Source organism: Mustela nivalis (assembly GCF_964662115.1).
Source record: "Mustela nivalis genome assembly, chromosome: 1".
In the NCBI taxonomy this organism is placed as follows: domain Eukaryota; kingdom Metazoa; phylum Chordata; class Mammalia; order Carnivora; family Mustelidae; genus Mustela; species Mustela nivalis.
Genome location: NC_139020.1, coordinates 90,189,709 through 91,343,141, shown reverse-complemented (window position 1 = coordinate 91,343,141; position 1,153,433 = coordinate 90,189,709). Strand labels below are relative to the sequence as shown.

The window sequence follows — 1,153,433 nt, the reverse complement described above, 5'->3', positions numbered from 1 at the left end:
AATTAAAATTAGAGATGAATGAACATTTCCCCATTTTGTACTTACTATCAGTTGTAGCTGGTAACATATAAAGAGTTGCCTTGTGTCAGTCACTGTGCTAAACACTTTATATGCACGAACTCATTAAACTCTCATAAGAATGCATTTGACAGAGGGGAACACTGAGGCACAAAGAAATTAAATAATATGACCAAGGTAACACAATTAGTGAGCTACAAAGTGTAGATTTGAATACACAGAGTCTGGCTCCAGACGTTGTACACTTAACCCAATACAAAGAGTGAAATCACTTGCTCTGTTTTTAGTGAACATTTTCCTTGTTGAATACTTTGAATCCATATGCCCTGGACTCCAGGAGTCTCTTCTTTGAAAAGTAGAATGTATTTTGAGGGAAAGAAAAGGAAAAAAAATGACCACAATAGAACCCAAAACCCTACACATAGCATTAAGTGATGTTCATAGGACTGATCTGGAAGCTAATTATAGTGAGTAACATAAGATTTGAGCTATACCTTAAAATATGTGGGAAAAAGAAAGTGAACCATAGAGAGCTGAAAAGCGATAGGAGGACAACCTGATTTTTTTCTCTAAGAGAAAGCAGCCAGGAGGAGTTAAAAACAAAACAAAACAAAACAAAACAAAATAAAAAAGTGTAGGATGTTTTTCTCTCTTGTGTTGGCTTCTGTCTTGGCTCCCTTGACCCCATAGTGCTGCCTGTTAAATATGACACAACCCATTAGGGCAGACCTTAAGAGTGAATGGGATTGGCCATAGTAGCCTAGTAGTTCAAATGGAAGAGTTCTTTCTGCCCATGGGTGAGTAGAAACTGCCTGAGATTCAGGATCCCAAGCCCCAGGCTGTACCTTGTCAGTGTTCTGTGTGTGGCCTCAGGCTTACCTGTAAAACTGGAATGCTTAAATAGCCACTTTATTGGGGTTATTTTAAGTATTAAATGAGATTAAATGTGAATACAATGTGAAGGCACTTTTCAGTGAATACCGATAGTAGTTGATATTATTAAACAAGTGAGTTTGGGAATTATTTAGGGTAGCGGAGGTGCTTAAATTCTTTGCAACAAAATTGTGATTTAGTGGCTTTGCCTGGCACAGACATGTTGATCACTCCCTATTTATAGGTCATTGGTATGGGTGTTCTCAGAGTGGCTAGGCATAATTCCTGAGGTAAGTATTATCTGAAAGGTGAGCAAGCAGAACCTAATCAAAACAACAACAAACATTTAAAGAAAGAAAGGAAGAAACAAACAAACAAAAATACTCAAAGCAACAACAAACTTAGAAGCACGAAGTTCAGAGAAGGGAGCCAAGAAGGATTTGGTGAAGGGGTTGGAGCAAGTGATGTTAATCCATGGTTTAATGTGGCAACTGACTCAGCAGAATTTAAGAGAACTGCAGTGGGGAGACCAATGGATTTATTTATTTATTTATTTTTAAATGAGCAATTAAAAATAACCTATGACTTGCCCCACTTCCTTGGGCTTCAATTTCAAAACTGAAAAAAAAAAGTGTGATTATAATAAACTCTAAAGTCCCTTCTAGCTCTACATCCTGGTTTTTAAGATCTTTCTATCACGGGTTTGTCATAAGTTTTCTGAAATCTACTTTTCCCTTTTAATACGTTACCACAGCTTACACATGATAGGAGCCTTCTTATGAAATAAGATAAGGTACGTGTGTATCAAAATAAAATAGATAGGGAGCGCCCCTCTAATTGCTAGATGAGATGCTGCCTAATTCATGAATTGTTTAACAAAGCCAATTAAGTCTTCAAAGAAAAATACAATATACAGGTCATATCTCTAAAGAAGTAGAAGCAATTATCTGCACAATTCAGGCAGCTTCTCCACAGCTCTCTGGTTTTACTTGATTGAGAAAAGACCAAAATATTATGTGATAGAAGGAAAAAAAGGGAAGAGAGAAGGGAATAAATGTAATTATCCAAGGTCTTTCTCTGGGGAAGTAATCATTACAGTCTCCTTGGCTGAGCTGCCATGTCCCTGAAATCGGAAGAATTAGAATAAAAAAAATTGTGCAAAAATTAGTTTATACAGAGTTTTGGGATTTTCTTCAATGAGGCTTTGAATAAAAACCTGAAGATTAAATAGCTTCCTAGCCCCGGTCTATTGCTACATAGAATCGACTATTACACCAACATAAATATAGAGTGGTAACAGGAGATTGATCAACTTTGGTAGAGAATTTCAACTTTGATGCCAGAAATTCAAAATTATCCTGGCAGAGGAGAAGGATATACTTAATGTTTTCTGGAAGAAACATGCAAATTACCTCATTCTTAAACATTCCCTAGAGGCCATTATTATTTTTTTATTCCATTCCCAAGTATTACTCACAAAGTGGAAAGGGATGACCAATTTCTTAAAATGCTCTTGACACTCTATGGTGTTTATAATGTATATTGTAGCCTTCGCTGAAGGCCAGGTACATTTACACCAGCTATTTATATTTCTCTGGCTTTGCTCCTCTCTCTCTTTCTTTCTTTCTCTTTCTTTTCTTTTCTTTCTTTCTCTCTTTTTCTCTTTCTCCTTTTCTCTCCCTCTCTTTCTCTCTCTTCCTCCCTCTCTCCCTTTCTTTCTCCCTTCCTTTCTTCTCTTTCTTTCCCTTCCTCCCTCCGTCCCTCCCTCCCTCCTTTCCTTCTTTTCCTTTGTCCTTCCTTCCTTCCTGATATCATTTTCATTGAATTAGTTTTAACCAACTCTAAGGTTTTTTTAAAAAATCAAATAAATTCTCATTTTTGGACCACTTATGAGTCATTCTTTTTACATCTGTTATCTTTACAGTTAACTCCACAGCCTCCCGTGAAGCTATCTCTGTTTGCTCAGCTCCAGCTCTTGCTACCTTAGGACTTCTTTTAAGACAGTCAGCATCTTGGCAACTGGGACATTAGGAGATGGCTCTATACTGGCTCTGCTAGGACTAGGACTCTGGCAAATCATGGTTCTTGGTCTCAGTTTCCACATCTGTAAACTCACTGAGATGAGGGTATGAGAAGGTAAGAGCAGGGAGTCTAGACCCTCTTTCCCATCTTTTCTGTCCTGGGGTTCAGAACTCTCCTTTCTGATCCCCTGCTGATCATCCCCTGCCGATGACTGAGCATATCTGCTGGATCCAGTTCAAAACACTTTGAAACCAGCATCAAACATCTTCTGTGGAAATGTGTCATCCCTTAGACTAGCTGCATCTTCTACCAACTTGCGATCTGTGCTATTGAATCTGCTTATTTTCCCCTTATATTCTCTCAGTAAAAGTCATGGCCTTCCTGACACTTAATCTTCTAAATGACTAATAGAAATAATTGATCAAAGAGTGAAATCACATCTTGGTGCTTCAATGTGTATGCTATAGGACTATTTTTATTTCAGGATAACTTATATATAACCTTGAATTTTAAGTTCTGTAGAACAGGCAATGTATTTGTTTAGAGGGCAGGACCATTAAAGTCAACTATTTTTTTTCTTGTTTGAATTGGATAAAATTGTAATATATCCTTTACGTCACAGTAGCACCCTAGTGGTTATCATATTGCATTAGTTACATGAGTTTTCAGGGAACATTATACAGTATATACTGCCTCCAGTAAATACACCAGTCATGCTTATGGTTACATAGTCAGGGCCAGGAAATTTAGGATGACATTCCCTGCAGGTTAGTAATTCTACCCATTATTTATATGGGTTTGATTTGAAACTAGATGAGGCTAAGTATTTTTGAAGAAATTTCTGACAGAATTCTAGAAAAATGAGGGAATGAATATTTAAAATGGGTTAAATATCTTTGGATTCTTTTTTTTTTTTTGAGATCACCTAAAATTTGTCATAAAGTCAAATTGTTGAGAAAGTCAGGAGAGAGCATATTCTGAACATAAGATACAAGCACATCTCATCTATAAGTTGAAACCACTCATATATAAAAGCTATCATGGGTATATACTTCTGGCCTGCTCCAGGAGAACAAAATTATTCCAGTTCTTAAAGAAATGGAGAAAAAAATTAGTAATGAGACTGTGACAGAGTTACTGAAGCAGATGTGGAAATTGTGGAACATCATCTTGGCAGATGAAATAGCCTCACCAGCTGGATGTCTTCTGAAAGTGGGAATTTATCATGTTGAAGCCACAATACAGAAGTTAGGACTTGAAAATGGTTGTCATAACAGCACAAGATTTTGATGCAAACACTAGATGATTGTAATGAACTTGACCACTAAAGTCTGTGCTGCCATAATGAATTAAGACCAGATTATTCTGAGCTTCTAAAATACCATATTAACTTCCAAGGAGACCAAGCTTATATAGCTTATATATCTCAGGAGCAAACATAAAAGTGAAGAGGCTGATCACTTCTGAGCTACAGCATTGTGTTTAGTTCAATAATCTAATAATCTAATCCCTTCCTTGAGAAGTTCTCCATACCTAGTGTCTGGGAGAGGCAATACAAACACAGAGAAAAGTTCGTTTTTGCCTGGTAAGTGACCGGAAAGGACTGCACTGCATTTTAATTTTAAAAAGTGTGATACTACTTCGTTCACAAGACTGGTGTGTTAGTTAAGTGAGATGCTGTGGTTTTGTGTCCATGGCGATTTCTTTTCTCTTCCAACGTTTGCCATTTGCTTCTCTGTCAATTAGGAAAACCATCATAAGTAATATGAAGAAATAGTAGCTGTGAGATTCTGAGCAAGTTAGCTAAAACTGGAAGAAGTGGATTCTCAGGGAAGTCAAATGGGTTTCAGCCCTTAGGTATCCTTTCTGTTGGTAGATCTCTGATCCTTTGGAATATTCCAAAAGTTGTGGTCTGGCTCCATGGCCTGCTAGCAGTAAGGCCAGCTATGCCTTGTGAGGGGAGGAGGACACTCAAGTGTTCTGGATTTGCCACTGTTGACCTAGATGAACTCCCAAGACTCCATCTAGATCTGTTATTCTGCCCTCCTGCACCACAATCAGTTCTTCTGTGTCAACTTCCGGTTGTTTTCCTTGCCCTAGAACGTTCTAAGTCTTCTGGAACTTTTCCAGTTTTTTTCTCATTTTCATTGTGATACCCAGTAGATATCTTCTTACTTTTTCATACTTCATGGGAGGTATTTTCTGAAAACAAAACTATGATAAGTGATAAGTGAAAGTGATAAGTCAAGAACAGAACTTGTCATGAACAACATCACGTATCTGACATGAAAGCTCAGTAAAGTGTTGTTCACTGTGTTTTCTTAATATAAAAAAATGAAATAGGCAAAAAACATTTTGTTCCTGAGAGAACAGGTTGTTAAGATCGTGAAGCCACTAGAATGTAAGCATCAAGTAGGCAAGAACTTTTATCATGAAGAGTGCCTGGAACCAACTAGGTGCTTACTAACATTTGTTAAATGAATAAATTAATATCTGTGGAATCAGGTAGAAGAGACTCTTAGAACATCTCTTGGCTTGAGAATCTCAGGCAGTGGGGCTAGATCAAAAACGAGAAGTCAGTTCCTAGGTTTAGAGTTCAAGTCCATGGATGACACATTCCTAGAAAGTTATTTGGGTTGTGATAGATGTCATCCTATACTATAGATCTCAGCCTTTATTTTGTTTCCCAACACCATCTTCCAGTTGGTTACAGATGTTCACTCCAAGAACATTTCCCCTCCCCAAAATAGTCTGCTTAAGTTCTACCTAAATGGCCATGGGAATTCTGAAGGAGAATTTTATTAATAGAAAAAGCCATCACTTGATTATTATGATGAATAACTTACACAAATTGTTTTGACAAGAAATTATTAATATTTTATAGAAATTATAATATAATTATTCTTTGGATCATCACAATATGACTTATCACTTTCACTTATCACTATTCAATTAAACTTAACCCAATAAGAATGTAATAAGTACCTACCATGAGGCTAGCTGTGTTAAATATGGTTGGGGACAAAGAAGTATAAAGTGTGATTAGGGTACGCGATTTGATTTCTTCTTTGTTAGGGTTCCTTTTCTATATGCATTTATGTTGACTTTATATATTTGCATTAAGGTTTTGGTTTTTTTTTAAGATTTTATTTATTTATTTGACAGAGAGAGATCACAAGTAGACGGAGAGGCAGGCAGAGAGAGAGAGATAGAGGGAAGCAGGCTCCCCACTGAGCAGAGAGCCCGATGTGGGACTTGATCCCAGGACCCTGAAATCATGACCTGAGCCGAACGCAGCGGCTTAACCCACTGAGCCACCCAGGCACCCCTGCATTAAGGTGTTTTAAGAATTATCTTAATTATCTTTTCCTTTTATCTGGGGAAAAAAGTTCTACAAATATGTAAATTCAGAAAACAGTATGAAATATGTATACCTATATGTTCCATAAGCAATAACATTTTCTTAAATATATATAATTACATGTTTTCCTACAGTGAAAATATGTAACTTTAAGTTCCTGATGATTACCATATATCATACTGGTGTGTGTTCGAAACAATTTTTAGAAAATGAAATCTAATAACTCAAGAAGAAAAGAAGCAACAGTGCTTGGACTTGTTGAGAATTCCTTTTGTGACATGCTGCAGAGATGTTTCTTCCCCCTCTAATCAGTCAGCTTTAGTAGTTCATTATGTCAAATTCAAATTCTGTCAGTCACTGTCTAGATAAAGAAAGAGTCACAAAGGTGCACGTACATGTGCACACACGGACACACACATATATTTTAAATTGTGGGCACCTTTGTGAAGTTGCAATTTCCAACCAAATTCAAACCTTTTGACATTTGATTAACATATTATGCTAATATTCATATTCATTTATGCTTGGCAGAATAGATTGCAATTTCCTATTTTGAGGGGGGAATGCTAAAAACCCCTAGTTTTAAAAAACCTCTAGTTTTAAGAAAGACAAAGCTTTTGAATGTCAGATGGCTCTTACAGAAAAATATTTGATGAGTTAAGTGTAAAAAATAAGAAACATATGGATTAAATTTCACTGAAAATGCACATGGGCTTAAAAATTAAGGGAGAAAGTACTTGGCAAAATATGGTTTTGGTTTTGCCAAATCCAAAGTTCGAGAATAGATGAAGACATTGAACAAACACAAACCATACCTGGTGTTAGCCATCTGCTAGCCTGCTGTCTACAAAAACCTTTTGATGCAGACTGGATTTCTAAAACTGTTAATGACACCTGAATTTGCCACGTGGTCTCTTCTATCTTCTAGGGCCTCTGCACGCCAGCTACCTTGATGGTGTAAATGTGTAGACCTAAACTTTGTTAACAACACATTTCTTGTGATTGTACATCTAATGGTGGTCTTTTTAAGGAATAAATTAGTTTGAGAGGTGACTGCATTACTAATTCAGTGGATGTTATCTTTAAATAAATAAAGTATTTATAAAGATATACATTATAATGATAAATGCTATATTTGTTTTATGTAAAATTTAAATATTTGAATGTTACTATATTGAAATATTTTGCTATATTATAGTACAGACTAATTTCTAGTAATATGTACTGGGCCATATCCCCCAAATCTCCACTTTCCAATGTACCCAAACACCTTTTCTGTTTTTCTCTTCTGATGCCTAGCATTTAGATCATTTATTATGGTTATCTACATGTGTAGCATCTCTCCCCTCTCAAACTAAATTTCACCTTGTGAACAATTTCTGTCTGATGTGTATTCTTATTGTCAATGTTATCTAGGCTACTATATTTAAATAGTAAATAAATAACTTTAGGTGAAAGTTCTTACATGCACAGATAAATATTTTACAAAATATTTCAATAGTCTTTTAAAATGAACTATTTTACCATCTTTCCAGGCCTATCTTTTCTACATTTCTTATATGTTTATAAGTAGTGTAATTTTATATTTGATTAACCCTACCATACACCCACATCTGACCAGGAACAGGTTCATGTGAATTTCCAGTAGCACGATCTCAACCAAAGAAATGTGTGTGAAGACCTGTACAAGAGGCATACAATAAATGATACACACAGTTTGGGTTGTCTTTTCCCTCCCCCAGTCTGTTTCTGTAAGGACAATTTAGCAGTAAGTTCCTATTCCGAGTAGTTATACCTCCCCTCAAACATATATTTATGCTCCCATAGCCAACAGGACTTTTAATAAGGGAGCACACTTTACTTTGCAAGCAGTAGTAGGATATGCCTATATTTTAATTATACACATATTCAAAAGTTCCAAGTCTCTCTGTAGTGCTGTCCACATTTCATGCTGGAGACACTTGGCCACGACTCAATTCATATGTCCTACAGGGTTACATATGATGTGGCTCCTCTCCCACTGGGTTACACAGGATATGAGCTGGATCCTGGCGGCTTCTGAAACAAGAATGAGAGAAGCTCTTGTGGAGTGAATTTAAAGAGAGAAAAAACCTCTCTCTGGCATCGAAGTCATTGGAAGTTTGGCATGTCTAACTGGGAGTAGACCTTGGCTTGCAGAACTGAAAGATAGCTAAACAAAGATTTGTTCAATTTGATAAACTCCCTGGCTAAGACTGCCTTGCCAACTTTCTTTCTAAAGCAACTTTTCACAGCTGAATTATAAAACCTTGAAAATCAAGGGTTTGTAATGGAAATGCTGACAGATGCAACTAACGTAAAGTTGTGCCAACCAAGCATTGCTATCATATTTTATAACTGTCTGAGAAGCTCGTAGAGCAGAATGGTACATTTGCTTCATGGGATCCATTTCCTTTGCTAAAAACTACCAAATGGCCTCATGGTAGACTCCTTCACACTTAGAGCTGCCTTGATAGAAATATATATAGATATATATTATGAAGAGAAGTGTTGAAACTACTGACTTCCTGTGAGGCTTGAAAGCAACCGTTGTCTCATTCTATATTCTAGTTTTAAATTTGATGAAGAGAACTCAGACGCTACCATTGGTGCCTAAGTACTTCTTACATATTCTTGGAACACTGGTTAAACTTTTTAACAGTTTTATGAAAACATATACTCATAAGAGATGAACCTTCTTTGTAACTTTTAAGAAAATAGAAAGATGTACTCTCAAATCAAAATATCCATGGTGGGCCAGTAGGTGAAAGAAAATTTCAATGCAGAGTGTTACCAGGAGCTTAAAAGTGGTCTACTCTAGATAGAGATATGGGCACTAAGTTTCACTGACACATCCTTTTGAATTCTTCTTGCTTTCTACTTAGTTGACTGTATTTCTTGCATACTCAAATTAGATTTCACCAAAAATCATTGGTTCAGGACGGCAGGAATAATTAGGAAATAATTACTCTCAGAAATAATAAGCTACAGTGTTATATACCCTTCTACAATAGCTGAGAGTTGACCCTTGGATTTCTTAGACAATCGAGAAGTTTTAAATAGAATTTAAGTTTTAGAAAAATCCAATGGATAGAATTTGCTTTAGGAGTTAGGAGTGAGAAATGATTACTCTGGAGGCAAAACAAGGGCTGGTCGGTCAAATATTTGCCTTTTGTATAAAGGCCTTCACTTGGTCTGTGGATTTCTTAGCAGAAAGGAGAAGTTACAGTTAACAAATTAATGAAAACCAAGTGATGCCTTTGAAGAATTCTTAAGTGAACCTTAACCAATGCCTTGGGCTACATGTTCAACGTGCACAAAAAAATTAAGGTGAACTGGCCACTGCTACTAAGAGTCAATTGACAGAATGCATGGGTCATTAATTTTGTGTCCTTTGTTTTGTCAGTGTGTTTTCGTGAGGCCTGGTAAAGAAAGTAAAACCATTGAAGCTGAAAATTGTCTGCTCTGTAGCTCATTTCCCCTCCCAGCATGCATTGACCCAAGGGAGTGGGCTTCAGGTCAGCCGCCCCCATTTCCCTTCGAAACACTCCTGGCTCCTGTGAGTTTGATAACAGAGCCATTGGATTGGTGGAGTGGTTAATTCTTGGCAAGTTTGTGCTTAATCATATACAGAACGTTAGTACCAATAAAAATAAGATGTCTGCTCACACCGTTTTATTGTATTTTAAAAAATAAACTCTGAAACAGGCTCTGTAACCTCGCTTCCATTCAATTACAGAAGGGGAGAGAGTGAAGCTTAAATTGGTTGGTTCACCTTAATTCCCTTGTTTCATTACCACTAATCCCTGAGGGCCACCTTTTGGCTTTTTGTGCCATGAATGAGTGATATAAAATGCCCATAGTATTGGGGTGGCATCGAAGGCTCTGGTTGGCTTTAAACTTATGTTCTAAGTCACTGTGCCCAAAATGTTATTGCTTATCAACTGTTCTGTAAATCTATATCAATGCAATCCAGACTCTTTTACATTTTATTACCACATAACTTTATTTAAAAACAGATTTTTTAGGATCAAAGTTTTTAGAAGCTGGTTGCCATATCAGGCCAGATTTTCAAATCTCAGTAACATTTTTACAGCCCTTAAAGTAGAAAAGACACACATTGGCCTGAATTAGAGTGAACATACCTCTCTGCCTTAGGCAGGGTGCCGTAGAAGTTTTGCAGATCTTAAGTAAAGAATATCTGTAGGTTTTGTTGATTGAATTGCTCATAGTAGTACAGACATAATTCCAGACAGAATTGTGTGTTATGTCCTTTTCTTTGAATGTTTACATCTATCTGCTTACTCATTGGTAGTGCAAGTCGGTGGCACCACATGTCAGGTGTAGGGTTGATTTTGATCCAATCAGAAATGGTTCTGTTTTGGTAGTTTCTTTTTCACTTTTTATAGGCACCTAGATTTCATTCATTTGACTTGGTAACCACTTAGGGGTTCAGTTGTTTATTCATTCACTCATTCATTCAACAATTGTGCCAAGTACATGGTAGGTATTGGGTACACAGGATAAGTTAGATGGCCCCTAGCCTAAGAAATCTTAGTTTTGTGCACTTTCAGACACTGTAGACTTTGTTGTGATATAGGGCATTTGGGCCATGGGAGGAACATGTACCCTCAGATGAGCCAGTGGATGGGGTGATAAACATACTTGTATTAGTTTGTTATGGTTACTATCACAGTACCACAGACTGGGTGGTTTAAACAACAGAAAGAAGAGATAACTGGAGAGATACCAAATAGACATGAAACTCAAGGGTATTCCCAGAACAATGCCTAGAAATTCATCCTGAAACATGTTACACCAGGTGTACAAGCTTTATTCCAAGACCAAGAATTTATACAGTGCAAATTGAGAGGTAGATTTAGCAACTCTATTTGATTAGATAATTGCATGTCTGCTATATGCAAATCACCAAGCTAGGCATTGCTATGTGTGGGAGGACGCAGGAAGTAGCCAAAGCAAATCATTTAGGGTCACCAATCTTCTGAATTACCACATCTTCATCTGACCTTCTTAATTTTGCCTACATGTGATGATTACCCCTATAAATTCAGATTAATTTGTTTTGAACAATTTTCACAGATGATTCCTAATGTGATTTTAATAATGTCATATGGCTTAACACTTGTTAAAAATTCTGAATACACAATAAAAAATAAGGCTAATATAATATTTTTATTCATACCAGGTACTATATTAAGCTCTTACACATATTATTTAATCTTTATAATGATTCTGTGTCTGAAATATCATTATAAAAATTCCCATTTTACAGAAGGAATTGAGCAGTTCCAGTTTAATTGAACTCCACCACTTTTTTCACAAAGTGTTTTAGAGAAAAGCATGTTTTGTTTTAGATTAGTGTCCAGAGATTCAGTTAAATGTATATCCGTAGGTTTTATTTACTTTTTTAAATGTCTCTTTGTCCAAAGTACTGTAGAATATCCATCACATTTCAGTTCACATTTTAGGGGTTTTGGGCAATTGTCTAAATTGCTATAATTTTTAGAAATCATTTTAAGGACTAAACTTAAAACATGTTACACTGTTACATTAAGGTATCTGTTAACTCCTGAATACAAGAACTGGGTAGAGAGTGCTTTTTTTTTTTTTTTTTTTTCCCTACATGAGAATCTTTTTAAATGGTAGGCTATCACCTGAGAATTGGGGATGTTTTGCCTAATAATATGCATAGGGCCTGCAGCTAGCACACTTATAAACAGAGAGTTGGCCCTCTGCCTTTCATAGAATGAGACTGCTCAATGCAAAGAGAAGAAATACGAAACAAACAGGTTGGAGGAGAAGTAAACACATGAAAAGTGTATATGCCTTGTTTCAGTTAATAGGATTATTTAACTTTCATAAGGATAGGATAGGATTTAACATATGTCAAAGAGTGATAGGCTAGTGTACTTCCTCTTAGGAAAGTGACCCCATGACAGCTGTGGCTTGGGACATACCTATCCATGGAGCCTCTTGTCTTCCAATCAGGCATCATCTGCAGGAGAGATATGCAAATTTAGCTTTCAGCCCGAGACTGCCAGCCTTCTGACTACCCAATTCTGTCTTTATGTAGCTTACAATGTGTTTTTCTAGAAGTTGGAATAACTTGTTCAATAGCCTTCATGATTTATCAAAGCAAAAGCTGTTTTGTTGATCTGATGATGCTTTTAGAGAAATCTTTCTTTTTTTTTGTTGTTGTTGTGTTATTGTTGTTGTTAGTTAGACTCAGAACTTTCCTTTATGAATTGGATTACCTTGGAAAATATCGTATTTTAATTGTATGCTTGCTCATTATATATAAATCACACTCAGGGTCAGTATCTAAGAATTCCCATTAATTCCAAAAAAGAATGCTCACTTTTATTTCAGGGGAAAAAAAAAGGTCTTGGCAGACAAGTGGGGAAGTACCAGATGGAGAAGGCTGCGCCACATGGATTATAAGTTTTTCCCTCTCTTCTTATTGATGTCTTAAGTTGAACATGTTCCATCTGTCCACTCTCAATAATGAATAGCGACTTTTTTATTGTAAAGGTAACAAATTCCATATAGGATAAATTAATTCAAGCATATAATGAAATGTACAAGACTCAATGCTCTGTGCTGTGTAGATTTTGAGGATTATGTGGGGAAGTGTGGAAATCCAATACAATTTCTAGAGCAAAGCATACTCCTACTTGGGGAAGGCATTTGAAAAATTCTCTTCCAAAACCTCAATTTTTTTTCTCTTCTGGGGATTAAAAATCTAAGTGATGGGTTGTAGGAATTGTTTGAATCTGATTTGTCTTACAAATTATTAATTCTATGAGAATGATCATTAAAATAATTAATTTCCTATTACCCACAGTAAATTATTTTCTTATCACACTAGTAAATAATTGAAGTTTATTAAACCACCTTTCTTATGGGTTGACTACTGTCTAAATCTAGCTTGTCAAATACAATATGTAGATAATGTTTTAAAATTTCTTTTTTCATAGCTTTGGTCATTTTAAGGCTAACTCGTCTGGTTTGAGTCTGTTCTTCTCCCTTGTGGCAAGGATGGTGGTTTTTCTACATTCAAACCCTAGTGTGGCTATTCTGTTGCTTTCTATGTGTTTCATTATAGATGCTGTTATTGATAATAATACCTACACTTTATAATAATAGCAACAGATACTATTTCAATTTTGCAAATTTTAATTAGTTTTGGCGGGACTAAATCTTTATTCTGTCTCTTGTTAAATGGGTGTCCCAAACGCTTCCAATGGAAAACCAATAAAGGAGTCGTAAGATTCTTTTATTGTTTAAGCAGGATTAAAATTTAAGCAGCTGTTTGGCCTGCTTACTACATATATTTTTAAAGCCTTGTTTTTGGGGTCTGTGTGTATGTGTGTATACATCAACTATCCGTGGCAATAGGCTTTGAAATGTTAACTTCTTAAATACCTCAAGACCCTTGCTTTTAATTTTTGACGTGACAGTCTTTTCTTTCTGTGTGTGTGTGTGTTTTCTGGTCCCTCTTAAATCTGGAATTGGAAGTTACTTTTTTTTTTTTTTTTTTTGCTTACAGATAATTGAAACCGACTAAACTTGTTAAAGTCAAAACCAACAACGCCATGCTTTATTACATGCTCCCATGTTTGGTCACAGACTTTAGTAGATCCTGCAAATGGCACAATTTATGCAGTGGCATGTCAGAAACTTAATGCTCTGATTTTCCTCTTCCTAATGGAGAATTAAGAATCTAAAGGGCCTGAGCTATTCACATGGACTGAATCCCCACGGCTTGGGTGCAGAGGTCTCACAAAAATTTAGTAAGTGAGAAGGAGAACAAAGATTCTTAGTTGGAGGGAAAAAACATTGGATCGCCTGTGGCTGAGAAGCTGAGGGGGACAGGTAGGCACAGTGGGGTGCAGGATAATGAGGCACATGGCAAATGTGATGTACAGATGTTAAGCCAACTGTAGCTCCGGCTCCCAAAGTTGTGCATGCCACAGCACCGTGCCTTGGGGCTATGTCTACACCAGAACATTTGGAGCAGTAAACGACGGCAACATTAGGTTCAAATTAATCTATTACTCCAGAGCTGTGAAATGTTGGTTGCTTGTTTCAGAATTACATTGCCTGTGGGTGAAATGTTTTAGGTAGATTTTAATGCAAGCTCATGGCTTGCTGAGGAGATTAAGAGGAGAAAGGGAAATTAGAACAGTTAGGAGAGTTGTGGAGGGGCACATTTCTGGTTAAAGTATATGAAAAAGTATTACATATTTCACGGGCAGGTCTGGTCTCCTGTTGGCCACCTGCTGGGACTGAAATATCCCACATCATAATGAAGGCAGGTTTGCAGAAGCCTTGTAAATACTTGAGCCCTGCAATTGAAGAAGGCAGACAAAGGCGGCTTTGGGGTCTCCTGGAGACTTTTGAGGGTTAGACCTGTCAGGCGGGTGCTCCAAATGAATTTGGTAATTTATTGTTCTGCACTTGTTAAGTGGCACATGTAAAATTTTGCATTTAGGTTTTTACCTCATGAGTTTGAAGTAAACGTCTCAGTAACAGGTAGCCTTGTGACTTTTCAGAGGATGTTGCAAAGTAATCTTGTCCCCCTCCCTCCACTCTTGTTCCTTCACTGATATTGGCAGGTCCAATCTCTCGGACCTGTTTGGGACTCAAACTCTATTTTTCCAAAGTGGAAAAACTAACCCTTGAATTAACCTGGATTTTTTTTTTTTTTTTTTTTTTTTTTTTTTTTTTTTTGGTCAATTAAATAGAGTTTATTCGATCAGAGGGGAAAAACTGTTTGGAAGTATCTATAAAGAATTTTTTTTTTTTTTTTACAATATTGTAGTTTTTCTTATAAAAACACTTAATTGAAATGCCTAAGAGCTGCCCAGCACAAAAGTCAATAAAAACCCTAGAATAGAGTTTATAGGGGTTGTCTATGTACATAATTAAATCCTTCAGGCACTTTAAAACTCTGCAAAATAAATGGTTATGCAAGAATAGCCTGCTGAGAGAAGAAATGCTTGTATCAGCTTTAACCAGCTGCCCTGTGTTCCATGTTTCTGGGTTGGAATGAGAAAGCTATTAGAACACTGGAAGACTGCAAGCCACATACAAATCATCTTTGTTACTGACACTTGGGGGAGTACTTTATAGTGGCTGTCAAGACCAATACAAAACATGGTTTGTGCCTGAAAAAAGTCAAGTGCCATTATTTAGGAAGATGTTAGGAATCCAAATAACTGAACAACATCCAGGATCTTCACTGAGTTTAGCTGCTATAGGAACAGATTTATTATTGGGTCGGACTTAAGTAAATTAACATGCAGGTTCACATTCTAGATTTGATGGAATAACAAAGGTTAATTACTTGCAATGATCTATGCTGGAATAGGAGTAAAAGGGGAGAACTGTATTTAGATTTAATTTCACTGATCTTTAGGGAATACTCTTGAGGGGATGGGATTATTATGGGGGGCAAAGGAAGGAGTGCGAAGGGAGGGGGAAAGGCAGTCTAATGAATGTAACCAATAGAAAAATTGTAGGTTTGTTTCTCTCCCTGGCCCTCAAAGTTATGATAAATGATAGCACAAGGAAAAGATAACCTACCATGAGAGTAGGATCACCAAGGCCAAATACTAAAACTCCCAGCTGACTGGCCCATACACTGCAGCCTCTGTTCGTGTTTATTTTTTCTGCTCACTCTTGGTTTCGTCAATCAGTATGATAGACGATAAGTCCTGACTAGAGCAGCCCGCGTCCTGCTCTCTCACGGTGGGTAGCATGTTGTGGTTGGCGCCGAGCAGTCGGAGGATCGCCCGCATCAGGAGCACCAAGGGGATGAGGTTCCGAGCAGACTTCCAGCAGCCGGCTCCTCAGAGAATAGCAGGCAGGAGCGTTATCAGCCGGGAGTGGAGTTGCCAAGAAACTGACCACACATTAGTAGCTTTGTTTGGGTAGAGTCTAAGGGGGCTGTAGCTCACCGACTTGAGACACTTTCTGTTAAATCATCCCTGGCTTTAAGTGTTAAAAGAAAGCTTGTTCAAAAAGAAACCGGGGCTGATTGCCGCAGGCAGTGCTGTGACAGGGATCGCGGGTTAGGGATCTGTAGGGTTCGTGTGAGGAGTGCAGATGGACATCAATTAAAAAAGAAGGAAAAAAAAAAAAGGAAGAAGACTCCCTTCTTGGGTGTGCTACTTACTTCTAAATAAACTATGTCTTCGTGTGCAAAAAGACATTAAAAATGCCTTTAAAAGAAATCTATATGCACAATGGGGAGCTTTACTTAGTTGGTGACATATGAAACACTGCTCAGTAAGCCAACAGCTCATCAGATAAATGGAATTTCCTGAATGCTATTCACAGATCACTAATGTTGTTTATCTACTCTCTCACTGCTAATGCTTTTTTACATTTCATTCTAGAAGAAGATTTTTACTTTATTCCACTCATTGGAAACTTTCAGAAAATCTTTTAGTATTGCTCATTTTTTTTTGGAAACTCATTTTATCGAAGCTCAGAGACAGAAAAAAAAATATCGAGTGTCCTGACTTGATTCACTGAAGTAGCCAAAGTGAAATTCTTTTGATATCTTGTGATGCAACATTGGTCAAACATTTCCTGTTCAACATTTTTTTCCTAGGTATTAGTGGTTCTTTTCCCAAGAACAAATGCTTTGGAAAGCTGGGGCTGTCTATTTTTGTGAGAAATTTCAAATAAGTGATCAGCATACCTTCACCCAAAGTAATGTTTCTTGATAGGAAGAGTAAGACAAACTTGACAGCTCTCTCGGTAGACAATTTTTCTCTGTTTTAGAAATTACACTAATACGAGGAATGTTTCCCCTTACCTTAAGGTACATTCCATAAACAAAATAAATACTTTCTGATTATAACCCTCTCTACCTGGTGTTATTACTTATAACTTCTGATGTATGTTAAGGTGAAACTTAACACTGGAATATTAGTTTTATTTCAGTTAATTATGTTACTAAGAGCTCATGAACCCAAAGATTTAGGGTTGGTCTGTTTCTAGTTATCCTGCCAAGTTTTTTACTTGATGGAGGGGGTCTGTTTCATTCTACTTGGCCTCTCCACCTTTGTAACCCCTGGTTTCCTCTTTCCCTGAATCACAAGGCTACGTTCTCCCCTTCTGTGAGAAGATTGAACGCTTATTCAACTCCAAAATGACTATGGTCACAAAATATCAACAGTGATTTTTAATAGATCTTTGCCTATCAAAATATTGTTGCTGAATAATAGGGTAAAGGCAGTTGTGGCTGCTGATAGGAAGGAATCTGACTATTAATAAAAAGCAGACAAGGGTCTTGAAACAGTACTTCCACTGTTACAATTTAGACACTTTATATTACTTTATTTAGTGCAACACCTGCAGCTACTCACATTGCTGGTGGCTGAAATAATCCAGGTCCTCACTGAGAGAGTATTACAATTTCATTGTGCTATTTGTGCTTACTGTTTAAGCCTTTCTCACAGGAGAAAGCATTAGCTAAGTGTACAGTAGATAATAAAAAGGGGGATTGGGGCTCATCTGTTCCCCTTAAATCTGTCCAATAAAATCTCCCTTTGTAATGAGTGTTTGACTCCTTCTCTACCCCTGGCTGGCACCTGGAGTTGGGTAGTGGCACAAAGGACTGGCATTTCTTTAAGTTTTTTTCAAATGTCCTCCCATTTCACGGTTTTATGGATTATGTCCTCTTCTGAGCCTTGGAAAGAAGATACACTTCCTAAGATCCACTACTGCTGATGCTATAACAGATTTCAGAAGATGTTTGCCATCTCAGCAGAAGAAGGTGCCTCATTTTAAGGCAATAATAAGCCATTCTTCATCTCTAATTGGCAACTTAATTTGGATTTCAGACGGGTCCCTTTTAGTGATGCGCTAGTCTGATTTTTGACCCCAAAGCGCTGATAATCATGAATCCAGAGGCATGGTCAATAAAATGTTAAAGTTAAGCAAATTTCGACTTTAAGGCATAAAGATGTGGGACAAGGGGTGGGGGCCTGTGGGCTGAAGCCAAGCCAGAGGTCATTTCTTCCTCATCTATGTTAGAAAAGCTCAGAGTTCAGGGGGATTCATACCCTTATGACTTTAATTGCTCTGGGCCCACTGAGGCAAAGCAATGGCCTCTATTTGTTTTAGGGTCAAGGAGGCAATCACAAAGGCTTTCAGAATATTTTCAAACATTTGGGGGAGATAAACAGTTTTCTGACATTTTATAATCGTAAAACTAGTTTCTAGATAGTTGTCTAATTTCCTAAACCATGCTTGGTGAAGTTTATTTGGTTATTGAAACATTAAGCTTAACCAGTCATGTTCTTTCTACTTTATGAAAATGTAGACAGGAAATTATCAGCAAATTGCTCGTTTAGAATTAAAGACAGGAAATGAACTTCAGCAGTTGAATTCTTGTAGTAAAAAGCTTCTGCCTAAAGCATAAGTAAAGCCAGCAAACCTTGCTTTTATTTTTAAGTCTGGGCTTTGTTATATCAACACAATAGATTTAGATACTCTGTCCTTTTTCTCCTCAATATTTCCATATTGCTTTTTACAGTATCCATGAATGTTTCTGTTACTAATTTCCTTGTAATTTTTAAAATGTAACTTGTGCTTCCATACTTTACTTCTTTGGAAAAATACCATTTCTTGAATTACATTAATGGATTAATGTAGGATGTGACTCAGAAATAGTAACTTTGCAAATTTATTTATTAGGGCATCCACAAAGGTGAACATCTCCTTGTTTTCATAGTCATTTTTATCTGAAATTCCAGAACTTGTTATTGAAATTGTGATTATAATATATGTGAGTACATATTCCTAAATAGTTAATAACTTTCCCTTGAGGTGAACTTTTGAAGTTATTCCTTGTGATAGTTATTACCTAGATTTTATTCTTTATATATTATATTGTTAGTGTGACCAATATATCAGTGGTATCTACAAAATAATTCTTGTACTTAATTTTCTTTTATATTTTTGTTTTGCCATTTTTATTTCTTCCTATATTTCAAAGACTCTAATATCCTTTAAAATTCTCCTTATTGGTGTTACATTATTTAAATAAACCACAGACATAATTCTCCTCCAACAAAATGATTTGTACCATGTCTGACTATTTTGATTACCTTTAAGGAAAAATGAACTGCTTTGGATTAAACAAGAAAGAACCTCAAACTGTAGCCAAACTTTGAACCATTTACTCAACTTAACTTGAGGAAGTTAGAAAATTCTGGTTTTGTGATTAGTTTAAATTTCACTTTTACAGCAATTCATGTTTCCTAACACTTCATTTAGAATTTTAGAACCTATAAGAGGTGAGAATTACTCTACATTCCAAACTATGTATATTATTAATCTATTATTGTAAATTCTTATTACAGATCAGTTATTGTGAAGATGTAATAGATTCAAATGAGATTTAAGTACTATAAGACATTCTTGGTATTTATTTGGTGTTAAAATTTTATAGGATCAATCATATTAAATTTTAGCACATGTCAGTTTATAATATTTTATGAAATAACTAAATAGTGGATACAGAGATTCTTGATGTTGTTCTACCGCCATTTTGAAAGTGAAAACTCATGTTTTTCTTTCTTAATATTCAAACCAAAATTTCCTTTAATTGATTTCCTTAGATGATCTTATTTAAGAGAAAGTTGATTTTCTAATTAGATTTGTTAGGTACGGTCAGCTTTATGCCTGATGAAGAGTTTTATAACAAAGTCCAGGAGATATTCTAACTAAACCTTTGGGAGAGATGGTTTCCGAAATGTTTCATTTAGTAATTACTTTTTCCAGTGGCACGTTTGTAGGGTTTCTGTTTGTTTGTTTTGTGATTTCTGTTTGGGTTTTCCTTACCTTAATACGAAGTACATTGTAAGTTTTGTCATGAATATGCCCAAGTATAATATCTTTGTGGTCATTTCAGGAGCAAATTGTTAAATTTTATGTTTTCCAACATTTCATAACTCTTTTTATATCACTGTGAATTTAAACTAGTTTGCTAATATATGAATCCAGACATCTAATGGGAGAAACATGACTATATTCTAATGAGCAAGAGGTTTGACTTACATCTAAAATTCATATTAGAGCTGGCATGTGAGGATAATTATCAACATTTATTAATTTAAGAGATTTTTTAGGAAGTCTTTGTTTCTGTAGGAGAAAAAAATCTTAATGGTAGAGAGTAATAAAAGTGAAATTAGATGCTAATATTGAAAACCCCAGGATAAATTTCAAAGGGTATTAGACTTTAAAGAAAATGAGTGAGCTGTATTTATAACATTCAGATTAGCTACTAAGATTTATTTTAGACTTTTGCTCTGCTATACAATTATGTCAAGTCATGTTTGGAGGGGACTTTTGTATTTATGGTAGATAGCCTTTTGTTCATTCAACAGATACGTTCATTCAACTACTAGATGATGATGGGGACTCGGCAGTTAGCAAGGCAGATGAATTTCTTGCTCTCACGAAGCTTATATTCTAGTTGAGGGAGCCCGTGTATCAATAAAGATTAGTTGAGGGGCGCCTGGGTGGCTCAGTGGGTTAAGCCGCTGCCTTCGGCTCAGGTCATGATCTCAGGGTCCTGGGATCGAGTCCCGCATCGGGTTCTCTGCTCAGCAGGGAGCCTGCTTCCTCCTCTCTCTCTCTCTGCCTGCCTCTCTGCCTACTTGTGATCTCTCTCTGTCAAATAAATAAATAAAATGTTTAAAAAAATAAAGATTAGTTGAGATCGTAATTTGGTGCTATGAAGATAGTTGAACTGTTACAAAGAGCGAGGGATTAAGAGTGATGAGCTATCACTTTATATATCCCCGATTTTTTATGGAATACTGTAGTGAGTTATGTAATCCTTTTCTGGATGAAATCCTTTTCATCCAGAAAAGGATTGCATAGTATATTTTCTTACTTACTTAGACAACAGCTCTGGCTCCCGTGCTTGGGTAATGAAATGATAAAATTCAGTGTTACTCATGTTAAAGCTGTTTCATTTTTAACTGAAGTTATTTAGTTTTTGTTTGTTTGTTTGTTTAATGACCAGATTAGATAAATGTTCTCATGGAAGCTGGTTCTGAGGCTTTTGCTCGAGTTTAACAGTTATGAACCATTTTTTGATAATTTGATGTATCGTAGTTGTTTCTGCAAAGGTTCTTTTCTACTAGTCACATGTCATCCTAGTGGATATTACATTACTTACGAAGTTTTGAAATGTTTGGTTCTGTTTCATCTAGTCAGACTTAATTTAGGAGGAGCTTCATCCAGATGTTTTGTTTATTTGTTCCCCAATTACATGTATGAGATTTCAAAATTTATGAGATCACAGGTCAAGTGAAAGGTCACAGTTGAGAGGTCAAGTGAGAAGCTAAAATTTGCAAAACCAAAGAAATGACAGGACAGTGCCAAATGAAAGGTCAAAAGTCAAGTGACAGACCCAGAGTAGATGAAAGCAAATGGTGTTTGGTGAACGTCTGAGCGCTCTGAAGTACCTCAATATTCGTGCACATGGAGTCAAGGGTTTGTAACCTTGGAATTCACAATTAATAATCATGTGCCACTAGTTATTATAGAAGTATATGTTATTTATTCTCAGAGAAAAGTACCATTACATTAAGTAGAAAAGGTTTCTCATGTATTGATTATCATCAGTCAGGGAGACTCTTTTCCTGTGATAATCGCTCTTCGAGATACACACAGAACACCCACATTTGGGAAATTCTAAATAATGTTGTCTTTTTGTCAGAGGTAGGAAATATACACATAGCAGATCCCGTGGTGTGTGAAAAATCTTATGCAAAATCAGTCTGAGAATGGGTTTCCTCTGGTGCTGACTTCAGATTAGTACTCCCATGTGGTTTTATTTCTCTGCTTATGTATTCATTTCTCCATTCAGTGATTTATTTAACAAACATTAATTGAAAGCCAGGTCATCTTTGGTTACTTCTGTTGCAACACTCTAAGAGAGAGTTTACTTGGGAGAAAAAGTTTTGGCTTGGAATATGGTAGGGGCAGCCTTTCCAAGGTTCATGTGCTTGTCCACACTTCCTTGATAGTAATTATTTTTTTAAAAAGCAAAATGGTTTGATACTAGAACTTAATGAGTGAGAGATGGCAAGTTTTTGTCATTTGGGGGAACTAAGAATGAAGATATAAATAAAATATCTCTGTTTTACGTGACTATGACCTATATTACTACTATTATATTAATTTGTTTATTCTTAGTATAAAGAAAATATTTTCCTCTGTCCTGGTAACAGAAACATGGCAGTCTATAGTTCCAATGTGGACATACTGTCATTTATTCATACGGTCAATCACTTTTTTTGAGGAATAGTAAACATTATTAATATACTTGGGAATTGTGTGTGTGTGTGTGTGTGTGTGTGTGTGTGTGCATTTGTCATTAGCAATAAATGGTTCTTTGTGGTTTAGGGGCATTTTGTCAGTGATTTGTTTTATAGGTCATACAAAGTGACCATTCTTCAAAAGCTAAGTATTTAAGGGAAGTCTCTTTCCATATTCTAGAAATAAACAGCAACATTTTATGACAAACCCAAAAAGTGAATTAATATGTCCAGGATCTCTAGCTCTAAAAGAAAAATTCTCCAAAAAAATAACTTGCTTTATATAGAGCCCTATGCTGATAGAGCATATTAGGCTGGAAGCTTTTTAACAGGGAAAAGTCTCACTGATGATAATAGAAGTCAATAGAAAGTGAGTAAGAGTTTAATCTCTACCAAACTATAAAATCAAGCTTTAAATCATAGAATAAGTACTATCATTGTCCAAAAGAAGTGTTTATTTTTCCTAAGTTTTGCCTTTCATATCAGTCTCATAAATTTTTTTTAATATATACTTTGAAAAGTTAAGGGCAAGCCCTGAAGGGTGAAATATTGCAAACCAATTAAAAACAACTGAAGTGAGATTCTAAAATACAGGAGTTTTCCAACTCATGAACAATATTTAGAGAGCTGGTTAATTTTAATTCCTCTGGGAACCCTAAGTCTGGGCATTAATAGGGTTAGAGTGATAAAAAAAGGCCATATACTGTGCACATATAGATGGTGTTGTCAAAAAAGAAGCAATTAGTGGCAAAGAAAGCATAAGCATGTACACATATGGTGAGCAGGTTGAAATGTGAAATACAGCCAGGGATAAGAGCCAATGACAAAAAAGAAGTGGAAGCTGGGCTACTGTTTTCACTTACTTACACAATGGCAAATCAGTGATTTGCACACAAACAAGATTAACTTAGTGATTGCAAATCATGATAGGACTTTTAGGACGTTTCTTAGATGTTTTTTAAGCAACGAAAAATCTATAGAGTAGCTGGTTTGCTTTCACATCCTACTCTTTCCTTTCTCTGTGTTGCCTTCCTTTTCTTCTTTTTTTCTTCCCTAAATTGCTTTGTAACGCTTCTCCCCAGTCGTTCACTCTTTCTCTTCCCATGATTTCCTTGGTGACACAATGGACTAAATCAATAATTTAATTCGATTTGCCTAATTTAAAAGTACTGAAGAATCTTGATGGAATCTAAAATGCTGGTGTTTTCCAACCCAAAGAAGGCAGCATAGATAGGGTCAAAAGTCAGAGATAGGATAGATAGTCAAAATGACTTTTGACATCTTTCTCAATGGTTACTGTTTGGATGGCTCCCCGTACCTCTTTGGGGGATGGTAAGTGCACACCTCCCCGGGCCCCTGTCCATTGTTATGACTTCTGTGTCCATTCCAAAATCTGCCTCATCATCATCTTTGAAGAAAATCGTACTTTAAACACATATCTATAAGAAGTTGACCTGATGGGACACACTTACATTTCAGTTTTTGAAAGGTATACAGCTGTCAGTATAAAGTGTAACAGGCAGGATGTAACCTTATCTACTATGTTATAGATTTTGTGTCACATTCAAGAGAAATAAGTGGATGTGAAAAGGAAATACATTTAAAAATCTGATAACCAGCAACACATATTTTACTCCTCCAAGTCAGGAAATTGGGGGACATGCACAGGTTCATTTCCAGCATGAAAATTGTAATTCTGTGACTAATTGAGATGCAGAACACACTTTACAATGGAAGGCACTATAGTATAGAATAAATAGGAATAATTTTGAGTATCATTCTCTGTCTTAACCCTGTTTATTTTGGCTGTGCTTCTTCCCTGGGATGTCATCTTTCCCCAAACCCAATTGCTAAAAGCTGGTTTCACTGGCAGAGAAATAAAAGAGACAGTCGAGAGAGGTTTAGAGAGCACTGCAATTAGTTCTGTGTGTATGGAACTGCTTATCTGCCCACAACTGGGTCTGAGGAAACTCTGCTTAGTATTTATTAGGAGTTAAATTTATATGAGAAAAAAAACAGATGCTCAATTTTGCTACCTTTCCTTTTAAAGTTTAATGTGCTGTAAAATACAAGGATCTGTACAATTAAGAAGAAGGTGCTTTACCCTTTAAGGTGTGCCAAATGCCTTTCGTCCCCACCTTTTGTGCAGATGCCCTTCTGTTTCTACAAAGCACCCAATAATAAGTCCATCTCCAGATGAGATTCCCAATACCATATGATCCAGGTTGCCAAAATGTAGGCTAAACGACCTACAGAGTTATCCAACGTGATGCCTGGAATCATTTTCTGTATTCTCTGGTGTTGGTCCAGGATTGAGCACCATGTTGGGGACCCAGGTTCTATAAAGAGAATCCTTCAAAAGCAGCTCCAGGGTGCCCCACAATAATTGAAATGGAGAAAAACCAGTATCAGACGTCAGTATCTTTCATTTGGATTTGAAAACAGGAAATGACTTGGCATTTCTAATCTTGACTGGGAGACAGGCCCTGACTCCACAATTACAGAGCATAATTACTCCAAGCTCAGTCTACGAAGAACCCCCAACTGCTTGTTGAGGACCTGCCAGGAAACTGACCTGGGTGAATGGTCTGGAAGAGAACATGAGGTGACAAGAGGCTGAGATGCCATTTTCAAGTAAATCTACATGAAAGGGCTGCTTAGAAAGGTAGAGGTTGTTAAAATCAGCTTGGCACTGGGACATACCAGAATTTAAGCTGAGAAAAACTGGCAACATGCAGTGTTTGGGGCCTGAATCAAAGATTCATTGAAGCTTTGACTAGTGTGGTTAAAAAAAAAATCTTTTCAAGAATTTTATTTTTAAAAATCCTCGTTCCCAAAGCACACCACAAACATAGTTGAGAACGATGTATACACACATATATGTTTTTCAAATGATTCCTGGATTTCCATGTAAAATGGGGCCATAGTCTCTTACACTCCCTCTGCGACTCATTTCCTCCTGTAAGCATCTCACTCACTATTGATGTGTCTGAAGTTACTTGCTATGGATTCACAGCTCACTGTGGTTCTTATGCCAGTCGCAATATAGTAGTTCTTTGAAGCTTTCCTTTTTTTTTTTTTAAAGATCAACCTTTCAGCTATTAAGTTGGCTCCTAACAAAAGCTTTTGTTGTGGTTTGCTTATATCATGCTTGGAAGGACAGCAAATAATAGGTTACAGTAGTGGAACTGGAAAATTTCAAAAGACATGATTCTTGTGTCCAAGTCGTTTTTCACTCTTATTGTAGAATGGCCTCAAAACGGCAGGTTTTGGTATGCTTTTCCAGAAAGCCCACCGGAGTCTGGAAGAACTCGAAAAGGTAAATTCAAGAGAAAAATGAGAAAGCCACAGAACCTTGCAACTGAATTCCTTCTCACATGATCAGAGAAGAGGAAAAGCTTTGAAGTTTCTTAAGGCCTTGAGCCACACCGACCAATCATTTTAACTCAGAGGCATTGGGTAGGAGCAATGTTGTCTATCCACACCAAGGCATCATACACGGTGGGCTTGGACTGCTCAGAACTTGTGCAAGAACAACTTTAAAGGGGCATCAGCCAGTGTCCGATGTTAAATGCTGAATAGACACAGGATTAACAACTTAGAAGGGAAGACTCCTGTTGCTGAACTTGGGCACACTGTTCAAACTGGACCAAGTCTATGGATAAATGCATACATTTGCATATTATTTCATTTAGCAAGCAGTAAAAAATATTGAGAACTTGCTCTAAAGCATAATGTCCAAATTCCTTCCCTGCCCATGGGGCCACAGAGGATTTGTCTTTTACCTCCGCTTACTTCCTATACTTCAGCCACATTGGCTTCCCTTCTGCTCCTTGAAGATTTCTCTTTCTGGGATGTTTTTCCCAAGTTTTGGTGTGGAAGGCTCACTCCCATCCTTCAGTTGTTGGCTCAAATATCACTTCCTCAGGAGAGACTTTTCTGACAGCAGCTGTCTGAAGTTTCTTACTTCTGTTTCTTCTAATCTCATCATCCTGTTTGCTTTATTTCCTTCATGGTACTCACCATAGGCCATAAGTATCTTGTTAGTTTATTTATGTATTTCCTTGTTATGGTGTGTTCCTCCCCTCCTGCCCACCCAGAATATAAGCTCCTGGAAGGCAGAAACTTGAATGTCTTGTTTTACTTTTTCATCTCAAATACTTAGCCTTATGTCTCTATAAGTAGGCGCTCAATAAGTATTTCATGAATGAATGAATGAATGAGTGAATGAATGAAAGAACAAAAAACGTACATAGATTAGTGCATGCTTTCCATTTCTTTTGAGAAGCTGTCAGGCTGATTTAATAGACACAACAAAAGGAAAAATAAGAGAAGAGAGTAATTGTGAGAAATTGGAGATATCAAGACTATAGATGCAGTAACATCCAGAACAGTAAGAAATAACATTTTGGCCAAGAGTATTTTCAGAATCCTTTGTAGAGTAAATACTTCTTATGATGGAATGAAGGATAAAGGAAGGTATTTAAAGAAAAAATGTCTATAAATGGTGAGTTAATAAAGGTGGAAGTTGCAAAGGCAAGGTGAAATAGGCCCTATTCTTCATTGTATTATTTTAACACTAAGAACAAATTCATACACCTGGTGGGAGAAGTCACTGACGATCCTATTTGAGTGGGTGTGTGTGTGAGGAGAATCAATTCTATATGTAGCTGAAACTGTCCTCACCCACTATAAAAATAAGCCAATGATTGGCCATCACAGTGACCAAGGAGGAAATAAAGTCAAGTAGGCCTAGCGTAAAAGTTAGACTAGACTATGAACCCTAAAAGGTAAAAACCCTACTTTCTCTTTTCAGCAAAAACTTTGAAGCCAACCCAGCCAGTCATTACTGCTACGGGGCCCTTTCTGAGCAGGATTTAACCATTCTAGAAAAGACTTAAATATGAGAGCTGGGGAGAAACCTTAATTTAGAGCCTGACACTTAATAGATGTTCATTAAACAACTTTTGAATGATTGACTAAAAATAATGAGAAATTAAGTAGTCTTGAATTGGTATCTTGGAAATCCATCCAAAATTCCTTTAGTAAGATGCGTCTATTTATAAAATCTCCATGAATACAACCTTTGACCTAGTTTCCCAATGAAAAGCTGAGGGTTCTACATGTGAAATGCAATCACTGTGTCATCATATCATCAAGGATGCTAGATGCTTCCTATCCCATGTATCTCAAGAAAGGAAGAACTGGTATACTTGATAAAGGGAGCCAGTACAAGACAGATTTTTTTTCCTTTCAACACAAAAAGAATACCTTCTGAGAAAGGCCAAGATGGTAGATTAAAGTAACAAAGGTCTGGCTTAGGGGCAATTGAGGTGACTGTGTGAGTCAGTGACTTCTGAGAAAAGGTAGCTGCCTCCAGACACCAAATACATTTTCTGTAAAACAAGAGGTGAATTCAAAGAGAACATTTGTATATCCTATAAAGAGGCCCCTGAAGTAATTCTTTCTTGACAGAAAACGCTTTGGAGTGGAGGAAGACAACTCAAAAATGTAATTAAGTTGAGCTCTTTAGCAGTTTTTAATCTTCTTTTATTTGGGATTTTCTTTATTTAGTTTTACTGTATTTAATCAACTCCATGTTTCACAAATGTTTTTTTTTTTTTTTAATTTTATTTATTTATTTGAAAGACAGAGATCACAAGTAGGCAGAGAGGCAGGCAGAGAGAGAGAGAGAGGGAAGCAGGCTTCCTGCGGAGCAGGGAGCCCGATGCGGGGCTCGATCCCAGGACCCTGAGATCATGACCCGAGCCAAAGGCAGCAGCCCAAACCACTGAGCCACCCAGGCGCCCCTCACAAATGTTTTTAATCCACATAAGATTATGACCTGAAAAAAATTCATAGCTGAAAGACTAGAGAATCCATACAACTGATTAGAAAACAGTCTCATGGTAATATGATTGAAAGCACAACAGTACATGGTTGGAGAGGCTTCTGGGATACAGAAGATCTCACACTCATGAGCACTGTTTCCAGGGCATAACCAGAGTAGCTTCCTTAGCCAAACCGCAGAGAGGCCCAGCTTTTAATAGTGACCTGCAGGAGGGGACCAGAAGCTATGGAATGTGGTAGAAATGGAATCCACATCCGGAGCCCGGCTCCTGTGGGCCCCTTTCACCTTTAAGGTTCAGTGGGCCCCTTTCACCTCTAAAGACCCTCCCAGAACTCCCTGTTTGGTGACCTCCCGTGATCTGAAGTCGTATCCCTGACTCACTGTGGATCCAGGATCAAGCCCCTCTAGTCACTGGAAAGTCTGATCCGGAGGACAGGCAGGGGGTGCCATAGCCAATGGAGAACACAATTTCTGAGCTGTTGCTTTCCAAGTTTTTTGTTAGGATTCTCTTGTAGCTTCTCTGGTGTCTGGCCGGACTGCCTCCCCACATGTGTGGTTGCATGGCTGCCAACCATTTCACAGACATGGATGGCACTTTCTAGCTAAGCATGTCAAATCCCCAAGTGGCCTGAGGAAGCCCTTCAGCTCCTTACGAGGGGCTGGTAAGGTTGGCAGTTTCTTTAACAAGAAAAGCATTTTTTTTTCCCGGAACCCCTTTGGAAGATTTCACTGTAAGTCAATGGACCGTTGACCAGAAAGCCAGAACCAGCATTTTCAAGCCAGTGCAGTTAACACTCACATATACATGAGCATGAAAAGCTGGGGCCATATAACCAGCATGTGTTTTATCAAGTGATGTTGTGTTGTACTTAAAAACATTGAATCGCTTCTTCACTATCACTTCACCCAGAGAGCCAAAGTCTTGGTGTGCAGTGCAGTGTGAGCTCCAAGAATGTCCCAGTTCGGGATGTAAAAGGTGCGTTTGAGTTAAGAGCATTAAAAAAACCTTAACCTTTTAAAACTGCAGACTATTGTATCCTTCTAACTCCAGAACAGCTCTGTCTAATGCTGTCCAACTTGGCAATAAAAACAAAATGAAGAAAGCCGAAACACTTTTAGACTCACACCAAGTATGCAGTATTTCAGTCTGACAGGATTATTCCTTGGCTGGAGTGACTTATGTTGGAAAGGGAAGTTTGCATGGAAATGCCTTTGAGGTTAATTGTAATGTCATTAGTGTGATGCTATAATCACATCTCTGAATTTCCTTCATAAATTTCTCTTCTATTTTTATCCTGTTTTTATTTTTAATATACTACTTTCTTGAAAAAGTCTACTATAGACTTACAAAAATACACCCCTCTTTTTTTTTTTTTTTTAAAGCCTCTTGAAAAACTCTCTGTGTAAATTATAGCTTAAAAGAGCATGATGATCCATCCTCTGCTACTTTTCAGTTCCTTTTTATTCTTTGCTCCCAACATCTCCTTGCACAATGACTGATTTTAAATGATGAGAGGTGAGGGGCAGCAGGTGTGGCACTGAGGTGAGGAGAAACAAGTCACATGCTCATATTTCCATGACTTTCCACTATAGTATCACCCGGGATATGGTTAAACCACCATAGATAATTCTTTTTAAGAAAATCATCTGTTTAGCCAAATCTGTGGTAGATTTGTGGCACAGACTACCGTGGAGGAGGAACTCAGTCAAAACCACAGAAATTGCTCAGGAACTCTGCAAGATTGTCCTAAACAGATTGCTTTAAGCTACTTTGGTTGTTGTCAGTTTTCTCTGTGGTGACGGAAGCACAAGGGCTTGTCACTGGGTTCTCTGGCGTTCCCAGCATTGTCTGTCTGTTCCCTTGACCTTTGAATCCATTTGTCTCAATTGTTCTTGAGGTCTGGGAGAAAGAATCTCAGATGAGAAAACAATTGTTCCCATTGGGGACACTGCTCCAAACCCACCCTTTGTTTTGGGCTCACTTTCAGAGTGACGAAGTCCCAAATTTGGCAGGACTGCTTCCTTTTGCCTCCTGCATGCTGAGACCCACTTCGGGAAATATATCTTGAATGTGCTTCATCATGAAATACTGTCATGTTTCTAATCTTGTTTCCTTTTCAAGACAAGCTATTTTATCCCACGGCTTGCACAGTTCTGCATCTATATCAATAACTCTTTTCACTGATGTCTCCTCCTCCCCACTCCCCCACTCCAGGCCCCAACCCATTTCCTGGGCAAAAGGCTACGTCTAGCCTGCTAGTTAGAAAGGGCAAAACTTTCACTCAGGTTGCTAAGGGAGTGGATCTTGAGTTTTCATCACTCAGGTGTGCTCCTTTATCATCCGCTTGGAGTCAGAGCCTGTTCATGACATCCCTGTCCCCATAGCCAGAAAACCATTTGCACTAATAACCTACCAGTTCTCTTGTCTGATACAGAGAAATGAAAATCTGTACAGAATTTCTCAGAAACATTTATTTGCCCAATAGACAAATTTACCCATTTGGTAAATGCGTTTTTAGTTTAGGAAAAATTGGATATTGTACCAAAACAGGATTTTGTGCCAAAATCAAAACAGGTATGGGACAGAATTTTTAAAAGAATTGTAAAGTTCAGAATCCATTTTATATGTGCTTTCCCAATCCCTTTCTCTCTGTGTCTAATGAATAATCAAGTTTTACAAAGAGAACTTGCATTTTGTTGTTGTTGTTTTTTAAGGTCATGAGAATTTTTAAAAACTTATATTGTTCTGTGAAAACGATCTAGTCTTTTTTCCTGTTAGTAAATGATTGCTAATATTAATAGTGTGTATAGTCTTAACCTACTGTCTCCTTCTCCCAGCAATCCATCACAGACTATTTTATAAGATAGAATAATGAGTTTTACTGAATAGTGCAAATAATCTTTTTCAAAGAGGGAAGCTGCAGTGTCCAGGCAGGGTCACACAGTCAAGAGACTAAAGACTGATAATGTTAGGTCCCTCTTACACATAGGGTAGGGGTTCCCTTTTATGGTCTGTGAACATCTTCTCTCAAATCGAACAACTTCATCAGTTCTCCTGCTCATTGCCACATATACTACAAAACAAAAAACTTTCTTTGGTCAACGGGAGGAAATGGAACTGCTTATAGTGCGCTTTGGAGTGTAGCACTGGTCAGTGAAACTCCTGCGGTCGATAAGAAGTTTGTGTAAGATCTTTGTGTGTGAGCCCTGGAGAATTACTTTGAGTCCCCTTTCCATTACTGATTATTGCATGTAATCTCTTGAATAAAAAGACTACATCTGTATTGTATGTAAACGCCTGAAGGGGAAAAAATGTAGTTCAATCCTATGTTACAGTGTTAGTTTTGTGACCTTGGGCGAGTTACCTAAATTCTCTGGGACTCCATTCCCTCATGTATAAAATGGAGAGAATAATAGCACCTCATTGGCACACAGTAAATGCTTGATATTAGCTCTTGGCATGGACCCTATATGGAGAAATGCCAGAAAGGTTTAGGAAATAAAATTATGTATTTCATGACATTTAAATAGATAAAAGACTTTACACATTCCACGCATTGCTTTATTCATCATGATAATGGACCTGGAAAAAGAATGCCCCTCAGGGATGATGGGCCCTACAGGAAGTCACACTATGCTTCCATCCCTTATTCTTTCTTATCCAAGTGAAATTAGCTATAAGGATTCCCTTAAAGGGTTCGTGGTCACCCATAATGTTCATTTCACTCTCCTTGCACTTGGATTATAAACCAAGTGTGGAGCAGAGGTGACAGAAGAGAACAAGGAGATAGTGGGCCATCTGGGCAATGCAAGATGGAATATGTGCTCAGAAATTGTTAGGTTAGTGAATGGGTAAAAAAGAGGCAATGGAAGTGGGGTGCCTGGAGGGCTCAGTTGAATAAGCATCTGCCTTTGGCTCAGGTGGGGGTCCCAGGGTCCTGGGATCGAGCCTGTCATCGGGGAGTTTGTTTCTCCCTCTCCCTCTCCCTCTGCCCCTCTGCCACCTGCTTGTGCTTGCTTGCGCTCTCTCTCAAATAAAATCTTTTAAAAAGAGAGGCAATGGAAGATGATCACATGTTGAAATCAGATGCCTTTTGGCAATTTCCCCTTTTTAATCTCACATATACTTTTTGGAGCCATGTCCATTGTATCTACTAATTTCTTTTACTGATCTATGGCCTTTTGTGAAGTGGTTTTAGGGTAAGCCACTTAATATTTCATCTATAGGGTACCCTTGGATACAAGTCCTTTTTTTTGAGTTTAGTATTTTAGGAAAAGATACAGCTAACACCACTAGCCCAGAGCTTTTTTTCTCTTTCCCATGTGCTTCAAAAACACAAGCAACCCTCCCTACACATCACGACCTGGTTCAACCTGCTCCGTCCTCAGTGGTTTGGAGACAGTGATGTCCAGGTGTGTACGTGTAAGCAGCTGGGCCAGTAGAACCCCTCCTTAGGTACCGTTAGCTCTTAACAGACAGACTATGGAATATTGAAAATGAAATCTCAGGGGAGCCTGGGTGGCTCAGTAGGTTAAAACCTCTGCCTTGGGCTCAGGTCATGATCCCAGGGTCCTGGGATCGAGCCCCACATTAGGCACTCTGCTCAGCAGGGAGCCTGCTTCCCCCCCCACCCACCCTGCCTGCCGCTCTGCCTACTTGTGATCTCTGTCTGTCAAATAAATAAATAAAATCTTTTTTTAAAAAAAAAAAGAAAGAAAGAAAATGAAATCCCAGTATTTCTCTACTGATAATTTAGAACACATTTTGAATTTTCCCCATAGTTTATATGTACTTACTGTTAGATAGTAGTGTAGATTTCATGCTAAAATTCATAATGATACTGAATAGTACCATTTCTCTATAAAACTAATTTTAGAGTCTTCCAAATCAGTAAATTTGTTAGATTTGTCATTATCATCTCTGTCTTGATTTACCTGAATACTCTATTCATTTAAGTTAAGCAGACATTTAAATATGTGAAAATGTGACGAATGTATTTAACAGACTTTGTGAACTTTTTTTTTCAAATAAAACTTGGTTTTGGGAAATACACGCATACATTTTGCCAAGAACTTGCCCCTTAATGTTTAATCTTGTGGCTTTCAGGGGAAATCTAATTTGTATCCTTCGTTTATGCTCAACTCAACAGACTGTTGCACAGCTAGCCAAGTGTTGGATGGCCTTACAGCCCATGGGACTTTTCAGGTTTCTTGATTCTCTGTAGGCCACACCGCCTTGCTTCTGGATCCCTGGTGGATCACAACTGTCGTACATTTTAAAGCCAGTCCAGCTTTTTAAAAATTAAGTCACACTGTAAACAATGGGCTATCTCAGTATATTCAAGGGTTGGGGAATTATTTCTCTCCCTCATCCTATCCTCAGTGACCTCACTCTGTTTTTACTGTGAGGTTTGTTGGGACAGATGGGAGTACGATGGCTGCGGCAGAGGGTTTCCACCGAAGTGAGTGACTCAGGGTAGAACTGGGCTTTTCTGCATGTGGATGACCCTGAGCTGTTACATGTACTGGGGTGAGGCTAGGTGTGGAGAGCTTCTCCCTCAAGCCCTTCAAACAATAAACTAACTCACTCGGGCTTTCATTGTTCAATGAACGCATGGCTCCTCGCCATTGGTTTGACTTTCCATCCATTCACCTCTTATTCACATGCTTCATCGTTGTGGGCTTTTGTGTTCCCACCGACACTCCTTTGCCAGTCTAAAACATAGATAGCCGTACTGTTGGTGGTGAGGGGTAGAGGGGAAGGAAGCCTGGCAAGGGGCCCTGTGGGAGCTGACATTCTCCATCTTCTCTTAAGATTATCCTCCCCTTTAAACTCTAAGCTATTTCCCATAATGCTGCTTAGTGTAGCTATCCCACCACATCCTAGATGCAAAGGCCCAGAGTTGGTGTGCATTGTTTGGTTTTTGTCTCTGAAATGTAGCCTTTCAGGTGTTTGGGGGCAAGGACTTGGTATTCCTGCTAACTAAGTGGCCTATTTCTCTACAAGTATCTGCATTTGGCGGGGTTGGGTGGGGGGGGGGGGTGTGGGACCTAACTTGGAAGAACCTAGGGTACAATAATCAAATACTGCAGTGCAGAGGCTCAGAAGAAAAATTAAGAGTCCCTGTTTTTTGTTTTTTTTTTTTCTTGAGAAGAACTTCTGGGTTTTATACCTGGCAGGACTTCCAGGTCTCCCTCAGTGTTTTCTTTCCTATGCCCAGACCTTCCTTTACCTCTTTCTCCTACCACACCCTCCATTTCCACTGTTTTGCTTCCCTTGGCTGGACCCTACCCTGCTGGAGGTCCTACCTGAGGTCCTAGGAGGAGTGAGTACTAGTAGGTTGGAGCTTCAAGGAAGAGAGAAGGGCTACAGAGTCTTAAGCAGAAGAAATGCAGCTTCTGACATCCGGAGTAAAGCATGAATATCTTTTCCAGTCTACTTATTGTTGAATCAAGTGGTTGACTACTATAATAGTATTGTTCCAGTATTGAAGCATGGATCCTTATATCCATTCTTATACCACAGAATCCATGATTACCATGTCGAGTCCCACCATTTTATAGATGGAGAAATTAAGGCCTGGAATGGTGAAGTCTTGTCTTCTCTGATTCCTTAATATTCCCTGGCTTTGCATTTTCTTTAAAAAAAAATGTAAAAAAATCTAATTGTTCCATGGAAGAAGGCTCCACTCATTCTTAATGGAATTTCTTTTTATTCAATTTTGTGGTGTCCACAACAAGATTATGAAAACAATAATTTGATTTAGAAATCTTTCCAGCTTCAGCAAGGTTACTTTGTGGAGTTGTAGATAAATGACCAGAAGAAAACCTCACAAAATTAGCGTTTACACTTAATCTGGCAACGAGCTATAATTTGATTGGTAAAAAATTCATTTGGTGTACCTCTGGCCCTTTGCTGCTGGATAATGAAAATTTATATCTGCGTTTCAGACATCTGGGGAGGACCTGACAGCTTTGGGGCCGGATGAAAGATGATGTCACACTGACCCCTGTCAGCATTTCCTCACAGACTGGTTACCCAAAACCCAACAGCAGTCACACTTTTTTCTTCCCCCTGCCAGAGCAGACTCTCATTTTATTTTGGAAGGTTAATGACACTGTAAATCTAATAGGCCATTTTAGTGCCATCATGTGGATATTAAAAAATCATGTGACCAGTCAGGGTACCATATGTGGGGTTCGCTTGTTGTCTAATGGCAGGAATAAGAGGCTGTAACAAGGCACGGAGGGCAGCCAGTGTTTGGAATTAAAACCGTAGGTACCTTTAAACTAATTTGGAATCTCTGCTAATGATTCTTGCTTGCCATTTCAGTTACATTTGGTTTAATAAGCTAGCTAATATTGGGTAATGATGGACCCCAGGAAATTCTTCCTTCCTTATAAATGCATCAGTTACTCATATTCTGTGGAGCAGCATTGACCAATAGAACTTTCTGTGGTGATGGAAATATTCTTTACCCGTGCTGTCCAGTTAAGTAGCCTTTAGCCACATGTGGCTATTGAGCCATATTGAAATATGGCTCTAGGAAACAATGGCCTGAGAAAATGCATGTTTAAGTTTAATTAATTAAATTAATAAATTTAAATAGTGACATGTGGTTAGTGGTTGCCATTCGGGGTAGCACATCTGTGGAGCAGCTAGAAGATAAGACTAGAATTATCAGAAAACAGCCACAACCAAAGCACTTCACTCAGGCCTCTAGTCTGTCTTCGACTGGTGCCAAGCTCCTTGGTGATACAGATGAAGTCTGATTTACCTTTGTGTCCCTTATAATACCTTTGTGAAGAGTCAAGATACCACAAAGGAGTGGGTAAATGAAGGAGTGCAATGAATACATGGGTAATAAATAAAGGAAAAGAAGAAATTTAAGTGATTATTCTCATTTTAGCATTTTATGCTGCCCAAACCATCCAAAGCCAGACCATGAGACTTTCAGAAGCTGCCCACTGACCCTCCCTGAAACATCTCTTTCAGCCCCTGGAGACCCCATGGGCCCAAATGGCCAAAGACGGTGAGTGGACAGTTTCTGGGCACATCATTCAGATCCTTGCATAGAAAGAAGTTGAGGAGGGAAGAAACAGTTCTCTTTGGATAGCTGGATCATTGATTGTGTAGCCAGACAAAAATATGTAAGTAAAGAGAGACTAGAATAAATTGTGAATTGACTCCAAAATGTCATTTAATGAAGTAGTTTTAAGTAACCAGTCATGACTGTTACCAAATGTTATCTTCGTAAAATTATGATGAGGGATGATAGTTATGATGATAATTGTAGTAATAATAATAATTGTTAACACATTCATTGCACACTGTCTCAGAATTGGCGAATTCTATGCAAACATCGGTTATCTTATTTAAACCTCACGATATTATGAGATAGACGTGGAATTTCCCCCATTTCACAGATGAGGAAAAAGAGGGAAGGTAAATAGCTTGTTTGAGTTTATGCAACTAGGAAAAGGCACAAGTGGCTTTTGAATCCAAACAGCTTAAAACTAGAATCTACACCAGTAAACTTCTTTTATTCTGTCTTTCCTTACTCTTCCCCTTTGTTTCCATTGATTTGGCTATTCATTCAGCAAATATTTTTTGAGCCCTGACTATGAGCCAGGCACTGTCTAGTTTCGGGAAATATACTGGTCAACGAAACACAAATATTTCTGCTTTCTTGGGCTTTTCCTTCTATTAGTAAGGACAGAAAATAAACAAGTTAAAAATATGTAGCTTATTGAGGTACCTGGGAAGCCTCTGCCTTCAGCTCAGGTCATGATCTCAGGGTCCTGGGATTGAGTCCCGCATCGGGCTCTCTGCTCAGCAGGGAGCCTGCTTCCCCCTCCCTCTCTCTCTGCTTTTCTCTCTGCCTACTTGTGATCTCTCTCTGTCAAATAAATAAATAAAATCTTTAAAAAAAATATGTAGCTTATTATATAGAAATAAATGCTAAGGCGAAAAAGCAGGGAAGAAAATGAAGTGCCCATAGGTGGGGGACAGGTAGAAACTGTAGGTACGTCTCACTCAACAGGTGATGTCTGAGAAAAGAAGCAAATGAGCTTTGTTTTCTAATTCTTCAGTAAGCCTCCTGATTTTTATTTTTTTCACCATAAAGAATGTGAGTTATAAATTTATGTTGTAATCTGGAGATGGCCTTAACATTTTTTTGAAAGACTTAATCTAGAATGAAGGCAGAACAATAGAAAACCCAGCACCTCTGCTTATAAAATTATTTTCAAGTGACTTCTTTGACTCTGGCCCTTGAGTGTTTGTTTTTATAGCAAGTGAAGATAACAGGCTCAATCTTTTTTTTTTTTTTTAAGATTTTATTTATTTATTTGACAGACAGAGATCACAAGTAGGCAGAGAGGCAGGCAGAGAGAGAGGGAAGAAGGCTCCCTGCTGAGCAGAGAGCCCGACTCGGGGCTCGATCCCAGGACCCTGAGATCATGACCTGAGCCGAAGGCAGCGGCTTAACCCACTGAGCCACCCAGGCGCCCCTAACAGGCTCAATCTTATAGGTGCTGCACAAAAGGCCATAGCAGTGACACTGGGAGGGATGGTGAACCACAGACCTGGCAGGTCCAACACAACACCAAGAGGCTGGCGGGCTCAGTCCTGGAATAAAGCACATTCATGTGCAGCTGCACATGTGGGTCGGGGTGGGCGGCTGCTAGGAAAGGAGTAAGAAGAAACACTTGGCGGAATTTGCATACTCACCCAAACCCATCGACATGATAAATTTAAATTCAATATTACACAACATGCTTGATCAAAATAAAATCCTCTAAGTAATTAAAGAGAGAATATTTAAATTACCTGGAATGGAGTTAGGCAAGAAGTGTCAGGCTCTTTGCCTACCGGGTGCAGAAGGGTGAAATAAAAGTTACAGGTGACACAGACCTCATTCTGTAGTATTTCGTCACAAAATAGGAACTTTTCCTAATCTGACCTGGTATTCTACAGGTTTCAAATTTAGTGTGGAAGACCACAGGTTATGGGCTTGATCTGAGAGACACTCTGCCTCCCCCTGCCTCCCCCTGGGTGCATAGCACTCCTTGGGCCATTAAGATAGTCATTCCAATCAAAAGGGAAGTGTCCTTTTGTGATCCCTGGCATCACTTCCTGTTTTTCCTTGTAAACTTCCCATCCAAGTTGTGGTATTGTTGGGATCCTTGCCTAAAGTAACTTTCCATTACATTGGCTGGTCACTAAGGCTTTTAGTTCAGGCATGCACCTGATTTTAGTGTTCTCCATTAAGATTTACAAGATTCATGGCAAGTTAAATAACAGCCTTGCTCTTATGATCACTTTGTTGAAAATTTTATCTTTTTATATTAAAATGATATATTTTTTTTCAGAATGTCACAACCTGTCACACAACTTTGATTAAATGGATCATTTTTCTGGCACTTTCTTGAATTTATGGATTTTTTTAAAATTTTATTTTTAAAGTACACCATAAGACTCCTCTTTTCTTCATCATTACAATATAATTTCTCTTGTAGCTCTTCAACTTACAATCTGTATTATGAAAGCTTTAGCCTGGCATGATTTACAGTGGTCAAATTATTACTGTCATAAGCATTAACTTCGCTATATAGTTATTAAAAGGAAAAAGTATTTAATCAGAAACACTGAGAATTTAGGTTGTATAATGAAATTGTTGTCAGTGCCTGAGCCAGGCTGTAAAATACGGATTAGGTTTGTGGGTGAGTGAGATAAACAACTCTATGTCTGTATCTTTATAACTTTTCAATTATGGGCACTGTATTTAGTTTGTTGTAAGCATTTCCTGTCAGTGGTGGTGAGTTTACATTAATTGTGGACAATTTATTAAAAAGCTAACGATTTTGCTACCTTATCTGGACTTGACCAGTATTGTTTTTAAGTCCAATGTTCTAGTTTATTACAAACCCCAAACATAACCCTGAATCTGAATCTTTCCTGTTTTTGTTTTATACCTTCATGCATCCACAGAAGTATTGTATCAAAAATCAAAGGGAGACCCTAGGAAAATAAATCCAGGTCTAGCTATAGTTCACTCGCATAGGCAATAGGTGAGAAACCTGTCTGTGGAAATCAAATAGAATTGAACAACAGTCAGGTGGTCAGTGTCTACTCTGGCCTCATCGTCCACATTGTTCTGCCATGAGTTTATCCTCTAAATCTGCCGTGCCCATTACGTGCCCTGTGGGTAGTCCACCCTCCTGTGTAGGGATGGGGTGTTCTGTGAATCATTCTACATGGAACCATTCCTGTTGATTTGTGTGGCTAGGTGGGGATTAAATTAACACATAATGCGTATTTATGACATTGAAATTATGGGGCAATATATTTATTCTGTTTTAAGTTGTTTTAAGTAGTCCATGTAAATAGTTGACATGGAGATGGCTTAATGTGCATCTGTTTGTTTGTATTATGAGAGAAGGTTTGCTTAAATAAGTAGTGCATTTATTTCTCTTCAGTTTAGTGCCTTCTTATCGCAGTAGGCAGCGCGTCAGTCTCATATTTCTCTTCAGTTTAGAAATAACGAAAACAAAAAAAAATGAATGCAGGAAGCTGATCAAAACCACATATTTGACCACTGATGACCTGGTGGCCAGTGGACAAATGTCATTTGAGAGATTTGGGAACATTTCAGCTCTTGCTTTTAAGATATATCTATGCCTTAGCTCTGCTACAAACAACACAACTGATTTCTATTTAGGGCTGGTAGGATACCAAGAGATGATTTTTACTTTCCAAAGAAATTCATCTAAGTTTTCCATACCCATAAACTCAGAATAAGTAAGAGTATTTCTGTGAATTTGATTAAAACAGTAAATTCTTGGAGGGGGTAGTTTGAATGGTGGTCATTTTGACATCAAACAATGGCAACCAAATGTTATTGTTGCCATCCCACCATTAGAAAAGAAAGACTTGGAACGTAGGCAGCAGTGATAGCAGCCAGCAAACTTTCTTATTGTGCAACAAACAAGAGGTGGAAACACTGTTGAGTTGACTTCAGTCAGAGGTCCGGAAAAATTAAGGTTGACACTAAAATAACTCTGGCTTACATACGACTCACAGCAAATGCTAAATAATGAAAAAATATGTCTTTTAGGTCTAAAATTTTCTGGGTTGTGAGAAAATACGAAGCATAAATCATATCAAACTATTCCTGGCATTAGGCCTTCAGGATGCATTTGTTTGAAATCAAGGGCCAAATTGCCTGGAAGAGCGAAAACTGCTAGATGCCAGCCGAGGCGGAATGCCAGCCTTGGAACTGACACATCATTTCTGGAGAGATCCATATGCACGACCCTAGTTTGCCTTCAAAGTGGTTCCCTTGAATTGATTTTGTAAATTAACAATATTAGGCCTTCTGTAGGATAGAAAGTGCATTAGTCACACTGCTCTTACTTTACCCAGCAAGGAAATCTATTGTTCTTTTGTAGTAAAATGGTCCTGGGGAGGGGTGAGGATGAATTTTGCCACATCAGGTAAAAGGAATCACATTCAGTTTTCAGGGAGGTTTAATGAGGAATTTTAATAATGAGAGTAAAATTCAATGAGCATAACTCCACTAAATGACTCTTAAAGGGAAAGTGAACCGGCTCCTGTTTTTACAAGTGTATGTAACCATCGTTGAATGGGTGCCAAGCATCAATTGTTCCAAGTGAGTAAGGACATAGGATATGGCAAAAACTCGCAGCAATTTATTACCAGAATGTTTTAAAAGAAATGCAGGATTTCAGAAAAGGAGAATTTCCACGGATTCATGTTTAAATTCACCATAAGTGATTAATCTTTGTGTTCCATTTTTTGTCCAAGGTCGGTTTTACACACCATGTAAAATTGCTTCTTCTAGAAGAAAGTCTGCTGTTTTCAAAAAAGGAAAAGGGAGGGGTGGACAGTGGGTCTCCCGGAAAGTACTTCATAAGTCTCCTTTCACATTAGTTATTTGTGCTTTATTTATGGAAGACGTTGATCCACAAAATATTGTCTAAGGAATAATTAAATAGTGTGGGGTATAAGGAGAATTTACCCAGACATGGCTGCTTTCAGTAAACAATACTGGCTTTCTAAAAACTGCCCTCCTATTTTCAGACGTCTGTAAGAGAAGTCTGGGCATTTGGTGTTCTGAATCTTCACATGCTCCCATTTTTGCAGCTGGGATTCCACCTAGATTTATAAAATATATAATATGTAGTTTAGGTCTTAATGAGTATTTTTCCTTTGTAAACTTTCAGACTGATTTATTCTAACGGTAGAAAATTGCAATATAAAATAAGAATTGTGTTGTCATTTCTAGTTAACAAGAATATATTTACCAATAAATCTACGTAGAGATAAAGGTTTCCAGAATCATCTGCCAAGCGCTTCTTAAGATTCATATCTCATAACATTTATTAGTATTAGGGTATTTGATCACTTACAATAAAGGCCAAAGAGAGAGAGAGCTAAAAAATGAACAAACAAAAAACCTTTTTTCCCCTCATTGAAATGTAACCAGGAGTTTCTGAAAGCTAGAACTGAAAAAATATTCAAGAGTTTGTTGTTAATCCAAAGGAGTTTACTTGCATTAGGTTTTTTTGTTTTTTTAATATAAGAATAGATGCAGTGTCCCAAGTCTTCATTATTCCTGTTTGCAAACAAAAAATTATGTTATGTCCCTTCAAATAGGTCTTTTCTATTATTTAATATTAAAGACCTGATTACATAATTTAATTTTGACCACTACATATTGGGCTTCCCCCCCGGGTGCAAGTTTGACTGTTAGAGCTGCAAGCTGAATGAGCCCTGCTTAGTCCCGCAGACACCTATACATGTTGCTTTTTTTTTTTTTTTTTAATGTTGGCTTGTACAAAGCCACAAAGGGGAACAAATATAGCTGTATTGCCTGCCTTCAACAAAATGCCTTAGCAATTGAACGATGGGGGCAGTGTAGACACTCAAAAATGCTTTGAGATCTTTAGATGAATGGTATCATACAGATGTGTATTATTGCTAATTCTTTGTTCTCAGTCACTTGTTTTCAAGGACACTAAAATCCATGTAGCCCCTAAAAAAGATAAATAAGGGCAAGTCACTTTTCTTCCTCCAGTCACAGACTAAAGAAATTATTTCCGATAATATATAGCCTTTCAGCCATGGGAGCAGGAAGTGTTTACTGCTGAAGTCGTGGTCCCAGTTGGTAAAATAAACAGAAACTTCTGGTTCAGTTTTAGGACCCTCTTTCGAATAAAAACTTCATTTTCTCTAGGCAAATAAATTGATTTAATATTGTATGATTGGCAAAAAAAAATTTGTTAAGTTGGAACAGTTTTTAAGGAATTCAAAAAAAATTTGGCTTTTTTTTTTTTAAGAGTCAGAGACATTTATTAACCAAACCAAACCAAACAAAAACAAAAACAAAACAAAAAACAAACAAACAAAAAAACCCCATCAAAACACCAAAAAAATCTTATGACATTTTCTTCTCTGATGATCTTTAAAACTGGTTCAGGTCCATTGGTTTGGAGTTATTCAGGTGTGTCCACAATGGAAAATGGACCCCCATGTTGCTGTCTCAGCAGGGTGAAAGTTGAGACAGTAGAGTTGAAATGGAGCAAAAAATGATTAGTTCATATGGGATAAACATTTTTTTAAGAGAATGTAAAGCATGGAGAAAGCCAAGACATGATTAAGTTAACCAAGCTCTCATATAGTCCTTTCTAATTTTTTTTTTTTTTTTTTTTTGCTTCTTGCTTGTTTTTTTGCTCTTCCAAAATACTACATGTCTGAAACTAAACTGTCTCTACTTTTCATAGGTATATCTCTCACTTTTCCATTGCTGTAGAGACCCATTACTTAAATATATTTCAAATATATGAAAAGACCCATTACTTAAAAATATTTCAAATATATGTTCAAATACACTTACGTATATTTGAACACTTACATGACTGAAGGCTAAGATCATGTATCAGACAGATAGACAAAATCTTTGTCCCCATTGAGTTTCCATTCCTGTGGTGAAAATTGAAATTCTGTTAGTTAATAAATAAGTAACTCTTATGTATTAGAGTAAAAAGTGTAAAGAAGGAGACAAAATAAGGTGATATGAAAATGCCTGCAAGTGAGTGCTGTGATGAGGGGTTACTTCATAAGGGATGTGGGGGAAGGTTCCCTGAAGATGCGCTATTTGGGTGAGGTCTGGATGACAGAAGGACTTGGTGATGTGACAACCAGGCAGGAGAGCATTCCAGGCAGAGGCAACAGCAGGGTCAAAAGCCCTGAGGCAAGAACAAGCTTGCCCTATATGGCGAACATCAGTAAGGCCAGGAGCATAGTAAGTGAGTGGGGAGTGGAACAGTTGAGGTCCATGGGCCAGGTGGAGACAAGTGTAGAGGTCATATGGCGGAGGGATCCAGTGTATTTTGGTTGCCTGTGTTGTTAGGTCTTCACACTGATTTATTTTTATTTTTTTTTTTAAGATTTTATTTATTTATTTATTTGACAGAGAGGGAGATCACAAGTAAGCAGAGAGGCTGGCAGAGCTAGAGGGGGAAGCAGGCTCTGCGCTGAGCAGAGAGCCCGATGCAGGACTCAATCCCAGGACCCTGAGATCATGACCTGAGCCAAAGGTAGAGGCTTAACCCACTGAGCCACCCAAGCCCCCTTCATACAGTTTTAAAAGGAAGTGTAAGTGGTCACTTGTTAAGTTTGGTCTCCTTATAAGCAGTTGAACACATGATTTTCACCTTGTCCCTTTTATTCACTGATGTAAGAGTTAACTACAACCTCTGTTCTGTAGGCATGTGAGTATGGTGGGGCTATACAGATCATGGCATAAAGGTTTTGGATTTTATTCTAGATACAGTAGAAAGCCATCCGTTTCTAGATTTTTTTTTTTTTTTAAAGAAAGCACACCTCAAAAGCTTTTCTGATATATTGGATGCAGAGAGAGAAAAAGAGATTTTGAATATAACTCCTATGTGTATGGCTTGAGAAAATGGAGGACAGGTAGAGCTATTTTGGCAGTAGGGCTGAATGACTAAGAGAAGAGAGCGTTAGTGAGGAGTGGGTGGGCAGGGAGGATCTTAAAGAGTTCTATGTGGGGGAAGCTAAATTTGAGATATCAAACATCCAGATGGAGATGCAAGGGACAACTGGATATAAAGATCTGAAAATCTAAAGTGAGGTTCAGACTGAAGGTGTTTATTTGAGAGTCATGAGTATGGATGGTTTTTAAAGTTCGGGAACTGGGTGGAGCCTCTCAAGAAGAGAGTGTGGAGCAGGGATGAGGGTTTAAACCTAAACTCATATCTATTATGACAGTCCAAGCAGGAAAGGAGATGGAATAGAAGCTCTCTAGGAACTAGAAATCAACAGTGTTGTGACATGTGAGTCCACGGGGAGCGTATTTTAAGATAGAGATAGTGGCCAGTGATTCTGCTGGAGAAGATGGAATCAGAGATGTGGTTAATTTGACAAGAGTGCAGAAACATGAGCTTTATCTTTCCTGCCAGGGGAGATAGCAGAAGACAAGCAGATACACTAACCAAATACTTGGGACAGTTGACAGATAGAAGGGGATTTTATTTGAGTATTTATTTTTTGTCTTTATTTTTTGCTAATCTCAGTGTGATCATTGAGTTCATGTCCCAAGCCCCAAGGAGTAACATTTAGGCCCATGAAAGAAAAATACATCCCCAAAGAGAGAGATCTCATATAGTCATGGTGGGTGTGTGAAAGAGGGCTTCTACTTTCGAATACTACTCAGCAGCAGAGAAACAAGCTATCGATATATCCCAGGAACTAGATGAATCTCTCAGACCCTGCGCTGAGCTAAAGAAACTAGACATGAAAGAGTATAGACACTCTGATTACATTAATATGAAATTCCAGAACAAGGAAATGAATCTATACTGATTTGTATAGAAAAGCTAATCTGTACAGATCAATAATTGCCTGGGGTGGGTTGTGAAGAAGGGAAAATTGATGGAGAAGGGACACACAGAAGCTCTCTGGGAAGACAGAACTGTTCTCTGTTGTTTGGAGCGGTGGTCGCATGGCTCTGTACATTTGTCAAAGGTTATTGACCTACTCTCTTAAAATGAATGAATTATATCTCAATAAAATTGATTGATTGATTGAAAGAAAGTGAAATCACTGTTTCTCATGATTAGGTTCTTTTGCCCTAAGTCATTTTCTTATCACATTTGTAAGATATTCTTCTTCTTGATTACTTGGAGAACTCTTTTTTTTACTGTTTTATGTCTGTCAGTATGTCACTCAATTACTGATAATCTGTTGTATATTGTGTAGATTACTATCCATAGAATTCTTCACAGTAATGCCTCCACATCCTTAGACATATGCATGGCTATTTTGATCCATACTTTAACATATAAGGTATCTTTTTTTTTTTTTTTTTTTTTAAAGATTTTATTTATTTATTTGACAGACAGATCACAAGTAGGCAGAGAGGCAGGCAGAGAGAGAGAGAGGAGGAAGCAGGCTCCCTGCTGAGCAGAGAGCCCGATGCGGGACTCGATCCCAAGACCCCGAGATCATGACCTGAGCCGAAGGCAGCGGCTTAACCCACTGAGCCACTCAGGTGCCCCACATATAAGGTATCTTAAATAAAATGTATCTAGATATGTTCTTTAAGTGCTACCATCATTCACATAAGACATCTGTAGGAATGCTATTGACTTGGCATCAGTTATGATGCAAATACCATTGTATCTTCTCTTTTCTGATAACTGACTTCTTGAATCAAAAATAGAGGCCATTATGAACTTCTGTTTTATAGACAGATAAATGTAGGGAAGCTTTTTCTATAGGCCACACTACAAATTTCAATAAATGATACTCAACTCTTGCTTAAAAAATTATATCATATATATAAATTGTATCTAGAAGGATGTTTTATAAGAGAAAGATTGAGGGCTTTGCCATAGAACTGGGCTTGAATGTCAGACTTGCTGTCAGCCAGCCATGTGAGCCTGGGCAAGTTCCTTACTCACTGGGTTTTAATTTCCTTATCTGTAAGAGGTAAAGTAATAATTACCTTTCTATCTTGTTATAAGGGTTAAAGATAACATGTATAAACTTTCTAGCACAGTGTGGGGCTTGTTAGAGGGGCTCAAATGCCAGAGTTGAAATTCTGTATGTTGTTGCTTCTGTTATCACATGTATTGTCAACAGAGGTGGGGGGTGAGGGAACCAGGAATCCTGCTTCTGAACGTCTAAAGGCCTGTAGGTATTGGATAAAAGAAGTATCTCTGAATTCTTAACTATATAGCCTTTTCAGCGACAAAGCAGCATTTGATGGATCCTGAAAGAAGACAGAAGCAATTAGGCAGTACCTAAACCTTCTGTTAAGTTTGTGATTTTTAATCTCTTGAAACAGAATATTAAAAAAAGTCAATAACATCTACACTAGAAAACATTCTCTTGTTCTTTGATATTGATAAAGATTTTTACCTGCCTGTGTAATGCATATCCATACACACCATGCACGTGCGCGTGCACACACACACACAAACATGTACAGGGGTTTTGTTTTTTGTGTGTTTTTTCAAGAAAAATAGATCTTTATATCATGCACAGTCAGGATTCTGAAGGCTAATAAAAGATCCTGTTACCCTCTTAAAAGGCTTTCTTTTTACATGATTGTCTCTGTTTCTAAGTTTCCTATGTGAGTAACTGCTACTTTTCTGATTTTACCTGTTATTAATTACAGTTTATTCTCTGCTTAAGCTCAGTTGTTACTGTAAAAGTGACTTCCGTCCTCTGTGTATCTAAATGGGATATTCTGAGATAGTTGCTTCTTCCTGAGGATGTGGGAGTCCTTTCCAGGAAACATTGAGAACTATTCTTAACCTGGAACTCCTATACATCTTGTGTCATCCTTCAGAGATACTGCACCTTTCCCCCCTGCCTGCCCCATATTAGTATGCTCACTGTTTATTTCCCAGCTATTTTAGGGAGACCTTTCTTCAATGATGAAAGCACATTCCCATGAATTGAGTAGCTATGGATAATCTTATAACTTCTTTGTTTAGGCAAAAGGTTACTATGTTTCAGGATCTTTTTGTGATCTTAAACCTCTCTACCATCATTTTGCATATCTGGAAAAGTACAAAATTGCTTTTAAAGGCATTTTCTATTACACATCATTTTCATACCCCAAAATATGTTTAATATAATAGAATCATCAATTACCTTTTAGGCCAGTGTTCGTTAACCTGACCTATTCACTAGAATCATCTCGGGAATTTTTCTTTTTTTCAAGTATTATGCCTGGGTATTACGTTTAGAAATTCTAATTTAATGACTCTCTAGTGGGGCCCAGGCTTAATCATTGGAAGCCCTTTGCGGGTGATTCTTAGGTGAAGCCAAAGTTTGAGAACCAGTGTTCTGGGTGCAAAAAGTTTTTTCAGGCTTTAAAACACCTTAGCCTCTGAAATAAAAGAGGTTCTCTTGTACCGCTGAAGAGTCACTAAAGCCTCAAATGAGGTGCTCTTTAAGTCAGACGGGAAGGAGGTAAATAAATCCATAGTTGCTGATGATCCTGATTTTTAGAGTTTTTCATTTCTTTTTCACTAGAGTTGCTTTTTTCTTGGCAGACAATTAACCAAGTGAGGAAACTATGTTGGAAGATAATGTGTTGATAGTGCCCAAAGGGAAGTGTGTAAGGTTTGACCCTCCCTTCATCTCAGTCCCATGAACAAGCTTAGAGTTCTGCTCGAGATCATTTCCAGACAGGATTCACAAACATAAACACAACAGGGGCTAGGAAGAAGGTAAGGTAAATCTGTAAAACCACAGGAGTAGACATTGTCACAGAGAAGGACTCACTCCTATCCTAATGGGGACTGCTTCTGCTCAGTTTCTATGGGAGAATGCAAGTCAAGTGTTGCCAAATATTTCCATATTTTTTTAAGAGAAATAGAATTTCTCTCCTTTGGGATGAAATTTTCCAATTACTTATTATTGACACCATAAGATGCCAACTTTTTTATGTGCCTTATTCATATTGTGGGGCTTAATTTGGCCCTCAGGCCACCAGATTGCAACATCTGGGTTAAATGATTTCTAAAATTCTTTTTATTCTGACATTCTAAGATTCTAAGAGACTCATTTGGACAAAACACAAAAATATTCCCTTAAGGTGGGAAACTGCTATTTGAGTATGTGCCTAATTGATTTTCTTTTCCTGAACCTTCCAATTTTTCTTCCTTATCCTGCTGGTCCTGACAGTTTACGTTTCTATTCTGACCCATCCTGGACTTGACATCCCAAGAATTTATGCCACTATCACTAATATGCTGTATTTACAATATATAGAGGATCCTGGTGTTATGTCAGAGGAAAACCTTGTCTTAACTTTTCAGAAGGGAATGGAATGTACAGTACGGTGTGGCTTATAAATCATTTTCAAATTAGTATTCTGTACATCTGGAGAAGAGTACATTTCTACTCATGCATAAATTGCCTATGAACACATTTCAAAAACCTATGCTTAATCTTAGCAATGAACATTTCAAAAAGTAAATTAATATCTTCAAGGGGAAGAAATACAGTGTATTAAACAGGAACCCACTAGAAACTCTATAGTTAAGAGTCTGTCAGCATTTCCATTATAAGCCCTGTTTTTGAGGGGTTTATAACTCATAAAAATTCATCGTAGCCTGGGACTTGGCATGTAAGGTCTCAGCCCAGCAGCTTGACGTGATGCTAGGTCTGAAGGACCTCAGATTCTGGTCAAAGGGATACTATTTCAAAGTTCTGAGATGAGGTCTAAATAAAGAGAGGAAGTGATTTAAACCCATAGAATCTAGGAACTGCGGAGTAAAACTGAAATAACTGCTCTAAGATCAGCAGGTTGTGGCTCGGTTTTACAGAATTCCTCACCATTGTCTGCTCCGATCTTCGCATCTCATATGGAGTAGGGTGGAGTCAGCTTCGCTTTCTTCTCTGGGTCACACTCAATGCAACTTTCATTCTCTTTTTACTAGCTTAATATACTGTCGGTTGAGGTTACAGGTTTAGATGAAAGTTTATAAATGAGGCTAATTAACATTGAACTTGTAACTCTTTTTTTTTTCCTGTCCATTTGAAAAAAGGTATTCTTAGAATTAGGAATAGAGTATAAAAATGTCTTAGGCCACTGTAAATTTCTTTTGCAGATAGCTCTGTGATGTGTTGCATGTTTAAATTAGCACAATATGTATTCATTTTAAATATTGATCTTTAAGGAAGCAATGTAATAAATCTGAATACTCTTTTGCATTACTGTTTACATTAGGTCTACTCCAGATTAAGAGAGACAGTTGCCTTGTAAATTTGCTTGCAGAGTAAGCAGTGGCATATAAATAATTCTGTTTTCAATTATATGAAACAATGATGATAAACTTTTGGGAGCTGGGACGATTGTGCAGAGCTTGGCTGAATCACAGACCCAGGCCAGGCCTGTGAGTAACTGATGTGCAGCTGGCAACTGGGACCATTGTTTAGATCAGGAAGCAAATGAAGAAGTGGCACAGAACAAAATTCTATAAATGTAGCTCCATTAAGATGTAGTTCCTCTCCAGCTGTAAAGTTTCTAAGGAGCTAACAAAACTATTTAAAAACATAAAAACACAATTGTTTGGCTTGGTAATGGTAACAATTTGTCTGTAACAATGTTAAGTATGTTGTGGTAACCTTCATGGGGGAAAAGCTGTATGGATGGACTTGGTTGTGGTTTGGGGTTTCCACCTTCTCCCAGCGGTGGTTCTTGAGTTGTGGCATGAACTGGCCTTTGAACCATTTGATAGCTCAACCAAATTTCAGCTCGGAATGTTGAAACATAATGGCTGAAGATTAAGAATAAATTTACACCTAGGCCATATAATTCCAAGGCCAAGATCAACCCATTCCCCTTAACATTCCCATCATCTATTCTGGAGTGCAAATATTCACATGGAAATGAGGTTGGTTGAAATGTTTAGCTTATATTGGAAAACATATCTGCTAAGCAGCTGAGAAATGTATTCATTTCAGTCTTTCCATTTGACAAGGCTCCCGCTCCCAAGTAAAATACTAAGAATGCAATGACAGCAGCTGAAGGCAGTCCATTTCCTCTCCTGCCTTTAATCTCTCCCTGGGAAAAATAGTTCTTGAAATGCTATAATGTGTGTATATTGACACTCTTACTTGGTTTTTTAAATAGGGTTGACTTTCTATTTATTCTCTATGCCCGGTGACTTTTTTTTTTTTTGTACACCAGTTATTTAAAAGTGTGTTTATTATTTTCGTGACTGATAATGATTATTACAGTAATACTGTACTTTTCAGTTGATAAAGTGTGTTCATATGCATTATTATGTCATTACATCATTGCCATCATTATAAGAACTTCGAGAAATGGGTTGGATCAATATTGTTTTTTTACCCCAATTTTTCAAATGATGAAAAGAAGTTCAGTGAGGTTAAGTGATTTGTTCATGTTTTTATAGCTAGTAAGTGTCAAACCTATACTCCAATCTAGCTATTTGAACTCTAAATGCCATGTTCTTTCCACTGTGGTTTTAAAATGGCCTGTTGTGTGTGTGCGTGTGTGTACGTGGGTTTTAAAGGGCTACATTTAGCACAGGGAGTCCTGTGGAAGATATGTGTAGATCGATTGGCATAATGCATATCAAGGCTTCTTGTTATTCATCTCTGCATTGCTTCCTGTTGAGGTAGAGTAGGTGGTCTAAAGCACAGATGGGTCTGAAATTTGATTTTAATTAATGGCTATGACAAAGTCTGCGGGTTCATTTTGATCATGCGTATCTTCAATGTAACACGAACATGCCTAGTAGAATAGTGAAAAGGTGAGAAATGACAGGAAGTTGGTGAGAAATGGCACGATGATGGCTGTGTTTATCCCAACACGTTTTAGGTTTGCTGTTTTAGAATTTCATTTGCTCGTTCTTTGTGGCCCCTTGTCCATCCCACTTTGGGATATGTGCCTAATAAATCCATCGGCTTGCTTGGCAAAACTAAGTTGGACTTAATTGTTCACTCTAAATTTTAGTAAAAAATATTTTACCAGATGATCTTGGTACTGAAGGAGCTTTGGAGGGGAAGGATTAGGGGGACTTCCGTGAGACATGTTCAAATAGAAGCAGCTCATTGTACACTGTCTCCCTGGATATTGATCTCTTCCTCCACCATGGCTGATTAGGGGGCACTATAGCACAGCAAAGATAACCCTGTAAGAAGTGTAAGAGCTGCTCTTTGAGGATCTCTGAGAGGTCAAGGGATTATATAACTGCATTGGAATAAAACTGGGGATGCTGGCACCTTGACCTAAAATAGCTTTAAACTTTAACAAATAATGTGGATTTTAGTCTATTTTGCTTCTAGCCTTCACTTAGTAAAGATTTCCTGGCCAGCTCTAGGAAGGAAAACATTCTATAGTAAAATAAAACACTAATGACTCCAGAATACTACGTGACACCTAATTTAATGATTGCCACCAAAATTATTTTCACCAGTTATAAATCAATTACTAGGCATAGTTATAATCACATTAATAACACTGGTTTGCCTTCTCAAATCCAAATAGTGTACAGTGAGGAAATGTTTTGACTCTAAATGGTTTTAATTAAAGAATAAGCCTTTTTTTTTTTTTTAAAGGTGGTAAGGAGGTATATTTTTTGTCCTTGCTCTTTGATTTTTGTGTTCATGGTTTCAAGAAAAAAGGAAAGTAATGATTATAGTAAATTACAGGAGTTCGGCAGTGGGGTAATTAACAGGTAATTATCAATAAACAATTTAACCACAAAAGCTTGGATCCCACCTACCACTTGTCAACAATAAAAGCTTAGTAACTCCACATGCCATTGGAAACAGAGTCTACAGGGAGCCCCAGAAAGGACTGCTAATATAAATAAACAATTCTTTCTTGGGAGAATACACAAGGGCCAGGCTGTAAGTGACCACATAGAAGAAGGAAAGAAAAATCCAGTAGACAGGAAAAATATTAGGAAACCAAACATTTGGTTTCAGATTTAGGAGAAAAATATGAATATCCTTGGTATGGGAGCCAGAAAAATTATCTATGAATGTCTTTCTCATCCCATACATAAATTTTGTGTTTCTTTCAGCATGGTTAGAAGTGTAAGATTATTTAGCCAAGCTGGCATTTTTACACAAGGAAAAAGTTGACCTTATCCAGGTTTAAATATAGTCAGCATACTTTATAGATTGAATAATTGGTGAATAATTCACCATAAAATATATTTATTATGGAAATCTACAACTAGGTTTTGAAGGCATCTCTAAACTTTATACAAACCTTGATTTGGAAACCCTTTCCTCTTTAAAATGGCTAGATCTCTATTACCACAGCTTGATGGGGTAAAGTTTTCTCAATAGCTCAGGAAAAAGCAACCCTTTAGTTCAGACAAGAAGACATGATGCCAAAGACAATGAATAATAATACAACTGACTATTTCTAGTTCATTTTGGCTCTGTTAATGTGTTGTTAGGATACAATTAGAAAATTCATAGATACAATTAGAAAATTCATTATTAAATCATGATTTGAATTTCATTTTGGAGGAGGTTTTCTCTTTTTAAATTCGATTTCATCTATGCACGCGAGCATGCACGCACACAAAGACACCACCTCCCCCAAGCCCTGTGTGTCTAAAATGACATTTGAATATATCAGAATCTAAATCACTTATTGACTAGTATCAACACCTGGTGACATGCTTAGTTAGCATCATGCAGAGTGCATTAAGTACATACGTTCTTTGTTGTCTAAGGTATAAGAGATGAAACTGTCTTAGAATACATTTGAAAGATGTACATGCAACTGAATAAACACTGAGTACATATTCAATAAAGATTTCATTATCTCCAGGCCAAGGGGTAAATGTATATTGTGGAGTGATGACAGTAAGGTGACCCACGGGGGTTGCAAGGTAAGATAAGGGAGTCGTGAGGAGAGATTGCCATCTGACTGCGCACCTGTCAGGACAATCTTTGGGTGGAGGAGAGATTCCATGTGCCATCTGAATGGCACTCTGCAGCCAGCCTGGCACATCAGGGTGGGCAGGCAATCCCTGAAGAGGGAAGGAAAAGCTAGCACAAAGTTCTGGTCTCAACAAGAGGTGTAGGTCTGGGCAGATGCTGCCCAGGGATCCAAGGATGATATCACACTACAGCAAAAATTTGAATGTTTAGTGCGATGTTTAAAGTCCTGTGAAACCTAATTGCCAAAATACCTGACTCTGCTGTGCTATTTTGCCTGAACTTCACCTAAGACCGTTTTCATTTTCTCTCTGGACTGGCATTATGTCTGCCTAAATTTTTTCCTTCAGATTGCCCACATCCAATTGCATTCATTAGAACTTTGCTAAATGCTGAGTTCCCCATGGTTTTCTTAATTCCCTTTTGAATTTTTTTTTTTCAAGACAATCCCAGATCTTGTTAAAAAACCCTCCCACTGTGTCTTCTGTTACTAAAAAGTAATTAAATAAAAAGTGAGGTTTGGATACATCTATCATTTAATTTGAAATTACATATGAGTATAGAGAGCAAAAGTGACTTTGAAAGATCAGTTCTCAAATTTTGACTTAAGAACTGTGTTATTAGCCAAAATAATATGAACCGAGTCCATTCTCTTGACCTTCACAAGGTCTAACCTAGTCCGTTACTGCAGCAAAGCCGGGAACCAAAGAACGGCTTTGAATAGGTCAGACCCAAACCGAGTTAAGTTTGCATGTGGTCAAATAGACATTAGTTAAAAAATAATTAATGCTATCTTTGACCTTTGAAATGAGGAAGGACATTCATAGTCCTCTCTGCCACTCCATACATGTGAATCTACTTAACTAATGTCATTACTTTTAAAATAGAGATCCTTTTAATGGAGCTTGATTTCAAATATCTTGAATAACTTCAGCAAAATTGTATTCTTCCTAAATGGTTGGTATCAACAAATTTCCCTGGGATATTTAGAGCACACATTTTTTTTAATTGTTTACCAGATGATTTTTGAAAACATATACAGATAGATAGATATATATTTGCTGTATGATAGAACCGCTGATCAAATTCCTTTGGCACAGCTGGGCAAGAGCTCCTTGGGGTTGTTATGAGAAGATCATCGATTGTTCCCCTTTCAGGTTTTAATAAGACCCAGAAACAGGTGTAGTTCTGTTGTTGTGAGTGCTAGTGTTTTAGGGAGGAATTTCTAAATTGTTTCACAGTCCTTTGCTACTGGAAAGAAGAATGACTTTTTTCTCTTCCCCTATCCTCCCATTATTTTTCCTTTTCTACCAATTACCATGATAATGTGAAGAAGGAAAACCCTCATTCACCGTGAATTCTCTTAGCTGTTGCTGGGATAGCCACAGAAGGGAAAGAACAGAAGTATCCCGAAAGCAGGCTCTAAATAAACAGTAACTTACAATGTAGTTTTCACTTTGTTCTTCATTGTTTCCCCAAATTATTTCTAGTTCAGATATATTTGGGGGAGTTTAACAGGTATGCTTCATGTTTTCCCAAATAACAGTTTTAAATTAACAAATGAATAAGCCCTACAGGTGACATAGAAGATACAAAACAGACAGGCACATAGGAGACAATTATAACTCGGTTTTGTGAACAAATGAATAAATAAGCCCATCTAGGCCTTTATACAATTTCCTCGTCCTTTTCTAGATAACTCTTGTTTGTCTTTTGGGTTCCCAGTTAATTGTCACTTCACAGGAATGACTTTCCTGACTGTTCTTTGCATTTGTTACTGCAGCACACTGAATTTCTACCCTGTCTTCATCACATTTGGTTGGGATTCAGTGTTCCGTGTCTATCCCCTCCACTGTCTAGATCTGTTATGTGTGGTGTATTGTTCCCAGGACCCGCTATAGCAATTGGCAAATTCAGCACGAACCTGAACAGTTCAAAAGGAAGAATAGGTAGAAAGTAGAGTTCAAATGAAAAGAGAGAAAAAGAAATGAATAGTAGGTAAGATCTGTAGAGGAAAGAGTCCCTGGCAAGGGAAGAAAGGAAGAGATGCTTAGAATGGTGCAAAGGACAGAGAAATCAAGACTTTGCAACGGCACATTGATGCCTAAGCCATGGAAGAAGTTATGGCATAAAAATAGAAGGAGGGAATAGATAAAAAAAAAAAAGAGAGAGAAACAATGAATAATTCACAAGAATGTTAATCAGAATTTAAAATAGAAAAAGTAACAAAGAGGATTTTGCCCAGTTATTTTCATTTCTGACCTTGCTTTCCCCCTAGGCAAAGGGAGAGCAAAGTGAAGTGAGGGTTTGATATAAAAGTTTGACTTAAGATACAGATTTTCCCCCAATGTAAAACCCTATTTCGTAATAAGTAAATACAAAACACTGAGCCATTGTAATAAAGAAGGCATCTATTGTTATGAATTGGTCTCAGCAACTTGACATCATCTTTTATTGTCGTAAGTCATAAGTAGTTCACATATTTTAAAATCAAAGTCTTGTTTTTCTAGCGTTCACATATATTTTTTTAAAATCTACTTTAATGTTGGTGAATAAAATCTATGTTTTAGGATTTCCATGATAACATGTTCTTTATGTCGTTTTGCAAAAAGGGGACATGATTTGGTGTTTGTTTTAACCAATCTGTCATCCACAGAGACGTGCTTTACCATGGAGCTTTTACTCAGTCTCTTATTAGAAAACTATAGTTCATCAGAAAGATCAATGATAAATCAAATGTGTGTCATGGTAGTACCTTGCTACCTCTCCTCGGGGTGGAGGGCAAAATATAATGTTGACTATTGCACAGTGTCACACCAGGGTTTTTATAAAGGTATAATCATTTTCAGAATTCTTAAGCTCTTAGTCCTTATTGAGCTCATCAGTTGACAAAGCATCACTTGACGAGCCAAAGCACATTCTTAGTTTGCACAGTTAGAATGACTATGCACACCCTCATCACTCTGAGAGTTCTTTTCTCTTTCTGTAGATAATTCTCAGAAGCACCTGGATGACTAGAGAATTTTGAGATTAAATTTCAGTTTCTTGGACTCTAATATGGATCAGCTGGCTTTAAAAGCACGTAGTGCAAAGAGGTCACTAACATTATCACTGGACTAGCCTTGTATTCACATGAGCAGGACTAAGATCTGAAGCTGCTAGAAAATCTGTCCCGGAGCCCAGGAAGCCTGTGGATGAACTACACACGGTCTGAGGTAAACTGGGATACACTGGAAACTCTATTCATTTATTACAGTTCACACATCGTACTTTAAAGTGTGATCACTTTTTTGTTGTTGTTGTTCTTTTGCCCTTCTTACCACTGCCTTGCAATCCTTGTTATCAAAATTTCCCAGCAAGTAATTCCAAAATAAGAAAAATGGTTGATGTGTGTGCTAAGCAAAAACAAAACAAGCCCACGTCTCATTTTAAAGTTTTATAAAAATTGTGAGGCATTCTAAATGTAAGGGGTGTGTATTTATGGATGTATCACAAACTATTTTGTGTTTTCAACAACTCTGTTTTTCAAACAGCCTTAGTTACTGGTGTCATTTTTCAATTTTTCTTTCCCTTTACTTAGAAAATGATATCTCAGGACATAAGATACCTGAGAATTGGGAAGGAAACCTTAGAACTTCTGAGCATCCAGTGAGATAGAGATATAAAATGCTATCTCATGCAGGTCAGTCATATTTAAAATTATGTTTCCTTTACCGAACAATGTACCCACCGATAAGCTATCTCACATAATCAATGGGCGCGACTTCCTGTGAACGCAGCTCATGCTGAATCCCTATAGTTAGTTAATAGCGATAGAGAGGAGGAACTTGAAGGACTCTCTTCTATTTCCGAACTACAGAATCCTGGCTAAGTAGGAAGCTTAGCCAGAGAGCATATTGGTTTCAGCAGACTATGGTAAAGTTAATTAAGGATGATTAATGGAGCATTTTCCTTCCAATGATATCTGTGACAGAACAAAGCTGTCTGAGGCTTGTCAAGCAGAATTTGAGTTGAATGAGTATTTATGTGATCAAATCTGAAGGCTGCCTCTTGACAGAGCGAGGATTCATCAATCAATTGCTCTGGCTTGCAGTGGTGGGAAATTGGTCTATCCAGTACGTTCTGCTCCCATCCCCCATTTTTTTTCATTCAATCATCCCTCAGGCTACAATGCATCTTTTGCTTTTACCTCCGACCACCTTAAGGGCTATCAGAGAAAAAGTAAAGGCAAGAGCAAAAAACATCTATTATGATGGTTATTTCTCAGCCTAACTCCTACAACTGATTTCTTTGAAGCAGAGGGTTATAAAGTGACAGGGGCCTGTGTGAGGAATTAATTGGCATTAACAAAAGTTATCTTACAGCCTGATGAAAAACAATGGTGGGCTTAGTAAAAAAACTGTCACGTAGCTGTACCCTTTTTGGACTTATACCTTTTGTTCTTATAAAATTGTAGGCTATTTCTTCAGCTTTTATAAAGTCTGCTAATTCTAAGAATAGAGTAGAAAAGAAATAGAGCTTATGCTTCAGATTTTTGCTTGTAAGCTGCATTCTACAATCTGCCGTGACCAGGTCTGGATTCCCCATGTGGTGGTCACTGGCCCTGCGAGGTCAGGCACTGCTGGCCAGATCTACCTGCACAGCAGGCTCATTTTCACGCGGAATATGTGGAGTCTCGTTTAATTGCTGTGGAACATTGTTGATGATCAGGGATTAGCTAAAATATTCATTTTGCAAGACTTATACAAGCCATTTCACATGCTTTATCCAATTCGATGCTCACAAAAAGTTCACGCAAACAGGGGAGCTATAAGGATTCCTATGAAATAGATGTGGAAATTGAGGTTGTAAGTGGTTTCATAACTTGCTAAAATGATGTGGCTGTACATGGCTGAGATGGGACATGGATCTAATTCTGGGCACTCCCACTACACCCTTCTACCTCTTTTGTCGACTGTGTTCTTTCTGGGTCATGGCTAACTGCTTTATTTGCTTCTCAAATGAGGGTACAATACTTGCACCCCTGGGGTGCCTGGGTGGCTCAGTGGGTTAAAGCCTCTGCCTTCCGCTCAGGTCATGATCCCAGGGTCCTGGGATCAAGCCCCCGCATTGGGCTCTCTGCTCAGCAGGGAGCCCGCTTCCTCCTCTCTCTCTACTTGCCTCTCTGCCTACTTGTGATCTCTGTCTGTCCAATAAATAATAAATAAAATCTTTAAAAAAAAAAATACTTGCACCCCGAATGTAAGTAATGAGTGAGTTTTTAATGGTCAAGGCAACTTGAGCAATTCAGTCTGATATTACATTGGCTGATGCTCTGTTTAATTCTGGCGCTGAATGACTGCAACTGGGAGGAGAATATTTCTGGTTCAGCAAGGCACTGAGGCTTTTGGTGATTTCAGGAGTGGCACCCAACTGCACAGACTCTTCATAGTGTCAGTGTGAGAAAGACAGAACTACGGCTTCCCCGAAGAGTAGCCCTAGGGATTCCTGAGTTGTGTTTGGAAGGAAAAAATATTATATGCATACATATTTATATTATTGTTATTTATTGAGATGTTTATAAAGAAGCATTTTTGAAGAGTTGTCTTCATATAACAGAGAAGAGATCGTCTTGGTCATTTATCAGAAAATTTCACTTTCCCAAATCATGCTTACTCATCTTGAAATGTTGTCATTGATTTTATAATCTACATTCTCACTATTTTTGGGAAGCACATATGAGTCATGATACAATAACATACATAGTCAGTTTTACATAAAAGTGTGGCAATCACTTGCCAATATAGTATTGGTATTTTTAGGAAGAAGCTTCATTTCTTTTGTTATATGTTTTCAGAGTGCAAAGTCAGATAAAAAGGAAAATGATTTAATAAAAAGATTGCCAATGGATTAGATCAATTTCAGTTGATATTGATTTCTCTTTATTTATATATAAACACAAATGCTGTTTAGGTCTTTTTGCATCTAAACTGTTACAATGGGCTTAGATTTTTTAAATCTTTCTTTTTTTCTAAAATCTTTTTGAAATGGGTGATTAACATTCCAAGAGTTCAAGATAGGCCTTAGGTTTTCCTGCCCTGTTATCTTTGGAAATTACATTAAATATTTTATTATTTAATATTTCCTTCTTCAGATGTTCTTCTGTGAAAATATTGAAGGGTCTTACCTTTATTTGTTTTCCTTTCTCAGTTATTTTTGTGTAATAACTGAAGGCTTATTTTCTGTTTGTAAATATTTTTAGATAAATAATTCTTTATTCTATAAAATGCTTTGGGATGCAATGTTTATTTATTTTAACTTAGGAAAAAAGTGCAAGGAGCATAAAGGGGTGATCCAAAGACAGCCACACAGAGAACTGAACTCAGTTCTTGATTTATTCACTTCGCCCATTTGAGAATTGCCATTGATGCCAGAGATCGTTCAGCAAATGCAGAGTGAAAAAAACTGTTTTTTCCCTTGTTATGCTTATGATATGTCTGAGAATACTCTTGGATTGTAGCAGCTGTACGTATGATCCTATCACAGCCTGAGATTCAGAACTTGCAGTCCACCCAAATATCTACATCCATGACCTGTGAACTATTAGTAGGTCAGCTTTTTTCTCCATTTAGTATTCAGGCAGTTTATTTCTTAGATATAAGTGCAGCATAGTCACATCTATAAAATTAAAAAAAAATAATTTAAACATATACCTCTGACTTAGTGAGGTGATCTAACATCTGGGTTCTCTTGCTTCGTGGTCTTTCTACTTTGACCCCAGGCCTAATCCTGCCCTCAGGCTTATGTCACTTTGTTATCACCCCCTCCGCCCTCCATCCAAATTACTGATAAAAAAATGTCTGAAAGGAATAGGGCAATTTCCACGTTGCTATTAAGCCATTAATTAGTTGTCCCTGTTTGCATGTCCTTGAGCTCAAATAACCTACTGACTCTAATCAGTAAAATGATAATAAACAAGATATCACTTTTATATATTAGATGGAGGCACAATGTCATCTTCTAAACTTGTTTAACAGTAACAAGTTTAAAAGTAAACTTCTTTAACAGTAGGTAATAATAAGTAATAATAATTCAGGGTGGGTTTCTAAGCAGGTGTGGTAAATTGGACAGTAATTGCACAGTTGATACTCACACTATCTGTAGAAGGATCAGAGCACACTCAAATGGAGTAGACAACTTGGTCGTTCAGTGGACATCATTAATTTTGGTGAACTGGACTAGTTTAAGTTTAACTAGTTTAAGGATTGATTAATCCTACATGATCCAAAGTGATGAGGGCAAGATACTGGTTTGGCAATTGAAAATTTCAAAATGAAAAGGAATGTCGGTATTTTTTCGCATATTCTTGTCCACATTCTTTTGGAACATCTTAACTGTGCTAATTAGAGGATATTAGAACGCAGTGTGTTTGTCATAATTTTTATCACACGGAAGGCACAGTAGTATAGATTTTTTAAAATGACTAAAATTTATTTGAAGTTTTGGAAAATGCTAAAAAATTTTCTGAGAGAAAAATTATGAATATATTATATAATGTGTATATATATATATATATATATATATATACACACACACACACTCACACACGTGTCTTACTACCTAGATTTATTCAACGTGTTTTATAAGATTATAACCAAAGATCTGGGCTTTGTTATTGTAATTCAATATTTGTAGGAAAAAACCTTCAACCAGAAATATATAAATAAACACTAAAGCATGCATTCTCAGTGAAAAAAATTGAGACTTCATTTTGGGCTTAAAATAAACATTTGGCCGTGATCTCAAAATTTATGCCTAAAGTTGTTCATTTTTAGGTTCCTGAACAGTCTGGTCAGTAAAAGTTTTCATTCTAACGCTAGACAGAATCAGTAAAGATGAACGCATGTTGATGTCATTGAAATGGCACTCACAGGGCACCTGGGTGGCTCAGTGGGTTAAGCCTCTGCCTTTGGCTCAGGTCATAATCTCAGGGTCTTGGGATCGAGCCCCACATTGGGTTCTCTTCTCAGCAGGGAGCCTGCTTCCCCCTTTCTCTCTGCCTATCTCTCTGCCTACTTGTGATCTCTGTCAAATAAATAAATAAAATCTTTAAAAAAAAATGGCTTTCACAGATTTACTTTATCCATCCTAGGCTTTAACCCTGACACATACGCATTTTTTTTTTTTCTGATTTTACTGAGCAACCCAACGTGTGTGGAGTGTACAAAATACCACCAAATCAGATTCTGATGCTTTTCCTCATGTCTCTTCTTTGCTCACCATGTGACAAGGATATTTCTCTCTCTTTCCTGTTCATTTCTCTCCTTTCCCTTTCACTGGCTGCCTCTCTCCTCCGAACCCCATCAAAACCAAGCCAAAACAAACAAAACTACCCCAAATGCGATTCTTCATCTCACTTTCAGCCTTTAACACGGGACACTGCCCTTCTCTATTTTATGGAAACCATTCCTACTGTCCTTTATGTTTCAGCTCAGACCTGCCTTCACTTGGGAAGTCTTAAAAGATGCACTCCCTTTGCCTTCTTGCCTCATCCATCATGCAAGCAGGTGCTCTCCTTTTGTACTCCCATACACCTGACTACATAGCAGCTTGGGAGCTCCAAGAAATCTAGGCCTGGGGTTGCCTTGTTTATGCTCTTATAGCTTACAGACAGTAGGAGCTCAATAAAAAATAGGAATAATAAGAGGGGCGCCTGGGTGGCTCAGTGGGTTAAAGCCTCTGCCTTCCGCTCAGGTCATGATCCCAGGGTCCTGGGATCGAGCCCCGCATCGGGCTCTCTGCTCAGCAGGGAGCCGTTTCCTCCTTCTCTCTCTCTGTCTGCCTCTCAGCCTACTTGTAATCTCTGCCTGTCAAATAAATAAATAAATAATCTTAAAAAAAAAAAAAAGAAAGAAAAAGGGGGGAGAGAGACAATGCTGTTTTATAGAAAATAAGTGCATCTTGGGATGCAGCCGAGCCACCTATCTGCAGTAGAGGTGGATCAGAAGTCAGCCTTCTTGATGGACACAGGCGCTGCTATTATCAGTGGCTGAAATAGTCTTCTACAGACTTCTTATTTATAAAATCAGTCACTTCCATACATGCTGAAAGTTCAAGAGTATATATGGGCTCTAGAAACATGGATTGCTATTGCTATACAACATGACTGGCCCCAAGGACCCATTTCCCAACTACCAAACTGGTTATTTGTACTGGCTTTGCAGTCTTACTTCTTTCTTACTAGCCATCTTCAGTCTGTGGGCTGGGGACCTAAATTCCTTTTATGTACCTTAAAATCTACTCTAAATTTTCCTGATGAAATCCCAGTTTTTTTTTTTTTTTTAATAAATTGGCTGATACCATGATTAAGAGAACTGACACCCATTTAGGAGACAAAACAGTCTGTTTAAATCTTGACTCCTTGCGGGGCACCTGGGTGGCTCAGTGGGTTAAGCCACTGCCTTTGGCTCAGGTCATGATCTCAGGGTCTTGGGATCGAATCCCACATCGTGCTCTCTGCTCAGCAGGGAGCCTGCTTCCCTCTCTTTCTCTCTCGGCCTGCCTCTCTGTCTACTTGTGATCTCTCTCTGTCACATAAATAAATAAATAAAATCTTTAAAAAAAAAAATTCTTGACTCCTTGCATAGTAACCTTGAACAAGGTCGTGATGTGAACTTGAACAAGTCACTGTGTTGAACTGAGCTGGCTTCATATGTGCAATCAGGAAACTGGTCCCCTGGTCCATGTTTAGTTTTTTGATATGATTAGACTCATGTGAAAATCTGTTGTAAATTCTAAGCACTGTGACGTCACAAAGTGATGTGAATTGACAACAGAGTCATGGACAGGAAGTTGTCCATCCAGAGCGATGTTGAGTTTTCATTAGCCTGGGAATAGGTCTTTATGTCCGGAATTATGAGATGGGTTTTGCCATGGAGGATGGCTGGATAAAGAGGTATTTGTAGTGCTCCCTCTTGTTATGAGAACCTCTGGAAGACTTTTATTGTTCACTACTCTTAAAAATTTATCCAGATTTCTAAAATACCTTGAGTTCTGAATGTTTAGATTTAAATTATATTTATATTATGGTTGAGTACCATTCTTTCCTTGCCTAGATAGTTGAATACTATTTTTGTGTGTGAGTAAGCTTAAAAATTGACTGTCTAAATATTTAACCAGAGATATTTTAAAAGAATTTCATTATTTATCTTCTTTATGATTTATATTATCACATTCTGTGTCTGTAGTTATGGTTTATCATAAGCAGCCCATCTGCTACAACAGCCAAATTGGAACATTCATATAAGATGAGTTCAGATATAATAAACATGACAAGAGATGGGTTACATTCAGTCTTTCTCCATGTTTAACCAATTTAATTTGTTTCCTATGCAGAAGAGGCTCTAAATTTACTTAATATATGTTAGCACTTAGGAACATAGTTAGAAACAAGGCGAAGGTCTTAACCTATTCGTAAATAAATGAGAAGATTCCTGTCGGAGTGAAAGAGAGAGAGAGAATTTATGTCAAACAATCAGGAATTTAATACATAGTGGTCTTTTAGGATGTCCAGTTTGTGTACATACTCTTAAGGCATGATTACGAATAACTTCACATCCTATAAACAATGTGACTGGAGAAATTACTCACAGATACAACAAAAAGGGGAAGAAAGGTAAGACGTTTTAACTAAAGCCAATAAGTGAATTACTTTCCCTGAAAAGGTTAAAAATGGCAGATTTATTTTTCGTTGCCATAATATTTGTCTGTGTTGGCCAGCTATCTGAGGTATTCTCCAGAAGATGCAGGGCTCCTTGAGACGTCACCACATGACCCAGGTTCAAAGTTACGGCAGAGTCCTGAAGGATTTCTCTCCTCTGTAATTTGGGGACTCAAGACGCCTTAACCAAAGACTTCAGTCTGTTGGCTAAAGGAAAGTATTGATACTGCTGTAGCGAGAACTTTCAGTGATTGGTCTGAATTTCCCTCTGCCCCTGGTAGAGGTCAAGTAGAGGACTTTTTAGTGCAAGCGAAAGAGTCATTCGTTTTTTACTCTTTAGGTAAAGGACTTATGTCATATTATTAGTGAAAACGTGATTAACTGTTAAAGCAACATAGGCCTTAATGATCTACAAAGCCATTTTTCTCAAAGTTATGGATTCATTGCTCTGCAGTACTAAATATATGTTATTCTAGGATCATGCAAGTCATGAATACTAAAAATAAAAATAAACATATTTCTTTGATGATGATTTATTACCAAACAATTTGGAGCTAATACATTCACATTATAGGATGCAAATACAAATGTGACATAAGCAAGTGGGCCTTTAAGATGAAGTGTCATTACTTTTGGAAATATGGGCAGTGCTTCAACTTCATCACAGCCTTTGTAACATAATGTTTTGAGAGCCTGTGACTGATGTTTCAACTTGCAGCAGTTTGGTTCTTAAATTCCATACTTAGCAAGAGAATGGTTTCATTCAGCCTCATTGATGACCTAAAAACCCATATGCGGGGATGTTATATGCCATTGTGAATTAGTATGCGAAGCTGGTAAAATGAGATTGACCGGGGTAGGGGAGTTCCTTTTTGGTAAGATGCTGAGTTCACAATGACCACAAGGCAGAGCCATGGCAGTGGCAGATCTAGTAAGGAAGGGTACCAGGAACCCACGTTGGTACGAGCAGGCATCATTGCTCCTCTCTGGCACTGCAGAAATACTCTCCAGGGGTACTGATGCTAACAAGCATGGTTATTTTTCTGTATCTGGGTAAAGCTCTTGTTACTTGTGATCACTCAGCAAGCTAAAAAGCCACACGGAAGCTGAGCATGTGCATGTCAGGTCGACCTTGCTGTCCTTTTTCCATCATCTCCGTCTCTCCTCCTTCCAGCCCCACAGTCACTTATCTGTCCCTTTATTTCTTTCATTCCTTCTTCGGTTTATTGTCTCCACTCCCCTTCCTTTCCTTCGTTTATTTTTCTTTGCTTTCTTCTTTTCCCACTTGATCGTGTTTCTTGCTTTCCGCAAGAAACTAGGAGAGAAGCTGACGTTAAGTATCGTGGCACTGTATTCTTGGCACTGTCAAGAACTTGCTTGGAGGAAAGGGGTTTTCTGGTATCGGGAGAGAGCTGCATTCCTTGTGACAGAATATGAAATTCTCTTGCAGTTCTTGTATCGGTGTTGCTAATTTTATTACTGCAGTCTAAGTGGATCCGCTATTTTCTTGGTGATTGCTTCTATGGGTACGATAGGAATGAGACGACAGTTAAAAAGGTATTTGTGCAAGGCATTTAAGAAATAACTCAATGAGTCAAAAGGAGGACAAAGGAAGCAAATGATGGAGCAAAGTACACATTATATGAGTCCCGCAGACGGCGCTACAAGTGAGACTGCCCCAGTGTGCGTCTAATTTATGTAGCTGATAACCCAAGTTAACAGAGACCCTGGCACTATTATGGAGGTAATATTTTCTCAAGGATGTTCAGTCTTAAACAACTTCTTCCTGTATTAGGTTCATACATGGTTTTCTTTAACATAAAGCAGGTATGTCTGTTCTCTTGTTCCATTTCATTTTCTTGGAAAAATAAATTTATTGCAGGGCCGCTGGATGGAAATTCTGCTGACTGTTTACGACTGACGTTGCTCTCCCCTCTTCTGTATTACCCAGGGAATTAGTTCAATATAGAGCTTATTCCACACCCATTTCTTTCTTTTTCCCCTCTCCATCCTTTGCAGGGTTTGGTTTCAAAACCTATATTGCCACAGAGCAGCTGGTAGCATTTAGCAAACCACCTGCACAAGTAGTTCTGTTTCCAGTGGAAGAAAATTTAGCTTACATAAGGCCGAAACCGGTAAGGTGTCGGCTTTTCCATCTTTATTTGTATTTGTGTACATTTTCTTACTCATTGATGAATGTTCTGCTAAGTGAAACTCAACTCCTTGGTAAAGAATGAGAAACAGTATGGTGTAGCAGTCCTTTGTTTCAGTAAGGCTCTGGTAAACTGGAACTCTGTCAGGAAGGCAAGAGGTTGATTGTAGCCAGGAAGAGACTCTTAAAATCTGTGACTTCTTTGAAGGGTGAGAAGGCACCCTCTTAAATTAGAAACTCTGCTGTGATTTTCCAGGTAATGGTTCCTACTGCCGACTAGGACAAGTGTCCCAGTGAGTGCTGGCTTCCCATGAAAGGCATCGTGTGGTCAGATTTTGAATACCCCATAGTAAATAAATTACCTTCCTACTGCTTGGGAATAAGTTTAAATCTCAAAGATTTTATTAAATTGTTCACATTACTACACACTGAATATTGATCTGAACTGCACTAGTAGTGACTAATGTGTCAAGAGGTGACTTTCTTTAAATCAAGGTAGTTATTCTATAAATGAAACTCCAACCTGAAAAGCTGGTCATCTACAAATAATATCTGATGACTAACTTATATAAGTAAACGCAGCTCGTAAGTCATTCTTGCTTACCTCTCTCATGTACTCCTCAGTTGGCACCCCCCCCCCCTTAGGTAGAGGAACTGAATCAGAGGAAAGCTATGTGACTTGGTCAAGGTCACTTCCCTGGTTAAGAGTAAATTCATTCAGACTTCTAGTATAGTCACCTTTCAAGGAGAAGAGTTTAACGGTTTGTATTGTTTCATATGAAACAATAACTGAAAGTTATTGAGAACCACATATATAGAGATGCAGTCATTGTCTCTAGGAAACTAGACCATGTATATACTATGCAGGATGCTGATTTCTTTTTGAATCCCGTCGTGAGATGGAAAGGATCCTAGAAGAAATTTAGAAGAATATCATGGCTTTATTAAAAAACCAAATATATGTGACCAAGGTCACCCACTGGCAGTGCTGATACTTGAACCCAAATCAATCCCTTTGCTTTCCTCTCCTTTTCCTCCTTTCCCTTCCTTTCCCTTCCCTTGTGTTTTCTCTTTCTTTTCCTTTTCATTTCTCTTTCCTTTCCTTTATCCATTTCTCTCTCTCTTCTTCCTCAAATACTGGAACGCATATTCTGAGCCAGTTTCTACTCATCCAAGCTAGGTGTTGAATTTTAAAAACCCACTAATAAATAAGACTCTTCCCCTGCCTTCAGGAGTTTTAATGAGGGATACAATTAACTGGTACAGTGCCATCTGTCATGGTGGAGATGCTTGGGAGGGATATACAACCAAGTCTAGAGGGAGTCAGAGGTTTCTTTAAGGGAATATATCTTAACCAACACCCAAAGGATGACTAACTATTCTAATGAAAGGGAGTTTTCTAGTAGCAGAGAAGAATGCTCAGGTATTAGCCCAGAGGCAAGAGAAAGAATGGTGGATTTTATCATTTGAAAGAAGTTTGATATGAGTATGGGTGGGCAGGGAGCATAGTGAGAGAAGTACTGGATGAATTCCCTTTAAAGATAAATTGAATTCAACATTAGATGTTTGTAAGATGCCATTAGGAGCTATGAAGATTATAAGATAATACTCTTGAATTATAATGGAGTAATATAAGATAGTGAATGATAAAATGGTAAGTCCCCCCTAAGAGGATACAGATTATGAACTTCTCTTGAGGTTCAAAGACAAAAGAGATCATTGTTGGCCATAGTAAGCCACCATAGTAAGACACCAAAGGAAGTGTCAAGGAAGATTTTCAAAGATGAGTAGCATATCTGTAGATCATACTTTCTTGTATTCCTTCTCTCAGTGAGCAAATAGTCTTTACTGTCTGTCTCTGTCACCTCAATTTCCATTCAGTCTTCATCATAGTACAAGTTCTATTTTGCCCAAAACATCTGAAGAATTAGTAGTGACCCCCAACTGCCAAATCCAGTTCATTTTTCAGTCTTTTGCCCACTATAATGTCCTCAGAACAATTTTCTCCTTCTCAAACCCTATTCCTCCTCTGGCTTCTGGACCAGCACTTACTTCTGTGTCCCCCCTCTAATTCTGTCTCCTTATCTTCCCCTTCACAGACCTCAACTCTTGGTATTTCCAGAGTACAGACCTCAGCCTTCTTTCTTCACCTGAAGAGTCTATCTAATTATCCATTAAGGACTCCCAAATAGTGACCTTAATCTCCAAACCTACAATTCTATCCTCTTGCTGAACATCTGTACCTGAGTATCTTACCCCACTTCAAGTGAAGTGAGATCCCTTCCTCCTCACCTTATTTCCCATTGTAGTTAATGGTTTCACCTTGCTTTTCAAGCTAGAACTTGAAAGCTTACCTTGACTTCTTGCATTCCTTTTCTCTTCACTCATGTCTAGTGATTTGCCAAATTTAATAATCTCTACTTCAGAGATATTCCTTGATTCTGCTGAGTTTCTCAAAGTGGCACTGCTTTCCCATTGATTCAGAGCTTCACCACCCATTGCCATGACTGCATGATGAGTGCTCTCCCTGCCATCACCATTTTTTTCCTAAACATCAGTGTTGAGATAATCTTTTATTTGCTTAAGGAATTACTTTGTCTCCTTCTTGTTCTGCTAAATTGCTGGGTCCCTTAAAGATGCCTTAAAGAGTAGCACTGGTACGGGGAGGCTCCTGAGCAGCTCAGTAAGTTAAACAAAGGACTTCTGATTTTTGCTCGGGTCATGATCTTGGGGTAATGGGATCAAGCCCTGTGTGTGTCTTTGCACTCAACATGGAGTCTCCTCTCTTTCCACCTTCACCTCTTTCTTTAGTATTTGTGAATTTGTGCAAGATTTTGCTTAGGAAAACAAAGTGTTCTACAGCTAAAAGTTTTTAAAAATTAGAAAGTCGAACTCTGTAGTCTGATATATGTAGCCTTTGGTGATTTGATTCCAAACCTTCTCTTTAGCCCCATCTCTTCCCTCTCCTTGCCCCTCACCCTAATCATCATTCACTCAGGGTTCTCCTGAAAGCACTGTTGTCTGTCACCACTCTCTGTCTTTGTTTATGCTGATTTTCCCACTTGGAAGTCCGCCATATTTGTTCTCCATTTTCTTCACCTTCTCTAACCGGCAAATTCCCGATGATTCAACTCAAATCTTGCTCTCATAGTTGTCCCCGAGAGAGTAGTCTGCATGATCATCATCTCTTCTATAATCCTTAAAACATTAGTCACCTCTACCTTCAGATTGTTTTCTCTTTGGCCTCCCAGAGAGGGCAGAGAATGAGTCTTCCTTATGTATTGGTAGCCCAGCATCCGTGATACCGGAAGTGCTGCTCACTTAATGCCAGCTCTGGTTGCTGGCTTCTCTGGTTGTAGCTGCTATTGCTACAATGGCAAAGCCAAAGGACATTTTTGAGCAAAAGGGTGAAATATCAAGAATGGAATTTAGATGTTTAGGATGATTGATCTCAAAGTCAAGTGCAGAACAGAGAAAGGGAGAAAATCTAGGGTCAGGGAGAGAGAGGGGTCTAACTGAGATTCTCAGAACAGCATGGTATAAGTTAGATTAAAATCTACCACAGATTCATTGCTGAATTGGTGGATATATCTCAGAGGAGAAAAATAGAAGACGAAAAAGTTTGTTCATTTTCTTTAGAAATTCTAATTATGGCAATGAGAGTTTTGGTCCATTTCTTTGCTTTGTGTATTTGCTCTGTGGAGAGCAGATAAGCTACTTGGTTCTACCAGTCCTCCCCATCTCCATCACATAGCTGGAGTGGTGGCAGCAGAAACAACATGTCCTTGTATGTGCCAGACATTGTGCTCTCTGCATTACAAGCATAATCTCCAAGAGATAGTGAGATAAGTACTATAATTACCTTCACATTAGAGACGAGGACAGTGAGGCTCAGAGAGGTGAACTAGCTTGCACAAAGTCTTGTAACTGGGAAGTTGTGGACCATGGGTAGGAACTCAAATCTGTCTGAATCAAAAGCCTGACCTTCATTCCTACTCACTACTCAATCTCAATAGGCTCTGTTTAGCCAAGGACTTTTGGATCTAATATCTGAATATTCAACAGGAACTCCGGTAACATATCCTTCATTAATGCAAACCAGGGAGCTCAGAGTTCCAGAGAAACAAATTCCCTAGATGTCTAAATCTCACTTCTTTGAGCCTGGTAGCTTCTATAATGTTGCCAAAAGGATGGAAAACTTTCCTAAAATCATGATTCCAGGAAACCAGATAACCGATCTTATTAGATTCTTGTCCTACATCAAAGTAAATTGGCACTGAGTGACTCTCTCTTCAGAAAAGTGTATAAGCTCTGGCACGTGGGCTTAACCTCTAGGCCATCCAAATTAAAGGCAATTTTCCCACACGTGTGAGTTCTCACCCAGGTCTCATGTAACTGAAGTTGTTTGATAGTTTCCAGCAGATGTTGACTCACAACTTGCTTCACGGCCTTAAACCAGTTGAATGGCAAACAGTTTTTAAAGTGTGGTGGACCACATGCATCAAATATTGGGATACTGCAGAGTTTAGGACTCAGCCTCAGGTCTCCTGGTTTCAAAGCTTTGGGGCAAAGACCAAAATCCTGCTTTGAAGCAAAGCACGGTGAAGAGGAATGTGGTGATGGCCCTTGGGATAAAGGGGAATTGAAAGTGCTGAGCATGGTTGTTAAAGCCTGCAGACATTTAATAATAATAATAATAATAATAATAATAATAACAGCAGCTCTATTTTGTATTGTACCCCTCAACTGCCTTTCAGTGAGCAACCGTCTGTGCTAATTAATCACGAGCATATCAGCTCTGTAAATATTTTGACTTTGTTCTAGCAATTCTCACAGCTGCCTAAGTGATCCCTCTTCCTATGGTTCATTCTGTTTAGCCTTTGATTTGCATCTCTTATCTCCAAATATGTATAATTAGGTTTCTGAGGGCCACCTCTGAGCAGGAGCTATACTTGTGTTTCCTACAAAGGCAAAATTATTAGTCCCACTGCATATGACCAAACCCAGACTTCAGGAGCTTAATTGATGTGGCCAAGGTCATGGAAGGAGGGAACTGGAACTGAAGTTTGAACCCAGGTCACCTGCCTCCATAATTGTGCCTTTCTTCAATGTGCCAGGTCACTTTATACCATGTGGCTTTTTTCTTGTTAGGTACAGATACAGCTACTGGTCAAAGATCCTATCCAGGTTGCATGGGTTACACGGTCACCAGAACTTTTTCTGTGGCACAGGTGTCTGTGCAGCATCCGGAATCTTCATCTTAAGTTATAGCCCTGGGAAACATAGGAAAATTGTTTCACTTCAACTTCGAGACATAGTTGAAGTCGGGAATTATTTTTAGTAGAAGTTTTATTTGTTGGTTGCTTATTTTTACCAATTTCTCTAACCTAATTACAAGTCTCTTCTTCCCTGGGCACCATAGCTGAATATTTAGTCAGAAGTGACCAGTAGGACTTTCTGCAAAGATAAAAATGTTCTAAGTCTTGATTGTTTGATATACTTGGCACTGGCCACATGTGCCTCTTACACTGTCTGGCCAGCAGGACTGAAGAACTGAGTTTTTCATTTTAATTAATTTATGTTTAAATGTACATAGCTACCTGTGGCTTGTGGCCACCCTATCGGACAGCAGAGGCTTAAATAGGTCTACAGGAAGACAACAAATTTGGGTGGTGAAGGATTCAGATCTGGAGCCCAACTGATTGGCTTATTAGCCTGTATGACTTTGTGTAAGTTACTTGGCATGTTTTTTTTTTTCATTACTTGAGGGCTCATCAATGTTAGTAGCTATTATTTTGACCACTACTAATTTTAGCTCAACTTCCTAAAGAATTTGAAGTTTTTGCCTTTTTTGTGACTTAAGTGTTGATAATGTGGTGGCTGCTTAATAAATTTGTATTGAATTAAGTTTCTGAAATCCCTGATTTAGGACTTTTGATATGTAGACTGAAGTGCATATGTAGAGAGAGTGCTAGGGAGACTGTCAGAGAAGGCCTCCCCTTCTTCAGATACACAATAGCAAAATATGTCTGTTTGTCAAGACAAATGAGAAGAAAAGGAAATGAACAGTCACTAATACTTAGAAAAAACCTTAAATTTTTTTTTTCTCATCTCTTGTCCCGTGTGACTCAATACCCATGACCTTAAAAAGTCCAAATTTGAAAAGTCTGAGGAGGTGATCAAGGGAAGGGCATTTTAATAGGACATGTGATAAGTAGTAGGAAATAGGTTCTGATCAACCATATTATAAATATGGATCTTGATGATTTTTATTAGCCAGTCCATTTCAAAATAAACACACACACCTAACCACACACACCTAAAGACGTTTGCGCACCACATTTTGTATGTACGTGCATGTCTATTTGTGTGTATGTGTATATAGATTAAGACTGACATTAAAATTAGATAGTAAAACCTTTTCATTTAGTGCCAACAAAGTCTGGTCACAATAAATTGAAAATGTGAACTGCTTTGGCATGCCTTAGCTTTATAAAGCCCTGGAAATGGCTATACAAATATTTTTCTAAATGGAAATCATATTAGACTTGAGGTTTGAAGTACTGTAGATAGGAAAGAGAGGTAAATAATTGCCTTTTTTTTACTTTGTGGCCATATTGTAAATGCCAGACAATGGAAAAACTAGTAAAATTAAAAAGGTATTCCTAAAGCGAAACAACATACTGGCTCACAAATTGTCTTTCTTCATCATCGGCATTGTGGATTTATATTGACTACATTGCTAACGACTTAGCTCCTCAGGGAACAACTCAGGCTGCTTGGCTTGGGCTGGGCTGCAGGTCTAGTTCAGAAATGGCGTAGGAGGTGGGATTCAAGAGCTACCCTGCTATCAGTGAAGGCTTATGGCTGCTTGGTTGACAGCTTAAAATGAGAGACCAACTGCGCGACCAAAGAAATATAATATGATCTTTTAATGAGTTGAATGCAGAGAAGTGTTTGAGGAAAAGGAACCGAGGTTCTTCTGAAGGGATTTGGTGGTCACAGTCTATATCTTCATTAGCTGGTAAAAGGTGCCAAGTGTAGATATTTCGCAGTTGATTCTGAAGTAATTCCCTTCCTTTAAAAACTATCAGTGGCAGGCTACCAAGATGGCTCTATTGTTACCTCCTTGTTTAATTGTTGACTTTGTGTTGATTTTATTATTCAGGTAAGCCCCACCTATTGTTTCAGAGGTCAAGGAGCTTTTTCATTGCATTCAGTCTCAACTGTAGCCTCTGGTCAAACGCACTCTTTCTTCTTAGGCAAACATTCTATAGCAGCTGGGTTGGAAACTATCATTCCACACATCACAGCAAATCTCAGACAAGTTGAGTTTAATTATTCCCTGTTGACTAGCTCTGCCATTACTAAAATCTCTTTTAACACGCTGACATCTAGAGTGGAAGTGTAGGGTTTCTGAGCTCTCAGCACAATGGCTTTTGCATTAATATCTCACAGTTTATTTCATGTAGCAAAGGCCTGCTTGTGGTGTCTAAAATTTGTTTAAACATAAATTGCAAAGAAAGTCATGGTGACAAAATAGAGCTGTATATAGGGAAAAGAAAGCCCATGAATAGGTTTAGGTATTTTTTTTAAAGTGCATTTCTCTTATAAAAAAACTTTTTTTTTTTTTTGCCTTTCTAGTGCATGTCAAAGATTTTAATCACCCTTTTGTTTTTGTTAATTTTTATGTTTTATTACTCTGCTGAATAAATAGTATGGGTATAATGTATCCCAAACTAAACTTCATGATGTTTAACAAACTGTAATTTCATGATTAATAGTGCCTAATCTGAATGTCCCACAAAACTTTATTTGGTGAGAGGTGTTCAGTGTTACTATGGCTTAGCAACCTCACAAAAGGGACAGTTCAGTGATTGTTTCCAAGGAGATTTAAAGACTTACGAGTTATGAGGAAACTATAAAGCTTTGGCATTGGATATCTATTATAACATGTACTACGATTGAGTACTACTTAGAAATTAAGTAATAGGGAAAGAACTGAATATTGTTTAAAAAATCATTTTGTAGTATCAGACATGGGAGAATCTAGCATGTAGGCACTGTGGCTTTAAAGTTACATGTGCTTAGTGAACTTCATCTTAGCTGGCCAACACCCATTGGTTCCACTAAATACATGGCCCAAACCTTCTGTTTCTTTGCTGGCCAAACACGATTTTCCCCACCTAAGCTCCAGGCTTTTAAATTATGTCTGTGGGAGACCCTAAAACATAGCAGGAATGACCCTGAGGGACCAAGGTCCTTCTTGATGGGATTACCTTGACTTTGCTTTTTTTGGGCGTTAAGGCACATCACCAATCACAAGTAATAAAAAAACAAAACAAACAAACAAAAAAACAAACACCCAAATCTGATTATGTCTCTCCTCTGTCAAAAACCCTCCAATGGTTTCCCACTGCATTCATGATAAAGTTCAAAATTTATATCATCCCTTATGAGGCCCTCCATCATCTGCTACTGCAAGATCCTCAACCTACCTCTTCTTTCCAATCTTCAGCCATCTTGCAATTCTTAAACTTGACTCCAGCCTGTCACACATTGTAAACATTCACTCATTTATTTATCCATTCATTATTTATTGCATCCTGACTGTGCCAGGCACCACGTTGATTGCTAAGAGATTTGTCAGAGGGTAAAATAGACATGGTGTGTACCCCCCTGATGTCTATCAACTAGTCAAGAAGCCAGAAATGGAACAAGTAACTATAAAAGCTGTTTTCTGAGACCATTTTTCTGTTGGACATGGCTATCTCATTCTTACATTTCATGTCTCATATTAAATATCCTGTTCTGAAGGAAACTTCTTTGATCCTTCCCATAGATTATAACCTCTTAATACATGCTAAAGAAATAAAACAGAACCAAATTAGTAAAAATTAGACTTAAAGACTTTATAAAGGCCCAACTTGGCCTATGGCTTCTGGATTCTTCATGAGTCTTCACCAGTCATCTTTACTCATTTGACGATTTAGCTCCTATGGCCTAAGGCCATGCCTACTAATTTGGGGGACAAACAAGATAGAGAAGAAGCTCTAAAAGAGTTAGAAGGGATCATTTATTGAGTATGTATCCATCACAGATATTATTTTACTCCTACTTAAATACTTGATCTTTATACAAACATTGCAAAATGAGTACAGAAAAGCAGGAGAACATAGAACTACAATCCAGACCACTCATATCTGCCACTGGGAGCCCCCTGTTTTCTCAATGGAAAACTGAAAATAATAATATCTATTTCTTGAGATCATTGGGAGAATGAGATAATATACAAAAAGCCCTCAAAAGATGTCTGCCACATTGTGAGTTCTGGCTTGTGTAGAAGAAGGGAAAGGCTTGAAAGGTTTACGTAACTTTTGAAGATCATAGAGCTAGCAATATAGAAATCAGCAGAGTCAGAATTGAGGCAGAGGTCTGTCCAGTTTCAGACCCTAGTTTCTGCTTTCTACACCAGAGCAGGTAAATATCTACCCAGTGAGTGAAGGTGATAGAAAGGCCAATCAATAGTTACTAGAAGAGAAAGAGTCTGCTTTTAAAAGCCTGAGTTTTAAAATGTGTCTTCCAGCCTGGTTTCTGAGAATAAAGTTATTCTTGATTCCATACGTAATGGACAGCGGTGGTCATTTGAGTAATGTGCCAGATGGTTGCATAAATCCCTGGGAAGCAGCATATTCTTCTGTTTAATTTTAAAATACAGTGTGTCAGGTTGAGAAGGGAAAATAAGAAAGAAATGACCCTGTCTTGTGCTGTTAAATTGCTTTCTCTAAATTTACCTTTATTTGGATGCCATTCCATAGAATCTCTTTTCTTAGAAGGCACAAGGAGCCATGTTTTAGGGAAAAAAAAAATCCCTGCATTAACATGAAACATTGTTGGTGTAACTGATACCTTTGGTATAAGGTTATCGAGTTTAGGTTTTTCTTTATGCAAAGATATCTTTACTTTATGGTTTCTTCTTGCATTGTGTTTTTTTATGATGTTACTTTTTCTACCCATCCTTTGTAGTAGTCCAGAATATTAAAAAGGAGATCTTTATAATTTTGATCTCATGCTTCCATTCCTGTCTGTTAGACTAGTAATATCTAATAATGTTGGAAAGAAACACTTACTGGAAGGACCAATTGCATTTTGTTCAAAATTTACTTCCACTTTAATGAAACATCTAATATGAGCCAGGGAAAAAAAGATATGCAAGACATTTTCTTCCAGTCTCAGAAATCTTTGAGTTTAGTGGTAAATATATATCAATAGATATTAAAAAAAAAAAATCTATGGAGACTTCTGCTTACTGGTCTATGGAAGCATAGCAAAATGCCCACCACTGGGAGTTTGGGGATTTGCTGTACATTCCGATAGATGAAGTCTTCAAAATAAGAATGTGTTAGTTAGTAAATAATGGGTAGAAATTATGTGCTGAGAAAGAGGGACCTGCCAAAGCAAAAGGCTCAGAACCTGAACCGTGAGGGTGCATGTGTAGACTTACAAATCTGGTTTATACTTCTAGATTGCAAAGAATGATGAGGGAGTAAGAAGATGTTGATTTGACAAGGTTGGTGGAGGCCACATGGTGCACTCTGTGTGTCATATTAGGTTCCTCGGCCTCTAGACTGTCAGTCATGGGCAGCGACTGAAAGATTTTATGTAGCAAATTAACATGATTTGTATGTAAGCTAATTCATTGGTTGCACATTAGAATGCATGTAATGTGGACAAGTCTGGATGCAAGAAGTTGATTGTGATAGTTAAAGATGGAACAGGCAAGCAGTAGTGAGAAGCAATGGATATTGGCAAATTTAGGGAACATAATTCATGAGGCTTGGGGATTAGTTTGGTTTGAGACACGAGGGAGGTATAGGGTCTAAGATAGTGCAAGTCAGAGATTGAGAGTGAACACCAAGTGTTTCTAGACCTGGCCACACTGAATTTAAGACACCTCTGGGACAACTGGATATACCACTCTGGAGTTCAGAGGGGATAGATGTCATTGTCAGGGAGTTACCAGCCCGGGAGGGTGGGACAATTAGAGCTTTGAGAATGGTTGGAAGAAAACCCAGTGGACATGTTTAAAAGAAAATGGGCTGAAGATGAAACCCTGGGAGAAACCCATCATTTTACTCAGCAAGGGGAGAAAATGACCCCAGTGGAGGATCCATAAAAAGAATTTAGAGATGCAGAAGGTGAGCCAGGGAAGAGTGAGTCATGAATGCCAAAGTAGACCATTTCAAGGAGGAAGTGGTTATTAAGTGTCAAATGTTGTAATTTTCACCTATATTTTATGTTTATTCCTATGCTTATTTTTTATCATGTTAGCTAATGATAGAAATAGGTATGCTATGAACAGAACCAAAATTTTATATATATATATATATATCCTCTCCTTTCAGTAAACGATGGGGAGACAATATTGGCATGGGAATAAAATAATTATAGTAACAATCCTTTAACTGACAGTTATATAGTACTTAGAGTTTATTAGGTGCCCTGATATACAATATCACTCTACTTTAACAGGAGTCCAATAAGATAAGTACTGAGCCCTTAGATTTCTCCCCCTCTTCCCAGTGAGGAAGCCAATGCACAGTGAGGCTGAGTGACTTGTCAAGGCTAGCTGCTGGTGAGCCATAGAGCTTGGACGATACCAAAGTATGTCCTCAGCCTCCTGACCTGTCAGACCTTCATAATGCCAAGTAAGGAATCTGAACATGATGAAACATAGTATAGCCTTTTAGCCTGGGAATAGAAGATCTTCATATCCATTCTTCAGGTTTATTACTTTGCTCTTAGTCATTAGCAACCAAAATCTTCAAATTCATAAAATTGCAATCATTAATATGTCAGTTACAATTTTTATATAATCTCTTTTCTGTTCCATTTTCCATCCACAGAAAGAAATTTTCTATTCCAGTTTGTTTCTTCTGAGATTAAATTTATTTGGGGGATAATTGCTAGAAACTTAGGTCTTTAATTATATCTACAGGCATTATTACAGAAGCAAGTAAAGTAAAAACATACAATCCAAAGGAAAGAAAGAAAGAAGCGAAATTGACATTTGTCCAGATTTTGTAGGATGTTGGGGAAACATTATCTTGAATGCAACAGACAATAATCTGTACAAAACAACTCAAAAAATTAAATCCATATCTTGGGAGTTGGCATGATTGTATTACTTGATGGAAGGTGTCTATAATCCAGCTCTTAAATGTAATAATAGCATGTCCATGCCAAGTCAAACTAAAGGCAGAAAGGCAGACTTTAGAAACATATATGTATATTTTTTTCATATATTCCTCTTAGCAAAAATTTGTCGCATCTAGAACAAAAAGAGAGTTCTTATTTCTCATTCCTCGGTCTCGTCTTTGTGGTGTCGCCTGTTAGATTTCATGCAGGATTTCACATGAGTTTCCTCTGTCTTTTACTCTACTTTGGATAGAGCCCACTGAATGTTGGTTTAGTTTCCTATTGCTCATTCTGAAGTGACCTGGTGTTCCTTTTGTATTAATGTTTACTCTCCTGGGAACTTTCTATTTTGCTGGAGTCAGTTCTCTGGCTTTCCTTTAGAAAACAAGGCCAGTAGTTCCCTGCCCCACTGCTTCATCTACATCTTAATAGTTTTCTGGGGTACTTCGCCCAGGCCAAGCTTCCCTATTTCTCTTAAGGGACTTTTCCATTTGACAACAGCTGAGGAGTAACTTCTTATCCCTTTTATTCTACATTTTCATCATTTCCTTCCTCTGCCTCAGAGTGACATGGAGTAAGGACTCGACAAATTGACTATCAAATTATTTATTCCAATAATCATTTGTTTTGTTTAAAATTATTTTCACTTTCTTCTGGATCAATTTCTAAATACATTTTAATACCATTTTTACACTTCTCCTTTTAATGGACTACAATGACCATGATATGAAATGTTAAGGGGCTTAATAACTATGTTACAAAACAATATTTCAAACTTCATTTTATCGAACATATACTGGTACCTACTATGTACAGATCACTGGAGTAGGCATTAGAAAAGATTAAAAAAATCACAAGGGCACTGTCTCCAAGAAGAACAAAGCCTAACAGGGAATTCAGGGTGAAGGAAAACTGAACAATGTACCTTAATTATTACTGGTTATTAATAGATTTCTTCATGAGAGCTAAAGCAACTTAATTAATTCTTATGACGTCAGCAAATGTCTCTAATGGAAAAACACAGTAGCATTTTACTTGTAACATCTTCTTTCTCCAAACCTTCTCTATTGCTGCTGCTTTGCTAAAAAAACAAAATTAATAATAATAGTAAAAATAATAATAATAAAGTATTTTCTGGTAGTATATTGGCATGTTTAAAATTAAATTATGCCTGTATACTCAGAGAAGAAAACAGTCTTAAAATAATGTAAAGGCATTTGTAAGTAACACAATGATGTAAAACAAATTCCAGCAGTACATTTTGAAATTTTCTTATTAATCTAACAACATGGAAAGAGGAATATCCACTCATTCTAGAGTTTCAGCCTATGTGTACAAAAGACTGTTCTGTAATTTACAATTAAAACACTGTCCATTGGCTTTAGAATTTATATTCTCCTCGTAAAGAATCAAAAAGTCTACAGGGCTCATTGGAAAGGACATTATAGTTAGAATCTCAAAAGCACCTGTGAGGTCATTTAAAGAATTAGTTAACACAGTTAGTTTGGTTTTTTTGTTAAGCTGCCAAGTTGAACAGTGTACTCTTTTTCAATAGTAATAGAGAAAAATCATCCCCAGCTGCTGCCTTTATATGAGGAGACACTGAGTCTTCCAATCCTTGATAAACTGCAGGGTGAATTCTCTGTGAAACTTTGTGGAATGTTTCTAGAATTAGGGAAGCTGGTTTATAATTCAGAGTAAAGAAATTATCATAGCTTTAGCCACCCTGAGCTGAATGGGGGTGAAGGACAGAACCAGTTTGCATTTCTGGCACCCACAGAAGTGTGTATACCTTTGAATTGTGCCTTCTTGTGACCTGGCCTAATTTAGAACCTTGGGAAACAGTGTAATTTGAAGTTACTTCTGAGAGAAGAGAGAAACTTGGTGCTGACTCATAAGGTCTGGGACAGACAATTTTAATGATTAAAATAGATTATCTCAATCAACAGGTAGAAATAGGATGACTCGGGCACCTGGGTGGCTCAGTGGGTTGGGCTGCTGCCTTCGGCTCTGGTCATGATCTCAGGGTCCTGGGATCGAGTCCCACATCAGGCTCTCTGCTCAGCGGGGGGCCTGCTTCCCTTCCTCTCTCTCTGCCTGCCTCTCTGCCTGCTTGTGATCTCTCTCTGTCAAATAAATAAATGGAATCTTTAAAAAAAAAAAAAATAGGATGACTCAATCACAAGAGGGCTTGCAGTATTAGGCATGTGTATAAGGTAGTTTGTGATAGTCTAGGGACTTCATTTCCAGTATGAAATATATAAATGGCTAAGTATAATTTTTCTAAAACATTACTTCATTGGGCCAGTGGTAAGATACCATCTTGGCCTTTGTATTTTGGCTGGCTGACATTTTCTTCTTTCCCATGAAAAAAAAAAGTAGAACTGGCCTCATATAGAATTGAACAGAACGGAGTGTCGTGCTGCCCCTCTCTGTTTATTGAGATAAACTTCTGATAAGATGGTTAAGCAGGAAGCCGGAATAATTCAGAGAAACTAAAGGCTACTTCTGGCTCTCACTATCTAAGACATATTATTTTACATTTAGAAATCTATTTTGAAGGTTCCTTTTTTTTTTTTTTAAGTACAAGATGTACTGAGTTTTAAATGATACTTTAGGTTTCTTTTTAGTGGATATTGAATAAGTGTGAAAAAATGTCAATATTTTTATTTGTATTAACACTCTGAGGTCAGAGCAAACATTTAGTAATAAGAGAGAAACTATGCCACTTGGGTTCTGGAATGTTTGCAAAGAACATAGCAGAACACACTTGGAAGTATAATTACCATCATTTCCATTTATGAAAAATTTTTATAGCATGTTGATTATTTCAGTCCAAATTAATGAGATTAAATTTAACCTGTTTTTGGTAACTCCATATGTTGATTTTCTTATCATACTAACAAGTCTTTTACCTAGTTAACAAGTCCAAGTCAGGGAGAGATTTCACCTGTGACCCAGGATAAGCTATTAAGAACTATGTTTCTGCTAAAAATCATGTTTGATTTTTTTTCCCTACGTTAAATAATAAAACAGAAAACAAATTCTTCTTAATAGCTATTTTTGTTAGCTAAAGCAAATTGTTAATTTAATTTAACCTAGGCTTAGGGAGTGGACTTATGCTAGATGAAGGGAAAATATTATCTATAACTTTTTAAAGTGTAGAAACCAAAATCTGAGCAAATATAATTTCTTTATTTTTATCCACATGGCTTTTCAGCTAATAATATATGTACAGTTAATGCAGATAAATTTTAACTCTACTATTCTAAATCACAGATATTTTGCTTTTACTATGTTCTTTGGATTTTTATATATGTTAAAGAAGTTACATCTTTGTATGGAAATCTGAATTTTTCCTCTTATTCCAGCTTTTCTGTGTGACTTGCCAATTGTCTGGTTTCAGTCAGAAGAGCTCTCTCAATGAAAATCAATGTATTATTTGGTTATTTATAGCCCAGTATGACTACAAGGTTTAAGCACCAAGAATTTAACAAAGTAGACTAATGAGGTTTCCAAGACAGTTTTGATATGGAAAAAAAGATTAGATATAGGTTCAACATAGTCCTTTAAGTTGACATAGGAAATGAATTTAGAATCTTTTTGGTTTGCCCATAACCAATTACAGTGCAATTGATGTTAACAAATCTGACCTAGCAGGATTTTAATCTACAACCTGGCAACATTTACCAATTTCACAGCTACAATTCTTTAACTTAATATCTCTCAGGCAAACCAAAATAAAATAATACCATAATTTAATAAAGATCCAACTAGTTCAATTTAAAGTGGCATGGGAAAAAAAGAGATAATACTGTAAGGTAGAAAGTTATCAGCGTTAGCTTTGGAATCTAAAGCATTTCCAACAAAAACTCATTAGAAAAAGTCTAAAAGTGGTTTCAAAAATTCCTCTAAAAATGATCAAATTATTTAACATAGAATTGTCATTTTTGCCCCATCCCTGTCTTCATGTGACAAGCTGCTATTCCCTTTCATTTCTCAGGGGTTTTATTTATTGCATTTATTTTATTTATTTCATTTCACAGAGTATTTTATTTTATTTTATTTTTTTTTACTTTTTTTTACAATTTTTTTTTTAAGATTTTATTTATTTATTTGACAGAGAGAGATCACAAGTAGGCAGAGAGGCAGGCAGAGAGAGAGGAGGAAGCAGGCTCCCCGCTGAGCAGAGAGCCCGATGCGGGACTCGATCCCAGGACCCTGAGATCATGACCTGAGCCGAAGGCAGCGGCTCAACCCATTGAGCCACCCAGGCGCCCCTCACAGAGTATTTTAAAGGCAAGTTCTCTTCCAGGATCAGAGTTAATAGGAAAGGGAATAATAACTCTGTTAATTGAAGTATGGAACTGGGAAGGGCAAGTACTTAAAAGCCATTTACACATTTTTGTTTCAATAAAAAGTATTGTTTTATTAAAAACAAATTTGAAGCTACATGTGCATACACGCATACAGAATCATTTTCCTGCCTTAGGCTTGCATGGTGATTCATGGAAGTATAGACTATTTACAGATATAGAGTAAATTTTTCAGTTATTCAAGAACAAAATAACTTTCCAGAGGAGGGATTGGAGGGTGATTACCCACGGTGAAAAGCAATCATAGAGGATTTGTGAAAGCGGTTTGAATTACTGTTAATCATCTGAAATACTTGTATATTAAGAGTTGTTTATTATGTAAAACTAACTGCACAGTAGATACTAAACACTGCAGCATTCTACTTTGTGGGACCTTGAATTCCCTGGCCAATCAGTTATGTCATATATTGGAGAAATGGCCTCTTCCTCCACTCACGGTCCATCCTCAGCACCTAGAAATGACTGGCCTCCCCAAAAGGCTGGAAAGCCCCAAGTTTTGCAGTAGGACCAGAGGAGTTGAATATGCAGCTGCAGAAGCATTTCCATCCAGTTCATCCCCTACATTAGAGACAAACTGACAAGTAGTAAAACATGCTAGAAAACAAACAATAAGTAATAGATTATAAAAGTAGACAATGACATTTTGCCTATTTCTTGACAAATAGTATACATAATTTAAGTATATTTATGACTCTTTTTTTTTTTTAAGGTTTTATTTATTTATTTGACAGAGAGAAATCACAAGTAGATGGAGAGGCAGGCAGAGAGAGAGAGAGAGGGAAGCAGGCTCCCTGCTGAGCAGAAAGCCCGATGCGGGACTCGATCCCAGGACCCTGAGATCATGACCTGAGCTGAAGGCAGCGGCTTAACCCACTGAACCACCCAGGCACCCTTAAGTATATTTATGAACATAGATTTGTATGGCTTGCATGTTTAGTGTATGAAAACTATTGTTTTGAGTCTTTCAGATATAAAACAGTAAGCTTGTTGTTTAAGATATACTTCACCTCAGTACATGTGCATCCCGTAATTATTTTACACCACTTTGGCTTTTTCTCTTATGCTTGTTACTTTTGTTCACGTTGAACTGGCATTGTGTGTTATTGCCATCCACACCCTCTTCACTACCGTACTTCTTATAGTCACATAAATAAATACTGATACTTAGACGCATTTATGTACAACCCTTACCTGGGAAGGAGTTTGAAAATAATTGTGAAATGTTTAGCTGTCCTTCAAAAACACCTTTTGCTTATATATTTGGAATGATGTTGAGAGAGTAATAAAAATTTACGCAGTTCAGATCATGTGTCCTGGAATGTTCAGTAGCACCTTTGAGAAAGTTGCAAGGGGACCTGATAATAAGAATGGCAATCTTCCTCTCCCTGTCATCCTGTTATTATTATTCTAATGTATATTAACCTGTTGCTTTCTATAGCTACCACATAATAAATAGAAAACCATACATAGTTTTTTAAGGCAAAGTGTATATTTTGTTCAAGGATAAGTTCCAGCCATCACTGTTGTAAGCATGACGTATGAGAAAGCTGTGATAATAATGGGAAGCTATTAGGGATAAACAACAAGAATGGGAAGAAAAAAGGGGACCTCTCTGCACAGTGCGGGAGAAGGGATCCTTCAATGAGAGTGGAATTCATGATATACATAGTATGGCCCAGCTGTTTGGGAACATTAAAAATCCCTTCGCTTAAGCTGTTGAAAGCTGCAAAAAAGACCAAATGTTTTCCATCTCAAAACACATTTTACTTAGCTGTGTTTTGAAAGCTGTTATCTAAACATTAGGGGGAAAAAAAAATCAGCGTATTCTAACATGATTTCTTCCTTGGGTGCAAATCAGCAGTTGTAATTTAATTTAGGAAAGAAAGTGAAAAAAGTAGAAGGAAAAGGCACATTTTATTCTCCTACCTTCTTGTTTATCTTTCCTTAAAGTATTTGAAGAACATAAAACAGGGAAATAAAAAAGTCACCAGCATACAGTTTTGTTAACTTATCTCGTGAACGTTAAACATTATGCCTCAAATTTCGTATGGTACATAAAGTGTTTCGCCCGGCAATATCATGTATATAGCACTTCAAAAAAGCCAGTAGGACAGCCCACTAAATGTAATGGATGTGTAACAGCAGATCTTTAGATCTCTTGTATTTAGCATGACAACTTTGGGTTCTTTAGGAGCTTTAAACATGATATCTCAAACCCCGTATTTTTTTCCTAGTGATGAAAAACATAGACTAATTACAAACTTCTCGTATATTATAGATGGCTTGACCATCCGGGGCAGTTGCAACATTTTGATTATACTGTATCTCCTTTGGTTACTGGGGTTAATCAGTTTTACAACTTCACCTTGTTTTCGTGATGCATTTTCATCTAATTTCTCACTGGAGTAAACGCTCACTGAGCACAGTCAGAGTCTGAAAATGCATTCTCTAATGGCACAGTAAACACTTCATTTCTATTACTGGAAGGTTTTAAGGTGAAATCTTAGCTGCTATCTGATTGCATGCATCCATATATGTCTTCACTAAATTCTTGAAGAGCTCTTGTTAAGCAGTTTTAGAAGATATCTTAAAACAAAGGACCTGATTCCTACTTTAAGACTTAATTCTGTAAACCAACTTATTTCCTGTCAAAACTCAAGCTGGCTATTATGTAGAACAGACTTTTGTCGGAAAACTTTACTAGGAATCTGGCTTAGACAAGAATACAACAGGGGGTCCGTGGCTTGCACCCAGGATGCAGACCGCAAGTGTTTTTCGATGATAATAACACAAGGAAGTTTGAAGCAGTGTAAAGAATCAGATAAGGAAGCTGATAGCAAGGGCCAGCATTCTGGATTTAGGAGGAAACTGCCACTAATAACCCCAACCACCTTCCGTGGGCAAAGAGACATAATTATGGTTTAGTGACATAATGTTAAACATCAAATTTCATTGTTTTTACTAGCATCCCTATTATGCCAGATGCATGGTTGTGGACAGAAAATTAAGAAATTGTTTTGTTTTCTTTTACTTTCACCTTTATATTTTTACACAAATCTAAGTGACAAACGTAAGATGAGGATAGGTAGGTAATACGCTTTCTGAGGTCACTTTTGAGAACCTTAGTGGATTAAAATTTTACTTCTAAGAAGTGCCTCTGTCTCAAGTACTGAATTTCTTTTTCATGTGTTTTTTCCTAATGGACTACAGTTAAAGTATGTTCATCAATGAGAGAGTAACTGAAAAAAATGGGATGATGCCATAAACCAAGTATTGGTACAAATTTGTCCTTACTCTGATTATGATTGAGCCTTAGGAACATTATGTCCCTTCTCTGGCCTCCGTGTTCACATTTGCAGAATGGCTGCATTAATTACTTATATGCTCTATAGATTCACTGATGTCTCCAGAGTTTATAGTGGTCTTGAAAATGCCCCTTGTGGGCTCTTTCTTCATTTATCTAATATGCTTTGTTAAACCAAGGTTAGCATCCCTTAGGCTCCCCGTCAGTCAGTGGTTGGCTCAGAGTGACCCTGAATTTCAACTCTTAATATCAGACAGATGACTTCTTTGGCAAATTAGGAGACCAATCTTTTTGATCTTTATGTCTGAGGTAGTGCAGTTTGGGGAAAAGGTTATAGCAGAAATATTCAGTCATTATTGATCAGGGTTTGATTCCCATCTTTAATACTTAACAGTTGTGTGACCTAGGGCAAGTAATTTACTCAATCTTACTGAGTTCAGTTTTGTCATCTATAAAACAAGGGTAATAATCACTTATAGCCTGTTAGTTATTAAATGAAATGATGCATAGTAAGCATTCGACATAGAAGAGAGACTTAATACATGATTGTATTATGATTATTATATGTCTTACCATCTTATCATTATCTCTTGCTTCTGAGACTTCAGTTGCTTGCTAATTGGTCACCTGGCATCCACTTGCTGCACCCCAGTTCATTTGTCACTTTGTTGCCATTGGAGGATTAAAGATGAGAATTTGGCAAAGATCATGTCTGATTTCTTCCCAGAATGAATGAATAAATGAGTAAAATTAACAGACTGACTGATGTCAGAAAAATAAAAATATTTAAAGACACCTGCTTTAAAAGAAATGATGGATATTGGGGGCCTGGGTGGCTCAGTCAGTTGAGCATCCCACTCTTGGTGTTGGAGCGGATCACGATCTTAGGGTCCTGAGATTGAGCCCTGTGTGGGGCTCCGCATTTAGCAGGGAATCTGCTTGAAAGATTCTCTCCGTCTGCCCTTTCCTCTTCTCTCTCTTTCTCTAATAAATCAGTAAGTCTTAAAAAAAAGGTTTATAATAAAAAACAAATAATTTACAAAAAAGTTAAATCCATGGGTTGATTTTAAAGGGCTTACAACACACACACACACACACACACACACACACACACACCAGCAATGAGCATATATATTTAGGCATTATGCTTAAAATTTGGAAGTGTTTTATGATTTTTGTTATTTTTATAATTACTATTGCAAATAGGTTGACTATGACATAGACTGCATCTTTCGTTGTTCAAGAATATGGAAAACCCCATTCTCTGAAATCAGATATGTCTAGCTTACCTACAAAGCATTATGCCTGGATATGTACTTTAAGGCTGTTATCAGTTATTCTTAGGTTAATAAAAAATTACCCTAGAAATTTCATGAATCATCTATTGCTTTTAGATTTTTACCAGAACAATTATTTTTCAATGTTCCTCTAATTCATGTTAACAGATTCACCCAGCACTGAGCATAAATCTGCCTGGTACATTTGAATCCATCAAGAAAATTAATCTTTGCTTAAATCACACACAAGAGTATACACATACCTAAGATACTATAATCATATTTTTTAAATATATAGGGATGATTTTATACACCTGAGGAACAATAGAGATTCTGGGTTTTATCAAAGCAATGAAGCAAACATTGAAAATACATTTAACTTATGTCTGGCACATAGTAAAATCCCCAGAAATACTCTTTTCCACTTTCGGCCAGACTTTGAATGAGTACAAGTCTCACTTGTCCCGTAAAGCTTCTCTCGCATGCCAGCCTTCACACATCTCTCTCCTGTCTGAATCTTTGTAGCACTTATCATTTGAGCCACATAATTTAGTACTTAATGACTTACAATCTTGTGCTATTTGCTGTTCTTTCAAGTAGCTTAGTCTCGTCTCTCTAGATAGATTGCATGGGCCTGAACAGCAGGGACAGTGGTTTATATTAATTTTTTATTTCCTTTGGTTTCTAAACCTTACCCTGCAGCATATTTAGCTTGGTTATTTTCAACTGTGAATCAAGAGCCAAGGCATTGGAGAGCATGGTTTGTGATAGAGGAGACATTCCAGAGTTATTCTGAAACCCAAGAGTTCATGCAAAATGTGTGTGTGTGTGTGTGTGTGTGTGTGTGTACATGTGGTCTTTTGTATGCATACAGTAATTAGAAAAAGAACTTCAAATTAGACATAGACTGGGGCACCTGGGTGCTCAGTGGGTTAAAGCCTCTGCCTTCGGCTCAGGTCATGATCCCAGGGTCCTGGGATCGAGCCCTGCATCAGGCTCTCTGCTCGGCAGGGAGCCTGCTTACTCCTCTCTCTCCACTTGCCTCTCTGTCTTCTTGTGATCTCTGCCTGTCAAATAAAATCTTAAAAAAAAATTTATAAAAAAAATTAGACATAGACTTCCTAACTTAGAGATTATGATCCATTCCCACTTTCAAAAAAGGAAGTTGTAGACTGCTATGTACAATATAACTCTATTTTGGTAAAAACAAATATTGAAACTTTTATAGAAATACATATATTTCTTTGTTTTGTGTGAGCAAAGAATACCACAAGAAAAACAAACTGGGCTGAATATTGATTGCCTCTGAAAAGTGAAACACAAACTTTGTGTTGTATTGTTTGATTGGCAAAGCATATATTACTTTTGTAATTCGAAAAGCTTCAAAGAAAATGTTTAAAAATGAAAACCACAAAGGAAATATCAAAGTGAAGTGGAGTGATAAATAAAATTATCAGATTTTCTGGAAGAGAAAAATATCTATATCTATATCTATATCTATATCTATATCTATATCTATATCTATATCTATATCTATATATATATATCTCCAGCCTCTTTGCTGAGATAGGTGGAGAACCACTAGCACTATGGGAAAAGCATTTGCTAAGAATCAAAAAGTTCTGTTTTCTAGCCACAGGCCCAGCACTTACTAGCATTGGGACCTCAGGCAAGTTCTCTAATGTCTGCTTCTCCTTTCTCAGTTTTATTATGGTGATAATTTTACTTGTCATGTCCTTTCATGGTTTTGTAACCTCAGTGGCTTAATTAATTTAAGTGGAAAGTATATCCCTTGGAAAGGATAATGGGTATCCCTCCTATGCTCTGTGTCCTGTCTGATATAGTTTGCTTGGTACTTAGGCAAACCTGGCAATCTCTCGGGGAGCCTCTGGGAATGGTAGCCAGCAGCCACTTTATCAGAAGTGGTTGTAGCTCCTAGGAGAGGTCCTGCTACCTCAGGCAAGGGGCAAGGTCCTAGTCCATGAGGAGGGGGAAGGGGAGAGAAAGAAATTGCTAGTGTTCTTTTTCATTGATGCATTTGATATTGATATGTTTGTATTATTGCCTTTCTCCTAGCTTTGGGCTGGAACTGGGGGCAACTCCTGGGAAACAGCTTAGCAAGACACTTCTTTGTTCAAAGATCAACATCTTAGTCCTTTTATAAAGACAATAAAAATCAGTTTGAATTTGCAAAGTAGCTAACCCTCGTTTGGTACATGTTCCCAAACCGTGATGTCCTATGTGATGGCTCTGGAGACAGAACACAAAACTTTCCGAAATCTTGCCATAATGTCACCACTCTGAAACTTGTCGTGACTGCCTTTTTCTGTTTTCAATCCAGTATAGCCTAAAGTCCAATAGTCTTTGGAAAGCATTCCATAATTAGGCCTTATCAAGTCTTAGTCACTAATGCTTCTTAATTTTATGGCTTCTAGGGAGTCCTAATAAGAATATTGAGCAACAGTTCATGAGCAGAAATGGAAGTGGATATTGTTAGATGAGAGCGTGAAAGCGTCCCTTTGGAGCTACAGCCCACGGGGCCAAGTGCGGGCTGGGGGTGCTCCTTCACAGGCCTTAATGCCCTGATGACTGAAGGTCAAGCCACTGAATTCTCCATATCCACCAAAGAGCTTTGGCTGCTGTATTTTGTATCTATTGCTGCATAATAAGTTACTCCCAAACTTCGTGGCTCAAAACAATACTAAACAGTCATGATTTTCAGTTGCTATGGTTCCTAAGTATCCTCAGTTCCTAAGGACATCAGAAGCCGCTTAGCTAGCTGGGTGGTTCTGGCCCAGGGTCTCATCAGGTTTCAGTGAAGATGGTAGCTGCGGTCATCTGAAGATCTGACCAGCTTTGGAGATACATTTCCGATGGCCACTCTCTCGCATTTGTGGCCCCAGCCAACAGAACAGATTTTTACACCGCAGACGGCACTCCTTCGACTCTGATGCTCTGCATTTCACACCAGCATCTCACTCTGCATATCTTCTTTCCTTTCCCTCCAATGCTTCATGTCTCATTTCCCCCACATTTTAAAGAATTGTTTTGTTCAGTAGCTTAGCTCAACTTACGACTGAACTGTAATTCAAACATTTCTGTTCAAGGTTTACTGTAAAAACGTGTGATTTCCAGTAGAATCATGAAGACTCCTGTTTCTCTTCATGTGCTTTCTTTCACCTATCTCCAAGACACTCTTCTCTTAGGAAATACTTCTCCTCACTAGCATTGGAAAGCTTAATTTAATGTGAGGGACCATAATGAGTGTTTATTCGTATTGCTTCTTTTGGTTATTCTCTGGTGCTCTCTGTTTCCATTTCTGTTTCTCTGAAATAACCTCTACCTGAGTGGCAAAAAATAAATTAGGAGAAAAAACGTTTGTCTTCGAATGTGAGGATGTCTGAGAAGAATAAACTATAGAAGGCATTTATATAGAGGATAGCTATTTTATAGTTAGGACTTTTAATGATAGCTAATGTTTATGAGGTGTTTACATGCTATGTGCTGACCTAAGTGCTATGTGTGGATTATTTTATTTCATCATCTCAATAGCCCTATGAGATACTATCATTATCTTCATTTACAGATGAGGAAGCTGAGGCACATGTCACTTGCCTAGCATATAGTGAAGCTGTGATTTAAATCCAGGCTGTCCTACTCTATAGTCTGCAGTTTTAATCACTACACTGTCTTTCCTCCTTATGAGTCTCTGCTATGCTCCAGGCATTACGCTAAGTAATTTTTTAAGATTTTATTTATTTATTTGAGAGAGAAAGCAAGAGCATGAGCCAGGGGAAGATGTGTGGGAGAGGAGAGGAAGAGGGAGAGGGAGAGAGAAACCTAAGCCAACTCTGCACTAAGCCTGGAGCCCAACGTGGGGCTCAGTCTCATGACCCTGAGATCAGACCTGAGCAAAAAGAAAGCAAGAGTCAGATGCCCAAGTGACTATGCCACCCAGGTGCCCCAATATACTAAGTTCTTTATATACATTATCTCCAGTTTAATCCTGATAACCTATGATATAGGGGCCATTATTATCATTTTAAAGACTGCATCAAGAAATTTAAGCAACTATCTCAGTATCATATACCTAGATGAAGAGTCCATCGCAACCTCCCACATCAGAGTGCTACAGCTTAGTTGGAAACTGTAGATGAGACTGAGGGCACAGGAGCCTGAGTGAGCTCATGTTCGCAGGGAGGGAGAGACCTGGGAAGAAGATCTTCTTGTTTCATTCTGGCAGCTTACCGCATTCAGTCCATCACCTTCCCTACTAAAGGATACAAGAGGCAGGTTATTTGCAAAAACAGACTGTTGACAACACATCCTGGGTATGAGTGATCTGAGAGTTGGGTCATGTGAATCCTGCAGGATCCACATCACCTGGACAACATTAAGCAAAATTTGGTGGGACAGGGAAGAATTTGGATAGAAATGTTGCATTCATTTATTTGTCTTGATTACTTATTTTGTCACTGCTATGAAATATTTTTTAAAACCTAAACCATATTCTGTCAGTTTACATTTTATTGAGGGCTTACATTCTGCAGTAAGCAAGTAATTGGAAATCAGGTGTAATCCAAATTTCCCTTGCTTGGCCCTTAAACCACCAGTGTTGATGTGAGTCACCTTGGTTTTGGTTGAATGTCAGAGAAAGTAATGTATAGTATTTGCACTCAGATGCTGCATGGTGTGAGAGGTGCATATCTCTAAATGTGAGAGTTACACACTCAACACAACAAGATATTCATCACAAAAGGCATTTGATGCCTGATTCCTATTGGGAGAACAGATGATTCATGTCTCTACCTCATTCTCTTTTCTGGATAAAAGATCATTCAGTCTTTCTCTCTCTCTCTGTCTCAAAACCCCTTCTTCTCTCTCTTCCTCTTCCCTTTCTTTCTCTTCACAGTAGTTGAACATCAGTAACTTGAATATGTATATGTTACAACATCACGATAATTTCCAAGATTAAAATTAAGCAAAATATATTTTTTAAAGACTTCAAATGACTTTCCTGAAATAGTTCAGAATTGATTACCAAGGAGATATGCATAAGAAATGATACACATTTATTATGATACTTTCTGCAGAAACAACAAAACCCACAAAATTAATACAAACACATTACATAGCCAGAGTATTTAGTAAATCATTTCAATTTGGTTCATCTACCCATTTTTTTGAGGACATACAAACTTTGTTAGCTTCTTGTAAGAGTGGAAGTGGGGAGGAAAAATATAAACGTGTATAAGATGCAATGTGGTATTACACAAAAGCATGAGTTTAAAATTTAAAATCTGTAGTCATTTCAGTCTTACCTTCCTAGGCTCATAATTTCAACTTTCTCCATCTTATTACTGGGTTCCATGTTTTATTTGTAAATTTGTAATCCATATCATATGGGGATAGAAATTATGTGTGAATCAGTGTGCATACTTTTCTTTCCTCTTTAAGTATTTCCATTCATATCCCTTCTGGCATTCTCCATTCTAGTTGTAGGGCACTGCATTAGCAAGCCTGGATTTGTTTTCCAGCCAAGAACTACATATCAAAACACAAATACCTTTTGAGAATCTGCATCTTGGAAGTTGACTAGTACTTAATTCTGGAGTTTATAGACAGGCTATATTAGGATTTTATTTGATGCTGAAGATTGACTCAACAAAATTTACAGAAGATATTTTTAAAACCATGGCTGAAATCAATGTCTGTATATTCATACTGATACTGGGATTTTATTGGTACTTTAACCAACTGTTGGAATATATTTTGACATTTTACCCTTGATATGTTTCAAAAGAGATGTGACACCCATTCAATGAATTGTAAGCCCAACACACTTTTCCCGGCTCTTTTAATTTTTTTTATTGTTAAAGTGTCTGGCTGTGGCCATTGATGTAATAAAATGGAATTTTAGAATTTCCAACATAGAGAAAAGACAAATCTTTCACTAAATTATTGATAAGAAATTAGCCTATTGTTTCTTAATAATTCTGTAACAAACACGTCATAAAATCAGCACATACTGTCAAAGCTTTGGAGTGGAGTGTTAATTCTGGGGCCAGAACTCCCTGTTCAGTGTATGCCTCTCTAGTTAGAAAGCAAGCATTTCCAATAGATGACAAACTAATCATAGTCATTAGCGTTCTTTACAAAGAAGATTGTGTGGTCGCTCCTGTGAAATGTTCTGTTCCTCAGGATGATGAGTTAATTCATCTGGAACAACGTTAGTTCATCAAGGTTTGTGGTTTATCTAAAGATCAAATTCCTGTAATTTTGTATGCCATCTGATTTAAAGTCCACTTAGTTTAGTGGCTAAGCAGCCATCTGCAGGCACAACACATGAATCCAATATCAAAAACTAGAAAAAAGGCAAATTCTTAAACATTTAATTCAGGGATTCTTAGACTGAGATTGACTTGCTGCTTTTTTTGTTTCCCCCTCCTGGGGAAGTACAGATCTAGATAATGCCAAATCTTATTAAGGAAAGCCTAAATAATGTAAAACATTGTGTGTAAATATGCCCATGGTAAAATCTATGCTTGAGGAGAGATTGTAATGGAAGAGGGTAGGAAAGAGTGGGTTGATTTCGAAATGAGATTACACACATTCCTTTGGAAGGCTCTCAGTACCATACTCTCAAATACAATTAGAGCAGTTCACAGGGCGAGGATCAATTGGCTAGAGTTTACTGATAACCTACTTCTCTTGTGAGCTTGATAGACTTTTCAGATGCTTTCAATTTGAATGAAAAGTTGAGCCTTAGTTTTTGTGTCTATTCCTCTATTAAAATTTTGAAGTAACATTTTTGATCAAGAGTTAAAAAAAATCAACAGATAGAAAAAATATTTAGAAGAATACATTTATACTTTTCTGAAACGGATGCAAAGTAACATAAAATTATTTCCCTTACATGTCCCAGTGGAAAGGGCAAGGGGCTTTCCATTCATGTTTAAATATTTTTGTTGATGCCCCATTAAACAAGTCAAAAGGTTTCTTTACTGAAGCTTTTAGAGTCTTAGAGCATTTACCATGTTGATGTTCATTGTGAAGCCCCAAAGGGAGTTATCACCTTATTTAACCATAGAACACATTTTCAGGGAATACCTGTTAACCAGTCACTGAATAGAAAATGCTGGTGTGTCGGGTGTTTCTTGCCATTAAAGAGCCTATAGGTAGGTTGGCAAATAACAAAAATATTCCCAATGATCCTAAATATGAGGACTGACCAGTGATTGATTTTAATAATGAGTACTGTAAGAATTTCAAGGAAGGGTGTCTAGAGCGCTGTGTATGAGCTTGGCAAATAGAATTATTATTGCTATTGTTTCATCTCCTGAATGCTGTGACTATCAAAGAAACATGAAGAGCCCACATGAACACAGTTAAAGGACCAAATGCTTCTGCTTACATCCTTAGCTTTAACCAGAGCTGAAGATTTGTTTAGAGGGAAGAATTAGGAAATGGACCTAGAAAGATAAATTTGACACCAAATTAGAGAGGAGATTGTATTTGGGATTAGGGGCTTTATTCTCTAGCAGAATGGGGTCCATCGGAATCTTTATTAGCATGTTTTGTCTTTGTTTTCTACCTATTTTGTTTTTAAAGGTAGGACATTTTTAGAACTTCATTATTGCAGGAAGGCGTATTTTTGGTATAAAGATGTCACAAAATTCAGGCCTACAATGACCAGGGCCTCCAGCAGGCCAGTGCCAGTGGGAAGGTGAAGGGCCCATGGAAACAACTGAACAGACTGACCAAGGCAATGACTGTTTACTGGGGTTAAGGGAAAGGAAAGAATCCAAGATGTTGCCCAGGTTGGCACTCAGGTAAAGGGCAGATAGTACAGAAAGAGACATTTGAGTGATGGGGAGCAATGAAGTAGGTGAAATAGCAGTGGTAGGAATTTCTATCTTAAAATTCCCTGAAAAAGACTTATCAGTTCATCAAATGATTCCCATGGGGAACAATGTTAAGTAGTCCAGTTGTCTTGGATAGTAAATGTAGCAATTCCTCATACATCTAGCTATGCTTAATTCACACTTGCAAGGAAAGTTCAGAGGTGGTTTCAGCCCATTATGAAAAGAAGCTGCTGAAGATGTCAGTATGAATAAAACTTGATTCCATCTTGATGAATCTTACAATGACCCTTCAGGAGGGTTTTGGATTATTTTAATAATGAACACTGAGGACCATTTTAGATACTACTGTAAGGTAAGATAGAACTGGATATAAACCAGGAGGGAAGCACAGATGATTTGGGGTGAATGATGAAAAGGTCAAACTTGGTTGGTGGGAATATTATCCAAGACAATCAAAGCAAAATGACTTGTAGGCTGAGGAAGGTAATGATTATAATAACAATTATTTCAGTAATAATAATAATAACTATTTTTACTGACCATATGCTGGGCACCATGCATGATTCTAAGTGATTTTCATTTATGGCTTTATATAATTTTCAAAAATGGGATGAGTTTATACTGCATTAGACAACTGAAACCCATGGAAGAATTTTAAACAGGGAAGTGATTAATAGCTGATACTTGGGAAGATGAACAGTGTTGAGCATAAACTGGTGGGAAGATAAGCTGTGGTCAGACAATCTTTTAGGAGGTCATTGCAGTAATTCAGACAAGAGCTAACAGGCATTCAAGCTGGGCTTCCAAGCTAGGTGGGAATGAAAATCAAGAAAGGTCCTGGTATATTTTTTCAGCAAACATCTACTGAATACCTACTGTATGCCTAGTGTTGAGTTAGGCTCTGGGCAATAGATGCAAATAAGATAGACCCAATTTTTGCTATTCTGGCACTCAGAACCCACTAGAGGACACAGGAGAGAATAAATTTCCTGGCCTTGGTAATAAACGTTGACCTAAAACTAATCTAGATGCGTGTGTGTTTAGGTGTGTGTACATGTGTACGTGGCTGCCTAACCCGGTCTTTAGGGATCTTGAATCTCAATGGCATTTTCCCTCTGCCTCAGAGCTCTCTCACTGATTGGCAGAGAATACAGTGGGGAAGCCGGGGTGGGCGGGGGGGTGGAGGGGGTAAGGGGGTGGGGGTGGAGAACAAACTCAGCTGCAAGCCAGACAGAGACAGACATCTTTGGGGGTACCACAGCTTGAGAGAGGAAAAACATTTTTCTTCAAATTCTTCTGTTCCGTAGGTCAGGGTAAGGATTAGGGCAACTGGCATTGAAATGGAAGAAAGAGGATAGAAAAATACTTATATTTTGCCATTCCTCAAAATACAGACTAGACTGTCTTCCTCACTGCATGTGTATGTAAGTCTAGTCCAACCCAGTATCCCAATACCAGTAGTACAAAATGTACAGTATTTTGACTTGTTCCCATGAACTCAGAGTAGTCCACACTCACATTACCCAGTTTATTTTCCCAACACTCCTGTTGGGCTGATATTATGAAACTTTCATGGAAACCAACTCAAAGGTTCAGTGACTTACCTACAGACACATAGCTATGAGTGGAGAAAGGAGTAGACAAATGTCTCCCGACTCACTTTCCCCACATAATTGTGAGTCTTAAAAGCACATTGGAATGGTGTTCTTATAGCCTCGGGGAAGAAGCTGACCCTAAAGTTATTGAATAATGTCTTGAAAGATTGAATTAATTAAAATTAATAAAATAATTAAAAGAAGTAAATTCTTAAAAGAGGTTAAGGCTAAGAGCATTTCATTCTTTGAGCTAAAGTTAGGAAGAATGAGAGACTAATTATAATCATGATCCAAGTTATTGTCTATAAAAAGAAAATATAATAGTAATTTTTTGCTCAGTGATCTACAATGCTTATTTTCCAAACAACCAGATTGATGTGTTATATGTTCCTTGGTGAATATCTGTTTTTCAGTTTTTGTGAATGTTTATTTGTTCATCATTTTTAAGGCACATTTCAGTGTATACACATCAGATCATTAACCATTTCTTTTTTGGGTGGATAAAGAAGAGAAAAATGGTGTTTTGTTTCTCTCTCTCTACCAATATTTTACTATATTTTATTCAAGTTTTTATAACAGTGTTTTCATTTAAACTTGGTATAAATTTTTTGTTGTTGTGTTTTACACACAACATAACCACTCAGCGTAATAGCTTAGGCCTGAAATACATCAAAATAGCCCAACAAAAAATATTTTAAATATGGCAGTCTTAATTGGAGTTTAGGAAATAAATCTCTGACTATAGTAATTTATTCACTAGAGCTGTTGTCTCAGCAAAGTATTTCATCTTAGTTTCCAAAGAGCTACTAGTCATTACTAAATATATTTAAAGTCAAAGCAAAAAAAAAAAAAAAAAAGAAAAAGAAATTCGCTTTCCTTCTGGCCAAATATACTATAAAACACTCAACTGGTAAGCAAGTCATCTGCAATTTTTTTTCTTTTAAAGATCAGATAGGTGATAATGCCCGTGTAGTTAATTAATAAAATAAGAAGTATTCACTGGGGAAACTTTTATATCACAGTATCTGTTATGACGGATCCCATGCTGTAGGGACAATAACGGGGTGCTAATTCTGAACGCACACAGTGCCGTCCTACAAAGACATCAAGATTTGTAGGAAATCAACCCTCCAGCAGTCCTGGCAAGCCAGACTGACCCCAGCAAATGAAAATAATCAAAAGTAATTAGAAGCGTGCTGGACTACTCCTCGGAGAGCCAAGCGGGAGAGTAAACATGCCTGAATCCTCGAGCCACTGCAAAGGCCCATGTCTGAGCTGTTAGGTGCCCTGACCTTGTCCACATAAAGATGTGATTTATGAAGTGCAGGGCACAGCAGCAGGGCTTCTGTCTTCTCCTGGAGAACCAAATTACTGAGGTGGAGATTAACATGCTTTCAGTAGGGCCCATTTCCAGACCAAGGGAAATTTTTTATTTACATTTTTTTTTTTTACCTTTAATTTCCTTTTTTCTTTTCTTTCTTTCTTTTTTTTTTTTTCCCCCAACAGTTTATTCCCCCACACCCATAGATTTAAAAAAAAAAGAAGTCCATCAAGTGAGACCAGAAATATCTTTCCTGAGCAAGGATGGTATTTGTTGGTGATTATAGACATTCAGAATTCTTTTTGTTTGTAAATTTATTGTGCTAGACTGTTTTGTTGGGGTCTACCTACCCAGGACTACAGAATTCACCTTCAAATTTAGGAGGCCCATCTTGTGAGATACTTCCCTGATTAAAACATATAAACTAAAATTAAAATATTACCTTTGATTCCATGGCTTTCTGATCTGGTTTCTCTTGCTAGATGTTATGCTTCATTACAAAGCTTACTCTTTAGGTAAAAGGATTTGGGAGAAGAACTTGTAGGTGGTCAAGAATTTGGAGGAAAAGATAGTAGAGACAAATTGGAGTTTCTGTATTGGGAAAAATATTTATATGAGAATCAGTGGGGAGTCTCTTGAATCCTAAAGACGTGTATTTTTCTTATCTTTGTCTCAGTTAAGTCAAATTTTACAAAATCCTATTCCCATGTGGAAAAGGAAGCATCGATTTTCTTTTTAAACACACATCAATATCTATACATGAAGCTAATTTAATTAGCAGGCAGTTATTGTTCGGCCAAATGTCAATTTCTCAGATTATTTCATGCTTCTTGATGTGAACTGTATGAAACAAGATTTAACAGGATCTCCATGAATGAAACTGCACTCTGGAAATGTAAAAATGCACTTGTACGTTCTTGAAAAGCTACAAAAAAACAAACAAACAAACAAAAAAAAACACACAAAAAAACCCCAGTGTTAAAACAAAAATGTCAAGCTTGAACTTCAGTGTATATTTAGCCACCTCAAGAAACCCAAAGCTGTGGAATTAAGGGAACTCTACTTAGGCTGAGGTTATAAAGTGCCTTCCTCTATAAACTAAAAACATAATGTCAGGGTGAATGGGAACATACTTTATTAACTTTATGGTATTGAAAACTGCCAGCAAGTTGTCTTGTTTTTAAATATTGTCCTCTGCAGAGTGTTACAGGGCTGTTTGTCCACAGGAAGCCTATTAAAAGTGGACAGTGCAGTTATTTCATCTGGCTTTGGCTGGACTGCTTTTCTTTCCTTTAATGATGTGCTGGAATGTACCATGCCCATAGGGTCTCCATTAGCAGAACTTTTACTTCTGGGACAACCATGAAGTTTAAGGCTTAAAAGAGGCATCAGCTTACAGTCTTGTGGGAATCACTTGAATACTGGAGCACTAACTTCTTACTGCTTTAACTAATATATTGACTTATTTTAAATAAACAGTTACACAATGAAGGCGAGTCAGTGGCCTTATTGGAAATCTTTGAGCGTTTTAAAGATTCTGCAATCCACGCAGATGGGGGAGGAAGGAAGGGGCCTGAGGAGGGTTTATGCCCTTTTCAAACCAGGAAGAAAACACATTAACCTCTCCCACCTCAGCCCTGCCATCAGCCAAAGGGGGATCTTTACAGCTCCCAGAAAAATCTATCAACTCACACATGAACCTCATATTTTCCAGTACCTTTTTCCTGGTAAACAACAATTAACAGAATGAGACAGAAAAAAACAATATTTTAATTCCTTCTGGGAAAAAAAATGTTTTAAAAGTATGATTCTCTTTTTAAACTTTGCTGATGAATCACTCTATTTTCTGCTTTCCCCAGAGCTATACATTTGTTCTATCTAGTACATTCTTCCACTCCATTCCCTTAATATTTAGATCATTTGTCTTGATACATGTTTGCAAATTAAAGTTGGTTTGAGATTATAGTAAAACCATTATTTTTAATAGCCCATTTCAAGGGCAGCGCTAAACACTGCAGAACACGCATGTTACTGATTACTGCTGAGCAGACAGCGGCTTTTGCAGATTAATTTGTAACCAGGAACTACTGTAAACAGATTTCACCAGAAATCCCAAGGAATAAAGGGAATTGGTGGTGGTATTTGGCTCCTTGTATTTATTTATTGTTTTAGAAACCTCCTGATGGAAAGCAAGTTAACCAGGGAGAAAAAACCAGCCCCTTGCAGCAGTCTTCTCCAGCCCTCTGTCTCCTCTTCTGTTTCACTTTTGGTGGGAGGAGGTGGGTCAGGGTCTTCTCCTAAGGGGTTCTTGTAACAGCAAGAGGCTCCTTCCATGAGAAATGAGGCCCATCTCACGACCCAGGGATTTCAGGACCCTACTTTTAAACTTCCAGCTGTGTCGTCCGGAAAAGTGAGGGGACTCTGTCTTTACACGAAGTTATTATACAATCAAACAAGAGAGGGGGCGCGGAGAGGAAGAGCTAGGGAGAGAGATTAATATTTAGTGCTTGCCCGGGTCCTTCTAATGATTTCCTTTAGCCTTTCTCACAAGTTATTCAGTAGAGAGCAAGACTGATGACGATATTAATAAAATAATAACGACGAGGCTAAATAATCCCCCATCTCTCTAGATAAATCTTTCAAGGTTTCAGAGAGAGGGCGTTTACTCTTTTGGCCCTGTTTGGAGAAGAGAATGTCTTACGTAGAGCGAGCCGTTGCTCAGTCTGCGTTGTCTGGACTGCGGGGTGCACTCGGCCGGGAGCCCGGGAAACGCCGGCGGGCCCACGCGCTAGGCGCAGGGCAAAGCCGGAGGCTCGCGCCGCGCGGGCGGTAGCCGGTTCACCTGGGCGGTTGGAGCCGAAGCCGCAGTCTCGGCGCCTTAATTCGGGGCGCAACGCCATCTACCGGCCTCCTGCCGCATCTGCAAGTACCCAGACCTTGAAAGTCGCCCCGCCTCCCCCACCCAAACCCAATATAAGGGAAAAAAATTCGGAGGCCCTTTCCACGAAATCCTAATTTAGCCAGGACCTTCCACTGATTCTATCCGACCTTTTGTTTATCCACCGACGTTTCCTCCTTTTCAGAGCCGCTTTGTAAAGGACAAGGAGGCGGGGGCCGCGGGGCCGGGGTGGGGGATTGGGGCGCTGAGCTCTCAGACCCCCTGATCAGGCCGCACTGTCTGAAGCAATCGGTTCCCCAGATTACTTGTATTTAATACACAATGCATCATAAAACAAATCCCTCATCCTGACAGGAAGAAAATAGAACAGCTCATAGCTTGAGCCGGTCCAATTTATGGCTAAATTAAAAAAAAAAAGGGGGGGGGGTGCTCCGACAATGGGCAAGTTGAGGAAGGGCAGGAAATCAATGGCAGCAAACCGGGGGCTCTTAAAGGTTCTCAAGCGCCGAACTCTATGGGAATATCTGACCGGGTTTTAGGTTATTTACAAAGGATTTTTCCTGTCCTACCTACCACTGCTGTGCGATTTTCCCTCAAACAATGGCCATTATCTGAAATAACAGTTCAATGTCACAGATAACAGGCCACCGAAACGAATTAGTCACCACCTCTTGTCATTTTCTCTCTCCCACATCCCTCCCTTTTGTTACTATTTTTGTTTTTAAATCAGCATTTTGGGGAGATATACATCTACTAGATTTACACGTCTGTTTGCACTTGGAGAAAACAAAAAGGGGACTTGGCGGTGTCCCCGTTTGCTGATAAAGTTTAACATAAGCGCGCTTTCCATAGCCTTTCCCTCCACCCCTCCCCCTCGAGGGTCCCTGGACTTGCTTACTTTGCTTCACTTTCCATTGTTGAGCTGAGAAGTTGGATTTGTTCATTTGTTTTTATGAATGGAGTTTTGTGATAAAAAGCATTTATTTCCATTTAACCGGTGGGTTTTACTAAGTTTTCCAAGGTTGGCTAAAGGTAAATTCGTAGGTTCTTATTTGTCACGCTTTCCCTATATTCTTTCTCCCAGTTCTGTTTCTGAAATGTTTTGATAAAAATTGACCATATATATTAAAAAGTTATTAATCACGGTACAGTACTAATCCCCCAAAGCAGCATTTATAATGTTAAAAGTTTAAAAATAACCTGAGTTGTCAAACTGCTTAATTCCACTTTTAGACGTTCATGGTGTTTTAATTAAGGTATCACAGAATATGGCAAAGCTCACCAGATAATTGTCAATCTCTCCAAGCCCTTGATATTCTATTTGGGCAGGTTATATGCAAAAAAAAAAAAAAAAAAAAAAAATTCAAATTTTTAAATTACTTCCTTTAAGAAAAATATGATTTGGAAAAGTAGCATGTTCTTCAGCTGACCTAACTGTAATAATAGAGGGAACAGAGTATGAATTTCAGTAGTAATCACTAGAAAAGATGCTTAGCAGAAAACTGGAAATGAGCATGTCAACTTTCACTGTTAGGCTGCTGTTTTCTGAGAATTTCTAACTAATTACTAGGTTTAGCATTAGCCAGTGTCTCTTTACCCTAAACTTCATTCTTGCTCCCTCCAGCGCCCCACCCTCAGCCTTGGTGCCTACACCCTCACACCCCCCAAAGCACTTCTCCACCCTCTCACTCTCATCCCCCATCCCCCATCTCCGACTTCTCCAACTGCACACACACACACACACACACACACGCACTTAACACTTGTGCTTTCAGGACATCGAAACAGAGGATATTTCCCAAGGGAAAGAAATTCTGCCTGGCGAGATCTCCCCATTGGTTGTTTACTCGGAGAAATCTACATGTTTAAGGGGGATGGTGTATCCATAATCAGTCTGTCCCTATAGGACTTGGGTCTTGGCGACCTTTTTGTGACCTCTCCTGCCAGAGGAGGCTGCTGTCACTTTAAAAATTTACTGAAAGAGGAGCCCGTCTGGCTTCCGATCACTCTGGGCGGCGGGAGATAGCTCCCTTTCTCCCTCGCCCCGGGTTCTTTCTGGATGGCCGAGCAGATCCTCTTTAAAGAGACAGTTCATGAAATAGAAACCCGGCGGCTGCGCTTGGAGTTGCGAAAGGGGACGATCCCGGGAGGGTCCGGGACTGGGGAAGGCGCTGCGGAGGATCTAAAAGGGGGCTAGAGCTCCCCTCGCTTCCCCAGGCCCCCCACCTTTTCAAACTCTCCTCCTCCTGCCTGTTTCCCCCCCCCCCCCCCTTGGAACTGGGAGAGAGAAGTGGAAGAAGTTTTAGTGGGTTTCAGATAACTTTCATTACACATCGGGCTGATAAGAGCAAGAGAAAGTGAGAAAAGAGGGAGGTGATGTGAACCAGAAGGAATAGCTCCGAGCTCATTTAGGAAGGGGGGAAAAAAAAGCCAAAACACACCAAACCCGGGTCACCCAGACGAGAGGAGACTTCATTTCTGGTCTTAAAAATACACTGTTGGCGGACAATAAATCTGAAACGCGTGGTCCTGGCGAGCAGATCCTAGAGACGGACAAAGTTATTCGGAAATCGAGACGCGAGGCTTTCTTTTTTCTTTTTCTTTCTTTTCTTTTTTTTTTTTTCCTTTTTTTCCTTTTTTTAACATCCCGAAATGTGGTTCGGGATCGTTTGAAAGGATTTTCGTGCAGGAAAGCTGGGGGCTGCTGATAATTTTATTTTGTTTGTTTTAATTCTTCTGTGATTGCCTTTTATTGCTGAGTTGAGGCCATAGAAATCTTAAGGTAAGAGAATTCACTTAAAAAAAAAAAAAGTCTTGGCGATGTGCATAGTTTGTAACTTCGGACAGTTTCCTGTCTTGGCACCCCTTCTCCGGGGCGCCCCCCGCCCCGACCCCCCCCCCCCCCCCCAGCCTTCTTTTCCTACTTGCCCGCAGTCTCGCGGAGCCCTGCTGCTTATCTACGTTGCTGGGACTGGCGATTTCCTTGTTCCTCCTGTGGAACGGTGCGGTCTGGACGCGTCTCCGGGGTGGGTCGTCCGGCCTTCGGTGGGTCTCTCTGCCGGCTGTCGGCCTTTTTTCCTCTCGCTCTTCTCCTACTTCCCCTCCCTCCGTGTGTCTGTCCGTCGGTATCAGGGACGCAGAAGGTGGGGTTGCCAAAATCTGAATTCCTGGCACCGGCCACGCGACTTTGGAGCCGCTTTCGGCCGAGTTCCACCTTGCCAAGTAACAGCTTTGCTGTCCAACATCGTGTGCTGCTTCGCGAGAAAGTCACATTCGGACCCTTTGGCTAGATTGTGGGTTTTTTTTTTTTTTTTTCCCCTTTCCCTTTGCTGTTGGTTTTTTGAAAGGGCCTTTCTCTACAGTCCACCTAAAGGGAATTTTTTTTTTTTTAAACTATCTTTGGAACTTGACAGCTTTTAAAAACACAGGAGTGTGTTAGATGAAATGACGGAAGATGTGTTCTTACTGTATTTTATTCGAGATTTCCGAGACGATTAAGACATTTGGGAGACAAATGCAGTTCTGCTAGCAAATCAAAAGTGAATAATTCACCCGGGGGGAAACGTTTCTGGAGAAAGTTCAGCTTTTGTCTGGGGCAAGAATATTGAGAGTAAGAAAGTTAATATGTTGGTGAAATATTTGAATAATCATGTAACATATATGTAAAAGACATTCTTTGGAAATGAACCTGTTTTTAAAAATTAATTTCACTGTTGACAGTGGCAGTGGCAATAATGTTAACACGGAATAAAATTACATCTAGAATTTTTATGTGCAGTATATGCAATACTTAACTCCCTGCCCCCGCAAAAGGGAATGCTCAAAAGCTAAGGGGATAGATGATGCTTGACTTTGAAATTAACAAGTTTTCCACCTCTGTCTGCAAATATGAAATGGAACTGGTGTTGCATTTCACTGACTTCACCTTATTTCCTTCATTAAATATTTCTCTAGTGTGTGAGTAGAATTGCCTTTTTTTCCTGCTAGCCAAGAAAACAAGTAACAAAAGATAAACCAGAAACTAAACAGACAAAAAACAAACGAAACAAAAATCCCAACTTTTTACTATTTTAAAACGTGTATTGCTGCTGTTATTTATGCTCCCTGTAGACATCTGCGGGGTGGGGGGGTCCGGTGGGGGTAGAAATCTCAAGTTGCTATTAGAGTCACTCAGCACTGAGAGTTGAAGAAAACAACTTAAAGTTTGTAATTTTAAAAATAAGAAATTGTTAATATCTGTCTGTCTCACTAGAAAGGGTATTTAATGTAGACTTTCTGTTAGTGTGAAGAGGTGTCTTGAAAAGATTTGATGTGTGTGTGTATGTGTGTGTGTGTGTGTGTGTGTGTGTGTGTGTGTGTAGCAATTATTATCCCTATCTTCTGCTTTGATTTTTCTTTTTTAAATTGTGGGACTACTTACTGCCTTCTAATTGCCTCATGGCCAAAGGTTTATTCATAATGCCTCTTGACTAAGAGCTCTCAGAGCACTGGGCTTCTTCTTGAAGTTTCTGGGTGAGTTAATGAGTTGAATCTGCAACTAGGTGATTACCTGAATTCTATGCAAGATTACTTTTGGTCTGTATATCCAAGAGTTTAGTTTTTACTTTCACATAGGTGTAGATACAACAGGGTTCTGTGGGAGTTATTTAATGCCTTGTTTTTTGTTCTGGACTGTCTTATTTAGTCTGTGATAGGAAACTTCCTCAAGTTTGCATTAACTGATTGACATTAACAATTAGCAGCCTTTCTAGTTACTTGCCATTAGGTCAACAACTCTGCAGTTTTTAATATTGATGTTTAAAACAATATTGCTGCTAGTGAATCAGAATAGTTTCCTGTAAGTATGCAAAACCTTAAGAATGGACATTTCTCTTTTCAATTTTTGTTTAAGGTATCCTAAGTAATGATTAATATTCAGGATAGGCCAAATATAAAATCTCATGAAATATAACAATACACAACCATAGATAATGATAGTAATTTATTACAATATTATTATATATTTTTTATTTGATCAGAAGCCAGTCTTGTTATTTTGCTTACTAAACATAAAATTAAAACATGCATTAACATGTGTTAACTAAAACATTAGATTGCCATATTTTACATGAGTGTTTACCAATCATTTGTTTTCATTTATTTTTCTTAAGTTTGGTCAGAAACAAATATGAGACAAATCTTATTATCTTCTTCCATTAACAATGTGATTTAATTGTTTCATGGTAGTGAAATACAAAGTGAAAAGGAATTTAGTAATATTTAAAGTTTTTTAACTGAATTAATTTAAAGGGCAAAAATGTGAAAGTATATGCTTAATGGGAAGGTAATCTGAACCTAAAACACTGACTAGTTTAGAAATATTAGGTTAATATGTGCTGTTCAATATTATTTTTTGTAAAAATCACGTGGAGTAAAATTAAGTCAATAGCACTTATTCATGCATAACAAGGAAACAAGCATTTTAAAAAATCAATTGATCAGTTTTTGCAATAATGTACAATTGCTTTGTTCTTTTAAAAAAATAGTACATTGCTGCTTCTAAGATAACTTATTGTTATTCCTCCTCTAATAATATGCATAGTGCCTGACTATTTTTTTGCAGGATTTGAAGGAGGACTATACACTTGAATAAAATATTTTCAAGCAATTAACCATTCTAAAGAATGAATTGATATGGAAATTGATTGTTCTCATCTTCTTCCTTCCAGATCTTAGATGAGTTTTGCAATGTGAAGTTCTGCATAGATGCTAGTCAACCAGATGTAGGAAGCTGGCTCAAGTACATCAGGTTTGCTGGCTGTTATGATCAGCACAACCTCGTTGCATGCCAGATAAATGATCAGGTATGTTGTAAAGATTTTCTTGTCTTTCTTTGAGAGTACTAAAGTATCAGTGAAGCCTGAAGAATAAAAATAACAGCGAGCTGCAGTAGACCCTTGTGGCCTGTTTGTTGATATGCTGAAAGGTAATGCACAAATATAAGTGAGATGCAGAATAAAGTTATTTGCAGTACTGTTTTCTTTCAGTGCTACTTTTTTGGGTAGTTTATTCACTTTGTAACTTCATAAATGCTCTAGTTTTCTGAGTGTGATAGAATGTTCTAAAAACAGAGTACTATTTATTGCTAGCTTTTCTTTACCTTTTTTTCTTTACCATCATAATAGGGAAACATTCATGGAAAGTATTGAGCTACTCAATAACACTTTATGAATTTGTGCAGAAATTGGAAGTGATACACTTGAAATATTATATAGGTTTTTACTTGAAATAGTAGGTAGATATGCGTACGTGTATGTGTGTGTATATATATGAGCTACATGCAGTCTTATCTGACTGCATTTTATGTTGATTTGCCTGTTTATAAAGGAGAAACACTTTTAAGATTAATCAAAATACTCCCTTTTTTTAGGTATATGTGAAAAGTTTAAAGATATCACTGCTGGAAATTGCTTTACGGAGTCCCATGCAGTGAGGTTAACTTTAATAATAATAACTATGAAATAAGATCATGAAAATATCATGAAACATATTTTACACTCAATAAAGTTAGGTTATGAATCTTGTAACTTAGTATGACAATACCTGAAACAACAAGAGGTTTAGCTTGTTAATTTTTGTTTTATAAACACTGTTGGGTTAGAATTTAATTATGTTATCCATCATTTATTTCTTTTAACCCAATGGTTACCTAAATCAAATACATTTCAAAGACCATATTAAAATAGTTGTTTGGCAAATTTGCTGTGAATATCCCCACCAAGAAAAAGAAAAGTTTAAATTAGATGTTTCCAAAATTGAAAGCTGTTAAGTAATGTTAGCGTCATATGGCCTAAGACTCTATTTCAATCATCATTATGAGATTATTCTTTGGCATTTTACCAGCTACCAGATAATTTTTACTGACTAAACTGTGTAAGAGGTAGTAAATTGTAAAATTAGATTTAAATAGGTATCATTTAAAAATCTTCAACATACATCAAAAATAATAAACCAATCAATTTATTTTTTTTCCTTTACTGTAAGAAAACAGAGACATTGTTGACAAAGGAAAACATTATTAAATTAGTTATTGATTAGGAGCAGAAAATATCCCAGGTCCACCATAAGAGTTACTGTCACATCAACAACAAACACTTTTTGAGCATGCACTATTTGTAGATGTGGGACATACATGGGTATTGTAAATGAAGGAATTTTTCAGGTTACGTTTCCTGAAGTAAAGGAGCTGACAGACCTCAAAAGGCAGCTGTAAGAAGAAATAATGTAATTATATCATCATAATTATTTGCTGTCCATATTTACTGACAATAGAGGCCATCTCCTTGGACAGATAAAACTGTTGTAGGGTCAGTGAAAGGATGGGGGAAGAATGGGACTTGTGGCCAATACATTTTTCATTTAATAATTATGTGTCTCATACTTTTTAATATACTCTTTCATTGGGAATCTTGATTGCATAAAAAAAGCAAAACAATTTTGTTTTATTAACTATGAATTAGATTGCTTTTTAGGGCAGGCATTTATAATTTTAACATAGTTACTTTTGAGACACACATTGTAAAATATATTGCTTTTCAAAAGAAATGATACTGGTTTCATACCATAATGAATAGCATGTTTACTTATTTTAATTAAAGAATGAAAGAAAATAGTTAATCAGGAAATCATAAAAGGCCAATATTAGACACAAACCTATTATTTCTGTAAGCACTCATTTTAAATTTATGTATTTTGCTGGCAGAAATCTAAGATGGTAACAGAGTACATATCAAATAACATAATAGTGAAATTGACATTACATGGTCAAGTAAGTTCACCCATAAACAATGAGAGAGGAAAGTCAAAGGTAAAAGTCAGATTTGTGTGATAGGCAATATATGCATACAATCCTACTTAGCCCAGTTGACAAGACAAAAGAGAACAGATACCCCAATAATGTATGCATATTTTATAAACACATTCATCCGTAAGCTTGTATGCGTGGTTCTAAAAGTTAATTAAGACTACAATTTCAGACAGCTTTGAAATGTGAATGTTGGACTAGGTACAATGATAAAATAGCTGACTAAAGAGATTCTCTAGGTCTATTTTTTTTGCTCTCTTTTCCATGAGGAACAAGAGCTGCCAAATGGTGAATAAGCACAACTCATCACACAATGAACACTCTCATGATGTGAGGTATTATTTAATGTTCATAAAGGGAGACCCTGGGCCAGGAGTAATTATTTAAACAGGAACATCAACTCACCTGCACAACACAATAGCAGATGAAACACTTTCACGAAATTATAAAACAGTGTTTCTCTTTGCTCCAACTCTTAGAGCTCAAGTTTATAAAATGAATTTTAATAACAAGACAGGTTTAAGTCCTGGGCTACAGAAAGAATGTCAGATGAATCTTTCAACAGTAGTCTAGCCATTACAATAATTATGACGTCTAATAAAGAAGGGAAAAGATGACCCAGAACAAAACGAAGGTGTATAAATTATAGATTATTTTTGCAAAGAGGAGATTTTTAGAAATTCTCATGTTAAAAATCAAGCTTAATCAATGTGGATCAGCTTTATAATGCTGTGGAAGGATTCTATAAAAGAGAATAAATGTTCTTGCTAAGATGGTAATACAGGTTGGTAATAGACAGTCAAATGTGTACTGGATAAAACCCATGTTTGATGTGTTTGGGGGTGAAGAAGTGCTTAGGAATAGCATGGATTTTGATTTTCAAGTGAAGTTGATAAAGGATGTAATCTGGATTGTTTCATAAAAACAAAGGCCCTGTGATTAACATTTTTCCTAATACCTCTCTACAAGCATTTTATTTGAGGGGATTTTCCCGAGTTTAAATTTTCCAGTAGATTTCTGTGAGTTATTTTATTTCAGGTTCTTCCCCCCTACCCCTCAGGCCAGAGTGAGCTTTGTGGCAGTTTTCTTTTCTAATGCTTCCTAGAAAGACCCAAGCTTATTGTTTTTAGATGTCTCTTCAAATTCTCAAAATTATTGCAGTGATGTTTTTGGAGATAGGAATTCTGAAAACACTGAAATGAACGCTTAAATCATAATTTCTAAGTAGCTGCATCTCCTGGCTGGTATCCTTTACCACTCCCCAGAAAATACTGTATTAACTATAGTAATTTATCTCTGTAGAAAAAGGCCACACCAAAGACACTAGTAAATTAAGTTCCAATCACATTCAAGTCATAAAATAGAAGCTCTATAATAATATCTAAGTTTCTTTATCCTGAAAGTCCTAATTATTTCCCTCATACTCCTTAAAGTTTCTCTACAATATTACATAGCCACACTGCTATGGCATAGCAGTTGGCTGGAAATTTTTATTGAAACAGACAATGCTTCAGTATTTTTACATTTCAATAGTCTGAAATTGTCCCTGTTTGCTTTCAGGAGCAAGAGCTGGCACTGAGAGGTAGAGCAGGGCAGGAGTAAAAGCAGAGAGTTGGATGATGAAAGTTCTTTCCAGAATAGGTCCTCAAATATGCAGGGGAAGCATGAAAACCGTTAATTATTTTGAGTTTCATTTACATCTGGAAACACCCATGTGTTGAATGTTAAGTAGGCACACATCTCGATGATTTGTTGAAGTTTTCTTTTTTCCTTCCTTTTTTATTCTGGATATTTTTGATGTCCTCTCCTTTCATGCCTTGTAGATACCTGTGCAAAAGTTCCACTGGGTAGATGTAGCACATTGCTTTAGCTTTGGCCTCACCCTGCTCTTAGCTTTCCCTCCATTCTTTGATAAGTCCCCCCATACCTCCATGTTTCTATACACTCCTCTTGAACAAAGGCAAGATGACCCATCGACCCCCTATCTACTTCATTCAAGGCCAGTTCTCATCTATGATATGTTTGCAGATTTGAGGTACTTATGCAATAGCTAGCTCTTTGAACACAATTTTTTTTCCCTAATGCTTCTTCATGGTGAATCCGTATTGGTTGTAATCATCATTAAGGCACAGTTCATTTAAGGTGATTTTATAGACTTAAGTAAGATCTTCCTTTCCGCTTATGATAATTAGAATGATTTCCACGTGTGCTTTGGGGAACATTTTGTATGTATGTATGTATGTACGTATGTATGTATGCATGTATGTATGTATGTATGTATGTATTCTGCATCCTGGAAAGGAACACGGTTTCATTCAAACTCCTGGCCTTGCCCTTGACATGGTCTATAACTGGAATAAAGTTCTCAGAAACCCAAGACATTATTAATCTTGTCATTTACACAAGGTGATAAGTCCGTTCATTTTTAAACAGGCCCTTGACAGCTGGTATTTAGTAAGTAGAATAAGAGAAGTCTACTGTTCACTTTGAATAAAAAGAAATGTGTCAATAAGAGATTATCCAACGCCTGATGTATGTTTTGGAGAAATAGGATATAGAAGAATGAGTGTCCCTCAGAGAAATCAAGGTCAGAATTCACTTAGGGGATTTTGCCAGCTCTCTTGTGGTTAATGAACGGCAGCAAGATTCTACAGTGTTTTCAGTTGGAACAGGCATTGTTCTCGTTTTTGCTCTACCTTATAAAGTTTTAACTGCTTCCAGGACGATCATGGCTGAATTGGCACACCCCCTTTCCCTCTCCTTAGGTCCACGTCAATGGCTCTATCAGGCGGCAGGGACACTAGGGCAGTATTATTACTTCAAGCTTATTATGGGCTCAATTATCAAGTTATTTTCTTTGGCTTTTTACGGAGAAAAAAAAATGTTTTCCTGAATTATTCAATTAATGCCATTTGTGCAAAAAAGCAGGGAAGACCAGCGGTGTAAAAAGCAAAATGTAATTTGTTCACCTCTTTCCACTTTTTAAAAATGTTTGCGTCAACTGTCAGGTAATTTGTTAATTTGCTCTTCCTTTACAAGGATTTCTGTCCACATTTTCTATGACCTCTTTTGATGTTAAAATTATTACTGGCTTTGGGCATTTTCTTTGCTTTCCTTTTAAGTCAAGTTCCACTTTTATACCAAAGTTATGCTCTGCTGTTTTAAGATGAATGCCAGCTGGCAATACCCAGAGACTGGCCTTGTGAACGGGGCCTAAGCTGACTTTGGGGGGATGTTGTCTTGCTGATAAGTTACTTCCTTCACTCGAAGATGAAACTGTCTCAGATACAGTTTGCCATTTGATATTCACATGATAAAATAAGCAGCCCAGCCCATCCCCTCCCCCAAAATGTTTCCCTCACGTAATGACGCTCAGGACACAAGACAGCCATAACACTATGCAGACTAGGAATTTTATAAAGATTCACAGGTCACAGAAGTTGAAAAAGTGGATGACCTGAGGTATTCTGGGCACATTTTAAGTAATTAGTGTTTACGTGTATGTCACACCTGTCATTCAGGAAGATCTCAAAGCATCACATCCATATTAGCTTCCAGCTCTTCCTGGAAGGGTGCCAAAAAGATAGTCATCAGAGTGCATTATGATCCATCAAGGTGGAAAACATGTTGGTCAAGGACGCAAGAAAAGCCTCCAGCCTAGTAAAAAACCCAGAGATGATCGTTGGCTTCCTCATCATGTGATGATGGAACTCTTCCCAGGCATCCTGAAACCATGCAGAATGATCGGTTTGCATAGAATCAGATGAAATGGCCACCTAAAAGACAGGTGACTAGTGGGTATTTCTTGTGAGGACTGGAGAGGGATCTTTAGAGGCAATTTAATGGAAACTTCCAAGGTTTCCAGGCTGGGTACACTGTAGGCTCCAGATATAAGAGTAGGTGAATCATTATCATTTGCTCTATTTATACAAACTAAAACCAACAGTCAGTTCTCTGTTTCATGTCATCCAATAAATTATATGTGTCTTTCTTTTCATGTTATTAATAAGGAGATAAAAATGGGGGGTAAATCTTCTCCTCCAATAATATGTTTGTCCTGTAAATAACAAGTGGTTACATATTTTTGGATATAGGTAGACAATACCTCATATTTCTCAAATATCTTCTAGTCTTTAGACTGTCATCCGAAAGACAAATATGGTATACTATCTCTTTGGAGAAATTAAGGAAGTTGAGGGTGGTTTTCTTTGGCAGAACTTGGCCATGATAAAGCTTCCATTGTGTTGGACAAATAACTTTCCATTCTGTCATCAATCTCTCTGTCTCCTGAAGACACTTCTCAGTATCTCTTACCAGTTAGGCTGAGAATGTAAAAGATTCACTCTTGTTGAGGCTAAAAACTTGGCATTACTCATGCCTTCCTGAACATTGGGGTTTCTCACATCGCTATGGGTAGATCGGGGTTCCAGACCGTGTTTCCTAAACCCAGCACATACGCACACATTGTCTTTGTGTATCTGATGTTACGTCTCTGCAGCACCAGAGCTGACAGATGTGTTCATATCTAATGTTGACTTTGTTCAGATATGCAAACTGTCACCTACCTCCTCTCCCACCGAGCTTCCAAACGTTAAAGTTCCACTCAGCTCTTCCTAGTCTTCTGACTGGCACATTGCGTGAAGCTATAGAAAAGAAAGTATTCAGGCTGAATGTTGGTTGCTGGGAGAGGCAGAAAGCAACTGTCAGCTTCAAAGGGAGAAGATAGCAATATCTGAAAAAATTGTCTCTCCATACAGATTCTGCAGGGAGTACATTTCTCTATTATTTCAATTATTACAACTTCCTGAATAGGTTGAAGGTCATTCATAATTCACACTTCTGTCATTTTTAGACATGCCAAATGCAGTCTATTAAGCATAAATAAAACTTCAGTGTTTGACTAGGAAAAATAAATGGGATTCATAACAATGAGGCCTTGTTCATCTTTTTAAAAAGTAAATGATGTGTTTTCTTTTTTTCTTGTTTTTCCCCCTGTACACTGAATTTCTCTTCTGTCTCAATAGTACAAGTACAATACTTTAAATTGATCCAAGCATAGCAAACTAGACTGTAAGTCTGGTCTGACAGATTCTAGATTTTTCTATTTTATAGGATAATAAACAAGAACCCACGTTATTACCATTTATAAATACAAATAGTAGCATTGTCTATTTGATGGAGGACTAGGTTGAACACAGGCCTTGACAATATAAAACAGAATTCATCTGAAGTCTTTTATAGACTATTAACTTTCCTATTGGAATGCTTGTAAGCGTCCATACTCTTTTTAGTGCTTGTGCTCTTGGACTTAAATAACAAAAGAACATGAATATTTAATAAAATATAATTAATTCCAATTCCAACTACATATAATATATAACTGTATATAACATATTCAATGTACTATGTATAATATATTATTACATATCCTGTACTTGATACATAATTAGAATTAAGCATATGCCATTAAACAGTCATTTATATTAATACATAAATATGAGATTGCTAATATTTTATGCAAATTTAAAATTTTCCCAAGGTATATACTTTGCCACATTTATAGATCATATATAAAGGTATATAACATATCCAAGCACATATATGCTTATATATAACATTGCATGAAAATATATCTTTGGAAGTTTAAAATTTGTTAAATCAAATCCAGTCACTACTGCCTTTTATCCCTAGCTTACCCTTGTGAATGTTAACTGAAGGGATATTCTTTTGGCATTTGGAGCTGGTTTCAGGGTTTGATTAAAATACATGAAGTCAAATAATTATGTTTCAAGTAATTCCTAACTATATTAGTATATAATAATAAATTTATGCCTTAAATTGTGAATTTTACCACTGGTAAACATGAACAATTTAGGGAATTTCTAGTTTTATTTCCAGAATTGAATGAGTTAGAATTTAAAAAGAAATTTCACTATTATGCTATTTTAGCAAATTTAGAAAATTAAAAATGATCCATTAATTAAAACATGTACTATAAATACTTGTTCTTATAAATTGAGGTATCCAGAGATCTAGTTATAATACCCATACTTACAAAGATAGAAAAATAGCTTTCTGGAAAAAATAAAAAGAGTTCATGAAGATATTGGGAAATTTAAAGTTTTTATATGTTGAGATGATAAAACCACCTTAACTTTCAGAAGTGTCAAATGTACACACAGTTAGGTCATGGTCATAATATGTTGTATTTCTGGAATTTGTTATTTGCTACCAAATAGAAAACTCTAGAGGAGTTAACACATTTTAAAAATTCTTATCATGACTTTTAAAAGAATGGAGTTTTCATAAATTCCTATTTTCTTATGCTCTAAGGTCCTGTTTCTCTTATCTTTCAACTTAAATTGTTATAATTGAAGCATTTTCCCTTCTTAAAAAGCATCTGAGAAAGACACAGTAAAATAATAAATCAACAACCTTTTTTTTTTGTATCAGTTTAAACTTTTTCTCAGTCTTCGAGACTTTGGAGTCCCTCTTTATATACTTGAGTTGAATTCATCACAAAAATCCCAGATCCAGGACATTTTTATTTTGGATCCAGATAACTTTTTCCATAAAACCCCCTGGTGGGAGAAGAGACCTTTTCTTTTATGGAATTCAACAGAATAATGATTCCCTTCTATTTGTCTCCAACTCAAAAACCAGAGAGGTTATATTGGTAAGATCTCTGCTTCTGGTACGTAACTCAGATGACACATAATTCATAGGACTGCAATAGAGCCGAGATTTTAAGAATACACTGGGTTTAAAGACATTATGGTTATATTTTTTATGAGCATGGCCAAGAATGCTTAATACACAAACCTGTGGGAAAAAGCTACATAAATCACTTCTGTTATTTATTGCATTTTTATTTGCTATAAGACCTATTTTATAATATAAAAGCAGGGATGTGATATCTGATTTTCTGAAAGGGTTGATTCCTCTAAGATTACATTCCATCATTCCTCCACATTGTTGTTTTGAGGCAATGCATTGTCATTATGTTTTTGTTTAAATTCCTCCTCTCACTTCTCTAAGGCCTGCTGCTGGTATGTGATTATTGCTAGAACATAAATTAGCTTTATATGTAGACATCTCTGGATTCAAGTATTCAGATTGTATTTTTGGGTCATTGTAATGATAGGTGGAAAAAGACAATGTTACCTAATCTCCCTAAGGTCCTATGAGATGAGGTACAAAGAGGATCACAAGTGGTAGCAGCACCTTGAAAAAACCCACTAAATGTGTATGGGTGTGGTAGATGGGACTTCGAGGCTCATTCTTATTGCTCTATGAGGAAGCGTGCCCAGAATCTGCCCTCATTACGTCTGGCGCTTGCCAGTTCTTTTCAAACCTCAGTTTCATGAGCACCATAAAAATTCGCTTAAAATCGAAAAGAACACCCTGAAGTTAAAACCCACTCTTCTTTGCCTTGCCTTTCATGGCCTGGAGTGTCACCTTTTACCTCCAGTAAATAAAGCCAACACCAACACTCTTCTGTGTCTTTTATTTTTTATGCACTCAATATTCCTCATTTGACAACTTGGACACTTAACGGGAATTGCAGGGGCGATCAATGTCCTTGCAAAGAGAGTTGTCTCTGTGCTCTACACTTGTACAATATACCTCTCATTTTCTTTTGTTTCTTGGACTGTGCACACTGCATTGAGTCAATCTGAAATGGAATTAAAATAGACGTGATTAATAGCGGACCACAAAGAAATCATGATATCATAATACTTTCTTAAAATGACCTGGTGTGTGTGTGTCTAAGCAGCATTCCCCAACAGAGACAATCACCCTGTGTGACGATCTTGCAGGGTATTGTCTCTTTAACCTCACTATTTCCGAGAAGCCACCGAAAAGTTCTAATATGTCACAATTCAAATGTCAACATGTTGTTGGAAAGGAAGCTAATAAGTTAAACCTTTGAGAGATGCCAAAAAAAGAGGTGATTCAAACTGTTGAGAGAAGTCCATTGTTTTCTAAGGGGAAATAGAACTCCAGAATGAAATAGAGTGCTTATAAGCATTTAACTGGAAGGTTTGGGGGGAAAAAAGTGAACACACAATCATTTTTCTCAACGTGTTCTTTTGAACAGAACTGTTCCTCTCAGTGTACTTCCAAAAACAGGAAAATTGCAGGTGTGGGTTAATAAGATATAAACTGCATACTCACTGGTTTTTGTAGAAATAGTACATCACAAGGAGTAATTTCCTTGAGATAGTCTGGAGTCCCTCTATGGTTGGATATAAAGAATCTTGGGTTATATGATAACGTATTCTAGCAACATTTTGCATTTGGCATTATTTTCTATAAACCCAATTTCACATGGTTAAATTACTGTTGAATGAAAAAAAAAGATTTTATTTTGACAGGAAAGAAAGTAGGCAGAAAACACTCCTCACTGAGTAAGTTTTTAGATTTAGCACTATTGGGTGCTGTGATGTTTTTATAGAAAAATAAACAAGCGGGCTTTAGAGCCACCTACTGGAATAAAGAGGCACATGCTTATATTTGATGTCTTCTGCAAAAGATAAATAAATAGATAAATACCATGAGAGTTATGCACATTTCTGTTGATCTTATAAGGTATTAATTTACTCAGTTTTTCTCAATTTGAAATGTCAAACATCCTGCAGGAAAACAGCAGTTACAGAAAGGCCCTTTAAAGATACATTCTCATAGTTCTTAGTAATTTGTGTTCTGTGAGTTTTCTCCCCATTGGATTGAGGCTGAGCAGGATTGAATCCCTAGGTTTTTTTGTTGTTGTTGTCTTTGTTGCTCTGGTGGTACTGTGTGTGTGTGTGTGTGTGTGTGTGTGTCACTGGTTTCATTTTCACCAGTTAATTGTATAATCTCATTCTTTCTTCCTTCCACAACCCCTGTCTGGTCATGGAATTGTTGTTTAATTAATAATCTAATAAACTAAGAAAATTTTTTTGTGGTAAAATGAAGAAGCACCTTAAATATTTTCATGATTAAATGCTTTGTTATTGAGATGTGATTGACATATTAGTTTCAGGTGTACAACATAATAATTCGATATTTGTACATATTGTGAATGAAAATGCTTTTATACATTAAAAGAACCCTGAAACCTGGACAGGTAAATGGACAATGACTTGCCTAAGGTCACAGAGCTGGTGAGGGGAAAGGTAGACAGCTCTCAGAAATTATGGGTCCACATTTGCCTGACAGCTTTTTAGTTAGTCATTAACAGACCTATTAAATTTTTTGTTTCCTCAGAATTTTGCTAGAAGGCAGGGGAATAAGTACTATACCCTGCCACCCTGATGAATGAATGAATTAAAGGCATACTGCCTACTTTCAGAGAATGGGAGTCAGGAGCTGGAGTGTGAGGGCAAGTCCTGGATCTGGGAGTACTAATGATTAGTGAGAGGGGGATTAAGCTTTTTAAAAACAAAAGATTTTCCTTTGACTATGTTCGCTACGGCTCAGCTCTTGATGTCATGTCCTTTCAATCTACTGCCTTAAAAACACCTTGTTGAGAAGTTGGCTGCTCTTGAGAACATGTTAAGGGAGGCCGTTGTGCCCTTGCCACCCTTTGCAAGGCTGCTGCTGGGTAATGCCAGACACATTCAGCTCTGTGAATACCTGGGGGGTTCACTAGAGTGAGGAATTCAGAGAAGGGAAAGTCCTTCACCAAATATTCCACAAGGTATATGTGATACAGAAAGTCTTGTATGAAGACAGTTTGATTGATAAAGCAGAATTTGGAAGAGATTTGTGAACTGGCATGAGAATCACAGCTTTCCAGTTGTCATCAGAAGCCTAATTTTCAGGACACAAAACAGGAAGTCGCACTTCTTCTGATAAAAATAAAAAGAAACATGTTTGTTAAGGTCTGAGACAATGTACAGGTATGAGTGAATATCTTGTCCTTTCTTAACATTCGCTTCTTTCTCTCTTCCCACCGCCTCCATTTCTGGTCTTCTGAAGATATTTTATAGAGTAGTTGCAGACATTGCACCAGGAGAGGAGCTCCTGCTGTTCATGAAGAGTGAGGACTATCCCCATGAGACTATGGCGCCGGACATCCACGGTTAGTACTGCTCATGCCACCGTCCTCATTGCCCTCATTTGGTTGCGTGGGATCAAGCATCCCCATGAGTCCACGGCATGTGGCATGCATCGGTTTTCCTGGCTCTTCAGTGTCAGCTTTAACAAACTCTTTCTCTTGCAACTGGCTCTTTTCTTGGCTTGACATCTGGCTAATGTTACTGAGAAGCTTAAGTCAGCAGAGGTCTTCCCTAAAGTGGAGGCCAAAGGAATTTTGACTATTTCGACTGAGAAACGCATGGTTAAATGTTTTGTCAATGTCTTAGACTATGGGAAGAATTCTTTCACTGAACAGAAGTCATTTCAGGGAACTCAGTTTGGATTTTCATAAATCTAGTGGCTGTGTCTTTTCATCTAATGTTCTGTTACTGGGAAAAGTGTGTCAATGAGAGTAAAATCCTAGCCAGCATGACCATATGGGAGAGGGTTGGGGGCTGGGGATTGGGAGAAAAGTACACATGAGGAAATTTCACACCCAGAGAAATTTGTATTTGCCAGAGAACTATTCTAAATCAAAAGAAGTGGGGATCAAAACAATTATACGTATAGGACCTATACGTATAGGACCAATAAAGAGAAAATTCTACCCATATTGATTTGTACCATTGGGATAAAAATGGAGTACTCTTTTCTTTCTCTTTCTTATTTCTGTCTCCTAATATAACACAGTTTGGTTTAAGATAATCTAGTGGTGACTTTAGAGTGTTTTGTAGTTGGAAGGACGACTGGGAAGGGTTACTCACCCCAACTTAGCTGACAGGTGGGGATTGAGCCACCTCCCATCCTTCTGGCATTCCCGACAGGAAAACCTCAGTCTATGCTTCTGGAACTCCTCCGAAGGAAGCTACCAGTCTTGGCTGGCTCTTTACTTGAACATTTTTTCCCTTGGCTGGGCTGCATTCTGCCTTGTGGTAGATTATAGCAGTTATATTTTTGGGAACCTTTTGGAAATTATTTTCTTCTTAGAAACCCAGTGTTCTCAATGGGCCTGGTAGAGTTTCAGCCTGAATAGGGAGTCTGGTCCAACCAGGAGTGTGAGAGCTGAGGGGGCATATAGGATAAAAACTGTAATCTGGGCTTTCTCTAGTGCAAGACAACTTTCATTGGTGAATGTTAGGTCTAAAAAGGTTTTCAAACAATTGTTTTAGAAATATAAATGTTCTAGATATATAAAAATATTCTAAATGTTCTAGATATGTAAATATTTGAAATATTCTAAATTCTAAAAATAAATGTTTAACAATATAAATATTCTAAAAAAACTAAATAGAAATGGCTGTTCTTCTTTCAGGGCTCCCATTCATGAGTGACCTGCCTTTACAACTCTCTTGAACCCACCAGTTGTTTTTTGTTTTTATTTTGTCATATCCGTATCCATATATATATACACCATATATGTTATATGTAATATTTATGATGCTTAAGTGGTGATTTGTGTTTTATATTACTACAATTTCACATTGCTTAGGAAAGAGAAAATAGAACATGCATCACACACCTAGTGTATACCAGATATATGCTCTCCATTTATTATCTCATTTGGTCTTATACATAGATCAAAACTATAGAAGAGGAGTCATTTCTATTATACACATAGAAGAACTGAGTTTACCTAAAGCTAGGTATATTGGTCAAGACCACATGACTCTGTTAGCTTTCAAACCGAGGTCTTGCTGCTTCGAAAACCTGGCCTTTTCCATCCATCCATTCTGTGGCTTGGAAGTTTCGTTTGTGTTCAGACTGCTGGCAAGATCCTAAATGTAGTTTTTTTATTTGTTTGTTTTTTTTTGTTTTTTGTTTTAAAGAGAGAGAGAGCAAGAGTGAGCAGGGCTTGGGGAGAGGGGGCGGGGGGGGGGGGGAGAATCCTAAACAGGCTTCATGCCCAGCACAGGACTCAATCTCATCATGACCCTGAGATTAGGACCTGAGCCAAAATCAAGACTTGGATGCTTAACCAACTGAGCCACCCAGGCACACCCTAAATGTAGATCTGAAATATGTGAATAGGGTGACAGATTATAAGGAAATGTTTCCATTGCCTGAAAAATATCATCGAGAAACCTGACTTTCGAGCTGAGGTGATTTACTTTAGAATACCCCCTTTCCTTAACCCTCCACAGTCCAAAGTTGTCACACATATTAAATCTACATACTGGTTTCTTTACCATCCTGGGCCCCCTGTTACTGGTTTAGTTTAAATGAACCAGTATTGTGTGTGGGTTACAGCAGTCGTGTCCCATTTGACTTGTACTTAACTTCCCATGCTACAGCTGGGCTATCTGACTTTCAGTGGCTTTCTGTTCCGTTCTTAGCACGAGCCCCCGAAGCCCCTAGCGACCTGCTACCCTCTCTTACGTCACTTCCCATTGCTCCCCTACATGCACCCTATCAACCTGCCCTTTTTTCCCCTATAGCTTTGCCTTTCCACAAGCTGCCATGCTCTTCCTTTCCTTTACCATTGGTCTACGCTGTTTCCACTGCCTGCAACGTCCTCCCTCATCACACTTCCACCTGGCTGATGCTTGCCTCTTACAAAGCCTTTTCGGAACCTCTCTCCCTCAGATTAGATGGATTAGACACGTTCCTCTGGGCTCCCTTAGGCTCTGTGCATGCATCTGTCATAAAATATATCACACTCTATTTGTTCACATGTGTATCCCCTTGAGTTTGTTATATAGTCATTCCCTAGCAGAATGCCTAGCATTTGTTGGTGACTAAAATATTCCCACAAAAACATTCAGTCAGTGAACCACTGGCTATAGGTCCTGGCTGTAGGTCTATAAAACAGGGATTATGGATCATGTTGCCCTGGGTATCTTTTCCTGATTGTGAGCTGTTTTCAATACCTCTGTGATTGTGTCTGTGTGATGTGTGCATAGGATGGCCTCACGAGTGGGCTAAAAGCAATTCAGAGGGAAAGAATAGGAACAATACCATCACTAGCCTGACACTTTATAACCTTGTTATCACTAGTTCCCGCTACGACCATTTATTTATCTTACTGATTCAGAGTGCAAATTCATGATATGTTTGCTCTTTAACAGGGTCCTGCCAATTAGCGCTGACCCTAGGGTAATGTAAATTAGCCTCGCAGGATACTGAAAACATCCTGTGTCCTATTACGTGGTAATGAGGAATGTAATGAAAAATCCCACATTTACTGCTATTAACCAGGTATAAGCGGGACTCAGAGCGGGACTCAGTGTCCCACTGTAACATGGCACAGTGAGAAGGGTATGAGACACAGATGGATTCTTATTCTGGCACAACCCTTTGAATCTGTAATCCCTGACTGCTTACTAAACTTCTCTGAGCTTTAGTAGACTCACGTGAGAACAGGATAAAAATCCGACATATAATTTCTCATGATCAGGTTTTGAGAAGTATCAGTAATCCATGAATGGGGTTGAGGAAATAGATGATGCACAGTCAGTGGTTATTATTACTTCTAATGTCCTGTGAATACTAACTCCTGGAAGGGTTTAAGCCGTATTCTCTGGTAAGGAAGCTCTGCTGTAGCCAAAGGAGCCACATTATCCTGCTAGGTTGTGTCCTGGCTTCTCTACAGGTATTATTTTTAATTCAGATTAAAGTGGAAGTGGTGGAAATGACAACTAAATCATTTCTCATACATCTTCCATAATTCAATAAGAACTAACTGCTGGTTTGTGGTTGACACTTCCTGATCGGCCCAGGCCTCGTAATATCTGAATTATTTTTACAGAAGAACGGCAATATCGCTGTGAGGACTGTGACCAGCTCTTTGAGTCCAAGGCTGAACTGGCAGATCACCAGAAGTTCCCCTGCAGTACCCCTCACTCAGCATTTTCAATGGTGGAAGAAGACTTTCAACAAAAACTCGAAAGTGAAAATGATCTCCGAGACATACATGCAATCCAGGAGTGTAAGGAATGTGACCAAGTCTTCCCCGATTTGCAAAGGTTAGAAGTGGCTTGTTGCACTAGGGAACATGTTTATTTACTCTGCCGTCAAGTGTTGTTGCTATACAGTCGGTAGGCTGAATTTTCAGAATGTATACAGATGGGAAATTGGGAACTGCAATGAGCCTGACGAAGTGTGCTAGCAACATGTTTCAGAAATCAGTTTTCACTGGAAATTCTTATCTGTAAAACACTTAAATGGAGTTGGAAATAGTTATTTTGATGTTAGACAGAAAATAATGTGTTTATGTTTGTTTACACAGTGTTATTGGTAATTGAAAGCTTAACGTTGCAGCATAAAATATGACTTGGAGAATCAAGAACGCTGGAACAACACTGATGTCAATTAAAGTCATCATATGCCAAACAGTAAAGCTGCCTCTAGAAACATCTAGATGATTTTTAAAAAAGAAAAAAAAGAAAAAAAAAAAAGATTGGTTCTGATATAGACTTAATGAAAGAAGGATGATCTTTTGATAGATGTGTGTCACCTGTGGATTTCATTTCAACTATTTATCTAAACTGCACATATATAAAAGAGTAAGAAAATCATTCCCAATGAAGAAAATGTCCTGTTTCCTAAAAGGGAAAAAAAGAAACTTGATCTAGATGAAATGATTCTCTAATCCTTATATTTAACAAAGTAAAAATCACAAATCAGCAATATATTAATCTTGGTAGGCTTTTGAACTTTTTTAAAGAACTTTTAAAAAAATACTATTAGAGAAAACAGCAACTCTGGAACATACCCTTGGAAAACTATATTGGTAATTTGCTACAGAACAGCCTTTCAGATCAGGGATGTATATAACCAGCTCATAGATTTTCTGTTTGTTTCTACCTAGTGGTTTTTTGCCTCAGCCCACAAATGGTTTTAATAACTACATTGATTTCTCTGCTTTTAAATCCAGAAACGATCCTTGGAACCTAGAATCAGAATTCAGATGAGCATAATGTTGAATTTAGGTGGGAATGGTAGTACTCAGGAGTGTGAATTACTCAGGGTTTACCTCGGACACCCCACCTATTGCCCTTGACCATTTTGCTCCCTTTCTTTCCTTAGTGCCTTCCCTTCCCTTCTCTTTTCTTTCCCTCTCTTGGTTGCCCTGCATCCTCTTCTCTGGCTAGGCTTCTTATAAGAAAGGATTTCATACAGTAGTCATTGATTTTAGTGCATAAGTAACTTAAAAAGCATCAAGTATAACCCATTCCTTGAGGAGATTGAGTCAAAAGAATGAATTTCTAGGTTTGAAAGTTCAGACCTAATTTAGCTTTTAGAGAGTAAAGGGGAACGAAAAGGCTTTTCCAGTACCCTTGAAAGTCATCTTTGTTACTTAATATAAATCCATGGAGAGAAAAAATGTACTATAGATGTTTGATAAAACATAGATTTATAATAAAAATAAAGTCATAGCATATCTTATAAATGTAACTGTGACCAAATTAAAAAATGAAATGAAAAGTAATAAATACCAGTGGATAAAGTATTTATATGTAAAGCAGTATCTCTGATGCCATAGATGAAGAAGATTTCCTTCAATTTTGTTATTAGAGCTAACGGACAGCATTATGGAACAAAAATTGTTAAACACTAAACACTAAACACTAAAATGTAATTCCTACTTCCCACTAGAAGCGTATGGCGACACTTAGGTGGGGAGAGGTTCTTACTCTGACTAGTTGTAGGATTGAGCCTGAGTCAATGCTACTTAATGCCAAAACCAACTGTCAGTTTGGTTCCTTCAGTCAAACATTCAGTGGAAAACAATAAGGAAACCTAATTATCCGGTTTTGGATGAACCCTCAAAACTTACTTTTCGATAGCTCAGCCAGATGGATCTATGCAACCTGATGTCGACCATCTAAGTGGTGTTTTTGGTTAAATAATTTAGCCATGTGCAGAACCTACATTCCCCGAATATTTTCCACTTTTTTGAATCCTATATTGTTGCTTTATATTTTTAACAAATGAGAAATCCTTTTTTGACATGGTAATTATTCTGTATTTTTCTGTAAAATGTTGAGGAAAAAAAATACTCATTTCCCTCCTGCCCCACAAAAAAAAAAAAAACAGCGAGGAGCAAAGGTTGATATGCAAAAGTTTAAAAGAACCCAGAAAAGTAGGCAAAGCTCTATAAATTAGGATGAAGTTCTATGGAAAGTAGAGAAAGAAGCCTCATTAAAAACTGACCGGATGGCTTCTATGTTTGTGAAAGAAAAGCACATTGTCTTCTATAAGAACCATTCACTTTTTTATTCTTTCTGTCACTGATGAACTGATAGCTGATAATTCCATCAGTACAGATTTTATGCTGGAGTAGAAGAAACAAAGAAAGGAGAGTTCCCTTTGCACTGCTATTTATTTCCCCCCCCCGTATGCCGCGTAGTATACTCTTGAAACTCTATCATTGGAGTTTAGGGCACAGGAATAAGAATCCATGTATGGGCCAGTCTCTACCACTGGGCACACACACTTTGAATATAATGTATGTCATAGAGTGGCATGCCTTCCTGGGTAGCTGAGGATGACAAGGAGAATATTAATCTATGCAGTGATTAGAAGATGTCCCTGACTCAGTTCAATGTTAACTGGAGTCGATGGTATCTCTCTCTTAACTCTCTTAATATTTCAACTTGTGTAACAAACAGAGGATTACATATTGTAGATAAAGATAGGGCTGTTCTTGTGACTCCACACACCTGTACTCTCCTGGTACCTTTTGTTCACAGAGATATCACCATTTGTGCTCAAATAGAACAGCATTACAAAGTCAACTGACTCATGGGGCAGGAAAAGTAAGTTCACGTGCCACTTTGAGTAGGGCTGTAGGGAGGAAGCTGAGGAAGAGAATAAATAAGGAAAGATATTTCTAATTTATCAAATATGAGAAAGGGCACTTTTTTTTAATGCACACTGCCACGCACACAGTCTGCACGACTACTGGATACATTCTAGGCACACAGGCATCTTACTTGATCCTTGAATTTTAGAGTATTCATCTCCCAGAAAAATAAAACTTGGGAAAGAAAGAGTGCTTACATGCTTAGTAGTTTTTTTAAAATATCTTTTTACTATGGAAAATTTCAAAATACACAAAACTAGAGAGGTCGGTGTAATAAACCCCCATAGACTTGGTTTCGATAATTATCATACAAGGCCAGTCTTGTCTCAGCTATACTCGTTCAGATTATTGAAACAAATCCTGGACATTATGTCATTTTATTCATAAATAGCTCAGTATGTATCTGTAGAAAAAAAAAAAAGGACTCTTTAAAATACAAGTTTCAACACCACACTTTAAAAATAATGATTCTTTGGTATTACAAAATAAAAAATCAGTGTTCAAACTTTCCCACTTATCTCATTACTTTTAGAGTTTTTTGTTTGAAATAAGATCATGCTAAGGTCCACCAATGCAATTAGTAGACATATCTCTTATGTCTCTTTTAATTTATAAGTTCCTCCAGTCAGTCTCTTTATTTCATTTCCCTCCCTCCCTCATTAAAATTTATTTATAGAAGAAACTGCTTTTTCCTGTAGCATTCGCTCCAGTCTGGATTCTACGGATCATGTGCCCTTGGTGTTAAAAATCTTTCTCCATCTTCTCTACTTCCTGTAAAATATCCCAAGCCTCGATCAGATTTAGGTTCATTGTTTTAGGAAGAATACCTCACTGATGTTATGGTCTATTTCCTTCAGGAGGCAGAGTATTTATTTATGGATTGCCCAAGTGTACTAATTGTTTATGTGCTATAAAATGAATGTTTTCTACTTCTATCATTCTTTCGTTATTATCTATATTAGTTCTATGCAGAGAGAATTTATTGTTTATTTGCTCACCCTGAAGTTCAGTTCATATAGGAAAGGCAGGACACATGGGTGAGTTTCCCCCTTTATTTACTAGTTTTCAGAATAAGGATTTGGCTTCCTAGCATCTTCCATCGGTGACCAGTGAGGCTTTGTTTGTGTGATTTTGAATATTTTTTGTTAAAGGATGAGATTACTATTTTTATTGATGCTTAAATTTCCTCACATCTGGTCAGTGGGTGTCTTTTCAGGTTGGTACCTTAATTCTTTTGACATGATCTATAACTTTCTTGCAGTTTGCTGTAACAAGATGTTCAGGGCCCATCTTGTGTATCTCGGGCTTCAGGTTTGAAACAGGCTATTTCTCCAAGGAACTCTGGTTACCTTATTTGGGGTAGTATCCCAGTGTGTTATCTGTTTGTACTTAATTAACAAACATGTTATAAACATCTGAGTATCACAGCAATCCATTATCTATAATATTTCCTTTTCATTGCATTCCTGCGGATTTCACATACAAGTTTTAGAAGAGAGGAGAATATTTGAGAAGCAAAAAATATCCTAAACTTTAAATCAGAGAAATTATGCTTATGAGAAACTTCTAACTGCTTTTCTTTTGTGGGCCTTTAATAGTACATCTACTTATAATATTATACACTTTTCCTTCCTCCCTAGTGCATAGGCACTATATATATACCCTTTTGTATCTTTGTATATCCATATGCATTCATCGGTTCATCTGCTTCACCATCATCCAATCACCCCAGGGTTATATTGGGAAGTTGCTTGTTGAATGGTTAGCGTACAGCTTACTTTCCTATACAGCGATATGGGAAAAAAGTACCTTTTTGAATGTAGAGGTTATAGGCTTTAGATAGAATACCTGCCTGCATGTTCTTTTTTTTTTTTTAATATTTTATTTATTTATTTGACAGACAGAGATCATAAGTAGGCAGAAAGGCAGGCAGAGAGAGAGAGGAGGAAACAAGCTGTTTGATGCACAGCTCGATTCCAGGATCCCGGGATCATGACCTGAGCCCAAGGCAGAGGCTTTAACCCACTGAGCCACCCAGGTGCCCCTGCCCTGCACATTCTTAAGCAATTTTGAGGATCTTCTGTTTGAGTGTTTGTGTTTGAATTGAGTGGGTATGAGCAAAATGTGTTGACCTGAGAATGGTGTAGTGAATCGAGAACTGGACAAACGACTAGTCGTTTACCATGCCCTTGAACTGGCAACTAATCCCTGATAGCTGTATCCAATTTATTTTCTAACAGGGGTACTTCTCTGTGTTAGTAAGAGACACAGTCTAGGAGAAATACATTTTCTTTTGTCTGTTGCAGGCCCGTTTCTTCTTCATCTTCCTCACCTCACCACTTTTCCTTCTTTTCTCTTTAATTGCCGGTTGGATTACTAATAAAATGACATTCTGTTTATGAATGTGTTCTTTGTCACCATGTCTTATTAAATCAATTGTTCTCTTAACAGCCTGGAGAAACACATGTTGTCACATACTGAAGAGAGGGAATACAAGTGTGATCAGTGTCCCAAGGCATTTAACTGGAAGTCCAATTTAATTCGCCACCAGATGTCACATGACAGTGGAAAGCACTATGAATGTGAAAACTGTGCCAAGGTACAGTGAATTTGTAGACTACTTGGCCTCTCTCTGTCATCCTGCTCTCTCTTAATCCATCACTTGCTATGATATATAAAAACAAGCCTTGAGAGGGGAAACTATAAATATCTTGAGAAAAGTAGACTGAGTGTTGTATGCTAAAAGGCATTAGTACAGTGTATAAAAACACTTAGTGGGTGTCCTTTTATTTTTGTAAGGGAGGAAGTGAGGCTTAATGGTGAGTTCCAGAACTAGGTGTCAGACATCCTTGGTAAATTCCTGGTTCCGCTACTGGCTTGCCAGTGTGGGGTTGTTTTATAGCCTTATGGAGAACGCAAATTTTATCCAATGCACATTTACTGATTTCTTTTAATAGCAATTTGTGAGGAAGTCACATAAAGTTTCTGAATGCCTGTTCAGAAAGAATAGGAGACTCCTGCATTTGCAAATTTTTCCACCCAAGTCCCTACCATAAATCATGACTTGGTTCTAATTGAAAGCATAGTCCCTTAGTGGCCACTGCTGAACAGCATAGGGGTGCAAGGAAAGCACTCCATCTTGACCTTGACTCTGAAATATGAGAACATTGGTTCACATCATTTAATCTTCACGGTTCTCAATTAACTAAAAGATGTCCTCATGTCATTAAAGTTGATTTCTATTTCCAAAAACTTTTTATATCATTTGAATATCTTTCTTCATATCAGGGGAAATTATCTTTAGAGATGTTTTGCTCCCAGAAGTATAGGTGACTTTTTCTTTTTCTTTCTTTCTTTTTTTTTTTTAGTACAGTGTTTTAAGGAATAGTGTTAGCTTCATGGTAACTTGCTGAAACACATTTGTTAGCTTTAACTCCTGGGGGAGCTCCTTGAATAGATTTGAGATACTTAAGTAAAACTCCCCCCCAATTTTGTACCCAGCGTGTCTTGGTTTAGAGGATGGAAATAGCACACCAGTTTTAATCATGTCTTGGCTGGCATTTTATTGTTCAACTCTAATCACTCTAAATGGGATCAAAAAGATCTTGAACACGGTCTAATCATGCCATTAATTATTTTGTTCAGCTGATACTGATGGACATTTCATGCTAAGGATAAAGAGCTGAATAATTTACAGTCCCTATCCTAGAGGAGCTCATGCTTTGGAATTATGACTTTCTTTTGGTCTTTGGGGAAAACAAATAAAAGCAAAACAAATAAAATTCCTTCTCGAGTCATTCCTGGTCTTCTTTATTGTGTCCTTGAATTAAGTTTCCTGATTAATCAGTACTCATTTCCTAGCAGGTTTTCACGGACCCTAGCAACCTTCAGCGGCACATCCGCTCTCAGCATGTTGGTGCCCGGGCCCACGCGTGCCCGGAGTGTGGCAAAACGTTTGCCACTTCATCGGGCCTCAAACAACACAAGCACATCCACAGCAGTGTGAAGCCCTTTATCTGTAAGTTTTTCACACTCCAGCCCTCCTTCCTGCATCCTTCTCTCGTCCGAAAGGCACTGTGATCAGGAGAGTGGCCACGTGGCCATGGAAGGGTCTCTGCATTAGCTCCTTATGGTCCAGTCCAGTAAGGCTGTTTTCTGTTACAAGAAACTCTTGTAACACCCAGATCCAGGGGTTTTGGTTTTGTTTGTTTGTTTGTTTGTTTTGTGTTTTTTTGCCTGTAATTCCTGGGGTGTTTTCTTTTAGATGAAATCAATAATGAGCAGAGAAGGGAGAAGTCATTAAATAATGGATGGGAAGCCTCTCCAGGTTGTAGGATTTAATAGAGACAACCAGATTTGTCTCACGCTGACAATGGCAGATGCCACTAAAGGAGGTGAAGTGATAAAAACCTGTTCTGGATCAGAAAGGGCTGGAAGTACCCCACTTGGCAAGGAGGCTTAGGACTGGGAGTGTGTGTGTGTGTGTGTGTGTGTGGTGTGTTTGAAAGGGAATAAAATACCCCTTAATCTACACTTGTTACCAATCACAGACTGCCGGCCAGTAGTTCTCAGTTAGTTGAAAAGCAGAACATTCTCACTTTGATGCTGGACATGCTGCTTCTATAACCCACCGCAGTAAAGCAAATTTACAGGTAGTGTGTTTTCAGGGGACATCCAGTCCGACCAACTACTTGGAACATCCCTGTACTTTTTAGTAACACATTCCGCATAAAGTAAAACTCAGTGCTCATTTGCTGCTGCTTCTGTCCACCCGCTCCTATTCCCTGTATTGTGCTGAAATGTTTCATAAGGAAAATCAGTTGTTTTCGGTTCCTCTGGGCAATGACTTTGGACTTCTTTTGATCCATTGCTCAGCGGGGCATACAAACACAGTGACTCACTGAGTTGTGCCACAAAGGTCAAGACTGATTTTGGATCCAGACGAGCATAGAACTCTTTGAAGCACACTCCATGGATGGCAAAACCTCTGACTTGGGAACCCTTATAAAACGTTTTATTTCTGATAAATATGTAAAATTCTGAGTAGATGTATGAGACACTACTACAGGACCTGATAGGCAAAAAATATTTTTTAGTACCAACATGGAGATACCAGAGACTAACCCTCCTCCTTTTTATCTTGGCACAGTCCTCTTTTGTGCTTCCATGCATCAAGGGAGTTTTTTATTTTTTGAGTCTTGTTCTGTTTTGTTTCCCTTTCTAGCTTATGCTACAGTCTTGTTTTGCTCCTATGTTCTTCTGTTCCCTGGGTGGAGTGAAGAGGACTAGTTGATAAACAAAAGGGTGCTCTAGTCTCCCTTGGGGAAGCTCTGTTGAAAGTCACGGGAAATAAAGTATACAATAGAAATTTTAGACTTCTTGTCTCATAAAGGCATTTCTGACTCTAGGTCGTAATGCCCTTAAAAGTATATTTGAAAGTGTTACGGGCGTAAATAACTCATTTCTTTCTGATTTCTCAGAAACAGACTTTAAACATTTACTGTGTTTTGGTGGGGAAAAAAATAGGCCAAATGAATTATGATCGCCCATTTAATGCTTTCTCTATTATTTAAACCAAAAGTCAGAAAATACAGATTCCTATCATCGAAGGTTCTGGGATCTGGAATTTTAATTGTGTTGAAGTCAAGTGTTTCATTTTAAAGCACTATAGGGCGTCCCTTTCCAATCAGCTTGTGCAACTATTTGCCATGAATGCCTTTTCAGTAATTATTGGTAAATTTAAATAGCAGATGGCATTCTTCAAATATAAAATCTGACAGAGAACCATGGGGTAATTATGAATAATAGCCATGTAATTTCAGAACAAAAGAGGAGAGTTGGTGTGGAGATTGGGAGTAGAGGAGGTTCACCTAGAGTTGATATCTGTTTCTCACCAGAAGGCCACACACCACGATTTACCCCCACTGGTGTGTTTATGGCAACTGTCTCTTATTACAGTGTACCGCCAAGCTTGAGCCCAAAGTCACCAGCGCTAAGGTAATTACTCACTGCCTTTACAGAAACCTCCGGCCTTCCCAAATAGAAACCACATGCTCTAATAGGCTGAACATATTCAAAATACCTCTTAATTTGTTTAATAAGTAGAAAAATGCAATGTTAACTGCTGGCTAATTCCTTATTACTAAGAAAATTACAGTAGAGTATCGACTTCAACATCAATTGAGCCGTTCACCTGGAGGCCTGGTGGTTTGTGGTGGGCCAGGGCAGACCTTCTAGTGAGAAAAACAAAGCCCCTGCCTAGGGAAACATCCCAGATTCTCCATTCTTAAGACCTGACACAGACATTGCTCATCTGTGTAACAGGGGGTACAACCAGGAAAGTCAAACGCACCTTCTGTGATTCTGAGATAGAGAAGGACTTGATTTCTTAAATCCAGCTGGCTCTAAGAGAGAAGTCTAGAGAGCGACATTTCTATGCCAAAAATTGCAAACCTTTCAAAAGTTTATACCGTGGTTGAAGACCCATCAAGACATTTTCTCAACGCCTTTTAATGCCCAGAGGAGAAGTGTTCCTTTCCCGATGAGTGCACTTTTATTATTCCAACGACATTTTATTTACTATTTCTTGTTATTGCTCATAGCTGAATTAATGTAACCAGTGAAAGCCTCATGTTCTGCCCTCTGCATCATATGGTTTTAATTAGTGTATCAAAGAATTTAAATAGCATGTATATTTATTGTATATGGTTAAAGAGTACATACTTTTAAAGCAGCCTCTGGTCAGTATATTCCAGTAGGATGATTTGAAAAGAAATCACTCACATCTTCTCTTCCCATTAAAATGCATGTTGTGGCCTCTATCATGTTATGAATCATCCCACAGCTGAAAGCTCCTTTATCATTACTAAGTACCCTGATATATGTCACAGCGTATTTTAGTCATTATCAGTAAAAGAAATATTATGGGACCACTTGGTACTTCCCGTTTGGTGGTGTGTGGGATAATCCAACTTTTGGGTGAGTTTTGCATGACTGAACATCTGTAAAATCTGCTTCGAGTTTTTTTTTTTTTTCTCTTTCAATTATTACTGCTTTAACTCAGGAGCTCCACCATTCTGTGCTTAAAGGCGATCATCCCATGAAAGCAATAAATGTTGCGTTTTGTCTTCAATTTAATTTCTTATATAAATTTGTTTCAGTAACTACCGACAAGGCGTATCATGTTTCTGCATGTATTAAATGTGCCCAGAATCGTTTACAGTAAGCTCACACATAAAGTGGATTCATCTCTACTAAAGTCAGATTTTAAAATGTGATACTTAGGAAACGAACACGATAATCCTGCCGAACTGCGAAGTGAGGGGGATTCGTACCGAACAACAGAGTTCTTAAAGGTTACGAAGCTTGGTCTCAAAATACACTTAAATCTGTTTTCACATACGTGGGGAGGAAGATGTTCTACTTTTTTGGCAAATGCCCCAGGAGGCGGGTTCTTTCCCAGCCGCACCCTGCTGTGTTCTTTCTGGAGTAGAGCACTCCGAGCACCCTCCCCTGCTTACCATAATTGGCTAAACCCCATAGAAGTCAAGCCCTGAGATAACCGACGAAGATATGACAACAAGTGGACATATTTCCCAAGGACGGGGGTTTCATAAATGCAGGAAGGTTAGCACAACCGCTGGTGTGAGGGGAAGTCAGAGGACGTGATCATAGTTCATGGGAACCAGCAATGCAGGATGGGCCACATTCAATTTAGTTTCCTTTGCAGGCTTAAAATAGAGCCATTGTAAATTATGTCAGTCTTTCTCAAATCATGAAAATGATTGTTAAAAATGTCTCAGAATACACAATGTGCATTGTTGTGTGGCTTTGATGTGTGAATGATGAGAGCGTATGATATAATGCAAATTAAATAATGGTAGAACAGTCACAGGCTTTTCCCCCAAGGGGAGAGGGAATAAAGGTAAAGTTGCCAATTGAGAGAAAGGCTGTTTTATTTTGTTTCAGTGCTAAGACTTAGAATTCTCGAGGTGGTCTAAAAATATAATGGGGTTCCTGGTGTGTTTTATGCTTAAGACTTTTAATTTTTAAGATTCTGTTAGGGTAGTCATTGGGTGGGAAATCAACGTATACTGGAATTGGACTTTTCTCTAAATATTTAAGTATACAAATATGATACAAAATATGATGTAGTGGGGATGACAGAAATATTTATATATATTTATATATGGAATATTTGTGCTGCCTCAAGACATTTGTCAGGTTGGATGCCTTGCTTTGGAATCTAGTGAAATGGGGATTTTTGTGTTTGGAGCACCCAGATTGGTACCTCCAACAACTTTTCCTGGCTTCTTCATTGAAATTCTGGGTAAACCAATTGTGATACTTGCTCAATTCAGCAGCAATTGCCATAAAGCCTGAGATTCTCTTTTGTTGTTTGCACACAGGTGAGGTCTGCCATAAATCCTATACTCAGTTTTCAAACCTTTGTCGTCATAAGCGCATGCATGCTGATTGCAGAACCCAAATCAAGTGCAAAGACTGTGGACAAATGTTCAGCACTACGTCTTCCTTAAATAAACACAGGAGGTTTTGTGAGGGCAAGAACCATTTTGCGGCAGGTGGATTTTTTGGCCAAGGCATTTCACTTCCTGGAACCCCCGCTATGGATAAAACGTCCATGGTTAATATGAGTCATGCCAACCCGGGCCTTGCTGACTATTTCGGTGCCAATAGGCATCCCGCTGGTCTTACCTTTCCAACAGCTCCTGGATTTTCTTTTAGCTTCCCTGGTCTGTTTCCTTCCGGCTTGTACCACAGGCCTCCTTTGATACCTGCTAGTTCTCCTGTTAAAGGACTATCAAGTACTGAACAGACAAACAAAAGTCAAAGTCCCCTCATGACACATCCTCAGATACTGCCAGCTACACAGGATATTTTGAAGGCACTATCTAAACACCCATCTGTAGGGGACAATAAGCCAGTGGAGCTCCAGCCCGAGAGGTCCTCTGAAGAGAGGCCCCTTGAGAAAATCAGTGACCAGTCAGAGAGTAGTGACCTTGATGATGTCAGTACGCCAAGTGGCAGTGACCTGGAAACAACCTCGGGCTCTGATCTGGAAAGTGACATTGAAAGTGATAAAGAGAAATTTAAAGAAAATGGTAAAATGTTCAAAGACAAAGTAAGCCCTCTTCAGAATCTGGCTTCAATACATAATAAGAAAGAATACAGCAATCATTCCATTTTCTCACCATCTTTAGAGGAGCAGACTGCGGTGTCAGGAGCTGTGAATGATTCTATAAAGGCTATTGCTTCTATTGCTGAGAAATACTTTGGTTCAACAGGACTGGTGGGGCTGCAAGACAAAAAAGTTGGAGCTTTACCTTACCCTTCCATGTTTCCCCTCCCGTTTTTTCCAGCATTCTCTCAATCAATGTACCCATTTCCTGATAGAGACTTGCGATCGTTACCTTTGAAAATGGAACCCCAATCACCAAGTGAAGTAAAGAAACTGCAGAAGGGAAGCTCTGAGTCTCCCTTTGATCTCACCACTAAGCGAAAGGATGAGAAGCCCTTGACTCCAGGACCCTCCAAGCCTCCAGCAACACCTGCCACAAGCCAAGACCAACCCCTGGATCTAAGTATGGGCAGTAGGAGTAGAGCCAGTGGAACAAAGCTGACTGAGCCCCGTAAAAACCACGTGTTTGGGGAAAAGAAAGGAAGCAACATTGAACCAAGACCCCCATCGGATGGTTCCTTGCAGCATGCTAGACCCACTCCTTTCTTTATGGACCCGATTTACAGGTAAGGGAGGATAGGAGACAGTTCGACGTGGACATGAGTACGGAGGGCAGTTTTTACATTCTAAAGCTATATCTGGTAACAAATTACTTTTGTTATTATAATAAGGCAGAGAGTAAAGTTGTTTGATCTCATGAATTCATTTTTTACTCAGACAGTCAACTCATTAGGTTTGGACTTATTTTTGGATGTCTCTGAATTTGGGGTTTGGGATGAGGCCCACAGAGTTCTTTCCCTTGACAATAAATTTATTTTTAAAAACATTTTTTAAGTGGAAAATATGGGAAAGCTGTATTTAAAGCAAGTTGTCAAGCGGCAGAAGAATGAGGCTCCTGAAGGATTAATGCAAATATGTGTGGGGACTTAAATGGGTCAGGATATTTGGAATGAAGTGGGACGTAGAACAGCATGGGTTTTCTCTTTGTGAACCTACCAATACATCCTTAGTAAGTATTGTTCACATTCTTTTGCTAAGTATATCTCCCAGGAGCCCAAAGTAAATGAAACATGAGTCACAAAGATGTCTTGTATATAATGTGAGTGGTTAGTTTGGAAGGAATGCGTCTCTATATACCTTCATGATCCAGTTTTCTTTGATGCATCCAAAAACTCTTTGGGGGAAACATATATGCTTAATAAAAAGCCTCTTAGGCAAGTGTTCTGTAACACTCGCTTGACATTCAGAACTATTTAGTTTTTAAATACCAGCTTTCTTTAAAAGTATGAGTGAGAGTAATTATGTTTATTATGTATTTTAAACATTACCAAGCATTTTCACATTTACTTTCTCACTCAAGTCTTGAACATTGTCAAGAAATAATGGAAGGTGTGGATCATTGTTCATCGGACTTGTTTTAAGAGGAGACTATTTTCACATTTTTACCTGATTCTCCTTTACAAACAGTCAAGTTTGTGCTACTCTTTGATTCAACAATACTTATTGATTCCTATTACTTAATAGGAACTTGAGCTGCAAACCCCTTTTCACTAAAATCTCCTTTTCTGCCTCCTATCATCTGTAATACAGTAACTAAGCAATGCTGCCAGTATGTTGAGGACTAACACTAACTCCCACTGGAAGGGGATTTAAACGAACAGTACAAAAATATCCCTGAGCCATCGGTATCACACCTGCGCACTTTTTTCAGTTATCATGTCTTGCTTCCTGTGGCAGTCCCAATAAGAGAAGGGAAAAGAAGGGAAAACAGCACTTCTCTATTTTGTGTGTGGGCTGTATTTGTATGGCACACATTGCCGGGAAAGTTGTGTTTCCAAACCAGTGATAGATCTCAGCCCTTTGTGAAGAGAACTCCTCAGACATTCTTTCTTAGACCCTCCCAGTGGCAGCGGGCATTCAATCCCTCCACACACCTGTTACACTCTTCTTCACCTCCTAACCTTCCTCATGCTTCGTTGAAACTCAGTCTCCTCACTGGCATTTCACTCTGAATTAAGAGCCTAGGCCTGTCATTTTACCAAAGTCATGAAAACCTGTCCTAAACACCGGTTTTAGTGTACGACCTGAGTTGCTTTCTCAGCTTTCCCATGTCTCAAACTTTTTAAAAAATCCATAAAATGGGTATAAGAGGATCTATTTCAATAAGTGAAGTAGTGTATGCAAAATATAGCATATACAAAATTTCAAGAAGTGGTAGCTGTTTGTATTAATTTTGATTCTATTTTAAAAGCATACTTTTTCAACAGTTCTTAAAATTACCAACCGTTGGTGAAAGAAATTAATTTAATCCATGATCTCATTTCCTGTATACTTGATGGTAAATAGAATGACAAACGTTTCTGAAGGCAGAAGGGGTATGTAGATAAGTTTTATATGCCTCTGTCTTCAAAAAGTTCCTTTTCCTTTACCCTCCACCATCTTTTGTCATCCGAAAGAAGACACCTGAACCTCAAAGAGTGGGTGGCAGGGTGCACAGTATACTTAGAAACTCTGCTGCTGTCATTGGCAAGGATGGGAGAAATATAATGAGTAACTTAGGGGAACAGTTTCTTGGTAGAAAATGACTTTAATTTTCAAAATGGACTCTGTCATGATTTCAAAATCATCCAGACTTCTTGTCTCCATTTGAAATAGAAAGGTACATATATGTGACCAATGCCTCTGGTTTCATGAGTCTTCATTTTTTTATATTTCCTCACTATTGTTATTAATCGCCATTCAATAAGATTTTGCCTTTATAAATAGGACCCTCTTTCTTTGAGTGCCTAGAAGTGTCCTAAGTATTCTTCAAGAACTGAACAGATGTCTTTATATTTTTATTAGTGTTCTTCTCGGAAACCTACCATTTGCTTTATTGTTAACTGTTTGAAATGTAGGTAATTATATGGTGATTGATATATGAGACTGATTCATCTCCAAAAACTAATTTTAACCTTTCAGAGTAGAGAAAAGAAAACTAACTGACCCACTTGAAGCTTTAAAAGAGAAATACTTGAGACCTTCTCCAGGATTCTTATTTCACCCACAAGTAAGTATTTTGAATTTGAGACTTCAAGCTTGTAAACCAACTTGTTGATCCTGAAAAGCAGGTGCAATGAAATGAAAGAAATCTTGAGAACATTAGGATTTCCTATGACGCTGCTGTGGAAGAACACAGGAAATTCTAGCAGAATTAAAACCCAAACTCTTTAAAGAAAAAGAAATTAATCTGTGTGTAAAAACAGCGTGTTTTGGGGGGGTGTTAAATTATTGTCTGCTGTTAACTACTTATTGAGCCAAAGTGTATTTTGGAGTGAGCAAAGTTCAGTTAAGAAAATAATACTGAAGTTGTCTTTTGTGTTTAAAAACTACTGCTAGTAAGAGACAGATCATACTGCGACTCGTCCCAAACTCATGAAGGTCCTTCAAGTTCCTTTGGTGCTCAGATAAAAAACAGGAAATGAGTCTACCTGACAAGTCGTTACCATAGAGGGTGAAGGAATTTATCTCTGGGCATTCCAGCAAAGTTCTGTAATTGCACAAGAATTTACCACAATACACAGAGCCGTTTGCTGAATGGAGCTGTGTCCATTTATCAAAATATATATAGTTTCTCATCGCAAGGAAAATGCAGAGCATTGCCGTCTAATTTGTTCATCCCTCTGTCCTTACATATTTGATAATTTTTAAAAACTGGTGTATGGAGCAATCAAAATGTGGAGAATTCTGTTGAAAGACCAAATATATAAGCATCTTAAGTGTGTGTTTTTTAACCTGATATTTTGCTTTTTATTTCTAAGTTTTTAAGGGTTATAAACTCTGATCTTTATAGATGGTAAGCAAAGTTTTTATGAAAATGCTTAAAATCAGTGAACTAATTCATTGTTTTAATATATTCAAATGAAAAACTATGCTCTTCTAATGAAATTGGTGGAATTTTATGCAAGCTGTCTTAAAGAATGTTATGAGGTAATTAAATTATCTGAGGATGTGACTCTCCCTGCCCCTCTGCCCGCTCCCCTTCTGCTACCCTTTCTTCAGCTTTTCAAGTACTTCCACAACGTCCTGAACAACAGAGTATGAGAACAGTAGTACGTGTTCTGATTAGCTAGAGAAATCTATCATTGCTCAAAAATTCTCTCTCTTTCAAAGTATAGAAAATATATGATTTAATATTAAAGGAGTTAGAAATGTTCCAGGTAGTATTCACTTTTTATAGGAAAACTAAGGAATGATATTATTTAGATAATCACTTTATGGAAAAGAAATACATTATAAAGTAGGTCAGTGTTTATCAGGTACTTACAGTTTACATTTAGGTTGATTTAAATTGTACTTTTAGGCCTCCTGGGCTAATAAAGCTGAAAATAACATGCATTTTGTGTCAGAGAGTACATCAAAGGTCTATCTTTCTTGAGAACTTACTTTCTAATTATAGCTAGCTGCTCATGGGGATAGTATAGGTTTATACATTTAGTTACAATAATCAAATTGTTCTCATATTCTAATTATCTTTAAAATCTAGCAACTAACCACTTCCAGATTAAGTGCTATGGGTACACGGTATAATGGAGGGGAAAAAAGACTGGGATTCAGGATCCTCAGGTGACTCGGGCTACCTGGCACTTAGCTCCTTATCTGTAAGATGGAGGAGCTGGGTGGCAAGTCCTTATTCTCTCTGATGTTCAAAGATTTCTAGCTAGCCAAAGTGAATTCACTAGTTCATAAGATGAGCAGTTTTGTCCCTAAATAACTCCACATGTGCATGCAAGTGTTAGACTATGTACATATTTTTAACCAAAGGATAGAAGAAAATCTACTCTCTTGATAGTTCCAAAGTGAGCAAAGGATCACAAAAGATGAGGCATCTGTCCAATGCTGGCAGCAGAACCCCACAAACATGCCTGCAGGAACACAGTGGCAGTGTATGCTTCCTTCCAACACCGAGGATCCCGTCTCAGTGGAAGGGACTGCCTACTGCTGCTGTTATAATAAGACTTGAGAGGGGCGCCTGGGTGGCTCAGTGGGTTAAAGCCTCTGCCTTCAGCTCAGGTTATGATCCCAGGGTCCTGGGATCAAGCCCCACATCGGGCTCTCTGCTCAGCGGGGAGCCTGCTTCCTTCTCTCTCTCTCTGCCTGCCTCTCTGCCTACTTATGATCTCTCTCTGTCAAATAAATAAATAAAATCTTAAAAAAAAAATAATAAGACTTGAGAGTGATCATCGACACACTGAACACCCCGCGTGTTGAATCCTGACCAAGCAGACGGGACTTCTGGCATCCTGGAGCAGGATCCTGGAAGTCCTCGCTGCACCATCTGCCAACGCTGTACTTGCTGGCTGGTGGGCTGCCTAAAGGGTCTTTGGAGATGCATCCAGGGCGGGAGGGGAACCATTCAAGGTTCCTGCCTCAGAGGCTATTTACCAACTGCTACAGAAAGATTTTATAATTTTTATAACCATTGTGGCTGTTTTCATGTGTAATGGCTATGGATCCCTGGGGTACAGGTGAAATAACCCAGAGAAGCTTGGGCTACCCCCTTTTCATCAAGCCTTCAGACCCAAGAGTCTGTTCTTTCAGAAAATCTGCCTCAGGTGTCCTAAAGTTTCAGCAGAATTCTTTCTAGTACTCCATCAATTCAGTCCTAGCCGCAAGATCCACTTTCCCTTAAACAAAGACCAACAAACGAAGACAACCTGCCAGGATGTGGGGCTAGAAAGGACTGCTTTATGACGGGCTTTCCTGCTTATTAGCAAAAATGCTTTGGTTTTGAGCAATGCAGTTCATCTCTCTGAGCCTTCTCCATCAGCGTGATGGGAACGTCCCTTCCAGCCTTACCTGGCTGGCTGTGCGGGTTAGTGTTCATGTACATAACATGGTAGAACACATTCTGCCTGGCAAGAGGAAGGACCTAAATGAGGAAAAGCTTTCATTATTCGTGAATGCAGAAGTATGCCATTTTGAATGTAAAAGAATGCCAGTAAAATACTCTCCTGCCATCCTCTGAGCCCACCTTCTTTGGTGGGACTATACACAGATCTGGAAGCACTGGGAAAGGCCCTTACTGTGTTCTCAGCACTGCCTGTTAGCCAGCAGTAAGGGCGCCACAGGAGGCCAAACAAAATGGAAGACCTAGCCTCTGCTTCTAGGGCTTGCCATGATTTTGTAGCTAAATAAATGCTTGGATAAGACCATTCGTGACTCCATTTTCCATTTAAAGTACACTGCAGTAAGTCACACTGTCCCTCTGGGGCTTCTGTATCTTTGGTTTCCAAATGGGAATAATACTTTCCCTATGTATTTCTCAGGGTTCTAATAATAATATCATCATCATAATGAAGGAGACCACATATTGTTAATGTTTTAGGGAAAACATAAATATAGGAATATAAATTCTTGGTAGTGGCATTCTATGGGCAAGCCTGATTTTATAATTTTTGTATGTCTTTGTATTCTACTCAGCATGACCCTCCTCAGGGCACATTTCCTAATCAATGAAAGGTGAACATGTCAATAAATAACTTAGATATTTATGGAATTTTGTTGAAAGATTATCACGCCATCTCACTGCCTCTTGGAATAATAAAATATATTTTTAAAAATCTTGTCAAAAATATCTAGAAGAGGGACACCTGGGTGGCTCAGTGGGTAGGTAAGCCTCTGCCTTCGGTTCAGGTCATGATCTCAGGGTCCTGGGATCAAGCCCCACATTGGGCTGTCTGCTCAGCAGGGAGCCTGCTTCCCTCCCCCACCTGCCTCTCTGCCTACTTGTCATCTCTCTCTCTGTCAAATAAATAAATAAAATCTTTAAAAAAATATCTAGAAAATATTGGAACACATATAAAATTAGAAGATAATGCCTTTTTTTTTTTTTTTCATTCTCAGGGTCTAAATTCTGCACTTTGTTCCATTTTTAAAGAAGTATGCTTTCTGTGTCAGGCAACTAGGGGACTATTTAGATTTCTATTTTTCTATTATAAATAAGTTAGTTTAATGTAGGTAGAAATAAGTACTGTAGAGTTTCTTCCTGGATACATGGTTGAAAATTGTGGGGTCTTAGTTCAGATAATAATTTTGAAAAGGAATGACAGCCACAAGTAGGTGAGATGGAGGGAATGGTATGAATGTGTGATCTCTGGAATGTCCATTTCATTGGGCAATTTGCATTTTAGGTACTTTGTATTTACACTGATGACTCGTTTGAACTGCCATAGAAATCATTTGGTAGTTACGCTGTTATAAAACCAGCTCTTATTCCTTGGACTGAGTTTCCTATACTCTAAATATGTTTTTGGTTGTTAATACATTTTATTTCCACATGTTTGGTTTTGTATGCATCTGCAACAAAGACTCTGTTTTACTTCTGTTTCTGGCCTTTATTCACTCATCTTTATTTCCTTGTGTTTAAAGTGTCTGACTGTCCTGTTACTGTATCTCGAAGAACTTGGAGAAAGTTAGTCTTTTTCCAAGTTACCATTCACATATTGATGTGAAAATCACTTAAGTCTTTTGTCCTTCATCTTCTAGTTTGCTTTCAGCAAGGTATTTTTTACTGTTACATTTCTTCTGCAATAAATTTTTTATCCTTAAAAACTATGTATCTTCCTTATTAAAGATAGCATAACTTATAAAAGCAAGAAATATCCCCATTAGCCAAGCAATGCTCCCTGGAAGTGTTCCCAACTCACTGAAGTTTTCCCGGGTGATTCTTAAGTTGACATAGGTAACTATTTGTAGTTCTTTTAATTAATATCCTTATGTGTTTTGGCCATAATGGTCTGAATCCCAAGCTAATAAAAGTCAAGCAGTGCATTTCCAAGTACATTACCTTTTTGTTACTCAGTGATTCACGTTTGAGTAAATATCTTATTTTCTTTGTTATTAACATTATATAAATGCAAGAGACTAGATTTGCTGCTGGAAATTGCTAAAGTTTTATTTATTGAACTTTAGGACTTTTCCAATGAGTTAAAAACACATAAGAAGGAAATATCTACTTTTGCTATTTAATATTTGGTAGTAGGTATTGTTTAGCTTTCTTGAAAAAGAACATTCTGGTTTATAACCTTGATGCTAAAATTTAATTTAGGTAAATAGAGGAAATCCAGCAGTGTTATGAAAACATTTAATTTTCATTTCCAGAGCCTTTACTCAAGGTACAGTTACATGATAAACAAAAATTACAAAGTCCGTATAAATGTTAATTTCTCAAAGGATAGATTGCAATAAAGATACTGATACAGAAGTAATTTTTTGTTTTTGTTTCAATTTTGCTCCCAGTTCCAACTGCCTGATCAGAGAACTTGGGTAAGTTTCCTACTTATATTTTTGACTAAAATAATGTACCATTAAAAGGAAAACAACTTATATTATAAAATGTTATGCAGACGTAAAGAATTCTGAGCCGCTTTCCATTAAATGATACGGCTTCAGCGGATTGCTTTCCAGCTTCGTCAAGCTGTAAAATACTTTTCCATTTTAATTGGGCATTTAGTGTGCTATAAATTGTTTACAGAAAGAAGTTTATTTTATAAATTTGACCCATTTCATGTAATTATACCTTGATGTAGAACTGTTTCTCGGCACTGGGGAGTATGTTGTTAAAAAAGCCTTCGAGATGGGTCACTAAGTGGAAACAACCATTATTTGGGGGAACCTGTATCAGCATGTTAAAGATGCTTTTGATAAAGCCTTCAAAAGGTTAAAACCTGAACTTACATGTAGACACAAGCTGACATTGGAATTCACATCCGTATATCCCAGGGCTGAACTTGGTTCTGGCTATTTGGAATAATAAGACTAAATGTTTAAAAATCCATATCTAACTAGTGAATGAATCTTTCAGCCTTGGGGCTCACTTCCTCAACTTTCAGTTCCTGTTTCCAGATTCAGTCAGTTGTCAGGTAAAGATACTAGGGGACAGCTTTATTTTTATTTATTTTAATTTTTTTGATCAAGATACAAAGAAGACTGCTTGCTTAGTTTTCACTCTCAAAACTTGAGTCGATGGAAATACATATAAATAACATATATTACAAAATTTCCTCTGATTATATGTACTTCTACTTCTTCATTCTCTTCTTTACTCAAAACTATTCTGATTCTGAGATATGTGTAAAATCTTGGACTATAGTTTAGTCTTTTTGGTCACCATATCATGATAGATAAATTATTTTAAGTTGGAGTACTTTAGCACTTATTTTAGCACCTATTTCCTCTATCTGACATTAGATTTTCTTTACCAGAAATTCATCCATTTTATTTCTTCCATGGAGTATGTGATGAATTGTGATTTTTCCCATTTTGATAGACTTTTAAGGATTAAGTTCATTTATTCCAAAAGAGATTAAGAGAAGAGAAAAGGGAGAAGAGAAGAGAGGAGAAGAGAGAGAGAGACCACGACTTTCTTAGACGAATTTGTACAGCTGATGGGGCTGTGCTTTGATTACACTGTCTATATTTGCAGTGTTCCGCTTCTGTCCTCCCTGGCAGAGGTCCATTCTGAGTATTGTGGCACAGGGTCCTCATCCTTTCTAAGGTGGAGTGTTACTTGACAGTACCTATGTGGTTGGCTGCTTCATCCATAAGATGCTGTCCCCTACATAAATGGCCAGTGGTTCTACCCATTTACAAAAGCCAATTCAGATTTTAAGTTAGTCTCCCTTTCTTGCTAATACAATGATATAGAAACTGACATTGTAATGCTTTGGAAACACTCACATTCCCTAAATCATAGAGTTTTCAGAGCCACGGTTTATATTTATATTATAAAACATAGATATTAGTAGGAACTACTAAAATATTAAAGTTTATAATTTTAATGGTAAAGAGATTCTAAGGGATTTCATAATCATGACTGCTGAATGTGATACATGGAATGAGATAGCCATAAACTATGAATACTTACCTCTCCCCCAAATGGCCATGATTTTGAGATTTCTCAAGATTATCAACTGAACAAATATAGAAAACCACCAAATCTACAAACTTTCCCATCATAAGTTATTTATGAAAAGTTAGTTGTTTTATGATAAAGGCATGTGTAATCTAATTTGTAAAACATTAGGTCACATAATTCATGGTGCCATTGCACATATCATTTCATATAATCAGATTGTCACTTTAATGGTTTTAATGAGAAACTTCTTTATGTCATCAATTATTGGCTGCCAGATAATAAATGTTAAGCTAAGTGCTTAGGACCCACTTGATGATATCTTGCCTGCTGAAATGTTTTTAAAAATACTAACTTGACTAGAGAGATAGCTACATTTTTTGGTAGGATCTAGGGAATTCTGTCTAAATATTAGTTTGCGTCAGTATAAAGTTAATAGCCTCTTGGGGATGGAAAGGGGGTGCAATGACTTCCTCTTCCAGACATCTGGGCTGCAGATACCATCAACAGCTATTATATATATAAATAAAAATTACTGTTCCATAGAAAAAAAACCTGTCATTTACTGATCAGAGATTAGCCAATGACATTAATAGGACACAGGGCAATGCATTTCTAAAATATATGATCTAATTTTTCCTCTTTTATTTTCCCCATTCTCAGCAAATTTCTTTCTCATAGTAGTACACATTGCCCTCTTCATTGGATTTTTCATAAATTGAAATATGCAATTAGCTAGATTCTGTTCCATTGATCCCAGTTCATGTTGATTTTTAACATACCAAGCCAGACTTCAAAATAAATGTCAAAACTTGCTACTTCTCTTATAAAAGGCATGTTTTTTCAGGAAGACCATCATATAAGTCAGCGCACAGAGTGAGAAAGTTAGGGCTTGGAACCATGCACCAGATGAAGCTCATCTTAATCCAACACCTTAATCCAAGACAGAGGCAGACTGATGTTGGTCATAGAATGGCTAGCCTACCCAACTGGCAGATGTCTAAGTCACTTCTGTCTGTCCTAATGGGGAAACATATTCTTTTCAACTGAGGTCAAGTGCTGTGAGAGCAAATCTTACAAAGATGAAAGGGAGGATTCGGTGGTGACTTTTATGTTTGGTGGTTGCTAATTGGACAGAGTGGTGTGTGGGTGTGGGTGTGCGTGTGTGTGTGCACGCTTGTGTGTGAACATGGTGTTAATAACTATCCTATCCTTGGCTCACTTCCCATCTTCCTTCTCACCCTTTTCCTCACTCCTATTTAATCCTCTTTCCCTTTAATATGAGAAACCAAGGTAGGTGGTGGCTTTTAAGAGAAGCATTCAGGTCACCCCCATTCTTTTTCCTGTTATCTTTAAGAATGTCAGTGTTTAGTCATCAAGCCCATAGTGTATTTTCTTGTTTCTTGAGAGTTTCCCCAAATTGAAATAATTTGAGGTAATGTAATCATAGCGATCTTTCTTCAAAAGGAGGTATTAGCCACTACTAAAGCAAGACACATTTCTCAACAGCCACTTGCTCTTAAATAACCTGAAGAACGTGTAGTTTATATGTGCTAGAGATGAAAGCCGAGAATAATAGTCATGAGTAAGCTATTTTCCATATAAAAGGCAAAGTGTTTCTATAAGATATATTACTGCAGGAATCTGAGTGTGTCAGCAGGGCGGACACTCCGATGATTTAAAACCTCTAGATAATGAAACTTTACTCAAATATTAAATGTACATAAATAAAACATTAATAATCATCACCCATGCACTTACTCTTCCCAATAAATATATGGGATTGTGACCCTGACCCTTGCTTGTTTCTGTTAATCAGCTTGAAGGCCAGAGGTCATTTTTCACTTAGACAATTTATTCCATGAGGGTAGAATATCAAAATGATTTTCTGCAAGAAACAATTAGGAGGAATAAATGCAAATAAAATAGTATCATAAAATATTTCTGGATTGATTTTTAATAAATAAAACCCAAAGTAAGATGAAAATGCTAATGTTCCGGCTGGAGGGGGATAATGGCCGTATTCTGCAGGGACAGAGTTTCCGCCAACCTCTCTGAGCAGCATCATCATTCCATATCTCTGCCCTGTGATCAGTAGGTGTCAAAATCCTTCATAGTGACAAATGTGCTGTCCACTTGCATCTGTGGAGAATGTTTTAGCAGCTGAGTGATTATGAATCAAACCCCTGAGCTTAGAGCCCTTACCGCCTCCCAATGCGTTCACATTTGTTGTCTGACAAGTAAATGTATCTTGACTTTCCTCTGAGATTTTTTTGCACGGTGTTTGATGAAAGACATTTGGCAAATTGGCAGTGGTACCCTGTACGTTGCAATTTGTAGCTAGCATTAGGAGTCCGGGCATGAAATGAGAGGGCAGGCTCCGGGATAAAGGGAAAAGAGAGAGCTAACTACAACATGAATAGTCATTTGAAGGATCGCACGTACACTGTTCCCTTTGTAAGAAAAGAATCATCGTCTGGCCGTTCTGTGAAGATTTTGCTTCACCATAAGGAGTCACTGGTATTCTGTCCAGCTGCACGGCCACGGAATAGAGATTTTGTTAATTTTCATTTTGAGTGCAAAGTGTTGCGTTTTCTTTCTATCCTGAGCTCATAAATTAGGCCTTCAGTTCGGTCCTGCCATCCCATCAGTGAAAGAATCCTCCCCTTGGGTTAAGCAGTTGTTTGAATGTGCAGTTGTTACTGTTCTTGTCCTTGTGTGGAGTCTCCTGGTCTAACACCCCAGCTCTTTGAGAAACTCAGAGTGCATCTAGAGTGCAAACACCTTTTTAACAGCTTTCTGAGTTCTCCAGTGGCATAGTGCCTGAGAACCAAATAAATAATGGGTGAGTTGATTTAACAGGATGGCCTGAGAGTTTGCTTTTCTACTTAAAAATTCAGTAGTAAGCAGCTTCCAAATAAAATATGAGCACTAAGGAAACTTAACATTTTGGGAGGGTTGAAGGAAAGGGGAGAGCCCTTCTAACTGAGAATGGTAAGGATCAAGCTGGCTTTCAAAGGAAATGCCACCCTCCGATTGTGACTGTCAGATGTATGTGCAGGTGGACAGAAGCGTGAAGATTATAAGCAAAATAAATTAGGTTGTTTGAGGGGAAGAATTAGGCAGGATAGTGTTTTAAGATTATTTCTCTAAGAGTGTGGTTAGGCTAACTACTCCCCTTATAATGCCTGTGCCAAGTTCTATAACATGAAGTCATGATAATGTATCATGAACTGTCATTTCAACTCAGTCTTTGCTCGGAACAAAGTAATATTTCTTCAAAATTCCTTGTATATGATCCCACTTAAAATCGTAGTATATCCAGATATTAAGTTAACCTAGTCTTGGACAAAACACCTCTTCCGCCTTAATTTTTTTCTTTCTACACTACACACATTTGGCTTAAGCTGTAACTTTGGAACACAGCTGAAACTTTGATGTGTTTGGTGCTATGAATTCTTTATGTGGAGTGCCATGCTTCCTATGGTTTTTATTACCAAGGCAAGGCATGCGGGATCTCTCCGTGAATGTCCAGTTCACTAATGTGTAGTGTATAGTATAATGTATAATGCAATGGTAATGTTGTCTCTTAATTTAATAAAAAAGCTTTATTATCGCTCATGTATTTCATTGCTCAGGTCTATATCAAATTACGACAAAATGGCCTAACCAAGGTCTTTTGAAGAAGTTCACACAGCATTCTATAAGCATGGTTCTCTACCTTTGTTATTTCCTAAGTCAACAAGTCCTCTCATTGTCTGTCTATTTTTGGGACACTGCAGCCTTTTTCTCTTGTCCACCGTGGTCAGCTGATGTGATGCTTCCCCTTTCTTAACGATTTCTTGGTTTGCTAGAGATGATTATGGAAGAACAGACATCGGACTTGTCCTTCACGGTCTTGTGCTCTTGCCTTTCAGATGTCAGCTATTGAGAACATGGCGGAGAAGCTGGAGAGCTTCAGTGCCCTGAAACCGGAGGCCAGTGAACTTCTGCAGTCAGTTCCCTCCATGTTCAACTTCAGAGCGCCTCCCAATGCCCTGCCGGAGAACCTCCTTCGGAAAGGGAAAGAACGCTACACCTGCAGGTGACCGCAGGGCCCGTGACAGCCCGCTTTCCCCAGGTCTCCCCTCTGATTGCAAAAGGCCCTGCTGTTTGTTTTGGAAATTATTCTTGATTGGATGATTAATCGTGACCATGATAGATCTCCAGCACTTCAAAGTACTCTTTATTTAGGGAGATATAAAAATAGTGGTTTTAAAAAATTATTATTAAATGAGAATTTTAACACAGGCCATTTGGTTGTGATAAATGAGGTTGGAAAGAGTCCAAATACTTGTTTCACTTTGATATTTATGAATTTTCTTTCACAGTTAATTATTTTCATCCAAAGGTATAATACTACTGTCTTCGAGCATACATTTATTAATTGTCATGGCATTGAAGAATAAGGCCATTAACAAAGGACGAATAGGGTCGATAAGTGAAGAAAGCTAGTTAATAAGTTTCTTGTTACCCATCAGTAATACAGTAAAGCTTGCTTTTTTTCTTTTTTTCTTCCGTTCAATAATTTGTGCTTATAATTTCTGAATTGTCTTCGGAAATTTGTGGCATCTGACTCAGGCATATCAATTTATCTGCTCTTTGGAAAATGTGTCACTTTCTTTTCAGAAAAGCTTTTATAGGAACATACCTTGATGGATGGGGTCTTCGAATCTTGTCTAATCTGATACCACTCAATGTACCAAGTTGTCACTGCGGCTAACATGTAAAATGAGTTGAAACATTTGAAATCTGTTTACATCAGCCCAGAATCACAGACTCTTGTCATTTTTTTATCCCCTTGTCTGGTTCAGTTTTGTGACTGTAAAGATACAGAGTTAATAAAAGAGGCGTATGGGGGTCATCAAAACTAAAGTCTATTTTCATAAAGTGCTTGCTTATGCATGAGCAAATTCAACCAGATCTCATAATGCAGCCTTTATTAGTGGAGTTATTTATATCTATAGAATGGCTTTGTTGCAAATTTTAAATACCAAAGACATGTGAGTTCCATGCAAGATTAATTAAATCAGGAATCAGCATCTGGCTTCTACGCAGCTTGAGTGAAATAAAGTCGATTGTGCTGACTTTCTCTTATAAACATCTTTCATAACAGATACTGTGGCAAGATTTTTCCAAGGTCTGCGAACTTAACACGGCACTTGAGAACCCACACAGGAGAGCAGCCTTACAGGTTTGACAATGATTTTTACTAAATACCTTGGTAAATGCTATAGTAATTAGAGTGGATGTATTGCCATCATTTTAAAGGAGGCTATTTAGTGCATGTCTGTATGTCCTTGCAATTTTGAGTCAAAGAAGAACTGACTAGTAGCTAGGATAAAAGGTATAAGAGTTCTAATTTTTTAAATCAAGGCTTTGGACATCTCAGTTTAAAAGGTCTAGCAGGATCTAGACCTAGGGTCTAGATCTAGATCTAGCATAGAATAAGCATTTAAGAAATGTTAGCTTTTTAAAAACCATTATTATTGTTTTAGTGAGAGAGAGTATGGGGTGGGGAGAAGCAGAGGGGGAAAGAGAAAGAAAATCTAATTAAGCAGGTTCCATGCCTAGCACAGAACCTGACACGGGGCTCGTTCCCACCACCCTGAGATCATGACCTGAGCTAAAATCAAGAGTCAGACGCTCAACTGAGCCACCAGGTACCCCCATTTAAAAAACTATTTAATGCTCTCTCTCCTCAATAATTGGTGCAGTATTAATTGACAGTAATCAGAACATTGCAGCCTCTCTTTCTCAAGTCTTTAATCTCTGTGAGGAGTTAACAAGCGGTGTGTAACTTTATTTCCCCGGTGTAGCTACATATGTGTCCCCAGGTCCCATTAGGAGGTTTAAGGATTAGACCTTAAACCTGGAGAAGTGGGAGACGGTAAGGAAGTAGGAGCAGAAAAGATGAAATAGACTAGTTATAGGAAGAGGGGAAATTCTGCCAACAATTTCTAAACTGTCTCTTGGCTTATTCTGTTAAATGTCAAAATCAGCCACGTGACACATGGGACATGTGTCTAACTTTAATATTATTGTTTACTAAAGAATGAAAATTATCCAGATCCTCTTCAGTTTTAAAATAAAATCTACATTGTTTTATGTGCAATGCTTTGCATATAGTGCTACGTGGTTGTAAATATTTTTTAAAGAATAAATGTGATTTACCTTAAGTCACATTGTGATTTCATTCTGCCTTGAAATTCTGATGCAGTGCATATACTTAAGATTATTTTTGTCTGCATTCTCTCTCTTTCCATTAAAATAAATTATTTTTCAGGTTTCAAAGACTTTCTTACATATAAGAAAAAAGAAAGTGGGCAGATCAATGAATGCTCATTTGAAAAGAATTGACATTTTAGGAGAAAACTGGAGGGACTTAAGCTCAGCAAATAATAAAAAGTTTTCTTAAATTCTTTCTTTCCTACATGTTTTATAAATTACTAGTCAGAAATGATACTTCTACTTTAATAGAATGGACTTTATAGAATAAATCTCAGAGAGATATAAAAATGGAATTTGTTAGGTGATTTCCCTTTTTGAGAAAAATTTCAGATCGCAGGAATTCTGCTTCAGTGAAGGAAAGATTTCAGCACTTACATTTTATTATGGCCAAAGATCTGGTCTCGACTATATTGTGCTCATTTTGCTCTGTACTCGAATTCAGTGGTTTTAGTCTACTCCATAAATGGTATGTTTATTTTTAAAAACACAGGCCAGAATTTTGGCATAGCTAGAGATCTTAAACAATTTTTTGTCTAGCTTCTCTGTTTTACAAGTGAAGAAATTCAGATGTACAGATGTTAATTGCCTTCTGTAAAGCCTGGTATTAAAAGATCCAGAATTAAAACCCAGATTTGGAGCTCCCATGTCAGAGTTTTTATCTCACACCATCATCTCAAAGGCTCCCATGACCCTTGTGTTTACATCCAAATTCTTAATGAGTGTATTGGTCATGATATATGTATTCATTTTAAGAATTTTTAGAAACTTAGACTCCTAACTACCCTAACTAATTTATTGGAGCAGAAAGCAATGATTTTTTTTTTTTTTATTCAGTAGCACTCAAAACTTTTGGCCAAGACATTAGCAGAGGAAAGATACAAAAATAGCAGATGATTTTTGTGTAGAGTGTTCTTATTGGCTGATTTTATCTGTATTAGTGTAGATGATGTCTATTAGATTTGGAAGAGCCCCTTTGCATACGAGCAGAAAGCTGGAAGTGTGTCAAAGGCAAAATCTCTCTAATTCATGATGTTCATAGAAAATGTGAAAAATGTTTGATGGGAATATAAGTTTTCTCTAGTAGCGTTTTTGAGGTTGTTCTGCTCAGTACAGCACAGTTGTGCTAATTGTATCATTATTCTCATTGTAGTGGGCCTTGGGAGTCCACAGAGTTATTGCAGAGGAGGCCATGACTCATATATATATATTTTTCAAAAGCAGAGGCTAAAATAACACAACTACTATGAATGTGGGGTCTCACGCATTTTTAAATTAATATTGTAAGTGAGGAAAGTTGAGGAGCCTCATCATGCCAGGACAGTTTTTTAAGGGGGAAAAATGAAATCAGTCCTTGAGTTGGTTTATTGATACTATGCCAAAGTAACTAGTTTAACAGATTTATTTTCCCCACTGAACTAACTAGACTTCTGGCATCACGTAAAGACAGCCGTAGAAACCCAAACACTTCGAGTGGAATGGGGTGATTTCTGATGTAGAGCACTCGAACCACTGAGTCTATGTTCAGAAGTGGGAGAAGGACCCTTCACATATGGAAGAAGAAGTTCAAGATTGGCTGCTAGGTTAAAAATTTTCACTTAAAAGTCATCTAGAGAAAGCTCTTTTTTTCCTTCTTCTTTTTTTTTTTTAAGAACACACATACAAAAAAGCCACACAAACCAATAATGCAATCTTTACTTTAAAAATGCCAAAGGAGACTACCCCATAAATTGTCACTTTTCTTCTTTATCTGTAAGAACTGGAAGGTGAAAAAGAAAAAAAAAAAAAGAACTGGGAGGTGTATGGAGTCAGGAAGATACGTTTTTATATATGTTTAAAGGAGAACTTCAAAATAACTCATGATTTTTTTTTTTTTTAATCACATGGAAGGCAGAAACAATTAGCCAACCAATAATAAGTGTTTTCCTGGAAAACCAACCTGGTTCAGAAATGCCACAAACTCTGTAAGAACAGAAATGGAAAGTTGGGGGGAATAAGAAGAGCAGAGATAATGAAGACTTTATTTTATTCCAAAAGTAGAATTTAGTTCTACTTTTACTTTCTTTTTTAACAGTTCAAAGGTGGGGGTACCCGGGTGACTCAGTGGGTTAAGTGTCTGATCCTTGGTTTCCATTCAGGTCATGATCCCAATGTCCTGGGATTGAGCCCTGCAGCCCACTCCCTGATCAGTGGGGAGTCTGCTTCTCTCCTTCTTTCTCAGCCCCTCCCCATTCATACACAGTCTCTCTCTCAAATAAATAAATAAGTCTTTTAAAAGATATAGTTTAAAGTTTATTAGAGTAAAGGCTCTGGGGGCTTGTAATCACTACAGATTATGAAAATTTTATTGTCTGGTGTGGACTCCGTTTTTAAAGGTTTGGATTCTTTACTGCTCTTTTTGAGAAGATAATGGAAGTTCCTTTAGGTTTATCAGTTGAGAAAGTGAATCTACCAAGAAACTGTTCAATCTGACTCTGCAATTTTGAATTTAAGAGTGATCTTTTACTTAATTTGAAGAATACGTGAATTTGTTTCTTGTTTGTTTACAAAGGATTTATTGGTATTGTCCTAAGTAGAAGGTAAAACCACGCTACTATTTCTTAATGTCCTTAATTCTGTGAGGTTTATTGAAAACATGAAAACTGATGACCTTAATAAATTTGGAACCAATAAAATTGTCGATACTTTATTATGGTTTTTTGTAAAGTCATGAAAATCTTTAATGGAATCAAAGTCTATTGGAATTGAAATCTTGGCTGTGGAAATGGTGTTCTTCTTTTTCATTTTCTCCAAAAAGTTTTATGGGTGATCATTTTGGATATCTGGCTTACGTGTCTTGAGAAATATCTTTTGATTTGCTTGCAAATATTTTTTTTGTGCTTATTTTTCAGATGCAAATACTGTGACAGATCCTTTAGCATCTCTTCCAACTTGCAGAGACACGTTCGTAACATCCACAATAAGGAGAAGCCCTTCAAGTGTCACTTATGTGATAGGTGTTTCGGTCAACAAACCAACTTGGACAGACACCTAAAGAAACATGAGAATGGGAACATGTCTGGTAGGTAATCCGTTGTGTTAGGAGGAGAAGATGGCTCAGTTTTCTTATTTTAAAAGATAATCGTGAATAATATTGTATGACAACTATACTTCTTAAAAAAGAGATAATTATGACCTTTCTTCTCTCCTTTCGCTTTGACACCAGAAACAGATCCTAAAATTTACAGCATGTTTCCCTTAAATTATAGAGTGCCGTGATAGGTGAATAATATACAACTCAGGACCTTATTTGGATTGTTTTCTTATTCTCCTGGATTAATCTCAATTATGGGTAATCTCAAACAAAGAGAACCATGACCCAATCTCCTAGGAGAGTTATAAATCAGGATTTCCTAAATTGCAGGGAGAAATCTTTCTGCATATTGGTGCAAAATGGGGACTCCGGGCATGGCAATGTTTCCAAAGTGGCAGCCCCAGAATATTGTGCTCTGAATATTAGCTTAGAAACCATGGCTGTGTTTGCAGAGGTCCCTACATTTCAGAGAATATCCCCAGGGTAACTTTTCAGAGATTCATGATGGAAGATTGTTGACATGATCAGAGCAACCCATAGCAAATGACAGTGGCGTGTGGTTTGGGTCATAAATTCTGATATAGAATTAAGTTAAAAGTGTCCAAAAATCCCTAGCCTTCCCTTAAGTCAGACTTGCCAGCACATAGTTAGCAGAAGAGATGGTAGTTTTTCTTGCCTTTGCCTTTGGCTTCTAAGAGTTAGATAATAAATCATTAATTGGTATTTGCCAACTGGTATATGTGTTTGGAGCCACACCGTGTGGCTATAATTTGTTTCAAGAGAATCAAGAAAATGCCTTGGGGGCAAGGGAAGAAGCAAGCAATGGGTTCAGGAAAAGAGATTTTAAAAGCAGGAAAATGTTGAAGTTGTACAAAATAGCTATTTTTACTTAAGGAAATTATTTTATTATTAATCCTTCTCCCCTTGTACACAGGCACATGGGTTACAATCTTGGAGGGCTACTACATAGAACTGTATTACTGTTTATTTTCCTCTGTTTATTTTCCAAAGTCAAATGACTGTGGTCTCAAGATACCAGATTTTAGAGACGGAAGTATAAAGCAGTCAAAGTCTAAACTGGCCACACAATCCAACCACTTGCACCCTTACGGCATTTTCCCATTTTTCTAATCAAAAGTATACTGTTTTTGTTTTGTTCTTTTAAAGATTTATTTATTCCAGAGAGGCAGAGGGAGGGGCAGAGGGAGAGAGAGAAGCTCAAGCAGACTCCCCACTGAGAAAAGAGCCCAATGTGGGGCTTGATCCCAGGACCCCAAGATCATGACCTGAGCTGAAGTAAAGAACTGGCTCCTTAACCAACTGAGCCACTCAGGTGCCCATAATCAAAAGCATTTGGAAAATAATTAAATGAGTTAAAAATGTAACATGTCTAAGTTCAATACTTGTTACCCGAGATAACTTTATTCAGCTGAGAGCTGTTCTCCCCTCTTATCTTGGTTATCTGGACTATTAGGATGAACCGTTAGATTGTAGTTATCTTGTGGGAAAGGTAAGCAGCATGAAGTAAGTGTTGATGTAAATTTGACTACATATAAGGTGTTTATAGTTGTGTAAATTTATAAAAACCTCACAAACATCCTGTGAGAAGGTATTCTGATTCTAGTTTTATAGTTAAGGAAGCTGAAAATCATCTTAGAATGAGCAGATCCCATATTGTCCTTTTAATGCTGTCCCACCTCAGTTTCTGGGCTGGTGTGCTAAGTCTACTCACTGCCTCACCCACCAAATCAGAATACAGAATTTTTGGCACGTTTTCAGTCTTTATGTGGTAATGTGCTTTAGCACAGGAGCAATAAATACATATTGACTGCAACCAGGACTGAGTATATAGTTTCTTCTGGAGGAATCTATTTGGGGCTTCTTTATAATTTGCTTCACCCCATTTCCTCATTTTATGAGTGAAAATCTCCTCTTGTCATAGTGGAAATGGAAGGAAGCTGTGGGAGAAACATCTCTGGGAGACTGTACCACATGACTTCAGTGGTTCAGAATATTCCCCAAGGTACTTTCATCAGCAGGCGTGTGGTAATTTGGGAAGACGTTGGCCTCCTGAAGTTACCATTATTAATATTCCAAAGAGCCTGTTTTAGGAAACACTGATCAAATGAAGAAGGAATGAGGTTCAAAATAAGTTGTTCATATCAATAGTAGTCTTTTCCTCAAAAGACTCTCTACCCCCAGGTACGGCAACATCGTCGCCTCATTCTGAGCTGGAAAGTACAGGTGCCATTCTCGATGACAAAGAAGATGCTTACTTCACAGAAATCCGCAATTTCATTGGGAATAGCAACCACAGCGGCCAGTCTCCCAGGAACACAGAAGAGAGGTAAAGCTGAGTTTTGCCTTTTTTTTTTTTTTTAAAGATTTTTTATTTATTCATTTGACAGACAGAAATCACAAGTAGGCAGAGAGGCAGGCAGAGAGAGAGAGAAGAGGAAGCAGGCTCCCCGCTGAGCAGAGAGCCCGATGCGGGTCTCGATCCCAGGACCCTGAGACCATGACCTGAGCCAAAAGCAGAGGCTTTAACCCACTGAGCCACCCAGGTGCCCTGAGTTTTTCCTTTTTAAACGCTCTGATTTCTGAAATAAGTATGTTCCAAATAGATTTGCTGTGCTCACTTTTGTGACACACTGTAACTTCTACCAGTGGTGGCTGGCATTTCTTTAGTACAGATTAAATACTAAATGCTCTTGAAAGCGCTTTGTGTGTATGAATTAATTTAATTATAATAGCCCTATGAGGCAGCTACTATTACTATGTAATTTTATCAGTGAAGGAATGGAGACATCACAGGCTAAATAACTTGCCAGAGGGCACATAAGTAATTAATAAATGGGATTCAACCTGGGCCATCTGGTTTCAGAGCCTATGCTTTTACCACCATTCTGTTCTGCTGTTCTTGATAACTAATTAGACTATTTTATCAAAACTTACCAAGCAAAAGGGAAAGCCACCACAGGGATTCAGTTGATTCAGCTGTGGCTACTATTATATATCATGTGTATATTACAGATAATATAACTAGATGTACATGTGTGTGTGTGTATGTGTATATATATGTGTATATACACACACATATATATATATAAAAGGTGTGTGTGTATATATATACATATCTGTATATAACATATCTATTGAATATCATTTAAATATCTTTTACCTAAAAAGCAGTTGAGACTTCTTGGTATGATTCTGTCACTACCTATGGGCTCTCTCAGGTGGATATGCATTTAATTCTGGCATGTTTGTTTCAGTGGGTGTGATCATCTCTGTTTTTAGTGACCTGGTGCCTTGCTTACCTCTTATCATTATCAACCTCAAGCATATATGGCTTAATTCCTAGAGAAAAACTTTTAATGCTGCTGATAATAATAAATACTTACCTAATATTTATATTTTATATGATGTTAATGAAACATTATTTTATCAAAACTACCAGATTTAATTCTTCTTATCTCTAAGTTATAATTAAATATCTGATATTGAGAACTAGATTTTTTTTAACATAACTATCCAAGAGCCTATTCAGTTAGGATGCTGCGTAGTCAATTTTAATGTCAAATGAAATAGTTCTTGAAAGCTCCGTTACTTTTCATCACACAAGTATTATTGTTAGTGTCCTCTATTTTTTGATATTATTAAAATTCAAATAATTATTTAAGGTAGTTTTTACATTAAGCCAAAGTTCACATAAACATTATTTCCCCAGATAAAATTATATATAGAATTCCCCAGATAAAATTATATAACAGAAGAACCTCTTTTCTTCAACTTATTTAGGGGAAAAAAGAGAGAAGATCTGCTTTTACATGACCCTTCCCAAATTCTAAGAAGTCTGATAAGAGCTATGACTTTGTGCAGTTGGATGTATCTTTTCCTCTGCTTGCCCAAGTGTGTGTGTGTGTGTATGTGTGTGTGTGTGTGTGTGTGTGTGTGTGTGAAAGGCAGAGGATGGAGGGAGTGAGATGAGCATATGTTCAGAAATACAAAGTAGTGTGTAAGTAGTGCCTTACATTTTGATAACAACATTTACATGACACAAAAGAAATGTTGAACAAAAACCATCATTTGGGTTCTGAGATGCCTTTTCAGATTTTCTAGCCCTTTCTTGGAGATTTGTGAGCCCACATATAGCTGCGACATCTGGCTTCAACATGTCCAAACAGCACAGAAGTAAGAAGATTGAGTCATTTAACTTCCCCCCCTCAACTCCTATCGGGGCTACTTTTGATGAATAATTTATCCCCCATAAATTGCCACATTTGAAAGCATAATTAACAAATAGGTTTTCTTAATCATGTTGGCTTTGTTACTTTTGGTTTTCATCCATGCATTCTTTTGTTCTTTTACTTTTTCTTTCATTTAAAAAAAAATAACAGTTTCAATCCATTCAAGCTAGCAAGTTGGCAGTGTATCTGGAAACTAATAATTTATGTCTGTGCAAAACATGTTTTAATCATTCTTTGATAAAAGTGGTTAAGAGATTGGCTGTATAAAAACATTAATAATGATAATACAACTGTTTTTAAGATTTTTACTGTGTGCATCTGTCACACCCAACGTTGTTTTATTTTGTTTATTTATTTACCCCAGAAAATCTAAGTATTTAATTATCTCTTTTTTTTTTAACATGGGAAAGTGATGGATTACATTGCTGATACCTGATCTCCTATAATCTGAAAAATAGTTCTGTTAAATGCGAATAGCCCACATTTCTGTAGCAAGATTTCAACAAGCTTTCTGAACTTGGAGGAAGTGCCTTAATTTCCCTGGTCACATATATTTAAAAAGAGGAGATTAGGAAGACATACTCTGTAGTTCAAAGCATTTGTAATTAATCTGGAACTAAGTTAATTTTGACTTTTAAATATTACAATGAAACTTAAATTCAGTTATACATCTTTATATTTTTTTAAGATTTTATTTATGTATTTTAGATAGAGCACAAGCAGGGGGAAGGAGAGAGACAAGCAGACTCTGAGCTGAGTGTGGAGCCTGACATGGTGCTCGATCTCAAACTCTGAGATCATGTCCTGAGCTGAAACCAAGGGCCAGGCGTGCTAAACTGACTGAGCCACCCAGGCGCCCTTCAATTTATATGTTCTTTCTGTTTATTTTAAAGCCTGAGAAATTTGTCCTGCTTTTATAGATGCTCTCAAATGTATCAAATTGAGACTTCTTTGTAATTAAACCCTTTTTTGTAATTTCACATTTAAATCACATACTATAATCCTTACAACCACAAACTAAAGAATTGCAAAGGACTTTTAGAATAAAATATTCTTTTGTATCACATGAGACATGCATGCTAAGTAAGATTCAAAAGATAATCGCACAATTGCATTTTTAGATAATTGCCCACCCTGATGTTCTTTTGAGAAACAGGGAACTTTGTTACATTCAGACCATTGAGGATAGTTTGAAAACAGTAAAAATAAGTGAGCTCTCCATCATTTCCAAGCTTGAGCAGGATGCCTAAGTGGCATACACCACAAATGTCACCTAGAAATATCAAATACCGCGTGTTCCCTGACAGCTCTCTTAACATTTTCTTTGAACTCCTTGATTCACTCTAGGTGTGTGTGTTGAAGTTTTTGTCAGTGTTGTTCAGGGATATGAATTTTCCAGAAAACTATTATTTTAAATGGTGGGCACTTATATGGTAATTAGGTAACATTATGTAGAGAAGACATAGATAGGCTTTTTATATCATATATAACAGTATCATTTATCAGGCAAAGGTCGGATAAGGAATAGGAGCCTGAGACAGTTTTTCTAGCTCTGCCAGAAGCCCCATTTATCCTCTGAATAATCACCCAATTATTGTTTTCTTCATTCTCTCATTTGTGAAGTAACATTACTTTCCATGGTTGCCATAAAGCATAAACAATAAAAATTGCCTGTAGAAGTGCTGAAAATCCTGAACTATTTTTGGGAAGACATGAGAAGAGAGCCAGCTGCACGTTTACAAATGAAACCAATAATGGGACCTGTTTCTTTTTGTATGCTTTTGAAAGAATGAACGGCAGTCATTTTAAGGATGAGAAAGCTTTGGTGACCAGCCAAAATTCAGATTTACTGGATGATGAAGAAGTAGAAGATGAGGTGTTGTTAGATGAGGAGGATGAGGACAACGATATTACTGGAAAAACGGGGAAAGAACCAGGGACAAGCAATTTACATGAAGGAAACCCTGAGGATGACTATGAAGATGCCAGCACCCTGGAGATGAGTTGCAAAACGTCCCCAGTGAGGTGAGTACCTGGGGTGACATTAGTAAATAAGTAGGCGTAGATACACATATGCTTGCAAGTCTCTCTGCTCTGTTTTTCCATTAGGGCAATATTTCAGGCCATGGCAGTTGATGAGCATTGAATCATAAAAAATACATTTGAATTAGAAAACTGTATTTGGTGGATTCATTTTGGATGGGTGAAAACAAGGTAGCCATCATAATCCACAAGATTAGAAATGCATTGGTGTCTGTGGAACCCTGATTAACCTGAGATGAGAAGAATAAATGAAAATTAGATGAGTACCCAATCATTTACGTAGACTGTCCTGTAAAACCCAAAGAAAAATAGAGATGGCAATATTATCTAATTCATTAAAAAATCTTGTATGTTATTAATCCAATATTAGGGAGATCAGTATCACTTAATTTGATATGTAAACTGTACAGGTAGGTTTTTAATGGGAAAAAAATGAACCAAGTAGTTAAATTTAATATTTATATTAAATATTAAATATTAATATTTAATATTCTATTTTCATATGGAGAGTGGGTGCTCACTAAGTCTTATCATGACTGGCTTTATTTTAAATGGACATTATAAACTATAAATTGTGTCTCCACTGCATTGCTGATTCCACACCATTGCCTTTACCTCTTATCTACATTTGCTTTGGTTATGAAGAATCTTAAAACAAACATGTTTTTAAGATACAGTATGTGTAGACACTTTAAAGAACCCAGTAATGGATGCATGCTTCTTGATACTGCAAATATAATACAAAGTTTGACAGCTGTATGGATTCACATGAAAAGTGATTTGGTTGGATAACAAACTGAGAAAGAAAGAAAAAACCCTCTGTGCTTTCCCATTGGTTCATTTTAGGTATAAAGAGGAAGAATATAAAACTGGACTTTCTGCTCTAGATCATATAAGGCACTTCACAGATAGCCTCAAAATGAGGAAACTGGAAGATAATCAATATACTGAAGCTGAGCTGTCTTCTTTTAGTGCTTCCCATGTGCCGGAGGAACTTAAACAGCCGTTACACAGAAAGTCCAAATCACAGGTACATGTTCTCCTGCAGCACAGCGTCATGGTGACATGGTGCCTTGGGCATCAAAAGGCAGATAGTCTCTCTGGGCAGTGCTCTAGAGTCTGAACAAGTTCAGTTGCTTGACTCAAAACTTTCCTACCTTGACCCTATGACCGAATCCAAGATGGTTCCCCAGCACAGCCATGAACATGGCTGCCCTCCGCACAGATGCTTCCATGACAAACCTTGTCCTCCAGTAGCTTTTGCCTGACTGCAATTCTCTCAGTTCTGTAGAGGTAGTCCATAATGTTTGCACCTATTTCTGTATGACTTCGGAGGGATTTTTTAATTAGTTTACATCTGTAATTCTTGTCAACCTAAGTGTATTTCCAGACTTTGGTCCCTTATTATATTAGTAAATTAACAAGTCATCTAATTTATAGCATCTAGGATATAAAACTATTAAACTGAGGATCAGAGATGAAATGAGTTGCCCGAAGTCTGTAGCATCTTACTGGCAGAGCTGGAAAGAAAACCAATTTATTTTTAATTGAATGAATGAATGAATGAATAGTACATTTATTGGGTTCTACGGCATTCTATCAGCACTGTGGAAACAAAAATAAATCCATTTAAAGATCCATAAATACCAATTAAAAGAGCCTCAGTTCTTTATCACAGAATAAAGGAAGTCAGTACTTTCTGCTGACATCCCTACTCAATCACATTGTTCAATTCATTTGGGTTAATCACAAAGAAGAAGAAGAAAAGAAGCTTCCTGTTATTACCATATTTGTTGGTCACTTTGGTCTAATTGAAGGTGAGCCCACTTTGGTGGTGGCCTGACATATCAAACCCTGTGACAGCATTGGCTCGTACATTTAGAAATGCTTTCCGATTTGGCTGAGATGTTTCGGCCTTAGCCATTTGCTCTTAGCAGCAAATGTGGTCGTATCTCAACTAAGGTGGGAAAAACATCGTGCTAGTGGGATAATGTAAATTCTTAACTCTCAGTCAATTCAGTAAAAATTGAAGATATGATGTAAGGTAATAATAGGCAAAAGGAATGTTCGTTTTGCATTGAAGTAGAGGCAGCTCCTTACCCTCAGAGCTTCTAGCTGCATGAACTTAAGAACATCACATCAAGACTGTGGGTGCCACTTCTTCATTGTAAAGTGGGGTGACTAGAGGCAATATCTAAGGTCTCTCCCTGGTATATGATTCAGTGGGGATAAATATTAATTTTCCAGTTCCCCACATTAACAATAAATTAGCCAGAGTAGACATCTCATTTTTACTTGGACATAACCATCAGAGGTAGTGATTATTTTTTTAAACGCTTGGTATCCCATTCTTCCTTCCTAATTGATCGGAGACATATCAGAGGATGCAGGCTTTCTTTCTTTTCCTTTCCTTTTTTCTCCTTTCCTTTCCTTTTCATTTCATTTCTTTTAATTATTCCACCAAAATGCTTATAAGACACAGTACCTAAAAATTCCTGAAGCTGTCCAGAGTGATTGAAAACAGAAAAGTCAAGAACCCAGAGATTATAGATGTGATCTATTTCAGTACCAGCATTGTGACATAAAGTCCCTGCCTAGCTGGACTAACAATTACCATCACAAAAAAATGCTAGTGTATTGTATTTTTCATGTTACTTGATCACGCCATATATATCAGTTTAAATATGGTCAGGCCTTTTTGCAAACTAACTTTATTTCATGAGACTTTTTATTCATTCATTCAATTGTTATTCACTGTCAGTGATGTTCAAGGAGCGGATCTTTGTACATGAAAATGTGTATTTTACTTGATTACCAAAAGGCAAGTATTCTATATTTTCCATTTTCTAGAATCTGAATAGAGATAGATGACTTACTCAAAACATTGATATATTTTCTCTGATTTTTATAGTGATTGAATCCAAGATAGCTGAACAATACAACAGTGGCTGCATTCTGCATAGTCACCTCTTTGAAAATTCCTATCCTAAAAATTAATTTCATGACAATAGGTAGTTTTTATATCCAGCAATCTATGTTAGTTAATGCTTATAATTCCTTCACAGCCCTTTGAGACAAGTTTTTGTTATTATGATCCCCATTTGGTAGGAGAAAAGTGACCTTGAAAGGTAAAGGAACTTCCCCAAGATCACACAGCTATTGAATAGAGGTCATTTAGAAGCCAGGAACCCCAAGTTTTCTCTAAGTTTCCTTTCATTTTTCCAAATATTGGAATAGGCTTTGTTAAAGCCATTACAGAATACTCTTTATCTTGATATCTAAAAGCGGGTACTTAATAAAAAGTTCAATGAGTTTAGTGCTCACCTTGCTCATATTTTAAACTCTTAAAATAAAACTCTTAAAAGAACAGGGACTGTATATTACTTGTCATTGATTCCCTAGGACCTAGCACAGTGCCTGGTGTAGAGTAGATGCTTAAGAGTTTTTGTTATATGTCTGATGAGATTTTGTAGAGGTCCAGAAGGTAAATTGCATACATAAAAGTCAAATGTATACATTGAGAGCAATGACCCAGCAAATCAGAATCAGCCTACAAGAGCAGATTTTCTAACTGAATGCCATGATTACGGAAAAAACCACAGATTGGCCACATGTCTCGGCATGACTCTCAGAGATGAAATTCTGCTTAACAACAGAGGCATTTGGTCTTTGTTTACAGACAGTGGAATGTCTTTGGCAGGACTTTAATGATCCCACTGCAGCAGCATTTTTGACAGGCAAGTTTAGCAGTGGATGAGACCAACAATAGCAAATCAACAGTGAAAAGTTCACTCACAAGTCAAGACCAAACATTTCATTTGACTATTTTACTTGGCAGCAAATGGGAGATTCTCTGGAACAGTTACTTAGAATTGACATGATAATAAGGAAGAAAGAGCACTTCTTCAGAGAGCACTGCCATGTACCTTCTGCTTGGCAGACACTGGCATTCAAGTTGGTCAGAACATTGTTGGGTCTTGTGTTGTATTTTATTTTTCGGTAAAGCTGACTTGATCTACCTGAGCTTGCAAGGTTTTGGGTAGTCAACTTTGAATATTTGAAACATGGAGGGAAACTAGAGAAAGGACACTGGATTAAAAGTTGGGCAGAAATCACTTGTGCTTCTGCCTCTCCACTGTCTATTTGAGTGACTCAGGGCAAGTTGTGTCACCGTCAGCGCTAACCCTCTCAGTTATAAAGTGCAGGAGTCGATGGGAAGGTGTCCTCTACTAGACCCCAGTGCCATCAAAGCAGGTCTATGTCCCCTTCATCGTTGCAGTTTCGATCGTAAGCACACAATAATATTTTTGGTGGCTTGAACAGGTGCACAAACAGTGGCTGGATGACATATTTATGCGGGGTAGGGGGAGGACTCGTGTTTCTCAGTGGAGACACTTGACATTTTCGGTTGGACAATTCTTTTTTTTTGGTCCTGTAGGACATGTACTTTTGTGGTCCCCAGGCACTGAAGACCAGCAGTAACACCACATCGTTACGATGACAAAAAGAAGCCCATGTTTTTCCAAACACATCCATGAGGGATGCTCCTAACTCTGAGTCCCATTCCCCCAAGAATATTCTTTGAATTAAAAGTGATGTTTTTCAGTGCCACTTACTGAGTCTCTCCTTTTTACCCCAGGCATATGCTATGATGTTGTCATTGTCCGACAAGGAGTCACTCCATTCTGCATCCCACAGTTCTTCCAATGTGTGGCACAGTATGGCAAGGGCTGCTGCGGAATCCAGTGCCATCCAGTCCATAAGCCACGTATGACATTACCAAGGTCGACCAGAGTGGGACCAAGTCCAACAGTAGCATGGCTCTTTCATCTAGGACTATTTAAAAGACTGCTGAGCAGAATGCCTTAGAAACCTGAAGGGTCACTCATTTAAAGTCTGGTGACCTTAAACTGAATGCTTAAAAAAAAAAAAAAAGAAAGAAAAAGAGAGGAAAAGAAAGAAAAAAGAAACTATTTATTCTCGATATTTTGTTTTGCACAGCAAAGGCAGCTGCTGACTTCTGGAAGGTCAATGCAACTTAACGTGATTCGGTGAGAATGAGCAACTTGCAGGCAGGAGGCGTCCTGGTCCACCCTGCCCTGGGCTGTGGGCGGGCGCGAGGGCTGTGGGGATGGCGGCATTGACACGAATGAACACTCCGTAGAAACTGAATTCTCTTTTGTACAAGATCATCTGCCACATGATTGGGAACAGTTGCTTTTAATTACAGATATGATTTTTTTTCTTTGTTAAAGTTTTATGTAATTTAACCCTTTGAAGATGGAAGTAGTTGGATGAAATGCACACTCGATTATTATAGAAACTGATAACAGGGAGTCCTCGTTCCCCCTTAACTTTTGCCTTCTTAAGTACATTGTGTAAAACTAGGGAAAAAGGGTATGTGTATATTGTAAACTATGGAAGTTCCAGCGCTCAAAGAGGTTAAGTCAGTGAAGTAACCTGTTCATCACCAGTCCCGCTGCACCACTACACTAATAGAATGTTTGCCAAATCCTTGTAATAACATCTTAATTTTAGACAATCATGTCACTGTTTTTTTAATGTTTAATTTTTGTGTGTGTTGTGTGTATCATGTATTTATTTGTTGGCAAACTATTTTTCGTTGATTACAATAGCACTGTTCCAGTCAGCCACTACTTTCTGACGTCTGAGGCACGCCCCTTTCTGAATTGCAAGGACCAAGGTGACTCGACCTGTGTATGGGAGTGCCAAATGGTGTTTGGCTTTTCTTAACATTCCTTTTTTGTTGTTGTTTTGTTTTCCTTCTTAATGAGCTAAATATGAATAGATGCAACTTAGTTTTTGTAATACTGAAATCGATTCAATTGTATAAACGATTATAATTTCTTTCATGAAAGCATGATTCTTCTGATTAAAAACTGTACCCCATATTTTATGCTGGTTGTCTGCAAGCTTGTGCGATGTTATGTTCATGTTAATCCTATTTGTAAAATGAAGTGTTCCAGACCTTATGTTAAAAGAGAGAAGTAAATAACAGACTGTATTCAGTTATTTTGCCCTTTATTGAAGAACCAGATTTGTTTTCCTTTTCTTTTGTTTGTTTGTTTGTTTGTAATCTCATTTTGAAATAATCGGCAAGTTGAGGTACTTTCTTCAAATGCTTTGTACAATATAAACTGTTATGCCTTTCAGTGCATTACTATGGGAGGAGCAACTAAAAAAATAAAGACTTACAAAACTGGTTATTTTTTCCACTGTGTGATATTTTTCCTTCTTGTGCAATTTTAGGGATCCAGTGATTTAAAGATATGATGTCTGGGAACTTGATGCCCTGATAGATACATGGAATGTCAAACATGTGTGTATTGTTTTGAGATGACATAGGGATAGACCTTGAACCACAGGAAATTGGGACTCTGGCCCATTCTTCTGAACTTTCTCTGTGCGGCACAAAGTCAGGGCTCATGTGCGATGCCACAGGGTCCTGGGTCTTCAGATAGATAATTTAGCAGTTGCCCCATGTTCCATCAGGTTTGATGTACTATAATTTCTTCAACTATTTCAATTTTATTGAAGATTTAAGCTTTCTGATATTCACTAATCAAGCAGTGGAATTTTAATTTTCATGCACAAAATTGATTTTTTATGTTCGTATATGTACATACAGATTTTTTATGTTCGTATATGTACATATGTGAAATGTGAGAAATGATATTTCCATATGATAAATTCTCTGGGGAGCAATTATGAATTCTTTCTACTCCTTAAATATAATGTTGATTGTTTTTAGAATATGGAAATTTCAGTGTTGGCTGAGTATAGAGGTTTTAACAATACCTGAAGAATAAATAATTATGACACATTGAAGAATAACTATGACCCATAGAAATAATAATAATTATAATAAATAAAACTAATCTCTTCATTTACTTATTCTTAGCCACACTGCCAGATACAAAGAGAATCTCCTCACATTCTCTCTAAATGTCAGTAGTATAGGAATTAAAAATATAGGGTATAAATATTGATTATTTTTAATAGAAAGTGTGTATTAAGAGAAAACATTCAGGAAATCTACATAAAATATAAATCTGACCTATCAAGGAGAAGACTAATATTGGGGACATAATGGGGATCTGAAACATGCAGTACATTTTTCTTTCTTTTAAAGAATGTACCTATAAATTCTGCAGCAGCTTGAATACTCTCAATGCTACTAAATTCTTGCTAGGTTTTGAGCATGACATTTCAGTTGTTTGCTAATACTCAGTCCCTCCGAATTCCAAAAAGGCTTTCAAGCCTTACGTTTCTGCAGTTTTTCCATTCTTTCTGCCAGCAGTCCTCCACCACGGACCTCTGTAGGGACTGGTGAGATATGGTGGAGACACTATTGAATTTGGAAACCCAAGGCCTGGGTTTGAGTTCTGGCTCTGCCGCTTCACTGGCTTCAAGGTCTCGGGCCAGTCACACACCTCTCAAAATCTCATCTAGGAAACCGGGGTCATGATACTTGCTTCTGCTGCTACTGCTTTGGGTTTCTGTGAGTGTCCAAAAACCAAAATGTATTTTTGGAAAGATTTGGTAAGAGTTCTGCCCAAGCAAAGCATTTTATAATTTTCATGGTTGTCATTCAGGAAACATAATATATGTCTTTATCTACCCATGTGTGTATGCATATATGTATCTACAGACACCCAAACATAGACACTCTGGTAAGAGAAAAAATCTTAGGATATGACAGAAATGTACTCCAGACTCCACAGAAGTAGATGTGTTTTCTAGGAAAAAAATGTTAAAAGATATTTCTTGAACAAATATGTATCTTTGAAAACTAAAGCTCAGCCCTTCGAAAACATAAGTTTTCAGTGTAATTGTTGAGAGCTCTCGAAAAACTTAAGGAGAGTTAAAGCATCTTCAAGGAGTAAGCACCTTCATATTTTTATTTTCAGATAATGTCCATCAACCCGCCTTATTTCTGTACAGAATAAATGATTTATTCACTTTTTTAATTGCCTGCTCTGTCAGTGTCCAGCTGGGGATGGACCCATCTATGACCTCCGTTAGTCATTACAGTACAGGCAGCGTTCCTCTTGTTTCACAGATGAGGAAACCGGAGCTCAGAGAGTTTAAGGACCTCGCTCAAAGTGACCCAGCTGGGAACTGGCTGGCTGACATTCCAGCGGTGTCTGGCTCCTTAGCCCACTCTTAGCCAAGAGTCTCAGGCCGCCTGATTTAGGCACAGCTAACGAAAGTCCAAAAAGGAATGTTCCAAATCAAAGAAATGTGCCCACAGAGAGTAAAGCTGACAGAGATGCAAATGTGCCCGGGAGACATTTAGGCGTCTGAGTCTTGGCTGTAAAGAGTTTGAAAGGTGAGTGCCAAGCACTAGGTTCCAAGCTTTTTCTATTCAGGTTATCTCAAGTCAGAACCAGCAATACCAGTGCTTTTTTGAAAGATCCTAAATGCTTCTTTAATGAGAGAAGAGCCTTTGTAATCTTGTTTGCAAATTCATAGCAGGTGGCTTGAGTTTCCTCCTTACTCTTTTGGGGAAAAAAAAATTTTTTACCCCAAACCTACATTTTGAAATTATTAACATGGAATGAATTAAGCCCCTTCTAAAATGGTTAGCAGACTCATCATGAGAGAAAGCAAATGCAGAAGCAAGTGAAGTTAAGAAGTTTGGAGAGCCAAAGAAAAAAAGAAAAAAGAAAGAAAAGAAAAATTTGGAGAGACAGCCAGCTCTTCCCCCAGACACTTAGGCTGGGATTTAATTGTCCATTATATTTCACAGAACCCATTTCTGAATATAAGAGGCTGTCCTTGGTGCAACATTTATTTAGAAAAAGGATGTAGGATGGCTACTATTAAAAAAAAATACTGAAAATCATGAAGACTGGTGAGAGGGTGGAGAAATTGGACCCTTTGTGCACTGTTGGTGAGAATGTGAATTGGTGTGGGCACTCTAGACAGCAGTGCGGAAGGCCTCAAACAGTTATAAATAGAACTACCCTATGATCCAGTAATCCCACTTCTGGGTAGATTCCCAAAAGGAGTTCAAAGCAGGGTCTCAACAAGATATTTGTACACTCATGTTCACGGTAGCATCGTTCACGGGAGCTGAAGAGTGCAAGCAGACCAGATGTCTATTTATGGATAAAGAAACAAAATGTGTTGTAGCCACAGAGTGGAATATTATTCAGTCTCAAACAAGAAGGAAATTCTGACATATGTTGTAACATGGATAAACCTTGAGGATATGATGCTAGGTAAAATAAGCTAGTCACAAAAAGACACTGTTTGATTCCACCCATCTGAAGCATCTAGAATCGTCAAATAAATAGAGTAGAATGGTGATTGCTGGTGGCTGGGGGCGGGAAGGCATAGAGAGCTGTTTCATTGATACAGAGTTTCAGTTCTGCAAGGTAAGAGTTGTGGAGATTGGTTACAAAATACTGTGAATGCACTTGCCACTGCTCAATTATAGCTTCAAGAGGGCTAAGAAAATAATTTTTATGTTAAGTATAGTTCACTTAATAAAAAAGAAAACAAAATAAAATCCTACTCTATCCACATGATTCTTTAAGCTGAAAGAACCTAATTCTATTTAACTCAAGCAGAGAAGCAAATTACCAGAGGGATATAGGAGAGCTCATAACAATTAGAGAGCAAGCTGGGGAATTAGGAGTAGGACATAATCCAGAACCAGTGAGCAGGCAATAGCAGGAGCCCATGGGACACCTCTTAGGCTGTCATCAGCAGGATGGATCAACTACCACTATGTTCAGTCTTACTTGTCACCCTGTGTCTAGTCTAGATTAAAACTCTAGCGATAGACCATGAAACTGGCCCTCCTGCAAACCCTTGACCTGCAAACCCTTCACCAAGAGCACCATTAAATGTCTCTAAAGGTAGGGCACTAAAGGCTAGTTTCTGTATAACTAAATTGAGAAGCTCCTCACAGAGAAGTGGGAATGAATGATGGATGTCAAAAACAAAGCATCTTCATGCCACTTGATGATAGGAAAACATAAGGAACGTAATATGAAAGGATCAAGACTTTCAGGGAAGGACACAGGATTTGGTAATTTTAAGGGTCATCAGAGGGGTGACCTGATAGCATGTACAAAGTTAGGACTGTTCCAGAAATCGAAAGACCTACAATTCTCACAGGAATTATTGTTCCAGAAAATTCTTGATGTAAAGATCTTTGTTAGAGTGTCTGTGTGTTCATACTTTTAATGCTTCCATCATGACTCCTACCGACAATTCTGCTAAGATTGGCAATAAAAGGGGTGCCTTGGGTGCTCAGTTATTAATCGTCTGCCTTGGGCTCAGGTCATGATTCAGGGTCCTGGGATCGAGCCCCACATTGGGCTCCCTACTCCACAGGAAGCCGCCTTCTCCCTCTCACACTCTCCCTGCTTGTGTTCCCTCTCTTGCTGTGTGTCTCTGTCAAATAAATAAATAAAATCTTCAAAAAAGGGGGGGCACCTGGGTGGCTCAGTTGGTTAAATGACTGCATTTGGCTCAGGTCATGATCCTGGAGTCCTGGGATAGTCCCCCATCAGACTCCCACCTCCACGGGGAGTCTGCTTCTCCCTCTGACCTCCCCTCTCATGCTGTCTCTCACTCTGTCTCTCTCTCTCTCAAATAAATAAATAAAATCTTGGGGGGGAAAAAAAAAGATTGGCAATAAAATTGTAGCCAAGTAGACATGGGTTAATCAGAATTTAAGCAGACTGATTCATAAGAGAATTTTCAAACTTCTATGGGGTGTATGAGTTGTTGTGGTCAGTAAGAAACTGAAGTGTTTGAATCAAAAGCAGCCAGTTAATCAATGTCTAGAAAGGAAATCAGAAATCAGTTTAAATATTTAAAGCAGAGAAGGATTCAAAGCAAATGGTTACATAGAAAGAATTGGAAGTTCTGAGGAGGAAAAGGAAGACTAGAAGATAAACCAGAGACCAGGAAGTGGCCCGCCCCTCCCCACACCCTCCAGAGTCATGGAGGCACGGCCATGGTAGCTCCTACTGCCCCTCCACTGCTGGCGCTGAAACCCTGGTGCTGCTACTCAGGGAGTCACTCTTCCTGCTGCCTTCTCAACTGCTCCCAGAGCCTTCCATCCACCTCACTAGAAGCCAGCTGGTGAAGGAGCTTTTCCAGCATCCAGCCCACAATACAGAGGAACAGTGGGACTGGGGCTGACTACTAATAGGCCATATCTGATATAGGACCAGCTAAACTGAGCAGATATACTAGATTAGTGGAGAAATCCTCTGCTAACTTCTCGTTGGTTTTAGAATGGATATCAGCATATCAACATGGCCTCCAGGGCCCTCCATGACCTAGTTTGTGCCTACCTCTCTAGTCTGGCCCCACTTGCCTGAAACCACTCTCGGTCAGCAAGTTCAACTTCATTTTCGAGGACTTCACACACGGCAGTCTGCGAACTTGGAATTCGACCTCTTGTTTCTCTCTCCATCCAGATCCACTACCACCTGCCCATTCTTAGTTGATTAAACTAATTTACTCTTCAGATTTTAACTTATCTCTGCTCCTTTTTGAGAGATACTTTCTCTGCTACCTTCTACTTCCCTCCACCTGTGAATGTAAAGGACCAGTCCTGTTGTAGTCGCTCATCAAAGCATTTACGACAGATTTCATGCACCTGTTACAGTTTGAACTGTATGTATATCCATGATAATTTAATATCACTGTTCCTAAAATCTTAAGATCCATGAATATTCTATGTCCACTTTGATCAATGCTATATCCCAAGTAGTTAGTACAGATTATGACACATTGTGACTATTCTACACATTTTATGTAATTAATGATCAAATAAATGAGTTGACCAAAAGGGTGTATATCAAACCAGTATCAGTGGTTACCTCTAAAATTGGAGTGGAAAAAAATTACTTTTTATGGTGTATAGTTTTATTTTAATGAAGAAAGAATTAACTTTTATGTTTAAAAAACACACATTTGGGGCGCCTGGATGGCTCAGTGGCTTAAGCCTCTGCCTTCAGCTCAGGTCATTATCTCAGTATTCTGGAATTGACTCCCGCGTCAGGTTCTCTGCTCAGCGGCGAGCCTGCTTCCTCCTCTCTCCGCCTCTGCCTGCCTCTCTGCCTACTTGTGATCTCTGTCTGTCAAATAAATAAATAAAATCTTTAAAAAATAAAAAATAAATAAAAATTAAAAACTCACTTTTTTAAATACACCTCCCGATTAAGAGACTCTCAATTCTAAAAATTCATCCTAAGAAGCTAGTTAGCATTACACACTCATATTTGTACACATGGATGTTCATGAAAACATTAATAATTAAAAATGATTATCAGCATAGAGGTCAAACAAAAGAGACTTGCTGAAGTAAATTCTGCTGTGTCTGCATGACTATGGTTAAGTAAAAGGACAAAATAGGACAGAAAGTGCTTACATATTAAATGAACAGTAAGTTACAATTGGCTAGAAGATATATTCTGTCACATTTTGCTAGCTGGTAGAATTATGGATGAATTTTATTTGTCTTCTTTTTTTTTTTTTTTGCTTATTTTCATTTTTACATTATCTAAAAGTAAGCATGTGTTACTTTTTAAATAAGAGAAACATTATTATAAATACAAGCAAAAAAATTTCTTCCAAATTAAGTAAATAGTATAAAAAGAAAAAATGGTCTTAACCTAGAGAGTGAGGAAGGTGTTTTTCAAATGGACAATTGCGAGCTGATTGAGGCCAACCTGTTGACTATGCAAATGACAACAGTAAGACCTATGAATAGTAATGATGGTTTTATCCAAGGTCCGAGGTCACACAGCTGATTTCAAGTCCAAACCCACCGCTTTCTGGAATACTATAGTGTGAACTGTTGTCTCAGTAAGGAGTAGAGTATGAGCACCATGGGGTAAAATCCTGATGTCCAACAAGGAAGCTTAAGTCAAGGGTTTTTTAATGAGCTCAAGTGTTAGATTACCTCCAAATATGCCCAAATTGACTCCATGCCCTAGGTTCTGGACCTTATTTGAACATGTTTTTATGTGTAATTAACAATATAAAAATATCTGCAAGGTAATAAAGTTATTATACATACTAAAATTAGAGTTATAGTAGCTATTTCCCATATATTGATTTATGTTTATTACATTTTAATTTGGGGTTCTAGCTACTCATCAGAAATTGGGCTCTTTTAACCAACTGAATGGTGTTGACCTCATATAGGCAAGAAAGAAGTGGTCAAAAGCATCTTGCGTCAAAACCTTGCTCCAATTTGACATCTCAGAAGGTGGAATTGACTTCTAATGCTTTTTCTACATTATTGCTTTGCAAGATAAATTTTGGCTTCTTCCAATCATCTTTTATAGGCAGCAGTATATTTAAGTCAAGATATATACATCAGAAGAACAAAGAATCAGAGATTTTACCAAAGAAGCAAAATTAACAAGACTAGCAGGAGGCCAGCTAGTGTCATGACCTTGTCAAGAAATATCTCCTCACCACCACCATTGAAGTCATCCTGCTCTGGAACAGTCACATTCTTTTCACCTAAGATAAACTGGATTTTTCTAGAAGCAGGGACATATTAAGTGATTTCAGTCAGTATTATTGTGAATTAGTGAATTGATCCTTTTCTCTGTGGTAGCAAGGGGAGGGGATATTTTCTGAAGAGATGACAGTAGGGTAAAAAAAGAATGTGAGGGGACAGATTGGAGGCCCTCTCTGAATGGAAAGGCTGGGGCAACTAAAACAGAGAGGGGGGCAGCGATCTAAGCATTCTATTTACCTGGGAGGGAAAAGATTCCAGAAGGTCAAGAGGACAGTGCCCACTTCTTCGTTTTGCTTTGCTTTGCTTTGCTTTTGTCAAGGGCCAATTCTCTCATCACTTCCTAAAAAGAGGAGTGCGGACTAAGGTCTTCCATTTGACAGATTCAAAGGAAGGTAATGGAAGCATAAATTGGGAACCTCAATGAAATTTTTTGAGAAATAAATTTATTGTGATAGCAGAAATATTCAATTAGATCTCTGGCTTTATAAACCTCTATTGAACAACAACAACAAAAAATATGGACTAAAGGGTAAAGACTTAACAGGGCCACCCAGGTGGCTCATTTGGTTAAGCGTCTGCCTTCAGCTCAGGTTATGATCTCAGGGTCCTGGGATTGAGCCCCACATTGGACTCCCAGGTCATCAGGGAGTCTGCTTCTCCCTTTCCCTCTCCCTCTGCTGCTGTTTATTCTTTCTTATACTCTTTCTTTCTGTCAAGTAAATAAATAAATAAAATCTTTTTTTTTTTTTTTTTAAACAAAGCATAAAGACTTGCATTATTTTACTCTAAATTTCTTCAATGGTCTTTTTGGAAAAGTATCCCCCTATTGGCATTACTAATTTAGTGTCCATTGTTATTTATCTATTTATTTATTTATTTATTTATTTTAAAGATTTTATTTATTTATTTGACAGGCAGAGATTACAAGTAGGCTGGGAGGTAGGCAGAGAAAGAGGAGGAAGCAGGCTCCCTGCTGAGCAGAGCACTTGAGATGGGGGGCTCAATCCCAGGACCCTGGGATCATAACCCCAGCAGAGTGAAGGCAGAGGCTTTAACCCACTGATCCACCCAGGTGCCCCTCCATTGTTATTTAAATGGGTGACATTATCCATGCTGTTCTTTCATGTACTTAAAATCAGTACTTTTCCTCCTCTTATTCTTCCAGTGAGAATTGTAGAATTAACTAAAACGTAATTTCTAGCTCCTTTCATTTTTTTTACTAAAATGCCATCCAAAGATATAAAAAATTAAAGAATATTAGATAAAATAGGATTTTCTTTTCATTAATATTATAATCATTCAGAAAAGATTCAGGACCATCTCCTAGGCTAATCGACTACCACAGTTCTTGCAAAAGCAACAGCAATATGGAGAACATACTAAGGTAGAGTCAAGGAGACCAGCAATCTTAGCATTTTTGCCACAAACTAGCTGTGTAATCTCATAGAACAGTGATCCCCAAATTTTAACCATTTATATAATACTGCTTTTTCACTCTATCTGTATACCATCAGTATTACTTACTTAACATTTTTTCATCTCGATTTATTTTTTACACCTTGATAATTTTCTTCTAGAAGAACTTGTCAATAGAAAGCCACTTTCCATAAATATAATTTAATCATAAAAATAAGCACAATGGGGACGCCTGGGTGGCTCAGTTGGTTAAGCAGCTGCCTTTGGCTCAGGTCATGGTCCCGGCATCCTGGGATCGAGTCCCACATCGGGCTCCTTGCTCTGCAGGGAGCCTGCTTCTCCCTCTGACTCTGCCTGCCACTCTGTCTGCCTGTGCTCGCTCTCACTCTCTCTCTCTCTGACAAATAAATAAATAAACTCTTTAAAAAAAAAAAAAGCACAATGAAGAACTATATTATTATTAGATTCTAGCAAGATAGTTGTGGCTGAGGTCCTCCTTCCTTGGGCACAGTGAGAACACTTTCCTGTTTGAGATGCTCACTGACTAGTTCTATCTGATGGATTGTGAGGAGGTAGACATAGCACTTCTGGGCCAAATAATTGAACAACAGTACTCTCTACTTTTCTTCCTCTGATGTGGCAAAGAAGAAAGCTGTGGGTTCTGCCCGCTGTAGCCCTAAGGTGGTGGACTTCACCCTGGTTCCTGAGAAATAATGGCTCAGACCCGCTTCCATTCTGAACACTATTATATCTATTAAGATATAAACTTTGATAAAGAAATATACTTTTGATTAGCTCAGACACTGAGACTTTGGGTGTCTTTTTTTGCCCAAAGCAAAACTTAACCTATTTTGATTATGACCACTCTGTGGTCTGCCTAAGACTGTGTTCTCTTCATCTACTTACTCTTTATTTAAAAAGGGGGGTATTTGGAACTATGAGAGATGTTAGAAAAATATTAGCTCTAATTTGAGACTTTCTTCTTGAGTATAATAAAAAAATTTAAGAATAATTAAAATGAGAATGATTTTCTCTCATGTACTTCAAACCTATCCCAATACCTTGAAATACACTAGGCAAAATATGCAAACTCATTGATCCTTGGCTCCCTTATCAGGGAAGTAATAAGAACTTATTGGCTGTATGTTGATCAGAGAAAAATATGTAAAGAGGGCAGTTAGCACATAATAAAAATTTTGGTTGCTTTTATTTTAAAGTTACATGACATTATAGCACATGGATATTTTGAACTGGGAATATTTATTTTGCACTGTTCTAGGCTCTGGGGGACATAGGAAACAGCATATGTCTTGGCTGGGTCAAGCCTCTCTGAGCTGGGGACCCTCAGAAAGACACCTGAATGTTGGGGAAAAGTCCTCCGTGAACGATCTGGATGAACTGTGTAGCAGTTTAGAAGGAGCAGGGTGTAAGAATCCTCAGACACCCTGATATGAGGATATGAACAGCGAAAATGAAATTGGGGAAACCAGATAAACCAGGGAACAAATTGTGGAAGAGGTAAAGAAGTGTCTCAGCTGGATCATGTTTTAGAGGGAGAGTCAGTAGCACTTACTGATGGTTTGACGAATAGAGTATTCTACTAGTACCTAAAATAGTATTTGTCAGTTATCGAATCCTTAGTATGTATTTAACGCTAAGGATAATGCTTTTACTTCTTTTAAGCATGACAACAATCCTACACATGAGATAGATAGCGTCATCATTCCCATTTTATCATCTGGGAACCTGAAGCTAAAGGGGTGAAGTTTTCCCCAGATTACACATTAGGTTCATAAAGGAGCTGGGAACTCACCCAGGTGTATCTGACCCCAAAGGCTGTGAACCCTCTCTCTCTTCCATTCTGATGACAAGGGATGCTATTTTATTTTTCCACCGAATAACCAGCAATTACATTTTTTCTGTATCAACTGTATCCTGTTCTTTGTGTTTTGAATATTTGGAATTGGATCATGAAGACAGCCTAAGATATCCATGTGCTTAGGATTTTGCCTGTGTAAACAGAATACTTTGCAGAGGAATGCAAGGGTTGAGGGTTGCATGAACAGCCCAGCTATGCAGAGTAGGATGGATGCCACTTAACTTTGAACAATTACTCACATATGTCTTGAGCATGAAAACTATTTGTTGGTTTCCTACAATTATCCATGGAACAGTGCAAGGTTCTGGGTCACTTCATGGTAGGTGGTTGCTTTCCAAACAAAGTCATTTCTGTGTGTACATGGGTTCGTGCAAGCATGATGATGTGGAGAGGGAATGAAGAGGGGCAAGTGAAAAAATAGAAGGTTTAAAAGCTCACTAGTGCCATGTGGCACCATCAAAGTCAGCTTTAAAGACAATGGCAGTAAAATGTGTCACAGCAATAGGAAACAATGCAAAATGCACGTGGTTTGACCCAGACCATATAGAGATAAGGATTACAGCTCTGTTATTGGTTAATGAGTTTCTATGGGGGGGGTTATAGTAATAACTACCACATAGTAGGGGAAAGGATAGCAAACATTTGATGTATGTGAAGAGTTTGGTGCATAATCTATGTTCAACAGTAATAACAATAAATGGTCTGTATTGAGTTTCACTGCAATCTCTCCTGTTTTAATTTTTCTTTTCAATTTTTATTATTTCATTAATATTTTTTGCAGAGACTGTATCAGCTCATGGTCAAAATTCAAAAGTTATAAAAGGGATTAAAATAAAAATAAATTGTCTTTCTTCTCTTGTACCCCAGCAACCCGGTTCCCCTTTACAAACAAATCCAGTTGTAAGATTCTTAGATATCTTTTCAGAAGACATACATATCACTCCTTTTATTTCTCCCAGAAATGTTAGCATCCTACACACTCCTGGATTTTTAAAATTTACTTTCTCTTGGATCATTGCATATAAATTCAAATAAAGTTCTCATCTTCTTTTTCTCCTTCTCCCCTTCCTCTTTGTCTTCTCCTTTTTCAAGTATATAATATTCCATAGTACCATTATTTGATCAGTTCTCTACTAATAAACACTTAGCAGTATTCTGAATATTTCACTCTTGGGAACTTAAATGAATATCCTGGTTGAAAGTCATAAAATTGCAAAGTCAAAAAGTATGGGCATTAGATTCATCTCTAAAGGGCTGTCATCAGTTTATATTCTCATCATTGTTTCCCCATACCAACACAATACATAATACAGTATTTTGATCTTTGCCAATCTAAGATGATAAAATACAGTGGATTTTACTATGAGTAAGGTTGTGTGAAGTTTTTGTATGTTTAAAAACTATTAATTTTTTTTTTAATATTTAGTTATCTGTTCCTCTCTTTTGTTGAGATTTTTATTGAGTCATTGGTTTTGTTTTCTAAGGAGCTGTCTACTTAAATAAATAACCTTTTATTTGTGATATAAATCATACTTTTAACAACCTTTGTGATCTTCTGTTTCATCTTGCAGAGATGATTCTTGCGGTGATGTTCGTTCTCACCTTTCTTTCTTTCTTTCTTTCTTTCTTTCTTTCTTTCTTTCTTTCTTTCCTTCTTTCTTCCTCTTTATTCTTTGCTCATACATAGAAATTCCCATTCTAATTATTTTTAAATTTTGTTTTGATCCATCTAAATTCATTCTGTTGTAAGGAATAACAGGGATTCTGTTTAGTTTCCCACCACCTTTTGACAAAAATTGACCTTTTTACAACTGGCTTCAAATGCTGTCTTTTCATGTAGATGTCCATATGAACATGGTTTATTCTGGGGGCTTTCACTCTTTCCACTAATTATTCAAGAGGCCATTAACATGGTATTTTAATCAATAAGGCTTTTTAATAAGTTTTATGGTAAGGTCAAATCTATTCTGTAAAATCATGTGAGTTTTACATGTCTCATTTTCAGAATCAGTTTTTTCATAAACTATAGGGTTAATGATGGTACCTTTTCTTTCACCACCAGAAATTGTTCAATGCATAGCCAACACAACCTATGGACCAATCCCATGCAATTGTTTAACTTTTTCAGAATTTCCCAGCCATTACTGATTGCTTATTTTTTTAGGGAATTTTAGAATCAGCTTATACAGCTCCAAAAGTCTTTTTGACCTTTTTTTTTTAAAAATGGGACTTATTAAATTCACAAATTAATTTACAGAGAATTGACACCTGCCTTACATCATATCTCAAATTAAAATCAAGTCTAGGTGAACTGCATATCCAGACGTAAAAGCTAAACAACAAAACTTGACATAACATATAGTTGGGTTACCTTCATGACTTTAACATAAAGAAATATATTAAATGGGATTCAGAGTTCTAACTGAAATGATAACTGGTTAGAATATTTTGTGTTCCTCAATCAATAAGGAAAAAGATGGACAACCTCAATAGAAAAATAGGCAAGAGACTTAATCAGACACTTCACAAAAGATGGTATCTGAATATTCAATATCCTCAAAAATCAAGGAAGACCAATTAAAGCTTTAATGAGATATCCCTTCACACACACCAGAGTAACTAAAATTGAAAAGACTAGCAATACCAAGGGTTGATAAAACCTGGAGCAATGGTAAGATTCACACATTGTGGGTGGGAGCACAAGCTGGTACTACCATTTTAGAAAACTGTTCAAACATTATATGTGTTTAAACAGGTATTCACTGTTTTTTGAAAGTTCATGTTAGACACTTTGCTTTTCCAAAACACCTCCACTGTACCTGTTTCTGCTAACTAAAAAGAATCCAGAGATTTCCCAGTTTTACTAAAAAAGTTGAGAATTGTATAACGTTAAGTGTTTGCTTTGCAGGGAGCACTTATAGAGACAGCACACACTTCCAGAAGTGAGAGTGGCACCACCAAGCTCCTTCCCTGGGAACTACACTCAGCATCTTGGCATGAAGCTGCCATAGCTTTGAACTGTGTCTGTGAAACTCTCTGCTTTATCTTGATTTATTTTGTGCATTTGTTAGCAATATGTGTCTGTCCTAAAGTATCAGAAAAGCCTAAAAGCTTTTTTTGAATCTGCTAATGCTTAAAAATTTTTTCAATATAATTAATGGTAATTGTTTCTTTGTTATACTCCATTTCAACTTACAAAAGTTTTTATAGGAATGCTCTACTTTCAGATGGTGGGGGAAACCTGTATATGCTATGTCACGTGAGCCAGCTACTCAACAGAAATATATACATATATGCACCATAATTAATGTACACAAAGGTGTTCACAGCAGCATTATTCATAATAACCCCAAACTGTAAACAATCGAAGTATCTATTAGCAGTAGAATAGATAAGTATAACAGTGGTTGTGGTATTTGAAGACAGGTAAATGCTATTTAGTATTTAAAATTAATGACTGCAGCTACACAGATAACATGGGTGAGTTTCACAAAATATAATTTTAAGAAAAAGAAGCTGAATGCTGAACTCCTGGGTGACTCTGTCTGTTAAACTCCTGATTTTGGCTCAGGTCATGATCTCAAGGTCCTGAGATGGAGTCCCACATAGTGCTCTCTGCTCAGCCAGGAATCTGTTAATCTGTTTGTCTTCCTCTCCCTCTGTCCCTCCCCCTGCTCACACACTCACCCTTTCTCTCTCTCTCTCTCTCTCTTTTTTTTTTTTTTTTTTGGAGTAAATATGTAACTCTTAAAAAAAAGCTGGATGTGAGAGAATACATACTGTATTATCTGATTTATATAAATTTTAAAAAGAACCAGACATTACTGTTCATTGATAGTTTTAATGAGGCTTGTGGTCACTTTTGCACAGGAGGGAAGCATTCGTAATGTCATAATGTCATAAAGTCAACCACACTTCTGGTGCTAGTATGTTCTACTTCTTAACCTAGGTGATGTTTACAAGGGTGTGTTAACTGTATGATGATTCACTGAGGGGACACTTACTGATATACATCCTCTTCTAACCATGCATTAAAATACATATATATGTATCCATATATATACCTATAGCTATAGACTTTTACTTTAATCTGCTTGTTATTTAATTATTTTAATTTTTAGTAGTCAAATTACTTTATATATCTTATAATAAATATTTAAAAAAATCTGTTGGCTTCCTGTCTTACTCCCTCTTCCTGATTCCACATGCACACAACTTCAAGCCTCTTAGGAGTTTAAATACTCATTTATAAATACTATTTTATATTGCTATTTATTAATTGACTTAAATTTCAGATACTATCCTCCGATTCCTGCTATGGAAAATAAGGATCAAGCTGCCCTGCATTATCTCTCCATACTTTTTCCTCCTATCTTCCCAGCATAGGTAGATAACAATTACTAGGTAGCTCAAAACTAAGGGCTTAAAATTATGACAATGAGTATATCTTTGTATGCTTATATAAATATTATTCATAGCTGACCTGTGCATTACATTTTATTTTTTATTAACTCTTATTTTCCTGGAACTGTTGCATATCCTAAAATCTCTCAATTCTCTCTAAACTTAAAATTCGTTCTGACGGTTCTTACTACTGACTGTTTTTCTAATTTAATATACACATTTTATAGTTTTCTCTAAACTTATTTTTTGTATTTATTAACTCTGAATCATTAAACTATTATCATTACATTGAAGACTCCTCAAATGGTTATATTAGTATACAAACTCAATTTATTATTATCCATAAAACTTTTTTCCATGATACTTCCTCTGAACTTTGGTTTACTGCATCAACTAATAGAGACTCCTGCCTCTATCTGAGCTGCCACATGGAACCCAGGGTCTGTAAGCTCCTCCTCATTAAGTTCTCTTGTATATGGTCCAGTGCCTTTTTGTTCCTTTTTTTTGTGCTGACTCTACATTATTCTAGTTCTCTTTGTCTCTGATCACTTACCTGGCTGACTTCTGTCTGATTACCCTGGTTCCACTCTGTCCACACTCCCATCAGCCCTTCATCAGCAAGTTTATACTTTCAAATCACATGTCTGATTTGATCATATGTTTTAAAGACATTTATAATGTTATGCTAAAAAAAAAAATGAGATAACATGGGGGGAATTCGTGTGATTTCATGTTAAAGTAAAATGTCAAAACCAGACAGGTATATATAAGTTGTCATGAAAATTTTATAAAATTTAGCATATACATTGGAAGAAAATACATCAAAGTGTTAATTGTGTATATGGGGCCTGGAAGGATTTGTAGGTTCCCTTATCCTGCATTGAGGAAAAAATGCTGACTACTATGAAACTATGAATGGGCAGAGACACAGAATTCTACCCCAGGTAGTCTCAAGGTGATTCCTGACACCAACATGAAGCCTACATGGTGTGTAATTCAGTGAGGCAGACAATGGAGAGAAACACATTCTGGACAAAAGAAACAGCCGTGTAAGAGCCCAGAGTCATAAGGAAGAATGCTGGGTTCAAATGACCTAAATCCCTAAAGCTTTGTGAAGACTTTGGATTTATCCTGTAGGTTATCATGAGGAGCCATTACAGAGTTTAGCAGTGCTAGAATGTGATCAGATTTAGAATCCAAAAAACTCACCCTAGGAGAAAAGACACTAGTGGTCAAGACTAGAAACACATAACTAGTTCAATTAGTTCAGTGGTTTTCAAGCTTTTGCCACTGCTATGCATAGTAACAAAAACAAAAACAAAACAGCAAAAAACACCAAAATAAACAAACAGAACTTAAAACATAACTCAAGTGAGTCATAGTAAGAAATTATATATATTTGGTCTCCATCTCCATTTCTGGCACAGGGCTCCTAAAACGCTTGGAATTTCCTAAGTGATGAGGAGAAAGTCTCTTTGTTATGTTAATGAGACGAGTTTAGGAAGCCCCTAAGGTTGGGGGCTGGTTGCCCGTGGATCCAATCCTGCTATTAGAGGGTTGAAATTTCCAGTTGCACCTCCTGACTTCTGGAGGAGGATGAAGGGCAGAAGTTTCAGCAGTTGCCAATGGCCAATGATTTAATCAATCATGGCTATGCAATGAAGTCTTAATAAAAATCCAAAAGGACTGGGTTCAGAAAACTTCTGGATTGGTGACCCTGTGGGTATTTATTACCCACAGAAGGGGGCATGGAAGCCCTGAGTCCTTTCCCTATACTTTGTCTTGTGCATTGTTTTCACCTGGCTGTTTTTGAGTTATATTCTCTGACAATAAACCAGTGATCTAAAAAGTAAACTGTTTCTCTGAGTTCTAAGTGCCAATCTAGTAAATTAATCAACCTCAAGGGGGGGGGGGGTCCCTGAAAACTACGATCTATAGCCACTTTGTCAGAAACACAGGGAACAACTTGGACTTATGATTGGCATCTGAAATGGGGGTCAGGGCAGTCTTGAAGGACTGAGCCCCTAACCTGTAGAACTTAATGTTATGTTAGGGTAGACAGTGTCAGAACAGATGGTGTTAGAAAACTGCTTGGGTGTGTGAGAAAATTCCCCCCACCCCAATGCACACACAGTGGAATTAATGTCAAAGTCTATACTAGACAATACATATAATTTATGTATCTGTACATATGCATGTGTATATAGATAAGTATAAATGAATCAAAAGTTTCAATAAACATGCTTATCTCATGTACTTCACCCTGATATTTTCCTTTCTGTTTTATTTTATTCATTTTTTTAAATGGCCATGATACACTTCAATGATTTGATAACCACAAATAGATTTCATTTTAGAACATGATAAACACTGAACTGGAGGGTATCATAATAGTCTATGTGGGAAAAGGTGAGTATGTATCAAAAACTAAGCATATCCTAAGAACTGTCTGGAAGAATGGAGAAAAGGGACTGGCAGTCTCTTGGGATTTAAAGAGTAGTGTCAATAGTAGTTGGTAAAGGATTAGATACAACACATAAAGGAAAGAATACTCAAGCATAATTTCAGATTTTTGTTTGAAAATCTAGGTAGATGTTTGTGCCATTTGTAGAATTAGGGAATGTGATAGGAGAAACGTGTATGTAGGTAGGTGAAGTGTGAATAACTAGTTCAATTTTGGCCATTTTGAGTCTGGGGTGCATGTGAGACATTCAGATGATATTGCAAATGGGAAGAACAGTCTGGATATAGGAAAATAGGTCTGGGTTGAGACCTATTTTTGAAGTAACTTATGGATTTGGAAATACAAATCTATAAATGATAGGGGAAATGTAGAATGAGAAGAGAGTAAGTCCTAGGCTAGAACTCTGGGAAACATTATCATTCAGTTGAGTTATAACAGACAAGACACCCAAGAAAGACAACTAATAAGGGGCAGAGACAAAGGGGGAACACATGGAGATAGTTGTGGGACACTGAGAAAAGAGAATCTGGAGGAGGGATTGGCCAATAGTGTCAAATGGAGAAAACTGGAAAGGGCTCATTGATGACTAATAATAAGTGTTGCAAGAGAACAGTAATTAAAGGAAGCCAGTTTACAGCAGCTTGCAGTAGCAGAGCTGGGCAAGAGTATCAACGGAGGCAAACACATCAGAAGTCTAATATCCAAAGCTGTGAATTAACAGAACAAACTGTTAAATATATTCTACCCTTTGAACTTGATAAAAATACCTGTAAGGCCAGGTATTAGAAGATCAGACTTGAACTTTGAACAATTGAATTCTTCAGAGCTCTGCCCTGAAATATAGTAGCTGGGAGAGGTCAACCCAGCCTACAGAAGCCCCTTCTTTTTTCCTTCCATCCTTATAACCTCCAAACTGTGAGGAAACCTACATATATACATATGTGTGGCCACATAGCCTATAATTGCAAATTCCATCCATATCTCTTTCCCTGCGAACATTCACTCTATGGCCACCCTTTGGCCCTTGGGGTGTGCCCACCAGTAGTGTGGGCTGCTCTCTAGAGAGCTGACTGCAGAAGCACTCCCCCCCCCCCACCACACACACAAACCAAACAGCTGAGCAAAAGCATTTACATGCCTGGGGGACTAAACTAACCTTGGGGGAGCAGTTGAGAGCTTGAAAAGAGTGTGAGTGACTGACAGATCAGGTCCCTGTAGGAGATAATAGAGGTCAGGATGTAGCTCTCAACAGGAACAGGAAGAGGCCTTGGCCTCCACAGGAAGGAAGGGAAATTATGGATACAGGTTTATTTATAGGAGAGAGGGGTTTGATCATGCTCACACTTTATGCTTTCTTTTTCTCTGTGAACTAGGAAAGAGTAGTTGGGGTTAAAGGGAGATGAAGAGAGGAACCCTGATGAATACAGTTGCTTTTCTAGAAAATTCTCCACTGCAGTAGCAGGGAAAGGTGCTCAGAGATGAGCAAAAGACCACCAAGGCTGGCAGGACCAAGATAAATTTGGAATAAAAGGATTCCAGGTTGCTACAAATTGCAAGACTGTGGGATTTTTCTTGGCTGTGAATGAATAGGACTCATAATGTTCACTACAAGGTAAATGCAGGATCTTGTGCAAAGGTGGTTTGGTGAAAATTTAGTGTTTTTTTTTTTTTTATATTTTTCCTTATTATTAAGTCACAGAAAATGGAAACGGAAAGGATCTCCTTCCTCTCCCCTAGCAAGATGACTTGTTATAAGGGACTCCAAGAATGCATGCCTCATTTCCAAAGTCCAGGGTGAGGGAGAGATCTCCACTTCCCTTAGGAATTATTTCATAGTCTAACAGTTATTGTAGCCAGGAAGCTTATTTTTTCTCTTCCTGATATTTAGGCCAAATTATATTCCTTTTAATTTCAACCTATTATTGTTAGTCATTTCCTCATGGTTAACTTAAGAATCTCTATCCCTTCCTGGTATTTGCACCTTCCAAATATTATGTCGACTTATCACCTGACCTGGTGATAACTGTTTAAAAATACACATTTTTGGCTTATATAGAGGATGATGGTTTTACATCCTATAAACACACTATACATGGATGTCTAGGGACTTGAGAAAATACACTTTTGTGTGAGTGAAAATATGTAGGCCATATATACCTGATATATGTAATTACAATCTTCATAATCATTTATTTTAGATTTGCCAACTTGCACATGTGGAAATGTTCAATTTGTAATGTGATTATAACACAAAAACAAAGCATGTTTGATACCTGTGGCTTGGTCGTTTCATGGTAAGTGCAGAAAATTTGAAAAACTATGTTACATTTCATATTCCTGGCCAAGTCAAACTCTGAAAGTAGCTCTATAATTCTTGGGGAATCTCTTTAAGCAGACTTGTGTCAAGGCCAATTAGAATCCAAATAGCCTTTTTCTAATTGGGGTGAGGTATGCAGCTGAATAATTCTGTCATTAAGCAAACCCCTTATAAAGGTTACAACTCCAAGGCAAACCTCAGCCCCAGGGCTGAATAAACAAAGGGGGGTAGGAGTGCAGCATTCCAGGACTGGCACCTTCACCCCATGAACCCCGGAGAGGAGGGTTTTGGATTTCTTTCTATGCTCTAGCCATATACTTCTCCCTCCACCCCCCTGCCTTTTCTCATACCTGGCAAAGATATAACAGAACGTAAATGGAAATTTTCCATGAGCTTTTGCCTAGTCAAGAAGTCATATTGTTTTTTCTTTGGGGGGATAAGAGTATCTTGGGAATTCTACAGAACTGGTTCAACTTGGGGTAGGTCCATGTCTGCTGTGACATTCTTGGCTTATCACAGTTTGAACTCCTCTTTTTCAGACTTATCTTCTCCTACCTCTCCTCTAGTTCCCAAACTCCAGCCACCATTTACTACTGCCCTTTCTGGAATATTATACATACAAGTCCTCTATCATGTATCTATCTCTCTATTGCCTATTTATCTATTAGCTTTGTTCATGCTCTTGCTTTTGACAGCAATATTCAGGCATTCACAGAACTCATAGGCTTGTTCTGGTTCAAACCTTGACTCCATCAGTTACATGACTGTGTGATATTGGGTAAGCTATTTAATTCAACTGTACTAAGATGACTTTAATATTAACCTTATAGTTTTTGTGTGTGTATGGGGAGATCAAATTATTTTATACTGAGTGGCTAATAATAATAAAAATAATAATACCTAATCTTATAGTGTAGGTTGGGATCTCTGAGAAAGAGACTTGAAATAAAGATTTATATGCAAGAAGTTTATGGGAAAGTGAAATGTATTAAGAAGTGTTCTAGGAATCAGTAAGTTTGGGAATGAAGGAGGTAGGACTAGGGGGAGGGAAATGTTGAACTGTGATGTAATTATGACAAGATTTCAGCCCGTTTTCTGGAGAACTTTGGAGTTGCAATGGCTGTGAGAGCTGTCCCAAATTGTGGCAAGGGGACTGGTTCTTTATATCCAACATCAGCCAGTCATTGAATGACGACTGGTTCTAGGAAGGGAACATGGTCTTGGGTAAGGGGCCGCATTAGGCTGACAGCAATTCCCAATACAAGAAGGACTGAATAATTAGTACCGAAGTGGGAAAATATGTGCAGCACATCACAGCATCTATAGAGACCACCCTTAGTATTGCTCAGATCTGGCATCTTGATTCTGCTCAAGATGAACTGTTGCCCCTTTCAGTGTAGAGATGATCCAGTATTGTCATTCCTTCCTGATGCTGATGGACATGTTTTACCAGAGAGACTGAGAAGAAGAATGTTCGTACAATGAACTACAGCTGCTCTTGCCACAGCTGGCATTGGGACTGCACTGACAGTAATCATCTCCCACCTCTATCACCTCTTCAAGCTTCTTCGGCTAGTACATCTGCTAGTCTGTGTGACTTATCTTGTGAGAATGACCCAGACCATCTCAGGCCTCGTCTCAGAGGTCAGATCTCATGGTCACTATGTCTTTCTCAGTCTCTGCTATTTAACTTCTTTCATCATCAAAGTTGGCAAGGGTTGTCAAGAAACACCCAGGTGGATCACATGAGTACCAAACTTATTCTTCTTTGCCCTTTTTGTGTGAACGCAACTCTCTCTCTCTTCCTGATAATGAGGGTTAGTTATCCCTGCTGACGAAGTCTTCTCTTACCTTCCCACAGGTCTCTTGACATGACAAGCCCAAAGTGACTAGGCACCAGCGGTTCCCTAGTGAAAGCACTTCCCTGTGGGAAGCAGGGCCTCTAAACTTATAGGTATGGAAAACACAAATTTTCTCAAGTCACTTGTAGTCATGGTCATGGGGCCACTCCTACAATGCATTTTGTTTCCTTCTTAGTGGTGAGAGGTAGTAGATCCAGTAATTTATCCTTTATTTTGGAAGGGAAGTTCTGACATGTCCAATATCACTGCATATCAAAATATTTTTTTTCTTTTTTTAGGATTTATTTATTTATTTGAGCGGGGGGGGAGAGATAGAATGGGGGGTGGGGCAGAAAGAGAGGGAGAAAGAATCTCAAGCAGACTCCCTACCCAGAGTGGAGCCCAACACAGGGCTCGATCTCACCACCCTCAGATCATGACCTGAGCCAAAATCAAGAATTGGATGCTTAACCATCTGAGACACCCAGGCACCCCTCAAAATCCTCACTAATATGTATAGCAGACCTCTGAATCTTCCTTAGGTTTATCTCTAACCTGGAATGCATGTGGCTCATCAAGATGTCCAACATATTTACCATTTCTTGCTCATTCTGTGTAAAGAACATGACATTATCACTATGTGGGACCAATATGATTTTCTGTAGATTATCTATATGGTTCAGACCCTTTGGGCAATCCTCTGATGAGAGTGGGAGAGTTAACACAGCCCTGAGTACAAGACTATACGTATATACCATTGTCTGCTCAAGTGAATGTGAACCATTCCTGATCTTCCTTTGTGATATGATTAGAAAAGAATGCATTTACCTTATCAGTGGCTCATACTCACTACACCTAAGGCTTTATTAATCTGCACTAACAAAAATACTATATATGACATAGCAACTACAAGTGGGGTTACTATTTAGTAGAGTTTCTTATAGTCTATTGTCATGCTTTAGGATTCATGTTTTAGGATCCATGCTTTGCCCAGTTTCTGAACCTGAGCCCACACCATTCACTCGGAAAAAGGTGAAAAACAAACTTTTTGATAAATGTTAAATATACTCTCAGTTGCCTCATCAACCTTGGTGCTCATTATAATAATCATTCTCTTTGCTTCTGTTATAATTTTGGTTCCTATCATCTCCATTATTATCAGGGAGTACAGTTCTATACAAGTATCCCTTCCCATCAACATGACTTATAGAGGACAGCCACTAGTGAGCTTCTCAGCAGTGATGATTCCCCTCTGACCTGTACATTCCTTATCATGTTGGGAAATAGTGTCCTCTGGTCTTCCCACAAAATAGCTTGCCCATTTCTCCTGGCCATTTTTATTTCTTCTTCCTTATCTGCCATAATAACCTGGTAAATATACTTCACTTAGCATGGACACTATCAAAAAATAAGTCATCTTAGCAGCATATTACTTCCATTCCCCAGGGTTGTGTGCCAGGGCGGTAAGTCCTGTTAATGGCAAAATATTCCCATGTTAATAAACTGTGGCTTATCCAACTTTGTATTCCACCTTCCTTAATCTAGCATCCTCAGCATCCCATCTTGTACCTATGGGTCCAAGTTGGTTAGGTCCTGCCATGCATTTAAAATAGACTGTTTCCTCCCCTAGCATACCCAGCTCTTCCTGGTTGGATAATATTGAGGCTCAGCTTTAGTTTTTGGCATACGAGGAGGTAGATCTTGAGAGGGGATGGCTTGTCCTACAAGGTAAAGGCATCTGCATCATTTTCAAGCAAGGTAGAAGTATTAAACCTGAACATGGCAGGTGGGGGTTGAGATGATGTTGGGATTTAAAGTGCTTAAATTCATCAACTCTGATATCCCTATCTCAAGTCTTAGCATCCCACTACTTCCCATCAAGGGTCCTGACCTTGGCATTGCAGATCATCCATGTTTGAAATTTGAATCTTTTTTGGAGCTTTGTTACTCTTATAATAAAGTCTGAGGCCTGATCCTCACCTTCCCTGTCTTCTGGCTGCAGGAGCTGACAATCTTTTTATATGTTGCTAGGAAGACCCATTTATTTCCATACTTATTTAAGTGGTGAACAATCCTGGTGAGTCTTTTCTTTCTTTTCTTCCTTGGTCATGTCAATCTCTTGCTTATATCAATAGCCATATCATTCGATAGTCTTGATAATTACTTTTTCCTCAGTACTTTTTAAATACATTTTATTATATTGTGTTCTATCAGTATCTGCATTATTATCTATTATAACAAATTATTTAAGCATAACAAATTACTCTCCATCTTTAGTGGCTTAGAACAACAATAAACATTTATTATCTCCCACAGTTTCTTTGGGTCTTGAGATCAGGAATGGTTTCGCTGGGTGATCTCTGGCTTAGGGTTGTCATGAAGTTCAATTGCATGTTAGCCAGGTCTGCACTCTGGTTAAAGTTTGACTGGAGCAGTGATATACACTTCCACATGGCTGGGAAATTATTGCTAGCTATTGGGGTTAGGCTGAAGGGTGCCTCTATAGAACTGCTTGGGTATCCTCAGACATGGTAGCTTGACTTCCCTCAGGAAGAGTGGGTTTGAGATACAAGGTGGAAGCTTCAGTACACTAGTAACCTAGCCTCAGAAGTCACACACCATCACAACAGCAGTGTTCTATTAGGCATAGGGTTGCCTTGATTCAGTGTAAGAGGGAATTGCATAAGGACATGGATAACAAGAGTTGAGGATCATTCGGGCCCATCTTACAGGCTGCCTATCACAACAACACCTTATTTAAGTTTAATAAGAGGGGATATTTTAACAATTGCATGACTACTGCAAGTCCAGGATCATTGATGTTCTGCTTATTATCCTTGAGGAGGTCTTCAAAGCCAATTAGACAGCAGTGATCTAGCACCAAAATTGTATTTTTGAATCTGGATAGATGATAAATAGATGTCTGCCTATCATCTCTCTCCCTCTCTCTTCCTTCAGAATTTGACTACTTTCACCACCTCTTTTTCTCTTGTCAAAGCTAGCACACTATCCTAATATAGTCCACAGTGACCTCCTGATCTGAACTCCAGCTACCTCTCCATGCTCCTCTCTGAACATGCTTCTCCTGACCCAATCCCTCTCTTGCATAAATGTCACCTTAACAGACAATCAGATCTTCTCATCTCCTCATAAATATTCTCTATCTCCTCATTGCAAGAGGAAATATATTTTCTCCTCTATATTTTCTTTTATAAAATCGTCCCCATCTGACATTCATTAGACATGCCTTTATTTGTGTGCTATCCGTTCTTCTTCCACATGAGTTTAAAGTTAAGGTTTGTTTTATTCTGTTCTTATCCTCAGTGCCCCAAACTGTGCCTGATGTACAGTGGGCACCCGGAACACATTTTGCAAACAAATGAATGGATTGACAGAAGATCTATTAACTGACAACATCTTAGTGTTATCAGACGCTGTTTCGATGACCTTTCTTAGACACATTTACGGGTTCTCATTGAACCGATGTGAGAAGTCATATAACTCTGTTCTGCTCAGAATTGTCTTCTCTGAGTTAAATTTGGCTTGAATTTAAGACAAAAGGCAACATTCTGTTCTCTAAGCGGCCTGATTTCCTTTTGCATTAACATCCACTTTGGAGCACCTATTGTGCGTGAACTTTGCTCTTGCTGAGTCTATTGTTCAACTTGCACCAACATTGAATCCCCTGGAAAAAAAAAACAAAAGAGATTAAAAGGGATATCATATCACCCCATTTTCCATGGTTTCTTTTCAACTTTTGGCATCTGGATTCTCACGTATTCCCCCGACCAATCTGAGGTGCGGACCGTCAGGCACCTTGTTCTCTCCATGATCTCCGTTCCACCCAGCCTTGCCCTTCTTCCTTGGCTTAAACCCTGGTCGTTAGGGGAAATGGAGAGAGGCAAGGTCACCAAAATTAACTTACTTCTAGTAAACTTCTTTGGTAGAATTGTTCAGTGTGTGATACATGAGAATCTTAGACTTCCCATTGATTTGAAATGTTTAAGTTGTCCCAGTTCAAATAATATTTACCTATTTAGACATAAATGTCTGTAATGGCAAATCCACAAAGTTCTGTCAACCTGTGCTTCAGCCTTTATCCAAAGTCTTTTTCTGGTGTCTTATGCAACATCTAGGATTTTCTGTCAGAGATTAGTGGCTAGGAGAGAAAGCGCTACTATTTTATAGGTTAACGTCAGAAAAAAAAATTTTTTCCCAAGCCAAACTCTATCCAGCTTTACTAAAGATACGTTTGATAAATAATATGATATTAGCATGACATTTCAGCAGGGCTTGGGCAGACAATCATTAACAGTATAAAACAATTTTCCAACTCCCTTCTTCAGTGGACTACCAAAATCAGAAAGCCACTCTAAATTCCAGTGAAGTCCCATGTGATGCTCTGAACAGAGAAAGTTCAGAGTGACGGTTGACAGTTCACATTTAACATGTTGTTTAACAGCTTTTCATAAACTGTCCCTGACTTTCAGGAAATGAAAAGAAACTGGCAGAATTACCAATCTGAAGACACAAACTAACAAAGACATCCCTTAAAAAGATATGCCATCTCCACAGTGACACTGTAAAGTCCAGGTTGCTTAACATACTGGAAACCATTTTGGGGGGTCAGGGTCCCACCAGGTTTCAAGTTGAACGGATTCAAGTCTATGCTGAAGGCAGAGAGGGAGAAGAAGACATAAAAGGTAAATTTTAGGAATGCCTGGGTCGCTCAATCGTTAAGTGTCTGCCTTGGGCTCAGCTCATGATCCCAGGCTCCTGGGATCAAGCCCTGCATCAGGCTCCGTGCTTGACGGGGAGCCTGCTCTCCCCTTTCCCACTTCTCCTGCTTATGTTCCCTCTCTGGCTGTCTGTCTCTCTCTCTCTGTCAAATAAATAAATAAATAAATGATTTTTTTTTTTTTTTTAATTTTCCCACACTGCAAAGCATTTGTGCGAGTGTGGTTGATGTGTCAAAGTCCATGAATCCCTCTTTCTGATAACGAAGAGGAAGTTTCTCTAAATTAGAAGCAAAAGGTGTTTTTCCCCAGCTAGCTTTCGGAATATTCTACTAGAGACCTCTGTCCTTCCCCCAAAGCAACAATGAACATAGCTTAAAAATAAAAGTAAAACACAATTCGGCATTCTTATAAACCTGAAAAAAAAATATAGTATTTCAAACTTTACGGTCACCAGAAATACACAGTTATCAAAAACGTGCACACTCCACTTGGCATCCCTTGCCCGTTCAGCTTCCGATGCCTGGTCTGTTTTGGCATCTCCGTTTTCTGCAGGGTTATTCCCATCCTTGCCAGCATCAGCTTTCCCCTTTTCCCTTTAGGTACCTTCAATCCCTTTTTTGCAGTGGTCTCTTAAGGCTGGGGCTCTGGCCTTGGGAGGAGCAGGTTTAGCAGATAACCCTGCAGATCTTCTCTGCAGCTCATCCTTCACGTTGGTTCTACCTGTCACGTCCTTCGCCTCAACCTTTCTCTGGGGTGTGGTGGCTGCAGCAGGCGGGATGGATTTTGGGATGCAGCAGTGGGGGTCTTGGTTGGTCTGGGGGGGGTCTTTCTTGTCTCTTCTTCACACCACTCCAACTTCAGAAGTTTCGAAATCTTACAAAATTTGGCCAGGTTCGGGTAAACACTTCAGTGTTTTCCTTCTTTGTCTATTTTTGTGTATTTATATTACTGGAATGTAAACTCCATGAACATAACCCACATAAAATTTTTATTGTTTTTTTTTTCAGTGAAGAAATAATCTAACACTTTTAAAAACATGCTCTTGATTTTAGAAGTTTTCACAAAGTGTCCCGCTTTCCCTCATCATAGTCATGGATTTTATGTAAGACAATGAGAATTTCACATCTTCAGAATGCCTGGTATGAGATTTAGGCTTATCATTAATTCATACCTTCCATAAGTGTTTATTGAGTTATAGTGAATGTCAAGCACTGCCTGGACAGTATTAGCAAGTGTCCTCATTGGTCTGATACAATAAGGGACAGCCAGACATTGCACTAGTGAATTCAGCTAAGTTGAAAGTTACAAAAGAGCAGTAACGGTGTGCAGTTCAGCATTTAGGGTGACCGCTCTGAAGACATAATATTTAATTTCAAATGTGAAGGCTGAGTTGAAGTTATCTAGACTCAGAGTGGTATAACCACGTGTTCCTGGTATGGGAAGTAGCAAATTCAAAAATCTTGAAGGGATAGAAAACTTGGTATATTTCCATTTTCTAAAAGTAAACTATATAACTGGAGCTCTGAGAGTGAGTAAAGTAGATATAATGAGGCTAGAGAGATTAACAAGATCCAGACTATGTAGATTCTTGAAGGCTAATTGATTTTGAACTTGGAGCCTGACAAGTCTTGCTTTGAACATGGGACTCCATGATCAGAATTGGTTGGGAAAATTGCTCCAGCTGCAGGGTGGAAAATGGGGTTAATATGACTTTGGGAGACAAGTAGGGAGACATTTGGCATATTTTAGGTAAGAGACCATGGTGACTTGGACTAAGGCGGCATGAATAGTCTCTGAACAATGGGTTATTTGGGAAAGAGAATTGCCAGAACCTGTTGATGGATTAGATTTGGGAGTTGAAAGAAAAGGTGTCGTCATGAGTGGCTGAATGACTAAATGGTGGACATATACAGTAAGATGAGAACACAAGGCTGGATAAAAGGGAGCGTGGTTAGTCATCTACTCTTTGTGATCCAAGAATGCACACAAATTTCCCTCCCAAATCTGGTGGGGTGCTTATGTTGAAGTTTATAAAAGGAAAACCTAAAATTTGGAAAGATTTTATAGGTAAACTTCCAAATGTACATATTCCTATAGATGTGTAAGGGGATGATTATTTAGTCTCTGTTCCACTTCTAACAGGAGGAAGCTCACTATCATGCTCTAGAAATACTGCTGATTATCCACACTCTCTTCTAAAAGAATTCGCTGCCTGTCCCAGCACTTTGCTAAAAGCTTTGACTATACTGGTAACTGGTAGAACTAACCCATTTAACACAACAAATTGGATTAGGTTTGAAAAACTGGGCTCAAGAGGCTCTAACAAAATCTTTTTCTTCTTTTTTCTTTCTTTTTTTTTTTTTTAAAGATTATCTTTTTGTTTATTTGAAAGAGAGAGACAGAGAGAGTGAGTGCATTGGTGGGGGGTAGCGGGGGCGGGGGTAGGAAGGGGCAGAGGGAGAATGAAAAGTCACATGGAGCTCAATCCCAGATTCCTGGGATCATGACCTGAGCTGAAGGGAGACACTTAACCGACTGAGCCACCCAGGTGCCCCAAGGCTCCAACAAAATCTTCTTGGGAGAATTTGAACTATAAGACCCTAAAATGGCAGGGATGCTGTTAGATCCGAGAATGCTGAGGGAACATTGAGATGTTGTGGCAAGCCAGGGCTGTAAACAAGTTGAAATGATGGAGTCACAAAACCCAGAAATTTCAAGGATCAATCCATTCTGTACAGAGAAGAATGTAGGGAATTTAAAGACAGAAAGTGGGAAGAGACTGTGTGGTTCTGGAAAGAAAGAGGTCGAGAGACAGAGGAAATATCTGACATTATTTTGGTTTCCAGGAAGACTAATAGCATTGTCTGGAGTTGAGTTCTATCCGGGTCTCCTTATTCATTTTTCTTTCGAGAAACTACTTTTTAACAAATATGCTACAGGGGAATTTTGTTCATTGCAACCATTTGATGCCTGTCTCAGATACTCTCATAAAGATGTTCTCATTTTTAACAGATCCAGTGGAAATAATTCTTTTTTCTACACATTGAGCCATATCTTTCTTCCTACAACTTCTGTGGTTTCTGGGAGCTATGCTGAGTGAGTCTAATCACTCCCTAAAACCCAGAGACCTTATTGGGACCCTGACCCCTCAAAATGTCTTCCAGTATATCAGGCAATCTGGACTTTACAGTGTCACCATGGAGATGGCATCCCTCAAGAGTTTCTTTTTTAACTTGTGGATCTTCAGATTGGTAATTCTGCCAGTTCCATCTCATTTCCTGAAAGTCAGGGTCAGTTTGTAAAAAGTTGTTAAACAGCACGTTAAATGTGAACTGTCAACCGTCACTCTAAACTTTCCCTGCTCAGAGCATCACATGAAGACTTCATTGGGTTTTAGATGGTGCCTCCTCCTCTCCACGTCTTCTTCTTACAAAATGTTCACAGTTACTCTAACTGTCCCTGGTACGATTTCATTTTCAGACCTCTCCCCTATTCTGCCATGCTCATCTGAATACCTTATGATTTGCCAATACTTTTAGAGTAAGGGACCCAGAATTAAACAGAACACGTCATGTATGACTGGACGAGCTCAGAGAAGAATAAGGCTATCACTAGCCATTGTAACTTTGCAGTTAACTAAATCCCCTTTTGGAAAATTTCTGGATTTGAGTTTTGTTTCTTGTTTTGTTTTGTTGTGTTGTGTTGGGTTTAAGCCAAAGTAAGTCTCTAGAAAAAATACCAGGAGAAAGTAATTCCTTGGGGTTAAGACATTGTTGATTGGTAAAATAAAAGTACCTTTGGATGTCCTCTGACAGGTAATGACATTTAGTTGTCACCAGCTACTCAGACCTTAGATTTTGTCGTTGAGGTGAGTCAGTTGATACCTCCCTAACAATGAAATGTTCTACATTTTGAGAGAAAAGAGGGTTCCTGAGCCAGAATCCATGCAGCCATTCGTGGAAGTTAGAGGGGGATGAAACCGCTCAGTCAGTTGAAATGCTGGGCAGACTGGATGAATTTGGAAGAGGGATAAAATGAGGAAGGACAGTAAAAGAGAGGTGGAAATATACAGAAAAACAGTTCAGTGAAGAGTAGCAGGTCATTGCTGACAAGGCACTCTCTAGGGTTACTTTGAGATAGCCAGCTGCCTTCTTAAGATTAGTCCAGGGAGTGGAGAGTAGAGGGAATGCCGCTTTTGTACTTCTGGTCACGAGTGGCTGCTGTTAATGAAAGATTCTTAAAAATCTTTAAAATTCTAGTCTTTGGTTATGGATCTGTTGGTCTCTGCAGCCAGGCCTCACAAACCGGTATGCCACCTTCAGTGCTATCAGACTATGATACTTTCCCACCTGATCCCCACAGCTCCTTATGAAGGAGTCAGTGATCGATTGTTAAATTTCATTTTCTTTGTGTGTGTGTGAAACTAAGAAGCAAATGTGAGAAGCTTTTTTTTTTTTTTTTTACAGTTATAGATGACTGCAGGGGCAGAGCCGAGAAATAGACACCCCTCTTGCATGCATAGTTCAATTTCCAGCCATGCCGAGCCCTGCCAATTGCAAACCGATCCGGTGTGTGCTGGCAATCTATAGTAAGCAGGCAGTAAGCGATCGTGTGCCACGCTTTCTACAGAGAGGCATTAACATCCGCATCTGGCAAACGTTGCCTTTTCCAGTAGGATGGCTGAAGCTAAAGGAAACGCAGGGTTTGCTCACTATCTTTCTGGGTCAGATTGGCTTCAGGGGAGAAGGGCTTTGTTAAAATAAGAAACGAAAGTATACCTCCTCAGGTCTGTCTTAAACCTTCTCATGTCTGTCTTAGAGACACTTTCTGGAGCTGTAGGTTTCATGTAGCTTTCATAAGGTTACAATGCTTAATCTCAGTAGGGTTATCAGTTCTGTCATGTATTATAAACCCTCCAATCAAGGCAGTGGGAAACAGTGCTTCTATTTAATACCCGGAGAAATGGTGGAAGTCAGCGATTGATACCAACACAATGATGGGAAAAAGTGTCCAGAGGTGCTACTCACATAATCTCATTTTACAACATCTTGAAAATTCAATAGAAAGGACGCCACTAACAATACCATTACACACTACTGATTATTGTTCTCAAATGTTCCTAAACCTCTAAAAGCATAACTTAACAATAAAAATGCTCTATAAATACATCCCAACAATGTACGTAACTGTATTTTTTCCTTTAAAAACAAAAGCACAAGTGTTAGTCACAAGTCATATAATTTCACTTAAGTAATTTTTTGGCTAAAAGTGCACTATCATTTTCTAAACATTATAAAATTATAAATGAACAAGCTAGTACTTGACATTGGAGAGTATTTCCAAATAATTTAGAAAAGGTGGAGAATATTGCACATTGGGTTAATTACCCATATAATATGCAATCTTTATTGGAAGACATACTTTGTTTATCATGAGCCCTACATTATTTACAAAGGCGTTTGGGGAAAAAAACAAAACTTACTTGCAAAAAGCATTTACAGTTTTCAAATTTCCTGCTTAAACGTGTCAATAATTCTTGGTTTTATCTTTTGCCATTAAGGCTTTTGGAATAAGTATATTTTTCAAATGAGTTAAAATTGTAGGAAGTTACTACTATATCCTGTCCAAGAAACAAAAAACAAAACAAACAAACAGTTGAGAGCCATACATGCAAAATATGCTCCAGCTCTTGAAAAAAGATTTCAAACCGGCTTAGAAAAATATATTTTATGCTTCCTGTTTGTGCTCACACCATGGAACGAGGAGGGGATACACACCAGTCTATGTTATTAAGAAAAAAACACTGATATTATTTCCCTAAAAATATCATATTATTTCATTCCACAATGGAAAGACCTAACAATATTGTTTTAGAAATGAATATTTTTGACTTAGCAAATTAAAATTAAGCTACTAAATTAAAGTTACTAAAATATCTAACAATGCTAGTGTTTAAATTTCAATTTAAATTATTTTAATACTATTAGTAACACTAAATTATTAAGTTAGGAGTATTCTTAAAATGATTTTTAAAACCAATGTGGAAGTCCATGTCCTTTCAAATAATTAATATTTATATCAATACTCATTTTCAAAGTATCATGGAACCCTTAAAATTTGCTAACTTAAAAAATATAATGCAGGGGCGCCTGGGTGGCTCAGTCATTAAGTGTCTGCCTTTGGCTCGGGTCGTGATCCCAGGGTCCTGGGATCAAACCCCACATCAGGCTCTCTGCTCAGTGGGGATCCTGCTTCCTCCCCTCTCTCTGCCTGCCTCTCTGCCTACTTGTGATCTCTGTCTGCCAAATAATAAATAAAATCTTTAAAAAATATATATATAATGCAAATTAAAATTTAATAGCAATTTTAAAATAAAATCTGCATATTTTTAATAATGTTTTAATATATTTTATGTTATTATTATTATTAATTTCTGTCATTGAGAAATCTGGTGTGTTATTAAACTATATGTAGAATATTTTTTCATAACTGGACTATCAGGACGGATTTCTAAAACATGTTTTCTACTAAGAATCAGTAATACTACCACCTTACATTTTATTTAAACACTTTTGAAAATGATTATTTTTGGTCATATTTCTAGATGGTAATTTTATGTATTCAGTCAGATTTGTTTACAGTTTTTATCAACAACATTTATTGGAGAATGCAAGAAGCATCAGAAGAGAAGTTTTAACTCCCTCAAACATAGTAAAATGATCAAACGTTTGGAATAGAAGCAAATTGTAAAAATGTGTCTTAACTGAGACGCTTTGCCCTAAGGAACCAAGCCTTTGTGTTTGATGATTCTTCCATAAACCTGAGTTTATTTTAAAAAATCGATCCTTTTAATGTAAGAAAGTCGATGGAGAAAGAATTCTACTTACAAGTTTTTCCACTAGACATTATAAAACTCCATCACAGCACCTCACATTTTTGGCATCTGCAGTTGAACCCCACAGCTGAATGTTGCCAGATCTTATTTTGAAAAACTGTGTTGTGTCTATAGGATGCAAATCATCTGAATGAAAATTCAAGTCAAATGGAAAGCCAGCGTGGTCCTAGATGCTCTGTTTGAGGTGAACAGTGAGAAGATCAGAACTTCACTGGCACAGGAAGAAATTTATAGAAAGAAAAGACCAAGAAAAGAGAGGAGAGAAGGAAAGGCAAGAGTAGAAAGAGAAAGCAAAGAGAGCTAGGTTTGATCCAGAAAGATTCCATGACATGCTTCTTTATATCGGTCCACGCAAATAGCATGCCGTCCCCTTCCTGGTAGCTCGTCTGCGACTTATATAGACTCTATGTGAGCACCCTTGTTGGAAATATTTGACAGGTGATCAATTTCTCAATTTCTTATGTTTTCTTTAGATAGAAAACAGTATTTTAATGCTTTGCTCTTTGCTGAAGAAATTACGACTGTTACATATCAATAAAGAATGCTTTTCTAAATTAGGTGTTTGTATAATTTAAAAAGATACTAGATTAAAACTTTTATTAACTTGAAAAATATGGTTAGGGAAACTTTTTAGAGAGCTCTATCATCCTTGATGACTCTTAATTACATAAAGGCTGGAGAATTTTTTTTGTTTCCACATACAATTCTTACAATGCAAAATTATTCTTTACTCTTTATTTATATTTATAAATGTTATCTGTATCTAAACTCACATTTTATTATTGGTTTACATTAAAAGTCGAATGAACTACGTATTCACCTTACTGAACAACTAAGTTCATCTGAAAAGTAAAAGCGATAGAGAACTCTATTTATATAAATAGGAGGTGTATGTGAAATTCGGTCTCGTATGTGCTTTATCTTTCTCAGGACAATGGTTCAAAATCAGCATTATGACCAGCAGGAGAAGAGGAGAATTACAAACTAAGGAATTCTAAATAATTCATGGATGTGCATGGAAATCATGTTTCAAAACTCAAGTCAGAAGCAGCTGCTGGGGAATTTTTTTTTTTTTAAGTCCCAGTCAACAACAGTCATATTATTTCAGGTTAGCTCACACCATTGTGTGCATTTACAATGCAACATTTGTATGTTTCCATTAGTTTGGGAAAGAAAATTTAGAAGACTCAAAACACACAAACAGCAAATATAAAGAATCCTTTCTAGTTCTCCCAGACAGTATGACGCAGTAGTAAGAAACACCATTCTGCTTGCAAAATCTATCTAAAACATGATTCTGTATTTTCAAAAGTAAATCCAAACCTTCCACATCTTTAAGGTGAGAAAATCCCCCTTTCACAAAACAAATGTAAAAATAAGACAAGTTATTGTTCCTGTTTTTGTCCCCATTGTTTATTTCACAAATGCCCCTTATCTTGACATAGGTTTAGGATAAGGGTCATTGGCGACCCTCGGCAATAATGGAAAAACCACTCATTATCCAGGTAGGTCATTCACAATTCTACGACTGAACAATGATGTAGAAGAAAATTACTTCTTTTTCATAATATCTAAATTAGAAGAGTGAATGTAACAATGGAAAAAGGAAAGTAATCAGAACCGTTAGAGGATTAAAAAAAAAGTGTTTGAGGATAAACACTGAAATAAAACAGGATATTCTTTTAGATCTCATTTGGAAAGAAGACAACTGATAACTGTGTAAGTAGAATCATTCATCCTCAATTTATTTAGATTGGTTTTCCTCCAGCCCCTTTTTCATGGCAAGAACTCATATTCTAGCTCCCTCGACTCACATAAAGATAATATTTATAAACATATTTACTGGATCTAGGTATAGATGAATATAAATTACCCTAATATCTCAAATAAAACCATGGATCATAGTGACATAAATGCTTTAGAGAAATAACTCTGTAGTATCATAAGTTAAACAATACGTTCATGAAAGTAAGTTTCATGTTAATATTTTAATATGCTAAATATTTTCATTAAATGAAGGTATTGTTGACCCTCTAGTTAGCTGGGGAAAAACAAACACTGTTCATCTTTAACTTTCAGTAAAGAACTAGCTTCTTTTCTCATATAACTCAATGAAAAATTTCCGATTTATATGTTAATCTCTCTCTTCCTACCAGAGTATATGTTTGACCCTATTGAAATCACGAGGTTATAAATAGTATATCTTGAGGCTTTGGAAAGATATTGAGCAGATTAGAATAATTTATATGGTTGAATGTTAAAGTGAATTATAGTATTTTAAGAAGTAACTATTTTTAATCAAGATTTTGCTTTATTTCTAATCAGGATTTAGCTCGATTTCTTAATTCACATTGCTAGCTAAAGCTTCGATTTTGGTCTCGTTTTATCCTGAACTATGTTCACTCACAAGATTGCAAATATGCAGTCAGAACTCTTTAAATACACACCTGAAGTTGCAATTTTCTTTTCTTTTTAATCACCACAGGTATTGTTTCCTGCTCTTCCTTGTTACTAGCTCTGATACCCCCAAAGAATCTCTGTGCAGTTGATCTAAATCAAAGCCAAACATTTCACCCGGTCTGTGACTTCCATTAATCAAATCTCCCATAAAATCACAATTTAAAACAATGCCAACTGCCCCCCTCCAAGTTGTAGGTCACAGACAAAAGCCAAGATGTAACACGTGACTTGGCAATAGAAGCATGGTGGGTTGGGGGATGTGGATTTGATGCCAGGGTCATTGAGCACTTCGCACGTCTACTTTGACCATCCTGTTACTGACTGGCTCAGCATTAACTAGCCTATTCAGACAATGTGTGCATGACACCGAGAAACAACCTGTACTTCTTTTTTTTTTTTTTCCCTTTTTACCATGTCAGGCTTTCTGACCTTCCGTATTTCTCAGTCCTGGGGGTTCTCTCTCAGCTGCATCTCAGGCAGTTTATGGAGAGAGGGTGCCGCGAATGAGATCTCCAGAAGCTGCCCTGTGGGTTTACTCTCACATGAAAAACTGGCTTCCATTTTGCACATGGGCCCGGAAGATCCAGGAGGTTTCATCTCCTCAACTAGCTTTCATCTCTCTGCAGCAGCGGCCAGATGAGCTCTGCGGTGAGCTCTCATGCAGGATCGGAGAGAAAGTGTGCTCTGATCAAACTGGAGATGTCCACTCAGGAGTGCAGAACTAGAAAAGTCTGCCTTCCAGACACCGACGCGGAGATGGGCAAATGACCAGCTAGGCTCTGCCACAAGTCAGAAAATGATTTTGCGTTGTTTAGATGCTAATTTCAATGTATCTCTGACTGGATATGAGAAAAGTAAATATGTAAAAAAAAAAAAAGACTATACATAAAAACACATACATAAATTTTAAAAAGAATGCTAACTTTTTTTGTCTGACAATGGCTGACAACTGTAGGTTGGACTCCACTCTCCATGGTGAGCAACATTCTGAGCTTACAGGGTTCCACAGACAGAACAGCAGGGACATTAAAAAAAAAAAAAAAAGGGTTACTTGGTCAAACATTTGATTTCAAAAAGAATCACTTTTTAGGTGACAGCCGGGTGGCTCAGTCAGTTGAGCATCTGCCTTTGGCTCAGGTCCAAGCGTCAAGTCCCAGGTCAGGCTCCTTGCTCAGCAGGGAGCCTGCTTCTTTCTCTCTCTCCCTCTGCTGCTCCCCCTGCTTGTGCTCTCTTTCTGACAAATAAATGAATAAAATATCTAAAAATAAATAAATAAATAAATAAAAACCTTAAAAAGTAATCTCCTATTGGTCTAAAACAAATGCAAAAGCATTTCAAGGAAACATTTACATATTCAGAAAACTAGTTATGATTGGGTCCTTTACTGAGTGACATTCAAGACTTTTTCAACTGTGGTTTTCTTTCTGGTTGGGGTTCAAGTAGGGGGAACTATAGCTACTCCCACATTCTCTGAAGCAGACTTACCTATTTTCTTTTCTGAAGACCTAAGAAATCATTCAATTATTCTGATTATATTTATGGTTAGAAAGATTTCTTTCTACTCCAGGCCTGAAACCGTTGTGTGTCTTTTTACTTGGAGATATGACTAATGAATAGCCATTATATTTTTTTTCCTAATTTCTGTTTTCTAATTGTGTTCATGAAGCAAAGAGAGGAAAGGCCCTTCTTTCCCCTAAAGAAAGTTGTAAATTTTGAAGTATGTTTTTGTAAGCTCTCTCACATGTCTACAGTCACTATTTCTCATCAATAGCATATGTACAGATACAACGGCCACAAATGTGTCTGATTATTGGGCCATCAATTTCACTCTTACCAAATAAAGTAGTTTGACTTTATTATTTACATGATTCTTAAAATATGTAGGCCAATGACCACACAAATAAACATGTGCTTTTGGATCAGTTGAAAGCCTGGTGTTTATGAACAGGGCTCTTTGTATTTTTAACAATATCTGGCACATTTAAGCAAAACTCTTTACTGAAACATGGAGCCTGGATATTTGTGTGCTTCGTGATCTGTGTTGGGCAGGGGCCCCAACCTCTGCTCTGTAGGCAGACAAGAGTACGAAAATCTGTTATTGCAGTTTGACGTTTTCTTTGCATGATTAGGTCAGTTGGTAAGTCTCCACTTTGCAGTTCTTAGAAGCCCCGATTTCCTGTTATGGTACAATGTGGTTCTGATTATAGCCTTACTGAAGCCCAGACGTTGTACCTGTGTTCTGTAAGCTGTTCTCTCATTTTCCATGTTAACAAGAGCAACTTATTGACCCTTTATTCTTCTCCTTTGCCTGCAATGATTGGGGAGATTGAGAATCCAAGGGGTTGTAGTCAGAAAACTGAAGACAGAGTGATACCCACATTCCAAGTTCTGGTACACTGTTCTTTTTTTTTTTTTTAAGTTATCACTTTCTTTTTTCTTTTCTTTTCTTTTTTTTTTTTAATTTTCTTTATTTATTTGACAGAGAGAGATCACAAGTACGCAGAGAGGCAGGCAGAAAGAAAGGGGGAAGCAGGCTCCCCACTGAGCAGAGAGCCTGATGTGGGGCTTGATCCCAGGGCCCTGAGATCATGACTTGAGCCCAAGGCAGTGGCTTACCCCGCTGAGCCACCCAAGTGCCCCACTGGTATGATGTTCTTACCTGGAGAAGAGAGCTGGAATGAACTCAAGGCAAAAGTGTTTTTTCTAGTGTAGAGCCGTGGTTCCTCTGTTTTGTGCTCTAATGCTGTCACCGCAATTTCATTTGGTGAGACAACATGATTATCTTTCAAACGAACACTTTCAAAGACCATAGAAGCCTCCAGTCCTTCCCAATATTGCATGATGAATCTGGTCCATGGCACTTTCTTTGCTCACCTGACTCACACAGCTCCTGACATAAGCTTGCATGAGCCCGTACGCTGACATAGACAGCTTCCCAACTCATCTTCTGCCTTTCATTCTCGCTCCCCTATCTTCCCTTCCTCACAGAATAGCCTGAATTTTCTTTCAGAAATGAATGTAAATAAGATTATTTCTCTCTCCTGCTAGAATCTTCCAGTGACTTCTCACTGTACTCGGATCGACTTCCACACTCCCTTCTGTGACATCAAAAACCTGACATGATCCCGGCTGCATAATTTTCCTGACCTTGACTCCTACCACTGTCCTTCTCTTTGTGTGCTGCATTCTATGTGCAATAGCTTCCTTCCTAATCCTACCTCGAAGCATGGATGGGCTGTTCTCCCTTCTCGAAAGACTGTTTTCCTCCCTTATTGCAAAACGGACTCCTTCTCATTCAACTTTCAGGTCTCAGTTGACCCACGATGTCACTTAACTCAGAACTCTTCCTGGGCCTCTTGATCTACATAATTCTCTGAGGGATTCTCTTTCAACCATCCATTTTATTTCCCCTATAGCACTCACTACTCTTCAACATTATCTAGTTATTTCACTGACTTACTAGTTTATTTTTTTGTCTTCCTCTACTGGGATGTGCACTTCAGAAGAATAGGAACTTCATCTTATTCTTGGTGGGCCCTTGCCTGGCATGGCAAGCCACTCGATATCCTTGTTGTTGGGCAGATAGATGAAAGACCAGTTATTTAGTATATCTAAGTCCACTAACCAGAAAGTGTTCAGGGCGGATATCAGAGTCTTAATTTACTACAACTCACTTAGAGTCCAGTAATTTTCATTCCTTTGTTTCTACAATTGTCTTAATTCTTGCCGGGGTCTTATATTCACTTAGTTTCCATTACCTTATATTCATAAATTTCTAAGAGCACCCAACCCATGCTGGGTACTTCATGAATGTTAAAACGAGAATCTGACATTTTATTTTAATTAATTTGAGCAGTCTCATACTGCCATATAATTTCTTAACTCTACTAAAAAGAGTCATTTTCTAAGCATAAAGAGGGTAAGTTTAGTAACAACATTCCCTTGGTTTAATGTCAACACTGTACATCATCACAATTCCTGAAATGTGAAGGCTAAGCAAGCTGAAAGATAAAAATAATACTTGGAGCTTTTATATGAACATCTTTCAAAGAGGTCTTGCCTATTACTGTATCTGCTTACATAGAATTTCTTCAAGGAAGTGTTCTTGCATCTCCTTTTTCAGACAGGATTAATGTTCGGTGACTCACGCAGAGCCCCGGTGAGCCAGTGGTAAAGGAAGTACCTGTGTTTCTAATCTCCCCCGCCCCCTGCCCTTCCCTTCTCTACCTTCCTGCCCATGTGCCCTTTGAATGTTTTTTGCTATTTGGTTCCCTTTGGATTTTTTTAAAGTTCAACTTTATTTTCTTCTTTTCAACATATGATTTCAAAACATCCACAAACAAAATCCCCGGGAATGGAAAGAGAGTAGTATTCGGGGAATAGGAACGAGGGGGGACGGGGAGACATTGTGGTGAGAATCAGGAAATCTCAGAACTTCTAGAAACCTCTTCAGCAAAGAGAGCAAAGGCCAGGACACGGTGAGGTCATTCCTTTTCAAAAGTAGCCAGAAGGAAGACTGGAAATGACTAGTGCATATACTCATCATTTATGGCAATGCTTTCCCTGGGTGGCAACCGGAAGACCAATGCCTTGTTTCTAAGCCATCCCATGAGCCACACCACTGGGGATCTTTAAAAGCTCTGGCTACCAAACGCAATTTGATTGGCTGCTGAAGATTTTCTTTCAGACGTGATGGATAAAACAGGGGCTCTTAACTTCCCTTTTCTGGTTTTATATCTCCATGACACAACTTTTTTTCTTTTTCTAGGAAGGATAAAATGCATTTTTAAGGGGAGGTGGAGTTGTAACTGACCAACAAGGGTGGCAACCACGCCTCTTTGGATTTCACCAACGAAAACCATAAAGTACAACAAGTGGGCAATTACCTTAGAGTGATTCAGACCATTGGTGGTAAGCCGGAGCAGGGGCTCTGACTGGCTTTCCCTTGTACCCACCACCACAGCCTAACTCTCAATTCCAAGTTCAGGCAGGGAGAAAAATGACAAAACATTTTGGAATGCTAATTTTCAAAGACATCTTATGGACTATTTTTTCCCCCTCCCCGCATCTGGAAAGCTTCGGTGGTGAGAGGAAGATAGGCTTCAAATGGCTGAGGAAATGCTATAGAGGAAAAAAAGCAAGGAATCGGGGAAAAAAATTCTTCCATGCTAAGGAAATAAAAAGGGAGAAAAAAAAGAAAAGGGGGGGGTACAAACAAACATGCAGGGTTGTGGGGCTTAGAGAGCGCAGGGGTTACTCCTAGATCCTCTGTGCCCTCTGGGCCAATGCACTGAGCCTCTGTGAGCCGGTTTGCCATCTTGTGAGGATAATATTTATTTTGCGGTTTGTTTAGAGGTCTTATCTAGTACTAGGTTCATGGGAGATATTCAATAGCTGATAATTTTGAAAGTCATGAAGGTCATTTGAACAGGGTCAAAAATCAAGAATGACTAGTAGCTTAAAGTAGGAAACAGTATTCTTTTCCAGGTGCACAGTAATGGGAAAGTTATTACTACATAGGAGACCTTCAGTGAAACAGAAGCTCTATTTAGAAAAAAGCCCTCTTGAAAAATATCTCATTATATTAATTGTAGGTTAAATATGGGTCTGAAAAATCAATAATGAGAACATGATCGTTTAAAATATCTAGAAGAAAATGATTTAGCTGTCAGCTTATTGGTGGTTCACGGGAAAAAGGAGTGAGAAAGATTCTTTTTCTCCTCCTAAAAGCAAGGTCATTTATGTTATGAAGCAATCATTTGAATGCTTTTTTTAAAAAAATTCCTTTATTTTAACCCAGTTATATTAGCAGTATAGAAACACACCCTGCATATTCTTTGGTATTTTATTGTTACATATTTTTCTTTCCTATTATTAAGATAATGGAGATAATCACAGATCATATTTTCTTAAGCTGTGCTTTCATTGCAACTTTCTATTTGAAGAGTAAACTTCAAACTTCTTACAAATTCACCAAACCAATGTCTAAATTTTTCCAAGGATTTTTTTCCCAATATAGTAGTAGCTTTTTGTGTTTTTTAACTGATTTTTATAAGTAATGTGTGTCCATTGATTAAAAGCAAACAAATACACCTGCAGACTCCACTGGAAGTTCTATTGAAGAAAGAAAAAATCATCTGTGAGCCCATTACTCAGAGATAATTGTTTTTTGGTGGTTATCATCCAGACATTGTGTAGTCATTTCCAGTTTGTTCTGAAGTGAAATAATGTTATGATGTATTGAATCTCATTTTAACTTAAAATAAACAATAGTATTTCAATACCAATAAATTATTTGCATTATTTTTAATGATTTACATAATAGTTCATTTGTATGGATATACTCTAATTTATTTAACAACTTCTCCTTTTGTAACAATTTAAGATTTTATTCCATCCCCCCCCTGTTTTTTTACTGTTAAAACCTATACTTGTATTTGTATTCCTAAAAGTGAAGTTGCTCCGTCAAAGAAATTCATGTTTAAAAATATTCTTACGTATATTTTCAAACTGCTTCATCAAAGTTGTTTCTAGTGTTCACAAGTGGCTTTTCTCTCGTGTGAACACTGGACATTATTATTCTTCTTAATCTGTGCTTATCTAGTAATAGGAAAGTGCCCCATTTAAATTTTCATTTCTTTGTTTACTGTTAAGCCTGAATAATTTTTTCATATGTTTATTGGCTGAGATTCTGCCTTTGTGAATTGCCTATTCATGCTCTTTGCCTGTTTTTCTACTGGCCATTAATCTTTTTTTCAGACTGATTTTTAATAGCATCTTACATATTGGGGTTATTGCTGGTCATTTTGTAAATTAATGATTTTTAAATTCATTCAAGAAATTCATGGCATCTGAAATTTCAAGTAAAAAATGGGTTTGTGTGGAGAATGAGGAGTAGAGGGCACACAAAGAAATAGAATGGGCCTTTAGGAAAGATCCAAGGTATCCAAAATAGTATTTGAAATAGTAGCTAAATTACAACATGAGAGAGTTGGGTTACACATAAACATGTATTTCCTAATAGTTAACAGTTTAAGGTATTGGCCATGTTCTAGAACAGGATGCCAAGATCTTCTTCTGTGGGACCTTGCAAATGGGTTTCATACCTTTCTGTCTGGCTTGCATAATGCAAAAGGATGGGCCAGATGACTGCTCAAGATGTCCAGAATATTTATTTTCTTTTATTTTCAGATATAAACTTGAGATTCATAAAAGACCTAATTCAAGGTTCTTTTTAGTTAATTTACTAATGCTGTGTATAGTGTCCTTCCTAAAAAAATGAGAGACTCTAGGTCGTATTTTGAAGCTTAAGAACACATAAAAGCAGCTCTGTGTTCCACGTCTTCTTAATACATAAGGAATGACGATGAGTCATCTTCCTAAGCTTTAATTTCTTACTGCTCTCTTGTGGCCATTCAAATGAACTGTCCAGATTTTTTTTTTTTTTCCTTAACAGATCCTATAAGGTTAATAAAAATTTTTTTATCAAGCAGAGTCATCAAAGTTTGTTTGTGTAACAAATTTAGTGTCTCTGACACTTGAACACTGAGGTCGCAAAATAATTCTTCATTTTATTACCAAATACTGAGATGGGGTTGCGGAATAAGAAAGGCCTGAAAATTTCTTTTTATTTTAGTGAAACCAACCACGTTGTGATTCATCTATGAAATCATCAAAAGGCCAGAAATGGAAATAGTTCTGGCCATTCTGAAGGTAAAATAATGCAATTCCCAGCTCTTTCCCTTCCTGTGGCTTGGGAATATCAGGAAGGTCTAGGTTCAGTCATTATAATACAAAACAGTCTTTTTTAGGAACAAAAATAACTCACAGCTGGCTACACGTTGGAGCACAAATAAGATATAGCTAAGCACTAACATTATTCTGTTACATTTTGGCCATGTCATACTGCCCAGGAGTAGACAGGGCCCAGGAATGCAGTATCAGCAATCTTGAGAAGACAAGATGAATTGAAATGCTTTATTCATCCAGGCATCCATCAGCAAGTTTTGATGTTGCCTGACAAACCTCTACGTCATTTGTCTTTGATTCCTGTGACCACATCTCTTCAAACATGGCAGGTTCCTAAGTGAGATTAGGTGCTACTCTGCCATAATTCGCATGTATATATATAGGCATACCTCATTTTATTGGTCTTCACAGATACTGTGGTTTTGGATTTTGTTTTTTACAGATTGAAGATTTGTGACAACTCCTCATCCAGTTGGCCTTTGGGTGGCATTTTCCCCACAGGAGTTGCTTACTTTGTGTCTCTGTCACATTTTGGTTATCTTCCAATGTTTCCAACTTTTCCATTATTATATTTGTTATGGTGATACATGATCAGTGATCTTTAATGTTATTATTGTAAATGTTTTGAGGTGCCATGAACTACGCCCATACAAAATAGCAAACTTAATTCATAAATAACTGTGTGTGTTCTGACTGCTCCACCAACTGGCCATTTCCCTGTCTCCCTTTGCTCAGAGTTCCCTAGTCCCTGAAACACAGCAATATTGAAATTAGATCAGTTAATAACCCTACAGTGGCCTCTAAGTGTTCAAGTGAAAGGAAAAGTCACATGTCTCTCACTTTAAGTCAAAAGTTATAAATGATTGAGCTAGTGAGAAAGGCATGTTGAAAGCCAAGACAGCCTAAAAGCTAGGCACTTGCATTAAACAGTCAAGTTGTGAATACAAAGGAAAAGTTCTTAAAGGAAATTGTGCAATGGACACAAAAAAGATTGGAAAAGAAAATAACATTATTGCTGGGGCAGAGAAAGTTTGAGTGGTCTGGACAGAAGATCCAACCAGCCACAATGTTCCTGATCCAGAGCAAGGCCTTAACTCTCTTCAGTTCTGTGAAGGCTGAGAGAGGAAAGGAAGTTGCAGAAGGAAAGGTGGTAGCTAGCAGAGGTTGATTCATGAGTTTGGAGGAAAGAAGTCACCTCTGTAACATAAAAGTGCAGGGGGAAGCAGCAGGTGTTAATATAGAAACTACAGCAAATTATCCAGAAGATCTAGCTCAGATAATTCATGAAGGTGGCCACACTAAACAACAGACTTCAGTGTAGATGAAACAGCCTTATACTGGAAGAAGATGCCATCTAGAACTTTCATAGCTACAGAGGAGAAGTCCACACCTGGCTTTAAAGCTTCAAAGCTAACTTTGAAAGTCAGCAAGCTGATATTGCTGGTGACTTTCAGCTGAAGCTAATGTTCATTTCTCATTTTGAAAATCCCAAGGCTCTTAAGAATCAAGCAAAATCTACTCTGCCTGTGTTCTATAAATGGAACCTCAAAACTTAGATGAGAGCACATCTCTTTACAACATGATTTACTAAATACTTTAAGCTCACTGTTGACACCTACCATACAGGGGGGAAAAAAAAGTTTCCTTTCAAAATATTACCACTCATTGATAATGTACCTGGTCATCTAAGATCTCTGATGGAGATGATCAATGAGATTAATCTTATTTTCATGCCTGGTAACACAATATCCATTCTATAGTCCATGTACCAAGGATTAATTTTGACGTCCAGCATTTATTATTTAGCAGTACATTTCACAAGGCTATAGCTGTCATAGCTAGTTGATACCTTTGTTGGGTCTGGGCAACGTAAATTGAAAACCTTCTAGAAAGGATTCACCATTCTAGATGCCATTAAGAATTTTTGTGCTTTATGGAAAGAGGTCAGATTATCGACACAAATAGGAGTTTGGGAGAAGTTGATTTTTTTTTAAGATTTTTTTATTTATTTATTGAGAGAGAGAGAGAGTGAGCGCCCACAAGCATGAGTCAGGGGAGGGGCAGAGGGAGAGAATCTTCAAGCAGACTCCCCATTGAGAACAGCCCAATGTGGATCTCAAGCTCTTGACCCTGAGATTATGACCTGAGCCAAAATCAAGATTCAGGTGTTTAACCAACTGAGCCACCCAGGAAACCCATGGAAGAAGTTCAATCTAACTCTCATGGATGACTTGGAGGGGTTCACAACTTCTGTGGAGGAAGTACCTGCAGATGTGCTGAAAATAGCCAGGTAGAGTTAGAAGTGGAGTCTGAACATGGGACTGAATTGCTGCAAGTTCATGATAAAATCTGAATGGATGAGGAGTTGCTTCTTATGGATGAGCAAAGAAAGGGATTTCTTGAGACAGAAGCTACTCCTGGTGACGATGCTGTGAAGATTATAGAAATGACAGCAAACTATTTAGAATATTGCATAACCTTATTTGAAAAACAGTGGCAGGGTTTGAGAGGATTGACTTTAATTTTGGAAGTTCTACTATGAGTAAACTATCAAACAGCATCACATTCTATAGAGAAATTGTTCATGAAAGGAAGAATCAATTGATGTAGCTAACTTCATTGTTGTTTTATCTTTTTTTAAAATTTAATTTTATTTTTTCAGTGTTCCAAGATTCTTTGTTTATGCACCACACCCAATGCTCTATGCAATACGTGCCCTCCTTAATACCCACCACCAGGCATTGTTGTTTTATCTCAAGAAATTGCCACAGCCACCACCAGCCTTCAGCAACCACCACCCTGACCAGTCTTGCTGCAAACAACAAAGCAAGGCCCTCCACAAGCAAAAAGATTATGACTCACTGAAAGTTTAGAGGGTAGTTAGAATTTTTTTTAGCAATAAAGGATTTTTAAATTAGGGTAATGTCCATTGTTTTTTAGACATAATTCTATTGTATACTTAATAGATAGTGCTGTATAATTTAAACATAACTTAATGTATAGTTTAAACATAACTTTTGTATGTACTGGGAAACCAAGAAATTCCCTTGACTCATTTTGTTGCAATATTTGCATTATTGTGTTGGTCTGAATTAAGCCTGCAGTACCTCTGAGGTATATCCGTATTTATGTGGCTAATTCTTTTGTAAAATGAGGTCTATGCTATTCCAGATGTGATGCTGTAGAAATAACCCTGAACTCAGAGTGTCCAGGGTCATGTGACTTCAACCAATATATATTGGAGCAGCATCTCTATGATAGGTCCTAGAAATACAAAGAGTAACCACTTTCCCCAAAGACATAGTCTCAGTGTTTACAGTCTGCTCTATGAAGCGGACATAATCCATGAAGGAATGTAAAGCTACAAGCATGATAAATTCTATAAAGCAAAGAAATATGAAGAGTTTATCTGGTCAGGAGTGTTAGTTGAGGTTTTCTTGAGGGTGTGGTGATACAACGAAGATGGCGAGATGAATAGGAACTAATGAGGCAAAGAAGAGAGAAAAAGAAGAAGGGCCAATGTATGCAGAGGCCCTACAGTGCGGGGAGGGGAGGAGGAAACTCTTAATGAAATAAAACAATTGTCAGTGACTTGGCAGTGAGAAAGCAGGAAGAAGGATGAGATGATTTAAAGCTGCTGAGGTATTGTTTTGTGGGCTCTGTGAAGGGGTAAGTTTGTCTTTATTACAAAAGTTTAAGAAAGACATCAAGATGCTCTCAGCAAATAATGTTAGGATGTCCTTGTGTTTGAATAGACTGTTCTACTTGATGTGCAGAGAGTGGAGAGACAGGCATCAGAGAGATGAGAAAAGAGCACTTTGGAAGCTATTGCAGTGGTCCGAGTGGGAGATAACAGTGGCATTGATGGACTATAAGGAATACCTGCGTCAAAGAATATGGGAGGTATAATCTTCAGGACTTAGTAATGGATTGGCTATTGGAAGTGAGGATGACAGAAGTCTTCTGGGTGATTTCTTGGCATCTAGCTTCAATAACGCACTGACTTTTGGTATATTTATTAATACGAGAATACCAGAAGGTGACCAGTTGGGGGAGAAATACTGAGTTGAAGTTGTATGTGAATTATACAAGTAGAGATGACAGGAAGGGATATGTCAATGGAAAATCCAGCGGAAGGTGAGGGGGTGAGATCTCTAGTGAAAGTATATATTTGAGTGAACTTGGTATTGTAATGTGAGAATTTGATGAGATTTCTGAGGCTAGAAAACGAATAAAAAAAATGGAAATGGTAAGTGAAACCTGAAGAACTTAAAGATCTATTTGTTAAGTAAAAAATAAAGGAGAGAGAGTCTACACAGGTGACTGAGAAAAATTATTGGAGAGAATAGAGTAAAATCATGAGAACATGGTGCCACATAGAAGATTATAGCTAATAAAGAAAAAATAGTTTACATATCCAGCAGCTTAGGTAACAATAAATAATAACAGCTAACATCTGTATCGTTTGTTATGCATCAGATATTTTCTCTGTGTTTTGCATATATTGACTCCTTGAATCCTTACACTTGTACTATGGTGTAGATACTATGATCATTCCCATTTTGTGGATAAAGAAAGTGAAGCACAGAGGGGTGAAGTCCCTTGTTTGGGATCACACAAGCAGGAGTCAGTAGTAACACCAAGGGAGTCTGGCCTCAGGTTTCCATGCTTTGTTTGCCGTTATGCTGTTCTGCCTCTTCACAAGTCAAAGATAGAGAAAAGGTGTCTTTGACTTGAGTGACATGGAAGTCAGTCATGACCTTCCCACAAACTGTTTGACTGGAATAGTGGGTCCAGGTCAACAGCAGTGGATTGTAGAGTCAGGTCAAGGGAGAGGTGAAGAGACAGCTGGATAAGCAGCTCTTGAGAAGCGCGGCTCTGAGAAATAGAGTTCAAATCAGTGCCCAGATAGAAACATGCAAGTGGGACTCTCGTGAGGCCAGGCAACATTGGGAGATTCCAAAGACTAGGGGTCATCTCTTTCTAGACATGAAGCAGGTGTTCTGAAATGCACAGCCTCTTAGTTGTATTTTAGAGTGAGACAAAATCACTGGGTTACCTCTGATATTATATTTCTGAAGTTAGAAACTATTTTTTTTTGAGGGGTGCCTGGATGATGCAGTCCGTTCAGCATTTGACTCTTCATTTCAGCTCAAGTTTTAATCTCAGGGCTCCGTGCTCTGTGGAGTCTGCTTTAGATTCTCTCTCCCTCTGCCCCTCATGCTCATGCTCTCTCTCTTAAATAAATAAATAAATAAATACATCTTTTAAAAAACTATTTTATTCATCTTACTATTACTCTTACTCCCCGACTCCCACATTTATTATAGCGCTTTCTGTGTAACAAAGAGAAAAGGGAGTCTGAGGAAAGTCACTCTGGAGTTAAGAAATGCTCCTTGTCCTCTACTGGCTGTGACTTCGGACAAATCCAAATCTCCTGATTCTTGAGCTGTAAAAGAAGAAAAAACAGGCTCCTCTCCGTGTGGTCAATAAGTTTAAGAATAAAAATACTTTGCTAACAATTCTATACAAATGTTAGGTGCTACTATAATAAACCGTTACTGAAATATGGGAGGAAGGAGAGAAGAAGGGAGTGACCCTGATTTGAGAATTTCATCACACTAGAAGAAATCTAAGCCTACTAAAGAACGCGGGCACACAGAAAACGCCAATAACTGTTTGTTGGTGAATTAATTGATTTTTCCATTTGGGAAGGGCTAGAAACAACAGCATGCATCCACTGGGGTCAGGGAGAGATCGCCCTGACCTTTGTCTGAACACCATTCACATGGGCACAATGGCATACAGGAGGGGAATGTCAGGCTAGCGGTGGTGATAGAAGAGGCATTTAACATAAATATTTGTTGATTGATTGATTGAACTGGGCATATCATCAACACTGCAGCACAAAATGTTTCGACAAGGGATCTTGTGAGATTTTATAGGACTAAGCTTGCCAGCATTACGGCAGGCAGACATTTCCTGAGCAGCCACACCGCAGTGCCCCCAGTGAATTGCCCACCAGTGTCAATTAAATGGAGTTGTAGTTAAACCTTCAGAGTGGTAGAATATGATCTTTAGGACAGCTTAGGATCCACTGGGGACTAGCCAGTTCTACAATGCTATCGTTTCACACATAATTTGAGCAAAAGATGAAGGAACATGAGAAAAAGTTGATGGATGTCTTCTCGGACTAGAGATGCTTCATCAAGAGCAAGTCTTCAGTTTAAGTTTCTAGAAACAGGGAGACTCGTAGCTCTTTCAGACATGACGCAAGGTCCTCTGAAGTTTTCTTCAAGTGCATACAGCTCGTTAACCTATTTTTTTTTTTTTTAAGTATTAACTTTTCAAATGAACAAAACAAACAAACAGGAGCAGCAAGAACAAGAACAAACATAACAAACGAACCAAGGGAAGACCAATGCAATGAACAAAGAATCAGTGTCTGTGTTTGGGTCTGCAGGACCTGACCATGTTCATGCATAACTATTGAGAATTTTCCTCATCAGATCTTTAGACGAGTCACCATTCGGCATGCTTTTGCACCCTAGAACATGACCAGATGTCCATGACCGGGTTCCAGATGTCTCCAAGTGCGAAACCACAGGGATGCCTGACAGGATCCAGTGCTAGACCAGGTCAAGGTAAACCGTGAGGTTACTGTGCAGTTGCTGGTAGAGGTTCCGTAAAGGACAGCTGTATGCTTTCCCCCTTTCTCTTAGATACTCACGTGCTGTGTTGGCAGGGGCCCTTGAGAGAGCTGCTTTTTGGAGCCCAATGTGTCACTCCGTGCAGATTCTACTTTGCAAGGGGACTTTTTCTCTTAGGACAGAAACTGTCCACTAAACTGAATTAAGTCTGGAAGCCTAAAGTGAAAAGCTGGGTACAGCACATATCACCAATTGAATGGAGTACTCAATGTTTGAAATATAACTGTGATGAGTTTTAGAAAGAAAATTTTAAAAGACTTGTATATTATTGATATATGGGGAGTCAAGTCCCTAAATGCCTTAGGGAAAAATCCTTAAATGTACCCAGTGAGTCCCATGACAACAACATCCGTGTCTTCTCTTGTAGGTAATAGACACTGACCTGGGATTCCATGTACTGGAAGTTACTGGTGGAATTGCTACTTCTTCCTAACTGGAGCTGTTAAACCCAGATCCTTAGGACCCACAGGCTTTCGGAAGGGCCACTCTGTCCTCTTCTTACAACACTGCCCTTTGCTTTGCTCCGTCCTGAGGCTTTCCCTTAGGTTACGGTCTCCTTTTGCCCCTATCTAGCTTGGCAGTCTTAAATTTAGCTTGCTCTTAATTAACTCCCACATGATGATTCCATGTTCTCTGTATATATGTGTACCTCTTTACAGGAAAGAGAAAACCACCCCTACTTCCATTTTTAAAACCAGGTAACTAGATGATCTATCACATGCATATCCAACTGTTAACGTCAGCTCTGGCATAGACTGTGTCATTTTTTTCTACACACGCACACACAAAAAAAGTGCCTGGGTGGCTAGATGGTTAAGTATCTGCTTTTTTTTTCTTTTTTAAATATTTTATTTATTTATCAGAGATCACAAGTAGACAGAGAGGCAGGCAGAGAGAGAGAGAAGGAAGCAGGCTCCCCGCTGAGCAGAGAGCCCGATGTCAGGCTCAATCCCAGGACCCTGGGATCATGACCTGAGCCGAAGGCAGAGGCCCTAACACATTGAGCCACTCAGGCGCCCCAAGTATCTGCTTTTGACTCATGGCATGATCTCCGGGTCCTGGGATGCAGCCCTGCATTGGGCTCCCAGCTCATGGGGAGTCTGCTTCTCCCTCTCCCTCTGCCTCTCCCCTATGTTCCTTCTTGCTCTCTCTCAAATGCATAAATAAAATCTTTTTAAAAATAAATTTAAAAAACCCTACAAAACCACCAGAATGAAAAATGATAAGAAAATGAAATAAACGATGTTTTAATTCAGATGATACTGAATCTGCTTTAATTAACAAGCAAACAAAAACATTAGTAAGCATTGTATTTTATTTTCAGTAATCACGGGTGATACACTTCACAATTGATTGCGACTGTGGCTGAGTACTGTTTCCTAATACAGGTGCTAAAAAGGAAGGTTTGAATCAGAATGAGAAGCTGATCAGAATGATCAGCTGATAGTTTGGTGTCTCTGTGCTCACCACCTCCCTGTGATTCTCACCTAGTAAGCCTCAAGGAGCCAGACTGAGGCAGAAAACAAGAGCTCTATAAATGTGGACTGTACAAGAAGACTCGGACAAGGGAAGGAAACGAGAATTCAGGCAGACTCTGACATTTCCATGCCTGGCTGGGAATCATTTATTTTAGCTTATTACTCTCAAGATGTTATTGAATTATTTTTCAAATAAAAATTATTCACTCTAGTGAATAACATTAATCTATTCATCCTGATTATGATTGTGCCAAGAACTCTGAATTACCACTAAATACTTTTGTAGTACTTTAAACTCTCATTCCCAACTATACATATATCCAAATATCAAATGAATATTTAAGAAATATTAATGAGCATCTGCTCCATTCTAAACTGTCCCCAAGTTCTACAGATGCAACAGTGAAGAGAATGGTCACTGTCATCACAGAGCTTACATTTTTTAATGGGGAAATAGATATATTTATTTATCTATTATTATCATCTAATATCTAATATTAGATAATAATGTAATTTTTATCTAATATCTAATAACTATCTATTATCTATTATTTACATATATATTTAATGGGGAAATAAAAAAGCAATTATAACAAAGCTTCATAAGTGTCATAGAGGGTAAATGCCAGGCTAAAGGGACAAATCGATGAAGTCACCAAATCCCTACAGCAAAAGAGGGTCCCTTGACCATCTGGAAGACATGAAACCAAGCTGCCATCTGAGAGATGACTAGGAATTAACCAAGTAAATGGTCAGAGGGTAAGGAAGAGAGTTCCAGTCAAACGGAATGCCAAATGCAAAGCCCTGAGACAAGGGAGAGATATCGCCTTCAAGGAACCAGAAGAGAGGATGTGTGCCCGGAGTCAAAAGTTCAGCATGGAGAAGGGCAAGATGAAGCAATAATCCAAGATGAAAGGCTTCTAAGCCATGCTAAGAATTTGGATTTTATTCGAATGTCAGTGGGAAGCAAGTGAAAACTTATACATGTGGTAAGGTAAGATTTATATTTTAGAAAGATCCATTGGATTTCACGTGGAGAATACAGGGATTCCTTACCATCCACATTTTTGTGAGTGGAGCTCTCAGGTGTGAGACTCAGATAAATTTTTAGATAAATCTCCACTTTCCAAACTTTTGTTAATCACAGTGCCAGACAGATTCAGATAAGCTAATGTCTTGCCCTATCTAAGCTCTTGCTGCCTAAACTGAAGAAACAAATCTCTTCAGAAAATAGAGAAGGTTTGTCAATATAAGTGGGATGATAATGGAGGCTGGAGACATAAGAAAGGTAGTAAAATGGTAGTGACCTGAGAATCTGAGAGGTATTTAAAAAGCCTCACTAAGCCATTGGGATAGATTTGATATAAGGGGGAGGCCCAGAGGGATAGAGGCAGAGTGAAAGATGACACAGAGTTAAGACTATGGTGATAAACACCAAGGAGTTTCTACAATGATGATAGGAAACAAAAGAGTATGAGTGGCTTTTCACTGAAATGGAGTTTGGATACTTTGAGATGTAGAAGATTATAAATTTTGTTTGGAACCTACTGAATTTAAGGTGTAAGAGGGAAATTGAATTGTCTAGTAAGCAGTTAGATGTTTGAGTCTGAAGCTAAGGAAAGGCATCTGAAGACCCAGAATTTCTGGTTATTGACTTACAGATGGTGTGGTAGAGACTTCTAGTTGTCTACTAAAGTTCATCCTCCTGCCTCCTATTTTCCCTGTTGTTATGCCCAATGAAAGACCAGATTTCCCAGCTGTCACCATGGAGCTGTGTGGTCATTTGACCACATTCTTACCAGTGGAATGTGAACAGATGTAATGTATGCAACTTCAGGCCACTTGTTTAATGAGTAGTCTCTACTTCTGACCTTCCCTGATTCTTTTTCCCTTGTTGAAGACCCTAAACTGAGCAGGAAACTAGCTTCAGACAATAGGCAATGACTATATAGATGGGGCAGGGATGCAGAAGAATGGAATAGGAGAAACTGATTCTGTGAGTGACCCCTTAGAGCAAAGCTGCCATCCGGAACCGTGCACACCTTGGCTCCTAGGTGAGAGAGAGCAACCTCATTCTTTAGCCCTTTGTTTCCCCCAGTAGCTTAGCCTTCATCCTAAAGAATAGAGATGGGAATCCTGTGAGAGTGTATTAGATATACAGGGAAAAGTATGCAGACTAAGAAAAGAAACACTCTATGATAGAACCTTACAGAACACCAACACTGGAAAAGTAGACTAGAATCCTGAAAAGGAGGGAGATCAAGCTTAACTTAAAATATAGGAGGACATCAAGAAGTGCATCTCTTCATAAAAGCTTGAGAAAGAGTGTTTCAGGAGGAAAAGAGCAGTCACCAGTGTCAAGTGATATCAAGAGATCAACAAAATAAAAACCAGGGAGTAGAACTCTGGGGATTTAGCATCAACGAGGCCACTGATGACCTCAGTGAGAATAGGTTCAGAGGAGTTGTAGTGTGAAGTAATGGCAGAGAGATGAGGAAATGGAGACTATAAACACGGGCAGGATTTTAAAGAAATTTGGTGTGGCAGGAAGGAGAGAGATGGAACCACGATTATAGGATCAGCAGCTAATCACTAATATTTTCTGAGTGCTTAGGAGGGACCAGGTAATAGCTTAACTCTTTCCACATAATTTCCCATTCGACTCTCTCAACTACCCTATTAAATTGGTCTACTATTTACAGAAAACAAGGGCAAAAAATGTCAAGTAACTGCCTGAGACGCCACTAAGTTTTGGAGCACCCTTCACCGTCCGGGGCTACAATGCTGGTCAAGCAGCCCAGGGGTCTTATGTGTTTCTTGTTTTCTGTGCCTAATACTTGGATGCTTCCTGTGTTAAGTGTTCTTGCTGATTGTAAGCTGAATTTTAAAGTTAGGCCCAACAAAAACAGTTAACATCAAGACAAAGCAAAATCAGTTGCTCCCCCCACCCCCAATGAAAGCCCAGAACATTCCTATTTGCCTCCATCTCTGAGCCCTGGTTGGTTAAAGACGGTGCTCTCAGATGTCCTACATTGATAATAATTGCTGTCGTTTGTTAGTCACAACATGAATTTAAAGTTGGTTTGGGGGTTCATTTGAACTAGCTTGCCCTGGATGGGAACATTAGTAAGCTTGTTTGTTTGAAATAAGTACCAAGGAATCTAAAAAAAGAGCTAGAAAAACAGAGAAAAAGGGATTTCTTGGAAGTGGTGAGGGCCCCTTTGCTGTTGGAGAGACCATGAATTTATTGTGGCATTTATCTGCACAGTTATGTGATTTCCTCCAACTTATGGTCAGCCACTGAGGTGAATATGCTGGGAAGGGTGGCGGCGGGAGTCTTCTAGGCTTGGACTTCTGCCAGTGGATGATGGAAAAAACAATGAGTAAAGAAGTTAGGATATTAAAAACAGAGTAGTTGAAATGATGGGTCATGGGACTTGAGCAAGAGAATGAAGCAGGGTAAGGGCTTTGAATGTAAACTTCATGACAGCAGGCATCTTTGACTTCTCACTTTACTCCAGCAAATCCGGTGTCTGGAACAATAGAAGGTAGGAAGAGAGCTCTCATCACTATTTGTTAAGTGGCTAACCAATGGGACTGAAGACTCGAGTATTAGAAATGATTAAGTGACAGTCAGAAAATAAGAGTTCTGGGTCAAATATTTATATAGTCCGAATTTACAATATAAGAGCTGCAGTAGCTTCAGGTAAAGATCAAGGTTCCAGCTTTTCAACTTGGTGGTGGGCGCCTGAGGGGAGTACACAGGAAGATAAGTCACTGGAGATGAGGCCAACATGCAGAGAGTTCAGGGTTTCTTTGGGTTGAGCACATTGTAAAATGGCACACGTCTTTCCAGGCACTCAGAATGATAACAGAACCCTTGGAAGGGAAGGGAACTGCAAGCCCAGGTGCCAAGGCAATCAGTAAGTGAGAGGGAAAGATTAGAAGGTCTGAAGGCAACACACTGTAAAAAACAGAATGGTATACAAGTCACAGATGGAAATTCCAGCTAGCTTCACTTAATAATAATAATGGTTAATGTGTTCCATTCACCTGGCTAAAGTGGCTGACAATGGATACCTTATAGTTCGATTTACCAGTTTTCATGGTCTACAATGAAATATTGATTGCCCGTCTGGAAAATTATTTCATTCTGTGCCATATGACATGAATCTCACTTTTTTTCCTCATATGCCAAAATTGGATGAATCTATAAAGGCAAATTTATTTGATGCTAATGACCTATCAATCAATTAAAAAAAACCCTCAAACCAGTTTATGAACATGGATATTGTCTAGTCTTTGAGTTTTTGATATTTGTCTAATGTGGTCACAAATTTTTATTATTCACGGTTCTTCCTAGATGAGAATTTTCTATTTATTCCTTATTTTCTTTGTGATGGCATGCATGATTTCTTTGCAATGGCATCCATGTCAAATATCATGTGTTGGTCATTTTATTTTTTACTGTTGTATATTTTTACTTGAGGTAGTTTGATTTGGTTTAAATTTGACAATGAAAATATTTCCTTTTTAAATGATCAATTCTATTTGGACGATACTATGTAAGATGCTAAATATTTTGTTGTATGTCTTGCAACTTAAATTTATCTCAGTTTTTTGTTTTTGTTTTTGTTTTCTTTACAACGTCCAGAAACAAATAAAGATCATTGGTTCCTTTGTTTGCTTATCTGGAAGAGAGAATAGAAAACTGAGGCAATCACACCAATAATTTAGGTATGTAGATCACTTAGCTATTTCATTCAAAAAAGTTTTTTTTTCCCATCTGAGTTATCTGCACATTTAATTCTCCCCATTCCTCTACTTTCACAGAGAGAGTGTATGAACCAGAAGTTAAAGAAAAAGTTTCTAATGCATTGGTTAAAGAATGAGTGGAAATGTTGTAACGTTTGTGCTGTGAGGTGTAGAATGTTTCAGAGCCAAGAAAGTATGAACAAAGAATTCTTTACCTTGATTCTCAGTAGCGAGAATTTAGGAACAGAATCCAACCAGAGAGTAGACCATTTCAGAGAGCATTTTGATGCTGAACTCTCGATTCCCCTGTCTTTGTGAAGCTGAAAGTCACCAGACACTATTTGATGGCTTGTTCCACTATTCCATATATTCCTTTCTTTTCATTATTTCAACTATGCTAGTCAAATAAGTTTCCATGGCCCTGTCCTCAAAAGCTGTACAGGGCATGATGGCTTGTTTTGCTTGGCAAAATTCTCTAGAACGTGATTCATTGTCTGCAGGTGATTCATGGTTAGGAAATTAATTCTGAACTCTGCCAGTGATTGCGGTTGATTAAAGTCCAGAAGTCCCTGCCGTTTATTCACTAGCACTCTTTGTCAACTGAAATATTTCTATAATAAAAAGGGCCGAAAGTAGATGTGCTTGATGCGTGGAATTTACATGCGTGTTTGCATCTTTTGAAAGAGCTACTCAAGCCTACACAATTTTAACACTTGGCATGAAAATCATTCTAAAAGTGTCTGACTGAATGAATCACATTTTACAAATAAATATCTGTCAAATGGTGCAATTACTTCAGATCCAGTCATTAAGCAATAAAATAAAGCAGTAAATAGGATACATCTGCTGCAAAGTGCTATAGAAATGCGAGTTTCCTTCTCAAGTTACTTGTCTTTTAATATTTTAGCCTAATTGGTGGAATGATTCGCTAGAAACATCAACCATTCAATGTAATCACGGCACCAAAAAAGGAGGGGATAAAAAGCCTTTCTAAACCAGTCAATAGGACAAGAAAAAAAACACCCACTTACATGAGCACAGAAAGCAAAAAAAAAAAAAAAAAAAAAAGGCGGATGGGACCTAAAGCATTCCTGCTGTGTGCTATCACGGGGAGGGCTGGGAGGCAAAGCACCACACATCCTTTGAGAAGCAATAACAGCATGCAAGGTGCCCTCTTGTTTGTTCTGTACCAAAACACTTGTGTACATGCAAATGGAGTAAATCTAAGGAGATTGTTATCTTTGTACGTCAACTGAAAAGCAAGTGCTTGGTTTTTCTTAAATGAAGAAAATAAACAAATAAACAGGGATGATATTAGATTCACAATTCTCTACCACTATTAAGTCTATCAGTGGTTCAGGGATTCCACTCAAAGTTAGAGGACACCTGGGTGGCTCAGTCGTTAAGCGTCTGCTTTCCGCTCAGGTCATGATCCCAGGGTCCTGGTGAGCCCCACATGGAGCCCCACGTTGGGCTCCCTGCTTGGCGGGAAGCCTGCTTCTCCCTCTGCCACTCCCCCTGCTTGTGTTCCCTTTCTCACTGTTTCTCTCTCTGTCAAATAAATAAATAAAATCTTAAAAAAAAAAAAAAACGTCAGGCCAGGTAATGGTTGGGTTATTATGATTATGATCTACTTACATATGGATGGACATCATGAAATATTAGGTCTTCTTTCTCCAGTCATTCTCCTTTCTCTATGATTATTATAAAAAGAAAAAAAATAGGAAACCTGTGACAACTCAGTTTGGCAAAATATTTAAACTAAAGTGTTTGTTAGGATTTGATTATGAAAGGTATGTTTTTCTTGTAACTTCAGAAAAATAACCAGAAGAAATTAAAATTCACATCTAATCTTACCATTCCAATAACTAATGTTAGTGCCTAAGCATCTTGGGATTTTCCTACTTTTTTTTTTTTTTTATTGTATATTCTTATGTCTGGACCTAGAGAGGTTGTCTTTGTTTCTATTTTCTCTCGTGTACCCCTGTCACTACCATAAAAGGAACATGCTCAGATTGGCCCGCTGTTTTAAAGAGGATGAGAAACATGTGAAGCAGAGCTGTTTCAGCCAATCTAGAAGCCTACAGCATGCACACATGCATGAGTGATAATTAAGGACTGTTGTTTTGGGTCATTTGGTATGCAGCAGTAACTAAAGGTGCAATAGGCATATATATAATGTGTGTTAGTATATATATACATATATAATTATATATAAATAACATATATTTAACAAAATCAAAAGCATAATGTCCTTTAATCTGTTTTTTTTTTTTTTTTTCCAGTTAAGGTATGTCCCCCTTATCTCAAGTATATGTGAGGTTTCCGAATACAGATACAGCTGTATGCTAGTGACTGGCTCGGACCTGGCCCAGAACTAAACAAGTAAGCAAAGACTAAATTAAAATTTTTAACACCATCATCTTAATGGCTGTATTTAAGTCCATCATGTATATGCATATATCATGATATTTCCAATGAGTCCTCTATTTAAATTTTTGTTAAAATTCTTTTATAGACCTAGAGTTCATAGCACAATTGTGTTTATTTTCTTAGGAAAATTTCTTAGAGGCAGAATTTTGGGGCCAAAAATATAGAAAGGACAGCTGTTTAAACAACACCTTTTTTTTTTTTTTTTTTTTTTTTTTTTTTAATCAGCATCTTAGCAATCATATTTTGGTAAAAGCTTTTTTTGTCCTCCCCTTTTTCATCTAACTTACTTGATTCATCATGTGGCCTTTCTAGATGAGGGTGAGGAAAACATCAGTCTTGACTGTGCTTGGTGCAAGGCAACTTTAAAAGTGGGCATGATTTCCCCTTAAAAAAGAAACAAAGCTGTAACAACTTTCAGTATTGTATCCTTCTCTCTTTTCTGCTTTTGAGGTTTCCTTTCATGTCTGGTGAGCAAAGGTCTGTGCAGGTTCTCCTTTGTGTGGGGGGCTTCACCCATCAAACTCTTCTTCAAAGATGCAGCTCCTTGGCTCATTTTGCCCTCAAGTGAATACATGGCATGGCAGAGTGCAGAGACTGTTAAACACAGAGGTTGAAAATTCCGAAGATAGAACTTGTCATAGCCAGAGAGTGGCCAGCTTCCCTGCTTTGTGGGCACAAGGCTGTTGTACAGTTGGAGGGGACCTCTCAGTTTGGACAGGTTTTAGAGCAAAGGTCAGGAGGCTGATGGGAGGGACAGAGAACTTATTAGCAACCCGAAGAGAGAGTCAGCACACTATCACAGAGAGATTTACACCCACACCATTATACTGAATGTAACCTTACAAACGGGCCCTAATTATGTCTGAACCTCTTCCTTCCTCATCTCTAGGGATCATTCTACAATGCAGACTTCACAGTGAACAAAGGCACTTGCTCCTCCACTTTCTGTGTTGTACCTATTCAAAGTACAATAGGCTTGTCAATCCAGGGTAATGCTATTCCCGTATCTTACTAAGCACTGTATTTATTATAGCACATAAGTGATGGTAGGCTGACAGATTTGTTTTTAGTACAGACACAAGATTTTTAACTATGCCCAATTTGTTTTAATTGGTGTGTATTTCTATAGTTTGAAAAACTTTTGTTGGTTGTTTTCTAAATGTCACTAATTTTTGTTTTAATGCTGATATTATGTTCCATTCAGGACTGTAGCTAAGGAAATATAATCAGAAGAATTTAATTTCATCTTGAAATAGGTAAGTGGTTTGTAAAGATCAGAAGAGAAAAAAAAAAGAGGAGGTAGGTTTCTTTTAGTTTCGAATAACTATAATTTTGGCTCCTTCGTGATATGAGAATTGTCTTGGGCTAATTGAATATAACCCCTTTTAATGGGGTTGAAACATTTTCTCCAGGATCAGAATTTGATTCTGCACTAACAATAAAAGTTGAAAGGATGTCAAACTATGCCCTACCCCCAACACAAACCTATGAAGAAGGTCATGGCTTGTCACTTTTTTAAGAAGTTGTGTTCCTTGTAAGCAGTCTAATTCAAACCAAAATTACAGTTGGAAGTACCATATTTCAGTAAAGATTTTCCCATTTATCCCCAGACTTCAATTTAATAATAAAAAAAGCCATTGGATTTTGAACAAATTAGAAGGGGAAAATGAAAAATAATACTCTCTATTTATGTTGGAAAGATTGGAGACATGATTCAGAACCTACCCTCATCCTATAAAAAAGATCAGATTTATACACATGTTCAAAATGATATGAATAATTGAGCAATTATTCAGATATTTGGTCCGATATATTCAGACATATTACATAAAAGCATTTTGGTACTTTGGGCTTGCATCATTGAGGTAATTGAACCAATTCACTATTTCACTTTGCCTCTGTAAGTGTAGTAGTACCTTAATTATAGTCTAATTTACAGGGTTTCTGTTCCTCCACAGACACTTAGGAAAACTGCATTTAAAATCAAGAGACTTGGGCTTGATTCTCTTTTACTCTTATTAGCCTCGTGACCTTGGACAAGCCACTTGCCCTCATTAGGTCTGTTTCTTGATCAAGAACAAGACTATACTGCATACCCTACATATTCCATGAAGTTGCAAAAGGGATAAACAATGTAATGGGAAGAACTACCATTTATTGGTTATACATGATTTCATTTCATTTTCACAATTATCACAATTGTGCAGAAGAACTGATGTTTCAAGAAATTAAGAACTTTGCCAAAGCCATACAGCCAGCACTGCACAGAGCCCAGACTTAAACCTTAGACTCGGGTTCTAATGTACCTGTTATATGGTCTCTCTAATGAGACAAACTCCTGCACATACACAAAGGGTTATTTTTCATATGATTCCAGTAAGTGCAATGAACCAGACAACCTGCAAGGAGTTGGACAAACTTCCATACTGGTGGGTATTTAAAATTTACAAATTTTTCACTTTTCTTCAGCAGTGATTCTAGGACACTTGAACAAATGGCTCTTAATGGTGTCGCTGCTGGGGCTGTAGCCATATGTTCACGAAGGACATGTGAAACCTGTTAGCTTTGGCACCATCATCAATAATAACTTTGCCATTTCCCTCAGCTTGGGAATCAATCCCTGGGGTTGGATTTGCTAACACCAGCATGAGGTCCCTTATCTAATCAGAGCTAGACCTAGCCATATTTCAGTGCATTTGACAAGGAATGATGTAATGGTCTTAGTTGAAAATGAGATATGCATTTGACATTTGAATGTCACACCGTAATACGATTGTCAACTGAATTGCCAATAATAGGTTTAGTCAAAGCATACTTTAAAATAGGGTAATGGTTTTACTCCAGAGCTTTTTTTCTCCTGGTCACCACGTTATGTACCCACACACATGTAGGTATGCGTTGACACACTTATATTCTCACTTATCTATGAAATAATAATGATATGCCTGTGAAAACAACCAGGTTGTGTCTGTTTTAAATATGGAGAAGTCGCTATTTTTCCACATCCAAGATTTTCCCACATACTGATGAAAAAATAAGAAATCTTCCTGTTTGGATTCCAGTGGTGAGAATTTCCCCATATGTTCACCATCTCTTTACCCTTCAGATATTGTGAAGGCAACAAAATAGTACATTCCATCCTCTGTAAATTTCCACCAAGCTTTCTCATCACAGATAAGGATTTTTAGGTTAATTGACCAGAATCCTTCACAAAATGTATGCAGAAGAGGCTAACTACCATTTGCATAGCTTGAAAAGAAGAAATATTTATAACTAACAGAGAGAATATTTGACCTTTCTAGAAATAATAGATAAGGTATAATATATAGCACAACTCCATGAAATATAGAAATGTTACATATAGGTTAATTTTATATTAAACTATTGCTAGGAAAACTGCAAACAGAGGTCAATCTTTGACAGATCTAAAAATACAACCATGTGGATCAAATTTTCCAGTCATAGCTTCATCTCTGTAGATTTTCTTTCATTTGTAAAAATCTTGCTGTTTCTGCAAAGGAACTGATTAGACTGTCCACTTTAGTGCTGAGCAATGTATTTCTGAAAATGAGCTTCAGCCTACAACAATGCAGTCTATTTGCTGTGTGTTTTTTTAATCTATCCAAGACCAGCTTTTAGGCCTTACATTTCAGATTTGACAATTTGCCTTCGGCATAAACTTTCAGTGGCAGCAACTTGAATTTTCACATAAATAAATAGTATTCAGTTAAGAACTGTATCTCTATAACCATGTCATTGGAACATATACTTCTAAGCCTCTTCTAATGATTAACATACATTTCCATGCATTGCTCTCACTGAGTTTTGGCTTGTGCTTCAGGAAAAGGGAATAGTATTACCCACTTTCACCTCAACTCATACAGTAATGCTTTACAACAACTGAACTAGAAGAAGATGAAACAGATCTTGGAATATTTTATAGAAATCACTTAGACAAACTCGTTTTATTAAGGACTCAGTTTTTCACTAGGACCTCACTCACATAAGAAAAGACATTGCTTTTTCTAAGTTTTTCCCCCTCAATTTAGCAATTTAATGCTCTAGTAATGCTAAGACACTGTTGGAAAAAGGCGTTGACTAAAATACATGTTTTGTCTCATATCATTAAACAATTAAATGTCTGAAATAAGTATATCTTCTAGATCATTGAAGTTTATTCCATTAAGGGCCCAATTTTTTATGTTAAAAATTTTTTCATGTTTTCGTAGAATTTTCCCCCCAAATTTCTAAAATTCAGTGGAGACCAAATGTAATAGATGCTTACTGTGGTGTCTCCCTGGCCTATAATTTCTAAGTCTAGGCATGGCCTTAATATACAGGTTGGTCCCTCAGAGACCATTTTGATTCTATGCAAACTCTTTCTCATGGATACAACTGATTGGCTCACTGTTTGATGCTTGAAGTAAACTAAGTAATTAGAGTCCTTATCCATGATTTTCAAATAGGACTAAGACAAGGTGTAGTCCCTGGAATTTAGCGTGCCAGTAGTAGCTTTAGGAAGTAATGCCATGGAGGCAGCCATGTTATCCACAGCAAGGAGGAAACCAGTCTTCAGTAGGAGAAGATGACACTGAGAGAAGCCACGGTAAATAGAAGATGGAAAGAAAGATTCCTGGGCAAGACCAGTCATTTTGTCTGCTTTTCTCTGAGGCTTAGCTATATCTCTATCCTTTGTGAGGTTGGAAAAGTAGGCTTTGAATGCGCCCTTTATTGTCTAAGCTGGTTCCATTTGAAATTCTGTCACTTGAAACCAAACAATCCTGATGCCATTATCACATTTCTATATTGTTCACAGCTGATTCAGGCAAACGTCTGAACTCCACCACAGAGCACATTAAAGGACTTTTATGTGAACCTCCATCAATGTAATTTTCTGAAGCAACGGGAATACAGGAATTTTTTTCCTGAACAATGGCAATGGCTTTGATCTCCCTAGACATAGTATCATGAACACAACTCCATATTTTCTTTTTTTTTTAATATTTACTCACTTATTTGAGAAAGAGGTAACATGAACACATGGAGAGGGGAGGGTCAGCGGGAGAAGGAGAGAGAGAATCTCAAGCAGACTCCTCACTGATCATGGATCCCTACACAGGCCCCATCCGATGATGCTGAGATCATGACCTGAACAGAAATCAAGAGTTATATGCTTAACCCACTGAGCCACCCAGGCACGCCTACACCTCCATTTTCTTGATGATGTAGAGCTTGAGTACTAAAATGAACTTTAGTTCAGATGAGATCGGGCGCGTTCAGGGTGGTATGGCCGTAGACTAAAATGAACTTTAGTTACTCTACTCTTATAATTTAGTTACATTCAAGAGCTATTTGAAATAGGAGAGGTAGCTTGGATGTACGCTAAATGGGCCCAGACAACTATGCTTTGTAAGGTATTAAATCTGATTTACAGAAAATCTCTGTCATTCTTTCACTGACTTATTTTTGGCTCTCATTTCTTGCTGTTAGAAAGAGATGGTTTGAGAAACAACACAGCCATTGGAAGAGGGATCTAGGTTGGACAGAATGTGTACTCTTGCTTAGTTGCTGTTGGACCTTGGGTGGTTTCTTTCAATGCCTGAACTTACCTCCCTTCTTACAGAAGGAGAGATTGACTTAATAGTAACCTTTTTCTAAAGAATAAATCATATAATATATGTAAAACACATATTAAGAGTTCTATAAATGTTAGGTCATTCCTGGCAACAATTTCCCCCACTTCTAAATCACTACTTCTAACCCGTCCTGGACTAGGAAAATAAATCAGAAGATACAGAACCTGAAGATTTGATCAGGATTAAAGGTGACTCAGTTTTTAAAATCACTTTCAAGGGGTGCCTGAGTGGTTCAGTGGGTTAAGCCTCAGCCTTTGGCTCAGGTCATGATCTCAGGTTCCTGGCATTGAGCCCCATATCAGGCTCTCTGCTTGGTGGGGAGTCTGCTTCCCCACTCCCCACCCCACCTCTCTGCCTACTTATGGTCTCTGCCTGTCGAATAAATAAATAAAATCTTTTAACAAAAAATAAAATCACTTTCAAGATTAATTAAAAGTTATCAGTTAAAACCACTTAATTATATTGAGTTCTCTCTACAAAGTTCCCATCATGTGCTTAGACAAATGCTTCCCCACCTGACCCCAAAGGGTACCTATTTGTTCATTCTACACTTAGACAGCTATGATTGTTTGAAAGTTCTACTTACATGGAGATCATTGCACACTAGAATTGGTTTCATCTATCATTGCCATAGAGGTGGAGGTGTGTGTATTTCTATATAATGATTATTCAAACATTGGAAGGATACTGTCTTATCCTCAAACCTTCTTTTATGTAGATTAGTAATGTCTACTCATTTTCTTTTGTCTTCTTTAATCATCTTCTATTATCCAGTTTGTCATTTCTGAGCTAATGTTCAGAATGTGTTACCTGAGTCATTTGGAATAGAATCATATTTCTCTCCGGGCAGCCCCAGATTTCACTTTTGATAACTAAGAGATAGCTCTCAAACAGAGAGATATTTGTATTCTGAATGAGATCATTATTAGTGAACCTAAGCTACAGCCTAGTGTGCTTGGACAGCTATGGATTTTCCATGCTTCAGTTAGGATTTTTTTTTTGCTATCAATCAGAACTTGATCTCTTTTAATTTTTCAACAGATATATATGTACATACCAATTATAAAATCCCTTATCTTACCCAATTTTGAAAGTAGATATTTGTTCTTTTTTGTCATTGTCCAAGATTTCCACATGCTTTTGTCATCTCAATTATAAGTGATGTTAGTACATTGAGCTGGATGTACTTCAGACATGTAGAATGTGATGTGTTCTTATAATCATTATTATCATTCTGATCGATGCTGATCTATTCGATTTGTGTTCTGTATATTGCAGTCTGGAAAAATTGTTACTTTCTATGTCATTTACAAAAATTTTCCCAGTAAAAAGCCAGTATTTTCTTGACTACCTTTATTTCAATATCACTGAAAACTAAAAAACTAGAGTTAGTACCTTTTCTGTGTGTGTGTGTGTGTATACGTGTGTGTGTGTGTGTGTTTGCATTAAGGGTCAGTCAGGTCATTTAGGACTTTAAATTCAAATGACAAGTGTGAGGTTTTAAGACAACTGTAAAAGTTTAGAGGGAATAGTCCTCAAAAGAGTCTGTCCTCAGATTTGATCATTTGCTAGTAGGGTCTCGGAATTCACTGAAAGTGATTATACTCATGGTGATGATTTATTACAGGGGGAGGATATAAGTTTAAAATCAACCAAGGGAAGGAAGGCATAGGGCAGAATCCAGGAAAGGTGCCAAATGTGGAGCTTCCATTATCTTCTTCTTGTGGACTCATAGATACATTACTTTCCTGGCATTAATGTTTGACAATATACACGGATTGATGACACATGGAATATTTCCAGCCAGGGAAGCTCACTAGACCAAAGATCTACCAGGGTCTTGATCTTGGACTTTCCAGACTCCGGAACTGTGAGGAATAAATGTTTGTTGTTTGGGCTATTCTGCATATGGCATTCTGTTACAGTAGCTCAAGCTGACTAATGTATTTGTCATTTTTCTCTATAGAGTATGATACATAATATGTACTCAATACACATTTTTGGAGGACATAAATTAATGTTTACAGAAAATTTCCTGTTTTCACTAGGATCTTACTACATGTTTTTAAGTTGAGCTTTCCTTATGTGTCTTTGCCATTACTTAAAAACTCTGAGCTCATTTCACATGAAACTGGATTTCCATCTTCTCCTGCAAAATCATAAGCCCAGACATAGTCCTCACCAGCCACAACTGCTGAGGCTGATGAGTGGCCATCCCTTTCAGGTAGACAACACCTCCAAGTTTCTGTTGGCACTCATTTCTTCTTGATAAGAATGGGTTAGTGATCCCTTCCTATGACAAGAGATACTGACCTATTTTCAGGTTTTAAAGATAGCCTCACTGTAGTAATAACCAATCATAATCCATTTAGAATAACACAATGAGAAAAGGAAATGCATTTTTAAAAAGTCATAAAATTATGCTTAAAAATAAACTCAATAATATACTAAGAGTATTAACATGAATGTAAAATTTTATTGAGAAACTGAGTTAGGTTGATTTTATATAGATATATGTCACGCTCCTGAATGCAAATATTATAAGGATGTGAGTCTCTCCAACCAAATGTACAAATTTAAAACAATTCCAATAAAATGGATCCTATGGAAGAATAAATAAACAAAAAGAAGCACCATAAATAACAATCAGAGCTGTCAAAATTAAATACCACATTATTAAAGCTTAATAATGACTCTGGCATGGTACTAGTGTAAGGACAGATAAATTAATGGAAGGGAGTAAGAAAACTGAGAAAGTGACCCAACACACATTCAACACTTTACTCAACCCGACTGTTTCAGGTCAGTGAGTATCATATGATGAAAAGTTGAAATTTGGCAACCCTGTTGGGATCCTTCTAACTCCTGAGAGCTTTCTCTGTATCCTTGCTTAATAAACTTATCGCCTTACTAAAAAAAAGAAAGAAAGAAAACTGAAATTCATGCCATATTTGAATGAACATAAACATACTCTGTTGCTTATAAGTCAAATAAGAAGGATGAGTAAGTAGCGCAAGATGGCAGAAGATATCCTTATTAACATGATAAAGAACCCATTTTAGTCAATGGGGAGGAGGAATGGCATTTTTATTAACAAGAAAATATAAAACTTCATGTCCACCTCACAGTATTTATTTAAAACTGGAGATAGATGCAAGTGTTAAAGAGAATATAGTTTTGAACTCATAAAATCAGTTAAAAAAAGTATAGATGAAAGTTTATCTGATTTCTTGGTGGAAACAAAAAGTAAACAATCAAAAATAGAAATGTTAATAAATACAAAAGTGTAAACATGAAAAGGTAGTCCCATAAAATAAAGTAGCAATGACAAACTAGTAAAAATAATTGAAAAATAAAGTAAAAATGAAGAGCAAATGCTCTTATTTATGAAGAACTGTATAAATTTATGTGGTACATTATTAGAGGAAAATTGTAGAAAGAAAATAACAAGCAATTCACTCTACAAGTTACGAAGAGTATGAGAAAATGTCCACGTCACAAAATAACAAAGAAACGCATACTAAAATATTAATTTAAAAAGATTTCACATGCAACACTGGCAAAGATGAAAAATGATAATATTCAGTATTGGCAAGGGTGGTGGGAAATGAGGACAGCCATAAATTGTTTTTAGAAATGTAAGATAACACAGCTTTTTAGAGGATAATACGGATATGATGTAACAAAAGCCTTACAAATATTCACATATTTGAGCCAGCAAGTTCACTTGTAGGAATGTATTCTAAGAAAACAATTTGAGATATTAAAAAAGATTTATGCTCATTTAGTTCTTTGCAACATTGTTTATGCTGCCATGAAAATATTCAGCAGTGGAAGTATGGTTAAATAAATTATGGTCAGTGAATAAATTCAATATAACCAGGAGAAAGTGAGTTGAACAAGTAGAGTATAACCAAAGTTTTATAAGTAAATACATCTAGTTGACCCTTTTTTTAAAAAAAGGATTTTGTTTACTTATTTGGGAGAGAGAATGAGAGAGAAAGAGAGAGAGAGGGAGCGTGGGTGCATGAGCAGGGGAAGGGTCAGAGGGAGAAGCAGGCTCCCCGCTAAGCAGGTGAGCAGGGAGCCTGATGTAAGACTGGATCCCGGGACTCCATCAGATCATGACCTGAGCTGAAAGCAGTCACTTAACCAACTGAGCCGCCTAAGAGCCCATCTGGTTGACCCTTGAACTGTGCTGGGGTTAGGGATGCAGGCCTCTGTACAGTCCAAAATCCACATGTAACTTTTCTCTCCCCCAAAACTTAACCTCTAACAGTCTACTGGTAACTGAAAACCTTACCAATAATATAAACAGTGGATTAATATGTGTTTTGATGCTATATGCATTATACAATGTATTCTTACAATAAAGTAAGCTAGAGAAAAGCAAGCGTTATTAAGAAAAATCATAAAGAAAAGAAAATACATTACAGTACTGTACTATGTTTATTGAAAAAATCTGCATATAAGTGGACCCACACAGTTCAAACCTGTGTTGCTCAAAGATCAATTGTGTTAGTAGCAGAAAATATACAAAATATTAACAGAAATATGTAGAATTTTTTTCTACTTTAGAATGTTTTTCAAATGTTTACATTTTTCTGTTATTTATTTTTAAGCATAACAAAAAATACATAAATACCTTCCAATGCAGAAAAAAAAAACCCCAAAAACAATGAAGTGATATTACCCTACACCCTCACTTAATCACATTTGATTCTCTAGAAACAATTATATATTTGTGTTGTATATATGTATTTCTATAGACTTTTTATAGGAAATATGTGTTATTATTGCAATCAGAGGTAAAGGCTGAGTGAGTTTGTGTTAGTGAGTGTTAATCTAGATAGGAGAAAATAATCTTTCTCCTTTATTCATAGGTCTAAATATTAAAGGTAACAACTATGACAAACTGTATAATGATATAGGGAAAGATATTTTGTATTATACTCGACTAAATCACTAGTTTGACTCTCTCCATCTCACCACTCCTTAAAATAGACTTCCTTGAATGTTACTAAACATTCTCGGAATCTACTGAAATGTTCTAGCAGAGGTAGAGAACGTAACATTTCCAACAATGACCAGACATGTTATCAGGGAGAAGATGTATCCTCAATCTGGGGGCTTTTGCCTTGAACACAAGAAACTTCCTGCATAAATTACCACTCATTTTTAAACAGAAGGAACATTGTATGCAAACTGAGACCTCACTCTCCCCATGTAAGAAGGCATGAGCAATGGACAGACAGGTGTGGATCAATGATGGAATTGTCTCATGCGCTCTCTGACAGAATGACACTCCATGCACTTATTAACACCACGTGTTCACAAGTTTTTTGCTTTGTTTTGTTTTTTCAAATTAAAGAATGAGTGAGAAATGAGGGGATTACTATAATATAATGAAAGGGCAACCAACGATGCTTTTAAATTGACCCTTAAAAATGGCCGCCTCGCCACCAGGAGTATTTGAACTTACGTGCTCAAAAGTGAAGCATATGACTCAGCATTTAATTTTAAGAAATAATGTGATTAACTTGAATGTTTTTGATAGCGAGAAGAGAAAGAAGAATCACTTACTTTTTTAACCTTTATTAGTTTAATGTTTTCTATGTAAAATGCATCATGTTAGGGTCTGGAGGTCTGGTGAGGAAGACAGAAAGTTCTTTGCCTTCGCGGAGCATGTAGTCTAGAAGAGAATATAGGTTTAAAGATTTCCAAAAAATTTCACTGCAGTAAATGCCTTGAAAGGGGTTCTGGGTGCTATGGAAACACAAGAAAAGTCAAATGGTGCCCAGAGGAAGCAATGTCTAAGGTAAAGAACTGCAGGATGGGAAAGAAGCAGGTAGACTGGGGAGGTTGGGACAGAGAGGCCTGCTGGCTGAGGAGAGGATGTTCCAGAGAGAGGAAATGTCCACCATCCCAGGAGGTGGGCAGAAGCATGCCACACTGTAAGAACTGAAGACCATTCTCTGTGGCCGCAGAGACCAGAGTTTTGATTGCAGAGGTAAGTAGGGAAGATGACCGGTGGCCTTATACATCCATGTAAAGCAGGTCGAACTTAATCCTGTAGGCAGTATGGTGCCAGAAGGGTAAGTGACAGATCACATTTGGAATTCGAGAGATCACTGTGCTGGCCGAGGGCAGCTAGGAGCCTGTTGCTGGCCTCCAAGAGGAAGACTAGTGACCTCCAGGCAGTGGAGGCAGAGCAGATGGAGAGAAGCAGAAAGATTTCAAAGCTAAAAAACGGAAAGAGAGTTTACCGTGGATTGTTGAAGAAAGAATGCTGGACTCAAAGGAAAAATTTAGGGTTCTAACTTTGGCGTTGTAGGAATGAGCCAGCAAAGAAACCCCAAAAAACAAAAAAGAAAACAAAACAAAAAAACCACAACATAATACATGGGGACAACTATGATGATTTGAAATTGGATGAATTGAATTTGAAGAGATTCTAAGATACCCAATTAGGGATGTAGAGAAGGCAAGTGTATCTAGAGAGATGGGAATCAAAGGTTTTCTAAAAGACAGTTGAAGAAATAGGCAGAGGTAAGAAAAAAAGAGAAAATTGTAGATCATATAATTTTTTTAAAAAGCAACCTTTTCTTCTCTTATCTGTAGTATGTGCATTACAAACAAGAGAGACTAAATAAGTATATTCTTAATTGGCTTTGTTGAGGCATGGTTTACATACAATAAAATTCACCAAATTTGAGTGTACAATTTGATGATTTTGACAAGTGTACACAGTTGAGTAACCATCACCACAAACCTGATATAGAACATTCTGGTCACTCCCAGAAGTTCCCACACAACCCTTTGTTCTCACATTGACCCCACCCCAGTCCCTGACTACCACTGATCTGCTCTGTGTCGCTCTGTTTTGTCTTTTATGGAATTCTTATAAGTAATATCACACAATATGTATTTGGTTTATTTCAGTTTAGTTTTGAGATTTATCCCTGTTGTCCTGTGTATCGGAAGTTTATTCCTTTTTATTCCTGGGTAGTATTCCACTATAAGGATATGCCAGAGACAGACATTTGGATTGTTTCCAGTTTTTTACTATTATACATAATGTTGCTATGAACTTTGAGAACAAGCCTCTCTTGAACATGTGTTTGTTGCTTTTGGCTAAGTAAATAGGAACAGGATTGTTGGATGGTATGGTAAATGTATTTTAACTTTACATGAAACTACCAAACTGTTTCCTTTTCAAATGTGCATTTTGTGTTCCTATCAGCAATGTATGAATGTTCTAGTTGGTCCACATACTTTGTGACATATACCTTTAAATTTCAGCCATTCTAGTGTGTGATATTTCACTTTGGTTTTCATTTGAATTTTCCTAATGACTAATAATCTTAAGCAACTTTCTGTGTACTTGTTAACCATTTGTAAACTTCTTTTGACAAAGTTTCTATTCAAACCTTTTGCCAATTTATTCATCTTTGTCGTCTTGTTTAATTGTAAGGATTTTTACATATTTTCAATGTAGAATCTTTCAAAATAATTTTAAAGGATTTTATTTATCTGAGAGAGATAGAAAGAGAGAGAGAGAGAGAGAGAGAGCGAGCCTAAGCAGGGGGAGCAGCAGAGGGAGAGGGAGAAGCAGACTTCCTGCTGAGCAGGGCTCTCATGGAATGATGTGAGGGTCTCTCCCAGGACCCTGAGATCATGACCCAAGCCAAAGGCAGGCATTTAAGTGACCTAGCCACCCAGGCACTCCTATATAGAACCTTTATTTTTTTTAAAAAGCTGCAAATATGTTCACCCTTTCTGTGACTTGCGTTTTCATTTTCTGAACAGTGTCTTTTGAAGTGTGGACATATTTCATTTTGATCAAATCAAAATAAATTCATTTTATTCCTTTTTCTTTAATGGCTTATACTTGTCTTCCATCCAAGAAATATTTGCCTAGCCCAAGGTCACAAATACTTTCTGTCTTGTTTTCTTGTTAATTTTTACAGTTTTGCTTCCAAACAGGTAAAGCTATTAGCCACTTAAAGCAAATGTTTCTGTATAGTGTGATATGAAGGTCTGGGTTTATTTTTTCCCATGTGGATATCTAATTTTTAAAGCACAAATTGTTTAAAACACTATCCTTTTTCCAACTGAGTTACCTTAGTGCCTTTGTCAAAAACCAGTGGATTGTATACATATATCCACTTCTGGACTCTATTCGTCTATCATTGCACCCATACTTGATTACTATAGTTTCTTCCTTTTTATTTTTCTTTAAATATTTTATTTATTTATTTAACAGATAGAGAGAGAGAGCACAAGGGGAGCAGCAGAAAGAGATGCTGAAGCCGGCAACCTGATGTGGGGCTGGATCCCAGGAGCCTGGGATCACAACCTGCGCTGAAGGCAGATGCTTAAACGGCTGAGCCACCCAGGAGTCCCATTACTGTAGTTTCTTAATAAACCTTGATATCAGGTAATATTAGTCCTCACACTTGACCATTCTTTTGGTTGCTCTACATCCGTTGATGTTCCGTACATATTTTGAAATCAGCGTATACATTTCTAATGAGGAAAAATGTGCTGCTGGGATTTTACTTGGGATTCTGTTGTACATATAGTTCCATTTGTGGTAATTGTTATCTTAACAGTGTTCAGTCTTCTGATCCAAAAGCATGGTACATAGCTTGATTATTTTTTTAGCTCCTTAATTTGTCTCAAGAATATTTTATAGATTTCAGTGTACATATTTTCATTGTTTTGATTAATATATTTCTACACTTTCTGACTACTTGGTAATATTGTAAATGACATGATATTTTAAATGTTCCATTTCTAAATTTTATTGTTTATATAATGTGATATCCTTACATATATTGACCTTGAATTTTCTGGAAGCTTGCTAAACTCACTTCTTAGGTTTTTTAGTTGTTGTTGTTGTTGTTGTTTTAAGGTTTCAGTTGTTTATTTGACACAGAGAAAGAGAGTGAGAGCAAAAGCACACAAGCAAGGGGAGCGGCAGAGGGAGAGGGAGAATCAGGCTCCCTGCTCAGAGGGAAAGACAGAGAAGCAGGCTCTCCGCTAAGTAGGGAGCCTGACCTGGAGCTTGATCCCTGGACTCCAGGATCATGACCTGAGCCAAAGGCAGGTGCTTAAGCTACTGAGCCACCCAGGTGCCCCTGACTTATTAGTTTTAATAGCATTTTTGGAGATTCTTTAAGGTTGTCTATGTAAACCATTTTGAAACTGTAAACTTTTTTTCCTCTATTGCTGTACTGTGTTGGCTGGAGTCTGCAATGCAAATTGAATAAAAGGAACAATAGAGATATTTGCCTTGTTTTCAATATTTGCATGATGAGAACAAGAGGTTGATTCCTTTTATCAGATTGAGGAAGTTGTCTTCTATTCTCAGTTTCCTGAAAGTTTTTATTATAAATAACTCTTAAACTTTATCAAACATAAAAACATCATATCAAACATTTTTCTCCATTAATTAAGTTGATCAGGTGGGTTGTCTTTTGTGTTCTGTAAATACAATGAATCACTTCGATTGATTTAAAGTAGTAAAACAACCTTGCATTGTTTAGTTAAAACACACCTGGTCACAATCTATTGTCTTTTGTATATATTCCCGGATTTTTTTTGCTAAAATTTTGTTAGGATATTCATGAGGCTTATTGATATCTAATTTTCTTTTATTGTCTTTGTCTGTTTCAATTCCAGGTTGATATTGGCCATATAAAATGAGGTGAGAAGTATTTCTTCCTCTTCAATTTTCTGGAAGAGTTTTTATAAAATCGATAGTCTTTCTTCTTTATATTTTTTGGTAAAATTGACAAGTAACATTATCTGACGTTGGCATTTTGTTTCCTTTTTTGAGGAGAGGTTTTTAATTATGTCTTCAATTTAACAAATGGTGAGATATTCAGATTTCTGCTTCTTTTTCACTGAACTTTTGTGATTTGCATTTTAAAGAAATTGCTTTTTTTTTTAAACTATTTATTTATTTGAGAGAGAGAGAGAGAGAGAGAGTGAGGGTGGTGAGGACGAGGGAGAGAGAATCTGAAGACGACTGCACACTGAGTGCAGAGCTAACAGGAGATCACGACCTGAGCTGAAATCAAGAGTCTGACTCTCAACCGACAGCCATCCAGGCACCCCTAAAGGAATTTCTTTATTTCACCAAAGTTCTAAAATTTATCGACACAACGTGGTTCATGTTTTTTCATTATTTTTTAGAATGCCAGTAGAATCTATCATGATGTCCTCCCTGTCGTTCCTTATACTGATAATCTGCGTGTTCTCTTTTCGCTGGTTAGTACAGCAAGAGGTTTGCCAATTTTATCTTCCTTTTCCAAGACATAAATTTTGGTCCTATTCATTTCTCTATTCTTTTCTGCTCTTTTAGTGATTTCTGCTCTGATTGCTCTCATCCTTTTCTTCAAGCTTACTTTGTGCTGAATTTACTCTTCTGTATTTAGTTTCATAAGGTGCAAGCTCAGATCATTTTTCATAGATCTTTATTTTCTTGGAAGCATTTAGAATGGTAAATTTCCTCTAAGCAATACTTCATGTAAAATGAGTCACTTGCTAGTGGTGTTCAAATTTATAATGTTACTAATTTTTTGTCCACTTCTTTCCGTCCACTTCTTCTTTGTCCACTCAGAAAGAGTCTTGAACTCCCCAGCTATAGCAATAGATTTACTATTTATCCTGTCATGCTTTTCCCTCGGTTATTTCTTCCTGTATTTAGGTGCATACACATTTAGAAGGTTGATTTTGATTTTGTCCTCTTGATGAATTGATCCCTTTAGCAGTGATCTTCCTTATTCTGATGTCTATTTTGTTTGATATTATTATGGTCACTTCAGTTTTTTTTTTTTTTTCCATTTTTGTTTTCGTGGTCTATCTTTACTCATCTTTTTACTTTTAACATTACTGTATTTATATTTTTGATGGTTAATTTTATGTGTCAACCTGACAGAACCACACAGTGCCCAGGTATTTGGTTGAATGTTAGTCTGAGAGTGTCTGTAAGGGTATGTCTGGATGAGACTAAGGATAGAATAAACCTTAATAATAAGGTTAGAATAAACCTGAGTAAAACAGATTGTCCTGCTTGATAGGGGTGGAGATGTAAATAGAGTAAAAAGGAAAAGTAAGGAAGAATTCACTCTTTCCTGCCTGTTTTTGAGCTGGGACATTGGTTTTTTCCTGCATTTGAACTGGATGTTGTACCATTGGTTCTGATTCTCAGGCCTTCAGAAACTCTGCTACCATTTCTCCTGGGTCTCCAGCTTGTGAATGGCCGACTGAGACTTCTTAGCCTTCATAATCATGTGAGCCAATTCAATACGTGTGTGTGCATATATATGCACACACACACATATAAATATATATATGTAAAGAGATTTTATATACATATGTATATATAATATGCGTTTGTATATGTCTGTATATGTTCCATTGGTCTGTTTCCTGTTGCATCCCGATTAACATAGTAACTGAATTTCTTGTAGAGAGCATATTGTTGGGTTTTGCTTTCTTCCTTTTTAAAATATTATTTATTTATTTATTTATTTGAGAGAAACAGAGAGTAAGAGCATGAACAGGGTGGGGGGAGGGTCAAAAGGAGAGGGAGAAGCAATCTCCCTGCTGATGTGGGGCTTGATCCCAGGACCCTGGGATCATGACCTCAACTGAAGGCAGTTGCTTAAGTGACTGAGCCATCCAGTCACCCCAGGTTTTGCTTTTTAATGCAATTTAAACCTTCTCTCTCTCTCTCTCTCTCTTTTTTTTGCAATGAATTTTCTGTTTCCTTGTCTGAAAATATATTTTAGCTAGTAAGAAAGTTGACAATTTCCTCCCTTCCTTCCAGCCTTTTTCTTCCAGCCCCTTCCTTCCTTCCTTCCTACCCTTAAAAAATTTGCTTCATTATTTTCTGGCTTGCATAACTTCTGACAAAAATTCTGAAAACATTTATATAGTTCTTCCTTAATATATGCCGTATTGCATCTTTTTAAACCACTTTTAAAACTTTATTACTGTTTTTCAATAATTTGATTATGAGGTGACTTGGCGTGCTTTTATTAATATTTATTTGTTTTATATTCTCTATACTTCTATTGGTAGGAAGATTATTTGGGTAAAATATTTACAAAATTAGCATTATTTCTTCAAATATTTTTTCTATTTCTCTCTCTTATCTGTCTCAGGATCCAGTTACATATTTATTAGACTGCTTGCTATTGTCTCATAGGTCACTGATTCTTTCTTCATATTTTTCAAACTTTTTTTCCTGTATTGCATTTTGGATAGTTTTAACTGATATGTATTAATAGTGTCTACTACTTCAATAATTTGTTTTCAACAGTCCAATGCTCTGTTTTTTCCTGCAGTGATTAATATGCTCCCACTTTAACCCAAATCATTTACATTTAATGTCCATTTTTCGTCTTCGGAAGTGGTCATTTCATACCTTTAATTTTTCTTTTCATCATACTCATGTGTTTTTCTACCTCCATGAATATATAGAGTGCATTTATAACTATTTCAAATTCTTTTCTGGTAATTCCTTTATTTCTGTCATTTCTAGGACTATTTCTATTGATAGATTTTCTCCTTGTTAGAAATGATATTTTCCTGTTTACTTGCATGTCTAATAATTATTTTACTGAATCCAGACTTTGTGAATTTTCTATTGTTGCTGGTTGGATTATATTGTATTCCTATAAATAGTGTTGGATTTTATTTTGGTGTACAGTTAAATTACTTGGAATCAGCTGGGTCATTCTGAGAGTTGCTTTTAGATTTTGCTGGAATGGAAGTGGAGGAGGCTTTGCCCTAGGGCTAAGTTAGCACCACTCTCAATACGTGGCCTTTCTGGGGATTCATCTCTATTATTATAATGTAATGACTTTCCATTCTGGCTGCTGGGAAGGCACATTACTCTCAGACTGGTGTGAGCATTAGGAATTGTTCTCTCTACTCTTTTTTGGTGGCTCTTTCTCTGAATTTAGATCATTTTCTCCCAACCTACACTGATTAGTACTCAGCCAAAAGTTGAAGGTTGCCTCTGCAGATACTTGGAGCTCTCTCTCTGTGGGGCTCCCTGAAGCTCCCTTCTTTCTGTCATTCCAGCCTTAAATTCTAGATGCCTTGGCCTTCTGGAACTGTTTACTCTGTTTCCTGAACTGAGAGAGACTATAAGGTATTTTTCGGATTTTCCCCCCATTTGTATCCTGGAAACTGCCTCTAGGCATAGGCTGGTATGACTGCAGGGTTCACTTTTTTTCCCTTTTCTCAGAGATTATAGCCCTGTGGTTTTTCAATATCTGAAAAATGTATATATTTTCTCCCTGATTTTTTCATTGTTTAAAATGGGAGGGTAAATCTGGGTTTGTTGTTCTGTTTTGGCTACAAGTATAACTCAATATACATTTTTTTATGATGGAAAATTAAATTTTCAAAAGTAGATACTCATCTACAAAATGAATTAACCCAGGCACGACGCTTAACTGATGGAAAACTTAGTTTCCTTGCACATCAAGAATTAATAACAAGGTTCCCCTACTTGGTGAGTGGATTATAATTAGGATCCAAATGTGACCGAGGAAGTTCTTTTGTAAACCGCAGAGCTCTATGCAAATGACAATGTTGAGGGCTGCGCTAGGGATGGGGTGATGGGAATGTTGATTGCTTCAATTCCATAACTATTCAAGTAATAAAACTGAGTTTTAAGAAGATTTAACTTCAAAAAAATCCTGTGGATAATAGTAACATATACTCTGGGTCTTATATGTAAGCAAACATCCTTACCCCAGCTGGTTTTAAGCAAGGAGAGAATATATTTGCTCATTTAGTGAAGGCAAAGTGGTGCGCCAAGCCCAGCCAACTACAGAGTTCCAGGGCTGTCAGTGTTCTCCTTCCCTCTTATGTCTCTGGCTCTCTTGCCTCTGCTGCTCTGCTTCCTTCGTAGACTTTCTCCAGGTGGCAAAAAGATGGTTGTTGACAATTCTACCTCCTATTCCAACAGTTTGGCAAAATGAGTAGACAGAATGAGTCTTTCAACAATTGCTCTGGCAGAAAATTTCTGAGTCTTTTTGGGTGATTTTCCTCTTTCTGAACTAATCATTGTGACCAGGAAAAAGTGCTATTCAAATTGGTCAGATCTCTGAAATCAGAGACATTTTATTAAACACTGGGGATTCAAAGCTCAATAGAATACGATCTGTGATCTTTTGTTAATAAAGTATTTACAGGGTATGATGAGTCACAAAGGAAGTTATGATTAGTTCTATTCAGTAACCAGAAAGAAGACCACAGTGTTTTCTGTTTTGGTACTTTCTTTAGTATCTTTGCTTATGCTGTGCTACTTTGCCATATGGATTAATAAGAAAAGAGGCAACAGGTAAACAAGCAAGATTTGACCCGCCCCCCCCAAAAAAAATCTTTACAGCAACAGAAAAAAACTCAAAATAACAACACTCCATAAATTACATGACTAGAAGGGAAAAGCAAAGGTAGCATTGGCCCATTTATCTTCTCTCTTCAAATGTAACAGACTTAACTGTTGCTTTTTGAACACTTGCTGACATTATTTTTTGTTTGTGCTATTTTCCCCATACTATTCAGTTAATTACTTGAAAGCAGGAAAATATTGTGTCTTTATTATATATATATATATATATACATTTATATTTATATTTGCATCCTCATAAGCCTTGACATAGTGCCTCATCCATATTAGGAGCTCAATGAATTATTTGTTGAATGAATGAATGAGTGGAAAGCTTATTGCATAAGGTATGTGAGGGATCATCCTAAGTGCTTTATATGTATTTACCCCTGGTATCCTCCCAGCAATCCTGTAAGATAGATTTTACTTATTCCTTATTTTACCGATGAGGAAATTAATATCCAGAGAGGTTGTTACTTGAGAACTAGTAGGTAAGAATGGATTTCAAACCCAGGCAACCTGGTTTCAGACTGGTCTAGCTGCTGTCTTATTTCTTAAAACTAATCTTATCAAAATATTTTATTAAAGAATAGGAAACAGAAAAGAAAAAAGAACTTGTACATTTGAACAGCCACAGCAACTGGTCACCTGTGAAGGAACAGGAAGATTACACTTTGCTTCAAAATTGTCAAAGCACAAGGGTGTTATCCATTAACTGGATGAGTCAAATGATGATGCAAGGAAAAACTTAATGGTGAGCTAAAGCAGTCATCCGAATGGTTGTTAGTGTTGCAAAAAGCCTGAGAAATGATTCCCTTTTGTTCTTAGGTAGGCATGTAGAAATAAACAAAATCAAATGACAGTTTGTTTCAACTCTTGGTGATGCAAAGAAACCACATTCTGGGTTCAGTAGACAGCAAATTATTTGACTCATACAATAAAGCTTAATAAACCTGGTTATCGTAGAGGAAACTCCAGGCTTTAACAATAATGGCAAAAAGAACACCACTAGCAGCATCAGGTAAGCAAGGGACCACCATTAGAGCAGCTGAGGACTCTGGCTTGCACCATATTTGGAATTATTTTTTATCTCTTTGATCTGTGATTATTGCTTTGATCTTAACTTCTGTGTCTCAATAACTTGGGTCAAATCTAGTAAGGAATCCCGGAGGACTCCAGGAAAAATTATAATTTGAATAGTTTATGCTACTTCTCTAATCTCTTTTTCTTTGAGGATTGTCTTAATATACTCTTGATTCTAAGTCACAAAACCCATACTTAAACTAGTTTAAACAATAATGAAATAATTTTACTCATGTTAGAGGAAGTTTAGAGGTAGGGCAGTCTTTTGAACTATCACCTCACAATGTTATCAGAGATCTAGTTTGTTTTTATCTCTTTGCTCAGAGAGCCACGATGTCAGTCAGCTTCTCAGACGGATTCTCTCGGTCACAGAATGGCTGCCCATAGCAATTGCCATCCTTGAGTCTGGCTGCCTGTGACAACATCTTGAGAAATAAAAAGAACATATTGTGTGGAAATAATGACTATAGCCACAAAGGCCTTGGTGTAGTAACGAAAACAATTATAGTTAAATTCATGATTGCAGATACCCAACTAAAAACTTTAGTGAAGAAGCTTCTGATGCAAGATTTTAGAAAATACAAAGCACTGGATCAGGCATTCGTCTTTGCCTGGGGATACAATATTAGGACAGGGGGAGAATGAGGAGTGATAATAGAAGGGGGAGTGGGAGTGGGGAGAGATGATATTAGGAAAAATTGACAAACCTATTGCCATAAAACTTAAATATATCTATAGTTAATCTGTGTTTAGTTATAAAAAAACATTTCCATCTGTTTTGAGTGAATGGGTAGAGTTTTCCTGTTATATTCAAGGTTCATTTTAAAGTAATCTTCTACATAGTGATCTGAGTCACTGAGACATTAATTAGAATGTTGTTCAGTTTGCTGCAGAGAATTGTGTTTGTTCCCTTAACGTCGTAAACACTTTGTTATTTGAGGTTAATTTTGCTCACCAGGCTTGTGACGCATAAACGATGACCACACTGCTCAGAACGACAAATCAGTAGGTCAGGGTTGAACATTTTCTTACTGAGTCGGGAACACATTTTGAAAGCATTTCTCCTCGTGTAATGGAATGCACAACAATTAAAATAAGTGACTCTAACATTTGTTTAAAAACACAATGCAAAATCTTTTTTCCATACCTAGAAATCTTCAGCACATCTCTTCTCATGCATCATTAGCTATAAGCACACAGGCGCACGCCTACCACACAATTTGAGTGGTATGAGATAAAAAATTGTTTTACCTATCTGATGTCCTCTTTGGTTTCCAAAATCTGGGACTGAATGAGCTTGCTTTTACCTCTTAGAGTTGTGTTAAATGATAGAGATCGTGTAAGAAACGATGGTTGCGACATTCAAGGGCCTCACCATCTATTTCAGAAATAGAAGACAAACTGATAAAATTGTTAAACTGTGAATAATTAATCCCACGTTCTGTGCTGGAGATTTTGAATGCCACAGGCCATGACATTCCAATAAAGGTGTGGAGCTCCGTGCAATCTAGTGTCTCATGGTCTTTGAAACTCTCCACTCCAGGAGTTTCAATAAAGGCCCGAAATGGAAATAACTAATCATGTGTATGTGACATTAGGACATGGATTCACAAATAAACAAAGGGACTTTTAAAATTGTGTGTTGTATGTTTAACCAGCGTTAGCAGAAAATAGCGACGACTAGACTAAAATCTAAACAGTGGAGGGAGACATTCTGTCAACTCGTTCTAAAGATAATTACTGTTTTTCAGTGAGAATTGTGGGTTTTATAAAATAAATATTATAAAATATATAAAATCTAAATGTGAAATACATAAAAATATTTGATATTCTGAATTTTTTAAAATTTTATTTAGTTATTTGAGAGAGAGGTAGAGAGAGAGCGAGAGAGCGAGCACAAGCAAGGGTAGAGGAAGAAGCAGGCTCCCTGCTTAGCAGGGTGCACCAAGGGGGGCTCAATCCCGGGACACTGGGATCATGACCTGAGCCAAAGGCAAAAACGCTTAACTGACTGAGCCACCCAGGCACCTTGATATTCCAAATTCTTTATAATTTGATTCTATATCAGTTAATGTATGTGATATCATTTTTTTTAGGAAAAAAAATTCATACTTCTAGAAGGGAAAAATCCGTTAGCTAGGAGTCATATACAAACTGTCAATCAATGATATCAGCTGCTCTTCTGGATCAATAAGAAATGGAACACATCCTCCTTGCTCTCAGAAGTTGATAATCTAATGAGGGACAAAACAATGAGTCATTTGATCTCACAGGAGAGCAGTAAAAAATAAGCAAATCACATGTTTATGTGAAAAGTTTTACGAATTCCAACTTTTTTTTTTAAATATAAAGTGATTCTGCCATGATTTGTTTTACTTGCCTAATTATGGACATAGGCTACAGCAGGATATTCTTGAGCCTGGGGAGTATTTGATTTAATAGTTATTTTCTAGTATTTATTTCCTCTCCTGAGTCTAAAAATTAATCCCACACCTAGGAGTTAGGGGAACTTTAGAAGGCTTTCTATTGAAACTTCAGAGAAAATTTTTTATTTCATATGAGCTTCTCTCAGGATCCTCTTTGCTCAATCCTTGCTCCTACCCTGAGCAAAGGTCAAATATAACTAATGTAAACTTTTCATTAAGGTTTATCCTGTCTTTGACATTTAATTTATTTTTTTTTTTTTAAAGATTTGTTTATTTGAGAGAGAGAGAAAGTGGTGGGAGGGGTAGGTAGGGGCAGAGAGAGTCCCAAACAGGCTTCATGCTGAGCACAGGGCCTCACCTGGAACTCCATCTGCACCAGCCTGCGATCAGGACCTGAACGGAAACCAAGAGTGAGGCTCTTAACCAACTGTACCACCCAGGGCCTCCTCTCTTTGACATTTTAGATGTTGCTGTGAAGAGGTCTTGCAAGGCCTACAAAGTGTATCTACCCCGGACCTGCTACGGTCCCCCTGAAATTTTGAGTTGGTTTATAAACCAAAGGAAAGGAGAAAAGGAGAAATTAGGGAAGTAAGCAAGCATGAATCGGGCAAGTGCTCTGAAAGGTGAAAGGGTCTGTTTTTGTTCTATTTTGTTTTTAAGATGAGGGAAGGAGAAGAAAGTCATTGCGTCTCCTGCCCAGATCCCGCAAAGGGCCAGAGCTCACGGTGACAGTAAGGACTTTGAGGGCTCCAGTCGGGGCTCTTGCCACTGTGAAATATGCTTTATCAATCCTACGTTTGTTTGATATATAAAACGAATTTAATAAACTTAAGACCCATATAAAAATAAAATATGATTTATCATTCAGAAGAATTTGCTGACCCAGGATGCACTGCATTACCTTAGGAACATACCCTAAACCACAGCATTTCTCTAATGGTGCCTTTTAAAAATTCCTGACCTCCCACCACTTCTGCTCTCACAGATTTTCCCCGTTTTAGCAGTCCTCTCATCCCATCAAACAGCTTTCAGTGACATTATTTATTTGGGTAAAAATAACAGGAATGGAGATGAGGGACTCATCAATTCCAGCTTAGACAGAAAAACTGACTGAAATTATCTGGCTGTGGAGTTACTTTCTTTTTCACTTCATAAAACATCCCAAACATTCATCATATATCAACTTTCTGAGTGCATTTCAATGTGACCACCGTGTTTGTCAGTTCGAAGAACTTGCAGGGCCCTGTCTCTGTCTGAAGCTACTGACGGTGCCTTTGTTTTCGCTCCTGGTCCTCGGGCTCACGATGGAGCTGCCCATTTCTCAGGTCAGAGCCCCAGGAAAGAACTGCTCAGAGGGAACAGAGTGGTGGGTTTGGGATACAGTGGAAGTGTACTTCCAGACAGATCTGAGCACCTTCCAAGGAGAAATCTGTACAAGGTAGGCAACTGGACAGAATGGGAAAAGCACTGGTCTGGGACTGACTTCACTGTCCTGAGCACGCACTTAGTGTTTCGGACTCTCCATCCCTTCCCCTTATTAAAAGCAACAGGGATAACACGCAAGCCATAATTCCCACCCTGTTTACCTTGCTGACATCGTAGGGTGATCGCATTTCATCGTGTATGGCAAAATCTTTTTAAACTCTTAAGGATGTCACAAATCACCAGCTCTCATTAACATAGATGCCCCGACACTGGTGAACGGTTTGCCCTGGGACCTGGGCTGTAGAGGTAGCTTCACTGAGTTCAGTTACATGGATCTCTTCCTCCCCCACTCTACCTTACCACCAGCCACCTGCAAAGGCAGCATATGAGGTCTGTGTGTATCTATGAGAAGAAGGCTGTTACCTTCTTCAAAACAAAAACCCATCTGTTAACATTCCTTTCATCTGTGGAGTTGATTGGGATAGTTCAGCTCCTGGTGGTGTGAAAAGAGTCAACACAAGGTGTTTCTCTTGGAGGAAAAGGATCAAGACATCTGTGTATGACGCACTAAGGTAGTCATTGGCAACCTCCCTTCCATTTCCGGGTTGGCTCATTGTTTACCTAATTGCCAGTAATAATATTTCATTGTGTAAAGAATGTTGGCACCCGGGGCCCAGGTTGCAGTTTATTGATGGCTGGGAGTTTATGAATTGATGCCCTCAGCAGGTTGCTGCCCTGATGAATGGCAATTACTGTGGCTCCCACAGAGGCAATTGTAGTCAGAGCATTTACTCCTTTCAAATAATTGCCCCTGAGAAGTTGAACAGGTAATTGTAACATCTGAAAACCATGCTTTTGGCTCCGAATCAAAGAGTATTAATCTCCATAACAGAGGTGTTTTGGAATGACCCAAAAGAGTTGTTAAAGAATGGTCTCCAGAGTGTTTAATTTTAAGATGAATTGGAGAAACCTTAGCAAGACCTCCCCCCCCCCTTCCTAGCGAAAATTAAAATGTTGTAAAGACACCCAGATTGTCGTTAGGGGTGCCCACCTTTTTGAAGTTGTGATGCTCCCTGGTGATTGGTTGATTTTAGACTTTATGCCTACCATTACCCCTCCTTAAAATTCTTTAAAGCACCTTGCTCCAGTCAGGCTAACCTGCCCATTAACCCCTGAAATGTTGTGTTCACTCTCACCCTAGTATATTTGTTCATAGTACTCTTTAATGTCATTTAATAAGTATGCACAATAAAAAAATGGCAAAAGGTAAAATTATTTGAAATACCATTTAATTGAATACTATGATTTAGGAGGATTTAGTTAATTAGTAAAGGCCGTTCAGTACAGAGTGCTAAAATCTTGAAATCACGCATAACTCTTCTATAGAATCCAAAGATTATCTTCTACTCCAGTTGTTTCATTAGAACTTCTACTCCATTTATTTTGGTGCCATGGGAGAAAAGGGAAATAGCCACATAAAATAGTTTATTTGTTTAAACTTCAATTTTGGGGAACTAGTGCACACATTGGGAAAGAAATATAAAGATACTAATCCATGGTGTTTTGGGAGGGGCATGGGGAGAAAAGAGTATCTAAGAAGAATGTAAGTATAGAGTCATACCGACAGCTTTGAAACCATTGTGTGGAATAAAGGTAGAAATCTTTGGGAGATGACACTGGAGGAAAGGAAAGAAATAAGAAAAAGGAAAAAAAATCCAAAATATACAAGGGTGTAGAAAAATCTTAAACTAGTTTTTAATTCTGGAATACTTGATGTTTAAACATTTATTCTTCTCAAAATTTTGGCAGTAATTCCAGCGTGGCGAAAGCAGCCATGTATCTCTCCTTTAAGGCAATCTGCCCATCATTATTCGAAGTGCCAGGGGTTTAAAAAGTGTCTTCGCACCATCATATTTCAGCCTGGAAAGTAATGCCAAAAGGAATGGTTAGAAGACTTCAGACAAAATTATGAGTTGGTTCAGAAACATGCAACAATTAGAATAAAAGCTATAAAAAAGTGATTAAGAGAGTAAATATGGGATAAAATTATGAACATGAGTAAACTCAAATACGAAGTAATTCTTCATAGGGGTGCCCACCTTTTTGAAGGTGCATGTGCAACTAGAAGGATCTAAAGGATACCAAAATAAAGATACACTTATCCATGCAACCTTAGACATAAATTTCCTTAATCTTGATTTACCTTAAGGCTTCAGTACTCAAGGGTTTCCATCTTATATAATCATGACCTTGTTCTGCTAATTAGATTATTGGAACTGAGAGTTTTATAGGCTCATAGAACTAGACATGAATTTTAGAGACCATGTATTCCAGACGCCTGCCTTGAGGCAGATAAATATCTGAACAAAGGATGACAAATTGGTTTTAACTTAGAAACTAATTCCAATCCATTTGTGGTTGACTGGCTAGAGCAATGCATTGATGTGAATTCTGAGGCTGAGTTTAGCTCCAACCAAAGGAGTACCGAGTCTGATTGATAATGTAGGGTCTACACTGCTTAGGTCCGAATAAGAATCTAGACACATATTGGGATGGAGGCTGGCTTTACTGCCATGCCTTTGTCCTTCACAGAGTAAACCAAGAAGGAACAAAGAAAGGTAGCAGACAGTATAGATAGTAGGTATTCTGGGGCATAATCACTTAGTACAGAAATATTTAACCTGCGTTTTTGTTTACCAAAATTGTCATTGACATATTAGGGGATTTTATAATTGGCTTCTATATCTGGACGGAATCTACAAGGTTTCATGCCATAAGCTCCTTGACTTTCATTCCTTAAGGTTTGGGAGTTCAAAACCAAGGGGCAGTGCAGAGAGTAAGAGACATGTTCTTCTCGTGAATGATGTGCGATGTCAATGGCTATTCTTGACCACATGCTCTTGTCATTCAGGCGACTACAGTCACCTTAGGTTCATAATTTTTTCCATAGCTAACTCAACTTAATGCTTGGTTAAACCATGCAACCACCAATGGTGATTACAGTCATTTATCCTAACTGCAAACTGTTTACACCTCATGATCACACAGCATAAGAATTATTCATATTACTGATGTGTCCAGTTCATTTTGTGGTATGCTTGATATGATCATGATGATGATCTCTATTCTTTCCAGCCCCTTTTTCATAGAGGCTCATCTCTTTGGCATGATCTTCTGCCACAACTTAAAGCAATCAAAGGACGTTGAGGTGTGCCATTGAGTCTACTGACCCAATTCTCATTCTCTTCTAGCCGCCGGTTCATTCTTCTCTGTGTCCTCTCTCTGCTCTCTTCCTTCACCTTCACTCTAATACTTCTGTTCATAAATTCAGCAAACATTAAGTGATAATTACCTTTAGCTAGTTTAAGTACTAGACACTGCAGCAGTCATGTTTTTACACTTTCTTTTGGTTCTTCACAGTATTCCAAAGAATTTGGCATTACTATTCCTAATGTATGATTGAGGAAATTGAGAATCAGAGATGTCAAGTTATTTATTCAGTATTTCACAGTGAGGGAATACCCAGATTGGGACTGGAGTTTAGCAATCCTTTTCCCTGTGATCCTCTTTCACTTACAAATCACTGCTAAATATTATGATATCTATAGTATCACATCAGACATTGTCCAAACTTGTATGGAACTCAAAAATTAGAAAATTATCTAGTTCATTATCTCCTTGTTGCATGTCCTATATCTACCCAATCATGGATCTCTATCTTGGTCCTCATTATCAGCTCCAAGAGCCTGGTCCTGCCTTTAACACCTCATCATGGCTGGGATAAAAGTCTCTTCCCAAATACCCTAAACTGTGTTTTAACAGTCTTTCTCATATGTGATCTGCATGCAGATTTTTTTTTCTGATCCAAAACCTAGAGTGCTATTTCACCTGGTTTGTCAGGAATCACTTAGGTGGGTATACTGGCAACTATGTAACTTATCACGTGTATTACTGATTTCTTTATATCACAGCCATTCATTTGGTAAGTAATTCTTTTTTTTAAATTTTTTTTAATAATTTTTTAAAGATTTTATTTATTATTTGACAGAGAGAGATCACAAGTAGGTAGAGAGGCAAGCAGAGAGAGAGAGAGAGGGAAGCAGGCTGCCTCCCAGGACCCTGAGATCATGACCTGAGCCGAAGGCAGCGACTTAACCCACTGAGCCACCCAGGTGCCCTTGGTAAGTAATTCTTGAGTATGTAGCTCTTATTAGGCTCTGTCAAAGATACGAAGTAAAAACATTTTTGGTAAATACGGTCTTGAAGAAAAGAGAGGACCTTAGTCCCAGACACCAAAAGCTGCAATGTAGAATAAATCATAGGCCTGCACTAAGTAAGAAAGTTGGAAAATCAAAGTTGAGGAAATAAAGCAACTGAATCAATCAGAAATCATGAAGGAAGAAGTCTGAAGGAGAACTGGAGGGAATATGTTTCTGGCTTGTGGAAATGATAGAGGAGGCTGAGAATACGTGGTAAAGACACAGCTACTGAGACACCTGGGTGGCTCAGCGGGTTAAGTAGCTGCCCTTGGTTCAGGTCATGATCCCAGTGTCCTGGGATCGAATCCCACATCAGACTCATTGCTCAGCAGGGAGCCTGCTTCTCCCTCTGCCTGCTGCTCTGTCTGCCTGTGCACTCTCTCTCTCTGTCTAACAAATAAATAAAATCTAAAAAAAAAAAAAAAAAAAGACAGCTATTGGAGCTGGGGGTTGTTGTTGGGGAAGCCATGCAAGCCATGTGCTTAGAGTTGCTGGGGCATAGAGCACCTTCTGCTTAGACCACTGAGCCATGCTGGGTGGAGGCCAGTGTTGTTCTTTGGCTTTTGAACACTCTTCATCTACCAAACGCAGCTTGTTTAGTTTCTGGAGTTTCCTCAAAAACTCTCTCTCTCTTTCTCTCTATTTTATTTTACTATCTTTTAAAGATTTTATTTATTTATTTGACAGAGAGAGACACAGCGAGAGAGGGAACATAAGCAGGGGGAGCGGAGGAGGGAGAGGCAGGCTTCCTGTCCAGCAGGGAGCGGATGTTGCCAGGTTCCATCCATCTCAGCACCTTGGGATCACGATCAGAGCTGAAGGCAGATGCTAAACCAACCGAGCCACCCAGGCACCCCTCTCTCTCTGTTAAACCATACCTAAAGTCTTTTCCTTACTCTGAAGAGTTTGATTCTATTTGGTCTCATTCATGTTGGTATCACTTCTGTGTGCCAACTGTCTTCCCAATGCCAATAGGCTCTTCAAGGTAGAAATGCATTCTTTCTAATCTCACATAAAACAGAGCCTAGGGCTGTGCACGCAGCAGGCAGTCAGTAAACACTGGATGATTTATTGGTTCTTTAGTTATGAATAAATGAAACTGTCCACAGACAATGTGGTTAAAAAACGTTAAATGAATGTTTCAGATTTATCTCAAATTGCTAGCTATGGAAAAAACTAAACATCAATTTAATAAAGGAGATGAACTTCCCTAAAAAAAATTCTTGGTACACCCTATTTCTGTTAGAGATATTTCTCCAATCAAAAACACTCATGTTGGACACTTATTGTGGTGTATGTATTTGGCTTTGAAGATCTATCTTAAGAAAATAGGAAGGGTGCCTGGGTGGGCTCAGTGGGTTAAGCCTCTGCCTTCGGCTCAGGTCATGATCTCAGGGTCCTGGGATCGAGTCCCACATCGGGCTCTCTGCTTGGCAGGGAGCCTGCTTCCTCCTCTGTCTCTCTGCCTGCCTCTCTGCCTACTTGTGATCTTTCTCTGTCAAAGAAATTAAAAAAAAAAAAAAAAAGAATAGGAAAAAAACTCAGTCATTTCAGTTTTAAAGCAACATTTTCGATTTTATGTTGAAATGATTCATACTTCATTACCTACTTAGACTGAGTAATATGCTTTCTAACCAGAATTATTTCCATAAATATAAAGAAGTCTATTTTGTCTTTCCCCATTGAAATTCAACTTCATTTATTAGTGCAGAATTATCACCAGATTAAAATTTAGAATCTAAAACTACTGGTAATTTACACACATTCTTCTGTTGAAATCTGCCTATGGGATCACCTTGGCAGAATTAAACTCACTCAGTTTAAATAATAATTTATGTGAGAAGTGTCAGAAAAGATGAGAACCCAAATTATATAGATGCAACATGAACACAGAGTGTCTGAGCTGACTGAGCAACTGAAAAGTTTCATGAGTCCTGTTACCTGAGAAAATTAAATGAAGAACACTACGTTCTTTCTCTGATTTATACTTGGCCTGATATCGATTGTTGCTGCCTCCTGACTAAGAATGTGTGTAACTCGCCCAGAGAATAATTACCTCTGCTCCCCAACCTAGCCATCTGCTAAATCTTCTCTCATGTGAGAGAAAGTTTTACAAACTACATATTTAGTTTTCAGTTTTTCCTACTGTTATTTATAGTTTCATGCATATTTTCTGTCCTCCCAATTCAGCTGTGACTTCTCTTATGGCAAAAGCCAGCATTTTTCTTTGTATGCCTATTTGCTCTGTCACAGTGTTTTGAACAAGGTTTATTAGTTTTTGTAGAAAACAGTAGAGGATAAAATATAACAACTTAACATATCTTCTAAAATGTATTTCTAATAAAAGTGATAAACTTTTTTTTTTTTTAAACTACTAACTAAGTCAAATATCTCAAACCATTACTTATCTAGAAATGGGGCCCAGGACAAGATCAAGCTATAGTACAATGGCACAGAGTCTAGATCATACGAAAACTGCCTGCTACAGAACACACACTGTTCAGTTGTTGAAAATACACATCCAGCTGTTGGATGTATGCCCAGATCAAAAATGCTCAATGAGTTGGGAATTACTTGTTGTGGTTGAAGAACACTGCCTTTGGTTAAATAAGTCAGGTTTTATCTTTTGAGAATTCTGCACTTATAGTCTAAATTTTTTGGTAGAGTGCTGTTCCCATGGTGTAACCACATGGATCAGATTAGAAGTGTGATACCCCCTCAGAGTTCCCCCTAAAATACAGTTAACCTTGAGCTAAAGCAATCTTGTTGAACCATTGATTGAGGTTCCTGGCACTGTTCTTTTATACCTTCCCTTTGACCTTGCAGTTTTATGGAAACTGCCTCTGCTCTCAAACTCTATTCTAGGACACTCATATTAATGGAATATTTATTTTTATTGCAGTTTGGTTGCCACATTTAGTTGAAAGTAATTAAATGCACAAAAAATTGCAGGTAGTCAAAGGTGCCTTAAAATATGCTTCAAGATGATACTAAACATATGTACATACAATTCAATTTTTCATCACAAACTTAGTGCCAAATAAAGCACATCTTTGTGAGAAATACTTCTTAGATGTTCTAATAAAACAATATGTTTTACATATAGAATTATGATCTTAACTCTATGTAGTGATGGGAGCAACTTATTATGGAAATGATACAAGAGCTGGATATTAAAGAATAAGCGGGATTTTTCCTGAAGAGAGGGACAGTTTAGACATAGGGATGTGTATGAGCAAAATGACCAAATGTTCAGAATAAAAACTTTAAAGTCGAAAAAACTCCATTAATTACATTGTATAAACTATGCCCTAAGGGTTGAGGAAAAACAGTGGTGAATAAAGAGTGGTCCCCACCATTATAATCTAGCAGAAAAAGTGATTTAAATATCTCAATTTAAAGAACCAAAAATGATATGAGTGAGCAGTCATGTAACAAGGGTGAAAATATTGTGGGACTGTAGAGAAAGGAGAGAATAGCGAGAGAATAGAGAGAAATTACAATAGAGAGAAATACAAGAAGGATTCTCAGATAAGATGGAATCTGAAATAGCCCTTGAAAGATGAGTAAGAATGTGAGAGGTCCAGCCAAGGGAAATTCCAAGACATTTCTGGGAGAGGAGAGTGGGAGAGTGAACTGAAGCATACAGAGAATGTTCATAGACCGGCACGGATGCCACTGCGACAAGAAAGTGGGGCTTTTCGGTTGCAATGTGGGGATGGAGAGGGCAAAGTCAGTGAAAACTGGAATGGTAGTTTGAAGTTGAGTGGCGAAATTGTTTGAGTCATGGATTGAGGACCTCTGTCACTGGGATGGGGACAAGAGTGTTAGGATTTCTTGTGTCTTGAGTTCAATAAAGCCAAACATCCAGAGATTGGGGGTCATCCATGATAAATGATTAATTGTCTCTGTCAGAAGGATATAGCAAAATGATTGTGTTTAATGTGAGGAGACATGGCTGAAGATGGAGGGTTGGCAGTCTTTCATACAAAGAGAGAGAGGTAGAGAAAAGGGAGAAGATTAAGAAGACTGCAAGGAGAGAAGAAGGAATATATTGCACACCAAATTTTCATTCTTTGAAAATATATTCAGACACATTGCCAGGGGATTTGGAGCACTTTGGCCTGCTGGACTTCAGCAAAGACCTGGCATATACGCTAAGCAATTTTTTGTAATGTAGGGATGATGTAGGACCCTGTACTCCCTTCTTTTTTAGCTTCTCCTTCACCATGTCATCACCCAACCCAAAGTTCATTTATTCTATCAATTTATGATGTCATCCTCTACAAACTCCCCGTACATAATTTCAGAGCAAACCGTAAGGGATAATGCTGTACAACAACAGTTCGAGGATGTCTGAATGGCCTCTCCTTGCCAACGTAATGGGGAAGAAATGACTAGGATTGTATTCTGAATAGTCCTAAAGGAAATTTCTTTTAGAGCCACAAAAAGTTTTGATTTCAAATCTGTACTTTAGGGTACATTAATGGCAAGCTAGTAATTTAGAACCCTATTGTGTGAAGTCTTTTCTAGACATTTGCCTATTTATTGATACATTCTTTCATTCTTCTTATTAATTATTGCATGATTTACCATTTTTGTTCCCAACATTGATAATTAATGACTCCTCTCTCTGACTGATTAGTGTTGCTTTATTATTACTAACTCTGATTACTATTTTTAAAAATAATTTTTTCTTCTGTTAAAATTCTCCATTGCATGTTTGTATGTATTTCATTAATTCCTGCTATTATATTATGATTTCTTCTACTTTCTTTGGCTTTCCTTTTTTTTAAATTAATATTTTTGAGATGACATTTAGAATTTTAATTTTTCATTCTTCTTCCTTTTTAATATATGTAATTGAAGGTATGTATTTCCTTCGAAGTGAGGATTTAGCTATTGCATTACACAAGTTTTTATAGTTAAATTCTTACTACACTTTGAGAATACCATTCCTTTGGCTTCTGATCTTCATCATTGGCCATCTGCGCTATTGTTGCTAATTTGTAGCGAGTATGACTATTTTCTTTGGATTACCTTAAGATATTCTCTTCATTTTGATTTGAAGTTTTACTGTGATGGTCCTACATGTTGTTTCTTCCATACTTACTGTGTTTGGAGTTCATAGTACTTTGGACTCTGCTTAGTGACATTTTTGTTAGGATTTGGAAAATTCTCTTTTCTTCCTTTCTAGGATTCCAATTACAACTATGGTAATTTCCTCCCTCTACCATGTCTTAAATGTCTCTTATGTCATTTTCTGTTTCTGGGTTTTTTGTTATTTTTGTTGTTGTTATTGTTGTTGTTTTAAAGATTTTATTTATTTATTTGAGAGAAAGAGAGTGGGGGAGAGGAACAAGTAGACTCTGTGCTGAGAGCAGAGCCCAACATAGGGTTCGATCCCACAACCCTGAAATCATTACCTAAACTGAAATCAAGAGTCAGATACTTAACCAATTAGGCCACCCAGGCCCCCTACTTTTTTAAATATTTTTTTATCTTCATGCTTTATTCTGAATATAATTTTCTTTTTCTGATCTTTTTTCCAGGTCAATAGTCCCTATTTCACCTGTGTCAAAGGAGATGTTAACCTCCTCTATTGTGTTTTTAATTACAATTTTTGTATTTTTCACTTCTAGAATCTATAATTTAGTATTTTCGGTTTTCAATTCTATGTTGAAATCCTCCTATTGTATACTTTTTTGATATATTAATTTTGGTATCTTAAAGTTTGTGCTTGATAACTACTATATCTGGAATTTTTTTGAAGTTTATTCCTCTTGTCTTTCCTCCCAACCCCATATTTTTGGGTCATATGATCTTGCAGGCAGTTCAGGTATGCCCAGGTCATTTTAATCTTATTAGATGAGTAGCCATGCCAAGATCAGTCTAATTCCAGTTTACTGCTACACCTAAAGTGTGGTCTTCTGGGGTATCCCAACTAACAGCCAGAGGTCTTTCCTAGGACTCCTTGTTGGTAAGCCTAAAACTCAAATTTTTGCTACCAAGTCTTTCTAGTCTATTCAGCCTCTCTCTGTCTCTTAGCTTTCTTGTGATCGGTATACAGTGAGAAAAAATCATCCAGGACATTGGATTCATCTTTTTACCTCTATGCACTTTTTTTTTTTTGCACTTCTTTTATCTTGGAAATAATTTTGAATTTTGTTATCCTTATTGCCTTAATAGCTATCCAATTCCTAAGCACAAAAGTTTATCTATCATATCTATCCATCTATCATCTAGCTATCTATCTATTTATCTATCTATCTAAGAGAGATAGAAAGATATATTTGTGTGTATATGCGTGTTTGTGTGTTTTCCAGTTTTTCTTGTTTGTTTGTTTTTTTTTTTTAATGGATGGTTCATCTATGGTAGCTCACCATTACCAGATTATGAAAATGCCTGATACAAACTCCTAAATATTCAGTTTGTTCAGTTAAAATTTTTTTGTAAAAATAATTTTCAAGAGGTTCTGACATTCATGCCAACCTTGAAACTCTGTCATAGAATTGGTATCTAAAAACAGAAAATCAAAAAAGAAGGAGACAAGGAATTTTGCGAGAGATAGCTCAGGCAGAGAAAGGAAGAAGAAAAAAAGGAGATACCATGGTAGAGTTCATCAACAGATCATTACAGGTTTCCAGATAGGTTTCATGGCAAGGTTGCATTTGTTTGTTTGTTTCGTTTTGTTTTGTTTTGTTTACATTACATATCTTTTTTGCCCCTGTCACTTCTTGTCACTTCAATCAACCTATCCAGGAAGCTGATGGCCACCCCAGTCACTGGATGCAACCCACTGTCCTTCATTTAGATTCTTTGTTTGACTGTAGATCTAGGGCATATATTACCAACACGTCTTGTACATACTCCAGCTGGAAATGGGAATGAATGCTCTCCTTTTTCCCTCCTCCACCTCTGACCCTCTTTCAGGCCTTTCTTGGTGTTCCTGGCCATCTGCCTGACATCCAGAGTTGCTTGCGTTCTGACAAGACAGAGTGGCTCACCTAGCTTCAGAACAACATCAGAGGTGCCAACACAAAGTAGACCAGATACACTATCCAAAATACCCCTCCGTGGTTATTCCAAACTAGGACTAAGCCAGGAGTTGTTCCAAAAATATATCACTATATTTTGGCCTGAGTGTCACTTCCCCACTTGGCAAGCAAGGGCTAGAGAAATTGGAACAGAGATTTCCTGTTAGCCTGTCTTATATTCTCTCCTCTCAGATATACATCTTTTACTTGTCCCATCTCTAAAAAGACACAGTTGCCCCAGCTTTTACAATTATTTATAGCATATCAGAAAGGAGCAGAAGCTCTACATTTTGTCTCTGACCTTCTCTAAAAGAATTTCAGCCAAACTGTTCCTTTCACACTAAACAAATGTTTTTGAGTGAATAAATGATCAGTTGAATGAATATTTGCTGTTTATTTGTACTTTCATAACAGGGTTCACAGAACTCCTTAACTACGTGTATTTTCTCTTTTTCTTGGCTCAGTGCAATTGTACCCATCCTTTGGGGTTGTCTCAAATCTCAAATCTCAAAACCTCTGCTTCCTATCCCAGTCTGCGGAAAATCAAGTATTAAAACAGTTAATTTTTTGTTAATCATTGTGGTTAATCAAAAAACTTCCTTTAATTAGGACCAAACCACTTTATGTAAAGATACCTTGTCTCTAGAAATAGATGGGAAGCTCCTTTGGAGTAGAAAAACATCCTCCCCTTATAATAACCTATGTTGGCTTCATGCCTATACTTTATAAAGGATTATCATCCTTTATAAAGGATTATCATCTATTTAATATTGTTTTTCATATCCTCAAAAACAGAGTAGGGCAGAATAGTGGCCTTATTTCAGTTTTCAAAATGATGAAATTAAAGTACAGGGAGAATAAGTGATTTCTTCAAGGTCATGTCCTTGATAAATGAAGAAGCCAGGATACAACTTCAAAGCCAATGACCCTTCTACTGTAGCATACTCTTTTCCGCTTTTTAAAACCCCCACCAGCATCCAACAAAGTCTTTCATGGGTTATAAGAACTCAACACAGAATGAGTGGATAAATGAATAGATGTATGCTTTTTCCAACTCACCATTCATACATCTATTTAGAAATATACCAGTTAATATTTGTTTCGGAGTAAAAGAAGAATTCCTCGGAGAGGATGGATTACATATATAAAGACATGAGCATTAATTGTTGAATGCCTATATGTAAACACAGGAGCATTAACCACTGTAAGAAATAACTAGCAATAACTAAAAGTCTTAGTGCAAAAGATGGATTCCATGATGTTGTCAATTTTTCTAAGTTTTGAATCAGACTGTTTGCAGACTTGGGTAAATGGTTTCATTTACAAACAGACCACCTTCCGATTTTGTGCCTTAATTTACTCTTATCTTATTTGGATACTCTAATAGGCCTGCCTTGTGCACGGGCACACATGTCGACATCCAGAACACATCCAGATAACACAAACCGATGGCATGATCGTCTTCCCTAACCCAGCTCTCTTAGAGATGCTTTCAGGCATTTTGAGTAAGCTCATATTACATTGAGAAAAAAAAAAAAAAAAAAAGGTGTTTTTGCAGCCTGAGATCAGATCTTCCAGGAACTGGCTTCTCTAGTTCCTGGAAGGTTTTAAAAATGTTAAACCATCTGTACATTGCCTTCCTGACATGTTGGTAGAGATTGCAAAGTATTATCACCACCACGAATTTACTTTTCTGACAAAGGAAAGGTGTTCTTAAAAACATGGAAAAAAGAGAAAGAAATCCTAATGATAGGTTCTTAAACATTATCAGCATTACTGTAAATTAGCTTTTGTGCTAGAACAGCCTGTTTGGTGCCAGGGACAATTGTAAAGCTTCACAATACAAAATGGTGAAGTTTTAACACAATGTCGTCTAGACAGAACTGGTGCGACACCACAATCAAATCATTATTGTAAAGTTAAAAAAAAAAATAAAAGATGCAAAATTACTTTTAATTATTTTTTGGTGCCAGATCCCACCCTTCTAAATGAACTGATTTTTCACTGTTATTTCTTCTGTCCCAGAAGATTTTTTTCAAGTAACTACCCTGGCCACAGGCAGTGATTTAAAATACTAGGGTTGAGGCTACAGTTTTTACTTGTGCCCAAATTCAGATTGGCCATCAACTCTTCAGCTCAGTTCTACCATTGCCAGTTGTTCAATATACCTGTGCTGGGGAATTTAGACCCACAACCCTGCCAAGACCAGGGCCAATTGTTTCATAAGTTGGCAGGCTGGAGCTCTGCGGCAAGTCAGGACAGTGTCCTAGCAACCAAATGACTCACCTCTTAAATTATCTCATTATTCTCTTCCCCTAAATTGGGAGAAAGCTCATAATTTCCTTTCAATATATTTTCCTGCCACAGTGTAGTTTCTCTTTTAATTATATGCAGGAAAAGAGGTTTTCATTGTGGTGGTGGCTTTCTTTTCCTTACCATTTAGGGCCTTTTAAAATAGAATACATTCCTCAATGAGTATATATGCATATATACATCTACATACACATACATACACATACACATATAAATTAAAACTTCATCTGTTGCTTCCTTTAATCTCTATTTTTTAAAAAATATACATTTTTTTTTTGTTAGTTTAGGACCGGTTCCAACTTCCAATCCCCAATTTAGATTACATGCTCTGAAACTAACTCCAAACATTTACTGAGTTTGAAGGTCACAGTGCTATTGATTGATTTCTACTTATAATGTATGTTGTCCTAACATGAGCTGTGCTTTTTTCTATAACTTTGGGCTAAGTCCAAAAATGCAAGGATCAAAGCATCTGGACTTGTTGCTTTCATGTTTGGCATATAAAGGGGCTGGCAGTCACCAATGTGGTCTTGGCTGGGCCCTACTTGTTTTCATTCTCTGATGTGAAACAGTTGGGAATCACAGACCCTCCAACAACTAGAGTGGACTCAATAAAAATTGGCTTAATAATCTGCCAAGCATTTGGAAGTGCCAGTCTCCACAGTTTTTCAGCAGTTATTGGCCATGGCATGTTTCTTTCTTTCCTTTTTTTTAAGGAAAGAATTTGCTGTGAAATTAGTTTTGAGATCAACATTTGAAATAGGTAAACTCTTCATCTCAGTAAATGACTTTATCATTTTTGATCTCATCTAGTTCATTATTATACATGTTCTGTTTTTCTGATGTGATGGTTCCTTTTATCCATTTGTTTGTCTGTTTCTCATGAAAATCAAACATGGAATAAAACAAATAATGGAGAGGCTTAAACATTTGAACATTCTATCTAAAGTCCACTAATTTAAGAAACTTATCCAGTCATCTTAAACTTTCCAGTTCCTTAGATGTAAAACATCTTCTATTAAATAATTGAAGTTTGATTCCAGTAAAAACAAAACAACAACAAAAAAATAAAAAACGAACACACTTATAAAGCACTATCAAAGTGCGAACATTTATTTTGATTAGGGTGAGGAATTTTCCAAATGGATTTCTTTTTCCACTAAACTCCAGGGCAATGCTATTCTTTGCATTGAATTTTATTGCTATGAATATATTTAAAAAGGTAGAATTGGTAGCTAAGGCTTATAAATATTTTCATTATTTACAAATTTCATTGGTTTTCAAGATAGTTTACAACTCATCACCATTTTTACCCTTCTTTACTGCCTTGTTTTCCACGAAAAAAAAAAAAAAAAGAGGTGTAGTTAACATACATTTGCTATGGATTCTTAAGATCTTACAAAAGAAGGCCCTGCCAGGGTAAATTTTCTAGCATTAGAGATGGGGGGAGGATGGGAAAGAAACAAAATTGGGGAAGTATATTAATGTTTTTGCAGTTAAATTAGAGTCCTAATTTGAATTTGAACTTCTACTCAAGCCATTGCTATTGGAATAAAAGAAACAATAATAAGCTTAAAGATTGGAAAGGAAAAATATTATCATTATTTGTTAATCATATGTTTATTTAAAATATTTAAGAAAATGGGGGCACCTGGGGGACTCATTCAGGTAAGGTCTGCCTTAGATTCCCGGTTGCTATTCTGGGGTCCTGGGGTAGAGCCCCGCCGAACAGGGAGCCCTTCCCACCCCTCTCCCTCTCCCTGCTGCTCCCCCTGCTTGTGCTCGCTCTCTGTCTCTCTGTCTCTCCCTGCCAAATAAATAAATAAATCTTTAAAAATTTTAGGAAAATGAATGAGACAGCTTCACAAACAATAAATGCATTTGTTAAGCTTGTCGAGGAAATGTTAATATTCTGAAATCATGCTAGACTGCTATAGTGGCATGTTAAAAGAGAAAATGGACACCCCTTTCACAATAAAATAATAGCAACCCAAAGTAACATATAGAAGAATAAATTAACAGGAAATGCATAAGATCTGTAAGAAAAAAATCACAAGATGCTACTAAAGAAGCAATATCAGATTGAAATAAATGGAAATGTGTGTAATGCTTCTGTTAGGGAGATACAGCATCTTGAAGATTGTGTCTTAATCTGTATCTTTCATGTTAAATGCATAAGAAAAGAATATGTTTTGGAAGCTGTCAAGCTGTTTCTAAAGTTCATGCGGAAAAATAAATAAGCAAGAGGAGGAGGAAACATTCTGAAAAATGAAAATAACGAGAGACCACGCCCAATGTTAAACCACATTATAATGCTGTAATAATTAAAACAGTGTGATGCTGGTGCATAACTAGACAGATTGATTAATGGAACAGACCTAAAAAGCCAAAAATAGACTCAGATATAGATATGCGTTTGGTATAGAAAGGTGGCATTACAAATTAGTAAGGAGAAAGGGTTTATTCAATAACTATGTTGGAACAATTGAGCAAACACCTAGGAGTAAGTGAATTTGAATCCCTACCTCACATGCTATAGCAGAATAAATTGCAAAACATGTCAAACACTGAAGTCCTTAGGAAAATGTTTTTATAATCTGAGTGGAGAAGGCCTTTTCAAGTCAGATGTGAATCTAGAAGCCATTAAAATAAAAATAACAATAAGATAAATTCAACTGTATAAATGGAAAAGAATTCTGCATAGATTAAATAAAAAATTGAAAGGTAAAATACAGATTAAAAGCTAAGAATCTATAAATTACATAAAAATAACGGAATTGTGGGGCACCTGGGTGGCTCAGCAATAAGCAGAGGACTCTTGAGTTCAGCTTAGATCATGGTCTCAGACAGTGAGATGCCACCTAGAGAGCTCTGTGTTGGGGGTGGCGGGCTTTTTGTGCTCAGCAGGAGTCTGCTTCTCTCCTTTTCCCTCTGCCCCTCTGTGCTCACGTGTGCTCTCTCTCCCTCTCTCTCTTTCAAATGAATAAATAAATAAATATTTAAAAATAAATAAATAAAGGAATCGGGTTTTCTCACATATGAGTACTCCTCTGAATAATTAGGTAAAAATGAATGCAATGAAAGTGGGGCAAAGAAAGTCAGAGACTGGAGATAATGGGAAATAAAGGGCTATTAACAAATAAAAAGATTCCAACCTTCTTTAACAAGGACAGCTATTTAAATTAAATCTATATAGGGATCTGCCTTTTATCTTTCCGTTTGGAAAACAAAATCTCAAAGCTTGATATATCCCATTAATAAGAATGTAGGGAAACCTGCTTTTTCATGAATTGATGTCAATAAACCAGAATGATTTCTATGGCAAGCGATTTCATAATACCTGAACTTATTAAAAGTGTGCGACCCTCGACCAAGCAATTCTGCTTTGAAGAATTATTGCACAGATCTGTGTGTTCATACACAGAATGACATTATCTCTCTAGCTCCTGCAGAACTCCCTTTCCTGGGAGCATTAAAACAACCTAACTGGACTTTAGTGGGAGGCAAGACATAAATGATACCATATCCACAAAGTAGAATATTATGCTGCTGTGAAAACGATGCAGTATAAATTAGGAATTTTATTTTTCTCACACAAAACCTTCTGGTGCGACCACACTGACCCATTTAGGCCGGCAAACATCCAGGCTTATGCTTTCTTTCATTAATTTTCCCCGCATGGCTTACCACTTACTTCCTGTGAAGGGTTGTCCCCTTCCTTATATCTTAGTGATATGTCAGGCAGAGAGAAGTGGGACTGTGCATTCTGCACCCTTCCAAAAAAACTCTCCCGAAGCCCTATCAGATCTACTTTCCTTTCATTGGCCAGAACTCTATTGAATAGCCAATCAAATCATGAGGCATCTTGGAAATAATGTGTTTTAACTGGGCCCATATTTACCCAGAGGAGCATGAGCTTCCATTATAAGGAAGGAGAAACTGTCCGGGATTGGCTAAAAAAAGCACATGTGTGCACGTGTCCAGACAGGCACGCGCATGCATTTGTGCACACGGATGTATGCAGTGGGTACGTAGGAGGAAGAATAAGAAACAGGGGGCTTTAGCTTCCTCTTGGGAAGAAAATTGAAAATTCTAGGTAAGAGAAGGATCTCCTTTTTACTGTATAATCTTTTATAACTTTTGAATTTGTAATTCAGATATATATTATTTATTACAAAAATATTTTAATGAAAAATGGTATCTTGTTTTAAAGTGCTCCTCAATAAAATTCTTCAAAATTTCAAATTCACATAGTTTCTTTTTTTTTTTAAGATTTTATTTATTTATTTGACAGACAGAGATCACAAGTAGGCAGAGAGGCAGGCAGAGAGAGAGGAAGGGAAGCAGGCTCCCTGCTGAGCAGAGAGCCTGATGCGGGGCTCGATCCCAGGTCCTGGGATCATGACCCAAGCCAAAGGCAGAGGCTTTAACCCACTGAGCCACCCAGGTACCCCTCAAATTCACATAATTTCTTAATTAAGTGCTCTCATATCGGAAGGGTAGTATGACCATGCAATTTGCGCCTTAAAAAAAAAAAAAAAAAGTCTGTTAACCCTTTCAGGGACAGAAGGGTTTGGGGTAAAACTTGAGTTTTGTGGGTAGTATGGCTCAGAGGATATTACTGTTCGTTTCTCTAAGCTTCTGTTTTCTCATGTACAACACAGGATAAGGTTATTGTTGGAACATTAAACTAGATAATGTATCTAAATGCATTTAGCATAGTACCAGGCAGGGTAGGTGTTTCATAAATGGTGTCGACTATTTCTATTATTATTATAATAATCACCGTTCCTGAGAACATTCATATGAGGTTGTGTATTTTCTCTCTAAATAACATTAAAAGGAATGATGTTATAAAGATTGGCCAGCTTAGAAAAGGTATGACAATGGGAGAGCTATCATAAGGAATAATAGCCTCCCTTATGTCTTAACCACAATCTGAGAGCCCTGTAGTTTCTATGAATTTTACTTCATGTGATATAAAAGCAGTTAAGTAAGTCACTAGGCTTCTGTAAAATGGATATATCCTCTATGTTGAGTACTATTAATGTTAGGCTCTAGACACTACAATTGAACAAACAGTCTTAAACACACTTCTGCAAGATTAAAAGGAAATTGAAGTTTCTGATTCAACTACAGATTTGTTAACACTCTAACTTTCACTGGCAATTTGTTGCAAAACTGACTTACCAAAAAGTCAGAATGCCTCGAAATACAGAATTTGGTAGGCCCAAATTCTTAATACCATCACTGGAATAAGTCCCACAACTCAAATGCAAAAGATAGTGATTAAAAAAGTCGTTCAGGGGGGCACCTGGGTGGCTCAGTGGGTTAAAGCCTCTGCCTTCGGCTCGGGTCATGATCCCAGGGTTCTGGGATCGAGCCCCGCATCGGGCTCTCTGCTCAGTGGGGAGCCTGCTTCCTCCTCTCTCTCTGCCTGCCTCTCTGCCTACTTGTGATCTCTGTCTATCAAATAAATAAATAAAATCTAAAAAAAAAAAAAAAAAGATCGTTCAGGGATGTCCGGGTGGCTCAGCCCTTAAGCGTCCTCCTTGGGCTCAGATCATGACCCTGGGGTGCTGGGATGGAGCTCCGTGGCAGGCTGCTTGCTCAGCAGGGAGCCTGCTTCTCCCTTTTCCTCTGCAGCTCCCCCTTTTGTGTTCTCTCTTTCTCTGTCAAATATATAAATAAAATGTTAAAAAATTATAAATAAAAGACTAAAGCCATTTATTAAGCAGCTGGCTTTCTTTTGCGATCTATTTCCTACACAAGAAATAAAGATTTATATCACCTGAAAAGACATTTTTGCCTATAAACGTGAAAGAAGAAAATCATCTGGACAGGTAGGGACCAGGTGAGCAGTGGAGCTCAAACCTTTTTGTCCTCTCAGCTGCACACTACACCCACCAAATCTGTGTGTTAGGGTGGGAGGGAAGACGAAACATTCCATGCTCTGTTTCTTAAAGGTTGTCTGCAAATAGTGGAAACTTTTAAAGTCAAACCTTTGAAAACCAGGGGCCTGATCTGCTGTTATAGTGTGCCTAGTTCAATATTTAACATGGTTGACTATTTCAGGATCCTACTGTTTTTCTTTTTTAATTAAATATATATTGAGCTTGAAGAGTGTCTAATATTGATTTCATTCTGCAAGTATATGATGTTTCAGAAATCTTGGTAAATCAACAATATATTCAAGATTCGCACTCTCTTCAGAAATTGGAAATAGCATTTCTAATACATAAGCAAGGCAACTGAAAGAAAGAAATTTGATTTACCCCAAGCCTCTTGAAATGCTAGAGTAACAACCTTAAAAAAGTAACCAAATTTTAGTCAGTTGTTTAGAAAGGCTGTCTTTAACCCTTGGCCAAAATATGCAAGTCTTGCAGTTTTCCAAACCATTAACTGTATCAGCAACACAGATACATAGGGCGGAATGTTGAAACTGCAAGGGGCTCAATATGTTTCTTTGTGCTCCCTTATCCCGTGTCCTTCACTAGTATGGCTGTGCCTTATACATTTCAGTCTTTAAGATGTTCAATTAGCTTCCCCCCTTTCTCGTTCCAGTGCCCCTGGGGAGGGTTCTGAAGAGGGAGGGGATTGTAGTGAGCCCATAAGAAGGAAGCAGCTAAATAATAATCATGATAAGGCTTATGTATTTGTATACTAATACTGCTGTTTCTATAGTAAACATTGTGGCATTCATTTCAGATTCTTTTAGTAGATAAAAATTTGAGGGTTGGAAGCATTTCTTTCATCATTCCTTCAAAGCACCAGCAAACTTTTAGGTTTTCACAATTTGCACATATAATCCTTAAAACGGAAAGAGTTACCTCAGTGAGGGAGCATATGTGAGAAATTGGGAGGGGGCTGTGGAGGGAGAAGGGAAGAAAACAATGTTAGCTTATACAACTCTTGTATCCGTAAAGACAGCTTGGAGACATGGAAACCATATGTGAATTTTTAGCTAATAAAATAAAATGCCAAAATGTGGTGGCTAAAGCTATTGCACCCAAAATGTAATTGGACATATGCTCATTTACTTGCTTATAATCAAAACATTAAAAAAGCTGTTTTGAACTCAGGCTAGGTGTAAGTATTGGACTAACTTAATTTATGTAATTATCTCACATGGAAAGAATGCATTTGTGCCATGGTGTTATTATTCCATTAAGAAAAGTAAACAATGTATAAGCTGGAATAGATAATACGTAAGCAAAACCAAAAAGTTCCTATTGCCCATGTTGAAAAGAGGAAAAGAATTTATTAATTTCACACAGAAACTATTTTCCAAAGAACATGCTACTTGGCTTGTGTGCTTGCTGTAGATTCATCATGTTCACGCAAATGAATGTCAGTCTGTTTAGGTAATCAATGCAAATTTCATTTCGTTAGTCAAAAATAACAGCTATTACAAGTCTGGTGAAATTGCCAGAATGTCAGGCTTTGGTTGCTAAACTCAGCTTATGTTCTGCATGGATCTAAATTTCTCATGTGAACTCATTCAAGAATGCCAAAATAGTATTGGGTTTCCCTTAGCCAAAGGCCCTTTTTAGTCAGTCAATTTATTTATCTTTATTTACTTATTTGTTTGTTGGTTGATTAATTGGTTGTTTTATTAAGCACTTAGCAAAAAAACCACAGTTATTTAAAAATATGAAATAGGTTATATGCACAGGCATTAATTAAGAATTAACTAGATTAGAAAAAGCAAAATAAAAATCAGATTTTAAAAAATTTACATAATTACGAGGGATGATCAGGAATTTGACTTAAGAATAAAGAACGGCTGACGTGTTTTTATTATCTCAGAAAACATTTAAGTAGGAACTTTAGAGGAGACCAGATGACAGGATTAAATGGAAAAAAAAAGTTAAAACTCAAATCTCCTTCCTCAAAATAAGGTAACATAAGAAAATAAACAAACACATATGAAATGTGTACACATGTTTGTAAAGTAACTTTCAACCCATGTAAAAACAGAATCCAAGCTGAATAGCAATGGTAGGATTTGACAGGACACTGCGCCCACATACTTCCGTGATGTCATGTCATCAGTATCTACATACATGCTTGCCCCCAAATTCACAAACCATCTCTCGCTATATAATCAACAACTCCTTGAAAACTTATTCAATATTTATGACACAAAGTGAAGTTTGTCAGCAGAAATATTTTTGGAGCCGGTCAGTTGTAAGATAGATGAGAGACCAGCGGTGAGGACATGTCCCTGATGTGTGACTGTAGAAGGACAATCGCAAGGCTGGGGAAACAACGTAGGATCTAGAAAGAGAAACAGTGGGAGGTTAGAGGAAGATGTGCACGCTAGAGGATAATGTTGAAAATCAAAGAACACTTTACGGTGTTCGGAAGAAAAAAACAATGAAATTGTCTTGAATTGAAATCTGAAAATAAAGCTGGTTGATTCAATCCTTTAAATTCTGTATTGAAGCTTTCAAATATATTTTTCTTTACACAACTGGATGGACATGAGGAAAAAGCAGCATGGGCTTTATAGAAAGAAGACATCTAGATAAGCGTATGGTTAATTTTCCAGTTTGATGTTCGAAATGGACTGTGTGGGAACTTTTCGTGAAATGATGAAGGCATGTATTGGTTTGTGTCAAGTGTAATGGAAGAAAGGACTCTGTCTCCTCCTGTGAAACCATTGAATTACAATTGTGTCTTCATGGCATCTAGAGCACAGAAACTCAACTGCTGAAAGGTCAACTGACGGATTGGAAAAATATGAATCAAAATACGTTAAGAAAAATGAATCATAAGATCATATCAATTTCTAGCAAAGCTAAAGATGACAGAATAAGAATGAAAATGAAAAATTAGTTTATTTAATTTTCCTTTTCTATAAAAGAAAATGAACAGAGGGAGGAAAAGACCCCCATTCATTGCTGGAACCAATCTAGAGCTTTGGTGTCATCTCTGAATTTATACTTAAGGGGGAGTAGATGTTTTTAAATCAGTGACCAGTGACCAATGTGCCAAGTCTAAAGCTCTCACAAGAAATTTTCAAAGCTGAGTCAATGTTTACTGATTGTTGCTCAAACTTCCCAAAGCTAACCTTGAATATAAATAACCTATGTTGAAATATAAATAACAGATACATATAGATTGCATTTTCCCATTTATTAAATGTTAATTATATGCCAGACAATATGCCAAGTGACCCAATCATATCCTAGTAGACAAGAATATGAACTTTCAGGTCAAACTGCCTACATGAAAATTCTAACTTTATCATCACTAATTTTGTTACCTTTAGCCAGATATCCTTTCTCTTATCTCCTCAGCTTTACAATCCAAATAATAATATTTGCTTTATACCTCAAAGGATTGTTGTGAAAATTAATTGGAATATTACAAGCAAAATGTCCAGAATAGTGGCCCACATACAATAAGCACTCAGTAAGCACTACATGCTAATCCTCACAATGCTACAAAGATGTGTCAACTGAAGTTCATCGATTTTAAGAACTTCGTGCAAGTTTATCCATCTAATAGTAGCTGGGCTGCAGTTTTAAGACAGGTACGTCTGGCCAGCCCGTCTTCCCCATGTTTCATATTCATATTCCCCTGCAATAGGCCTACCAAGTGTTGGTACACAGAAAAGGGTCAGCCTCCCAGAGCTCCATTTCCCTTCTGCACAAAGACTGTCAAACATTCCTTACTCTCCCCTGACCTCTGCAGAATTCAGTGAACCTAATCTACAGATCCAAAAACTTTAGCTCATTTAAAAAAAAAAAAAAAAAAAAGGGAGCGAGAAAGAGAGAGGAAAAGTTCATATTTCTTCAGAAAAAACAGAATAGTTCCTTAGTTTGTTTGTTTGCTTAGGATCATGTAACCTTCCAAGGAAAACAGTTCAGATTTTGGAGAGAAGTTGATTTTTGGTGTTAAAAAAAAAATGACATGATAACTGGACAGAGCTGGCTCCAGAGAGGGCAACAGCATATAAAATCATGAGACACTTCAACCGTCCTGTTAAAGTTAGAAAAATCCATTACCGAGTTGTAGAAGGAAAACAACTTGCGGAAATATCATCGAGGGCCGACCGTTTCCAATCACTGGTACTCCATTCATTATATGCTTGAGTGGTTCCAGGAACAACAGAAGACCGTGCACTGTTACAATGCCAAGGACAAGAAAGGCAACTCAGCCTGTCGGGCTGACTTCCCCTCACAGCAATCCGAACATTTCAGGCTTCGCTTCCCTTGCCCAGATGAGTTAGTCACTAGGGAAGTGAAGCCATGGCCAAGGACTCCTTTCTCAGAGAAGACTCACTGCTCTCTTGTGAACCACCGCCTGCTTTCACATTCTTCAGGTCTAGCACATACAAACTATTTTGAAGGGACAGGTATGGCATGTCAATCCATCTTCATTCTATTCCCTTGGTTCTTTATTCTAAGAGCCTCCATCAGGGAACCACTGTCTTTAAATGGTATCACTAATTCTTATACTATCCTTACAAAACTGTTGCACTGTTTAGACAAGGAAATTGATGCTCATGGTTTTAAGTTTAAAGAAGCATCTAACAGCAAGCGATAGAAATGGGGCTTGTACCCGGGTCTGCTGAGTTCTAAAACCCATGACCTTCCTTCCACACAGCAGTTTAGCATGTTTCAGTGTGATGAAGACGACAGAATCCACAGTAGAGTGTAGGAAAAAAAAGTTGAAATTTTGTTTGAGCACATCCAAAAAATTGATGCCATTGAAAAAGTGGAAAATTTCAGTGAGGACAGTGTCTGGATAAGACAGAAAAAAAGTGTGTTTAGTAAATATTTTATCATAAAAGAGTGGGTAAGGCAAGGGAAGATAGAATTTCAGCTTGCCTGGGGGTCCCAGACATAGTGTCAGTGGCCAAAATGAATCAAATATGCAGACATAATGAAGAATTATTTTTAAATTCCCATTTGATGTGCTGATTCACTTGTATTTAATTTAAACTTTTAGACTGAAATAGTTATTTTTGCTGAGCTTAAACACACACATCCCAAACTTACTTCATAAATTTAGTAATAGGTTTATGAGTTAAATCTTTCTAATGAGACCTTAAACTTGGTGGAGAGTCTTTAAATATTAAGTTGGGGTATTATTTTGAAGCAAAGACCCTGATGTTAAGACTGTGTTAAGTCTTTTATTAAAACCACACATCTGGGGCACCTGGGTGGCTCAGTCGTTAAGGGTCTGCCTTAGGCTCAGGGCATGATCCCGGGGTCCTGAGATCGAGCCCTACATAGGGCTCCCTGCTCAAAGGGAAGCCTGCTTCTCCTTCTCTCCCTCTCCCACTCCCCCAGCTTGTGTTCCCTCTCTCACTGTCTCTCTCTCTGTCAAACAAGTGAATAAATCTTTAAAACACACACACATCCAAAAATAAGATAGCTAGTTGCTTAGTCTTGAGATGGCATTATTTGATACACATATTTGGCAATGAGTCCTTAAATATTTTAGAGGCTTTTGTAAAAAGATAGCAATTGCAATTGGATGACTTAAAAGCTCTCCCTTGTAGTATACTCCAGAGCTTTTTTTAAATGTCTATGTTCTTTTTTTTTTTTTTTCCCAGAGAGAGAGAGGTGGGGGCAGGGCAGATGGAAAGGGAGGGAGAGAATCTTAAGCAGGCTTCATACCCAACATGAAGCTCGATGTGGGGCTCAATCTCACAACCCTGAGATCATGACTTGAACTGGAATCAAGAGTCATCCACTTAACTGACTGAACCCCCCAGGCACCCTTAGATGCCTATGTTCTTATCACTGGTTCTGGACTGAACCATGGTTAATTTGTCCCTTAGCCTTTTTGTTCTCTTAAAAAAAATTGTAACTTAGAATAATAAAATTGACTTTATTGATTCACTTTCTTTTTTTTTTTTTTTTGATTCACTTTCTATTTTCCACTCTTTTTAGGGTTTTGTCCTAGTATCTCCAGCTCAAGAAAGAATAAATTTATGCAGGGCTTGACTTAGGGAACAGCTGGTATTGAAAATGTTTCTCTTCTTTAAGCCCTCTCCCTTCCTTATCCAAACAGAGAAAAGACAGATCTGTTTTTTCCTACTCAAAAGGGGTGGAGTGAAATCCAAGTACTCCAAAAAAGAGACGGAATGCTGCTCTACCTCACTACTCACTCCTACTTCAAACTTTAACTTTTGGACTCACATCATTTTTAGAATGTGAAACCATTTTTCAAAGACTTTAGGTTCCCAAGAGGTAGGCGAGGATTAGTTCCAGTTTAAGCAAAATTTAAACACACAAATTAAAAAAAAAAAAAAAAGCAAAACAAGCAAGCTGGATACTCCTTCTCTCTTCCTTTTTAGACCATGAGTTACAACATTTAAAACAACCCAGAGTGTTTGCAGCATCGCAATCTGCACTCCTTCGACCCTCCAGTCTTCCAAAAGGAGGTTTGGGAAGACATGAGCTTTTGAGAAGTTGCCAGTTAAGAAGTCCGTTTGGAAGCCACTTTAAACCAAAGTTGCGTAATCAGAACTGTTGGCCTTAAGTATGTGTTTGAGTAATGTATTAAATGGCATTAACATGGACAGTAAAACTCTTGCATTATTTTCTTCCCTGGGGGCATATAATGCAAAACTTCATTGACTGGAGCCAGTTTGGTAAATGGGGCAGAAAATGCCTGTAGAACTGATGTAATGTTACGAAGAAAGTGGAGCATAAGATGGCATATAAACTCTTAATGGTATTGTTTCCTAGATTCTCCTTGCGCAGCAAAGTGAATATCATGGCTGCTTTTAAGGGAACAGCCTGATTACAATTAAGGCACCAATGTGTGTGTTTCCTGGCACACATATGACTATGGGGCACAGATTAGAATTCATTTCATCAAGCTTTAATTTCATATTCAGCCCCTTAAAAGTTCCATATCTTTTAAATACGCTGCCAGCAACCTGTTATCTGGTATAATGAAAAGCAGTGTAACCACTCACCAAATAAAATCCCATATAAAATCTCAACCTCAGTTTCACTTTTCAGGCGCTGGTTTCATTGCTTCTTCCACCCACCCTTTCTCTCTGCCAGAGCCTCTAATGAGCAGCAACTCTGGCCAAACCCTGCCAAGTGAGAGCAGGTGGGTTTGATGGGATGTGAAATGTAGTTTGCCTCTAACAAGACTACCATTCGCAGGCAAGACCACATGGATCTTAGGCAGAGAGCAAGAAAATCTAAGCAGATGTTTACAAATAAGAATGAAATAAATCACATGGTTTAATAATACTCCAGTATTCATTTGAATAGTAGAATGAAATAAATCACATGGTTTAATAATACTCCAGTATTCATTTGAATAGTACTCATTATATGTCATAGGACCTTTAAAGAAATATTTCTGGAAAGATTTCCTTTGTACTTGTGAAACGTAAAATAAGTGGACTTCTAGAAAGAAGAACACGTTTCTTTTCATCTTCATAAAGCCCAGGATAACAGAAGCTGCTTGGATGATATATCATTATATCCATTCATTCATTCATCCATTTGCTTAAAAAAAAAAAAAAAAAAAAAAACAAACTAAGATATTCCAAAATAATTACTTTTACTCGTTTGTTAGACAAATCAGTGAATATAATTGTGGGGTTTACAAAATGAAAACAAGATTATTTTCTTGTTACTCTGATTTGACTATCAAGTAATTTTCTAGCAGAAAGAACTTATATTTTCATAGCTAATACTATGTTTGGTTTAAATTATGCTCTCTATATATTATGAGAAGAAAGAAATATGCTAAAGGAACTCAAGGCTGAATGTGAGAATCAAAACAGATGACGTGATATGGAAAGCATTTTGAAAGTGGTGAAACATTTCACAGACTTACAAGCTTATTATTATCTTTAGAGGTAAGATGGCGTAGGGGAGAGAGTAGACGGAGTGGGAAGTCAAGTACAAACTTTGTGACCAGCCAGTGTGTGGAGCTGTGCAGGACATTTACTCTCTTAAAGACTTAGTTTCTGTTTATTTAAAAATTCCATGTAATAACTGCCCTATCCATCCACCACACAGGCTTACTGTGAGAGTCAAATGTATTTAAAATCACTCTTTTGAACTGCAAAGCACAATAAGTAATTTTGAAATTTGTGAAATATGTTCTTGATTATAGTCACCATTTAGGAGAACTACAACACAATTTCAGAAATAAGGAAATTTCAGGAGCCCATGTCATACAAATGCAGTAATTCAAGTGCTTCAGAAACTTTCATTTACAAATGTGGTTAGTATTAGTAAGAGACTCTATCCACTTAAAGTCTTTGGACCTAGAGTATAAACACAAATACAAATATAATTCACAGATTTCTTAATTGACTTGCTATATTGATAGTAGCTATAGTTTTTTAATTTCTAGTTTTCTTTTAGTTTCTTTGGTTTTCCTTTAGTTTTCTTAATTTTTAGTTTAATTTTTAGTTTTCTTTTTAATATGTATACAAGAATGTGTATAATATTGCATTGTAAAGTGATATAAAATATTATAAGAAATGTGTTACTAAGCACAAGAGTGTACCCAGCAGTGATGAGCCTAAGAACTAGGACAGAAGTAAAATTGTGTATATTAAATAGCGTTGTGGTAGAAATAGGGGAGATATTTATAAGGGTGTAACTATACCAGCAATGATTAAGACTTTCCATATCTTCTCTATCTGCAGTTGACCCTTGAGCCACATGGGTTTAAACTGTGTAGGTCCACTTTTATGTGGGTTTTTTAATAGTACTGTACTATAAATGTACTTTCTCTCCCTTATGATTTCTTAATAATGCTCTCTTTTCTCCAGACTACTTTATTGTTAGAATATAGTACATAATACATGTAACCTACAAAATATGTGGTAATCAACAGTTCATGCTATCCAGAAGGCTTCTGGTCAATGGTGGGCTATGAATAGTTAAGTTTTGAAGGAGTCAAAAGTTATATGCAGATTTTCAGGTTAGTCAGCACCCGTAACCCCCTGCATTGTTTAAAGGTCTACCATGTTGTCAAATTCTTAGTTTCTGCCAGTGGAGTGGGTAAAATAATGGCTATCGCATTTCATTTCAATTTTCATTTCCCTTATTACTACTGAAATAGAACTACTTTTCGAAACTTTGCTTACCAAAAATCTTTCTCTTTTGTGAAACTTCTGCTCATCTTTTGCTCAGTTTCCTATAGAGTAATAGTATTACTGACTTAGGAGGTTTCTTTTTAATATCTGAGAAAATAATGTTCTTTTGGTTATATGTATTGTGAATATTTTCTCAGAGCTTGTGACTTGTTTTTACATTTTCTTTTGAGGTGTAGAGATTAACAGAATGATGTTCATCAATCTTTTCAACAGAGCTAGTGCTTTTATGTGTTATTTAAGAAAGTCTTCTTTACCCTAATTTCAGAGAGATCTCATCTATATTTTTTTGGAAAAATATTTACAGTTTTGTATCTCATATAGAAATCTTTAAATCATTAGCTTTAATATGATGAAAGGAGAGTCCTAATTTAATTTTTTAATATAAAGGGACTTTTAAAAGCTACATTTATCAAATAGTCTTTCATTTCCTCAGTGATCTGCTAGGCTACCCTTGTATTTATAAAGGTTTTTTCTATGCCTGAACTTGCATTCTGTCTCGTGGGTCAGTCTGTGTATCCATGGTGCCTATACCACACTTTCTTATTTATTAAGGCTTTATCTTAATATTTAATATCCAGTAGGACAAATCATCCCTCTTTATTCTTCCTCCCCATGAATATCATAACTAATGTTTACTCTTTTTTCTTCTATGTAAATATTAGAATCTGATTTAAAAATTCTACATGAAACTCGGCTAGAATTTTAATCAGAATAGCATTAAAGGTACAGATCAGTTTGGGAACATTTGATATCTTTATAACAATGACTGCGTCTTCATAGAAAATATCTCTCCATTAATTTAGGTACTGGTTAAATTATTTGAATAAAATTTTAAAATATTATTACATTAGGTCTTGCACAACTTTGATTTCCTCTAAGAGATTATAGTTTTAATTGTTTTTACAAATGGCGTCTAAGAACTATTTTCTGATCTTTGTTGCTACTCCATAAAAATATTACTCATTACTGCATATTAATTTAATATTCTGTTAACTTGCTATATATGTATTCATTATATTAAACAATTCATGTTAGATTTTTTTGGTATTGTTTCTTCCTTTTTGGTGTCTTTAATTTCTTTTTTATTTTCTTAGAGGATCATCTGAGATAATTGAGGTTTGTCTATAGCTTAATATAAATGTTATCATTTTTTGTAAATACCATAATTGTGCTTAAGAAGAATGTATATAATTTAGGATGTAGATATATTTCTATATATCTCTACTATGTCAAGTTTACCAAAACTTTCCTATATATAATAATATTTTATCTGTTTGATCAATAAATAAATACATACATACCTAATAAATACATGAAGTCTCTTAAAAATAAATAAAATAAAATATTTTGTTATCAACCTTTTTTTAATCTTTATGCAATAGGGGTGTCTCTTATAAATTACATATAGATTTATTCCCTTAATTCATTTTGAAAGATTTGGCCTTTAACTGATAAATTATAATTATTAACATATTAGTTGATATAATCAACCAATATTTCTTTTAGTTTTTTTACAAGAGACTGTGGGGTTTTTTTGTTTGTTTTTAAGATTATTTATTTATTTGACAGAGAGAAATCACAAGCAGGCAGAGAGGCAGGCAGAGAGAGGGGGGTGGTAACAGGCTCCCTGCTGAGCAGAGAACCCCATGCGGGGCTCCATCCCAGGACTCTGGGATCATGACCTGAGCTGAAGGCAGAGGCTTTAACCCACTGAGCCACCCAGGCACCCCCAAATTTTTATTTTTGTGTTCAGCTCATCTATCCTTTTTTTTTAAAATCCTTTCTTGTCTTTTAAAAAACTGATTTGTTGAAGTAGAAATTTCTATTATCATTTTTCTTTTCTTTTTTTCCTGTACTGCTTTGGACTTTGTAATCTTTTTTTTTTTTTTTTTTAACATATTTTACTTAACAAAATCTAAACAATGTGTTCATTCCCACTCTCAACCAGAAATATCTTAGAGAATGTTGAAACTAACCATGGTCCAGTTTGTCTGTAGTCCATATTATTTCTTCAGCGACATTTTCCTAGTTCTCTAATACAAATCAGTAACACATGCTTTGTCGTTTATTTTGAAGAATAAATGAGGAATACTATGGACTCAATGTTTATGCTCCCCCCAAATTCATACTTTGAAATCCTAATCCCCAATGTGATGGTGTTAGGAAGTGAGGCCTTTGAGAAGTGATTAGGTCATGCAGGTTCAGCCCTCATGAAAGGGATTAATTCTCTTTAAAAAGGACTCTAGAGAGGTGTTCTGCCCTTGTCTGCACTCTGAGGACACCAAGGGAAGATGGTCATCTATGAACGATGAGGTGAGCTCTTTCCTGGTACTGGGCACCCTGATCTTGGATTTACCAGTCTCTAGAGTTGCAAGAAATAAATGTGTATTGTTTCAGCCACCCAGCTTATGGTAGTTTGTTACCGCAACCTGGACAGACTAAGCCAAGAAGGGGAAACATTGTGTTTGCTTGAACTAGAAAATTTTGGCATGTGACAGCATGGATTTGGAAATTTTAAAATATGGGTTCTGATTCTGGCTCTATGCTTGTTATTTGACTTTGAACAGGTTCTTTTCAGCCACTAAGCCCAAGCTATTTCTGTTAGGTATGATGGGATCCTTTATATCTACTATGCGGTGTTGGTGTCCATTTATTTGCTCACTTACTGATTGATAAATATTTGCTCAAACTAATATATGACTGATTTTGTACCAAATATTGAGTATGTTGTGATAAACAGAAGTATTTATTTCCCGTCATAAAATTTACAATCTTAGAAATACAGGATTAGAAGAAGAGCATACAGATAACTGAGACAAATTCTCAGAAGTAACTGATGTGCAACAAGAGGCTGTTTAAGGATATTGTGTATGAAATGAATGGAATTTAGTAAGCACTCAATAAATGATGATAATTTTTTAATGAGAAATAATTTTCCATATCTTTGAAGTGACTAATTAGAAGTGACTAATTTATAACTAATATGACAACATGTAATAAAATACTAAACTATGTTCATACAGGATAACCTCAGTCAAAACCAAAAATCCAACCGGCTGCACCATGTAGGTACCCTTATTATATTGTTTTTTAATTTAACTTCGCCATTTGTCCATTCAGCAAATACGTATTATAAGACATGTATTATGTACCATATAATGTTTTATACTAAGAATCATGTGATAATTTGTGGTGGAATTTGAGAACTGAGCAGTTAAGAGGTGAGGGTAACCTATAAAAAAAAGGAATACAAGGTATTTTATGCAATCAGATTATAAGTCATGCTACTTTGTGGTATTTTTGTAAAAATAGAATAGAAATAAATTAATTCATGTATTCACCACACATTTATCAAGTATCTGTTATGTGTTAATATTGTTCAAGATTCTGGAAATAAAAAATTAGTAAGATACGCTCTCTGCTCTGATGTTAACAGCTAATTGGGAATTATTGAGGGTATAATCCATTGTGATTTGGAAGATCAATATAACCCAGTATGATACTTAAGATACATTATTTCAAGGATTCTAAAATAATTTCCAGACCAGGAGAGGTATGTCTCATCATGTTTCACACTGCTTTCCTCTGACTGTTTTTGTCTTCTGTAAAATACCACTGACTCTAAAATGGTATGTTAAAACAATGTGAAAGAAGCCAGTCTTTGTAAGGGACTTGAGAAATAGCATTACGCTTATGATTGAAAAAAAGAAACAAAGAATATTTTAAAATATGATACTTCTTGGTATATTCAGAATTTTGTATCCAATTCAACTGGTGTAATCTCAAATTTATCTATGGTTTCAGTTCACCCATTTTTAAGAAGGAGATAAATCCACAATTTTTCAGGACAAGGAAAAGAAATTTCTATGCATATCAACTAAATATTAGAGCCTTAAAGTATTAGGAGCCAAACCCAGCTCAGCCATGGCTTCATTTTTCAGGAATTAAAATTTACTGAAATATTTGAAATGCAGCATGTGTCAATTTCATCCCTTAAAATGAAAATGATTGAATGTTCAACTAATAGTTCGATGAGCCTAACAGTACAAATAATGACTGGGAAGACTGAAGAGGCCAACCAAAAAGGATAGACATTCAACTTACAATTATTTCTTCAGTTTTAAGCTGTGCAAATATATTGTGGAAGTTTTCCTATATTGGGTTTGCTTTAGGATTAGCCATATATAGGTTGTGGTTCTTTATGGAATCAGTGACAATTAACATAATAACTACAAAAAGTCTTTAAACTGGGAAAAAATAGGATTGATAATGCAATGACTATAAGATATTTTGATTCTGGGCGCCTGGGTGGCTCAGTGGGTTGAAGCCTCTGCTTTTGGCTCAGGTCATGATCTCGGGGTCCTGGGATCAAGCCCCCGATAGGGCTCTCTGCTCAGTGGGGGCCTGCCTCCTCCTCTCTCTGCCTGCCTCTCTGCCTACTAGTGATCTGTCTCTGTCAAAGAAATACATTTAAAAAAAATCTTCAAAAAAGATATTTTGATCCTTTTCATTTCTATCTTTATTGAAATTGTACACTTTTGTTTATTCTCTGTTTTCAATAAAAATGGGAAGTTTTATGGAGTCATGAAGAGCTAAACGTTTTGTGGCAGTTTTATTTTTCCCTAAAGAAAGTATTCATCATGGCTAGAATTGATGACTATGTAAATATAATGCTTTTACTTTTTATTAAAGCACAACATATCAAGAAAAAACTCAACAGCTGTTCTGTTGTTTTTGTTTGTTTGTTTGTTTGTTTTTTCCCTCAAATGCTATTTGGAAACTCCAGGCTAGTCAGAGTCTAGAAAATGGGGGATAGTGAAATGTATTTCAAATTGAGCCCCAAATAATTTTTTGTAATTCGAGGCACCCTTCCCCATACCAAAGTTACATTAGTAACAATAAAATAACTTTTATTAAATTTGTTAATAACAAAAGACTGGAGGTTTCTGAAATGTCAGAATAGAGATCTGAACATATGAGGGTTTCTAAATGATACCTTAAAGATTTGGAATAATCTTAGAGTCAGGTTTGTGGCTTAGACTTGCCATTTATTCACCAAACTGTTTATCTTTCCTTCCTCAGCAGACAGACTACATTTCCCAGTCTCCCTTGAAATGTTCTGAAGATACAACTAATGTGAGCCATTTCTGGAATTGGCCTGTATAATCTTCTCACCAATAAACCTTCATTCTGTCTCTACCTTTCCTCCTCATCTGAGGGTTCCATCTTGAGAACTCTAAGCACCCAGAGAAGGGTAGAGCTACACAAGAGCAAAGTCACAAGAGAGAAATTTCTCTCTGAAAGAAAACTAGCCAGAAGAACCACTCAGCCCAGAACATTGCATTAGGCTATTGTATGCCTGAGAATAAACTTTTTTTATATTAAGCCCCTAACATTTGGAGTTGTTAGTTAGCTAATTATGACTAATTCAAAAAGATTCCAAGAATGAGAAGCGGAAAGGCTACCATCATCATCCTAGAATCTGTATCATTTATGAATGCTATGGAGGTCTATCCAAATAGGTATCTTCCCTAGCTAATGTCAGAATTCCAACACTACAGTGAGAATTTCTCTAAATTTTTTTAAAATGCAAATATTCAGGGAAAGGAAATGTGCTTTCCTGTGGCCATTTTCTATATAAGAGGGGAAATGGGACTTCAGAGAAAAAGATGATGTTTGGGAAAAGAAGAATACTGATAAAGCAGGGAAAAGGTAAGAAAAGTCAGGTAATGGCACACAAATTCACTTGTTCTTTTTAGGGTCATGGTGTCAAATGTAATGGAAAACATATGATCTTTCTAATGTTTGTGGCTCCATGAATAATGGAAGGTGGCTTTGGGTGATGCCATCATTTCTAGGAAAGTGGGTTATACCCCTTGATTACTGAAAATCTCTTGTATCTCCAAGGCTGGTTATAATCTTTAAGATATTAATTTGCATCTTTTATTTCTGTATTATTCTCCTTTTTCTCCTCTTCACTCCAGTAGACACAAAGGCTCTACATTACATCACTTGATAGACATTTATTTAGTAAATTTTAAATCTAAACAGAAAGGTACTGAGACTGAGTTCTGAAGAGTCATGCAGGTGGGGGCTGTAGACTTCCTAGCTATACCCTATGAATTACAGTATCTATGACCGCACTTCCCAACCAACATCTTAGCAACCTTAACATATCCCTAGGGATAGAAAATTTGCTCAAAATCATACAGGTAAAGTAGCATTCCACATGGTGTAATGAAAGACCAAATAGACTTTAGTGAATTTTTGTAAACTTGCATTTGTGGCCTGATGCTCATACTTCATGGCTGAGACTGTGATAATTAAATTTGTCTCATCTTAGGTGGGAGATGGTGCCAGATATATTCCATGACTCAAAGATAAGCCAAAACAGATTACCTTGAAATAAATGAATATGAAAAATATATAAAAATTTGTGGGGTGTAGCTAAAACTGTCATTAGAGGAAAAGCTATACTCACAAAAGTTCCTATAAAGAGAAGAAAAATTTTCAAAATCACTTATCTGAACATCTATCTTGAAAAATATGAGTAAAAGAAGAGCAAATGGAATTCAAATTAAGCAGGAGAAAGGAAATAATACAGATAATAGCAGATATCAATGAAATATAAAACAGATAAATATATAATAATAATTGGGGTAAAAGCTGGGTTTTTAAAATCTTGATAAATATTTTAAATAATTGATAAATCTTTAGCTAGAATGACCAAAGAAAAAAACAAAAGGATACCCAAATTACTAACATTCAACAGATTCAACAGATGATATCACACATACCAAAAGGATAGTAAATAAATATTTTGAATAACGTCATGATAATAAACTTGACAACTTCAAAAAAAATGGACAAATTCTTTTAAGAGTTATTACCAAAACTGACTGAAACATACAGAAACAGTTCTATATTTATTAAAGAAATTGAATTTGTTATTAAAAGTCTTTCCAAAAGTAAACTCTGTACCCAGATAGCTTGACTAGTAAATTAATGCTCAAAACAAGGTTTTTTCAAGAAAAGAAAAACTGCAGCCCAGTAATCCTCACAAACATCAACACAAAAATGTTTGACAAAATTTTAGCAAATCAAATTTAATAATTTTAAAATGGCTAATACATCATGTTAGGCTTTATCCTTGTAGTATAAATTTAGTTTACCATTTAAAAAGCAATCAATGTAATTCACTGTACCAACAGGAAAAAAAGAGAAAAATCACATGAACATCAAAACAGATGAAGAAGGAAGTGGGCTAAATATGTGGTGTGTATTAAGGAGGACACTTGTGATGAGAACTTGATGTAGCATCTAAATGATGAAAAACTAAATTCTACACCTGAAACTAATATTACACTACATGTTAACTAATTAGAATTTAAATAAAAACTTGGAAAAAAAATGAAACAGATGCAGAAAAGTTCACCTGGCTGGCTCAGTCTGAAGAGCATACAACTCTTGATCCCAGGGTCATGAGTTTGAACCCCATGTTGGGTGTAGAAATTACTAAAACAAACAAAACAAAAACAGATGTAGAGAACAAAACAAACAGTTAACAAAATGCCACACCCATTCATTATTAAAACCATCAAAATTGACAACTGATAGGAACTTCCTTAATTTGATAAAGGGCGTCTAAGAAAAATCTATACCTATCATCATACTTACTAATGAAAAATTGAAATGTTTCCACCAAATATTGAGAACTATCACTATTCAATGTTGTACTAAAAGTTCCAGGCAGTTAAAAAAGGAAAAATAAAGAAAAGATACAAAGATTGGGATGAAAATTATAAACCTTTATTTTTTGGCATATTCATAAACCTAGAAGTTAATAAGGAATCCACAAAATTGCTCTTTGAGTTACTAAGAGGTGTTAGCAATGACACAGAATGTTAGAATAAGAAAAAATTAATTATATTTTTATATGAATGCAAAAAAATGAAGATTGAAATTAAATAGTGTTTACAATACCATCAAAGGTATAAAGTACTTAGGGGTAAATTTAATAAAATATGGGTAAAATACTTTGTACTCTAGAAAATTAAAAAAATAATTTTTAAGAAAATAAAGACCTTTAAACTAAAGAAATTATACTGTGGTTTAGGCTGGAAGACTCAATGTTGTTCAAATTGATACAGATTCAACGCAATCTAAATCGATATTCTAGTGGGCTTTAAACAAAAAGAAATCAACAAACTAGTTCTAAAATCCATATGGAGAGTCAAAAGGCATTAAGATTGTCAAAAGAATAATGAATGTTGTAAAAGAAAAAAAAAGTTAGAGAACTTACATATCTGACTTCAAGGTTTACTTATTATAAAATTAAAACACCAAGACAAAGTACATTGATGTAAAAAATAGTAAGTTCAATGAGACAAACTAGAGATTCTAGAAATAGACCTATGCATATATGACCAATTGAGTTTGAACAAAGATGCTGAAGTAATTTAATGGAGAAAGGCTTGTGTTTCCAACACACAGTGCCAGAAGACTGCTAATCCGTATGGAAAACAAAAACAAATAAAAAAGTATTAACCTCACCTTTAACTAAGCAGCATGTAAAAATCATCCCCAAATAACAACATTTAAATATAAAAAGCTAATATAAACATTTTTAGAAGAAAATTTGGGGGACCTTGGAAGGAAAGTTTTCTTAAAAAGAATATAAGAAGTTTAAACAATAGAAAGTTGACAAATTTGATGTCATCAAAATTAAAAACTGCTCTTCAAAAGTCACTATTAAGAAAATAGGCAAACCATGAGCTTGCAGAAAATCTTCACCATACATATACCTGAGAAAGACCTCTATTTACAATGTAATAATATGAAAATAAGTCTAATTAAATTAGAAATGAACCCTAAATTAAATGGCAAAAATCTTGCACACTCTTTTTACCAAAGACATGTAAATGACAATAAGTTTATGGGAAAAAATGCTGAAGGCAATTTGTTCTCATGTAAATGAAAATTATAACCACAAGGAGATACTATTACACATCCACTCACATCTCTAAATGAAGACAATACAAGGTATTGGTGAGGGTGCAGATTTGCAGAACCTGGGACCTCACATGTTGCTGATGGGTGTGTAAAATTGTACAACCCATTGGAAAACATTTATACAGTTTCTAATAGTTAAAAATACACTTATTATATGACTCATCACAAGCATACTAAGTAATTTACCAAAGAGGAAAAAAATATACATCCATACAAAGACCTGCCATAACAGCATTATTCTATAACTGGAAATCATGGGTCCGACAGATGATGATAGAGCTAAACAATTAATACCATGTAAAAATAAGAAATACATTCCTGATATATGCAACAATGTGGTTAACTTTGAAAAAACATTTTTTCTAAACAAATGACTCCAGAAATAGAGTGTTCATATTGTATGATTCATTTTGTATGAAATTTTAATCATAATGGCAGAAATTGGGTTAGTGTTGCCTAAGTCTTGGAATAGTGTCATGATTCACTGAGAGGGCACAAGACCATATTTTGGGATAGCAGAAATGTTCCAAATCTTTATTATGGAGGTGATTACACACACATATATATACTTTCAGGGACAGTTATACAGATGTATACCCTTAAATGGGTGCTTTTGTTGTATGTACATTATACTTCAGTGAGGCTGATTTTTTAAATGGCTCTCAGTTAAATAACAAAGGTATGTGCATAAATAATATAGGAAATGATCATGTTATATCACTGCATGCTCATAAGATCATAAAGGGGTTACTCATGAATTTCAGCCTCTATGCCATTTGATTCTCTAGTTTAAAAGAATCCAGGCCCATTTCAGTGCCAGGTTGGCTCCCATGGGAACCTGGGTTCCAGGTCCATCCTTGTGAACCCAAGTTTCAGGCTGGTCCCTGGACAGAGTCTCAAGACCCACACTCGTGAACCTAAGCACCAGCCTGCCTCAGTGGACACTGATGACAAGCTAGTTTCCACAGACCCAGGCACCAGGCCTGCCTGCCCATAGTCCATAGTAGAGGCCTACTTGTTCATGGGCTCTGGAAGCAGGCCTGCCCACCTTTTCTTACTGAAGCCAATCTGTAACAACTAGAAAAGGTGACTATTTCTTCAAATACACAGATATCAATGCAAGGTAACAAAAATCACAAATAATCAGACAAACATAGCATTATCCAAGGAACCAAATAATAACTGACTCTAAAGAAAATTAGATCTATGAACCACCTGAAAAATAATTCGGTATAATTGTCTTAAGGAAGCTCAAGAGAACACTTATAGACAACTAAATGACATCAGGAAATACTATGTAAAAAAGTGAGAAGTTCATCAAAAATATACAAATCATAAAAGTATTGACACAAATTTTGGAGCTGAAAAATACAATGATTGCAATGAAAAAAAAATCAACAGAGGCTTTCAACAGAAGTCTCAATCAAGCAGAAGAAAGAATAAGTGAGCTCAAAGACAGATCACTTAAAATTACCACGTTGATAAGAAAAACAAATTGATAAACCCTTAGCTAACTACACACAAAAAAGAAGAGATATATATAAACAAAATTATCAGTGAAAGAGAAGACATTCAATTGATACCATGGAAACAAAGGATCATAAGAGAATACTATGTAAGATTTTGTGCCACCAGATTAACATTTCTCTAATGAAGACATACAAATGGTAAACAGATATATGAAAAGTGCTCACATCACTAATCATCAGACAAATGCAAATCAAATCCACAATGAAGTATCACCTGCTAGAATGGCAATTAAAAATAACAACAACAACAAAACTAAAGGTAATAAGTACTGATGAAATGTGGAGAAATGGGAACCCTGGTATACTATTGGTGAGAATGTACACCAAATTGGTACAGCCATCATGGAAAATACCTGTACTCCCATGTTCACTGCAGCATTATTCACAATAGTCAGGATATAGAAACAAAGTGTCCATTTGTGGATGAATGGATAAAGAAAATGTGGTACATAGAGAGAGTGGAATATTATTCCACCCTAAAAAAAGAAGCAAATCCTGCCATTTGTGACAACATGCATTTGTTGAAAGACATTTTATCAAGTGAAATAAGCCAAAGAAACACAAATACTGAGTAATTCTTTTATGTATATAATTTTAAATAGTCACACTCATAGAATCAAACGATATAAAAGTGTTTTCCAGGGACTGTGGGCAGGGGAAAATGAGGAGGGGGTGGTCAGAGTTTTAGTTAGATAAGACAAATTCTGAAGGTGCATTATGCAACACAGTGACTCCAGCCACTGTACTGTGTACTTGTCTTAGTCTACTCAGGCAGCTGTATCAAAATACCACAGACTGAGTAACTTATAAACAATAGAAATGTGTTTCTCTCTGTTCTGGAGGCTGGGAAATTCAAAATCAAGTTGTGAACATGGCTGCATTTTTGACAGGGCCCTCTTCCTAATTAAATGGGGGCCTTCTTGCTATGTCCTCACATGATAAAAGGGACTAGGGAGTAATGGGGAATCTCTTTCCTAAGAGCAGTAATCCTATTTATGAGGGCTCTACCCTCAGGCTCTGATCACCTCCCAAAGGCCCACGTTCTAATACCATCACACTAGGATTTCAACATATGGATTTGAGGGGGGACATGAACATTCAGATCATAACAATATTTAAAATTTTCTAAGAAAATAAATCTTATGTTAAGTGTTTTTTTACTACACCACCCAAAGTGATATTTATAATATAGAGGCTGGAGAAAACCAGGAGTGTTGGATATATCTATCTATGGCCTTGATGGTGGTGATGGTTTCGTTTGTGTTTATATTCCTAAACTTAACAAGTTGTATAGATTAAATATATGGAACGAGCCTAAGATTCTCTCTCTCCCCCTCCCTCTGCCCTCCCCGCATCCCCCCCCCCACCCCCAACACACACACACTACTTGGGCGCTCTCTTTTAAAAAAAAAAAAAAAGAAAGAAAAAAAATTACAACAATGGGACAGTTGATTGACAAGTTCATAGTAATAGAAAGTACTAGTCTTTACCCAGCTTAGAATCGCTTTTCCCTCTCACATAAGTCTTTTGACATGTGAGGGGAAGATGACAATGACATCAACATAGAGGTAGCATTGAGAACATATCACACAGTCTTTTATCCTTATATTATGTTGACAGGTACTTGCACAGGGTTCTTTTCAGTGGGTAACAGTATACAGAACAGAAACCTCCACTTACCCAGGAATCATATGCCAATTGATCTCATTCTCTGAACTGGTTCCTGTGGCCTTGTTTTTCTCTTCTCCAGATGTCAGTGACATCACCAGACCCTTGTTTGGGTGAGTAATATGCATTATCAGCTCTTATTTCCCCCACAGTCATATTTATAAGAAATCAGGGAAATAAAAAACATATTCATCAAGAGAAGATCAGCAATGTTACTTCTGATGACTAGTACAGTCCTTGCATTAGCTGCAGACCAGAAGTATGGGGGCACAGAGGCTGAGCTAACAGTTTGTGGATTAGGCAGATTTAGGTTTGTGCCCTGGCCTCTGAGCTTCCTAGCTGTGTGATCTTTTGAGGCCTGCTCCATATTTCTGGTGAGAGTTCTATCTACCTTATAGTATTTTCTGAAGATTCAAATAAATACAAAATGTGAAGAACTGACTGTAGTTTCCAGGACACTATTCAACATACAGTAGCTTTGATTACCATTATAATCTTATTAGGAATGAGGACTCCTGACCTCTAATGTCCACAGGCAGCTACAGCAATCAACAATTCTCTACCTTTGTGCCCAAGTTTTCTTCTTTCTAAAGTGGGAAATAATGCCTTTCCAATCTGACTGGGATCATTAAAAAGGTCAAATATAAAAGAACGGTAACTGTTGCCATGGGTGACCCACAATGTGCCCAATTATTTTGTGTTTGTGTTAGGAAGAAGCTTGAGAGTCAGAAAAAAGTAAAAATTTTAAATAACTTTGGTTTTTGTTTTTTTGTTTTTTTTTTTGTAACTGGATGAGAGAATATTTTGGAGAAGAGTTTGTAATTGCATAACTGGATGGAAAAGTTGGTTAGGACAAAGAAGGTGAGAAACAGGATTCTAATAAAATCGGAATTAAAAATCATGGGTTATCATTAAAGCGTAAACAGTATTGAACTCCAGGAAATTATTGCTTAAGACTGCTAGGAAGTGAAACCCAGTTTGGTTCTTTTTTTGGCCTACTTGAACACACACACACACACATACACACACACAGAGTCTCTCTCTCTCTCTCTCTCTCTCTCAATTCCATGTGATTAAGCAGCTTTGTTTCTGTCATTTTCAGCATGCCACTGTTTCCCAGAACTTGGGAAGGCTCTGAGGGATAGGGCTCCCTGGTTCTCAAGTGCTCCTCCTTGCATAACTCTGGTTTTTGAAGAGGTACGCCAGAGGTGAAGTGCAGTTGGTGTCATTTCCAGGATTTACGGGGAACCAAAATGCTTGAGTCAGAAGTTGCCAAGTACACATTTCACTTTGATTTAAAAGACACTTAGTGCCTAAAATTGAAAAGAACGCAAGTGATTACTAATGAAATAGGCCACAGGAACCCACAGTTGAGAAGGAGCCCACTTGTCCATGCAGCCGATGATGCTGATTTACAATTCGGTGGCTAAAGCAGGCTCCTAAGAAAATGAGAATCGACTTTCTGAATTGATGATATTCTGTGACTGAGTGTTGGATCTTCTTTGAGGGTGAAGAGGCAAGTGGGGCGTTTTGATATGCTGCTGGAAAGATCATTTTCTTTAGCCGTACTATAAAGTTCTGTTCATACCCCTGACTTCAATGCCACAATAACTTGGCAAGAAGCTACAATGGCTCACAAATGGATGCTTATAGAGGCATTTAAATTGTCCAGGCTTTCTTGCAGCTTGTAGAAAAAGAAGGGGCGCATGGTTACTGTAAATGTGGACCTTTCCATTGAACGGTGATATATAAGACTGATGACTAATAAACATACCCTACATGGGAAACATTTGAGTGATGACATCTTTTTTCTTTCACCCTTTTAACTAGCCACAATGGCTGGGATTTTACTTAAGAAATATATGGGAAACAGACTAAGCCTCAAGGCAGATCACCCTGGCAGCTGTAGAAAGAGAAGGCTCTATTTTCCCATGCATGTTATCTGCATTTTTCTATCATTTTAACACCCACAGGGAGGTCAGCTTGGTCCTGTGCATGATGTACATTGAATGCCTGAGTCTCGCAGACAACAGCAGCTTCCTGCCCTGAGGGAAAAAAGAGATGGACTCTTCGGCTGTGGCCCTGAGGACCCCGCCACCAGCCCTACCAAAAACCTGTCTGCTTTTTGGACAAACGTACTCGCCAAGGTTCCCAGGAATCCTGGCAACAATCCACTGTTAGGCCACCTTTCTTCCCGTGTCCCCAATAAGGAGGATGGTGGCATTTCCGTGATCCTCATAGGAGATTGATGACAATCAAATGACAAGATGATTGTGACTTTGCAAAACATAAAGCAAAACGCAAAACGTCATGTTATTGGCTAACACGACTTTAAAAGAAAATAAGAGTTCTCTACCCTCTCCACGTGATTTGTTATGTCCAGTCACCTCATTTTTGCCTGCAACTATCTATTTCTGTTGCAACATTAGCCTGATTTGCCATTAGACTCCATCATATCACTGAGCATGTGGCTACTCTTTTGTCTACTCTGCTTTCTCCTGTGTTCCAGGGATTTTCCAAGATTTTTCTAAAGCAGTACATATAGAATTGTCCCATTCTTTTTTACTGAGCTATAATTTACATATAATGTGTTAATTTTAGGTGCACAACATAACGATGTGGTATATGGTATACATTGCAGAGTGTTTACCCAAACAAGTGTAGTTAATATCCATCACCTTACATAGCTACAAATTTTTATTTTCTTGTGATCAGTACTTTTAAGATCTACTCTCTTAGCAACTTTCAAATACATAGTACAATATTGTTAACTATGGCCACCATGCTGTACAGTACATCCCCAGGAGCTACTAATCTTAACAGCTGCAAGTTTGCACCTTTGACCACCTTTCTCATTTTCCCCACCCACCAGCCCCTGCCTCTAGCAACCACCAATGTGTTCTCTGTTTCTATGAGATTTTTTTAAGGTTACACATATAAGTGAGGTCATATAGCCTTTGTCTTTCTCTGTGTGCCTTATTTCACTTAGTATAACACCATCAAAGTCCATCCATGTTGTAAAAAATGTAAGGATTTCCACTTTTTTGTTTTTAAGAGAGAGAGACCACATGCACTAGCAGGGGGTAGGGGCAGAAGGAAAGGGAGAGAGAGAATGTTAAGCAGTCTTTACCCTCATATGGGGCTTGATCTCATGACCCTGAGGTCATGACCTGATCTGAAATCAAGATGCTTAACTGATTGAGCCACCAGTTGCCCCAAGATTTCCTTTTTATGGTTCAGAAATATCACATTATATGTATCATGTGATATATGTGTGTAGGTATGTATATATATGTATATATATATATATATATATATATATATATATATGCCCATATATTATATATGGGCTTGATTTATAAATATATATATATTTATATATTTTATGTATTTATATTATAATATATATTATGTATTTATATTATTATAATAATGCCACAATGACATGAAAGTGAAGATATCTCTTTAAGATAGAAATTTCATTTTCATCAACTGTATACCCAGAAACAATTGCTAAATCATGTGGTAGTATTATTTTTAATAATTTGAGGAACCTCTATGCTGTTTTCCATAGTGGCTGCACCAATTTACATTCCCATCAACAATGCACAAGGGTTCCCTTTTCTTCACATTCTTGTCAGCCCTTGTTATCTCTTCTCATTTTGAGGACAGCCATTCTAACAGGTGTGAGGCAATATCTCATTGTGGTTTTGATATGAGTTTTCCTGATAATTAGTGATATTGAGTACCTTTCTATTTATCTTTTGGCCATTTGTATGTCTTCTTTGGAAAAATGTTAATTTAGTTCCTCTATTTTTTCATGGGACATTTTTTTGGTTTATTTTCTATAGGGTTGTAAGAGTTCCTTTTATAGTTTGGGTATTGACCCCTTATCTATATATGATTTGCAAATGTTTTCTCCCATTCTGTACGTTGCCTTTCATTTTGTTGATGAATTTCTTTACTGTGCAAGAGTTTCCTAGTTTGACATAGTTTGACTTCTTTATTTTTGTTTTTGCTGCCTTTGCATTTGGGGTCAAATCTAAAAAATCATTGCCAAGACCCATGTCAGAAAAGGATCCCCCTTATGTTTTTTTCTAGGAATTCTATGATTTCAGGTCCTACATTCAAATCTATAATCCATTTTGCATTGATGTTTGTCTGTGGGTTATGATAGGAAACCAGTTTCATTCTTTTGCATGTGGCTTCCCAGTTTTCTTAGCACCATTTATTAAAGAGATCATCCTTTATTGTTTATTTTTAGCTTTTTGTCATAAATGAGTTGCTCATGTATGTGTTGGCTTGTTTCTGGGCCCTCTATTCTATCCTGTTTTTTTATGTGTTCATGTTTTAAACCAATACCATACTGTTTTGATTACTATAGCTTTGAAAGATGTTTGAAATCAGTAAGTGTGGCACTTCCAGCTTTGCTCCTTTTTTCCTCAAGATTGCTTTGGGCATTCAAAGGTCTTTTATAGTTCTGCACAATTTTAGGATTGTTTGTTCTATTTTTGTGAAAAATGTCCTTGGATTTTGATGGGGATTGCATTGAATCTGTAGATTGCTTTGGGTAGTATGGACATTTTGTCAATATTAATTGTTCCAACCCATGAGCATGGAATATCTTTCCATTTATTTGTGTCTTTTTCAATTTCCTTCATCAACGTGTTATAGTTTTCAGTATATAGATCTTTTCATCTCCTTAGTGAAATTTATTCACGGGTATTTTATTCTTTTTGATGTAATTATTAATAGATTTGTTTTCTTAATTTTTGTTTCTGGTAGTTCATTGTTAATATATAGCATCACAACTAATTTTTGTGTGTTGATTTTGTATTCTGTAAGCTTAATTCATTTATTTATTAGTTCTAACAGTTTGGGGTGGGTAGAGGAGATTTTTCTTTAGAAAATTAAATAACTTGCTTAATCTTATTTCTTTTCATTCTCAAAACTAAGTTAGATGAATTTAAGCACACAAGTAATTTATTCCAATTTTCTGGATTCTTTCTTCATCTTGCTTTTCTGTTACTGGAATCTGTCTCTTTAGAATAAAGAAGAGCATCTACCTACATAAGGATTTGGTCTTTCTAGGACCGCATTATTATTAGAGAAGGGAAAGGAAGTATTTCTTTGCCCAGATATACAGTCCTCTTATATCAACATGAATATAAAATATGCACAGATGTCTAGAGTATCTCAAACTCTATAGACCTTCTTATTTTACTTTCACTGTACGTAATTCCAGGTAGCTCCAGGGTCCAGTCTTCCGAAAACTGAATGGAAGATGTTGAGGTTAGCAATATTTAACATGACCAACAGGTCATTTTAAGGACTAAGTGCTAATCCCATGATGAACTCAAAGAATGATGCTGTCCTCTCTGTCCTTCCTTTGATCTCATTTGTTGCTAAGACAAACATGCATTTAGAATCAAGATTTCCTATCTAGGATGATGTAGAAAAAGAAATTACAAAGTAACAAAATTAAAAGCTCTTGCTCCCTACTCTCCACTCCCCATCCTGCCCAACTACATAAACATTAAAATATTATCTAGACATACTTCATCGTGAGCCTTAAGAAGGTATGTTTCTATTGGCAAACAACTTCCTAAACATCACTGCACACCGATTAGGAAAAAATCAGGATTGATGAAAACACAAAGGTAAGATTTGTTCTAGATGATTTATTCTTCTGTAATTTCTTCCAAGAGCCCTCGACCCTCAACACTCACACACACACACACACACACACACCCCTTCTTCCCTTAAATAAATAATGAGCTTTGGAAGTCCTTTAACCTTTTTTTTTTTCCTTATAGACATCATTCTAAAGGAAAATAGAGACCCGTGTATTCTGTAAGTTTATATAAGTTCCGAGAAAGGAGTCACTCTGGTGCAGTTTCAGCCCTCCCTGCAGCAAGTTTCTTTATGGTGAGTATGACAAAGGGCAGGCTGTGCTGCAAAACTGCCAGCCGTCTCTGTGTTCAAGAACCTTCTCTCACTCTTCTTGATTTGACATGAAATATTAAACACCAGTTACCAGCAAAAAGTTATTGAACACAGATGTCCACTATCACTTTCAAATTGCTAAAGTCAATTTGGGTTTATATATTTTCTTTACTTTAGCATTCGCATGCAACGCAAATGTTCTGTGACAGTAATGATTTCACAATATACCCTTTCAATTAGGAAAGCACATCGTATATGTGTTTTCAGTTTTAAAATGCCTATTTTTTCATTCAAAAGCTCTGTGTCCCTCACTAAAAATGGGATCTGGGATCGAAACGTAAATAAAAAGAAAGAGCTCCACCTACTGATTCATTTTAAAAACCTTTTTCTGCTCTCAGGTTGAACTGAAAATGCTGTGGCACAACAGGGATTTTGTGAGCATGTAGCTGAAACTGGTTTTAAAAAAGAAGAAGAAGAAAGATACGGGAGTTGCCCCCATGGAAAGGACTAGACTAGAAAGGAGCTCTGTCTCTGTAACTGAAAGACCCTCCTACCCCCACATTTTCTGTGCCCCTCAGAAGCCCTAATTAATAAGTCTGCTTCAGGGTTAGTGCTCCCCAGGGATATGGGTTTAACTGTGGCATTCCCTTTTGCTGGATTTAACAGAATCCCGACGGGTCACACATTTTGCTCCACTACAATAATTGTATTCATGTCACTGACTGCCTTTTCCTTCTGAAGGACTTGGTGGGCCCTCTTTGAAAGGATTTACAGGGCCATGTCTCCCACGGGTGAGACTGGAATTGTTTAGCACCTACCATACTACTCCCCTGGCTCAACCACTAGACTCAAGTGATTTCAAAGAGGAAGTGAAGAAAAACATCCACTGGGAACCGGGGGGTAATTTAAGGAGGCCAAGAGTAATTACTTGAGGAGGAACTGCTGTGCCAGTCTCCTGGGGGCAAGGGTTGAGAGAGGCAGCTGGAACGGTGGCTCTCTGTGACGCCTGCCAGCTCTCACCCTGTTACCTCTGTTGCTGAGAAGCTTCCAGAGCCGTTTTTAATTCCTGCCTTGGAGCTTCTTTTGCAAAGAGTGTGTTCCCGCGAGTATCCCACTATGTGTCAACCCAAGCAGCTTCCTGGGGACACAGAGAGATGTGACTTATTGGGAGGAATATCCTGGCAGCTTTGAAGGATCATAATGTTCTGTATTTTAGGTACCCACTGCTTCCAGCTTGGACCCTGCTTCCTGGACTACAGAATTTCTCTTAAGATGAATAAACGCCAGGCTGTATTCATCTCGTACATTTGAGCAGTGGCTATAGAAAATATTACCAATGGGTAACAAGATGATATCTGGAAACACACAATGGAGTAATTTAGATTAAAGTCTCCTACCTTTGAATCTGTCTGCTCAGTCATGCATTCCTATAGACATGATTAACTAACCATAAGACCCAGGAATTCAAAGTCTGAATAGAAATGTCTATTCTTCCCCCAAATGAATCACACATCACCTATCACTGCAGAGTTGCCAAACTCTATGGTTTTCTTGTCAAACATAAATTCAATAGCTGACCAAAGCCAGGGACAGAAATTTATTATAAATCAAATAACTACATACATTAGAGGGAGATGCAGGGGACCCACTGCCACATTTCAGTCAATCAAAAATATATGTAATGAGTGTCTACTGTGTTCAAGGTACTGTGCTTGGTGTTGTGAGGGTATTTAATGAAATATGACCTGGCCCTAAACCTCAAGCAACGAAACACCTACCTCACTTTGAGGCTCTGAGGACTCTATACAATTACCTAGCACAGTGACTGGCACAGAATCGGCAATAGGTAAATGGTCACTAATATCATTACTAGTAATGTAACATAGTATTTAGGTAATATTTAATACATACATAAATGGAAGACTGTCACATGGCAGAACAGTGACCAAATGGTTGACTCAGTCATGAACTGTGCTGAGATCAAAAGAAAGGGGAATTCCTGGAGTCTAAAGTGGGTGATATAGTTTCATGCAGATGATTTGAGCCCTAATTACAGTTTACCATTTTTGGAAGTTCATTAATGCCTAGGCACTGGACTGATCAATTGACCATTTTATCTCTTTTTTACTTTCACAAAGAAGGGATGTAGATATAATCACCTTCATTTTACAGATAAGGAAATGGGGTTCTGGGAGGCTCAGTAACATATTTCATGTCACAAAGGCCTGACATTAATGCGGATGGTTTTTCTGCTTACCCAAATGGTTGCCATCATAGATTTACAGACTGTTAGAGCTGGAAATGCAGAAACCATGCTGTCCTGGTTGTTCACCTGGTAGATAAAGAAGCAGAGGTCCAGGGAAGAAAAGTGATTCGCACAAGTTCACACACCTGGGCAGGGATGTCACTGGAATTAGAAACTGAAGCCCTGATTCCAACTTGGTGCCATTTCCACTATTTTTTTCCAAGTATTTTTCAAAATTTATCCTAAGTCGGTAGCATTTTTTATGTACAAATATAAAAAGATTATGCTCAGAGAAATCTTTGGTCTCCAAGTCAACTTTACAACACCTCTCTTCTCCACTGAGTAGGCACTTAATGATTTCCTGTTACTGAGAAATCATACTCCACCTCACATTCCACTCAGCTCCATTCCTCACACATACACACACACACACACACACACTGATACTCACACTCAAAATACATACACTGTTTTTATTCAGAAAGTATAATGCACGCTAAGTTCACATGCACATCTGAAGCTTCTATTATTATTATTTATTTATATTTATTTATTTGTTTTTTAGAGAGAATATGAGAGGAGGAAGGGGAAAGGGGGAGGAAGTAGGAGAATCCCAATTAGACTCTATAATGAGTGTGACAAAGGGCTGGATCTCCTGACCCCGAGATCATGATCTGAGCTGAAACCAAGAGTTAGACCCTTAACCGACAGAGCCACCCAAGAGCTCCTTGAGGGTTCTATTTAAGCCCAGCCTTAACGGAACCGTCCTGTCTTCAAACTCATCTTTCAGCAGAATTTGGAGCTGATCTGTCTCTTGGAATTGTATCATGTAGGACAAATATGGCAAATATCTACTAATTATAGATGCTGTGGTTGGAATGTTCATTCTCCTACACACAAATTTATCTGTAAAAACCCTACTGTCCACACTGATGGTATTGGAAGTTGAGGCCTTCGAGAGCTCCTGAGGGTGGAGACATCCTGAATGAATTAGTGCCATGCAAAAGAGACCCCACAGAGCTCCATAACCCCTTCCAGCATATGAGGACACAGAGTGAAGGCACCAGCTATGAACCAGAAAGAGGTTCCTCACTGGAAGGTGACTATACTGATGTCTTGATCTTGGTCTTCCCAGCCGCCATCAAGAACTGTGAGTGAAAAGTTACTGTTGTTATAAGTTACTCAGTCTGTGGTATTTTGTTTTAGCAGGCTGGATTGAGTAAAACAATAGATATTAATAATTGATTACAGAGTACTTTCTTTTTTGGTTCATGAATGGTTCCAAGATTTATCACAGTGCCTATCAATCAGAATGTTAAGTGAAATGAAAAGTTTTGTTATCCCTGATCACACGTTCTTCTTCTTGGTCTGATATAATCATGCTGCTTTGTATCCATCTTTTATTGCTCTACCAATTTCTAGAGTTGACCCAATCATAAAATCAAAAGAAACATATGACATTGCCATACTGTTGAAGGACTTTTCCCCCACTTTTGACTATAGTAAATAATGCTGCTATGAACATTTTTGTACGTGTCTTCTGATATACATGTCCTGCATTATCTTGACTACTATATTAAAGAGTAAAATTACAGAGCCATAAAATGTGGTCAACTTGAGTAGCTGCATTTTCCCAAAGTAGTTGTAGTACCATCCATCCAATACCAATATGCAAGATTGCCATTGCCCCATATATCTATTATTATTATCAGCATTTTAAAATCTAACCATTCTTTAGGAGATTTTAATTTGTATTTTCCTGACTACTAATGAGATTGGATAGCTTTTCTTATATACCATATGTGTTGGATGTTTGCTGTCATTGTATGTGTATGTATAGTGTCTTTTCAGTTTTCTTGTACTTTTTTTCTATTAGGCTGTCTACCTCTTCCTTATTTCTGTGTGGAAGTTCTCTACATAATCTGGAAAAAGGGTCTTTGCTAGTCAAATGTGTTGAAAGCAGTTTTTTCCTCTTGATTTTTTAACTGTTTTAATGGTGTATTTTGATGAACGGAAAAATTTCAGTTTTAATAAATTACCCCATTTATCTATCTTTTCTTTTTTTAAAAAAGAGATTTTATTTATTTATTTGACACATAGAGGGGGAGATCGAGAGAGGGGACAAGCAGGGGAAAGAGCAGAGGGAGAGGGAGAAGCAGGCTTCCCTCTGAGCCGGGAGGCCAATGTGGGGCTTGATCCCAGGACCCTGGGAGATGCTTAACCAACTGAGCCACCCATGTGTCCCTATCTATCTTTTTCTTATGTTAGTACATTTTTTCTTATTCAAGAAATTTTCACCTATGGGGCACCTGGGTGGCTCAGTCGGTTTGACATCTAATTCTTGAGTTCAGTTCTAGTCATGGTCTCAGGGACATGGGGTTCAGCCCTGTGTCAGGAGGTGTGGAGCCCTTAAGATTCTCTCTTTCTCTCTCCTTCTGCCCCTCCTCTTCTGCATACTCTTTATTTTTCTCTCTTTGAAAAAAAAAGAAAATAAAATAAATTTTCACCTATAATGAGATTATAAATGTATTCTACATTCTACATGTTTTCGTATTTTAACTTTCACATTTAAATCTACGGTGCATATGAAAGGCCAAGTTCCTTTCATTTTTTTTTCTACACATAGCCAATTTTCCCAATATCATTTGCTGAAAAGACCATATGCCCCATTATTTTATTCCCCACATGATGTAAATCACATGACCATATATGCAGTGGTCTGTTAATGAGATCTCAATTCTATTCATTTGCTCTACTTACATCTTTATAAGCCAATACAATGGTCTCTTAATTACTGTAGCTTTATAAGTTTGACATACAGTAGAGCAATACCAACCATTAATGGTTATTTATAGAGCAGATGACTGCAGAAAATACACAGAAGTTATATCAGAAGAAGAATAAAGATTAGGAGATGCTGGGCTTCTCCTACATCCAGGGTTTAGTCCTTGGACCACTGCTCTTTTCTGCCTATGCTTACGGACTCAGTCATCTCATCTAGTCTCCTGGTTTCAAATACCTACAAGCTAATGGTTCAAAAGTCTTTGTCTCCAGCCTGGACCCTCCCCTCAAATCCTGGATCTAACTTTTCAACATCCTACTTGACATCTCTGCTTGAAAATATAATAGGCATCTCAACCTTCATATAACAAACACTGACCTCCTGATATCGACCTCTTGCCATTAAATTTGTGGCTCCTTCTGTAGTCATTACCATCTCAGTTAAACAGTAATTCAATTCCTTCATACATCTTGATAGTATTTTTTTTTTTTGCTTTGTTTTGTTTTCCCTTTCTTTCTCATTCTTCACGACTATTGCTTCAACAAATTCTCTTGGTTCTGCATGAAATTATACCCAAAATTAACAACTTCTTCCCACTCCACTCTTTACATCCTGGACACCATTTTTCATGTCCCTCACTAGCCTTCTTGCTTCTACCCCTAGTTCTCCAAAATTTATCTTCTATCTAAAAAGTATAGTTATTTTCTTATTATTCTTCTTTACAAAAACACTTCATTAGGTTTCCACATCACTCAATGTAAAAACAAAACTACTATGTTGACAAATGACTTAAGTGATCTGGTTCCCTGATAAATCTCTGATTTCATCTCTTAACATCTTCCCCTTCATTCTCTCTGTTTTAGTTACTTTGGTCTCAAACATGCCAGGCATGCCTTCTCCTTAGTGCTTTCACATTAGCTCTTTCCCCTGCCTGGAACATTATTGGATGTCTCCCTTTAGATATCCACATACCTGAATTTCTCATTTCTTTTAGTTCTTCACTATATAGTTACCTTCCCAGTGAGATCATCCCTGGACATCTTAATTAAAATTTCATAGTCTGACATCATTTCATGTTGCCTTTCCATCCTTTGTTTATTTTGTTTTTAGCACTTATTACTATTTAATATGCTTTCTAAAATAATGTATTTTACCTATTTATATTCTTTAATTAGTGCCTCTTTGAAGCAATGTGATTCAAAGCCCAACTGGAGGAATTAGCCTTAAAAGGGAATAATAGCAGGGGAGCCATTATAACAGGTCAGGGAGATAGGATAAATGCCTGCATTGGGGGGTTTATAAGTATGATTCATTGAGGAATCCATGACCTACTTCATAGATAGTGCTCCTGACATGGTATCTCCAAAAGGCTGGTCTGGGCAGATTTCTTAGAACTCTGCATTGAAGACTTTATGATTGAACAGTTTTGTGCTGTATAATAATGTATGAACACTGACTGTTGAACATGGTTGGAAATGGTGCAGATGGGGAAGTGAAGAGGGGACAAGAAGAAAGAAATATGCATATCCAAATTCAATGTGCTTCCATTCATTTGGGCTTAAAAATTCTTGTCAATCTAAGAAACAGCTGGATGTTGTATCTGTAGTTTTAGCTGTGATTTTGTCAACTCAAATCTAGAAAACCTGATATCTGGTTGGCCCTATGAAAGGACCAGTAGTTAGTTAACTCCAAGATCATTTTCAGTAGAAGCAGTTACAGACTTTAAGAAAATAGGAATTCTATCCAATTACCACCACTCTTACATGGTCTCCCAGTAAGTGAGATGATTTCCTAGATGAACAAGCATTTATATTTCAAAGACTGTGTTTGTTATCAATTAAACTGCATCCCTCCAGAAAGTCTTCAGAGTACCCAGTACCTATAAACATGACTTTGAGAATAGAGTCTTTGCATATGAGCAAGTTAAGTTGAGGTAATTGGGGCAGACCCAATTCAATATGACCAGTCTCCTCATAAAATGGAAATCTGGGCAGAAACACACACACACACACACACACACACACAATACCATGTGAAGATAATGGCAGAGATCTCAGTGATGCATCTATAAGCCAAAAAATGTCAAATATTGTCACCAAACCACCAGAGTCTAGGCAAGATGCATGCGACAGATTTTTCCTCACAGCCCTCAGAAAAAGTCAGCCTTGCTAACATGTTGATCTCAGACTTCTATCTACCAGAACTGTGAGAAAATTTTGTTGTTTAAGCTATGTAGTTTGTGATACTCTGTTATGGCAGCCCTAAGAAATTAGTATGGTCCCTATTCTTTTAAAAACAACTAGAGTATTAAGGAGGGCACACAGTGCACTGGGTGTTATATGCAAACAATGAATCATGGAACACTACATAAGTAACTAATGATGTACTATATGGTGATTAACATAACATAATAAAAAATTGTAAAAAAATAAAAACAACTAGAGTAAATAGGATTCAACTTATGACCACAAGAATTTTAATCTGGTAAGATTTCCAAGGCTGAAAGTGTCATTGTTTTGGTTTGTTTGTTTGTTTGTTTGTTTGTTTGACAGAGATCACAAGTAGGCAGAGAGGCAGGCAGAGAAAAAGGAGGAAGTAGGCTACCTGCTGAGCAGAGAGCCCAATGAGGGGCTTGATCCCTGGACCCAGACCCTGGGTTCATGACCCGAGCCGAAGGCAGAGGCCTTAGCCCACTGAGCCACTCAGGCACCCTGAAAGTGTCATTGTTTAAATAGGCTTTCCAATTTAGAACGATTTTAAACTTTAAGAAAAATTAGAAATATACTACAGAGAATTCCCACACACACTTTCCTTTAATATCTTACACACTTGTTATAAGTAGTGAACCGATAGTGATACATTATTATTATTAAAGTGTACACTTTACTCAGATTTCCTTAGTTTTTGCCTAGTCCTATCCCATCCAGGATACTATGTTACATTTAGTTGTCAGGTTTCCTTATGCTTCTTTTATTTGTGACAATTTCTGACTTTCTTTGTTTTTTGATGACTTTGATCATTTTGAGGAATATTGGCCAGTGTTTTGTAGAACATCCCTCTGTTGGGATTTGGCTGATGTTTTTCTCATGATTAGACTGAGATGATGAGTTTTGGGGAAGATCAAAGATGTAAGGTATCATTTCCATCACATCATACCAACAACATGACATCACTGCTGATGTTAACCTTGATCCCCTAGCTGAAGTAGTATTTGTAAGATTTCCCCACCTTCTCATATGATATCTTTGGAAAGAATTCACTATGCACAACACATACTTAAGTAATGGGAGTTATACTTCACCTCCTTTGGGATGAAGTATCTGCATAAATTATTTAGAATTTTTTTTGCAAAGGAGATGTCTCTTCTCCCCAGTCGGCATTGTAATTATCTGGAATAGCTATTTTAATACCCTACAAATAGAGAGATTTTACAAAGAGGATAACTTAAACATTTTACTACAAAATTTCCCTTTAAAACAAAGCAAAACAGTATTAGCAGGTTATCTGTAGCAAAGCAAAGATCCTAGTCCAGATAAATAGAAATAATAATATATACTTTTTAAAGGTTTCCTCTGATCATATGGTCTTAATTTCTCTCTACTAAAGCATGTATTCTCAATTACCAAGAGCATGAAAATTTGTTCCCAATTACAAAGGAAATTTATTATTGGGTCACAAGAAGTTTTAACCTCTTCCATTGTCACGTGGAGGGTTTTATATCCTTGTTTAGAATACTGACCCAATACTGCCCTTTCTTCATGTTTAGCCTCCTTTTGAGGTAGAATACAGGATAGAAAGGGAAAAGTCTTGGGTTTCCCCCCAATGGAAGAATTTTCACTAACCATAGGGTGTGCCTAAATCCAGATATTCCAGATATTGCCTTTAAAAATATGGAGTGCCACTCTTCATCTTCTTTCTCAGATAAATTAATAAAGCGATATTATGGAAAAGCTCATGCTTCAAGGACTCTGATAGAATATACTTAAAGCATCAATATTATTCATTCAGCAAACATTTATGGAAAACTAGCCATGAAGGCACTATCTTTGGTTCTGAGGAAACAACAATGAGAAAGTGTAGTTTAGGTCTTTGTTTTGACATAGCTTTAAACTTGGGGGAGAAGACTGACATTGAGTAAGAATTTAATGTTTGCTAGGTCACATGATGAAATTAGGCTAGTATGAGGGTATAAAATATGATGCACTAGTTAACTTATTGCAGAAAAACAAGGTTTCTTTGAGAAAATTATGTTTGAGCTAATTTCTGTAGTGTGCAAAGGAGTCAAGTAAACATTGGGAGTCAAGTTGGGAATGATTATCATACTAAGTGGTAAAGTCCTGTTTTGTTTGAGAATTAAGTTTCTCCTTGCTTTGCAAGGGACAAAGAAACTTTAGAAAAGATCTCAAATAAGGCTAACACTAGAGTTTAGAATATTTATGGAAAGCTGGTTGAAAACTTCTTGCACCAGAAATTTCTTATAAATAGTTAGGGACAACTCTTCCCGGTAACTTCTCTTCATAAAACTACATGGAAATAACAATACAATACATCTATAACTAATGTAGCGATTTACAATATCCAGGCTCTCATGCAAATGGCAAAACTGTGTGGTTGTCAGGATGTTTGCTACAAAGGCAGAGAAAGTCTGAGACAGCAGTTTTCCCAGTCATAAAAGAATATTTTACCTTATTGTTATGAATATATTAATTATTTCAGTGGTTTACTGTGAATATCTTTTACCATATATAAGAAAACATCTGTTATGATTAGATGAATGATCAGCTGCAAAGTATATAGCAATTTTGTTTTTAGGGATTGCCTTATAAAGTACTCCCATTTCACCCTTCACTTCATTCAGGTGCATGTAAAAAGATAGAGGAGGTCATTTCCAGAATTTTCTGGGTCAGTAGAAGCAAATTCTTCAATAAGCGAATAAGATAAAGTTTTTGCTTTTCTCAGAATTTGAGTATTTCTTTGAGATCACTCTATCCCATTTTTAAAAAGTTCTATCCTCCCTCTCTGGCCACTTTCTAGGACTATCTTCAAGGTTAATGTTTAAGTGTTAATTTAGCCTAGCCCTCTCTTAAGAGATAAGTGAGTAAACAGGCTAGCCCTGATAACAAGGTTTCTAAGACTGGACATAAAGGAATGTTAATGCATCTTTCATAATGGAAGCAATATATTTATAATCTTAGACTTAAAGTAACTATGGTTACAAAGCCTTGTGCTGCCTCACCTTTACTTGATTCCTTTCACTGGGGATCCACCTCTGTCATCAGGTGAGAGTCTCCTTGGCTAATGGCACTCAGTTTGTCACCATGAGAATATAAAGATTAAATACCTTGTGAATAGAGAGTGCAAAAATTTTTTTTATCTGCTTCAGAAGTGTCTTTTCAAGAAGGAAGACTTGGTCAACAAAGACAGAAGTGTTCTCTTTCTTTGGTTGGTTTAAACCAACTTTCTAAATAAAAAACATTGGTTTTCTATTGTACTTGAAGTGCTTTGTTATCAATGATTACCTAGCGAGTACGACAAGTCTTTAAACCTATAGTCCTAATGTTGACTAAGTGCTTCAAAAAGAATTTCTGCAGATACTTAGGGTGAAAGGGTCAAGAAGAAGATATTATCAGGATACAATTTAAAATACTGGATTTAGGATGAATTGCTGCAGACATCTCCTCAAAGAGCGTTGAGAACATGGGAAATTGCTCAAAGCGTAACATTAGAAACAAAGCAGTACTCAAAATGTATATATAATCTATTTTATAAAACAATATAAAATGTATAAAGATGAAAGGAAGAACAAGAAAACATAAGTGTTGGTTATTTCGGGGTGAGATTATGGGCGATTTGCCTCAATAAACATGTATTACTTAAAAAATCAGGAAAGAAACACTAAGCTTTACATAATAATCTATTTTGAACAACAGCTACATCTTTGGAAATTAAGAAAAGGACTCACTGTTAATCTGGGACACTTTAGAGGAGGTTGGCAAATGATATCAGGAACTGTGAAAGCACTGATGATTTGTCACCTGGAGAAAAACAGAGTAATGGAACATGAAGACTGGCTTCAACCATTTGAAAGACTGTCAGGTAGAGGAGTATCAAGACTTATTTTCCAAACACTGGAAGTTTTATGAAGTCAACACTTGTCTTAATTTAAGAAAGACGTTTCTAGGAATCAGGGAAGAATCTGATATTCAAAAAGTTGGATGGATGTCAGACGTACAGTTATAACATTGATGTTGAGTGAGAACTAAGACTATGGGATTCTTAAGGTTTTTTCAACCCTTGGATTCAATTACTTTAAACATTGCTAACATATTTGCCCAACACTCTAGGGGTCAGAAGTCTTAGTTTTTCTTTTCCTCTTTTATTCTCCCTACCCCACTCTCACTTTCCCCCCATACTGACAGAAAACACTGGCTTGTCCAAAGAGTCACTGTGGCAAATTGCCCTTGAAAACAATGTTAAAGGAATGGTCAATCCCTCGTGATAACACCTCTGATTTAAGTAGAATAGAAATTCCAGAATATAGTGACATGTCCAATTTGCCAGAATGTGTCAATTATGCACCATGAATAATAGGATGGGGTTTCTTTTGCTTGGGGTTTACAGGGGCTTAAGAAAAATCACAAAGAATAAGATGGGTTCAGATTTCTACAACTCATTTGATCACACATTTGGACATGACTCATATTATCCATCTTTTCTCTATGTCATCAATTTCCATACTATGTTACTCAAATATGGTTCAAGAGATTCTGTAACTGAGCTTCCCAGACATCTCAGTCTCCTAGTTCATGATGTCCCTTGTACAGTCCCTAATGAGTATGACATCCTCATCTCTTTGGCTTTAAGTAGGAAGCAAATATTTTTGTAATACCATTCTTCTAGGAACTAGAAAACAAACAGTATTAGAATCCAAATACCAATAGCCATTTTTCTGCTGGTAAAAATAGCAGAATATAGATATTTAGAATTTGGGACAATTTAGATACTTAGAAAACTTATTTTACTCAAAGGCATAAATGCTAGAGGAATGATTTAGCCCTTTGGATAAGTTTCCTTGATAAATATTAAAAATGTGATTTATTTAACTTTTCTTTGAAATATAAAGATATTCCATAGAAGGAAGAACTATAATTCTTTATCCTCTGTTTTCTGAGAAAGCCTCTAATTTCAAATATATGATGTTACACTTTCAATGGTCCCTTCCCATATTCTGATTTTTTTATTTGGTAAGTACTGTCCAGTATAAGACAGTACTTGTAAGAGACTACAGACTCGTTCTCTACAAATGAAAGATCAAAACAAGAGTAACTACCACAAGGGCTATTGCAGGCGTGTTAGGAGAACTAATACATGTACAGTCTTAGGAAAGCTTTCCGCATGAGGTTAGAATGCTGTTTTTAGGGGCGCCTGGGTGGCTCAGTGGGTTAAGCCACTGCCTTCAGCTCAGGTCATGATCTCAGAGTCCTGGGATCGAGCCCTGCATCGGGCTCTCCACTCAGCAGTGAGCCTGCTTCCTCCTCTCTCTCTGCCTGCCTCTCTGCCTGCTTGTGATCTCTCTCTCTGTCAAATAAATAAATAAATAAAATCTAAAAAAAAAAAAAAAGACTGTATATTAAAAAAAAAAAAAAGAATGCTGTTTTTATTATTGCCACTGGTATTGCTGTTAACAGACTTAGACTACATAGTCCATATTCCATTTACATTTACTGAGAATCTATATGGTGCAGGTATTGCACTCTATTTTTATTTAATCTTCTTGGTAACTTTGAGTCTTCATTTCACTTTGTCTTTCTCTGTTCAGACCAGAGATGGGCTAGATGGGTGATGGGAAATAAGGAGGCCACTTGTTATGATGAGTGTTTTATCTAAGTGACATGTCACTGATTTCTATGCCTGAACTAATATTATCCTGAACTAACTTGCTGGAATTTAAATAAAAACTCGAAACAAAAACAAATAAATAATTAAATACACAAACTCATTATGGGGATAAAATAAATAAATAAAATAAAAGATTAGGTATTTTTCTTGGATTACACAGCTGTTCTTTCCTGGGACAGACACGTTAAACCACTGTCCAAGATATTCAATCAGTACAGGTTTCTGCAGAGTTCTCCATCCTGCTGTGACGGGGCATGCTGTGACATATTAAGGAAAGCAATATATCTCAGTAGTGACAAGACCCCAAACCTCTGATGATTTATGATGTTTTGGCCTTTACATGATATACCTCATAATTAATTTTTATCAATAGAGTTTATGTCTTTTTTAACCATTACAATCCTATGAATGAATTCTATTTCTAGTAATCCTATTAGTAGAAAAGGGAAAGAAAAAAAGTATTGGTAAAATGGAAGTCCAAAAATGGAGACAGAAAATGTTGGCCAAGAAAGAAGAAAGAACAGGTGTTTGCCTTTATCCCACACTCCTTCAGACTGGAATATGGAAGAACAACACTCTTGTTTTTGTGGATATGTGCTAAAGAAAACAGAAAAATCCAGCCAAGTTGTGCAGTGTGTCTCACGAATATATAGAGAAGTGTTTACATGTCTTGAATTGAGAATGGAATTCTAGTCCCCTTAGACTGTGAGCCAGATTTTAGAAGGCCAGTGTAAGCCCACTTGCATTGTCTAATCATTCTCTCTTCTGGGAACATTCTCATTTAGCTAAAACCAGGATTTGGACTTTGCTAGCTATAAATTAAAAGAATGCTCCATGGCTATGCAGCTCTGCTCAAGAGTTTATTTGCTCTTACATTAAAAAATAACTCAAGTCACTCTCAATGGATTCATTAAAAACCTGATTTCTCCACTTTATAGCTATTTTGCCTGGCAGATGGGATCTGTTTTTTTCCTTATGCTGCATTTTTTTGAACTAAGTATATATGTTGGGATAGCAGTATACTCTCCCGCCAACAAAAAGCCACATGCATATTTCAATAAAATCACATTATTTGGCATCTACTGTCCACATATGTTCATTTGGCTATTGCTAGTCCAAGCCAATTATAGCCACAAGGGAAATGAGTGTTTGAAATTTAAACAAGGAGCTCTAAATTTTGTAAGAGAGAAGAGGCCTCCTGACAGGTAGATCAGTCTCTAATTCATTTTTAATGTTGTTGACAATTCCATAAATCATTGTTTCTCTCCCATTATGTGCCAGCTTCTGTGCTGTGGAAGTTTGAAAAGAAAACTCTATACTTTTGGGTGGGGGATTAGGGCTAGGTAAGACTCCTTGAATGATCTTTTAAAGATAAATAATTCACCATGTAGAGAATAAAGAGGATTTCAGACAGAGGGAATGGCATGGAAGTAAGGTGAGTTCAGGGGTAAAGCAATTCTTTGATGTAGCTGGAGGGCACATGGTGGAATGGATGTAGAAACCTAAGTGAGAAGGGGATGGTAGAGATGATGGATTCCTTGGTGCAAAGAGTCATCATCAAAAGTTTTTAAAGGAGGAATGCAAGCTCTGTCTCTGTGAGTTCTGAGAAGCAAAGAATTATGTTCCCACAAATGTCAGGAAAACCTGATGCCCACATCTCAGTAAAGAATTTCTGTAACAAACATCTGAAGTTAAGTGGACAGATAAGTAGGGGCAAAAGTTACATGTAATACTGTTGTAAGCAAAGAACCAAAGCATGCAATATCTTAGATTAATCAAGGATTTTTTTCTTTTTTAAGTTCTGATTTTTAAGGATCTGGTTGAGAACTGGGAGAGACTAAGGTACAGGTGAAATTAGAAAGAATGTTTTTGGATAAAGTCAAGGTCACTTATGGAGCATAAGGAATAACATGGAGGACATGGGGAGATGGAGAGAAGAAGTGAATTGGGGGAAATCAGAGGGAGAGACAAGCCATGAGAAACTGTGGACTTTGAGAAGAAACTGAGGGTTTTGTAGGGGAGGGAGTGGGGGTGTTGGGTGAGCCTGGTGGTGGGTATTAAGGAGGGCACGTATTGCATGGAGCACTGGATGTGGTGCATAAACAAAGAATGCTGGAACACTGAAAAGAAGTAAAATAACATAAAATGGAAAAAAAAAAGTCAAGGTCACCCAGAGATAGCAGTTGATTATAAGTTTCTTATATACATGTCAAAAAAAGTGCACACACACATTTCTTATATAGCAAAATAATGGTGGTTGAAAATGTGACCAATTCTATGTGTCCGAATCAGCATCTGGAATATGAATGCACTCTTACTTGGATTTACCAAATTTTTATTGCCTTCCAACATTTTCAGTGATAGATTTTCAGTCTATATGGTAGTGTCTTAGAATTGCACGCATAGTATAGTTGAGAGCTTGGCTCCCAGAATCAGGCCCTGAGCTCTGTCCCACTTAGGAGCCACAGGACTTCTGCAAGTTATTGGAGTCCTTTCGGTACCAACTTTCTCAACTGTTAAAAAGAAAAATCAGATGCAGACTCATATCTTCTAAGTAATTATTGTGACGATTAATTAAATTGTTTGAAAAATACTTATTATAGTGTCTGGTGTATATTAAGACTGTGATAAATGTCATTAACCAATTATATAATTATTTTCATCACCCAAAGATATACACATGCAATCAGTTTGAGAAAAAACATCTGTTAAACTACTTTATTTATACACTGAGCCTGTTGATTCACTGCATTTTGCTTGATTAAATAATGATGTGAAGGATAAGAGCATCCATATAATACTTTAGTGTCTAGGAAGTATTCCTTCATGAACAAATAATTTGGCATCAATACTGTGAGTTAGAAAAGATAAAATATTCTTGTTGCTTACAAAGAAGAAAAAAAAGAAATCGGGATAAAACATTCAAGAGAAATATACCCATAAATGCAAGAATAGACAAGGAAATAAAGAGAAAAGCAAAGCCCTTCAAAAAGATTAATTTGTTGCAACAAATGCTTTCAAACAATCAGAGTGGAAAAGATATCATATCAGCCAGTGAACTGACATTGTCAAATCAAATGATGGGGAGCTAACAAATATAAGACTTATTTAACCTTTTTTTTTTAATAGCCAACTACTGATTTCTTAAGTTTATATAATTCATTCCAAAAGTAATATTTCAGTTATGCTTATGACTTATCACAGAATATCATCACAAAAATATCATAAAAATTTTATTTAAAAGAAGCATGATTGTTGTGATAGCTAAGCTTGTAAAAAAAATGTACATGATTGAATAAACTTCTAGTTTCTCTATTTTTAAAAATTATACATTTAGAGATTGAAATACAGCCCCCATATTTACCTATTATTTAATTATTGATCCATAAACTATAATGTAGACTTTGAAATGACAGTTCCCAAACTCTACAACAGTGTGCTGAGAATGTGGAGAAAGGGTCCATCATTTAGTTAAATGTGGACAGTCATTTTCCAAGTTCACATTTAACTGGATTTTCTTTTTAACACTTTGATCACTGAAAGTTCTTTTTTTAAAAAACTGATGTCTGGGACAGCTGGGTGGCTCAGTTGGTTAAGCATTGCCTTCAGCTCAGGTCATGATCCCAGGGTCCTGGAATCAAGTCCCACATCAGGCTCCCTGTTCAGCGGGGAGCCTGCTTCTCCCTCTGCCCCTCACCCTGCTCATGCTCTCTCTGTCTGTGTGACAAGTAAATAAATAAAAATCTTTAAAAAAATTGGTGTCCAAGAAATGTTGAGTCTGACAAAGTGAACATCCAACTATTATAAAATATATACTGATGGAATTTCTCAGAAAGGTGATTGTGCCTAAATTGAACAGTTAACAGTTAATAAATTTTTGTGGTCCTATATATTCATGCTTAAGATTTTTGTTTTATATACCTGTAATAGACTTATGGTTTTCTAAGTAGTACTGATTCCAGCTCATGTAATATGATTAAATGTTCCAGTAATTCATATTCCACTTTGACTACTATGGTAGTCAGTTGTTCTGCGTGATCAAGGCTGGTAACTATTGCTTTAGAAGTCCATACATATTCAGACCATTTTTATTGAATTATTCTAAATTTCTCTGAATTGCTGAGTAAGTAAATAAAAGGCAGTACATTTGGTTAGTTAAAGTTGTACAGAATAGAGGCATTGGTATCTCTGGGATTTCTATCCCAAATGCTCTCACACGAATGAGAAAAAGAAAAAAAGTTAATGCAACTTTTCCTTATGGCTACACATGGGTGTATTAACCAATAATATTTCTTTGAGGTTGCTTTGGCATATATCAGATAAATAAATAATAATTCATGTAAATTAATTCATGTATATTACATGAATAATTCATGTATATGTGGCTTAAATCTAGGAATTATACTTACCATTCATTACAGAAATGGGTAGCAGTGGCAAAATAAGATATTGTTAAATTTGTAGGCTAAATTTGAATAATATATGCTGAAGAAGATATAAAAACCTTTAAAATTCAGATAGTTTTTCTTGGAACACAATGAAACCATTAGGACCATGAACCTCTCATTGGCTTCAATTCCATAAAACTGTATTTAACTACTGCTCTCACATAGAGTGTGAATATCCAAAAAAGGAGGACACTGCAAGTTTGGAAGTTCTGTGATACTACAGCTAGAATTCAAAGGGATTTCTGTAAAGCAAAGTTCACTGACCCTTCCAGCCAAAAGAATTTCTCACATGTCTCAGAAAAGGCAACAATCAAAAAGCAAAAGATGAAAGACATAAGACAAGAAAGTCTTCATTCTGTGATGTATTCACTGTGGGACCTACTTCTTGGAGCTTCTGTTTCCTTGCCCATAAAACAAAAAGACTAGAAAGGCTCTAAGGTATTTTCCAGTTCTGTGCTTCTCAGCTTCCAAGTAAAGCAAGATCCTCTACTCTGTTTAAATGCCTCTTCCTTGTTTTGATTAACCTAACATAGCTAGGTTAGATCTCATATTTTGGAGAAAGGGTTATTTTAGCCTGGTCCTATGTGAATTGATTCATACCACTATTTGCTAATTTTAAAATTTAAGTATATATATCAAAGTCATGTGTTACTGGAGGTTTTTGTTAGTAAGAAAGATGATTTTTCTGAATGCTACACTGTGTACATTCATTTGTAATAATTTGGAATTTTAAGTAGAGTTTTAACCAAAAATGTCTTAAATATACCATCCAAAAGGAAATTCTCCATAACCTTTTACCAACAACAAATAGGTCTTTGTATGTATCTATGTGTGTGCACAAAGACCTGGAGATAATTTATGTTAAGCACTTAATAAACGATACAAAGATCATTAGTAAATAAAACTTAGATCATAATAACTCAAGTATTAGTAGAATTTACACACTTCAATTATGGCATGACAACAACTTGTGTAACCATTTAGTAATTCTCAGAAAGGAATTATATTCATCCAGTGCGCTACTAAACATTCTCTTTGGAATTTTTAAATCATTTAAATAATCCCCAGGCGTTATTCAAAATATGGTATGTAAAACTACTATAAAATGCCCAGATGTTAGTAAAACTTTAGTCTTTTATTTTCTAATACATATTCCTATAAAACTTTTATAATATTTCATTTAAAAAGAATATAATTTATTTTACATCTTCCTAATTGTCCTTAATGTTTACAAAATTATTTACTCAATTTCTCATATGAATCAGAGAAACAAGAAAGGAAGACTTCTTTAAAAAAGCTTTATTAGCATTTTATTTTGCATTTCCAAAACTCCCTTTTAAGAAATACTTACGGGCTCACAGCAAATCCATGGGAAACTATAAAGTAATATAGGCCTTGCTCAGAATTCTCTCAGGCAATTACTAGAAACACCGTAAAAAATGTGTGATCGTGGTATCCAGACCAAGAATGTTTCTGAGGGATCACTCGATTATATATTTATTCCCATTTTTCACAAAAGATGTTCCCTGGGATGCTAGTTTTTCAAAACAGTCCTGAAGAAAGGAACTCCTAGTTAAACAATTTGGAATTCTTCGCATATTATGTCTGTTCTACTGAAAATTCACAAATCACAATGGGATATTAGAGTTCCTAATAAGTATTGCAGTAGAGTCTACTATTTATTTCCGTTTAAGAAATTAGGCAACTAGAATTTCTTAGTGGGTAGTGTTGTTTTTTACTCTAAGACCCAAACAATTTTCTCCCTTTCCCCTTTTCTCCTTACTAAATACTATGAATCTGCATTTCATGGAATACTGGTTGGGACCTGCTGCTGGTGGTCTCAAGGCTTTGGAAATCTCTATCCCATGGCCTTGAGGCAGTCTGGAGAGTGTTCTAGGAAGTGAGTATAGGAAAAGTGTATAAAATCTCAGAAATTCATGAAGGTTGTTCACAATGGAATTAAAATTTGATTAATATTTCATAAAGCCCAATGAATTTACTGATTGTATATTTTTTTCAGCATGTTTAGAAATATATTAAAGTGGATGAGCTACAACTGATATGCATAGTGAAAAATGATTGGTCTTCTAATCACTGCATCCCTAGAAAAAGTATTATTGTTTAAATGTGAAAAATGCCTTTGCTTCAGGCCTTGTGAATAAGAAGAAATTTATAGAAAACATATTTTCAAACAACCAAAGTGTTTACAGAATATGAAAACTGTCCTAAGTAAAGGCAGTACATGAGTTAAGCTATTTAAGTGGACCAAAAACTTGTACTGAGGACTCTAAATGCTCAGTTGACATCAGTGAATTCCATCTATATATAAAAAAGAATCCTGGATGATTACAGAAGAACAATGTGGAGGTACTGAATGCCACCGAACTGTACAATTAAAATTGGTAAGGATGGTGAATTTTACATTCTGTGTATTTTGCCACAATATAAAGAAATAAATAATTTAACCTTGTTTTAAGACATCACTAGAATAGCAAGATATTTTTTTAATGCCTGAGAGAATTACTTGCTTTGTAATAAAGTCAGATTCTTGGAAACACCTAAAAACCTTCCTCTATCACTGGGAAACACTCTCTTGACCAAAAGAGAAGGCAGTAGTGGATGCTGAACGGATATGACAATTTTCAGAATAAGAGAAATACTCTTTTCTTCCTTCTACTTCCACTACCTCAATCCCCATGCCATTACAGTTGCAATAACAGATTTGAAAGTAGACTTCCATTTTACATGGCAAAAAATAATACAGTGTTCTATAAATGTAAAATGGTATTTCACAAGTTTTTAAAAAAAAATATTTCATTTCCTGTAGTGGCATTAAGAGTAAAATCTGCTGTATGGAATTTTAAGGTTAGGTGGAATACATTTGACTTATCAAAGTATGTATTAATATAGGAGAATTAACAAATTTGTGAGAAATAGACTTAGCGAAGGATTAGTGAACTATAAAAGGATTGATGAACTATAAAACTCACTGCAAAGCTAAGAATGTTGAAAAACCATGGCTCCTGTTGGCTCGTGTCGACTACTAGACTGTAAGTTTATGAAGGCAGGGAATACATCCATCTTGTTCACCACTGGTTTTTTTCATGCCTCTAACAGTATCTAGTGTTATAGACACTTAATAAATATTTTTGAGTGAGTTAGGAAGTACAAGATAGAGCTAACATACAGAAAGTTGCTTTTTAGGCAATGATTAAAAGGTGACACAAATGAAGGTACTTCTCAGTTAATAAATGATTCAAAATGTCACCAATTGAACATTTAGATATCTAATACCTCACAAGTTCATTATTCACGTTAATTGTTTGCTACAATATCCACCCAAACCTTACATATGGAATTTTATTCACAAACCAATACTCTACATTTCAAGAGACCAATATTGTCAACACTTTAAGTACTTAATATTTAATTCTTTACATGAAACTTTTTGTCTGATGGACTATTGCTGAATTTTTCTTGTGAGGTCTGGGCAAATTATAAAATTATAAAATTGTACTTTATAGATATTCTTACGTCCTTTTTAAATGGAGACATTATTATTAAACTTTCCCTATAATTTTAAAGATATCTAATGGAAAAATACTAATTAAAATGTTAATATTATTTAAATTAATCTTCTTTGAAATTTAAGCAGTTTGTGCATAAATATTAAAATGACAAATCATTAAATGGTGTTTCAAGCAATCCTAATAAAAGATTTAGAGGTGAGAGAGTTTTATTTGGAAGAATATAAAAAAGAGGTATCTGTGGCTTTTAAATATATTTCCTGGACCTTAATTATTGGATTTTGTGTTTTTGTATTTAGAAAAACTAAATATAAGCAAGAAAAGTAGAACATAGTTTCCACATGATTCGCTAAAAATGGTCAAAACTTTGGAATCACTCTGAAATGTATTTTAAAAGCTCAGCTACTTTGATTTTTTTCTATTATAGAAACATGAAAAGTTATTTCAACTGAATTGCATACATAACTCCTAGAGTGTAGACAGTTGCTATTATTTGTTCACTTCATCAAAATGCTTTTTTAAATTCTTGCTACATCTGTATTACCAGGTACTGGAGAAACCAAGGTGAAAGAGGCCCAGGAGAAGCCAAACCTTCTTTGCTATTTCTAACAAAGGAAATGCCATTCTTGCCACTAACTCTTGGAATGATTTCCAAGTTCTCTAAAAATAATTTAACCTGTGTCAAATAGCTGTCTCATCTGGAAAACTCAATAAATGAGTGTAGAAGTTAGAAAGAGTAGGGGGGAAGTTAGGTGTTAAACTGAAATGGTATATCCCACGCATGTTAGATTGAAACTCCAAATTAGCCAGCACGCTTCCATACATCTGCTCCCTTTTCTTTAAACTTGAGCTATATTATTGCAGAAAAGCATAATAATCCCCACTCTGATCTTGCATTTCAAGGGAGAGAGCCTGAACCATCACAGCATAAGCACTTTTGTGAAGGGGTATTATGGGTGGATGAATTTCTTTTGAGGTCAGCATTTCTGCATTCAAAGGGCAGATTATATAGGGAGGAAAAATAAGAGAAATATAAATTATTCTTCCCAATGACAATGATTCTAATTTGGCATTGTACTTTAGTTTAAAGAAGGTATACCTAGTAAATCATGCTTCATTTTAAACAATAGTTGAATTCTTTAAAGTTTTGTGCAAATTATTTCTTAGAAGCCAAATCTCCCTTCACTGTACCTGAATAGCTCTTTTGTGTAGAAAGCTCAGATAAATCCTTATAAAAAGCAAAGAATATGCTCTATTTATTTGTTCAGAAATGTGGGTCATTATATATTATTTTATTAATCTGAAGCATTATAACATGGCAATTATTAAAAAATGAATTTTAAAATTCAGTTATATGATTTTCTAAATCTAAAACAGAATTTTCTTGCTATTAAATTATTGAAGATTCACATTTAGTATATGTTGGTCCACAGATGACATGGCATTCCCTGTAATGATTTCAGACATTGGCCACTAGTGTTCTCAAACAGAGGGACTAGACAATTTTGCAGAGGTATCACTTACCCTAAGACTACTAACTTTTGCAGGGCACCACCTGAATCAAGATTTTTCAAGCTGACCCACAGTAAAATGAAAGCATTCTGGACTTTAAACATTTCTCTATTTTCTTTTTTGATGTGAAAGACGGCCTAAAATTTTTTTGTAAAGAAATGGGACTATAGTCCCTTGCATTAGTTTCTGTTGACGAGGATAAGGAGGAAAGTGAAAATCAAATGGTCTAATGGGTCATGGGATAGTGCCAGTACAGGCACGTACTTTGACTTTGCTTGCCTACTGTCGCAATTTGTGTTAGAGCCTGGAGTGGAAAAGGGGGTGAAGGGAGATAATATATGGACCGCCTGACATCGGCCAGCAACTGTGCTTAACAGTTTACACATGGCTTCTCATTTATAAAAAGTTAAGCAATATATAAGGAAAAAATCTCAACCAAAAGAAATCTTACTCTTTCTTCCTCCCTGCTAAATCTACAGATTCTTGTCTGTCTTAATAAGAGATAACATTTCTAGTATGAAAGAGAAACCTGGTTTCTTCATTTTTTTTTTTTCTCAGTAGTCACTGTTTTAAGTCTCAAAATGAAGGGAGTCCAGTGGTAAATGGCAGCCCAGGAGAGAATGCCGCTTTTATATAGCTTATACTCTTTGCAGGTCAGATGGGAATAGCTAAGAGAAGCTTAAAAAAAAAAAAAAAAAAAAAAAAAGAGGTAAGGAAAATTAACAAGTACTCTGAATACTCATAGTTTTCAACTGATTTGATAAAAACCATTTAATGAATTGAAATATAAACACAAAACTTTAATTCTAAATACTGTAGATAGAGGAAAAAAAGGTAACATCATCATGACTCTTCTCAGACTAAACCAAACTTAGGAGTAATCTCCTAAAAAATTACTTATCAAGTCCTTTATATCATTTAAAAACATTAAATTTGGCATGGCTGCCTATTGGAGGTATGCTATATATCTGTTAAGTGATAAAGGAAATGTTAAGATCAGATACCATACTGAGTTGTTAACACCAAGTATTTTGTATAAATACTTCAGTCAATTCTGTCCCAAATTAGTTTTGATTTAAAAGCTGCTCTAGGGACCCCTCAGTGCTGTAGTTGGTTGGGCAGCTGCCTCTTGGTTTCTGCTTGGCGGTAATCTCAGGGTCCTGAGATCAGGGTTGTGAGATTGAGCCCCATGTGGCCCTCCAGCCTTAACCCGCTCTCAACATGGAGTCTGCTTAAGACTCCGTCTGCACACAGTCCCTCACCCCGTTCTTGTGCATGCTGCTCTCTAAAATAAACAAATAAATCTTTTAAAAAGCTACCCTAGACATTATACATAAGTCAAATATCCAGTCATATAATTTTAATATTTTCTATTTTTATCCAATAAAGCATGGATAACATGAGTAACATTTCCAATCAAAAAAATTATTCTTTCTAATGTGAATTAACCAGTAATTTCAAATTTTAGATGTTCACAAACTACTTGAGAGCAGAAAATACAATCATTTATCTTTGGATCTTTCTTGAGCTTATTATAGGGCTTATGCTTACAAATAGCTCTAGAGCCAACCTGAATGATGAGGAATTTAGATGAAGATTAGCCATGTGGATTAAAATACCCGATTGCCAGCAGGCCCGACTCTACGGGAAGTCTGTGTCTCCCAAAGCTGGCGAAGAACTTGCCTTGATCACTTCTGCTCACTTTTTTCCCTGTATGCTGACCAGTGATGGGGAGAACACCACTAAACATTCTGATGATTCATTATAAGTGTGCACGTCATCCTTGTACGCTGATTTTTATGTGGCAAAGTCTTAATAGTCTCCCACACCAAAAGTCATATTTGAAATTCAAGACATTAACAATCTGAAGCAGACTTAGCTGTGAAGCAGGATACTGAGAATAAATAGATGAAATTCTAGATATTTCTAAGGAGGATCCAGCTACTTAATAGCCACTGAGGTCTTCAGTGAATAGGTGTGAATATTTCAGTGCAGTCCAACCTGAACTGAAAAGCAGTTCTTACTTCCAAATTTAAGTACCGCCTGTGCGGTACTTATTTTTTATTTATTAGTCCAGAATGTTACTATGATTGGGATCTTGAAAAAACATTCTCTTTTTCTTGGGCATGTTCTTTAGCAAAAGGCACTTAGGAAGGGGAGCCTAGAGAAAGGAACTTATGCTTGGAAGCCATAAAGTTGAGATGTCCTGTTTTTCACCTCACAAGAGGCGCAGTTGGGCTGAAGATAGTTGAGTAAGTCCATTTCTCTGCCAAAGTTAAGATGATGAACCATGGGTAAACCCTGGCAAAATTCTATTCGCTCACTGAAAAGCTGTTAGTATTTGGTTATTGAGGATACTCCAAATCGTTTTCCTCACAACTTGGACCCATTCTCTTTGAGGGGCAAGTGCAGCTCCTGTGACGAGGGTTACAGTGAGCTCTGTGGCTGCACCAACACTTCTGAGGGCCTTGAGGGCCGTACTGGCCTGACCTGCATTCTGTGAGGGTAAAAAATAAAAATAAAAGCAATTCAAATGTCCTTTTTTATCACAAAGTCTTTTTACTACTAGTTCTTGGAACTGAATAGGATAATGATAGACTTGTAAAAAAATTCTGGTTAACCGTGTAGAATCTTTTTCCCGTGCTAGAACGTTGTATAATAACAGTAAGGACTTTAATGGAAAACAGGAGGAAGCTGGGAGTGTCAAGGAAGTTAGTGACAAAATTGAAAAAAGGAGAAGGCAGGACAGCAACGTGGATTTTTAAAGTGCCTTCTCAGAATTAGATTATTCAATAGAGCTTATAGCAGCAGCATTCTGAGGGACCCAGGGAAAATGGATTAGTTGTCCTGAGGTCAGAACAAGGCAACACTCACTCAGAATACACAATATATGAAATTTGTCTTTAGGTTGAAAACACAATTATTTGAGCTCATGTTGTTGAAAATGAAATGGCTTTAAATTCAACTCTTTCATCTCTTAAAATATGTCAAAAGGGCCATAGATCCCCTGTGTACCTAACTCCACAAAATCCTGCTATATGTACTAAAGGGATATAACTATCTTTAAATTGAATTGCATTGAGATTGCAACTCGTAGAGAAATAAAGCAAAGGGATAAAAAGTGTCAGCTTTATGAAAATAACTAAACATGGACTAAAGGGGTAATGCAAACATCACACCCCAGCTTGGGGGCTTGGTATTAGTCTGAAATCCAGCAAAGAATTAGCAGAGAATTAGCAGGTTCTGTCTCTGAAGGATTGTGAGTTGAGGGAAAAAGTCCCACCCAGTCCAGCCTGTGGAAACAGAAAATGCATTCATATTTCCCAGTCACTAAGGCAAGACTAGAAATTAACTCAATTTACCAATATTTAAGGACCAGAGGAATTTAACTTGCAATAATAACAGTTACCGAGCTCTACGCGATTCACAAATAGGTTCCTGATGATTTCAGTTGGTCCTAACAAACACTTGTGAGGTGGGCAAGGCCGTGAGAGAAGTTCTTTCATTCTAGAGACAGATAAACTGAAGTTTTCTATGCCTTAAGAAAACTTAAATGTTATATCCCAGGTACGGGCGCCTGGGTGGCTCAGTGGGTTGAAGCCTCTGCCTTCGGCTCAGGTCATGATCTCAGGGTCCTGAAATCAGAAGCCCCACTTCGGGTTCTCTGCTTGGCGGGGAGCCTGCTTCCTCTTCTCTCTCTGCCTACTTCTCAGCCTACTTGTGATCTCGGTCTATCAAATAAATAAATAAAATCTTAAAGGAAAAAAAAATGTTATATCCCAGGTAAATGGCTGAGCTGGATTTTTAAGTTCTCATCTACTGCTCATTCGTCATTCTGCATAACTATGTAGAAAGACAAGGTATCAAGTAAATATATAGAAGGAAGTCCAAATAAGCAATCAGAAAGCTGGGGTGCCTGGGTGGCTCAGTGGGTCAAGCAGTGGACTTTTGCTTTCGGCTCAGGTCATGACCTCAGGATCATGAGAGGGAGCCCCAAGTCAGGCTTCATGCTCAGCGGGGAGTCAGCTTGAGATTCTCTCCCTCCCTGCCCCTCCCCCTGCTCCATACATGTGTTCTCTCTCTCTCTCTCTCTCTAAAATAAATAAATAAAATCTTTTAAAAATAATTTAAAATTAAAAAAAAAAAGAAATTGGAGAGCCATAAAGTGGATAATGAAGAAAGAATTATATATGCATAGGGGTGTGTGTGTGTATATGTGTGTGTGTGTATGTATATACATATATATATAAATTATAAATAGGAAGATACAGGTACTAGAATAAATTTTGTTAAACATTTCCTTATTGCCTCAAAATTCTCTTTGCTGGGTTGGAGATTCAACCTAAATTTATCATGAGCAGTTGGGGTTTTTTTCCCTCTCTTGGACAATGAAGATTGGTTAAGAGGCAGATTAACTCTCTTGTCTCAATTAATTAACTAATTTATTCACTAGATTTTAAACTATTCACTAGTTTACTCACAAGATTTTAAATATAATGTAAATGGAGACTTAGAAATCAATTTTGCAATTAGTTGTTTTTAGTGATTACGAAGGAGTACATTCAATTCCTTCCTAAATGAGGGTAAAACAGGTAGGTAAAAGCAGCTTTGGAGGAGATGCAAATGTTGCTCTGAAATGAATCTCTTCTTTAAAACTTCAGACTTTATAAAAGTAAAAAGATATTCTGTGTTATTTCGAATTTAAACTAACACATCCACCTCTGCCCAGTGTGTGGGAGGATTACTTAGTTTGGTGGTAAGACCGAGTGTTCTTGTTTGAAAAGGAGTTATGAATCAGGATCTCTCCTGAGCAGTTCAGAATCTGATTTTAATTTATAAAAATACCACATTTTCATGTTAATAACGATGTGTATTTAAGACATCTGTTTGAATGTCTGCAAATGTTAATTTACCAAGAGGGTGGGGAAATAATCCAATAAAAAGTTGTTACATTCTTTTATGAATTAACATTATGGCTGTTTAATAGGTCCTTTACCAGAGTTCAAATTAAAATGAGGTCTTTTATCTTTATAGTGCCTGCATAGACACAGCTGCTCACAGTTAATATCACAGATGAACTGTGCCTAATTGAAAATAAAAATGCAAATAAAAGACCCTGTAGTGCATCTGTGGAGGTTGTGGGTACCCTCAAAGAGCCCATGACAAGAGGGGCCTTGCGGTGCCCACTGAGAATGGACACATTAATACACATGATCCACTGTCACGTGGTAATTTACTTGTCGATGAAAGAGCCTATGTGATACAGGAATTTAGGAATTCCATAGAGTGAGGTTTTAATTCCAGCCTATGAATCAGCTCTCTTGGTTTGGTGGCTAGTGTTAAGCTACTTCTAGTGCAGCCCACTAGAATTTTCTGCAAAAATGAAAATGTTCTCTACTGCACCATCAAATACTGTAGTCACTAGCTCAGTGTGGCCACTGAGCATGTAATGTGTGACTGAGGTGAATTTTAAATTAAACCAAATTTAAATTAAATAGCCACCTGTGGTTAATGGACAAGACATATTAGGCAGTGAAAACAGATAACCAAAAGCAATTCCTATTTCTTTCCCTTGAGAGGTAACTTAGTGGGGATGTTAAAACATGACTCTGGATCCAGATTCTCTGTTTCAAATCTCTACTCTATCATTACTAGCTGTGTAACCTTGGGCAAGCTCTTAATTCTTTTATTCTTTAGTTCCTTCACCTATAAAATGGAAATGGTGATGATTGGAAAGCATAAATTAAAATGCCTGGCACATAACATGCATTCAAAAAACACTGGTGGTTTTCTTCAATATTTAGTTGAAACCACAAATGCTATAAGGACTCTGTCTTTAGTGAGCATTTCATTGGTGATATGGGTACTGTGGCTTTACCAACGTGTCATGTAGATGTTTATTCTGACATAACTTTGTTTAGATATGCAAGTTTCAAGTACTTTTGTCTACCATGACTCCATGAAGAATGCTGAGAAGAGAAGCCAGAATTCCTTCAACAAATATTTGCTAAAGACTATCATGTGTTAGACCTTGTTCTAAAAGACAAATAAAAGGCTAATAAACACTGATTCAACTCACAAGCTTACAGTAGAGTGAAACGCAAGGATTAGATATTTAAATAAAGGAACTTTGCAAAAAAGCAATGTCCAGACCAATAAGCTCCTGAGTTGGAAGATCCCATAAGGTGACAAGTCAAGATTCCTAACCTTTTAACCTTATTCTAAAAGTCTATAAAAAGGGAAGAAAAAATGCTAGGTAATGATATAACACTCTTGATGAGCTACTAGAGGTTCCTTATTCTGGCCAAAATATAGATATTCACACATACAGTATTTGCCACTAATAGCATCACCCAAAATCTGCAACCAGATTGCCTGGGTTCAAATCTTGGTTCTGCCACTTACTACTTTTCTGTGCTTCAGTTTCTTCATCTGTCCAATAGGAATAAAATTAGCAACAACCTCAAAAAGTGGTCAAATGAATGCAAGCAAAGTGTTTAAGATGGGATGAGGCATTGAAAAAAATAGCTTTTATTGCTATTTCTTAGAATTAAGGTGAGGTGGGGGAGATGGTACTGGGCAAGAAGCACTCTCCTATATCCTGGAAGGTTACTGTGTTTTTCTCAGAATTATTGAGTTTCCAAGTTAAAGAATCATAGATTAGGCCTGGAAATGATCTTAGTAATACATAACCTCAACCTTTCTTTTTGGTAATGAAGAAAGTAAATTCTAATATTAAATGCTCTACTTTGGGTCAAAATCTGTGGCAAGGAGAGTCCTTTAGAGCTATTGTGAAATGTATAAAACGTTTTCATCTAGTAAGGTTCCATTAAGGTAAATAGCAAGAGATGAGTCAATTCAATCCACTTTCTCCTCTTTTTAAGACAGTCCCTGAAGATTTAGGACTTTATATTCTAGGTCATTCTTCTTGGGGGTGGAAAGGACAATAAAAGATAAGTCTCAATTTACAATGAATAGGTGGGAACTTGATTCTCAAGAATACTATCTAGATTGTGCCATAATTACCTTAATTTTAGTTATATCTCTGAATACCTTTTGTGATCAGGGTGTTTAACTGCATCACTCTGAGGTACTTACAATGTGTCCTCTCTTAGTCGTGGTGCTGGTTTGAGATGCCTGAAATGCAAAAGCTCATACCACAATTAATCATACTAAGGGAAGGTGAAAAACAGTGGTAAGGCTTTGTTCTCTAATTGAATAATGTTTTTACATGGAAATATCTAAATACCTCTGGATAACCCATGAATCAGAGGAATGTCATAAGGTGCTTTGGTTCCCACCAGCATCACATCTGGCTCTGGTATTCTCAGGTGGACAGATGCATTTTCCAGCTACTGGGTGGCAGAAGCTTTGTCAATCACAAACAGAAAGTTGATGGCAATTGTCTTCAAACATTCCAGGTGAACACTCTACCAAGGAAAGAGAAAAGCTGAAAATTTAATCCTTTGAGCTTTCACTGATGCACCTAAAGTGAGATTAAAGATAACAGTTTCCTCAAGATAAGTCCCAAGTAGAAAGTGGGGTGGTAACATGATATTTATTGGTCAGAAGGAGAGAGGGAGTTTTAGAATTCTCAGAAAGAAGCTGCACTGTATACATGACTTCACATCAGGTCTTAAAATGGATTTATTTCGACAATAGTTTGTATCTGTTACAATGTGTGTTCTTGAAGATAGGAATTTGAGGAAGGAGACTGATTCTACTAGCTAAGTGTATTTTAATATTTTTTCCTTAAAATGTTATTTATTGTCTATCTCCTCAGAAGACTGTAAGCTCCATGTTTTCTGCTACATTCCCAAGTTTTAATGCAGAAACAGACACATAACAAGTGCACATTATTGGATCACTAAATAATAAATGAATAAAAGATGGACAAGAAATATTATATGTGGGGCACCTGGGTGGCTCAGATGGTTAAGCGTCTGCCTTCGGCTCAGGTCATGATCCCAGGGTTCTAGGATCAAGCCCCGCATCAGGCTCCCTGCTCAGCAGGAAGCCTGCTTCTCCCTCTCCCTCTCCTGATGCTTGTGTTACCTCTCTCGCTGTCTCTCTCTCTCTGTCATATAAATAAATAAAATTTTTAAAAAAAGAAATATTATATGTAAGACTCTAGTGACATATGTGGATATGATGTGGGACTAATATATAAATCTTTTTTAAAGACAATAACCTTGGTTCACATAAAGTCAAATTATCACTATCATTATATCATCACCATAGTTGTTGTAATCATATGCACAAGAGTGTACATAATACAGAGGAAATTTGGACTTAGAGTTGTTTACTGAGAACTGTACAGTTTGGCGCTGTTTTAAATTAGGCTGATTCGTCTTCTAGGATTTTATAATATTTTATATTAAACTGAGTAGCCCAAATTCCCACCTCTATCTCTTTGTCGACATTTATGGCTGCCACTACTTTCTTGTGATAAATGGCTATTTCACATTTTTAAATATTTTTTTCATAAAGACCTTGTATTTATTTGAATACCATTGAACTCAATGCAGTCTTTTAAAAACATTTAGTAACATATTTTTCATTCAGAGGGAACTTCTTAGACCATTGAAGACTAACAGCTTAGAGATGTTTCAAGATATTAAACAACTTCATTTATGGGAGGCAAAACATTTTGACCAATCAGCAACAAAACCAGAAACAACCACGATATTGGCACAGAATGAGTTCCTGTATCCTTAATGTCCAAGTCCAAAGTTTAGGTGATTATTCCATGTTTTCAATTTGAGTTTACATTTTTGCCCTCTGAATAAAAGATCTCATAGTCATGCAGAATTCCTACATGCCTAACAATGCCCTACCTCTACCTTTATCACTCTGGCTGCCATGGAAACCTGCTGGGCAAATGCACTGTCCACTCGTTGAATCACAACTGGCTCCGTTTTTGCTGTCACAGATGTGGCCACAATTCAAGCCATAAAATCCAGGAAGGCACACTAGAAAATGGAAATGTCAAAAGGCTATTTTGGTTTTAAGAATGAGTTAAAGGGAAAATTAAAAGACCTGCTCTGGTCTTCCCTCCACACCCAGAACCAAAGAAAAAGATGAGAACAAAGAATTAGAAAACAAAACAAAAAAAATTATTTGGACACAAATACTGACAATAATTTAGTCATATAGGTAAATGAATATATGAAATGCCTTTCTCTACAAGTAGCCTAGGAAAAAAACATAAGAAAATTAAAACATCCTCAAGTAGATATAATTTGGTATGATGTGCTGCAGTCTTACAAAGACTTCACCAAAACCCTCTAATACCCTAAACACCTAAAATGATGTTTTCGAACTTCAGATTCAGGCTAAATTTAATGAGAATGGTTTTTCAATTAAATTCTTGAGGTAAATAAGATTATCTGTGGAAAGTGATTCATACAGCTCTTGATAGCTGAAGTCCTGCGAATGTATGACAAAGGAGGGTATGAGGAAAGCAGGGGAGGGAAAGAAGAAGGAGAAAGGGAATAGAAAACAGAATATAATGTATATATAATATATAGTAGATTAGCATATTATGAGGAATTAAATTTTAAATTCAGTATTTGGAAAATTTCCTTAGATGGCCCATAAAGTTCAACATAGAATTGTTTTTTAGGACTTCTACTACTATGCTGAACAGCAGTGGTGAGAGTAGACATCCCTGCCTTGTTCCTGACCTTACGGGAAAAGCTGTTAGTTTTTCCTCATTGAGAATGATATTTGCCGAGGGTTTTTCAGCAGACAATGAAAAGAAATAAAAGGCATTAAAACTGGCAAAGAAGTCAAACTCTTTGCAGATGATATGATACTTTATGTGGAAAACCCAAAAGACTCCACTCCAAAACTACTAGAACTCATACAGTAATTCAGTAAATTGTCAGGATATAAAATCAATGCTCAGAAATCAGTTGCATTTCTGTAAACTAACAATGAATTAGAAAGAAGAAAGAGAAATTAAGGTGTCAACCCCATTTGCAATTACACCCCAAACCATAAGATACCTAGGAATCAATCTAACCAAAGAGGCAAAGGATCTGTACTCAGAGAACTACAGAATACTCATGAAAGAAATGAGAAAGACCCAAAGAAATGGAAAAAAATTCCATGCGCATGGATTGGAAGAACAAATACTGTGAAAATATGTATGCTACCTAGAGTAATCTACACATTTAATGCAATCCCTATCAAATACCATCAACTTTTTTCACAGAAATGGAACAAATAATCCTAAAATTTGTATGGAACCAGAAAAACCCTGAATAGCCAGAAGAATGTTGAAAAGAAATGTGGTCACATCACAGTTTTGGACTTCAAGCTCTATTACAAAACTGTAATCATCAAGACAGCTGGTGCAGCCACTCTAAAAGAATTCTCTGGAAAAATACCTAGTAGTGCAATTGCTGGGTCATAATGTAGCTCTGTTTTCAACTTATTGAGGAACCTCCATACTATTTTCCAGAGAGGCTGCACAGTTTGCATTCCCACCAACAGTGTACGAGGGTTTCCCTTTCTCTGCATTCTCACCAACATCTATTGTTTCCAGAGTTGTTAATTTTAGCCATTCTTACCAGTATGAGTTTTTTGTGGTTTTGATTTCTATTTTCCTGATAATGACTGATATTGAGCATATTTTTATGTGTCTATTAGCCATTTGTATGTCTTCTTTGGAGAAACGTCTTTTACTTCTTCTGCCTATTTCTTGACTGGATTTTTTTGTTTGTTCGTTTGTTTGTTTCTTGGGTGTTGAGTTTGATTAGTTCTTGTTCTTTCTTTTATTTATGTAGTGTATCACACTGATTGATTTGTGGATGTTGAACCACCCTTGCAGCTCAGGAATAAATCCTATTTGGTCATGGTGAGTAATCTTTTTAATGTACTGTTGGATCCTATTAGGTAACATCTTGTTGAGAAGTTTTACATCCATGTTCATTAGGGATATTTGTCTCCTTGTTAGTGTGGTCTTAGTCTGGTTTGGGGATTAAGGTAATGCTGGCCTCATAGAATGAGTTTTGAAGTTTTCCTTCCAAAATCAACTATCCTTTATCTCCTTTATTTTAATTATATATAAAACTAAGCTCATGACCCAGCAATTGCACTACTGGGTATTTACCCTAAAGATGCAAATGTAGTGATCCAAAGGGGCACATGCACCCGAATGTTTATAGCAGCAATGTCCACAATAGCCAAACTATGGAAAGAACCTAGATGTCCATCAACAGATGAATGGATAAGGAAGATGTGGTATATATATACAATGGAATACTATGCAGCCATCAAAAGAAATGAAATCTTGCCATTTGCGACAACATGGATGGAACTAGAGCATATCATGCTTAGCGAAATAAGTCAAGCAGAGAAAGACAACTATCATATGATCTTCCTGATATGAGGAAGTGGTGATGCAACATGGGGGCTTAAGTGGGTAGGAGAAGAATCAATGAAACAAGATGGGATTGGGAGGGAGACAAACCATAAGTGACTCTTAATCTCACAAAACAAACTGAGGGTTGCTGGGGGGAGGGGGGTTGGGAGAAGGGGGGTGGGGTTATGGACATTGGGGAGGGTATGTGCTTTGGTGAGTGCTGTGAAGTGTGTAAACCTGGCGATTCACAGACCTGTACCCCTGGGGATAAAAATATATGTTTATAAAAAATAAAAAATTTAAAAAAAAACTAAGCTCATAAATGTTGCTTTGCTCAACTTCTCTATTTCTCTAAATAATACTATTATTCTTCTAGGCCCTCTGGCTTAGAACTTTAGAACCATCTTTAATTCCTTCATTTTCCTGATCTCCATCCAAATCAATTGCCTAATACAGACAGTTGTTTTTCCATAATCTTCTGCTCATTAATTCCCATTTTTATCCCAGTCTACATTTTTAAAATCCTAGACTATCATTATAACTTCCTACATAGACACTACTGATAACTGTTTTTTCCAATAATCCATAAATGTACACACTTTCACTTTGTTTCACTAGAGTGATGTCTCTTGTCTGCTGAAAATCTTCCTTGATAACCCACTGAATGTAAGATGAAACATATCTTGTACTGTTTTTTCCTCTCTTGTACTGTTACTCCAATTGTGAAAACAAAACAAACAAAAACCACAAGATGTTTGGCTCCATACTTTCTGACCCAAGAAACCTCAGAGTAGTTGGCAAGAATCTAAACCTCAAAAGGTTTAATAAGATTTATTCCTATGAAATATGTTTGCCAGGGCCTAAAAACAAGTTGAAAGACATGGGAACAATTTTAAACATTAATATTATTTCAGAAGCTTAAAAAATTCTTTTCTTCTAAATGATATTTTTCAAGCTTTTGCACATGCCTCACTGCTAAATGCTTACATGTATCTTCTTATTTAGTCCTGATGATAATCTATTAGTGGAGGTGTTATTCTTAGCCCTATTCTACATTTGTTGAAATTGAAACTTACAGAAGTTAATAATAGTTTATACACCTTTATAAGACAGATTTAGGCCTTATATAACTAACTCTAGAGCCTAAGCTCTCACATCTTCATTTGTTAACTTTTTTGTCCATCAGGGATACTTGATGCCTATAACAAATTATTGTATAATTCCTCCTTTTTCTAATTTCAGATGAAAATATTGAGTCCAAATAAAGAAGTGATATAAATATGTTTAAGGAGAACCTGAAAGCAGACATTTCAGAATTAAGCCTAAATTCACATGAAATAAGCAGCTTCCTTGTCTATATTTTACATAGAGGCAGCCAGAAAAAGGAGAATAACTTTGTTCAAAAAGCATGGCAGCTGACTTCTCTGCCTATGTATACTCCAGATGCTCATGGAATCACAGAATTGGTTTTTGGACAAGAGTTACAATGAACAAGTTCAATTACTGATTATGGCATTTGTCAGCATCTAGAACTTAAATTAGAGATATGAAATCCATTGTAAAAATATACATTAAATCATTAACAGTTTACCTAATTTTATATAATGTGAAAATATTATTTTTATGATTTAAAGCACTTTTTAAAGCTTAAAACTTGTCAACACCTTAATATGCCCACTCATTATTTCTGTTTTCCACATTCACAGTCCCTTCCATGGTAAACTCGGAGGCACAGCTTCCAGAAAACCTATTGCAAATTCCATCGTTCTGACATCAGCAGTTAAAATGGCAGACTGGGTCATAATAACCAGGAGAACATTCTGAAAAACAAACCACCAAAGCATTAGTTCTAGTTAAGACAAGTGAATTTGTTGTAATGAGTTTAAAGACAGATAGAAACAGTAGAATTGATCAAAGAATAAAAGCAGACAAATCATTAGCTGACCTAATCAAAACAAAAGCATAAATACACGCAAATTTTTTCTTTTTTTTAATGTGGAATAACGGGACACCTGGGTAGCTTAGTTGGCTAAACGTCTGCCTTTGGCTCAGGTCATGATCCTTGTGTCCTGGGATAGAGTCCCATAACAGGCTCCTTTCTCAGTGGGGAGACTGCTTCTCCCTCTGCCTGTCACTCCCCCTGCTTGTGCTCTCTCTCTTTCTCACTCACTCTCTCTGACAAATAAATAAATAAATCTTTTTAAAAATGTGGATTGACCATCAAAAATAATAAATACAAAGAGCATAATATAAATACGTATAAAAACCTAAATGAAATGGAAAAGTTATAAAAGATAGCTTATTTGAGACAGAAAACTTAGATAAGATAATTATAATACAAAAACAATAAAGAAAATAGTAAATAGTTTCTGAATTAAAACAACAGCAACAAAAATCCCACCAGTCCTAGGTTTCACATGGAATTCTATAAACCTCTGCAGATAAGATTGTCATCTTACTATATATCTTATTACAGAGCACTGAAAAGGAAGAGAAATTTCAAATACATTTTATTGAGTATAACATCAATTTCCAAACTTGGCAAAATACATAAAACTAGAGCCTAATTTTACCTATGACATTGATGCCAACTCATAGAAAATATAAATATACAGAAACCAACAACATATTATATCATGACTATCATGAAATAGTAGTATTTGTTCCAAGAATGTAAGGTCATTCAACATTAGAAAATTCATTAATAAATCCATCATATTTATCAGGCTAAAGAGAAAAATCAAATTATTAATTCTGTAGATGTAGAAAATACATTTGAAGAAAAATTCATGAGGTTCCTGGGTGGTGCAGTTATTTAAATGCCAACTCTTTGTGTTAGTGGAACATGATCGTGGGGTCCTGGGATTAAGCCCCACATGAAGCTCCATGCTCAGTGTGGAGTCTGATAAAGATTCTCTCTCTCTCTTTCCTTTCTCTCTGCACCTCCCTCTCATGGTCTCTCTCTCTCTCTCTCTGAAATAAATAAGTCTTTAAAAAGGAAAAGAAGAAGAAATTCATTTAAAAATTCAGTAAAATCCCTGAACAAACTAGAAAATTAATAGCTTATCTCAATATGAGTATTAAAACCCAGCATTTTACTTAATGGGAAACAAAAATATTGAACAAATAAACAGACCATGTTTGTCCTTGAATAAGTTTAGTTAATATCATAAATATGTTAATTCTCCCCAAGAGAGTAAATAGAAAGGACAATAAAACAATAAAAAATACTTAATTATTTTTTGCATCTAGAAATTTAATTATAAAATTCATTTAGTAGGACAAATGAACAAAAGTAAAGTCAGGAAATTTCTGAAAAAGAAGAGAAATGAAGGGTGGTTAGCTCTGTCAGTATCAAATACATATAATAAAGACATAATAAAAAAATATTTCTTTTGCATATAAATAAACAGACCAATAAAACAGAACATCCATAACTATACTTAATTGCAAATACATTTTTAGTATTTGATGAAGTCTGCCTCTCAAATCAGTGGGGAAGATAGACTTGTAAAAACTTTATTATGGTAACTGAAAAGCCATATAAGCCATATAAAGGGAAAATGGATCTATTCCTTACACCATATACCAAGAAAAACACTTAACATTGATCAGAAAGTTAAATGTCAAGAATGATATCATACAAGTATTAAAAGAAAACATTAAAAAATTCCTAAAAAACTTGAAAATGGGAAATATATTTCTAATTATGACTCAAAATTTTTAAAAATTAGAGGGAAAAAAGATTCATTTTATTACAAGCAACAACAAACTTCAAATCATGGAGAATCTATAATCCAAAGATCCTCCTAATAAACCATATCCTCTGGGATTCACACTCCTGTGCTGCCCATCCTGCATGGAATCTGGGTTGATCCTACGACTTGCTTTATCCAATAGGATGTGGTGGAAATGATTTTACATCATTTTCAAGCCTTAGGAAGACCTGATGACTTCTGCTTCACAAAATCAGCAATTACCTAAAAAAACCCAGTTATCCTGTTGGAGAAAAAGGCCATATAAGGGAAGGTGGAACTGTATCATTGGACTAACGTTCTTATAAGATAAGACATGAGAGAGCTTTCACACTCCTTCTGTCTGCCATGAGAGGATAAAAATGAGAGGAAGGTCATATGCAAATCAGAAAAGAGGGCTTTCCCCAAGAACCAAATTGGCCAGAACTTTAATGTTAGATTTCCCAGACTTCATAACTATAAAAATAATTTTTAAATCACCTCATTTGTAATATTCTGTTAGCAGTCCGAGTTGACTATTACAAGGAGAAAGAATCCACATGGAGGAACAACGAGGTGGCAGATGCATAAAAAGAGGTTATCTTCTCTATTCCCACCCAGCTGAGCGTCCAAAGAGCTCCAGCCCCAGCTATTATCTGAGAGGAGAGTCACTCAGCTGAATCCAGTTAATCCTCAGAATTATGAGAGAATAATAAATTGTTTTAAGAGTCTAAGCATTTGGATGGTTTCTCATACATAGACAATAACCAATCAGGTGGCAAACATGCTATAGACTTAAAAAGACAAATAACAAATTTTCCCAAATTAAGGTGAATGATTCACAACAAAAACTTAATATCATATATGTGTGTATATATATATATATATATATACACACATGAACACAGAACTTCTAATATTAAAGAAGAAAAAGCCAACAACCTTATAGAAAAATGAGCTAAGGTTATTTATAGGAAAAAATGTAAAAGATCCCGATCCATTAAGGAAGGTGATAAAAATTTTCATAATAATAAAAATGAAATGAAATCCCCATTGATATAACATTTCCCACCAAAATTTTGATAACATAATCTTTTGATAAAGCTGTGAAGAAACAGGCATTCTATATATTTCCTGTGAGTAAGCAAAATGGCACAAGCCCACATGGAGAATTTTATAATATGTTGCAAAATTATATTTGTATTTACCCAATGACTCAGCAACTCTTCCATATGTTTGAAATGTTCCATATTGACAGTTTAAGTGATAGAATCAAAAGCTAAAATATCTCATATTCCAAAATACCAGAGAATTACCCAACTCGGAATTTTTTAAAAAATATGAACATGATGGTTCTATATTTAAAGTACTGCTGTTATTCTGATCTAGTAATCTTAAATATCACAAAGTTGGTAAAAGCAGTTTTCCACATAGGGTGTCTGGTGGCTCTGTCAGTTAAGAGTATGACTCTTGATTTCAGCTCAGATCTAGGTCTTAAGGTCATGAGTTTAAGCCCCGCATTAAGCTCCACGCTAGGCATGAAGCCTACTTAAAAAAAAAAAAAAAAAAGCTGTTTTCCATAAATTAGGGAAAATACCCATGTTAAAAAATAATCCCTGAAAAACAATCTTCGATATTAGATTTAGAAGGGTTGTCATTTCAAAGTGTCTTTACCCTCACTTCCAGACGGGAAAACTGTATCATGGGAAGACTGATATTCCCAAAGGCATAGAGCATTGTTATCAGCAGTGCAGGAGTTAGCATATGGATCTAACCACTCTCAGGGCAAGGTACCATCTGATGACAGTCAAATTAATGGTAAAGGATGGTGGGTAATCACACCCATTGTGATGGTATGTTAGGGCCACAGAGATAAAGAGTGATAACCCCCATAGGTGAAGCCATTTAGGTGAAAGTTTTGTTGTTGTTGTTTTTTTTTTTTTAGAGCAAGACAAAAACTTTAATTAACAAATTAAATAATTTTACATAGGCTATTCTATGCCAAAAAATGCCCAGAGCTAATGTTAATTTATTTTAGCAGTAAAAGATTTTACTTTATTTTAATAAGATGTGTTTTTGATACTGGGTTTCAAAGTTTTGACCACTTTTTACTAAGATTTATATGTCTGTGACCATTATTAGTGTTCATGATTTATATCTGAGATAAAAAGCACCAGAACATAAAATAATAAACCACAAAAGGGTATAATTTCTGACAAAAATGCAAATAGATTACACCTAGATGCATACAATAGTAAAGATAGCATGAAACTATCATAGCTAGTGCCTTTCACATTAGAATTTCATGCACACACTCAACGTACACACACTCACATGTACACGCACTCACACATGCTTGTATTTAGAATATTTATCATGTAGGAAAAGAAGAGAAAGAAAATTCCAGGTCAAGAAAAAAGGAAAGGTATTACCAGAATCTAAACATTTTTGGCAGGCCGTCTAAACAGAAAGTGAACTATATATCCAGAATGAATGAAACTCCATAGAAACACATAATCCTTCCCATTAGAAAGTAAAGTTGTACTTCAATTACCATATACATATTTACAAAACTTTCATTAACATCAATCCCATTAAACAGCCCAGAAGCTGATCCTGAGTGGATTTTTTTCCACTCAGGGTACTCCAAGGTTAGGTGTCCACATAACAATCCTACCCACCCTCTGCCTCATCATCAGAACCCTTTCTCTCTATTCTGTCAAAATAAAATATAATAAAACATCATCTCCTACAATAGCATGCTCTAAATAGGTAGGATACTCTCCAGTGTTGCACAAAATAATCAATTGTGGTTCGGAAAGAAATGAGAATAACCACCAATATTTATCTTTATTCATTCTTTATCAATTTAAACCTTTATATATGTTTTATAATACACGTAATGTTATTTGAAAACACATGCATGTCACTTACAAATAAAAAAATATTCTTAGTGTTACATGAATAATTTTTTCTTTTTTTTTTTTAAGAGTTTTTTTATTGAGAGATCACTAGTAGGCAGAGAGGCAGGCAGGGGGTGGGGGAAGCAGACTTTGGGGCTCCATCCCAAAACTCTGGGATTATGACCTGAGCCGAAGGCGGAGGCTTAAGTCACTTAGCTACCCAGGCGCCCCTGAATAATTTTTCCTTAATGAAGTGAAGGTGGGAAACCTCTATTCCCAGAGTCCTCCTCTTTGCCCCTTGTAGCTGGGCCTACTCTTTTTTTTTTTTTTTTTTTTTAAGATTTTACTTATTTATTTGAGAGAGAGAGAAAGAGCCCACAGGCAGGGAGAGCAACAGAGGAAGTGGGAGAGGCAAACTCCCTGCTGAGCAGGAGGCCGGACGTGGGGCTCAGTCCCAGGACGCTGCTATTATGACTGGAGCCAAGGGTAGATGCTTAACCAACTGAGCCACCCAGGCACATCTAGCTGGGCCCACTCATAACATGAACTGACTCTAGCTGGGGCCCTGCATCTTCCATCCTGCCAGCCTCAATGTCTCTGTTGTGGTTGAGGGCCTTCTGTATCATGCCAAAAACTTCAAGGTCCAGCAAACCTGCCATCCACAAAGACTTCAGGCTTAAACAGAGCTGGAAGGAGAATGGGGTTTATGTCTCATAAAGACTCTTTCACATTAATTAATATTATTTCAATTACGTGGGGTTTTAAGGATTTTCATGTGTTATTTTGATAAGGTAACAAAAATTAATCAATATTAACATAACATTACTTGTATTGGAAATGGAGTCATAATTATAAACAGTTTTCATGAGTTTATTGGAAAATAACCTTTTCACAGGTCTTTGTTATATTTTATCAAACAATGGCAGTATGTCTTAGAATTTTATTGAATAAAAGAATGTGATAATCAACTTACCTTTTTCATAGTAATTTCCTGTCCATTCAAGACCACAGGTAAAACTTCTGTCCACAGGACTGCAAAGGCCACCATTTTTCAGGTAGATTTAGCTCAAAGTTTGGGCCATACATTGTTTGGGGGACATCCTACAGTAAAAATAAAATATACATATATATACACATATGTATGTATACAGACATGTATACATATTGGTATGTATACTTATATATACCAAACTGAGTAAAAATATCACCTGAACAAAAGTTTTTCTCTGTTTCAGGTGGAGTAATCATATCTAATAGCAAAAGCATAAGAAAATATTCAAATAAAAACAACTACTCAAAAGTTACCATAAGGTAACAAGGACGACCATTTGTTTGTTTTCAATCACACTATGTACTTTTATTGTGCGTATAACTATGTGCTTGGTATACTTTGGGAACTGGAGATGGCCTAGCGAACAGAGGTCAATCCCAGATTGGCATAGGAGCATTTTATATATTTAATCTCAAAGTTGATAAAGAAGACAGACAAGCAGCTTACTCCTTGATGACTTTGTGTTGAAATCTGAAAAGCACTTTAGCATATCATGGTGGGTGACACAGAAAAACCACTGTGAAGAAGGGGGTAAGATGCAAGGGAAAAAAGCCAATGAGACATAGCGAGGAGCCTTCATTGTCAGGAGAAAATGAATGAACAATGGGAAGTGCCCCAATAGGAGAATAAGCCCTACTCACCTTTAGTTGGTTTTTCCATGAGGAGTATGGGCCTAATAGAGCCAGCTAATATGATTTTTTTTTTTCAGGAAATTCAAAATCTACTTTATATGAAATCATTTAATCTTCGAAAATTGGCAACTAATTAAATTGCTTTATAGCACTGTGGAAGCCAAAACTGTATCAGCCAATTCAAACACATTTGTGGCTAGATTTGGCCAAAGGCCTGTCATTTATACTTTCTAGCTTATAGTATTTTTACATAATGATGTTTTCCACATGAATTATCTCATTTAATGCTCACAACTATCCCTCTGATGTGGGTAACAGTATTCTTATTTACACTTGAGAAAGCTGAAACTTAGAGATTTAATTCTTTCTCAGGCTTAAGTAGCCAGGAAAGATAAAAACCAAGATTCCAGTCTAGAACTTCTGACTTCTCATCAACCTTTCTTTCTATTCCAGCTAGAGGAAGAGACATTAGAGACTTTTTTTCTTATTTTCCCAAAGACATTTAATACGTAACAGAGCTCGTATTTGAATTCAATCTGTATGACACTTTCTTTTCTGCCTTTATTTGACTTAATGTAAGTACCAAATGAAAGTTTTAAATTCAGTTTATTTAAAAGACCATTACAGCTGTACAGATAATGGTGGAATTGCCACTAGATTTAAAATTTCAACCCACCAAAATAAAATAAAATAATAAAATACAATTTCAACCCATAAACCTCTCTGGGGTCCCACATCATGCTCTATTTTTTTCTCTTAACATTGGTTTATTCCCTTCTAACATACATATAACTCACTTATTAATTACGTTCATTGTTACTCTCTTCTCCACTAGAAAGCACGACTGGGATATTATGTATTTTATCCATATGTTCCGTATGTTTAAAACAGGCACTGGCATTAAAAAAGTATTTTTGAGTTGAGTGGATAAATGACTGAATATATCCAGAAATAGTCCGTATCTAGTAAAGCATATAAATGTTTCTCTCTCTCACCCTTTAACCCTTCTTTACCTAAAAGGTTAATATAGATACATAATACTGTGAAATTTACTTCTTCTATAAGTAAAATTTCCCAATATTTTTTAAATTAGTACATATAGTGCTGCATCATTGTTTTTTTATCAGCTGCATAGGACTTACTGCATCTAATAAGATTTATTTTACCACACCATTATTGATGAGCAAGTAAGTTGCTTAAAATATTTTGCCACTATGAACAACACTATAATGACCATCCTTATGGAAGTCTTTATCCATATATACCATTGTATCTGTGGGGTAAGTCATCAGAAAACTTTTTTAAAATAAAATAATATGGTTTCTAATTTGTGACGGATAGTATCAAATTTCCTTACAAAGAGATTTGCAAATTTAGTAAGAAGGATTACCAATGTGCCATTTTCTTTTGTCAAACTAGTATGTTATAAAAATCTAAAGATGGTTGTTGGGGAGTGGGGGTAAGGATAATGTGACTGGGTTATGGTCACTGGGAAGGGTATGTGCTATGGCGAGTGCAGTTAATTATGTAAACCCAAGGATTCACAGACCTGTACCTACCCCTGAAGCAAATAATGCATTATATGTTAATTAAAAAAAAAAAAAAACTAAAGACGTTATATACATGCAACTTTAATTTGGATTTCTTACATTATGCATGGTGCTAATCATCTTTTCACAAGATCTATGGGCATCATAGATTCTTTTCTTTCTAATACGTAGTAACTCCTAGTTTATTATAAATTTGGTATTTTTTTCTTCCATTTAAAACAAATTTTATACTTTTTATATGTGTTTAATGCCTTGAAGAATTTTTTTTTGTTTCTTTTAAGTCAAAACACAATTGATTATTTTTTTCTCTTTTATGAGTTCTGAATTGGTTCTGAATTTTTGTCAAGATTTATAATATGGCTTTCCAAAATAACTTTTAAAAATCTCAATGTATTTCTAGTACTCTTAGAGTTTTTTTTTTTTTAAGATTTTATTTATTTATTTGACAGAGAGAGATCACAAGTAGGCAGAGAGGCAGGCAGAGAGAGAGAGAGAGGAGGAAGCAGACTCCCTGCTGAGCAGAGAGCCCGATGCGGGACTCGATCCCAGGACCCTGAGATCATGACCTGAGCCGAAGGCAGCGGCTTAACCCACTGAGCCACCCAGGCACCCACTCTTAGAATTTTTGTCATTATCTCTAAGTACTTTATACACTTGGAAGTAATTTTGGTAAACCAAATTATTTTTACAAGAGTGACTTTTTATCTAGTTGCTGGTCATTTGACTTAACATAACTTATTAAATAATTCATATTTTCCTTCTGTTTTACTTTAGTCTTCCTCATTTTTACTTTATTTTTTTCACTTATTTTCATCATTTTTTATTTATTAACACAAATATTTTGGAATATAAATTTTCCTCTGTTTTCTGAATTAGCTCTACCTCATGGGATGTGAATGTCCTTACTACTGCTTTTAAATTTCTGAGATACTGGTTTTGTTTGCTCTTTTTGAGCCACTGATTATTTAAAAGGGAGATTTCAAAATGCTGATGCAGCACAATGTGGCTTTTTTTTCCCCCTGATAGGAAGTTAGTTTTGTTATTAGTTCTTATTTTACTACTTGTGATCATAGAATGCCATACATCATACTTTTTGGAATAGATGTACTTTTTTTTCAATTTTTGTGAATCTTTCATGGATATTTGAGAAATATAATTTTTATTTTAGGGAACAGAGTTTGGTTTACAACAATTAGATGTACCTTACTAATTATGTTCAAACTTCTATAAACTTATTTTTTCATGCATATGTGTATGCAGTTTTATGTGTATGTGTTAACATTAATGAATTAGTCTACTATTGATAAGCTCTTGCTGTCTATTTCTCTTTTTATTGCTTACAGCTTTTGCTTTATGAGTTTTAATACTGTTACTGCTTTTATACATATTCATTACACTTCAATCTTCACTGTCAATTTTATTCTCTATTATTATAAGTGTCCTTCCCAATAGTTCCTTGTTGCCATAAAACTTAACATTGTTTGATACTGATATCATGACCACTGTTTTATTTTTCTCACATGTGTTTTGTGTGGTTGTACCCATTTATTTACTATCATTTTATTTTGGAGTCTTTTTTTCTAAGCTAACATGGGTACTATTTCCCGTTGCTTTAAAGACTTTCTTCTTTGGTCTTTAGAAGTTTAATGCAGATTTCTTTAAGTTTATCCTGTTTGTCATTCACACAGCTTCTTGAATCTGTAGGTTTATATTTTTTGTCATGTTTAGGAAATTCCAACCATTTTTACTTTAAATATTTTTCAGCCCTATTCTTTTCCGCCTCCCCTCTGGGATTTGGATGACAAGAAAAAAGGTTACATCTTTTTTAATAGTTCCACAGGTCCAGGGTGTCTGGGTGGCTCAGTGGGTTAAAGCCTCTGCCTTTGGCTCAGATCCTGATCCCAGGGTCCTGGAATTGAGCCCCGCATTGGGCTCTCAGATCAGCAGGGAGCCTGCTTCCCTTCCTCTCTCTGCCTGCCTCTCTGCCTACCTGTGATCTCTGTCTGTCAAATAGATAAATAAAATCTTTTAAAAAATTAAAAAAAAAAAGTTCCACAGGTCCTTGAGGCCTGCTCTCTCCCTTTTTTGGTCATTTCTTTCCTTTTCCTGTCTATTGTTAAGATTGGGGAATTTTCTACTGTTTATCTTCAAATGCAGTGATCTGTCTGGCCTCTCCATTCTGCTATCAAGTCCATTCATTGAGTTAAGTTTGGCATGTATTTTTTTTCTTTTGATTATTGAATTTTCCAATTCTCAAGTTTCAATTTAGTTCTTCCTTATGCTTCTTAGTCTTTGTTTTATTCTTACTCTATTTTTCTATCTTTCTACTTAATCTCCCTCTCTTGTTTTGTCTTATTTCATTTTTCCCTTCCTTCACCTATGATCCTCTGTCTTGTTTCTCAAATTCTTCATATCAGTGAAATCATATGATCATATGATAATTGTCTTTCTCTGATTGACTTATTTCACTTAGCATAATACCTTCTAGTTCCATCCATATTGTTGCAAATGGCAAGATTTTATTTTTTCATGGCTGCATAATGTATGTATGTGCATGTATATACATACACACACACACACACACACACTCATACATACATTATTCTTTATCCATTCTTTATCCATTCATCTGTGGGTGGACATCTAGGCTCTTCCCATAGTTTGGTTATTGTAGACATTGCTGCTGTAAACATTGGGGTGCACATGCCCCTTCAGATCACTACATTTGTATTTTGGGGGTAAATACCAGTAGTGCAATTGCTGGGTCGTAGGGTAGCTCTATTTTCAACTTTTTGAGGAACTTCCATACTATTTTCCAGAGTGAGTACACCAGCTTGCATTCCTACCAACAGTGTAGGAGGTTTCCCCTTTCACTGCATCCTCACCAACATCTGTCATTTCCTGACTTGTTAATTGTAGCCATTCTGACTGGTGAATGGTGGTATCTCACTGTGGTTTTGATGCATATCTCTGATGCTGAGTGATGTTGAGCACTTTTTCATGTGTCTGTTGGTCATTTGGATGTCTTCTTTGCAGAAATGTCTGTTCATGTCTTCTGCCCATGTCTTGGTTTGTTCTTTGGGTGTTGCGTCTGATAACTTCTTTATAGATTTTGGATACTAGCCCTTTATCTGATATGTCATTTGTAAATATCCTCTCCCATTCTGTCAGTTTTCTTCTGGTTTTGTTAACTGTTTCCTTTGCTGTGCAAAGCTTTTGACCTTGATGAAATCTCAATAGTTCATTTTTCCCTTGCCTTTGGCAATGTTTCTAGGAAGAAGTTGCTGTGGCTGAAGTCAAAGAGGTTGTTGCCTGTGTTCTCCTCAAGGATTTTGATGAATTTCTGTCTCCCAATTAGTTCTTTCATCAATTTTGAGTCTATTTTTATGCATGGTGTAAGGAAATGGTCCAGTTTCATTCTTCTGCTTGGGGCTGTCCAATTTTTCCAACAGCATTTGTTGAAGAGACTTTTTTCCAAACTGGATATTCTTTCCTGTTTTTTCAAAATTAGTTGACCATAGAGTTGAGGGTCCACTTCTGGGTTCTCTATTCTGTTTCATTGATCTATGTGCCTGTTTTTGTGCCTGTACCATACTGTCTTGGTGATCACAACTTTGTAATAGAGCTTGAAGTCCAGAATTGTGATGCAATCACCTTTCTTTTCTTTTTCAACATTCTTCTGGCTATTCAGGGTATTTTCTGGTTCTGGTTCCATACAAATATTAGAATTACTTGTTCCATTTCTGTGGAAAAAAAGTTGATGATATTTTGATAGGGATTGCATTAAATGTGTAGATTACTCTAAGTAGCATAGATATTTTCATAATATTTGTTCAATCCATGAGCATGGAACGTTTTTTTTCATTTCTTGTGTCCTTCCCAATTTCTTTCATGAGTATTCTATAGTTTTCTGAGTGCAGATTCTTTGCCTCTTTGGTTAGATTTATTCCTAGGTATCTTATGGTTTTGGTGCAATCATAAATGGGATCAACTCCTTAATTTCTCTTTCATCTTCCTCATTGTTAGTGTATAGAAATGCAACTAATTTCTGTGCATTGATTTTATATCTTGCTACTTTACTGAATTATATGAGTTCTGGCAGTTTTGGGGTGGAGTCTTTTGGGATTTCCATATAAAGTATCATATCATCAGCAAAGAGTGAGAGTTTGACTTCTTCTTCACCAGTTTTTGTGCCTTTTATTTCTTTTTGCTGTCTGATTGCCAAGGCTAGGACTTCTAGTACTATGTTGAATAGCAGTGGTAATAGAGGAAATCTCTGCCATGTTCCTGATATTAGGGGAAAAGCTCTCAGTTTTTCCCCATTGCGAGTGATATTTGTTGTGGGTTTTTCATGCGTGACTTTTATGATATTGAAGTATGTACCCTCTATCTCTACACTGTGAAGAGTTTTAATCAAGAAAGGATGCTATACTTTGTCAAATGTTTTTTCTGCATCTATTGAGAGTATCATATGGTTCTTGTTCTTTCTTTCATTAATGTATCACATTGATTGATTTGCAGATGTTGAACCAAACTTGCTGCCAGGAATAAATTCCACTTGGTCATGGTGAATAATCCTTTTAATGTACTGTTGGATCCCATTGGCTAGTATTTTGGTAAGAATTTTTGCATCCATGTTCATCAGAGCTATTGGTCTGTAATTCTCCTTTTTGATGGGCTTTTTGTCTGGCTTTAGGATCAAGGTAATTCTGGACTCATAAAATGAGTTTGGAAGTTTTCCTTCCTTTTCTATTTTGGGGAAGAGTTTCAGAATAGGTATTAATTCTTCTTTAAATGTTAAAATTCCCCCTGGGAAGCCATCTAGCCCTGGGCTCTTTTTTGTTGGGAGATTTTTTATTACTGCTTCAATTTCCTTACTGGTTATGGGTCTGTTCAGGTTTTCTATTTCTTCCTGGTTCAGTTTTGGTAGTTTATATGTCTCTAGGAATGCATCCATTTCTTCCAGATTGTCTAATTCGCTGGCATATAGTTGCTTATAATATGTTCTTATAATTGTTTGTATATTTCTTCAGTATTGGTTATGATATCTCCTCTTTCATTCATGTTTTTATTAATGTGGGTCTATTCTCTTTCTTTTTTGATAAGTCTGGCCAGACGGTTATCAGTCTTTTTAATTCTTTCAAAGAACCAGTTCCTAGTTTTGTCAATCTGTTCTACTGTTCTTTTGATTTCTATTTCATTTATTTCTGCTCTGATCTTTATGATTTCTCTTCTCCTGCTGGGTTTAGGCTTTATTCATTGTTCTTTCTCCAGCTCCTTTAGGTGTATGGTTAGGTTGTGTATTTGAGACCTTTCTTGTTTCTTGAGAAAAGTTTGTATTGCTATATAGTTTCCTTTCAGGACTGCCTTTGCTGCATCCCAAAGATTTTGAACAGTTGTGTTTTCATTTTTATTTGTTTCCATGAATTTTTAAAATTCTTTAATTTCCTGGTTGACCCATTCATTCTTTAGTAGGATGCTCTTTAGCCTCCATGTATTTGAGTTCTTTCCAACTTTTCTCTTGTGATTGAGTTCTAGCTTCAGAGCATTGTGATCTGAAAATATGCAGGGAATGATCCCAAACTTTTGGTACCAGTTAAGACCTGATTTGTGACCCAGGATGTGATCTATTCTGGAGAATGTTCCATGTGCACTAGAGAAGAATGTGTATTCTGTTGCATTGGGAGGAATGTTCTGAATATATCTGTGATGTACATCTGGTCCAGCATGTCATTTAAACCTTTTATTTCCTTGTTGATCTTTCACTTAGATGATCTGTCCATTCCAGTGAGGGAGGTGGTAAAGTCCCCTACTATTACTATATTATTGTCAATGACTTTGTTATTAATTGGCTTATATAATTGGCTGCTCCTATGTTAGGGGCATAGATATTTAAATTTGTTAGAGCTTCTTGTTGGATAGATCCTTTAAGATCCTTTAAGTATGATATAGTGCTCTTCCTCATCTCTTATTATAGTCTTTGGTTTAAAATCTAATTTGTTTGATATATGGATTGTCATCCCAGCTTTCTTTTGATGTCCATTAGCATGGTAAATTGTTTTACACCCCCTCACTTTAAATCTGGAAGTGTCTTTGGGTCTAAAATAAGTCTCTTGCAGACAGCATATCAATGGGTCTTGTTTTTTTATTCAGTCTGATACCCTGTGTCTTTTTTTTTTCTTCAAGATTTTATGTATTTGACAGGCAGAGATCACAAGTAGGCAGAGAGGCAGGCAGAGAGAGAGAGAGAGAGGGAGGGAGGGAAGCAGGCTCCCTGCTGAGCAGAGAGCCCAATGCGGGACTCGATCCCAGGACCCTGAGATCATGACCTGAGCCGAAGGCAGCGGTTTAACCCACTGAGCCACCCAGGCGCCCACCCTGTGTCTTTTGATTGGGGCATTTAGCCCATTTACATTCAGGTTAACTATTGAAAGATATGAATGTAGTGCCATTGTGTTGCCTGTAAGGTGACTGTTACTATATATTGTCTCTGTTCCTTTCCGGTCTGTAACTTTAAGGCTCTCTCTTTGCTTAGAGGATGGCTTTCAATATTTGGTTTGGTGTTCACAAATTCTTTATTTTTTGTTTGTCCTGGACTTTTTTTTTTTTTTAATCTCTCCTTCTATTTTCAATGACAGTCTGCCCGAATATAGTATTCTTGGCTGCATATTTTTCTCATTTAGTGCTCTGAATATATCATGCCAGTCCTTTCTGGTCTGCCAGGTCTCTGTGGATAGGTCTGCTGACAATCTAATATTTCTATTTTCGTAGGTTACAGACCTCTTTTCCCGAGCTTCTTTCAGGATTTTCTCTTTGTCTCTGAGACTTGTAAATTTTACTATTAGATGACAGGGTGTTGACCTTTTTTTATTGATTTTGAGGGGGATTCTCCGTGCCTCCTGGATTTTGATGCTTGTCTCCTTTCCCAAATTCAGGAAGTTCTCCATTATAACTTGCTCCAGTATACCTTCTGCCCCCCTCTCTCTCCTTCTAGGATCCCAATTATTCTAATATTGTTTCATCTTATGGTATCACTTACCTCTGGAATTATCCCCCTCATGATTCAGTAGTTGTTTATCTCTCTTTTTCTCAGCTTCTTTATTCTCCATTATTGGATCTTCTATATCACTAATTCTCTCTTCTGCCTCATTTATCCTAGCAGTTAGAGCCTCTATTTTTTATTGCACCTCATAAATAGCCTTTTTGATTTCAACTTGGTTGTATTTGAGTTCTTTTATTTCTCCATAAAGGGATTCTATTTTAACTCCTATGCTTTTTTCAAGCCCAGCTACTATCTTTACAATTGTCATTCTGAACTCTAGTTCCGATATCTTACTAATGGCTATATTGATTAGGTCCCTGACAGGTGGTACTGTTCTTGGGTTTTCTTTCTTTCTTTTTTTGTGAGTTTTTCCATTTTGTCATTTTGTCCAGAGAAGACTAGATGAATGAGAGAACAAAATGCTAAAAGGTAATAATGATCCCAGAAAAAATATATGCTAAACAAATCAGAAGAGATCCAAAACCAGGGGGAAAAGGAAAAAAGAAAAAAGAATATGAGCAGGATGGTGACTAGAACAGAGCCACACACTAGACTCTGGGTGTGTTTTGGTCTTAGAAGAAACTGCCTCCCAAAATTTTAGAGAAAGAAGAATATATATATATATATATATATATATATATATACAAAAAATTAATAAGGGTAAATATGATGAAGGGATGGAATGTGATGGTAGAGACAAAAATTTTTAAAGATTTTTAAAAAAATGAATTGATAAAATGAGAAATTGATTGAAAAAGGAAAGAAAAAAATGAAATGTAAAAATGTAAAAAAAGAGAGAGAATGTAATCGGGCAGGAAACTAGAACAAAGCCATATACTACATTTAAGGTATATTTTAGTCTATTAGAAGAAACTGTATTCCAACATTTTAAAGGAAAGAAAAACTCCTACACCCAGTTCTAGCATTTTAAATTCCAACATTTACCTTTATACACTTAAACATGCTTATTGACTTGTCATATTTAAACAATACCTTTTGACACAGATATGTCCCTCCATTCACAACTTCTAATGAAGAAATAAGATCAGTATACTCAACATCCTCCATCTTCTTTCCTTTTAGTTTATGCCCATTTTGATAAACTGTCAAAATTGGTATAATATTAAATATTTATATATTTATCATATCATGTGGCCATAATTCCCACATTTGTTTTAAACTTAGCCCAAATAAAAATAGATTGAATATCTACTAATAGTCTTCTTACCAGAGATCTTCTATTTATTACTTGAGTGCTCAAATTTATCTTCTACAGTTTCTTCAGAAATATTTTATGGCTATTATATCCTCAGCTACTTTTTATTATTAAAAATATTTGTTTTCGGGGCACCTGGGTGGCTCAGTGGGTTAAAGCCTCTGCCTTTGGCTCAGGTCATGATCCCAGGGTCCTGGGATCAAGCCCCGCATCGGGCTCTCTGCTCAGCAGAGAACCTGCTTCCTCCTCTCTCTCTCTCTGCTTGCCTCTCTGCCTACTTGTGATCTCTGTCAAATAAATAAATAAAATATTTTAAAAAATCTTATTTTCAGGGGTGCCTGGGTGGCTCAGTGGGTTAAAGCCTCTGCCTTCGGCTCGAGTCATGATCTCAGGATCCTGGGATCGAGCCCCACATCAGGCTCTCTGCTCAGGGGGGAGCCTGTTTCCCTCTCACTCTCTGCCTGCCTCTCTGCCTACTTGTGATATCTGTCTGTCAAATAAATAAATAAACTCTTTAAAAAAAAAAGACTTAAAAAATATTTATTTTCAGTCATACTATACTTGAATAACAGTTTAACTGTGTATAAGACACTTGAGTCATATTTTTTCCCAAAAACTCCATAGGCATTGATTAACCACATGCTAGCAATGGTTTTGATTATTGCTGTGAGGCATGAGGCCAGACTGATTTTCCCCTCTCTTCATATAAGATCTTCCATTTTTTTTTTTCTTTTATCCCCAGTGGACTTCCCCTTGCTTATGATCAATCTTCACTAGAGTTTCTGGGAATAGAATGTATTCAGTCTGTAGCATCAAATCTTCTTTCATTTCAAAGAAACAAAATCTTGAATATTATACTCGAATATCTTCTTTTCCATTTATATATTTGTCTCTCTATTTTTTCTATTTCTTTGTTTCTACTTTCCTCAAGCTTATTCTCCATTTACCTGGCTGTCACATAAGCAGATTCAATCCTCTATTACCTGTGCTCAATATGGTCTTCATTTATATGATGTGAGGTTTTAATTTTCATTTCCACTTCTTTCTGAGCTCTGCCAGCTTACTTTTTCATTTCCCTTTGTTGTCTTTTCATTTATTCCATGAACCCTTGTATCTCAGCATCATACTCACAAGTTGTAGAGAACACTTTTTCATTACGTCCCTCGAATTCTTGGAAAAAATTCTGGTTAATATTTCTGTGTGCTCCCTAGCAAAACTTTTCTGCTTTATGTCCATCTGCATTTTGTTTTCTTATTCTTTTTCTCCTTCACCCTTCTTAAAGAATTTTCACTAAAAAGGTACCCAAAGCTTTGAATAATTTCATATATTGTTTCCAAAATGAGAGGAGGGTTTTTCGGGGGTCTTTTTATGCATCAAGTTTTTGTTTTTGCTTTCATTTTCTTGTATTGGGTTAGTTTTTTGTGCACATTATTTGGGGGGAGAGTAGTATGAATCTGGGCTAGAAAAATTATTTCAGCTAGTTGGAAGCCTCCTGGGGCTAGAGTAAAACTCCATATGACACACAGTTTGGGGGTATACTTTGTATATGTATGTGGGCTTCTTAGCTCCTTTTGGCTGCAAGGTTGCTTATTGCCCACAGATAACCCTCTATTCTAGCACAGAGTTGAAAATATGATGGTTCTGTGCACTTCCTGGTTTTATCCTGTTTTTTTTTTTCTGCAATTCTGCAATGTCCAGTGGGATTCAAGGTAGCTCTTGCTGCATACTCATGCAACCAACTCTTCTCTTTTAACAAAGGGTCACAGGTTTTGCCCTTCTGTGTGTGCAATGGAGAAGTGGTTCTCCATATGTCATTTCACTGAACTTGAGAGTTCTTCTATTATGATTATTGTTGAGAAAATAATGAATAATATGATTAAGGACAAGAAAGTTTTATAGTTTTAAACAAAGATCATGTTTTCCATTCTGTCTCTCATTTTTCTTACAGCTTTCACTAGGCTTCTGAAAGTTGAAGAAAATATAAAAGTTTTCAGTTTTTATAATTAGACATTCCTAACACAAAATTTTAGGCAGCTTTACAAAAGTTAACCAAAGTTATTTCAGAATTTGCTCCTACTCAAGAGTATACAAAAATTATTCTTTGTTTTTGTTTTCAATTCTTGTTTGCCCTCCAGTAGGCTATTTCCTATATGACTATACAAGAGTGTGTACTTTCATGTTATTAAAGCCACATTTAAAAAGAAAGTGTTATAAACAATGCCCATTTTATTATATTCCCTGGCACCAACCTGCTTTCATAGTGTAGCTTAGTTAGTGCCTTGACAAACAAGGTGACCCTGCATTCATTGTTACCTTGCTGATACCTGGCTCCCATTTGGCCAGGTGGACATTGGCACCCTCCAGTCACTGGGTCACACTGTCCTGAGCCACAGGAACACTGCTGGACATGGTCCTGCCCATAGTGATCCACAGGACAAACTGCAGGAAGGAGCAAAACAAAACCAGATTTTTCTTATTAAAATGTTTTGCCAGTCAAGACTTTAAAAACCTTGTAAATACACGACCCTTTCTTTTAATCAAATAGGTTTCCTTGTCTTGCCTTCACTTTAGTTTTCAACTTAAAAGGTTACTTTGAAAAAACAAAACAAAAAAAGGAACTGTTCAAATTGTTGCTTACTTAGTGCAATTTTGGTTGACATCAGGAATTCCAACCAAATATCTAGTGTCAAACACTTAACATATATGATATAAATGACTCTTAAAAACTCAGTCTTGCTGCCTTAGCAAATGTGTGTGTGTGTGCTTGTTTGCCTGTATGTGTGTGTCATAATCTTGAGTATGTTTCCTTTTAAAGTCCACTCTAGAATCTCAGCTTACACTTCAATGCACCAACACAGAATCCATTACACTCATTTCTCCAAATACCATTTATGTATTTAACTTATTTTTAAATTTATTCTTTATTAAAATCAACAAATTTGTTAAATTACCCTTTTAAATTAATTATATTAATTAATATAAGTCATATTTTTAATTAATTAATGTATTAACACATTTATTAATTTATCTGTTTGCAACTTTATTCTGCAAATTCATTGAGATAGTTATCAAGATACAGATAACACTCAAAGGTAAAATAAATGCCTGTGAGAATCAAGTGAAGAAAAATATAGTTACAATGTAGACATAAATGAATATCACAATTCTTTGAACTTGTAAGAGGTGGACTGCAAATTGGCTCTGATCTACCTTGCTGTCTAAACAAAGAAGTACTCAGGTATAAGATCACAGCTTTCTGAAGACAAAAATACTCCCAATATTCAGAGAAATCAAAACTCTTAAAGATGCTTTGGCCTGAGGAAATAAAGAAATTCTCTCAATGATTTTCTTTGAGGAACAAAGGGGTCAGTTAGAACCTTCCTAAGGAGATGTTTATGGGTTGGCCTTAACTCAAAGACAACTTGGCTGTGGGGCCTCAGAGGCAGTATTCACGTATTCACTAGGTTTCAATTTTCCATTACATGGAGCCAGGACTTTGTCCTACTTGTCTTTTGTCTTCAGAACATCAGGGTACTGAGGTAGGTTAATTAAAATTACCCTCAAACAAAGAAGACAGAGCAACTACCTGCCTGGGCAAAATAAACATTTGGATGTCTTTACCACCTAGAAACTTGGTGCCCTGCCTGACCACCAATTTTGTTATCATTCTTCCAAAGGAAAGAATCTTAAGTTTGCAATTACAGCATTTCTTTCATGAAAGTTCTATTGATAGGGCTTTTATTCTTTTAATTCTAAAGAATAAAATACAGAATAGTACACAAAAAACACAAATGTGCAGCTCAGTAAAACATCACAAGAGAACACCCTCAAGAACAACAAATAGGTTGAAGAACACAATATTGCCAGAACTACCTTCTCATCATGTACTCACCTATGCATTGCTCCTCTAGCATCCCTAAAAATTATGATCTTGCAAATTGTCCAGATACTTAGAAAATGGCAGATCTGATAAGATCAAAATGTATTTGCTAAGAATATCTCTATGGTGCCTAAGATACCTTGTCCCTTAAACTTTATGTAAATAGTTATCTTTGTGATAGGTAGTTAAGTCTTTAAATTTTAGGGAACTGGTTAATTTTTGGGGGGGGGAACTGGTTAATTTTTGGTAAGTAGGGGAACTACTTAATTTTGAGCTGGATATTGCTGAGGATAAATGAAATTGTGAGACTTGAACCAATGAGTTTGACATTGTGTCCACAGGCATTGTGTACCAGACCACTCTTATCTTATGGAACAGATTTTCTAATCCTGACTTGAGGTTAGCATTGCTGGGATATGAGAGATTATGACCAAAGGGTTCTCTTTGGCTGTCTTCACTGCTTCAGCTCTCAGTCACACTCCTCACGAAAGCACTCTTCAACCTAGCATGTAGGTCTGTTGGTGTTTGCTGTTACTGCAGTAAATTATTAAGTAATAATTGCAACAACATTGAACTCTGTAAGTATAGTTCTTAAAAACTCTACTTTAGCATATCTATTTCATAATGGTAGAGTGACTTACTTTGACTGCAGTCAGCCCCAGTGAAGCCAGGAGGGTAGTAACAGGTGCCAATCACAATGTCACAGCTGCTGCCATTAAGGCACTTGCACATCCTTTGGCAATTAAAACCTTAAGTGCCTTTGGGCATCCTGTTGAAAAAGAACAAAACCATATGTGATATTGTAACTTAAAGCATCACTGTTTAAATTCATACCCATAGACATGTTGCTAACTCACATTCCAAATACTGTTCTTTGGTATTTTCAGTTACCTTCAAGCTAGTATTCAAGGCATGGATTTATCTGAAGAGATGAGATGATATAGATAGATGCCTTAGTAATTTGGTTGGGGGCAAAATGTTCCTGATGCTGCTCATTAGTAAGATACAGGAAACTTAACTCAGAGTTTCTTTGGAAATCTGCCCACTTTTAGAGAGTGCTCAGAATAGGTGACAATTTGCCAAAGTTACCTCATTCCAGCCTAGATGAACTCATTATTTTGATTAATGCTTAAGTGTCATAGTTCATCTTGTCTGGAATGGTCTGGCTTTAATACAAGTAAGAATTCAAAAATGGCATGAACCATCAAGAAAGAATCTTCATTTTCTGTTAGTTTCTCACTTTCCTATCCATAGACTTATGGTCTACTATGATACCTGTGAAACAAACAGATAAATAGCTAGAACTTAAGATAAAAGGAGAGGAAACAAGACAAAGAGCAAGCTGAAGACCACATTATTTGTGCAATGATTGAAAGACTGGGGGTGTTTATTCAGGAGAAAAGAGAGCTAGGAAGACAGAAATGTCTTCAAACATGAAAAGGCAGTCCTGTGGAAAAGAAGAAAGGCAGATTTTATCTCAATAAAGAAATACTTTCTAAAAGAGCTGTCCAAGATTGGAATAAGCTTTTTTCAGGAGGCATGATTACTCATCTCTGTAGGAGTTCAGAGACAGGATAAGTATACAGGAGAGAAAATATAGAGGATATTCAAGTTGATTAACTTTGAAGCACTTCCATCTGTGACATTCTCTTATTCTATGAAATGCCTGATACTTTCAAGTCTTAAAATTATAAAAGTTTGAGTTTCAAGAGACCTCATGTCCATCTGGTTCAATTCTTATTTTAAGATGATGAAGTTGAGGACCACAGAGTGAAGTGACTTGGAATATAGCACAAAATTCTATCACCTGTTAGAGATAACCATCTTTATCCTTGCCACATATTTAAATATGAGGGCTGTAAGAAATTTTGAAAAGACTGTGATTTGAAACCTATATACTTCACTTATTAATATTGTAGCTTTAACTCCTTTCTTTGAATTTCTGGTTCTTAATTCCCAAAGGGTATTATAATAAAATCATGGCCCTGTGGTGGTGACTAGAGTAAACAAGTACATCACCAAACTAAGCTCCCATGTCAGTGGTGGCCATTATTTTCATGAATGATGGCAGTATCAATGCTAGGCATGCAGCAAAACCCTTTCCCTACCTGCTTGATATGAGCCAAAGTGTTAGGCATTTGCCTTAAGTTCTTCCTCTTGGAAAATCTTTTCATTTGGAAATATAACTCTAAAAGTGACCAAACTATACCAGATGGTACTAGTTTTCTTCCTTTTATCTTGTGTTTTTATGTAAGAATCAGACAGTAAGGAACACTTTTTAAGAGTATTTCACAGGTACTATGTTTTAGAGGTAACAGCAAAGAATTGATCTTACTGAGATTCAGATTGTTTATAATCCCCACACATGTCTTATCCTAAATTCCCGAGTTTCCACCTTGAGTCTCAAATCCAAAAAATGGCTGCTTCTTTCTTTCAGTTTTAAAATAAAGTTCTTCATAGCGAAGATGGAAAGCCAAACACTACAGTTATTCATACCAAATGTTATTTCTGTGCTGTAGTTGTTGTATTTCTTTATTCCTCTCTATTAAAAATGATGGCTTCACTTTACAGTCTCTTCTGTCATTCTCTCTTCCCAAGGAATGTCAGTTCCCATAGCTCATTGTCCCTTCTTCGGTATATAACATTCATTGGTCCTCCTAAGAACTTCTTTTTTCCTTCACAAACATTCAATAGAGCATACCTAAAAACAAAATTAGTGATTAAAAAAGTCTCCATCCCTTCCTCTTCTCCTATTCACCAAGATATAAAATGCTTTCATGTCCATTTGGGTCAGAGTTGTAGAATGCAAATTTTTATTTATTTTTTTTTATCCTCATTACTATGTGTGAAGCTTAAGACAAATGTCTGCTTGACATTAGAGAAAATACACATAAAGCAAACTGGAGGTATGGAGTCTGAAACAATGAAGTCTTGTGTGTACTGCTGCAATGTTGCTTCCCAAAGGAGGTTAAATTAATAAGAGTTGATTAGTACAGAAAATTCTGTAGTTACATTGCTATGAAATGAAAACTGCCATGAATTTCTGTGCAAATAAGAAAAAGAGAAACACCTAATAATGTGAAATTCATATACTTATTAATGAGGAAAATACCAAACTATGGATATAATCATAGATATAAAAAACTAGCATCTCAGTTTAAATGGAAAAAAGGTTGTGTGTAATTACTTGATAAATTTAAATAACTGATACATATATATTTATATTATCTTTGTCATTTATAGGTCATATATTTTGGGGGGACCACTTCCATGTGTCTTTCTTGGGAGACATAATTTCCCTTTGACATATACTCATTTTGCAAACTATCTTAGTGATGGCTTCATGTTGGATAGAATCATCCTTCATTGTTCCTTCTTTGTACACAGAAAACAAAAGTCACATGAATATTAGGCTTCAACTATATTATCCTTTTGAAATTGGGACACTGAATAGATAAAATTTATCTACTAATAAGTATGTCATCTGTTGAAAGACAATGTGTGTATAACCTCTAACCCTCAAAACTTATTAAATTTTCATCAAGAGTACAATGTATGTTTACAAAAGTGCCCATAACTTTTCCCCCAATAATAAGTTATTTACTGACAATTCCACTTTCTCTTATAATTCTGTAGCAATGTGAAAGTTTGACTTCTAGAATCATGTGCACATCCTTTGCTCAAACATTCCCTATATTCAACAAGAGAACACACGCTCGAGACATAATGATTCCACTTGGCTTAAATGAAGTTATTTCTCCCAGACTCTTTTCCAAGTATTTGACCAGGCCACTCACATATCCTAGCGACTCTCACACAGTTTTATTTTATTCTTAAAAAGAGATGCTAAGGTTTGGTCTGTCTGAATTCTTACTACTATGAGAAAGAGCACTAAAGGCAAGCTTCTATCAACGCTTTGATGTCTTCCTCCTGGCACAGGTGTACTATTCTATGGCCTGTGCTTCTCCAAGCATTCTATACTAAGGGTGTTCCTATAAAAATTGTCAAAAGAACTGCCCTTGATTTTTAGAGGACCCCAAAGCCTTAAGTGTTCTCAAAGAGAGTTATTACAGTGGGTATTACCATTTGGAGAAATAAAAGATTTCCAGGGTATGGAGTTACTTTGTAATTTCTCATTGGTCATAAAATACATAGTCTGATGAGTCTCTATCTACTGAGCAGTTTGTTTTTCCCCACATGCCGTCCAAAGGCTGAGACCAAACTGCCCATTATAAATTATGGACAAGTGATGAGATCCCACTACAAGTTTGTCTGCTTCCTCTGACCTCTGCCGAGAGAAAATTTTGAATCTCTACTCCAAACTCGAGAACATGAAAGCCCAGTTGTTTCTGGCCGCTGAAACTTTTGTTTTTGAGCCAGCCACACCTTTTATGGATATTTTCTTGAACCCTTCTTCATAGTTCTGTAATGACAGTGGACGTTGCCAAGGAAACTTTGCTGCAACTCCCAACCACGAGTTGCCTGGAGCTAAGCCAATCTGACTAGTCAGGGAGTCGCTCACCGCTGCAGCTTTGATTTTACAAGGTAGAGCTCCCCTCCTTCAGCCCAAGGTAGCTTGCCTTCTGACGTGCAGGCCCTACCAGCTCTATGTAACTTGGTTTTTAGTTTTGTTTTATAGACTTATTTTTTTATTTGAGAGAAAGAACAAGCATGTGAGAGGGAACAGAGGGAGAGGGAGAGAGAGAATCTCAAGCAGATTCTGACTGAGTGCAGAGCCCCACCTCGGCGGCTGGATTCTATGACCCCGAGCTCATGACCAAGGTTGAAATCAAGAGTCACATGGTTAGCTGACTAAACCACCTAGGTGCTCATCCATGTCACTTGGTTTTATTACATTAAGATAAAATATCACTTGATATCAAGAAGAAATTCTTCCTGAGAAATGTGATGGAATTAAAAGTGCGGAAATAAATATGCACTGATTGGTATCAATCAATATACAGTTCTTCCATTACAATATACAATTTCTTCCATTACAAGGGTGCTTGAAATTTGCCGTAACAAAAATATAATTTCAATTTTACTAATTTTATATTTTAATTCTTCAGTTTAAGTTTGTATACCCACAATGGTTATGCGTTCCAAACAAAATACTAATTGAAGCCATTTTGTGTTCTTAGCTGATAATATTTAAAATTAGGGCAAAAGTGAGAAGTGATATTCAAAATATACATTCTATGGCTTGTAAAAATTAAAATCAATAGCTTGACCGTAAGTCTGTTTTATAGGTGACACATGGGCGTAGAATCCCCAAATCATCCGTCCATTTGCAGAATTGAGAGAGGAAAGCGGAAGGTTCTGCTACAGGAGCGACGAGGGAGAAAAGAGCCGTGGGGGCGGCCAAGTTGGGGGAAAATGAAACTGAGGCCAAATCATTGTATTTTTAAACCTATAAAAAGTGCATTATAAATAATTACAAGCTTAAAAATTAAGTAGCTGACTGAACATTTTAACATGCTCCTTGGGACGTTTTATCGTGTGTTCCCCTCTAACCATTTTCGATGTTAAAATGTCCTAACAAATCAGTATAAGGTGTTTGGTCTAGGGACGATCCTTTTTTATTACACAGCAGTGAGCCAACTGGCATTTTGTCCTTTAAACAAGTGACTGTTTTCATTCCAGAATAACAATTTGTTTAATTTGATTGTTCCTAAGCAGATCCTGGAACTAACTTTATGAATCACTTTAAATATGTTCCCATTGGCTGTATATTGATTGATACCAATCAGTTCATATTATCTTTGTTCTTTCTTTCTCTATTTATTTTCTTTTTCTTGGGGATATTTGAAAGAGAAAAGGCAACATAGGAGAAAGGGTTACACAACAAAGTGTATGTTTTCAACCATTCCAATAAACATTCTCTCAGGACTTGCTATAAATTAGAAGCTTGAATTAACATTTGCCCTTTAGCATTCTGACAGATGACCCACCCTACTGGTGTCTCTTCGATAAATTACAACAAAAGCATGGACCACACTTACGGAGATGACAGCGGTTTCCATGGTAGCCGGGCAGACAGGTACATCTCCCCGTGACTAGGTGACACTCTTCATTCTCAGCTGAACACTGACATACCTGTTTACAGTCCTTCCCATATGTGCCTGGTGGACAAACTAAGGGAAAGAGGAAATGTAAACCCAATGAATTAAATTTGTCTGTGTAAATATAGCTCTAAAAGTGAAAGCAGGGAAAAATTTATTAAATAAGACCATTGCCTACAGAAGTGCGCTGCCCTTTGGGATTTAGGTTTCATTAAATTTACTTGGGGATTACTTCACTGTTTGATTTTGTTTTGTTCAGTCAATTTGTGACCGACTGTCAAGGGCCGGCTGCAATTTTCTTGTCACTGAAGAAAATCATAGGGTGATGTCAGGTAAAATCAACTAAAATAATAGTATAATTCATGAGGGACCACATATCTGGATAAAGATATTTTTTCTTGTGCAGCCGGTTTAAATTCTCAAGGTTGTTTCTCTCTGCACATTAGCACGTACTGTATTTGTGTCACTTGTCAGCTACGTGGCTGGGTTGTGCTGTTTTCTTTTTAAGGCCGGGCAGTAAAAGCTTCCCCTCCAACTTCTAAATAATATCATGCCATTTTGTTAAGAAAATAAAAAGGTTCTGGGTATTTTTCAGCTGACAAAAACAGAGTCAAATAGACATTTTAGTCTCACTGGTGTGTCCAATGACAATGCAAACAAACTCAGTAAAAAGAAAAGTCTATTAATTTGGCTGTTATACGTCTGAGGACCTAGAATTGAATAACAACTTCTGGATCAACCTTTTTATTTATCACCTAAAGGGTCTGGCATCATGGAAGAATGAACCTGTTTGAGAAAGTTCTTTTCACACTGGAGAAGTTATTGACTGTTTTGTTCACTGCATCCCTGTTTAGCGTCGGCTGTCCTGTGCACCTATGGTGTCACTTATTTCCTTGGTGTCCACTATCTTTTTAAGAATATTCCATCTTCCGGTTTTCTTTAAGTAAAAATGACAGCAGTGATAGCAATTCTAACTTCAAGGGCCATTGGTTGCTTGCTTAGTATTAAAAACAAAGACTAAATAAACCTAGGGCAATTAATCAAAAAAGAGGGGTTTTTTCCACCCTTCTTGACTGGGATATATACAAATTGGAGAGCATTATGTGGAATCTGACTCAGTACCTGAACGGCTATTTAAATAGTCTGTTGTTGGTCTAGACATTTTTTTTTAGCATAAGATTCACCAACTGCTCAAATACATATCAATAAAGCAGTTATCTGGTATGCCAGAAAGCACATCTGGCTTTACTGCCTGAAAAGCTTATTAACTTTGCTTGTTAATAAGTGGCTAAGCAAGAAGAAGTGATCATGGTATTTCAGACATGACTGAGAGTGCATGTTTATGGACTCCTACTTCCTTCACCTTGTTCGTCAGTACACACATGAGGGCATCACTTACATTCCACTGTGATGTGATGAAAGGGAGCTCCCCAATGGAAGCTTTCTAACACGGAAGGCTGACAAATACTCAGAAAAATCAAAATATATTTCACTAGAGTCTTCCAATAACTTTAGAACCTAGAGCTGCAGTTATTACAAATTCTTCCCATCACGTGAGCATAAAGCTTGGTCTCTCTGTGGCAAACATGACCACAAAGCCCTGTGCCCTGTGGAGATCAATGACATTGAGAGATCCAATGGGCTATGTTGAACACAACAGGATTTGGGTAGTAAGTTCCATTATCCCAATATACTTAGTCATTTTCCATCTTGAGGTTTGGGGCCCACTGGCATAGGGTTCTGAGGAACGTGACGTTCAGGCTGGTTTGCTCTGAGAGAGAGCCATCATGAATATTGTGCAGATCTGCAAGCATCCATTGAGGGTTGTGTGGTCCAGAGGAAATGGTGTGAACCTTGAGTCAGTTAAGCACAGCACTGCCAGTGGCCTGATCTCTGGTTCTAAACAAATCACTCAAGCTCTTAGAACCTCGATTTCCTCTTCTGTATTAACTATTAATTAATGTATTCTTAATTACATTACATATAATTACAATACAATTACAATACATGTAACGTATTCTTAATTACATCTTAATTAATGTAATCTTCTGTATTAATTAAGGGATTAATAAAGCCTATCTCACAGATTGTTGTCAGGAGAAGCTGAGGGACATAGAAACATACAGGAATTTCATGGTGCCTCGATAAAATTTGTTTCATTTCCATTGAAACCCTTATATATAAAATCAGACTCAACTGTTCAACAAAAGTGCTATCTGGCCAAACACTATGGATAGATACATTCAGAATAATTATGAAAAATATATCTAATATTTAAGGATCATCTTTACATGTATCTGCATTCAGGAAAAATTATTTTTAAGGGAAAAATTTTTTTAAAATATAAAATCACATGAAAAAGTTTCTGGAACACAAACAGGTAAAATTTTTCAATATTCTTACTAACTCTCCAATGTTTTGAGGCTTCATAACACCATTCATAAATGTTAATCACTTCTCCATCCCCAGAGCTCAGTCACATCCTTCGTTTTGATCCTTGAACTTTAGAGAAATCAAAAATCACAAAAGATTTAAATTATCTTGTTGGGCAAAACTGACCTCTTAAAGCTCTTGAAGTCAGTTCTCAAATGAGTGTTTAAATGTCACTAAAGGAATTTACAACTTATATTGCAAAGCAATAAAATGAAGATCGAAATAAAAGTAAGAAAAAGTATTCTGAATGTTACTCAAAAGAATTTTTGAGAAATATTGTTGTATTTCTTAGATTACATATTCATTTTGAAAAAAATCTGTCAATTGTCACCTATGAAAAAATGATGACTTTGACTAAGGCTTCAGAGGAAATCAAAGTTCATGTAAAGCCTGCCTCATGTTGTCTGAAAGAGATTGTGGTATATTAGTTTATTGCCTCCTGATCCCAGATGGACTGCATTATGGTCATACTTTCAACCCATCTTACATGACAAACAGAATTCTGGAATATTCTCATTCAGCAAGATATATTTTCTGGATATTACTATGTGCCAAGTTCACAACAGTGAGCAAATCTAAACATGATTCTTATACCTATCAAGCTTGCATTGGTAGGGAGATAATTAAAATAAAATAACCACCAAATAAACATATAATTTAAAAACATTGTAAGAGTGTTGCAGGGTGCTATAAGAGAGTATAACTCCACTTTAGACTAACAGGTATAGAATGGAGGGTGTTTAGTTCAAGATATTCTCTTTGTAGAGATCACTGACTGAGATCTGAAACATTAGAGAGTATATGTAGTGGAGAGTGAAGGGGAGGAAAGAAAGAGAAGGAAAAATTTCAGAGGGAAAGACCCAGGTGCATATGAGTTCCTGACACTATTCCTAAGAGGATGTTGGCAATAGTATGCCTGTATATTAGACAGTGGTCAGGCTTACCTTATTTTAAGTGTTTCTGTATTAGTTCCTTATGGCTGCTATAATAAATTATCAAAACTCAGAGGTTTAAAACAATATAAATTTATAATCTCACAGTATTGGAGGTCAGAAGTCTAAAATCAAGATGTTGGCAGGGCTGTGTTCTTTGTGGAGACTTGTGGGCTGGGGTCTATTCCTTATCCTTTCCAGCTTTAGAAGCTGCCTACATTCCCTGGCTTTGGCCGTTTCCTCCATCTTCCAGGCCAGCATAGCTTCTCTTTTCTCTGAGTGCCTGTCTCCCTCTTACAAGAACCTTTGTGATTGCATTGAATCCACCCACGTAATCCAGGAAAATCTCCTTATCTCAAAATCCTTAATTTAATCCCTTCTGCAAGATCCTTTTTGCCATGTAAGATAACATATTCACAGACTCAAGGAATTAGAACATGGAAATTTTTGAAAGGACATTATTCAAACTACCACAATCTCTGTATTTCCAGATGTTTTAGGTAGCTTCTGATTTATTCCTTAGAGAACATGGTATCATAAAGAGTCAGGTTTTTAACAATAACCTGATGCACAACTCTTCATAGAAATCAATACAAAAATCATATATATATATATACATATATATATGTATACACACACACACATATATATATCTATATTTCCAAAGGACTGCTTTTGACTTGGGATGTTTTGGAAAAGATCGGGACCTAGAAATAACCTGGGAAGGAAGTTGGATACTCAGAGACATCTAGGGGGACAGGAAGAAAAGACTTCTCAAGGGCTAAAATTCAGAGAAATGAAGGACTAACTGTAGAATACAGTGGAAGTTTCTAGACCATGAGCTGCTTGCTCTTCTTAGCACCCCATGCAATAACATTTTATCTCTGCTTAAAAACAAGCAACTTTAGGGGTCTTTCCCACCCATCTATAGAACAGTATTTGTTTTTAATGCATAAAGTACTCCTTTAAGCAAATGCTATTATGCCCATAATAAGATAGATAGACATTAGACCACTTGGCCAAACAACATGGCTAATAAATAGCAAAACCAGGAACAGAACCATGGCAAGCTTAGGATAAGCTCTAAGATATTTCCCACTCTCTCAAATCTTCTTAGGAGGTGAGAGGGATGTTGTATACTATATAGCATTGAAGGGATTACAAAGGAGGTCAACAGGCAAAGTTGTGGTTTAACTTATTAGTTAGGAAAACCAGCCTGGAAAATTTTACACTGGAAATTTCTCCTTTATCTTGTTTACTAATTAGCCATCCAGAGCACTGGAAGAACTGGTCAAACCAGTTTGGAAGTACTGTGGTTCTTTCTAGCTGAAATTATTCTGGGCAACCAAATGACCACAAAACCTTTGCAGGGTGATATCTACATGGATTTAAGCAGATTCTCCATTATTAAAGCTACACTTTACTGTTTGAATTAACCAATGAATATACTCAAAAATAAGAATAGATCAACAGTGCCTATTTTTCAGTTAGGTAGAATTTATACTACTTTGATCATGAAAATATAAATTGAATATACATAAATACCCAAAAGATCCTGAAAAGGGGAAAAATTGTATTTTCGATTTGGTTACCTCTGACGACTCATAAACACTACACCTCACATAGATTTACTACAGGGTAAACGTTCTAATAGTACTTCTTGCTTTGAGGAAATAAGAACTTCTTAAAGGTGACTTCTGAAAGGTGATTGCTATCTTTACTTTCCCCAATAAATTTAAAGATAAATGAGACATCGACTAGAGAATTTAATGAATTTATCTTTATTTAACTGTCCTATCTACTACCTTCTATAATTCATCATTTTCTGCAAGCAGTAGATCTGGCTGGAAAACATTTCATGAGATGGCATACAGAACTCAAGCCATACATATAAGAAAATGCAAGGAGTTGACTTTTTGTTTGGAAATTCATGACTGTCTGAGCATTTGACACGACACAGAGTAACTTCTTGTGGGAAGACCCTGTCTAGCCTGGCAAATAGATACATTGCACAGTCCCAAGATCACAGTCTTTCCACTGTGACAGTTACAAACTCCAAGGCCATCTACCCCAGCACAGTGTCCCTGACAAGCTAAATAAGTATAAGCAAAAAAGTGTTTTATCCTGTCAAAATGAGCATCCACAATCCCACCAGTTGTGGGGGAAACAAAAAGCGTATGCTTCTCATGATGGGCAGAGAGGGCTATTCAAATTTCATCTAATACTTTGCTTCTTACAAATTGGGATTGACCTTCCATGGCTTATGACAGCATATTTTGCTCAGGTCTTTATCAAAGGCCTGGTGATAGATCAGCTGTCATCCACCCGTTCCTCAGAATGTCTTTGTATTAAACTAATGGTCTAGCAGAGCAGCCAGCCTGACAGGCAGGTTATTTATTTGCAATCTGGTAAAAGAACTGACAACTTCATTGTTTTAATTGTTCATTTTTCATGGGTTGATGCATTAGCTCACCCGCATCTTTGTGCCTTAGTCAGAGAATAAATATATGGGAGTCAGGGCATCAGAATGACTGGGTCCATCTTAAAGTTCAAGAAGCCGAGGATAGTCTTGGTGATGGCTGTGATTACCAGAGTCCCACAAGCATTTGGGATTTTTTTGGTTCTTATCTCTGTTCTGCATCTCTTTCCTCTCTTTCAGGAAGACCTATGATGTCAGCTACTGATCTGATTGTTTCTTGAAACAATGTTCCTTGTTCTCACAGACTGTTAAAGGAGAAAGACTGGAGTGGGCCTAGAGTCTCCATGTCTCAATCAATGTGGGGGCTGCCAGACAGAGTCCCCCAGACCTCAGCTATCAAAACATCAAGAGGAGACACAACTCAGGTCAGAGCCTCTCAGAATCATCAGGAAGTTTTTTGCTAAATAAACATGGCCTGGTCTCATTCTATGAGATTTGGTTCTAATCCAGTGACTCTTTGGTGAGAAATAAGTATATGTATTTCTAAATCCTATGATCCTGGCAGAGAAGCATTGAAGTAGAATTAGATCAGTGCCCTCAATTTACAGCTAAGATATCCTATAGATTGTAGATTGAATCATTTGCCCAAGGTCATAGCTGTTTAGTAGCAGGGCTAAAACTAGAACCCAGAGGCCCCAACCCTCAGATCAATGTTTTTTCATTCTCCACATCACATACCATTCTCCAAAGCAGTTTGAGAGACATCCTGAGGAAGTTCTCCCAAAGCACCTGCACATGCTAATGTGTCAGGGCACAATATGGAGGTGATCATTTGTACTCAAAGCTCATCTCAAATGCGGGTCTTTAGAGAGCAGAGGACATTTCCATGGCCCAGTTATAAGCATGAAGGGGATTCCTATTAAGATACTGGGTCTCAAATTATATCATTACTTTGTTACTTTTTTCTTCTCATTAAAATTGAGAGTGCCTCTAGGGCAAAGACAGTGTTTTATTATTTTTGATGTGGCTCCTATCTCACATAAACCAAGAACACAGAAGGTACTCTATAAATGCTTGATGAAGGCAGGAAGGAAGGATGGATGGAAGGGGAAAGGAAGGAAGGAAGGCAGGCAGGTAGGCAGGCAAGCTTCTCTAGCCCAGTATACATAACTGTGTGAAATGCTGATCCTACACAAAAACATTGGATCCCTAGATGGCATGTTTATATGTTCTTTTGCTTGTTAAAAAAAGACACTCAACATTTATAATTATTTTCAAGGCCCTGTGCTGATGATATAAAATTGAACAAGACTAGTATCTGTTTTCAAGAACCCAAAAGACTAATTTAGGAAGACATGTGAAAAATTGATACAGAATAATCTGAAAAATGCTACAAACATGTTAAAAAAAAAAAAAAAGAGGAGAGCATATTAAAGAAAAGAGCTAACCCTATCATGAGGGAATTGGTGTCTCCTCAGAGAGGTGGCGTTAGAACTGGGCCTAAAAGAATGAGTAGAAATTCCTTAAAAAGAAGAGAACTAATGAGTAAAGACTTTTATTGAAAGGGGTAGGTACCTTTGCATCATGGTTAGAGAGCAGGGTTTGGGAATAAGTCTGATGTCAAAGAGTTGCTGGCCCTTGAAAGGGAAGTGTTTTTTATGTCACACTGAAGGCTTAATCTAGACGACTATAGAAAAAACATGATCAGACTCTTGACAGTGTGTATGTTGGATTAGAGGTTGGAAGCCCAAGTAGGGGTCGCTGTAGCCATGCTAGTAAGACATAGAGAACCTGACTTAGAGATCTGAAAAGGGATGGAGATGAGGAACTGTACCAAGATTTTCTTTGAGGTGGATTAGATAGTACTGGATGACAGATTGTTTAAGAGACCAGAGGTAGGGCCTCTACCTGTTCCTAGACATTTCTTTCATTGCTTTCTGTTTGTTTGTTTTTGCCATACAGTGTTTCTTTTTCCAAAATGGTCTAAAATTCTCACATTCCAATTACAAATGGGTTAAAAAATATTAAGACACTGACTTCAGAAGGCCATAACAAACAAGCAAATCTGAATCATTACACTTTAAAAACAGACCTTTTCAGCTTACTTGGCAATCATAGCACGGGCTGGAGAGGGCAGGCTGCCAGGGAAGTGGCATCGTAAGAGCTACGGATGGCAGATACTCTAGAGGCTCCAGATTGGAGAACAGCATGAGTGTCTGGATCAGAAAAGAGAGATAATCCCAAGACACTGGGGCTGGGATAGGTCCTGGAAGCGAGTTCCACCTGGTTCATTTCTTTCAGGCTTGCTTTGTGAGTATATATGCTCATGCGGAGCACACTCCCTAAGGATATATTTAGAGTGTTTCAATGTTGAAGTCAAAGCGATGAGGTTCCTTGTTGGAATGGATACCTTATATACCGTTGTCAGCATGGTATCCCACTAGGGCATTAATGATGGCTGCCGCCCTTATGGGAACTTGGTGGTTGCCATCTACCAGATATGTGGATGGTATTCACAAATGGCTAGCAACAACATTTCCTCTTCATCAGTGCTCCAGATAAAAGATAAACAATAAATCACAGTTCTAGAACTTCAACATTTCAATTCAATGCTGATGGGTTATATTAATACCCACAGTAGAAATAAATCTATTCTGAAAATCCAAGAGTTAATTTAGTCATGCCTGTTTTTCAGTTTTTTCATGTGTTTTGTTCAGCTACAAAAAGGTGAAAATAAATAGCGTAGTTAAAATTGTGGATTATTGTTAGGAGGCTCTTACCTCCAGTAGACGTTTGGAATACAGGAACTCAAGTTGAGGGAGAGGGAGAAGTTTGCAGAAATAGGAGAATGTTAAGTATCACCAGGTAACAAGTATCAGAAATGAGGGTCTTGGAGGCCTGAGGAATGGGCCATGGTTAAAGAGCTGACATTTCCTCTATACCTAAAAGGTGCCAGAGCTGTTCTACCCCCTCTACTGTATCACCTCCTTTGATAACAGAAAAACCCCATGAGGGAACAACCATTATTTTCATTTTATAGAAGAAACTAAGGAATCCAACGCAAAGTCATTCACCCAAAGCCTGTAGAGCCAGAGTCAGCATGGATAATTCAATGTCATTTTCTTAAACATGACATTAGTGTTTTTCTCAGGAGTTACTACATTAACTGGGGAATATGAAAATGTATTACTGGTTTATGGATCCTTACAGAAGGACTTATGACCCATGTCCTCACCTCATTTCACAGAATCAGGATAGTGCAGTGAGAAAGAATCTGGACAGAGCTCTAGGAGTTATCAGTTCCTAACCACGTTACTCTAGGAAAGTGACCTCCTTTCTGAGCACCAAGTTGAATTTTTCCATAGCTCTACTTAGTTTTAAATTTCAAATACAGTTTCTTACAAAAGTGATCAGTAAAACATCTCGAATGGTGGAAATCTTGTACTTTGTACTTTAGTATACATGTATCATAAGGTGGCTAATGCTGTATTTGAAACCAGAGTAACTTATAAGTAAGATTAGATCCTATAATTTTCAGTTCCTGTATGAAACAGTTAGCTACTAAGTTTGAGAAGCTATGTCACTAATCACTGCTTTTTGCGAGATCTATAGAACTTAAAGGATGGGAGTAGTAGTGTACAGAAAAAAACTCCCCTGTCTAATCATACGTAATATAAGAGTTCTTCTTTGTAATGGTAGCGAAAGGTATCAGTATTATCCACTTAGAACTCACAGATTGGATGATGAGCAATATAGTGATTCGACAAAGAGGAGGTGCTTATGTAGGAAGCTGAAAACCCTGGCAGACAAAATGCTTATGCGCAAGTAAACTGAATCTCCCTTAAATGCGTATACAAGATAAAATTTATAGAATCCAGAGGCAACATAACTAATCGTAATTACTTCCTTTTTTTCAGATTTGCTACCAGAAGAGAGGCAATGCTTTCTGACCATTATCATAGAGTGTTAACTTTGGGCATCTGTTGGGCTCCCCGCCGAGGGGAGGAGGCGCCCGGGCCAGCCGGAGGCCTCTCCTTGGGGCTGAGCGGGATGGCGAGTGTCGCGAACCCGGAACGCTCCCACAGAAGACACCGGGCTCGGGGGATCTGTCGAAGCAGGATCTCACTTTATTGTGCGGGGGCACACCTTATATAGAGCAGCAGAAGGGAAGTGAGGACAGAGGGGGAAGAGCCAATAAGATTATGCCAAGTAGCAGTTGCTGGGTAAGGCGTGTCGGGCGAGAGGAGGAAGTGCCATAGGTTTCAGGAACCGAAACTGTGAAATTGGCGCCTTGTTGGCCGGAAGAGACGGCAAGCCGGCGCCATCTTTATTCTGGGCCGCAGCCTGTGGAGGCACCTCTAGTTATGTGCCTTACAGGCATCCGTGTAAAATGAGTCCTTAATGAAAATTTTCTTTATATCAACATTAAGATCAATGAAGAACAGCAAATGATATTCAAATATAGTAATGAAACATCTGCATCAATGATCAGCTCAAACTCTGACCTGACAAACAGATTTCTATTTGGCTATCCTGAATATTAGTTACCTTTTATCACAATAGAAAAAATAAAGCATCAAAAATAGAAACACAAAGGAAGCAGTAAATATTATTTTGGATGATACAACAAAATGAAATAACTGTAGCAGAGTAACTAGATTCTTGTCAGTTCAAATCATAAAATCATTGCTTTTAGGTCATGGCTTGTGAAAACAAATTCCTTTTCTTAAGACCAATATTTTAAAGACAGATACAAAGTTTCACTCATAAACAACTACCGACATCTTCATTCACTCAGTTTGCAGTATTAATTTGATGTTTAAATGTGGCAGCCACTGTTTACTTAGAACTCAAAGTTGATCAGATCTTGGAGTTTTCTTTATTTCAAAGTCATCACTTTGTCTGAATTTCTTAAGACTAAGAACAACAAGATGTTTGAGGAAAATTGGCCCCTACCTTTCATGAATTGTTCATCTCAACTTCAACCATGTGAACTGCCAACTCTCCAAAACAAACTCCAATTCAATTAGTAATAAAATATTGCAACTCTCCGTGAAACTCTTTCTCTTCTTAATGGCAGTGTACTTGGTCCAAAGTAAAGGACTGAAATGAACTACTTCATTGTATCACTCTCTCCTTACATATTGTCCTGACTAAGTCACATTCCTTCTTAATAATTTGAAAGCATTTTCATTCGTGCCCTGGGAATGACTAGAAGAGCTTTTAATATTATTAAGTCTAGATCAAATCAATCCAGTCTAAATAAGGCATGGGACTAATGTCTCTTTAACCACCCCTCCTTCCGACCAATTATTCACAACTATATTGGTGGCCTTGTTAGAAAATCCTTGACATCCTTGATCAGAGGTTCCAGGCACAGGCCACTTTCATACATTTTGCTGACAACCTTTGAACCAAGCTGCCAAGTGAAAGCTTACCATAGTCTTAAAATCCCAAATGGTGATTCATTGTTTGCAAACAGAGAGACAGATTACCATTGTTAACTTGACCTCAGCCTCTAACTCTGAGTCAAAAACACTTGAAAACATGGGCATCTTAACTAGAGCAAGACATAAATCAAATTACCTTCAATACCACAGAGAAATGAATGGCTGGCATCTCAGAACTGTGAAGTGCAGTGGGTTTTCCTTGGAAGATGAAGTTGAGACTGATGACAAAAGACCCCATTACTTAATTGAATTTGATAAAATATGGAGGAACAAACTTTACCATGGTTTCAAATAGTTTGGGGAATACATAGAGTAATTTTAAGAGCTTGCTAACTGCACAGTTTTTCTAAGATAACTGAGACAACAAAAGGGGACTATCCCGTAACATGGATAATATTGTCTTAATTTCCTTGCTGCAGCAAAATCAAATTAGTGGATTATATTGTTTTAATGGGCTTACTTGCAGGCTTTAGAGCAAGGCGAAAGTAGAAAGAAGGAGTAAAAAGGCACTACAAGGGAGACAAGGGGAAAGAATTTGTTCCCGAAAAGACAAACAATTTTGGTAAGTGAAGGAGTTGTAGTGAGGTTAGGCAAGAGCTAAGGCCAGGCCAAACACGATCATCAAGTAAGAATTTTATGAGCATGTTAAATCTCATCATGTCACAAGTTAGACTGCAATTTTATTAAATGTCGGGTGAACTGAGTTGAGGCAGCATGTATCCACAACTGAGAAAAAGGAAGACTTGGAAGTTCAATAATAATAACAGATCATTATTGTTTTTGGTATATGACACCAGCTCGACTTTTTCCAGTGAATTTTAACTAGAAACTGGAGGTAAGAGCTAATGTGCATATATAATTTTTAAAATGCTTATAAAATCCAGTTTTAAAACCAGACTAAATTAAAATTAAATGTTGAACATGTCTATTACTAATGAGCTAACACAAATCCTAATATTTTAGATGGTTATATTTATTATTTGCTTTCTACTTCAGATCTGGGAGGGGAGGGAAATCCGTATAACAGTCCAGAAATGTGTGACAACTCAATATTATTGCTTTTAATATCTCCACAAAAGTTCCGATTTTGCAAAACACAATCTTTTTGAAAATTGTTCTAGAATAAAAAGCACTTTTCTACACAAACATCAAATGAGTTCTTCAGAGAATTCTACCCAGAATGCTCTGGAATTCAGTGTTTCCAACAAAAGATGATACATCCCAGAAACGCTAGAGACATTTTCTCTGAGTTTGCTAAAGTGTAAGCTCTATGAAATCGGAAAGTTTGCAACATTGGCACAAACTAGTTATTTAGAAACATAAAAACATTTCTTTGGGTTTCTGGAGAATGCAACTTAATAGGAAGTGGCATCCGTGTGCACCTGTGGAAGCTAACAGCATGGTACCCACCTAAGAATACTGGCAGGGCACAAACTCACTGAAGGATACAAATGCATTCCTGTGCTTCTTACTGAGACCTTGTCAACCTGCTGTCAAAAGTACTGGCTGAAACAGGAAAAACTCAATAACTCACCTGGTTATCTCGCCTACACTAATTGGTCTGATTTTTTTTCCTTCTGCTAATGCAGATGAGTTGTGTTTGTGTTTTGGAATTGAGCTTGTATCATTTTCAAAGATTATAAATATACAGCTTCTTTCCCAGAATAACAATTTGAAGATAACGTTTTGAAAATAGATACTTTCACAACTCAACACTAAAGTATAAGAAACACTCACATTTCAGTATATGTTCATTAACTAGAATTTTACTCATTTTAAACTATGGGAATCCACTTGACAAAAAAAAAAAAAAAAGGAAAAAAAAAGAAGAAAGAAAGAGAAAAAAAGAAAGCAAACAAGATTAAAGTTAAAAGGTCAAAGTGTGATGCCCCAAGAGGTATGGGGTATGGGGTAGAATTGGGTGTTGGGGTATAACTGTTCAGTCTAACTCCAAAGTTGCCTTTGGCTCCAACCCAGTCAGGGAGGCAGCAGGATGTCCCTGGGTAACACATGTAGTGACAATTTAACCCTAAAAAGTCCATGTGGACAAGCTGAAAATGACAAATAACAAATCACCGTCTCTCTGTCTCCTTTCTTTCTCTCTTTTCCACATAGCTCCTGTTTCTCTGTACTGCTCCGGTGCCTAGTAAATGAACCAACTCTATTTCTAGGCATCTGGACATAAACTTTCAACCACTGGAATACTTTTTAATTTTTAAAAAATTTTCCCCAATTATATTGAAAAGCATTTGACCCTCTGTCAAATTATTCCTTACCTCTCTAATATAGAGCATGGAAAATTTTATGCACAAGGTCTGTTATGGAAAATACACAACAGTTTCAAAATATTCAGGCCAAAGGTTATTATACACAACTGATAAGACATTACTACACACCTGGAATTTTATAATCTAAAATCACATGCTCGACACAGAAAGTTACAGCACCAGGCAGAAATAAATTCAAGTTTATCTACACAAATCTCTTTCCTTTCTGGTTTGTATAAATGCATTTTTATTAAATTATTATTTCTTACAATAACATTCTCACTCAGGAATTCATCCCATATACTTAACTCATTTTTCACACACACACAAAACCATATCCATGTACATAACTAACTCATTTTTCCTGATTGATAGGTGTTTTCCTTTTCTAGCAATGTCATATTTTTCAAGTTTATAAGTTGGCAGCTAATAATAACAATTCTGCCTCACTTCACCAACTTTATTTCAAATATATTAGTTAATAACTAAAAGTGGAATGCATTGGATAACCCAAAAATTTAGAGACCTCAAAATAAGAAATTATAGAGATACATAAGTCACCTGATTATTCTCTGGTTGGAGTAGGGAACAGAAGGAGGGAGCTGTTTCCTCAATTAGTACCGGCCCGAGTCCAACAAAATCCCATCCCCAGGAAAGCTGAAATGTGGATTAAAAATATTCTATTCTAAAGCTTGAAGCATGGCTAACCAAAACCAAACCACACACACACACACACACACACACACACACACGCAGAGAAAAATAGAGCAAACCACTAAATTGAAAGAAATAGTGACCCTTCTCATACATCTAATGGTTCCTTGCTACTTTACTTTCTACATCTGAAATTTCATATGTACACAGGAGCCAGAGATGCTCCATATAAGTAGGCATAGTAACCACCTATAAAATATTCTATGCTTGAAAATATATCTCCCCGCCCACTACTCCCTAAATTATCCCCTTGAGAGAAACTCTCCTTTGAGTCTCTGAGTGTTCTCTATTTATATGCACTCTCCACACCCTGGAAGACATATTCAACTAACATTGAAGTGCAGAATATCTCCCTTCCTGTGTAGATTACTGGGACAAAGCTAAACACAGCTAGGTGGAGGGTGGAAGGAGGAAAGGAGTATTCAGATGGGGAAAATATGGTGGGGGAGGGGGAAGAGGGAAGGGGAAGGAAAGTAGACAAGCCTTGCATGCTAAGCAATTTTCCAAAGTAAGCGTGGCCTTTGGTGGGATATTTTTGGGTCCTGTGGGATAAATATGGCTATCACCAAAAGAACCAGTTTTCTGTCCGCGGAAAATGAACAAGACTAATACAACAAACTAGCCAACTTCTGATGCAATTATTTTCAATCTGATACTTGGGTGTATATTTAACCTCGTAATAAAAATACTTTGTTAGGGAAAAAATACTTGACATTTCAGCTCTGTGCATTTTGTTCTTTGCTAAAAACTAAGAGGAAAGGGAGGGCGTTGTTGTTTAGAATGAAGAGAAAAGAATGGGCAAATTGTGACAGATAGTCGCTAAGGAAAAGGAAGAGAGGCTTAGAAGCTGAAGTCAAATTCAGATAAGAAACTTTAACATTTCTCACTGAATTTCTTTAACCTGAAGATCGTAACAGTGATGAGGCAGCAAGAATACTGTTCAAAGATTAATTCCCATCTATTCTTTCTCCTCTGTCATGTCTGCCCACTTCATTTTATAGAATTTTATAACAAAATTTTTTCAACGATAGGAAAGAATTGGGGAAAACATGAAATATTTATTTAGATCGCTAGTTGATGGAAACCAGTGATTTTTTCTGCAACTATTAAAAACTGGTTATTTTGCTTCTACCTTCCGATAAAAATCTCTGTAACCATTTTCACAAGTTTATTTTTTTCAATTTTAAATTTAGTTTGCTGGTTGAGGTTATCATAGACCTCAACATTTTTAAAGCTACTATCGAGATGTTATTTTTCCTTTGACGGATTGACAAAGGTTATAAGGCTTCACATACCCAGTGTTTGCCAGTGTCAGGGCTAAAGGCACCTTCACGCATAGTGTGATTCTAAATCAGTGCCAATTTTGTGTGGTTGTGGTGATTTGGAGATAGACATGACTTGCAACTTCCATTAAACTTGTAAATAAACAAGCCCTCAATTATGCCGCGGGAGATTTAACTTACGAAGGAACTCTCAGATCTGTGCAAAGAAAAAAAAATACAAGAATGCTCACCACAGTCTTTTTTAAATAGAAAAATATTGAAAATAATCTAAATTTCCATTTTTAGGGGATTTAACAAACAAATCACTCAAGAGGCTTGCAAAAGAGCATTCTAAAGCCATAAGGAAGAAAAATCAGCTACGTGTGAACTGATAGGAAAAGGTGCCTACAATGTTTAGTTTAGTAAATGAACAAGTAAGCAAGACACTATAATAATGTTTGGTGCAAACATATTTGTGTAAAATTAAAACCTGAGGTGGGTGGTGGGAGGGGAAAACTAGCAGTGAAGCTTTTCACTCTACACACTCCTGTACCATTATTTTAAAAAAAATTTCATGCTTTTCACATATTTATTGTACACATAAGATCTATAAAACAACAAATTTGAGAGAAAAATAATAACATTGTAACATTTACTTTTTTTTTTTTTTTTTTTTTTTTTTTTGAGCCTTTGCCCAAATCCATGCAGGGAAAGAGGGAGCTATGGCCCTCTAGTGGAGAACTGCAACAAAGCATTTCTCTTAACACGACTTAATCCCAGATTCTAAAGAAATCTCAACCTCTAAATTCGTTTATGGATAGAATCAACCAAAATTTTACATCAAGCAATATCACAAAATATGTACAATTCAATGCCCTTGAATTTACTCTTACTTTAAAAATTCTGGAAACACCCTCTGATAAAATCTTAACGCATGATGTTCTTTCTGTGTGCCCGCCCACTCAGTTGCATTTCATGGGAAAAGTCTGAGCGTATCTGTTTGCTGAGAAGTTTATTTGCTATCATGGATGCTTCAGTTCCAGGAAAGGCTGACTTCTAATAGTTACAAAAGCTTGTTGCTAGTTAAAAACCAATCATTTGCTTATGCCAGTCTCTCAACTAGGATCTATGGAGACAACTGTCCTCCTCAAAACCGAATCACTGTGTGCGAATGATAAGGGTGCCTATTTTCATGGGCTAATCTAAAACATTTCTAACAAGTAAAACTATTTCAAAATTTCAAAACTATATACGGCTGTGTCAACCGCCAAATTCCCTCAGTCCGGTTGAAGGCGTGCAGAGTTTCCTGTCAACCTTCGCTCTGAAGCAGAACAGTCTTCAACTCGACCACTGGGCTTGCTCCATATTAAGTATTGGCTACCTTGGAAATGCACCGTCTCTCAGTGTAAAACTCCCCAAAGGGCAATTCAAATCACATTTAGAATTTCCTATTTACATTGCAACAGCCATGGCAGAAGTTTGAATGTCACAGTACGAATCTGGCACCAAATGCTGAGCGTGTTCAGCGGATTCAGTTTCAAAATTCACTTCACATGAGCATGTTTTCATCAAGTGTGAGGGGGAGGGAGTGTCATGGGATAAGTTCATGTTATGAACTCTGGTCTTAAACTCTTTATCATCTTGAACAAGTAAACTAGTGTTTTTGCCCTTGAAAAGAAAGAATTTACCAGACTGCCTCACAAAGGAACCTAGCCTTTAAATGCTTCTGCAGAAAGGCTATCAAGCAAGGACAGACCGTTATTATTTCCAGTTAAATCTCCCATGTGAGAAAGGGAAACTTGGTTAGAACAGCCTACCAAGTAGAGGCAGTTCCTAAAAGAGGCAATTTTTTTTTTTTTCTAGACAAGTAACGAAGATTGCTAATAAGCTTTCTTTCCCAAGCTGTGTCCACGTGATGGGGAAATGTATCAGGACACTGTTTATCTTCCGGTTTCTCCTCCTCCTCCTCCCTCCCTCTTCTTCTCCTTCTCCCTCTTCTTCTTCCCCTCTTCCTCCTCCTCCTCCTTCTACTTCCCCTCTTCCTCCTCCTCCTCCTCCTCCTTCTTCAATATATGAATTTACAGAGGTAGGTTTTTCAAAATAATCAGATGTCATTTTAAACTTTGTTTTGTGTACTTGGCTTTGCCTCTTCTTGGTTGTTACAAAAAGTGGTCTGCAAGGAGAAAATGTTTCTTCCTGGTGAACACAGCCACACACAGGCATACCATCTAAATCTCCAGATCCCAAGTCTGCCCAACTGAGGTGAACTTGAAAGAGCTCTTCCAAACCAAGCTGGAAGTTACCGAGCAGTGAGCAGGACCCCTTCACATCACTATTTAGTGACTGGAATGTTGAGTTCACATGTGCCCAAGGTTCCCTAGTTCACTCATGAACATTTATTTGCAGTAAATCATGATATTCCAAACAATTTATTACAATCTAACGTTGAAAAACGTATTCTGACCCAACTATCTTGAAGTTAGTTTAAAAATAAAGTGTACTTAAAGGCTGCATGAATTATCATACACTTCTAGACTCGGGAAAAAAAAAAAGACATTATTTGGTCTTTGCGTAGTTATGTAAAAAATAACATAAGCATCCCTTGGTTAAGGCTGCTTTTGAAAATTCCTGAATTGGAGATGTAAATTGCTTCCTTAATTTGCAAACTGATAGAATTCATTTGGGGCCAGGACTATGGTGTTAATCAGCACAGGAAGCACAAGACTTCACAAATATACTTGAAGAGACCTCTTACTCTGTGGAGGGCTCTCACTCAGGTAGAAGAAAATAAGATGTTCTTTGTTACTCATGGTCTACTGGGGTTTCCTTTTTCAAAATTTTAAATCTGTTGGAACACTTTGAACTAATCGTTTACTCTGGGTTTTGATAATACATTAGCATATCAGATTAGCATATTAGATCGAAACTACACTTGCTTAACGAATGAAGATAAATCTTTCTAGAGACCCAAAATTCCCACATAAATTTTGTTTCAAACGCCAAAACAAACAGGAAAAGAGAGGAAACTGCTCTTGTTTTATGCCAGCTTCAAAGATAGAAGCTGAATGGTTCAGAATTCATATAAGTTAAAATAATTATTATTTCTTTCTAAATTTTAGCGTAGCTTTATGTATTATTCAGTGCCATCTTGTTTGAAACATCACTGCCGTCTAGTTAAGAGAAACACTATGGCCGCCCTGCCATACACAGCGGGCCCCATAGCGTAATGGAGCGATAGGGGAGCTGCAGTTGGAAAGATCTGGCTTCTCTGTTAGCGCTCCAAAATGAAGACGACGCTACTTTCCAAACATGGCGCTGCCAGGTACGAGAATTCATGTTTAAACAAGAGCTGGCCCAGGGCCTGGCACAGAGTTGGCAACAACAGCAACGAGCAGCAACGAGTGGGTAAGTGAGGGATGGAGGTCAAAGGCAACAACCCAGAACTGCCAGAGGAAACATGTGGAGCTCACAGAACTCACCCTGCTGATCCACAACCTAAACCTTAGTTGTTCGTTCAAGCACAAGGATTAACCCATGTCAGTGTTTCCCAGTCTTAGCCCATCTATAATCAGATTGTTTCCACGGGAAGGAGGGATTTGGCTAAGTTGCTCTTTATGTAGAAACAATAGTATGCAAGCATTCGAGAATTTATCACGAGCAGTCCTTTTCTACATAACCTGGTAGATCATGTCACCCCGTTGTATGAAGTCCTTCCGTGGCTGCCCCATTTCATTCATCTGAAAGCCAAAGTCTTACCATGGCCCACAAGGCCCCATATAACAACCCCCTGCTTTTCTAATTTCATCTCTGTAGTTCTTCCCGTCTGTTCCTCCACTCAAGCTGGACCCCCTGGCCTCTCACTGCTCTGGAACTCTCACTTTGACTCAACTCTTGCCTTCTCCAAGAGACCCACCTTGACCACCCCTTAGTGCTATCAACTGTTTTGCCTATCCTGTATTCCTGATGCCATTAACTTTACATGTTCTACTTGTTGTTTTCTTGTTGTTGTTGTTTTGTTTGTTTGTTTGTTTGTTTTTCCCACAGTAGTACTTATCACCCATCATGCTACAGATTATAGTTGTTTGGGGCTTTCTTGTTTCTTACCAGTTTTCTCTCACTAGAATGTAACCTTGAAGAGGATAGTGCTCTTTGGCAGTTCATGAGTACATCCAAAGGGCCTTGATCAGTGCTTGGCCCATAGAAAAATGGACATTAATCAACAATTCATGGCAGAATACACTTGAAGAGACAATGTATAAAAAATGCAAAACCTCACCAGTAATTGAGGAGAGGCAAATAAAAGTAATATTTCCGTTAAAAAGTCTGACACAAAGTCAGACAATGAAGTAAGGCAACAGCAACTCCTGCTAGCTGGCTCACCTACTTTGGACAGCAATTTGGCGTTATTACACAAAGCTGAAGATGCAGTGCTCCAGCAAAGCCACACAAGTAGAAACCCCATGTAAACCCTGCCACACATGCTCCAGGAGCTGGGCACAAAGATGTTTGCTGGAACACTGCTGGCAGTGCAAAACAACTGGAAATAGCTGGTGTGACTCTTGTCAGAAGAGTGGAGAAAAAAGCGCTACACCTTCACACAACAGGGGCCTTGCAAGCCCTCAGAGGGATGCAGTCAACATCTCCCAGTACAAACCAACTTCCAAAACCACAGTTGAGGGAGAAATTGGGTTGCGTGTTGGGAAGCACCATATGATATTATTTGTCGATGAAAGGCTCAACGTTTGCAAAATGTTATTATCTGTTGCTAGCTGATACGTGATCAACTCCTTCACTCTGTAAAACACCCTGCACTTCATGAAGCACTGTCTTCCCTCAGTGTGGAACATTTCCTCTCATCCTATTTCTGAGTCTGCTCCAAGTGGGGATGAAGTTCAGTGATTCTGCTCCATTTACAAAGAATAGCAAGTTATGTCTCTGAACTGTGTCTACCTTGGTATCACATACACAGGCTTGCTTGAGTTGACTCTCGTTGAGAGCTGCCCTCAATCTCCAGAGTTGCACACAATGTTCGCATTAAATAATCTAGGTCATTAGAGTTCAGCCATGACTTTTCTAAAGGTCTGTTTTCATAGGCTTTATCTTGTTCCATGTGACATATCTCCAGCAATAGACCATTTTAGTTGTTATTTGCAGATACGGCTCTCAATTTTGGAGGAAATAGAGCCATACTATGGTTCCCAAATGCTACATTATCAGAAAGAGAATAAGATTTTAGATACGATCTAAATATGTGAAGCTTTAAGTATAAAAACAGTTAACTCATACACATTTCTAGAATGCCAACAACTTCATTTGTTATTTGAAATGGGGCAAAACAATGTATCGGGTTTTAAATGCTCCTTAAATCTCCCCATTTTTTCCCCCTTTCGAAACATTCCAATTCTTTGTTAAATGCCTTACTTAGGATGGAAATAACCAAGAAGCTCCCTAACACCCAGCATAAATTCTTCTCTTTTTAAGTGGGGACCTGTCCCTTTTCTAGGCAAGGGGGACAAAATGAGATTAGGGTGGATCCTAGACAAAACAGTTAGGAAGAAGCATTTTTTGCGTTTTCTTCAACTTCATCAAAATGCCTTCCCTCACTCTAACTCCTGGTAACAAAGATCCTCATCTGACTTTCTTTAAATTACTTGTTAGCCAATTTGGTGTCAGGGGTTATTAATTCGACTCTGTGAGTTAATAGTTAATCTCAGTGGTTTCATGATCTCTCTGGAGTTATTAGTAAAAATGAATGTGCACATGTGTTTTTCTAGGGAGAATTTCCACAGCTTTTGATGGATCCTCTAAGATGTTAATACCCAAAAAAGTCAAAAAATTATGTTTTATGAATTGGGCCTTGCTTCCAGCTGTGGTTTTCACAGAGTGCTGAGCATGACGATTCCTTGGCTCACTCTCTGAAAGGTTCTGATTCAAAGGACCTGGGTTAAGAGTCAGGAATCTGCATTTTTAAAAAGTACTTCAATAGCTCTTGATGACACAGATTCAAAAGATGCCACTAGTCCACAGAATAAAATTTAGAGTTTTTAGTGTTGCCTTCAAGGTCTTTGTCCCTAACTAATCTTTCTACTCTTGTTTTATTTCATCCATTACTCATACTGCCTTACGAAACACAAATCATTCTTCCACTCATTTACTCTTGCATTTGAAGAATAACTGTTGGATTCATTACAGGGACCCTGTGCTGTACTTCAAAGATGCCGTGACTAACACATACTCTAGTCACAAGAAACAACCAACTTTTCTTTGCATTTTATCTCCTCCTCCTTCACCAAGTGAGTGCCTATTAATCCTGGGAGATCCAGTTCAAGTACTAACTACTTACGAAAACATTCTAGACCTTTTGAGACGGAGATCTTGTTTTTTGTGTTTTTTTGTTTTGTTTGTTTTCCCCTCAGAGGAGTCTGAGCCTTTTTTTTTTTCCCCCAAAATAAATTATACTTTCATGCAATTATTTTTTCTGGCTCCTGTTTTCTGTGCTTCTCTCGGTCATGAACCCTGTAGAAGTCTTTTTTTTTTTTTTTAAGATTTTATTTATTTATTTGACAGAGATCACAAGTAGGGAAAGAGGGAGGTACAGAGAGAGACAGGGAAGCAGGCTCCCCACTGAGCAGAGAGCCTGATGTGGGGCTCGATTCCAGGACCCTAAGACCATGACCTAAGCCGAAGGCAGAGGCGTACCGCATCCCTACAGATGTCTTAAACATACCCATCCCAGGAACCCCATCCCTATAGAAGTCTTAAACATACCTGTCTGGCTCTCTGTGATTCCAATGCAAAATTCCCAATAATTTTTCTGAATGGATGAGAAAAATATCATGTTTTCTTCCCTACAAAGAGGAACATACATTTTGTTATGATATTCTTGAAACCCCAAGATGCATGAGAAAAAAAAGTATAGCATTCCTATGGTCAGAATCCTAAACACAGAGGTATGCTATGGGGCAAGATACTTTGGTTACTGAGTCTTCATTAAATCAGCAACATATCTGAAGAACTAGCCCCCCAAGAGAGTCTCTTATTGTACAGAAGGGAGGGAATACACCTAGGCACTGGCCTCTCTGACTAGAATACTCTTCAGCTCAGAGAGAGCATGGTTATCCATCCCAGAACTAGTTCTCCTACCAGACAATCCTGAAGATATCATCACCAGGGAAGACACCTGGAATTTTATTAGATTTGGAAAGAAACAACAAAGGAAAACCAAGAGCCCATCTAAAGTTGGTTTTATCCTTAATGTCTTTGAGAAAATCTATGAGTTGCAAGGAAATAAGGCAGCATTTTCTGAATCTTGGATGCAGTGACAACAGGGAGGGTCAAGCTAGAGAGCGGATGTCTGGTAAAGAACATTCATGTGGGTGACATCTGATTACTCTTCCATTAATTCAGCAGCTATCTTTAAGCACTCTTTCAAGAGCCAGCGATTTTTAAAATATACAATTAAAACATGATTTGGGCTCCAAACTCATGCCTAAATACATTTGTGAGCTTGATATTTTTTGAAGTATTTTATATGTTCCTAAGAAAAAGCCACATTACACGTAATTTGTATATCCTCAGTGCTTCTATGCTGTGTATGTTGTGACATTTGTAAGATCTAGAAATGTTGTGAAAGCATACTTCACATTAGTAGAAATATCATATATGTTCTTCTTAAAGTGTGGCACTTCAAGTGATGTACTTTTTAAATTCAGGCACCTTTTAAATTTTTGATCTTTACTTAGTTTGAAGCCCTTTATTGCCGAATAGAGCATTTCCCTTGTGTGTTGAGACACTGGATGTCCAGGCTTTGTATAAATGTATTTATAGAGAGAGAGATGAAAATACACGGACGCAAATTACAAGACACGTATGTACACGTATGCAAAGTACAAGACATGTCCATGGTCATAAATGTATTTGTTTACCTTAACAGGTTTACCTTAACAGGTAGATGCGTTTTCATTTTTTAAATTAAACATGTTCTCATGATGAAACCCATGGTTAAAAATTGGAGTGTTTTACATAAAAAATCTGATTTCTGGGCTTTTCTTAAAAATCGGGAGTCCTGGCAACCAGGGATCACCTTTCTTGCACAGTCACAGCCAGTGGAGTTGGGAGGCAGCTCAGTGGCCGACCCCTGTGACAGGGCAGGGAATCTTCCTACCATCCCAATAGTCCTTAATATTTTTAGACCCCAGAAGACTTTCATATATTTAGCTTCTCTTCTTCAAACTGTATTTTTAATGTCAGAAAAGGGGGCCTTATATATAATATCCACTCATATCAGACTGCTGTCCCAGTATACTCCAATAATCCCAAAAGGCTGAAAGATTTATTCTTGATTGACTATAGCAGTTCCTTTAGGTGGAGTTAGAGAGGACAGAAAGCACTGAGACAGCAGATGACAGGACTGGGAACCCTCAGAGAGGCTGCTTCCTTCCCAGGGGCAGCTCCCGGGTGCAGAGAGACCATATTCATGGGAAGTCCTGGGACCTTTCTCTTGCATCTTTCTTTGTAATATTTTTCAGAGGCTAGGGGCAGTTGCTGTGAAATTTAGCTCTATTAGGAAAATATGTGTTAATCTACCTCAAGACAGGTACGATTGTCTGTAGCAGCTGTTCCTAAGCTTTAGCAAACATTAACATGTCCTAAAGGGCTTATTAAAACACAGAATTGCAGGCCCCAGGGTTTCTGACTTAGTATGTGGGATGAAGCCAAAGAATTTGCATTTCTAACAAGTTCCCCAGGGTTGCTGACACTACTGGTCTGGGGACCTCAGTTTGAGATCCACTTGCCTACAGATACCTATAGGGAATGTTTCCGCTTCCTCTGAACACTGTAAATGCCAGATTTATGCAGAAAAGGTCAGTGAAGGTAGTATCTCCTAGCAAACATCTTGATGACATTCACTAGGCAGAAGCTGAACCCTTCATGAATTATGCAGAATTATCAGCATCCTACCTATACTACCGACAGGCTCTATGTTGTTGTTCCAATCTCCTCCCACCTACAGTACTCCACAGAGTAGCTGAGGGGCTGTAACTGAGGGCAAATGAATGAGAAACACAGAGACAGTGCTTAGATTATTAGCCTCTGCTTTATTGTAAGAGACCATTCCTTTGGATACATATATATATAGTTTTTTATTGAAAGGGATCCTTAAAACCACATGGTGGCAGTGTAATCACATGAGTGACACTTGTCACGGTGCCGGAGTTGGGTTTCTGAACCCATTACACATTAAGAGATAATTCCGAAAGCTAAGTATTTGCAGTTTTGGCTTAACAATTATTGGCCTGTGAAGTGTAAATGACAAGCCATAGTCAGATACCTCTACAAAAAGCCTCCATCGGAGCTTTCAATATTTTTACAATGCCTCAGACAGAATACATTTTTCCCCTCTGCCGTTTCGTAGTGTGAAAACAACTTCACAAGAACAAGCAACAGATCATTTCATGCATGAGCTATGTAACAAATTCAATCCAAAATAACTCCTGCTTCAGTTTAGCAAATTACTGTGTGATCGCAAATTCGCTTCTAGACTTTAATCATTTTTGAAAAGTGAATTTGTTTTTTCTCTAGCATTGCTTTATTTTAGATATATGCATGTCTACAGGCTTCTTAACAACTGAGTAAAATTGAACTTTCCTAAATTTGTTTACTAGAGTATCTACCCAGACCTTTATCTTTCTATAGTGAGATTTCAAAATGACAGTAAATCTTTGGTGTATTTTAATTTGGCTGGTTGGCTATTAATCTGTACTTTATAATCTATATAACCCCAATAAAATATAAGGAGTACTGGATTCTAAGGATAGCAGGATTCTGGCAAAGCAAGGGACATTATTTCTTTATTCTGCTCCCTCTCCTAAAACAAAATATTCTGTACTGTTGGCAGAAATGCCAGGTTCTTGGTGGTGGTGGTGGAGTGGGGGTTGGGGGGATGCCTTAGTATTAAATATAAAAAATGTTTCCTTATTTGCGTCTTGATATGGTGTTTCTCTTCCCCTGAGCAATGGGAACCGTCAAGTAAGAGCACTGAGAATGCAATGGATAGAGGAGTCACAGAAGGGAACAAAGAATCTAGAAACCGCCCATGCAACACAGGGTGCAGTTCCAGTTTGTGGACAAAAAATAGGCCTTTGCCCACAGCAATAGGACCTAAAATCCTCAGCAACTAGACCAGGTGGGAAAGGAGGAAACATTACTTCTTCCACAAACCATCCCTGTCCAACCTCCTGAATATGTTCAGACTGCTCCCACCACTCCTGACATCCTGATTCTGGTTTTAGCTGCTGACCTTACATTTTGGATCAAAGAATACCCTCTGGGCATTCTAAATCAGACAAAATACTCTCTGTGAAGTACATTGTCCCTAATGCAGGGATCTGGTGGGAAAGGTGTTTTAACCTTAGAGAAAGACAAGACTCAAGGTCTAAAATGATCTTCCCAAATGCAGACTAGAGCAGTCACTAAAACATTATTTTGAGGATGTAGCTATTGCTCTAATGTGCGTAACATGCGCTGCACTTTATGGCCATGTGTGTTAGGTGGAATGGGAGCTCAGAGAGCCCACCAGCATGCCGAGCTTCACTGTACAGCACCAGCATCTAGAGTTGCAGAGGTTACAACTCCCCGGGTCCTCGTTGTGATGGATGGGCTGCACACAGTGTTCAGAATATCCAATTTGCCCCACATCGGTTGAGTTTTTAACCTGCTCTCCTCATTCAGCTGCTCTATAGTCAGCCAGCTTCTTTCAAGGAGGTGTCCAAGTTTTAGTCTATTCCAGATTCTCAAGATTTGAGTTTTTCAAGGAACTGTTTCAAGATTTAGAAAAAACACACCCTACAAAACCATTAATCTCCTGCGTGCATTCAGCCACACGTGGAGCCACGCCTGTGGGGAGGATGTCGGTATTATTATACCCACTTTGGGTATCAAGAAACTGAGGCTTAAGGAAGATCAAGTAACTTGTCCATGGATCAGAGTGTCACTAAGTGCTGGCGCTGGGATTCCTACTCAGGTTGGTTTGGTAACCCTAAAGCTATGCTCTTAATCATTAACAAGGTTGGAAGGACTCAGTCATTATACTTCTACCTTCCAAACAGTTATTCCTTCTCTCCTACATACTCCTTCCATATGAGGACTACAGAGGAACAAATAGTCTATTGTCTTTGTCCGAGTATAGATTACTTGTGCTTTCAAAAAGTAGGTTCTCGGGGTGCCTGGATGGCTCAGTGGTTAAGCATCTGTCTTCAGCTCAGGTCATGATCTTAGGGTCCTGGGATCCAGCCCTGCACTGGGCTACCTGCATGGGAAGCCTGCTTCTACCCCTTCCACTTCCCTTGCTTGTGTTCCCTCTCTTGCTGTATCTCTCTCTGTCAAATTAATAAATAAATAAATTTTTTAAATCTTTAAAAAAAAAAGTGGGTTCTTTCTCTATGTAAATGTTACTTATTTTTTAATACTGACACATATGTTAACACTTAAAGAATATTCCATGTAATATTTATATGCATAATACGTCCTAGCAATATGATGTTGGATAGTTATAATTTTATCAAAGCACAATTACAAGGATTACTATATGAGCTATAATTCTTTTTGACAATTCAATCAGGTTTTGAAATTTCAAAAAGAACTTTAACTTGCCTCATTTATTGATTTTTTTCATTATTTATATTCTATTTTAAAAAACGAAGTTTTATCTTTAGGGTAAATACACAAGAGTGCAATTGCTGGGTCATAGGGCAGTTCTATTTTCAACATTTTGAGGAACCTCCATGCTGTTTTCCAGAGTGGCTGCACCAGCTTGCATTCCCACCAACAGTGTAGGAGGGTTCCCCTTTCTCCGCATCCTCGCCAGCATCTGTCATTTCCTGACTTGTTGATTTTAAGCCATTCTGACTGGTGTGAGGTGATATCTCATTGTGGTTTTGATTTGTATTTCCCTGATGCCGAGTGATATGGAGCACTTTTTCATGTGTCTGTTGGTCATCTGGATGTCTTCTTTGCAGAAATGTCTGTTCATGTCCTCTGCCCATTTCTTGATTGGATTATTTGTTCTTTGGGTGTTGAGTTTGCTAAGTTCTTTATAGATTCTGGACACTAGTCCTTTATCTGATATGTCGTTTGCAAATATTTTCTCCCATTCTGTCAGTTGTCTTTTGATTTTGTTAACTGTTTCCTTTGCTGTGCAAAAGCTTTTGATCTTGATGAAATCCCAATAGTTCCTTTTTGCCCTTGCTTCCCTTGCCTTTGGCATTGTTCCTAGGAAGATGTTGCTGCGGCTGAGGTCGAAGAGATTGCTGCCTGTGTTCTCCTCAATAGTGATCCAAAGGGGCACGTGCACCCGAATGTTTATAGCAGCAATGTCCACGATAGCCAAACTATGGAAAGAACCTAGATGTCCATCAACAGATGAATGGATCAAGAAGATGTGGTATATATACACAATGGAATACTATGCAGCCATCAAAAGAAATGAAATCTTGCCATTTGTGACAACATGGATGGAATTAGAGCGTATCATGCTTAGTGAAATAAGTCAAGCAGAGAAAGACAACTATCATATGATCTCCCTGATATGAGGAAGTGGTGATGCAACATGGGGGCTTAAGTGGGTAGGAGAAGAATCAATGAAACAAGATGGGATTGGGAGGGAGACAAACCATAAGTGACTCTTAATCTCACAAAACAAACTGAGGGTTGCTGGGGGGAGGGGGTTTGGGAGAAGCGGGTGGGATTATGGACATTGGGGAGGGTATGTGCTTTGGTGAGTGCTGTGAAGTGTGTAAACCTGGCGATTCACAGACCTGTACCCCTGGGGATAAAAATATATGTTTATAAAAAATAAAAAATAAAAAAAAAATAAAAATAAAAAACGAAGTTTTAAAATAACTTCAAAAAGGGAGAGCTATAAAACAGAATCATTAAAGCAAGAATGAAGGAATGAGAAGCATGCAATAAAAGGATAAGAGACCTGTGCCCAAAATCTTGGATTCAAGAAAATAACTGTAAACAGACATGCTTTATTCATAAATTTCCTGATAGCTAAAGCAAAATGAACAAATAAAAATATAGTTCTCTAACTGATAAAGAATACTAAGTTTTTAGAAAAGCCACTTATTTTCATACTATTAAAGAGATTTGATTCGTGTATATTATGTGAGGTAGGAATAAAGATTCCTTTTCCCGATATGATTATTCAAGAGATCCAGTGCCATGACCATTGCATGTTCACTGTGCTATAGGAGGATTATTGCCATAAGTCAATTGACTCTGTATGAAAGGGTCATTTTTTTAAACTTTTTATTATGTTCTGTTTAACTGTTCATCTATACTGAAACAATACTGTATTATCTTACTTACTATAGCTTTTATCTAGTATTGAAAGTTCTCTAGTTCTGTTCTTATTTTTCAAGATTGTCTTGGCACTTCTTAGATCTTCATTTTTCCAAATGCATTTTATAGTCAGCTTGCCAATTCAAAAAAAAAAAAAAAAAAAGAGAGAGAGAGAGAGAGAGAAGGAGATTTTGATTCTGATTGGGTTGGTATTGTGAATTTGCCAATCCATGGCCTTGGTATACGTCTTCATTATTTAGCTTTTTAAATTTCTCTCAATAATATTTTGTAGTTTTAAGTTAGAAACATTAGACATCTTGCATCTAATTTGTTTTTTTTGATATTTGATATTCTTTAATGCACATGCTATCTTTTTAAAAATTTATATTTATTTGTTTCTATATAAAAATTTTATATTTATATAGAAATGCAATTAGTCTGTTCATTGATATAATATCCAGTGACCTTGATAAAGTTATCTATTTATTCTAACAGTAGATAAATTCTTTTGTTTCCTAGATACACAATCGAGTCATCTAGGAACAATGACGGTTTTATCTTTGTCTTCAGTAAGTCTTTTTCTTGACTTATTACACTGGATAGGACTTCAACTGCTATATTGCAAAGAAGTGGTAATAGCAGCATCCTTATCTTGTTTTCTTAATCAAAGGGGGTGGTTTTAGCATTTTACCACAAAGTATGATGTTCGTTTTACATATTTTTTTTTAAAAATCAAGTATTTAAAAATAGGTAGTTCTTTTCCTCATTTGCTAAAAGAATATGTGTGTATGTGTGTATGCCTGTGTATGCATTTTATTATAATGAGTATCAAGTTAATTATGTACTTTTCTGCACATATTAACACGGTCATATAATTTTTTTCTATTTATTCCCTAATACTATAGTGTACTACACTGATTTTCAATTGCAAATTTACTTTTGAATTCTTGTTGGGGACCTCCTTGGGCAAGATATATTATCCTATATATATTTATTTGCTAAACAGATTGTAGATTTAAATGTGAAAGATAACACAATAATGCTCTTAAGAAAAAAATCAGCAAATTTATACATGAGTTTGAGTAAGCAAAGGCTTATTAAACAAGGTTCAGAAAAAAAAAGAATGACAAATTAAACCATATTAAAATTAAGAACCTCCATTCATTGAAAAACATTGTTAAAGGAGGGCAACTGTATGCCACAATGTGGGAGAAGATATTTATAATACATACAGCCTACCACAGACCATATTCAGAATATGGAAAGAATTTCTACAGGCCAATAATAAAAGGCAGGCAACCCACTTAAAAATTAGGCACAATACTAGAATAGAGATGCACAAAAGAGAAAATCTAAATATAAAATCTAGATAATAAATATATGAAAAAGGAATAAATTATCATTACTGGTCAGAGGAGCACAAATAAAAATCACAATGAAGTACCATTATACACAACCCTGGAATGACTAAAATGGAATACACAGTATTAGGTATTTTCAAGGATGGAGCAGCTCGAGTATTACAAAAGTAGAAATTATTATAAGCACTTTGTAAAACTCTTTGGGACTACCTTCCTAAAGGCAAATGTCCCTATAAGATGCAGAAATTCCACCAGTAGGCATATAGTTAAGAGAAATGCATAGTATCCTTACAAAATATATGAAGGAATGCTCAAAGATGCACTATTCATATTAGCCACAAATTGACAGCTATTCCAGTGGTACTGTGGTCGCCAGCCTCTGAGATGGCCTGCTCTGTTCCCTGCCTCCTGATAGGCACACCTTCTTGTAACAGCTTCTCACACTGCAACAGGGCTGGTCTGTGTGACCAACACAATACGGCAGAAGGGATGGCATGTGGCTTCTGAGATTCCTTATCAAAGCCTGGAGCTTCTCACCCTCTCTCCTCCCCTCCTTCTCCCCCACCCCTTCTCCCTCTCCCCTCCTTCTCCCACCTTCCCTTAACTTCTCCTTTCACCTCCCCCCACCTCTTTCTCATCAATGTCTAGGGAAGTCTGCTGCCACGTCATGAGAAGAGAGGTGTGGTGAGAAGCTGAAGCCTTCTGTCAGCAGACACATAAGGGAACTTGGAAGCAGACTGCCTCAGTCAAACCTTCACAGAGATTGAGCCTGGCTGGCACTTTAAAGACAATCTCATCGGAGCCCCTGAGCCAGAGTCCCCAGAGAAGTGGCTCCCAGGTTCCAGAACCCCAGAAACTGTGTGAGATAGTACCTGTTGTTTTAAGGTGCAAATTGTTACAAATTGAGGTAATGTGTTATGCAGCAATAGAAAACTAATACACCCATCAACAAGAGAATGGAAAATTGTAGAATAATCATAAAGTGAAATACTGAACAGCAATGCGAATGAACAAACTGCAACTACATGCACATTATAGATGAATTTAGTAAAGATATTTAATAAAAGAAACCAGATACTGAAGAATACATACATTATCATTCATTTGCATAAAGATCAAAAGCTGACAAAGCAGTCTATGGTGATAGAAGCCAAGATAGTGGTTCCTCTTCTAGGAGGAACAAAGGGGCTCCTAGGAATATCAACAACCCTTTAGTTTTTGGTCTGAGAATTGCTGACATGGATGTGTTCATTTTGAAATTTTATTTTTCTGGACACTTACTGTTCATTTACTTTTTAAAATGTATGTTATAATTAAACAGTTTAGTTAGATTAAAAGGGAATGTGTCATGATTCCAGTATTAATGAACTATTTTTTGATGTTAAGTTTCTTAAGAGTACAGAATCACTTTACATGTTGTCATTTTTGATACGGATTCTTGATAAAAACCAAGCACAAAACAGTGAATCACAGTACCACGAAGATGATTCTCTAGGGAATTAAATTTATGCGGTCCCGGTATATAGTTTTCTAATAATCAAATTTAATTTTGAGATAAGCTTAGCAGTGTTTCTCAAACTTTAATATGCATAAGAAATACCTAGGGGATTGACTTAAAATGGAAATGCACTGCCTCCAATTCCCAGAGCGTCTGATTCAGCAGGACTGACAAAAGGCCATGAATTTGTATTTTTAACAGATATGCCAGTGAAACACTTCACAAAATACTGAAATAAAATCATACAGGTTTTTTTTTTTTTTGCAAACCTTTGTACTTACTTGCTTTTCTGAATTCCAAATAGAAACTAGTTTAAAACCAGTTTAACTGCAAATACACACGGGTATTTGAAGCCCTAAAAAAAAAAAAATTAATTAAAAAAAAATCCTCAAAATGGGGGAAGACAGAAATTAAAGCCTGAATATAAGAGCTCGTATTTTAAATGCCTTTGGGGAATAAAAATGATATGAATTTTAAAAAATCACAAATACTTTATGATTCTAATATATAACTTCTGTTGCAGGAGAGGGGTGATATTTCTAAAAGATATACACCTGTTATACAATCAAATGTCACTCTCTTGTGAACATCCCCCGCTGCCCAAACACACACACTTAAGTTGCACTCCAAATGGCCAACTCTGAATCTTCAATTACCAACAACGAATTAGAAACCCCACAAATTTCAATAAGATTGCAGTGCTTTCTTAGAAGCTTATCTGTCCCCATGTTGTGTCCCTCATTACAGTTTGAAAGTCTTTCCTTGGCTGTGGAAATGAGTCTGGCATGGAAAGCCCAGTGACTTTGACTTGAGGGGAAGAATAAGCAATAGCTCTCAAAGGACAAATATCCAAATAACCAGTTTTCATGCAAATATACTCATAACAAACAAAGCAAGGCAAAAGGAATCCTGAAGACATAAGATGTGTAGGCAGAATTATTTATAAACTGTATTATTCTGAAACTGCCCAAGAGGCATCAGCAAGTCTTTAAAGGTCCCTTATGATCACTGTTATAAGTACTGCTGGAAATAACATACAGCCGTAATAAACCATGGGTAGCTACAGAAGCAGGCATACCATTTACTTTACCAAATGGGGTTTATTTTTCCTCTGTAGTCTCCTCTTAATAATATGAGCCCCAAAGTGAGGTCTGTATCTAGATTTATGAAGTCGGTGAAAATGGGGGAGGTCCCAGGTCCTTGAATATGCCAGCAACTCTGTAATCATGCAACAGCTTGCCGGGCAGGGGATGTGGCTACCTCTGTGTTCTGTACATTAGCTAGGCCTGTTGGTGCTCATTAAATTCTTAATGGGGATGACAACACTACAACCGATGGAGGGTTATAAATGCAGCTACCTCAGGTGCAAAATTATGGGCCAGATTTGAGGTCCCTGTTGCTGAGGCTATGGATTTTTCTATTAGAACTACCACATGAAGGGATATATAAACATGCTTATTAACATCTTCACCCTCTAAAGGTATTTGATCCTGGTGAGGCAGGTAATATCTCCTCCTTCTCTGTTCTGTAACCTTAAGAATCATCAGTAATCAAGGTAGTGCCTCAGAGTGCCAAAGAAGAACAAGGATGCTAGCTAGCATGGTGGCAGAAGCAGAATAGGAAATATGTATGTACATACATACATACATACATATGTGTATGTGTATCCATACTTATACACATACATTTATATACATACGTATACACATGTGTATCCATACACGCACATCTATATACACATATATATGGAAGAAAAAAGAAAGAAAAATTGAAGAAACACTTTCAGGACAGGCTCTTTTAAAAATCAAGACTCCATGTCTATGTTAAGCCGATGTAGAAATGTATTCACTAGTGTAAAATGGCAATATGGAACCATCTAGTTATTTTTCTCAAATGCTAACTTCATCAAGGGCTACAGAGAATTCAAGATCTGACTTCTAATTTTTGGCCTATGGAGTGTACCATGAGTAAAAGAGTCGGTACAATCCAGTGTGTGAGGGGCTACTAACATTGCTCCTCATAATCTGAGAAAGCAATTACCATTGATTAATTACAAAAATGTCCCCAATTCTCCTCCAAGCCTGGTTCCCCTGCCTTTTGCAATGTGGCATTCAGTTCCTTCCTTCAAGTAGTTGAATTCATTTCTCCATCCCTTGCATTTTGGTGCAGGTGCATTGTGACTTGCTTTGGCCAGTAGACTACAGCAGAGGTGATGGTGTGCCCCCTCTGAGGTTATTCCTAAGAGGTCATCTTGGGCCAGCCAGCCATGGCTGACATGCCAACTGACCACAGACATGAATGTCCAGCTAGGTCCAGCTCAGAACAGCACAACTGCCCAGTCTACCGATGGACTCATGAGACACAATAGTTAACTATTTTGTGTCATTAAATTTTAAGGCAATGTGCTGCACAGCAGGAGTGACACAATCTTGGCTGACATTATGGTGAATGATTAATGCTCTAAATAAAACATATTTTCTTACATTCCTTTTTGGTCATAGATTATAGCCATTATTATCATTTTGCTATGTCATGTGAGGTGCAGTTCTCAGTACTTCATACAATTAACTACAATTAATGGCTTTAAAATTATAGATTTAAAAATAAAATAAAATAAAATAAAATAAAATTATAGATTTTTGGTATAGTGTGTTACCTAAATAGGAGATCTGAGTCTAGCCATAGTCTTTCCATTGACTCTCTGCATTAAAAATATAGTTCAAAGGACCAGCACCATTATAGAAAGGTGGTGGGAATATTATAAGTGATCCAGGCATGGGGTGACAGGATCCAGATAAAAAGTGAGGTACATCATGAATAGGCAAACTCTCTAGCAACCTTTTCATCCTCAATTGGCACTTTGAACTGAAATCAACCTCAAAAGCTCAAGATGAAATGCATTCAGAAAAATGGCTAGTATCTTCAAATCATCATGGACAGATACCAGCTGGGACATTGGTCCCAGAATGTTCTTTTATACATGAGCAAAGACAAACATCTTAATACTCTTTCTTCCTAAAAACCAAAACCTAATTGCTGAGCAGACTGTTCCTAGGCAAAGAAATCTGAAAATAACCTAGTATCCACTCTTGCATTATTTGAATTCAAATGACGGAAGAAACCATATACTTTTAAACATTGGCTCTCAAAAAACACTGGTGATCACAAACACACTGGTGATCATAACATATTCTACAACTTGGAAGAGACTGTAAAATAATACCAAGACAAAAAAATTCTATTCTCTTGAGCCCTGCAGGATGACTGTTTTGGCTCAGGGTAGCCTCCACGCGAACTCTTTTCATGAAGACAGAGGCAACAGTGGGAGAAGTCACAGTTCTTACTACTTTTAACCACAGTCACATGTGTTTCCAAGGCCCTGTCCGCAAATACCAGCATCACTAGTTGCAAAGAAACACAAAATTTTAAATGAGAGTGAATTTCACACTTGAGGCAACAGGCAGCTTTACATTTGGATATGACATTCAGAGCTATGTTAAAATACTACTTTGCATACAGATTATTGAATGCTTTGTCTTGGAAACCAATTCATGCTCTGTATGCCAGGACCAAGGGAGAACTGGCGGTGCAGACTGGCAGAGACATTCCTTTAAGCTACAGAATTCCAAGAAGAGATATAGTTTCCCCCAAAGTATTTTTCTTATGAAGAAAAGAAACTGGTAAACCTCGGGGATTGAGTCACAACACCTGCAATGAGAGTAATAAACCCTTTGAAAGACATAGAAATATTACCCAAATTGGTAATGAAATAACTGTAGAAACTCACACATTCATCCCAAGTAACAAAGCACAGTTCATCAGATTATCTTAAATGTCTGAATACTTAAAAAAAAATTAGTTGTCATAATAAGTTACTAACTATTGAGATGTATCATTTAAAAATTCGTATAGCTGTTTTTCTACAGTAACCTTACAACAATCCATCAACAGAGATAGTATTGTTATTCCAATATGGAATATAAGGAAAATGATGTATAATTCACCAGAGGTCCCATTAGAAACACATTACTGATTTAAATAAACAGTTTTGAATTAAACCATTCTAATGCTGTTTCTTTGTTCCCTTCCACATTCATCTTCATATTTTGCTAGCTCTATACTACATAAAATTAGATTCCTTTAAGAACAAAATAGACTCCTCTAGACTCTTCTTATATTTCCCTTCTCTCTTTTCTGTGACCTCACAGTTCTCAACATTCTTCTATTCTTCAATGAGATAAGTGATTTTTAAAATTTATCTTCTTATTTTCAAGCTCTTACTGAGTTAAATTTCATACACTCCATGAAAACAACAGATAGATTTCGAACAATGAAGGCTTTGTCACGACTGACACGCCTCTGTTTGGTCCTCCAGTTCGTAAACTATGTCACCCAAGGTTCAAGAGGTAACCTGCCTTCTTTCAGGACATCCATCTGTACCAACCTGCTTCTTTACCAACATGCATATTGCCATCCACTTATCATTCAATTATTGTCAAAGACACTTGAGTTCACGTTTATGTATATGGGTTTCCAGAAATACGACTTTAAGGTCAGGGAAGATGGGATTGGGTCTTATACTACGTGTTCTTCTCACAGCAGATGCATTGTTAATTCAGATAACTAAAACCACTCAAACTCTTTGACCTCAAAGCTGACATGTAATTAATCTTTAATGAGTTATTAACATTCTATGCAAAATTTTATAAGGCCTTGCTAAGGATTAATAAAATTATTAAAACTTGAAAAATTAGTCCTGAACAGATGAGTGGGATATTTTACTGTCTTGTCAGGTGGATAACGCACTTGAATATTAAGTGTGTGGGAATGTGCCACTTTACAAAGAGTGGCCCTTACAAACATTCGCCTGGCGCTCTTAAACTATTCATCATCTGACACATAGTCTTTTCATATATTTTCATCCAGAATTGTCTTACTTTAAATTTTAAAAATATAAAATGGAAGAGAAAAAAATACATAAAATTCAAGAGTACAATATTAAGACTGCACATTAAATACCATGAAGAACACATAATTCAAGATTGATGGCAATAAAAATGTAAAAGACGAAACACAATTGGAGTTGGCTTCTTTACCATTTCAACAGCACTGTGATATTCAAATGGACATTATTATTTCCTTTTAGCGAATTTTCCAAGTTTCCAACAAGACAACAGATTGTGAAAAATCATTTTGTAAAGCATAAGACATTAAGCAGTTTTTATCATGATATGACTACTAGATATGTAAATCAGACAGCTTGATCAAATAGTTTAAATTACAGACCTTCGCCATAGAAATGCTAACTTCTAAGTCTACCTTAAATGGGGTAAGGTAGTTGGCACTATCATTTTCAGGTCTCTCAAATTTAAATTAAAATTTAGCAATATCCAGTGAAATCTATGATGGAGATACTTCAGATTCTATAATATAATGAAATATAATTCCCTGGTAATAGCTAACACACATTATTCTTGTGGGAATACACAGGCAATTTTAAGGATATTACAGAACTTCTTCCTTAACGTTTGAAAAGTTTCAGATTCAGCTTCCCAAACACGTTAATTATGTGGAGACTCTCACTAAGGTAGACATCCAGGAAGTCTGAGCTCTTGGCTGTTGTGCTAAAGTGAGGCACATTAAGTGGTCTGCAGGCTTCCTTCTCTTTCTTCTCTATATTCAGACAATTGATTAATGGTGGCACAAGAACACAGTTAGTAAGATCGGCTGTATCTTAAAATAGCAGAAGGATTCCACACCCCACCCCCCCAGTTTCTTAGGTCTGTCATTTTATTTTAGAAAAAAGCAAATACAGAAGTCTCTGACTGAGCATCACCATTGTCTCTGAAGCCAGCAGGCAGTTATTTATCTCAACTTGGAAATAACTATTATGATCAATCAGACATTTAAAATTGAGCCCTTTTAGAAGGGCTGTTTGAAAATTGATTAATATGCATATTTCATTTGATTTTCCTTTCATATTCTATCTCTTTTTGGGCCCAAGAGATAGAAATTATTCATAATGTAGTCACAGACACTTTCCCCTAGTGCGGTCCTTGAAATAGACCACTGGACATTTACAAAGACTGTTAAGTATTGTTGTGCTGTCAGCTAGTTTTAGAGATGTTAAAATATAAAGAGAATTGTAACTTAGAATACAGGACATAAATATGGTAATGTGTGCTTATGTATGTGGGGGCTGGGAGGAAAAGGATATAGTAAAACAGTAGAAAAATTCAATGAGTTAAAAAAGTTACTTCTCAAAGTATCTATCAGCACAATTATTTAAATACATTCTTTGCAAGTTTTTGTGAAAGCAAATTTCCAGGTATTTGATTTCGTTTCCACATTAATAATTCTCATGGATTCTGAATCCTTTCTATCATGAGTACATTGGATCTGACCTTCTAGGGTGAAAGGAATTGAGAATAAATAGGTTTCATCAACAGGGATAATGTATCTTGGAAAGGCAAAGAAAATTTTAAGCATTCTGTAGACGGGGGTGGGGGGAAGACACGTGAAAAATTTTGTTCCCTTCATTGGTCAAGCTTTCTCTAAGAGTAGTCTACAGGTGCTATTGTGTGTGTGTGTGTACTTTAAATACCAAATCTTTAAAAAAAAAAAAAAATTTAAGTCACAAATTCTTTTTCTTTCCTTCCTCCACCCCTCCCCCCTTTTAAAGCAACATATGAGACAATGACTATCTCTTCTTCTTGGAAGTCCTCCTTTTCTCGAATTGGATCTCTAAGTTTTTCTATTTGCTCATCACCTCTTTCCACCTTTCTAAAGCAGGAGTAACAAACCAGGTTCCAGAAGCCCGAGTAGGAAACATGCAGGAGTAAGCAGATGGAGACTCAGCAGGTGAACACCAGGGAGTGGTAGAGACCACAACTAACTGGAAAGTGCTTGCCCCAGCCAGAGAGGTACGAGCTAACTGAACTTAGCCATTTGTTCCCATGCAGGAATATGGTCCCAGTGTTCCCACATCTCCTGATTTTTAAAAATATTGAATCGTGTATTTTAAAAGGAATTTGCCTGCCATTCAAAACACATCTGCAAGTCAAATTTAGCTCTAAGGCTGCCAATTTGTAACATCTGCTCTAAGTAAATCTCGATCTCGTTCACTGGTTTCCCCTTCTGCATATCCTTCTAAATGTAGGGTATTTATTGATTTCTGCTCATAGTCTCTATAGCTCTTGCCTTTACTGTCTTCTCCTTAGTTCTCTCTTCCAATCTGTCTCTATGTTGATCGTTCTCACACCTGACTCCTAGTTCTGATCTTTCTTTTGAGTTCTTAGGATCTGATTTTTCAACAACTGATTATTTATGCATGTCTTACTCAGCAAGTCTCATACTGTACATATCAAATCATTGTCAGACTCAGTCATCTTTCATTTTCCATATCTATTTACTGAAACAACTTGTGGCTTATAATATATATTTTTAAATTTTTATTATTTTTAATTTATATTACTTTGTATATATTGTGTATATATAGAAAGGTATATATACATACATATTTTTTAAAAAGGTTTTATTTCTTTATTTGACAGAGAGAGATCACTAGTAGGCAGAGAGGGAGAGGGGAAAGCAGGCTCCCCGCTGAGCAGAGAGCCCGATGCGGGGCTCGATCCCAGGACACTGAGATCATGACCTGAGCCGAAGGCAGAGCCTTTAACCCACTGAGCCACCCCGGTGCCCCTACATACATATATATATATTTGAAAACTAGCATCACATAGTTGTTAAGATCAATTATTGGAATCAAACCACTTAGGTACTAATCCTAACTCCCTCACTTACTAATCATGTGGCCTTGGGCAAATCACTTTACCTCTGTGCTCCACTTTCCCTATCTCTGGATGGGGATAATAAAAGTACCTACCCCACAAAGTTGCAGTGAGGATTGAAAAATTATGGACTAGATAGTAGGATACAAAATGGAATTTTTTATTTTCCTAGATTTGCAAAAGAGACTTCAATGTGTGACAGGCAATTTATTCAGGTTTCACTAATGGAGTGTTAGTTTAGTTTCAGAATTCTTAGCTTTTAAGTTACATTGAGAACCAGTAGCAAGTGCTACAGATTAATTTTTAAAGATTGGTAGAGATTTTCTTGAAAGGAAGAGGTTTTATTAGCCTATAACTCACTGAGTATAGCTATGTGCTAAATGCCCTTCCAAAGGTGTAATATATATTAGCCTGCTTAATACTCTTAAACTGGTAAGTGTTCTATTAGTCCCATTCTATAGATGAGGAAACTAAGGTAACTAAGTACTCACCTAATGCAACAGAGAGCCTAAGTGGAGGAGTGGAGGAGGTCAGGTGGTCTGACCTGCTCTGGACAGCATTCTTGGAATTGTTAAAGAACTACTGTGTTCCTTGTCCCCTTTCCATGAATGACTTCCCTTCACTTTACACCCAGTATAGTCCTCAGAAAGAACCCTTCGAGAGCTTGAGATGTACCTTCTGAAAGGGGAAGATTCATGAGCTGGCACCAGACCCACATTTGAAGATGAGAGACCAGAGAGAGACATTGCCACCAAAGGCTAATTGCAGGAACACCTTTCCCACAGCCCAGATGCCCACACCATAGAGGGCATCTTGAAGTATGATCCACCAAGAAGTGGGTGGAGAATGAACGCAGGAGAAGAGTAGAGTGAGGAGCCCACCCTCTGTCTCTTGTCTACTTCTGAGTTTGAGACAGGCCAGGGCTAGCAAGGGAACAAGTTTAAATTGGATTAGGAATTGAAGTTTTGGTAAGAGAACTATACTTTTAATTGGGTGATGCAATAAAAACTGAGAGCAACGAGGAAAGCTTTGGGATCATTCGGGGGCCTCATCCAAGAACAAAGGGAAATGAAACCACCGAGAGGCTGACCAGAGCAGGTTTGCAATGATGTTCTGTACCTCATGACTGAGATCATATTCCTCAAAAACATTTAGAGTCCTCCTATTTATTTCCCAAAGAAGGACTGAATCTTCTAACGTGTCATTTGGGGCTTTTCACCATCTAGCCCTATTCTATCCCTTTTACCTTTGTCTCACATTACAACCAAACTAAATCCAGTCATACTCCATTCTGCAAGTCACCCTGCCTGGCATAAACTTCCCATCAGATAAATCTTCAGATTTTTATTCATTATTTAGGATTCGACCAATATCTTACATTTTTAATGAAGCCTTAAGGATTTCCCCTAATGAGATTAATCACAACTCCTTCTCACACATCTATTATCTCACCCTCTCTTAAAATATAATTAAAATTAGTAGTTTATACACCTTTCTCATCCACTAAATTGTAAATGAATTCCATGAGGGCAGGACGACGCTTTATCTTTTTTTAGTATCTTATATAGCACTCGGCAAATGGAGCATGTACACAGAAGGCACAATAAACAATCACACAATGAAAACTTAATGAGTATTATGACCTGAGACCTTTCTCACTTTCAGAGCACTTGTAAAATTCTCAGGACAATCTACATCATGTGAGCCTTCATACAATTTTTGCTTAAAAAAGAAACAGTGATATCCAGACACATTGGTATCAAAAAACAAATTAGAAAAGAAATTGTTCCACATGTCAGACTGCTCCTTATATTTAAGTATTAAACAATTACAGCACTAGAATGAATACATGTCAGGTAAGAAAAAATAAATATTCAGCCATAAGTAGATAAGAATTTCAGAACACAGTGAACCATGAGCTGAACTAACAATGCACAAAGGGTCTCTGTGTGTGTGTATGTGTGTGTGTGTGTGGGCGTGTGTGTGTGTGTGTGTGTGGGCGTGTGTGTGTGTGTGTGTGTGTGTCTGTATGAAAGCTGTGTGTATGAAAGCCGTGTGTATTGGAAGGTAGAACTTCTGGAGGACTCGCTTTGTAGAAGTAAGAATTTATTTTGTACTTTGCCAGATATTCGATTCAAGACTTGGGAAGCAAGCAGCAAATGTAATCATGGATTACTGTAGGCAGCTAGCCAGCTATATTTACCAACACACAAAGAGAATTTTAAACAGTTAGATTGGACAGTCCTATAAAACAAAAAGGACTGAGACCACTCAGCATCTGCTGAATGCAAAGAAATTTTCTGGGTCATTATTTATGTTAGGTGATGAACAGGACTTATTACAGACAGCTTCTGACTTACAGTGTCTGTCATCCGGCTCAGTCCAGTTGGAGAGGCAGGTACACGGGTTAGTATCAAGGTCCCACAGAGAACTATCATTACTGATGTGGGGCAGTGAGCGGCTTCGGCTGTAGAAACAGGTTGGGCAAGCTGTATACAGACACACAAAACCTTCCCTCTCCATCGTTAAATTGAGCATAAGCTCGTATGGCATTTGACATTTCAGTGACACTTTTAGCTACAACAGTCAGTCTTTTTGTAATCTACAGAAATGCTCCTAAAAGGACAACAATTCTAACCAAACTTCTTGATTATTTGGAAATTTTGTTGGCTTGGAAATTAAATCTTGGATACAATGTTTAATATCAATAACTATTGCCTCATTTTGTAGATAGGTACTGTTGATATGGACATTACTGATAATCTAATGCTCGAACACTAATTACATGTCCTTGGATAAGTTACTTAATTCTTCTGGATTCAGCTTCCTCCTTCATAAAAAAGGGGATAGTAATAGTATCAATCCAGTTAGTTGTTCTGAAAATTAAATGAGTAAATTGATGAAAAAAACACATAGTCCAGTGGACATAGAGTGGGCATTAATTAGCATGAAAATTGGGTGGTATATTTTCACTATACTACATATGCCATATAGTACTTTTAATTACTACACATTGCCTTATATATTGCTATATAAGTATTGTGCTTATATTATACAAGTATCATTGTTTAGTTGAACTACTTTTATATACGGAAACCAAGAGCCAGAGCCATTTATTCATTTTCTTAAGGTGGCTCTGCTATATTTAAAAGAAAAGACTGCATACATTAAAGGTGAGTACAGAAAAAAATAAATCTAACATCTTGAGAGGCAGTTAAAGAATTATAAAAGCTTCATTTTCTGGGGTTGTTAGTCTTCTAATCTTTCAAAAGAGCTTCTTCTGAAAAGTGCTTTCACAAATGGAATAGAGACCAATGAAACTGTGGTGCGGAGCATATAGCTAAAGCTTCTCTTCTCTTCTTTGCCACTGATTTAATCTTAAAAGGTCTAACAATTCAATCCGGTTTTGTGTAGGCTACTGAATATTCTTCAGTATTCTTCAAAACTTTGTGTTTCTCGTGTTTTCTCCCCCCCCCCCCCACTTAATGGGTTTGAACCTTTAATCCTAAACTTCTTTATTAAATTGTAAAGAATGTTCTCTAATTCAATCTAGCAAATCTTTAACGAGTATTCCTTATATATCAAGAGATTAAAAAAATGAAAGTTTTAATCATGTGCAAACAAACACTTATAATACAGTCTGATGGGTGTTGTTATGGAAGGAAGAGATTTAATATCTTTGTTTTTGTTTGCTTTATTTACACCATACCAGAAAATGAAAATCCCTGAAAACTTTTAACAGGCCATAGAAATGGAGGGAGAAAAAAAATTCATTAGCGGGAAGAGTAATGAATAATGGCACTACATTTTAAAAGTACATGATGCATGGGGGAATGAGTAAAGTATGCAGGATATGTGTAAGAATTGCCAAAATGGTGCTCAGGACAGGTTGATGGTGGTCATTTAGTGCCCAAAGGTCTTGAAGGGATTTCCATTTTGTCAGGGAAGTCATCAGCAGGTCATTGAGGTTGATAATGTAATAACACGATTAACTGTAAAGATCTAATTGAGATATTGTAGAAGGTGATAAGAATAGGAGAAAGAGCAGCTCTTGGGTGCCCTTGAGTGCATATGCTAAAAAATAACAGCCAATTTGAATATTAACTCTTTGAAAACAGGGAGATACATCTCCTAAAGACCACATGTACCATTCCTCAACTTAATGCCTTTATCTCACTGCACGACAACTCCCTTCCACTCCCACAGACAATGGGGAGATGAACCCATTGGTAATGACATTCCCATCAGTCCTCAACCATGTCCCTATCTTAACACTGCATTTGCACAATAGCTTTTTGAAAGGCCTGTCACTGCTTCCATGTCGACTCTTTGTCGCACTTCTCTGTGGGAGCTGACATTTTGCTGATACTTCATCAGGCTGGACTGCCTGCTGAGAACAAGATTGGTAAGGGATATGCATCTCACTGCTGGAAAGGATGGGAGATGTATTATTTAAATACAATTTATTTTATAGCAACTTTAAAAATCAGATTTAAGATTGCTTCAGAGAGGTTAGAAGCATATTATTGCATCTCACCTCTTTAAGTATGGGGATGCTTAAGACTTTTAATTGTTCTTCTAATAGTTTTTAATTTGTTTGTATTGTTTTATTTTTATTTATTTATTTATTTATTTTTGCCTTTGGTAACTGTCTCCTTGTTCACTATAATGCATCATAAAGGAAATGCCAGCCCTGATTTATGATAGGTGTGTTACAGGAAGTTGGAAAATAGCTTAGAGGTTCTGTAAGGGAACACATGGTTCCTTCCATGTGAGTCAACCACATGAATTCCAGAGAAAAAACGGAGGAGACCGTGTCTACACAAAAAGCAATGCAACAGTTTTGTAATTTTTTAAATCTTTAATCAGTTCACCAAAGCAATTAATTTTTGCTTTAAAAATAAAATAGGCTTGGCTAAATAGTAAATTTTTTGTTGGCTGGAACTATTTGTCGATTAATTTAATTAAACCAAAAAGGTCAGACTAGTTATCTGTTTAGAAACAGCAAAGTAGAATGGACATCTGAGAAGTAATCATTTCTTAATATCAAAAGGGAAAGTAAAGGTTAAAAAATTGTTCTGTGTGTTAAGAATAAAATTAGCTGTTAGCCAGTGGTATGCTGGAATTGTTACTACAAGCTTGGGGAAACCCACTGTTAAATTCTCGGGAATTTTGCAAGCCAGTTGACATCACACTGGTGGCTTGAGATCACCATGATGAGAGTCTTACACTGTAGAAAACAGCTAACACTACAATCCACGGGCTTTATATTTCAGAGAACCAGTTGTTAAATGTAACCAGAAGCTTCCTACCTGTATTCAATCTGGTTTTCATGATGTTTAATGATGTTTCATTATCATCACTTTATGATGATTAATCATTTCATGATGTTTGATCAGACGACCTTTAAAGCATAAGTTGGGGTTTGTATCTTCCTTCTAGTTTCTTCTCCCCCATTCTTTCCAATTTTCTTTCCTTCAGTAGTGAAGGGGTCAATTGTGTAAATGCTCATGAAAAACATGGTAGAATTCAAAGAAGTCATAACAAAATATCCGAGGGATAGAAAATGGAATTGCCAAAGAAAGGGAAATGAAGAGTTATGAGGAAACTGTACCTTGTTCTTGTCTTTTTTTTTTTTTAAGACTTTTAGTGCTGCTGTTAAGCTATGCTCAAGATTCGTGTCATATGAAATAGGAGAAAATAGCCTCAAATTAAAAGAGCAGCAAGTTTAATTAAACTGAAGGAAAAACATCTTCACTGTTATGGATACAGTGAAGGCCACCAGACAACAGTTAAAGAATAGACAACCATTTTACTCGGGTACTTAGTCAATGGTTGTTCTGAAGATGATGTGTTTTCCCCCAATTGTTAAGGGGGAAACTGGAGAATTAGTGAATACGCAAAAGATAAGAATGTATAAAGGAGGAAAATAGTCACCCACGTTCCCACCATCTACGCATGGCCACGGATAACAACTGCTTATCCTTCCTGCTGTACTTGCCCATAGACATAGATGGGTCTATGGTCTTACAAATTTGGGTCATTCTGTATGTACAAAACGTAATGTCAGATTAATGTCAATTCTCCTGACATTACACATTCTTCTAAAACATGAATCTTAATAGCCTCAGAATAGGCCACTTAGGTGTTAGGTAATTTGTTTAAACATTTTCCTTCTGGTGGATAGTTAAGTTGTTTCCATTTGGTACTTTTTTGCTTATACAAATATGCTGGGATAAAGAAGAAACTGGGACCTCATCTCAGATTATTTGGTAAGAGGCCTGATATATACGGTTAACCTTCACAGAGATGATGCGTTCTTATCAAGGGTGTGAGAGGATCTGTCAAACCAAGCGGCCATCCTCTCCTCACCCCCAAACCCTTTAGGAAGTAGGGAAAAGTACAACCTACCATAATGCAGATCATTTTCTAACACAGTGAAGTAAACACTTGAAAAAAAAAGAATTATTTCCCCCATGTATTTGTATTTATAACTACCAAAAATTGAAATTTATATAAAGCCAATATCTTTAGAAATAGCTTTTTGGTCTCTCCTGCCTTGAAAACATATTACCTTGTACAGCCTATAAGTATTTTTACAGTTCATTATGCAAAGTAACTAGGTCTTAAAATTCTGTAAGCACCGTAACAGGATATTTAGAAAAATGTTGCATGCATTTTTTCAAACACAAGCCCCTTTTTAAATGCCACACACATTTCTTTGTGGACTATGCATGAAGCATTTTTAATGAGTCCTATCCTTTGGTTCCACTCATATTTCTAAATATCTTATTATGATGATTATATAATTTTTGTTTGTGTTTGTGTTTGTAAAATCAGATAATAACATATAACACCAAAATTGATCTGGATGAGGAACTGGTGAGTATTTTTGCCTATTCAATTCAATACATGATCTCATTTAACAGGTTGCAAATAAATTTCAATACTGTTACTAATCACCAAACATCTCTCCCAACTATCATGCTATATTCTCATGGGGTTTGAAATCCTGGAATAGAAGAGTCATAACATAACTATTAAGATTAATATTTTGAAGAATGAGCAGTTTATATGTCTCTTCACTTGTTTTTAAATAGTCTGTATCATCTGACAATTGGAACAGTGTAAACTTTATTACTAACTGCTTAATAATTATTCCATTAAAGTTGAGTTAGACAAGAGAAAATGTCACTTCGTTGTGCAAATAGCTAGTAACTACCTTTTGAATATGTAAATTCTTACCTTTAAGCTTTTTTTTTTTCAAGCAGAAATATAAGTTAGGGATGGCCAACGGCTGCTCCAGCAAACTTTATGCTGCTTGATGTGGTTGTCAACAGTGCCAGAATGACAGTTCTAAAATAAAAACTATCTAGTTATATCCAGAAGAATCATCAGGACTGATAGACCTTAGCCTATCATTCTTGCTTGAGTTGAGGGTTATCCTTAGGGACAGTAAAGCATTTCCCCCAAACAATGAGATGATTAGCTAAATGCCAAATACTATACTGGAGTTACATTTTATGTTTATGTTTAAGTTTCTGGTTTTATTTGCTTGTTGGTTTATAGAAAGTCCTAAGCACTGAAAACTAACTCATATCATTGTTTCCACCTTATAAAACCATAGATGATCACAAGCAACAGACTCTTGCTAACCTTATCAGATACCTTTGAAATAATAGTGTAAAAAATACAGGCGCGGTCCCCCAGCTCACAGCTCCCCTGAGTTCTCAGACTGTTTTAGTGCAGCAGAATAGAGAAGATAACACATGGAGGGTTAACAGGTTATGTAAGAATCACAAACACAAAGGAAGATAACAGGGTAGTAGTTCTACCAGCTCTTTGAAGCAGGTTCAGTTTAATCACTTTTGATGAATCTGTAATCTGCTCCCACTCTGACAAGAATGATAAACACAATCTAGTAGATTCTGAAAGTGCCTTTCAATATTACTGGAAATAGTACACTGTGGTACATTGGTTCCAAGGATGGCTCCAAACACATCTCCCTCCTTGCAGGTCTCTTGCAATGTGATTTTGCTACTCGACTCGTCAGAAGGTAGAATTTTTCTCCCCACATTGAGTATGGCTGGTCTTAGGACATACTTTAACCCATAGAATTTAGCAGAAGTAATGACATGTGGCTTCTGAAGCTAAGCTTTTTGACATCTTATAGCTTCTGCTTTTACGCTTTGGGATGCTGCTTCTTGGATTGTCACCTCTAGATTGCCATGCTATGTGAAAGTCCGAGCTAAATTGTGGAAATGCTGTGTATAGTAAAGGCAGGTTGAGAAGCCTAGCCAAGCCTAGTTCCCAGATGATCTGCTTATGAGCTAAAAGCACAGGAACCATCTTATTAACCCACAGGATCAAAAGAAATAATAAATCATTGTTTTAAGCCACAAAGTACTGGGAATGTTCATTATACCACAACAGATAATTGAAAAATACCCTAACACAATACTGGATAGAGTAGTTAGGGAAAAAAAAGAGCATTTGTAAAGCTAACAGCTTTACTGACTTTGTTGGTTATGCTGTATAGGTTAATGACTTCTGTGTGGTATGGGCTTTTCCTGTGTAAGCAAGAGGACAATCACAGCCTCCAGTTTTGTTTTTTTCATGGCGTTGACTTCCATGCTCACAAGGCCCACTCTGGTCCCCAGAGGCCAGCAGGACAGGCTCGTGAAATAAAAATAGAGACAAAGAAAGGAGTTAAGGCTTATAATGAATCTCAAAATGCTCTCCAATTTCTTCTGTCACCTCAGCGTGTGTGCGTGCGTGTGCGTGTGCAAGCACGTGTGGTGTGTGTGCGTGTATCTGTGTGTGACTGAGCTGTAAGGAAAACCACAGTCGAGTAGTCTCCATGGATTTACAGCGCTTCCGAAAACGTTCCCTGAGGAAATCAACACGATGCCAAACCTTGTCACTTTGGAAACACAGAGACAGAGGTGGCTTTTTGCTGAAAATGTGGTTTTTCAGACAGTAACAATGGAAGCAATTTTGATGTATATCTTTGGAGGCAGTTGCACAGAACAAAACTGAAAAATGAGATGTCATTTGTAAAGGAAGCTTAGGACGTGCAGAGCTCGGGAAGTTGTCCCCAAATGGTTGCCCGAATCCTGTCCCGGTCTTTGTTTCTTTTGTAAGGCAGAATCATCACCCCAGAGGTTTATAATTTGTGCACTTTATCAGAATGTGCAATGCATGAAGTGGGGGAAGAGAGCATGTGGTGCTTTGTTGATCACCCTCTGAACTGGAAAGGATGGCAGGTGCAGCGAGGCCCCGTGCCGGCTCAGTTAGCGGTTCCCCTGCCTGTCCCACCACTGAAACCACTGCAGTGAGAGACCTGCTGGAAAGCATTCTCCGAGCACAAGGAAAGCCTGGAAACTTTCCTAAACATATGACAATTGTGGAAAGTTGCATCAATCTAAGCTGGGCTGTGAAGTATCTTCTCATCCTGGGAGGAATCTCTGTAGCACAGAATTACAATATTTTCTGCGATATTCGTACCATTCCTGGCTATTATCAGTTGATCGATACTCAGTGCCAAGCACTTGACATAAATTAGCTCACATTTCCATAAATGCCACCGTGTGATATAAACAGCTTTGTCTCCTTTTTACATAAGAAACTGAAGCTCAGAGAGGTAAAGTGACTTACTTTGGGTCATCCCGCTAATAAGTAGCAAAATTAGAGTTTGAACCCAGATTTTCTGGCCTTTGCAACTGAAACTCAACCCCCACACCCACCTTGGCCACAATACTAGGTCCTTAGCACCTCTCAAGTAAATTCATTTGCTTTCAGAGACCCACCGGAGCTCAAGATTTGAAGTCCATCCAACAAAAATCTGTCGTCCTAATGGGGACACAAGGCTTGACTCCTTAGATGGACTTAGTGGGCTCTGTGGACCAGAGTCCTCTGTGGTTAGAGATCTGCCTGCAGTTAAGGTCTGAAATACCACAGGCTACAAACTCATCAAAATAACGAAAAGACACTGGCTGTCTTTTTCTCCCCCTCTCTCTTTTGCTCTTTCACAGATTCACGTAGAAACTAGCTCTTCTACTCTTAGAAGTCATTGCTGATGGGCTAAATAAAACCTGGTACTGATTGTGGAGAGCACTGTTCATTAGCACCATTGAAACAATTTGCGGTCTTTAATTAACTATTCATCGGCAATCTAGACACAGGTCTAGAGTTAAGATTTTTAAAGATATGTCTGGCTCCAGGAGCACTTGGGCTACTTCACTCTTTTAAAAAAGATAAAGAACAACAACAGGCCTGATTTTCATCATGCACAACTCTTCGAGAGCTCTTTTTGCCTTGATTTCAGCTGCCAATCATGGCGATCCCATTCACCCGCTCCAGTCTGATTCATAATTTCATTTTGTGGTTAGACAAAAATATCAAAATTGGACAAAGTTATCTGATTGAAAAATAATATGTTTTCCAGAGATTATGGTGACCTCTCTATTTTGCTAATTTACATATACTTTCAACTCATTTTCCTTCACAGTGGGAATCTCAGAAGCATTTTCCAATATAGTATATTCAGCAGCTGCTTTAAGAAAATGTTATCAGAATAAATTAAATCTACCCAGGTGTGTGTGTGTGTGTGGTATTGTCTCCTCATGCATTGACTTCCAGGGCATGACTTCTTTAGTGGGTTATTGAATAGAGGACTGATTTTGTGTCTAAAAATCAGTTAAAAGAGAAAGAGTTTTGCGGATTGGCATGAAGCCTACTCTTAAATGATGTTAAACACATTTGTGTTACATCAGGCTTCTGTTTTCCTAAGTTCTTTTCCTCTTTGCCTAGAAAGTCACAATCCAGCTACATAGATAGTCCTTTCTTTACAAAATCTAGGTGGGACATTGTTACTTATGTACTCCAGTTCATTATTAGCCACGGGACAACCTGTTAAGACACTTATTCCCATTCTGTCAGCTCCAGAAAAGCCCTGAAGACCGTCTGAATTTAACAACGCGAGGAACAACGTGTACTACTTGAAGGCGAAAGACAACCTTTAATCCTAGGGCCTGTCTCTGTAAGTGGACCCAATGGTATGACCACTTCCTTTCTCATCTTTTCACTCCTCCCGATTAAAAAAACAAAAACAAAAACAAAAACAAAACAACACTGTCCTTTGGATTACTTCAAAACCAGAGTTCACTTGCTCTTTAGTTTTGACAATTTTATTTGTTATATATTCAGTCTTGCTATGTATGAAAGAAAAAACAATGCTGTGATAATTTCCTCTCACTAAAGTAAGAAGTGCTTAATTCAGAATACATAAGAGAATACATAAGAGAGATGTATACATGTTATGTTAATACAAAGCATGAGAAAATGTATAAAGAATAAAAACAGAACCATGCACTTTTGTGTATTCATTTAAGGAAATACTTATTGAGCAAACTCCTATATGTCAGGATTGCACTAGGAGTTTGGGAATACTTTGGTGAGCAAAATGGGCAGATAAACTTCCCATGTAGGAATGAGCTTCTGGCAGGAAGGATAGGCAATAAATATTGGACAGAATAATAATTGGAATATGTTATACTAATAAAAAGAATAGCATGCTAGAGGATGACTTGAAAAAATTGTAAAGTTCAAGGAGTTTCACAACTTGCAATTTTAAGTAAGACAGAACTGAAAAGATTCAGTGAAAAAAATGACATAAAACTTAGCGAAAAAGTGAGATCCATCTAGGTAGATATCTTGGGAGAAGCATTCCGTGAGTCCACAAGCCAGGGACAGCTATTACTAGCATATCAGAATGCTTTTTCCCAAATTTTATATGCATGTACATACACACATATCTATATATGTTACTTATAATTGGAATTATGCTGTACATAAACTTTAATATTTATGGATTTGTTAAAAAATACTTATGCAGTACTTAGGGATTTGATAAAAGATGACACTGATAACCCTAATTAAATTTTCCAAAACTTTTTTATGGTCAGAATCTTTGAATTGGATTTGTTTAAATGATCTACCTTCAGGTATAAAGAAAACAATTCTTTACCTCTGGAAGCCAGCAGTACCGTTGGTTGATTACTTCAGCTCAAAGAGGTGTTTGGCCAGCTTTAATCTTCTTAAGATAAGATTCTTTTGCAATGTGAACTTTTTCTCTTGCTCAAGCTAGCTGCAAGACGCCTAACAGCAGAGGCTGAGAAGACAAGGTTAAATAACTTCATCGCCATGTGTCTCAGTTTCCTCACCTGCAAAGAGGGGATTAATAAAGCTTATCCATCTCCTGAAGACACCAGTGGGTTAACTAATTAATGATCATATGGTGCTGAACAAAGGCTGAACATTGTTATTAGAGAAGAAAGAAAATTTATCATCAGATTGTACCTTTCTGGCATCTGTTGCCTTGGTAACCAGATTTGCAGGTGCAACTGCCATTTTTGGCACTGCTTTCCAGGGTGTTCTCCTCCATACACTGACATTCTGAAGAGCGGCCAGCTCCACAGACCCCCTTGGGACAGTCTGTAAGCAGATTGAGGCAAACCGGTCACCTGAAAACCCTGCTTTGTTTCTCTTACATTGTCAGTGTACAGGCATGTAGCTTTGTGGGGCCTGATTATGGGGAAAACAAGGGGATCATGCTGACTGCCAGAAAGAAAGAAAGAAAAAGACAGAAAGAAAGAAAGCAAGAGAGAAAAGAGAGAAAAAGAAAGATGTCTTTCAAATCAGGCAATTCATTTGCTTTTTGGCAACTAGATGTGAACAGTGAAGCCTGAACTACTTAAAAGGCTTTGGTGCTTCTGGGAGAGAGATTGCTTCTCAATGTGCTCTGTTGGTGCCTATAGTTAATATTCTCCAAAGACTGTTAAGTTCTGCCAGGCCCTATATTCCTCATGCCACCACAAGGCGATGGACAAGCACTGATGGAAAGGCTTAACTTGTTTCCATTCCCTTTCATGATGTGGTAATCAGAATGAATTTTACATCATGTGGATTACACACAACTTTGATTGGGACAGCAGCATATTCTTAGCTACATTTTTGGCAAATGGCTCTTGCTTTTCCTTCATTATTTTCCCCATGCTGTTGAGTCTTACGGATGATAGTCAGTACAGAAATTCTATTTTGAAGAAGTTTCACCTTGCATTTAGGAAAACATACCCTTAGTTCTATCTTTGAGGAATTATTTCCTGTAATTCTATTCATTTTCCAAAACCTGTCATGTTTTTTCCTCCCCTATTACAAATGACCGAGGGACTTTCAAGATCCTTCAAGCAGCTTCTAAGCTCAAGGTAATTGCCCTATATGCCTGGAGAGGCTTTGTTGTCAAAAGCTGTTTGGAGAAAACAAAATAAGCCACTTGACTTTCTGCTGAATGGAAATTATTAGTATCTGCTAATATCTGCTATTATTAGCAGAGATAATTTAAAGTAGTGGTTACAATGCTACCATGTAGCTGATCCTTATCCCAGTTGCCAGGGACAGAGTTATCCTTAAAGAAGAACAGGTTTATTAACAGGACCCCTTTTCACTGTTCAATAATATTGTCGCATGTAGATGATAAATTATGTGATCCTTCTCTCATCCTTTTTGTGGCTATTGAGTCCTTTCCCAGATCAACAAAGCCCCCAGCAAAGTCTCAGAGCTTTCGTCTTCCTCGATAAGCCTCTTGCTCATTCCAGAGCATCGCTTCCCTGGATTGGCTTCCATGCCTTACTTTTCCTGTTCAGCCTGTACAACAGTGGTTCAAGGAACAACTCAGGCATGATAGAATGCTGAAATATGACAATTGGGTATATTAAGAAGATATAACTGTGAAAATACACAGAAGAAAAAAGAAAAAGCAGAAGAAGTAATGTCTTTTGCCAATCCAACGTCTACACAAAGTTCATTATGTACTGAGATGTTTCCTCCAAAACTCATACATTGAAGTCTCTACACTTAGTACCTCAGAATGTGACTTTACTTGGAAATTGTGTCTTTGCCAATTCAATTAGTTATGATGATATCAGACTGGAACAGGTTAGGTCTCTGATCTGATATAACTGGTGTCCTTAAAAATAGGTGAAATTTGGGCACAGAGATACTCACACAGGGAAAATGCCATGCAAAGATTAAAGTTGAATGATCACAGCCAAGGAACTACGGGAAGCTTGGAGATTCCCAGAACTGATCATTCCCTAGCACCTTCAAAGGGATCATGGCCTGCCAACAGCTTGATGTCTGACTACGAGATCCAGAAGTGTGAGGCAATAAATTTCTGTTGTTTAAGGCACTCACTTTGTGGCACTTTATTATAATAAGTCTAGAAAACTAATATAGGGCTGCAAACTCTAGCTTCTGGTGGCCAGTAAGTGGCATTAATCAATGAAGCTTTGAGTCCAAGGAATAAGAATCCTGAAGAACTGGAATGTCTATTTTTTTAAAGGTGGTCACACTCAAAGTGGCAACCGCCCTCACTACCACCACCACTTGCTCTTTGACTAGGATGAATTATGATCTAAAAGGTTTTGCCAAAAAATCTGATTTTACCTTATAAACTATTTACAAATTATTACCAAAAATGGGGTGTGTCTTGTTACCCAAGAGGAAGAATAATAGAAATGATACTATCTTTGTTTCTGGGTAAGTTTTCTTTTCCTGGCATGTTCTAGGTGGTATATGATATTCTGAAACACACCATCTATACCCACATTGTTCACATTTACCTATGCCTTTTCCCCTGCCCTTCTGTTTTGCTTATTCAAGCCTAACCTTTCCTCATGACCGAGGTTTGGTTTTCTATGATGCCTTCACTGGCTCTCTTACTGGAGTATTCACAATTACTCTCTGTTTTCAGGAGGCATGCCTTTTATGAAGTAGATCAGATCCATGGATATTCAACTAAAAATACAATGTATGACTCTAAAAGGTCTGTGTTATTAAAAAACAGGCCATGGTATTACTGAAGTTCACAGAGGAAGGATTCCCAGAGGAAGGCATGGGAAACAGGCAGAAGAACAGGGTAGAGATTTCTGTAGGCTCACAGTTTCTTGCACACAGCTTCAAGATGGGGCTGTGGGCTTCCGGCGCTGATCCTGTGGGAGAAATCCTAAAAGCTCCTGATGAGCTGAAGTTTTTAGTGGTGATTGCATTTTCTCATATATTTTGCAAAATGTGATTGATGGTCAGAATGCAAAATGAATAGCCTGTTTTAGAAATTTTAGGGAATGATATTGCTTTGCATTACAACACAGAAATAAAAGAAGCTAGCCCTGGGCCTTTGATATTCAACTCTTGTAAAGTGTCATTTAAATGAACTAGTGAAATCCTCTTAAGGTAAATAACTAGATTCAGGAGTAGTTTTCTTTCATTCATCAAAATCTAGATTCTGTAATGTCAGGAGGCTAAATAAAGACTAGAACTAAACCATCATATATATGACTATATAAAATGCTATTTTTTTTTTTACCCTCTTTCTCTAACATATTTTGAGTACTTTTTGAGCCTTCTCGCTTCATGTACAGAGAAAATTATTTTTTTAAAGATTTAATTTATTTGACCGAGAGAGACAGAGAGAGAGAGACAGCACAAACAGGGGGAGCAACAGGCATAGAGAGAGAGAAGCAGGCTCTCTGCTGAGCAGGGAGCCTTACGGGGGTCTCAATCCCAGGACCCTGGGATCATGACCTAAGCTGAAGGCAGACACTTAACTGATTGAGCCACCCAGGCGCCCCATCAGGTAGAGATGTAGAGGGCAAATTATTGCCCAGGACTTACTCAATCGACCACCCCTCCCATAGCGCAACGGCTCTCACAGACATGCACTACACACTCTGTGGCAATGGCCATTGTGAGTGTTGTTATATTTCCTTCTGCAGTTCTTCCCAAATAATTCTTCTGGGGGTTCCCGGAAGGTCGGAAAGACACATAAAGCAAATATGAACCCGTATGCAAAACTTGTGAGAACTGTTGCTATATATGAAAGGAGGAGATTGTAAAAGGTAAGATGTTTCCAATGTAATTGGACTAGAGCAATTGGACTAGAGCAATTCCAGTGTAATTGGCTAGAGCAATCCTTTTAAAAACCAAAGGTACAATTCCATATCTTCTGTTTAAAACTCTATAATGACTTGCCATTGCTGTCAGATTAAAATCTCCAGACTTCACAAGACCTCCAGGCTGCTGCGCCAGCTGACCTCCTGCGGCATGAACATCTCCCTGGCTGACTTTTCTCCACCAGCTGACCTTCCGCAGGTTCCTCAGGTCAACCTCACTCTTTCCCACTCCAGCGTCCAACCAGAGGAGGCCCTCTCAGTGTAGAACGCTCTTCCTTCGCTCTTCCCCTGTCTCATGTCTCCTCCCTTCTCTGCTTCCGCTTAAACGTTACTTCTCCACAAGTTGCTCCCTGGCTCACACAGTCTGCCTTTTCCTCCCAGTCTGACCTCCAAGCACACATTAATATTTAATTAGTAATACCTACCAACATTTGTAACCTATATCTGCTCTGGATAGGACAGTCAGTTCCACATGGAAAGACCAGGGCCGTCTTCATTTTTCATCTATTTTGTCACCATACCATACTGCCTGGTACACTGCCTTGCTACCGTTTTGTGTGTATCTTTTGAGTAAGCGAATAAACATTGTTCAGGGAAACGAATAACTGGGATGCCAGCAGGAGACTTCCTACATCTCTCAGAGAGGGAAGTAAACTTGGTTTCCATGTCCCCAGTTCTGTGATCTGTGAGAATCCAATAAACTCCCCAGGATTTCTGGCAGTCCACAGAGACTTTTGTCTTCATTCACTCTCTGCATTCAGCTCTTGGGCTTGTGCAAGCAGTTTCTTTTTTGTGCTCTATCTGCTTATGCTGAAAATGTGGCTTTTTTCACTGGTCTCCATGTAAAATCCTCACACAGAACTCATAGGTATTTTGTGAGTTTTTCATCCATCATTTCTCCTGTCTTTCCCTCTCTCCCTTCTCGCCTCTGCTTCTCTGATTTTCATCTCTCTTCCTCCATGGTTTGCCAAAGCTCCATCTTTTCTTCCTTTTATTATGCAGAGCACACAAATTCCCCCTAGCTCTTATGTCCAAACACAGACTCAACTTTTTGCTCAGCAGAAGAAAAAGGCTTTCTTTGTATCATGATTTATCATACTTCAATACACATGTCATCAGTCAAAGCAACTGTACTCTTGTATACATAGACACCTTTTTTCTTCTTTAGAAAAGGCTACTTTAAAAAGTATGGATGTAATTTTCTTTTCTTTTTTAAATTTATTGGAGAAAGAGAATGATAGAGCATGAGATGGGGAAGTGTCAGAGGGAGGAGTAGACTCCCTGATGAGCAGGAAGCCTGATGCTGGACTTGATCCTGGGACTCCAGGGTCATGACCTGAGCTGAAGGCAGTTGCCCAACAAAGCGAGCTACCCAGGTACTCTGTAATTTTCATTTAAATATTTTATTTATTTATTTGAAAGAAAGAGAGTGAGTGAGTCGGGGAAGGGGCAGAGGGAGAGAAGCCTCAAACAGACTGCCCGCTGAGTGGGGAGCCCAACAAGGGGCTTGACCCCATAACCCATGAGATCATGACCTGAGCCAGAATGGAGTCAACCTTCACTGACTGAGCCACCCAGTCACCCCTAGATGTAATTTTCATTTAATTTCCTATTAAGAACTTGAAGAACGTAATGAGTTATGTCACATGACCAGCAGCAGTCACTTCCTATTATTTTCCCAGGAACTAACTCCTGGGGGTATGGGGACTGGCACTGCCCAGAGAATCACAGGTGCCTTCATTCTGACAATCACAGATGCTGCCGCATACATTCCTGTGGGTCTCTGGGGAAAAGGCTAAGAAGAACATAGAGAAAGAGAACAAGCAGTGTAATATACTCATGTACAAATGGAGAAAGAAAAATTTGTCTTTCTATTAGAATGGAGACCAGGTAATTAAAATCTCTGTGGTCTGCAGACCCAGAAAGAGTCACCAGCATGCTTCTATCTTGGATGGCATAATCATTCCTGTGGGTGGCGAGGGCGGTGGCGGGTGGGGAAGGTTACTGATGCAGCTAGTTAAAATGATGGTCACTGAAAAACCAATAACAAGTGTTGGGTCCGTAATCAAATGAGTGAGACTGATATAGAACGAAGGTCAAGCAAAGCTTTATTTCACGCCAAGCATCAAGAATCAAACCAACTGTTCAGGGCCACCTCTTACAAAGAGAATGATCCCTCCCTACCTTACAGACTAACTTTTATAGAGCAAAGGCCATGTGGTTGAGCCTGGCCACACGCAGGTGGCCAATGAGATTAGCACACAGAGAAAACTGCACAGTCATGCTAGGTCACACACAGGCGGCCAGTTGAATTACAATTCACCTCATAGTAGCTATTAGAACTAGCTGATCACCTGGGTCAGAATTGGCGCCCAAAAGGCATCCATAAGGCGGGGCCCACACTCCTTGGTAGCTAAGGAGAGAGTATGCGTGCCCCACTAATTGGGTGTCTCCACCTGGCCCGACTCATCCCTGCATCTGGGGTCTGTTACCTCTACCTAACCTGACTCACCCTTGTATTTGGGCTGTTATCTCTACCTGATCTGACCCACCCTTGTATTTGGGCTCTGTTATCTGGGACTGGTCGGCCATATTTTACTGGTTTCCTGGACTTGGTTTTAAATAGGTTCCCTTGGGTGGGGGGCAGGGTCAGTTTAAGTTTTACTGCATAAACAACAAAATCACTGTTTAACCGGATGGAATCGCTCTGGCTAAATAGACCCTTACACAAAGTTCACATGCAAAATTTACATTGTTCCTTAAACTCAAATGCTCACATTGTCATAGCTACTTAAACATCTTTGTTGTGTAACTATTGCAAACCCTAATGAGAAACAAATGGCACCTTCTATTTTGAAAAATGGGAAGAAAATGTAGAAAAAAAAAATGCCATATATTTTTAACTAGGAATGAATGCAGCTAAGTCTGCGTTAAATGTCCCAAGGTATTTTGCATTATCAAAGATCGATGAAGTCAGTCAAACAACAGTTTTTGTTTTGGTTTTGGTTTTGGTTTTGGTTTGTTGGTTCTTTAGAAGTGTTTAGTATTACATTTAAAAATAAACTGCGGGAGCGGGGGCATCTGGATGTCTCAGTCGTTAAGCATTTGCCTCCAGCTGAGGTCATGGTCCCAGAGTCACAAAATCGAGCCCCATGTCGGACTCCCTGCTTGGCAGGGAGACTGCCTCTCCCTCTCCTGGTTACCCTACTTGTGTCTCTCTCTCGCTGCCTCTCTCTGTCAAATAAATAAATAAAATCTTTAAAAAATAAAAAAAATTCTAAAAATAAATTAAGAAAAATGTGACTTTCAGTTTAACTTGAATAAATACAGCTGTTGAGATGATTTTAGTAACCATTTTAATTGGCATTTTATCATAATTGGCTGATTATTATAAAACTGCACTTATATCTCCTTCTCTATCTAACCACCCACACCATTCCAGATACTAATAGAGAAACTTGGTTTCTTATTGACTTTTTTCTTTTCTGTTAAACCTGAAGATACCATGCAAAGGAGAAGGAAAGGAAAAAGAAAAACAAAGGGCTAGGAAAGAAAGAAACTGGCAACATCGGTGGAAATCTATACTGTTAATTTATATGTAGTAAGTTTTTTAAATTCTTACAGCAAGATTTTCCAAAGCTAAGGAAGAGGTCATCTTATGTTCATTTCAACAAATTGATTTTCGATATTTCTATGTTAATTTTGTATCAAAGATGTTTTATTCTGATATATTTGAGAGAGATTTTTGTTTCATTTCCCATGCTGCCATGTTAGAAATCAAGGGTTTGGAAAATGCATATTTACCAATGAAACTGACATAAGGGAAGTATTTAGTTCCAGAGAGTCATACAACCACATTTATTTGATCCCAGTCATATATATAGTTGAGTATGTCAAGTTGCAGGTCAAAATAGCTGGGCGTCTCAACACTAAGTCTAATTCATTTGTCTATTCATGCACTGGGTGCCTTCACTTCAGGGAAACATGAATAGGCCCTGGTCAAGGAGCTCTCAGTCTAGTAAGGGAGATAGAACAGGAGATAGTTAACTCTAATTCAATGTAGAGAGAGAGACAGTGGCGTGAAACCCATCAAAAACGTAAGTAGTATGGCAAGACTGGAGCCATCAAACAAAGCTTCATGCAACAAGCAGCAATAGACAAACATGGCAGTTCAGCAAAAAGCAGGAAAGTGCAAAGCATTAAGCAGTGAGCAGTTTAGTTTGCTGGAAATGATAAGCTGAGCAGAAAGCTGTGATTAGGATAAAAAGAGAAAAAGTTTATGAGGGTCTGATTATAGATGGTTGCCAGTGCTAGAAGTGTGTGCTTATATATCAGGAAATGCGGCACCCTTGAAGTTTTTTGAGTAGCACTGAAACACAATCAGATAGAGGCTTATGGAAGATCCTCAACACCCTAGCTAGTAATTTTGATAAACTACTTCACTGTGTTCTGACTCAAGTTTCGGCTCTATCTCAGAAACAATATTTGTCATCTTTCGTCCCATATGCAAGAGGTTCAAAAGAAAATCTGCTCATATCTTCTTTCAAGCTAATCACAAAAACTAAGAAAACACTTTTATTTAAAAAAAATGTATAAGGTAAATTTAAAAAGAGAAAGATATAGTTTGATTTCAGTACTTGGCAGTTTTCTTTCCAGCAAGTGTACCTCCATTTAAAATGTAAAGGGAATGGTTAGTTCAAGGTATCATTTTTCAAATCTTTGATATTTTCTCATGAGAGACATAAAAAGCTTAAAAGTGTCATTGGCTTATATTAACACATTTTGTAAAGAAAAGGAAAAGAAAACAAAAACACTAGACAAAAAGCAGCAGTCAAGCAGTTCCATTAATTGCACTTTGTAACATAAACTCTTTTTTTCTTCATTGGGAATAGCTTGCCGGGGCCTAATGATTTATTTAAATGGAGGGATTTTTATAGGCCTAGCATATTAGGATACGTTATTAACTTCTATGTTCCAGGGATAAACAAGAGGCAGCACATCAAGTTTCCCAGGTAATACAAAATCTCCCCTTTTAATCACATGTTTAAAACCTTTGCGTTTCATAAGCATTCTTTATGCACAACACATAAATTGGTTTCTCACCCTATCAATTGCTTACCTCGTTAAAACGTTTTAGGGAGAACACGTATAAAGGAGAATGCATCACAGTAATTTACCAGGAGTAAAGATCTCATTACCCTTTTACCAATTCTCCAGAGTATGACTTACTCTTATCGCAAAGATGATCTCCCCAGCCATCTGGGCAAGAGCACTCACTCCTTCCTTTCTGGCATCTGCCCCCATTCATAAGGTCCTCACCGCTCATACTGCAATTGTGTCTGAAGGTGTGATTTCCACCGACAGAACTATGATACCGTCTTAGTTGGCCCATACTGTCTCCATCAATGAAAATGCAAATGAAACCCTTCATTTTTTCAAAAAAATCCCCCCAAAAAAACAAAAAAGGAAAGAAAAAGATCCTTGGGCGTATTTCCTAAATAGTCCCAGAAAAAGACAACAGCAAAGCAATAGCAATCATATCTTTTAAAAAAGAGCTTAGAATACAGATCCTAAACAATATTTTGAAGGTTTAAGAGAGTAAAAAGGTAAAAAGAAATTACCATTGATTCCTGAACACAAAAGTAATTAATGTTTCTAGTACTTTGGTACTTTTCCTTCCAGGCTTGCACCATATACATATATATATGCGCGTATATACATATATATATGAGTGTGTGTGTGTGTGTGTGTGTGTATAAATGTTTTACTTATTTATTTGAGAGGGAGAGAGGGAGAAAGGGAGAGAGCATGAGTGCTGGGGAGGAGAAGAGAGAGAGGGAGAAGCAGACTCCTAGCTAAGCAGGGAGTCCAAAATGGGGCTCAATCCTGGGACGCCAAGATTATGACCTGAGCCAAAGTCAGACACTTAACCAACTGAGCCACCCCGGTACCCCTCTTGCAGGGTTTTTTTAAATGCCAAGTTATTTTTTCTTCAAGTAAACCTTTTTTATTGAAATTTAATATGCATGCAAACAAGTGCATAAAACTCAAGTGTACACTCCATACTTTTTTCTCCACGACGTAAATAACCCCTTGTAAATGGCACCCAAGTCAAGATATAGATCATTACCAACATTACAAAAACTCAAGGGTGAGCTGATGATTTCTTAATCATTAGCCTCACAAACTGAGCACTATCTTGATTTCTATCACTACAGATTATTTTTTTCTTATTTTTGAACTTCATATAAATGAACTTTATATAAAGCCATCTTTGGTATCAAACTTCTTTCATTCAGTAGAAATTTTGTGAAACTTACACACATTGTGTGCATGCTAGTTTATTTCTTAATGTCTGTGTAGTTTTCTATTGTATAAATGTACTATAATGTGATTTTCCTTTCTACTCTTCATGGAAATTACTTTAATTTGAATGGAGAGATTTGATTTCAATTGTTTTAAGGAACTTTTCCATTTCAAGTTTTGCTCCTATTTCTAGGTGGGTCTTTCAGACTTCCTAATGGAAAGCCTGTCACATTTAGCAAGGTCTCTACTCTGTTTCTCTTCTGACTTTGAGTAGCTAAAGAATCAGGATTTTTAATTAAGAAACAACATAGAATTTCCATTTTTATGCAGACACATTTGTTGATATTATTCTTGATAATTATAATTATTATTATGGACTGACCATAGCATAAAAATGTCTGCCATTTTAACCAGCTCTTTCTAGAGCAATCGTCCAGCTTTGATAGTGTTAAAATACCACAAATAGAGGGAGAACAAAAAGAGCAGTTCTGTTTTACAAAGAAAAGAAAAAAGAGGCAGCAGACGGCTGCAAACTGTTACTTTTGAGAGAGGGTATGCTAATTTATTTTGATCAGAAGTGATTTGATGCTTCAGTTCTGTTGCGTGGATGTATAAGAGAAACTGCTCCCATTTTTAAAGATATTTTTCTTGGTCCACTTCAGCATAATGAACAATTGCTTCTTGGCATTTTAATATGTAGAAAGAATCTAGATTTTAAGGCTATTCGAGGTAAATTTCAACTACATACTAGTGACTTCTAGTGGAGTTTTAATAGTTAGAAGAAGAACTACAAGGTCCCAATCCAATCTTTTCCCTGTTATGCTAATTTAAAGATAGTGTCCAGCTCTATTTCACTATATACCTTTTAACAGCCCCCTTTATTGTGCAAAAGAAAGACAAGTATAAGATGGTGAATTTGAAAGGAAGCAGTGAAGAAGTAACTTTGGCTCCACTTTTTTGTTATCATATTAAAGCATCCAATGATATTAAATATCGATAGTGAAATTGCCTATAAGAGAATTTATGAGAATAACCTAAAAATAAAGAGGTGAGTATACTGAAATAAAATCTTTAACTCACCAGTTTTGCTCAAAGCAATCAGTTCTCCTCAAATACATGTTTCCTCACCCTCCTCATCTTCTTTATCTTCATGGGTGGGAGGCAGAGAGGTGGAGACATAATGAAGCCATTGAGGTGGGCTCTTAAATAGAAGGACTGGAAACCTTACAAATTCTAATTCTTCTTCTTCTTCTTCCAGCTCACCATCATCTAAGGCTAAGGGCACACAGAAAAATGCCTGAATTCACCATCCTGGTTAAAAGAAGGAAAAACAGAGTAGGGGTTGATGAGAGAAATTAGAGAGTTTGAACCAGACAGCCATTGGCAGTGAGTGGAAGGTACAACACTTTGAGAAGGCATTTACAAAGACTTGTACATGCAGGTGAGAAGCAGCAAGCACCAAGTTGAAACCGCAGAAGATTGAACAAAGGGAAAAAGAAGAGCTCAGTCTGTACAGACAGAAAGGGGAGGTCAGGTTGAGTTAAGGGTATGTGGTCTCCATTGTTCAAGAACAAGATGAGAGTTGAAGTAGTTTAGAAGAGATAATAACACAATTCTTCACAGCGACTTACACATGTAAGTTTTTCCATCACTTCCAATTCTGCAGCTTTCTCCGTAGTGATAATCCTATGTTCCCACTGAGTTCATACACAGCTGGTCACAGACTATGCTGACATGTAGACACTCAGCCACATCTAGGAAAATTTAAACAATGCCAGTTTTTAGGTGTTGAGAGATAAAAGAGACATTATAAACTCACGGACATACTTGTATTCCCCTGGTCACCTTTGTTAGTCAATAACATGGTTTTGCCATATAGAAGACATTGTTCCCAAATTCTTCCTCAATTATACCCTGCCAATTATTTTTCTTCCACTCATTTCCAAGTTTAATATAGTTCATCTACATAGACAAGTTCTTCCTGAAACCTTGATTGCAAGATTTTGATGAAGAATTTACAACTTAAGAGAAAGTCAATGGTCTGAGTGTATCACTTTATAGAATGTTCATCACTCTTGAATTATTCAGTATCTATGGTGAAGCATTTATTTCATGTGTAATGCTGTACAAGGCTTGTAGAGAATTTTAAGATGGAAAAACCCCAGTCCTTGATCTCATTTGACTTACTGATGATGTGTGTCCACATCTGAACCCAGACTTTGGTCAATGTGTTAATGATACTAAAATATCATTTACCAAGCTGAGTTTCTAAGTTTTGCTTCAGATTTTGGATACCTTTTCCATTTGGATATGTGTACCCAAGTATGTACATTCATGCCATACAATCATCTCTTGGCTCACTGTACTTAAAAGCAGATGGTACGTGAAATTCAATTTTTTTTTTGGCCCCGTTAATTGGATGGAATGTGGTAAATGGTAATATACTCTACTGTGTTTAGAATATATAGTTTTGTATTCTTTGCTGTTATCCGCATTGCAAGGCTGGGGAGCTTGGCTATCTATATGAAGAAACATATCTATCATTCTCAACAGAATGCAGTAATTTGTTTCTTTAAGCAAAGAAATACTATTCTCTCTGAGGCATTAAAACCTTCATACATAATTTTATTGTTATTGAAATGGATATCAATTCTCTAACCTTTACTTTTATTTTAAAAAACTTGGTTCAATTGGGGAGGGTATGTGCTTTAGTGAGTGCTGTGAAGTGTGTAAACCGGGTGATTCACAGACCTGTACCCCTGGGGATAAAATATATGTTTATAAAAAATAAAAAATTAAAAAAAAAAACTTGGTTCAAAATAATGGTAATAATGATCATAAATGAAATTAAAAGGTTCTGTATTTAAGATAAACTTTAAGAAAAAATTAGAGCAATGACTTACATGAACCATTTTTTAAAAAATATTTTATTTATTTATTTGATAGACAGAGATCACAAGTAGGAAGAGAGGCAGGCAGAGAGAGAGAGAGAGAGAGGAGGAAGCAGGCTCCCCGCTGAACAGAGAGCCCGATGCGGGTCTCGATCCCAGAACCCTGGGACCATGACCCGAGCTGAAGGCAGAGGCTTTAACCCATTGAGCCACCCAGGCACCCCTGAACCATTCTTTTTTTTTTTTTTTTAAGATTTTATTTATTTATTTGACATAGAGAAATTACAAGTACACTGAGAGGCAGGCAGAGAGAGAGAGAGAGAAGGAAGCAGGCTCCCTGCTGAGCAGAGAGCCCTATGCGGGACTCGATCCCAGGACCCTGAGATCATGACCTGAGCGGAAGGCAGTGGCTTAACCCACTGAGCCACCCAGGCGCCCCTGAACCATTCTTAATAGTATAAAAAAGGAGACTTGATACTACTCACTGAATTTCCCATGATATTTATATATCATATATATATCATATATCATACATAACATACATCATATATCACACATACATACATATCATCATATATCATATATATACATCTAAATCACACATATATATGATTAAGAAATCGTCTGAAAAGTAAGTGAACCAATTTTAACAAATAAGTTAGAAGATTATAAAATGATTCATCTTGGGGCGCCTGGGTGGCTCAGTGGGTTAAGCCGCTGCCTTCGGCTGGGGTCATGATCTCAGGGTCCTGGGATCGAGTCCCATATCGGGCTCTCTGATCAGCAGGGAGCCTGCTTCCCTCTCTCTCTGCCTGCCTCTCCATCTACTTGTGATTTCTCTCTGTCAAATAAATAAAATCTTAAAAAAATAAATAAAATGATTCATCTTAAAACTTACATTATCTAGATTAATATCAGATATGTAAAGGATTCCAGTATGGATTTGGACTGTGGCTCATGCATTGGCAATCCTTTTACTATGACTCCTTAATTAAAATGACTTTCAGGAACCAACTTTAATTCCAGTGAAGTTTGCCCTGAGTGATTCCTGTGGCAGTGTGCTATGGCTTGCCCAAATCTCTCACTTGTCTATATGTATTAAATTAGGTAAAAGGGATTATGGGCCAATGAATATTATGATAATAATAACTACTTTTAGTGGAGTGATTTTTTGATGTCAATCACCATACTAGGCACTTTACATTTATTACTTTACTTGACTTACCCACTAATCCTATTATTGTCTTCACTTTACTGATGGGGACCTGACGCTCAGACCAGTTAGGTCACCCAAGTTCACACAATAGTAAATGGTAGAACCACATAAAATCCAAGTGCCTTTAGTGTCAGAATCTTCCCTTTCTTCCCCTAACCCTTGGCCTCAGATATTCTTCCTGCATGGATTGGCCCGTCACATAATGATTTCATGTTAGATCTCAGGAATTTACCATCATATCTGCCACCATCAGAACTGATAAAGCGCTCCTGACATTGACATTTATAGCATCCTAAATAGCTGATGCAGAGTTGGGTACAGCAGGCTTCTCCACTCTCACATTCATCAGGGTCTTCAGAGAACAAGGACATTTCTATTATTTAAGAGTTAGGAGTTGAACCAACCAAGAGAAGTGCCCATAAGCCACACTTTCAAGTTACAACTGTTCTCCTAATCATTTTCTGTTTCTCAGGTTATGCAGTACAAACATCAAAGAAACTATAACACAAAAAGACTGAGGCCCAAATTTAGATTTATGGTTCTTGCATGCTTCTCCTATGCTTGTTGTTTATTTTTAAAATATGTAAATAATCTCCAAATGCATTTATAAGCCCAAGAAGAGAGGTATCTGCTATTTTCCCAGTTTAAAAAGCAATCTGACTGAATCAACAGAGAACCTGCAGAATAACAACAACAAAAACAACTTTAGAAGAGCAAAAAAATTCCATTTGGTGAGCATTTCATAGCTGCAAAGAGGAGGTAGTCTTAGCCTTCGTAATGTGTTAGCTCTTCTAGAACTTCAGAAGAAAGAGCATTCCCAAGCAAAAGAAATCCATGAGATTGGCAAGAGAAGGGGTAACTACAATTAGGACAGAGGGCAGAAAATAACTGTAAATATATTTTAAATGATGGAATATTTCAGGGCATTTGCTTGAACTCTTTGATGATGCTTTGACTCGATGGATGAGTGGAATCTGGGGGGTTTTATCATCACCAGTGACACCATTACCCCGGCATGTCCTATCAGATAAACACTTTTCTAAGTGATGGTCTTTAAGTCTCCTTTGACACCACTACTCTAGAATTCTACAATCCTGAATGTTGTTTCCTAAGACATGATTGTCTGGAGGAAATTAAACATGCATCAGAAGGTGTCAAATTGAAAGCTTACAGCTACAAAATAATTTTGTGGTGATCATTTCTAACATAATTGGCTAAGGAGTAGGGACAGACTCTTTGCCCCCTTTTTCCTTAGGTAGACACTTGGGGTTGTCTGGTCAGGATTTTTGGCTATCCTTGGTTCAGTTTGACTCCCTCTGTTTGTTGAGCTGTAAAATTGAGTAGCCTGCAGCCCTGACTTTACTAAATTTCACTGTTCTGTAACTACATGAACAGCCACAGATATAAAAGTTCAGTGTATCAATTAACCTTGGAAAGGGTACCAGTGTAAGAAATGCAGATAAGAAAAAAGAGAGAGAGAAAAATACAATCAATCAGCCAAGGTGAAGGGTCACCATAAAATATCTAAATGAGGGTCATTTGGACATAAAACACTCTTCCTCCTGCCAAATGTCATAGTAGTGCTGCTCACAAAATTCTAGATGATATTTTTGCCTTTTTTAAAATATTAAACCTTCCTATGTCCTTTGATTTAGGAGCATGGATATAGGGAACCAAAACTCTTTTTAAAAACTCAGTTTCATTTCATCTAAAACATTGTCCTTTATGGTTTTGTTTTGTTTTGTTTTGTTTTTAATTTCAAGATTTTTTAAAGTCTTCTCAGGTACCACTAGAGCCTTTAAACATCCCGGTCTCAGGATTCCCTGTTCTCAACTAGCAAGGAGCAAAACCACATCATATAACTGGAAAATTAGTTCCTCAGTCTGACTATCATTTTATGATCCATTTCAAATTCTTCTTCTATTATCATTTGTGTGGGGTTATTTCTAACTTGTCTAATCTATAACACTCTCGGTCTGGAACTCACCTGAAACCCCATCCTTTCTACACCATAAGCCTTTCTTAAAATGCCTTCTGTCCTCAACTTTTGCATCACCTGTTTTCCAAATTTCTTGATTTTTTAAAAAATCTTATTTGGTGAGATTTTGCTTGCTTATTTTTCCCTTTTGATTTTCCTCATGTCTATTCTTTCCTACACAGGTCAATATGCCAGATATTGCAATGTAACAGAGAAATGCACCTGTACATAAAAATTGAGCCCTAATAAAAAACAGAACATCAATTGTAACCAAGCAAAACAATTTGACATTTTAGCTCTAATTTCAGAAAAGCATCCAAAGTAAACCGTAAAAGAACTTGAGTTTCTGTATTTGTTCTTCATATATAACTGCTGAATAAAGCTCCAAAGGTTAGAAATTTTAAAAAAAGTATTTCCTAGGGGTGCCTGGGTGGCTCAGTGAGTTAAATGGCCAACTCTTGATTTTGACTCAGGTCATGTTCTCAGGGTTATGGGATCAGGCACTGCACTGGGGGCCACAGGGGTGGGGGTGGGGGAGTCTGCTTGAGATTCTCTCCCTCTCCCTCTGCCCCACCCCCTGCTTATATGGTCTTTCTAAAATAAATAAATAAATAAATAAATCTTAAACAAATATTTTCTAATAATTGCCAATAAAATTGGCAATAATAAAATTTGCATTTGGGTAAGGCTGAACATTTTCAGATTGGATGACTGATTTTCACATTTATTTGTATATTCAAATATATTTTAAAAAGTTAATCTTGAAATAAGCTAAAAATTATTTAATTTCCTTTATGCATGAATGTTTTTACAAAGCATCCATGGCTTTAATCTGTTCTCAGGCAAATAAACAAAGTATGTATATGTATACTCTGAACAAATCATTGCCTTTACTCTAATGAACATTTGGACTTAAGGAATGTGTATTATTTATTGTTAGAAGTGAAATAAACTTGAGCCATAAACAACATAACATCATGTTGACTGCTGAAATATCGTAAATTTGCACTACTTCACATTTTGACCCTGGCAGATTTTTTTTTTTTTTTTTTTTTTTTTAGCTATAAATAAAAGCTTTACTGAATTGTACTTTTCAAAGAATAAGGAAAGACCAGGTTGTAAGTTGCAGAGGTTTAGCAAAATTCCAGTTTCTCTTATTCAATAGTCAAAATAGGAAGATAGGTAAGAAGGAACAAAGGGAGGGAAGGAGGGAGGAAAGAAGAAAGCCCTTTATATTTTTCAGAGATAAAAACATTAGCAAGATAGAAAAATATAAACCTATTTTTCATTACATAAAAATTGGCAAGCGAAGCAACTGGTTTCCTTAAGTTAACCACCATAGACTGGGAAAAATGCAGAAAACAATGTTGGATCAAGAAATACATATAACGGGAGCGCCTGGGTGGCTTAGTGGGTCAAGCCTCTGCCTTCAGCTCGGGTCATGGTCCCGGGGTCCTGGGATCGAAACCCACGTCGGGCTCTCTGCTGAGCGGGGAGCCTACTTCCCCCTCTCTCTGCCTGCCTCTCCGCCTACTTGTGATCTCCGTCTGTTAAATAAATTTTAAAAAATTAAAAAAAAAAAAAAAAGAAATACATATAACGGGGCGCCTGGATAGCTCAGTGAGTTAAAGCCTCTGCTTTCAGCTCAGGTCATGATCCCAAGTTCCTGGGATCGAGCCCCACATCGGGCTCAGCTGGAAGCCTGCTTCTCTCTCCCCCATTTCCCCTGCCTGTGTTCCCTCTCTCACTGTGTCTCTATCAAATAAATAAATAAAATCTTAAAAAAAAAAAAGAAATACATATAATGACATTGTTTTGGTTAAATAATTTATGAAGCCAGAATACTTCAAGATCACTTTAAGTTCACTCTGTCACATTATAGTGCAAAAAAAAAAAAAAAAGATTTCAAATACTTAGACCTCAGAAATTCACCTCTTCTTTTATGATACTTCAATTTGTCTCTAATCATATTGAGTAGTATGAAATGGTCAAAGATTTTTAAATAATCATATTAAGATTTTTAAGAATGGTGACTTAAAGTATCAAAAAAGAAAACAAGCTAATATGGTATCAGAATTCCTGAATAATGGCAAATCACTTTAAGGGCTTATAGATCCTCTCTGAACCAAAACACATGGTAATACAATCTATCCCTATTTTTAGCAGATATTCTTTTTTCTCAGAAGCTCTAGATTAAACATTTCATATGGAACAATGTTAGGGTGGAGTTTATTCTTAGTTTCCCATATGATAAAAGTTCTAATAATATGTTGGAAAAGTTATACACTAAGAATGGGTTTGAATTTGGATTTCCAAAGAATAATATCTTTTAAAGTTTTCTTTTGGAATGTAGCTACTTGCCATATCAAAGATGAACATGCACCCAAATCATCACCAAGTTAAAAATCAATGCAGATTGTTTAGTTTCTGCTTGAGGTAGAGTAGGGTATGTGTGTTGTTTGAATTACAAATTACATTACATGGTTTGGTAGGCCTTGCAATATTTTCATGACATAAACTATTAAATCCATATATTTTGTTAGCGTGTTTCAAATCTCCTTTAACTTCAAAGTAACTGTCTAAAGGTAATGATGTCTTCTGTCAAGTAATCTTTCTTTTGCATTTGTCCAGTAGCCAGAGATACCATTCCATTTACTTCTTGCAATTTTCATATTACAGCTGTAAGTATGTATTAGAGAGGAAAGGGCTAAATGAATCCTGGGCAAATTCTGAAGATGACATTTATCATACATTATCTATGCCTGCTTTCCCATCTGAATTAAGCTGGTATCTACGGTTGCAGGAAAAATCCCCCCAACCCCCTGCCCAAGTACACGTTCACAATGATGGGAACAACCATCATTGTTCTTTTCACAGCTATTGACAATTTCCAATACAAACCCTTTCCAAAACAAACAAAAGAGAGTTATTAGCATAACAACAGAGAAACCTGAATATCTGTCAATAATGGGTACATTCTCTGTTAAGAGGATGACAAACTTCATTGGAAATTTATCAACACTCTACACATATAAAAATAAAAGTCTAAAAACTATTAGTCATTGTAAATGACTATACCACACTGAAATACTAATAAACCTGTAAATAATGTTAAATTGATGAAGTGATACAAAAAAGTAATGAGTCCACCAGTGGTTATTACACTCTTGTTGAAAGACAGTTACCTCGGGAATTTATAGTATTTCTAGGATATTAAAAAATATGCATATTGAATCAATGATCAGAACGCAAATAGGTTGTATGCCAATTGACACATCTGTTCTCCAGCTAATGGTATGTTATTATCTGTCCTTTTTAGAGGCTATAAGTACATGAAAATACTGTTAAAAATAGCTTTAGAACAAAAGCGGGAACACAAAAGCAATGAATGAGCTGATCATATGTAACTAGTATCATGCTGATGTGCTAATCAGCTTTGATGCTCATGAGCATCGCTTACTATATAAACATACGATTACTTTGAAAAACAATTTGCTGATCCCAGTACATGCTACTAATTGGAAGCATTTGGGGGGACTTAGGTCTCATCATATGGATACCAACTGTCCTGGGCACACAGGCACTATAATCCATCATATTCTTATGAGAAAATGAGAAATAAAGAATGCTTCGAATCAATGTTAAAATATGGAATTGGTGGGTTGCCTTGGTGGTCCAGTTGGTTGAGCATCCAACTCTTGATTTCAGCTCAGGTCATGATCTCAGGTTGTGAGATCCTGTGCCGGCATCAGGCTCTGCACTCTTCCCCCTGCTCTCTCTCTTCTCAAATAAATAAATAAAATCTTTTAAAAATATGGAATTTGGGTACTCTGCTATTTTCACCATTGACCACTATTGTTCTTCATTTGTGTTGCTTGGACAAACCTCTTCTTAATGAGAGTGTCCACATTGGTTCATTCCTTACATTCTTAACACCTGAAGAAGACAGGAAAGAACAGGATGAGGGCGCTTGTGACTGTGGCACTCCTTTACTACCATTCAAACTGCCTAGATATCTGCCATAGTTCCTGTACAGTAATAGCACAGACCCTCCCTGATCCCCAACCTCTACTCTACAGTAGGCAGCTGTCTTATGTGCTCCCAGAGCATGCAGGGCCCATCCCTGTTATTGTGCTCCTCCTCCTGTGCCATCATCATCTTGCATTACTGAACTCATAACAGATGTTCTAAAATGGGTTTTAAGTGATTGAATAAACAAAAGAAGGATTATGCTAATCAAGTTATTATTGAAAATAAGAACCCCTTTGGGTTTAGAAACAGTTACTTTAGCACAGAGGAAAATTAGAAACCTAAAGGAAAGATTGAAATAATGGAGAGAACTGATATTTTTACAATACGTTAACATATATTCTTTAGGGAGACATTTTAAATTTGGGGTCATATTCTTGTTATTTCCTGCAGACAATATAGTTCTAGGACTGCTGGTGGTAATTTAATTTAAATATAAATTACACTGTTGTAAGCTTATTAAAAAATGCATGGGACTAAAAAGTGCATACTTACATCTATAATTGCCCATTAGAAGTAAGCTGAGATTTTGCGTTCTTGATACAGGTGTAAATAATTTTTCAACCAACTTACTTTAATATATATATATATATATATATATATATATATATATATATATACATATACACTTTTAAAAAACTTTAAAAAATGATCCTTTTAATTTCTCACAGTAGTAATCGTTACTACTCAACATATTAAATATACGTTAAATATGTATAGAATTTAAGTTCAACTATACACTGCTTGATAATTTGGGGGTAGGGCTTAACCATGCTGGATCTGTAATCTTCCCATTTCTAATCACAAAATGGTAACAGTTCATTTATAGCACTCCACGGAGATTTAATGTTTATGTTATACAGGGTTTGAGAGCCTCTGAGGAGAAATTATATAAGTCCAAAATATTGTTTTCCTAGGGAAAAGGTAGGACAATCTTTTCCTAGAATGTACTTTTATCTGAAGGACACATAATTCATTCGTAAACATCACCATGTTCTGAAAACACTTACTCCACCTACAGGTTTTGAAGCAACTCAAAACACCAGTTTTCACCAAGAAAGTTTTCTATGTCAGTTAGTAAATATTGAGGTCTGGTGAGAGCTACATAAAGAACTTAGCCAAATAGTCACATAAGGGACATAAATGTAAAAATATACTTCTACCAAATGTATTCAACTCTGGGGCAAATTGCTTTCCCAAGTAAATTCTGCAGAAAGCCTGTACCTCATAAGTCATTAGCAATAATGGCCCCCTCTTTCATGATAATGGAAAATGCACAGTCAGATTGCAAGAGATTTTATTTTATACACTTGTAAGGTATACTCATCTCCTAAACCCCTGGCTGCATTGAAAAGTCAAAATATTAATAAGAAAGAAAAACCCATCCACATTTCTGCTTGAAAGGACTCCTCAGGGCACTGGGAGAAAAGATTCACTCAGAAGTTGTATCCTAATTAGTAGTTAATTCTTCTTCCCTGTCTTATTTAGTTTGCTCTTTAAAAGACAAATATCAGCATAGCAAAACTGCCTTGTCTTTAAGCAATAGAAATAAACCATCAGGCCTCAAAGTTACATTAACAATCCAAGCATTAAAGAAACATAGTATTTTGTGCAACAGAAGAGAATGGAGAATTTAGTGACCTTAAGAATGTCTCTTCATGAGAAATCTTCAAGAAGAACACACAATTATTTATTCTATCACTATCATTATTCTTCATCCTTGATGTTTATAAAAAATAAAAAATTATATTAAAAAAAAATAAATTGATAAGTAGATATACAACATAGACAAATACATGAGAAAGTTGAAAGGACAGTGTGTTTGGAGCCTAAAGACCCCAGTTCAAGTCTCAGAGCTGGCACTTACTAATTTTGTGTCATTGAGTTTTTGTCTTTGACATTGAATTTATAGTTCCCTAAGGTGTGAACTGGGAAGAGCATCTTTGGAACTGAAACTGGAAACCAGCAATTCTGTTTGGGGCCTGCCAAGTTTGTAATGTCTATCAGTCAAGCAAGTGGAGATGTTGAGTACATATTTTGATATATTCACATGTAGTTAAAGGAACAAGAGAAATGAAATATAAGTTGGACATTGAGAGAAGGGGCAGGGATAGAGAGGAAAACCAGGAAAATGTGAAAACATGAATGAGAAGGAAAGTGTTTCAAGAAAAACAGGGGTTAATCCAGTGTGTTGAATGCTGCTGAGAGGTTACCTAAGATAAAAACCAGAGACGTCGATAAGCTGTCTGGCAAGAGGGAAGTTACCTGTGATTATGGTTGGGTAGAGATGGAGATCTGATTAGTCAGGGACAATGAGAGAGTGCAAGAAGAGGAGGGAACAATGGGTAATTGATGAAAAATTTTGATGTGAAGGGGATCAGATTGAAACTGCAGTAGGGAGTAGGCTCATAGGAGGGTACCTTAAAGATAGGAGATACTGGACCAAGTTGACATGCTGATGAGCATGATCCGTTAAATAACTGCAATCAATAGCAAAGATATTGAGACAACAAGAGAGAATGGAATCTGAAGTATAGTAGAGAAGATGGCCTTTGGTAGTCCTAGGACCATGTCCTTTATATTAACAGTGGTGAAATCTTTTTCATGAGATTCTATGGGGGTATTTTCAGTCAATCATTAACTCGACTGGTATTTGAGTCCTCTTCCTTGATGATGTATGAAACAAGGTGAGAATAAAGGCAAAAGGGAGGAGGTGTAAAAATTTGGAAAAGAAAGAGAAGGTGTAAGCATTCATTTTGTTGAGAATATAAATAGACCTATTCTGATAGTATAGATTGGTCCAGTCATGCTGCATAATCATTTCAAATTTATGGTCCTGAATTTAAAGTAAAACTAGTTAACATGGTTGTGTTTGAACACAATAATTAGCCTCTAAGGTATAAACATGAAGTAGAGAAAGAAGGTAAGAAGTCACTAAGAGAAAGGTAGGGTCTAAAGATGAAATAAAATGTATTGTTGACATACCATGATTACATGAGAAGCAGAAATGGAGAAATCAGCCAAAGAAATAAGAAAAAAAAATTCTGTTATTTGAAAACAGAGGGAAGAAGAAGCATTTGAGAAATACTGAAGTTGAGAACATAGAATTGGAAGGAATTTGTATCAGACAGTTTTAAACTTAGTGAAGTATGGAGTGTATTATTTATCTAAAGTTTAAGCAGTGGACCAATGGAAAAGACGTGAAAACAAAATAGCTGCCATAGTTATTAATAGCAGCTAATAATTCATCATGGTAAAATTTTAATATATTTATATATATTATTATATATTTAATATATTTATATTATTATATATTTAATATATTTATATTATTATATATTTAATATATTTATAAAATATAAATTTTATATTTTTATGAGATATATTAAATTTATAAGAGATATATTTTATAAGAGATATATTAAATTGCATAACTGAGGCTAGGTGAGGAAAGACTAAGGTTAGATGGCAAGGATCATTTTGTTTTGAGAAAAAAGAAGGAAGGTAGAGGGATGAGCCAGTGAAAGAGAATGCAGTGAGAATGAGCATAAGAATGCAGTGAGAAGAGGCGTGCTGAAAATGAACAGAAACAAGAAAGGGAGAAGGGCTGATGGGAAATGTATGCATTAGAGTATCCAATGTGTCAGGTGTGGTACTTCAAGACTCCTTGAGTTTTACATTGGAGCTATTAGTGTTCAATAAATATTGCATAGCAGAGATGATGAAGGTAGGCAGACTCTTCACAAAGGATAGCTGTGGGTCCAGAAGAGCCCCAAGTCACAAGACCTGAGGCAGTCCTTGCTAGCTACATTGTGGTTTATTATGCCGAATGTTTTCTATCAATTCTGGGCCCTTGTTTCCTCAAACTGCAATGAGGGTGTGAGACTTCTAAGATCCCACTCCCCTCCCCCCCACCAACAAGCTTACTGGATCTGTTTATTCTTTTTTTTTTTAATATAATTTTATTTTTTCAGTGTTCCAAGATTCATTGTTTATGCACCACACCCAGTACTCCATGCGATACTTGCCCTCCACAATACCCACCACCACTCACCCATAGCCCCCATACCCCTCCCCTCCAAAACCCTCAGTTTGTTTCTCAGAGTCCACAGTCTCTCATGGAAATCTGATTTCCCCCAACTCCCTTCTCCTAACACCTTCTCCTAATGTCCTCCGTGTTCTTTCTTATGCTCCACAAGTAAGTGAGACCATATGATAATTGACTCTCTAAGATCCCACTCTTACCCACCCCCATGGAAAACATTTTCAGGAGCTTCTGCTTTGATAACTTATTCAATGTGGTTCTTTTTTTTAATTATTATTCTTGTTTAATAGTTATAAAATGCTACACATTTTGTGGGCTTCTTTTGCTGCCACTTACTGGAACTCTGCTTTCCCTCAGCTTCCAGCTCAGAGCCAGGGTGGAAGGCACAAATGAAAGAACCCATTGTGTTCCCACAGTGATGGCGGCAGGGAGCCAGCCCTTCAGCATGCTTATTCATATCTGTAGAAAAAAGATATACAGCAACTATGTCTTCAGAACTCAAATTAAGATTTATCTGTAAACTACAAAAATTATCTGAAGTATTCTCTTTCTTTCAACCCTAGACATCAAGCATAACAGTAAAATACCACATAAGTACCATATTTGCAAGTAAACTAACTGCTAATGATATTGATTTAAATGTTGGTCTTATGCTCTCAAACGCTTCTGAGAACCTACTAATATTTATTAATTGGGAGAAAGAAAAGGAAATAACTAAAAAATATACTCTATCTTTCCCCTAATACTACAGGTAGAAGTCATTGTAATTTGCCTTTGGAAATATACATCACATTCTCCTTTCCTCTTAAATATTTATTTATTTATTTATTTGAGAGAAAATACACCTACACACATAAATGGAGGGGGGGAGGTAAAGGGAGAGAATCTTTAAGTAGACTCTCCGTGAGCACAGAGCCCCACGTGGAGCTCCATCTCATGTCGCATGAGATCATCTGAGCTGAAACTAAGAGTTAGACACTGAATCAGTTGAGCCCCTCAGATGCCCCAGTCATATATAACACATTCTTAACCTGATTTAAGGTAAACAGGACATGTGGACAAGGGAGAATTGGGGTCTTCATATGTAGCAATCCATGGCGTATGCTCTACCTGAATGCCCTGGGGCAGTGCCATTTAAAAAAGAATGCCCTCTCTTTCTCCTGACACTGAGAGCCAGTTCCATTCAGTGCAACTTCTTTCTAAGATTTTTTTTTTTTTTTAATTAACATGACAGACAGATCACAAGTAGGTAGAGAAGCAGGCAGAGAGAGAGGGAGAAGCAGGCTCCCTGCTGAGCAGAGAGCCTGATGTGGGGCTCAATCCCAGGACTCTGGGATCATGACCTGAGCCTAAGGCAGCAGCTTAACCCACTGAGCCACCCAGGAGCCCCTCAGTGCAACTTCTTTCTATAACTCAAGTAGTCTCTGCTCCTTCCCTTCATGTCGCTAGGTCTTAACATCATTTTTCCTGATTCATACTTCCTCCTGTACTATTCTGTGTGTTATCTCCACACATATCTATCTATCTATATATATATATGTATATATTTGTCAATTCTCCACAAATATTTGGTAAGATCCTATTCTGTGCCAGAAAAGTTAAGCAAAAGCTATGTGAACAGAGGACCAAAGCAGAAATGTTCTCTGTCAGAAAGGTATATGAACACAATCAACAGAAAATTGTATCTTAGTTTTGGTTTAAAGAAAAAAAGAAACAACTAAACAGTAATTTTTTTTAAGATTTTATTTATTTATTTGACAGAGAGAGAGAGAGTGAGAGAGGGAACACAGCAGGGGGAGTGGGAGAAGCAGGATTCCTACAGAGCAGGGAGCCTGATGTGGGGCTCCATTCCAGGACCCTGGATCATGACCTAGGCCAAAGGCAGATGCTTATCAACTGAGCCACCCAGGTGCCCCTAAACAGTAATTTTTGTATCTGATTCTTTTTCAGTTTCTCAAAGTGTTTATCCATCCCATAAGTCAGAAAATATTTTGGTATTTTCATAATTAATCCAAATAAACTCTTTCTCATTTCATGAAAATGTCATGATAAAAATGAAGGATTCTGTGATTTCTCCGAAGTTAATAAAACAAAGACTGTCCCACAGGAATGATTTCAGTTATTAGCTCTGGTTATGGAGTAATTTGTCACTTTCATCTTTGAATTGAAATATGTCTGTTTTGCTATTTCTAGGAAAAAGAAACATGTAACCTTGTATTTATAGTTTCTTTCTTTTTGGTTTTAATTATTTCTAACTTCTGAGAACACTCATTTGCACATACTTGCATTTCAAAGGTTATCCCCCACCTTCTGTAGGCTATAATAAAAAAAAAAAAAAAAACCCTGTGTAGTTATGGAAGATTTTGAATATTAATTCTGGAATTCACCTCATAATGAGAAACAGAAAACAAAAGGCACTAATTCTGAAATTATACCAGACCATTTTTTTTTTGGTAACTAAAAATTTCACAGAGTTTTCATAGTTTCATAAAAATACCTTTCAGAACAATCAAATAAAATATAAATGTTCTTTTTAAAGCATAAATGAAAACATCTTTCTCCTAGCTGTTCTGACTATTCAAAACTGAATTACCACAAAATATCAAACAATTACACAATTAAGCCATCAGTTTCAACCTCCTACCTCCACAGGCCTTTTTGTCGTTAGACAACTGGTACCCTGGGCAACAGACACACCTGGTCACACCATTCTCATTCTGACAGATGTGGGCACATCCATGCCCACCTGTGCAGGGATCCATCTCTGAAAGCAATTAAACAGTGAACGTTTATAATTCATTAACTTCAGAAAGACACACAAAGTGGAAGGAAGGGTGGAGAAGGTAAGGAGGGAACTGGGACCATGGGGCTTCTCATATAAAGATGGTAAGGACTCTGGCAAGTCTTTTCTCACTTTCAGATGGAACTGATTCCACAAAAAATTTCCCATTTTGTGATTTCAACTCCAAAATCTAAACAAATATAAACATGGATCAGGGCCAAAAGAAGAATTACTTTAATTCACTCTTCTCAAAAGCATGGCTTCTGCCCTCTGATACCCAAAGTTCAACAGAGTCAGCATGAACACTATATATCATACCCTTTTCCATTTTCTTCTTCTCTCTCAACCTTCTCTACTCCTTTGGGCATCCTAAAAGGCAAAAACCTCCTCTGGGTTACTTTTGCTTTTGGATAAACAACCACAGTGTGAGGAAAAGTCAGGCTGAAGCAACATGGGAGAGTCTTAGCCATAGCCGTCATGGAGATGGAATACATGTCAGATTTTCCAGGCTGAAATGAACCTTCTGTAGAACCTACAGTATAATGCTGAATAGAAGTGGCATGAACAGACATCATTAGCTTCTTCCTGATCTTAGGGGGAAAGACTTCAGGATTCACTATTAAGTGTAATGTTAGCTGTGTATGTGTGTGTGTGTGTGTGTTTTAAAGATTTTATTTTTATTTATTTGACACACAGATCACAAGTAGGCAGAAAGGCAGGCGCAGAGAGAGGAGGAAGCAGGCTCCCTGCTGAGCAGAGAGCCCGATGCGGGGCTCGATCCCAGGACCCTGGGATCATGACCTGAGCCGAAGGCAGAGGCTTTAACCCACTGAACCACTCAGGTGCCCCAGCTGTGTGTTTTTCACAGGTTCTCTTTATCAGCTTGAGGATGTAGTTTTCTATATCTAGTTTGTTGAGTTCTTTTATCATAAAAAGATGCTGGATTTTGTCAAGTGTTTTTTTTTTTTTTTCCCCTGCATCTAATGAAATAATCATGTAGTTTTTGTACTTAATTCTATTGATATGGTATATAGTATTAATTGATTTTCAGATGTTGAGCTAACCTTGTTTTCCTGAGATAAATCTTACTGGATCATGGTATATAATCCTTCTATATGTTGTTGGATTTGGTTTCCTAATATTTTGTTTAGGATTTTTACATCTACATTCATAAAACATGTTTGTCTGTGGTTTTCTTTCCTGTGATATGTTTGTCTGATATTGATATCAGGGTAATTTTGATTTCAGAGAATGAATTGGGAAGTGTTCTCTTCTCTTTTATATTTTTGAAGAGTTTGTAAAAAAATATGGAATAATTCTAAAATATTTGGTATAATTCACCATTGAAACTATCTGGGCCTGAGATTTCCTTTTTGGGTGCTTCAAAATTATTAATTTTATCTCTTTATGATAAATCTAACTGGATTTTTTACTTTTTTCAGAATCTAATTCTAGCAGTAATTGTCATTCTAGGAATTTGTTCATTTCATCTAAACTATGTAATTTGTTGTGATTCAGTTGTGTCTAGTATTACCTTTCATTTCTCTTTTTTAAAAAAAAATTTCCTAGGGTCAGCAGTGATGTTTACTCTTTCACTTTCGATCTTAGTTGTTTGAGTCTTCACTCTTTTTTCCTTTGCCAATCTAGCCAAAAGCTTGTCAACTGTGTTGACCTTTTTTTAAAACAACTTTTGGTTTTATTAATTTTCTTTCTTGTTTCTCTATCATCTACTTCATTAATTTATATACAAATCTTTACCTTCCTTCTTTTTTTACACTTCCATGTTCCCTTTCTCCTTATGTTACTTCTTACCAGTATGAGCTTTCTAAGAAACTCTCATATTTGAGTAAAACACACTGCAGAATTAGCGTGTCCTCCAACTTCACACAAAATAAAATTTGATAGACATTTTTGGTTTTGTTTTCTTTATTGCATCTGTATGTTTTGTCACAAGTTAAGATACTATGTAGCTACATTAATAACAGAAATTTAATTTATTTAATTTATATTGCCCACTACCAACTCTCAGGGCAATGGAATAGATAACTTCTCAGAACTCTGGAAAATGAGGGGTCATTCCCACCAGATACAAAATTACAAAGTAGATTGCAGTGATCTTCAATATGTTCTTCTCATTAGCCACTGTCTCTGGGAATGTCTTTTCTAAATGTACTTTAATCATCTATTGCCCTAGTGCCTTCTTGATGCCCAGGTCTCCAAATAAGGTTTACTCCTCCAGAAATTGACTAGATATAAACTCCCTATAGTAAGCCTTACTGCTATCAGAGGTCCCTTTTGTTTCAGGGACTGATTGTAACTGTAGCCTTAAGCCACTTGAATTAAGCATGGAAGAACTATAAAGCAAAACTTCTATAATGTAGAATTTGGTAAACCTTACAATTTTTATTCTCAACTGCAGGACACAGAAGGACATTTAAAAGTAGCATGTGGGACACAAGTAATATTTCCAGTCAAATTTATGATGTTTTTTGTGTAGAGTACCCTTTTATAGTAGCACTTAAACGGGACCTATTCAAATTCAGCTCATGATCATGAAAGAATAACCATGATTGTGTTTACCTTCTACCATAAACAACTAAAAAACTAGAGTAAAAATACATGAAACAACTGTAGATATTGGACAATAAACAGCACAAGAATGGGAACCCTGAGTGAAGAGGAAAAAAAGTAAGCTAAATTATTGTTTTGGGTTTTGCTAGAGACCATTTCTGGGTTACAGCACAGAAATAGAAACCAAAAGAGAGCTCAATGATCCTGCTAAATTAAAGAGACAAATCAGAGCTCATGATTATCAAGGAAATTAGAATTTGTGGAGTGCTAGAAGGGGCAGACAGAGGTGGGGAAGAAGAGTGTTATGTAGAGAGAAAAAACAAAAACAAAAATACAAAACACTCCAGAAATCTGTACCCTGATCCTCTTGAATCTTTGACTAAATATTATTGCATATCTAGACAGGGTAAATCTCCATGAGGCCAAGCAAGAACAAAGAAGAATTAAGGAAGCTGTAAGCCAAACAATTTCCAAAGCATACAGAGTGCCAGGAATCAGTTCTTAGCAGCCAGAGTGGGGAGATATTGTTTAACATATTGTAGCTTCAGTAAAGATCCCCAACGGACCATGACTCAATAGTAGAACCAATTTAACCCCAGAGTAAAGTTTATTCTAGATTTACCCTAACATTCAAAACATCATTTGAGGGGCGCCTGGGTGGCTCAGTGAGTTAAGCCGCTGCCTTCGGCTCAGGTCATGATCCCAGGGTCCTGGGATCGAGCCCCACATCGGGCTCTCTGCTCAGCAGGGAGCCTGCTTCCTCCTCTCTCTCTGCCTGCCTCTCTGCCTGCTTGTGATCTCTCTCTGTCAAATAAATAAATAAAATCTTTAAAATAAAAAAAAAAAAAAACAAAAAAAAAAACATCATTTGACAGATCAAACTGATCTGCGAGTAACTTAGCTTGGCATCCAGAAAGAAAGCGCAATACTTTTTAAAGGAGAACAAGAGCTAGCATTCAACAATGTAAAATGAATAATGTCCAAAATCCCATAAAAGGTTAATAAACATGTGAAAGTATAATCAAATATAACCCATATTCAGGAGAAAATTCATTTAATAAAAACAGAAATAATAGAGAGGATGATATCAGCAGATAAGGACATTAAAATAGCACTATAAATAAATTTAATATGCCTTATGGTTTAAAGAAAAATATGCATTTAATGAGAAGAACAATAGAAGGCATTAAAAAAAACTACCAAAGGGATCTTCTAGAGCAGAGGGATATAAAATCTGAAATAGAAAGTTCACTAACTGGTATTATCAGCAGATTACATAATTAGAAAATTATTGAACTAAAAATTTGGCAGTATAAATTATCCCAAATGAAGAGCAGCCAGAAAAAAAAGGACTAAGCAATTTAAATAAAGAAGTCTGGTGACCAGTTGAGCAATATTAAGCAGAGGATAGCAGGATAGAGGATAGAGAATAATTCGAATTTTGGAAAGAGATTCTCTAGTCAAAGGATTAGGAAAATGACAGTTTAACAAGACAGAAAACTTTCAGAAAATGACTGGCATGCTATAGCCAGACACCAAAGAAAAAAAAATCCGCACCTATAACACCACTGACTGAAGGGAGAACCTAGACTTTCCCCCTCAACAGGATGTAATTGGGTATTTCTTTTCCCCTTCCCACTGGGGTGACATCAGAGGAGGCAAATCAGAGAGTCAAGATTTCCACCACAATCTGATAATGAGGCCACCCTATCATGATGTCTATGAAAGCCACGTGAAAAGACTAAAAAGGCACACCTACACCTCCTGGCCAAGTGGTACCAGTAGAGAGCTAGAATTGGATCCTGCACAGAAGTAAAGAGGCATACACTTCCTACTTGTGAGTCATTAGAAGTCAGGTGGTGGTACACTTGGACTTCTACTCACAGTGAGCAGTAAAAGTGGTTTTCCTCTACCCTCTTTCCCCTTCCAGAATAGTGTCAAATGAAAGCATCTAAATATAAGGTTTATATAAGATCCAGAGTCTAGTAACATAATATGCAGGATTTCCAAGCTTCAGTAGAAAATTACTCATTATACCAAGAACTAGGAAGATCTCAAAAAGATTGAAAAAAATGAATCAAGAAATGCCAACACCAAGATTTTAGAGATGTTAGAATTATCTAATATTTTAAACAAGCCAACTAAAATTATTTTAATGAGGAATTACATACATGCTTGAAACAAATGAAATAATAGAGTCTCAGCAAAGAAATAGAAAATTTGAAGGATAACCTAATAGAAATTTGAGAACTGAAGAAGACAACTGAAAACCTCAAACGAGGGGCACCTGGGTGGCTCAGTGGGTTAAGCATCTGCCTTCAGCTCAGGTCATGATCTTGGGGTCCTGGGATCAAACCCTGTGTAAGGCTGCCTGCTTAGCAGGGAGTCTGCTTCTCTGCCTCCTTCTGCTCCTACCCCCAACTCATGCTATCTCTCTCAAATAAACAAATAAAATCTTAAAAAAAAAAAAAAAAGAGGGGCACCTGGGTGGCTCAGTGGGTTAAGCCTCTGCCTTCGGCTTAGGTCATGATCTCAGGGTCTTGGGATTGAGCCCCATATTGGGCTCTCTGGTTGGCAGGAGTCTGCTTCCCACTCACTCTGTCTGCCTCTCTGTCTACTTGTGATCTCTCTCTCTGTCAAATAAATAAATAAAATCTTTAAAAAAAAGAGAGAGAGAAAGAAAATCTCAATAGATAGGTTAAATATTAGAATGGAGAGGATAGAGAAAAGAATCAGTGAATTGGAAGATAGAGCAATAGAAATTACCCAACTGAACAACAAACAATAGACTAGAAAAAAAAATTTTTTTAAGAGAGAAAAGAAAGAAACAAAAAGAATGGAGCCTTACAGACCTACAGAAATATAACAAGTGTAAAATATTGTGGCAGTGTTAATATCTTAGAGGCTAAAAGAAATAAGGTGGGGCTGAACATGTGTTCAAAGAGATAAAGCTGAAAATTTCCCAAATCTGGCAAAAGATATAAATCTACAGATCAAAGGAACTAAGTAGAGCCCAATCAAATTAAACTCAAAGAAGTCCACACCAAGACACATTCTAGTCAAACTTCTGAAAATAAAGGTAAAAGAAAAATCTTTAAAGCAGTGAGAGAGAAATAACACTTTATTTGTTAAGAAAAATGTAAAGTAATAGATATTTCATCTGAGATCAGGACGGCTAGCAGAAAGTGAAAACGTTTTTCATCTAATGAAAGAAAACAACCCAGAATCTTATATGCAGCAAAAATTACTCTTTAGAAATGAAGGGGAAACTGAGACATTCTCAGATAAAGAAAAATTAAGGGAATTTATTACTCTAAATTAACATCTAAAGGAAATTTTCTAAATAGAAATGATTAAAAAGAAACCAATTATAAAATATCAGGGAGAAAGAGAGCAAAAGTAAGAAAAAAATCCAATAAACTTTCCTTCCCCTCTTGAATCTTCTAAATAACACTAAATGGCTGAAGCAAAAATTACAATATTGTCTAATGTGGTTCTAGGTGAACAAAGAAACAATATTTGAGCAATTATATATATAAGTGGAGAAAAGTAAAGAGAAAGGATTTTTACTTCACTTGAACTGGTAAAATTATGGCATCAGTAGGTAAGTTAGTTATAAAGAATGTAATACCTGAGGGAACCAGTAAACCTGTGAAAAGTTATGTAAAGAGATGCCCTCAAAACTGCTATGAATAAAACAAAATGGAATTCTAATAAATGTTAAAGTAACCATAGGAAAACAATATAGAAAAACTTTAAAAACCCCAAAGCAATAAACATAAAAAAGAAATAGTAGATAAACAATAACAATAATTACATAAATATAAATGGCCTTCTATACCAAATAAAAGGTCCAGATTTGAATAATGGGTTAAAAAAATGAACCAGCTGTATAATGTCTACGTGAAACTCACTTCAAATATAATGATATAGACAGATCTAAAGTAAAATAATGGAAAATATATATAGCATGCAAAAACTGATCAAAAGAAAGTAGGAGTGGCATATTAATGTCAAATAAAGCCTACCTCAATGCAAAGAAAATTTCCGGAAATGGAAGGGACAATATGTAATAATAAAAGGGTCAATCCACCAAGAAGACATAATACTAGGTACATATGCATCAAACAACAGAATTATAAAATATGTCAAGCAAAATCTGATGGACATGAAGGAGAAAGAGACAAATGCACAGTTATAGTTGGAAATGTCACCACACTTTCACCAATTAATAATGGAACAACTAGACAGAAAACCATCAAAGATAGAAGTCAAGGACAGCATCAACCCACAAGATCTAGTTGACACTCTACTCAACAACAGCAGAATACTCATTCTTTTTGAGTGCCCAAAAAACATATATCAGCATCGATTACATCTTAAGTTTTAAAACAAACCTCAAAAATTTTCTAGATTTAAATTAAATATAAGGTATTCTCTGACCACAAAGCAATCAACTGACAAATTGATAACAGAGATTATAGGAAAATCTCTATAAACACATGAAAACTAAACAAGTCATTTCTTCTATGTAATCTATGGGTCAAAGAGAAAGTCCCAAGGGAAAATGGATGGCTGTCAGTTAAGCATCTGACTTTTGCTCTAGTCATGATCTCAGAGTTCTGGGATCAAGCTTGGCATCAGACTCCCTGCTCAGTGAGGAGTCTGTTTTTCTCTCTCCCTCTGCCCTCCTCCCCAACCCTGTTTGTGCTCTCTCTTACATGCACTCTCTCTCTGTCAAATAAATAAACAAAATATTTTTTTAAAATTGTGGGACAAACCTATAACAGTGCTAAGAGACAGATTCATAGTACAAAATATATCAGAAGAAGTTAAAAGCTCCCATCCCAAAAATTTAGAATAAGAGCAAAATAAACCCAAAGTAAGTAGAATGAAGAAAATAATGACAGAAAGCAATGAAATTGAAAGCAGAAAAAAAATAGAAAATATCATTGAAACAAAAAGCTGGTTTAAATCCCATATCTTACACAAAAATTAACTAAAACTGGATCACAGATGTAAATATAAAATATAATACTATCTTTAAAACACTTTTAGAAAATATAATCTTAATTAATAACCTCTAAAAACTGGAATCAATCCAGATGGAAATGATTAAGGATATAGATTCATATATAAGATATAGTTCATAGAATACTATGAACTACTGTTACATGCAATAACTTGGATGAATCTTCAGAGAAATATGTTGAATGAAGAAAGCAAATCCATAATGATTATATACTCTTCGATTTTTTTCTCTAACATTCTTGAAATGTCAACATGATAAAATGGAGAACATACTAGTAGTTGCCTGCAGTTAAGAAGGGGACAGGTGAGGAAGGAAAATGTGGCTAATAATAGGCAACATGAGGGATCCTTGAAGTGATGAAAATGTTCTGTGTCTTGACTGTATCAATACCAATATCTTTGTTGTGATAATGTGTTATAATTTTTTAAATGTCATCATTGTAGGAAACTAGACACAGCTACATGATATCTCTCCATATGATCTTTTAAAATTTTATGTGAATCTCAAATTATCTCAAAAGAAAAAAGGACCAAAGGTAATAAACAAACAACCCTGCCCAAAACAAATCTGTTAAATGAATGAATATTTTGGCTGAACTTCAATCTAAATCACCTCTTATAAAAAACAAGACTAGAGAATTGACTTTACACATATAACTTTCATTCAATAAACATTGTTTAGGAAAAAAGAGAGAGAGAGACACCCAAGAGCCTTGATTGTTGAAGGCTTTGACCCCATCAGGCACCAAGTCTAAATGAGGACTGATAGAGTCACCAGTATAAAGTTGTCATGTCAAAATGATTTTTGGGTGTGGACTCTCTCCACTCTGGAGGGTATGTAGGTGGTTTGGAATGGCTAAGCTCCAAAGGGCTGGAAGGCCTGGTTGCCCAGGGCCTGGAACAGAGCGTCTGTTGGGAGGAGAGGCCAGTCACTCACTCTCTCTCTCTCTCACACACACAGACACACACACACTTTAGTGAAAGAAAGCAAAGCCATATAAAAACAAAATGAACAGTTTCAGTGACCAGTGGAAAAAATACTGAAAAGAACATCTCATATAACTGGAATCTCAGAACAAAGAAAGAATAAAAAAATTTTGAAAAAATAGTGACTAAACATTTTTGAAATTATATGTAAACTCGACCCATATATCCAGGAGTCTCAATGAACCCAAGCAGGATAAACACAAAGAAAACTGAACCATAATACATTATGATCAAATTGATGCAAATCAGTGATAAAGAGAAAATTTTGAGGGGCACCTGAGTGGCTCAGTGGGTTAAAGCCTCTGCCTTCAGCTTAGGTCATGATCCCAGAGTCCTGGGATCGAGCCCCGCATCGGGCTCTCTGCTCGGCAAGGAGCCTGCTTCCTCCTCTCTCTCTGCCTGCCTCTATGCCTACTTGTGATCTCTGTCAAATAAATAAATAAAATCTTTAAAAAAAAAAGAGAGAGAAAATTTTGAGTGTCCAAGGACAAAACTATATTACCAAAAGAAGAAAAGATAAAAAATAACTCCATATATCTTGTTGGAAACCATGGAAGACAGAAGACAGTGGAACATTTTAAAAAGCTAAGGGAAAATAAAAACAAACAAATAAACAAAAAATAGAAGTACATAGCCAAAGTGGATATGACATAAATGGAGAAAGCATAAAGACATTTTCAGAAAAAAAGGAGTAAGCTAAAAGTACTTATCACTACAGATCAAAACTCAAGAAATGTTGAAAGAAGTCATTCAGCAAATGGACAGCAAATGGAAATGTGAACCTACACAATTGAATAAGGAAAGCAAGGCATTGTACACGTGTGGACAAAAATAAAGATCGTTTTTGTCATTTAAAAATATATCTAGGGACGCCTGGGTGGCTCAGTTGGTGAAGCAGCTGCCTTCGGCTCAGGTCACAATCCCAGCGACCTGGGATTAAGTCCCACATTAGGCTCCTTGCTTGGCAGGGAGCCTGCTTCTCTCTCCACCTCTGCCTGCGATTCTGCCCGTTTGTGCACTCTCTGTCTCTCTCTCTGAAAAATAAATAAAATCTTTAAAAAAGATATATATATATATCTAATATATATCTGTATAGGTTAAAGCAAACAACATAGTAGCAATGTAGCTGTATTTTTTATATATGACAATTCTACTAAGCAGTGAAACATTAGGAAATGCAAGCATATTGTTGTAAGGTTCTAACATTATACATCAAGCAGTAAGTAATATTTTCAAGGCAGACTTGATAAGTTAATAATAAATACTATAAATCCTAGAATAATAATATTTTTAAGGAGGTATAACTAATAAAGCAATATCAGAGATAAAATGAGATGTAAAAATCTTTAATTAACCAAGAAGTTAGAAAAGAGGAAAAGGGAATAAAGAATAAGTGAGACAAATAGAAAACAAGTAGCATTCTCACAGATTCAAATCCATATTGAAAATTACACTGGGCGTGGTGCATAAACAATGAATCTTGGAACACTGAAAAAAAAGAAAATTACAAAAAAGAAAATTACAATAAATATAATTTCTCTAAATATTCATGTGCGAAAATAAGGATTGGCTGGGTGGCTCAGTCAGTTAAATATCCAACTCTTAATTTTAGCTCAGGTGATGATCTCAGGATCATGAGACTAAGCCTTGCCTTAGGTTCCACACTTGGCGTAGAGTCTACTTGAGGTTCTCTCTTTCCTTTTCCTTCTGCTCCTCCCCTGCTCTCCTTCTTTCTAAAATAAATAAATAAATAAAATCTTCAACAATAACAACAACAAAAAAATTGGGCTTTTCAGACTCGGGAAAAAGGAAGACACAACTATGTGCTATCTACAATAAACACATTAACTATAAAGAGTAAGATATATATTTTAAAGGGGCAAAAATATATACTATGATAATATTAACCAAAAAACTTTAGTGGCTGCATTAGTTTTGCACAAAGTGATTGCAGACAAAGTAAATTAGTATGACAAGAGACATTTCATTCTAATCAGATAATCAATTTTTCAAGAAAACACAAAGTCATTTTAAATGTGTATGTAACTAATAAAAGAGCTTCAAAATACATGAAGCATAAATTGATATAACTGAAAGGAGTAGATACACCCATACATATAGTTGGAGATTTTAATATTCCTCTACCAATAAAAGACAGGCTAGGTAAAAGAATAGTAATAGGCCTGAGGCATGACTTAACAACTGCCAAATAACTTAAATTGACATTTATAACAATTTCAGTCAATCATTGCCAAATATACATTTTTTGAGTATAAAGAGAACATTTAATAAAACAAAATATTCTGAGCCAAAACCAAGTTTCAGCAAATATAAAATGACTGCAGATATACAAAGTATATTTTCTTTATCAAAATGGACTTAAATTAGAATACAAAATAACATTTGGAATTTACTCAAATATACAGAAATTTAATAATGCAATTTTATTATCCATAACTGAAAGGAATTAGAAAATATTTTTAAGTGACTATAAACATTATCAACGTGTAGGGGAAAACTAAAGCACTGTGTAAAGGAACATATAGCTTTCAGTACTCATATGGGAAAAGAAGTAGATCTAAAAGTTTAGGAACTAAAAAAGGAAGAGCAAGTTAAACTAAAATAATTAGAGGAAAAAATAATAAAGTGAAACCAGTGAAATAAACAATAAACAATAGAGAGAATCAATAAAAGGAAAAGTTGGATTTTAAAAGTCAAAGAACTTGACAAACCTCTAAATTAAGCAAGAATAAAAGATATAACACAAATTAATAAGGGGATATTATGATTAATTTTTCCAAATATATTTGACAGTTTATATGAAACAGGCAAACACCTTGAATAGCACATTGCAGTATGTCAAAACTGACTCAAGAAGTGATGGAAGGCTTAAATAGCCTTATGGCAATATTGAAAATTATATTAATAAATAAAAATTTTTCCTCAGGGGCGCCTGGGTGGCTCAGTGGATTAAAGCCTCTGCCTTCGGCTCCGGTCATGATCCCAGGGTCCTGGGATTGAGCCCCACATTAAGCTCAGTGGGGAGCCTGCCTCCCCTGCCCACCCCACCTACCTCTCTGCCTACTTGTGATCTCTGTCTATCAAATAAATAAATAAAATTTAAAAAAATAAATAAAAATTTAAAAAAATTTTTTTCTCAAAGAAAATTCTAGCCAAAGAGCTTCACTGGTGAATCATCCTAAATGTTTAAATAAGAAATTATAGTAATTCTATACAAACTCTTGAAGAAAGTAGACAGGAAAGAATGTTTCTGAACTCACTTTACTAAGCCAGAATTACTCTGTACTAGACAAACACTACAAAAAATAAAACTATAGAAAAATAACTTTAATTTAAGATAGATTCAGAAATTCTACATATTGTCTTGACTAACAGTTCTGCGTTTTAACAAGACAGCAGAACACCTAGAATTCCATGTGTGGAAATATAAAGTTGCATAACCCTGGAAGATAATTTGCCAACATTTTATAGTATTAAATATTCACTTACTTTATGGCCCAACAATTCTAGTCCTAGGTATTTACTTTGTAATAAACTACTCTGCAGTAATAAAAGTGAATGTGCTGCTAATATACACAAAAACATAGATGAATTTCAAAATCATTAGGCTAAGCTTTTAAAGAATACAAAGATAACTACATGCTGAATTATTCATTTTATACAACACTCTAGAAAACACAAATCTAAACTATGTTGAAAGAAAGCAGATCATTAGTTGCTAAGACTGAAGATAGAGTAATTGTAAGAGTAGATTAACTAGGAAAAGAAATAAAACTTTTTGGAGAGAGAGAAATAGTCACATCTTTATTGTGGCAGTAGTTAGATGGTGTGTACATTTAAGTGTGTAATATTAAAGTTGTTGCATTTTATTAAATATAAATTGTACCTCTAAAATGTTGAGTTTAAAAAAAGATAAGTAATAACAAAAAAGGACTATTTTTGTTTGGTTGTGGTCTATATTAAAGACAAATAAATTGATAGGAGTACTCCATTCTTTGTATATATCCCAGTGGATTTTCATCCCCATTCATAGGAAATACCAGATCCTATTTATTCATCTATTCTAAGCCGTCCAAACATACTTGCCTAACAAATGAATGTTAACATTTTAAAGAGGAGTGTGAATAAATAATGTGCTTACTTTCTTTCATAAGAAAGCAGTGGTTACAATTTTACTTATATCTTGCTCTCCTTGTCCAGATTCTCATTATCTTGATTGCCTGATTGACTAAGACTTTTTCTTTTAATAAGACTCAGTTCTAGGGAACACCTCTTCCATGAAATCTTTACCAGTGATCACAATGACAGTTTCATTATTGAAAAGACAGTTTTTTTTTCCAAACAGGGTTCCTTACTGTAGTAGTTTTTGGGGATGATAGATGTTATATGATAAAAGTTTCCAACTCCAAATAAGCTTGTGAATGCTTATTCAGCAAAGCTGTTTTCCGATTGAATTTCTCAGAGCTTTTAATATGCTATAATGGACTAAGGTCATCCAAAAGATGATAGGATATTTAGGTTTCCTATGTTTGTTTGACCATGACATTCTTTTTATTGTAAATAAATTCAATAACTTAGTGTTTCATAGAGCAAATATGGGAAGTGATGGATGATGCCATACATTCAGTTCTTATAATAACTTTTATTAACTTTAGGAGATCAATAACAGGACACATTTTATTTCTTTGAATAATTTACAATTCCTTGGAAGCAGGGACCTGACTCATATAACTTGATATAACCATCTGTCTATAATCTATATAGAAGCTGCTTCAAAAACTGTAGTTTGATGGAAAGAGAATATAACTATTAAAAATTTGGTTTCAAGTATTGGTCTGTAAGTTGCTAATAAATCACGTTACCTTGAATGACACTCAGTAGATCCATGGTGGTAGATTCTTGATGAATAAGATTGAATAGGACCAAGTTCCTGTCCTCACAGAACATTCCTCATTCCTTCCAGCAGATGAGATAGACAGTTTATGAGTAAGCAAAAAAAAAAAAAAAAAAAAAAAAAAAAAAATCATCACAGATTACTGTGAGTAATGAGGAAGTAAACAAGATGATGTAAGAGAGAGTAGCTGAAGAGGAGAGCCTGACTGGAAAAGAGAATATGGGGCAGAGGTCTTGAGATAGAAAAGATATAGCCTACTCAAAGAGCAATAAGGAAACTTCTTTGTCTGTATGTGAAAAACACTGTGGTCCATGGTAAGGGTTTGGGAATTTAAGTTCAATAGTAAGACACTGAAGATTTTGAGTGGATAAGTGGTAGAGTCAAAAGTAAAATCCCAGGTCTACTGATTCTTGGTTCAATAAATCTTTCCTCTTTATTAAAGATTATTAAAATATGTGCATTTTATTAAATAATGCTTCAAAATGGTAGCCCTGAAACCACATAGGATAAAATCTTTCGCTGACTTTGCAATCTTAAATCCCTCAGTATTTTGCATGCTTATACACAGTTAAGGCAATTCAAACTCAAAAGAAATTGCTGTTTCTTTTTCACTTCCTATGTAACTTGGAGAACATAAATAAGAAGGTAATTTAGATGGATGAGTTGGCATGGATTTCACTAAATATGTTAGTTTAGCAACAGTTTAAAATAATACATGGTAATTTATCTTGAACATCTCAAACTCTGGCTGAAAATCATTTTAAGGACTTGATTATTAGTCATAATTTTGGAAGATGCTTAAGTGAAAAAAATATTTTATGTATTCCCAATACAATTTAAAATCTTATTTATGTTTTTAACAAATATGAGATAAAAATATGATTTAAAAATTCAGAACTTTGGCTGGTTATATTAACCTCTAGTGAGACTTTGTCATATACTTCTGTTTTCCAAAATATGTATTGAAGAAACTGTCAGAGATATATTCTTGACTTATTTGCTAAATTAAACATATACCTACCTTTGAACTATATGAGCCAATTTACACCTCTGAACTCAAGAAAAACCTCTTTTCAAACCTGCACAAATGTACACTCAGGCAGCTAAATGTTATTTTATTATAACCAGTGGCACAAATTTCCTGCTTAAGCCCAGAATTTTTTCTCCCTTAGAGATTCTATACTATAGTTCTTCAGGTTTTCCAGTGACCAATCTTTTGATGGTTAAAGGCAGATTAAAAATGCCATGGAAGGGGCGCCTGGGAGCTCAGTAGGTTAAGCCTCTGCCTTTGGCTCAGGTCATGATCTCAGGGTCCTGGGATCAAGCCCCGCATCTGGCTCTTGGCACAGTGGGGAGTCTGCTTCCCCCCCCCCCTCCCGCCTCCCTCTGCCTACTTGTGATCTCTCTCTCTCTCTGTCAAATTTAAAAAAAAAAAAAAAATGCCATGGAAAATATGTGGGTAGTTTTGTTTTTAGCATGACTACCTCTCCAAATAACCATGTAACACTGTCCCAAAATCATTTTCTCAAAAATATATCTTGGTAACCTCCATGTTCCTCTCCATTGGCCCCAGGGTATTTGCTAAAGGTATTCATTAGTCAGAGTCCCTTGATTTTACCTCTACCTAAATTCTCACTTCTTGACTTTTCAAAGTTACTTGAAAGAAAGTGATTCTACTTGGAAGGTTTATATACTCATGTTTAAGAAAGCATTCATGTGGCTGAACAACCACATCTACATGTATGAGGGTTTAGTGATCTTTTACTAGGCAACAAGTTCTGATCCAAGATATATGTCCCTAGAGTGCCTGGGTGTCTCAGTCGTTAAGTGTCTACCTTCGGCTCAGGTCATGATCCCAGAGTCCTGAGATAGAGCCCCACATCCAGCTTCCTGCTCAGAGGGGAACCTGCTTCTCCCTCTCCCACTCACCCTGCTTGTTTTCCCTCTCTCGCTGTGTCTCTTTTTGTCAAAAAAATAAATAAAATCTTTAAAAATTAAAAAAAAAATAGTCCTGAATAAAAAAAAATTAGTTGGATATATGGCAATAAAAAAATCCACTCTAAGACCTTATATCTTCCTTAATTGTTGATTTGAAATATAATAGGCTAATAGTTCAGTAATCCTACAATGTAGAAGATGTCTGGGACCTTGACACCTCCCTTCCCTAGACTCATTCCTACTCTCCTCCCAAAATTTAATTTAGGTGTTCTCTCTTAAAAGCTTTTTCTGAACCTCTTTAGGCTAGATTATGTGCTATTCACTGGGGTTCCTGCAATATATTACGCTCATTTTTACCGCTTTGCTGCTACACTCTTTATTTATGCATGTGTATCTCCTCACTAGATCATGAGCTTCTTGATGGCAGGGAACTGTTTCTGTATTGAGTTCTTAATTTCCAACTCCAGTGCCTGGCATATAATAGGAGCTTTAAAAAACACCCCTTGTATCAAAGAAATGAATGACAATGCAACGTCTGAGAGGAAAAGGAGGAAGGTAAGCAGATTTTCCATCTGGTGAAATACCAAATGACTATCTCAAGCCTGAAAGAAATAAATCCTCAAAGCAAAAATTAGATAAAACAATCATGCGTTACATGATCTTTAAAGAGAGAAAGAATATCCCCCCCAAACCTTTAGGTTTTCTTTTCAAGTTTTGCTCATTACTAATATTATTCATTTCATATACTCACTCTAACTGCTCAAGTCCCTCAGAGAGTCAAGACTTATTTCTAGCACAGCATTATGGATCCCTTTCATCTAAGTCTAGATAAAACTCAAGGAATCTATTTAGTTCATGCGGAGAAGTACGACTGCCGTTGGAGTTTCTACATGCTTAATAAACTGCATGTGCACTTGAAAGGCTAATCCAAACCAACTAGAGTTAGGGTCATTATGAGGCTTGCAAGGGCACTCAGACATGAAATGCTCACTAAGAATCTAACTGAGATTCATAATTGACAGCGTCTCGGTTTATGGGACAGTGAGATTGTATTCATCAAAGTACAATATAAGACTTTGTATTGACTGAATGAAGAAACTAGCCACCTCTTCCTATGCTGCCATAGTTTAGTCTAGCTGTCAATTTGACAGTTCCTGGGTTGCAAATTGTGGACGCTATTGCTTAACATTCATGTCTGGTTCACATCCCAGCAGTGGCAGTTCACCATCTACAATCATGTTTCCTAACTGCAGTCCAGCCCAGCTGGAGACCCAATTTCCAGCACAATTGCAGCCAGCTCTGACAAGAGGTCTGGTAGTCAAATGCCACAGTCTCTGAGGTACTTGGAGGCTATCTGTTTTGCAAAGTATTAATAGATGCCACAAGAATACCAATGGAATGAGAAACTAAACATTTTTAAGTTAAGTATATTATTAAAAAAATTCTATTCCTCAGAATTGCTATAATAATTATTGCCTAGACTATTCATGTTGACATTTAATATGTTAAATTTTAAAAATGGCATAGAGAAAAGATCAAAGAGACATAAATTTACAACCTGTCACTGCCAAGGCCAGTAGTTCTGTGATCTTGGAACAATCACTTGACTTCTAGGAGCCTAAAGTCCCTTATCTGTAAAACAAGCATGAAAACAACTATTTCGTGGGATTGTTGTAAATACTAAGTGAAATAATGTGTATAAAGCAACCAGTTCAGTATCTGGAATATCGTAGGCACTCAATAAATGTTGGGCATTTCTAGTATGAATATATTAAAAAGGGGAAATTAAAATGGATAAAAGAATAATAAGCTAAACATCAGAAAGAGACATTTTAGAATTTAAGATATTTGAAGTAAAACAATTGTGAGTGGTATGACAAGCAAGAGTATATTCAGGCTTCTGTATAGCTAAACCTGACTGGAATTTAAAAAATGAGAAAATCTTTATGTAGGGACTTAAAGTATTATCCAGACAAATACTAAAGTCAGCAAAGATTTACCACGTTCCTACCATGTTTAAGATATTGGGACAGAGAAATAAATATACCCACTGCCCTCAAGGGTCTTACTCCAGTGGGGAGATGAACAAGTAGGCACATGTGGGAAAAGATGTAGAAAGAGATCACATATTAGAAAAAAATCAGAACTAGGAAAGAATGGAGTCTCAAAATCCAAGAAAGGGACTTTCCAAAAGAGAGTCAAGGTCAAGGGAAAATTAGGTCAAATACGAAGAGTTTGAGGGTCAATATAAAGGGCTGGCTTTTTTTTTTTTTTTTTTTTTTTTTTTTAGTGCTTCCTTTGTGCTAAGCATAGTTTGAGATACTTCTCTCATATTCAACACATCATTTGAGTAATATAAGGAAAAGTACTGGTGATAGCAAGGAACAAAGAGTTGAATTTGGAAAAGATCACTAAGCTACATTTGGAAATCTTTAAAGATGATAATAATTATGGATAAATGGTTATTGAAATTATACATGTTTATTATATAGTGTTTAGTATGTTCCAGGCACTGTTGTAAGCACTTCATATGCATTTATGCATTTAATTTCCACAACAACTTAATGAGGTAGGTAAAATTGAAACATCCATTTTATAGATAAGGAAACTGAGGCAGGAAATGTATTTAAAGACCCAAAGCTAAAAAGTGACAGAACTGGGATTTGTGGAAAAAGACTGCTTCAAACCTGGGAGGCTAGATTCAGAACCTGTTTCTTAACTCCTTCACTATACTGAAGTAAAAGAGGTTTGGACTCTTTCATGATAACTGTAGAGATGGGACGCTTACAAAGATAGGTTATTAAGAGTGACACACCCAGACGTGAGGGCTTCAGAAGGTAAGTGATAAAGACACAACTGGAGTCAAACAGCAATGACTACAGAGAATACAGAGAACAGAAGAGCTAAAGTGGAAATGGGACTTTTGTTCCTGGAACACGGGGGAAATGCATTGAGGAGAATTCTGAGGATGTACAGGAATTGAGGTCTAAGTCTCAGTAAGCAAACACTAAGTGGCCAGCCAGCAAGGAGAGGTCTGGGAAGCTTGCCCTGGATGGAGGATATGTAGTTTGGGGTGCAGGATGTGGTGCCATCGATAACTCTGAATTCCAGTCCTCACAATGTTAAGAAATAGCTTTGTAACCCTGCTGCTGAAAATGTATCCATCTCTGCTTTAGGGTTCTAGCAATTTTTATTGTGAGTCAGGCAACTGATTAAGCTCTTTCCATGAATAATTTATTTAATCTTTATTCACAACCTTATGACATATGTATGATTATTATGTCCAAATCATAGATGAGGAATACCTGTGAGTTTAATAACTGTTCATCATCACAGAAAATGAGGAAGCCGGGACTCCCACCCAAACCTATCCGACCCCATTGTCCTTTATACTACTGGGTTGTATTGCTTCTGGGTTACATATGAGAAAAAATAGGTTTGAGAATTTTGAACTCAATCCACAATTGTGGTGCATAGATACAGGCAGGCAGGAGATGGAGAACAATAGCAGCAGCAATGTTGAGGACCTGTTATTTAAAACTGAGCAGTGTGTAGCCACCAACGCCAATGACTCAGTGCAGCGCTAGCTAGGGAAAATTCATTCCCAGTGTTGCAAGCAGCTTTTTAAAACAAGGGCACTTATTGGGTGGATCGTGGAGGAAAGTGATGTGCAGGAGTAATTTGGAGAATTCAAGAACATTAGATCATTTCAAAAGTGAGAAAAACAATGACCGTGGATCTTCATTGCTTGGCACTTCCTAAATGTGGAAATGGTTTCACAAGAGCTTTCCTTTTAATGGTGCAGGGAGAATGTTGGTGTACTGGTTTACCACTAAGGATACTAGGGAAGTTAAATTTTCAAGTATGTATACAGATGCTAGAACTTTTATTCTAATTTTTGGTTGGGGAAATGTTAAAATACAAAAAAACTCAAATTGTTTCCAAAGTGCTACTGTAGCTTCATATAATTCAATAATTATATGAAAATATGGAAATTCAATAATTTCCATGTATAAAGGTGTTTCCAGACATACCACTATTGAAAACAGGCACACTTAGAAATTCTATTTAAGCAATGGTAGCTATAATTCCTTAAAGTATTTGCAAAAGGTAAATAAGTCAAATAAAGACCATTTTGACTTTAATCTCCCAATATGTCATTTATTCAGCTTCTAGATGTAATTATCAAAGATTCAAGCCAACAGTTCCGTAAGTCAAATATCACAAAAATAGGAAACACAAGACACTTTCCAGATTTGGCCTAATCAGTCATCAAGCCATTACTCAGTGGTCATTATATATGCAAGACAGTTGCATCTTAAAAATTTTGTCAAATCTGGGGTGGCTGGGTGGTTCAGTGGGTTAAGCCTCTGTCTTCGGCTCGGGTCATGATCTCAGAGTCCTGGGATTGAGCCCCGCATTGGGCTCTCTGCTCGGCAAGGAGCCTGCTTCCCTTCCTCTCTCTCTGCCTGCCTCTCTGCCTACTTGTGATCTCTGTCAAGTAAATAAATAAAATCTTTTTTTAAAAAATTGTCAAATCTGAATTCATATAAAGCATCTTTTACACTTCTAAAATATTTCATAACATTAAGGTAAGAACAGGATTGTTAGGCTTGTTTCCCACAAGATACACAGTGGTGCTATGATTTGCTAGAAATCAAAAGAGTTTGAATTTAGTATTCTATTGCTCCCAGTTTTTTGTTTAAGCTTGCATAAAAATTTGATGCCATGAACTGTACAAATAACTCTTAGATCATATCAATTTAATCAGTGAAATTTATCTTATGGAAATGATCATGTATGGGAGTAAACATTTATCTGTAGGAATATTTATTTTAATTTTCTTCAAAATAGTTGAAAAGTGAAAATCTACATGTCCAACATTAGCAAATTGTAATAGTGCAATTATAAAGAAACAATGGTATGCTATGCATTATAGAGTCAGCTTGAAAAATCTTGGGTTCCAGGATTCTAGTCCCTACATTCAAATCCTGTTTCTGCTATTTCCATGCTATGAAATCCTGGGCTAATTATCCAACCTGTACTATGCTCCATTTCCTCTTTTATAAAATAAGGATGGCAACAGTGTCTACTTTATATGGTTGCTGTGAACTTAAATGAGACAATGCACATAAATTTATTTTCCAAAAATAACTAACACAAAGGATATTCTAAATAATATAAGCTGTTACTATAGTACAGTCATTAAAAAATCATATATAGAAAATTGAATTATGATGTTATATAATGCTTTAGAATATTTTAATAAAGCAAATTGTATAATAACAGGTATAATCCTAGTTTCTAAAAATATTTTTTAAAAGTGTGTTTATTATGCAAATAAAATACTTGAGAAGATTTACAAGTATGTTAAAAATTGTTACTTTTCTATGTGATATCGATGGTTTCTGTTGTTTTTCTTCTGTGTTATTTTATTACTCAGTTTTTCCAAATTTTCTTCAATGAATATACACTGCTTTTATGAGAGAAAACGTAAAGCCATGACAATAAAATAAATTGCATGGCATATATTGATCCATGACAAAGCTAAAAGGACCTCAGTAGAAGTTGCTGCTATCAGTATGTCAATAGTTCCTGAGGCAAGAGATGCTAACGACACCAAAAGACCATGGGGAGAGGAGAAGTATGGAGGGGGACCCAGTGTAGCCAATATAAGGTAATAGAATTTGAGGTCGACGACAGGAGGACCAAAAAGTCAATGTCTGCTGAAAACACAAAAGGTGCAATTTCAACATTAAGATCACTACCACTGAAGTACGGAATAATTGTTTCAAATGATCTGGAATAGAGTGGTTTTCACTTGAGTTAAATATGTTAGGCTGTGATTAAATTCATTAGCTTTGTCTTGCTTTCTTTGGAATTATTCTTATTTTCAGTTCAGTTTTAGAGGTCATTTCAGTGTCGGGATGGGTCCACTACCACAGTGAAAGGCAGGGGATACAACACTGGAAGAATGTCTGAGCTGAGACACTGCTGATCCAGGACCTGTTGCTTCCTAAGTCATCTAATTAAGCATTTATATACAAGCTTGTGTGGTGGTTATGACCAGTGTCTGTTTCCTCCCCTTGACCCTTAGGTTTTGTTCACTGCTGTACTTCCAGGGCTTATGTCAGTTCCTGGCCCAAAGCAGTCACTCACTGAATAGTCACTGAATGAATGAACAAATAGATGAGTTTCAACAATTTATTTAATCTCTCTTGAGACTCAATTTTTTTCCCATTTATAAATGTGGGATTACTAGTCTTGAATCTTTTAAGGCCATCATAACCCATTTTAAACAAAATCCTACGTAAAATCCTGATCTACTCAATGCTTAAAAAGTGGAGTTTCTCTGTAATAGCAGATGAAAATCCTGGAACAGCTCAACACCCATATCCTCCTCTTCACACACATGTGCACACACATGTGTGCATACACACACACAAACAGTATCTTCCTTGAGTCACATTTTTCAAAGTCTCCAACTTCTTAAATTCAGATAAATTTCTGGGAACACTTAATTTGGAAATAACTGAACTAGGTAATCTTTAAGAGTCTAGTTCCAATGCCAACTGCAAGTCTATGATTCTATGGTCTATCAACATATGATAGACTATATGATTTCTATGATTCAAGGTCTCTCAACAAAGGCTGTTCAGCTATGTTTTTACTCTCCAACCTCTCAACAAATCAGCACAAACTTATGTTCTAACTTTTAGAAAACTCGGTCCATTAGCCCATTTCTATTACACTTTGGTTTGCAATGCAAGCATATAATAGAGATATTCTTGAGTTCTTGCCCTATTTAACCCACAATGGGTCTACCATGCAGATATTCCCCCCACCTCCCTCATGCCCTCTTATCTTAAACTCAGCAGTCCGATAACCTCTTTCCTACTAACTTCCTGTTGTCATAGTATTACTATCATTTCCTGACTCGCCAAAAGGAAACCCTGAAATGATCTTGTCCTTATGTTTAATCTCTCATCACATTGCCTAGTTCATTCTTCAACTCAGCTATAATTCCTCCTGTTACTTCATTGCTGAAATTTACCTAACTACACCTGAATTATTACAACAGATTTCTTAATCATTGAAGTGATTTTCCTAAAATGTCAACTTTATTGTATCATTTTCAAGCTAACAACGGATATACTCTTCTTTGTTTTTTTCCTACATTAATTCTAAACTCAACTTGACCTCTAAGACTTCCTAAAATTTGGTTCCTCCATTCTCCTTACCAAAACTTCACACATACAATTACAATTTGATAAAATTATTTTTGTCTATCTATATGCAAAATAAATAAGAATGATAATATCCTGTGTTGGTGGATGTGAAAGAACTAGGTCTCTTATTTACTGATGAAAATGAGTTAAACGGGTTCCCTTTTCTTGAAGACAGAGTAGTAAGTTGTATCAAAAGCCTAAAAAACTGTACATATTTTACACTCTATTACATATTTAGAAATGTATCCTAAAGAAATAATATAAATGTCCAGAGATTATGTGCCAGGACATTACTTGAAGTTTCCATTTATCAGGAACCAGTCAAATAAACTATGGTAATTGTGATATTGGATATAACAAGAAATATATATTTGGTCTTCTACCTCTGGCTCCTAGAACAGGAAACTTTTAAAATGCTTAGAATTTTCTGAGTAATAGAGATGAGAGAAGCATCTTTTGTTATTCATAATAATTCCCTTTCAATCATACCTGAGTTTATGCTAATGAGGTTACTCTTGGTGAGTCCCTAGATAGCTTCAGGATGGGAGCTGGTTGCCAGAGGAACCAACCATGTGATCAGAGGGTTGGAACTTTCTCTCCTTCAACACCCCACCTCTGTACTCAAGGGAGGGAAGCAGTGAAGAGGAGCTGAAGACTGAGTTAATTAACAATGGCCAAGAATCTAATCCATATTGCTTATATAATAAAATCTCCATAAAGTCCCCTAAAATGACGGCGTTTGGGGAGATTCAGTTGGTGAACACACTGAGCTGTTGGAGGGTGGCATTGTCTGTCATAGAGTACAGGGAAACTTTGTACCCCTTGTCCCCAATACCTTGCCCTAACCATCTCTTCCATTTGCATATTATGGAGTTATATCCTTTATAATGAATTGGTCATAGTAAGCAAAGTGTCTTCCTCAGTTATAAGAGCAATTCAACCAAATTATTAAACATGGGGAGAGGAATCTAGGAAATTCCAAATTATAATCAGTTGGCCAGAAGTACAGGAAGCCTGGGACTTGCAGTTGGCTTTGGAACTAGAGGCCGTCTTTTGGGACTGGGTCCTTAAATCCGTGGGGTATCTGCTAATGCCAGATAGTTAATGTTATGATTGAGTTGACTTGTGGGACACCCAATTGATGTCTCAAGAGAATTTGAGAATTACTTGGTGTAGAAAACCCACATATTTAGTGTTAGAAGTGTTGTGAGTATAAATAGCTCATAGCCATCCACACAGTGGAACACTAAATATTCACAAAATATTGGGACAAACCCATAATTTTATCCTCCAGAAATACAGCTTTCATATCTTTAAAGTTTATTATTAAAACTTTCCATATTTTAAAATTCTTATTTTGGTGAATATGAAATATTTCAGAGTAAAATTCTATTTGGAGGCAAAACATAAAGGAAAATACATTCCATAAAAGAAAATACTTCAAAATGGCAAGAACTTCCATAAGCTGTATAAAAAATGATAAATTGGAAAAATATTGGAATATATATTAACTTTTAAGGGGTTTATTAATATCCACAATATATGATAAGCTCCTATACATCAACAAAAAGATACATACCCATAGAAAAATGGCATAAAGAAGCAATATAGCATAGAATATATTCAAAAGACCAAAGAGTACATACAAATTTCAGCCTCCTGTATAAAAAATTAACAAGTAAACAGGAACAATAATCAGATACTGCTGGACACATCAAATGGTGAGACTGAGAATAAACGGTACTCTGATAGTCCTAGTAGAATAAAATATGGCTTCATGACTCTAGTTTGACTACATATCACTGTCCTATAATTGCATAATTACATTTTCAAGAATTTAGCCTAAGAAAATAATTGAAGATGCTTGTAAAAACAAAAGATTGTTCACTACAGCATTATTTTGGGGAAAAAAAAAAAGAGTAAAAAATCTTGTTATTTGATAGCAGGAAAATGAGTAAGGATATTTTGCTATAATCACTGAATGGGACATTATGCAGCTATTAGAAATTATGCAGTAGATTTAACTGACACAGAACAAATAGGTTTCATAAGATAGTAAGTAATTCAAATAGGGAAAAAAGAAATAGGTTAGGTGACAAAGCCATACAATCAATATGATACCACAATTGATAAAAGCAAAACAAAACCAAAAGAGTACATATATTTTCTGGAAGAACCCATAATATAATAAAAGTGAAACCACTCTGGAAAACAGTACAGAAGTTCCACAAGACATTAAAAATAGCTACCCTATACCACTGTGCTACTAGGTATTTACCCCCAAAATGCAGATGTAGTGAAAACAAAGGACACATGCACCCCAAGTTTCATAGCTGCAATGTCTACAATAGCCAAACTGTAGAAGGAGCTGAGATGCCTTTCAACAGATGAATGGATAAAGAAGATGTGGTCTATATATACAATGGAATATTACAGAGACATCATAAAGGATGACTACCCCCCATTTGCATCAACATGGATGGAACTAAAGGAGATTACACTAAGGGGAATAAGTCAAGCAGAGCAAGATAACTACATATGGTTTCACTCACATGTAGAATATAAGGAATATATTGTGGAGGACCATAAGGGAAGGAAGGGAAAATTGAAAGGGAAGAAATGAGAAAGGGAGACAAACCATGAGAGATTCTGGACTCTGGGAAACAAAGTGAGGGTTGCAGAGGGGAGAAGGGTGGGAGATGGGGTAACTAGGTGATGGGTGTAAGGAGGGCGCTTCTTGTGGTGAGCACTGGCGGTTGCATGCAACTCATGAATCGCTGAAGACTACAATAAAAACTAATGATGTACTATACAGTGGCTAACTGAAAATAATAAAAATGATAGTAACAATAATAATAATAATGTGAAGCCAGTAACGACTATTGTTGAGGTGTCGGTTTAAAGGTGGAATTTGTTTTTTCTTTTTCACCTACTGACATTTTATAGTTTATCTTCAGCAAATATCTATCATCTGCTTAATAAAGAAAAAAGAAAAATGCAAAACAAGGGTGGGAACATGAAAGTCAGAAATACCTACTTTAAATAATAGTTGAATGGAGGGAAGTATAGTGTCAAAATTATTTAGAAGGTCTGTGGGGAGGTTTGTGTTGCATGTTTGGGAAAGGGGGAATAAAGGCCTTGAAGGACCATGTGGTTGAAACTGGTGACTGCTATCTTTCTTGCTCTTGGGCTCTGGTAGCCATGTATCAGCTCCAGGGGAATGTAAATCTATCATGCCAACCATGTTCTCTGTTTCATTCTAGCTCTCTTTATCTGTCTTTCCTTCTGCTTGGAGATCTCTATAGCTAGTTTCTTGTTTTCAGTTAATGGAGAAATTTTAGGACAAGCTGGTAAGGAGAAACTGAGGAACAATGGAAGACAAAGTCAGTAATTGATAACACAGAAAACACATGAGATCTAGAGAAAAAGAAACCTGTTTCCTGCTTTCCTTACTATGCTTTATTCCACCTCCAGGAATGAAGAGATAAAATGCCCATTTCATAAAATACTGGAAGGGCTTTGCTGGTGAAGCAGTTATACCTTACACAAGTCCCTCTGAAGCCAGTGCTTTTGTGTGTGGAATGGAGGCCAGCTGGTGAGGCCCTTACTCTCAAGTTGTTCATTCTTCTACCAGATGGTCATCTAAGACCTTTAGAGTTGGTTTTCCTTAGTTATCTTTAACCGTGATTTTTTCCACACCCCTTTTATGACACTGAACTGTTTGGTAAAAAGCACTTCTGTTATCTAAGACTTCTTTTTTTTTTTTTTTTTTAATCACATCCTTGTTGCTTTCTCTCTACTACTTTGGACAGTGACACATTGTCAGCAAAATCACAGCCCTGTGTCTGTGAGCACTGCAAATGTCTTTGTAGCTGACACATGATGTGGGCAGTTTGGGATAAAAATGCAGGTAAACTGCAAATCATCCCATGGGGCTTAACATTAAAGTCATCTCCCTTACACATGCACAATTGTGTGGTTTTAGACTTCTATTAAAAATAGGACAAATCAATGTGATTAAATCAATGAAACCTTAGCCATCTGACTTTGTAAATGGAAACAGAAGTAAATATGATCTAAATTAATCCCAAAAGCTTTTGGTAGATAAAATATGTATAACAACAAAGTCCTAAATATTAACTTGAAATAAAGCATTTAAACCACAAGGAGATAGTCTAAGTCAAATGTTACTTCCCTGCCCAGTTTATTCAGCATTCCATGGTCTACTTTTAGGAAAAGAGGTGCTGCTACCAAACTTCAATTTACAGGTGAACCAGTCTTTCAACTGTGTTTATAATGAAAGCCTTCTAGGAAAAGAAAAATCACTCTCCTGCACAGTGCCAAACAAAAAGGAGATGATTCACAGATGTTTTTGAACAAATGAAGAAAAGTCGTCCCATCTTTTGTTGGATTAGGATTAGATGGCTCTACACAGAGAATCGGTTTATGTCAATACAAAATTTAATTAAGCAGAGTAATTGCTAATGTTAATAGTTAGTGGTAGGCAGTTTTTGTTTGGAACTATTGGAATTTTTTATAAAATGTACCACGCTATCAGAGGAAAATGACTCTGTCTTTGATTTCATCCCAAGTATAGCAAAATCACAGTTTTGGGAAATTTGTCTATCTTATATAGCACATCACTTTGGTTCATCCACATATTTCTAAAAGTGACAAATCTTAATATGTTAATAATTTTCTTCCTCTTTTACTTCCAAAATCACCAGTCATTTCTAATTCATTGCTGGTAAACAGTGGACCTTACAGGTGATAAACATTAAGAACCAAAAGACCATGAACTTGCACTTGTAAATTCAGACCCACCTTCATTGGTGCCCAACAAAATGTCACCTGCTGTTCTCTATTGACTATGCTGACTGACTTTCCCCAAATCACCCACAACTCAAAACATGTATGGCTGCGCAGAGAAAACGTGTTTGATTTCAGTTGCAAAAGACAATGTTCTTTGTCAATTGCATTAAAATAGCTAAGGTATTTTTCTTTCAGTATGCAACAGCAGTCTTTGCCTTACCCTACCATCTTGTAGTATTAAACTCAATTCCAATTGCTCACTAGTCTTTCGCTCAGGAAAGTAAATTCTAGGGTGCATGAAATGATGTCATTCCTTAGCATAACTTCAAGTAGCCTAAGAAATATCCCTAATCCAGGAACCCCTAGAATATGAAAGGAGTTCATGTCTTTGACAGAGAAGGTTTGGTGATATAGGAGTTGTAATACAGTATGAAGATCCCAAGGAAGGTTCACAAGGAGAGATTTGTTGCCAACTTCGAGATATGGTGATGAGGAGACTAGAAAGGGGAAAAACAGAGACAAAAACCATTAAGAAGTTAGAAAAAGAAAAAAAAATACCTCAAAGAGTTAACTTGGGAAAAACAGCTCTCCCCATCTGGGGAATGAGAAGCTGTGGTCCCAGAATTGCATTTTCACAGAAACAAGGACACAGTTTATATTTAGATTGTGTCCTAGAGATTAATAAAAATATGAAAGTTTTAAAGGATAGTTTTATTTACATTTTACCTAGTACTGAAAAAAAATGTATTGCCTGCCTTAAAGAAGATACTTATCATTTGAAATGTAAAATTAGGGAATGGGTGAAAATTATGGAACCTCCCTTTGGCACCACAACTGAATGAATTGAAGTTAGCATGCCACGTCTTTTAAGAGAATTTTAATTTATTAAATAAAAATAAATGAGAGAAGATGTGCTTTTTATTAAAACAAAATACTACTATGACTGTGTGTGTGTGTGTGTGTGTGTGTGTATATATATTTTTTTCTTTTTTTTTTTTTTCCTATTGAGTCTGTAGACTGTTTCTTATTGAGGCACAGTAACAAAATGCACAATGGAGAATAAAAGTCTTCACCCCTCTTGCTTTATTTGTGCATTTAAGCATTTTCCAGAAATCTTTGTTTGGGATTTCTTATAAACTCAATGGGACACTTAACATCACTTCATGTTCTTGAATTCTGTCACGGCTCATCACCATGAATCATATCGCTACAGCTGGCTGCCCTTCCTTAAAAGAGAATGAATAGGAACCTAGAGCCACAAATGGTTCCTGAGACAAAAGAGGCAACAGCTGTTTATGGAAAGGAACATGTGAAGTAGATTATAGGGATAAAAAAAAAAAAACAAACCAAAAAACAAACAAACAAAAAAACCAGTTGTTTCAAACACACAATCTTGCATAATGGTACACAGTGTTGGAAAAAGTTATATTGCTCTCAACATGTTGTTCCTTTGCAGCAGGTAATATGTGCTCACTGTGACTTTCTCTCTCAGTGTTTGCTGTCTCATTTCAGCTGGTGGTGTGGAAGGCACCAGGGCTTATAGTGTTCATCAGTGATCAGAACACACTCCAGCTCATAGCCCCCATTGTTAACAGAGCAAGAGCTGACAGCTTGAACACTAGAAAAGGCAAGAAACAAAATAAAACAGATGTCAAAAAATCCAGTGCTTGTTTGAACATAACTAGCATGCTGAGGAATCTGTTGCTAAAAGAAATCCATTTCTGCCTATTTTTTACCTACTCCTGAGGGTGTCTGGCTAATATATTTTGATATTATCCCCTTCCCCAAAAGAAAACTAGCACATATATATTAGTCTCCAAATCAAGACAAACTGCACAGTCATTAACGACAAGATTCTTATTCTAATAAGATATGTTTCTTCCTTAGTGACAGTGCTTCTCACATTTGGAGGACAATATCCTTTCAGGGAGTCAGATTAATGAGAAGAAAATTTCCAACTGCTGCTACAAATCATAGTACATACATGCTCAGCATAGATAGGAAAATACCCTCTGCAAAGAATGAGCCTTTATACTGCTTTATTGTGAATGATTTTTTAATGATAAAAATAAGGGGCAACTGGGTGGCTCAGTCATTAGCATCTGCCTTCTGCTCAGGTCTTGATCCCAGGGTCCTGGGATCGAGTCCTGCATCGGGCTCCCTGCTCAGTGGGAGCCTGCTTCCCTCTCTCCAGCTCCCCTGTGCTTGTGCTCTCTCTCTTGCCATCTCTCTCTGTCATAAATAAAGTAAATTCTTTAAAAACATGATGAAAATAAGCCACTAATTTTACCTCTACCCAGTTCATAGTAGGGTGTCCTGTACACAGAGGTTGTTTAGCAAATTCTGCTAAGTGATTTTCCAAGGAGGTGGCAGCTGAAAAACTATCCTGAGAATTGGGGATAAGTGTAAAGCGTCAAATTTTGCAAACTGATTCTGAATTAGAGAAGATAATAGAACACGATCCAAGGAAATGAACTAGCACTTCTCTGCTTTCATCTACATGGACCCTGTGAGCTCCACCAGGGAAGGAGCCATGGCTGCCAGTGTCGTCCTTGCTGCCACACCACTGCCTGGCACAGGGTTGTGGGGTGTGTTCAGATAGCTTTGAGAATGTTAAACCTATGCATTGCAAAATGGTCCCACACGTGGTTATCACTATCTTGAAATTCTTAGTACATTTTGAACAACAGACCCTGCGTATTCATTTTTGTACTTGTTCTTGTAAATTACATAGCCAGTTCTTCCCTCAGTTACATGTCTAGAACGAATAGAAACAAATTTTGGGAAAAAAAAAAAAAAAAGGAATGACTACTTAGCTTTTTCATTCTATGAGTTCCAAAATTTTCAAGCATGTTCAGAGAGAGATCTTCAAATTTATAACTTCCTTGAAAGTAAACCTAGCCTAGATATTGAAAGACTTATCAATGTCATTTCTTTAGGGGAAAAGAAAGGAAAGGAAAAATGCATATTTTTATGTTGTTTAGGTGTATTTAACATTTTTTCATATTGTCCTACCTCATTGTGAGGTATTCTACACATAATTTGTAACTGAGAGAAATCAAGAAACAGGGAGTTGACACAGAAAGGAAGTGGTCATCTCATTCTTTAAACCTTAATAAATATTTATTTTTTCATGTGCTGAAACATGAAATAGAAAATATAAGGAATTTTAAAAGAAACATGCAGCTCCATGTTTTCAAAAATTAACTGTAAAAAAAAGAAGAAAAAAAGACAAGAGCGTGACACTTTCAAACTACATTTAAACATTTGTCAAGTGGTAAAATGCATAGACTAATGGTCAAAAGGAAAGAAATATAGACGTGTTTATATAAGAAAAGAGAGTAAAAATTCATGTATCTAAAATAACCATGATCACCTACTTCTATATCAATCATGTTTCACTCTGGTGGGTAAGTTCAACTGAGTGGTAAGTCATTCCTATAAAACTATAATAATTTAATAACTATAATAATTAAAAATTTAGGCAATTTTTTGATGTAAGTATAAGCAGATTGATAGATGAAAAGAATACTGTATAGACAATCCGGGTATAAAAAAACTTTACTTAATATCTTACATAGAAATCTTAAATTCATTGAAGAGGAAAAGAATCACTCAAACATGGAACTGGGGTAATTGTTGAATTATCTGGAAAACACACATAATTTAAGTCTATACCATAACCAAAATAAATTCCAAGTAAATGAAATATTTAAATATAACAAAACAAAACATAAAACTACTAGACAAAATTACCTGTATTTCTCTAAAAGCTAGATAAAAGACTCTTAAAACTCAGATGGAAGAAAGAAAGGCAAAGAAAAAGATAAGTTCATTGTGTTATATAAAATTTAAACATGGAAGTATTGAAAAATAAAAATTGAGGGGTGCCTGGGTGGCTCAGTGAGTTAAAGCCTCTGCCTTCGGCTCAGGTCATGATTTCGGGGTCCTGGGATCGAACCCCTCATTGAGTTCTCTGCTCAGCAGAGAGCCTGCTTCCTCCTCTCTCTCTGCCTGCCTCTCTGCCTACTTGTGATTTCTTTCTCTCTCAAATAAATAAATAAAATCTTTTAAAATATATTTTTTAAATGTTTAAAAAAATAAAAAATAAAAATGGAAAACCTGGAAGTATTTGTAACATATGCAACAGGAAAAAAACTCAAATTAACAAAGTGTTATCTACATAGAAAATAGAAGAAAGAAATACGCAGGCAGTTCAAAAAGAAGGAATACATATGTTAGATAGACATATCAAATAATACAAATCACTATAATATGAGAAACCATTTAAGCTGCTATAGGGGGCACCATAGCGTGGTGCCCAAATTCCATTTGGGGACTGAAATACTCATTCCTCAGCTGCTGGGAGTGTTAGCAAATGGCAGATTTCAGTGGAATCCCTCTCCAGAAGTGTCATTGACTGAAGAGAGACACTTTGCCCAAGGCCACATCCCCTACTCCAGAGGAGCCTACACCTATAGATTGGTTGGATTCAAGAATAATAAAGTCCCGCTGACTTGTGCAAAGGTGAATCCAATATGAAAAGCTATTCCAGCTCTGATGTTCCCACAGAACTGCCTGAAGCAACTGTATCTCAGTTCAACTGCATCTCAGTTCTACTCGTCCCCCTGCCCAGTTGTCTTTCCCTCAGCTGTTACCTGTGTGGTTCCCAAGAGCACCCTTCAATAAATGTCCGCTATGCATATCTCAGAGTCTGTTTCCCAGAGAGCCATACCAATGACAGTTGGTAATGGAAGTAGAGTAAAAGAAATCTAGAATTGTAATGAAAAGGATGTTGAGTCTCAGTTTCAGTCTCAAGACCAGCAGTGAAAAAGACTATAGTCATTTCATTAACCTTACTCTTGCAAATTTTCCTGGGGAACAAAATAATCAGAATCCTGGAGAAGCTATTCCTACAAATTATTATACAAAGCCAAGTAGATCTGAGTGGTACAAAGCATGGACTGCAGTAGAAGCTCCGGCCACACTGCCCAGTTTTCCCCTTTAGAACCGCACTCACTCCTCAATTGTTGGCCATGTTGGCTGTGTACTGCTTATGCCCAAGTTGTTCTCCAAAATAGTTGCCCTCAGCTAAAGAGAACCTCCTCATCCAAGGTCATGCTCCATCCTGTGAAGCATGCAAATTGTTACAAGGGTATCAAGTCCCAGAACCCTGGCTTCAAGACTAGATAATTTTGAAGGAATTTTCTATCTCTCTAGAGATTGGTAAACCTTTGTTGTAACTGAATTGCACTTCAATTTCCTTCATTGCCTTATCCTGCTTCCCTAACCGCTCATTTGTGTTGCTCTAAAACAAAAATCCTAAAGTCTGCTTTTTTGGGGAACCCACTGTATGACATATATCATACGGGGAAAATGATAAAAGGTAATATGTAAGTTTTGCTTGGGCATAAAGAAAAAGGACATTTTTTTCCAAAATATTGCTGATAGAAATTTAAATTGATATTTCCTGGAGGATAAATTGATAGTAAACATAATTTTTTATATAGTCATTCTATTCATGTTAATTCATTCTAAAGGAATAATTCTGGAGATATTCATAGGCTTGACTATAAACATGTTCATCAGTGATGGTGTTCATGTACTAAAAGACAGGAAACACAAAAATGGTCACTAAGTCACTAACAGCTAAATCATTAAAGAAATAATTCATCATGAAATCTATTATCAGTGATTTGCTTAAATACATAATGGCATAGAAAATATATGCTAAAATTTAAAAAAGAATTTCTAAGATTCATATAAACTTTGACTTTGTTTCTTTTAGAAAAGAAAAAGAAGTGTAAATTCACTTACAGCCTGGACACCTGGGTGGCTCCGTCAGTCAGTTAAGTGTCTGTCTTTGCCTTAGGTCATAATCTCAGGGTCTCAGAATCCAGTCCCATGCTGGATTCCTTGCTCAGAGAGGTGTCTGCTTCTCCCTCTGCCCGCCACTTCCCCAGCTTGTGTGCACTCTTTCTCTCTGATAAAGAAATAAATAAACGAAACATTAAAAAAATGATCAAAACAAAACTTCACAGCCAAGCTTCCCAGCTTGTCATTTTTCCCTCCTTGTGGGAAAAAGACGGGATGGGCAGACTGAGGACACTCTCTCCTCAAGACTGGTGTACTTCTCTTAAGCAATTATTCTCTTGTCTACATTAAAAATAGGAATTCTGCATCATTTTTACCGCTGCTTTTTGAAAGCTGACAATCACGCTTTCCTAATTGTTCTCTTCAGAATTTCCTCTTTAATATCAATGTTTTAGACACTTCTAAAAATCTACACATTTCTACATAACACCTTGGAAATAATTATCTACGACTGTCCCAAAGTTTCACAATGTAATGAATTAATCTTACCATAGGCCCTTAATTTGTTGTCCTGACTGCAACCATGTAAGGTCACACATTTTTCTCCATTTGAACAGTTGCTTGGATGTCCCTGCTTAGAAAATCTTTGTGGTTCATATTCCCTCTGTGAAGAATTTCTTCTACGCTAGCTCTGAGGTGCTAGGAAGAATCCCACTGGTAGGTACCACCTACATCAGGGTCAGAGAAGCATGGCATTGTTAGAATTAGGAAGTACAAAGTGCTGGAATTCTTTAATGAGTCTTTCCCTTGAAGTCCCCTGCTTCCCATTTCATTCCATTCAAAGAACTAAGGTATAGTCCCATCTGCTAAGAAAGAAGGGCAGAGAATCCTAGTCTAAAAACTCTTAAAACCATAAAGATGATTGATAATGGATAGATAGACAGATAGACAGCAAAAGTGCTGGAAGTACACAGGCTCTTTATTACCTCTGTCTCTAGTTCTGGCCCAATGATATGTCCGAGCCTCAGTACTCACAGTCCCTCCTGGTACAATGAAAATATTAAAACAGTTTGATTCTGGGTGGTGGTGGTGATACTTTTTTACATTCTTTCCTTTTAAAAAATATTTATTTATCTATTTATTTATTTATTTGTCAGAGAGAGAGAGAAAGCGAGCGCAAAAGCAGGGGGTACCAGCAGGCAGAGGGAGAAGCAGGCTTCCCACAAAGCAGGGGGCCCAATGTGGGACTCGATCCCAGGACCCTGGTATCATGACTGAGCCCAAGGGAGACACTTAACCAACTAAGCCATCCAAACATCCCTACAGTCTTCCTTTTTTTCCATATATATGTAGTCTAAGTTGCTATATATTCACATTGCTTTTATGCTAAAAAAAAAAAAAATAGGACAATGTATTCGTAATAAGGATGACAAACGGTTATTAACTTTGCTTTATAAAGTAATACATATTTTTTTAAAAGATGAAATTCACAATTTAAAAAAGTTAGCAAAGTATCTTAGCAGCAAACTCATAAAAGGCAATACAAATGACACATTTATTTTTAGAACCTGAACTTAATGAAAGAAGTAAAACGATCTGCATAGTTTTATTTAATTAGTAAACACTGAAAAAGAATAAAATTTTGTGCCAGGAAGAATAAGACAGGAACTCTAATGTAGTGGTAACAGATTAACAAATTGTCTTAAAATCTGGAAAACATTTTGACAATAGGTATCAAGAATTTTTTAAAATATGCTTTTTTTTACATCTTTTATACTTCAATCCTCCTGCCTGAAATAAAACAATAAGGTATCTAGATATTTTATATTCAAATAAATACGAACATCAACATTATCTGGAAGAGAAAAAAGATTCCATGATATAGATGCTTGTTCACATATATTAAAAGGTATTTGCCCCAGTTAAAGTGCATTTTACGAATAGTTTTAGCTTAAAACAGATTGGGATGTAGGGGTGTATGGGTGTAATATGTGGGCTGTTACATGAATCTATCACAAAAAGTAGCATGGTCTCAAACACAAAGAGGAAAACATATGCAAATAAAAGACCAGAATGAAAGAACTCAAATGTTAGCATGGTTGCTTCTGAATGTGTTTTTGCCTATTCTTTCTTTATTTATACTTTTTTTTGCACTTCCACTTTTTTTTAAATTTCTTTGATGCTAGGGATGTAATCCTTATGAAATCAGGGAGGGAAAAAAGTGAAAGAACAAACAACAATTAAAAAAAAAATCTGAGCTTTCCACACAACCTCTCATTTAGTATATTATAAAACTAAGTGAGGTATTATATGGTAATTAGCTCAATAGAATATTATTCAAAATATCTGGATTTTAATCCTTGCTCTGACAGTTTCTAGCAGCATGACTTCAGTCTCTCTTATTTACTGATTGTTTGATAGTAGGAGATTTATTTAATTCCTCCAAGCTTCAGTTTTCACATCTTTAAAAAGATTATAATGAATATTTCACAGGATTGTTGAAGGGATTAAATAACTTTAAAAGAGAAAGCACCAAGCAATGTTCCCGGCACCCTCTAGGGGTTCCATTAATGTTTGTTGAAGGTAAAACAGCTGGGTGGTTCCATCATTGAAAATCACATTTTTTTAAAGTGTAGAAACAGCCTTACTTCACAGTTCCGGGTCACAATCCCCTACCCAGACAAAAGAAGATCCTAAAAATATCTGAGCCTCTGGAAACTAATCAACTCAACAGAGCAATGGCAGTGGGAATATCAGTCCCGTCTTCGAATCCTTTTTCACTCTTTTATTTTCTCTTATTCTTTTTTTTTTTTTTAAGTTTTGTTGTTGTTGTCTACTTGCCTGATTTAGAGACTTAATATTCAACCTGAATTCTCTCCTTAGGATTTGTCTTTTTTTTTTTTTTTTGAATATATTAAGTAATGGTGAGCTTTCATTCATTGTGCATTTAAAGTGGTATCATTCTATGTATTAAATACATATAAGAATATTTTTTCTTCAAAAAGAAGGAACAAGGAAATAGAAAAGGAGGGCCATCTGTATTCATTTCTGGACATTTTAGACATGGTAGTTCCAAAGGACTGCGAAGCAGAAATTAATCCCACTGCCTGTGGAGTTCTGAGGACAAGCAGGGCAGCAGCTCTCATTTAGAACCCTCCTTTGCCATCTATTAAGAAGTGAGCATGGTAGAGCTGGCCATGGGGGAGGCTTTTTGATTCTCAATTCCTCTGAACATTGTCAGTGTTTAATCAATAGCTAGTCCGGGCATCATTAAACATGTGCTCTCAGTTCAAGGTCCTCTGATCGGAATGGCTGAGGGAATTGCTCAGTTTTGCTGTCAAGCGCAAAAAAGGGTGCCTATATCCAGGTTAGCCTACTTAAAAGAGATACAGTTTTAAGCCATATTGCATTAAATGAAACCTGTTTTAATGGGTCACAGGGAATATCAATTATTCTTGATATCATAATTTGTGCTTCCAATGAATTTGAGACTCTGAACTTATTAATTTATGCTTTCTACAAGGAAAAGGGTTAACAAATGTGTCAGTCACTGAAATGGAGGAAGCCTATTCTTCCGTATCTTAAATTCTGTAGTTGGATGATTCCATATAAGTTAAATAATTGTAACAAAGCAGGACAGTCTGTTTTGACATTTAAAGTGGGGCTGAAGAGACCTAATACACAATGTTTTGTTTCTAGTTTTAATCCATTATTCTGGTTTGTATGGGATATGGCACTTAGGGAAAGCATCGCTAGTTTCATGGAAATACAAGAGATGAAATAGTGTAGTTCTTAAATCACCGGGTCTCATAAAAGTTATAATGAGAAATAAGGAAGCTTATTAAATCTTTTTTTTTTTTTTTTTTTTGAAATAAGGCCAGGCTGAGACTAGACTGTTTTTAAGTTTAAAGAATTTTAAAAATGTGATTTGTAGGAATCAGGGCATTCTCCCCAGACAAAAGCAGGCTAATTAATCGGCTTGGTATAAAAACAAATTTGCATTTTTCCCCTGAATCCAAGAGAAATATTGATATCTTGAACATTTTTTTCCAACATACAATATAGAAAATGCTAGAGGCAGAAAATCAATCAAACCTTTCCATTGCAATTATTAAAAGTTTGAGTCATATACTACACTCTCTTTTAAAATAAATTAATGTGGGCACTGAGATTATGGCAGAGCAGAACAGGCAAAGGCACTCTTTTTGCTATTGGTTTATAATCGATGAATTTCATTTGGTAGGGACCAACATGACAAAGGCTTCTAGTAAATATGAAACCATACAATATAAAACATTCAAGTCAAATTTTAAATAATCTCGAACTAGAATAAGTCTTGGAACTCCTTCCCCCCCCTTACTTTATTCTAAGTCATTGGATTGTTATTAAATAATATAGCCAAATGTTAGAATTCGATCCAAATACTCATGCACTTATAATGTATATTCAAATGATTATATTGACTTTGACACAACTAATTTTCAAACTGTGAAAAACCAAACTACAAAATTTTATATGGTCTATATGATATTATTTTTTGTAAAATAGAATTCACATGGCTAAGTATTCATGGGAAAAAGGACTGCAGCTTCCTGGCATTCAGTCTCTTGACTGTTATTAATCCAAAGTGACAGGATTTCTCACCAGTCCAGCCTTAAGGCAATAATCTCTTGACGGTTCTTTCTGATTCTACATGTAACTAACCCATTTTCCATACAACACTGTTATGGGAACATTTTAAATTTTAATTGGTTTGTTTTCCTTCCTTAAAAAGCTTTAACAATAAAATCCAAATGCTTTACATTTTAATAAAGATTTTTGTTTATTTTAACACAGCTGGATTTAATTGATCAGCTATGCCCAAATAGCATATTTTGCATCTATCTGTGATACAAACTGAGTGGCCTTCCTCAAGTTGCTTAGTCTTCCTACCTTTCAACCCCCCGCCCCCATATTGCTAAAATAGTCATACAAGCACCCACCTCACAGGATTTGATGAGGTTTGAATGAAACAGTGAATAGAGAGTGCTTAACACTGTGCCCCAGAAGATAACAAGCACTCCATAAATATGAGCCATCGTTATCATTTAACAACGAGCCCACGTTCACACTGCTAGTTGGTGCAAAGCTGAGATTCTAACTTAGAGCTTTGAGGTGCCAAAGCTTATGATCTTTCTGCTGTGCACTCTGTATATCAGATGTCTTAAGGGAGATTTGGATGAATATTGGCTCCCATTCAGTTCACAGTCAGATCCTCCAACACAGGCCTGTAGTGCAGATTTTGTATATTGTCAATTGAAGTGAGAGCCATAGATTTAGATACCAGACGCTGGGGAGACAAAGTTGACATTCTGTTATGAAAGCTTAAGAGGCTGACTTGTATTTCTTCCCAGACAGAAGGCCAACCCACAACAGCCCCGACCATCCAGTGTGAGGTATCTACAGAATGAGCCAACTTTTCATTTTCCAAGAGGGAACACAAAGAAAATTCCCAAACTTGGGCTGAAATAAGACTCTAAACTACCATATCACATAGCCTGGAAAAGAGAACTTTAGCAAAGGTTACAACGGCAGATGTATGCAACTTTCTACTTGTCCTCTTGTTCCCCTTCAAGAAGTATAAGGCAGCCTCAGTATACTTCCCCATGATGTTTACTTATTACAGAGAAGTAATCTATAAGGCTGCAAATCCAAGTCTGTTATTTCAAAGCTATAATATTAACCTTTGAATCTCAGTTTCAGTATCTTTAAAATGAGAATATCAATATCTCCCTCGTAAGGTTGTGAGGATTGGAGATAGTGTTTTTAAAAACATAGTAAAAATTAATACTAATGGTAACAATCAAAATTACTCTAAACTTCCTAGATTCTAGAGTTTGAATCTCTGGATTAATTAATGTGTCTGAAAACAGAGTACTTGGTCAATGCTTGTTCAGCCTCATGGTGACACATCAATACAGAAGACCAAACTCTGAGAACTGACTTTCTCTGGGAATGCTCCAATCCGGTAATCTCAATCTACCCAAACCAGCAAGCCTGCAGGGGTAGGAAACATTTGGTCTTGATTATTAGGTCAATGGTTACACTATTGTTTTATCTCTACTAAAGAGATGTTCCTTGAAGTTTTCAAGGTCAGAGTTCAAGCTCTTTTTCTAACTACCTTCTTATCAGTGGCCCCAATTTTAATCTTAACTTGGAGCCAGATTTATGGGCACAATCTTCAACTTGCCTTCAGAATTCCGATTCTCAGGACCAGTATGTATACCTACCTATGATTTGGTATTCAACCTGAACTTCCAGCCCTGTTGCAGGTTTTGTGTCTGACCCTTGCTCTTACCCTCTGATTGGAAGTGGCACCCTGGGTCCTCACTACAGCTTTGCCCTTGACTCCTATTAATAACCACATGCAGGATATATCCCGTCTTTATGAAATGGCTGCTCAGCATCAGGCTCTAGGCTTGGTGAAACCCTAGGTAGTCTTCCCACTCTGCTGATATGGAGGCCAGTCTTTGTCTTCCCAACAGTTGCCATCTACCTCAGGCCTTGGAGCGGACAGTGAGACCTGGGATTGCTGAGAACCAATATCCAAATCATCAACTGACTGGCAGGTTCACATCTTTGTTACATCTCGGGTTTAAAATATTGTCCATGATGTTTTTTTCAGGGATCCAGGTGATAAAGCTAGGCTTGAATTTAGTTAGTTTTATTACCTTTATATTCTATATACTTCTAAAGACAATTTGAAGCAATGTACAGTCTAAAACACATATATAATAGAACCACTAAAGCTAAGCTTTAAAAGGAGGGAGGGAAATACAAAAATAACCATTGCAGCCAAACAAGAACCATGTTATGAAATGGGGTAGAGATAGCTAAACTAGGAATATAGGTTAAAGAGAGTCCCTGCAATTAAGACTTTAACATAGTGCTGGGTTTCCTAGGAGCCAGAGCCATGCATTTATGTAATTCTTCTTATCTATAAAGAGGGGATCATAAAAAACCAAAATGCTCCTACTTCTAAACAAAGCAGAATTTATTGCAAGCATCTTTATATTTTAAACCCTGAATGTATATAGAGTCATTTAATAAAATTGAACACTTTGTTTCAGTTACATGCTAGGTATTGATGACACAAAAGAGATTAAAGCCTAGTGGGAGAGGCAGACAAGAAGAGAGACCTTTCTAATCCATTGTGAGAGGTTCTACATTAGAGATGTGCCTTTGGCTCTATGTGGTGGTATTTTATAATATTCACAGTGTTATATTGACCCAGTTTTTAAGTCAGGGCTCAAAACTCTCAGTTCCTTTTCACAGACACTTTGCTAAGACCTCTTCCCAACTTCTTTCTTTACGAGGAACACATATCCAACTGCCAGAGGTTCCCAAATACTTAGCACCCAGAATGACCCCTTTGTGTTTGTGAAATTATTCAAAATATTCAATCCCAGGAAGACAGTGAGTTTAACCTAATCTCACCCCACTTGTCATAAATAAGCTATCTCTTAGAGTTCCAAGCTTGCTGTTACCCTGTCTTGGATATAACCCGTGAAGTCTTAAGTGGTCCCTTTTCTCATTTGTAGCTGTAAATAATCAAGTATTTTTCCTTTCATCTATCTGATTGTCTTTATGTTGTGTCTCATCATTACATCAAACATTAAAAGAATTTTTAAAATCTTATAAAATAGGTGACAAATTTGGTTTACAGGTAGGAGAATAGACCTGGGACATCTTTCTAGAAGAAGTGATTCCAAATTTTGTCTTGAAAGACAAGCAAAAGTTAGGCGAAGAGAGGTGGAGAGGAGAGAATATGAGGAGAAAGGACAAAGTGTGGACTGGCAGTCAAACTCAGGAACAAGCACGTGCAGAAGCAGGAAGTATCTGACAGATAGGACACTAAGAAAAAGGTAGAGGGATATGGAAACTTCTGGTACACCTGAGGAGCTTCAGTGTGTCTAAGCCTGGAGTATGAATTATGGAGTAGAAATAAGTTAGGTAAGAAAGAAGTAGCAAAGAATTAGATTGAGAAGCATTTTGTAAGCCATAGTAAAAAGTCTGAATTAATTCTGAAAGCTACATCGAGACAGTAAGTGGTTTTATTTTATTTTATTGTATGTTTTTAAAGATTTTATTTATTTGTCAGATAGAGAGAGAGAGAGAGTGCACAAGTAGGCAGAGAGCAGGCAGAGGCAGAGAGAAAAGCAGGCTACCTGCTGAGCAAGGAGCCCGATGCGGGACTTGATCCCAGGACCCTAAGATCATGACCCGAGCAGAAGACAACAGCTTAATCCACTGAGCCACCCAGACGTCCCTAGTAAATGGTTTTAAAGATGATAAAATAATTGCTTACATTATATTTTCTTGAGATGTCTTGGCAATATTTAGGATAATGGGTTCAATGGGGCAAGTAGGGAGGATGATACCATTTAAGAAGAAATTATAATAAACTTTTCTATAAGAGATGATGAGGACCTGAATGAAAACAGTAATGATGGAGACAGCTCTTTGGGAGGATATTATGGAGATTTTGCCCACTGGTCTTACTAGAGAACTAGACGTGTCAAATTAGAGAAAGATGAGACATGAACAACTCCTGTGTACTAGACTGGCCTGAAGAATGGGTGGCCTGAAGGGGAAATACAAGAGAAGAGGAAAGTGGAGGAGTCCAGGGCAGAAAAGAAGATATATTTAGTTTTAGGTCTACTAAGGTTGAAATGCTAGGGGCATCCTTAAGGAAGGCCTCACACGGTAGCCAGATCTATAGGTCAAGGGAACAAAGAAAGTGATCTGACTTAGTAATATTGTATTGGACATCATTCACTTCTAGCTGACTGTAGTACAGAAAGCTTTGTAAGTGGGAAAGAACATGGGAGAAAGTGGAGAAAAGACCAAAATCAGAACTCTGAAGATCATCAGAATTTTCAAAGGTGGGCAGAGGGAAAAGACCCTAAGAAAGAAGTTAAAGAGTCATCATAGAGATGGAAGAGAATCAACAGAAAGTTGTGTCCTACAAACCAAGGAGACAGAATGACTGGAAGGAAAGAGGGGTTATTATTTTCAAGATATTAAGCAAAGTAACTGACAAGAATTCCTTGAACCTAAGAGTGGGTAATTCATGGGTAAGTCTGGCAAAACTAGGTTTAGGGAGGAGTCTGGTGTTAAGATGGTGTTAAGATGGAGAGAAAGAGGTTGATGAAAGAGGGGAGAAAGAAAGATGTAATATCAGGAGCAAAGTTCTAAGGAGAGTGCTGGATGGGATTAGCCTGAAATGATGTCCAAATCAAAATCAAAAACAGCAAGGCACTTTTTCTCTGAGTGAAGAGGAAAGCAGACAGAGCAGAGAGTTAATACCAAAGTTGGATGGAAAAGCTGGAAGGTCCCTTAGCTGAGGGTTTTTCTCTGCAAAATACAAGAGATATATTCAGTAATAGATTTTGAAATCATTGAATTTTTAAAAATTTCTCTGTGATTGTTATTAGAGAATGCACACACTCTGAAACCATTTGTCTCTTTTCTTGAAGCAGCATAGAAAACTATGCTACGATACAATATTTGGATTTAAGTTTTATGCTCATATCTAGTATTTGCAAGCACTTAATCCTTCTGCCTCTTTTAGATGGAAGCAGTACTATTTCGTTTAATGTCTTTTTGCACTTCCTACCCTGTAAAAATGTATACGCTTCCTTGAAGCTTGTCCCCAGTGCTTTTGGAATGAGGGAGATATAAATCATCAATCTAGTGATGATAAATGAGAATGGGAAATTTTACCAGAGAGTGAAAATATAGTTGTGAATATTGCTTTAAAACTCCAAAGGCATTAAAAATTTAAAAAGTAAAACAGGTGTTAAAAGATTCACTGAATGTACATTTACTAAAAACCCAGCAACAAAGATGCTCAGTGGAAGATATCTGATCAAAGTGAGTTTATACCTATAGTATTGGCCCCTCCATATTTTTTTGTAGTCTTGTAACAATAGTCAATGACAAGTGTGAAAATAATATAAATGTTAGTTAATATTTATTGAGTGCTTGCTCCATTTCAGGTGCTGCATTAAAGATTTCACCTATCTTGTATCTTTCCCTTACCACCCCCTTCATATGGAGAAACACTTACTCACAGGTGACTACCTCAGTTACCCAGCTTGTACATGGATAACTATGTTCATACTGTTATGCTGCAAAGAGTAATTTTTTCCAAGATATACTCTTTTCAGTTAGCATTCTTTTTCTCACAATCCTAAATCCCATGCTATTATGTCATAAGTGAATAATTTAAAGCTAGATTCTTGTACTTCTTGTTGCACCTAGTTCCAACATCCTCCATATCTCTGTGTGTTGGACAGGTACTCTGATTGTGGGAAAATAATGTAAGAGTACACACACAATCATCAGTTATTGATTCAAGCCACCATTTATTGGCTATCCACTATGTGTCAGGTACTACTTTAATCTCTTCATATCTACATATCTACATATCCTCTACAGCAGGTATTCTGTAATGCACTATGAAATTGTTTAGGAAACACAAGAAAACCCAATTATTTATTTTTATTTGATACAATATCTATTATAAAAAACAACCTTTAAAAATATTTCACAAACATAACTAGAAAAAAATCCTAGAGACTATTCTGAAGGAAGACATGCAAAGATACTTTTCACACAGAAAGAGGGAAAGGAAAGACAACCAGTAAGTATTAAGGCCACTGTTGTAATAATATTTCATTGTCTTGTTCTGTTTTGTTTTAACCTTGGATATAGAAGGTAGAGCTCCCCATAATGTTCGGTTCAAGGAAAATTTTCATCCACCCCCTAGTCTTTGGAGGGACATCCTTGTTTGATATGTTCACTTTTAACCCTAGAGTTCATTCTCAGTCTCCCCCAGTCCCCATGGGCAGCCATTCTAGTGTGTTACATACTTTCCTTTTTATAAAGTATGTGTCTTTGTTCAATGTGTAATATTGATTTTTGTGAATTATTATCCTGGTTTTATTAGGTATAGGCACAGATAGAGAGACAGAGATAGAAATGATACAGACCCTGAAGATCAGAGAGACTAAGAAACTGGGCCAAGATCACACAACTCTCATGTGATGCTGTAGAATTTAGACCTCAGTCTGCCTCTGTCTAAAATTGTCAGTCTTACCTTCCCAAGTCTTCAAACTGTGGAAAAACTGTAGAAAAAAAGGAAAGTTTAAATGTATTCCTGAAATCCAAGTAGTTGGAAAAAGTTTTTGAATTGGGTTAATAACAACATGGATGAAAACTTGGGAAGTTCATGATTTTTACCCAGGCTACAGAATGAGAATGAGGGCAGAGGGGAGTGTTCCTTAACTCAATTGTTGGGAATTAAATTTATCATCTACCACACAAAAGTGATTAATATTGCAAGGGCAAGGAGTCTGATAATGACTGAGAGATGCCATCAACCTGACAAACTAAACAATTTTTTTAATCTGACATACCCCTTTTCAAGACATCAGCTGTCATCTGAAATGAATTCTGTTTCTAATTTGTCTTCATAAATAATGCAACTTGAAAGGTAGTTACAATGAAAGTCTTCAACCTCTTTCATCTCCAATTTTAGGGCAATTTCTTTGCATTCCGTGGAAAGAATCTTCTACTCCTTCTATCGTATAAAACCTAGACATTACTGATCAGAAAAATGGGATCAAAACAAAAGAATCCATTGTGCAAAGACCACCACATCTAATGGCTTTCTCGTTTTTTTTCCCCCAAGTTTAGCATTAATTTAAAACGTGAAACTCATAAAAATCTGATAGAAGAAAATTTATTCAAGCTCATAATTTTACTAAGGTTATCTTTATTTAATCAAGCTTCCGGGTTGTCCTTTCCTCCTCTTCTTGCCACCTAACTTCTGTTTGTTTGGAATTAAAAATAGGACCTCTTACTCAGTCACACACTTATTCACATGGAAAAAAATCTTTGGTTTGCTGCTTTCCCATTCATTTCTTCTTTCTTTCTATTCCTCTCTCATGTAGTAAGACTAAAAAGGGGCCATTGAACCAAAATAGATTCTGACCATTCCCAACAATGACAAATGAAGAATTCTTGTGTTAAAAACTAAAATAATTAAAATGTTATCGATCTGAGGCTTCTCTGTGGAGACATCAGTGATTCTATTTGTTTATTCATGAGTGTAGATGTTAATAAACCTATGTACTGAAGGCATGAAAGAGAGGTAAGAGAACTATGGGAGCATTAAAACTTCCTATCATTTAATTATTTCACCCCTCTGGAAATGGAAATTTCAACAAATATATCAGGGCAAGGACATGATTACGAATGCAGATTTGAGCAGAGTGTGTTTTGCCAAGTTGCTATTAAAAATGGAAATTTATGAAAGATTTTGTGAGGTATACCAAATTATAGCTAAAACCTTACAAGTCACTTAAAATGTAAATTATACAGTTAAATATAGAAAACTTGGGTAATATAAATTATTTTGGTATCTAGCCCCTGGCTGCTAAAAAATATCTACTAGCAATAGAAGTGTAGTTACATTATTATTACCACTTATATTTAGTAATATTTACTAAATTCTGTCTCTCAACAATGAGCAAACCACTAATTAAAAGCTATTGAAGGATAATATATTTTGTAATAGAGAATATTCCGGCAAAAGTCCAAAAGCTAGAACTACTATAATGAGCTTGAGCTTTTCCCAATAAGCAAATCCACCTGGGTAAAGTCCTTGTATTTTTTAATGTTCTTTTAGAATAATAGCTAACATTTAATAAATACTTGCCAGGTATTTTGCAGGTATTGACTTATGTCTAAAAATAGAAGAGAAGAATGGAGATAAATCAGAGACGAGGTGAATAAAGGAGAACAATGAGTATATTTGTCTGCTCAGGTGCCATTACAAAATACCACTGATTGTGTTGTTTAGCCAACAGAAATTTAATTTGAAAGTCCAAGACACAGGTTCCAGGAGGTTTCGGTTTCTGGTGAGAGCTCTCTTCTTGGCTTCAGATGGCCACTTACTAGCTTATTCTCTTATGGAGGAGACAGAGGGAAGCTATCTTTAAGATAGGAGATAGAGCTAGATTATTTCTCAGATTCTTCTCAGAAGTAATTATTAAAAAAAGTATTTTCAAAAAAGGACTAATGTATATTTTTTTCAATAAAAACACTTAAGTTATATACTCATTTTTATTATACTGGATATAAAATTCTTACCCTGTTTCTATACTTGGACTTTCTAAAGTCTAAATTCTTTAAACATGTTTCAAGTAAAATTAGAGCTCTATAGAGCAGTTATTATACATAGTTCAGTAGAGTTTTTAAAAATATAGGTTAGCCAATGATTTGTTATGAATTAGTAATTTTTAAAACTCCATAAAATTTGAACACTTTAGAGATGTGGTAACTTTAAGGCCACTTTGTCCAATTTTCAGATTTTACACATAAGGAAACCAGGGTGCAGAGAAATTACATGATCCATAGAAGTCCACATGCCAATTTGGATTTCCACTGTGCTCCTGTCCCTAATCCCTGGACAGAGTTAATTGTGGAGTGGTAAGAACATCAACACATCTATCTGATGATTGCTACAAAAGATGATTGCTAAAAGTTTCCATTTTTTAAGCACTTGTTTTCCAAGCAAAGAAAAATTTTAAAGTATGTGTGTTGCTTGATAATACCTGTGTTAATGGAGACTCTGAATAGCAAATCAAATCTGTCAAGAATTCCATTTTTGTCTGCTTTCCAATGCTGTGTCTGTGCCCTTCTACCAACCAGGCATTGCTGGTCTCACCTTTGGTCCTCTTCCCATGTGGGACATCTCAGACTGGCTTCTCTGATGCCGTCTTTCAGGAGAGGTCACAGTTGGTCAGCAAGTATGCTACTCAAGGACAGGGATCCTGGTCTCCAGCTTGAAATCCTATCATAAAGGAAGTTATAGAGAAACAGTCGGCTCTGCTTTAGACTCTATGACTGTATGACAGTACTGTGAGATAGTACCATGGAATGTCAGTGTCATGATATCCTTCCATGTATAACCTTATAAAGAACTGCCATCATAAGGACAAAAAGACATGTAGAATATTTTGAGCTGTCACAGACACCTATAGGAATCTGATGAAAATAATAAGCCCTAGCCCCCAGAAAAATACATGCATTCCAACAGTTTAGAGACAAATTCAGAAGCTCAAACTGAAGTCCACTGGGGCTAAGTTCCCCAGTTTTGCTGGGATCACATTTTATCAGCAGTACAAGAAACCCTTTAAAAGGAGCCAAGTGGCCCATACACTCATACTTCTTGCCACTGCAGCCAACTATGACAGACACGTTCTCTCAGAGCATTTCATGCAACTCTATCATTCTGGCAGAGCCTGACTGGTTACTTCTGGCCATATATCTCCACAAGTGCATAATCCCTACAGAAGGGGCCCTTAAAAAAATGAAATCATCTGAAACTCTGTAAATATTTAGGGGTGCAGAGAGTTTACTTTACTGTAGCTGTGATTAAGAGAAAATGCAAAGAGCACCAGAAGCTATAATTCAAAAAGTCACACTATGACTGATGGGCAGAATGGGGCAGAGGAAGGAAAAGAAGAGAGGGAGAAAGAAAGAAATGGAGGCAATTAATTTTAAGTACTCCAAAGTAGTGGAATCATAAAATTCCATAATGCCATCTTTTGTCCTATGACTCTACCATGAGTCATGATGAATTTCTGTCTACTACAATTTTGCAGCAAGAACCAACCACCATTTTCTATTACCTGTCAGGTTAAAAAAAAAAAAAATCCAAAGGGAAAGGGAGCTAATTTAATTTTCTTGTTTTTTAAAAATATCTAATCTTTCCTACAATATAACCCAAAATACAAACCAATATCAAACTCGGTTCTTTATAGTAAACCTTTTTTTTTTTTCAAAACAAATAAGCAAATAGTTCTTATCCTTAAGCTCATATTATTAGTCTTTAAACACAAAGTGCTTAAACTCTTCATGAGCTCATTTTTACAAGAATGCTGTAACTGTGTCAACTGAGATGGTTCAGATCCTTCAGTGTATGTGAGGGAGGCATCAGGATTTCCACCAAGATCAAGTTCTGGTCTCAGTCCAGTACCTTCTGTAGAGTAACATCCAAAGGGTTAATGCTTTTAAAAGATTATAGCCATGAAATCCATATTTCTCATCAGCTTAATTTGTGCCATATTATTTGTATATATAAATATACACACACATATACATATATATATACATATACATATACATATACATATACATATGTATATATGCTGAAATTCTGCAGGAGAAGATAAGCATAAGAAAATGTAAATAAGCTATTACCATGGTGTCCATATATCTGCACAGTAGGAATTGGCTTTTAAAGCATAGAAATAGGAAAAATAAAAGACAACATCCTTATCCAACCCCACTTTTGACCTGAAGTCATTTTAACAAAAAATTAAAAATTTCAAGGGCACTGGTTGTGAAGAATAAGGAAAACACTTAATGATTTTACTAAGAAATAGCTATTAAATATTTGGAAAATTACACCTGTGTATTTAATTTACTTAGTTATTAAACTGTTTGGCCTTTTTATAAAGACCAGATAACATAGATTAATATAAATCATGTCTTTGCTATAAAGAACTTCTCAAACTCAACACACACAAAACAGATAATTGCATCAAAAAATGGGCAGAAGATATGAACAGACACTTCTCCAATGAAGACATACAAATGACTAACAGACACATGAAAAAATGTTCATCATCACTAGCCACCAGGGAGATTCAAATCAAAACCCATTTAGATACCACATTAAACCAGTTAGAATGGCCAAAATTAACAAGACAGTAAACAACATGTTTTGGAGAGGATGTGGAGAAAGGAGAACCCTCTTACACTGTTGGTGGGAATGCAAGTTGGTGTAGCCACTTTAGAAAACAGTGTGGAGATTCCTTAAGAAATTAAAAATAGAGCTTCCCTATGACCCTGTAATTGCACTACTGGGTATTTACCCCAAAGATACAAATGTAGTAAAAAGAAAGGCCATCTGTATCCCAATGTTCATAGCAGCAATGGCCACAGTCACCAAACTGTGGAAAGAACCAAGATGCGCTTCAACGGACGAATGGATAAAGAAGATGTGGTACATATATACTATGGAGTATTGTGCCTCCATCAGAAAGAATGAATACCCAACTTTTGTAGCAACATGGACAGGACTGGAAGAGATTATGCTAAGTGAAATAAGTGAAGCAGAGAGTCAATTGTCATATGGTTTCACTTACTTGTGGAGCGTAAGAAATAACAGGGAGGACACGGGGAGATGGAGAGGAGAAGTGAGTGAGGATAAATTGGAGGGGAGATGAACCACGAGAGACTGTAGACTCTGAGGAACTAACTGAGGGTTTTGGAGGGGAGAGGAGTGGGAGGTAGGGTGAGCCTGGTGGTGGGTACTGTGGAGGGCACATATTGCATAGAGCACTGGGTGTGGTGCATACACAATGAACTCTGGAACAGAGTTTTTTCATTTCTGAAAAGAAATTTAAAAAATAAAAAAAAATTAAAAAAGATCATGCCTTCGCAAAATACTTTTTATCAGATATAAAAATTCACCAGTTCAGTCATTAATGAAAAATACCTCATCTATATGTATCAATAATCCCACTCCTCCTAAACATTTTGTGACTGAGAGAAATTAGAGCAGCAGTTTAAGGATGTTATCCTGAAGACCTTAGGGGGTTCTGGATATGGATGGGAAAGGGATTCCTGTTGCTAAAAACAGTAATCCTGCAAAAAGATGGGGTTATTTGGATGACATAAATATGCATGTGCTGCTGTCCCACCACTTGTGCCTGCTGTAGAAATAATCACGATATTGAGTTCCCTGGTTGCTAGGGTATGACTTCTATCTGTATTTTCACTCAACTTTGGCAAAGTCTTTTTTTTGCTCTCAGGACCCCATTTTCTCACATCAAAATCAGACCTATGAGTAGAACATCTGTACCTGTTTCCCTTGGTCTTTTCTCATTTCCTATAAGATATGTCCAGAAAAGGAAAGAGGGAGTACATGTTATAAAACTAGCTGAAATTCACTGATACCTATTCCAAGTTTCATAATTACAAAATACCTATAAAATACTAATTTTTTTTTAGCAAATGGACTAGTGAACAAGCCTGATGTAAGTTAAACCAGCAATTAAATTGTGCTGAACAAGATGCTACTTTTTTAATATAACAAATATTTTTAAAAGAGACCTTGAGATGAAATTAGAATGTGCATGATTCCATCTGGGGATCATTGTTCAATTAAAAAAACCACTTTGGGGGCATCTGGGTTAAGCCTCTGTCTTCAGCACAGGTCATGATCTCGGGATCCTGAGATCAAGCCCCATATCGGGCTCTCTGCTCAGTGGGGAGCCTGCTTCCCCCTCTCTCTCTCTTTCTGTCTCTCTGACTACTTGTGATCTCTGTCTGTCTGTCTGTCTCTCTCTCTCTGTGCACCAAATAAATAAATAAATAAATAAAATCTTTTTAAAAAAACCCACTTTTATGTAAATTACTTTAGTAAAAACAACAAAAAAAGAGCATATATAAATCATACAGGGAGGACGGTATTTTAAGAGTTAATATTCTATTTTTTCTGTGCACATACTTATTTTAGAAAATTTATAAAATTCAGTAATGCACAGAGGATTGAAAATAATAACCCAAGCACCCAAAACTGATATCTAAGAACACTTTGATGTACAACAAATTATAGTAACCTCATATTTAATGTGTGTAGTTTTAACTATTCTTGAGCGACCCTAAAGTCCTTAACCTATAATCTATTATAATTTTTGCTGTTACAATCATGAGCCCAGTTCTGAGTCCGATGTGATATGAGGGAACCTTGTAGCTAGTGATTGTAACAGTTTAGCATCCTCTCTCCATTGTGGCCCTGTGCTGCTCTATTGTTAGCAATAACTAGCAAATTTATATTTCACTGCATATGGCAGAAATTATATTCTATGGAAATAGTCACATTTAGGGATTCAAGTTTTGCTTATGAATGTTAATTTCTATATTTCTTTCCACGTCTTTTTTGTCTTTTAGTCTTTTAAGAGCAAAATATATTTTTTTATTCTAAAAGACAGATTTGTACTTGAAAACCATCAGCTTCTATAGATATTTTTACAATAGGAAAACCTTTCCTTCCTGCCCCTACATGGGCAGGTCGATTTTCATTGAAAACGGCTTCAAGCTGGTTCTAATATTTACTCACTTATGCAGGTGCGTTCATCAGCATGGAGTCCGTATCCCGTATCACATTCACAGTGGAAGGTGCCCAGAGTGTTAATATAGCACTGCTGGCAGCCTCCATTCACCACCACACATTCATCGACATCTAGAGGAGAAAGACAGATGGCCAGGATTACAATGTCATTCCAATGTCAGCTTCAGAGAAGTGGCACAATATTTCTTTGATACACAGTATGTGTTATATTGCACAAAGGCACTGTCTCTGTTGCCACAAATCTTTGCTTGTTTGATCCATTTTGCTCCACAGTGTAAACAAGAGAATGTAGATAGAAACTTTATTGAGCTTTTTAAAGCCCAGCAACGATGAGCATAGGGATTGTCTCACAGTTTTCTATTCTTCACATACTAGTTAATTAGACAGATCTGAGATATAGATATTTCCTTGGGGAAGGAAAACCGGAGGGGAGAATTTCAATGAGCTATTCTATCTGGAGCAGCACACGCTGATAGATAAACACCTATTATTGGTCTGATGCCGCTGAATAAAGCCAATAATAGAGTTAAGACCTTGAATATCCTTCTCATGTGCTATGGTGGACATCAAGGCAAAGATAGATAAATTCAAATAAAATCATGGTTTGGAGTTCTTAAAAATACATCAATATATTTGTTCCATTGATTCAACCTTTTTTCTTTTCACTCAGGGTTCCATTTTTCTGAAATACTTAGCATGTTTATGTGAAGTTTAATTTTAGAAAAAAATGAAAACTGATCAAGACTCATGGTCACCTATGTCTAATGATCAGTCAAGGTCATGATAAAAATCATGTAATATTCACCTTTCTTTAGGAAAGGAAAATAAACTCACCTCTCAGAATCTCTCTTTCCTTATACCCTATGTAAATCAGTACTTATGTATCTAAAATTATGAAGAGAAGATATCCACAAATGTGGGGAAAACTTTCCAGGAAAAAGGGCTTCTAACTTTTTTTTTTTTTGGAGAATTTTTTTTTAAACTTGGAATCTATGTCTTTTGGCAAGTGTCAAAGTAAAAAATCAGGCAAAAAATCAGGCAGAGGTGGAGATTTAACATAGGAAAGCATGTGTCTCGGGAAGAAAATATCCCTGACGTTCCATGAAAATATCCCATGACGTCAGAAAGTTGGGTATGAATATTTGTCACTAAAATATGTTATAATGATGTACAATTAGTTTTACGTCAAGTGAGATTAATTCTACAGGGAAGGATTCTTACTTGGGAAGACATCAACTTTGGCAAGGAATACTATTGCAATACCTCATCATAGGACTTTTTCAGACTAAAACCACCTGATCTGTAACGAATGTTTTGTACTGTAGTAAAAACTATAGACCTTGACTTGAGGGAAACAAAAGAGTTTTCTTTCATTTGGCTTTGCTGTGTGTCAGTGTGTAAGAGAGAGAAAGAAAAAAAAAATCCACATTTTGTACAATGTAGTATTTTCCTTCTAAATTTAGCTATTCTGCAATAACTTCTGATATTTTAAAAGGAATCTTATTTTAGAGATAAGAACTACTAACTTTTCAAAGTATCAGAATTTTTATTAAATTCTGAGTCCATGATAAACAAATCTATGTCTTTTTCATACAAACTAACAATGATTCAGAATTCTCCATTTGTTATTTGTACTTTATACAGGGCTTTTACATTCACGCTAGCTAAATTTTTATCTTTCTAGCTTTAGGATATTATTCCACAGAGGTTGAGATAAAATTTTGAATTTTAATTCTGTTAACCACTGAATTAGCTACCCTTTCCAGGTTTTTAACTTTAGATCTACAAATAAAACCCTTAATTCTCAAGAGTCATATGTTTTAATGTGATAAAAGCATAAAAAATTTCTATTATGTTATTATAATATACCATACATATGTATTAGGTACATAAAAATATCCTAAAGTGTGTGAACAAATAAAAATGATTACTTTTGAGGTTGGAAGAAAGTCATCTAGATTGAGTGGAGTGCAGGGTGTGTGTGTGGGAGGGTGTTAGATAAAGAGATTTTATCCACATCTCCAATGTTCTAATTTTGTATAAGAGAAAGTTATTCTGGTATTACTGGTATAATAAAATGCAATTTGTAAAATTCTTTTTAATTCAATTATAGTTGACACACAATGTTACACTAGTTTCAGTTATACAACATACTGAAAGGACAAGTCTATATGTTGTGCCATGATCCCCACAAGTGTAGTTACCGCCTATCACCATTCAATGCTCTTCTAACACTCTTGACTGCATTCCCTATTCTGTACCTCTTATTCTTGTGTCTTATTCATTCCAAAACTAGAAGCCTGTATCTCCCACTCCACTCTACCCATTTTGTCCATCTCCCCATTCTCCACTCCTCTGGCAAATATCAATTGGTTCTCTCGTATTAATGGGTCTGTTTTTGCTTTTTGTTTGTTCATTTGTTTTGTCTTTTGGATTGCACATGTAAGTGCAGTCATAAGACATTTGTCTTTCTCTCTCTGGCCTATTTCACTTAGCATTAAAAAGTTATTTTAAAGAAGTGTAATATGACCACCTTCCTTTGCCCTCCTCCATCAAGCTTCATTAATTTTCTGACAGAAGAAACCAAATCAATGTAAAAAAAAAAATAATCATTGAGTTCATTCCAAAGATAAGAATGGACATCAATTCTGAGAGCGAGTCTTCTTTCTGTATGTTTTGATGTGTTGATATTCTAAATCTGCCCCAAAGTTATAACTAAAGTACTGTAAGTTATTAAACACACACACACACACACACACACACACACACAGCCAGACTGTCCCTGGACTTTGAGTTAAATAATCTTGGGAAAAATATCTTAGTGTTGAAACTTATGGCCTGTCACCTTGGTCTCTGAAATGACATTTTCTCATCTATAAAATGGTAAAATAGTGATTGTCATATGTACTATGCTATGATTTCTTTTTGCCTTCCCTAGTCATGAATAAGATTTTGAAATAGATTGCTAATGATTGAGATTACATGTAGACTATAAACAGCAGGCAATTTTATTCCACTAACTAGTGGAGCTAGCAATGTAAGACTATAAAGTGAGAGTGCAAGACAGAAATAATACAGAACATGAGAATTCAGAGGAAAAAAATCCATTTGGGGCTAGAGGAATAAGGGAATGCTGGAGGGTAAATACTGAGCATGCAGAAGAGGGTAGGTAATCCAAAGGTACACTGGTTTGAATGTGCACAGTGTCTGAGATTCAGCATTCAGATCTGTCAGGCTGGAGAGTAAGGTTGACAAAAGGAAGTAAAGTTGAAAAACAAACCTAAAACTCCTTTTAATTAATTTGGCAAAGTGTTCCTCTTCTTGATTTACAATACAATACACTTCTAGGCAGGTTGAGACATAATAGGCTGTGTTCACACAGGAGCTAAGCAAACTTATTAGCAATTAAAAAAAATCAATCATTTCTAGAGTGGTACCAAATACAAAGTAATTGGTTTGACTTCCTTTATCTTTTATGCCTTTTCAGAATACATTGAATGTACTGATTGTGTATTGTGCAACTAATACTTCTCGTCCCTGGCAGCATGCTAGAATCACTTGGTGAGCCCGGAGTATTTCTTCTACCCTTAAAGAGGCTCATTTAATTGGTCTGGGGTAAGACCTGGAAATAAAACAATTTAAAAGCACCCTAAGTGATCCTAATGTGTAGCCAGAGTTGAGATCCCCTGATGTAGTTAATGCTTTAAGAACCTAGGACCTTGTTAAAATGCAGATGCTAATTCAGTAGATCTGGAGCCAAGGGCTGAGATTCTGCATTTCTACCTAGATCCAAGGCAATTCTGATGCTGCTGACCTGTAGAATGTACTCTGAGAAGCGAGAGTGTAGACAGTTCTCTGTTCATGTAAATGTCACATGGAGCACAAATGTCATGATTTGGTTCAACTTCTCAATTGTTTGGCCAAAGCAGACCAATTCAGTTCAAGTGGACAAATCAATACTCTGACCAAAATTATATATATGTTTTTCTATATATTATATAATATATATTATATATTTTCCATGTGTTCTATATTTTTATTTTAATGATTTATATGTTAATTATCTACTGAAAACCTCTGAAAATAAACCACCAATATTTCCCACAATATTCTTTCAATAATAGTTAATAATTTGGGTGATTTTAGCACCATTTGTTATAAGAAATTACTTGCTTGTATAAACATGAAGGGCACTTCAGTTCTTTTCTGATGCAATACTTCTGATATAAGATAAAACCGGGTTAAATTGCCATGATATTAGACACTCATGCTGAAACTATCACAAGTGATTTTCTTTTCCATCAAGATTCTGCCCAACAGAGTTAAAAACCAGAAATGTCAATATTACATTAAAATGTTATTATCAAGTATACTTCATGTGAAGAAACTATTTCTCCAAAAATTCTCTGAGTTCTATCATCATGTTAGATGCTTAAAGAAAGCCCTGCCCTTAGAATTGGAGCTCTGGGACACTGCTGGGAATAATGATAAAGTGATTAGAATCTTTTCAGCATTATCTCTGTTATATGGACCAAGGATTTCATGATTTTTATACTATAAAAGAATGTCAAAAGAATCAACTATGTCTGCTATTTTTCCTTTTAATGTCCTTTCCCTAAATATTTCTGCTGTATTTATTCTCAAAACGATTTCCCTAGATGGTCACAGAATATAATAGCTTAAAAGAATTCACATTATTATCAAATATATTTTGCACATAAAAGCTCCCTGAGACAACAATGATCCACTTTTGTTTCCAAACAACAAAATTATTTCATATTATTTTCTTAGAGTGTACAACCAGGATAAGAGAAATTATTCTTCCATTTCCCTTTTAATATATTACTCTCAGGAAGCTGTTGATTGGAAATGGTTGTTCCTGGATTGCTTTATGATGGAGATTACATTGTAGAAATGTTAGGTTTGGAGGAAATATTGAAGGGTGTAGTGAAGATTCCACTAGATTTTCCATGTGGCTTTACTTTCACTCTGTTCTACCACAGTACGTTCATTCTGGTATACTACAATATATCAAAACCTCTAACAATTCACTTGTAATTCTGTAGTTCCTGATTGAATGAACTCCTTAAGGTCAGAGATTCTGTTGTATTGGGCTTTTCTGGCATAGAGTTGATATTCTATAAATGTTGTATGAATAAATGAATGCATGTGTGACTTGAAAGCCGTGCATAGCATTTAGTCTTTTTGTCCATCCGCATTCATCCACGGGAATTCTTAGAATTGGACTTACCTCTCTTTACCCTTGCAGTAGGATGCTTGACATTTGTTTTGACCATTAACGATTAGCTCTTAAAATCCAGGGCACAGAATAACTTCTAAGTTTGCAAACGAATAAATTTGAACTGTGTCTGAAGTGATTATTTACTGATAGTTAGGTATATCATCTGTTTTTATCTTCCTCACTTATACTAGACAACCCCAGGTTTTCCTCTGGGGAGTATTATCTCTTCCATTTTAGAAAAGGCATATCGTTTATGTGAGATTGATGAACACAACTCCTCTCTCAAATCCAAGGTAGATTCTACTTCCCATTATCTTATCTCCATTTGCCATAGTGATTGAACAAGACTATCTCTTCATTAGCATATAGCTTTCTCTTGAATGAACTTTCTTTATTGAAAGAATTTGTTCAGATGTGATCCAGTCATTATGAAGCTCAACATGTGGGTTGGGAGTCCTGGGACATAGGTGATTTCCTGCTCTAGAAATTATAACCTGTGGATGTGAGCCATTTTGCTCCCATGAAAGAAACTACACTAAAATAAAGTCAACAAGCAGGACAGAACTGAAGGACTCACAGAGAATCTCAGTTGAGACCCTGATTGAACTATTCCTGAAGTCCTCCCTACCACTAGACTTCTCAATTAAGTGATCCAATAACCTCTTTTTATTGTTTAAAATTTTGAGTTGCACAATCCTATTGTTTATAAACAAAATCTTACTAACTGATCCATGTATACATAAAGATGGTATGTATGCAGGAGGGAGTCACCAAGGGCAGCTCAGACTCAGCACACACTTATCAAAAAGATTTACTGTCCTCTAAACAGCAACATGTCTTTTTTTTTTTTAAGATTTTATTTATTTATTTGACAGAGATCACAAGTAGGCAGAAAGGCAGGCAGAGAGAGAGGGGGAAGCAGGATCTCTGCTGAGCAGAGAACCCAATGCAGGGCTCGATCCCAGGACCCTGGGATCACAACCCGAGCCAAAGGCAGAGGCTTAACCCTCTGAGCCACCCAGGCACCCCTCAGCAACATGTCTTAATCTATATTTCATCAAGGGTCAGAAAAAGTCATGTAGCTCTCCTTGTAGCATTTACTGGAAACATCATGTTCTATCAAGATTCTAATGAATTTGGGGTTTGTCACAATTTTGGTTCATTATTATATCAAATATTAAGGGTTTATCAAACTGCCTGTGTAAAGTCATGATACATGTGATAGTACCAGAGAGGTTGAAGATGATACTGTCTTTAATGGTTTTGTCACAATCTCCCCTTGAGTGATCCTTCTCTAGTTTTTCCTCCAACCCTTGGCCTCTACTTTCCCCTTTTGTTCTTTTCTTCTTAGCTACCTCTGGAAGCTTGATGCTCAGTTAGTAGGAAATAAATACATACTGCTAACTTTGCAGATACTATTGTTTCCCCACTTTCTGTCTTTTTGTAAAAAATAAAAATAAATAAATAAATAAAAAGTTACCAGTTTTCTAGCCCAGACATTCACCCAGCAGTAGGGATGGCTTTTCTCAGCCATCTAGTTCACAAAGAGGCAAACAGGATGGTTATGTGTATTTTTAAAAGAATTACAGTGTTAGGAAGGAGCAAAGCTCAATAGACTTGTTATCTTGTGCTGAGGATAGGACAATATATGTTTTATAGCAAATGGAAGCCATTTGGTCTTGTAAAGTAAGGATTAAAGGAAAAAAAAAATGTGGCTGGGGTCTGATCATGGAGGGGTTTTCTGCCATACTAAGGAATCATTACTTTATAGACAATGGGCACCAGCAGAGTGAAGAACAGATTAGAGAAGTGGGAGACTGAAGGCAGAGAAGCCAAGGAATAAATATCCCCAGAATCCAGGTGAAAGATGATGAGGACTTGATTGAAGGTAGTAGCAGTGGAAATAGAGAGATGTTGGCAGATATAAAAAAGATGTTAAGGATAAAAAATATATATATATATATATGAGTTGGTTCTAAACTGGATGTGATGGAGAAAAAAGAGTCAAGGTCAACTGCCTTGAGGAATTAGATGGATGGTTGTGGCATTCACTGAAACAGCACAAGAGGAAGAACATTTGATAGAATAGTTCAGTTTTGAACATAAGTGATTTGATGGGAAAGTGAGATGGGAAGTTGGGAATATCTGCAGGCAATTGAGTGTGTGGACTAAAATCAGAAGAGAAATATGGGCTGATTTTTGAGCTATCGTCTATCTACCTGAAGAAGTCTAAAAATTAGGAATCATCCTTGATACTTACCTCTCCTTCACCCATATCTAATCTAGTAACCACATGATATCGTCAAACTTATCTCCTAAAATACCTCAAATCTGGAATCTGTCCACTTGTCATCCCCACTGGCATCACTCTAATTCGAACTGCATCAATGGTTATAATAGCATACTAAATCTATTTCCACATCCACATTGGGCCCTCCAATATCTTCATGCTGGACCACAGTGATATGAAAGAAAGAAAGAAAGAAAGAAAGAAAGAAAGAAAGAAAGAAAGAAAGAAAGAAAGAAAGAAAGAAAGAAAGAAAGAAAGATCAAATCACCTACTCCCTTACTCATGTCATAGTCTTACCCTCCAATCATTTCCCATTGCTCTTTGAAGTAAACTGAACAGTAACATGGTTGGCAGGTCCCTGCACCAGGCTCTCTGGCCTTTACTTCCTTCTCTAATTCTATCTTGCTATTCCTTTTCCCTTACTCTGGTAAGGGAAACAACTCTGATCTTCTTTGAACTCCTTGGAGACTCTGTACTCCTTTTGATTTCTTCCCTCCCTCCTTTACCTAAAAACTGTGCATCTTGTAGATGTCTACCCAAATACCACTACCTTAGGGAAACCTATATTTCTCCTTCAGTGTAGGTCAGATTTATGTGCTATACTTTCTTAGGACTATTTTCTTTTCCTTTGGAGCCATTAATTCATCTATAGTTGTAGATTTGTGTGTGTGATTATTTGATGAGTTCCTCATTAATGACTAAGTCCATGAGAGTAGGAACACTGCCAAGTTTTGCTCACAGCAGGAATCCATGTTTGACACATAGAATATGCTTTATAAGTATCTGTTAAACATGCAAATGAATGAGGTACAAAGTATTGGGCATTTCCATATATATAGTCATTCAAGACACAGGAGTAGACAAGAGCACTAAACAAAATCACATAGATAAGAAAGGCAAAGGGACTCTAATAGAAACCCTGGAGAATATAAACGTTTAAGACAGGCTATTTTAGGACACACAAAGTGTCCCCTACAGGGACCAAGAAGGCCATACAGAGAGGTAGGAGGAAAACCACGAGACTGGCATCATGGAAACCAAGGAAAAAAGAAGGAAAAGAAGGGGTAAAAGAAGGACATGTGGTCAACACACAGATGTCAAGTAGGAACTGCCTTACTCATTGAATTTAGCAAGAAGAAATTCACTGATGACACTGAGGAGGAGGAGGAGGATGCTAATAATAATAATTCACCTAACAATTACTGAACACTTACTATTTGTCATACTCTGCTCTAAACTCTTTACATATATTAACTATTTATGACTCGAATTGCCCTGTGCAGTAGATACTGTTATTAACCCTACCTACAGGGGAGGAAGCTGAGACATAGAAAACTGTTTCAATGGAGTAGCAGATACGTATCCCATATTAGAGTGTGTTGGACAGAAGAAGGAGGGGAGACAAAGAAAGGAAGAGAGTTAAAAGATGTATTGCAATAAATGTAAGTATTAAGGAAAGGGTTTTGTAGTTGGACAGGAGAGCGTGATAGAAGCAGAGGGTGTTTAAGTAGAAGAGATTTGCAGTAACTTAAATACTGATAGGAATTAGCCAATAAAGAGGGCTGCAATAAAAATGTAAGAGAGAGGAAATTCTTAAACTAAAGAGAATCTCAAATCACATTTGCACATTCCAAGAGAAGATATATGTTGAGAGAAACAATCAACCATGGGCCTTGACCATCCCTATACATTTTATGCCTGGTCACTCGCTTTACGCCAAATATTTTTCAGGGCTGTATTGCACAGAGAGGTGAGTTAATATCTCTCTTGAAAAAAATGAGCAGGCTTATTTCCACTAACTATGAAAGTGGTGGACATCTCCAAGGTCAGTGTTTCCTTTGTATAATGCAACCAATTACATGTACAAGCATTTATAATAAGCCCTTGTGTCAGTGCTGTGGAATAAAGGGGAGACACAAGTTAACACAAACAAATGAAGCTTTGACTACTGCTTTTGCAAGAAGTAATCAAGTCTTCTGTTTCTGACCCAGAAGCCTCATGTCTTCTGTCAGCATCCAGTAATAGGTTAACTTGTTAGTGTAAAAGTAAGGTAAAATCCCAGATCCTGCACAGTTCTTAACAGTATACAGAACAGAAATCACACACATAATCATCTGTTACTCTGGGTTAGGGAAAGCGTGTATGTTACAGAGTGGAAGGACATGAGAAGCCACAGAGGATTCTCCCGTCTTCTTCCTCTTTCCACTACGCTTGTTGATAGCTTATAGTTTTGAAACTATTAATGAAGCATGATGCTTGGTAAACCTCTCTGCTTGAGCCTGATGTGACAATCTGATCTTTTGCTTTAGCGCAAAAGAGACAAAGGAAAAGATGTCATGCTAGTGTGCCTTTGTATGCTTTTAAAGAACACTGAGGACACAAATACCCAGTCCAAGGAACCAAAAATTTTAATATATTGTTATCTCCTTGAGGACAAAAATGATGTGCTTTGCTTATCACCGTGCCTCCAGTATCTATGTCAGTGCCTGGCCCATAGCATATGCACAATAAGTATTTGTTGAAAAATGAAAAATGGGGAATAAGTGAGTAGTGGATAACTGAATTTGTAGAGGAAGGAGGAGAGAGAATGTGGAAAGGAACAGGGCAGTGCAGAATCCTAAGCAGTAGGACAATGCTCCTAAAGAGGAGTCTTCTTGTTTTTTATTTTTTAAATGACTTTATTTATTTATTTGAATGAAAGAGAGTGTGTGTGAGACAGAGAGCACACAAGCAAGGGGCAGGGGTAGAGGGAGAAGCACACTCCCGACTGAACAGGGAGACTGATGTGGAACTCCATCCCAGGACCCTGGGATCATGACTGGAGCTGACGGCCGATGCTTAGTGGACTGAGCCACCCAGGTGCCCCAGGAGGAGTCTCTTCAAAAGGGAATGAACAACAATATCAATGCTGCTGAAAATCAGAAAAAACGGGGATTGAAAAAAGTAGATCTGCAAACTGTAAGGTCTTTCTGTTATAGTGCAGAATGTGGATAGTAAGTTAGCCTTCTGGGGATGTCTATTTCTTTAAAATTTTTCCAAGACCAGAATAGCCTATTCTTTGTTATTGAAAACAGCTGCCAAGGTTATGCTTTCATGGGTTTATTATATTGCTGCCTTATCTATAACATGACCCAATATCATCCCTGAGGACCACAGTAAGACAAGGCTCTAGTATATTGTAATACAATATTGTCATAACAGTCTCTCTGAGTGAGGGAATAGCAAGCAATGACAATAAAGCATATACACAGAGCTTACTACAAACATCACTTTGACATATACTTAACAAGATGCAAAATTATTTTTGTACTTTGTAGGGTTAGTATCAATGAAAAAGCAAGTAAAACTGAACCTCAATAAAAATTCATGGGGTTGGTTCTGCTTAGCTAATTTTCTCTACATCCAATTCAACTCATAGACCATATACATTGATTCTTTTCAGTTTTTAAGGAAGAACCAAACTCTCAGTGGGCTGAGAACTAAATATGTTATTTCCAGGGCAGATAAGGTTTCACCCTGGGCATTAGGTTAAAAAAACAGAAACCTTGAGTCAAACTCTTAGTTGACTTCTTCGAAGAATGAATGGTATGGTCTCCAGGGATTTTTGTCTTTTCTACAGTGACGAGATTCACTTCCTCTTTTTCCTCTAGGTCCCACATAGTTCTAGCACGCAGAAGGTGCTTAGTTTTTCCCAAGCAAGTGGTGAATAAACACATCTAGATAGGTAGAAAATGTCCAAAGGAGACTGGAGAACCAAGATAGGCTTTGGAAATCAAAGGCAGGCAAGGAATAATGGTTGGCTAACTTCTAGCTTGACTGAGAGAACTGGGTTGATGTAGAAATTATTCAAAGACCTTTTTGAAGATCTCAAATGGGAGATGAGCACATGGAGCTCTGTATACTCTAGAGGCCGCTGCTTAAAAGGTGCATCTTTTCTCAGGTGTTGGGAATCAGGACAGAATTCACACTCGGTTCAGTTTGGAGAGAGAGTGAGAGAGAGAGAGAGTGTACACGTGAGAGTGAGCAAGTGAGTGAGAGCTTCTCCAAGCCCAGATCCTCTCTTTCCCATTGACTATAGGAGTCGAGAGGAAAACGGTCCTGGGAAAGTAAATGTGAGGCTAGCATTCTTAACTCAGAGTGGCTTTTGATTAAGATCGCTTAAAGAGGGGTGCCTGGGTGGCTCAGTCCTTAAGTGTCTGCCTTTAGCTCAGGTCATGATCCCAGGGTCCTGGGGTATAGCCCCATATTGGGGTCCCTGCTCAAAGGGAAGCCTGCTTCTCCCTCTCCCTCCCCCTCTGCTGGTGTTTTCTCTCTTGCTGTGTATCCCTCTATCAAATAAATAAATCTAAAAATTAAAAAAAAAAAAGATCTCTTATGGAGTGAGAGAGGGAGAGACAGACACATTGTAACAGCAGGTGGAGAAACTAAGAGAGTGGCTGATACAGGGCCTTAGACAGCTCTTGGTCACTAGGTAGCTGTGGAAACAAGATGAGGGGATCTAGAATCTGGGAATTAAGACTCGGAAAAAGAGCTCAGAAACCAATCTCTCTCCTTTCTATTACAACTACCTCCTTTAGTTGACTTTCTCTCCACATCTCAACCTAAGGGATGGAATTTGCTAAAATAAACAGGTTGTTTTATAACATGCAGACACCCTACAATTTATACCATGCATGGGACTTTGATAGAAACTGTAATAATGATGAATTGATGTTTTGACTTTGGAGAGCTCTGGTAATGATTTTCTCTGCAAAAAATTTTTCTTCCTCTCTTCTTCCTAACTATAGAGGTCCTCTCTTGTGAGCTGAGATAGAGTGAATGCTGTTGCCACCCCTCTGTTCCATGATCACTACCAAATTGTTGGGTGGGCGTTGGGCCCTGGCTGACACAACCTGAGGCTCCATTTCCCTAGGCCTAATGATTAGATCAAGGAAGGTGACCCAAGCCAGGTAAAATTACACCTTACCAAGGACTTTTGCTCAAGCTACCAGGGAAGAAGCACTACCTTTTCGATAACAATGCCTGAAGTTACACTCTATTTATATTATAAAGCTTGAGTTTGTTTTATATTTTTGCGAATATGTTAAATTGTGTGTCACTTCTAATTTCACCTCTGTTTTTTTCCTAGTAAAAATTTTTATTAAAATGCTAAAAATAACTCATTTATCCAATTGTAGAATTTGAAAGGACCTCAAAAAATAAACTAGTCCAAACTCCTACACACTGTAGGAGTCCCTTCTTCAATATTTTTAACAGATGGTTATTCAGACTCTGATTAAACATGTCCATCTATAGAGAGTATTATCTTTTTTATGTCTTTCTCTTCCTCCTACTTCTTCTTCTCCCCCTTGTCCTTTTATACTTATATGGCCTTACCACATTATAAAACATTTGGAAGGAAAAAAAATATATTTTTTTCCCACAGAGAAAGTTATTTTAAAACATCAAAAGTTTTATAAACAAAATAGTGCAAATGAAACAATGCAACATTTTGGTACTTTTTTTAGTAAAATTGGTACCTATCTTTAATTTATATTTTATTACATTTAAGAATAAACATATAATAATATAATAAACATATAATAATAAACATAAAATATAGCTTATAAACAAACATATGTTTGTTTATAAAGTTATATCCCTTTTTGGGCAAACTATCTGCCTATGTTTTTTTGCCCATTATGACACTACATTCACCTGTTCTTTCTCTATACATTTCCTTCCTTGTCTGATGGTTACCAAAACAGGTACTATTTATCATTTTCAGTGTGATACTTAATAAGTTAAAACAGAACCTTTTTCCTTTTAGTTTTTTTCCCCTCTTTGCCAACAGTTTCAACCAAACTTCTAAGAAAGATCAATTTAATTTAAAGTACACCTCTAGTCTATCCAAGATTTAAGCATTTAATTAGAAATCCATTAAAATAATTGTATTCTCTTTTAATGTAGTCACTTAACCTGTAGTTAAATGTGACTTCTATTATTATAAAATAGCTCATATATAATCAAATATTATATTGCTTAAAATTATCTCAGAAACATTAACACTTGTAGATTAAGTACAAATGTCTTGAATTCACACCCTGAAGTTACTGTTCACAAAAAGAGTACACTGATTATATTTAAAAGCCCAACTGAGGCAAAACAATATTCCTTTTCTCATGTCTTTTGTTAACCACAATCAAATAAACTAGAACTGAGAGAATATAATTTAGGGATATTTCCCTCTTAAAATTAAGAACAATCTAAAAAACTCTTTCTCCCAGCATTTATTTCTTAGAGAATGACACATTGATGACTTATTATGTTGATATACAGAGCAAAGTAGATAAGTAAAGCATAAAAATACACATTTTGTGACCCATGACTGAACCTTTTTGTTTTTTGATAGTTTCAACACTGTAAGACCTACGCTAGTTCCCAACCTGACTCCTGGCTTCCATCTGTTTATTACCCCATTGCTCTTGATACTTCCTTCTCCTTTCTCTGCAGCTTCAGACCCTCATCTAACAGTTCCTCATTCACTACAGACTTCCTGTGGCTCTCTCCATGCAGCTGGAATATTATTTTGTCCCTTCCCACTGATTCTCCAGAATTCCTTCCTCCAATGCCATCCCATGTCTACAGTGCCAGTTCTAAATAACACCTATCATCCATCAGGGCCAACTTATCCATTAGGCAGAGTGCCTAGTACCCACAATACTTTTAGAGACACACATAAATGTTTTAATATCTTACTTTTCAAGTTAAAGAAAATATTTTAATATATAATACTAATATATCAACTTTACATCAATGCAGTCATAAAATATGCCCTAAATTTTTTTTTTATAGATGAAATGTGCCATTAATGCAAACATGCCTTGGGTTCATGAAAATCATAATTAGGCCCTGCTATCCACTTAACTTGCTTGACCTCCAAGGACACCAAAAAAGGATAGCATTACTGAAAAAATTCTCACAACACACTCAGCTCATGTTGATTTTCTATTTTTATATCACACACACACACATGCATACACATACACACTTAGAGGTAGCTTCATGGGTATGTGATCAAGAAAATGACAGAGGGACCTAGCTCAGAAGGCTCTGTGTTTAGAGTTTAGTGCTCTATGTTCACCGTCTTGAAATATTTAATCATTTTATCTTAGGACTTGTGTTTTGTAAATGAAGTTAGGTGTGATATTGCAGCATGAACCAGGAATTTGGAGCTTCAGTTGACACACATCTTTGCATCTTTTACCACCTCCCTTTCTTATAGGATGGGTTTTCTAAACTGCTAAGCACCTCTCTCCTGCTATATCCAGTTATCACTGCAACTCTCTGCTGCCCTCACCCCTTTGTGGGGGTTTGAACATGGATTGGGAGAGGATCAAGGTGTGGTGAAAGTCTCCATGCCATCTCAGTAGGTTATAGCAGCAGCTGTAATCCGCATCAGACCAGCAGCGACACAGCCCATTTGGAGGGCAACTTTGCAGAGGTTAGCCCTAATCCAGTACTGAATGAGTCTAAGCACAGAGAATCCTCGGGGTTCACCCATTCATTGTGAGTAAGGGTGTGCGCTGATAGGAAGGAGACAGGCTTTCCTTCCACCAGCCAGTGCACTGTGTCAGTGCTCAGGCATGCCCATGCTGAGCTGCAAGACAGGACTATGGGCCACCAATGAGTATTTGCATTTCCCCTAGTACCCCCATACCCAAGGAGCACAATAACAAATAAAAAAACACCATGACAGGATGAGAAAGGGACCACTAAAGAAAAAGAAATTTTAAATTTCAGTACTTACAACAACATCTTTTTCTGCTTTTTGAAAAAGGCCACATATTTTCATTTTTGCACCTGGGTCTGGGAATTATGTAGGTCACTCTGTACAATTCTTGGGTTCCAAGAGCTGCTCCTCTTGATCTTATTGTGAACCTTGAGCTAGCCAATGAGAGTTCCTTTGACTTCCCTCTTTATATCACAAAATACCTCCTATTTCCACCCCTGCCTCTTCTTCCTATGGGTACTAAAGTTAATTTCTCTACATGACACCCTTAATCTGATTCTATTCCATCCATCAGCCTTCAATGACATCAATTGTTCTCTTCAGCTTAACTCTTCCTCTCTCCCTTACCCTTGGTTATTATTCCCCTGTGTTTGCGACCCCCTCTTTCTGCCATTCTGCTCCTTCTCAACTCCAAAAGCTAGGGATCTCTGCTTCATGGCCATTGCTCACCTGGCAGCACAGCCTCTCCTCTCGGTTCCCTTTCTTACCTTATAGTCACTGTCCTGGCACTCTAGTGATTCTCTCACATGTCCCTGAGAACTCCTTCCCAGTCCTGGGCATTTTCTGTCCTCTACCTGATTGCTCACCAAACAGGAGTAAACAGAATAACCAGCAGAAGTCTTAACATAGCTGCAGTTGAAATACTCCATTTTCTGGGCCTCTAAGTAGTGTATGCTTTTGAGGGCGAAGACTGGGATTCTCCTTTGGGATCAACCTTGCCTTTTTCCTAAAAGAGATTTCTCTGGAGTACTATTTGATTTAGGAAAAAGTCCTTCAGGAATCTCAGAATCAATGAGACAACTCAAATGCAGTCCTTTAGACTGAGGCAAAATATTCAGTTTAGTCATATAAATTAGATGTACCGGCAGAACTGTACTTCTGCTATTCCCTCAAAAAATTAATCCTTAAAAACTATCCCTTATGTAAGAGAGTTTTATAAACTAATCTCTGAAAGTTACTGGTTATTTGCTGGGAGTTAATAGTATAATGGCAATTTCCAAAATTTTCAATGTGGTCCTAATACTTACAGGATGGACTGCGACCTCCTGACATCTGAGTCTAGGTCAGCTGCCCTGTAACTAAAGCTCTCCTTTCTAGACTTATAACTCATTACTTTGTTTTATGTCTTCAAGGCCCTTACCATATTGTATCCCTCAGTATTGTAGAGGCTCCTTGCTAGTTCCATGCTAACTCCTAGTTAGCTTCCTAGCTCCCAGATTATTCTGATCCCTGAACTGAGAGTGACGTCTTCATTTCCCCCAGGCTAAAATACTACCATCCTCCAAGTCCTGGCTGAAATTCTTCATCCTTCAAAAATATTTCCTTGATTCCTACAACCGGAAATGATTTAGTTCCCTGGAAAACTACAAAGTATATATATATATTTATTTATTATATAAATATTTATATAATTATATAATAATATAATTTTATATATTATTATAATATAATGATTATATTATTATATAATTATATATAATTTTATATATCATATGATATATAATATATATTTAATGGTATATAGTATTATATATTATATTATATTATATTATATTATATTATATTATATTAATTATATAATATATTATATATATATATATTTTTTTTTCCCTGCCCTTTTCTCTTCTGAACATACCCTGCCTTGGAAAATGTCCAGGACTGGGAGGAAGTACTTAGGGACAGGAGAGACAGCCATTTAAGTGCCAGGACAGTGAATGCAATGTAGGAGAAAGAACTGAGAGGAACTGAGAGGGGTGATTGTCAATATTATTGACATCTACAGAAAGGTCCAAAGTTCTAGGAACATGACATGCTGTTTTCTTTGGCTTTTAGGCAATCCCAGGTAACCATCGGCCAGAAGAATACTTTTGTATTCTGCATTAAAATATAAGCTCATTGAGGCTGGAAGACATGGATAATTTTTCATAGCTATCGTTTGCATTAATCGAAGATAAAGTAACTTAGCATTTATTTAAGTCCTGTGAATCCCATGAAAAATATATTATTGGCCCCACTAGAGGCGTGTTTAGAAACTGAAGCTGAAATAGGCTAAGTAATTTGGCCAAGGTCTGAGAGCAACTAGATGGCAAAGCCAGAACTTACACCTATAAGTTCTAATGCTAAATCTAGTGTTCTTTCTCCTTCATACAATACTCCCTATAGTCATGACCCCTTGTGCTTAGCATAATATCTTGGGCATAGTAGATAGCCAAGAGAGATTTATTAATTAAATAAATGAATGATAACATACATAAAGTACTCTTGTAGAAACAAGATAATTTGTTTAACATTAAAAGAGATTTAATAAAACAATTTATTTATCAAAAGACAAATCTTCAATAAAAAAGAATCATGCTAAGAATATAGTTGACCAATGTTAGAAACATTCCAGTAAGTGTCACAAAATAGTGTTAGATTTAAGTCATTCATTTTAGAGAGTGGATCTGATTTTAAAACGGAGAAAACTCTGCTTGCACCTGATGTGATGGTATAAGGAAAATACAGTTTCAGGTTTATCATTTGAGTGTCTGACTACAGGCAAATAAGACACAGATGAGGTTCTCAATGAGAATTGAACAAGAAAGAGAAATGTGTAGGGGCTGAAGTGCTTTAGTAATGAAAACATGCTTTCTGCCCCTGTGCTCTTTCTTCCACTAGTGTTCTGAACGTGATTTTGTGGATTTACAAAGGGAGCATAAATGAAAGAGATGGAAAGTACAGGCTAGTAACATTCAAAAGGAAGCAAAAACTGTCTGGATTCAGGCTGATAACGCTGAATGTGTCTAGGGACGGATTCTCTTGAAATTCGTACTTGATGCTCAAGAGGCTGTACCAAGAATTATCAGCTATAAGAAGGCACTCTAATTTAGCTTATGAAGCAGTTATTGCTCTGGTTGAATGGACATTGATTAGAAATTGGAAGAATGTGCTGTAGTAGGTCAGGGTTTTATAATGCATGTCTCAAAAATGGAAAGTTTAACCCCAAATATAAACTTTATTTGGAGGTAGACTTTAATTTAGAGTATTGCATGTATTTATGAAGAATCTGACATTTGTTATTACATATTACATAATGCTGTAGAGGAACTTACATTCTCAAAAAAGAAAAAAGCACAAAAGAGAGGCACTTCCAGAAAAAAGGAACATACGGAAGAGAAGGATTTAGAAGTATTTTTAAAGTATAATAGATTTATTTTACAATTAATATCCTGGTCTAAAAAAATATCTAAATAAATTATTTTAAGTATTGCAAAATTGAAACATCAAAAATAAAGAAAAAAAGATAATAATTTTATCTTGAAGGAAATAAAATAATTCAAAACGATCCACCTATTTAATAAAATAAATGAACTGTAATAAATCAAAAATATCTTCAAAGAACACTTATTACATGCTTCAAACTGGTTAAGTGAAATTGCTAAGGCAACCCTAGTGGAATACTATGCAACAGTTTTTAAATAATAAGTCTATTTAAATGTGCTGGCATAAAAATAGTCTGTCATAATGGTAAGTAAGCAAGAAAGTTCCTGAATATACATGGGTCGATACAGATATTTGCATATAGTGCATATATATGCATATACATTTATGCAAATTTTTAGGATCTTTGAATATATACACAGATTTTTATGCAGATGCATATATGTCTTTGTTTTTAATAAACGCTTATAAGAAGACCACTAAGAATATACACAGACCTATGGTAAAATCTAAAAGTAAGCTTCAGGATGAAGGGTAGGAAGAACTACTAAAGAGAGATTTCACTTTCTTTTTATTATTTATACATATTATGATAAGAATGAATCATTTCTATATATTTTTTAAATTGCATGTATGATGTCTCCAAAACTGGTAACTGAAATCCCCAATGGCACCTGGCCTCTAATCTCTATTTATCAAAGACTGAACATCTTTCATATTCTAAATATAATATCATAATTACAACTATAGCTTTCGTAGGGTTTCCTTTAATTTCTTCATTAACTTAAGCTAGATTACAAGCAAAATCTATTGCTGGCATTTCAAAATTTGAACTTAAGGAAAAGAGCATCAATATTTGCCACACATTTAAGATTTTTCAAAATTTTGATATAATCAGAGAGCAAATGCTCTTCTTTCAAGGCTTAATGTATTCCCAACTAGTTGCTACATATACATGGCAGAGTAAGCTACATCTGATCATGATAAAACATTTAACTTGTATGTGGGGGGGGGGGTGACTCTCTACTACTTTATTAAGGGTTTAGCCACAAATTCTACAGAAAATTAAAAGGCCAGAAAATGGAATGATTACTGTTCCTTCAGTTTGTCTTTTACATCTGAATTATATTTGATAGTTGGCGAGTTGAACATTCTTTTAGCTATTCCACAGACAATAATTACCCTTCCTTCTATTCTGAATCTTTTATGCAAACCATATGGCACATTTAGAAATTTTGCAGGCTTTAATTAAAAGTGTCCGTTCAAATTAAACAAGGTCAAAAGAAAAGCTATACTGAGATCTACCAAATATTTTGGAGGAACTACACATAGGGAACAATATAACAGACACATTGTCAGTTAAATCTATCTGCAATCTTCATGTTGGTTTTTCATACACAAAAGCTCAGAAAACAAAGCACACCATGGGTTGGTCTTCTAAATATGCAAAGAAAGCTAAAATGTCAGGGAGGCAAAGAGGTAAGAGAAGAAAGCAGCATCTGCTCCATGATTTTGTGTGCCAGGGCTAAGAGTGTGCCCCAGCTCGAAACAGCTTGATGTAAAGTCGGTGCACATGTCCAACTCTGCTTGTGATCCACGAGTGTGGTGGACACTGCTCTGCTGCCCAGATCCCTCTTCAGGAATGAAGGACTCAGACCCCAGGTGCCAGCAGTACTGCCAGTAGACAGCCTTCAGCTGTCACCCCGTTGGGAAACTGCCTCTGTGGAAGACAGCTTCTTTATCCAAGGATGTGACTCCTTTTGGGGCCAACCCAATCCAATGACTGGGAAATGCAGAGTGAAAAAGCCCCGACCCTGGCCCCAAGTCAGCAAACTTTAAAGGGCCATCTCAGCTTCAGAACTTCCTATGAGATCCAACACAGTTTTATGTACCTATGTCCCAGCTCATTTTCTTCCTGTTTCCTTCCTTTCCTTTCCACAGTTATGGATCCTAAAAGTGGCCTCTAATAAAATTCATGCACACAGGGGCACCTGGGTTGCTCAGTCAGTTAAGCATCTGCCTTCAGCTCAGGTCATGATCAGGGTCCTGAGATCAGGCCTCACACTGGGGTCCTTGCTCACTAGGCAGTTTGCTTCTTCCTCTCCCTCTGCCTCTCCCTCCAGCTTGTACTCTTGTCTTTTACTCTCTCTCTCTCAAATTAAAAAAAAAAAAAAAAGAAAAATTCGTGCACATTAATCTCCCTCTGAATCTGTTCCTGGGAACCTATCTGATGACAGTTTATTGAAAAACCAGGCCAGAAATCAAACTGGAAACAGAATAATTCACAAGAAAAAAATTCTTCAAGAAAAATATGGTAAAAATATTAATGTTGGAAATAATTTTTATTTTCATGTTTCTATGAACATTTAATGTACTTCCAAACATGTCATATTTTGATGAAACATTTTATTATAATTTTTAAGAAGGAGTTTATTAGGGAAACCTATTGTTTCCTTTGCAAGGATCTCATGAGGTGAAAACAAAATATATTTATAATAAAGAGAGATGCAAGTGTAATAAAAAACTAGATGTTTGTTAAATGGAAACTGATAAACATTTGAAAATGAGTACCAAGGTCATTAAAGTGGAAGTCTGCATTTAAGAACCTGAGCAAAGCCCCATAGACATTGGAACTAAAGATAAAACATAGCAAAAAAGTGATAAAGTCTTAACCAAAAGACATTTATATTGTTTTATATATCTAGGAAAGATTATTATTATTATTTTAAAGATTTTATTTATTTATTTGAAAGAGAAAGCATGCATGAGAGAGTGAGCTGGGGGTGGAGAAGCAAGCGGAGGGAAGCGGGGAGAAGCAGACTCCCCTCTGCTGGGAGGCTCACATGGGGCTCTGGATCCCAGGACACTGAGACATGACGTGAGCTGAAGACAAGTGCTTAACCTAACTGACTGAGCCATCCACACAGCTCTAGAAAAGACTATTTTTAATAGACATAAGTAACACTGAAAACTATATTTTTTAATATGCTTTTGAACATAGTAGTAACAGAAATCTCTGGTTCACTCAATAGTTATTAGTAGTAATGCTGTGTGAGGTTATTTGGAGGATATAAAACATTAAGACTTAGCTTCCACAGCCAAGATACTTAAAATGCAGCGTATTAAAACTTTCTTAAGAAAAGTCTTTTTTTGAAGAGGGAATCCAAAAATATTATAAACTCTGAATACACATTGAACTAAAGATGTGATTCTTCTAGTTTAATAGAAAGTCATATAACGGAGGGATACTTTTCTTAATTTCATCTAGTTATTAATTTACATTCCAAAGAGAAAGGAACTCTATTGTATTCTTTATTACAATCACCATTATTTTGAATTACTACAAATACCTGGTAATTGTTTTATGTAAATCAACCATTAGAAAAGTTTAACTTTAATTGTAATCAACTCTGAACACAATGTATTCAAGACTGCCTCAAAAATTATTGAAATAAGAATAATACCATTTGGTAAAAGTACAAAAAATATAGAATAAGGATATTAAAGATTTATTTTTAAAATATATTATTTGAAAGAAAATTTGAATATTTGGTGCCATTTTCTTTATTAAAAATCTAATAATAGGGCTTAACAAATTTAATTGTTCAGAAATATATTTGAGCCCAGAAAAATATTTCAGAATACTTTAAATATTCTTACATCAAAATGTATGTCTAATACCCTCATGAATATTTTCACAGAAATTTAATGCACATCTTTCAAATTTAAATCACACATTATCTAAATGTCATCTTGAAAGTAATATACTGAATCTTTTTATTACCAATTTTTGAAAGGTTTTTCTTTCAATTAGAAGCAACTTGCATATTAAAAATCTCTTATTTATTTCCTCATACCAAACTCACAATGTTCAAGACCTTAAACATAACTCCTTCTCAATTAATATGAGGAAAAAAGGAGTAATGCAGCAATTGCTCTTAAAAACATTTCTGAACATAGAAAGGGAGAAGCAAATTGTTGGCAATCCAGTGAATACAGTTGAGCATGCTCATTAGCATCTTATACAAACGTCTTAGAATACTTTATTAAAAACTCTGACAACATCCCTAAGGGATGGAGATAATAAAACTTTATGTACTCGTTTCCAGAAATGTTAAGGGACTGCAGAAAGGGTTAATTTTCTTTTCTTCTCTTCTATTCCCACCTCACCCATAAAATGAAAGACAAAACTACTTTGGCTGATAAATGTAGGGCTGGTTTCTAGTTGACATGATTCTTTCTGATGTCGTTGGTAATACTCATTCTAAATTTTACCTACTCTTTTAAAACATGTCTGTCGAGGCGCCGGGGTGGCTCAGTGGGTTGGGCTGCTGCCTTCAGCTCGGGTCATGATCTCAGGGTCCTGGGATCGAGCCCCGCATCGGGCTCTCTGCTCCGCAGGAAGCCTGCTTCCCTCTCTCTCTCTCTCTCTCTCTCTCTGCCTGCCTCTCTGCCTACTTGTGATCTCTGTCAAATAAATAAATAAAATCTTTAAAAAAAATAAATAAAACATGTCTGTCAATGAGCTCAATGAGAAAACAGAGGAGCAAAGAAGCTCATGATGACAGGTTGGATTCCAGGATGAAACCTAAAAGAATTACTCACAAGAAATTATTGTAAAAAGGCTACTTACTATTTTGTACCCTTAAGCAGCTTTCATAAACAGGTATATTTTGATAATAAAAGAAAAAAATATAAGTAACCCTATGCCCCCCATTAGTGAAAAGTAAAAAATACATTTAATGCATATGTCATTGTGCATCAACCGGGACTAATACCATTATCAAGAGTGACACAGTAGAACCTTCTCTTCGAAAAATAAAAATCAGAATTTTAAAACCTAGAGCTTTACACAATCTTCTTTATCTAAAGAAATAGGACCTTACTCTGTGCCTACTCAAGCTTATCTCATGCATAAACATTTAACTATATTTTTAGGATGACAAAAGTAATACACTATTATTGTTGACAAGGTGGACATTACAGAAAAGAATTTTTTAAAAGGAAATTAAATATCCTATAAAACCACTATTGGGAAAGAGAATGGTAACATTCTGGTGTATTTCTTTATAGTCTCACATGACTATTGTATCTGTACTTCTATCTTAATGAATTTCTTTCCCAGACCCCATATCCCTATCTGTATCAAAGTGTACTTCAATATCTGCTTTATTTATTTTTCAATCTCTTTGTATATATATCTATGTTTCAGGTAGTAGGTGAACCCCAAGTCATTCCCTCATTTCCTTGGATCTTCCTTCAAGATATTCTTGCAGGAAACTTTCTCTCCCATTTTTTTTCTCCCCAAGAAGGAGTGGGGAAGGGGAGCAAAGTTCTCCATCTCATGCCAATACCTGTATCTGAAACTGGCACAGCCCCATCACCAGCTAATTAGTTTCCTAATTCTATTTTAACCCTGTGGTTCTAGTTATCTGCTGCATTTTCTTTTTGATATAAAATTCAAATCATGCTGAATATATCTGTATTTTGCTTTTTTCACTGAACAGTGCATCATAAACATTTTCTCAACTTGTAATATATTTTCAAAATTACTGCTTAATATTCCAGTCTGTTATTTATACTTCTAATGAACTTTATTGTCTGAAAGTCCATAGCTAACTGAGAGGAACAGACCAGAAATCAGAGAGATATGTAGTAAAACTGATGAAGACATAGAATAACTATAAAAAGCAGACCCAATACTCATAAAAAGTTTGGTGTTTTTTTTTTTTTTTTTGTAAAAGTAAATATATGTGTACATAAGTTACATTCACAGAGAGGCAAAGTTAAGTCAATCCACGCACTGGTGAAGAATCCAAGGAGGGGTGTTTTTCATTTGTGTTAGGTATTTACTTTATTCTACACCACAAGACACAGTATCTGTCCATTTTTACTCGCTTTGTTAAACGAAATAAAATCTGCACTGATCTCTATCAGGCAAGAAATTCTTTCTCAATCCTTTCATTGGAGAAAGAGGCTTCTCCTCAGGGCAGCATAAGTTCTGGGAAATGGCCCCACCCTTTGGTACCCAGCAACCACTCAGAGGCAGGGCTCTCAAGAGCTCTGGGAGGTAGCATCTTGGCCACTCATGTGCCATGTTTGGGAATGGGGTGGGCCCTTTTGTTAAGACTGGGAGCCTTTGCACCTAGAGGCCATTTTCTTCTGGCTCCAACATGTTCCTAGACATCCTGCAGTCATGGGGCATGAAGTGGCTCTCACCAGAGACATCAACACATCCATCTCCTCCCCAAGTCCCCAGCAACTTCTCCCCCACATCCTTCTCAGGCTGCTCCTACCTCTTCCTCCTTTTCAATGTTGTCCTGAATCCTTTCCAAACTTTGGAGTCCAATAAAATTCCTTTCAGGTATGGACACTTAGAAAGCATGTAGTGTGGCAACTACTTTATGAAGCAAGGGGGCCCAAAACCCAGGGAAGGGGGTGCCTGCATTCAGGGAGGGGAGGGCAGATGGGACAAAGAATCAGGTGGAGAAGTCCTTTCTTACTTTCTTGAATTCCAAGGCCATAGCAACAAGAAATGCATTACTGTCATTACTATTGCAATGAATTATTTTTATTTCCAGTAATTTGAGTTTTGAAAAGTTTTCATTTAATTTAAAAAAAGAGTTTGTACCTAAACATAAAAATACCTGTAGAAGTCTTGCTTATTCCAAATGACTAATTGCTGGAGATACTGAGATTATCTTGGTATTGCTGTAGAACTTTTATAAACGAAAGTACATTAACTGATTGCATTCTCCAAAATACATCCTAATCACTCAGGATAGAATTCAAAGACCACACATGGTTGGCTAATATTCCGTAAGTCACTCAGCACCCTACCATTTGCATGTTGTCAAAGAGTTAATGAAAAATTCATAGAAAACATGATTACACTAGTAATTTTGATTATTTCAGGTCTTTATTTATAAATCCAGATAAAACAATGCTAATAAAACCAGCCTACTTTTACCATGCTTTACAATACTTTCCAATGCAGCCTATTTTGTTACAAGTGTTCCTAGAATGAGAATTAGCTGATAAGAATGTTGGTAAATAAGGGAATTAGATCAATTTAATGCACTGGTTCAGAGTCTAATTTTTTCCAGCATATTAGTTTTTCATTTTTTTGTTTTTTGTTTTTTGGGGTTTTTTTTGTGGGGGGGTGGTCTCACCACATACCAGCTGCTAAATGTATACTATATACCTGAAATACACAAAGTGTTGCAAATTATGGAACTAAAAACAATGCCTACTCACTCCATATTTTTCCTCTCAACTTGGGTTGGCCACATGCTTGCTCTTTTTTTTTCTTTAAGATTATATTTATTTATTTGAAAGAGACAGAGAAATCCTAGCAGGGGGGGAGGGACAAGCAGACTCCCCACTGAGCAGGGAGCCCAACACAGGGCTCAGTCCCTGAGATCATGACCTGAACCAAAGTCACATGCTTAACTGACTGAACCACCCAGGTGCCCCATACATGCTTGCTTTTATTTTTTTTTTATTTTTAAAGATTTTATTTATTTATTTGTCAGAGAGAGAGAGCGAGCACATGCAGACAGAGTGGCAGGAAGAGACAGAGAGAGAAGCAAGCTCCCTGCTGATAAAGGAGCCCGATGTGGGACTCAATCCCAGGACACTAGGATCATGACCTGAGATGAAGGCAGCCGCTTAACCAACTAAGCCACCCAGGCGTCCCATACATGCTTGCTTTTAGAGGCATATGTGCTTGGTGTACTTAGACTGGTCGTCTAATTCAAAAGCTCCAACCTTTTCTTACTCTCTATCAAGCTGTATTCTTTCCTGCTTTCTCTGTCTCTGTCTCACACACACACACCTTGCTAAGGTAAGGTCCTATATTTACTACAGAATTTCTTTTTAATGATTTTAATTTGTCTTTTGAACCACAGTAGTATTTTTATTAGCATGATTGTTTTAGATAAAGCTTTGGTTATAAAGTTGCATTTGCTTTTAGTAGTATGCCCTTCATATTTTTATAGTTGCATTACTTTTAGAGGTATGAATATTTTAGGATCTCATGTTATAGCAGAAAGACCTATATAAACCTGTGTATGCTTTCTGAATCTCTTAATAAACTTAAAAGTTAAGTAGAATTTTTTTTCAGATGAAGAAACAGAGGCTTGGAACACCTGGGTGGCTCAGTTGGTTAGGCCGCTGTCTTCGGCTCAGGTCATGATCCTAGGGTCCTGGGATCGAGACCCGCATCAGGCTCCTTGCTCTGCAGGGAGCCTGTTTCTCTCTCTGCCTCTGCCTGCTTGTGCACTCTCTCTCTCTCTCTGTCTGACAAATAAATAAATAAATTCTTTAAAAAAAAAAAAAAGAAAGGAAGGAAGAAAGAAAGAAACAAACAAACAGAGGCTTGAGGAACTTAAATCATCCATCCATTAGCAAATGGCAAGTAATGTAGACTGGAGACTGAAGTCCTGATCTGCTCATTCTGATTCTAGTGCTCTGGTCACAATACTACACTCAACACCTTTTTTTTTTTTTTTTTTTTTTAAGATTTTATTTATTTATTTGAGAGAGAGAAAGAGCACAAGCAGGAAAGAGGCAGAAGGACAAGGAAAAGCAGACTTTCTGCTGAGCAGGGAGTTCGATGTGGGGCTCAATCCCAGGACCCCGGGATCATGACCTGAGCCGAAGGCAGATGTTTAACTGACTGAACCACCCAGGCGCCCCTCACTATCTTTAATAGCTATCTGCATAAATTATTTTATTAATTATCACCTGATTTATAACGTAGCTCATGTTGCTTTAGATAAGTATCTCAGGTTTTGATGTTTATTTGTTTTATGCGTTCACAACATGTCTGCATTGTTACTCTTATTTCTGACTCCCCAAATACCCAGAGTACCTTTTTCCCTCCACTTCCTATTTTCATCCTGTGGAAATAAGAACACAATGAATCAGACGCCCTGCCCAGATGCAGAAGTCTGAAGAAGAATGCTCCGATTCCTAAGTGAACACCTCGTGGCTGCACACTGGACCTGGTCTCTCCATAGCCTAATGTATGCTGGAAGTAAATTACGGATCTTCCCACCAAAAAGAAAACAGACCTGGTTAAAGAGGGTTTGTGGATTATCGGATCACCTTGTTATCCTCAACAGAGCTACACAAAATAAGTCATTTATTCACAGCTACACATTGTGCCTTTACTGAGCACCTCTCATGAATCAAGCACATTTTTAAAAAAGATATTTATTTATTTATTTGTTTGTTTGTTTATTTATTTATTCCAGAGATAGCACAAATGACTGGGAGGAGGAGCAGAGGGGGAGGAGGAGGGAGAGGGAAGGAATCTTATGCAGATTCCATGTGTGACCCTGAGATCATGACCTGAGCCAACACCAAGAGTTGGACACTTAACTGACTGACCCACCCACGAGCCTGAAGCAAGCACATTTTTAGGGTCTGGACCACAAACAAACATGGCACAGCCCTCTGCTCTCTAATCAAAGCAATAAAGATCCTATATGAAGTTCCACTGAAAAGACAGAGTTCAGAGCCATGGTTCTCAACCTTTATCGTATTCAATTTACCTGGAGGATTTGTTAAAACAGATTTTAACTGGGGCCCAAAAATTTACATTTCCAACAACCTCCAGGATGATGCTGAGGCTGCTGGGTACCTAAACTCAAGAAACTTTTATTATGTGTAAAAATGGAGCTTCAGAATAAGGCCTCACGCATAGGATTGTCTTGAGGATTAAAGTAGTCGACAGCATAGATCCTGGTACATAGTGAGAAGTCAATAAATGTTAGCTTCTAATATTATTTTTACTATTTTCATTATTATTAAGGGGTTTCAGGAGGATTCTTCCAGATTCTCTCTCTCTCCTACCTCAGAATGTCTGAAATCCCTTTAACCAAAGACAAACCGATAAAAATTAAATAAAAGTCTCCATGAGAGTTTACTTCCAGTAATACTAGGAATTAAATCAGCGATATCATATCCTTCCGTTATTCTGCTTTTGAGAAGGTAGAGACCCCTGGGGCTCTAAAAGATGTTGATAAAGGTGAAAGAATTATGTGAAGAGAACACAGAAGCAATAACAACTGAAGAGCTTGAAGTAAAAAAAGAAAACTTAGACCTTCTCCTGAAGTCTGCCCTATCCCCACTTAACACACAGAATTTCCTTCCAACAAGTAGAGTTCCATCTACATTCTATTTGTATCTGTAAAACCCATTATTATTATAATAGTAAAATCATTAAAGAAGAAAATGTTAGACTCTTTTTTTTTAGTTGAAGGTCTGCTGTTTTAAAATTCAAGCTGTGTCCGGTTCTGTTACATGACAGGCCCCCTGAACATTCCCTCAGCAGGACATGACACATGTTAAAAATAAGGTTATTGAGTAAGAAATACAGAAAATAATGATTGATCTCCCATGGAAAACAGCTGCTTCTTGTTAGCAGCTAAACAAATGTCCTCTCTCTGGGTTTTGCAGAAGTCTTAATTCTATATGGAAGTAAAAAAAACAAAAAACAAAAAACAAAAAACAAAAACCAGTGAAGGCATAAACAGCCTAAAAGAAATATGGCAAATGTTTTCTATTAAGATAATTTCTTTGAAATTTCAAGTACATAAAAATCTTGAAACAATAATTTTAAAAAATGATGCCTGCCCGAGGTCAATGAAAAAAAATGAGACTTTTTTTTTTAAATAGATGAGTTCTTCAGTACACATAGGACAATGTAGGGAGAAAAACCTGAATCCAAAAAGACTTGAACAGTAGACAACACAAGCAGATTAAAAATATAGTGTCCCTGTGATAAGCTATTCTTTGGTTTAGTTTCTTTCCTTTTTTTTTTTTTTTAAAGAGTTTATTTATTTAGAGAGAGAAAGAGAATGAGCATGAACAAGGAGAGGGGCACAGGAAGAAGGAAAAAATCTCAAGCAGACTCCCCACTGAGCATGGAGTCCGATGTAGGACTCCCTACCTCTTGACCCTGAGATCATGACCTGAGTTGAAATCAAGAGTCAGACACTCAACCAACTGAGCCACCCAGGTGTCCCTGGTTTGGTTTCTTGTTAAAGATGTGATGACCTATATAAGTATATGAAGAATACAGTTTCTTTGGGTTTCCTAGATGAGATTTAATTAGTATTCCAAGGAGGAATATAGGATTAGGTTTCTGTAAGCCTCTGGTCACAACATTTTCACCAACCTATCAATATATAATGTTGTTTTGTGTAGGTTATATTTAAAACACTATATTTAATATACTTATGTTATATATATACATGGATCATTTTAAATAGCACAATCCTGAACAGAAACCACAAATATATATAAAAAAAAAAAAAGGCATTACATAGGCTGCAAAAAAAGAACACTAGTTTACAGTATGAAAGCTAAAACAAGAAGGCAAAATGTTGCTTTGTTTAACCTCAGGTGGGAACATGTGCATTGGGTGACTCTGTTCATGTCCAAAAGTGAATATGAAAGCACTGAGTATTGATTTGGGGGTTAAAAATAAACTTTAGTGAGTAGGTGAATTCACAAATAATGAAGATTGACTGTATATTCTTCACCATTTTGAAGATCTTGCTCTATTTTCTTCTAGACTGTACTATGACAAATCATCTGTCATTTTGGGTAATCTGTCTTTTTTATCTTGTTGCTTTTAGAATTCTCTCCTTACCCTTGAAGTTCTGAAGCTTCACTATAATGTAAATCAAATTGTATATTTTTCTCTAATTCTAGAAAAACAATTTTTTAGTCATCATCTCTTCAAACATTACTTCTCTATCATTTCTCCTAATATATATATTTTTGAAATTTTTAATATAACATATATATGTGTGTGATTATATATATGATTATATATATGATATTCTTTCATATGTTTCATCTCATCATGTAATTTAATTATGTGCAAAATGAAGTCTTTATCACTATTTTGATTCTTAAGTATATCTATGACTATATCCACTATTTCTACGACTTATATTATGACTTCTTTTTTTGGATTCACATCTGCCAGTTTGGGTTTCACTATTTTCTTTTAGAATTCCTTTCTTTTTCTTTTGAGAATCTTGAACAAACTTATTCAAGGGGCACCTGGGTGGCTCAGTGGGTTAGACCCTCTGCCTTGATACCCTAGTGTTAAAGGTTGAGTTGTGTCTCCCTAAAATTTATGTATTGACATCCTAACCTTCAGTAACTCAGAATGTGATAGAGTCATTGCAGATGTAATTAGTCAAGCCAAGATGAGGTCATACTGGAGTAGGATGGGCATCTAATCCAACATGACTGGTATCTTTATGAAAAGAGTGCTTTATGAAGAGAAAGACACCCATATAGGGAAATTCATGTGATGATGAAGGTGGAGACTGGCATGATGCTTCTACAAGCCAGCAAACACCAGATATTGCCAGCAAAGTATGACAAGTTAGGAGGCACACTTAGAAGAGATCCTTCCCTGGCACCTTCAGAGGAAGCATGGCCCAACAGACACCTTAATCTCAGACAGCTAGCCATCAAAAATGTGACACAATATATTTCTGTCATTGAAACCCCCCAATTTGTGGTACTTTGCTATGGCAGCCCTAGCAAATGGATACGCTCCCCAGGTTATCTCAGTTTCTACCTTTAATTCTTGGTGTCTTGTCTGTTTCCAGATTTGGTATCCCAAAGGTCTTCAGCGTCAACCAACTCCATCCACACCTGTTTAAAACTCCACAATTCTGTTTCTTTTTTGCTAAAATGAAAAATTTGCCTTTTAATTTTTTTTAGTTTGACTTTAGTCACTTAATTTTATTTTTTTGAAACGTTTATTTATTAATTTGTCAGAGAGAGAAAGAGAGCACAAACAGAGGGAACAGCAGGCAGAGGGAGAGCAGACTCCCCACTGAGCAAGAAGCCCAATCTGGGACTGGATCCCAGGACCCTGGGATCATGACCTGAGCTGAAGGCAGACATTTAGCTGACTGAGCCACCCAGGCATCCCATTCTTACTTAATTTTAAAAAACATATCTTATTTAGCACTACTAAATCTCTGGAAAGGATAAAGGAGTTTACTATAAGAATTTGCCATATAATCTTTTCTGAAAATCTCCATTTTAAGTATTCTGTAAAATATATAGATAGTAAAATATATATAAGAAAGGACATTTGTAAGAAGAAAGAAAAGATATAACAGTGTATATTCTGATCCACAGTTTTAAGAATATTTTACAAAGGGAGGTGCCTGGATGGTTCAGTTGGTTGAGCATCAGATTCTTGGTTTCAGCTCAGGTCCTGATCTTGGGGGTGGTGAGATTGAGTCTGCTTAAGATTCTCTACCTCCCTCCCCGTTGGGATTCTACCCTGCCCACCCTACCCCACCCCCCCCCACAATTCCTGCTCACATGCATGTGGGCTCTCTTTATCTCTCACAAAGAATATTTTACAAAGGAAAACAAAATTACAAAACCACAAAGCAAAGAAAGGAGAGCAAATGAGGAAACAAAGAAAAGAAGCTATTGTTCTTCCCCAGAGCATAGGCCAAGATTCCTCTATATACAGATTCAAAGGAGCAAGTAAGATCTTAAAAAAAAAAAAAAAAAAAAATCAGTTATCAAAATATATGATAATTTCTGTTTGCCTTTGATTAATATTAATATTCCTCTGATCTATTGTTCTAGACCTAACAGTCCCCTTAATTCCTCTAGTGTGCAGCTTTCACACATATGTCTGTATATAGGAAAACAGCATTAAAACAGGTCCCCCAAGGAATGGGTGTGGGTGGTGCCAAACTTCTCAGGTCCTCTTGGAAGCTAGGCATGATGACATAGTTTGCTACACAGGGACTAACATCCATATGCATTTGTGCTATTTTCACTGATGAACAGCTTGAGAAGGATTCATTAATAAAACCTTTCAATGATTCCAGATTCAGAGAGTCTGCAAACATCAGCCATGACCCAGAAACAAATCAAAGCAGCCTAGAAAATTTTAAATAGACTTGAACTTAGTTTGGAACACGCATTTAAAAATGTCCAATAAACCTAGGATCTAGGTCATACTTCTAAAAAACAGACTACAGTTACATAAGATAAATGCAATGGAATGAGTACTCACTAAATTATTATCAAATTTTTATTGTATTTATTAAAGGAAACATTTCTGAAATATTGGCTAATATATATTCAACTTAAATTCTTCATTAGAGAGATTATAAATATCTTTGCAAGATATATATGATGGCAGTTGGCATTGTACAAAGAGTGTTAGATTTGGGGTTAAAAAAAAAAAACAAAAAGGCTAGTTCCACCATTTACTGATCACAAGCAAAACTTTTAATCTTTCTAGCTCCATTTTCCTCACAACTGGAAATAGGAATAATAATACCTTCTACTTAAATAATAAGTCATATAAATTACATAGTGTTATTCAGCAATAAATGTTAATTTACACTACTGTAAAAATTTAGGGGAAGAATAACTGAAAACAAAAAATGAAATTTAGCATAGACTAATGATCCCCTTGAAAAAGTAAAGACACACCACAGCATTGTTATTTTAACTCATGAAAGGGTATAAACGAGCATAGTCGGAATGTCTGCGAGACTCAGGTGAGATTGGGCTCAGAGAAACTGTTTCCCTGATCTTTCTGATTCATGCTCTGACCCTCAGCATGGCAGATTCAGAGGTTTGAATGTATTAGTTCACATTGAGGGCCTGAGAGACAAAGTGCATATCGGTTCAAATGTATGCCTATTTATGGATATATTAGTAGTTTAAAAACCTGAACTGTTCTTCACAATGAATTGTGTTGCCTAGGGAGTAGATCTACTCAGGAAACCAAATGATAGATGAGAAGCTGGCCTTGTCAATCTGACCCAAGAAAGTCATATGCCTTTAACATTTTGTGCCCTCAAGCTCAATAGTTCCAGTGAATTGTCATCCTCTACTATACATTATTTCTCCATTTTTGAACAAGACGAGCAGAAAAGCAGGCTCTTCTTTGGGCAGAGTCAGAAACATTCAATTAGCCAACATGTATTTTTTATGATCCAACAGTGTCCTGGGTTCTAGATAGAAATAAAGATGTATGAAAACAGGGCTACCCTTAAGAAGCTTTGAGTCTAACAAACAAAGTGAAGATGAGGTAAAGTGAGTACTGCGTTAATTTTGTATGAGTGTGCTGTTGAGTGGTGAAAAAGGGGAAGGAGGCTAACATTTTTGGGTGCAGGGTAGGAGGCATTCCCACATATCGTCCCATCCAATTTCACCCTCCCAACAACTCTGTGGGATAGAGATGTAATCCACACATCAACTATGGTCACCTAGCTCTTTAAATTCTGGAGAAGATTGGCTCCAACAGTCCTTTCGTTGCAACTGGCTCTCAGTTGATAGGTTCAGTGGATAACCCAGGAAATGATAGGCTCATTCACAAAAGGCTTTTACGTCCTCCTGTATGTAGGGCTTTGAGAGAGTAGTATGAATGTCCTTGCTACACAGTGCTTTCATTTATTACATATTATAAATTGCACATATTTATTTTACGGAATGTACTGTTTTTTATGTTTTCATAGTTATAACTATAAAATTTTACTTAAGTACCCCTATGCCCTTTATTCTCTAAAGTGTTCTAGTTTGGGTAATAAATGTGATGATTATCTACCCCGACACTCAACAAGACCAGTATGCTTGGACAGTCATCTATAAGGATGCTCTTAGAATCATTGCACCTATCCTAGAAGTCCCACCCAGCCATGGGCCAAGAGTTTTCTCTATTGATTTTTAAGTGGAATACACAATTGTCAACTGGTGCACCAAACCTCAGCCAGAACCAGAAGAGTTTTCTGTCCTCAACCAGACCGGGAAACTCCCAATGGCCACCTGGGGATGTTTAACCCACCATCATGTTGACCTCACTGTACAAAGGTAGGATTTATGCCAATAAATCTCTAAAATTATTTTATTGTGATCATATTCCAGATTGCTTACTTGCAAAAGAGGAAGAAAATATGGATTATATTTTCTCAACCAAATTTTGGTATGCATTAATCAGAATCACCTTATGTATGTATAAATATATTTATATAATGAATGTTAATAAAATAAATATATATCTAATAACATCCTTAATAAATTGCCTTCATTAAAAACAATAAGCTCATTAAATCAGGAGATTCTTAGAAATTTTGTATAATGGAGAAGGATGAGTATTAGCAAAAGTATGAAATCCCTTTCTGTTTGTGTTATTGTCACTAAATCCACTATGAGAGCTAGTGGTCTAATAATGTCTATAATGAGTGTTTCCAAATTATAACTCATCTGATGGAGTCTCCTAAATGATTCTAAATTATTCTTCTCTGTCTTTAGAAAAAGAATAACAGGGGCACCCAGATGGCTCAAATGGTTAGGTGTCTGCTTCCTGCTAGAGTCATGATCCCAGGGTCCTGTGGCTGAGCCTCAGGTTGGGCTCCCAACTCAGGAAAGAGTCTGCTTCTCTCTCTCCCTCTGCCTCTCCCCTGCTTGTGCTCTGTCTCTCTCAGATGAATAAATAAAATCTTTTTTTTTTTTAAGATTTTATTTATTTATTTGACAGACAGAGACCACAAGTAGGCAGAGAGAGGCAGGCAGAGAGAGAAGGGGAAGCAGCTCCCTGCTCAGCAGAGAGCCCAATGTGGGACTCAATCCCAGGACCCTGGGATCATGACCTGAGCCGAAGGCCGAGGCTTTAACCCACTGAGCCACCGAGGCACCCTGAATAAATAAAATCTTAAAAAAAAAAAATAAAAAACCTGGATATAAAAATTAATCTGCAAATTATCCTGAAAATGTGTTACTAACCTAAAAGGGAATGTTTCTAACTCCCTTAATATTGAAAATAGCTAACAAATTAGCATTAACTGAGGAAGACAATTAAATAAATTGAAAATACTGTGAACAGGGGCTCCTGAGTGGTGCAGCCGGTTAAGCAGTTGACTTTCGTCTGGGCTCAGGTCATGATCTCTTGGTTGTAGGCTCCAGCCCACTGTTGGGCTCCATGCTCAGAGTGGAGTCTGCTTTGTATTCTCTCTCCTCTCTCTCTCTCTCTCTCTCTCTCTCCAGATCATTCTCTTTCTCTCTCAAGTAAATAAATAAAATCTTAAAAAAAAAAAAAAGAAAAGAAAAGAAAAAGGAAAAAAGTACTGTGCGCACTAGTGGGAATGAATCATGGGCAATGTATAATTTGAAAAGACTAGGTACTACTTGTCAAATAAAGATACTATATAAGCTCCTGTTTGAATTATAAGTTAGTATAATAACCTAGGAGCAATATCCAAAAACCAAACAGACACATCAAAGTGTAAAACAGGTCTTGTAATTATTACTTTTCATAGTGAGGCAGGGGAACACACCACTTTCCATGAGTCAAATAAGTGATTCTTCCAAGAAAGCTAGATTGTCTCTGCAGGGCAGGAAAAACTGTCATTTACAGAATTGTACCCAGGAGCCTAGGATGTTAATTTATCTCATTTTGTCATCCTTGTCTCACGTAGGATTAAGTAGTCATCAGGGATGAAACAATGAGGACAGCCAATGAAAGCCAGAGGAGCAATGACTTAAAATACGATGTGTTTGTAACTTTGCCCTACATATGGCCTAATGGTCTTTGGGAATTTAAAATAATTTTGGATAAGTGATCAGAATTCTAAAACAAATTTAAGAGTTTGACATCCGAGATTTAAAAACTAATAAAAATGAACAAGAATGCATTGTTAATATTCATTATCATTCTCTAATTCCAAATCTCACTACTGGATCCAGAATGGCTTTAATGGCTCAATTGAAATTCTAAGAATGAATATGTTGCTAAATTTAATGCAAAACTATACAAAAGTGGTTTCTGATGTCTAAGTTGTACAATAAAGAATAAATATTGACTGAAATTCCGTTAATATGTGTAGTGGAGAAGGATGAGTATTAGTAAGAGTATGAAATCCCTTTCTGTTTGTATTATTGTCACTAAATTAGCTATGAGAGCTAGTGGTCTAATAATCATGGCTTGGAATTTCTTTCATTGTAATTAATAATAAACAAAAATTTGTGTATTTTAAATTTAACAAGTTTATATTTTATCAGTTTTCTTGGATTGAATATTTTTACTGGATATAAAAGTTTAAGGAAACTGAATAGTGCCATTTTAAAAATGTTTTGTTTTTATTACAAAATATTACATACTCTAAGTAAAATATATATACATACATATATGTATATAAACAGTACAGGGAAAAAGCAGTTGAAAATAAGTGTCCCTTTTTGACTGCTCTCTCCTCTCTTCCCAGTCTCCGACCATATTCTTAATAATTGGGAGTAAATTCATCCAGATGTTTTCAATACCAGTTCTAACAAATACACTTGCACACATACACACAAAAATTAATACAGTGAAGACAATTTTTTATTGCAACAGAAGTAACTCCCTCATTCTTTTTGACGATTAGCTCAATCTTAATTTGCTAACATCTATTAAAGCAAGAAAATCTAGATAAGGAAATAGGTTTATAAACAGGTCTGAAACCCAAAGGATAGCTTCCCCAGATAGAGGAGTCAATAAAAAAGACAATTAAATGTAAAGAAAATTACATGCAATTATATTTGCTCATTGTTTGTCCTTTCTGTGATCATTAGGTGGGGCAGAGATTCTGGCTTTTTTGTTTCATAAAGTGTAGTCAACTGAGCAAACACTGTATAAGTGTGGTGTCATTTGTAATACATTTATGTTTTAACAAGCTGAGGGGTATTTTTATTTTAATCAACTATTTCTTCTCCTGCAGAATCACTTAGCAGTGTTGGTATTTTCAAAGAGCTACATCTTAGAGGAAATAAACATAAGTCTGTACTTTGAAAATAAGAAAAAATGCAATTTTATTTGTTAAATTACTCTAAATTGCAATCTAACTGGATTTTTGAATAATTGAGCTTCCTGTCCCTTCATCTAGTCTGTTAATATTAAACAACCCTACTAACATTTTGCAGATAATCATGCCTAAAGTAGTGCTTCAAATTGGGCTGTTAATGAGAGTGCCGGCAGATCTGAGCTTCTTGCAAAATCTATTATGGATTGTTTTAAAACTTTATTAAGGGTATATCAGATGGGTCCATAAAATACAGGGATGTTTCAATACAGAATGTGACTTTTATTAGTCCTCTCATGAAAAACGGCATCGGTTTGATTCGAGATGGCAATAAAAAATATATAGCCTGTTCTAGGGAACTCTATTTCCCAGATCTTGAGATTTGTGATTAGTAGGCAAGGAATTTATATCATATCAGCAGGCAAGGTAATGGACAAAGTAAGATTTACCTTATAAAACATTTCCATTGAAAGTCACATTTCTACAGCCTGGCAGATAAGATATCTCCTAATATTTCTTGTAAGCATATTCAAGGATTATATATACTCTTTTGTCATGCTTAAGAGGAAGAATTAGATGACCCATTTACAGATAGTTAATATTTAAGTTTGCCCCAAAATTCTAGAAAATGGGAGTTTCACACCTATCTTTACAACATCTGAAAAAAGTGGAAAGTAATGCCATATTCTAATTTAAAATATGTCCAATTCAAACAAACTTAAAATGTTCTCTCTCCTTCTACAAAATAATTATTTAACTCTTTAAGTGTATTATGACAAAGATTCCTAAACCGTTAGGTTTGTATACTGGACACACCCTTCTGACTTTTATAACACCTCTTCCTCCATCCTATTTCAGCTTAAAAGTACATTCTTTTTTCAAAGAAAATTATCTGCTTAAGCAGAATATCATACTTGTTTTAAGCCTATTTTTATTTTTATTTTATTCATTTATTTTTAAAGATTTTATTTATTTATTTATTTGACAGAGAGAGAGATCACAAGTAGCCAGAGAGGCAGGCAGAGAGAGAGACGGGGAAGCAGGCTCCCTGCTGAGCCCAATGCGGGGCTCAATCCCAGGACCCTGAGATCATGACCTGAGCCGAAGGCAGCGGCTTAACCCACTGAGCCACCCAGGAGCCCAAGCCTATTTTTAAGACATGAGTGAATGTGAACATATGAGCTCAGACATTAGAAGTTAATCATGTTTTCCAGGAGTCTCTTAAAAAAATATCTGTAAGTCTCTGGACTAATTTTCTATTAAATTTTAATAGAAATGTTGTTTTATGCTATGTCTTGAAAACGATTCCTTTATATTTAAGAAGTGCAATGCTTCATTTTAAAGCCTTACTAAAGTCCATCTCTTCTTACTCCTACACTCTATTTTGTAGCCATTCATCCTTTCACCTGACATTCATTGGACAAGCCAGGTCCAGTATCCAGCATCAGTTGGGGATACTAGAAAATTAAGACAGGATTCTTACCTTCAAGGCACTTCTAATCTGATGGAAGAGACAGACAATTTGACAAGTAAATACAATATACTATATGAAGTTTTAATATAGAAGGTTTGCCACCAAGGCTGGGGGACTAGAGAGAGATAAGGAGACTAAGTGTTCGCTAGATTCTTGGACAATGGAGTCCAGGCAAGTTCAGGGAGAAGATGAGCATGAGCTCAGTACACTCCTTGAGTATAAGCCCTACCTCTAGCTTTCATCATTTTCATCACTAACCCAGTTTTCATCATTCTGTCTTTTCCCATTTTAGTGTTAATACTATATAATTATTAGGGAGTTTATTGACAATAAATTTCTCTACTGCTGGACGACATCTTTTAAATGAGACTTTGGGGAATATGATACTTCCCCATAGTAGAAGAGAGCTTTAGAAGAAGCAGACATTACATTTCTCCCTTCTTTTACCTCTAAGGTTATCCTGATATCTTGTATTTCTTTCTGTAGTGGGATATACCTTGAAGATTACACTTCTGGTTAAGTCTTACTCTCTTGTCTAGGTTCTAGGTTCAGTGGAATTTAGGAAGATTCCAACATATCATCAATATCGTTTCACAGTACAACGATTTTTCACATTTGCAAACACCTTTACTATTTACATATTCTTTTCACCAACACACGTTAATTTGAATCTTAAAACAATATTCCCATCAGTTTGGTATGGCAGATGTTATTATCCCCATTTTAGATACAAGAAAGCTGAGACTATAAAAGCAAGTACTGTGGCAGAGCATAGATGAGACTTTGTGCATTTTTCTTGCCTCTTCATGATGACTTTCCTTTACCTGTCCCAAATTAAATTAGTCCTAGGATTGATTATTATTACAGAAACAGGGTTTGAAAACTCTAGCCATTTTTTTTAATATCCATAGGAGGTAATATTCCTTGTTGCTAAAGAAAAATATTAGTGCTATTTAAGACTTTCTTAATCATACATGTATTTTACATACATGTTAATATTTGACCTCTGCTTCTAAATGTTCAGTGACAAAATCATAGCATGTTAATTCTTATTTCTGATTTTAATTAATTTTTTGTTGTTGTTGAGCAGCAGCATTATTTTTCAGCTGAATAAACTTGAAAGAAACATCTAGCCCCCGATGACAGTGTATGTTGCTGTGTGTGTCTGTGTGTGTGGTTGGGAGGTTCTTTGAAAGTACCAAATATAATAATAGTTTTAATAGCAATGTACCAGGATATCGATTATAGTTATGGTATGTAGGATAATAGTGAGTTAGAAAATGATTTCCTCCTAATAAATCAATTAGTAAAGAGTAAGTCTATGTGAGGGAGACTGAGTATGAAGTTGTCAAAAAAAATTTATTTTTCCTCCACAGAAAGTTGTGTAGAAGTTGACCAAATCCAGTCAAGGACAATAATTTATCCAAAGATAATCCACAGTCCAGTACCCCAAGTGATTTGGGAACATTTGATTAAGATAAAGTAAAATGAAGTAAATTATAATCTTGACAGCTAATCATCAAAACTGTCAAAGACAGAAGAGTGATAGTGTTGCAGGGCAACTCTTTGCATTAAGAAAAGTTGACTATAACCTTTCCATCTCTAACCTAATATAGGTTACATCCAAGCAAGGCTGACATCTGGGAAATACCAGCTAGCTGCCTCCAAAGACTTTTCTCAGGTTGACACAATCAAATTGTATTTCCTTGAATCCAAGCACAGATCCTGTCTCCATTTCTGTCTTCTTAGTGCAGGTGAATATGCAAAATCAGAAAATAACATAATGCTTTACTCTATAGTTTATGCAGCATAGTCATAATTAACCAAATCAAAATTGGAGTTGTTTGTCAAGCATGAAAAGTGCATATTGTGGGGAAATCTAAAACAAAAACAAAAACAAAAAATCTCTGGGCTGAATAAGCATCAATGCCTTTTCTTCTCTTAGAGCTGTCAGGTTAGCTATGCTTCCACCAAGCTCTATACCTCATTCTGGGACTCAGATATAAGAGTAGCCTCTGTCTGGGACTTGATTTCTTGGTGCAAGAGGGCAGAGACGCTGCAGTACACATTCACGTTTAAAACTTCTCCTCAGCTGTGGGTCCAGGAATAGCAAGACCAGCAAGAAGATCATCACTGCTGACTGTGGACAAATCTAATACATTTGACCTGTGTTTTATCTCACCACTTTTGTAGTTCAAGAGAACACCCCATTACCCCTTTGGAAATACCCTATAAACTTTATGCTCTTGCTTCAGTTCCATTACGGGTTCGATGTTTTCCATATCCTCCTACAAGTCCAGGTGATTGCAGAGTTAAGCTTATGATCATGAAATAAAAAATTAAGCAAAAAAATATTAAAAGTAAAACTTCTGTTCAGAACTGGGCTGTATCACTTCCACTCAAATACCATTGGTCCAAGTAAGTTACATGACCAAGTTGGCAATGGATAGGGGAAATACTGTCTTCAGGGGGTCACCAGGTCCATATGACTGAGGATGTGTTATCTATAATCTTTTTATTGGGTAGAATGAGTGTAACTGGGAATTGTGCTGATTGCTGATTTATTACTTCCTAGTTTCAAATTCATTTTTTGCTCTCTTTGTGAAAATGCATCTGGGTCTTTTAAATAATGTCACTTTCCTTGCCAGTAAAGAGTATAGGAGAAACGTAGAATAAGGGGTGTCTCTTTTTGTTCCAGCATGCTGTCTTAGGCAGATTCCTGAGGCAAACTCTCCAAAGACTGGCTCCCTTAGCATATAAGTCTTCACCAGCATCTAGTTCTTGCAACTCACAGGCTTTCCTACTAACCAGTTTTGCTAATGCAGGCTGTTTGTCCAGCATTACCTGGATGGCTTCTCTAGCATTAGATTGCTGCGTTTGTGCAAAGCTTTTCCTGTACCAACTCCTACAGTGCAGATAGCTTCCTCATCTTCTGGCTCCTGCAAATGATTGGTGGTCAGCAATACCCAATAACCAGCAGCTTCCCCGGCACACACTTTGGGTGATGTGGTCCTGAAGAGACACCTCTCCATAGAGAGTTTTCTCCAGCACTCTAGAGAGCAGATTTCTGGCAAGTTCCAGACGTCATATTTCTAGCAAGTTTTGATGGCGTGGCACTACAGTGGCTCTCTGCCATCCAGTGAACCATGACCACACACCCTCCAAAAATGTCTGGATCTCAGTCCTGGGGAGACTTTTCTTCAGTGTCCCAGTTCAGCCATGGGTAGTAGCTATAATCTTGTATTCTTTAGAGTTCCCTGTACTTCTTACTGTCTAATTCCTATTTCCTTCAACCTCCTGTGATAGTTTGCAATTATTTGCATTAAACTTTCCATGTTCAAATTACTATGTTTCTCTCTCCTAATCAGACCCAGGCTGATACAGGAACCATACTATAATCTATCACAGAGATCTAACACATGCAGTTAATTACATGAAACTTGTTGTTCAATGAGATAAACTAATTTATTCATTGGCCTATAGGAATGAGATTCCCAGAGTTTGCTGGTTTAAGGCTCCATTTCTCCTGGGCATGCTTGCATGGGTTGTCCTCTTTCTAGAGTTCTATGTTTAAGCATCTTTGATTGCCCAAACTCTTTTTCAAGCTTTGTAAGTAACATAAAGTTATGGTCAGCTCTTCCCATTTCGCAGAGAACAGAGTTACCTCTTTTTATTTTTACTTTCATTGATTTTCTGTTGACTTTCAGAAGACATCTAAGTTTTTTTTTCCTCCCTCTGACTTCTTGAGCTTGGCCTCACTGGAATCCTCACCTATGCCAATATCAGATACACATTAGAAATGACTCATGAAAAGCAACTTTTTAAAAGACTTCATCCCCTTAAAACAATAATTGCTCATTTTCATTTTTTTTTTTTGTTAAATATTTTTATTTATTTATTTGCCAGGGAGAGAGATAGAGAGAGACTGAGCTAGCAGAGGGGAGTGGTAGGCAGAGGGAGAAGCAGGCTCCCCACTGAGAAAGGGGGCCAATGCGGGACTCAGTCCCAGGACCCTGGGATCATGATCTGAGCCGAAAGCAGCCACTTAATTGACAGAGCCACCCAGACGTCCCACTAACCTTCATTTCTGATACATTTATTAACCAGTGTAACTGTTCATTGAATTATGTGAGTATATGGGGAATATATCTAGAAAACACAAAGAAAATTTTTGATTAATGCTTGTGTTAGAGTAAGAACCATATATGCCTTTGTAATTTAGAATTTCTTTCCTAAGAATCAGCACAGAAAATGCAAATGATTTTATTGGGCAAAAGGAACTTAACTTACACTTTTTATTAATATATGTATATAATTTTTACAGAAATATTTATTGAGACTGCAGCTATTCCTCTCAATTTAAAAGTGAGCAATTCAAAGAGTTATTTGAAGAAATATATAGTGTTTTATTTTCTTGTCTAAAATCTCCTCTAGACTAACTGCTGGTGTGAATAATGGATAAGAAGTTCAACATGAATATATTGAGTATAAGATAGGTAACACTTTGCTGGGACTGTGGAAATCCCAGAGAACTTTCATTTCTGAGAGACACAGAAATAGGACCTAAATGGAAAACAAGGTTATCCTAAAGTTCTGCCTAAAAGGCAAGTAGAATCTGTGGCTTCTTTAATGTCTGAAGTAGTTTAGTTGTTGTTTAACTTTTGCTTTTTTCCATCCTCCAATTATATATAATCTCGTATCGTACTAGATATCTTAGTTACTCTATGTAGCCTCAGGACTAGTGAAGAAAGGCTGTGGGGTTCAAGGAAGAAGTCTTTATGCCTCATTAACCTCTAGAAATTTCCTCCTGGCCTCTTTCACAGAATTAACAGCTTTTGGATTCCATTTGAAGTTGTAGGTTTATGCTTTGTGAATTATGGAATTTATGACCTTTGAGATTTCCCTTTCCAAAGATCTCATTTTACAGATGAGAAAATTGAGGCCCAGAGAAGAGAAGGGATCTATTCTAAGTTCCAAGTGGATGGATCTGAAGTGACCACTGAAGAGATTTCTTGTGTCTGTGCTGGTAATTTTCATCCTGTTGGAGCTCCTGTGGGCAACAAGGGCCACTCTTTACTGGTATCAGGGAGCACTACTTGTAGAAATAAATGGAGATTTAAATTTCTACAGCTGAAGAAAGAATGTCCACCAGGGGACTGTCTGCATGTTGTGCGAGTTATGCTGACAATGTGTGGCTCATAGAGGTCCATATTGCTACCCAATTTAAGAACGATCACCCATATTTGTCATATTCCTCCTGATATAAACAAGAGTATAAAATTAACACTATGAGATTCTGAGTGTATCTGTGTGTTTTAAGCAAAAGGTTTTTTTTTTTTCTTTTTCTTAAACCATTCTTAAAACATTCTTTTTTGTTTGTTTGCTAACTTGCTTGTATATAAAGAATCTTTAAAAGATAAACTGTCATCGCTCACTTCTATTTGCAAACCATCTGGCAATTCCATTTTCCAGTGACATCCAACAAAAGGAAAACAGTAAAAACAGTAGCAGGAACAAAGTAAAGACAGGTCATGTCATCAAATAGAGAACTTATGTACAAGCAGATTTGAGCAGTGCTAAATATTGTGCCCTAAAAGCATAATTAATAAAAACATTCAGGGGAAGTTTTTATCTTTAATCTGACTTCTCATTAATTTGAAATGAGTTAACTTATGACTTAATGTTGAAAAATAGGAATCAGCATAAAAAGAGCCTATGTCTATAATGAAGATAATAAGCAGGCTCTACCAGATGGCAACATCAAAATCTATGGCAGGGTCACACACAGAAATCAAGTATTGATTTTCAAATGAGAAAGGATGAAAAAAATGGACTAGAATTTTTTTTATAATGGTAGAGATTTTTATACAGATATTCTAATAAATCTGTTTAGAATGTGATCTCTCTATTCATTACTTTTCCTATCATATTATACTTGGCATTTCTGTTATCCACAATTTATTCTAATATTTATCATTTTATTTACAAAGATTTTGGTATTTCCCCTTTCCCTGGGTACAGTGTGTCATCACAATTTACTGATTCTTATTTCCTTATATTTTAATGGTTTCCCTGATATTTTCATGTCATCCTACATGTTGACGCAAGAACGACTTTCAGAAATCACATTTTCATCCTATCATTGCTCTATTCAAATATTCAAATATCTGTCACTGAAAACCACACTCCTGCCAGGTTCCTATGGAATTTACCTCTTGAGTTGAAGCCATTCTGAGTCCAACTCAAACAAATCATTCATATGTTCCTAGAATATACTCATATTCATTGTCCTCAGCCAGCCTCCTGCTCCTTCACAAAAGGTCTTTCTACCTTCAGAATGTGCAATTAAACAATTTGTCAAAATGCCTTCTACAAAACACTAAGTCCTTGAGTTGTAAATATTTCACTTCCTAAGATTTCTAAACATGTTTCCCCAACATGTTTGGGAAACCTGAGTTAAAAAAAGTTAAATGATTCCTCCTTTGCCAGTTTTCATCAAGAGAGTTTGGATATACAGTTTTTCTCAAAATTATTTGACTATGGAACCCTTTTCATGAAACCAATTGCTTGCTGCTTATCTAGCCATATGCATACTCATATAACTATTCTTTTAAATCTGATTTATCTATTTCAATTAAAAGCTCCAGAAATATCAAATATAGAGTTACCATTTAATACAATTCCATTCATAGATATATACCCAAGAGAAATGAAAATCTGTCCACACAAAATTTGCATATGGATATTTATAGTAGTATTTTTCTCAATAGCTTAAATATGGAGACAACCCAAATATCCAACCACTGACAATGGATAAACAAAAGTGGTATATTCATAAAATGGAGTATTATTCTGCCTTAAAAAGGAAGGAAATTTTGACACAAGCATACATAATATGTAAAAACCTTGAAAACATTAAGCTAAGTGAAAGAAGCCAGTCACAAAAGGCCACATATTGAATTATTTCATTCACATTAAAGTGCAAAATAAAGAAATAGAGACACAGAGTAGATTTTTTAAAAATATTTAAGTGTTTTAAAAAGTGTTTAAGTATTTCAAAAATGTTCTAAGAAATGTCCAGAATAGCAGATCATATCACACTGTTTTATAACTCCTTACCAAGGCTGTGTTTCAATTAGCAAGGACTTAGTAATTATCTGACAAATAAACTAGAAAAAAAATAGTCTAACAAAAACCTATGGCTATCACATCCTCTAGGAGCCTGTTAAAAATGCAGATTCTATGGCTGATCCCTTACCTGCTGAACCATAATTTGCATTTTAACAAGATCCAAGATGCCTGATATGCACATTGAAGTTTGAGAAACACTGAACTGTAGTATCTTCTAATTGTTAAGAACACTAAGCTTTTACATAGCCATTTTGCTTTCTCATGCCTTAGGGCTTTTAATAGGGATTAAATCAGTTCACTTTTAATAAGGACAGCACCTAATGAATTACAATTAACCTAATTTTCTCAGCTGCAGTTTTAATGTTTCCCAGTGCTCATTCAAGCCTCCAAAATATGATGATTATTTAAAATAGAAGAAATTATTAAAAAAATAGATAGATAACTTGTTCAGGTCTTTTAGCCCCTTGAATTTTACAGGCATACCATCTTTATAAATCATTGATTTAAACGAAAAAGCTAACCTTGAATTTGTTTAAAGATACAGAACAAATTATTTTAAACCAACTTGTTTTCTTATCAATGAAAGGCAGTTTATACCTGATGAAATTTTATAATATAGGTGAGGTTCAGTGGGATGAGGTTTGGAGCTGATGACCGAGAAAGAATTCTTGAGACATCTTTGGTGCAAAATGGTGGTTTTTTAAAGTACATGGACAGGACCCATGGGCAGAAAGAGCGGCTGCCTTGGGTTGTGTGGGTGGCAGGTTATGTAGGAGGGGGCTGGGGGAGGTAAGGAAAAGGGAGGTTTCAATAGAACTTTCATATGCTAAAGAGCACCTACAAGATACCTGATACCAGAGGCCTTGCCATTCTCAAGGTCGTTTTTTTCCCTTTTTAGCAAGGTATTAACATTAAGATAGTTGGGAGATTCCTAAAGAATGTCACATTATTTCCTACCCAGGAGTGTGGGTGGGGCAGGTTGGGGGTGGGGGTCAGTTTGTGCTTTGTTCTCAGCCAGCTTTCTGTTCCCTCATCAATAACCACCTTTTTCCTTCCTATACTATTGTCAACATTTCGTGATGAATTAGTGGGAGTTATTTTGGTCATCCTCAAAAAAAATAATAAATAAATAACCCATAAATATACACGGAGAAGAGAAAGATTTTCATTATTGTTATTTTTTGCAGAGCTCCAAGATTGTGCTACTGCTGGGGTTGCTATAAGACTTACAACACCACACTTCTGAAAGCTTGCTGGAACCAGAGAACGTTATAACTGAGAAACATACAGTTAATTACTGTAAGGACCTACTTAGTAAGAGGATTTCATTAAAGTTAAACTGTTCCTGCTCCCCTTCCCCCAGGGGATTCACTTAAAAACAAGTCCCAGAAACCAGCTCCAGGTAACAAAGCCCAGATACAAGGGTGGGTCAGGCCGCGAGGAGACATCCTATCAGTGGGGGAATGCATACTATCTCCCTCGTTACCAAGGAGTATGGGCCCCGCCCTTTGGGAGCCTTTTGGGCACCAATCCCAACCAAGGTGATAGGCTTGTCTCCTACGGTAAATTGTAACTCAGTTGGTCACCTAGCATCACTGTGGTGTTTCCTGTGTGTGTTACAATCTCATTGGTCACCTGTGCATGGCCAGGCATGGCCTTTGCCCTTAAAAGCTAGACTGTGAAACTGAGAAGGGTCACCCTCTCTGGTAGAGGTGCATCTCTGAACGTTCAGTTATATTCTTGATGCTTGACGCAAAATAAAGCTTTGCTTAACCTTCGCTTTATATCAGTCTCGCTCCTTTAATCACGGACCCATTATTGAGGCATAACAATTACAACATAAAATATACATATAAAATGCATTCCCATCAAGGATTATTTTTGTTTCTCCTCCTTCCTAACCCTGACCTCATGCCCACACAGACAGGGAAACCTAAAGTATCATGGTTTTGCTCTTCTCCATCCCCACCCTGAAATGGAGGTCCTATACACCCCAATGATAAACTCAGACTAACCAGAGCTAACTCCCTTCCCCATCATACGTGTGCTCCTTAAAGTGAAGGCCTCCTCCAATGAGTCATGCCACTCGGCTTGGTCAGGTGGTCTATTACTAGCGCTATCAAAGGGTTTTCAAAAGGCCCTACTGCTTTTCTCAGTCTGCAAAACAGACTATAAATAAAAATTAATTTATGATCAAGCACCCTTAGTATTTTGATAACAATCACAGAAGCCCACACTTTTATACAAGGTCAGAAGCCCAACAGCTCCCTTGATAAAAACAACATTGTTTAGAAAAATTCTTTGGCTAAGATTCTTTAAATATCTCCTTCCTACATATGGGAATGCTGAAATATGTTAAAGTTTATGTTTGCAATAGCATGAAGCACCTTACATATTTACAATATATACTATTCTTAGGAATATACTATTACCAATGAGACACCTGTATTGAAAATGTAATGTAAAAATAAATATGCTTACTCTCATATGAGTGTTTGATTTTACTGACAATGCATATAGAATATATCCATCAGATGTATCGACAATAAACAAAATGAATGACATTCTTTTATGTTGATATTAATTATATTTGATGAGGGAACAGAAGGCAAGCTGAGGACAAAGCAGAAGCTGACACTCCACAACAACCCCCCCCCCCCAAATATGTGACATTGCTTTTGCACTCCTGGCTGCCCGAAAAGCTAAGGAAATGGAAAACAGTTAACTTATAGAGATCACAGTCCTGCAAGATAAGAGTCTCCCTCAGTTTATAAAAGCCTTAGCAATTTACATTTCTATCAATAACCTAGCATCCAGAAGGAAATGTAGATACAATTAAATGTCCTTCGAACCTGCAGCCCATTGACAAGATACTTGAAGCAGGCAGAGTGTAATGTTCTTCCAGGAAGCTCCCAACTATCTTCATGTTAATGCCTGCTAAAGGGGAAAAACAACCTTGACAATGGCAAGGCCCCTGGTATCCCATGAGTTTTCTTTAACATATGAACATCCTTTTGAAACCTCCCTTTTCCTTACCTCCCCCAACCCTATGGTATACAATCAGCCACCCCTCATAACCCCCATGCAGCAGCTCTTTCTGCCCATGGGTCTTATCCCTGTTCTTTAATTAAGCCACCATTTTGCATCAATAATGTGGGAAACAAAGGGAAAAGAAAAGTTATTAAATTTCCTTACTACCTAGAGCCCACTGACAAGTCCTTGACAGAGTGACAAGTCCAGGGCAGAGGGACATCCCTCTAGGGACTCAACTGCCTTCACCTTAATACTTTGCTAAGGGCAAAAGGCAATCCTAGCCTGATGTCTGACCCCCACTCACCCAACCACGATCCTGTAAATCTACTTTAACATATAAAAATTCCTTTGGAAATTCCCTTTATCTCTAAACCCTCCAAGATACATGCTGGTAATCATCCCCAAGCATATGGCCCACCGATATACACCTGAAGGATCTCATGATTAAGGTTTTACTAGACTGTAACAAATGACCTTTTCCCAACAACAGCTAGCCCCTCAAGGTTCAGGAAACCTTGCTTCCAAAATTCCTTAAAGATTTACACTCTCCCTCACCCACTTCTACTTGCAAGTGTGTAATGGACCACTCCTCACAACCCCAGGAGAGCAGCTCGTTCTGTCCATAGGTCCTGTCCTCATGCTTTAATAAACCACCATTTTGCACCAAAGACGTCTCAAGAATACTTTCTTGGTCCTCGGCTCTGGACTCCACCCCCACTGAATCTCACTTACATTCTAAAACTTTATCACCAAGATATCTCAAAAATTCTTTCTTGGTTGTGGACTCCAGACCTCACCCCATCAAACCTCACCTATGTTCCAAAATGCCAACCAATATTCAAGGAAGTGCTCATTTAGCCTATTAAGAAATTAAAAACTAGAATGATTAACAATAAAGGAACTTAACTTGGGTTTATGAACTAAAGCATACAGTTGTTTTCAGAAATGAGTAACTTTAATTCTTTCTATGAAATCCTGTACACACAGAAGGGATTCTAGACTTCAGAAGCTTACTAAAAATACAGACACATAAAATCCAAGAGCAAAATAACAAGCTAATTTTAACTGGCTTATTTCCTGATTAAAAATTACACGTATGCATTCAGAGTCCCTCTTAATGAGTAGTTATTGAAAGATAAAAAGTCTTCCTTGTTTAGAAATAGAGTTTTTTTAAAAAAAGAAAAATTTTAAATCAATTACCCATTACTATTTTTATAATAGTATAGAAAATAATATGAGTCTTACAAGTATAGGAACTAACCACCTACATTTCATAAGTCCAGAAATGCCACTCTTTAGAATACAGGATCATACTGATCCTTTGGTGGGTGTGATTTTATAATCTAAAAAAGAAGTATATATCTGGAGGGAAAACACAAATCTGAGGTGATTAAGGGTAGGATGCTTCAGTTGGAGAATATTTTTTTAGAAAAAATGAAAAATGCGATATAATCTTTCAAAAAGATCTGCTTATTTTTAAATGAGTAGAAAAACTCAAAGTAATTGTGAATTAAATTAAAAGATCTTATTCTTAAGGACATTAAACTTGGTGGGCAGGGGTGGTCTAAGATGGTATAGGAAGACTCTGAACTCACCTCTTCCCTGGATGCACCAGGTCCATACCTACATATAGAACAATTCCTCCTGAAAAAGAACCAAAGGCTGACTGAAGAGCTTTTGCACAACAAAGGATAGAGGGACCTCACAGAGAACAGCAGGAGAGATAGAGACATGGTAATGAAAGAATTCCCACCCTGGACAATGCAAGCTGCCCTGGGGAGAGACAGTACTGAGGGACAGTGAATGGATTCATCTGTCTTGGGGCACAGAAAAAAGTTGTAGTTTAAAAGGGCAACTAAAAAATGAAGGAACTAACTCTCCACCAAACAGTGGAGGGTCAGAGGCATGGGCTAGTGCCATGGTATATGCTACTGCTCCACCTTGATAGTGCAGATAGGCTCTGAGTACCCTAGCCATCCTGCTACCTCCATGAGTCTCAGACCCCTGACCCACACTGGTCCTAGATACCCTGGGGCATAGGAAAATAGGCCAATATAAAGGAACGAATCCCAAAGCTCTGCCAAATGGTGAGGGAGCAGTGAAACACTCTGGGCACAAAAGGGCAGGCAAGCACCACTGTTTATGTTCTCCCTCTACCTTGATAGAACAGAAGAGAACAGGGGATAGTGCCCTGGCCAGCCTGCTGCTTCAGTGAACCCCACACCTGCCCCATTTGTTCCTCTAAGGAGACCACATAAGGCAGACCCAACATCCCTCTGGACAGTGCTCACTCAGGACAATTCAAGCCATCTCACCAAGGTGACCCAGGTGCAAAGAATCCCAGGATACTCCATGCCCATATCTCCTTCAACTGGAGATGACAGTCTAGATGATTGTGCAGAGAGCCTACTTGGGCTGCTGCCCTGCCATAGTCACTGCTCTGTAGAATGCCCTGGAAATCTCAGACTATGCCCACTTCAGCTGAAGCTGTCCCAATAGGGTGCCCTCTATGTGGAGTGTACCTGGACTTCCTGACTCATGCCCACTTCAGCTCCAGCCACCCAACCAGAATGGCCCGAGTGTGGGGTACCCCAGGACCCCCAGCTAACACTCACTAGATCTCCAGATAGCCAGAAAAAGCTGCCAGGCCCATGTAGTCTATACTGGGATGTCCCTACACAAGACTATTCCTTCAAGTCTGTAAGTAGTTGTTTGACCTAATTCCTAGAAACAAACACAGAAAATTAAAACAAACAAACAAACAACAAAAAAAACGAGGAGACAGAGGTATATTCTCCAAACAAAACTTCAGAAAAAGAACTCAATGAAATGGAGATAAGCAATTTACCCATTAAAGAGCTCAAAGTAATGGTCATGAAGATCCTTACTGGACTTAGGAAAAGAAAGAATTAACTCAGTGAGAACTTTAACAAAGAAATTGAAAATAATTTTTGAAAAACCAATCAGAGTTGAATAATTCAACAACTGAAATGAAAACTACACTAATTCAGCAATTCAACAGCAGATTAAGATGTGGAACAACAGATCAGTGATAGGGAAGACAGGGTAATGAAAAGCATCTAAGCTGAATAGCAAAGAGGAAAAAAAAATTAAATAAAGACAGGTTGATGAATCTCTAGGACAACATCAAGCATACTAACATTTGAATTATAGGGGTCTCAGAAAGAGAACAGAGTGAGAAAGGGGCAGAAAACTTATATAAGGAAATAATACCTAAAAGCATCCCTAACTTGCAGAAAGAAGCAGACATCCATATACAGGTCCAGGAATAACAGAGAGTTCCAAATAAGATAAACCCAAGGAGGTCTACACCAAAACACATAGTAATTCAAATATCAGAAATTAAATATAAAGAGAGAATCTTAAGAGTAACAAGAGAGAAATAATTAATTATGTTCAAGGGAAACCCCAACGAGCTATCAGCTGATTTTTCAGAAGAAACTTTCCAGGCCACAAGAAAGTGACATAATATATTCAAAGTGCTGAAAGGAAAAAAACTCTACAATTAAGAATATTCCCCTGGCACTGTTCATGGGGAACCCAAGTCCTTCTGATTGAGGACCGAAGGAGAAAAAAAAGACTACTCTAGATTAGAGTACGCAAGATTATCATTCAGGACTGCTAGAGAATAAACACTGCATAATCCAGTAATTCCACTACCACCCAAAGAAAATGAAAAGACTAACTCAAAAAGATTTATGTGCCCCTGTGTTTATTGCAGCGTTATTTGCAATAGCCAAGATATGGAAACAACGTAAGTGTCCACAGCTAGATAAATGGATATTTATACACACATGCACACACAAACATGTACACACACACACACAAAAAGGAAGTTAACTGAACTCTAAAAAAGAATGATATTTTGTCATTTGTGACAACATGGATGGACCTGGAGGGCATTATGCTAGGTGAAATAGGTCAGATAGAGAAAGACAAATACTGTCTGATTTCACTTACATGTGGAATTAGTTACATTACTAGACAAATGAACAAACAAAAAACAAAAGCAGAATTATAAATACAGAGAACAAACTGAAAACTGGTGGTTGTCACAGGGGAGGGAGCAGGAATGTGGGTGAAATAAGTGAAGGGAATTAAGAGGTACAGACTTCCAGTTATAAAATAAACAAGTCATGGAGGTGAAAAGTAGTACAGCATAGGGTATATAGTCAAAAATATTGCAATAATGTTGTATGGTGACAGTACCTATACCTCCTGTGGTAAACATAATATAATACTGAAAATTGTTGAATCATTAGGTTCATTACGTTGTTGACTAATATTACATTGTTGACATTGTATAGCAACTATGCTTCACTTAAAACAAAGAGTACTAAACTTACGTTATCATTATGGTTCTTGACACAAGGCAACATTTAAGGGCCATGATCCAGACTTTGGAAAGAAGTCCCTTGTTGCCCATCATTCCCAGACACTTCCACATGGCAATTTGCCCTGATTGGCTGCTTCTGTTTCATTGCTTTTGCAAGTGGCAGGAGCTACTGTAATAGTAGGTTTGTGGTTGGTTAATTTTTGTCCTGGCATACTACGAACATGAGGCCCCTGTGAGAGATGTCTTGCTTATCAGCCACAGACTTCTGGGACCTCTTTTCTCTGGTCTTTCTCTTTTTGAACTACCAGTGAAGCTGTAACTGCCATAAATCTGTATGTCCCTAATGAAATTTGGAAAGTGAGCCAGCTCATCTTGGCGAATTTGTATCAGTTACAGTCTCTTCCAGTTTGTCTCACTACCAAATTCACTTTTGACTGTTAGTGTTAGCTGAAAGCTGAGGTGTTGAAATGACCTCTCCGAATTACTAGAGGAGAAGTGATGGGCTTCATTTAAAAGATTAACTTAAGGGGCACCTCGGTGGCTCAGTGGGTTAAAGCCTCTGCCTTGGGCTTAGGTCATGATCCCAAGGTCCTGGGATAGAGCCCCATGGCAGGCTCTCTGCTCAGCAGGGAGCCTGCTTCCCTTCCTCTCTCTCTCTGCCTAATTGTGATCTCTGTCTGTCAAATAAATAAATAAAATCTTAAAAAAAAATAAAAGATTAACTTAAAAAAAGAAAAAGTGGATTTTCCTTTTCATAGCAAAGTTCAGATTTGATTTATACATGTGGTTTTCTCTCTAGTCTAAAAGACACAGATACTTAAGAATAGTCTTATACTTTCTACAAAGAAAGATTGTGGGTGTGGCAGGGTTGGCTTTGCTGTTAAAATCGTAGATGCCTTCCAATGTCAAACAAGAGAAAAAACTGACAACAGTACACCAATTGGGAATTTTTTAAAGAAACTAAAGATATGGAAGGAGTGTTGTTCAGTCCCAGGATTGGATGATTAGTGTCTACCCCTGTTCCTTACAGCCTATTTTGATTCAGTGGTGGGTTATCTCTTTGACTGGTTAACTCCCATAGCACTTCCCTTGCACCTGCCTTGTATTTACTCCTACTATCTTCAACTGTAGCTGTTTGTTCACCCAGCTTAAATCTTTTATTGAACTGGAAGCTCCTTGGAGACAGAAAGATAACCTTACACATATTTTTATCTTCGGCAACATATATCATAGGAGGAAATTTAAAAATAAGGAAAGAAAGAAAATTTCTTGAGCATGTATTATGCATTAGGCAAATGTAAGGTGTTATTATATGAAAACGTACAATAACAAATTTGTGTTCCCTGTCTTCTTTTTGTATTAATTGAGACCTAACCCTACATACACAGATGTAGATAAAAATACCAGCTTTATTTTTCTAACAGTTGAAACTGAAGAAGATTTAGGGGTGTAGCAACAATGGGCTTCCTAAAACATATGCAGAATTAGGCAAATGCTCTCATCTGGTTATAGGTATAGCTGAAAAACCCCAATCTTCCCCATGTGGGCTTGTGCCCTTGTTAAACATACATTATAGCAGAAAAGACCAGAATGAGCACTTTCTGCAGGCATTTGGGGATCCTAACCAGGAGATAGGAAGGTAGGCTAAACTCCACAGTTTTTTCCCCAAGCATACAGTTTGCTTCTTCAAACCTGCCAGTGAGATTATTTGTATCTTTCATCTGTGGAAAGAAGGCAGTGAGGAGGAGGCAGAGAGATGTCAGGATTGTTAGACTAATGAATATCCTTCTTCTATGGTCACATAGTAGGGGAAAGGAGGATTTTCCACCACCAAGTTGTTTTCATACAACATTTCATTAAATCTTTCAATCTATATCAGGTTAGGTAGAGTGATTTTGGTTATTTAAATGAAGAAGGGAAAGCCCACAGAAATTAAGTAACTTGTTCTAAGTTTCAGAGTTAGCTAATGTCAGTCAATATTCAAACCCAAAGTGTATGCTCTTTGCTTAACATGGTCCACAGCAAATGGGTCAAACACATATTTGATGAATGAATGCATGGGTGGATGGATGAAAAGGAAAAAAACTTGGCATACAATTATGCATCAGCTATGATAAATTCCAAGAATTTCAATTGATTTAAGCTTTTAAACTTAATGATTTCCATATTGTAAATATGTCTTGATAAATTAAAAAAGGATAACTTTTTTTTTTTTTTTTTTTTTTTTGGTTTATGAGGAAAGACTGTATGGAAATTTTCTCAAACTGTTCTGCATTTATATCATCCCAATAGACTGTCAACTCCTGGAAGTCGGGAAGTACTACTACTACCATTATATCCTCCCTAACACCTATAGAAGTTCAGAAGGCCCCTTAAAGATGACTATGAAGAGAAGCGAAGCACAGATGTAGATAAATTCTTAATAATTTCTTCAAGTGAATTTTATTAACTTAAAACCTCATATGTATGCATTTATGTATGTGGGTGGATAGATGGATTGATGGGTAGATGGATAGTTAGATGATATATAGATAAGTGTGTGTGTATATATACATATATATATATATATATATATATATATATATATATATTTATATGTGGTATTTTTTCTTAAAGTGCCACTAGCCTCTGGTATTGGGTGCACATCTTAAGTTGAGAAGAGGCATAGTGGTATGTCATAAGTGTGGGAAGAATTATTATAAGGAAAGATTCTGATTAGCGAGGTCTTTCTGAACTAAGAAGACAATAAAATCAAAAGGCTTAAACTTACACTTAAACAGAAGGAATATAGGTTACATGTCAGGAAGGCTTTCCTGAAGCAAGGGCTATTAAACAGGGTATGGAAAAGATTTGCAGAACCTCCTCCTTTGGAGTTCTCTGATAATTAGGATAAACCACCAGCTGGTTTAGATACAGTGTTGCTTGGGCAAGGAGTGGCCTGCATGAACTCTCAAAGCATATAATAAAATTATTTGGACTTTCTTCATCACAAAATAATTGTATTGCTCCAGTATTCTCAAATAATGCAACACAATGCTGAGCACACAGCAGTTGCCCAATGAAAGTTTACTGACCAGATTCACCAGTAAAATGGCTGTAGGGAAAAGGAGAGCTGGATTATCCCCAGCTCTATAAACAGTCTGAAACTTGGAGGAAATCAGTCCATTCCTCCAGGTCTTCACTTCTCTGCTCTGTGGATTATAGCCTCGAGTCGAAGGTCCCTGGGATTCCCGTAGTGCTGCAACTCTGTGGTTCCGATTAACCTAATCTGTATCCACTTCACGTTGGCTATCAATATCATAGAAGGGAAACAAGAAAGGTTGGCTTCTAGTGTCACCTGGTCCACCAATTAGCATTTTAAGGTAGCTCAAATCATTTAATTTCCCTGGGATTCCACCTATAGAAGCCTTTTGAGACAACAACTCTGTAATTCCATTACAATGGCATACCAAGTTACATTCTTTGCTTATTCATATTATCATTTCTGATGTTTTTCAGGGAAAAAAATGGCTCAAAATATTATCAAAATTACTTTTAAATATTTTAACTGTCCATTCATTAAACAATATACTTTATGTTCATTTATTTCTGTCAAATGTAAATTTATCTCAAATGTTTAATCAGTGTTTATTATCAGTTCCTTTATTAAAAATATGGTAATGTTAGTTACTATTTTATTTAGAAAAAATATCATTGACTCCATGGGATTACTATGCTCAGAGAGTCACACTAGTTATAAAATGCTTCACCCATAACTTAGAAAAGCCCCATAGAGAAATTTCAGAAAGTTCAAACTAAGCTACAAGACTTTGATTTGCCCTCTAGAAGTAAAAATGTGATTTACCTTTTCCAATGAAACAGACTTGTTATCAGCAAATATTTACACAAAGACCTGCTGATAACCAAATGGTTTAACTAGCCAGACATTAAGTGACAAACCCAGCATGATAAGAATCTGTAGATAAGGAAATGAATAAAGGTATACTGACTGTATGCCGCATGCATTTATATTTGAATGGATGTGTATTCATCTGTCCATTCATTCATTTAGTAAGCATTCATGGAATTCTGCTAGGTACTAGACACCTGTTACCTGGGGATGAGAAAGTGGTAAGAAATGATAAGACATGGCCCTTTCCCAGAAGATATTCCCAACCTAAGAGACAGTACAAATGTGTAAATAAGTACAGTGCCCTTATGAGTTCTATACTAGAAGTAGACACAACACGAAAGGAAAGAGAGTGTAACTACAGGCCCAGAATTAAGAAATAATAGATTTAGATTCCCCCCCAACAAGAATGACAGGTGTTGGAATCAGACATACAATGTAGCTATGTGTGAAACAGTAAAGGAGAAGGATATAATTATAAACATGAGCATACAATAGAAAGAACTCTACAGATTGGAGAAAAATAAGATTTTTAAAACTGTAAAGTTAAATTATTGATATCTGAAACTCAGTAAGCTAGTTGAGCATATACAGTAAAGAAAGAAAAGAAAATAGAACAGAAGAAAGCAGCTTGCGATAGAGAATTCAAGGGTCCAAAGGGTATAATCAAAGTAACAGAACAAGGGGATGTTAAGCAGTTTCCTGGCCTCTGTCTGATGCAAATCTGATGCAAATACCACCCTCTACCCTCAGTTGTGAAAATTAATGTGTTCAGACATTACCAAATGTCTCTGAGACACAAAATCACTCCAGTTGAGAATCACTACCATAAAAAAAACATATGAGAAACACAAATTACTGGCCTATTTCACTTATGGTTATGAATGTAAAAATCCTAAAAATAATTGCAAATTGGATTTAATAGCAAATGAAATATTAAGTCCAGTTGAATTTTGAAATGCAAAGATGATTATATATACGAAAAGCTATAAGATGATAGTCCATGTTGACACATTAAAGAAAAATCCTATGTCCTTTCATAAATATATATGTATATGTGTCTGTACATACATGTATATACATGGCCCTTTCCCAGAAGATATTCCCAACCTAAGAGACAGTACAAGAGACACACCATATACTAGGGTGCCCACTACTAGGCGGTTCTTTCACCTTTGTATTTTCCTTTTTAATTTACACCTTATAGTAACCAACCTGTCATCTGAATTAAGAAACCATGCTTTAAGTTCAGCACTATGCATGAGGAAAAGGAATCCCACGTAACTGAACTAATCACAGAAGCCTTCTCCACAAGTTTATAGATCTTTAGAGAAAAGAATAAAAAAGAATAGCTAACAAGGCCATTTACAAATGTTTCATTTCCATTGAAAAGTAGACTCCAGATTTATTTTAATAGTACAACAAGTGTTTACTATGTTGATCTGCATTTTATTTCATTTTATTTTATTATTTTGTTTCATTTTTTAATAATAAAAGATGGGAAAAGATTAATGAAGTGCTAAAAGATCTGTATTTTAAAAAGCAATTCCAAGAAGTTACATTCAACTTATATTAGTGCAAAAAAAAAAAGTGTTTCCAAAAGATTAATTCTATATCTGTAGCATTCAATACAATGGTTTTTAAAACCAACCAACCCTTACTGTTAGCATCCAGTAAATAAATATGAATGACTCATTAGTGCACTCCCATGAATTGAAATGCTCATTTGCAGTGGCTTTAGAATGCACCCAATTTCAAAATGACCTCTATTATTTTTTATTTAATTATGTATGTAAATGAATCTCAGATCACTGTATGTTCTACAATCCAGCAAGCTGGTTCAATAACATCACTACGTCTACCAGCCATTTAAGGAAATGAATAGGAAAAGATTATGAGATGTAAGGAGACTGTGAGCTGGTTCTTTACTCTGGAGGACGTTGCACTCCAAACCACCATCCCCAGAGCTACATCTCACTAAGCAGGAAGTCAGTGTAAGCTCAGGGTCACACTCCTGATTCTCACAAATCCTGACCTCCCTCTGACTCAGTCTGTGCAAAAGGACATGGGTTAAGCGAAACCATGGAAATCACTTCTCTAAATGTTTTGACGATTGTATGAAGAGCAACTAACTTCAATTAAATATGAGATAATTGCAGGAAAATGAATTAGGGGGTACAAAGTGTATCATGACTTATTAGCCTGATAGTTATTATAAACATAATTGCAATAGTTATACCTACCACCGGCTAATTGCTGTGCTGGGCACTTCAAATATATCTATAATAAGGATGACGGTGATAACAATACTCAACTGAAAGAAACAAAGAGATTGCTGCCTGTCAGGGAAAGGAAGGGTCGTGACAAGAAATATTCTCATCATGTAGTCCATGCTGTCTTCAGCAGTCACTGTCCCACTTTTCATTAGGACACCATGGGGTCCTTCAGTCCTCCTTTCTGGGATATTGAATCAATAGCGAGAACACCACTGACAGATAATCTCAGCAGTAATAAAGATTTAAAGGAACCTGTGTAAATTTAGGGCTTGCCTTTATTAATTTACACTCTCCCGGGCAGAGGACCTTGCTTGGGGTGTGGCCTATTTCAGGAAAGCCCAAAGGCAGTTGCCTTTGAGTATCTGTCGGCTTACCTGGGGCTTTTCTTGTCGCTGCCTGCCAGAATTTGCCAGAAGGGACTGAGTCACACTGCTTCCTGAGAATTTGATAAATCCTCTAACCTGCGCATACCTACAACTTGTCTTGCCTGGGCAGTCCCAATCAAACCCACAGCCGCAGACCCAGCTGCCTTCAGCTGGATGTCCTTTGTTTATTTTGTTTTCTCCTACTAACTTACTCACATATGGCCCATCGGAAATAGACATTGTCACAGGTGAAAAATGAGGAGGATTTTTGTTAAGTCAGTGAGAAAACATAGTTAGAAGACATACACTTCTAAGAGATATAAAAAAAAATGCTTTAGCATTTTAGTAATATGACTAGATGGGGGGGAAATCAGAAAGGATAGTAATAAGACATCCTACGGCGTTCCTTTTAACTTGAATATCTCTCCTTAGAGAATAAGAAAAGAGACCAGTCTCTGGCCCCCATTATATTCCCAATATGGGCAATAACTGAATTTATAGTTATCATCTGAACACCGACTATATACCACCCACTATGCTAAATGCTTTAGATGCATTATCTTATTTAATCCCATGGCAACTTTTGTGATTTTACAAAGTACCATTATCCCAAATATAGATGAGAGAAGAGTCTTAGCAAGACTGAATAAAATTCACAGGGCTACCTGAACTGTTAAGTGAGAGACTGAGATTCCAATCCAGGTCTCTTTAAATCCAGTGCATTTAACTCCATGCAATGATGCCGTAGAATACCATTCTGTAAGGTCTGGGCTGATGTTTCAATCTTTGCCTCCAATCGGCAAACTCCTTCAGGGCAGAATTTATTTCTCATTAATTTTTATATTCGCAGAATATGGAATAATGCCTGTTACAGAACAGGGACTCAATGATTGTCAAATGAACCATATGATGAATTAATAAATAAAGGCAGGCAGGAATTAATTTTAAAAGGAGACAGTAAATTGAAGTTTGTGAAAAAAGCTAATTCTGCACCAAGAATACTACCCCTGTTGTTGGTTTGGTGCCCCTCCATTTCCACTGTACCAACATATGAGTATTTTATGATAAGCACCATTTTTACTTTAGAATTAAATGAAATGCTTTCGAAAATATGTACTTTACCCAGGGATTTAAATGAACGATTGAAATTCCATAATCAGAACATGACACGACCAAGAAAGCATATAATCATATGTTTCCTATAATAAGCTACTTGAAGTGTTCTTAGGGTTACAATTTTGTAATCTAGACATGAGAGGAAGATCTCTGCTCTTGACAACATTCAACACAGGCACTTCAACTGGCTTTGGATAAAAGACAAACCCCTTCTTTTGCATTACATAGATGTTCTCTCTTTCCTTATCTGTAAGCGGACAGTCCTAACCGTTACCTTCACATCCTCTGCCATCTTTCTCCAGCTTCTGGCAAGCTTGATCCTTGCAGTAGTAACTGCCAATTGTATCACGGCATTGGTTCTGACGCCGTCAATGATACATTCATTTATATCTGCAATTGAATATTTAAACAGAATTAGCCTCCTCTCACCAAACACATAAAAAGACTTCAGTGGCTCTCTTAAAAACGCACCTGAACAGAATGACTTTATTCCTTGACCTCAGATTAAATGAGATAACACTACAATATCTTACTTTAATTAGAACTAATGTACTCTAATTTTGACGTAAAGGAAAAGGCAGGTCATAGCCTTTGGCACTTGAAATATTTTTGAACAGTGTACTAAGGAGTTGTTTAGTCTTATGGAATTTGGAGACTTACAATATACATCCAGAAATTTCATATTCAAGTCATCATTTGATGACTCACAGATAGTGAGTCAGAACACTAGGTTGCCTATTTGTCCATTAAGTAAAGGTTGTTACTGGCTTCTCAAGTAAATAACTATTGAGTACCCCCGCTATATATCTGGCATTGTGCTGGGCAGGGTGGTAGAGGTAGAAACATAGTTCCAAGGTTTCCAGTGGTCAAAATCCAGGTGGGGTTGAGGACCGCAAGGAAGTGTGATTTGGTTGCGTCCATGTACTGGATATGTCCACACTCCATTCTAAACCTGCGGCCAGAGCCTATCTTTACAGAGGTCTCCCCCTCATCCAGTTTAGAGGTAATAAGCATCCCAACACGTCTGAAGATTTGAGAGTGATGTGTCCTGCTCACAAGAGGCTGCTCGCCTCCATGTTCCCTAACTGACCTACTAAATCTTTGCCTCAGGAGATGAGTGTGGCTGGAAGACAGAGAGGGTAGAAAGGGCACGAAGGAAGTGGGGAGGAGCAGGTAAAAATGAGAGAGAGTCAGAAGGAAAATGTGTTCATCCAAAAGAGCAGAAGCAGCTGACAAAGTAGAAGCACAGAAAAAGAAGGGCTGAGTGGTCCTGACTGCGGAACCATGAGGACAGAGCACCACTGATCCTGGAGGAGCGAAGAACCGACAGGCAGAGTGAGCTGTGGTGCTTCCTGACTGGATGTTACGGTCTGAAGCATGGCTGCGCAGGTGTTGAGACCGCTTTTGTTTGTTTTTAGGTGACTTTTTATTGAAATGTGCCATAGACACAGAAAAATATATAAATTCTAAGTATACTGTTGGGTGAGTTTTTCAGATACAGAATAGACCAATGTAACCACACTAAAGAGAACATTACCCTGCCTGGTTGAAGGTAGCAATGAGCTCAATCTTTAATCACTAAGGGTTACAGGTTTTGTCTTTTTGAACTATATAGGCAGAATCATACTGTATTTGTGTCTCTGTTGTGTGGCTTCTTTTTTTAAAAAAGACTTTATTTGAGACAGAGAAAGAGAGAGAGAGAGCATAAGCACATAGCACAAGCAGCGGGAGGCAGAAAGAGAGGGAGCAGAGCAGTAGACTCCCTGCTGAACAGGGAGCCCAACATGGGGCTCAATCCCAGGACCTTGGGATCATGACCTGAGCCAAAGGCAGACACTTAACCTCCTGAGCCACCCAGGTGCCCTTGTGTCTGGTGTCTTTCAGCATTCTGCTTCTGAGATATACCCATGTTGTTGCATACACTTGCAGTTTGTTCATTCTCATTCCTGTATATTATACAATTCTATAAATACACCACAATTTTAATTGACCCATTTCATAGCTGATGAGATATTGGATATTTTCTTATTTGGGGGTCAAGAGTGCTGTTATAAACATTCTCAGAACTGTTTTCAGTGAACTAACGTGTGCACTTCTGTTGTGTAATATATCTAGGGCTGGAATTGCTAGGTCAAAAAGTATGATAGCTTGGCTTTGGTAGTTATAGCCACATAGTCTTCTAAAGAAGTTAGGATCTAAGTTATACTCTCACCAATGGTATATTAGATACCAGATGCTACTCATGCATCCCTGCCAACATCGGGGATAGTCTCTTTTGTTTTGTTTTATTTTTACTCTTCTGGGAGAATGTATAATATTATCATATTACAATCTCTAATTTGCATTTTCTTGATGACTAGTTAGTTTAAGCACATTTTCATGTTATTGTGCATTTAGATAACATCTTGTTGAAGTGCTTGTTCAAATATTTTGTCCATTTGTCCAGTTCTTAAATTACTGGTTACTTCACTAGGGGGTAAGATAGAATGTTAAATAGCAGTGGTAGTAATGATCGTCTTTGCCTTCTGAATGCAGAAGGATTTTTTTTTTTTAACATTTAACTGTTAAGCATGATGTCTACATAGTTGGGTTTTTTAAATAGATTAGTTTTATCAGATTAAAGGATAGTTTTTTTTTTAACATTTCACTATTAGATATGATGTGCACATAGTTGGGATTTTTTTTATAGATTAGTTTTACCAGATTAAGAAATGTCCTTTCTACCCCTAGTTTCTTTACTATTTGTATTATAAATAGATGTTAATAAAGATAGTTATATGGTTTTTCTTGTTCATTCTGTTAATGCAATAAATAGATCTGATTGATTTTTGTATCCCTGAAGTAAAGGTGGTCATGATCCAGTGCCTTTTTAATATATTTCTGGATTCGGTTAGCCAATATTTTGTTTAGAATTTTTGAGATTATATTTATGAGAACGACTTATCTATATTTTTTAATTTCTTGTAATATCCTTGTTAGATTTTGGCATGCAGATCATACTGGTATGCAAAACAACTGGGAAAGGTTTTTCCTCTTCTTCTATTCTCTGAGATAATCTATATAAGATTGTTGTCATTTCTTACTTAAATGTTTAAATGAGTTCGTCTGTGATTCCATCTGGGCCTGGGATTATGATTGTGTACTTACGCGTATGTGTGTATGTGTGTGTGTGCACAGTTTTTAATTACAGGTTCAGTTTCTTTAACAAATATAAGAATATTCAGATTTTTACTTAAACATGTAAAAAGATTGTTTCAAGGAATTTGTCTTTATCATGTAAATGTTCAAATATATTGCTGTTAAGTTGTTCACAATAGTCTCACACTATCTTTTTAATGTCTGTCTAATTTATAGTGAGGTTCCTTTTCTTATTCCTGAAATAAGTGTGCATCTTCTCTATTATTTTTGATCAGCTTTGGTATCTATCTATCTATCTATCTATCTTCATTTTTAAAAAACAAATTTTTGGCTTTATTGGTTTTTCAGTATTCCACATTTTCCATTTAATTACATTAGCACTGTGATCTCTATCATTGCTTTCCTTCTATTTTCTTTAGATTTCTTTCACTGCTCTGCTTCTAAGTTGTTGAGATGGAAATTTATATCATTTATTTTTAGACTTTCTTCTTTTAAAATATTTCTGGTTATCTACAAATGGGTAACAAACCACACCCAAATTTATTTAAAAAGGCGATTGACTGGGGTGCCTGGGTGGCTCAGTTAGTTAAGTGTCTGACTCTTGATCTCACTGGGTGTGGTGCATAAATAATAAATCGTGGAACACTAAAAAAATAAAATTAAATTAACAACAACAACAACAAAAAGAAAGCAGAAAGAAAAAGAAAGGCAATATACTGTTATCTTTTACATTTCTGAGGACTGACGGATTCAGTTTGATGGTCCTCATTTGGGATTTCAAGTATGGTAGCAGTCAAGTGACAGTCAGGGTTAAGCTTACATAAGGCCTTTTAACTCATATGTTGGGATTGGGGCTGAGATGGTTGGAATATTTGCGTGGTTGGTGGGGCATTGATATCTCTCTCCATGTGCCCAAATTTGACTTTCTCACTAAATGGTGGTCTAAAGGTAGAGACATTTTACAAGGTGGTTATCATTCCTCAGAGAGATTTTCTAAGAGATCCAAACAGAAGGTACAAAGCTCCTTATGACATAATCTTTGAAGTACATTGGATTGTTTCTTAGATATCTTTTGGTTAAAGCAGTCACAGACCAACTGAGAGTCTAGGATCTGGAGAAATTCCTTCCCACAATGTGGGAATTGCCATTTCCAGGAAAGAAAGAAATTGATGGCAGCGTTCTTGGACAGAGCATACCCCAGTAATATAAATTTTCCTAAAAATAAATTATTAGCCATATCCCACAGGTTTTCTTGTGTTATAATGTGACATCACTCAATTCAAAGTATTTCCTAATCTACATTAACCCTTCCTTAGGTTATTTCAAGATACATTTTGAAGGTTTTTTCAAACATTTGTGGCATTTCCAATCATCTTGTTCATATAAAACGCTGTATCAATTTGGCCGGCTACACAGTATAACTTACATGACTTCAATTCTTCAAAACTTATTAAGGTTTGCTTTATATTCCAGCATATTGTCAATTTTGGTTTTAAAAAAAAAATCTCTGTTTACTGGAAAATAAGATCTACAATTCTCAGGTGCTACATTTTCTCTAAATATATATGCAATAGACATATTACATGTATATATGTATTTTATATACATATTTCAAATATGTACAAATATGTATATTTAATGAGTTTGAGTTTATTAATCATTTTTTCATATCATTGTATCATTATATCCTTAAGGACTTTTTTATATGTTTATTGTATCGGTTAGTACAATCTACATGATTTTATGTTTGTCCTTTTATGACTACAAGTTGTGTTTTATATATTTTGAAGCTCTATTGTAAGTGACATACAAATATGGAATTGCCACATCTTCCTAGCAAATTAACGCTTTGTTATTTTAAAATGCTCTTCTTTAGATACAGCTATATTTCTTTCATTAAAGTTGAGGTTTAATGATATTGGTATAGCTTTATAAGTTATCTTTTGGTTTGTTTTGCATGACATTTTATGCTCTAAACTTTTAACTTTTTCTATATGCATATATTCAAGAAACTATATCTATATATTTATATTTGTCTATATGTGTTATTTTAAATATTCCAATATCCTTAAGCTGTGATATTATATCATTGACTTTAATGTAATTACTGACATATTTGGATTAAAGCTATTTTACTATTTTTCTAAATTTCTACATATTTTATGTTACTTTTGCTCTCTACTACTTTGTTCTCTTGAATTTATTATTTTACTCTTCTATTTGCACTCTATATTAGATTGTCAGTTATACATCCTTTATTATTCTTTGAGTAGTTACTCTAGATATTAAAACATCTATTATTAAATTCTAATATAAATTAGTACTTTAACTACTTCCCTGGCAATGCTAGAACTTACATTTTAACTCCATTTATGCTTTTCCTGCTTTTATGCTATTGCTATCATGGTTTTTAATTTCAGATCTTTAGACCCCATAACACTTATTATTATTTTATATAGTCAATAATGTGGTGTATAAACAATGAATTTTGGAACAATGAAAAAAATTAAATTAAATTAAATTTTAAAAATAATAACTTAGACATCCATATATTTATCTTTTCTGCTATTCATTCCTACTTCCTGCACTTCTGTGTTTCTTTCTGGAATAATGTTCTCTCTGCCTGAAAATTGCTTTTAGTGTCTTTTCATGTGGATCTTCTGGGTTTTTGTTTTTGTTTTTTCAGGTTTTGTGTGCCAGGAACTGATATGCTTTTACTTTAATTTTTAAATAAACTTTTATGCAACTTTAGAATAGTTTTAGATTTTGCAGAAAAAACTACAAAGATAGTACAGAGTGCAAAAGATAGTACAGGCAGCTTCTCAGTGAAGCTCACTGCTACCACCAGCAAAGGCTCCTGCCCACTATCCCTGCCAGCAGCACCTCTGAAAAGCTTTATGCCATCCTGTGGGCCATAGTCATACCCTCACCAAGATCTGAATTTCAGCCTGGTGGGTGGGCAAGGGGAGAATGCTTCCAAGTCCATTCTGTTCTTGGATAAGCTCCTTCAGTCCTAGACATAATGGCTGTTCCCTACTATCTGCTGTTCCTATATTCTCTTCCATTCTCTTTATCTTTCTGAGTACTTTATCTTCAGTTTTTAATTAATTATCTATAGTACTTTTCTCCCCCGATCAAATACTTGCTGTGGTTTCTGTCTTTTATTGGACTTTGACTAACATACATTCTCTTCAGTATCTTGATCCATCAAATTTTGGCTTCCATGATAGATTTGAATTCCAATTTATATCTCCTTAGCTCTGTGTATCTTTTCCCCTCATTAGCATCCACTTTTTTTTCACCTTTTCAGCTTGTCCCATTATGTTACTTATGAATCAACCCCTCAGGGGTTTACCCTGAGTCACCTCACTGACTTTCCTGACTGCTATGATATTCTCTGTTGTCTTCAGGTGAGTGATTTTTATATTATATGCAACGTTTTAAGCTTTTCCCAGCTAGAGAATTGGTCTGCTAATATTTACGCCATCATAGCCAGTAAAAGAAATCCTATTCACACTATTTCTTGATCTTCCTTACCTTTCCTTACAGTAGTCCAAAGAAAACCTCATTAATTGGGTCAGTGCAAACTTGTTTATTTTTCTTAACAGTCTGACTCAGTCAACAAGCCAGGTATTCAAGACTAATAATCATGAAATGATTAAGACTCTATAAATAGGTCCTGAGCTTTGTGCTACAGGGTATCATAGGAAGATCAGTGAAGATTGAATTCCTAAGAAATACTAGAGTGTAAGTTTACATACCAGTTTGGATATTATTCTCTAAGCTTGGTTGCTGAAAAGAGCATTTATGTTGGAATAGATTGTATATCAAGGGTCTTGTAATTCTACTCTTAAGAATTTATCAAAAAATATATTCCATAAGAATTTGACTGTGTTAGACACTTTAACATTCACAGTATCATGAAAACCTCACTATAAATTGATGAACTTATGCAAAATTATATTTATTCAAAAAACTAAGGTCATTAAAAGGAAAACTGAAGATAATACAGATATTAAGCAAACCATTTATAACCTAAATGTTCACCAATATAGGAACTTCAAAATACATTAAATCTGTCACTTCAGTGCAGCCATTACAAGTTGTAATTATAATGGCTATAAAACAACATGGAAAACTGTTATGTTGAAATAGATTACAAATTATTTCTACATTTCAATCACAACTATTAAAGGCATATATTCTTATGGAGAAATCTTGGAAAAATTAAAAATTAAATATTTTGACATATAACAGTGGTGGAATTATGTCTTTTAAAGTTTTAGTTTTGTTATAATATCGCTGATGCCATCATTCTTTTAAAAAATAGGTCTGAAATTTCTGACAGGTAATAAAAAAACAAAGAATAATATAATAGTTTATATAATTTTCAGGTGACTGTTCAGATGAAAATATTTGTTTTTTAGGGAGGATGCATTTTTTTCTGGCATTAAATTCTTATGGCAAATTGTTACATGAGTTTTGAATATAAGGGTCATTAGATAAGATGACAAAGCTCTAACAGAATTTTTCAGAAAGTGCCAAAGTTTTCTTCATCAAGTTTTACATACCTCTCTCAAGGAAATCCTGTACAAGGGATGGAGATAAGGAGGAGGAGCGCAGTACCCGAGCATGTCACCGTTAATACAATAAATAAAATTGTTTTAATCTGTCTTTCACATTAGATAGCTCTCAACTTAAAATTGTTTGAATAAAGTGGTTGTTTTTGCTACTAAAAATATTTGAAAATTCCTTCCCTAGACTGTAATATCTGGTTAAGGGGGAGTTTGAGGTAAGGCCTTTTACTCCTAAAGAATGTGAACAAGTATATATCTGTGAGATAATATGAAAGAAAATAATCAATTAAGATTCCTAGTTTGGGGGGCACCTGGGTGGCTCAGTAGGTTAAGCCTCTGCCTTCCGCTCAGGTCATGATCTCAGGGACCTGGGATCAAGCCCCACATTGGGCTCTCTGCTCCAGCAGGGAGCCTGCTTCCCCCTCTCTCTCTGCCTGCTACTCTGTTTGTTATCTTTCTGTCTGTCAAATAAATAAATAAAATCTTTAAAAAAAATTCCTAGTTTAAATTCCTGAAATATTAAAATAATGAGTATCATGTATAAAGATCCCTTTCCATATATGTCTACTTTACTTAAAACTAACAGTAAATGTACATTATTAATAAATATCAGACAGAATTTGGCCTCTTCAAAAACTCATAATCAAACTAGCAAGATAGGACTTACCTATTGGCAGAAGATAATAAATAAAATATCTAAATAATTAGATATTTTGTTGGTCAAAATGACTAGTGTACAAAAATGGTATAAAGAGGACCTAAAATCTCTTCCTTCTACTTAGGAAGAAGTTTAATAGACATAAAATAGCAAGAGATATTTTAGAAATACACTTTATATCGTTGAACCTAAAATAATACCAGTAGTAAAAAGCATAAATGAAAAGGCTGATAGACTTCCCCACATAAACTTTAAAATCTTTCATTCAGAAAGGCCAAAATTAAAAGACCAATAAGAAATGAGGGGGAAAAAAAAAAAAACATTGACACATGTAAAGCAAAGGGGAGAAATCTTTAATATATAAAATAATTACTATGTATCAAAAGATAAAAATGAGCTCCCTCAAACAGAAATTTTGTTTAACAAAATAAAATAAATTGAAATCAGAAATATAAATATCTAATAAATGTCAAATGTTGTTAAGCTTAATTGACAAGCAAAGAAATTAAAACTAAAATAAAATGAACATTCTTTCTCTATCAGAGTTACAAAGATTAAAATCAATGCTAATGTGTATAGGGTTTTTTAGGGTGTGGCAAAAGTGATGAACCATATTTACTAGTGATGGTACAAACTGGGCAATGATTTCTGATTCAAGTATCAACAAAGATCAGATGGTGGTTAATATGCCCATATTACCCAAAACAATCTATAAATTTAATGCAATCCCTATCAAAATTCCAATAGCATTTTCTATAGAACCAGAACAAATAATCCTAAAATGTATAAGGAAGCACAAAGATTCCAAATAACCAAAGTAATCTTGAGAAAGAAGAAAAAAGTAGGAGATATCACAGTCCCAGATTTCAAGAATATACTACAAAGTTAAAATAATCAAACACTATGATACTGGCAAAGAAAAAAGAAAAAGACACTTAGTCAATGGAAAAGGATAAAGAGCCCAGAAATAAACCCATGCTTATATGGTCAATTAATCTCCAACAAAAGGGGCAAAAATATACAATGAGAAAAGACAGTCTTCAATAAATGATGTTGGGAAAACCAGACAGTTACATGTAAAAGAATGAAACTGGACAATTATCTTATGTTATGCACAAAATAAACTCCAAATGGATTAAAGACCTAAATGTGAGATATGAAACCATAAAACTCTTAAAAGAAAACATAGGCAGTAATCTCTTTGACGTCAACCTTAGTAACATTTTTTTAGATATGTCTCCTCAGGAAATGGAAACAAAAGCAAAAATAAACTGTTGAGACTACACCAAAATATAAAGCTTTCTGCACAGTGAAGGAGATTATCAACAAAATGAAAAGGCTTCCTACTGCATGGGAGAAGATATCTGTAAATAATATATCCAAAAAGGGGTTAATACCCAAAATATTTAAAGAAATTACACAATTCAACACCAAGAAAATAAGGATAATTCCATTAAGAAAATGGGGAGAGAGCCCGAATAGACATTTTCCAAGGAAGACATACAGATGGCTAACAGACAGATGAAAAGATGCTCAACATCACTCATCATCAGGGAAATGCAAATCAAAACCACAATGAGCTATCACCTCATAGTCATCAAAATGGCTAGAATAAAATAAAAAAAAAAAGTATTGGCAAGGATGTGGAGAAAATGGAATCCTCATACAGTATTGTGGGAAATATAAATGGTGCAGCCACTATGGAAAACAGTATGGAGGTTCCTCAAAAAATTAAAAATAGGAATATTGTATGATCCAATAATTCCACTACTGGATATTTACCCAAAGGAAAAAAAAGCATCAACTTGAAAAGGTATATACACTCCTATGTTTACTGCAGAATTATTTATAATAACCAATCTATGGAAGTAACTCATGTGATAGTGAAGATATAGTATATGTATATACAATGGAAAATTAACTCAACCATAAAGAAAGAATGAGATATTGCCATGTGTGATAACATGGATGGACTGGAAGGATATTGTTAAGTGAAATAAGTCAGACAAAGATAAATACCATGTGATTTCACTTACACATGGAATCAATATAACAAAACAAATAAAGCAGAAAAAGACCCATAGGGCGCCTGGGTGGCTCAGTGGGTTAAGCCGCTGCCTTCGGCTCAGGTCATGATCTCAGGGTCCTGGGATCGAGGCCCGCATCAGGCTCTCTGCTCAGCAGGGAGCCTGCTTCCCCCTCTCTTTCTCTGCCTGCTTCTCTATCTACTTGTGATTTCTGTCAAATAAATAAATAAAATCTTAAAAAAAAAAAAAAAGACCCATAGATACAGAGAACAAGCTGGTGATTGCCAGAGGGGACAGGGGTTAAGGGATGTGCAAAATAGGTAAGAGGAGAGAGAGGTATGGGCTTTCAGCTATGGAATAAATAAGTCATAGGAATAAAAGGTACAGTATAGGGAATATAGTCAGTGGTTTTATAATAGCATTGTATGGTGACAGATGGTAGCTACACTTGTGGTGAGCACAGCCTAACATATAGACTTGTCCAATCATTATGTTTCATACCTAGAAGTAATGTATCATTATGTGTCAACTATACTTCAATTTAAAAAAAGAAATTTAAAAAATCGGAACTTCTCCATTCAGTAATTCTACTTCAAGAATATATCCAAGGGAAAAAATTACAAGTGTCCTTAGTGATTCATGTATTTTTAAAATCAGATGAGGAAAAATGGAAACTAAATATCATATAATAGAATTTTAAGTAAATTATAATACATCCAAACAAAGGACCACTATACAAGAATTAACACTCACATTCCAGAGAACTATTTATTCACCTCTGCATATGTCAAAACATATTAAGCATGTATGTATGTATAAGTATATATATGTGCATATGTAGTGGTAACCCCATATGTATTCTACTTATCTTCTTACCTTTAAGTATCAATATATCTTATTAGCAAAAAAAGTAAGAACACAGTCAAATATGCTAAAAGTACCTATCTCTGAATGAAGTTGATGATCTTTTGTTTTGTTTTGTTGTCCTGTATTTGCCTGTTTCACAAGTTCTTTGTAATAAGTATACATTGAGAAAAATAGTGCAATGAATGCAAAAAAAAATTAAAGTTAAGGCTAAAAGGTTCCTAGCACCTCTCTTTCTTTTTTATACACTCTGCCATGGTGCACAATTATATCACTTTAAGTGTAGTCACTTGAGTTTTAGAATTACATAGTGTGTTTTTAAAAAAATGAAATAATTTTTAAATTATTAAATTTTTAAATGAATAAGTTTTAAGATTTTACTTCTTAAAGTGTTTTGTGAGAAGCTTAAGAATACTCAGTGATACAGAATGTTGGCATTTTATTCAGTTCAATTCCCATGGCCAGGGCTATATCATCCAATTCTGTGGATGGTCCATACTTGAAAAAACAGCAATGCGTGCCAGTGTCTTTTGTCTCTGGAGGCATCTTCACATTCAAATGATAAAGACAGCATTCTAGAAGATGCTCAGTGGAAGTTATATGAGAGACCATGTGTTCTTATGAAAATTTGATCCATGCTTATGTACTGAAGATTTGATGAAAGGAAAGGATGTCACACATTTTACACCAAGAACCTCCTGCTAGGTCTAAAGTAGAAACCCTTTAAGGACAGCTAAATGTAACAGACAGGCCACTTCCTTGGACACAATTTCGAATAGAGTAGTTCTTATTTGGCTTAAGTCTTATCTGCCAGAGTGCAAGTGAACATAAGAGTAAACCCCTTTATGAAATGTTTGTTGCTAACTTCATAGTGCTTAGTTTTGTCATCTGTACGCTAAAGAAAAAGAAGTAATTACTTTATAATGCTTCTGTGGGAATCAACTTAAATAATACATTTAAAATACTTAGCACAGTTTCTAACATAAAGTAAGTTCTATAAAGAGCAGCTATTATTATTTATTAGCTAACCATTAGCTATTATTATCACATGCTTGAGAACTCAAACCTGATTCAGAGTAGGCAGTCAATTGGCTTTCCTGCTTAATTTATGTTGAACATGAATTCAGCTTTAACATGGATGGAATAAATTTATAGTAATATATATCACATTTCCTGTACTACAACAGAGAAAGCTCAAAAACAATTTTGTTTTTTCTCTGATAGCACTGTTTTCAAGCAACTCTGCTGTATTTATACATAGTTTTTTTTAAATTGGTTGAATAATTCCACCAAAGGATAGACTTCATTACTAGTGCGTGTTCACTGGCCAACCACATACTGATATTAATAAACATAAAACGTACACATACATTTATGCTTCTGTTGTTTTCTACTTTTCTTTAAAAAGCAAATAATAAGGCATGGTACATATACGGTGACCTCATGTACTCTGAAAATATGAAGTTATTGTTATCAACTGAAAATCAGTGTTTATAAGTAAAAAAATTTGAAAGTCATTGGCTTTGAAGATGGTTCTAAAAACCAAGTCAATACTGAGGATTTTAAATTGCAGTTTTATAAGATACTCACTGCATGATAGATTTCAGGCTGTTTCATGTGTCCAATGTCATTCAAGGTTGCAAATAAATTTGGCCTTTCAAAAGCAAGATGAATGACAAAAATTCTCTGACATATAGCAAGTCTTCCAGGTTAGGCATGACAAAAGTTCAATGATATCATCAAGGCTATCAATCCATCTGTAATGACATACTGCAGTCTCTTCAAGAATTAAATATGATGTTTGCAAGAGCAGTGTTGCATTTCTGGTTGTAGGACAAAATAAAACAGAACTGCAAACACATAAAAGGCCTATTAAATTAGCTACGCAAATAGGCTGTTAATTTCTATCTTTAAGCAAAATTTGTGAATTTGGGCTCCTTATGGTTGATTGTTTTCTTAAAACATTCTTCTATTCTAAAATCACGTGATACATTTAATCTGTTTTTATGCAATTTTAATAATAGCTTACACTGCTTTCAAGAACAAAGCAAATACTAAACAGAGGCGGCCACAGTGCAGAGTAAAGAAGCAAAATTAGAAGTGCTTTATTTTATAGACATCTTTCTTTAAACCAAATGTTTGACTCAATTTAGTGTGTGTATTTTTATTTTTAAAAGACTGTGTGTTTGCTTTGTGAAAATTACCCAAAAAGTGCACACACATCTTATGTATCATACTGATTTTCAAATCAATAAGCTTTGTGAAATGAATGACCTAAGCTTCTTATTGCAATTAGCTTTCACAGCAAATCTGTCGATTTTTCTGTAGGTCCCAAGCTTAATGTAATTCTCTATAGGTTAACCTAAGATATGGCATTAATCAACATCTCTGAGAAATTCATACATGCCCTAAATATAATTAGGAAGTACATTTAAACAATGTTCTGGATTTTATGATCTCATTTTGAGATTATAGAATTACTCATGAAGGATAATAATAATATATTTATTCTGAAGAGTTTAGATAACACCAGAAGAATAACTCTATACATGATTTTAATTCTAGGATTTTGCTTAAATTGGTGCATGTGCTTTCATTTCAAGGCTTGGGCAATCCATTGAATCCCTAGTCACTAGAGAACAAACTATGAACCTCAAAACAAAATTCTTGACCTTTACGAGTCTCCTGAGGTCTAACCATGTTTTTTTAATACTATTCATTACTGGTTATGGAGAGAAAGAAAGGAGGAATGTAGAAATGTGCTAGACTACTGGAGAAAATATCAGAGGAGATCATTTGTTATGAACCAATAACTTCATTCTTTACACGGCCACTGTACAAGGCAGAAAACAACTATAAGGCAATAAAATATTAGTTCAGAGAATCTAGGTTTGACACCTAGTTCCACCACTATGCAATTCACTTTAAATTTGTGTCTCTTACTCATTTGGAAATGAATGCGATGATACTTCATCGAAATATTGAGAAGTAAAACTATGATAATACCTATGAAAATGCCATATAACTTTTGAAACCCACTGTAAATGCTCTCTCACGTATTAAATACAGATGCTTTACTTTTTCTCTCATATATCCACTAAATGACTTTTTAAAAAATATTGAGCAGATATTCATTCGACAAAGGGAACTGTGGAAAAAACAAGCTACTCATTTAATGCAGTCTATATTTATAAAGATATATTTACTTTCTAAAGAAATTTTCAAAAAGACCAAAAATATTAAAACTAAATTATGTGACTTTAACCATATGTCATAGCTCATTAAATTTATAGTAAACCAGTGAACTTAAATAATAACTCTAAAACTATCACCTTATTATAGCCCTTATCTGTTCATAATTAGGATTTGTTTGAAATATTTTGGAGAATTTACAGAGCTTTTTTTTTAAAGATTCATTTATTTATTTGAGGGGGGAGGGGCAGCAGGGGAGAATGAGGGAAAGAATCTCAGACTCCTCACAGAATGAAGAGCCCAATCTCATGACCCCGAGATCATGACCTGAGCCAAAATCAAGAATCAGACACTTAACTGACTGAGCCACACACGTGCCCCTCTAGAGCTATTTTTTTTTTTTTATCTGAAGACAGATTTATTTGCAGTATGTTTTTCTTTTTTTTTTTTTTAATTTATTTTTTATTTTCAGCATAACAGTATTCATTATTTTTCACCCCACCCAGTGCTCCATGCAATTCGTGCCCTTTATAATACCCACCACCTAGTACCCCAAACTCCCACCCCCCAACCCTTCAAAATCCTCAGATTGTTTTTCAGACTCCATAGTCTCTCATGGTTCACCTCCCCTTCCAATTTCCCCCAACTCCCTTCTCCTCTCTAACTCCCCATGTCCTCCATGCTATTTGTTATGCTCCACAAATAAGTGAAACCATATGATAATTGACTCTCTCTGAGCTATTTTTAACCCCACTTTTCTCACTAAAACTAGTAATCACGTATTAACTACAGTGATATGGTCAAGACTGGTGTTTGGACTGAATCTGAATATCAGATCTTTTGTTTTATCTCCATTCTTTAGTTTTCTCATCTTTAAAAAGAGGGGAATTGCTATAGACCAGCCTCATTGGTTTGTTGTGAAGATTAAATTATCACATGTGAAATGAATGGAAATATTTCATCACATAGTATGATTATTATTATTTCTCAAATGTTAGCTATAAATGAAATGTGTTCTCTTTAGCTTCTTTTTTTCTCTTTTTTTCCAATTCATAGCAAGGTAGATATCCAAGTGCAATTACTTTGATTTCAAATTCTCTATGCAATTTATATATTACTCTTACCAAGCAGCTGCAAAAAATAGCTCCACGTATGATATGGTGAAAGATTCCAAGTTTGTAGAATGTAGTCTTACTGAATTATCAGCTCTTATCCATACAGGTAAAAAGTCACAGACAAGTGTACAACACAACAAAAACCGATTGACTCTTTTGGTCTATATTTCCCTTAAGTATCAACAAAACAAATTAGTCTTGATTTATAATTATAACTACCAATTATATATTCTTTCACATAATTAGCATCTGCATGTTTGCATCATATTCTCACCTTCACAGTTAAATGTGAATTTCACAAATCAAGGAGGTAGAGAAAGCCTTATTATTAATAAGGATAGAATTTAATCTTCTGAATTGAGGTAGCCATGGCTGAGAAATGTCTACCCCAGAAGAGTACTAAGAAATCACATAAGCCTCTGTACCCTGAAGTAAAATGAAATATCCTAAACCTATCTTTTAGCTGGATTCTCAAACTCCCCTTCATTTGTGCATCACTACAGCATATTGGTAGGAACAGATGTCACATTAGTGCTAATAGCGTTAGTTTTACACATAACATTGATCTATCCTCCAAGGTGTCAAGAAGATAAATTTTAAGTGTAGCTATTTATTTATTTGTGAAGTGCAGGCCCCACCATGAGCTAGAAAATTCCCCAGTCCAAGGTATGACAAGTGTCACAATTTCTAGATTGCAAACTCAACTATTAATTTACATTTTAGAAATAAGACAAGTGAAGCTCTAAGAAAATAATAGTTATGGCTCCTTTAAATAACTTTATTGAGATATATTTGTCTGTAGTGCAAAGATCACCAAAATCAAGATAATTAAGTTACCCATCACTTCTACATAATTACTACTGTGCATTGTATGTGTGTGTATACAATTCAATAGGAAAAAACCAAAATAACTCAATTTTTAAAATGGGCAAAGGACTTAAGTAGAAATCTTTCAAAAGAAGACCTACAATGACCAACAGGTTGTGAAAGAGCCATCAATACCACTGATCATTAGGAAAAATGCAAAATGAAACCACTATGAGATATCACTCATACTCATTAGAATAGCAATTATGAAAAAGACAAAAGATAACAAGTGTTGAAGTGTAGAGGAAGATATGGAGCAAGAGAAACCCTTGTACACTGTTGGGGGAAATGTAAATTAGTATAGACATTATGGAAACAGTATGAAGTTCCCCCCCAAATTAATAAGAGAAATACCATAAAACCTAGCAATCCCACTTCTGGATATCCAAGGACAATGAAATCTGAATCTCAAAGAGATATCTATACCCCCATGTTTATCACAACATCAGTCACAACAGCCAAGATATGGAAACAACCTATATGTTCACCAGTGGAACAAATGGATTAAGAAAATGTGGTCTACATATACAGTGGAATATTATTCAGCCTTAAAAAAAAAGAAGGAAATCCTGCCACTTGCAACAACATGGATGAAACAGGAGGGCATTATGTTAAGTGCAATAAGCCAGACACACACACAAAAACAAACGCTGCATGATCTCACTTTTAAGTGGAATCTAAAATAATCAAACTCACTGAAGGAGAGTTTGGCAGTGTTGACTGCCAGGAGGAGAAGGGAGTGACAAATGAGATGTTGGTCAAAGAGTACAATTTCAGTTGTAGAAGATGAGTGGGTTCTAGAGATCTAATGCATAGTATAGTGATGATAGTTAACAACACTGTATTATACAGTCATTCACTTACTTAGTAGATATTTACTGGATCTCTTCTTTATGCTTGACCCAGAGAATACAGGGATCAAACCCATTATTATTATTGTTATTGTTGTTGTTATTTTAAGATAAATCTCCATTCCTGGCTAGTCTGTGAAATACAATTCAATAAGTTGCTATAAATTAACTAAAGATAAAATTGAAATTCAAGCTCACTGAAATCCAGGGTTTCTGACTCCAAAGTAGTTTATCTGCTCTACTCCAACTGCCTATTAAGAAATTATTTCCTCATTAAAATATTCACCATCTAATTTACCCTCTACCATCCTCCCATCTAAACTGCCAAGTCATTGTACCATGATTAGAAGTCATTACTCAGATATGACATATATCTACTCAATCACTGCTCAGTCACCTTTTACAATTATGGCAGTGGATATGTTTATTATCCCATTAAACATTCTCTAATTCTTCCCTTGATTCATTTTCAACCATTAAAGAAAAAACTCACTGTGTGAAAACATTTCCTTACCCTCAGAGTACTGATTTGAAGGACAGATTTTTGCAACACAGTCATGTAACATGGAAGTTCTACTTGAAGTATTTAAATCTCAAGCTTTATTTTCTGGCATAGAACAAAAGTGTCTCTGGAGTCCAAATGGGTTCAAATTCTGGCTCACTACTTGTTAACTGTGTGACTGCTACCGATAGAGTTGCTATGTATCAAATCAGTCCAAAATTTGGTAGCTTGAATACAACAATTACTGTGTTTGTCTCACAGTCTTGGCTGATCAGGAATTTGGGAGAGGCATGACTAAGCATTACTGGGTCGGGATCTCTCATTAGCTGCAGTCGGATAGTGTGAGTGGAGCTAGAAGGGCAAAGAGGGACTGGAGCTGCTGGGGCGGGTCAGGCATCTCTCTATCTTCCCTGGATGGTCTCTCGTCAGAGCTACTTTGGGTTTCCTCAAGGCATGACTGACAACATGGCAGATCAGGACTCTGGTACAAATGTTCCAGCAATCCAGGTGGATGCTGTGTCTTATTTCCTTACCTAGCCTTGAAATCATTCAGTGCCACTTCTGCCACATTCTGATGGTTTTATGCAAATTCCAACCCAACCAGACTCAAAAGAATTAGACTTCCCTTCTTAATGTGGGAATAGCAAGGTTTAAATATATATATATATATATATATATATATATATATATATATATATATATGCAAAGAGATACTGCTTATGGTCATCTTTCGAAAATAAAATCCGCCACAGTGACACTGGATAAGTCACTAACTCCTGTGCCTCACTCAGTTTCCTTACCTCTAAAATGGTTACAATACATGTCACTTCACGGGGTTCTTGAGTTTTAAAGGAACTAATACAGTTTAAGTGCTTAGAACAACTCCTAGCACAGAGAATGTCATTTCCTACATTTAATTTTTAAAATTTAATTTAAATTAATTTTATTAGTATCTTCAAGTTTCAGCTCAAATATCACCTCTACTGTGGGGCCTTTCCTTTTAGTCTCACTAATTTTTCATTCTTTCTTCCAGCTTAGCGTGGCTTTGAAGTTACCTCTTTTTTAATACATTTCTTCAAGTTTTATTGTAATTATATGTTCACAGGCGTAGATTCTCCAGTGTACTGTGAACATCTCAGGAGAAGGAAACAAAATCACTGCTCAGCAACACAGTTTTGTTTTTTAGGGAATGACTCAGTCCAAAGTACAGGTACAAAAAACAATAATGAAAATGTAGATGAAGGAAGATGTTGAAAAAAAGCTAGGATAATACAAAACAAAGAAGGTGGGGTGCAGTGGTTAATGAATGACTTCTACTTAGGTTTACTCTTCTGTCAAACTTTTAAAGGTTACAATCGCCCTATGGACTAGTTGCAAGAGATGCAGGATTTCCAGATGAGAAAACAGAGCAGTGAGCTGAAAGCTTTGGCCTTGAATTAACATCTAGAAAGTAGATTAAATTTGTTGTAAAAACTAGCTAAAATTTAACTAGCTTTCCTATCACTGGAATCTAGCATTTAAAGTGCCCACAATTAGAAATATTTGCTGAAAGAAAACTGCACTTGAGAATGAGCATAACCTTTAAACTTGTAAATGATGGAAATCCACAGCATTCTATCCCTTTTATCAGAGAAAGCAACATTAATGGCTATCTTATACAAAATATATCTGTCCCTTGGTATCATACAGAATTCCACAGAATCTATAGAAACAAGCAAGACTGACAGTTCCTTTTACCAACAGGAAGGTACCTGTAAATCACAGGAGAGTCCTTTAAAATCCTGAGGTTTTGTTTCTTACACCAAGAGCTATCATTTAAATTCAATAAAAAAAAGAAAATCATAGTACATGAAAATTTCAAAAAGCTATTTGTGAATAACACTGCTCTGTAATAATAATAATAATAATAAATAATAATAATAATATCTTCTTATTATTATTTTGCTCCAAAGTCTAGAGATGTTTAAAAATGAATTTTTCAGCTGAACTCTTGGAAAGTCAAATCTCAGAAACAACAGACAAAGAAATTCTAATTATCTGTGATGAATGTTGATTATAGAGCATGGATATAACAATGATTACAAGTAAAAAAAAAAAAAAAAAGAGGTGATGCATCAGTCCCACGTATCACGTGTGGTTGTGTAATTAGAGAAATTTAATCACAGCAGGCATATGTGATATATTTGTATTTGTGCCATTTTGTGGATTCACAGACAGCACTTTCTCAGAAAATACAAAAGGGATAAAAGCATTCTTATTTTATAAGCTTTACCTCTAAACCATTTATTCCATGAAAGTCTTTTTTTCTACTTATTTTTCTACTTCTTCCCCACACCCCAAAGAAAACCCATTTCTTTTTCAGCGAAATACTGAGTACTATTACCTTATTGTGTTGTTCTTTGTAGAACATCCCCAGCTCTTTAAGATTAATGGAAGATATGCATATGCTCATAGGGAAAAATAGGGCCTGTTTCATATGAAACCTCTGGTTTTAAAGACATGGTCCTTCATCTGAGTTTCTGAAGGAAATAGATTACACCCATTGCATTGTCTAAAGATGAGGACATCAACAGTACTAGTGCTCTCAGGTTCTGTGACATCAGCCTTTGCTGGTACTTTTAAAATAAGTCCCAACATAGAAGAAATCACTTGGCCAGCTGAACTCTCACAGAAGATTCAGTAACCTGTGAGAAGGTCACAAGGTTTATCTTGAACAGCAGTCTGTCTTGCAGCTTTTTGTTTTTTGATTTCCTGATTAAGTGATGGATAAGAGGTCATCCAGGCAGTATAGAACCAAAACCCTAATAAAACAAAACCAAACTCTCATAAAAACCTCAGCTGGACCACATTATTCTCAGCAAGAGAAAATTTCTGCTTTGCACTGATTACTCATAAAGCTTTTTCCCCCAAGCAAATCTTTCTCTATCTCTCTCTCTCTCTCTCTCTTTTTTTTTTTTTTCCCATTAATGTTCTATAATTAGGTGTTTCTGCTGGAATTAGGAGCAAGCATGAAAAAGCTCTTCTTGCAGCACATTTGTAAAAGGTATCTGAGTTATCATTGGTGAGGTTGGATTAAACTATATAGTTTATCATTATGACAGTGTATCTGTGTTTGCCCTAGAAACTCCACTTAAGTACAGTAGTTCCCTCTTATCCATGGAAGATATGTTGCAAGGCCCCCAGGGGATGCCTGAAACCCTGGATAGTAACAAAACTTATGCTAGGTATATTGTGTTTTTTCTATACGCACATACTTCTGATAAGTTTAATTTATAAATTTGACACAGCAAGACAATAACAACAATAACTAATAAAGTAGAACAATTATAACATGATACTGTAAGAAAGGTATGTGACGGTGGTCTCTCCTTCTCTCTCTCAAAATATCTTGTTGTGCTATCCTCACCTTTCACCTGATGATATGAGATGACAAAATGCCTACACGAAGAGACGAAGTTAGGCGAATGACGTGGGCACTACAATGACAAAGCACAACAAGGCACATATTCTCATATTGGAGAATATGACAGAAGATCACCTGCTTCCCAGCCAACATTGACTGTGGGTAACTGAAACCAGAGAAAGCAAAACTGTGGATAAGGGGGACTACATTGTAATAAAAGAGAGAAATAGTATGAATCATTAGAAGTTTACACACACACACACACACACACACACACACACACACACCCCTTACACATTAATACTTTGTGTAGCTTCTTTAACATTTGTATATATTTTTTCCAGACTCGACCTGATACAGTGCAAATATATTCCCCCGTACGATAATCTTGCTTAAGATATTCAGGAGTCCATCATCTTGCATTTTAAACTATAGAAAATTTTTCTTTGATAGAAGATGAATTTTTATACAAACATATTATAAAAGGGGAAGAAAACATATCCCATTTTCACTTGCATCTAATGAAGAACTATGTATATCAAAACAGATAACCCAATTCCCTTTCATGACTTATTCATAAAAGAAATTAGATGTCATTTCTTCTCCTCCCTGCCCCCACCGGCAGCACACATGTAAACCACACTATTTTATTAAACTTCGGTACATGACATGAGTGTTCAAATGCCTGTTGGGATAAGGAAATTGTCCTAATACATGAGTGAAGCAGGCACCAGTTATAAATGACCTGTTTATACTGTATAAGCGGTGGGCAAGGGTGAGATTGTAGAGAAGAAGAAAGCAGGCCTGAATGTCAGATCTTTTGCTGTGTTAACAGAAGGTGCAAATTTCATAGGAAATCTCTCAATCTTTAAATATTGACACAATTTTTATGGACCAAACAAAGAATTCTTTGGGTTGGGACCTACCAGCTACCAGTCTGCAAACTCTTCTGTACCATGGCTGCTGAAAGGATTAACAAGTGGAGGGTGAACCTCTATGTCAGGCTGTGGCTTGAGGAACCAGACAGACTAGAACCCCACACCCAATGGCCTCATAAGAAAATCTGACTGAGCTGTGACATACTTCAAACTGAACTAAGCTAAATCGATAATTTGGATGAGCAAGGAACAGGGGGAGATGGTGGGGAAGACAAGGAGTACCCAGAGAAAAGTGTCAAGGAAAACTGGCAGTTACAGAAAACATTGGTCAGTTGAGGGGGGTCCCGAGAAAACCAACTAACTATAGATAACTAGGTATCAAGTATTAATCACAGAGGGAGAAACAATAAATTTCCATGAACAATATTAAGAACGAATGAACTCTGGCCTTGTTTGTGCCAAAGTGAAAATTTCCAGACCACCTGTTTTGACTTCTTAAAAATCATATCTACCAGGATAGGCCACAGAAAAAGGGAATGATAAAACATAAACCTCTGTGAAGAATTTAAATGTCACAGCAAATGCATATTTTGTTAGCTGATAAATTAGCACGGGGACAACCAAGGTTTATAATTTAAGAGTTGACATAAATTACTGTGCAGTAACATGGCAATTGAAATGTATAAGAGACTTCTGTGATAATCTGCAATTACCCACTTTACAGGTATCCCGTAGACATTTAAATATGAGGATGAAAATGAAAGCCCTGTTTTATCTTGAAGTCTTTCAGCAGTCACACCTTTAGCTATGGAAATATGGCATACATGCGGAAGAAATGGCACAAAGCCTGTACCTCCTGTGGAACCAACCATTAAATGTGAAGAACATTTTTTCAAAAACTTGAGAGCTTTTCTTGACCAAAATTTCACTGTCTTGACAGTCTGAGAAGACCACTTAATGAGGGAGGGATGCTCAAAAGCAGGTTGAGCATGAGGTCACCAGAACGATGGATTGGGCCAATCCATTCTACTTAGAAGACAAGCAAGGGCAAAAATAACACCATGGCCATCTGTTTTCTGAAAGAATCTGCTATATAGAGAGTGAAGAACAAGTGAGTACTTGGATTGGGAAGCAAGGTCAAGCTAATAAAAGCAATAAGTAGAAATTGTCACTCTGCCTAAAAAATAGCACCCCGATTTCAAAACAAATTAAGGGTAAATTCCAGTGATACCTTGCAAAGCCTGAACTATAACGGAAGGAAGAAAAAAAATATCAGATCCCCCATGGCTCTTCTCAAGCTAGCTTTAGTTCTCTTCCACAGATACAGCCTAATATGGATTTAAAACTAAATGGTATTCACAGCACTGTTTGCAAAAAGATTCATACTTTCTTTACCATAATCCTAGCAGGCTTTTATGATCTAGACACACCTCATTTTATTGCTCTTCAATTTATTGCACTTTGCAGATATGCACTTTATTACATATGGAAGATTCGTGGCAATCCTACATGGAGCAAGCCTAGTGGAGTCATTTTTCCAACAACATGTGTTCTCTTTGTGTCTCTGTGTCATATTTTGGTAATTCTCACAATATTTCAATTTTTCATTATTATTAGATTTATTATGGTGATCTGTGATCAGTGATCTTTGATATCACTATTGTAACTGTTTTATGGTTCCATGAACCATGCCCCTATAAGATAGTGAACTTAATAAATATCATGTGTGTTTCCCTAGCTACACTGACCAGCCAATCACCCATCTCTCTTCCTCTGCTCAGACCTCCCTATTCCCTGAGACACAATTAATTAGGCCAATTAATAACCCTACAATGGTCTCTAAGTGCTCAAGTGAAAAAGGAGTTGCATGTCTCTCACTTTATGTTTTTTTATTTATGTATTTGTTAATTTATTTTAAAGATTTTATTTATTTATTTTAGAGAGAGAAAGCAAGCCCAGACAGGGGGAGGGGCATATGGAGAGGGACAAGCGGACTCGGTGCTGAGCATGGAGCCCAATGCAGGGCTTGATCCCAGGACTCATGAGATCATGGCCTGAGCTGAAACTAAGAGTCAGATGCTTGCCCAGCTGAGCCACCCAGGTGCCCCACATGTCTCTCACTTTAAAATCAAAAGCTAGAAAGGATTGAACTCAGTGAGGTATGCATGCTGAAAGCTGAGACAGACAGAATGCTAGGCCTCTCACACCAAACAGTTAGCTAAGTTGTGAATGCAAAGGAAAAATTATTGAAGGAAATGAAGTGTGACTATAGTGAACACACTAGTGAATAAAAACAAAACAGCTTTATTGCTGATAGGTGGTTTGAGTAGTCTAGACAAAAGATCAAACCAGCAGCAACATTCCCTTAAGCTAAAGCCTAATCCAGAGCACAGTCTTAACTCTCTTTAATTCTAGAAAGGCTGAGAGAGGTGAGGAAGCTACAGAAGAAAAGTTAGAAAAAGTTGGTTCATGAAGTTTAAAAAAGAAGCCCTTTCCCTAATAAAAAATCCAAGGTGATGCAGCAAGTGCTAATGTAGAAGTTGAGGCAAATTATCCAGAAGATGTAGCTAAGACAAGTAATGAAGGTGACTACACTAAATAACAGATTTTTTAAAAAAGATTTTATTTATTCATTCCTCGGAGAGAGAGAGAGAGAACATGACGGGGAAGGGACAGTAGAGAGAGGGAGGAGGAGACTCCCTGCTGAGCAGGGGGCTCAATGGGGACTCCATCCCAGGACATAGGGATCATGACTTAAGCCAAAGGCAGACACACAACTGACTGAGCCACTCAGGTGTCCCTAAACAACAAATTTTCAATGACATGAAACAGTCTTCAGTTGAAAGGAGATGCCATCGAGGGCTATCATAGATAAAAAAAAAGGCAACAACTGACTTCATTGTTTCCAAAGACAGGCTGTCTCTCATGTTAGAGGCTAATGCAGCAGATGACTTGAAGTTGAAGCCAATGACCATTACCATCCTGAAAATCCCAAGACCCTCTAGAATAAAATCTACTCTATCTGTGCTGTATAAGTGGATCAAGAAAGCCTAGATTACAGCACATCCACTGACAGCATGATTTACTGAATATTTTAACCCCACTGTTGAGATCTACTGCTCAGGAGAGAAAAAAAAAAAAAAAGATTACTTTCAAAATATTACTGCTCATTGCCAATGTATATGGTGACCAAAGAGCTCTGATGGAGATGTACAACAAATTTGATACTGTTGTCATGCTTGTTAATGCAATTTCCATTCTGTAGCCCAAAGAGTAATTTCAACATTCAGGTATTATATTTTAAGAAATATATTTCATAAGACTATAGCTGTCATAGGCAGTGATTTCTCTGATGGATATGGGCAAAGAAAATTGAATACATTTTAGGAAAGATTCACCATTCTAGAAGCTATTATGAACATTCGTGATTCTTGAGAAGAGGTCAAAATATCAGAATTAACAGGAATTTGGAAGAAATAGATTCCAACCCTCACGGATGACGTCAAAGGGTTCAAGACTTCAACAGAAGAAATAACTGCACACACGTTATAAATAGAAAAAGAATGAGAATTAGGTGTGGAACCTGAAGATTTAATTGAATTGCTGTAATTTCAGGGTAAAACTTGAATACATGAGGAATTGCTTCTTTTTTTATATGTTTCTTCTTTAAAATTTTTAAAATTTAAATTTATTAATTAATATACAATGTACTATTCGTTTCAAAGGTAAAGGTCAGTGATTCATCAGTCTTCTACAATACCCAGTGCTCATTATATCATGTGCCCTCCTAAATGTCCCTCACCCAGTTACCCCAACCACTTACTTCTTCCCCTTTAGCAATCCTCAGTGTGTTTCCTATGACTAAGAATCTCTTATGGTTGAGAAGTTGCTCCTTAATGGATGGTCAAATAAAGTGATTTCTGGAGATGGAAACTACCCCTGATAAAGATGCTGTGGAGACTGTTGCAATGACAACAAAGGATTTAGAATATTACATAAACTTATTTGATAAAGCAACAATTTAAAAAGATTGCCTCTAATTTTGAAAGAAGTCCTACTGTGAGTAAAGTGGTATCAAACAGCATGTCCCACTATAGAGAAATTGTTCGTAAAAGGATGAGTCAATGTGGCAAACCTTATTGTTGTTTTATATTGATAAATTGCCACCCTAACCAGTCAGCAGCCATCAACACTGAGGCAAGACCTTAGTATAAAGGCTATGACTTGCTGAAAGCTCAGAGATGATTAACATTTTAAACAACAAAGTTTTTAACTAAGGTATGTACATTTTTTTAGACATAATGCTATTGCATTATATATATATTACACTATATAGTGTAAACATAACTTTTATATGCATTGGGAAGCCAAAAAATTCATGTGACTTGTTTTATTGCAATATTTACTTTATTATAATGGTGTGGAACCAAACCTGCAGTATCTGCAAGGTATGCCTGTATTCCAAAAGAAAAATGAATTTTAGTGAAGTCACTAATCATTTAGCTGGTAGTGGAGAAGTTAGGATTACAAACGAGGGTTGCTGGAGGTGGAGGGATATATAGGGTGGCTGGGTTATGTACATTGTGGAGGGTATGTACTATGGTGAGTGCTGTGAATTGTGTAAGACTGATGATTCACAGACTTATACCCCTGAAATCAATAATACACTATATGTTAATTAAAAAAAAAAAAAGAGTAAAGTCCACTAGTTTTTTCAGACACTTAGTGTAAGAACATTTTAATGGCACTCAGATTTTTGTGCGCTCGCTCTCTCTCTCTCTCTCTCTATATATATATATATATATATACACATATATTCTTTCAGGGTTATTCCAAATGTTATACATTTTTTTAATCTTCACCAGCATTTGTCTGATTTATCTGATCCTGCCATCTGTGGCTGATTGTCCCCCACTCAGTCTTAGGCACTTACTACAGTATCATTCACTGATCCTGTTATTGCAGGGTAAGACTATAACAAACTGTTAAAAGATTTGCTGGCATGTTTGCCCAAAAGTACAGGGCAGAAGCAAAGACAATAAGGAGAACAGATTCTCAAAAAGAAGAAATTTAAAAATGTTCTACTACCACAATAATAGGAGTGGAGAAAAGTTGGTGTGGTGGGAAGTGAAGTGGGATAAGGGCTTAGACAATAGAGCTAAAAACCAGATAATATAAAATCTAAAATGCTTACTTTTGAGGAAAAGAAAAACAATGAATTTTGGAGAAAGGGAGAAGACATACATATGATAAGAATTAATTTCCATTTAATATACTCATTTGTCTCTAAAGGAGCACCAGTAAGAAGAAGCAATTTGGCAAATGTATCTTTTGTGTTTAAACACCAATTTTGATTTGTGATGGATACTTGTCTTTTAAAGTATTATGTTTTCCATAACTAGAAAAGACTGGGAAAATAAACTCTCTCAGCTGTTGATGAACTGAATTCTACTCTTTTAAAATAGAGAAGAATTTCAATTAGAGGAAAGATCTGTGATAAAGGAAAATATATATATACTGTGCTTAGTTTATTTTGTTTAAGGACCAAAACCTCTCAAAAACATAATCAATTAGAATTTAGCATATTACAGACCAAATTTAAATGATCTTTAATAAAAAGGAATACACAACCTACAATAAACACTCAAATGTGGTCCATGCACACACACATACTCACAGAGAGCTAACAACTAGAGGATAGACTTGAGTTTCCGGAGCTTGCAAAGAGGAAATTGCCTCTAACCTTTTACCTGTAGTCTCATCTCCCAAATGACAGAGCTGTTATTGATTATGATCCACTGTCCGGTGTCTAAAAGCTAAAATCCAAGTAATTACTGGTAGGTGTCTAAGAGTTCTGTTTAGGTGAAGGGATGGAGGTAGACTGAGATAATCATCCAACAACTTACTCTTTAAACTACTGGTCAACCTGTATGTCTTTGAAGCAAAGCATCTAAAGCTGTTATCTGCAGGGAAACTCTTCATATAAAAAATCAGCTACTGATATGTAAGCAAATTAGTTCACTTTTCTGGATGCAGAGAGAATACCTGTATCCTTCCCTTCAACCTCCTCTCCTCTCTCTTCACCCCAATTTCTAACAGCCATTGATTTCATAAACTCTCCTCCTGCTGGGGACAACTAGGGCCATAAAACCTGACTCAAGAAAATATTAATGAACTTTCTATTTTCCCTTCATGTTTTCCTTCCAGTTTCTTTCTGCCTTAGAAAGGGAAATCAAAGGATCTTTTGGTTCACCTCTCTTACCACCCTTGTAAAACACCTGTCACTTGGGAGAAAGGAGAGTCACTCACAGATTTATCATCAGGAACTGAAAATATTTGCTGAATCACCAAATATAAGATATACCTACACATTTAATAGTAAACTCCCCATTCTTGGGAACTACTTGGTTGAGGAATTGACATTTTAGGATCTCTACAGTCCGCAATTTGAACTCCTCCCTGAAGTCACCAATTCATTGTTAATACATTCATGTTCTTGGTGTATTACTCCTGTATTACAGTGAATTGCTCACAGGCTTTCAAAAAATTAGAAAACAACACTGCTTCTTTCTCTGGCTACTTTTCTATTTTTCTCCATTTCCTTCCTCAGTCCTCATTCCCTGTACCTATTACATCTCTTTGTGTCTCCAGAAACTTCTTCAAATTCTCTTTAAGCTGACAGCTCTTTCCATAATTTTCTGAAAAATACATTCTTAAAGTCACCAAGCCTCTTTATTTAAACCCAGTGGCTTTTTCTCCACTGTAATTTGCCTTGAGCCATTTCAGGTAAAAAAGAAAGTTTCTCAGTGGGTGCCATGTTCTCCAAGTGATAGAAATACCATCACTTTGCCTCCATCTTTTCAACCTGTAATGCCCATTTTATTGTTGGTTTCCAGACTAGTTGCCCTTAAAATTTTGCATATTATCACTATTTTGCTCTGATACTGTCAATAGTGCGCCCTCCCCATTAATGAATCAGACCCGAACTCCCTGTGCTTCTCTCTTATTGTCTTCTATCTGTTTGTACACAGAAGTTATTTGTTGAGAGCCAACTTTAGGGAAAATTAACCTGGCAGTTTGTATTCTGCAGCCGTTTCCCGTGAAGAATGAGCATATGTAAGATAGAAGAAGGGAAGAAATATCCCTTATTTGATTTCAGTTGTATTCATATTTAATCTCAAATTTCAGGTTATAACACAGTAGAGCTTTCATCCTTCTAAAAGAAAATAAATTGTATAAGGGGGGGGGGGAGCTTGTGATAGCTGAGGGGCTCATAATCTCATTCTGATGAAATTATTTATTACAGTTTTCCCCAGTTACCTTATTTTTAGAAATGCATTGATGGCTATCAACGATCAGATGCAAAGCTCTAAACTACTCATACATAAGTCTATGATTATCACACATAATGTAGGGAAATGGTTACTATTATGAACTCAATTTATTTGTTAATACTTCATTAGTTTCATGTTAATATTTCTTTCTTGAAGCTTAACCCACAGAGAATTTCATTACCACTACTATTCAGGTGTCAAATCGCTTTTTAAAACAAAACAAAGGAAAATCTTTTATAAAAGTGGATCTTTAGTTTTGCAGACAAAAGAAACTGTGAAAAAGAAGATTAAATCTTCATCAGTTTTAACTCATGACGAAAACGCATAGGGAAATAGCATTATTCACCATTTAAATTGCCTAATTAGTCTTGGGAGTTTTTTTTTAGTCTGTCCAAGGTAAAGGAATTCTACATCCAGTTATAATAATGCTAAATTTCTAAATAGTAGATTTAAGTAAATCTTCCATTGAAAGAAATAAATCACTTCTGTGCTGAGGAAACTCTATTAAGATACCATCTGAAAGATCTATGGAGCCCTGAAGTGGAATACATACATTTTTAAAAGGATAAACATAGAGGAAAATGTCTATCATGCTTTACAGCGAATATATCCACCCACATGTTCAAGAGCTCCCTGATTTATTCTCAAGTAACAACCTTGACTCTTTAAACATTGTTTATGATGGTCAAATGAGAACGTACACAGAGTCTGAATACAAGCTATCTGCTAGTAGGCTTCCTTTTGAGAATAAAACATTCTTAAAGCACCATTTACTTTCACAAACAGCATATGCTCACCATGTGGCACCATTCTTGTTAACACCAAAGTAGCAATTTGAGCTTAACAGCTTATAATAATAATAGTATGTGATGTCAAGTCCTCAGAGTCTCAGATGTCAAAGGTGACCATGAACATAGATGCAAATTCCCAAAATCTGCTCTGCTGGGAAAAAAAGAGTCTTGCCAAGGCCAAAGAATCCAATAGAAATACAAATGCTTGGTCTCCAGCTTCTAATAAGCTCAGAAATTGTCTTTCCAATTTTACTGCATCACCTTCATCTGTTTCTAATGCATACGCATGTCTAGTGAATTTGTTCCCCTTGGGGGAAAATTTTGTTGTTTCAAGAGCTTGAGATTTTCAATGAAGTGCCACTGATCTGATACAAATTGTTGAAAGTTTTATATTACAACTGTTCCCTTTTATATGAGCCGACTGTTTACTTTCTGAGCACCTTCAAACCTTCTAGCATTTCAGAATAATGTTTAAAATATGGCATTATTAAGAAACTTCAAGATTACAGCTGTGAAAACAGACCTATGTCATTATAATCAGTGAGAAAGTCCCTTAACTGGGATTTCAGAATATAAAAGGAGCCCATGCAGAGAATTGGCAGGGTAAAAACCAAAGAGAGAAAAGAGAAAAAGAAAGAGGGGAAAAATCCATCAAGCAAAGAAAGGGGGTGTTTCCATTCTTGACAGCCCATTTGAAAAAATAAAAGTAATTCAGTATTTGAGTAGAAGACTTACTTTATGCGGGAGGGAGGTGTAGTTGCTGCATTGGCTTGAATAATCTCTTTGTATATTACATCTATTACAGCACTTATTCTTTTCTTTTCTATTTTAAATGTTTATTTATCTATCTGTTTTTTTCTGCTGACTGTGAGCTCTTCAAGGACCAGAACCATGTCGAATGTGTCCTACAAACTAGGACCTAGAATACTGCAGATCTTCAATATTTTTGGTTAAATAAATGATTCAGACTAGACATAATATAGAAAACATACTTTTGCTCAGACTAAGATGTAGAGGTCGGAAAATAATGGGTGAGGAAAAAATTATCCCATATTAGCATTGTATTAATGAAAAGAAACATTCAATATACATTAATAGGCTGTGGTAAGATGATCACAAAGAATAAGCAAATTATGTACCATTCATTTGGGGAGTCCTCATCTCTCAGAAATAGGCTGTAGTCTGCTGACAGCGTGCATGTTTCCCTTGGGCACTGAACTCCCTGGGTTGCAGGATAGAGAAGGCAGGTGGTAGGAGAGGATTCATTTGATTCAATTCCATAGAATGGTGTCCTGATAAGTGAGGATAATGACACTCAAAGGTCCTCCTGAAAGAGTATTTCAGAGAAATCCAAATTGGGTAAGAAGGAAAAAATTCCAAAAAGGGGCTCCAGTGGACTTTGGATTGGAGAAAGAGATATCCTATCTCAGCCATGCCCCAGGCACTGCCTCTCAAGTCTCTTTGACTGTCTCATCTTTGCAAACTTCCCAGTCCTCTTGGTGTTTGTCAAAAACCTTTATTTCTCTCCTCAAAGTTTAAAACAGTGTTTACACTCTTACTTTCTTCCACCTCTTCATCCTAAAACAATGTCTTCCCTCTAGGGGTGCCTGAGTGGTTCAGTTGGTTAAGCATCTACCTTTGGCTCAGGTCATGCTCTCAGGGTCCTGGTATGGAGCCCTGAGCCCCATGTCAGGTCCCCTGCTTAGTGGGAGTCTGCTTGTCCCTCTCTGCCTTCCTCTGCCCCTCCCCCTGCTCCTATTTTCTCCCTTTCTCAAATAAATAAAATCCTAACCTCCCCCATGTCCTCCCTATAGTCTGTTCCCACTGAAAGACTCACTTTCTTTTCTTTTCCTTCTTTCTTTCTTTCCTTCTTTCTTTCTTTCTTTCTTTCTTTCTTTCTTTCTTTCTTTCTTTCTTTTTTTAAAATTTTATTTATTTATTTGACAGAGAGATCACAAGTAGGCAGAGCGGGAGGAAGGGAAGCAGGTTCCCCGCTGAGCAGAGAGCCCGATGTGGGACTGGATCCCAGGACCCTGAGATCATGACCCCAGCTGAAGGCAGCCGCTTAACCCACTGAGCCACCCAGGTGCCCCTTTTCCTTTCTTTTTAATGCAAACTTCTTTATCTCCACTCCCACACCAGCCTTTTCCTTCCCACCCACTGGACTCGAGCTTCCAGCTCCATTCCTCTGCTGACCCTGCTCTCACTAAGGCTGGCCATGACTTCTTAACTGCCAAATCTATAAACACCTTAGCTTTCACTGTACTGAAGGTTTCTGTTGCATTTGATACCTTTGATCCCTCCTTTGATCATTATACAATAAAGCTGAGAATTGGTGATGAGAATAAATGTAAATAAAGTACTTAGCACAGTGTTTTGCACATAGTATGGGCTCTAAAAATATTTGATAATATCATAGTATTGTTTCTCTTAGTTGCCTTTGTGATTCCTCTTTCTCTGTCTCCTTTTATTTATTTATTTTTAAATATTTTATTTATTTATTTGACAGACAGAGATCACAATTAGGCAGAGAGGCAGACAGAGAGAGAGGAAGGGAAGCAGGCTCCCTGCTGAGCAGAGAGCCCAACGCAGGGCTCAATCCCAGGACCCTGGGATCATGACCTGAGCCAAAGGTGGAGGCTTTAACCCACTGAGCCACCCATGCGCCCCATCTCTGTCTCCTTTTAAAGGCAGGTGTGCGTCACCCGATGCCCTCATCATACACTCTGTATAATCTTATCAGTTTTTTGATTTCAACACCTATTGTGTTATGATTGTCACATCCATATCTCAAGCCAATCCTCTACTAAAGTTTTATATGTACATATCTAATTTCCTGATGCAGATTCCTATCTCAGTTGGCAATGTGTTCTGTGGAAGGGGCTTGAGAGAGGGGTAAAATCGCCCCCCTCTGAGAACTGGTGGTTAGCTTGTATATGATCATTTGTGTCTTTCCTCAGGTGACTGTAAGCTTCCTGAAGCCAGTATAATGGCTATTCATCCCTGTGTCCCTCAGACATAGCACAGAACCCCACATATACTAAAGCCACACATCTAACTTCACAATTCTTAATTTAGAACATCTTACTTTAGTGAGAAATCGTATTTATACTCCCCTCCCAAACAGTCCCTGTACAAACTATTATATTTAGTCCTGATTTCTTTTAAAAGAAAGAATTTGGAATATTTTAATAATGAGGAAAAATACATGTTAAGTGGATGGTGACTAAAATTTTCAGATAAGTGCATACTGTTAAATTTAGAAATCAGATGAAACTTTTCTTCAGAAAAGGTTTGATAATAATACACTCTATTAAAAGAATGGTTTGCTGGATTTTTTTTTTAATAACCCAAAGAAATGGGAACTTCTAAAAATTTCACAGCCAACCTAAATCTAAGACTTGAAAAAAAAATAGAGTCCTGAGGTTTCTATGTCTGAAGCCATCATATCTGTGCATCCAAGTCAATTTATAATGGTAAATGTGCCACAGAAACAAATTTGTCATGGGAATTTTTACAGCACTAAATATCACAGTCTGGTGGCAGTAGATGGAGTTATGGATCACACCCTCACAAGTCTTAGGCCTAGTTTTGGGACTGGGAAACATGTAATGCACATTAGCTGAGACTTTCAGATCTTTTCATGTTTCACAAATCAGACCAGATTGGCTGATTTGTGGAATATATTGCCACAACACAGTAAAGTGTCCCCTTAAACCACACCCCAGCTGGCTGTGGGAGACAAATTAGCTGAAATCAGATCTTCCAAACAATGTGATACACTGGGAATGAGGATCAATCTTAAAATTATTTTGATTAAAAAATTGTTTTCTAGGGTACCTAGGTGGCTCAGTGGGTTAAGCCACTGCCTTCGGCTCAGGTCATGATCCCAGGGTCCTGGGATTGAGCCCCACATTGGGCTCTCTGCTCAGCAGGGAGCCTGCTTCCCTTCCTCCCTCTCTGCCTGCCTCTCTGCCTACTTGTGATCTCTGTCTGTCAAATGAATAAATAAAATCTTAAAAAAAAATTGTTTTCCATTGCCTGAAGGCATGAAACTATTTAAATGGAATATGATTTACTGTTAACATCATCAGTTAAAAGGTAAAGTTATAGAACTTTCAGGTTCCACAAGTGGTATATAGTTGGCCTTGAATTTGTACCTCTTGTCTAACACCTATCTTGTGCTTCCTTTTCTTGACTCATCCTCCCCTAACTCCCCCATTTCCTGCAAAAACAAAACAAAACAAAATTTGGTCACCTTGCCTTTTTCTTTTACAAACTTTCCTTCCTTCCTTTGAATTTTCAATTTGGGAAATATCTATATTCTAGACAATAGGCCATACACCTCAGATGGGTCCTAAAAGAGGCAATAATCATCTTATCTTTAAGGAATTAATATCTATTACTAAAAAACACAGTACAAGTGATCATAAAACCAGGTAGAATATGAAAGTATGGGAAAATGAAGTGCCATAGAGGTGATACATTACAAGTAGAAATTGACTTGGGATATGTTCAGGAAAACAACAAGTTAACTATTTTTTAATGTATATGAAAGCTTTAAACACAGTGCATGTCCCATGGTAAGCATTCAACAAACATTTATCTTCTTCCCTCCTATAGAGGTGTTATAGGCTGAATTGTGTTCCCCTTAAATTCATATGTTGAAATTTTAACCCCCAATACCTCAAACCTGTAGTTAGAGGTAGGGCCTATGCCGAGGTAACTAAGGTAAAATGAAGTCATACGGGTAAGTTCTACCCCAAAACGATTAATGTCTTTATAAGAAGAGATCAGGACACAGACACAAGAAGAAAGACCACATGAAGACACAGGGGTATAAGATAACAATTCATGAGCCAAGAAAAGAAACCCTCAGAAGAAACCAACCTTGCCAAGAGCTTGATTTGGACTGTGAGCCTCCAGAACTGTGAGAAATTGAATTTCTGCTATTTAAGCGACCCATTTTTTTTTTTTTTTTTTTTTTTTTTTTACTTTGTTACAGCAAACTAATATAAGTGTCAGGGGATATAGAGTTAAGAGGATCCCTTGGATCTCTCTTTTTAAGGGGGTGAGGATTGGGAATTTGATTTGTCAGCCAATAGGAAGTCAAACAAGGTTTGTGAGCTGAAAATGTCCTGAAGACCTGAGTTTAGATGAAAAGATTTGGTTTTTGGATTATGATGGTAGGGAGGACAAATTTGAAAGATAAGTTGGGGGTGGTTTGGGTCATTGGATCAGCCTAAGTGCAAAATAACTGGGATTTGAACTGGCTCACTGATACAGAAATGGTAATTGAAGCAAAATGTATTTAACTTAGCAACTGAATATGTAGTGGAGAAGCATGGAATAAGAAAACTCGATGGTACCAAGTGTATAGCATAGTAGAAATATTAATAACAAAGAGAATAGTATAATTTTTGTAAAGTTAAAAACATGACTTTTCTGTAAATAAAGAATGAATAGGCTTTAGATTTTATTCAACATATTAATTATTGAAAAAAAAAGTAACACACATACACTCCTACCAAGGGCAATCAAAAGTGCTGAAATTAATTTACTAATAAATATCAAATTGTTTAATATTATAAAGGGCAATAAAATTATTTGGGTCATCTTTTCCATAGTGCAATAATCAAATATGTGTCCTTAGAATGAAAATTCCTTCCTACTATTGTGTAGAAGATTACTTACATGACTATCAGTTCTTTACAACTTGATTTCTTTGTCTTCAGAGTTGTAAAATAACCCAGTCAACAGCAAGTCAATCAAAGGTACATACTCCATAGAATTATTTAATCCCCAGAGGGTCCCCTTAGACAATGCCCAGCACTCCACTGAGGAGAGATACCCTGTAATCTCTTTTGCCCATTTCTAAGTCTTGAGCTATTTTTTTTTTCTGATGATAAATACAGGAGGAGCGATTTTTCATTTTAGGTATGTTAAATATGCAGTGCCAAAGAAACTCTCTGGGGAGAAAGTCCAGCATGCAATCAGAAATGTGAGACTACACATTCATAAAGGACCAGGTTAGAATAAATTTGTCAGTTCTGCTTGATTTTTCCACATACCTCATCAGTGAACTCATTGAACTGGGACACAACCACAGGCTGGAATTGGAGGCAACTGCTAAGGACTCCGTCCCTTCCCTCCTCCTCCGTGCTTGTTAATAACCTACTTTACTGTGATCCCTTGTGTCTAACAAGCTTAAAAGTCATGGTTCTGCATTCTCGACCTGGCTTCCCTTTTTTCACCCTTTGATCCCTGGTATTTATTTTCTTCTTTCTGGTATCTGGACCTCAGCTTTTCTCTTCTGCTACGCAGCCCCCCTGAACCCAGCTTTCAGCTGATGTGGAATTGTTTGCTCCATTCTAGACTTAAGAAGGAAGAACCCAATTCTCATCTCAGTCATTTGGCTGGTGCTCTGGTGATCCCTGCTCAAAAAGAGAGACTAGAGAAGTAGATTTGAGTCACCTGCACGAAGATGACATTTTGTATATAAAGTCAAGATTTCCAATTTTTCCTCTGACCTTTAACTTCTGTGTCTCCTGTTTACTATCTGCATGCTGGGTATTTGCCATGTGATTTATAAATAACTCTGGTAACGTCTAAGTAAAACAAAGTGTTCATTCATTAACTCATTAATTCTTTCACTCACTCATTCAATTGTCAACAATTACTAAATTCCTCATACGTGTTAAGCACTGCACTAGGTGCCAGAAGATATATAGATAAATAAAATATATCATTGCCCTCTAAAAACTTAACCACTGAGGGCTATAAAGCAATGGATTTTTGACCTTTTCAAATACATTCCACATCTGCAACATGTCCACTTAGAAGCCCTGCACATAAAGGAGCCATCTGTCAAAACAGAGTAGGCTGTAACCCTGGATAGCTGGGAGTCTGAGCTGAACCCCAAGGAGTTCTCCAACTCTCACTGTCAAGAGTTGATAACTCCATAATCGAACTAATCTCTTTCGAATCATAAATATCATACCCCAGTGTTACCTGAAAGATCTTAATTTTCACAAAGACATAAAGTGGTAGATTGATTGATTTTTTAAAATTATATGATTGTTTTTGATGATACACTTAATGTTATATTCAAAGAAAAATGTCAAAACCTTCCATTTCTCAGAAGTTTGGTTTAATTACCAGTCATTTGAAATTCTCAATCCAAATCTCTTATTTATCTAATAATTTTGAAGACTCTTTAATAAGAATACATTTATCCTAATTGGATAGAAGTTTATTTGATTAAAGATGTGTTAAACAATATAACCAAACTAACCAGGAAATTAGTATGAGATGAGAAAAGCAGGAATGATTTTTCATCTTTGATATCAGTTAATTAAAAGAATATAAATTTCTTTTCAATGGAGATAATTGATGTATTTCAATTAACATGAAGAATTAAAAGCCAGATCCCTTCGTGGAGAGAGAAGATCCTGTGGCTGGTGAAGTTGTATATATGTAATTTAAATTTTATAAACAATAAATCATAATTTGGTTCTCTAAATCTTCAAAGGGACTAGAGATAACCAACAGCTCCTTCCTGGCAGACTTATTTCTCTCAGAAGTCCTTCCAATTCAAATGTCTTGATGACCAAATGAAACTGCAGAGAACCAGGCGATGGCTGTTGGAAGCATCTCTGCTTCATCTGAGGATATAAGAGTAATGGAGAATAGGGTCCATTGGCATGTTCCTCCATCATCCCACCTCCCCTCCCCCCAGAAAGAAGCAGCTACAGATAAAGTATGAAATAAATACAGGGAAATAAATACATAGATATCAATGTAGATAAATAACAGGGATGATATGTATAGTGTGTTGCCTTTGGTTGTTGTACATTTTGGGATAGGCCAATAAATGACTTTAGAAAAAAAATTCTTTTTCATCTCAGCATGGTAAGCAAATGACAATTCCAAAATAATATCACTGCTGAAATAAACACAAAAACTTGTTCCATAATCGTATCTGATGAAGAACACTTTGGAGAATAAACTCTAATGAGGAAGAAACCCCAAAGGGCCATCTTTATTTTGAACAATGCCCTCCTGCCTCTTTTACTATATACCTATTACACAATTAACCCATACACAATTACTGGTTATTATGGACATAACTACATAAAACCCCACATTCTCAGAATTTTATTTTTAAACTATATCTAAGTGATGAAGATGTATGTATGTCATTCTATCCTCTAGCCTGCACAAAGAACTAGTAGGTAGCTTTGAAACATATATGCATATAATAGGGGGTACATTTTCAAAATTTACCAAGGTCATTAATGAACCAAATGTAAATGGTCTCCCATTTATCAAATGCCCTGGGGAAATCAGGAGATAATTGAAATGATAGATGAAGAGATGAAACTCTAGGCTAATGGGCTGTATATCAATGAATCAATGTCACATTTATGAAAGGTTTTGGAAAATGATTCCTATTCTTTGCTTATCTCTAAGTTTTTAAACCTCAGGAAGGTAAGCTGTAGGAGGACCAAAGCACAAAGCATGAATTAAAAAGAGACCCTATGACCCTATGACTCGAATCAAAAACGTTTCTGTTATAATTTTTCTTAAGGAAATTTGCATATTCCTACACTAAGTTCGGCAGAACTTACCACTATCTTTGCTTTTCCTTTTGTTTTGCCTTCCTTTTTCTTTCTGTGAAATCGCCAGTTCATAAACAATCTCACCTAGGTATCAATTCTACTTCTTTACCCTGACAAACTTACAGGAACTTTGTAAAAGGGAGGAAAAAAAGACAAGTATGCTGAATAAAGATTTAAAAATAAAAGATACTTTCAATTTTGTGTAAAGAATAGAGAAGGCTTTATTTACAAAAAAAGTCATTAAAATTAGTTTGGGGGGGATGTGCTCAGTGGGGAGTCTGCTTAAGGATTCTCTCTCTCCTTCTGTACCCCCCTGCATGCATGCTCTCTCTCAAATAAATAAATCTTAAAAAAAATGAGTTTCAGGTGACTTAAAGTTAAAATTTTCAAAGAGAAAACTTACTTTCTAGAGCAAGTTATTTAAGGTTAAGGCAGACATAAGTCCGTAGAAAACAAATGGTACTCAAAAACAGACCTTTTCTACTCCCCAAAGTGACAAAAAGTCAACAATCCAAATACTGGATGAGGGGAGACATGCTAAAATACAATATAAAGTCCAACCATTAACGAGTTTAAGAAATGACCAAAGTGTCTTCCAAGGACAAGTGGGGTTTTTGTTTATTGAATAACTTTGTCTCTTGACACCTTCAATTGATAATTTAAAAGCTGTTGTGTTGAGTCATGTTTCCTCCAAGTCAGGCCCAAGTGCTGGGACTCTCCATGGCTGTCAGAGTTGCTCAGTGAGTCAGAGAAGCACTAATGGTGGCTTCCAGTGCAGGTGATCAAGCCTCAGAGGAAGGGTTCAGAGGAGGAGACCTCCAGCTCCAGCACAGGGTCAGCACCTTGACAGTTGTTTCTGACAGAAGCCACACAGGAAATGATCTTGCTGATGGTTTCACCAGGCCAGTGATAATTGCCCCTCTTAGGGCCTGAGCTGGGAAACATGACCAACCAAGGTCAGCCAAAAGAACAGAACCCTTGAACTCAAAGGGAAGGGATGGCAGGAAATGCCTGGAAGAAAATTCTTTGAATTGAAAATGTTTGAATTCTAAGCTCTTTCAGAATCTGAAATCCTGGACACAAACTCCCCAAGTAAATGCACTGAAAGAACTTTAGTTGTTAATATGCACACTGGTTGTTAAAATATTGCTGTATATATTTCCATACTGGTTGGAAAGTAGTCTCTGTCCTAAGGTCCCTGTGTGTCCCCACTCACTAGATTGCTCCCTTGCCTCCCCTGAAAATCTTGGACTTCGCCCAGTCCAGATAATAAATTATTAAAGCCTAGCAGCAGGGGGCCTTGAGGATCCTGGCAGCTCTGGTATCTGCTTTGAATCTGTGGATGTCCTGTGCCATACAAGTTACAAGATAATTTTAAATAACACTTTGCATATATCTGACACCTAAAATGAAATAGTATGAATTCTATTGGTTTTCTTATCCCATCTTCACCATAACCACCTTTCCTTTCATACCAGTGTCCCATACACTTCCCACAAAAGTAAGCTTCCCCACCCCCTGCCACCATCACCTGTACCTACAGTGTTAACAAAAGAGAATATTAATATCACTATCTGGTACTGAATTCAAAGCGTCAATTATTGTCCCCAATTCCATGGCCCTCTCTGAGATTGGCACAGCATGAAATAAAGGAAAAATGAGATGTGACTATAAAGTGATGAAACTGATTTTCACATGTGGCCTGTGGGATTTCCTTGATTACTTTTTAGTCATGTCTTGTATTAGTCAGTAGGTAAAGCTAGCCTTCTGAGCAGGAAGATTTCTTACATGGTCCAAATAAAATATGCATTATCTTCCTCACACTCACTAGGATTCTTTACATAGGAAAATGTAGTACTTGTAGAGAACTCCAGAGCCTAATTACTCTTTTTTTTTTTTTGTTGCACCATTAATCTGCTCTTTTAAAATAGCTTGCTCTAAGAGCAGGACACAGAAATTTATCTGACATAATAGAATACTATCAATGTCCCTAATGGTCAGCCAACCAATTAATGACCAAAATAGCAAAACCATACTCAGTACACAGTTTTTATGAGGATAGAATTTTCAAAGGGTGCCAAATGAATTAACTGAGTGGCTTGGTCTTGTCACCACTAATCTCTCACATAACTCCTCAGATGTAAGAACACAGCCAAAGTGCTAAAGAAATAATTTTGCATAGGTAGCTCAAGATAGACATTAACTCGGGATTTTCTTTATTGGAATGAACCTCTTCCTTTACTTCAGCAGAATTTAGAAATTAATGATATGGGGGCGCCTGGGTGGCTCAGTCCTTAAGTATCTGCCTTTAGCTCAGGTCATGATCCCAGGATCCTAGGATTGAGCCCCGAATCAGGCTCCCTGCTCAGCAGGAAATCTGCTTCTCTTTCTACCACTCCCCCTGCTTATGTTCCCTCTCTTGCTGTGTCTCTCTCTCTGTCAAATAAATAAATAATATGATTGTGTAACACTATATGCACATCGTTTTACCAATGTGAGATCACACTGTACATTCTCTTGCACAAAATACTTAGTTCTCTTAACTTAATAATATTCTATGAATATCTTCCAGGTTATACCATTCCATAATGTTTTAAGAACTGTATCATGATTTATATAAAGAGCTTCCTATTTATGGAATTTAGTTTATTTCTATGTTTCAACATTATCAGTAATACTTTTCTCAACATTCTTCTAGCTAAATATTGGTGCATATTCATGCTTATAATATCACTCCTTAATGTTGCTGAAAACACACAATTGAGGCTAACCTGTCATTTGTATGCTGGTCTAAAAGTTTTGTCTTCAGAAGAAATAATGCAAGTATATGCTGCACATGATACTCTAATGATAATTTCAGTGTTCTGTCCTCAGAGAGCTATCAAAGTGCCTGGCATGAGTGTTTCCTCCATTAGAAATGAGTATCACAGTATTTTGCATTTTTAAAAAAGTGTCTTGACTTCTAAAACTTTAAATTTAAAACAATGCTTTAGACCAAAGATAGTTGTACTCTTTGTAAAATTTGAATCATAGATAAAGCATAACAAATCACAAGGGAATGGTAAATTATTCAATAATTTGTGTTTGAATAAATGATAGCAATCTTGGGGAAAATCCATTTAGAGCCTCACCTCACACCATTTACCAAAACAATCCAAGTGGATTAGAGTTAAATATTTTTTAAAACAAGCTAGTGAAAAGCTGGAATTGGATATTCATTAAATCTCTGAAGAGGGGGAGTTTTTACAATCAAAGTTAGAAAAATCACAAAGACAATAATGAATGAATTTGTGCTCACAAAATTTTTTAAACTTTTGCACACTATAAAAACATTGATCAAACGAAGGCAGAAAGTGTAGTATTTAAAAATGTATCAAAATAACAGATCACCATACTCGGTAAAAAAACACAAGGATTAAGAAAAATCACTAAGTAGATAAAGAAATTCTATAGAGGCAATCACAAAAGTGGGCAATTCTAAACTTAATGAGCATATTAGAAACCCCATCCTCACCAGAAACCAACCAAAGCAAATTAATGCAGTAATGATATAGAATGTTTTAACCTACAAAAGATGGCAATTTAAAATACAAGATAAGGTACACTGGAAGCATGTTTGCTTTTTCAGATGTTGCTGGTAGAAGTGCATATAGGTATCTAAACTTTGGAAAGGAATATGTCAGTATGAATCAAACACTTTAAGCAATACATAATAATAATAATATAAATAACCAATAATATTGTATAAATTTGACTACATTTATCTATGAGGCCACATACGTGCAACTATATAAATACAAAATCACATTAAGTGAAAACAATATCTATTCTCATAATTGTCTAGCATAGTGTACCTGGTATGTAGAATTCAGGCAATAAGTATTTGTTGGATGAGTGACATACAGACATATTTTAGAATGTATAGGACCAAAAAAAAAAAAAAATCTAGATGGAAATGCACCAAAATGCTAAAGTATTTGTATTATTAGTATGGTAAGATTACGGGTGATTATTTTTCATATCCTTAATGCCCTTATACTACTTTTAATTTTAAATGAAATTGATTTTTAAAAGCAAAAGTATCATTCAATAAGCGTTTATTTTAATCTCTGTCCTATCACAGTTTAAATATATTCAAGTTGTTCTGTTTAACCCTGTGGTTTATTCTAATCCTAAGAATACTCCTTAAAGAAGTATAGGAAAGGCTGCTTTACAATGTATCCCGTCTACTTCTTCAGTAAATAAATTTCATATCTTATGCGAGAGGTAGGGAAAAACAAAATAGTATTTCTGGAATGAACTCTTGGGGGAAGGAATGTTTGTGAGATGGCTAGTATTTCTGAATTTCCACAATATTCTTATATTAGTTTTATTTAAATGCAATTACCTGGAATGCTTAAGCATGTGGGTTTAAGAACCGTCACATCAAAGCCCAGAGATACAAATGGATCAATGTTCTGTGATCAATAGCAGATTTGCCAGAGTTTATAGTTTGTACAGCATATTTGGTGGAAGTCCAGACTGAATATGACAAGCACATGTAAACCCATTGCAAATGTGCTCATTCCAACATGAGGAAGGGAAACGTATGAGCGCAGATGGAGTCAATGTGATAGTGCCCTCACCTCTCAGAGGTTGGTTTCATGTTGCTCCTTGAAAATCTCTCTTGCATTCCCAGCCCTCTCCTCACACTGCCTTTAGAACATAATTGATTTCTATTTTTATTCCCTTGGTACTCTTCTCTCTGCCACGTAACAGTTGGTTAATCTGAACTGATGTGTCAATAAGTCTCCCCTTTCACATAGCAAGCACATTTGAACAAAGGTCTTCTGGGGATAATGCCTATTTCAAGAAGGACAAAGGGATTTTTATGTGTTGCTTCCAATGATCTGAATGTGACTTCCTAACCATCATGGTAAGACAAGATCTGATACCACTTGTGGTGTCAGAAGTAAAAATTACCCTGAATAGTAAGTTTGCCATTGGCACAAGACATGTCAATGATGGCCCATGTACACTGTTTGTCATTTCAGACTTATCCTAAAAGCAAGGCAATTATTTCAGACAAATGGAAAGGAGTAATTTTCCACACACAATACTTTACACCATGCATGTGACAGACAGTGAGCTAGTAACACACAACAGCCACCAAACAGGTATGAATTGCATATATGCTTACAGAAGATTAGAAAAACAAGCAAATCCCTGATATTCAAAATTCTTCACGACAGTCCAATTGTCTCTAAACATCCACCTCTGGATGGGTGATGATCTGTGACCAGGTTTTTGTGCTTGTTTGCACCATATTTTTTTTTTAAGGGAAAAAGTATGATTTTTTTTTCCATAAAGTTTAGCTCTTCCTCAGATTAAAAAATTTTTAAATCCAAGATTGTGTCATTCCTCTTTGGGGCACCAAAATGATCTTCTGTATGAAATGATAGTAATCATAGGTGGATATTTTTCCCCTAACACCTCCACTATATAATTTCCTCATTAAAAGGTAAAAGAAGTGGAGATTCACAAAATCTATACGTCTTGGAAACTCTTTTCTACTTGGTAATGGATTTTAGATGGTGTGCGTTTGTTTCTTTACATAATGTAACATTTTCAACTATATACACATAGAAAATAAATATTTCTGCTATCTCCTTATTAGAAGACAAAATACTCAACATAGTTTCCTTCTTCTTGAGAACTCAGCAACCAACATTAAGCTCATTATTTGTATCCTACTATAACAATAAAGAACTTCTCATTTATATTTTAAACAAACCCAGGCTCCCCCATGACTTGAATACTTCCATAAGGGTTGGTTTAATATTTCTTTATCCTGCAGTTTTGATTTACCAGCTATGAGTGTTCCCTGTTTGTGCATGCAGCTTTTCTTTGTTCTGGCTGCCTCCTCACCTAGCAACCACTCTAGTAAGAATTGGGCAACATACTTGAGGGGGTGAGAGCAAATTTATAACTTTGAGTGTTTAACCTCTGAGACATTTAATTTGGCTTGGGAAAAAAATGTTTGTAATGATTCTGTGGCTTAGGTAGTATTCTAGAGAGGTATGTGGCAGTTACTGGGGACAGGACAGTCACTACTCATCCCTAAGCCCTGCCTTGTCTTTTTTCTTATGTAGAGGCCTGGAAGCTTTCATGCAGCTGGTGGTGGCCAGTGTGACTGAATAGAAGCTAACACAGGCACTGACCGTCCTACTTATAGAGTCATCTTTTAGACTGGAATGTAGATGAGATTCCTGGAGGTGAAAAAGCCATCCTAAAGCCATGGATGAAAATTATGAAATGAGAGTGAAAGTTCTGCAGATGCAGACGTGGGAAAGTTAAGAACCTGGGTACTTGTAGGCAATCTTGAGCCACTACCAGTCCCAAGGGCCTTCCCCTAGATCACTTGTAATGGAAGACAAACCACTAATTAATTGTTTAAGTTTTCTTAGTTATTTGCACTTGAGTGTATTCCATACTGTAACTGGGTATCATTTACCTTATTTCTCTAGAGGTAAATATGATTAAATTCTTCTGACCTTTAAAACATTCCCCAAGGAGATTTCAGAACTATAAAGTACAGTCAAGGTCACTGAAAAATTGCTGAAGAGAGTTTGATAGGAGCACAGTAAAAATGTATATCCAAAGTACATTACTAAGTCACCTCAATTTTCTCTTGAAGAAAGAGAAGTATCTATACAAGCAAATATTGCCAAGACCACAAGCCAAGAAAGGTTTGTTTTATCACAAAATGATTCAGTCCTGTTCTTCTGTTTCAAAACTCAAACTAATAGACAATTTTCTGATGTCAAATTGAATGTGGACATATTTTGAAAATTTTGTTTCTGGTGCATCTTTAAATGACAAGTCATATACTGTAGGGAAAAATTGTCAAAAAGTATCAGAAACTCAGAAGCACTTGTTCAGTAGTCAAGAGGGTGAGGAATTTAAATAAATTGCAGAAAGCTTTACAATGGATTTAATAACTAACAATTTGGTCCAAATTGAAATCAAATGTGTTCTATCTACAGGATGTTTATCATTGATTTTCCCTCCTTTCATTTCAATAATAATGATGTTAAAAATTCTGTGTGAAATACCTTTAGACACTAAAGAGCTCATTTGGGGGATTAAAAAAAAAGTTCATGTAAATTAAACAACAAAAAAATGTTTGTCTCAGCTTCTCTTCAGTTTGCATTTTATTATCTGATCACTCAGAGAGAGCACAAGAAGGAGAACGCTGAGGTCCATGTATTTAGTCTGCACAAATGTTTGAAACTTTATACTAAAACCTCCCCATCTATCAGTGAAGCCCTGAGCAGAAGTATGGTTGGCTTGTTGGAGGAATTCCCTAACACCTCACAGCCAGACTGCCTGCACTGGGTGAAAAGGACAGGCCTTGTTTATCATTAGAAAAATTAACAAATCTTGCTCATTCAGAAGTCAAAGTTTGAATACAAAAACAGGGTAATTGCCTCAATTTTTCTCTTATTAAGCAAAAATATCTTTGAAGTACTATTATAAATACAAGCTAACCACATGGCTTTAAAGAATTAGAAAAAAGAAAATCATGCATAAACCTACCAGCTCCAAAAAACCCCCATAAGTATTATTAGTATTTTTTTGCATTTTCCTTGAGAAAATTTTCCTTTACTTCTTTTGTACTTTATAAAATTATTCTGTATATATCAGATTGTATATTTCTTGTTACTGTTTTTTTTTTGAGAATTTTCATACAAAAATATGAAATCTTGCCATTTGCAATGAGGTGGATGAAACTAGAGGGTATTATGTTAAGCGAAATAAGTCAAACAGAGAACAACAATTGTCATATGATCTCACTGATATCAGGAATTTGAGAAACAAGACAGAGGATCATTGAGGAAGGGAGGGAAAAATAAATAAGATGAAACCAGAGAGGGATACAAACCATAAGAGGTTCTTAATCTCAGGAAACAAAAACTGAGGGTTGCTAGGGGTGGGAGGGATGGTGGGGCTGGGTGATGGACATTGGGGAAGGTATATTCTATGGTGAGTACCAAGAATTGTGTAAGACTGATGAATCACAGACCTGTATCCCTGAAACAATACATTATATGCTAAAAAACAAAAGCAAAACATCAAAAAAAAAGAATTTTCATATTGTCAGTCTTTATAATTATCATTTGAATGACTATATTATAATTCCATTTAATATAATATAATTTTGTTACTTATCTTTGTGCATTTAAGGTGTTTTTAGTACTATACTGTGTTATTTAAAAATGATGCACTCAAAAGAAGTTGTGTATCATGTTCTCTATTTTAGATTCTTTCTTTAGGATATATTTCCCAAAGTAGAATTACTGGGTAAAAGGTATGAACATTTTAATGTCCCTTTACATGTACTGTCAATTTTTCTTTTAAATGGTTGCCACAATTATGCTTTATCAGAAATATGTAGAAAATACTTACTAAGAATTTAGGCTAGCAAAGACAACTATCATATGATCTACCTGATATGAGGAAGTGGTGATGCAACATGGGGGCTTAAGTGGGTACGAGAAGAATCAATGAAACAAGATGGGATTGGGAGGGAGACAAACCATAAGTGACTCTTAATCTCACAAAACAAACTGAGGGTTGCTGGGGGGAGGGGGTTTGGGAGAAGGGGGTGGGATTATGGATATTGGGGACGGTATGTGCTTGGGTGAGTGCTGTGAAGTGTGTAAACCTGGTGATTCACAGACCTGTACCCCTGGGGATAAAAATATATGTTTATAAAAAATAAAAAATTATATTAAAAAAAAAAATTTAGGCTAGCAGAGGGAATATGACATTTTGTACCTAAGCAAGTGAAAACTACTCAAATGCCTACTTCTACAATAACATTTCTTTTCCATAGAGTATTCCCAGAAATCCTCTCTCCAATGTTGCTTTCTGAAAAAGTTTTTGGTGGTTAAACATTAGGACAGGATAGTCTCAAGAATCCGACCCTTAGAAATTCCCTTTACATAGAGGTATATCCAGTTTTGTGGTATCCTGCTAGAAACACAACTGATAATTTTAACCATGTTTCTCAAGCATACCTCCCAGTGTGTACCCCCACCTTTTTATAGCATCTGCTCTCATTTGACTTATAAACATGTTCTAACAAACTTGCATTAAGAAAAAAAGGAGGCACACATCCTATTCAGTTGTTTAAAAGACACACAAAATCCTCCTAAAATCTGAATCTATTCTAGAAAATCCCTGATACAAAATGATGGCAGAAATAGCCTAAAGCAGTTTGAAAAATGCCTAGACATTAGCAGACCTGAATTAGCCCAAACCTTCTCTGCATGACCTCAAGATTTTGGGGAGGGCTAGAAAGGGAAAAATTTGTCTTTAACCAGTTGAGTATATGCTCACAAAAAGAAATTTTTTCCTCTTCCTTCTTTTGCTCTCTGGTCTGTTTAAACCACTCCTGATTTATCTGATTCTTCTTTTGCAATAAAGCTGCTGCTGTGTTACAAATAGGAACATTATATAGGAAAAAGAGAAGCCCTAGGGTAACAGCAACTTTTGGTAGAATATTCCACTAGAGTCACTTGGCACATGGTGAGATCATAGGGAATGGTAAACTTGTTATTGATAGTAGTGTCTATACTTGTTTCTGGCTAATAAAAGGGTTGTATAATTTTTCTAAAAGATAAATTGGCAGTTTATTAGAATTTTCCTTCCATTTGATATTGCCCCATTAACAACAGGTAAGTATCATTTTCAGGTAGTAATTTTCAATTACTTGTTTAAAACACTAACTGACACAGATACCTAATAATAGTTTGACACGTGAATAAACTATAAGGAACAAAGATAAACAGATCAGATCCTTGGTCACTAAGAGCAGAAAACAGAAAATGTCAATAGGAACAGAACTGAAGCAACAAAAGTGAGAAAAAAAAAAACACAATAAAATAGAAGTCAAAGTAAATAAATTAAACAAATATCATCCATGAGTTTGAAAACTTGTTCTATGTGAGAACCTGAGTCTCTGATACATGAGATAACATTAAAATACAAAATGAAGAATTTACTGGATTATCAGAGAGACATAGTCGAAAAAGATTGTTTTGAAATGTAAAGCTGAAAAGTTTCATTAAAGTTTCAACTTTGCCCATGTCCCTCTCTAATAAATGATCTAATTGACAAAGGGATATGGAACATAGTTAAAGTAGTTTTAGTAGCAATACTAGTTATCTGTCTAAAATGTGGACTCAAAAGCCAAATAGACCTACATTGCTACTATTTATAAACTTTCAGGCTTTGAGAAAAATGTTTATTTTCTCTAGAGTGGAGGGTGAAAAAAAGTTTATCTTACCTTCAAGATTCTTCCAGCTGTAGTAAGAATTAAATCGACATGAGAGGGATTAACAGGAGAAAATCCACTTTAATTTCATATGTACAGGGAGCCCACACAGACATGGTAATTCCAAAGACAGTCAGGCAAAATGAGGTATGTACGTCATTCTGAACTAAGGACAATGGTGTAGAGATCCTTGACTTCAAAGGGAAGGAATGTAATTTATAGGAAGATGAAAAAGAGTAAATATTTGGTAAACCAATGTTTGCTGGGCCATTCAGAAACAATGGGACATAACATAGAGAGGGCGTTGATCAAATAGGCCTTGCTGGGTTCTTACCTACCTTACCATTTTATCTATTACCATTATCTATTGCCATATATCTACATTATCATACTATAAGGATGTGTGCCAGGAGGAGAGCTATCAATATCTACATTATAGTATGATTATCATACTATAGTATGATATCATATATAGTATGATAATCATACTATAATGTAGATATTGATAGCTCTCCTCCTGGCACACGTCCTCTATCTAAATTCTTTAAGGCAGTTAGGTGTCTGGGGCGGGTGTGTGTGTCAAAGTTTCTTCCTTAATTTGGGGGACTTTGTTTTCAGGTTGGCATAATCTCTATGCCAAAGTACCTTATTTTGGAGAGGCCTGCGCTTGGCCCCTACACTAGTTTCTTCGAATATAAAATATTACTTACCTAGTGTGGCAGGATTAAGTGAGATAATGCTTGTGAAGTATTTAACACAATGCCTGGCACATAATAAATACTGAATAAATATTAAATATTATTAAAGCATTATGAATTTTACTTGGAAACAAAATGACAAAATACAAGATTAATTTTTGGTTGAGACCCAGATAAAGTAATAGCTATGGAAAAGAGCTACTCAACTTCATTTTGGGCTGAAGTCCAGGGAGGTTGAGTGTCTTTCTGAACTGGTAGAAACCAAGAATTTTAATTCCTAATTGGGAGTCCCTTGACATGACTCAGCAGTCCCATGCCTCTGGGAGTCACAACTGTTTTAGACTGGCCTTTTAATTTCATCAGTGTTATCTCTGAGTCATACTTAAAATGGCAATGCTGGATTGCCAATGCATAAAAAGATCTTTAATGAAATCAGCCCTATAAGAATAAAGAGATATTTCTAATTTTCTCACATCAGACTTCAATTGAGAAGGGACTACTCTGCAGTATCAAAGGAAAAGTTGGTATAATGAGCTAAAAGGGGAAGTACCAGAGAAATGGCAGTGTCTTGGTGAGAAGGCTACTTAGAGTTCTCTTTTTTCTTAGGGAAACTTGTCAGAGAAGAAAAGCTGAAGCAGATTTCAATCTGTATCAGATATTTCTTCTCACGGGTATTTACCCTCTTGTTTGAAAATTAAAGGGAAGGAATCAAGGCTAATTTAAAAAGTTCTGAATCATTAAATGTAATTTCCCAAATAATATAATGTCAGATCTCCTTTCCTCCACATGAATCTTGCGATAAAGAAGATAAAACAACCGGTTTCAAAGATGATCAGTTCCGGGGGTGAGGGAGCAATGAAAAACTGGCTCTACCCAAAACCAACAAAATTCTGGGATGAGCACTATAAATATGTAATATTTATAAATATTTCTATATCATATATTATTATAAATAATATTTATAAATTTATGAATATAAAATATGTCCTATTAAGATGTCAAGCTGATGTTATATTTCTGCTGTTAATTTGATAAGCCAGCATCCCAGCTTACTGTCTGTTACACCTTACAAAAACTGGATGGAAAGAGCAAGCAGGAGGATCCATTTACAACAAAATCAACTGCCTTCCTCCCAAGCACTCAGATAAATAAGAGGAGATCTGGGACCAGGAGTGCAGGAATGGGGAGCCAGTGATTGGAACCGTCTCAATTTTATCCTTTTTGCACATAAATCTAATAAATATCTTTTAAAAAATACCTGCTATTCAAGCATATTTAATGGAGTTAAACCACATGTGTGGGCTGGGAAAATTGTAATAGACTGTAATCTTTGAAATTACCCACATAAGTCATTTTGCATCACTTGTTCTTAATGGGAATTCCCAAGATGCCATTAAAAATAAATTTCACATATGATACTTATAGGTAGAGAGTGATAAATCAGATACGCAGTACCTAAACAGGGCTGTCCTTACTGAGCAACAGCAGAGGGGAATGTAACATTAAGACAATCTTTAAAGTAAAGACTACACTTAGTAGACTTGGCCTCAAATTAATGGATCTGTATATCTATAGCAAGTCGATAGGAGACTTTCCTATTGCCAGGAATTGGTGACTAGCCACCAAACTGAGTCTAAATAGATATTTAGTGTCCTGTGTTCTAAAAAGAACTGCCAACAATTGGGACTTCTTAAGAGACTGTCACATTAGCTTTGCTACCCAATGGCTCCCAACATTGATAAGCAGAGGGTTGAGCGTAGGTAGGGTAGTTTGCATTTCTATCACTTTATACAGCAATAACGTGATTGCTAAGAACAAAAAACCAACATCTTGGCTCTGCCTTCCCAACACTCTGGCCTGCCTCTTGAGGAGACCCCAGCTGTGAAGTTTCCCAGTTAACAGGAAATAGGGGAAGTGTGAAATACTACCAAAGATGTGAAGCAGGAGCCAGAATCTATATCAGGGAAATACGTTTGGGTGAAAACCCACAGTAACCTCTCCTAAGACCACATACATTTCTTGCTGCTATCTATGGTGTCAATTCCCTCTATGTGGCAGTAGCCCCAAGTCTGGCTTTCTTATGGGAATCCTTGTCTTCTCCCCAAGAACCCAAATGTTTGTCTTTATACTAGGAGAGTTAGAATCTAAGAGAAGATTGAAAGAGACCTTGCCTTCTTCTTTAAAGCAGTTCCCTGAAATCTAGGGTTAAACCTAGAGAGAAGCAAGGTGATGCAATTAGAATTTAAAAGAACATGTACTAGATTGAGTTTTCTATAACTGAACTTGACTGGAAAATACGAAATTCAACTGAGATAATATTATAGCTAACATTTATTGAGTGTTTCCTATGTACTAGGATCTATGATTTAATAAAATAGTTTAATGGTTCCTCACAATTCCTTTGAAGTATTATAATCACTCCCATTTTATAGATGTGAAAATTGATGCATTTAAAGTTAAGTAAGTGTCCCAAAGTCACACAACTAACAAATGCTGGAGGTAGGCAGTTCAGGTCCTCACTATTAATCACCACAGTCTTCTACCTCCTCAAATTAAGAAGCTCTAAAGGGGGACATAAAAAGTGTGCTTGAAGAAGAAGATTGGGAGAACAAAATCGTTTCATATTACTTTCTACTATGTTCAGTTGCTCAGTAAACTGGTGACATATTCATATGAGAGACTTAATAAATATTTAATAAAATGTGTTCATTATGAAGGGACTAGGGACCATCCATCATATTATTTTCAGATACTCTTGTATTTCTAGATATAAAACTTTATCACTAGCCTTATCCTTTGTATTGAATTAATTTAAAACAATATAAAAAAGATAAACACTGACATATTTCCTATTTAACTTAAAGTTCTGTAATTTTCAGAAAGGTATTTAGCTAGTTCATCTAATTTTCCAATGGAAAGCCCATGTTCATCAATAATTAAGATATGAATGCTTGAGTTGGGAAGAAATGGTTCCGTTTCTTTGTAAGAATGGAAAGAATTTTGGTTAAAAGGTACATATTTCTAGCATCTCCTACATTTAAAATCAGTTACAATGATTGCATCTCCAGCTATTTGATAACAATGGGTGAGGTTTCTCAAAAAGTCTCTTCAAGACTGATTTGTAGAATTTTGTCCAAACCCCAACAATTGAATAAAAATTGTTCAGAAAGAATACTTTCATCCATCTCACTGATCATTACAGATAATCTATTGCATTTAGCTAAAATGAGTGAAGTTTTAATTGCTTGTTCTTTTCTTTAATGACTATCTCCGAGTCTGTTTGTGGGTTGTATTCAGCATCCCCTACTGCAGATGCCTTTTTTCATGGTCATAATCTAAAAATAAACAGATATAAAACCTAGGGCTTCTCTGTGTCATGTTATTTGTTTCCCCTCCTTGTTAACTGGGGAGCCTGTACTTCCTTTTGCCTTGTTCTTGTTTCAAATGTGTTATGAAAGGCTTCTTCCTTCTCCTTGGTGACCTGCTCTAATTGGAACTCATTTTGTGTCCTGGCCTCTCTGACCACCCCGCAGGCTTCTGCTGTTCCCTAACTCTCGTCCTTCCTGATCTGCCTTTGTTCTATTCAGCAGATAATTGCTTTTTGCATTTCAGATCTTAAAAACAGACTATGCTTTACAGATGGCAGCCTCCTATGGTTTTCTTATCTTTCTTTTCATCTGTGTGGTTATCTCTATGCCTTGCCTTTAATACAGTCGTATTTTTACTTTTAAAGAAATTCCCAGAACTCTTTCGAACCACTTTTCCTCTGAGTGTCCACAGGATATTCCCCTCAAATATGCTAAGCTCAAACGTGTGTCTGTTTTATCCTTCTCTGAATCTGCTCCTCTGTTTCTTCTCCTTCCTCAGTGTTCTGTCATTTCCTCACTACAAGTGACTGAAAAGGTAACTCAGAGCTATAATTACTCTACTTGCTATGTATTGAATTACTGGTGTGCTTGTAGCCTCTTTCACTGAAAACCATTACTGTAACTTCAAGCAAATATCATTCCCATTGTGATGAGTATAAGAAAAACTAAAACTAGAGCTATATAATCCAGAACACTCTTTCCCAATGACTGCATTTTCTAAATCTGGTTATCTTCTTTCATAAAGGTCCTTTCCTAAGAAGAGTCTCTTTTTTTTTTAACTCCAGTCATTTTATTTTTTATTTACATATTTATAAGGAGCTTTAGGCTCACACAGCACTTTGAGAGCAGTAAACAGAATAAATATCAAAACATGGTCTTTGCCCCAAGAGTTTACAAGCTATTTTCACATTTCCAGTATTTTCCAGAACTGTCCTAAATGAGTCTTTTAGGAGAAAGTTTGAATATACAATAGTAATTGCAATATCTGCAGAACCCAGACAACTCGGAAATAAATTTATTTTATCCCAGACACAGCTATCAGGGCTGTGAATATGTAAATAGGTCCTAGCCTTTCACACCTGAATGAATGGATTATATCCTGCAGAAAACTGCTTGGTTTGAGAGATTTAATTAAGACAGAAATGCAAGCGTTTTCTTGGGACAAACAGGATTACAGCACTTCATACACAATATGAAAAATTTGATAAACATGTCACTGTTACAAAACTTAACATTAGTTGGTTAGATTTTCTTTCTGGACTTCTGGATGGATTTGAGTACAGCAATGAGCGAGACTCATGATAGTGATGAAATTCTTTGGCAGATGGGAATGGTAGTGTGCAAACCAGAACTCTTCGAACAAATAAACAGTTGAAAAACTAAGATTACACACTCAGTGTTTATCACCAGAAACTTCAGTGAAGTCACTCAGAGCTAAAAACATCTTCAAAGATGGGGTACCAGGGTGGCTCAGTCTGCTAAACAACTGACTTTTGGTTTGGGTTCAGTTCCTGATCTCAGGGTGGTGAGATCGATCCCACCAGGCTCTGCACTCAGCACAGAGTCTGCTTGAGACTCTCTCTCCCTTTCCCTCTTTCCCCCTCCAATAAATAAGTGAATCTTTAAAAAGAAAATCTTAAAAGATGATTGCATTAAAACTAAGAGAAATAAGAATTGTAATCTTCCTGTGGGTAAGGAACATTTCCCATCTTGGAGGGGACTGCGTTTTGGTCACTGTTGGCACCTCATTCTCTTGCCTTCTATGTGGTTTTCACATTCTATGTGAATTACAGCCTGCACCACTTGCCTGGTCTATGTGCTTCCAGATCTCCCTCTTACTCCCTAGCATAAAACTCGTGCTGCCCTCGGGTACTGCAATTACATCTCTGTCTTTACCACAAGACCATGAATTCTTTGATGGTGTCTTTGATCCCTACATCCCCAGAGCTTTGCCCAGAGCCTGACACAAAATAGGTTTTTCAATAAATGCTGGCTGATTGAATAAATGAATTAAGGGATGGATAGATAGATGGAATTAATTGAACTGAACTAATCATAAATGGTAATTTTATGTTCTAAGCTTAATCACTGTTCACTCTAACTCTCTCAGGAAATCTATTCATGTTCCTCATTTCTTTTCTCCCTAAATACACAGGCATCAATTGAATGATTTTAAAGGGTGCCGCTCTGATTAGGAATCCTACTTTTGCTCCCAAAATAGAAATTTAAAAAGTCCTTCTGTGTCTGTATCACCAAATATTTCACTGCACAGTGTGAGTCATTGTTATGCCACTTACTCAAGATTAAAAATAAATAAGCAACCTGGCTATTTGGTCTTATAGTAATTACTCAGATAGACTTACTATCTTTATATTATACATAAACATTTTATATGTATAAGCCTATCTTCTTTTAAATGAGAATCATCTTTCAAAATACTCTGGATTAAACTAAAGTATGTCAGAGATTAAAAGGAAAATTATTTAATTCCATTTTGCATTTAGACAAGGTTATCTCTGTTTGTATGAATAGTAAGACATTAATGGCATTTTTCTATGCCTCCGTGCCAGGTATGGTGTGAGATCTGTGAGACAGAAGAAGATAAGAACAAAGGAAGGGTTTTCTTTAACCTCATAGATTTCACAAATCCAGTGATTCTGGATGGCTAGATGATGTTCTTGAGATTTCCCAGCCAGGGGCACAAACTCTCCTTTCCTTGCTTTTTGTGCCTCGCTGCTTACTATTGTTTGGTGTCCAGTTTCACGAGCCCCACACTATAAGCCACCATCTCTAGCTTACTGCCTTCTGCCACACACCAAGTCTTACATAAAAGGGAAAATTAAGCTCTCATTCAACAAATAATTATTGAGTAACTGTTAAGGTAAAATGCAGAGTGCTAGAGGCATAACACAGTTTTTCATCAGTCTTTTAATATCTTTCTGTCAAGCTACAGGATGGGAAGCTGAGCAGGGGGAATCAGGAAATAGGAGCTTGTCAAGAAGAACACAATTGAAGTGAGAAACCAGAATCAACTATTAAAAACAATTAAATCAGAATTTTTTATGTTACAAGGAAAATCATTCATGCTTTGCCTTCCCTTAAAAGAATAATCACAATGAAAACATAAATGTATGGTAAGACAGAGATAGATGGTGAAAGAAAGACAGGCTTTTCATGTTTCCTCCTTGAAGCATGCATCTGAATGTAACTGTGGGAGTCAATGGTGTCAAGAAAGTAGCAAGTGAGTTTTGTTTGCAAAATTCCAATTTGCAAATGGAATCAATTACAGTAACACAAATGCATTTATTGGCTAATCTTCTAGATAACTGAATCATAGTTTAATTCCAAAAATGTGTATCTATTTTCTCACCAAGCAAAACATAACTGTCTTTTTTCTTAAATATAGGGCACACTGTCCTTTTGGTCATTAAAGAAGTAAACTACTGTCTGGAAACAAGAATCTCCTGTCCCCACAAGGTCCTTCTAGTTGGACTAAGAATCAAATTAACATGAGACAGACTAACAGAAGAAAATCAGATATAATTTTGCATGTACAGGGAATCCACACAGACATGGATATTCCAAAGACCGTCAGGCCATGAGGTATATATATGCCACCCTGAACTAAAGGGAAGGTGGTGGGAGTCTGGGACTTTGAAAGGAAGGAATAGACTTCATAAGGCAATAAGAAGAACAGATGTTTAGTAATTAGATGTTTGCCCTGCCATAGAGTTGTGTCACTCAGATAAAATGTATCTCTGGCAATAACCATTATTCTGGGAAATTTAGATTCTTCTGTATGGGGGGGGGGCAAAAAGTTTCTCTTGATCCTGCAGTATCTTGATTGCCTTCATCTTAAAAGAATCTTCATGCCCTCGAATCTTATAGTTCAGACGTGTTCTTAGTGTTTTGAAAAGGCACTAATTCACCACTAATTCACTAATTCACCCAAAATCTTAAAGAAATAAAGCAGTGATGTATAGTAAAGTATCATATTTTAACACAAACCAGTTGCCATAACAGCAAAATTTATCTTTTTTTAAGTCATAGATTATCAGGTATTTATTCTTATCTAATGACATAAAATGTGACCCACAACTCTCCTTGGTCCTTCTATGGGAAATCCAGCTGAAATGAAACCAGTCACTGGTTTACTTTTATTTAACTTCTGAAACTTTGAGAAAAGGTCAGATTTGGGGAGGGTCTACTTTGACTTTACACATAATGTATATAAAGTGTGAAAGAATAAAAAGAGCTTCATTTGAAACTTTCAAACTGGATGAGGAATGGGCTCACAGATTTAGTGATGGTATAGCAGCTTTCACTGTGAAGTTCCTGGTGTGAGTTCTGCCTAAATCAGCAGTTATCAGAATTGCTACCAACCCAAGGAAAAATAATCTCTCACATTGCTAAACTATTGGTACAATGAGCAGTCTCAATGGTAACAAGAGAGTCAACATGGGTCCAAAGAATTAATCTTTCAGAATTTTTTTCCCTCCTACAACATTTATTTGTGGTAGAATAATAGTATTGGGATGCTGCCCATCAGTAATGATTAATTAAATCAAATATTTCTATTTCCAACTCAAATTCAGTCATGTAAGTGCAGTCATTTATCTAATTCTTGTATGGCAACTGGAAGAGATGTTGCTCTACAGGTCACTTTGAAAAGAAACTTCAGATACCCACTTATCCTAAAGTGTGAAAAGTAGTCAGGGCAATACACAAATAAATGACATAAAAAACCAAAACAAACAAACAAAAACTCCATGGAAGTTTAGGGTGAGAAAAGTACTTCCAGCTAAGGAGCTCAAATAAATTAAATAAAAATATGATGTCTGAGATGGACCTTCAAAGACTTACAGAACTGCACTATTTTGGATGGAAAGAATGAAGGATAAAGGGGGTATTATAGGGAGGGTTACTATATAACTTCTACATGTTTAGGGGCAGGACAAAAATGGTAAATGTTTACACTCCCTCAGTCTCCTATCACTTCATTGTCTTTACCCCTCATCAGCTTCTTCCCCTCTCCCACCCCAACCTCTAAGTAGGATTGTCCAACTGGAGGATATTGAAGTAACTTAATAGACAAACAACAACAACAAAAAACAACGAAGAAGAGAATAAAGAGTAAAATCCAAGAATACTAGGAGTAGAGAAACACTTTTCTTAGAGGCCTCGAAAAGGGAGTAGTGCCCAGTGCAGGCAGAGGTAAGAGGCATTTGTTTCTGCAACAGTCACATAAGGTTTTACTCTCTTATAGAGTATGATGTTGAGGATCTAAGAAGTGAGTAACCTTGTCAAGTTTGAAGGGGATCAGAATATACCAGTAAAAAAATCTACCATTTTGGCAGAAGCATTATTTTTAATAAAAGATACCAAAACCCAACAGACTCCAAAAAGGCTCTCTTCTCTACTCTCTCCCCCCACCCCCACCACCATTTACCTACACCACAGATGATTCTAAATTCTTACCAGCCCAGAGATGGCACTAAGGAGTCTGTAAGAAGGTACAAGACAAACTTTATCTTCCATCAGTTTCCTCAAAAATTTACCTTCCCACAGTTTGCTTCCCATTAAACATCTTTCCTTTATCTTGCCACTTTTCCAGAAATTTATCATTCTTTGTTAAAATGGCACATAAGTCTCAGGTTCTAGCCCACTTCTTTGGATCTTCACTATTTTTCTATGAAAGTCTCCATATGCATACGTAATAAACCATTTCCCTGTTAACTAATTTCTTTTGTCACTTAAATTTGCATTGCCCTAGGTCCTGAACATAACAAGGTAGAAGAAAAAGTACTTTTTCCTTCCCTACAAGGACAAGCAGAGGGGAAACACCAGGATCCAAAAAGAGGTTGAACTGATTCCAAACCGGTGATCCTCTCTACACTAAATGTCCTCTGCCCTTTGCATGAACAGGAAGGTATGTGGTGTGTGTTGTGGCTAGAGCACAAGATAAAAAGTAGAACAGAAACATGACTAAGGAGGGGTCAATAGCAGAGGGTCAGTATATTTGAGCAAGAACAGAAGAAGAAAATATTCCTATGTATAACAGAAGTAACTATTCTTCCCCCAGCATCCTTAGAAACGAAGAGAATTAGATCCCTAAAACATAGCATCAGGAAATGATAGGCACAGTGGTGATTTTAGGTACATAATGGAAACCAAACGAAGATTCCTGGAATTATAATGGCTATAAAACTTTCTGACTTATGCTTCCAAGCTGTGAATAAATACCCTCTGGTCTGTCTTCCTGGGCTACACTGTTGTTGGTCCTCAGATACAGACTCTACCCCCAGAGACCCTGGCACAACTCTCCTGCCTACAGAGGTCCCAAGACAACTGATCTGGGGCCTGCTTTTTCAGTTACAATATGGGAGAATAGCATTTGCCTCATGTTGAACCAGAAAGTACCATAGACACATTAGTGCCTAAATGAAGCCTTCTCTTTCTCTAATGTAATCAGAAGACTCAGGGAAGAAGGTGGAGGTGGAAGAAGGCAGTGGAAAAAAGAAAACTCTAGAGACCTATTACCGCAACTGTCTGAAGCACTCTGCAAAAGCTATAATTATGCCTCAACATTTTTTAAAAATATTTATGGGAACTTTAAGACTTATCTTTCAGCAACCAGGAGAGTAGCCTTTCAGTGAAACTGCCTCATTTCCATCTCAACAATTATTGTCGCTCTAAGAATGAGAAAGGGAGAAGAAAACTCTTGGACATGTTTTGATTATGTTTATTTCTTGTATCTTTACCTGTCATCTTCAAGCTCACCTTTTGTAATTGAATGACTTAACTTTGCTTATGGCAAAAGCTCAATGTACCTTTTATTTAAGCTGAAAATTTGGTGCTTAAAAAGAGACCTAAGCAAGGCATTTAACAGACTATTCCTGAGAGAGCCCGGAATTAAATTGTTAAATGTTCTACTATAATGAAATTTTGTATAATCAGCAGGGAAGTAGCTGTCGGCCATTTATCAGTTTTTCTAGCTGCATTTTTTTTTTTTTTAATGCATGGAAAGCATAATTAGAAACCTCCACAGGTGGAAAATCTTATATAATAATGGTACATTTTATCAGAACGGTGCTCTTTAACTTACAAAATTTAGAGCATTTTACAGCAATGATCTATTAGCAATAATAACTGTCACATCTTTAAGTATTTTAATATAGAACTGTATGTAGAAGAAAAGGAGCAATTACAAAATTCTCTAGACTCAGGTAGGGAATGTTGTATCTATGATCTCAGCTACTTAAATATGTGCAAATAGGTTAACATTTAGATTTCATGTGTTAGAAGGTCTTATGAAACCAAAACACTAAGGACAACCAATCACAAACAGCCAAGTATACTTTAAGATAAAGCCAGTCAAATATTTTCCTTGCTTTCTTTATTTTTCTCTAGGTTCAAGTCAGGACTCCTTCTCACCCTGTGCAAGTTATTTAACAATTCTGAAATTATTTCTTCATCTGCAAAGTGGTGGCCCTCTCCCCTCACTGAACTGCTGAGAGGATTACACAAGATAATGTGTATACACACTTGGCACAGGGCCAGGTACAAATCCAAGGGTTCCAGCTCCTTGCCCAACCATTGCTCTTTTCACAGGAGTGCTGTCCCCATGTTTCCCAGTTTCTAGCACATTTAGGTATTTCCTAAAAAAAAAAGAAGAAGAAGAAGAAGAAGAAGTTTTTTCACACTTTCTCTGTAAGTCTTTCCACTGTCTCTTCTAGTGGAGTGTTCCTAACCACTTTTGGTTTTCCACTGCCCTATTAGAACAATTTTTTGCTCAAATGAAGTCTTAAAGTTTTTAATATACCTCAGTTTACCTGTTAGTAGACACTTCCTTTTCCTCCTTCTACTCCCAACCCCTCCTTCTCCTTTTGACCTTTGTATTCGTAAGATAGAAAAAGAAATTTGCCTCTGTCTGGTGGTGTTTGGGGGTGTCCTTATTTGTACCTTAGAGTGATATTATTTATGATGAATCATGGCCTACTAACAGCATATGAAAATAATTTGGTGAGACATATCAGCTTTTAAAAATGAAAAAGAACACAATAGAAAACATCAGAATGGAGCCTATTAAGAAGAATTAAACAAATTTGGGAACAATGAATAAGAAAGTTGGGCACTATGGTCTTTCAATATCACACAGGTACATTTTTTTAAAAGATTCAACTTATCATTATTTAGGGGACTAAACTTTGACTCTGCTATTCATTTAGTGAATTGGATTTAGTGAAAGACCATGTAAACTTATAAATTTTTGTATAGTACATATGCAAATAGTCTTTGTCCAGTAAAAAATAAAGCCTCATAAGTTGTGACTGGTTGTCCTATAACACCTTAACCAGTGTTATACCTAACTTAGCGACCTTAATATCTCTATTAAATTCCCTATGTACACCCAGATCCTCAATGATCTGTTAACCAATCTTCATGTCTCACTGATGCCCTCAAAAATTAATGAGCTGAATGAAATCTTGGCATGTGTTCATTTTGTTTTTGTATGAAAATCATGTTTTTTAACTTTAAAAGAGATTACACTTTGACAATCCATGTCACAGGGTAAGTACTGCTTATACAACTTTGGTTTTAGTCATAGTATTAAATGAATACAAGTCACACTGTAAATTATATTTCTTATTACAGATCTTGCTCCAAAGTTTGAAACCTCTGAATTAGAAAATTTATCCCATGACCTCTTGATATTCCCTCTCCTTCTCCAATTGAAATGATCCTACTTTATTGCTTGCCTTGTTTTTAAGCTTAAGTTTCAAATAAAAAATATTTTGTCATGTTTCCCTAAGAATTACCTTCAAGAAATCCAAATCCTAGGAGTAATTTTTAAAGTAACTGAAGTGTCAGATGACTGATAGCAAATCTCTTCCTGGGGAGGACAGTCCCCTGGGGTGTGAATTGGTGGTTAGGCGTGCTGCAGCAGACTGTCAATTGCTGCAAAGAAGCACTGCTCCGCGGCCAGCCGATTTGCTGGGAGAGACTTGGAAAATGTCAGAAAAAGGGTAAAAGCACAGAGATTACAAACCCAAAGTAAATACAGTGGTGGCACGAGGCATTTATTGACTTAGCACAAAATATCATGTGGCATTTTACAATAACAGCAAGATAACTACATGGGAATTCAATTCATAAATAACTGAAATCCCAGTAATAAAGACAGTGAAATCAGGGAACAACTGGGCTATATTAAAGCCACAGCGAGAGGCCTGGCTCAGAATTTTCTCATTCAGACTTGAGTTCCATCTGCCTGTTGGCATCATTTTAACGTTGGCTTCTACATAAAGCCTTCCTTGTGACTTCTCCACTGGGAACAGTTTCTCTTCTTTGATTCTCAACCAAAACAAGGGGGATGCAAAAGGGTGGTGCAATTTTTATTGGAAACTGTGTGGTTTTTTTCGACAATAATTTATTTTGGGAATCTGCAGCGATAGAAGTTACATTGTTCTCCTAAGGGAGCAAAAAAATAATAATAACGAAGTGAATTGCAACTGGTAATATGGTGGAGGCTTTAGAATTTGCTATGGTCTGTGTCATAAAATAGCATTGTTTTGTGTGCAAGCATCTAACATTTCAATTGAAATTTGTTGCTGTTGCTATTGTTCAGGAAGTATTTACTCACATTTTTTTTTTCATACGGCAACACCAAATGCCTGTACCTGCACCAGGGCAGACTCCAAACCTGAAAATCTAGCAGTGGAAAAACTGCACAGATATTATTTGCAAAATTCTTCCATGACATGATTCATTCATGTTATCACATAGCAACATATGGCCACAATAATTGAGAAAGAAATCTTGATATGTTATATAAAATACCATTCTAATGAACTATGCATTACTTTCAATGTACTGCAGTAGAGATGATATTCAACTCTCTGATGATATTCAACTCAGTAGAGATGATGTTCAACTGCTCTCTAGTTTTTGTTTTCCCTACCAGGCATGTGATTATTCATTGGTCAAGTTAACCTCCTCACTTCTATCTTCTCCATTCACAAATAAGACAGGTAGTACAAATTCCATAATGAGACAAACAATAATGTAAAATATGTGAAATAATAGAACTGGATGTGTTTTACAGATTATAATATGCTGAAAATATGAAACATTTTAACACACTGTATCCTTTAAAACATGTGCATGTTCATTATGTTTTAATTCATTATTTGCGATTTATAGTATTAAGCTTCAAGATTATAAGTGATGTTCATCAAAAAGTTATTGGCTCAACAATATAAAATTTAGGCAAAATTCCTGATCTCTCATGATTCATCAAAAATTGACTAAGTGTTTAAAGTCACTTACTTACTAAGTGACTTACTTACTTTTAACACTTACTAAGTGTTAAAAGTCTCAAGTACAGATCTAATAAAATGTGCGTCTAATCAAGTAAAAAAACAAAACAAAACTACATATGATTCCCCAAAGTCAAACATTCTTAAGGGGAGAAACTGATAAACCTAGCAGCAAAATGGGGTCTCTGATGGAAACAGAGTTTTTGTAGTTTTTGCAGGTCAAAAAACATGAAATTATATGAGATGGCTGAAGAACATTTTAGTGCACAGACTTTAACATAATATCTTTCATTACATAAAAAAAATCCTGAGGAATTATACATTATATCCAATTTATTACCTAATGGCTTGGAGAAGAGACATGGACAGTTAGCATTCTGACAAGCCACTCCTTAACTATGGAAACAACCAATATAACGAGATTAATGCTCTCAGGTGGCAAGCAATGGCTTGGAAATTTATAACCTACAGAAACAACCAATTTTCTACTTCTCTGAAGACAGAGCTCCCATTAGGTCAACAAAGCATGACTTCTACAGATGCCCCACACCACACTGTAATCAGCTGGCATCTGCCATGTACTGATTTGTATATAGAAGAATGCTTTAATATAGAAATAAGGATTTTCCAGGGTGCCTAGGAAATACGGAATTTGGTAGAGTCACTCAGCTCCTGCTCTCTGGGTTTGCCATAGATTAACTGTAGTTTCTAGAGCAGAGAATAATCTCACTCTATCAAGTTTTAAAATGAGCAATACCGACTTGTGATTGCACTGCAAAAGCCAAGAAAATATATACATTAATACTTCTCCAGATGATTGTTTGATCTAGAACTGGGTTGAAGTTTCAAGAAGAAAAAAGCGTTTATAACAAAGCCTTTAAGAAATTAACATTGTAAATATTTCCTTAAAAATGTTTGTGGTGCTTAAAAAAGCAATTTAACCTCCTGGGCTGTAGTCCTTTGGAAAAACAAACAAACAAACAGGTTTTATTTGTTTCTTAGTGCAGAACAGACAGACTCTGTCTCAGAAAAAAAGAAAGAAAGGAAGAAAGAAAGAGAAAAAAAAAATTGTTTTCCATTCTGTTGTTTGTACAGATAAAGCTCATAACATGCAATTTTATGATGTGGGTACTATAAATACATCTGTTTTATATACGTCAAAAGTAAAAATCTTGAAAGATGTGACAAAATTCCTTATGACCAATTGGCTTATAAATACTAGAAAGTATATTCCAGTTTAAATTTCATCCAAAAATAAATGAGCTTTCATTTAGAAAAGACATCTGCAGGGCACCTGGGTGGCTCAGTGGGTTAAAGCCTCTGCCTCCGACTCAGGTTATGATCCCAGTGTCCTGGGATCAAGCCCCGCATCAGGCTCTCTGCTCAGCAGGGAGCCTGCTTCCCCCCCCCCCACCTCCGCTTGCCTCTCTGCCTACTTGTGATCTCTATCAAATAAATAAATAAAATCTTAAAAAAAAAAAAAAAGAAGAAAAGACATTTGCATATATTAATCTGAATTACTGAAGATGCACTATACCTACCTTGAATAATATTTCAGGGATATATAATGCTGCATAAACTTGCTAATTTTAAAGTATTTTTTACCCTACCTCCGAGGCAGAATATGCATGTTTCCCTGGCAAAGATATTGGAAAACAGCACACACCAAGCCTGATTATTAACACTAGTGAAGCAAAGAGTTCCTACAACTATGCAAGAATGTGTTGGTGGCCAAGATGTGCCTAAAAGAAAATCTTAATTCAATGACAATCAGTTTCTTCCAAGTTCTTCATCTCTGAAAGTACAAGAAAGGTCTTTCTTATTTCATTGTTCCCCTCCTACAATAACCAGAAAAGATATCAATTATTTTTGCCGGACAGGCTGTCACTGCCCCTGGTAAGTAAATACGGTTTTAGAAGGTTTCATCTGAAAGGAAGTAAAATATATGTCACTTTCCTAATCAGCTGTCAGGCATCTTTTATTCTAACATGTGTTCAGAGGGAAAGATAGAATTGCCATTTTAGAAAAGTGATAGAAACTATGTTTTTTTTTTTTTTCTGAAAAAAATTATTCAAGAAAAGATGGTTTTCAAATGCAGCAATTGGGGCAAAGCGTTTTTGCTTTCCCAAAGAAGAGTGAAGGGAAATGGAAAGACTTAAAAGGAGTGTCTAATTTTAATCTAAGTTGTTGATAAAAATGGTGAGTGGTAAATCATTAAGCATCTGTGATTTGGTGAGTAAATTAGTGAGGACCAAGAGATCTTAATAAATGGCTTTCATATAATTAATAACTGCATGGATGATCATTGTAAACTTATGGTTCCGGGTCTGAACAAAGTTTCATTCAGAAAAGGTGGGCCAGAGCCAGACTGTTGCGGAACTTTTATGCCCTGCTAACTTGAAGAATAAACAGGCAGATAAAAGCAAATACTCTACTTCATGTCTCTTGACCAGCCCCTAAATTTTGCTCTATATTTACATGTTTAAGAATGAAACATGAACATGTTTCTAAAAGAATACAGAAACCCAGAGACCACCCAAGGAAACAGAATAAACATGGAAATTCATTGAATTGTTTCTTTTGATCAGTCTTATTAACAGAGAGCCAAATGAAAGCTGACAAGAAAAATATTCACAAATAGTGCTTCATATACCTACCACATTTGGCACTTCATTTCATACTTAACAGGAAAATTTTTGGCCCACTCTGGTCAGTTTAACACACAAAACAAAACTAAACACAAAGATAAGAAGAAAAACAGTAAGTATGAAGTTATAAGCAATTTTGCCCCTTTCTGATTCCCATTCACACTTGATGTGCCCATAAAACAGAACTCAAAATTTATTATCTCTGTTTTTTTTTTTTTACTCTTGCTGTAATTTAAACTATTTTAATAGGAGAGTGAATTGTTATACTGATCAATGACATGATTATGCTTCTGAAACTGCAGAATGTTGGTTCTCTCTCTTATCTGAATTCTTTCATAGCAATAAAGTGGCTGATAGCCTCTCAGGAAAGTGGGTTAAGGACAAATGTAATTATTCTAGTTTGACATATTTATTTCTTAAACTAGAAATATAGTTTTTTCCTTGCTATGTCAGTTTGGTTTTCTAGATTTACCCAGTTTAATCATTTATTCTATTCTATTCTTGACAGTCACAGCTGTCAAAAAGACTCTTAAAATTGTCAGTCTTTGGTCAAGATGAAAATCTCAAGATTAAGGAAAAAAGCTAAACTATATTTTTAAATGAAAAGAGGAAATCATGAATAGTCTGTGGTTATGTTGTTAAAATATTTAAAGGACATTCTATTCTTAGTGGAATCCAACAAGGAAAAGGATAATACCAAGATACCTGACAACTAGGCAAAAAAAACTTTTTTAGAAAAACAGCCCTTTCTATGCTCCAAAGAGCTAATACGACACGTACACACTCTTACACATAAACCCCCTAATGCATTAATGTCTTAACAGAGATTAAAAGGAAAATTAGAGTAAAGTACTTTGATGAATACAACTTGCAGTGATATTACTGAGAATGCTTTTAAAAAATAAAGACTTTGTCTATATGGGCATTTTACCTAGTCTGGCTTTTTAACTGACAATAGAAATCAAATAAGGATTAAAGGAAAAGGCGCTGACAATCCTCTTGCAGATTTAAAATGCTATCTATATTGCTATTTTCAGGAAACCGATGATAATAGTTAATTGTTCAGCTTAGCATACTGGTCCACAGTGTAGCTTGCAACTGGGACATAAATAATCAGTGGTTTATAATTTCAAGTTTCCAATTATGCTAGGATGCTGACATTTCTGGAGACTTCCAATTTCATGGTTTTTCTGTGAAGGCAACAGTGACCTGACTGGTGGAACACAAAACATAACAAGCACTAAGAGAAAGTAACACCACAATAAATTCTGCCACTAACCTTGCACATTTAAAGTGAACAAATACCTTTTTATTTTAATCAGCCCATTTGGTGAGAAAGCTGGTTTTGAGTTTCATTTGCATTTTCTAAGCTTCCAACAACTAGCACTAATGGCAAATTAATGATTCTGTGTAATGGAGACTGCCTGTAATTATTTTTTAATCAGTAAATAACATTTAACAGCATTTTCTAACCTGATAAAAGATCTTCAGTTGGTTGAGGAAGTCTTCACAGACAAGCTCACTGAAAGAGAGCACTTAGCAACAGCAAATCAAATACAGCCCTTCAATGAAGTTGTTAGACACACAACATCAGCAACTGCTGCCATATCGAGGGCTTGTTAAAAATCGATTCATTCTAGTGATCAAAGCTGAAAAATCGTTCCACAGCCTGCTTCATATCAATAGACAATTTGTGCAGTACATCACACACACAAAAATAAGGTCTAGTAACAGTGGAGAGCTTCAGAAATCTGGCTTCCAAAACAATATTTAAAATGGATTTCTGTCAGACTATAAAGGATGAGTTTAAATAGAGCACAGTGTCAAATAGAAAGGTTGAGGTTTTTAACATAATAAAAATAATCAATGAAGTTTCTCTTCTAGGTTCAATAAGAAAAAAAAAAAGAAAGAAAGAAAAAACAAAAAAGAAAAAAAATGTGGTGTCTGGTTTTTCAGAATGGGAACACAACACAGACCTTGATATAGGCCTTTGTTTTTTTAAAAGTCTTATTAAGGAATACTTGCTTCTAATCTCTAGGTATATTAAATATAAGTGACTGCATGTACTTATGTGTGACTATGTGTTCATATAAGCATATAATACCAATAAATTAATTACTGACATTAAGAAACATATCATGGCTGATATGTTTCATTCCATTTTTTTTTTTAATCGAACAAAGTTCAGTATTTTGGAGCTCCCTAGACATAGTCACAGAATAAACAGTCATATTATTTTCCACAATATAGTAAGGGGAAGTATGTGAGGTGTCCAAGTCTTTTATCTTAATGTTAAAGGGAAAAGTAAGTTTCTTCTACATTTCTGTGGAGAAGATTCCCTAATTATTACCATAAAAACCTCAGCTAAAATTAAATCACACTATAGCTATTCCAATAAGAATTGAGCAATCAGTCATAATTACAGCCAAAATAAATGAATTGGAAAATAGCTGATTTAAAGAGGTCATACGTAGTCTGAGTTTTAATTTGAAATTAATAACAGCATGACTTGTGCCTCCTAATAATTCCTTATTAAAAATGAATAAAGGCAGTGCCTGAAAGTAAATGTTTCCCATTTCATGGCTTCATTCTTCTGATCACTGGAAGGAGTTTGAAGAAGATGGGAGACGTGGTTATGGCCCTTGGTGTCCCCCCTCTTGTTACAGGATAAGGGAAATTGTGTGAGTAGATAATGTAATAGTAAGAGGCAGAGAAATCCCTATTTAGTAACATTGGTATGTTTATTCAGTCACCTCTTCCTCCCGGGAGATCCCATCTACATGTAGCCATATTCTACAGTCCCCATCATTTCAAAGCCTAGATGTAAGTAGTTGTGGCATTAGGATTACTTCAGGAGAGCCTACCTTTTGGAGAACCCAGGTCTCCCTCTAAACCAGGAGACACCTGTGCCCTCCACCTTTGCAAGACATTATCTTTGCATTAAAACACACCTCCTCATAAAGTACTGTCCATGTCTCGAGCTGTTACAGTTGGTTCATAAGGATGCATCGTTGCCTTTTATTTATTTTCCAAAACAAGAATGAATCCCAATCATAATTAACTCTCCCTTCTAAAGCTCCACATCTCCTATGTCTTATGATTAGATACTCAAAACATGATTCTTGGAATCATGTGTCACATATTAATCTTAGATTGGATGTATCATAGAAACGACTCTCTAATGAATATTTTTCAAAACCCTGATTAGTTTATGTACATATTATAGAAGTCACTCTTTGATGAACATTTTTCAAACCCCTGATTAGTTTAAAAATAATTAGCATCTACTCTATAAAATATTAACCAGAATATGTGTTATAAGATTTCTCTTTCAGTTTGAGCAACGAGTTACTTCTAAATTATAATACCTCCTCTTTAACACTTACCGTATGGTATTTCTTTTTTTTTTTTTTTTTAAAGATTTTATTTATTTATTTGACAGAGAGAGAGCACAAGTAGGCAGAGAGGCAGGCAGAGAGAGAGAGAGAGGAGGAAACAGGCTCCCTGCTGAGCAGAGAGCAGGATGTGGGACTCGATCCCAGGACCCTGAGATCATGACCTGAGCCCAAGGCAGCGGCTTAACCTACTGAGCCACCCAGGCGCCCCCGTGTGGTATTTCTATTCTATTTGTTTAAGCCTCTAATTCTACCTCAATGCCATGAGCAAATGGAAGTCAGAAGCTGTACCGATTGGTCTTCACAGCATGGGCAGCCAAGGTGGAGTTTACACAAAATAGGCTGTCAGTAATTATCTGTTAACGAATAACTATACCATCTCATCCAGACGCTCACATGAAAAAAAAAAAAAAGAAAAGAAAAGTCTAAAATTCTTGTGTGGATCATCTTACTTGCCCCCTCCCCACTTGATACTTCCTAGCCATCTATGGACAACCCCCTCTCCTCCCATGCCAACCACCCATGAAGCACATGTCCTTTGGAACATTTCAGTGACATTATTTGCCTCTTACCCCAATTTATCAGTAATCTCCATTCTCCATTTATTTTTCCAAGGCTCCAACATGGCGTATCCCTACATGTATTCATCTCTTCTCTCTTCAGAAGTGACACTGAAATCACTGGAAATGTATAATACTAATAAAACCTATGACAAAAAAAAAAAAAGAGAGAGAGAGAGAGAGAAAGAGAGAACGAGAAAAGGGCCATCTCTGCATGAGACTCTCATTACAATTGTGGAAATTCCTTTGAGCAGATAGAGAAAATGTAAAAAAGGAGTGGAAGTCAAAACCTGGAGTAGTCATAGAAGGGGAACAGTCTAGACAGAAAGGGAAGTTGCCAGACAAACACCTAAAATGATTTGGGACTTGTTGTATCAGACAGGAGCCCAATAAACAGAGGATTTACTGAAAGCTTGCCAACAGAACCGTGGACCCCCATGCCCACTACACACAGAACAGCACAGAGATCGAGAGTCAAAGAGAAAGTTTCACAAGGAGAGGCAGACGACAGAATGCAACGTTTTGGAGATTACCTGGCAAATCTCCCTCAGTTATAGATGGCTTCTAGAAATTAGTTATCTCACACACCAGGTTATGAGATTTGGGGCTGGATGATGCTTTCTTGGGAATGTAGAACACTGGCCTCAACTCTGGCATGTCTTCCACCACATTAACTAAGCTTCCGGTTCATAGATCCACGCAGTCTTCACACCCTGACATTTTCCTGAAGAATGATTTTTACAGTCTCCTTGCTATAGGGACAATTCATGTGCAATAAAAAAGAAGTGATTTTCCACTTTCTTGAAGAGTTTTTTTTTTTTTTAATGGACATAGTCCACAGAACCATTCTCGTAAAGTCCTTTTAGAACTTTAAAAAATAAGGAAAAATACTGTGACTTTTAGGTTTAAGTAATATTTTTAAATTGAACACATCAGTTTTCTAAATATTGGCATGATATATTGTAAAGTATACCTGATGGTTTGGGACAGTGTGGTAACCTCCTCAGTTTCTTCAGATAAACTGAGAAGCATGTTACCTAACTGAGAACATAACTAAGGATTAATAGAGAAAACCTACATAAAATATTTAAAGGCCTCCTTAATATACAGTGGGCTCTTAAGATGTTAATTTTTCTGTTTCCAAATGAATGTGTATTACTTTATAGTATTCTGGGGCTCCTCATATGGTGAGCTTACTTGATAGATTAAGACTCACTTTATTAGTTATTGCTATTGCTTCTTCTTTTTTAATTTTTTATTTATTTATTTTTTTTAAGAGACCATGGATCTTTATTTTAATTCTGTTAGCATGACATCCTGGTTAGAAGGAAAACATGTTAAATCTTAAATTAATTTTTCACATTATCTAGTGCAACTTCCCCACTTGTATACAGAAATATCCCCTAAGATATAAAGTGACTTATCTAACAGTCAATGAGGGGCAGAGGTAGAATTTGTCCAATCTTTCCAATTCAAATATAGAGTTCCACATTACTTCAGTTAAGTTAAATAGACTTTGTTTAATTAAAATGTTCAAGGTTCCTTCCAGTATAAAAATTGTAGGATTTGAAACGAAGAAAATGAACAAGCATCTTCTAAGCACCTACCAACTAGCAGGTTCTAAAGAGATTTTTACTCTTGTGTAAGAGTGTTGATCCTATTCAGGTAGGATGTAATCATAAACTGAGGTAGAGATGTAAAGATGCAATCATAAATGATGCCATATTTTCTGTGGGAAACTTGAGCTGTTTTCAAATTCATCTAAATCACACCATTAAAATGATAATCAAGAAGACAATATGGCAACATGAAAAAAATGTTGATAGTGTAATATTAAATGACAAACTAGTCTGTAAAATTACATATTTTCCATAACTACAACTTTAGGTACTAGTCTAAGAGTTTCTTTGATGTTTTCATCCCTATCATCTTCATCTCTGTGTATCTCTGTCTCATCCATTAATGAATTAAGTCACATTAAGTTACGAAGAAGAAAAAAAAAACCACGAAGCTAGTACTTTGTAAAAGTCTGAACTAATACACAAAAATGATAATGGCTCCTGCTGGGTTATCAAGTAGATTCTGAACAAATTTTCCATTGTTTTTAACTTTTCACTAAATTGGGTGTATAGTAGAAGAATGCCCTTGATTTCTGACTCAGTTCAATCCACTGAAGTGTTAAAAAGACTAAGGTATGATGCTTTCTGCTGCATATTTCCTTATAGGGAGTATGTCTGTATTCCTTAACTTCCCAGCTGTAGATTAAATTTAGTCAGAAACAGGGAGAATCTATGCTTTACTAATACGCACTTTTTTCCTGTCCTGCATTATTATGCATCAGCCTCTACTTCTTTTTCAAGAATTGTGTCAATCAGGAAAAGATATAGGCAACTGAGAAAAATGTTGTCCTGTAGAAAATGGAATGAAGCATTCATTAAAATGGACACAGTGACAGATAATGCATGTTTTAACATTTCTTTACCATTTATTTTAAGATAAAAAATATCAAATGTAAGAAAGCAGTCATAAAATGAAAGGGACAAGAAATGTGAAGGGCAGAGCTCTAGATCAGCTTACAATGTCTACTTCCTCTAGGTATGTTCAGAAAATATAAGTCAGTTGTATTAAAAAACACACACACACACATACACACACAAAATCTGAATTGCTTTGTTAAGAAAAATTATCCAAAACTTGGAAAGAAGGCAAGAAAAATTAGTATGGTTCCTTTTAGGGTCACACTGGTATCCTAAAAAGCTTACACAAAGGTTATTCCATTCTCTAGGGCAGAGTTTCTTGAATGGAACACCACTGAGGTTTTGGGCTAAATGATCCTTTCCTGGGAGTGTAAGAGGAGGCAGGGGAGCTGTCCTGTGCACTGTGAGATGTTTAGCATTCAATTCCACCCACTAGATGCTAGTTGCACCCTCAAGGTTGCCAAGACCCAAACTATTCCCAGCCTTTGCCAAATATCTGCTGGGGGCAAAATCACCTAGATTTCCAAGAAGTACAAGAAGTATTGCACTTGGGAAATGTACTTTTGTTTCATTTACTATTTACTATTGGTAAGTGCCCAGAGCTGGTCAAATTACATATATATATATATCTATATATATATATATAGATATATATATATATATATTTTTTTTGGTCTGGTTGAGGTACAAATGATTTCTCTCTGGTAGAAAAGATATACTCAAAGATTATGATTTTATTGCCCTACTGGACATTCATCAGTATTTTCTCTAACAGCAAACTTCACATCTTTCTCAACCAATTATATAGTCTCTCTTCCTCTTAGACTCTTTGAACCATCTCTACCCCCTAAGAGTTCTCTCATATATGAGTTAAATCAACTATAATGTATCCTTAATACTTGCATGAAAGTCAAGTTTTTCAGACCTTCTAACTATACTTTAACAACACTTTCCACTTTTAAAAGAAATATGCATGTCACCTTTTTCTGTAATAAACCACTCCCATAAACCACAGAGTTACTTATGGGTTCCTGAATGCTGTAATTGTTTTCTACTTAATGAATGATAAGAATTATATGTTTGTAGATGGATAGTCTATACAAATTCCATTTACTTAACATTAAAAAAATAAAATTACTTAATTATGTAATTACTTTCCCTATAGAGGAAGACCACAATAAAAGCAAAAGCAACAACCAGTAGATAAAGCAAGCTTTCTTTCAGCCAAGAGAACAAATCAGAACACTTAACACAATTATTATACAATTTTGAAAAGTAGCCACCACTAACCCCACCACCAAGCAGGGCACATACACAAACTCTGCAGACATGCCTGTGTGCTGGTAACCTAGCAGGAGCCATTATCATCACAGACATAAGTGTCCTTGGCTAATTTCTTCCTTCAGCAGTAACAAAACAGCCATGGTTGTGTGGGTGTGAAATGAAAGGTATTAGATTCAGCAATGAGACCCTGTAAATCTCACAGTTTTAAAACTGGAAGTGAAGGAATGGATTGCTTTTTATAATAATGTGCGACTATTACATCTAATGCTTTTCCAACACTCACTAATCCCCTTTATAAGAAAGAAAACAGGCCTGTGGCTTAAGCAAAGTATCTGGCTGGGAATTTATAGCATAGTTTAGTTTTCATTTTCCAGGTATTTATTTCCCAGTTACCTTTACTTACAACAAATGATATTGGTTTTCCATTTTCCTTGTAATAAATTTAAATTTAAAACAAATAAAATAACATAATAGTACAGATGGTAAAAGGATATGGCAAAACTTATGAATGTGTTAAGTGAATAACTAAAGTTGGGGGAACACTCTAATAGAGAAAACTGATATTTAGAATGGAACTAGCTTTATAATTGCTTGACTCAGCTTTCTTTTTCGTGAATTGTTAAAAACAATCTTCTCTGGACAGCAGAAGATACTACTTTAAAGGCAAAGTAGTAAGGAAAGACCAGTGGTTTGAGGGTCAGAACAAACTTCCATTAATATTCTAGACATGTCATTGCCTGGTTATGAAATTTCACATGGGTAAATCCACTGAACTATAATTTTGTCATGTACAAAATTCAGAATACATGATTTCTAAAGATCCTTTAGACTTTAAAGTGCAGAGATTGGCTACTATGGTTACGCTGATTCACCCTCTTTTACACTCCTATTTTGCATAATAGAGTTTAGCACTGATTGATTTTTAATTATTTCATGCCTGCTAGTTTTGTCTTTCCAGCAATACTGTAAGATTGTTGAAAAGAGGAGTCGCATCAAATCCTTTCTTTTGTAACTTAGGGAGTAGTTTATGCAATACTGGCCAAAGTCAATTACTGTGTGGTCATTGTTTGGTAATTGGCTAGCTTTTAGCATTCAGCAGAAATCTGATGAGTGTTTTTATTAAAAATAAAGTGACATCCATAGAATAAGTGTAAAAACTGGAAAATCATTTTAGTTCACTATTTTGTGGGCAGTATATTATATAAGCACATAGTGATGAATTGAAATTGTTCCAAAATATATAAGCTTACGCTACTAATCAAAACCTATGACATTCATGAGAGAAATGAAAAAGATGAATTGGGTGAATTTTTAGCCTAAAAGAAATGATCTAAATGACTACCATACTCTACAACTGTGCTATCTAATACAGTGTTATTAAGCACATGTAGTTGTATAAATGGGAAAACAAAACAAAACAAAACAAAACAGTTCCTCAATTGCCCCAGCCATGTTTCAATGTCCCATAGCTACTGGCTACCACATTAGACCTAAAATATCATAGGTCACTTCTATCACTGCAGAAAAATCTACTGGACAGCACATCTCTAGACCATCTAAGAGAGGTTCTTTAGTTAAGACAGTTCAAAGGGAGCTGAGTTGCTCCAACTCATTTCTCAATCAAGAAAAAGCCCACGCAAAGAATTTCTGTAAGTATCAGAGTCCAACAAAATGGAGATGTTTTTTATTTATTGTGCATATTTATAGATTAAACTATCCTGAGTGGAACAAAGGAATATCATTTGTAAATAGAAAATGTATTACAAATACGAAAGTCAAGAAAGGCAATACAGAATAGGTCTTCATTGGAAACGACCTTCATATTTCTCTAAGTAAGCCTACCAAAATCCATAGCCAGGAGGTATGTAATATATACCTGGCAGAACTTGCTTTTCTAGCGTAAATTTTTATGCTGAGGATCCAGGTCTTCAGAATTCTGGTTGAAAAAATAAAAAGCAATTTTGAAATGGTTCTTATAGCTTAAGGGATGACAACCCCTACCAACACCACCATGCCTTGCCCCAAGCAAAATTAAACTAAATTAAAAACTATAGGACAAACAAAAATTAACAAATACCAGTTCAACAAATATAGTCTATAAATGAATTACCAGCATAGATAGATATCTATCTATCTATGCATTCCAATCAATATATATATTCCAATCTCCTACATAGGAAAAAAAAAGTGAAATTCTAGCAGATTGCTAACTTGGGATATGTTGTCCTATAGGCAATCAGCTATGAATGGGACTGGGTATGTGGAAAAGATGTGGTTAGAAAAAGGGTAGGTAGATACCAAAGCATAAACGAGGGCCCCGGCCAAATCTTTTTCTTGCCCTTGGATCTCTGTTTGCTCAAGAGTTAGCCCAGGATCATGGGCAAACTGACCACCACAGCTCAAGCAATGTGAGGAGTGAAGGTGTGTGTCCTTAAGGAGGAAGAAGCTTCACATTTGTACAATGTTTTAAAAATCAGTGACAGGTGTCAGATCTTTATCTGTCAACCTGGTTTCTGTTATTTAAAAAGTTCTAAAAAATTCTATAGTCCAAAAGCATAGGAATTCATTCTGAATTTACCTCTGCTTCTTAGCTGTCCCTGTCTTTAATAAAACTAGGTTGCCCAGAAGTCTTTGTTCTCTGAAAGTCCTGTATAAACAGGTATGACATTTTCTCATCTCGAAACCGTAGAAATTCTCGCAGCCTCTGAAACCAAGTATGGGTCGCCTTCCTGCTCTGCACCAGGTCTCACCCACACTTGATTTCATGGGCCAGGAGAGTGCATCTGGAAGTTCTTACAGATGTCTGAAGTCAGGGGAATCAGCAGAAGAAGGTAAAAGAATAAAGCAAGAGAAGATACACCAAAATTATTGGATAAATAACATTTTACAAAAGAGCTGGTATAAATGGCTCAGAGGAAGATATTTCTGGTATAATTTTCCATTCAGATTATCTGTACTGTCTCCAAATAATTTATAGTGACAAGTAAACATTCAATAACTCTTGATTTATTTTATATATATTTCTTTACAGCTTATTTCTTATCATTTGAGATATTTAACTATATAGTTTCATTCAACACACTTTATACCAATCATTCCAGACTTAAATGTCTAACTTTCTCCATCATCAGATTGTATTTTTAAGACCTACACTTCCATATAGTCCTTCTCATGTTAGCATATATGTGTATGTGCTACCAAAAGAAAAAAAGGTATAGAATCACAATCTAAAGTATATTGCCAAAACCTAAGTCCACTGAATTTCTTCATAGTACCTAAAGCTTCACATGACAAATTTGATTTTAGAAAATGTAGAGCTTCCAAAAAATCATACTGTATAATTTCAAGAAATTCTAAAGACTTCAGTAATTTCTATTAATTTACAATACTACACCTCTGTATTACAATATTTCAATATTAAAAGGAAAACAGAAACTAAGTTATAGAGAAGAACCATGCTGACATGACTTACTTCGAAATTAGCTAAATGCTATTATGGCTCACATCAAATAACCAAATAAAAATAAAATCATAGATGTGTAACACAGTAGAGCTGTAAGATACCTTATAAATAAGCCCCATAGTCCAATTCCAATCCCAATTATTTAGAAACAGCAAAGTAGGATTTATTTGCCCTCATTTTAATCTGAATTTGGAAATGGGACACCAGAGGTTGCTGAAATCAGTGGCCTGTGTCAATTCAATGTGCCCAAGCTTCATGCTTTATGTATCCTCTATAAATAAATAAATAAATAAATAAATAAATAAATAAATAAAGGCAAGCTAAGGACATTTCATGCCTGATACTGACTGTGGCCCAGAAAACCCCTTGCTCCATTCCTTCTCTGCTCAGTTCCCTTTCTACCTGATTCCTGGATCAGCTTCAACTCATCATCAACCTGGCACCAACATTTAAACCTGTTTTTTACATTTTTTATCTTATCTTTGATCTTCAGTGTCCTTTATTTTCTAAAAACTCAGTCTTATACTTGCTGCTTTGGCTTTTACCTTTCTGCACTTGAGACAGGTAGACCCATATTATCTGGGTCTCCCACCTCCACTAGAACCACTAGGGTCACTATCCTTCAACTTCCAACACCCCATGAGCTCATGTCTATACCAGACACTATCTCCCTCAATTACACCTGCACCATTGAGAGAGCACCATTGCTAACAGTTTCTTTACAAAGTCATTGGACTGGACTTCTCAAAACGCTATGCATTTTTTAAAATTTATTTATTTATTTATTTATTTATTTTAATAGACATATAATGTATTATTAGCCCCAGGGGAACAGGTCTGTGAATCGCCAGGTTTACACACTTCACAGCACTCACCATATCACATACCCTCCCCATCAAAACACTATGCTTTAATTTCCAACTGGCATTTCACTAACATTAACTTCTTTGTAGCAGTTCCATGTCAAGGTAGCATTTGCCCAAAGGACACAGGCCACATAACAGGGTCATTGCACAGACCATCCGTAGTACATGATGTGTGGGATGTGGGATGAAAGAGTGGAACTAATGACACAAGAAGATGAAAAGGGACTCACCAATGAGCAATTAAAATAGAATGAGCCTTCCAAGAAGAGGGAGAAGGATGTGGAAAGGCAAGAGATATGAATATTTAAGGAGCTTCTAGGAGTTCACTACCACCAGAAAACTAGTAAGAGGGAGGGTCTGGGGAGAGATGCAAAAACTGGTGGAAGATTAAGATTGCACAGTCCACACTGGGACAGGCCAAGAACACAATGCCAGAGAATGCATGTGTTTTACCATAAGTGGTAAAATACTAGCAAGAAGTTAGAAAGCATGGCAGAAGTTGGGTGAAAGGAAAAGGGCCTGAATCTGGATTTGTAGTAGTGAAGGGAAAGAACATGGAACGTTGACACAGCCTGGGTGTTGAGATGGAGGGAGAACACATGAGGACACTTGGGTTTCGAGCTCATCTGATCATGGGGTTGTGATGTCATTGATTGAGAGCAAAAGGGAAAACACAAAGAGGTTTAAAAAAGGTAGACAATGAGCTTGGTTTAAAATATGGTAAATTGGAAATAACAGATAGGAAAACACTGGTTTCTAAAATCCAATTAATAGTCAAGACAACCCAGGAACATGTAAATACAGAGCGATGACTGGAGGACAGAAAAACTGGTACTCCAAATGCAATGTGATAGGAAACTAAAGGGGAAAAAAAAATCGAGAGAAAGAACATGATAAGCTTTGCACAGGCCATAGGAAGTCATATTATCATACCAAGTTATATTCTAACACAAAATATTTTGTATTGTGTCCTCAGATCTGAGTTTTTAAGTATTTTTGATGTTAACATAGAAGATATTTACCTTTTTGTTATTTTGAAAACAAAGTTCAGCTTAGTTTATAGCAAGATTGCAACAATTTCCAATCATATACATACAGGTCCATAACTGAAGTAAACACTGCAATATGGCTTTATATTGATTCCCTTGTAGTATAATTACCTTGAGGAGCTCTAGTAATCATTTCCTTTACTTACTTTACGCTAAGGTTTGGTATAAATATTGCTTTTCCCATATTCACTTAATAAGAGCCCTCTATGAAATCAATTAGGGAAATAAAATAAATTGGTAAGCTCATCTATACATACACATCACAGAAAAGAAGAGTCTTTCTCATTCTTGTTTGCTCATCATCTTTGCTTCAGGTCATAACGCGTTGTCCATAAACAGAATTAAGTTTCGGTATAATTCTTGAGAAATACAACAATTGAGCAGATCTCTCCTCTTGCTTGGGGCCCTATCCTCGACTTCATTGTCATTCACTGCACCACCTGGATTCTATGCAGATCAGTCCCATCAGTTTCTGCATTATGCTTTGGACCCCTAACATTAGAGAGTTTGATACATACCTTTTTAAGAACATCACACAGAGAAACCAAGCCTTCATATAGGCCCTCTCCCCCCATACACACATAACACATAAAGACACCACAGGGAGCTGATGCTATGTGGAAAGAATCAGTCTCATAATCTTTATTAAACACAGCACATACCTCATCTCAAAGGATGAGGAATCTTTAAATAAACAAACAAAAAGCCTTTTGCTGCAGATTATTTTAGATTTAGCTTCAGGATCAAATGAATTATTTTATTTTATTTTATTTTTAAATTCTCAGCCTTAACTTAAAGTTTTTTTCTTCCTTAGATAGTCTTCCTCACAATGCTGTTTTTTGGGGGTTTTTTTGGTGGTGGTGGTTTTTTGTTTGTTTGTTTGTTTGTTTTTTGGTATCCTGGAGACTTGGGCTGAAGCAATCTCAACATACAGAGATGGCTTCATTGAACCATTTTTCTGGATCTTTGGGAATAAATCAACTTTTATAACTCTAACTCTGAAGATTTCATGTCATCTTAAATCTTTGAATGCCTGAATGTATTCTTTACTCCACTAGTAATTACTTTTTTTAAGAAAAAAAAAGAAATATTACCTATTTGGTTTCACCCAGTCTGAGACATTAATCTTTCATTTCAGGTACAGTCTTAGATTACTCTCCCCACTCACAATCAAGTCTTGATTTGGGATGACAGTGTTGAGCCACCGAGATGCTGTTTTTAATCAGCTACTTTTGAAAGTCAACTAATGAATAGTCCGATTATTTTAGTCTTTTGTGAGTAACTCGGATACAAACACTTATTCTGTTAGCTATGGAAAATATTAGTGAGGAAGGAGCTTTGCTAGTAACAAGCAAAATTGCAACAGCATCATTATACAGGCTACATTTCTATCCATCCCAGATTACTCTAGAGCCTTGTAAATTCTCCAACTACAGTGGCTAAGAATTCTCTCCTATACAAAACCATACAACTGGACAAATGGTTTGCATACTACTTGCAAATATGTTTTTCCATTTCCTGGGGGTAATATATTTAAGAATAATTAAAGGAAAGTAGCATAGTCCCTTGTTCTTTTGAAAAGCCTCTCCAAATTTTAAACAATGTACTTTCAACTCTACCTATAAACGAATTAAGAATAATTCCATAGGGGAAAGAGGGTGCAAATTACAAATCTCTAGTTACAAATGTTGTTCTTTTAAACAGAGAACATAAAAAAGCAATTGGCGTATGAAAATCCTTTCACTATTATCTCTAGCTATTCTATTATCAGTTTCAATTACTTATATTAGTTTAAAATAATGTCCTCTCACTAATGTTATTTTGCCCTCTACAAATATATTAAAAAATTAGGAGCCCCATCAGAAAATTAGGATACTTCCTCTCCTATATAAGTCAAACAGGAAGGCTAATAATTTTTCCACCTTGAGGCACTGCCAATTTATCAGCTCTGGCTGGAGGCCCCTGTCCAAACCCAACCTTTCTATACTATATCCCCAAACCTCATTATTTCAAACCATTCCTTCAAATCTCTAACCCTTAAAGCAGTGAGTGGTCCTAAATCCTGGCTGCACATTAGACTCTCCTGGGAAGCTTTTACAAAATATGGATACCTAGAAATTCTGATGTAATTGGGCTGGGATAGGACTTAAGCATCAATGTTTTTATAAGCTCCCCAGGTGGTCTAAGGTGCAGACAAGTGAGAAAACCACTCCCCCAAAGCAATAGCCTGGTAGCCCCATCATGCATTTTTACTGCCTATTTCCCCAAACTGTACATCTAATACTTTCCCTTCACAAGCACATAGAATGAAAGATCAAAGCACTTACTTCTATCAAGTAATTTGAACAACCTCACAGTATTTTCTATATACAAACAGAAGAGGACTTCTGTATTTTTTATATTCAAACAACATATTTAAAAGCAAGTAGTGAAAAAAACAATAGCAGAAAACAAATGTCCATTATACATGCCCTCAAATATTCAAGTGCCTTGTTTTTCCAAACCAAATTCCCTGCCATGCCTACTACTTCCCACCATTATTCATCATTAATTAAGAAAAAACAAAACAAAACACAGAAAAACCCACCTTGCTGGGATAAAGATAAAAGATGGGGATCATGTGCTTTAGAGATATGGGGTAGAGGAACAAGTATCTCCTAATGAGAACTGCACTACCCTCTATCTATATCTTTTGCCATGTGACTTTATACTCTGCCCATTGAGATGTGGACTCTTTCTCCACCCCTTAAAAATGGACTGGACTTATAAAAGGGAGGAGGTGTCTGGCATCATGATTTGCTCTTACTAAAGAGAATGTGATGGAAGTACCACTGTGTGACTTCTCAGGCTGCCTTCAGAGGGCTGCAGCTTCTGTTTTTGGCCTTTTGGAATGCTTCCACTATCATCTGAAGAAACCTAGTCTAGTCTATCAGCAAATTGGAGGCAGTAAAGAGGAGGGTGCCACAGCCGACAGCCTGCATTAACTGCCAGGCTTGTATGATTCCTTTCGTTCACTTTGCCTCGGCTGAGTTGTCAAATGCCTACAGCTGCGTGAGTGAGCCTAGGCAAGATCATTGGCAGGGTATGCAAAAGAACCCACCTCTCGAGCCAATCCCAAACTGTAGAATCATGAACAAATAAATGGCTGTGGTTTCAAGCTTATTAGCTTATTGTTATTATAAACTTATTATCTTGGGGTGGTTCGTTATGTACCAAAAGATAACTAATGGATATGGACATTTATGTAATACTCAAAGAATTGATGACTGCTGTCCTTGTTTTCATATACATCTGTTTAAAACATTTTTGAAGTCACATTTTAAAACACATCTTCATAAAGCATTTTGCAGTTCAGTCTCTCCCCATTAAGCTTCATAAATACCATACATTTGCTTCTCATGTTCTGCCATGATTACTTGTAGGAAAATAAATAAATAAACAAGTACCATAGCCATCTCTAAAAAAGTCAGTAAACAAATTAGCCCGAGGTTCCTCTGTAATTACTAATTATATAATTCACTCCACTTCCCTTTAGTATAAAAAGAAAAATTCCAGGCAGGATTAAAACAAAATTGTTCTGCTGCTGAACCTAAGGATATTTCAAAGCTTGGCTACCTCTCATAACTTTTACAAACCATTTCACTAAATATTTCACCTAATGGAAAAATCTTCTCAAAAACCTTTCTACAAAAATAGTGGCAGCTGGACCATCTTGCAAATATTCCATTGAAATCTTCCTTCAGCATGGATCTAGATTATGTCTGAAGGGAATGGAGGCTTTGTGGCTTTCTTTTCCTATTTTTGGTTTTGTATTTTTTTTTTAAAGATTTTGGGGGTAATTTGCTGTATTCTTTTTCTATGCTACTATAATAAAATACATTTAAACAACACAAATTTATCTCTTATGGTATTAGAGGCCAGAAGTCTGAAATCAATTTCACTGAGTTAAAGTGAAGGTGTTAGAAAAGTCACATTTCCTCTGGAACCCTACAAGAGAGTCCTTGCCTGGCCCTTTCCACCTTCTAGAGCTGCACTCCTTGCTTTCCTTAGTTCATGGCACCTTCCTCTCTCTTCCAAGCCAGCAGCGCAGCATATCCAATCTGTCTTTGCTCTTATCATCACATCACTTTCTCCTCTTCTGTGGTCTCCACTCCCTCTGTTTCCCCATTATAAGTACACTTGTGATTACATCATTGGGCTCACCTGGATAAGTCCAGTTAGTCTTCCCATCTTTAATCACCTCTACTAAGTCCCTTCGGTCACTGTCATATAAGGTAACATATTCATAGGGTCTGGAGGATTGGAATGTGGGTGTACTGGGCATTACTTAGTCTATCACCTTGTCTTTGGTTCTGTACTATTTAGTACTGGGGTCAGGATTCTCCAAGTCACTTCTGTGTTGAACTAGCTCAATTGAGGAAAAGTAATGAAAATCCTTAGTTTACACTTCCTACATAGAATAGACTAAACTTCCCACTTAAACCAAGTGACAATTAAGTCATCACTGAAGCTTAGCTAAGGCCAAAATGTGAATAGTTAAAAAGAAAGACTAGATAAAATGTTACTGCGGTGGAACTGTTGTTTTCCCAGCAATTTATTCTAGTTAAAGATATGATTGTTAAAAAAAAAAAATTGTCATCATTTTCTTGCCAAGTTCAATAAAAACTTTATCTGGCATGGTTGCTGGGTAATACTGCTTTTTGTTTCCATTTCAGCACAAACACAATTCAGTAGCTTCCAGTTTAACTTCAACTATCACTTATTTAATGTATTCTTACCTAACACAGTTTCCTTTTATTAGCAACATAAAAACAAACTCACACAATAATTTTTCCACTGACAACGTTGCCTACTTGAAGTATCATAAACTTATAAGCACAGATTCATACATTATTTAAAAAGAAGATATCCTTAATACACTTTATCTGCAAAAGAAAGTAATATATTTCTATTGAAAATTATGTTAGCAGAGAGAATGACTCAAGCATGTATGCAGACATGTTCTAACTATATAACTCGATTACAATATTTACATATATGGAATCTCATTGACTCAGAAAATAAGTAATAAACTACTTCTAATCTCTGCTAAAGGAAATATTTCATAAGGTAAATCAGATAAAGAAAACAAAGCATTAAATGCAAATATTTGTGAGAATGAAAGGAAATCAGATGTACATTAAAATGTCTTATTATAGAATAGATAAGATAAACTTAAGAACATAATCTAAAGTACATTCAAAAGTAATAGTGTACAAATTAACTCTTCACATTATAAGGTAGCTATCAGACTGCTTATTTTTCAGATTATGGAAATAACTCATGATAAATGGTTATAGTGGTTTCAAGAGTACCGATTTAGGAAAGTTAATATCCAAAGTCAAAATATATTAACCAAACTTCAGAAGCAATATCTTTAAATTAATAGCAGTTAAGATACAATATATTTAGGATTTTTTAAAAAGCAAATATTAGTTTCTTAGTACTAGTGAGAGAAGAAACTACAATCTTTATCCTATTCCCACTCTAAATTTTACTAAAATCAAAATAAAGAGCTCAACTATAAGCACAGAAGTGCCGAGAAAATAGGAGCTGGGATATCAGCAGACAGGACACGACAACCAATTCTGGAAGGAAGAATGTGGGAGGGAATGAGATACTGAGTTACCCAGAGGAATTTCACTGCCTAGGGAAGGGGTGGGTATTTACCAGTCAGATGAAAACCACATGCAGATATACAATCCCTGCTCAGCTTAGGAATTAGTTACCAGGGACCTAAGAGGTGCAGGGTGGGACTAAAAGCAGGAAGATTATTTTTAAGTCAAAGGAGAAAATTCAGACGCTCAGACCCTACTTTTCCACTCAGCCTGCTAATTAATTGCCCTTTCCTCACCCTCACTGAAGATAGGAAGTTGATTCACTGAAAAGATTCAGGGACACCAGCTAGGGGTAGGGGTGAAATACTATACTGAAAACAGAGGTTAAATATATTTGTCCATATGGAATGAGAGCAGAACATTCTTTTCTGGAAAAACCAAATGGACCAAGAAAAAAGAATTAGAGATTCTGACTGACATTTGTATGTCCTCCAAAAATAAAAAAGCTGGTTTCTGTCCCTGTTCCTTTGCCCAAGATAGCTTCCTTCATGCATATACACATACGGAGTTTCCCATCAATCTTTTCTGTACTGTTTGGTCTTTTCTGTACTGTTTGGTACCAAGATCAGGACTAAAAACAACAAAAAACCTTGGAGGAAACAAACAACGCAATGTGTGTGTGTGTGTGTATGTGCGCGCGCGCGTGCATATTTGTGTATGTGTATCTTCAGACATGAAAGAAGGAAAGATGTGTAGATATTGCACCTATGTAATTTGATCAAGAAAATGTAAACAAAAGCATTTAGAAATAGGAAAGAACTCTTAACAATTAAAATGATTGTCCAATAAAAAATCCAATACAAAGTTTGAAGAAATTTCTCAGAATGTGTATGTTAAAAAAAAAATGATAGAAAATAGGAGACCAAAATCTTAAATACAGTAGACAATCAATCCAGGAAATGAATATCTAATTAATGAGAGTTCCAGGAAGAGAAAAGAGAATACAGAAGACAGAATGATCCAAGAAAACTGAATATAATTTTCCAGTACCGAAGGCATGCATTTCTGTACTAAAAAATCAGCCAAGTGCAGAGCACAAATGAATGAAAAAGGTCCACCTTAGGACACAATATTGTAAAATTTCAGAACACCAGGTAGAAAAAAAATTATAAAAGCTTTAAAAAATAACCAATCAGATTAAAAAAATAAAAATAAGTAAAAGTAAAAATAACCAGTTAGATACAATAGAGGCATTAGACTTCTCAAATCACAAGGTAGACAAGAATAGAATGCAGCATTTCCTTAAAAATTGTGAGGGGCAACAGTTTTCAACCTAGTAATCTCTAAGTAGCCCTCTGATCCGTGGGGCTATAAGAAAGCTTTTTAAAGAAAACAAGGGTTTTAGGGAATTTACCCTTTAATCAGTCTTTTTTGATAGTTACTAAAAAGTATTCTCACAAAATAGGAGATTTGGAAAACAGGGAACCTAATATAAGAGAAAGACAGAAAGAATTTTCAGAGCAGTGATGAAGAGAGACCTTAAGCAACAACTGTGCCAAAGCCAAGGGAAACAAGCCCCACTGGAGCAGTGGCTAGAGGACCCCAGGAGAACTATCTCGAAAGAGAAAATAGGACTGATAGATTCCCTGCTGCATTGACATACTGAAGGGGACCTATAAGTTTTCTCCGAACGTTTGTGCTAAATTAGTGTTAGTGTAACTAACACTAATAAACAAATAAGAAAAACAAAGCAATTACTGGCTCCACACAAAAAAATAATGATTAATAACAACATGTGACATAAGTTTCAGAGGATGGAAGAGAGAGAAAATATATATAACGTGGAGAGGAGATAAGAAGTAAGAGAGCTCAATCCACATTTTCTATAGTAGGAAGATGGACCATTATTAGAATAGTAATATCAGAAAACAGAAATGTGGTCATATTATTTAGAAATACAGAAATACATATCAGAAGAAACAGCTGTGAAAGAGTTGAAATTAGGTCTGGTCTAAGGAACAGAGACCAAGAAATGGGAGTGTTGGATCAGCAGAGACCTTATTAAAACAGGAATATTAGGCCTTGTATTACTCTGACTTTTAAAACTGTGAACAAGTATAACTTACATAAAACACAAGTACATTTTTTTAAAATATTTTATTTATTTATTTGACAGAGAGAGATCACAAGCAGGCAGAGAGGCAGGCAGAGGGAGAGGAGGAAGCAGGCTCCCCGCTGAGCAGAGAGCCCGAGGCGGGACTCGATCCCAGGACTCTGAGATCATGACCCGAGCGGAAGGCAGCGGCTTAACCCACTGAGCCACCCAGGCGCCCCCGCAAGTACATTTTTATAGAAAACAAATATCTAGTAAAAATCCTATGACCAACTAATGGCCAGCTCTTTTCCATGCTTATATTGAAGAGAGTAATCCAAACATGTTTTGACACTGTATACCAAATTTCACTTGATTCGTTTGATTTCTACCATTTGATTCAAAATGGCTCTAAGATAATTCCAAAGCTTTCAGCATAAATTGGCCCTCTTAAACACTGTGCATAAATTTTCTCAGGCTCAAGCTGACCAAATGGCAATCAAAATGAAACACAAACAGGATGTTAATATTGTCTTATTGCTCAGTGAGCACGGGAGAAAACTAAACAAAGCACAACTACCACCCACACCCTTAGAAGGTACAGTTTCCTGTTGGGATAATTATGTTGCCAAAAGTGTATTAATTCAAATGCAGAAACAAATGCATCTATTATGTGCTAGGCACTGTGCTAGGTAATAGGTTATATAAGGACATATAAGATGTAGTCACTTCATTTAAGAAGTTTAAAATCAAGAAATTAGAACACTAGAAAGTCTCTTAACTGACTTCCATTTATGTAATTTGTCAGACTATCCCTCATAACCATTTCCTCCTTTAAACACAATGACTGACATCCATGACATGATGAACACTCAAGCTAGTGACTGCTTTTTCACAATTAGTTTTTTTTTGCATTATAATAGCCATCTTTATTTGTAAAAATCCAGATATAAAATGTATTCTTTCAATCTTTCCAAATTTTCTTTTTTACAAAAACAAAAAGGTACACAAAAACTATCCCTGCTGTCATGCCCATAGCTAGTGTTTTTCAGGCAGCCCTGCTCCCTCCATCCCATATAGCTATAGGTTTCATTCGAGGATGTTTCACTTCCCCCACATGCTTCAGTGCTTTCCTACCAGGATAGAGTTCCGAATTCCAAGACTGAAGTACACAAGGTGGGGGGGGGGGTGCAAAGTGTGTGGCATTATGCTCCATGGTGTGCAGGACGTGGGGTCTAGTAGTGGGTTTCTTTCTCTACCCAGCTGCTGGGGTGTAACCTGATGATGAGTTTTTGGATTTTGCTGTACGTGAAGATGAAAAAAGAGTAGATGTCACCCTGAGTATGTACCCCCTCAAACCTACTGCTGGTTCTGTACCTTCACCATTAGTTTCTTAATCACCAGCTGAGTTGAATGCCTATGTGGGGGAGGAAAAAAATTCTTCTACTCTTTTAGGTTTAGTTGCTGGGACTTCAAAAGAAACTGACAAAAGACAGATTGACAAGAGAAAAATATGCAGGATTTGTTAATGCCTATATGAACACGCACATGGGAGAACTCAGTGATGAGTAACTCAAAGAAGTGGTTATAACTTGGGCTTATGTAGCATCTTAACAAAGAATTTTGTACAGAAGTGACAAGATGAAGGAAAAGGTCTTTGGCTTTAATGATGACCAACAGTAGGAAGATAAATATATGAGGAAATTAGTGGTAGATAAAGGCTAGTTAGTAAGGTTTGTTTGTGTAGATAGATTCACATCTTATATCACTGATTAAATTGTTATCTACTTCTTCGTATGGGAAGTGAAGAAGGGAACATCTCCACAACAAAAATAATGTTCTTCTTTTAGAGCATATTTATAATTATATACATTTGATTGTATGTTATTTTAAATTGAAATTTGAGTCTTAAATTTAAAAGAATTATTTAAGAGTTTTGGGGAGCCTTGCTAAAGGTGAAAAGTTGAAAAACTGCTGTTGAATTTGCTATGGGAAAAAGTCATAAAAACACAGAAGAATTTTTTGCTTAATTTTGTAAACATCTTTACATTTTCACTTCTTTTTTTTTTTTTTTTAATATTTTATTTATTTGTCAGAGAGAGGGTGAGGGAAAGCAAGTAAGCACAGGCAGACAGAATGGCAGGCAGAGGCAGAGGGAGAAGCAGGCTCCCTGCCGAGCAAGGAGCCCGATGTGGGACTCGATCCCAGGACGCTGAGATCATGACCTGAGCCGAAGGCAGCTGCTTAACCAACTGAGCCACCCAGGCGTCCCACATTTTCACTTCTTTTTCAAGAAAATGAAACTGGATATAGAGAAGGGACAAAATAGATGCAGTTTATACTAAAAATATAACACAAAACATTCCAGAGAGGGCCTGCATTCAAAGAAAAAGCCTTAATTCTTCATTAAAAGATTATTGCTAATTGAAAAGATGAATCACCAGAAGTATATTTATATGTCTTATTTCAAAATAAATGCTTGAAGTTGTATGTATCATTAATTTTAGTTGTATGTATTATTTGAATTTGCATACTCTAACCACTGTGTCTATTAACCAGCCAACTACAGTCTTGATCTTATTGAATAAGAGGGCTTCCTCTGTTTGCAGAGATCACTTGGGACAGAGGGAATGAGTTTGTAACAGATTCCCTTGGAGTGGTGATGGATGTGCTTTCTACTCACATTCTTTCACATTGTGTCCCCAACTGTGTTCAGTAAAACTAACTGATAATGTGCATTTGCAAGGTGGCTATTTATGCTTAGCAAAAACAAACAAACAAAAAAAACAAATAGAAACACACACACAAAAACAAAAAATGGACCCAATTTTAAGGATGTCACGTATGATCTCACCCTTTTGAAAACTTCTTTCTAAAGCACTGAGCTGAGTATTAACATAGAAAAGAGTAAATTCTATTAAAGGGGAAAAAATGGTGCAGATCATCAATAAAAGGAACATAAAATAGAACTGAATATTAGCACATCAGGTTGGAATGATCTTTGTCATATGACCTATTCAATTCATTAAGACCAGAGTTATACACAAAACTGAAGAAGAAAGGAAGAACACAGTTCTAAGTGCCCATGGCAGTAGTGATTATTTTCTGATGTCAGAGGATAATATGTCATCTCAAAACTTCTTCTAATGGGCCAAAAATCCAAAAACTGGATTTTGTTCACCATGGAAAAAAGGTTTCCAAGCTATAGTGTATTTCATGTGACAACTTAGTTTTCCTTGAAATGATTCAAAATAAAAATTTCAAAATAAATGGCAGCAGCTTATAGCTTACTTCCTTTGAGTCTTATTCAATTATGTTTAATTTAATTGGAATATATTAACTCAAATAACTCTTTTTAACTATATTTAGGGAATGTAGCAATCCAGTCCTATAATATAAAACAAATACTCTTCAATTTTATGGAATTTATCTCAGAAAACTCAGTTATATTCTCATTTTCTATCAATTTTCATTACAAAATCAAAGGCATTGTCCCACAAGGTAAATTCATACTAGGATGGCTTAAAACATTGTGTAAATTATGAGTTGATTTTGAAGTGTTATGACAATTGTCACAGAAGAATATGTTCGGCTTCACAAGAGTTGGAACATTGGCCTAACAGTTTACTTATGTAGTCCTTTCTCCATGTTACTCCATGTTCCAGATTTGTTCTCTACTTTAGTCCTCATAAGAGTTGGCTAACAGAGCTAACCTGTATTACCACAATTCCCCACTGTGGGGTCACAATAAATAATACTCTCTAAATAATCTCAAATTTGAAATGATGAGTTACATAAAATAGAGTTTCTTTTTCAATTCTGTAAATGTTAAATTCTGTGTATTGGATTAGCGCATAGGAGATATATCTTTACTCTTTTTGAAAGAAGGACATTCATATTCATATCCTATAACCTAGGCTAAGTAGCCTGGTGTTTCATAGAATTGCACCCTTCTTAAAAAATTAAATACAAAGAAATTAACAAAATCACAAAACCTCATACTATAAGGATATTTAAAAATAGATATTCCTATCACTCACACGAACTCTTTTTACAATTCTTTCACCAAGACATTGTTCATTGGTTTCAACATTTCTTCGAAATAAGGAATTTTACCTTTTGATTCAGCCCCATTCCAGTTTTAGAAAAAACAACTACAGAATTATTGTGAGAGAAGAAACTAGTCTTCCTATTCTTTTAATCCTTATCCTTATCCAGATACTCCTTTTTTTCTTAAGGCAAACCTCTGTAATTCAAAGTCAGTCATTTATTTCCCAACCCTTCCTCTGTCTTCTATAGTCTCAGCCATTTACTGAAGGGAACAATGAGACCTCAAGTCATGCTCCCCAAATCTTCAGTTTTCTTGCCTATATCGTTAGAAATACTAAAAATTTCTTCTTAGAGTTTTTACCCATTATTACATGCCATTAGCCTCACTACTTAAATAAGCATTTCAGTAAATTCTACCTCATAGCTTTACCCATTTTCTTGTGTATATAATTATCATGAGCCAGTTTTGTTCTACGAACAATTGCCTGTATATCTCTCACTCAAAAGAGAATCTCTAACTACAACCAGTTACTAGTTTGAGGAGAAACAAGATGTTGCAAAGACACGTTTTGAATCCTCAAGCATGTCACTAATAATTTAGAAGTTGGTTTTTCACCAAGAGATGTAAAATCAAACAAATAAGCAAACCTAATGTTCTTTACTGTTCAATCAATACAGATAAGTGATTACTAATAAAGTTGGTTCTACTAATGGAAAACATTCTAAGAAACTGCAATGGATGGAGTAAAAAAAAAAAATGTTTTTAATAGAATTTCTCTTCTTCATCAACATAACAGTTTTGTACTAAAAACTGTCAAAATTTCTATGTCAGAAATTAAGCCCAAAACATTATAATCTTACCAAACACGAGCATTTCATTTTAGTGGATTCATGTTCATTTAAATAAGGGACAACAAAATTGCTTTCAAAGGAAGAGAAAACTCCGTCACTTTTATGATCCTACAATAATGTTTTAGTAAATGCTCTTTAAAACTGAAAAACACTTAACAAAGTATTCAATTATTGCTATTACTCTCTCAAAGTCAATCACTCTGTATGTTTGAGATAGTTAGTTTTACACCTAGAATAAGTCTGCACTTAAATTTTCCATTCTAGAAAAATTCAAAATGAATTTATGTATTGAAGGTTCAAGGTATAGCAACTTGTTCTCCAGATTTTATATAGTTTCCTTCATAATTAATTTGCTTCAGGCCTTTTGTATTACTTTATTTTGCTGATTTGGCTTCGTTTTCTAGTCCTTACCTCTTCAGAATGCACTGTATTCTGTCTTTTGTGGATCGATCTACAGAAATGTGCTACCTAGCAACTGCTCATCTTTTCTATCTGCAGTTGCACAAATAGTTGAAGCAAAGCATGTAGAGGTTGGAAATTTGATTAGAAAAAAAAATGATGTTTTTCCTTCTCTCATCCATTAAAAAAAGAGAAGTATTCAGCCAGAAGTACTTCAAGTAACTATATCAGGTAAAGACCACCCCCAAATCCCTCATTATGAGGAGAGTGATAAAATCTTTTTGATGGAGTTATCCATCATCTATGCTGCAGATATGTCAGTGCCCTGGAGAGTAAGCAGCCGTGTGTCCAATCATGGTCATGAAGAGGACATGGAGCTCTGTCCAGAACCAAAGAAACTTATGTTAATTTATCAGCAAAGTCTTTGGTTATTCCTTAATAACTCTATATTGTTTTACATGAACTTTTACTTCAGTGAAGTGAAATATTATACCATGCTGGCATTTTTTAGTTGGAGTTGAACATAAAAGCCAAATATCACTTAAAAATACTTCAAATTTTTGAGAGTTGCAGAAAGTTGTTCCTACCTAAAAATGTTTCCATATCTTTGAATTATTTATGAAAATTATTTCCATACCTGAGTGGATATGACATTTTTAGCTTTACTGTTAAGAGTACAATTCAACAGCCCCTTTTATGAGGCTTTATGAAAAATGAATATGCAGATGCGGTTGTGTTTTCACATAAGATGTAGGGAGGGGAATCTACCTCAAATTATACGCATAATATGCTTATGCTAGGTAGCACATAGAGAAAAACAACAACAACAACAACACATTAGTCTATTAGCATATAAACTGAGCTACTAGAAATAAATGACAAAATTTGCACTACAGAAGCAGACAGTATGGCTTAGTGTCCCAAGACGGGCTTTGCATTCATATAGACCTCAATTAGAATTCCACTCCTGCTTCCAACTAATATGATAAATTTAGACAAGTCACCTAACCTCCCTGAGACTCAATTTTCCCATTGTGAACTGGGGATAACAATGTATACTTTATCAAGTTATTATGAAGACTAAATGATATCTCTCTATTCATTCAAATTTCATTCACTTAGTCTATATTATGACATATGTCAGGCAGTATTCTAGGTACTAGGGATACAGCAATGAATCAAAGACAGACTGCTGAGGAGGTGACATTTGTGCTGAGACAATGAAGGATAAGAAGGTATCATCTAAGCAAAAAGCACTCTAGGCTCAGAGGCCAGCAAGAATAAAGGCCATATCTCAGGAGTTTGACAAGAAGAAGTAATAGAATGGAGGCCAATGTGGCTGGCAGATCACTGAAAGTGAGGAAGACAAGTTTGGGGAGATAGGTAGGGCTAAAGCTATAGGACCTTCTTGCTTGCTTGGTCATACTTTACTAGAACCTGTAAGCTTATGGGCACACAGAAAGTTTAAACTTTCTGGTATGAAAATTAATATTATTTTAAAAATCAGAGCTATCTATTTTATGTATCTCACTCATCTTTTCTCTCTCCATGGCTGAGACTGCTTGGCCCATTGTATCAATTTTACCTAAATCTATAGGACCAATTTTGAAATCAAACAAGAAATGTGAAAAGACTACAGAATGCTGAACATCAAGATGAGTTGACACTTTACTGGGCTACAGATTCCCTTCATGGATGCCAACCAGCATCCAACTCAAATGTCTAGACAGGAAACAGTCATACCTCACAGGCTATGAGCAGATGAGACCAGCCCCACTGTTGCTGGATAAGATATACTCCCACCACAAGAAACAAAACTATACATGCCCAGCTAGAGAGAAGCAGCACTGGGGTAAAGAGTATCTAAAAGATTGAACATTTTCCTAAAAGATACTGAGTCATTCAAAATAAATCATTAAAATTCAAAGCATCAGTGATACTCTAAGTTGATGAATTTAAAGTTTATTGCCTAGTCATGAAGAAGTTCGCAGTATGCTATCCCAAAATATACCACTCTGGCATAAAGATTATTTTGTGCTGAAGGCAGTTTAGAAAAAATAAACACAGGATAAGGTCCCTATATGCCTGAAAGCAGAACATAAAGATATGAATTCCACTTGTGAAGGTGTTCCCCACCTCCATATGAGGAAGGAGGTAACAACATTATCATTGGAGACAAGATGATGCCAAGAGTCTACACAAACAAACTTTGCTAACTTGCCCATACGTACAATTAGTTTTACCTTCCTACAATTTCTCACCTGTCTAGAAACTAACCCATACCTACAATTAGTTTTATCTTCCTACAGTTTGTCACTTCTAGAAACTCAAAAGACTTTTCCTTTGTCTTGACACTTCTCTACAACTTTATTGTTCTTTTATTAAGATGCCATATAAGCCCAAATGCTTTTTTTTTTTTTTGAGATTTTATTTATTTATTTGAGAGAGAAAGAAAGAGAGAAAGAGCATGAAGAGGGAGGGGCTCTGGGAGAGGGAAGGAGAAACAGACTTCCTGCTGAGCAGGAAGCCTGGTGTAGGGATCAATCCCAAGACCCATGGATCATGACCTGAGCTCAAGGCAGACATTATAAGCCCAAGTTTTAACCACCCCTTTGAGTTACTCATCACTGAATTCTGTGTATCCACAATGTACATGTTTATGAACTCCATGTGTCTTTCAATATCTTTTGTCAGTCTAATTTGCAGAACCCCAGCCAATGAATAAAATGGATAGAGGGAAAAAAGTTCAAGTATTTCCTCCCTCCACCCATCTACCTCATGTTCAGTAGGATGAGAGATCATTAGTTCTTAAAAATAAAACCAGGAACAATTCTATTATAAGTCTGCTAATAATTTCTTTATAGTATATATATAAGACTTAGAGTCATTTCAATCTGTGCATATATTATGTAACAAAATGAAAAATCACATATGTGTGCTTAAACAGAATTCTTGTGTTGAGAATCCAAAAACAAAAAAGGTAGAGAATATTCACAAGGTACTTTAAGCAGATGATTTGTGTTAAGAATTTTCAATCAAATTTTTAAATTCTAGCTGTTTATTTGTAATAAAAACACTTCAAATCATTTAACTTTAAAAACAACAAAAAGGACTGATGACTTAATTGTACATGTTTTAGACATGTAAACTTAATTTATAAAAATGGAGTAAAAGATTTTTTAAAGAATGAAATATTTATTTCAGTTGATTTTTCTAACCAGTCCAATATATTCTTTCCTCTTTCATCTGTAATGTTAATATTATAATTGTTTCAGTTACGATTTTTCATTTTCATAGCTGCTTTTCTCTGAAGTAATCCTTTTCTGGGAGAGGAAAGATAACCTAATAGATTTTTCTATTTTTAATTTCATACGTTCTGTGAATTTTTAATGCTAATGCTTTAAAGAATCCCTCTTATTTAAATAAGATATTTGATAAAAAGTATTCCAGATAATCTTTCCACTAAATCTTTAACAGCAAAGCTTAAAAAAAAAAAGTTATTACCATATGCTCTTTAATGCCTAAAGCAAAGATCTAGTATGGAATTGAGAATCATAATGAGGTCAATCTCAATTCCATCAATGTTATGTTCTATTAAAATCAAATCCAATCACATTCCTCATTTCAACCCAGCATGGCTTGGCTTTGAGGTATGTTCAGAAATGCACTTAAATTAGAAGAGAAACATTAACATTTTATCATATGAATACCACTAATGGGTCAGAAGATTAGCAGTAACACATTCTAGAGACTTCCTCCACTGAAAGTGTACTTTTAATAATATTCTTACACACCTAACCCTAGCTGTGGGAGGTGTTCAGGAGGAGTTCAGGAGCACTGGATTAAAGAAACAGAGAGAGAGAGAAAGAACTATCAATGAAAACCCTTCAACCAGAAACCAAGTTCCATTTGCTATTTTACCAGAAAATGATTCTTCATTTACATCATTCCCAATTAAGTGAAATAAGTGTTGCAATCCTCTGGTGAAGTGTGGATCATCCTAGATTATCTATGAGTTATAATTAACTTTTTATTTTTAGGAGAATTTTTGGGGGGCTGAGAGGAGTTTAGATGTTTTCTGTTGCCTTAATAGGACATGGTACAAATTCATTCCAATACTACTACTCTATTGTCTATTCTTTATCTGTGTAGACATATAGCCCACAGGCTTAAAACATTCGCTACAATCTTAATTTGAAGTCTGAATAAGGCTGGTCTCAACAGAAACAGTTTCAGAGTTAACTCTATTCTATATGCCAACAATATATGCATCACTGAGAACAAGGAAATATGATGGCTAGTCCCTAACTTGTAACAGGAATGTATTCTTTAATACTTTATTTCCTTTGAATAAATTTAATTTCTTGAGTGCCTAAATTATAACCAGCACTATTGTAGATGTCAGATATAGAAGCCATGGCCTAATAGAGATAGTAATATATATCTAAAGACCAAAAATGAATGGAATTAAAGACCTTTTAAGCTGTAAATTCTCTTAAAGGTCATGAAGAAAGAGCCATTTTACATTTGTAAGAACTAAAGCCCAGAGAGTTTAAGTGCCTTTGCACATACCACAAAGCTAATTAATAGTCTGCTGGGGCTAGATTCCAGAAGCCTGATTCTTAGCCATTGCTCATTCTGAGTATGAACTGAGAGAAAAGCTGCAAGGAGTGGATGTTACCATACAAAGTATGCGGAGATCAATGCTGTAAAAATTCAGTGTGGAAAAGACTCAGGAAATGGCCATCTTTTCTCTCTGAATTTCAATTACTTCTGAAATCATCTGTACTTGGAGTCTTAATCTCTAATAATTTAAGATGAGCAAATGTGCTTTATTCTAAAGTATGTTGAAGTAATGGCTTTACTTATGTATGTGAAGGAAACCAAACTATATCACCTTAAGATCTGCCTCGGACATAAAAATTATTTTGAGCTGAAGACAATTAAGAGATAACAAATGCAGGAAAAAAGCTTTCTACTCTCTGCCTGCCATGCCCAAAGGCAGGATAGAACTTCTCCTTTCACTGAAGACAGACTCTTATAAACGCGGAGAAGGCACAAGAGGATTCTGTAGACACACCTAACTCCATTAGTCCCCTCCCATATATTTACCTTCACACAGTCTGCCACCCTTGGAAGGCTGAAATCCCTCGCCTTTGTCCTGTCATTTCTCCACAAATTTATTGTTCTTTGTTGAAATGTTATATAAACCAGAGTTCTAAGTCACCATTTTGAGTTACTTTTTATAAAGTTTTCTCCTGTGTGATGTGTTCTGCCTGCATTAACTGTTTTTCTTTTGTCAACCTGTCTTTTTGTTCAAGACATCTAAATTCCTTCACAAGTTTAAAAAAGCCCTTACCAACCTTAAGCTCCCTAGAACTGTGAGCTAAAATATCAGCACTGAACTGAACGCTTTGGGCATTAATTCTGAGACCCTTTTAGGAATGTTTTCTCATAGCATCTGGTGGTCACACATTGGCCAATGGAACTCTATAACTGTTTTATACTCTGAAAACAAGTGAAAGTATGGAAAGAGAAGGTAGTAGGAAAAGGGAAAACAAAAAAGCCAGAATTCGGGAACTTTAAAGATGGAATGAATTATAGGTGTGAATGCCTAATTTTAATATCAACAACAAATTTTTATTTTTTATTTATTTTAAATTTTTTAAGTAGGCTACACAACCAGCATGGAGCCCAACATGGGGCCTGAACTCATTACCCTGAGATCAAGATCTAAGCTGAAATCAAGAGTCAGGTGCTTAACTGACAGAACCACCAAGGCACTCTATCAAAATTTTTTAAAATGTTTTCAAATCATTAGTTCCTTCCTTTGAAGATTAGTCTGTAATGTTTATAAAAATATATTGAGCCTAGCAAAATGAAAACTTTTCCAAAACTATCATTTTTAAGAGCTCTAGAGAATAAATTAGGTTTATTTATTTTTATTAGTACTAAGTACCATACTAAATCTATTGCCAACATGTTCTTTATTCTAAATTCAAGTATCAGATATGTAAATGTATTCTTAACGCCTTGGTCAGTAACTATGAAAAATGGTTCAAGTATGCCTAGATGACTTTACAATTGGAGATAATTAGAATAAGAGCTGTGGAACTTCTTTTTAAAAAAATGAGGAAAGGCAGAATGAGAGGATTTTTTTCCCTGACTCCCTCACCCCCATGAAGTCTTAAAAAATATATATATATATAAAATATATAAAAAAGAAAAAAATTATATATAATATATATATATATATATATATATATATATATATATATATATATTAATCTCCCAGAAATCAAGAGGGAGAAGGAGAGAGAGAGACTGAGAGAGAAAATAGACCCCTAGAGCCTGGAACAAAAGGTGAGCAATTCCAAGTGACTCAGTCAGAACCTGTTAGATTTGAGGATGGTAGCAGGAGGAACTATAACTTCATAACTGAAACAGAGCACAACACATTTAAAAGCATTTCATTAAAACAATGGATGAAGATAGTAAAATATTTACTATGGGAAAGGGATTAGGAGATGGAAATTCTTAAATATAATAATTTTTTTTACTAATTTTAAGACTCACAAATTGCATTAATATGATATATATTTAGTATGCTTCCTTAAAATTGCTTTAATATTCATAAAATATTTATGTAAATGCATGCAGTGAGTTACTCCTTACCTCTGTCCCCCAATCCTATATTTCTCATTAAACTCAACTCAAACTCAAAGTTGCCTACTTGGAGAGTTTTTCAGAAGCCTAATCATTCTGGCAAATTTATCTAACATATTTTCTCTTTTGTAATTTATCATTATTGCCTTTGTTAAATTGTTTCTAAAATCCAACAATTCTATTAAGTTTTCCCTGATGTATAAAAGATTATGATTTTTCCACCCCAATTAAGAAACTTCCATTACTCACACTTCACATGCTATTACCTGAAAGACAGTCATTTCTTTTATCCCTACCAAGCATGATTTTTATAGTTAATGTTAATATTTCATAAAGCCCTCATGTATTTTGGAAAGACCACTATATTTTTTGTCTTATTCTGGATGGCTTTTGTTAACCTAATCAAAATGACAATGTCCAAGTTAGCACCACAAAGCTTATAGCACTCAACACCGCATTTTAATACCAATTAGCAGTTTTCTATCCATTTTCTATCTTAATGTGAGAAGGTCACAAATTCAATGCTCTGTTATTTCCCCCAATTTTTAGTTTAATATCATCTTATAATAGATGGCAGCTTACAAAATCTTGCAAGACCAAGAGTGAAATCACTTGTAAAGGATCTTGTAAGCTTCAGTGCTTCTAAAGGTTGGTGGCTTGCCATTACCTACACCCTCTAATCTAGACTTTTACTACCTAAGAAAAGAGTTTATAGGGCAAGATCAAGGAAATGTATATTCATTAATGATACATTTTCAACAAACTTCATATAAGATGAATCATATAAGATTAATTTATAAATAATTATTTTTAGTTGCCAAAGGATAAAGACCTATTCAAGAATATGTAAGCAACGAATGGGAATTAAAATGAAATAAAGGAAAAGGAAAGGAAAAAAATAATCCCTCCCATGTTTTCTAAATCTCCCAATATACGTACCACACTAGAAAATGACAGAAATGCATGCATAGATATACCCACCCCAGATCATACACTTCTATATCCTTTTTATATTAATTAAATGCCCTTTGAATTAATTTTATGACATAGCATGTTTGAGATGTAAGATGGAATGGAACCTTTCAATATAGTAAGCCACTCTTAGCTAGAATCTTATGTAACATCTGAATCTTCGGAGAGCCACAAAGTTTTGCAAATTTCATTGATTTCTTTGACCGATGTAAATTGTGAGTGACTCTGTATTGTGTCGGTCAACGCTCAGATGGTTCCTGCTGACTCTGCAATAAGTCACTACATGGTCCAAAGCACTGTAAGGAACACATCCCATCTTTAACCTCAAGCAACAGAGCTCACTCTGCCTTATTTTAAATTAAATATCCCCTAAGTAATTGTGCTCAAGATTGGAAAAGATTTTGCCTCCTTAAACAGCGAGAGTATGAACTAATAGCATTGCCTTTTATAATTTTGAGTATAAAAACCATTTGGGGGACCCGAGAAGAAAGGTAGCCTTCAAGGTGTAGGCCTCAAAGCAAGGAATGAAAACATAAAAGGTGTTATGGTCTGCTTTAGACATCTTAGAATAGAGAATAATGGTCTCAGCTCCTGTCCCCATTCCTCCTGTGATCAGAGCTCCATTTGCAGTTAATGGCGACTCCTTCTATAGGAGGCCTTTTAGAGGATGTGTGGATTCTGAACAGAATCACAGAACTGAAAAGTGTCACTGAAGGTAGCATGTGGGCTGCTCACCTCTTGCAGGTTCATAGACAAAGGAGAAAAGAGAAGCGACACAATCAGCGGGTATTCCAAGAAGCAAGCAGGCCTGAGATACTATCCAAGTGGCACAATGCAACACAGAAAGACACAATCCTCAGGCCACAGGGTTCAAATCCTGGCTCCCTTGCTTACTAACTACAGGAACTTGAGAATATCTTTAGTCTCTCTGAATTTGACTTTTTTCACCTGACAAAGTACAATGCTAATCATTCCTACGTTGCATGGCTATTGTGATTGTCATGTGAGATAAAGTCCGTAAGACAACCAAGGACAGTACTAGGCATCTAGAAAGTGCTCACTAAATTCTAAGTGTAAGATGACAATGGTGGTGGTGGTAATGAAAAGGATGCCAGCTGTGACAGTCACTATTATGAAGACTATTCATAATCCATCCTGTGTGTCATGCTGTTTCTGTCCTTTTTTTTTTAAAGAATATCTTTTTTATTTTAATTTTTTTTTCAGTGTTCCAAGATTCATTGCTTACGCACCACACCCAGTGCTCCATGCAATATGTGCCCTCCTTAATACCCACCACCAGGCTCACCCAACCCTCCATCCCCACTCCCTCCAAAACTCTCAGTTTGTTTCTCAGTGTTCACAGTCATGTTGTTTCTTGTCCTGGAGATTTTACACACTCCATTCCTTCCCTCCTATCTGCTTCACCAATATACCACCTCATCCTTCTGAGAAATTAGCCAAAACATTAATGTCTCCAAGGAGACTTGCCCTGAGCCCATCTGATTTGGATGCCCCTTCTACTCTTCACATCAACCAGAACAAAGTGTAGATGGCTCAGTGAAAGCCACTTGGAGAAGGTAAGCTCTAAAATGGGATTTAAAGATGATTGGGTTTCTATATAATCCAGAACTGTGATAAGGGATGAAGATAGATGGTTAAATGAGACATGATTATAAGCCATAGAAATGCTCCCAGTCTAGACTTAGAACTACATCAAAATTGTGGCAAGAACTGTAATAGAATTATGTATAAAATTCTGTGAGAACACAGGAGGAGGGCATTAATTAAATTTTGGGAAGACAGAAGGAGAAGTTTCATCAAACATTTCAGTTATAAAATAACATCTGAGTTGGACCCTAAAGGATGAGTACAAAAAGTTCCCTGAAAGGATGCTAGCACACAGCTTGCCTTCATATTTATACAGGCAAGCCATCTCTAAGGACTATCAGGGACACAGCTCTCACTGAAGTAGCGATAGATTATTTCACTTATAAGCAAATAATGGACAAAGACATAGAGGGGAGTAGCTTATATTTAGCTTTTCATTTGTTCCAAGGGTGATTTTTAATCAAAGCAAGTCTCGATGATGTGAGCACAGAGGCAATTTGGGGCGCTAATACCAGCTCAGGTGGTGGTCAGGTTACTTTTGCTTCTCAGTGCTGGAATTGCTGGGTGGTTAAATGAATTGATGATTGCAAATTGCTTTGAAAATACACAATGCTGAATAAACGCCATGAATTACTGTTGTTCAATATACTCAGGAGACAAACTTGCCTCCAAACAGAAGGTCTCCAAAAGATGGACTACATTTAAAGACATTTAGGAGATTTTCATTTCACAACAATGATAAATTTTTTTTTTTAGCTAGGTTTATTCTAAAGCCATCATAATGCCTAAGGATAATCTTTTTAAAATGCCATTATAACAGAATAAATCTGAAATTGCTCATAAATGCTACTTACAGGAAACTTGAAGAAAAAATGCATTAAACTAAAATAGTTTTGCCATCTCACTTATAAATAAATTATAAGACAAAAAAATCCTCACATGGGAATGGTAGCTGTGATGGCCAAGAGCAAATAAAAAGAAACAAATTAAAGCTATCTAACCCATATAAACACATAGGGCTCTTTTAAAAAGATGATGGAGAAAACCACTGGGAGAAACTCACATTTGATTCAAATAATCATTCTTTCCTTACTTCAGATGGTTTCAGCATATCTGTAAATCCCACCAACTCTATCCAATATTTACAAAAACTTAAATGGAAGTGAGATTAGTTATATAATAATGGTAGTAATACTGATGACACCTTACATTTCTATTATGCTTTCCAGTTTATATAGTAACTATAACTAATTTTTAAAGATTTATCTTTTTGAGAGAGAGAAGAGTGAGTGCGGCATGGGGAGGGGCAGAGGGAGAGAGAGAGAAACTCTCAAGCACACTACATGCTGTGCACGGGACAGGACACAGGTTCCATCTCCTGACTAGGAGATCATGACCTGAGCTGAAATCTGCAGTTGGATGCTCAACCAGCTGTGCCACCCAGGCGCCCAAATTATCTAATTCAATACACAGCATGCCGCGAAGTGCACAAGACAAGTGCTACCTTTGTTTTCTTTTGTGTGTTTGTGTGTGTGTGTGGGGGGGTGTCTTGTAGGTTTTTTTTTCTAATTTTTAAACAAACAATTGAGGAAAAGAGAGATTATATGATTAAAAAGGCTGGAATCCCAGAGCTGATAAGTGTCAGAATCTAGATTCTTCTAATTTCTAGACTAGTGATCTAATGACACTATTTCCAAACACTGAGTAGAACTTGTAAAGATTTATACCCAAATAACATAGAGTTTTGTGGCAAGCTTTGAAAGAAACTGGGAGGAAAAAAAGTAACAGATGTCTTTTGATATCACAACAGAATTAATATTTATGGTATTTAATTATTAAAGTAACAAAATTGGGGCGCTTGGGTGGCTCAGTGGGTTAAAGACTTTCCCTTCAGATCAGGTCATGATCCTGGAGACCTGGGATCGAGCCCCGCAATCGGGCTCTCTGCTCGACAGGGAGCCTGCTCTGTGCCCCTCCCCCCCGCCTGCCTCTCTGCCTACTTGTGATCCTTATCTGTCAAATGAATAAATAAAAATCTTTAAAAAAAAAAGAAACAAAATTATTTTAAGAAAAAAATGTATTTCCATAATAAAAATGGAGAGGTAAGAATGAATTAGAAAAACTTGTCTCAAACTGTATCCATTGGAACACTCATTCCATAAGATTCCAGTAAGCTATGTGAAAAAAATTTTTAAGGTAAAATATATTTGAGAAATGTTGCTTAGTATGTCTCTTCTTTTTTACTCTCGATCTATATTAACATGCAAAAGGTTCTGAGACGATCTGAAGCCAGAAAACCGTTTGTCTAATGGCCTCCAAAATTCACATATTCTATCTTTGTGCTTCTTAACTAGAGTATACATTTGCCTGAGTCAAAGATAGATTATCATGTAACAGAAATACCCTAAACTAAAAAATAAATATGGTACATACCCCTGAATGACACTATTAATTATTATTTTACTAGTGAATAAGAGGATGTAAAAGATTATTTTTAAATTAAAACAAGCAAAAGACTTCCTCCAAAGCAGTTCTGCTAATGGGAGGCTGCTCTACTCCACACCGAGACACTTGGGGATACGAGTCTAGCTCCTCCTCCCATGATTATTTCAGGGGAAATGTTTGAGAAGGAATGGAATCTGAAACCTGGAGAGCATTGGCATGTCTGATAGTCACAGCAACTTGAACACCTCATCCAGTTTGGATTTATCAGTTAAAAGTAAAAAGAAGTAGATCAAGAGAAAAAGAAGCCTAAATTAACACACCATTAGAGAAAGCTTGTTTGTCTGCTCTATCGTCCACAGAGAACCATATTTTGCTGTCATTGTGAATGCAAATTGTCATCTTAGTTACTCAGATTTAAACAAGTTCAGGTATGAATCTTTTACAGCTGTTTCGGGGTAAGTGTTCAATTCTGTCAAGGAGGAATCTGCTTATGTCAGAGATCAATTAGCACAGCATTAGAAAGTTTTCCTAATTTCTAAGTGAGCTGCTCACTTAGTTTCTGCATCCCTTAGTTAGCTGCATCCCTTTGTTTCTTTACTATATAGCTTTGTATATAGCAATTTCAGGGGGAATGATAATTTACATGATGCCCCCCGGGTCTCCAATTTGAAAGTTTTGAGTCTATGGATTGTTTTGAGCTAATAACATGTAGAAAGAAAAAAAGAAATGCAATTATAATGCAGTAAGGTCTCTGAAGTCCAGAGACCTACACCCTGGTTCCTGTTTTGCCTTAAACTAGCTGTCATTTAATTTGCTCAGTTTCTATAGGTGACACATGACAATATTTGCTGAGATGATCATTCCTAAAGGCTGGCAACATACACACATGCACACAGGCCCCCTAAATCTAATATCAGAATGGAGAAGATAGTAAAAAGACTAATTACCTAGAATTTGGATTTTTCTCAAATGTGACACTCAAAATATGAAGTGATGTTTCACACATAGTAGGCACTCAATAACCGCGTAGTTGAACTGATATGGTAAGGGAGGGACAAATATTTTTAAAAGAGGCACCAAATCAAAACAGGCAAAAGAAATGGTAGCTGGCAGACATGAAGTAATAAAGAAGCAATGTAAATAGAGATTAGAAACAAAATGAAGTGGGGCCTGCTAATTACTGATAAGGAAATAGAAACACTGAGAAACTGTGAGTGAATCTGTGGCTTGAAATTTCACATACAAACAATAGAACCTTGAGGACCTCAATCAATCAAAAAGCGATTTTTTAACATTTGTAAAAACATAAATGTAAAAACTAGAAGGGGTGGGAAAGTAATTTTTGTTTTAGGAAACTTAAAAAAAAATCTATCAGGAACAAGGCAGGTGGTCTATTTACTTACAGTTTAAATTTTTTATACTCTTTGAACTTTTACTAGATATGGGAATTTCTTTTTCTTTCTTTTTTTTTTCTCCCTTTCTTTTCTTTCCCTTTCTTCTCTTTCCATTTAATTATTTTTAAAAAGTTCTAATAAAACAGAGTTTTTAACAAGAAAATAAAAGATTTTTAAGTATTATAGTCCCAGTTGACTAGATTCTACATTTATCTTAATGAATAGAAAATAATTAATTTGGGGCCAATTCTGGGATAAATATACCAAAGTTGAATCCATAATTCATTTATTTTATAAAATAACTTACATGATAGGATTGGAATATTAATAACTTCAGGATTTCAATATTACATTGATTCAAAATCCAGTGGATCAGTACCTTATTGTCAGAGTTTAGGCCAATTCTTGGGAGTTTAGGCAACTGCAAAGTTAGAAGTCATATAGTGTCCAGACTGCCCTCACTTCTGACACTAATTGCAAGGACATTTGGGATATTCCAAAACTACCTTCTGCCTTGATAATTCTCTAAAAAGGCTCGCAGTAGTCATTGAAAGCAGTTCTATCTATGGTTACAGTTTATTACAGCAAAAGGATACAAATGAGTATCAGTCAAGGGATGAAGCTCAAAGGGCTCAGTCAGGAAAGCAGCAAAGTAGCTTCCACCGTCCTCTCCCCAAGGAGTCAGGAGATGCTACTTTCCTGGCATGGGGTGTGACAATGTACACAGAATGTTGCCAACAAGGGAAGCTCACTTGACATTCAAGGGTTCAGAGTTTTTATTAGGGTTACATTATGTAGTTCAACTGATTGATTGCCCACATGGTTGATTTCTAACACCAGGTTGACAGGTACCATGTGATTCAAAGTCCCCATCCTAAATCACCTGTCTTTCTCACATCATAGCTCAGATATGAAAGTGCTTTTAGAGACCATAATTGTATTACAAATGAAAGTCAATATTAGCTTTTTTAGGAAGGTAATACCAAGTTTTTAAAAAAATTATGTTAAGTCCTACCAAAAAAAAGCACCATGTTATAATATAATTAAATCATGCTTTAATATTCAAAAATTCTTTTAAGTCTATTATTCAAGGAAAATTGAAAATTTTATAATAAATTATTATATTAAATATTAATAAATCACAAGAAATGCTTTACAATATGACATGGACTAACTAATAAAAGCAATTTTTATATCTCATACAATATCTTTAAGGTCCAAAGATAAAACAACAATGTTACTATGTAGCACATAATGAATTCAGAGTCTATGACCCATTCTCTTTAATGCTCACCAAGAAGTTCCCTTTGGTTCTATACACCATATGTATTAGCACTCTGGAAACTGCTAATCTGTGGGCATAAGGAGGAGACTCTCACTCAAGAAGAGGAACTATTGAAAACAGGAAAAATTTCTCTCTTTTTTTTCTTTGTTTATCTACCTTTACCCAGTTTGAAAAATTTTTAAGTTTAGCTGGGAAAAATAATAAGACAACACATCACTTTGAAAATGTACTTAAGGGGATGTAAAAATGTTATAACTTCAAGTTTTCAAATCATGCATAGAAATCTTTTTTCTCTTTTTTTTTTTTTTTAAATTTATTTTTTATTTTCAGCATAACAGTATTCATTATTTTTCACCACACCCAGTGCTCCATGCAATTCGTGCCCTTTATAATACCCACCACCTAGTACCCCAACCTCCCACCCCCCACCCCTTCAAAAAAAAAAAAAAAAAAAGAAAATCTTTTTTCTCTGGTTAATAGCATTCTATTAAAGATAGCAACTTTGTGGGGCACCTGGGTGGCTCAGTGGGTTAAGCCTCAGCCTTCAGCTCAGGTCATGATCTCAGGGTTCTGGAATCGAGCCCCATATCAGGCTCTCTACTCAGCAGGGAGCCTGTTTCCCCGCTGCCCTCTCTGCCTGCCTCTCTGCCTACTTGTGATCTCTCTCTGTGTCAAACAAATAAATAAAATCTTAAAAAAAAATAGCAACTTTGTATGTTTATTCATTCCCTTAACTTACAAAGAAACCCATTAGATACCATAGGAATATAATAGCTTACAAGATTATCTCTAAGTGTGGAAAAACTTAGATCTATATATAATATATAATGATCTATAAATATAAGTGTGCTAAAGTTATAGAGAGGACATGCGTGTTTGCCTGGCTAAGAAATGTAAAACAACAACAATGGCATGGAATGAAGGACACTCACTGGGCTGATAATATGTCATTGCACCTTTAGATGTGTAGAGTCCAGAGTAGCACATGTAAAGATAAGGGCTATAGTGGAAGAGATTTTTGAAGCCTTTTCCTGCTTATTGGTCCCATCATGAAGGCAGTACCAAGTCCAAAAGTCCACCATTTTTTTGTTCAAATAAGGAACAGAAGACCTGATGTCAGTTCTAGAATTTGAATATTTGAACAACAAAGATCAAAACTTTGCCCATTAATAACAATTATGTGGAACCCTAGGGCTACCCTCTGTTCTGCTATTTCTAAGACTAGATTATCAATTTTTCCCTCAATTTTCTGGGCAACCCCCATAATCTTTCAACAGATCCCAGAAATACTCTCACTTCTGCCTAAGTAAGTTAGGAGTGGTTTCTGATGCCTTCAATCAGAAAGCCCTAACTAAAAGAAGTCCTGTATCCAAGAATGGTAAACAGCTATGGTGCAGATAACTTTGGTTAAGATAATTGATGCAATTTTTCTGTGTACTTGATGAGAAGCTCAGTTCTGTAAGCTAACCAAAAGGTATATGAAGACATGTTTCCCATCTCCCCAGTAAGCTTTAAAGAAAGCTAGGGAAACAGAAATCACACATGGGAAGTGGTTACAGAACTAGGAATAACTAAGTTTCTAAGGAAAAAAGAAAAGGTCCAATATTCTGTGCAATAGCTGTTTTAGAAAGGGAAAGAATGGAAGAGAACTAAATCCCAGAGACTGGAAGAAGATCAAGATTGAACACAAACTAGAATTTAAATAAATGATCCCTGTTATTAGGAGTAGGAATAAATGAATTTCAGTGAAGAAAAATACTTAATGCATACACTCAAACAAAAGCAATAAAATCCCTCAACAAATGGCTTTGGAAGGATATTAATGAAGTGAAGAGTCAGGCTCTTCATTGATAAAATGCACAGGAGTAATGCAATTGGCAGTGTTTAGGTTCACTAAAAAAGAGGCACACACATAACAATCTTACCTCTGCCAACCCCAGATATACCCTGTCTTAAAGGGCTTTGTCCAGGCTTCAGAAGATGAATACGCTGGAGGCTCACATGGAAAGGTAGCAGGACAGAGCCACTGGGGTAAGGAGACGGAAAGGAGGACCTACAAGAGAAGAGTGAAACTGAAAGTAATGTGGTTTTTAACATAAGGAAGGAGAGTTACAGGAGAAAACACTTCAGACCAGTGGTATTTCAAACATTTCAGAAGACAGATCTGTAATTAATGCAAAAGGCAAAGTAAGAAATAATGACAAATGAAAACAACCAATGGTTATGTACAACATTATGTCTCAGTTTTGAAAAGTAAGTCAAGCCTTTTAACTTACCAAGAGGTTTTTTGTTTGTTTTAAGGGCCCCATCAGACATAAATTTCTAGGAGTCTGAGATTTTATACATGGCTTGATTGAGGGATAAATCACTCTCTGCGGATATCTGTTCTACAAAGGCTAAGAACATGGCAGGAAATCTAGAGAGACTGAAATTTCATAATCCCTATGGTTCAGAAGACATACGTTGATAAGTAGGCTAACTATACAATTTGTGATTCAACATGAGACTCTCTGAAAAACTTCTAGGGGGGAGGTTATTAATAATTACACTAGAGCAGAGCACAGACCACATACATAGCCACTTACTCAAGGCCTCTCAGGGAGGGAGAGGGAGTAACTCCCAGATAGCTTTTTCCCCAGGATAATAGTAGTTTAGGCAGATATCTGTTTAGCTGAGTAGTATACAGGTCTTCGGCCAGAGTGTGTTGTTTAGAACAACCACCAGAGTGGAAAGGTCCTTTTTCTCCTGGCATCTGCCCTCAACCTGGCCTTTCAAAATAGGTTGAACACGTATTTTAAGACTATTGATTTGAAAAGGCATTAAAATGTATTAATCTGAACTTAGAATATCAAAAGTGTATACAGAATAGTAAGAAGAGATTTGGTAAAGGCAAGATACTGTTTTAATTTCTCATCTGTAAAACTAAGCTTTCTTTCTCCTCACAAATATTTCTCCTTGAAATCCTTCCCCAACTTTGTCCTCATCACGATTTTGTCAGACTTGCCATACCCTCATTTTGTTTCATGGCCTTTATCCTGAAATGACTGAGGAAAGCCCCTTTCACATTCATAGCTACACCAACCAAGGCAGAGCGCCCCAGAGCCTATATGACATTAACCAAAAAAAAAGTCGGATCCATATATGGCCCAAACAGTCCGTGAGCTGGGGTAGATGTCGGAAATAAGGTTGAATCATCCAGTTTTATTAGTTAGCTGCTCGTAGCACCAGGTCACTTACAAACCACAACTGGAGTTGTTCTTTCTATATTTAACCAAAGACAAAGACACTGTGTGTGGAAACACGTAATTTACCCCATAGCCAGAGGCCCAAAAGGTCCATGTGACAGCAAAAGAAATCTCTGAGGTAAAGATTTACAACTCTGCTTGACTCTAAAACAAGGAAATGATCACCTTGTGGGAAGAAATCAAGGTGTGATGAAATTTGCTTTTCTCATGTCTCCCCAGTGATGCGAGAAGCAAATGTGTAACAATGGGAGCACACCTATGTCAGGGTGGCCACGACCCGAGAAGTGAGCAAACTCACATGCTCTGGAGCCTGAAGAAAGTATGGGGTAAGGAAGCATTGTATACCTGCAGCCTTTGATTTCACTGACTAATAGTTCTGAAAAAATCCAAGTCAGGAATGACAGAGGTTGGGTTGCTGGCTCATGCCCTCCCTTGGTGACAGCTCCAGGCAATTTTACCATCCAGCTGTTCTGTTTTTCAAAATGAAAGTAATTGGAATTGAACTACAGAGCTTTTCTAAAACCTTAGCAATTAACAGTGCAATTTCCCAAATTGCACTGTAATGGAAAAGTGTCCATCAATCAACCCAGTGAAATAACACATTTTCTCACCAGATGTGAGATTTAATATCTTCATAACTCTCTGGATTTACCACTTATGAATTGTCAGCCTTGCCTCAAGCTCTGAGAATTAATGGACTACATCCCAGCTATGCAAGGATGGTTTACAGTTGTAAAATATCCCTACCTTCATTTTAGATGTATTTACCAAAATGTTCTTCTTTAAGATGTAATCAGAAAACATGCTAGATGGGAAAATTTCGTTTCTATTTACTAGGTTATATATTATCATTGTCTAGATAAATATAGTTCCTGGAGTCTCAGCACAGCACAGTCTTGTAACAGGAACAGCCGTTTATCACCGGTGGTGAAAAATAAATAAGGATTCAAAGATGCACTGGCTTTGTTTTAAACTTTAGGATTCCTTCTACAGTTTTCTGAAAAGAGAATCAAAAATATTCTAAGTTTCTAATTTTGTGTGTAGGTACAGGTCCTGCTCTTCATCCTGAACCAAGAAGATAACTGAAAGAATCCACAAGACTGAAAGAATCATGGTGTCACTATGGTTATTGGGCACTTCGAGTCTTATTTTCGCTTTCACTCCAGTCTCAAACATCTGAGCCCCAGCCCTGATGAAGCTGCCTCCTGAAAGCAGCCCTGGCAGACTCCTCTAATGTCAGAATCTCAAACTTTCCAGGTTTAGAAAATTATGCTTGCTTCCACCTTACAGGGGGAAATGCTATAATAGTAAGAGTCACTCCACAGGTCCCATGTGGACTGAATGCATTGAATAAATGATTCTTCTCCTACAGTGTTTTTCCAGGACCTGTGCAATAGTACGTGTAGGGTGCCAAGTAGACAAAGAGTAGAAGCAGAAGAGGCTGTGGGAGATTAGGGCATTGGAGGTTGTGGTAGCACTTAGGGAAGTTTCTCCAGATAGCAGAGATTGCCTTCGCATCACAAAGGAAATATGTTTTCAAACATTGGGGTCATCTACATGATTGCAGTTATTTCAGGGGGAAAAAGTCACAGAACTGTCACATTTTAAGGAAATTCAGAGACCATCTATTACAGTTCCTAATTTCATAGATTCATAAAATGACTCAGTGACAACTGTTAATCACATCATTGCATCAGATGATACCACTCACTTGGCAAAACATGTTATACTATATAATCTGTCGTTCATTCCTAACTGATAATACTTATTTCTCCTTGACCAGATTAGTTCACTTTAGAAATTAACACTTTTCTTGTTGTTTGTTTTTCTAGCAAAAGGAAACAGAGGTCATGGAGGGATCACCTTGTCTAAATAATAAAGAAGTCTGACATATCTCTGTACGATTTATTCTATCGGAGATGAAAATCACAAAGCAATAATTACGTAGTAAGAAACAGTTCAAAACCCAGAGAAAACAGAGCAGTGAAATGCAACTGAGATTGGTAAAATCAATTCAAATGATTTTAAGAATCCCCAACAATAGAGAAATAAATTACTATTTAATAAATAGTATTAAGTTGATACGGTATCAGTATAGAAAAATTACCTTTCTCATATCACGCAATGTACTAATTCCAGATGAGTCAAAATTAAATATTTCATTGAAAACGAGAGAGAGAGAGAGAAAAGTCTCTTTCTAGCTATGGAGAAGAGATAAATTCCTGATACAAAAGAAACAGAGTCTATTAGGATCTCCTCAGAGGCAAGATGGATGAGCACAGACATGGAAAACTACAGCATCTGAGCTACCACACAAAAGAAGCAAGCAACATAATGAGACCATGCATTACAAACATCTAATTAAAACGCACTTTCATATATATGTGTGTACAGGTACATGTATACATATACACATTTGTGAGTGTATAAAATTAATGTGTCATTCACATCAGTTCCCGGAATGCTTCTCATAAATAAAGGAGATAAACTTTCACATGAATAAAGAAAGAGCTATTATAAGTGGGGAGGGAGGAGATAGGCAACACAGCTTTATAAACAGCTGAAAATGGTAACTAAAATAACACTAAGGTATCATTAGGCAACATAGCTTTATAAACAACTGAAAATGATAACTAAAATAACACTAAGGTATCATTGCATACCCAAGGACATGGCAAAGAGAATAGAAATGATAAAACTCAATGTCAGGGTTTGAGGAATTAGAATATATACCTCAGAGGTCACCAAGTGGAGGCCTGTCCAGGGGCAGGATCAAACCAACAACAACTTTTTTCTCCACACAATATTCAAAAAACACTTTAAAATTCTTGCCAATCCTTAAAAGTTATGAGATTTCCCATAAAACCTGTATTTCCAGAGCCTCCTTAAAAATGGGAAATTCTATGAGAGCATGACAACTATATGCTCACAAGGTAAAATCTAGGCTGAGCTGAGCAGAGGCTGCTGGTGCCACTAGATGGTGCCTATGCCCAAGCAGGTGAGCTGTCCCCACCACCCTCTGCTGTCAACACCTGCACGTTTGGGGCGGACAGGTGGGATTGGGGGTGGGGGGCAGCTTTTCCAACTCACTTATTTGGAATCTGACTTTGAGATTTATGATTTACACATTGCCAAAGTCATTAAAAAAGTTGTTCCTAAACCCCCTCCCCCCAGCAACCCTCAGTTTGTTTTGTGTGATTAAGAGTCACTTATGGTTTGTCTCGCTCCCAATCCCAACATTGGGGAGGGTATGTGCTTTGGTGAGTGCTGTGAAGTGTGTAAACCTGGTGATTCACAGACCTGTACCCCTGGGGATAAAAATAATATATGTTTATAAAAAATAAAAAGTTAAAATGAAAAAAAAAAAAAAAAAGAAATAGGAAAAAAAAAAAAAAGTTGTTCCTTCTAAAAAGCTATCTTGAAATTTTATTTTTTTTTATTTTTTTTTAAAGATTTATTTATTTATTTGACAGACAGAGATCACAAGTAGGCAGAGAGGCAGACAGAGAGAGAGGAGAAAGCAGGCTCCCTGCTGAGCAGGGAGCCCGATGTGGGGCTCGATCCCAGGACCCTGGGATCATGACCTGAGCCGAAAGCAGAGGCTTTAACCCACTGAGCCACCCAGGCGCCCCGCTATCTTGAAATTTTAAATAAGAGTTTGAAATCTATTAATATCCTTTGATATAATAATTTTACTTTGAGACTTTATTTCAAAGAAACCAGCATGTATCTCTCAAACACTCCTCCTTGCCTTCCCCCAAAAGAAACAGCAAATGATCACTCATAGTAGCAAAAATTGGAAAAATCAAAATATCTAACAGTACATGAATGGCTAAATTAACCAAGGCATACCAACTGGAGAAGCTTTCAGGTAACAATTACAAATGAAAGTAGGCTAGGTGCCTAGTTTGATGAAAATGTGAAAACATAATTAATGAGAAAAATGGTCATGTCAGGTAACACCAAGTAGCTAAAGGTCTAGGGCTTTATACTGACAGAGATGGTAAGTGAATGTGGAAGCGTGCTGATTGAGTTCAATATGTATGAGAGATCCTTCATGTAAAGGTGTTTGCAGTCATAATAAACTCTCTAAAAGAAGATAGCTGTGCAGTTCCTTACATCCTTTAGAGGACCGAGCCGTACAACTAGGCCAGGTAGTTACAACAACTTGTTCTTGCAGACCTCCCATTCAGAGTCCACACAGCCCCTTTTGTAGGTTGTTCACTGTGTCCACACCCAGAGGATCAAGTACTTCTTTTTTTTTTTTTTTTGGATCAGGTACTTCTATACAACAAATTGAAATCTCTGCTGAGTTCACTGAAACTGTATTTTTCTCAATGACCTTAAAATTTGAAAGGATGGAACAACTGACCTATACTCATAAAAATATTACTTATGCTTAAGCCAATAGTCAAATTCTAATATTCTCTGCCCTTACAAGGCAGTGAGGCAGAAATGTGTATGATTAAAGGCCTAGGAATCTTATCTCCAAATCCAAGCCACTTAACCTTTCTGGTTATTAGTCATCATATCGATAAACAAGGAGATAATGATTTTGGTCTCACTAGGAATTTGGGGAGTGTTAAATGAGCTAATAAATGTGAATGAAGAAGTGTTTAGGTTAGTGTCCAGTCCTTAACAAGTCATCATAGCAATAGTGATTATTTTTATTAAAATAATTTGAGCATTAGCTTTGTTTTCCTGTGAACAATCTGATATAAATCTTTCTGTAGTAATTTTTTTTCTCTTCTTAGAACTCTCCCAGAATTTTTCTGCCTCCTTCTTTCCAAGTGTGACTTTTGCTATGTGGAGGAAGGCATTCTGCAATATTAATTTCTAACACGGCGTTGCTATCCTAAAACATGAGGTAAAGATTCCATAATAGTAGTGGTCATGATCAAGGCATGCCAAATTTTACTATGATCTTCAGCAATCTTTCTTATGGAAACCTTAAACTACTCTAAAGTCTACAAAAAAAAAAATCTAGATACTGGAAACTATATTAGAATAAGCATTTCTCAGTAGGGGATCATCACCACATTAACAAATCAAGTACACTGTGCTTGGAGTACATCCACTCCATGCCTTCTAACTCTTTCGAAAGAAAACCAGTAGACAGAAAATATAATCTGATACAAATGCTAAAGATGCAAGTGTGAAATTATCAATTAAATTCTATTTATTTATTTTGCTTATTTAATACTTCTGATCAAAATCTGTTTTTAATGAAACAGTCTAATTTTTTCTCTAATATTTTAATAGGTAACATATATTTCTATGCATCTGATCTTAAAAAAAACATATGATGAATCAGCTTTTTTCCTGTTTTAAAATTAAATAATTATACAGACTCCAACTGAAGTTAACTTAAGGTGAAAAGAATATATTGGTGACATTTCACATCATTAAAATGAGTAAGGAGTCCTTTATACTTTGGAGGTAAATATGCTTCTGACTCATGTCCAGATAAAATTATCATAGATATTTTCTTTCAAATGGAAGGGTACATCCACTTCAAATTTAAAGTGATGATAAAAACAAAATGGAGGGACATTCTGGTTCTCTTTAGTCTTCAGTTGTGATTTTAAAAGTTTATACTCTATGCAGGTTTCAGTACAAATCTGTTAGAAGGTTCATACGAGTTTGTTACATGTGGGAGTGGGAGTGGGGGTAAGTATGTCCTCCTAAGACTCAATAGTGTATTCACATCCAAACAGAGCCTTAAAGGTAAAATTATACCACTAAGAATAAGAAATATGACTAAATATTTTAAATATACCTCAAACCAGCTAGATTTGATACATAATCCAACAATATATTTGTTCTATTACTATGTAACGAAACATTGATAAATTTAGATTTGTTGATTAAAAAAAAAAAAAGGAGGGAGAATGAGTGCCATCTTGTGGAGAGACCTACTATATACAACCAATCCTGTCCTAAGCTTTGCTTTTGTTGTTTTTTTCCCGTAAAACAAGGACTTCCTTTTATCTTCATGTACCTTGCTCTTTTCTTAGTAGAAAGGAAATACATTATTTTTCCAATGGAAAGGATGCTGTAGGTTGGAAAATACATGGGAAAACCATCACTGTGGTCTAGACAATGTTAATAAAGTCCTGGCTGGGACACTGGGACATTCAGAAGAAGGTATAGACGTTTTACTACTTTATGTTCAATTAATTACCAAAGCAGGAAAATGTATTTAAAAAAAAAAAAAGGCAAATTCTATGGTGACAAAATAACTATATGAGTGACATTCTGGGTATCCCTAAAATCTCATCTGCTCTGTCATGTTAAAAAAAATTGAGGCAGTTTATTAGATTCAGCATTTCCAAATTTCATAACCATGGCCTCATCATACCAATACATTCAAAAAACTACTCATTCATTTCATGAGGATGTCTTTAATCTAACACTTTCATTAGAAAGGAGGTTATTTTCAGTATATTTTTAAAGGAGAACCTGCCAAATAACATAGGAATAATAACCACTACGTGAACTATACTGGTAATAATACTGGTGATGATAATAGTAAAAGCAATTATGATTTATTGAATATAACATGACAGTTACTTTAGGTATAATATAAAACCTTCTTTAAAATACTGCTAGGTAAGTATAACATTATATTACATTTTAGAAGTTGAGTCTCAGAAAATTGAAGCAAATTGATCAAGATCACAGAGCTAGTAGTAGCAGAGTTGGGATTTGAATAAAAAATCACAGCTCTCCTTGACACCAAGTTTACTCTTAGGTCTGAGATTTTTGAGACCTCAGAAGTAACTGCAGCCACAAACATAACCATCTTGAAAAATAAAAGCCTTCCAAAGTATGGCCTTAAATCCCATTTTAATTATTCTGGCCATGCACCATTTTCCCAACATCCCAGCCAGACTAGAATTATGAAAATCACTATATGCTCCACTGAAAAACAATTTCATTAGCATAAAATGCAATCTAGCTATTCCTTGGTGGGGGACAAAAATTACCCTCAATTGTAAAAACTTGTTAACTAGAGATCGCTTTTCAGTTGGACTATCTCTATTCAACATTAGATAAATGCTAATTAACTATGAGCCATGAGATGATTCAATATTAACCTCTACCCCAAAGCAATATTTTCCAGGTTTCAAGTTCTATACCTGATTATGAAACTGTCTTCTTTTTTCAGAATGAAAATATTTCCTCCATAAATTAAAAAAAAAAGTTGTAACTAAAATTTCAATAATGTAAATTAAAAATGTATTCTATAATTCTCATTCTTTCACCTTTGGTAGAAGTGTCTGTGAAAATTTGTTTTTGTTGTTATTGTTGTCATGGTATCTTTTTTTTCTTTTTGGTCCCAATTATCTACCTTCAAAATTTTTAATAATAAATCACATATTTAGGTAATTAGCATAAGCACTTATTTAAATTACAAACACTATCCATAGCAACATAATTCTCAAGTTTCTTTAAAGCAAGATGAGTCTCGTCTGGAAAACACACACACACACACACACACACTAGATTCCAGGAAAATGTGAATCTAAATAAATAAGCTTTGGGACTTTTTCCATTTGTCTCGAAGTATGAATGCCAATAAAGGAGAATTAGATAAACACATTTTTCCTTATTCATACTCCCTTTATTTTTATTGTTTTAGTTTCTGACCATTTAAATGACTAACTCAAGGATATCTCTGGACTTCATTTTTCTCATCTGACTAGAATAGTGATCTTTGAAATTTTAGAGCAATGGTTTTCAACTGCTGAGTTACAGACCACTGGCAATAAGTGGAATGATTGCAGAGTCTGGAAATACCTATGTGTAAATAAGATTTTTTTTTTTTAAATATTGGATAAATAACAGGTCATACACTCTCATTCATATATATAGTTAAATACATTGTTTGTCAAATATCTATATTGTTGCTTTTGACCAAGACAATGAAAGTTCATTTGATAGTTTATTGGCCTCATCATTGTTATTCTGTGTATTCTTAGTTAACCAAGATTAAACATACAGCTATCACAGATGGGGTCATGTTGGGAAACATTGTCCAGAGGTGACAGGATTTTTTTACCCTTGGTGATTGTCATCTCAGTGTCACTCAGAACAAAGAGATGCATAGAGATGTACAAGCATAGCTTTGTAAAGAAGAAAGAGAATGAAAAAGAATGTAATGTATCAACAACTAGCAATGGCCCCTGTCCTTCCTCTTCTAAAATAACCTCAAAGTCTGTCCAGATCAAATAACACCATTGAACAGCTAATCAAATGTAGTAGTCATCACAGATAAAAATGCCCAACTACCAAGTAGCCCAATATTTTTTCTGTTGTTTTTGCGCAATGCTCCAGACTAACCTTCACAAAATTTTCCTAAAGAAGAAATAAAAAACTTCACCACCCTCAACCTCCTTTTTCAACCTTCCTTTGGTTGTTTTTACCTATTATTCAGAAAATGATCAGTGATAAAGTAGAGCAAGGACCAGAGCAGTCATTGTTGGGTTTGGGGCAGCAAGGCAGAACTATGCAGCCTGGCATCCTTAGCACTGAGGTACGGAGACCACTGAGCCTTCCTGTTAACATGTGCAAGTTCAAAAAGAATAATTTCAATGTAAAAGTTCAGTTGGTCGCTCTGTAGTGAAATAAATTATTTCAGCTGCTACATTTTTGAAGTTACTCTATCAGAATTTTAAATCCTTTTCCATACATCCCCTAAGGGCGTGTGAGCTGAACCAAGCCTCCTTTCTGTTTTATGATTTCTAGGCTGACGGGAGTTCACAGCAAAAATAACTTCGGAACATCAATCAAGCCCTGTCCGTCTGCTCTTTTATTCGACATGCTTCCTTTTCATTGTAATAATATACTCTTTTTTACATTTAAAACATGACATTCAATACAAATCACTCGTTAAGAAGAACTTCATATGAAATGCAAACCTTATCAAATATAGGAAAATAAATATAAATCATGGAGGAAAAAATGAAAGAGCATAATATAGATTCAGGGGAATTATTTTTTTGTACTTAAAGTGAATTCAATTCTACAGGCATTTGAATGCTTTTGTACTCTTAGACAAAAGTATATGAGTGTTTTTAAACAAAGTGAAAGGAGGAGGGGCATATTACCGAAGAAAATAGTCTGGCACAAAAATGTAAATTACCAAAGATTTATAAATACCAAAATACTAAAGATCTTAAATTCTTTTTTTAAGTGTTTCAAGTAATTGCTTGGTCTAATTCTAAAAGGAAGTCAGAAGTGAAGTTGTTACTCCTTGAAGTATTTATGCAATTGCAGGTTGAAACATTTTAGCAGGTTATAAAACCAATTTAGTGACATTGGTTAATGAAATTGAATAGAGCAGAACAGATCAGAAAATATAGGACGGCACTGTACATCACAAAGTTAAAGCTTTTTTTAAAATTAAAAATGTATACATGCTAGCAGTATAAAATGTATTATTTGTTGTGTACTAGGCCAACATTAATGACAAAATAATGCCTACAAATTTACTGTGTTCAGAGAATCACGGTTTGTAAGGGGTTTTGGAATTCTTCTATAGAAATCTTATTACAATATAATTACAAATCCTGGAGAGTGCATGTTACTTAATCCAAAGAAAATGTGCAAAACCCAGCAGGGTATTTTGAGAAACAGATTAGTCAAGAAACATGACTATTTTGATTCTAGCTAATATATCTCTGGTTATTAAAAATATAAATCAGAGTTTCCAAAGGTTTAATTAAGATCATGTTTAATATGAAAAGGACAACAAACATCTTTGGAGAGCCACAAGTACATTTCCAATATCTGTACATTCTGAACACTAGTTATTGGTTTCCATTCAAGCCAAGACTCTTAAACTATCTGTAGAGGGAGCCAGTTAACAATCAACAGAACATCCAATGTTTCTCATCATATATGAATTTTTTTTTCATTAAAAAAAATTAACATGTATTATTTGTTTCAGGGGTGTAAGTCTGTGAGTCATCAGTCTTAGACAATTCACAGCGTTCACCATAGCACATACCATCCCCAATATCCATCACCCTGTCACCCCATCCCTCCCACCACCCTCTACTCCAGCAACCGTCAGGCTCAGTTGGTTTCTTGAGATTAAGAATCTCTTATGGTTTGTCTCCCTCTCTGGTTTTGTCTTGTTTCATTTTTCCCTTCCTTCCCCTATGATCCTCTGCCTTATTTCTCAAATTCCTCATATCAGTGAGATCATTTGATAATTATCTTTCTCTGATTGACTTATTTCACTTAGCATAATACCCTCTAGTTCCATCCAGGTCAATGCAAATGGCAAGATATCATTTGTTTGTTTGTTTTTGATGGCTGCATAATATTCCTTTGTGTGTGTGTGTGTGTATGTGTGTGTGTGTATTTTTTTTTCCAAGCCCCTCTACCCTCTTTATAAGTGTCATTCTGAACTCTAGTCCCGACATTTTACTAATGTCCATATTGATTAGGTCCCTGGTAGTCAGTACTGCCTCTTGTTCTTTTTTTTTTTTTTGACATGAGTTTTTCCGTTTTGTTATTTTGTCCACAGAAGAATAGATGAATGAGAGCACAAAATGCTAAGTGGGTAACAACGACCCTAGAAACACTAAAAAAATCAGGAGAGATCTGTGACTGGAGGGGAAAAAGAAAGGAAAAAAAAAATATGATCAGGCTGGTGAATAGAACAGAGCCACACATTAGATTTTAGGTATATTTTGGTCTGTTAGAAGAAACTGCATCCCAAAATTGTAAAGAAAGAGAAACATATATTTATAAAAATAAGGGTAAATATGAGGAAGGGATGGAATATAACTGTAAAGATGAAAATTTAAAAAGATTTTTAAGAAGAAATTGATAGGATAAGAAGTTGGTTGAAAAAATAAAGAAAAAAATTAAAAGAAGAAAAAAAGGGAGGGAATGTGATCAGGTGGAGACTAGAACAAAGCCATACACTAGATTTAGGGTATATTTTGGTCTCTTAGGTGAAAATGTATCCCAAAATTTTAAAGAAAGAAATATATATATATATATACAAAAAAAAATAAGGTTAAATACAATGAAGGGATAGAATATGACTGAAAATGAAAATTTAAAAAGATTGTAAAAAAAAGGTATTAATAAGATTTTGGTTAAAACAGAAAAGAGGAAAAATTAAAAAAAAAAAAGAAAAAGAAAAGAAAATTTAAATAATTTAACTTTGAAAGACTAAAGAATCATGGGGGGGAAAAGCCATGAATTCTATGTGCTGTATCCCCCTAGTGCTAGAGCTTTGCAATTCTCTTTGATTGCTGAACTTGGTCTTGACTGGATGTTCTTGCTGATCTTCTGGGGCAGGGGCCTGTTGCAGTGATTCTCAAATGTCTTTGCCACCAGGCAGAATTGCACAGCCCTTGCCAGAGATCAGACTAAGTAATCTGCTCAGGTTTGCTCTCATAGCTTTTGTTCCCTGAAAGCTTTCTGTACAGATTTGGAAGATGAGAATAAAAATGGCAGATTCCCAATCTCTGGCCTGGAGGAGCCGAGAGCTGTAGACCCCACTCCTCAGTGTGCCCTCAGAGAAAAGCAATCAATCACTCCCAATTCCCTGGTTTCCAACAGCACTCCATGCTCACCTGCCATATGACCAAGTGATACTATCTCTGGCACATGACCCCATTTGGAGTTTCCAAACCCAGCAGATTCCTGTGGTATGGTCCCGTGCCACTCCTCCTGAGGTGGCGGGGATAGAAAATCTCCCCAGGTCTGCCAATTGTGTGGTCCCTGCTCGAAGAGTAGTGGTCCAACTGTGCCGCAGGTCACAGGTTATGGCAACCCTGAGCTGAGCGCCAACTCCTTGGCTCCATCTTTGCTGCCAGCTTCTCTGCTCTGATACCTGGGAGCTCTGCTGCAATCAGGCACCCTCAGTCTTTCTGTGACTTTGAGCATCCTGAGACCACACTGGCCCCGTGAGGGTTCCATCCCCCGCTTAGCCACTGCAGAGGTGTCCCTCAGCGGAGCAGACTTCTAAAAGTTCTGGTTTCGTGCCTCACTGCTCTATCACCTGCCAGAAGCCAGCTGATGAAGGCTTCCTCCCCCCAGGGTCTATCTTCCCTTATATTGCCTCAGATTCACTTCTTCGTGTGTCCTACGTGTGGTTGCTTTTCTGTTCATGAAATTGTTGCTACTCTTTTCTTCAATCTCCTATAGAGTTTGTGGGTATTCAGAATGTTTTGATAACTATCTAGATGAATTCCTGGGACCAGACGAAATTTAGGTCTTCTGCTCCTCTGGCATCTTGCTCTGCCAATCATATATGAATTTTTAAGAACTTTAATTTTTGTCAAAATGTTTGGTTTAATAATAATGATTATGATAAAATAACATGATAGGCATGAAAATTAATGATAGTTGCATTTCTTTGTGTAATTCACTATTGACTAGGAACTACAAATATATATCATTAAAATTTCAGAACAATCCTATGAGGTAGATTTTATGGCTTCCATTTTATAAGAAACACAAGTAAGTTCAGAAAGGTTTATTAATTAGTGGAATGTCTCAGAATTTAAACTCAAAAGCCAGTGTTTTTCATTACCTCTTAGGATAATAAGACATAACACAAGCAAAAGATGAATTTGGACCTGTACCTTATGTCATATACAAAAATTAACTCAAAGTGAATTAAAGAACTAAAGATAATTCAAACTATAAAACTCTTAGAGATGGGGTGCCTGAGTGGCTTAGTTGGTTAAGCATTGAATGCTTGATTTTGACTCATTTCCCAATATTAGGGATGTGAGATAAAGCACTCAGCAGGAAGTCTGTTTGGGATTCGTTCTCTACTTCCCCTCTGTTCATCCCCACTGCCCCCATGCACTCTCTTTCTCATATATAAATAAAATCTTAAAAAAAAAAACTCATAGAGGAAATTATAGACCTAAATCTTTATGACCTTGGATGAGGCAATGGTTCTTTCAACCTGACCAGAAGCACAAGCCACCAAAGGAAAAAACAGAAAAATTGAACCTAATCACAAGGAAAAATTTTTGTGTATCAAAGGACACTAAAAAGACAACTTTCAGAATGGGAGAAAATATTTGCAAATCACATATTTGGTAAGGGTCTAGTACCCAGAATGTATAAAGAATACTTAAGACTCAACAATACAAAAATAACCCAATTGAAAAATGGGCAAAAAAATGTGAATAGACATTTCTCCAAGTAAAATATACAAATGGCCAATAAACATATGAAAAGATGTTCAACATCATTAGTCATTAAGAAAATGTAAATCAAAAGTACAAAGAGACATCACTTCATACCATTGTGATGGATATATATATATATATATATATATATATATATACACATTTTTTTTTTAAGGTGGAAAAAGGTTTTGATGAGGGTGTGGAGATTTGGCACTTCCATACATTGCTGATGGGAATACAAAATGGTACAGCTACTATGGAAAATCAGCTCCATAAAAAGTTAAGAGTTATCATATGACCCAGCATTTCCACAACTAGGCATCTTCCCAAGAGAAATAAATACATATGTTCTCAAAAAATCTTATACAAAAATATTTATGGCAGCATTATTCTTAGTAACTAAAAAGTAGAAACAACTCAAATGACTATCAACTGATGAGTGAATAAAATTTCCATTAGCAAATGAATCAATAAATAAAATGTATTATACTCATACAAAATAATACTATTCACTCATACAAAGGAATGAAGTACTGACACAAGTTAAAATACAGATAAATGTTGAAAACATTATGCTAAATGCAAGAAGCCTGAGAGAAAAAGGCCACATATTGTATGATTCCATTTACATGCAATGTCAAGAATAGGCAAATCTATAGAGACAGAAAGTAGACCTGTCAGTTGCAAGGAGCTAAAGGGAGGGGAGAATGTGGAATAACTATGAAGTCACTTGGTATGGAGTTTCTCTTTAGAGAATGAAAATATTCTAGAATTAGATGGTGGTCATAATTCTAAATCCTTTGAGTATACTAAAAATCACTGATTCGTATACTTCAAAATGGTGAATTTTATGTTATGTAAATTATATGGTATGTAATTATATCTCAGGAATTTATGGTATGTAAACTATATCAGGAAAGAAAGCAAGCATAGATTGGGAGGGTAAGGTGGGGACAAGAAATGAATCTTGGAAAGGAAAATAGTTTGAACACAAGTCTGTATTTTCACTCAGTTATTCCACAAACATTTATTGAACACCTGCTATGTGCCAGACATTATGATAGTCACTAGAAATAGAGAAGAGCTAAATAGGCAATTATTATGGAACTTTGGTATTGTTGGAGAGACTCTAAAATTAAAAAAAAAAAAGTAATGTTGATTGGATAACGAAGACAATTTAAATAACATGATAAGAAAGTTGCAGAAATGAATGATATCTCTTCTTAAATGTTGCCTGGAGCTAGTGAGGCCAAGAAATCAAAATGATTCAAAAGCATTAGTATGGTAGAATTATGTTTATAATTTTCCCTTCTAAAATGAATTGTTATCTCATATACCAATTGTTATCTCATATGCCAATATCTCATATGCCAAGTGTACAAGCTTTTAAAAAAGTTAAAACCAACCTATACAATGTTCCTTTCTGAAGCAACCCTCCCATGCATTCTCTTCACTGTGACTTGACTGCTCTTTCCTTCATATTGATTGCCACTGCTCAGAGGAATGGAATCATGGTGTGAGTGTCCCTGACTTTTCTACTTCCATTCCATACATTTGTGGAATGGCTACTGGCTTTTAGGGTATCAAGGCTAGTGTGGAAATATGAGTGTGTATATTTGAGACCTAAATCATTTTCCACAGTTGTCAATTATGAATATTATGTTTCTCGCTTCCTCAGACTGACATTTTTCCATTCCTTCTTAAAGAATGTTTCTTAGAGAGTACGGATAGGGTTATTTATGGTTGCATGGCCACAAGAACACTTATGTTATTAGCATTTACTTATGCATAATCAATTCAAAAGAATCTGTTTTAGTTGCTCAGCAATTTCTCCTGATAATAAGAACTAAAGTCACTACCGTCCTACAAATGAGAAAAGTGTGTCTGCCTTCAATCTATAAATTCTCTGCTGAAATGCATCTATGAAATAGTTTATAAAAGGTTATTAGATTTTATATAGAACTGTTTTAATATAAAATATTTTTTAGAAGGTGGTTCTTGTTCCCAAAGTCATATCCCCAAATCCTCTAAATTACCATCATTATCATGAACATCATTTCCTTGAGAGAATACCTATATCTGTCTATAAATACTTATTGAATGTTAACCAACAATGAAGGAGGCCGCAGGAGCTGCATATGAAGAAAAGCCAGTGATTATGCTCCTAGTAAAACTAACAGCATCAGAAATATATAAACCGAGGCTGAAACTTAACTTGAATTTCCTGTGTGGTTATCATAACATTCTTGTGGTCTCTAGACCACTAAAAGCCAGAATACTTTAAAAAGTAAATTCATATCAGATATAAGTTACTGCCAGAATGTAAGATTGCTTTGTTAATACAACTAATTCTGTTTTTGTTCCTCTTCTAAAATGCTTAGATTTAGCTACATCCTATATGATGTATACATACTATATGAATACATATAGCATACATACTATATGAATATAATTGCACTTTTTGTACTTGTATTATAACAAAGCAAGAAGAAAATAGATTTCTATCATTCTTTTTCTCTAGGATCGGTATACACTGTTACAGCATAAGAAGAATATAAAGAATATAAAATGGAGGTTATAAAAGCATCAGAACAGGTAAGTGCACTATCTACTCTACCACTTGTTTTGCTAGAGAACTTAGGCTACACAGAGCTGGCCTTTTCTCATATACAGAATGGACTAAGTATAATCAACCCCTCACACATTTACTAGGAATATTTAATTAGAAAAATTATTATATCAAAGCATGTTATAAAACAGACAACAAATACATGCTGACTGATTATAATAATTATGCAATATAAAGAGAAAAAATCATCTTCATGTTTTATGTTAGATGAGGACAGGGATTTCTCTCTGGGTTTTTCATTGCTATATCTGTAGGCGCCTTGAACAATTTGGCACAGAGTAGGAACTTGGTAAGTTTGCCGATCCAATAAATGAATGAATATGTACTATGTATATTACTGTCCCTTCTGCTTTTTCCTAAAACTTGTTTATCTTATACAAAAGTATCATATATATATATATATATATATATATATATATTGCTTCTGCTCTCTACACAGGATAAAGCATAAATGTTGTTTAATTTAATCAACTGTCTGAAAGCAATAAAATAACACATTTTCAGAATAGAAAGGAAAAATTCAATACTGTGTATAAATCAGTACTGACTGAATAAATGTTACACTGCCACACTAGCAAGAAAGGAGAGTTTCAGATATTTCTAGTGATTACTCTTGATTTATGTATTAGAGTTGATTGTGGACCTCAAATCAGCAGGCAAGAAGGGACAAAACTTAGTAATATCTGGAATCTCTAAAACTACACCTCATCCCCCAGTGTATGTGCACTGATTTTTTTTTGATGGCTTTATGGAATCACATAAGAGAAATATAACCATGACCACCAAACTTTTTTTAACAAGAATTTTCTAGAAAAGGGGACTTCCATGGAAGACTCAGAATAGAAGACACCTTTCCTTTGAAAGGAAAGCATCCACATTTAAAAGCAAAATTTGAAAATACATTTGATATCTCCCCATGCTAATCATGTTTCAAAAGAATTTTTCACATGACCACATTTAAAAATTGCATTAGATTGTCGTTTGTTTTACATAGGGGATGGCAGAGCAACTAACTTGCCCAAGTTCCTGTAACTGGAAAGCACTGGAGGCAGACATGAATCCAGGACTCTGACTGTACCTCCTATGCTCTTCCCTCTGCATCTCTCCTGCTTATTTACCCATGGAGTAAGAGAACCAGAGCAATTCACCAACTCACATTCACCATGGGAATTCTTCCATAGCCAGGCAAGTAAGGAAGCTTGGATGGACAACATAAATTCTAAACTATAAAGAATATTACAGTAAGAATCCTAGATGGAAATCTTAGGTGGAAAAGAAATGTGTGTAAACTTGCTCTAGGGACATAGATCGGTGGTCAGTAGCCGGAGGTGATTCTGGGTGCAATCTGGTATTATGCTTCTCAATTTGCCCAGGGCATGGTATGGACTCATCTGGTTCCTAGGATATGAAATGTCCAGTCATCAGGGAAAAGAGAGTTACTAAAAACATAAGTAATTTAAAATTAAGTGCTATAAGAAATCTAGAACAGTGAAGACCTGCTTTGGGGTAGCTGAATAATAGAGCTCATTAGTTTCAGCCAGGAATTAGGAGGGAAGCTGGACATGTATCCATGTATTCACAAGTTATATAAAAACACACTTCACTAGCTTACAGTTGTTGCAGAGAGAGAAGAGAAGGGGCATGGAAGGCATTAATACAGGAAATAGAAAAGGAATCTATAGATAGGAAGAGTGACATCACCTGGGAAGCAATGAACCCTCTGTGCCAAGTTGCTCCCTCTGTGAGCAACAAGGGAGACCCAGTGAATAAGAAGAGATGTGAGGAAGGCTTGTGTCACTATTCCAAATGGTGAATTTAACCCTCAGTGTTGGGGTTGGGGTTGGGAGCGGGTGGTAAAAAGAAAGACAGAAAAGAAAAGAGAAAGAAAAGAAACGAAGAGAAAAGAAGGAAAGAAAGAAAGAAAAAGATAACTTAAGCCTTCCTAAGAACTCTTTTGAGATTCAGAAGTAGTTGTCTCTGCTTCCATGGTGTGTGTACACATGTTCCTGGATATCCAAGAACAGATTTGGCAGGTAGTTCTTACAAATTCCTCTAGTGGTGGTCAGTTAGCTCCTTCTGTGTGGTCTTGAACTTTCTCTCGTTCCCTCAAAGATGTTGTTGTCTACGGAGGTAGAATATGTGGCAATAAAAAGAGCCAGGGACCTGGCCAGATTAGAATTTAGATCCTGGCACCTGCATTTAGATCCCACATTTGCTGTGTGATCCAAGGCACTTCCTTGAGCCTCAGAATCCTTCTGGTTAAACTGGTGTTGATATATAAACCTCAGGGAGTCATGAATACTAAAAAGATAATGGCTGTCAAGTGTTTGATACGGTATCTTCTTCTATAAAGCAGATGTTCCATACAGGGTAGCAATACAATCATCATTACCCCCATTATTATTAGCTATCAGTAGCTTTCCCTCTTGGCTTCATTTTTAGGTCAACCTGGAGGAGAAGGGCTATCTAATACCAATAACCTGGTGGAAATCTGTAGAGAGGGAGCTCAGGAATGTTTTACTATTAAGTCTGCCAAGTGACTCCAATATTCACTTCTGGTGAGAACTACCGCTCCATCTTGAGTCAACTCCTAGCCTTCTTCCTACAACAGAAATTACTCCCTCTGGAATGACGTGCCTTTAAAACCAAAAGGGACACATTTCTGTACTCAGAGGTGGATTTAACATGAAGTGTCTGAAATGTAAGCTTGAGGAGCCTCTTCTAAAACTCTGAAACTAATTCCATATTCATAATTTTATATTATTTTTATTAAATATAGTTTCCTGCATTGGATTAGTTTCAGGCTCCATGCAACCCAAATCCCTGAAATTTTGTTCAATTTCCCTTGATGTAAACAACTAGCCTCAAATGCTTAGCTTGTTCCTGGATTGAATGTGCTATTCAAACTTGGCATTGATTGCACTATTTGTTGGTCTTCCCTTAATATTTGAAGTGCTGACATTACCTTGACTTCCTATTAACTCTTATTGAGTCCATTGTTTTGTAAAGTTTATTTTTCTAGGCTTCTTGTTTTTAGCCAGCCAAGCAGCTGGTCCAGCTAGAAACTCTGTATCAACCACCAGCTGGGAGGTAACCTGGCTAGCCCATATGGTATGTATGCACCCCCCGATGGCCTGGGAGAATATGGAGGACATTCAGAGTGAACTGACTACAATTCTGGGTCTTTCCCTAGAACCCAGAGTAAAACCTAACATTTCCCAAAAGTAATGCTGCTCGGTGACCTGCAATTATGATTATTTCCCTAATGGAAATAATCATAATTCTTTATTTTAAGCAATTTTTTTTGTCTATCCAGAATCAAAAACTGTTCTATTTCTCTCAATCTTTTGCTTCCCAGAAAATTTAATTATCTTGCTGTCCATTAATTTCTGAAAGAAACTTCTGCCTCAAATTTATTACATGAACTATTCACTTTACTCATAAATGCTATTTTAAGAGTCATTATTCTTATTATTCTTTTAGAATTGGGGTTTATCTCTACATAAAGTAGTAGGTTTTCCAGTATGATCCTCCGAGGGGGAAAAAAAGAAAAAAAAAACACCTCATCACCTAAATTATTCTGTTATTTCAAAGGCTGACAGTTCAATTCTCTGTAGAGAGATGTAGGGTCAAGATGCACAAGCAAAAGTAGCAGATTCCAACCTAGCGTAATTTGGTGAGGACAGAGGGGAAAAGGAGCTGCAAATCATTCCACCAGCTTCTACAGGGACAGATATGTCTGCTGATATTTTTTTCTCACTGAGACAGATTTCCATTGAATGAGGGTATTGTTTTACATTAAAAGCAAAAATTAATAAGAAAGCAAGGAATATAAGGAATGAGACCCAGAATGCAAAGACTGAAAGGGAGAAAAGCTTAAGAATGCTATGGAAGCAGGCCTTGGGTGTCCTATTAGAGAGAGCCTTGGGAACGCAAGGAAACATCATACTCCATGGTAGTTTGGCATGGTGTGACTACAAATATTTTCACATTTGTTTCTCTTTGCAACAGAAACATACTTTGAGGGGGTTGTTAAGACATAGGCAGTAATCTCAAAAGCATGAAACTTTAAAAATAGGTATTTTTTTTAGGTAATTCCCCAAATGTCATTTTAAGCAGATTTCTTCTTCTTCTTCTTCTTCTTCTTCTTCTTCTTCTTTTTTTTAAGCTAAATCATCCTACTGGGTCTAAACTATTGATACCATGTTAATCTAGACAGAAGTATTTCTGTTATTTTATTAAGTCTTATCATTTAGCAACAAGAAAATCAGAGCTATACCTTGAAATATAAAATGAAAAGATTTACCAACTCAAGTTAATTTATCATCTCTCTCATCTTTATTTCTTTTTTTCCCCAGTACATATCTTTTTGAAAAATTATCTCATGTTTTTAATATTTTGGTTTCACTTCTTATCTTTTTTGCCTTTCCTTAGTTAAGAGTGTTGCTTTTTCTTTGACTTAAAATTTTTCAATATCTGAGGAGACACTAAATATCATAGATGGTATCTATTCATCCATGCTTAACAAGAATGGGGCTGCATCCTTAGGAAATGATATTCTGAAATTTGCTGAGTCTTGATGAAATTTGCTTAGTTATTTAATTTGCAAACACATGTTTTCATCTACCTTGAAAGGCCTAACTGACAGAGTTGCAGCATTAGCTAAGTGACAATAAGACTATTTTTTGCAAAATTTCCTTTTGTAGCTTTTTGTTCTTTATCACCAGGTGACAAAATTATGCACTTACGTGGGGAAGTAGTTTAAATATGGTACCGGCTGTGGCATATGACTGCCTCGGGAAGTTAGAAATGTTCCACTGACACCTCTGAGAGAGAAAATCATCACTCAATCTAACTATAAAAGTTACATAGACACAAAAATCAATCATTCTAAAAGAGCAAAGAAAAATATCATGTATCATAAATATACAATGGCAGCTATACATTAATAATAGATAAATATTTATTTCTTAGACCTATAAAATATGTCTCCAAAGAGTATGAATATAATAAGTGTACAGATGATGAATCTAAGTGTTAATCAGTAACAAACATACTAATACTTGGACATAAAATAATTATTAAATTAAAAAACAGAATTTTATATTTTAAACACTTTCACAGATGAGAATAACAAATTTAGAGGCATACAACGTTAATGCTTAAATGCATCTCATTACAGAACACTGTGTGAGTCTGCATTTTAATAAGATCACTGAACACTCAGAAAGGTTTTGCAAATTGGCTCCTGTCCACAAATCTTTAAAATTTACGGTCCTATTTGCCTCACCCTATGTACCCAAGAACCACTTCAACTTTTTAGGTGTTTCCCTCTGTTCTTCTCCAGAGGATACAGATTTCAGATTTCTGCAAAGTTAGACTGGCTTTAACCTAAACTTCTATTACTAGCACCTTGTGAATCATATGTCGGCCCTCAAAAAAATATATTAAAACTTAAGTAAAAAGTACTAAGTTCTTCTGAATCTGTACTTCCTCAATATCAATATCAGTGAGGGTCTATTGCCCATTTTCTTTTTTACATTGGATAAAGTGGCATTTTAAATCCTCAAGTTATTTTCTATAATTTAAGAATATTAAAAATACAAATAAACAGAACCACTAAATGCTCATAATCATGAGAGAAGCAATCACACTGCATAGTAAAAAAAGTCATCCTTACAAGACCAACATCAGGGGAAAGGGACATACATGAATATAGGCACACATGCATGCATGGATACACACATACATACATACATACATACACAGATTTTGGGGTGGCAGAAATTTTGGCCCGGTAGATTTCTACCCCATTATCACAAACCCAGGTTTGCTTTACTGCTATCAATTATTAAACAAGCAAAAATTAAAACAGAAATAAGCAGATGATTATTTCCAGCTAGAGTTGATCTTCTCTGCTACATTTTCAGAGTTATCTAGAAAGGTGCAACAGCCATGCCTGAGAAAGTCTAACATTAGAATGATCTGTTCTCATGATGATAGACTGTGTTCTAGAACAGGAATTTTGTCAAGCATGATAAAATCTGCTCGTAAAAGCACTTCCGTAGGCAGGTTGTATCCCCTTTCTGATCTTCACACAAAGCTGAATGAGGAAAATGAGTTGAGGATGCAGAGGTATAGGATCATTCTATGTGACTTTTATTGCCCTAAAAATAGATACTTTATAACCTACCTTACATGGGCTCTGAAAGGAGTGTTCATCCCTTATTTATGGGGAAGAAGAAGGCAAGTTGAAAACCCTCTTCCCTGAAGAAGAAATATTTTCTTGGTTTCAGTAAGGTCACAACAAAACAAATAGTGAAAATATTCCCACTAAATTTAGAAACTTCTCTTAAAAGAAAGTCATACTAAATTTAGGTGGACATATCTATAATTTTCAATGATTAGAAATAGTCATTTCTGGGAAAAAAAGAAATAGTTATTTCTGCTGAGAAACATAGAAATGCATCCGTCTGACCTGATGGAATAGAGTACACTATTATGGTTAGCATTGCTTGCCCTTTATGGTAAGCATTAGGCATTTATAGTTTGCTATCATTACATATTTTCTTACCTACTAATTATGGTTAATTGGTGATAACCTAAGAATGTTTCCCTTCAATCTTCTCTCAGAAGATATACAATATGGATAGTTTCAGTATCTCCTGATCTGCACTTCAAACACACAACCCCTGTGCTGTTAGTGCCTCACAGTTCTTGGGGGGAAATGGATGAAACAGAGCAAGAACATTTTCACCTTTTCATCACTAAACCTTACAGTCTCTCTGCCTCAGTATCTATTTTCTTTGCCTTCCTCCTCTAGAAGACACATTCTGTCCCTGCTCAGATGTAAGGCTATGCCCCCTACTTGAGCTCCAGTTCTCTCCCCAATTTACCTCCAGGGGACATCCTGCATTAATACTTCTTCTCTTTCACCTGGAGTATCTCCACTAGCGTGCAAACTGCTCTAAGGTCTCTTCTTCAGAAAGCCTATTTCTAGTCTTCTCATTCTTCATTATTGACTACTGCCCTCCTCTGCTCCATGCTCTCAGACAACCTATCAAAAAGAGTGGTCTACTGGCATATGCATTTCAATGCCTCCTGTTTACCTATCTTCAATCTGGTTTCAATTTCCTCTCCTCCACTGAACATACTTTTACAAAGGCCACCAGTGACTTGCATAGCAGCAGCTTACATAATTCAGTAACATTATAACATAACAGTCTTCTCTTTATTCAAACATTTTTTTTCCAGTTGGTTTCTGTGACAATGCACTCTTTCTTATTTTCCTTCTAGCTCACTGCCTAATGAAAAGTTACTCTTAGAGGTACCTACCTGAAAGAAGGAGAAAGTACATATGATCTTTGCTGGACTCTGCTCTTCTGCAAGAACTTTAGGTGTCTTTCCCTTCTTCTTTTATTTATTGGATGCCATATAGCACACAGCATTAACTAAGACCTACCCATTAAAGATGCCTATATTTATAACTTGAACTTCTTTCTTTCATCTCCAGACAAAGTCCAATAGCATCCTCAACATCTCCTTAAGAGAACATTCAGTTTCTTTTTGCAAAACACTTTTTTTTCTACAGCCTTCCATTTCTCATTGTACTCTATGCTTTGCTGTTCGAGTTAAAAGTTGGGAAGTGACTTTTTCCCTCACCTCCAGATCTCAGCTATCAACAATACTCATTGGGTTTACCTCCAAAATATATTTCAAATAATTTGTCTAGATCCCCAATACTGTCACCTAGGTCCAAGTCACAATCATGTTTCTGTGAACTCCTAGGTCCTTCTAAATAGCTACCTTCTGCTTTATCCATTTCCCCTTGGAAATCCACTCTTGGCACCAGCCAAAAATGACCTTTTGAAAACAGAAATTAGACCAGGTTACTCAGCTGCTTAGATTTTTTTCAGAGGTTCTCCAGCATGCCTTGAATGACAAAGTTCTTTCCATGGGTTCCAAGACACTTTCAGTCTACTTGTCTGACAATTTCCTAGCATTCCTTTTGTCACTGTGTTTCTTGGACATGCTAAGTTTGTTCCCACATCAGGTAGTTGAGTTTTCTTTTCTCTTGGCCCTGGAAAATCTTCTCCTAGATCTCACATGATGGGGCTGCTTCCTTACTGCTCAGTTTCCAACCTGCCCATCACATCCCCAGAGAGGCTCCTGTGTCTGTCCTATGACATGTTGCACTTCCCATTATACCTAGCAATCCTCATTCACTACATTACCTTTTTAATTTTTATATATTAACCATTATCTGAAATGATCTTATTTAAATAGTTTAAACATTTAATATTTTTTTTTAATTTTTTTATTTTTTTATAAACATATATTTTTATCCCCAGGGGTACAGGTCTGTGAATACTGACTAGTTTCTTACCTTTTTCTCTTAACAAGGCTTAAACATCATGAGAAGCTCAGGGATCTTTTCTGCCAACTATGAACTGAGAACTGTGTCCTCCAACACTTTAGGACACTCCCTGGTAACTTATAGGTACACACACACACATACACACACACAGAGTTGAATAAGTAATCAAATAGGAATGTTTTGCATGATTGGCCAAAAGGATATGCTCTGTGCCAAGACATCCATACTGAGGGGTCAGAACCCTCTGGAATGTTCTTGTTGTTATGTTATACAAGTACTCTAGAATACAATGAAACCTCCAAGGATAAACATTTCTAAATTCATACAAAATTGACATTGTCATGTTGTTTCTCTTGTATTCCCAATATTGACTCTGTTTTTCAGGGAATGTTTTAATGATGGGAAGGAGAACCATAAAGGCTGTAAAATGTTCTAATAGAAGTGTGGTTTATGTGTATTTTGATTTATATTAACTCAGTTGAAACACCTTTTTGTAATAGTCTTCAGAAACCTATTCCTTTCCTAATATTCCCTATCTTAGTAAACTGTATCACCTATCAGTTAGCTGCTTAAGCCAGAAATGTGGAAAATCTTCTTGACCTCTCCTTCTTACTTACTCCACCATCACCCAACCCATCATAAAGTTCTGTTGATTCTACCTTCAAATATATTCTGAAAATATTATCTTTTCTTCATATTTATTGTTACCATCATATCTAAGCCACAATTTCATTTTCCTTGAATCATTGCAATGACCTGACCTTTATTCAAATTCTTACTAAACCCATTCTCTGTACAGTAATAACAGCAGTCCCATTGGCACTCAGTAACTTCAATAACGCAAGCTTTTTGCCAATCCAGGACCTTTAACCATGATGTATTATCTGTCTAGAAAGCCCTTCCTCTCCATTTTCATTTGTCTGTGGCTTCCCCACTATAGTAGATGCTCTGGTGTGTTGCCTAGATTCCTCTTTAGAACTGAGGTGCTTATTCCTATCCCAGTGGGAGTGTTCAGTGACTGAGGACTCTCAGCTGAGTTCCTAACCAGGGATTATCCTTGTTTCAGAAGAGCAACCTTGTCAGAGATCATGTTCTCTGTGGAGGAGCAGCACCTACCCAATGTCTGATAAGATATCTGTGTGCTGCGTAGTGGTGGGGTGTCAAATAAAGGCCAACCCAGGCCCATTTTGCTTCAAGGCAGGGGCAACTCTGAAGGGCTCTCTTAGCTCCAGTGCATCCCACAGGATTATCTAAGAGTACTACAACTATACTATAGCTCAATCTCTGCCCAGTTTTGCTTTCCTCACCTTTCTTCAGGTCATCTTTAAAAGTACCTCCCCCTCTTCCTCAATCAACTTCTTGATCTCAAATCTTAGAATCTGTTTCTGGGGAATGCAATCTATGACAACACCTGTTCAAAAAGTTCTTTCTTGACACCTATAACCAAAGTTAAATACCATTCATCCCCACTGCATCCACATGCAGTTTTATTTTCTCTCACAGTATCCTGTTCAATCCTTTATAAACCCTAATCTCAATTTATTTATTTATTATATTTTTAAAGATTTTATTTATTCATTTGAAAGAGAGAGAGAGAGAGAGCAAGGAGGGGTGGAGCAGAGGGGGAGGGACAAGAAGACTCCATACTGAACTTGGAGCTCAAAGTGGGGCTTGATCCCACAACCCTAGCTGAAATCAAGAGTTGGATGCTCAACCAACTGAGACACCCAGGGGCCCCCTAATATTAATTTATAATTCTGTAGACTGAAAACCCCATAAGGACAAGAATATCTTTATTACTGCTTGGTATATGTGGTTATTGAGCTTAAAAACCACACACTTTTTCCATGGTAGATATCAAGACCTCTATAAAACATCCTGTGTTTGACTGGTCTCAGATTTCCAGACTACTCAAAGATACCATCCTTGGTACCATCCATTGCTACTATGGAGCAGAGGGTCACCAGAGCTGTAAAGATTCAAACCCAAACTGAACACTATAAAGTCCAGCTTCACTGTCACAAAAAAGAAAAAAAAATCAACTTATTAAAGATATTGCTTATTTTCATAAATTGAGCAAATATTTAAGATAATTAAAAACTTAAAGGTATATATGGAAGTATCTCCCAGTGAAGGAACACACTTTATTTCTTCAAATCCAATTTCTTCAATGCTTGAGGTACTAAAATACAGGTGGATCTGGCCTCTCACTCTTCTGAATGCAAGACAATACAGTCTTAGGGAGAGGATAAAATAGTTATATTTCATTTTCTTAAAAATATAGGAGGAAATAAAAACACAAAAATTCCTGCTCAAGAGAGAAATCAAGTACAGATATTTAGCATATGTCTTTTCTGATTTCAGTCACAAAGGTAATATTCTTGCTGAGCAAAGTCATTTTATTCTGACCTTGATCCAAGACTTAAATCTAGCCCAAGGCTACTGATGAATCATATTTGAAAAGTTTTCCAAGGTAATTATTATGAAAAGTCCATTTTAAGAGTGATTTTAAGGAACAATATTATACTAGGATAACTTGATTTTCTCCTTCTTTAGAGAATTCCACAGAGTAAAGGACATTGGGTCCACTTTTTATAATTATCATATAATCACTGGAACTATGAATAGCATCCTCTATTCAAGTGTCTCAAATGCCTTATCCTCATTAAGTTTAATCAATTGAAATTTTTAGGCCTTGACCCTGAACTCAAAATATGCTTCCAATATTTGTAAGTGAATGTGTGTGTGTGTGTGTGTGTGTGTGTGTGTGTGTGTGTGTGTAAGTGAGTTTAGTAGATTTTCTGTAAATCACACATATCTTGGAAAAGAAAATGGAGAAGGGAAATTTTTACTTATGGTAACTTCTAAATAATGATGACAATTTAAGCAATTAGAATACAAACTCTCATAAAAATAGGAATCACAAATAACTCAATAGACATAAGCTATTCTCAAATAAAAAAAAGAGTGAAATTTAAAACATGATAATGTAAAAGGCCCAACATTGTTTCTTACTTAATAAAACCCGCTAGAAAGGGACAACTAGTTTCCATTTTTTCCTCTGTTTGGAAACAATGTAGTTCAAAGAATCCTAGACAAATGAGTGCTTTTGGTTTAGATATGTTCCCCAATTGGTGAGAAAAATATGAGTTAACAGTAAGTTTTCACAAAATCCCATTAATCATTTGTTCATGAAAAAGAATCATTTTATAACATTTCAGAAAAAGATATAGAGTTAAATAAAACTCTAGTGATTATTTCGTTTAGCACTATATTCATTTATAATATTTTACTCCTGAGAGCATATATTAATAAAATATTTACAATGTTTATATGCATGCAAAACACAAAAAGTGCATCCCTCACTCTCAAGGAGTATGGCCCATTTATCACATGAACCATTGAATCAAAAATGCTTTACAGTTGTGGACAGAAAACACATAGGTTCTTGGACCCCTGGGTGGATCAGTTGGTTAAGCATCTGCCTTCAGCTCAGTTTATGATCCCAGGATCCTGGGATGGAGGCTCTCCCTGCTCAGTAGGGAGCCTGCTTTTCCCTCTCCCTCTGCCTGCTGTTCCCCCTACTAGGGTGCACTTGCTCGCTCTCTCTCTCTCTCTCTCTCTGTGTCAAACAAATAAATAAAATCTTAAAAAAAAAAAAAAAAAAAGAAACACATAAGTTCCCTTTAGTGCATTTTAGATCCAGTGGGCCATGTTGTTTTTATGGATCATAACATATATGTTGTAGTATCTACAGAGAAATAAATCTGGGAGAATATATGCTAAAATGGTAATAGTGATGATTATCACAGATTCAAACTTTCTCCTATATCTTTAAAAAATTTATATATTTTATAAACTAGCCTTAGTCCTACAAGCAGAGAAAAATAATCAAAGAAAGCATTCATTACAATGGACAATCAAAACAGTAATCTCTGGGCAAATAATCTGGAGAATCTGTTAGTATTTGGTGTAAACTGAAAATGTCTTTTCTTTTTTTTTTTTAAAAAAGTATGTGTTTAATTTCACAGTGTCTGAGTTAAAATTTTATTAAGATCTCATTTTCATCAAGGATAACATTTATCTGAAGAAAAACTTTCCAACTACAAGGAAAATCCTTAAATCACAAGATAACATTGCCAAAGTCAAAGAGCATATGTGAAGTATCTATTCCCTAGCCAAGCTGAAACTGATCCAAGCTATGTTCTTTGTTATAGTCATATCACAGCTGAAAAACTTGAAATGTAAAGATGTTCTCTAGCTTCCTTTTGTCTTCTGGAATAAAACCAGAAGTACCCTGCTAACCCTATCCTGTATCGGCAGAGGTAGAAACAAACCCAGTTACAAAACTGGTAAATTTAGAGGTGACTATTACTATTATTATCCTGAGTCAACACTTTATTAAAAAGTATGAGATTTAAATTGAGAAAGATGAGTATTTCCCTTAAAGGTATAATTTGTTTGACTAAGATCATAATTAGTGACAATGTTTTAAAAATATTTTGTTTATTTATTTGACAGAGACACAGCAAGAGAGGGAACACAAGCAGGGGGAGTGGGAGAGAGAGAAGGAGACTCCTGGTTGAGCAGAAAGCCCAATGCAGAGTTTGATCCCAGGACTCTGGGTTCATGACCTGAGCAGAAGGCCGATGTTTAAAGACTGAGCCATCCAGGTGCCCCAATTAGTGACAATATTTTGCGGACATATATTCTGCATCATGCAAAGCATATTATATATCATTTTTATATTAAAAATTAGAAAATATATTTCTATTCTTTTTTTAATATTAGCTGTTATAAGGGAAATTATAATCGAAGCTTCCATCACCAGTAGTGGATTTGTGGTGCTGGAGAAGATAATTAGAAAACATGTGAAATATTCACTCATTTATTTACTCATTTGTTTAACATTCATTAAATATTAATTGAACTCTTTATATATATTCTAGTCACTGCAGTTGGTGATGGGCAGATAAAAATTTCCAGGATCTCAGCTGTACAGATATAAGTCAAGCTTTATAAAAAAATATCCTCAAGAATGAATAACAATTCACCAAGTTGGAAAAGAAGTCATGGTTGCAGAAGGCAAAGGCCAGTAATCATGAAATAGCAACTCTTAGACAAGGAACGAAACCATAGAACACTGCCACTTTGCAGCTCAAAAATGGTAGAATATCTACACTTTTCAGGCTTGTTTTCCTACTTGGGAGTGACTCAAGTGGAATGTACAACTGAGGGAAAGGGGTAGAGGAAGGAGCTGGAGACACACGTAGTAACAATTATGTTGAGCCATGTTTGGCTTGCTCAGGTATTTGGACTAAGCCTTCCTTATCAGTGCTTCCCAGACTTTGAGTGCACACCGATTATTGGGGCATGCTGCTAAAATGCAGATTCTAATTCGGTAGGTATGGGGTGGGGTCTGAGATTCTTCATTCCTAACAAGCCCCCTAGAGATGTCCACACTGCTGGTCCTAGGGCTGTCCTTCGAGCAGCAAGACTCTAGGGAAGTCGGTCTTAAAACTGCTCGTCAATAAGAAGGTACTGGGAAACCTGTTGAAATGCAGATGTGTGGGCATTTTACTGATCCCGTAAGATATGGAGTAAGTCCAAGAACCACATGTGTTTTGTGAGTACTCCAAGTGGTATTGAAGGAGGTGGTCCTTCACTTAGGGACACACTGAAAAGAAGAGAGTAGGGAGGATGTCAAGATGAAAGAAGGGTGAAGAATACTGATTGTTTACTTAATAACAACAAAACGTTAAGAAAGAACCACATAGAAGTACACAAGAAAAGTTTCAGTTAGGGGGGAAAAAAGTGCTCAAAATGTTAATAAGAGACTAACTATATCAGTAACTCTGACTGCTTATAATGCAGTATTATAGAAGTATTATAGAATCATATTTCATGATTCTTTCCTATGGACTGAATCTTTGCCCATAAAAAGAATGTACCAACTTAATACTTCAAGACTGGCCTAGTAATCTATTCCAAAAATTCTGCTACTAATTAAAGCTCATACTTCTTGGAAAGAAAATATAACATAAGTGTAAATTTACCTAGGAGAAAACGAATGCACAGATGTTTCTGTACCCTGCGTTTAGTGCTACTGAGTATGCTCTCACCAAAGATAAACACTCCTTAGAGTCTTGTAAAATATCTATATATTATGTATACCATACACTCAGTTTAGGTTGCCTAAATGGATTTAGGTTGCTCAATGGACATTATAAATATGCTGAATGAGAAAATTTTATGTTATTGTTTTCTAACTTTTGTTGAACCTTCATAACATCAAAAAAATACTAAGGTGTTTCCAAAAACTGAACCTAAATGTCTTCATCCACAAAGTCCCAGGACATCATCATGCCCAGGAAAGACCTAAAGCCAGACAGGTATGGATGAATATCTGTTACCATATAAACCTGGTGGCTGAGTTGAATCAGGTTGGACAAAGAATTAATGAGGTCTCTTAACTGAGGTGGTAGATACCAAGAGGTAGTGCCAAAATAAGGTTTTATAAAGCTTTTTGGTGTTCTGTTTTTTTCAAATGTATGAATATAAAACGAAAAAGTTGGATTCACTAGCCTTCCAAATCCTTGATTTTATACATTGCTTTTATTGAACTGGAACCAAGGAGGAAAATGCAGCAGAATAAAAAGATTTTGTCATTTAGTTTATCATTGTTCTCATTTTTAAAAAATTCAGCAATGTACTTTTATCATCACAAACATTTTTAAAAATGAATAGAACTTTTACAACCAGAGTAATGAATCACAGGCTGGTAATCCTTAAAAGCCTAGCTTGTGAACTCAAACAAAACAAAATAAGAAACAAGAAACAAACAAACAAAAACAGTAGAGCACAAACTATACCTTGGGGTATTTGTTTGTTTGTTTTTGATATCGCAGTTCTGCCTAAAATGATTTTAAAGGGTTCATGACCTCTGCAGCAGATTGTATTTCCAAAGGTAACTGCACCAGTATTTTACATCCCACATGCTCTTCTCAAATGTGATCTTGACACTCTACCAATAAGAAGTGGAGTCTAATTTTTCTCTTCTTTTATCTGGATTGTCCTGAGTGATTTGCTTGACAAACAGAATATGTCAGAGGCAATGCACTGGGATTTCTGAGGCTGGGTCACAGGCAGCCTTGTGGGTTCTACCTGAGCATCCTAATGATTGCTCTTGGAGGATCCCTCAGAACCCAGCTGCCAGGCTCTGAGAAGTCGAAGCCAAATGGAGAGGCTTGTGTAGGGCTCTGGTTGACAGCCCCAGCCCACAACCAGCATTCACCCCTCCCAACATTCCTCTTTTACCCTCTGAGCTTTTGAAAAGCTATAATGAATGACCAGGCTCTCACAATCAACGAAATCAGAAACTCTAAGTGAAGGGCCTAAGTATCAGTATTTACAAAATAATTTCTAGGTAATTGAAATCTGCAGCCAGGGTTGAAAACCACTGACTTGTAGCATGAACAACCCTCAGATGGAAATAACTAGCCTCCTTATTCTCTCTCTAGATCTACAAACCTGAAAAATAATATAAGAAGCAGATATTAGAAAATTATATACATAAGTATCCCATTACTGTAATAAATAAACTAGAAGATAGGGCTTAAGTATCTTTGAGTCATATATTTTTGTGTTTTATTTATCTAATTAATAAACCTATTATGTGCGTAAATATAATGGTAGGAGTTCCAAAAAAGATACTACTTCTTCCAACAGACTGCACCTTAGTGCAGGATCTAGTAAAGAGAAATACTTGTGAATAAATATTCAAAACATTAAGCAAAAGTATAGTAACTGAAGTAAGTAGTTCACAAAAGAAGGAGTGGTTATCATTCAAGGAAAGTCTCCAGGGCATGCAACCAGGGCAATTGCAAATGGCTTTAATGCTCTATGGTAGTCATCTTAAAAAAATTTTTTTTAAAATTTTATTTATTTACTTGACAAAGAGAGAGAGAGAGAGATCACAAGCAGGCAGAGAGACAGGCAGAGAGAGAGGGGAAGCAGGCTCCCTGCCGAGCAAAGGACCCTGAGATCATGACCTGAGCTGAAGGCAGAGGCTTAATCCGCTGAGCCACCCAGGCACCCCGTCATCTTAAAATTCTTAATCATTTTATCTTTGAGTTTGTGCTTTATAAGTGAAATCCAATGGGTCAATGGAGCATGGATCACAAGATTGGAGCCCCAACACACACAGGGTTCTGTAAACATCTGAATAGGTTCTTATTTCTTCCTCCCAAACCAGCTCCCACCCAAGTATGAGCTTTTGCTGTTCTCTGCCTCGGGCAGGGGTAACTGGGTTAGTCCCTGATAGGGAACCTGTGTGTAAGCACAGGGAGGCAGGTCAAGCATGCACCAGCATTCAGGTGGACTGCCAGCCCCACAATGCACTCAGAGGTCCACCTCATGGGAACCTCTTGCCAACCCCCAGTCCACCTCTTGTCCACCTCCCAGTCCAGGCATCTGGAGCTAGAGGATGCAGTCCCTTGGGAGTCACCTGTCTGCCAAACTGTGGGAAAAGAACATTGAATTCCCTCACTTCTAGGTGAGGGGCCTTGCCTTTTTTTTTTTTTTTTTTTCACTTATCTCCACAAATTATGTATTATCTTTGTTTCTGAAAAAGTAATGCTTACCTCAGCTCTGTGAGAAATTATTGAAGCACAAACTTAGGCAAGTCTATCTACAGCATTTTGTTTCAATTACGTATGTGTGATGTGTTAGGTAATAGCATAAAATTGGACTAATCACTCAATCACATTTCTCAACAGAGGTGACAAAACAGAACTGATGTGCATTAATTGGATGGTAGACAAGTGATGAGAAAGTACAAGTCAGACAGGAGAAAGATGAATCAAGAAATAATTTCTCCTATTTGGAATTGGAATCTCCCCAATTATTTTCAGCTGGGAATTTGAACTTTACCTTTTTGTAAGCTGGAATGAATAAATAAATGAACAAACAAACCAATCCCAGGCAAAGAATAGGTGGAAAGTTTGGGGTAATGGTTTTAAGATATCTTAACCTAAAAGTCATAAAAAAAGAATCTTCTGATTTAAAAAGCTATCACTGGAGTATTCAAATACAGCACCTAATTCCTGGTTTTAAGAATATTCGTCATGTAACTGAGTTACATGAAGATCCCTAAGATCAGCATTCCGAAGATCAGCATTCACCTTTATCAAAGGTCAATAAAAGTTTCGATCTTTTTACATAGATCTTTGACATTGTGTGTTAAATATTTGGAATTCTTTATGTGATTTACACTGAGATGAAATTTGGTGTTACAGAACTCTATCTTTGGAAACATTTCAAGAGTTTTTGTGACTTGAAGATACTCATTACAAGACAGTTTCGCTCCCTGGGCCAGTGTTAAATTAAGGTTTTAGCTTAGCAAAATATTTCATTAACATCATATCACATGAGTCTGGGATTGGATGATTTTTTTTTTTTCCAGTTCTCTTGACAAGTTCCCACTTATAAAATGGTTGCCATTTCTGGTATTAATTTGGAAAGGAAAATAGAGCAGAAAAAAATTAAGAAACATAAGTTGCATGTTTCTCAGCATCGCAGCCAATAAACTGTCTCTACAACAGACTGTCAGACATTCTTAAGTGCTAGTACAACAGGAGGCAGGGGAACATGAGAAGCCACACAAAGAATGCTGAAACACTTCAAAGAGGAGAAACCGCTTATTGCTCTTCTCACTCGCTCACTCCTCAATGAGAACAGCAAGTAAAGAAAGATAAGTGCCTTCTGAGACACATTTCCTAATGTGTAACAGAAAACTATCAGTCCCTAAGCAAAGAGATGGCTGCCCTTGTCTTTGATTAATTAGGTTATGAGTCCTGGGAGAACACCTGTGTATTCAAGGACTGCTCAGGACTGCAGAAGAGAGGACAGAAAAAGTTCAGAGAAATAAGATTCTAAAAACAAAGGGACTCAAAGGTCCTCTTCTTATTCTCATATCAAATATCAGAATCAGAAAGACAGAAAACTGAAAGGAGTTTCCAAGATTATTATCTTCTCCATCCAGGGCCACTGAGATCATGTCCTTCAACCTGCATAACTGCTCTCCATAAAAACTGGGGCCAGAATAATAAAGGTCTTTACGAATCTTTTATTGATGTCAACTCTAACAGTGGAAAGAATGTTACAACTTCAAAAAGAACATGCTACTTCTAATCAGCTAGAGTGCCTCTGCATCATTCCCAGTTTTCCTTTCTTGGAAGCGTAATGTTTGAGAACATAGCATGGGATTTCCAGTCTGCTTTTACCACATTTTAACTGGATGACTTTGGACAAGGTGTCACATTTTGTGAAACTGAAACCACCAGTGAATGTAAGATATACTAGTATTTTATGTGCCACTCAGAAAAATAAAACAAAACTGCCAGCTACCTTTATAACATACATTGACAGTAAGACAGGACCCAATTTGGGAGATGTTAAAATGTGAAAAATGTGTGCTATGGTGTGAATGTTTGTGTCCCTCCCCAAATTTATATGTTGGAAACCTAACGCTCAAGGTGCTGTTATTAGTAGGTGGGGCTTTTAGGAAGTAATTAGGGCATGAGGACTCTGCTCTCATGAATGGGATTAATGCCCTTGTAAAAGAGGCCCAGCAAAGTTCTATAGTCCCTCTACCATGTGAGGACACAGTGAGAAGGTGGAATTCTGCAAACCGAAAGAGAGCCTTCACCAGACCCTGACCTGACTGGTATGCTTATCTTGTAATTCCAGCCTCTAGAACTATGAGAAATAAGTATTTGTTGTTTATAAGCCACCTAGTCTATGACATTTTGTGATAGCAGCCCAAATGCACTAAGACACATGGATCTCAAAACAGATGAAATGTGATACCCAACACCTGTAAGCCACAGCATCTCACCATATTACGTGGCTAGAAGCTAATTTACATTTTTGAAAATTTAATTAGACAAAGCAAGCTGCACAGCAGCTGACATTTCATGCAGTCCAGTCAGGCTTCAATACTATTGTTGCTGCTGTTTTTATTGAATATACTTGAGCCAAATGTCTTAGAGTCGATCCAATATGCGAGGTAGGATCAGTGCATACTGACCACAGTAGACTAGTAACAATCTTATGAAAATTTCTACTAGAAATCCAGTGAGAGGGGCACCTGGGTGGCTCAGTGGGTTAAGCCTCTGCCTTTCGGCTTAGGTCATGATCTCAGGGTTCTGGGATGGAGCTCCGCATGGGGCTCTCTGCTCAGCAGGGAGTCTGCTTCCTCCTTTCTCTGCCTGCCTGTCTGCCTACTTGTGATCTCTCTATCTGTCAAATAAATAAATAAAATCTTAAAAAAAAAAAAAAAGAAAAGAAAGAAAAAGAAATCCAGTGAGAATACATCACCTTCTTGAGAAAGGCAGAGTTACAGAATTGCCAGAATGCCGTGCCACACACGGAATCACCAGAAATGCTTCTGACCACCTCTCGGTTCTTCCACAAAGTCCTCTATTTAAGAAATGCAGCCAGCTGGGGCCCTCTCAAATAGGCGATCTGAGAGGATCATAGCCAAAGGTAGTATGACTGTAGGTCATGATTAATATTGATCCTTTCTTTTTTGTGTGGTATGATTGTTCTCTGTGCTCATTACATGAAACTCTTCTCTTTCCACTTGTGTATAGGGTGAAAAGGGAGTATTGGGAAGGGATGGAAAATGCATGTACTTTTATGAAAGTTCTTAAAAATTTTTGACTAGCAGTCAAATTAAATCAGCTAAGTGAATCTATACTTGAGGTACAAAGGAGAGATTCAGTATCATTTTCCTGTGAGTGAAACACCAGAGGCTCAATGCCTTTGAAATGCACTTGTAGGAAACGTGATTGGCATCAGCTGTGAGGACAGAGTGACCAATACAGAAATAATGAGAAGGGGAGGCCTGAGGGCAGAAACACCATGAAGAGTATGATGAGTATGTGCGTGACTGAAGATCGATAGGCTCAGAAGATGACGGAATGGGTTTCAATGAAGGGAAAAAGTGATTCAGATAGCTCAAGAGTGCGCAGGAAGACCGAGAAGGACTGACAAGCTGGCACCTGCCAACACTAATGCGAATGACGTGGGAGACAAGTGGAGAGCCCATCCCTTCTATGTCGGTTGATTTTCAGTACAGGGTAAAGCAGGGTGTGGGTATGAATGAATACATTTGTTTTTTTCAGAACCGAAGCCTTTGAATCTTCAAAACTTCAAACGCACGAGTCAATTCTGCTAAAACTAGTTCTAATGGAATGGCAGATTTGTCTAATGCCTAGTGTGAGTCCACAATAATCAAGCCCTAGAAGTTAGAGTTAAGCACACCTCTCTTTTACAATCTAAAAAACCAAATAATCTGTGCTGGACTTGAACTATACCCATAGTAACATCACTATTATACATTTTCTTACTACCAAAGGAATCTGACCTTATTGGGAAGAAGAACTACAAGCAGATTTCTTCACTTTGAGATTACTAGAGGGGTGAACATCACTTTTGCATCAATGGGCTTGAAGACCTGCTTGGAAAGGCTCCTTGACTAGTCAAGCGCCTGACTCTCTACGGCAATAAATTTGACAATCTGGAAGAAATGGATATGAGATGCCTGTATTTTCTCCCTGATTTTATAACCACCTTTCTCCTAACTATACATTATACCACTTAAAAATTATTGATCAGAAACCTCTGTCTTTTCCCTTTCCCTGCATATTTATATTTAGAAGATCTAGACCCATAAAATCGTCATGTAGTAATATTTTGAGATTGCTGTGAACATAATTCATTAATACTCAAAGAAATAAAAAAACTTCCCCCCAAAATTTTAAGCAATGCATAATTGAAATAGCAAACTGAACAACATATTTACAATCTTTAGGCATGTTCTCATGATGTTGCATGGAATAACTCTAAGTTTCTACTTTAAACATTTCAGAGAAGAGCCTCTTCAGTTGTATAAAGCTTTACTTACATTGTGCAAAATGGAAAATTATTGGTCTCTACTAGAAAGATATGAACTATTCTTTCAACAAATATACATCGTCCCTGACTCTGTAGAGCTTAAGGTCTAGAGCCTGTTGCAGACAAAGAGACCCACAACATAAATATAGTAAAATAAGTCCCATGATAGGGGACATTATTACAGGAGGGAACCTTAAAGTGGTACCTTACCTAGAGTAGTGGTTTAAGGAAGGCTTCTTAGAAGAAGTATCTGAGTAACTGAGGCTCAAATTGATCATAGGATGAAGACTATGTGGCTTCCAGAGTACCTCCCATGGTTTTCTGGTTTCCCAGATATACATGGTACCAGATCTCCCCACTTTCCTCTTACCTGAGAAAGTGCGCTCAAAATATCAACTGGAGTTCTAGATTTAACTTTTCCTAGTGTCTCATTCATCACTCTTGGTTAAAAATAACAAAATCACTTCAACCTAGTTTAAGCAAAGAAAGGCATGTCTGGAAAAGTTTTGGGTTGATCATGGAAATCTAAGGAAGAGGGAAAACGAGAAGGAGCTCAAAGCGTGAACAGGAAAACAGCAGAAATGTAGGCAAGTTCTGCCCCTTTCTGTCCCTCCCTGCCTCTCTGCTCCCACTTTCTTTGGCCTCTTTTGCTTCCTCTCTCTTCCCTATGTCTTCACTGATTTTCACTGCTATGATGTATGTGTACACAGCGAATAGCACCATCAGTCCCTGAGTTTACATGTTCTCATTTTGTAATACCCATTTCTCAGGCTCAATTAACACATGTCTTAGAAAGTAGATTCTGACTGGCCTAGCTTGTATGAGGTGCTCATTTCCTCTCCAAAAATCTGGTGTAGCCAATAGTGTGAGGTCACGGAGTACAGAAGGGTGTCCTGGGCTCATCCTCAAAGTAGGATGAGCACATCTCATATGAGAAGCTGATGTTACAGACACTTCAAAGGTGCCTACCATACCTACCTTTTCAGGAACATTACTCCCCACTCTTCTCTTGGCCTTTTGCTGTCTTATAACCACCTTGAGTCTAACAAACCTAGAAATTCATCAACTCACCCTTACCAAGCATTTCACTTCTGTTTTGAATTACATTGCAAATTCTTTTGAACAAGTTTTCTTTACCTTGCTTTCTCAACTTCTCAATCAGTCCAACAATTTTCACACTGTAAAAACAAAACAAAGCAAAAATAAAACACTGTATTTGTTATCATAGCCTTTCTTTTCCTATCCTAAAATTCCCTCCTCCCTTGGCTACCGAGATACTCTGTTAAAATGGTTCTGCTCTTCATTCTTCTTCTACTGTATCACTTTTTAGCTCTTTTTCCTTGATTAAAAAAAAATGCATCTGATTCAATGGTTTTAATTACCCAAATCTATATACCTCAGCCATTGATTCCATTGTCTGCCTGGACCGCATGCTTCAAATCTCATCATAACTTTTATCTCATTAGCTCCTTGCTGCCAGTCATTCACCAAGCCCTGCTGATCCTTTCTTTGCAAAGCTTTTAGATTTTTTGCAACCCATACCGAGCACTGTAGTATAGGTCTCTCATTACAGCACACCTGGATAACTAAAACAGTCATTTTCTGGTCTTCATGTTTTCATTTCTATCATGGTAACTCTCAAAATAACTTCCTTAGCCAATATTATATCAACTTATTCTTCTGGCCAAAGGAGCTAAAACAATTATTGCATCTCAAAATAAAGCCAAACCCTAAACAAAGACTTGAAAGCTGTATATTAACTGGACCACTGTACCATATAATCTGTCCTCAATCTGGTTCCTTCTGCTCCAGGAAAGGCCAACTTCTTGGGGGGGTTCCTATTAATCCTACTGGTAGTCTTGTTCCAGCTCATCATAATATCTTGTAAATTGCCCTTTGCCAATCTAGCTTCACCACTCTTTTAAAAAGACCTATCATGTTTTACCCTTCTATGATCATTCCCTAAGCCCCTGCACTGTTCCTTGTACTATGTTGTTGATATATTGCTTTACAGACATTCTTAAATGTTTACTTCCTTGATTAGATTGAAAAACGATGAGTCAAAGAGACATGATGCTTTGCATAGGGTCAGGTATGCAATAATCCATTGGTTGCAAACAGGTAAGATCGTTGGCCAAAATAGACTTACTGAAATGCTATATACCTCACAGGATTGAGATATATATATATCATACACTCACACACAGAATTAATTTTAAACATTTAAATATCTAGATATTTCACCTAAAACATGGTTTTCCAGCTTCTTTTTAAAATGGAAATACATTCCAAGGTAGGCAGAATAATCCCCTTCCCTCCAAAGTCTATGTCCTAATCTTTAGAGCCTGTGAATATATTACATGGAAAGCATGAATTAAGATTGAAGATGGAATTAACTGATGCTAACATAGATTTTTCTGGATTATCCAGATGGGCCCAAGATAATCATAAGAGTCCTCTAAATGTGGAAAAGGGAAGCAAAAGAATTAAGTGTCAGAATGAGGCAAGGTGGGAAGGATTTGATTGACCACTGCTGATTTTGGAGACTGAAGGGGAGCCAGGAGCCACGGAACACAGGCAGCATCTAGAAGATGGGAAAGATAAAGAAGGAGAATTTCCCTTAGAGCTTTCAGAAGAAAGGCACCCCTGACAACACCCTGACTTCAGCTTGTGAGACTCTCTTCAGATTTCTCACCTCTAGAGCTATAAGATAATATATTTATGTTGTTTTAGGTCACCAGGTTTGTTGTAATCTATCACAGCAAAAGGAAACTAATATACACACACATCAGCTCTCTATTGCTACAGTGCAAAAACCCCCAGAACATAAATGGCAACTGCACACTTCCTGGGTCACTACAGTTACTACCTCCTCCTACTATTAACACAATTAATGACTTAGCTTCATGATACCTAAAACAGCCATTCAATAGCTGGAGTGCCAAAAGAAGTATTAACATTGTTAGGCTTAATATTAAAAGCTGGAGGGGCGCCTGGGTGGCTCAGTGAGTTAAGCCGCTGCCTTCGGCTCAGGTCATGATCCCAGGGTCCTGGGATCGAGCCCCGCATCGGGCTCTCTGCTCAGCAGGGAGCCTGCTTCCTCCCCTCTCTCTGCCTGCCTCTCTGCCTGCTTGTCATCTCTCTCTGTCAAATAAATAAATAAATAAGAAATCTTTAAAAAAATATATTAAAAGCTGGGGGTTTTTGTTTGTTTTCTGGCATTTGTTATTGTTTAAATAAAAGATAGTGAGAAAGTGTGTTGACAGTTGAATTAAAATTCTAGAATATAATATCTTTAAAATACAGCCCCTAGAATTGAAGTTTAAGGTCTGGCTGTAGCTTTATGTGATAATATTATTGCTGAGTAGAAATATCTTGATGAACTACAGCAGGATTTCAGTAGAGCTGAATAATTTAATTAAAGCACAATGTGCAAGCATTCTACACGACGGCAAATTTCAGAGAGAATTTCCAAGGCATCATAAACTTGAAACTAAAAGAAAAGTTGAGCATCACCACAGTTATCCACAGACAATCGAGCTAATTAAGCATGTGTTCTTCATCCTGTTATTTAAGAACATCTGATAGCAAGTGTTCTGCAAAATGAACAACTCCATATGTCCAATACTATCCATTTCTATGTGCTTTACAAGTCTGAAAAGATATTACACAGTGTGGTTTTCCAGACCAAATTCAGATGTTTAAAGCTTTTAATAATCAGCATTATTGTGACTGCAAAACAGGTAAACAGATAATCTGAGCTGCAATAAATGATTTTAAACAAAACGGACTAAAAGAAGTACAACTGAAAGCCTGTAAGATTCTACTTTTATAAGCTGAATTAAATCTCTGGATCACTGTGGCCCCAGAAGACCCCGCCTCTATGTCCTAGTTGAGTAGATGTACCACCGGAGGCATCGCTAAGGCCATATGCTGTCCTATCACCGAACTATCTGGATAGACTCAGGTAACAAGTACCATTCAAACTCCTCTGGATTGTTTAAAGGCAAGTCACATGTCAGAGAAAACTGTTTTGTACAACACCTCAGAGAATGTAATTTCATGTAGCTGTTTTAGCACTTGTTTCCCCTATAATAATTATTCTTTCGAAGAGAGAGAGGTTTTTAAAAATTTTTTCCTGAGGTAAAGATTATGGAAGTTAGTAGATGTCATAATGACGAAACTCCAACCTAATTTCCTTATTCAGTAATTCAGGCATTAATTGCCACAGATTTGTTATTCTACTTCTGAATCTCTCCCTTAGAATGGCTGCCAATCAAGTTAACTTACTGAATATGAAGTTTCTAGGATGAGAACCCAACTTGCTCTCCAGCTAAAAGAGTCTCTGCACTTGTGAACTTATCAAAGTCAAATCTAAACCCAAACAAATGATAGAAATTTGAAAACTCACTGTTTCACGGCCGTTTGGCACTATATTGAATAAATTAGCCCAAGACCTGTTCACAGAGTTCTGTAAAAGAAAAACTGCTTGAGTTTTTCTTCCCACTGTGAATTCACTCTCTAAAATGGCTACTTTTGAAGCCATTAGCTTTTTCGATAATTAAATTTGAATCACCAAGGGAGACTCCAAATTCAAGTATAGAGCTAATATTCATTGAATCACTGCTATTTGGTGAGCATTTTCCTGGGCACTTTAAGTATGCTTTTTAGTTAACAACTTTAATAGATATTTATTATTTTCTCCAATTTTCAGATTATAAAACCAAGGTCTAAAGAGGTCACACAGCCCAATGAGGTAGTGGAAAGCCATTCTAATGTCCTCTTTCTTCCGTTACCATCAGCCCAATGCCCACAGACTATCCACTTTTTATGGACCATGTTGTGAAGAATCTCAGCCAATACCCTCCACAGGCTAAAGCTGTCTTGGCAGAATTTTCTGTTAGTTTATGAAATGTTTTATATTGTAAATATTTTATGTTACACATACTTTATTTCTTTCTTGAAATTCTTATTCAAATTCCAGTTAACATACATTACAATATTGGTTTTAGGAGTAGAATTCAGTGATTCATCACTTACATACAACATCCAGTGCTCAGCATGACAAGTGCCCTCCTTAATAACCATCATCAATCTACTTCATCCCCACCCACCTCCCTCCATCAACCCTCAGTTTGTTCCCTATCTTTAAGAGTCTCTTATGGTTTGTTTCCCTCTCTCTTTCCTTTCCCCTCCCATATGTTCATCTATATTTTAACTTAAATTCCACATATGAGTGAAATCATATGGTATTTGTTTTCTCCGAATGACTTATTTTGCTTAGCATAATACACTCTAGTTCCATTCAACTCATTGTGAAAGGCAAGATTTCATTCTTTTTTGATGAATGAATAATATTCCATTGTATGTATATATGTAAACACACACACACACACACCACTTCTTTTTTATCTATTCACCAGCTGATGGACATTTGGGCTCTTTCCATAGTTTGGTCATTGTTGATAATGCTGCTATTAACATCAGTGTGCCTGTACTCCTTTGAATCTCTATTTTTTTTTTTAATATAGAGTAATCTTTTTTTCTTTAATTTTTTATTTTTTATAAACATATATTTTTATCCCCAGGGGTACAGGTCTGTGAATCACCAGGTTTACACACTTCACAGCACTCACCAAAGCACATACCCTCCCCAATGTCCATTTTTATATCCTTTGGGTAAATACCTAGTAATGCAATTCCTAGATTGCATGTAGCTCTATTTTTAACTTTTTGAGGAACATTCATATTGTTCTCCAGAGTGGCTACAACAGTTTGCATTCCCACCAATAGTATAGGAAGATTACCCTTTCTCTGCATCCTCTCCAACATTGTTTCCTGTGTTGTTAATTTTATCCATTCTGACACGTGTGAGTTGGTATCTCATCATGATTTTTATTTGTATTTCCCTGATGATTAGTGATGTTGAGCATCTTTTCATGTGTCTGTTAGTCATTTGGATGTCTTTGTTGGAAAAGTGTCTATTCATGTTTTCTGCCCATCTCTTACTTGGATTACTTGTTTTTTAGGTGCTGAGTTTGATTTAAGTTCGTTATAGATTTTGGATACTAGCCCTTTACCAGATATGTCGTTTGCAAATATCTTCTCCCATTCTCTAGGCTGCCTTTTCATTTCATTTACTGTTTCCTCTGTTATGCTAGGAATACCTGAATGAAGTCCCAATAGTTCATTTGTTTTTGTTTCCCCTGCCTCTGATGACATGTCTAGCAAAAAGTCAAGGTCAAAGAGGGTGCTGCCTGTGTTTTTTTCTAGGATTCTGATAGAGTCCTGTCTTACATTTAGTCTTTCAACCATTTTGAATTTATGTTTGTGTATGGTGTAAGAAAATGGTCCAGTTTCATTCTTCTACATATTGCTGTCCAGTTTCCCAACACCATTTATTGAAGAGACTGTCTTTTTTCCATTGGATATTCTTTCCTGCTTTGTTGAAGATTGGTTGACAAGAGTTGTGGGCCCATTTTTGAGGTTTCCAGTCTGTTCCATTGATCTGTCTGTGTTTGTTTTTGTGCCACTACCATACTGTCCTGATGATTACAGCTTTGTAATACAACTTGAAGTCCAGAACTGTGATGCCTCCAGAACAGCTTTGCTTTTCTTCTCAAGATTGCTTTGGTTATTTGAGATCTTTTGTGGTTCCATACAAATTTTAGGATTGTTTGTTCTAGCTCTATGAAAAATGCTGGTGGTATTTTGATAGGATTTGCATTGAATGTATACATTGCTTTACAGAGCATAGGTATTTTAATAATATTTATTCTTTCAATCCATGAGCATGGAACATTTTTCCAGTTCTTTGTGTCCTCTTCAATTTCTTCCATAAGTCTTCTATAGTTTTCAGAGTGCAGATCTTTTACCTCTTTGGTTAGGTTTATTCCTAGGTATCTTATGGTTTTTGGTGTCATTATAAATGGGATCGATTCCTTGATTTCTCTTTGTGCTGCTTCATTATTGGTGTATAAAAATACAACAGATTCTTATACATTCATTTTATATCCTGAAACCTTGGTGAATTCATGTATGAGTTCTAGCAATTTTTTGGTGGAGTCTTCTGGGTTTTCTACATAGAGTATTATGTCATCTGCAAATAGTGAAAGTTTGACTTCTTCCTTCACAATTTAGATGCATTTTATTTCTTTTTGTTGGCTGATTGCTGAGGCTAAGACTTTCAGTACTACATTAAATAGTGATGGTGAGAATGGACATCTTTGTCTTGTTCCTGATTGTAGAGGAAACGCTTTCAGTTTTTCCACATTGAAGATGATATTAGCTGCGGTCTTTCACACATAGCCTTTATGATGTTGAGGTATGGTCCATCTTCCCTACTTTGTTGAGGGTTTTTATCAAGAATGGATGCTGTATTTTGCCAAATGCTTTTTCTGCATTTATTGAGAGGATCATATAATTCTTATCCTTCCTTTTATTAATGTGGTGTATCATGTTAATTGATTTGTGAATATTATACCACTCTACAACCCAGGAATAAATTCCACTTAATCGTGGTGAGTATTTCTTTTTATGTACTGTTAGATTCAATTTGATAGTATCTTGTTAAGAATTTCTGCATCCATGTTATGGGATATTGGTCTGTAATTCTTTTTAGTGGGGTCATTCCTTTTGGAAAAAAGGTAATGCTTTGGAAATTTTCCTTCTATTTCTCTTTTTTGGAACAGTTTCAGAATGATAGGTATTAACTCTTTGAATGTCTGGTAAAATTCCCCTGGGGAGTCATCTGGCCCTGGACTTTAGTTGGTTGGGATGTTTTTGATTATGATTCAGTTTCTTTGATGGTTAGGTGTCTGCTCAAATTTTCTATTTCTTCCTGTTTCAGTTTTGGTAGTTTGTATGTTTCCAGGAATTTGTCTACTTCTTCCAGATTTCTCAGTTTGTTAGCATGTGGTTTTTCATAATATCTCCTGTGGTTATTTGTTTTCTGTTTATTGGCTGTGATCTTCCCTTTATCATTCATGATTTTATTTATTTGGGACCTTTCTCTTCTCTTTTGGGTAAGTCTGGCTAGGGGATTATTAATTTTATAAATTCTTTCAAAGAACCAGCTCTTAGCTTCATTGATCTGTTCTACTGTAGGGTTTTTGTTGTTGTTGTTTTTGTTTCTATATAGTTTATTTCTCCTCTAATCTTTATTATTTCCCTTCTTCTGGCTATAGGCTTTATTTGCTGTTCCTTTTCTAGCTCCTTTAGGTGTAAAGTGAGTTTGTGTAATTGAGACTTTTCTTGCTTTGTGAGGTAGGCCTGTATGGCAATATAATTCCCTCTTAGAACTGCCTTTGTTGCATCTCAAAGGTTTTAGGCTGTTGTGTTTTCATTTTCATTTGCTTCCATGTACTTTTTAATTTCTTCTTTAGTTTCCTGTTTAACCTATTAATTCTTTAGTAGCATGTTATTTAACCTCCATGTACTTGTGGTCTTCCCAAATTTTTTCTTCTGGTTGACTTCAAGTTTCATAGCATTGTCATTTGAAAATATGCATGGTATGATTTCAATCTTTTTGTACTTGTTGAGAGCTGATTTGTGACATATTATGTGATCTATTCTAGATAATGTCCATGTGCACTTGAAAAGAATGTATATTCTGTTACTTTAGGATGAAATGTTCTGAACATATCTGTTAAGTCCATCTGGTCCCATGTGTCTTCAAAGTCACTGTTTCCATATTGATTTTCTGTTTAGATGATGTCATTACTGTAAGTGGGTGTTAAAGTCCCTCTACTATTATTGTATTATTATCAATGAGTTTTTTAGGTTTATTATTGATTTATATATTTGGGTACACCCAAGTTGGGGATATAAATATTTACAATTGTTAGATCTTCTTGAGGAATAGACCATTGTGATATAATGCCCTTCTTCATCTCTGGTTAAGAAAGAAAGGAAGAAGAAAGATAAGAAAGAAAGGCCTAGATCCTGGGTGTGTTTTGGTCTGCTTGTTAAAGAGGTGAGATCCAAAAATTTAAAAGATAAAATAAAATAAAAATCTATATAAATATATAAAATTTAAATTTAAAAAGATTAAATTTTTTAAAGAAATTAAAAATAATAAAAAAATAAAACATAAAAAGAAAAAGAAATCTAGATCCTATTTCCCCAAGAGCTGAAGCTTTGTAGCCTGCTATTATCAGTAAGCTTCGTGCAAGTGAGATGTTTCTGCTAGTCTTCTGGGAGAGTGACAGATTGCTCTAATTCTCAGGTGGACCTGCCCTAGTGGACATGTGCCTGCAGGGCAGAGGGGGGCAGAGCTTGGTGTATGTGCACCTGGCCTCCACTATGTGGAGTTGTTTTGCTCCTCAAAGACTTCCAGTGCTGAGGGGCAACTTGAAAATGGTGGCGGGTAGCCACAGAGCTAAATGTTCATGTCCGCCACTCTTCAGGAAGCTTCTTCACAGAAAAGCAATCACCCTTCTGGTGTCCCTACTTTCGTCAGATCCCTGCCTTCACCCTGCCAGTGTCTGAACTATTTTATCTCTGCTGTACAACTGGGTTTCAAAACTCCAAATTTTAGGACTCCCACCATGTGGACCTACACTGATCCTCTGCAGGGAAGAGTCTAGCCATGCTTTTGTCATTTGTAGACCAATCCTAGTGGTCACAGGACTGGGCACCAGTTCAGAGTTTACAACAAGGCAGAGCAGAGAGACAGCCCCCAAGCTCACTGCCCTCAACCAGTGTTCCTGCTCCTATGCCTGGGAACACTACAGCACATTGGTGCCACCCATTCTTCTTGAGATCCAGGGGATCCTCAGTCTATGCTGTCCATTCCCAGGTCTCTCCCCTTCCCCACCTGAGCACTTTAAGGCAGGCACAACCCCTGCCATGGCAGACATCTTAAACTTTTGATTTTGTGCTCTGCTACTTGTAATACTTTGTGGTAATCTCTGTAAGTAGGCTCCCTCCCCTCCACAGCACCCATAGTTCTTATCTCCTCCAAATCAACTCTCTGTACCTCTCACCTTCTAGACGGTGGTTGCTTTTTTACTTGTAGACTTGCTGGTTTGTTTGTTTTTTTCCTGGGCATCTAGAATGATCTAAAGGCAACCGAAAGTTGCCTTTAGGGTCCCCTATTCCTTCACCATTTAACTCATCTCCTGTATTACACATATTTTAAAATATAGTTTTATAGTTTTATATACAGTAATACACTCTCATTTATTACTTCTAAATAATTACCACCTGATTTCATTTTCAGGCAAAGAAGATATTCTGAATTCACTTGTTTTTTTAAGGCTTTACACATTGATAAGTTTCTATGTTTTTTTCACAACTACATGTTCTTGGTTCTTATATGTTTCTTCTTAATATGGTTTATTTGCAAAGAGGCTTCTGGAAGGCTCAATTCTTGAACAATGTAATATAGTTGGGTAACTAATTAGAAACTTACTGAAATAAGCATTTTAATTTTTGTTTATAAGCATGACTTCTGAACATATACTCTTTAAAAAATTATTTATAATATTCTTATAACTTTATTATCATGCCTTATAACTCATAGTTATTAAATATAATAGGAATAAATAATAAGAAAATTTTAAATCTCATAACGAAAAATTACTGTTACTATTATATGTGTATTTTAATAGCCTCTTTTCTTTCACATAGAGAAATATGTTCCTTAGAACAAAAAATATGGTCTATGGTTTTCTTTTTTATGTAATTTATCAGGGATATTTTTCCATGTAATTAAATATTTTAGATCATTATTTTAATTCTTACTTAGTATTTCACTAAATAGATGTAATAGATATAATAGTATGTTTAAATAGAGCATAATTGATTAACTTGTTATTATTAAAGATAAGTGTGGTTACCAACTTTTTGCTACTATAAAATGGAATTGCTGGGTCAAAGTGTACCCGCGCCGTAAATGACTCATTCCCAGCTGCACTCCTGATAAAAATTAATGTCCCCCTCTCTAACAAAGACTTGGCATTGTATTTATTTAAAATGTGTCAATGCGATCATCTAAACAGATTATTTATTTAATTCACTTGTGCCACATTCTCTCCTCTTCCTAACCTACACTGCTGTCTCCAACCTATGATTTCAAGCAGCAAAAGTGATTTGCAGTGAATCACTACAAAAATACATTTTATCAGCCCTTCCCAGTCTTCAGAGTAGAATGATAATGGGCCTCACGGGTCTGCTGACTCAATGAGGTGGATGGATTAAAAGAAAAAAGCACTTAGAAAAACAGATACTTTTGGGGGGAAGGACGCAAATATGGCTAAGTGCACACCATGCAGCCAGCTCACTCTGCTTTCTTTTACTGAACGGTGCTTTTACTGAATGGACAGAGAGGGCACAAGGTTCATAAATAGACTCTCTAACAGCACTTTCCAAGCACTTCAGTCCAATTATCATGAATTAACTTTAAAAACAGCATTAACTTTTCAGCATATACAATGTGCCCAAGAAAAACAACTTACTTTAGAAGTCTGTTCTGTGTTATTAAATTTTTCTCCCTCTTACCTGAAACCAGTAAGTAGCCTTCAAGAAAGGTTTCTACTTCCACTGATGGGATGTTACTTATTTTAAAACTGGGCCTAAGACTATCTCTGGATTGAAATGGCTGTTTGATTGAACAGCATATACTACTAAGAGAAAAGTACAGTCCATTTCTAGTCAGAAATGTAGGTAAATGTGTTTATACTCAGAAATGTGTTTCTACACAAATGTAGAAAAAAAATCAGTTACTTAGCCACTGCACCTTAATGCTCTGGGTCCTCTGGTTTAGAGATGTGAGTCTTAAGAGCTCACTCAAAGATGATCAGGGACTGATTATAATCCACAATTTCACAGTTTGACTTTGTATTTTTCTAGGGACAGAAAAATTACATATTTCATTCACAGGCCTTCTACTTGTCATCAGTGTACTTCAGAAAAATTCTGTAATTATATTATGCCAATTCTTCGGTTAGAAAGAATCATATCAGAATCAATTGAGAAGTGATCCCCCCCCCAAATTATGCATCTCTATAATTTCCACTGCTTTACTTAGACATCCTGGTACCACCCAGAAACTGCTGGTCCATGGTTCTGTTACTAACATGACAGGAAGCTGTACCACTCTGCTGTAGTGAGACAGCATCATCAAGGAAGACTATCACAGACTATCACAGACCCTGAATTGCTTCATGGGTCATTCCAACCAGATTCTAGAAAGAGGCAAGGCCAAAAAATACTGACTGAGCACTCATTATGTGTCAGGCATTGGGCCAGGTAATTTTATTTCACTAATTCTTCACAACAATCCTGTGGTGCTATCATCAAACTCATTTCAAAAATGAGGAAAGAGGAGAAGATTTAGCAATATTGCTAAGGACAAATGGTTAACACGTGGCAAGATAGCACCCAACATAGGTCTTATTCTGAAGTCAAGAATCAAGTCCGTATTATACTACAAAGTACACTTTTCTACATACCATATACATCTCCATTAGGGAGGGTGTCTCCCCAACCTGAAGGTAAATTACTTCTTTATAACATTTCATTTTTCTATATCCCTTATTACCAGTCACCAAACATTTATTGAATCTCATATTGGTGTGCTTTAGATAATATCTGAATGATACCATAATCTTTTTCCTGATATTTATAAGATACTTGATTCATTCTATAAGGGCATCAGTAAATCATAGGCAACTTCTCCTTTTAGGCAACAATGCAAGTGCAGATGCAAATCTCCTGTTTTTAATGGATTCTTATTAACTCTATTTTTATCAGGTGACAATTTATAACTGAGCCTATAAATTCTGTGCTCATATTTACAGTGCTCAAACATTTTAAAATTTTTATGAAAGCTTTAATTGCAAAAATTCTCTTCAATCTTGTGCCCTACTCTTTTCTATTGGAAAAATGAAGATTTTTTAGCCCATAACAAAACAAAACCTTATCTAGCACTTGTCCTTTTTCCAATCAAGAAGAAAGTTGCAAAAGTCAGGAAAGACAATGTGAGAAATAAAAATACAATACAAAAAATACATTTTGGTCTGTATGCTAGACCAAAATGCTTCTACAACATTTAGGCAACAACTGCAGAATCTTATAAATAACAACAGTGTAAATTAATCAGTATATATAATTCAGTATTTAAAGTCTGCCATAAAGTTTAGCAAAAGACAAAACTAATTTATCAGCCACCTTTATTTTATTCATTTTGCTAATTTATCACACGCCAGTCAAGACAAAGAGATCCCTCACACTGTATTTAGAACACTTTATCAGCACTCACTAGATTTTTTAGATTCCGGTGAATAGGACATGTTGGAAGCTCTTTATCTTTTAAAATGAAAGACTTTCCATCAGAAGCACATCTTAATAAAGCAGAGATTTTTTTATTATAATTATTATTACTAAGAACATCTCTCGGTAGTCCTGGGGAAACATCTGCCCCTACTAATGAGTAGGACAGGACTCATCTATTATACCTACTACGATGTGAATCCCTGATCTCAGTAAAATGAGCACAGGAAACTCTTAAACCTTGTTACAGAAAAAGGTCATGGGTAAAGTTTGCTATAATACATTTTGATATTAACATACAAGACGAAAAGTGCATAAAGCAAGGAAAATATACCCATAGTCTAATGAACTCAATGATTACAGTAGCATCCTGAAAACTATTTTAGGTTACTCCTGAATTTTACTGAACTCTTTCAGAATTCACCCAAGGTTTCCTTCTTTGTGAGCAGAAACAAAGCATATAGTCTTTGATTTCAAAGAATTTCTGCTCTCTCACATTCAGCAGGTTTACTGGCCGCCTCACCCACTGGTTTTCAGACATGCCCACACTTGTCTGACCCCAGGTTGGGCCCAGCCTTCTTCAAACTGGGCTTCTCACCTTCCACCTCTGATTTAGCAATGATAATAAAAAATATTCATGATTTTTTTTCCCTACGTCTTCAGAGCACTATATCTTGGATCTAGAAATTCTCCCCTTAGGGTCCTTCACACTCTAATAGCTTGCCTTCATGGAGAGGGAGTCTTCCTCAGCTGCAACAGTTAGACATGAGGAAAATCATACATGGAGGATAAGAAAAGATTCCCTTAGCATGCAGTTAGGTCAATGTTTAACATCACTAAGCGCCACCCTCTCCAATCCTCCCAAGTAAAAACTTCGGCAACATTCACCCAGCAGATTATAACTTACATAGAGCACACATCATGCCAGACCTTGCTGCTCTCACTGAATAGGTTAAATGGTCTTGGGTGGCAGGATGCATAGTCTAGTCGTCTTGGAATCATAGTTCTTATTGGCTTGAATCTAATTTACAATTATTTTTAAGCTATTTTCAGCTAAATAGCTATTTTTAAGCTATTTTCTTTTCAAAAATTAATAGGAAACATGGTTTCACCCAGTGAGTAAGCCTGTAGGATGGTGACATTTGAACAACTTTTTTACTATCAGGAAAAATTGGGCAAGGCTTGAAGAGGGCAAAAAGGCCGCTGGAGGTCCTAGTTAGTACACCTTTCACAGTCACCTCTGCCTTTCATTGTCTAGGAGCTATTTTATAAACCTGTAGATTGTAGGAAACTGAAAATAATGCAAATCATTCCTATCGACAGACATGCAAATGAACTGAGTCCTGTAAGATGTGATTCATTATTGCCTTGTGAACAGAGCTGTTTTGCATCAACTTGTACATTTATTTCACCTTTCCTTATTGCTCATATGTTTCTTTAAATTTTTCTTTGAGCTAGTTGTAACCTCTTACTAGTTTTCTCATTAATTAATGAGTCAAATAAAATCTCTGATGTATGTTCATTTTATATTTGTATGAGAGCCGTGATTTTTGTCCTTTTAATAAATTATCTTTCAATAACACACTTCTATTTTTTTTTTAGCCATACAAGTCAGGTGTTTCCGTAAACTGAATAGGTTGTCTTGAAGACTTTATTCGCTTCTTCAGGGAATGGTGGATGTATTTTCTGACATGAAGCTGTTAAATTGTACCCAGATATAATAACTTTATACTAAGAAAACAAATGCATAAAGAAATAGAATAAAGTATTCTTTAAAATTTAGCCTTTAGGTTATGAATGACAAACTAGGAATCAGTGTTTTAAAATCACAGCAACAAATTAGAGAGGAAAAGCTATTTCCTCTTCTGTTGGAAGGACACTTTCCAGATTCATCAGTCCTAATCTATCTAAATACTAAGCAGAACTGTATACTGTTTTCTTATTTCCCTTCTCTAAATTAAGAAGTAGATTTTAGGGACGCCTGGGTGGCTCAGTTGGTTGGACGACTGCCTTCGGCTCAGGTCAAGATCTCGGAGTCCCGGGATCGAGTCCCACATTGGGCTCCCAGCTCCACGGGGAGTCTGCTTCTTTCTCTGCCCTTCTCTTCACTCATGTTCTCTTCTCCCTGTCTCTCTCTCAAATAAATAAATAAAATCTTTAAAAAAAAAAAAAAGAAGTAGATTTTAAAATTTTGTTTTAGAAATTGATCTTAGTGAAGAAAACCATTATTCTCCAGTATCTAGTACCAATGATCTAGCTGTGAAAATCTGTATACTGAGAAAGAATCTGCAAGATAAAGAACAAATCTGTTTTTTTAGAGATCTTCTTCTGTATGATAAACTATTAATCACCAGATTCCCAGATCATTCTCCATACAATTATCTTGACCGTGATATCCTGGAAAATTTTCAAAAGAGGAAATTAATACTTTGTTCACCATTGCTTGAAGGATATTCTTTGGAGCATACTAGAGCTATATGTACAAGGCATTCATGTAGAGCTAGTGGGTATATGTATAAGACATTCATGTAGTTAGTTACTCCCTCAGGTACAGTTTTGCCACACTGGAAATAACCCATCATTGGGAATTGTTTAAAACTGGAACATACTTTGCAATTTTATAGAACACTCAGAGCCCAGTAAAGGTGCTGCACAAAACTTTTTCCAGCTTGCTTCATTAAGCCAACAAACCATAGTGGTCCTTTAGGAGATATCAAACTTTATTGGACATAGCCAATAAGACTGAAGACAAGAGGGGTTTATAAGTGTGCCCAAAGTATTGGCATATTCTCACTCTGAAAAAAAAATTATAAAAGTTTTCAAATTTGCATAAAAATTCTTGCACAAACACCAAACACATACCTACTGTTCCACAGATCTGGTTGTTTCTATATTTTATTATTTGTTTCATCAAAAGGAGTTTTCGAAGTTCTTTTAATCTAGTCCCTAGACAACGAAAATACCACAATTAACTTTTACACTAACAAACTATTTTAATGAATATTTGTGAATGGCCAAGGGAACCATAATTAAAAAATACATTTGATGAATGATTACACTTTTCAGAAGCCAGTTATTAAAGCCAAATGGTAGTATTACCTGCTTTATTATTAACAAGATATATTAGAGTAAAAACATGAAAAACAGTAACCCTGAAAGAAAAAAATTGTTAATCATAAAATAGTAGATAAGTAGATATATAATTTCATTTCTATATAGAGTTTCTAAGCAAAAAAAAAAAAAGAAAGAAAATGTTCTCATTACCTTCTGTTATCTGTTTTAGACGGACAATCTTTCTGAACAGTTAAGAGTCATGAGGCATTTCAAAGAAGCAGATGACCTCATTATCCAAAACTTAGAGGAGTCGATAATGACTCAAGAGATGAATGTAACGAACTTCATTTTCTGGGATTATCAACTTTAATTAACAGAAATTATCCAGCAGAACAGATAGCTACCTAATGCTTAAGAGTGTACCTAGAAAAAAACGCAAGACAACGAATTCACTCCTTTTGCTGCCTATGAATAGATACTTGTAAAATGAAGACAGGGATTATAGTTTTTGGCCTAATATATTTATTCTGTAAGAAATGGACTTATCCTCGACTAATTAATATAGGAAAATTCAATATTCTTTTACAAAAACGATGTGAATTTTAATGGAAACAATTTCAATTTGTCCTGTTTGCTATTTGCTTGACAGAAAATAAACATAACGTAGTTAACCTGTTCAAGAACAATGAAAGGAAAACTCTCTTCCTATTTTAAGAGATGGCCTTTCCTGAATTCAGAAGCTGTATTTGCTGCTCTGTACCCTTAATTGATATAGGCTTTGGTTTTGTCTTGTTTTGTTTTGCTTTCTGGTCCATAAGGAGTGACATCAAAGAGCATAGGGGATTTAGAGCAAGAAGAAGATATAAAATTAACTATTCCTTCCTTGATCTCATAGTTTCCTGATAATTATCAAATAAGAAGGCACTGTTACCTTATTCTTATAACAAAGAAAACCATTTACAAAGGTCAGTAAAAGGATGGATTAGTTCCATACTGAAAAAGAAAGTGAGAAAACAAAATTAAGAAATGATTTGAAAGTTGACATTTCAACTGATAAAAGGATGTAAGAGTCCAAGGACAACAGTGCTAGGTGAGTTGTTTTAAAATACCTCAAACAAATTAGAAGATCATGCTGTTTTAAGTGTGATTCTAACTATTGTTTTCAGGGCATTTATGAAAAAGATATTTCATTGTAGATAGAGGATACACATTTGAATTGAACCTCAGTTTCCAAAGCTTTATGGTTTGTATATATTTTGCAATTTAACCCAAAGAAACATCACATTAGAAAGAAAGAAAGAAAGAAAGAAAGAAAGAAAGAAAGAAAGAACTAAAAATAAAAATAAAATGCCTCCAAGGAATCTTATTTTAGCTAAGAAAAAGGGATATAAAGGCTTCCCTACCATATAGTGTTTTCTGTAAAATTTAATGAAATTATCTGCTCCAAACTAATTTAAAAGAAACAATTAAATCAACAATGTTTCCAGTCCTATAGAGTGAATATTTATTACATTACTTGGAGATATTATTTTAATTCACAGAAATCTTATAAAACTACTTGACTGACCTCCTGGCATTTCCAATCAGGAGATTCCATTCACAAACTCAATCCATTTAATTATTTTGCACTTAAAATTGAATTAAAGTTTCTTGCCTACTTCCACCACAGTCAAAGGGAATTGAGTTTGAAACTAACTCAACTTGAATTCTGTTGGCATATATAATTAATTGGTTCAAAAATTAGTGCTGAAATGGTTACTTAAACCCAAGATATGAAATGCTATCACAAATGATAACATAATGATATAATAATATTATTAATGCTGAAAATTTTTGATGACTTTAGAGTCCATGCCATAGAATTAGCCCTGGCTTCATACTTTAAGAGCAGTTCATTTGGTAATTCAATAATTAACCTAATTTGATAGAACTTTCCCTCACCATCAAAACAGAAATCCCCATCCAACCCCCACCCACAAATGAGTTAAAACAATAATATTAATAATGTTTTGATTTAATTTGAGGGGGATGATTTTACCTTCATGAAACTTTTTAGGAGTTTTTATCTCTTTTCCTATTAGAAATTCTGACTGAAATTCTCACAGACATAATTATCAATATTCTAATAGAAGAATTTGGTTTTCTTTCAAATGAGAAATTTTCATTTAAATTAAAACTCTATCAAGTCAGTGGTATATCAGTCATTAGTAATTTACCTAGGCAAACAACTATACTCATTACAGTAAATGAAACTAAACTCCAACATAACTTTTTAAAATTATGTTTTAAGTTTTTAATAATATATATTCAATATAGGAAATTTGGAAAATATATAAACTTATTTTAAAATATACTCTCATTTCACAAAGGACCACTGACAACCCTAACTAAAATTGTTTCCTTTCTAATAACATTATTTTGGGGATTATAAACAGTTTCTGAATTCTAGGGTAGAAAAGTGAATTTTCCGTTAAGGGAATTTTCCTTTTTCAAAGGACCACTTTGCAAAGCTTTTAGCTAATGAGGATTTGGTTGGAATATTTCCATTGTTATTGGGATACTTCTTCAGATTGAGACACTGAGGGTTCTTGGCACTTATAAATTGATTTTATTGGCAAGATTGTATCTTTATATCTGTACCTTTATATTTTCATTATCAATCATTCTCAACCAGTATATTTATTTTTTAAACATTTTTTAAAATATTTAATTTATTTATTTGACAGAGATTACAAGTAGGCAGAGAAGCAGGCAAAGAGAGAGCCCCTGATGTGGGGCTCCATCCCAAGACCCTGGGATCATGATCTGAGCCAAAGGCAGAGGCTTTAACCCACTGAGTCACCCAGGTGCCCCTCAACCAGTATATTTAAAGGAAACTGGACTTGAGGCAGAAAAGTCTTCCTTCTCTCTCTCTCTCTCTCTCTCTCTCGCTGCAGTGAGATAAGATTGAGACTCTAGATATGGACCTGTTTGGAAATTCCTGTTTCTGGAGTTTGAGGTAGTACATGGGGACCTTCCAAGAAGGCTAGATATAAGGTTACATTTAGGTTACAAGTGCTGTGAGCTACCACTGACAGAAGCAAATCCATGTTCTCCTTCTCTTACTCCAGTCTCTGTAGTAAAGACTAAAGTGATTGTGCTGTGGGGGTACTAAGAAGAGTCCACTCTTCTCCAAGACTAAGTCAGCAATGTTAGCCACAATAACCAATACATGGCACCCAGTCCCTGTGACATAGGGATCTCACAAAGTCCATAAGCAGCAAGGTCAAGGCATGAAGGCCAGAACAAAGGCTAGAGAAGAACATGTTACAAGGCATGGACAGACCCATGAGAAATTCTCAGAGATAACTGAGGGATCCTTAAGGTCCCTGCTTTCTCACAGGTTGACCAGTGTATTGAAATAACATAGAATCACATTTTAGGATCCCAGCCACTTCCACTTTTGTATTCTGCTTTTGCTTTTAACTTAACACTATAACATAAGCATCTATATATGTAATTGAGTTGTCACTAAATATATCATTTTATTGGTTGTGTAATATTCCTCTGTTTGAATATTACAATTTAATAATTTCCCTTTATTGAGGACTTATTATTTTCCTGTTCAATAATTTGGCTAATAATTGTGTACATATCTTTGTACATAAATATTTTTCTGTATCTCTGATAATTTTCTTATCTGAATCAGAATTTCCAACTCTGCCTAAGGGGAGTATTCCAAATCAATATCTAGGACAGGAAACACTGATACCCAAGAAGAGGTTGTTCATACAAGGTCTGAAGGGGAAACTCAGAGCATGGAGTGGTATCTTATTTCTCTTCCTCACTTCTAGTCTATTGCATTTTCCTGATTTTCTCTGAAGAGCCACTCTATTTGCTTACCTATAATTCCTGTTACCCCAAAACTCAGTTATTAAGTGATTCCAGACTCCTCATACCATCTCAATCCTCATATTAAGACCAAATTTTTCTTCCTCTACTTAACTGGAGTAGTTTCTATATTACTTATTCAAATTGTACACTAAAGAATCCAGTTGGCACCATACTGGTTTTATATGGGTTCATGACCAGTCTAATCATCTGTGGGCAGAGAGGGGAGAGGTCTTATGTTTTTATAAGGTGCTTCCTACCAGTTATTCTGACTCATTCTGGTTTTGCTAAAAAGCAAAATTGGGTATCAACTGAAATTAGGTAGAATGTTCATAATAGTCTGTCTTTGGATAGGAAGACATAGCATTTTCTATTTAATTCTATGAATAAAATGTACACACATTTGCTGGAAGATATATATTACATATGTACTATATAGTTATATGGGGACATTTTCTTTCTCCTTAAATGATATCACCATCTAATTGCTTAGGCCAAAAACACAAGAATTACTCTGTTTCCTCTTTGGTTCCTCCCACCTCACTACCAATCCATTATTCTGGCCTGTTTGTTGGGCTCCAAAATATATTCCAATTGAACCATTTTCACTCTCTTTACTCTGAGCGTTTTACCACAAGTCACCATTATTTCTCACTTGAACTACTGCAATGAGCTCCTAATTGGTTTCCCTTTCTTCCCAACCTCCTTTCCCCACAATCAAACAGGGCAGCCAAGGTGAGCCTTTTAAGATCTAAAGCAGGTCAAGACACACTCCTGCTTAACACCATCGAAAATCATCTCATCAAAATCAGAATTTTCCATACTGGAGCTAAGGGAAGAATTCCAATACCCACCCAGCAGCAAAGCTATGAGTTGTGAAGCACCAGAGTGGTCCAGTGTAGGAAGTATGTCTTGAGAGAAGAGATTCCTCAGTCAAAGAGGAGAGGATGGAGAGATGGAGCAAATTCTGGTATCACTTTCTTATCTTTATCCCTGATGTTTCTGATGCCAGATGCACCTCCTCCCTCACATCATTTGATTATGTAGGCTATTCTAATCTTTTCTGCCCGAGTTATTCTAAATTGGGTTTCTCTCACTTGCATGGAATCTCAGCCATTCCAATCAATGTGTCATACTCTGGGATGAATTTTAAAATCAGATAACTATACCGCTTTCCTTATCTTTTCTTGGGTAAAACAGGTATTAGTTTTTCTTTAAACATAATGAATCCACTTTGGATTTTATATATATCTATATCTATATCTATATCTATATATATATATAGATATAGATATAGATATAGATATATATAGATACTATATTCATTTCTAGTTCTTGTTCTTATTCCAGGATCAGGTCCAGCACTGTTCATGCTTCTGGGACCTACTGACCAGGTGGCATAAGTGTAGCAGAAACATTAAAAGTAGCCAAGGAATGAGAGCAGTAGCTTCAGGCTCTCCAGAACTGGCAGTGGGTCTGCTAATGGTATTATTACACTAATGACAGAAGTTGATGTGGTAAGGGTTCAGAATACCTATAACTGGGCACAGGAAGGAAGAACTAACAGGTTTGGAGCTGTAGAACTATGCCGGAATTGAAGCAAACAGTAAGAAGGATTAGAACCGGAAGCAGAGGGCTCAGGAAACTGATCAGAGGAAGCAGGTTTGGATGGAGACACATTATTCAATCATAGTAAATGGAAAGGGTAACAATATACACATTATTAAGAAATATCATTCTTAATATGGTTTTAGGCATTCAGAGGCATATCCAACAGATTCTGTCTTCATAAATATCAGGAGTATTAAATACTAAAATTTAAGCACTATTAATAATCCCAGATCTGGACTTTGAGAATTAGGATGGCTCAAGTGAGGCAAAACAGCTTGGATTGTAATTATTTGTCCTTTGATGTTGCATTCATAGATTAATTCTATGAGGCTGTTCATCTGATTCTTGGTTTAAATGACAACAAAAAGAGTTTAGGCTAATGAGGAAAAAATCTTTTTTGACAGTTTGAGTTATTAAACACCGAAATAAGTTATAAAAGAGATTATTGAATCATTTTCTCTCAAAACCTAAAAGAAAGCATAGATTCCCATCTCACTGTGTGACTTAATAAAACAGCTTTTATCGGAAGCAGATGGAGGACTGAATAACTGCCAAATTCCTTCAAATTTGATGATTCAAAGCCTATACAATTTGAAAAAGACTTTGAATTGTGTGACAGAGTTCTTCATAGGCACCAAAACTCTACGTCTGAAAGCAATTCTAGAGTACTGGTACTCATCACTTCTGTATTTTCATTTCTAACTCAAAACTCTATTTGTGGTGGAAGAAATAAGGAAGCAGGAAGGAACAAAGAAGAAAGAAAGAAAGGAATAAATTATTATGTTTTCTGTATTTATTTCTGTATTTTTCCTTGGAACTATATAGAACCAGAATTAGAAGTCATATTTAATGAGCAAAATTACAAATATCATATAGGCTTCTATCATTCAGCCTGTGGCATATAGGCTTTCATTCACTGTATTTTTCCACATAAAGCACTGTCATCGTGGCACAATTTTACTTTGAATTAAATAATAAGCAACACTTTTGTCATATTGGGAGACAGAGAAGGAACTGTCTAAGTAAATGCCAAAAAATTTAAAATATCTCCATCTGACATTACAACATGGATACTGAATGGTTTCAGTTTCAATGCCAGAAAGCTGGCTTGTGTAAAATCAACTAATACTCAAAAAGATCATTCAAAAAAAGTTTAAGTATTCTTTTAATAAGGAGCTGCTTGCTATAAATGTTTACCTAAAATATTCACAAGAATTTCATGTGTTTTTTTTAAATAGAAATTGAATGAATTATTTTTATGAATTTGTGGAGAATATTAGATTCTTCTAGCAATGATTCTTTTTTTCTTCAGACCTGACTTTTTTTTTTTTTGTATACCCTAAGTGCTCAGAGAATTTATTCTTTTTTTTTTTAAGATTTTATTTATTTCTTTAACAGAGACAGAGCACAAGTAGGCAGAGAGGCAGGCAGAGAGAGAGGGGGAAGCAGGCTCCCCACTGAGCAGAGAGCCCGGGATCAAGCGGGGCTTGATCCCAGGACCCTGAGATTATGACCAGAGCTGAAGGCAGAGGCTTTAACCTACTGAGCCACCCAGGCGCCCCCAGAGAATTTATTCTTAAAGACCTCACATCTATAACTGCAACTTTTGATCTTTTCAATAGAAAGATTAGACGGGAGAAGATAAAATCTAAGCTTAATAACACCAAGGAAAAGAATGCTTGAAAACTGTGAGTTACTTTGAGACTTAAATATTCAGTTGGGCCACAGAAACAATATAAATGCAAAGGCAAAAATTGGAAAAAAAGAGATTTCTAAAAAAATGATTTCAGGTTCTCAGTGGGGTTAACCATTGAATTACAATAGATATACTATTTTTTGAAAAAAGAAAGAAAAAGGGAAGGAAGAAAGGTAATAGAGAAAGGAGGAGATAGAGGAGGAAGGGGAAAAAGAAGGATGCAGATTCATCATGAATCACTAAAGTTTTAGGCACAAAAATATATAATTTGTTTAGTAACTTTAATATACAGTGTCATCGAAGAGGACTCCTTGGAAGCAAACAAATGACTTGTAAATCTTAAGTACACCAAGCTGCCTGTGAACGTACAATTGTAGTGACAATACATAAAGCCCCACAGAGCAAATGGTGCATCACTCTGATTCAGTGCTTGCTGTCATTTTCACAAAGATACATATACAACCAAAGGCAATGTATAAGTGATTCTGGAAGGATACCAAAGAGATGCTGAGCAAATGTACACAGCTACATAAATCCACTCTGCTCCGTAGATAATTTAGAGGCAGAAATAAACCATGTTATTATAACGCAATGTAGCTACTCTTAGTACCATAAAGACAATAAACATCAAAAAGACACTTTGAATGGCTCTATGAAGTCATAATGGAAATGACTTTCATATGGAAAATGCTCAAGTACTGTTTTCAAAGATTAATTCACTTGAAATTGATTTGTCTAAAACCATTTCCAACTTCTGCATCCTCACGTGCTTGGTTCTTGGTCATTAAGCAATGAACCCTTTTGATGTTAGACCACATAATCACATTAGTAAAAAAAGAAATGTACAGCACAGAATTTTATTAAAAAATATAACTGCCAAAAGAAGATGGAAATTAAAAGCATTTCTACTTAATCATTGAAAATTGTATTCTCTGTAATTTCCTGGGTTAAAGTGCCCACAACTACAATATGTCTGTACCATTTAAAATAAAGCAAAGCGCATTCTATTATCACCGGCTGCTAATATATGCAGAAGTTTATTGTTAAGTAATAGAAATTAGTTGCTATAAATAAAGTTGATTTAGCTAATTCAGGAATATTATCTTGGAATTGTAACAGTGGGTTACAATAACAGTAACAGTGTAACAGTGTAATTGTGGGTCAGCCAGTGTAGGTGTCTACTTTGCCACTTCCTCATGTGTCTTCTTGGAAAAGTTATAAAAGGCTTTGTAAGCCTCAGTTTCTTATTTTGTAAAAAACGGAAATATCATATGTTGTTTAAGGATACAAACTTGGAACCAGGAGGTAAATAAGTCCTAGAGATCTAATGCACTGCATAATGATTATAGACAACAATAGTGCATTATAAACTTCAAGATCTAGTCTTTAAGATCTAGTCTCTTACAAGACTAGATCTTAACAGTGCCCACCACAAAAAAAGAAATGATAATGAGGTGAGGTACAGAAGTATTAGCTAACACTATGTGGAAGAATATGGCAATATATAAATGTATCAAATCAATAATAAGTTTTAAGGTTGGGCACCTTAAACTTACACAGTATTACCTGTCAATTACATCTCAATAAAAGAAAAGAAACACTGGAAGATAATTGTACCTCCATTATAGGTTTCTTATGGGAATTAAAGACAGTAATGTATATGAAGCACTGATGGCAGAGGATAGCCTAGAGAGAGCCTCAGTAAAAAGTTAAAAACACTGCTACTATCATTAAGAACAAATTGTTTCAATATCAGAATTTTATTGGTCTTTTCATATGTGACATAGGAAAGAACTAAAATGCAAAATTCCATAGAGAATTTTATAGGTTTTTTTCTTTCAGTTATTCAATAATCTAGGGCCAAAGCTATGTTAGAGAAAGTGGGGAGAGCTTAAGAGGGAGAAAAGAAAAAAAAATCGTAAGTAAGAAAAGAAATATTAACAAGAATTGTGCAGTCCCTGTATTAGGCATCCATATACTACCACATTCAATCCTTAGAACAATTTGGTGAGATATTCGTTCCATGTATGAAGAGTCTCAAAGAAGGATATCTGGTATTTTTAACCTATGCCCCCTTATTCTACCTCATGATTCTCCCAGGGAAAAAAACCTATAAATATGTAATAGTAATAGTAATAGTAAGGACTACATGAAAGGCATTTTTGAAGTTCACAAGCTTTACATTTAATACCAGGGACCAATCCATCCCCTAACATAGTTATAATTCTAGTCAACATTAAGGGTTTTGTCTCAATAATTAACTTTCAGAAAGATTGTAAAGAGAAGTTCAATTTCCAGCAAGAAATGATGTTTAACAAAAACAAAAGAAAGGCAGGAAAAGTATACTAAAACAGTTGACCACAAACTGGGGGTCTATAGATCACATGCTAGATTCTTAGAGTGACTGACAGGGCAGATTTGCCAAAAGCTAGCCCAGTTTAAGCTTCTGGGGTACTTACTGTGACATTGTACCTAAGTTTATACTTCTTAGTTTGGGTTATTGTCTTTCATAAGACCCTTCTCAAAATTGTATTAGGTCCTATAAAACTTAGATATCCCTTCCCTTTCTTTCTTCCTATTCAATAGCAGATTCCTGGATCCAATGTAGATTTATTAAAACCAAATTTCTGGGAATGGAGCCTAAAATGTCTTTATTTTTAATTGGAAACCCCAGGTGATTTTATATGAACATTACATTTTTGAGAATCAATGTCCTAGAGACATAATATGAATTGCAAAATACTGAATGTTCTGTTCATTCATTTCAATACCAATTCTCCATTATTCACATTACAGCAGTGTAAATAAGCCTAAAACCTATCATTTATATATTACTATTTATGCTGCTACTTATCTTTGAAAGAGTTTGTTTGTTGCAGTGATTTTAATTGCTCCTTACCTGCAAAGACATGTCCACCCAGAATCTAGGAACGTGACCTTCTTTGGAAAAAGAATCTTTGCAGATGTAATTAAGTTAAGTATCTCAAGATGAGATAATCCTAAAGGAACAATGTCGGTCTGAAATCTAATCACAAGTGTCCTATAAGAGACAGAAGAGAAGACAGGAGCAGAGAAGAGGGAAATCTTGTGAAAATGACACAGGCAGAGATTGGAGTGAGACAGCCACAAGAATATTGAGAGCTTCCAGAAGCTGGAAGAGGCAAGGAGTGATTCTCCTCAGAAACTCCAGAGGGAATGTGGCCCTAATAACCTCTTGATATCTGACTTCAGACCTTCAGAAGTCTGAGGATAAAGTCCTGTTGTTTTAGGCCATCAAGTTCACAGACATTTGTTCTGACAGATTCAGTTTCTAATTCATCTGTGTATTCCAGAGTTTTACATAATATAAAGTTATATTGTGAAAACCTTGGTTTTTCCTCTTGAATTATTTTCTGTTTACCTTGGCTGTCACTAGCTTTTCCTTGTCAGATGTCTGCCTCCTACAGACAGATCTTCCCCACTAGCAAGGTCAATCTGGAACCAGTCTGCTATTTGATGTACCTATATAAGGAACTTAACTCCCAGGTCATATACATATAAAAACTTGATCCTTGACTTCCCCTTCAATGTTACCCACCAATAATGGCTGCTCTCTCTGGCTCTCCTTTTGGGTCCTTGGCACTTGGCCCCTCAGTCATATTCTCTGGGGAGACTGTGGTGGAAATCCTGAATCACCCCTGACACTGCAGGGACTTTTGAGCTTTCACCTAACTTCTGTCAGTTCTTTGACTCTGTTTCTAGTATTCTCCTTCATGGCCTGCCTCAAATTTCTTTATTTACATCATAGATTTCAATACTGTTGGCTTAATGTTCAAGACCTGAGAAAGGTCCTCAACATTCTGAGGGAAAATAACTAGGAGCTTAAAATGCTCTAATGCATTCAAATCCAAATTAGCATTCAAGTAAAAGAAAATCAAGATGATTTTGAAAGCAATCATGTACTATTTGAAAGACTAACTTGAGAAGTCACTTCAATAAATGAAAAATAAACCCAAGAAAGAGAAATGTGAAGAAAAGATGATAAAGAAAGAAATCATGCAGCTCCTCGGTGGCTCAGTCAATTAAGCGTCTGCCTTTGGCTCAGGTCATGGTCCCAGTCCCACACTGGGCTCCCTGCTTGCCAGGGGAGTCTGCCCCTCCCCCACCTCCTGCTCATGCTCCCTCTCTCTCTCATTCTTTCTCTCAAGAAAATAAAATCTTAAAATAAAAAAAGAAATCATAAACTTGAGAATTAGTTCTAAAGATCTCTATGAATTTTGGGGTGAATTTTAAAGATATACAAGAATGTGGAGACATAATACAAAAGAATTATTATGTAAAATATAGGAAATATAGTCAATAGTATTATAATGGTGTTGTACAGTGACATACGGTAGCCACACTTGTGATGAGCATAGAATAACATAGACTTGTTGAATCATTATGCTGCACACCTAAAACTAATGTAACATTGTGTGCCAACTACACTTTAATCAAAAACATTTTTTAAAAAGAATTATTAACTTCTTGGTGAAGTTACAGATGATTATAGTAAAACAAAGGCAGTATATGGGTATAAATATTGATTAGCATTAGATGCTAAACAAAAAAATAGTTAAAATATGTGTTTAAATTTTTTAAGGGTAAACATTTAAGAGTAAAAAATGAAATAAAAGGTTAAAAGGTATAAACTTCCAGTTATAAGATAAATAAATCTTAGAAATTAAAAACTACAGCATAGGGAATATAATAATTTTATAATAACATTGTGGGTTGCGGTGTAGAATTGTTGAATCAATAAGTTGTACACCTGAAGCTAATATAAAATTATATGTTAAGTATACTTCACTAAAAAAAATACCACTAAACTCTAACCAAATGAAACTGGTAAGGCTAAACTCATATTGCAAGGATAGTATTAAAGGCAAAAAGCATTATTAAAGATAAAAAGGGACACTTATTAATGACAAAGGGGTCAATTTACTGTACCACATAAAATACTAAATCTCTAGTCATCCAATAGCTTCAAAGAAATGGGATGAAAAAAATCTAAATCACGAAGAAGAAAGTATAAAATAAAGAACACTCAGAAAAAAGGAATGGATAGATGAATTAAGTGGGAAAAATTAAGTTTGCAACTAGAAAACATAAAACATGGGATTATGATGAATCAAAAGAACATAAATTAATAAATCTACTACTGATTATTGAAGATACAGCTGAAACAAAAAGGCATAGACAGGTTGAAATAAAAGAAATAGAAAAAAATACTTCAGATATGTGTGTGGAAAGAATAAAAAAGCTGGGATGCCTAGGTGACTCAGTTGATAAAGCATCTGCCTTTAGAGCTCAGGTCATGATCCCAGCACTCATGACCCCAGGGTCCTGGGATTGAGCCCTGAGTCACACTCCATGCTCCTCCTGGAGCCTGCTTCTCCCTTTCCCTCTGCCTGCCACCCCCCCAGCTCATGTGTGCATGTATATACACACATGCTCTCTGTCAAATAAATGCTAAAAAAATTAAAAAAACACATAACAATAATAATACTAATCAAAATTAATTTCAAGGACAAAAAGGGATATTTGATGATTATGTAATCTATGCAAAATATGCCATTAACTATTATATGCAAAATATAGACTTGAAATATATTTTTTTATAAACTAAGAATACTAGATGTGTTTGACAAATCCATAACAATACTGGGGGATTTTATACCACAAGGTAACAGATTAAGCAAACAAAAACTAGAGATACGTGATAACCTAACACAAAAGACACACAAACTTTCCTTTGAAATAAAAAAACATAATTGGTATAAAATAATTGGAGAAATTCACTATGTGTTAGGCCATATCAAGTAATTTCCAAAAATAAAAAACCTTTCTTTTTCTTCTTTCTTTTTTTTTTTTTTTAAGAGGAAGGGAAGGAGCTGAGAGAGACTCTAGAGCGACCTCCATGCTCAGTGCAGAGCCCCACACAGGGTTTGATCTCACAATCCTGAAATCATGACCTGAGCCAAAATCAGGAGTTGGACATTTAATGGACGAAGCTACCCAGGCACTGCCCCCGACCTCGCAGAAATTAAAAAACCTTTCTAACCTTAAATTTCCATACAACAATATTAGAAAAACATAAATTTAAAAAAAGAGAACTCTCCAATAAAGCTATTTACTCAAAACAAATACTAATAAGTAAATTATAAAGTATCTTAAAGAGAAGCGAATGAAAGTATTGTGAGATGTAGCTAAAATTATATTCACAGGAAAATGTATACATTTAAGTGGCTTAATTGGGTGATGTCTTATGTAAACTGAGACCTAACTTCAAAATATATAGGGTGAATATTTGAATGAATGGATAAATAAATATTAAATAAATGACCTAGCCATACTTCCCTTATATAGTCATTGATAAAGAGCCCTTGCTGGGAACCTGAAAACCTGATTCTAGATCTAACTTACTGATAACTTAGGTTGTATGACCTTGAATGTGTTACCTCTATGTATCTCATATCTGTAAAATATTGTCGAATAGATGAACTTTAAGGTCTTTATGAATATAAGTACCTATACTCCTTAATGTCTTTCTCAATATTGCTGCTAATGGTTTAATAAAATGTGTCTTTTGAATGCTTTGACAATGGTGTCACCTGACCTAAAATGAAACAATCTGTGTTTGTGAGTATGTGCTTATGTATATGTAAATGCATGTTTCTGACATTGGTCAGTGAAGAGATTTTAGACTCCATTTGTCAAAAAGCTAATCACAGGTTAAACTAAAAACTGAAAAAAACCCAGCATTTTTAATTTCTATGACTCAAAATATAACTATGATCTGAGAGTGATCTATACCTCAAGAATGTGAAACATTCCCTCCAGTACCCATTCAGATCATCCAAACCTACAAAACATGTTTTCTCTCAATGTGACAAAACAATCAAATCCATTTCTGATGTCATCCATATCACTTTTCTGGGTTTTCAGTCTGTTTAGAGAGATACCACTACTTGGAAAATCAGATCACCTAATCTAATATAATCTTTCTCTGCTGTCTCTAATCATTAATAAGCACTTTAGATGACCTCAACACATTTTTCTTCAGTTCACTTTAGCCATGGGGCATAGGAGTATTTTTTTTTCCAACATGGGGCAAATTCTTCCCAGTGATTCTCAATCCCCCTAGCTGTTTCCTGTGCAAACTAGCTCTGGTTAACAAACATTTTGCTTCATGGCCAGAATTAGTTCCTCCTTCCTGTGATGGCCACACCAACTCCCTTTACCCTGATTTCTGTGTATTCTCAACTGCACCTCAAATCCTCACTGCCATTATTACCACTTCCTGTCTTTTCTTTTTTTCTGAGGAAGTAGGGAAGTGGACATGAGGAAAATCAAAACAGTTTATTGACAATTACTATTGCAGAAGGACTTTGAACAATCTGAATTCTTCATCACAAGTATCAGTAATCACCTCTGTGTTAAAATATGGAACTCTTCTTCATCATTTTATGGCTGTAATATTTGTATTATTAGCATTTAAATATTATATTAAACTGAATAAAATAGATAAAATAAACTTAAAATCTGACTTCATTATGGTCATTCTTATTTCTGTTAAACCCAATGAGTTTATTACATTAGATATATATCAATCAAGTATAATTATGTAATTATTTCAAGAATCATTAATACAAATAAAATTTAAACACTGTCCAAGTCAAACTTTACCAATATCTTGAAGATGTAGAACATTTTACTAAGATATGAAGAATATTGAATCATCATCTTCTAGTTTGCTAATAATAAAGTAATTATCTTGTGGTGGATAATTTAATTAGTGCTTACTTTTTCCATATCTAACAGTGGTATTCACTGGCTTAATTATATGAAAAAAACTATAAAAGCAATGCCACAAAAGCAGAAAAGCTATTAGGCTGTATTAGAAAAATATTTTTAAATATATATATTTTTATATATATAATCAAACCTAAATTAGTTTTGCAAGGATGCATAAATAAAAGTTAATGTTGTTGGTGATATTTTATTATAGATAGGCTATTCAAGAAAATGTCAGCTCTATGTTATTTTTCTGGTTGAAGATGACATTTATGGCAGTTTCATTCATTCATCCAGCAAACATTTATTGAATGACTTCTTGAATGTGTTAGAAATACACTAGGTCAATGGATTTCAATGCCTTTTAGCAGCGAAACCATTACTACAAATCTTTATATAACACAAATAAAATTGGATCTAAAAACCAAGACAGCTAGCCCCCAGCAGAATGTTCATAGAAACTGTAAGACTCCAAGAACACAGTTTAATAACCAACGAACTTGATGTATAAAGACAGAAAGGATCTGGTCTCTGACTTTCAGGACCCATCTACTAAAGAATAATATTAATATAATCTACTAAGCTACTCATTTATTTATTTAACAAAGGATTTAAGTACCCCTACTATAAGTCAAACATCATTCTAGTTCTGAGAACATAGCAGTAAACAAAACAAAGCCATGACATTTATATTGCAGCAGATGATGGAGGACAAAAATAAGCAAACGATTGATTACTACATTAAACAATAATAACTGTGATGAAGAAAATTAAAGGGAAATAAAATGAAGTAGGTTCTACTTTACATAAATTGCTTAAGTGAACTTTGAACAATAGTTTGTATAGAACCATTTGCAGGTTAGTGGGAAGAACAATCCAGGTGGAGGAAACAGCAAGGGCAAAGCTTCTGAGACGGGAGTTTAGATGCCAAGGTCAACGAAGAGAAAGAATGTCAATGAAGGCAGAGTTCTAGAGTGGTAGGAAACCAGGTCAGAAAGAGCCAATGGCTGCATCATGCAAGATTATAAAGGCAACAATAAATATGGGCATCCCCCAAACTACTCTCACTCTTTCTCTCTCTCTCTCCTTCTCTCTTTTAAATCAAGACTGAATATATTTAGATAGAAAAGTATAAAAGTAATAATAGTTTACATTTTATGCTAAATATGATGGGACCGCATTAGAATCTTGAGAGCAGGAATGTTACATGATCTGATGTACCAAATACTTTCTGTGATTATCTCAGTTAATGCTCTAAATGACCCTAGATGTAGACAAGGGGAAAATAGATGTAGATAAGGGAAGAGTAATTAGCCAAGAGACACATTATACTAAAAGTTAAACTAAGGGTTCAAACCCGGAGTCAAACCTCTGAAGCCCTCTGTAACCCAAAGGAGAACAACTTAACTATTAAATATACTGTGCTAAATGTACATACACTATTCATTGGGAAGAAATACAGCACATTGCCCTTGAGATTTCAGGTAAAAATGCTTCTAAAGTAGCTGACATTTTATGTCAGCCATAGAGGATGAGTAGGGATTCTTCAGGAAGACAAAGAAGAAGAAGGCATTTTGAGTAGAGGTTGTAGGGTGAATAAAATCATGGAAGTGTGAAGCAGTATGATGCTTTTAAGAATTATATCATTATTCAGGACACCTGGGTGGCTCAGTTGGTTAAGTGTCTGACTCTTGGTTTCAGCTCAGGTCAAGATCTCAGGGTCCTGAGGGACTGAGCACTCAGTGCTCAGCATGAAGTCTTCTTGTCTCTCTCCCTACCCCTCTGCTCCTCCCCCCATTGGTTCTCTCTCTCCCTCTCTCTCAGATAAATAGAAAAATAAAAATTTTTTTTAAAGATTTTATTTATTTATTTGGCAGAGATCACAAGTAGGCAAAGAGGCAGGCAGAGAGAGAGAGGAGGAAGCAGGTACCCTGCTGAGCAGAGAGCCTGATGTGGGGCTTGATCCTAGGACTCTGAGATCATGACCTGAGCTGAAGGCAGAAGCTTTAACCCACTGAGCCACCCAGGTGCCCCAGAAAAATAAAATCTTAAAAGAATTACATCATTACTGTGTGTGGCCTGAACATGAGTTCTAAAGCAGGGCCATGAAGAGAAATGAAACAAGAACAGGCTAGCTCAGGGGAGCACATTATGCTCTCACAGGGTATTTTGCATTAAACTGCAAGAAATATAAGCCACTGAGGAGTTTCAGGAAAGGGAGTATCATGAGCAGGTAAATATTTTTGGAAAGATCCCTCTGATCTGACCATAGTGCAGATGGTTTGATGGGGACAGGATATTGCTGCAGGAAAAAAATAGCATTGAGTGTTACTGGATAGGTCACATGAGAAATAAAGAGAACCTGAGTATAGGCAGTAGGAGATGAGGACATGTTATAGAATGAAAAGGGCTTGATTACTAACTGGCTATTGTTAGAGGTATGAAGAAAGCAAGAATAGGGTCACCTGAGTGGGATAATCGGTTAAGCATCTGACTCTTGGTTTTGGCTCAGGTCATGATCTCGAGGTTATGAAAATGAGCCCCATGTCAGGCTCCATGCTCAGTGCAGAGTCTGCTTGACATGCTCTCTCCCTCTCCCTTTGCCCTTCACACTTGTGCTCTCTATCAAATAAATAAATAAATCTTAAAAAAAAAAAGTTAAAAAAGAAAGCAGAATGACTTTAGGCATACCACTTAATCACTTTGTGCCTCAATTTCTCACATAAAATGGAAATAATCATCATAGTACTTATCTCACAGTATTGCATAAAAATTAAATTAATAACAACTACTATTTTTGAGGTGCCATTACATGTTAGACTAGACCTGGTATACATATTACTTTGGTGATATCAATATCCAAGATAAAAGCTACCAGATGAGAAGTGAATTTGCAAGGGAAGGGAGAGGATAACCTTACTTTCCTTGGAAAGCCTGGAGATCCCTGTGGAAATATTCAGGGTGGTAAGATAATACATGGATCGGGACCATAGCTGAATGAAGATTCAAAGCCATGAGATTAAAACCCTGTGGATGACCATTGCTTTGGTATAGACATAAGAGGCTAACAAGGAATGGTCAGAAAAGTAGAAAAAAATATCAGGAGAGAAAGATATCCCAGAAACTAAGAGGAGAGAGTTTGAGAAATAGAGAGAACCCACAGTGAAAATACCAGAAACACTCATCCAATGAGATGTGGTGAAAAGAAGTGAAAGCATAATTTGGGGACATTGAAGAGCAAGCAGTAGCTGAAGAAGTAAAGGCAGAAGTTTGTAAATGAGTCTTGTAAAGAAGATGCCTGTGAGGAAAAACAATAGGATAAAAGTGTATCTAAACCCTCACAGGGTTGAGGAAGAGTTTTGTAAAATTCAAAAAACTTGAGCTTGTCACAGGCAGTGGGGAATGAGCCAGCTGAGGAATGGAGTGAAAAGTACAGACAAGAGAGAGAGAAAAAAACTTTGGCACATGATCTGGGTCATGTGGAGGAGAAGGAAAATGCTGGAATCAAAAGAAGACAGGTGGAAGGTAAGTCTTGAAAGGAAGAAGAGATACGTTTCCTGAGGCTGGGTATAACTAAGAAAAGCCACAAACGTTACCCATACTGTTTACTTCCCCAGAGAAAATGCTGGACATGTGCGCGCTATATTATTTGCAATGTTGAGATAACACACGTTTGTTAATAATGTAAGCCAATGAAAGGTGGAAGAGAGAGAACAGGCTTTGAAGTCAGTTAGATATGAAGTCATATGTGGTCCTTTCCACTTGCTTGGTTTTATGATTACATGAGCCTCCATTTCTTCACCTAGAAAATGGAAATACTATTTATTTTATAGGGCTGCTGTGCTAGTTACTGCAATATAAGAGTATCTAGACTAACATATGGTGGGCACTCCATAAATAAATGGTGTTTAATACTACTTTAACCATCACAACAACCCCATGAGCTAAGGACACATGGGGAACTGAAGCACAAAGAGCTGAAGTGACCTACCTGGGTTCATTCACTCATTTGGTTGAGCAGTGTTTCTCAACTTTTTTTTCCCCCAATATCACCCACTAAGAAGTCTATATAGGCAATTTTTGCCTGATTGGTTACTCCACCCCTGTGAAACTTTAACATCACAAATATACTAATGTCTCTTTATTGAGGAGAATTGACTTTAGGAGGATCACAATCCATGGTAATATCAATATTTTTTGCCCACCAAGAATCATTTTTTTCTCCCTTGAAAACTCTCAGTTGCCTCAATTGAGAAAGCATGCTTTAGAACTACCGATTTTAAACACTGTGCCATTTATTTTAATCAATCTATAGATTAAAGCAGAATTTCTCAACTTCAACAGTACTGACCTTTTGGGTTCAATAATTCTTTATTGTGGCAGGTTTGTCCTGGAGGCTATTCAGCATCATCCCTGGCCACTACCCTAGAGGCTAGTAGCACCCCCCGCCAGTCACGGCAACAAAGATGTCTCTAGACATGGCCAAATGTCCCCTTTGGGGGATAAGGGGAGCAAATTTCGCTTAATTCAAAGTTGTAGAGTTTTAAAAATGGACATAAGAGAATTAAATTATTTTTCCAAGGACACAGGAAAATAAGAAAACTTTCCTCTATAAACTAATAGTTTTTCCATTGCCCCAAAATGTCCTCAAAAAGAAAACTATACAGTTTATAGCAAATGTTACAAAGAAAAGATTTATTTTAGCAAACCTTTTTCTGAAAAGCTAATGATCTTCAATTTTATAATTCAGTACAAATTAATCACCTGTCTTCTCTCATAAATTGAATTCTGAATATCTGACCTGGCTTTTGTTTACAAGGTTCTGTAACAATAAATAGTACTGAATGTTTTTAACGTGGTCCTCCATCTGTATTTATGTCTTTAAAGTCATCTATGTAAAATTTCCAAGATTTAAATAGTCTAAATATTAAAAAAGAATCATACATTAGATTCACAGAGAGCAAATTGCAAAAATAGTGAGAATTTACAGTAGCTATAGTATGTAAAAAAAAAAAAAAGCAAATCTAGGAAGAGTTAATGATTACTCTGCTGTGCACTATGTGGTAGATACTTCCATGATTTTTTTAAAAGATTTTATTTACTTATTTGACAGCAGGGATCACAAGTAGGCAAAGAGGCAGGCAGAGAGAGGGGGAAGCAGGCTCCCTGCTAAGCAGAGAGCCCAATGCGGGGCTAGATCCCAGGACCCCGAGATCATGACCTGAGCCAAAGTCAGAGGCTTAATCCACTGAGCCACCCAGGCACCCTTTATGTGTTTTTAAACTGTTCTTGCTCTGCAGTTAGCTATTACGTCCACTTCACAGATGGGAAATCAGCTCAGAAAAGCTAAATAAATTGCCTAGAACTTGTCACACAACCAGTAGCAGGATCTTGATTAAATTCACCCTTATCCAGCACCAAAATTTCTGCTCAGTCCACACTAGACTTTTAGATATAGTTTTCCTCTTAAATAAAAATTCTTCCCTTCAAAAGAAGGGAAGATGAGAAATAATTTCATCTTACTGATAAAGGACGTTTTGAAAAGGTTAGGTTTCCTTTCAACACGAGGGATGCTACGTTATTGATGTTTTCCTAAGATCAGTCTTATGTTAAAGCTACTAAACAAACCAAAGGCAAAGACCAACCTTAATTTACATCTAGCAACAATGAATCCAGAACAGTTTTTGTTTTTGTTTTCTCCTATCACTTTTGATATTTTAATACTAAAGCAAAACAGGGACTATGTCTTTTGCATAAGTTTACAAATCCAAAGAATCTTCAAAACCAGCACTATGATGCATATTTTATTTAAGCAATAGACAAAGATACATTGTATAGTCGATATGTGCCCAGGCTTGACAGAAGTTTAAGCCCATCCTCCACTCTTCAACAATTAGTAGGGCAAAATTGACCAATAATCATCTCTTCCTGAATCTCAAATGAAAGAAACAATTTGGGGTTCCTGGGTAGCTCAGTGGGTTAAAGCCTCTGCCTTTGGCTCAGGTCATGATCCCAGGATCCTGGGATTGAGCCCCACATTGGGCTCTCTGCTCACCGGGGAGCCTGTTTCACCCTCTCTCTCTCTCTGCCTGACTCTCTGCCTACTTGTGATCTCTGTCAAATAAATAAATAAAAAATCTTTTTAAAACAAAGAAAGAAACAGTTTTTAGCAGACTACTAAACTCAAAGGCCTTCATAAACTAGGTGGAGCCTGAAGAATACTGGCAAGTCACAAATTTTTAAGACATTCATGTATGTTTCCTTTAAACAGTATGAGGCAGGGCTGAAGGTTTGGATCTTCGGGTTAAGCTTGGCAAGTTCTCTGGATTAGTTATACAGATCTCTTCCAAGTTTGTCCTTCTATGATTTGAGACTTTTGCCCTTAAAAAGCTTATGTTTCAACTGCACAGATACCATCTTAAACATATTATATTAGACTTAAGATAATATACACTTACAAGTCGGAATTATATGGTATTAACTATTTAATCTAAAGCCTTTCTACTCACAATATTTTGACTCCTGGGACCAAAAGGATGTTAGAAATATCCCACCCCAAAACTGCTAAGTCAGAATCTACATTGTAACAAGATCCCCAGGTGATTAAAATACACATTAAAGCTTGAGAAGCCAGGGCAAAAATAGTGTTGCTCTAAAGTTGGATCACCACAACAGAATCACCCTAGTGGAACACTTACTATGCAGATACCTGGGCCTGCTTCAGGCTCACCAAATGAGAATCTCTGAATAGGAAAGCAGCAATCATCATTATTTATCAGCAGCCCAGGTGATGCTCATACATTATAAAAGCTGAGAACCACCCTTGCTCACCATGATTCAAAGAGCTGAGAGTTAGACCTTGGTGAGTTACAGACAGCAAAAGAGAAGGCTAGGAGTTTTAAAACAGAATATTGAATTTAGAATACTGCTTTCAAAGTTCAAGAGAGCTGTGGCAAATTAGAGCTAATTATCAACAACAAGCAATTAAGCACAGGTTAGCTACAGGGGAAGATGGTTGGCTGGATCACTTGGATGCAGTTTTTCCCAGAAGATAACAGAAAAGGACTCCTAGGGGAGCTATAAAAGGCAGTTTTTCAACACGAGACCTGAAAGATAGAGCCACTGAAGGAAACCTTCAAGTGACCAGAGCTATATTTATCTCCCTGCCTAAGGCACTCACCAATTATGTGCACTGTAAATTCAAGTTGGCCTCTGCTAGAAAGGAAGGCACAAGGGTTGAGGAATGCCTCTCTGCGTCCTGGCTTATTAGAAAGGAACAAGTTCTCACAAAAAGTTGTGAGCAACAACCCGCAAACAAAGTAGGAAAGAAAAAGATTCTAAGAAGGTAGTATGGAAGAAAAACGTGTCAAAATTCTGGGCAGCAGAAGAATATGACAAAGAAAGGAATTCTACATGTTTATTAGTCACAGTATGGTCCATGAACCAATAGTACCAGCTTCCTCTGGGAGCTTATTGGGAATGCAGACCTGAGCTCCCCTTAACTCCCTGGGAGGGAATCTTAACAAGACCCTCAGGTGATGTGGATTCACACTAAGTTTTGGGAACCACTGACCCATATTAGTGGTTCTTAAAATTGCCTACACATTAAAATCACCTGAGAGGCTTTTTTTTAAAACTTGGGACGTCCAAAATTCTATACTCCAAAATCACTGGGAATGAATACCAGGCTTCAGCATTTTTTTAAAGTTCTCTGTGTGTGGTCAAGGTTGAAGACTACTGTTTTGTATCCTTGGAGTTTTGAAGTCACATTATAGGTATAAGACATTGGCTTTTTTCAAGGAAGGTAGCCACTGACCTTTTGATGAAGCTATAGCATTTTATAATGCCACAGAACTTCAAGGTACTAGAAGATGAACAGAATTCTGGACCATGATTTAATAAATTACTGCTAAATACAGGAAAGTCACCGTACATATTTGACAGCTAATAGAGAGGTTTGTTCCCTTCCTGCCCAAATGTACGTAATCCATCAGATGCTCATCAATTTAGGTAATCCCCTGAGAATAAGGGGAAAAGCCCAAAGAAAACTAAAATGTTCCTCTAATGGCTTAAGTATTTGTGAGAACAAGTGGTATTTGCATCTGTTCTTCTAGTTAAAGGTCATGACATTATAAGAGGACTGAGGATTTGAGATGTGAGTGTGTTTTAATAATCAGATAATCTGAGTCTAAGGTGAAAGGTCTTTGCTCAAATCCACAACACACATGTCTTTTCTACTTGTGCAATGAACATACACTGATATTTTCACATGCTGAAAATATCTTTTAAAGATGTGAATTCTTACGGTGTATCTAGTATCTTTAGTAAAAGCAACTAAAAATTCAAAGACATCAAATCATAAAATAGATATTCAATAAGAGTCTTTAAAATAAAATGTGGAAGAGAAGTGATAAAATTCTCAAATAAAACTATACAATTGAATGTTATGAAAAGCACCTTTTATAGGCTAAAAAGAACAATGTGGAGGAGGAACTCATCCATTCTCAGACACAAATAACTGGGAAAGTGGTCAGGTGTGACCCTTAAAACTAAAAACAAGAGAATGAAAATGTTCAGAATGTGAATAATCAATGAATCAAATTGAAAACATAACGCTGTTAGTAAAACTCTCACTGGTTTCTCTACTGCATTGGAGGACGCATGACTCAGGACAGCAATAAAAAAGAGGGCACCTTTTACATAATGTTGTGTGACATGTAGAAGATTGGTACTGAAATCTGCAAACCTGAGTGTAGAGTGTGGAGGCAGCACATGGATAAGAAGAAGGAAAGAAACAGAAGAGACCTTAGTACATAAAGACTGGGTTAGGATCAATCATTTATAATACTATACAACAAAATGTATTGAATAATTATGTATCAGACACTACATTGTGCAACGAGGCTACAGACATTTGAAGATGGATAGCCAAGGCTTTGTGTCAATAGTGCTTTCCTAATAGTGAAGAGAAAATGAACTCAGATGTGATGCCAAGTAGAAAAAGCCTTCAACTAGCTGGATGCTCTCATCCACCTAAACGTAGGAGATCTGATAAATGCTTTACTTGCCTAGCCTGACAACTTAATCTCTCAGGAATTTAAAAACCAAGAAGTACCTCTTTCAATATCATTTTGATTCAATGGGTGGGTAGGGAAATAGTTGAGACCTTGGGAGAAAATGATCACACCATTGTGCAGAGTTTGAGTAGGGTATCACACCTATGACACTTACAAGACCCAAAATTCGGGAGACTAAAGTTTAGAGATCTTGGAGCAAAAGTAAGGAAAAATTATAAAAAGGAAGAATCAAGATTTTCTAGACTTCCCCCTGGTAATTTCCTGGGTGATAGCAGTGAGAGGAGAGTGCCTTTTGTAGTCATAATAAGCCCCTTTCAATGATAGCAGACTTTATGCTAATTTAGGTGACTCTTGGAGTTGGGGGCTAGGCTGCCAGAGTAACCAACCATGTGATTAGAGGGATGGAACTTTTAGCCCCACTGCTGACCTCAGGAAAGGGGAGAGAAAATGGAGATTGAGTTCACACATCAATGGCCAATGAATTAATCAATCTTGCCTACATAATGAAACCTCTAGAACACCCTAACCATAGGGGTTTAGAGAGGTTCCAAGTTGATAAAAACATGGAGTGCTGGGAGGGTGGCATGTCTCCAGAGGGTATGGAAGATATGCCCCCTTTCCCATATATGCTACCTGATGCATCTCTTCCATTTGGCTGTTCCTGGGTTGTATTCTTTGTAATAAACTGGCAATAGTAAGTAAATCACTTTTCTGAGTTTTGTGAGCTCTACTTGTAGGTTATCAAACCCAAGAAGGGGATCGTTGGAATCCCCGGTTTATAACAGGTCAGGCAGAAGTACAGGTTTTGAGATTGCATCAGAAGTAGAAGCAACCTTGTGAAATTGAGCCCTTAATCAGGAAAGTCTGCACTAACTCCAGATAGTGCCAGAAGTGAATTGTAGGCTACCCAGTGAATGTTTAGAGAGTTAGTGAATTCGTTCATGAGGAGAAAAGTCCCACACATTTGGTGTGTCAGAATTGCTGTGGACATAGAAAAAGGGGTTTTCTTTTTACTATTGTACATGATAGAAATCCTTAGAGAGCTCACCATCCTCAAATCCTCTCTCCTCCAGAAATTGCATACTTATGTTTCCCTGAATATGCTCTGGTTTTAATTCTACTCTCTTAGCAAAAGAAAAATTAGAATCTATCATATTTCACTAGATACACTTTCATCCAAGTTGATAACAGCCTTGTTTTAAGGAGATTATTTTTAATTATCCATACTTTGAGTAGCCTACACAAGAGCCAATCTTACTTTTTTTTTCAATAGACTTTTAAATGCACTTTAGAAAATATTTTGGAAAATAGCTATTCTTAAAAGTTACCATAAGAGATAGATGAAAACTGGCATTTTAAATTCAGTACAATTGAAATGCAAAAATAGATTGACCTTATATTAATTTCTAAAAGTAGACTAGGTGGTGAGATTTTACAGCTTTCATTTGAAAGGAATAACACATTGAGTTGTCATTCCTCAAACTTATTCACTCAGCTGTTCATGGCCATTCATATGATTTAGAAATACACAGTGAGCCAACTAAATTTTAATATACTTTAAATTATGACACTTCATATTCAGAGTAAAATAGCATATTTCATCCAAGTTTAATAGTAAAAGGTTAAATATATATATATTTATTATATATTATTATATATTTATATTATATATATTTATTATATATTATATTTAAAAATATATTTTTTATTAAATATATATATATGTATTTTTTTTTCCTCTCTGAAACATGTTGAAGTCTTCTCCTAGTAGTGGTAAGTGAAATATCAAATTTTAGACTCTTTAAACCAATTCCAGAAATGTAGATCATTTAGAATTGATCGCCCCCTGATATGAAATGATAAATGTTATTTTGTTATAGTAGTGTCCAGAAACATTTGGAAAATCTTTTCATCTTACTTCTAACCATGACTTAAAAATCCCCAAAACGATTAATCTAAACTACAAAAACATTAAGTTGACCAATTTTTGTTTTACACAAAACATATTGAGTTTACGTTAATAATTGCTTTGTCTGGCAGGTAAATATTGAGCAACTTTCATTCTTTCCCTGTTACTGTCTAGAGGAAAATGTATATTATGGGGAGGAAAATTTTTTCTTTATCCTTCTTGGCTCTCTTGGCTGGTCTACTAATTAAATTGACATATGACAGATTAACAGGGGAAAAACGAAGTTATTTATGTACATATAGAAGCCCCATAAAATGGGAGACCCACTGGCAGTCAAGCAACTAACATTTATATGCCATCCTGAACTAAGGAGGGGTCTGTGATTTCAAAAGGAAGGAAGACATTTCACAGGAAAATGGGAAGAACCAATGTTTGGTAAGTAAATGTTTGCCATGTCATACAGAGATAATGAGCCATAGAGAGAAATTTGATCTCCAAGTCCTCCTGAGCTTCTCCCCAGTCTATCACCACATAGCCCATTTCCTTGGAGTCACCTCTGGTGATAGCTCTCTTCCTAGACCAGGCCTTGGATCTAAAATCTTTTAGGCAGGTAAGGGGAAGGTAAAAGCTATTCTTGAGTTTTTTAGGCCTTGATTGAGTTCAGCTCGAAGTAATCCACACACCAAAATATCACGTGTTCGGGAGGCTTTTTCTGAACCCTTACAATATGAATGTAAATGAATTTTCCTAGGAAAAAATAAGATCTTCAAAAATATGTAAAATAGAGGAGGAGTCAAGATGGCGGAGAAGTAGCAGGCTGAGACTACTTCAGCTAGCCGGAGATCAGCTAGATAGCTTATCTAAAGATTGCAAACACCTGCAAATCCATCAGCAGATCGAAGAGAAGAAGAACAGCAATTCTGGAAACAGAAAAACAACCACTTTCTGAAAGAAGGACCGGCGGAGAAGTGAATCCAAAGCGACGGGAAGATAGACCCTGGGGGGAGGGGCCGGCTCCCGGCAAGCTGCGGAGCAACCGCGCACAAAATCAGGACTTTTAAAAGTCTGTTCCGCTGAGGGACATCGCTCCAGAGGCTACCCGGGGCAAAGCCCACAGGGGGTCAGCGTGGCCTCAGGTCCCGCAGGGTCACAGAAGGATCGGGGGTGTCTGAGTGTCGCAGAGCTTGCGGGTATTGGAACGGGAAAGCCGGCTACAGAGACTGAGCCGACAGTAAGCTCGCAGCTCGGGGTGACCTTGAACTGGTCGCAGGCTCGGTGAGCTCGGAGCACGGCCGGAGGTCGGGCAGACAGGAGTAACTGAGCGCGGTTCTCTGAGCGCGCACTGAGGAGTGCGGCCCTGGGCTCTCGGCTCCTCCGGGCCGGAGACCAGGAGGCCGCCATTTGTATTCCCGTCCTCCGGAACTCTACGGAAAGTGCTCAGGGAACAAAAGCTCCTGAAAGCAAACCCAAGCGGATTACTCACCCGGGCCCCGGGTAAAAGCGGTGCAATTCCGCCTGGGGCAAAGACACTTGAGAATCACTACAACAGGCCCCTCCCCCAGAAGATCAACAAGAAATCCAGCCAAGACCAAGTTCACCTACCAAAGAGTGCGGTTTCAATACCAAGGAGAGCAGCAGAATTCTAGAGGAGGAGAAAGCAAAGCACGGAACTCATGGCTTTTTCCCTGTGATTTTTTTTAGTCTTGCGGTTAATTTAATTTTTTTCTTTTCTTTTTTTTTTTTTTTTTTTTTTGCCTTCGGGTAAAATTTTTTTTTTAACTGTTACCTTTTTCTTTTTTAACGATTTTTTACTAGTTTATCTAATACATATATTTTTTCTTTTTTATATTTTTCTTAGGTGTTTTCTTTTTTTTTTTTAATTCTTTTCTTTTTTTTTTCTCTTTTTTCTTTTTTTTTATTTCTTCCTTTTTGAACCTCTTTTTATCCCCTTTCTCCCCCCTCACGATTTTGGATCTCTTCTAATTTGGTTAAAGCATATTTTCTTGGGGTTGTTGCCACCCTTTTAGTATTTTACTTGCCCCTTCATATACTCTTATCTGGACAAAATGACAAGACGGAAAAATTCAACACAAAAAAAAAGAACAAGAGGCAGTAACGAAGGCTAGGGACCTAATCAATACAGACATTGGTAATATGTCAGATCTAGCGTTCAGAATGACAATTCTCAAGGTTCTAGCCGGGCTCGAAAAAGGCATGGAAGATATTAGAGAAACCCTCTCGAGAGATATAAAAGCCCTTTCTGGAGAAATAAAAGAACTAAAATCTAACCAAGTTGAAATCAAAAAAGCTATTAATGAGGTGCAATCAAAAATGGAGGCTCTCACTGCTAGGATAAATGAGGCAGAAGAAAGAATTAGTGATATAGAAGACCAAATGACAGAGAATAAAGAAGCTGAGCAAAAGAGGGACAAACAGGGACGCCTGGGTGGCTCAGTTGGTTAAGCAGCTGCCTTCGGCTCAGGTCATGATCCCAGCATCCTAGAATTGAGTCCCACATCGGACTCCTTGCTCAGCAGGAAGCCTGCTTCTCCCTCTGCCTCTGCCTGCCACTCTGTCTGCCTGTGCTCGCTCTCTCCCTCTCTCTGATAAATAAAAAAAAAAAAAAAAAAAGAGGGACAAACAGCTACTGGACCACGAGGGGAGAATTCGAGAGATAAGTGACACCATAAGACGAAACAACATTAGAATAATTGGGATTCCAGAAGAAGAAGAAAGAGAGAGGGGAGCAGAAGGTATACTGGAGAGAATTATTGCGGAGAATTTCCCCAATATGGCAAAGGGAACGAGCATCAAAATTCAGGAGGTTCAGAGAACGCCCCTCAAAATCAATAAGAATAGGCCCACACCCCATCACCTAATAGTAAAATTTACAAGTCTCAGTGACAAAGAGAAAATCCTGAAAGCAGCCCGGGAAAAGAAGTCTGTAACATACAATGGTAAAAATATTAGATTGGCAGCAGACTTATCCACAGAGACCTGGCAGGCCAGAAAGAGCTGGCATGATATTTTTAGAGCACTAAACGAGAAAAACATGCAGCCCAAAATACTATATCCAGCTAGGCTATCATTGAAAATAGAAGGAGAGATTAAAAGCTTCCAGGACAAACAACAACTGAAAGAATTTGCAAATACCAAACCAGCTCTACAGGAAATATTGAAAGGGGTCCTCTAAGCAAAGAGAGAGCCTACAAGTGGTAGATCAGAAAGGAACAGAGATCATATACAGTAACAGTCACCTTACAGGCAATACAATGGCACTAAATTCATATCTCTCAATAGTTACCCTGAATGTTAATGGGCTAAATGCCCCTGTCAAAAGACACAGGGTATCAGAATGGATAAAAAAACAAAACCCAACAATATGCTGCCTCCAAGAAACTCATTGTAAGCCCAAAGACACCTCCAGATTTAAAGTGAGGGGGTGGAAAAGAATTTACCATGCTAATGGACATCAGAAGAAAGCAGGAGTGGCAATCCTTATATCAGATCAATTCGATTTTAAGCCAAAGACTATAATAAGAGATGAGGAAGGACACTATATCATACTCAAAGGGTCTGTCCAACAAGAAGATTTAACAATTTTAAATATCTATGCCCCCAACGTGGGAGCAGCCAAGTATATAAACCAATTAATAACAAAATCAAAGAAACACATCAACAATAATACAATAATAGTAGGGGACTTTAACACTCCCCTCACTGAAATGGACAGATCATCCAAGCAAAAGATCAGCAAGGAAATAAAGGCCTTAAATGACACACTGGACCAGATGGACATCACAGATATATTCAGAACATTTCATCCCAAAGCAACAGAATACACATTCTTCTCTAGTGCACATGGAACATTCTCCAGAATAGATCACATCCTCGGTCCTAAATCAGGACTCAACCGGTATCAAAAGATTGGGATCATTCCCTGCATATTTTCAGACCACAATGCTCTAAAGCTAGAACTCAACCACAAAAGGAAGTTTGAAAAGAACCAAAATACATGGAGACTAAACAGCATCCTTCTAAAGAATGAATGGGTCAACCGGGAAATTAAAGAAGAATTGAAAAAAATCATGGAAACAAATGATAATGAAAATACAACGATTCAAAATCTGTGGGACACAACAAAGGCAGTCCTGAGAGGAAAATATATAGCGGTACAAGCCTTTCTCAAGAAACAAGAAAGGTCTCAGGTACACAATCTAACCCTACACCTAAAGGAGCTGGAAAAAGAACAAGAAAGAAACCCTAAGCCTAGCAGGAGAAGAGAAATCATAAAGATCAGAGCAGAAATCAATGAAATAGAAACCAAAAAAACAATAGAACAAATCAACGAAAGTAGGAGCTGGTTCTTTGAAAGAATTAATAAAATTGATAAACCCCTGGCCCGACTTATCAAAAAGAAAAGAGAAAGGACCCAAATAAATAAAATCATGAATGAAAGAGGAGAGATCACAACTAACACCAAAGAAATACAAACTATTATAAGAACATACTATGAGCAACTCTACGGCAATAATATTGACAATCTGGAAGAAATGGATGCATTCCTAGAAACATATAAACTACCACAACTGAACCAGGAAGAAATAGAAAGCCTGAACAGACCCATAACCAGTAAGGAGATTGAAACAGTCATTAAAAATCTCCAAACAAACAAAAGCCCAGGGCCAGACGGCTTCCCTGGGGAATTCTACCAAACATTTAAAGAAGAACTAATTCCTATTCTCCTGAAACTGTTCCAAAAAATAGAAATGGAAGGAAAACTTCCAAACTCATTTTATGAGGCCAGCATCACCTTGATCCCAAAACCAGGCAAGGATCCCACCAAAAAAGAGAGCTATAGACCAATATCCTTGATGAACACAGATGCGAAAATACTCAACAAAATACTAGCCAATAGGATTCAACAGTACATTAAAAAGATTATTCACCACGACCAAGTGGGATTTATTCCAGGGCTGCAAGGTTGGTTCAACATCCGCAAATCAGTCAATGTGATACAACACATCAATAAAAGTAAGAACAAGAACCATATGATACTCTCAATAGATGCTAAAAAAGCATTTGACAAAGTACAGCATCCCTTCCTGATCAAAACTCTTCAAAGTGTAGGGATAGAGGGCACATACCTCAATATCATCAAAGCCATCTATGAAAAACCCACCGCAAATATCATTCTCAATGGAGAAAAACTGAAAGCTTTTCCGCTAAGGTCAGGAACACGGCAGCGATACCCATTATCACCACTGCTATTCAACATAGTACTAGAGGTCCTAGCCTCAGCAATCAGACGACAAAAGGAAATTAAAGGCATCCAAATTGGCAAAGAAGAAGTCAAATTATCACTCTTCGCAGATGATATGATACTATATGTGGAAAACCCAAAAGACTCCACTCCAAAACTGCTAGAACTTATACAGGAATTCAGTAAAGTGTCAGGATATAAAATCAATGCACAGAAATCAGTTGCATTTCTCTACACCAACAGCAAGAAGAAGAAAGGGAAATTAAGGAGTCAATCCCATTTACAATTGCACCCAAAACCATAAGATACCTAGGAATAAACCTAACCAAAGAGACACAGAATCTATACTCAGAAAACTATAAAGTACTCATGAAAGAAATTGAGGAAGACACAAAGAAATGGAAAAATGTTCCATGCTCCTGGATTGGAAGAATAAATATTGTGAAAATGTCTATGTTACCTAAAGCAATCTACACATTTAATGCAATTCCTATCAAAGTACCATCCATCTTTTTCAAAGAAATGGAACAAATAATTCTAAAATTTATATGGAACCAGAAAAGACCTCGAATAGCTAAAGGGATATTGAAAAAGAAAGCCAACGTTGGTGGCATCACAATCCCGGACTTCAAGCTCTATTACAAAGCTGTCATCATCAAGACAGCATGATACTGGCACAAAAACTGACCCATAGATCAATGGAACAGAATAGAGAGCCCAGAAATAGACTCTCAACTCTATGGTCAACTAATCTTCGACAAAGCAGGAAAGAATGTCCAATGGAAAAAAGACAGCCTCTTCAATAAATGGTGCTGGGAAAATTGGACAGCCACATGCAGAAAAATGAAATTGGACCATTTCCTTACACCACACACAAAAATAGACTCAAAATGGATGAAGGACCTCAATGTGCGAAAGGAATCCATCAAAATCCTTGAGGAGAACACAGGCAGCAACCTCTTCGACCTCAGCCGCAGCAACATCTTCCTAGGAACAACGCAAAAGGCAAGGGAAGCAAGGGCAAAAATGAACTATTGGGATTTCATCAAGATCAAAAGCTTTTGTACAGCAAAGGAAACAGTTAACAAAATCAAAAGACAACTGACAGAATGGGAGAAGATATTTGCAAACGACATATCAGATAAAGGACTAGTGTCCAGAATCTATAAAGAACTTAGCAAACTCAACACCCAAAGAACAAATAATCCAATCAAGAAATGGGCAGAGGACATGAACAGACATTTCTGCAAAGAAGACATCCAGATGGCCAACAGACACATGAAAAAGTGCTCCATATCACTCGGCATCAGGGAAATACAAATCAAAACCACAATGCGATATCACCTCACACCAGTCAGAATGGCTAAAATCAACAAGTCAGGAAATGACAGATGCTGGCGAGGATGCGGAGAAAGGGGAACCCTCCTACACTGTTGGTGGGAATGCAAGCTGGTGCAACCTCTTTGGAAAACAGCATGGAGGTTCCTCAAAATGTTGAAAATAGAACTGCCCTATGACCCAGCAATTGCACTATTGGGTATTTACTCTAAAAATACAAACGTAGTGATCCGAAGGGGCACGTGTACTCGAATGTTTATAGCAGCAATGTCCACAATAGCCAAACTATGGAAAGAACCTAGATGTCCATCAACAGATGAATGGATCAAGAAGATGTGGTATATATACACAATGGAATACTATGCAGCCAACAAAAGAAATGAAATCTTGCCATTTGCGACAACATGGATGGAACTAGAGCGTATCATGCTTAGCGAAATAAGTCAAGCGGAGAAAGACAACTATCATATGATCTCCCTGATATGAGGAAGTGGTGATGCAACATGGGGGCTTAAGTGGATACGAGAAGAATAAATGAAAGAAGATGGGATTGGGAGGGAGACAAACCATAAGTGACTCTTAATCTCACAAAACAAACTGAGGGTTGCTGGGGGGAGGGGGTTTGGGAGAAGGGGGTGGTATTATGGACATTGGGGAGGGTATGTGTTTTGGTGAGTGCTGTGAAGTGTGTAAACCTGGTGATTCACAGACCTGTACCCCTGGGGATAAAAATATATGTTTATAAAAAATAAAAAATTATATTAAAAAAATATGTAAAATAGCAGGTAGAAAAAAGCATGATATCCTACACATAGTTCAACTTTCACGTGGGTTATTGTTCTTTTCAAATCTGTACTATGAACTCTTATTCGCAACAAATCATGTATATTAAATAAAAATCTTTTAATCCCAAGCCCCAAGTGACACATTAAAAGACATGTTAAGAACAAAATTAATTAATCCACATGTATCCCACTTTTAGACTTATTTAGACCAAGGGACAAATCAAATAAATTTGGACAAGGGCTTTTTTTCAGATTAAATAAATATTAAGCCAGAAACGTTTTTTAGCTTCCTCAAAAAAACCAAAAACAAAAACAAAAACAAACCAAAACAAAACAACCAAAAACCCAGACACACATGCACACACTATTCCATTCTTCTTCAAACCTGGACTTTTTCTTTTTTTAAAATGATTTAATTTTTCTACTTTGCTAGGTGTGGCTACAAATACTTCCCTCTTAACCCCTCTATAAGAAAAAGAGCAGTGGGGGTGCCTGGGTGGCTCAGTGGGTTAAAGCCTCTGCCTTCGGTTCAGGTCATGATCCCAGGGTCCTGCAATGGAGCCCCACATCAGGCTTTCTGCTCAGCAAGGAGCCTGTTTCCTCCTCTCTCTCTCTGCCTGCCTCTCTGTCTACTTGCAATCTCTGTCTGTCAAATAAATAAATAAAATCTTAAAAAAAGAAAAGAAAAGAAAAGAAAAAAAGAAAAAGAAAAAGAGCAGTGTAAGTATGGTTACAGGTGCCTAATCAGAATGACTGGGGGAAGTTGGTAAATGAGAGATTTGCCATGTAACTTACACCCACAACACACTTGCTACTTAGCTTTAACCAATTGCTTTTAGTAGGGACCGGGGAGTAATGTCAAATCCTCTGAATAAATAAATAAATAATCCAAATTTATATGTGAATTCTTTTGAATTTTAAATGCTTGCAGCTAGAGAAGTCATGGACCCTTCGCCTTCTGGCCAAACGGTAGAAGTATACTGTCTGGTTCCTTTGTGGCTAGATGGGGCCATGTGACCAGTTCTGCTCAACGATTGTAAGCCAGATTTTAATTGTGGGCATATGACCTTCTAAAGCTCTTTCCTCACTGCAATAGCAATTAATAATATCCCAGATAATGGCTGCTTTATCAAGGTAGGCCCAGAGTGAAGGCAATTCAGTGCAACTGTCCTCCCATGATATATGTGCTACATGAGTGAGAGATAAAATTTTGTTAAACTGCTCACTCAGGCCTGTGTGTGTGTGTGTGTGTGTGTGTGTGTGTGTATGATTGGGATTGCTATAAAAAGCTTATACTGGCTGAGATAGTCACTAACTCAATTAAAAACACAAGTAGAGCAGTATGTGGACTAACCCAAATCAACACATCAATGTGGGCCAGCATTCACCAAAAGACCATCAGTGTTCAGTCTAAAACACATTGAATGTACTTAATAAGAGAGTGTATGTGATTTGGGTTCACTAAATAAAAAAATCTCAGATTGCTACATAGAATATACGACCCTGGCATTACTAGATAATAAAGAGGGGAAAGAGGAAGAGAAGGGAGGCAAAGACAGATGTGAGGAAGAGAGAGGAGGAGGGAGAAGAGGAAAACAACAAGAAACAGAATGAAAAGCAGACAAAATAAAAAATTGATTGGGGGGCGGTGCCTGGGTGGCTCAGTGGGTTAAAGCCTCTGCCTTCGGCTCAGGTCATGATCTCAGGGTCCTGGGATCAAGCCCCGTATCCATCTCTCTGCTCAGCAGGGAGCCTGCTTCTCCCTCTCTCTGCCTGCCTCTCTGCCTACTTGTGATCTCTGTCTGTCAAATAAATAAAATCTTAAAAAAAATTGATTAGGATGACTAGACCTGATTAGTATTCTGTAACAGTCAAGTCTGTTCAGAAGCCCACATGGGAACCGTATGACTTTCTACAACTCCCCTTACCAAATATACCTAGGGCCTTTCTGAAGACTTCTTGCTCCCTTTATCGCCCAAGTTTTAAACCTTTGCACCCCTCCTTTCCTGTGCAAATTTCTAGGTCTCAATTTCCCCTCTAAGAGAACTGGCCAGCTCTTCACAATACTTTTACACTGTTTAGAGTACTTATAGCTGTTAATATATTGTTCCTCTTTACCACAGTATTTTCATCTTTCAAACACCACCTATGTGTATAAACTCTAAGCTTGGAGAAGTACAAGTACATAGCTTGGTAGCTGAAGGTACAGATTCTAGATTCAGCCTACCTGACTTCCAATACTTACAGTGTGTAACCTTGGGAAAATAATATTTTGCTACTTTGCTTCCATTCTTCCAACTGCAAATTAACGATAATAAGAGCATCTATCTCACTGAGTTCTCCTAAGTATTTAGAATAGTGCCTGACATAGAGTAAGTGCCATATAAATGTTTGTCAAATAAATGAATAAATAAGATATATGTTGGGAATATTAGACTTCAGATTACTGTGAAATACGGCTGGGAAAAGGGGGAATGGAGTAACTTTCAACATCCTTCAAGTCCCATGGTATACTACTTACATGCCTGTTAACCAACCTATTCTTTATTTTCAATAATAAGAGTCAGAGCTGTTGTTTCATCTAAATGAATATTCCTATATCAAGCTTCCATCATTGGTGGTAAGAACGAAATCACTGACAGCCATTTCCATTTTGATACCATAGTGAGGAAGTAGTATTTAACAATAACACATAAAATGACAGAGAAAACCTACTCAGAAGGTAAACAAAATATCTCCTGCTATTGTCCATATACTGGAAAAGATGTAACGCAGCCCTCTGAGAGCCTTGCCTCTTTGCTTAAACCCCAGTGCAAAGGAAAACCGTTGTCATTTCAATAAGTCTCTGCTCTTAACTTAGAAGATGATTTGGTCTTTCAGTTTATTTCCTTTTATATAGCAAAGCATAAAATTTAAGGGATGCCTTCCATCAAAAGACTCCTTTTTCATAAAACATCTTTCCCAGTGTGCTCTGTATTCACATGGTATGCCATGAAAGTCAAGTATGTGTTGACTCTTTCTATAGCCTGAGTTGTATTTACAGACTTCCACTTAGCAATCACCAACAAAGCCTAAGAAGCTACTGCTTCTCTGCCCCTCCCCCTTCCTCAATTCCCACTGGCTTTGTGGTTTGCTTATTGTGGTTCTCCCACTGTGATAACTGATAAGGGGTGGTTCACAAGCCTATGCAATCAATCTGTGCTTCTGAATCCTTCTCTCCTAACATTTAACTCTTCCTCTAGCAAAGGATGGAAAGATGTACAAACAGAACTTAAAGGAATGTTTGATGTCTTCAACAGATTTGGAAAGCAGATTCTGTTTGATTTTTCTAAGTTTAAGACTAGCCGGGTGGTAATCTCAAGAAACATATTTACAAGTAATGAAGGAAACAATTCTGAAACAACCTGTGGAAGTTTTCAGAATTGGGAATTAATTCAGATGTTCAAAAAGGAAATCTCTGAAGCAAATTATAAACCAGCCATTCAGCGTATTACACTTAATGCAGATATCTCCCGTACCCATCTGTGAGTCTCATTTATCTCCTGGAATAAACAAAGTCTCATTATGAAAGTTACTCTTTTATATCTTCCACTTTCATTTTCCCCAGGCTTGGCCTTATTGGCAATGTTTGAGAGAATTGGTAGGCTTGAAAACTTCTCTTTCTTTGAAATTGTGTATTTAAAGCTGAAAACAATTCTGTGGGGTAACTACTTCTAATCCCTACAATAGTTATCTCTCTTTGCTTTATGAAATAGATTTTCAGTTTTCATGTGGAATCTTTACAAATGTCTTTAAACCATAAACTTCTCAGAGACCAAAGCATGGGAAATATAGCTTTTTTTGATAATGAACACTGAATTATACAATCACCAATATAATCATTTATTTCATCTATTTGGGACACTGTATGAAATATAAAAAAGCTAAAAAAAGTCTTGTTTTTTACTATACTTTTTCATGTTAATCAATATCCAAATAAAAAGAACTTTAACACCAATCACAATGCAAATGATTTTAAAAAATTGAAGTATTTTGTTAGATTAACTGACTAGTAGTATATTTTTGGCACTAGATGTCAGGTATATTTTTTGTACAATAGTTCACATTTTACATGTGAAATATATGTATACAAGCAAGAGCTTCTTCTGCCTTTAATGCATTCACTCTTTCATTCAAGATTCAACAGGACAGCCCTATTAATTCTTCCTCCAAATTGCAAATACATTCATTTTGATGAGAGGAATAGAAAACCCCATGGGAAATAGTGAAATAAAAGCCATTTTTCTTACAACAACAGCAGTTGTTTAAAAAAGTGATTCTCAGAACTATGTATGGGAAGAGAGATTTGCAGGAGTTGAATTCCTATATCACTCCACCCTCTTTGCTTTCTTAAAGTTGTAACTAGTAAATTCAACTGTTTAAAGAAGACTCAAAGAAACTTACAGAAAGCTTATAAAAATATTTGGGCTTTTTTTGACCATTAACCAATAACCATCATAGAGGCAAATGTTTCATTTTCCATTATATCCATGTACAAAGAGAATCACCTGCAGGGCTGCATAGAAGAATAAGGTCACAGCATGAAGACCAGGTACACACAGAGCCCTCACAAGCCATAGAGTGAGTTCAGGTCTTGTGGCCTTTGGCGATCAGTCTAAGCAGCCATCTTTGCCAAATCAGAGGCAAAACAGCAAGAATAGCCATGAGAACCAGAAAGAAAAGTAAAGTTAGCAGCTGGCAGGAGAGCAGGTCTAAGAAAAGGCTGTCAGAATAAGAGTATCACCAGTACTGCATACCAAGTACTTAATATTGTCACTAGTTCCAGTCTTAGAAGAAGTTGGGTCAGATGAAACACAGGCAGGGAATCTAAAACATATAAGATCTGAAGGTTCTTGGAATATTTGCAGACATAGAATTCATGCATTCATTCAACATATTATTCAGTACCTACTATTGTGCGGAGTGCTGAGATGACAAAGATAAAACAGATGTGGACTCATACCTCAAAGAACTAACAGTGATTTAAGGAAGTGGGGCTAGTAAAGGGACACTTAAAATATAGCCCAATAGTATCTGTGATGAAAAGAAGTACAAGATGCTTTGAGAAGCCAACCAGTTCAAACTGAAATTATAGACAATTCTTCCCAAAGGCCCAGGATGTCTTGAAGAACAAAAGAGAGTATATATATTTTTTATAATATATGTCTATTTGTTTGTCCCACAAAGAATTGTAGAATTTGGTTTGACCACAAAGGGGCTTAGACAGGACAGTCTAGAGGAAACTGATGTGAAGCCATGAAGGTAAAAATAACAGCAGCTCATCTGGAGGTCTCTACAGAATTTGGTTTCTGGATGACATGGGATGAAAAAAAATCGAAGAAGCTAAAGAGATTGTGAGGTCTGTGAAAGGTCTGGGCCATCAAGCCCAGGAGTTTGCTTTTTTACTCTGCAGACTGTGGGGAAACATTGAGAGGCTTTAGGCAGCAGAGTGATATGAGTAGATGCGTGCTTCAGAGCAGCTCTGCTGGCAGCCTTGGGAAGAACAGATGGAGGAAGGAGGGGATGATCTCACAGTGATGGGTTGAGAGGCTGCTGCATGGGGAAGACTTGGGAGATTAAAGCGTAATGATGACCATGAGAGTGGAATGAGGGAGCAGATTCATGAGGCTCAGGAGGCCGAATCAATAGGGTTTGGTGATGGATTATATAATGGAAAGAAGGAGTCTTGTAAGGCTATTGGATTTCTTATTAGGATGTGTCATTCACCCATTTAGGATATACAGGAGTAGGGGCGCTGGGTGGCTCAGGGGGTTAGGGCCTCTGCCTTCAGCTCAGGTCATGATCTCTGGGTCCTAGGATCTAGTCCGGCAGCGGGGTTGGGCTCTCTGCTCAGCGAGGAGCCTGCTTCCCAATCACCCCTACCCCCCCACCCACCTGCCTCTCTGCCTGCTTGTGATCTGTCTGTCTGTCAAATTAAAAAAAAAAAAATGTTAAAAAAAAAAAAAGAATATACAGGAGGAGGAGCACGGTGGCAGGGAGAAGATTAAAAGATTGATTTAGAAGTCCTTGTGGGGTGTTCAAAGAGAACTGGTATTGGGCATTTGGATATAAAGATTATGAGTCCAGGGAAGCAGTCTACACTAGAGATATGCATTTGGGTGCTATTTTAACCACTGGATTTGCATGAAGGTATAAAGAAGAATATGAGTACAAGAAGAGCAGAGGGCCCAAGTTGGAACCAAGGAAAACAAGAGCTTTTGAGAGCAGGTACTTTGATTTGCACGCTAGGTTTAGGGATATCATGAAGCCAGCTCCAGGCCCGAAAGGGCATGAAAGGGTTAAACACAGAGTTACCATGTGATCTAACTATTCCACTCCTAGAAATACACTCAAAAGAAATTTAAAAACCGTCACACGAAAATTGCACTTGCATATTCTTAGCAGCATTATTCACAATAGCCAAAACGCTGAAACAACCCCAAGGTCCAGAACTGATGAAAGGGTAAGTACAACGTGGTGGTTCTGTGCAATGAAATATTAACGAAATACAAGTACTGATGCATGTGACAAAACGGATGAACTGAAAAACATTATGCTAAGTGAAAGGAGCCGGCGACTTATTATATGATTCCATTTCTATAAAATGTCCAAAGTAGGAATATCTATAGGGCTAGAAAATTTCTTGGTTGCCTAAGTCTGGGGAGATGGAAGAACTGAGGGAGGGTACAGGGTTTCTGTCTGAGGTGATGAGAAGTTTCTAAAATTGATTGTGGTAATGGCTGCATGATTCTATGATTGCACTCAAAGTCACTGAAAAATTACTTTAAATGAGTGAATTTAAATTAGGTTGATATGTGAATTATATCTTAGTAGAGCTGCTAAAAGATGGTATGAAAGGACACGTGAAATTTTAGATAAGATAAATGCAAGTACAGAAGCCTAAAACTTATTAAAATCTCTCTGAATCTTTATTTCAAGAGAAGGAATCTTCCGCCCAGGCAGTTAGCACTAGAAGACTCTGGTGTTAGGTAAATATCAGGACAGAGAAACAAAGAAGTCCAATAAGTCTAACAAGGATTCCTCATCAGTTTGGTGAAAGCAATATTCAAAGAGTAGGCAGGGAGGCTACCTGGAGGTACATGTTAATCAAGTAATATTTTCAAACAATTTAGGCTATTTCACATGTAATATATGTAAATATAAAACATGTAAATATAAATGTAAATATAAAACACATGTAAATATAAAACATTTCAGAGGGTGGTCTTTGCATTTCTGCCTATGCTACTTTACCATAGAGAAAATCCACACTGGAAGACCCTTAATTGTTCAGACTCCCTCCCAGGTCCCCCATTTCCTTCACCAGTGTCAGGGTTGCTGTAAGAAATGGAGAAAATGGAGAGCAATTTCCAAATAAGCCTAGTTTACAAATTTACTTCTCAAAATGTCTGTAAGGAAGATTATAAATCACTTAACAGGGTAACCACCTAAAACCAGTTTTCTCCCCTTTTTCATTCCAACAAGGCAGTTTCTTCAGCTCCGTCTGGTTGCTTCTCCCTAAAAGGCCTGTTCTTCAGATCTTCGTAACTTTACTCGTGATTTCTACCCTTGTACCTGCCCTACCTCCCTCTCAATATTCTATCCTTCTTTCAGAGCCAACAATGACATCACTCCTTAGTTTTGGGCCCACCAAACTCCTATTGCACTTACAGATGGGATCTCACCGCTTGGTGTTCTCTAACTTATGTGTGCGTTTTATCTTCATAGCCAGGACCAAAGTGTCTCAATAGCAGACAAGATAATTCTCTATGTTGTCTATGATGTTTAGCATAATGTTGCAAAAGTAACAAATTCTTTTTTTTTTAAGATTTTATTTATTTATTTGACAGACAGAGATCACAAGTAGGCAGAGAGGCAGGCAGAGAGAGAGGGGGAAGTAGGCTCCCTGTTGAGCAGAGAGCCTGATGCAGGGCTCCATCCCACGACCCTATGATCATGACCTGAGCTGAAGGCAGAGTCTTTAACCCACTGAGCCATCCAGGCGTCCCAAAGTAACAGATTCTTATTAGGTATCTAATTATGGCACCAAACAAAATAATTTTTAAATAATGCTCTAAAATTATTTCCTATTTATGTTAAAAATTTACTGAAAGACAAATACCTTATGATTTCAGTTGCATGTGGAATTTAAAAACAAAACAAATAAGGACAAAAAAAGAAAGAGGCAAGCCAAGAAACAGACTTTTTTTTTTTTTAAAGATTTTCTTTGTTTGTCAGAGAGAGAGAGAGCGAGAGCACAAGCAGAGGGAGTGACAGGCAGAGGGAGAAGCAAGCTCCCCTTCTAGCAAGGAGCACAATGAGCAAGGAGCCTGGTGTGCAACTTGATCCCAGGACCCTGGTATCATAATCTGAGCCTAAGGCAGATGCTTAACTGACTGAGTCACCCAGGCATCAACTATATCAACTATAGTGAACAAACCGATGGCTACTGGAGGGGAGGTTGTGGGGGGTGTGTAATAGGTGATGGGGATTAGGGGTGTACTTGTGCTGAGCACCGGGTGGTGTATGAAGTGTTAAATCACTGTATTGTACACCTGAAACTAATATTACACTGTATGCTAACTAAACAGAATCTCAATAAAAACTCTGAAGAAAAAATTAAAAAATAAAATAATTTACTGATGTATCAAGATTTATCAAAGTTGCTGAACACTTACTTTGTGCAGAGATTCTGTGCAGTACTATAAATACATTATCTAATCTTATTCTCTTAACAATCCTACAAGGTGGTTACTCTTACCATCTTCACTTTGCAGATAAAAAAATAGATGTTTCATGTGTTTATGTAACTTGTTCAAGTTCACAAGGATTTCTGCATATTAAATGCAATAAATTTGTTAGAATATTTGTTCTTTTACTTTCTAATATTGGCCAAAAGACTTCTAATCAAATACTGGAAGATATAATCACACAGAGGCAGGAAGATCTGTTCTTAAATCCTAAACTCTCAGAATCACAGTTTATTCAAATATACAATGAGGCTAATAATACCTGATTCACAAGGGCATGAGAAATTAATACAATCAAAAGCTTCTGGCCACAGGAGGAAAATAATATTATTTCATTCTCTATCTACTTGAATCACAAATGTTTCCAAAAGTTTACTATTATTTTTGGAAGGAAACATATCAGTAATTCCAGAGGAATTAAGGCATTTTTCAGGTATTAGTGCAGATCTATATTTACTACAATCTTAGGATGTTGAACTTTTCTTCAAAGAGATGATAAAGGCATCCTGATTATGCCATCTTGTTCTTATTAAAGGCCAAGGTGAGAATTCTACCAGTCACATTATATGTGACCCCAGATTTATTCTTTTTTTTTTTTTTTTAAGATTTTATTTATTTATTTATTTGTCAGAGAGAGAGAGTGAGCACAGGCAGACAGAGTGGCAGGCAGAGTCAGAGGGAGAAGCAGGCTCCCTACGGAGCAAGGAGCCCGATGTGGGACTCGATCCCAGGACGCTGGGATCATGACCTGAGCTGAAGGCAGCTGCCCAACCAACTGAGCCACCCAGGCTTCCCCCCCCCAGATTTATTCTTAAATGCAGAGTATCTCTCTATTTCTTCAGCAAATATCTTCAAAATAGGAACTTGAAAATGACAGGTAGGTAAAGTTTAAGTTTCTGTGAGCATGTATGTGTCTGTATGAGTGTAAGGAAGAATGAAGAAACAAAGATGTTAGTATAAAAAAAATTCTTTAAGGCATACCTCTTTGGCACTGGGCTCTTGCTTAAAAATATCCTTCAGAATCTAAATTCGTTGCTCGTTTATTCCCCTTTGGGAAAATATCATGTGAACTACCTTACTTATAATGTATAAAGTCTGAACAATGATGATCTTTTCAGAATATAATTAGAGTTGTAGAGCAGCGGCAATAAAATGCATTCAACTGTGTGTGTAACCAGCCTGCTTCCCTCGCTGTATTTGAGCAAGGTGCTCCGGTTGAAAGCCAGCCAGAAAACCCCAGTCTCTCCTAGAAAGGACTTCTAAACAGCACCATGGCTTAGAGAGGGAAACTCCTCCTATGTATGCCTGCCTCATTTTCTTAGAGCTCCAGCCAATCGTGCTGATAGATTACATAACGTGATTAAGGAGTTCTCTTTTAATGTAGGTTCAACCAGTATTTATTGATTGACACTACATGACTATAGTAAGCAGGGTACTCCAGAGAAACTGAACCAATGGGATATATGTACAGAAAGAGATTTATTGTGCAGAGCTGGTTCACACAAACACTGAGAAGTCCCATGATCTGCCGTCTGTAAGCTCAAGATGCAGGAAAGCTGGTGGTATAATTCTACCCCATGTCTGAAACCTTAAGAACGAAGGGAGCTAGTCGATGGTATAAATTCCAGTCTTAGGGCAGGAGAATACCAATGGCTCATCTCAGTTGGCAGACCGAAAGTAAAAAAGAGGGGAATTCCTCCTTCTTCTGCCTTTTTGTTCTACTCAGGCACTCAAAAGATTGGATGACGACCACCCATGTTATTGACTCGAACAGCATGGGTGTTAGGGGCACTGACCCACCCTGTAATCAAAAATGGGCATATAACTTTTGACTGCCCCCAAACTTAACCACTAATAGCCTACCATTGGCCAGGAGCCTTATTGATAACATAGTCAATTAAAACATATTTTGTATCTTATGTGTATTACATACTGTATTCTTAAAGTAACTAGAGAAAAGAAAATAATATTAAGAAAATCATAAGGAAAAGAAAACACATTTATAGTACTGTATTTCTATTTTTTAAAAATCTGCATATTAATGGAACTTCACAGTTCAAACCCATGTTGTTCAAGGGTCAAGTGTACTTTGAGTCTAAGATTCAAATGATAATCTCCACCAGAAACATCCTCACAGACATATCCAGAAGTAATATTTAATCTGAGCAACTCTTGGGCCCATCAAGTTCACACATAAAATTAACCACCACAGGAGCGTCTGGGTGGCTCAGTGGGTTAAAGCCTCTGCCTGCAGCTCAGGTCATGATCCCATGGGCTTGGGATCTCAAGCCCAGCATTGGGCTCTCTGCTCAGCAGGGAGCCTGCTTCCCTTCCTCTCTCTCTGCCTGCCTCTCTGCCTACTTGTGATCTCTGTCTGTCAAATAAATAAATAAAAATCTTAAAAAAAGAAATTAACCACCACAATGACAGCACCACAGGCATTCATTGGTGCATAAGAAAGAATTAGCTTGCCTCCTGAAGTTTATAATGTGGTTGAGAAAATAGTTGATGACCATGTATTTTGTCATTCAAAATGGGACACTTTTTAGAATGAAAAGAGATTCTATCAATAACAAAGGTGGAGCAAAACTATATGGGACTAAGTAGAATATACATTCATATGATTACTCTTTTAGATAAAGAAATAGGTATAAAAATTCCATTCAAGAGGAGGAGCAATCCTAAAAACAGTTATTTTTTCTTTATGTGGATCTTTTTAAATGTTGTTGTTCTACTACCGTATGGAATTTTCTGCAGGTCCTGTAACTTCTCCTATCTGCTTTGGTCACCAGAACAGGTTTTTTTTGGTAATTTGGAGACATTTTGAAGGGTCACAATAGGAAAGAGGGAATGCTACCAGCATCTCATCAGTAGATGCCAAGGCTGATGCTAAGCATTTAACAATGACAGGACAGCCCCCCACGACAACAAATCACCTGTCCCCAGATCTCAGCAGTGTCAAGGTGAGGAAATGCTGTCCTCGGTTAACAGCTCTCTCCAAGTGGGAGCTTACATTGGACCTGGAAATCTTTAAAAGCAGTGGAGAAATGTTAGCATTTCTTCCTTCTCCCTTAGTTTCAATTCCCTACCCCTCACTCTAGTCATTTCTGATGCTCAGATTTGGGCACAGGGAAATAAGGGATCAGGAATGAGGGGCATATTCTTAAATTTGTTAGAGTTATAATCTGTGACTTTTCTTTTTTGGATGTAGTGAACACACAGTTGTTGGGAGTGTCTGCATGGATGTTGTTATTTTAGACAATGTGAGGATAGTAAGCAGCAGGTAATACTTCTCAAGTTCTAAAGATTAGGAAGTGTTGATTAAGCTTAGTAAGAGGAAAGTCCTTGAAGACCGTGGCTAGAGCTATATAGAGGGTGAGAGCTGCAAGCAGAAGCCAGATTAAAGAAAGAGCAGGAGATAAAACATAGGGACAGTGATTCCATAGAATCATTTTTCTAGACATTTGGTTCAAAAACACAGAGGAGAGAGAAGAGCATGCAGGACTGGTGTTGGGACTTAGGAGGGGGAGATTTGATCAAATTTAAATGGAAACAGATAGAGAAATGGGCCAATGGGACAAAGAGAGAGAGAAAATAAGAATTTATAAAGTATGGTCCTTGAACAAATAAAAACAAAAAGGGACAGTATCCAGGCACAGGTGTCCATTGGGCCCAGAGGACAGTAGGTCTCATTTACCATCATTATGACCTTGAATAGAATTGTATGGTTCTGTTTTATTTATACCTTTCAGTTAGGTCGTTCCTGGGCTTAAGTCAAAGAGACAGCTTCCTATGTGATAATCTGAGAGGAAAATGACCTGAAATTTTTGTCAGTAAAATAACTCCTTGGTTTTTCCAGGCTTTACCTCCTGAAGGCTCTCTATTAAAATGTAAATAAGTTACCTGAAAAGTCATCATCTGCAAATCCATTAATATATTTGGAAGGATTAGTTTATCAGTTGGTCAGGAAAAGTTGATTGTGAGAGTGTTGAGAGTGAGTGTGTACATGTAAGTTACACGCTGAGTTTTTGTGAGAGAGTGATTATTTCAGAATAGAAAAAGGAAAGTCTGGAACACAAATACTGCCTAAAAGGATTGTGTCAGGAACAATATAAAGATACTAAGAACCTGCAGAAAGAAGGCAAAAAGACATCTTCAGAGACACATGCAGTATCAAATACCACAGAAGAAGAAAATGCAAATGGTCCTGAGATCTACCAGATTCTATGGCTGCACAATTGGGTTCATATTCCCTGGTGAACATGACTGGCTCAGGGTGTAGCTGGATTCTTCCAGAAGTCATCAGGATTTTCCATATACTGTCAAAACATTTGACTGACTGACTGAGTAGAGACCACAGTCTACCATCAAGTCCCTGGCCCAGGGCTTGGACACTCAAGACATTTAAACCTGAAGACCAAATACTCCCACCAAACTTCAATCTCCAACCCTCACTACCCTGTTGCTATAACCCCACCTGTCCTCTGTTCTCTCCAATGCTCCCCATGTATGGACTGCCTCCAAGCATCGGGGGTAGAAGCTTCTTTATAATACAAACTCTTATGCCATCTCATTTTCAGATTTTTGGATCCAGTAAAACTGAGGTGAAACCAAGTGTCAGCTCTGGCCGTTATAACCAAATACCAAAACGGATGGCTTAAACATGAATTTATTTCTCACGTTTCTGAAGTCTGGGAAGATCAAGGTGCCAACTGATTGAGTTCCTGGTGAGAGCTCTTTCTGGCTTCCAGATGGCCCTCTTCTCTCTGTGTCCTCCCTCACATGGGCTTTCCTCAGAGCAAATGGAAACAGAAGATCTCTCTCTTTGAATAAGGTCACCAGTTCTATCAGATTAGGACCCCATCCTTATGGTTTCACTTAAAATTAATTATATCCTAAAAGCCCTATCTCCAAATACAGTCACATTAAGAGTAAGGGCTTCAACATATGAATGGGGTGGGGGGCCGTGGACACTCTTTAGCGCAGAGCTCTGAGGAAATCTACATTTTCAACCAGCATCCTAGGTGAGTCAGAGGCAGACAGTCCAACATCCCGGCTTTGATAGGCCCTGTTGTACGATTTATTCCTATGAATCCTTCCTAAAAGGAAGGCAAACTAAACTGTAACTGATCACAGTAATAAAATATGTAATAAAACACAATAAACATAACTGCAGCTGCACATCAGTGCTGGTATGAATATTACATGTCACCTAGTGCAGGCCCTCAGATGAGGAAATGGAAGCCTATGACACTGAGTAATTGGAAAATGTTTTCCTTGAGTAGGATATTCAGATAACCTTTGAGAAGCACTGAGATGTGGCAACATCTTTAAAAAGTTACTAAACAAAATAAACATACTTCCAAACATTTACTTAAAAGAAACATTACAGTAGCAGGGACCGTTGCTAATTAAATGCAAATAGTTGGTTAATGCGCACTGCAATTATCTCTGACTCAACAAATTATGTATGGTATACTGCATGCATCATCTCCTTCTTAAATGAAAACAAATCCTCTTCAATCCACAAATTATCCAACACAAATGGTCCAAGCCTTTTGTCAATGGGCTAAAAGCCAGTGGACACACTTCCATCCCCACCACACACCCATCCCCCTTAGTTATTCTGCACAGTGTACTTGAGTGTTACCACAAATGTATGTGTCATCCAATTTGCAAAGTCATCATATAGTTCTTTTTTTTTAAAGACTTTATTTATTTATTTGACAGACAGAGATCTCAGGTAGCCAGAGAGGCAGGCAGAGAGAGAGGGGAAGCAGGCTCCCCGCTGAGCAGACAGCCTGTTGTGGGGCTGGATCCCAGGACTCTGGGATCATGACCTGAGCCGAAGGCAGAGGCTTTAACCCACTGAGCCACCCAGGTGCCCCTCATCATATATTTCTTCTCTCCAAATGTATTAACAAATAAATAAGTTAGCATATAAATGGGTCTTCTGTTTTGGGGGGTTTTTGTTTTGTTTTGTTTTGTTTTTTCAGAAAAGAGTGAATGGTACCTTGTTAGCTTCCAAAATTAAGGAGCACTGCAGGTTGGAATATTTTCGCAACTGAGCAGCCCAGTGGTGACTGTGCACAATGAGTAATGAAAAGCATTTCCAGGCACTTAGCTTGCTTCCATAATGTGAAATCTAAAAACTTCTAGGAAGAAATATATTTCTGTGCAAAGAAAATGTGTGTTAATAGATATTTTTTGAAATATCCATCCAGTTTAAACTGAACCAAAGATGTATTCTTGATCTGCCACTGAAGAGACTTCCTGGGGATGAAGGGGGAATCTTTCTGATTCTGAGGATTCTTGGAGGAAAAAGGGAAACTTAACTGAAGAGTGGTAGAAATAGAGAGAGGACCATTGAAATAGGGCAATTTAACATTAGCCATGAGGGCATGTTTCTTAAAATGTAATACCTGCATCATCTTTATTAGAAATAACTAGAGATAGGATGTTTTTAAAAAACACAGATTCCAAGCCCCTTACTGAGTTCCAAAATTTCTAGGATCAGGGCCAGGACTGAGCATTTTCTAACCAGCTTTCCAACTGATTCTTATGAACACAAGAGCTTTACTCAACTGAAGGGGAAAATAAAAGAAATATACATCATTATCATCTTATTCCAACAAATCATCCATGATTCTGCAACTCCAGGAAAACCTGCGGTGAGTCAATGAATTACATGAATTCTAACAAAAGTAAGTTTGAAACTTAGACCCTCCATCTATCACACCACTTAGACCCAAAGTCTCTTTTTTTCACTACCCTCAGATGCCTCTTGGGCACATGATGATCTTTTAAACATCAAATGATTATCAAAGTCAAAACCTTGACCACTATTAGGCTCTACAGATGAACTGAAAATCAACCCACTAAACTTGTCCTCAAAGAAGAAGACAGTCAGTCTGTCTCTCTGCTTCTTTGGTCTGGCTTTCTTCCCCATCTCTCACTCACAGAGGATAATTTACTGTTAGCCATGAGAGCACTGGAACCCACTGGTTCCATCAGTTTTCACTTGCCTCTGTGGCCTTGTTGCCTTTCAACATTCAATATCTGGTGACAATATAAAGCTCCTATTTATTGCACTACACATATATTTCTGCTTCCTCTGTGCTAAGATGCTAATATACATTTTTTTTACATTTCAGTATTTCTGAAATTAGGTTGTATCACACAAATGTTTGGCCCGTTAAAGCAAATGTAAATTGCTCTGTCACGATTTCTCCAATTCTCCTCCTCTGAGATTAGAGCAATTTCTTTTTTTAATCTTCCCCCTTCCAAACCAATCTTGAGAACCCCTGAACTGTAAACTTGGGAGTGTTATGCTAAGCAAACACATTGTAGGACAAGGTTGGTGTCTTTGTAACGTTGTTTGTCTATGATATATGCCAGCTCAGGTCGTACAACAATTACAAATTCTTTTTTGTTTTAAGTTGGGTAGGACAGAGCCAGAACACTCACCTGGCAGTCAGAGGCCTTTTAAAGAACTCTTTCAGTATATATAAATTAAAGTGATAACAAAGCTTTAGTTTATTTGGTATATTTTTCTTTCTTAGTGATACTTAAATTAATGGTATGTCCTACATTGAATGGCATGCTAATTCTGATCAAATATAGGGGATAATGAGAGACTATGGACTCCAGGAAACAAACTGAGGGTTTCAGAGGGAACGGAGTTGGGGTGATAGGTATTGAGGAGGGCATGTGTTGTGATGAGCACTGGGTGTTTTACACAACTAATGAATCACTGAATGCTACATCAAAAATTAATAATGTACTATACAGTGGCTAACTAAACATAAATATATTTATGTATAGGATAGTAGCAAACTTTATAAATACAGGGTTTAAAAAAATTTTATAAATAAAAGTTGAATCAATGGAATGGGAGGAGCAAAAAAATCTTTAGCCCTCTTAAATGGGCTATGGCACACATATACAGAAAAGTTTAAGATTGTTAAAATTTTTTTTTAAATCTTTGGTACTATAGTACCTGAAAACTCCAACAGAAGCTATTGCCCTTCTTACCTATAGACTGACCTTGATTTCATTTCTGGGGAATTGTCTCCATAGCCATGAATCCAATCATGCCACTTCTGTATTCATCAATGCAGCCCTCATGGAAAAGGGAACCTTCTGTTTCCAACAGTGTGGCAGCTCTTCCATTACATTCTTCAAAGGCTGCCATTGTTGATACTGTCTTTTTTTTTCAGTTGTCTCTCTTGATAAAACTGGAGTATCTCTTCTGAGTTAGGTTGGAGGACATTTTGAGGGGCATACCATCCAGAGACACAAAAAAATATCTGTCAGCTCTGAAAATTGACATTCCTTTTAAGATAAAAGTTCAAGCATCTATTTTATTCCAGGATTAGCCCCTTGACTGTTTTGAAAACTCCCACAAAGAATCCGACAGCCAAAGGGTCAGACCCTAAGTCTTTTTAATCTGTGTTTCGGGAACACCCCTGAGGTCCACAGGTTGAGAGACCTCCTTAAACAAGTATCCCAGAGGGAGGCAAGCAGAAGAATCTGATCCAGTATTTGCCACACTGTATTAGAGTGAGTTATTTACCCATCTGTCTTCTCCTTTAGGCTGTAAACTCCTGAAAAACAGGGTTGGTTGCCACTCATTTATAATCCTCTTAGTTGTACTAGTGATGGTACAAGTGAAATCCTGGTACCAGTACTCTGATGACTATAAATTGCATCTACTAAACATTTTAATGGATGATTAGAGTTATGGATCACTAAAGGATAGAATATTGGAGTTATCATTGGTATTAAGGATAGTTTAGTACATTAATCTTACAGAACTGATCAGGAGTCTATATTTTAAAAGCTAGACAACTCTCTCACATTCACAGGGTAGTAAGTGACAGAGCCATGAAGACATAGATTTAGCCTACTAATGAGAGCTTTTCAGCTCTTTTCGCTATAAAACACCATGACCTGCTTTACTGTCATTCACAATTTTAATAAGATACACCTATCAACGAGAGTATTAAACCAATGCATATACTACTCCCTCACCCCATAGTAATGTTGAATCAGTAAGTAAAAGAACCCAAAATTTTCTTGCTCAAACCATCAGAAGTAAATAATGAAGTTGTCTTTACAGACCTTTTACTTTTGCATCACTATTTTTTTTAAAAAGATTTTATTTATTTACCTGTCAGAGAGAATGAGAGAAAGAGAGAAAGAGAGAGTGAATAAGCAAGGGGAGGGGCAAAGGGAGAAGCAGACTCCCCACTGAGCAGAGAGCTCACAGGGGGCTTGATCCTGGTACTCTGGGATTATGACCTGAGCCTAAGGCAGACGCTTAACTGACTGAGCCACCCAGGTGCATCAATATTATAACAATTTTTTCAAAGTAGGTTTTGGTCAAAGCAGGAAACGAGACACACAAAACTGGAGTGAAGTTAAAATTTATTGCAGTGGTCTCATGTCTCCTAAGTAGAAAAATTGCAGTTACTAACTCCAGCACCTCCAGTCAGAGGGAAACTGACAAAGAAGGAGATGGTAATGCACAGGCTCCATCCACTGTTACAGATCCTATTTGGTTTTGCAGTGGGATGTGGTGGCAGTAATTCTGGAATGCTAACGCTACGCACAAGATTTTGCAATAAATGTTTATAGATCGTCAGTATCAACTTCTAAATATTATTGCCATCACTTTACTATAATTGTAGATAGTAAAAATACAAGTAGTGGTAGCCACAATTTTCAATCATTGCACAGTTCAGAAAAAAGGAACCCTTCACTACATATAAGAACATTTCCTCCCTGAGATCCCATCTAGCAAAGAATTAAAATAAAACTGCTGACAGTTACCTATTCTGTAACTGGTTGCTATTCACATAGTAGGAAACCTTCAAAATGTAACTCTGCTGTCTCTGCCCCTTGTTCACCTGATTCCTCCTCAAGGCACCAGTCGAATTTATGTGACAGTAAGTCTTGATTTGGGAAGGGTAGAGTCAGAAGGCAGAACATTAGGGTGCTAATACTAAGTCCTCGCCTTTTCTCAAACTGTGTAAGACACTGATTTCTTTGCAAATAAAATGTGCAAAGGCATATCAGGATCATTCATTTCAACTTCATTACTGGTAATTGATCACACTGCCCAAAGGAAATCAGTCCATTTGTTTTTCAGGAGCCAGACTGGGCAGAGGTCACTATTCACATCTCTCCTCTATAATGAACTAATTATCAAAACAATAGGCACTTAATGAAAAGCATGGTCAAGGAAACATGTTTGTCCTCATTCTTTTGAACTTTCAAACTGTACAGAGATATGGGACTCAGACAATTTTCTCTGCTAATCCTTGTTAAACAAAACTTGTTTTTTACCTTCATCCTAAATTTTCCTCCAAAAATTGATCAAAAAATTGTTGATCTCACTCTTCCCAATACAACAGATGCTCATGCCAGACATTAAAGGAAGTGTCCACCCCCTCAAAAATGTTCTAAGAGAGCCTCACTCTAATTGGTTTGCATGCCTTGCAAAGAAAACGCCAGCACATGTATAAACAGACTGACAGGTTGTCTGATTCCACTGTGACTCTTACAAGTCCCTGCATTCCGAGAGCTTCCAGAACGTCCTCCGGCAATGCTCATTAGCAAAACACAGCTGATACCTCTCCAAAGGTAATTGGTTGCCGGTAGGGTGAGAGAAAAAGGGTATATCCTTTTTCTCCCTGGATCCAAAAGTCCAAAGACTAAAAAATCTTATATTTTACCTCATCACTATAATACCCAAAACCATTTTAAAAAATAGGAAAAACTTCTCTTCATTAAGAATACTTTGGCAATCTGGTTCATATCCTTACAGCTGAAATTCCAGATCTCATTTCCTGCCTTGAGCCCTGTGAAAGATAAGGGCAACACATATTGGCACTAGCCCAGGCACTGACTACAGATATTAACCCATAGTGAATGATGACCTTTTCTGACAGATTTTAATATACTGACTTCTTACAGACTTTACACAGTCTTAATATACTATCTATTACCCTATCCCCAAAAGGTTGTGATTCATTTAGTTACAACCACTTTAAAATGAATCCAGTATATACTGCAATATGTTCAGAAGTGGCTTATGGCACCAGGGAGTGTATAATTATTCCCTCCCAGCTATTCAGTTTTGCTGACAGCGGATAATAATTGTGTATACCTACACCCTACATAACCCTAGGGAGCCTTTCAAAGCAACAAATTAAAAAAAAAAATTAATAAAAAAATTTTCAGAAAATGGCAGCAGTCACAACCAAGAGCACAACACTTAAAATACAATTTATATTTTTCAGGAGGGATGTGGGGATGAGATAGATAAAAAAGAAAATGTACATATTTTCACATACATATACATAAAATGTGAGACTAAAAGGATAACTTTTCACATGGCGATTCTATGAATTTCTATGCCAATTTCTAAAAATTTTATTTTCTTTTGTAAGAATACATTAAAAATCATTAAATTCAATCTAGAAAGAGATAGATGGTATGTATTAGACTGTTATTTACTTAGCTCACCTCTTTCCCTCTCTTTCTCCCACGTTATGACCTCCAAGGTTACAAACAAGTCCACAGAAATGTCATGAAACAGGCTAGGAACCTGTACCACAAGTCCCTGGAGATAAGCATTAGACTCATCACTCATAGCTGTGACTTCTCACTGTGGTTTTCCTTGCTATAAAGCTTTGATAAACACTTCACTCTTGTGTTTTCCAGCTTCAAATTTCAGAAATAAGTTTCCTCCATTTTGGTTTATCACAATTATAATCAATTAAAAAATCATCTAAGCCATGGCATGAAGATCATTGGGACAAGTCATCTAAGAGCACTGGCCTTGGAGGGAGCTCCCGGGCCCTCTAGAAGATGTGACCATACAGGAAAAGAAAAGAAAAGAAGCATGCTTCTTCTACAAATAAAAAGCAATCACAAAGGACAAATAAAGATGAATAAAATATGACATACACAAAAATGAATTCACTCTATAAACTCCCCATGCCATAAGCCAGTACTGACAAGATCCAAACCCCTCTACTTAGCATCATTCATATACATCTTTTATAGACATTGGTGCTACAGCAATGTCCATTAGGTCTGTTCCTCGGAAAATACTTAGTACCACTTTCTTCCTTCCGAGACACTCCTTCCAATGATCAAATGGGATGGGACAGAACAGAAAGACCTCAACGAGAACCCATAATCTGAATCCATACATCAGGAGTCTGAGAGAAAAAACTGTAATGACACTAACAGAGAAGCAAAGCTGGGGAAAATACCTCAAGCGTCGGGAAAAAAGATGATCTGGAGATATCCTGAGTATCACTGGCCAAGATAAAATTAGTTTATTTTATTATCCCTAATCTCCTTTATTTTCTCTGGACTCTACAAGGTCTCAATAATTATTTCCTCTTTTTATTGCATAGCTCTTCTCTGTTATTATTTTTATATTTCCATGCTTAGGTATTTGTTGGAATAAGACATAAAATCATAGAGTTATTTAAATCATCACCTTAAGTTAAGGATTCTAATAAATATAAATAAATAGGTGAGTATCAAATAAACTTGCTTTGAGTATACTTATAATACAATGAGCACAACAAAATAGCTTTATGCCTCCTAGTGGACAATGCAAAAGAGGAAATATGATAGACTAGTCACTATTCATTATATTATAATTTGTAAGTACCATTTCATTAGGGAAGACAAATTTTACCCGGCATACTTAAAGATAAATTTATCATGTGGATCTTTATGTAAGGATGACCAAAAAAATAATTATGGCAAGATCTTCTCAAAGGCTAATAACGGCTGCAAAATCCTTCATATGAACATATTGCAATCTCTCAGTGAAGTTAAATGCATTAGATTCAAGCACAGAGTAAAACCATTTCTCTAAGGTCCAAATATATGGCTATCTGGGGGTCTAACTTTACCCAGGCTTGAAGATCCAGAAAAAATGGGTATTGTCACCTCTATATCCAGAAACAATTCAGATATGGTACAGATGGTCTACAAGGAACTGTTTATGAACAAGGGTCACCAGGCTTGCTAAAGTGAGGATAAATGTTGCCAGTAGATCTCTCCATGCAAGTTTGCCAGATGGAGAAATCTAAGATCAGGAGGCTAGAAGAGTAGATGGAACTGTCAGGGTTGAGAAATAACCAGTCAGGAAAGGTCTAGGCAAGCAAAGGTTGATACTGAGAAGAAAGCAAATACATCAGTGTAAAAGTAGGAGAAAGAGACGCCCAAAAGATGGCACAAGTGACCCACCCATGTGTCTCTGCTTTAAGACAACATGTACCCTGAGGATGGAGCACTTTTTTAAAAATTACAGCAAGTATTCCATAAAGGCTGGCAGAGCTCTAGGCTACAAAAGGAGAAGTGAACCAGAGTCCAGGCAGAGAAAGGGGTTGGCAAGAAGACAAGAAGTGAACCACCTCGCATGGATTAGCTACAGGGGATAGCCCCAGCAGTTCTGCAGCACTGCATGATTTGTGGCTTGGGAAAGAAGCCATACTGCTGGGTAGCATATGTGGTATATCATCATATGAAAACAAACTAGAAACAAGAGGGAGTTTTATTACAAGATAGTGGACACTGAACAGTCATAATGAGTGCCATATAGGAATTTTGAAATTTTAGTACTAATTGTTAATATTGCCTGAGATACATTGTAACAGTGATTAGTAGCAAATTACAGGAGTCACTTAACAATACCTGTTTTACTTGTAACTTACAATAGCAACCATTAACAGCAATTGTGGCTACAATATGCTCACTAAGAATTGAGAATATTCAAGTTCAGAAGAGACAAAGAAATGAAAAGATTGTTTACAGAATGTCTGAAGGCCTGAATAGGCACAGGTGTGATAACTGAGAGTCAACTCTTTGAGGAAAGAGGGGTTGATAACTGCTGGGGATGTCAAGGATATTTCAGAAATGTATACAAGACTCCTCAAAACTCTACTCATAAATACACTCCATCATTACACAGAACCTGCTGGGTGCCAGACTGATGAAAGTGATAATCAAGCAAGAAATTCTTTAAGATTAGGTATTGACAAAGATCTGGGAAAGCCCACTAGCATTCAAGAATTGAATGTAGAAAAAGGAAGAAGAGCTTTGGAGCCATCAGATACTAGTTCAAATCCTGCCCTTGCTCACCGGTAGCATGTAGCTTTGGGAAGTCACTTAACATTTTATTTTAGTGATAATAATTTAACAAGAAACACATTGTAGAAATACTAAATACTCCTTTACATTTTTTAAAATATTTTTTAAAAATATTTTTTATTTATTTAGTTGACAGAGAGAGGGAGAGAGAGAGAGCGCGTGCGCACATAGAGGGAGAGGAAGAAGCAAGTTCCAGTTTTTGGTTTTTCTGAAGTAACAAACAGCAGTTTTCAAAATGTGGTCAGTGAACCCGTGGGTGTTCTCAAGACATTTTATGGCATTTTGTGAAGGCAAATTATTTCCATAATAATACTAAGGCTTAGTATTGGCCTCTTTCACTGTGGTGGTAATTGCCCTGGTTGTATAAAGCAAATAATGGGTGAAATATGCCTTTGCACAAATAAAGCAGTGGCACTGTATTCACAGACTATGAATACGTAGACTGTGAATACAGTGCCACTGCCTTATTTGTATGAAGGCATATTTCACCCATTATTGCTTTATATCTTATTTGTATTCTTCATTGCCATTATACATTTATAGTTAAAAAAAAAGTTTGCCAGTTTTATGTAAGAATGATGAAACTGTAAAAATACTAACTAGATTAAATAAAAATTCTTGAATACCCAACTTTTTACTATTCTACATGATAAAATTGGATGTTTGCAAAAAAGCACTTCTGCATTGGTAAATGACACATTTCTAGGGCAAGGTAGACCAGTGGACTACAGTATGAGAGACAATATAGAGTTCATTGAAGTGGCTCCAGGTTGTACATTGCAACTAACCTTTAAGGAACTACCAATTGCCAACTTTTGATGTAGTGTCAAAGAACAGCATCCATAGTTACCTCAAAAGGCTATTAAAATATTACTCTCTTTCTCTATAGCATATCTATGGGTAGCTGGATTTTTGTTATATACTTCCACCAAAACAATCTATTGTGACAGGTTGAATGCAGAGGCAGATAAAAGAATTCAACTGTCTTCTCTTAAGTCAGAACATTAAAGATATGTAGAAAAGCATAAAATATGACATTTTGGTTTTTTGAACAATATAGTTATTTTTCATTAAAATGTATTATAACATGTAACAGGTTTATTATTTTTATATTTAAATAAATTAATGACTACATAGCTTTTTAAATTCCCAGTTTCGATTTCTAATATGGTAATTTCTAATTTCTAATTTCTAATATGGTAAATTCTGATAGATATAATCCACATAGACAAAAAAAAAATGTTGGGACTTCTGGGTGGCTTGGTCAGTTAAGTGTCTGCCTTCAGCTCAGGTCATGATCCTGGGGTCCTAGATCAAGTCCTACCTTCAAAGAACGTATAGTCAGGTTGTGCTGGGGAAAGAGACACAAAGAGATAATTTCAAAATTATGTATGGTACATGCTGTCACATATAAAGAAGTATTGATAGAGGTAAAGAATAATGGCAGGAGGGGTGCCTGGGTGGCTCAGTGGGTTAAGCTTCTGCCTTTGGCTCAGGACATGATCTCAGGGTGCTGGGATCGAGCCCTGCATCGGGCTCTCTGCTCAGTGCGGAGCCTCCTTCCTCCTCTCTCTCTCTCTCAACCTGCATCTTTCTGTGATCTCCCTCTGTCAAATAAATAAATAAAATCTTCAAAAAAAAAAAATAAAGAATAAAGGCAGGATCCTCCTCTCAAGGACCAAGCATATAAAAATGTGATATTATCTTTAAAATACTTTAAATAATTTATTAATAAAAATAACACAAGTTCACAACATAAACTAAAAATTTTTTTTTTAAGATTTTACTTATTTATCAGACAGAGAGAGGGGGAGAGAGCAAGCACAGCAGACAGAATGGCAGGCAGAGGCAGAGGGAGAAGCAGGCTCCGTGCCAAGCAAGGAGCCCGATGTGGGACTCAATCCCAGGACGCTGGGATCATGACCTGAGCCGAAGGCAGCTGCTCAACCAACTAAGCCACCCAGGAGTCCCAACTAAAAATTATTTTTAACACTACAAAAAAGAAAACATAATAAGTAGTACCCCATCCAGATTTAACTGCAGCTAGTAGTGTGACAAATTGGATTCTTCTGACATTGTATAAATATACACAATTCTTTATTCATAGCTTTGTGATTATCTTATATATATACAGTTTTATATGCAGTTTTTAACTTAACATAATATTTCAAATATTTTTCAGATAATTTGAATAAACCTCAGGCCCATGATTTTTAATGTTATCATGGCATTCTATCAGATGGGTAAATCATAATTCACATAAATTATCTTACTACATGACATTTTTTATATTATGTGATATTTATAATTCCATATAAACACAAGTTTGTTTCTGCATGTCAGCTCATATCCCTCAAGATTTGTTAACTGAAGTGGTATCACTGGGTAAAGATTAAGAAGAGTTTATAGGGTCTTAACATAAAAAACTCAATTTATTTCAAGGAACATTAAGCTTGTCCAGTTTAAGGCACAGATCAGACATGTGCTTTCCTCCCCTCTCTCACAAGTTCCTATTGAAAAGATAGACAAGATATTTTTGGAAGAAAGAAACCATAGCATTTTTGAAAATGGAAGAAAGAGTACCAACATACTGCATATATTTGAAGAATTCATGAAACATAAAAATCAGATGTAATCTGATTATAGAATAATACAGAGCAGAGAAAACCACAGTGTGAAACACCAGTGATTAGCAGGATTCTCCCCAAGGAAGCTCTGTAGACACTTCAAATTCAAAGTGAGTACAATGACAGAAGGTGCCAGCTTATACCATATGAGTAGATTAATTAAAGTACTATATTTAGCATGGCTGGACCAGACTGATAGCCATTCCACTACAGTTGGAGGCTAGTGACTTTTTCCCTTCAAATTAACCCCTGGGAACTTTTCTCCTGAGAAAATGGGTTATCTCCCAGGGGAGGGCTCCATATATGGTTGTTAAAGCCTGAGAGGAAAAAAAGAACAAGGTATAAGGTAATGACAACCCTCTACAATATATAGTACGAAAGAACACATTGACTCAGAAATTAAATTCATTAAGATTCTTCACTCCCTAAGTAAAGTCCCTACTTGGCAATGGAAAGCATCATGGGATAGTATACTCCACCTAGCAACACCACTATGCAGTGTCTATCAACAAACTGCACCCTTTAGAGTTAGAAACTCACATTCAACAGATGTTTGAAAAACAGAACTATAAAACTACGTGAAAATTTAAAAATAATTTAAAAATTTAAAAAGGAAGGAAGGAAGGAAGGAAGGAAGGAAGGAAGGAAGGAAGGAAGGAAAGAAAGAAAAAAAGAAAGATAGTTCCAAGCAAACTAACTATACTAATTAAACTAGTCCCTTATTCATAAATCTACCTAGTCAAAGACCATCAGATATTGGAGGAATACAGAAAGGATGAAAATCAGGAAGCAAAACAAAGAAATACATTAAAAAACCTGGGAGAAAATAGAGTCCAGTTGGTGAGGGGTGGGGAGCAGCAGTTCTCCAAAAATATTCTTAGTATCTTCAGAGAAAGCAAAGAAGCATATTACATCTATAAATCAAGAAGAGCCTTCTATGATTGGGAGCAGCAATTCAGCACAAAAAGGGAAATATTTGGAAATTCATTAACAAAACTAATTAGTTATAGGCCAACTCAGTGGTTTTTAAGCTTCTTTGATGCAAAAATACATTTAACATTATGATACATTGTGTGTGTGTGTGTGTACATATGTAAAAAGTTTCACCAAATAATAATTCCACATACAGTCATATAATCTTTATGATAAGTCTATTTATTTCTTTATAAAGACCCATGGACACAAGAGACACAAATTATGATCAAGAGTTTGAAAAACAGTTGGTTTAATGACAGAATAAAAAAACTGAAAACCAAGGGGGTGGTCTGTAGAATGAAAGTAAGGATGTCTCACAGAATGAAAAGCAAAATAACAAAGAAAAGGATAGTAAGGATAAAAAGTTAATAGTCACAAATGAAAAATCTAAGAGGCACAACATCCAGATAGGAAAGATATGAATCAATGAAAAAGAGAAAAGAATAAAAGAAATAATGGAAATTAAAACAGAACAGAAAGATGTGGTTTTTATTTTTTTTTAATTTATTTATTTATTTTAAAGAGAAAAGAGAGAGAGCACAAGCAGGAGGGGCAAAGGGAGAGGGAGAAAGAAATCCAAGCAAAATCCATGCTGAGGCTCTAATTCAGGGCTTGATCCAACGAAAGTGAGATCACAAACTGAGCCAAAACTGAATCAGATGCCTAACCCCCAGCATTACCTAGGCACCCCAAGTCATGGTTTTGAAAGAGAATGGCTCATGTATGACTGAGCAAGATTAATAAAATTTAAAAAACATAGAAACACACCTGCAAACTCCTTGTTGATTTCAGAGTTCCAAAGAAAGAAAAGATCTTAAAAGCTTCTAGACATCTGGATGTCTTCTTTGCAGAAATGTCTGTTCATGTCTTCTGCTCATTTCTTGATTGGATTATTTGTTCTTTGGGTGTTGAGTTTGCTAAGTTCTTTATAGATTTTGGACACTAGCCCTTTATCTGATATGTCGTTTGCAAATGTCTTCTCCCATTCTGTCAGCTGTCTTTTGGATTTGTTAACTGTTTCCTTTGCTGTGCAAAAGCTTTTGATCTTGATGAAATCAAATAGTTCATTTTTGCCCTTGCTTCCCTTGCCTTTGGCGATGTTCCTAGGAAGATGTTGCTGCAGCTCAGGTCAAAGAGGTTGCTGCCTGTGTTCTCAAGGATTTTGATGGATTCCTTTCTCACATTGAGGTCCTTCATCCATTTTGAGTCTATTTTCGTGTGTGGTGTAAGGAAATGGTCCACTTTCATTTTTCTGCGTGTGGCTGTCCAATTTTCCCAACACCATTTGTTGAAGAAGCTATATTTTTTCCATTGGACATTCTTTCCTGCTTGTCAAAGATTAGTTGACCATAGAGTTGAGGGTCTATTTCTGGGCTCTCTATTCTGTTCCATTGATCTATGTGTCTGTTTTTGTGCCAGTACCATGCTGTCTTGATGATGACAGCTTTGTAATAGAGCTTGAAGTCCGGAATTGTGATGCCATCAACTTTGGCTTTCTTTTTCAATATTCCTTTGGCTATTCGAGGTCTTTTCTGGTTCCATATAAATTTTAGGATTATTTTTTCCATTTCTTTGAAAAAAATGGATGGTATTTTGATAGGAATTGCATTAAATGTGTAGATTGCTTAAGGTAACATAGATATTTTCACAAGTTATAGCAGTTTTGGGGTGGAGTCTTTTGGGTTTTCCACATATAGTATCATATCATCTGCAAAGAGTGATAGTTTGACTTCTTCTTTGCTGATATGGATGCCTTTAATTTCCTTTTGTTGTCTGATTGCTGAGGCTAGGACTTCTAGTAGTATGTTGAATAGCAGTGGTGATAATGGACATGAACAGACATTTCTGCAAAGAAGACATCCAGATGGCCAACAGACACATGAAAAAGTGCTCCACATCACTCGGCATCAGGGAAATACAAATCAAAACCACAATGAGATATCACCTCACACCAGTCAGAATGGCTAAAATTAACATGTCAGGAAATGACAGATGCTGGCAAGGATGCGGAGAAAGAAGAACCCTCCTATACTGTTGGTGGGAATGCAAGCTAGTGCAACCACTCTGAAAAACAGCATGGAGGTTCCTCAAAATGTTGAAAATAGAACTACCTTATGACCCAGCAATTGCACTACAGGGTATTTACCCTAACGATACAAACGTAGTGATCCGAAGGGGCACGTGCACCCGAATGTTTATAGCAGCAATGTCCACAATAGCCAAACTATGGAAAGAACACAGAGGTCCATCAACAGATGAATGGATCAAGAAAATGTGGTATATATACACAATGGAATACTAGGCAGCCATCAAAAGAAATGAAATTTTGCCATTTGTGACGACGTGGATGGAACTAGAGGGTATCATGCTTAGCGAAATAAGCCGATCGGAGAAAGACAACTGTCATATGATCTCCCTGATATGAGGAAATAGAGATGCAATATGGGAGGTTAAGGGGGTAGGAGAAGAATAAATGAAACAAGATGGGATTGGGAGGGAGACAAACCATAAGTGACTCAATCTCACAAAACAAACTGAGGGTTGCTGGGGGGGGGGGTTATGGACATTGGGGAGGATATGTGCTATGGTGAGTGCTGTGAAGTGTGTAAACTTGGCAATTCACAGACCTATACCCCTGGGGATAAAAATATGTTTATTTAAAAAAAAAAAAAAGCTTCTAGACAGAAAAAGCAATTATATACGAAGCAAGAAGAATCAACACTGTATCTGACATCATATTAGGCATTATTATCAGTTTTTCTTCAGCAGAATGCAGCTGTATGCAAGAACACACAAAAAGCAAAATTTTTCAAATTTTGAAGGAAAATTATATTAAATTTAAAATTTCATACCCTGCCAAATTAGTAGAAGGGGAAAATAAAAATCATTTTTACAAATTTAAGCAAACAGGAAGCTTTCCACTGAAGACATTATATATACACATAGTGTTTGTGTGTGTGTGTGTGTGTGTGTGTGTATGCCATCACACATCCATCAAAACGAAAAAGAACTCCAGGAAAGATGATGACAAGGGTACAAGAAAAATGGGCAGTTGAAGAAAGAAAAAAGAGAAAGTAGTAAGAAAATGGGAAAGAATTAAAAGAATCAATGAGAACTTGATTCCTGGAAAAGCATCCTTTCAGCAATAAAGTTTTAGAGACAAAGAATATAACTTCTTTTCCTATCGGTCCAATTACACTATAAACTTACATATATATATATATATATATATATATATATATATATATACAGAATATATACAGAATCTATAACATTTTCAATAATATTGCTGGTTTTTAGTTTTAAAAATCAATCTACAGGCAAAGCACAAAATAAATATACTTATGAAAGATAATTTAGATATTATAAAACTTGACATAGTAATAATGTAGCAAATTTTATAAAGCAGAGGATGAAAGAGAAGGGGAAGGTAATGAAGACTAACTCATTTTTTTAGATTGTGATAAATAATAAATATATGTCATAAATCAAGAAACCTATGAGAGCTGAAAATAATAAGAGCTTACAATGATTGGCAGGAAGTTTAGGTGTTTTAAACCCCTCATTTTTCACAAATGTAGTAGATAAATACTGTCTAAAGCTGATAAACAAAGATATGGGGGTTTAAGATTCTAACAGTCATTACAAAAAACTAAAAGTGGTGATAAGGATGATTGTCCATATTTATTGGGATTGTCAGGATAAAGGGTAGAGAAGTTTATCTTTTTGTTCCCCTTCTACACTGCTCAGATTTCTTTTAACCATATAGCAATATGTATGTGTATAGACATAATACATACACACAAGCTTTTTCATAAGAAAAGGAAAGATCTTACCATTTTACATTATTTTTCCTGAACTATTATTTAAACAAATATTTTGTTTCATTTAAATAGTTGCTTTAAAAAAAAGATTTTATTTATTTGAGAGAGACAGAGATGGTGACAGAGATAGCTAGAGAGAGCAATAACGGGGAGGAGAGGGAGAAGCAGGCTCCCTATTGAGCAGGGAGCCAGATATGGGGCTTGATCCCAGGACCCTGGGATCATAACCTGAGCAGAAGGCAGACACTTAACCATCTGAGCCACCCAGAAACCGATTTAAGCATGTGAAATTGCCTTTTGAATTTTATTTGTAAAATGTCTATTTATGCCATAGATCTACAGCATTTTATTTATTTTTTATCTTTTTCCCATTTATTTTATTTCAAATCCAGTTAATTAACATACAACACTATATTAGTTTCAGATGTACAATATTGTGATTCAATACTTCCATACATCACCTGGTGCTTAACATGACAAGTGTACTCCTTGATCCCCATCACAAGCAGAGAGAGTGAAAGGCATAGGGAGAAGGCAGGCTCCCTGCTGAGCAAGGATCCTGATGTGGACCTTTATCCCATGGATTTATGACCTGAGCCTAAGGTAAATGCCTAACTGACGGAGCAACCCCAGTGTTTTTGTTTCTTTGTTTCTTTCTTTCTTTTTTTTTTTTTTTTTTAAGATTTTATTTATTTCCTGGGGTTGGGGAGCAGAGATAGACAGGGAGAGTGAGAATCTCAAACAGACTCCTCGCTGAGCATGGAGCCAAATGCAGAGCTCAATCCCACAACCCCAAGATCATGAATTGAGCCAAAACCAAGAGTTGCATGCTCAACCAACTCAGCCATCCAGGTGCCCCTCTTTTGTTTCTTAAATTTCACATATAAGTGAAGGGCACCTGAGTGGGTCAGTCAGTTAAGTGTCTGACTTTTGATTTCAGCTCAGGTCATGATCTCAGAGTTGTGAGATTGAGCCTTACATCAGGCTCCATGCTCAGTGAGAAGTCTGCTTAGGAATCTCTCTCTCTCCCTCTCCTGCTACTCTCGTGATCGTTCTTCCTCCTCTCTCCCTTACTTAAAAATAAAATAAAAATAAAAATCCACATATGAGTGAAATCATACAGTATTTGTCTTTCTCTGACTGATTTATTTAGCTTAGCATAATACTCTCCAGTTCCACCCATGTTTTTGGAAATAACAATATTTCATTCTTTTTTATTGTTGAATAATATTCTATTGTGTATATGTACCACTTCTTTTTTTTTTAAGATTTATTTATTTGGCAGAGAGAGAGATCACAAGTAGGCAGAGAGGCAGGCAGAGAGAGGAAGGGAAGCAGGCTCCCTGCTGAGCAGAGAGCCTGATGCGGGGCTCGATCCCAGGACCCTGAGACCATGACATGAGCCAAAGGCAGAGGCTTTAACCCACTGAGCCACCCAGGTGCCCCAATATGTACTAATTCTTTATCCAATCATCTATTGATAGATATTTGGCCTGTATCCACAATTTGTCTCTTATAAATAATGCTGTAATAAGCATAGAGATGCATGTATCCCTTGGAATTAGTGCTTTTGCATTTAGGGGGTAAATACCAGTAGTTTGATTACTGGACTACGGACTATACGGTAATTCTATTTTTAACTTTTTGAGGAAACTCCATATTGTTTTCCAGAGTGGGTGCATCACTTTGCATTTCTACCAATATCACAATGTTTATTTTTGTTGATTTTCATACTAAGATAACCTTTCGCTCATGTTTATTTGCAGATTCCATTTCCTCACTCATTTTTAATATCTTTCCTAGGGTATTTTTTGACATCAAAAAAGGTTTTTTCTTTATGTATACTTCCCCTTCTCTTTTATGTGTACAATTTCCAGATACCCTGTATCTTCATACATTATATATTGATACCCTTAAAAATACCTTCCCAGTACCTGAATCTGTATTTCATACATTAGATGAGGAAGAATGATTCTAAGCCATTTCATACACCTGGAACAAAGTTCTAGGTACTTCACAAGGTACTAGAGGGGCAGAGTAGGACAGGGAAAACATGACTCTAGTGGTGACATTACATATGGACAGAACTTCATCCAGACAGATCCTTTTCTCTCAGGCGAAGTGTAAGCATGTGGAGGTGGCGGGTGGGCGAGAGTGGTGTTTCAGGACCACTGATTATATCCAGGATACTCAACTTCCTTACCCTTTTCTTCATGTCATTCTTTTCTTCATTTTCATTGTAAGGAGGCACCATGAGGTGGCATGCAATGATAACCAGCAAGGATGAAGTACACAGGAGGATATGGAAATGCTAGGAAAAGGGGACAGAGAGAAGCTCACAGAATATCCTGTTGACTTAACCTAAAATGCAGAAAGCCCACCTTTCCTCTCTCCCTGCTCCAGGAGCCTAACAAGTCCTGGCACAGAAGATTAAAACCTGAAGTTTATCTGGTCTCAGTCTGTGGAGATGTGATGGGGCACTCAGTGGGCTCAGTGGATTAAGCCACTGCCTTCGGCTCAGGTCATGATCTCAGTGTCCTGGGATTGAGCCCCGCATCGGGCTCTTTGCTCAGCAGGGAGCCTGCTTCTCTCTCTCTCTGCCTGATTCTCTGCCTACTTATAATCTCTCTCTCTCTGTCAAATAAATAAATAAAATCTTTAAAAAAAAAAAAAGTAGAGATTTTTTTTTTTCCTGACTTGATCAATCCTAGAAGAAAACAAGAATGATGAGGGGCCATAAGAGTGTTGTCAAAGAATTCTAAGGATAGTAAAATATCTTAAGATTCCTTTACATTTTCCTTATCCAAGAGATTCCTCTTGAGCAGAAACCATATTTGGAATTATATCCTTTTTTTTTTTTTAACTTTTTAAGAGAAGACACTCCTCCTAAAATAATTGGTCTAACTGGTCTCCTTGGGACATTTAAATTTCAAATGCATTTTAAAAGTGTACTATCTACTAACCTACGCAAGATCTCATCACATCTGAAATAATTTCCCTAATAGGAAATTTTTCTTAAACCTGGGGTATTGTGCTAAAAATTCATGTTATGCACTTCCTAATTTTCTAAGTCTTTCTACTTATTTATCTATCTATTTTAAAGATTTCTGTTTAGAGGGCTAAGATGGCAGAGAAGTAGGAGACCTTAGTTTTGTCTGGTTCCAGGAATTTAGTTAGCTAGCTATCAAATCATTCTGAACACCTACAAACTCAACTGGACATCTACGAAAAGAATAGCTGCAACTCTACAAATAGAAAAGTGAACACTTTCTGCAAGGTAGGAGGTGCAGAGAAGTGACTCTGAGACGATATATGGGAAGATACACTGCGTGGGGGGAGGGAACCTCTGTAAGCCAGTTATTAGAAGGTCATATAATACCAGAGTGCAAACTCAGAAATTTTAGAATTCTGCTCCAGTGAGGGACAACCCCACCTTAACAGGTGTTCAAGTGGCAAAGTGGGGTGAATCCCAGGTGGGACTATGTTGTCTCAGGATCCTTGGGGTCATAGGAAGACCAGAGATACCTGAGTGTGTCAGGGTTCCCAGGCATTGGAACAGGGAAGCTGTCTGCAATCAGTGAGCCCAGGAGTGACCTCTTAGCTCCAGGTTGCCATAAACCACGAACCGCAGCAGAGCTAGGTGACCACTCTCCGAGTAGGCATGAGCAAGCAGCCAAACTGCAGCAAGAACTCCCTCCCTCCCTCCCTGGGGAGGAACAGTGTAAGTGTGAGCCACAGGAGTCAGTACAGTGTGAAGACACTAAGCAGAGTTGAAAGTTTGGATAGAAATGCTTGGTCACATGCTGGATGAGGAACGAGTGCAGATGGAGACCAGGGAAACAGAAGTGAGTGACTGCTTTACCCTAAGGACACACTAAAGAGTGGGGCTGCCAGTTCTCAGCTTTGGGGCTGGAGACTGGGAGGCCACCATTTTCATTCTCATCCTCTCAAGTGGCTGAGAAGGCCTCCAGGGAACAAAAACCACCAGATTACTTAGCCTGGCCCCCTGGTAAGGGCATGCAATTCTCCCTGAGACATGGACACCTGAGAATCAGTACAACAGGCCCCTCACCCAGAAAATAAGCAAAAACATCATGCTAAGACCAAGTTTACCAATCACAGTTTTACAGAACTGTAAAACTCTAGTGCTAGGGGAAAACAGTATATAGAGTTCATGGTTTTCTCTCGTGATTCTTCAGTTTGAATATTAATTCTTTTTCCTTTTTCAACCAATTTCTTATTTTACTAAGTCTTTTAAAATTTTCATTTCTACAGTTACATTCTATCCTTTCACTGTATTTAATTTTTTTGATACATACATAAGTTTTCTTTCTTTACAATTTTGGAATGCAGTTTCTTCTAAAACATGCCAAAATACATGCAGAATTTAGTGTATTGCTCTGTTCTATTCTCTTTTTTTAGTCTTTTTAAATTTTAATCTTTACAGTTACATTCTAACCTTTCATTGTATTTATATTTATTTTTGTATGTAGATACATTTTTCTTTCTGTAATACAATTTTGGGATATAGTTATTTCTAACATATAGACCAAAATGCACCCTGGACATAGTGTATTACTCTGCCCTGCTCACTTGTCTGTTTAGATTCTTTCTTTTTTTTTTTTATTTTTATTTTTACAGTTACACTCTACCCTTTCACTATAGTTAGTTTTATTTGTGTGCATATATAATTTTTTCTTTCTGTATAATTTTGGGATCTGGTTTTCTAACACACAGACCAAAGTACACACAGGATCCAGCATATTGCTCTGTTCACCTGATTGTGTTCTCTCTCTCTCTTTTTTTTTTTAGTTTTTGGTTTTTTTTTTGCTTTTGTTTTTGTTTGTTTTTTTCAGTTATGGGTCTCTTCTGTTTGTTTAGTGTATATTTTTCAGGGTTCGTTGTTGCCATTTTATTATTTTAGTCTCTCATTCATCTATTCTTCTCTGGACAGAATAACAAAATGGAAAAAGTTATCTCAAAAAAAGAGAACAAGAAGCAGTACTGACTGCCAAAGACCTAATCAGTATGAATATAAGTAAGTTGTCAGAACTAGAGTTCAGAATAATGACTATAAAGATACTAGCTGGGCTTGAAAAAGGCATAGAAGACATTAGAGAATCCCTTTCTGGATTTTTAAAAATTTATTTCTAAATAAAAGAAATAAAATCTAATCAAGAAAAAAAAAGACTATTAATGAGATGCAATAAAAAAATGGAGGCTCTAACTGCTAAGATAAATGAGATAGAAGAGAGAATTAGTGATATAGATGACAAAATGATGGTGAGTAAATGAGCTGAGAAAAAGGGAAATAAACACTACTGGATGATGAGAGAAGAATTTGAGAGATAAATGATACCATAAATGGTAAGAATATTTGAATATTTGAGATTCCAGAAGAGGAAAGAGAGAGAAGGGAAGAAGGTATATTGGAGCAAATTATATTGGAGAACTTCCCTAATTGGGGGAAGGAAACAGGCAAGACCAGGAGGCACAGAGAACACCTACAAAATCAATAAAAATATGTCAATACCTCATCATATAAAAATGAAGCTTGCAAATCTCAGAGAAAAAGAGAAAAATCCTGAAAGTACCTTGGGACAAGAGGTCCATAAACTACAAGGGTAGAAACATTAGGCTGGCAGAAGGCCTTTCCAAAGAAACCAGGTGGGCCAGAAAGGACTGGCATGACATATTCAGGGTGAAAAGTGAAAAAAATATGCAGCCCAGAGAATTTCATCCGTCAAAGCTGTCATTCAGAATGGAAGGAAAGATGAAAAGCTTCCAGGACAAACAGAAACTGAAAGAAAAATTATGTTCACTAAACCAGCCCTGCAAGAAATATTAAAGGGAGGGCACCTGGGTGGCTCAGTCGTTAAGCATCTGTCTTTGACTCAGGTCATGATCCCAGGCTCCTCTTTCCGTATCTCCCTCTCCCACTCCTCTTGTTTGTGTTCCCTCTCTTATTGGCGCTCTCTCTCTCTCTGTTAAATAAATATATAAAATCTTAAAAAAAAAAAAGAAAAGAAAAGAAATATTAAAGGGTATCCTCTAAGCAAAGACAAAGCCCAAAAGTAACATAGACCAGAAAGGAACAGAGACAATTTACAGAAATGTGGCCTTACAGGTAATACAAAGGTACTAAATTCATATCTTTTAATAATTACTCTAAATGTAAATGGGCTAAGTGCCCCCAATCAAAAGGCACAGGGTATCAGATTGGATAAAAAAGCAAGACCCCTCAATATGTTGTCTGAAAGAGACCTGTTTTAAACCCAAAGACACCTCCAAATTGAAAGTGAGAAGGTGAAAATTGATTTCACATGCTAATGGACATCAAAAAAAAAAAAATAAAAAAGCTGGGGTACCTATTCTTATGTCAGACAAATTATATTTTAAACCAAAGACTGTAATAACAGATGAAAAGAACATGATATCATAATTAAAGGGTCTAAGCAACAAGAAGCTCTAATAATTTTAAATATTTATTCCCCTAACACGGGAACAGCAAATTATATAAACCAATTAATAACAGAATTAAAGAAACACATTGATAATAATACAATAATAGTTGGGGATATTAACACCCCACTCACTGCAGTGGACAGATCATCTAAGCAAAAAATCAACAAGGAAACAAAGGCTTTGAATGACACACTGAACCAGATGTTCTTCACAGATATATTCGTGCATTCCATTCTAAAGCAACAGGATACACATTCTTCTTGAGTGCACAGGGAACATTCTCCAGAATAGATCACACACTGGGTCACAAATTAGGTCTCAGTGGTACCAAAAGATTGGGATAATTCCCTGCATATTTTCAGAACACAGTGCTTTGAAACTGAAACTCAATCACAAGAGAAATTTGGAAAAAATTCAAATACATGGAGGCTAAAGAGTATCCTACTAAGGAATGAATAGGTCAACCAGGGAATTAAGAATTTTAAAAATTCTTGGAAACAAATGAAAATGAAAACACAACTGTTCAAAACCTTTGCGATGCAGCAAAGGTGGTCCTAAGAGGAAAGTATATAGCAATACAAAACTTTCTCAGGAAACAAGAAAGTTCTCAAATACACAACCTAATCCTACAGCTAAAGGTGCTGGAGAAAGAACAGCAAATAAAGCCTAAACCCAGGAAGAAAAGATAATTAATAAAGATCAGAGCAGAAGCCAATGAAATAAAAACCAAAATAACAGTAGTACAAATCAAGAAAACTAGGGATTTGGTTCATTGAAGGAATTAATATGATTGATAAACTTCTGGCCCGACTTATCAAAAAAAAAAAAGAGAAAGAACCCCAATAAATAAAATCATGAATGAAAGAGAAGAGATCACAACCAACACTGAAGAAATAAAAACAATTATAAAAACATATTTTGAGCAACTATCTGCAAATAAATTGGGCAATCTAGAAGAAATGGAGGCATTCCTAGAAATGTATAAATGAAAAAACAGAAAACCTGAACTGACCCATAACCACAGCGAAACTGAAGCAATAATCAAAAATCTCCCAACAAACAAGAGTTCAGCACCAGAAGGCTTCCAAGGGGAATTCTATCAAATATCTAAAGAATTAATACCTTTTATTCTGAAGTTTCAGAAAATAGAAATGGAAGGAAAACTTCCAAACTCTATGAAGCCAGCATTATTGTCCTGATCCCAAAACCAGACAAAGACCCCACCAAAAAGGAAAATTACCCACCATTATCCTTCATGAAGGTGGATGCAAAAATTTTGACCAAGATATTAGTCAATAGAATTCAACAGTACCTGAGAGGATTAGTCAGGTTGCAAGGTTGGTTCAACATCCAAAAATCAATCAGTGTGATATATTACATTGATAAAAGAAAGGACAAGAACCATACAATCCTCTCAATAGACTCAGAAAAGTACAGCATACTTTCTTTGTTAAAATTCTTCAGTGTAGGAATAGAGGAAACATAACTCACTATTGTAAAAGCCATCTATGAAAAGCACACAGTGAATATCATTCTCAATGGGGAAAAACAGAACTTTCCCCTTAAGTTCAGGATTATAGCAGGGATGTCCCCTTAAGTTCAGGGATTACAGCAGGGATGTCCATTATCACCAGTGTTAAGTTCCTCTTAAGTTCAGGATTACAGCAGGGATGTCCACTATCACCAGTGTTGTTTAACATCATACTAGAAGTACTAACCTCAGCAATCAGATGACAAAAAGAAATAAAAGGCATCCAAATCAGCAAAGAAGTCAAACCCCCACTCTTTGTAGATGACATGATACATTATGTGAAAACCCAAAAGGTTCCACCCCAAAAGTGCTAGAACTCATACAGGAATTCAGCAAAGTGGCAGGATATAAAATCAATGCACAGGAATGAGTTCTATTTCTATACATTAACAATGAGACAGAAAACAGAGAAATTAAGGAGTCAATCCCATTTACAATGGCACCAAAAACCATAAGATACCTAGGAATAAACCTAACCTGAGGCAAAGGATCTGTACTCAGAAAACTATAAAACACTTATGAAAGAAATTGAAGAATACACAAAGATATGGAAAAACATTCCATGCTCACAGATTGGAAGAATCGATATTGTTAAAATGTCTATGCTACCTAGAGCAATCTATATATTCAGTGCATCTCTATCAAAATACCATCAATTTTTTTCATAGAGCTGGAACATATAATCCTAAAATTTGTTATGGAATTAGAAAAGACCTGGAATAACCAAAGGAATATTGAAAAAGAAAACTAAAGCTGGTGGCATCATAATTTCAGACTTCAAGCTCTATTACAAAGCTGTAATCATCAAGATAGTATGGTACTAGCACAAAAATGGACACATAGATTAATGGAACCGGATAGAGAACTCAAAAATGGACCCTCAACTCTATGGTCAACTAATCTTGGAGAAAGCAGGAAAGACTGTCCAATGGAAAAAAGACAGTCTCTTCAAAAAATGGTGTTTGAAAAACTGGACAGCGACATGCAGATGAATGAAACTGGACCATTTCCTTACACCATGCACAAAAATATAGACTCAAATAGAAGAAGGACCCAAATGTGAAACAGGGATCCATCAAAATTCTAGGGGAGAACACACACAGCAATTTCTTGACCTCAGCCACAGCAACTTCTTGCTAGATTTACCTCCAAAAACAAGGGAAACAAATGCAAAATGAACTACTGGGACTTCATCAAGATAAAAAGAGTTTGCACAGCAAAGGAAACAGTTGACACAACCAAAAGATAACTGACAGAATGGGAGAAGATATTTGTAATATCAGATAAAGGGCTAGTATCCAAAATTTATAAAGAACATATCAAACTCAACACCCAAAAAACAAATAAGCCCATTAAGAAATGGGCAGAAGACGTGAACAGACATTTCTCCAAAGAAGACATACAAATGTCCACAGACATATGAAAAAATTCTCAACATCATTCAGCATCAGGGAAATGTAAGTCAAAACCACAGGAGTGCTGTGGTGGCTCAGTCAGTTAAGTGTCTACCTCTGGCTTGGGTCATGATCCCAAGGTCCTGAGATCTAGCCCCACATTGGGCTCTCTCCTCACTGGGGTGCCTGGTTCTATCTCTCCCTTTGCCTACCGCTCCACCTGCTCTCTCCAATAAATAAATACAATTCTAAAAAAAAAAAAAAAATTCAAAACCACAATGAGATACTACTACATCCCATCAGTCAGAATGACTAAAATGAACAAGTCAGGCCAGGACAGGTGTTGGCAAGGATGCAGAGAAGGGGGAACCCTCTTATACTATTGGTGAGAATGCAAGCTGGTATAACAATATGGAAACAATCTGAAAAACAATATGGAGTTTCCTCAAACAGTTGAAAATAGAGCTACCCTATGACCCAGCATTTGCACTACTAGGTGTTTGTCCCCAAAATACAAATGTAGTGATCTGAAGGGGCACCTGCCCCCCAGTGTTTATACCATAAATGTCCACAGCAGGCAAATTATGGAAAGAGCCTAGATGTTCACCAACAGATGAATAGATAAAGAAGATGTGAGAGAGATATATATAGATAGATATCTATCTATAGATAGATGTGAGAGATATAGAAAGATATCTATCTGTATCTCTCACATCTTCTTTATCTATTTATCTATAAATATCTCCAATGGAATATTATTCAACCATCAAAAAATGAAATCTTGCCATTTGCAACAACATGGATGGAACTAGAGGACTAAAGGATATTATGCTAACCGAAATCAATCAGAGAAAGGCAATTATCATATCATCTCATTCATATGTGGAATTCAGAAACAAAACTGAAGATCATAGGGGAAGGGAGGGAAAATAAAACAAGCTGAAATCAGAGAGTAAGAACAACCATAAAAGACTCTTCTTAATCATAGGATATAATCTGAGATTTGCTGAAGGGGAGAGGAGGCCAGGAGTCTGGAGTAACTGGGTGATGGACATTAAGGAGGGCACATTATGTAATGAGCACTGGGTATTTCATAAGACTGATGAATCACTGAACTCTACCTCTGAAACTAGTAATACACTATATGTAAATCAATTGAATTTAAATAAAGTTTTCTGTTTAATTCACTTGATATTCACTTTGATGTATTTAATACAAATATGTAATCACTTGACTTACCTTCATATAACCAATTTTTGCAATATCATTTGTTGGACAATTTATGTCTTTCCTGTTCTTTTGTGGTTAATCAGAGTTTTAATTTATTGGTGCATTTATGTAAATAGACCTTTATTAATTATGATGGAACACAAAGGCTCTATTCACAGGACACACACACCCCTTTGTAGGATAAAGTTATCTAGAAATCAAATAATTTATCAGAATTTCATTAGGCAGAAATGAAATCAGAATGAAAAAAGATGATAAGTGTTTTTAAGGATAATTCATCCTGTCTTGGTAAAAGATGAAAAAATAACCTTACAACATAAGCACAACAGACCTTTGCAGTGACTGAAATTATTTATCTGAGGGCCAATGTCTGTCTTCCCTGGATATAACTATATTATCTATTATAGTTTTTACCTCTTGACAAATTTCCTTAATTTTAGATATCAATGCTATCATCACTGTATTATATGGGGAGTATTTATACTCTGTTAATTCTGCTAGATCAGACAATATCTGTTTGATCTAGTGACATTTTAATGAGCATTCTTATCAACTTGGTGTATCCTCTTGGGATTTATAGGCATATAATTATATTGCTTTCAAATAACAGTATTAATTTCCTTTTCAAAATTTATAATTCTCTTTTTAGTTCTGGTTATATTTCATTGACTAGAATTTCTGGGACAAATTTAAATTAAAATAATAATCAGCAACTTCAGCTTACCTCAACTATATCCAATGGAAAAAAAATCACTAGAGTTTATTGTGAAAATTTAACACATTTATTCTAAATTTACTCACATATTAAAAAGTTAGTAATGGGTGTTAATTTTTGTAGCATCATGAGACATAGTGGTGTGCTATTACATTAGTAAAGTTCCTAATGTTAGATTCTCTTTACTTCTTAAAGTAACTTTTCAGTTTAAAATAATTTTATCAAAATACAGTGAATGATTCTTTGGATGAGTTGATTTTTTTTTTTCTTTGCCAGTATTTTAATTTGGATTTTTGCCTTTATATCAGATGAATGCTTCCAGCTGTTAAAACAAAACAAAAACAAAAAACCTGCAAGGGCAGCAGTGGCATACCCTAAGTATATGTGTGTGTGTGTGTGTGTGTGTGTGTGTGTGTGTCTGTGTATGTCTGTGTGTCTGTGTGCCTGTGGGTGTTTTATCTCCGTTACCAGGAAAAACCCAAGAGGTGATTTCAGGACTAGGTCAGCAAGTCAATTTTGTCATGGTCCTCTTTTTATCTCTCTCCACCATCTTTAACAATAGCCAAAGGCTTTGTTTTCCACACTTGACACCTCATATTTGCAAAACAGTTGCTGCTACTCTAGACAACACCAACAAGCCTTCCTCTTCTATCTGATCCTTATATTAGGACACCAACTCAGTTTTTTCTAGATATTCCCCAGCAGTTTCCCTTAAGTTCCATTGGCCAGACCTGGGTCAATCAGCCAGCCGCATTCTGTAATGAAAGCTGGGAGAGTGACCTACTGGCAAAAAGAAACATAAATTTTTATTCTTAGAGTTAAACCAATCATGATTAATCACCATGGGCTCAGAAGATTATGGCACAAAGAAAGTAAGAATTCTATTAACAAAGAAATAGATGGAATGGAGATAGTTCAAGGATTAAAATTAATAATATGTCTACCACCATATCTACTCTATTTTCATTTGTGAGTCAGATACATACTTTTTGTACTAAGCTTATCATATTCAGTAATCAAAATTAATGCTTGTTGCCTAAAATGCAATGTTCAATATTCTAAATTCCCCATGCTGTGCAATGGAATATACAAGTATGTCTTCAGAACTCTTCTGACTTTAGAGTTTTATAGAAAGAATTATCTAAATTTTATTTACTATTTTGCTACAATTATTGGTCTATCTAATCTTTGATTTCTGCTGGAGTTCATTTTGGTAATTGGTGTGTTTTCAGAAATATTTCATTTATATTTTCAAGTATAAGAGCTTGGAGTCTAATATGCTATTACTAAAAAAAATTTAATACATCATTTATTCTATCTGTATCCCTTTGTAATTTTCAACATTGGTTTTATCTCTATTATTAATTATATTTTTAATAGAGCAAATTCTTGAATGTAATATTTTTCAATGTACTTTTTAAATAACCTAATGAAGACTGTCTTCTGTTTTATTATTTTTGTATAATTTTTTTAAGCTCCTATTTGTTTTATTCTAAATTTGTGATTTAAATCCTTAGTAAATTTGTATTAATAGTTCCTGTTTAATCATGAAAAGACTTAAAGCTAAGAGAAGTTTTTTCTTGCCTTTTGTTTTAGCAATATGACTTATGTCAAATTACCTCTGACTCCCATTTTATTACTTAACATATAGCTTTTTAGTATTAGAGAATTGTTTTTCTCTAGTTCATTTGTCATCCTTAACATTCATTCAATTAATATTTATGTTATCAAAAAATGTACCCTGTACATTTGTAAATTTATAAATCAGTGTTTCTCACTTTTTGAAGTAAATACAGTCTTTCAAAGGTACCAAGTTCAACTTTATGGATATTAGGTAACCTGATTTATTCTAGTGTACTTATTCTATTTTATTTAATCATTTATTGGCTGAATGGGATATTCAATTCTAAAAAAATTAATTTTAAATTTGTCAATTTTTGAAAATTTTGCTTGTATATCTAACAATGATTACCTCATTTATTTTTCTGTTATAGTTTTTTATCAAGATTGTAATTTTTTCTTAAAGAAAAGTCAATTATTCCTGTAGAATAAATTTGTCTGAAATTAATTTTATCTCTGTTGTTTTCCTGTTTGTGTTTGTCTGGATAATACCTTAACCATAGATTCTTTTAAAAATTCTCTGTCTTTGGATAAATAGAAGATAGTCACACTTCAGTTTTTAGCCAAATGAGAAACATTATATATTAACTGAGAAGTTTAACATATTTATTTTTATTGCCAGAGCTATATTTGGTCTTCCATTATATAGTTTTATGCTGTTCTAAAATGCTTACTTTGTTTTTTTTATATTCTCCAGTAATTTATATTCTTCAGTAGGTGTAGAATAGCTTAACTCCCTTAGTAGTTACCATTAACTATTTAAACGATAGATCCCAAATTAGCAAAAACCAAAGACAGACCATAGCTGTTGACATCCCACCACACAAGATAAGGAATTAAGGATAATTTGACCTCTATATTTTCAGATCTTAGCTAATATAATCTATGAGCTTAATCTATTTTCAATTAAATTATCATTTTATTTCCATACTACCTTAAGACTTCTTTAACTTTTCTGTTGAATCTTATTATTGCATTTAAAACAACAATTATTATTTAGAGTTAAGTCTTTGCTTAATTAAACCTTATCTCAAATTTATTTCCATTTTTTAACAGAGTTCCTCATTTTTAATGTCTCAATTTTAATGTACCTCTATTGGCAGAAGCACTTCTTAAAGAGATTAAATTTTTCAAAACAATTTTTAAATTTATCTTTTCAATTCAAAATTTTTATTAGTGAATTGATACACATATCTTTTCAACAATTTCATGAATTGAGTCCTACCCAAGTTAACATGTTTATTTTTACACTTTACAAATATCACAAATTGCACCATATCCTGACAATAGATCAATTGTGAATCTTGGCTTTCAATATTTTAAGTTGGCATTTTCCCCCTCTGTGTCCTAGTGGGAATTTTAATGGGAATTCAGATACTGTCATTTTACCTCAAAACTTGAATGTTTGCTTATTTGACAATTGATCCTATTGCTGAACATTTACTTTTTTCTTTTGAAAATAAGTTCTCAAGAAAAAAGAAGTAATGTAGAAAGCAAATAAGAAATACGAAGCAAAAGAAATCAGAGCTTAGATCTGGATGGCAGTTCAACTATTTAAAACTAAGAGTAGCTTGAGTAGAGGGTGTCAAAGTGGTGAGCACAAGTGGAAAGGGCATTGGTAAAACTACCAGCTTGTTGGCTTGGAAAATGTTTAGTTTATACTAGAACAAAGTAACTTTTCTTTCCTTTTTTTTTTTTTAGAACAAAGTAACTTTTCTAAACAAAGAACCTCTTTCCAAATCTTACCCTCACTCTGTCCAAATTCCAACCCCCATTTCTTCAAATCTCTCTATAGTATAATCATAAAAACATGTACAACTTTTTCTAACCTTGTTTCAAAAGTTAACTCAAACTCACATGGTCACTAATAGAAATTCAATGTCCTTGTGGTCTGATAGAGCCTAAGCTTGCTGGTTGCCAGAGTCTATTTAATATATTTTCCCAAGCAGTGTGGATAATGAGATAAGATATTCAGAGGAATTAAAATGTTAATTATGTGTACAGCTTGGTAAATATGCTCAGTGATTTGAACTGATTCATTATATGAACTTAAATTATTATTGCAACGGTGAATGTCAACCATTCATGATACATACCTTCATCACAAAATATTGATGACCAAATTCAACCATGTACTTACCAAAAATTAACAACTACTATGAAATTATTCTTGAGTTGCTCTTAAATAATTCCCAAAGTGTTCTGACACTGTAAGCATTCCCCAAGATACTTGTACCCAGTTTCTCTGCTACCTAAGAACTCAAGAGATATTTCAATACTATAACATTTGAGCTTAGTGAATCATATAGCTATTAAGTGGCAAAGATAAAACTTTCAAATGACTGTACCTGATACCCAAGCCTGTGTTCTTTCTGTTATGATTTTGATTGTTTCTTATATAAACAACAATAGCTACCAAGTATTGAGTATTCACTATACTTTATACATATATGATCATATTTTCTTCTCACAACCCTTCTAGGTAGATTTATTTTTCCCATTTTGCAAAGAAGAAATTGAGGCTCAGGAAATTTTAAACGTATTGTATTGTATTAGCAACTCACAAAAGAACGAAATGTGTACTTGCCCAGACAGAAAGCATGAAATCTATCTTGAAATAGCTTTAAAGAATAGCACTATTGTTTGGAAAATTGGGGAGTAGAAAAATCAAGTCAGAATTCTTATTTCAGAAGGCAAAAAAGAAAGAAAAAGAAAAAGCCAAGAGAGCTCTCCTGGTCACAGGCACCAAGCCAAGATGGGCACAAGGAGATGAGTATATGGATTATTCTGGTGTGGCTCTCTTGTGTGTCAGTCAGAGTAGGACCCAGTAGCACATCAGCGCTTCTCACTTATAAGTGCTGTAAATCACTCCTCTCTGTATGTCTATGTTCTCAGCTGCCCTCAGCATTTGGGGAAGTGGAAGGTCCCAATGAGCCAGTTACCGTTTTGCTCAGGGCTAAGTGTATGCTCTTTATAGCCCTGTCTGCTTGTCCACTGCCTGTGATGTGTGCCAGCTTTGCTCATGTGAAACCCAAATAACTCCCTTGCTGCAATTAAAGAGCAGCCCCTAAAATAGAAGATAGGATTAAATCCATACCATTATGGGGAAACAGTATAGTTAGAAACGCCTACACCTTTACTGGGTATGAGGGAAAATAACAATGCTAACCTAACTAAGCAGTAGAATATGTTCTGTTTCTCTAAAATATACATATTCTAAGTTATAGCTTTGTAGTTTAATTTAAAATGCATATCTGGGATGCCAATTCTTTAATTTGTTCACATACTATTTTTTGAGTGATATATTTTCTCTTTCCAGTTAATCATATACATGGTCAGCATTACCCACACATCTGTTCACCTCTTGATTACTAAATGTGATTTCAGCTTATCTGGTTGGGTTAAACAGAATCTCCTTCCATTTTCACTGATTGCACAGGAACATCATTAGTTTGTCAAAGATTCATTCTATACACTGACTAATTTCATGTCATATTCAGTCTCATCCTGCAGTAGGTCACAGTCTCCACCACCACTGAAATCTCATGTAAACAACGCCACATAATCCATGACATTGCCACCAAGTTTGTGCAGAGGCAGCAGCTATTTAGCTATTGTACATATTTTATGAGCACCACCCCTACCCTTTAATGATGACAGCACTTTAAAGAAATAAGCAATTAATTAAATACCAAACATGTGGGCTTATCTACTGACACCTAAATTTCCTGATTTTGTGGCATTAAGTCAGTGTCTTAACCTCTCAATTCTTTGCAAGCAATGAAAAAAATTATAAACCAGTCCCTGCCACAGTAGTCATTGTAGTGATCAAAACAAGCCAAGTGATGCATATGTAAAGATACACATAGAACATTATAGTTCTTAAAAATGGAAACCAACCTAAATATCCAATAAAATGTGAATAGTGTACTAAATGCTAACAATTCTTATGATGGATCATGTTTATTAACAGCCTTTAATTAAATTAAATGTTACATAATATTATGTTCAAAGAACACAATATTATCTAATTTAGTAAAAAAATATATATTTTTAAAATCCTAAAAGAAAATACACCATGGTGTTAACAGTAGCTATCAGTGGATAGTTATATAAGAGTTGAGTTAAAATTAATAATTTTCTAATTAATCTGGAAAAATAAAGAATAAAAGTCACATGCAACAGAAAGAATAATATCAATTTTATTTGTTTTACTTTTTAAAAGGTAATATATCTTTCCATAATTATAAAAATCATTAAAATATGTGCAAAATACTTTGAATGCCAAAGGGTACCAAATATGTGATAATTAATATAATTACTTGAATAAAGATAAAGATAAATAAAAAAAGAAAGTTTGTTTCAGTTACAAATAGAAGTTCAAGTTTCCTAATAGTCTTAGTGCTATGATTCAAATATTACAGTTCAAGATATCAAAATTTTAATATACATCTAGATAAGGTAATATGAATCTAGTTCATTTAATTAATGCAGATGTTAGCATACAATTCTGCTGATAAAATCGAGTTCAAAATAAAATTTATCTAAACATAAATTTGTTTATTTAAGGGTGGTAGTCAAATTATTTAGTTAGTATTATCTGTTAGTTTTATTTTCTATCTTTTTTTTTTAAGATTTTATTCATTTACCTGACAGTCAGAGATCACAAGTAGGCAGAGAGGCAGGCAGAGAGAGAAAGAGAGAGGAGGAAGCTGACTCCCCACCGAGCAGAGAGCCCAATGCGGGGCTCGATCCCAGGACCCTGGGATCACGATCTGAGCCGAAGGCAGAGGCTTTAACCCACTGAGCCACCCAGGCACCCTGAGTTTTATTTTCTTAAAGAAAATATTACATGCTTCAAAGAAATCATTAGTGAATAATCAGTATTAAAATTTTAAAAATAAGACTCAGATAGTAAAAATTAGTAAGAAATCAAGATTATGTAATCATTCTAAATAATTTAGAGTACTATGCTATAAAATTTTATTTCTGTAGAAGATGTATATCAAATATTTTGGTTCAACATATGAATAATTTAAAAACTAATTAAAATTAAGAGAATACGGCAACTTAATTTATTTCCAATATTTATTCAAGGAGCTTTTACTTGTAATGGGAGTCAGAAGAGTCAAAATTGTGAGAGATAATTCTTGACCTCATTTTAAAAATTTGACCCTAGTCTTCATATAATTACAGTCTAATTTTTCTAGAATAAATATTTAAAATGTCATAGCTCTATTCTGAAACTATCAATTTATATTCTATTAAGACATCAAACAGTATTTCTGTATGTGTACATATTTTGCTTATTTTTTTATTATAAATAAAAAGAAATATGCTTCAAGTGCCTTCTTCCATTAGTCAGGTTGTGATAAGAAAACGGTTTGAACAACCCTGAGATACATTTTTTTTTAATTTTTCATTACCATTAAGGAACATGAGCCTTGTACAAAGTCATAAACCCCGTACATGGCAGTGTCTGCCATCAAAGATGACTCACTTTCTACTACATCACACGGAAGTCGAAATTACTGTGAAAAAATATGAAATAATCAGCCTCAGAATATTCCATTAAAAAATTCCTTATGGGAAAAGAAACCAGTAAGTTAATAATGAAAAACTATCATATCAACTATTCTAATATAACAGTTTCTTCACATTTTAGCAAAGGTTGGTGGGGGGGGTTGGTGAGCCTGGTGGTGGGTATTAAGGAGGGCAGGTATTGCATGGAGCACTGGGTGTGGTACATAAACAATGAATTTTGGAGTACTGAAAAAAATAAAATAAAATAATAAAAAATAAAAGTTGCTTGATCAATTCCCTACAAAAAAAAATGACAAAGCATTTCACAATCAAGAACATCTTATAGGGGGCACCTGGGTGGCTCAGGGGGTTAAGCTGCTGCCTTAAGCTCAGGTCATGATCTCAGGGTCCTGGGATTAAGTCCCACATCGGGCTCTCTGCTCAGTGGGGAGCCTGCTTCTCTCTCTCTCTCTTTCTCTGCCAGCCTCTCTATCTACCTGTGATCTCTCTCTGTCAAATAAATAAATAAAATCTTTAAAAAAAAAAAAAAGAGTACTTCTTAAATTAATCTGCGGTGAAGGACTAATGTTTGCTTGTTTCTTTGTTTACCCTTAATTCTTTTATAGCTCTACTCTGTTCAGTGAGTTTGCTAATAATGCACGTGGGTGTGTGAGAAAGGCAAACTACTATTAGCACTTCTAAATGCTTCTCTAAAATTCTTTTAATGCATGCTGTAAGTTTGTGAACCACATTTTCAGTAGCACTGTGTTAGAGACAAATAGTGTAATAATCAAAGTTTATTACATATTATTTAATACCTTTTAATCAATATTTTACTGCATATAATTTTGAATATGAATAATCAATGTATTTTCTTAAATTGGGATGAATTGTAAAACTATTTCACATTTTTTGCCAGAAATAAATTAACTGGCTAAAAGCAGGGATCAAGAAGAAAAAGAAATATTGGATAATCTACCTACATGAAACATGATTCATGAATAATCAAGAACTAGCCCTGTCAGTCAAATTATCTATTTCTTGCTTCCAAGTAAAGCCATTTAGTATCTCCTATCAGCTTTCTGAGTTACTTTGGTCTTAAGTTATTTTGCTACTAGTGGGACACTTGTTTTTCTTCTGTAGCAAAACTTTCATGGGAGAATGATTTGGTCACTTATTAAAAATAAACTGTAGGGACAATTGGGTGGCTCAGTTGCTTAAACCACTGCCTTCGGCTCCTGTCATGATCCCAGGGTCCTGGGATTGAGTCCCACATAGGGTTCCTTGCTCAGCGGGGAGCCTGCTTCTCTCTCTGCCTCTGCCTGCCACCCTGCCTGCTTGTGCTCTCTCTCTATCTGAAAAACAAATAAATAAATAAATAAATGAATAAATAAATAAATAAAATCTTTTTTAAAAAAGATGAAATACACTGTAACTGATGTTTACTTTTACTGATAAAACTGAGTTATAACTTATGGCATAAAAAACAAAACACATCCTATCTCACTCTGTCTTAAACACCCCATTAAAAAAATTAAAGATCCTTCAAGCAAGAAGTAAAATATGATAAATCACTCAGGAAATGTATTTAAGAACTGGGGAAAGAAATGTATGAATGGCATAACCATAGGTCAAGACCAAGCCTAGCTTATTAAGATCTTTCTGCTTAAATTATTATTTATCAGGCATTTTTGCTATGACAACCTCTTAAAAATAATGTGTTTTTAAAGTTCCTTTGTAGAAGGAGACTCTCAAAGTATGAGATAGGTCTGTCCATTGAAATGGTTCAGAATTCAGAAACTGATGTAAATGGACTTTTAGCTGCTTTCTCATAGGAACAGTCCTGTTCACTGATGTATCCCTATGGGTACTTGCTAGATATTCAATCCGCATGTACTGACTTCTGAATGAATGACAAAGAGAGGTTCCTTCAAGGAAGGAAAAGTGTACACTATCCCTGATTGCTCTATTTTTCTATGTGTTGCTTGCACACACCATAAGGAGAGAATTCACACTATCCAGTCCAACTGGGCTCAACAGGAAAGAGCAAATGAAAATCTAACCCAGGCAACCCGGTCAAAACAAAGGTGGGTTTCCCTATGACATGTCTCTCACCACATCAGCACCACGGCTGAATAATAAAATCTTCTACCTTTTTGCAAAGACACACACACTGGTTGGCCTGACTGGCTGGTGGGAATTCCAGCTATATCTACAACATAGTATAACTCACAGCTAGGAAAGTGCTCCAGAGGCTCATTATTTAATTAAGAGTAGGAATTACAAGAGCACTAAATGCAATGAAGCAATACAATTTGCAAGGGCTCCGAATTTATGGTTTTCATTAATTAACATAAAGTAGTGTAGGCAAGCGAAATCAACTGATCTGCTCAGCTATTAGAATTTTGAGAGTTAATTAATATAACAGTACAGATCATTGAGCTTAGAAATTATGAGTAACATATAGAATTTTAAAGAGTATCATGATGTTGTATAATTATAAGATACTCTTCTGTTCCTTCAAATTGTATTCTCTTGAAGATTGGTTCCTTAATTCAAGATCAGATATTGCTAAATCCATATGAAGGGAAAACAATTAGAAAATTTGTGAATTCAAGTCTATGACCTCTTCTAATAAGTGATTTGCTTATTTACTTAATCTGCTGTGATAATTACAGACCATTAGTGGCCATTAATAAATAAAACTATTTGCATTTCACAAATATATTTGAATTTCAGACTTCTTAAATTTCTCACGGAAGAAAACAAAACAAAAACAAAACCTAAAACAACTGTTCTATGACCACAGCTTAAAACGCAATGGAGCAAATTCTCATTTCTCCTCTGGAATTGTAAACTTTAGGGGAATTGGAGGCTGTATCAGTTGCCACCACTGCGATTCTGTACATTCTGTATACCCTGCCGTCTTCATTGGGCTTCTTAATTTAAGAGCTCTAGAGCATTGAGAGCTATTGTTCCTCTCATTTGAGTGAAAAGCTGTGTAAATAAAAGTAGAGTCTTGCCATTTCTATCGAATTTAACTTGTTAAAAATAGACATACATTGTAACCTAAAGAGCATTTTCTGTGATGTCTTTATAGATCCCTAATACATCTTAGTACATTTTAAATTACAGGGAAAAATCTTGCACTTACAATCAGGACATCAATGGTCTAAAAACATTTTCTCTATATAAGCACAGATGTACATATTTTTTTCACAATTACAGTAGTTATCATCCACTGAGTACTGATAGTATGTCAGATGCTTTATTATCGCTTTATATAGATTATCTCATTATTGCTGAAAAGAATCTTGAAAGATAGTCCTCATTTTTCATAAAAAAGGAAACTGTTATGGGCTGAAGTTTGTTCCCCCCACCAAATTCTTATGTTGAAGTCCTAATACTCAATACCTTAGAATGTGACTGTTTTGGGGATAGGACTTTGAAGGGGTAATTTAAGTAAAATAAGCTACATGGGTGGATCTTAACCTAGTAGGACCAGTGCCGTTACAAAAGGAAGAAATTAACACAGAAAGAACATGCAGATCAAAGGGCGACTGCATGAGGACACAGTGAGAGGCTGGCTGTCCACAAGCCAAGAAGAGAAGCCTCACAAGAAACTAAACCTACCAACACCTTGATTTTGGACTTTCAGCCTCCGAAATTGTGAGACAATGAATTTTTGTTGCTTAAGCCACTCAGTCTGTGGTGTTTTGTTACAGCAGCCCTAGCAAACTAACACAAAAACAATGATTTAAAAAAGAAGAAGAAGGAGAAGAAACAATTATACTGATATAGTAACCCTCAATTCTTATAGCTAAGTATTTCACTTAACCTGGCTTACCAACATTACTAATGCATAAAACAACTAGGAAATGGGTGAGAAAGATGTAAATCCATTCCTTTCTGCTCAAAGAACAAGCTCTTTCCACCATTCCAGTGAGGGTGGGGTGGGGTGGAAGACATTGTCAAGAGATAACTTGCACAAAAACAGAATATTAAAACAGATAAAAATAATTTTATTTTAAATAAAGCATGAGTGAAGGCCAGGAGCCCATCACACCCCACCTGAAGGGCCATTTGCTTGACACCTCCCACACTGATCCTCTCCTTGGTGGCAGTTAAGGAGGACCCAGTGGGGAAATGACTGTAGGATACAGTGCTGCTGCAGCTCTTAGGGAGGCTTATCTCATTCCTAGATTTGGGCTTTCAAATATTAAAGATTTTCTGTAACAATCTATATTTTATTAAAAATCGGGAACAATGTACAGAGAAACTTACCAGGATACCCAAGAACTTTCCAAAGCTTTCATACACTCCTGTTAAGGGTGAGTTTCCTATTCAAACAGAGCTGGGGGGACAGAGCACCTGGCAAGGTTGTTGTTGAGGATAAGAGGTCTCATCTACACTGGGGATTAAAAACTGAATTGGCAGAATTTTTCATTGTTACAAATGCACTTCCAATGATGAAAAAGGATTCACCAGAGAGTATGCCTCCTTGGTACTAAGCAATATTGCTTATGCATTTTATTTACAGCTGAAATTTTCTGTTTGGAAAGATACTCCCTAAAAGCTGGTAAATGATAGCAGACAGCCTTCACAATTAGCATTTTTAACAGCATTATTGAGCTATAATTGATAAATGTAACAAACCACACATATTTAAATAAACCACACATATTTAAAGTGTTCATTTGATACATTTTGAAGTATACAAATGTTCATGATACCACCATCAAAATCAACATAATGAATATATTTATTACCTCAAAAGTTTCCCAGGGGACCTTTGTAATTTCTCCCTCTAAGCCCTGCCCTAGCATTACCACTCCTCAAGCCTCACTGAGCAAAAACTGCTCTACTTTCTGTGACTAAGTATTTATTTGCATTTCCTACAATTCTATATAATGAAATCATGCAGGATGTATGCAGTATCTCTTTTTCATCTGGCTTCTTTCGGTCAGCATGATTATTTTGCATTTCATCAATGTTATGTGTAGCAGCAGTTGCTGAGTAGCATTACATTGTATGAATACATTGTATTTTGCTTATCCACTAATCTGTTAATGAAATCCAGGGCTTTTTACAGTTATGGGTATGCACGTTAACATACAAATATTCGTATAAACTTATGTTTTCATATCTCTTGAGTTAATGATCAGGAGAATGGCTGGGTGATATGACAGGTGTATGTTTAAATTTTTAAGAAACTGATGAACTATTGACAAAGTAGTATAATTCTACATTTCCATTAAACAGCATATGGAAGCTCCAGTTGCCCCAAAGTCTTGCCAATATTGTCACCCTTCGTATTTGTTGGCATTCTAGTAGTGTGTAGTGGTTTTAATTTGTGGTTTTAATTTGCATTTCTTAAATGACATAATGTTGAACATATTTTTATGTGCTTATTTGCCATCTGTAGGTCTTCTTTCATGATGTATATGTTTAAATCTTTTCCCAATTTTTAATGTTAGGTTGGTTTCTTATTGTTGATTTTTGAGAGTCCTTTATATATTCAGGATACATACCTTTTATCAGATGTATGCTTTGTAAAAATAGTCTCCCATTTTGTGACCTACCTTTTCATTCTCCCAACAGTGTTTTCAACACCAAGTTTTTAATTTTGGTGAAATCTAATTTGTCAATTTTTTTGTTTAAGGATTGCACTTTTAGTGTCATATCTAACAAACATTTACCTAGCCCAAGATCGCAAAATTTTTCACCTATGATTTATTTAAGAAATGTTTAAAATTTCCATTTTACAGATATGTCCATAATCCATTTTGATTTTTTCCCTGTCCTTTTGTGCTGCATGCATATTCAAGTTCCAGCACTGTTGTTGAGAAATAAACAGATGAACAAAAAATAAATACCACAAAACTATCTCTTATCCATTGAATTGGCTTTGCAGCTTTGTAGAAAATCAGCTGTCTGTCTATGTATAGGCCTATTTCTAAACTTTTATGTTCCACTGATACATTAGTCTATCTTTGTGCCAATACCACACTATTTGATTATTATACATTTAGATTAGGTCTTGGTATTGGCTGATGTTTGTTCTCCAACTTGTCTTCCACTGTAAAGCTCCATATGACTTTAGAATAAGTCAATTTATACACACACATAGAAACACACATTTTGCTGGGATTTTTTTTTTAAAGATTTTATTTACTTATTTTAGAGACAGAGAGCTCGCTCACATATGCAAGCAGGGGTGTGGTGGGCGGGGGTAGGGGGTGGTGAAAGAATCTGAAGCAGAATCCTCACTGAACACAGAGCCCAGTGCAGGGCTTGATCCCAAGACAGCTAGATCATTACCTGAGATGAAACCAAGGTTCAGACACTTAACTGACTGAGCCACCCAGATGCCCCTCTATTGGGATTTTTATTGGGATTGCACTGACCATATAGGTCAGTTTGGCGAGAATTGGCTTCTTAGCACTACTACATCTTCTTACTCATGAACATGACCTATCCCTTCCTTTGCTTAGTTCTTTTTTTAATATCTGTCAATAATGTTTAAAATTTTCAGTGTATAATTTTCACATCTTTTGTCAGATTAATTTTAAATTATTTCATATTTTTCATCCGATTGTATAGGTTTAACTTTGTTATTTTAATTTTATGGTTTGTTGTGAACATACAAAAATATGTGTAATTTTTAAATATCTCACACCCTGCAAGCTTGCTAAACTCATTTTCTTCTTCAATTGTCTGAACTTCAGTTCCTCATCTATAACATGGGACAAATAATATTCCTGAGAACTACAGTTTTAATGATTTGGTATAAAGCTAGACTCTTTACAGTCTATCACCAGTGGCATAATCCACAACTCAATGCATAAACAGACCAGCTGTGATGGTCGCTGCTTTTTTTTGCCCTTTTAAGCTAAATCTACTTTTTAGTTTTAGTACCTTTCTCATAAATGTTATCAAATTTTCTACATAGACAATGAGGCCATCTGTACATAAAGGCAGTTTTACTTCTTCTCCAATCAAGATACCTTTATTTCTCTTCCTTAATGGGTTTTACTGGCTAGAGTCCTATACAATGTTGAATAGAAGTGATGAGAGGGAACATGCTTCTCTTATTCTTCATCTTTCCAAGAAAACATTTAGTTTTTTTCACCATTAATTATTATGTTGGCTGTCAATTTTTGTAGATGCCACTTATCAGAATAAGGAGTTTCTGTTCTCTTTCTCTCTTGCTCAAAGTTCTATCAAAAGGAATATGGAATTTGTCAAACACTTTTTGTGTATCTACTGAAATGATCATATGTTCTTTTTATTTTGTCACTCTAGTGAACCACATTAGATTATAATCCTGGGATAAATCCCACTTGGCCATTATGTATTATCTTTTTTATATATTGTTGGATTCTATTTTCTAAAACTTTTATTTAGAGTTTTTATATCAATATTCCTTTATTTTTTTGTTGCTGTTGTTTTTTTCTTGCAATGTCTTTGTCTGATTTTGGTTTCAGGACAATGCTGGTAACAAAGAATGGGTTGGGCAATATTCTTTCAAATTTTATGGATGAGTTTGTCCAGAATTAGCATTATTTCATCCTTAAATACTTGGTAAAATTCACCAGTGAAGCTCTGTGGGCCTAGAGTTTTCTTCATTGGAAGTTTTGAACTAAAAATGCAATTACTTTATATATAAAGGACTCTTCAGCTTATTGATTTCTTCTTGAATGAGACTCATTAATTTATGTTGTTCAATGAATATGTCCATTGCACCTACATTGTCGAATATATTGGCATAAAGTTATGCATAATATTCCCTTACTGTCCTTGTGATGTGTATTGAATCTACAGTGATGTCACCTCTCTCATTTCTGATACTGGTAATTATGTCTTCACTCTTTTTCCTTACCAGTCTGGCTAGGAGTTTATCGATAATATTGATTTTTCTGAATAAATTGGTTTTCTGCTTCTTTGATTTTCTCTATTGATTTTGTGTTTTCTATTTAATTGATTCTCTGTCTGATCTATAGTATTTCTTTCTCCTGCTCACTTTCGGTTTAGTTTGTACTTATTTTTTAGCTTCTGAAGTTGGAAGCTAAAGTCATTGATTGGAGACTTTTATTTCCAGTACAGGAACTTAGTGCTAAAATATTCTCCGTAAGAACTGCTTTAGCAGCATCCCACAATTTCTATGAAGCTGTATCTCCACATGCATTCAATTCAAAATACTTTTTATTTCATCCTTTGAGTTCTCCTTTGATCTCTGGGTTATTTCAGGGTATGTTATAAATCATTTTCAAATATTTGGAGGATTTCCCAAATATCTTTCTGTTCTGATTTTACATTAAATTCCACTGTGGTCAGGTAACATGTTTATATGATTTGAATCTTCTTTTTTTTTTTTTTTTTTTTCATTTGAAACCTTTTAATTGCATTAAGATTTTTTTATGTCCTAAATATGATCTATTCTGTTCATTCTTCTGGGCTACTTGAAAAGTTATTATTTGGTGACAGTTTGATTTTTTTCAGATCTTGCTTTTATGATTTATTAGATAGTTGAGAGCACCCTAGTCTAAAGTTACTTATCCCTCACTACTGAGTATTTTATTCAACCATCTATTAATTATGACTTTTTCAGTTTGGCTGGTAGGAATAGACATTTTACCCTGAGATCATCAGATGCTATTCCTTTTAATCCTTTCAGGTGCTTTTCCCCATGACCTTGATGATCAGTACTCTGACTTGAGGGGGTGACTTCTGAAGATGTCCAGCATTACCTCAATGTGTAAGTAGACTGCTGAGTCTCCCTGGATGCCCAGCTCTGTCTTCTCAATGTAAGGAGTCTGACAGTCTCTGCCTGGGTTACTCCTCCCAGTACAATGGCCTGGAAACTCTCAGGGCTATCTACTGGGCCCTCACAGACAGCACTTCTTTGGTGTTCTGTCACTCAGAGTAAAGAATTTCAGGTTCTGATGTCCTATGTCTTAAAAACTACTTTTTCATATATTTTATACATTTTTAGGATGCTGTCTCAGGTATTTGTTACTCAGTATTTGTTACTCTATCTAAAAGTCGAAGACTCCCCAGTTAACATTTTAAAATAGTTTAATATTGACTTACCCCCTAAAAGAGTATTTATAATACAGCACTACTTACTGCATGGACAGCAATAGTGAGTTTTTAATTTTATTTTTCATTTTTTAAAAGATTTTATTTATTTATTTGACAGACAGATCACAAGTAGGCAGAGAGGCAGGGAGAAAGAGAGAGAGGAGGAAGCAGGCTCCCTGTGGAGCAGAAAGCCTGATGTGGGACTCGATCCCAGGACCCTGAGATCATGACCTGAGCCAAAGGCAGAGGCTTAACCCACTGAGCCACCCAGGCGACTGAGTTTTTAATTTTAAATAGAGAAAATCAAGTACGAAGGTGTTACTTTGAGCCTGAGACACTGCAGTGTTAGAGAAAGCAGTAAACTGAGACAGAATTAGTACTAGATTTCACTATTAAGAAGTAATTCCTGAAGCGATTAAAAACTAAAACTCAGTCTTGTCAGCTGGCAAAGTTGGAGATGATCTTTAATCTGTCTCTTATAAAATTCAAAAACTATACTTCTGAGAAGATTGGGACTGGGAGAAAGGTATAGAAAATGTTGGATATGGGGTGAAGAAAAAAAGTATCTAGAAGAAGAGAAGAGAATGCGAGAAGTGGGAAATAAATCTAGAGAAAAAAGTAGCGAGGCACAGGATACTCACAATTATACCTACTGCCTGTGTGCATTATTAAAAATCATCTCCTTACTGCTTTTGTCATAGTTACAGGTTGTCAAAATTATGTTAGGACATCGGTGATGGATGGAAGTTTGCAAATACCACCTTCCAATACTGTCTAATCTCCCTGACATGTCCAATCCACACCTCATTACTGAACCTCTTCTTCTTCAGTACCACGTCAAGTCATCTGTTTGGTCACAGAGGAAAAGTGAAAGGATTTCTTAAAAAAAAGAAAATTATAAAATTATAACCTTGTATAAAGAGGAAAGAGGGTATAATCGATTGGTTACTTAACTTTCCATACATTTATTCTAGCCTTCTTTGTTACTATGTGTAAGTACAATGCAATATTTGTGGAAACTCCCACATAAATAAGCCTTATTTGTTTTTTCTGATATGCTCTTGGATTATCAAGATTTGACATATTTTTAGAAGGTATATTTCCAGTAAATATACTGGAAAAACATTGTTTAGGATACCACTCATTGCATTTTTCATTATCCTTTCATCTAGGAAAACAAAATTACCTTAGCATTTGGAAAAAAGTCAATCTTTCTTACAATGTAAATATTTCCTTTTCATTAGATAATAAACATAACCCACTATGTTGAATGCTTTCCCTCTGTTGCTGGAAGCTCAGAACCAGAATAATGGTTAATGGAAGAAAATACATGGCACGTGTGCCACCCCACCTGCTCCTCTTCCAGCCATCATTAATCAAGCATGACAGGCTTTCCCAGCTGAACCCGCTTGGACTCAGAATATCTCAATATTATTTTCTAGGTATCCACGACCAACTGAGAAAAATCTACACATGATATGAAATGGCTTCAACCAACTTAAATGATAACTATATTCACTACACCTCCTGAATGTAATTTCTTAAGTTTGTCCTATGTCTATTTGATAGATTTACTGCCATAGGTCTTTTATCATAACTACGATCAAATTACTTTTTGAAATTAAAGAATCCCATAGCTTTGTGACTGCCAAAGATTTTAAGTAAAACTTGTGAATGTACAAGAAGAGGTCCCTGAAGATAATTGGTATTTAAACACACACACCACACACACACAAATAACTGGCAGCAAATTCAAATAAAATGAGATTCACAAATTGTATACCTCTTTACACTAAAAATTATTAATTAAGCTTACATTTTAAAAAGCATATATGGTAGTGATCCAAAGGGGCACATGCACCCGAATGTTTATAGCAGCAATGTCCACAATAGCCAAACTATGGAAAGAACCTAGATGTCCATCAACAGATGAATGGATCAAGAAGATGTGGTATATATACACAATGGAATACTATGCAGCCATCAAAAGAAACGAAATCTTGCCATTTGCGACAACATGGATGAAACTAGAGCATATCATGCTCAGTGAAATAAGTCAAGCAGAGAAAGACAACTATCATATGATCTCCCTGATATGAGGAAGTAGCTATGCAACATGGGGGCTTAAGTGGGTAGGAGAAGAATCAATGAAACGATGGGATTGGGAGGGAGACAAACCATAAGTGACTCTTAATCTCACAAAACAAACTGAGGGTTGCTGGGGGGAGGGGGTTTGGGAGAAGGGGGTGGGATTATGGACATTGGGGAGGGTATGTGCTTTGGTGAGTGCTGTAAAGTGTGTAAACCTGGTGATTCACAGACCTGTACCCCTGGGGATAAAAATATATGTTTATAAAAAATAAAAAAATAAAAGCATATATGGTTGTAATTACAATTGTACACTAGCTCTTAGAGGGAACAATGACTAGATCAAGTGTGCCAAGAGTAAGAGTCATATTGGTTTTTCCAGTAAAGTTGATTGTTAAAATTACACAATCTAATTCAGTTCTACACAACTATGATCCGAGGACTGGTACCAGCTCACAGACTATTTCTCCTGGTATATAACAAGATACGAACATAAGTGAGAGTAGATATTTGGGAATTTTACCACAATTGCCACATTGTTATTGTGTTTTATAAAAGTATCCATTTATAGTGTTTGAGAAAAGAAAAAAAATACTTCTTCACCACAGAAAATTTGAGAAACACTGACATTCCTTTTGATGCTCACAGCAAGATCACAACAAAGGCCAGATTTCTAAAAAGCATTTAAGGAAATCCCCAACTTTGGGGAAACTATCAAACCTTTCCATGACTAAGATGTGTCATCTATAATACAGGGATCGTAACAGCTTCTATCTCATAGGATTATTATGGGGATAAAATAAAATAATCCCCAAGCATCAGTGGTCATCTGAACACACAGACAGCAAAAATAAATATTATACTTCCTCAGCATCCACCATTAGTGCAGCTAGATGTGGTCAAGAAGCAAGTACTCAACGGGGGCATATGAGCAAAGGTGGCATGTGTAACTTCCAGGTTGGACTCTCAAAACAGAGAAAATGATGACTGGGAAAAATGCACACAGAGAGTGGTTTGTTGGATTGTGCCAATGGGGCAAACACTGTAAGAGAAGAGAACAGCATGGAAGGAGTTGGGCCTTGAGAATTTTGTTGAGCAAAATGTATCAGTTCAGGCTTTTACACTAAAGAAAAATAAAAATATCTACACTTCTGTTATTATGATCCCTTGCCACATATATTGCCAAATCAATAGCTCCATTGAGAATACATGTAAAGCCCTTGTAATAGCAGTTGCCATATGGTATACATTAATAATTGATAACTATTATTAGTATTAATCTTGGACACTTAAAAAATGTCACTTTAAAGTACCATCTATGATCATCTGTGATAATCTTTCTTTTCTTCAAATGATAACTGGTATTGCTCTGCCAGACTCTAATTATCGATAATTTTAATAGTAATCCACATGTTCTCTAACACTGCTTTTGTGGACTTCACAAAAGCCCATATATTTTAACAATTACTATTTTCATTTAGAAATGATAAAATGATTTGCATTTTACCACTCAACATAGCCACATATAACAATATGGGATATACTGATCAGAAAAAAAGTTGGTGGGATGGGATGGAACAACAGACATCTGCAGGAAGGGATGTCTGAGCAGGGATACATTTTATAAGTGGTTGATTCGGTAATGGATGGTTCCTAATATGACCCTTGGTCTTTTTCATTAATTGGTATAGTTCTGTAAAAAGAACATTCTTTTCATCAAATATTTGAGGACAAATTCTTTTTCTTTTTTTTTAATTTTATTTATTTATTTGACAGAGAGAGATCACAAGTAGGCAGAGAGGCAGGCAGAGAGAGAGAGGAGGAAGCAGGCTCCCTGCTGAGCAGAGAGGCCGATGCGGGACTCGATCCCAGGACTCTGAGATCATGACACGAGCCGAAGGCAGCGGCTTAACCCACTGGGCCACCCAGGCGCCCCGAGGACAAATTCTTCATTCTATTTCTCTACTTAACCAGTTTTCAAAATTCTATTTAATGATGGGTTATTCAACAAGATGAAAGTACAGAGGCTTGTATCTTGGGCATCTAACATCACCTAGAATCCTCAATAATATGTAACTTTTTATGACAAGATTTTTTTTTTATTCTGGTGGCAATTAAGTGCCAGAGCACAAATGATGAATTCAAAACTGATAGTGACATATATCAACTTGAGCAGGTCCTTCTTGCCAGAGAGCTAAAGAAAAGAAAACAGACTCTCAGCTCAGATTTTCTAAAAACATTTTCCCACCACAGTGGCTCCTTTGTTATTCCTAAGTCATTTCTCTCTAAAGAGAAAATGAAAGAGTCTAATTCACTCCTATAGTTCCTAGGACATCTGATTCCCCAGTAGGAGTTCCTCTCCATGAGAAACTACCTCAGTCTATTTCAAAACACCTTTATGAACCCTGGTATATGAGGCTGGTGGCAACAACTCAACAGTCATCATGCTCTTTTAAAATATAAGCTAGATCATGTCATTTCTCTGCTCACATCTCTTCAGTGACTTCCCATCTCACTCAGACTGAGAGGTAAAATTCTTATAATAACCTACAAGGTCTCTACACCATGCCTACCACTTCACTGATCTTATACCCTTTTGTTCATGCTCTGTTCCCTTTGTTCTATATATACAATCCTGTGCTGTTGCTGACATCAAACATACCCCTGTCACTGAGCCTTGCACTGGCTGTTCCTTCTTCCCAGAATGCTCTCCTACCACATAGCTACATAGCTTGCTCTCTTACCTTCTCTGGGTGTTTTTGTTTGTTTATTCATTTGTCTATTTATCTAAGTCCATCTTCTCAGTGATAACTTTCTCACCACCATCATCCAAACTGCAAACTTTCACTTGCCCTCACCCATATTTCTATTCCCCTATACTTTTATTTTTCTCCATGACACTTATTACCAACAGACACACTAAAATTTTTGCCAATTTATTGCTTATTATTAGTCTCTCCAATACTAGGATACGTGCTTCTTCAGGAACCTATAACATCTGCACCTAGAACAGAACTTGGCATATCAAAAATATCCCATCCCACTGACTGACTGAATGCACAATTGAATTGTTTTAACTCCCTACAAGACTGACAACACCACAATCTCAACAACTCTGTTCAGTTTCTGAACTAAAATAATTAGCTATAAGACATGATGACACATAATTTAGCATTGGCACTAACTCAAAAGTAGCCTCAAAAGCAAGACAACAAGGAAAATATGAAGGACTGAATATTCAGAGAGAAGAGAAAAAGGAAAAAAAAATAGTCCAATTGTATCTCTGTTGGTCTGTCTTCAGTTTCAATTTTACACAGCATTAGAAATGTACTTAATCTTTCTCAGCACCTGGATTATGCAACAAACAAACAAACAAGCAAAATCCTATCTAAATAAAGTATACTTTAGGAAGATCAATTATTTTTAAGACCAAATTAGAACAATTCCTCATGTCTCTGACACTCTTAATTTTGGTAAACTCAAATATTAAAACAAAGTCACATAGAATACCCATAAAGAACTCCTCAGCTCTGAGCTTAGAGAAAACTGCTTACTTAACAAGGACAGACATTTTTCCCCTTTAGAGAGTGTTCCTCAAAGTGATTTCTATAGAATCTTGAGATACTTACAGATGATATCAAAGAAAGTGTTCTGGTGTCAAGCACTAATTAAAACAAGATTCTTTATTTTTGAACTTCTTGGAGCCTTTAACATATATAGCAATAGAGTATAAATTTGCTAAAGGAAATACAAAGTAGGCAGCACTTCCCAAACTACTTTTGACCATGAACAGCACGACCACCACCACCACTATCACCCACCATTTTTTTCCCAGGGCATCCATGCCAGATAAACTTTGAGAACTTAAGGACCCTTAAACCTGAGCCCATGGACTTAGAACGGTGTGTAAAAATCAAGAACTAATTTAGCAAACTTAGGTTGGTTGGGCTTTTTCTTCTGAAAACTTCTGATCCATTTTAGAGTATAACATGTACTTAGACATAAAAGAATAAAGGAAATACACACACACACACAGACATATATATAGAGAGAGAAATATAATAATTGATGATCATAAGACAAAAGGCCAGCAAGAACATCAAAATTACATTACTTACTTTCTTTAAGGGGCAAGGTTAGTCCAGAACACTTCAATGGCCCTTTGAAACATCATGAGATTATGCTAAGCCTAAATTGTTTACACCACAGATAAGAGTTATACTATATCCAGAATATGAGGCATAAAAAGATGTGTTATTTTCATATTGTTTCTATGATAAATGTGCCACAACCTGGTCATTGAAAACAACTGAAATTTATTCTCCTATAGCTCTGAAGGCTAAAGTCCAGAATCAAGATATCAGCTGGGTCAGTTCCTTCTGGGAGTTTTAAGGGAAAATCTATTCCCTATCTCCATACCTAGCTTCTGCTGATGGTTGGCAACTCTTGGCATTCCTTAGCTTATAGATGACCACTCCAATCTCTATCTCTACCTTCACATGGCATTTTTTTTTTTCTGTGTGCCTATGCCCAAATTTCCCTTTTTCTTATAAGGGTGTCCATTATAGTGGTTCACCCATATTCCGGTATGACCTTATCTGAGGTCATACTGCAAAGATCCTGTGTCCAAATAAAGTCATATTCACAGGCTCTGGGCAGACATGAATTTCAGAGAAACACAATTTAACCCAGTACAGTAGGTAACATATATGGCATGCATTTTAGAACTATTTCCACTAAAATGATTATCTTTTGTAACATAAAACATTTTATTTGTTAAAAAAAGGAATGATTTAAAAGCAAGTAAATGCACTGCAGAAGCTTATTTTTAAGTATTTTAATAAAGGAAAAGCTTCTATAATAATGTGGAAAATTATCCATGAAATTGTTTTGAATGTTTTGATTTCCCATAAAAATATTCTCAAAGGAGACACATGTGTGATAGCAAACACTTAGCAAAGGAAGAATAAAAGAAAACCTAATCTTGAAAGTAAACATTGTTCCATCTCTATGGGTGTTCCTTTGGAAAAAATTGCATTTGATATTCTATGCAATCTCAGAGATCTGGCACCTAAAGGCTCACCAACACAGAATGAAATAGAGTCTGATTTTCATCTCACTCAGAGTAACACAAAAAAATGAAAGGTAGCATAACCTCTTCACTTTGCTACCACTGATATTATATTCAGTAATTTTACTCTGGATGTTCACATATCTCTTCACTTTTTTCCCTTAAGCTATTATTAATTCTATTATGAATGAAGGGTAAAAAGAAACACCAATATAGGAAAGCTGAAAAACTTAGCTAACCCACGCTCATCTGCTTAGTAAAAAAGATAGTTCGTGTATTTAATGATACTGATAATGCTGCTCTGATGATCCTTTGGTATCAATAAACTGCCCTACCCCATACTAAAAAGACCTCTTATTTCTTAGAAATCTTTTAAAAAACCAAATGAAAACCACTGGGAGAGATCTAAATCAAAATGAAATATCTGTAATTTGTAATAAGAGAAAGATCACCATATGATGAGTCAGAGGTGTAATCTCATTTAAATTAAAGACTCTGACTCCTTATTAAAATGAAATTGAGAGTTCAGGTATAAATACTCATTCCTTCTGTGTCAAATCCGTAGTAATGAGAGTAACATACACATTCAGGACATTTATAATTTTATGTTATATAACAAATATAATATTTAAAACAACAAACCTGGACTCAAAAGCAAGATAAACATCTTGGAACAGAAGAACAAACAGTAACAGTAGCCTACTAGGCTTCTGGATAGAAATAAGAAATTTCAAAGTAAGAAGAGGAATAACAGGAGCCCCAAATGTTTCACTTGTGTGAGGGTACTGGGGTCAGACTCAGGCTATAAAAGCAGAGGCTGAGTTTAGCCCCCCTGACTTAGGAAAGGAGCTTCAGCAAAATGGTGACCACTACTCAGGCTGAGACTCTATCAAGTGAGTGGGAACTAACACTTCTTACTCTGACCCTGGGTCTAGTCTTCTCTAATTCAGAAACAAGAGGTATACCATACCAATATCCCTGCAAAACTAGAGACCCAACATGCCAATATGTGACCTATTTCTGAACTAAATCAACTACAAGAAATCATAATCATTTATTTAAAAAAAAAGAACAGAGGACTATGATGAATAAAGAATTATAAATGCTATAAAAAAAATGAAATGAAACCAAAAAGGCACAAATCCTGAGCTATGAGCATAGTTAAAAAAAAAAAAGTAATTGCTCAGCTAAAAGATTATATTGAGGAAATAAATGTATGAAAACTATGAAAGATAATTTTATTTGACATGCAAATAGATTGAGAGGGTCCCTATTCCTTTCAAGGTAGAAGAGGCTACATTTCAGTAACAAACATTCCCCAAATCTTGGTGGCTTATCATTGTCTTAATAAAAGTTTATCATTTATTCAAGGTCCTCTTCCATAATTGCTGAGGCAGAATGAAAGAGCCCAGAGAGTTGCACAAGGGCTTTTCCCTATGTCTGCTTGGAAGTTAACACCCATCACTTATGCTTACATTGTATTGCCCATAATTAGTTATATAGTTCTGCTTAACTACAAGAAGCAAAAGGTACAGTCACTGATTGACCCTTGACAGAGTAAATATTCAGATACTGGTGAACTCTAGTAATCACACTGACCTCCCATGCATTGCAAGTAGGAGTTCCAGAAACAGCATATTGAGAGAATAATGAAGAAGCAATATTCAAATGAAAATAATCATAATGCTGCCTGAGAAACTTCAAGAATTAAAGAAAACATATTCTTAGAAAGTAAAAACTTAGAGAAAAAAGAATAAATTAAAACTAAACTCACATATAAATCCATCCTAATGAAACCAGAACACATTAAAGATAAAGAGACTATTTTAAAAGCCTCCTAAGACAAAAGAGAAATAATATTTAGAAAAAATGACAATTAAACTTATAGTATGTATCTCAACAGCTATAGTAGCAGTTAGAGTATTTCAAAATACTGAGATTAAGTATCTATCAATCTAAACTTACACATCCAGCTAAACTAGCCTTTAACAATTAGAGTAAAACAGAGTCTTTCAGTCATGTAAAGGCTAGGAGAGTTTACCACCAATAGATACTCCCTGCAAGAATTACAAAAGGACATATTTCAGGAAGAAGAAAGGCATAGAAAGAAGGAATAGAATGTATAAAAGAATGACAAAAGTAATTATAAAATATATTGATAATTCTAATTAAACATGGAGTGTAAAAAATTAAATTTGGAACAGTAAAAAATAAATAGAACTAAAATTCATATATTTTAAAGACAGGAAAAGACAGTGTGGCTAGATCAGGGAACAGAGTTGTTTGTCTTGTTCTGGAGAAAGAAGTACTAAATAAATTTAAATTTTGCCGGAGAAGATATAAATATCCATATTGAAAAGGTTTTTATATATTAGTACCCCCCAAAATCTTATTTTTGAGTTTCCATAACAACAACAACAACAAAGCAAAAACAGAAACAAAAGGTGGTCACTGTAATAACTTCCCTTTCTGTTTAATAAATACGATTTGTCTAAGGACTGGTTTGATTAAATGAAAAAGGTTCCTAACGCTAGGTGCTTAAGAATAAAAAGTGAAGACTCTACTATTCAATAACAATATTTACAAATTTAAAAGCACAAGGTGGTCCACAGAGTAATGATATCAGTACACTGAGTTCAAAGGGAGGAGACAGAACACTCAGTTACGGGTATCAGGTACTGTAAATGGTGTTCGGCTGAGACTAGAAGGATAAAGATTTATGGCCAGAGGTTGGGTGAGGGGAAAAAAAGTAAAGGCACCAGTCAAGGCAATGGCATACAAGGATGAGGCTGGGAAAGCCGTCCATTCTGGGCATAAGCAGTTAGAGAGTTTATTGCCTGTAGGTACTCTAAAGACATCAATTAGTGAGGTCAGGTTTTTATTATCACCACACAATTGCAAGTTAAAAACAATGACAAAACATTTCCCCCCCAAAATATTTTGTTGATCTAGTTTCTAAACGATTACACAGTTACTATTCAGTTTTAATAATATATGCAAGTTTCAGAATCACACACTTTTATTCTTTATTCTTTCATAAATATTGGATTCCACATAGAATTTCAGAGAACGTACAGCATGCAACTAAATTCCACTTATACAGCTAATCCCTAATAGTGAAAGACTAAACTACATATTCAAGTACAAATTTACAATCGTTCAGAATCATTTGAGGCTCCTTCAGGTACAATTCATGTCTCTAACATACGTAATACTGTATGTTTCTATATTTAATCAGCACACTCAAAATAAGTAACAGTAGCACAGTCTGTAAAGAAGAAACAGAACGGGAGTTACTTTAATTCTGGCATTCTATGCAACTACATGGAATTTTTATTTGTGTCCAAAATTTAAGGCAGTGAACGAGTATAAACCATAAACATAAATATCTTCATTCACTAATAATAATATTTGTATTAAAATTTCAAGTTGAATGCATTCAAATTTAATAGTTTAAAACCAAAGAGTAAATCAAGAAAATAATTATATTACTGCTATCCCATGATTATTACTGAAAATGATCTTGTTTTATAGAAGAGAGGGTATAAAAAAAAAAATACCGATCTGCATTGAGTGTCAACTATGCAAGATATGCCAGCTCTGAAGGCAGGAAATCATAGTGGTATGTAGTATAGCCAGATATATTTACGTCAAATAGTTTCAAGGCCAATGCTTTGTAATTCAGAATTCTATTTCATAATTTATGTACGCACAACAGAAAACAAAATAAACAAAACTGCCACATTTACTCTTTCTGTGATCTTAATAAATTGATAAGGAACCACAGTTTCTCCAAACAGTGAGTAAATGGAGTTACAATGAAAATTCTTTAATGAGATCCCTCAGGATTGCTCATAATGGTAATCAAATAGAAGTTACATAAAGTCAGGAATACCTGGGCCTCACGGGGAAACACTTGGAATGTACTCTAATGTCCCCCTTTCCTAATTCTACTAAGAATTTTCATCTAGGCCTACATTGCCCTATTGCAATAATGTGCTACTTGGTGTCTTCTTTCATCCCTTCGGTGTCCTGGCCATCCACAACATCAGTGTTCATCTCCTCCTCTGGCCACACACAGTACTGGTGTAGGGGCAAGGGCTAGGGGAAAAGGGATAGAGAGGAGGTAGACTTGAGGAAGACAGGCATTCATTTGCCTGGAAGTCAGAAGAGAAACACTTTTTCCTATCACCCACATAACAAGGAACCCATAATGTTATCGCAAAAGAATTTTTTAAGTGGCCAAGCTACACTGGCCCTGGGACCAACTGTCCACCCACAGTGGGTGGCTGGCCGCAAACCAAAAGAGCCATGCTTTCTTGTGCTTTTGGCTCTCACAGTTTATCCGACCAAGCATACCTGTCCCTTTCCTTTCTTGTGCTTAAATCTTACTTTCTTCTCAAAGAGCTAATTCATACATCTCCTTCATAAATCTGTTCTCGTTTATTTAGTCATAATGAACTGCTCCTCCTCCTTCATGCTCATAGTCTGTTCCTTACTAGATAAAGGTGTTTGTACTAATTATCCTCTCTCAGCCTCAGATCTGACATTAACAGTGATACCAATCTCATAGAATCATGAGAGGTGACCGTGCTTTTGAAACTATACATTAATGTTCTACTTCTTCTACCTCTCAGCTGCCACCTTCATCTTAGTTTTCTCAGCCTCCCAAACTGTGGGAAATAAATGCTTGTTGTTTTTGTCATCCAGTAAATGACTTTTTTTTTATAGCAGCCCAAGAGAACTATGACATCCTCCTAATTTTGACTTGAAGGTAAATTATTGCCTGTCTTCCCCAAGTCATGGTCCTATCTCCCTTATATCCCTTTTTCCCTGGACCTTGCCCTCTACCAGTACTATCTGTGTCCCAGGGGAACAAATAAGTTTTCTAATGAGAAATAAAATGTGATTCCTTAAACTACCAGTCTTCTCAAAATCCAATGACCTGATATTGCCCTAATAGATTAAAAACTACTATTCTTAAGTTCAAAGTTTTTTATCTTAATATCTCTCACTTGTTCTCTCTTTCAGCCATAAGCTTTAGAAGCACAAAGGCCAAAACTAAGAAGCAGCTTCCTAATATAATAAAAAATAAATGTAAGGCTGTCAGTCAAAAATATCCCCAAATCTACCTGTTTGACTTGTTTGTGAAATATTACTAACTCTTTGGCTTTTCTGAACTTTAGGGTTAAACTAATATTTCTGCTTTCTATTTGATTTTTGTTTGAGTTCTATAAACTCTGAGTACAGATTGAGAACAAAATGTTAATAATAATAACCATTCATTATCATGGGAACAGAAAGTAAAATCCAGAAGGAAAACTGCTTGTCCCCAAAATGAAAATTCAGTCCAGATTCTGCAATTAACAACTTGTCTCAACGTGCAAGTGGGATGGTGAATGGAATCGAGTGCAGAGTACAAGAGCTCCTCCTCCTTTGAAGATAAACAGACAAGCATTCAAATTCCTGCATGACCAACTTGCTACATGACCTTGAGCAAGCTGCTTAAGTTTCTCCAAATCCCAATTCCCCAAAAATTGGGATAACAAGAACCTCAAAACCTGGTAAAATTACTAAATAAGTAATGCAATTCTAACAGAGTCATATCTAGCATAGGAGATGTGCTCAATAAATGATTATCATTGTCACTGATAATTCTGAACAATGTTGAAAAAAAATAATAATTCTCCTGCTTTCTAGTTCTGTGATTTTTCAAAAAATAACTGTTATTCTACTTTTGAAGGTAATTTTCCTTTTTTTACTATTCCAATTGAAGAATAATATTTAAACATAAACATACACAAATTGATAAATATCAATATACAGCTTGATAAATTTTAATACATTATGTATTAAATCAAGAAAAGAGAACATTACTGCATCTCAGAAGCCCCCACTTACCCCACTTCCAGGTACTACTGCAAGGATAACCATTAGGCTAATTTTTTTGGCCAAAACAATAGGTTTGTCTGTATTTGAATATTATGTAAATGGAATCATATTGTACCTACTTTCTTGTGTATGGTCCCTTTATTCAACATTGTTTCTGAGCTTCATCTGTATTGTTGTATGTAAACAGACACATGTTAGTGTGATATTATCAATTCTATACTCATAAAATGTAAATGTTTCAAACCACAGTCCTCTGGAAATATAGTTATAGCTCTATCTACTTACACATACCTAGTTGGTTAATACACAACAAATACAGTTCAAATGTTTTGTAAGAGCATCCTTTGGATTTCACTTTAACTAATATTGAAAAAAAATCACTCTGTATTACCATCTCTGCTGATCCTAATATTTAGTACTATGTACATTGCAACCCATCTAAGGAAAGATGGAAGCTCATGAAACAGGAGACCACCACAAGGAAATCCATATGAACAGTAATTACTATTCAAGTACATCCAGACTGTCATGAGCAATAAGACCTTTGGGTTTTGTTCTGCCAGGCATATCAAGTACCTCCAATGTCACCAGTTCCAAATCTGACTCTGACATGGGACAGAGGAGACAGGTGACAGATGGGCAAAATTTAGCATGCAGCTTGGATGATCTTTGGGATAGAAGTCTTGTTATCTCTAACTTGCTGCCAAGTCCTGCATGTTGCTTTATAACAGACACCACTGGGAAACTCTGTAGCCTCCGCCAAAAACACAGATTTGAAAGAACCAGATTTCCTCACTGTTGGTATTTGTAACACCTCACCTACACCAGGCTCTGCTGTAATAATAAAATAGCCACCAGTATTTATCTGAATATGAAAAAGCATTTCGACACAACAGACTGACTTATGAGATGTAGAATTAACCATTCCTAAAGCAATTATATAGTCTACTGAGATATTTCAAATTCATTAGTATTTGTGCCAAGTCTTGGTCCAAATATCTTATTAAAATAGTTTTAAAGAGCTATAAAGTATGGACAATTAAAGTTGAATACCTAAAATGTGTTCTCTGTTATTTATCAATGCACCTGCTACCCATCAGGATAACCACACCCACTTTGCTTCTGCCAGTTGAGTGTCACCACTTGGCCCCAGCCACCCCAGGATCCTATTATCCCCATTACATTTAGGTTTTCCAGTTGAGTGGCTGCGGTTCCCACTGTAAGGTCTGGCCTGTTAGGTCCCACTGTAAGGCCTACAGAGGAGAGTGATCACGAAGCTCTTCAAGAATGGTGGGGATCCCTCCACAAATTTATTTCCCACAGTAGTGATATATGCCGTGTCTTCTTGACCCGCCCTGTGTGAGTGGGTCTTAAATGACAAGTCTGCTCTAACGTTTCAATCTTCCTAAGCATCTGGATCCCCTCCTCTACGTTAAACCAAGGGAAGTTGGGCATTTCCAATCTGTTCACTGTTAGAGCTCCTTCTAATTCCCCAAGCTACAATATCAAATGCAAAACCTTTGCTTAGTGAGCTCATGTCAATATATTTGGCCTGATCTAATTTTATGTTCCTTCCACTTTTATCCCACACCTTTAGCATGCATTCCCAACCCATGTTCCCTGAATTTCTGCCTGTATGAATTAGAAAACTCTAATTTAGTGTAGTTCCCTTCCCATAGGTCATATTTTGTACCTGATTTTTAAAGGCCTGCTGGGACTTGAGTCTAGTTATAAGTGTAGAAGAAGAATGCTATGGGTATATCCTGAGGAGAATCAGCATTGTCTTGCATGGCAACTGCTTCAGAGATGCCAGCACAGTTTCTCTGGACAAGGCAGGGTTAATCCCCTCAGTTAGGGGGTGGAGAGATCTCTACCACTGGGAGCAGTGAAGCAGCTGCCACTGGGGGTGAGGAGGCCACTCCAACTAGGAAAGAAGACTCATCAGAATTTAGGCACTCTATGTCCCTCACTTAATCAGTCTTCCCACACAACCTCCTCCTAACTTATAGGATTTCATCCTTTCCAATCAACGTCCTCACATTAATAGCAGACACCTCTTGAGTCTGAGAGGTCAACTTGCCTTATAATTTGGTCAACCATAGCATGGGATCTGAGTTTCAGTAATTTCAGCCCTGCAGCTAGCTACAAAGAGATAAGGTTTTCCTTCAAGGCACCTATAGAAGCTCTTAGGTCATTTATGCAGCCGGCGTTTGAGCTGGGAATTTGAATCCCTGAACTCATCCTTTTCTTTCACCACTTTGTCCAGAAACATTAGGAGAAGCCAACCAATGTCATTATATTCCCTAGTCTTCCAAAAATGTTAAAACTCTCATATAAAAAATTATTTGGCTCCTTGCTTCTTATAAGTGGTTGATTAGGAGTATCCAGTAACTATAGTTTATATATCTCTATATACAGTTCACACCATGGACTACCCATGCTCTCTTTAGTACTGGAAATAGAGTCATTAGTACTTTTAAATCTAATCAGATTAGAGAACCAATTCCAGGAACAACAAAACCAATTCAGAAAGCTCATCCTTCATATTCTGCTCCTCTAGAACAAGTCTTCGTACCCAAATCTATATTCACCAGGGCTCTCTAAAGAAACAACTAATAAGAGATAGATACATCAACATATAGATACATGAAAGACAGATAAATAAGTCAATGGGCAGATTTTAAAAAAGAAGATTATAGGAATTGGCTCATGTAATTATGAAGGCCCAGAAGTTATACTGTCTGCCATCTGTAAACTGGTGGTATAATTCAGTCCAATTCCGAAGGTCAGAAAAGTAGCGGAATCAATGACATAAGCTGCATTCTGAGTCCTCAATGACATAAGTTCATTCTGAGTCCAAATGCCCAAGAATGGGGAGGTGGGCCATTACATGATGGTGTAAGCTCTGATCTGAATCCAAGGTCCAAGACTCAGGAGTACTGATGCTCTCCAAAGGCAGGAAAAGATGGATGTCCCAGCTCCAGAGAAAGAGCATATTTGTCCTGCTGCTTTTTTCCCCCTATTCAGACCCTCAGTACACAGGATGATGCCCACCAACACACATGAGGAAGATCTTTATTCAGTTTACCGATTCGAATGCTAAGCTCTTCCAGAAACAATTTCAGTGACACATGTAGAGCTCATGTTTTACTATCAACTACTGGGCATCCATTAGCCCAAACTGATATTTATAATTAACCATCACACATAATATCAATCGTGTTTCCACACCAATATTTTAGGTATATTTTACTATGTCAGCCCAGCATTTTATGAATATTTTTATGAATAATGCATACCACTAATATATGAATAAGTCACTATATGCCAAACTAGTATTTTATAGATAGTTCACCTTTTAGAGGACCCTTGAATTACCTCCACTATCCCAGGTTCTCTCCAAATCCCTAGGGCCAACTCAGATAAAGAAAGAATCTTTAAAATGTCTCTAGAGCCTGCTACAATCCTACCCCACATCCCAAAGGCAGTTCAAAAGGTCCCTGAAGTTAACTCAGAGTACAGTGGCAACCAGCCAGTGAAAGCTGTCGTGTGATGCTGGTAGCTCCTAGCACCCTCCAGAGATGGCTGGATTGACATGAATCCACTACCTGCTAGAATAATCTAATTATGCCTAAAGGTTTCCACTGAAAAGGCTCTACTCCAGGTCCCTGTCACTTTCCCTGTGGGTGAAGTCAGCTATCCAGTGACTTTCAAATACTCTCTGCAGGTGGCTTTGTAACACATGAAGAAGTTCCTGAAATGTCAGTCCTAAGGGACAAGTGTTCATGTCACTGAAGCAATACATCATAACCTCTGCACTTTCTGGGTTTTTCAGACAAAAGCCAAAAGCTATGAAGGCCACAATGAAATTATTCTTGCTACCCAAGAGCTGATATTTCCAAAGAGAAATATATATATGTGTGTTAGGAAAGTTATAAGGATGAATTTGCACTATAGTAGCTCCTGCAAAGCCCGTCCTATGAATAAAAGCCTTCAGTTTCTAAAGCCTGAAAATCTGGTAACATTCAGAACATATGGATATTCATTTAAATAGGGAAAAAAGTGAAAGTGTGACATTTCTTTTAACCCACAATTTTACAGCTGGAAGAAATCTTTTCTACTCTTAGATGGCATAATGTGAAAATCCAAGCAACCAAGCTTAAGATCTGTAAATTCACCACTTTTCTTCTACTACCAAATTCCAAGATTTATTAAACATCTCCTCTCATACTACTCTGAGCTTTATGAGCAAACCAGATTTGACCTTTAAAATGGTAGAAGCATCTGGATTATTTCAACTGATTTTCCTATGAGCAGTTTCTTTACTTCCTTGTTATATTTTTACTTTCTAGCTAACCCTACACACAAAATATGGAGGACAAAAGCCTGAAGGATGTATGCGTTTCTAATTTTTAATACTTTAAGATATGTTTAATTAAAAACACCTGGCCCCTAAGTACTGGTATATTGCCATCCTAGATTTCTAATTGCTCCTTTATATCCACTGCTGAAGAGACTTCACTAGTCCTGATTTCAATTCCTCTTTCTCAATTTCTATCCCTCTCAAAAATGTTCTTTCTTACCCCCACAGCTATTCTGAGAGCATAACTCCACTTTGGCCCAAACTCAAATCATTTAAGATCAAAAATATATAAAAGGAAGAATGACTTTTGCCCAATGTTATAGCTGTTAGTGATACACACTTAGGGTCTTTTATCTCAAGATCTCAAAGGGAATCTTCTTAATCGGACTCTATAGTCATAATGGGTCCAATGGAATGCAAAAGAGCTACAGAGTGCTGTTGCTCAGAGTCACAAGGACATCATTAACTCAAAAAGATGGGATAACATTACAACACTGGGGGGAAAGCATTCCTCTGGAACAAACATTTACTGGATACTAAAAATTGGTCTGTAATTTGCAGTCATCTTTTTTTCCTAGTCCTACATTTCTGAAAATAAAACAAGAAAACTAATGCAAACTATTTCACTTAGTACTTGAGATTCTTGCTATGGGTAAAGCAAAAATGTGATTGTATCACATGTTTTGTGAAGTCATCATAATGCAACATGACCATGAATTTGCATCACTGTAAGAAAGAGAAGATTATAGAATTACAGAAAAATGCCAACAAATAGGCAAGTCTGGATTCTGGTCCCTACTCAACCATCTACTAATGTTGCCTTGAGTAGACTTACTATTATGAGTTGTAGTCTAGAAGTCTAATAGATGTAGTAGTCTTATCAAGGACAAATGACCTTATAGAACCTTTTTCATTCATTCATCCAATCATTTGTTCACCCATTCAACAAACACGTGCTAGAGCTGTTGTGTTCAGTACTGTGCTGAGCAATGGGATGCCAGGTATAAGATGGTTTTACTACACAATATTCCTCTTGCCACCATATCATGTCAAAGTGCTGCTCTTGAAAAAAGCATGACTGGAATTAGCAGAAAATAGATTTATTTTGTCATCATTGCCAAGTTCACTAATTTTTCTTATAAAATGAGGACCAACACATTTTATCTCATTTAAGAATATTTAAGGATACTTTTCCAGATAAGTAAATTACCTATATTTATATTGCCTGAATAACAATTAGTAATACTTATTTTAAGCTTATTTTATTCTGAACACATCTGTTTAAGTGCTCTACATGCATTATCTCATTCAATCTAACATTTTATAAAGTAAGTAGTATTTGTATCCCTATTTTATGGATTGATTACTCCACAAAGATAAATTCAAGGAGATTTGGTAGATTATCCAAATGGTAAATATTTGTACCTAGGCCTATCTGACTCTGAAACTTAGTTTCTTTAATTTGGATATAAAATAATTTCAAACTTCCTGCATTTCTCAGCAAAGCCTGTCTTAGTATCTACACATATCTGTGTTAGTATTCAAAGCATAGATTTAGAAGGCATAGAATTGCAGAAATGGAAGAGATTTTAGAAACCATCCAATCTGACCTATTCATTTACAGTTAAAATGTAGACCTTGAAATTAAAGGTAAAAACACATATTGAATGAAAAGCTAAAAGAAGTAAGGGAAAAAAAGCTGAACAAAGAAAAAGAAGTGAGGAATCTTGAATTATTCATCTTTGTATCCCTAGTCCTTAATACAGTCCTTGGCAACTAGGGAAAACTCAATATACGTTTGGCCAACTGGCTTATATTGCACATTATAGATTTTTTAAACTAGAGTTTCCCAAAGGTCAAGAGAGAAATGGGATAGTTTCATTTGCTTAAAGCTTACAGTATATTAAAAATGAAGAAATGACAAAACTGTGATATATTTTAAATATTTATTCCTGCTAGCTGATCTTTATAATTATCCCTATCATTTCATTTGGAGATAAGGCCTAAAGTATGGGTTTTAGCCAGTGTGTGACCATGAAATACTATGAGACAGTATCTCATGTAAGCCACATAACAACTTTATTGTCTTGATGTATTATTATGCCCAGTTACAGACAACAAAGAGCTTAGGCAACTCCTAATATGTTCACACATTTGAAAGTGATGCAATATTTTATAGTCTAAACCTTAAACTTTTAAAAGTCCAAAAGAGTGCGTATGTAAGATTTTTTTAAATTAGCAAACTCAAAACATACTAATTTCAGAGACAGTAAATCATTAAATTATTTTGGTAAACCAGTGAAATTTGAAGTAAAAGTTAAAACAAAAATTTTCTCCCCTAGAGAGTTCTAAGTTCACTAATTCTAATAAACACATTTAGAGACATTGTAAGGATCATCCTTTTAAAATACACTTAATAGAAATAGTGCTCAACTATGTGGATGCTTAGAGATTCCTCATGTGTTGATTACCCAGATGCATGTTAGATTTTGCAGGAATTAGATTTGATATTATCTCCTTATTATGCAAAACCATGGAAAACATTTAATTAAAACTTAATTAAAATCTCTATGATGCTTCAACCCCATGGAGTCCATTTTTCAACAGCAAACAGCAAAGAAAGCCTTCAGGACAAACTGTTTTTGGAATCTGGTGTGTAGAAACTCACTTTTCTCCATACTTATCCCTTTCTAACAGATCTTGAATCCACAATCTTTTTTTAAATTTGCATCAGGTTATAGAGTGACAGGTTTACAGCAAACCTGGTAATCATCAATAATAAATAAATATATGTTCAGATCAGTTACTGATGTTTCATTTCTTCTAGAGTTTTTACACATAATTTCAAAATACACAAGGATGCCTAGGTGGCTTAGTCAGTTAAGTGGCTGCCTTTGGGTCAGGTCAGATCCCAGGGTTGTGGGATCGAGTCTCCTATGGGTCTCCTTGCTCAGCGGGGAGACTGCTTCTCCCTCTGCCCACAGCTTGTACTTGTTCATTCTCTCGTGCACTCCCTCTCTCTCTCTCTGTGTCAAATAAATAAAAATCTTTTAAAATATTTTTTAAAATCTTTTAAAGATTTTAAAAATCTTTTTTTTTTAAAGATTTGCCTTTTACTGTGTGTAGATTATACTTCAGGTTTTAAGAAGCAAATAAGTAAATTAAGATTTTAAAAATATTTTAAAAATACATAAATCATCATAAATACTTACAGACATCATTAAGTCTGTCCCATATTTGGCTCCTAATATTTATTTCATAAAATTAGTAAATATTAGATAGGTATCAATTAAAAACTCTAAGACTCTGATACAATTTTATCCTAAACTATAGAAAAATATGTTAATTATTAGTTATCATTGTGATTGAATAATTTTGTGTATATAGAAATAATTTTCATAATAAAATATACTATAATAAGAACTGGTTTCAATGGAGTACTCAAATATGGCCCTATTCTCTAACTAATACAGGGACAATCCATTCTTCCCCCATAGTTCTAACTTACCTCATAAAGCAAGAGTCATTAAAAAAGCATTGTTACTCAGCAATAAAAAGGAATGAACTGCCCATATCATACAGCATCCATGCAACATCACAGATAAACTTCAGAAAGTACTTTGCTGAGGGGAAGAAGCCAAGCACAGTAGAGGGCACCCTTTATGATGCCATTTGTGAGAAGTTCTCGGACAGCATAACTACGCTATGGTGAAAGAGATCAGAACAGTGGTTGCCTGGGCTGTGGTGGTGTTCAATTCAGGGAATGATGGAAAGAAACAGGAAAAACCCCATGGGGATGAGACTGTTCTATATTTTGATAGGAGTATGGGTAACACAGGTGTGTACAATTTTTAAAACTCACTGAACTGGATACTTATGACATGTGCCTTTTACTATGTGTAAATTATACTTCAGGTTTTAAGAAGCAAATAAGTATATGCACCAGACATAATTGATCTGAAGGAGCTTAGTCCTCTAAGCATGACATTGCTGTAACTCAGAGATTTTAGAACTCCTCCTTTGGAACTGTATTCAGTGGCTACCACACTTTTCTTTTACATCAATGGCAGCAAACCTCCTACAAGTGAAATTTACTTTCAGAAAAATCCAGCATTATTCAGGGTCAAGTCTGTTTATTACAAGTGATAAAGCCAAAAAAGAACACTTTTGCTTATCAATCCAGAGTAGTAACTAATTTAAGGAGACTGATTTTTCTCACAAACTGCTTTCTCTCTCACATAAACACAAATATAAACTTAAACACCTATTCACAAACTACTGATATGGTAGATTCAATTTAAGTTTTCCAAAAACTTTTTAAAGGTAGAATCCCCAAAGTAAATGGCAAAGCCTCCCTAATTCATGTCTTTAAAGAAAGCAACTCTAATAACTGTGAAAGGGGTGGTAGAGTAATATTGCTCTGATAAGTTAATTATGACTATTTCATAATATATTAGGCTGAAAAAGAAATGCTTCATATTTTTTCTTCAATATATAATGTCTTAAAGACACAAAAACTTTCGCAGATGAAATTTTAATTTGCAGTTATGTTCAGTTTAATCCCTGCTAACAAGGAAGAGGTCCTCTCTATTAAATTCTATTTACCCTTTAGTATGCATAACACAGTGATCACATTTCTCCCCAACCACTCCTCCCCAATAAGACAATGATAAATCCTTGAGCTAAGTAGACCTTTGAAACTTGAACATACTGTCTTATGATCAGTTTTTTGGACCAAAAAAAAAAAAAAAAGAAAAAGAAAAAGAAAAAAAAAAGAAACTTACCAAATTGAAAAAGTTCTGTGGAATAAGCAATATAGCTGAAGTTCTAGGTTTTTATCAGGTGTAATAAAACCCAATACAGGGTTACAGTTTCTCTATCTTAAATATTAAAGGTTTAAACTAGACATCCTCCAAAGTCCCTGACAATGTGTCATAATACTTTTCTATAAATCTATTCTATGTAAGTGAGATAGTAACCCAAAATTGTCTAGAGTTGCTTCAATCACTGTCTTAAGTTAGTAACACACAATGTGACCAAATAAATAAATAAAGCATTCCTCCTTCACAAAATGGTAGTTTTCTGCATGGGTTACTTAATAGAATGGGTAAATGTACTCTGGGGCTTTCAAAATAATTTAAGGATAATTCTGTTAAGTGAAATATTACATCTATTATTTAAATTTTACATAGCATTTCACAATCATTAAAAATATACTTATGATTTTATCAGATATTAATCAACCATACTCTCTGGAACATTGGGCATTTCAGAGATAAGCAAAATTGTTTTTAAAAATCTGTGCCTAATAACACAAAACCAAGTACTGATATAAAAAATCAGAATTCTGAATTATTGGTCTGCTTCTGCCCAATCTTATTCCAACTTTATTTTCACATAGAGTTCTACATTCCACACTGTTCATCTCCCATTGCCTACACATTATCCTGTTTACATTTCCAAATCAAGCCATTTCAGAAAGATGAAAATTTATAGTATTTTTAAAATCTTTCAGGGAAAGTCCACAAACTTCCTTAATAACTCATCCAACACTGTAACCACTGCCATTGTCAGGAAATTATATTTCATGTCATACATATATTATGTCACCCAACAGCCTCCTCTTGGCAGAGTTAAATAATCCCAGACCACTTTTCTTGTGGGTCATCTTTTCTAATACCTTCTGTATTTACACTTTATTTTCATCTTTATTACTACTCATCAAGATTTTTAAGCCTCTCTTAAGACCACACTCCATATTCTAATGAATACCTAGCCCAGGGGTTGGCAAACTACAACCCACAGGCCCATTGTGGCTTTTTTGTAAATACAGTTTTATTGGAACACAGCTATGATCAATTATTTATGTATTGTCTAAAGTGGGTGGCTTACATGTTTGCAAAAGAAACTGTATAGCTTACAAAGCCAAAAATATTTACTCTCTGGCCCTTTATAGAAAAATTTGCTGACCTAGTCAATGAAGTCATCAAAAATGCACAGTTACTTCAGGTTTTATCTTATGCATAAGCAAACAAGGCCTGAGAAGTTTTTTCATACCTTTTCTAATTTTTCCAGAACTCTCTCTCTCACTCTGACTTGGGATCTAGTAAGCCCAATATAATATAATATCTTAAAATATTGATGGATGGCATATATCTTAGAGTGTAATACAAGATGTGCAATACAAGTTGGTGGTAACTTTTCAGCATCCACTTTGAGCAGAGGAGCCTTTTTCAGTAAAAAGTGTTAAATCATCCTCCATAATCAGGGCACACCTAGGAATACAGAGAGCTTCAGAATTCCCTGAATAAAGACACATGGAGGCATAACTTCCAAACTGTGTCACCTCCCTATGACCCATTCTCCTTTCCTTTCGCAGCTGAAGAATACGTTGTGGATATCTGAGGACATGATCTCAAATGCTTCCAGGGGCAGGAAAACCATATAAATGAGTGAAGAAGTCTTATGTGAAACTATAGAGCATGGTGAAGACTATGGAGAACTTGAATGCATATATCTAGCCAAACACATTAACACCAATAGGCTCCAAATGACTACTGTGCTGTAATTTGGGCCCAGGTAGACAGGCTTGCAGATTTTTCAAGGTAAACTGAAAATTAAGTTCCAAATTTCTTAATACACTGTGAGGGCCAACACCATAATGGCCAAAAAACTTGACCTGTGTTCAACTAGACTGCAAAAGTCTTTAAGACATACTTGTTGATTGAGGGGCACCTGGGAGGCTCAGTGGGTTAAAGCCTCTGCCTTCGGCTCAGGTCATGATCCCAGGGTTCTGGGATCAAGTCCCCCTTCAGGCTCCCTGCTCAGAGCCTGTTTCCTTCTCTCTCTCTTTCTGCCTACTTGTGATCTCTCTCTGTCAAATAAATAAATAAAATCTTTAAAAAAAAAAAAAAAGACATACTTGTTGATTGAGATACACTTATTGAGGAAACTTTACCTTAATTAAAATCCTTATCTTAGAAAAGAAGAAACTGAAGCTTAGAAAGATTGAATTACTGGTCTAGATGGCACTGTGTATAGCAAGTCTAGGGTTATAATCCTACTTCCAACATATCACTCTACAAACATTTCTTAATTTAGAGGAATCCAAAGGATACACTAAGATTCTGATAAAAGCTATGGACCCTATGAGAGAAAAATGCACATAAAAACATGAATTTACAGAAAGTTGGCTTATCATTTAAAGGATTTCATATACTCATGAAGCTTGTTTTTGTATATGTTCAGGGAGCCATGGACACCAGGTTTAATATATTTTGAATCTTCCATATAAAGAATCCATAATGCTCTAATTATATCATATAAAAAATATTCAAAGACTTTATAACATTCTAGATAGATTTCATTTACTGCTTTCACCCACATATGTGACCATTATGTGTCCTCACTATAGAAGAGCAAATTTTTCCAAACTTGTAACAGCAGTTATATAACATTCTTCATTATGATTTAAAATGATTAGAACTTGGGATGCCTGGGTGGCTCAGTTAGCTAAGCATCAGATGCTTAATTTCAGCTCAAGTCCTAATCTCAGGGTCCTGGGATGGAGCCCCCCATTGAGCCCTGCATTTATATCCCAAGCATCCCACTAATCAGCCACCTCTGGGTAAAGTGAGTGCCTCTCTATTGCTCTCAGAACACCTTACATACACAGCCATGTTTTGGGATCATGACTTGTTTTGGGATCTCTCTATCCTGTGAACCTTTTGAAGATGGCCAGTAACTTATTAAAAACCACCTTGAGAAAATAATCAAAGTTAACATTATTAGGAATGGAAACTGACCTCATGTTCTTCCTGAAATGATGCATTGAGAACACATCATTTTTGTTATCTTTTTGCCAAAAGCATAAAACCTAAGTACATTCATAGAAAAATTTATCAGCCAAACCCAAAATGAGGGACATCCTGCAAACTATTCAAAAAAACCAATATATATTTTTTTAAAAGCCTCTTTCTTTCGAGATCAATGAGTGAGTACTCCATATTACAAAGACTAAAGAGGCATGACAGAAAAATACAACACAGGATCTAAATTTATTTTTGCTATCTAGAACCTTTAGGCAATTGGTGAACTCTGAATGGGGTCTATAGATTACAATATTGTGTCTGTGTTAACCTCCTGATTTTGATTATTATCCTATGGTTATATAAAAGAATTTATTTGTTCTTAAGATATAAACACTAAAGTGTTTAGGGACATTAGGCCTGCAATGGACTCTAAATAACAAAGTATTAAATAAGATACATAAATAAATATGTGTGTGTGTGTGCACATACATTTACCTGTTTTAGTCAATGGTTACCTTTGATCCCAACCTTATTTGAAATAAGAAAAACTTATAAAGACTTGATTTACCCTACCTAGCTCCCTTTGTTAGCAATTTAGGAGCAGTGGGCAAGGAAAAAGTAGAGCAACTCCAGTATAATTTAGAATGATTTGGGGTCTACAGTACTACAGAAAATCCTGAGTTACTACAGGCAGACAGTACACTGGCCTGTATCAAAACATTTTTCTTTTCCATCCAAATCTACAACTCCTTTTCCATAAGAAAGAAAAAAAAAAAGAATCTCTCTATCTCTCTACTACATGGATAGTTATAGATACGTGGATATTTTAAACTAATTTGCAAAGGCAAGAACCCTTATCCCTCACTATACTGCTACCTGAAAAAAAAAAGCAAAGCAACAAAAATAAAATACCAAGAGTATAATATATTCATCATTTCGATAACATTCAACCTATCCCAACCCCCATTTCCTATGAACACTGTGGTCTCTCTTTGGGGCAAATTGTCTACTTGGTATAGTCTAGACAGGCCTACATTGTACTGTGGCCTCCTACTATGGAGCAGAAGAGGACAGAGTTTTCCATTACCCACTCACTGATAGCCTAGGAAGTACTTGCTTCCGGCAGCTTGAATCATGAGTAGAGTTTCTAGGAGCTAAATTCCTTGCAACATTAATGGCCACTGGCAAACCAGACTTTTGCTACTGAGTAGTTCCTGCTTCCCCCAGAGGTCCCTGGATGTTACCCATTTACCCTCTCATACCTTCTACCTCCCCACCAATCAGTGTGCTCCTCTCCTCCTTCACTAGCCTTCCAGTGAAATCCTTTCAGGCTTAAAATAACCAGCTTGTTTCTGTGCTTAGAACCAAGTATCCTGACAAAAAGTTACTAGAATTCCTAAAATCTCAGTTCAAAATAAGTTCCTGTTAGCTCTACTAATGGGAACCCAATAGGGGTCTGTTTACACATGAGCAAATCTCTCAGGGGCACTTGCAAGTGTGGAGAGAAGATTGGCTTCACATTTGGGCATGGCCTCTCTGGCTATTTAGAGATAGGCTTCCATACAGATTAATTCCTGTAAGAGGCAATTAAAGCTAAATTCTTTTGATGTGCTGGAAATTGAGATAAAGATGAAAAACTACCCAACTCTCACTACATTCACTAAAACATTTTAATTGAACATGTGGCTGTTTCCAGAGACTGTCCACCTGGTAGAGGCTCTCTTTACCTGGGAAAGTGTAATCATTGTTGGCAACCTGTATACTATCTCTAAAATGCCACCATCCAATACTTCTCCAAATATAAAAATTTTTCCCCTATGGGCTATTTTTGTGTCACTAAGAAAAGTCTTTGTTTTCACAAAGCAAGTGAATTTCATTTAGTCAATTTTTCTTTACAAATGTAGAATGAAAAGTAATTGAAAATACTGTTAATTAAAGGAAAGTTACCATTTGCCCTTTAGCTGCAAATAATATCAAAGCACATTCAGTGATAACAAGTGCAATAATAACTAGCTTATTGTGATGGTAAAACAGGAACATCACATCAGAGGTATAAAATTCCTACAACTGTGCTGGGGTCCAAAGGCCTTTACTTTACATAGGCCACATATGCCCATTCTCAGATGTACAAATGTAGCTGTGTTTGCAACTTTGATCCAAACACATTTAAGGTTTAACCCTTTCCAGGGTGCTGTTTCATGATACTCTGTAAGAAAAATCGTTTCCTAATCCCATCCATGCAATTTCAGAAGTTCATAGTTTTTTAAAAGGCTTTATACTATGGTGATTTTTCCCCCCAAAAATACTAATCTGAGCAAGTCAGACTCTGTGTAATCTTTTAATGATTCACCACTGCCCAGAGGACAAATCTGGGCACCCTGGCAGATACAAGTCCCTTGATAATATACTTGCTATAAACCTTGGAATGTCGTTCTCCTACCATTTCCTTCCTTATGTTCCTTCAGGTCTTCACCCCCAAATCTTCACACTGCTCTCTCACTTCTCAGTGTCTTTGTAAACTCTTCTTGCTCCCTGAATTCCTCTTGTTTCTCTTTATCTCTTCAAGATCTACTCGTGAGTAATGACCTAATCTATATCAAACAGTCCTGGGAGCACAGGGGAGAACCAAGTTAAATGATAAAAATGAAAATCTATGCACAATAATCAGTAAATAAATGAGTGATTATTATTTACCATATGCTATGTGCCAAGTACATCCCAAGCTGGAAATATATTATCGAACAAAACCAACAAAAACCCCTGCCTTGGGGCGCCTGGGCGGCTCAGTGGGTTAAAACCTCTCAGGGTCCTGGGATCGAGCCCTGCATCGGGCTTTCTGCTCGGCGGGGAGCCTGCTTCCTTCTCCCTCTCTCTGCCTGCCTCTCTGCCTACTTGTGATCTCTGTCAAATAAATAAATAAAATCTTAAAAAAAAAAAATCCCTGCCTCTATAAAACTGGCATTCTAGTAAGCAATGACAGAAAATATAAAATAAGTAAATTGTACAAATTTCTAGACAGTGGTAAGCACCAGAGGAAACCAAAATATTAAGCAGGGTAAGAGGATAGAGAGTGCCAGAGAATCAGCGGTAGTTTTAAAGATGGTGAAGATACCCTCATGGGAAGGAGATATTAGATGGGGTAGCCCATCAGGAACATAGCTGGGAGAGGAATATCTAGAAAGTATCTAAGAGTGACAGAGGTAAAGCAAGAATTGCAGCAAACACAGGAGGCAGGAAAATACCCAGCATATGGGAGGAACAGCAATGAGGCCAGTGTAGTTGGAAGAGGAGAAAAGGGAAGAGGAAATGTCAGAGGAGATGAATTCACACAGACAACAGGATGGGCAGGGGCACATCACATGGATTCTTCTGTGTGGTGGGGGCCGTGCGAAGCCACTGCGGCATCTGAACAAAGGAGTAGAATGCTCTGCCTATGCTTTCACGGGGATTGCTTTGGCTACTTTGTAAGAAGAGAAAAGAGAGCAAAGGTGGAAGCAGGGAGCCAGTGAAGGAGACTGCTAAAATAATCAAAACAAAAGAGGATGGTAGTTTGGATGAGGATAATAGACTGGAAGTGGTGAGAAGTGATAAGCTCTGGACATAATTTGAACATAGAATCAAAAGGATTTTTTGAAAGATTAGGCATGGGATATAAAGGAAAGAGAGAAGTCAAAGATGACATCCAGATGTTTGGCCTGAGCAACTGGAAGTTGTTACCATCAAGGAAAAGGGGAAGACGCCCCTGGGAGTGGTAAGTTCAGAGGAAGATGAGGAGCTTAGTTTGGACATGTTCAGTCCTCTTCAAAAAAAAAAGGAAGAAAGAAAGAAAGAAATAGGGGAAATGGCTATTGAAGACTACTTCCGTTTTAAAAATACTCAGCCTAAGAAAATGCTAACCACAATGCATTCCCTATCATCAAGAGGTTATCACATGTGCAAGTTTGATGATTCCCCTCTCGGAGGAGGAGGCAAACTTTATACAGTTAAAATGATTCAAAAATAAAATTAAGGGCTGTGCTATATTTTATTTTTTTATTTTTAAAAAGATTTTATTTATTTATTTGACACAGAGAGAGAGATCACAAGTAGGCAGAGAGGCAGGAAGAGAGAGAGGGGAAGCAGGCTCCCCACTGAGCAGAGAGCCCAATGCGGGGTATAATTGGTATTAACATCTGGGAGAGGAAGCAGGAATGGAGGAGAACTCACCTTTACCCTTTTTGACCAACTCTGCTTCCTTCCCATACTGCTCCCTACTACCCTGTTGCTCCTTTGGAGCCACTAGCTATTGAACTATTTCCCCTTCTCTTCCTCTTTCCTCAACTTCTCTCGTTCTTCTTGGGTTTTCCAGAAAATCAAGTTATCTTTTCTTTCTTTCTTTTTTTTTTTTTTTTTGGTTAGTAAACATACTAAACATTATGACCTGACCCAAAGGCAGAGGCTTAACCCAATGAGCCACCCAGACGCCACAGGGCTAGCGCTGTATTTTAAAAAGCACTGATTTGGATATTAAAACATATGACACAAATAAGTTTTAGGGATGTCTTGGAAATGAAGACACTATTTTAAACCTTTTTATTTAACTTCTCTACTTAAACACATGAAAAACAGAGTTTCAGGTTTTAAAAAAAAATCATTAAGATTCTAATAGAAAATATGATCCAAATTTGCTCACAAAAACCTTTTTGGACAAATCTAACATAAAATCACTGAGTAATATGATGCCCTAGGGTAAAGAAGGGAGCCAGAGACCCTTTTCCAGAGTACACTGTAGTTTATGTAAGAATATAAATATTAGAAATCAGATATAAACACCTGTACCCCACATTTGCGACTTGTTTTCTGACCTACTGGGTGATTTTCACCTGGAATCAAAATGGACTCCTTTGACAACCTCAGTCTACGTGACCAATGAACAACAAAGCTGTCCTCACCTAAACAACCAGACGATTACTTACCTCAAAATGGCAAGTTACCATAAATATAGTATTTTATGCTTTTTTCATACATCTACATTTTTAGAGGTATTTTTTCAAGCTTCTAAGAATATTTTATGATTAGAAATTTAAATTTTAAAAGTTACACATAAAAATTTTATGAAGTATAAATTGAAACTACATGCTAACGCATGCATAGTGCCCTACCTTTTAAGTACTGTCAATCTCAGTCCAGGCAATCATATAAAGGGTAAAAACTGCACTCTATCAATAACCATCTCTTTTTACTAAAATTTGACCTTATAAAGCTTTGAATTTCAATGGATTTTACTGTACAGATTAAATCACTGGTAAACTGACTTTTTCTTTATTATTTTCATCTTCTTAACACATTTTACCATCAAATTTCAGAGTCAGAGACCTATTGGAAGAAGAAAATGGCTAAGTGCGTAAAAATACCCTGTTTTGAATCGACTTAAGGTAGGGACACAAATGTGCTGCTTCAGTTGAAATGAATTATTGACATTTCCTTCTCATCAACCAATACACACACACATACACATATACACATGGAAACGTATATACTTCTCTGCAGGGTGAAAGGATCAAGAACATGTAGGGAGGACTTCATATAAATCTGCTGAAATGCAATCACAACCAATAAAAAATTAAAATAAAAATTTTCAGTTCCCCCAGGACTGAAAAGCAGAATTAAGGCTGGAGACACATCATTATTAATACAAGGAGTAAAGCACCAAGCCAGGTGTGAGGTGGGTTCTTTTTTAATATAAGGTGGCATTTCCGATAACCTCTGGACCATAAGCCTACATGTCTGACATAGATAATTTCTTCAGAAATTGAGAATACCAAATTTGTGTGGGATAGCAGAAAATTGGGGTCGAAAATGACGGTTCCTGTTTGTCTCTGAATCTGTTCTACAACATTCTGATTATACTTTCATGCACTGGCCCATAGTCGGGTATTAATAAGATTTTTTGACAATTATGTGTAAAAGATGCAAGAGCAGCACCCATAGTCTGATTGATGAATATTGTCTTTTCAAACTCTGTCAGCTTTCCTAAGCTTGGAAACAGCACAAGATTACTGTGAAGGGAAACAGATTCAGGTCAGCAACCCTGAATATAAAAGCTCCACTTGCAATATATTTGTAATAGTGAGAAAAGCAATTGCCCATGAATTCTTGGTGAACCAAAAGCAATTAGATTTACAAAAAAGGAAACTGTTAGAAATAAGTTTTCCATAAAGAGAAAAAAATCAAAAACAACAAAACCAGCACAGACACCATTCCCATTACTGAAGTACATCAGAACTGATAGTGTTTGTATCAGAATATTCCAAACTTGTTAAAAATAAACGGCATCATTTTTATTCAAGGTGACTAAGAAATAAAGTTGGTGTTTTCAACTTTGTTGATACTGTTACTGGGGCCTGTAGTAATGCATTTAAGAGGTGAATTCAAAGTCTGTCAGACAAGGTAGGGTTTAAATCTCTCCACAAAATGAAATCTAATACTGTTCCTTTAATGCAAGCTGGGAAGGAGAGTGTGAGTAACAGTTCAATCAACCCCGAGCAGCTAAATGGATAGATGAGAGTAGACAGGAGAAGCAGAGCTGCCTGACATAGAAAAGTACAGGAAGAAAAAACCGGAGTAGTATCTTATGGTAGAGAGTGTTTTTCTTCTAGGCTTGCAAAACACCTCAGATGACTTCCCCAATCAATCTCTAGAAGAATTTTATGAAGAGTTGGCTGGGGCAAGAAGAATTACCTCCTATGATAAATATGAAAACAAGAAGGAAATTCCAGCCTGCTCAAGGTCATGCAGGTGAGAAAGCCAAGAACTGAACTCAGATTTCCGTGTTCTAAATCCTGCACCCAAACACCACCAGCTCTGTGAACTCTTGTGTTTTTCTTTTGGTGGAGGCTTTGAGATGAGTGGACATTAAAAATATAACAAAAAAGTAAAATCATCCACATGGAGCTTTAAGAGGGATTTTTCTTTTGAATCATACTTAAAAAAAAAAAAGACAAATCTTCTATTTTAATTATTCCTTTGATTCATTAGTTAACACAATGCAGGACAAATTCCCTGACATTTGTGAACTTCAATCTGGTAACTCTAAGCTATATGCAAAGAGAGCTGTGATTCAGTCAGCTAATGTTATCACACTTAAAAAAAAATGTATTTATTGAATCACACAAAGAAATTAAGAAAATGATTACCAATTATCTTAGCAAGGATTCCTTAATTAATTGCCAGCACTAATACCATGTTATCTTTTGCATATTGAAACAATGCAGCTTCTATTAAAAACTAGTCATTAAAGATTCATTCATTCCTTATTGTATCCCGCTGTTTCATATCTTATGTAGCTAAAGGGCTGCTTCCCAGAATATGAGGTACTGCTGTGCAAAGAAACAACAGCAACCATGGAATTTATGTTGAGTTGTTATACTTCTGAATGTCCCATCTAAAGTTTCATAAGGATGCTGCTTGTAAAAGTGAATAAAACTAATGTATAGAGGTCTATTGTTTATGTGCATATGTGTCTGTCTGTATATGTCTGTGTGTATACACAAGCATTTCAACTCTAAGAAGTTAGATTAAAATCATTTCAAAAATTAACTCTAAAATGTTGATATTTCCTCCAAATATTCCACTCTCTTAGAAATACTATGCACAAGAACTATCCTTCTTATGGAAGAGTAGTAAGCTGACAACACCAAGGGCTTCTTAGAATGAGAAATTTGTTATACCTTCCAAAAGTAACTTGCTTATATTCCTCTCATACATTTATAGCTGTGGTTCTCAAAGAGGGACAATTATGCTTTCCAGCGCATTTTTGGTCAATGCAAAAATTTTTTTTTAAAGATTTGTTGATTTATTTAGAAAGACAGAGAGAGAGCATGAGTGGGGGCGGGGGTGGGGGCGGGGAGGACAGAGGAAGAGGGAGAGAGAATCCCGAGCTGACTCTCTGCTGAGTGTGAAGCTAACATGTGGCTCAATCCCATGGCCTTTGAGAGCATGACCTGAGTTGTAATCAAGCTGGATGCTCAACCAACTGGACTACCCAGGCACACCAAATATTTGGAGACAATTTAAGTCTTCATAACTGGGGTAAGGAGTTACTAGCATTCAGTGCACAGAAGCCAGACTATCCTATAATGCAGAGGACAGTCCCCACAACAAAGAATTACATGGCCAAAAAACGTCATTTTTGCCACTCTTGAGAAACACTGATTTAGAGAGAAAATAGTGGATTTCTGCTACCAGTAGCCACTGTTGCTCTAAGCCAGCTCAGTCATAGCTGTGACAGAATTTAAGTTGGTACTTAGGTAATGCTACTAAGATAATTAGAACATAGGGATTCTTTTCTACATTTCTCCCCATAAATGAGCCAAATAAGGAATGGAGTAATTAGCTAACTAAGAATTTCCATAATTGCCATTTAATGCCCCCCACCATCAACCTCTCCTCCAACATACCCCTTAATGCTAAAAATGGCTAACATTTTATTAAGTTAAAAAGAATAAAATCCTATGTCTCTGACATATTTGAATCGAAGCCAAGGAGACAAAACCAAACCTTAGTCTGCAACCTCCCTTGGGAAATCTTTGTTCATTTTAATACTTGTTCAGTCAGCTGTCTGCCTGAATGACAAGGTTTTTATCTCTAATGTGAGTGGCTTTGAAGGCTACTCACATTATCCATTCCTCAGCAATTGCTGCTGAAACCACAGCGTTGCAAACTGATAATTAAATCCAGCTGCCTCTACTATGAATTCAATCATATCAACATTAGCAGCAATCTTGGTGGTTGTTGGTGGGTTTCTTTTTCAAATTCTGGACAACATAATTAACTTCACTAGCCTTCTTACATTAAACAAAACTCAGAGCTAAAGAATACTATGAATTAAACTACTATAAATACTATTCGTGCAAAGGAATGCAGTTAGATCATCAGGATACTGAAATGGTGCCAAAGAATTGCTTATTTGGGTCTAGCTAATTGATGTAATATGCGTTAATATTATGTTTTACCTATAGGCATAGTTTCAGATTTCTATGCAAAAGCTCATGTTAACTGATGATTTACTACTCAATGAAATTTTAACACCAATACCCTTAAACAAGTCATAGTTCACAATGCAAAAAGGCAACTTGTCAAGCACTTAAATATACCCACTAAAACAATATCAGTGTTTTTTATTATTTGAATTAATAATGCAACAGAAATATGTTTTAACTAAATTTAAGTAATCTGTCACATATAAAAGAATACTATGAAAAATTATATGTCAAAAAATTGGACAACCTGGAAGAAATGGATAAATTCCTAGAACTATACAATCTTCCAAAACTGAATCAGAAAAAAAGTAGAAAATCTGAATAGACCAAAAACTAGTAAAAAAATTGAAATAGTACCAGAATCAAAAACTCCCAACAAACAAAAGTCCAGGACCACATGGATTCACAGATGAATTCCACCAAACATTTAAGAAAGTATTAATACCTATACTCCTCAAACTACCCCAGAAAATGGAAGAGGGATAAAAGCTTCCAAATACATTCTATGAGGCCAAAGTTACTCTAACACTAAAACCAGAGAAAGATGACACAAAAAGAGAAAAACAACAGTCCAACATCCCTGAAGAACACAAAGGCAAAAATCCTCAACAAAATATTAGCAAACAACATTCAACAATACACCAAAAGGGTCATTCACCATGATCCATTGGGATTTATTACAGAGATGCAAGAGTGGTCAAATATTTGCAAACCAGTCAACATGATACACCACATCGACAAAACGAAGGATACAAATCATATGATCATCTGACAAAATCCAACATCTATTCATGGTAAAAACTCAACAAAGTGGGTTTAGAGGAAACACACCTCAACATAATACAGGCCATCTCCAAAAAGCAACTAAGATCATACTCAGTGATGAAAAACTGAGAGTTTTTCCTTTAAGATCAGGAAAAAGATGGGGATGCCTGCTCTTGCCACTTTTATTCAAAATAGTACTGGAAATATTTGCCACACCAGTCAGACAAGAACAAGAAATAAAACATATCCAAATTGGTAAGGAAGAGGCTAAGCTATCATTATTAACAGATGACATCACACTACATAGAAAACCCTAAGGAATCCACAAAAAAAAAAAAAAATCTTAGAAGTAGTAAATGAATTCAGTAAAGCTGCAGGATACAAAATTAATTTATAGAAATCAGTCTTCTTTCCATATACTATTAACAAAGTAGCAAAAGGAAAAATTAACAAAAAATCCTATTTATAATTGCACTAAAAAGTATAAAATACCTAGAAATAAACTTAACCAAGGGAGAGAAAGTCCTGTATTTTGAAAACTATAAAACACTGATGAAAGAAATTGAAGAGGACACAAACGAAGAGATATTCCATTCTCATGGATTGGAAGAATTAACACTGTTAAAAATGTTCCCAAAGTAATCTACAAATTCAATACAATCCCTACTAACAGCATTTTTCACAGAACTCAAACAAATAAAGCTAGAATTTCTATGGAATCAAAGAAAATCCCAGTTTGACGAAGCAATGTTGAGAAAGAAGAACAAATCTGGAGGTACCACAATCCCAGATTTCAAAATATACTACAAAGCTGTAGTAATCAAAACAGTCTGGAACTGGCACAGAAATAAACACATCAATCATCAGAGCAGAATACAGAGCTCAGAAATAAACCTACACCTATATGGTCAATTAATCTATCACAAAGGAAGCAAGAATATACAATGAGAAAAAAGTGTCTTTAATAAATGGTGTTAAAAAAACTAGACAACCACATGCAAAAGAATGAAACTGATCCATTTTCTAACATCATATGCAAAAATAAATTCAAAATGGACTAAAGATTTAAATGTGAGACACAAAACTATAAAACACCTAGAAGAAAGCATAGACAGTAATTTCTTTGACATTTGCTGTCACAACATGTTTCTAGATATAGCTCTTCAAGCAAAGGAAACAAAAGCAAAATTAAACTCTTGGGACTACAACAAAATAAAAAGCTTTTGCAGAGTGAAAGAAATCATCAACAAAACAAAAGGCAACCTACTGAATGGAAGAAGATATTTGCAAATAATATTTCTAATACAGGGTTAATATATCCAAGATATAAAAAGGACTTAAATAACACACACACACACACACACAAAAGAAAAACCCCACAAAACAAACAAAAAAATCCAATTAAAAAGTCTACTCAGAGGATCTGAATAGTCATTTTTCCAAAGAAGACATCCAGATGGCCAAGAGACACATGAGAAGATGCTCAACATCACTCATCATCAGGGAAATGAAAATCAAAACCACAATGAGATATCACATTATACCTGTCAGAATGGCTAGAATCAAAAAGACAAGACATAGCAAATATTGGTGAAGATGTGGAGGAGAAAAGAACTCTTGTTTCACAGCTGGTAGGAACTGTAAATTGGTACGGTCACTATGGAAAACACTATATGAAGGTACAGAAATACAATATGATCCAGTAATTCCACTGCAGAGTATTTAGTCAAAGTAAATAAAAACACTAATATGAAAAGATATATACCTGTATGTTAATTGCAGCATTACTGACAATAGCCAAGCTATGGAAGCAACCCAAGACCCAAGTGCCCAGTGATAGAACAGATAAAGATGTGAGATAGACATATAGAGATAGACAGATAGATGATAGAAAAAAAGATATGCATACACATACATATATACACACATGAGATATATATGTGTATACATATGTGTGTGTGTGTGTGTGTGTGTGTGTGTGTGTGTACACACATATACTCACAGGCAGTGGATTATTTCTGAGCCACAAAAAAGGGTGAGATCTTGTCATTTGTGACCAAATGGATGGACCTAGAGGGTGTTATGCTAAGTGAAATAAATCAAGCAGAGAAAGACAAATACCATACAATTTCACTTATATGTGGAATCTAAAAAACAAAACAAAGAGATAAACAAAAAGCAAAAACCCATAACAGATCCATAAATACAGAGAACAAACTAATAGTTGAGGGAGAGGATGTAATGAAAGGATGGGCAAAAAAGGTGAAGAAGAGTGGGAGATATAGGCTTCCAGTTATGGAATGAGTTAAGTCTCAGGAATAAAAGGCATAGCATAGGGCATATAGTCAGGGGTATTATAATACTGTTGTACAGTGACTGATGATAGCTACACTTTTGAGCATAGCAAAATGTATACAGAGTTGTCAAAACACTGTATTGTACACCTGAAATTAATGTAACATTGTGTGTCAACTATACTTTGGTTACAAAAAAAATATATAGAAGCTAATTAAACAGCACAAATCAGATATTTATCACCATGTTGGCCTTAAGTTTTATCTTAATTTATATTAATGGAACCTATGAGAAAGAAAAAAAGAATAAAATTAATACAAAAAATCTGTTATAGTTCAAATATTTCAAAACCATCTGATTTTTAAATTGTGTTGGCACCATACAAGTACTTAGTGCAAAATGCACTTCAATATAAGCCATTTAATTAGTACTTGACATCATTAACAAGAAAGGACATTTTTCTGTACTAAGTGACATGTTCACTTGCACAAGTACAATAAGAGTCATTTTATGTTTACAGGCTAAGGTAAATAAAAAGACAAATAAATATTACAACTTTATTACTACTTTATTACTACAAAATAAAATGTTACTACTTTATATAAAATGTTACTACTTTATTATAAGTCTAGTTTACTCAACAATCAGTGGATGCATTAATTTGCTCTTGCTATTGTAACAAGTTACCACAAACTCAGTGGCTTAACAAAACAGATTTACCATTTTCGAGTTCTGTAGGTAAGAAATATACAGGTCTCACTAAACTCAAGGGCTAACCTCAAGTTTTCAGCAGGACAAGATTCCTTCTGGAGGCTCTAGAGGAGAATGTATTCACTTGCTTTTTCCAGCTTCTAGAGGCCACCTGCATTCCTTGGCCTGTGGGCCTCTTTCCCCACCTTCAAAGACAGTAGCATAAACTTTCCATATTTTTCTCTCTGACCACAGCTGGGAGATATTCTCTGCTTTTGAAGATTTATGTGATTAGATCACATCCACCTTGACTATCCCAGATAGCCTCCCCATTTCAAAGTCCTTGACTTTCATACAGCCACACAGACCCTTCTGCCATGTAAGGGAACACATTCACAGGTCCTAGGGATTAGGACATACACATTTCCAGGAGTCATTATTCTGCCTACTGTAGTGACTATTTGCTGAATTTTCACATCAAGCAAATAATCAAAATCAAAGATCTACACCTCTTGATATAAGAATATTTACCTTTAATAATTCAGTGTTCTTTTTCCTTGAATCACATATTAAGAAAGAAAGGGAAAAAATATCTTTCCTTGGAAACAGTGACAAGAATATTTAAAGTACTAACAGCATAACTGAAAATAATTTAATGTCATAAAAGCAAGCGACAGAAAGAAACTGTAATGGACCTCAGTCCCACAGGACTGTTTGCTCTACATTCTTCTGCCATCATAGATTTTGGAAGTCCTGAGGGTTTAGCGGCATAAACAGAATATCACCAAATTCAGAATGGTTAATGATGAACTTTACACCTAGTAATCTTTCTCTTACCTACTTGAGGGTATCCTATGACTTTATAAGCTAATTTTCATACTTCTTGATCCCATGAAATATATGTAGTTTTTTACTATGTATATATTACCAAGTTCAGTAGGAATGATGCTTTCTTTAAGTATCATTGGGTGGGAGATGCCTTTGTCTGGTCTGCCTACTCTGAACACAGGATTCTGAACCACAGCTATCAGCTTTTGATCAACCAGTTAACATATTTCTATTTAGAAATTCCCAATAGAACTTTATAGAGTCAAGAAAAGACTAACTGAAAGTGACAAAATCAGCACTGGGCAATGGATATCAACAGTTCACTTAAATGGACTATACACTCACAATAATTAAGAATTATGCAAATATCTGCCTAGATACTCCAGTGAACATAAGAGCCAAAATTTCTATTCTTAAAGAAGTTTCCATTCGGGTGGAATAAATAGACAATTAACAAGATATACAGTACATTAGACAGTGTTAAATGCTAGAAGAAAAACGAGCTTGAGTGGAGGCAGGCGGAGTGAGCAGTGGCAGGGGTGACGTGTTCAATAGAAAGGCCAGGGTAAGCCTCACAGAGAGAGTAGCAGTGTTCAGTATGGACTGACAACCTTACCTCACCAAGCAGGAGTAGATCAGGGAACTGCTTTTTCCCAGAACCTGCTCTGATTCCTCTTCTTCTATTGACATTTTAGTCAGGTATCACCTGATGATGGTCTTCCAAATCCCATATTGGAAAAAGATCTGTATTCATCTTGGCCTGTTCATGTCAGGGTGATTTTATATCATCAATTCCTGATACTTCTCCCTCCATATTAACAGTTTTTCAAAGTGTAGTCTTTAAAGTCCACTGTGTCTCAATAACTTTGGCTATTTCTCTATCTATTGACCAGAACATAGAGACATACAAGTGAAGGCATTTAAAAGAGACACACTGTCTTCCATTGCATGCACTTCAAAATAGTCTTTTAAATTTCTCTTTTTGGCAATGGGGGAATTGTGTTTTAACAGCATGGGGCATGGCATGTTCATCCCAAGATGGCTAATTCCAAGAATAGCCATCATTTCTGAATGGCAACACATGATATAGAGTTGGTACTCTGGAAATATTTGTTGATGGTATAACTCTCCTCATACAACATACAGGATAATCCTCATTTCAACCTTACAAGGTGGGACTTACAGTCCTTATTTTATGTGCAATAAAACAGTCTGAGAAAGGCTGAATCATCTTCCTAAGGTTTGACAGCTAATAAGCGTAAAGGCAGGAGCTCTGCAAAACTTTGGGTCCCCTTTCCCAGCAAGGTACATCTTGGGTGGGTGGCTTCATCTTCTCCCCATACCCCATCACCCCACCCTGGCAAAAGATTATCAGAATACTCATCCTAACTTGGTCACAGAGTAGCAGAGGGATAAATCATGCCCTCTTCCCTTTCTGGGTATTTTTTTTTTTTTTTGGTAATCTGATAATCTATACCACATTTGGATTTGAAAATGGCAGTGCATTAAGATTAAAAGCAAAGTGGATACTATTTAGAATTTTTTGAGAATGAAGCATTCTGTTTTTTAAAAAAGCATGTCTAAATAGCTAAGCTCTAAACTTTCATATCTTAAATATAATGTTTTGATAGAAATACTTCCAAAACACACTGTGAATCTTACACATAAGACACTGAGTGAACATGAGTAATTATCTTCACTACTCAGGACTGTCTTTGGGTCATTAATTACTCACTGTGTTCAATATGTGCTTGTAAATAGAGATGCACATATAGCTTGTCCTATGAAGATAACCAGCCCTAGAAAAAGTCCACTCAATCTAGAGAGTCTCTGATTGACCTGTCCCTTTCAAAAGAAAACATACCTGGCAGCCAGACATTGCAGCACATTTGCTTTCCTGTCAAATCAGTGATGATGATGGTAATGAAGATGATGGTGATGGCAATGACATGAACCATGACAATGACAACGATGATGATGATGATGGTGGCATTTATTGGGTGTTTACAACATGTCAAAAAAAGTATCTAGTAATTTATATAAATGTTCTCATTTAATCATTCAATAATTTTATCAGTTAAGAACTATTTCTCTTTTACCATTTTACAGATGAAGAAACTAAGTTACAGAGAGTAAATAAATCTCCTCAAGTCACCAAGAAACCTTCAGAATTCATTAAAAACTCATACAGTCTGATGACAGGACACTTTTAACCATTACATTCTCCTGCCTCAAATTAAAGAATAAAGCAGACTTTATATGGGATACTCACCTTCCAGAAAGTAATTATTTTATTCACTGTTGCCTTTTATTCACCATCATTCAGAGCAGTGAAGAACATTAGCTAATGTTGATTAGCTAATGAAGCCAATCAAAGACAAGCCCTCTGGGGCTTGTACTCACCTGGAGAGACATACAGTGTGGTGGTGAAGAGTTTGGACGCTGAAGCCAGGCTGTCTTTGAATCTAAGCTTTTCTACTTACAAGCTGTGTGACCTTGGGCAACTTACATAACTGCTCTGTACTTTAGCTTTAAAAAGTGATACTGAGTATTTACTTCATTAAGACATTGCAAGAATTAAAAAAGTAGTTTACATGCAAAGTGCTTTAAATAGTGTCTGGAAAAATAAGAGCTCAAGAAACACATTATTAGTGTCTCATCTACACTAATGATGAGAAAAAAACTCTATCATTTAAAAAATGTGTGCAATAATATTATAGGAATAGTTTTATCCATCAAATTCAGCAACTGAAAAATCCATCATAACAGAAGGAAATCAGAACACGCCTTGACAGGGATTCCAGTAAGCTTGCACTTGGAGTCAAGCAACCTGAGATCGAGTATCAGCTCTGTCACTTAACAAGAATCATAGTCATCCCTCAGAAGTGCCAGAAGATGCTGAGATTTTCCATGGGTTTGCCCTCACATCTTGGGGCACTGGTGCCTATGTAGAAACTGGTAAATGACTTCCAATGTTCAGCAAATGAGCATTGCCTTTGTTGATTAGTCTGTTCCCAGCATTTTCTACTAACATGCCCATTCTTCAAAATAGATAACAAAATACATATTCTATATCATTTTATTTTGGTGTTAAAACTTTGACATCAATGATCTATAAAAATTTTTACCAAAATTATTTACATAATGTTTTGAATTATTACACAAAATACAATCAGGATATTCAGAAATAAACCATGAACTTCCCAGTGTCAGGTGTATACTGTGAGAAAAACAAAGGCATGTAAGACATGATTTCAGGCTTAAAGAGTTCAGATCTAGTTGAAAGAACAAGACTCAGACCATAAATAGATTACTGATCCCAGAAGGGGAAAGGTCAAACAACTGACAGACATGCAAATGCTATAGAATTGAACAGGAAAGAAAAATAAAAGTGAGTTGGTAAAATCAAAGTGGATTTTATAAAAAAAAATTGGGACTAAGGTTTGAGAAACTCACAGCCTGTAAACTTGGACTCATTCCCTAATCCTAAAATGAAATTTCCGTTCAATGTTATGACTCCTATTGAGAGTGTCTTTGTGGAATTTTGTGTCCAGAAGTATTCTGAAGCTGAAAGTGTACTTAAAGGGAAAGAATTCTATAATTGGTATTAACATCTGCTACCGGGAGAAGAAGCAGAAATGGAGGAGAACTCACTTCTACCCTTTTTGACCAATTCTGCTTCCTTCCCATACTCTCCTGTTGCTCCTTTGGAGCCACTAGCTATTAAATTACCTCCCTCCTCTATTCCTCTTTCCTCAGCTTCTCACGCTCTTCTCGGATTTTCCAGAAATTCAAGTTTTCTTTCTCTTTCTTTCTTTCTTTTTTTCCTTCTTCTTCTTCTTCTTCTTATTATTATTATTATTATTATTATTATTATTATTATTATTATTTTGGTTAGTGAACATGCCCCATTCAATCCTGAAGCCTCAGATGTTCTCAGTCTTCTTCTTCTTCTTCTTCTTTTTTTTTTTGTTTGACAGAGGGAGAAAGAGATCACAAGTAGGCAGAGAGGCAGGCAGAGAGAGAGATAAGCAGGCTCCCTGCTGAGTAGAGAGCCCGATGTGGGGCTTGATCCCAGGACCCTGAGATCATAACCTGAGCCAAAGCCAAAGGCTTAACCCACTGAGCCACCCAGGCGCCCCAGATGTTCTCAGTCTTTAGCAACCAGTCACTCATCCCTGGTTTTGCAGGTTGAGAACCCTAATGTTTATCTTTGTGATCACCAGCATATCAACTACTTGGGTTGAGTTAGGATGGTTCTTGACATGATGAGAAGAGCATGAAGGTTGTAGAGTCTGATACAACAAACTACCTACACTAATGCCTGCTTCCTCCAGAGCCACAGAATCCATAGAATGTGAGAGCAGAAATAGAGATCATGTAAGATTTCTTCTTTATATGAAGGAAGATGACGATGCCCAAGAAATCAAGTCACTTTCCCAAAGAAAACACGAAGATTTTAAAATGGAAACAGGGCTAGAACACAGAACTTCTAAACTCACAACCTCTTGAATGTATTGCTCGAATACCCAGTGAACACTCTGCCCCCCCCCCCCAAAATTATCTATAAGATATACCACCTTGCTGGTCTATTCAGTCTGCCTTTCTTTTTCCTGCTCTTCCACACACTGCTCAACAGCTTCCACTAGGGTCTGGAAATGCGTTTGTGCACTTTTCAGTGTTCACCTCAGAATGCGTCCTACATCCCTAACACATTTTCATCCAAGCACTGCATGTTATATGTGTCTACTTCTTGGCTCCTCAACACCTGGTGTGAACCAAATTATACTAACGGTTAAAGAATTCTTTACTTAAGCCCATACAATCTATCACAATGCCAGATTTCTGAGGTCCACAAAACTAAGGTATTGATGTTCGGTATATAAGTGATGGTTAGTGTTTTTGTAAGTTCATATAAGTGCTTCAAAGTAGTGTTTGTTGCATCCAGTTAATGCTGGCATTTGCTGGGTACCTAAAAATAACAGTAATAGGCACCATTTATTGAGTACTTGCTATCTGCCAGCTACTGAAGTGGGTACTCCCCATCTATTATCTTACTTAATCATTTCAACAACCCTGAAACTAGACATTATTGCCTCCATTTTACAGATGGGAACAAAGTAGAAACAATTCAAAAAGTGTGAAATCCCTTGGAGTGCTTTTGTAAGCCACAGATCTCTAAGACTCATTTAAATAAAATCACATTATAAATATGTCCCGCATTGTTTATTTCATGCACATCCTACCATGTTCAGATCTACAGATTAAAAAATAGCAGCTCTCTCCCTTTGAAAATCTATATTTTGCTCAGTGCTACCTATTGAGATATAAAGGAAGCAACTGCCATGCTGTTCAGGCAGATTTCCCAGAAAGGGGTTTGATTTTCACATCCTCACTCCCCTCATGACCAAAGAAGCCCAACAAATCGCAGGGCAGTCTCAGAGATGCTTCTGGGCCATGCTAAAGGCTTCTCTTTAGCTGAAATGCCCTGACCCAGACCATGGTTCAACCTGTGACCCATCGCTTCATTAGTACTGGCTTCTAACTGCTCTAACTGTCCCAGATAAATTTACATAATGACAAGGCTACTGAATACATACTTAAAAAGCCTTCCAAGAAAACAGTTTACTCTCTATAAACATCAGTTTTCACACCTCAAAACCATTTCCTAGACCCTTTATTCCAAATAGAAATTGCTTGAAAAATGTATACAGGATATTTAAGTGGCTCTTGTTGAGGCTTGCAATGGGATGTTTATGCCTATTTATAAACTTCTGCCATCAGAAATCTTGGTGCCACTATGGTATCTCACTCAGTCTGTCTCTTCCATTTTGATGAGGAGAAAAATGCAAACTACTCTCTCCTCTGTTCCCCTTTCACAAGGTTAGCTAGCACTTTGAGCCAGTAGCAATTGAAAGCCAGTAGCTAGAAAGTAATTTACTTCTTTGAGTCTCACTCTTCAGAGCCAGGACAATCTGAGCACATTTTTGCACCAAAGACATTAAGGGAGAATTCCTTTTCAAGTGGTTATTCTTGAATTCATTTACTTTTGACACACACAATGAAATCCCAATTCTCCTGCAGGCTGCAGTGCCTTTGTTTGCTGTTTTGTGCAGTCTATCTCCTGCATCTTTCAATGAACAGCTGCAGAACTTCAGAAACTTGTGAGTGCTTCCTCAAGATGGACTATTACCGTCAGAACTTAGCCAGCTAATGATTTTTCAATCACCATTTTGCTGTTTCCTTTCTCAAAAGAGTGAAAAGTAACAGAAGATCCTCATTTTTAAACAGACCCCACACATTTGAATCTGTGGCAAGTGCACTTTCAAGTTACAAAACTATTTCTGATAAATGGCACTAACTATGATTGATAATGTGATAAAAACCTGAAACTGCTCTTCAGATCTATAGAAGATATTCCTGTTGGCTGGGGATCATTTTAAAAGCCAGAGGCAAGAGAAAAGGTAAATTTGCATTGCCCAGTTAAACTATGGGATCTCTAACAAGATGGATGACAAGAACTCTGTGGAAGGAGAAACACAGTAATGTTAACTAAAAACACGAATTCGCAGAAGCATCAGATCTAAGCACTATAATAATGTTAAGATGAGATCGTGGGCTCTCTGGTCAAGTCCCATCATCCACATGTACACTGATTTTTGAACAATTTAATTGGTCCTTGCCTGAATCTCCTCATCTCTAAAATAGGGATGATCATTTAAAATTTTCTTTCAGGGCTGCCTGGATGGCTCAGTGGGTTAAGCATCTGCCTTTGGCTTAGGTCGGGATTTCAGGGCCCTGGGATCAGATCCTGCATTTGGCTCCCTCCTCAGCAGAAAGCCTGCTTCTGCCTCTGCCTGCCATTCCCCATGCTTGTATTTTCGCTGTCTACCTTTCTGACAAATAAATAAAATCTTTAAAAAAAAAATGTTTCTTTCACAGAACTGCCTGAGGAATACATGTGTTAATATCTCACACAGTCTCTTCCATCTTGATGAGGAGAAAAACACAAACTACTATATTCTGTTCTAAAATACTTATGCTATTGTATGGCACACAGTAAATGTCAAATATATTTTAATTTCTATATATGAAATTGGAGGGCACCCAGAGGTAAAAATTAAAGTGAACTATAGCAGTGGACTGGCTCTATTATATCCCATCTTGTGCTTATGCCTATACCTGTCCATTTCAATACAGAAAATATAAAGCCACTCGGCATGATTAATCAATCCTCTTGCAACTGCGACCAGCCTGGAGAAATACCTTTGAAGAACTAGAAAAAAAAAAAAAAAAAAAATCGAGTCTTTTTCCCCCTCTTATCTTTGACTTTTTCAAATAAATCTCTTTCAGTGCATCCTTCTCATTTCAAATGTTTTACCTTCAAAATATGTCTGTTTCCTTCTTGTTCTCAAATATAAGATATATTTGCAGTACTGGATAAGTCATGTCTTATGATAAAGTGTGTAACAAAGCTAGAAGATGTCTGCTGTTTAAACTGGTATCTTAGTACTTTAGAGAATCTGAATAATTATAATCTCAGTCTTCAACATTCAGATCTTAACCTGAAAAATGTCAGCAAATACAACAATAATGTCATTAAGTCATAGGAATTGATAAGAAATACTTCTCAGAAATTTGACATGGATTTAAATTGCCGGCAGTAGTAGCAAGTGTTTTAGACTTACACCTCTTTGCAGAAAAGCCTCCTAAATGGACAGAACTAAAGATAAAAGGTGCCACTAGGGCAGCCTAGAAGAGATAACTTTCCAAAAATGTATGCCCATGGATACAGACATGCACATCCAATACACACAGGCATTTGTGAGGAACTATCAAGCAGGGGCATCTGGTAGATCATCCCCCCTCCCCCAATTCTAGTCAAGCTAGCACAGGAAATGAAAATGTCTCCCCAAGTACCAGTGTGCCAGAAGACATAATGAGAAAGAGGCAGATCTAGACTATGAAACCACAACATCAAAGGCAAATTTATACTAAGAAGATTAGATAGGCAGATTTGCATCCAACTAGTTTCAGTCTAAAATAAGCCAATGTGGAAAAAGATTTCATTTTCAAATGTCCATTACAATTTCCTCTAAGTACTAAGATCACCTCTAGAGAAATACAAAAGAAGCATAAGCCATAAATGCATATTTTTCTCTTTTAACCCAACAGTTTCACTCTGAAATCAATAAAGAAACATAAGGCAAGCTTCTAAGTTTCTCATTCTCGTATATGCAATAAATAAATATACATTGAATTCCTACAGTGGGTGAGGAATTATTCAGCATTATTGTAGCATGATCCACTAGATCTACATTTTAAAACTTCATTATATTCTGCTTAAATGTTTATAGGCAAAACGGAGATCAGATTTTTTTTTTTAAGATTCTGGCCTGAAACTGTCCATTATAAGTGCTGTAAACCTGCAAGAGTAGTGAAAATAGATTCTTAGTTCAATGCATAGTAACTTTACAACTGCTGGGTAACAGGAATTAGGCAAGAGAAACAGGTCGGGGGTGTGAGACTGCAAACACAGGGGAGCCGTACTTGAGACAGCCCATAGGAATGCTTCTCCAATCCTCTGAGTTACTGAAGCCAAGCACATGGTGTCAAAAAAGGCTGTCTCTCCCTGTGAGGAAAAAAAAAAAAAAAAAAAAAGAAAGAAACTTGCGGAGTAGACAAAGACGCAAGAGAATGAAATTGGAAGTCTTCCAATGGCAAATTATTAATACCTTCTCTTTCAGAAATTGCAAGCAGGCAGAAAAAGGTCTAACCTGAAGAGAAGGATCAAAGACGGAAATAAAAGCTTTGATGCCCAGGTTGCTCTGCAGCCCCAAAGCACTGTGGAGCCAGGAGTGCAGCCAGGAAGATTGTTAACTCCAAAAACAAGTGTGGAATGAATTGGTTACTTAATCCCTGGGAGGATACAGAAGTCGGATTAGGTAGTGATTAGCTGCTTCTCAAATTTAGTGATGCCATTTCATTTGAAGCTAGGTATTTATATTTCTTTAGATTTGGCTCTAGAGTTTTTACATCTTTAAAAACCCATGCCAATGGTGGTGATTAGTTGATATGAATGTTTTATCTGAATAAAAAGTTTATTTCCCAAAAGAGAACATTATTGATTGGGTCATGTGGTCTAAATTGAGATAAAGGTAACTATCCTGGGAAAAGCTCAGCTGGGGCTGATCAGACAGCCACAGCCTTGCCATGCTGTTCGTACTGAGATGAGGACCCAAACCGCGGGCATAATGACTCAAGGAAAAAGAAACCGCCTTTCAAGTCTGATTTTCCAGACTCCAACGTTAAGTCACATGGCAAGGTAAATAAAATTCCGATCCCTCTGTTAATTTACACGTTCAATATACACATTTAAAGCTCAGTTTGTTTCAGGCCCTTGACTGGGAGCCTGATAATAAAGATGCTAACATTCAGTCCTGCCCTCAAAACTGCGGTCTAGAGATCACAGAACCTGAGACTTTGAAGTGATCTTAAGGTTGATCTCCTTCACGAGCACAACTTTGCTGTCTCCTTTACACCTACTCTACCACCACGTGGTCATTCATAATCTAGTTCTGTGTCTTCAGCAAGAGGAAACTTTCTATTTCCCCAGCTAAATATTATTCCCTTTTACATTTTAAAAAAAGAAAAGTTGAAAAACACTTAGAGTTGGGCTCAAAGTCATGCCACTAGATAAATAAACAACAAACAAATGGAAGAAATAATCATTTTAATAAAGCCTCTGGAATTGGTCTCATGCATTTTCTTTTTGCTTAGCAAAAATATATTACTTGGCAAATGACATAAATGCATTATCTTTGTTAATGATCAGATATCAAAAGACTGTCTTTAATGTGAAGGTCTATTTAAAATCACAGTACTGGGGCACCTGGGTGGCTCAGTGGTTAAGCCTCTGCCTTCGGCTCAGGTCATGATCTCGGGGTTCTGGGATCGAGCCCCACATCGGGCTCTCTGCTCAGCGGGAGCCTGCTTCCCCCTCTCTCTCTCTGCCTGCCTCTCTGACTACTTGTGATCTCTGTAAAATAAATAAATAAAATCTTTTAAAAAAATAAATAAATAAATAAAAAATAAAATCACAGTACTTAATCTCACCTACTGATTCCCAGATGGTTCCTATAGGTCACAGATTACAACAGAGATAAGCTGAAGCCAGATGAAGCATGACGTAATTTAAAGCCACAAAGAAATCTCCTGAAAGTCTGTTTTCTTTCTGTCTGACCTTCCTTCTGCCAGGACTCACCATGGCTTATATATCCACAGAACAGGGTAGGGAAGTCAGAAAGTATCTTTATAAACAAAGAGGGAATATTTTTAGTATTGTAACAGTAGACCTTTGGGTATGATGGGAGCCACCTTTCCTGATTTTTGAAATGCTGTATGGTTGCTATTGTTGCCATTCGTTTTCTTGAATGCAATCTTTACTATCCCCCATTATGGTAAAATACAATTGATCCAGAATAGTTGAAGACAATTCTCATTCTCTGAACAATCTGATAAGGACACATACCTTTTAGAAGGATTTCAAAATATTTAAAAAGGCAATGAAACATTCATTCCTAGCTTATGCCAAACAAAATATTGGTTGAAGCTTCAAAGGGGACTTAACCATTTCTCTTAACCACCAAGAAAATGCCTCAGCTATTTGGAACATTTCACTCTTGTGGTCAAAGATCTGGTACTTAGGGGAAAAAAGAAAAAGAAAAAAAGACCTGGTACAAATGTCTGGTACAGTGACTTGTTAAATTCATGACTACCTGAATGAACACATGCATGAATGGTTGAGTGAATGAACATGTAACATTTCCAACAGAGGTGCAGAGCTAGCCTTTAAGAACCATCACGTCAGTGAACTCATTAGACTTCAATTCTTTTTCGGTTCAGGCAAAATATCAGCTATCATTTCCTGTTTATGAAACTGTTAGTCTTGTTCAGTTTTAATTTCTTTATTAGCTAACTAACTTTTCTTATTTGTTAATTGGCTATGAAAGGCCTTCCTCACCCTAACGTACATTTGCCCTAATGTATTTATAAAAATTTAATCGCTGTTTGTAATGAATATTTTTTTAAGTGACATTTGAAAAACATGTTTCCTTCTTTAATTGTGCTGTAGTCATAAAGTAGGACTATCTAAATGAGAAAAAGAAAATTAAAAAAGGAAAAAGGAACTTGAATCACATTTTTGAAGAGATACTCAATATATACTTTTATGTTTCTTACAATAGCACATTAGTCTTAATTTTCACTTCCTCCAGCATTAGTATGAGTTGCTTCCTTTCAGTTGTAATATCCATCTTGCTCACTCCTTTTCTTCTATCTTTTTGCAATGTGGCTTCTTCTACAGAGCCATCAGCATGTATATGCAATTCTCTAAGTTAACAAAGAAGTTACCATTGAGATTATCCAGCATTCAGAACTTCTCTAACCCACTGCTAACCATACATTTCATTGTACTTTTTTTGTTTCTCGTTAAGTGGAGATTATCACAACTGATGTCTTACCGGAATATTTCCTTCTTGTATATGTGAGTAACTCAAGGCCAACAACCACATGTTTCTCTATTCTATGAGCTGTACTCTGTCTACAGTGAGCATTTATTTGCACTAGAACCAAAACAAAGAAAAATATTTCTCTACTAAACTCCAAGTAAATGGAAAAGAAGCCACACAACTTATATGTAGACTGCAGGGAAAAAATAGTTTTAGTTTTCTCTTTAGGTATTCCCGACACGCTCTTCAGCCAGCTGTAATATATTCTTGTTTAATTCACAGATTTATTTTGACCCTTCTCCAAGGTCAGATGTAACATAAGCATCTCAACCTTGCAGCAATTGCAGTATCCTGGAGAAGATTATTTGTGATAAATGAAAGCTAAGCAGGGGTCACTAGAACTCACAACAGAACAAAACATATCATCTCTTCTGTCAAAATGGAAAAATAGCCTTTATTTGAGTTACACAACTAAATCTCCAGTTGTTAAATATTCCTTAGCATTTGTCTTTAAAACCATTACAATAACTTCAACAAATAGTCATTCAAAACGCAGGCAGTTTCGTAAAGCTTCAGGTCTCTTTTACTTTATTCTCCTACTCCCCCACATCCCCTTGTCTCCAGCATTGTTCAGAACTAACAGATTACAAAAATGTTATTTTTGTACTTGCCTTCTGCAGCTTGCCATCTGATTCAATAAATGGGTGAGTTAAGCCATTACTTTCAACCCACTTAGGCAATTCAGACACCATTGTTCTTCAACAACAATGAGGAAAGCCCTCATCCAGTACCATCCTGTACAACTGGGCAGCCACAGAATACTACTTAATTCTCCCTGTGCCCTCACTTACTAGAAAACAGAACACAGATCCAAAGCACTTTATTTCTGAAGGAGACTGTTCCTCTGACAGGGATTAGCCAGCTAAGATGTTACAGGGAACAGTCCCCATAAGCGATTCCCTCACTTCTGAAAGCAATTGCAAGTTCAGGGGGTTCCCAAAACCACCCTTATGTGTGATGACTTGTTACAGGGACTCACAATAATCACTAAAAGCTACTGCATTAAAATCAGTCAAGGAAAGAAGGGCATAGGGCAGAGGTGGGAAGTACCACAAGCAGAGTTTCCATTGTCCTCGGTGAAAACAGAGCATGTCACTTCCCTGCATGTGACAACACGCATAGACTGCTGCCAGTCAGAGAAGCTCAGCTGAGTCCCATATATTAGTTTTTATTGAGACTCCATTACATAGATGTGATTGATTGACTGACTGATTGCCAACTTGGATGATTTCAATCTCCAGTTTCCGGCCCCTTTGGGAATGACCCAATGCCTCTACGAATGTCATTGTTTCTTTCTGGTGTGGCAAGAGCCCCAACCTAAGACTATCCAAGTGTGTCTAGCCCTTACCCTAAGTCATATTGTCAGACTATCCAATGACCAAAAGCCCCTATCAGATAGCACATTACAAGAGCTGAGAGATTACCTTCCAGAAGCTGAGGTCAAAGGGCAAACTCTTTTTGCATAAGGTTAAATTCTTTACAGTACATCTTCACTTTCTCATTAGCCTTTGATTCGGGGCATTTATCTCAATGGTAAACATACTTGCTATGGTTGTAACTATGCCCTTAGGCATTCTGAAGGTCAAGGGAGATTTATATAATAATCTAGAGATTAAGAAAGCTAATTTATAGTAGAATATGCCTGCAGAAGAGAGAAGGAGGGTGGTAAGTGTAAAACAAAGCAGGGTCAGAAATACAGATCTTGGTATTATGAGCTTGAAGAAACATAGCAGGAGTTCTTTCCCTCACTGGCAATAGTGAAGGAGTGGACTACCAACAACTACTTCTACTTGCCTGGAAGGCAACAAACACAGCAAGTTCTGCATCTCTAGGTGGAAAGACCATGAACAGTACATATGGAGGGGGTCCTCAAAACTCCCCCTACAAGAGCTTCCTATCTGCTGACTCCCAGGGCTCTGTCACTATTTAGGTTAAACATTGTGTTTTCACTGTTAAAATATGTTAAGCCAGTTGTATCCATGAATTCTTTAGTTTGAAGTTGTTTGCTGAGAAATGTAATGGAACTAATTCCATCTGATGGATGAAAGAGAGAAAAGAGAAAAATATGAATTATGAAATCTGCATGGGGCCCTGAATGGAGAGAGAGGAGAAAGAATCCCGCAACCTCACTCTGCCCTCGTCCTTTCTTAGCCCAGCATAGTACACAGTGTTGTCAGGGGCCCATAGCAAGCCTTGCATACCCCAGGTAGCTGTGTGACAAAACCATAAAACACCAGAGTAAAGATCTGGGTTGAAATCCTGGCTCAGCTATTAACAAGCTGTGACTTGGACACATCAGTTAAACTTTCTGAGTCTCTATCCCCTTGATTCTAATTTGGGATTAATGTGAACTCCCTCATAGAGTGGGTGTGAGGCTTAAATAAGATGACATATGGGAAAGCACCTTCTTAAATGTGTTTTTTTTTAACTGCTATATAAATATGTTATCATTATTATTAGTTGAGCAGATTGGAAGAAAAACTAGCTTGTTGACTTCCAATTTTGAGATATATATATATATATATATATATATTCCCTCAGAACAACTGATTTCTACAAAATAATAATACTTCAAGAATATTATAAAAAAATATTACAAAACAACCCCAGAAAAGGGGTTATATAGATATCTGGGTCTGGAATACACAGGAATCTAGATATTCTTCTGAGAGAATCATAATATAGCACATTGAAGGCTCTGGAGAGTCCTGTAAGAATGAACCCAATATCGGGCTATTTTATATAGAATTTTCCAAACTGTTTGGAACAAAGAAACTTTCTTTCCTCTCACATTTCTTAAAATCCAATGGAAACAGTGATCCAGAGAGTACATTTTGAGCTTTTTTACATGGCACCTTCGGGGAAGTAGGCTGCTTTAAGATGAAACTGAACATCTCTCTCCCAGCTGGCTGCCAGAAACTCGTTGAAGTAGATGGTGAACATAAACTTCTTACCTTTTACAAAACGCATATGATCACAGAAGTTGCTGCTGATGTTCTCTGTGAAGAATGGAAAGTTCACACGTTCAAAGTCAGTGTGGTAATGACAAAAAAGGCTTCCCTTCCCAATGAAGCAGGGTGTCCACCTGCTGCTGAGTAAGGAGCACTCCAACAACAGACCAAGGAGGACTGAACAAAGAAAGCTCAAATCTCTTCGGGGTCGTATTGTGGATACCAATCTCACTGTTTCCAACTTTGTCACTTTAAAATAACGGCAGAAGGATATTCCTGCACTCACTGATACTACTGTGCCTTGCCTCCTGGGGCCCAAAAGAGCCTGCAGAATCTGCAAACTTTTCAGTCTCTCTAAAGAAGATGATGTCCACCAGTATGTCATGAGAAAGCCCTTAAAAAAAGGTCAGAAACCTAGAAGCAAAGTGCCCAAGATTCCGCATCTTGTTACTCCACATGTCGCTCCAACACAAATGTTGGTACATTGCTCTGAAGAAACAGTGTACTAAGAAAAATAAGGAAGAGCCTGCAGAATATGCTAAACTTTCAGCCAAGAGAATGAAGGAGGCTGAAGAAACACACCAGCCGCAACAGATTGCCAAGAGTCAGAGGTTGTCTTCTAAGAGAGGGTCTACCTCTATGTCTGAATCCAATCAACAATGAGATTTTCTAAGAGTAACAAATAAAATCAGATGGCCGATCTCAAAAAAATTTTTTTTTGAGAAATACAGTAAAGCAGACAATTCATGTTTAAAAAGTATGTACTCTAAAAGCATCATGTTCTGCACATCCAGCTTTTTACTATGCTTGACTGGGAGGGAAGAGAGTGCTCTGGGCAGATGCTTCTATTGAGAACAAGGTCGGGATTTGTGCTGCTGAATCTCTACCTTCATTATCACCCAGTCTCTCAATTCTCTTGATGATCACTATTCTCCTCTCTTTGTTTTATCTACGATTTGATTTTTTGTTTGGCATCATCTTCTCTGCTCTTCTATTTTGTCTCTTTTAGGAAATGCACATTTAAATCACCATCAAAAGAGTCTGTCACCATTTCACTGGGTGCTAGTACTGTCTTGTCCGGAGAACACCACTGAGGTAGCAGGCCCTCCAGGTGCTTCCTCCTGTCTCCTATCCCCACCTTCCAAATGCAGACTCACCCAACTGCCCTGACAGCAAGAATCTTGAAGAGAAGTTTCGTTTTTCTTTAGAAAACATAAAACATCCTAATCAGTTAAGGGCATTTTAATAATTGATTATCATATTAGTAGTTTCTAACACTGACCAGCCTAAACTCTTGCAGAACAGAGTGGAATGCTTCATTCCATTGATATCTATTACTAGAAGACTTTTATTATCAATTAAAGAATTTAATGTTTTTAAAAATAACTAAAAAATGAAATTGCACTACCCAAATCAAACTGATAGATCCCCAAAGCCTCTGTTGACAATGATGTTGTTAGTGCATTTCTAGTTCACTATACCTAAATATAAATAAGCCTGAGTAAAAACTCATAACATACACACACATGCTATATTTCAAATTCATATGACAAGCAAAAACTCATCTACACTATTCTTTTTAAAAAAATGAATGGTATTCTGCAGTAGAGCATGTTAACTTTTTTTTATCCAGGATTTCTTTCTTCAACTATGTTCATTAGGTTCCTTAAGAGAAAATAAGATGTGAACTTCTGGTGAAAAAAAATAAAAAGAGGCAGTTTTATAACTTACCTTGTACCTACTAGAATAAGAGAAGTCTGATATTTTAAAAAATAAATTAATTAATTAAAAAAACAAACAAACCACTTCTGGCAGCAAGAAATGAAAAATAAGAAATGAGTGCATGCAAGATTTGACCATTTCAATGATATAACATTTTCTTTCCCCTTGGGTTTCAGCCTCTTTCTATTGTTTCATAATTATATCTTTACATTTTTATCTTTTTTAAGTATAATTAACATATAATATTATAGGGGCACCTGGGTTGCTCAGTGGGTTAAAGCCTCTGCCTTCAGCTCAGGTCATGATCCCAGGGTCCTGAGATCAAGCCCCGCATCAGGCTCTCTGCTCAGCAGGGAGCCTGCTTCCCCCACCCCCATCTCTGCCTGCCTCTCTGCCTACTTGTGATCTCTCTCTCTCTCTGTCAAATAAAAAACAAAACAAAAACAAAAAACAAAAACAAAAATATAATATTATATTAGTTTCAGGTGTACAACGACATTGATTCAACAATTCTATACATTAATTGATGTATATGATAAGTATAGCCACCATCTATCATTATAAAACATTATTACAGTATTACTGATTATATTTCCAATGTTGTACTTTTCATCTCCATGATTTATTTATTTTATAACTGGAAGCTGGTACCTTTTAATCCCTTCATCTATTTCACTCATTCCCACTCCCACCTTCCTTCTGGCAACCACCAGATTGTTCTCTGTATTTAAGAGTCTGTTTTTTTGTTTGTTTTGTTTTTTATATTCTACATAGAGCTTAAATCTTATGGTATTTGTCTTTCTCTGTTTGACTTATTTCACTTAGCATACTGCCCTCTAAGTCTATCCATGCTGTCTGAAATGGCAAGGTCTTATTTTTTATGGCTAAATAATATTCCATTGTATACATACATACTCTTCTTTATCCATTCATCAATCAATGGACACTTGGGTTGCTTCCATATCTTGGCTGTTGGAAATAATATTGCAGTAAACATACAGGTGCATACATATTTTAAATTAGTGTTTTTGTTTTCTTTCACTAAATACCCAGTAGTGGGATTACTGGATCATATGGTATTTCTATTTTTCATTTTTTTTAAAAGATTTTATTTATTTATTTGACAGACAGAGACCACAAGTACACAGAGAGTCAGGCAGAGAGAGAGGGGGGGAAGCAGGCTCCCTGCTGAGCAGAGAGCCCGATGTGGGGCTCAATCCCAGGACCCTGAGATCATGACCCAAGTCAAAGGCTTAACCCACTGAGCCACCCACGTACCCCCTCTATTTTTCATTTTTTAAGGAAGCTTCACACTGTTTTCCAAAGTGGCTGTACCAGATTACATTCCCATCAACAATATACAAAAGTTTCCTTTTCTCCATATCCTTGCCAACACAACTATTTCTTGTATTTTTATACTAGTCATTCTGATTTGTGTAAGGTGATACTTTATTGTGGTTTTGATTTGCATTTCCCAGATGATGGGTGATTTTTTGGTCTATTAGCCATTCATATGTCTTCTTTGGGAAAGTGTCTATTCAGGTCATCTGCCCATTTTTAATCAGATTGCTTGTTTTTTTGCATTGAGTTGTATAAGTTCTTTATATATTTTTTATATTATCCTCTTATTGAATAAATGATTTGCTAATATCTTCTCCCATTCGATAGGTTGCTTTTTAATTTTGTTTATTGCTTCCTCCATTGTGCAAAAGCCTTTTATTTTGATGTAATCCCAATAGTTTATTTTTATTTTTGTCTCCCTTATTTCAAGACACATATCCAAAAATATATTGTTAATGGCAATGTAGAAGAGATTACTGCCTATGTTCTCTTTTAGGGAAGAGGTTTCGGATCTTACATTTAGATCTTCAAACCATTTAAATTTATTTTTATATGTAACATAAGAAAGTGGTCTACTTTCATTCTTCTCCATGTAGCTGTTGTTTTCCCACGCCATATTGAAGAGACTATCTTTTTTCCATTGTCTATTCTTATCTCCTTTGTCATAAATTAACTGACCATATGGGTATGGGTTTACCTCTGGGCTCTCTATCCTGTTCCATTCATCCGTGTGTCTATTGTTGAACTAGTATGTTTTTTTTTTTTATTACTTTAGCTCTGTAGTATAATTTGAAATCTGGGATTGAGATACCTTCATGTAGCTGTATCTTTAAAAAACACTTTATATATGAAATGCTCCTCTTAAAATCTCAAGTGGCATTACATTTCTGAGGAGTCACAATCCAAACTTTTAGCTTGGCAATAATGAGTGCCATGGCATTAATCTACATTTTTATTTGCCACAATTCCCAAGTCCAACTCCCCAACATGACCTCATTCCTGTGCCCCTTTAATGTGTTTCTGAGAACACTGTTCATCATATTATAATGATTGGTCTTCCTATCTCTGTAACTGGAGTATAAGCTTTTTGATAGCAAAGTTACATATTTCTTACACAAGTCAGAAACAGTCACTCAATACATATGTGTATAATGAGCAAAACTTTAAAGGAAGAGAATCATTAAGCTCACAGTTTTTGTAGGAAGACTCCTTTCTCAGCATACTAACCAGGTTTAAACATGAAAAAGTATAAATCCCTTTTAGAAACATGCCATCAACTGTATTTTTCATAGACAAGAAAGTATACATACTTTAAAGAAACAGCCTTGCCCAGTGGTTGTAAGGACAAACTGGAGAACTATCCTGCCTGAGTCTACACCCGGGCCCCATCATTTACTACATGTATGATCGCAGCTAAGTTGCTTAACCTCCCTTTACGTACAGGGCTGTCATCTCTAATACGTAACTATTCATGACACTTACCTTACAGGACTGTTGTATTAAATGAGCCAACATGCTTAAAGCACTTAGGACAACTTTTGGCATGAATCATATAAGCCTCACTGGTGCTGGGTCATTCTCCTCTAAGGTTGTCATATTTGCAGTATCAGGCAATTCTCATGCAGCCTTTTTAAAATTGCATCTTATGTTTACTCACACTGGCCATGAAAAGCATTCCTGTGAGGGTGTATTAGTAAAAGCATTTTTTAAAGTTGCTGCTTTCAAATCAGTGCCTGGGCAGTAAATTTTCCAAGTGGATTCCAAAGAGTAGAATGCCCCTTTAGCAGGCTCACAGGAAGATGTCAGATAGTTATTGCTTTATTTTCCTCATAAATGGTCTACCCATCCCTTCACTGCACCTGTCCCAGTTCCTGTCAATACTGTCTATCTTCTGCGAAGTTATGTAAAGCAGAATGCAGTCACCTTAATACGAACTTGCCAGAACCTTTTTGAGGGCTTAAGGCTCTAACGCAATGCATCTTTATGTGGCAAACAAAATGACACTGGATTTTACACTGTCAGCTCATGCTAAGAACCCATATCAATTTATCTCCATAATATAACCTGCTCCATTTCATACAATTGCCTTACAATGCTCATTTAGGACTGCAGATTATTAAGTGTGTTCAATTAATGACTTTGCATTTTTCCAAATTAAATCTTCTTCCCACACTAATTTTATAATTCAATTAAAATAGGCCATCAAGATTTCTTAGAATGATTTGCTCTTTATAAACCCCCTGCCATTTTTTCTCCATTGTCATTGTTTTAGTAGGCCTACTGCTGAAATGAAGCTGTGGAGAAAAAGAAAATGTTTTCTAACTTCCTATATTACTTTGCCAGGGCTGCTATAACAAAGTGCCACAAACTGAGAGGCTTTGGCCCTGGCTTTTATCATCTCATAGTTAGGGAAGCTAGAAGTCTAAGATCGAGTTGTTGGCAGGGTTGCCAATGTTCGAGGGCTGTGAGTAAAACTCTCTTCCTGCACCTCTTCTAGCTTCTAGTTTACTAGCAGTCCTCAGCTTTCCTTCATGTGTAGCTGCATCAGCCTCATCATCTTCCCATGACATTCTCCCTATGTGTGTGCTTCTATGCACAAATTTCCCCTTTTTATGAGGACACCAATCACACTGGACTAGGGAACTGCCCTATTCCAGTGCAATCTCACCTTAACTATCTATATCTGCAACAACCTTACTTCCAAATAAAGTCATATTCTGAACTACTGGGGGTTAGGATTGCAACATACGAATTGGCAGGGGGCACGTATACCAACCTATACCACTTCCCAGATCCAAAATGCTCTTGTAGGCAAGTCATTTTGAAAATTCTTTGGTCCAACCTCCTATTCACATAGAACAGATACATCATGCAAAGAACTCACTGGATTTCTTGAGAAACCTACTGGTTCACTCCAAATCAAACCTGTGACTTAACACCTAAGATTTGCCCAGATTTCCCACAGGATGGGAAACAAAACAGCAACAGGAGACTTTTCCTCTTCATTTTGTGCATTTCCTCTAAGATTCTCAGATAATTAGGGCACCTGGGTGGCTCAGTCAGTTAAATGTCTGACTCTCGATTTCAGCTCAGGTCATGATCTCATGGTTGTGAGATCAAGCCCTGCATCAGGCTCCACACTGGGCATGGAGCCTGCTAAGATTGTCTCTCCCCTTCTCCCTCTACCCCTTCCCCTTCCTTCTCAAAAAACAAAACAAAAACTCAGAGAATTTTCAGTCAATCAAAGGAAGTAATGCTTGGATAATGTTTTCCAAATTACAGATCACAGGCATTATCCCATGTGACTCTCACAAATAACAACCTAGCAGACAGGCAACTACATCAAGTATTTTTATAAAGGAACTGCAATTTGAAGGTTAAGCTTATAGGCTCTGAAGCCAGAACAAATGGATATGGATCCCATATCTCTTTGCTTCCTGGTTGTTTCATCACATACCTCTGTCAGATACAAAAATGGGGCAAATAAGAATCTTCACTTCATTGACTTGTAAAGATTAATATTTTAATCCATATAAATTGTTTAGAATGGTATCTGGTATATGAAATGTGTTCAGGAAAATGTGAGCTATTATTTTACAAATGATAACATTGAGTGAGGATCAGGAATACAAAATGACTTCTTCAAGAGAAATCAGTGATGAGACCCAACCTCAACCTCAGAACTTCTGCGGCCTTGCATGTCACCAGACAGCATTCCTAAAACACTTCATCTATAAAGAGCATAAACATCACACTCTGAAGTAATGAAGACACTGGGGACTCTGACATAGGAGTAGAAGAACATCGAACACTGTTATATGCTCAAGAAATCCCAAATGCCCAGGGCACTTGGGTGGCTCAGTTGGTTAAGCATCCAACTCTTGATCTGGGCTCAGGTCATGATCTCCGGGTCCTGAGGATCCAGCCCCATGTTGGGCTCTGTGCTCAGCAGGGAATCTACTTGAGATTCTCTCTCTCCCTCTCCCTCTGTCCCTCCCCACCCACGTGCACATGTGCACTCTCTCTCTCTCCCTCCCTCAAAAACAAATAAATAAAACTTAAAAAAAAAAAAAAAAGGAAGGAAGGATGGAAGAAAGAAAAGAAGGAAAGAAAGAAAAAAGAGAATGAGAGAGAAGCAATGAAATCCCAGCAGCTGGACTTCCTGCTCAGATGCTAAATTTAGGGAAGGCGAAGTCCCTGCAGAACCCCATCAATTAGCCACTTGTGTGGACAGTTCTGAAATAGCTGGTTTGGCTGGAGCAAGAAAAGCTAAGGAACTGCTGCCCTGAACCCAAAAAAAAGCTCATTTTTTGCCATATCCCTCACACATGACTTATTGCAGCCACGAGAACTCCTTGTATTAGTATTACCATTTCTTAAATTTGTTGTGTTTTTCATGTCTCTGGGAAATATTCTATATCTTATGTCCAATTTCATATCACTGTTCTGTTTATCTTTAAGAATGAGTTGCATTTTTTTTATTTTCAACTCTTCTGGGAAAACTTCCCTCACTGCCTAGCATGATACAGATGGACCCTCCCCCTCTTTTCTTTTAGGACAGAATCCTCCACCATAGCACTTGTGAGCTACATTACAATCCCTGATTTCCTGGGCTCCATTCCCCACCACACTCAAGATACCATATTTGTTTTGGTATCTACAGTATCTTGCACAGAGCATGAATATTTATTAACTGAAAGAATTAATTAATTCATTAATTAATATATGAATAAAAGAGACAAGAAGACCTCAGAGTCCGAGCATCCAACCATTAGGCACATTATAATTCAAGTTGACTTCTGACCAGAGACAGGGAAGATGGAATAAGTAAGTGATGAGGAGAAAAGGTATGACTTTGTTTGTGTTAATGAAGCTCCAAGTTGTTCTTCCTGGATCCAGAGAATTAAAAAAGAAAGAAAATTCTGCCACCGTCTATCTAGCCCGATTTGCATGTGTTCAAATCTTCAAAGTATTCCTCTGATTCCTTTAATCAATAGCTATTTTAGAAAGCTCTTCATTACTTCCTAATTGTCCAAATTCATTTTCTTCATTTTTCCTTATTAGAGGCAGATTTTTCAAATGAGTTAAGTAGATCAGTAATTTTAGAATCGTTATTAACTTCAAGCATTTCTCTCAGTTATTAGCATGTCCCTTCTCTCTCCAAGACCAGATTATTTTCTCCATTTTTAATAGGCCATCTGGTTCATTTTCTAGACTTTTTCCCCCTCATATATCTCTAATAAAGTCAACATTACCCTATCCTAAGATAGATCCATGTTTACTATAATCCTGATTCTAGAAACTTTATCGTATCTCTGGTTTTGGATGAAGATACAAGTGATTCCTTATTTGTTAACATGTCAAAAAATAAGTAAATAATTAGCATTTATTTAGATTTTAATGCATCCCAACCAAATAAGTTTATAAAGTCAGTGCCATGGCCCACAAAACATTTTACAAATAATTTAAATGAATATTTTGATCCTTAAATATATTAAAATTAAAAATACACATATTCTTGACCCTAAGAATCCTACTTCTGGAAGTCTGTATCACAGAAATAAAAGTGCCATATTATTGTGCCAAAAAGTTGGAAACAAAGTGAATGCTTATCAATAAATGGGTGGTTGAAAATGTATGGTACATCTATACCATAAAATATTACACAGTTGTTTGTATATGAGTACATGAGCATAGACAAAGATATAAAAGAGGATGCTACTGGGGAGGAGAAGCTGGAAAGAAAGAGGGAGAAAAAAGGAGTAGGTTTAAAAAAAAAAGAGGGGAATTCATGCCAAACAGTATATAGGATATAATCTCCTTTACATAAAATTGCATGTATGTATATGAATACTAATAAACATAAAAGAATGACCTGAAGGCAAGAGAGCTGCATTTTTACTTTATTGTATATATGGTAATGTTTTATAACTTGATATTTCTAAAAATTTGAATTAATTTATCATTTGAATTATTTATGTAATTCAGAAACATTAAAATTACTTTCACTGTGATATATACTATACTGAGAAAGTTTAGTGTCAATCAGACCAATGATTATGTACTCAAACAAGAGAACGCAAATTCAGCTGAATAAGAGATAGTTATAGGCAGTACCACCAGACTACATTCAACCGTTTGATAGGGTAATGTCCTATCAACTATATTCTTTCAAAAAAACATTCTTTTTTGATTTTCATGTTTAATCTACTTCAAGACTCAGTTAATGTCATCCTTTCTTAATTGAGGTCTCCATTTATTTACCCAATTATTTGATTTCCTACGAAGCTTTTAAAATTCCTGAGACCCTTTTAAATTTACATACTTTGTGATATCTCATTTTGTTGGATAAATGTGATACCATGTAGGAAACATCAAAACTCCTACTTCAGGTTGTATATCTCTCAGAATTCATCCTTTCTCTTTTTAAATTCAACAGAGCAGTTCTGCAGTGAGAGAAGAAATGTGTCAAAATCTAAAGATAAACACAATTGGACAATAATGTCAAAAAATGAAATGTAGACTTTGCAAAGGTATTTTGTATGGTTGGTCTCTCATGACTTCCAGAACCTTCTGGTACATCAATAAACCTGTGGGAAAAAATACACTTATTCTGCCTACATTTAAGATAATCCAGTACTCTCATCAACCAAAATTGAACTCTCATCACCAAAATTGAAAAATATAAAAATATATATAACTTGAATTTCAGAAAGAATTTTCATTACTTTAGTATATAAAAGTTAAGAGATTAAAATAATCAAAATATCATTTGATGTAGAAGATAAAGAATAAATTGACCCAGGTGTAATTTCTAGGTCATTATCATTACCATATTTCTCCTTAATTACCTTTCCCCTCAGGGATTTGATGTTTTATAAGATTTGTTCTACCAAAATGAATTAACAAAGTAATAATTAATTTTTAAAATTCTTAATGAATCAATGACATGTGTAATTAGCCCATTACAGCTATTGATCAAGATGAGGAAACCAGCTTTACAGGTGTTATTGAAACAATTTCTTTAAAGGAAAATAACTTGTTATCATGGGTCAATGTATAATTTCTGTTAGCTTCTGAAAAATGATGAGAATAGTTAAAGATATACACTAGACCTCAAAGAATACACTAACCCTTGTTTCGGAATCAATATTCCATAGTGAAAGAATAAATTGGGGTTGAGAATCAGCTTCACATTAATTCACAAATTCGTCAAAAAAAAAAAAAAAAAAGAAAGAAAGAAAAAAGAAGAAAAGAAAAAGAAAAGCAAACAGCCCAGAAAAGAGTATCAGATTAATTTGTAAGAATAGCTTCCAGGTGACCCATGAAAAACGTGAGCCTTAACCTTACGCCAAGAGCAGAGGAGAAAAATGGGCACCAGTGATGAGCTCTCAGCCACCTTCCAATTTCATTCACAAAGATCCAAATAACAGATAAGAAAAGGCAAAAGAATCAGCAAAAGATAATGACTACAATATTTTTGTTAGCTTTTTACATCTATTTCTTTAGCTTCTATAATATAGGTTTTATTTTGGTTTTTTTTCTTCCCTGAAGAGATAAATGCAGATGCAGTCACATTCTCTGGAGATTAGAATCAGATGATCAAGTCAAAACAAATCCTTTTGAAAGCACCCGATCTCATGGCAGATGCAGTAAAAGAGAAATCATTGGCTGTTTCGAAAATTTCCTATACAAGAAATATTTCAAATGCATGTGTTCAAAATTGACAGTTGATAGAGCTCCAGCCTTGAAAATTAGGTTACTAAGTTTTGATACTTTGAGAATCAAGCAAGTGTTGGGTTTTTTGTTTTGTTGTGTTTTCAATAAAGGACACAAAAGTAGCAAATATCACATCACATTGAATTTGTGCTAATCCCCACTTCATCCACAAACCACAGATACCTCACAGAAAAATACTGTACCAGCACTTTCAAACCATTGCACTGTTAAAGATTTAACATCTGAGGTCAGAATGAGGTTTTCTTATTAAGCTACCATTTCCTTTACAAAACAGACTATTTTGTACTTACTGCTACCCTTTGAACTCTTATAGTGAATAATTAAAACTAAACTGCAAAGTATATTTTGTGAGGCTGAGTACCCTGTAGGTTGTAGGTTTTTGCTTAGTGGCTCATTTTTAATGCTCTCCAGTCTCTGGAGGGATAACCCTGCCATTAGTCTGAATCGACAAAATTGGCTGGCCCCTAAAAGCAAAGCAGACAGCTCCAAATCTTAATCAAATAGTCTTGTTGGCGACTCACCATATTGACGGTGGGGGCCTTGGAAACTCTCTGAGCACCGGCACCACTGGGCCTCACTGTCTGAGCACCTCTTTCCATTGAAACATGTCCCCACTGCAGAGACAGCTAAAAGCAGTGTAGACAAGGACGGTGAGAGAACAAATGGAGTTGACGGAGAAAAAGAAAATCCTCATCAGTACATCACTAATGAAAATACAATCTGGAAATTGTATTTCAAGGCAAGATCACACAATGTTTTCATGATAAGTTAAGGCCTTACTGTTTAAAGCCATGTGGGCCTCTGTTATCATCCACATGCCCTAGAAGCTTGTACCAATGCAGATTCTCAGACTCTACCCAGACCTACTGAATCAGAATCCACATTTTAACTTGATACTAGGTGATTTGTATTCATTTCCAAGTTTGGGTAGCACTAGGATAAAGAATTACCATGGAGAAGATGACCATGGGACCAAAACAATCGAAAAGTCAAGTGAGAAATACTAATATTCACCAGAGACAAAGGACTATGACAGGTGTCATCAACAATATAAAGCAGTCATCTCACAGTCATTAATTTCCAGGAGTTTATAGCATTGTCGAAATGACATTGTGGGCAGATGTTTTCAACTGAGCTTAAACCAGCCAGCTGCAGTGGTCTCACACAGCATGCAAATACACCTGACCCTTGGTGCACCACTCAACACTAAGCCTACTTAACATGGGAAGCCTGCGGCAACTTCACTAAGATATTTCAAGAGCAGGAAGCACGGTGGGGAAGGAAGCAGGATGCCTACAAACTCCCGAGGGTACAGGATAGCAGGAGAGATGAATGGTTGTACTGTGGTGCTGCATTGATTGCAACACACTGAAGCATTTTAAGTGACTTCACAATAACCATAAACACATAGGGAAGGGAGTAGCTAAACAGAGGCATTTCTCTGGGCATAAATGAACTCTATACTGCCATGAGTGCGGCTGTTTGAGTGCTGTCAAACATACTCCAAAGGTTCTGGAACACCCTCACCAGAGGTTTGCAAAAGGAACTGCATACCTCATCTTAAAAAGTAAACTGCCTCCAGAGTTCTGCAATTAATCATGACAAGCACAGGTTGAGAAATCCCATTTAGATTTAGTACAGTGATTTCCCTCCAGACTTTTGAATCAACTGTGGATTACAAATTTGATGATATGGAAAGGGGCAAACAGAAAAGGGAGATAAAAGTCAAGGTGTAACCTGTCTGGCTTTAAATAAACTGTCTTTTAAATAAAGAGACAGAATATAAAGCAACAGTTCTCTGGGTTCTGAGTTCTGACCTGTCATTAGGAATGCTTAACAGAAAAGCTTTTTGTGCTTTTTTTGCACATGTCAAATGTGAATTTTCAGTCCAAAGGGTTGTTCTGAATCTGTGGTGATTCTAAAGATGCCTAAAACTTGACAGGCATGGTATGATTGGAGACCAAAACAGGGAAACCATTAGTTCTCGTGACAGAGTGTTGAACTGGAAGAATGAGAACTTACAGTGTGGGCAGCCAGGTTCATGGTCCCACCGGCTCCGACCCGGGCAGCACTTATAGATGGGCTGCGTGCTGTATGCTTGTCTGTACATGGTATAGTTCCGAATCCTGTGAAATACAAGAATTGAGCTCAATAATGCTTCCTCTTAAGGCAAAGCTGTTATTTTGAGACCATTAAAACATTTTCCCTCCAACACAAATCCTACCATTTATACACACACACAAATATATTATTTGCTTATACTATACATGTACACGGACACATTCATCACTCATTACATATCCAACAAGATTATATAACTAAGATTCAGAATCAGTATAGGGTAATGAAAATTAAGAAAGATCCCCATGTCCTGTGGTTTAAACTATCCAAAGGGTCACTCAAGCTATCAAGAATGAAATCCAAAATTATGAAGAGAATAATGAAATCCTGAAGGATAATAAGGTACATGCTTTTCAACTGAACATGAAAGGCTCCTGAGCTATTGGTCCCAGTATAGTACACTTTCTTAGCAGTGGTGACATCACCCATAAGGAGATGAAAATTGGTTCTTGGGTGGGAGGGGTAAAAAAAGATGTTAGCTAATGCAGTGGTTTTGGGTCCTATAAAGGAGCACAGTATACAAACAGATAAAAGTACATCTGTGGTATTAAAGCTTCACAGGGGAAGGGGACAATCTCTAAAATTAAAAAAAATAAAATAAAAGAGTTTACAAAAGCTCCTTAAGAAGGCAATAATAAACACAAAGTTGAAAAGATTACACTCTTCAATAACGACCTCTCAGTAAACAAAAATACCAAATATCTCTAAACAGGCTAATTTTCTTCCCATCAGATCTATGTCATATATATTCTCTATCCCCAAAGTATTAACCTACTTTCTTCCCATCACATACCTTTCCTCATATCCCAGCCCAAGGGATCATTATTCAAGGCCAAGTCCAAGTTCCATTCCTTCCATTCTTCCTTTCCCCAATATGACAATGTCTTTCTCCTCTCTCAAAAATGGAACCTATTAGACATATCATTTTTTATGACACAACTTTTCACCATCTTGAAGTGTAATCTCATATTTTTATGTGTGTATATCTGCAATAGGGATATAAGTACAGGTTTGCATACATATATACAAACAAAAGTATTATTAGTTCGGCAAAGATGCCAAAATTCTCTGAACACTGCCTCACCTCCAGACCCAGTGTCATAAGCTTAAAAAACAAAAACAAAACAGACCCAGTGTCATTTGCTTAAAAAACAAAAACAAAAACAAAAAAGAAAACTACTATGTTCTTGAGAATAAAAATATAAAACATGTTTTACTTATTCGTGTTTTTATTCCCAAGTCTGAATGTCTATGTGGTGGCAGACTTTCTTTGGTTCAATCTAATATCAACAATGATTAAACCCCATGAGGGAGAACAGAAAATCTAAGTGAAAAGTCATTTTCAAAAACAAGTCCTCTAAGAACAAACATATTGAGTACCTACTGTGTACCAAGCATGGTATCACATATATTAAATATGTTTTCAGTTAATCCTCACAGTTCCATGCATGGCATCATTTTTCTAATTTTACACACTAAGGCCCAAAGAAATGTAAAAAATGTGCCTAAGGCCAAATAGCTAGTAAGAGCCAGGGGAAATTTTCTGATTTAAACTTGATTTAAATTTCCTGAGTGCAGACCAAAAAAAAAAAAAAAAAAAGGCTATCTATCTGAAGTTTAAACACACACACACAATATATACATGTCCATATTCACAATTATAGTCTTATTTTATTTCGTCCTGTATTGCCAGTGTTCTGCTATTTCTATACAATGACAAATCCAGTTATTTATAAATGTTCCCAACTTTCCTTGATGATATAATAATAGTGATAGAAATGATGTGATAAATTTATTAATCTAAACCATATCTTTTAACTTTAAATATATTGAATTCAGACCCAGTTGGTTCATTTACATAAAAATTAATCCATGAGCAACTATTTGCTTTAAGAGGTACTCAGATGTTTTGTAAAGCTATTGTAACACTTTGATTAAAAAAAAAAGTCCATATGAAGGCTTGACTCCGAAAGCACTGTACTGGCTTTTTCTCTCTTCTTCCAACCTGCTGAGTTAATCCTAATTCAAAGGCCATAATAAAGTTAAAGAAGCTCTAGGTTTCAAAGAATTACAGGAGAACCAAGGGCAGGTCAGTGAGTGGTTCACAACCTGAGATGCCCTGGATCCAAGTTGTGCTAAATTTAGCAAACCAACACAATATTCCTTGTTTCTCAGTCTTCTGATCTTTAGCTTTCAACAGTCTCTCATGCCATGAGGTAAAATTAGTGGCATCTAACCCAAAATAACTCACACATAAATGAGGCTTAAGGTGAAATAACGATATATCTTGTCTCTGAAAGAAAGTATGTATTAACTCTGAAAGTTCCTGGTGGGTATATCTTATCCTCTTTTACTTCATTATATAATTATTTTCTAAAACTTACTGGATGAAAACTTCAGATGCAGTTGAGCCCTAGAATTTTGAGTTTTAGTAATCAAAAGGAACTAGTAGAAGCACCCTTACCTTCTTTCATAACCACATATCTTGTGAGGCCAGCAGAGCCCTGCCTCCAAATCTGACAGTGTGCGTGAACACCTGCGCATACAGGTGTGGGAGTTCCCCCACATTCAACCGCTGTTCTTCCAAACATTTGGCCTTGGGGGAAAAAAAGAGTAGTAATGTGATAAAAGTAGATTGTTTCTCTGTGTATTACACATGAATCATTTATTTCTCCATTTTCCACAAAAACTGGTGGCGACTGACATAAATACATTAAGTAAGAAAGAAAAATAAAGTCAATATAAAAAAAAAATTCAGGCCCAGGAAAAAGAATAATCAGAATAAATTTTAAAAATAAGGAGACAGGTGGCGCAGTGGGTTAAAGCCTCTGCCTTCGGCTCGGGTCATGGTCCCAGGGTTCTGGGATCGAGCCCCATGTCAGGCTCTCTGCTCTGCGGGGGCCTGCTTCCTCCTCTCTCTCTCTCTGCCTATCTCTCTGCCTACTTGTGATCTCTGTCTGTCAAATAAATAAATAAAAATCTTAAAAAAAAAATAAATAAGGAGACAGGGATGCCTGGGTGGCATCATGCTTGGTAAACATTTCCTTCGGCTCAGAGGTCACGATCCCAGGGACTTGGGATGGAGTCCCATATCGGACTCTCTGCTCAGCTGGGAGCCTGCTTCTCCCTCTGCTTGCTGCTCCCCCCACTTGTGTGTCTCTCTCTCTGATGAATAAATGAATAAAATCTTTTAAAAGATAATAAAAATAAAACTAAGGAGACATTTAGAAGATAAATATAAATATCATGAGTTACCTTATGCTTAGAAAAAACTAGTTGTGAATTAAGTTCTGACCTCTTTGGTAGCTGAAATTAAAAAAAAGGAAACAATTGCATGCTTCTTTTTTTTTTCTTTCGTTTCTCTTTAGAAGATTTTATTTTTACATTTGAGAGAGAGAGAGAGAGGGCACAAGCAGGGGGAGCAACAGAGGGAGAGGGAGAAGCAGGCTTGCCACTGAGCAGGGAGCCCTATGTGGGAAGCTTGATCCCCAGACTCTGGAATCATGACCTGCACTACAGTCAGAGACTTAACTAACTGAGCCTCCTTGGTGTCCCCAGTTACACGATTCTTGCCATCCATGAAAAAAAAAATCAGTCTAATTTAACAAAAGAAGTTAAACGTTTCCTGGAAATTATTTCTGAACCATATTTTCCATCGGCATGTTTAGTTCAGTTTCACACATAACGTTTGAGCACAAATGTTTTTCAACTGGCACTATTATATTCATATTTCCCCACAGAAAGTTTATACAAATTTACAGGATTTTAAACACATTAATTTTTAAATGTATGGCGCTAAATAAAACTGACAGTGTGGAATGTCAGAGTTAAATTTTTTTTTTTTAAGATTGTATTTATTTATTTATTGGAGAGAGAGCGTACACATGTGGGATACACAGAGGAAAGGAAGGGGAGGGAATGGGAGAGGGAGAGAATCTTAAGCAGACTCCAGAAGCATGAAGCCCAACAGCCCAGCATGGGACTCAATCTCACAATCCTGGGATCATGACCCGAGCCAAAACCAAGAATCAGTCGCTTAACCAACTAAGCCACCCAGGCACCCCTAAAACCTTTTTTAAATGGAGGAATGCTTTGCTTGGTGATGAATGATTTACTACTCCATATCAACTGTTTTATATATGAAAACAATACCAATTATAAAAGCAAGCTGGCCCAACCATGCTAATACTTTTCAGGCATTCAAAGTCACCGAAATTCCATGTACTGACCTCACTGGGATCAGACTTTGATGTTCTTGCCTTCAGAAAACTCACTATCTAGCTAAGTTTCCATGCTCATAATCTGTTAAAAATCAAAATGATTTCTGATTCAGGAATCCTAGTCAGCCCCTAGCTAATGCTGGGAACTTGTCCGGCAACACAATAATGATGCTGATAAGAACCTCTAACAGTTCTGCCCACACTGGAATCAGTTATCCCACCCTGTACAGCTGTGGTCTCTTTCTGGGATCACTTCTTTCCAGGGCTCTGACCAAATCTCACCATCTGACTTCACTTATAGCCCAACGCTCACTTCCAGAGATATTTCTGAAAGGAGACTCTTTAAAGAGTATTAACTTCATCTAAATTGAAAAAAAATCATGTCAAACTTTACTTATGAGCTTGCATAGCCCATTTTAATGCTTTAGGTAAATACTGTAATAAAGCAACAAATGTAAAAACCGCACATAATTTGGGCATCCATAATGTCATCAAAAATTGGGTGGTGGGCCTAAAGAAAACCTTACTTTTCAAAAATTCCATATCAGATTCTCTGCCTATACTCACATCTTTATGTGGGTTTTCATGGCTCCCAACTAACTCCAGTTAGAATGAGCTCACCATACCTTTGCTTTTTCATGGTTTGAAACCTTATACCTTATCCAGCCTTGAACTTCATTTCGTGACCTATCCTTCATCTATTATCCATCCATCCATCCATCCATCCATCCATCCATCCAACAAATGCTGTCATCTGCACGTGCCAGAAGCATTGCTCCACACAAGGATTTGAGTATCAGTAGTAATTTGGGAGGTGCAAAAGACACTGGTAAGTGAGTAGTGAAGTGAGACAGGGAAAAAGAGTTAGCTAATTAAAAAAAAAAAAAAAAAAAAAAAGCATTATGGAGTCAACCAATGCTTCTGATAACCAGCACCCCAAGTGCGTAAAGGAGCATGGGCATTTATATACTAATTCCTATCAGTGATTAATTGAAGGCTATTTCCTCTCTAACATTTTAGGCAGCAGCACAGGTAGGTAAAGCAGAGGGGACATGGGCGCTGCACTGATGACTTCAGCTGCAGGTGGTACCCAAAGAAAGTCCTTATTCACTTTGGATTGATAGGATCCAAACAGAGAAGAGAGAGAAAGTAAAAGGACCTAAATATATACAAAATGTGAACTGCTAAGCTGGAAGCCTAAGGGAGCTGAAATGCAGATGGGGAAGCTTACTAACATTCATTAATTAAGAAAAGACTCATTGAGGAGCTGACATTGTGACCTGAAAGGGTAAAGAGAAGCCAGTCATAGAGGAGCCCTCAAGTGCCATTCAGTTAGAAGAAACAGAACAAGCAGAGGCTCTACAGGTGAAAAGGTTTGGCCTCCAGAGGATCTGAAAGAAGGCCAAATTGGCTCAAATGAAGAGATGCTTGGTAGGGTAGACAAGGATTTTCAGGCTGAAAAGTTTTGATTTTTTTTTCCCTCAGGACATTGGAAGCCACAAAGTGTCTCTAGAATTCTGATTTCTAGCCTCCTTTCTCACAGCCAGGATCTGTGATGCCAACTGTAGAGGTTTCCTTGACAATGACTTAGGCTATACCTGCTTCCGGGCAATACATGGGACAGTTTAGCCCAAGCCAGCCCAGCCCCAAATCCCAGAAATCCCCCCACACTCCCCTCAGGAATCTTCCTGATTCCTACAAAGAAAGAAGTCCTCTAAAGCCAGCAGCACCAGTGAACATGGAAAGGCGCAGAAAACATTTTACGGATCACAAGGAAATTGCATTTGACTAAATAAAGTTTCCAGGAATCTATCTGTAATCCAGATGATCACAAAGTAATTTTTCTGATGACATCATAAGAAATGTTAATGTGACTTCAAAACTTCACATTTTATGATTGAACCTTAGTTAACAAGCAGCATAGTTTTGGTTAAGGTGAGTTTTGATTTCAGGTTAATTCATGCCAGGGACCGTTTAGTAAAACAGTATCATTCTTGACTCCCAATTACATGTAGCTAAATAAAGTCAGCCACTTGGTTATCCTGCATGTGTCCTGGGTATATTCTGATTTTTTTAAAAAATTAATCTTTCTTAACTATGAAATCTATAAATGCTACTAGTAAAAAAGCCTATATGGATAAATATAGAAAGTCAAAAGTGCCCCCAAGGTGTTCCCAGATATAACCACTGCCGACAGTCTGATGTATTCATATACAACACTTTTTAGTCACACACAAACATATTTTTGCACAAATGGGATTACGTTTACTTACTATTGTTTAAATCGTGCAGCAAGTATTTTTTTAATTAGCAAACAACATGGTATTTTTTTTCAAAAATATAGAATTGCTTTAAACTTTTTGTTTTTTTACAGTATATGGACTTATCAGAATAATATATCAGAATTAATTTAACCAACACCATACTGACATTTAACTGTTTGTAATAGTTTGTAACTATAAAGAACTTGGATGTCAGCCCCCTATGCAAACAACTGAAGTACAAATCTTTTTTCTTCTTAGATCTTTTTATGAAATATTAGTATCTATCCCCTGTGTCCTCTTAGCTCAGGTTTTCTTTTTTTAGCCTTTCTCCCATATGTGTTATGCTCTATCAAGCATCAGGTTATCAGACTCTCTATTTTGAAGCTTGAGGCACCAGAGGTTGATTGGAAGCTTTGAATGATAGAAAGGGTTTATACTTGGTGGTCTCACCGGCAGGTGATTAAGGGTGAATCTTTTTTTTTTTTTTTTTTAAAGAAGGTCTTAAATGTCAGTGTATGAAAATCTGATTTTTAGAGCCATTTCCCACCAAGAAAAGAATCCTAATCTTCTGCTTGGGGAAGCAGACATTGTAGCTGAGTGGAAATTGAACAGAGCTATCTGTCCAGCCCTATAGTTTGGAGGAGGGGGCCTGGAGAGTTCAACAGCTTTACATACAGTCTTTCATATAACTCTTCCATCCTGCCCCACACATCTCCCCTGTGCATTCCTTGCCTTCATTCTAAATAGTAAATATTGACCATCTCCAGGGTTGCATATGAAGGGACTAACAACCAACCAAAATGATGTAAAGATTACATCAAACTGAAAATACCTGAGCTACAGAAACAGAAAGAAATCTTATCTGAACTTCCCCTGTGTGACTCAAACCGAGATTTAAAAGTCATCTGCTACCTCCACCCCATCCCACAAACACCACTCCAGGGAAGTTTCCAGTCAGGGAGACTGAACTGGGACACTGGAACATTTCAAAGCAAATTTATGTAAGCAAACTTCATCAGAACCTTCCATCATTTAAAGCCCTAACCCCATGCCCTTTATTAAGCTGGTATAAAAAATCCTTATCCCTAGCTGTTCAGAGAGCTCCTCTCTACAAAATACTCTGACATGTATGAGTAATAAATTTTACTCTTATTAATCTTTCTGTTATCAATTAATTTGCAGGCCCTCAAACTCCTGACCTAAGTTGGTAGAGGAAAAGACTTTCCTCTCAGTAGTTTCTCCAGCAAGGATGGGATGACTCTTGGGATCTCTGACCAAGCTGGCCAAAGTAAGCTTTCTTAGCAGTCAGATCCCAGGTCACTGCTCATGGTGTAGTTGGGCAAAGGTGGCAAGAGCCTCTCATCTTTTCAAAAGGAATTTTTCAAAATTTAATTTTACAGGAGAAACCATTTTGGTTGAAACTTATCCAGTTCTCTGGGTATTGGGACTCTTGGTTTGGATCTCCTAGAATAGCCATTGTGTTCTGTTTGTCACTCTCTTTTGTGCTGCTATTTTGTGTTGTGCTGTCTAAGAATGTTGCTTGTCATAAGAAGAATCACAGGCTAAAACACAGGCATAGGTCCCATATGCCTGTTATTCAAGCCAACCTCACACAGACTGGTGACTCTGTGGTTCTCTCCAGACTAATGCTGCTTGAAACAAATTTAGTTGGTCACCAATAAAACCAGATGAGTTTCTTCTTCAGTCCCACTTTTGTGTCCTGAGAGCTTGGCTTCGAACCAGAGAGAGCACTCTCTCTGACTTTCTGCAAGCCAGTGAGTACAAATTGTCAGGTCTTTGCTCAGAGGTGGCCAGCCATTAGGTTGGGGCCTGAGATAGGATGTACACAAGCAAAGCTATCATCCAACCATTACCATCTCTTGGTAAAGGTCACCTAGGTCTAAATCTTAAAGGGTCTCAGACTGTAAGGACCTTTGTCATCTCTTTCTCTATTGCCCTTATGGTGCTGAGACTTTCCATCTCAGTATTGCCTTGCTGGTATCAGAGACAAGCAGCTCTGTGACTAGAGGTGCCTTACTTTTGTGGGACGGTTGGAACTAACCATTCTTTCTGCCTATGGCCACTTTCACCAATGGAAACTAGGGTTCCTTCTTTTCAGCTATAGTTGGGAGTGATTTTGAATTATGAGAGTTTCATCTTATGCACCCTCTTCACTCATTCATTCATTAGTGCATTCATGACTAAGACATAAAATGGCTTATTGATGTGAGTTACAATTGGAATGGGGTTACCTATGCAGATCCTACACACCAATGGTTAGATGATGGAGTCTTTGATTCAGAAAAATTTTTCGTATTTAAAAGATTTTTAGAGAGCTTTCATCATGAACAAATGATACCCATAAGAAGACCAAATTGAAATGGACATAAAAAAGTATCATGGCTAGCCTAAAATATTCCTGTTATAAAATTAAAAAACAGAGATCATTCAAACTTTTGGTCTCTTACCCCCATCAGAGGTTCTCAAAGAACTCCCAAAAGCAACCATTTGAGGCCGATAAGGAAGAAAAGGGGGCTGATTGGAACAGACTGGATATTTTACCCACTCAGATAAATTTGGAGACACCCAGATGGCTACGTGATGTCTTTCCAATCCTTCACCCAAAATTTTCGTCTACAGCCTCCAAAAGCTATGTCGGGGCAAAAGAAAATCTTTTAAAAATCTTCTCTGTAAATATTGGTGGAAAGCTTTTGCTCTCATATTGAACATATAACAACTTGTTCCATCTGCCAAAAACACAATTAGGATAAAAATACAAAGTGGGGCAAAGACAAGAACCAACTCTTACATAAACTAGTGAATTTTGCATTACCGTGTATGCCTAACTCATGGCTAAAATTTTAGAGTGAAAACCATAAGAGATCTATTTGCATCTGTCTCTATGTTTATGTTTGTTGTATTCTTTTCTAACTCTGGAGATATTACCAAATTAATTTATAAAATCCCTTAAAAGAGCTCTATTGTAATTAGCTTAGAGAAAAATAAGTTCTTACAGAAATTAAATAGACCTAAATCTCTCAGAAGTACAGGAAATAACCCAAATATTTTTCAGATGTGTGATTTGGGTAAATCTCTGGTAAATAAGACTAGTGTAATATTATTTTTGGTTTAATAAAAACATTCATGTCTTCTGATTGATCAGCATTAAGTATAATACAAGCATAAATTTTATTTTACCTGGATTTACTAGTCAAATTGTATCTACTAGTATTGTATCTACTAAATATTTCAAATTATAAAAATAATGAATTTGATTTAATCAAATTGAGTTATTATTTTGAAATTTTATTTCAATAATAATGACATTTTATAAAGTCTGCCTAAAGATAGTTTTACCATCTGTTTGCTAAAGATGCTAAGTAATAGATATTCATTAAATAGATACATATTTTTAAATAAGATCAAATGCTGACACATTCATTATTAAGCATAAGTTAGAGTATATATACTTTGGCTTCTTACTTTTAAATGCTACGGAAAGGTTAAAGATATAGTCTGTAAATAAACATACTCTTTTTTGCCACACTGAGAAACTGTACTATTAGGAAGAATATATCTTTAAAATTGTGAGATGGTATATTCACCAATTTTGCTAACCTGCTACAAAATGTTGGTATATGACATATTATTCATAATCATCTACTTCTAATTTTCTCTGTAAAAGAGTCCTATATTAGTCATCCAAGCTGTCATAAGAAGAAACCACAGACTGCGCAGTTTAAACAATATCCATTTATTTTGTCACAGTTCTGGAGGCTGGAAGTCCAAGATCAAGGTGCTAGCAACGCTAATTTTTGGTGAGAACTCTCTTCCTGACTTAGACAGCTGCTTTCTCACAATGTCTTTGCATAGCTCTTCCTCTGTGTCCACGCACAGAGGTCTCTGATATCTCTTCCTCTTCTTAGAAGGACTTGGTTCTATAAGATTAGGGTCTCACCTTTATAACCCTGTTTAACCTGAAAAACCTCCTTTATGACCTATCTCCAAATACAGTCACATTCAGAGTTAGGGTTTCAATATATGCATTTGAGGGAGCTCCACAGCAGTTACTAATGACAAAATAAGTCATAATAAAAATTAGTAGATGAAAATACTATAAGTAATAAGGATGAAGAGAGACAGAACTTTATATTAAAAGCACAGAAGGCATTTAAGAAGTGTTACTGCTAAAGGAAAATTGAGAGTAATTTTGTCCTCAAGTAAAATGACCAGTTGTTACACAATGAAAAAGAAGAAAAGAATAGGATAAAACCTGATTGGATATATGAAGTTGTAAAACGTTTGCAGAAAAAGAATTTTATGAGTCATGATCAGAGCTGACTAAGGTTGGATGGGTTTATTTAAAAGGTTGTTGGTTTGGTTTTTAATGAGCTATGCATTAATAGTACCTGAATGCAAAACTAGAGTCTGGTTTTCTCTTTCTATTAAAACAACAAAGTTTTTGGAGGGCTATTGGTCTTTTTTTGGTAAGGGATTACCAAAGGTTTTGCTTTATCTTTTAAGTAATCTGCCTAAAAAACAAAGACTCTGTGTCTTAGAATAAGCTCCTGTGTTGTCTAAATCATGTTCTTGACTATTTAAGAGAACGGAGTCTTCTCACAATTGAAAGAGCTAAGCTCTTTTTTATAATCATGTCACTTCCTATAATTACTTCTACAATCTTTCATTGTCACATTGTTGAATAGATAACTAAGCATTTTTTTCACAGTGACCTGTGATCCTACCTAATCAAGTGTTCAAACCTTTTGACATTTTGACACCTTTGATACATATTTTGCCTTCTCAAAGTCAAATCCTAAATAAAATCTTGATCTTGAACTGACTTTGAAATTTCTCAGCGCATCCCTGGAAAATCTCAAATGATTTGTTCTTTCACCTTGTAAAAAGAGAGATGTTAAAAATTAATTAGATATGTTGAATTGCATGAAAAGCATTGTCAGAAAAGAAGAGATGCTTAACCTTCCCTCGATTATAATTTACAGGTAAATATTATTAAGACAAGTACTCAGAAATTGTATGACATTCCTAAAAATCTGTCAGTACCCTCTGAGCTACCCGTGATATGTCCCGGTATTTTTGACTGATATTAGAAAACAACAGTACCTGTCATCAGTTATATCTCCAGTTTTTATTTTTAAAATGGTGTATGTCACAGAAAAAACACACACACACACACACAAATGCCTTCATCAGTTGGTTACTTTCATAAGAAACTCTTACCAGATCTTTGACCACAGCTCTTTTAAGTCTTTTGTCAGCCACAGAGTCATTGTTCTACTCTGATGCTTTCCTGAAAGGCTGGCAATCAGCAATGAGCCAGAGTGCTTATCTTCAATGAAAAGGAACTATCTGGAAGACCCATAAAAAAGGACTATGCCAGGGACTTTAGGGTACAGGTTTCTAAGTGCATTGCCGAGAAAAACCTCAACACCTTGCCATTGAACATTGAACTAAGTCAGGATTTCCAAAACTCTAGTAAGGAAGCTGACAGATTTCATGAAACTGCTAATTCAAGATCAAGCAGAATAAGAATTAATTACATGAGACTGAATGAACTGATAAAGGATGATTATGGCTTTTGTTTGGGATATTGCTGCTGGATTAATAGAATCCCTTTCTCTTTTCTCTTAAGCTATCTACTTACAAAAATTTTTGTAAACTATACTTTTGTAAGCAGAAATGAAACATTTAAACATTTATTGTTTTCTCCCTGCCTGATCCCTCCAGAATTTAAAAACTCTCATTAGGTATTCTTATTTTTGTGGCAATATAGTTATTTGTATAAATTTGATAAGAATTTGTTCTCCTTGTTATAGGACATAATTGGAAACATTGGTTACATAACCAAGGCTTTGACTAGAATGTCATATTTTTAAATGATGCAGAAGTCACTTATGATCAGACAGTTTAAAGAAACTAAAGTTGACTTTACAGAGCAATGCTTACAAAGCCCTCTTGGGAAAATTAGCTGGGTACCTGGCATATAGGGTTCCCAGCCTTGTAGGTGAATAAGAAAGGTCACTTCTTGGCTCAGGAATCAGGATATTTGGGGGATCTTGAGAACAGAGGAATTTATTTAAATCTATACTGCAGGTAAAATCTAATGACAGGTTTTTGGCTTGGTTTCCTAACTAGAGAGGCTTTTAAAGTCCAATCTGAGACTCCTTATAAAAGTTCCAGGAAAGTAAATTTTTAAAAGGCCTATGTGGTCAATCACCATCCTTGCAACACTTACATAAATAACCAGGCCAAATATAATGTGAGCAGACTTACTTTATAAACAAGACCAATCTTACTATACTTTTCATTAAAATGGGAATTATTATGGAGAAAAATTTTATGTTTCAATAGAAAACTACATCTCCCTATTGTAGATTATCAGAGTCTAGTCCTGATCATTTTCTGAGGTTTTACTATCTATCTGTAAACTGGACAGGATCTTGCCATCTTACACATTTGGTCAGTCCTTACCAAATTCTCAATTCTAGTTTGCTTCAATATCTGGCTACATCCCTTTAAGTTAACATTTTCAGTTTTTCTCTCACCTTCCTGACTGGACACCACTGAGAACTAAAACCTGACTAACCCAGACAACTCTTGGTTGCCCCTTCCATCAAGATCTAAAGAAGTCCTTCAAGATGAAGCTCAATGACTTGATATAGACTTCAAAGAACTCATCACCACAACAGATCAGCAACCTTTGTGCCCAGAGCTGCTGCTGCAGGAACTCCCCAGGAAATTCACAGGGACCAAAGCTTTCATTCTTTCATGCTTTGCTCCAGGAATTAACCATGACAATGACACTGATGTCTATGCCATCACCAGAGACATTCAACCTTCAAACCAGGAAATCCATTGGATTGACACTGATATTCTCACTCTACCATCTAAAAATACTTCAAAGCCACTGTTTAAAATCTTCTCAACTGGCTGCTCTATGACTCAAAAACCAAGCTTATAGTCTGCTCCCACCATTGATGGTTGATTTTCTTTATTTTCCCATCAGTTTTCTTTCCCATGTGTTCTTCTCTCCTTTTGTAGACCTCTTCATAATGTCTAGGCTCAGTCTACTCTCCAAAGCATTCAATCCAGCTTCTTCTTCTTTTTTTTTTTTTTTTAATTAACATATAATGTATTGTTTGTTTCAGGGATACAGGTCTGTGAATCATCAGGCTTACACATTTCACAGCACTCACCATAGCACATACCCTTCCCAATGTCCTTCACCCAGCCACTCCATCCCTCCAATCCTCCTCCCCTCCAGCAACCTTCAGTTTGTTTCCCGAGATTAAGAGTCTCTGATGGTTTGACTCCCCCCACCCTTTTTCTCCCCCACTCAGCTTTTTTCCAAGTTTCACATGGGGGAAATGAAGCACCCAGCAACCTACTGGAATGGTGTAAAGATTATTTATTTCAAGGTAGAAACATCTGAGCTAAAAATGCAAAGGAAAAAAAAATCTTTTATGAACTTGTCCTATATAACTAAAGCAGAGATTGACAAGAGTCATCTGTCACAAACCCCAGCCCCTCTACTCCAAAGAGATCTCAAATCAGGGATGCAATGGACCTTGGGTATCAGGAATTTAAAAAAAAAAAAAAAAGTGTAAAGAAACATCATCAGAATCTTTCATCTTTTCAAGCCTTAAATGCCTCCTCCCTCTTAATAAGCTAGTATATAAACCTACCCCTAGCTGTTTGGTGTGCTACTCCCTATAGAGTACTTCTGCATGCATGAACAGCGAACTTTTCTGGTTAATATGAATGTTGTCAGTTAATTAGCAGGCCCCCAGCCACAAATTTAAGTTGGTAGAGGACAAGTTTTTGCTCACACCACATGAAAGAACTAAGTGTTGCTGATTTCTAATTAAATTATACAGATGTCAAAGACTATCATCTGGATAATAGTGATTCCTCAAAAATATGAATTCCTCAAAAATATGAATTCCTCAAAAATATGACATTAAATATCATTTAGTATACAGAAAATTCTGTGCAGTTGTGTTTAAAAGTTTTGTGTACCCCTACACCCAATAATATTCATTCTTTGGTAATGAAACATGGACAAATTCGTGTGTATGTACACACACATATTCAAGCTTGTGCATTTTGTTGATCAAATCTCTGTACTTACTACATGTTTTTCTTTGCTAGGTACTACATCATAAAAAATGTATAGTGAAATCTCCCATTAGTTATCTTGGACATTACTCTTTACAATTCTGACAATTTAGTTCTTTATTTTGATGCTCTATCATTAAGAGTTTACAAGTTGATGATTATTGTGTATACTTGATATATTATCAATTCTTTTATTGTTATGTAGTATGTCTTCTAATCCATGCTAATGTGTTTTTGTTTTACCTTAAAATCATTTGTCTGATGTTAACCTTTTCAGAACAACTTTCATTTGGTTAGCATTTTCTTATTCCTATCTTGTTCTGTTACTTTACTATGCATTCTTTTATATCTACAGCTGCATTGTTTAAAAATCTAATTTGTTAGTTTCTGTCTTTTAATAGGTAAAGTAAATATAGTTACATACATTTGCATTACAAGCATGACTGTACTTATTTCTTCCATCTTATTTTGTGGCTTCTATATACCAGCCATTTGCGTTTATTCTTTTCCGCTCTTTCTTATGTCAGTTGGATAGAAATGTTCTCTATATTCACAGTTCTCTGTGTTATATTTGGCCGAGTTCTAAATTATATTCCTAAGATTTTAATGGTTACCTTTACATTAGTAGGTACTTCTTGGAAGTACTTATCACGAGTCCCGGCTGTTTTGTAGACTTATGTAAACGAATGGCTGATTCTGGCCCACAGATGTGTGAACCAAGTCAAGAGGCCCTGTTGGAAGAGTTCATAAAGTAGGCCTTGCAGGAACCAAGCCGCAGTAAGCCCACCCCCTCTCAGTTCTCCACAAATTCAGGAGAGTTATTTCGGCTTCATGCAAGAAGCATCGAAATGAGGAGAGAGGAAGAAGTCAGGCTTCAATGTGGCTACTAGGTCAAGTGATCACACATTCAACCCAAGAAGCTGTTGGGCATGTGGACGTCTGGAAAGACCCAAAGAGAACCCTTATAGCCCCTCTGTATGATGATCCTTTAAGACAGACTGGGTTGAAAATAAATTCTTCCCCTAAGAACACAGCGTATACCATCTAAAACAGACAGCACCAATTTCAGACAGAGCCAAGCCAAATTTAAGTTACATCAGGCACTGCTTCCATCACTGTAAGGATGCTAGTCTTCCTCATCCCTTCTCCCTAACCTTCCCAATCCCAAACGGCTAGAATTGTTGAGGAAATGGGAGCAAGCTGCTACAACAACAACAAGCTGCTAGACTAAGCCTCTAAGCTCCCTCCAAATATTTCCAGACCCAGAGCCCAGCAAGCTGACACGGTACTTCAACTCAACACTGGCTAACTTTTCTATTCCTCTCTGGTCCACCTAGGGGTTTGAGTTTCAATTTTCATATAATACTGTTTTTTATTAAAGTGTTTAAAAAATATCTTATCTAGCTTTGATGGGTACTTCGAGCAGAGGGACCTCAAAATATGAACTTATAATACCACATTAACTAGAAGTTGGACTTATTTTTTATAGACTCTTAAATATGATCTTTTTTTCCTCCACTTTCTTCTAAAATATTAGAGGTTCCAACCTAGTTCAGTGGCTGGCTCAAAGATGATGTTCAGTAAATAGTATCTAAATGAGCAAATGCATGACTTTGTTCAAAAAAGGGCTCCAATAATCACAATAAAACAAGTGTATTAACACATATAAAGCATTTAGCACAGTGTCTGAAACATGGTAAATGTTTAGGAAATATTAGCTATATATTTTTTAAGATCATAAACTCTGAGGCTAGATTTCTCAAAGAAAAATTATTTATAGACTATAACTTCAAAACCACTGCCACTTTGTAATGCAGTGAAACAAATGAAAGTAGATAATGTGTCATTTTTTAAAAAATCAGAATTTAATATGACACTTCCTAATGAAAACACTAATTAAAATTAATAAAAGACACCATATTGCTGCTGTTACCATCTGACCCTCTATCCCCCTAGGTATAGATAAGCCTGTGCTCTCCAATGTTAAGACATAATTTGAGAACAAGTACCAACTCTCTTGTTCCTTAAGCTATTAGTATAATGTTCTGGAATCAACAAACAAAAGTGTGGTGACCTGTATGGCAGGATAGGTATTGAGAAGTTAGAGGGATATCAAAATGAGGGGTTAAAAATGAATCCATCTTATGTTCCAAAAGTATATTACTATCTGCCACTTCCCTCGTTGTTTTAATGTACTGGATCCCACCACAGCTGCAAATTAATTTTCTCTGCTCCCTAAATGAATTACACGTAACTATTTCTAAAAATGACTACAGACATGAAAGTCATTTTCACTTAATAACTAACTATTAATCTCATATTTCTTGGTGTCACTTTAGTATGAAATGCAAACGAAAATTATGCTAAACATTGCAAATTTATGGCAAACACCAGCCCTTGATTTATATTATTATAGATGGTTTATCACCAGAAGCAATCTAAACAAAACTCCATCAGATAGATGTTACAATTTGTATTTATTTCTCCCAGCACTAAATGGTTCTTCAATTTCAGAGCAATCATTAATTTCTTATAAATGCAAATCTTTATTTCTTATTTTAATCTACAATGATTTCTCTAAGTCTTCAGAAGATTAGCTTTTACATAAAATATTCAAATAGCAATTATAAATGATACTTTGTTTTCCCTGGGCAATGTATTAGCTATTATGCATAAACTATTTAAAAGAAATGGGTGGTCTATATTGATCAGGGATATAATGAGCTAATAATGTGGTCCTCTTTCCTTTTAAATGATCCCCTCACAACTCCAACCAAATCATTAAGAGAAACCTTCTCCATGTTCGTGACTATCTTAAAACTGTTTTGCCTACCTCATTAATCCTCTACTTTTATTATATTTTTGGGAAATATAATCTGGAATTATATTTCTGGGAAATATATATTTCTGGGATATATATATATAAAATATCTGGGAATATATATATAGATACATGAATCATATATGGAAAAACCTGGGCTACTGCATTGACCTTAATGAACAGAAAGCTACAACTCTGGATTCTTCACTTATTCTTTACTGCCATCGCATTTCATCTCAACTCATCTCAAAGCAGAAACACTCACGAATCTTCACCTGAACACACATACCAAGAACAAAGGAGACAAACAGCTCTGCCCACTCTGACCAAGCTTCAGGGTCAGACTGCATGTATTCTACTACAGTTCATCCTCAGCATCCCATACCTAGTGCCCTGTGGTAACCAAAGCTCTACTAAAATCACTCTGACTTGAGGATTTCACTAATGCAAACTCACCATGATTCAAAACCTCCCAGCCCTGTTTCCTCTAAAAAGTTATAAGATAGAACAATCTAACCAATCCTTTGTTTGTCAGATCCATCCAACTGACATCCTTGGCCTAGGTTAGTCATCGCCATTTTGTCTTCATTGCTCATCTCTTTAGATTATGATAAACAGCCCCTTATGAATATATTATTGATTCTACACAGGAAAAATACTGGTTGATTTAGATACTGTATTTTCTTTATCTAAAAAACAAAACAAAACCTTAGTGCTAGTATATATTCAACATTAAGCCATAGTGACATCAATAGCACAAAAATACTGGAAGTCATATTGCTTTAAGATACTATGATGAAGAATTCATAAATTCTTTCCACAACATTTTCCTGAGTAATAACAATGTATCAGCAATTGTGTCAGAAGCCTGGAAGGCCTGGAAGTGAACTACCCTTGAGGCTAATGAAACTTAACCTTCAGGGCCCTCCACTAGCATGGGTCACTTCCAGCCCTAGAAGAAGTTAAATAATATTTTCATATTAGCATATATTTTTGTAAAATTTGCAAATATAAGCTATATATGTACTCTTGAAGAGGGCACTCCAGATATTAGAAATCTCAGGTACCTAAGAATGGGACTTAGGCCTGATATCCACAGAAAAGTTGCATAACTATTTCATCAGGAAGGTGTTATATGGGGTATTAATTTACTAACTAGAAGACACAAATGGTGTTAAAGTACATCTCAATAAATCTAACATAAAGCCTTATTCAAAAAAAGGCATACTAAGTTAAAGTCACTTCTGCTTATCATGCCTGGGTCAGATAAATTTCCTTCCAGAAAGTTGGATGCCTTCTGTTAAATCTTTCTTGTACAGGTTAAAGGAGTTCAGCCTTCTTTCATCAAAGATAATTGGCCTTACTATTCAACATCTTTTTGTTTATCAAAATTAAATTAAGGTCAGTCTTAGGATGCTAAAGCAATATATTACTTGGACTGGGAACATGAAGTGGGAGGAAATAGAGAAGACTAATAATGGTCTTTAATTACTATATGATGCCACCTTTCCAAGGTCAGAAAATTTACAACAAAGATGAGGTAAATTTCAGGTAAAGCCTTTATAAGAGTTTTTTTCCCCTGAAAAGCTATTTGAGTAAGTTGAGGAAAGTTGTTGTCTCCCTCCCTGAAAACACTTAAACATAGCACATTTTCTAATCTTCCACAGAATGGTGGCTATTCCAAATGAGAATTCAACTTGCAGTAGGTTTTTGTTTTCAAATTTACATTTTAGAAAGTAATAACAGTTTTACAAGGTAAGGGGGTCTCCTAGATCAGTGGTTCTCAGAGTGTGGTCTCTAGATCAGCAGAAGCAATACGAGGGACTTCCTAGAAATGCAATTTCTTGGGCCCCATCTGGACGTACAAAATCAGAAATCGTGGAGAGGGAGCCCACTAATCTGTGTTTTAACCTGCCCCCATTCTTATACATGCTAGAGCTTGAGAGCCCTAACCCTAGAGACCTACAGAAGATGAACCCAGTCAATAGCATACACAGCCTCTGCCTATGGTTGTAAGAGAACTAGCTAATTTCTATAAATTTAAATTTTTTATTTTACTCTAAAAAGATCAAAAGTCAGATCTGGTTTTGTCGAACAGGCATATTCACAATGTTGTACCATTAGGAGTCATGAAATAAACACCTTATTGACACAACAGCAGGAGCAATCTGAAGTTGTAGCTCCAAGTCCCCAGTGATTCTCCAGCTGTGACAAAGATCTGACCATCTCAGGACACTGCCAAATACCAAAGGTTAGAACCATTCCTCAGTGAGCCTATCCCCTCTGAGTCCCAGGAAATGCTGCTACAATCCTGAACCCACCTCTAAAGATCACTGGAAGAATAAACAAATTGGCAATGTCTCACAAATTCCTAGCTTGCTGGATGACAAATGAGGTAAAATGCTGAATTAAGGAGAAAGCTATACATCAAAACGACTATTCCAAAGAAAGCACATTGTAAAGACAGCAGGAAAGAAATGACAGTCATGTATTTGCTCAGGATTCAGAACACAAGTTTTGAGCATGACAAGCTCACATGACAGAGGTCATATGCAAAACTCAGCTTCCAATAAAAGGCTGTGGTAGGTAGGTTAACTACAATGTATAATCGTTCAACAATCATCCATTAGGACCACTCACTATTCAACTCTCACTACTGGACAAAGAGCATGATTCTACCACTAACTCTAGGACTTATATTAATGTTTTTATAAGTCTGCCTCTCTATATATTGTTTCCTGGGCACAAGGACCATTTTTACCAGTCTTTATACCCTCAGTATTCCGCACAATATCTGACACATCTGACACATGCGTATTTATTAATACACGTGTGTATTAATAAATACATACTGAACTAAAGAGTATTGCTATCAGATATCCAACATAAAAGGACACAGATTTCCTAAACTACCATGGGCCTAGGGACATTGCATGGTATCCCTAGTCCGTTCAGATGATAAGGAATCCCCTCAAACAGCGCTCTAAATGTTCTCCTGGACTAAGGGTCATTCTTGGGCTCCAGAGAAATAATCAGTAAGGGCAATATTCAGTAAATGGTGGTTAGGAAAGGGATCTTTTAACACTCCTGCTCCCACAATCTCTAGCAGATCCCCAATAAATATATATATTTATCCCAAATAAATATATACGTGCAAAAATTCTAGTATGAAGACCTGTCTCCTTTTCCAAACACGCTGCCATCCTACCCTTCATACATAAAAGCTCAGAGCCACCAAAGCCTGGCATAAATACATTCAGTCACCCAGGGAAGAACAAAGAGGGCTAATGGCAAAAGTCTTCTATCTGTCTAATAATGCTCTTGGAATGTATTCTCTACTCCTGCCTGCTCTTGGTCCAGTGGTCCATCACCTTCAGGTCAATTCAAGTCCTAACTTGTCACCTTGCTTTAATTTGGATCCCAGGACATGTGCCAATTAACTCAAGTGTTTCTTGTTTCTAACATCCAGTCAGCCCTCCGAGAACCTCTGTAGCAGCCAGCTGCCATGATTCATTCTCAGACTGAGCAACTGCTCCCACAGTCTGCCCTGCCAGGAGCAGAGCAGAAGCTCCTCTGGGGCCCCTCCCTGGCTTCCACACTCTGGACAATAGAGAGAGAGAGGCCTTGGCATGGACTGTACAACCAGGGTCAAAGACGGGCCTCTTCTCTAGGGCCACATCAGGACTATTGTGAAATAAAGATTATAAACTGGGTCACACTAAGAACTATCTAACCAAATCCACAAAGTATGATCCCAACTAAGTACATGGAATACTTATATTACAGGAAAGCATAACAAAGACTAGAACTTGGAACCAAACACTAACAGTTTTCTCCAGTTTGTAAGATTATGCCTTTTTGTTTGTTCATTCGTTTATACTCCGTTTATCTATTTTACAGAATCTCTATGGTGAGAGTGCATACTTATATAATTTTAAAAGTTATCATTTTTTAAAAATGCATGGAGGGGCTGAGTTTTGAGTTCAGTCTTTAATTAAATAAGTATGAGTCAGACTGGCTGTGGAAGATTTTTATCTGTTTTAAAATGATTAAAAACCAAAAAAAAAAAGAAAAAAAAGTTGATATGATAGAAATATCTTTTTCAAAAATAGCCATCCCAATTACTTAACAGTGTACGTGGTTTCTCTACCTCCATATGCATTTTTTAATATGCTTGCATTATCTTTCCTCTAAGAAGTTCAGAGTAGTTCAGTAATAATTGACCCAGTCCCTGTAATATTGAGACACTGGCAGGAATTGACTGCTGAAAATCAAATTTGTTCCAAATACACAGCCCTCAGTCCCAGATTATTTTTTACAGTCCCTCCCACATAGGTTTTTCTCTCTTCTCCCCAAACTGGATCACTAAAGGCTTATGGAAGAGGTAAGAGAAGAGGGTACAGAAGAGAAGCAATGCTTACTAAGCATCTAGTACGATCCAACACTGGGCTAGGTACTTAGATACATGATCATAGTACTACTAAAAAGATCCAGAACACAGGTTAACGGTCTATTAAAGGAAAATTCCTCAAACAGCTAGTTTCTCTGCACTTCTATTCTCCTATTCTTCAGAGTAGAAACCTCTTTTTTTTTTTTTCTTTTTTTTAAGTCAAGTGTGCCTGATTCCATGCCCAGCGTCAGAAATACCAGCAGGAAAAAAGGGAAGGTGGAGAGGAAGAGAGGGAGGGGAGGGATGGAGACAGCAAAGGGGGAGGGAGAAGAAAAAAAGGGAAGGGAGACATCTGTGATGCCTGATACATATATATATAGTGAAGCCATGGATGCATTTAATGGTTATTCTCTTCAGGTTTTATTGTTTTGCTTTGTTTTGTTTTTTGAACAAGGGTCAGAGAATGCAGACCGTCTACTCAAAGACTAATCTCAAAATGTAAATTTCAAGAGTGTCCACTCCTCTTTTATAGGGCAACTGCAAGCAGAAAGAATACTGGTACTATACTTGTTGTTGTTGTTGTTGTTTTCCTTATGAAACCTTCTACAGTTCTTAGCCACAGTGATCACTTCCTTTTCTGAAATCCTATGTCACTTAGGGTCTAACTCACATTACTTACCAGTCCATTATATATTATTTCTGGCTTTTATTGATCTCTATTATTTTTCCATGTTTTAATGTTCTCTTTCCTGCAATAATCCATAGTCTTGAAGGTCACAGCTGCATCTTAGTATCTTCCAACATGCCCAGGTCCTAGACAGTGACCTAGGTACCCAATAAATTTGTATCGGTAGCCCCAGTCTGACCATTGTCCTTCTTGGATGTCCCATGGCACACTGTTCCTCCCACTGCCACCACAGGTGTAACACTGGAGTCTGTCAGTGGTCTGGATACCAGTGTGTCTGCTCATGATGCTCTTAACACCCTAAGGGCAGAGTCGTTACTTTATTTACCTCTGTAGCCCCCTCTGGGCTTCACAGTGCAGCTGGCACATCATAGGTACTCAATATATATTGACTGGTTCAAAGAGATTAAAGATGGAATTCTGATGTATCCCCAACTCAGCTACACATAAGCAGGGTCTTCTAAGGATCAAGGGGAGTCAGGAGACCCACCATCTCCTTTCATAGGATTCTTTAAACATTAATCACACATTTTAAAAGGCCACATGGTTTTGTAGAAAAAAACACAAATGTTGGGGCTAAGCAGCTCTACCTGAAATCAGAGCTGCCACCACTTTCTTTTTTTTAAGCTTTTTTCACTTTCAAATATTCACCTGGGCAGCCAAAGTCCTTTCTTGGTTTTTAAGCTTGTAATTACCTAAGCACCACATGAATTAAAGATTTAAACAACATAAAAAAATTACTGAAAAAAAATTTGAAAAAAAGCATTTGCCTGTCCTTCCCCCTGTTCAGCTACCTCAAATAACCACGGTGACCCGTCCAGTGTGCTCAGTTCTGGTTCTCTTAGCTGCATTTACACATGCGTGATATAGATAGATGGATAGACAAGTAGATGGAGACACACTTACTTTCTTTTTGCATTTTTTATATAACTAGATCTATATTATATACATATTGCTTTGTCACATTTTCCACTTAATTTATTGTTCTCATTCACTAACATCAATTTGTATACATATAAGTATATATTTATATAGCAATCTATGTATATATGTGTGTGTATATATATGCATATATACATATGTACTGTGTACATGTATATATATATATATATATATATACACACACTTACATATATATATGCTTTATCTTGCACTTCAACAGCTCCAACACTTTGTAGCTATGTGTCTTTGAGAAGGACATAAATGCTCTGGGTACCAGTTTAAATGTAAAATGGTATCTACTTCAAAAAGTTGGGTGAAGATTAAGTAAAATAATGCATGCAAATCTCCTAAATGATTGGTAGCGAATATTGTTGTTATTGTTTTTACCTTTAAACCCCAGAAATTGTTACACTGGCAAATTCCTAGCTTCCTCTCAGGGCCGATCCTTAGTGGGATTTTAGGACATCAACGGTAGAAGAGCTACAGCAGCTTCAATGTTGTAATTCACTGCTTGCAGGAGGACTTCATTCCCTCACTTACAAAACACAGGAAGTCCCTGGGACTCCGTGGGAACTTGGATTTGCTCTTAGTGCCTCTGTTCCCGTGGGGTTATAGAAGTGTAAGGGTGAGGAGAAGTATCTCCCTCCTAATTGCCTTCCAGGGAGCCAGCAGTGTGAGTTCACCTTTTCATTAACCAGAGCCAAATATACAAAGACCTCACAGCAGTAGCAGCCTGACATTAAATTGTGACAAAAACAATACCCACTGGCAACTCCAGAGTACAGCTGTTCTCCCTTCCACATCTGCCTTCCTGTTACAACAGGGTGTGCACTGCATGCCTATCAACTCTGTATTTAAGAGGGCACCTCAATACATACATTTTAAATCAGAGCTGAATTGCTGATCAAAACTGTTTGAAGTTTTCCAGATGCAAGTACATTTATCTACAGCACTTCTAAAGATAAGGGGAAGAAAAGCCCAAAGCCTGTCAAAGTTAATTAGATTCATACAAAAAGCTTAACAGTCCTATGCAGTGTTTTTACTCTATTACATATAAATGTACAATAATTCCATGAACACTGGGTTTAATTGTTCATAATATTTTAATTAAGGTTATGCTTTGTGTAAATATCAACTCATCATTGACTGTGACTACAGTCCTCTTTAAATGATGAAGTCAATTTGACAGTACATTCATGAAAAAGAGAGCCTTTGAAGAGTTTTGCTCTTATATGGTCTAGAATACTAATGGAGGTTAATTGTCAAAACAAGCCTAGTAAGACTTCAGAATTATCTTCACATTTTAGTGATAGAACAACATAACCACATTTTTATGTGACCTGCTGACCTAATACCATGAAGAACATAATGGCTCTTGTAAGTCTCCACGTCTGTTTCCTAAAAACCAGAGAGCTCCTTTTTAATATTTACATTTTGTGGCTGCCCTTTAAACAGACACCCTTTAACTACTGTATTTGCGATTCAGATGATCAGATAATTAGATGTAAGATTAGATGCGCCAGAAGAGATGGCTGCCTCAATTAATCTTACAGCCTGTGCCTCTGCAAATCACTACTTGGTGTGTAACAGAAAATATCAAATTAAGTTTTCAGAGGCAGGGAAATCTCAAGTCTGTAGTCATTTTAATTCCATCTGAGGCAAGGATATAATTTATTACCGTATTCAGAATTCATGTTCTCTTTTTCCAAAACACCAATTTTAATTAGAGAACAGAGACCCAAAAGAGTAGAAATAGAGGGAAAAAATGCCTTCTAGTGTCCACAGGGATCCTTATCATCTCCTTCTCTAGGCAATACCTGTCTCAAGTCCACAGCTGCCATGAGTGAATACCAAAAGATTAGATACCGTGAGCCTCTTCCTATCCAGTGGCCCTGACCAGCCTTCAAAAGAGCAGTGAGGCATCTCCCATCTGGCAAATACCCAGACTGCTTTTCTTCCTTTTGCTCCTGGTTTTCGTATTCGAATTTCACAAACCACTATGTCTTCCAAAATGATCTAGTAGTTTGTCTCATCAGAGACAAGAAGATGCAAAAAAATCTTATTGCCAACTATATGTACTTTTTATAAATAGAATAGAATTTTTAACAGAATAGAAAGAGGACATAAAAATAGTCCTAGAAACTAGAAAACAGATGGCAACAAAAGATACCGGTATTTATCCGTGGATCTTATTAAGAGGGAAGTGTAAAATAACCGGCCCATTTTGGATTCTTTTAAGAGTTCTGAATAAAGTAAATTCTTACAGCTTCTACTGAAGTCACAGGGCCTTTAAAGATAGATGGTGGTTAGGTGGTGTTTAAGTATCTAAGTTCACAACTCCCAGATGTGAAATCCAACACCTAAATCCTATGCTAAGACGTTAACCATGACAAATCTGACCCTGAAGCCATTTGAAGGCTTCACTTCATCTGGCATGCCATATTTGAAAGTTGGGGTTAAGTTAATTTAAAAAGTCACTCTGTTCATTCATTCAACAAATATTTATGAAATACAGAAAAGCTTTCAAAAAGAAGCATCTGCAAAGTAATTCCTAGGGGAAAGAAATCTCCATAAATAACAAGAGGGCAGGAATAGCTTGTCATAAACTTATTTAATATTCTTCTGATCTCTGAATATGAGGGTGACAACACATGGGGACATGCTAACATCTCCAAGGATACCTGAAAGAGAAATTTGCTAATAGCAAGCTGTAGCCAGAACTGATGAGCTTGACCCCGTTTATTACCTGATGCACAACTGAAATACAGTGCACTCTGTGTATTGGTTTCTAAGTTTAGCTTCTGCAGAGCAGAGATTCCAACCCATCATTTTTCTCTTTTGCATTCGCACAGTAGCTATATTATCTGTAACTCTGTGCTGATTATTTCCTAAGTATGGGTAGGTCCTATTCCCCAAACCAGACAGTGAGCATCTAAAGGGTAAGAGGAGGTGTTCTGCATGTTTTTCCCCTTCATTACTTCACATTGCACAGAGTCAAGCATGAAGCAGAGGCTGTGTGTGAGGGATGGAAGGAAGGCGGGGAAGGAAAAAAGAAAAGCAGCCAGAAGAGAAGCAAGCTTAGGTTCCAAGCTTACCAGGATACTTTCTCTCTCTCTAGTTTTTGTCAGTTGCCTCAATGTTCTGCCAATCATCCTACAGTCTTTGGTTCTACAACTTCTCCCTTCTCACCTATCTAAGGCCTTCTTCACGATTTCTTCCTCATGACGCCATCATTTTTGCTTCGTCAGCCTCTTTCCTAACACATGCAGTCATTCCTCCTGCCTAAGCTACTGCAGTGTCTGCCCACCTGGCCTTCTTGTCTTAACTCTTTCCTCACAATTAATCACCTAACTCTACTGCTACTCTTGTCTCCTCCAAAAACTTCAGTGGCTTTTGGAAAACCACACATTACACATAGAGTTTCTATGTTCTACCACCTACTGTTCTCTGTGCAGTCACTGCCTCCAAATCTCCATTGTGCTCCATTTCCCCCTCAAGGCCCAGCCCAAAGGACATGCCTCCAGGAAAGCTCTGTATTGTTCAAATCTTGCCCAAACTCACTTCTGGCAGCTCTCTACCTTCATAAAAATGCCCAGTACCTCTCAGGTGGCCTTTTATGGTATCTGTTACTGCCAAATCTACCTGAGGATATGGCAATCTCCTTATAAAGGGAAAAAAAAAAAAGTGCCACCGCACCTCATTAAAACTTTGTATCCCATGCCTTTTCCACGTTAGTTGCTTAGTGAACATTTGTTTAATGATCCCCTTATCCTCTCAGAACCTTACATCACACACTCAGCACCAACAATCTTCGTAACAATGAGGGAATCATAAATTAAGAATTGATCCTAGGAAACAACTGATTTTATCTTTCTATCTTAAAGCACATAAATAATTTGGCCAATTAAGAATTTATCAATATTTAGTACTGTTTTAAGAGAGTAAGTCAAAATATTTTAAATACAAAAAATTGTACATGCTATCTGTATTTTCCAGCCACCAAACTAAAGCATCTCCGCAAACACTCTTTTCTATAAACACAGCAAGCCAGCGTGCTAATTCCTCTCCCTTCTTTATTCTTTTTCCACAGTACTTTTGCTTGTGTAGACCTGTCCTTTGGTGCCTCCTTTATATTTCAACATGCACTAGCGCCTCCACTCTTCAGCTGTCCCTGAGATGATGGGGTTTTTGTTTTTGTTTGTTTGTTTGTTTGTTTGTTTGTTTTGCTTTGCTTAGGAGTGATTGTTTGCTCTTCCTCTTACTTTCTAACAGTACAGCCATGGCTTGTTCACTTCTTTCACGTCACCGTTGCCGGCAACTCTCTAAAGACCTGTACTATGTTACAATCAGAAGCCAGGTACGCTCACAACTCCTCCAGCCCACGCTTAGGCCTGCACTATCTCTCTTGTAACTCATTCTCTACCAGATCATAATTCCTTATACCCAACCTAAATTTCTCACACTGTAGTTTTCTCTTCTTTTCCTAACCTTAGTGGATGTGGAATATAATAATTTTCCTCTGTATAATTAGGGGGGAAATAACTTCAAGGGATGATCAAGAAACTCTTTTGGTATTATTTTGCTTTTTCTTGTAGACCATATTGCCTTCTATATTACTTATCTGGTAGAAATACAGAGTACGTCAAATTTTGTCTCTGCCAATGACATCCTATTTTTTTTTTTTTTTTTTTTTTTTTTTTTTTACGCTGTCTGTGCAGTTCTTTTGCTGGCTCCTGTTGTGAAAGTCGATGAAGGACTGAAAGACTAAGCTTTAAACCTGGTGAACTGTAGTTGCTAATCCAACTTCCACACAGTATGGTAGAGTGGCCAACTCACCTTAAGATGTGCATGGTTTTAATGGAGAAATCCAAAAGAGCTTATTAGCTTAGAGGATTTGCATATATTAGTAGCACACTTGAAGTGTCTGATTATTATTGTGTTCTTACCAACCAAGCCCTAATAAAGAGTTCACTCACCTGAGTCGAGAGGTTCTGCTCGACACTACCCTGGACACTACACAGACCTCATGAAATGTATACATAAGATGGAAAGAAGGTTATAGGATACACTCGGAGAAGTCCCTGAAAAGCACTATGAAAGATCTATAACCATATGTAGAAAATCTCTTGCTTTATGTGCCTCCAACATGACATGGCTATGCAAGGATCCTTTCAGAACAGTGGGCTATCCAGCTCTCTTCCTTCCATTGGAGAAACAAGAAAAAGCTACCTAGAACTGGAATCTTTCTCAGCAGATTATTTAGAATAGAGTGAAAAGAAACTTGGCTGAAGACACCCATAAATTTAAAAAGCAAACAATAATCATTCACGGGCAGTTGAAGATCTGTTTAGGGCTCCTGCAATCCATTAGAGTGGAGTACATGTCTTACTCACTTGCTGCTAAGTCTGGATCACAGTGGTCCCTGAGATGAGCTTCTGTATTGTCTGTCCATCTTCTCAATAAAGAACAATGCCAGTCAAATAGACTCAAGCTCCTGAAAACTAACCTGATTTACCTTATGCAACTAAGCAAAAGAAGACTCTCAACTTAATGTTGCTTTTATACCTCAGACTGCTCACTTACCCTGTTAGAAGCTTCGTGCAAGTTAGAATCCTTGATATTCTGACCCCCATGCTACACACTCCACCTGATTGGCACTTAAGTCTAAAGTACCAACTGAACACTTACTTAGAAGCCTAATTCCCCTTCATTCTTCAACCTGCTTGGACATGTAAAAAAAATCTGTACATTTTTGTATTTTCATAGCTAGCCCCAGACACACTACTTGTCCTTCTGTAAAAATATAGACATAAAAATAAAAGACTTTATGATTTCACCAAAGTTAATAAAACAAAGTTTGTCTCAGCAAAGTAATTATTTTCTACTAGTAAGAAATAATTGCCACATAGCAATTTGTGAGATATATCTATCTGGGGGAAAACACACACACACACAAACACACATACACATGTGTACACACACACATTTATTTTTTCCATTTTAGGTACCGGTGTTATAGATGCTATGTTAAAAAAAAATCAACTTTTCAAAGCAATCTAATATATTGCTGGTGGTATTTTAGGTTGCTGTACTTTTAAAGGAGGACAATTTAGAAAGAGAGAATGAGAAAGAGAGGAGAGAGAAAAAAAAAGGAAGGAAAGGAGGAGGGAGAAAGGAAGAAAGAAAGAAAGGGAGAGAGACAGAATGTAAGAGAGAAAGAAAGAACATTTTAATTACACACACATACACACACACCCAGAGCCCCTAAAATACGACTCAATATTTCTACTTCCATGCAATTTATTCTTAAGAAATTATGATTATTCCAAAAAAAAGAGCGAGAAATTATGAGAATTCCACTTAAAAATTGAGGTACAAAGATGTTTATCATACTTTATAATGCTAAAAAAATAAATAAGTGAAAATGCCAATGATAGGGAAACTTTAATAAATTATAGGACCACTACAAGACAAAATACTTTCCAACCCTAAAAGAGCATATTTTTAAATAATATTTCACATGGGGGGAATGTTTATGATTAAAGTTAAGTAAAAGCAACAGATACAAAACAGTGGTTAAATAGGATCTTGATTTTTTTTTAAAAAAGAATGTAAGATTTATGTTCTTATGCATGAAGATTCTCTGTGCAAAGTCACCCACCCAGACATTAACAATGGTAATCTAGGTTTACAGGTGATTTATATTTTATTATTTATATTTTTATATATTCCAACTGGTCACTAGTGAATGTGTTTTCTGCCTTAATTTTAGTTAACAATGTTTCCATCTCCCTAGCCTTCCACACACAGGATATCTGTATCTATTTTATACCCAGGGTTTGGGAGACTATAAGTGAAGTTTGCCCAGGAGAGTCTCTTTCATTTTTGCTTGTTGCCCTGTCCTGAACCACTTCCATAGTCCAAGGTGTCCTGGTTTATATAATAAACTAATGGCGGCCCTATCCTAACTGAATTTGTAGGATTAGGTATATAAAAGTTAGAGGAAGGGTAAAACACTCTCTAAAATATGACAGTCTTCTATCTAAAGATGTGTTAAAGCTCTATTGTAAGAACAGAGGGAGGATTGAGAGAGAGGGCTCATCCCTACTTACCTATATTTTGCCATTTCAGAACAGATCAAAGATCACTTTTTATCCACCTTGAATTGTCTTGAATTCTAAGGACAGGAGCCAAGTATGGCCTAAGATGCATGGTATCAATATGGCGACCCATTACTGATCCTCTTGCAAAACTTGCATTTTTAAAATATTGGAAGAAAGAGGGTTATGAAAGCAAAAGAAATACAGCCCACCCCTAAACAACGCAGGTTTGAATTGGATTCTTTTCAATAAATACAGTATAGTACATGTATTTTCTCTTTCTTATGATTTTAACACTTTCTTTTCTCTAGCTTAATTTATTCTAAGACTATAGTATATTACACACATGACTTACAAAATATGTGTCAATCAACTGTTTATGTATAGGCAAGGCTTCTAGTTAATAGCAGGCTATTAGTAGTGAGGTAGTGAGGTTTTCAGAAAATCAAAAAGTTATACATGGATTTTTGATTGTGGGTCGGAGCTGGAAGAGACAACCCTAACCCTTGCATTGTTCAAGGTCAACTGTAATCTCTATAGGTGCATGGAGCAAGGTTGTGTTTTAGTATCCTAAGTTTGTAGTAAATAATTGGATGAATTAGATGCATTCTCCATTTCCATACAAATTTTAAAAAATAATTACTTTCCTATATGCTAATACATGACTTTCTTTTCATTTTCTTAGGATGGCCTAAACTTAGAATCCTAGGTTGGTCTAGGAATATATAATTTGTTCTGTTTTCTAGGCAAAGTCAAAAGTAATAGATTATGAATTAATATTAATTACTCTAAAATCAGTATCTTTGGAAATTTTTCTTTAAAAGACAATGGGAATTTATTTGCCCATTTCTACACCCCTTCCAGGTGATACATGGTGCAACTAATTCATTCAATGAGATTCTCAGAAAAAGCTCTTGTCAAAATATATCAATCTATGAGAGTTTATTGTGGATGTTATATTACCATGATGAATAATTAGACCAAAATCTTATGACCATGCAAAATGGTAGTACTTTTTCAAGATTTTAATTAAAATAATTTGTTCTACTGCTTGTCACATAGTCCTTTGCAGAGCCCCAATGTATAAAAATAATAAGGCTGAGCTGCATAATCTTACCCCTCTAGTCTTTCCCTTCTCTGCCCCTCCCCCACCCAAGTGCCTCAAGATACCTCTAAAGAACTCAGCTTCACAACACTTTTCTCATAGGAAGCTGACTTCACTAGCTTTCTAGCTGATTTCTAAAGCATACTGGTCCTGCTAAAAACAAAAACAAAAACAAAAACACTACCCAACTAAACATATTCCTACTTCTGCCTCTTTTTCAACTAGAACCTGCTATCCAGCTCCTCTAAAATTCTGTCTGAGAGAAGTGACCTTAAAGAATGCTGTTGAAGGATATAATAGTCAGTCTCTAAATTATACTTTGGATCAAGTCAGACCACATGAAGTTTACATATACAAACCAAATTAGCTTAGCTTTTTATAACAGTGCCTTTGCTGAACTGACACTTAATAAATAACCTTTAGATTTTTTTTTTTATCTAAGATTGCTTTTAAAAAGAGCATTTATTTCAAGAAATATTGAAGAATTTGAAGAAATTGCCTATTAAATCAATGCTCATTATTTATGGTCTCATGTGATAAATCTCTTTTAAAAATCAGTACTAGGACTAGATTTCCTTTGTTATCTTGGCTGCCAAGAACCTCAGAGCTAAATCTAAAGTTCAGTGACAACATGTACGTTAGACCTTGGATCTCGTACTTGAGTTCTGTTGCACCACAGGACCAATTTCTACTTTTATATACATCTTATTTCTTTCATTATAGATATTCTAATTGTAAACCCCTTCAGATTCCTGATGGAATAATTAACTCTTCATGAGCCATTAACTAACACTGTAATTGTATTGGTACGAATCTGTAATCCCAGCTAATAGTATTATAACCAAGTCATACTGTCCCATTATGCCGAAATTATCACCAGCTTTCGTTGGATGCCTTTTGAAAATATTATTTTTTTGGTCTGTCTTAGGAAATATCTCCAAGTGTTTAGAAAGATTACCAAAAACAGTTTTATCATAACATATATACTTAATATCAGTAATCTGGACTGTAATTAGTCTAGGATTGAAAACCTCATTGAGGTTTTCTTACTATTCCCTGATATCTTGAGATTTAATTCCTTCTCAACTATTGTTCTACCCATCTCAGTCTAAAGATCATTTTCCTCTTTTAATAGTAAGTCTAATGTAAAAACAATCATTTAGTGTATGCATCGGGCACTATCCTAAGTATCTTAGAGTATGAAAAGCCTCACTAAATTCTCATTACTAGTATCACCCATTCTTACAGATGAGAACACTACAGCCAAATGAAGTTAACTATCTTACTCAGGGTCACATGACAGTAAGTGGCAAAGCCACAATCTCACCCCAGGTGGTCTAACTTTAGGGTCCTGGCTCTTAACTACTTATTATTCAGTATTGCTCCTTTGGAATAGTATATAAAATAAGAGGCTTGAATTCTGCTGCAAGAGATTAAGTAAAATAATAATAAGAAAGTTATAATAGCATGACTTATATTTTAACAGAAGGATACCAGGTAAAGTTTTGAAAACAATTTTAATGGCTTCCGAAATACGGCAGCATTTCATTTTCTTGAGTTATTTAAGTGTGAGGCTGCCTGAAGATAAGAATGAGGAAGACATTGTCAAGGTTTCTTCCTGCTCAGTCATTCTAATTTTTACAATTTCGGGTGAAAAGAGTTTTATGCAAATCACGGGCAATTCCCAAACCGGTTTCTCCAAGTCTAGCCCTTTGTAATTGTTGAAAATTAGTAAGTATGGCTACTATAACAGATTAGAAAATATTATTATTATTCAGACACCATTTTATGCAAGGGCAGGGGTACCATTATAAGGCAATAAAATGGAGGAGGGACATTCTCAAGAGATAAATTCTTTTGAACATATTTTCTGCAACCAGGGAAAATACACCAGCACCCAAAGGAATATGAGAAACTTTACACTACATTTAAGCACAAGCACGTTTTCTACTTCTTAATTTAAAAAAGGAAAGGACAGCATTAAAATGCGCATACAAATAAACAGGCCATTTATTTACTTCTACTAATTAGCATCTCTTGAGATCTCCAGGGTCTCTTAACATCTCTAGGGCCTCTCTCAAAGGATGTTCTCATGGCAGGAGAACCAGCGATTCAAAAACTTGCTGAGTCCGGAGGGAGAAATGCCAGAGAAGAAAAGACACCCTAAAAACAAACATGTTAATTAAAAACATGAGATAAACACCAGCATCTTCCACCTCTACCCACTACTCCTGGGAGGCCAGGGAAAATAGTCTTTCTGCTTTAAACTCTTAAAGGGCCAAATTAGTATGAATTCTCCAGAAACAGTTAACATTTGCTCCATACAGTCATTACTCCCAAGAAACGCAACTCCTAAAATCAGAGCTAAAGAGCAGGAGTAGAAATTTCCAATTGCTTCAATTTAAAATACATGAGATACAATGAGTATCACCCCCAAAGAGGCTCTGAAGTTCCCTTGGATGTTTCCAGCAGCCTCAACCGAAAAGAAATAAACTAAGACAGTTGGGATATCCAAGAGGGAATGTCAAAGTTGGAAGAACACCAGTCAGGAGTAGGAGGAGACTGCGTGAAGCAGTGATTTGATTATGCACCAAAGAACAGTTGTATTTAGAAATATGATTCTTGCTGATTGAAAACTGGAAGTGATGGGATTTAGAACACATTACCCCCAAATATGGCACCTTGGCATTTGACTATTTTAAGCTGAAAGAGTTTGAGAAAACAGCAGAAGCAGGAAGGTCTTTCTGACCTTATATCCCCTCCCTTCCCTTCTCCCCTGAAGCAGCTCTTGAGATCTTCATGTGGGAGACACCCTTCCTATATCCACAGAAAAGAAGCATCTTTATCTCCTAGATGCAGAGAACCAAGAAGAATCCACGTACATGGTCCTTATTAAGTTTCCCTCAATTTACTATATTTACCTCATACTCCTTGTTCTATCATATCTTTCTACAAATGTCTATTTTTTAATCAAAGCTAGCATAGAAACTCAGCTTTAACCATTTCCTGGGACTTCTCCTCCTTATGAAAGTGCCCATTACCACATAAAACTGATATTAAATAAATAAATGCATACAATTTCCTTCTGGTTATCTTTGTCAGTCTAATTTTCAGACCAGCCAAGGACCCTAAGAAAGTCAAAGAAAACCTTTCCCTCTCCTACAAAAGTATGGGAAGGAGAAGAGAATAGGAAAGGAGGAGAAGGAAGTGGAAAAAATAATAAAGAACTATAGAGGCAAGATGATAGTGGAAACAAAATCAAAGCTGAACAAATTAACTCAAAGAAAACCATTTCTATGGTACCATTCTGGATTTTTCCTTAATCTTCCTTATAATATATATGCAAATTTTAAATGTAAAAGCACTATTACAAGTTTAGCAAAATGTTAAAGACACGGTTTTGGAGGCAAAAAAACCCTGGGACCAAGTCCACACTGTCCCTGAGCAGCCATGGGAACCGAACAAGTTACCTACCTCACTGCACTGAACCTTGGTTTTCTCATCTGTGGCATGTTGTCAACAAAAGTTAGCAAACGATTATGATTTCTCCACAAATCTACTTTCAATGTATATTTACAAAATACAACAGTAAGTTATCTACAATTTTAACTGCATAGCATTATTTTTCACCTTGCATCGTATTGAAGCTGTTTCCATGTTGCCAAGGCTTCAGAAGCGTAACTTCCAACACCTGCAAAATTTCTGTCTCGTGGAGGCATCTTGTCCTACACCGCTGTTTTCAGTTTCTCCTTTTTGTAGATAAGGCAGTTATGAGGATCATCATGCTGGTGGTGGTTCTTCATATTTTGAATGATTCCTTTACATGCAAAAAGCCTCCCTACGGAGGAATGCTGACTCCATAAAGGGCCTGAACATTGCTCTTGTCTTTTAACAACCAGAAGTAAAAATCTAGTTCTGCCCTCACTGATCAAGAGTGTGTGGTTACTCCAGTGTTACTAATTACCATGATCTGTAACCAGTGTTTCAGGTTATGTCATTTTGTCATCTCTGCCGGGGCTCTTGTGCTCTTCAAAGATTATCTTGAGTGAATCCCAGATTCTAGATCAATAGTTAATTCATGAACCTTCCCAGCACTCTCACCCCTGCTTCCCAGATAAACACACTTGCACATACACAATATGGATAGAGTTTCTCTAGAGAGCGATTTTCAGCCCCTATCTGCAATCACCAGGCTATCCAATCAATATGAAATGAAAAACTGCAGCCCGGTGTATTCAGCCAAAATTCAACTAGGAGACGTTTGTCCATAGCAGTTTGTATATTATTTAATCGAGACCTTGATGACAACTTTTTCCATTGTGGTTTGTGATAAATGCAATCAATCAGCAAATATACACAAATCGATCATCTAACTACTTTGAATTGTCTGTAAACTTGGTTTGAAGTGCAAAGAAAAATAAGAACTATAATCAATGTAATTGGTAATGCTGGAGGGAAGTCAGACTTGGATGTTTTAAGTATGCTGGTGTGAAACATGAATTCCTGTCTATTCTCTCCTGTCCCTGGAGGCCTGCTGTATTAACTTTAAGTCAAAAGTTTGCTTGATATTTTTTAAAGAAACTGTCATTTTCATATTAATATCTGCTACTTCATATTACTAATATTTATCTACAAAGATTACATCTATTTCCTGTCATCTATAAATCCCATACTGATAGCTTCTAGGGCAAATAACATTAGGAGTGTATTACTCTGGATTTAACCACAAACCTTTGAAAGGTCATGATATGCAAGACAGAACACATAAATAAATAAATAAAACAAACCTTTTCTAAATTCATAAGATAGTTGTGCCCTTCTGGATTTTGCATGAGATTATCTCTTCAAAAGCACTTCAAGTTACTCAATGAGATAGAGAACTATGACACAATCTTACAGATGAAAGAATAAAATATAAAATGTGGTTTAACATATTTCAGAATCTTTTTAAATCACACACCTAAAGTATTATGGAACAAGAAAAGAAAAGATATGAAACAAACAATATACAACTATTTTTGCAGATAATGTGAACGGAGAACAAAAGTCAGAATCCTAGATAGTCTTTTTTTTTTTTTCAAGATTTTATTTATTTATTTATTTGACAGAGAGACAGAGAGAGAGCACAAAGGGAGAGTGAGAGGGAGAAGCAGATGCCTTGCTGAGCAGGGAGCATGCCATGGGGCTCAACACTAGGACCCTGGAATCACAGCCTAAGCCCAAGGCGGATGCCTACCCAACTCAGCCACCCAGGTGCCCTGAGTCCTACATATTCTTACTGACAAAGAGTCTGGTATTCTGGAAAGAACATGGTAGACTGAGAGATTTAACTGTATAAGGTGATTACGTCTACCATTATCCTAACCTTTCCTATAGATTCCTCATCTGTAAAATGGGATTATAACTCTCTACCTCACTGAGTTTTGTGATAATTAATGTTTGTGAAAACCCTTGGTCGATTATAATCTATGGATTCTAATTGTGAATCGCTTTTCTTTTTCTTTCCTTACATGTCATCAGAATTTTCATTTTAGAAATCAATTTTTTTCCTGTATCTTGTTGCTGTCCAGTTCTGCATGGATGTTTCACAAATATCACACAATTTTTCTTTGTCCCCAACTCCTGCAATGTTAGCTGGAGATTAAAAGAGACCAGTTTCATTCATGCAGAGAGTACTTTCTATAGATTTATAAGTTGCCTTGTGGATTTTTTCCTATGGATTTGTTTCCTCAAACATTTTCAGCTTTTCAGTGACACTCAGTACAGAAATATAATCAAGACAAAAACACTTTAAGGTGTTATCCCATCTGATAAAGGAGTATTTAAATAAACATACACTTATCCAAACATCCCAATTTGCATAGTCTCTTCCCTCTTAAAGGTTAAAGGCCTTTCAGCCTAAGTCTCCTAAAATCACACCTTGTTACCTGCATCCAGGACCTCCAGAAAAGAAGAAAACGGGCATTTGTACAGAGATCAACGCGCCTCTCCATAAAGAGGCAGATTGGCATCTCCATAAAGAGGCAGATTGGCATCTATTATAGCTGGAGCTTTAAAGCCAGACAGAGCCAGTCTGAATATTCTAACCTTCATCTTATAGGATCTTGGGAAATTTGCTACCTCACTGAAACTGAGTTTCCTCATTAGAAAACCAAGAGAGAAATGGTGAGGGAAGAGCAAAGTGCCTGGCATATCATGGATTCTGGCTAAATATCTGTACCTTTCTCCCAAGGCCACCTGAGCACTCACCGCCACTAAAGCACTTACCGCCAAGTTCTGTAATCACCTGACTCCTTCCTCCACTGCAAGCTCCCTTTGCACAGTGCCTGCTTCTTTTTTATGTTTGTATTCTAATGCCTGGAGTTAGGTGCCACTGTTTGTAGATGAATACATCATCAACACTTTATAGAAATGGAATCGCTATTTCCAAAAGAAATAGATTCCATTGTGGAGGATACGCAAAGCAAAATAGCAATATAATCCATGTTAATACGGCAACATGAAATTCATTTATTTATTCAACAATTTATTCAACAACAGTATTTATTAGCAAATACTGCCTGCTAGGTACTTTCCCAAATGCTGGGGATATAGCAGTAAATAAAATGGATAAAACATCCTACCCTAATCGAGGTTATATCCTAAGGCAGGAAATGGACAATAAATACATGACATAAGCAAAATATGTAATATATAAGATCACTGTTTTTTGCTTTGCTTTGTTTTTAAAAATTTTATTTATTTATTTGACAGAACACAAGCAGTGGGGAGTGGGAGAGGGAGAAGCAGGCTCCCTGCTGAGCAGGGAGCCCAATGCAGGACTCAATCCCAGGATGCTGGGATCATGACCTGAGCAAAAGGCAGATGCTTAACCAAATGAACCACCCAGGAGCCCAGTATATGAGATCATTGTAAGCGTTACCGAAAACATGGAATAGGAAAGGAGAGAGGAAAGGTCAAGGTCTTGGAAAGCTTTACTGAGAAAATGGTATTTGAGCAATGACCTGATGAGGGAGGAAGCAGTGTATACGTCAAGGGGAAAAGCATTCCAGACAGAAGGAAGAACAATTTCCAAAGCCCTGAGGCAGAATTCCTTGCAAGTGTACAGTAGAGTAGGGTGGACATGGAAGAGAGGAGTTCAGAGAAATCGGCTGTGGGGAGTGGGTGGGTGCTTGATCACATAAGGCCTGCTGGGCGACAGTGAAGACACGGGCTTTTACTCTCAGTGAGGTGGGAACTGAGGACAGGTTTTCAACAGAGAACTAGCATTATCCAACTTGTACTTTAACAGATTCACTCCAGGGACAGGGTAGAGAAAAAGGCCAAGGATATAAATAGGGAGTCCAACTGGGGGGCTACATTAATAACCCAGCTAGGGTATGGTGATGGTTTGGACCAGGGTAACCACAGTGAAGATGACAAGCAGAAGTCAAAGTCTAGAAACATTTTGAGGCAGAGCTCACAGGTTTGCATATAATGTGCAAACTATAGAGGAGTCTAAGATGATGCCTAAGCACTCTGAAAGACAGAGAATGAGTTGAATGAAAAGTACAAGGTTCTGAAATTAAAATGCGGATAGTAACTTCTGAGGAATGAAGAATGACTACGGGCTACTGGCGAGGACCTAAATGGGCAAAACACAGCAACTGCTTTGGAGAAATAACCTTTTACACACAACTTAAAAAAACATAAAAGGTATGAAATGGAGGGCATATTCAGAGTGTGGTGTCCCCACCTTCCTGAGACTGGATGGAAGAAGATACTCATATTCAGATCAAGGGTGTTGGAGGGGACAATACCAGGAGTCAGGGTGTGAAGGGGACAACTGGAAGGAAAGATCCCAATCAATCACAGAATGGAAACCCACAGTTCACTACGGTTGCTGGACACAATGCTCTGTGGTAGTAAGGGCAGGAAGAAACTCTAAGCAAAGGCAAAATGTCCTCATCCTTGGAAGGAAGACCAATGACAGCATTTTGGAAGCAAAAAGTCTTATATTGCTTTTAGGAGAATCTCAGGGAAGCTGGCATCCATACATACCTACCTAGTCCCCTCCACCAACCCCACACCCCAGCATACAACATTCCAGAGTGAGGGAGAGAAAGTAAAATTGTATGTAATCAAATCCTCAAAAGTCCCCATAAAGTGATACATGCATATGTATAAACAATATATCTCTCCATTTGTATATGGAGAAAAAGAGCAAAAGCAAAAGAGACAGAGAGAACCTACTTATCCTGTGACCATGGGAAAACAGTTAACTCCTCATTAAAAGAGGTAAAAAGGGAGACTTTGAAGAGCTATAACTACATCAAAGTAACCTCCCTCTTCCTCAGCATTTTAGTTGCTTTGTGTCTAGGAGAATGAGATAATGAAGACATGCTATAAATATGAATGAATGAGTGAATGAAATGTTAACCACACTGCACAATTCAACAAAGGTGTACATTTCACTTTATTTAATAACAGTACATGAAAAAGAATACATTCCTTCCTTTCTCAAATGGAAGAAACCACACACACACACACACACACACACAGTGTTGTGGTCTCCAGGGCCTAAAATATACTAATTTTCAAAATTTGATGATCCAGTTCCCATAGCAACCATAAATCAGTCTTTTGAAGGGCACATAGGAAGGATATTCTGGCTGGAAACAACATTCTTTGACCACTGAGAAAAATGAAACCAAAGCCAAATTATAGTAACCCAAGATAGGATTGTTTTAAAGGTCCCAAGTTTCTTCTCTTCGACAGTATTAATGCTAAAGTAGACGCGACATCCGCATGCTAAGGAAACCTTGAATTCCAAGGGGAGAGCGAAGGCGCAGAGGCGCCGCCTGGCCCGCCGCCTGGGAGCCTCCCCGCGGCGCCGGTGATTGCCTATCGATCTGGGCTGCGCCCTGCCTCCTGCCCGCCCTCGTTAGGTCAGTAGAGAACTTGTACCAGGCTTTGGCTGTGCTCTTTTGGGCAACCCCATTTCCTAATATGCGCAGCGCGATGCATTTTCACTGTATCTCTCATCTCTTTCAGAATTCAAGTGTGTATCAATAGAGCTAAATGTCCACACACTCCACTTGAAATCATTGCCAGAAAGCCTTCCCTCAGTCTCCCCTGATTTCCTTGTGAACTACTCTACTAAAGAATGTGAATGTCTTTTACTATGTTACCTTAAGCAGAATATTAGAAACTTCAAGCATCTGTTCATAATCACAAATTGGTGATAAAATGAAATAGACGAAATGAACTCTAAAGTTGCTAAAAAAAATAACATCTATGACTTAGCAGATATGATTTCACTAGCAACACTTCGGAGTTCTTTATTGTTTAAGCCTAAAATGTACCCAATTAATTGGATTAAAAGAGCATTTATCCAGGGAAACTTAGACTTCAATGTACTTTTTTTTAAACACTGCCTTCTAACATTCCTTAACACAAATTCAACTGAGCTCTTTTTGGTGCTATGTACATTTTGTGTCTCTTCATTGACTTCCCAGCTCCCATCCTCTGAAATTTCTTCGGCTGATGGAGGGAAATGGGTTGGGGATGAGCTAAGTGGGGGATGGCCATTAAGGAGGGCACTTGTTATGATGAGCACTGGGTGTTATATGTTAAGTGGTGAATCACTAAATTCTACTCCTTGAACCAATATTACATATATGTTAACTAACTAGAATTTAAATAAAAATTTGGGAAAAAGAAAAGAGAAAAATGATCTAATGTAAATACAAAAATTTATGAATAAAATAGATTAGAAATAAAATAAATAAATAAAGTTTCTCCCTTTGGGGGCACCTAGCTGGCTGGGTCAGTGGGGCATGCAACTCTTGATCTTGAGGTGGTGGTTTCCAGCCCCACAGAGATGACCTAAAAAGGTAAAAGTCTTTAAACAAATAAATATGTAAATAAAAATAAAATCTCTCCCTTTGTAAATTCAGTTTATTTTCACCATTTCATGGTGATCCTTCTCAAATGAGCACCCTTCCAGGAACTTTCAAGGAATTGTTCAGTCCATCATCTTTCTTTAATACATGGCTTTCTCCTAGCCACTCATTTCTCCATTTCTGTTTCCAGGGCAGGGGTCTCATCAACAGGTAACTTCCCAATGGACCACCCTGATTCTAGTTTCTCTCCTGCCCTCCCTGTGCCCTAATCCATCCTACCTATGGGCCTCAGACTTGTTTTCCTCACATCCCATGTTCATCTCCACTCTGAGAACAGCAGCCTAGAGAGGCATCCTCAACCCACTTCTGGCCTTAAAGAAGAGATAGAAGATCAATCATTGTTGTCTACTATCACTTACCTATTTGGAGGGACACCACTGTCCATATTACAACCTAATCAAACCTCTTTCAGATTCTGGAAAGCACCAGACTTCTAACAGCCTCCACACATGCTGTTTTCCTCTACTTAAAATGCTCTTCTGCCCTGTGCCTGGCACCTGGCTACTGCCAACCTATCCTCCAGTTAGGTTTTATTATCACTTCCACCAGGAAGATGCCCTGACCTCTCTGCACAGAGTTGTGGACCTCTACTCTCACTATGGAACTATGATTGCTTGTTTAATTGCTGATTTTCCTCTCTGTGATGCAAGATCTTTGGGGCAGGCACATTTTCTCTCTTGACTCCATCATAATTCCAGCCTAGGTGCTCAAGGAATATTTTTGAATGAATGAAACAAATATGTTTTCTGTTATCTACATGTTCTTTCCCAATGCACTGTTCTACTTTGAAAGAGAACAAATTCATGTTCTTTCCAATGTACTGTTCTACTTTGAAAGAGAACAAATTCAAATATGAGGCGTTATCAGTGGTCACACAGGGAATAGCTTAGTCAGCATGACTGCAGAATAGACAACTTGTAGGGTATTCCCTCACTCCAGAGACCCCCTGACTGGTCTGACCTACTGAAGAAACTGAAATGACCTCCTATACTTCAGGCCAATATCATCCCTTGCCTCTAAGCCAAGTGTCCTACCATCCCTAACCCAGACCAATACTCTCAGGAGAGTGTAGCACCTACAGCAGGAAGAGTCCCTCCCAAAAGCTTACTTCTTGTTGAGCCAAAATACAAGTCATGGCCATTTCCCTTCATACACAGCCTGAGACTATAGTTCCTTGAGAGTTCACTCAGCTCCTGGCTCAGTGCCAGACACAGGATACACTGAGGGAAATATGATAAATAAATGAGAGCTCTTTTAACTCAATGCTTAGTTGTCTGCCCTGTGCTAGCTAGCTCTTCCCTCACTAATATAAAATGCTTCCGATTCACCCCTACTTTACAACAACCACAAACACTCACTCAACCCCACATCTCCCTCTAACTACCATCCTAACTCGGATTTCAATCAAGCTGTCAAAGTAGTTTCCATCTGCTCACTCCATTCCCACCTGCTGGTCATCCCTCAGACCGCTGGATCAGGATCTGAGGCCCATCCCACCAATGTCACCAACAAACTTGTAGCAAAAAAACAAAGGACACTTCCTTGCTCTTACTTGGTTTTTCTTTCCTTTTTTTTTTTTTTTAAAGATTTTATTTATTTATTTGACAGAGAGAGATCACAGTAGGAGAGAGGAAGGGAAGAGATCACAGAGAGAGAGGAAGGGAAGCAGGCCCCCCACTGAGCAGAGAGCCCGATGTGGGACTCGATCCCAGGACCCTGAGATAATGACCTGAGCCGAAGGCAGAGGCTTAACCCACTGAGCCACCCAGGCGCCCCTGGTTTTTCTTTCCTATAACATTTAATACAACTCAGTTTCCTTCTGGCCCACTCTAATTCTTATGACTCCTCTCATAGATTTCTCCTCTACCCTTTTGACAACAACTATTCTGCATTCTTCACTGAAAAAAAAGGAGGGGGGGTGTTAGCCAAATTGCCTTTAATCATTATTATATTATATTCTAAATCCATTGAATTTTTACTATAAACCAGTCCTATTAAATATACCTTAATATTTTAACTCATTTTAGGGTTCACAACTAACCTATGACTCAATTATAATTTATCTCCATATTATGGGTGAGAAAACTGAGGGACAGAAAGAATAAGGAACTTGCCCAGTAACTAGTAGAACTAGGATTTGAACCTAGACGACAGAGCCCACACCCTTAACTACTATTCTGTGTTAATACTTTAAATGATGGTGATCCTCAAGGAGCCCTATGAATCCACAAATATTACCTGAGTGATCCTGCCCTTCCCTGATTTCATGCTTATGTTCCCAGACAAGACTAATGTGCCGTACTAGTCTATAGCTCAAGATCTCTCAGCTCAAGATCCACACATCCAACTGCCTGCTGAACACATCCAAACAAACTCATCATCTTTGACCTACCCTGTCAATGTGCTTGATTCAGAGCATTTCTCATTTGTAGAAGATACCACAGTGCACACAGTCACCTAGCATGAAAATATTGATGTCACCCTTTGCCATCCACTGCCTTGCCCCCCACATACACCAATCAGCAAGTTCATCAGTTCAGTAACTTCCTGTCCAACACCTTAGTTCAGATACTGATCATTCTTTAGCACAACTCACAGCCTCTTCACACAGCTGCCAGAATGATTTCTTAAAACCACAGCTGTTCTCCTATCTCCACTGATCATTGTCCAATGACTCCCAGTTCCCTCAGGATAAAATTCCAACTCCCCAGTACAGCACACAATGCTTCTTGGCTACTTCCCAAACCTTGTTCCACCTTATGTCTTAAACTCTTGTCCCCACAATTGTATACATGTGGTCCCTCATCTTGAAACACCCCACTTCCCCTTGCCACTCACCTATCATCTTGTGTTCACTTTCAGTCTGCTTCCCCACTCAAGTGACCATGCCCAAAAGAGCCTTTCCTGCCCTATACCCCTCTAAGCTCCCTTCTCCCCTGTTGCCCACCATATTGAATTATAATTGTGTTCTTCTTTGTTTTCCTTTTTTTTTTTTAAGATTTTACATATTTATTTGTCAGAGAGAGAGATCACAAGTAGGCAGAGAGGCAGAAAGAGGGGGAAGCATGCTCCCTGCCAAGCAGAGAGCCCGATGCAGGTCTTAATCCCAGGACCCTGGGATCATGACCTGAGCTGAAGGCACAGGCTTTAACCCACTAAGCTACCCAGGCACCCCTTCTTCTTTGTTTTCTTATGGGACTTCTCTGAGTACAAAAGGCACATCTAAAACCTCTTTGCGTTAAATAAGCATCTAACACAGGACTCACATGAAGTACGTGCTCAATAAATCTTTGTCACATGAACTAACAAATGGAAACACAGCTTTTGGAATCTGGATCTGCCCATCCTTCCGAATTATGTAGGTAGATGGATACAATGCTAACTGCACTTCAAGCAAAAGAAGCAGATGGTTTTAAATCACATCAACTCCAGCCAGAGAATGTATACTCTTTTCCATTCAAAACATCCTTAAATTATCACTTTCATTATTGATTCCTTTTACTTTATTTGAAAAAAAAAGAAAGAAAGAAAGAAAGGAGAAGAAGAAGAAAGAAAAAGCAGAAAGCAAGAAAGAAAAGATTACTTTAACATGTTTAATCTAAATACAGGATGGTAATGACCGCTCTACAGGATGAAGATAATAAAGTACAGTACTTCTTCACTGACACAAGCATCATTAAGAAAGAAACTGATTTGGGGCTCCTGGGTGGCTCAGTGGGTTAAAGCCTCTGCTTTCAGCTCAGGTCATGCTCCCAGGGTTTTGGGATCAAGCCCCGCATGAGGCTCTCTACTCAGCAGGGAGCCTGCTTCCCCCTCTCTCTCTCTGCCTGCCTCTCTGCCTACTTGTGATCTCTCTCTGTCAAATAAATAAATAAAATCTTTAAAAAAGAAAGAAAGAAAGAAAGAAGTTGATTCACGTAAAATAATTTTCTAGGTTAATATGTATTTTTCCTTAAAGCATCAAATAAATGGGTGTTTTTAATCCTTTCTGGAAGTAAATCAATCTCAAATGTATCATAAACTTCTCTACTTTTAGAATCAAAGACTGTTTTAAATACACTCATACCATAGTAAGTAAATGTGATTTTTAAAAGTATGCGTAGTCCCATTTTGTTAAAATAGAAACATACATATTTACATTTATACTTACATCTGTATTTATATTATTTAGATCTTCCAAAATGTTAACAGTGGATATCTCTGGTGTGAAATTATGACAGATTTTTATTTTGTTATTTTATCTTTATATTCAAATCTTTTCACAATAAATGCATAAATTATATAATAAAAATACAAATGTATAAAAAATTAGTACTATATTGAATTTAAAATTTTATTGGCAAGATAAATCTTCACAATCAAGTTCCACATTTACCCACTAGTACACTTCAAAGCTAATAAAGTTAAGAAATCCCTTAACACACCAATCTAAAATATAATGCTTTCAGAGTTCTTAGGACTATAGTCTAGATTTTCCAGCCCTTCTCATTTAGTCTACAGCTGAATTTCATTTTTGCTCTCAATTCCTGCTTCTAGAAGCCCCCTTTTCCTCTTTTAAGGTATGTTATTTGTAAATTTGCTAAAGTCATTTGAAAAATAGAGTGATTCTTTCTTGAGACCTTGAAGTGTCAAATCTGCATTTTTTGAACATAGACTTTGTGACATCTGTTCACACATGCTATTTACTATAATAGTATGTTTAGGCTTTGGAATGTAGTTCAACTTCTAGCCTCACAGCAATTAGCTACGCAACCCTGGACAAACTACTCAACTTTTCTGAACCTCAGTTTTCTCCTCTGTAAATAGGGAGAACAGTAACAACTGTAATATGCTTGTTATTAAGACTAAGTAAGACAGTGAAGTAAAGTGTTCCACAGAGAGTTGAAAACAATAGCTAGTACCCAATAAGTGTTAGGTATATTATTTATATTACTATTACTGTTCACTTCTCAGAGTAATTGTTTTCCAAGTATATGGGCGTCCAGAAAATTGAGTTCTAGGGAAGCGAAATATTTCTATATATAAACAACTGGTTACAGAAATGAGTCACCCAAAAGCCAAATCAGGTTAATTTCATCCTTAGAAGTAGAAAAAAATGTGTTAAACCTGTTAAAGCATTAGCAATTTACAGTATATCTAATGTCCACTAAATTAACCATAAGACTAACAATGAATCACTAACTATAGATCTGAAGAAGCCATGTTTATGGCAACTTGTTCTTCAATATGCTGTGTCAGTTACTTTAGAGGCCACAAGATTGGAGCACATGTGATCAGACTAGCTCTTCCCCCCTCCTCTGGGATGCTTCGAGAGCCTTTAAGCAGAAGAAATTTCTTTCATATATATTTCCCCCCCATCATTGCTGGAATAGCATCCCAGGTAGAGAGTACACAATGAGATACTTTTACTAAAACACAAAAGTTATCAGAAATAAAATTTGGTGGTGATGGTAGCCCCAATAGTGATCTTACAGAGATGGTGTCAAGTGGCTCAGGTCAGAAAACTATTTCCAAAGCAAATAAAAATTTTTCAAGTATTTTTCTTTCTTTTTTTTTTTTAAAGATAACATATTTATTTATTTGACATAGAGATAGATAGAGAGAGCACGTGCACAGGCAGAGGGTGTGGCAAGCAGAGAGAGAGGGAAAAGCGGGCTTCCTGCCAAGCAGGTAGTCTAGGGCAGGGCTGGCTTCCAGGCCCACCTGAGTTGAAGGCAGATGCTTAAACTGACTGAATGACCCAGGCACCCCTTTCAAGTATTTTTCTAAGAAAAAAAAAAAAAGGTAATAGATGTACATTATAGAGAAGTTGGCAAAAACTGAGAACTGTAGATGAGAGAATAAAAATTATCTATAATTCACTACTGAGATAAACAGTATTAAAACATTTTAATTGATGCATTTTCCTCTTTTTGTGCTTATTATCTTTATATTTATACATTTTTATATAAAATCATGCTGCTATAGGCATTTGTATTCTGCTTTTTTTTGACTTATTATAATGTAAGCATTTTATAGAGCATTAAAATTCTTTGTAAACACCGTTTTTAATAGCTGCATAAATGTTCCATTGTAAAGATATACCATAATTTACCTGTTTCCTCATTTTTGAGGAAACATTTTGAGGCAATATTTGGGCTGTTTCCTTTTTTTTTTTTCTTTTTTTTTTTGCTAACACAGAAATTTCAAAGATTATTTTCAAGAGAAAACAAGTTTTATTTCGTAGGCAAATGAAGTACACAATGAAACAGACAGTGATGATATGTTAGTGTAATAGATTCACTGGTAGCCTCAGGTTCAATCAGAATAGGCATTTATCTTTCCTTCAAGCAATAATTCATTTTAATTCAGACTTTCCATTCCTAGCTGCTTCTCACAAATATGTTTTCCATCTCACACAACTGCAAAGAATCAGCCATAAAGCTCACTTTTTGACAGGTGGCATTTAATTTGTCTGTAGGTCAAAAGCCCTACTATCTCTTGTTGCCACACTGAACAGAGGCACGAAGCCTCACTTGCAATCCTGCCCATGTGTAACTCTCCTTCTTTGTGAGAATATTTACCTCTTCTTCAAGCTCAATTCTTGGCTCATCTGTCAGATGCAAAAGTGTCTTCCTTGGGCTTCTGGGTACTTTAGAATTAACTTTTCTTCCCAGGCCCATAGATTCCCTTGAAGTGTCTGTCTCCATGGGGACCAGAAAGCCTTATCAAGGGACTCCACCCCACCTTAAAAAGATCCCTATTTCCTTCAGAATAAGCTCTTTACTGCTATGTTAGAAAATCATGCCAGAAATATAAATGCCCCACCTATGCCTCCAGATGAAGAGCTTAAAATTTGAGATAATTGAAGTAGTCACAGCAAGAAGCAAACCCTTGGGGAGGCCATTAATAATGCAACATGTGGTCATGCAGATTGCATGTACAAAAGAGAATATTATAAGCATATTTAATATGAAATGCAAGAACTACAGCAGAGTAAGTTAGGAATTTCAGTTGATTCTTCTTAGAAACTAATTGCTTACCACAGTCTAAACATCTATAGATTGATCACAAATGCAATCTAAAAAAATATAACAGCTTGTTGGGGTCAAAATAGGGATTTCACAAAACAAAATAAAATTTATGAAAAATATTAAGTAGGAAAATTTGTGAATCAGAGGAGAGCAAAAGACTTCAAAGTCTACTTCTACTAACATTGAATCTGGTGGTAGAGGATCCAGCAGACTGATCCTAACCAGACCACCTTACCCTTTGAAAGACTAGCACACCATCTGGAATTAAACATCATAAAAAGTAACCAGGAGAAAGACCAAAGAAGTTTCGTCCTTCCTGCACAGAGAATGGGATTGGAATGAATTAAAAAATCTAGACTGTAGAAAATGGGTTTTTATTCCTTTATCACTATCCCTAAATAATGTTTTTTTCAACATTGGAGACATAATACAATTGCACAGTGTTTGGTGTTCAGATGAAATAATATAGAAGCCCTTGCCATGTTGCCTGGCATGAAGATCCTGTTGAATGGATTTCAACTGATTCTTTTCTTCTATAAAGAAGAAATAAGCTTAAGAGAATAACAGCAGAACTTATTTTCATGCATTACCCTTAGCAGATCATCTAATCTCTCTTTTCTGATTGTGAGGATGGGAAGTTATACATATGTATATTATACTTTTGACAAGCTGTGTCATAAAATGTTGGGATTTCAGATTTTTAAAAATCCACTTATGATACAGTTCTTTTGTTGTCATTTTTGGTGGGGGCAGGGAGGACACAAGAAGCTAAACCCTTCCTTGTTTTACACCAACCAACATCCTAATTTTTTCTCATTTTTTTAACTTAAATTCAATTAATTAACATAATATGTATTATTGGTTTCTGAGGTAGAGGTCAGTGATTCATTAATCTTATATAATACCTAGTGCTCATTATGTCATGTGCCTTCCTTAATGTCTATCACCCAGTTATCCCATACACTCACAACCCCCGCCCCCCACCCCCAGCAACCATCAGTTTGTTTCCAATGATTAAGAATCTCTGAGCCGCCTGAGCAACTCAGTCAGTCAGTCAGTCAGTTCCCAGAGTCCCGGGATCCAGCCCTGTGTTGGACTCCCTGCTCAGCTGGAAGTCTGCTTCTTCCTTTCCCGTGTTTTCTCTCTCTCTCTGAAAGAAATAAAATCTTTAAAAATAAAAGAGTCTCTTACGGTTTGCCTCCTTCTCTGATTTCATCTTGTTTTATTTTTTCCTCTCTTCCCCATGATCCTGTTTTATTTCTTAAATTCCACCTGTAAGCAAGATTATGTGACAGTTGTCTTTATCTGATTGACTTATTTCACTCAGCATAATACACTCTAGTTCCATCCACGTCATTGCAAATGGCAACATCCAGAATTTAACTGAACAAAAATAAGTGGGCACTTTTTTGCTTAAAAGGAAACTTCATTTTATTAAAAAAAAAAAAAAAAAAAAAAAGAAAAAAGAAAAGAAAGAAAGAAAAAAAAAAAGAAAAGGCACCTGAGTGGTTCAGTAGGTTAAAACCTCTGCCTTTAGCTCAGGTCATTATCCCGGGATCCTGGGATCGAGCCCTGCATGGGGCTCTCTGGCAGGGAGTCTGCTTCCCTCCCTCACCCCACTCTCTTTCTGCCTGCCTCTGCCTACTTGTGACCTCTGTCTGTCAAATAAATAAATAAAATTAAAAAAAAAAAATCCAGGGGCACCTGGGTGGCTCAGTCGTTAAACATCTGCCTTTGGTTCAGGTCATGATCACAGGGTCCCCATTGAGCTCCCTGCTCAGTGGGAAGTCTGCTTCTCCCCCTCCCACTCCCCCTGTTTGTGTTTCCTCTCTCAAAAATCTTTCAAAAAAATCCATAAAAATAAACAAACTTTTAGAAGTTTAAATAACCCTTTGAAATTCAATATGTTCTCTAAATATATTTACAAATACTGTTTTGAGGTATATGAATGTTTAGGGTCCAAACTGTTTTAGAGTTCAGAATTTTTCATATTTTAGAAAGGCAATATAATGCATTTGTGCCCAGAACTGTCTCAAGAGTCACATTCTAATCAAATACATTAATATTTCTTCAGGGAAACTTAAGGATTTTCATATTCAATCAAATAAAGTCCATAATTAGACTCATGTCTGCTCAGTGAAAGTTATGCCACCAAATTAATCTGTGACAAGTAACAGCAACCAAAAAGTACCTGCCACTGTTTAGAGATTTTTTAATTTCAGACTATGAATAAGAGATTATGAAACTATTTTTGATATGACCACACGCTATCAGGTAAACCCATCTACTGTGTAAATTTAAGAAGGATAAATAATTAAGAAATAAAAATGACAGCTTTATGCTGATATCATCTAGACAAAACACTGCCTCACATAGAAAGTACTTTAATGAAAATTACAAAACAAAAAAGACTTGGTGAAACCAAAGCATGTACCCCTTAAAATAAAAGGGTTTCAAAAGCCTCTCATACAGATTTGGCCTGTAAAAGTACTATCTTGGCATAAGATACCTTAAAATCTATTCTGATTATTATTTCCTACCACTAACCAAAATTCATCTATGAATCTAAAGTCACATTTTTTTTAAGGCAGAAGAGTACTTGGAAATTGAACATGCAGTGTGGGCAAAGCCCAACACGGCACTTCCAGAAATTGACAACCACACAAACATGGTTCACCTCACTCTTCAGGTTTATAAAGGTACAGAAATCACATGGTAAAAAGAATAAGTGAACACATACTCCCAGTTATTACCATTTCTGTATAACCTACATCCTATCATCACGGCCAAATCTCAGGCTTAAAATAGATCCTTACCACCCCAAATACCAAGTTATAATAACATGATCTTGAGTATTCCTGGTTTTAGGGTTTTTGTTTTGTTTTGTTTTGTTTAATAAAAATTTTATTTATTTGTCAGAGAGAGAGGGAACCGCAGGCAGAGGGAGAGGCAGGCTCCCTGCTGAGGAAGAAGCCAGTGGGACTTTATCCCAGGACCCTGGGATCATGACCTAAGCAAAAGGCAGATGCTTAACCCACTGAGCCACCCAGGCATCCCAAGTATTCCTGGCTTTTAATGATAGCATAAGGTTTTGGGGTCATTTTGATGTTAGTTTTTACCTTTTTCCACCTAAAGTTGTCCCATAAAAAACAAACAAAAAAAAAAAAACAAACAAATATTTTCGTTCTATCAGCAAATGAGAGGGCTTCAATATTATCAACCAGAAATGTTCGTTAGATTAAAAGGATCCTTTAACTGTATCTTTTCAGGGACGGCTTAACACAAACAAGTGTCAAACAGAAAACTGTCGTCTTGGGCAGGAAGTTCCCTACATTTAAGTGTTAACTGTTAAATAACTGTATATAACAAATCACATCAGGAACATAATTTAAGGCTGGTGGATCCTTGAAGCATATGTATATTCTGAAGTATATACCAAAGTTTTAACAAATGAGAAACTAGAGATCAGAGAGATTACACCCAACTAATCTGTAGCACAGTCAGAACAAGAACTCCCAATAGTTATAAATAATTTTAAGTTTGTATATATTTTTTATTGGAGTCAGGGGTACAATATAAGGGGCAAAGAAATATGGGTTGAAAGTAAGTTACCATTGACTAGTTTTATTTCAACAATTATTGGCTTCATACTCTGACCTCAGTAAGAGTAAAATTTAGCTGTAGAATTAACACAGTCAACTAAATAAATATTGGCAGAAATGTTCAGCAGGACCTTGGAGACCCTAGGATTCACATGAGGGAAAAGAGGGGGAGAGTTTTCTGGAGCGATTGAAATGAGGCAATGCAACAATGTACCTGGGAACACACTTAGCTGCTACAAAGAATCCCTCAATTGTTCATTGAGCCAAAAATATATTTAGAGCCTTTACAACCATCACTACGTCATTAGTGTAGACTATGGACTCCCTGGTCCCTTAAATTTTAATGAACCTGAGCCTTTTAAAGGTGGCATGGAGATCAACTTTAGCTGTGAAACAATTAAAATGTTAATGGAGTTTCAACTGTAAATAGATTTATGAAAGAAGGAGAATGCTGACTGAGTTGTTTCCTGGCCCCGACTTAGTTACTGTCAATTGAATTCAAGCAAGATGTGCTTTACAAGAGATGTAAGACATACCTTTTAATGGCTGCTGCCTACTGTGTTTCCTATTTCAAAATTCATTTCAGTATTGCATATAACATGCCTAAAGCCCAACACAAATACTATTCTGTTATCATATAATTGGCCAGTGTGTATTGCTGTGTCTTGAGTTTCTACTTGTTTTATTTTACATGTGGTATACCAGTACATTGAAAGGAAACTCATGTTCATTTTTGCTCATCCTGATTCACATAAGAGTTCAAAAGTTCAAAAGATAAGAAGTAGTTCTCAGCATGAGTAAACTGCAAAATGCATTGGAAAATAAATTTTTGATGTCAAGATACATTCCCAGTTTATTCATGCTGAGAATAGTTGTGGGTTTTTTGTTTTCGTGGTTTTTTTTTTTCTTTTTTTATCTCTTGGAGTTTAGAAGCTGGGATAGCCAAAATTTAAATTCCACAATAAATAATAAAGCAATATAATTTACTATTATTTTATGGTCACATACTTTTGACTATAAAGAAAATTCTTCCCAGTGTTAACAAAAGTCAGGAAGTACTGCAAATGAATATTAGGACTTTGAGCTCCAAAAAGGAAAACCATTCAAAATTAAATTGCTTTTCTCCTGGTCAGGATCTACTACACTAAACCATGAAAATAGTTTTCTTAATAATTCAGAGAAACAAAATTCAAATCTCCTAGAATTGCATTTTCCCTCAAGAGCAAAATCCACTAATGTTCAGAGTCACTGTCAATTCTTAATTAACCATATCAGTGAGAAAGAACATTAAACACCACTGAAAACTGTCCACTGAAGAATGACAAAAAACACTTCCCACATCACAAGCTGACAAGCCACATAATTTATACACAAGGGGCTGATTTACAAAGAGCTGATTGGAAATGCCTTTACTAATAATTCTGAACATGTTCCCATCATTATCATATGGTTATCAAATAGATTTCTCAAAAGAAACCAGAGATCTCCAAATACCTAAGTAAAATAAAGACGTTAGTTAAGATTGCTGAGACTGGCAAACAAGCAATTAATCCAATCTGAAGGACCTAGAATTAATTATGAAATAGATGACTTTTGTGCTGGATCTTAAAGATGATCCTGGAAGAAAGAGAGGAGGCAGGAAGTTCACTGAGAACAAACGTCACATGGCATTGTCACATGGCAGGAATGCGTGGAGTGCATCTGGGGACTCTGGGATGTCCTGGTAAAGGTAGAGCTACAAGTACACAGAGGCAAGGATGGCAATACCAGTTAACAGTAGTGTAAACCATCCCCAGAAAGTACTGTCCCCCTCCCCAACAGCATCCAAGGTCTTCTCTGCTCTCTTCCAGTAAGGAATGTTCTTCTACTTGCAGTCTTAACTCAAATGCCACCATGTTCATGAAGCTTTTCATAATTCCCTCTCATGAATTTGGTTTTTATTTTTTATTACAGTATTACCTTGGTAATACTTACCTTGGTAAGTACTTAACTATGCACAACAAAGAAGAAAGTACTTGATTATAAGCTCCTTAAGTGTGGAAGCTTTATTTCACCTATCTTTACAATCCCTGCAGAAAATGCCTTGATGATTGTGAGTTGATCATAAATTGTGCCCCATTTGTAATTAATTATGCTGGAGTAATGTAGCAGGAAGTTCTTTCTCCTGTCATTTCTGGCTATAGGAATAATGAGGCTGAGAATGATGGCAGATACATACTAAATGTTAAGTCATGCAAGAATACAGACTGCCAACATATGTAGCCACTCTGTAGAAATTTCCTCTTCTTGTCACCATGACCAAGAGTGATAGCTGCTACAGTTCACTTCTCAACTAGAACAAGGTTCTTTCATCAGGTCAATGTAGATAACTCTAAGCTAATTTTTTTTCCATAGTAACACTTTCAACGTCCCAAGTTCTTGTTTAATTCAACATTCCTGAGGACTTCCATAGCATTTACCACTCCCTCTCTCTTCTTCTCAGGCAGTTTATATATATTTTTTTTTAAAGATTTTATTTATTTATTTGACACAGAGGGAGATCACAAGTAGGCAGAGAGGCAGGCAGAGAGAGAGGGAGAAACAGGCTCCCTACCGAGCAGAGAGCCCGATGTGGGGCTCAATCCCAGGACCCTGAGACCATGACCTGAGTTGAAGGCAGAGGCTTAGCCCCCTGAGCCACCCAGGCATGCCAGGCAGTCTCTTAATCTCTTCCTAGGGTCCTTCTTTATCTGCTCTTCTCTCATTAAAATTTGCCAGGTTTCCTTCTTCAATAACATTTTCTCCTCATTTTTATATGTGCTTGTGTTTCATTACTTTAACATTCAGGAATAGCTCTAGCCAAGACCACTGTCCTGGCCTCAGACACTTATTTGGAGCTCTTCCAGAACATCTCCAACTGAGATAAACAAACACATAGTACTTATCCACTTCCCCTGTAAAATTCCTCCTTTTCCTGTGTTTCTGATTTTCTCCATTACCCAAAGGCCACCCTCCAGTTTTGCTATTAATCTTTCAAATCTGTTCCTTCTTTTCATCACCATCACTATTTCTTTTGTTCATTAGACTCATACTACTTCTCCCTCTACTACGGAAAGGACCCTACAGGAAAGGGCTTCCTGCCTCACTCCTTCCCTCTTCAGCCCATTTCTAATTCAAAAAAAAAAAAAACAAATATGATTAGGTGACTCACTTCCTGGCTCCTTGCTGCTCCCCGCAAAGTCCAAAATTCTCATCTTGAGCTATCCCCTCTCAGCTGCTCTAAATTCAACTTCTACTACAACCCTTTTCACATTGTTGTTTCACCAAGTTGTTTTTTTTTGGTAGGTTCTTGTCTGTCCACTGGTCTCCCTATGAGGTGCTCCAAGACAGAGGATCACCCTATCTTCTCTGTATCCCCAAAGCCTAGCAAAGTAGTTGAGACTGAATATGTGTTTGTCGAATGGAAGTAACAAGAAAAGAAATCAGTTGTATTAAACAACTGGGTTAGTGATTTGATTTCAGCTTCAGCAGAAAAAAGACACATACTTGAGATTTAAACATAACCCTTGGATCAGCTCACTAAATGAATGTGTTCATCTAGTTCCAGAGTCTTCCTACCTATGGAAAAAGAACAGGAAAATCAAGTGCTGTATTCAACAAAGAAGAACAAAACTAGATTTGAGCCTTAGCAAAGCCCATGCAGCTAAAACTGGGAAGGAAAGTGTTAGGAGTATTGGGACATCATTCTTCAGGGTCTCTTGCATTTCTACATATCTTGTGAAGCTTAGATGTCTTTTGTTCTGGAAAGATGTTTGTATAGCAAATAACCTTGGAAGATTTAGAGAGCATCTCCGGCCAAGGCTGAGAGAAGAGTTGTTTAATGAGCAGGATAATAAAGATGATGTCTCCCTCTAAGGGCAAAAATTGGCCAAGTTTGCTGACAGTCCTCTTATAAGATGAGAGATTTTTTTAAGGCCTAGGTTCTGCAGCTGTGACATAAATTTCACTGTGGGCACAGTATGCAGTGAGGTCATTCTTCATTGCCCCTGTGGAATTTGGGAGAGGAGGAAATAGAAGCAAGGGAAACCAATTCAGACATAAAGCTTATGCTACCTGTTATGGCATGACTATTAAAGTCCTTTATCTTTGATCCAGGGGTCTCATATCTTCCTTCAGCAACTATGAACTGTGGCAGAGTACCTTGCTACTTTGTAAATAGAGTAAAATCTTAAACACTTTATAGTTCTTGACAAGGAGAAGGGAGCTAAAGGCAAGTAATTATAAAAAGTGCTCAATAAATGTTTCTAAAATTGAAAATGCCAGAAAGATACAATCTTGAACACAACATAGTGGTTAAGAGCATAGATTCTAGGGGCGCCTGGGTGGCTCAGTTGGTTAAGCAGCTGGTTTCGGCTCAGATCATGATCCCAGGGTCCTTGGATCAAGCCCCAAAACAGGCCCCCTGCTCAGTGGAAAGCCTGCTTTCTCCCTCTCCGTCTGCCTTCCGCTCTGCCTACTTGAGCTCTCTCTCTCTCTCTATGTCAAATAAATAAATAAAATCTTTTTAAAAAGGAAAAAAAGAGCATAGATTCCAGAGTCAAACAAATAGGTCAGGTTCATATCCTAACTTTATAATGACTAACTACATAAACTCCCCTGAGCATCACACTCTTGTATGCAAAGAAAACCTTAACTTTCCTTGGATCTCAATTTTCTTTTCAAGAAATATGGTTACTAATATTATCCTGTTGTGAGGATTAAATTAGTTAAAATATGTAAAGTACTTAAATTGCTCTTGGCATATGATAAGTGCTATTTAATAATAATATTCTGATGCTTAAACTTTATTTCATGGAAAATCAAAATTTTAAGAAAGGAAATGATGTAAGTTAGTAGGTTTTTGCTTGGGAGAGCAACTTTGATGAAAATTACATCATAGATATAATAAAAATAAGGAGAAGCAATAGAATATGAAAGAGAAGACCAACCAGAGACAACTACAATAGTCTAGGAGTAAAAATAGTACGGCTGGGCTTAAGTGTCAAAAACAGGAAAGAACTAATTCAAGAAATATTTCATTGCTTGTGTTTATAGAAGTTGTCAATTGATGGGAATATAAATATTAACTTACAGTTATCTAGTCAACATATACAAAGGCCTTTTCACAATCATCTCACCAAAAGCTCATCATATAAGTACAAAGTAAACTGGGAGTAAGGTGACAGATAAAAGATTTCAAATATGAAGGAAGGGAAAGAAGAGCAAAATACCCAAGAAGGAGTAAATGTAGAGGGAAAAAATGAAGACTACAGATGATTTATGGACATTTTGAGTCTTAGGCCAATGGAGATGATAAATCTATAGCTGAAAATGTGAGTCTGTGACTCCAAAGACATTGGGGCTACATGTACGGATCTCAGTCTCATCAAAATAGAGGAGCTGATAGAAGCCAGTGAGAAGAAAGAAAATAAACCCGGTAAAGTGTAAAAAATGGGGAGAGGAATAAAGATAGAAGATGGGAGAGTACAGAGGCCAGTAGAGAACTACAGATGATACCAAGTGGACAAATGAAAAAGCACAAGCAGGGAAGTAGAAAAGTAGGAAATAAGAATAGCCAGTAATATCATATGCTACAGAAAATTGAAAGCCGGGTGAGTTTTGAAAAGAAGGCAGTTTCTGAGAAGATATTTGGCAGAGGAAGCCAGACGGCAATGAGCTAAATGATCATTAATAAGAAGAAAGCAGCATCAACAGCTGCTTCAAGAGAAACTGAAGATGGAGAGAAATACGATCAAGATAGATCTGTGTATAGAGACAGTCATAAGATAAACATGAAATAGAGACGTAGAAAGGGAGACTTAGTTACACTGGGGAGAAAAGGGAAAAAGAAACAATGGAAAGTAAAGAGTTGGCAATAAAAGAAACTAACGAGATGACTGACAGAGAAACCTTTTTAAGGATGGTATCTGGAACATACAGGGAAGGAACTGCCTTGTAAAAGAGTGGGAAACTTAATCCCATGAGACACAGTAGAAAGAAGTAAAAATATAGGAAAACTATATATTGAGGCCAACAACAGGGAGCCTGAAAAATTCATATAACATAATGTCAATCTCATCAATTAAAGTCTAGAATGAAGTTGACTGCTAAAACTCCAAGGCAAAGTTGAGGTTTCAGTCTCCTTGGAGTAATAAGAGAAAGACTTAGCTACTGTTGAATGTGAGTAAACAAATTCAGACTGAAACAGGAAGACCAAGGAGGCTGGTAAATTGAGAGCCAAGGAAGGAGAGATCAAGGGATGAGGAACCACCACAGAGAACAGTGATTAGGAACAGAGCTTAGAGTTAGACAGAATGGATCCAAAGCCCATCCCACCACTTCTCAGTTATGAAACTTCAGGCAAGTTACTTAACCTCTTTCTACTTCAATGTCCTCAACTGAAAATTGGAGGAGATGACAGTATTATCTACCTCATATAACTGTTGTTAGGATTCAAGACATTAATAAATACAAAATGCTGAAAATAATGCCTTGCCCAGAATGAGTACACACAGCCTTCTCTGTATACTTTATGCTCATTTAGTGTGGTTGATCTCATAAGAAGGAAAAATATTTTTGAACTGATTTACAGTAATTAATAAATGATGGACCACAGGTCATGCTTAAATTATTTGTAAATTTAAAAAGTGGACTGTTAATAGACCCAAACAACTCTAATTAGCTCAATTTCAGATTTCATCATGAGAAAATTTTTTAAAAAAGAACCAAAACAAAACAAAGCAAATTCCAATATGCTGTGTAGTGCAAGAGAAAACTTTGTCAATTCCCCTTCATGGTTTTGGATTATTATAGCTTCTTGCCTTTGTCTACTTCTAAATTTATTGATTCCTCAACAGTCTAAATCTCTACCACTCTGACTACAGGTTTCTGTGTCAGGTACAGAAGCCTGAGGTAAATACAGTTCTCCTTAAGGGGTTTGGGAATGGGAGGAGGATGGATAAACAGTATTATAGAAGGCATATTTTGGGTTTGTGTGTCAAACTGCCTACAGTTTAGAAGACTGCTGACTCACACAGTGGCCACACCTTTTTAAAATTTCCCCCAAGTGACATAGGAATCCACGTATCTCAAGTCCCAGGAGGGTAAGGTACTAGATCTGCCTTTATGCACTTCTGCTTGCATGAAACCTACAATATTTCCATGTTTCCTACTTTTAATCATGTAGTATACAATAATTATGCAAGTGTTTACAAGAGAGCATTACAAAGGAGAAGTTTTAATAGAGTGTGCTACCGCCAGTCATTTCCCTTTGATGTCTCAAAGATCGGAAGTAGAGTTTATTTCCTTCTACTTAATCCTTTAGAAAACATTTGCAGAGCACCATTAACATAAGTAAACTCTTCAATATCCCTTTATCAAAATGCCATCACCGGACAACTCTCCAATTCATAATGCACTTGCCAAGGATAGCTTTCCCCATTCCACAGTTCCCACTTTAAGCCCAGCCCATCATTTAATACTTAAACACCTTACAGCCATGAGAGAGCAGAATTTCTTATGAAAGGTCTCAGTATCTTCTATGTGAGGAATTATCTTATCCATTTCTAGACAGCTAGCACCCCAGTTCCTCCCCATACCCGTTGTCAAATCCCAATGGAGCCCTGTAGCTTTTACAACAATCAAAAAGCTCCACTTTTGGGGGGCTTTAAGGTTTTTCAATACTCATGAGCCTCACTCCTACCAAAAACCTCTGTCAGTGATTAAAAAGAATTTCATAAAATCAGACACTGGTCCTGGGTATTCTGAAATGGAGCATATTTGCTAAGAACGCCAACACTGGAATTCAAACTACCTTGATATAAATCTTATGAATTCTTGGAGTGTGAACTTAACCTGTCTGTGTCTCTTCATCATAAAATAAAGGCAATAGTGCCTACCTTGCAGGACTATTTCCAGAATAAAGTGAAATAATGCATATACAGTATCTAGAAATATGTTTGGCATTTAAGTAAGAATTCAAACCGATTGATTATTACCTGTGATTTCCAATCTCCTTACATAGTAGGCACTTTGGTACTCTCTGTGCAATACTGATTTTAAGAATCTGCCTAACTTTACTTATCAAGGTTCCCTACATATGATAATACATGGTCAATAAAAAGATCAAATATCATCAGAGTTGGGGTATCCACTTGTCATACGTCTTTTGCTTCATTAATAAAGTTTCCTTTGGAAATGAGCTTACCTGTGGGGGGACGTGTCATAAATACAATGCTTCAAGTTTAGGCTGGCCATTATTTAGCTGCACAGTCATTTCCTTTTTTCAGTTGTCACCCCAGCTCCAAAATCTGCTCAAGTACAAGATCAGCTATATAAAAGTTTTATTTGTGTTAATGACCTATAAGTGCCAGTCAGTAAGATGGTGCATTCTCGTTAGTGGACCTCACCTCATTAGAAGCCTGCTCTCACTGATAATGGACCTCAGAGGTCAATAAAAATCTCAGGGAGAATTCTCCTTAATTTAATAGATGGACAGGTATATGGAAGCCATGTGCTATACATGATTGCATGTATACATGATTACAACAATTGCAAAGGTATCTACAGAAACCTACCTCCAAATCACAACATGGTTCCTGCTGGGGGGGGGGGGGGGAGGTGACTAACTCTAATACCAGGGAAGATTAAATACAAATTTAATTGGATTTCTTCCCATCTAGAGTTCAGAAAATACTAAGTCATCAGAGTAATCTCAATAATCCACAGAAAGAGCATCTCTATTAAACACCCAAGAATTTATATTGGTTTTAATATCCGATCTCAGCTCACCAGATAAATAAATGAGCTGCAATAGCAGTGTCCTTAAAAAAAAAAAAAAAAAAAAATGCAATGTCATCCTTCCAGCCTTTTCCCAAAAAGTGTCAATATTGAAACATAAGGTAAAACAGTTAAGCAATGTAAAAAGGGTGGGTATTTCTACTATTTTTCAGTGCCCCCCCCAAAGGGATTATTCAGTCTCATGTTGTGTGGATGACTCTGTGGCTACCTAATGAGCTAACCTGGAATCCACTTTAATAATGGCATTTGTAAAGGTAAAAGCATGACTAGGTGGCAAGCTTGTTAAATAAAAAGTAGTTTCTAAGATATGAAGGCTTATGCACTGATAAGATATCCAAAGAACGATGTGCTTCCTGAGATAAACTGGAGAGGCAAAGTCTAAATAAACCTTCTCTGCAAAATAAACAAGATACATTTTATCAATGCAAGAGAAATCACCTACCCAGGAGCTTCTTGCATTTTTGCCAAATATTTATTTACAAACTATGTAGAAAACAAGTTATTCTGCAATGCTACCAACACCCTGACCATGTCTCAAGATTTATAGTTAGTGACATTTGCAATAACCAGGTAACAAATTTAATCTCAAGTGAGAAGGAAGAAATATGGAAATGTAAAGTGAACCCAAAAATTGTATTTTTTCCTACAAGAAAAAGTAAAACCCCAGAAAGGTATAGATGGCTTTATGTACTTATCTAAATCATTTTTCTGTTATAAAATATTCACATTTCAGAAAATCACAGATGAAGCAAAGAAGTAGTGAAGCAGCAAAGATGTTAAAATGTTCAAAATACTCTGGTGTCTATTCACAACAGCTCGAGAACAGAAAGGAAAAGCAGAACTAGATCTGGCTTCTCTTTCTTTCTCAAGTGGTTGGATAATGATCTTTCTGATGCTATAGAATTCAATGAAAACTTCTCCAGCCAGTCAAAATGATCAGGCAATTTGTAAAGACTGCGACTTCTCCTGAGCTTCTCGCTACGCATGACATAATGTCCAAGACCAAGAATTAATATCTCCTGGCCTTCCTCACTTCTAATCTGGAAATAAAACCACGCCCCAAGCTCAGACCGTGCTTTTCAGTCATCTTCCTACTCTTCAGCTCTAAGGAGGCTAGCTTCTAAGTCACCACGCATTCAGTCCTTGACATAGTCATCTCCCCAGCTCCTCACTTGGGCAGAAGAGCCGGGGTTCGCTTCTCATCAAACCTGTGGAATAATCCACTCCTTCCGACTCAGAGATACTTTCCAAAAAAAAAAAAAAAAAAATGTACGCGAACTCGTTGGTCACTAGAAAGAACATGTCAAGAAACTAGCTGCTCGTCTTGATTCCGTTCAAACCCTTTCAGAAAGTGGAACTTGACATTAGCCAATTACCCGTATAAATTAACTGAAACACACACGCACACACCCAAATCTGGAGGGCGGCGGGGAGGAGCGGAAGAGTATCAGGTGGAAAGCACGCGCGGCCCCGGACCCCGGCTTCTGCCCGGGGGCTGGCGCTCCCAGAGGACGCGCTGGGTGGGGACAGCGTTCCCGCCGCGCTCCGCCTGGGACGTCCCGCAGAACGCGCTCTGCGCCTGCCCGCCGCTCCTGCCCTCCCTCCGTCCCTCCCCTGAGGGAACGCGCTGCGGCCGCAGGGTCCGCAGCGGGTCCGAGTGGGGCTGAGGCGCACGGGGACCCGCTCTCCCTACGCGTCCCGGAGCGCGCGGGCGTCACTTACATACCGGGCCGGAGCTGGAGGGCGCTGCCTGGCGGCCAGCCGGCGGCCACCCAGGCGCGAAAGCACCAGAGCCACGGTCTCCAGGTCACCTCAGCGGGGCGGAGCGGCTTCAGCCGCCGCCGGGGCTACGCGCGGCGCGCCACTCCGGCTGGCAAGTCCGAGCCCGGCTTAGAAGTTGGGCTCGCGGGGCAGAAGTTGGTGTGCGGGGCTCGCGGGGCCGGCGAGGTGCTCCTAGTTGAGGAGGGCGCGGCAGCAGTTCGACCGCACTGGGCATCACTGGCTCCCGGCAACGCGGGAGGAGCGGCCGGGCGAGCCCCCGAGGCGCCGTGGCCGCTGAGCTGCGCGCCCCTGCTCCGCCGGGAGCGAATGGAACCCAGCGAGCCGCGCGGCCCCGTAGCCCCCGCAGCCTCGGTGCCATGGAAACGCGCTCGCCGCCCTCCCGCCTCGGCCCCTACTGAGCGCTTAAAGAGACAGCCGCGCTGCCACCGCGGGCTCGGCGAGCCTCTGGGTCCCCCTCCTCCGCCCCCGCCCTCCACTCCCTCCCCTCCACCCCGCGCAGCGGGGGCTGGATGCTGGGGTCTGGAGAGGCTGCTGAGACGCAAAATAAGGGGCTCCGCTCAATTCTCCCGCCTAACTCTGCTCCCCACCCCTCTTCCTGCCCTCCCACCACCCTGCACACATCCCCGCCCAGCACACACACCCAAACCCCGCCAAACAGGCAAAGCTGCCTTGGCTCTCCCCCTCGTTCACCAACCTGCTCAGAACCCAACCAGCTGTGCCTCTGCGGCGAGCAGAGACCCAAAGAAGGCTGACTTTGGATTCTCTCTCGCTCCGCTCGCTCCCACCCCAAGTCTCGGGAGCCCATCAGAACACAGGCTTGGGGGAGGTGTGTTTGAAGTGGGAACCAAACGGCAGTTGATTGAGTCAAATCTCCTGCCAAATCGACAGTTGCAGGACACGTCGTCGGCTTATCCAAAACCCCTCGTTACTCAAAATGGGATAATCCCCTTTCATTTATTTGGCCACCATCTCACCCCCTTCAGGCACCAGAGTTACAAGGAGGAGCCAACCCTTTTACAAACCTATTCCCTCCTTTCCTTCAAACCTCTTCCCCAAAATTTACGGAGGAGCAGCCAGTTGCGAGCCCCCACGGCCCTTCCAGAAGGGAACAGCGTCTGCTCGAACGGGAAGCCCGGGCTGCGGTGCTGGCCCGACTGCCGGGGACGCACAGCCAAGCGCGGCGCGGTCGCCAGCAGCTCCGGCCCGAGGCTATGCCTCTGCCCGGCGCCAGCTGCTGTCTGGAAGGCAAACCTCTGGAGTCGGCTTCGTGAAAATAAAAATCTATGGTGCATCGTGCCCTCCAACAAGGACAGTCCAGGTTCGGAAGCCATAATCTGCAGTTCAGCCCTGTAGAAAACGGATCCGTCTGCGGACGGACAACTTTTTTCTTTGATTCCTAAACTTATCAAAAGTGGCTCTCCAATGACTCATTCAGAGTCCAGTACTTAAAGTGGTACCATCTGATTTCCTCTGTTCTAGGAGCCCTAAAATGATCCCCCAATGGTCTTTTGGGATCTCTTTTGCTCTTCATATTTGAATTAACCATCTGGCTTAGTTTCAGTCTTCTGAGCCTTTGTTCTCCCTTCTTTCTGCTTTTTCTGCAACTGAAGAAGCAATTGGGCATTTAAAGGAGGGACTGAGGAGCAAACTTTTGGAGTTTCTCTGAGAAGAAAGAAAAAAAAAAAAAAATGAGGGCCAGCTAGAACCATAGGACTCCTGAAATCATTACGCTTCTGTGACTTTGTCCTCCTTGATTTGGAATTCACACCAACCTTGAGTGTTTTCTATTTCTCTTCGTCATATCTAAATATTTTTTGTTTTTCTTTTTAAAGCTTAACAAAGTGAAAAACCACAAATATAAAACAAAACAAGATGATATCTCTATCTTCCAAAAATATCTTTACAGAATTTTAGTCATTTGTAAACCAGAAATCATTATTTGAACCTCCTTATTTCATAAGAGGGATTCATTCTCCATTTTCTTTTTTTTTTTTTTTTTTTCAGATTTTGTTTATTTATTTGACAGAGATAGACACAGCCACAAGCAGGGGGAGTGGGAGAGGGACAAGCAGGCTGCCCACTGAGCAGGGAGCCCAACAAGGGCCTCAATCCCAGGACCCTGGGATCATGACCTGAGCCAAAGGCAGACACTGAACGACTGAGCCACTCAGGTGCCCCTCATTCTTCATTTTCTAAACAGCAACTATACATGAGCCAGGCCTTCTCCAATCCCAGAGAGTGAATTCCGGGATATTGTTGGTATCTGTTGTAGAGATACATTGTCACTTGTCTAAATCTTTATTAGTTCTGAAAATGGCAGGCCTAGCGTGTATTCCTAAAACACACTGATAATTTTTATATCTATTGTAAACTCTTAATTTCTTCTAAATCTCTGTGCCACCTTTATTAACAAGTAACAAAGTTCACTACTAAATTTCACTACCTCTGCTTTTTTCCGCTCCCTTTTCTGGTAAGGTGCTAATAAACAGTAAAGTGACCAAAGGCAGTCAGGGAACTGTGGGAGGAAAGGAAGAAAAGGAACCTGAACAATTCACAATGGTGGTGGCTCCTGAACTAAGTGTATTGACTACATAAGAGCAGCCTTTTTTCTCTCCTTCTGGGTTTAAGTATAGGTGAAACCTAGTTTGTCTTTTGTGTGAAACCTAAAGACTCCAGATTATTTCAGTACAGTCAATCTTAATTGTTTCAATGAAAATTTATAGCATACCTAAAGATGACAGTATAGATTAAACTGTACCCTGAAATTTCCCAGGACTTGATAAGCCTTTCTTTGCTTCTGGACTAGTTTTAACTCTGCAGGGCTCTATCTTAAACTAATCTCATTCCTTCCTGGCATGTGAAAAGTTTCTACTCATTTTCTTCCTTTATAATACAGAAATCCTTGCATAAATAATAGGCCTCCTTTATTATAAGACTAAATTTTATATAAGCCACAGCTGAAACTCAGAACTAATTTAAGAACTAAAGAATAATGGAAAAATACTAGAATATACGTAAATTATCTGATTGCATGGTTGTTTAGTAAAGGACAGCTTAGGTACATGAGAAGTAAATCAGTAAATTGAAAATCACAAATTAAGAAACTTTCCTTTTATGTACATTAGTTTAAAATATATTTATTATAAATGAACATTTTAAGTACTTGGTAATAGGCTAAATATGATTAATATATATTTTGTAAAGTGAGACTGATTTCAGATTGATCTAGCATGGGTAATAATATGAACACAATGTCATGTAAACAATTATCACTAAATAAAACATACTCTTCCAGCATAAGGATTTTAAATGTTGCCATGAACTAGGAAATTCTAATTTGAATTCAGCTTTCTTTTTGCAGTCTATTCATACAGTTTAAGAATAACTGGTGATTTGGTTTGTTTGTTTGGTTATGCTTTATCTCTAAAAACAGAGGAACAGAACATCATGAAACCTGTTAGCTACAGCCTTATATACTAAAAGAGTGACGCAGTTTGGTGGCTTGGGGATCTTATGAACACATAAAGTGAAGCCAGATACAAACAAAACAATTCATTCAGCATTTAAATTTCAGCCTAAAGTGAAATTTTAAAATTAACAAAGCAAAAGAATGAGCCAAATACACGAAGAACCAATTTTTAAAATTAAGAGAGAGAGAGAAGTTTTGTGTTGTTGGCATCCCTTGCTCAGACATAAATTTCATGGGGGCAAAAAATAGAAACATCATGAATTGGATTTTATTCTTGTGAATGATTTTTTTACACTGTCAACCTGGACAGGCTCTTAAAAACGGATTTGATGTAACAGACAAATGTTCTCTCTGAGAATCGTCCAAAAGATTTGGGGGGACCTCCAGTGGAAATGCCACATGCCACCCCACTCTCTTTAGACCTGTTTCAAAAGAGTAATAAATCTAACCAGCTTTTCCCTTGTTAGGAAGAGGCGGGGTAAGCCAATTTCATGCTTTATGTATGCTGGTTGTAAAAAGGAATGCTTACCTAAAAAGAAATAGATTCTGACCAGATGTTCTCAAAATCTTCCTCAGCTGCTGCTTGAAGCTTTACAGGCACCACATACTTTATCTTCTCATCTATCTCCTTCTAATTGAGAAATTGTTGATCCATGCAGTTCGACAGGCAGGCTGCTGCAAAAACCTTCCTGCCACTGCTTTTCAGCCCTGCTCTCCTTTTGCACACAAAAACTTCCAGTGTCTGTATGGGGACAGGAAAAGAGAGCAGGCCATTTCATTTGGCAGGTGTTGTGGGATGAAAGAGGAGGAGGTCAAAAAGTAATTCTTCAAAGGACAGCTTCTGTCACCTGAAAATGTAATAAATTGCCATTATAGAAATGCCTACAAGCACTAATGAGCCATGTACATTGAAATCTTGATGTCAGGCAAAATAGAATGAAATTCACCCAGGAACCAACTGGGATTGTCACACCAAGATGTGAATAATTGTTCTCACTTTGGTTTCATCTGCTACTAAATTTTGTCCCCGTGAACCATAGCTCTCTCTCTTTTTAAGGAAAATTATAAACTCAGCATAAAATTCCTAAGATATCTGTCTGCTGATTTAGACATAATTTCTCAGTAGTATGCTACTCACCGACAATAAAGTTTTGGCCAATCAGATGTGAGATACAATTACCAACTTCAGAATTATACATTTTTATGAGAACATTATTAGAAGATTAGCCCAAATATACATTGACTAAGACTTTTTTGGAAACTCTACCTTGCATGGCTAATTCTTTTGTGTATGGGAGGGGGTAAAAATATGTAAGATTAAATTTAGTATCTTAATCATTTTTAAATACACAATTCAGTAGTGTTAAATATATTCACATTATAATTCAACAGATCTCTAGAACTTCTTCATCTAGCAGAACTGAAACTCATTTTCTATTAAGCACTAATTCCTCCTTCCCCTCTCTGTCTAGTCCTTCACAAATAGCTCTCTACTTTCTGTTTCTCTGATTTTGATTTCTTAGATTCTTCATGAATAGAATCATACAGTATTTGTTCTTTTATGGCTTATTTTGCTTAGCATAATGACCTCGGGGTTCATCTATGTTGTAACATGTGACAAGATTTCCTTCTTTTTGAGACTATATAATATTCCCTTGTATTATACACGATATTTTATTTATCCATTTATCTGTAATAGACATTTGGATTGCTTCCACCTTTTGGTTATTATGTATAATGTTGCAAAGCACCTGGTTGTTTAAATATCTGTTTGGAATCCTGGGGTCCTGGGGTCAAGTTCAACATGAGGCTTCCTGCTCAGCAGGGAGTCTGCTTCTCCCTCTCTCTCTGTCCCTCCCCTCTCTCTTTCTCTCTCTCAAATAAATAGATAAAATCATTTTTTAAATTCCTTATATATTGTAGATATTAACCTGTTATCATATATATGATTAACAAATATTTTCTCCCATCTTCTAGGTTCCCTTTTAGTCTGTTGATTGTTTACTTTGATACGCAAAAGTTCTTAATTTCAATATAGTCATTTTGTCTATTTTTGTCTTTTTTGTCTATTTTTATTTTTGTTGCCTATGTGTTTGGTGTCATCTGCAGGAAATCACAGACACATCTAGTGTCCTAAAGCTTTTCCTTATGTTTTCTTCTAACATATGGGAATTCAGGTCATATGTCTAAGTTTCAGGTCATATGTCTAAGTCTTCCAATCTATTTTGAGCTAACTTTTGCATGTGGTGTAAGGTAAGAGCCTAACTTTAATTGTTCGCATGTGGGTATACAGTTATCCCACCACCATTTATTGAAGAAACTGTCCTTTCTCCATTGTAGAGTCAGGCACTCTTGTCAAAATCATGTGACCAGGGGTACCTGGGCAGCTCAGTGGGTTGAGCCTCTACCTTCGGCTGGGATCATGATCTCTCTCAGGATCGTGGGATCAAGCCCCAAATCTAGCTCTCTGCTCAGCAGGAGACTGTTTCCCCACTCCCCCTGCCTACTTTGATCTCTCTCTCTCTCTGTGTCATATAAATAAATAAAATCCTTTTTAAAAAATCATTTGACCATATTTGCAAGGTTTATTTCTGGACTCTGTATTCTATTGGTCTGCATATTTGTCTTTTTACCAGAACCACACTATCTTGATTACCATTGCTTTACAGTATGTTTTGTAATCAAGAAATATGAGACCTCCAAGTTTGTTCTTTTTCAAGATTGTTTTCATTATTGGGAATCCCTTAAAACTAATTCTTGTATACAAAGAAGTTCCTCATTATTATTTGAGTGAGGCACGGGTTTTTCTACATCTTCTTTATCAGAGGAAAAAATTAACACCAAAAATCTCTTCCCCAGCAACTTTTATTCTGAATTCCCATTTTTTTGTGTGTGTCTGAATGCCTTGAGTAACTGATCAAATCCAAATAGCCTTTATTAATGTCATTCGTAACTAGGAGAGATCAAAAATAATTCTTGAGAATATAGAGCTTTCCATTCCTTTCCCAACCCGTTACGGATAAAACCAAGAAAGATTTCACAAAAGTGGATAAGTGAGCAAAATAATAGCCGATGAAACTCTATAAATAAGGAGAAGTATCTATCTAAGAAAAGGTGACCAAACCCAATATAGTCTCAGGCCTATCTATTTCAACACAGTTAAGAGGTAGGGAATATTGTTAGTTGTTCTCTGGAAGGTTAAGCCCAAATTGTGGCTCAGCCCCCAAATCACCAGCCTAAAGTCAATGTACTTGAAATCTCATTATCCTACATTTACATCCAAACATAGTGCCAATTTTTACCTGGAATATTCTTTATAGTTTTGACTGTTTGTTTTATGTAGCATATGAGAAGGCGGTTTCAGCCTACTATGTAGCTATGGAACATCAGTATCCAGAGTCCTGTCGGTATATTATCAAAAAAGTGAACAATTCGTGGAATGGGAGAAAATATTTACAAATCAAAAATCTAATAATGGACTAGTATCCAGCATATGTAAAGCTTACAGTTCAACAATAAAAAGAAAAAAGGGTGGGGGGGAATAATTTGAATAGACTAGTCTTTCCAAGTAGATATATAAATAGCCAATAAGCACATGAAAAGTTGCTAAGCATCATTAGTCACTAGGGAATTGCAACCCGAAACCACATTGAGATACAACTACACATCTACTAGGATAGTTATAATCAGAGACTCTAACTAATGATGACAGTGGGAGAGAGAAATTAGAACCTCATACATTGCTGGTGGAATGTAAAATAGTGCAGTTAATTTGGAAAATAGATTGACAGTTCTTCCAAATGCTGGATTACTATATAACCTAGCAATTCTATTGCAAGAGAATGGAAAACATATGTCTGCATAAAAATTTGTAAAAGAATATTCATAGTAGCATTATTTGTAAGAGCCAAAAAGTGGAAACAAACTAAATGAACATCAGTTGATAAATACATAAGGAAAATATGGCATATCCATACTATATAATATCATTCGCCCATAAAAAGGAATGAAGTACTAATACATGGTACAACATAGATGAACCTTGAAAACCATATTCTAAGTATGATTCTAAGAAGCCAGACACAAAAGGCAACCTATTAATTTATGATTCCATTTATAAGAGAGGTACAGAACAGTTAAATCCATAGAGACAGAAAATAAATGAGTGGTTAGCAGGACCTAGGAGAGAGGGGGAAGTAGAGAGTGACTGTTAGTGCCCATAGGGTTTCTTTTTGAGGTAATGAAAATGTTCTGGGGTTAGATAGTGGTGATAGTTGTACAACATTGTGAAAATACTAAAAAGCATCAAATTATATATACTTTAAAGGGGTGAATTTTCAGGGCACCTGGTGGCTCAGTCATTAAGTGTCTGCCTTCGGCTCAGGTCATGATCCTAGCTAGGGTCCTGGGATTGAGGCCCATGTTGGGCTCCCTGCTCAGCCAGAAGCCTGCTTCTCCCTCTTCCTCTCCTCATGCTTGTGTTCACTCTCTTGCTGTGTCTCTTTCTGTCAAATAAATACATAAAATCTTTAAAAAAAAAAAAAAGTGGGTGAATTTTCTGACAAGTGTATTATATCCCAATTTTTTAAAAGTTGAGTTTATAGGGGCACCTGGGTGGCTTAGTCGGTTAAGCATCTGACTTCGGCTTGGGTTGTGATCCCAGGGTCCTGGGTTTGAGCCCCACATCAGGCTCCCTGCTCTGTGGAAAGCCTGTTCTCCCTCTCCCACCCCTCTGCTTGTGTTCCTTCTCTTGCTATCTCTCTCTCTCTCTGTCAAATAAATAAATAAATCTTTAAAAAAAAAAAAAAAGTTGAGTTTACAGGTCAATACCAAACTGCAAAGTGTTTTATCTTCGTCCTAAGATGAGAAGTCTATACCATGATGAAAGCAGACTACATCAGGAAGCACTCTATTTAGTTCAGCTGACTTTTTTTTTTTTTTTCCAATGGCAAGACTTTCTCAATGAAGTAAGCAGTCCATTGATTCTCCTTCTAAAGTAAGCTCCTTATCATCCTTGGGACAGGTAATGAAGAGTTCACAGAGCAGCTACTTTGAATAAAGCCGCTGTAATCTGCATGCCTGACTTGCTTACATGACACACTGATAAATGAATTAAGACATTCACAGTTTCAGAGAGCAACCATCCCAAACTTATGTCTTACGTTAGATTGTACATAGTAACATAACTTCAGTTCAGTTCATCATGCTTCTATCAGGCAATGGATGAGGTAACAGAATTTAAGGAGGAGGTGGGCGGGAGTATGAGAAATGTAGAAGGGAAAGTGGAGGAGGAAGGAGAAGAATCTAAAATAATAAGGTAGGTGCTGTGTACTTAAAGAACTTACTCTGGGAAGTTAAACATGTGACTTGCCCAGTGTGATGAGTACAGCAAGAGAAGTAACAATAAAATGCTAGAGGATGGAGTGGTTACTTTGGGACAGGACATGCTTTCTATATAGTCAAAAAAAAATCTAGAGGAGACATATGAGAGGGATCATAAAGCATGAGTAGGTGTTTAACAGGCACACATCTTGGAATATGGAAGAACAGAACCAGAGTTAATTAAACTAAAAGGCCATTGTCAAGGTAGGTTCCCAGACCAGAAGCACCAGCATTGCTTGGGAACTTGTTAGAAATAATTCTCAGGCCTATACCCTAAGTAAGGAATCAGACAATCTGGGGGGCATAGCAATCTGTTTTAACGAGCCCCTCGAGTGTTTCTGATATACACTAAAGTTTGAAAACCACTATTTTAGATAAATACAGAAAATATCTTTAAAAATATATATTGAGTCTTGCAAAAAAGGTTAAGAGTGTGTTTTATTTAGCACTATTTTATCCCTTCTTCCTCAGAAAACCTCACTAAATGAAGAATAAAAAAAATGCTTCAAGATATTATCCATCAAGACAAATGGGAGAGGAAACCACAACTATTTCTGGAACGGTTAGGAACATTAAGTAAAAGTTTATAGGGTGAAAAGGAGGTCCTTCATGGCCCTTCTCACCTGAAGTCCCCAGAAAACCTGTACCCAAGTGTATATCATGCACCATGTGGAGGTTGGAAGATTGTTCTCTGGAGACCCCAATAAAAAGGCCAATGATTGATAACCTTCCAGTGAATTCTACCACTTCACTATTCCCACTTACAAAAACAAAGCTTCCCTTCAACAATCTTTGTATGTTTATGCTTAAACATAATCAGCTGAGGATCACCAAAGTGTGAAGAAAGCTTCCAGGACGTAGAGACCTATAGGAAAAAAAGTAGATAAAAGGAAACTGAAAAAAGGAGCTAAAACTGTCTGCTTCCCCTAAAATTATAATTAATAATTTCAGAAAGAGAATATACCACATTCACATACATTAAAAAATGTTTTGCTATTAAAAAGAAACACTCATAAAATAAGAAATTGTCTTTTACAGTGATTTACAATTGCAATATAGTTGATATACAATATTATATTAGTTTCAGGTATACAACATAGTGATATGACAATTATAACATTATGAAATGCTTTCAACCTAGAGTTACACACTCAACTAAACTATCAATCAAGCTTAAAAGAAAGACAGTTTCAGACACACAAAAACTCAGAAAATTCACCCACTTTTATACCCTTGCTTAGGAAGCGACTGGAAGAAATGTCTCAGCAAAATGAGGAAGTGAGAAAAGAAGGAAAGAAATAAGAAGAAAGATAAGGAAATCAGAAAATACAGGCTTTGGCACTTATGAGACAAAGAGAATCTCCAGGAAATTGACAGAGGGTATTTTTGTTAAGATTATTTATTTATTTATTTTGAGAGAAAGAGAGAGAGCACACACATGGAGGGAGAGTGAGAGAGAGAGAATTCTAAGCAGACTCCCTGCTGAACATGGAGCCCGCCCGACAGGGCACTTGGTCTCACAACCCTGAGATCATGACCTGAGCCAAATCAAGATTTGGACGCTTAACCACCTGAGCCATCCGGGCACCCAACAAAAGAAATTTTTATAACCCAAGCTGTGAGTCAGAACTAAAAAAAGCATCCTACCAGCTGGGAATAAATAGGGGGCAGAGGGTGAAAATCTCTGGAAAATAAAAGGGAGGGGTCATTTTACACATTTGGGAGATACAGATTTTATTTCTTTTCTTCTTCTTTTTTTTTTTTTTTAAGATTTTATTTATTTATTTGTCAGAGAGAGTGAGCACAGGCAGACAGAGTGGCAGGCAGAGGCAGAAGGAGAAGCAGGCTCCCTGCTGAGCAAGGAGCCCAACATGGGACTCGATCCCAGGATGCTGGGATCATGACCTGAGCCAAAGGCAGCCGCCCAACCAACTGAGCCATCCAGGCGTCCCTGGATTTTATTTCTACGTATTAGAGCATTTGGGGAGAAAATTAACTACCAATAAATGAGAAAAAGCTACACAAGAAAATGATTACCTGTAAAATCGTAAAATGACAACAGCAAAAACCAAAGCTCAAATGAGAAAGGAAATATCTTAAGATGTTATTTGGTGTAGCTGTAAACAATATGCCACATATAAAAAACAATATTAGTATTCATGCATATTTGTGATAAACTACTGAGAGCATAAAGGAAAGGAAGGTTGGGAGAGTAGGGGGTTAAAAGATCCAAAATAATACGGAAGTCAGTAAACACAGCCTGATATAATAAATTAAGAATTAACAGAATTGGGACACCTGGATGGCTCAGTGGGTTAAGAGTCTGACTCTTGGTTTCAGCTTCGGTCACGATCTCAGAGTCATGGAGTCGAGGTCCATGTTGGGCTCTGTGCTCAGTGGGGATTCTGCTTGATATTCTCTTGCTCTCCTTCTGCCATCCCCCAAAATAAATAAATCTTAAAAAACAAAAACAAATAAAAACGGAATAGGTTAATCTATCAGATGGTGGTGTATGTATGGAAAAATAAAAAAGAATGTCCTAGAATAGAAAGAAAGGAGAGGCAGTCTGTTTTGTAGTGTGATCAGGCTTTTTCTGAGCAGGTATCCGAATTCTGAGAAGTATCTAGTCATGCCACATTTGGCAGACCAATTCTCTAGGCAAAAGTAGTAAGTGTTAAGATTTTGAGGCAACGCTAAACTTAGTGTGTTCTAGAAAGGCAAGAAGACCAGTAAGCACTGGGCAAAGTCAGCATACTGGGAGCAGTAGAAGAGACATTTCCAAATGGGAGAAAATCATTTGAGCTTCAAGATTGTGCTGTATCTAAGAAGATTATATGATTCAAAGAAAAACAAAGCAATACCACACCTGTTTATTTTATTTCATGGATTTATCCTGCCCTGCATGATTCTATCCTGCTTTCTCCACCACTTTAGTACCATCAACCACTACCACCACAGGGCCCTGTACTGTAGTAAACACTCAGAGAAAAGTTCTTCTGGCTAATATATCTGAGTCTTCTGCATGTCTGGGAATTCATCTATTACCACATAAATCATGCCCCCTCTGTTTCTATCTATTCTACTCCATTTTGCATTTCTCAGTATAATCATCATCCCAGTTTCCTATTCACATTTTCAACAGTAGTAACCTACAAGATTTCACATTTTCTGAAAATACAAGACTCTTGTGTAGAAATTATAATTAGGCTGGCTGGGCAATGTTCTATTATTAGTAAGAATTGTGATTTTTAGAGTTGTGGGTTAATTGCTAATAACTGTATGCAGTGTTTTCCCTCAAGATGTTTTCTATTACAGTAATTAACTGAGCAGCTGGGAGAGCAGACATTAACCATTTGTCTTCACAGTAGCCCTCACTGGGGACTCTCCCCAAACCTTTGCACATGGCTTTATTTGCCATTTGATGGGTAATGCAAGAGGAAGGCATAAAAGATATAGGGTGTTTGTACTTTGGAGTGGATATCCAATTTAAGATAATTTTTTCTTGTTGAAAGGATTCTTTCTCACACATGTGATGAATAGATTATGAGAAACGTAGAAGGTCTTTTAGATATACAGACTTATTTGGCTGGATTTTATGTGCATATTTCTCTTAGTATCTTCACATAATGAAATTTTGTCACCGTGATTGTGTCGGAAGCCTGAGCTACCCTGAAGACACCACTGGTTTATCTGTTTATAAATTAGATTGGACCAGTAAAAGCTGGCTGTTACTGAAGAAATCTGTTTAGCAAAACTTTAGGAGATATTGCCTGATAGCCCTATTCCTTTTCATGATACCTGAATTCCCATGTGGTTGTTAGCTCAGCTCTGGCCCTTGATTTTAGTATCCAGAATCTCCCTCTAGGACTCTTGGTGCTTCCTTGTGTGATTTTCCACTTACTGTCTCATGCGGCCCCTCTTTCAAGACCATATGCAAAAATCAGATATTTTGACCCCAATTTCTCCTAACCAACTCTGCTGTTGCCTGGACTCCACTCTGTCTCTGCCAAGTTCTTTTCTGCAGCATGCCTTTTGTTAGTGCAAAGGCGTTCTTCTTTTTTTAAACAGGGAACATTTTATTTAACATATTTTTAAAACGAAATGTCTCAAACCACAAGGAGAGACTAAGTACAATTTTTTTTTTTATTAAAAAAATCTAGGTTTGGGGGAAATTTTTAGGTATGTAAGAATTCTTTATCTTCCCTCTTGTTGAGTAAAATAATAAATTCACTACTGTTCAGATCTCATTGCCTTTTTGGTTTTTTTACCCTGCTTTTCCAGAGGCAAGAATTTTCTTTCTTCTTAAGATTACTCCTTTTCTCTAAATTCAGAAAAGTTCTGGGTTGTCAGAATATGTGGTTGTAAGAGCCTCCATAGGAAGAATGCTATCTGATTTAAATTAATTTCACAGAAACTACACAAACAAGAGTACTCCAGGCCCTCTGGTGAATGAGACAGACACAGCTTTCCTTCCCCCTATGAAAAGAGACAAGACCCAGACCCCCTCTGCCTGGTTGGTAGTGGTTCAGCTTGACTCACTTGAGGCCACCCACTCAGGAGACTCACCCATTAGAGATCACAATGCTGAGTCTAAACTTTGTAAGTCTCAAAGGTTCCCCTTGTACTTTGAAGAATGCAATTTACCAAGGGTTTGAAGGTAAACAATGCTATACCATAATGTAAAGAAAACTTTTTGTTCAGAGATTTCCATTATGGAAATCCTAATGGAAGCCTGGGTCGTTCATTAACTGGAACAACCCTAGAAACGGGTCGACAAGACAGAATCAGGTAGAACCTGGAGTCTTGCAGAGATGCATTTAAGAAGATAAGTTTCAAATTAGTTTGATGTATGAAATCTGTCAGAGAAGTGAGATCCTCAGGTCAGTGAGAGCTTCAAGTAAGGGCAGGGCATAACCAGGATGCTTTCACGGGAGAGAAGTTGCTCTAACCACTTGGCTGTGGACAAAGGAACCCTGAGTCATCCTGCTTCTTCCTCTGGAAAACCTTGACACCATAGGTTCATTTGTCCTGTATAGCATTCAAACCTAAATGATGTTATCTGCTTAATTTTTTATAAACAGTGCCTTACAGGGAAATGCTTTAATGAATCCTTTTTGATTTACTGGTTGGCTGAACCAATTTTGGAAAAACCCTGCAAAGCATGAATTAAAATACAAATTGAGTTTAGAAAATATCAGCTTGCATATTCCAAAGGAGATAAGTTCTTCTTAACTTGCCCTCACAATTCTTCCTTATGGCAAACCCGTTTTAGTATACTACTAGCAATTACTAGCAGCAAAAGGCCCAACAAAAATAATATCTACATTATCTGTCCACTTAAAATGAATTTAATAGGACAGAATCTGAGTTGATTGTTTCAAATTAATATACAAGTGTTTTGATTTTACTGTCCACTTCCTCCATCCAAATTTATTTTGAGCTCTGTAAGCTGGGAAAAATGCTTTATACTTATTTGTATTGTTCACACGACTGAACTGTATTGGGTGAGGTCATGTTGAATGACTGAAGTGCCTTAGTTAAAACTAAGCTTCTTTTAAGGCCTCCTAGAACACCATGTAACAAAAGAGCTGATATGTATTGTCATTATGACCTGGGTTAACAGGGGAAAGGAAAGGGAAGCATAGATAGCAGCACTGCTTCTTTGGCTAAAATAGAAACACTATGTTACTTCAGAAATAAGAACCAAGGACAAAAGTCTTGGCATTTTGGTGAGTCCTTCATAAGCAAGAAAACACATGAGGCTTTGCTAGAATTCAAGAGCCATTCTCTCAGTGCTTTAAAGACGGTAGACATTAAGCTGTGGTAAAGCTTGTCTTGGCCCAATTATGGACTGAAAGTGAGGTGTCCATGGCATGATTCCAGCATAGGTTTCAAATCAGTTTGAATCCAGCTATTTGGTCCTTATTAGGACTTGAGGGGACAGCCAAGAATTACATTTAATTCATTATCTTGTTCTGAAAGCACTACAGTGGCTGCTACACAAATTGAAAGCAGCATTTACACAAGCTAATACCCACGGTATCTTTCCAATTTATCTTTTGGGCATTATCACCTCCCAGTGCACCTCCTTGAAAGTTTGACATGTGGCCTGCATTCTTATTTTGTAGGATGATAGCTATTCACCCCGAAGAGAACATTGAAGAAAATGGCCCCACATTAAAGTGCTAAGAATGCTACCTGAAATACATTTTAAAAGATTTGAAAATAGCTACAGTCTTGTGGCAGAAATTGTGCTATATATAAACTTGCCTTCTAGGCAGTCCATTCTTTCTGGATTGAAGCTGCAGTATTATTATTGACTTAATTCATTGCCGTTGGACTCATGTCCAGCAATCTGCTGTAGATTCACAATAGAATTATTGCCCTCTTTTGTGACACATTCAAGACCACTGATGTTTATTTGTCCATTTATTTGTCATTGTTTTTCAAAAGGGAGAAAATTTAAACAATACGTTTTACTTTGTGATGTGAAAGTAAATACAACCTGTTGAAATTCAAGGATAGGAAAACATCCCTTTAGGAAACTAGTAGAAATGATACAGGAAGCAATGTTGCCCACACACAGAGTGATTTCTAACAGTTCATTGATTTGACTGTTTAGTGTCGCCTTTTAGAGTGTGCATTAACAAAAACCCTGCATGGTTATTAAATTGACAGCATAATCCTAGAGTGTTTTATGTAACTAGACACTAGCAAGAGAGAATACGTTGTGAACTCCCAGATACCAGACAACGGCACTCCAAGCCAACTTGTATTAATGCTTTATATTGATGTAAAACCTTTCTTCCAAAAAGTAAAAAGTACTTCCTTAAAGTTGTCTTATTGGGTTTTATAACAACTCAGGAACGTACGGTGTCTGAGACCACAATGTGCTGAGCTGAGATAATACCGTAAGTTTGTTGATTCTTAATCTAGTATTTCCAATGTTTAATCATTAGTCATCCTTCCAGTTTCCAAAAATGCCAAAAATTATTCATTCTATACAAGATTGGAGAAAGGTTATATTTCAGAGAAGATTCTTTTAGAGTCTCTAAACCATTAAGTAAACGTTTAAAAATCAATTGTGTGAGAATTCAAGTGACTTTCTTTTAGCTAAGGATTTAAGTCTATTATTTCAACCTAAAGAAGAATAAAGTGAACAGTAAGAAAAGATCCATAAAATAGATATTTTCCAGTAACTACAGAAAATATTCCCAAAGTTAAGCATATCTTTACTAATTCAAAATGGTTGACTAATCTATTTTTTTAAAGATTTTATTTAATTATTTGACAGAGAGAGATGGAGGGAGAGAGGGAACACAAGCAAGGGGAGTGGGAGAGGGAAAGACAGGCTTCCCGCAGAGCAGGGAGCCCGATGCAGGGCTGGAACCCAAACTGGGACTGGAACCCAATGCAGGGCTCGATCCCAGGATCCTGGGATCATGACCTGAGCTGAAGGCAGATGCTTAACGACTGAGCCACCCAGGCACTTGGTTGACGAATCTTTAAACTGCAGAAAATAGTCACCGGTCTTTTAAAAAGCTAAGGATTGGCCATTTTAGGAAATATTTAGGATCATTTTGATAAAGATATCAAATTGATGAATAGTTTCCTTCTTTTGGAGGGTAATTATGGCTTACTTTCTTATAATCTTATTTCTAGTCTCTCACTTGACAGGCTATAGTGCCTCAATTACAAAATTTTCCCCCAGATGTAATGAATGCACCCACGAGTGAACATTAAAAAAACTCTGGGGGCACCTGGGTGGCTCAGTGGGTTAAAGCCTCTGCCTTGGGCTCAGGTCATGATTCCAGGGTCCTGGGATCAAGTCCCACATCGGGTTCTCTGCTCGGCAGGGAGCCTGCTTCCTCCTTCTCTCTGCCTGCCTCTCTGCCCACTTGTGATCTCTCTTTCTCTGTCAAATAAATAAATAAAATCTTTAAAAAAAAAAGAAAAGAAAGAAAGAAAGAAACTCTGTATAGTTACGGTGTAAGGTAGTCTTGGTGGTCCAAAAGCAGGGTTTACAAGTCAAAGCTCTCACCACTAATTTGCCTTCCTGTTTTATTGAGTTTAATACAATGACTTAAGTCCTAACTCAATGTATCCCCCTTTTCTCTTCCTTCAGAACACATCTTTCCTTACTTCCTTCTTAATCAGTTGGTCTTTTGAAGATATTTCTATCAACAGGGAGGAAAAATCCCTTCCTAAAACTAGCAAGTGACAGTTTGTAGCTCACTGAAATTTCATAAGAAGGAGCACAGGTCATGTTCATTTTCCTTCAGTTTTGTTAAGATGCATGATAGATTTACCAACACCTACTGTTATGATGTTGTTTGCCCTTTGAATTAAAATACAGCAAAGAAGAAAAATGTATACATTTCATTTGGGTTTAAATGACCTTATGCTAGCAAAATCATGTGCCATCTTTGCCTTTTCTAGATTCCATATACTTTCTCTTTTATTTGGAGCAACCGTGTGTTTGGTTAATAACCTTACTGTTTTCTGCTGTTAAGAGAACTGAAGTGCCATTAACACATATTAAAGTACCATTGATTCCATTAGTGCCGACAAGCACTAAATCCCAATTTCTTTTTAAATAAGCACTAAAACAAATGCAGATGTCCTTTATTAACAAGTAACATGCTGAGCAACCATTATTGCAAGAGTGTAATATATGGGAGATATCTGAAAGACTAAGTTAGAATCTTAAGGAGCTGAAATGCCAGAACTTGGATACAATGAAGGACAAGTGAAGAAATAAATATGAATTTTCTACATGCACAGCTTATCTGAAGGGTCATATTTTATGTCCCATATTAGAATCATAATCATTTTTCATCTTTATATGTCTCTGAATTTGTATATTATAACACATACAATACTCCACTCATGGAGAGACACAAGCTGTAGATTTACAATGAAGCAGTTTGTGAATGAGGAACCAAAGCCCAGAAATGGACATGGCTTAGATGGGCTCTTACTCTGTGGTTTCTAGATGTGGTCCTCATGATTAGATGCTCCCATAGAATAGTAAAGCACTTTCAATTGTGAAGCATTATCAAGGAAAGCTATTTATGTGCCTGGCCTTATTAAAATATATGACCATTCTAGGGACCTTTTCATATCAATAGAACTTAGAATATTTCAGCATAAATCTTTGTGCCAAATTTGCAGCAAAAACAAAATGTTTTCTCTTTTTGTATTTTGGCCTTAATCTCATCCCTAAGCACTATTTTATTTCTTTACCCTCTCCCTCCTAATATTTCATCTGTTCTTTACTTATTTCTTTTTTTTTTTTAAGATTTTATTTATTTATTTGATAGAGATCACAAGTAGGCAGAGAGGCAGACAGAAAGAGGGGAGAACTGGCTCCCCGCTGAGCAGACAGCCTGACACGGGGCTCGATCCCAGGACCCCGAGACCATGACTTGAACCGAAGGCAGAGGCTTAACCCACTGAGGCACCCAGGCACCCCTCTTTACTTACTTCTTATAGGATTATGCTAGTTGTGTGTATTCCTTGAAAGCTGTTTCTAATTTTTTTTTTTCAAATGAAGATATAGACAAAAGTGAGAGATACCAGCTTGTTTTGTTCACTTGCTACTGCATTTGCAGAACCTCGAACAGTGCCTGACATATAGAAGGCACTCAATTTTTGTTGAATAAATTTTAAAAATGGTAAAATAGCAGATCAGTAGTGAGAAATAGATGGATGACAGACGATAGATGGATGATAGATAGATAGATAATACTGGTAAGAAGTTAAGAAACAAGGAAAGGAGGAAAGGAGGAAAGAAATGTCTATAACTTTGGACAGATGTACAGGCTCACAACTATGGAAAATTTTTCTCTACTTGAAATTTGACAGAGTGAAGAAAGGCTGGAAACAAGCACCAAACTATACCAGCTAATAAGTTGCCTTCCACGGGTCCATAAATGTTAACCAAAGACACAAGACTGTCAGAGACAGAGAACTTTAGTACTCAGAACAAAAGCAATAGCAGGAGCATCAGCATATTTGTGTCAGTTCCCTAAGCTCCACGTTCCACAGAGCCATATATAACGCCGGATAGAACCTGAGCGTGGAATACAGAATTCCCTAGGAAAGGAACCACAAGCTTAAGGAATCTGCCACTTTTATAACAAGCAGTTTTATATGGTCTAGAGGGATAGCAGATACATCTTAGGAACTGTGATTCATACCTTGCTTTCCAGGACTGCCACTTCAAGGATTCCCAGTCCATAAAAATGAGTCAGAAGAACACATTTCAATAGAAGATAAATCTGCTTTAATATGTATCTTCAGAGATTAAACTGTTGAACCACCATGCATGATTAAGAGATAAGATGATGGGATGTGCCATGGGAGCTAGAAGACATGTTGAAAGGAGATTGGCCAAAGAGAAGAGTAATAGCAGAAACGTACCAGCTCATTCATCACAAAATAACCTTAGACAACTTGAAGTACCTAGCAACATCCCCACTCAAAAAGACCATCTATTACCGATGGTTTATACATTCATAGGCATGTAGGAAAGTCATTGGAGTGTCATACAGTGCCACCAGAGGTATTGGCCTGGAGTTACAGGGTGTGGGGGGAGTGTCTGAGAGTAAAACTGATGAGATACTTCATTGAAAAACCCTGGAGTTAAGGCTGAGTGTATGTGGTTGTCCCAAAGAATGTTCCCATTGCAAGAGGTTGGGAGGGAGTAGGGATAAAAGCTTGGTATCCATGTCCACAATGTAATGTCCTCCAACCAAACACCTTGGGTGGCTCATGTGGGCACCCTGTAGGAGACTCTTTGCTAAACCCATCCCTGAATTTTCACTGAAAGTCATCAAGGTTGTTACAATCTGTCTCCCTTCTTTAAAAACCTCCAACACTATTTTTAGTATATTATCTTTAGGGGAAAAAAAAGTGTGGCTCATTATGTTTGGTTTTTACATGTACCTACTTTCTCAAGGATTTTGTTGTTGTTGGACAGCAGGGAAGGTGGAAACAGAGGGGCACTAATGAAATTTAAAAAGAACTTTTTTTTTTTATCTCTTGGGATTTTAGCAGCTTTGGTTACTTGTTTATCTCCTGAAATTATAGCTTCTTTTTGATATAGAAATCTTAATTTCAAATCCCTGCAATATCAAAAGCAAAACAAAGACTACACTTCTTCAGATGAGCAATAAGCAGCAGGCTAAATGAACTCTGCATACTTCCTTGATGTTTAGTGGTCTGTAGTTAATAACTTATTATTCATTTTGCTTAAAGAAAAAAAAAAAACTACAACAGAAATTCAGGTGAAGTAACAAAAAAAAAAAAAAAATTGCTACAAGTCTTCCAGATTTGTTCTCCTGCGGAGTTATTTCCAGGTTCAGGACATTTCTGTCTATGCATTTCTTTACTTCCATGGAGTTACATGTGTGGTTCCCATAATTCTGCACGTATAATGGGACATCCTAAATGAGTTTTAAGGGTCTCCTCTAGACTGGGGCTTCTGTTCAATGCTGTCACTGGCTTATTAGGATAGCATGAACTAAGTAGTTGTTTTTGTTTGAGTTTGAAGGTAAAATAATTACAAATCTCCAAGACATTCCACAAAGACAATTTGATAAATATGTCCATATTTGTTTTCAATATATTAGATGACTTTGTTCATGTACTGCAAAAAAAATAATAAATGAATAAATCTGGCAGTAAAAACTCCAAAAAGAAGCAAAGAAGCTAAATATCAGAAGCATGAAATAAGGTTTCTTAGCTCATAAGTATGCTTTTATCTTGAATATCACTCAAAAGAGCCCTGAACCTGTTAACATTGCCCAGTCCTAGGTAATTCTATCTGGCATTGCTTTACTACTTACCCAAAAGCCACAAGGTCTTGAACTACCTTAATTTGCTTAAGTTTTAGAGCATTTTCTTTCAAGTTGTCCTCTAAGTGAAATATCCTGAAGTGGAATATCTTGTATAACAAGGTGAACACCTTCAAAAAAAGCATAATGTAAGAAAGGAGTACACATTGCAAATATTTTCCATTTATACTTTTTCATTGTTTATTGTTAAATAATAAGGGCAGGCAATAACTGTAATAAAATATGAGAAAGGCTATTCCATACCTGCTTAATGGCAAAAAAATTCTATCAGAAGGAAAAAAAATCTAATTCTTTTACCCACTGCTCAGAAGCCAGAGAGGCAAAAATTAGTGAAGAGAAGTCTTTCCTTTCCTTGCCTAGGACAGAGATAAGTAGATGAATCTGGTTAGACATGACACAGAGAAGTTGATTTCTAGTAACCTTGGAGGACCATGTAAGATTTTAGAGAAAACACATGTGTTTTAGAGATGATGGCTGTGACATAATTTGTTCTCTTAATTTCATTTATTTGACGAGATCGATTGACATTTATGATTAAGCTTTACCCACCAGTGTTTATTACCCGTATCTGCAAAGAATCTGCAAGATGCAATCATCGCAAATTCTTAGGGCATGCCTTGGGTCTACATCCCTAATTTAAGATAACTTCAGGGCTTTCCTCCTTTTCTAAATTGCCAAATATTAGAAGAGACCCAAGGTTTTGATGAGAATAAAATTTGAAAAGAGAGACTCTTCCTTTGGCCAAAGGAAATTAGGCTTAAAATAGCTCATCCAACAGTTATCAGTATTGCACTTAGCACATCTGAATCTCCAAAAGGTGACTCATATTCACCTGAAAGAATCAAATTGTAAGTTTTGTCACAGTAAATTAGAAATAGGCCCTCCTTCGTCTCAAAAGCTCACTTGACTTCAGACAGAGTTTTAAAAAAATTCAGCTTTGAGAGATAGCCCGGCAAATGCAGTTGACATTGAAGACTGTCACCCAAGAGGTGAAGAAGGAAGATACAGAATCAAGAGAGATGAAAGATAAGTGATCGCAAAATACTCTTCTCTTTACAGTTTTTCCAAGAGAGAAGTCTGCTTCCAGTCCTCGTCATTTTTACCTGGAGACTCAGTACTATACTAATGAAAGATCATATCAGGGTTGTTTTCTCCCTGGGAGATGGACCAAAGCTGGCTATTAAGCTTTAACTATGAAAGATTTTAAAGGAAGCTCATATAAGCATGAGCACTCTGTGGTAATTCGAAGGGCAAAAAGAAATACTGATCTTGCTGCATAAAGTGGGCAGTGTACCTATATGGCCTCTACTGTAATTAGTTTACACAGGCATGCATTCTAATTGATTAACAACATAAGACCTAATTTAATGGCATACATATCCTGATGCTAATCAAGCTACCTGATCCATGTCTCAAGCATTATCAGCATGAAGAGCAATGTTGCCAAATATGTAAGGGTGAGGAAATAGGGCCGTTGTAAACTTAGAGTAAGAGAACTGGAAAGGCACCTACATCTGGGCTATTGCTAGCTTCATAACAACTCCTTTGCCACATGTTTGCAAATGTGATGCCCCTATCCCATTTGCCCACGGTGCCTTGCACACAATGAGCACACTTCATGTGGATGAATATAATGATGGATAGAATGGAGTTAGAACTAAAAATTAGGAATCTAGGATTCTTAACCTACCTTTCGTCAACAGCTTTGTGGGCTTAGAAAAACCATCTAACTTCTTTACCTCTTAGTTGTCTTATCTGTGTAATAACAGGTTAGAATCCATAAGCCCTGTGGTCCTCTCTTACTCTAAGATGTAATGAGCTATCCTTAGGAAAGTTATTTGTTCAAGTGCTCCTCTGTTGTATTTGTCTCCGAGCTTCCATATATGTAGGGTTTTCCTTCCTTCTCTCAATCTTCTACGTGTTTTGGATGGAACGGACTCTACCTATGGTTTCCATGTTAGTATAGGGTCAACCCTGGCCAACTGGGGCATTGAATTCCTCCAGCCATTGTCATACAATCTGTCAAAGCCAAAGATAGATACAATGATACTTCGGACGGTTGGGACAAACAATTCTAGAGATGATATAAGACAGGGACTATAGGACTAGATTATAAAGCCACTAGGCAGAAAACTGGGCAAAGAAAAAGGAACAAACTGAGTACTGACAGCATCAGTTGATTCCCTGAATCAAACTTCACCCAAAGCCAAAACAACATATAAACTTTTTTTTAAATAAACATATAATGTATTTTTATCCCCAACATGTAAACTTTTCTATTATGTCATCCAGTGAATTCCTTTTACACTTATGTCTGTTTTAGGTGACTTTCTGGTCAGTAGAAATGGAAAAAGTCCTTACCATTAATATTTACACACACCCTAGAGAGTGTTTCAAACCTGTTGTAATCCATGAATATTTGGTAATAACAGAATAGACGAAATGTATCACCTATCCCATTCATCTGTCACTACAAAAAACAAGGTCTCCATTAGTTGGAGGAAAAGTCTGCGTCAAGTGTGTGTTTTACTAATGAAAGTAAGCTATTGGGACACCTGGGTGGCTCAGTCAGTTGGGCATCTGCCTTTGGCTCGGGTAATGATCCCAGTCCTGGGATCCAGGCCCACATAGGGCTCCCTGCTCAGTGGGGAGCCTGCTTCTCCCTCTGCCTGCTGCTCTGCCCATTTGTGCTCTCCATCTTTGTCAAATAAATAAATAAAATCTTAAAAAAAAAAAAAAGTAAGCTATTACTCCCTATCTAAAACTAAAGAAGATAAAGTCATATGATGAATCTTTCTATAATAGACTTGGTCTTCAACCCTCTGATAGGCTTTCAAAGACCACAAAAAAAACAGTTAAACAATGGCTATGCTTAAGGAAAAGAGTCCATTACTCATTGAGTATTTGTGATACTCCTTGCAGTTATTGAAATAAATATTTGCATATTACTTTGTGTTTCTTTACTGGTACCTTTCTCTGTTTTCTCTTTCAGACACATTTTAGCAAAATCCATTTTTTTCCAGCAAGATATATGCTTATATTTCTCACTGTGTGATCCTTGGAACACTGGCTTTATGAAATAAATCAGGTACAGGTTCTTAACTGAGTCAAATAGGTCTGGGAAACAATTTAAAATCTGTCCCTGTCTGGAAAATTTATGTTAATATTAGAATATCAAATTAGTTAGTTTTTCTTCACCTTATGTAATGCAGCACTTCCTAAATTATTTAGATAAAAAGCCATTCCATGCCCTGCCCACAACACCTAAAAACATTTCAGAGATCTAGCATTTCCCTGAAACCACTTTGGGAAAAACACTTATTCAGCCTATGTTTTCAGAAATTACAAAAATTTGTGAGTACAATTTAGAATGCAGAATCAGGAGCTTAAACTCTTCCTCCAGTTATACTTGCATCTTGCCTCCTGCCATCGGATTCTGTTAGGTTGAAACATATGAAATCATCCGTTTTTGATGTTTCTGACCCACATTCCAACTCTTGTCCTCTGCATTAGATATTTTTCATCTGCTCCTCCAGGTGTACTCTCCATCCTTCTCCACCTAACTCTGCGTCCTGTGGGGTTGACATTTATGGTCCGCATGGATGAAATTCCTCACTTTCTAGTTTCAGGTTGGGTTTGCCCGATGGGAGCCACTGAAAAATAGGCAGGTAGGATGAAGGGAGAAATATCTCTTGCCCCAGCTCTCTCCCTGTCTCAGATTGCTTTCAGTTATATACAAAGGCCACACTCCCACAGTCCTGTTTTCACAATGCTTTCTCTAATACAGAGCTTTTCAACCTTAACGTTACTGATATCTTGGGCCGGATATAACACTTTGCTGTATGCATCTGTTTAACAGCACCCCTGGCCTCTATTCACTAGATGCCAATACCATCCCCTCAATCAATCCAAAATGTTTCCAGATGTTGTCAAATGTCCCCCAAGGAGAACCATTGAGAACAACTGACAGCTACTCTCTCCAGGTTTTGTTAAGTGTTCCCCCTTTTGAACCCTCCTACACTATTGGTGGGAATGCAAGCTGGTGCAGCCACTCTGGAAAACAGCATGGAGGTTCCCCAAAAAGTTGAAAATAGATCTACCCTATGACCCAGCAATTGCACTACTGGGTATTTACCCTAAAGATACAAATGTAGTGATCCGAAGGGGCACATGCAACCAAATATTTATAGCAGCAATGTCCACAATAGCCAAACTATGGAAAGAACCTAGATGTCCATCAACAGATGAATGGATAAAGAAGACGTGGTATATATATACAATGGAATACTATGCAGTCATCAAAAGAAATGAAATCTTGCCATTTGCGATGATGTGAATGGAACTAGAGAGTATTATGCTGAGCAGAATAAGTCAATCAGAGAAAGACAATTATCATATGTTCTCCCTGATAGGAGGAAGTTGAGAGAAAAAGTAGGAGATTTTGGGAGTAGGGAAGGTAAAAATAAAACAAGATGAGACTGGGAGGGAGACAAACCATAAGAGACTCTTAATCTCACAAAACAAACTGAGGATTGCCAGTGGGGAGGGGAGTAAGGAGAGGGTAGTTGGGTTATGGACATTGGGAAAGGTAGGAGCTATGGTGAGTGCTGTGAAGTATGTAAACCTGGCGATTCATAGACCTGTACTCCTGGGGCTAATAAAACGTTATATGTTAATAAAAATTTTTTTTTAATTTTTAAAAAGTGGGGAAAAAATAGTTCCCCCCATTTGGCCTTCAGTACCCCTTTTGGCCAGGGGTAATGACATACCCCTCATTGCTAACACCACAGTGGGTGTGTCTCCATCACTGGTTCCTTTGCTTTTGTAAATAGCTTTTACTAAAATTCTCCTCAATTGTCTCAGTTTAGTGTCTTATGTGTTTGCTCTTGGGACACTAATGGATATACTCTCTATTTTTTCCCCAATCCCATTGAACAATTTACTGTCCACCACTTAAAATCTGTTTACTTTCTTTAAATCTTGTACTGCTTACAAGAGAAATAGAGGCAGCATTGATTGAAAGCTCACTGCATGTCAAATATGGTGGCTGTGGCTTACATAATTGTGGTAATTATTAATGACTGGTTGTCTCATGACCATCCATTTTCTCTTTTCTTTCTTTTTTAAAGATTTTATTTATTTATTTGTCAGAGAGAGTGAGCACAGGCAGACAGAGAGGCAGGCAGAGGCAGAGAGAGAAGCAGGCTCCCTGCTGAGAAAGGAGCCCGATATGGGACTCGATCCCAGGACCCTGGAATCATGACCTGAGCTGAAGGCAGCCACTTAACCAACTGAGCCACCCAGGCGTCCCACCATTTTCTCTTTTTAAAAAGTACTCTAATTTGGGTGCAAATAGCCACCCTCCCACACATAAATCATGTGCTTCAGGCAGAGCTTGACCCTACTGCTAGCTTCAGATTGTTCTAAGATTATTAGGACTGACCATTCTAAGCATAATCCATTGAGCCATTTGGTGATAAGCATTAATTAAAACTTCGCCTCACAGATAAGCATTTGGTACCATTTCGCCAAATGAGACTTGAAGAGCAGTTTGATGGCAGTTCTGGGAGAGACATTTCCTCACAACAAAGAGAGAGTTGCCAATAATGGCCTCTTTTTCTCTGAATTTTCCTTTCTCTAGAACTCTTGCAACCATCTGAACACTGGTATGAGAAAGGAGTCACCACAGGCAGGAAGGCAAAGTTAGAAAATCACAAAGAAACAAGGCCATCGATTCAAACATACATGATCATTGTCAGTCCTCTGGACTTTATCAATTATGTTACCCAATATATTTCTTCATTTTGAAGAGAACTTGAGTTAGGATTTCTGCTACTTGTAGCTAAAAGCTTCCCATGACTCTAAGAGATGTATGCATCTGACACTGACAAGAATTCTCAGCTGAGAGATTTAAAGAGAACAGACTAGAAAGTGTTCAAGCTGGACTAGGTCTGTCTGACCACACTGTCTTTTTATTCCACGGTTCTCTATCTGACTCAGCAATCTTTTTTTTTTTTTTTTAAGATTTTTAATTTATTTATTTGACAGAGAGAGAGATCACAAGTAGGCAGAGGCAGGTAGAGATGGGGGGGGGGGGGAGCAGGCTCTCTGCTGAGCAGAGAGCCCGATGTGGGGCTCCATCCCAGGACCCCGGGATCATGACCTGAGCCAAAGGCAGAGGCTTTAACCCACTGAGCCACCCAGGTGCCCCTTGACTCAGCAATCTTAAATCATTCAGCTACCAGTGTCCACACAGAAGAGACACAATTAGGTAAGTTTTCATGAGGAGAGAGCAATTAGATGATCCAGGAGTCTGCAACAGTTTCCATGAGTTTAAGGAACAACTAAACTCAATATGGAGTTGCCCTCCCCAATGAGTTGACCCTACTGGGGGGCACTTACTGATTCTGCAAAGCTCTTTGAATCTTATCTACTGTCTCCACCTCATAGCCTCAAAACAAGCCCATGACTCTCAACCTGACTCTCAACCTTCCATGTGGTTTCCATGTGGGGGCCAAGAGAACACCTTCATTTTTTTCCCATGTTCATGGAACTCTGCATAGTTATGTCTTGCTTTCACTTTTATTCCATCCCTATGTCTCAGTAGAGGCCAGTGTCCAGCTCTGTCTTTACGTTTCCTCTCAAACTGACTACCACTCTCCCAGATGCCCTCTTGGGTTTCCAACCCAGAGAAAGAAAGATGTGCAATCATGTCCCACTAATTGCCTTCCCTCATCTCTCAGCCTTTCCTCCTTCTTACTCCTACGTGGAGTGGAAGGGGCAAGATTTATATTTCTATTTGTTTGTCACGTGTTTTGCTTATTTCACATCCCTGACTTTGACCTCTTTGTGGGACCCTAAGGTAGATGGAGTGTGCAAAGAAAGGCTACTTTTCTGATAATATTTCCCATGAAGAATTACAGAAATATTTTTCCTATCCCATTACAAATGTCAGCATACTGACCATTTGGAATTGTTTTGAGAAGAAGATGAGATTGCATAAAAGCTGTTGATAAAAATGTAAGTGACAATAAAAAGTAAGATATTGTAGTTGTATTATTAAGTCACAAAGGAAACGATCCGTGTTGCCCCATCTTCCAGTTGCAATATACTTCTGTACCGAAAACCAATCATGGAGTTAAAAGATGTCGACTGTGTACTGTTACGGTATGGAGCAAGAAATCAATCAATAAATTATATCAGTATGTTATTAGTAAATCTTTGACTCATGAAATAACATTTTAGAGTGAGATAATCTTAGAGATCTTCAATCAGTGGTTCTCTGCCTTTGCTATACAATAGAATCACCTGGGGGAGAGCTGAAACAATACAGATGCCCAGGTCCTATGTTTAAACCCACTACATCCCAGTAAATGTTCCTTCTTGAGAAGAATGACATTACATGGAAAAAAAAATGAAAGAAGCTAAGAGTTGTTCATATAAAATTTTGATATTTAAAGTTAGAGCCCTTCTGGAAAATCAGGACTTCCACATGGAGGGGTTAGCTAGAGTACAAACCTGAGATCCTTTCTTCAGGCTGGCAATCTTATTTTCAGGGCCAGAGAAATCAGATGTGATTCTGTTTAGACGGTTTCATTTTTTGATGAGAAACAGGAAGACTTTGCCAGGTTTGTCCAAAGTTGCCCTCCAGAGCCCACATTGTAAGTGTCCTGCACTCCAGCAGAATTCCCAAAGAGGGCAGTGGCCTTACCTCTAAATTCCCTCCCCATGACTCTGGCATTTTGGGAGCCTGAATGAAAGCACGACTCCAGAGAAATGTGAGGTAGTTCCAGTTCCTCCTCACACTTTGATTGGCCTACAACGCCAGCTGATCAGAAACACAGATGCCTGAGATAGAAATAGTCCTGTCTTCCTGGCTCCCAGGGCCAGAAGACGAATGGGTGGAGGCCAGAGCTGCGAGGGAGGTGCTGCATGCCGGAGCCAGCAGCAGAGTGAATCACCGCTGCCATTCAGAACGTGTCCAAAAGAAAGCGGGGCTTAGGGGGAGAGGAAGCAGGTTTTTTTATCCCGCAACTCTGTAGAGATGGTGGTGACAGCAGCTGTGCTTCCTCCTCTTAGAAAGTCATTTTAGCGTTCCGATTTTTCCCTAAGGAGGAAGCAGATGGAGAGAAGCTTGACTTACACATATGTGACTGCTGCTGGCTTTCCGACTGCTGCAACTGACCCTGGAATCTACGGAGAAACGGGACTGTGGCGTAGGGAGGGGATCATTATTCAAGGGGCTCTTTTCAGACCTGTGGACCTAAAAGAGGCTATCATTTTGTGTAGGATGATGATGTCTCCTGATTTCCTAGTAAACAAGAACAGCGTGACAGCTGGGACAGGCTGGGTGACCATAAGGGTGAAGAGCACCGAGTTCCTGGCCACAGAGGGCTTGTAGTCGAGCCCTCTACCAGCATGATGAATTGAATCATAGGCTACCAGCGTAATCATTATCTCCCAGCATAATAACCAACATATTTCCTTTTTGCAGACAGTACTTCTCACCTGCACGTCATCCTACAAAGGAGCACCTGGCACATTACTCAGGAAAGCGACATAATTGGGTGAAAAAAGCAAAGAAAAAAAAAAGCCTTTCTTCTTCCTGACTTCGCTTCCAAAGATTTAAGCCTAGAGGACACAGAGAACTCCTATAACGGATAAAACACATGCTTCTTTTCTGAAGATACAGAGACAGATTCTTCTTTTCTGGAGCAGGAAGGAGAGATGAAAGCGCGAAAGGATGCGGGCAGAGAGTTTAATGAGAAAAGGAAGAGAATGCCAACTCCGTGAAGGCCACGTAAACTGAAAACTATTTTCAATGAAAGACAGCCATGACATTGCTCAGGCACGCAAGAGATGAGTGGGGGCTGATTTGACATCCTCAGACTACCAGGCCTGCAAAACACTGCCACTGGCCCCTGCATCCATGAAGGCTTCCCTTTCTGAGCAATGAGCTCTTTGTCAAGCGATACCCAGCAGCTGACATCGGTCCCAACCCAGAGACTTGGCTTTCACCCTTCTGATGTGCCTCACAGAAACACCTTTGCTACATCCCAAAGAATGAGATCAGCACGGATACCTAGCAGGGTTGCAATGGACCATAAAAAATGTTCACATCTGTTATTTAGCAATACTTAAAGAACAACAACAATAAAATCTGGTCAAAATTCTCCCTGAGCAAGGAGACTAATAAATATATTCCTTTAAAGGTGTTAGAGATGGAATGATAGAAGCCCAAGTAGATTAGAATGTGGGGGTGGGAAAAAAGGTCATCCATGTTTTGGGGCAAGAAAAGAAATGGCTTCTTTGAAGAAGTGACCCCAGACCCTAATCTAAAAAGACAGGTGGGGAGAGGCGTCTAAGCAGAGAGTACAGCAAGAGAACTATAGCATCCAGAGAAGTAGAAGAACCAGAAAGTGGTGAAATAAAATTCAAAAAAGAGGGAATAGTCCCATCAAATGTATCAGAAATTCTCTAAGAAACTGATGGACAATGAAAAGCGTTCTTCAGATTTAGCCATTGGATTTAGCCATAGGAGAGCATTGGTGGTTCTGGTCAGAGCAATGCCAGTGGACAGCGAGATTGGAAGATGGATTGTGCCACATGAAGGATGAACTAGGAGAGGAAGTGAGCCGCGCACATGGAGAGCTCTGGTTCTTAAAGTGTGTCCCCTGGACGAGCAACATTAACATGACCTGGGAATTTGTTAGAAATGCAAATTCTCACACATACACACATATCCCCCCTCCCCCAGCTGTCTGGGTTTTCGTAAGGCTTCCAGATGACTCTGATGCTTGCTAGAGTTTGAGAACTATTGGTTCTTGTGATGAACTTGAGGTGTTTATTTAATAATGAGGAGGAATTTATGCTGTATTTACTTAAGAATATGGAAGGTGATTATATTAAAAGTATATTGATAACTAGTGGAATATCTGTTAATGATTTCTGATAATGGTTAAAGAAGCATACATAATAAGTGAGATTAATAATAGATATATAAACCCCCAAAATTCCTAAAAACCGGTGACTAAGGAGTTGAGAAACCCACCCCAAATCCAGACGAGGTGACTAGGCAATTTCAAGATTGCAGTCTTACCATTTGATTGATTCAATTTAATCAATTTTGTCCTTTTTAGAAACAAAATGTTACTGTGTATGTGAAGACTTCTAGGCAGGGTGAAGGGGCAGAGTGTGGGAAGCTGGAATCCTGGTAAGGAGGTGAAGGGGAGGTGGCAGTCACGACTGGGGAGGGAGAAAGCAGGTGGTGATGCAGCCAAACCAGCAAAGGCTGAAACAAGGACAGAGTAGCCAAAGACCCTAATCAGGGCCGGGAGGAGTCACACACTGTGGTTTGAAGGCAAGTTCCAATCCTAAGGCATCTGAGCCAACTGAAATCTATTCTGGGCAACCGGGTTAGCCGGAACATCATGTTCTAAGAGCCCACCCTAGAGTCACCTACCCAAAGGGCTCCAAGTTTGCCTCCAGAGCCTGTTCCAGTTCTCCTTGAGTCTCATGCCCCAAGGACAGGCAGAGAAACAACCAACGGGTGACTGATTGCTGGTGGGGGGATGGAACTCCGTGTCAGCAGAGGCGTTCCTAGCATGGATGTGAGACCCTTAACAAGTCGGGGACAGAGTCAGGGGTGAAGAACATAGGATGGGGGTTGGGAGCCGTGAAGCTGATTCCTTCCCACAAGAAAGTGAAGAATCCTAATCCCATTTTGGCCTTCTAGATCATAATGAATGTATATTTATCAAAGTAGGAAGACAGACCACATTATAATTAATAACATTTTAGTTAATTATTTATAAACACTTAGATGTGGGCCTTAATCTGTCTTCTTGCCCCAGGCCCCCACACAATGTAGGGGTGGGCCTGCTAATACCAGGGATGGTTAGTTATAAATATGCTGGTCATGATAAGAAATATTTTTGAGGGCACTGGCTCAGTTGGTTAAGAGACTGCCTTCGGCTCAGGTCGTGATTCTGGAGTCTCAGGATCCAGCCCTGCATCGGGCTCCCTGCTTGGCAGGGTATCTGCTTCTCCCTCTGACTCTCCCTCTTCTCATGCTCACTCTCTCTCTCAAATATATAAATAAAATCTTTAAAAAAAAAAAAAAAAGAAGGATTTTCTATTATAAATTACTGTATTGGCTTTCTTATTTATAAATAAGTTTGTGGTGAGTCTCCTAATTATAAACCAATTTGTCATCATGCATTCTAATGAACTCCCTAGTCCTGTATCCTTGAGAACACGATCCAAACCACAGGGACCGTAGGAAGACCATGGCACCCACTGGATTTGCCTCAGTGCTAGGTGGCATCTTGGACTACCCTGTCTTTAAGAAGGGTATGAAGGAATAGGACAAAAGAAGGATAAACTAAAGGAAAACCAAAGCCAGATACAAAGAACTCCTCTTTTTTTTTTTTCTCCTGAAGATTTTATTTATTTTATTGGACAGACAGAGATCACAAGCAGGCAGAGAGGCAGGCAGAGAGAGAGGAAAGGAAGCAGGCTCCCTGCTGAGCAGAGAGTCTGATGTGGGGCTCGATCCCAGCACTCTGGGACCATGACCTGAGCCGAAGGCAGAGGCTTTAACCCACTGAGCCACCCAGGTGCCCATTTTATTTTTTTTAAATAAAGTTCTTTAATATTCTCCACTTAATCGGTTGTTAATAAATTTAATTTATTAAATTTGTTGTTAATAAATTGGCAACACAAGGAGGGGCCAAGGGTGTGCTCCTAGCCAGGCTCCTGTGTGTGTGGGCTCAGGCAGGAGACGCTGCCCCTGGGAAGGGCACAGGGTACCTGTGCCCCCAAGGGATGGAAGAAAAAGGCCCCCTCTTCTAGGGGACCCCCCCGGGGATGAACACAGCGGCCTGTGAGCAAACAGAACCAGAGGAACTAAAGGAAAACAAGGGAGGGAGGGACAGAGGGGCAGGTGTGGGGGAAGGCAGCGTCCACAAAAAGGAAAAATGTCAGCTCTTCCTCAGTCTCATTTCAAAGGTTTTAGTGTTAATGGCAAAAAAGCAAAAGTTCTAATGCATCAATTTGGAAAAAGCTGTTACCAAGTACTAAGTGTCCCTTAAGTAAAATTATGGAAAATTGGAATAGAAACTCAATATATTGCACAAATAGAAAATTATGTAGGAGTCATAAAAGGAACATGTTGGAATCTACCTAGGCTCTAAAAATTAAGAATATCCTACTGAAACCATTTCTTTACTACTTACCAGAGACGGCTTAAAGTGACTACAGCGACAATCTATGTGGGAACCTTGGTGCCTTTAAGGCCAACTGCATATGGAATTGCCCCGGCCTGAGGCCAATGTAAAGAAGATCCTGGTGACCCAGGCTCGGAGGCAGGTAATCTGCCCTGTTCTCCTCTGGGGACTCTCTCAAGCTGAGATTTTTTTTTAATGGGAATTGTTTATTATAAAGGTAGATGATTTTAATACTTTTCAAAGCTGAAAGGAAGCAATTAGAAGTTGTAACATGTCAGAACAGTATGTGGGTCTCTGGCATGCACAGCTTGAAAACACAATTTTTCCATTTGAGTTAAAAAATCACAAGGAAAATTTTAGACCATGGCTCAGTTTTTTATAGGTAAATATTTGAGCACTTGGAGCTACAGACTGAAGGAATACCATCCATATTTGTCAACTCTGATTTTTAGAAAGATCCCCAATACTATCTACTCCACCCTGTGCCAGTTCCATCTGAAAGAGTGAGTAGAGAGTAGGAAAGAAGAGAAGGAACAGATAGAAATGGGGCCAGGCAGGAAATACAGACAATACGGTAACACTAATACCATCTCCCGCTTGGATATAACACTTTCCTATTTGAAGGATTTTTACATGATTCTGATATTTGCTTGTTACAGGCACAACCCACGAGATTGGGCTTACTTTATTGATTTTATTGAAGAAAAAAATCTGAGCCCAGGGACATATCACTTGTCCAAGATTACACAGAACAGCTATATGAAGATTAGGCCAGAATCAATGAAATAATTCCCATCCTGTAGTCACAAAATTAATGATGATGCTGTTTAGCCTCTTGTGATAGATTGCTATATTTTGGGCATATAACATTTGCAAACCAATGGGATAGGAATAGCCATTTCCTCCACTTCACAGACGAGGGGATGGAGGCGGGGTAACTTGGCCAAGTCACCCAGGTAGCAAAGAGTCAAGAAGCCAGAACTAGTGGCTTTAACCTGCCCTCACTCTTCATCATTACACTCCCAGATACAGTGCAGATAGGTAAAATTCATCGGCCCATCTTTGGTTTCCAAACATCACGAAGGAATAAGACAGCTGTCTTTTTCTATTTCTTTACTTGAGTATTCTTTGCTGTTCCTTTTCCTCCATTCCACACAAGTCAACCTCAAATCCTTTTAAAATAAAAAATAACTTTCTTGATGTACTTGGGCCACGCACCAACCTCTTTATGTCCCTAAGTAGAATTTCCAACCATGCTTTCATTGGTCTGCATGTCCCTCCAGTATATTTCCACTATACCCTAAGCAATTAAATATTTAATTTTTTTTCTTAAAAAATGCATTATCCTATTCTACTCTACACACATTCTGTGAGAGATCAGTGTGGGATTGAGTCTGCTAGTTACCCGCCAGTATCTAAGCCTCTCCTTCTAAAAAACAGAACATTGGTTTCGTGGGCCACTTCAATACTATTTCTCAGAGTACAGGAGATCATCAGGCCGCCATCAGGCTAACAAGATGTACGTAAGGTGACTGGGGCTACCTGCGGGAGTTTTGGTTTCCTGATAAGGAAGAACACGACTCTTCTTTCACCTTGTAGAGTTCTTCTTCTTCCACCTGCAATGCTCAGGGAAGGCTGGAGTTCAAACGTCTGAGATTCTTGAGGTGAACATGTGGGTAAGTCACAGGCCAAAAATGGAGGAACTGTGGAGAAAGCACCTGGGCTCCGGTGTCAACAAGAGCCACCATAACAGTCCTGGAGGACTGAACCCTGGTCTATTTTCTGCACAAAAAAAATAAACCCTTATTTGGATAACGACTGTGATTTGTTTTATGCAGTAGAAAGCAGTCTTATCTGACACAGTGTGCTAATGCCCAGATATCAGTGTAATGACACGGTAACAGGAAAAACACAGGAAAAACAACAGGAAAAACAACAGGAAAACACATCTAACAGCAACAAAATCAACAGCAATCACATCAGAGGAGTACACACCATGGTTTCGAGGATGTGAGTTTATGCTCCAAAAATTAGAAATCAAAGCCGGCTCCTATGGGCTTGAGAAAAAAAAAAGAGAGAGAGAGACATTTATTGACAAGAGATACAATCAATAGAGAAAACAAAGAGACATTAAATGAAAACACAAGTGTAAAAAGTGATGTAAAATGAACAACGAACATGTTTATTTTACTCATATGTAATTTTTCTACACATGGTTTAACCCTACATATTACTAAAGCAAATATCAATAAGATAAATTATCCGGACAGAGCTCTATAAAGACAAAATTATGAATTTCAAAAATGCTTTCACTGGTACCCCTAATTTTTTGCACTTCCCTACCAACTTCTCATATTCTCAGCCCCCTCCAAAACCTCATGATTTCTTTTTTATTAAAGATTTATTTATTTATTTGTTTGTTTATTTATTCATTCATTCATTCATTCATTCATTTGAGAGAGAGAGTGCATGCACGAGTTGGGGGAGGGGCAGAGGGAGAGAATCTCAAGCAGACTAGCCCTGAGCCTGGAGCCTGACACAGGGTTGGATCCCATTATCCATGAGATCATAACCTGAGCCACATTCACCAGTCAGAGGCTTAACCAACTGAACCACCCAGGTGCCTCTCATGACTTCCAACTTCGTGCCTTTTATTTGTGTCCTCTGACTCAGCAAAGGATAACAACCAAAGCTTATCTGCCCAATTCTTCAAACCTCTGGACCCTACACTTTGCCAGAAAGGGAATGGATATGCTAAAGTACCCTAATGTGTTAACCAGAAATCATGCCCTTCTCCCGCTTACATGAAATATCTGTGAACCCTTAACACACATGCTTCTGGTAGGCCATTAAGACACGGCTAATCACAAGAGTCTCAGATACCATGGTACCCCAACGAGGCTTCCAGCTTCCCTTAAATGACCCGCTGTAGGGATCTGCTCATTCTCACTTGCAGAGCCAGCCCTGTCACCAGAAAAAGAGGCCATCATACAGATGATAGCTTGACAAAACAGCAGGCATCTCTGACCTTTGTGCTCGAGACAGACTCCTTCAGGACACCCCAAAGATGCCCTTTCCTGAACTTTTCCTAGTGAGCTCAGCATGGTTCTCTGGTGGGCACTCTAACTGGGAAACTATCTTGCTTTGTTTTCTTAGCGCTTGATCTCAAGCTTAGAAACTCAGCAGCTTCTATAATTCAATGCACCATTTTCCTTCACTAACTTTTGCATCGTGTTATTACACTTGTTTGCAGAGTCCCTTAGGATATATGGATTAAAATGGCTATAAGAGAAACTTTCATTTCTATTTAATTGAAAGCCACTGGTCAGACAAGTGTGCTGTGTAATTGTTCACATGGGATGCTAAAACAATCTATACTGTATTTTCCCAAACCTAAGCAGATCTGTATGGTTTTCTTTAACTTTGATATGCCCTTCTTTTCCAAACCAATTCTGAACTAAGTGACCTCACCAGTCTAGTTAAAAGCTCTAACTGGGGAAAGAGTTTTTGCTCTTGAGATTCTTCTGTGACTTCAGGCTTTATTTTCAGTTGATTAGCAGAAGAGAAATTTGAACATTCATTTAAAGTCTCTATGATGGATGATTTTTAAAAATCAAATAATTCTAATTCCATATGGCTCTTAATGGCTTTTTATAACAGCAGCTATTTTATCCATTGTTCCCACGTGTTCCTCATGCTGGAGAATGAAATTCGGTATTTGATAAAACGAAGCACCCTATGAACAATTACATGTAATGTGTATTTTCTCTTTTTCTGTCTCATAGCGTATTGAAGTTATGGATTCAGACGGAATCTCTTTGCAAATGTGGACAGCAGACTGCACTCTGTCTTTTCATGCTGTCATATTCCTTTGTTGATATCTCTGTTTTAAGATGAGTTTGCCCCATGCATCACCAATTGTCTTTTGTTTTCACGCTGCAGGGAAGACTGGGCTAATCCGTATGTCACTATAAAGCTTCAGGCCTCTCTGTCTGACAGGTACTGAGCCTGACAGCAATCTATTGAAAATGCATTTTAGACAGCAATCTATTGAAAATGCATTTTAGACTATCATTTTTCCAGTCTAATTTACTCTTAATAAAATGACTTTGAAGACAAGGGGTCCACTCTGTGCTGGTTTGCTTCTTGCAGATAATTGCATTTTGAGAAAGACGCATTGACAGTTTTCACAAATACAAAAATGATGAAATTCCTTTGGGAATAAAGATAGCTCCACAATAAATAGCATCTTTTAGCCTAAGTGATCCCAAAGCACTTTAGGAACTGTGGACATTGAGGTGACTCCCCAGGGTAGGGAAACAGTCAAATACTCATCCAAGATCTCGAGTGAGACACATTCTTCTCTCCACAGTGCAGTGCAGAAACACAGCACTCACCCGGGTGCACACACATCTTTGTAAAACAATGCATATTTATGTACTCTATGTATACATATGTGCATGTTACCATTGCCGGCAAAATTTTATAGAAGAGTACACAGGTAAAATATTATGAAAGTGCACACATAAAACTAATAACATCAAATTGCTTTTAAACATGATTTCCTTCTTAAAATTCACTTCATCCTGTGTATTTATTCATTTCTTCCCCTTCCCCAAAGAAGAAGAAAAATAATAAAAAATTAATATCTACTGCCCCTTTATCCATTTTTAATTACTCTGGCAACATCTTTCATCACTTAGTACCCAGATCTCCAAATCGGAAAGAACAATTCCTTTTAGCTACTTCTTCACGTGAAATTTTGCCAAATGGACACCTGATCACCCAGTAAAAAGTGTTATAAGGTGTGTGATGTTTTTTAAGGCACTGAAATAATGTTTAGGGAAAAAGACCCCACAAAGTTTCTTAAACTGCTTATATCATCGGCAACATAATTGTTAATTATGTTGCTTTAAGAAACAACTACTCCACACTTAGAACATAATACCAGGATGATATATTTTAATTTTATTGTCTTAATAATTTAAATGGTCACCCACACTATTTTGCTTTGTCAATGATAATTAAATTTCGAAATTGAAGAAAGATGATTAATAACTTCTTAAAACTGGAGGAAATGGTTAGTTTTTCTCTTCTGGTTAGCTGGGTTACTGGATGCATAGACTGGTTTTCACTTATCTCAATTGTTATTTTGATAAGAGGGAGGCACCGTATTTCTATTCTTTGAGACACTCGGTTCTGTAACAAGCGAGCTTTATTTAGCACTGGGGAAGGAATAGTGAAGCAAACAGTGAGTGAAAATGACAGGGTCCCTGGGAATATTCATGCTCCTTGTACAATGTCCATCAATAGCCTGTTGGCCAGAATATAAAGAGGAAAAACTAAGAAGTAATGATCTTTTCTGAGAAAGTCTCATTCTCTCTCTCCCTCTCCTGATAAAATCCAACACCAAATATTCCGAGAAGTTGGAGTAAGACCTTTTAATTCTGTTGAACGTGCACCTGAGGCTGTGCTTCATCATCTCATCATCCCGGAGTTTCTAGATGGTTTGGGCGCTCTTCCCTGAAGGTGTGGAGAGGGCTTCATACTTGGAATATAATGTTTTGGTGCCATCTGGTGGATAATTGACAGTTTAGCAGCTTCACTGAAATATTTATGGCTATGTTCTGAGGAAGGATGTAAGAAAGGGCCAGAAGAAGGAAGGAATTGTTAGTATCTGCAAGCCATCACTTAGGAACCCAGATCTCCAAATCGGAAAGACCACCTCCTTTAGCTACTTCCTTACATGAAGTTTTATCAATGCATATTTGATCGCCCAGTAAAAATGTCCATCTATAAGGCGTGTAGTTTTTTTTTTTTTAATATAATTTTTTATTTTTTATAAACATATATTTTTATCCCCAGGGGTACAGGTCTGTGAATCACCAGGTTTACACACTTCACAGCACTCACCAAAGCACATACCCTCCCCAATGTCCATAATACCACCCCCTTCTCCCAAACCCCCTCCCCCTAGCAACCCTCAGTTTGTTTTGTGAGATTAAGAGTCACTTATGGTTTGTCTCCCTCCCAATCCCATCTTCTTTCATTTATTCTTCTCGTACCCACTTAAGCCCCCATGTTGCATCACCACTTCCTCATATCAGGGAGATCATATGATAGTTGTCTTTCTCCGCTTGACTTATTTCGCTAAGCATGATACGCTCTAGTTCCATCCATGTTGTCGCAAATGGCAAGATTTCTTTTAAGTCATCGAAATAATGCTTAAGGAAAAAAAGGTTAACGGTTCTTAAACTACATACATCATCAGCAACATAATGGTTAGTTAGTTGTTGGGTCTACAGGAGGGAGGGGTCACATCTGAGACGCTCAAAGGCATATCTAGTAAATGGTGCTAGGCAGCAACCTTGATGGTCTGTGAAGATCAAGCTATCCTATGCAATAAGAACTGAACCATGAATGGGAAAATCAGAGGTAGGCGTTGGCAGGAACTGACTTGAAAAGTCAAAGCTAAAATTTCATTACTGGGATTCCTGGGTGGCTCAGTTGGCTAAGCGTCTGCCTTTGGCTAAGGTCCCTATTCCAGCATTCTGGGATCTAGTCTTGCATCAGGCTTCTTGCTCAGCGGAGCGTCTGCTGCTCCCCCTGCTTTTGCTCTCTCTCCTTTTTTTTTCTCTCTGACAAATAAATAAATAAAATCTCTAAAAGATAATAAAATAAAACTTCATTACCAAAAATCTTTGAGGTCTCAAAGGTGTCTTAACTCAAAATGCATGCTTCCCCCTGCCATTCTCAACTCAATCCTTAAAAAAATACAAATGAAACAAAACCTGTTTCTAGTTTACCCTTTTCAATGATGCCAAACCATCCAGTGTCCAAGTCAGAAATACGGAGTCTGCTTGATGCTGCCCCCATTTTTCATCCCTCCCCATATGCAGTCAATTGGAAAGTTCTGTTGACTTCACCCTCTGTGCATCTCTTGAATCTGCCCATCTCTTCCTCACTCCCACCATTTGGTTCAAGCAACTACTCTCTCACCTGGTTGACTGATGACCTCCTCACCCTTTACCTCTTTTTCCTTCTCTCACTTCCAATGTTCTTTCCACAGTGCAGTTAGGACTGTATTTTCAAAAATTAATATTTATTTATATATTTGTCAGAGAGGAAAAAGAGAGAGAGAGAATGAGAGAGAGAGAGTGCACAAACAGGAGAAGTAACAGGAAGAGGGAGAAGTAGGCTCCTCGCTAAACAGAGAGTGACATGTAGGACCGGGATCATGATCTCAGCCAAAGGCAGATGGAAGAGGCTTAACTGACTGAGCCACCCAGGCATGCCTACAGCTGTATTTTCAAAATGTAAGTGGATCGTGATGCCGCCCTTGCTTGCTTATAATGCTACAATCAGAATGCTTTGCTTTTAGGATAAAGATTAAACTCTAATGTAAACTGCAAGACTGCATGACCAGGCTCCTACTGTACTGTCTACTCTGCACACAGCTCAGCTCTAACCACTCAGGCTTTCTTCCCTGCCCATTCTTCTTCCTACCACAGGACCTTTGCATATGCTGCTCCTACCACCTGGGCACTCCTCACTTCCACCCTCATCTAGTTAACTTATCTTTCAGAACTTAGTTCTAGGTCATTGAATCAACCCAGGTTGAATCAAATCAAAGTCCTTCATGTTAAGTTCTAATAGCTCCAAATTCCTCTTATTTGGATAAAAATAATGCCTGCAATTTTACCTTTAGAAATTATTTGAATATCTATCTCCACCATTAGAATATAATTCCCGTGGGGCAAAGACTGTGTTTATTTTGATTCACCATTGTGTATCCTAGGACTAGCACCATCTCTGAATTAACACATATTTGATAAGGGAAGAAAGAAGGGAGGGAAGAAGGAAAAGAAGAAGGAATGGCTAGAAATTATAAAAATGATTACTATAGTAAAAACTAAAAGTTTTTCTAATATTTAAGTATATAACTAAAATTTTTTCTTAAAACCTTCTTTATGATCTAGTATATATTGTGTGAATGCCCTCCTGTGGTCCCTAAAAACTAAGGGTCCTGAGTAGTGTAGTAATTATCATGGTGCTGCTCAGATCAGAAGGCCCGAGCTCCAACCCCAGCTGAGAGATCTGAGGCAACTACCTTCACCTCACTGTGACTCCATTTCCTTCTGCACAAGAGGGAGATAATACAGTACTTACCTTACAGGGTTGAGAAGAAATCAGGTAGCCCAAGTGAAGCACTCAGTAAATTTTTCATCAACACTAGCTTTTACCATCACTCATAACTGAATTCTCCTGTAACATGCTGTCACCCATGGGCTTCAGCTGTAGACACAGTTCATTTGCTTCCGTTTGCCCTCTTCTTCCTGGGTCCATCATGCCAACACCCTCTTCACCCTCAAAGGCCTAACTCAGAGGCTGCCCCTTTCAGAAAGTCTCTCATGCCCCTTTGGTAAAAAGTATCCTGTGTTGGCCCATTTACACTTTGCAAACTCTTACATGGCACTTATAACAGGTACATGGGGAAAACCCCCAACTGGTAAATTTTTATTTGAAAAATACCTAAAATGTACCTATAATAAAAGGTGCCTACTTTGCAACTAGATAAACTTTTCTTTCTGTGCAATTCTTTTAAACTGTTCTTTCCAAACATAGTAATAATAATGGCGTTTTTAAAACCCTTCCCCTGGACCATCATGGGACTGTTGTTAAACCTCCCTCAGAGGACTGTGGAGGGGAAGCAGTAGGACAGCAAGAAGTAGACTCTGCCCCGTGGGCCACCAGAAGAAGAAAAAGAAGAAGAAGAAGAAGAAAAAGAAAACAAAACAAGGACAGTAAGGAAGTGCTTGGCTGGAGGAGAGAACATTGCCTGCGTCTCTAGGAGATTCTCTCAATGGAAGCCCCTGAGGGACATACAAAAATGGCCAAGAAACAGTCCATATTCAGCTGCCTGCAGGCCTCATGGGCACAATGCCATCTCACAGCAGTGCCAAACGACCGAGAGCTTTCCTTTCCCCTTCCCATCCTCCCAGATGAGGGAGAAGATCCAACTTTAAATCAGATTTGGACCTTTTACTTTTATTTGGGAATCAGACCATTTTCAGAATTGAAATAGTACTTGTGACTTTGAATATCTGAAAAATGTCTTAATCTCTAAAATGAAGCAGAAAATTAACTGATCAATCTGTGCTTTCAACCAGCAGTCGAGGAAGGACTTTCCTGCCAAATAAATTTTAGAAGGACAACGGGAGTTTAAAATAAAGGTGATTTCTGATTATATTTCGAATCTTGCTTGTTTAACATATCAGATATACACTATTATCTACCGTAATTCTCATAATACTGTGAGGGTAAGCCTAGTATTATTAAGCACCATTTCCATTTTAAAGTTGAGGAAACTGGGGTGCGTGGGTGGCTCAGATGTTAAGCATCTGCCTTTGACTCCAGTCATGACCCTGGGGTCCTGGGATCGAGCCCCGCATCAGGCTCCCTACTGAGCGGGAAGCCTCCTTCTCCCTCCCCCATTCCTCCTGCTTGTGTTCCCTCTCTCGCTGTGTCTCTTTCTGTCAAAAATAAAAATCTTTGAAGTTGAGGAAACTGAGGAGCGCCTGGGTGGCTCACTCAGTTAAACATCTGACTCTTGGTTTTGGCTCAGGTCCTGATCTCGGGGTCCTGAGATGGAGCCCCATATCAGGCTCCAGCTCAGTGTGGCGTCTGTTTGGGATTCTCTCTCCCTCACCCTCTCCCCTCCTGCTATTGCGCTCTCTCTTGCTGTCTCTCAAATAAATTAAATAAATAATTTAATTAAAAAATTTTATTTTAAATTATTAAAATAAGTTTTAATAATTTAAATATAATAATAATAAGCTGAGGAAACTGATACATTGAGAGCTTACATAAGTTTCCTCAAGGTGCTCACTCAGCAAGTAAATTTGAGACTCAAGATTTGAACTCTGTATTTGAACCCAGGTTATGTTAAACTACTCTGCTATAAGTAGTTAAATTCATAGCAATAATATTATCTTATGCAGTCACATTAAACATTTTAAGTTAATGTTTTATATCCATCTTTTCCTTTCTTTCCTTAAAATGGGATTCTACACCAAAAACTTACTTTATTGCTTTGCTGAAATTTTCCGAGGCTTCCCTGGAAATCCCAATGCCTGGGGTTGCTTCTCAATCCATGGAGGGGCTGCCACGGGGCTCTGGCTAAAGGTCTTTATTTCTATGGAAGTCACAAAATTATATATCTTTCTGAACCCAGGAAATTCCATTTTTAGTCTTGGAGAACCTCTTTGTCTAATTCTCTTCTCCCCAGAAGGCTGGGGCTGGACTTTCTTTGTATTAAAAAAAGTTGGATTTTCAGTTTCCCTTTAAAAAATTGGAAGTTTGGCCCTTCTGGGCACACATCCCACAGAACAAAAGCTGGGACAGTGTAGCAGCAGCCTTCTTTATCCAAACCACATGCCCTCCAGCTCACCACAGACCCTTCTAGCGCACCCCTCCCATCATTTTATCTGCCAGACCCTTCTAAGCGTTTGGATTTGTTAACCTTGACTTGGGTTTTTGCAGACTAAATCCAGGAAGGTTTGCTGTGACTTCTTCTTTATAAAGTGTCATAATCCTCCCTGTAAGGGATTAAGCAAAACAAGCTACCTTTCTGGATGACAGGAAGAAAAAATTCAGCGGCAGGGGGACCCTCCAAATTTGATTTGCTACTTCTCCCTAGTAAAGAAAATATATTTCCATTCTTGTACACCTGAGTTGGTTGTCTGAAATGCACACCTGCTCCCCCTGAGATGTAATGGCTATATTCAACATTCCACAATGAACCAAGTAGGCCTTTGATAAATATTTATTGAATCAAGTGGTTTGACAATTCCCGAGTAGATTAGCACAAAAATAGCAAAGTTCAGCATCCATGCCTAAACACAAACAAGAATTTGTTCTAGGAATTTTAATTGCATCTAGATTCACATGCACTAAGAAGTTTGCCAACTGTTATCCTTTGGAGTTGCAAAGTATACAACCGAGAATGACGTCTTTGATTGCTGGCTAAGTAATTAGTTCTCTGGGCCCTAGAACATTATTTAAAAGGGAATCTTTAGAAAGCTGTCACTTTATCCCAGATGTGCCATCTGTATAGGTTCAAACCTACATAAAGTAACAAAGGCTTCTGAAAAGTGAGCTGGATAAATTCAGTAACCTGGGATTTCCTCTGGTTAACAATGCTCCCAACTTATCAAGAAAAGACATGTCCATGCTCTTTGGCTAACTGTTCAATGTAATTCAACGTGTGTACATCTGGACCCAAGAAAGAGCAAAGGAGAGCAGGGAAGTGCCGAAATCAAGGCACACTCTGTAAAATGAAGATGTTTGAAAGGATTTGTTGCCCTCACAGTTAATTATAGACTGCTTCTCCAAGAATTCTCTTTAATGCTGGCTTTTCCTACTAGTGTAGCTCAGCAAAGTGATCTACTGTCAGCTTTCCAAACCACCTTCCTTCTAGCTTTTTCGCTTTTTCCACAGGACAAAATACTTCAAGGATTGAATCATAGGTAGCTTATAAGAACAAATGCTGGAGCCATTATATTTTCAGACTTCATTTGCTGTTTGGAAGCTGGGATCCCTTACCGTAGACATTGGACCGGCTGGCCAGCGGGGCTCAGGGAATCCAATGGTAGATAATAGCAGCAACAGCATCCAGGATTTAGCCATCGATTGCTAAATATTTTGCATGTGTTTTAAATATTCTCTCATCAATTCTTACAACCCAAGTTTTATAAAGGTGCAATCAAAGCTCACAAAGGTGAAGTGACCTGTTGCAAGTAACACAGTTATTGAACTAGGAGTTAAAAGCTTTTAACTCGTGGTTCAATTCACAACATATCCCTAAACCCCAGGCCTTGCTGGTGCCTTTAAAACACTCCAGGGAGGTGCAGAGAAGGTTCATGGCATTATGACTTTTGAGTAAGAGATAGGAAGATGCTTTATTCTTATATTTCCTTGGGGGATGAAATGAAATAAAAAATGTAAGATCCTGAGGATTCAACACACACGCGCACACACACACACACACACACACAAAACCTTTGAGCCATTAGCCTCAAGGCACACCCTTGGCTGTGGCTGCATTATTGAGGGCTTGATGTGTACATAGGCCTTTTTGTTTAATCATCTGAAGTACTTAATCGGCCTCACCTTATCACACACAACAACCCTTTAAGACAGATTTCATTACTCGTCCCATTCTACAGGTTGAGAAGCTAGGAATTAGAGAAGTTAAATCACTTGTACAAGAACACACAGCCTAAGGGATTGCACAGCCTCGGTTCAAATCTAGTTCTGCCAATTCCAGCCCGAAGATGAATCACGTTGGAAAAAATGATTTCTCCCTTCTCCATACCCCATTTCTCACTCTAAGCCCAAAACCACAATAGTAATCCCACCTAGAATTCTTTTCTGTGGGCAGAGGGATTGCTAATCAAACATCAGAGTTCTCCCTTTACTGTAGAGCATGGCTAGGCAGGTAACGCTAGCTACCAGCCCTTCAAAACTAACTGTGCCTGAGTTGCCTGCCCATCATGTACAACTAGCTGAACCAGATAAACCAAAGTGCCTGACAAGGCAGACACTGGAAGGAAGGGTGGCAGAGCACAGCCCTCTTACTCAGAAAAGGAAGTTGGTGGGTCCTGAGTGCCTAGGATCCAGGAAAGCGGGGCTGCCGACGGCAGGTAGCAGTAATAATGTTAATCTGTAAATGTACCCCCTGTGATTTGCCTCCGTTGGTACTGGTTGTATTAAAGTGATGTTCTACTTTCAAACACATGTTTAGGAAACTTGGGCGTCTCATGGGTGACTGTGAGAGCCGAGAGCATGCTGCGAAGGCCATGGGCACCCTGCCACACTGCGACAGTACCCCAAGGTGGTGTGGCGCCTTCCCCATACCCCCAAATGCAGCACCCCCCTATACACACCACATGCAAATCTTTTTATTGAATCATGTTGTCACCAAGTCCCACTTCAGAAGAAGATGAAGAAGTCTTTAGGGGAAATCGTCTACTGTGATCAAAGGTTTGAGAAATCCCCCTTGTGGCTGAAGAACTTGGGCACCTGTCTGCGCTACGACTGCCCCTGCAGAACCCACAACAGGTATAAGGAGTACCCAGACAGACCACTGTGGGCGCTGTCACCCCAGGTCTATGTCCCAGAATGGACAGCAACAAGTAGAAGAAGCTTCTGTGACTTTTCATTGACTCATCTCTCCAAACTCCATAGTATAGAATGTTATCAAAAACAAAATTAGAAAAAAAAACAAAACAAAACAGCCAACCTCAGATTTTTTCAAGTTATTTAATTTTTTTATAAGATACAGGAAACTTAGTTCCATACAAGGGCCATGAAATGATGCAGCTAAGCAAAATACAGAATATATTATTATATATTATAATTCTAAAGAATTAGTAAAGAGCATAGAACAGCTTGGGATTTATGATCAGCTGACTTGGGTTGAACCCTGTTTAACCATTTATTGGCTGTATAATCTTGGCTAAATTAGTATCTCTGAATCTTAGATTCCACATCTGTATGTACCCACCACTTAAGGTATTGTGATGATTAAAATGTTAATGCCTGTTATACAGCCCACCACAGAGTAAAAACTCAGCAGATGGTGCCTAATATTATTAAGAAAAGTAAGTCAAAGGACAAACAGCAGTTTTTCTCTTATCCCACCAAGAGTTAAATATCTTTAACCACTTACCAGGAAGAATTATAGAATACTCATCATTGTCTCATTTCTCCACAATGTCTTCTTATGTGACCTTGGGTAAGAAAATGATTCATTTCAAAAAAACAAGAGGATAGAAAGAGAGTTATCCTAACAAGTTCATCTAACCTTTCTCAATTTCCTCATCTGTAAAAAGGAGTAGGAACACTTATCAGTGTTGTACAGATAAACTCAGTTTGTATATGTGAAAATACTTCAAAATTACATGATGCAGGAGCATGTGGGTAGCTCAGTTGGTTAGGAGTCCACTCTTGATTCTGGCTACAGGTCATGATCTCAGGGTGGTGAGATCAGCCCCCCACATGGGGCTCCTTCCTGGGTATGGAAACTGCTTGAGATTCTCTCTCTCCCTCTTCCTCTGCCCCATCCCCTACTCATGCTTCCCCACCTCCCCCAATAAATCTTTTTTAAAAAAATTACGTGATGCAATTAAGTTCAAGATATTTTTATTTCTTTTTTGGGACAGAAGGGTTTGAAGATATAGGATATAGTTTTAAATAAAGAACACTGACAAACTGCCTCATCAAAAAGTGGCACTTTCTGTCTAATTTTATCCTTATTACTTAAGGGTCAAACTACAACATTTTTAAAATTTAACTTATCAACAGCAATGATCAATTATGAGATTAAAATATATTAACTGCTGAGAAAAAAGGAACTATTATCATCAGAGGGTCTCATATCTCTATCATTTGTCTTCCCAGGTAAATTTGATGAAGAGAAAAATCACCTACACCACCATAAGATTTTCCCTGCCAGACCCAATATGTAGCATTCTGAAGAGATTTTGACCAAAAGCCTTCCTTCAAAAGAGACAATGATGCCTGCAGTGTATATACTGCAGTTAGTATCTTTAAGTAACAAGGACTTTGCTTAGTTTTTTATATTGATGAAACGCTTCCATCTATAGGTATTTTACTAGCACCAATTTGAAATTGTATTTATTCAATTACACTTTGCATATATACTGAAACCTGGCAAAGTGAGCATTTCTACAGACAAATGTATTCTTATCCTATTTTTTTACACACACATGCACAAAATCCTCTGCTTCTTTCCAAAAAGGCTATTTTGGTTTAATGTATATAACCCAGGTGGTTTCCCTGAGTAGGGCTTGGGTAGTATACTTTGCCAGGCTGATGAGACTATTATAGTCTGTACTTAAGACTTGAATATTTATATATCACAGTTTATTTACTGAAGTGGGTGAAATATTTTTAACTCTCACTCTCTCTTTACTGAGGGGATAATTTTCCTTGGAGAGGAAGAATATTATTAGCATGGAAATTAAAAGGTGTGATGATTTTAAAATAGCAGAGCAGTGAAAAGAGCAAGTTCTAGGGTCATACTGCCTCGGTCTGCTTGTGGTAGTTCTGTGACTTCAGGCAAGTCTCCCAACGACTCTGTGCCTCAATTTTCTCATCTTTAAACTCAGTGGTATATACACAAAAACTCTCGTAGAATGCTGCCAATTTCTCCTTAAGCTGAGTCATTACAAATAAAGAACAGAAAGGACAATAATGAGACCTAGCGGAAGAATTCATACATGCGCATGAACTCTTGCTACAACCAATTTGACATGATATTTTTCCTTTCGAGTAGGAAGGTAATAGTTTATTCAGCTTGGCTCAATGTAACCTTTTCGGTTACTATCTAAATTTAGTCTTACAATAATTTCTTTTAGGAGTGAAACTGAAGTAGCACGTTTTAGCTTACCTGTGTGTTTATTATACACATGGTGGCTATTGCTACAAGCGAGTTAACAAAGCTTTTTTTTTCCTGTTGGTTTCAAGAACATTCATACTCAATGAAATGTGAACTCCTATATATTGTCTTCTGTGTGCTCTGCACGACCTGGATTTATGTTTTACCTTTCACAGGTAATTCTTCCTTCAAAGTGATAATAGTCTAGCCCAGAAGTAGGTAAACACCTGCCCATGGGCCAAATTGAGCTTATTGCCAGTTTTCATATGGCCTATGAACCAAGAATGGTTTTGATTAAATGGGTTGAGAAAAAAAAAATCTAAAGAAGAATTGTATTTTGTGACATGTGAAAATTATGTCAGATTAAAATTTCAGCATCTATTTAAAAAAGTGTTATTGGAACACAACCATATTCATTCCCTTCCATGTTGTCCATTTTCTTGGCTACTTTTGTGCTACAATGGCAGAGTCCAATAGTTAGGACAGAAATCATATGGCTCACAAAGCCTAAAATATTTAGTATCTAACCCTTAAAGAAAATATTGCTGACACGACCCCCCAATCCCGTCTAGCCTAGCCTAAATCTATTCCAGAAAGAACAGAAGATTGGTACACTAACAAGATTATAGGCAAGGTTCTATTAAGCAAAGGATAAGCTGGTATTTATCTGATGACTGTAGAATAATCTTCTGCTTCAAGACGAGAGAAAAAAATAAAAAGGAAAGATAGAAAGACCAATTATTTGCCCGCTAAGGCAAATAACTTAAGGATTTCTCATCATAAGAATTTTCCCAAATTGTTTTATAGTGGTAGTTGGACCCTAATTATACTAAATGGGAACTTATTTGGGTTATTCCATTATGATAGTAGACAGAGAGTGAGTCAGAAATTCAGGCAATGGAGACCAAACCAAAGCTCACCCCATATCCCAGACTGTTGGTGACGTGTTAAATACCTACCAGGATCACAGCTCTTCTGGGAAAGTGATGTAAAGCATTCCTCCCCAAGGAGGAACTGCCATGTTTGGTTTCATTCAACATTCACCCACTCACTTCCGACTCTGTTGTAAGTACCGCTATCGATTCTGAGGTTACAAGGATCATCAGGGAAGCACTGTCCGTGTTCCCATGGAACTTAAAATGCAATGGAGGTGACAAACAATAAGCACATGAATAAAGAAAGAAATGTTGAAAAGTGATTTAAAAACACAAGATATTAAACAAAACAACACAACTGTATGATTCCATTCATATGAAGTACATGGAGTAGTCAAATTTATAAAGACAGAAAGAAAATGGTGGTTGCCAAGGAGGGAATAGTGAGTCATTATTTAGCGGGTACAGAGTGTAAGTTTAACAAAATGAAGAGTTTCTGGAAGTGAATGGTGGTGATGGGTACACAATCTGAATGTGTTTACTACCACTGAACTATACACTTAAAAGTGACTAAAATGGTCAATTTCAGGCTATTCGTATTTTACCACAATGTTTTAAATTGGGGGAAAAAATACTAGAGATAAAGGGATGGTTCTACAGTTTCCATAAAGAGGAGGAAAAAAAACAAAAGACAGGTCACCCACAAACAAAACAAAACAAAAACATTCAGCTTCTGATCAGGAACCCCGGATGTTAGATAACAGGGAAGAAAAAATTTGAATTCAAAATTCTGTGCTGAAATTATCTTCCACTTACCTTCTGTACTCGGATACATTAACTAACCATGAAAATGGAAAAAGTCATTTTCAGAAAACACACAGGCATACACAAGGTATCATGATGGTGGCTGGCTAAGGGGCTGATGTTTATGTTCATGTATTTTCAGTTTTTAAAAATATTTTGAATAAGTAATTCATTCCCATGCTTCAAAAATCAGAATACATAGAAAGATATATCTGGCGCTCACACCCATATTCTCAGATGGTCCTTATTGCTCATTTCCAGAAGTAAACATTGTTGTTCGATTCTCATGTAACTTTCAGAGTATCACTCTTCATACAGAAGCAAATTTGAATATAGATTCTTTCTCTTCCCTTCCTTTAAAAGACTGGTTTAAGTGGGATGGTAAAGTGAGGCCTGAGTAGCAGGAAGACAGCCATGTGCAGATCCAGGAGGAGAATGTTCCAGGGAGAGGAAAGAGAGAGAGAGAAGACCCCGAGGCAGAAACGGTTGTCATGTGTTTAAGGATCAGAAGTAAGGTCAAAGCAAGGAAGAATGCCAAAGTAAGGCTCAAAGGAAAGTCAGACTGCATGAAGGAGAGTGTGGCAGGAGAAAAGGTAGAAAGGAAGGGAAAAGGCCTGTGACCCCACCTAGAATGATATTTGATAGTTGGCCAGCCCTATCTTCATTGAGCAACTGCCTGCCATGGTAGCCATTCCCGTCTACCCCTGAAGGACCATTATGATGGTATGACATCAAAAAAAGGATTCCGTGGACCCCCTACTTGTTCCAGGAAATGGCCAGCTATGGTACAGCCCCACCCCTAGCATTGAACAATTGGCCTTTTTTGAAACCTCCCTGAGTAGTTCACTTGCTCCTGAGGCCAACCAAGGAATGCTGTGTTCCTAAAGTTCAAATAGAAACTTCCAAAAAATCCCACCTGAATAGGATGTTTGCCAATCAAGGACCATGTTTCCTCTTTGTACACTACAAACGTACTCTACTTTCTACCACCTTAGAAACCCTGCTAAAACAAACCTGCTGACAGATGGGTTCCCTTGCCCGGTTCAGGGAGAAGCGGCCTTTGCTCATTTTGTCTTTGGCATCACATTTGGCCTAAATACTGGGCCCTCCCTTTCCCCAGCTCCTGAAATGGAGAGGGAAGAGAAGAGGGAGAAATCAGCAAATTTTTTTGTTTATTTATTTATTACTTTATTTTATTGTAGTATTTTTTATGCTTCTTAAAATCTACTATCTTTCAATACTATTTCCAAATACTTATTTCATTTGACCCCCAAATTTGACTCTTAGAGTTCGGGTTTGGTTTGGTTTTTTTCCCCAACTGATCTCTATTTTGTCCAATACATGCATAGACATAAATTCATGAAACTTCCCAAGTTTTATTAAAATGTTATTAAAAAAATCTTTGATATAGTTCCCATAAAGCAATATTATGACTCAATATGCATTTTTAGATAAATTATGATGAATTCTTTAAAATTCTAATTATAGTTTAAATGACTTAATTGCTATTCAAAAAAAACCACTTCATATACCAATTCAATAGACTTCTTTAAAATATTCCAAAGGATTAAAATAATCATGTATACTCTGTAATTTCACCTTAATTATGTATTTCTATGACTGGTTTTCAGTTTCTACCATTTCTGTTTTCTTTGTAAACCATCTTTCTTCTTCATGGTATTTCTTGCTTGACAAAGGGGTAAGGGCAAAAAGATGAGATTCTAAATTTTTAAATGTTTTTATTTTAAAAACAATGTATACTTAGAAAACTCAAAACAGCATAGAGTGGGTAAAATAAGAGGTGAAACTTATAAGAGGTGTGAAATAAGAGGTGAAACCATGAACTCTACTGCCATGAAGTAATCAAAATATGAAGTGTGTGTGTCTGTGTGTGTGTGCACACACATGCATGTGTGTATTTTAAAAAATTAAATAAAGGGTGGGACTTTGTGAAGAGATTTAGCTAACTTCAAAATTAGCAAACACATAGTCAAGACTGCTCTCACTTCTGACACCAACTGTAAGTTTGTGGGGATCCCAAAGCCAATTTCAGATTTGAACATTTTCTAGGACTCAGAACTCCCTGAAAGCTGTTATACTCACGGTTACAGTTTATTTCAGGGAAAGGATACAAATGAAAATCGCCTGATAAAGGAAGTACATAGGGCAGAGTCTAGGGAAGTACCAGACACAGGGTTCCCATTGTCCTCCTGCCTAGAGTGTTAGGACACTTGTGTAACAATATACATGTGTGTAACAATATACAAGGAATATTGCCAACAAAGGAAATTCACCCATGCCTCAGTTCTCAAAGTTTTTTGGGCCTCTATCATGTAGGTATGATTGACAGGCTCATCGCCCACCTCTTTGAAGTCAGTCTCCAGGTTGTCTGACCCAGCATGATCCTACATGACATTGCCGGGTTGTCTGGTGTGGCCGGCTTCTGCAACATATTGTTAGACCATCTGGTGAACCAACGCTCAGGAAATCAAAGGCACTCCTTTCTGACCTGTCATTCCAAAGGCTTAGTGTTTACCCCCAAGGAGCCAAGGTTGAAGGTCAGAATAGGGGATGGGGTGCTATTTCAACATTGATATGCTCTGTTTGCACATTACACATAAAAGACTATCTTTTTTTCCAGAAAGGAAATCTGTTTCCTTACTTCTCCACTGAACCCCATTTGGTTTTTTCTTTAAAGGTATAGATCTTTCAGCAAATCTTTTCTTTTCCTGATGTTGATGGAGCATGCAGTGAAATGGTTCTCTGCTACAGTAAAATTAATAGCCAGAGCATGTAGAAACTTGGCCCCAACTCTTCTTCTCAGACTTAAATCAAATACCAGTCCTGGTAATAGTGGTCCTTAGAACACATCTTCTCATCTGAAGGAATAGTGTCCACTCAGTTCTAGCTGATGGTTGCATGGTGAGAATAAGAGAACAGTTTCCTAAGAAAGGTAGATAATCTGAAATCACTCCATTCATTTCATTTGTGTGGAAGTCACATAGAATAAAATTAAGCATTTTAAGGTGAAATATTCAGTAGCATTCAGTACACTCACTGTGTTATGCAATCAGCACCTCTATCTAGTTCCAAACCATTTCCATCATTCCAGAATAAAATTACACAGCTCTTTCCACTCCTCCTTCCTTCCAGCAACTAAAAGTCACCAATCTACTTTCTGTTTGTATGGGTTTACCTATTCTGGGCAGTTCATGTGAATGAAATTACACAATATGTGGTCTTTTGTGTCTGGCTTCTGAAATCACTCCATTTTAAATGTGGTCAAAATGCTAAAAGAAACAGTGAACAACAATACTGGGTTAGAGTAATATATTAGGGTGGGTATGGCCAACCAGCCACTAATTAATAGCTCATATTATTAATATTCTGATATGAAAAGACAGAAGAGGCTATAGGTAGAATTTAATTAAAAGAAGGGACCTGGCAAGATGTTTTCTAGGAAGACAAGGAATTGAACTAGGTCACTATATTCATAAATCCAGTCAAGGACACAGGAATCCTGTAGAGAGAACCTGTTAAAATCATGGTTTCAATAAGAAAGCTAAGCCCAGTGTGTAGAAAGTCCTAGAGAGTAAAGAATAGAAAAAAGAACTCCAAAAGTGGCAATAAAGTAGACTGCAGACTTAAAAAAACATGGAAAATTTTAAAAAAGAAGAGAAAAGAAAGTTATGGAGTAAAATAGAATAATGGTAGAGATGATGCTCATTGGAACTCAGCTTGAAAGACAGCTTTGCTTTGATGCTTAACATTTTATTCTCAGGTTCTCCATCCGAAAATGAGTATAATTACCCATTGTGCTGGATTGGTGTTAGGATTATAGATATTCTTTATATAATACCTGGCACAAAATAAAAATTATTAAGTGTGAATTATTATAATAATGAGACTGGTATCAACAGAGTTATTTCTTGTTCTTGTTTTTGTTTTCAGAAGTTTAAGTCAAAACTCCTAGGAAAGAGGTACCTGGGTGGCTCAGTGGGTTAAGCCTCTGCCTTCGGCTCAGGTCATGATCCCAGGATCCTGGGATCGAGCCCCACATCGGGCTCTCTGCTCTGCAGGGAGCCTGCTTCCTCCTCTCTCTCTGCCTGCCTCTCTGCCTACTTGTGATCTCTGTCAGATAAATAAAGAAAAAAATCTTAAAAAAAAAATAAAACTCCTAGGAAAGTTATTTGCTCTCTGGCCTGTCTTTCTGTTCCTTGCTGGTGTAGGTGGAATACCACAAACTGGTAGAGCAGAGCCTCAAAGGGTTTAGTAGACCCTAGATAGAAGGCGAGAGGTGTGTCTTACAAAAGTATCCAAAGCAGCTTTACCACTAGTTTAGAGGAATGGTCGCGGACTTTTAAATTGAATCTAAATAATTTTACTCATTGGAAAGGATGACAGATGGATAGTGTGACCCCCTGTAATCCTTTTTAGCTGTGGAAATGGCAGTTAGTGGAGGGATTAAGCCTGTCAGTGTCACACTGCCAACTGGAGAGATCTCAAATTGAGAAGGACAATTTCTGTGTCAGACTAAGTAGGTCAAATTTTTGTGCCTCTTCCATAAAGTCCTCTGCCAAACAGAGGGTGAAAATTCAGGGGCACCTGTTGATTTGACAGAATTTATATTTAACTTTTTCAAATATTTTTGGTAATTTTCTGAGCATTTAAGACCAATAGGGAATTATACCAATACCTCCATAATCCAAACAACATTTTGGTCTATTTAAAATGAATTTTGCATCATAAAGAAAGATTTAAAGATATGACCCCAAGTCTTAGCTGTTATATAATCTTAAATAATCTCCATGTTTTTGAGATGCAATGTGTTCTGTATAATGTGAAATAAGGAGTACGAGCATCTTTATTTAGCTCCTTAAAATTCTATTTTCTGATTAGCTCTGTGTACTTTTTTTTTTTAAAGATTTTATTTATTTATTTGACAGAGAGAGATCACAAGTAGGCAGAGAGAGAGAGAGAGAGAGAGAGAGAGAGAGGAAAGCAGGCTCTCTGCTGAGCAGAGAGCCCGATGCGGGACTCGATCCCAGGATCCTGAGATCATGACCTGAGCCGAAGGCAACGGCTTAACCCACTGAGCCACCCAGGTGCCCCTAGCTCTGTGTACATTAATGATAAAAGTCTAACTTCATTTCCAGAAGTTAAATGTCTTTTTACTTAAACAACTGACTTGAATTAGTTAAGAGGAAAAAAGTCTGATTTTTAGAACTCAGTCTACCCAAGAAAAGAAAATAAAGTCTGACACTTTGAGATGCATGGGTTTGCCATGTTAAATCTTTTTCTTAGGGTTTTCAGTGATCCTTGACTTGGGTGGAAGTAGGTGTAATGTTGACAAGAAGGATGTGGATCTACAGAACAGATTTGGACCCAGTAATTTTAGGAAGCAGGGAACTTAAGATGAGCCAGTTTTTGTTAGTTCCTGAGACTCGAGAAATTAATAAAGCTATTGATTCAACAGGGGTAGAAACAAAATTGTGGGGAGTGAGGTCCTAATTTCTGATTGATTAAGCTATGATGTAGCAGGCGAGCAGGAGGCAGAGATTATTTAAACTAGTATTTCCAAATACAGTAGTTACTACTAATGTTTAACAGATGAATTTAGGTTATGTATATATTATATATTAATATTTTTAATTATATTTTCTATGATAATTTATACTGACTTTCTATTTATATTGACAACATATGATTTTTTAATTTATTTAGTCAAATGAAAAAACGTTTAATTTAAAAAAGTGGAAAAGTTTGTGATATAATGAACACTGGGTATTATATAAGACTGATGAGGAATACCTGGGTGGCTCAGTTAATCACCTGCCTTTGGCTCAGGTTATGACCCCAGGATCCCAGACTGAGTCCTGCATTGGGTTCCTTGCTCAACAGGGAGTCTGCTTCTCCCTCTGCCTGACTCTCTCTCTTCCTTTCTCTTTCTCTGACAAATAAATAAAATCTTTAAAGAAAATAAAAACTACTTAAAAACAAAAAAGACTGATGAATCACAGCCCTGTACCACTGAAACCAATAACACATTATATGTTAATTAATTGAATTTAAATTAAAAAATGTTTTTAAAAAATGGCGAAGTTTCATGAAACATGCCAAAAATTACGAAGCTTGTATATGAATGACTGGTTTGTGAAACATTCATTCATTTCAGTTAAAAAGGCAGATAGCTTTTTAAATTGAAATACATCTAATCCTAGGAGGCACTGGGCATGTGAATTGACTTTCTGAGACCTGTCAGAAATTGGGTTTGGTGGGGTGTGTGTGTCTGGATTTTAATTTTTACCTTTGTGTATTTAAATTTTTAAGTCCTATAAAATAGTCTAACAGATAATAAACAGAAAAAGATATCATTTATCCAATATCCGAAATGAAGATGAATAATACAAACAATCAGAAAACATCAGTCCAACTGTGACGACTTTAAATATGAGCTAGGAAGAGATGTAATAAAAGTCAGCAACCCATGTGAAATACAGACATTTTGGTATTTGCTTGACACATTTACACCTTATAAATTGAGAACTGTACCTACAGTAATACAAAATCAATCCCAATTAAAAGCTATGTTTAGGGGCACCTGGGTGGCTCAGTGGGTTAAGCATCTGCCTTTGGTTCAGGTCATGATCCCAGAGTCTGGGCTCCCTGCTGGGTGGGGAGTCTGCTTCTCCTTCTGTGCCTCACCCTGCTTGTGCTCCCTCTCTCAAATAAATAAAAATCTTTAGAGTTTAAAAATAAAATAAAAGCTATGTTTAATTCAATTTAATTATATTAATTCTCTGTCAAAAATAAATTCACACAATGGCTTAAGACACAACACAACAGAATCTTTTAAATGTGACTGAGCACACTGGCATAAAGAAAAGACATCGTGGATATCATGGTGTATAGTCTGCAAGCTGTGTGGTCATGCTGGGAGTGGACCGCAAAGTTGCTGATAAGCTTTCTAACAGCCAAAATAAACACAAATGCGTAATTAGTCACAACGGGGGTGGCAAACTATGGCCCTTGGGCCAAATCCCATCTGCCACCTGGTTTTGTAAACAGTTTCACTGGAACACAGCCATGCTCATTTGCTTCTATATTGTCTATAGCTGTTTGTCGGTTACAAGTGAAGGATTGAGTAGTTGCAACAGAGATTGTATGGCCGGAAGGGAAAAGTTTGCCAAATCCAGAGTTACATACAATGTTACAGCATCTAAAAGATTTTTAAAAATTCACTGGCTCGGTGAATTTTTTAAAAATACAACTGTTTTTAGTTATTAAAAGGCATTGATATTGATTAAAATGCTTATCTTTATCAAAATGGATGTGATATTTTTGCATCAAATTTGTGTTTGTATTGCCATAGTAATAGATTAGCTGAGTTAAGTTGCATTGCCAACTTTGGTTAGCCAAAGCTCATCTCTTGTATGAATTAAGTATGATATACTCCCACTTTCCTAACTTACAAATCTAAAAAGGAACTGCCTGCAAGGCCCTGATCTAAAATAAATCCATTACCTAACAGCCATCTTTTACACAAAGATTTGTAAACATAGTCTTCTACGATTTAGGGTGCATCACAGTAATCATTAATTTCAAAGGAAAAGCAATCTCTCGATAAAGGATATTTCCTTCTGCTCTGTCTTACATCCAGATCAACAGCAACTATCATGTAATGGATTCAGGGCAATGCATTGCAAGAAAAGGACATGGATGTCAATAAAGCTTCTTTATAAGTCTTTCCAAGGGTGCCTGGGTGGCTCAGTGGGTTAAAGCCTCTGCCTTTGGCTCAGGTCATGATCTCAGGGTCCTGGGATTGAGCCCGCATCGGGTTCTCTGCTTGGCGGGGAGCCTGCTTCCTACTCTCTCTCTGTCTCTGCCTGCCTCTCTGCCTACTTGTGATCTCTGTCTGTCAAATAAATAAATAAAATCTTAAAAAAAAAAAAAAAAAGTCTTTCCAACAGCATGGACTTCAGAGAAGGCAGAAAATGCAGGTGGAGGGAGGCAATCTGAGCTGTGACCACACGAAGGGTGTCCATTCACAGGTCTGACTCCTAGTAGCTGATATTTGAAGCTGACTTTACTACCTGACTGAACCTGCTTGGTCCAAGAGCGGACCTGATATGGGTTAGAGTATCAGATTCTGTCTCCAGAGAACTGGGAAGGCCCTGGGATGTTGGTGTTCAGATGTACCAAGACTGGCACCCAGAAAAAGGAGGTTCAAGCTCCACTACTGAGCATAAGCATCAGAGCTGCCCTGATTCCTGGCTCACTCGTGGTCCACAACCTCCTTAGTTCCTGTGAATTCCCCATCCTTTCCTAATTTCTATCACCTGTATCCAAAGGAAATTTACAACTTGTCCAGATGGTATCTTTTCAAATACTTAAGGATAGTTATCATATCCCTCTAAACTTCCTTTCCACATGAAATGTACCTATTAATTCTTTCTTCAAAATCATTTTGCTGGGGGAGAAAAATCCCAACCATCTAAACAAACAAATTTTTAAAAATAGAATTTAATCTCAAGCCCTGACCCCAGTCTTCTTAAAACCTTGTGTCAAGAACTGAACACAGTGCTTCAGGATGGTATGATCAGCACAGAGTAAGACAGTACTGTCACGTCCCCTATTACAAATATGATGTTTCTACTAATGCAGCCACAGGCCATATTTGGGTTTTTTTAATAAACACATCTTACTAATGACCTTACATTTAATAAATCAGTCATGTTTTTATCATTAAACTGATATGACAGCTCAGTTATCCTATCACTTTTTGAATTTAGGTATATAAACTTATATTTACTACTACTACATCTGATTGTATTAATTTATTCATTTTTCAAGTTTACCAAGATACCTTTAGATTAGTAATAATTAGTTATATAATTCCTGTGTGCTAGAAACATGGTAAGTATTTTATGTCTGTTATGTTACTTTATTTTCACAAATATTCAATGGGAAACATGTTTATCTGTCCCCAGCTTCCTCCACCCACTTCCCCCTCACCCTTGTAAGGGAAAGCCTAAATCTTTTGATTGAAGTTAATCTTCTTAGTGGAGGTGAACAGCAATCCTACCAGAATAGAATTATAGAATTGTACAAATAGCAGTGTATAAATTAAAAAACAACAACAACAACAACAACAACTAAAAATTTTGCGTGAAAAATGTGTGTGTCTATGTTACATGTAAATGGATAACAACAAGAGCATGGAGGAAGCTCATAACTAAAAGGATGAGATAGGGGACGCCTCGGTGGCTCAGTTGGTTAAGCAGCTGCCTTCGGCTCAGGTCATGATCCCAGCGGCCTGGGATTGAGTCACACATCGGGCTCCTTGCTTGGCGGGGAGCCTGCTTCTCCCTCTGCTTCTGCCTGCCACTCTGTCTGCCTGTGCTTGCTCTCGCTTCTCTCTCTATGACAAATAAGTAAATAAATAAAACTTTTTTTGATGTTTTTGTTTTTGTTTTTAATTTTTTATTTTTTATAAACATATATTTTTATCCCCAGGGGTACAGGTCTGTGAATCACCAGGTTTACACACTTCACAGCACTCACCAAAGCACATACCCTCCCCAATGTCCATAATCCCACCCCCTTCTCCCAAACCCCCTCCCCCCAGCAACCCTCAGTTTATTTTGTGAGATTAAGAGTCACTTATGGTTTGTCTCCTTCCCAATCCCATCTTGTTTCATTTATTCTTCTCCTACCTACTTAAGCCCCCATGTTGCATCATCACTTCCTCAAATCAGGGAGATCATATGATAGTTGTCTTTCTCTGCTTGACTTATTTCACTAAGCATGATACACTCTAGTTCCATCCATGTTGTCGCAAATAGCAAGATTTCATTTCTTTTGATGGCTGCATAGTATTCCATTGTGTATATATACCACATTTTCTTGATCCATTCATCTGTTGATGGACATCTAGGTTCTTTACATAGTTTGGCTATTGTGGACATTGCTGCTATAAACATTCGGGTGCATGTGCCCCTTTGGATCACTACGTTTGTATCTTTAGGGTAAATACCCAATAGTGCAATTGCTGGGTCATAGGGCAGTTCTATTTTCAACACTTTGAGGAACCTCCATGCTGTTTTCCAGAGTGGCTGCACCAGCTTGCATTCCCACCAACTGTGTAGGAGGGTTCCCCTTTCTCCGCATCCTCGCCAGCATCTGTCATTTCCTGACTTGTTGATTTTAGCCATTCTGACTGGTGTGAGGTGATATCTCATTGTGGTTTTGATTTGTATTTCCCTGATGCCAAGTGATATGGAGCACTTTTTCATGTGTCTGTTGGTCATCTGGATGTCTTCTTTGCAGAAATGTCTGTTCATGTCCCCTGCCCATTTCTTGATTGGATTATTTGTTCTTTGGGTGTTGAGTTTGCTAAGTTCTTTATAGATTCTGGACACTAGTTCTTTATCTGATATGTCGTTTGTAAATATCTTCTCCCATTCTGTCAGTTGTCTTTTGATTTTGTTAACTGTTTCGTTTGCTGTGCAAAAGCTTTTGATCTTGATGAAATCCCAATAGTTCATTTTTGCCCTTGCTTCCCTTGCCTTTGGCGTTGTTCCTAGGAAGATGTTGCTGCGGCTGAGGTCGAAGAGGTTGCTGCCTGTGTTCTCCTCAAGGATTTTGATGGATTCCTTTCGCACATTGAGGTCCTTCATCCATTTTGAGTCTATTTTCTTGTGTGGTATAAAGAAATGGTCCAATTTCATTTTTCTGCATGTGGCTGTCCAATTTTCCCAGCACCATTTATTGAAGAGGCTGTCTTTATTCCATTGGGCATTCTTTCCTGCTTTGTCGAAGATTAGTTGACTGTAGAGTTGAGGGTCTATTTCTGGGCTCTCTATTCTGTTCCATTGATCTATGTGTCTGTTTTTGTGACCGTACCATGCTGTCTTGATGATGACAGCTTTGTAATAGAGCTTGAAGTCCGGAATTGTGATGCCACCAACGTTGGCTTTCTTTTTCAATATCCTTTTGGCTATTCGAGGTCTTTTCTGGTTCCATATAAATTTTAGAATTATTTGTTCCATTTCTTTGAAAAAGATGGATGGTACTTTGATAGGAATTGCATTAAATGTGTAGATTGCTTTAGGTAGCATAGACATTTTCACAATATTTATTCTTCCAATCCAGGAGCATGGAACAGTTTTCCATCTCATTGTGTCATCCTCAATTTCTTTCATGAGTACTTTATAGTTTTCTGAGTATAGATTCTGTGCCTCTTTAGTTAGGTTTATTCCTAGGTATCTTACGGTTTTGGGTGCAATTGTAAATGGGATTGACTCCTTAATTTCTCTTTCTTCTGTCTTGATGTGGTGTAGAGAAATGCAACTGATTTCTGTGCATTGATTTTATATCCTGACACTTTACTGAATTCCTGTATAAGTTCTAGCAGTTTTGGAGTGGAGTCTTTTGGGTTTTCCACATATAGTATCATATCATCTGCGAAGAGTGATAATTTGACTTCTTCTTTGCCGATTTGGATGCCTTTAATTTCCTTTTGTTGTCTGATTGCTGCGGCTAGGACCTCTAGTACTATGTTGAATAGCAGTGGTGATAATGGACATCCCTGCCGTGTTCCTGACCTTAGCGGAAAAGCTTTCAGTTTTTCTACATTGAGAATGATATTTGCGGTGGGTTTTTCATAGATGGCTTTGATGATATTGAGGTATGTGCCCTCTATCCCTACACTTAAAGAGTTTTGATCAGGAAGGGATGCTGTACTTTGTCAAATGCTTTTTCAGCATCTATTGAGAGTATCATATGGTTCTTGTTCTTTCTTTTATTGATGTGTTGTATCACATTGACTGATTTGCGGATGTTGAACCAACCTTGCAGCCCTGGAATAAATCCCACTTGGTCGTGGTGAATAATCCTTTTAATGTACTATTGAATCCTATTGGCTAGTGTTTTGTTGAGAATTTTCGCATCTGTGTTCATCAAGGATATTGGTCTATAGCTCTCTTTTTTGATGGGATCCTTGTCTGGTTTTGGGATCAAGGTGATGCTGGCCTCATAAAATGAGTTTGGAAGTTTTCCTTCCATTTCTATTTTTTGGAACAGTTTCAGGAGAATAGGAATTAGTTCTTCTTTAAATGTTTGGTAGAATTCCCCCGGGAAGCTGTCTGGCCCTGGGCTTTTGTTTGTTTGGAGATTTTTAATGACTGTTTCAATCTCCTTACTGGTTATGGGTCTGTTCAGGCTTTCTATTTCTTCCTGGTTCAGTTGTGGTAGTTTATATGTTTCTAGGAATGCATCCATTTCTTCCAGATTGTCAAATTTATTGCCGTAGAGTTGCTCATAGTATGTTCTTATAATAGTTTGTATTTCTTTGGTGGTGTTAGTTGTGATCTCTCCTCTTTCATTCATGATTTTATTTATTTGGGTCCTTTCTCTTTTCTTTTTGATAAGTCGGGCCAGGGGTTTATCAATTTTATTAATTCTTTCAAAGAACCAGCTCCTAGTTTGTTGATTTGTTCTAGTGTTTTTTTGGTTTCTATTTCGTTGATTTCTGCTCTGATCTTTATGATTTCTCTTCTCCTGCTGGGCTTAGGGTTTCTTTCTTGTTCTTTCTCCAGCTCCTTTAGGTGTAGGGTTAGGTTGTGTACCTGAGACCTTTCTTGTTTCTTGAGAAAGGCTTGTACCATTATATATTTTCCTCTCAGGACTGCCTTTGTTGTGTCCCACAGATTTTGAACCGTTGTATTTTCATTATCATTTGTTTTTATAATTTTTTTCAATTCTTCTTTAATATCCCGGTTGACCCATTCATTCTTTAGAAGGATGCTGTTTAGTCTCCATGTATTTGGGTTCTTTTCAAACTTCCTTTTGGGTTGAGTTCTAGCTTTAGAGCATTGTGGTCTGAGAATATGCAGGGAATGATCCCAATCTTTTGATACCGGTTGAGTCCTGATTTAGGACCGAGGATGTGATCTATTCTGGAGAATGTTCCATGTGCACTAGAGAAGAATGTGTATTCTGTTGCTTTGGGATGAAATGTTCTGAATATATCTGTGATGTCCATCTGGTCCAGTGTGTTGTTTAGGGCCTTTATGTCCTTGCTGATCTTTTGCTTGGATGATCTGTCCATTTCAGTGAGGGGAGTGTTAAAGTCCCCTACTATTATTGTATTATTGTTGATGTGTTTCTTTGATTTTGTTATTAATTGGTTTATATAGCTGGCTGCTCCCACGTTGGGGGCATAGATATTTAAAATTGTTAAATCTTCTTGTTGGACAGACCCTTTGAGTATGATATAGTGTCCTTCCTCATCTCTTATTATAGTCTTTGGCTTAAAATCTAATTGATCTGATATAAGGATTGCCACTCCTGCTTTCTTCTGATGTCCATTAGCATGGTAAATTCTTTTCCACCCCCTCACTTTAAATCTGGAGGTGTCTTCGGGCTTAAAATGAGTTTCTTGGTGGCAACATATAGATGGGTTTTGTTTTTTTATCCATTCTGATACCCTGTGTCTTTTGACAGGGGCTTTGAGCCCATTCACATTCAGGGTAACTATTGAGAGATATGAATTTAGTGCCATTGTATTGCCTGTAAGGTGACTGTTACTGTATATGGTCTCTGTTCCTTTCTGATCTACCACTTGTAGGCTCTCTCTTTGCTTAGAGGACCCCTTTCAATATTTCCTGTAGAGCTGGTTTGGTGTTTGCAAATTCTTTCAGTTTTTGTTTGTCCTGGAAGCTTTTAATCTCTCCTTCTATTTTCAATGATAGCCTAGCTGGATATAGTATTCTTGGCTGCATGTTTTTCTCATTTAGTGCTCTGAAAATATCATGCCAGCTCTTTCTGGCCTGCCAGGTCTCTGTGGATAAGTCAGCTGCCAATCTAATATTTTTACCATTGTATGTTACAGACTTCTTTTCCCGGGTTGCTTTCAGGATTTTCTCTTTGTCACTGAGACTTGTAAATTTTACTATTAGGTGACGGGGTGTGGGCCTATTCTTATTGATTTTGAGGGGCGTTCTCTGAACCTCCTGAATTTTGATGCTCGTTCCCTTTGCCATATTGGGGAAATTCTCCGCAATAATTCTCTCCAGTATACCTTCTGCTCCCCTCTCTCTTTCTTCTTCTTCTGGAATCCCAATTATTCTAATGTTGTTTTGTCTTATGGTGTCACTTATCTCTCGAATTCTCCTCTCATGGTCCAGTAGCTGTCTGTCCCTCTTTCCTCAGCTTCTTTATTCTCTGTCATTTGGTCTTCTATATCACTAATTCTTTCTTCTGCCTCATTTATCCTAGCAGTGAGAGCCTCCATTTTTGATTGCACCTCATTAATAGCTTTTTTGATTTCAACTTGGTTAGATTTTAGTTCTTTTATTTATCCAGAAAGGGCTTTTATATATCTCGAGAGGGTTTCTCTAATATCTTCCATGCCTTTTTCGAGCCCGGCTAGAACCTTGAGAATTGTCATTCTGAACTCTAGATATGACATATTACCAATGTATGTATTGATTAGGTCCCTAGCCTTCGGTACTGCCTCTTGTTCTTTTTTTTTTGTGTTGAATTTTTCCTTCTTGTCATTTTGTCCAGATAAGAGTATATGAAGGAGCAAGTAAAATACTAAAAGGGTGGCAACAACCCCAGGAAAATATGCTTTAACCAAATTAGAAGAGATCCCAAATCGTGAGGGGGGAGAAAGGGGATAAAACGAGGTTCAAATAGGAAGAAAGAAAAAAAAGAAAAAAGAAAAAAGAAAAAGAAAAGAAAAGAATTAAAAAAAGAAAACAAATAAGAAAAATATAAAAAAGAAAAAATATATATATTGGATAAACTAGTTAAAAAACGTTAAAAAAGAAAAAGGTAAAAGTTAAAAAAAAAATTTACCAGAAGGCGAGAAAAAAAACAAAAAATGAAAAAGAAAAAAATTAAATTAACTGCAAGACTAAAAAAAAATCACAGGGGGGCGCCTGGGTGGCTCAGTTGGTTAAGCAGCTGCCTTCAGCTCATGTCATAATCCCAGCGTCCTGGGATCCAGTCCCACATCGGGCTCCTTGCTCGGCAGGGAGCCTGCTTCTCCCTCTGCCTCTGCCTGCCATTCCGTCTGCCTGTGCTCACTCTCTCTCCCCCTCTCTCTCTGATGAATAAATAAAATCTTTAAAAAAAAAAAAATCACAGGGAAAAAGCCATGAGTTCCGTGCTTTGCTTTCTCCTCCTCTGGAATTCTGCTGCTCTCCTTGGTATTGAAACCGCACTCCTTGGTAGGTGAACTTGGTCTCGGCTGGATTTCTTGTTGATCTTCTGGGGGAGGGGCCTGTTGTAGTGATTCTCAATTGTCTTTGCCCCAGGCGGAATTGCACCGCCCTTACCAGGGGCCGGGGTGAGTAATCCGCTCCGGTTTGCTTTCAGGAGCTTTTGTTCCCTGAGCGCTTTTCCTAGAGTTCTGGAGGACAGTAATACAAATGGCGGCCTCCTGGTCTCCGGCCTGGAGGAGCCGAGAGCCCAGGGCCCCACTCCTCAGTGCGCCCTCAGAGAACGGTGCCCAGTTACTCCCGTCTGCCCGACCTCCGGCCGTGCTCCGAGCTCACCGAGCCTGCGACTGGTTCAAGGTAACCCCGAGCTGCGAGCTTACTGTCGGCTCTGTCTCTGTAGCCGGCTTTCCCGTTCCAATACCCGCAAGCTCTGCGACACTCAGACACCCCCGATCCTTCTGTGACCCTGCGGGACCTGAGGCCACGCTGACCCCGCGTGAGCTTCGCCCCGGTTTAGCCTCTGGAGCGATGTCCCTCAGCGGAACAGACTTTTAAAAGTCCTGATTTTGTGCGCCGTTGCTCCGCTGCTTGCTGGGAGCCGCCCCCCCCCCCCCTATCTTCCCGTCGCTTTGGATTCACTTCTCCGCCGGTCCTACCATTCAGAAAGTGGTTGTTTTTCTGTTTCCAGAATTGCTGTTCTTCTTCTCTTCAATTTCTCTTCAATCTATGATGGATTTTCAGGTGTTTGCAATCTTTAGATAAGCTATCTAGCTGATCTCCGGCTAGCTGAAGTAGTCTCAGCCTGCTACTTCCCCGCCATCTTGACTCCTCCTCCTAAATAAATAAATCTTTAAAAAAAAAAAAAAAAGGATGAGATACCAAAAGAGCAATCTGTTAAAGAAATAATTGATAATCTGGACTTCATTAAATTATAAAACTTCTGCTCTGTGAAAGACAATGTCAAGAAAAGTGGAAGACAAGTCCCACACTGGCAGAAAATATTTACGAAAGACACATCTGATAAAAAATTATTATCCAAAATATACGAAGAACTCTTAAAACTCAATAATCAGAAAACAACCTGGTTTAAAAAATGGGCCAAAGACCATAACAGACAACCTCATCAAGATATACACATGACAGGTAGGCATATGGAAAAACCATTGCCGTCATGTGTCATCAGGGAAATGCAAATTAAAACAACAATGAGATACCACTCCATGCCTATTAGAAGGGCCAAAATTTAGAACCCTGACAACAGCAAATGCTGATGAGAATGTAGAGAAACAGGAACTCTCATTCATCACTGGTAGGAATGAAAAATGGTACAGCCACTTCAGAAGACAGGGTGGCAATTTCTTACAAAACTACAAACATATTCTTACCATAGAACCTAGCAATTGTGCTCTTTGATATTCATCCAAAGGAGCTGAAAATTTATATCCACACAAAAACCTGCACATTGATGTTGCTAGCAACTTTATTCATAATTGCCAAAATATAGAATCAAGCAAGATGCTTTTCAGCAGGTGAATGGATAAATAGTGATATACACAGACGATGGAAAATTATTCAGCACTAAAAAAATACTGCTAATAATAAACTACAAGCCCTGCAAAGACATGGAAGAAATTTAAAAGCACATTGTTAAGTGAAAGAAGCCCATCTGAAAAGGCTACATACTATATGTTTCCAAGTATATGACATTCTGGAAAAGGCAGAACTATGGAAATAATAAAAAGAAAAGTGGTTACCAGGGGTGGAGGTTGGAGGGAAGGATGAATAGGTGGAACACAGAGGACTTTTAGAGCAGTGAAAATACTCCATATGACATTATAATGATAGAAATATATCACTTCACATTTGTCTAAACTCCACAACAACAAAAGTGAACACCAATGTAAACTGTAGTCTTTGGGTGATAATGATGTGTAACATGGGGTCATCAATTGTAACAAACGTACCACTCTGGTGGGGGTTGTTGATAATGGGGGAAGCAGTGCATGTGTGGAGACAAGGGTATATGGGCAATCTCTGCACCTTCTTCTCGGTTTTGCTGTGACTCTAAAACTGCTCCAAAAAATAAAGTCCTTTTGACCAAAAACAAACAAACGAACCAATAAAGGAAAATGAGTTTGAGAGAGGTTAGGTAACTTGACAAAAGTTACAGAGCCAGCAGGTGATGAAGCCGATCTTTAAAACCCAATCTTCATTTAACTATGATGCTCTGGTGCCTCCAAAGTGTAAACAACCAGTTGCTTCCCAAATGTTGATTTTCTTGATCATCAAGTTTTCTAAGCAGACTTTCTATATTTTCATTTACATCATTTTAGAAAGAGAGAGCCCAGTGGCAAGCTCTGAGAAACGTTTTTAAAGGTTGATGTCATGGAAGAAGTTGCTGTGTCAATGTCAAAGAGGTTAGCAATTCTCCTCTAGGATTTTTATGGTTTCCTGTCTCACATTTAGGTCTTTCATTCTGAATTTACTTTTGCATACAGTGTTAGAAGGTGGTCCGGTTTCATTCTTCTGCGTGTTGCTGTCCAGTTTCCCCAATATCATTTGTTGAAGAGACTCTCTTTTTTCCATAGGATATTCTTTCTTGCTTTGTTGAAGATTAATTGCCCATATTGTTGGTGGTCTATTTCTGGGTTTTCTCTTCTGTTCCATTGATCTACATGTCTGTCTTTGTGTGAGTACTGTACTGTCTGGAAAACAGTATGGGTATGCCTTACAAAGTTCAAAACAGAAATACCATACAATCCAGCAATTGCACTATGAGGTATTACCCAAAGGATATAAAAATACTGATTAGAAGGGATACACACACCCCAGTGCTTATGCAGCATTATCAACAAGGCAAAGTATGAAAAGAGCCCAAATGTCCATCAACTAATGAATGCGTAAAGAAGCTATAAGATACATACATATAGAGTGAAATATTACTCAGCCATAAAAAAGAATTAAATCTTGCCATTTGCAATGACATGGATGGAGCTACAGAATTTTACACTAAGCAAAATAATGCAGGCAGAGAAAGACAAATACCATATGATTTCACTTACATGTGGAATTTAAGAAACAAAACAAGTGAACATTGGAGAGAGAAAAAAAAGAGAGAGAGAGAGAGAGAGGCAAACCAAGAAACTCTTAATTCTTAATTACAGAGAACAAAGTGCTGGTTACCAGGGGAGAAGTTGTGGGGAGTAGGTGATGGGGATTAAGGAGGCACTTGTGGTGATGAGAACTGGGTGTTGTATGTGTGTGATGAATCACTGAATTCTACATCTTAAACAAGTGTTGTACTGTACATTAACTAATTGGAATTTAAATAAAATCTTGAAAAAATAAAGGCTGATATCTTTATTTTAATAAGCACCCATGAGTACATTAAATTTACTTTATTGAAATATTATCCCTCTCCATTTCTCAGACTTTTCCACCAGAACAAAACAAGTCTTTTCCAAATCCTTGCTTAAGTCCACTTATATTGTGCCTACAATTTTCCCCTTAGAGAGCAGTCAAATTACTCTGTCAAAAAAGTATATAACCTTTCCAGAAAACAATTTAGAAGTACCTACTAAGGCTCACAAAAATGCTCTTACTCAGGCATCTTATAAAGTTTCCCTTGAGGAATATATGTCAAGGAAATAATTCAGCTTTTTGTACGTAAGTCTTTTTCTGGATTTGAGATTATTTATAAATTTTTTTCTATTTTTGAGTTCTGTATTATTTAGAAAGGTAAAAATGCAAGCATAGTAAAAATAGAATTACAAGTCATGTTACATCATGTAATGAACTGCGACACAGACTTTGAAATATTGATTTTGAAAAATACACATTGACATGGGCAAATACTCATGATAATACAAGTGAAAAATAAAGACGAAAGGGGCACCTAGGTGGCTCAGTGGGTTAAGCCTTTGCCTCCGGCTCAGGTCATGATCTCAGGGTCCTGGGATTGAGCCCCACATCAGGCTCTCTGCTCAGCGAGGAGCCTGCTTCCCCTTTTCTCTCTCTGCCTCTCTACTTGGGATCTCTGTCAAATAAATAAATAAAATCTTAAAAAAAATGCAAGTGCATCAAGTATGATCTAATTTCTAAAGTATATTTAACACATATAAGTGATGTGTGTTACATAGATATGTTAATTAACTTGTCCGTGCTTCATTAGTCTGTAGATCTAAAGAATATATATATTCATATACATTTTTTACTGGGTTATGCAACCTCCTGCAAAGCTGTGCCCAAGTATTTCAAAATACATATCTATATATTTCCGAATTCAAGTAACTTAAGTATATTTCTGAAATATGCAGTTGACCCTTGAGTAACACAGGTTTGAACTGTTCAGGTCCATTGGGCACGTGGATATTTTTCAATAAATACTTAACAGAACTATAAATATATTTTTCTTCCTTATGATTTTCTTTTTTTTAACTGTATTTTATTTTTTCAGTGTTCCAAGATTCGTTGTTTATGCACCACACCCAGTGCTCCGTGCAATATGTGCCCTCTTTAATACCCACCACAAGGCTCATACAACCCCTCACCCCCCCAAAAAACCCTCGGTTTGTTCCTCAGAGTCCGTCTCTCATGGTTCGTCTCCCCCTCTAATTTCCCCCAACTCCCTTCTCCTCTTCTTCTCCCAATGTCCTCCATGTTATTCCTTATGCCCCACAACTAAGTGAAACCATTTGATAATTGACTCTCTCTGCTTGACTTATTTCACTAAGCATAATCCCCTCCAGTCCCATCGATGTTGATACAAAAGTTGGATATTCATCCTTTCTGATGGAGGCATAATATTCCGTTGTATATATGGACCATATCTTCTTTATCCGTTTGTCTGTTGAAGAACATCTTGGCTCTTTCTACAGTTTGGCGACTGTGGCCATTGCTGCTATGAACATTGAGGTACAGATGGTCCTTCTTTTCCCTACATCTGTATCTTTGGGGTTAATACCCAGTGGTGCAATTGCAGGGTCACAGAGTAGCTCTATTTGTAATTTCTATAGGAATCTCCACACTGTTTTTCAAAGCGGCTGCACCAACTTGCATTGCCACCAACAGTGTAAGAGGGTTCCCCTTTCTCCACATCTCCAATACTTGTTTCTTGTCTTGTTGATTTTGGCTGTTCTGACTGGTGTAAGGTGGTATCTCAATGTGGTTTTGATTTGAAGTTCCCTGATGGCCAATGATGATGAACATTTTTTCATGTGTCTGTTAGCCATTTGTATGTCTTCTTTGGAGAAGTGTCTGTTCATGTCTTCTGTCCATTTTTTGACATGATTAATCTGTTTTTTGAGTGTTGAGTTTGAGGAGTTCTTTATAGATCTTGGATATTAGCTCTTTGTCTACAGTGTGTTTTGCAAATATCTTCTCCCATTCCATGGCTCACCTCTTTGTTTTGTTGACCATTTCCTTTGCTGTGTTGAAGCTTTTGACCTTGTTAAGTCCCAAAAGTTCATTTTCACTTTTGTTTCCTCTGCCTTTGGAGACATGTCTAAAGAAGTTGCTGTGGCTGATATTGAAGAGATTACTGCCTATGTTCTCCTCTAGGATTTTGATAGATTTTTGCCTCACATTGAGGTCTTTTATCCATTTCAAGTTTATCTTTATACAAGGTGTAAAAGAATGGTCAAGCTTCATTTTTTTTATATATAACTACACAATTTTCCCCAGCACCATTTATTGAAGAGACTGTCTTTTTTCCAATGTAGTATTTTTTTCCTGCTTTGTTGAAGATTATTTGACCAGAGAGCTGCGGGTCCATATCTGGGCTCCCTACTCTGTTCCACTGGTCTATGTGTCTGTTTTCGTGCCAGTACCATGCTGTCTCTTGGTGATCACAGCTTTGTAGTAAAGCTTGAAATCAGGCAATGTGATGCCCCCAGTTTTGTTTTTCTTTTTCAATATTTCCTTAGCAATTCAAGGTCTATTCTGGTTCCATACAAATTTTAAAATTGTTTGTTCCAGCACTTTGAAAAATGCCGGTGAAATTTTGATCAGGATGGCATCAAAAGTACAGATTGCTCTAGGCAGTATAAACATTTTAACAATGTTTATTCTTCTGATCCATGAGCTTGGAATGCTTTTCCATCTTTCTGTGTCTTCAATTTCTTTCACGAGTCTTCTGTAGTTCCTCGAGTACAGATCTTTTACTTCTGGTTAGGGTTTATTTCCAGGTATCTTGTGGTTATTGGTGCTCTAGTAAATAGAATCAATTCTCTAATTTCCCTTTCTGTATTTTCATTGTTAGTGTATAAGAAAGCAACAGACTTTTGTGCATTTATTTTGTATCCTGCCACATTACTGAATTGCTGTAGGAGTTCTAGTAGTTTGGGGTGGACTCTTGGGTTTTCCATAGAAAGTAGCATGTCATCTGCAAAGAGAGAGAGTTTGACTTCTTCTTTGCCAATTTGAATATCTTTTATTTCTTTTTGTTGTCTGATAGCTGCGCTAGGACTTCTAATACTATGTTGAACAAGAGTGGTAAGATTGGGCATTCTTGTCATGTACTTGATCTCAAAGGGAAGGCTGTCAGCTTTTCCCCATTGAGTATGGTATTCACTGTGGGTTTTTCATAGATAGATTTTATGAAGTTGAGGAATGTTCCCTCTATCTCTATACTTTGAAGCATTTTAATTGGGAACAGATGCTGTATCTTGTCGAATGCTTTTTCTGTATCAATTGAGAGGATCATGTGGTTCTTCTCTCTTCTCTTATTGATTTGTTCTATCACATTGATTGATTTGCAAATGTTGAACCACCCTTGCAACCCAGGGATAAATCCCACCTGGTCATGGTGGATAATCTTTTTAATGTACTGTTGGATCCTATTAGGTAGGATCGTGTTGAGAATCTTGGCATCCATATTCATCAGAGATCCTTGTGATTTTTCTTAATAACATTTTCTTTTCTCTAGTTTACTTTATTATAAGAATACAGCTTATAATTTAAGTAACATAAAAATATGTGCAAATTGACTGTTTATGTCATCAGCAAGGCTTCTGGTTAACAATGGGCTATCAGTAGTTAAGTTTCAAGGGGAGTCAAAAGTTATACATGGATTTTCAACTATGCAGTACCTGCAACCTCTGCATTGTCCAAGGGTTATTTGTATATTCAAGTCCTTATATATGTTCAGGGAATTCAAGTATTTTTTTTTAATCATCTGGCCCCCTAGAAAACTTTCCATGGGTATTTCTGAAAGCATTATGGATATACACAGGAATGTGCTACTTTTACCACCACTCTACAATCACAATGTTTTCTTTAGGGCTGCCCTACTAAGCATTGCACTCTTTTGCCAGAAACTGCCACCCCTGCCTTTCTTCAGACACTATTCTCAAGTGACTATATAATGTTCAAAGAAAAGAAAGCTTACAAGCTTTCAACAGCTCCAATGGATAATAAGTTCTACTTTTTCCTAAATATTCTAGATACTTTTCATGTATTATTTTCATGATAATTTGTTGATTTTCCGGAACCTATAGTTCAACCTACTGAAAGCTGTTGTAAATCACTAAGTCCCCAAAATGTTTTAAACTCTCAAACATTTGTTACAGGGCATGCCAGCAAAATTATGACCTATATTTTCTCAGGATGTGTGCTTACTACCTGTGTGGACACTGAGCATCTTACATATTTTATGGCATCATTCAAGGAGCAATGTTGTTGTGTTTTTTTTGGGGGGGGGCAGTTAAATTGAACAATAAAGTTTATTGAGCTGTAGTACAAAGCTCCCAAAGAGGGAGGGGACCCATGAGGGTTGCATTCAAGGAGCAATATTGAGATTATATCACCAAGATATTTATTCACATGCTTGCAAGATATTGCTAATATAATTATATCATCTATCTAAACTTATTCTTCCCATTAATTCACAACCCTAATCATTTTCTCCATGAACCACTGGAAGGCAGCAAGATTCATTAAAATTTCTTAGAGCATCTCTTAAATTTTGGCCAAGCCCCATAGGAATGATGAATACCATCTTGACTATTTCTTTCTTAGCCATAAAGACATGAAATATTATTCTGCTGTTCTATAGGTTATACACTGCTTGACAAAAGACAGCATGACATCTAAGGGAGTGCCATTTACATCCTAGTCACTACAGATTGGTATAAAATGTTTCATTATAAATAAATAATTACAAAACTTAAATTATTATACATAGTTTAGAGAAGTAGAACATCTCATGTAAGGGAATGACTTTGTCTAATTTATGAAAAGATATCATGTGAACTTCCAGCAGCCCTAGGACTAATCATAGTCACTTATAAATTCAATTTTGAAATGCCCTAGGTAATATCTAGGTAGCCAGGAGAGGCTGGGTTGACACAGAATGAGGCCACTAACTGAGAGGGAGAGAGAGAGAGAGGGAAAAAAGGATAAATTATACTTCAGAATTGGAAATATGAGACTGGAACTCAGAAAAACAATAAGGGTTGAAATACTAGAGAGTTGAATTCATAAGAGACCAACGAAATAGATGATGTACAGGTGACACAAGCACATACTCAGAAATAAGGAAATCAATAATCTAGCCTGGAAGAGGCAGAAAAGGGAAAAGGATAGTCAAAAACACAATAGGAAATGGTCAGGGTATTAAGAGGACAGAAGGCATAATATCATGGAAACAAAAAGAAACTTAAGAGGAATAAACAATCCAAACTGTCAAGAGTAAAGACAGGTCAAGAAGAATGAGAATTGAAAGGAGTAGATTCTATGGAGGGATTGGTGTGGAAATTAAATTGCGATGAGTTGCAGAGGGAATGGAAAGTGAATTATCTAATAGTAATAAATATAGACTGGATTCTTAAGAAACCTGGTTTTGAATCAAGAGACATTATTGTTTCAAATGCAATTTTACATAGAAAAAAATATGCTACATTAGAGGCCAGCCTACAGCACTTATTTAGTCCATATTAAAATGCTGAAAGTGCAGACTTAGAATTAATGCTAGAGGAGAGAAATGCTGTTACAACTCTTGTAATAAAACAAAAAAAAATAATGTACATTAATAATCAATTACTTTTTATGTGTCTCAAATGCTGGTAGCTAAGGAAGAGAGGTCTTACGTAAGGATTTTGTGTTGTCAGATAGTTTTTATATAAGGGCTCTGATATGAATTTCCAGCAACTTCTAAGACCTTAAGTTTTTTTCATTGTGCTTAACTTCACTTCTCAAAAAAATGACTGTGCTTTACTTTGATTTATCTGTCACTGGCATTAGTCCATAGTTTCCAGCTTTATTTGGAGTTTTTAGGTATTATGAGTATGAAAGGGGAATAAAAAAAGGTGTGGGAGTGAAAAAAATAAGGAAGACAGTTCAAATCAGTGTGGAGAAAAGAATTTTCTGTGATCCAAATGCATTTATTTTTTTAAGTACCTTTATAGCCAAGGTGATAAAATCTTGAAACAGTCTGTGTTCTAATTTTTACTTAAAATGAAAAGGGCAGAAAAAGCAAAACGGTAAAAGAGAAAGTTGGAAGGGGTCAACAGTGAAGGAAGAGTGAGAAGAAAAAGGTCAGCATTCAACTGACCAAGAAATTAAATTCATTTACCAGAATAGATGAGTCTCAAAAGCTCTTCCATGTGCTGCAATAAAATATTTCAACTGCCCTGTGGTTAAAGTGAAAGGTGATGAAACCTAATCACCCACATTGTCATGGAGAGAAAAGTCAACTATCAAGTGGAACTTCTTTTTGGATCTTAATGGTTTCCCAGCCACAGGAAAACCAGACTTATTTAAAGACAAAATTGAGTGTAGAAGTATTTGGAAGACCATAAATATGAGGCATTACAAAGAAAAGAAGCAAAAAAAAGTCTCCCTTACTTCCCCTACCTCTCTCACACCGTGATCCCCCAAGAACCTTCCAGGTTCAGATTCCTTCACAGATGAATTCTACTTAGTATTTAAGGGATAGGTAAAACTAGTTCTATACAAACTCTCAGAATATAAAACAGGAGGAAATATTTCTTGACTCATTATATAAGACCAGAATTATCCTAATCGTAAAACCAAACAAACAGATGATAAGAAAACTACACACCAATGTCCTTCATGAAAATAGATGTAAAAATCTTTAACATAATATTAGCAAATAAAATTCAGCAATATATATAAAGACAATATAATTTGACAGTTGGCATCTATCCCAGGAATGTACAATATTAAGAAACAATATTTTTTTAAAAATCACATGATCATCTTAATAAATACAAAAAAGGGATTTTATAAAATGCAAACCTATTTCTGATTTACAATTCTCACCAAAGAATCGAAGGAAATTTCTTAATGTAGCATAATGCTCAATGGTGAAAAATTGAATATTTCGCCCCTAGGATTCCAACAAGGCAAGTGTATGTACTTTCACTCTTATAATCAACACTATACTCAAAGTCCTAAGCAGTGCAATAAGGTGAGAAAAAGAACTAAATGGCCCATAAATTGGAAATGAAGAAATAAAACTGTCATTATTCACAGACACTATGATTGCCTAAAAAATCTTGAACTATCTGCAAAAGAGGTGTTAGAACTAATAAATGAATTTAGCAAGGTTGGAGGACACAAGGTTAATTAAAAAATCAATTATAATCTATACATTAGCAAAGAGCACTTGGAAATGAACATTTAATTTTATTTTATTTTTATTTATTTTTTTTTAAAGATTTTATTTATTTATTCGACAGAGAGAGATCACAAGTAGGCAGAGAGGCAGGCAGAGAGAGAGGAGGAAGCAGGCTCCCTGCTGAGCAGAGCGCCCGATGTGGGGCTCAATCCCAGGACCCCGGGATCATGACCCGAGCCGAAAGCAGAGGCTTTAACCCACTGAGCCACCCAGGCGCCCCGAACATTTAATTTTAATAACATATGCAATAACTCCAAACACCATGAAAACTTAGGGGTAAACTTAATAATAATACGCAAAGCAAGTCACACTGAAATCTATAAACCATTGTTAATAAAAAGAAATGAATCCCCAAGTAAATGGAGAGATATACTATATCCATGGATCAGAAAGTTTAATTTTGTTAAGGTGTCAAGTTCCCCTAAATTTTTTTTTTAAGATTTTATTTATTTATTTGACAGAGAGAGATCACAAGTAGATGGAGAGGCAGGCAGAGAGAGAGAGAGAAAGAGAGAGAGAGAGAAGCAGGCTCCCTGCTGAGCAGAGAGCCCGATGCGGGACTCGATCCCAGGACCCTGAGATCATGACCTGAGCCGAAGGCAGCAGCTTAACCCACTGAGCCACCCAGGCGCCCCTCAAGTTCCCCTAAATTTATCTGTAGATTGAATCTCAAAATCCTAGCAGGCTTTTGTTGTTGAAATTGACAAGCTGATTTTAAAACTAATATGGCAATAAAATGAAGAATAAAGTTGGAGGGCTTTTGCTGGTATAAAGGCAAGCATATAGAAAAAAACAGAACAGACAGAGTCCATATATGGGCTCACACACATATGAACAATTGATTTTTGCCAAATATTTGGAGAAAACTCAAGAGACTGAGAAAAAATTTTCAACAAATGGTGCTGGAACAACTGGATAGCCATATACAAAAAACAAACAAACAAACAAACAAAAAAACTTGATTGCTACTTAACAGCCTATACAAAAATTATTGTGAAATGTATCAGAAACTAAAACATAAAAGCTGAAACTATCACACTTCCAAAAGAAAACATAAGAGAAAATCTGTGCAGCATTGATTTAGGCAAAGATTTCCTACTTAAGATTTGAAAAACACAAACTATAAAAGATTTTTAAAAATCAGTAATTTCAACTTCATCAAAATTTTTAAAACCTTTGCTTCTTAAGAATTGGTGAGGTGCCTGGTTGGCTCAGTCAGGGACCCGACTTGGTTTCAGCTCAAGTCATGATCTCAGTGTTGTGAGACTGAGCCCCACACAGGCTTCATGCTCAGTGCAGAGTCTACCTGAGAGTCTCTTCTTTTCCCTTTCCACCTCTCCCTCCTCACACCACTGTCTCTCTCTCTCTCTCTCTTTCATTCAAATAAGTAAGTAAATAAGATCTTTCAAAAATTAAAATTAAAAAAAGACATCGACAAGCTTCTTGTCCAGACAAAATAGCGTAGACTCCTTTCTCACTACTCCTCAACTATAAACCATACACATTACAACTATAAACATTAAAATTACACAAGAGTCAACCAAAGGAGAAACCTGGAAGATAGTAAGGGAAACCAGTTTGGGATCCCAGGACTGGAGAATGATGCAGGGGAAGGGCATCTTACCTCTCTTCCTAACCAACAGAAGAAGGCAATCAAGATCTGGTGTTTCCCAACTCCCAGCCTTGCAAGAGAAGACAGCCCAGGTGAGCCTTTCCCAAACCAACACTGAAATGAAGTCTGGATGAGCCTGATAATACTGATGAGGAGGATAGATTCCAGAACACTGTTCATAATAATTGGTCAAGGAAGAAGCATCCTTCTTCCCCTCCAGGCCCAAAACTTCTCTTCTACAACTAGGTAAGTCAGAGTAGCAAAGAGCCTCAGCAAGAAGAACCTGCCACGACAAACTGTCTGGGCCTGGAAGCCTCTTTGTCTTGCCAACCTGAGATGCCCTTTTCCTACCAGGAGATATCAGCCTGGGGAAACACTTTCACCCCCTCAGCACCAGTAGAGACCAATGAGAGTCCCAGATAAACCAGAAAGAACAAAATAACACCACGGAGTGCCTGAAAATTGAACTGTTATTGGAACCACGGCCCACAAAAGTAGCCTGTGATATGGATTCTAAAAAGCCTGCTGAGAGAAAAATCTCAAAGGAAATTTTAAAAATACAGAGAATTGAGTCAAGTATGTAGAATGCAGCTAAAGCAGTGACAAGAAGGAAATTTGTTCCACTCAATGTTTACATTAGAAATAGGAAAAGGATTCAAATTAATCATCTAAATTCCTATCTAAACAAACTAGAAAAATGAAATCAAAATAAACCCAAAGCCAAAAGGATGGGAATATTAAAGCATGACTAGAAATCAATAGAATTGGCCATAGGAAATGGGTAGAGAAAAATCAATGAAACAAACAGAGTTCTTTAAAAAAAATTCAATAAAATTGATAAACTTCTAGCAAGACTGACAAGAATCAAAAGAGAAAACACAAAAAGCCAGTCTCAGTCTCAGGAATGAAACAAGCATTCCACTACAGGTCTTGAAGCTATTACAAAGCATAGGAAGGCAATACTGCAAGCAACTCTTCTATTCACATATTCATATACTCAAAAACTTAAAAAAAATGGACGAATTTCGGGACGCCTGGGTGGCTCAGTTGGTTGGACGACTGCCTTCGGCTCGGGTCATGATCCCAGAGTCCCGGGATCGAGTCCCGCATCAGGCTCCCAGCTCCATGGGGAGTCTGCTTCGCTCTCTGACCTTCTCCTCGCTCATGCTCTCTCTCACTGTCTCTCTCTCAAATAAATAAATAAAATCTTAAAAAAAAAAAAAGAAAGAAATGGACGAATTTCTCAAATTTAATAAACTACCAAAACTCAACCTAGATGAAATAGCTTAATTTATTTTTTAATCGTTAGGGTAATGTATTTGTAATTAAAAGGCTTTCAAGAAAAGAACTCTCCAAGCTCAGATGGTTTCACCAAAGAATTCTACCAAACATTTAAAGAATTAACACCAATTTTACATGATTTCTTCCCGAACAGAGAAGAACAGGAAACACCTTCCAGCCTATTTTATAGGCTCAGTCCTACTACCAAAGCCAGACAAAGAATGCAAAAAAAGAAACCAACTATGATTAAAGAAGAAGCAGATGTCATAGCCTTGTCTGCAAGTGTTGTTTAAAAAAAAAAAAAAAATCCTCACCAAAAAAATTAACAAACCAAATACAACAATGTATGAAAGAGAATTATATGCCATGACTAAATGAAATTTATTTCAGGTATTCAAGCCTGGTTCAATATTCAGAAATCAACTGATGTAATTCATCATATCAACAGTAAGTATCTTTACTTACTATTCTTCTTAATTATCAAGTTACAGGTAAAGGAGAATTATCTCAACCTGATTGAAAGCATCTACAAAAAAATCAATAGCTAGGGGTGACTGGGTGGCTCACTTGGTTGAACTTCCTACTTTTGATTTCAGCTCAGGTCATGATCTCAGCGAGGTCATGAGGTTGAGCCCTGAGTCAGGTTCCATGCTGGGCAGGGAGGGAGTCTTTTTAAGAATTTTTTCCCCCTCCCCCAGCTCACACTCTTCCTCTTTCTCTCAAATAAATAAGTAAATCTATGTTTTTTAATAACCGACAGCTAACAGCTTACTTAATGGTAAAAAAACAACACTTGCAGACAAGGCTATGACATCTGCTCTTACTGCTCTTACTCATTGTACTACTAGAAGTTCTAGTCACTGAAAGAAGACAAAAAGAGGAAATGAAAGACAAACAGAATGGAACATGAGACACTAAACTATCTCTATTTGCAAATAACATGACTATCTAGAACTAATAAGTGAGTTAATCAAGGTTCTAGGATGCGAGATACACACACACACACACACACACACACACACACACACAAATACATATTTAACATTAAACATGCAAAAACTGTACCACAATACCCTTTATTGTTGCTTCAAAGAAAATGAAACACCTAGGTATATATTTAAAACATATACAGGAGGGGTGCTTGGTAGCTCAGTGGGTTAAAGCCTCTGCCTTCGGCTCAGGTCATGATCCCATGGTCCTGGGATCAAGCCCCTCATTGGGCTCTCTGCTCAGCAGGGAGCCTGCTTCCCTTCCTCTCTCTGCCTGCCTCTCTGCCTACTTGTGATCTGTCAAATAAATAAATAAAATATTTTTTAAAAAAAAATATATACAGGATCTGTGTGTTGAAAATTACAAAATGGTGATGAAAGAAATCAAAGACCTAAATAATATATTGTGTTCATGAATTGGATGTCTCAATAGAGTGTAGTTTCAATTATCCTCAAAGTGTTCTATAGATTTGATGCAATTCCTATTAATACTAGCACATTTTTCTGTAGTCACAGACAAAGTTATTCTAAAACTTATATGGAAAGGCACAGGCCCTAGAATTGCTAAAGCAGTTTTGACAGAGAAAAATAGTGAGAGGAATCATTCTATTCAATATGAAGGTTTACCAATTATCTACAGTAATCAAGACAATGTGGTATTGGTGGAGAGATAGGCCATAGGTCAACAGAACACAATAGAGAACCCAAAAGTAGACCCACTCAAACATGCTTTACTGATTTTTGGCAAAAACACCAAAACAACTAAATGGAGGAAGGATAAACTTTTCAACAATTAGGCATCCACAGGCAAAAGAAAAAAAAATCTCAAACTAAGCCACATAGCCATACAAAAATTAACTCAAAATGGATCATTGACTTAAATGTAAAACATAAAACTGTAAAACTTTTAGAAAATAAAGAGAAAATATTTGGAATCTAGAATGAGGCATAGTGTTCTTGGGCTTGACACCAAGGACCACAATCCATAAAAGGAAAAATCCATAAATTAAACTTGAAGAAAATTTAAAACTTTTGCCTTCAGAAAGACTAAGTGAAGAGAAAGAACAGACATGCTACACAACAGGAAAAAAATATTTGCAAACCACATATCCAAGATGTGACTGGCATCTAGAATACATAAAAAACTACAAATTTAGCAGTAAATCAACAACCCAACTAGAAAATAAGCAAATGACATGAACAGACATTTCATTGAAGAGAATGTACAGATGACAATTAACACATGAAAAGGTGTTCAACATTATTATCTCCCAGGAAAGTGCAAATTAAAACTATATCACCACACACCTATCAGGATTACTAAAATAAAAAATAGTGACAAAACCACATGCTGGTGAGAATGTAGAGAAACCAGATCACCCCACCCATGCACTGGCAAGAATGTAAGGTGGTCCAACCATTCTGGAAAGTAACCTGACCGTTTCTCGTAAGACTAAACATGCAATTACCATATAACCCAGCAATTACACTTTTGGTGTTTATCCTAGAGAAATGAAAACAATACAAAAATCTGTACAGAAATGTTCAAATCAGCTTTCTTTTTTTTTTTCTTTGACTGGGATTATGACCTGAGCTGAAGGCAGACACTTAACTGACTGAGCTACACAGGCGTCCCTCAGATTTATTTCTAATAACCAAAAACTTATTCTAAAGTGTCCTTCAACGGGTGAATGGTTAAAATAACTAAGGTATAAGCATTTTATGGGAAAAAAACTCAGCATTTAAAAGAAACAAATTATTGATATATGCCGATCTTTAGAGAATTATGATGAGTGAAAAATAAATCTCGAAAGGTAACATATCATATAAATCCATTCATATAACATTTTGAAATGACCAATGTTAGTAGCTGTCAGGGACTAGGAGGGATGGGTAAGGGCAGGGACATCTTATAAAAGAGCAACACCAGCAATCTTTATGGTGACAGAAGTACTCTGATCTTTTTTTTAAGATTTTACTGATATATCTGAGAGACAGAAAGAGAGAAGACAAGCACGTGGGAAGGGTAAAGGGAGAAGCAGACTCACAACCCAGCAGGGAGCCAACCCAGCAGGGAGCCTGATGCTGGACTTGATCCCAGGACCCTGAGATCATGACCAGAGCTGAAGGCAGATACTTAACCCACTAAGGCACCCAGGTACCTGAAGTGCTCTGATCTTAACTATGGTAGATATCCAAACCTAGACATAAAAGAACTAAACATTATAGAGTTATCACACACACATACACACACATACACGCATACGCACACAAAAATACGTACAGTAAGAAAAGAGAGGAGAAAAGGGTGGGGGGACTAATTTCAAGTCACGGTTTGAAATAAAGCTGGGGATAGAGCCATCTCTTTGCAGGTTAAATAAGAGAGAGGGAATGCTGGGGGGGGGGGGAGGTGGGGAATAGAAAAGCAAGTCATGGATAGTGCGACAATATTTCCAAAGCAATATCTGATAAGAGATGTATCTAAAATGTATTTCAAAATTGTGATAATGGAAAATAACAAACTCCATTATAAAATGGACAAAGAGGATGAAGGCTTAACCAAAGAAGATAACACCCGGTCAGTTCTACAACAAAATGCATCATTGAAATGCAAAATAAAACCACAACGAGGGACCATTACACACCCCAAGGAATGGCTAAATTAAAAATGGTTCACGATATGAAATTCTGCCAAAGACGTAGAGCAACTGAAATATTCATACATTCCCGATGAGAATGCAAAATTGTGCATCACTTTTGAAAACAGTTTAGCAGTTTCTTATCAAATTAAACAACACCACATGATCTAGAAATCTCCCTTCCAGGTAGGATCTCATTTCATTTCCCAGTGATTTTTTTCTTTGCAGTGAAAACTATGTATCAACGATCTGAATAAGGTACTCAGAGGAAGTAGTAGTTGTGATTGCATACAATGCCAGCAACTGTAGTTTTCACATTTGGGTGAGCCTGGTGGTGGGTATTACGGAGAGCATGTATTGCATGGAACACTGGGTGTGCTGCATAAACAACGAATTTTGGAACACCAAAAAGAAATAAAATAAAATGAAAAAAAACCCAGGATACATTAAATGTGAGATTATTAAAAACACTGCTTTTGTAAATTGAAATAATGTATACATGAATATTTGTGTAATAGTTGAGTAAAATAGAATGGTTAAAACTGTCATTGTGCTCTATTTAAAAAAAAAAGAAAGAAAGCTGTTGAATAGTGAATTTTACCACATCTTCAAAAAAATTCATATCAGTGAGAAAGAGGTATTAAGAAAAAACACCAGACTGAACAAGATAATAGAGTGACTCTTGAATGAGGCTTCTTTGAATTCAAATGTCTGCTTATTAAAATCTAAGGAATAAAGTTAGCGATCCGTCCATATTACAGTGTTTTGCATACAGTCGATACTCATTTAATGTATATTTGGGGAATTAAACTAAAGTGGTTCAAGCCCCACTCTTTCTTCAAATCCAATTGAATTCCCACCTTTTACATGAGAGTCTTGCTGATTTCTTCCCCTACCACTAACCAACCCTCTTTTCTTTCCACCAAACTGACTTCTTACTCCTCTAAATTCCAAGATTTCTTGCAATGTTTCACCTATTTGGAATTTCATATATAGCATGTATTTGTGATCCATTTATACACATGTATCTGGCACATCTCCCCACCTAGGTTGTAGGCTCAGTATGCCCTATGATGCTTGAAAGAATAAGTTCATCTGTTTCATGCTCAAAATGCAATCTGATTACTGTAACCAAGGAAACATTTTGCTTGTTTGTTTGTTTGTTTGTTTTCATATGTACTCATCTTCCATTTATTTTTTTTAAAGAGAGATCTTTTTTAGGAGATTTAGATTTACAGAAAAATTAAGAAGATTGTATATGTAGTTCTACTATACCCTTACCCAACTTCCCCTATTATAACATTAAATTAGTATGGTACACTTGTTAGAACTGATCAACCAGAGGTACCCGGGAAGCTCAGTTAAGTGTTTGCCTTTGACTCAGGTCCTGAATTAAGCATCGGCCTTCAGGGCTCAGGTGGTGCATGAATCCAGGGTCCTGGGATTGAGCTCCACATTGCACAGGAAGCCTGCTTCTCTCTCTCACACTCTCCTGCTTGTATTTCCTCTCTCGCTGCCCCTCTGTCAAATAAATAAATAAATAAATAAAATCTTTATTTAAAAAATCTTCTTTAATAAATAAATAAATAATCTTCTTTAAAAAAAAAACGAACTAATCAGCCAATATTGATACATTCTTATTAACTAAAACCCATAGTTTTTTCAGATTTCTTAATTTTTGCTTAACACCTTTTCAAGGATCCCATCCAGAATATCCACATTACATATATTTGTCAAATCTCCTAAGGCTCTTCTTTGCTGTGACAGTTTTTTGGACTTCCCCAGGGAAACCTTTTCAGAAATTTTCATCAGGAAGGTAACTTTTCTAAGAATCACCCAGGGGCGCCTGGGTAGCTCATGGGAAATGGTTAAGCACCTGCCTTCGGCTCAAGTCATGATCTCCAGGTTCTGGAGCCCATGGCTGGCTCCCAGCTCAAGGGAGAGTCTGCTTCTTCCTCTGCCTCTTCCCCTGCTTGTGCTCTCTCTGTCTCTCTCTCTCTCTCTCTCTCTCAAATGAATAAATAAAATCTTTTTAAAAAAGTCACCTAATACATGTAGTTTCTTTTTATGGCCTTTTATCTTTGTGGACTGTATCATAATTCTAATGGAGAAAACCAGATAAGAAGTTCACATGGTACATCAGATTGCCATTTATTACCCTACAGAGTCATTCCCTAAAACACAAGAGGGCAAAAAAAACTAGTGCATTGAAACTTACTTCCAGACATGTCTCTTCCAGGCACAGACTTGGCCCTTCCTTCCACTCTCCACTTCCACACTCAAGGTCACCACACGTGGTTGGACAAGCCTGTTTACTGCACAGAGGCACCCAGACAAAGGAGAGGATCAAATCTAAACCCCACTATTCTTCTCAACTATCAACCCAACCCATGCCTTGCCTCTTCCTGTAGGAAATGCTTTTGTCTAACTTTCACAGAGGTGCTGTTCAGGCCAAAGAAGTTTGGGGTTTCCAAGTATAGTAGGCTCTACCACCTATTCTCTCTTTAATTGACCAGTTTTTTAAATTGTCCAGAAAAACTCCAGTGGTCAAGTCAGTATCTTTTCATCTCCTACCCAAACTCCTAAAATAGCCTTCTTTTTAAATTTTTTTTAAATTTTTAATTAACATATAATGTATTATTAGCCCCAGGGGTACAGGTCTGTGACTAACATAACCTGATTGCAATGCCTTTATACAAATTCTTTAGCATAACAAATAAAATCTTTACTATCTGATCTCAGTTTACCCTACTGGTTCTATCTGCCTTTGCTATTCAACATGCTGGCTGTGATTTAGCCTCACAGGGGTATTTGAACATGACCAGCTCTCCCATGCTTCTAGAAAATAAAGACAAAAGAAGCCCTAGGAAGATTTAGAGAATATGAGGTCAAAGGGACCTATGACCCAGTTCCTAGATAAAAGCAACGCAAGCATCAAGACACTGGCACAAAAATGAATGTTCGATATGCCTAATCATATATGGCAGTCCATGTCCTTCCAGGAACAGCACGATGTCTGGGAAGGCAACAGAATAGCTGAGAGAGAGGCAGACATGAAGAAATCCTGTGCATGGAAATGAAAGCAGATTCAGCAGTGACTTGTGGGAGCCAAAGTCCAAAAAACTGACAGAAACAAAATCATGTCAGCATACGACTGGGGAAGAACAGCAACTGGGAGCACTGGATAGGGATGGCTCTCACCAGCTAAACCCCAGAGCTCAGACCTAACCAAGGCACGGGGCGCAGGGGCACTAAAGTGACTGAGATCAAGTCTTCATCACCAAACAAAGCAGAGGTTTAATGTAGATAGTAATTATGTTATAGGAAAGTAAGGTTAGAATTCTTGGATATCTCGGTTTGTAGTCTCAACTACAAATAATTCTTAACTAACCTAGAACTTATTAATGCTCTCCGCGTGTAGCAAGTCCTCAGTGAGTGTTTATTACTAGAGTAAATAAAACTCATAAAAATTATTTTAAGCCATCTTCAAGTCCTTAAATTCTTTCAACTTTTCCCCCAAAATGCTCCAGTTACCCACTAGGTGGCGTCCATTATCTGGAGATCTTTACTTCCAGGATTGTTAACAGGATGTTTCTTCCCCCCTGGACGCAAGGTTCCCTGTTTGCAGCTGGCAGAGATGTTTCAGAGTACCTTACTAGAGACTTAAACTTTTTCTTCTAATGCGACACTGCTTGGATTTCCCCCTATAATCTTTCCTAGGCTGTCTCTGTAACTGCTGAGGAAAAAAACTGAAGAATCTAGCTACAGCTCATGTAAATACGAGAGCAGCTGTGGAAAACACGTCCGTTTCGCTATCTCAAACGTGTTCTTTGGACTCAGACTTTGCAGCATTGTCCCCCCCCTTCTGCACATATATCTCAGGCCCATCTCATTTTTATGTCCCCCACCTCTCTTTCTTCATGAGAAGTAATATTCTATTTTAACTTAAATATATTTGTTAAAGCTTTCTATTTAAAACTGTCTGAATTTTGGACAAGAACATGAGAAAACAGCTATGAGAAATGCCGAAGCAGCTTAGGAAAACTTACTGAGGAAACAAGCTTCTCAAAAAGTAACTTTAAATTTTTGAGCATTGGCAGTTTCACCCTCTGAAAAACAAAGAAAAATCTCAGTTACTTGAAGGTGAATAAGTGAGGAACTAGAAAGAGGTGTGAAAGACCCTTGAAAAATGAAAGCTTAAATATGTTTAATTTTCCTGACCTGGACTTGGGAGAACACTAAATCGTCATCCACAAGCTTTGGGGAATTGTGTTGTTTGGGGGAGGGGGTGCATCTTGTCCTCTTTCTGGGCTACTTAGTACAGTGAGGCATCAGCCCAGGCAGATTTATTATCACCCACAGATTCCAGGATGGGAAGGCTGTTCCTTGCTGACTCCCAGCCATCTCACCAGACCAGCACTCATTCCTCAGCTACAAGACAACCTAGTGTGTACCTCCACCTCCCAGGGAGCTGAGATTCCTTAAGTCCAAAGCTTGCCTCTACCACCACCACCACTGCCCCCTTATAGGCCTTAATAGGACAATGACATCACCATCCATTCAAGACAGACATGGGAATTCCCCTCCAGTCTGCCCTCTCCTGGCCTCCTGATTCATCAATCACGTGGTCCTGTCTTTTGGATCTACTCTGCAATTTCCTGTTTCCGTCCTTTCCACTCAGTTCCTAATATCCTTCTCTTGGTTTAGCCCCGGTCAGCTCTACTCGGAGTAATGCTGCGAACTCTTAGCACATTTTCCTGCCTTGCCACACCCCTCAGCTCCTCACTCACCATGCCCAGATTGGTCTTTCCCCAACACAAGTGTGACCATGCAACTAACTCCTGTTTAAACCCTGTTCTGTCTCTAGAATACAAGTCCAAACTCACTGGAAAGCCCTTCCTCCTCATATGGGCAGCCCTCGCCTCCTGTAATATCATCCACCACTCCACCACTCCTCCTGACCTGAACCCTGCATTCCAATCTTCTAAACCACTGACGTCCACAAAGGGACCCTCCTCCTCCATGCCCCATGCTTTAATTAGTGCTCAGGCTACATCCCTTCCCTGCAATGTCCTTCTACCTCCTCTATCATTCATCTAGAAAACTCATCATTCTTCAAGGCCCAGATCATCCCCCAAATGGATCATTCTTTTCTCTGTCCTGTCTTGGTACCTTGTATATAAATCTCTCAGAGGGGCGTTGTCCTTTAATGCCAATACTATGAGTTCCCTAACACCAGGGATTGCTCCTTAGTTTTGTGTTCTTCAGTGACAAGCCCTGTGCTTAGCCCTACTGAGTACTCAGCATACCTCGAACAATGAATCAATGAAGAGGCAGGATATTAATGATCAAAATTTACTGACTGCATAATGAGATAAGCACTTTGGTAACCTTTAGAAACATCATCTCATTTAATTCAGTAGCTCGATGAAGTAACTTCTATAATTATGCTGGTTGGCAGATGATAAGTTTCAGGAAGTCAAGAAGTACATGCAAAAACAATATATGCAAAAGTGGGGCTCAGAGTCTTTGTTTAGTTTGCTTCACCAGAGCTGAATCTGTTCTCTCAAATCTATGCTGCTTCCCCGAAAACTGAATATGAGGAAATACTATTCTGACTTTCAAAACATTTTCTTTAAGAAAGGTCATGGATTCTGTAAGCTAATCCCTTGAGAGCTTGAATGATTCCAGTAAAAGGGCAAGGGTGACTTTTAAGCCGGGTGTGTGAACACTTAGTGAGGGAGTCTCACTGACACCCCTGGGCATTGCCAGGAAGCAGCATGGTTTCTCTAGGAATAAGGAGTTCCCAACAAGCTTCCTTCCTCTCTGGGAGACAGCATGATGTGAACTTCAATCAGGGAAATGATTGTAGGTGTAGGTGTGGGGGTGTGTGTGTGACTCCCCGACATCCTCCTGGGCCCTGTCCCGCTACAGAGCAGCCATGCCATGTTGGGTGTTGATGGCGTGTCCTGGGCGGTCAGGGGTGAGGACTGTTAGGTATAAATGAGTGTTTCTCCAAGCGGTCTGTACAGCTACTATCTGCACACTTGATAATGATCAATTTCTTGCAGCACCTGCCTATCTCAGTTGGAAGAACACATGATTCTTGACCTCAGGATCAGGAGTTCGAGCCACATGTTGGGTGTAGAGATCCCTTGAATAAATGAAACTTAAAAAAAAAAAAAATCTTTATTTCGGTGCTCAGAGATTCTAAATCAGTTGGTCTAGGTGTCCAGGAGTCTTCTCCGAGGGGAATCAATACAGGTAGACCAGAGCCACACTCCAGAACTTCAGAAACATGTCTGGAAACCAAACTTGAGATCCCATCCCCTTGTTGGGAGCTGCAGTTTAAGCCCGTCAGAATCAGATTTTATCCTGGTAATGGTTCCTGGTCTAGGTCTAAGTGCCAGGGTGACCAGTTGTTCATGCTTGCTCAGGATTTTCTTGGTTTCTTGGTTTTGGTGCTGAAATTGCACATCCCAGGATACCGCTCGTTTCCGAGCAAATCAGGGTTATTGGTCATGTTAGAGGCGATCTAGGAGGTTGTCCCAAACTGAAAAAAAACAGTCTTCTGTTCACACTTTCTTCCCTTCTCTCCCCTGCTCTGGACACAAACAAGGCAGCATGTTGTCCCTACTGCTGTTGGCAGCCATCTTACAACCACAACGGAAGCTGGCCCGAAGACAACATGCGGGAGAAGGTAGAACAAACTACAAACAGCAGAATAGAGCCACGGTCCTAGTTGTACATGCCTCGGGCCCTCCCTACCTCTGTGCGCTAATAAATGTCCTTATTGTTTACTCCAGGTTGATTTAGAGTTCCACCCTTGCATGCAAAAACATTCTAACCAATGCAGTTTGGCAAAACAGGGTGTTGGGAAGAAATATGACAAAGCCTCTTTCAGACAAAATGAAGATGTGGATTAAGAAATAGGACAGTAGAGTAAATCTGTCACTTTTGAATGTGCATAAGAAATTCTTCTGGGTTCTGTCTTATTGAAAGTTATGGGGAAATGTGTAGGAAAACCTGAACTAAGATATAAAGTATTCTAGGAAAGCTGGCATAATGACCTAAATGTAATAAGATGAAATTTAATAACCATAAATGTAAAGCTCTACTTTTAGGCCCAAAACAGTAATTAATTTCACAAGTGCAAGATGGCGGAAACATTGCTTAAGAGCAGCACGTGTGAAAGATTTAGGGATTTTGGTTGACTATAAACTCAATATAAGCCAACGGTGTGATGTGGTTGCCAAAAATGTTAATGCTATTGTAGGCTGCCTTACTAGAAGTGTAACAAAGATCTCCCTCGGGCCACGTGAGCCATAATAACCTTTTACAAAACAGGACTTTTCTACTTTTACAACCACCTGTGTTCTCCTGTTTAGCCCATGGGAATTCTACATAACCTCCCCACCAATTCTTTCTGAGAATCCTTAGGAGTCTTCTTGTGAGCTTGTCCCTTCACTTTCTTTTTAGAAATGATCTCAACCATGGATTAAGCTAGCTGTCTGCTTTTTTTTTTTTTTTTCCATTCCATATTCAAGCTACCAAACACTGATAAATGATAGCACTACCAACTCGCCGTCATTATCTGAAGCTACGGCCCTCCCTACTGTTCAACAATCTTTCATTAACCCAAGACAGGACTCTGTCCTCTTCCCCATTTACTTGTACTCCTCTTCTTAAGACCCACACTTCATTTCTCTCTGTAGACCTAACCTCCTTCTTCATGAAAATGTAATCTGAATTAACATAGCCCTTGCCTTCATCTCCCTCAGGAGCTCAGCCTCCTGATTTTCTGGACACCCTCAGGAAGTTTCCACCTCAAACTGAGAGATATGTGGAGGCCAACAAACATCTCCAATGGGGCATCGTCAGAGGACCTCCTTGTTTTTCATGAATCCCTTTGGTCCCAAGACCTCTGTCATTGCGGAACAAAAAACCAAAATGCCCGGGTCCACTAGGTGACAGGTAGGACTGTGTTCCATCCAACACTATTACCTAATGCCAGCTGGTGCCTCCACATGTCAAGAAAAACAGATCCTTCAGCTTTTGCCTGTGGAGTCCCTTCAAAGGGGCTGGAAATTAATGTGTCTTCTCTTTTTTATCAAACCTACCTTCATCACCCCAATCCCACACTCACCCTGAACAACCAAAACCTTCTTCTTCATCATTTCACCAAACGATAAAGCTTTCCTGGAAACTGGCATACATAACTCACCACACCACAGGGTCTGTTTCTCAAATTATGCATTGTGCCTAGGCATGCCTCAGCCTAGCCAGAAGCACAACCTAGGCCCAAGACAAAGCTCTTCTACATGGAAAACTAGAGGTCAATGAGTAAGAAGTCAAATTCCAACTGAGCACATCTGAGCTTCTCCTCCCTGACCTCCCAAGCCCTCAGAAGTGTTCTATCTCTTTTTTCACCACTGCTCTGTGCCTGACACCTCACACCTGTTCAGAGCCCATTTCTCTCCAGAATCTTCGTTCTCTTGTGGGGAGGGAGGGATTTCTCTCTCTCTCTCTCTCTCACTCTCTCTCTCTCTCCCTCTCTCTCTATATATATATATGCAAGTCTTGCTAAACCTCTAAGAAATAATAAAACAAGAAAAAATATTTTCAATCTCTTGACCCAGTGGCATAAACTAATAAAAATGTGCCCTGGAGTAGAATCTGATGTAAATCCTCCTCCATAAATAAGCTCACATCTCTCTTTCTCCTTTGAGTATTAAAAGTAGAATTGACTAAGCAACAGCAGTCTTTTTTTTTTTTTTTTTAAGAGTTTAATGTGAGGAATATAGTAAAGTGAACAGATAGAAGCCAACTGCATAGTTTCCACCCTCTCCCTCTCCCTCTGCAGTATCGGGGTGGAACTACAACAGAAGAGAACGCAGGGTCAGTTTCCTGAGCCTGAGTGCTTTGGGACTGCAGCTCATGGTGGCCTCTGAGTTGGCCGAGACTGACCAGCCCCCTTCTATCTTTTCTAGTGGGGCTTCGCATGGACAGGCCTTTGTCCTCTTCAGTTCCAGCTCTCTGGCCTCCCCAGAATGGCCACACCTCCCCAGCAAGTCCCGGATTCACGCTGGCTCTACTGTCACTTTGTTTTGCCAACATTGCCACAATATGGCCCTCATTAGCTTCCCTATGCCTCCACCCCTTCTCTCTTCAGCCAATTTCACATTTCAACTCTTGCCCTCATTTATAGGAACCTCTGTCACTGAGGTCCCCAATGACGACCTTGTTGCAAATTTCACTAACATTCTCTAATCCCTTTCTTACTTGAATTCTCAACAATATCTGTTGCTGGTTTCTATTGATTTTTTCTTGAATGTTTTCTTCCTTGCCTCCCATGAAATCACTGATTTTAGTTGTTATTTCTGTCCCCAGGTCATTCAGTCTCAGTGTCCCTAGTTGTCAACTCTTATCTTCTCAAGTATTAATGTTCCCCAAGATTCTGGTCTTTTTCCTCTCCTCTTCTCTCCTTGCCCCACTTTTGAGCAATTGCATCCCCTCACATGGGGTGTCCAACTAGCTCGTACAGACTACCAACTTCCAAAGTCATACCTTTAGCGCCCATCTCTCTTCTGAGTTCCTAGCCAATCCCCTCCCCCAAATATATGTTAGATATCCAGTAAGAGACTTCAAACCCAACATGTTCAAAATTGAACCCCAAATCACACTCCTCCATGCCAACCCCAGGCCTTCTTCCCCTGTGATCTTTACCTCTGTTAATGATGCTATGTTCACACACCTGGGGGCATCAGGAACTTCTCCCATTCCCTTCTTCTCTCACATTTCTTCTATGCGTTAAAACCTTATCCATTCTCTAGAGGCCCAGTGTCTACTGATTTAGTTCAGATTTTCATTGTCCGGGTGATGGCAATGTCACTCTAAAAGGTCTCTTTCACCTGGGTCCCATGTCCCCTCCCCTCCCCACTGCCTGTCTATTCTCCTCACTATTACCAGATAACTGTTTTTTCTAATGATATGATCATCCCACTCCCTTGCTTTAATCTTCTTCAGTAGTGCCTTCTGAGAGACTTCATGACAAGTGCCAAATTCTTTACCAAGAACTAAGGCCATTATTATTTGCTCCTGTTTTACCAGCCTCTTACCAGCACTCTGCAACTCAGTCCTCATGTGGTAACCACAGGAGTCACAGTCTCAATCTTGTGAGAATATTCTGCAGCACGTAAGACTAAGTACATCAGCAAATAGCAGACAGCAATGCGTTTCTTCCCTTAAAATGCATCAGTTTAGTTCCAAACATCATTGTCCATTGTGTACCTGTTGGTTTCTCCCCACACTGGATTATATGGTCCCTAAAGGCCGTAGTGGAATTTTGTTCATATTTTTATCTCTAATGCTTAGCATGGTACCTGGCCAATTACATCATTCAATAAATGCTATGGAAGCAAAAACCAAACAGAGAGGGTGGGAATGAGAGAAAATAAAAGGAAAAGGTGCAAGAGAAAGAAAGAGAAAAGAAAAAGAAACAGAATGAAAATTAAGAAAAGAAAGAAAAGGAAGAGGGGAGGGAGGAACAGAAGTGGGAGGGCAAGAAAGGAGGAAAGATGGAAGGAAGAAGGAAGGACGGATGGACGGACTGTCCTTAATGGCACTATTTTACAGTCTTTTCAAACCACATTCTGCTCTTGGTCTGTCTCAGTGTGTCTGACAAACACATGCAGCACCCAAGGCTTACCACATAATTTTTTAATTAAAAAACCTAATAAAAGAATTTTTATTTGAGACAAGGAAAGAATATTTGTCCTAAAGCATCAGAGAATCTTGTTGGAGAGCAAGCATCTAAGCAACTGCAAACAGCCGAGGATTTTTTGAAGAGAAAGAGAAATGTTAGGAATTGAACAGAATTATTAACTTGGTGTCTCATTAATATTTAACCCTAGGTATATCTTTAGAAAACAGAAGAGAGAATATTAAAGTTCCACTGTCCTCTAATTGGATATTCTAAGTATCCTCAACTCTCAGGGTAGACAAAATCAGGAGCCTGGAGTAATAATAACTCTTCCAAGATTAAATAACATTAAATCTCTCCCTTCCTGTTTTCTAATATATAACTGACACCGAGTGGTAGCCCCTTCCCTTCATCTGAAGTGCTCTACCTCTCTCCCAGCAAATATGTGAGACCTAGGATGTCCTGGATAACGGTCCCATCAGGTGAGGCTGGACATGGGGGAAGGGGTTTGTGCTAAGGTATCCAGGAACCCCCTCCCCCACATTGCTAAAAACACTGTCCTAACAGGCCCACAGCTCATGCAAAGATCAGAGGGATTGCCCAGGACAAATTCATGGGCTAAGGTAAAAAGCCTTGGAATCAAGACTAAGTGTACTCTCTTTTCCAATAGCAGTCATATAATTTGGGAGCCCAAGAGCTGATTTTGAGAGGGAAAATATTACATTTTTGACCTTTAAAGCCTTGGCCAGAAATGCATACTTTCAAGGGATTTGATTTCCTGTGTTCCTTATCTCTAGTCTCTGAGGAAGAAATAGAAAGATGAAATTTCATGAATGGCTCCGTGGGCTGTAATCATTGTGATGAAAGATGGCTTCAGATTTCATGTACAAAAGTGAGTGGCCGAAGTAGAGGAGGCAAAATGTTGTCAGGAGCCAGGCTGTCTTCCCTGGCTGGCTAGGATTTGGGACTTGACCCTGCAGGAAATGAGAAACCATTTATTGAAAGGTTTTAAGTTCAAAAGTGAAACAGATCTGGTTTTAGGAAGGAGATGTGGGGGATGCTTGGGTGGCTCAGTTGGTTAAGCATCTACCGTTAGTTTGGGTGATGATCCCGGGGTCCTGGGATGGAGTCCGGCGTCAGTCTCCTTGCTCAGTGGGAAGCCTGCTTCTCCCTCTGCCTCTTGCTCGCCCTGCTCGTACCTGATCTCGCGCGCGCTCTCTCTCTCTGACAAATAAATAAATAAAATCTTTAAAAAAGAAAAAGGAAGGAGATTTGGGCAGCAGGTAGAAGAGAGAAAATAAAGACCTGGTGAACAGTTGGGACATTTTGGCAAAAATCCAGAGTAGACAATGAGACTCCAAATTTAGGCAGCAGGAAGGAAGGGTTTGGTGGTGAAAAGATCAATGAGAGAAAAGAAGAAACTAAGTAAGAAGAATGGTATTGGTCGTCGGAGACCTTTCTTCCCTAGTTCACCTGACTCCAACCAGGTGGTCTAAATTCACTAGCTGCTCCCCAACCTGACAAGCACGCAGGGTAGGACATCTTTAATGTGCTCTACACATCCAACCATTTAAAGGAGACCTTCTCACCAGTGTTGTCTCTCAGCAGCATCTACGGAGCTTTTCAGTGTTAATGCCTCATGGCCACCACGCCACACTCTTCTTGCTGTCAATTCTGTTGGGTACTCTCGGTCAACAAAATCGCTGCTTTCAAATGAAATCACACCATTCAGCAGATGCTCCAGACATTAAAAAGATAAACTTTCCTTAACTCTTCAGAGGCCTCACCACACCATGCATTTCTTATTTCTTTTATTTATTTTTGTTACTATGTTTTAAGATTTTATGTATTTATTTAACAGAGAGAGAGAGAGACAGCAAGAGAGGGAACATAGCAGATGGAGTGTGAGAGGGTGAAGGAGGCTTCCTGCAGAGCAGGGAACCCGATGCGGGGCTCCATCCCAGGACACTGGGATGATGACCTGAGCCGAAGGCAGACACATAATGACTGAGCCACCCAGGTACCCGCACACCATGCTTTTTAAAAAGATGTCCAACATAAAAATGAGCAAGCAACCTATTTTCCTGTCCAAATATTTGAAATGTAATTCTTGTTTTATGGCTATTTATAGTGTTCCACTGACTGCTTATGACGTGTTTTCTTTGGGATATAATTAAAAGAAGAATTAGCAAAAAGTAATGAAAAACATAAATTTGTCAGATTAATAAAATGATTTCAGATAAAATAATATCCTAGTTCAGTCACCCTCCCACCTGATGTCCATCAGAATTACATCAGGTGGGTGCTGAATACTCACATTTTGGGGTCTCCCGACATTCTTAGTAAACTTAGAGAAGGAGCTAGAAACTGAATTGTACTTAGCTTCCCCAGGGATTTCATGTAGGAAGCCCAGGAACCATGCTTTGGGAAACACTCTTTTGTACTTGGTTATTAGTGTATCCAATAAAATATCTCTGACTTTTGCCTCATCTACCAGGATTTTTCATTCCTTCTTCACTGAATTTAGTTTGGAAATCATGGTCACCAAAACTGTAAAGGAAAATCTTTGGTCGTTTTATTTACTTTGGGGAGAAAATTATGACCTCAAACACTGTGGGTAGAGCTGCAGGCTATTAAATTCCAGGAGGTCTTCTGCCCTAGTTACCTTTGTATAACTAACTACCCTGATGGGGACTGGCCCTCCCCACCCATGGCCCGCCTCGCATGAAGGGATTTGGAGAAAGAGTACTCCATGCTTACAGAGGTTACAAGAACATGGCATTTTTCATCAGATTTAGTGCAGGTTCTAACAGACAAAAAGATGAGATTAGTGAAAAGAGTGGCTCTCAAGTCTGGGGCAGAAAGCTGGGTTGGGAACCAGACGAAACCGTCAGAAGATACAGACAGTTAAGAGGGAAACCAGGCAGGCGCAAGAGAACTAGAATGGTCTTGAGAGGACACTAGGATCACCTGCAGGACACAAACATCCACAACACCAACAACAAAATGATACTAGTGCACAGGTCCCAGGTGAACTATACCAGTAACTCTGGAAGTGAACCCAAGGATAGGCATTCTAAAAGTTCTCCAGGTGATTCTATGTGGAGCCAACATTGAGAGCTTCTCCTCTAAATACCTCCTTTCTCTGAACAGCTTGTTGCCCTGACTCATGACATTCATACCCTAATTGCAAATGCAAATCATCAAATTCCAGTACCTTTGTTCAGACCTTATTGATCTTTCTAGATACGGCTCCGATATTACATTTGTAATAATGTCTTTCCTGATCCCCACTGAACCTCTTTCATCCTGTATGCTCTGATTCCCTGCACATAAATGGTTTCATCACAGCCCCTGTAAACTCCATGCACTTACCTGTCTCCTTCACGGGGATCCCCAAGGGCATGATTTATATGCCTTCATATCCACATCACACTTGGCATATTGTCTGGAAAGAACAGACTCTCAATAAAAGTTTATTGAATTCTTAAGGACCCAATAAATATTTATTTATTCTTAAATACATATTTAACCACTATATAATTCATTTCCGCATTTATAAAAAAATAAGATTGAACTATATTGTCTCTAAACCTTAATCCCTTTGAGATCCAAAATTCTGTGATCTTTTTTTTCTCTTCCTATCACATAAAATATACACGTATGATTCCAGAAACAATGCTTTAGGCCTGTATTTCCAGAGGTAAGAGGCACTCTACCTACCTGGGATCTTGTTAAAATGTAACTTATAATTGGACAGGTCTGTGATGAGGCCTGAACTTCTGTACTTTTAATAAGCTCCCGGGTAATGTTGTTGTATCTGGTCGAGGAAGAGACTGCGGAGCATGATCTTAGGGGATGGAGGCAGAATCCTAGCCTTCCCTGAGTTCACATCATACGCCATAAGGCAGATAAGGTACTCTTTAGCACCAGACTGCCTGGGTCAGATCCTGTCGCTGACACTTCTATTAAGACAATGAGTCATCTTAACATATTTGTGCCTCTACTTCCTCAACAGTAACAGAGGGGTAATGATAGGGGTTTTTGTGAAATTAACAAGTTAATTCCTGTGCAATCCTTAAAATGGTGTTCCACATATAATAAGCACAATACATATTAACACGATACATATATACACTCCTTCTCAGGAGTGTATTGTATTATTTGAGCAGTGATCAGTTCTATTTGTCAGAAGCACTGATTTTTCTTTTTAAATCTTGAAAACAGTAAAGGGAGGATATTTTTCCTTCTTTAGTCTGAAAAGCAAATACTGGATCCATAGACCAAGAAAACATCAGAAGAGAGAAAAAAATTCAGCTTGTCACTCTCCAGTCCTATCATTCTCTGCTTTTTCATCCCAGCGCTGCCCTATTGCAACATTGAAAATACCTAATGTTACCAAGTCAGAAAGAGTAAATTGCAAGGAATAAAACCCACAATAAAAAGAAACTCTGGCCAGAGTATACAAATTGACAGTGCAGCATAAATATCAGCACAAAATCACACTATTCCTTTAATAATAAGATTCACAGCTTATTTCCTGACATTAAGATACCAGTTCTTTGGCAAGCTAATTGTTTTTCACTGAGGTGTATCAAAGTCTTGGGATATAGTCAGAATGCAAGGAAGATCACCCTAATCTGAAATAGTTTCATAGCAAGCGCTGGGCTCAGGTTCAAAGAAGGAGGAAGAGAAGCAACAGAGAATAGAAAGAAAACAACAAAAACAAACAAACAAAATGTGACATTATTAGGAGCCTTGTTTACCTTAAATAGGAGAAGGAGACGGGCACCTGGCTGGCTCAGTAGGAAGAGCATGGAAGTCTTGATCTTGGGGGTCATGAGTTCAAGCCCCACAATGGGTGTAGAGATAACTTAAATAATCTATTATTTTAACAAAAAAGAAGAAAAGGAGGAGGAGGAAAAAAAAGAATCATTTTTGAGTCCTTACTATGTGCCAATGGCTTCAAATATATTGGGATTGTAAACATCCCATAACAGTCTCTTTGGAAGGGGTTTTGAACCACACTACAGCTGAGGAACCTGAGAGGGGTGCCGTACTCGCCAGACCCAGACTTGGCAGAGCTGGGATTTGCATCTCCTGCCAGTGTACATTGTGTAACTCGTTAGTCCCATCCCCTGAAACAAACTTCCAGAGAACCTCCAGATCCGAGCTTTCTCTCAGGTTGTATAATAAATAACAAGCCAGGACAATGAATATATAAAACAGCTGAAGTTGTGCCAAAGACTCATTTCACCTTTTCACAGTTTTCATTGAGAGAGTAAATCCTGGGATGCAAACCAGTTAGTTGGGCTTGTTGCTCGTCCTGCAGGCTCGATTCCAGCCAGCGGCTCTACAGTCTGCCGCCTCCCTTCTTTTGTTTTAAGGCATATTTGGAGAAGAATGCCTGTCCTGCTGGATGATATGAAGTGCAAAACTCACCAATAGCTTGGATTCTGCCCCTGGCTTCTCGTGGACTAAACTCAAGGTTGTTTGGGTTGCCGGCACTGCTTTGATTAGTGGGGAAAATGCGTTCAGGGGCTTGAAAGATGGCTGATTTAACAGTCAGAGTTTAGTTAACCTAAAGTTCAACCTATTTACTTACTCATGTCTAAGCAGAACAGAAGAGAAAACCCAGCCTGTTGGTTTAATCTCTATCTCATGACGCTGTGAGACCCTCTTCGTGTCTCGGTTTATGGAATTCACTGCTTACATGACCTACTTTTAATTCTGAACCTAACATGTTCTCTCAGTTTGGCTACAATGAAAAAAAAAATTCTTTATCCCTAGTTACAATTTTTAGAAAGTGGATTTTTCACACTTGGAAAAGTCCCACTATTTCTTATTCAGTTATAAATTCCTGTGTTAGAAGAAAGAAAATCACTAACAATGATACTCTTAAGGGGAACAAATAACTTGAAAATGTTTCATCATTTTGCGTTTTCCTAAACAGAAAACTTTTTATTTGAACTTTAGGCTTTCCACAGAATATATGAATAAGAAAAAAACTAAAAGTCACATTCTTTAATTAGTATGACAAGAATTTTCAAAATACTGTAAAGAAGTATGTGAAATGGAAAATGACTGCACATTTCAGGTTTGTTTGTGGTTTAGTTTTTTTTAACATAGTCTAGGAATAAGGTATTCTGATAAATAGGTTATTGTTTATATTATATATAGATTAAATACTTCCAAAGAATTAGAATTTTCTGGACAGTTAAGTGCCTTGGAAAATATAATCTTCCTTTGATAAATCAGAAGATATGTTAAAATCTTATACATTTTCGGGTTCACCATAATAAATACCAGTTAATCCAACGTAACTTGTTACTGCCAAAACACAAACGCCATTTTTAAGAGAAATGCCAGATGAATAGAGTGACCAATAAACCATATTTCATTGTAACACATAACATTTAGGGAGATAGGTCTACTGTTTGTATTTTTATTTAAGTATATTATTGAGGAATAACTATGTTAATGTTTGTGAACCTCCACACTCCACAGCTAATCAATTAAATGCAATTGCATAGGATCTCTTTGCCCCCTGCATACAATCATCACAAAAGTGGGGTTTGGCATGACAAATATTGCCTCATTGGAATCCCATGTGACATTAAGAGCCAAACAGGAGGGGTGCCTGGGTGGCTCAATGGGTTAAAGCCTTTGCCTTTGGCTCAGGTCATGATCCCAGGGTCCTGGGATTGAGCCCCACATCAGGCTCTCTGCTCAGCAGGGAGCCTGCTTCCTCCTCTCTCTCTCTCTGCCTGCCTCTCTGCCTACTTGTGATTTCTGTCAAATAAATAAATAAAATCTTTAAAAAAAAAAAAAAAGAGCCAAACAGGAGCAGTGTTTCAAGTATACAAAAGCAAATCTGAGAATTTAATATTTTCTCATAAACTGATTCTCAATCTAAGTAGAGGAAACTTCACATTCAACATAAAATTGGTAAGGAATTAACCAATCATTCCATATAAACTGGAAACAAAAACCATAAACTTTTAAAACTATTTGAAGCCATTTTGAGTCTCGAGAGAAATGTGTTTCTGCAATATTATGAAAGAAAGCTTAACTTTCTCACTTGAAGGATTATGGAGGATTTATCTGGTAACGAATACTGCTATATCGACTACAAATTACAGCTGTTTTTTTAAGTGGACTGCGTTGATGCAATTGGTAGCATTCATTAAGTGCCTTAACCATCCAAAAAGCTTTAAAACAGAAATATTGATTGAACCATGTGCATTCATTAGGCTGATAATAAAAACAGGCATATTCTTAACATTTCAGTCATAGAGCGATTTCTAAAATGTTAAATTCCTTTGTAATAAAAAAAAATAATTGGATGGGAAACTGATTTGAGGGTGGAGAATAATAAGGGCCGCCTGCCCATGACCTAGGGAAAAACTCAAAAAACCACGACTTTGGGGCTGTCTGGCTGGCTCAGGCAGTAGAGTATGGGACTCTTGATCTCAGGGTCCTGAGTTGGGCACAGAGATTATCTAAACACACACACACACACACACACACACACACACACACACCACACAAAAACACCTTTTTAATTGTAGAACAATGATGACAAAAATCAAAATTGCCACAAAATTGTGGAAGAACTTCTTGAAACTAGGTTCCTGGGAAGTAGTTTTGTAACTCTGCTTTCAGCAAGTCTTCATAATTTAATTATGTTATTTGTGTACTAGTTATAGACAATTCTCCCTATTGTCACATAATCTACATATTTCTACCAGTTTCTCAAAGCCCACCTTCAAAATACACTTTTGTTAAAATATGTTTATAATTTCAAAAACATGTTTTAAGAGAATTATAATGATTATATAATCAACTTGAAGATATGTATTGGTTAATCAAAAGTTAAAAACAAAACTTATGAGTATTACCGTTTTTCTTTTTTTTGCTCTTCATTTTATTTTTGAATAGGTAATTCATTTACGTAGTATAAAATTCAGAAGCTGGTAACATTTTACAAACTTCTATATATTATTGAGACACATGACTATGCCCCAAGCAAGTCCTAAAAATAGCAAACATCCATCAATATCATGTCTTGTCTCTTCCACATCTTGTTAAAATATTTCAGTCCTCTAGTTTTAACTATGTGTGTAGCTTCAGTATTTTGAGGCATAGCTTTAACCAATATGCAGAATGTCATTATGGCATACTTTACAAACTCTGTAGCATTTAAATTTATATTTATAGACTTGTGCCATCTCTATTCTAATGTGTCATCGTTTCTAGGCACCAAAATGATGACTAAAATAGGTTGCTTCTCCCTCTCGTTTGGAGAACATGGGTAAGGAGTGTGACATGCATTAGTCGGTGGTGATTTATTGAGAAAGGTGTGATAATATCGAGGAACATGCCCAGTTTTAAATTCTTATGCTAAAAAATATGTCTTTAAAATCTTATAAACAAAAGCCTTACTTTGAGGAAATAATTAAAGAAAAATTTAGAAAGCACTAAATCTAGCATATAGTCTAAACCCACCTTGTTACAGATGAGGAGATTAGGTTCAGAGAAACGAAGAGGCTTGCTCAGTTTCCCAGAACTAATGGATCTGAGACTAGAACCTAGTGTCTGTACTCCCAATCCTGATCTCATTTTGCTATGACAGTTACTTCTTTTCGGGCCCCTGGGTGGCTCAGTTGATTGGGCGACTGCCTTCGGCTCACGTCATGATCCTGGAGTCTCAGGATCAAGTCCCGCATCAGGCTCCCTGCTCAGCGGGGGAGTCTGCTTCTCCCATTCCCTCCCCCATCTCATGCTCTCTCTCTCTCTCTCATTCTCTCTCTCTCAAATAAATAAAAATCTTAAAAAAATAAAAAGTGCTAATTCCCATACCTTAGGAACTGACAATCTAGTTATCTCTTCATGAAACATAATTAACTTTTCAAATGAGATATGCCAAATACTGAACAAATCAACAAAGATGATAAAGCCTGTACTACCTATTATTGTGGGCTTCAGTCATGTTGCTATCGAGAATTTGAAGTGTGGCTAGTCTGAATTGGGATATGCTATAACTATAAATACACCTTGGATTCAAAGGCTTCAGAATGGAAAAAAAAGGGAATGTAGAAACAACTCATTGATCATTTTAATATTTCATCTTTAAATGACAGTTTGGGTATGTTGGGTAAAATAAAATCTAAAATTATTTTCATCTATTTCTTTTTCCTTTTATAATATGGCTACTACATTTTTTTTAATTAGGCTCTATGCCCAACATGAAACCCAATGTGGGGTTTGAACTCATGGTCTTGAGATCAAGACCTGAGCTGAAATCAAGGGTTGGATGCTCAACTGACTGAGACACCCCGACTGCCCTGACAACTACAATGTTTTTAATTAGAGATGTGGTTTATATTTGTGACACATATCATATTTCTATTTGATAACTACTATAGATTTCAAAGAAAGTATTCTTTACGGATAATGCTCTGGTAATTCTGATGGACAATAAAGTAAGAAAAAAAATGTGCTCAGTGAAGAGAGTTAGAGAGGACATTCAGAGCCTGTGTTAACTAAAACCAAAAGATACCACTACTGGAAGGGTTTGCATACAGGAATGAGTGCTCAAACTCCAACAGAAAACAAGCATCATGCATAGAGGTTATTACAAAACATCATCATCAGGGATAAAATAGAAATAGAAGCACGACGCTCCACGGTTCTCTACACCCCTCCTATAGCTCACAGACCTGCTCCCATTAAGTTGCAACCAAGGAAGAAAGTAAGGTACTAGCCAAATAATTCTCAAGTTATTAATAATTATAAGTATGATAAGTAAAGGACATTAAGGAGCCCATAACTGGGCTCATAAATGAAATTCCAAATGAGATCTGAAGGGAATATAAGATAAGAGGGAATAGGGGAAAGAAGCATGTTCTAGGTAAAAAGAACAGCCTGTGCAAAGGCCCTCAGGCAGGAGTAAGTTGAAAAAGAACTTTGAGAAACTCCCTAGGAACCTAAACCTTGAGCATGTCTCCTGCACAATACACAGGGCTTTATTTAGAACCCGATGAAGTAAAAAATAATGACGATGTACCCTGTGTCTATCAGGGAATTCCTGAGAATGACTAAAAAGTTAGGGGCTGAGGTCTGACAGTGCATCCGGATCCTGTCTGAATGATTTTCTGGAAGTCTTTTCAATCTCATAATCTTGGGAGATGGGACAGAGATCAAAACATCCTCATCCCGTTCGTAACAATAGGAATTTAAGAGCCGACATCGGAGGGAGAGTGAGGTCAGTCCCACCTGATCTATGTCTGAGAAGTCAGACAGGCCATAGCATCGTCTTTCATCATGAGCTGTTCCTCCATTAATTCTCTTGATGTTAAGATAAACAAAACAAACCTGAAGGACAGCTAGTTCTAGACCTCAGAAAGCCACCTACTAAATATGAACAGGAAGCCTAAGAATAGAACAATGGACAAATAAAGCAGCTACGTCAAAGTCTAAAGTTTTCCAAACTTCTAATTAATTAAATGTGACCCAAAAAGTCATGGCAATGCTACCACAATTAGCTATTTGTAATTCGTGTCTCCTATGCTCCCCCACATCAATGGAAAAAATCTCTGACAGCTACAAGTGGGGTCATAGCAAAAAACAGTTTCTATTTTTAAAGCCCTGCTTCCAATTACGCAGGCACACTTTGGAATTTTTTTCTCCACGATTTATATATTGGTTGTTGCTTCGTTACTCAGCCAGCATTGTGTGATTCTCATGGAGCGTGGCTGTATCTAAGAGAGAAAGGTCAGCAAACTTTGTAAAGCAAATTTTGTACCAGCATGGATCGAGGCTCTCTGGTTGTTTTTCTGGCCAACTGCAGAATTCTACAGTTGTTGGAAATGGAGTCATCACGAAATCAAAGTTCCCAGTAAAATTCTCTTTTTATGATGCCAAATTGATAGGACGCAGTCAGTTAATACTGATTCCCAAAGCAATGAATCAATGGAATATTTTGAAGTTATATATTTAATTCCTTGTTCAGTTGTATTGTGAGTTTATCAAAATATTGCATAATCAGTCAATTAGCTTACTATTCTGGGTCCAAAACTCCTGGGACACTCTCCAACGTAATTTTCTCTCCCATCAAGATAGTTTATTACTATTAGGTTATGTAAGCTAACAGCCTGTGTGATTACTGAAACAAATGTTTTCTTCATAAAATTTTAAATCTGGCAATATTTAACTTTAAAAAAGAAAAAAGCTTTCTTTTTTTTAATAAAGACCATAGTCCAGCAGCAGCCACAAACGCAGCACAGTTAACAATGACAATAGTGACAAACTTGTGTTGCACGTGATTCAAGACCCTCCTACTCAAAAGCCTTTCTCTCGTTCTTCTTTATCAATAAAATTCCATTTTTTGTTTGTTTTTGGCTTGGCAATGAGCCTGAAAGTACACACCTTCTTAGACTCTCTGGCATCTGGGGGAAACCAGGTGACGAGGTTCCAGACAAGAGAATATAGGCTGAAATTTTTGGTGTAGTTTCTTGGAAAGCTATTGTTTTCCTGAGTGTTAGAAAGAATGAGAGAGTGAGAGAAAGAAACAAAGAATGAAAGAGAGAGACAGGGAAGATGGAAGGAAGGAAAGAAGAAAGAGAGGAAGGAAGGAAGGGAAAGGGAGAGAGGGGTCCCTGGCTGGTTCAGTCAATGGAGCCTGTGACTCTTGATCTCTGGGTTCTAGTTTCAAGCCCCATGTTGAGTGCAGACATTCCCTAAAAAATAAAATCTTAAAAAAAAAAAAAAAAAAAAGGAAAGAAAGGAAGGGAAGGGAAGGAAGGAAGGAAGGAAGGACGAGAGAAAGAAAAAAACCAACGTCCCCTTCCTGCCTGAGTTCAGAAGTGGTGGCTGGTTGTAAAGCAGCCATTTTGCAACATTGAGGCGAAAAACTCCTACTGCAGAAGGTGGGGCAGGAAACCAGATAATCTGGGTCCTTAGGATTCCTTTTGAGCAGCTGTGCATCCTCCTCCCAGATTTCTTACTATGTGAGTAAAAAGAAACCCTTTGTGTTCAAAGAAGAGTTGGCCGGGATCTGTGACATGTGGCTGAAAGTACTCCTAACTGGTAAACCACTGAGTCCAGGGCCGCTGTGCCACACGAGTGCAGGGGTTGTCATTTGCTTGTATCCCGCACAACCACGGGGCCCTACAGCTGCCAGATGTGAAGCAAGTTGTGGAGATCCAAATATCTGCAAAGTATGGATTGTGCGTATCAGGAGGGTTCAACCTAATGAGACAAATTGGTAGACAGACAGTTCCAGAGTAATGTTATCCCTGAAGCTAGGGTTTCATAAAGGATGCACCCTAGAATGACACTCAAGCTAAAAAATGTTCTGCTGTCATGTAAGTTTGGGAAACTTATTCTATTTTCAAATGCATTTCGGCATATTAAAGACTCCAAGGAGTCTTGTAACAAAAAGACTACTAACTTCCTTTGACCTACTGTGCCTTAAAACTAATAATTAAACCTTTTTTCTCTCCCTAGGCAGTACTTCTTAATAGCCTTCAGACTAGTGTTCAAAAAACACACTTGAGGAAATGCTGTACTAAATGATTTAACAAAGTTATAACCTTAGTACTGGGGCAAGTGTTACCCGTGGAAATAATTCAGCTTACTTAAATTATTTATATATGAGTCTCTTAAAAAAAAAAAAAAAAGACACACATGTCTGTATGGTTTGAATTAGGTCCGCCTAAACGATATGTAGATGTCCTAATAATAAAACCTGTGCATGTGCCCTCATTTGGAAATAGGATCTTCTTCAGAGATGTAATTAAGATGTAAATTAAGACAAGGTCATACTAGATTAGGGGGAACTCTTAAACCAAATCCCTAGTGTCCTTATAAGGAGAACAAAGGATACCTAGACAAAAAAGGCAGAAAGCCAGAGAAGACAAATAGACACTGCAGGGCTGCCTTGGCAAAGAAGGAATACCAAAAGGATGGCCAGCGACCACTATGAGCTCGGAGAAGCCCATAGGGCAGATTTTCCCCTGAATCCGAGAAAGAATCAACCCTGCTGACACCTTGGTTTTTGACTTACAGTCTCCAGAACTCTGAGAGAGAAAAAAAAAATACCAACTTTGGTTTTTTGTTTGTTTTTTTCCTTAAGCCTCCTAGTTTGTGGTAATTTGTTATCTGAATCCAAGGAAACTAGCATGCCATCATGCTTCCTACTGGGCTTCCTTCAAGTCTGTTTGTACTTGAAATTTTTCTTCGTACTTTGTCTCTAGCCTAGCAGCTGTGGAATGGAAAAGAAGGGCTCCACATCCAGAAGAGTTTATGCCCTGACTCAGCCTATTTTTAACTCTTTTTAATTTAGGCAGGTCGCTGAGATGTCCTGAGTCTCAATTCTCTCACCTATAAAATAAGGACAGAAACTTGTATTCATTCATCAAGCCACCTCTTTGACGAGGCCTAATTGGCCAGTAACTGTGTGCCAAGTACTATGCAAGGCACAGGAACAGATAGCCCATAAGCCATTACTAAATCTAAGAGAAGGCGTAACCTGACTGCATAGGCTTCTGTTGGAGGTGGTGAGAAGTATGTGAATGTACCTTAAGTTCTGTACCTGAAAATACAGACAAAGGTATTATTATAAGTAGGACCAGAGGGATTAATGATAAAGAATGTCCTTGTTCCCTCTGGTCCAACTGGTAAATATTAGGTAAAAATAAATGAATAAAAGCTCTGCTGGGGTTTCAGAGGACTGCCAAGAGAAACTGTTGGAGGATCCTAAGAGGGAATAGGGAGCTCTAAGACATTTAAGCATTTATTGATCACTTATTCAAAAGCAGACTCTGTCATGCTTCTCTCGGAGTTTAAAACTTACCTATCATGTATTATAATTAAGTGAGATGGTTGATAATTATTCCTTTTTTTCTCCAAAGGAGGTAAAATGGATATTTGTGTTGACTTATCAACTGGTTCATTTAAGAAATATCAATATATCAGGGCCCCTTGGTGGCTCAGTCAGTTAAGTGACCAACTGATTTCACCCCAGGTTATGATCTCAGGTCCGGGATCCAGCCCCACATCGGGCTCCACGCTCAGCACAGAGAGTCTCCCTGTCCCTCTCCCTCTGCTTTTCCTCCTGCTCTCTCTCAAATAAATAAATACAATCTTTTTTTTAAAGGAAATATCAATATATCAATAACAGAAAGGTAAAGTAACTATTGGTGTTACACCAGCAAAATGAGTAATAGAACAAGAGAATAAGTTGTCTCAAATATCTCTGAAATCACGCAGCTGAATATTTGAAAGTTCAAGCCACTGGTATCTGCATGATAAGATACAAAAAATCCTCCTCTGTAAACCTCAGAGGTCATCAACTAATTCCTCTGGAACCACCCAGCCATTTGAAAGACCCCTTCCTTGGCATTCAGAAGACTTGACTTTTCCAGTCTCATAATGTAAGCAGCCAAGAGTTTTCCATGCAAGGGTAAGCACTTTCCTAGGAAAACTTTACAAAGTGACATAATAGAACCCTCTTCTTTCGGAAACCAATCATGCACTATATGTTAAACCACTCTATATTGAAATTCCCCACACAAAGGTTTATTCTGTAAAAGGACTATACTGGAGTACAGAAAGGGTTAGAGATGAAGCTCTGGCTATGTGCAATGAGCAGCTCATTCTCCTGGCCCAAGCCAGGCTTCCCAGTTTCATGGGTCAATAGCTTACACTCTCATTTTTTCTTCTCAAAAGCTAAAACAGAACAAAACAAAACAAACAAACAAAAAATCATAGGAATAAATACAGAAATAATGATAATATGTGTTTTTATAAATAAATATAAAAAAACACATTTCCTTGCTCACTTCAAAAAAAAAAAGCCAAAAACAGGTTTGGGGGTGCCTGAGTGGCTCAGTCAGTTAAATGTCTGTCTTCCACTCAGGTCACCATCCCATGGGTCCTGGGATCCAGCCCTGCCTAGGGCTCATTGCTTAGCAGGAAGCCTGCTTCTCCCTCTGCCCCTCACCCGGGCTTGTGCACACCCATGTGCATGCTCTCTCTCTCTCTCGGTGTCAAATAAATAAATAAAATCTTCTAAAAGATATCAAAAAGGATTTGGGGCTACTTTTAAAAATACTGTTATTTTTAAGTATATTAAGTTTTAATATCACATATTAAGGTTTTAATACCACAACTAACATTCTCATGGCATAAATTTCATTTAAAAAACTCTTAAGTTGTATTTCTTAAGTCCATTCAAGATTCAAAGAAAAGTAATCATAGCTCCAAAACTTGCCAGCAGTAATTCAAAATAAATTACCTAATCAGCAAAAGGAGATTTATTTCATGCACTCTGAGGCAATTCTGGCAAACAAGGTTCATATGTTTAATGAGCATCAAAAAATTATGGGGAAAAGATAGTGGCATGAATAATATTTGAGTTATAATTATATTTACCTAAGTCATGTCAATTATAATCTTGAGTTGTTCTAAGGTCATCTATATTTCTGAAGCTTTTCTGGGGCCATATCCTCATCTCTAGATTCTTTTCTTGAATACCTTCAAGGCAGCTCTCATAGGGTTAACTAGTCCAGCTGAAATTAAAGTGGGCTAATGTGTTTTGAATATGGGAAAGATATGATTGAACAATAAGAGACTATTTTAGGAGCGCCTGGGTGGCTCAGTAGGTTAAGCATCTACCTTTGGCTCATGACATGATCCCAGATGCTGGGATCAATCCCCACATCTGGCTCCTTACTCTAGGGAGCCCGCCTCCCCCTCTGCCTGCTGCTCCCCCTGCTTGTGCTAACTGGCTCGCTTGCTCTCTCAAATAAATAAATAAAATGCTTAAAAATAAATAAATAAATAAGAGACAATTTGAGGGCCAATCCATTCTACTTAGAGATGGAGAGGTATGGAGGAGAATATGGACATTTGGAATCATGAAGAATCACAACAGGATTTAGAAGGATCTAGGGACACACACACACACACATCATTCAGCTAAAAAGAGATGTAAATATGATGTCTGATCATTTATTTCAAACCTACGATTTCAAATATAAAATGTTAGTGATGAAAAGGGCAGAGAAGATTACCACATTTTTCTCATATTTTGCAGTCATCTCCATCATTTGGGGACGCTATAACAAACTACCATAAATGGAGTGGCTTAAACAGCAAATGTATCTTAGTCCTAGAAGCTGGGATGTCCGAGAGCAAGGTGCTGGCAGATTCATTCCTGATGAGGGCCCACACTGATTTGTAGATGGCCATCTCCCGTGTCCTCACATGGCAGAAAGGGAGGTCTCCCGTGTATCTTCCTCTACTAAGGGCACCAATGCTACCGATTCAGGTCCCCACTCCTAAGACATCATTTAACCTCCTCATCAGCCTTATCTCTAAATACAACCATGGGGTGGGGGCACGGGCACACACATTCAGTTCCTAACAATAGGTATTTAACCAAGGACAGGAGAGGCAAAACTGCTTATTCAGGGTCAGGGAGTGTGCAGACGCCGTTGGAGATGGGCAAGCCAAAACCTGAAGAGCCCAAGGTTAGGACAGGAGCCTAATGGTGGGTAAGCTTAGAGAGGAAACTGAGCTGGGAAGACTGAGCCCCCAGGGAACCTCCCCCACTCCCTTTCCTTCTCTCCCCTTGTGAACCAAGGTCCCTTCCTTCCACTCCACAGGGCTCTTATGGACATCCCCAGGGGTCGTGTTTGCTTTTTCACTGGCAACCAGCATGTCAGCTAACAGCAAATCCCAGCAATCCTTCACTCATCTGTGTACATCAACAACTACAAAGACATGCTCATTTTATTTCTTTGATTGCGTGATGAAGAGCCTTTTCACTCAGTTTTTCCTCCCCTCCTGTACATTAAAATTCCACATTCTTCAAGGGGAAATGTAAATGAAAAATGTAGATGAGGGGCGCCTGGGTGGCTCAGGTGGTTAAGCATCTGCCTTTAGCTCAATCATGATTCCAGGGTCCTGGAAACCAGTACAGAATCAGGCTCTCTGTTCAGCGGGGAGACTGCACTCTCTCTCCCACTGCCGCGCTCTCTGTTCATTCTCTCTCTCTCAAATAAATAAAATCTTACAAAAGGAAAGAAAGAAAATGTAGATAAAATAAATTTTTGATTTTAAGGCCACAATTAAGGTTTTTTCTATCCACTACCCATCTTTTTTAATTTTTTTAAAGGAAGGAATTTTTGATCTTCATATCATTAATATAATAAATTAAAGACACAGGGACAGCGTGTGCTGTTGCTCCCTGGTCTGCGAAGAGCCTTGTCCTCTTGTTCTCCTGAGGCTGGCGCTTTGAAGAGAACAAAGTAGTTCTGGAGTTTTCTCCTCCTTCCCCAGAGTCATTATTATCTGAAGAGCAAAGAAAATACAGCTGAATGTTGCTTCACCCCAGCACTTCTCAATCTTGCGTGCCTGTTTCATCTTGTGGTAGTGATGGCATCGTTCCCGGCTATGGGGAGTATCAGCTTTTACCTGGAGTGCTTAAGCAAAGAGTAATTATTAATACTCTCAGAGGAGTCCATAGGAATGAAAAGAAGTAAACAAAAGGAAGAAGCCCTTTAGGCATGCTCACAACAATAAAGCCACTATTCTCTGTAAGGGCCACCCAAGGAAACGGCCTTCACTCTCAGGCCCCTCCCATTCCTGACCAGCACCCCACCCTCAACTCCACTCCCATCTCTAAAGTGTCACACCTTCTACAGCTTTTTTCACAGTTCCAGTTTCCCCTGGGGTGAACTAGCCTGTCTCTGGTCAGTCACACAGAAGATTAGAATCAGTACTATAGGGTATGTCGTTTACTAAACTGTAATCAAATATGATGGCTCCCTGGAGATGATCAAATGTGAAACTGGTTAAGATTTTCTGTTTGCAATGTAAATTCAGTACAGAATTGCCTATCTGGTGGTTTGTATCTGGTCACTCACCAAGAAGCTATTTTTTCCTCAGGTCTCAATAATTCTTTCCGCATAAAATTTTTTATTTTGACACATTTTAGGTGGAAATCCTTCTAAAGTGAATAACAAGTTTTCATGACTCCACCAGTAGGGCAAACAAAATATAATTTAATTTGTTACCAATCTCAGGATTATTAGAGTGTATCCTGGTTTGTGGATCAGGACTTTTCCTCACAGAAGAGCTGCCCTGCCTCTCCGCCTCTCCTGAGTGAATTGTGGCAAGCCCAGCAGCTACTAGGTAGAGAGGACTCCTGAGTCAAAGGCCGTTGGTTGTCAGATACTTGGCCTCAGGACCTTCAGCTGGGGTCCCGACATAATATGTTCTCAGACGTTCTGGGAAAGAGTTCTATCCAACTCCTCAGGAGCAAAGACTTGGCACACGACTGTAGCTACACCCAGAATTACAGATGGGGCTCTCTCGTGATTCTGTGGGAAGTTTGCTACTTAACTTGGCTTGTGCTGCACAGTATGTCATTTTCTGTCCACAACTTGGTGAAAGAGAACTTTTCTAAGCTCCTCTCCAAGCATACGTGTGCAATGCAAAGCAAGCTTTGTGTAACTTGATAAATGACAAAGGAGTAAGATTATCCATTCTCCAAAAATACCTTGAGCAATACAACCCAAAGAATGATACCTTCAAGCCTACGCCTATTTCAAGTAGATATAATCATCACCACACTTGAATTAAGTGGATAATAGAAGCTTCTAAACATCCTGCTTTAAAGTCTTAAAAAAGAATTCGAACTCAGTCGTAGTGATGACTGTTGTATAATTTGAACAAAGAGTTAATCTTTGAAGATAACAGATACCATAAATAATTAAAATATCTAGAAGAGAGATACTAACTGAACCCATTCACTTACTTGGATAGAGTTTGCTAGAAGGATGTTTTATTGCCAGATGTTGATAATGATATTTAAGAAAACATTATGAACAAAAAGAGATTTACAAAGGTTACAGTTCATACCATCAAACCCTCCTTTGTCAACTTTCTGCATTGCAGACGGACTTCACTTTTCTTTTTTGGATACTAGGTATATTTTACAACACTTTGATCCTGTTCAAAATACCATCCAGGATTTTGGCTCTCCCTTTTTCCTAATGAAGCCCATATTCATTGTCTTAGCATTTTTGACTCTTTGACTCTTTAACCCCAATTTGTCTTTCCAGTTTAGTTTCTAACCCTCCTTATACAAACCTATACTCTCACATTATTAGACATTTCTTCATTCCTTAAGAAAACCTTGCACTGATCTTGTACCATTTCTAATGTCATCTTCTCTGTGAAGCCTCTGTGATCCCTCCAACTAAGAGATTGGTCCTTTATCTGCACTTCTGTAGTCCTTTGTACTTCCCATGTGGCATCCGTCACGTACGGTGTTGTATTGTTATCTGGATCCATCTTATCTCTCTTACTACATTGTAAAGTACCTTAAAAGCAGAATGGGAGTTAATTTCTCCTAGGACTATCACTCACAATACCTAACATGGTGTTTTACATATACAAAATGCAAGATGATCAAGTGATATTCCCTGTGTATGCAGCAGGTCACTTTCAGTGGCAAAATAACAGAAACCTAATGCACACAGGCTTAGTTTCTAAAAGAGGAATGTATTGACTCATATAAATGGCCAATCCAAGGGATGCAGCTGACTTCATGTATAAAAGGATTGAGGGGCTCAAAGAATGTCATTACTGTTATCTCTCCTCAACTCTCTGCTTTTTTCTATATCTCTTTGTCTTCATTTTTCAAGGAGATATTTTCCACATGGTTTTCAAGAAAGGCACATACAACCTCAGGTCACACACCCCAGGGAAGAGAACTATTGGCTCTTCCTGGGTTTCATAAAGTTACACCAGATATAGAATGAAAGCATAGTTTTTAATGGAACTCAAAGACAAATGATAAGAAAGCATGCTGGACAGTAAAAAACTATAAAATTACATGAAAAAATTACAAATCAACTTGCTAAGAGTCTTACAGAGTAATGTAAAGGTTAGCCTTACCATTTTTAAATTTTAGTGGAAATATCAAATCAGCAAGCATATATTATACAACTGTGTATTATGCTCAATAGACACACATGATATAAAAGCCAAACTCAACCACTGAAGAAATGTAGTCTAGTTGGTGGCTAAAAAAATTTGATGCATGACAAATAAATGAATATAAGACATGGTATTAGCCAAATGTTAAAAATTGCAGCACCGGTGGCACCTGGGTGGCTCAGTTGGTTAAACATCTACTTTCAGCTCAGGTCATGATCTCAAGGACCGAGGATCAAGCCCAGCATGCAGCTCTCTGCTCAGAAGGGAATCTGCTTCTCCCTCACTCTCTCCCTCTGTGTTCTCTCTCTCTCACTCAAATAAATAAATAAAATCTTTTTTAAAAATTGCAGCACAGATGATAATTTTAATAATAACTCAGAGGGGCACCTGGGTGGCTCAGTCTGTTAATTTCCAACTTTGGTTTTGGCTCAGGTCATGATTCTGGGGTTGTGAGATTGAGCCCCTCATGGGGCTCTTCACTGAGTGTGGAGTTGGCTTGAAGATTCTCTCCTTCTACCCCTCCCCCAACTCAAGCACCCACTCTCTCGATCTCTCAAATAAATAAAATCTTAATGGTAATAATAATAATAGCAACTCTGGAAAGACAGGGTGATTGTTGAATAGAATGCTCTTTGAAGGTTTTATAGAGGTTGGGAAAACTGTTTTGTTCAGTGAAAGATGGATTGTTTTTGAATTGTTGGAAGAGGGTAGGAAGAAATTAGGGTGGAAGGAAAGAAAATTAAATGGTCCAGAGGTAGGCATTCTATTTGGGGAGTCATAATTGTAGACAACAACTCAGATGGAAAATTTGTGTCTAGAATGAGGTGAAATGGTTATAGTGAAGTTAATTTAAAGCAGACTTTGAATAGTGGGAGTCTGAGTTTGAATTTGACCTAGTTCTAATTTCCACTATATGCAGGTTCGAAGAAGAGCTTAGAGGGAAATCCAACTACAGGTCATAATAAAATTGGAGTTCAGTCTTTGGAATAATATTGAAATAGGGGTCAACATTTCCATTTATGCAGGTTGTGAGCTGCACAGCACTAGTGGGCACCAATCACATTGCAGTCTCTTGCGGTTGTGCAGTGCACTACACTTATAACCGTGTATGGCTATTAAAAATAAACCCACAAGCCCAAGATTGAGTTATTTGACCCCAGAACAGCAAATGAGGACTTAACTGCAATTTCAACATCTCCAGGAGTAGAATTTTAAGCCAGTCAATTTAGAATTTTGTGGTCAGCACCAATGAGGTAATTCTGTTACATGGGCCCTCTCTATCCCCCAAAGGAAGATGAGGTAATGCACCTAATAAATCCCCCTGGCCTTCCCTGTAAGGGAAGGTGACCTTGCCTAGAACACTTCCTTCTTTTCTTTTGCTAATAACTTATTGTCCCACCCTCTTTCCTATAAAAACCTTCCATTTTGTACAATTCCCCTGAGCTCCTCTACTTGCTAGGTGGAATGCCTTCTGATAAAAGAATCAATTAATAAAGTCAATTAGATCTTTAAATTTCTCCATTGAATTTTTTTTTTTTAACTTGGCCAATCTGGATGACTTTCAAGAAACAAAAGAATATATCAGTTCGACATTGGTGGAACACAGGTAGGTGTTAAGTAGAACTTAAAGAGAAGGAAAAGTGGGGGCTAGATTATGGATTGCCTCAAATTCCAGACTAAGAAATATGGACTTTGTTCTATTATTAATGCAGAGGAGGGATTGGGGAAGCCATTGAAGGATTCTGGATGGAATACTATTTTAGGTGAATTAAATTTAGGCTACAGGTTGGGGATATATACAAGGAGCAGAAATTAGCAAATAGTGAACAATTAAAAGGTCATTCATGTAGTGCAAAGAAAGTGGACCATGAGATAGAAACCAAAGGAGATATTTGGGAGGTGTTTTGGTTTGGTTTGGTTTGGTTTGGTTTTTAAAGAAAAAGAAGGAAAGGCAAGAAAGAGGGATTTTATAAATCTTTTATGAAAGAAATATGTGCCCTGGAACCTATTATTATTATTTAAGTAGAGAATGAAGGATAAAAATTACATTTCTTTCAGATCACTCCCAGTGACTTTACTGCTGGCAGTTGTATAGGTTTTTAAAGTAATTTCAGATATATTATTCCATATGGATATAGATACTTCTTGAAATCATAAAATTAAACAATGTCCTAAGCTTATATAAAAAAATCACATCTAAAATATAGAAATTGTGATTCATAACCTACAATAGAGTGCAATGTAGAATTTTAGTGACAACTCTGTTTATTTGGACCAGAAAAGAATGAATGGGCAGTGGCACCAACGTGTCAAAATCAGACTGTTCAAGTGTTTCGGATCCCATTATTTTTCTGGATCCCATTCTTCTTCAGGGACCTTGTTCCCTATCTTTCCTCTTCCCATCACTGAATTTGCTTTTAGCATTTTAGAAAAACATTCTTTAACCATCCTGGGTCATCTCCTTGCTGTCCATCAGTCCATGCTGCAGGCAGAGCAAGGGTACATTTCATGTCTCCGTCTCTTTCGCACTCGGTCACTTCTCGGTCCATCCCACCTCTGCAACTTTGCTCTCTAAAGATAACACAAACCTCCTATTTGTTATTTCTGTTGGACAGTTTTCAGTATTTACCATCTTTGACCTCTCTATAGTAGATAATAGTTTTCCTTTCCTTCATTCTTAAAATGGGTTCCTGGTCCCATTCTGTCTGAACTATGTTGCCTCTACACCCTTGACTTTCTCCTATCCCTTCATGTTAGTAATCCTCCAAGGTTCCATCCTTCACACACTACTCTTTCTCATTATACCCACTTTATCTGGGGAATTTCATTCACTCCTTCTAAAGCATATACACTGAGAGCTGTCAATTCTATATCTCTAATCCAGATCTAAAATCATGTATTTACAATTGGATGTTCCATACACGCTCCACAAAACATGCCCAGCACTGAACTTCTTACTAGTACCTCAGTTCCATTCTTCCTTCCCTATTCTCTTCCAAATGTATGGAACCACCATTTATGCAAGGAACTATGATAGAAAACAGCTATCCTTGATTCTTTTCTTCTCCAACCTCCACGTGATTGTTAATTTTAGGTGCCAACATGATTGGGCCACAGGGTCCACAGATATTTGATTGATCATTTCTGGTCGTGTCTATGAGGGTGCTTCTGGATGAAAATAACATATAAATTGGTAGACGTAATAAAACATATTGCCCTCCTACTCCCCCTATCTAATCCATGAAAGGCCTGAATAGAATAAAAGGCTGAATAAGAAAGAGGTCTTACTTTTTGCCTTAAGGTCTTTAACTTGAAACATCAGTCTTCTACCTTTGGACTCAAAGTCGGGTTGAGACATATATCAGCTGCTCTCCTGGTTCACAGGCCTTTGAACTTCAATTGGAAAATTGCCCTCAGCTCTTCTGGGTCTCCAGCTTGCTGACCACAGATCTTGAACTTCTCAGTCTCCCTAAGCACATGAGACAATTCTTTGTGGTACAACTCTTTCTATAGAAAAGTGTGTGAATACACACACACACACACACACACACACACACACACACACTTTTGGTTTTCTTTCTCTGGAGAACCCTGACCAGTTCAGATTTTGGTACCAAGAGTGGATCTAGAGGACCACAATTTTAAGGATGAGTTTTCTGAATTAGTTCTGAGGTTTCAGAAATTTGCTCTCTAATCTCATTAGATTGGTAGATGGTAATGACCCTATTTCCAATAGTGATGAGAGCACTGATAGTCCCCAACAAGATCTGGAATCAGAGATATGCAAAATATCTTCATTAGATATTCTAATCAACCACTTAAAAGAAGTAAGGAACTTGGTGCCTAGAGTTGCGATACTTTCAGACATTTTGGAAATCTAATGAATCTAATGAGGCTGGTTGGTTGATCATGTTGCTGGACAAAGTGATGAAAGAAAGGATGAGCTCAGGGAACTGAATTTTCAGTTCAAGTGTCACATAAATGACCTAAACACTTCTGTGTGTGCCCTAAAGGTGACCCTTATCTCCTGCAGTCTCAGGGCTGAGATTCTTGAAAATCAAACACAATTTCATCCTGCAGTTGGCTGAATTACAGCACTAGTTGCACTCCCAGCTCCACAGGGTGTCCACTGTTCAAATGAGGGCATCGATTGAGAAAGAATAGAATCTGGCCAATTGGAATGAGGACCTCTAAGAAGAGCCTGATGAGGCTGGGGACATTGAGCCTCTAAATTCTGGCCAGTCTTCTTTCCCAGTGGAAGTGGACTCCTTACTCCCAGTAGTATTGGCTTCTCCAATTCCCCCTACTTCCCTTTGGAGGGAATTAATTGTGCATTGCCCAAGGAAACTGTAATGCTCTGCAAGACAAAGCTGATTTTCCTTAGGACCCACATCTACTGCTCCTCTTTACTTCTAGACATGTAATTAGACTCAAATTCCAGAAGGTCCCAAGGATGAGATACAAAGCATGACCTATGAGGAGGTGTGCTACACTCAGAATTATGTGAATTTTCTAATTTATATAGACTAAAATATGGAAAATATGTATGGGAATGAATAATGAGGGTGTGGGATAATGATGGAAGAAGCAAAGTTGGATCTGGCTGATATTATCAATATGGGCTTACTAAGCAGAGATCCTGGATTTAAAATTGTAGCTCGGGGAGTTGGGAAGGGTTTAACAGTTTTAGTTGATTGGGTAAAACAAGGACCAAAATGGCCTACCATGAGGAAACTAGAAATACTTGACCTACCTTGCTTAAACATAGAGGAAGGGTTTCAAACTCTTATGAAGTTTGGAATGCAAATTTGTCAAATTAGTGGATTTTTCAGTTAAGACTTACCTACTCTGAGAGTCCAGGTGATATACCAGAGTCCAGAAGACACCTTTCACCACAACTCAGAAAAAAAATTGTGAATAGTGCCCTAGCATCCTTAAAGAGCTCTTCTGTAATCACTCTTCTTTGTAGGCCACTCTTTACAGTGGGGACTACAGTCACTGAATCAGGAAACCTAAATGCAGTGGGAGTAATTGGATCCTGGGTTAGCAAGAGCCAAGTGGTAGCACTCAACCTTCAAAGGCAATGGGCATGGTTACCATAATGGATAGCAGTCAAGCGGTAATCAGAATAGTCTGAGTTGCACAAAACTATGGCATTGGATGGTTCACCATGGTGTTACAAAAAATGGGATAGGTAGGAAGTCTGCTAAATTCTCACTTGATCTAGCACAATAGAAAAGTTTTAGATCAAGTAGCAAAAGTCTAATCTGAATCATAAAAATGAGTCATGGCTTCTCAACCAATTCCTGCACTTGATCAGTTTTTAGACCTAGACCCCTTGAGTAGAGAAGACACTGAGCCCCCTTGAGACAGAGTCCCTGTACACCACCAAAAATTTATAATCTTTCTCCAAGCCTTCACCCAAGGGACCTCCAGGCTTTTACCGGGGAAACTGTGCATTGAGAAAATAATGAAAACTTTTAGAGACTATGAGACACTGGCTCTGAACTGACACACTAATTCTAGAAGACCTGAAATATTACTGTGATTCACCAGTTGGAGGAGAGGTTTAGGGAGGTCATGTACTCTGGGGACTTTACCTCAGTTCCCTCTTACAGTGGGTCCGTGGGTCCTTAAACCCATCTGGTGGCTGTTTTTCCAGTTCTGGGATGCATAATTGGAATAGCTATAATTACCAGCAGGCAGACTCCCCACACTGGCTCCTTGACCTCTGGTGTAAGGATTATTACGGTGGGAAAGGCCAAGTGGGAGCCTCTGAAACTGCCTCTAACTAGGAAAATAGTAAACCAAAGCAATATTGCATTCATGAAGGGACTACAGAGATTGTGCCAATATCAAGGATACAGGTATGACAACCCCATGACATTTCCATTCAACTCACCTATTGGGTCTATGCTGAAGACAGATGGATACTAGAGCATAATGGTTGATTTTGTAACCTTTAACCAGGTGGTGACTAACTGCAGCTGTTATACCAGCTAAGGGTTCAAACTGCTTTGAGCAAATTAACACATCCTCTGATATCAGATATGCAACTGTTGATTTGCAAATGATTTTTCTCCATATCTGTTAGTAGGAACAAACAGAAGCTACCCGTCATGAACTGGATATTATCTGACCCACCAAGTCGTAAGGTTAGCATGTAAAACAGCTCTCCACCAACAAAGAGAAATGGTACATATGTGGTGTGCTTTAAAATGTACTGAGGCTCATTTATATCTCAGAATATGGTCCACTTTGGTAAATGGTCCATAAGCACTTAAAAAGAACGTGATTCTGTTGTTGAGTGGAATGTTCTCTACATGTCAATTAGGTCTTGTTGGTTCATAATGTTGCTCAGATCTTTCATATGTTTACAGATTTTCTGGCCACCAGGAGAAAAGTATTGAAGGCTCCAACTGTAGTTGTAGATTCGTCTATTTCTCCTTGTTCCATTAGTTTTTGCTTCATGTTTTTAGAAGGTCTACTATTAGGCACATAGTCATTTTGGATTTTTAGGTCTTCTTGATAAATGAACCCCTTTTCATTATCATCTTTCTTCTTGATAATATTTTTTCTCTGAAACTTTCTCTAAAAAATTAGAAAGTAAAATAAAATCTCCTTTCTCTATTATTAACATAGCCACTCCATCTTTATTTTGATTAACATTCTCATAGTCTATATTTTCCCTTTTTGGGATTTTTAACACTTTTTTTAAAATTTTGAAGTAATTTTAGACTAACAGAAAAATTGCAAAAATTGTTCTCGTGTACCCTTAACCAACTTTTCCTAACACAGAATGTCTCTTCAGTCTCCCGTTGGGGACATGGCTGCACTTGCCTGGGCTCTTCCTTCTCTGTGTGGCAGCTTTCTGGCCAGACAGTAGTTAGAGCAGTCATGCCTCTTTTGTTTCCTCTCTCTCTAGAAGCACTCTTTCTGGATGCCTTATGGCTGAGCCATTGTGTCATATATTTTTGTTCAGTTTTTTAGTTACCTCAGGCTCTGGTGTAAATCTGGACCCCTTATATAGTATTTTGTACCCTGTTTTTGTTTTTTCATTTAGCATTCATCATATCATGGTACAAATACCATGGTACAAATACCACTTTAGTTACAAATACCACTTTAGTTACAAATACCACTTTTGTTACTGCCCAGGCATATAGGCTGGGAAACTTGCCATTTTCCTTCCCCTGGACTTCTGGTGTGCCTCACTGCCATGGTAGCTAGTACCTGGGCCTCTGGCTGCTGTGGCCACTTGGCTGTTGCACAGAGGACAGAGAAATTTCTGGGACTTTACACCCTTCAACCAAGCCCTGAATTAATGACTATATGGAGCAGTAATATGAATATGGCAGCTCTCTTGCTCCTTAGGGGAACAACTCTGAGTATGATCTACACTTTTTCCAGAGCTCTTCTGAGTGCACAAAAAAGTTCCTTTGGGATTGCTCATTTGCCATCTTTCCTGCTATCCTGATTTTTCATGAGAATTCTTCCTAATAACCTTCATCCACGTGAAAGCTTTCTTCAGGGTCTCTTTCTGAGGATTCCAAGCTAAACAACTAGCTTTAATGTCTGCTTACTATTTCTTTTAGAGATTCTGGACCCAATTCCATCATGGAACGGTGTTCTTCCCACCCACGACACCAAGAAATTCTTGGACACCAGCAGGCAGTCTGAAAATTCAGCTCAAGTCCAGTCCTATCTAAGGGAGCCTGGGTGGCTCAGTCATTTGGGTGTCTGCCTTGGCTCAGGTCATGATCCCAGAGTCCTGAGATCCAGTGCCGCGACGGGTTCCTTGCTCAGCGGGAAGCCTGCTTCTCTCTCTTTGCCTGCCGCTCCCTATGCTTGTGTGCGCTATCTCTCTGACAAGTAAATTAAATCTTTAAAAAATATTTTTTAAGCCAATCTTAATGTAAAATTTTAAAAAAACATTGCTATTGTCACTTGTTATGAGATTATTAGTATTGGTTTCATTTCTTTGATTACTGAGATTGAATACTTCTCACATATTTGCTGGCTGTTCATCTGCTTATGAACTATCCGTTTATGAACACTTTATGAACTATTATCTGTTTATGAACTTTGCAACTTTTTATTATCTTTGTTTTAACAATATACATACAATTATATAAAGTTGTTAGATCTATGTAATTTATGCAGTCTATTTAACCTATGCAAATATTTTCTATGCGTCTGCTTTTAAACTTTTTAGTATTGTTTGAACTACGACGATTTTGAATTTCAAGTAATCCAATGTATTTATTTCTTTTCATTTGTTTCTCCTAAGGCTTCCCTACTTAGAAATTTCACTACATTTAAAATCAGATAAATTTCATTCTACCTTTTTCCCCAGATTTTTTTCTTTCTTTTCTATCTTGCTATCTTGTAAATTCCCATTATTTATTTTGGTCTTTGTCAGGGAACAAAAATAGATTTCATTGAGTGTTGTTTATTCACTCACTCAATTAAATTGTGTTCAGTGTTTATTAGGTACTAGATAGAGTGCTAGAGACCTTGTTGGTAAAGGCAGATATTGAGAGGGACACTGAAGTTACATCTGAAGCTGATGCAGGCTGGCTGGGTCCGAGGACCCAGAGAGGTACCACAAGACCAGTCAAGAGGGTCCTTGGCTTCTCACACGCAGGACAGAAATCAGATGTGAGCTGAGAGGAAGTGAGAGCAGAGTTTATTTAACATATAGAGTGAGTGTAGAGACAGAGCATCTGAGAACCTCAGAAAGGAAAGAAGAGTGAATTTTGTCTTTGCTTGGGGCCTGGGATTTTTATTGATGGTTGTGTTCCAATGCACAGTGTCTTCTCAGGCATCTAGAAACTAAGATGAGGGTCTAGATGCTCTCCATAAGTCACTTATGCTCTGCAGCCAAGCGTCTTGATGAGTCTGAGGTCTCAGGAAACATTCATGATGACCCAACCTAATCACTCCTTAGATGTGCTGGAAGACTGCAAAAAAAAAAAAAAAAAGAAGAAGAAGAAGAAGAAGATGACAAAGAAGACGAAGAAGAAGAAGAAAAAAAGAAAGAAAAAAGAATAGAAAGGAAAGAAAAAAAAAAGAAAAATCATTAAATCCTTGACTTTTACGAAGAGGACACGCACCATCTGTTTGTTTTTTTTTTTTCATTATATTAAAGATTCTATTTATTTGTGAGAGAGAGGGAGAGCATGTGCGTGCCAGCAAGGGGAGCTGCAGGCAGAGGGAGAAGCAGGCTCCCCTCTGAGCAAGGAGCCCAATGTGGGACGGGATCCCAGGTCTCTGGGATCATGACCTGAGCTGAAGGCAGATGTTTAACTGGCTGAGCCACCTAGATGTCTCACACTGTAAGGGTAAAGGTCCTAGCAAGAATAGAAGAAAGAAAAGGAGCAAAAACAGTTTTTCATGGGGTTGCTTTAGTTTTCCCTGTCCCAAAGTCACTCAGTGAAACAGTTCACTTAATTCATTGCTGTTAGTGGAAGAGAGAGAGTGGGAAGATGTGTGTGAAATGGCTGCCCCGAGCTAGGTAGTCTACCCTCCTGTTCCATGGTGTGACACCAACTCACTCTTTATAGAAAAACAGATCTTAGGATCAGGGATATGTTCAACAATGTTAAAACCAACATATGAGTAGAAAGTATCATTATTCTGAAGAGAATAGATTTTCACGAGTTATTGAAAATATCCACCTTTTCCCCCTCTTTATCTAATTATTTAAAAGTAGCAGTATACAACAAATTATTTTTCTTTAAGTATTTTAACATGATTGCAATAATATCATTTGTGCAATTTCACATTCTCCTTTTTGCATTTAATGTTATGAAACATTTGTAAAAGTCATAAACTGCCTAGTAAACATATCTAACGGTTATACACAAAATCTTTTATATACATAAAAGGTTTTATTTATTTATTTTTAAAATATTTTTATTTATTTATTTGACAGAGATCACAAGTAGGCAGAGAGGCAGGCAGAGAGAGAGAGAAGGAAGCAGGCTCCCTGCAGAATAGAGAGCCTGATGTGGGGCTCGATCCCAGGACCCTGGGATCATGACCTGAGCCGAAGGCAGAGGCTTTAGCCCACTGAGCCACCCAGGCACCCACATAAAAGGTTTTAAATGGGCCAATTACTGTTACTCAAAGCAGAGTCTGTTTTTCTTCTTAAATAAATACATACCGTTTTACAGATTCTCTATTTGGGATATTATCATACAATCATGCCCATTTTGGAGGGTGTGCACATTTAATCAGAGTGAATTAAAACATGTACACACAACCTTAGGCCTCTCAAACAAATTTCTTTTTCAGTTAGCCAGGTAGTCTTTTCAATTTTCTTCCTCTTAGTGACTCTTAAGACCATTCATTCCATAATTTATTGAGCCTCTAAAATGGAAAATGAACTATAATAGAACATTGCCTTAAGAAGTAACATTCCAGACATTCCAGAGTATTTAATGTGGCCCTTCAAATCTTTAACCTATCCCTCTCCACGAGCTCCTTGAAGAAATTCTTGTGTGTGCTAATCCAAAAATAAAAGCCCCCACAGCAAACTTTCCCTCAACCTCATCGCCTTTTCAAGCTCCACTCAATCTATCTTCTTTTGCAGGCAAATTATCAAAAGCAGAGTTAACCCTACTACTCCTCTTCCTTTACTTGTCCATCGCCCATTTATTCCCGAGCGCACTGTAATCTTCCATTCCACCCCAGTCAGATCCTTCCAGGCCTCCTTGCAGGCTTTATCTCAACTTCCTTTGAGTTCTATCAACAAAGCTCAAAGTTCTCTTCTTAATACTTTCGGTTTCCCTGTTAACTCCTCTTACACACCTTTTCTTGATCACCAGTTCCTTTTTTTACCTCACTAGTCATTTCTGTGTATGGTAGAATCCCTTAACTCCGCTGAACCAACTCACTGGATGATGGGTGGCTCTCCCCTCTGTCAGTCAGTCCCTTCCCTGTGCACTTCAGGGCTGAGGACTCCTGGCACTTAAACTAATCTCTGCTTGGCCTGTGTCTGCCTACCGAACTGAATGCCTCACAGAAACAAGTGGGTTGTTATAAAAGCCGCTTATGCAATTGCATTTGCTATTTTAATTATGTAATTTAATCAACTGTTATGTAAACTAATGAAATAGGAGAGTGAAAAAAAATAAGAGTTGTTTCTATGAAAATTGAGATAAGTGATTTGGAAAAGCTCCATAATGGCTGGTATCTGAAAGAAAAATTGTGGTCAACTTGGGTGAAAAAAACAAGAAAAGCTCCTTCCAATCTAGACATATTTGCATTGAGTGACCTTACCATACAAATATCCTGAAGATCTTGCCCCACTCAGTGAAGCAGAGACTGGAATCTGAACGATGTTCTTTGGCTTCAGCGGCTAAGCTGAGTTCCCACCAACAACAGATCCGCACACAAAACAAAGGCTTGGCACTGCACCAAAAGAGAATGGAAGCAAAGTGATGTTTCTTTGTTTTGAGGGGTCTATGCATCACTTTTCTTTTTCCCAGCTTGAACTGCCTCTGCTGATTAACCGATCCCATTGCCTGGTCTAACAGGAAATCATGGTTACATCATGAGGCCTCTTTTTCTCTTGCTTTGTTCTCTCCTTGAGTAATTTAATTTCCAGCCAGAGTTTTGATTTGGCCTTTAAATCAACAAGTACCAAATCCACAAGCTCTTCACTGGAAGGGTCCATGGTTCATTCATCATTATATCCTCCACCTTCCATTTCGCTCCCCGCATTATGCCTTGCACACAATAACTACTTGAGAAAATTGTTGACATAGAAAGCATAATGAAAACCTTAGTCCGTAAATTAAAACCAAGGAATTAGAAATCTAGCTTGGATAAGTGGATTACAAAAGTCCCTTGGTTTAAGGTCATAATTCATCCCTTCTCAATATTAAAGAAGTTCAATTAATAAATATGATTAGAAAATTATCATTTTAAACTGGGTAGCTGATTTTTTTTTTTTTAATCAATTGTTAGTTTTCCAGAAATGTATAAATAAATTTAGGTCTACAATGACAAGTATCACTACAAATTCAATTTTATCTAAATGAAATCCAAAGTTTGTCTTCTCTCTTGAATCCTGTGGGCTCATTCTCTCTGAAATGAGGCAGCACAGATAGCATCATCCCTTGCATTTTACAGAGAGAGAATTAAGGTCCTAACTGTTCCTGACTTACTGTTGACTTCATAGATAGTTTGTAACTTAAACGGGATTTGTATCCTCCCAGTAGGCATCTTGAGTCACCTTTTGAATGTTCCTGAAGCCCTTTACAATTGGGCAAGAGAATCAGGAACAAAGAAGCAAAAAGTGAAACTCTTCTGTCCTTTATTATGACTCATCTGCTTACCAGCCTATCTAGGATTATGCCATTAGGGTTCAGTCCTTTGGCTTAACCTATTTTCTCACAAAATTCTTGCGAACAATAATAAGCTAATAATTCATTCGTTAATATCTTCCTGTTAATTAATGGATCTAATTTGCTTTCCTTGGAATAACTGATTACTTGTAGGACAGTAATAGATGTTTTGAGGAAGATTATATTAGATTTTTGTCCTTTGTCTTCAAGAAGGGAAAGACAGTGTGTGTATGTGGGTGGGTGATAGGGAGTGAAGGGCATAGTCCTAGACAAGGGTCCTGGGAATCAAAAGATTCCTAGGATGTTGGATGCCAAGATTTAAAGAGCTGCACTAGAGAACAGAATGAGAAGGAGCAGAGCGAGGGAAGACATGTGTTTTTACTTCTCAGTTTTAACATGAGTAGAACTTAATGCTGAGGTAACTTGACTCTTAGGATCTTTTTCTTTTTTTTGAAAGTTTGGTCTATTTTATCTCTAAGTAAAACCATTGATAGTCCCTTTGTTTTGACTCAAAATATTCCTGAAACTAGAGCATAAAAAACATTTATGGAGCAGATTATGATTCCCTTAGGAATAGTTCTGAAGTTGAATGTTAAATTTCTGACCAAGGACTTAGCATTGGATACATCGTAAGTACGAAGAGCCATGTCCCATGACAATTAAGAAATTACTACATGTATCTATTATATAATACTAAAATTCTAATACCGATTCTATAAAATGGTCATGAATAAACCAAGCATGTCTTTTATACAAAGCAATCAACAAACTACACATTTTGGGGGGGGAACATTAAAAATGTCATATTTCATTGGCTACTGATCTTCCCACAGTCTATTTGTCTGAAGTCTCTGAAGACAGTGAGCTGGTGAAAAGCTGCCTGAATGAGCCAATGGAAGATTTGGGAAGTCCGCCTCACCTGAGTATCACACACGGTCCTTTCCCATATATTCTAATATTCTATGAAACTAACTCTTTCCTAAAAGTGATATGTTAGCTATAATAAACATTAAGCAACAAATTCAAAATATTTCTTATGCCACCTTAGAATCTGGAAGAGTTTATGGTATGCTAGACTGTCCTGCTTTAGAAAGATGTTAAAGACATTTGAAATAATAGTTCTTATTTCTTTAGTCTAGCTACACATCTACAGATTTAGGGCCTCCTAAATATTTTTCATTTTTAATTATGAAAAAATTTTCATACTTTTTAATCTGCTAACAATTACCACCAGGTCATTAGCAAAATTTTGTGGAAAATGAGTTTCAAAACACCTCTTACAGAGTCTTCAAAAAAACAGAATACCTTAACTGTAGCTTTCTTTACTTCTCAAAACAGTACATGTAAGTGGCAAGCAGGAAGCCATGTGTTAATTAGGTGATAGCAAATGGGTGAAGTGGCAAAAAGGCAGAGATGGTAAGTATAGTTTTCTACAGAGGAAAAATGATAGTTGATTTCTGCAAAATTTACATGAAAAGGCTGAAGCTGTGCTTTATTAAATAACTGAGAAGTACTGAAACACCATTTACAATTTTATTTTTTAATTGCTATATAGTTGACTTGTAACACATTAGTTTCAGGTGTATGACATAATGATTCAATTTAAATATTTATTGCAAAATGATCACCATAATTAGCATCCATCACCACACAGTTACAAAATTTTTTAAAAACAATTGTTTAATATTCATCACCTTTTCTTAGGTAGATGTCTCTTGCAAACTGTTGAATTCAATTTGTAGTAAAGAGATTTAATTCAAAAATTTCACAGACAATGGAAACTACTTAGTCTAGGATGGGTCATCTATTTTTACAAATTATACACCTGCTGTATCCCTCAACTATATATTCTTGCTTTTCCCTATTTTGAAAATGAACAAATTTTATTGAAATGACAAATTTAGTAAAACTAGAAAGAATGCTAAGATTTCCAAATATTACCTTAGTCCTTCTCAAATGTAAGGCCTTGAATCTTGAAGTTAATTTCTTCCTCCCTTAGAAATAAAATATTAAACTGGTGAAATATCTCAGGATATATAACTTTTAAAATTATATATATTATTAAAAATATAGCATATAGAAATGTAATTATATAATACCATTTTAAAAATGATAAATAAAAATAAAATAGAACTAGCAACGGACCTCACAAGACCATTAGAAATAGCTCATCTGTTACAAGTTCTACCCAAAGGCAATGTTATGTAAATTCAATTTAGAGACCCTGGATAGTTTCCCCATGTTGGCCTCTCAAAGGCTTTATACTGATATTTTTAAGAAACTAGCAGCATACTTCACCTTGGAAAAGTAATTTTATAAAGACACTGCCATTAGTGATTTTATATACTTCTACATACCCTTCCTGAATTTGAAATAATGGGTAAGTCCAGGTAATAATTTTTGTCCTCTTACAAATTTTATGACTAAAATATTGAGTTGTGTTTTATGGCCTACATTTATTATATTCTGTACAGTCAGCCAGCAGCTTTAGGCAAAGAATACCTTTGGAGTCTGAAATCAGATGCAAAGGAATCAGGGGTTTCAAATGAGTAATCATGTATTCCAGAAGCATAAGAATGTTCCAAAGATTCTGAAATACAACTAAATACTGCATACTGTGTAATGTGTAAGTAATAATTTCCCAATCCTCTGTACAATTTCTTCCTTCCTTTCTCTGTCTCTTTTCCTTCCTCCTTTCCTTTCTTTTCAGTTAAGATAATTTTGTCTCCTAGTATGGGCCAGGATTATTGCTATAAAACTTCATTTCCTCCAGAATAGTTTTGGTAGTACTTCTGGAGGAAGAGTTTATTTAGCAAATCATATTCTGATAATGGTAAGGACTTTTCATAAGGAATTTTAACAAGGTGGCAGGAATTACCCAGTCTCAATTTTTAAGAATAAATCTGAAAGAGGGAAATTTAAACAGTGGTAGATTGAGTAACATGAAGTATCTGTACGACAGAACAAAATTCTAAAACTTCCTTAAATAATTTTCTTTTTAAACCAGGTTCTCATTTTAACGGACCAGACACAGTTTGTTAATATCATTTGTTAAAAAAGAATGAGAATTTGGTTTCCACAGGAGAACAGCAGGATTCCAACCTAGATCCCCTTCTGCTGAACTCCTACATTTCTGCATGTTGTGGGTCCTAGAGCTATCACAGTCCCTTCAATAAACTTTGGTTTCTTTACCAAACTGTGAGGCTGATACTTAATCTGGGTATGATAAGTGAGATAGTGTTAATTGTAAATGAAAGCATTTGAACAATATAATTACTGTTATAACATTATTTATTAGGGAAAAGTAGATGCCTGGCAAACTTAGGTTTCATGGTAATATAAATGTCATTAGGCTAGCATTTGTAATGAGGGTTATTTTATGGTTTTAGCATTTCAGAGTCTACCTAAAAAAGTTCTGCACCAGGGACCGACCATCTTTATGTTTAATGTGGCTACGCAGATCTACCCTCATTTTGAGCACTCGTCTATTATTGGTAGTGATAACTAAAGTCTGGTTAGAGTATCATAAAAACTATGCAGCATGAAATAAATTCCATGACACTTCTGAGGCATTTGAGAAATAATTTACTTTCTTAGAAGTTAGGTCAAGAGCAGAAACAAAATTATCATTCACGCCTAACCTGTATTCCCCCTCCTCAAGTACATAAAAAGAACAAAAGCACTGTTTTCTTTGAATTTGATTTTCTTTGAAGAGGTTTGTGATTATTACGTTTTACTTTGTTTTGCATAGGGAACCTTTGTTAGCCTTCAAAATGTAATTTAGCAAAAGTATGTACTTTTGCAACCAATCAAGCAAATACATATGACAAAATGTATGCATATTTATTTCAGCCTCTGAGATTTGTTTTCAAATTACTCTGTTTGGAGCCCGGGGAAGAGTATGAGATCATTCATTTCCCGTCTGCCAAAGGCAAGCTGATTTCCCCAACCCACATGGACAGTTGAGCAGTAAGTCTATCGTGTTAGCGTGCTTCAGTCTCCCGACTCGTGTCCTGCCATCCGTACACAGGCATTCATGCTAGCACGCGGATGGGGCAAGAGTCCACTGGCAAGACCTCTCCCGTGCGGCTACGCAAATTATGGGGACCGTATAGCCATCCCGTGTAATTGCTGCACCTGCCCATTGGCTGGGGAAAGAAAGAAAGGGTATTCGGTAGAGTCTAAGCAGCGGCTTCCACCCATTCTCTCCCACTTACATACACGGTACTTTCTCCCCACGTGCATTCCGAGGGCTGGATCACACACATTCACTTGCACTCTCACACACGTGCGCACCATACCTCGCCCAGCCGCAAGCCGGGACACGTCGCCCGCGCACCCCAACCTCCCCGCTCCAGGCTCGGCGGGCTCTCCCCACCCACCCGCGCTCCACGTGGGCGCACCCCGGCGCCAGGCGGCCGCGCTGCCCACGGAGCCCCTCGCGGGCCCTCGCGGTGGGAGGGAAGGCGCGGCCCCGGGGTCGGACGGACAAAGCGGGCGTCCAATCGAGCCCCGCATTGCCTCCCCGAAGGGAGGGAGCGGCGGCTCTGACGGGCCCAATGAGCGGGGAGCCCGAGTGGGACTTCCTCCCGGAATCCCGTTGGCCAGAATAGCGGGGCCGTGGGTGACACGTAAGTTGGGTGGGAGGCGGCGGCGGCCGAGGTTCGGCAGCCCCGTCAGTGACACCGGCCCGCCGTCCCCCACACCCGGCCGGGCCAGCCGGTCCCCGCCCATCCACTACCCCGGCCGGCCGCGCGCGGAGGCGCCGCCTGGAGTCGGGTCTCTTTGTTGGGCGCGCACCCCCTCCTTTTGGTGGCAACAAAGTCGCGCAGTGGGAGCCGCCGCGAGGGGGCGGGGAGCGGCCGGGGCGGGACTCCGAGCGCCGCCGGGGGCAGCCGAGCCAAAAAGTGGGGAGGAGGAAAAGAGGCAGACGGCGTCTGGGGACCGGCGCGGGCACAGCCCGCTCGGAAGTATGCGGAGGGCCCCCTCCCGGGCCCGGGCACTCGCGGAGAGCCAGCCTCGCAAAAGTTTGCCGGCCGCTGCCCAGGCGGCGTCGATGGCTGCGCGCCCCGCGGCGCGCGGGGGCTGAGCGGGCGCCACTTCCCCTCGGGCCCCGCTTTTGTGTCTCGCGTCTCCTCCTCATGCTGCGTCCGGCCACCTCTTGCGGCGGCCGCTGCTGAGGCGCTCGCTCCGGCGGAGGGGAGGAAGGGACGGCGGCGGCGGGGGCGGCCGCGGCGCGGGGTCCAGGCGGGACTATGGGAAACGGGATGTGCTCCCGAAAGCAAAAGCGGATATTCCAGACGCTGCTGCTGCTGACCGTGGTGTTCGGCTTTCTCTACGGCGCGATGCTCTACTACGAGCTGCAAACGCAGCTGCGGAAAGCCGAGGCGGTGGCGCTCAAGTACCAGCAGCACCAGGAGTCCCTTTCCGCCCAGTTACAAGGTACGGTTAACGGGACGCGCGCGGCCGGTGGCCAACTTCGCCCGGCGCCTGCCGCCCGGACTGGAAAAGTGGCTTTGGTGAAACGTTAGCGCAGCGGGTGCCACCTCTGACCATCGCGGACATCAGAGGCGAGCCCTGCTGGGCCGCCGGGTCCCCGAAGTGTCAAGGGAGATGACATCTCCACCTCCCACTTCCTCCGGCGGTTACGTTTGAAATTGGTGGCACCAGCCGCGGGTCCCGCGGGGCTTTGGAGGGCCGGCGCCCACTGAGCCTTTTACCCCAGCAGTTGTCAGTGGCCCAGCTCCAGTCTGCGCGGGCCGAACAGTAGCCCTTCCTCGGTTTCTGCCAACCCATCTCGGAGGGGCATGGTCTCGGTTGCTGTGTATTCGCTGTGCAGTTGACTTTGTCAGTAACATAAGAAATGGAGAGTTTGGCAGTGATTTCTCAAACCTTGCTGGGTTTTTTTTCCCCCCAAGAGAAATTTAGCCGTGACCTAGCTGCCCAAACTAATGGCCCATTAGTTTCTGTTAACTTCATAGGATGACTTTAACGATGTTGGGAGTGTTGGAAAAGTTCACACTGCTACTGTTCACCATCCTGCTGGTGTGTTTTGGGAAGGGGGTGGTAAAAAAAAAAAGTTTATCTTCCTGAGTAACTTTTAGTTTGTCATAGAGGTGGGAGTGTATGTGTGTTGTGTTTTTTACAGTCAGCCTTGAGAAGCCCAAGAGAAGAAACACAGTTTTTCATTCTATCAGATACAGTGAACACAACCTGAGCCAGACCTGCGAAAGATTTAAAGTTCCTATCCTTCTATTTTAGAATCTCGTTTAATGTAAATTTCAGAAACATAAATGATGCATGACTGCAAAGTAAGCACCGTGTGGTCTTAAGAGCATAGTCACCCTATACATATTTTTTGAAAGCTTTTACTTGTGTCTAGTTTTCAACACTCATGCAGTCCTCTCCCCAACCAAAAATAAAAAAATAATACTAGAAAGCTGTGAGTAGTGAAATGTTGACACTCTTTGCTGATAATGCAAATATAGCTTATTTCATATTACTGGGAAGATACAAGCTGGATGGATGTTTGTGTCAGTGTATGTGTATACAAATAGAAAACAGATGCCTTTTCGTTGCTTCAGCTATTTTGAGTGTTTTCTAGTAAAAAAAAAAAAAGAGAGAAAATGACATGCTGCTGATTGCTTGGTCTTATTTTCTCTTCCCAACTTAGAAGAAAGGGAAGTATTTTTAGCTTACTGAAGCTGCATAGCCACAGGCAGTAAAAATATGTGAACTGGGTTTTTTTCTAAAGGAAAACCTGTTTTGATACAGACCTGGGTTAAGAACATTTTTCTTTAAACTTGTTGAAATTTACCCATGGCTTATCGTTGTTGTTCAAATTCTGGATATTTATGTATTTACCTATTTACGTAGAAGGCATTAGTAGTTTCCCTATGAAGTTCAGTACAGTTAGACAAAAGGAAAATTTTGTCATCTAATATTGCAAGGGCAGGACTGAATTTTCACACATATGGCTAGAAGGGGCATGTATGGTGGATTATGTGAGGTTGGTGCCTTAGTGTCTTAGTTTAGGGGACCCATGCAAACAGACACTGTCAAGTTTACCAGTACATCCTCAGCACTGCACAGTGCCTCACACTCATGAGGGAATCAATATATATTTATTCACTCAACAAATGAGCTGTTATCCTGAACTGTGGTGAGAAAATAAATCCTGCAGGCTATTGTCTGCTCTCTCAGGTTTCCCTTTCCCGTCTCTGCTTTTTGAAACAAAACAAAACAAAGTAACAACAAAATATTTTGCCCAAGTAGAGCTTCTGCCTCAGCAGCCAATGCTGGAACTGTTTGACTGAGGCCCTGATTTCTGAGTCTGCCTGTATTTGCAGTGTGCTTGCTTGCTTGCTTTCAAATTTAATTTTTTCCCAGTGTTCCAATATTTGTGGTATATCATTTTGAAAATCAATCTCAATTTTTTTTCTCCTTTGATTTGCCGCCTTTTGGTGGTGATGGTGGGGCGAACGTGGTGGTAAGTGACAATACAAGGCCATTAAAATCTTCAACATTTGTTTTGTTGCAGATGGAAAAATGTAGCTAGTTCAAGTGGTTGCTAGTTCAAGGCCTTAATGTCAGTTTCTTAAAGTATTTTGCCATTTCCTCTTGAGTTGTGGTGCTGCAACAATTATAACATGGTTATGCATAAAGAATTATTTCCTAAGCAGGCTGCAGTTTCTTCTTATTTTTTAATGGATTGATGATTGACTTCTGTAGCATTTATTTTGGATTTCACATCTGCATGCCATATAATGAGGATTTTTCTGACAGTATGCCGCTTTTGCTTCCCTTTCCAATGACAAATGACATTTTACTCAGCAGCGCTGTGTTGTACCACCTGCATAGATTTGTTTTGAAGGCATTAGGCTCTCCATTCTTAGAACTTGTTTAGTTAAGTGAGATCTCTTGACCTGGCTTGGATTAAAATCAGAGTTAATTATGAGTGGCCTTCTTTAGAAAAAAAAAATATATGTGACTCTTGAAATGTTTACATTTTGGCCCTGTAATCTGAAGGTATACATTTGTTAAGTGAGCATTTTTAGGTCATCTTCAGTTTAAGGATGGGTTGTACTCCAGAGATTATTTTGAAAGTAGGTTATGTCTAACTCCAAGTGCCTTTTGCAGTAGACCTGTGCCATAAATAGGAGACAGTAAAGGGTGACCTGGGGAAAGTTCCAAGACTAAGCAGCCCCCTTTCCAGGAAAAACAAATGTCTATGTATGCCAGGCAATATATCTGTTTACTTCTCTATCTCCCACTTCTGCCACATGGAAATTACACTGAGCAGTGGGGCAGAGGTTATATATTGGTGGCAGAGGCAGTAGTTACAATCTTTGACCAACACAGTGTTTCCTTAATCTCTTAAATTTTTTTAAAACTGCTTTCAGGTGGGCCATACCCCACTCCTGGTCATACACAGTGTTTCTTAGCTCCCACTGCCCATTAGAATCAGTGGGCAGCTCCCAAACCAAATCAGTCACCATCTGGGGGGGTTGAAACCCACATGGTGCCCTTCCCAGGTGATTACAACATGCAGCCAAGGTTGAAAAGTGCAACCCTGTAATCTTAAAACTGAGCCACTTGACACATTTACTTTACTTGGCCGCAAAGACATCTGAGGGTTTTGTTGTTGCTTTTCCCCCAGCATGTGATTCAAATTCTAGCCCTGCAACTTTTTGTGTGAACTTGGCCCTCATTTTTCTTCTTTATAAGATGGAGGTTAGAATGATCTATTTCACAGGGATAACGAGAGGATAAAATAATGAATGTGTAGAAGCTCCTAGCACATCCCTGGCACATAGTAGGTACTGCTCCTTAAAGATGATCTGTTACTATCATCATGGTCCCTGTGTGAGGTAAGGTATTTTACAACTTTCTCTTCCCACGTTTATTATGGGTAAATGTTTTAAAATTGACAAAATTTGTTTTTATAATTAGCTACCTCCTTTTATTTTACCTGACTGGACATCAAATGAAATGGGTAAATGGACATAAATCCAGATACTTTCCTCCAGAGAAAGGACCTTCAGTGACAATTTAAACTTAAAAAATTAAAGTAGGGTTACTGATTAACTCTCTTTGTCATACCTGATAAGAAGAGGGTGTATCTCCTAGTGGTAGGCAATAACCTTGTGTAACAGGATCTGGAATAGAAATGGAACTATTTACATTTTTTAAAAGTAGGGGCGAATAGCCCCTCATTTCTGAAACATTTTTGCAGTGCTTTTCGTCTTCCCAGTGATGGCCAGAAACCATTAAGAAAAGGTTTATTTAATGTTTCCTGTGCTCCTGTTCCAGATCAATATCCTAGAACTATTTGAAGAAAAAAAAAAAAAAAAGTGGGGGGCCCTGGGTGGCTCAGTGGGTTAAGCATCTGCCTTTGGCTCAGGTCATGATCCCAGGATCCTGGGATAAGATTACCGCTTTGAGCTCTTTGCTCCTCGGGGAGTCTGCTTCTCCTTTTGCCCCTCCCCCTGCTCATGCGCTTATGTTCTCTTAAAAACCTTTTTTAAAAAGTTTGTTGCTTCTAAGGCTCATACTGTTATTTAAGTTAGTTGTCCCTTACATTGTGTTTTCCTAACACGGGATGGCACACTAGCCTGTGCATGAACATATCACATTGGAACTGGCGGCTTCTTTGTTTTCAGCCTCCCCTGAATCTGCTTAAAAAAGAATAAAAGTCTCCTTCAGCTCAGGGCCAGGCTTTCTTTCATCTCCAGCGCCTGGTGCCTGGCATATAGTCAGTGCTCAGTAGAGAGTAGGTCTATACCTCTTGGTGTTTTCTGTCTGCTTATGAATGTACTTCGTACAGTGGGCAGGGAAATGTGGTGGATACAGGCTGAGGAGTCAGAGCACTTAGGTTTCAAGGCTTTCTGTCTTTTTTTTTTTTTTTTTTTAAACCAGCTGTATGATCTTGGGCAAGTCACTTCTCTGGGACCCACTTTTATCATAGGTTATAATCAGAATAATAATGCTTATAATAGGTTCCCATGAGGATCAATCATGTTAGCTGGCATACAGTGCTTAGAAGTATAAGGCTTACATTTTGGACTATACAACAGAGTGGTTCACAGAACTCAGTGATTTTAGATCCATGAGCAATGGCTGTGTGTGGTATTAGGTATTCTCATTTTCAAGTGCAAAATTAGGCCTTATAGACATCAATGAGATACCGTTCATTAGATGAACACTTTGATTTAAAAACCAGAACAGAATTTAAGTTCTATAGTTTTATTTGTAAATAAATCCCTTGCCCTAAAATGCATTCCTTGAATAAAAGATGAAAGCGTCTAGGTACTTTGTGAAAATCTGACTCATTTAAGCATTCTGTTAAATATATATGATTTGCACAGATTTGTATGATTCTACATATTGTGTCTGCCTTAGTCATTCCAGTAAATTGGAATGTGCCCATATTGGTTGACCATATAAGAGAATTTCTCATTATTTGTGAGCCTTTGGTTTAAGTCCCGGATAAATTGGAAGCTTTACTTTGACTTTATTCTCTTCTGCCTTTCTAAGGAGAGTTTCTTTTTTTTTCTTTTTCTTTTTTTTTTTTTTAAAGATTTTATTTATTTATTTGACAGAGAGAAATCACAAGTGGGCAGAGAGGCAGAGAGAGAGAGAGCGGAGGAAGCAGGCTCCCTGATGAGCAGAGAGAGCCCGATGCGGGACTCGATCTCAGGACCCCGAGATCATGACCTGAGCCGAAGGCAGCGGCTTAACCCACTGAGCCACCCAGGCGCCCCTCTAAGGAGAGTTTCTTATAGGGCTGGGGCACCGGACAGTTTCAGGGACTTAAGGAATGGGTGACTTGGAGTTGGAGAACTGATATGCAACAGATTGGAGAGAAACTAAAAGAGGGAAGAGAGGAACAGGGGACTGCTACCATTTTATGACTTTAAAAAACATTGAGGAATATTCTTGCTCACATGTTTATGTCTCAAAAAAGAGAAACAGGGACTAGCGAAGGGAGATTGGTTTTGGCATCAAATACTGTTTGAATACAGCTCTGGTATTCATGGGTGGAGACCTTGAACAGGCAAGTAATACCTCCGGGCTTGAGTTTCTTTATGTTGAACTGGGGATAACAATGTCTATTTTGCGCACTTGTGTAGATTGTAAATAATACACCCAAAATGACGAGCATGGATCTTGGAACACATTACTACTGCATTTAAGTGACCAGGATTTCTGGGTTAGCATTGGGCTGCTTTTTATTTTGCTCACTGTTTACTGCATCTAGAAGGTACTAGTGTTATTAGTTGTGGCCTAAATATGGCTCTTTTCAGAGCTAAGTCCCTAACTTGGTTGAAACTTTCATTTAAGACATTCTCACTCTGTCTTTTCTACTGTATTGACCCTTTCTTTTCTTTTCTTTTCTTTTTTTTTTTTTTTTAAGAAAGAAAAGGCCTGCATACACTTAGGTGGTATCAACTAAGAGTTGCTGTTTTTCATTTTGACAAATAAGTGTTTCTATTTTGTCATTGAGGACAAAATGTTTTTGCTACTTTTGCCAGTCAGTGCTTTGTGGAGTTTGTAGCTTTGGAAGTAAAAGTTATATATAATACAACTTTATTATAAGAGAATAGTGGCAAGCTGTTTTTCCTTTCAAGCCACTGTTATTTAAAGTGAATGTATTTTGATAGAATTTTGAAAATTTATTTGAAGAAACTAAATTATTTTAAATACATAACATTTGTTGAATGTCTGCCAGGTTCAGGGGCCCTGTTAAGCACGTTACGTGCATTTTTTTCTTCTAACAGTGACATAAGCTTGTTAATGTGAGTGAAAGATCTGAGGCTCAGAGGGGTTAATTAACTTGCTAGTGTCAAGGTCAGATCTAATGAAATTGAGCTTAGAACCCTAAAGTAACTTCCCAGCTGTGTTCTTTCCACAGCACTCCATTGCCCTCAAAATTATTTTAGCATGTCTCATGACAATATTGACGGTTCTGAGAAAGTAGGTTAGGTGGGTTGTATGAAGAGTCAAGATAAAATTTAGAATCAGAAGTAACAGGGTGATTATTTGATGAGGCATGTCCAGTGTGTAGGACATTTGCTGCTGTTACAAAAGGTAATTTTGGTTGATACAGAGTTGATTTTAGGTGGTACATAGGTGCTGCATTAAATAACATTGAATCATATCTAATAAGAACCTTAAGCCCTTTTGAATTCACTTTCAGAGTTTTCTTGACAAGTAGAAACTCTCAGTTTGATGTTAGAATCTCTCTCTTAGCTATAGTTACTCGTTTGTTTTCTCTCAGAGAACTGAATAAGGGCAACCAACAGTTTGACAGCTAGAATTTAATAATTGTCATTTATTGCATTTAAAATTAACAGTCACTATATCCATGAATACCATGTAAGTTACATTTTCCATTTACAAGGTAGTAGTGTACAGAAGTTTTGTAGAAGTTTATTTTAGGGAAAAAAATGAAATTTGGCAACTCATAGTACCTGTACAGTTCAAGTGTGAGTACCTGCATGTCTGTAGTTCATGAATGCATTAACTGATTGAATCTGCTACAGACAATGAATTTTACAGTTAAAGAAACAATCCTGAAGCGGAATCATTTATCATGTATCTCAAGTCCACATATCCTGACTTCCAGTACAACATAGCCTTCCTCTACTGTGCTCTGCTGTCCCTGGAGATCAGCACCCTCTTCTCAGTTCCAGCAGAAACTATTGCTATTTTTAAACAATGCTTTGTATTTCTGAATGGCATATCTGTGTTCTTGTTTTTATTGGCCAGTGAGTGCTTATTCAGGGGACATGCCAGTCATTGCCCTTCACTAATAAACCTCACTAAATAGGCTTTAGCCTGGAGGGATGTAGGCATGAAATAAATTGCTCTTTAAAATAGTATGACATTTTAAAAAATATTGCCTTAACTATTTTTTCATATATAAAATGTCACACTATGATAGATTGTGAATAGAAAAGTAAAAGATGGGCTGTCATTCTGAAAGATAAGGTATCACATTTGAATGACAGTTTCCTTTCTGTTGAGAGTGCATTTAAGAAAAATATATAATCATTTTAGAAGAGTCGAACATTTCCCATTTCACATATCCATTTAAACCCCTTCTTTAAGTGGAGTTTTTGTTATAAACAACAACAAAAATTCTGCAAATCAGGATATTTTAAGAGAGCTTTGACATTGCTTGTATGATCTCAATAATAGTGATGATGTTGTATAATAGATACTGTGAGCAGATTAAAATTGCGCAGCTGTTAATTACTTATTTACTTAACTTGGTTAGTGTAGGATAGTTTACATTAGTGAGATTTAATTTATAATCTCTCAACCTATTAACACACATTGATTTTAAAAAGGATTTCATATCCTTTTTTAAAGGTTTGATGCTATAAAACATGTCAATTTGCACTGATGTCAAGCATCGCTTTCATGAGAAGATGAAAAATAGCTTGTCTTCACTATGTAGGTGAGCATCAGCTCTAAATCCAGAAGTCATCTAAGTTTGATCTGGGTGTGGGTGAGGCTTCTTGGGTATAGTTCCTTAAGTATAGTTCCTTGTCATCTGTGAAACTAGAGTTAAGATACTGACCTCAAAACAACCAATGTACAGCAATGAAGCCGACATAAGATACCTACATGTTCTTGTTCAAAAAAGGGTAAGATGCATAGTATGTAGGAGTCACTGGTCCATAGCTGTTCTGAAATCCAGCTAGGCAGAAATTCCTTGACTAGGTTTCCAGACCTGGGGATAATTCTCCCATGTCTCTTGATTCTACTCCTTGGGCTATTGGCTCCACTCTCTGAGTCATTTTTCCTTTTTTCATGAAAGGTAGCATGTGTTTTGCAGCTGAGTTTTCTCAGCCTGCTTCCTGATAATAGAATATTAGGGGGATGTATGGCCTTTTTTCATTTATTACAGTCTCTGGTCCTTTCATTTTCTAAACTGGAAGGGTTTCTGCTCATAAAATCCTCTCAAAACTTTTGTCAGTCTCCTGTGAAACTTGGGGATTTAGTCTATTAGACAAAAAGCACACCCACATATTTCCTGGAGATAAATTCTTCTCTGACTGGGGCTTCTGCTAAGGGATAGGGAGTGGCCTTTCACTTTCCAAAAGCCTTTTGATAGGATCTCTGTGTCATACCCTTATGTTTTTAGGAGAACTATGGTCTGACTGAATAGCTCTTTAAGAGGCCATATTTTGGGGACCCCTGGGTGGGTCAGTTGGTTATACCTCTGACTCTTAATTTCACGTAAGTCATGATCTCAGGGTACTGAAATCAAGCCCTGTGTCAGGCTCCCTGCTGGGTGTGGAGTCTGCTTGGAATTCTCTCTCTCCCTTTGTACCTCCTCCCAACCCCGCTTGCACATGTGTGTGTTCTCTCTCTCAGTAAAAGGGGGGGGGTGGGCAACATTTCTAAGGTCTTAACAAGGATTTCTGAACAACATCTTTTGTCTTATCTTTAGACCGTGCACTCTCTGATAATTTTCTGGAATTGATCTTTGCATGGAAGCTGTTTCCTAACTTAGCATTGTTTGCGGTCTAGAGACGCTGAGAATTTTCAAAACTATCAAGTCCTTCCTCCTTTTTGTTTAGCAGTCCTTCCCTCAGTTTATCTTCTCACAGTTTACTATAATCAGCAGGAAGAAACCAGGTAGCATCCTCAGCACTTTGCTGGAAGATCTCAGCTCAATTACCCAGTTCATTCAGCACTTTTTTTTTTTTTTACTTCTCATGTAACTGCAAGTGACTGCAGGTCATGTAACTGTACATAAATGTGGGTATTGTTAAACCTCTTGCCACTACGTAATTTCCAGTTTCCAAAAAAAATTTCCTCATTTTTATTTATGCCCTTCCTAGCGATCTCTTCAAAGTCCCAAACTCTGTGAACAATATGTTTCAGGTGCTTTGCACATTGACTCACACTCTTCTTCTTCTTCTTTTTTTAAAGATATTATTTATTTATTTGACAACACAGCAGGGGGAGCAGCAGGCAGAGGGAGAGGGAGAAGCAGGCTCGCAGAGCAGGGAGCCTGATGTAGGGCTCAATCCCAGGACCCTGGGATCATGACCTGTGCAGAAGGCAGATGCTTAACAACTGAGGCACCCAGGTGCCCGGACTCACACTCTTCTGAAGGCCCATTACACAGTTCCAAAGCTCTTCACCTTTCATATTTTTGAGATGGCAGCACCCTACTCCAAAATCTATATTGGTTATCCTATTGCATAGCAAATTATCCCCAAACAACAAATGTTATCTTACAGTCACTATGAGAAAGGAATCTGGGCTTGGCTGGGTGATTTATTTTTCACGATCTCTCATGATGTTTCAGTCAGGCTGCTGAACAGGATAGTACTAATCTGAAAACTTGCCTGGGATTGAATGATCTGCTTCAGAATTCACTGATGTGCTTGTTGGCAGCCTCAGAAGATCCGCTTTTAATCTCACTCATCTGGGCCTTTCCCTAGGATTTTCTACAGTTCTACCATGGAACTTAAAAAATGATAGCTGGCTTCCCTCAGGGCAAGAGATCCAAGGGAGAGCTAAAGAGAGAGTGTGCAAGAACCTAAGATGAAAGTGAAAGTATTTTAATAACCTCAGTTTTGAAAGTGATACCCCATCACTTCTGCCATGTTGTGTTCATTAGAATTGAATCCCTAAGTTCAGTCGATCCTTAAGGGAAGGGGTTTATGAGAGCATGAATAACAGAAGGTGGGGGCATTGGAGTCATCTTAGTAGCTGCCTACCACAAAGTGGTAGGTAATAATGTCATTACTGTCATTGTTGGCAGTATTATTACCAAGGTCGTCATAAACTCACATTCATTGCGCTTGCTCTGTAGCAGGCACTGTTCTGAATTATTTTCTTTGATGACCCAACATAATACTTTTTTTATAAAATGCGTTACTACATATTTTAATGTGATTTATTATTTCATTTGAGATATATTAGCAAGAAATGGCATTTGAAATCGTGGCACTTTAGAGAGAAATTATCTGGTATTTAAACCATTTGATCTCTAAGGATTGAAATTAAGAGTGTCAGGTAATTCTCTGAAATATAAACCCAACTAGTAAGCTGCCAAAGGAAATCCCACAGCAGACAGCATATGTCCTTGAGGAGTTTCAAAATCCATTGGCAATATGTGAAAAGTTCTCACTCATACAGTTGACTGTATTTCTTTGCCAAATACATAGGAATGCAGTGCACGGTGTTTGTTCATATAATATTTTTACTTCTGATTGTTCCTTCTGATTTTATAGACTGCAGTCCTTGGTAAACACCTTATTTGATGGTCACAAGATAAATTTTGAGGGGAATGAGTTTTACTGGTCTTAGAAAGATAATATCTTTGATTTAAAGAAAGAACATTAATTGCATCCCTGGTGATTTCAACTTGTTCATTGGTCTCTTTGAAAATCAAGTTTAAAACATCGCAATGAAAGAGTACACTTTCATGATATTAATAAAAATAGATTATAAGAGAATATTATGAAAAAGTCATTAAATGTTTTCTAAACAATTATTATTCCAAATTCATAGTATGACCTCACTCTTCTTAACTCTTCTTAACTATGACCTCACTATTCATATTTTAGTAATTAGAAATATGAGATCAGTATTTCTCATAACCCTGAGATCAAGACCTGAGCTATGATCAAGAGTCAGACGATTAAGCAACCGAGCCAGCCAGATGCCCCAAATATTTCTATTTTCCATTTGACTTCTGTTATACCTTCCTAAGTGAATTTCTATAAGAGATAGGATTGGGAGGTGGATAGAGAATATCTTGTCAAAATGTGTTTGAGGCCATGTTCCACTCAAGAATCAGGCAAGTTCTCTCCTTGTCAGTGAAATGTTGCTGTTGAATTTCTGTGAAATTCTGTGAATTGCTTCCTTCTGTGAAGGAGGGTGATTCTCTTCCGCTCCACTGCTACCTGTGTGGGTGCCAGATTGCTGCCATGAATCTCACTGATACTATGGGTTCCTGTGGACATCTTTTCCTTTGTGATATTCACATGGATACCATTTAGTCCTTTGTGAAACGTTGTCGTGTTACAGGATTTCTTTTCCTTTAGTGCCCACCATTCTTGGTCATGCCACTTTGAAGAATGAGGAGGTAGACCAGACAGAGTGGTGGGCACCAAAGCTAAGTTTATTGAGTGATAATATGATGCTCCGAAAAAGGGAAGGACCCCAAGAGGGTTGCCACTGGAATTTCTAAGTCTAGCAGGTTTTTGTTGTTGTTGTTTTTAAGACTTTATTTATTTGAGAGAGAATGAGTGAGAGAACACAAGCAGGGGCAGAGGGAGAGAGGGAGAAGCTGGCTTTCCACTTTCCACTGAGCAGGGAGCCTGATGCTGGGCTGGATCCCAGGATTCTGAGATCATGACCCGTGCCAAAGGCAGATGTTTAACTGAACCACCTAGGTATCCCAGTCTTGGGGCTTTTATAGGCTTGTTGTCGAGCTGTTTTAATCTGATTAACCCTCCAGGATCCTGTTACCAATGAGGTTTTTATCATTTATCTGTCACATGGGAAAGGGTGGATTTCTTCTTCCAGGGTGTTGTAAAATCCTTTTAAGCATGGTTTCCTTTTAGAGTTGAGGTGGGGCTAGGAAGGGCCTTGTTCCTACCTGCCTTTCTTCCATCTGTCCTCATTAGTCTTCGTTCTATGTCCCAAAAACCGAAATATAAAAAAAAAAATTCTCTACATGTTCTACAGTGTAATGTTATCATGTACAGTGTGGTTCTTAGGGAGACTTAATAGGCTGCATAGTTTTTTTCCTCATATATCTTTTGCTCTCGGTTGATTATTATTCATTTGGATTAAGGTAGAGGATATACTGTGTTGTTAAACTGTCTAAGGAAGCAATAGCTCCTAACCCAGTTAGCTAGAATGTTGCTTTTGTGAGTGATTATCAGACTCCTTTAGACCCCAAGAAGTCTTCATCTGAGGGTCCCATGGTAGCAGTACTTTGAGTAGAGGGTGAGTCTTTAAAGAAAGACTACTTTGTTTTATTGTAGACCTCCAGCTGTTCTCAAAACTGCCTCCTACCCAGCAACAACTAATTCCTAAGGCCACATTGTGTGTCTCATCTGTGACCCTCTCTTCTTTAAGGATGGCATTTTCTATTTGAGATCTATGGGGGTCCATGAACTTCCTGAAAATATATGTCAGTTCCATATATGTGTCTTTTTCCAAGACGGAACCCATAGCTTTTTATCAGATTCTCAAAGCATCAGTGACCTAAAAAAGGTTATGGCTTAGGGCAAATTCCTTCTTCTGAGGTCTTTTTAAGTCCATCTTGGAATTTGACCTCCCTTGGTTCTACCCCATGAATCCTCTAGAAAGTGGCTGCATTTGTAATGGGGTAGTCAGTGCTCAGTGCTATTTCCCAAAAGCCCTAACTCACTCCACCCCTTTCAAATTTGAGATTTCTGATTAGGGACTTAAATGGCACTTTATAAACTGCATTCCTAGAATCCACTAGTAATTGCTTAGTAAATAATAAAAAATACCTTGTAATTACACGAGGAACTTATACCTTCCAAATTTATATTCATGATAGCATTTGGTCCTGGAAGTAAATACAGAGAAAAGCAATATGCTATATCATTACAATTTTAAATTTAAGGAAACAGAAGTCACACAGCGTGACAGTGACACACTTGGGATTGATATTCTTATTGTTTGAATCCTAACTCAGAGATCTTAGTTATCGTCCGTTTCCAAGGTCCCCTCACCCTGGAAATAAAATGAGGTTTTAACAATATTCACAAAACAGAGTTTCTGACTTCACCTTCTCAGAGGGAACTCTTATCCTTTTTAGATTCTGGCAAGCAGTGAAGAATATTCCCAGATGGTGACTCACCTGGTCTTGAGAGCTGGTCTTCTTGGAGTCCACCTGTGACCGTAAATGAACCAATGAGAGTCTGTCCACCTGATACACAGCAAGCCCGTACAGACGGACTCAGGGCTTCTGCAGTGAAGAAAGGCTGTTTATTGGTGTGGCCCCACCCAGGAGAATGGGCAGCTAATGCTCAAAAGCCTGGAACTCCCTAATTGCTTGTGTGTGAGGGTTTTTGAGGACAAAATTGGGGACAGAGATCTTCTGAGAAGGTGGATGTTGTTGAGTGAAGGCCCATGGGGTCATGGTAGCAGATGTTACTTGATAACTTATGGCCCCACTTTATGTGGTTCCCCCATGGTCTGTTCCATCTCTGGAGACTTGGACTCTGAAAAATACCTTTGTTCTATATGTGAAAGCTTTCATTAGTGCTGATTAATTACATATCCTACAGGTTCCTTTGAATGATAAGCAAGCGTTCCTCTGCCTGGAGCCTAGGCCTGTGTGTTTCTTGGTTGTCAGGTCCTTCCTGGGGGTGATATGACCCCTAGTGCTTATTCTTACCTCTGAACTGATACATTCTAGCTCCACTCCCTGCCCCTACTTTCCTTTTTGTCCACAGAAGGTACGACTGTCTGCCCAACCTGCTGCTTCCTGCTTCATCACTGCAGCTTTCTGCTGTCTGGCCAGTTAATCTTTTTCTAGTTTGGATCCTACGTGCCCTGGAGGATCCAAGCAGGTTCCATAGGGCCTGGGCCCCAGGATGAGAAGAATGATACTCACTGTGATACACTTGGCTTCATTACCCTTTCCAACCATCTCTGGTACATTGTCCTTGATCCAAAATTAGAGTGTTAGGGGATCCCTTACCTTAATAATAATAATAACAATAATAATAATAAAGTAATTATTTTTTTAGATTCCTCTGAATCTTGGGCTGTAGACAGAGCTTAAGCTCACTCTGGGATCTTGCTGACTTTTACCAGAAGCTGTCACCTCCTGATAGCATCTGTAGCTTCACCTTTACTTCACAGGGGGGCTTTGAATCTCACCACTCAACTGATTCTCCAGCTGTGCTTTTTAGCTTCCAGATGTAGAAGTCAAATCACTGCTAAATAAATCATAGATTAGTAGGGCAGGAAAGAATGTTTATAGAACCCAGGTTGCAAAGAGTGGCATATGGATATGTTTTGGTTTAGCCCACACAGCGCTCTGAAAAATTTCACGGTAGTTGTCTACATGAAAAAAGAAAGATATTTTATGTAAAAATCCAGATTTCTGACTTTATTTTAAAAGCCCAAAGATTCCTGGACACTGTTCTGCATTCCTGCATGGTGAGTGGCACACATCTTGATTGGGTCATGTGGGCTTCAGTTGGCAGAAATTCTCCCTGGGATTTCTGTATCTTAAATAATAACTTTTTAGTTTATCAAGGAAGAAAGTGAAACTTCAAGAGATGGAAAGACTGACACCTGTGCTGTCCAACATGGTAGCCCCTGGTCACAGGTGGCAGAAGCATTAAAATGCAGCTGGTATGACTGAGGAACTGAATTTCAAATTTTAACTAAAATTTGTTCAGAAGTTAAAAGTTCAGAAGTTAAAACTAAAGCATAGTTGGGGAGCCTGGGTGACTCAGTTGGTTAAGCATTGGGCTCTTGATTTCTGCTCAGATCATGATGATCTCAGTCCTGAGATCAAACGCTGGATCAGGCTCTACTCTCAGCGTGGAATCAGCCTGAGATTCTCTTTCCTCTGCCTGTCCCCCGTCCCCTGCTTGTGTTTGCTCATGCGCACTCGCTCTCGCTCTGAATAAATAAATAATTTTTAAGAAAATCACAAAACTAAAGCACTGTGAACTTTTTTTCTGGAGAACACTGCTTTGTTCTGGTGGCACTACGTTTTGGTGACGTGCTGTGTTGCATTAGATGTGATTGGTATATTGCAGTGCACATATACTTCTTTTTAAACTGTGGCTACTAGAAATTTAAAAGTCACAAATGTGATTCACAGTGTGCTTCTGTTGGACAGTGCTGATCTGACCGAGTTCACATAGCTTGCTGGTGGCAGGTCTGGAATTTGTCAGCAGATATCCACAGCTCTAACTGTATTTTTTCTCCATTACTGAGGTAGTGTCCATTTTTTTTTTTTTCTAATTCTCAAAACCTTTTTTCGGGACGCCTGGGTGGCTCAGTTGGTTAAGCAGCTGCCTTCGGCTCAGGTCATGATCCCAGCGTCCTGGGATCGAGTCCCACATCGGGCTCCTTGCTCAGCGGGGAGCCTGCTTCTCCCTCTGCCTCTGCCTGCCATTCTGTCTGCCTGTGCTCGCTCTCTCCCCTTCTCTCTCTCTGATAAATAAATAAAATCTTTAAAAAAAAAAAAAAAACCTTTTTTCATTATATTCTTTCACAAAATTTTTACGTGGTACATAATACAGAAGTAATTTTATTATTTATTTATTTATTTATTTATTTATTAAATACTTTATTTGAGAGAGAGAGAGAGCATGAGAAAGAGAGAGCATGAGCGGGGTTGGAGGGAGAGGCAGAGGCAGAGGGAGAAGCAGACATGGAGCAAGGAGTCCATTTGGGCCTGAATCCCAGAACCCTGGGATCATGACCTGAGCCAAAGGCAAATGCTTAACTGACTGAGCCACCCAGGTGCTCCAGAAGTGATTTTATATAAAAGAAAATTTAGCTCTGTGTATTCTCAGCAATTTAATAATAAGCCAACTTTAAATTAAATTAATATATAGGCTATTTTTAAATTTTTTCTCATTGTTAGTGACAGTGACATTTTCTCTGAATTATTTGTGTTAGAAAGCATTTTTAAAAATACGTCTAAAATAACATTGTATTTAATTTTGGTACAGATGTATATTAAAAAGTAGTCTAAATTAGTTACCTATTTTAACTTTAAAAGTAGGCAAAATTACTTTTAGAGGTTTATCTTTTCTTATATCCAACATGGTAAGAAAGAATCAAATGCTTTGCACATAAAACATTGGACATATAAATAACTCAGTCAAATATAACACTTTTTTTTTTGACATTTTATTGAACTGTGAATTGTAACTTACATATATAAAAGTGCACAGATTGTAAGCGTGTGGTTTCACAAACATGTTTGTGTCACCAGCGACCAGATCAAAACACATAACAGTATCAGCAGCCTGTGGTTTTGTTGAGCCCCTTCAAGTTGACAACTGCCCCTCCCTCTGTGGACAATCACTACGGATTAATTTGCCCATTTTTTTACTGTGCAAACTGAACGAAATCAAACAATATATACTCTTTTTTTTTTAAAAGATATTATTTATTTATTTGAGAGATCACAAGTATATACTCAAACAGTATATACTCTTGTGTCTGGCTTCTTTTATTTAACATGGCTTGGGAGATTCTCCAAGCTGTTACATGTAGTTACAGATGGTTCATTTCTATTAGTATGCCATTAGAATTTATTCATTCCTCCACTGATGAACATTTGGGTAGTATCAATTCCGGCTGCTAGGAGTGTTCTGGTTCTTTTGCCTTTTTTAGGACTATCAGCTTCTTGATGTGCGTGCTGACTATTTTGAATAAGATATGCCACTTAAGGACTATTTTGAGTGTATTTATAAAATCATTACTGCTGCCCCTCTACTAGTGCTGATTTAATATTCTTATGCATTTTGTCTACAAGTGCTGGCCTATTATCAGTATACACTTAAAACTATGACCCAAGTAAGAGCTACTATAACTTAATATTCAAGACACAAGCAGTTGTACATTATTCCGCCAAGTATACACTGCCCATGAGACTGCCTGGAATTGGCTTATTGTTTCTTGTGTTAACCATCATTCATGCTCATTAGGTACCTTTTTTTCCCATTTGTATTCTGTAAAAGGTCATTTAAATGTAATTAATTTTTTTTTAAAGTAGAAATTACAACAGGCCCAGTTACTGTCTTTTGCCAAATTAATTTACTGAAACACAGTAGCAGTCGCACTACTTTGGAAACACTGCCTTTCACTGGAGAGGGCCAGAATATAACCAAGCATTCCGGAGGGAGTTAACTCAGATATCTGGTGCGTTATTGAACTAGCCTTAAGATTCCGTCTAAGCTAAAATTTTGTGATTTTTAAATCCTGAGATGCTAGCTTAAGTGAGTAATAATGAAAATAAGAATTACCTGTAGTGACTTCTCCTTATCAACTTAATAACACACAGTTTTCACAGTATAGCTTTGCTTTATTACGTATAAGTGGCAGAAAGGGCAATGACATTCTTGGAATTGATCCATGAAAATCGTGTTACTTTTACAGTGTGATAACTGAACTTGGGTTAGGTTATACTTTACCTTTGTTCAAATTATGACAAAAAATTAGTAAGATAGCCGTGTAAACAAAAATCTATCCCATTTTTTAAAACAACAGATTTCTAAATCCTGTAGGAATAGGAAAATATACTCTCTTAATCCAAGAAGTAACAGATGATTGATTCCATCCTAGTTTCAGGAAGGCCCCGAAAGTGTTAGTCCTCAAAAGTAATAAAATTGCACATATCAAAAACTTCTTCAAGACTTTGCTAATTCATACTGGCTTCTCCCAGCATGAGTTAGTTCACATGTGAGGTTTTGATGAGAAGCTATTCAGAAACTGCTCAAACAAAACAAAACAAGAACTAGGCAGAAAACTTCTACAGTATATCAGACATTCAAGGAGGTGCTTTATGTTCAGTTCACTTGGAGGACTGCTTGTAAATTATAGAAACATCCGAGGTTACAAAATTATAACTTGGATGTCTTAAAGTACAGTTTATTTCATATATTATAGTTTATTTCTGGAAGTTACACTTCAGTTATAGAACAAATGTCTTTCTGTGATGATCTTTTTCTTAAAAAATTCCTATATTTAAAAAAAAATCTGATTTTCTGAAATGGAAGAGAGCTAAAAAAAAATGACTATTTGTTTAGAGTAGGTAAATCAGGAAGGTCTGGTTCAATGCAGCTAATGTTATGTAAGTTGCCATATAAAGATACTGAGAGTCAGTACACTGGTTTTTGTTTTGTACTGATTTCAAAATCTCAGTGTCTTATAATAACAAACATACTCATGTTCAAGTTCTGCAATTTGGCTGTGGTTTGGCCATTGGGGACTGGGCTTGGCTGGGCCTGACTTGCCTGAACCTAGGCCTGGGCAACAGGTTTTTGGTTTGTTTCAAGTAGACTCTGAATGTCTCCTTTCTACAACCCGCTGAAAGGATTCCATCTACCTGGGGGTTCCCTTCTCAGTGCATTACAGGAGCACAAGAGGGTGAGTGTTAACATACAATGCCTCTTAAAGCCTGGGCTAGGCACTGGCCGGCTGTCAGTTTTGTCTACTTCACATTGGCCAGATAAGTCACATGGTCAATCCCAGCGTGAGTGGATTGGGATGCAGAAGAATCCTCTCCCTGTGGCAGAAAGCAGTAAGTACATAGGAGGGTGTGGCTGTAAAGCCAGAGTAAGGGATGATGGATTTAGGCTAATGACTCCATCTACCCCCATCCATCAATTTCAAAATTTATACAAAGTGAGATAAAGGAAGAAAGCTGCTTTTATTTGAAGAATCATTTTTGCAGTGATTTGTTGTGGACTTTTTAAAAGAGTAACATTAAATAACAATTTTAGTTAAAGGGATATGTTTATAATGAATAAGCACTTAGCAGAAATTCTAAAAATGCAGTAAGTAACTATATTCTTTAAGCAGCAAACTTTTCCTGAAGCACCTACTGTCCACAGGCTTTCTTGGGAGATATAAATTGGATCATACAGGTACTGCCATCAAGAGATAGAATGTAAATGAAGTGTCCAGTCAAGTTAAAGCCTTTTCTATTGGATTTTTATGACTCTGCTCTTTCATTGACATAGAGTAAGTAGAACTTCTCTACCAAAGCATTTCAACGTTTAATATAATGATTTTAGCAGCAAAAGCAGGTATGATAAAATATTGAATTATTTTTATATACTAATTTATGTGGGTTTAAAAACTAAAGCAATTTAGAACATGGGCCCATGAATAGGATTGGGCATTTTAATTCTTTTCATACACTTCTTATGAACATATATGTAATACTTAAAAAAATTTTTTTTTGTTGCATAGTCACTGAGATTCTTTTGTTAAAAAAAATGAAAAATATTAAGTTAGTATTTATTTAAAGGTTCTAGCATCCACTATGGTAATTATATATGTTTATACCCAAGGCCTTGGGAAAAAAGTATGGAAAATTCATGCATACAGATGTTCTTTTTATCTGTCTGTCTTTTAAAGAACTTACCTGGTTTTAAACATTTCTTTTAAAAAGTTGCATATTCATGAGGTTCTTGGGTGGCTCAGTCAGTTGTGTCCAACTCCTGCTTCTGGCTTAGGTGGTGATCTCAGGGTCGAGATCAAGCCCTGAGCACTGTGGGGAGCTGTGGGGAGCCCTGTGTCAGGCTCTGTGCTGGGCATCGATCCTGCCTAAGATTCTCTCTCTCCCTTTGCCCCTCCCCCTGCTCTGCTGGCATTTGAGCTCTCCAACTCTCTCTTAAAAAAAAAAAAAAAAAAAAGTTGCACATTCTTTCCATTTAGTGTGAGATTGTGTGTGTGTATATGATTGTATACGTATGTGTGTGCAATTATTATATTGGCCTCTTCAGTAAGCTAATCCTAATAGAAATTTGTTTAGCTTTTAACTTTTTAAAGCTTGATTTTTCATGTCTCAGCTTAAGAATATCAGAACTCTGTACTCAGAAAGGTAAGCTGAAGGTTGGTCCCTAGGTATACAAATGTGGCCTTGATTGGAAATGGATATTTCCTGTGAGTAGTCCTGACATGCTTTTTGTGCACATAATAGAAGAAGCAGTAAGAAAAGGCAAGGTTTTATCTGACAAGTTCATTTATGTATTTTTTGTGAACATTGCCCACTCAGAAAATTTGCAGAGTAGGAACATGTAGATTCTTGTTAAGCTCTAATAAGTGAAGCTCTAAAGTTCTATGAAACCACTGAATAGTCTCAAAGTTACTAATGTAAGTATTCTCTAACTTAAATACTTTTCATCATTAACTTTGTTCCTTTGGAACTACATTGATGTGGAAGGAAAATCAGGCTTTATTTTTGGTCTTCATCATCTCTGTTATTACTTTTTTCTTTTTAACCTCACTAGCTGATTGCTTAAACAACTTTTTTTTTTTTTTAACGGTCTGGTTGGTACCAATCAGAATAGACACTGAAAAGAGCATTTCGATTGACTGCTTAATTCTTTCCATTCCTCACTGAATTTTAACTCCCAAGAGATTAGCTTTTAACTACCCCACCTAAAATTATTTCTTGAATTTTCAGTTGTATTTCAAGTGGATCATATCTCATTGCCCCTCTTTTTGGAGTTATTCTGTTTTATCCAGGTCACTCAAAAAACCAGAACCTATTGACATAGTGTAATCTACATGGAGAAGTTTTTCATATAGTTGTGCTGACTCTTCTTTCAACATATGCATCCTACATTTTGGGGCAGCTGGGTGTCTCAGTCAGTTGAACATCCATCTCTTGGTTTCAGCTCATGTCATGATCTCAGGGGTTGTGGGATCGAGCCCAGCATCGGGCTCTGTGCTCAGTGTGGAGTCAGCTTCAGATTCCCTCTCTTCCTCTGCCCCTTTCTCCTTGTCCCCTCTCTCTCTCTAAAATGAATAAATAAAATCTTTATGTATATATCCTGAATTTTACCAATCTAGAGTATTTCCAGCATCCTAATCTGACCACCATGTCTTGACTGGACTAGTTGTAGTAGGCTTCCACCTGGTTTTCTTTCCCCACCCTTATGTCCCACATAGTGGTCCAGGAGTTTGCTAAGGTTATTCTTTATAAAATATAAATTAGGTATTGCTATCTTCCATTTCTCTTTAGAGGAAAATTCACATCTTCTTTTACTACTTTATTGTACTTTAGTAATAAAATTCCAGCCACATGGGCCTTTTAGCTGTTTCAGGTGACACTGCAAGCTCACATTCTAATTCTTTGCGTCCTTATATTTGCTGTTTTTTCTGTCTGGATCATTCTTCCCTGAGATCTCCTCCTCACTAACTCCTTTTTAATCAGGCCCCTGCTCAGATTTCAACTACTAGAAGGGTAGCTGTATTATCTGTTGCTGCATGACAAATTACCCCCAAATTTAGCACCTTCAAGCAACAAACATACAAATATTAACGATTTCACACAGTTGGTCGAGGCCGTGAATGCAGGAGCAGCTTTGCTGGAATTTTTCTAGCTCAGGGTCTCTCATGAACCTGTGACTAGGCTGTTGGCTGGGCTTCAGTCATCTAAGAATCAGCTAGGGGAGGATCTCCTTCCTGGCTCACTCGCATGGTTGTTGGTGGGTCTCAGTTTCTCCCTATGGAATACCCTTCTGTAGGGAATACCCTTGCACAGGATTGCCTGAGGGATCTTGTGACCCAGCAGCCGGCATCTCACAGGGTGAGGGATCTAAGAGAGGAAGAGCCCAACATGGAAGCCATGCTCTTTCCTAGCCTAATCTTGGAGAACACGGCTTGTGCTGGATGCTCTTAGTCACACAGACCGACCCATGACAGTGTTAGAAGGGAGTACACATGGTTTGAGTACCAGGAGGTGGGGAATCACAGGGAACAGTCTGAAAGGCCAGCAACTACTGCAGCCCTGCCACCCATTGAGATTTCACTGGTTACTTTTCAGGAAGGCCGCACCTTTCATATTTCTTGCCTCTGAGCAATCTATAGAAGGAGTAACTACATCTCCTCCTTGATATAAGGTAGTACCCCACATAAGCAGAAAAATGGTAATAGTTCTGCCCAAGTACTCTATCCCATGGTCCTCCGTGATTTTCATATTTATCCTGAAATGTTGTATCTCGGAGTTGTCTGTCTTCCTATCTGTGAGATCATAGGACCTTGAATTCAGAAAACTGGTATTTCATGTCTGCTGTTTGAATCCTTGAGCTTAGAACAGTGTCTGAAATGTAATATTTGATACATGAAAAATAGGTTTGCCTTTTCAAGCCCTAGTAAGTTTTTTTTTTGTTTGTTTGTTTGTTTTTTAAGATTTCATTCCTTTATTTGAGAGTGGAAGAGTGAGAGAACGAGCACAAGCGGGGGGAGGGCGGAAGGATAAGCAGTCTCCCCACCGAACATGGAGCCTGAGGTGGGACTTGGTCCCAGGACCTGATCTGAAGTCCGATGCTGAACTGACTGTTCCCCCAGAAGTCCCTGAAGCTCTAGAAGTTGTATGTTAACCATTTTACATGGAAGTATTTTTCCATGCCTCCTTATATTATAAAATTGAGTATATTGTGCATAAATTTACTTAGTTTAATATTTGCTGTGTTTATCTTATGTAGAAGACACTGTGCTAGAAACTCTGAAGTTACAAACACAAGTAGACATGGTCCCTGCCCCTACAAGAGTCGCATTAGGAAGGAAGGCCAGACTGTGGTGTGGGTCATACACAGAGGAGAGGGAAGAGTTCTAGGGTTCTGGGAACACCACTTGGAGGACGCTACAGAGTGGAGTGCCTCCTACAGATCTCAGGGTCAGTACAGTTATTTTACATTGTAATACTGTGGTCCTTTTAGCATGTTCAGGAGGTAGGAAGCAAAGAGACCATATGTTTTAAACAGCAACAACAATGACAGATCGGGAAAATAGAATACCTAGAAATGGTAGGTTTATTTAGTTAAATCTTTGTAACGGTCCTCTTGCGGAAATGACTAAAAGTTTATGGAATTTTGTTTCATTGTCTGTGGCCGTATGTAGAGCAGTGTGCCAGTGCATCTGGCCGCTCAGGGCCAGGGTGTCTGTGGAATTTGTTCTCTGGGTAATGATTATTTTGACAGTGTTCTTTGCTCTTAGCGTGTTCCAGTTGTCCTTCTGTCTCCCTCTTCTTAAAGTTGCTCCACCTCATTGCTGTGGATTTGAAAGCCCAGTGACCAAACTTGGTAGAATTATATAGAAGAAGAATAAATAAGGGTCTTAAAGTTTTCTCTTCAAGTAAGTTTTCAGGTGGTGTTATTTTTAGTTTAACCATTTGCGGCCCACTTTTACATCTTTCTAGTACTCACCTATCTGAGTGCCACGTCCCCTTATAGACAGGAGGTTATTTTACCTAAGGTTTTTATTAAACTTTTTGTCTCATGCAATATATCAGAATTGGCTTTAAAGTCAGGTCTGCCAGATTTTAGTTTATGTCCTTAAATGAGTGTTGGATCTTTCTGAGTCTCATTAAAAAAAAAGAAAGAAAAAAAAAAAAAGAGAGAAATAAAAAGAAAAAAAGTCAGATCTTCCTCAGAGGGTGAGTGAGAAGAGTAAAAGAATAGGGCCAGGCCCAGGAATGTGACTTGGCAGTCAGTTTCCTGCTTTCCTCCTTTGCCAGTTACTTCCCAGCAGGTTGAATGGGCTTCATGCTCTGTCACCTAGTGCCTGGTGACAGAGACCTTGGTAAGAGCTCCATAATGCATGATCCTTTTGACAGGGATGTCCTGGCTTATCTCTGGCAGTGTAGGGCTGGCCCGGAAGACCAAGCCTGCGGGTAGATCCCTTTGTTTCCTAAGATTGGCAGCGTAAGTCGGAGTGACCCAGGGTTGAGTTTCTCTGCAGAGTGGTACCAGTGATTTGGCTGTGTAGAAAATACAGGCCAAGACTGGCCATAAATGTAAACACACTCTTTAAGTATCCAGCAGAGATTTGATGCCCACAAGCAGGTTTGACTGCTGTGTCGTTTTCATTCCCTGTCCTAGGTTTATAGCAGTGGAACCCAGAGGCAGCTTAGCCTTTGAGAAGGATAAGACTGTGGAAGTTTCATGGGAGAATGAATCACTCCTTGTACATACACAAAGTTAACAAAGCTTTCAAGAGCAAGGAATTTTTTAATTAAAGTGAGTTCTACAGTATCCTTGTAGTTACTTACATTTTTCTACTCCCTCGCATGTTTTCTCAGCTTACCCACCCTTGTGACTCATACAGTAGCAAAACCAGTGAAATCAGCATTCTCTTATAGTCATCAAGCAAAAGTGGGTCATCTCCCTGGCCTACTGGGTTGTCGGGTATGCCTCAGAGAATCTCATCTGGGCCTTTCCTTGCTTCCACGTTTCCTTGCTTTCCACTTGGACTGGATTCCACTGACCATCAAGAACTTCTCAACATGGCCAGCTCCTTCACTTCCAGATTGCTCTTGCCTGAGTGTTGCATGTCCTGTATTCACTTACCTCCATGCCCTGAGAAAACTGCTAAGATTTAGCTTTTTTCTTGTTGTAAATTCAGCTGAAGTTCACTGAGTACCTGTTAGGCGCCACACACTGAATTAGGTCCTGATACTTACATTATGGATTAGAAGGATGAGGTTCTGAAAGGTTATGTGTCCTGAATGACAAAGGTGATAAATGGTAGAAGGAATCTGAATGCAAATCTGCTGACTCCAAATGCAGTTTTACTTCTGCTTGAGCACAAGCCCCCTTTCCTTCAGGCCAGTGTTGAGAAACACTGATGATGGGAGCTAGAAGCTTTCATTAGGTCGTGCTTTAGTCTGTACCACAGAAGAGGGCCATTCCCTCTTCTCCAACTTGGGGGACTGTTGTAAGCAGCCTGTGTCAGATATCCAGGGGCTAGGTCTGTAGAATGAGGAGAAAGATAACTTCACCACTGATTAAAAAATAATAATAATAGGGACGCCTGAGTGGCTCAGAGGGTTAAGCCTCTGCTTTCAGATCAGGTCATGATCTCAGGGTCCTGGGATCAAGTCCCGCATCAGGCTCTCTGCTCGGAAGCAGGGAGCCTGCTTTCCCCTCTGTCTCTCTGCCTACCTCTCTGCCTACTTGTCATCCCTCTCTCTCTCTGTCAAATAAAATAAATAAATAAATAAATAAATAAATAAATCATTAAAAAAAAAGAAAAAAAAATAATAATAATAAAGATTGGTATTAAAAGTAGATTTAGTAATTCAAGATAGAAAACCTCCTTTCACTAAGGAGAGTAAACTTACCAGATGTAAAGAAGTTGGGAGAACACCTTGACTTCAGTTTATTTAGAATATGGATTTAATCTTCAATTAGAAAAGTAGAAAGGTGTTACCTGTTACACTGAGTAAGCATTCCAAATTTTAAAGCTATATGCCTCTGTCTAGACTGGTCACAGAGATTGTTTTTTCTTGTTCATTTTTTTGACTTCTTACATAACCTTAATGAAAGTGGTTTCTGTGAGTGGAAAAACAAATAGTTATTGATTAGTTGTATTACTGGAGGGTAGTATTAAAAATAATATATTTTCGGTTTCATAATGTGATTTTAGAGTTTCCTTAGAATCTGTATTTGGTGACATGGAACATTACCTTGGAGACTTTAATGAAGCCACAATGTGAACACCCAACTCAGGAAGATGAGGAAACTATACACTTCCCCAACATTTGGAATGAATGTAAACCTGGGTGGAAATTTGGACTCCATAATTAAATACTTGGATGACCTTTGGCAAGTTACCTAGCCACTTAGCCTGTTTCATTTACATGTTCAAATAAGAGCTACACTTGCTTTCTGGAGTTAGGGGTCTGATGAAGACATCTGTCTTGTGCCTAGTACATGGTAGACATATTGCAAAAGTCCACCGTTTTGATAAGTTGATAAATTACAATTACTAGAAAAACAAAGTGTTTGCCTTACTAATTGTGAATTGGTTAATTTCATCTTGAAGGAAATGCTTCATAGTTCAAAATTTGCTACATTATATTAAAGGTTTTATATAATACTAACTGAGAAAGTGAAAATAGAGCTGGCCTAAAGCTCTGACACACTTTTTTTTTTTTAAGATTTTATTTATTTTATTTGACAGAGAGAGATGACAAGCAGGCAGAGAGGCAGGCAGAGAGAGAGGAGGAAGCAGGCTCCCTGCTGAGCAGAGAGCCCGATGCGGGGCTAGATCCCAGGACCCTGAGATCATGATCTGAGCTGAAGGCAGTGGCTTAACCCACTGAGCCACCCAGGCGCCCCTAAGACATGATGTTTTTAACAGGCATTTTTACTTTTCTCAGGATGTGTGTTTTGGAATGATCTTTGAAGGGCTTCCATTTCAATCGTTAATTCATTTTACTCAGAGACGTTGAAAATCAAAGCAGCAAAACTCAATTAAGTGAAATAGTCAGGAAATAGAATATTCTGGTGAATTTAGTTGTCAGTGTTAAATAGGAAACTTATTACATTCTCCACTCATGGTTTCTGGTCTCTGTATTTCAATCATTCTATTCAATTTGAGTTTATACTGAAAGGACTGTGCCAAATTTGTTTGCTTGTTTGATTTCTGGACAAAGGAAGGGAAATCAAAGAAAATCATTTTTGCTTAAATTATATTACTGAAAAGCATTCCAAAATGCTTTTTTGGGAAAAGTTTAGTGCTTTACTGCTTTACTTCATTGGTAAGAAACATCAATTTTCTGCCAGTGCCAGAAATGTAGGTTAGATATAAAGAAGATTCAACTTAAACCAGCATAGCAATGAACTGACTTACCAGTGGATTTTGATCTTTCCTTTTCTTCTGGAACTCAAGTACAAAAAAAAAGAAAGAGGGGGGGAGGAGTCAAGATGGCGGAGAAGTAGCAGGCTGAGACTACTTGCGCTAGCCCGAGATCAGCTAGATAGCTTATCTAAAGATTGCAAACACCTGAAAATCCATCGGCAGATCGAAGAGAAGAAGAACAGCAATTCTGGAAACAGAAAAACAACCACTTTCTGAAAGGTAGGACCGGCGGAGAAGTGACTCCAAAGTGACAAAGCGACGGGAAGATAGACCCCGGGGGGAGGGGCCGGCTCCCGGCAAGCGGCGGAGCAACCGCGCACAAAATCAGGACTTTTAAAAGTCTGTTCCGCTGAGGGACATCGCTCCAGAGGCTAAACCGGGGCGAAGCCCACGCGGGGTCAGCGTGGCCTCAGGTCCGGCAGGGTCACAGAAGGACCGGGGGTGTGTGAGTGTCGCAGAGCTTGCAGGTATTGGAACGGGAAAGCCGGCTACAGAAACAGAGCCGACAGTAAGCTCACAGCTCGGTGTTACCTTGAACTGGTCGCAGGCTCGGTGAGCTCGGAGCGCGGCCGGAGGTCGGGCAGACGGGAGTAACTGAGCGCTGTTCTCTGAGGGCGCACTGAGGAGTGGGGCCCTGGGCTCTGGCTCCTCCGGGCTGGAGACCAGGAGGCCGCCATTTGTATTCCTGTCCTCTGGAACTCTACGGAAAGCACTCAGGGAACAAAAGCTTCTGAAAGCAAACCTGAGCGGATTACTCACCCCAGCCCCTGGTAAAGGTGTTGCAATTCCGCCTGGGGCAAAGACAATTGAGAATCACTACACCAGGCCCCTCCCCCAGAAGATCAACAAGAAATCCAGCTGAGACCAAGTTCACCAACCAAGGAGTGGGGTTTCAATACCATGGAAAGAAGCAGAATTCCAGAGGAGGAGAAAGCAAAGCACGGAACTCATGGCTTTTTCCCTGTGATTTTTTTTAGTCTTGCAATTAATTTAATTTTTTTTTTCTTTTTGATGTTTTGTTTTTTTTTCTAGCCTTCTGTTAAAAATTTTTTATTAACTTTTACCTTTTCCTTTTTTAACGTTTTTTAACTAGTTTATCTAATATATATATTTTTTCTTTTTTATATTTTTCTTATTTGTTTTCTTTTTTTTTAAATTCTTTTCTTTTTTCTTTTATTTTCTTTCTTCCTTTTTGAACCTCTTTTTATCCCCTTTTTCCCCCCTCACGATTTGGGATCTCTTCTAATTTGGTTAAAGCATATTTTCCTGGGGTTGTTGCCACCCTTTTAGTATTTTACTTGCTCCTTCATATACTCTTATCTGGACAAAATGACAAGACGTAAAAATTCAACACAAAAAAAAGAACAAGAGGCAGTACCGAAGGCTAGGGACCTAATCAATACAGACATTGGTAATATGTCAGATCTAGAGTTCAGAATGATAATTCTCAAGGTTCTAGCCGGGCTCGAAAAAGGCATGGAAGATATTAGAGAAACCCTCTCGAGAGATATAAAAGCCCTTTCTGGATAAATAAAAGAACTAAAATCTAACCAAGTTGAAATCAAAAAAGGTATTAATGAGGTGCAATAAAAAATGGAGGCTCTCACTGCTAGGATAAATGAGGCAGAAGAAAGAATTAGTGATATAGAAGACCAAATGACAGAGAATAAAGAAGCTGAGCAAAAGAGGGACAAACAGCTACTGGACCACGAGGGGAGAATTCAAGAGATAAGTGACACCATAAGACGAAATAACATTAGAATAATTGGGATTCCAGAAGAAGAAGAAAGAGAGAGGGGAGCAGAAGGTATACTGGAGAGAATTATTGGGGAGAATTTCCCCAATATGGCAAAGGGAACGAGCATCAAAATTCAGGAGGTTCAGAGAACGCCCCTCAAAATCAATAAGATTAGGCCCACACCCCATCACCTAATAGTAAAATTTACAAGTCTCAGTGACAAAGAGAAAATCCTGAAAGCAGCCCGGGAAAAGAAGTCTGTAACATACAATGGTAAAAATATTAGATTGGCAGCTGACTTATCCACAGAGACCTCGCAGGCCAGAAAGAGCTGGCATGATATTTTCAGAGCACTAAATGAGAAAAACATGCAGCCAAGAATACTGTATCCAGCTAGGCTATCATTGAAAATAGAAGGAGAGATTAAAAGCTTCCAGGACAAACAAAAACTGAAAGAATTTGCAAACACCAAACCAGCTCTACAGGAAATCTTGAAAGGGGTCTTCTAAGCAAAGAGAGAGCCTACAAGTGGTAGATCAGAAAGGAACAGAGACCATATACAGTAACAGTCACCTTACAGGCAATACAATGGCACTAAATTCATATCTCTCAATAGTTACCCTGAATGTTAATGGGCTAAATGCCCCTGTCAAAAGACACAGGGTATCAGAATGGATAAAAAAACAAAACCCAACAATATGCTGCCTCCAAGAAACTCATTTTAAGCCCAAAGACACCTCCAGATTTAAAGTGAGGGGGTGGAAAAGAATTTACCATGCTAATGGACATCAGAAGAAAGCAGGAGTGGCAATCCTTATATCAGATCAATTAGATTTTAAGCCAAAGACTATAATAAGAGATGAGGAAGGACACTATATCATACTCAAAGGGTCTGTCCAACAAGAAGATTTAACAATTTTAAATATCTATGCCCCCAACGTGGGAGCAGCCAACTATATAAACCAATTAATAACAAAATCAAAGAAACACATCAACAATAATACAATAATAGTAGGGGACTTTAACATTCCCCTCACTGAAATGGACAGATCATCCATGCAAAAGACCAGCAAGGAAATAAAGGCCTTAAAGAACACACTGGACCAGATGGACATCACAGATATATTCAGAACATTTCATCCCAAAGCAACAGAATACACATTCTTCTCTAGTGCACATGGAACATTCTTCAGAATAGGTCACATCCTCGGTCCTAAATCAGGACTCAAGCGGTATCAAAAGATTGGGATCATTCCCTGCATATTTTCAGACCACAGTGCTCTAAAGCTAGAACTCAACCACAAAAGGAAGTTTGAAAAGAACCCAAATACATGGAGACTAAACAGCATCCTTCTAAAGAATGAATGGGTCAACCGGGAAATTAAAGAAGAATTGAAAAAAATCATGGAAACAAATGATAATGAAAATACAACAGTTCAAAATCTGTGGGACACAACAAAGGCAGTCCTGAGAGGAAAATATATAGCGGTACAAGCCTTTCGCAAGAAACAAGATAGGTCTCAGATACACAACCTAACCCTCACCTAAAGGAGCTGGAGAAAGAACAAGAAAGAAACCCTAAGCCCAGCAGGAGAAGAGAAATCATAAAGATCAGAGCAGAAATCAATGAAATAGAAACCAAAAAAACAATAGAACAAATCAATGAAACTAGGAGCTGGTTCTTTGAAAGAATTAGTAAAATTGATAAACCCCTGGCCCGACTTATCAAAAAGAAAAGAGAAAGGACCCAAATAAATAAAATCATGAATGAAAGAGGAGAGATCACAACTAACACCAAAGAAATACAAACTATTATAAGTACATACTATGAGCAACTCTACGCCAATAAATTTGACAATCTGGAAGAAATGGATGCATTCCTAGAAACATATAAACTACCACAACTGAACCAGGAAGAAATAGAAAGCCTGAACAACCCATAACCAGTAAGGAGATTGAAACAGTCATTAAAAATCTCCAAACAAACAAAAGCCCCGGGCGAGACGGCTTCCCGGGGGAATTCTACCAAACATTTAAAGAAGAACTAATTCCTATTCTCCTGAAAGTGTTCCAAAAAATAGAAATGGAAGGAAAACTTCCAAGCTCATTTTATGAGGCCAGCATCACCTTGATCTCAAAACCAGACAAGGATCCCATCAAAAAAGAGAGCTATAGACCAATATCCTTGATGAACACAGATGCGAAAATACTCAACAAAATACTAGCCAATAGGATTCAACAGTACATTAAAAGGATTATTCACCACGACCAAGTGGGATTTATTCCAGGGCTGCAAGGTTGGTTCAACATCCGCAAATCAGTCAATGTGATACAACACATCAATAAAAGAAAGAACAAGAACCATATGATACTCTCAATAGATGCTGAAAAAGCGTTTGACAAACTATAGCATCCGTTCCTGATCAAAACTCTTCAAGTGTAGGGATAGAGGGCACATACCTCAATATCATCAAAGCCATCTATGAAAAACCCACTGCAAATATCATTCTCAATGTAGAAAAACTGAAAGCTTTTCTGCTATTGTTAGGAACACGGCAGGGATGTCTATTATCATCACCACTGTTATTCAACATAGTACTAGAGGTCCTAGCCGCAGCAATCAGACAACAAAAGGAAATTAAAGGCATCCAAATCGGCAAAAGAAGAAGTCAAATTATCACTCTTTGCAGATGATATGATACTATATGTGGAAAACCCAAAAGACTCCACTCTAAAACTGCTAGAACTTATACAGGAATTCAGTAAAGTGTCAGGATATAAAATCAATGCACAGAAATCAGTTGCATTTCTCTACACCAACAGCAAGACAGAAGAAAGAGAAATTAAGGAGTCAATCCCATTTACAATTGCACCCAAAACCATAAGATACCTAGGAATAAACCTAACCAAAGAGACACAGAATCTATACTCAGAAAACTATAAAGTACTCATGAAAGAAATTGAGGAAGACACAAAGAAATGGAAAACTGTTCCATGCTCCTGGATTGGAGGAATAAATATTGTGAAAATGTCTATGCTACCTAAAGCAATCTACACATTTAATGCAATTCCTATCAAAGTACCATCCATCTTTTTCAAAGAAATGGAACAAATAATTCTAAAATTATATGGAACCAGAAAAGACCTTCGAATAGCCAAAGGGATATTGAAAAAGAAAGCCAACGTTGGTGGCATCACAATTCCGGACTTCAAGCTCTATTACAAAGCTGTCATCATCAAGACAGCATGGTACTGGCACAAAAACAGACACATAGATCAATGGAACAGAATAGAGAGCCCAGAAATAGACCCTCAAATCTATGGTCAACTAATCTTCGACAAAGCAGGAAAGAATGTCCAATGAAAAAAAGACAGCCTCTTCAATAAATGGTGCTGGAAAAATTGGACAGCCACATGCAGAAAAATGAAATTGGACCATTTCCTTACACCACACACAAAAATAGACTCAAAATGGATGAAGGACCTCAATGTGGGAAAGAATCCATCAAAATCCTTGAGGAGAACACAGTCAGCAACCTCTTCGACCTCAGCAGCAGCAACATCTTCCTAGGAACAACGCCAAAGGCAAGGGAAGCAAGGGCAAAAATGAATTATTGGGATTTCATCAAGATCAAAAGCTTTTGCACAGCAAAGGAAACAGTTAACAAAATCAAAAGACAACTGATAGACTGGGAGAAGATATTTGCAAACGACATATCAGATAAAGGACTAGTGTCCAGAATCTATAAAGAACTTAGCAAACTCAACACCCAAAGAACAAATAATCCAATCAAGAAATGGGCAGAGGACATGAACAGACATTTCTGCAAAGACGACATCCAGATGGCCAACAGACACATGAAAAAGTGCTCCATATCACTTGGCATCAGGGAAATACAAATCAAAACCACAATGCGATATCACCTCACACCAGTCAGAAGGGCTAAAATAAACAAGTCAGGAAATGACAGATGCTGGCGAGATTGTGGAGAAAGGGGAACCCTCCTACATTGTTGGTGGGAATGCAACTGGTGCAGCCACTCTGGAAAACAGCATGGAGGTTCCTCAAAATGTTGAAAATAGAACTGCCCTATGACCCAGCAATTGCACTATTGGGTATTTACCCTAGAGATACAAATGTAGTGATCCAAAGGGGCACGTGCTCCCGAATGTTTATAGCAGCAATGTCCACAATAGGCAAACTATGGAAAGAACCTAGATGTCCATCAACAGATGAATGGATCAAGAAGATGCGGTATATATACACAATGGAATACTATGCAGCCATCAAAAGAAATGAAATCTTGCCATTTGTGACAACATGGATGGAACTAGAGCATATCATGCTTAGTGAAATAAGTCAAGCAGAGAAAGACAACTATCATATGATCTCCCTGATATGAGGAAGTGGTGATGCAACATGGGGGCTTAAGTGGGTACGAGAAGAATAAATGAAACAAGTTGGGATTGGGAGGGAGACAAACCATAAGTGACTCTCAATCTCACAAAACAAACTGAGGGTCGCTGGGGGGAGGGGGTTTGGGAGAAGGGGGTGGGATTATGGACATTGGGGAGGGTATGTGCTTTGGTGAGTGCTGTGAAGTGTGTAAACCTGGTGATTCACAGACCTGTACCCCTGGGGATAAAAATACATGTTTATAAAAAATAAAAAACTTAAAAAAAAAAAGAAAGAAAGAAAAAAAGGAAGAAATCCACTCAGTTAAGTTATGGTGAAGTGAGCATCAGCATAATTAACTGATAGGGTTTCAACTTGGAAGAGTAGCTTATGTTCGTGTAGAAATTTGGAAAGTGCAGAAAATTTTTAAGAGGCAAAAGAAAGAAGTCCTTGATAATCTCAACAACCAGAGCGATCTTGATACACTGCAGTGTTTAGTTGGTTTTGGTTTATTTGTTTTGTTTTGTTTTGTTTTTAGATTTTATTTATTTCCTTGAGAGAGAGAGAGCAATAGAGAAAGAGGACATGAGAACAGCATAAGGGGCTGAAGGAGAAAGAAAAGCAGACTCCCTCTAGAGCCTGATCCTGGGATCATGACCTGAGTCAAAGGCACGTACTTAACAGACTGAGCCACCCACGCCCTCCCAGTATTTAGGCTTTATAGAATCAAAGGTAAATGGATATACAGGTTTTTTTTTTTTTTAAACAAGGTTAAGTTCTTTTAAGTCAGCTTAAGTTGGCATTTTGCTTTATGTATTCTTATTTCTGAGTTTTAGAGAAATTGTAAGAAAACATGGATGAAAAGAGCAGAAATAAAGCTCTCCTTTTCATGCTTTAAACAAAGAAACAAACAAACAAAACAACTTTCCTGAGTCAACACTGCTGTATTTTAGTGGGTATACAGAAAAAGAAATTACTTTGAAAAATTTTTTGTTCTGGGGCAGCTGAGCGGCTCAGTCAGTTAAATGCCGGGCTCTCGTTTCAGCGCAGGTCCTGATCTCAGTATCATGAAATTAAGCCCTGTATCAGCTCTGAGCTCAGCAGGGAGCCTGCTTGAGATTCTCTGTCTCCCTCTTCCTCGTCGCTCCTGCTCATGTGCACTCTCAAACAAATAAATAAATGTAAAAAAAAAAAAAAAAAGGTTTTTTGTTCTACAGAAAGTGGTATGTAAGAAGTAAATCACATGTGCCTTTCAGAATTTAGTAGGAAAAAAAGGTTCTAAAAAATAGTAGCATTCAGAACCCAAATTTTGAGTTTGTTTTTCTGGGGTTTTTTTTGTTGGTGTTTTTTTTTTTTTTTTGCCTTATGTTCTTCCTCAGTGTGTTGAATGAGTACTTTCATCATAGCAGTATTTTTTTGGCTTACTTCCAAGTGTTTTTTTTTTAATGATAGTTGGAAATGTAAGTTTAACAGGAAAATGAATCCATGAATTATCAATATATATTAACAGATTAATTCTTGATCTTTGGCTTTGTGAGGAAAATTTTGTGAGTTATTCTATAATTCTGTAATACAGTATTATCAGATATGTATTTTCACCAGATATATATATATATACAGTGATATTTTATACACTGATTCGATTTAGAATAGAAATTAATCTCATGGCATCCTTTATTTCTTAGTTCTATAGTTAAGAAATTATAAAATTATTTTTGTATATTCCTAGTGAAATAGCAGGCCAGAAAATAATATGCTCTGTAAGATTTCATCTGTATTCTTTTCAGATTCATGGAACTCTGGAAGACAAGATGATAGAAATACTCACTTTCTGATGAATATCATGTATATTTCCATATTGATTATATAGAATTGTTTTTTCTGCCTTAAAGGGACCCCCCCCCCCAAGTCCTGGCCTTTTTGTTACTTCTCAGATAGCTGTGTTGTATTCAATAGGGATGATTTACCGAATTCTGTCAATGCCTTGGAAACTATGTTTCAGATCTGAGGCTGTTTGGTTTTGGTTTTGCTGTGTCACTGTGAGAGTGTGTGTGTGTGTGTGTGTGTGCACGCGCGTGTGTTTCGCAGCCTTGGAGGAAAATCTAGTAACTATTACATTTTTTGTTTGCCTACGTATACTACTAATATATATATTTAGGTAACAGCTTAATGTGTATTCCTAGTTTTATTGCTTTGGATCAAGGGCTAGAATTCTTATTTAATAATTTTGTGGTGCCAAAGGGATAGACTACTTATAAGTACTGTAGTTCTTACCCTGCCGTTGAGTAATAAAGCAGGCACACAATTATCCTCATTGAAAGTAGCCCTCAGAAGTGGGTTCTTTAAAATGGTAAGCAAAAAAATTTACCTAGTGTGGTATCAAAATTCTAAAGCAAAGATGAGAGAACCAAGCATGACTATTAAGTACAAATTGTCCTCATTTTTCTATGGTGATTCATACTCAGCAGTAATTACAAAATTTTTCTTTTCTCTGTATACTTCTATTTGTACAGCTTGATGGGGGGCTATGTTGTATAAATGATTTTAAGGTAAATTTATAAATAATAGTCCCTTTTCTTTCTCACAGTCTCTTGAATAACACCCACAGAATTACCACAGTAAGTGGATTCTTTTTCTAATGAAGTAACTCTTAAGGAATTCAGAATAATGGAAGAAGACTATTCTAAATCACCAAAAAGCTTAGTGCTTTTTTTAAGTAAATGCATTTTAAAATATTGTGGATGCAAGATGAACTAATGGCTAAAGAAAGGTCACTGTAACTTCTAATGAATAAATGGAAGTAATTTCTAATTAGCACATTGTTCCCTCACAAATTACATATGAATTGGAAGTAAAAGCTCTGTATATAAACTGTAAAGGACTATAAAAACATAATTTATTATGATTGCTGTGTAAGTAGGTTTTATTAAGGGACCTTTTCCCTCCTGAAGATTCGAACCGTCATCTACCAATATTTTTAACCTCTTAGTAACAGGTTTATTCACAGGATGATAAAGAATAGAACTGAGATCTTCAGTGAAATAACTGTTTGCTCTAACTGAGTAATTCTGATTTACACTTTGTCAATGGAGAAATAACATAAAAATCAAAGGCAAAGTGTCTAGTATGCTAATGAATCTTATATTAAGGGCTGTGGTTATAATTAGTTTTGTTCTCTGATGCTTGAAAAAAACTATGCAGCATAATAATAAATGTCAGTTACTTAAGTCCAAATTATTACAAATATTGAATTTGATGAATCTGGAACTAGTGAGGTTATTCTGTGCCTGCACTTCCTGTTTCCACCTACCTCCCAATTACTTGCAGCTGTCAAAATAATTTTAATCATTTTCAGATACTTTGTAAAAGAAAAGGGCCTTGAGCCCTTCAGCCAAAAAGGTGTTGTCCCTAGTCTTCTCATCTTCCTTTGTAGCCCTGCTGGGTCTCTCTGTTGTAGTCTGGCCAGCATTCTTTCTGAACATCACCATTATGCTCTAAGATCTTAAACATTTATCCAGGTCATTCCACAATTCTGATTCCATGTCCTTGCCTGCTCAACTACATCAGGGAATCGGAATCTTAGAGCTAGGAGAGGCCTTAGTAATCAGTTGGTAAGCCCTCTCATTTTTACCAATGATGGAACATATGACATTTAAATAAATACTTCTCAGATTAAAAATTAAACTGAAATCTCTGGACTTCTAGCCTTTGACCCCTTGCCCCATCACACGTTGCTTGCAGATACATGTAAGTAGGCATGAGCAGAGGAACACCTAACACTTGCATTCTCCCAGTGCTGTGTCCAGGCTGTCAACCAGATATGCCTGTTTATGTCCCAATGTGTAAGAATTATTACGGGGATTTTAAAAACATTATTATGGGGAGAGCACATTGAAGCATAAATTGAGCCGGGGGAAAAGGAGCAAGCACACTTTGGGATTAGAGTAGCATTTGTACTTTGCTGCTTTTATTATTCATTCAGTGTCAGAAAAGGGTAACTTGTTTGTATTTTTTTACAGCCAAACCTGTAGAAAAGGAGAACCCCACTAGAGGACACCTTAAGTATGGTACAGGGGCTTAGCTTATATATGCGTTTTCAACTTTTTTGAAAATCATGGGAGACAAATCTGCAATCGTATTCTTCTGTCAAGAGCTTTTTCCTGAAAAAATCAGAGCCTTTCTCAACATACTGCTAAACTGGGTCCTTTCTCACTGTGTTTAATGCATTGAAAATATGCATTACCAGTTTGAAATGATTTATGTATTGTCAGTGTCACCACCCTTGTAGTAATTACTGCAAATACACATGGTTAGAATTTTAGCACTGGAAGGATCTTGGCCCCTCAGCTGTTCAACTGCGTTTTATTGCTGAGGAAACAGACGCAGAAAGGTGAAACTGCTTGGTTGTGAGCAAAGAACTGGTTAGTGTCAGACAGAGTGGATCTCAGGAATCTTGGCTCAGGCCAGTGGTATTTTCCCTAAATTATTTGAAAAATCCTCTTTAAATTATCTCTTGTCTCCATCTAATTCTGTTTGTCAGCCTGTCTCCTTTTTCTTTGTTGCTTTTTTCTTTCAGTAGAATTCACCTCAGTCCTACTTAAGTTATTTTCAATAGATTTAATCTGAATTCTGACTATGGAATGAGGTTGAGAAGAAAAATCGGAAGTCTGACTAATTAGAATGCTGATACCATCAAAGATTTTTTCTTTTTTTTTTTTCTTTCAGCATCCATTCCTGCTCCTTTGTACAGATCAGGGCTGTTTATTGATTTTTCTGTGCTTTCAAAAGTCCCTATGTACTTTGTTAATTTAAACAATATAGTTATATTGTCTCTACCTTTGATAGAGAAACTTTAGAAGTTGCCAGTGTGGGGCGCCTGTGTGGCTCAGTGGGTTGAGCCTCTGCCTTCAGCTCAGGTCATGGTCCCAGGTCCTGGGATCAAGCCCCACATGGGGCTCTCTGCAGAGCAGAGAGCCTGTTTACTCCTCTCTCTCTCTGCCTGCCTCTCTGCCCACTTGTGATTTCTATCTGTCAAATAAATAAATAAATATTTAAAAAAAGGAAAAGAAGTGGCTGGTGAATTCCCATGCTTCTTTTCGTGCAAGTTGGCTGTATCAAATTTGAAGTGTCTTAAAAGAGGATCCTTGGAAGTCCACCATGATATGTAACCATTAAGGCTTTACATACATACATTTTATGGAACAGTTGATACACAGAGTCTGTTTTTAACATCACGTGCAGCCTTTGACCCTGGCATTCATTTGCTTACATTAGTCCAGTCACTTAATAAACATTTAGCAGGTACCCGTTTAGTACCAGACCCAGGCTAGTGTGCAAATAGTGAAGAGACCAACTCTCTCAGCATTATCCACATCTTTCAGCATAATCCACAGCATTATCTGAGTGGCAAATCTATATATAAAATGCTAATAAGACTATGGGCAGAGCTCTGCCTAGGGCCCTGTGGGAGGGAGAAGGGCATCCACACTGCTCAGGGAGGCCTCCAGGGGTCCTAGAGAAGGCAGATACTCAATGAAGGTTGGGTGTCATGTCATGTGTGATCTTATGTACATGACCCAGGCCAGTATAAGAGAAGTATTCCAAGGACTGCTCACTGGAATATGCTTTTACAAAACCCTCTATATCCTTCTTGCATCACACCATCATCAAAAATCTCTCACCATGGAGTGCCTGGGTGGCTCAGTGGGTTAAAGCCTCTGCCTTCGGCTTAGGTCATGGTCCCAGGGTCCTGGGATCAAGCCCCGCGTTGGGCTCTCTGCTCAGCGGGGAGCCTGCTTCCTCCTTTCTCTCTCTGCCTACCTGTGATCTCTATCTGTCAAATAAATAGATAAAATCTTAAAAAAAAAAAATCTCTCACCATCACCCTCAAGCCCACAGTGTGTCCTTTCTTAAAGGATGAAGAAAGGATAACACTTATATTTGACCTTTGAGGGTCTCACCACTGGGTGGTGACTTCTAGTTTAAGGACTTCTACATTATATGCCATGATCATTGACTAAAAGGTAAGCCCCCTGCCCTGAGCTGGGCAGTGTCCAACAGCTCCGTGCAGGAGATAACATCTGATTAGAGCCACATGTGTTCTTCTTAAACCATTAGGAAGGTATTCATTTTCTGTAGCAGAAAGTATAAAGAATATACTTAACTATATTTTATCCCAAAGGAAGGCTTAAAAAATGAATGGCCTCAAGTGCAAAGAGAATTGAGGCTATCAGCAAGAGTTCCAGTGAAACTGGTGAAGTAACTTTTAGACGTTCTGTGCTGACTTTATTCCCACAATCTCTCATTTTATTTTATTATTATTTTTTTAAGTTCCCTTCAGTTGTAACCGTAAGTATTCAGGCAGTTTGGTGACGGTAGGACGAAGATATGTCAGGAAGAGTACAAATGGCTGTGGGGAATAGGCTGAGGGTCCCCTCAGAGGGTCCTTATGTTGGTCTTAGTCCTGGAAGAGGTGGTGAAGGGGCCCATCCCAGCAAGGATCTTCTTGCTGCCAGCAACACAGGTGTTTCTTAGATTACTTTTTAAGTTTCTCTGTGCTATCTGGATATCCCTGTTAAACATTAAACATGTCCAACAGGGGACACATGATTTGCCCCACCCCAGGCGTCCTTGATCCTGGATCCGTCTTTCACACGGTAGCCTAGGTCAAAAATATTTGTACCATCCTTGAATCCACTCTCATGGTGTACTTTGAATCAGTAACTTGGGCATTTTGATTTGATTTCCTTAAATGTATTTGGTTTCTGGGCATTCTTCTCCCTGTGTTAATGATTATTGCATATGCTTGAATATTCTAATGCAAGGTTCCCTTCATCCTGCAAAATTACTCCTCAGAAAAAGAGGGAGACTTGTATTGGAGGCAGCACAAAGTCTCTGCTATTTCTGGGTGCTTTCCCAACTGCTTTATTTTAAACAGCAGAGTACTGTGTGAGGAAGATACATTAGCCCAAAAGGACCTTGTTTGATGTGGTTAGATATTTATGGAAGGCACCTGACCAAAAAAAGTTGTTTTTGTTTTTGTTTTTTTAAGGATGAAATAGCACTTAGAATAGTGTATTTATTCCCAGGACTGTGTCCTCCAATTGCAAATGCAGAATGTTTTTATAGACTAGCCTTTTTACCACTGGCCCTCCAATGGAACCCCAGTATATTCGAGTTAGTGATACACGAAGCATGAATATACATACACCTACAGGACAAATGAAACTGGCAGCTTTCCTGATTTTTACCAGATGTCTGCAGCTCAGGACATTAACACTGATAGCCTCAGACAGAGATTTTGCAAATGCTGCATTTCCAGTGAAGATGGGTACCCTTCGGAAAACTCAAGAGGACAAAAATTCTGACTTGTGGTACTGTAGACACGGTCGTCAGACACACTGGTAAAGGGTTTGAGTCATGGTGTTTGGAGAGAAGTGGGTTGAAAAAAAAAGTGACATATCTAAATGTCTTTTATATTTCACTATGACTTGAACTGAAAACGACAAATACCCTTAACTTTATAAACAAGTATACATTCGGAACGGTAGAGGAATCCTAAGTATAGAGGTCAGTGGGTTTTTCACAAAGCAGACAGTGTATCCAGCAGTCAGACCAAGAACCGGAGCATTTCCCTCACCCAAAAATGCTGCCTCTTGTTCTCTCCCCGTCACTGGCTGCCCGCCTCCTACTGCCATATGCAAGCTGTGAACAGCATCCCATCTCTGGCGCCACGGCTTCGCTTTGCTTGTGTTTGAATTGCTCATAAGTAGAATTATTTAGTAAGTACCACTTTGCTGTCTGGCTTCTTTCCTCAGCCTTAGGTCTGTGAAATTCATCTGTGTTCTTACAGTCAGTTTGTTCACATGGCTGAGCGATACTCAATTTCTTTGAACAACTGCAGCCCATTCGTTCTCCTACGTTAGATGACTGTGTTATTTCCAGTTTGGGACTATTGTTTCCAGTTGAGACTTGCTCTTAAGACTCTCTTTTGTGACTTCTGGTAACTAAATTAATATACTTGGTTGGGTACATGCCTAGGCGTGGGATTTATTGGTCCCAAGGTCTGCGTTCGTCAGCTCTGGTGGGCACTGCCAAACAGTTTTCTAAAATGGTTGCACTGACTCACACATCCATCAGCAATTCCTGCCAACCTTTGGTATTGTCTGTCTTTTAAAATTTTAGCCATTTTGAGGGGAGAATGGTAGTATCACATTATGATTTTAATTTGATTTCCCTGATGATGAATTTAGTTGATCACTTTTTCATGCATTTAATCACTGTTAGAATATCTTTAAGTGTCTGTTCATCTTCTTTTTCACTTTCTACTCCTGTTCACGGCTCTAAAATTTGGTATATTCCAGTTGGGAAAGCAATCAACTTTTTAAAATTGGATTGTCTTATTGGCATAACTGGAGATCATCTTAAATTGGGGCAATATGGAATTTTAACCTTCATGTTCCTTTATTTTAGGTCGTTGCAATGACCTCCTGACTAATCCATCAACCTCTACACTCTCTTTGATTCTCTGTCTTATGCACCACCCATAAATCTTATTTTCTGGCAACCATGCAGATCTGACCAAGTCAGTTGCATCCCTGTCTGACTCTTTCTCTCCCCACCCTACTCACTTTCCTATCATCCCTTTGCTTAACAGTGTTTCCAGAACTCTCTATAAAAGCACGGGGGGGGGGTGGGGAGCAGGTGGGTGCACACTTGCTAAATATTCAGATTCTCAGGTATCTTCTGAGAAAGAAGGAAATTTTGATTCAGTAGATGCAGGTTGGGCCCCCATCTGTGCTATTAACGAAGTTAACTCTTACTCAGTTTGAGTAATAGAATAAACAGAATTGTTTTTAAGATTTTATTTATTTGAGAGAGAGAGAGAAAGCACAAGCCAAGGTAATAGCAGATGGAGAAGATGAAGCAGGCTCTCCACTGAGCAGGGAGCCCCGTGTGGGACTCAATCCTAGGACCCTGGGATCATGACCTGAGCCGAAGTCAGAGGCTTAACCAGCTGAGCCACCTAGGCCTAGGTGCCCCCAGATTTTTTGATTTTGCCTTAGTGCTCTTGCATGTTCTTTCTCCACTGTCTGTATTTTTCTGTGTTGTTTCCTCCATCATCATCTCTCAGCATCCACACAAGATGTTACCTGTAGGAGTCTGTCTTGATTCCTGCAGGCTGAGCAGATCACTCGGTCATCACTGAATTACTTATTCCAGATCTTCCTCACAAACCGATTCCACTGGTAGCCTTCCCCTTCTCAGCTGATAAACATGCACTGGTTTTATCCTCAGTATAAATGCAGAATCTCCCGTAGCCTGCACCTTGGTTCTATTCTCCTGTACCTCATGCCTGGATTACTGCAGAAACTTGCTAATAACTGCTCACATCTTACACCTCTGCAGGCAGAGTGATCATTATTTTAAGATCTAAATCATCACTCTGTATTCCTGCTCAAACCCTCCAAAAGGTTTTGGAGTAAAAGCAAGAGTCTTCACTAGGTTTCCGAGGCCCAGCCCAGTTTGTGGGAAGGTGCCCCTTCCCTACCTTCACCCTCTGATCTTCCAGCTCACTCTATCTCAGCTACACTGACTTCCCTGCTTTTCTTAGAACATTCCAAGTATACTTTCCCCGTAGAGCTTTTGCATTGCCCACTCCTTATATCTGGAACATTTTCCCTAGATGTTGGTAGTAGTAACTCTTGCATTTTTTTCAAGTCTTGGCTCAGATGTCTTCTCCTCAGTGAGTCCTGCCTTGAATAACCAATTTAGAAATGTGACGCATCCTTCCCATACCTCCAGTCTCTTTTACCCTGTCCCTCTGCGCCCTTCTGACACTTGTTAGCTCCCAGTCATTTATGTATCTGCCAGAATATGAGCTCCCCAAAGGCAATTTTTTTTTTTTTTTTTTTTTTTTTTTTACTGTTGTGCTCATAACGTATTCCCAAATATCAGAACCAGTGCCTGGCACCTAGTAAGTGTTCACTGAATACTTGTTTGATTTGTTGGATGAAGCATTTAGGATATAATACATATGTACCCTTAGATAATATCTCTGTATAAGCCAGATTTTTATGAAACATTTTCCAGGATATATTGCATGTTTTCACATCTTGAGGTGGAAACATGACAAAGGGAGTTTGGATGAAGATGGGGTTGCTTGTGTCCTGCTATGTTGATTTGAAAGAGAAGTCACTTGTGGCCTGGCTCATTCTGCCCTTCTTTGGTTACGTTCTGTGATGCAGGTTTATACAAAGTGGACACCTCTTAGTGGTTGGTACTTGAGTACTTGAAGTGGTTTGTTTTCTCTTTGGTGGAAGTGTCCGTGGAGACAGGTTCCCATGATGAAATCAGATCACTTAGGAAAAGGAAATCTCTTTTCTGGTTGGTTCGGGCATATCGGTTTTGAAAAGTATATGCATAAATGCACAGTCCTTTATAAAACCAATGTGCTTTTGCGTATTCTAGCCCATCTGAAGATCATTCTTTTACATCCTTGCATCAGTTTGGGGTGACCAGAAGCCTCTCTCCCTCTTTCTCTTTCTCTCATGCATTATTTCTTAAAACACCACGATGCTGTTTGCTAAAATCTGACTGCTCGATAAGAAGAATATTACTGTACAGAGTCTATTTATATACATCTAATTTTAGAATAATTTTGCTTCTATTAACTATGAGTCCTTAAGTTTATAATATATATGCATATGTGTATGTAATTTACATATATAATTTTTGCTTTGTAGAGTACAGCATTTTCATGGGACAGGAGGATATTTTTCTTCTGCTTTTATAAAAAGAGTCTGTTTAAAAATCTGCTGGCTCAGCAAGTCATTATGTCAGCTCACCTAGCCTTTGGTGAGCTCTGATTGTCTTCTTACTATTTTACCTGACTTTGCCTCTTCTCACAGCCCAAATTTATTTATTATAAACTTTTTATAAGAGTCAGTCCTACACTTTTGTGTTTTCCAAGGTGCCTGGAACATTGCTGGGCTATAATATAAGTCTGAGGGGCTAAGAGAAGAATCCTTTCATGAGAAGTGAATAGATTTCATCTAATAATAAGAATGATTATTAGTAGCTCACCACTTGAAAGAAGACTTGTATAAAGAAATATATCTTAAGTCAGCTAATGTAATACTTATTTGAAAAAGCCGACTCTCCGAGAGTGTCATGAGGGAAAGCCTGGGGTATAGTTTTATCCAAAATAGAAAAGGCAGTTAAGCACCATTCAAATCACGGTTAAAATTTCCATTTAAACAACTTCATAAACTGTATGCATTAGCAAACTTAAAAATAGACACTTGTGTGAGCTATTAGAGGAACTTTATTGTGCAGCCAAAAAAAGGAAAAACTTCAATTGCCATGCAGTAGAAAAATACCTAATCAGACTGTCCTTTTTTTCTTTCAGCATCCTGAAAGCATCTATATTCCAGGGCTATGATTTAACTAATGCTAATCTTATGAGCCTGCACATCAACAGATAAATTTATATTTAATTTCTATTCTGTTACTTCTCTCCTCTCTGCGATATGCAAACCCTAATGAGCCAACAAATGTAGAAATTTAGTTTAAAAGTGCCCGGACATAAAGGATGACAGGCAAATGAGCCAAAGTGTGAAATATCTTCTAAATGTACTCATTCATTTAACGGCTATGGAATACCACTAGATATTAGGAACTGGGGTATTGAGACGGAAATAGTAATGAAGGTTTGGGATATAGGCGAGGAATATTAAGGAACTAGTCAATCCCAGCCTTCAAGGCACATATAGTTCATTTATTCATTCATTTATTCATTTATTACCTATCGAATATCTGCAATCTAATGTGCCAGAGATACAGGAGTGAAAGAAGGCAAACCGGAAATTTTTGCCCTGACTAAACTTATATTCTAGTGGCATAGAAAGGCAATAAATAAGACAAACAAGTAAAAAAAAATATACATATATGTAATATTTATTAGAGTGTTATAATATATAGCACATATATAATATATAAAATATATATTTTATATAAGTATATAAAATATAATACATATAAAAATATATAAAATATACATATATGTTAGAGTGTTACATGCTAAGGAGAAAAATTAAGTAGGAATGGAGACCAAAAGTATTGAGGATAGGGACAAGGTTGCAATTTTCACTGGGTTGTCCAGGGAAGGACTTGGTGAAGAGGCACCTTTTTCGTAAAGATCTGCAGGAGATGAGGGAGTCAGTCATGCAGGTACCTGGAGAGGGAGCAGCAGAGGGCCCAGCAAGAGGCAGTACAAGGTGCCAAGGTGAGAGGGTTCCTGGCCCGTTCAAGGAAGGACAGGCCGGAGCAGGACAAACAGTCGGGTAAAACCTTGAGGTGGGTTGGGTTTCACTCAGAGCGTGATAGGAAGCCACTGCATGGTTTTGCCCCCCCCCCCCGCCCCCCCCCCCCGGACCTGGAATGTGAATATGTAATTTAGTAAAGGGAGCTAACCATAGGAAAAGGTTAATTCATAATTGAATTCAGCTATAAATTGTCAAGCAGACTGGAAAGGTTAAATTGTACTGGAAGACGTAAAATTAGGATGAGTGAGAAGTAAAAGTTGGATATAACTGTGAGAGGTCATAGCGGAGTTAGGAAGATGGTGCAGGATTCGGAGAGACTTTGTTGAAGGAGCTGGGCTGAGACCGAGATGCTGACTACAGCCTTAGGGTGCCCTTGCCTCCCCTGGGGTCTGGAGGGAGGATCCAGGGAGATCCTCAAAATGTCGCCACGTTTGTGCTTTTACTTAGTTGTTTTATGTGGGTCATTTTCCAAGGAGAGCTCCTCTGTTCTTTCTCAGACTCCTTATAAGGTAAAATTATGAAGGAAGGAAAGGTAATTGGGAAACTGTATCTATGATGTTGTCTTTGCATTAATTACCAAGTCCTTGTTTTATGGTACAGGGGGTAGCTGTCCTCCACCCCACATCTGGGGAGTTAGAACCACAACAGAAAACTGTTCTTAAGACCAGAATAAATATCTGCTATTTTAGGCCTAAAAACAAAGACAAAACAAATCTTTGAAAGTATTCTGTTCTGGGAACTAAAGTGATTTCAATATATCTTCCTTTTTGTCATCTCTTTTGCTATTCTACTTAAAAATCTTTAACCACAGGGGCACCTGGGTGGGTCAGTCAGTTAAGTGGATGAGTCTTGATTTTCTTTCTTTCTTTTTTTTTTTTTAAAGATTTTATTTATTTATTTGACAGAGATCACAAGCAGGCAGAGAGAGAGAGAGGAGGAAGCAGGCCCCCTGTGGAGCAGAGAGCCCGATGCGGGCTCCATCCCAGGACGCTGAGATCATGACCTGAGCCGAAGGCAGCGGCTTAACCCACTGAGCCACCCAGGCGCCCCGAGTCTTGATTTTCTGATCAATATGATCATGATCTTGGTGTTGTGAGATTGAGCCCCACGTCCAGCCCCTCATTCAGCACGAAGTCTGAGTTTCCCTCTCCCTTTCCCTCTTCCCTTCATTCTCTCTTTTCTCTCTCTCTCAAATAAATAAATAAAACCTTAAAAAAAAAAAAGACCTTCAACCACAATTGTCAAAAGCACAGATTTGTTCATTTTAATCTTTATAATCTGTAAAGTGATAAAGGTACTTGCAATTCTCAATGTTTTCACAAGTTGAATTGTGTGACTTTCATACAATTGTTTGTTTTTTTATAAAGTTAAAACCTTATGTTATCGTCAAGACTGAAAGCAAAATTTTATGGGCTGTTGCTTCTGGCGAAGAAACATTGCCCTCCCTTGGTTTAAGGTGTTAAAACACTTAGCAGTGTTTTCTGTCTAATTTTGGAGTGTTGTTTTTTAATTCTGCATTGGAGCAGTCCTGCCTTGTCATGGATGTGTATTTTGCCCAAAGTGGATGGATACAGCTAATTTCTCTTGTGACTTTCAGAGGAAGTCAGAGTTAAAATGGAAAATTGCTGTAGGAAGTTAGCATGATTTTAAACTCTGGAGTGCTTGAAGGAGGAGTAAAACCTCTTTCCATTCTCCACTGCATGGAAAATATTAAACTCCTTTTCAGAAAGCAGGGGAGATGATGAATATTATGCATTCTCATCTTTTTCTCATGGGTTCTTGTGATTCAAATCCTATCTCCATTGCAGTGTTATTCTGGATTTAAAATCTTGAATGCCAAGATTAAATCATTATTTCTGTCCTTATTTTTCCTTTAACTTGTCTGGTGCTTTGAGAATATTCATTATGTACCTTTTTTGTTGTAGAGGTTCTAGCAGTATTAGTTTATCTTGACTGATCCCCTTGACTTCAGAATATAAATAGAAAAATAGAGATAGGTGACAAGGATTGATTAGCGATCTTCGTTTCTAAGTGAAACAGTAAACCTATCTAGATAAATCACTAGCTCAAAAGCCTGGAGAATGCGTAGTAAAAGAATTAAGGGTAGTGTGGGTGTATGTATGTGTGTATTTAGTTGATAGGGAAATTTTCTAGAAGAGCTATAGGGATACAAAAATTCTCTCTGGTCCGTTTTACTGTCTTCCAGTTTTTATTTAAAAAAAAAAAAAGGCTTATGAGTTTCAGAGCTGTGGGACTGATTATTTACTTCTTTTTTTTTTTTTTTAAGAAAAGTTTATTTTAAGTAAAAGGGAAGCGGGATTAATGTTTTATTACTTTTTCCAGTCCCCTACCCTCTCTCCATATATAACTGTGTGTGTGTGTGTGTGTATCCATCTATCTATCTATAATATATATAATTACTTCATTATTATTAGGCTTTAATTGTAGAGTTGAAAGGGCTCTGGGAATCCTCTGATTCCTTCTCTGGCAATTTTAAGCCACCACAGATAGGAGAAAACAGTATTTTCAGACTTTCGAGCATTTACTCGAAATAATATGTGCCAGCACTTGGCACATATTAACTCATTTAACCCTGACATCCACCCAGAGAGAAAGATACTGTCATTATTCCCACATACCATGTCAGGAGACTGAGGTACAGAGACGTTCAGCAGCGTACCCCATACGGAGTAGATGTGGAATTTGAATCTAGACGCCAGAGTCTGTGCTCTCAAGCATTGTTACTGCCCGCCTCTTTCCCTCTCCCTTTCTTTCTTGAATTTGCAATTCCAAGGGTGAATTTTCACTCTCACCTTCTCTGATGTGGTGTCCTCAACTTACCTTCCAAGGCTCCTTTTGGCTTCGTTTTCCTTTTTCTGTACTTGCGGAAGGAACAGCACTTCTCCCACTTCCCACCTCGGTCAGTCGCTGCCACTCCCTTTTCTCAACTCCCCCTTGCTCATGTTCTTCCACCCTGAAACTCCATTCCTGCATTCTTCGGTTGTTTTACGTCAGGACCAGGAACTGGTGCTGTAATAATGGCTTGACCAGTTCTGAGGAAGAGAACATTCATAGTACAGTTACCTCATGGTGTGTATGTATAACCTCTATTCCCGTTTACCACATCTTTTTTTCACTGTCTTTGCAAAACCACATTCTTCATGCCTTAGATCTTGCTATTAGTGATGCCTTCTTATTCATCCGTGAATATCTCAGATTTCTCAAGAACTTTGAATTTTGACTATAATCCACGAACATGTCTGTCTCTTTGTAGATACCGTGTAGCATCTGTTTAGGTTACTTACGAAAGTTTATAACTGTGTATCCTAGGATTTTCTGGCTCTTGAGACAACACTGCTATTAATGTGTTGAGTGTGTAAATTCCCAAGGAGCATAAAACTGTCAAAGACAGTTGTGTGATTCAGTATGATAAATGGGTACTTTGGACTGGCTGTTGGCACATTATTTACCTGACTGCATTGCAGGGAAGAGGCTAGAGAATGGAGCACGGTCTCCCACCCTCTCATCCCATCCGCTGTAGTCCCTCTCTCTACTTGGTGTAATCAAGTGGACCCTCCACTTTTACTGACGATGAAATAATACTGATGAGTTTTCTGCTTCCCGGTGCAAAGACAATCATTACCTGATTACCAAGTCCCATACACGACTGACTTTGCAACAGCAAGTTTGCAGTGATTACTGCTGTATATTAAGTAAAGAATTTCACCAGATTGTAATGTGCAAACGTAGCGTTCCCCCTCTGTTATTTCCCATCTGTCATTACCATTCCATAATAAGGTTGAACTGCTCGGAGTCTGAGGTGGCTGGCGTTGGTTGGTGAGCAGCCCTGTCCTGTTTGTCTTGTTGACTGTGCTGCTGTCTTTTAAAATCATGGATGTTTCTAGGCTGGAATCATTTCTCTAGTGGTCCTGAACTCCTTGGGAGCCACTAAACTTGGGCCCACCCCACCCCCCACTGCCACTTCAGTTCCATTGGAAAAAAGATCTTGACTGTTCTTCCTGTTCCTTTCTTTGAGTGATGATGTACGTGCTTGCTGAAATCATCTGTGTTATATCCACTTCGGGCACTAAAATTCCATTTTAACTGGCCTATTTATGTTTCCATGACCCTCCACCCAGACCTGGGAACTTTGGCCAGTGGATTAGAGGACAGAGAGTGTATTTCCTCCCAGCGTGAGGGCTCAGGTGTCCCTGTGGCATCCTGTTATTGCCTCTGGAATATCAGGATGGCATTGTAATATACCTGTTTCCCTGTACATTTTTCCCACCCGACTGAAATTCTCAGAGACTGTAAGCATCAAGTTTTGAGCTTGGCTTAGTGAGATCCTTATAGTGCTAATCTTTTTTTTCCTCCACCTTTTTCCAAACATCATTCCAGATGATACTGTTAGTACCAATTCAAGGAACTCCTTGGTTTTAATAGGCTTTTAGAAATTGGCAGAGGGACTTATATACCATATAGATTTATTTAGAAAAAAGTGTAATTTCTCATCAGAGGACTTACAGCTTTTTGGAGTTCGGCTACCTTCAGCCCAATTTCAGACCTCTGTGCCTTTGCCCTGTTATGTCTTCCAGAAATGCCTTTCTCCCGTGGCACCCTTTTCTATAAAATTGCTCTTCATTCTCTGGCTAAAATTAACAAGTCAGAAAATGACAGATGCTGGCGAGGATGTGGAGAAAGGGGAACCGTTCCTCCTACACTGTTGATGGGAATGCAAGCTGCTGCAGCCACTCTGCAAAACAGCATGGAGGTTCCTCAAAAAGTTGAAAATAGAGCTACCCTATGACCCAGCAATTGCACTACTGGGTATTTACCCTAAAGATACAAACGTAGTGATCCGAAGGGACACATGCACCTGAATGTTTATAGCAGCAATGTCCACAATAGCCAAACTATGGAAAGAACCTAGATGTCCATCAACAGATGAATGGATAAAGAAGATGTGGTATGGTATATATACACAATGGAATACTATGCAGCCATCAAAAGAAATGAAATCTTGACATTTGCGATGATGTGGATGGAACTAGAGGGTATCATCTTAGCGAACTAAGTCAGTCGGAGAAAGACAAGTATCATATGATCTCCCTGATATGAGGAAGTGGAGATGCAACGTGGGGGGCATGGGGGGTAGGAAAAGAATAAATGAAACAAGATGGGATTGGGAGGGAGAGAAACCATAAGAGACTCTTAATCTCACAAAACAAACTGAGGGTTGCTGGGGGAGGGGGGTCGGGAAAGGGGGGTGGGGTTACGGACATTGGGGAGGGTATGTGCTATGGTGAGTGCTGTGAAGTGTGTAAATCTGCGATTCACAGACCTGTACCCCTGGGGCTAATAATATATTATATGTTTATTTAAAAAAAGTATTAAAAAATTTTCTCTTCATTCTCAAAGCCAGCCGAGAGTTGATGACCTCTGATGTTTACCTCACTGCTCTCCCACCCAGAGCTCATCCTTGTCTTTCCTTGGGCTTAAATATACTTTTATTATTCTAAATGTATTCAGCTCTAATTATACAAAAAAATTACCTTACCTATCTACTGTGTTAAACTTGAACTGCTTGTGGCCAAGGCCGCGTCTCTTTTTCCATTTCGGCTCAATAAACACAGAGTTGCATTGGATCCTTTAAAGTAACAGCACTGGCAGGGAAAGAGGTCATCTGGCAAAGAAAATAGAACCCAGGTGGAAAAGGGACTGGGGCAGGGATTGTTGGGTTCACTAAGTGGGAGGCTAGGGCTGGTGGGGAAGCCGAGACAGGCACACACGCTGCCGGCGGATGACACCGTGCCAGTCTGGGTGGTGGCAGCATTCTGAGGGGTGTGCACAGAGGTGTTAGCAGAAGTGTGAGTAGGGGTCGGGGCTGTGGTAGCTGTAGAGGGAACCCGGGAAACAGAAGGTTTCTGTGGCTTGACAAGATGAGACATGAAGCGTGGGGAAAAGGTGGAGGACGCAGGAGATGTTGGAAGGAGGACAGCAGTAGCTGGTCACTGGCAGCTGTGACCCTGGAGAAAGGGCCAGAGGGACAGGGCATCCCTTCGAGCAGCAAGGGGTTATAGCAGGTGTGAGGGAGGGGAATGGCTATGACCGTGGCACTTTGGGAAGGCCAGTAGTGTTAGGCAATTGGGTGTGTTGTGCCTGGTGAGTGAGTGAGTGATGTTTGAATTTTGTCTCAGGTAGCTAAAGGCAGCTGAAGACTGGTAGGAGAACCAATTGACAGCTTTGGCTTAGTTTGGCCAGGAATGAGATCATATGTGACCATAATGCTGCACAAACAGGACTCAAAGCGTGCATCAGAAATTCAGGTTTTTTCCCCCCTTCTTCGCCTTTTACAAACCACTCTGTGAGGCTGGGTTTTCTGTCCTGGAATGAAATATTTACAGTCTTGGATACTTCTCGACTTCTCTCAGATTAGGAAAAAAAAAAAAAGTATTAATAACTTTTATCCATAAACACAGTCTCGATCTAGTAAGTATTACATCTGGTTTAGTCCATATTCATACATTTTATTATATAAATAAAATGCCCATCTTGTTATTTTATTCTTTCAAAGGCAGAGCTTTTCCTACTCTTCCAGCTCCTGTTTGCTGTAGAGGTGCAGCCTGAGGTGGGAAGGAGAGATCTGTTAAGCTCCTCCTCCGTTTTCCCCCATGACATCCATACTTCCTCTCTGCTCACCAGGCAACACTGGCTTCTTCAGTGTAGACAGGGCAGGTGAGGATAACCGAGGACAGGAAAGTCTGACAGCATGGCATCAGTTTGCCACTGGCAGATGTGAACCTGACCTTCATAGGTTCTCTTTTGAGTCCCTCCCCACTTCATTCTGTGGCTCTCTCATGGTGTTTTCCTTCATGTGGAATGCACCATCTCTTTCATGCCAGTAGGGTTGCTGAGGTTTACTCACGGGTCCAGCAGCCTTAGTTCCGGCTCGGATCATGTGGACTTGGCAGTACTCATGGGATAAGTAGGTGGAAAAACTCCGGAGTCTTTAGGAAATGCTGTTCTAATACCTAAGAGAGAGGTGGGAGTTAGAAATATGGATGTGGGGCTGACTGCGGTGCAAACGGTGGTAGAAGTCAAGAAAGTAGACACATTTGCCCAACAAAAGACAGGGAACCTCACAGAGAAGGTTTTGAGAAGGAGCCGGCAAAGAAGGTGGAAGGAGGGAGCATTCTTTCAGAGTATTGCTTCTGTGAAGGAGCGGACTGTGCAGAAGTCAGCTCAGACTTGTCATTTGTGGCTGTTTTTACCCAGAATATGGAACTTACAAATGCACGCCTTTTTATTTTATTTGTTTGTGAAGACTCTATCAAGTGTTGTTTCCCCCCCCGTGTTGAAAATTGATATACGAGTTTTACTTTGGAATTTCTAATTATTTGCAGACAAATTTTAACTTTTTTCTTTCAGTTGTCTATGAACACAGATCAAGATTAGAGAAATCCTTGCAAAAGGAAAGACTTGAACATAAGAAAGCAAAGGAAGGTAAATATAAATGCAGTTTGTGTTCTTTGTTTTTTTTTTTTATCATACTTCCCTTTGAAACATTGTGTGCTAGCTTTACTGTTTTGTTGTTGTTGTTGTTAACAAATTTCTCAAATCAACTCTAAGTCACTTTTATAGGTAGACAGAGAAAGTCAAGTACTATATTATGCATCATACAGCACAGTAATTTCTGCTCAAGACTGGATTCCGAATCTTTCATTCAGTGTGCCACCTTGATGAGGTAGTTCACGTTACTGGTTACACATATTGTATCAGAAATAAAGAGTTTTTCATCTGAATATTACACACATTATGTTACTCATGCCTGAAAGTTCTGTCCATAAAGAACCAGGAAGTAACAGCATGTGTTTCTGGAATAGGACAGATTTTATATGTTCATATACACACACACATAGATACATACATACATACAGATATGTGCATTTACAACATAATAAATTGATCACATTGTATGGCATCTCTCTCTCTCCTTTTTTTTTTTTTTTTTTTTTGCTGTTGGTATGGTATCTTTTAAGTTACGCACTTGTTTTCATCTTGTGAAGGCTTTTATTGGCATAGCTGATTGGTTCCGTGTGAAAAATTAGTATCTAGTATAGGCTTTATGCAGCATGTGAGTTGAGATGATCCATATTCTTACTTTTATTTGCTCATGTTTTGTGAAATCATGTGAGGAAATATTAATTGGGTGTTCTGTTTAATTATGTTGGTGTGGGGTAGAGGGAGGGAAAAGAGGAGGGCAGTATGGGTTAGGATGTTTTACTGACCTTTGGCTTAAACCTGTATGAAGAATAGGAGTTTAACATCATTAAAATACTTTGATAGGATTTGGATTGTTCTTGTCTTTAAATGCAGAGTGATTTTATAGAGCCATCTAGTGGATAATAAAGCTTTAAGAGCATTAAGATGGTTTTCATGGTTTGAGGTCTCTTTCAAAGTCCTGAGTGATTTTAGCGTGCCATCTAGTGGACAGCAATAAATCATCTCTGTCTTTAGAGGTGCCTTTTTTTTTTCTCCCCTCAATTTCAAGGAGAGTTAATCACAGAGTGCACGTTCTAAATTCATTTTTAATTATTTTGTTAAAATACATATTTTCTTTATTCAAGATATGAATGAGTTAATTACACTCAATTTTCTCCACTTTTTATTTTCAGATTTTCTTGTTTATAAGTTAGAAGCCCAAGAAACACTAAATAAAGGAAGGGTAAGTTTTGGATTTTTTCCTCAATTATTTTATGAAAAGGAGAGGAAAGTAATAGTTGTAAAATCTTTTTGTTGTAAAAAAAAAAACTATGTTGATCATTGGGGCTGTAGGGCTGAAATACACACACATACATACACACACACATATTTATTTATTGCTGCCCAAAAATCCTGCAGTGTTACTCTCACAGTCCAAATTAACTGGATAAAAGCAAATTTTTCTCTTACTCTAAGAAAATAGATAACCATTTGTTCAATAAAACACTGTCATTTTGGGGGTATTAAAACTGAGAAGAGTCAGTTCCTCTGAGAGCTGGGAGGCTGACAGCTTTCAGCTCTTCCCTCCTCCGAAAGCCCCAGCTAAAACTGTATGCTTTCTGTTTGCATTTCATAATGTAGCTTCTTTGTAATAGCAATAAAACAAAGCAACAGAGCAAAAATGCAGTTCATTTTAGAAATGGTAAAAAAATGGAAGAAACAACTGGTTGTGGGTGTGCTTGTATTGAAGCCAAAGCGGGGGTTATGGCACATCAGGTAGATGACCCAGCGAGGGAAGAAGATGGTTGGGTGTCTTGTGCACAGACTACTTATGGCTTGCCCAGGACTATGGATGTGTGTGGGGTCCTTGGAGTCCACATGTCAGGATGTTCAGCTGGGACTATCACCTATACCACCGGAGCATGGCTTAGGCTCGCTTCAGTCCTGGCTCTGCTACTAAAGGAAATGTTTGCCCTTGGCTTATTCTTCATCCTTTCTCCATCTCTTCACTCTGTGAAATGGGAGTCTCATTTGGGTAAAGTAATATATGGAGAATTCCTTATCCACTGAAGCACAGGGAAGAGAAAGCACCTTTTCTCTCCACTTTCTTAAGCCTTGCAAAGCTTATGGGGCCTGGACCTAGTCAGTTTACCCCCATGTCCCCTCGGAGCACTGGGCACAGTGTATCAGCCGTGCACAGTGACTGTCTCAGGACAAGTTCCTTGTGCAAAGAACCTTAGCTCTGCTCAAGAGGGGAAGTAAATCATTTCCAGGGCCCCTGCTACAGCGCTGTTTTATGATCCCATGTCTTGCTTTTTCTTTATTAATCTCTAGCAAGCTTACAGGAATGTTAAGGCTTCATTCCTGCCATTAAATAAAGAGATGGCCCCAGAGACATCGTGGTTCAAGAATAGAGTTCATTGTAGCTTATATAAGTGAAATAAATGGAATTCTTCTGTTAAGTGCTTTAAGATATGTTTAGCAGAGAGCTAGATTCGTTATCTTTATGTTAACTATTTTCTTTTCCATTTACAGCAAGATTCCAATAGTAGATACAGTGCGTTGAATGTGCAACATCAGATGTTGAAAGTGAGTAATTAATTTAAAGTTGTTCTTTATGAGTGAATGAATGAATGAAAGAGTTAAGTAACTCAGGTGATTAAGGAAAGCTTACAGAAAATTGATTTATGTGGTAGGATGGTACATTAAAGTTATATTTCACTAAAAATGACATAGAATTGTAATGCTCCCTCATCTTACCACCCAATTTCAACAATTTTAGTTAGCTTGTTTTACATTTTCTTGCAAATCAGTCTCTCTGGTCACAGAATTTTTAATTTTATTCTTCTCTTTATCCTTTAAGGCTTTTTTGTTCGTGTTTGCTTGCTCAGTTTCTCACAGTGGTTTTCCTTAGATGTTTCTTTTATCTTAGGCACACTGGAGGCAGTAGAATGATTAAACGCCTCCTTCACGTTACTAATATTGAATGTGTCCTTTTACCTACCAAAGGAACACGATTTCTATTTAAAGATTCTCCTTCCTTGGTTCTTGGGTAAAACTCATTATTGTGTGTCAAGAAGACTTAGAAAGAGAGGGAGAGTGGAAGGGAGAGATTCACGATTTCCGTCAAGATAGCAGAGGGGAGTGGATGCCGTCAAGTGTGTTGCACAGCAGGCCAACCCTGCCATGACCTCCATGCCTCCAGCCTCCCTCCCTTGCCCGCCTCGCTTTTTGTCTGGTGTTGTCTTTCCTCCTGTATCAGGAGAGCGAATGCTTTTCATTGACTCCAGAAGTTTTCGTGGTATCAAGAAAGCAGTGCATGGATTAAAACAGACCATCCTTTAACATTAGCATTTGGGGACTGTGGGATATACCTAGATTGTGAGTTCAGTGTCATATTATGACTAGGAGTAAAGTAAATAGGAATCATTCCATAAACAATGTGTATTACTTGCCCCAAAGGGAAAGAAATCTTTTTCTTTTTTTTTAAACTAGATTACCAGGAAGCCTGAAAATTAAAGAAAGGAAATAAAAAGTGTTGCTGGGAAAACATCAGATTGAAAGAGGAAGTCTGGAATAGCTGTGGAGGGGTAATTTTTCTGATAGCTTTACCTTGTCTCCACAGCAATTTGAGCTGCTGGGAGTCTCCCCATTCCTTCCCCTTTCCATCTCCCATGGCAAAGTTCTAACTTCTTGTTGTTTTTGCCGACAATCAAAATGAAGGGGAAAATTGTTTTTGGCCATGATCCCAAACCCTTGATTTGAAATGTAAGGGAAATGGAGGGGAGCTGCCCCAATTAAAAGCAACCCAAGGAAAACAGAGCCTCCTGCTTCATCTGTTGCTGTAGATTCTGTGGTATAATTTAGAGAATGTACATCTCTGCTCAGGTTCTCATCTTTGCAGAGTCAACACGAGGAGCTGAAGAAACAGCACAGTGACTTGGAGGAGGAACATCGCAAACAAGGAGAAGACTTCAGTAGGACGTTTAATGACCATAAGCAGAAGTACCTGCAGCTACAGCAAGAGAAAGAACAAGAGCTTTCTAAGCTAAAAGGTACTTGGAAGTCGGATTAGCTAGTTTATATGAAACTAACTCCTCAGTTTAATGTTTCAGAAAAGCAGTAGAATTGGGTTTGTTTGCACCACATTTCCAAGGTGGTGCTTTACCCGCCACTCACTTCTTTGTAACATTTCACAATTATCCTTATCCCTTGGGGGTTGTTTAGGAAACAGAATAGAATACTTGGTGTTTCTCAATGGGGCACATTGGCCACACTGGGCAAGACAGTTCTCATTTTACATGTGTTGTAAGATATTTAGATCTCTGACCCCAACTCGCAAAATGCCCTCAGTGCTCCACATTCAGTGTGATGAGTGATCAAGGTCATCCCATGCATTTCCTGATCTCCAAGGAGCCAAAGAAACTAGTAGTAGAGCTACTACTAGTGATCAGCAGTAGTTGATTAACAGTAGTTGATCACTAGTAGTAGCTCTGAAAAGCTCAGGATCCACAGTCAGAGCCTGGTGACCCCTGGCCTCTTCAGTTACTAGTTATATGACATGGACAAATGGTATGATCACCACAGGTCATCATCTGTAGAACTGGGATACTCATAAAAAGTTATCAACTCTATGGTGAGTTCTGTGAAGTGCGTAAACCTGGCAATTCACAGACATGTACCTCTGGAGCTAATAATACAATATATGTTAATAAAAAAATAAAAAATTATTTCAAAAATAAATAAATACCCCCCCAAAAGTTATCAACTTCATAGGGTTGGTGAGAGGGTTATGTAAAGCAGCTAGGACAGTTACTGACATAGGATCAGTGTAAGCTTGAGGTATTTTCATAGTATTTTTTTTAATAAAGATTTTTATTTATTTATTTGACAGAGGTCACAAGTAGGCAGAGAGGCAGGCAGAGAGAGAGGGGGAAGCAGGCTCCCTGCTGAGCAGAGCGCCTGATGTGGGGCTCGATCCCAGGACCCGGGGATCATGACCTGAGCCGAAGGCTGAGGCTTTAACCCACTGAGCCACCCAGGTGCCCTGAGGTGTTTTCATAGTATTAGGAAACAAATTGTATCACTCTGAGTGTATGCAAATTCTGAAAAAGAAAAATATTGTGCAGTCACCTATTCAGGTGCTAAATAGGTTTGAAGTGTGAGAATTGGTTTAAAAAGTCACATGGTGCTTGTGACAACAACGGTGAAATCCAAGGAAGGTCTGTGGTCCAGTTAATTCTACTGCGCCAAACAATATTTTGATTTTATATAAGATATCATCATGGAAGGAAGCTGAGTGACAAGAACTTTGATCTTCTCTGTACTTTCATGTGCAGTTTTGTCTATAAGTATTTTCAAATAATAAGTTATAACAAAAAGGCACACAAGAGTTGAGTAGCCATTGAGGCAGATTATGAAAGGTTAAGGTGGTCTTGAGTGAGTTGGGCCATGTCTACGCAAGAGCTATAGACATGCAGGGATGTTGGTTGGCTGTTGGTGATCTGGCAGACGGTAGGGGTCATTAAGATAACAAACAGAGAAACGTCGTCACAAAGGAAGTAATAAAGCATGTTTTCTAATGTCTACTCTATAGTCCTTTCTTTGAAGCAAAGTGCATTTAGAGTAAAATTTTAACAAATTATGTGAGGAAGTTATAAATCAGAACCATGGAAAATAGGAGGACACAAGTATGTGAGTTCTGCATACTAAAATAATTTAAGCCTCATAACCTGGTCTGAACTTTCTGGCCGCCAGGACAGAAAGGGAAAGGCAGTAAGTAATAGGGCTCTTATCATCAGAAAGGGAACATACCTACCCTGTGTGGAGGGAGAAACAGACAAAGGGGAAGAAAGAGAAGAGGCGAGAGAGAAGAGTATTTCTGGTCTCAGTTGATTTTTGGAAGAAATTTCTCAGAGGCCTTAACAGGGTGTGACAGTGCTTTTGATGACAATTTTATGAGCAGTTTCTCCGTCGGCACTTGTGCTTGATTCTGATCTTTGATGAAAGCTTCGGACGGTAAGTTAAACGTATGGTGATAGATGCAGGTCAGTGGTGGCAACTCAGACATATAATCCAGGTAGTCTCTGGTCAAGTTTAATGTGATACCAGGGGAAAACTTAGAATTCCTGGGAGAGAAGCTGGTCGCATGGAAGTTTAGATAATTATTCTTTTCATTTCTGTTATAATAATAGCTGACACTCAACAAATGTTTACCATGTGCTAGTATCAGGTGAAACTCTTCATGTAGTTATTTTATTTTAATTCTCATAAGAACCTATAAGCTAGGCATTGTGCTTAGCCTAATTTAACAAAGGGAGAAACTGAGGCTTTATAAACTTAAATAACTTACTCAGGGCAATACAGTTAAGGCACAGAAGCAACTGCCATTAGGTTTATGATCTGAAACTCTTTTAGAAGCTAGCAGTTTGGGTATTTGTGTGTACATACATGTGTATGTGTATGCCCGTGTGTGTATGCGTGTGTGGTGTGTGTGTGCGCGCGTGTGTGTGAAAAGCCCTATCCGGTCAACAGTACACTGACAGTCCCCTTGGATTGCCAGTGGTGTCCTATTTTGACCTTTGAGATAGAACCTTCCCCACCTTATTCTTGACCTCTCGCCTACACCCAGTTAGCCACCCAGAGCTCAGGGGTGAGGCAGAGACAATAAAGGCATAAAAATGGACAGAAAATGTGATGAGAGACGGCGACGGGCACTTCGCTTCAGTGCTGAGTGCCGCACTGGAGAGCTAGTGTTTTGTCTGCAGTTAGTGACTGCCACTCAGGGACAGCTTGCCCAGCATAGTGCAGACTCAGACCTGCTGTCTCAGCATCATTATTAACAGCCACTGAAAAATGAATTATGTTGTCACCTGCCACCATTCACCTTCTGCTGAGTCATGTCACCTGAGAATAGCCTCATGTTGCCAGGTCTTAGTAAGCCCAGATTTTTGATTTTTAAATGGTGCCAACTCTTCATATGTGGAAAACTCCTCATAGGCCAACACTGCAGGGGTTGGGGGGGGGGGGATGTGAGTTGGATTCAGACTGTCAGTTTATAACATCTAATGTCCAGATACAGCAAAAGTAAGAAATTCACCAAGAAGGTAGGAGAGGTGGGCCTGGAATCTTGAGATTCCAAGTCACTGAGGCTGTTCCCTGAACAGTAGGCTTGAGATTAAAGAGATTATAGGACTTTTCTGAGACAGCTACAACCTCACATTGCTGCCCTGGAAGGAACTGTCCTATTGCTGTTGGGAGGGGAATTTGTATCAGGCAAGAACTCACTGGTAGGAGAAGGAAAATATACTGAGAATTTTTAAGCAGGTAAATGAGGTTTCTTTCTGTCTCTTTGTTTCTTGAGTTATCTTTGTAATTAAAATACTTTTGGGGTCTCTGGAAATTATTCATGCTATGAGAAATAGGATTTGTACTTTTTGTTAACTTTCTTTTTAATCTGTGGAGAAACTCAAATCTTACTCCATCCTCGCCCGTTACATTTTATTCCTGAAGACTTGCTTACAGAAATACTTCATTTTTAACTCCTGAGTAACTAGAAATCCTTGCTTCTGCACTGTGTGTAGCTTCCTTAAAAGTATTTAAACTGCCGAACCAGATTGCATTAGAATGGCAAGCTGAATCCATGTCACATCCCAAAATAATAGAATTTTTCTTGATTTGGCATACAATACTGTCAGAGTTAAAAACAAATCCTAAAAATAGTTGTGTGAAGGTTTAGATATGAAAATAATGGAATCAGAAGCCAGAAAAATCTCAAGGCTTTATGCATGATTTTTCCCCCCACAAATAGAAACCGTGTACAATTTGAGAGAAGAGAACAGACAACTCCGAAAGGCACACCAGGACATCCATATACAGCTCCAAGACGTCAAGGTAAAACAAAACCTGGCATCTGACTGCTTAGTATTGCCCTGCTTTACCTTGTAGAACAGTTTTACGTGTCTTTCCCTAATTGACCTCCATTACAAACCCACGTTGTTATTTTGGGCTTTGCGTAAATCTGGAGTGTGCCCACTGCGTTAGAAGCTAAAAGATGGTCTGAAAATCCAAACATTTTCATTAGTACCAAAGTGATTCTTTGGCTAGATGGTTGGATTTTAATAAGCTTTTTATTTACAAAGGTTTATTAATAATGAAGTATTTGTTCCTTTAGTTTTGATTTCATTGTAAGGGATTATGATACTTAGAAAGCTGTTTTAGATTTCAGAATACTATCTTATCGTATTCTCTCTACAATGATTTTTACACTTAGCAAGTGCTTCAAGAACAGCGAACAAGCAGGCAAGCAAACTACGTTTGGGTGCTCATACCACTGTCAGCCGAAGAAGAATCTGTCTTAGAATGTTAAATCTCAACATGTAAAATTCTTTTTTGTGTAGCAACAGCATAAGAATTTACTCTCCGAGCATGAACAACTTGTAGTGACTTTGGAAGACCACAAGAGTGCGCTAGCTGCTGCACAGGTTAGAAGGGTAGCAGCCTCTATGGGTTCTCGTTACAATCTGCTTAACACTTCCGAATTTCTTCATGCATGTAGTCTCTTACAAGCCAGTCTGCAATGAGTTCTTAGGACAAAGCTCTCCTGATCCTGAGGATCATGCATGCTTTCAAAATTCAATCAAGAGACTATAAAATAAGGTTTTGATTATTCTTTTTGCACTGGTCGTGTGGTACCCATGACGGTCTGTACCCTCCACCAGCTTCCACATGCCATGGTCAAATGCTTGTTTAAATCACAGATATCAATCCATATGTATGGTCTTCTGCCCCTCTCTGACCTGTGGTGATTCTTACAGGATCTATAGGATTTTTATGATGCTAGCTACCAAACAAATTATTGTCAGACTTTTTCTCCCATTCCCTCCCTCCCTTGCTTCCGTATCCCAACCTACACGGACTCTTTTTAGGACTAGCCTTATGTGTTCTTGGCCAAATTACAGAAAATAAGAGCTCTCATGTAGGTGGAGAAGGGAAAAATGAGTCGTAAATTCCGTTTTTCAAAGCCTAGAACACTCCCTGGCACAGAGCAGGCCCTCAGGAGTTATTTATTGAATGTACAAATGAACGATACCATACTGTGTTTTACAGCTTTCTAGAAGAAGTAAACAAACAGGAATGGCTAGCTTAGTCACTAGGTTTGTGCTTTTTTTCAGTGGGAGGAATTAAGAGGAAAACCAGCTATCTGTCTTATCAGAAGACTATGTGTAATTTTTTTGTCTTTGTAAAATTATAAAAAGTAGAACATGCTGGGCCCTGACCCATCTCACAAACTATAGAATCTTCGTTCGTGGGACTCCTTTTCAAGGTAGCCATTGAGTATCCCTATGAAACTGTAGCTGTGTGGTAATTTTTTACAGGTGTACAAATTAAATTGTCTTTAAGAGATCATTTCATTTAAAACCTTCTTTATAAAATTTTTACCAAATATTATTTTATTTGAGGCTGTTTTTCATGCTGAAAAATGCGACAAACCAATTTGAATATTCTTTGTGCTGTCATGGCCTCAAATATTAGACTAAGCAACAGTGTGAAAACCAGAGAAATGTAAGTAAAATTGTGCATTTAATGACCAAAACCAAATTCTGTAGTAAGCACATTGGCAGTTTTACAGACAAGATTTTGTAATAGAAAAAGATTTTATTAATGTAACTGATGTGTAGTATTCTATTTCTTTAAAAATATTTTCTGCTTCTTTGAGAAGGGGCTCAAGTTGGCCTGACTACCACCCCCTTTAAATCATTCTGCCAGAACTAGGTGTAGTACTTAATAGTCCCACCTCAGATCCCCATATTAATACCTTTCCCTGGATCTCCTTAGAAAAGAAATGCTGCTTCAAGTGTCTTTACATAAGAAAGGTAAATCATCTTATGAGACTGTGACTTGACATCCTGATTTTTTTTTTAAAGATTTATTTATTTATTTGAGAGAGAGTGAGAGAGTGCACGTGCATGGCGGAAGGGGCAGAAGGAGAGGGAGAGAGACAATCTCTAGAAGACTCTGAGCTGAGCACGGAGCCTGATGTGGGGCACAACCTCACGACCCCGAGATCGTGACCTGAGCTGAAACCAAGAGTTGGATGGATGTTCAACTGACTGAGCCACCCAGGTGCCTGACAACCCAGCTGAGTGAGGGGACGGCAGGAACAGAATAGAAGGATGCCTGGGTGGCTCAGTTGGTTAAGTGTCTGCCTTCAACTTAGGTCATGATCCCAAGGTTCTCAGATGGAGTGCTACATCTGGATCCTTGCTCCTGGGGAGCCTGCTTCTCCCTCTGCCTGCCCCTTGCCTTGCTTGTGCTCTCTCTCTGACAAATAAATAAAATCTTAAAGAAAAAAAAAAAAAAAACAGAATACAATTTGAGTTTATAGTGTGTCAGGGATCATCATAAGAACTTTTTATACAGAATTTTATTTAATGTTCACAGTCTACTGAGTTACATTACATTGTGTCCTTTTTATAACTAAATAAAAGGAGGTCGAGGGGAAATAAAATAGCTGGCCCAAGATCAGCGACCAGAACGGAGCTTAGAGTTTAAGTCCTCTTGACATCCTGGTCATGTGTACCTCTTCAGCTGGTGTTTTTGGAGACTTTCCTGCATCACCGTTACCTGTGTAACTGTGTGGCCTTGCCCCACACCTACTGAGTGATCATTTCTGGGGTGGGGGCCCAGGAGATTGTACTTTTAACACGATCCTTCTGGGATTCTCAGGGCACACTAATATTTGAGTACTGCAGCATAACTGCTTTCAAATATATATCTAGGAGGAGGGAAAAGAAGAAATATTCCTTAAAAGTATCACTATGTGGATGTCTTTTTAAAAAAATTTTCTTTGACCACCAAAGTTGGTTTGCAAATGTTTTGATAGATTTCTGGGATAGGGGCCATTATTAGCCATATGACATACCTTTATACAAATTGCAAGGATGAATTCCTCTGAGACAGATTTAGCAAGAAAACTACTGCACCTTTGTGTGAATTGGATAAAAAAGTGCGCCCCCTTTGCTGGGGTGGAAGAGTGCACGACTGGGGCGGTGGGAGTACCAGCTGGATTTTAGCCTCCACTCACCGCTCTGCTGTGCCCACTGGCTGGGAAACTTGTCCAGAAGAGATTTCTGTGTTTTTCATATGCGTTTATGTAGGTGTGTCTTTACACACACAGCATTTCTGTTTTAGGATAACAGTGTTGGTGAATATGGTGAGCTAAGTATGAGCAGTGTCTATTGATTTTCTTAGTTAAGGTATTTGATTTTTTTTTCCTGTCTTTCTAGCCCCTTGTATTAAAGATACTGTGCATGCACACACACATACATACCACCACCGCACAGACACAACTGGATGAGTTAATTGTACTTCAATACTGACATCAGTGACTTTATCACCTGAGAAGAAAGGAGGTTCACAGTGGAGGAATAAAAATCTAGGCTTGTTTCATACCAATGCTGTTGCTTTCCTAAATCTGCAGAACACAATACCAGAAGGGTTCTGGAAAGTTAGGGAACCCTATTTGAGCACAGATTGATGGGGATTGGGGGCATGGCCCAAGTGGTTTTATAAATAAATAACTAAATATACATAAAGATTTACTTAGTTGCTTATTTTAAACTTGTGATTCCTTTTCACTGAAAAACATTACTCAGACCATATTGGTAAAAGATACCTGCACTTGTATTTATATAATTATGTGAATTTTTAAACAGACTTTTTTTTAATGCTATAAAACTGATGGCAAACTATCTTTTAATAATGATATTTATACCAGAAAGTTATTTATAAAAGTTCTGACTGTTTAACATAGCATGAGAAACTAACATCTGTCTTAGATCTTTTTTTTCCCTCCGTTCCCTTTATATCTAATTCTCATTTGCATGTGCTTAAAAATGGTTAAGCGTGTCCAAGTGAGAATAGCTAATGCATGGAAATAATCTGCATCTTTTTCCTAATTTGTACTTGGGTATAATATTTTAGACTTGTCTTCCAGTGAACCCTAATGTCCATCCATGAACAATATCTCTTTCCCTCCTCAAATTGTACAATTTGCGTCCAATTGTGCAATTTACACACAGACACAAGTTGCAGAATATAAACAGTTGAGAGAGACTCTGAATAGGATCCCAAGCCTCCGAAACCCAGAGCAAGCAGAGCAGCAGAATGTTACTCAGGTGACACATTCTCCACAAGGTGACAACACAGCGAGGGAGAACGCAGCCGGGGAGCTACGGGAGGTAAGAGGCGTGAACCGGTGTTCTGTGATGGGGTCACTTTCCCTGTCAAGCTGTCATCAGGTGAACTGCTCTAAATATTGCCAACTCTTCCTTCAGAACAGTGGTTCTCAAATTTCGGCATATATCAGAGTCCCCAGCAGAGCTGTTAGAACGCAGAGAGTTGGGCCCTAGCCCAGAATTTCCAGTTCAGTTATTTTGGGATGAAGCCTGAAGATTTGCATTTCTAACTGATGCAGCTGGTCTGGGGAGGACAATCGGAGCTACTGCTACAGTATTTTCTGGGAAAGACTTCACTGGCTTTATTTGTTCATGTGGGTTTATTTATTTATTTTGAAGGGGCTGTTGTGTCTGAATTTTTAAATTTTCTTTTTGTTCCTGTTGTTTGGTTTTTTGGGGGGTAGAGTAAGAAGATTAAATGATCATGAGGCTGTTCTATAAAAGCCCATTCAAGAATTAAAGTTGGTAGTATAGTTGAACTTGGTGCAGTGCTAGGTCCACACAGAACAAGCCAAAAATTGTATTTAAGAGGACTTTATAAAACTGTCAAAAGATATGAGTGCTAGTCTCTTAACCCACTTTTGTTTGTTTGTTTGTTTGTTATTCCTGCTTTCATATAAGTTGAGCCTTGCTTAAGAGTGTCTTCTAAGTGGGACATCAAAAGTAGGGTCACCCCTGTCCTCAATTCTAAAGAAGTTGTTTTAATCACATGCGTAATACAAATGACAAATATGGCTATCTTTCTCCTGGAGAAAGTTGTTTTTAACAATGAATGTTTGAGAAGCTGTGTCCTGAGTTACCATCTTAGGGGAATAATTAAGTCTCCACAAGTGGACTTCATAGAAGTCTTCAGTCTGGCAGAGCGCTCCTTCACAGGCAAGACCATCTCTGTCTTCATGGATCCTTCTTTGTTACTATTAGGAAAACATGACCAGATCCCTGGCCTGGGAATTGGTTCTATTCCCTGTCTGAGTCTAACTACCCATTTACTGAATTAATTACTCTTTTAATGACTTAGACCTTTAGTTTTTCATCTGTGAGGTGGAGATAGAGTTATCTTCTATAACCTTTCTCACGGTAATGCTGTGGAGATAAATGGCAGGTATTTGAAAGCACTTAAGGCCCTCTGGAGAAATATTTCATATAAAGCCAGAGCAGTATTATGTCAAACCTGACAGGTGTGTGAGGATGTTGGTAAGCCATACATCTCCAGAAGTTGTCCTCAGATGTCTGAGAGAGGACTTTTCTTCCTCCGTTTGTTTTTCATTCATTCTTTCATTCATTTATTCATTCCAATTTCTCAGTTATAGTTCTGCTAATTTAAGAGGGCTTCACATTTATTTCAATTTGGAGGAACAATCTGACCAAAAATTTTTTCCAGTGAATAAGGTTGCAGTGGGAGAAAGAGTGATAAACTTTCTTATGATATTATGTCATCTTTTTTTTTTTTTTAACCTCTCTTTTCTAATCAATGAAGGTCACATGGTAATCTCTGAAACTTTAAATCCAGGAAAACCAATTTAAACCAGTCAGTTTAGAAGAAGAGTTCTCTGTAAAAAGACATGTCTTATGTTGAATTTTATGTGTTACCAATACAGAATATTTACCAAGGATTTCCTCTAATTTGAAGAAATACGACTCTAATACGTCTTTAAAAATATTTTATTGTATCTGGCTTAATGGACACTACTTTTAGCTAACACGGATGCCTGTTAGTAATGGCATTCTTTTCTCTGGGTCAGTAGGAAATAAACCCAACTCATCATCAATTTGATCTTATCCTTCTTTTTTCAAATCATATTTTTTTCAAGTTCCATTCATTTACGTAAGCTCTCCACCCCTCCTGCACCTGTGGGGCTTGAACTCATAACCTGAAGATGAAGTCGCATACTTTGTGACTGAGCCAGCCCAGTGTCCCCCTTTCCAAATCCTTGTTGAAAACAAAATTTACATTGAAGAAAATTACATAAACTCTTCATCACTTGAAGATTGAGGGTTTTTTCCTTTTTGTCTTAAGGGAAAACAGAAGTTAGATGGCTTTCCTTACTGAGATGTGGTCACATACAGGCTTTACTCTTGGGTTACATACTGTGTTCTTGCCGGGATGAAATCGTGCTTATGTTATCTCTATTTTATAAGTGAGATTACAGAGTGAGAAGAGTTAAGTGACTCCACTGCAGCCATACTTTTCAGTCAGGACTGTATTTCTAGACTCCAGGATTTTGCTTATGTTGTAACCCCTAGATGTGGTAATAAAGAGCTTTTATCACTGCTTTGAAAATTGAAGAGTGTCATTTCCAGTGATGTGCTTGGCCTAGGTGTCTCGAAATAGTGACGGGTGGCAGACGCATGAAGCAGTTCCTCGAAGAATGGAAGAAACAAAACTTGACCCTCCAACCCAGAAGGAGGCAGAGTTTCAGGCTCCAGCAGAGCTGAAGCCCCGTGGAGCCGAAGCCAGAGAGCCGGAAGAGCGGCAGGTGGAAGAGGAGCACAGGAGGGCCCTGGAGGAGGAAGCGATGGAGCAGGTCGGGCAGGCCGAGCGTCTGGAGGAGGAGCACGACCCGTCCCCCGAGGAACCGGGTCGGGAGTGGAGGGAACAGCATGAGCTTGGAGAGGAAGCCAACCTTCTGGGAGGGCATGCTCCTGCCCAGGTACAAGGTCATCTGCTTCCCGTCCACCAGGGTTATGTTTGGGTGGCTGGGACAGGGAGCATGGCTTGGCTTGTCAATATTGAAAAAGCCTCCCCAGAGCTGACAGCCTCTCAGACAAAATCTGAGTGAGTTCACTAAATGTTACATGCTCCTAGCATAGCTGATCAGGGTAGCTCAGAAAGATGCCTGCGGGAAGAGAGGGAGGGCAGTTGGTGAGTATATTTTCGTCAGTAGCCTCACACGGGGGTGGGGGGGTGGGGGGTGAGGGGGGGTGCTCTGTGCTGCCCTCCATTGAGCAGTGAGAGGAGAGAGGAGTGCCTGACTGGGCACTTCCTGGCGCTCAAGTCCCATGGGCCTTGTGAGGCTGAGAAAGGTCTCATTTTCTATGATCAAAAGTCTACTTATCCCCGTTCATTTACTATCAAATGGTAGGTTGGCTTTTGCACATTCATCTTCAAGGTGGTTATTAAGTTGTCACAAGGCTGATCTTATCACTGAAGGATGCCCCACTGGGGGAGGATGTTTACCCAGTCTCTGCTCAGGCTCCCCCTGCAGAGCACTTCCTTCTCACAGAAATATGGTTTTTTTCCCTTTAAAAAATCCATTATATTAGAAATCATTCTTGAAAAGAACTTGAAGCAACACTGAACGAAGAGAGGTATCTTTCTTCTGCTGTCTGTCCGCAGATACCTGACAGCGGGCTACTTGGCCTTTACACAGATGCTGATCCCCTTTTACTTACGACTCTGAAGTTGTGTTTGCCCTCAGACTTTCTAAGGCTTCAAGCTGGTTGAGGCTTTGGGCTGAGTAGATGCAAAGGCCTCAACTGCTTTTCTGTATTGTTGCCAACTTAGCATGGAGAAGCCGCTTCCTTTCTTGTGTCCCTCATCGCTTTCTTCAAAAGCAGTCCCCACTGTGGGTTTGATTTCCCTTACCCATGTACCGTCTTTCTGTTGGTGAAAGTCGTGTGTGCTTACGTTGGTTGGGACAGAGGTTGGCGGAGGAGAGAGTAATGGGTAGCTCGGTGGGCAGCAGAGTTTAAGAATTCCTGTATCTGTTTTTCCTTTCATTGAAAGGTCTTATGTTCTCACCTATTCTCTTTGTCTTGGAAGAAATCAGTTCTCTGCCTCTCGACCTTTACCTGAAATTTGGCCCACCCCCACTATGGTTAACCTGAGACTGGTTGTGCATTCCTAGAATTAATTGGCATCCCTGCATCTTAAACTCTTCGTGGAAAAGCCTTAGCCACAGCTTCAGCTCACATATGCCCCAGTTACTGTGAGATCACCCAAGTGCCCACTTATGCCAGAGCCTTTCAAAGCTAACATTTAATGAAGGTCCAAAACTGATTTTGTCTGTGATGCCCTCTTCCACGTGAGAGAGAGCACATGGAAAATCGGCCAGAGTGCCAGCAAATCAGGGAGATCGGATGCTAAAAAAAAGCCGAGGGTGCCTCCGAAGGGTTGGGAAGTAGGCGTTCTGGCTCTGGGGGACCTTGGGGTCAGGGTGTTATCACGGTGCCCCTGACAGACAGGGATTAATTCAACAAGCCAGCCCTGCCCCCTGACTTTGTCGCGAAGAACAGAGGACGAGAGAATCCAGAGGTCCCGACTGTTCTTGCTCACCATCTGCTTGTTGTGGCTCAGGTCTATCCGTCGGCCAAGCCGGTCAGCAGAATCCGGTCACCGTATGAGGAGCAGCTGGAACAGCAGCAAGTCGCGGCGCGGCCAGTAGAGGAGGCGCAGCCGCCGAGGGAGCCCCAGGAGGCGCTGCACCAGCCGCGGCTGCAGGGACCCTTGTGGAGGCAGCGGCAAGGGCAGCAGCAGCAGCAGCAGCAACTTCTGGCCGGAGAGGGGGCCCGGCAGAGGCCAGCCAGCCCCGAGGAGGAGGGGCGGCCACAGCCCCCGGAACAGCTCCGGTAGCCTCCTCCTGATGGGTCGCAGAGCCCCTCTTCTTGTTCTCCTTATTTTCATTTGTTTATTTATTTTTAAAGATTTTATTTATTTACTGGAGAGAAAGAGCACGAGTGAGAGAGGAGGGCATGAGCCGGAGAAGGGCGGGCGGAGGGAGAAGCAGACTCTGCGCTGAGACGGGAGCCCGTGGCGGGACTCGACTCCAGCACCCCGGGACCAAGGCCTCCACCGAAGGCATACGCTTAACTGAGCCACCCAGGGGCCCTGCGACTCTTGTTCTTGTTTGTATAAGCAGATGGCAAACAGCTTTGTTACCCATGAGCTTGCGCGTCTCCTATGGCCGGGGCAGAACAGCCGCTTGAGAATTAAATTTCTAAATACTTAATTTTGAAGATAATCAACATTTTTAACCCCTAATTAAAATGTTAGGGCTCCAAGCTTAGTTTAGGCCTCAAAATAACCTGGCAGTTTTGGGGCTCACTTTATTTTACTTTATCACTTGAAAGGCGTTTTCTCTCTTTTAAAGTATTCTTTGAAATTGTGTCTGAAATCTTTCTGAAACCTAATAGCACAAAGTTTACAAAAAATTTGCTTATGACTTTTTAAAAAATGCTGAGAACTTTGTTGATTGCAAACTTTAAATATAAATGAGGTACGGCCAGTTGTGCCACTTAATCTGTCACTGAGTTGATGCTGTGTGTGTCCCTTCCAGGCAGCAAGCTCGTTATGATGCTGTGGATCATGATATTGTTCAGGGAGCTGAGGACCAGGGCATCCAAGAAGAGGAAGGAGGTGGTGAGACTTCTTAGATGATGGATATGTTAATGAGATTACTTGGTAACATGTGATATCCACTCAGAGTCATGTGCACATCTGAGTACACACGGAGGACGTCTGTGTACCGTGCATCTTCTGCTGCTGTTGGTGTTATGTTTTCGGTAGTCCTCCCAGACCATGCGTGCTGGGGGTCCAGACAGCTCAAGATCATCTGTTTCCTTTCTGATGTTTTTCCTGTCGCTTAAGCTTCTTGTATATTGAAATATTACTTTTGATACATTATCATAGGGCTGTTATACTCTGGGAAATGACTCCATTTTCACCTTACCTTGGAAGCCTTTGGATCATTGCCTTTAAAACTTTTTTCAGATTAAGGCAATAGTAGCTTCCATTTGTGGTGAGCATCTCCTATGTAATTTATCAAATGTCACTTACTATATAATAGAACTAGAAAGTAACAGCCTCTCTAGCAACTTTAACACTCAGATATGTATCCTTTCTTAAAGAGTCTAAAAAAGAAGGTGATTACCCAAACTCCCCCTATAGCCTGTTCTGAAATTTTATAGCCCTTCTAGTCATGAAATTGTTTTCCTTATGTCCCCCTGTACAGCACTTTAAGCTTTTTTGTTCCATTATCAGTAAGAGGAGAGAACAGTTTGTTCTCTTATTTATATAATGAATCCCTTGGTGCACTTGAAACCTGATGGTAAGTTACCTTGCATCCCTATTTCCTATAAGCTAAATACTCTCCATGTACTTAACCTTTCCTCTTACATCTTACTTAAAAAGTTGTTTGTTCTTCTCTTTGTATGTTCTTATCTACATTCCCTTTATGGAAATAATTTTTTCCAAAAGCAGTGAGGAACTGTCTATGTGAGCTGAAATGTGAGCTGTGTCTGTGGGGCAGCAGCCCTCAGCACTGCCATATCAGACGACACGGGGTGGGCGGGCTTTGATCTGAGCTCTGCAGATGGGGTTATTCTTTCTTTCATTTCCTGAGACGTTATCAGTTTCTTCCTTTGGTACCTTGCTGCTTCCTCTGATATTAGCGAAAGTTAGCTGATAATTTTGGCAGTGTCCAGTTGACTGGGCTTTCTTTTATTGTGAAAGTTTTGGTTATTGTTTTCTGCATAATAAGGGGGAGAATGCAGCTTATGTTACAAACACTGGTTTGAGAAGGTAAGAATGGTGTCACTCACCCACGCTGTGTCCTTAGACACATGGTCTGGGAAAGGGACATAGTTTTAATCAGAAAAGCTGAGATGTATGCCATATGGTGAATTAATCTCTCTGGAGGAGAGATTGGGTGAAATGGTCTGGAGGAAAGCCCACCAGTGGCTTTTCTTTGAGTGAAAGGGCAAGATCCTGTCTGGTTCATCTGCACTGATGCTAGTTCCTTCAATTTGCTAGCCTATGAGAGAGACAACCAGCACCAAGATGAGGCAGAAGAAGATCCAGAGAATGGACATGAGCCTCAAGATCAGGGGCCCCACGAAACCGACCTGGAATCGGAGGCAGATGTAAGTGTCCTTTCTGTTGGTCATGACACTTGGAAACCCCCAGGGTTTTGGGGGGCAGAGGAAACTTGAAGGTTTGCCTGACACCATGCCTCTGGCTTGAGCCCTGGCTCCAGATGTGTCTGTTATTTCGTCAGTGCAGAAGGAAGGGGACTTGTGTAATGGCATCAGCAGTACTGTTAACTGTAGACTGGGGTACGTGTGGGTGATGAGACTGGTTCAAAAGTTCCGGGAAAACATAGAAGGACTTTCCCTCTGTGAACTTCTAGATTAATAAAATTAAAACTGAGAAAAAATGATATTGAGAGGTATTGAAATATGTAGTCATTTTGAAAGATGGCGGGGAGGGGGACAAGTGCGGGAGTCACAGAACCAGAGAAGGGAAATGGACCATCATGGATCCTGTGGAATAGTCCAATAGAGTGTTCTGTATGTCTTGTGACTCTCATCTCCCAGTAGTCAGGGGCCATTTTCATCAGTACATGGGTGGATAAGGATGTGTGGCTTGAGAAGTAAAAGAAAAATCTGCTCAGGTGCCAAGGTGCTATAGAAAAATTAGAATATAAATTGGTAGAGACCTACTAACTGGGAATGTTCTTTGTGTTTACCAAGAAAGGACCCAGCCTCTCAGTCATAGCTGTGTGGCTCAGAGCCCGAGGCAAGCAAAGCTCCATGGGGCATGTTCTTGTGCAGATGTGTAAATAAATTCTATGACTTACTTTAGCTCTCTTGTCATCTTGCTAGTAAATCAACCACCATGTTTATGAAATTCAGTCTGTGCTTTCATATGGGTCCTGTTTGTATGGGAAGGAGGATCCATATCCTTCCTTGAGAATCGTAGAAGGAAGGCTTCCTGATAGCTACCTGAAGTCCCTTGGATGGAAACAGGAAAGTTTGCCTGTATAAAAATCAGCATACTCATGGAAGAAGTTACAAGTTTTCTGCTTGTGCAGGGATGTGACAGATACATTTGCCTGTGGCCCCTGGATCACCATTTGGGAGAGGATGCTCAGAAAAGAGCAGGAGCTCCAGATAGCAGGAGAGCAAGGAGGAGCTAGAGACTGTGAAAGGGCAAAGAGCTTCTTGCAAGAGGAGCAAGGAAGCAGGTGTGCACCTGACAAGGATGGAGGGACAGCAGAAGGATGCCTATTCCAGTCACCCCCCTCTGGGAGGTGCTGTGTACATTGAGTACTTGATTGTGTAACCCTTTACTCTCCCATTAGTGGTTTTCATGTTCTGGCTGACACACTGGTGGCTTTCCTCCCCTTCCTTCTTTCAGTGAAAATTGTTAGCCTACTTGCTCTCTCTTTGTCTCATCTATTTTTTTTAATTAAAAAATTTTTGTCCAGCTTCATAGAATCATAACTGATTCATAACTGATCGTCTGTTTTGTTTGAATGTAACACTGTGCCTGTTAAACTTGCTACTTGGTTAGAGTTGGACCTAGGGTGTACATTTTGTGGGTTTTTGCAAAAGCTTTCCATACTTCTTTTCTGAAGAGAATGTGTTACATAATGTCCACACAAATTTGTTGGTAATGCACAGAAAGAAATCTGTCTAATGAGATTGTGGGGTAATTGGCGTTGTGTGAAGGTGTTGATTTGTCACTCTGGATTCCCAAGAAGAACGTCATCTGCACTGGCGTGTGCACAAGCAGGGGTGTGCACATCGTAGATCAGCTGAGACAGTGGTGTGAACCCTTGACTGCGTTCAAGGCCCTGGAGTAAATTGGAGTCGAGTCCTGTTGTCTGGAGAACAGGGATAGAGACCAAATCTCACTCTGAGGCCTCATCTATTAGAAGCCTTTGCTGCTTCCCTTAAGTGTACTGTTGGTGACCCTGGAGGCATTGGGAAGCTCCTGCAAGCATTACCGTCTGCCCAGCTTGGGCTTTAAACTCTGAATCTTTATGAGGACATGGATTATTTTGAAAGGTGTTTTGGGAGTTTGAGTAGAAAATAGAGATAAATCTCAAGTTGATCATGTGAAGGGCATTTGTTGAACATGGTCACTGAGAGCTGCTAGAAAAGGAGTTGGGGGAGAGGTTTTTCATGATAAACTGCCAGAGACTGGGTTAGCTCGTTCTTGTCTCCTTTAGAGCCTATTTCTTACGTCCTTTTTGGTGGCGCCTTCTTGCTCTTTGAGGGCTTTCTACCCACTTACTGTGAAAAATCCCTGGCAGAGGAAAGTTTGCCTGTATAAAAATCAGCATACTCATGGAAGAAGTTACAATTTGCCTATCTAAATCTCTCATTTTAATGATCTCTCCTAGTTGGTCTTTAGCTTTTTTTTTTCTTTATTTTAGATTTTATTTATTTATTTGACAGAGAGACAGTGAGGTGGGCACGAGCGTGTGAGCTCTTACAAGCGCATAGCAGGGGCTGTGGAAGAGGGAGAAGCAGGCTCCCCACTGAGGAGGGGGCCTGATGCGGGGCTCCATCCTAGGACCCCATGATTATGACCTGAGCCGGAGACAGTCATTTAACCACCTGAGCCAACCAGGTGCCCTGTCTTGTAGCTTTTATTAACTGTTTTTCTTGTTGTCTATTTAGTTATGCTCACATTTCTAGATTTTTTTTTTTTTAAGATTTTATTTATTTGTCAGAGAGAGAGAGAGGGAGAGAGAGCGAGCACAGGCAGACAGAATGGCAGGCAGAGGCAGAGGGAGAAGCAGGCTCCCCGCCGAGCAAGGAGCCCGATGTGGGACTCGATCCCAGGACGCTGGGATCATGACCTGAGCCGAAGGCAGCTGCCCAACCAACTGAGCCACCCAGGCGTCCCATATGCTCACATTTCTTGTGATAGAATTTGGAGGACTGTTTTGGAATCACTTGCAGAAAACAAGTGTTGTTTGTACAGCATTCTCATTCATTCAGCCTCTGACGAATAATGCAAGGAGTTTTCTCTTGACAGTGGGATGTGTACTTGTGAGTCTTGGCAAGGATAGATCTGAACATGCTGGTGGAGGACGATTTCATTTTCTGCCAGTGTGTGGCCTTTCAAATGAAATTAAATTTGATCCTGGATTTTGAAGTAGTGGTTGCTTTTTATTCAAATTTTGCAGAGGGCTGCTGTAGAGGATATAAACCCAGCAGATGACCCTAATAATCAAGGTGAAGATGAATTTGAGGAAGCCGAGCAAGTGAGGGAAGAAAATTTGCCAGATGAAAATGAAGAGCCAAAACAAAGTAATCAAAAGCAGGAGAATGCCGAGATGGAGGAACATTTGGTGGTAAGCAAATGGTAGTACAGAGGTGGTTCTAACCTGGATGTCTTATTAACTGCCTAGGTCTTGCAAAAGGTCAGTCTAATGTACCCTGATGGAAGGTTTGCCTCTTTGGATGGGTTTTAGTCCATTATGTGAAACAATATATCCATACTCAGAGAGAGAGAGTAACACGCCTCCTAGGTTTTGTTTTCGGAAGGGTTATTCATCATTTTCTGACCACTGATGCATTGAAAGTACATTTTTTATGGCAGCAAGCTTGCTCTTTGTCCCAGCATACTGTGAAACGCATCTCCAATGTTCAGTAACCTGAGCTTCCCCCTTTTGTTTCAACAGATGGCAGGAAACCCAGACCAGCAGGAGGATAATGTTGACGAGCAGTACCAGGAAGAGGGAGAGGAGGAGGTAGGGAGGCGGAGTGCAGGAAACTGGTCAGGATGCTTGGTGTATTGCACTCCCCTTACGTCACAGCATGGGCTTTGACACACCTTCTGTAGACACCTTCAGAAAGACAGAGGTGGGAGGAGAAAAGGTGCTTTCAAGAAGAAATGGACCATGGAAGTAGAGTCGCTTGGTTAGGAGGCAACCAAAACAGGGTCATAAATCCTTCCTCCTGGTTCTCACTAGAAATTTTGAAATGAAAGAAGACATGTGGCCTTCTAGGAATGGTGGACCTAGGTCTGTCTGTTTTTTGTAAGAAATACTTTCTCCTGTTTTTTTCCCCCATGAAAGAGAGAACAACAAAGCTTTGCCTGTTGAGGGGTTCTGGAGTGACCCCTGTAACTTGTAGACATTGTCACAGTTCTGCCTCAAGAGGGTACCTCCCAGTATCTGTCAGAATACAGTTAACACCCTCCAAAAGAGTTTTAAGTGTCTACTTTTTGCCTCTTCCGTCCTAGGAATTTAGTGTCATTATGAAATTTAATGATAAAGGAAGGGAAAAATATGTAAGAAGCTCAGCTGCATAAAAAGCATTTGGGTAGAAATTTTTTTTTTTTTGAAGATTTATTTTAGGGAGAGAGAGAGAGTGAGCATGGGGTGGGGAGGAGCAGAGGGAGAGAGAGAGGGAATCTCAAATAGACTCATGTGAGCACATAGCCTGACACAGGGCTCCATCGTACAACCTGAGAGCATGACCCAAACCGAAATCTAAGAGATGCTTTAACCAACTGCACCACCTAGGCGCCCCATGGGTGGAATTTCTTTCTTTCTTCTTTTTAAAAATATTTTATTTATTTATTTGTCAGAAAGAGAGAGAGAGAGAGAGCACAAGCAGCAGGAGAGCCAGGCAGAGGGAGAAGCAGACTCTCGCTGAGCAATGGGCCCAGTGTGAGATTCGATCCCGGAACCCTGGGATCATGACCTGAGCCGAAGGCAGACACTTAACCAACTGAGCCACTCAGGTGTTCCTCCATGGGTGGAATATCTTAAATTTCATTTTAGTTTCCTTTTTATTGTAAACTTCTGGCAGATGATTGCTGACTAGGTTCAGGGGGCACCCATCGTGATGGCACACCCATGTAAGTGAGGGACAAGCACGTCTGGTTGGGGCTGGTTAGTCACAGTGCTCCACTGTATGGGACCCCTGAAGCTCCACACCTGGGGACATGCTATGAATGAGGCACAGGCCTCGACAAGTCCCATGTTGAGTCTCTCTCTCTGGCCCAGGAAAGCTCTGGTTCAGAGGGGTTTCTCAGCCAGGCCTGTTGCCGACATGAGGCTTTAGCCCTAAGGGGAACTGCATGAATGGATGGACAAGTGTCAGCCCAGACAGATCCACCCGCCACTGGAGCTCCTGCTCAGAATCCACGTGCTGCCGTACTCGTGTGCGTAGTTTCCTCAACTAGCCCTGCTTTTTCATTTTTGTAGCGTTTGTTGTCCACTTCTCAGAGCTAATGTTAATAAAATTTGTGCTTATACCTGAAAAACAGAAAGGGATGTTGCTCTTTATAGCCATTGGCAACATACAGCTCTACCCATGTGCACTCTGGCTTGATCTTTTTATTCTTTCTCTGTTCTCCTCCTGCTGTTCATCCTGATCAAGATCCTGAGCTATGGCATCACAGGAGAGCATTAGAAAAACTAGCAGCCTTGAATATTAAGACATTTGGCAAGAAAAATATATTCATCTGGACTTCTCTTGTATCAGGATGTCTAGACAAATATTATTCTGTCTCATTATGCCCGATGCCAGATATCTCTGAGGGATTAAGAGAGGAGGTTCACCTTGACTTTTTTTTTTTTAATGCAGAAGGGTAAACCTAAAATTTTAATCCGTATTTACTGATTTTTTTTTAACCTTCATGTTATGTCAGTTAAGGTGGAGAGAGCACGCCAGTGATCCAAGTGGGTTCAAGGATAGGGAAAAAAGAAAGAGACAGGAGGGGAAGAGAGTGGTGACAGGCCGGGGTGAGGACTGCTGCTCTTTGTCCCTTGGGTGCGCTGAGCCCACTGGAGCCCTTTTCTCTCCCTGCAGTGGGCCGGGTCCTGCTCCTCTTTCTCTGGTTTCCTGCTCTGAATTTCTCTCTGGAGTCTCTGCCCCTCTTGCTGACCCCCTCTTGCATAGGTCTGAGGTCTGAGGTCGTGCACCCTCCCATGGAGGAATGCTCTCAGCCTGCCTTTCTCCTTCCCTGGGTGACTCCTCTTTCTGTCTCTGAGGGGCCCTTGCACAGACTGTGATGCCTTCCTGAGATGGTTAGCTCTTGGATCTTCCCCCCTTTTCCCATTGTTCCCAGCTCTTTCCTGGAGGAGGGAGAAGAGTGTTTCCCAAATACCATTTAAGGCTAGTAATAGTTGAAGATGAAGTTCTCACCAGACTGCAGCAAAATGGGAAGGAGAGGAATGCAATATGTGAGAGCCATTTCATGTTTCTAAGTGATGCTTGTGAGACATTTGTGGGATGCTCCAAAAGCCATGAAGTGACGTGTCATCTGTGTCCTTCTTCTCTGCATTGAGCCTCAGAGTACACTGACTAGAGGGAGGTATGGCCCATTGCTTTCATGGCTTCCCCTCCCACATCACCTGACTTCTGTCAGCATTTGCTCCTAGAAATGAAGTCCATCTTGCCAGGGCCCTCCCTGCTTAGAGGTTCAGCCCGTCAGACTTGTGACTTGAGCTCAGAGAGTGGAACCCAAGATAAGTGTGCTTTTTGGAAATCTGCACTATCCCTGCCTTCTTTTAGTGCAATAGTGTTATCCTTCAATGATATACAAATGATGGTTATGAACAAGTATTCATGGATTATTGTTTGGGACATTCATGTGGGGATCCCATCCCTGTGTTGCTTACTTTCCAGACTTTTTATCTACTGATGAGCAAACAAGACAAAGTATGGCATTGCCAAAAGGTGCTATGGTGCTTAAAAGTGATTTAAATGCTCAAAAAAATATGTAAGTTAAATGACTGCTTGAAAACACTCTCAGTGCTCATTTTGTCCAAATATAATTGAACATAGATGGATCTGTGCACTCGTGGGAGGGCACGCACAGGGTTACTTGGCTGCCTTTAGTGGGGCTGCCAGCCGGGAGTCACCCTAGCACGGAGCTGGTCAGGCAGCACCGCTCCCCTGTTCACTATGACCCCAAGAGCTGCTGGTGCTGAAGGCCTTTCCTTTGTCACATTCCATCCACATCTTTGGATCTTAGCATTCTGATCTACTTCAAGTTCAGCCTTCTGGTTCCTGTCTTATCCTATGACATCTTTGATGTGTAAAGCCAAAGCCCATTTCGGACTCAGTAGATCTGTCTTATTTTGGCGATTAAACTTTGCTACATCACATAGGGACCGTTTCTAAAATGCCTAAGACATTAAATTTCAGTGAATAAAAATGAGTAATGAGGAGCAGTGTTGGGAAATCTCTGACAGAATGTTTGCATCAGCTTTATCAGTGTACTAAAGAGGGTCGAATGTGGAAGACGTAAGTGGTGTGTCTCCATTATAAAAGTAACATTTGGCTTCCATTATTAATCTAAGCATATTTGAAAATTAGAAACTCTGTGTATCATTTTGTTCCTTTTCAGTAATGCCTTTTTTTTTTAATAGTCAAGGTTCTTTTTTTTTTTTTTTTTTAAGATTTTATTTATTTATTTGACAGACAGAGATCCCAAGTAGGCAGAGAGGCAGGCAGAGAGAGAGGGGAAAAAGCAGGCTCCCTGCTGAGCAGAGAGCCCCATGTGGGACTCAATCTCAGGACCTTGGGATCATGACCCGAGCTGAAGGCAGAGGCTTAACCCACTGAGCCACCCAGGCGCCCTATCAGTAATGCCTTTTAAAACAAGTTTGCATTACTTTTGTTCCAAACACAAAGAAGATATTACCAGAATAAAAATGTCTATCTGTAAGTTTGAAAATTACAAAATTTGCATTTGTGTGTTCCATAAATTAAAGAGTAATTTACGTCAGGGCTTCTTTCCTCAGATTCTATTGACAACTGAGAAACAACCCAGATTTTCTGTAGTAGATCTCCAGGGAAGAGAAGAAAGTATGTATGCAAGGGCATTTATTTCTCTAGTCAGAGACATTCTTAACCCTACACTGCCTGTCACTCAGACTAGTAGCTCTCAGTCTTTACCATGGCTAAGAATCCCTTTGGAGAGAGTGTATGAAAGGTACAAACTCCTGGATCGGATTTTACCCTCGGAGATTTTGATCTTAACCTATGGTGGGGCCTAGGAATCAGAGTTCCAGGAACATGCTGTTTGAAGAAGCATTCCTGGAACAGGTGGCCACATGTGGACTCAGGAAAGTCTGAACCTCCTGAAACTTCTGTGTCAAATGAATGGTATCTGTGCCTTTTTGCATATATTTGCATTTCTTCCCAAAATCTTAAAAGGGTTCATGACCCCCCCACACAGAAAATTAAAAATCACTGATTTTTATCAAACCCTTTTATTTGACAGATAAGAAATTTGACCGTTAGAGAGGTTAGCCAAGTTTCTGAAGATCACATAGCTGGTTATTGTTGGAACCATGATTAGAGCCCATCCAGATCCGATTTTATTTTTATTGTTTTTTATCTTTTTTTTTTTTTTAAAGATTTGTATTTATTTATTTGACAGACAGAGATCACAATCAGGCAGAGAGGCAGGCAGAGAGAAGGAGGGTAAGCAGACCCCCTGCTGAGCAGAGAGCCCGATTGGGGGCGTGATCCCAGGACCCTAGGATCATGACCTGAGCTGAAGGCAGAGGCTTTAACCCACTGAGCCACCCAGGCACCTCCAGATCTGATTTTAGAGGCTATCATAATTAAGTATACCAAGGACAGTAACTAAATAATTGATATGGGCAAGTTCTTCCTGATAGAAGTTAGTGAATGCAGAAGGAATGATGGAATTAGAAAGTCATCATTTTTGTAGCCCCTAATTAAAACAAGTGACTTAAGAGCCAGTCATCAGTGGATGACATCACTAGATGAGTGGAGGTCAGAGAATTTTATCATGGAGGGTTGAGGCAGTTACCTTCTGAGCTCACAACCAACTTCAGCCTCACAAAAAATGGGGCAAGTGTTATGTGCTTCCTAATGTGATGAAAATACAAAAATCTGCAGCATCACCTTTGAAAAACTCTTGCTTTGCACATTGAATCTGAACTCACATAAATCTTTAACTTCCTTTTTTTAAGAAATGTGAGGGCTGGAGAAATGAATTAAGTGAGATGTTAAAGAAGCCAGTGAATCCAGAGTGTGGGTCATTCTACAGGAAAACAAGTCAATAGCATTAAGGAAAAAGGGGAGCAGAACCGCTGTTAGGTCTTTGGATGATGTTTAGACCAAACCAACTATAAATGGACAGTTTGGGGGTTTTGTTTTGTTTTGTTTTTGTTTTTTGATTTTTTGATTTTTATTTATTTGACAGAGAGAGAGAGAGAGAAAGCATGAGTGGGGGAGTAGGAGGAGAGGGTAAAGCAGGCTGCTTACCGGGCAGGGATCTCAGGACCTGGGATCATGACCTGAGCCAAGGGCAGATACTTAGCCAACTGAGCTGCCGAGGTGCCTGACATTTTGAAGATGATTAGGAAAATGTTAAGTCGGAACTAGACATTAGATAATACCATGGAATTATTTATCAGGTGTGATAATGGTGTTGTGGTTATATAAGAAAAATCCATTGTTTTTAGAGATACATACTGAGTTGGGTAAGAATGAAATTACATGAGATCTAGAATTTTTAAGAATAGGTCATCAAAATAAAGAAAGAAGAAAGAATGAATGAATGAACAAACAAAGATAGGTGATGCAAGGGTGGCAGCATTGAGCTAACTTCTGAACCTTGGTTATGGCTATAAGGAGTTCCCTGAATTATTTGCTTTATTTTTATGTGCCGGCAAATGTTCAGAATAGAAACAGGTGACCTTATTTTTATACAGCCAGCATTTTAGAGCCACAGTTTAAATCCAGGTCTGTCCGAATCTACAGCCTGTGTTAGGATTTGGCACACTACAGGCCTCAGTCCATTTTGTAAGTCAGGTCTCTTTCGAACATGCCTTTTTGTTTACCTATTGTCCAAGGCTGCTTCTGCACCTCAGCAGCAGGGTAGAGTAGCTGCTCCAGAGACTTTATGGCTGAGCAAGGCTGAATATTTACTAAATCTGGCCTTTTACAAAAAAATTTTGTGGACCCTGATTTATATATACTTTCCCACCACCTTGCAGTTTCAAGGCAGTTCCTTCCCCCAGCTAAACCAAGTTTGGTGTTCGCTAGTATATTTTTATTATTAAGGCTGCAGAAGACATACTTTTGTTCACTGAAAATGATGGGGATACTTCAGTAATTCAATGATGTTTTAGTTAGTGAGACTTTAAGTATATATGTAGTCTGAAATTTAGTAATTCAGTGTTTTCAACTCAAGTGTTACTATGAGATTGTGTGACAGAGGGCAGAAAAGGGGTTATGGACGACTGTTAAAGAATCTGTAGGTGAGACTAGGGTGTCTTCTCTTTAGCTCTCACCACTGGAACATGTGAGTACAAAGAAAGCCCTATGCCACTGTCCCCAGAATGTATTTATTTAGTTGCATTATAGTTTAGGGGCTCTTTAGAAGAGGTTCAGGAAAGCTGGGCTCCTTGTAGGCCTCTTTGAAGGGTCATCTTTGTTAGCTCTTAACAAGTCAGGTTCCTGCTGGTAGGTTGTGGTTCTTTCCTGTCACACCTGGACTGGACACTGTGAGGCAGCCCTTAATCTGTTCCTCTTTAAGTGTAGCATCTGTTTGCTTTCCTACCTTGACATTTCTGGGACTTCTAACACCCTCTTCCCTGTCTCTGCCCCCAATCTGGTAATTCTGTGTGTTATTCAGGAAGACCTACTCTTATACCAGTGTCCTAGGACAGCTCAGCTTTTCTTTTAGTCCAGGATACTACATAATGCTTAATGGATGGGCAGCAAAGTTTTTTTGAAATTCAAGTCACTTCAATCTTTTGGCATACATACACGTTTTGAAAGTAGTTAGAAAGTATTTTACCTTGTATTTTTGTGGAATGGAATCAATAAATAGAGATGATTTGGGGCAAATAATCTCTATTTTGGGGTACTTTCTTTGATTTACATTTTGAAAAAAATAATTGGGATCAGTGCCATGTAATTGTAATAGTGCACATAAAAGAAAACTTGAAACAGAAGTGTCATAGTAGAACACTGGAGAGATGTAGGGATGTGGGGTAGCTTAGTAACTCTCTCATGAAGAAATTGAAATGATTGTGTTTTATGTTTTAGGTATTTTAGCCAGAGAACCTTACTCTTAATTACAGGATTATATATACACATTTTCTCTGTTTTCTGCTACCTCATGTATAGGTAATGGTGTCTGTTTTCTGTGCCTTCACAGAGCAGGTGTTTTTTGCATTGATTCACTTATTCATTCATTGACTGATGCATTTCACCAGTATATATTAAGCAATTGCCGTGTGCCAGGGACACACCTAGGTACTGAAGACAGTTGAGTAAGACAGGTGGTTCCTGTCTTCCTACAACTTACATTCCATCAGAGCTTTCAGACATCTGCAGTTGTTTCAGTTTGAAATGGAAAATTTTTAATTTTATAAGCTGAATTTCTGCAGGTTTATACTTGCAGGGTTAATGCTTATTCAGAGAAAGAAACTCAAACAGAAAAGTCCTAGGCTCCAAATCGATGGCATTGATTTTTTTGTAGGAGGTGTATTGTACATCTCTTCCTAGCTAATGGACAAGTTAAATCTTTGACTCAAAAAGACTTTTGTCTTTTTTCAAATTTAGTTTTATTTTACTTTGTTTCTGCTAATTTTAATGAACTATTTGGAAATCAAAATCTGTTGTTGCAAGTGTTTACGTGATATAAAGGGTCATCTGGTATCCCTGGTTTCTTTCAGGTTCAGGAAGATTTGACTGAAGAGAAAAAAAGGGAATTGGAGCATAATGCCGAGGAGACATACGGTGAAAATGAGGAAAACGTAGGTATAGGACAGATGGCTACTGCGCGTGTGCGCATGCGTAGGAGACCCGTCTGGCTGGTTGGGTAGAGGTACCGGCGGGTCCCGCTCGGGCGCCGAGCAGTTTTAACGGGCCAGCCTAGCATTAGGAAACCCTGTGACACCGTGAAGGTCAGGGAAGACCGGCGCTGTTGCCTGTCGAACATATTCCTCCACTCGTTTCCTTCCTCTAAAAATGAGTAACTTCACACTAATTCTTTAAGGGGGGAATTATTTACATCACTAACCCTGTGCCCCGTTCGTTTTCCCTTTCCCTTTTCCTTTTAAGGCCGACGAAAAAAACAATGATGGCGAAGAACAAGAAGCTCGGGATGACCACCGCCCTAAACGCCGAGAGGAACCCTATGAGGAGGAGGAAGAAGAGGAAGACGACGGGGCTGCGGTGGCGGAGAAATCCCAGCGAAGAGCGGAAATGTAGCGGCGCCGGCCGCGTGGACAGGGCTCAGCCGACGGGCTCCTTTCAAGCTGCTCAGAAGTAAATCTGCCTACTGAACTCTAGGATATTTAATTACAAAAGCTAAGAATTTAGACTTTTTTTTAACTTTTATATTAGAAATGCTCATACATTTATATGAATATATTTTGATAACCTAGGTTAGAGCTTCTTTTATATTCAAGCTAAACACGAACCAGAAGAAAAACAATAAAGCAAACCTTAGCCTTTGAATCTCATTTTTCATAGATTATGTGATGTTGAAAAGAGCACCGATTTTGTATATTTCAGCTTGTTACTTTTCTGTCTCCTAGTTTCCAGGTGTTCTGTTGTTTAACAAAATACAGGATTTCAAGTAGGGAATACTGCAAAATCCTGTATAGTCTTTAAGAACAATGGCCAGCTTATTATTAACAGCTGCCTTTCTAAGGTTCTTGTGTATAGTTGGGATGGAATGTTCACCCCTCTGTCTCTGGAATGAGATCTATGTACAGACTGACATATGATTGGAAAAGCATTTTGTTTATAAAGACAATGTTTTTCAGGCTTTTCGTGTCAGAAAAATGTTTGGCTCTGCTTCAAATCACAGCTGTTCATGAAAGGAATTAGATTTTAAAATGAGACGGTACTCAAACTTACGCCACAGTATTCTGGACTTTGATAGTCCAGTATTCAAACAAGGTAGGATGCATCAGTGTATTAACCTTCTTGAAGGACTGAAACCTTGTTTAATAACTAATTTAGTGTGTGTGGGTGGCATTTTCTATGTGAGCACCCATTCAGTTCTTTTTTTTCTGAAATCATCTAGTAATATCCTTGTTTCAATATCTAGTTCTCTACCATAATATATATTTTCTCCATAAAGTCTGGTCCTCAATATGTAGTCACTTTGATGACAAGTATGAATATGAAGGCATTCCAAATTACACAATTGAATAGGGTTATTTCTTGTAAACTATACAGTAAAATACCCATGGTGATATGATAGACCCTCATGATCTTTCTGTTTGCTAGGATTGGAGCTTGTGTTATGCCCATGTATGGCATTTTAATGACTACAAAAGTCCCCTAAAATAAAAAAATTAAAAATCAAAAATTCTTCTGGGATCAAGACATATTTGTCTCTCTACATAAAGATTTTTAAATATATAGAATTAGGTTATATAATTCATATGTGTGTGGTTTTATAATAATACTCTCAAGTTAATGAAGACATTTAATTTCTACCACTGTTATATGAATGTAAAGTTAGTTTTTAATAACCACACTCATGTATGGTTTTGATTATTATCCCAGTGGAGTGATTATATGTATGCATAGGAATGTTTTGTTCAAATATATTTTGGATTTTCAATAATCATAAATCAAATTTTACCTTTATGTATAAAAACCCTTTATGTAATGTAAAATGTATAATATTGTACATAATATTCAGAATACAATTATTTTGGTAAATTAGTTTGTATTTTTAATGTCCCAGTTGCAGTATTTAATTATTTGAACCATATTGAAACTTGGTAATAGTCAATAAAGCTATAAAAAGCAACTGGTAAATCTTGCAAAGTCTGCGATATCTTATTAGTTTCTGTCCTTATTCTTCAGTTCTTTTTTAGGAAAGGAAAAATTTTAGGAGGTACTGGTATAGATTAATGAATTATAAAATGCCTTTCCAACCTTTTCCTACTGTCCTTATCTCTCTCTCTCTGACTGGATTGGTACTTTATTTTCTTTACCCCTCTCCTAAAGAAAAAGCCAAGAATTATTTTACTTGAGCTAGTTCCTGGGGAAGAAAATAGAAATAGGTACAGAAATGTCAGAGACTGTCATGTGAGCACACACGAAACAAAGAAATACATTTTAAAGCCCCCCTAGGAAAGCAACCAGCCCAAACCATTCTACTCTATGGCGCCAAGTTCTAGTCCCATCCTAGCTACTGTTTGGAAGAGAACTAATCAATCAGAGTTGAGATACATTAATGAGATGCACAAAAACAGAATGTCACTTGTATTTATCTTGCCAATTAATCTGTGATTTTTGGTGCAGCCAATAAATCAAAGGATTTGGTCCCAGTGACATATTCAGAAGGGGGGAAAAGGCACATTTATTAGGGACAAGTATAGTGAACACACCAAAAAACTACATTAGTACAATGTAATGTCTAGGTATTTGCAAGAGTGACTTTAAAAGGTCCTGGAGTAAGGGTATAGTCTGAACCACAGGTAAGTCACAGCAACTCACTTTCATAAAAAAAAAAAAAAAAAAAAAAAAAAAATTATTGACATTGAATGTCTTCATGATGCATGCAGTGTGTGAATAGGACCCATTTGATCCCCACAGCAATCCTCTTTAAGGTTAATGAAATCCCGCTTCTCATAGCTGAAGAATTTTGTTCTCAGGGAGCATTTGACATTATTTAACTGCTCTGAGTTCTGGTTTGTCTCATGACATTGTGGTGCATCCATACCGTGGCATGTTGCACAGCCGTTAAAAAAAAAAAAAAAATTGTTCTGTTTCTATTTCTGTTCTCAAATCCTCTGTTGTCTTGTAGTATTGTAGTATCTCTTCCTACTTTTCTCCTTACCATCCTGGCTGGCTACTTCTTCTCAATCTCTCTCTCTCTCTTTTTTTTTTCCAGAATTTTCTTTGTATACATGCGCATAAATATTAGTATTCTTCAGCTCTTGTCCCGGAGCTCTTTTCCTTACAGCCCCCTCCCCATCTATGTCTTAAGACAAGTGTCTCCCAATCCATTGCTTAAACCTAGCTTGTTATGACCCGTTCCACCTCAAATTTATAATTTTCAAAGCTGAATTTGCCCCCCCCATACCTAAAACCTGCTTTTAGGTTCAGTATCTCAATTCACTAAGCTTCCCAAAACAAAGTTTGTCCTTGATTCTGTCTTCATTCTCTATGGATGCTACTAAAATATCTTTAAACCTGCCCATTTTTTTCCCTATCCCTAGTATCCTGGTTCAGGCCACTGTTACCTTTAACCTGTGATGAGGGAACAGAAGGCAAGCTGAGGACAAAACAGAAACTGACACCCACAACCACCAACAACCCCCTCCCACCCCAGGATACATGTGACATAGCTCACACACTCCTGGCTGCCCTAAAGCTAAGGAAAGGAAAAACAAATTATTAAACTTATATAGAGATCACAATCCTGCAAGACCTGAGTCTCCCTCAGTTCACAAGTATCTTAGCAATTTACAAGAACAAAGCATTTCTACCAATAACCTAGCTTCCAGAAGGAAGTGCAGGTACAGTTAAATGCCCTTCTAACCTGCAACCCATTGACAGATACTTGAAGCAGGCACAGTGTTATGTTCCTCCAGGAAGTTCCCAACTATATGTTACTGCCTTGCTAGAGGAGTAAACAACCTTAACTTGACCATGGCAAGGCCTCTGGTATCTTGTAGGTCGCCTCCCCTAAAACTTCAACTCCTGGACTATTACAACAGTCCCTTAACTTCTCTCACTTGCTATTTCCTACCAATCCCTAAAATCTGTGCCAGTGTGATCTTTCTAAAGATAGCAATAACAGTCCTCCATTATAAAATTATTTAATAAATAGCTATTCCACATAGGGAAAATTACAAACTTTTCAATATAACCTACACAATCATGATCTGGCCCCATCTTACCCCTTCAACCTTCTGATTTACATTCTAATACTGCATCATAATAAATCTGGCTCCTTTTTGTGAGGCACATTCCTCTCAATATCTTAGTAAGGAACCTTGACCAAGGTGTTGTTAATTTAGGATAGCTGGTGTCCATTTTCTCAGTTGTGTGGAGAAAACAGTCTACAGAAGTAGAGAACAAAGGTAACCCTCAAAGAGAAAACAAAAGCACAGAGTCATGGCATTTTTTCAGTCCCTATATCTTCC

At 37.2% G+C, this 1,153,433-nt stretch overlaps 6 protein-coding genes and 3 long non-coding RNA genes across 43 annotated transcripts in view; 3 read left to right on the top strand and 6 right to left on the bottom strand.

Annotated features, from left to right (window-relative positions):
- MECOM (MDS1 and EVI1 complex locus) overlaps positions 1-166,867 on the top strand; it is a 545,117-nt gene extending 378,250 nt beyond the window's left edge. For 5 of the 26 annotated variants that reach the window (XM_082741483.1, XM_082741506.1, XM_082741485.1 and 2 more), the window contains 15 exons: positions 106,914-107,048; positions 119,012-119,114; positions 122,856-123,072; positions 128,367-128,514; positions 129,777-129,933; positions 134,324-135,680; positions 138,076-138,163; positions 143,395-143,421; positions 148,927-149,093; positions 150,165-150,242; positions 154,168-154,337; positions 156,552-156,696; positions 160,388-160,624; positions 161,489-161,672; positions 165,282-166,867. In XM_082741483.1, coding sequence (XP_082597609.1) covers positions 106,914-107,048; positions 119,012-119,114; positions 122,856-123,072; positions 128,367-128,514; positions 129,777-129,933; positions 134,324-135,680; positions 138,076-138,163; positions 143,395-143,421; positions 148,927-149,093; positions 150,165-150,242; positions 154,168-154,337; positions 156,552-156,696; positions 160,388-160,624; positions 161,489-161,672; positions 165,282-165,416 — 3,348 coding nt within the window. In that variant the 3' untranslated portion in view covers positions 165,417-166,867. Of the gene's footprint in view, positions 1-101,140; positions 101,229-103,743; positions 103,988-104,134; positions 104,251-104,686; positions 104,816-106,913; positions 107,049-119,011; positions 119,115-122,855; positions 123,073-128,366; positions 128,515-129,776; positions 129,934-134,323; positions 135,681-138,075; positions 138,164-143,394; positions 143,422-148,926; positions 149,094-150,164; positions 150,243-154,167; positions 154,338-156,551; positions 156,697-160,387; positions 160,625-161,488; positions 161,673-165,281 lie in introns of those variants that run through there. The other 21 variants (XM_082741494.1, XM_082741507.1, XM_082741503.1 and 18 more) reach the window with 17 other exon arrangements.
- Positions 63,348-86,936, top strand: LOC309869984. The gene is made up of 3 exons (XR_014314391.1): positions 63,348-63,453; positions 64,063-64,173; positions 86,850-86,936. It is a non-coding gene; the product is annotated as an uncharacterized lncRNA (long non-coding RNA).
- On the bottom strand, positions 82,971-101,140 carry LOC309869979. Of its 2 annotated transcripts, none has more exons than XR_014314388.1 (5): positions 101,008-101,140; positions 98,749-98,815; positions 91,616-91,798; positions 86,822-86,967; positions 82,971-83,518 (listed from the first exon to the last, which is right to left on the bottom strand). It is a non-coding gene; the product is annotated as an uncharacterized lncRNA (long non-coding RNA). The 2 variants fall into 2 exon arrangements; XR_014314389.1 differs by having other exon boundaries at positions 82,971-83,502; positions 101,008-101,135.
- Positions 103,523-104,220, bottom strand: LOC309869985. The gene is made up of 2 exons (XR_014314392.1): positions 104,134-104,220; positions 103,523-103,748 (listed from the first exon to the last, which is right to left on the bottom strand). It is a non-coding gene; the product is annotated as an uncharacterized lncRNA (long non-coding RNA).
- A 105,199-nt stretch (positions 166,868-272,066) lies between the features above and the next one.
- LOC309869804 (uncharacterized protein) lies at positions 272,067-338,068 on the bottom strand. The gene is made up of 10 exons (XM_082741454.1): positions 333,366-338,068; positions 333,018-333,173; positions 310,316-310,427; positions 308,559-308,631; positions 307,833-307,937; positions 302,975-303,153; positions 299,827-299,901; positions 291,636-291,727; positions 286,850-286,929; positions 272,067-272,591 (listed from the first exon to the last, which is right to left on the bottom strand). Exons 6-10 carry the CDS (start codon positions 303,059-303,061, stop codon positions 272,449-272,451), a joined length of 477 nt encoding a protein of 158 aa, XP_082597580.1. The 5' UTR covers positions 303,062-303,153; positions 307,833-307,937; positions 308,559-308,631; positions 310,316-310,427; positions 333,018-333,173; positions 333,366-338,068; the 3' UTR covers positions 272,067-272,448.
- LOC309869809 (uncharacterized protein) lies at positions 322,058-355,756 on the bottom strand. Its single transcript, XM_082741471.1, has 6 exons — positions 355,697-355,756; positions 354,003-354,130; positions 351,795-351,920; positions 339,489-339,512; positions 339,346-339,398; positions 322,058-322,462 (listed from the first exon to the last, which is right to left on the bottom strand). The coding sequence occupies exons 2-6, from the start codon at positions 354,091-354,093 to the stop codon at positions 322,328-322,330; spliced, it is 429 nt and encodes a 142-aa protein (XP_082597597.1). The 5' UTR covers positions 354,094-354,130; positions 355,697-355,756; the 3' UTR covers positions 322,058-322,327.
- A 69,294-nt stretch (positions 355,757-425,050) lies between these two features.
- Positions 425,051-934,787, bottom strand: LOC309869798 (EGF-like and EMI domain-containing protein 1). 2 transcript variants are annotated; one of them, XM_082741432.1, is made up of 11 exons: positions 934,407-934,787; positions 921,457-921,537; positions 874,107-874,238; positions 871,544-871,647; positions 870,043-870,147; positions 858,722-858,766; positions 698,858-698,898; positions 659,257-659,384; positions 620,845-620,978; positions 612,730-612,914; positions 611,290-611,568 (listed from the first exon to the last, which is right to left on the bottom strand). In XM_082741432.1, the coding sequence occupies exons 3-7, from the start codon at positions 874,208-874,210 to the stop codon at positions 698,894-698,896; spliced, it is 363 nt and encodes a 120-aa protein (XP_082597558.1). In that variant the 5' UTR covers positions 874,211-874,238; positions 921,457-921,537; positions 934,407-934,787; the 3' UTR covers positions 611,290-611,568; positions 612,730-612,914; positions 620,845-620,978; positions 659,257-659,384; positions 698,858-698,893. The 2 variants fall into 2 exon arrangements, with proteins under 2 accessions (XP_082597557.1, XP_082597558.1); XM_082741431.1 differs by lacking the exons at positions 611,290-611,568; positions 612,730-612,914; positions 620,845-620,978; ... (6 more) ...; positions 921,457-921,537; positions 934,407-934,787 and adding exons at positions 425,051-425,668; positions 435,705-435,827; positions 438,013-438,132; positions 448,166-448,229.
- Positions 934,788-1,063,579: 128,792 nt separating this feature from the next.
- Positions 1,063,580-1,065,271, bottom strand: LOC309869789 (uncharacterized protein). Its single transcript, XM_082741421.1, has 2 exons — positions 1,064,313-1,065,271; positions 1,063,580-1,064,159 (listed from the first exon to the last, which is right to left on the bottom strand). The coding sequence occupies exons 1-2, from the start codon at positions 1,065,152-1,065,154 to the stop codon at positions 1,064,051-1,064,053; spliced, it is 951 nt and encodes a 316-aa protein (XP_082597547.1). The 5' UTR covers positions 1,065,155-1,065,271; the 3' UTR covers positions 1,063,580-1,064,050.
- Positions 1,064,591-1,151,094, top strand: GOLIM4 (golgi integral membrane protein 4). 8 transcript variants are annotated; one of them, XM_082741354.1, is made up of 17 exons: positions 1,064,591-1,064,642; positions 1,065,312-1,065,453; positions 1,118,276-1,118,350; positions 1,119,523-1,119,572; positions 1,120,865-1,120,918; positions 1,122,234-1,122,384; positions 1,126,140-1,126,222; positions 1,126,729-1,126,812; positions 1,130,413-1,130,571; positions 1,132,887-1,133,219; positions 1,134,866-1,135,137; positions 1,135,845-1,135,927; positions 1,137,320-1,137,429; positions 1,140,489-1,140,656; positions 1,140,987-1,141,055; positions 1,148,988-1,149,068; positions 1,149,376-1,151,094. In XM_082741354.1, the coding sequence occupies exons 2-17, from the start codon at positions 1,065,357-1,065,359 to the stop codon at positions 1,149,523-1,149,525; spliced, it is 2,019 nt and encodes a 672-aa protein (XP_082597480.1). In that variant the 5' UTR covers positions 1,064,591-1,064,642; positions 1,065,312-1,065,356; the 3' UTR covers positions 1,149,526-1,151,094. The 8 variants fall into 8 exon arrangements, with proteins under 8 accessions (XP_082597480.1, XP_082597482.1, XP_082597483.1 ...); XM_082741355.1 differs by having other exon boundaries at positions 1,064,614-1,064,642; positions 1,135,845-1,135,924; XM_082741356.1 differs by lacking the exon at positions 1,126,729-1,126,812.
- The last annotated feature ends 2,339 nt before the right edge of the window (positions 1,151,095-1,153,433 follow it).

Excerpts from the sequence above, each read along its gene's own strand:
- LOC309869789 (XM_082741421.1), bottom strand. The coding sequence starts at position 1,065,154 with ATGAGGAGGAGACGCGAGACACAAAAGCGGGGCCCGAGGGGAAGTGGC. Across the intron at positions 1,064,160-1,064,312 it reads CCGGCTTGCGGCTGGGCGAG|CCAATGGGCAGGTGCAGCAA; the intron begins GTATGGTGCGCA and ends TTCTTTCCCCAG.
- LOC309869809 (XM_082741471.1), bottom strand. The coding sequence starts at position 354,093 with ATGTGCAAGTGCCTTAATGGCAGCAGCTGTGACATTGTGATTGGCACC. Across the intron at positions 339,513-351,794 it reads GGGAGCCAGGTATCAGCAAG|ATTTCAACACAAAGTCATCA; the intron begins GTAACAATGAAT and ends AGTGCTTTTCAG. Across the intron at positions 322,463-339,345 it reads TAGTTATACGCACAATAAAA|TACGGCCCTCAAGGCCCTCA; the intron begins GTACATAGTGTG and ends AGGTCAGGCCAG.
- LOC309869798 (XM_082741431.1), bottom strand. The coding sequence starts at position 438,130 with ATGGATCCCTGCACAGGTGGGCATGGATGTGCCCACATCTGTCAGAAT. Across the intron at positions 435,828-438,012 it reads CGACAAAAAGGCCTGTGGAG|ATATGAATAAGCATGCTGAA; the intron begins GTAGGAGGTTGA and ends TTTTTTCTACAG. Across the intron at positions 425,669-435,704 it reads TGAGGGAAAGCAGAGTTCCA|ACCCTGATGAATGTGAGAGT; the intron begins GTAAGTGGCAGC and ends TGTTCTCTGAAG.
- LOC309869804 (XM_082741454.1), bottom strand. The coding sequence starts at position 303,061 with ATGAAGGAATTGAATTACTGTTTAACTGAGATGGTAATGACTACAGAA. Across the intron at positions 286,930-291,635 it reads AATTGGCATATGATTCCTGG|TAATTTCTACACCCAACATG; the intron begins GTAAGTGGAGGT and ends TGTTTGTTTTAG. Across the intron at positions 272,592-286,849 it reads CTTCAGACTGAGCCAGCCAG|ATCCTACGTTGTTTCCCCAG; the intron begins GTGAACTTTTCT and ends TTCTCTTTCTAG.
- GOLIM4 (XM_082741350.1), top strand. The coding sequence starts at position 1,065,267 with ATGGGAAACGGGATGTGCTCCCGAAAGCAAAAGCGGATATTCCAGACG. Across the intron at positions 1,065,454-1,118,275 it reads CCTTTCCGCCCAGTTACAAG|TTGTCTATGAACACAGATCA; the intron begins GTACGGTTAACG and ends TTTTTCTTTCAG. Across the intron at positions 1,137,430-1,140,488 it reads ACCTGGAATCGGAGGCAGAT|AGGGCTGCTGTAGAGGATAT; the intron begins GTAAGTGTCCTT and ends CAAATTTTGCAG.